Source organism: Labrus mixtus, chromosome 10, assembly GCF_963584025.1.
Source record: "Labrus mixtus chromosome 10, fLabMix1.1, whole genome shotgun sequence".
Classification (NCBI taxonomy): domain Eukaryota; kingdom Metazoa; phylum Chordata; class Actinopteri; order Labriformes; family Labridae; genus Labrus; species Labrus mixtus.
In genome coordinates this window covers 12,381,143-13,397,724 of record NC_083621.1, presented here as the reverse complement: position 1 = coordinate 13,397,724, position 1,016,582 = coordinate 12,381,143, and the positions used below count along the sequence as shown (strand labels likewise).

At 40.4% G+C, this 1,016,582-nt stretch overlaps 40 protein-coding genes, 6 long non-coding RNA genes and 1 pseudogene across 102 annotated transcripts in view; 24 read left to right on the top strand and 23 right to left on the bottom strand.

Moving 5' to 3' along the window:
• drp2 (dystrophin related protein 2) overlaps positions 1-16,920 on the top strand; it is a 106,914-nt gene extending 89,994 nt beyond the window's left edge. For both annotated transcript variants that reach the window (XM_061048455.1, XM_061048454.1), the window contains exons 18-24: positions 1,202-1,267; positions 6,421-6,486; positions 8,903-9,049; positions 10,575-10,827; positions 13,094-13,211; positions 13,355-13,441; positions 13,874-16,920. In XM_061048455.1, coding sequence (XP_060904438.1) covers positions 1,202-1,267; positions 6,421-6,486; positions 8,903-9,049; positions 10,575-10,827; positions 13,094-13,211; positions 13,355-13,441; positions 13,874-13,893 — 757 coding nt within the window. In that variant the 3' untranslated portion in view covers positions 13,894-16,920. The remainder of the gene's footprint in view (positions 1-1,201; positions 1,268-6,420; positions 6,487-8,902; positions 9,050-10,574; positions 10,828-13,093; positions 13,212-13,354; positions 13,442-13,873) is intronic.
• LOC132982141 (aryl-hydrocarbon-interacting protein-like 1) lies at positions 16,267-30,888 on the bottom strand. The gene is made up of 8 exons (XM_061048456.1): positions 30,529-30,888; positions 29,352-29,531; positions 28,818-29,006; positions 27,097-27,273; positions 26,371-26,512; positions 21,097-21,701; positions 18,845-18,989; positions 16,267-18,265 (listed from the first exon to the last, which is right to left on the bottom strand). Exons 1-8 carry the CDS (start codon positions 30,622-30,624, stop codon positions 17,538-17,540), a joined length of 2,262 nt encoding a protein of 753 aa, XP_060904439.1. The 5' UTR covers positions 30,625-30,888; the 3' UTR covers positions 16,267-17,537.
• A 1,222-nt stretch (positions 30,889-32,110) lies between these two features.
• taf7 (TAF7 RNA polymerase II, TATA box binding protein (TBP)-associated factor) lies at positions 32,111-41,477 on the bottom strand. The gene is made up of 12 exons (XM_061048467.1): positions 41,284-41,477; positions 39,920-39,996; positions 39,742-39,820; positions 39,099-39,232; positions 38,764-38,884; positions 38,555-38,613; positions 38,007-38,079; positions 37,241-37,354; positions 35,805-35,999; positions 33,540-33,652; positions 32,880-32,939; positions 32,111-32,489 (listed from the first exon to the last, which is right to left on the bottom strand). The coding sequence occupies exons 1-12, from the start codon at positions 41,306-41,308 to the stop codon at positions 32,445-32,447; spliced, it is 1,095 nt and encodes a 364-aa protein (XP_060904450.1). The 5' UTR covers positions 41,309-41,477; the 3' UTR covers positions 32,111-32,444.
• A 958-nt stretch (positions 41,478-42,435) lies between these two features.
• Positions 42,436-58,665, top strand: slc9a6a (solute carrier family 9 member A6a). The gene is made up of 16 exons (XM_061048430.1): positions 42,436-42,844; positions 44,673-44,872; positions 46,987-47,064; positions 47,218-47,294; positions 47,472-47,584; positions 48,511-48,616; positions 51,367-51,508; positions 51,703-51,808; positions 52,074-52,162; positions 52,701-52,814; positions 53,049-53,160; positions 53,470-53,623; positions 53,862-53,892; positions 53,991-54,076; positions 54,678-54,783; positions 55,042-58,665. Exons 1-16 carry the CDS (start codon positions 42,553-42,555, stop codon positions 55,312-55,314), a joined length of 2,079 nt encoding a protein of 692 aa, XP_060904413.1. The 5' UTR covers positions 42,436-42,552; the 3' UTR covers positions 55,315-58,665.
• Positions 58,666-61,633: 2,968 nt separating this feature from the next.
• On the top strand, positions 61,634-75,731 carry fhl1a (four and a half LIM domains 1a). Of its 2 annotated transcripts, none has more exons than XM_061048429.1 (6): positions 61,634-61,836; positions 70,905-71,086; positions 72,309-72,486; positions 73,587-73,756; positions 73,878-74,064; positions 74,998-75,731. In XM_061048429.1, the coding sequence occupies exons 2-6, from the start codon at positions 70,931-70,933 to the stop codon at positions 75,150-75,152; spliced, it is 846 nt and encodes a 281-aa protein (XP_060904412.1). In that variant the 5' UTR covers positions 61,634-61,836; positions 70,905-70,930; the 3' UTR covers positions 75,153-75,731. The 2 variants fall into 2 exon arrangements, with proteins under 2 accessions (XP_060904412.1, XP_060904411.1); XM_061048428.1 differs by lacking the exon at positions 61,634-61,836 and adding an exon at positions 68,447-68,603.
• Positions 61,777-67,924, bottom strand: LOC132982127 (uncharacterized). Its single transcript, XR_009674676.1, has 4 exons — positions 67,821-67,924; positions 66,489-66,533; positions 63,443-63,567; positions 61,777-61,904 (listed from the first exon to the last, which is right to left on the bottom strand). It is a non-coding gene; the product is annotated as an uncharacterized LOC132982127 (long non-coding RNA).
• Positions 65,891-65,999, bottom strand: LOC132982604 (5S ribosomal RNA; annotated as a pseudogene).
• A 51-nt stretch (positions 75,732-75,782) lies between the features above and the next one.
• map7d3 (MAP7 domain containing 3) lies at positions 75,783-103,932 on the bottom strand. Of its 15 annotated transcripts, none has more exons than XM_061048412.1 (20): positions 103,784-103,932; positions 95,384-95,485; positions 94,988-95,068; positions 94,447-94,610; positions 94,055-94,166; positions 93,228-93,311; positions 92,390-92,497; positions 91,575-91,676; positions 91,073-91,171; positions 88,088-88,213; positions 85,931-86,070; positions 83,213-83,343; positions 82,895-83,112; positions 81,746-81,866; positions 81,142-81,427; positions 80,384-80,437; positions 80,219-80,297; positions 79,831-79,999; positions 78,834-79,120; positions 75,783-78,741 (listed from the first exon to the last, which is right to left on the bottom strand). In XM_061048412.1, exons 1-20 carry the CDS (start codon positions 103,827-103,829, stop codon positions 78,734-78,736), a joined length of 2,517 nt encoding a protein of 838 aa, XP_060904395.1. In that variant the 5' UTR covers positions 103,830-103,932; the 3' UTR covers positions 75,783-78,733. The 15 variants fall into 15 exon arrangements, with proteins under 15 accessions (XP_060904395.1, XP_060904396.1, XP_060904399.1 ...); XM_061048413.1 differs by having other exon boundaries at positions 85,931-86,046; XM_061048416.1 differs by lacking the exon at positions 88,088-88,213.
• Positions 103,933-107,736: 3,804 nt separating this feature from the next.
• adgrg4a (adhesion G protein-coupled receptor G4a) lies at positions 107,737-489,736 on the top strand. 4 transcript variants are annotated; one of them, XM_061048397.1, is made up of 29 exons: positions 107,737-107,875; positions 107,979-108,100; positions 108,346-108,969; positions 109,223-109,320; positions 109,422-109,480; positions 110,056-110,107; positions 110,275-110,306; positions 110,415-110,563; positions 111,141-111,200; positions 111,351-111,428; positions 112,153-112,238; positions 112,320-112,390; positions 112,499-112,526; positions 112,705-112,727; positions 112,877-113,019; positions 113,113-113,242; positions 114,363-114,469; positions 114,660-114,876; positions 114,989-115,154; positions 115,416-115,568; positions 115,935-116,072; positions 116,171-116,216; positions 116,387-116,490; positions 117,133-117,254; positions 117,760-118,028; positions 118,333-118,438; positions 118,665-118,945; positions 119,262-119,363; positions 119,469-119,835. In XM_061048397.1, the coding sequence occupies exons 2-29, from the start codon at positions 108,025-108,027 to the stop codon at positions 119,615-119,617; spliced, it is 3,669 nt and encodes a 1,222-aa protein (XP_060904380.1). In that variant the 5' UTR covers positions 107,737-107,875; positions 107,979-108,024; the 3' UTR covers positions 119,618-119,835. The 4 variants fall into 4 exon arrangements, with proteins under 4 accessions (XP_060904380.1, XP_060904379.1, XP_060904382.1 ...); XM_061048396.1 differs by having other exon boundaries at positions 110,053-110,107; XM_061048399.1 differs by lacking the exons at positions 119,262-119,363; positions 119,469-119,835 and adding an exon at positions 489,725-489,736 and having other exon boundaries at positions 110,053-110,107; positions 118,665-118,970.
• On the top strand, positions 120,810-124,724 carry vgll1 (vestigial like family member 1). Of its 2 annotated transcripts, none has more exons than XM_061048395.1 (4): positions 120,810-121,050; positions 121,836-122,039; positions 122,148-122,495; positions 124,092-124,724. In XM_061048395.1, the coding sequence occupies exons 2-4, from the start codon at positions 121,850-121,852 to the stop codon at positions 124,127-124,129; spliced, it is 576 nt and encodes a 191-aa protein (XP_060904378.1). In that variant the 5' UTR covers positions 120,810-121,050; positions 121,836-121,849; the 3' UTR covers positions 124,130-124,724. The 2 variants fall into 2 exon arrangements, with proteins under 2 accessions (XP_060904378.1, XP_060904377.1); XM_061048394.1 differs by having other exon boundaries at positions 120,814-121,050; positions 122,145-122,495.
• On the top strand, positions 129,807-137,785 carry tmtops3a (teleost multiple tissue opsin 3a). The gene is made up of 4 exons (XM_061048392.1): positions 129,807-130,448; positions 131,628-131,956; positions 136,304-136,537; positions 137,037-137,785. The coding sequence occupies exons 1-4, from the start codon at positions 130,061-130,063 to the stop codon at positions 137,250-137,252; spliced, it is 1,167 nt and encodes a 388-aa protein (XP_060904375.1). The 5' UTR covers positions 129,807-130,060; the 3' UTR covers positions 137,253-137,785.
• Positions 138,486-140,540, top strand: cd40lg (CD40 ligand). Its single transcript, XM_061048391.1, has 4 exons — positions 138,486-139,014; positions 139,543-139,576; positions 139,682-139,789; positions 139,920-140,540. The coding sequence occupies exons 1-4, from the start codon at positions 138,814-138,816 to the stop codon at positions 140,291-140,293; spliced, it is 717 nt and encodes a 238-aa protein (XP_060904374.1). The 5' UTR covers positions 138,486-138,813; the 3' UTR covers positions 140,294-140,540.
• On the bottom strand, positions 141,926-168,997 carry arhgef6 (Rac/Cdc42 guanine nucleotide exchange factor (GEF) 6). Of its 3 annotated transcripts, none has more exons than XM_061048389.1 (22): positions 168,707-168,997; positions 167,528-167,611; positions 165,258-165,342; positions 162,701-162,822; positions 162,157-162,361; positions 161,566-161,618; positions 160,909-161,003; positions 160,631-160,726; positions 160,051-160,173; positions 156,013-156,151; positions 155,756-155,815; positions 154,563-154,709; positions 153,056-153,142; positions 152,832-152,913; positions 152,244-152,359; positions 151,872-152,051; positions 149,546-149,566; positions 146,191-146,287; positions 145,849-145,935; positions 145,648-145,747; positions 145,282-145,336; positions 141,926-144,435 (listed from the first exon to the last, which is right to left on the bottom strand). In XM_061048389.1, the coding sequence occupies exons 1-22, from the start codon at positions 168,869-168,871 to the stop codon at positions 144,316-144,318; spliced, it is 2,319 nt and encodes a 772-aa protein (XP_060904372.1). In that variant the 5' UTR covers positions 168,872-168,997; the 3' UTR covers positions 141,926-144,315. The 3 variants fall into 3 exon arrangements, with proteins under 3 accessions (XP_060904372.1, XP_060904371.1, XP_060904373.1); XM_061048388.1 differs by having other exon boundaries at positions 141,926-144,410; positions 168,707-168,995; XM_061048390.1 differs by lacking the exon at positions 149,546-149,566 and having other exon boundaries at positions 141,926-144,410; positions 168,707-168,996.
• On the bottom strand, positions 169,653-174,562 carry rbmx (RNA binding motif protein X-linked). 4 transcript variants are annotated; one of them, XM_061048383.1, is made up of 9 exons: positions 174,409-174,562; positions 173,678-173,784; positions 173,423-173,588; positions 173,150-173,290; positions 172,829-172,946; positions 172,594-172,722; positions 172,426-172,511; positions 169,994-171,643; positions 169,653-169,795 (listed from the first exon to the last, which is right to left on the bottom strand). In XM_061048383.1, exons 1-8 carry the CDS (start codon positions 174,515-174,517, stop codon positions 171,327-171,329), a joined length of 1,173 nt encoding a protein of 390 aa, XP_060904366.1. In that variant the 5' UTR covers positions 174,518-174,562; the 3' UTR covers positions 169,653-169,795; positions 169,994-171,326. The 4 variants fall into 4 exon arrangements, with proteins under 4 accessions (XP_060904366.1, XP_060904370.1, XP_060904368.1 ...); XM_061048387.1 differs by having other exon boundaries at positions 169,994-170,086; XM_061048385.1 differs by having other exon boundaries at positions 173,150-173,263.
• Positions 182,083-190,682, top strand: tm9sf5 (transmembrane 9 superfamily protein member 5). Of its 2 annotated transcripts, XM_061048381.1 has the most exons (18): positions 182,083-182,341; positions 182,810-182,877; positions 183,014-183,107; positions 183,219-183,346; positions 183,455-183,584; positions 184,178-184,305; positions 184,472-184,586; positions 184,718-184,797; positions 184,901-185,006; positions 185,494-185,544; positions 185,930-186,062; positions 186,514-186,633; positions 186,742-186,799; positions 186,974-187,133; positions 187,260-187,411; positions 187,526-187,637; positions 187,814-187,985; positions 189,687-190,682. In XM_061048381.1, exons 1-18 carry the CDS (start codon positions 182,204-182,206, stop codon positions 189,752-189,754), a joined length of 2,013 nt encoding a protein of 670 aa, XP_060904364.1. In that variant the 5' UTR covers positions 182,083-182,203; the 3' UTR covers positions 189,755-190,682. The 2 variants fall into 2 exon arrangements, with proteins under 2 accessions (XP_060904364.1, XP_060904365.1); XM_061048382.1 differs by lacking the exon at positions 185,494-185,544.
• Positions 195,225-199,589, bottom strand: gpr101 (G protein-coupled receptor 101). The gene has a single exon (XM_061048380.1). It carries the CDS (start codon positions 198,692-198,694, stop codon positions 197,351-197,353), a length of 1,344 nt encoding a protein of 447 aa, XP_060904363.1. The 5' UTR covers positions 198,695-199,589; the 3' UTR covers positions 195,225-197,350.
• On the top strand, positions 210,551-308,510 carry LOC132982108 (uncharacterized). Of its 5 annotated transcripts, XR_009674670.1 has the most exons (6): positions 224,365-224,769; positions 236,688-236,781; positions 285,440-285,549; positions 287,363-287,502; positions 304,586-304,791; positions 306,481-308,510. It is a non-coding gene; the product is annotated as an uncharacterized LOC132982108 (long non-coding RNA). The 5 variants fall into 5 exon arrangements; XR_009674672.1 differs by lacking the exon at positions 224,365-224,769 and adding an exon at positions 210,551-210,794 and having other exon boundaries at positions 304,586-308,510; XR_009674673.1 differs by having other exon boundaries at positions 236,698-236,781; positions 304,586-308,510.
• Positions 267,520-270,567, bottom strand: zic3 (zic family member 3 heterotaxy 1 (odd-paired homolog, Drosophila)). The gene is made up of 3 exons (XM_061048379.1): positions 269,301-270,567; positions 268,355-268,518; positions 267,520-267,810 (listed from the first exon to the last, which is right to left on the bottom strand). Exons 1-3 carry the CDS (start codon positions 270,289-270,291, stop codon positions 267,628-267,630), a joined length of 1,338 nt encoding a protein of 445 aa, XP_060904362.1. The 5' UTR covers positions 270,292-270,567; the 3' UTR covers positions 267,520-267,627.
• zic6 (zic family member 6) lies at positions 277,582-282,126 on the top strand. Its single transcript, XM_061048378.1, has 2 exons — positions 277,582-278,776; positions 280,640-282,126. Exons 1-2 carry the CDS (start codon positions 277,813-277,815, stop codon positions 281,263-281,265), a joined length of 1,590 nt encoding a protein of 529 aa, XP_060904361.1. The 5' UTR covers positions 277,582-277,812; the 3' UTR covers positions 281,266-282,126.
• LOC132982109 (uncharacterized) lies at positions 304,686-333,798 on the bottom strand. Its single transcript, XR_009674674.1, has 4 exons — positions 331,756-333,798; positions 320,823-320,892; positions 311,364-311,445; positions 304,686-304,799 (listed from the first exon to the last, which is right to left on the bottom strand). It is a non-coding gene; the product is annotated as an uncharacterized LOC132982109 (long non-coding RNA).
• fgf13a (fibroblast growth factor 13a) lies at positions 389,084-487,622 on the bottom strand. Of its 5 annotated transcripts, none has more exons than XM_061048402.1 (7): positions 487,412-487,622; positions 484,949-485,111; positions 436,864-437,031; positions 411,053-411,163; positions 405,172-405,275; positions 395,367-395,565; positions 389,084-391,057 (listed from the first exon to the last, which is right to left on the bottom strand). In XM_061048402.1, exons 2-7 carry the CDS (start codon positions 484,995-484,997, stop codon positions 390,921-390,923), a joined length of 768 nt encoding a protein of 255 aa, XP_060904385.1. In that variant the 5' UTR covers positions 484,998-485,111; positions 487,412-487,622; the 3' UTR covers positions 389,084-390,920. The 5 variants fall into 5 exon arrangements, with proteins under 5 accessions (XP_060904385.1, XP_060904384.1, XP_060904387.1 ...); XM_061048401.1 differs by lacking the exon at positions 487,412-487,622 and adding an exon at positions 485,365-485,937; XM_061048404.1 differs by lacking the exons at positions 436,864-437,031; positions 487,412-487,622 and adding an exon at positions 485,365-485,937.
• rab41 (RAB41, member RAS oncogene family) lies at positions 483,328-693,174 on the top strand. Of its 5 annotated transcripts, XM_061048411.1 has the most exons (9): positions 483,328-483,332; positions 684,706-684,807; positions 686,669-686,727; positions 686,819-686,872; positions 687,269-687,374; positions 688,281-688,392; positions 689,686-689,779; positions 690,986-691,052; positions 691,280-693,174. In XM_061048411.1, the coding sequence occupies exons 2-9, from the start codon at positions 684,729-684,731 to the stop codon at positions 691,342-691,344; spliced, it is 636 nt and encodes a 211-aa protein (XP_060904394.1). In that variant the 5' UTR covers positions 483,328-483,332; positions 684,706-684,728; the 3' UTR covers positions 691,345-693,174. The 5 variants fall into 5 exon arrangements, with proteins under 5 accessions (XP_060904394.1, XP_060904393.1, XP_060904392.1 ...); XM_061048410.1 differs by lacking the exons at positions 483,328-483,332; positions 687,269-687,374; positions 689,686-689,779 and adding exons at positions 687,852-687,957; positions 690,240-690,333 and having other exon boundaries at positions 684,620-684,807; XM_061048409.1 differs by lacking the exons at positions 483,328-483,332; positions 689,686-689,779 and adding an exon at positions 690,240-690,333 and having other exon boundaries at positions 684,621-684,807.
• On the top strand, positions 498,669-501,949 carry f9a (coagulation factor IXa). 2 transcript variants are annotated; one of them, XM_061048377.1, is made up of 8 exons: positions 498,669-498,856; positions 499,037-499,218; positions 499,308-499,332; positions 499,559-499,663; positions 500,087-500,221; positions 500,313-500,614; positions 500,729-500,852; positions 501,281-501,949. In XM_061048377.1, exons 1-8 carry the CDS (start codon positions 498,784-498,786, stop codon positions 501,868-501,870), a joined length of 1,536 nt encoding a protein of 511 aa, XP_060904360.1. In that variant the 5' UTR covers positions 498,669-498,783; the 3' UTR covers positions 501,871-501,949. The 2 variants fall into 2 exon arrangements, with proteins under 2 accessions (XP_060904360.1, XP_060904359.1); XM_061048376.1 differs by having other exon boundaries at positions 498,670-498,856; positions 499,559-499,672.
• Positions 502,988-525,737, bottom strand: mcf2a (MCF.2 cell line derived transforming sequence a). 5 transcript variants are annotated; one of them, XM_061048371.1, is made up of 30 exons: positions 525,220-525,732; positions 520,272-520,340; positions 519,980-520,094; positions 519,508-519,598; positions 517,688-517,807; positions 516,886-517,002; positions 516,521-516,670; positions 516,268-516,383; positions 515,973-516,087; positions 515,624-515,743; positions 515,295-515,486; positions 515,006-515,197; positions 514,581-514,752; positions 513,144-513,220; positions 512,737-512,822; positions 512,455-512,521; positions 512,147-512,262; positions 511,619-511,688; positions 511,418-511,510; positions 511,101-511,193; positions 510,660-510,785; positions 510,282-510,503; positions 509,140-509,232; positions 508,470-508,548; positions 508,059-508,122; positions 506,717-506,817; positions 506,054-506,166; positions 505,423-505,535; positions 505,163-505,266; positions 502,988-505,062 (listed from the first exon to the last, which is right to left on the bottom strand). In XM_061048371.1, exons 1-30 carry the CDS (start codon positions 525,332-525,334, stop codon positions 505,022-505,024), a joined length of 3,342 nt encoding a protein of 1,113 aa, XP_060904354.1. In that variant the 5' UTR covers positions 525,335-525,732; the 3' UTR covers positions 502,988-505,021. The 5 variants fall into 5 exon arrangements, 4 of the variants coding, with proteins under 4 accessions (XP_060904354.1, XP_060904356.1, XP_060904357.1 ...); XM_061048372.1 differs by lacking the exons at positions 502,988-505,062; positions 505,163-505,266 and adding an exon at positions 506,427-506,535 and having other exon boundaries at positions 505,417-505,535; positions 525,220-525,736; XR_009674668.1 differs by lacking the exons at positions 502,988-505,062; positions 505,163-505,266; positions 505,423-505,535 and adding an exon at positions 507,565-507,749 and having other exon boundaries at positions 506,129-506,166; positions 525,220-525,737.
• atp11c (ATPase phospholipid transporting 11C) lies at positions 526,517-571,227 on the bottom strand. Of its 9 annotated transcripts, none has more exons than XM_061048365.1 (31): positions 570,708-571,227; positions 555,749-555,868; positions 553,853-553,942; positions 548,102-548,182; positions 546,421-546,528; positions 545,526-545,654; positions 545,042-545,130; positions 544,036-544,086; positions 543,557-543,621; positions 543,387-543,468; positions 542,643-542,793; positions 541,942-542,139; positions 541,016-541,186; positions 540,418-540,629; positions 539,919-539,990; positions 539,747-539,820; positions 539,527-539,630; positions 539,176-539,357; positions 538,354-538,620; positions 538,046-538,223; positions 537,463-537,565; positions 537,224-537,369; positions 536,864-536,923; positions 536,190-536,317; positions 535,007-535,142; positions 534,841-534,906; positions 534,598-534,701; positions 534,314-534,470; positions 531,555-531,663; positions 529,622-529,653; positions 526,517-529,316 (listed from the first exon to the last, which is right to left on the bottom strand). In XM_061048365.1, exons 1-29 carry the CDS (start codon positions 570,732-570,734, stop codon positions 531,559-531,561), a joined length of 3,456 nt encoding a protein of 1,151 aa, XP_060904348.1. In that variant the 5' UTR covers positions 570,735-571,227; the 3' UTR covers positions 526,517-529,316; positions 529,622-529,653; positions 531,555-531,558. The 9 variants fall into 9 exon arrangements, 7 of the variants coding, with proteins under 7 accessions (XP_060904348.1, XP_060904350.1, XP_060904349.1 ...); XM_061048367.1 differs by having other exon boundaries at positions 531,555-531,660; XM_061048366.1 differs by lacking the exon at positions 529,622-529,653 and having other exon boundaries at positions 531,555-531,660.
• Positions 600,948-634,559, bottom strand: LOC132982101 (uncharacterized). Its single transcript, XR_009674665.1, has 4 exons — positions 633,873-634,559; positions 630,417-630,507; positions 603,872-603,928; positions 600,948-602,705 (listed from the first exon to the last, which is right to left on the bottom strand). It is a non-coding gene; the product is annotated as an uncharacterized LOC132982101 (long non-coding RNA).
• Positions 624,306-626,255, bottom strand: sox3 (SRY-box transcription factor 3). Its single transcript, XM_061048362.1, has one exon. It carries the CDS (start codon positions 625,947-625,949, stop codon positions 625,047-625,049), a length of 903 nt encoding a protein of 300 aa, XP_060904345.1. The 5' UTR covers positions 625,950-626,255; the 3' UTR covers positions 624,306-625,046.
• On the bottom strand, positions 646,567-649,430 carry p2ry4 (pyrimidinergic receptor P2Y4). The gene has a single exon (XM_061048400.1). The coding sequence runs from the start codon at positions 649,108-649,110 to the stop codon at positions 648,016-648,018; it is 1,095 nt and encodes a 364-aa protein (XP_060904383.1). The 5' UTR covers positions 649,111-649,430; the 3' UTR covers positions 646,567-648,015.
• inppl1b (inositol polyphosphate phosphatase-like 1b) lies at positions 653,256-671,697 on the bottom strand. 2 transcript variants are annotated; one of them, XM_061048360.1, is made up of 27 exons: positions 670,458-671,697; positions 669,070-669,133; positions 666,479-666,617; positions 666,241-666,355; positions 665,494-665,634; positions 665,276-665,363; positions 665,052-665,129; positions 664,794-664,931; positions 664,539-664,656; positions 664,344-664,444; positions 664,154-664,256; positions 663,847-664,043; positions 663,168-663,285; positions 662,934-663,030; positions 662,698-662,836; positions 662,450-662,549; positions 661,678-661,766; positions 658,932-659,013; positions 658,057-658,146; positions 657,845-657,958; positions 657,672-657,760; positions 657,492-657,579; positions 656,869-657,021; positions 656,377-656,449; positions 655,350-656,145; positions 655,143-655,261; positions 653,256-654,071 (listed from the first exon to the last, which is right to left on the bottom strand). In XM_061048360.1, exons 1-27 carry the CDS (start codon positions 670,592-670,594, stop codon positions 653,978-653,980), a joined length of 3,660 nt encoding a protein of 1,219 aa, XP_060904343.1. In that variant the 5' UTR covers positions 670,595-671,697; the 3' UTR covers positions 653,256-653,977. The 2 variants fall into 2 exon arrangements, with proteins under 2 accessions (XP_060904343.1, XP_060904344.1); XM_061048361.1 differs by having other exon boundaries at positions 655,143-655,258.
• arr3b (arrestin 3b, retinal (X-arrestin)) lies at positions 677,646-683,446 on the top strand. Of its 2 annotated transcripts, XM_061048359.1 has the most exons (17): positions 677,646-677,741; positions 678,208-678,240; positions 679,225-679,255; positions 679,420-679,480; positions 679,598-679,642; positions 679,735-679,928; positions 680,084-680,143; positions 680,233-680,309; positions 680,413-680,548; positions 680,647-680,731; positions 680,859-680,931; positions 681,184-681,321; positions 681,498-681,575; positions 681,675-681,698; positions 681,797-681,850; positions 682,110-682,138; positions 682,986-683,446. In XM_061048359.1, exons 2-16 carry the CDS (start codon positions 678,233-678,235, stop codon positions 682,120-682,122), a joined length of 1,077 nt encoding a protein of 358 aa, XP_060904342.1. In that variant the 5' UTR covers positions 677,646-677,741; positions 678,208-678,232; the 3' UTR covers positions 682,123-682,138; positions 682,986-683,446. The 2 variants fall into 2 exon arrangements, with proteins under 2 accessions (XP_060904342.1, XP_060904341.1); XM_061048358.1 differs by lacking the exon at positions 682,110-682,138.
• A 1,318-nt stretch (positions 693,175-694,492) lies between the features above and the next one.
• Positions 694,493-699,764, top strand: stard14 (START domain containing 14). Its single transcript, XM_061048356.1, has 6 exons — positions 694,493-694,803; positions 694,934-695,081; positions 695,821-695,924; positions 696,080-696,197; positions 696,298-696,350; positions 698,434-699,764. The coding sequence occupies exons 1-6, from the start codon at positions 694,630-694,632 to the stop codon at positions 698,638-698,640; spliced, it is 804 nt and encodes a 267-aa protein (XP_060904339.1). The 5' UTR covers positions 694,493-694,629; the 3' UTR covers positions 698,641-699,764.
• Positions 699,765-700,091: 327 nt separating this feature from the next.
• pdzd11 (PDZ domain containing 11) lies at positions 700,092-706,446 on the bottom strand. Its single transcript, XM_061048357.1, has 6 exons — positions 706,332-706,446; positions 705,841-705,938; positions 704,228-704,368; positions 703,983-704,081; positions 703,028-703,088; positions 700,092-702,064 (listed from the first exon to the last, which is right to left on the bottom strand). The coding sequence occupies exons 2-6, from the start codon at positions 705,931-705,933 to the stop codon at positions 702,030-702,032; spliced, it is 429 nt and encodes a 142-aa protein (XP_060904340.1). The 5' UTR covers positions 705,934-705,938; positions 706,332-706,446; the 3' UTR covers positions 700,092-702,029.
• A 4,702-nt stretch (positions 706,447-711,148) lies between these two features.
• Positions 711,149-722,452, top strand: gdpd2 (glycerophosphodiester phosphodiesterase domain containing 2). 2 transcript variants are annotated; one of them, XM_061048353.1, is made up of 16 exons: positions 711,149-711,292; positions 713,109-713,331; positions 714,088-714,191; positions 714,328-714,421; positions 714,679-714,738; positions 714,823-714,921; positions 715,012-715,105; positions 715,950-716,095; positions 717,690-717,772; positions 718,132-718,291; positions 718,391-718,597; positions 718,688-718,836; positions 719,987-720,134; positions 720,303-720,385; positions 720,468-720,496; positions 721,788-722,452. In XM_061048353.1, exons 2-16 carry the CDS (start codon positions 713,245-713,247, stop codon positions 721,853-721,855), a joined length of 1,611 nt encoding a protein of 536 aa, XP_060904336.1. In that variant the 5' UTR covers positions 711,149-711,292; positions 713,109-713,244; the 3' UTR covers positions 721,856-722,452. The 2 variants fall into 2 exon arrangements, with proteins under 2 accessions (XP_060904336.1, XP_060904338.1); XM_061048355.1 differs by lacking the exon at positions 720,468-720,496.
• A 20,373-nt stretch (positions 722,453-742,825) lies between these two features.
• dlg3 (discs, large homolog 3 (Drosophila)) lies at positions 742,826-804,942 on the top strand. 2 transcript variants are annotated; one of them, XM_061048350.1, is made up of 21 exons: positions 742,826-744,014; positions 770,496-770,549; positions 771,045-771,095; positions 772,312-772,436; positions 772,838-773,007; positions 773,258-773,394; positions 774,791-774,935; positions 777,596-777,740; positions 783,959-784,115; positions 784,689-784,791; positions 793,128-793,242; positions 797,684-797,860; positions 797,972-798,047; positions 799,352-799,397; positions 800,160-800,201; positions 800,416-800,466; positions 800,576-800,677; positions 800,759-800,931; positions 801,073-801,182; positions 801,273-801,364; positions 801,734-804,942. In XM_061048350.1, the coding sequence occupies exons 1-21, from the start codon at positions 743,607-743,609 to the stop codon at positions 801,838-801,840; spliced, it is 2,586 nt and encodes an 861-aa protein (XP_060904333.1). In that variant the 5' UTR covers positions 742,826-743,606; the 3' UTR covers positions 801,841-804,942. The 2 variants fall into 2 exon arrangements, with proteins under 2 accessions (XP_060904333.1, XP_060904334.1); XM_061048351.1 differs by lacking the exon at positions 799,352-799,397 and adding an exon at positions 798,625-798,724 and having other exon boundaries at positions 742,830-744,014.
• Positions 804,943-805,083: 141 nt separating this feature from the next.
• On the bottom strand, positions 805,084-815,694 carry tex11 (testis expressed 11). Its single transcript, XM_061048352.1, has 29 exons — positions 815,667-815,694; positions 814,529-814,641; positions 812,897-812,981; positions 812,674-812,753; positions 812,507-812,587; positions 812,309-812,428; positions 811,996-812,076; positions 811,783-811,868; positions 811,528-811,585; positions 811,352-811,447; positions 811,175-811,256; positions 810,695-810,773; positions 810,403-810,554; positions 810,191-810,276; positions 809,751-809,888; positions 809,527-809,629; positions 809,274-809,398; positions 808,517-808,602; positions 808,156-808,209; positions 808,027-808,067; positions 807,865-807,942; positions 807,689-807,759; positions 807,186-807,299; positions 806,911-806,983; positions 806,683-806,832; positions 806,463-806,571; positions 806,216-806,336; positions 805,460-805,627; positions 805,084-805,279 (listed from the first exon to the last, which is right to left on the bottom strand). Exons 1-29 carry the CDS (start codon positions 815,692-815,694, stop codon positions 805,208-805,210), a joined length of 2,730 nt encoding a protein of 909 aa, XP_060904335.1. The 3' UTR covers positions 805,084-805,207.
• Positions 815,695-817,783: 2,089 nt separating this feature from the next.
• kdrl (kinase insert domain receptor like) lies at positions 817,784-860,264 on the top strand. The gene is made up of 30 exons (XM_061048348.1): positions 817,784-818,330; positions 824,750-824,840; positions 826,019-826,236; positions 827,540-827,661; positions 828,944-829,106; positions 829,423-829,559; positions 829,638-829,809; positions 830,284-830,410; positions 830,511-830,680; positions 831,949-832,105; positions 833,723-833,834; positions 836,469-836,577; positions 837,686-837,970; positions 838,227-838,373; positions 839,099-839,227; positions 840,152-840,258; positions 840,759-840,888; positions 841,638-841,742; positions 843,250-843,363; positions 843,577-843,665; positions 843,801-843,954; positions 844,688-844,785; positions 845,419-845,541; positions 845,895-846,006; positions 847,912-848,011; positions 850,334-850,439; positions 852,159-852,283; positions 855,262-855,340; positions 855,613-855,716; positions 858,108-860,264. The coding sequence occupies exons 1-30, from the start codon at positions 818,267-818,269 to the stop codon at positions 858,292-858,294; spliced, it is 3,936 nt and encodes a 1,311-aa protein (XP_060904331.1). The 5' UTR covers positions 817,784-818,266; the 3' UTR covers positions 858,295-860,264.
• Positions 851,060-872,288, bottom strand: LOC132982091 (uncharacterized). Its single transcript, XR_009674664.1, has 2 exons — positions 872,043-872,288; positions 851,060-851,298 (listed from the first exon to the last, which is right to left on the bottom strand). It is a non-coding gene; the product is annotated as an uncharacterized LOC132982091 (long non-coding RNA).
• LOC132981522 (uncharacterized) lies at positions 864,270-864,654 on the top strand. The gene is made up of 2 exons (XR_009674586.1): positions 864,270-864,468; positions 864,553-864,654. It is a non-coding gene; the product is annotated as an uncharacterized LOC132981522 (long non-coding RNA).
• Positions 872,289-875,832: 3,544 nt separating the features above from the next.
• Positions 875,833-879,348, top strand: cdx4 (caudal type homeobox 4). Its single transcript, XM_061047466.1, has 3 exons — positions 875,833-876,510; positions 877,804-877,949; positions 878,625-879,348. The coding sequence occupies exons 1-3, from the start codon at positions 876,075-876,077 to the stop codon at positions 878,856-878,858; spliced, it is 816 nt and encodes a 271-aa protein (XP_060903449.1). The 5' UTR covers positions 875,833-876,074; the 3' UTR covers positions 878,859-879,348.
• A 942-nt stretch (positions 879,349-880,290) lies between these two features.
• Positions 880,291-886,924, top strand: chic1 (cysteine-rich hydrophobic domain 1). The gene is made up of 6 exons (XM_061048349.1): positions 880,291-880,446; positions 882,306-882,360; positions 883,355-883,510; positions 883,903-883,959; positions 884,460-884,519; positions 885,518-886,924. The coding sequence occupies exons 1-6, from the start codon at positions 880,322-880,324 to the stop codon at positions 885,566-885,568; spliced, it is 504 nt and encodes a 167-aa protein (XP_060904332.1). The 5' UTR covers positions 880,291-880,321; the 3' UTR covers positions 885,569-886,924.
• A 1,640-nt stretch (positions 886,925-888,564) lies between these two features.
• Positions 888,565-901,829, bottom strand: lnx2b (ligand of numb-protein X 2b). The gene is made up of 9 exons (XM_061048347.1): positions 901,242-901,829; positions 899,404-899,597; positions 897,238-897,437; positions 894,010-894,432; positions 893,625-893,765; positions 891,673-891,847; positions 890,749-890,992; positions 890,181-890,339; positions 888,565-890,080 (listed from the first exon to the last, which is right to left on the bottom strand). Exons 1-9 carry the CDS (start codon positions 901,646-901,648, stop codon positions 889,945-889,947), a joined length of 2,079 nt encoding a protein of 692 aa, XP_060904330.1. The 5' UTR covers positions 901,649-901,829; the 3' UTR covers positions 888,565-889,944.
• Positions 901,830-918,538: 16,709 nt separating this feature from the next.
• On the top strand, positions 918,539-925,103 carry slc25a43 (solute carrier family 25 member 43). Its single transcript, XM_061048345.1, has 5 exons — positions 918,539-918,976; positions 920,867-921,108; positions 921,404-921,576; positions 923,348-923,482; positions 923,953-925,103. The coding sequence occupies exons 1-5, from the start codon at positions 918,705-918,707 to the stop codon at positions 924,163-924,165; spliced, it is 1,035 nt and encodes a 344-aa protein (XP_060904328.1). The 5' UTR covers positions 918,539-918,704; the 3' UTR covers positions 924,166-925,103.
• A 551-nt stretch (positions 925,104-925,654) lies between these two features.
• Positions 925,655-927,881, top strand: slc25a5 (solute carrier family 25 member 5). The gene is made up of 4 exons (XM_061048346.1): positions 925,655-925,854; positions 926,630-927,116; positions 927,224-927,364; positions 927,468-927,881. The coding sequence occupies exons 1-4, from the start codon at positions 925,744-925,746 to the stop codon at positions 927,623-927,625; spliced, it is 897 nt and encodes a 298-aa protein (XP_060904329.1). The 5' UTR covers positions 925,655-925,743; the 3' UTR covers positions 927,626-927,881.
• A 5,497-nt stretch (positions 927,882-933,378) lies between these two features.
• Positions 933,379-945,584, top strand: si:rp71-46j2.7 (uncharacterized). 2 transcript variants are annotated; one of them, XM_061048344.1, is made up of 16 exons: positions 933,379-933,759; positions 934,075-934,168; positions 935,323-935,536; positions 935,915-936,057; positions 937,454-937,622; positions 937,760-937,815; positions 938,381-938,571; positions 938,649-938,759; positions 938,897-939,022; positions 941,190-941,288; positions 941,375-941,533; positions 942,407-943,019; positions 944,321-944,384; positions 944,476-944,654; positions 944,735-944,823; positions 944,932-945,584. In XM_061048344.1, the coding sequence occupies exons 1-16, from the start codon at positions 933,553-933,555 to the stop codon at positions 945,028-945,030; spliced, it is 2,613 nt and encodes an 870-aa protein (XP_060904327.1). In that variant the 5' UTR covers positions 933,379-933,552; the 3' UTR covers positions 945,031-945,584. The 2 variants fall into 2 exon arrangements, with proteins under 2 accessions (XP_060904327.1, XP_060904324.1); XM_061048341.1 differs by having other exon boundaries at positions 933,380-933,741; positions 934,054-934,168.
• A 1,153-nt stretch (positions 945,585-946,737) lies between these two features.
• Positions 946,738-990,190, top strand: mrpl11 (mitochondrial ribosomal protein L11). The gene is made up of 6 exons (XM_061048340.1): positions 946,738-946,863; positions 960,158-960,336; positions 981,862-981,957; positions 987,332-987,425; positions 987,831-987,990; positions 989,944-990,190. The coding sequence occupies exons 1-6, from the start codon at positions 946,791-946,793 to the stop codon at positions 990,056-990,058; spliced, it is 717 nt and encodes a 238-aa protein (XP_060904323.1). The 5' UTR covers positions 946,738-946,790; the 3' UTR covers positions 990,059-990,190.
• Positions 965,663-974,465, bottom strand: tmem265 (transmembrane protein 265). Its single transcript, XM_061048339.1, has 2 exons — positions 973,440-974,465; positions 965,663-970,644 (listed from the first exon to the last, which is right to left on the bottom strand). The coding sequence occupies exon 2, from the start codon at positions 970,640-970,642 to the stop codon at positions 969,578-969,580; it is 1,065 nt and encodes a 354-aa protein (XP_060904322.1). The 5' UTR covers positions 970,643-970,644; positions 973,440-974,465; the 3' UTR covers positions 965,663-969,577.
• A 4,980-nt stretch (positions 990,191-995,170) lies between the features above and the next one.
• npas4a (neuronal PAS domain protein 4a) lies at positions 995,171-1,001,104 on the bottom strand. Its single transcript, XM_061048338.1, has 8 exons — positions 1,000,505-1,001,104; positions 999,951-1,000,114; positions 999,751-999,853; positions 999,359-999,662; positions 999,139-999,248; positions 998,875-999,010; positions 996,975-998,752; positions 995,171-996,856 (listed from the first exon to the last, which is right to left on the bottom strand). Exons 1-8 carry the CDS (start codon positions 1,000,677-1,000,679, stop codon positions 996,828-996,830), a joined length of 2,799 nt encoding a protein of 932 aa, XP_060904321.1. The 5' UTR covers positions 1,000,680-1,001,104; the 3' UTR covers positions 995,171-996,827.
• Between the last annotated feature and the right edge of the window lie 15,478 nt (positions 1,001,105-1,016,582).

Genomic DNA, 1,016,582 nt, shown 5'->3' with positions numbered 1-1,016,582 from the left:
AGAACTGATGCTGGCTTTGGGGGGAGGAGTTTTTTCAGCTCACAGTTATAATAAGATTTTTTTTTTTGTGACGTTAGGTGTTTCTTCATCAGAGTAAGGCGAGGTAGTGGCAAAGTAGTGCTTCCAAATAGCTCTCTCTGTCTCTTATTGGATGGAAATGGTTTGGTCATTCCCATATTACCACAGTTTATTTGAATCTTATCCTAAAACACATATTTAAGCCCATGAGAACAGGGTCAGATTGTTTACATTTTTAATTAGTCCATTTTCCTGCAAATTTAAAGAGGACATATTATACCCCTTTTCCACCTTTTAAAACAGTCCCCAGGGTAGGGGAGGGTATTTTTTTTTACCATAATCCCACTGTGACATCATAAGGAGAGCAAATTTGAAACGGAGCACTCGTCTCTGTGTTTTACGACTTATGCAGACCACAAACAAAGGATTGAATTGGTTTATTTCACATTTTGTGGGTCGGTAGACACTCAGGTTACCCAAATATATTTTCAAAAACTCTGTAAAAGTGGATTTTTCATAATATGTCCACATTAATTTCTAAATTCAGCTGCTTCAGAGCATCAGGTGTGTATTTCTCCTCCACCAAGGCAGCAGGGAAATCTTAATAATTCCCCAGTATGTCAGGGTGGAAGCTATTCTATGACTTGTATTAACATATTGATGTTCCACTGCATATTTAAAGTCCTTGGTGTGAATTGCTGACTCCTAAGAAGTGTTCTGTCCCAAGAAAAAAATGATTTTTCAAAGATGCATACATCAGACCCTCATAGATATATGAAACATGTACTGAATGGTCATGAGTAACATTTTAACCCTGTAGTTCAATCAATATCAGGGCTTCATATTTAAAACCATCATCTGATCTGATTAAAAACACATTAACATGCAATGCCTTAAATAAATAGAGTAAATGTATAACATAACATAAATACCTAAGCCAAGTACAAGTACTCAATCCTGGGCTATGATACTTCCTGCATCATCAAAACATTTTTATATTTCACATTCCATCAAGAAAAAGGTTTTCAGGTTCATGAATAAAATGTTCAGCTGCTGGGTTATTGCAATATATGTGAATTAAAGTGAGTTTGACCTTTCTTCAGCCATACAGTCACATTTGCAGAATGTTAAAACACAGAAGTCATTGTAAGCTATTGACATTGGCTGTTGTTGTTGTTCCCAGACCGTGCTCGTCACCCAAGCTGCCCCATGCAGACACGCACAGCAGGATCGAACATTATGCCAGCAGGTATGTGACCCACTGTGGCTGCGCTATACATCGAATCATTACAGCAAAGAGTCCCCTTCTCTCACATTCCTTTCTTCTAATCAACCTCCCCCTCCTCCTTCTTTATATTCACTCCCCCTGCCTCCTCTGCTCGCTCACCTTTTAGTATTCTCCACACACTGATTGAAGTATTGATTTGAGCGTGCTGTGCACTCTGCTCCAGCCAGCGTAGAGACCCAACTGCCCAGCAGTGTCCTGCCCGCCTGCTCTGCACACAAACACATGCCGGTGTACAAAAGCAGAGCAGTTGGTGTTTGTTGTTTGTGTGTGCACGTGTGTGTGTGTGTGTGTGTGTGTGTGTGTGTGTGTGTGTGTGTGTGTGTGTGTGTGTGTGTGTGTGGAGGTCAGCGGGGCTTAACGTGCCTTGCAGCTTGTCACTTGCAAGGGCAGTGGGCCCATTGGTCACCTGGGAGCTGTTGGTGTGGATTAGTGTCTGTGTGACAGGTTATAAACAGGGCACAGCGCTGGACTCCCACACTCCTGGCAGCTCTGCCCACAGTGAGCTGGACACACACACACCTTTCCTCTGAGCCTTGCAGAGTGTGTAGGGTACTGTGTCTGTCTCTGTGTGTGTGCCATTTGTATTGGTCCCCACAGGCTCTTACACACGTAAACACACACACTGCCTTAGACCCTGCCAAAGTGGAGGGAACACACACCAACAAGAGAGCAGGCACAGTTGTCCTCTTTACCCCTCTTATCTCTCCCTCTCTCCCTTTTGTTTGTTTTCTTTGTTTTTTTTTCTTATCTTTGATCCCTCTCTTCCATTGTCTACCACCCACACATTTATTCTTCCTTTTTTAATCTCCCCTCTCTCTCTCTCTTCTAGACCTTTCTTTTTCTTCATTCTGCCACATCTTGTCTGTTAGATTTTCCTACATTTACCAATGTGTTTCTACATGTAGTACAATTTGCTTTAAACTGATGTGAAATAAAAGTTGTTGGTGGTATTGAGAATAATACTAGCATAACTACCATAATAATGAAGCTGCTGACCGACTAAACTAAAATAAAGTAAAAGAACAGAAATGGAAAAATGGTCATATCGTGAAACAGTCTCAGAATGAGACACATTCACACTGAAAGTTTGTCTGCCTTAGACAACCGAGGAAAAGCCGGAAAAACTGAAATGTTTTAATGAAGATTTGTGTTCAGAGTCCATTGTATTGACAGCGTATCTAAACTTTAAAGCTTAAACTTTTCACATATTATAGGCAATCTTTTTTTGTGCATAGGAAACCATCACTCATTTTGTTTTGTAAAGACAATAACCTTTGACTCATTCATGGTGTAGAAACAGTCCATGGGTATACTAAAGCCATTTTTAAAGTAAGTAAAGAGATGAATCTTTAAGAAACAGGCCATGAATATAGAGTACACTTTTATTGCTGCCCTTAAATGAATGGGCTTGGTTTTGACAAATAGTTCTTTTCTTGTGAGTTAGCAGGTAAACTGTTATTTTGTATTAAAAACAAGTCGTGCTGTGCAAGGGTTTGGATCATGGCTGCAGTTTAAGAAACTTTGGACATCAATGGAGCTCTATGGAACAAAGGCACTAATAAGCTATATAAAGTCTGGTTTTTAGTCTTTACATGATATTTATCGACTTAAAAAAATATATAGAATAGCATTTTTACCATGTCTTATTCACTGCTTATTGTTCTAGTTATATTTCTCACACATGATTGAAGCTCGATGTAGTAAGGATTCTTTATCTCTGTTCAATAAGCAGTTTGTTTTTGTTACATATACATAAGCAAAAAAAAAAAAAAGAAGACAGGTGTTACTTTGATCCTGCATATTGCCAAACGTGCTGCAAGACTACAGCAACACAAAAACCTGAGCAATTCAGTATACTGTAATATGCTCTTAATATCCCCTCATAATAACCACATGTAGGTATTTTTATTCACTTCAATGGTACATTAAGCTCTTAGCTAACTGAAAATAAATGTTTTTTAGGATAGCTACTTATCACAGGGTCAGTGATCCAGGGTTCCTCATGTTAACATGACAGTACTGCTCCTATTGGTGAGGTCTGTGCCTGGCTTGATGGTATGTCCAAAGTGAGGCAGAAAGATGAGAGGCACTTTTAAAAACTTTCCCACTGCTTTTATCCCACTTGCATTAAAATGAATGAGAATGGGCATTTGCGGACTCAGACACTAAAGAGAAGTGTGAGGACACTGATCTGAGAACAGTCATAATAAGAAGAGACAGTCCTTATTAAAGGAATGGGCGAGTGTTTTATCCTCTATCTGGCAGCGTGGTGAATTGACTTCAGTCGTCTTTTTTTCCCCTTTCTTTCTATCTCTTTCTACCACCTGTCAGCTGATGAAGAATATAAAGGGAAAAATTCCTTTTTTATTTAAATTAATTCCCTGCATTAATCGTACCTCACCATTCACTTTGAACACTAATGGAAAGTCAAGCGGATATCAAAATACTAGATGTCATCACAGGCAGGTCAGTGTCTGAAAATCTCCCCCTTGGGAAGACACACAGACAGGTGTGTGCCGGAGTCTCTGCGTGTGTGTGTGTGTGTGTGTGTGTGTGTGTGTGTGTGTGTGTGTGTGTGTGTTTTTGTCAAAGTGCCCTTCAGTTTGTGAGGGGTGTACTTGTTAAACCATGGCAGTAATGTAGCTCCAGTCATCTCAAGGGAGATAAAGTTTTTGATGTTTGGGGTGAGTAAAGACAGATCTGTAGGCTTGTCAAACATAGAGACGGCTTCTCGCTCCCTCTATTTATCTCGCTCCCTCTCTATCTCTCTCTCACACACACCCCTCCCAAGTCTTACAAGAAGTTTTCATGTCTTCACCATTTTACAGTGGGTAGATGAGAAGACTCCTACATCTGTGTTGGCATATCTCCCCTTTTCCGCTCACACTCTCTTTCTAATGTCTCATTTCCTTTCACATCTATTGACACGCCATCAAGCAGCTCACCACACATGTTTGCACAAGACACCCACACACTGCCACACATAGAGAACTACTATTTATTTCTACTCACTACCCCTTCTCTTCTCATTTGCTGAAAGAGACTCATGTTTTTTAGAGGCTTTCTGACGAATAGAGTCACAGATTGAATTACAAGGGGTCTGGTTCACAGGCCGGGGCCCTACAGTAAGAGGACATGAATGAATCCTAAAATTTCTCAGTGTTGCGGTCCCATTGGACACTGCAGAGAAAGAGGATGCAATGTGGATGTCTCTGACAGCCTCTACATCACCCCCTCCCTGACTCTCCTCCTCCTCACATCCCTCACTCCTCCAGCTGACGACACTCTGTGAAAGATGACAGCATGGGGTGTGTGGTGTATTGCAGCTTATATTTAAGACTAAGACTTTCATGTGGCGAGTGTTATATATAGGTGGCTAGCACGAGGCTCTTTGCACACATCAGGTGGCTTCTTCGTGTTGTCTAATTGCCTCACATGAATGAGAAAATCTCCCTTTTGATCATCTAACACACATATCAGGAGCATGTGATATTAAGTGGACTGAAGCAGCATGTGGTCAACCCAATGATAGTCAACTTGTCTCGAACTGAACTTACATTAGGTTGTCTCCTAACACTTCTTTTGAATAGGTGTCAGAGTGGGTGGTCTTGTGCATTCAAAGTGAAAGCCACATCTGTATAATGAGGAGGCCGAGGTGATAGTAAAGGAGACCAAAGGGTGCTAAACACTGCTCCTGAAACAGATGTATTATACTTCAATAAATTAGGTAGCGTATATTATGGTTTTGTTTGTTATAAACACACAAAGAAATCATGACTATTATTGGTGTAAAGAGTGTTTTACTGGGTATTATTATACTAAATGATTATTGGTTTAGATGCTATGAAACAACAAACATTGCGTCTGCTCATTCAAGTGACTCAATCGTAGTGCAAACTCTAATGAAAGAAAGTAGTTCCACGGTTTAAGAGTGTGAATAGGCTCGCTGAATAATTGAATAACATTGGAGTACTTAAAGTGTCTGACTGTTTCTCTTTATTAGAGCTGGTATATAAGCCATAACATTCACTTTAATATGAATTAGGCAAAATATGCTCTTTAATATGCAGCCTTTCATTATGTTTTATTAAGTAAACAGACTTTGTTTATACAGCCTTCGATGCAAAACACTTTACAACTTGCCTATCATACACACACACACACACACACACACACACACATACACACACACACACACACACATACACGCACACACACACACACACACACATACACGCACACACACACACACACACACACACACACATTTACCTAGAGCTCACCTCTGTGCTAACCATTGGGAGCAATTTGGGTTGAGTGTCTTGCACAAGGACGATGACCCCATTTACCTTTAAAAAAACAAACAAACTTAAAACACACACAATCTTGTCTTTTTACACACTGATGTGAATTTTTTAGGCTCTGATTTTCATTATTCATGCCATTAGATCTAAACCAGCGTAAGCGCCATGTATTTTTAACAAGCTTTTAACAATTTTGCCCCTCTGCAGCGTTTTGTATTTGTTATAGTGGTGAAACAGTTTACGGAGCAGCATGAGAGCAGCTGTCCACTGACAGTCAGCAGGGTGTGAAGCAGGAGTCGAGGAGCTGTCCTTGGTCCTGAAATCTACACAGGAGCTCACTTGCTGCCTCCTCGCACACATACAGCCGCTGTCCATGGTGCTGGACAGCAGCACATTTCTGAAGGGCTTTTTTTATTGGTTGCATGCTGGCAGACAGTATTTTATCAAAATGTTATCCTCTCTCCTCTTGGACACTTTTATAGCTTGTACGAGTAGAATTTCTGCCACCCTGCAGTCTTGTCAGTTGTATGTTTGTGGACAGCTTGCTGTTTAGTTTCAGTCCATAAAAACTAAAAGGCCACACACATTTTTATTCACAATACTTAAAAGCTAAACTCTACTGTTTGTTAGTTTATCTTGCGTTTAAAGAAGCATATTCTCACTGTGTATTTTCCTATTTGCTCTGATTCTCATACACTGTCGTGTCTGTATGCATACATGCATTTATTTGTGTCATATGCTGTCCTTGCTGTGTGTGTGTGTGTGTGTGTGTGTGTGTGTGTGTGTGTGTGTGTGTGTGTGTATTTATAGGTTGGCAGAAATGGAGAGCCAGAATTGTTCATTCTTCACGGACAGCCTGTCTCCTGATGAAAGTCTGTAAGTATGCTGCCACCTCATTACAAGCACAGCCTTTCTCTGGGATTGTGTGTGTGTGTGTGTGTGTTTTATGTGTGAGTATGTACACTCCAACCCCCTCGATACATTGATTGTTTCTGTGTATAAGTGTGTTTTCTCTGGCATGTGCATGCATGTTCAACTGTTCGGCAAACAGTGGGTAATCACATAAGTAATCAGGCACATAATGAAAATGACCCACGGCGAGCAGTGTGCAGATTTAAGTCTTTTACTGTGGTCTCTAGTAGATACAAGAAAAGCCCCACTGTGTGTTTGTTTATTGAAGCTGGCTGAGTGCTGGTGGTTACATCAGTGAGAGGAATAGGGATGTTTGATGAGAATGAGGCAGCCAATAAGGTGAGGCTTCAGTGTTGACAATCGAGGACGTGCCAGGTTGGACAGTGGAGACTATGTGTTTGTTCTTGTCTGTGTCTTTTTTTGTTGACATCTACGCGAGCTTGTAGCTGTTTCCCTCTTCTCTGAGAAGTTTTTGTCTTCTTTTTTTTAAATCGAGCTTTAAAGCCAAGATTGCATGCCCAGCAGCTCTGTACACAGTGTCTGCTCTTTTAGGGCTCCAGGTGTGTGTCTGTATCTGTGTGTGTCCTCATTATTTCTTGTCAGATGTGTTTTTTTGTCGGCGTGTGTGTTTGTGTTTTGAGAGAAGGCTGTGATTGACACCACAAGAAAAGATTTGACAAAAAATTCCACAAAACCACACTACTCGTCTGCAGTGCCACACTTTTTCCTGCCGACACTTTAGTGTTGCATGTATCCCGAGTGTTCCTTTGGATGGAGCTTAGCCACAAAAATGTTTGTATATCAGTGCTTGTACATATAGTTTTGCATCTGTGTTTGTCTATACCGCTATGCCTGGGAGGGTGTTTGTATGCATGACACACCGCTTCTGCCCCTTGTGTGTAGCCGTGTTGTTTTTTTTTTTTTTTTGCTCTTGTGCCCTCGTTTCCTGTTGTACCTATTCGTCAAATGCGTCCTTTTGTCTGTCAGCTCCTCTCTGTGTTTCCTGCTGCATGGCCCTGTACATGTCGCTGTGCTATCTGTGCCTCCAGCTGGTGTTTGGCTGGCGTCGTACTGTTCCCTGTCCTGAACCATGGCGCCTGTGTGTGCAGCTTTTCACCTTCCTACTCTATGTGCTGTTCTGATATCACTGTTACTCCTTCCTGCATGTCATTTGACATGAAAGTTCTTTAACCATGACGCATAGACCAAAGTAACCTGAGCTTCTCCTCCATACATTAGTTTAATACAAATCCCAATTAAAATAGTGTTTTTTTCTGAATAATATATACAGTATATGCCTTGTTCAAAATGAGAATTTAAGCCTTTTAATGTTTATTTGAATAATCTATAGACAAAATTTGCTAAAATGTATAATTATCCCGATTAGATACATTTCTCTTTCTATTAACCACTAAGTCACAGAACAATTTCCTCCTCACCAATAATACCGTTGGCAGCTGGCTTTGAAAAAAGTTAATTACATAATAAAAGTCGAGGCTCTTTCATATATCTCTAATTAAAATGTAATTGCTTTCATATTCTCTGTTTAATTAAGTGATATTTATATTTCTCAGGTGTAAATATAAAGGTAACTCTCCATATGGAAGTAATGGAATGTAAAAGTTTTTTTTTTAAATGACGAGGATGGGAGGAGATGTGTTTAACAGTTGCAAGCAGAAGAAAAATATTCCTCTATTTACATATTAAATTAATTTTGTTTAACTTTAACAAGTATGGACATTTGTTTAACTGACACTAAATTTCTTAAAGTAAATGCCTAAGTAAGACCGAAAGTAGGACCTCCTAAATAACAGATCTCAGTGCTCAATCTTAAATAAATCTGGCTATCTCCAGTCTGTTCAAACTAGATCTATAAATTCTACATTTAATGTATAGTTAAGGATTACACCTCAAGGTCTATAACTCGACTCTGAAAAATAGATTGTGTTGTGTCCTGAAGCAGTAAAGCAAGACTGCATTGGCAAAAAGATTTCTTTCCATTACAATAATTGCCAAACATTTAACAAATGCAGTTATTGGTTTACATAGGTCTGACTGATGTTCTACACATTATGTTTTCTGTCAATAAAGTTGTTATTATTAGGGCAATGTATAGCTAACGATCCACCTCCCATTTTCAATAAATGCGTTTATTACAGAAAAATGAATATTTGTGAACCCGGGGCAGTTCTTTTGTCATAGCGTCCCATCACATTGTGTCCAGTCTTTTTCGTTGTGTCCTACCTTGAGAGACCTTCCATCACCCTGCTTGCCTTGCCATGGCCTATGTTCTGTCCCAAGCTGTCCCTGGCTCTGCTTTGTGCTGCTGTTGGCTGTGTGCTGGTGGCTCAGTGTGCTGTCTCCTGTGTGGGGGACTCAGGGATGAAGATCAGTACCTCCTGCGTCACTCCAGCCCAGCCCTGGACAATGACTCACCCTGCGGACAGCACATGCTGTTGGCCCACCTGGAACACCAGGACAAGGAGCAGCTCCAATGCACCCTCGCCCGCCTGGAGAACGAGAACAGGTCCTTAAAAAACACATCATAGAACATGGTACATTTGTTGTGTGGTGCATTCACAAAAACATCTTTCTGAACCAGGTTACAAACTGTAACACATAAGCAGAGTAAGCTTCTATCACAAGCATCAGACTTTTTGTTAGCATTGAGAACTGGGTTGAATTTGATCTTGCTATTAGGTTTGTTTTGGGATAAGGGGGAGGATTTCTTTCAGTAAAGCTTCCCAGAAAGCACGCTATCTCAAATGTATGTCTTTATTTGGAAGACTTACTCTCTATTTAGTGCATGTGCTGAATTTTCACACCGTCTGTAAAGATTAGAACCTTCCAAACCATATTGAAACACACAGCATGCCGAAATATTTTCTCTACACCACACACTATATTGCCCTTTGTTGGTGTCCCTCAGAAGTCTAAATGACATTCTTTTCCGACCCACTTCAGTTCAGATGTTCATTTTTACAATGTTTTGTATCCTGGTAGCTGAGAGGTTCTGGCATTCAATAAAGGAAGCAAATTCATTTCTCCTGTCCACTTAATTGGTAACTAGAGGCAACCTTTATGTGAATGATTCATATGAATAATTTTCCCTTTTTTTTTTTTCCCAATTGTGTTGCAACCTTTTTTGCGCACACAGTGACACACAGTTGCGCACACACACACACACACACACACACACACACACACACACACACACACGTATGCCAGTGCCCTGTGGGTGGTTAAAACCTTGACCCAGTTCTGTTTTTTTCTACGAAATATTCTCCCTGTTATGGCAATGCAGTGGGCTCCATTGTCCCAATTTATGAATACACATTAGTTTATATCCACTTATGTGCCTCATAGTTGAACAATGTAGGCTAAACTAACACACACTTTTGTTTATTTAAATGACTTTCGAGCAATAAAGGATAAATTCGCTCATTTGTAGCCCAAGTGAATTTATAGGACCTTATTTGTGTATTAAATTGCTCATTTAGATGTATTAATAGTTTGGCCTTCATCAAAAGTTTATTCTGCTCCAAAGGGGATGGATACCATTTTAATACTTCACACTATGTATTGGATTTTAACATAAGAAAAAAATCTCTCTAAAGAAGAATATTGTATTACTCCATTAGCTCTTTTTTGCGGTTTTTGTTTGTCCTAAATAGAAGGCTCACTTATTCACCACTTAAGTAGAGCAACATGATTTTTTCAGCAGCCAAATGAATTAAAACACGTTTAGTGATGCTTCACAGCACAGTGCACAGTCAGTTAATGGCTTTAACGTCACACACATGTCAGCGATAGATGATGGTTTTAATGCAGCTTATATTCAACATGAGGGTGACTCAGCTCCAGGCTCCAACACGCTGCTTTGTTTTTATGTGTTGCAGTAATTCCACCACAGTATGCCAAGATTATTTTGTGGAGGCACATATCTGTCTGTAAAAACAGAATGAAAGGATTTGGTTGTATATGTGTGCTTTGCATGCTGCAGCATCAATTGACTGTTTTCCCTCCATGTGTCCTCATCTGTGGGTCCTCAGGGTGCTACAGGGCGAGTACAGGAGGCTGAAGTGGAAGCACGAAGAGGCAGCATCGGTTCCCATGCTGACTGAGGCTGGAGAGGGAGGTCCAGGTTCACCCACAGCAGAGGGGCAGCAGGATGAGGAGCTGCTGGCTGAGGCACGGGTCCTCCGGCAACACAAAACGCGTCTGGAGACACGAATGCAGATCCTGGAGGACCACAACAAACAGCTGGAGTCCCAGCTGCGCAGGCTCAGGGAGCTACTGCTACAGGTAGATGTCTGTAAGAGGCAGACGTGGGGTGTCATAAAGGACAGAATGTGTTTTTTTTAGAGAAACGTACTTCAGCACAGATTGGGATTTGCTTTTCGATCCACTACATGTGGAGAGCAGTAAAGTACTTTTGCTCCCTGCCATTTATTTTTAGATGTGTTAACATACAGTTTATGAACATACATACTTTCATGAATGAAATATTGTGCAATGTTGTAATTGTTTCCAAGTTTTCATTGTTTTTACTTTCTTCTTTTAAATGTCAATTTATTATTATTTTTGTTTTAAATGATGGCTTGTTAGTTTATTGAAGTTTTTCACTTAATTTCAAGTTGATTTTAACTAGCTTTGGTGTTAGTTTTAGTTTGTATAAAATATGATACCTGTCAGGGGAGAGAACTCAAAGGCCAAGACAAAGGTATGCATTACAAACCCAAGTCATTACATCATCTAAATCCTAAGATAGACAACCACAACTCTGCACTGGAGACAAACCATGTTTCATTGGGCCATAAGCATAGGGACCCAGATAGAAGAGGGTCGGGCCGCCCCAGGGCGACACTCATTAGTCCCCTCACCGTGGGGCTAATACTAGACGTGCAGAATTTCATAACTACTAGAACTGCCGTCAGCACGTCACTGATGTCAGAGAGTTCTCAACCATCAGAGTCCCCGTGGCTCATCTCCTGGATCTTTGCCAAAGCCTCATCTTGTCTCCTCTTTTCATTGTTTTGTTTGGCAACACGTCTTTCTGTGTGTGTGTGTGTGTGTGTGTGTGTGTGTGTGTGTGCGTGTGTGTGTGTGTGTGTGTGTGTGTGTGTGTGTGTGTGTGTGTGTGTGTGTGCTTATGTCAGTGTGTGCACATGTGTGCATGTCTCTCTCTCTGTCTGTCTGTCATTGTTCAGACAGTACCCGCGCATAAATATAGAATACATCCATAGACACACAGACTCATTAAGAACTATTTATGCTCGTGCATGGATGAGGCCAGACTGTTAAACCTCACATTGCTATGTGTTTAGGGAGACATAAACATTGACAAGCACAAGATGGTTGGAAGATTTGCCAGCATGAAGAAGAGGAGGACGCAATTTTTAAAAGGGGATGGAATATTTATAGTTTTCAGAAGTTTCTGAAATACACTAACCAAACTACACTACAGCTGACAGAGCAGGAACATTTGGGACAGGAGCGGAGCAATAAATAAATCCTAGGCTTTCTGCCTAAAGGGCAGAGACAAATTCAAGTCCAATGGTTTGCAACCACAGTGCCTCACATACATTCTTTAAGTACAACAAGACATAGATGATCCATGTAAAAAAATGTAAAAATGACAACTAGTGTGAAAATGTGAAATTTGAACTTTGAATATATGACATTGCAAGATGGAACGACCAGTAGTGGGAGCACAAAAAAGTGCAGTATAGAAAGAGTTAAGGTAGAGGATAAGCTTTAAGACACCCTGAAGTGTAATAGAAGGGATTTACTGCAGTCTGAAGGAAAGTTGTGAAAAAAAGATGGGCAGGAGAGTAGGAGCTGCTGGGTTACTATAATATAAAAGTGTAAATTGTTTGCAACGGGAATACGGTTGCAAATTATGCATGCAGGTCGCAGACTAAAGAGAAAGCAAAGGGGGTGAGCTGCAACAGGAGAAAAGACACATCGAAAGAGAGTAGGGATGCTTGCTCTTCAGGTCAAAGAGTTGGAAATTCAGAGTGAATAGAAAAGATTGTGTGGCAGGAGAAAAAATGCTGTTCAATTCCTTTTCTCCCGGGACCAATATCACAGTTTCATTTCCTCAAAACATAAAATCTGCAAAATCTGCCTTTGTTGTCAGTGGAAGTGTATGTATGAGTTCCTTCCAGTCCCTGCAGACACCTCAGTTTTGACTACTGCACTTACTCACCTCATGAGTATTGCTACGCTGCTGCTATAAACAATACAAAAGATGCTGGGTTGCATGTATGTGGTATTTGGGAATACCCTAAAGGCTTACATTATGCATCTTTGATTGTGATTTAAGGCCTCCCCCCACCTTCTTGAATGAATACCTTTCTTTTAATCTGTCTATCACAGCACAAATCACAGTAACCTGATGGTTTTGTGTAACAGCTGTCGGGATAAATTGGCTTTTTTTTAAATGATTCTGCTCTGCGATGACTGCTGGCTGACTGCCATCAACTATCACATTCTCATTACTATGTGAGAGGCTAAACAGCTCTGTAGGCTGAAACATTGAGCAATTATCTGTCTTTCCAAAAAACAGCCCAAAGATGATTCAGAGGCCAATGGATCAGAACCGTCAACTTTGTCATCTCCTGTGTCCGGAGGGGGACACCACGGGGAGCCGGCCAGCAGGGAGACCACTGATACTGAAGCAGCAGGTCAGCAACGTGCAGCCAGGCTCAGATGTGGGCTTCACACATGCATGCTCATTGAATGTGAAATCAAGCAGCCGCTCCAATCCCACTCCTAACCACTCATAAAGGGGTAACAATCAGTGTTTTTTTTTGTGCTTGTGTGTTAGGAGATTATATGGAGCACGAACAGGACACGGTGCTGCAGCTCCAGGAGGTAATCGAGCAGCTGAGAAATGTCTTCCCCTCTGAACCGGGTGAGTTCATCCCAGCTGCAAGGATCATAGCAGCCATAGCATCCCAGAGCTTCGGAGTCTGGCTTCTTAAACTCCTCCATCACCCGCGGGAGAATGAGAGATGGAGAGGAGAGCAAATATGTACTGCTATGGGTCGATAGTAGGGGGGAGGGACGGGGAGATTAAGTGGCAAGAGAGGAGGAGTAAGATAAAGAGGAGACAGTAGCACAGAGAGAAAAAGAGAGCGTTAGCGTCACACTGTGAAAACTGTCCCGTTGCATTTAAAATGCAATTTGCCGGGCAGTTTAAAGCCTGTAACTTGAACAAAGAAAGGGATTATCATAATTACAGCCGTCTTAGTTATAACCAAGAACATTCTGTCAGTCTTGTGAGTGTTTAATGGAAATTGTAAAAGCTTTTCCTTTTTGCTCTTCCTCTCTTTTCTAATTTCAGGCACCACCTCACACATCTAACCCTGAGTGGGCCTAAAGGGGCAGGGAGAAAGCCCGTAAGGACACTTGACGGCCGAGGGAGGAGCTCCATATGGCTCAGGTCGGCCACAATCCACCGGGCGCTGTGACCACTGCAGCAGCTATGATACCCAGAGCTTAACCCTCCACTGGAACTCTGTGCACTAAAAGCCTTTTCCATGCAAACTGCTAAAGGCTCACGCTGATGTCCGTTTGGCCAGGTCGTGCTTTAAAACTTGCAGTGGCGCAGCCTGACACCATGTTAACCAGCCAAAGGAAACTAAAGTAAGCAGCAGGTCAGGGAGTAAAAGGAAGTAAAAGGAAAATGCTCAGCCAAGACACTGTGTTCTACCAGTATCTGTGTAGTCATTCGAGGGTGTGAAGCTTTATATCAGTCCACAGCACAAATTGGACCAATGATTTAAAGGACTCTTAAAAAAAAATGCAAAAAGGAATGAGAAGAAAATACCCTTGTTTGGTCAGAATGCCTCTATCTTCAGTGTTTGTGTGCGTTTCTTTTCCATGAATGTCTTATCATGGTTTGTATTTTTGTTTTTGAAGGGAGGTGGTGCGTTAAAGCTGGCTAGCGTAAACTAGATCAGGGTTGGGTGAGTCCATTTCATGTGGCTGCGTGGTGCGGATTGTCAGGGAGTTGACAGCAACCACAACAAGCTTAATTACTTTGTGAGAATGACACATGATGAGTTAAATCCATGTTTATTTAAGACAGCCAAAGTGCCCGCTAGCACAGCGCCTCTGTATGCACACACTGTGTTTCTCTTATCCTCCCTAAATGCTTGTTGCTGTCACTGCTTGCCTCTCCTAAGGGAGCCCCTTACGCACATACAAAACCACTTGCACTCGCTGTATGTGCACACACACATGTATGCTGCTACATCCATACTAATGCACCTGTCCCTCATTGTGCACAGCTACACAAACTGCTCCCTGCTCGATCGCTTACACGTGCTGAACTGCATCCCAGAAATACCGACCTCCGTGAAAATTGAGCGTCATTCATCCCGTTGTCTCGCAGGATTCAGACAAGCTTTCAGTTTGTATTGTGACTGAAATTGGGGGTTTTTGTTGAGGAAATGTCTTCTGATAAATGTCAGACCTCCTCTCTGTAATCTTTGTCTTCTCCTGCTGTGTGCAAAGAAAGAAGAGGAGGGAGCTCTAGGCAGAATAGCGTCAGGCTGAAGCTCTCTCTCTCTCTCTGTCTGCAAGGCCAATTCCAGACACTACAGGGAGTGATGCAAGGCCGCCATGACATGATATTCCACTGACTTCTTCCTTAATGATCCCCTCTCTTCATGTAGATTCGCAAAGAACAGTCACTATTGACCCACACGCCCAATTTTCAGTGCTAATGCAGACTTAATTGCTTTTAGATTTACAAGAAGACAAGTAGCTGAAATGGCTTTGCCCTCACGGTATCAGGGTCATTGGGTGCATTCTGTTTAGACACAGCACAGTCAATTAATGCCTTAAAACCAAACTAAATCCATATAAAGTAAGGGTTTATGGCCTTTTTCCGACCCCCTTGTGTGCTATATTTTCAAGGAAGGAGGTTGCATCAGCTGCCTATTTGTGAGTCTGCTTCTGTCACTCCCTAGACAGGCTGTAGTTCATTTGAAGAAACAGGAAAATTAGACAAGTGTGCGTGAGCATCCATTCATTGAAAACCAACTAAATAGTGCTTTTATAGGTTAACCTATGTTGCCGGGCTGATGCTTGGAGGGACAAAAGATCTGAGAGATAAGAGGAAAGGTGGTAGAGAGGGGGGAAAAAAATACAATCCATTTATTGCTCGAGGGCTGGTGGGAGAGATCCACTTTGATGTGCCTGCCACAGCGAGAAATCTCCAGAAGCAAGACAAGAGATTGCCTGAAACCAGTAAGCTGTGGCTCCGTGTGTTTCTCCGCAATCACACCACTTGATTCTCACAGAAAAGACGGAGATTTACACAGAAAGGAACTCATCTTTATTCTTAAAAAAAAAAAAAAAACACGCTATGACCTCACATACATGAGTTTGAAACCCATGTTCCTGCACTCATTACCCCCTCCAGGCACACAGCGTTCACATTTTGACATCATCCTCCCTTCTCAGCACTCAGCCTGCCTGCACGTTTATGATTCTGTTGCTTGGGAACTGTCCCCCAAGCACGCAGAAACACAGGTTTGTGAGTCGGTAGTGTGATAAGCTGTTCTTAATACAAATGCTTGTAGCCTTAAGGGAAGCGAAAGTCAGCGCTGCTCCCCTCTTCTCCACTTCCACTGTTAAGACGAGTCATTATCATCTGTTGAATCCATCTCCACTTTAAGTTCATCTCTCACAAGTCAGAACAAAGGGCAGCAGAATAAACTCGACAAGTAATGTTTACTCGTTTTATTTATTGGTAGTCACACATCTCATTTCTCATTGATGATCACCCGGCAGCCTCACACTCCATTCTGCGGTATGTGGGCGCACATAATGATGTAACAGTGACGCGTGAATGAACAGCAGAGGAGGGATTCCCCATGGGGCCGCGTGTCAACATTTGTCGTGTTTCTTTTCAGACAATAATGAGGAGGCAGTCTGAAATGAATATATTTTGTGGTCCTATGACAGATTATTATACATCAGTTTTTCCACATGCTAAACAGACTTTTGTGGTCCTCCAGTTGCACGAGAGTCACACATCTCATCTCTTCGACTTATCTGATCCATGCGCAAGTTCCTTTACCAGTAGCAGCTCCCTATATTCCTAACACATACTAAAACTCGCCCTGCTCTCTCTTTATCTCTCTCTGCGGTGCAACTGAAGTTGTTTGATTGAAGAAGAAGGCTCTCCACGGAGCCAAGAGTCACCCAGAGGACACAGCCATTTCGCTCCAGTCTTCATGTAGCCGGCCGACCCGGTAATGGCTCTAATCATTACCCTCCATGTCTACTGTCATGTATCCAAAGCTTAGAATAAGGACACATGCGCTTCTCATGACAGGGCAATGAATCACCTAACCTCAAACACCATGGTGTTTAAAACACTAACACATATATACACACACTCATAACTCACTGGTGGACTGAGGTTTCTCGTTTGTTTTTTTTGTTGTTTTTTTTAAATCACCATTAATATACCTCATTAATTATTCAACTGTTTATTTTTTAACGGGTTTTGATTTGATGTTTTTGTCCAGCACTCAAACACTTCTTGCTGTCTTTTCTCTGGAGTTTTTAATCTGTAAAAAAAGAAAAAAAGGTTTTCTGAAGAAAGGCTTTTTACTGTAATAACAAGTGGGTTACTGGCTGCTTTCTACTCTTTGTGTACAGAAATAAAAAAACTTTGTATTTGCCAAACTTCTGAACTTTTTTTTTTCATGTCCCTGCAGTTATCCCTCCGAGAACTGAATAATGAAACCCAATGCGGGTTTATGTTTACATTAATTTTTCTTCTTGTGTTTATATTCGGCTCTGTGTGTGGCAGAATCAATATTTCCAGTTGAGACTTGGGGCTTTGGCTGTTTATCACTTGTCTTTCTCTCACTTTTAGTAATTATATTGCTGTCCCCCTCCCTCCCCCTGATTTAGGTCAAATCCTTTCTGCACACAGCTTCCACAAGTTCCTTTGGCCCTGCACAAGACATTTCCAGCCTGTTGGTCTACTCTGATTGAGTGTCACCACTTCCTGCCTCATCACTGCTGCCTTTGTTCCCCTGGCTTGTTCTGCTCGGGCCTATTGCAGCACTTGATTGGCATTTGACCTTCTTCCTGCCCTTATCGAGTGCTGATCTCTTGCTCACTACATTATCTCCGCCTGTGCCGCTGGCCTCGGGATCACTATCTTCCTCTGTTGCTCGGTGATCCGGTGCACCTTGCCTGTCCTCGTGTACCATGACCCTCTCTATATTTTTATTATCTAACCCCTCTCCACTCGCTCTCCCGCTCTCCGGGCCCGGCTCTTTATTACTCTGCTCTGCTTTTGCATCTGGATTTTTCTCTGCCTCTGTGTCATCTGCTGCCTTCGTCTCAGCAGGGGCAGGTTTCTCTGTGCTTTCCTTGTCTTCTAGTTCTCTGTTTTCTGTCTTCTTGTCAGCTTCAGTTTTTTCTTCAGGGGCTTTCTGTGAAGTTGTATCTTTCTTCTTTCTTGCAGCACTCTTTGTCTTGCTGCCACCAGGCCCCCACTTCTCCTGCGTCGTATCCCAGTAAGTCTTATTCTGGCGGGCATGCATGGTGCGTAGGCTCTCGCCCATCTTTTTCAGTTCCTGCCGCACGAAAGATTTAAACTGGGGGTCTAATTTCTCCACCATTTCAAAGTCCCGCCTCGCTTCACGCTCGTTGCACAAAGCGGCATGTGCTCGTGCTCTCTGGTACACCGCCTTAAAGTTACCTATGGAATATGAGAAAAGTCAGTGAAAACAGACTGGGATAGCAAGATTAAAAGGTCAGAAAGAATAAAACTAGTAAGCAGTAAAGTAAACTTGTGAGAACAACGGCGCTGAACGCCAGCGGTGAGAAATGAAAAAGACAAAGTTTTGGGCAAAGTTGGAGAGAAATAAATGAAGGAAAAAGGAACGCGTACGAACAACCATTTCACATCAGCCTACACTATAAATAATTCAGACATAGTCAAAACAAAAGAAAACACTGAATTTCTTTTTTTTTGACTCTGATGTCCATGGGTGGGTGCCAAGGGGAGAGAAAGAGAGACTCTGCAATGCAGTTGTGAATGTTTGGTTCCTTCTTTCTGCTAAACTCAGAGATCAAGGATTGTTGCTCTGCTGATGCAGGCATTTGCTGAGGGCCAGGCCTTTGTACCAACAACACCTTGATACTTTTAAGTTCAAATATGACAACGTGTTAGGAAAACTAAGCATGTTAAATACTCATGTGCCTAGTCTTGTATAAAAAAACAACAACGTTTTTTCTCACTTCTCACTTCTTTCTCACTTCTTTTTTCTCAAATTACCTTTATGCTTCTTCAGCAGCTTGGTGTTGAGCTCCACCACCTGCTGGTAAAGTTTGAGCTCCAGCATGCACTGGCTGAGGTTGAGAGTCAGCGGAAGGCGCACGTTCTCCAATAACTCCCAGTCTTCACTCTGTCGATCCACCTGCTGAGTAAACACAGAGAGCACAAGATGAGTGTGTGTGTGTGTGTGTGTTGGGGGGGGGGGGGTCATGGTGATGGATGACTCATAAAATGTTCAAAAGATGAAACAAGAATAAAAGTCGGACGACAAAAATAGAGATGAAAAACGGGCGAAGGTTGGAGGAATGATGGAGAAGACAGATGCTGAAAATGATGGGTTAAAGAGTGGACAGTTGTAAGAATAGAAGGAAGAGAAATGAAGACGGAGGAGGGCAGGTTGACGGGAAGGAGGCGTGAGGGAGCTAGACAGCGCCGTGTGCCATGGGTGAGGCTGTTTTAAAAAAAAAAAAAAAAAGAGGAGAGACAAAGCACAGGTGAGTGCTGTCACAGTGATATCTCTGTGGATAGCTGTTATTTTTAGCCTTCTTTTCTCTACTCTTCACTTCGCTAGCATACCTACAATGCCACAGCTGCTCGTCAGTAGAAGAAAAACAATGACAGCTGATTACATTTTACGAGGCACAATGCTTTTCATGAGACAACAGTTTGGCACAAACAATCCCTTCATCCCACTGAACGGCTCGGACTGGAGGCTGTTAATAATGTCAATCCGGTGTCCATCTGTGCATTCATTGTCCTCACAAAAGGTTTTATTTGACACTGGATTTTTCAGCCCAATACATATTCTTACATTTGTGCATGCTTTTCCTAACCTGGCATGGACAGACCAATTTGCAAATGCCAATAAGTCTGGTACTGCTGAGTTGAAATGTGATTTGTTATGACAACCAATCAGAGAACAAGGTTATGTACCAAAGGGTGCTAGGCTAGGAAGCTAGTTATTGTGCCTTTTTTTCAACATTATTGACAGACAGCACCAGTTTGTTCAGTGCTGAGGCCATAGTAGATTCAAAACATCCATGACAGCAGCCGTCTTGGTTTTTACAAAAAAAAAGAGCAAGCTACAGCTAGTATTAATAATAACAAAATAATAATTTAGTTTTAGTCTGTCATTTTCAGGAAATTGTTGTTGATGTCACATTTTAGTCTTTGTTTTCTGTTTTCGTCAAGATTGATTCATTTTTCATTTCAGTCTGATTTTTATTTTAGTTGTATTGTAGTCAATGTTTTAGTTACAACTGTCAGACAGTTTCATCAAACTTAAATGGGTTTTGCTGGAAGATATTTCTCCTGGCTGTAGATGTTCTTAAGAAGTAAGAACACCATACTTTATTTAGTCATCTCGAATAACTCAAACTGACACACAGGATCTGATTCATAAAAGGATTGTGTGGCACATCATCTATTTGAGGACAGAACTGAGCTCTGTCAGGATCAGGGGTGGCCCAACTGGGGCGCTGACTAATGCAGGGTAAGCTTGTGAGCATGAGTGAAAGAAAAGCATTTTTGACCCTCTCTGTTTCCACTTCTCATTTCTACTTGATCTATCAATCTATATATAAATCTAAAAAATGCTATATTCATGTGTATTTAAAAAAAAACAAAAAAAAAACATTACAATCGTCTTAGTTTAATTCTTCATGGAACCATAAAGGAGATGAAAAAAAGTTGAAGAACGAACTAAAGGAAAAATGTCACACCAGAATTCAAAGGAGGCCACTAGCAGCCGCCAACACAGCCCGGATACTTGCTTTTAACACAAGTCCTGCCTCTGTCGAGGAAAAATCTTTGTTAAGGATTTTGGGGTGGCAACTAAACAGACTTCATGGCCGGCCTGGCAACCCCTGGCTACCCCCTGGATCTGCCCCTGGTCATGATGGAAACGCAGCTGAGAGAAGTGATGACTGCAACAACAACTAAAAAGTACCTCCAAAAAGTGGGAGCTATTTTTGTCGTTCACAGAGCTACCACCCCAAAAAAAAAAAGAAGCAGCCATCTTGGTTGTTTATGGAGAAGAAACCTCAAAGTGGCAGCCATCTGATTGATTACAACACAGCTCAAACCCACTCCATGCATATATTGACTATATGAAGGCCTGACCGGAATCAGGTCAGATGGAAATGTGTGTATACATGAGGAGGACCAGACACATCTACCTGAATAAATAAACTGAGTTTGAAGATTAATCTATCCTCTAGGCTGTGCTTAAACCCTCTGTCTGTTACACTTACCTTATTCTGAAGGAAGTCCACATATTCTAATGCCTCCTTTAGTTTTACAGACGCCTCTTCAAATGTTTTTTCCTTAATGAGGAAGTTTCCTTCTTTTTGCAGCAACATGACCAATCTTAACATCTGCTGCCAGTCCTTCCCGTCTGTTACATTGGAGGTAGCCTCAGAGGTGTTTGCTTCCTCTTTGTCTCCTGTGTCCTCAGTTAGTGTGCCCTTATTTCCCCTGAGCTCCTTGTTATGGACCTCTGTACATTCTGATGGAGATCCTTCTTTTTCTTCCTCCACTTTGTCTTCACCCTCGATGTTGACGCTTTCACTGTCTTTTTGTTTTCCTTCACCCTCCACCTCTTCGTCCTCCTCATCATGCTCGCTCTCTTCCTCGTCTTCCTTTTTGTTCTCCGTTTTCTCCAGCATGTTCCAGTATGTCTCCTTCTCCTCCCAATACTTCTCCTTCATGCGTTCTGACAGGGCCTTCAGCTCTCGGTGGACAAGAGAGGCTAGAGTGACGTCCAGGTTGGACACCATGTGGAAGTCTCTCCGGGCTTCCTTTTCATTCCACACGGCAGCGTGAGCCTTTGCTCTCTTGTAGTAGCCCTTCACACAGTCTGAGACACAGAAAACATACACAAATACAAAAGGAGAGAGTTATTAATGTCTAACAGATAAATATTCAAACTATAACCTGCTCTGTGAAGTTGAATCTGATGTGGAGATTTGTCTGCAATAAGGGGGGAATGTGTCCATGCAACCTGTGTGTGTATTTATTTCTTACCAGCGCTGAGTTTGCAAAAAAACAGTTCACCAAAAACACATAGCCTACATGCTACAGCTCCTTTCCTCACTCAAACATTACCCAGAGAATAACAAATTATTGCTAATAAATTATTTCCTTTGTCTCCTCAGACATATCTTTCTATTATTAATTGAACTCTGATGTGTTTCTCTTAATATTTACAGTCTATAGTTTCTCCCAGACTTAAACTAGCAGAAGAAGACAAATGAACCATATGGAGAAATAAATAGAAAAATGAGAGAAACAATGTTTGCATGATTCAGTTCTTAATACTGACTAAACATTAATTATACATTTTGATGTCTAAAAAATGTTTCATGGCTATAATTTAAGAAACACTTGAGTTAATGATGGGAGTAATTTATGCAGATTGAAGAAAAAGATACCATTGTGCACGATTGTTTGTTGGACAGAAAAAAATTATGTGTTAAGAATCCCTCCAAACCAGATGTGTACTGTGAAGGGACCTCACTGTAGTGCCCCTATTCTCAAAGGCTATTAGCAAGAAACTGGAGAAATGCCAAAATAGAAATAGTTTGGTATCAGTGGTAGGAACTGGTTCTAAAAATCTGGCAGTCACGATCAAAATGTTTGTGTTTATCACTGGACAATGTGAAGGGTGAATTGATGACACAGAGGGTTTGAGCTTGTGTTTTTTAAGGACCTTGTATTCAACAATGTGTCCATCAGCAGCAAGAGCCCAAGCAGAATATTCTTTAAAATATATTTATTTGGCATAACAAGCTTAAAGAAGATTTTAAATGTTGAATGTTTTTGTGATGAATAGTGAGAAACTAACATTGGTGTCAACCGTTCTATTTTTAATCTTTATTTCTAACTCTATCAGTCACCAATTTGAAAAACTGTGAAAAAAGAACTTATACCGGGGATTCTCATTTAAAAGCAAATCAAGGCTTCGCATGTTATTTGAAAAGTTTAGAATGTAGCCTAAGACAAATAAAGTTTGGTGCTGTGAGAGAGAAAAAAAAGATCCCACATCAGGACTTGACTGAAACAAGGGGAGCTTTGTTTAGTAGAGTCAGAATCTCATATCGAGGGTAAATTGAGCTCAGTTTGTGACATTGACTTAATAAAGGTGGGATTTTATAACAAATTGTCCTCGTATTATTACAAAAACTTATTTTTTGCTTTGGATGAAGATTTTCTATTTGTTAAACGCTAGCAGCCTGTTAGTTTAACAGCTACCCCACTCTCCCAAATATTATAAATATCACATTAATCAACATATTTGATTTGGTTTCTATTTAAAAAGGTCCAAAAAACAACATCTTGCTAGCTTTACTGAGTCTGGCTAAAATGAATAGTCCAGGATGAGTCCCTGTAAAGCTGTTCATTGTTCTCTACGGATACAGATTGAACTGGTGTCATTAAAGGTGGCATGTGGACTTAGTTCATTTAGACAGAATAAGACTTACTGTTCCCTCATAGTGTAAATGACAGATATGAAAATGTCATCAATGTTCTCATCTTACTCTCCGTCAAAAGTGATTAAGTGTATTTCCCAGAATGCACACATAAATCCACACAGTACTGCCTCTGTTTCAGCAGAACAGGCTCATGGGCTTTGTTAGGTACTCACTGATGGCTCTGATTTTCTATTCCTGCAAATTCAATTTCCCTCTACGATAAATCTCCATTCAGCCAACACTTAAACACATTTCTCTGTCGCCTCTGGCAGAACAGACACTGCAATGGGAGCTTTTCTGAAGAGTAACTGGGTTAAAATAAAAGGAAGAAACAAGTGGAGTGACTTCAACAGAAATAGACAACATGACATTGAAATGCACATAAAGTGGATAAGGAAAACATGTGAAAAGGGTCCAAATAAAACTTAATGTACAGCTAAAAGGGATTGGAAAAAAGGAGCTATAGAAAAGAAGAGAAAGAGGTAAAGATAGACTGATGAGGGTGTTGGGTGGATCTTTTGTCATGAGCCTTTTCTAGAGGACTGCACCTGGAGCTGGGCTAGTGGAGCTCACAAACTGCTGCTCATCATTTCAACGCTGCCCTTCTCTCACAGGCGGGTTTATATCCTTCATCCTCCCGCTCAGAAACCACACACATCATATAAAGGCACATTCTCGCAGCTGTATACATCCACAGAGAGGGACATGATTCATAAGGCTCTGAAGTGGATATTGTGCCAGCATGTGAGCTCCTCCAGGATTATATGAGTAGCCATGGGTATGACAGAACAATTCCCAGGATGGCTTCAGCCATAAAGCCCTCCCACACACTTAAAGAATACACAACATGCGAGAACCACTGCAATAAAGCCAGCCGACCCTGACCTGTGAAGTTTATTTACAACATTTGAAATAGTTGTTTGTTAATGTGTTCAGGCCAGGCGGTTGAAGAAACTCAGTAGCTACAGGTCACTCTTTTCACTCATGACAGAGCAGCTTTTCCTGTACTTTATTACAAAAAATGGTTTGACATATTCAGAAATACTCTTCTTTGCTTCCTTGCTGATCTGCCTGTTAAGTTTCATGCTAAAGCAACGCCACAGTGTGCTTTGTTTAGCATGATGACGGACAGTTTTAGGATTTAGCTAGCTGCTGAGGCAAGTAAAATTTCACCTACAATATTTTTTACATTGCTTTTATTTTTAAACCCTTACAAAAATGCTGGCCCATTTCATATGAAACAGAGTCAGGATCTACAGCCATGAGACAGTGTTCTTAGATTAGCATAAACGTAAAGCTAACAGGGGTTAACAGCTAGCAAGGAAGATTTATGTTACCTTTGATCAAAGCTTACCATCATCTTTAAAGATAACATAATTCAAGACTAAGACTATCTGTCAAGAGTATCTAAGATCAAAAAGTTAATTCATCTTAAGACAACAACATGTTCATGGTTTATTTATCGTGTAATATAGAAACCATGTCAATGTATTGATATAATGAATATACCTATTTCCTCCAGATCATGGGATGATCATAAAACATTAGAGTAATGGGTATCTGGTTGATTTGATAGAAGATGTCAGCCTTTAAGCTCATTAAAACACAATGGTGTCTCTGTGTTAGACTTTGATTGAAGTAGAGGCTGATGCTTTGATCAATAATGGGTTCACTCGTTGATCTGACCTTTTCAACTTCAGTGAGCTTCTACAGAACAGTCGTCAGAAGCCATTTATATCTGCAGGTCTATTACGACTACCGGTCTCAGAAAAGCAACATGAGTAATAAGAATAGATGTTTTTAACAGGTTTATCTTCTCATTATCTTGAAAGACTAAAATAAGTAGTGACTGTGATCTCAAGACAGTAGCATTAAAAAAAGACTTGTCTGTCCTTAGCTTCGGTAAAAGCTGACTTAAACATGTTCCATTTGATCAACTCCAAAGAGTAAAAACACGTTATTAGGTCAGACAGGCATGCCTACTATACTGACCAGGCCAGTTTGTGCCTGATATATGCCTGATTAAGTGAACAATCCTGGCTCCTTCCCAGGTTTTTCTTTAAGTATATACACATAGCCTACTTTGGAAAATTACAAATTCCAAGTCACAGTTCAACATTTTAATTCCTATCTTGCAAAGCAGTGTTGCACAATCCATTTTCAGATTCTAGCTCCTTGTAATGGCCGAATCCTCTTTAGCGTAAAGACTGGAAACACAAACATCTAACCTAGCTCTGTCTTACTATCCCTGTACCTTACCAATTTCTCATTCAGGGAGGGCCAAGTAGCTGCTTCAGGTCTGTAAGGGCCAGACCGATAAAATATTCTTGGGACCGATGCCGATATTGATATAAGGGATAAAAAAAAATCAGATTCCGATATATATTGGCCAATACTTTGTTAGATCTATGTTCGATCCGTAGAGATAAATAGATATAGATATACACATTTTTTGCGGTCATCCCTAAAACGCAGTTATGAAACACTTGTGGAAAAGATATACAATGAAGACAAGATGGTCACTCAACTGGAAAGTAATTGATGCTGCATCACCGCTTGACAGACTGGAGGGGGAAAATGCTTGTTGTAATCCATATAGCACACTCTGCTGGTGATAGCCAAAAATGTAAATGCTATTGTAATTCAATGATACTCAAATGAATGCTATTTGACTGAATGAATCTAGGAATATCAGTGCATATCTGGGATACATTTAGCCATTACGATAGTAACTTGATATCGGCCGATATTATCGGCTGGCAGGTTAATCGGTCGGGCTTTAGTGTCTGTGTGCTAAGATAAGCTTTACATCACCTGGCTTTGCTTCATATTAAAACTAGAGGCATGGTGTGGGTGTGAATGCTCTTCTTTTTCTCTGCACTTTTTTGTATAAACAGATTTTTCTAAATTATGAAACTGTGTGAATGGGAAGTACTTGACACTAAAAAAAATAGTGTCAACTCTCCCTGGAAAAGGTACATTAGTAATGTGTTTTAGCATAAAAAATGAAAACTTAATCATCTATCTAAAGATTTTTATACAACAACACTTTACCTTTGTGTTTCTCCAACAGTTCAGTGGTGTGCTCAATAACTTCATAATACTCCTCCAGCTCCAACATACACTGGCAGTAGTTCAACTCCAGGGGGATGATCATTCGACCTATATTAATGTAGTCCACATCACCTGGCATCTCCTTCACACACAGACACACAGACACACGCACAGATGGGATAACAAGAACATGATCAGTGCTGCTGTTATGTTCCTTGGCATCCCCTACACATATTTGAATAAATTATGTGAATTCTGTAGGTTTAAATATTGTCAGACAGATTCAAACATAGTGTGGCACTGGGACACCAATCTCTGCCTGACAGAGCTTTACAAGCTGTTTGCACACAGGCCAAGTATCTGAAGGCCTCTAACATCAAACTTGTTAACATGTCTAAAGCTGCCAACAATCCATTTCCAACACACAGAAAGAATGCTTAACTCTCTCATATCAGTACATCTTATAAACAACATGTTCTCCCCCCCTAGTATACTTCTGGCGGTCTATTCCCCTCTCATCCTAGACAGACTTCCACAGCTCCCCTTCCTCTGTTCTTTCTAGCCCTCCCACCCTGCTGCCTGTAATCAGGGACACAGTGAAGCAGAGCAAAACAACAGACAAGGAATTTCCCAAAGGAAAGAGAGGAAGTTGCATGTCCCAAAAACCTTAAAAATCCTGAGACAACCTCACAATTCACAATCCGGTTGCCTCCCTCATTTACTCACTCTCGACTGGATTGTTTTGAGCAGCAGGACGGCCTCTTTGTACTTGCTGGCAGCCTCTCTGAATTGTCTCTGAGTGACCAGTGCATTGCCCTGCATGTGGAGACTTGGCACAGCCTGCAGCTTCTCATCCTTGTCCATCATCCACGACTCTCTGTAGTAGGACATGCTGTCTCCCACCTGGGCGCAGCAGGGGAATGAGGAGAGTGCAAAGGATCAGAATTGTTGTGAAGCAACAGGTTTAGGTGGCTTACAGAAGGGTAAAGAAACCATGAACCTTTATAAATGGAATTGTACTACAGTTTTGTAATATGTTGTTTTTAAATGATACTACTTTGTAATTTATGGTTATGATTAGTTCTCGGGAAAGGGTTAGGGTCAGTGTTTGGATAAAGTTTAGATTGTTAAGGTTAGGGTGATTTATGCAGGGTCCACTGGGGGAAATGTTAGGGGTTAAACTTGTGAAAGGGTTATTGTATTTGACTATTTATGCAGAATACCTATTAGTTATTACCACAGTAACCTAATACTCTTCCCTGATAAAACAACAGACAACATCAGAAAAAAGTAAAACAAAATAAAAATTAAAGAAGTCTAAGTCAAGTTTAACATCAGCTAATTTAGCCCTTCAAATATACCAGGGATTAGAGTTAAGGTGTTCAGGTTAGTATGATTTGTGTGACATATTTAGTTATCAGTTCCTCAGATTTTACAACAAAGTTTAATGAAACAGTAAATCATGAGGCCTAATTACATAGAGAAGGGCCTGCATTACCACACAGTTATTTTCTGTCTATTGCTCATTAAACCTGCTCAGGTTAGAGTGATGCAAGGCTATGATGGCATTTATTAAAAAATCATCAATAAGAATGATTTACTTTTAATTTCTACTGAAACAAACAAAACAAACAAGAAAGTCCCCCCAGTCTTGAAAAATGATTGTAATTATATTTTTGAAAAGAACAATAACTTGTTAACAAAATCATTTATCAAAGGCAAGCAAGCTCCAAAATGTCACACTCGGAAAGGGTTCATTAAGCATCTAGGGTCTATTCACTTTGGCTACTTGAAGCACTTCAACACTTCTTGAAGTATAACTTCAAATATACTCAGATTGCAACCACATGCAGTATATTATTACAATTGGCCAGTGCTGCTTTCACTCTAAAAAGATCTGAATGCTTCTTCCACCGTTGAAGATTTGTCAACTTGTGCGAGGGAAAGCATGTGAAGCTGTCAGAAACAAGAGGAACTGTAAATCACTGCTACAGCTTCTGGACCCCTGGTGAGTGTTAAGCTAGTTCTGGATAATATATTATTTCAAAGTGTTATGTTCCCGGCTTAGTGGGAATTTCCTTTTGTCATTTCTGTCAGTGGATCAAAAACCATGTGGTGTGTAGGAGTGACATTAAAGGCAATGCCTTTTTTTTTTTAACTGTCAGCCATTGTTTACACACGCTACATTTTGAGAGCGCTGAATGTTTGGAAAAAAGGAAGACAGCACAGTGTTTGTATTTTTGGGCTATTTATACCTTAACTGTAGAAATAAAACAGTGGATAGTGTTGAGAGAGAATGCAGAATGACACGAGGGAAAGGAGCCACAGGTCGTATATTTGAACCCGGGCCCCCCTCTTTGATGGCTACAGCCTCTGTACATGGGGTGCAAAGTAATCGCTAGGCAACTGGCACCCCAGACAAGTAGTTTCTTGCCACTAATGCTTACCTGTAACAGCTCCATGATAAATATAAGCGGTTGAGGAGTTCTCATTAGCTCATCCAGCTCTGGGAAACCAGTGGTGTGATAGTTAAACATGTTTCCCATGCCGCACATGTGTCTCTGGCCCTCGAGAGGGTCTTTCCCTTGAGCGATCAGCCTCATTCCCTTGGAAACGATGGGGTATAGACCTGTGTGCTGCAAAAAGAACAACAAGTCACCAACTATGAATAGAAACACTTAATCAAAATATAAAAACCCTGGTGCCGCCAGCTTGTGCCAGTTAGCTCTACAGAGGAAACACAAGAAATGGCCACAGTACTACTTACAAATGACAACTTCTCATGAAGAAAAAATACCATTTCCCCTAGAGGACTTTTCCGTTTCAGTATGTGTCACACTGGACATGAAGAAAGCTTCAACAGGTGCATTAGTATGCATCATAATGAGGAACAGTTTCCCCTCTTAGTACTAATCAACTATTGAGACTCACTTTTAGTGGCCTTATATCAACGTAAATGTGAAGTTTGTGGTTCAACTCACAACGGCATCACACCAGAACTCAGACACCTCTCCGATCCTCATGGACATCAGCAAGGTCTCCCAGACTTCCATCTTGAACATCTTTCCCACAAAGATCTCTGCTGGCCTGCATGCCAATCGACTGTCATCAATTACAGTTCGTTCAAAGTCGTCCAGCAGTGTCTGGAAATGGAAAACCAGCTGGAATGGAAGGAGGAGTCCGGGGGCAGGGAGGGTTAAGAGGGATGTGAATGATGACTGAAACTACTCATACAAACTATTCATAAAACAATAAAAAATTGTATCATGGTGCACAGTTTCTCAATCATTTACGCAGGAATTTGTTCTTTCTTTATACCGATTTCAGTTCTTGTTTTTATGAATATCTCTTGATATATTTCTTCACTACACTTGATGTTACACATATTTTTACCATAAATTTAAATATTATTTCAGGCATGCATTTTCCCGGACCTCTTTTCCAGTGTCTAACGGATGGTGTGTTTTTTGGCCACAAAGAAATTATAGAAAAGTTTACAAGTCCTATTTTTTCAAAAGTTGAATTGGAAGGAATACTTTCATTCTTTTCTTGTGTGAATAAAACATTCTGGTTTTCATTAGTTGATCCATCTGTTTGTGTGCATGTGATAGACCTACAAAGCCTTAACCATCACGCTTTAAAATTACATCGCCCCCTTGTAACCCTTCTAATTATAGCTTAACAGATTGTGTATTATGGACTGATTATGTGTAAGCAAGTGGGAATCATTCACCCAAGGGGACACACACAGAGGTAAATGGAAATTCAAGCTGACATGGTCATGGAAAATGTTTGTCACAGTGTCCAGGACCGGTGCCATATGGCTGGATTTGACTAGGACAGAGAAAAAAAAAGTCTGTGACCAGCGGATCAGTGGCCGAACAGAAACAAAGATACAATGCCAAAAAACATGTTGCAATTTGGTTGAGCAAATGTTTTCTCTGTGTGGAAGTGCCAGACACAGAATAAATTCCCTGACTTCATGAATAATTCAACAGAACCTAATGGAAGTGGGCAGAGCAACACACGGCTAAAAATACACAGTTTTAGTGGAACATTGATTACAGTAAAATAGCAATTATGCAAAGATCCATTTTCTATCACACTCAGTTTAAATCTCGTTTAATTTGGGTTATGGGGTGAAGTGTGACTTGCTACCTTTGCCCCAGGTGGAAAGTGTGGCAGCGGTCCCTTTCCTCCTGCCAGAATCTTCTTCTTGACTCCTGGATGGTTGAGCAGGTACGTCTCCTCCATCGTCCCTCTGCCTTCAGCCGTTTCAGACAGTAAAGTGTGTGTACTTTGGAGATGTCTTTTTTCCTCTTCAGGTTTTCTGGCTTTCTAATCAGTCTAGTAGAAGGAGTCTTGGCTGGGTTAGCTGCTCTCTGACAGATGGCAGGATTAGGCAGGGTTTGGAGGTGAACACCATAATCTCAGGAGCTAATCTCTCGCCTTCCCCTGTGATTGGTGGGACAATCCCTGCAGGAAGGAGCAGGAGACGTGGAAATGACCATTGTCCCTAGAGACAGGTTGACTAGAAAGTTCTAGATCACTCTCACCTGGGCTCAGATCATTCCGGAAGAGGGAAATCTGATGACGTAGATGATGATTTAGTGACGCCGCTGTGCAGCTATAAAGGGAGTTGTTATTTTCGCACAGGAGAGGAGACGTCCATGCCCTTTAACCTTTAAAGTACAGGTGCATCTTTTTTATTACTTCGATCCTTTATTTATTTCTTTAGATGTTTGCTACCAATTATCAGAAAATGACATCAGACCTGAAACTCCATGTTGCCAAATGGTTTAAGTCAAACCAACAGTATAACAAGGGTTAGGGTTAATAATGCTTACAAAAGACAAAGTAACAAATCTTCACATTGCTTGGGAAACAATTAAATCGCAGGCAATGAACTTGCATAAATTAGAATTGTTGATTCTACAAACTCACCAACAAGTGAAAGCGTCACTATCACAATGATGTTAACCTTGTTTTAAGAGGGGAAAAACAAGTTTATATTTTGCGTCAGTTGATTTTGACATAAGAATTTTATGCCTAAAAAACTGAGCACTTAAAAAAAAAAAAAAAAGAATGCATCCACATTCTCTTTATTTTAATGACTTCTTAAACTAAGGGGAAGTTACATCAATGCAAGAAATCAAATATGATTTGGGTAAACTAGATAACCAGGGAATCACTCCAAAACACCCTTTTTTAAGAAGCTAGCAGAACTATTAAGAAGATGTTACTTTACAGTTTAGCTGATAGAGGGTAAAATGTGGTTGGGTGGGAATTTGTCCTTTTTAACCCTCCAGGATGCAGTTGAGTAAGGGAATATAGAGATGAAGTCTCTCCCCTTCAAGGAGACCCCTGGGGAACTAAAATATGTGGTAAATTATGGCTAGAGTTAAATATGTTTTATCCTGTTAAAAAATCAACACATGAAAAAAACAGTTGTACAATATTAAGCATAAAAAAGTAATATAATTTAGTTTTGTGTCAAAGAGCCCAGATAACAACAGCTCACATAATTTGACCATTTCATTTTTAAACATTGAAATTGAATCTATCTTGTTGCATAAACTCACAATCTCACACTTACTGCTTTGTGACAAACTAAGACTTGCAAAATTATCAATTAGTTCTAACTTGAACGTCATCCACCGAAGAGAGAAATGAATGACAATAATTCAACTGCCAACATGTATAAAACTGCAAAGGTTCAATAACACTTCTTGAGTTTCCATTTCTTGAACATTTGTGTTTCGTGATTTATTCTTCTTGAAGGTGATGAAATTTAACTTCACACATTATTAATGAAAACAACACAGTGTTTGCAGTTGAAGCCAACATAAGGCTTTAATCATAACAACAAACAAAATGTGTTCCACTTCATAAAAGATTGATGTTTGATACAGAAATGAGTATGCTGTAAAATAATGCATAGAAATGACCAACTAAAAGGAATGACACAGCAAGTCAGCTCATAAAAACTTGAAACTGGATGATGGCTCTTCTTCTTCTCCTCCTCACGTTTGCTAACCAGTGGCTGAGGATGACATGATGCTGCCCCCTGGTGGTCACTTCTCTATCAGAGAGTCCAGCTGCTCCTGCAGAGAGGCCAGCTGTTGGAGCAGAAAATAGAAGGCTTGATTGATATTCCCAAAGTCCCAGGGTGTAATTGGGGAGTAAGTGGATGATGATTAACATGTCTTTCCAAATTAATTCACTGCCTTCATTTGTCAATACAAACAACGACCCCAGACATTGGGTGGTCACTGTGTTATATCTGCAAAAAAGCACTCCGCTGCTAGCTGCTGACATGTTAAATATCACATTATCTAGTGTGATCTTTGCTGGTTAGTCAGACAACTGTACACAAAGGTCAGGGAGAACAGAATCGTTTACATGCACAGTATTTTACACTCATACAAGATAAAAGGCAAAGTGCTGAACGCTGTAGAAAGCTCACAGCAACCACTGATCCCCTGCTTTCAAGAAAAAAAGATTCTTACCTGCTCCATCTCTCTCTCCTCCTGCTGAATAATCTCGTCCAACAAAGCTTGGAAGCGGTTCTGTGCGAGGAGAGAGACAAACACGATTTGTTCTGAGTCGACATGCTGAGCCTCATTAAATTGTGAAGGCTTTAAATGGGTGTCTGCTTTGGCCGCTCGTGTCCCTATCTCCTCTCTGACAGAAAGGCCACTTGGAATGCCAGTCAGAGACAGCTGACCTTTTCCCTGCGACTGTGATAATAACGACGGGAGAAGGGGCTTTGACGCTCCCAAAACGCCGGCAAATGAAAGCTCTAAATAACAACGTAAAAGAGCCGTGTCTGCTTATGTTTTCGCTTATTGTAGTCCCAGCTAAAGAGCGCTTGGCGGAGCAATGCATTTCCATGCGATTTTTCTGCATAATCATGCTTATACAGCGAAAGAGCTGACAGGGGGAATATTCAAAGATTTAAATTTACCAAAAAAAAAACCCTGCATAATGGCCTCCAACACTGTAATCAGTTGTTTTTTATGCTTTCACATCACCGTTGAGAGCACTTACGCTGCATGAAGACTTCTGCCCCCAAGCTCATCTGCATGTTCTTGTTTATGTTTCTGTACATGCAGACCTACTTTCTGAACAACTGTGAAAAAGCATTTGTGTGTTTGTTTACTGCTTACTTTGAGGGCCTGGTTTTCCACTTTCATGATGAGCTCCTCCTGCTGTTTCTTGCGGGCACGGGTTTCCTGAAGCTTGCCCTTGACGCTGTTGATTTGCACCTGATACTCCATAACTGCAGGGAACAGCAAGAGGTGCATATGTTATGATAAAAAAATAAATAAAAAAAAACATAATTTACGTTTGTGCTTTCTTGTGCATGCGGAGTACACAGCCAAAGAGAGAGGGACAGAAAGAGAGATTACGATGTGACATAATGGTGAGCCAAACACTATACTAACAAAGCCATGAGGACAAGATATACATCTTTACTTGCTGAACCACAAGGATGCTTCCATTTCAATTTGACAAATTGCAGTTAATGGGAACAACAAATCCATTTGAAAAGGACGTGAGCCAGCAGGCCAAAGCACTAAAAGACAACTAAATCAGTCTGCTCTGCGTTCCACCTAGGGTTCTCATTGAATGCAGCTAAAGTGAGATAAGCAACAACCTGTGGCTTCATTGCCATTAACTATCCAATTGTTTCCATCCTCTATTCAGCCAACTGACTCTCAATCCTCTGATACAGACCATCTAACAAGCAATCTATCAAGTGAGGAAGATCCCCGCAGGTTAATTTCATACAGCTTCACAGCTATTCCAACCACACGCACAGCCTGAACTCAACACATCTGGAAAGGCTTTGGCGGGCAGCTCCGTTGGAGATGACCACTACTGTTGCTGACTGACAGCTCTGTGTATGTAGATAAGGAGGCATTGAGCTGTCAGACTGGACAGCTGTCTGAGCTGAACGCTGAGCCACAACACCTGTCGGGCGGGTTAGGAGAGGAGGAGCGCTGTCAGTTTTTGCATCTCAGCAGGCCAGAGTAACATGTGCATTAAAGGGCTACTCATTTGATTTTGTGTGTGTGTGTGTATGTGTGTGATGTCTGACCCAGAAAACTCAGCTCTGATTACAAGTTCAGACACCTGGCTGAGGCTATTTGCATGAAAGTAAATTACCTGCAGAGGTTTGATTTAATTATTTGTTGAACTGTGTCCCTCTAGAAACCAACATGCCAAGTTCCTCAGGTCTGTTTGCACTGCCACTGTAAACACAGGTTAGTCGGCCAGAAAAAGAAATAGAAATAAAAAAAGAGTCTGCATTCACAGTGAAGTATTGTGCTAATTGCAAGCCTAACAGGAGAGGTTGCATAACTCTCATGCTGTTCTTACTTCATCCTCATAGGTATACTCCAGAGATGCCACTGTCAGGAAATTTCCCACTTAATACATTTTGACAACAGTGTTGTTACTGATTTCAGTGAAGAATCTCACAAGAAATACATTTGCAGATTCCACTCACTCAACTCCCCTGCAGAGCGCCAACTTACTTTTACCTTATATTATCCAGAATTAGGGCAGCTGTGGATCAGTGGTAGACCTGGTCGTCTCTCAACTGGGAGGTCGGGGATCGATCCCGAGCTACTGCACATGTCGATGTGTCCTTGGGCCAGACACTTAACGCCAAGTAGCTCCTGCTGCTATGTCTATGGCGTTTGAATGTGTATGAATTGATGAATTAATACTGACGGACACTTTCCATAGCAGCCTCTGCCATCAGTGTTTGAATGGGTAAGAGTAAAAAGCACTTTGAGTAGTCAGAAGCTTAGGAAAGTGCTCTACAAGCTCAAGTCCATATACCATCGTCTCTTCTTCCTCTCCTCATAGGATAAGTAAAATCTGACTCCTACTCTGTAATGTGGCTTGTGAATGTGTATAGATGGAATAAAGTAATACTAATGAGCACCTTACATAGCAACCTCTGCTATCACTGTGTGAATTGGTGAATATGACCTGAAGTGTAAAAGCAGCTTTTTGTAGTCTTGTAGACTAGAGAGCACTATACAAGTCCAAGTCCATTTGCCAAAAAAAGCAAAGAGCAAAACAACTGTGGGGTGTCAGCCAAGTCATGTTATGTTATATGTGCAATCCCAGACTCCTGGTTAAACTGACCACTGCTGCAAGCTCAATATTCACATTGAGACACATTTTCCAGGAGACATTATGTATGTACACTCTGAGTTTTAGTGCAGATGACACAAACATGTGTCTTTTACCATTTGCATTATGCACAGATATCATGCATGTCATTATAATTGTTCACCACCTTTGAGAGCAACCATCCCCATTTCCAGAACCTAAAACACTTTCCAGAACAACTGTTCCAAACTTTTATACGCTCACCGAAGTCTCTTGTTCCTAAACTTCTTCTCTCCACTCACCTATCTGGTTGTTTCTGTCGCTTTCATTCTGTGCAGGATCAGACTCGTTGAGTTTTTCTTGAAGCTGTCGGACCAGATCATCCTCTGTGTCCATGATGTTCAGGTCCTCGTCCTCGTGCCGGTCCCCTTCGTCTTCCTCGTCCTCGCTGGAGCTGCTGATGTCGTTGAAGATCTCCCTCAGTTCGTCGCGCTGGGCTGGTCATGCGGAAAACACATTAATGTTATTAAGAAGATGCACAGAGATGGAACCAGCGAGGCTGTCGGACACTTTCTTGAGTTTGACAAAGGTTACATAAACAAGAGTGTAGAGGAAAAAAAAAAAGATGATGGTTGAATAAGAAACCTGTCAGGAAACATGAATGTGGACAACATTGCTACTCATGATGCCTATCTTACACTACACATTTTCCTCTTTTTTTTTTTTTTTTTTTTTTTACAACTGTGCCAACACGTATTTTTAGAAATATTACTCATGCTACTCATGCACACCAGTCTCTGAGTGCACCAGCAGTCCAGCACAATTGCACTGTGCACCAGGAGCTACAAAGGTCCTCTGGTGAATTTAAAGGCAAAAATAATTAAGTCCAAAGAGTAACTAATGCTTGAGTGAACTCTATTTCTATTTCAATCCACTGGGGCAGAGGCCAGCAAGAGTGACAAAGGGGGAGGGGGGGGGGGGGGGGGTGAAGAAAGAAACCTTCACTGGTGAGGGGAGGAGGGTATAAAAGAAATCATTGTGCATTTTAAAGAAGCCGCAGACGAATAGCTTCACCAATAAATCAACTGTTTTAGGCATATTGAAGGTTTATCAATATTCATATTTATGTCAGCCAATAAGGGACAAGAAATTCCACAACACAAATGCAATCCATACTTTTAAAGAGTGTTCAAAGTAATGTGAAGAGGTTTTTATTTTATATTAAAATGTACCACATTTGACAGATTTCCGCTGTCTATTGTTATTCTCGTTGTGACAAAAGATGTAGTTTAAAGACGTGGTGCAGTAGTGAGGGATCATGGGAGTTGTGAATGACTTTATGTATAAAGTCTAATGCAGGTAAGATTACGTTTTTTGATTGACGTTTTTGTTTAGTCACTCTGATGACTAGGCTACAAAAACAACTACCGTTAAGTTTCCCGACTTCCATTCCTCACTCTCCAAAGAAAGAAGGTGTTTCTTGTTCAGCAGACAGGTGACCAAATGAAACACAAAGTATCCTGCTTCAAATGCATAGTTCTCTGTGTTTAAACTTTGTTGGAAACATTAGGGATTATATAACTACAGGCATGGTAGTTGTTAGATATTTGTAAATGTAATTGTAACATCTATCTCTTTGGAATCCGTCTAAAAAATTCTTCTTTCCTGGTTATGAGACAAGTAAAATAAAATAAATCGCTGAGGGCTTCAGGAATACAAAATGTATGTTTTTACTTACCAGAAGAACCGTGACCCATCTTATGTCCTGAGGTGCCCGGTGACGAGTCCAGGTTGGCCAGAGAGCCGTGCTGATCAGCTTCCTTGGACTCATCTTCTGCTATGATCTCCCACCCTGAACATACTTAATTAAGGTCAACATCCCCTCTGTGGATTCTTCTCCACTCTCAGAAGTCCCACTCTGAAAAAGACTTGTGATCTACCAAAACTCTCACTCCCCCCAAATTCCTCTTTGAAGTCTACTTGAAAGGTAAAATCCACATGATGCTCCACAGGAACTTCCTTCATTACAGTGTCATGCCCATGTGTGCTGCTGTATGCAATGCTCAAACTATAATTAGAATCTCACTTCACTGTGACCAACTAAGCAATGATAATGAACAGTCTATCTAAATTAACACACAGCAAGCAGCCACTCAACGTGGCCCTGCTGTGCTCTTATTCTGTCAGGCGAGTTTAGACTTTCATTAGACCGCTAATAGCTTCTTCGCAAAGTGCATCTCTCTCACAAAGGCATCGGACAGAGTCAAGTCAGGTGAGCCAGAGAGGAGTCAGGACTCCTGCTAAGGCCCTAAATCTATCTATTTGGGTTGTTGGATGGGAGTGAGGTTTTTTTTTTTTTATCAAAGAGGACAGAAGAGTAATAAAGCTAATAACACAGCAAAGGGGTTTTAGTGTTGTTTTGTTTGGTACAAAGCCGGTTGGTTAGCTTTTAAGGCTTTGTAAAATAGACATGCAGAGAAATCATAGGTGTCTTAGAAGGATACGGACACTGACAGCCTCCGCATCTGTGCTCAACAATCTCTTCACTTCCTTTTCCACGTCTGGAGATTCAATGTACTGTGAGAGAGAGAGAGAGAGAGAGAGAGAGAGAGAGATTGTGTTACACGTAGCGTTAGCAGCATCTCTCTACACACAAGCACGAAGGTAGCAGCTGGCCACATGCCAGGAAGCACATTAGCGATTAAAAACAGAAGGAGGCCAAATCAATATGGCCCGGCTCTGCATCCTCACAAAGATTTATTCTGAAGACAAAGAAGACATGAAGTGCTCAAGCACATTCGCTTTCACTTTGATCCAAGCAACAGTGAAATTGCTATTCTTTTGCATTCCTTTGGGGGCAAACTAAGATGGAAAGGCTTTATTTATATTTAAATCTTAGACTTCACTTTCACCACAGTTCCTTATTTATGAAATGTAAATGTCTTGTTGGAAGTGAGCTTTGGAATGAGATGGATGGCGAGACACGATACTAAAGAGAGAGATGGGAAAGGGGAGGGGAGTGCACGCTAAGGAGGGCGAGAAATGTCAAAACCTTTTTTTTCGCAGTCTTCCGAAATCTTCTCTTGCGCGTGTTCTTCAGAGGGCAGGTAACTGGAGAGCAGAACAACAGGATTAGTGGAGTGAAAATGCCTCAATAAGCTATGGTGGGCAGAACATGCACCCCGAATTGCTGATGTGCCAAGTTTTTATCACTAACAGCTCAGAGGGCTGTTGTGTGTAGATTTATTTTTTTCTACTTACTGCCGTGGTTCCAAATGAATTTCTTGTCCTTGTCTTTGTCTTTCTTCTTGCTCTTTGGGTCGGTGCCAGTTGGCTCCTCTAAAGGAGGGTAAAGGTCTCCATCTAGTGTACACACCAGCATCTAACCCAGGGATTGAAGCACAAATCATAAATTACTTTGCATTCTGCTGATTAATGTGGATGTGCTTGTGTTATAAAGGACAAGAAAAAAGCTGCAACAAAATAAAAGAATGTGCCGCGTACTTTTCAGTCCCATTTGTCATCCTTAACTTGAACAAGACATTTTATCCAATGAAGTTGACAAACCTTAATGCAGAGTCAACGCAGTGGTTTACCTGGCAAACATCAGCAGTCTTGTAAAATGTCTTCTTGTCCACCGTTTTCAGAGACTCAATCATACAGGGCAGATCGACCAACTTGCAGGCCAAAGGGACACGGTCTACTCTCACTATGCCATGTCGACCATCAGCTACAAATAAGAGAAACAACTTGATTGATTACAATGAGATGTGGTGCGTAAGATTAAAGTAGCCATTAGCTCTAAGACACTGCAGTCACTTTTAATCTTAACCACGGGGAGTTCAAATGTAGGCACAGAACACATTTTTTAGATGTGCAGCACATTGTTTATTTGGCAGTGGAGGCATAACATTTGACTTTTGTTGTCAAATTCCAGTAGACGTTTTCCAACAAAACTCAAGTCACAGTTCTAAAAATTGGCCATATAATTGCAGTCAAAATGATGCTAAAACTTAAAATGTTTGTGAATTCAAATAGTCCAGAAGAGCTAGTATCAACATACATCAGTCAACCGGGATTACAAATTAAAGGGCAGAAATATTGAAGCTCCGGTTTCAAATGTATAATCAGACAGCTTCTTTATGAAAAGTATTGGCATATAAACTAAATTGGACTAATTGAAAGCGATGGCACACAGGTAAGATATAAATAATAAGACTAGTAGATAAACCAGCTTACGGTGCAATTCAATGGTGAGTCTGTCTTTCATGTTCATACTGCTAGACTGGGCAATCCGTCTTACCGTTGAGGCATACTCCTGTCAAAAAAGAAAGAAAGAGGAATCCACGTTTGTTTCAGCAGCAATCACATAAAAGTCGTATAGAATAATAAATTCCATCCTGTTCACCAGTCTTACCGAAGGAAGCCTCAGGACAAACTGGCTCTCCAGCTCATAAGGAGCGTCCTCCTTACTCTTGGAGCCGACCTTCCCAGCTACAATCAAAAACAACATAGCAGTGAACAAAGTGATCAAATAACTTCTGTTTGCTTGGCAGAGTTAAATGAAACACACCATGAGCTATTTAGTTCAATCTATCTGGTTTAACATCTATCTTAGATATATATATAGATCTTAGATCTTATCTCTAGATGTTCTGCTGTAAGTTAAGACATTGCCTTTTTGTCTGTTTTACTTTTGAGTACTTTCACTCAGATATGCCTCAAATGGATCTCTACACAGAGCTAACCATCTAATGAAGAGTGTTTTTTTAAATTAACCTCACATACAATTTACATTTAGATTTTTAATTCTTTAGATATTTTAAGTGTTTTTAGAGATTTCACATGAAAGCTTATGTTTTGCTGATTAGTTGATAGGAAGTAAATCAAATCTGTACACAAGGACTAGCTGAGTAAGTAACCTGCAAAGCAATAAATACTTAACACTGGTTAATACATATTTCTACTGAATGTTAATCCTAGCATAATGTATATTTAAATCAAACAGGTTTAATCTTTCTTACCGAAGGCCATAACTCTGTACAACAGCTCACCTCATGCGAGCAGAGAACTGTCATCATGATAATATCTGTCTCTCCATACTGTCATCTGTTCTGCACATGTTAAATTTACAAATTATCCCTGCACTCATGTTCACTTCATTTGGCTGTCTACTCGCCGTTACATTGTATAGTTTCTGCTTATTATATGTCTACACTCATGCACTTTAACTTATGTCAATACTGTCCATTTACAACTCTGTTTTGCACATTTACATTCAATCTTCCATATTTAATCTTCCTATTTAAGACTAGTAATGCTTAGTTAAATCCTGGTTGTATATATTCACATTCTTAGTTTTGATATATTTTAGTGCTTATTTACTTTGTATTTACTATTATATTGTGCTTAGATTTGCTAACATTGTGTTTTTTACTCATATTGTGTGTTGGATAACCTGCTGATGTAACGCCACAATTTCCCAGTTTGGGATCAATAAAGTAATTCTATTCTATTCTATTTATAAACTCTAAATAGATTGTAACAGTTCAGTTTATGTAACATTAAGCAGAGTCACGGAAACAAGCTTGAAAGGACTCTAATGTATATATAGTAGAACGACCGATATATTATAAGTCTGATCTGTTATTAATTGTATATATACTCACTTAAACAAACATTGCATTATCACAATAGATATGTTGACAAAAGAGAGGGCTAGCCATCGTTAGCTTAGCAGGTAACGCTAGACTAAATTATTGGCATAGGATTTGAACGTACCTTTCTGTTTAGATGTCATCTTCATCTATGTTTCAGGACAGCAACTGCTGCATAAATGTGCAGGAATGATACAGTAAAAGACAAATAGGCTGTAGTTGATTAACAATTTAGTTTAAAGCCGAACAGCTAAAAACGCGAAGCAGACATGGCTGAGCTGATGCGCCTGAACTCGTGCTGCATTCAAGTCCTCCTCGGATTTTTTTTGCACTTTTTGGTATTTTTCTAAAAGCACCCATGTCGAAGGTACAGGGTGACGCACTTACAGACCAAAAACAATTCCAACATTACTCAATTGAACAAAAACTTCTGATATAATGGTTAATTTTTCTGTACCTAATTTTTGATTGTGATTTTGTTTATCATGCTATCGGATGCTGCGCAATACAGCAAACAGTCAAATGTCTCTTGTTTTAGTCTGACAGTCGTCAAAAACACAAGGAAAAGACTGTAAATAGTGGAGAAATAGGCAGAAGATTACAAAAAGTATGACAAATAAACCAAACGAGATTTGATAACAGAGACGCTATCATATAGTTCTTTCACGCTGATTACATCTCTTTAATTTCCGATAAACCTGAACGACACATTACTTTTATGTTTTTATAGCGCGAGACTTTAGACTAGCGAGTTTCGGATTTTATTATTAAATAAATATTTACTATTAAATCTAAAAAAAAAAATAGACGATGCTCGAATATCACATTTTAAGCAACATTTTAAACTGACGTAAGATATTATTAAAATATATACATGAGTTTTGCTTAATGGTTGTACGATTGCAATTGTTTGTGTGGCAACCCCTTTTGAATCTTTATATACTTTTATATACCGTTTATTAAACTGGTATGTCGCATGAGAACCAAGCTGGTCAAAATAACAGAATGAGCCAGCTTTTATCTCACTTCCTGTTCGGAATGCTGAAAGTTGGAGATTTCACAATAAGAGTCTTCATTTATATAATCAGAGACAAAAACAACCAATTCTTTATCTCTTTTTAGTGACAAATGATATGAATTACATCCAATATGATGGGATCATATCTGTCGATTAGGATTTGATTAAACAAACAATATCCCACCACCGTGCATTTATGTCGAAGGAAACATTGCACACTTTCTGGAGAAAAAAAATAGTTTTCACTTCCGGGCCAGAATCGACTCCTCTGTTGCTGTCGTCTTTCTGCTCCTTACTCCCGTCAGAATAATATTTCTCCAGAAGTTTGCTTTCTTCTACGACGACATTACAGCATTAGAGTGCTGAACAGGCAACATGGTGTTTAAAGTGACTGTCAACAGTGCCTGGAGGGCAACAAGGACGCTGTGGCTGCCCGTGCTGGTGAGCCTCTCTGTGTGCGTCTGTGTTTGCAGAGCATCATCACCTCAGGAGGACAGTGCCATGGAGAACATCGTTACCGAGAAAAAGGCTGAGGAGAGCCACAGGCAGGACAGCGCAGATCTGCTCATCTTCATCATGCTCCTCACTCTCACCATCCTGACCATCTGGTTGTTCAAACACCGGCGCTTCAGGTTTCTGCACGAAACTGGACTAGCGATGATATATGGTGAGATGCTCAAGCGTGACTGAGAGACGTCATCAGTGTAATGACAGTCAATTTGTATTTACGATTATCTTTTGATTTTGCACTGTAGAAGTGTAGTGTAGGCTTTAATCTGCCAATAAACAAACAAAATATAATTTTAGTACACGCATGCACCAGCCATGTTTCCAGATAGATGAGCTTAGTTACAACAGTATAACCCCCTGTGTCCTGCATACCCTGCTCGGTTTTGACATATTAACAGTTAAATATTTTTTCTGAGAACAACAGTTGCACTAATAACCCACCTCTAAATTTCACTTCCCTACACTTTTCGCCACATTAAGAATGAAAGCATGCAGTGCTGCAAATAGAGGTGGTTTCGATCAGGCTGGGAAACAGGTGCTTGACTGTTTCCCCCTTCCCTCAGACATCGACATTCAACCATCTACACCTCTTACTGGGCTCTCCTTTGTCTTTGATGGAAAGTAGAGATACAAAATGAGCTGAAACAAACAAGTACTTAGAAACACAACATGAAATAGGTGGTTCCGTCTGTTCAGCTTTATGATTGTTGTTGTTGCTTTTTAACCCATTTACAACTTTTAGGTATTTACAAAACATGTTTTCCCTCTAAACATGGTAGATGATGTAATTTGTACAACTGTTTGAGGCAAAGAAAAGCAAGATAATTTATGAATACGAGTAAAAAATAATCTCAGGATCCCTCAGATTTATTTTCTGACCCAGCTCATAGTTTCAGAGGCACACGACTTAACTACATGTTGCTGCAAATAGATAAACACTTTAGATACCTTTCAGATAATACTCTAGTGAGGGAAGCTATGGAGGCAAAATAGTATTAGCTTTATTAACAATCCTATAATTTTATTTAGAACAATATATTTTATACAACAAAGTATTTGAAAATTTTAATGGTATAGGATTGGTATCAGTAATTGCTCCAACCTCCAGGAGAACCACTTGCACCACTTACAGATGTGTTTTCACTCAATACCTACCATACCATATGTTGGACATGTCTTAATATGAATGACCAAACTGTTGACAATAATAATACATCACATTTAAAATAGTTGCATCCAGCCTTCAGGTGTACTGTGTGTCCCGGACAGCCGACCTAGCTTGTCTTTTTGGAGTACTTAAAAAGAACAGAGCTAATATTAACAGTGTCAGAGCCTCCTGCTCGATGAGTCAAGATGTCTGATGTGAAAAAGTTACAGAACTTCTTACAAGGAGTGCTCAAGTGCTGTGATTCATTGACTCCTACACTCTCCTGCACTGTTTTCGTGACATGTAATTCCCAGATTATCACAAACCATCTTTCTTCTGACTAACTGTCCAGTTTGCTTCCCCCTCAGAGTAACGTCAGACACACATGCCGGGCCTTTAATAAACTTGGGGGTGTCATTTTCTAAACAAACATATCTGGCAGGGCAGATTGAGTTCAAACGTATGATTTTCAGACTTTGTTTTTAGAGCTCCACTTATGTCCTTTCCCCTTGCTTTGTGAGGCCAATTTGACTCACTCTCCATCCATTCATTTGTCTCCAGCAAAAACAATCAGCCTTAAATATTTGATGACGCTCTACAACTTTTGGCAGCCCAAGAATCCTCAACAGTTTCACCAACTCACATCTGGTCCTCCTTTGACAGTTTTCAATGTACTGTCTTAATTGGCTTTAAGTGTGAGGAACAGTATTTTCAAAGCATTAAGTACAAGATGATCAATTCATCATCTCTTCATTCATATCGACCTCCTTCGATAGATATTTCATAATATAATTCCACTCCGCCGTCTGTATCCTGTGTGTCTCATCTTGTCTTCCAGGCTTACTTGTTGGAGTGGTCTTGCGTTATGGCATCCATGTTCCTCGGGACATGGGAAACGTCACGCTGAGCTGCCACGTTAATGCCAGCCCCGCCACTCTGCTGGTCAACATCAGTGGTAAATACTACGAATACACGCTTAAAGGAGAGATCGGTGCCAATGAGGTGAACGATGTGCAGGATAATGAGATGCTGCGAAAGGTACAGGCCTTCATGCTACTATTATATAATTTATTAGTATTATGTAACATTATTATTATTCTACATGAAATGTATACCACTTCAGACCTCTTTACTGTTCATGTTGCAAGATTGTAATCAATCAGTGCATGAATAACAGACAGATTTATCCCCCGGAAAATAAATGTAAAGCTTTTTTGCAACATAACAGTTTATTGAAAACAAGCAAGCAGTTTGAAAGCATTACCTCGGGTTCAGGGAAAAATGAACTACATTTTTGACTTCTGACATCATTTAGGTAACCTTAAGTTGCATCATTATTCAATAATAATATTTGATATTTTCAACATAACATATCTGTTCAATTAATTGTAGTACACAATTAAGACAAGCAGTTAAAACTAATTAAAATAAGATAGGAAAATACTTGATTGATCCCAGAGGGGAGATTAAAGTCTTGCAGCAGCAAAGACAAGAAATTAGTGTGCAATTGAGTACACACAAGAAAAAGAATAAATAAAAGGTAATAATCAAGTGTATTTACAACTTTGTACTACTAAGTATAAAATAAACTATATACACATGAATGGCCAAACCCAAAAAACTCTACAGGACATTAAGACATGCTGTCCAGTAAAAGGCAAGTTAAAGAGACATGGTATGAGATAATGGTACAGGTTGTGAGATAATGGGACATGGTATGAGATAATGGTACATGGTATGAGATAATGGTACAGGTTGTGAGATAATGGGACATGATATGAGATAATGGTACAGGTTGTGAGATAATGGTACAGGTTGTGAGATAATGGGACATGGTATGAGATAATGGTACAGGTTGTGAGATAATGGGACATGATATGAGATAATGGTACAGGTTGTGAGATAATGGTACAGGTTGTGAGATAATGGGACATGGTATGAGATAATGGTACAGGTTGTGAGATAATGGTACAGGTTGTGAGATAATGGTACAGTTTGTGAGATAATGGGACATGGTATGAGATAATGGTACATGGTATGAGATAATGGGACATGGTATGAGATAATGGTACATGGTATGAGATAATGGTACATGGTATGAGATAATGGTACAGGTTGTGAGATAATGGTACAGGTTGTGAGATAATGGTACATGGTATGAGATAATGGTACAGGTTGTGAGATAATGGTACAGTTTGTGAGATAATGGGACATGGTATGAGATAATGGGACATGGTATGAGATAATGGTACATGGTATGAGATAATGGTACAGGTTGTGAGATAATGGTACAGTTTGTGAGATAATGGTACATGGTATGATATAATGGTACAGGTTGTGAGATAATGGGACATGGTATGAGATAATGGGACATGGTATGAGATAATGGTACAGGTTGTGAGATAATGGGACATGGTATGAGATAATGGTACATGGTATGAGATAATGGTACATGGTATGAGATAATGGTACATGGTATGAGATAATGGTACATGTTGTGAGATAATAAGAAACCTTCAAAAGGCTGAATAGTTAAGGCAGAATAAGGTCAGGCAGCTGTTCTCTGAGAGACTTCCTCATAAAGATGTTGCAGATACATTTCAGTGAAATACAATGGAGGGTCAGTTGGAAATGTTGGAGTATGTATGTTTTTTCTCAGCTTATGTGCTGGTTTTTATTTCTGACATCTGGGACTAATAGGCTCTAAAATGAAATGCTGCCTTCATCAGAACATACACAATATATATCAAGATACTGCAGGTTGTAATTCTTTAATTTGTCACTGGTTCAGTATTGTTTACCATCAGATGTACTCTCTTATGAATTAACTTATAAGTAACATAATAAATAACAAAATCACATACAGTACTCTATTTTGTTGTTGTTGTTGTTGTTGTTCTGCCTGTGTACTGATGCTGCCCCATTTTGTAATTTCCTGTTATTACATGTTTTTCTGTTGTTGATTATCCTGGAGGCAACTTAACGCTGTCCCAGATGTGTCACTTGCGATTCATGTATTAATTCAATAGTGCTACAGCCTGGAATTGGGGGGGGGGGGGGATCCACCAAAAATACATAATTCTAAGTGGTAATATTCCCTTTTCTAGCGATTCAGAACTTTAATATGATAATCTTTGTTGTGTGTGACTCAGGTGACTTTTGATCCTGAGGTTTTCTTCAACATTCTCCTGCCGCCCATCATCTTCCATGCTGGCTACAGCTTAAAAAGGGTAAAACACACATAATTAACAATAATAACACACTTTATTTTCCATATAAAATGTTTAAATCCACATATTCCCTCTTCCCTTTGGAGACGAGTGAGGCTGATGATTATATTTACTTTGCTGATTGTTGACATCTGTTATTATTTTGCCTTTCAGAGACACTTTTTTCGTAACATGGGATCCATCCTGGCTTATGCCTTTCTGGGAACAGTTATTTCCTGTTTTGTTATTGGGTAAGATGTTCATTTGCTAGAAAAGCATCCAAAATGTGCTTCGGTGGCGGTGTATGAATGGATTAGTGTTGTACTTACTCTCTGATGTACGTCGCTTTGGATAAAAGCGTCTCCTAAGTGAATTGTAACATTGTAACAAATGTGTTAATGCCAGCTGTTGATGTTTTTTTTTGTCAGGTTGCTGATGTATGGATGTGTGATGCTAATGAAGCAGCTGAAACAGCTGGATGGAGACTTCTTCTTCACCGATTGCCTCTTCTTTGGAGCAATTGTTTCTGCGACAGATCCCGGTACTTGCCGTGTCCATGTTCTTACTATTCAAACTTTATCCTGCTTCTAGCTTACACTAATTCTAAACTGCATTCACTTTTATATATTGAAGTGCTCCAAGCTTGTACTGCATGTTTTCACACACAGAACACAGGCACAAACTATTTATTTAGGATTTGACGGGTGGCATACAATATAATAAGAAATGCTGAGCTTGTTTGTCATTCACAGTGATAAAATAACAAAGAAGAATCTTTGAAAAGTCCATTCTGTTTACAACAATTTCAAATTTTGTTGGATGAACACTATTTTTCCAAACACTGAGATGGAAATGGGTTTGCAGCCTGTATAAGGTAGAAAGATTGTGCTGAAGCATTTTAGAGAAAAGCTCAGAAAACCCAAACATTATTTCATAAATGCCTAAAAGTTGTGCTTATAATTTCCTTTCACTTCAGAATTGCAGATTGTTTATCATGTGTAACCAGATACTTTCTTGGTTTCATTCAAATGATTTTAAGGTGCTGAGATAGAGGTTAGGGGGTCACTAATATATAAGATAACATCGTCTGCTTACAGAGAAATGTAATATGTTCCACCTCTGTCTGACATTCAAAGTATTTTGGGTTCTCCCTCATCATAGTGTTATACTAATTAGAAAAAATATTAAATAAGCATCCCCTGACCTTTTCCCATTTATTTGTATTCTGTACATGAGTCCATAAAACAACAGTTATATCCAATTAATACAATCCAAATAAATACAAAATTTTTCGAGTGTATGTTTTAAATATCACCATTCAGGAAAATATGTTAATCAATGGCTTTTCATTTATAGTATAACATGTAGAATCAAAATATAGCTCTTTAAAGCCTCGTTCTGTAAGTGTGTCAGTATTAACATGCAGGATCATTAAAGGGTCTTCATTGTTATTCTCTTTGTTCACAGTGACGGTACTGGCGATCTTCAACGAGCTGCAGGTAGACGTAGATCTGTATGCTCTGCTGTTTGGAGAGAGCGTGCTCAATGATGCTGTGGCCGTCATTCTGTCCTCGTAAGTTGCTCAAATCACGACTCTACGTCTGTTTCTAAACATGTTGTTTAACACAGCGGCTTGTTAAATTAAATTGCAAGTCATGTGCTCTGTATTGATCAGCTGCTGACCTTTAAGTAACCAAATATCAGCCTCTCATTAACGCTGTGCCAAACAAGAAGTGGTCTATAAGCTAACACTCAGCTTTTCTCCTCTTCCACATGGGACTGTTATTATTTTCACAGAATTGTAAATTATAATAGCAGGCACAGAGGAGAGACCGGGGCCTGTGGAGAGACTCTGACCAGCCCACTGAGCGGGTGTACTAAGTAGAGCGTGGCATTGTGTGCCTTTGCAGTGCCTCTGGACAGACATGACAAATCACCGGCTATTTATTTTTGAACCAGAGAAACATCTCATTATTTATTCATCCATTTTTGCTTTTTTTGGAAAACAGTGTTGTTGTGAGTCAGCAAAGAGCCCTCCTCTGTTATCTTTAAAGAAATTGTATTTTAAAAAGCAGAAGAGAGGGCAGAGAGCCAGGGGTTCTTATAGACAAATTGCCTGGTGATTTGTTTTGGGTGTGAACATAAAGGGTGAATCTATCACTTTCTGTGGGTTTTATCGCTAAAGACCCTCAGAAAACATCCAAACAAGTTTTCTAGAATTGCTTTCTATATCTGGCACCTACCCTGCTTTATTCAAAATATTGCTGCTGTGATGACATCCCTCCAGGGGCGTGTCCAGATGGGTGCCAAAATCCTTTACAACGATTGGCTATTTGCCTTGCCAGAGTTGGAATTTATGTTGAAATTTAGTCTGTGTTGCAACAGGCGGCTCATAGTTTTGAGTATGCAAATGTTTATTTTAAATTGTGACATTGGAGATACATATTTGTTTGAGTTGATATGTCGCTATCATCTTTTACTTAAAAGTCGATGTGATTAGTGCAGACAGAAGGGGTAAATAAATCCTCTTCATTCATGTGTGTGAAAAAGTCTGGACACACCCCTGCATCCCCTCTCGGACTCCAGTTTTTCTCCAAGAGAAAATACCTAAATATCTTTTAAAGCTATTTGACCCAATGTTCTCTTCTTTCAGAGAAAGACTTTAGGATGAGACAGTTCAGTGTTGAAACTCAGCTTCCTGGCAGCACAAAGTTATTGTATGAAGTGACAATTTTTCAAATGTTTGTTACAGTAGATGGTAGCTGCAGCACAGATGTATTTATGAGATTGTTCTGTTACTACCTGGAATATTTCCATCACAATTCAAATTGTTAGCCTACAACACTTTCAAAAACAAAGTAATAATCTAGAAGATTTCCAGTTAAACACATGTCTATTTAGTCACTATCTAAAGCCAAATGGGTCAACACAATGATAATTCAGCCTTTGGCCCAGTGATGAAGTCCCGCATTTACTATACTACCAATTAACTAACTGAGGGTCCAAGTGATTCCCAATTCACAAAATACTCAAGCGGTGCACAGGGAGTGGTGTGTTTTTCATCCCCCAGCAGGGTTTAGTCTGCTAGACTGGGAAAGTTTTGATAAGAAAACAAACTAGCTTTTCAACTCACTTGTAAGTCAAGCCAAGTATGTCTTGATTTGGTAGTCTGCCAACGTTTTGAGTCAACCAACATGACCTGAGAGTAAACTGGGTTTTTATCATCGATGCGTCTGGCAGTTGACATCACACAGGGGACACTGTTGTGATCACTGGGAATAAAAGTCTCGTGAGGTCATAGACATACCTGCAATCACTGCCTTTTGCAGAGTGGTCTTAAAAGAGAAGGAGCTGCAAATCTTTGCACTCGTAACAAAAGTACGGCCCCTTTGTTTGGGCTAGTTTCTCTTGTCGTGTCTGTTTCCTGTTCCATTTGGTTTTCCTGCATGCACTCTGCTAAAACATGGTGATTATGTTCGATGTTTGGGGAACACAGTAAAGTGTCTTCATTTTTACAACAACAGCTTTAGAGTTATATTATTGATTTATCTTATCAACTAGTTTATAGGAACATGTGCCCTGCACAAGAAATGTTGACTGAACTGTTACCACCCCATTTAAATTAGACTTTAAAGCAAAACTGGGTTGGAAATTTAGTAGCAACACTGAACTGAGTCAGATATTCTTTCATTCCACCTCTGCTCTAAACATGACTCCGCATTTCTCTTTCTCTCAAGTGCCCCAGATTAGATGAGTGAACGCTTACTCTGCAGCTCTTAAAACAAATATTTTACTTAAAAGTGCCCTCTGCAAGGAGACCTGTCATAGTGGTGAAATGTGCAGTTATTGATAATAAAGATGACTGTTGACAGAACAAGTAAAACAGATATATTACATTATAAAAAATGCATTCTTTAGATAATCAGAATCAGAATCGGGTTTTATTGCCAAGTACATTTACACATACAAGGAATTTGACTTGGTGTATTGGTGCTAAACAATTAACAAGGAAATAAAGCAGAACTAGCAACAACTTAAATACAGTATAAGAAGCTGTTACAATATATAAAATATAATTTAAAAATGTAAAATGTAAAAAATAAAAAACACAATGTACAAAAGGTGCAATGTAGGAGCTGTGCAGTGGACTATAAGAAGAAGAAAAAAAGGGGGCTTTAGCTTAATTAGTCCTGATGTATAAATATAAGTTGACAAACTTTCAGTGTGCAGTTATTTATCTTCATCTTTCTCATGATTGAACTCTCTGTGTACAAATTACACATGTAACTGGCATTAAATGATTCTTTTTTTCTGTGACTTTAGGTCAATAGTAGCATACCAGCCACAAGGAGACAACAGTCACACCTTTGAGGTCATGGCGATGCTGAAGTCTTTCGGTGTTTTCCTCGGAGTCTTCAGCGGCTCCTTTGCTCTGGGAGTGGCCACAGGAGTTTTCACTGCTCTCATATCCTTTCTGCTTCTGTTCCTAAAGAAAAAGGCTGACTAAGATATTTAAAAACACAAGCACAGTAAAATGTAGGATTAAATGGAAAAGTCAAAATAGATAGAAATGTGAAGATCATTTAACCTGTTCAGTATGTATGATTTTGTCCCAGGTTTCTCGTGGTTTTGTTCAAACTCCTTGACTTTAATCCGTACGTGACTAAGTTCACTAAGCTGAGAGATTTCCAGCTGTTGGAGACGGCCCTGTTCTTCCTCATGTCATGGAGCACATTCCTGCTGGCCGAGGCCTGTGGCTTCACAGGTAACACACACACACACATATTAAGTTATACAAGGTTAATTACGAGGTATACTGTAGTGTAATTTGTTTTCATTATATAAAGAAAGTGATCATTCTGTTACAGAGGCCTAGACAAGCACACTATGAAAATGCCCTTGAGTAGACAGAAAACCTCTTTGAGCAAACAAGTCACAGTTTTCCCTTTTTTGCTTTTCCAAACAGTCCATGTTTGCTGATCTTGTAACTCCTCTGTTCCTGTATCTCTGTCCCTCCTGGTGTGTTTCAGGTGTGGTCGCTGTGCTGTTCTGTGGAATCACTCAGGCTCACTACACCTTCAACAACCTGTCCCCTGAGTCCCAAGACAGGACCAAACAGGTCAGACCTGGACTATAAACACACAGCTGATCATTGCGTACTTTTACAAGTGTCAAAAATTGAGGTGGAGTTCCTACATTTATTTTGATTAAAGAATGAAGTTCAACTTTATCAGGGATTCTGTCAAACCGCTAAAGCTACAGATGTTTTAAATGTGACCATTTCACACAACTAAAGTGCAAATTTATTGTTTATTGTTACAGAAATCAGTAATGTGTTTGTTGGAAAAGCACAGATCTGAAGATATTACAGCTCAGTAATGCATTCAGCCACCATTACTAGTAAAAAAAAGATGCAATATTTTAACTGTTTTATTGAAGTCCCTGCTGGACAAAAAGTGATGCGTAAAGAGAGAGGAGCATTATAAAACCAAAAGAGAATGATGACACATAACTGCACTTACTAGTGCACTGAGAAAGTTAAATATCTCATGTGTAACAGCTGTGTTTCTTAATGAATGTACTGTTCTGTCTTTCTTATGTGTACGTACACTGATGTTGCAGTCATCTAAGGCGGTCATTGTTTTCTTGTGTTGTAGCTATTCGAGCTGCTCAATTTCCTGGCAGAAAACTTCATTTTCTCCTACATGGGTCTGACCCTGTTCACCTTCCAGAACCACATCTTTAACCCCATGTTCATCGTTGGAGCTTTTGTATCTTTTGTTTAAAAAAAACGAACTGTTACACTTTAGATTCTCAGCTTGATTTATCATTTCAATTTTTAGCTTCATTGTAGGAATATGGAGCTGCCAGAACAAAGTTCACAAACTATTACAACCAACCAGTAAGAAGCAAGCAGTGATGTATTAAAGGGGGGCAGTAAATAACCTCTGCACAGAGGGAAGAAGCTGTTTTGTCGTTCTCTCCTTAACCTCCTTCCCGCTCAGCTGGCAGTGTTTGTGGGGAGAGCTGCAAACATCTACCCCCTTTCATTCCTTCTCAATCTGGGCCGACGCAACAAGATCAGATCTAACTTCCAGCACATGATGATGTTTGCAGGTGAGTGGTATAAAGATGGAGTTAGAATTACACTTCACAGGATATGTAGGCTTTAAAACCTCTTCCCTCTTTGGATGTACTGCAACATTCAACACACTGCATCATCTTAAGGAATGACGTTTTTCCATTGAAAAACACAATAAATAAATAAATATGTAATTTGATGAATAGAGATGAGGGTTTGGGTTTAGGGTGGGGTCAATACCAAAGATAACTATCACAGGCCTGTAAACACGATCACCTGATTGGTCTTACATAGGAACCTGCATACTTGTTTTTAAAAAACATTCCTCTTACTACGCTCCTCAGGACTGCGAGGAGCGATGACCTTTGCCCTGTCAATCAGGGACACAGCGACATACGCCCGTCAGATGATGTTCACCACCACTCTGCTCGTGGTCTTCTTCACTGTTTGGATCTGTGGAGGTGGCACCACTCAGATGCTGTCCTGCCAGCGCATAAGGTACACCCCCCCCCCCTTCACCTTTTAGATCCAGGTCAGACTGAAGTTAGCAGACTTTTTTGAGGGGTTTGACAGTGCAGGGTATTTAGAGTATTGACTCATTATGTCTCACAGTACTCACAGTGCTCATATTTGTTGAACATAGCTCTTCAGGAACTTGCCTAACAGGGGAAACATGCTTCACGACACTGTTCTGCTCTGACAGTTGATTTACATGTGTATATTTTCTCTTTAACAGAGTGGGAGTGGACTCTGATCAAGACAACTCTGTAAGTGAGACGTGTAAAAAAACGTATTGCTATGACGTGACAGCTTTTCAATGATTGTTTGTGACTAAACCCAAACCACATTTTCTGTGTTTGTACAGATTAGTATCACTGACGGCTCAGAGAGGAGAAGCACAAAACATGAAAGTGCCTGGCTTTTCAGGATTTGGTACAACTTTGACCACAAGTATCCTTTTGTGAAAAATGTACACCTTACATTTTTAAAACGTTTTGAATGCTTTAAAACGTTTGTGTACATTTTGGTTCAACTATTATCAGAACTAGACTAATGCATGGCCTCTAATATCTCTGGTTTAGAAACTTAAACAAATACCAAAAGATATACAAAAGACACCATAAGTTATACCACAGTACATAGACTGTAAAGCACTACATAAGAAGCTTTCAAAGTGTTCAAACATTGCAATACAAACAAAGTTAAAGATGAGGAAAAACAGCGACCACCTGACAAGTACTCGTGACTTTGAACATGTTCCAGTTGAGTCTTCATGACTGTGTTTCTTCTTGTCAGACAGCAGAGGGAGCACCATGTGCAGACTAAGAGACGTATCATCTCTTTTATCGACTGTGTAGTATGAAGGTCGTCACTTTGACTGCATGTCTTTGTACATTATCTCTTTAAATTACTTTGAATTGGTCCATTTTGACCTTTGACTTAAACAAGATTCCCAACCTTATTTATCCACTGAGACAGGATTCTTTCATCACATTTAACAGTTCAGCTTGTTTTCTGTATTATATGTCCTTTACTCAAACCTTTCCTCCAGCTACCTGAAGCCCATCCTGACTCACAGCGGCCCCCCTCTCACGGCCACGCTGCCTCCCTGCTGTGGCCCCCTCGCCCGCTTCCTCACCAGCCCTCAGGCCTATGAGGTCAGACGCTGATTCTTACAGGAGCTATTTTTAGCTGTTTTATCCTTTTTTTTTTTTTTTTTTTTAATAAACCAATGAAAGAAAGTTACTTCAGTGATTCACAAAGAAGAGAGGGTCAGTTTGAAACTAAAGATTTTGTTTTGCATGGCAGATGAGGAAACAGAATAAACAGTTACCAAAGTTAGAACATAATGAGGTTAAAACTTTGTCCTCGTTTGTCTCAGTACCTGACACCACTCCTGCTCCCTCTCTCCTCAGAACGAGTGCCAGCTGAAGGATGACGACTCTGACCTCATCCTGACAGACGGTGACATCAACTTGACCTATGGCGACATCACCGTCAGCACGGACGCCACAGGAGCCCACATGAGCGGCGGCGCGGCCTTTGCCGGGGCCGCCACCTGCGACGACTTGGACAGAGAGTTAACATACGGAGATCACGAGCTGGTGATGAGGGGCACGCGACTGGTGCTGCCCATGGATGACTCAGAGCCACCCTTTACGGACCCCTACCAACGCTTACGGATGTGAAGACAGACCTCCGGAGCATAAAACCCAGACGTCCGACTCAAACTCACCCGAGCCATCAAGCAAGAGACGAGTACCTGACACTCCTCTCACTTTTTTTTTGGTCTGGCACCTTGCCTCGTTCTTTTTGCTTTTTTTTTTTTTCCCCCGCTCATAGCTACACTCACTTCCTCTAGTGGCAAATCACTGTCTCTACCTCATTCTCTTTCTGCTTGTTCCCACACCTTTTTTGGCGTCGGCCATAATTGTAAAATGATCTAGTTTATTTGCAGGATTTTTCAGTATTCAATTTTCTCAGTTTCTCTTAGTTTGGCTTTAAGTCTTGTGTCAGTCACCTTACTACTGTAGCATTGCACAGAGGTCCAGCAGCATGTGTTAGTGTGTAAATGCAAATACCAACTGATAGCTCATTTGTCCATGTACAGTATATAACAAGAGTACTATAACTTTGATATGCATGCTGAGGATGCTTGTCGTTTTCTTTGTACAGGAGGGTGCGGGCTTTTGTGTTTGGGGTCTGACGTTGAATGTTGCTGCCTTCTCTCTGTGCACCAGAGGCATGCTGACCCAGTGGATAACTGAACTGTACATTTTGTTAAAATCAAGTGCCTGGGAATTGTAGTTTTTAAGCCTGGTAGCCCACACTGGACTAGCTCCGGGATGGGCAGTCATGCAGTGAAATTTTTTCTTTGTAAAAAGAGAAAGTATACACAAAGGTAAAGCGACACCTCTCCGTCCAGAAGGTAGCAATATACTCAGTGTGTGTTTGGCCTGTGAGTTTGTGCTACTGGCCTGTAAATAGTGTTTCATGTGATGCCATTGATTCAGTGTAACCTTGGCAGTGAAAGTTGTGGATCTCTCCCGATGACCTCTGACTGTGACATAGAGAGGGACTTATCTTAGAAGCTGACGTCGCTCACAGTAGAACGAAGGGCTCCTGTTGGGGTCAACCGGAGGAAGCTTTGTGCCATGTCTGTCCTGCATTTCAACATTTTGTGAGAGCTGAATGCAGATGACCTTTAAGTGTTTTGTATACGTTTTTGCGAGAGGGCTTAAGCACTTTAAGCTGAATCACATAATTCATACACATTTTGCCGTGTGTGCGTTTTTTACATTACAATTATGGATTAACGTCATGACTTTTGATTGAATTTCTCGTTAAACCTCCCGATAAACATGTTTCAAAAGGTGAATTTGACACTGAAGGAACTTTGTACTGTACCATGTTATTAGTTAGCACACAAGCTCATGAGTAAGTGCATCATTTTGGCAAATCAAAGAACCGATTGTGTTTCTTTGTTATTGTGTTAGGGCTGCGACCGATGATTTATCAAATGAAGGATTAATCTGCCAAATGTTTTCACTACGCCCGGTCTCAGAGTTACATTTACATTTTCAACTATCTGCATCAGTCTGATCAACAGTGAGAACCCAAAGATATTCACTTTATTATCCCAAAAACAACAAAGATTTTATTTTCCATTTCAGAAGCTGGAAGTGAATTTGAGGAAAATGTTTTTCTAAAATAATCTAGAATGATAAATCAGACTATCAGAGTATTTGCAGCTAAAAATATTGTGTGTTGACTCTAAATGTAATTGTCTCCTTGTTGCTGTCTTAGATTTATAACAGTGCTCTTGATACAGTTGAGACAGTATATTTGTATTCCCTGATATGAGCATATGTTTGGGTTCTGTAGCAGTTCATCTTCAGGAGGATTGCTGGAATAGAACAATTATTGTTACAGTATATGATGAGCGTTCCCCTCTGCTGTACATTAAAGGGTTCTGGAGGATTGATGGTGTGATGGTTTAACATGACTTTATTAAATGAAAGTCATAAAAACACGCAGCATCAAAGGTTACTCATGGACGTCTGTTACATGAACGAGACCAACGGGAGGTTCAGTGATCTCCTTTGTGTTGCTTGGTCGAGTACAGCAGCTGTTAATGCGGGTTTAACAGGAAGTGTTGATAGGGCGTAACCGTGGAAACGCATGTTGACATGGACAGAAGCCAGAACAACATTGGTGAGCAGTGCAACAGTTTAGTGGTCGAGCAGAAGAAGAAAATGAACTTGGATGTAAATAATGGATGCCAGGGGATGATGGAAGAGTGAAAGAAAATCAAAAGAGAGACAAGAAGGGGTTAATTTGTTGTTTTTGTTTGTTTGTTTGTTTGTTGGGGATGATACAGAGTTTGAAGGAAGGGCACGCTTTTAGATACCACCTCTTCCTTCAGCGGTTATCTTCTGCTGTGCAGGAACTTCTCTTTTTTTTTTTTTTTAATCAGACACCATCCAGGAAATGATTCTCTGACTACCATTTTATACTTTTCATTTGAGTTGGTAGAGAATTCTGTTTTGTAGAAGGGAAACAAAGGCGTGAAAGAAAGTTAAAAAGGTTTGCACTCCACCATTGAGAATGTATTATTCTTTAGCTTTGAGGTTTGTTTTATCTAACTGCTGCTTTTATTATTATTATTATTATTGTTATTATTATTATTATTTACCTTTATGTTTTTGGAAGCTTGTGAAAAAAAAAGCAAAGTCCCGTCAGATGATTGAATCTTGATCGAATGTTCAGTGGAAGTGAAGTTGTGTCACTGATGTTACTGTGAACAAATGTCACACTGTAGGCACAGATAAGAAGGTTCACGATGATTTCATGCTGTTGCTCCATCTGATCACTTTGCCGTTCAGGTAAATTGTGTGTATGTTTGCTGCAAACTGCTGTTTGAATGCTGTAACCATGACTGCTACAGAGCAGGAATTATTTATATCTTCTGCTGCTGGTGGGAAGAAAAACAATATATATATATATATATATGAAGAAGCTCAGATGTGTGCAGCTTTTCTTGAAATGACACTTTAACTAATGTGAACTCTGCAAAAGCTGATGTAGGTTTTGATGTTTGCCTACTGCTCTGTCAGTATGTGCTCTCTCTCTCTTTGTTCTCTGAATGCTGACTTGTGATTGGCTTTGATCATTGGAAGTCTCGTCTGAAGTAGCTGACCAAAGAGGCCTGCTGTGCTTTGTGTTTCCAGACAGTCCACTCTATCTTTATACCTGCAAATTCTCTGCGTGTAAGCGAAAGTGTGTGTGTGTGTGTGTGTGTGTGTAAGTAAATGCCTGGTAGCCTATATGGACGTGTTCGCTTGTATGTTTGTGTGTGTGTGTGTGTGTGTACGAGAGAGAGGGGGGGGGGAGCCATCGTGTCCTGTCTCGCCTCCTCTGTGTTGCAGGTACTGATTGTTTACATCTGTGTAAATATACTCTCACCTGTTCATGTGCGTGCAACGGTCAATAAACAGAAGCCTGTGCTTTTGGTTAAAGCCCTCGCTGTGATGGCCTCATTTATCTCCTTTCCTGTTTATTGGATGTCTGTGTGTTTTGTGAGACTGTAGCTGCACAGCCCCTGAGATCATCCCATCCACAAGAAGTATGAAAGAAGATTAGTGCCAGAAGTGATTCGATTTGAGTTGAACAAATCTGAGCAGGGATTTTCACATTATGCTAAGAAATGAAATATGGCAAGCGCCCCAGGCCTACAAAGTATCAAAGAGTGTCAAATGTTCCGGAGGGATCAAGTCAACGTTAGGCTTGTCAAGCAGGGTTAACCTTAAGAAATGTGGGGTGCTGTGTTTCCCATCATAAACAACAAGCCTCACCAAATGGTCAGACGATAATGTGAAAATAATTAGACATTAAAATGACTTTATAAGTTTTGATACGGTTACAAATGCTGGGGCTTTGTGTTTCAGCTGAACACCTACTCCTGAGATGTGTTGGAGACTTGGATCATTCTTTCACAATTTAAAAAAAAAAAATCAAGATTTGCTTTTAGAACTTTGTAGAAGAAATGCTACAATAACAACAATACAATAAGGATTTAGTTCAGCTTCCTTTCAGCGAACATGGACGTCGCCCCGTTTGCGGATGCATCACACAGTTTGGAACGAGTACAGGTGCAAACATAACATTCAATTGAGTCGATTGGCTCAGTAACTTCTCCAATGTCGCAGACACACAACTCAGCTATTTGTTTTTTAAAAAATGGTTCCGTAATGTAGCTGTAAGGAAAGTACAGTCAGGAAGCCTATGTTCTGCATGCTGGTTTTATTGTTTATACTGTGTCACGACACTCCTCTGAGCATGCTCACTCATTTTGTTGTAATGATGAGACGACATCATCCGCTTACGCCTCCACCACCAGTGTCTGGACTCCATGGGGGGGGGGGGGGGGATAGATCTTGCTGCCACTCAGGACAGACATCTTGGATCTCCCTATCTCCCTGTAGAGTTCAGGCGCCAAAGATTCTGTGCCAATCATTCAATATCACGTGTAAAATAAATATTCATCTTTGATTCATTAACTCGTCTCTCCTGATTGAACTGCTACTGATAGAACCCCGTGTAAGAGCTCGACAGGGGAGGAGCAGGAAATAAAACAAATAAATTCAGTGTCTGAACTCTTCATTTTTCAGACTCATTGTTGCTTTTTGTTAAAAAAATACGGGATTTTCTCATCTTTTCAGGCTCCTAATTATTAAAATAATAACTGTCCGAGAAGGAAAAATAAACAGATTGTGGTTGAATCTTTCATAACAAAAAAAAGCTGAAGATGTTTTTCATCACCCATAAGTCTTAACAAGTCTTAAATAAAAGTCTAAACCTGTTGTTATACATGGATTAGGCCTTTTTGGTTCAGCATTACATATTGTTTTGACCCTGAAGTATTACGAGTGTGATTTGTGGTCTAAATAACTCTTTCTTGGTCTGTGTAATTACTGAACAAAACCTGTTTATCAATAGTTCATTTAAAGACACCTTGTTAAATATACACATGGCTCCTCTTCTCATCTTATATTTAAACCTTCTTACTGATTAGAAAACACCCGAAAAATTAAAATTCACACATTTTCTCCAACTTTCTTTTTAATAACAACTGAACCAGAAAACCAGAAGATATTCTCTAACGCTCACCCCCTAAAAATGATAATATGACATATGTGTGATCATTTCTCCAAGATAAAGGGGGCTGGAATGGTATTATATGAGAGCCGCACCCTGCACAGCAAAGACTGATGGCATTTTATTCTCCCAGGAACGATTTGTGCCAGATATCAGGTAACATGTTCCTAATATGGGCACATCTCCCTCCAGTCTGCTCAAGAATGTCTGTACAGTGAAGTTGCAGTCCGGGCAGGAAATAGTAGTTTTAAAGGGCCACTTAACTCCGGCTGAGTTCCTGAATTCCTTTCTCTCCGCACAATAATGTTGATGTGTTTGATAATGACAAATTCCTCAAATATTGTTCCATCTGGTTCTGAGATCTTTTCCACTTGTGTAACGGTATTAAATGACCCAAAAGGTCTCTGACTCCAAGAAGAAAACATGTTATTAGAAAATCAGATTTCTCTACTCTATGATGTGGTTTACAATTTGCTTGTGCATTTGAATCCATCTAGAGAAAAACTGCCTTCTTGGGGAGTTTAAAAATCTAAAACCTCTCCTTGTGCATCGTACCATAGTAAAACATCTCGTCCATATGTGGCTCTTATGAACATTCATATTTTGTTGCAACAGTCTGGATGATATTTGTTGTTTTTTAGTCTTGCAGAGTCATTCGAGGACTCTTACACAAAAAAACAATGAGCCCAGCATGTTCAGCATTGGATATAGGATAGCCAACATGGTAATTTTTGATGCATGAAAATGTAGATGTTTTCAGAGGCTATCCTTTTGTCTTATGTTTCAATTACAAACTCAGCAGACATCCTCCCTTCATGTCTTTACCCTGACTGTGCACACATTAGGACATCCTCATTCTCAGCTCTTTCCTGAAGTAAGACATGTATTTGCTGATCAGTGTGGTTCAAGGTGCAGATAATTGTTTAGCCAAAATGACAGTGTTGGCATCTAAATAAAGGAACATATTTTTGGCATCATGCATTATGATTTTAATGGATTGATATTGCTAGTTGAGTTTACAGGTTGCGTGTATTTACTGCGGGTTAAGAATGAGTCATCTTGATGTTGCCTGATTCTTCTATTCATTACCAAAAAAGGAGACACGAGAGGCTGAAGAAGGAGAAAAATGTGTCAACTTAACAAGTCTGACCATCTTTTGTAAACATGTCTGACGTTTATTATTGTGAGGATAATTATTTTCACAAGTGGGGATCCCGCCATGGCAGACCATGGCTGTACACACAAAAAGGTGATTGTTTCGTTCTGCGCTCATTACGCAGGAAAGCTATGACTCCTATTCTTCACGATGTCGTTTTTGTAGGGGTGCAGGGGAAATTAGAAGTTTGCTAAGAGAGCTTATAAATTCCTGGTTGAGGTCATTGTTTATAAGCGCGTACAGAGGTTTGGCTCGTGTCCTGAAGTTTTTTGTTTTTTTCTCTGGTCCTTCTGTCTTTTAAAGCTGCGTTGCCTCCGCAGATTTCACCTCTCGGCCAAACCCTCCGGACGCACCGCTGCTGTGGAGTGAAACACACTCATCTGTTCGCTTTGGAGAGGTGAGTCCAAACCCACAGCTGTGTTCAGCTCAGATCGTCAGCCAGCAGCTCAGTCCACTTCAGGTGATCTTAAACAGGCAGAGTGACAGAAAAAAGTAAATCAGACGACTGTTATTTGGCCCGTTTAAGCGCAGTTGTGCCAAATGCGTAACTGCAAAGATTTATATGCAGATGGCGGTCTAAGTTACTATTCAAGTCAGTGACTTTCTCTGTGGGAACTTTCTAAAAATCACTGATATGTTCGAAGGATTTCTTTTAAACTTTTTTACCACTTGACCATTTTGCGCGCATCGCAACAGGTGACGTGGTTTAACTGTAATTGCACGTATTGTGCAGCGTCTATCTGCCTGCATCTCTGTTAATCCTCTGATTGTAATATTTGGAGCAGGTCGACTGTTCTTTTAATTTCAATGTCAATCCGTTTTTCTGTCTTATATTTTGAAAGTCCTGTCACAAGGAGTTGAAGGTGTCAGTATTGATTATTTATAGTCAACCTCTGTTCAAGTACACCTCAGAATATATCATTTTATGACTGCTTTATAAGTTTGACACTTTATCAAGCAGTAACAATGTGCTTATGTCTTAATGTACTTATCATTGTGATACAATCATACGTGTAAGTTTATACAAAAAATACACGTTTTAGATGTAGGAATTTAACCTGCAATGAAGCGTCAACGGTGCAGCATTTCTACTATATCTCAACACTAATTACTGATTACATATAACAAACAGATTATAATCTCAAAGAAAAAAGAAAAAGGGATAAAAAATGTGAAAAGAACCACTGAGAAGATTTTCTGTGCATGCAGAAGTTAAAGACACAGTATGTAATAACTCAATGCAGCTCTGCAATAGAAGATCTGCTATGCGGCTTCGCCTAAAGCCCAGTTTATAAAGTGTCAGAATAATGTTGGACTGTCATTATTGAGCACATTGTTAAAGAAATTGCATTAAAATGAATGTTAATGTTGAGAGTCTGTCTGTTGTATCAGATCTATAGCTAATTAAATCAAACGTTATGAATTCATATTAGTGTTACACTGACGTCTGAATAATGAACATTAGAGCCTAAAGGTACTGGTAGTAGCTTGAAACTGTTAAAACATCCATCAGCTTTCCTTCTCCTCCCTTCTGGTCTGGACAGCAGCCAAACCACATGCATGATGTCATCACAGAGACCTGCAGATTTCAGTCCTCTCTCTGGCACACTGGACCTCCCTGTGGCTCCAGTATGACTTCATCATCATTCCCAACTCATAAAAACATCGCACTTCAACGAGCCATGAGTTAAACCACTCTCAACATCAAACGAAAGCGGTCTCTGGAGTTTTTTTTTTTTTAATATAATTTATTTATAGGCGGCAATTTATAAATCACTTTTTAGTCTGAGATCTCAGAAGTCTCTCTATTTTAAAAATGTCATGTAATACCAGCACAAAAGCAGTGGCCAAATCCAACAAGGCAGTTGCAGCTTATTAATTTATAAATCCTGCTATGTAATGTGTTATTTATATCAATATTCAAACACTCTGTTGTGTGTCAGTGCCTGGAGCTTTGCAGTTTGTACAGACAGAGACTTTTGAAGAGAAGACAGTTTCATCACCTCTAGATCTGGGAGACAGGGGGTGGGGCTGCGGGGGCAGTGAAACCATCACCAGGGCTGAGTTAGATGAGCCAGCGGAGGTTCTCTCTCATGGATGAAAAGTGGGCTGAGATTGCACATGATTACTGCGTAGAAAAAAAGAGGATGGAAGTGATAATGAATGAGGACAGATCTTAGTTTCTTGGTTTCTAGTTGTTGTGTTTTTTTTTTTTAAGATTTAGTTTTGGGCCTTTAATGGAGCGATAGGAAAGTGGATGGAGATGAAAATCAGGGAGCGATAGAGAGAGTAGGGAATGACATGCAGGAAAGGAGCCACAGGTGGGATTTGAACCTGGGCCGCCCGCTTGGAGGAACAAAGCATGACGTGCTTGCACTAACCACTGCACTGGTTTCTAGTTTTAAATGGGGTTGGGATAACTTTGATCCAAAAAAAAGAATTGCCAGGAATATCCTGATCCCAGCAGAGGGCTGGATTCAGATTGGGCAAAAAAGTGGATTTAAATTCTGGATAATTATTTTTGAACAACTGGACCTAGAAAATCTGTAACTCATCCCAACTACGTGTGCTCAAAGAAGTCTACCACTGTGTCATGGCATAACTGTCGAATATTGTCTTTAAGCCAACGATAGGAGGGTTGAGGAGGTGATATTCATGAAACTGTTAAACCTTTTCTGAGATCTTTAGTCCCTAACGTGTCAAAAATTGACATTCACTGTCCACATGAAACTGAGCTAAATGTGTATTGTCCCGGGAAAACATTTTAGCCATTCTTATGTTACGATTAAGTTTCTTCTTCTTTAAAAGTTAGACGCCCTGACTTTATTCTGCACTTAGAGGCCCGAGTCATGTGAGGGCCGAAGTGCTTGGTGTCCTACAGTGAAGGCTTTATCTCAAAGTGTGTAAGTGTGTGTGCGGGTGTGTGTGTGTGTGTGTGTGTGTGTGTGTTTGTGCAACACTGAGTCATATCCCTTTGAGGGAAGTGTTAGTGTGTTGATAGAGCTCCCCTTTTGCCCTTTTGTTCGCACGTATTTGACCTCCAAGTGTCCGGGTCCACAGCCACGCCCTGATTTCTGAAGCAACTCGCTGACCTTTTGCTCTGTTGTGATCCAGCTCCATGTGTTTACAAATGAGAGTGTTTGTGTGTGGCTTGTTGTCTTGACACTGTGTTTTTTTTTGTATGTACATGGTGAGTCACCGAGTCCCCTGACAGAGATAGTGTGGCTGCATCTGTTTGCCCGCTAACCAGATCTGGAGGGTTACTGAGACACATGGACGTGCAGGGCGAGGGGTCATGCTGAGAAATGAGCTCTCACACACAAACACATAAGGCCTTTGTTGCCATCGGTAACAGTGAGGAGAGAGTGCTTGCTTGTTTCAGTCACACGGAATGACTTCCTTTAATTTACGCTACAGGCCAGATTTCCTGTTTCTGCTTTCAAAACGCAGACGCATAATAATTTGTAATTTGTACCCAGGTTTCCATTATTTGAAAACAAAAAAAACAATTTACAGCCCAGTTAGTTGTTCCAGTTGATCAGTAGTCGTTTCTTCTCTTTAAGTGGTGAAGTTTTAGAGACGACTGGTGGAAGAGGGGGTACTGCGTTTCAGCTTTAATAGTCTTTTTGGATGGCAGTCACCGGGGAGAATTAACACCATCTTCGGATGAGACCATGCAGCAGAGAGAGTGAAACCAAATGTACTTCATATTTGTGCTGTCAAAATTTTGAAAAGAATAGGAAGAAAGAGCCATGACGCCCTGTAGCTCTCAAAAACTATTGAAGAACTTTTTTTCAAGAAATGTTTGTTACAAAAGGAAGTTTGTGTGAAAAAAGTTTGTATTTTCCAACCTTACTTTTCTTAACTTTATTATTCCGTCATTGGACTTTATGTGGTGTAGTGTGGTGTTAACTATAATAAGAAACACAAATGACTCATTAAAAAATAATAATAAGAGTAACCTTACATTTAGTCTGAAAACACTGTGTGCAGGGAAAGTGAAGTCAAAATGTATTTCCATTCAAAATAAAACTACATTCTAATAAACTGGTTATAGTATAATACAGAATATATAAATCTGTGTACAACAATGTGTAATGTTCAAGTTTGCATTTTTTCTTTTCAAAGTACAGTGTTGTTAAACATTTTTCAGTAAATCTGTGGTTTAATCACAATTTATTCATTCAAAAAGTTTCCACCTTTATTTGATCAAATGGTCCTCAGCGGCCACTGTTGGGGCCTTAGCAAAATTCACAGGGGGCCCCTCCAACCACACATCTGTCACCATTATGTTACAAATAATCTGACACCATCGAAACAAAAAAAAGCAAAATGTTAAAAAAAATTAAAAAAAAAAAGTAATGGCTTGCCCTTGATTCTGGCTGAATTTTTGGACATGTCAATATGTCTCTATATGATAAAAAAAAAACATATGATCAAAAAAATGAAAAAGCTTACAGCACCTGGTATTCCCAGGCGGTCTCCCATCCAAGTACTAATCAGGCCCGACCCTGCTTAGCTTCCGAGATCGGACGAGTTCAGGGTGGTATGGCTGTAAGCCATTATTGAAAAAAGTTCAAATTAGTATTATTTTCAAAACATAAATATAAACAACAGTTTCAAACCATGTCATTTCCAAATATAAATATGAAATATAATATTATACCCCCTTAGGGAGGTTTCCAACTGTCATTTCAAACTTTGGCACTGTTGTGGTTTAAACATTTGTCAGCCCTTGGGGCCCCCCTACTGGCCCGGGGCCCCAAGCAGTTGCCTGTTAACAAGCAGCGCCGCTGGTCCTATAGCTGTACTTTACCTGAGCAGCTTTTTGCATAATGGAAAAACAGATTGGATAACCACGGAGCTGGGGTAGTTTCTGATTATCTTCAAGTTTATGAAGAAATGCGGAATACTTCTGTCCAATAACATTTGACCTATGATGTGTTCAAGACTTACTCGCCATTATCCTAATGATCATTTTTCTGTTCAACACCATCTATCATCATTATTCCATTTGTCCCCAGTCAGATTAAATCTAACTTTCATCACCTGCTCTGTCCTGTCATTGGGCAGCAAATCCACATTACATCAATACTGCAAATAATAGAAGAAGAAGAGAGATAAAACATCTGAAAGGAGAACAGTCTTAATGTCGATGTAAGTGAAGAAACAGAGTAGGATGGATGGATAGAAGGAGGGGAGGAACAGAGCAGGAGGCGGTTTTATTGGAGCGGGAATCATGGCGCCTTCCTGCTCATTAATTAGTCTTTGTGGGTTTGGAGTAATTGGATGACAGATTATAAAAGGACAAAGTAATGCTCTGCTCTACGGTAACGGACCAAATCAAATCTGTAATTACAACCAGCTGCCCTTTAAAAAACCAGGCACACACACACACACACACACACACAGACACACACACACACACACACACACACAGACACACACAGACACACACACACACACACACAGACACACACACACACACACACACACAGACACATACAGACACACACACAAACAACCTCACCAACTGCGTTGTTATGTTTTGTCTCTGATTGATGGACACATTATTCAACATAGTAAAAAAAAAAGACGAGTGGTTCCCAGTTTAATGAATCGAGCTCTAACTAACTAATTAACTCATTTATTTTCTCTTAGTCAGTCTCTCGAGGCTTTAACTATCTTCTCGTTTCCGTTTGGTACTTAAGACCAAAATCAAATAAATAAAGGTTCCAATATCATTTGCTCTACTGCAGAACAGACTGATGGTGGTCCAGGAAGATCTTTGTTATAATTATGAAGATCAGTTATAAAAATAATACATTTTAATCCACTTAAAAAGCAGCTCTAGTCCGTGATTTAAGAATAACAAATTGGTCAAATGAAGACATTGACCGTAAAATTGCTGAAAGACGAATCCACAGTGAGTTGTTGTCAAACTCAACAAAATGTTTTAGCATCTTTGAGCTCATTATGTTGGTTATTCCATCCCACAGCTCTACTATCCACTCTACTCAAACTCAAACGTATCACTTGAGCACGGGGAGAGTGGATTGCATGTAAGATAAAATATATCAGTGTCCAGGCAAAAATACAGTTTCTCTGGGTTGATTTACCAACATTATAATATAATCAAAGACCAGTCCTCAGGCTCCGTGTCTGTTCCCTCCTGTCAAAAAATGAATAAAAAAATACCAAGTTCTATCAAAGTATAAACAAAATAAAAACTCAAACATAATAAGTATTAATAGAAATGCCATCAAACGTAACTAAACTCAATAACAGATGGTACCCTTTAAATTCATTTCATAAGCTGTAGCAGTGTGAGCAATTGAAGTTTGGATGGATGCGGACATTTTTCCACTGTTAGAGAGTTACCTTTGAGTTGAGAGGATTCATGTTGTCGTTTGGCTGTTTTATCAGGGAGCACTGGATGTTTCCTGGAGCTTTACAGGAGATCAACTGTCTGCGCAGAAGTATCTCTGAGATAACTGAACAAAAAAGTCAGCTGTGTGTTTTCATCCCATTCTAAAATATTCGACTCTGGCATACCAAAATATCTCATGGAAAATACGATATCAATATACAATATACACTTAGTATAAACATACACAGACATGCAGATAATAGAAGAGATACTTACTTAACACACTGTGTCTCTCCTCAGCTCCGTCAGTTACTCCTCCTGTGGGTCATCCCTTTGACTTATGATGGGATCCAACATGTCATCGGTTCAATTTTTGGACACATTTGAACAAAATGTTCTACGTCGTGGCAGTGGGAGTATCTGTTATCTCTCATGGTGATCATTCAAAACCTCCAGACTTTTTTTTTTTTTTTTTTTTTTACCTTCTGATGTTACAGCCATGGAATCCAGCCTCCATCAGCCCTAATCTATCCCCTCTGCATCGTATCATCCGCTCTATCCTCTAATGCATACCCTAAAAAGGAGTGCAGGGCCACAGGTTGGATTAGGATGTTGGGTCGGGGGTGTGTGCGGGTCACAGAGGGGTATATACAGACCCCCATAACTTGATGAGGTGTGTGGGTTCGGGTTTGACCCTCTGTGGATGCTTACCGTCTCCTCCATTGTCTTTCTTGTTTTCTCCGTCGTCTTTTCGTCCTGATTGGAAGCAAACATGACTTTCTACAAACACTCAGGTAATACAAACTAAGACAGAAATGTGTGCTAATTCTGGATGCTAAATAGGTTATTAAATGTTTTGGATTTTTAACCAGTAATCAGGTACAAAAGTGTGCTGTATATTTAAAGTTCAGAAATACATTTTCCCCAATGACGACTTTTTATGAGAATAGAAAACGAACACTCAGCTTGCAACAACAATTTAAAAAAAAATATTTTGTAAGATTGTAATCACTGTTCAACGTTTCGTATGAAAATCACAAACGATGTGAAGATTCTTTTTTTTCTCAGTAACAATATGTTCTTAACTCAAAAGTTCACTTTTGGGTGCTTTTGTTGATTTTGTTGCTGTTGTGTTACATTTGAAGACAGTCTTCCCTAACAAAACAATAAATGGCTATAATCCTTAAAACGTTGATAAATAAAAGATAAAATCTTCCCCTTCTCTTAAAGAGGTTTTCATTTCTTCCACTCAAATCTTCTGTGTAGTTTGACCTGTACAGATTCAGACACTACATTTGGATTAAAAAAAAAATCATGATTATGCTTTTTTTTAGATTAAGCTCATTTGAATTTAAACACAACTTTAAGCACACATTCTCAAATGCCTTTTTATGTATTGTAAGAATTAATGACTTTAATTATGATGGCTTTTGATTCTTTACTCCGAAGCCCCATGAGATTGATTTATTATGCCAAAATCCAATTGTTTGATTTAGTTGGAGCTGTATACCATCATTATCCACGGGAGTCTGGACCATGATGCTGTGTTTTTGGCTGACAAACTCTCGATCACTCTGTCTTTGATCCTTCTCTCTCTCTCTCTCTCTCTCTCTATCTCTCTCTCTCACTCTAAACGGTCTTCTGTTGACCTTTCCAGCTCCCCAAAGGGACCACAGTGGTTTAGTCTTCTCCCTCCACAGCTGAGTGTCGGCACATACCACGCCTGTTTGACAGGGGGCAGCTGTCATGATGTTACTTTCAAAAGATTAAAGTACTGGAACCACAATAGCTGCTTGGTCCCGGTAGTCATCACTCTTTATCCTTCTCCCATTTGTCCCCCTGTGGAAGGTCAAAGTACTTTAAATAGAAAGTACATGTCTGAAATAGACTTCAGGCTCAGTAATGAGACCCCAGCATTGTGTGTTTGTGATATGATCAGATGTTGGACTTGATGTGTTTGTCCTGTTTTAGCACCGTGAAATCTACAAGTACAGGCTGAGTGGACATCTGAGGGCTCAGTCCTGATTCCAGTCTTTATGCCAGAAGCACAGCTGCAGATACTGTAGCTCTCATCCATCCACACACACACACATGTTATGAGGTGCATACCACGCTCCGAGAGGCTCGTCTGTTTTTTACAGCTGATTACCGAACCCCTCTTAAATAGCTGCATTCCCCTTTTGTAAATATTTCCCTTGCTCTAAGGTAACTCGGACAAAATGCCATTCCAGCCATTGTGTCCTCCATCGCCTCCCCTGTTGTGCCCACCAGATTAAAATGATATCTGACGCCCTGGATATTCCACTTAGGCTGACACACTGGTCAGCTGCTCTCCCTGACGTCCTGTGTGTGTGTGTGTGTGTGTGAGATAGAGGCTTTAAAGTGATGTAGATAAAAACATAATATGTCCTCAAACTCCACCCAAAGCCCAGCTGTTCCAGGAAACTCCTCAGTCTGCTCCCAGTGGACGCCGCCTGTGATGGGAGTGCAGGAATGTTGCTGAATGAAGAATGGAAGCAACCCAGTTTACAGCATGGGGAGGGGGGGGGGGGGGCAGTGCACTAAAAATATGACCTAAACTCTCCTGGGGGAGCTTGGTAAAAAAGTCTGCTGGACAAGAAACATGCAGACAACAAGCAGACATGTGTGTGCTGCTCTTGTACCTCACTCTTCTCTCAGCAGTTTGGTATGCTGCTGTCTGAGCTTTGTCTCACATTTTATTTCTAATATTACATTTTAAGATTTTAGGTTTGCAGTAGTTGTCTTGGAAATCATTGTGTTGATCACAAGCTTGGGTTACTTTATAATATTTTTGCCTATATCAAACTTCTTATTTTCTTCTTTTTGTTCCTACATTTTTATTTCCCTTTTCCCCTTACTGGAAATACATTTTTTAAAGTTATTTTTAAAGTTATGAAGTTATTTTGAAATAAATGCTTCCTGGTTACTTCTATCTTTTACTTGTATGTTTTAGAGAACCATGCAGATGTTAGAAAAAGGGAAACACTGCCCCCCTCTGGTGTCCAAAGGTAACATTCATTCATGTGGCGTGGATAGAAGTTGTCTGACAGTTTGTTTGCTGTGTGTCTCCTCAGGTCCCAGGAGCTATCTCACCTCCACCATGACTGATCGCTTCGACTGCTACTACTGCCGCGACAACCTGCACGGGAAGAAGTATGTGAAGAAGGACGACAAACACGTGTGCACCAAGTGCTTCGATAAACTCTGTGCCAACACCTGCGCAGAGTGCAGACGCCCCATTGGTGCTGACGCCAAGGTGACCAAACTGTGATCACTCCCCTGCTCTTTACAGATAAATTACATTTTGTTTATCCAATTAAAAATGTCAAGCATTTTTTAAAAATATACAGCATATTTAATATGAGGGTGTGACGCTTTATCATACTTTGTTTTTGACTTAGATATTAATCTGACATTGTTGAATCATTCACTAGGTACCCAAACTGTATTTGTAGAATATAGCATATTCATACACACTTAATCCAAAATATTAAGAGAAATTATATAAACAATTTGATATTTAAAATGTATGAGCAGTCTTTTAAGTTGTTACCCAAAGTACATTTTGTGATCTTTTGTATACACCCACACCTGCATGATAGTAGGTACAGCTGATTTGGTGCTTGAAGGTTTTTTTTTTCCCTCTGACAACTCTTAACTAAATCACACCAGAAAAAAAAAGGCAAGTTTAACGCTTTTAGTCCAGTCAATCAAGAAACAGGAGACTTTTCTTGACCCATGAAGGAGCACTATATTGTTTTTTTTTTAAATTGTGCTTAAAAAAGCCATTATGAAGATATTAACCTTTCGGCTAGAAATTACGATTAAATATGTTTCAAATAACTTACACTAAGAGAAAGATAAATTATAACTTTTATTTTGAATTAAAATGCACATGGATTTATTTGTGTAACTTTGGCTTGCATTGAAACCAAGCCAATAAGAGAGCAGGAAATCATTTATACAGTTAATTATGCTGTGACTTAGAGAGAAACAAATCCAATCAATCATATATTTATTCCAGGCTTGATAAGGGCTCCTGCCTGCACTGGGGTCCAGATAGTCAGTCCCACTTTTCCCCACACTATGTCGCCCATGACTGAAGCATTTCTTAGATCTGTGCTTCAGTTGAACTTCCTGTGTTCTTTGTTTCTCTTCAAAGCCAGAGGCCTATGTCATCCAGTAGTGACCTCTGCTCCCCATATTTGTCTCAGTCACAGATGGTTAAAGCCTGAAAAAGATGTGTCATTACTACTGGTGGAGCTTAAATACTTCATATCACATTTGCACCATCTAAATCCTCTAACTCCTTCAGGCCTCGCCACACCCCACTTCACCTCATCTCCACTGTAATGCCTGACACATGGGCTGCTTCTGTCCTCTGGCTGTGGTCCACATGATGAGTAAACAAAGTCTACTTTAATAAGTTCTGCATGAGGACTAAGTGCTCATAATGCTCCTCCTCTCTCTGTGTTCAGGAGCTGCACCACAAGAACCGTTACTGGCATGAGGACTGTTTCCGCTGTGCCAAGTGCTACAAGCCGCTGGCCAGTGAGCAGTTCAGCGCCCGCGATGACGGCAAGATAATGTGCGGCAAGTGCAGCTCCATCACCGATGGCAACCGCTGCCAGGGCTGCTACAAGGTCGTCTTGCCAGGTGGGTATTATACTTTAACCTATGAGAGGCCCTGAAGACACATTTTCTTTATAGGTTCTTACCATAAAACTAATCTCTGTGCCAAAGTTAGATCAAAAAGTAAAATAGGTAAGAAGAGCACAAAGAAACCCCTAAACCTTATACTTAAAAGATAAAAGTAAAACATTTAACAATCAAGTGTACCATTTTGTGTTGTATCTTTTTGTTGTTGTTTTGCCATACACATTATATAGTATGTCTTTTTCTTTCGGGGTCTACCAAACGGTTTCTAGTGATAGGGCCTCGGTTGGAAAATATCATGTAAAATATTTAACAACATTTCAATCCAAATCCAGGGATAATTGTGGTCTTTTTGGCTTATGTTCCCAAACACAGAAGTTAAATCTTATCAAAACATACCCCACATAGTCCTGGTGTAAGAGATCACCAGTTTGAAAGCTGGATTTTTTTTTTTTATATATATAAACATTTTAAGTTGGTGTTTCTCAAAAATGTAAATCAGATTTTTACTTATTTTATCGTAAATATTTTATGTAGCAGAAGAATACCATTTAAAACTATATGTAGGAGGTTTAAAGACATTAACATTCAACTCTCAGTTCTGAGGAGTAACGTTTTTTGTCTCATCTGCGTCTTTGTTTCTGCGATGTTTCCTACATAAGCCTCTATTTTAACCTTTGTTTGTTTTCGCTTTGTATGAAGTATTGAGTGATTAAATCAATCAAGTGCTGTAAGAAGTTATCAGCTGCTACCTTTAAGGTCCGACAATAAACAGCCAATCATTTTGCCTCCAAGTATCCTATAGATCATAAACAAGCCTGACTGTTGTCAAACATTACATTCGGATTTTAGAGTGCAGAACTTTCAGTCAGTGACATTTGAAATATTTGTGAAAACATTTATGCAAATAAATGTCGATTATTTGGAGGAACTTCTAGAAACATGGAGTTTTTGGTTTTCAAATGTTGGTCAAGTAGACATCATAATGCTTTTTTTTTGGTCAAATATACTGATGTGAAAACTAAACTGGATGATGAGGAGCTAAAATCCATCAATTTTCAGCCCAAATAATTGGAAGTACTTCATGTTTTTTTTTGTAGGATCCAAGAACGTGGAGTACAAGAACAAGGTGTGGCACGAGGAATGTTTCACCTGCTTTGAGTGCAAGCAGCCAATCCACACGCAGAGCTTCTTGACCAAAGGTGATGACATCTACTGCGCTCCCTGCCATGACAAGAAGTTTGCCAAGAAGTGTTTCCACTGCAAACAGGTACAAACAATACTTTAATGATGTATGTTCTGTATGAGAAACAGTCAAATGTTAACTTCCTTCACTCACTGATGTGGTCGTGTTCGAGGCTCTGATAAGACGGTTTCTGTGTCCCTCTCAGCCCATCACCTCTGGAGGGATCAGCTACCAGGACCAGCCCTGGCACTCTGAGTGCTTCGTGTGCCACACCTGCCGTAAAGCTCTGGCCGGAGCTCGCTTCACCTCCCACGAGAACAATGTTTACTGCGTGGACTGCTTCAAGACTGACGTGGCCAAGAAGTGCCACGGCTGCAAGAACCCCATCACAGGTCAGGGCAGAATACACAGACGCTCTTTTTAAAGTAGGTTGCAAACACATACACGGATTGCAATGCTAGCATCCATGGAAGATACTGTTCAATGACTTTTGTAGTTCTTAGTCATGTCTTCTAATTAATGTTTCCTGCATAATTATAATGAAACCAACCTCTTATATATATTGTAATCCACTGACACAGCACTCAGCAAAAGATCAGTTTCAACTACCGCAGTTAAAAAAATCTGTTATGAGGTAGTTTGTACAGGGAAATAAGAGACTGTATTAAGTTGGTGTATTTCAAACTTCATGGATATATGTTTGACTATAGTTTTGATAGCAGGGTACTAAAGGTTAGCTGTCCATGCACACATTTGAAATGTTTTCAGGTTAGCATTCAGTTCAATAATTAAGAGTTTTAAGTTTCTAGAAGTAAATGAAAAATATGTATTTGTTTGGCTTTAAGTGTGAGCTTTTCTAAGAGTAAATGTTCCCTGTTTTAGAACCAACTTTCCAGTTGTTATGAAGAAAGCACCTCAGTCATTCAAAGGATGTTACAGGCAGCTTTATAGATGGATTTTTCACACTCCTTTTTCCTGCTTGTTTTGAATTTATTTTGCACTCCGATGTGCAAAAAGTGAACTGATTGAAGGTAAAAGTATCTATGAAACCTGAGTACTGTATCATACATAGCCATTTCTTCTAGACTTACAGAATTGTCTCATTACAGCAAAATGCAGAAGGGGTTTACAGACACACACTGATAGAAACACTTCTTAGTTTAAATATGAAACCAACAAAGGTTGCTTTAATATCAGGTTTTGAAAGATTTTTACTCAGCGTCAGGACAAACAACAGAAAACGATATTCTGAGTGTTGGTTCTGTTACCTGGACGTGTCATTACCCGTCTTGTGTTGACTGATGGATGTCCGTGTGCCTCTGCAGGGTTCGGCCATGGCACCAATGTGGTGAACTACGAGGGATACTCCTGGCATGAGTACTGCTTCAACTGCAAGAGGTGCAGCCTCTCATTGGCCAACAAGCGCTTTGTCATCAATGGAGATCACATCCACTGCCCCGACTGTGCCAAGAAGCTGTGAGCTGCTGCACCGACAGCTCAGCAGAGGATCACTGTTTAAAGGAGATTAAACCCACAACTACATGTAGACAGTTTGTAAAAGAATCTTTTTTTTTTCTCATAGATATTGAGAGTTTTTGATTTGGCCTAAAAATGAAAACAGTTGGCGTAACTTCTTTGTGAGGATAAGAGTGAAGGGTTTTACAATTAAATGTGCACTAGCTTGGCTCATTTATCTACATATACATTAATGCAACTTGTTTAGCTGCTACAGTAGGATACTAACTCGGCAGAAGAATTACTTTTGATGGTTTGTGAAGAGTCGAACGAGGATTCTGTGCAGCATTATGACACAGAAGCATCGTCAGTGCCTTACTGGAATCTAGTAGAGAATCGAATGCTTTTTACATGCTGCTGCTGCTCAGTCATACCAGCTTTGATTATTGATCTATGATGTCTCTGAATGATTGAGGGGATTAATGAGAATGTTTGGAGTGGATATCAATTTAGAGCTTTGAGATTGAAGTTTAAATGTAAACCGCTCGTTTAACCAAGACGTGTGAGTGTGAATATTAAACAAGAATAAAGGAGGAAGAAGTGATTTGAAGTGTCTCAGTTCTCTACAGCAAGAAATCAAAAACATGCAAAGGAGTATTTTAGCAAGACTTTATTTTTTTTGACGGGTTGTCTCATCTCAGTACACTTTAGATATATGTACAGTACACATCGAATTAGCAGACAGGGGGTTATAAGGTTTAGTAAATCTTCCAGAGAAAATATTTGTATTCACAAAGCCCCCCAGGTCGGGTGGGCTGATTGTCGAGGCTGAGGTAAGGACAAGCTTTCTCAGTTAACTGTGATACATTAAAAATACTAAATCTCAATCTAAGGCACCGGTCTATCCTATTGTTAAAGACAACATTGAGGACAGTGAGCTCTGTCTTGTAGCCCTCTAAGATGCAGCAGGACCTGGAATAGATACAGTATCGGTTTAAGCAGCAGCTACAACAGTCCCCTTCAACAGGTGGAGGAGAGGAGGGAAGGTTGGGGGGGGGGGGTTTCTGCGTATAATTGCAACTTTCTTTTTTCCATTGAGAACATCACACCACTCTTCTTTGAGTCTGTACAGTAAAGCTACACTTGGTAACCAGTCTTTAAATATAGTGAGTAATATGGGACAGTGCAATGAGTCTCCTCGATTCTAGATGAATAATGTGAGAAAGCTTAAAGCGGGGGTGGGGGGGGGGGGGGGGGGGAGCTTCTAGACACAGGGTAAGTGATAAGGGACGGACTCTGTAGTCTGGCGTTACATTCATTGAGCTTATTAATCACAGCTAACACCTAAAGCCCCTAGTTTTTATTTACAAGAGGATTTTTGTTAGAATGAGGGTCTGAAAGCCAGCGGAGAACAAGGCAAAATTCAAGGTCCCCAAACCTCATGCTTTTACTGTTAGAGCAAAAGCAAAATTAGACAAACTAACAAAATCCACGACATACCCTGAACTGAAATGGAAAACAAGTCTGACCCATGTCTTTTTTGTATACAATGGGCCCTGGCTCATCTTTCAAAGTATAAAAGTTGCGACCTGAGCTGATTTGCCTACCATTACTATCCAACATCTAGATATCCTCAGACATAATGTAAAACATTTGTTGATGACATTAAAAGCATCATGAAGAGGCACAGCCATGACTTACAGTGTATCCTGTCAGATGTGTTGCTAAGGGCTGCAACAACTCTACCAAAACCTGTGAAGTCCCTGTGAGGCGATGATCAGAACTACGGTTTGTACATGTGAAGCTAAAAGACCTTAAACTTGAAAACAAAGAAACACAAAAGGGAGGGGGGGGGGAGGATGTGAACTCTGGGTTTCCAGGCTGCCACAGGGTTTGAGTCAAACAGAAACCTGACTTATAGCATAGTCACACACACATAGAGACTTCAATAATCCACATCCTGAAGCCACTCCCTCCTAAACATGGCTTTGTTTGCCTAATACTGATTCTATACACAATAACACTTAAATATATGTAGACATGTATTTCCTTATATAAACAAACAGCCAAATTTTATCTTATAAAAATATTTGAAATGCAATTTGTCAGATGTAGCAGCTATTCTGTTGGAAAGATGAGAGGGAAATCATTTGAATTACTGAAGTAGTCTTGCAGACCAAACTGTGAAAGGAAAGGTGTGTGTGTGTGTGTGTGTGTGTGTGTGTGTGTGTGTGTGTGTGTGTGTGTGTGTGTGTGTGTGTGTGTGTGTGTGTGTGTGTGTGTGTGTGTGTGTGTGTGTGTGTGTGTGTGTGTGTGTGTGTGTGGATGTGTTGATGAAGCTCAATTAAGACCAGATAAATGTAAACCTTACTTTCAGTTCAGGAAAGGTGAACTTGAGACAGAACAGCCGAACATTCAAGTTAAGTTTGGTTATAAATGCATACAGGAAACTATTGGGCTTCATCTGTATATTAAGTGAGTTTGTTACAGTTACAGATGTTCAAACAGCTGTTCGGTCCAACTGTCGTCACTTGGGTTGAGACTTAAACTAATGAAACTCTGAATCTGATTTAAATTGCAAAAATGTTAGTAAACATGAATTCTATGTACATATATAAAAAAGAAAAGTAAACTAAATGGACCATGAGCAAATATCAAACTTTTTAACTCTATTGGAACATGTAAATTAAACTACTGTGTATTCATGAATCTCAACATTTGTCAACTCTAAATGTAACAGCTGGAGCTGTGCTTCCGGAGCCCTCTATTAGCCAAAAAGGGAACACATGGTGAGGAAAGCTGGGAGACAAGACGTGTGCTTTCATCAAAATATCCGGATGAAGGACACAACCCTGGGAATTGAAGTGAATAAATACAGAATTCACCCCCAAGTGCATGTGCATGACATATCATTGATTAACTGTCAATGTGTCGACCTCAGCACAAGCAAATTCACATTAGAAATTAGAAGTTGGGAAATAGTAGTAAGGCCATATTGCTGGATGCTGCAAAAAGCAGCCAGTCAAGTAAATTTAGATATCAAACAGAATGCATTAACTCTCCTTCCTTCAACTCACAATATTAACATATATTCAATTCACACAGCCTAATGTACAAGAGTCATAGAATATTTTCATACAAGGGAAAAAAAAAAAGACTAAACATAGAACAATAATTACGGTAAAGAAGCCAAAAATTAATAAATTACAACAATGCACCCCTCACGAGACAAAACTCTTATAAAACATTGTCAAAATTGGACACAACATAGAAGAAAAAAAAAAAACATCTGGAAAGAACAAACAACATGGAGGGGAAGGAAACTTTAAGCAAGAACACTGAAGGAATATATGGAATTTCCCTGAAGCATAACCTTTATATACCGGTACGTATAATATTTATATATCTGTTTGCTCATCATTCAGGGTGCAAATGTAGCACTTGGGGTGGTAGTTCTGCTTCACCTTGTACTCCTCCCTCTGGCAGAAGAGAAGAGAGAGGAAGAAGCTGTCTGGAACTTGTGGAGGATTTTTTTGTAAAGGAGCTCAGCTGGACAGGAACTTCACGAGTGCAACAGAAAGAGGCTTCTCAGAGACGTCTGTAGCATCAAATCTCTTCAGAGAAAAGAGGAGAAATAGTTAGTTTTTCTTTAAGAAAAGTACATAAAAAGAGGGAAATTCCCATTAGATGAAGAGGTGTAACTCACCTGACATGGTTTCTAAGGGTTGACTAGAGGAATGCAGGTTGTTGACCGGGGTTCCCTTGTCCTCTAAGGCTACCCTTGGCCCTTCTGAGCTCCCATCACAGTTGATCAAGACCTGGTTACTGTCCTCAGCCTCCATTATGGGCCGGGTCTTGGAGTGGACGTTCAGATCATTGAGCTCCTCAAAGCTCCACTGGGTAGATTTACCATTAACACCTGATACCACCTTGGCAGAGTCCTGCTCATTCAAGAACTCCGAGCCTTCAACGAGGCGACCCTTAGGCATCGGACTGCAGAGGAGAGGTGAGAGAACGATTTGATCAAAACAAAACACAGGTTTAGTTTATTGCTGAGCGAGAGGTTGAGAAGTGAGTGCAATACTGAGAGAAATCTACTCATTTTCAATGGATTCCTACTGAGAGAAACATTCCCTGGTAAACAAATACATAGTTCAATTTTTTTAAAAGACACTTGTCTCAAACAGCTGGGCGTGAAATTATTTGACAAACGGTTTTTCCTGTTATTTAGTCTGACTCAGGATTTGCCACCAAATTCAGTTGGAATTGTCCTCTACATCTAATATTAAGCATGCAATTTTTTCTTCTCTGTGTACAACAACAACAACCTCTGAGCTACAAGAAATAGATTGTGAAATAACGGAGGCCTCATTCCTCTCCTGACACAATTCAAGACAATTGTTATACTGCAGAGTCACTTCCCCTTATCAGAGTTCTGATGGGTTCAGGTATTGGCCTTGAGGTACTGGCACAGTATGAGTACTGGTTGAGAGACAACATGCAGCAGTTGATGTTAGAGATGTTTACATAGAAGCAGAGAGCTGTGGGTGCTCTAATCTACTAGAAGGGCCCATATTTTTCATTCTAAGTGGTAAATTTCCCTTCTTCTGTTAATCAGAAATCAGCCGTCAACAATCAAAGCATTGTGAGCACAACTCTGAGCCGTGTGTATGTGGGTTTCATTATCTTTTTGCAAGTCATACCTTACAGCCTGAGTCTCATCTGTGCTCATGCCGTTGTTATTCTCCTTGTCGTCTGTCTCTGGTTTTCCATTCACACTGCCCAGGGGCTCCTCTCGTTGATTCCCCAGGTCTCCACAGGACAGACCACACTCTTCTGTATCTTCCTCCAGTGGGATGTCATCTGACTGGCCTACAGTAACACAGGGGAAATAAGTCGATGAGTCACTATGAGTAATGTAAATTCACACAAACAAACTTAATGTAAAGCCTATGAAAACTAACACAAAGAGAGGAAACACACCTTCAGTGGAAAATACTAAATTAATTTAAAAAATGCACGTATAAATCTTTATGTTGTCTGACATCCTGAACATCATCAGTGTGAAAACAAGAGGAGGAAAACACTTACTCATGGTGTCAGAGTTGATCTGGTCCATTCCCTCATCTCCATCCTCCTGTGAACATTTATCGTCATCATCATCTTCTCTCTATCCAGGAGACACAAACAACATGTGATCACACACACAGTGTAGATGATCTTTGACACATGTGAGATGAATGAATGTGAGCTCACCCTCAAGTCATTTTGTTCCCCCTTTCTTGTTCTCTTCATTATCTCTTCAATTCTCTGAAATGGGAAAAAAAAACATTTTGTGTTATTTGGATCTACATGAGGCACATTAAGAATTTACTCTGTTAAAATGTTGTCTTAAATGTTTTTAATCTAAGTCGTTAAGGCAGGAAATGACATTCAATTTGTCTGTTACCTCTTTTGATGCAGCATAAGCCTTGAGTGCTTTACGACACTATTTGATCTTACTACTTAAAGGCTTAATATGCGATTTTTCACACTTCAATGTAAAAGAAATCAAGTATATCCTCTGAAAATAACTCTGAGTCATGACTGTCTACAATGGGTGTAATGAGTCCCACTGTCTGTGATGCTTTCAGAGTTTTCCGAGTCCTATCTTCAGTTTGTTTACATCGCCAGGACGCCCGGCCAACTCTTCCCCTCACGTATAAAAGTTGTGTAATTGAGGGACTAGAGAAAAGAAGAACAACATACTGTACTCACTGCTTATTTGGATGTCACGTAAGCGTTTCTAGATCACGGCCATTTCGGGTAAATTTACATGCAGTATGAAGATACGAGCATAATAAAGATCGCTAGCACTAGCATGCTAACACAACAATGCAGCACAAGTTTTTTTGGTTTCATGCTGGTGCTCAAGGACGACATCTGCTGGATCAAAAAATCGCATATAAAGCCTTTAAGAGAAAGCAAGGCCCAAATAACTGATCAAAATCTCCCCTTCATTAAGCTCTTCATACCTTCTTCCTCTCCATTCGTTCTTGCTGGTTCTGCTGCATGATGCGGTCTCTCTCCTGACGGACTCTCTCGGCCTCCTCCAGGGCTTTGGCCTCGGCCTCCTCACGTTCCTTCTGGAGCTCAGCCTGTTTCACGGCCTCCTCCTCTGCCAGTCTCAACCGGTCCTCCTCTGCCAGGCGAGCGTCTTCCTCTTCTTGAATTTTTCTCTCCTCTGCGAGCTTCTCCTCCTCCTCCAGGCGTTTCAGTCGAGCCTCCTCCGCCAAACGTGCCTCCTCTTCCTTTCTTAACCTGGAGTAGTAGAAAAAAAAAAACAGAAGCAAATGGTTTGAAAGCTTATAGTGTGTGTGAGTTTTTAGTTTCTGGTAAGTTTTTAAAAAAAGACATGTAAGGGGTTGTTTATGACAGTTTCAGTAGACAGAAAAAGAGAGCATAATATTCCTTTAAACCATGTGTTTAACCATGAGTATCTTATTTGACATTATTTAATATTAATTCACAAACAAACCACACATTTGATTTGACTTAATAACAATTACACTTTTCTTAAGAAATCTTTTAGCAACTAGAAGTGTTGTGGGGGAAAACGGTGCTGTCCAATAGCCTTACTTTTCCTCTTCTTCCCTCTGTAGCCTGAGCTGCTCCTCTTTCTCCTTCTGCTCTCTCATCAGTCTGCGGTTCTCAGCCAGAATCTTGGCCGCCTCAGCAGCTGAGTTGGTGCCTGTAGAGGCTTCAGATTCAGGTGGAAATACAAACACAGAACATACATTTAGCTTTTAAAAAGGCGAGAGGATTAGAGGATTATTGTATTGACAGTAAAAGAAGAAAGCTAGATTTGTGTTGGAGGTTATACAAACAAAGAATAAGGCTTCATACTCAGTTGTGTAACCATCACATGATCTTCTCCTTTCTCTATGTGAGACCTCAATTTATCTCTGTAGGAATAGAGCATGTGTGCTTAAGCAACATGATAATAAAGAATATGAAATAAATGTTTCTACCGTCATTGTATTAAGCTATAGAAGGCCGTGAGAAGGACTGCTAGATGAAACTAATGTGCAGAATCTTTTCGGTTTGTTCAGTTAATATGTAAATAATTATGCTATGGCAATATATTGAGACTGACATTCATGCCAATAAGAATACTAAACTGAGTAGAAAATTTGTTTTTCTCTGCTTGCATGAGGTGTTATATCATTTTAAAGCTATATCAGTGTGCAGAACATGCTTCTCTCCAATAGGTGGCAGCAACAACAACCCAGATTCTGTGACAGGATGTGACTCCAGCTGGAACGATATTAGTCTCCGGCTCCACTGAGATTTACAGCCAACTGAGCTGCTGCCACGTCAGTTTGCAGCACAAAATAACACACACATGTAGTATTGTAGATTGACTTTTGAAGCAGATGGTCATATTCTACAGCTTTTAAACCAAAATGACTCTCCTTGAAGCGGTATTACACCATGATCACAGAGGTTTTCTGCTTCGAGTAAAGTGGCTGCTGCAAGCACAGCTGACAACAGAGAGATAAGAGAGCGGGGGGGTCAGAAGTTGCCTCCATGCATCAGTGCAAACATCCTGGTTTCCAGTAGAACTATCAGTCTTGGCAAATATTAGTACTGACTAATTAAAATCTTTCAGCTGCCTGTTGTATTAAAGCCTGCCTGAAAGACCTTCTAAAACATGATTACATGTGCTTCCATGATGCACAATCAAACATTCAAAGTGAATTGCTTTCATAAGACTAAACTGCTCACCATCTTTCTCTTTGGTTTTGCTAGAGTCAGGGGACTGCAGAGCTACACCGGGGACAGGACACAGATCCTTGGACTTAGAGTCCCTCTTTCGCAGGGTTGGGGGTCCTGTTGGAGTGAGAGCTGGTTTCTGTATAGGTGGTGGTTTAGATGTAGGCTGGGGGGATGGCGGGCGTTGTTTCATTGCACCTGGTGAGGGTGGACGTGTTTTGGAATTTTGCCTGGAAATAGAAAGTTCAATCTAAATTAAATGTATTCAAACTCTCAAAAACGTTCGTGGTATCATCCCCAAATCTGTTTTTAGAAAGGCTGTAGTTTTACTTGGCAGCTGATGGAGAAGGTGTCCTCTTTGGGGCTGGAATGGGAGCTGGAGATGGTGAACGGTTGCGTACCAGAGTAGAAGATGGGGAGGGGGGGCGTTGCCTGCCAGGCGATGGTAACTGCTTGTCCTTCTGTGGTTCAGCAGAGATGGGAAAAGAAGTGACACAGTTTTTCATAACCATCAATAAACTACGACCACGAAAATTACTCACAAGTGAAATAATGCACAAGAACACTTATTTTTAAACGTTAATGTTTATCTTATTCTGTGTGGCTGAAAATCATTTAGCAAAGTATAACTGAAATCAAACAAGTTCAATTCACACAGCCATAATAACTTCTCACTGGAACATTTATAAATACATCTCTCTTTTCATTCTTTGTCTATTAAAACATTATTAGGTGGCCCTCAGACAGCCTGTCATTAAAAACAGACACGATTCTGTAGTGGACATCACTGCATGGGCTCAGGAACACTTTAAAAAAACACAGTCTGTGAAAACAATTTATCACTGTTTTCACAACTGCTAGCTGAAACTCATCCGTAATGGTAGTGCACATGGCCTAGGTAACCTGCACATTTGTGAAGGAACCATAAATGCTGAACAATATATACAGGTTTTGGAGCCACATATATCTCTTCTCTTTCAGATATGGCCTCGCTTGTTGCAAAGCACAATCACATATTACAACAGAATGGCTCCACAGGGTCCAGGTGCTAAACTGGTCTGCCTACAGTACCAACGTGTCACCCATTGAACTGAATTATGAAGCATAGAATGACACAAAAAGAGACACTGTCTGAACATTTTTGAAACGTGTTGCAGGCAACAAACTCAAATTGGGCATACAATTTCACAAAAACAATTTCTCATTTTCAACATATCCGTGCTTAGTCATAGTCACTGTCTCTTTTAAGCTGTACAATCAAATAACTTTATGGCTTTAATGATCTAAGAGTCCTTAAAGAGCACATAGTATCTAGCATAATTCCTAATTTTACTAAATCTGCATCCATTAGTTCCACTGGGGATTCAGCAGTGACACAATGCTTGTGTGGGAGAGGCCGTGGGTCAGGTTTGAATTCATCTATTTTTAATGCTCATGTGCTCTGTTTGTCACCTGTAAACCTGATGACAGAGGGGCATGAGCAAGGCTGGTCATGTGACCCACGGCCGAACCCAGATAAAAAGCTCTTGACCACCCCAAACCTTTAGCACTGATTGCTAAGTGAAGAAAAACGATTTATTTGTATTTTATGCATCTTTGTTAGAAGTTTTCATCCTTACTCATAATATCCTTTCATAAGCAAAGAATAGATGCATGGAATTTGCAGAAAACCTATGTAGATAAATCTTGTATTATAAACGGTATCTTATTTACCTTTTGGTAATTTGTTTATATTAATATCCCCACTTAAGAAAGATAACCTTGATAATCTGTTTTAACTGCCCAACTTGACCCAAGGGTCACACAATTTAAATTATCTTTACACAAATCTGTGCATGTGGGGAAGAGAGACAACAATGAAATGGTAGGGACAGTCAAAAGCTTTGACATCTGGCCCCAGGCTCAGGGTGTGGTCTGCTTTGCATGGGCTGATATGTCCCTAATAAGGCTACTGTGGATCCCTTTGTCTCAAGCTATGACAATGATGTCCTTCACAGCCATGGAGGGGGAGGAGGAGGGGAGGAAGAGAATGGAAGGAAGGTTGAGAGAGAACAAGACACTTCAGTGCATCAATTGACACTGTCCGAGACATCTCTTATACCATGCATGACATGTTGTATGTAAAGCAGCAAGCCGAAGAACATTAAGGGAATGTGTAAAGCAGCAAAGGTCAATGAACAGCTGGAGGAACATTTCCCTATGGTTAGCATCCTGCAGAAGTACTTTGTAAGGCAAATTCAGCAGGATATGAGCATATACATAAGTCTCTAGCGGCATGCATGTATCGTATATGCTCATTCTGGTTGGCAGGCTATGGGAGAGGTATCCATCTCATTCTGTAATTGTCAATTACTAAATGTTGTAGTCTTTTCCTTTTTCCCCCAAATCAATGAAATGGCCTTCCCATGAGAACTAACAGAGAATATTTCTGGTATAATAAAAAAGTAATATTCTATTTCCAACAGAGTGAATAAAAAGACTTCTCACAGTAATACACATGCACCAATTTGAGAGTATCTATTATCAATCTGTAATTTGAATACGGGTTAGATCAGAGAAACCATTATAACTGCACCACACTTACTACATCAGTAAATCGAAATAGACAAAATATTATCTCTCCGATCATATCTTTGTATCAAAAACAAACAAGTTAAATTCACAATTTGATATATAATTGTTGACAGTTTAAGTCTAACAGGTGTCATTATTTGGTAGATAATTCATACCCCAATTTTTCAAAAGTATGAGAAACTCGACAAACTACATAAAACAACCAGACAAACCTCCTCTGGTAATAATACCATGTCTGTCAGCTACATTGTGCATTTTAGTTCTTATGTATGTGATGTATCAAGAGAATCAGAATTAAACTAGATAATGCTCATTCAATATGGAGGCGAAACTGCAGGAGGAAAAAGAGGGAGGACAATAAGGAAATCAGTTAATTCTCAACATTACACTTTCCTTTATGTAACTGTTCAATAGAAACAGTTCTCTTTGCTGAACAGAGGTGTTCGTACCACAAACATAAAGAGAAGCTCTCACCAGTGAGGGGTCTAGGGCTCCATCTGCAGAAACAGAGGTGGTCATGCCGCTCTTCTGCCGGTCAATGCTGCGGCTTCGAACGGGTCCACGAGATGGGTTCAGGGAACTGGCAGAGGCTGAGCGAGGACACAGGTGACACTCTGGTAAAGGACACAGTCATCGCATGGCCAGAGGAGCACAACCAATGCGAGGCGCGACAAGCAGGGAAGTTGGGCAGAAAGCAGTAAAGAGCAAAAACAGGGAAGAATAAAGTGAGTGGAGGGAGAGTGGAGAAAGGGAAAGAAGGAGGGGAAGAAAGAGTGATGGAAGGCAGATGGTGGTTGAATGGAGAGCAGGAGAGTGATTTTATAAGGGGACAAGAGCACAAAAAAAGCAATTTGTTAGATTAAGCCCTTTAGGCAGGGAACAGCTTGATTTTTGAAGCTTTGATTGGGCTGCAGATTACAGGAGACTTAAGAAGCAGAGAGCAATAATCCCCAAAACAAGCAGAATACTCAACAGGTACCAGTCTTTGAACCCAACATAAACAAACCTGAACACAAAGCATCACAGCACTGCACAGCGTAGAATAGACTACAAAAAACCTACCACCAACAAGGCACAACACACACCGACACAGAACACACGAAGCACACAGAATTATTAGTACAATAAACACACAATGAGTGTTGTGTTGTTGTGTTTTGTTACAACAGTAACACAAAATGTGGGGATAATATTTAGTTTTTCTATTCTTCTTGCCATCATGCCATAACTCATCAGACTCTACATCAGACACTAAATGCAACATTTGTAGTGCAGGTCTAGAATTGTAAGGCAATGCTTTGTGGGACACAGGTATTAATCTAATTTGTGTGTAATCCGAACCAACCGATTTAAAATGTTCACAACTTTAAAACTTGTAGTGGCAAAGGGTAAAAAGCACTGTCCTTGGCACTGAGTGTAGCTTGTAGTTGGTAAGGAGAGTGAATACTGTTGTCCACTGGCTATGAGCTTGCTGTGTCAGATTGAGGGATTAGCCATGATAATCCTGAGGCCTGGAGAACTCTCCCTGCTACAGCATGCTAACAACAAATGTTTTTTGATATTCTTTCTGATTGCAGATTGAGCAGCAATGGTGACTATGAAATCTACCCAGCCATGAGCTATCACTGCTGCTGCTGCCGCTAATGCAGTTGTGTCATGTTTCTACTGGGACTATACTTAGCAGGAGATCGATGGCCGCTAATGGCTTTGTAATGGCTGGTCAATAAACACCAAAACCTAATACCAACATGGGGAATGCAGTTGCAGCTTTGTGAGTCAGTACTTTACAGTATGGTTCTTTCAAACTTACAAAAAAAGTCAACAAGAAATCATTATGATTGTCTATGCTATATATGATCAAATGCTGTACTGTAAACCACTTACAGTAAAACAGTCAAAGAAACAACAAACCCATAAACCCCCCCATTCAAGACTTCAGGGCATTTTAACAACATGTCAGCCCAAATCAAATACCAGAATAATAGCATACTGTTTTTTTATTAGTGTGATTCCAATTCAATATATTCTTTAGATATGCTTGATATAATTATTTCAGCACTGTGTACAGGAGTCCTGTGCACTCTGATCACACTACCTGCATACATGCAACAGCAGAACAGTCTGATTCTGATGTAACAAGAACCAACAGGTAAGCAGCTTAGAGTAAATCTCCCAGCATGGACTCCAAGGCTCCTCAAATGCAGGGAAGTGCTCCCAGCCAAGTCAGTCCTGCTCAGCTGGGCTCAACACACAACAGTCAATTGTTTCTGTCCTTAGTATACATGTGAGCTAGACCCGTGTGTGTGTCAATATTAACCCAGTAACTCTGCTCGCTCACATGAGCATACTTTGCCAAAAATGATTACTATATAAACATAACATAAATAACTGATTCTTACAATCCAAGCTATTATTTTGGAGCTGTGCAGTAACTTCTAAATTTCCATCACCAAAAGGTCACCATTCACTGTGAAGGATTGATCAAAAAGCATGAGTCTGCAGCAGGGGTGGGTTCAGTTCTAGTTAAGTTATACCGCACAGACGTTCTACTGATAAATAAAGGTAAGTAGAGAGGACCAGCATCTGTCTAGCTATCCCTCCTCTCCTGCAGGGTCTCCTAACGGAGGTTACCTGGAGTTTCTTTTCCTTCAGCTGACAGGGCGGCGGCGCTCTTGCTCCTAGCTAGTGAGGCCTGGGTGGGGGTGAGCAGGCGACTAAGGACCCCTCCGTCCACAGTGCTGGCCGTTGGCCTGTGAGCTACACGGCCGAAAAACCCCACCCGAAGACAGAGAAGAACAAAAAGGCCAAGAAGGAAGGAGTGGGTGAGAATGAGGGATCAATAAAGTATAGAAAGGTCACCATGTGATTAGACCAACAGGATAGAATCAACATCAACAACCAAAGGTTACGTCCCAATAATCTTACATGGCCTCATTGTCAACTGTCTTTATCTTGTTAAGTTTTAGAGATAATTAATCACATGAGGATAGACAGTATAAGACAGTAAGGAAAGGATGCCATGGAAGCCTGCTGGGACAGACCAAAGACTGATTGACAGGTAACTGGAGCAGTTTAAAAAGTAATCAAGGTAAACAATTAGGTCAAATCAATGGTTCCTTGCGGCAGAGGGAGGTGTGCTGATGGGTAAAAACAAAGTATTAGTAAACTTCATAGAAAACAGAGGAATGCTATTGGGTAGGAAGATGAGAAGTGAAAGAAGCCAGAAGACTTATGCACGAAATGGCTATGAAAAGGCTCAGCTCGACTTATTTGGAACTTTTTGTTGGATTTAGTAAATTAACCTGAACTTGTAATGTGCTTTTCTTCTTCTGACCAATCAAAACACTTTATACATTATATGACACATTCACCCATTCACACCACTTTCACACACTTATGGGAGAGGCTGCTATGTAAAGTGCCCATCCGAACTATTCCATTCACAAGCATTCACACGCATCAAGCAGAGCAGCGGGAGCAATTTGGGGTATAGTGTCTTACCTAAGGATATTTTGACATGTGACTGCCAGAGCTGAAGATTGAAGTAACAACCTTTCGGTTTAAGAATCGACCGATTCTACCACTGAGCCACAGCTTCAAATGGAAAAAGTTTTGGATAAAACCTAGTGCTTTTTTTATCATCTCAGCTGAGGTTACGAATGAGATGTTCAAGTCCATGACAGATGGCTAAGTGTTACACAGCAGAAGCTACTTTGCAAAGAGTGAAGTTCTAAAAACACATTCAAAGCATAGAAATGTAAATATATGAGATAACACAGGAAGCCTCATTTCTTTATTATATTATTAGTACATTACAGAATGCACAGGTCCTGCCTTTTTGTTATGGTAGAACAGACAATACATGGTATTGCTGATGCCCAGCTAAGATCCCCCAAAATAGTAAACAGGTACTATCTTCTGTGGAAAACTCATTGTTGACAGTTCTAGTACCAGTTCCAAGCAAGTAGAGTTGAACAGAGCAAATACCGTGCATTGGGCAGTGGTTAAAGACTTAAAGTGATAGATAAAGTGACCGTGATGAATAAAAAAAAATAATAATAAAATTTAAAAAAATAAATGATAACAGAGGAAGAATTCAAAAGTGGACAGGTTGGTCTCTGTACCTTAATCCTGGCTTCATAAGGAGAGTGCAGAGTCACTTCCTTTTGAAACCCCTTACTGAGAAGACATCTGTTTTGGACAGACTTGTTTTTTGTAAGCAGTTGAGTGACAGCCCTTGCAACACGGCAGCATGGCTCACTACTTGGCACACATTTATTAAAGAGAGATTTTTTTTTAGTAGGGATGTATGAGATACTCGTCAATTGCAAGTGTTTTGCCAACAGGAGATGCTGTTCAGCCCGGCCCTTTTTATTTAGAAGCCGAAGTGCTTGATAATATCAAACTCTACAGTCATTACTGTGCCGTGCTAGATTCATTTCAAACATTTGTTGATTAAATTTAAAATCAAATTGGGATGCAGTTATATCGAAATTCACAATATAAATATCAGTGTAGGCAAAATTCAATGCCACTATAGACCCTGTGTGCTGCAGGCAGAGGAAGACGTGGTGCGCAGAAGTAGTGCAGAAACAAAGTGACTCGCTGATGGCTAGTAAAGCGCTGAACATTTTCTCAACCAAGGGGCAGACCTGCATCTCCTGTGGGTTATACACTAACTGATACTACTGACAACTACCACATACAAACCCATGCCAAAAACTCGAACTATCCCTTTAAGAATCTAGGTTATTAGAGCTAAGGTTATATTTAGTAAAAGAATAGAGTATGTGGAAGCTTTCGTGTTAAATAATATGCTATGTTATTTTGGATTTGTTTTAAGAATCTTGTGTTTATGAATGATGTTGTATTATTTCCTAAGCTAATCACATACATTAACAAACATGTACACAGAACAAGAGGATGATTAGAACTCGTGATATGCATGAAGAGACTGACAACAACTATTGGACAGACAAAAGAATTGGTGGTTAATGGGATGGCACTGGCATACACCACACTGAAGCACAAGCCCAGTGACTTAAATCCTTCTTGGGGGGAGAAAACAATCAACACTTTGTGACAACAAAAAAACAATACACTGTGTTAGAGCAAACATTGTACACCACAAACCATTCCTAGATTGGAAAACAAAAGGTTAAGGCAGTCAAGCTGCCAGTGAGAAACATGGCACAGTACAGGCTCTGGTGGTTAAAGACAGCAGGTTAAGCAATACAGGACGAACAGTGTTCCTGTTAAATCACAGATAAAAGACAGTGTGGAGGTGCTTAGCAGCAGCCTTGGGTAGTAGTAGTAGTAGTTTGTGAGTAAGACTTCATTGAAGGATAGCATGGATTGAAAGAAGGCATACATAGCAACAAGAGCTGGCCAGTTAAAAAGACCCATTTAGCGGATGACAAAGACTTAAGCCAAATGAGAGTGTTATCACCAAAACCTCGTCGTAACAGACAGTTGTGGTTTAAAAACCCCGCACAAATTCAGAATGTTCAAGCTGTTAACATCACAGCAACATGCTTGTTATTCATAAAGGAAGGCCTGAGATGCAGATAGACGGCATGACAAAAAAAGAGATTCCTGACTGTTCATGCTAGCCACCTTGATCATCCGATGTCCCTTTATCAGGCCTGGCAGGGGTTTGTGCTCTGCCCACACTTACTCGTGTAAGGGAGGAACTTCTCTTCTTCAAGGAATGGCCTATGGACATGAAAGTGGAGTTATAGCCAAGTAGGCACTGGGAGTGAACAAGGAATCCCAGGACATAGTTTACAAGTCATGTGCACTTCATTTGGCTTTCATGTGAATCACCAGGCTACAGCAGACAGCAGCTGATGTCCAAGTTTAACAGTCCTTAAGCTAACAGAGGATGAACTGCTCCCTCTGATCATAACAAGAGGGGTCCTGCTGAAATATAAATAGCTAATTATGCTTTAGCCATTTTATTAAGCTTGCCATACTATAGTCATAGCTGCAACTGGACTTGATTTATGCTGAAACTTACTGTATCTTTTCCCTATAAACTGTGGAAGTGTAGCAAATGGACTCTACATGATCTTTGTTATGAGAGCATAGTGTGGGATGGAGAGGGGGTCTTTTGCACCTGTCTGTTCCACCTGAAGCTTTTTGCCGTCTTCCTTACTGGCCTGAGCAGCATTGCCATTGCTAGACAACCGGTTACATGACGAACTCCTCTGCTTAACACCTGAGAGACAATGATGAAACACCAAGTGGTGAATTTACACTGCTCTCCTGTGAATGGAACAATGGCCCTTTAGGAACATAATTATAAAACCTGAGAAGGAAATAGCATTAATATGAAACCCAAATAATCAGCAATTTCACAAAGTAGAAATGGCACTGGCAACCCATAGAAGCTGTGGAGAGATATAAAACTACAGATTGTAATGATTATTTTTTTTGTTTAAATCAAATATACTTGATGTCAATCAATTGTTTGTAATATTGTAACAAACTTCCATACTACTATGAGGAATTATATTACAGAATCATACTTTGCTGCCAGGAATCCCTTCTGATTCTGAAAATTTGATTGATTACATCATAGGGGTGAATTGTGATTATATGCCGCCGATTTGGAAGCCCATGCTAATTTATCATTAGTAGGAACCAGAGACAGAGAGCTAAAGCATCCTTTACCAGTCTGTCTGTGCTTCAGTAAGCCTGTGTGTAAAACCCTGGATCACAAGAGAGCAAAATGTTTAGAGTTCACTCCAGGCTAACGGCTTGGAGTAAAGTTGGGTCTGTTCAAGATTAGTACATTAATGATCAGTGAAAAATAATTACCTCACTGATAATAGACTATTTGGCAAATAATACAATGGTTAAAACATAGTACAGGAATTCACAGAGGGGAGGGAGCAAAGAGAAGGGGGGAAGGAGGAGGGAGGGACTTACTTTTGTCGGGAGATTTGATGAGGGTAGCAGAGGAGGAGGATAGGCGTCTGCTGATTGCAGCCTCAGACGGCTGTTTCAGGTTCATGGTGGATGTGGAGCGTTTGTCCACTAAAAAGGGAGGAGGAAAGACAGACGAGGGAGGCGGGGTTTAAACTAGAGGTTTGCCAAAGGGGAAGGGCAACTGGGTTAACACAAGGGAGTACAGGGTTCTGCAAGATCCTGATATCCCTTATATTTGACAGTTGATATGTTGCTTTATCAAAATACCTCAAATATATCCACTGTATCCCCACTGACCTGTTGATATAATAGGCTACTAATGCTATCGATGTTAAACAAAACACATAAAACTAGACTCTGCTGGTACATAGTATGTTTAACATTACAATGTAAGTTTTTACGCAACCATAACAAATGTGTTGTGCTTTTAAAGGCAGGCATGGTGGTTAGTTTGCAACATATGTTAACTTTTGACCTCTCCAAACAAGCATCGAGCATCAATACAATGTCCATACCAAAGAACCCACAGCTGTTATCCTGTTATCCTTTTTGTACTGGGCTTCCATGCAAAGTCACCCACATGATCTCGAAGTGCTAGGCAGTGTGAGTGAGTGAATGTTTGAGTGTCACCATCCTCTGTTTACTCAGTATAAGACACATTTGGAATACAGGCCCCATACAAGAAAGTGTTAGTGAAAAACTGCCAGTTAGTGGTTGGTGGGGTGAGGGGTGGTGCTGGGAGAGAGGTATAGAAGATGGGCAAAGAAGCTATCATGAGTGCCAGTGCCAATCCATGCTGTGTTGCTACATTAGGGAGCAAATTATCAACACACAAAACCTTGTCGACTCCTTGGCGGCTTTTCTGGTGAGGCAGGGGAAATAACTACTGTTACGGGAGATGAGGCGCTGGCATCAGAGTCTCCTGTGGGAAAAGACAGCTCTCAGAGAGGAGCAGTAAAATAAGAGATGCTGAGGCACACCCTACACAAGAGGGAAGAGTGAAGGTAAAATCTGGCTGGTTGACTGCTTTGAAGACCCGGGTATTGGAAGATACCAAGTTTTAAAGATGTTTACAGAATAATGTTCATTGAGAGTCAAACTGTTGGAGTGGTTGTGCACAGGTACATGTATTGTTGAGAGCGTGATAGACTACAGTTGCAATTGTCATTTACATGCACTTCTTTACTTAGTAAATAAGAAGGATTGTATACGTTTTTTTAGCACAACAACACTGGAATTAAGAGTTCCTGACAGCTAATAGAATAGGAAAGTACTATTACCAAGTCTGTATTACCGTTTTGTATTATCAATCATTACCAAGTCAATATAGAATGAGAGGTAGCTCTGATGCAGGGTTCACAAAGTGGTTAAATCTTCTGTTGAAACATAGAACAAAGCCCTGTCCATCCATAGAACAAGGATTTTGGAGAAAATGATACACTGTCGTTTGTTTCAATATGCCTTTTAATATTGGTATAAGAATATGACTTCAAATGTTAACTTAAGTATGACATGATCACATCGAACATTTCACATCTTGTTAGGAAGGAAGGCTCAGGGTATCCTAGTTGTTTCTTGGATTTCTTGGTGGATTATGAACTTTAGTTGAATTTAGGGGCAAAAAAAGAAAGGATTACATTTTTGTGGAGGAAAAAGGTTTTCTACCTGTTCGTCCATCTGAGTCTGTGGAAAGTCCTCCCCAGGACCATCTTTTCTGCCTCTGCTCCACCCGTTGACTACGCTCCAATGTCCGCCGCATCACCGCCTCATAGTGCTCCTGCAGCATAACAGGAGAAGAGAATCAAATATAAGTAAGTTAAAGCAAGAAACAATCATATCTTAAGTAGAAGTTGAGAGGACAAGACTAACTAATCTGCTGTAATACCTTAAACACTGTGCTTAATTTAAAATAAATAATCTAAATTTTCATTAAAAAGTAGTCAATATGAAAATCACAACAAAAAAAACAGTTTCTACATTAATTTAAATGTTTTAGTCAAATCAGCTGAGCAAGCACTACTCTGAGGATCCCACAAATCTTCCACCAGTGCAGATACCTTTTCCTCTTCCTGTTTCTGCTTCCTCTTCTCCTCCACAGCCAGTCGTTTCTGCTCCTCCTTTTTTCGCTGTTCGTCAACTTTTTTCTGACGCTCCTCCATCTGACGCTCTACTTGTAGCTTGGCCTTACGCTCCCTTTCCATGATCTGAGACTCTCGCAAAGCTAACCACACATACAGTGTGTCCATGATGGAACGTTAGTGAATACAGGAAGAAAAGGAGATTGTTAGTATGCCGTCTTCTTCTTCTGTATCTTTATAAGGACTGAGTTGCTTATGACAGCAGAAACAGGAGCACACTCAAACAGTTACAAATCCTCAGTTGTACAACATCAGAAAGTATTACAAGAAAACAGAAAAATCATCAAAGTCTAATAATCTGGGGAGAGCAGCAGCAAACACACCACTGATTATGACTATTACTGAGTTGATCAAGACAAATTATTTATGTAACAATGCTGCTAATCAGGGAATCTTTGACCGAACTTCAATAGCATCACACATAGTCAGAGGCTAAAATTTTGTTAGATTGTCCTCGTACCGTGTTGTCTGTCTGCTTCCTCTCGTCTCTCTTTCGCCACTCGCAGTCGGTCGTCTATTCTCAGTGCAGCACCGTCAATGACTGCAAACATATTCATGTGTTTATATACAGTTAAAAAGCAAATATGCGCAGCAATATGCACATTCAGAGAACAAAAGGGGTGATTACAATGTGTCTTAGTGTTACAAAGACTTTGCATCAGTCAGGCAGATGAATGCATGTGGCTGTCACTGGTGAGCTTTGTCAACTGTTACAGTAAAGGAGGATGACTAAGGTTTACCTGCAGTCGGTAATGAGGGTGGTGGAAGTGGATAGTGTTGCATCTAATGGTTCAGATTATAGGGGACAATGCGGCAGTACCTGTGAGAAACAATGTCAAGGTGTGGTTTCATTTACCTGGCCTACACCCCTGAGGTTTAGCTGGTACGTTGGTGGTAGGTCCTGGACTGTTCCCTGCCAGGCTGCGCCGCTCCTCGGCTTGTGCCTGTGCAGCTGCAGCTGTATATCGGAAAACATGCATTACACACAGAAAACAAGAGTTGAATCATGTCATATCGGTCATACCGAGTTTTTACCTGAAATTGGCCATTTTCTCTGTGCTTTGTTTGCTCTCCAGAGGAATTTTAGTTCTAGAGAGATCCAACAGATTTCAAGGCGCAGAACAATCCAGCTATTCAGCCGATTAACATGGCCCCTCGCTCATGGTCAATCGTGCAGCCTGCCCTAAACTTCTGTGACAAGCCTAGACCTTGGAGTCATAGCTACTGTAAGAAACATGCCTGGAATACAGCACTTGCAGCAAAAAAAGAAAAAATGTCATCTCCATAAAAAACATTTTGTTTGAAGACCCATAGATTCCTCTCAAGATTTTTTAGATGCAGGCTGATATACTTAAAGGTAAGTACATCAACACTCCCACCAAGACCACCAACTGCTCAGTATCACTTTCTTCAGCTAAAACTATAACAGGAAAATCACATTTGGAGATACTGAAGCAGGAAGAAAGGAAACAGAGAGGACATGATTAAGCTTTATGAGCCCTGGTATCAGACATTCAGCTCTCCTCTTTCCTCTTGTTCGTCTGTATTCAGCATTTAAGAACTGCTGACAAAGCGGGAAATGATAGTCATGTTCTACTTACATTATTGATGAGTTCTTCGATCAACTTCTTAAAAGTCTTTCATTGTCTATGATGAAATAAAACTCTACAGTTTCTGTAGCCTTCAAAACTTACTGATATGTGTCCATAAAGTTATAGACAGAACTATCTTCTAACCAACTGCTACCATCCTTACATCTATACTTACATACGCCTTAGTCTCAGTAATCAGTCTGCCTGAAGTTCAAATATCTTTATGGTTACAATAGATTCAAAGTACATATTAACTACCTACGTAAGTTTTTGTATTATTAAAGTTAAAATCCATCTTATTTTTGAGAGTAAGCAAATCAATGCAGCCTAAGGGCTTCCATGTCATGCATTTACACTCAGCATGCAAACATTGACCAATCAAATGCATTTCAGGATGCATGGCCTATGCTTTCACACCATTTGGCCATGAGACAAAGCACCAGCCAGTCATGAGCTACACTAAAATTAATCACTAGCAACTGCCAGGTTAGTTTCTAAGACATGAGGAAATATTCTGATATTTGCAATCATTTGGATTCAGAACAGAAAATATATCCAAACTTTAAAGTAAGCTCATATCTCAACAGTGAGCTAGATTTTGGACACTGCACGTCTTTTTGTCATCAAAATACTGAACATTTGACACACATTTCAAATTTTTCTTCCTTTTTCACTCGCTAAGAAGGACATTCAGATGTTACATTAATACAGTATATAACCTACATCAATGAACTCAATCAATGTCTTGAAGGAAGCCTAACAAGAATGAACAGATGAATTACTATTGAACAGCTTGTCCCTCACCTTTCAGAGGGTAGACAAGATAAAAAAAAAATAATAATAATTGTTTACCTTGGTTATTATATGCTTGTGACAACATGACCAAGGCTAGGATAGGAAATCAAAGCAGGCGATACCTGCTGAAAATATTCTGGTCCTGCTTGAGAGCAAGACAAAACTGTGAGAATCTTCTTTCTAATAAGAGCTGTGTTTTTGAACTTAACTACACTGTAATTGGCTCACTGCAGCTAAAGCTAACTGTTGAGGGAGTTACTATGTTCAGTCTTTAGCATTGCAGAAGCTCCAGTGTTACAAAGTCTCATAAAGATGCTGAACATTATCGAGATGTATAGGTCTTTTTAATGCTAATGAAAAACAAAACGTTTTTTGCTACTTCACATCAAACTCTCACTCAAAATTCAGCCAGAGAAAGTGTTGTGTTGGTTTTGCTCTGAGTAAGATAAGGACATTTGTCTTTAAAAAGACCCGCAAAAGTGAACTGGAATGGTCATATGATAGTGGTTATAGGACATTATCCAAGTTAGCAACACCTTTTACTTTTGTTGTCTTTACGTATGGAAAAAAATCCTGCTGTGCACAGCACAGGCACTGATTATGGTTTCACATAGAACAGCATAGCGTCTACGTCCTATCAACATGTAAATGACTCCACTACCTCTCCATTCTGAAATCGACCAAAATGAAGATTAATAACAACATTTAAACTATAACACAATAGACATGTAAAGGCGAGTTACAATACTTGAAACATGCATCAGTAGTACTAGGAGCTGGCCAGAGGACAGAGAGCTGACAGGATAAGTGGCAGTCAATCATCCTCTGATTATCTGTATTCTGCAGAAGCATCATTGCTCTCTAGTCAAAGCAGCTTATAAGGGTCAAAGTCTGCAGTTAATGCCCAGGGGAAATTAACAGGTCATCTCAGTTTCCCCTCAAGACTTCCAACTTCAACCACTCTGGCTGAACCAGGGAGGTAAATGAAGCACACATGACTGTGATTTTACAGCAATTTGATCCACAAGAGAAACTTTTCACTAACAAGGAAAGTTGCATAAGCTCAAAGCAATACACTGCTTACATTTATTTAACTGGCTATAATACATGCAAATAGGGCTAAATTGTATGTTTGACAGGCAGTATGGATTTGCATGTAATTAGGGTCACAGAGGATATGGCGAGAAACCTTATAGCATCACAAATGGGCTTAATGAAATGATCAACACTCAGAAAAAGAAAACTAATACAAAGGCATGAATAAATCACACACAAATTTAAAACATATTAACCCTCCATTTATCAAGATAAAAAAAAATTATAGACTAAGTATTCAACTATGGTGACACATTTTGCAGGTTATTTAATAGAAATGCTGTGCCTTTTATACACTCAGTTACCTTTTTGTTACATCATATCTCACAAGTCACAGCCTCCCTGTTTTTCTCCAATTTTTAATGAAGGCAACTATAACACACCAGGCACTCTGTGTCACTTGGTTACTGTTGCTAAGTGACGGTCACAGCAGCTTGGGATGGATGAAGTGCTTCTCAATCATGCCTCTAAACCAGGCTCGGATCTGTAAGTTAACGTTAACTCTGAAATGAGACGATTCATTGCTTAATAAAGGGAAATGAATGGTAAAAACTTTGAAGGTCTAGACATTTCTGTCAACACTGACTTCATATATGAGCTGTGCAGCATTGAATAAAATAATGCTGATGATGCAACCCATTATTATCGATGTAAGATAAAACTGAATCATCTCACCCAAGTATAAGGTTTTGGTATCATAACCTCAAGTAACGACATGACAGGTTTTAGACTTCAAGCGAAGTGACAGTTGAAAACTTTAGAGGGAAGTGAAAACAGACTTGAAAGCACACAGACATACAAGGTAACAGCTCTTGGGCTAAAACTGTGCAGACTTTTGTTGTGCAGCGGTTGTTCCTGCAACTCCCCTAATATAATGGGAAACACTGACTGGTGTAAATCTTCTTATTAGAGATGCACCTTTTTTATCTGGTGTGACCTGCCAATACTGATTTTCTTTCTTTAAAGCACTATGATTTACAGCTAAAACAAATGATTTTTGGAACTTTTATTTAATTGAAATAAATTGTATGTTCATAATAACACAGTGACTGTTAAGTAACTGTTTATTACAAAATATCTTAAAAACTGCCTCAGGTTACATGATCATCTCTCATTCTCACTTAACCTAATTACTGGAAGATTTTGAGTGTATTTTAACCTGTATTCTTCTTTATTTACATGCTGTATTTTATGTTAGAAGTGTCTTTATAAAGTAAAACCAAAAAATGTATTTAATTATCTTTTAAAATAATACATGAATTGATCACCCATTGATCTATTGTTTCACACTTAAATGCAGAAAATTACTTAGTTTACTGGTAGTTTTTTATTTTATTTGACAGGGGCCATGCCCATTACATTTGTTGAGCCAGACTTAGCTAACAAGCTAATAATGTGGCCCTTTATCCAGTTTCCACTTTAATAAGACTTATGGAAGATGGGAGGAAGGTACTGTTTTCTCAACAGACCTCAAGAGGACCAGGTTTACTCATAGAAAGGCAAAAGAGCCAACCAGAACAAGTGCTGCTCATCACTCCATCTCTATGGAGATTTGCACATTGTAACATGCATCATTGTTGCTGGCGGCATCAACTGACTCAGCTAAATACTTCAAAAGATTAAAGGAACAAAAAGTCATTAACTGAAAATACACTTCACTGTTGAGCTATATAATCAAATGTGCATTTTAGTCAAGCGGCAACCTCCAGTGTTGAAAAATGAAGCCAACAGGGAAGTGCAAAATCCCACAGTTCACGGAGTAACTGCTTGAGGCTGGCTGCAAGAACCAGAAGTGACATACACACCTATGCAAAAAAGCATTCGCTCATGTCTCTATTGGCACACACTGTACAAGTAATGAATATATTGATAACTCATCAGTTTAGATTTCATGACGATTAAGTGTTATTCACAATAAGGTGCGCAGTTGACCTGACGGACGATGGGCGTGGTGTAGCTGTTTGTCATGAGCCTTAAGACCCCCCTCAGCTCCAGCTCTTAGTCTGTCTTTAGGTTGACTGAAAGTTAGGGTGAGACAACATTTCCAGCATGGCGACCATCAACGGGCTTGCAAAGCCCCCTGCAGTAACAGACGGGTGATGTCACTCAGGCTTTGTCATTTTATATTTACAGTCTATGGTATTAGTTTTGGACTGAATGTTATTGTTTAAGAGCAGTCTGCAAGGGTGTGCCATTTTAAATAATAATCCAAACATAATATATCATGTAGGTTAATGTGATGGATTTATGCCTGTGATTATTCATGTAAGCCATACACGATATATAAAATCTGCAACTGTGACATTTATTTCAGGATCATCCAACAGGTTTAGGCAGTAGGAGATGCTTATAAAAAAAAAAACAGGAACAAGATTCTGTGTAAGGCACATATATATATTGATTGCATGTGGTCTGACTTTCCGGCTACTGAGTTAATATGGAGGTGGTAAAGACCACCAGGGGGGCTGCTGATGACCCCACTCCACAGCCCAGACAAAAACACCAAACAGGAAACTGGCCAGCCTGTATTACATCATAACACTTCTGGTTGAATGCTAACACGGATCAAAAGCCAGTTATAAAACAAGCAAGATCTTTAGACAATGTTTGGTGTCTCTGTCACAAAACAATGTAGTTATAGTGCAAGAGCAGGTTAGGTATCTTCTCTGTGCCTACTTCCAACTGAAGAATTTACAGAGCACTGCTGCATGGTATAATTAAGCAGCTTGTTGCACCGGAAGTGTCTGCAGGACTTAATGACAGGGTAGCTGTGAGTGCTAGTATGCAGGGATTTCTTCCTCAAATCAAACACAGGTTAACAGGCTGATTCATTGTAACAAATATTGGTCAAAATATTCTCAAAAGAGGCCTTTGTTGTATGTGTCTAATCACTGGCTCAAGATTTCAGGTCCTCAGATAACACTGCTGATGCATGCTCGTGCACACACATGCACACACTGACACACCAGACCTTCCATGGGATTACACGACCTGTTCATGCAAAGGTAAGCCTAGGCTATTTGCAGTACTTGCAGGATCATGATGACACAAGAGTCTCTTCTTACAGGTGGACCACAGTATCTTTGAAGGTGGACATTTTAAAGATGTGATCATATCCAGATCCATTATTAAATCTAATCATTAATGCATAGCTGCAATAATATTTTGATTAACCGATTGAAGGCAAATATTACAAATATTATCTGTAATATACATGTACAGATAAATTGAATTCCATTTTCAGAAGTATCTTTGAAGATTTAAAAATTAATTGATAAATTCAATTGAGATAGAATGTAGATTAATGTGTAATTAAATAACTCTTGAGGCTGTCTTGACTCTTTCCTATTTGTATATGATAAAGCATTGGGTTATGGTGATTAAACAGATTATACAATAAAGGTTTTAGTGTAAATCGACTAATCTGTTAGTCACTTCTCTTTACCAGAACAGCAGAAACTATGGGTACCTCTTGTAAAAAAAATATACTTAAAAGTACTCTGGAATTAGAGTTACATGCCAAAAGGCAGATTGTTAGTAGACCTCACAATCAAATCTCCTATTATTTGGTTTGTAGGCCTTACTAAACCAAAACAAGTTAGGACAAGAGTGCTGAACCAAAAATAAAATACATATCTCACATACACAAATCTTATCTCTAATACAGTATGTAGCCAAACATCCACTATCATGACATATTGCCTCTCGTAAACAACACAGATCCCAGTGTTATGAAGTTGTTCACAATGTACAGGCTTCTATGGCAGAGATGAAAGAACGGGACTATTTGGACCTACTCCTAAACTTCCCTCAAAAACATCCTAATTTTAAAAGATGGCAGAGAAAATATATCAAATGCAAGTATTTTGTAAGTAGGAAATAAAGATGAACCCCCAAAAAACAAGATCTTATTTTGATAACATTCTGACTGATTCCTTATCTCATGGACATAACTCCTCTGAAGATAGAAAGGCAGACCTTAGTTGTAGTCTACACAAATTCACATGTTTTGCTATTCAAAACTCTGGTGCGTGTGTGTATGTGTATGCACGCACAGACTGCAAAACATCCAATCAGTCGATTTTAAAGACAACAGTTGAGTGAAGCACACAGAACCATATCTGGGATCTGAGTAAAATTAAGGCTGGCCCATTTCCTCCTTTGGTTAAATCCAACCAGCTCAGAAATACTTCTCATGCTTTTAATTCTGCAGCAGCAGTTGCTGAGCCAGGATCAGGATAACCTTGTAGTGTGACTTGCAATGGTGTGATCTCCCTTTATAATAATGGGGTACACTTTCTGCTTGCTCACATTCTTGTGTAAATAACTGCACAGGAGCTAGATTCCTAACATTATTCTATTATTATCAGCCTTCATGCTCTGCCTGGAGGCCAAGCACACATTGACATCCAGAATTCCAACATTTCACATCACTGTAAAGTTTTTGGATATTTTCATAAAACCACAGAATTGGGTGGATGTTAAATTCCAGATTGAAAATAGTGAATGGAAAAGTCAAGGGAAACAGGAAGAAGATGAGGACTAAATATGGTCCAGTTATTGCCAGGAGTAAAACATGCCTACACCCACATTGGGTATGCAGAAAACTCCCTTTACCCTAAAAAAAAAAAAAAAGTCAGCCAGGCTGCAGCTCAAGTCATAACAAACTGTGCATTCATGCCCACAGAAGCAGACACAGTAAACAGCCATTTCTGAGAGACCCATTGATTGAGATTTTGCTGCAGCAGTTGGCTTACATGTAGCTATTTACAAAAATGAAATGTGCTTTTTACTTGACAGGACTGTTTGTGACACCAGGCCTTGTCAAACCCCAAACTCCTCTATCGCTTCATCTACTAGAACACGCTGCTTTATTCTCTTTACAGAGCTCGACTTGTGATACTGTCTGACACCCCCAGCATTATGTGAAATTCAGGTCAGACATTGTTATAGTCACCCTCCCTGTTGAGTGGTGGGGGTTATGCCATATGTCAACAAATGCGAAAAACTGTCAGCAAATTGGTATAAGAGAGAAAGTAGAATTTTTGGATTACAACATGATATTTTTACATCATGAAGAAAAGACAAAACTGCCGAGGAAATGGTTTGGAAAATAATGTGTCTTGTTGGGCAACGACTCAGCCCGCTGTCAATTTCAATACAACAGACAAGAAGAGAGAAAACACTTCCTGCACTCTTCCTGATAGAGATAGCAGATGATCACTTCAGACGATAATCCCCAAATGATGTAGCCCCCTTTAACGAAGAGAATACCACTTACAAAACAACTAGTTAGCTTCGTTTACCAACCAATTGCTGTTTGTTTATCGACCCAAATATATTCACAAAGCATTTTTTAGGTATTGTGATTAAAAATGCATTAAAGCAAAAACTGCTAAGCAGAATGCTAAGTAAGCTAGGCGCCAGACAAGTAAAGTCGTCATGTGTCAACCGGCTCTAACAAAATATAACTTTAGTCACTTGGTCGCTAAGCACATGTACTTAACTTTAAGTAAGTTAACCCCGTCCCTTTCGCTATTACACATTCAGAAGTGTGTTAAATTCTGCAAGTACAGTTTCAAAGCGTCAATGCGGGAAGAAGTTGCAGATTTTCCGCATCCATTGTGAGCAGATAACCGGACACAGAGCTAACGTTACTAGCCAGAGAAGCTGGCCGCCGTTCAAACAGCCCGGTTAGCGGCGGCAGTTTGCAACGTTACAAAGTGAAACAACATTATAAGACAATAAACCAAAAGTAGGATTAAATATCTCACCTATTTGGGCTCGCAAGCCTTTGAGAGTCGTAGTACCCTCCGCCATTTCTCTGAAGTTTTCCTTCTCTGTTTTTTTTTTTTTTTTTTTCTAAAGCAGGGGCGCGTAACACATCGCAGCCGGTAGGACTCGGACACCGCGGGGACGTGGACATCAAAGATATGGTGAAAGAGAAGAGGTCTAACTCTGACAGTTTCTCGGACCAACGACAGAGTCGAATAAAGCGGATGAACAGCATGCAATATGCTTCACTTTGAATGTAAGCTTTTCTTTTATTTTAGGTTATGGCCAGTTGTTGTAATCTTTATTACAAAAGAAAAATCATCTTTAAAAGTAATTCCATGCATTATACCACAGCCAAAACATAATTCTTATTTGAGAACTGTATTGTACCTGCTGTTTAAAATAATGACAAGAAAAATCTTATACTGTTTAGTTAAATTTATTTTTAGATATGTACAAAAAAATATATCCTTAATAAAACACTTAAATTAAGAAAATACATTTATTAGACAACAATGCTGCAGGATGATGTCGCTGTACTAACTGCAAAACCTTGCAACTGCTCTTCGTTCGCTTTCAAGAAAGCGGCATGCCTCCAGGAGGTTGCAGGATTTTGGAGATTACTTCTGTCTGCGTAAGGCTTTTAGAATCAGAGCGCTTGTATAAAGCTGTGCAAAACGCATGGCGTGCCATTATGAAGCCATAATGTTAGAATAGTAGTGGTCCATTAAATTCAATTGACGATCTATGCGGGTAAAGAAAACCCATGTTCATCTCCCCCTGAAGTTCAATTGCTCCCTCTGGCGTTTATATGGATGTTTTGTATGTCGGTACACTGACAGTCTATCCACCAGAGGAAGCCTACTGACAAGACCAGCAATTATGACTCAGAACCAGTTATTAAAACCAGCATTATGGACTCTAATGAAGCAAGGCGGTTAAGCTGGACAAAAAGAATAATAACATATAATAAATAAATAAATAAATAAAAATAAATAATATAACATATCTTTGATTAGGCCTTTAACATTCAAAGGTTTTCAGAATGAAGAGAACTAGACAGAGAATATAATTATCCATACTGAGATTGTTTAAAACAAGTAATTGTAAAAGAAGAAAAATCAAATCTTACCAGTGTGAGTCTGCTGAAGGCTCCTTACCGTTAAAGATCAAGTTAAATGGTCTGTAAGCAAGCTTCTCCCAATGAGAGACTATCACACTTTCTCATGGTTCTCTGTTCTTTCTCTTGACCTGAACACTGTATCCTCTGTCTCAGTCAGTCTCACATGCCTTAGCCAGAGGGCCTCTCATCTATTTTACATGGTAAACAGGAAGTAACACAGCATGCAGGGTTAAGTTGCAATGGCCTGGATTGGATCTTGGGTTATTTAACACTCAAAGCACAGCCACTCCTTCACCCTATCAATATCATTGTGTCATCAAGTAATATAATTCAGGTTTAATATTCATTTGTTTAAAATGAAATTGATTTCTGACAGGAGAACCTTCTGTAAGAACAAAAATGTTGGGTGATCCATCCACTGTGTTGAAGCTGGCGCCATGGTAACACATCCTTGGGTCTAAGTGGCCCACTTGTTCACCACAGCTCTGTGTATCCGAGCAACAACCTGAGGATTAGGCAGGAGTGCTGCAGCCTGGGCTGTGTGTAGGTGGAGGTGCGCAGGTACTGAAGAAAAAGGTCCTCAAAGTCACAGAGATGAACAATGACCTAAGGTGGGACGCCCAAAGACTGACCAAGTGTCCTCAACATGTCCTTGTTATTGGCAGGGTCAAGCTGCAGGGACAAGTGCTGTACTGAGTCATCGTCGTAATTCTTTGATCTGGACAGAGTTAGAAAATAATCACCATAATAATCTTCAGAAAGGAATTGTAACTGATGTATTAACATGGTAGGTGGCCACGCACTTAAGCCAAAGGAAAACATATCCTGGTCCCCGAGCCCGTTCCCAGACTGTCTGAAGTTGTCACTCCATCTGAGATTGACATAGAAAACTAGAAAAGGTAGTGCAAGTCTCATCTTCATTCTTCAAGGAAAACGATTGTTTTCATATATAATTGGTATTTTTTTTAAACTGTTAACTGTGGGCAGTTGTTGGTAGTGATGAGAATTTTTTTTCTTCTTCTGTAGATTAATAGAAAAAAGAAACCAACACTCAGTGAAGAACTACAGTAAATTAATGTGCACTTGCTGGCAAAATGTATCAAATCTTTTAACATCATGTGGAATTACATGTAAAGTACAAGTACTCAATTCTGTACTTAGTGCCATCCCTATAATAATAATAACAATGATGATTATTTGGAACTAGATTAGACAGTCAACCCTTAAGAATTATGTAAGAAAGAAAACAGCTTAAGTAAGACCTACCATGAGCACAGCAGCATAATGATGACCTCATTTGGGGAGAGTCTATGGAGTGTGTCATCCTTCTTTTGTTCAACTTATTCCCTAAAAAAAACGTGTTCTCTCACAAACTCAAAGAACTTCCTTTGTCAAGGAACATATACTGGACTGTAAGAAATATGACACATACCAGAGGCACACCAAAGAAAGGAAAAATACACTTACTTGGCAAGTTTAAAATGCATATAGCTCAATAAGTGCATAATCACGAATAAGTCTGGTTTGCTTCCATACAGACTGGTCCTCATTTAGCAGAGGTAAAGTATTGGGAATTATTTTTTGACAAATTCCCTAATGCTACATCATTTGTGACGCAAGAAAGGTTCCCAACAAAACCATCAACCAGTGGACCAATAAATATTAGACGTTTAGGTCCCCCCACCAGGGCTCCTCATGTCACAAGCGGTCATATCATATTCTCCCTTGGTAACTCCCTTGTTCTCGCTCCAGCATCTTAGACTGGGCAGCAGAGGAGTAGGGAAATGAATAAAAATGTATGAATGAGATCTTTCTTAGAGAATGTGTTTCAAACAAATGTCTGTGCATGTGAGAGTGTATTTGCTAGCTGGAAACATATCTTAAACTCTACACCCAGATTCTAGTAATCTTTTAAGGTTTCAACTGGCTGCAGACTGGTGTTGTATAAGCCATAGTCTGAAATCATACAGTTGCAATAAACTGTTTGTCCACACTGTGGTAGTATGGAGCCATCAAACTGCCAACCAAATCCCCATTCTGATGCCATATAATGGGCATAAAAAGAAGAGTCACTGACTATACTGGTAGTTTAATGTTTCTCTGGCTTAACAGAAGGACGTATACTGTCTTTCCAATAACTCTTTAGAGCACAACTGTAAAGAAGACACACAAGGCCAGCAGATGTCACACAGTAAAGCCAATTACATTTGTTTGAGCAGTTATCACTGGAGGTTCATTGTGAAGCTTTTGAGTGTTTGAAGAAAATTTACAGTGACCCAAAGAGCAGACACACACACACACACACACACACACACACACACACACACACACACACACACACACACACACACACACACACACACACACACACACGCACGTACACAAATGCAAACCTGCTCTCTAAGTCAACATAATCATGACTAGTGAAGCTTTTTGATATCATTGTTTAGGAAATTTTAAAAATAAGTGTATGTAACAACCCTAAATATAAAAATACAAACAGACAAACTGGGAAAACTGTGATAAATCTGTCATTAACAACAATACACAGAAGGTTGAGCACTGTAGTCTTCAACATCCTGGAGTCTTAAGTTAAACTTTAAGCCTTGTTAAGATAATTATTACAAACTCAAACTGTCACTAAGCCACTGGAACTCTCACAACTCAGCCATGTGCTTAGTAATACTGGACACAAATGCATAATCAATATGTTAATGTGAGTATTTCTTTGGCAAAGGTTTCATGAAGGTTTAAATGGCATTTTGTTGTCTTGTTAGTTATATTTATGGCCACTGATTAATGAGTAACTTTGGGAACTAAACGGAAAGGGCGTGGAGGTCTACTTATAGACAATTAAAGTGACGCTTAGGAGCAGACTCGTGGTTCAGCCAGCTTCTTATGAGCTGATTTGATCTCTTAATTTCTCACAAAATTACAATACAAATCTGTCCATTCATAGGACATTATGGTAAGTCACATTTTTTTTTAGTATCAATACATTATTATTTATTGTATTTTTCTCACCTGTGTGAATGCAAATGACAAAGTCTTATTGTGTAAACTTTCGGCAGATGATCACTTGACTGACACTGAAACTCCTGCGTTGTTGATGTGGCCATGAAGTCCGTCAGAAACCTGTCTTCTCTCGCCTTCTGTCTGAGTATACTGCTGGCAGTGTGTCTACTGGGCTCAGGTACGATTTCTTAATCATTTGAAAGCCTTCGCAATATTTTAGTAGTCAGGAAATATCACACAAATATCCTCAGGTACCTTACTGTGTTTGGTACCAGCTCTTTTATCTCTGGGATTACTCTATTGTGTCTTTATTGTGTTTGCATTCTTTTATCGTGGCTTGATAAGATCTGAACTGAGCTGAGAACTAATGATTGTTTTGTCTAATCTACTTGCCTCTTTTCCTTTTATGTGTTTTATCTTCAGCTGCCTCTGACAGTAACAGTCTGTGGGGTAAGAAACTGAAGTTCATAGGTCGTCCTTGTTTGTGGCAGCTACACCCAAACACTGCCGTACCAGCCCTTAATGAGCTGACTGTATGCATACTTTTACGCCTCAAGCTTTTAACAGAATGGACAGGTTTTGACTACAAAGCACCAGGGCGACGAAGCATCGAGCTGGGACTTCAGGGCAAAGGTCGAAAGGGGTCAGTGTGGCTGTTTGGAAGAAAAGTACCCTTGACAAAGGAACTAAAATCAGACAAATGGTACTCTGTTTGTGTCACCTGGTCCGGACGAGCTCAGAGGCTACGAGTCTACATCGATGGAGACAAGGAGCTTGAGGCTTCTGTGGCTCCCCTCTCGCCCCAACATCTGGCCCCAAATGGCACTCTCACTCTGGGGGTGTCTCATTATGTATTAAACAGTGAGGTGCAGGAGGAGGATGGGAAGGGTCTGCTCGGCGACATTGGTCTGTTCAGGATGTGGGCGAGAGAATGGAGCGCCGAGGAAATGAGAGAAAAGAGTTGTTCTGATGGAGATGTGGTGAGCTGGGACTTGCGACAGTGGAAATACAACTGCCCTCCAGAGCCAGACAGCCATCTACACTGTGGTAAATACAGTTTGACCTTTTTCAATTGCATTTCATGGTCAATCAGGTTAGAAAAATAAATCACTAACAGTTTTCCCCGCCTGTTCACAAAACTAGGCAATCAGGGTGAACGTTGAATGAGTGGGCAGATAATACACTTTGCTGTTCAGTAGCTAAAGTGCAAGGTCAAAGAAAGGGCGAACAACACATTCCTAAGTTCATAAAACACCTTGGTGTTAGGTCTAACATTTTTCTTTCTTATTGTTTTTTTTAGCATGGTCACTGTACAAAATCAAAATGTGGACATTCTTGGATACGTCTCTGAGGGCTGGAAAATGTCCTATGTCGCTGGAGGAAGTCACAAGAAACTGGGTATGAAAAATACGAGACGATATGGATTGGATTTTCCAACCAATGACATTGAACAAACAGCCAGAATGAAATGATTTGCCTTTGTTGTCGTCTCTTATCAGCTGGAGAGCATTTTCCCTCCAAGGATTTCTGTCCGTGACGTCTTTGTGTCATCTCCAAGGTAACACAACTTCAGTTTGAAAAACACTCCTGTACGTTTATCAATTCTGCCATACAAATAAATAAACAACAGTTAATAAAAGATTGCACCCCAATCACACCTATGAGCCAATTACAACAATACCAAAAGTGTTAGTGAGATGTAACAGTTGTTATTGGTCAAGTAGAACACATTTAAAACATATACGCAGTTTAGATTTGTTTGGGATAAGTGAATTGTGTTTTATGAATGTATGCAATTAGATGTATTTTTTTTTTTTTTAAATTGGAAAGCTGGCAGAACCTAAAGCAAAGTGACAAGTTCAATATTTCTCTGGAATCGTATTGGTGTAAATTTAAACACAGCACTATGTATTCATAATAAATAGTGTGAATTTGTAGTGCAATGCTTGAGGAATGAACTGAGTTACTTTTCACTTCTGTTGGCTGGTGTTTCATCAAGATCCAGAAGCTCTGGGCTTGTATTGGCAGTGAATTACAGGGATGACTGGTGCATTATTAGACTCTGATCAAAGTGTTGCTCCCTGACTATGACTCCTGTCTGTAATTTCTCTTATCTGTGTTCCCATACAGCAGAAGCTGCCATGGGGTTAATAATTTTGCAGCTCTGCATGTGCAACGACCTCAGGTACACCACTATAAGTGCTCAGTTTGATTTTCCATGGAAAGAAGAAGCAATATCCTCAAAGAGCGATTAGAGAACAGATGAAGTGCTTGAGACAGTTTTCTTTTCTGAGGAAATGAATACCGGTAATACAGCTTTAGTAAATATATAACACAGCTTTGTGTTTCCAGGCATCATTGGCATCCTCCGCCTGTGATAACTGGTAAGTCCCACAGTTTAAAAGAAGGCCGCATGACACAAGATGGACACAAGATAATTTCCAAACTTAGGTAAAGATAACATGAGGAGTGTCATTGCGATTCATCTCAAGTTTCAGCTGTGAAGTCTATGTGAACGTGGATCCTGCTGTTAAAGTGGACGTGGTTCAGGCAAACATCACTGCTCTGCTGAGTGGGAGCTACTCTTCTGACTTCCTCAGCCTGACAGTTGACCCATATAGCATCAGCGTCCTACCTGTAGGTACGTTTAGTCTCTAGAGTACACGTCTCTTCCTCTCATGAAAGCCAGCAAAATGTAGTCATAGTTGTGTGTGAGTGGACTTCTGCCAAAGATTAACCAGACGTAGATTTTTATGACCATTGAAATTGTCCTGAAAAAGGATGTTGGTGTCACGTGTATGTACATACATAATTATGCAATATTTGTTTAGTTCTGTGTTTTATAGACACAAAGAAGTCTCTGGCTCTAATTGGAAATGTTTACCTGAAGCAAGAATATTAAAAATATCAATTTGAGTAATTCAATTAACCTAACACTTTCTCTGATATTGTTTAGTTACCAAATTAAAAGGATGGTGCATTCTGCAGATACATGCATAACAAGGATAAATGATATCAGCACCTGCAGAAATACATATAATTAATACATATCAGATACAGGACATTTTTGTGTTACTTAAAATACTTATCAGATGTTTTAATCAGTCTAAGAAAAAAACCCTAATTAATATTCCCACAGTCAGCTATTTTCAACTTTTTTTTTTTTAAATGTTCCTTTTTTTAATGTTAGTGAGTCATATAATTGAATTCAATTTCAGAGTCTTTCCCTGAAGTGACAAAACCAACTCCGACTGTCATCACTGAATTAACTACATCAGGTGAGCTCGCAAGAAAGGATTAAGCATCAGTTTCTTAGAGCATGTTTGCAGATTTTAATATTAAATTCAAAAAGTCTGTAAAAGGCACTTTTGTTTTCTTATGTTTGAAGGGTATTCTTGTAAATGTTGTCCTTTGATTAACAAAAACAGGTCCAACTGAAAGCCTGCCAGCTCGACCTGTCAACACGTCAACGACTGGAGAGCCTTTAGATCTCAATGAAACCATCGGTCAGTTTTTAGAAAAAAAACGAAATACATCATTTTCCATCCTCCTCTGTAATTTCTTCTTCACAGTGTTGAAGAACTTTGTCCAACGAGAGAACGCTTTTTTTTAAGGCAAAGTTTTGGGCTTTTGTGGCCTTATTTAGATAATAGTATAGTGAATAGAGTAGGAAACTGGGGTGGAGTGACATGGGGGGAAAAGAGCTGAGGGCCTGATTGAACTCGAGCTGTCTGCTTCAAGGACTACAGCTTTTGCACAGATGGCGCAAACTTAGTCTACTGCTATGCCAACGGACATCCCAGAAAACGTTTTTAATTGGAGACAGCATTGAAACAGTCACAATACACGTTTAGATCACAAAAAGGTCAATTATAATATACATATAAGTGCAACAGAAAAGTGGATAGTAGACCTACCGACAAACACAGCAAAGTAAATATTAATGTCATTAAGGCCATGTGCTGATTCAAGAGGGAATTGCTTTATATTTCAAAGTGAAGGTTTTAATTGTGTTTTAAAACCTGAAACTCTATCAAAAGGAATCCTGATCAGTGTGGCTAAACTTTTGGGGATTTTGGAATTATTCTACTTGCTTATTTGATTGTTCCCTGTCTTAAGCACCACATTTAAATGTTGTTTCAACAAATCTGCAAATGTATGCCTGATTGGAAATATCTCAGTCAATATGCCTCCCTGAATGATGCATCGTCTGCCTTCTTGTTTTTGCAGTTGGGCCAGATTTGTTCTTCAGAGTTGATCTGAACTTGAGTATTACAGGCAGTCCTACAAATCCAAAGGGTGACATAACGACATGGGTAAGAGACCCACACAAAAACACTTAGTCATTTTCTCCAACGAAAACAACCTTACACTGAGTTATTCTCTTGGGTCTAAAGGTGAAAAATCAGCTGGAGGTGAATAACAGCATGATTGTACTGAACCTCATCATAGAAGAGGTTAATGGCAGGTGGGCACTGGATTTATTAGTTATGGCATACCTAGCATTCAGGTTATATCAATATATGTCACATGAAGCTCTTTGAAAAAGATGAAATCTCTTTTTTGTACTGCATAGGTACATGGAGCAGTACAATGGACACGTGGTGAGTATATATATGTCATTGTTATCGTATCCAACTTAAATAAAAGAAGACAAACAAAACTAATAAGTGCAATTTATTTTATATTTCAAACTATTTTCCACAGAAGTTGAATCAAATCGTCAAATAAGAATTCATATTGAAGTCATTACAGTACATCACTCTGATTCCTTTCTTTTAGATTTTGGACGGCCAACAAACACAGTAGGTGACTGAACAAAGAAAACCATAATGATGCTGAAAGCTGAAGCCTCTCTGTTTTCTTCTGTAACACAGCTGGATTTGTACTGAACTCTGGATTGACTGTATCAAAGCCTTGAAGTTAAAACTCATGTTGTGTTTTTCATCTACAGATATAACTGTACCTTCCATGTTCAGGAATTCAACATGAACAGTGTGGAAAGTAATAAAGCTCTAATCCATGCCGCACTGACGTCAAAGTATGAAAATGGATCCTTTACTATACAAACTATGAACTTAGTGATCAAGCATATAGGTGAGACCATTTTCTCAACACCATTTGGAAAGAGAACTTACCAGTAGTCTAGTTATGAAATTAAACTTGACTGCGCATATTTTCTTTTTTTAGTGCCAGAAAACTGCTTAGAGGAAACCACTTTCACAATCTTTGGAGAATATATTTGGCCTGAAGCATTTCCAGAAGTTAAACAGGAAATGGGATGCAAGAAGCCAAAATCAGAAAGAGCCTCCAGGCTTTGGTAAGAAATTAACTTAAACCATACCCAATGTGTTTCCACAGTATAGTCAGATTGCTGGTTTATGACAAGGTTCAAACCTATTTGATCTTTGAGTCTGTTTCCATGGAGACAGCTGAGCGGTACAAGAGAATTCCCTCAATAACAATGTCCTGTTTCAATCAATCATCCCATTTACTGCACATATAAGCTGATAGATCCCTGCCAGTGTTTAACACATGCAAAAATCAATTTCCTATAAGTGAACTATTATTAGTGCAATAAAGGGCTTCCATCTCCCTTGTGTTATTTTTGCTTAATTAAATATCACTGAAGGGACAGGGACAGGGACTCAGGTTTATGGTCTGTTAGTGTTAATGGCACTCTGCTTTGATAGTTATGAAGTCCAAACACAGTCATCAAGAGAGGACAGGTGGTTTTATAGACTTACCACCACCCTTTTTGGAAACTGGCAATAAATGCATTAGCCAAAGACTGAGCTTGACTTTGCATTCATAAGCTCCTAAGTAGGAAAAATGTGTGTTGTATTGCATTGCTCATAACCGACCACCAACCTAAGAAAAAAAAGATCTGCTGAGTATCTGGTAACATGATGTTATGACTGTACAAGTCACTGCAGTTTTCAAATTGCAATATTTTCTTTTCCCAAACTTGTCCAAGGTGTACAACTAGCCTGTTTTTACTGTAAACTTAAATGATGAAGAAACACGAGGAATACAAAGGAGAAATCCTTGCTGCATCTTATCCCATCTCCCCCTATCCCATTTTTCTTTTGTAACATAACGATGAGTAAGGTCTTTAAATTTAAATTCTGTCTTTACACTTTGTTAATGAGTCATGCAACACACACATAGGCTGAAATATACACACGCACAAACAGGATCCTATGGACATGCAGTAATGGAGAGATGTCAGAGTGAGGGAGTTTACAAACCAGTTAAGTTACCAGTTAGTTCACCACCTTAAGGTGGATTCAGGGCAGACTTGGGCTGACCTGCTACCATTTGTTTGTAGCCTAAAGTCACTGAAAAGAATACAATTATTTGTGGATTATCAGATGAAAAGAAGGCGTTTGTTTACTTTTCCTTTTGTCATATTCACTCTGATTTTCTACTCCCTACAGCAAGTTAGACATTGAAACTGACCGGACCAGCTGGTCTGTTCCTGATATGACAAATTGTAAACCATTTGTAACCATATCAGACTTGGAAAATATCAATGTTACTACTGGTAAGAGGATCAGCCGTACGAAAATCATTTTATATTTCATTGCTTTTCATTTTATAGAAAAAGAAAAGATTGCCGCTTTAGAAAGCCCAATAAATAAAGAAATACCCTTTCTTGATCATTCTTTTTTCCTTATCAAACTAAAAACTTGCAAAACATGTTTAAAAACAATGATGAACTCATTGGTTTTCAGGTAACGCGGAGCAGGTGGTGGACATGATTCAGGACCTTGTAAGTAATCAGTTAGAAAACGATGCAGAGCTCTTTTCCGCTGATCTGGATACAGTTGTGGACAAGCTCGGTGAAGTGGTTGATGCCAGTGTCGTCATACCTGCTGTTGGTGCAGATATTGTCAATATTGTTGCTGATATCCTGCTTTCCAAAACTGACATCACTCCTGTGGCTAGCATGTAAGTGGAGAGAGAAGTGGGTCATCTCAGAAAGTGATATCCCATCTAAAATCTTGTTTGTATTAATCTTAACTTTCTGTTGATATGTATGACTTCCTCTCTTTGGAAATAGTGTCCTTAATCTAACAGAGAGAATGGGTAACAAAATGGATTTCCCAGATGAATCTATCAATGTAACAGCACCTTCACTGGCCCTGTCCATGGTCAATGTAGACCCAGGTGACTTCAGAGGCCTCACCTTTGGTGTGTCCTGCACTTCTCCAATCCTAAACCCAAAGGTGGGTTGCTATAATGCAATAATATGCTCCAAAATGTTTTACAGGCAAGGCAGATTTCTGTGGCATCCTTGAGCAAATGTGAAATGTAAAAAATGTGTTGAAGCAAACTTTGACATCTTAGGCAGTCATGCCACATTTACTTTTAGCAAGGTAGAGCAAATAAAAAAAACTGGTTGTCAGGAGGAGTTTGATTTAGATTAGCAAGTGATGAGAAATACTGCTGTACCAACCCTGCAATTTAATGTAATTGTTTCTATTCAGATTTTTGTCAAACAGAGCTTTGTGAGTGAACCGCTCCCTGACACAGATGCGACTATCTCTTTGCCCCCTGCCCTCCACGACCTTTTCCTTCCTGGAGAGGATAATAAAACCCGTATCCAGTTTCAATTCTATGGCACAGAAGAACTTTTTCAGGTACTTCTATTTAAAAAAAAAAAAAAAAAAAAGATTGGTAGCATGTTTTGCTGTTGTTTCTGTTGTTTTATCATCTACGTTAAGACAGAGAATTTCACGTTTACTGGAAAACGCACATAATATAATCTTGAATCCACTCAGAAATAATATTTACCACTGGAGTATAAGAATGTGTTTTTCCAAAATGTCAAACTTTTACATAAGGAAAAACAAAGACAGTAAAATATGAATATTTTGCCAATATTAATGAATACTTCTATTCATTACTCCTTTTGTTACCATGAGTTTCTAATTGACCATTTAATTAAAACTGTCATACTTCATACATTCAATTATAGTCCTGCAAACCTTTTCTATTTTCAATAGGATCCAGACCTCAACAATGGAGCACAGAGCAGCTTGGCATTGAATTCATACATAGTGTCTGCCAGCGTCAATGGCAGCCATGTACACAACTTAAAGGATAAGGTGGTTGTGACCTTGAACCATCAAAAACCCAAACAGGTGAGGAATTTTACCTTCATTGATCAATTAGATGAGTATTTGACTCTACAACTAAATCACTTCCCTGTTTTGTTTTGTTTTGTTTTGTTTTGTCACAGCAAGAGTTTGAGGTACGCTGTGTGTTTTGGGATTTCCAGAAAAATGGTAAATTTGTCATTATTATTATTTTTTATGTTTACAGATGAGATGATTTATAGAAATTGGACTTCATAGTGCTAACAAAGGTCTCTTAACATGCACATCTGTGTGATTATTGATAAGTGATGTGTGTGTGTGTGTGTGTGTGTGTGTGTGTGTGTGTGTGTGTGAGTCAGCCGGGCAGGGGGGTTGGAACAGCGGAGGTTGTGAGACTCAGAGTATCTCTTCTAATCGGACCAGCTGCCTGTGTGATCACCTCACTCATTTTGCTGTGCTGCTGGTGAGTCATTGGTTTGCATTTATATAAATAAAACCGGGGAACAGAAAACTCCCACAAACCCCAGCCTGCTGTGTGCAATCTGGCCAGAAGCTAACTGCCTACATCTATTTCTGCCAATGACACAAGATGCTGACGTAAAGGCCACAATGTGGATTTTCTTTTTTCTTGAATTCAGTTTGGATTATGATGTGTTTTAACAGCTGGCACTGACCCTTGCCAGAATGTCCTTTCATGTGCCACCACTAGAGGGCAATTCCCTCAGTGACATCTTCCATTGGTTTCTGAAGCGTAGTTTTGAAGCTCAATGATTGTAGCCATGCCTCAAGCAAACTTTTGGTCAACCTTCTCCTGGGCCTTTAGCCTCATGGCAAACAACTAGAGTGATCGGATCAGCCATGCCCCTATAATTAACTCTGTACAGCGTATGCCAATAGCTATTTAGACCAAATTTCTCACTGAACAACATGTTTATTTGTGCTGTAAAAATAAGCATTTTAATATGGGTGTGTTTGGGACTTACATGGCTTTTGCAGCCAGCCTCAAGTGGACACTCGAGGAACTGAAGTGTTTGGCTTAATTTCTCAACAGCCACTTGATCTTTTTCTCATAATGTATAAAATGTTTGTTCTGCTTTTTATCCAGGATGTATCCAGGAGGGATCTCAGCGATACTGACAGTCAGATCCTGACAGTGATTTCATATCTTGGTTGTGGTATATCATCCATCTTTTTGGGCATCACTCTTCTCACCTACCTTGCTTTTGAGTGAGTCCCTTTGAGCAACACTAACTGAGCTATCGCAGTCTGGCAGACAGCGACTGCATCAAGTCAGAACATTAACTTAAATAAGTTATTGGAATGATAATAGAATCACTCCGCCTCTCTTTCTTCCCCGCATTTCCTGTCTATCTTCTTCGGGTGTCCTATCAAATACATGTCAAAAGGCCCCAAGAAAATCCTCCAAAATATGAATGAAATAAAAAACACACACATTTTTGGAACATCTTATTAAGTATTAAACCTAATCCATAAAGGCGAAGTCTTATAAGGAGCAACTTTGTCACCCAAGAATTTTATATCTTAATAATATTCAAGGATTATTTTATTATCAAATAAAGTACATTTATTATGTAGTAGTAAATCGTGGCAAAGAAAACCAGTTTTGTCTATTTGCACAGGCTTAACACCTGCATGACACCAAAAGGCTTCCAACAAGCATTCAGAATTGAATTTATGTTTCTTCTCTCTGCTCGTGTTTATCTCATTTCAGAAAGCTGCGTCGAGACAACCCATCTAAGATACTTATCAACCTGTCAGCTGCCCTGCTGGGGTTGGGCATGCTCTTCCTTCTCAACTCCTGGCTGTCATCTTTCTCCAACTACGGCCTGTGCATTGCCACTGGTGCGTCGCTGCACTACTTCCTGCTGGCTTCTTTCACCTGGATGGGCCTGGAGGCTGTGCACATGTACCTCGCACTTGTCAAGGTCTTCAACATCTACATTCCTTCCTACATCCTCAAGTTCTGCGCCGCAGGATGGGGTAAGACAAGACCCCTCGAAGCTCCTCACTGCAAGTAGAACACGTCCAGGATCAGTCGGAATGAATGATACGATGAATCAGTGATAGATTTGATTGGTTGAGGGTTGAGCTGCGAGGGGGAACAGGGATTTTTTTCACACTTTCTTTTATGACTTTCTTTTCAATAATTGCCAAAAAATGTATCATAAATAACTGTGAAATCTTGTACATAGGTAGGAAACAATCGGAATATTATTTTTCTTACCATATGAGTAATGAATCAGCTATGATTGAGCCACATAAACCAGATTCTTTTTTCTCTAAGGTATTCCTCTGGTAATAGTCAGCATAGTGTTGGCCATGGATAAAGATGCGTATGGAAATGCTACACCTGAAGAGGCTAAAGTGGGGCTTCAGTCCATTGAGCAATTGTAAGTAAAAGAACTGTGTGAGTCATCTCCTTCTCAGGCGCATGTTGTCTAAAGACATAGTGAGATCAGTCATATAAGTGCATGATAACATACATTAATTTATGTATTAATTAATTTAGAGGTCAACACTAAGCAGCATATCAGACTATAAATAAAGGCGGTCAATGACATGAGTGATAAATCCCAGTGTAAATGTCATAATGAGGAACTTTCTCCCTCCCTCCAGCTGCTGGCTGCAGAATGACGTCTTCTTCTACGTGACGGTGGTGGCTTTTTTTCTTCTGATCCTGTTGTGCAACATCTTCGTGTTCATCAAGGTTCTGGTTCAGATCAGACAGATGAGGTTCAATAAGTCATCAGCAAACAGCCGCACGTCTCTGCAGGACCTGAGGGCAGTGGCCAGTCTCACTGTCCTGTTGGGCCTGACCTGGTCAATGGGCTTCTTTTCATTTGGCCCAGGAAGAGTGGCCATGCTGTACCTGTTCTGCATCTTCAACACTTCACAGGGTAACAAAAGGGGCTGTAGCTGAGGGTGAATAGCTAAAAAATAAAATAAGAGTGGGCCATTTTCAACCAATCTGAATTGTGTTAGTGTTAAGCAACATTGAGGTATTTTGCATATTTCAAACAAGGGATTGTTTGGACATTTACCATCATTCATTTCCCAGTTTATCTTGTGGTTTGGCTGTTTTCTTTTGGAAGTTATAATCAGACTTAATGGCACAGAAAGAATGAATATGATGCAGAAACAAAGACACACCTATGTCTTTACCATGTTATAATAAAAGAGGAGGGAGTTTATTGTCTCTTCTCTTTGTTCCAGGTTTCTTCATTTTTTTGTTTCACTGTCTGATGAAGGAGAATGTGAGGAAGCAGTGGAGAATTCACTTGTGTTGTGGACGTTTCAGACCCAATAATGACTCAGGTACCATTGAAAAGCCCAACAATGCTTAAATGTGAAGGGAATGTCAAAGTATAATAGCAAGAATTTGAGCAATTTCTCTTTCTCTTTCTTGTCTCCTGTGTTCAGACTGGAGCCGCTCTGCCACAGCCGGTGGTGGTCGCCCCAAAAAGAGCATTCTGGTTAACACTGTCTCAGTGGCTTCTGATAACACCACCACCAGGAAGGTGTCAGATTCCTCGACAGGATCAGCACCAAACCACCACCAGAGGGCGTGAGTGGGCCTCCGTGTATGTCTTGTTTTAAAACGCTCCCTGGCAAAGTGCATTGTTCAAAGAAGAAAAGAAAATCACTTGTTTATGTTTTTTTTTTCTAATACAGTTCATGCGAGGTTTGCTACCAACTGTCTCTGCAGCAGCTCTTATATGCTGTAGCACTGTGCTTTTAATTTAAGTGTATCTGCAATTTCAATGATAATAAAAACATTATTGTTGAACCTTTTTGTGTGTTTTAATTTTCCACATCGCTACACAATCCACACAATGTCGGAAAACTGATTTTTCTTTTTTTTTGTGAGTAAAGATTGAAATGCATTCAGACAACATATATCGCTTGTCTGTAAAATTAAGAGTTTTAACACAATAATATTTTTCTTGACTATTGTTGCAACTGAAATAGCAACAATAACTAACAATAGTTATCTTCAATTAAAGGCTAACAATAAATCTTCACAAATAGCAAAAACTGCAGCTCTTGTGACATTACTAATTAATTCCTTACTAAATAAGAGTATGTGATTTTTGTTGATAAAATTTTTCCTAGGACATTTTTTGCATAGAATTAGGTTTATCAGTAAAAACAAAACATCAGAAATATCACCACTCCTCTGAGCAGCACTTTTTGTTCTGTTCACACTGAGTGTTAAAAAATAAATAGAAGAACCTCAAATCAACCATTGAATACATGAAGGCCCTTCTTTTTATTTAAAGGTTTATTTTTGGGCTTTATTTATAGATAGGACAGTGGATAGAGTCATGGAGAGAGTGGGGGAATGACATGCAGGAAAAGAGTCACAGGTTGGATTTGAGCCTGGGACGTCCGCTTAGAGGACAACAGCCTCCTTACATAGGGCGTGCACTAACCACTAGGCTACCGGTACCCCATGAATCCCTCCTTAAGATATGGTGATCCATTCAAAATGAATAAAGAATCTCTTTTATTTGCACTATTTACCCTGTTAAAGAGGTTTAACTTCATGTTATCTCCATTATGTTAAAACTTTAAGAATAACACAGAATCATCTCAGCCAGTAAATGACATCAGAAGTGCAATCAACTTGTGTTGAAGTTTAAGACAGCGGTGGTAGGAATGTTTGTCAGATGTCTTTCAGGTTTTCGTGAAACTGGATGGATGACATTCTAGTCATAGCTGTCTGCATTCACACACCCTCCCAGTCTAACGCACCAAGAACCTTATGAGGCTCAGTATGCAAAACGTTGTTTTTTCTGTAGAGGAAGGGAAGAAACAAGGACACCTCCTGTAGCTTCCTTAAATCAGGTTATTGAGTCTGATCTTTAAACTCGAGCTAAGGGGTACTTTTTTTTTTACGACAACACTGGCTGCGGCCCATGTGGATGAACACTTCAGCTTTATTCGAGCAGTCAATGAAAGGACACACTCACTGTTCATCTTTGGTCAATCATCAGGTCAGGTAAGAGAAGAAAGTTATTTACAATATCCAACAAAGTGGTTTAAATGATCAATTCAGCTAAGTATGTATGTTTATTTTGGTTCGCACTATGGGATGGATGTGATCTAATTATTTGCACTTCAGTCAGAATGGTTTTCCCAAAATAGGACACATTCAGTATGCCTTTCAGCCCTTTTTTTTAATCCTTTTTTTTATGTATGCCGTGCAAAATAGCACAAAAAGCTATTCTTATTTTGTCCTTTTGGAACATCCAACCACAAAAGAGTTCCAGTTATGAAGATTTCCCAGTATTGATCTTGGTTGCTGGATTTATTATTTTTTCCATCATGTTTTCGGAGTTTATATGATTAAAGACACAATTTCTGAGTCATAAAAATGTATTGTATTTACGTTTACTTTATCCACTTGCTGTTTGCGTTCCTGTTTGTGTGCTATCATCAGTTTCAAAGAGATGCCACTGATTCATGACATGAGTCCTCCAGGGCAAGTCCAGATTAAACTGCTTCAGATGTGCAGATAAAGAGAGACGTTACACCTCTGGAGAAGAGTTTGATTATATATTGCCAAAAACTTTTTTGGCAATTTTGGCAAAACTGAAAAGGAAAAACTTTAATTTAACAGACAGACTTCCCGAGCAGAACTATATTCACTGGTTAACATTGATCTTTATATTGGACATTTTATAACTGTTGCATTAAACCTGTGGAATAATGCATGGTCAATTACAGAAATACTGGTATGGTTTGGGCAGCTTCTTATGATCCTGTATTTGTCTCTGTTTTCAGTGACAGCTGGCCCAATGGAGGACAGAACAGACACTCCAATGGCTGTGAAGGTGGAGAAGCATTCTCAGTATGTCATCCTGACTTACTTCCAGGGGGACATCAACAGCATGGTAGATGCTCACTTCACTCGTGCACTCAACAAAGTCTACAAGGCCAAGGCACCGGCAGCAAAAACAAAGAAAATACGTAAAACTATTAAAATGGGTAAGCAAAAAAAAAAGTCATCACTGTATTGGCCTAACTGATTATAAACAGCACAATCAATCCAAATCATCCTGAAAACATGTCCTTTTTTCTTATACCTGGCAGAAGATAGCATCCCCTGTCAGGGGAGTGCTGTTGACCCTTACTCAGAGTCACAGGTCCCTCCTGTAGCAGGACGTCTCCTGACCTTCAGTCCTGCAGACAACGTTCCTGACTCATGGCACTCGTTCACTGGCAGGGCAGGAGAGGGTCCAGGGTTGCCATACTCCATGTCACAAGATGGTTTGAGTGTAACCGGACAGCAATACGCCACATCCCTGCTCAACCTACTGCATAATGACCGGGGTGATATGGGACCCAGCACGGCCTCCAACTCGAAGCCAGAGGGGCTCCCAAGCTGGACGGTGCCACAAGGATTCAGAGAGTCTGTAGACCCTGCTTTGGGCTATGAAACTGGTAAGCCTTTAAAATAACATATTTGAAAAAAGGAATTGCAACCATTTAAAAAATAAATAAATTGCTTTGATAGAAAACAGACATTTATCCATTCCTCTATCTTAATATGGTACATCAGACATATAAGTAACCTCATAGATAATTATCAATATATCAATACAACAAAAAGGGGACATTTAGGTGTTTGTAAAGCTGCAATCTGACTTAATTCTCTGTTATTTAATGTCTGAGCAATTAATTTTTTTGTTTCAATTCTTGAAGAAGCTGAAACTGACGATTAAGAGCAAAAACTCATTGTCATCTGGTTTAATATACTGTCATTGGATTTTGAAACCAGTGGAGTCTCCCCCTACTGGCTATTAGAGAAAAAAGCAGGCACGCAGTAGGCACACAAAATGCACGCACGAGGCACTTGGCTTGACTATTGGCTTCACTTATGAAACCAGAGCAAAATTACTTCCTTGGTCTTTTGTGGCCCTGAAGGAGTTTTTCCAAAGTTGACAAAACTGCTTTTTGTGATTGTATGATTTTATCACTGCACTTTAGTGTTGGAATCTTTAAAGGTGCAGTATGGAGTATTGGTAGTGAAATTTGAAAGTTGGAGAAGTGAAACAATTCTATGCTATATTTTGTGAACTGAAAACACACACTTTACTCAAAGAAAAAAACGGGTCCCTGAACACTGTTTAAAGCATAAAAGCTACCAGGAGAGGTAAGTTTTAACTGTTGCACGCCCACCACCATAACTTCTTGGGTAGCATTTTATCTACAAACTGTGTTACAGGGACCACACAGTTTGTTTCTCCAACTTCGAAATTTCTCTACCAAAACTCCATGGTGCACCTTTAAGTTGACAAGAAAAAGCCGGCATAACACAGTGGAGATTTGTCGTTCATAACTAGACATGAAAAGTCTTTCAAAAAGAAAGAACTGAGTTGCATTGTGGGTGGGGAAAATAAAATGGAAAATCCTGCGTATGTGTTGTCGTTTTTTATCATCTATATCTTGCAACTGCCCCAGCTGAAAGAAACTTAATACACTTTTTAACCACGAATGGAAAAAGCTTTTAAACTTTAATGAACATAACTCCTCTATTACTAGAATTTAGGTGTTTCCCTTTTGGAAAAGAAGACACATCAGGTGCTTTTCACTTTGTTTTCAGAGAAAATCATTAGTAGTTGGAATAGCTATCTTTTAGTTGAAAATGATGCATTCCTACAGCAGAAACAATGATGCACCATAAAGCATGTAGGGCTCCTAAAAAGTGTTCATTTCTGAATAAATTCACACTTTGTTCAGAGTTAATGAGGAATGATTAATTAAGAATGAGGTCAGTATGCTGGTTCACAGAAATGAAGAAGGTAGTCATCAGAAAACTGGCAACCTATAATTATGTTATTCTATTAATAGCACTTGTTAGGTATGTGGTAGTTTCCGTACTTCCTTACAGGTGTTATCTCAGGAGTCTGTTTCTTACTCTGAGAAATGCTAATGTGTTAAAAAATAATTCACTCAGTCGGCTTGTTTACAAAGCTGACCCTGTGCATCCATGAGAGCTGCTTATCATTATTGCTGTCTTTGTCTCCTCTCTGTAAGGACGCCATCTGGAAAAGAAAGACCTGTACTGGTATTGAAGCATGAGCGGCTGGCGCAGAAGAAACAGAGAACAATCTCAACTTTCTGTTCACCTAGTAGCAGTCAAATATATCCTCGTCAAACAAGACTCTTGAGCGTTATCAGAGTACACTGTGACGAAACAGCCGTGCTTCCATTCTATCGCCCGCTCTTTCGATTTCTCAGTCAGATGACCTCAGTACCTCAGTATGTAATAACTGGAACAACCTTTTTCTGAAAGTGAACAGTCTCTGACAAACCTGTTCTTCAACTCTGTCAGTACTCCTGTAGAGCTAAGGGCTCAGTATATGTCGTTGCTTCCTTTGCAGGTTATTTGAATGAAGGGCATTTTCTTGTGCTTTTAATCAGGCAATTCTCTTAGTGGGCCTACACAAGTAAATAGACCAGTATTAAGTTAAAGTGTTTGAATATTGATGTTAATAACTGCGTACAGCTCATAAAGATGTGTTTTAGTAGTGGTAGAATATTTCATATACCAAAACAAACAAACAAAAAAATGAAGGATAGTGATGTTATTTTATGACTTTCTTTAAATGTAAGGGAATCTTCAAATATTGTTGTGTGTTGTCCTCAATTAAACGATGTAGAAATAAACATATATGGCAGAAAAAAAGAAAAGAAAAAAAACATGAACATTTATCCACACTCCACAGAGACGCTGGAAATGAACCAAGTTGGAAAATGAATTCACTGAGAAAGTGCTCACCTAACTGTAATGTAGATGGAATGGAAAATGTCTGTCACAAAATGGCACAAGTTTGTAATCAAATCAACATTTTAATTTCACTTCTTAAATATGGGGTTAGTTCTGTATCTTTTGAGCAAACTGGACACCGGCCTCAAGGAGATCTTTTTGAGGGACTACTATATTTTTTTAAATTATAGTGTATATGCAATTGTTAATGACATTTTCAACGGATTTTCTGGGACAGACTGGAACCCAACCAAGCTGTAACATTCAACCTTTTTACACGAGGTGAGTTCTAAATCCATTGGGCTAACTTGATGGCCTTGAGTGGTTGCTAAAAGTTTAGAAATTATTCTAGTTTTTTAATTTTTGAAATGTAAATGGTCAACTCAATGTAGATTGAGTTCCAACCCAGCCGTCAGTAATAATTACCACATCACCAAACCGTGTTATGGTATATATATTTTTTATTACATTCAAAAGTGTGGTGCAGACTCCAGTGTGAAGGAGCCAGATCATGCAAACTCCACTAACCAAGCACCACTGTACCAGCAAGCCCCCATCAGAGCTGGAGTAAAAAAACACAACAGGGTTTCGTTATATATAAGCCAATTAATGAGCTTGGCTACTTGTGCCTGCAATCTGAATGCTGCCTTACATCCATTTGTATGTAAAATAAGATGATTCATTTACAACACATGTTGAATCAACAGTCTGGCATGTTTAGCGTTCGCTCACCAACTGGTCCTGTCGTTGTCAGAGATACATGATGACAGTATTCACATTTCACTGCCGACAACATTCATGGAAACAGATGGAGGAGTTGCCATCTCCACATGAAGAGGGAGGATTATTGATGTTAATTTGCTAATATTAGTTTCTTACCATCTGGAACCGCATGAACAGTGGTTACCGAACTGGGCACTGGTCCAGTGGATTAATGGACTCCCAAGTCATGTTCAGGCTTATGTGAAATAAGATGCCTTTTAAGTAACGGTCCAAGGCATTTAAAAAAAAACTGAGTTTCAAAAAGGGATCATGCAGGAGCAGAGAGTACCTCTGTACTGTAATTAGACATGAAAACACAAAAGACATCTTTGTTTTCAAGGCATGAGTCTGCAAAGGAAACTCTGGGACCCATGAAAAGCCCAATGTGGGCTCCACCACTACAGCCCAAGTCAACCTCGCACAATATAACCACACCTCCATTATACTTATTTAAGCAGCTTAGAAAAACAATAATTCTGTGTTACACCCTGAACATTTGTAATCAATAACCAGAAGGGAGGAAGCCTGATATTTTCTCAGTAGGCTACATCAGCCTTGACTTAACTTGTTAGTAAAGGTTTACATGCTAAGATGCTAATTAAGATGCTAAACACAGTGAATGTTATACATGTCAGTAATTTAGCATTTTCATAGCAGTAGATAGTGCAAATGGTCACTGTCTTGAACATCTTAACACAGTGGCTAGTATGAGTGGAGATTTGTTGTACTTGTTTTTAAAAAAATCAAAGACTTAACGTCTACCTCTTAGTCACCATTAATTAACAAACAAAACAACATAACAGACAAAGAAGGACCCGTATCTAGATTTTCGATGTTTGGTTCAACATTTTACTTTCGCTATTTCCCTGCCCTCTTTTAGTTATGATATTACCTTGTTTCGCTTTTTCCTGCTTTGCGATCAAATGCTGTTTTTCAATTCTAAAATGATACAATGTGCGGTTGCTTGAAAAAAAAAAAAAAAGTCTCAAAAAATGATTCACTTGATATTTTATCGCCTTTTAATACCTCTTCCATTCAAACCATATTATATAATATGACGGTGGAACAATAGGTGACAAGAACATGGTAATGCAAGCTAACCCTGAGTTTCAATTATGTCAGTATTCATATGGTAATTTATCATTTGACAGCACTGGAAGCTTACTGAGAGACTATAATTAACTGTCCTTCAAAGAGGGCTTGTTGCTTCTCTGAATCCATCACACCATTATCATTCTGGGGCATTTCAGAGCCGGTTCATGCTATATATGCCAGAAGAAGTAATCCAGCGTCCAATTTGTATTTGTATGAATTTTCTTAATTCCAACAGTTCGTAAAATATGATTGTATTCCTCCACACAAGATTTTACCATTGGTTTACTAACTGTGAACACCTTGTTGAAAATATTTCATGTGGATAGTACAACCATTGTAAAGGAGCTTAAAATAACAATTAACTTTTTGGATATATGCATGAGATGTCAGAGGATTTCTACTTCAAAATAATGTTAAACAAAACCCAGAATAGAGATGCATAAACATATCTTCATAATTCTGAATATTCTTGTTATCCTTTGTTGTTTCAAGAACACAGCACATGTTATTGCAACATTGACTTATAAAACATAAAGTTTTAGATAAAAGGAGCCAATAGTAAATGCGCAGAAACAGTAAAAATGACTGTGCATGGGGTACATCAGAGAAAGCTCCATTAAGACTTCTTACTCAGGAATAAAATATTAAAGCATGCTACCTCTTTCAGCACACGTTTTATTACATTTTTTCATATAAGTCTCTCAAGGAGTAAGTGATGTAAAATAAATGATAGACACAGAAGCAGCAGACACTGCAGCAGCTATGGATTGGAAAGTCTTACTGGTATTTTTTTCTCTGAAAAAGTAGGAAAAACAATAACAGTGTGGTAAAGAAAAGAATAAACTGTAGTCCTGCCAGGAGGCAGGCATGAATTCAACATCCATGCAGACTTGATACCATAATCCCCCTTTTCCCCTTGTGTCTGGCATAATCAGACTGATCTGAGGCCAATAATGGAAAGGGAGGGGGTTGGTTCTGTAGTGATGATTACCTATTGAGCTTCCAACAAGCCAATGATACTGATTGGAGAGCATGAAGAGGGGGCATTAGAAGTCCATGGATGCTGTCTGTGGGTTTGAGCTGACACCATTGACCAGAGCAATGGAGATTTACAGAGCTCTCCCCTGGGGTTGCGGCATCAAATAGCAATTTTATGCCAGTCCTCAAGTCATATATCCACTGTAATGATCAGATTTTACATCAGTACATCTTTTTGATCACAACAGTCATTGTCAGGTAAGAAAAGTAAAGATTCCTATAACCTGTTATCAGTGGTTGTGTCTCTTGCATTTGGCCTACTTTGTTCCGTGAAAACAAAAAGTATTTTTCTTGGTATTTGTAGGTATCCACTGAATGAAGCCGTAGCTTGACGCTCCCAGAACTCCTCTCTTAAGTCATTTTCATCCAAAAAATCCACGGGACCAAATGATCAAAGTTTAAATGTTTACTTCAACAAAAATAAACAAAAAACAGATACAGGTTAGTCCAAAACTATACAAAAAGAGAGATGAGGAGAGAGAGAGGTCAAAAGACTGTGTGGCTCCACTCTCTACTAGTCTGAACTGAGCCCAATTAAATCCACAAGCCCCTCCCCCTCCCAGATCCAATGAACAAAAAGTATTACATGCATCCATAAATTTAACATGATGAGCAATAAGGCTCCTACAGTATTAAAGAACCAAACAGAGTTGACCAGTGTATTACCCCATCAGAGTTTGCTCATCCGGTCTTCCCTTCATGTGGACTTGAAAAAGGCCAACAACTGTGTCCACAGAATCAATCAATCAGTCAATCCATCTTTATTTGTATAGCACAAATGCACAACAAATGTAATCTAAATACACTTAACAAACGAGCAGTTAAAATACCTACTCCATCATGACCACAGCACTAAGCAACATTTAGCAAAGTTACAGTGACAGGGGAAAACTGCCTTTGAGAGGCAGATACCTTGAGCAAAACCAGACTTATGTTGAACAGCCATCTGCAAAAACCGTGTTTTAACTGGGCTTGGAAAACAGGATCGAGGGAGATGCGGAAAGAAAGAGAAGGACAGAGACAAACAGCATCGATGCATAGGATGAGGAGGCCTGCATTCTGGGAGTGTAATGTTCTAGATGGGTAATACCTAGATATATAGGTATATATTATATTCAGGTCTAATTACAGATTTTTTCCTCAATTGTTTATAGGTTCTTGTTAAAATTGCACATATATTTTCACAGTAGTTCTAGTTAGAACACGAGCTGCTGCATTTTAAGCTCCAGGAGGGTCCTTGGTGGGGTAACCCTTCATTTTGAATTACTGGGGCTGTTGTTATGATCCATGTGCTCCTCATATAAGAGACACATCTTTTATCGGTTATGGCCTTGATCAGCGTTGTATACCTTGGCACCAAATCTGTGTTGTTGTTTTTTTTAATGGATCTCAAAGTGCAGCCTTGGAGAGGAAAGAGTTTAGTTTGGGGAAGTAAAATTGTATGCAGATGATGAGTTTCTGTTGGCTTCATTAAACTGTGACCTCCAGTAGGCACAGGGGTGGTTTTCAGTTGAGTGTGACAGATGGGATGAGAGTAAGCACCCCCTTGCCTTAGAGCATGGCTCTCTGCTGGTAAATGGTGGATGGAAGTGAGTTCTGCCTCAAGAGAAGAAGTTCATGTGTGGTGGTGAAATGGCTGAGGGGATAGACGGATTGGTTGATGCCGTGTCAGGAGCTATGCAGTTGTTGTACCAAGGCATTGTGGAGAGGAGTGAGCAGATCTGCCTTTAGATTTACTAGTTGATCCATGTTCCAACATTCACCTATGAACATGCGCTTTGCTGACGGAGATGAGATCACAGATACAAATGGGAGAAACTTTAAAGGAGCCTGGTGGTTAAGGCATCTGATTGGAATCTCTTTATCATGCCTGCTTGGTTGGTGGTTTTCTTTCCCATCTGACATATTAAGTTAAGTACTCCATTGCTTTGTTTGCTTTCCCCATTTGCAATAATAAAAAAAAAAAAACTAAAATCCAAAGGAGGTAAATATTACTTTTCCAAAAGACCTCAATTAAACGCATTGAAAAGCCAAGTCAAGTCAACCAGCAAGCAAACAATCGATTTGGAAGAATTGTTGTATTTACCAACACAATTGTGATCAACTGACTTATAATAAAAGGGAAGCTTCTAAGAAATAGAATATATGTAAGAGCCGCAGAAAAAAAAAAAGGGGTGGAGATAATACCTTACATTATGGGGTACAAGTAGTGCACTGGGAACACTGACTGCTCTCCCCACACTCTAATAATTGTGTTATATTGGCCCTCACAGCAGTGTGTGTCCAGCTCCTCTTGCGCCCTCTGCTCTCCCCTCTCTCTCTCTCTCTCTCTCTCTCTGCTATGGTCCTCCACACGCGCGGATACAACATCAGCACCACAGACAGCTCTCTCTCCGGCTCCAGCATCACCATCGACTCCACCCTGCGGGACAACGCCGCACCCCAAGCCTTCCCCGGCGGGCTGAGCCGGAGCGGTCACACGGTGGTGGCAGTATGTCTCGGCTTCATTTTAGTGGCGGGAACTCTCGGCAACTTCCTCGCTCTTCTTGTCTTCGCGAAGTTTCGTTCCCTCTGGACGCCCATCAATCTCATCCTGTTGAACATCAGTTTGAGCGACGTCCTTGTGTGCGTTTTCGGGACACCGTTTAGTTTCGCCGCGAGTCTGCAGGGTAGATGGCTCATTGGAGAGTACGGCTGCAAGTGGTATGGCTTTGCAAATTCGCTCTTTGGTGAGTTATGTTGCCTATGTAGGCTTTTTTTTTTTTTTTTCAAAAACATTTGTGCCAAGAGTAGGAATTTGTTTGATAAATTCAAAAGGATACTAGGCTACTTAACACTGAGAAGGTTTTTGTTTTGCAGGCTTTGGACCGATACATAACTGTTGGCGGGAAGTCACTCTTTTCTGATTCTTGTGAAAGTGTGAAAGTGTGAAAGTGAAAAATCAGGGATTCATCCCTGTTTATAACTCATCCTGATGGGGTTCATAAATGTCTGTCCTAAATTTCATGGCGGTCCTCCTCCAACATATTGAGACATTTCATCTGGAAACCACAAAATGTCTATCCTTATAGACCATACTGGTGCTAAAAGGGCAGTGTCATTTAGGTCCACTGTGTGAACTGTTGGCTAATCACTTTGCAAAATGTCATGACAATCCATCTAGCTGGGATCAATAGCTTTAGAAAGCCATCCCTTGTATGACTTAATGAAGACAAATGTTCAACTTGATTTCTTCATTTCTTTGGAGGTATCTGGGCTTGAAGTTTAAATTCTTTATAGAAAAGAAGAAAGCCCTACACGGGGATTAGAGTGAATGGCAAGTCATTTCTATAGCTACTATTCAGTGAGGTTCAATCACGATTTAGTGCCATATTGGATTTGAAGAAAGGAGGAACATACTCTTACTCAAACATGCTCATATACAGGATCATGCTGTTTTTTCTGACACATATAAAGGAATACTTTTTTGAATTAAAGTAAGAAAGTAAAAACAATAATCAGATTGGGTTGCTGTCATTATAAATAGTTTTACAAATATTACATAATATTTCATACAAAAGGTTAAAAAAAACATACATTAAAAAAATATAAATATATATATTTTATTTCACTCAATCGGTTTAAATTGTATTTAAATATAAGAATTGTTTGAGAAACTCAAAGCCGCTTTCATTCCAGCTATCATTTCACTGAATAGTTTCCATACTTTGAACAGATTGATTTTGCAGTGAGTAAAGTCTTAGTAGAGCAGGTGGGCTGACAAACTCAACATGGACTCTTTGCAAGCAGTGAGCCAAAAGTTCCTGTAGGAGAAATGAAAGTGCCCGTGTTGAAAGAATCACTGTTTTATTTGCGTTCTGAACTTGTGATGATATACTTTTCTGTCTTCTTCTCTCTTGCTCTCCAAGGCATTGTGTCCCTGGTGTCCCTGTCTGTCCTCTCCTATGAACGTTACACCACCGTGCTGCGTTCCTCAAAGGTGGACATCTCAGACTTCAGGAAAGCCTGGCTCTGTATCGGGGGCTCCTGGCTCTACTCTCTCCTCTGGACCGTGCCACCCCTACTGGGCTGGAGCACCTACGGGCCTGAGGGACCTGGGACCACATGCTCCGTCCAGTGGCACCTCCGCTCCCCCACCAGCATCTCTTACGTGCTGTGTCTCTTCATCTTCTGTCTGCTGCTGCCCCTCCTGCTCATGATCTACTCTTATGGACGAATCCTGGTGGCAATCAGGAGGGTGAGTTTTTGCTAATCTGCTGCAATACCAGATACTTTTTTTGTCATAAAAAAAAAAAATGCAACTATTTTATATATATGAATACGGAAAAAAACACATAAAATAAAAATGTTATGATTAAAGTTAACTTCCTAATTTGCTGCTTATACTGAATATATATGTGTTTATTGAAGAGTATTCTAAACAAGTTTTTTTCCAGGGTGATTCCTTGGGTACACAAATTAAGTTGACACAACTAACACAAGAAAAAAACACATATTACACAAACTAAAACACACCATGCTAGATTAAGGTCGAGGCCTATTGCTACTGGGAGTTTTTGTATTTGTGTCTGAGATCAGAATTCATATTTCAGAACGTTTAGTCACTTTTAATTGAAAATGTAGCCTCAAGTGCTGAAAAATAAAGCCGATGCAGAAGTGTAAAAACCTGCAGGTCCTCAAGTGTCTACTAGAATCCATGTTAGAGGCCATATTAAAATGCACATCTTCACAGCAGAAATACTCATGCTTACAGCCTGGTCCTTTTTAGTCTCTGTAGCTCATTTCCTTATTTGCAAAAGCATGTATGATGGGGAAGTTTTTATACAAATCATCCCTTTTAACTACATTAGGAGAAGAAGATATTATTAATCCCATGAGGAGAAATTACTTTTACAGTCTGTTATTGAGAAATGCGACACACACATAGGCTGAAACACACACACATGCACAATCAGGATCCTATGGACATGCAACAATGGAGAGAGAGTGAGGGGCTGCACATGAAAGAGCACCTGAGCAGTTGGGGGGTTTTGTGCCTTGGCAGTACTGGATTTTTTAATCTCTAGTTACCAGACCAATGTCCAAACTGTGTCGGCACTGGGACTTGAACCCAGAACACCCTCTGTTTCTTCACCCAAGTCCCTACAGACTGAGCTACTGCTGTCATTAAGACTATGAGTCAATCATAATTAGGCAATAAGAAGAAGAAGAGGAAGGGACTGATTTGACTGACAGCCACGTACCCATTTGCCAACTGACAGGCAAGACAAATCTGATGGATGTGTTTCAGCAATTAAGATATTCATTTGGTCTGCCTCAACTCCATCTCCTTGACTGCAGACTTAAAGTAACATAAACCTAAATCTAAATACCTGTGTTATTTCAAAGTGACTTTCCTTTGTGGACAGTTAAGAAACATGTTTTCAATCATGTGTTCATCTTACGACAACAACCTGAAAGACGCAGAGATGCTTCATATTCTGTGTACCATTAGAGTCCATGTTTCCCCCTTTTTAAGTAACCAGTTATCTGTGTTTGGCTGTATCATAATTATCAGAATGTAATAATTGAATATAAGATGTCTCAGAGGTTAAGTGATGGCTGTCAGACTCCAACTATCTCTTGGTCATGTGTCTACAAGGTCATTTCAAGTAGCATCAAGAAAAAAAAAATCCTTCAAGCTGCAGCTCTGTGTTTAAAATCTTAACAACAATTTCTCCGGAAGTGGGTAGGAATAGAGCTCAACACTGACGGCCCACTTTTTCAACAGCTCTGATTCTGGAAGTAAATTTCCCCGATAAAATATTACAATTCAATTTCAGAAAATCTTTAAACCAAGATATTGAAGCCGGAAACCAAGCCAACCAAGCTCCCAGAATACTCGTGACTATAAAACATTTGATTCAGGGCAAGACAATGATTGGAAAAGGCAGATGTACAAGACTGTGTACATTCATTTTTCTGGAGTCAAGTAAATGGACATGAGCTTGCGGTCAGAAGACTAGAAAAGCGCTTACACACTGATGGCAGAGGTTTCTATGTAAAGTCTCCATCAGATGTAGCTAATCCCATTCGTACACATTCATACGCCACTGACGAAGCAGCGGGAAAAACTTGGTGTTAAGTGTCTTGCCCAAGGACACATCGTACATGTAGTTACAGGAACTGGGGATCGAACCCCCGATCTTTCCAACTGGAAGACGACCAACTGAGCCACAGCCACCCCATAACAAAGATAGTAGTACAAATTGTGTTAGCTATCTAGGCTGATGGCGGAACTATCCGTTCGCATCCGGCGCTGGGGGGCAGGAAACATTTCCATGGTAACAGTGGTATCCACCAATTACAAACACAGCTGTTACACTCGTATTTTTCTTAAAACAAGGTTGAAATCATATGAACTTGTGTCTGCTAGTGGAGCATATACCTTTGCTTGACACTCTTGTGGTAAGTCTACCTTGGATGGCTTTGACGTTATCTCTAATAATCAAATCCACTATGGAGAAAATGAATGGGATTTTCACTTTCGGAACCACACTGTTAAGCCCTATTTAGCTGACGTCTTCAGGGGAGTGTGTGAGGCTCTTGCTGCCCCCTTTAGGGCAACAACTCCTTCCTAGTTTCCAGTGACTCATCCTTGCCTTGGTGGCGGTTACATAAACCTGCCGGTCACTCAAATAATTGACAATTAAGGATTTCGGATTGGTGTGGGGTCCCTTTAATGCACTCTTTACTACTCTGATCCATGAATCAACTAGAAGATATTATTAGACATGGAAGCAACCTGTTACTATTGGATACCTGATATTATAGAAGTACCTCTATTTTTTTTTTACACCATCCACCCCAGGGAGTCAAAGATAAGAAGGGCTTTGCAGATTTGATTACCATACCGGTAAGTAAGGGCTCAGCAGTGTTCACCCGTCGCCTTCCAGCCAAGAGCCCCGCCTTATGCTTTTCTTAGAAACCCAGCAATCAGTGTGTGAGCCTTCTGCCAGCCTCCCATAGGTGGCTTAAACCAACACGTCAGAAGGACAGATGACATTTATAACAACAGCATCAGTTTGGCTCAAGCTTGGATTTGTTTTCTACCAACTTTCCCTTCACACCGTCACTCTATTGATTGTCGAAACACTCAATTTTTGTCATAGCATTATAGTCCAATTAGTAAAGAAAGGATGGTTCAATAGTGAAGAAAATAAGTCCTACGTTTGGTTTTGCTCCTGAAGCTGTGTTTCCTGTCTGTAACATTCAAACTAAAAGTCTGCCACGCAGAAATCCCAGCTGGTGTAAAGGTGTCAGGATAGTTTTTACATTTAAGGCGATCGAGGAGAAAGGCTACGGAGGTCATGACTTGAAACAAGGTGAAGTGTAATCGAGTGTCTAAGCAAACCACAGGGGTATTTCATCAACGCGGAAGAGTTGACAATGATTTTGATGAGATGCTTCTGTATCCACTTGGCTTATGACAAAATGTCTATGAGCTGATTTTAGTCCAGCAGAGCTTTATATCCGAGCCTTTTGTTGCAACCTTGATAGAAACCAAATAATACTTTGTAAGATTAACAGTTTTGATTAGTAAATGTGTGCTGGCAGGCATGTCTTGTTAAAAGCCAACAGTCTAAACTATATAACAATGATGCTGTTGTTAAGGCCAGTGTTACTCAGTGGTTTAGACAAACTAGGGTTATTAGTACATTGTGGGGGAGTGGAATCCTTGCCGCAGCAGCCAGGGTTTGATTCTAATCTAGACCCACTGAGATGTGCCATGTATACAATTGTGTTGAATGTGTGCCTATAAATGTGCCTATTTAATATGTTGACATATGTGGGTTCAACTTTTGTTCAGAAGAATTCAAAAGATTCTTATTAAAGATCAGTCCACCTGTTGTATTAAGCACATTCATTCCTCTCAGAGTCCCCCGGCCAGGTTTGACTAATGAGGGTAGAGGGAGGAGTGTATCAGCATGCGTTGCCGTGTGTCAAAGTGTCTAGTTTGTCTTTGACCACTGGATGGCACCATTAAGAGAAATGTTTCACCTCTCTTACACGTAAGAGGTGTAAGTTATCAGTCAAGCCACGGCTGCAACAAACCCAGACACAAGAAAACACAGAAATGCCTGTTCACAAGTACAGTCATTGAAAACTTTGTCAAGTCAAGTCAAATTCATTATTAGACCACTTTTAAAACACTTAAATATTTCCAAATATGAAAAAATTAATCTATAAAAAGATAAAACTACGTAAATATATCAGACAAATATTGAGATATAATCAGTTAATATGCAAACAATAAGTTTAGATTTGGAAAGCTAAAGATAAGAGGTGGGCTTAAGTTGTACTTTGAATGACTGAGTTGAGGGCACAGCTCTGATCTTGAGGGGGGGCTGTTTGTTCCACACATGTAGGCCCACAACCGAAAACCACAGCCAAGGCCAAATCCTTTAGGTCTAACTAGCTCAGACCCTCAGGGAGTCTGCGCCTCGGCTTCGATGACAGTAGTTCAGTCAGGGTATAGGTCAAAATAAATTTCATGACAGATTTATAACCTCTGTAACTTTTCTCTCCTCCTTTATGCCGTCAGGTGGGTAAGATCAATCTTCTGTCGGCTCAGCGCAGAGAGCAGCACATTTTGGTGATGGTGTTGTCCATGGTGTCCTGCTTCATACTGTGCTGGATGCCCTACGGTGTCATGGCACTGATGGCCACTTTCGGTAGATCTGGACTGGTGACTCCCGTGGCGAGCATGGTGCCCTCTGTGCTGGCAAAGTTCAGCACTGTGGTCAACCCCGTCATCTACGTGTTCTTCAACAACCAGGTGATCTACTACATCTGTCTCCAGCTCATGTATTCATAGATTGAAGCATGCTGTGTATGTCCTGTTGGCTAAAGTCCATATAACAGCTGGATAGTAAAAATAAAGAATTGGAAGAGAATAGCGGGCCAGTTTTCCCTCTACAGAGGAGACCCCGATGGCTCTCTGTGACATTGAGGGTGCAGCTCGGTCTAATTTAATTTTTTGTCTATCCCAGTGTCATTTAAGTACCACATACTTGTTTTATATGCAGCACACTTGGTGGTTGATTGCTACTGTTTGTAGCCATGAAAGCTCTCCTTCCTGCACAGCTGTATTTATACAAGCTTCTGTTTGGTCTTCTGCGTTTCTTTGTGTAGTAATAGGACCTATTTGATTGTTTTCAGATGCTGCTGAAGTTGTTCTCGAGCACATTAATCTCAGCTTTGATGCTTTGCCGTTTTATTCCCTGAAATGCTTGCAAACTAAAAAAAATCAACAGTCTTGTTCTGCTTCTACACAGTTCCACCGATGCTTTGTGGCCTTAGTGAAGTGCAGCAGGGAACCAGAGTCCGTTCAAACAGAGGAGCTCCAAACTGCAAGGACAATGTTCACAAGTTTCCTCCCCGTTCACAGACAAACTTCCCTCAGCTCCTCACAACCTCAGATCCCCAGAAACACCTCCCTCTGCAGCCGGCACAATGGCCGCCAGACGCTGGTTGTCCACTACACTCCATAACAGTTCTTCATCTTTTACAGCTGACCAAACATGGAATTTACAACAAGTGTTTAATCAGAACTCTCCTCATTCAGTGTTCATTTCTCTTAACTCACAACACTCATTATTGATTGATGATAAAGTGAAAGTATATGTCCATTTGTGTACTCTGTACCATTTGAATGTAACTTAGAGACATATAGTCCTGCCTGTTAATTCATTTGGCCATGTGCCAACCTTCAATGTGTATATGTGTCGATGTAAAAAAAGCTCTCGGCTCTCTGAGAATCTACATCCAGATGCACATCACAACTTTCAAATCAATGAATGTCTGTCGTGGTTTACATAAAAATGAAATACAATTGCACGTATCAGTTGGAATTAAAAACCAAATCATAAATGTGTTTACATATATTTCATGACCCTCAAATCATAAATGTCATATCGTGCTATATGATACTTATGGTGGAGAAAAAGTCGTAATTTATCATAAAAGATAGTGATGCAACAACAACAATACTATCTTTATATTATATATCATACAATGATCACACATAGTGGAAAATATAAAAAAAATAAAATACAGAACTAATTTATCGGGATTCTGGGATTATTTTATTTGAAATGGAAAATATATATTCCTGGTATTAATATACTGTATTTATAAACTGTTATTTTTCTGTCTGTGTAAATAAAAATAAACTATTGAGAATATGTTTAGGGAAGCTTGAAGTCATTGATCTCTCTCTCTCTCTCTACATTATTTGACAATAACATAGTTGGCCAGTTCCTGCAGCCCTATGTGACCTTTTGTGAAAATATTGTTCATACTTTTTCGCCCTTCAAATTTGACTAAGTGGATAGGATGGAAAAAATTAGATCTCATTTCAGGAGAATGTGGCACTATGGTAGACTGAATACCTCTGCATGTATCAATATAGAAACTTAGCATACCAGCATGTATTAAACTGAATGTTATACTAGTCTGCAAATGAGTCATAATTGTCGGCCAGTGTTTTTGAGGCTGTCTTGGATGGCAGATTGCAATCATATAAAGTAACCATTTAATATCCTTTCATTTCGGGAAAGTTGTGGTCTATATGTGTTAATTCCTGCTTCTGTTATGACTCCTTAAATTACTTCTATTTGAAGAGTTGCTACAGCTGCTGTGGTCATTTGTGCTAACCAGCTCCCACTGTATGAAAATGTGTCTAAATAATAATAATGTCTCTAATATTGACTACTTCAGCCTACTAAAAACACTATAGTGCATCATGTCATACTACATTACCACCAAAACTCACGTGATGTGTTTTTTTTTTGTCCATAAATAGAACCACATTGACATATAAATACAGATTTCAAGCTGCATGACAGAAGAAAAAAAATGCAAAGAGGACTTGTAGAAAACACACAGACACGTGCCCCCAAAGGTCACATCTCTCACAGATTATCATGTCGAAAAGCTTCCAGGAAGTAGAGTAAAGAAAAACACAGCTGCTTGAGAGAGCGGTAGTCAGAAGGTGCCTGGGATGTCACAGATCTTGGACCTCTCAAGGTTTCACCACTTCCCTTCACCACCATGATCAACACCTACCAGACCAGCCTGGCTCCACCGCCCATACCTCCACGCCACAATGGGTCCCACTCGGTCTTCATCCCAGCGCCAGCTCCGTCCAAGGGCCACAGCAAGGTTCTCCTCCAGTTTGTGCTCGGTGTGGTGCTGCTGCAGTTATTTCTGTCCATCGTAGGATTCATCTTCTTGTCCTCCAATGGCAAAAAGGTAAATAAAAAAAAAGAGTTCATTTTACAAGAGATTTCTAATATTGCAGTGAAGATGACAAAATAATAAGCTGCATATATAAGCTCTACAGTTACATTGTACATTTTGAAATCCTAGGTTTAATTTAATTAATTTATGAATGTGATGCCTTTAAGAAAGAAAAAAATGGCTTTAACCATTTTTTCCTGTTTCACTGCCATATTAACTTATTTCAAAACATGAAGCAAATGCATAATCTCTTGCACTTACGCAAAATAGATTAGTTCAATCTGATAGTTTACCTTTTTTTTTTTTTTTTTTTTTTAATCTCCGTGCATGCCGAGACATGAGTTAGGCCAATGTAGCACAGGAAATGCTCTTTATACACACAGGTGAGATGTGATGTTTTGCAGCATAGGGTGTTGTTGTGAGATGATCATGATGTGAACACAGTTAGGATGATATTTCATTATAGACATTATTAATTCGAACAAAGGAGAATTACCGTACTCATTCCTGATGATTTGCTTTTTTTTTTTTCCCTCACAGGAAAATTTTCCCTCAGCTGAAGTAAATCCAGAAAGTAAATATTTTTCATTTTATTTCTCAAAGTATTTTACATGAGAACTTTTATACAAACATTGAATCACAACACTGTCTCTGACCACATATTCCTTCTCGTCTCTAGTGTCCTTGCTTTTATCAGAACAGAAGAAAGGTCCTTCATCAGAAAGGCCCGACAAAGCTTTGGCAAGCATGGTAGTTAGTCAGAAAGCACGCACACAGACATCTACAGGTAAGAAACAATTAACTTCTTTTCATTTTTTTTTTTTTAAATGTGATGATGAGTACACAACCATCTATGTAACTATCTCTAGTATTTCTATTAATTTAGACTTATAATAATCTTAATATTGTCTCTCCAGCAGGTTATCTCCAGTGGGACGAAAAACACTCAGATTTGAGGAACATCAGCCTTTTCTCCCCAACCCACGTGGCAATCCAGAAGTCTGGGAAGTACTTTGTCTACTCCAAGGTGACCTTCTCCAAGGGTGACCCAGGGCACCCGCTGACCAGCTGGGTCATGCTGAGGAAGAGCATGACGGACAAAGATGAGGTTGCTATGAAGGCGTACTGCAATCTGGACAGCCACAGGGGGTCGGTCCCCAACATGTGCACGGCCACGCAGGGGGGGGTGGTTACACTGGAGAGTGGTAACCAACTCAGTGTCTGGGTACAAGACTGTTCACTGGTGGACTACGAAGAGGGAGCCACAACCTTTGGGATGTATGAGCTGTAAGACTCCTTTACATCACATGGACCTCAAACGGATGGAAGCTATATTCTTTAATATGCTGGATGGATAATCAAACTAAAAATGTCCTCGCTTTTTCGTGGGATGCAGAGCCAAAGACCACATTACTTAACAATAATTTATTCAATCTGATATCACTGTGTAATATGTTTTTTTTTTTATTTCAATCATATTTGTTGTATCTTTTGTATTTATTTGTTTTAAATGAAACTGGTATTTAACCTAAAACATCTGTTCCCCCCTCTTGTCTGGTTTCTTCTTCACATCAGGAGGTAATTGGAAGTTAAGGACATCGGCACATTAGTTTTAAACACAGCTATATTGGTTTTAAGTTTCCAGAGAACGAACATATAAACACAACATTTTGTCAAGTGAAGTAAAAGGATGACGCTTTTCTCTAGCTGTTCACCAAAATAGTTGGCGTTGAAAGTTGCTGAAATTCTTCATGAGGGAACATTTTTAAGGTGAATTAGGAAAAACTTTTAAAAAGTCAAACAATTCAGATTGATCACATTGATTAATAGATACATTCATACTATGATATACATGAAATCATAAATTATTCTGCATCGTTTGAAGAGGTTTCAAAACATCTTATCGGCTGTATAACTACGTCTTTTGCATTCAGGCTCAGCCCTCTGGTGTTTAATTTCTAGCACACAGGAAACCACACAAGAATTGCGCCCTCTCATGATGCTGAGTAAAAAAGGAACAGGACCACAAAAGATGTTTGTAGTTTACCACTCCAAAAATGCATCTCCACTCAGAGAAGTTGATGCTGTTTCCAGTGAAACAAGACAGAATGTTTCTTGGTCATCATTAAATGACCAACTTCAAGCATGTCTTGAAATGTTTACATTTCTGAAAGGAAGCTGCAGAATTACAACTTTGATGTTGCATTTTCCTCCTTTCAGCAGCCTTTAGTTCCCATTAATTTACATATCGTTTGTGATCAATCTGTTGAAGGTTATCCCAACTGTGTGATCCATGTCCTTTATTGTCTAGTAGGGGATCATCTAAAATGCTGAAGGATTTTATATTTGCTCTAAAACACGCACTTTAAAAAAACAACAACGGCTTCTTACAGGCAGACTAAAAATGTAAACACCTCAAACTTAGTAACATGTTATGTCAAGTTTTAAGGTTTTGTAGTAAAAGGGTTAAAAGACGAGATGCTGTTCTCCTGTTTAAATAGAACTTCATTAGCTACTTTTTGTTTGAGTTACTGTAACCTGTTTGTCACTGTAACCTATATGAGAAACTGTCTGGTGAGTAATACGAGGTGTAAAAAGTCTTCTCAAGAATGCAAAATGCAACCCAGAGCAGGCTTGAAGTTAACACCCCATACAGCATGGAAAGTGTGAATCTGAATGGAGGTGTACTTAGATGAAGAGGCAGAACACGCTCACAGGATGTTAACAAGTCAATCCTTCCATCCTATGAAGGCTGACATGCCACCAAAACGTAGCTCACAGATTCCTGAACGGCACATGTGCTGAAGGCGGCATGGAAAAGCAGTCCTTTGTGATTTTCCAGTTAGAATGAAGGTAAATGGCGTGTTTTTTTTTACTGTATGGTTTTCCATTTCTCACTAAAATGAATGTCCAAGGCGAAAACTCCAATTCTTATATTAAATCTTTAATAAAAGAATGACCATACCAAACACAAAGTACAGAGTTTCTAGAAAAAAAGCATTTCAATACTTGCATAGAACAACCTTTCAATAGGACACACGCACACGCACACGCACACGCACACGCACACACACACACACACAGTGGGTCTGGAGACGTCATTTCAGATCAACAAACCGGTGCTCAACCCACTCCCACCAGAAAGTGCTCACTGAGGCTGCTGGGAATTGAAAAACTACAGTTTGTGGTACTCGATGAAAACAATTGAGAATACCAATACATCGATAACGTTAATCTCCATGGATAACTTATAATGAGACAGTCTCACATCTGTACAGGAAGCACACATCTGTACAGATTGAACAGAAATAGTGATTAAAAATCAGCTCTAGCAGCTTAATGAGACATTTTTTTTCTTTGCTGAAGTGCCTTTAAGCAACAAACAAAAAAGGGAAGAAAAGATTGTTGCAGATGTACCTGTGCTGCCTCGTACCCTGCACTATACAGATGTGCACTTCCTAATATGGATTGTCCATAATGATGTTACATATCAAACATTTCTAATGGAAGCTTGGCCCTGAACAGAGACACTTAAAACTATCATCAATACCAGACGACACAGAACAATAAAGGCAAATGGACAGAAAAAAAAAATACAAGGCCAAACTGGCCACGTGGCCCGGCCCTATTTGGTTAATAAATCGGGTTAATTCATTATTAAGATTATTATTACAATATCTCCAAAGCTGGCTTTCCATGCTGGGTCAAACCCAGACTTGAGCCAGTAAAGCAGTCACTTATTGCATTTCAATAACATCCACTGCTGCTTTACAGCACAGAAAGAGTACACAACAGTGTCGACAGTGCACACACAATTAACCTCATGAGGAAATGTACCGGTGCGGGTTCTTTTTGCAACTAGGTTAGCAACAAAGCCCTCATAAAGACTGAGCCGTTCCTATTGAAATACTACAACAAACCAACCGCGACACTTTCAAAATTAATCCTCCATGTTCAGTCCCTGTATGGTCTCAAACTCTCTTGACAATTTACTTACCCTTTTCGGTGAGGCACTTAAAACAGCCGAACTCCACTTTACATCCACAAATAAATCCCTCTGCCTGACTCCATATACTCTGCATGAAGCTGCTGGGAGGCTGCTAACAACAAAAAAAATCTATATTAAAGTCATTTTTTTCCTATTCCGCGATGACAAAATACATTTCTTCCCTTGGCCAAAACCTTGATGTTTTTCCTACACACCAGTATAGCTTAGTAATAAAACAGACACCTCAATAAATGCTTGGGTGTGCAATAAATAAAGAATATCTTTATGAATTTTATGTTAAACTATTACATGAGTACATTTTAGTAAGAAAAGAAGGGGTCACATCTTGCGCCCTCTTGTATCATAAGTGATAAATCGTTGAGCCTTTTCTATTCTATGTTGAGGAGTCATCCCTGAAAGCTTTGGACTAGTTATACCTGTTCATCTTGATGATCATATTTCTGATGCAGAATTCATCCTGTAGGAACGCTGTACATTCATGCAGTTTTTAAATAAACCGTAAAGGTGTTTTTTTTTTTTTTTTTAATGAAACGATTGAATGGTACATGATGGTCTAATCTGATTTGACGTGCCTACAAAAAAGCCTCCTGGAAAGTTGAAATATGAATGTCTTGAGTGTTGCAGAAAGCTCATCATCACACATGCTCATGAAAGCTCAAAGAATTATCTTCTCACTGGGAGGTTTTGTGACAAGTACAAAATGAAAATGATTCAAGGTGTTAAGGGAAGTCAAATCCACTCTCCTCTGGTAACAGAAGTGCATGCAGGAGAACATGTGTTGGACTCGATGGCTTTGTACTCCTTTTCTTTTTTTCCAACTGAAGCAAAAAGAAGGAGCAGAGAACGCCGTCTGTCCTCGTTCTGAATAGCTCCATTAGCTGGGGAGTTTTTCACAGTGCCAGCAAGCCAGGAGGCAGTATGTTTGAAAACATCCCACTTGATCAGTCTGGGTTCTGCTAGGCTGGTAATTGAAGAGGCATGTTTGCAGTCTCAAAGTGAGAAGCTGGATCAGGAAGACGGATTAGATGTCATCAAAGTGTCACAGCTCGCTCCAGCATTCGCAGCGAGAAAAAACCTGGAGCATATTCGCTAAGGAAGCGAGTCCAACATAGCGTACGTTGATGTTAAAATTTAGAGACACATGAAATCGACAGACACACACTCACTCATGCACACACAAACCGAAATCTGTTTCTCCCCAAGCATGCTTGCATAATTTGACCGATACACTCTCGCACACTGACACACCAGGATGAGTATGATTGAACAGATGTGTTCAGTGGCCGCCGTCTTCCCAAGAACAGTCATTCTTCTGCTTGGCCAGTTTTCGAACAACTCTCTCCAGGTCTTTGCGAGACTTCTGCTCCTCCTCCAGGAACTGTTTCATCCACTTGTTCTCCTGTGAAACATACAGACAAAGACAGCTTTGAAAGTGTGGGTGAGACTGATCAGCATCCAATATTACTTCGCTTTATTCAATCTGTAACAGCAGCCACGATGGCATGGCAAAATAGTAAAGGTTTTATACAGGGCTAAAATTATGTTTTTTTTTTATTATTATCATTTTTATTCATTAAGTTGTAGTTTGTTATTTTCAAAATCAACAGTTATTGTTTGACTATGACTGTAGGTTTCTGGTTAAGTTGGAAATAAGTCAGGCAGGCTTCCATCCATCGATCCGTTATCTATAGAGCTTATCCTGTTCGAGCCGATCCCAGCTGCCATTGGGGCGAGAGGTGCGGTACACCCTGGACTGGTCTGCCAGTCAATCACAGGACCGACATATAGAGACAGACTACCAAAAACACTACGGGCTATTTTAGAGTCACCATTTAACCATTACTTTAGACCGTGGGAGGAAGCCGGAGTACCCATGCATGCACGGGGGAGAACATGCAGACTCCACACAGAAAGACACCTGTCCGACGGGAATTAGAAACCAGGAACCTTCTCGCTGTGAGGTAACAGCCCTTACCACCTCAGGCAGGCTTATTTTATCAAAAAATAAATCAAGAGTAAATGGGGAGTTTTAGCCATATCATTTCAATATGCTGTTGAAAATAAGTTATGGAGTAAGGCAAATGCTTGTTAGAGTAAAAAAAAAAGATATGGACCTATGGGTCTGAAATAAAGCATAAAGTAAAGTATATAATCAGTTAAGCTGTCGTCGTATTTCAGAATTAAAAAGGACACATAAACATGTTTCTGAGAGAGGTACACCATAGTCAACATAAAAACTGTGACTGAAACGCTCCCCAACTCACACTTACCTTTTTCAGCTCGTGAACCTCATCCTTTAAAGCATAAACAGCATCAACCAGGCTCCTGAAAGAAACCAAAAGAAAGCACAGTCAACTCTCCTGGACACCTATATCGACCGTGTTCTTTTGAAACACCTCATCAAATCAGAAGGTAAAAGCAATATTTGCCAACTCAGTCGTAAATCCAGGTTATTCTGGCTTCTAGTTCAAGGTCATATTGTGTGAAGATTACAGCCAAGACAGGATCAATAACACATTTCTGAACCTCATCACAGAGTAGCTGGATCCAAATAGAAAGAAGAACAAAGCCAGCTGTATCACAGTTAGAACAATAAGACGATGAAAGCTTATCTACCAAAGGAATGATCCACATACTTTTCCTCAATAACAGTCTGCCCGTTGCTCTTCATCTCCTCCACGATGATCTTCTCCTCCTCTGGCAGGAGCACCTGAGGGACACACTCTTTCCTCACCGCTGCAAACACACACACACACACACAAGAAGACACATTAATTGGACGACTTGAATCATCAGCTCTATCAGCTGCTCAACATGTAGCGTACTCAAACACAGACCTGTGGTGGTCTGGTGCAGGCTTGCTCCTGTGCAGTACGCCTCGATCACCCTCAGTATCTGAGCGTCCTCTTCCAGGGCGACCGTGCCTGATAAAAGCAGAGATTCAGAGAACATCAGAGGGACTCTTGCGATTCATCCACTCTTCATTACTAACCTGTGAAACGACATCTTTCTAAATGTCTCAGTTTTATTTTCAATATCGAAGCAACTGAAGCAATACAAGCATTCTATGAAGACCAACATCAGCTGTAAAACCCCAGTGAATTCAACCAACCCTGTATTCCTCTCTTATTCCTCCCCTACACATTTGACAGATGAGATTGATGAAATAGAGTTCCTACTTTTCCTCGTCTGTACATCGTCATCAGACGGCTTCCGCTCCTTCTTCCTGTTGCCTGGCAGGAACTTCTTTATGGGCCGTGGGCTCTTACTGGAGTCCTGCAGGAGTGCAACATTCAAAATTGAGATGATCCCTCTCTCTACAACACACACACACACACACACACACACACACACACACACACACACACACACACACACACACACACACACACACACACACACACACACACACACACACACACACACACACACACACACACACACACACACACACACACACACACACACACACACACACACACACACACACACACACACACACACACACACACACACACACACACACACACACACACACACACACACACACACACACACACACACACACACACACACACACACACACACACACACACACACACACACACACACACACACACACACACACACACACACACACACACACACACACACACACACACACACACACACACACACACACACACCTTTAAAGCAGAGGCTCCAAACCAAACAGTGCAAGCTTATGAGAAGGCACATCGATGAACAAAACTGCGTCAACAAACAAGGCAGCAGGCATGTGTGATCCAGACTGTGAACGCTACATAAAACAGCCTAAAGACATCCAAAAAACTGTTTCGTTTTTCCAAAAGGCTAATTTCACATAAAAATACGGCCACTGACTACTGGAAGGGAAGGAGACAATCTGCTTTATATTCAAGCTTTACCTGTGACATACAATTCAGTGGATATCATTCAAATTTTTTTTTTTTTTTTTTTTTTTTTACAAGTCTATCAAACCACAATGATGTGGTTTTAGGAGTGAGCGATTTTCTCTGTTTGCTGATGAGTTGAGTTTTGCATTTGAAAGACGGGAGCAGACTGTTTCCTCTCATTGGCACATGAAATACTGAGGTGTGATGAATAATTAACGTACTAAAAATAACAGTTTACGGCTGCTCATGTGCTCGTACCGAAGCAGATGGGAAGCGAAACCTGTGACCTATGAACATCATGTTCTTATAATATTTATATGATGTTAACCAGCCCTAACGTGGGGATAGAAAGGAAAAACTTGGTCAAATAAGCAAAAGGAACATTGGCATTCATGGGCATGGGGTATCCTTCAACTCCACCGCAGACTGCCTAAAGCTCCTGCATCGCTGCATTTTCTTTTCCTCTCTAGAAAAGCACATCTGAAGAGTTTATTCTAAGAAGCATGAAAATGCAACTATTCTTCATGTCTGGCTATTAAAGTAAAATGAAACTTATATTCCATAACTGTCATTAACTCTGCGAGTTAAGGCCTGTACACACAAAGCTGCCAACACATCCAGCAGTCACAGAGGAGAGATTTAGAATCTATTCAGAGTTTGACTTAAAACATGGCTCAAGAGTTACTGCCACTCACAGCCATTTTGAGAATTTTCACAAACCATTTATGGCTCATGTTTCAATTATCAATTATCTGCTCCCCTTTCAATCTTATGGTGTTCTCTAGTCCCCGACTACAGAGTCTTATGTTCCCAATGGACACAGATTCACCTTCAGGTATTGCCTAACAGAAACAGGTTCTGTGTAACAATCCACCCTAGATCATCTTCTCAAGTATTTAGGCTCACACTTAATATCTGTCTATGTTCTGCTTGTCGTATATAATATTAGTCAAATATTCAGAGAGGCCAAAACCATTATTGGGTTGCCGTGGTATTTGGGCCCTCAGAGAGCCCATCATTTTAAAACAGACGATTCTGCAGTGGACATCACTGCGTGGTCTCAGGTACACTTCCATAAGCCATTATCTGTAGATATAGTTCACCACTGCACTCACAAAAGCTAGCAGAAACTCTATAGATCAAAGTGGAAACTGTGTATAAACTAGATCCAGAATGACCACTGCCTTCTCAGGGTCCAGGCTCATTGGAAATCTAAATGGACTGAGGAGGAGTTGAAAAATGTCCTGAGGTGTCATGAGTCAAAAATTGACTTTCTGTTTGGAAATCCTGTTCTCTGAGCTAAAGATTAGAGGGAAACATCTGGCTTGGTATAAGTGCTCAGTTTAAAAGCCAGCAGCAGTGATGGTATGGTGGGTGCATTAGTGAACCTAGTGACCTGAAGACAACATCAATGCTGAACCATAGAAACAGGTTTTGGAGCAACATGTGCAGCCAAATAGAAAACTTCTTTATCATGTAGGGTCTTGCTTATTTTAGCAAGACAACATCCAAACACTTTGGACGTATTACAACAGCATGGCTCCGCAGTAAAAGAGTCTAGGTGATAAACGTACCTGCCTGCCATCCCGACTTGTCACACATTGAAAATAAATGTAGACAAAGGTGAACCGAACGGTTGAACAGCTGACATTCTACATTTAGCAAGAAGGGTAAAACATTCCACTTTCTAAATTACAAAAATTAGCCTCCTCAGTAAACTTAAAAAAAAAAGACTCAAAAAGTGTTGTTAAAAGAAAAAGTGATGATACCACCGAGCGGTAAATGACTGTATAAACTTTTTGAAATGTGTTCCTGGCATTAAATTCAGAATGGGCCGTTACATTTCCCAAAACGACGACATTTCTCAGTGTTGATTGTTGTCTTCTTTCAATGAAATATGAGTTTTGAATGTTTTGAGAATCATCACATGATTCAGTTATAATTTAGAATTAGACAAAACGTCCCAACTTTTTTAAGAATTGGGGCTTTAGAATTGAGTTGATTGCAGATAAAATTAATCTTTCAGTTTTGGCAAACAAAGCTGATACCGAGTCATCAGCCTGGACGCAACTTAAAATACAATGAGGGTTGAGTCCTGAAGCCTTTGTACAAACTAAAAATGGATCATTGTCACATCTGATGAATTTGCATGGACTACTTTGTACTCAAAACTGTTATGGTTTTTTCCAACCAGGATTTCCACTATCATGGAACCCCTTGAAAGAGAGACACCATCTAACCCATGACAGCGTCATACACTGGCAAAACCTTTCAGAGCGGAGTGACAGAAACCCTGACTGCACTTTGAACTGTATGCAGATTTACCAAAAAAACATCACCTCTAGTAGAAACTATGGTTACATCAGACGGTTGTTTCCTCAGATAACTGAGAACATACTATAAACCATAGTAAGAAAAAAAAAAAAAAGAGCGAGACACGCAGAGCCACTGAGAACAGGAAACCCAGCATAAGACGATGAGGGAGGAGTAAAGCAAACAGAGCACAGCATGCGAGCTCAACACTGGGGTAAACACACACACACACACACACACACAGGCAACCCCCCCCCCCCCCAACCTACCAACCCCCTTTCCCTCCCCACACACACAGAAACCTTACCTTCATGATATAAGACATCCTCTACAGAAAGCAGGACAGGAAAGAAAGAAAAAGGGGAAATGTGCATGAAAATTATGGTGAGAAGAATTTGATAGAGTCAACGGTGAACATTTTAACACCCCAGATGGAATTCACCTGCTCTTTGTCCGTGTGGAATCGGAGGGTTACTTCATGTAAAAAAAATATATATATATATATATGGGCAAATTGTGAAAGAGAAAGATATTCATTCAAAGGACTGATTGTTGAAAACCTCACAGCGTACAGGAGTGTGTTTGTTTAGAAGTATGCGTGATTCAAAAACAGGTTATAGTCACAGCATCCTTACTGAAAAGTTTGATGACTGTGTGAAAGTGTCTACCTGACACTTTGACCACGGAGTGAGCGTCATCATCACAACCCGTGAAAGAGAAGCAGCTCATGCCCTGCACACTCAAGTGTTCTCTAATGCCAGTCAGACACAGTGACCATGATGCTGTTACTGTGAACTGAAAAACCCTTGCTCTTCATTTTCTCAGACAGGCTACACTTACAGTATATTTTAATACGTCAGTCTATACACCAATCCGTAAAGTGTAATTTATAATCCTTTAAAGATTCTTTATGTTCTGACAGGAATGTTTTCTTTACTAGGCAGTGGTCAACACAGCTACACTGTTGGACTGATTTTCTCACTGTGGATATGTTATGGCAGCCTTAAAGAGGACATATACCCCTTTTCAAACAGTCCACTGTGGTCTAAGTGAAACGTCTGTGCTGTGCTTTGGTCAAAATATAACATGAATCAAGCACCAGAGGAGGTTTGTGACCCTGTATAAACCAGCTCTCTCAGAACGCTCCGTTTCGGTGTGTGTGTCTCTTTAAATGCAATGAGCCCCCTGCTGAGTTTTACCGATAGATATCACTCCTCTGTAGTGAAAATGAAAATGGCAGACATGTGCAAAAGTTTCGTTCTAGGCTTGGGGTGGAGTCCATGGGTGGAGATATCAGGGGAGGGGACGGTATATATATATTTTTAAACCAGAATCCCACTGTGATGTCACAATTGAGCAAATTTGAAACAGAGCATTTTTCTTGGTGTTGTAAGACTCATGCAGACCACAAACAAAGGACTGGATGGGTTTATTTCACATTTTGTGGGTCAGTAGATACTCAGGTTACCAAAATATATGTTCAAAAACTCTGTTAAAGTGGATTTTTCATAATACGTTCCCTTTAAAGGTAACTTAAGTGTTCTAGAGAAACGATGGATGGAGAACGGATTTCAGGCAATTGATCACTGGATATGTGATATCCATTTTGCAATATTACAAAAGGATTTGGAGGTGTTTGCACCTCCAGCTATCTCATAACGTAGGTGCGTAGGGAGGGCGACAAACTATTACTTGAAAAGAAAAAAAAATCCCTCATACTACTATTGCTAAATATCACCAATTAATTAGAAAAGAGTAGGCTGTGGGATTTTTTTCTTTTCAAATATTACAAAGAGGAAAATCCCAGCAGTAAGAAGACGATGTGTACACCCTGCAGATTTGAATCATGATGGGTAGCACTCCTGCTGACATACAGAGTTCATAGTAAAGGCTTTCAGATGTCAAATAATTTGGTAATTTGTTGACCGCAATTTAATCTGATCTTTATTTGTATTGGCTGATATAAAAAGTTCAGGTATCAGGAAGGATCAAATGTATCGACATGCGCGGTACTACAAGTAAGAAGAACTATACATGCAAACACTTGTTCTGTCACTCTTCACCACAGAGCAGTACGAGTCTGTGTCTACCTGTGATAAAAAAAAAAATATGATAAACATGTCAAACATCATCAGTAGCGTAGGCTACAAAAGGTTCTGATGTCTTGATAAAACAAACAGCAAACATCCGTCTTGAAATCAGAGTAATAGTGAATTTTGTGAAGTCAAACAGGAGTGATCAGCGATGAAAGAAAAGCTACTAATCCGTTACAGATTTAAAAAGGCTTGCTTGATACTACGGCCTATTTAACAACAGGATACAATAATGGAGGTAATCGTTTGGTTTCGGATCACAGAATAATTAGATCAGAAAGGACCACAACATCTATGCTCACTAACTCTTACTTTCACTGCTGAATGTGTGTCAACACTAGCAGATTAAAAGTGTGTTTTCTCACATCACCGGTATATATATTTGTGGGTTCAGTGGAAATAATGGTGTCAAACAGGACTGTGTGGGTCAGAGTTAAATAGAGACGGAAAAAGTGGAACAGAGGGGGCTAGAAGGTGAGTTTCTGACTAAAAGTAACACAGTTGTGTAGGTTTGTTGGTGCAACTCCACCGGCCTCTTACCTCTTTGTAACCCAGGGCAGCAGAAGGTTTGAGGGGGGGCGCTGGGCGTAGGCAGCTGAGCGACCACGGCTTGCTGATCTTTGGCGGTTCAAGGGGGCCGCGACTGACAGAGCTGAAGCTGCCCAGGTGGCACAGGTGAGAGGGGGTGCCGACCATACTCAGTGGCTTTCCTTCTACAGTCTTCATGGGCGAGTCAAAGGAACGATGACAAGCAGAGGTGTAAGAACCAAAGAACGATGACTATGCACATCACCACAAGGTGTGAATTTGGAGCACAGTGCAGGCTGCAATTTTGGTCTTGGTTTGACTGTATACAGTAAGTGTGTGTGTGTGTGTGTGTTTGTGCTGATGTGTGTGTGTGTGTGTCCTAACCTTTGAGATGGTGCCTGAAGGGCTGCCTCCTTTGGTAAACGGCTGAAGGTGCTCTAGCCACTCCTGTAGCTCCTGGGCACTACTGCAGAACACTGTGATACGATCGATCAAGCTTCCTGCAGCACCAAAAAAAACACACATCATAATTCCCGAAGTGACAGTTACATTACCTTAAAATGTAGCTATTCATGTACTTACTGCAATAAAACAAACCTTATATGATACAAAGTAAATACTGTTGTCTTGGCTCACACAGACTCTCCAAACATTAAGATATGGTTTGTCAAAAAAAGCTTCTTCTAAATTTGTGTATGAAGTGAATTGTTTTCTTTGTAGGGCACATTAGATACCCTTTGTCCGACCGCCTACAGAAGATCCTACAGAAGTGTTCAGCTGAAGATGACATTTCAAGAGAACCTTTTATGTGTTTTAGTTGCTTCGGATAGGAGTGTAAAACTGTAAGAACTGAAGGACGAAGCGGTCCTACAGCTGTGCTTTGCTAATGCCTGATCCATGATTCTTTATTTGGGTTACAACTCATTATAAAATAATACTGTCATTATTCTCTCCAGAGCTTAAGATGCAAACCTGCGATGTCAAAGGCATAGTGTGCATTTTCTGCATCCTCAGCATGTCTTGTTACCATGGTACCGGTCAGCGCCAGTCTTCCCTGGATGAGTCAATCACAGGGAGAGGGAATAAGACACAAGTCCACAGGTAGGGGATCGTATTTGAAACCAAAGACATGACTCACATAAAGCACAGTTCAAACCCTATTAAGCTCATTCTATAGCATACAGAATAAACATTACCTGATATATAAAGCCGCTCATTCTGGGACTGGCGGAAAGCATGACCAACACATTAGGAAAAAGCATTAGATAGCGCTCCTCTTTTTCCTGCAAAGGAGACAAAAAGATTTGGTTGCAGTGTTAAAAAAAAAGTCAATGATTGCATGCAATACGACAGGGTGAAAGGGTTTCCTTCAACTGCCTTCCTTTTCCTTCATATTTTTCAATGCACAGAATGTTACTAAGGCTGAAGCTGTTCATTATGCTGTTTGCCAAAAACAAAAAATGCATGCCAGTTTATGTCACACCTTCTGATGTGGAATCATCATTATAACCGACAACAGGCGTATTGAAGATCAAGTTACAAACGAGATACTGGGATTGGAAAAGCTGTTGCTCGTTATCTGAATGGAACATAAGATGAGCAATTATAAGATGTGAACAAATGCTGAGACCAGAATAGTGGTTGGAAAGTGGTTGGCAAAGATATAAAGTGGGAGAATCTACATGTCTAGTTTGGGCTACTTCCAACCACCAACTCAAAGTCGACCCCCACAGAGAAACCACAGAAGAGAGAGATGGTGGCATTTCAGTCTGCGTGTGCCCCAGATAGGTTTCTGTTTTCTCGCTGCAGAGAGGATATTATGTTAGCAGAAAAGGAGGCAGGAAATTATCATGCAACTCTGTATTCATTTTACATATTGACGTACTTCATGGTTGTGGAATCTGAGTTACTCTCAGTGCCCATAAAAGTGAGACTTTACAAATACATTTTGAGCACCTAACCTAATTCTCACTCTTCCTCCTTTTTGTTTATCTGTAGCCCAAACCATGTTTCCTCAATCTTATATATCATATAGAATGTATATCATCAATAAAATAAAAGACATATTTATTCAAATTTAGACTATGAAGGGAATGAACAAAATCTTTTTGAATACTGAACTGGTCACTGCAGCTGTCTTGAATTCAGGTTAAAACTGGATTAAAACGGGCGCCAGATAGCCTAGCGGTTGTTTTGCACGCCCATGTACAGAGGCTATGGTCAAAATAGTGTCTGAACGTATATGTCTAGTAGTCCTCAACCCAGGGGCCCTCTGCTGCATGTCATCCCCCACTCTCTCCCTCCAACAGTTCCTGTCTCTCTTCAGCTGTCCCATCTAGTAAAGCACCCCCCCCTTACTTATATGAGAAATACATGTCTTACTGTTTGCATGTGTAAAGAGAAAGCAGTAAAGGTAAACAACAGGGTTCCAGGAGAAATGGAAAAGATTATTTAAATGACTCCAGTAAATCTTTTCAGTCGTTAAGATATGGAAAAAGAAGCACATTGATGTTCTCCCGGACAACTAAGCAATAAATCAGTGAACATTTTACTTTATTTGATGAACTTGAATCAATCCTCTTTGACAGAACGGGAGCCAGAGGAGTCTAATCTGAAGCTTTCACTATCCCGGATAAATCCTTAAACAATTAGATGGAACAAAATTGACAATTGATTTGAGCTCTGGTTCTCCTGGTCTCTCACCTCACTGGACCCATTTTTCACATGGACCTGGGACATGTAGGCCACGTGACCCAGGCTCTTCATGCTGTCTCCCTCCCAGGCCCTCACCGGCTCTGACAAGATCTGGAGCTCCAGATTCTTGCGCTTCCGCAGGTCTTGACACTGTGTCTGATTTAAATAAAACACACACAATATACACCAGACAATGAAGAGTACATTCAAACAGTGATATACTCATGGGTTCTTAAACACCAGGTTCTTAAAAGAGGCTTAAACAAGTATGATTGTGAACAGACAAGAATTTCCCTCACTTATGATAGGATTAAGAAAATGTAATTTTTTGCTTATTTTGTATATAAGTTGTGGATGTGATATTTTTTAACTTCCTATTCAGAAGTATACAGAGTTACCTGTAACATAAAGTAGCACATTTTCAGATGCATAGCAGGGGTTCTCCCTCTTCATACAGAAAAAAAAATGACAGTGCAACATCAGTCATTTTCCACTGCACATTATATCAAAAAACAAGATTCTGTAGATGTAGACCTGCAGAGGTGTAACTAGGATTTCTAAAGCACCCACCCACCCACCCACATGTTAAAAAAAAAAAGAGTGCACATTACAAAAGTCAGAGTTTTGAGATGCTTTCCTGTGAAGCTCTCTGTAGACACGTGTGAGTAACCTCAGCTATATTTACGAAGAACTCAGAGCTCTACCAAGGAAACTGTGTCTAAGGGCGATGTTCGGTGGTGCGGTTGCTTGTTCCTAAATCAACTTTTTGTGATTGCATTTGGGTTTACACCCACTAAAGGAACGACATAATCACTTGAAAGTCGGCAGGGAAAAAGCTCAGGCACTTTTATTACATTTGCCTAATTTCATTTGAATGTTTTAGACCGTTAAGTTACGCAAGAGAAAAGAATAAGCACAAACATCCTGGAGGATAGCATACATTTAAAAAGTCTTTCACACAAAATAGTGTCCAGTCTTATCTTGGGTAATTACATTGATTAATGGAAGGAAGGGGGGAAAAAAGGAAATTGAGGAAATTTACAATCCAATAATGAAGAATTGACATGCGGGGCTTGCTGGTTGCTTTACTCACCTTTCACCTGAAAAGATAAAGAAGCCAAAGCTCTGCAGGAGATTAACAAGGAGGATAACTTTGAAAGATAGTTCTAGCAAGCAGAGCTCTGCGGGCATCCCACACTTACCACTAGGTTCCTAAATGCTGCAGTGGCCTTTACAATGTCTGCATAGTCCGGGTGGGCTTCCTGTCGTAGAAATGAGACAGCAAATCAGATCAGAAATAGAAGCTTATATCACGCCTAAGTCCTCTTAATACTAAAGCAAGACAAGAGTACATGCTAGCTGCATTGTGATTATGAATACATGTCATTTAATGATGTAAAACATAAATGTTTTTATATCAACATAGACTTTGACACTACATGCGTCTTTTCTCCTGTACCTCCACATGTCTCTCCAGCTCCTGCAGCAGGGTGGGGTACTTGTCGAGCCTCATGAAGGGCTTACTGAGACTGGTGGTGAGGGTCAGGATCCCTGGAGCACTGGCTCCCTGGCTCTCCATGAACTTGTCCAGTTCCTCACTGTTAAAGGAACAGAATCAAAAACACACTTTTATATACACAACTACTGAGACGTCTGTCTAGATCGGGAAGTCTGCATGAGAGCATTCATGCTAACACATTAAACTATTCCATAATGATGGCGTCACGGTAACACTTTAAGGTAATTGGTGATTTATGTCTACTAAATTTGCAATGAGTTCAGGTGGGGATTGAACAGGGGTGTCCAAAGTGTGGCCCGCGGGCCATTTGTGGCCCTTGAGGGGATTTTTTGCTGCCCTGATTCTTCAATAGCCCGAGGCCTCATTTAGATTGGCATATTTTTCTTTCTCATGTTAGCAAGGGCTGGAAAATATTCCCAAAATAAAAAATGCTCAGTACAATGTATGTTTTTTCATTTTTTTTCTACAGCTTTTACTATTTTCCACTTTTTTTATTAACTATGAAAATAGACCTATGCACAATTTTTGCAAACAAGCGAATTGTTGTTTAACCATTTAATAACCTGAGCTAAATACATTAAAAGCTTGTCCAACAAAAATGAACCACATTACAGGCTTGATTCTGAGAAAAAAACAAATAAAGTAGAAAGAAGAAGTTGTGAAGTATTTGATTTCCTTTTATTAAAAGGGTTTCTTTTGCGAGCCTTTTGATTCTGATCTACAAATCCTTACTATTTAAAAAAAACAAAAAAAAGAGAATACAATAGTTTCTCACTGTAATTTGTTATTGTGTATTTACGGTATTTTTGAAGAGGTCAAAATACAAAAAGTTCACCACAAAATTATTTAAAATATTTTAAAAAACAAAACCTGTTACCCGCGAGCGATTCTAACACGACAATTTTGGCACGCAGGAAAAAAAGTAAGGACACCACTGGGATAGAATAATGGTTTTACCAAACAGTCAACTGTGTTAATATTCCACGAGAGAGACATTTATTAAACATTTGAGGAGCTAGAATATAATATGTATATTAACTACTCCTCCCGCCTGTCACACAGAGAGGTAAGTAAAGTAAATCAAAGATAAAGATTAGATTATACATTTTAGTTTTTAACAACAGACGAGGCTGTTTTAACAAAGCTACCGCCTCCCATCTTTAAGAAAGTATTCAACCAGAGAAATCTCAGAGTCACTTCCTCCAGAGAACGTTCTCTGCCTCACTTCTGGTGCAGCAGGAAGTGTCCACAGGACGAGGGGGAGAGAAGCTCAGCACATTACTCTCACCGCTCGTACTCTACCAAACTATCTTTCTGTCTGCCGTTCTTGTGAAACTTGGCTCTGATTTTAGTTTGGGGAAGAGTAACAGAATGTGCAGAATGAAGATTAACAGCCAGGATGTACAGAGAATATTAAATTCTACAAAAACAAAAAGCTTTTAAAATCAGTTGATTACCCTGGCTTCAGATAAAATAGGATTCACTAAAGCTAAACTATTGAACTGCTCGCAAGGTTAGAAGCATGTTGCTACAAAGAAGAGCGTTTCCATGATAATAAAATAAATGTTTTAGAAAATAAATGATTGATTGATGATTAAATTCAGATTTTGTGACAACAAACCGTGGAATTCAAAACACACTTTCTAATGAGGCCTTGAAAGTGGGCTAGCCACTTCTTAAAGTTTCCATTTGTTTTCCAACACTGTTAAAACCACCAACAATTAGAAAACACCAAACATATCACACCGGATCTGCATGCAGGGTTGACACAAAGCAATGCAATGGTGTTACAGTTTAAAAGGAACAACAGATTCACTTCACCGCAATCCTGAAAAAGTGCTTTGAAAGTCATGCAATTCTCGATTATAACGACAGGCTGTGATCGTAAAACGTCCAGTAACAACATTGGGTAAACATTGGCTAAATGTCATTGTTATAATAAGGCTCCTGCAACTGAAATGCAAATGTGCTTACTGTGAAAAATAATGCCTTGCTTGCCTGTCAACATGACCACAACCTAAAATATCCTGTCAACAGTCAGCTTCCTGTGTGAAATATGACTTATCTGCAGCTCACATTGCAGAAGCTGTAAAAGCACTTCTACTTCAAACAAGATTCTACCATTTAAACTGTGGCCATGGCCACGCTGATACATCACTGTGACTGGGATCTCTTACATACAGATTCAACACACCAGATCCCACTCAATGAGCATGATGCATATTTACAGCCTCTGTGCTGAGGGAAACTTTCAGAACAAATATTTGTTAGAAACACACAAATCCAGGTAGCGAGGGTGGGGGTTCATTTACACAGGGAAAGCCTGACACCTTGTGGTTCATCAGCGAAACACAACATGCAGCAGATACAGACATTACACAGCAGTGACCCGGGTCCACTTTTTCACACACACAAGGCTACTTACAGTAAAAAGATAAAATAAATAAATAAAAAAAGGACTTAAGCAGTGTGCCGTTCCTTTGACCTCTGTGATCCAGAAACTCATTTGGTAATGTTAACTTGTAATAAGGCACTAGATTTGTTTTCTTTGAAAATGAGTCTTTAGGTTTTCAACCCCAATTCATACATTGAATACAGTAGCCAGGAACGTTTTTCATTTAAAATATTAATCTAATTATCATTGCAGTACATCAGTGTGCTATATAATGATGAATATAGGCTGTTTTATTTGTTAATGATTAGGCACCTGACTCCTCTTTATTGTTCTAAGATAAGATAAGATACTCCTTTATTCATCCCACAAAGGCGACATTGACATTGTCGCAGCAGCAAAGAGCAAGGATTGCCAACAAAAGAAGCACACATTGCACAATTAAATAGGTCAATAATAATATAATAATAAGTCAAATGTCAAAAATATAGATACAAAAAAATCAGCTGAGAGCTGCAGTTGTAACAAAATGCAATCAGTATGTTCAGTAGTACACTATCATGCACACACATATAGTGGAACATGTTATTGCACAGGTATTTTGATAACATGATATAATAGTGTTATTGCGCAAGGTTGGAGTGAATTGTCCGGTTTGTGTGTTTTCTGATCTACTGGGTACATCCCTAAAACACTGCTTTCTTTCATTGTTGACGTAGAATTCATAAAAGCATAGATGTGTTTTCTCACAGACGAACTAAAGGTCGGAAATAATTCATGACACAGCCTTGAAGAAGTTCTCAGGGAGGATAAGAGGGACTCCTCATTCCGTCCAGGACGTCCGAGGCAGTGAAGCATGGACTCTCTATACCATCAAATGTTAAGAAACTGCACCACCTGTCAAGATAATGAGCTCAATGATTCTGAATATACTTCTTGCTATCCTGTGTTACTTAGTCATACACCGCCAGACTTCACAGTCACTGTGACTCTGCACTGTCCGTCCTACAGCTGAACACTCTGACATTAATCTACTAAGACAGACTTCTTAGGTATACTTCTTTAACTGAATTTTGTCTCCACTTTCATTTCCGGTTTAAAACAATAAATGTCTTTGTTTGCCTGAGAACATTCGCTGTGTGTTATCCGGGTCCCTAACCGGTTTGTTATGGCAGCTCAATTGGCTATAAAGATAGTACCAACTCTTTTTTTCCCCTGAATCTTTAAACCTGTCAAATGATCAAACAGAGCATGTTCAAGTTGTTAGCAATTCAATCAAATTATTTTTCCTTCTCAGCCTTCTTTGAATACTCAGTTCAAAACTCTCCAGCTTTTATAAGAAAAATACAAACAAACATCATCAGTGGACTCACAAGGATTGGAAAAACTGTTGATGTTATAGCTTGGAAAACCTTGAGTACTTATAAAGTTGTATTGTCCATCATCTTAGTGAGACTTTGTGTTATTATTACATTTGTGGTTTTCATTCCAATTCCCACATTACCTTTATGATTAAAAGTCAGACTTGAATTCGTATTTGCAGTGAATGTCTGTGTGATTGTGTTTCATGTGTGCAGGTGGCTGACCTGTGATCAGTGAGGATGCAGACTGCGGAGGGGTGGCTGGAACAGTAAGCCAGGTACAGAGTCTTGATCTGACACATCATGTTTAAGTAGCAGCCCGCCACTCGCTGCTGGCCCTCTGGGACTCTGCAGAGTCACACAAACATGGATAAGGTCAGAGAGGGGAAGAGGGGAAGAGATGAAGAGAGGAGAAATTGGTTGGAGTATAAAGAGAGACATGGAAAGAAAGAAACATTTTCCTCAGTATTTACTGATGTCAGAGTTTCCATACCAGACAGCAATGCACCACAACACATGCAGAATTTTTAAAACCAATGTGCGCAAAGATCACGACAGATTGAGCTGCATGATCCCTGTGATTATCTGCATCATGCAATACTTTCATTAGTTCTGCAGAACACTTGGACACAGTAACTTATATTATCTGTGCAGTGTTGTACATGAGCTGCAATAAAACATCCATAAAAACCACCATTGCATAGGAAGGGGTCCAAACATTGTACTCCACTGAGACAGTCAGCAGAGAAGCTGACTGTAGGTGACAACCAGGATTTCACGGCGGTCCCTGTAAAGCATGACTTACTTGGTGCATTCTTCCAAAGCTACACATAGCCCCTGCTGGAAGGTGAGGATCTCCTCCAGGTTTCCACACAGGGTGGTCCCGTCTGCACTGCTCAGCCTGAATATAAACAAGTTTAACGTGAGCAGAGAAAAAAAAAAGGTCTGTGCTGCAGCATGCGTGATGAAAAAAAAGTGAACATTGACGTAGTATTGCATTCTTTTAACTTCAGTAAATCCAAGAGTAATGACTGATGAAGTCTTATCCCCAGTTATTGATCAAAATGTTTTTATTTCTCTTACTTGTCGCTGGCTTGTAGGGGTCGTAGATAACTACTGAGTACTGTCTGTAATTCTTTGACAAACTCCCGCTCGTGATCCAAGATGTCCTGCACAACCTGCAACAACCACAAGATCCATTCATGTTGATAAACAGCAACGCACAGGGATTCCAATGAGTCCAATGAGTACATTTTCATGTAAAACTGGTTCATTATCTAGAAGTTCACAAGACCCCATCAGTACTTTAACTAGTTCACTAAGGGTGAGAAAAGAGAGTAATCCTGATTTAATAACAAGAAAACTTCTGAAAAGGTAACGCTTATTTAAAAAGCGGACACACACTGATTACATACTTTGTATTTTTTGGTCATTTGTCAGTTACAAAAGAAGCTCTTAAGATCACTATTGAATTAAGTAAGTGGTGAAATTCACTACTTTTCACATCTTAGCTTATTTACTCTGATACATTTTTTTTTTTTTTTTCATTTTTTAACAGGACAGGCGATGCAAAAACAAAACATTCTCACTAGCAAGAACACATGGCTCTAAATAAAATCCAATAAACAGTAACATCATACAAAAGACTTCAGTATTTTTCCTTTAATATATTCTGACATGGGTAATATTATGATTAGCATAAAGCAAAATAAAAATCTGTCATTGATCATTTGGACTCACCACACTGTAGTAGTTCTTGGTCAGCTGTGTTCCTTTAGGAGACGCTGGTTTGTCTGTGGAGGAGAGTAAAAAGGATTAGAGAGCTACTCAGAATGATTCATGAAAAATAAAAAGAATAATAAATATCAAGTCAACAGCCACCATCTTATAATTCCTTTGAAGATTTTTAACATCACATTTAAGTCAATTTAGTATTGAAATGACACTATCTTTAGGGCGCACTCACACTAGGCAAACCGTATCATGTTACAACATGTTTGACAAGCGTGCTTAGGCAAATTACAAAGCAACTTTGCCTAGTGGAAGTGCGTCATAATGGCCTACACAAACTAAAGTGAACAACTGAAAACTTTTTTTTTCAGACAAATGACACCTCGGCATGCTTATCTGTTTTTTAACACAGCTTCTTTCTTTCTTTTTTTAACGGAACAAGGCCACAGCACCATTTGACTTCATCATTACACTTTCACAATAATGTGTTAAATGCAAGTTTAAAAAAGAATAAACAAACAATATGTCCGTACTAAGCTCCTTTTTAAACTGATAACACCTTTCATAACTTCGTGATCATTCATGCGCGGCTTAACTCACCGCAAGGTTTGATTTCCCTGACATAGTTACTGGGGAACCAGCCCGCCTTGCCGTTGAGTGAGCCCTCCCACCATCCTCCCTCCTCCTGCCGTGACACAAGGATAAGGTCCCCTTTATTGAACGACAGCTCGTCCTCGTTGTTCTGCTTGAAGTTGAAGCGGGCCTTCACCAACGACTGCCCACCTCCTCCGTTCTCAGACATCTCCTGGTTGTGAGGGAAAGTGGTCAGAGAGGGTCAGCAACAGAAGCACAACACTCATGAGGTGGTTCAGCAAAGAAGACCTGTGTGTGTGTGTGTGTACTATGTGGGGGTCATTTAACTAAGCAACAGGTTTTAATTAAATGCTAGTGCTCCTTTTGATTTCATTCTAATTTAACTGCAGAGGGAGATGAAATGTCATCTGAGGTAAACAGCTACTAATAAGTGATCGGACAGGTTTAAAGTTTGAATGTGAAAAATAAAACAGAGTTTTCATGAATGTGAAAAGGTGGACCGGAAAGAAAAACAACACAGGAAATATAGTTGCATGTAGAAAACACATACCACTGATTTGGATTGTCTGCGCAGAGAGCCTTTGGATTTGGCCGAGGAAAGTGGATGTGAGGATGTCGACTGACTAGGAGAGGGGGCACCGGACTGCTGACATGACCTCTCAGCAGCACAGTCTACACACACACACACACACACACACACACACAGGAAACATGGACTCTGTTAATACAATAACATCAATGTTTGAACTTATGGCATCCATCCTGGTGTTGTTCCTGTCAGGGTAAGAACATTACTTCAGCTGTAAATGACTCGCACGCACGCACCTGACTCAAACCAACCGACTTCATAGACCAGCCACACACCCACACGCACACGCACACCCACACGTACACGCACACGCACACGTCATGGTCATCAAAGATGATGTAGGTGCACAAATTAGGGGGCTGACAACTTGGTAATTCATTTGAGTATGCTCCACTACTATTCTTAGCCCCAGGACTGTAAACACATTAATTTATCATGGCCAAAAGGATACAACTGATTTCAGCTAAAATGGCACACTGCTCCAAAATAAGATCAGCGGATACAAAAAAAGGAAGGTAACGTGCAGTCTCATGATCGTCATGTCTATGCGATCACTCGTGCACTCTATGCGATGGTTCAATCGGACTAATTGACACATATATAACCCCCCCCCCCCGCCCCCCCCCCAGCTCTGTCGCTTACTTAAATTACAGTTTGAGTTGTTGCTTGTGAAGCACATAAAAATCTACTTGATGTCTCACACACACACACACACACACACACACACACACACACACACACACACACACACACACACACACACACACACACACACACACTTCTCTGATGTCATCACTCAGCCACCGCAGCACAAGAGCAGTGATTTAGGGTCGGTAGCTGCCAGCTGTCTCACAGTTTGAGTGCAGGCCTCGAGGATGCACTGACAGAGGTATCAATTTGGTTGCCAGTTATCACTTGAACTGTGACACATGGCAGCCCTGCAACCTCTTCCAGGCTGACAAGCTGAAACACACTCACTGAAGACTCACTAACAGATGCCAAACTGGATGAAAGTCAAGGTTTAGTACGTGTGCATAAAAGACTAAGAAAATATAGCCGTATAAGAATAAATAAGGATTGAAAATGCTGTGATTTATGTTCACTTACAGTCAGAAACATTTTGGTCGGCAATCTTGTTTGATCAGACGTGAACTGGGAGCTTTATGTCAATATGGGAAAAGGCTGCAGATTCCCAACTGCCTTCCATATGCTGAGACGTCAGGGAGGCCTTACTTATGTGCTGAAAAAGGTCCCTGAAGGCAGCGGGACAGTGAAAACACAGTGCAGGAGCGTCCCATGGATCCCACATGCCTTCCGTCTCCAAACACACAGACAGAGCAGCCTTACAAGCCCTTCTGTCAGCATAGCAGGCCTTTGCTTACTTACAAATGCTGTCTGTATATACAGTGAAATGTGCCTAAGAATTTACGCTGAACTAAGATAAATAAGGCTGAGCAAAGAAGCACATATGGTAAATGCAAAGTTGAGCTCGCAAGAGGATCATGAGTTACACAAAACTCAGAGGTCTCGTATGTTTGATCGTGCATAGGTAGCATAGTCCACCACAAATAAGATTATCATCAGCTGCAGTATCTATATTGTTACATCTCTACTGTCATATAGAGAAAATGGGAAGCACATGTGTTTCCAAATAGCTGAAGCCTCAAACATGTATAGCAAAGCATGGCAAGGTCTTATATACACGTCCAAAAAGGCTGACTACATATCTGTAAGGCTGCCTCCAAACATCGACTCAGAAGTGAAGTCACAATCTGTAATGTGAACACCTCCTTTCTTATCGTTTTAGTAAGAAATGTACTGGAAAGGAAGAGGATGTACGTGTGTCGAAAAGCGACAGCATCATTTCAATTCTATATAGGCTTCATCTAAATGTGAAAAAACAAGTACTGGTAAATGAACAAAAGAGAATATGAGTCTATGTGTGGATGCACATGAGTGAATAAGCTGCCCAGCATGACACAAACACACACTGCCATGCAAGCTGCCCATGAGTATCACACCCAATAATGATCTTAGAATGGCAGCATGGAGAAAGTCTGTGAAAAATGACCATTAACATAGAACATACACCTGGCCACTGCTAATGTTTACTTATTTAAGTGTGTGTAGCTAAGAGTAGAGGGGAGTGTAAGAGGGGAGGTATGATACATTTTCTATTGTCCTCTTGCACTTAACACTGTTTTTATTTTGAACTGTATTTTCTTGCGTTGCCTTTTAAACACAGATTTTGATTGTATTAACACTGTACATGTGTTGGCTTGTGTTTGTGTTTTATTTGATTTCATAATGTGTTATTGCCTTGCGGTGTATCTTTCCTTTCACACATGCATTGAGGCCATTGACTCTATGCGTTGTGCATCCACTGTAAAGCCGTTTGCGTGGACTCCTCTCTGATTCTTTACCTTCGCAGAGGCCAGACTTTTATAAAGCCGTCACTGATGAATAACGAGTGGGGGGGGGGGGGGGGGGGGGTCCAGAAAGAGTGTAGAACTCTTACCTTGTGTGGCGAAGTTAACTGCCAGCAGAGTTGTCAGCACCTTGCCAAAGTTCTCGCCAGAGTACAGCCACTCCGGTTCAAATCCCTGGATAGATAAAGGCATAGAGAAGATGCTATTAGAAGACAAACCCCATCACTTCAAAATCACTAGAATCAATCAAATGAGGAAAGGGGAGAAAATACATGTAAATATATAGACAGAGAGAGAGAGAGAGAGAGAGAGAGAGAGAGAGAGAGAGAACAGGACACTAACTCCTGGCTGAAACAATAGCACCCCCCCCCCCCACACACACACACACACACACACACACACACACGCACACGCACACGCACACGCACACGCACACGCACACGCACACGCACATGCACATAATGGTAACACACAGAGGGATTTGAATAAGCCTGTAACAAGCAAGAGATAAAAAAACTGATATGTTGAGTGTGACCCATATTCTGTGACTTAGTGGTTTGTAATAAAAAAAAGACCTAACAGTGCCAGACTCAATTGTGATTGGCCGTGCACTCACACTCAGACAGTCACACTGCTTGCTCTGGTTCATACAGCTATCATCTTTCCTCCGGCGGATTAGGTGTCACATTTTAAATAAAACATCTTAAATATAGAGTTTTAGTAGTACTGCCTCGGTCCTGGATTGTATACAACCTCATTCAGACTTTAAGCAAGTGTGACCTTTGCACCTGTGGGCGAGGGCTCATCCAAAAGGGTCTTCATGGTTTGAAACATTTACTCGGGTTGCTTTCTTCACACACTGTTCTCGCCAGTCCAAACATGATCAGAAGCTATTATTTTAAGTGTATTTGTTCTTTCCAGCCCTAAACGGAAGCCTGCACAAAATAACATAGGGTGGCAATATAAACTACAGTTCAGGTCAACTAAGCAGAACTGTTTAGGTAAATTATCGCTTGACTATATTTAACAACAACAGTTCCCTACTAACAAAGAGTGTAATGTTTGTCTTGCAAAATCTCAGTAATCAGTGTTTTCATACTTCTGTTTTGCACAACCATCAGAGAGGTGCTCCTTACTGGTAAAAAGTCAAGTCAAGGTATCGGTGTTGATATGTGGAAGGAAAATTTGTTATTGGAAAAAAATCTCGACTGAAAACCCAGTTTGCATTTAGAGAATGATGAGAAGCCAAGTCTTACATCACAGTGTTGATATTGATCATTGGTAGGTGTTGTCAGTATTGATGTCTTGGCCATGGTTAGGACCAGTATAGTTGCAGTGAGTCGTCGTATGAATTCACGATACTCTGAATAACTGTGCTAAAGTACAAGATTAATCCCATGCATTTTAAGAACACGTCTAAAAAAAATATATAAAAAAAAGACGAGGCCTGGGCAGTGAACAGCGCTTCCTCTTTCAGCATCCGAGTGCAGAAGTGAAAGCAGAATGACTGTTCTCTCTGTGCAGTAACAGAAAAACAAGCACTATATTCTAAGGCAAAAAGAGAGAGAGAAAAAAACAACTCCTTTTAACCATGATCACATCACTGGCTAAAGGATGGGTAGGGCCAGCTGTGGCACCAAAGACATCCATTGGCTGATGCATTACAAAACTTCTGCCCATGAGCGGCTGGCTGGCCACAAAAGGTCTAATTATGGGCTAAGGCAAGGTTGGTGGATGAAAGCAAACGGGACCTCCCAGACATAACAAGCCAGCTGGGCAGAACTACTGAGCCATTTGACTTTGCAGTAAGCCAGGCTTGCTGACTCAATTAGCCATTTAAAGAAACCGACTGATGTGATTCAAGACCAGAGGGGAGTATTTATAAAGCCGGAGGAGAAATGACTGTCCAGCGTGGGAGTCACCAAACAGGGCTGGGTACAAAGACACAGAGAACTCCCAACATCTGGAAATGATTTCTGTTCCAATATTAGGACATCTTTTTTTGTGGTACGGCGTATGCCACGGGGGAACCTGAAGCAACAGACACATGACAGTGCTGCAGGCTATAGAGGACATTTAATAAGAAGCAAACACTGTTTTAAACTGTGGCAAATTAACTGAGGCGATTCTCATTAAGGTCAACAAATAGGCAACCTTCCTGTCTAGTGAGAGAGAGAGAGAGAGAGAGAGAGAGAGTGACAGCGAGATAAGCAGATGACAACACAAGCAAGACTGTGTGTTCAGTCTTATTTTTTGCTGCAGTGGGCTAAGAGTGCTAATAAGGAGATCATGAAAGAGAAAAGGTCAGGATAAGACAAAACGTCGCAAGTTTGATGATGAAACTTATCGGTTTACTTACCTCCACTTTCAAGGACGAGCATCCTCTTAGAAACTCCCTGATGTTTGAAATGCATTCAGCTTCAGTTCTCGGGTCCTGGCAATACTAGGCACGCACACACGAGATAAATAAATTAACACACACATACCTCTTTGAATGACAGATAAAGACACGAGTGTTCACAAGACCGACGCTAGAGACACATTGTTCGCGTTTTTTTTTTTAAAAAAAAAGAGCATTAAGTGACATTGTTAAAAGCAGAGTTAGGTAACGTACAGGTGGAAGAATTAACTGTGGACTCTTCCTGTGTCTCCTTCATGCACGCATAAACCATTAACAGCACACACACACGTCAAAGTAGACGAAGTAAAGCAAAACATCCGCTCACTTTGCGAACTTTCAAAATAAAAGTCCCATAATTGTCACGGTGCAACGCGCTGCATATAAATGTGAAGGATAGTACAGTTTACATTGTATCCTCAGGTGAGTAAGAGTATAATCTGTTCTTTGCAGAGTAGCACATGATAACATGGCAGACAGAGCATCAAGATAGGTCGGGAAATCACAAAAAAGAGAAGTCGCTACTACCGGTTTTATTCACGATTTGACTCCGCTTTTCTTTTTTTTCTTTTTTTTTCAAAGGGGAGGTCTGCACCGGGAAGAGCCTTTCAAGAGGAAGTGACGAAAAGTCTTTGCAACTGTTGTTTATCTTTTATCAACTTTGTCATCTCGACAATTAAATCAAGCATGTTTAATAACGATTTGTCAAGTTGGAAAAAAGTTGTTGTTGCTCAATCACTCTTACTTCATGTGTGTGTAACGCAAACATGCAGATGAGTCCTGTTTTTTTCTTCTTTTTTTTGGGGGGGGGGGGGGGTGTTCACATAGTCGTGTCAAGAATGCGGAACATTTTCTTCGCCTCACAGGAAACCACATCTTGAAATTTGGCGTGGAAAAAACTCACATAACGGATCAGTGTTCAATTCACTAGGCATCAAAACGGGACGAAAGTCTGACTACACTTCTCGGTTTTTGAACCAGTGAGCTACAAAAACAAAAAAAAAAAATGAAGGCCTGCAGCTGCTGGGAGAAGTTCCTGTCGGTATCTTTTTTAATCAAAACCCCCTCCCTTCATTTAATCAAGAGCAGTCGATCATTTAGTGTTTTGTTTACTTGACTTAACTTAAACTAATAACTCACCTTGGGATTGCAAGCAGGTATGAGCCTCTCCGTGAGCTTGCACAAGACCACCCCATCCTTCAACGATGTTTTCAAAAACTCCTCCGGGTCCGCTATGTTCTTTTTAGGTGAGCTGAGCACTCCTAGTGATATTAACCACGTTACAGTCTGCTCCTCTGGATTCATAGCTCCACAAAATGAGCATTGCCTAAGCACGCATTGCTAAAACAAAAAAAAAAGTGGCGACGGCTTGTTCCGTATCAATATACAACTCACATCCGCACTTGAGCTAGAAGTTAAAAAAGAGGCGGTGGGGGGAAGGACGACGCTGTCTCTATCCGCAGAACTGATGATCCCCCCTACTGGCAAATAACACACTCAACAACAGACAGGAGTGTTTTTCATCCGCAAAGTTGCACATGCTGGCAGAGGACATTTTTCACTTATTATATACGTTAAATTAAACTTGGTGTCAGGAAACGCTACTAAGGAACTGACATGCATCATCTCACTTAGCTACTGTAAGAATAATCCTTAATGTGAAACATTCTTATGCAGGGTTATTTGATAATCAGGCAATGGCATTTACAGTGTAGTTAAATAATGTCATTAGGTCAAGATAGGCCTTGTTTTCTTACAGCATTGAAAATTGTTTTACCACTATATATATATATATATATATATATATATAAACCCTTACTAGACAAAATTGAGATACTTTTAGGAAGAAACCATTGGATTTTTTCAATTATGTAATCTCTAATTGCATTAAGTTAAACATGCTAATTAACCACCTTTCAGATAGCTAAAAAAATGATTGAAATAAAAATTCCTGAAACAGTGAGATACCACAAACTCCTAACTCACTATAAAAGTGTTACAGGTACCTATTTCAAGAGTATAAGTGTCCTTCTAAAATCATTATTTCATGATTTAAAAAGAAAAAACTAAAACACACAAAAAAAAGCTCTTTTAAAAAATCTTTATTGAAGAGCACCAGAAACACTAAACTTGAGCAAGTCCCCACTTGTGTTCTCCCAACTCCTGCCACGCATTTCCGCTTGGAGCAAAGATTCTACGAGCACTCTCAACAGACTCCTGTGCCAGAACCTGGAAGTAAAAATGAAAATGATTGATAGCATACTGGTCAACAGTTCAATTTTACAATAAAATACATCAAAACCACAGCTATCTGATAAACACTGTTGTATACAATAAAGAACAAATTGTGCTTATAACAATGTATCATATTATTACCATCATTTTCTAAATTAGCATGAAGTTACAGGAAAGATCCACTGAACACACCTGCACTTTTGTGTTGCAGTTTAATTGGTCCAACAACTCGAGGACACAATTCAGGTAAGTTCCAAGGTCAGTTGCCTTGGAGGGTTGGTTATCCTGCAATGAGAACATAATATTAACTTTTTGCCCTTCACTAAATTTTGTATTCATTATACATTAATAATGTTTATATATTGTGTGGTCCTTGGTCCGACTTAATTCGCAACAGTGATCGTTTCCAGTTCGGTCGTACGGATGGCGTTCTTCCAGAGGTCTCCATTGTTTGAAATGGCATGCTTGAAGGATGTATTTTGGTACTCAAAAGATGGCTCTCAATTAAACAGATGTCTTTCAATTTACCAATAAAAAAGGCTTACAAAAATCTAGTAATATTAAGTTGTGATGTAAAAAAAAGTCACAGTTTCCTTCATCCCTTTACTGAGTTTGGACGACTGGTAAGGCAAAGGGTCAATGCTGCAAGGGCTCATGTTTGCAAAATGGCTGTTAAGACCCTCTCTTGAAAATGGACGAAACTTCTTGGGAGGTTGGCGCCGTTTTAAAATGATTAGCTCATTAAACGCTCTACAGTGAAAGTCACATTCAGTTGACATCCTTTTTTTGTCCTTCTGAGGCAATAGTTGTCTTGAATGTCACCCTTTGAAGGGAGACTGCAATACAGGTCAATGAGAAACTCATTTACAGATGAGAAACAAAGAGGTTTGCTTTGCTTACCAGCTGCTGACTACCAGTCGAGTTGCATTTGGTTGTTGTTGCCTTTGGTTTTGACGTTGCATGCCATCAAATGGCTCTAGGATGATGGATCCATTTCCAAGGAACTACATCGGAACATTTTGACAGTAACATTTGCCTGACCCTTGAAGCGTCCAAGCGATGGCACATTTGTGTTAAGCATGAACAGAGGTCACTCGTCTATTTTTAATAGCACGAGCAGAGTCACCTAAGCTTTACAGGAAACTTGGAAACATCAAGTCGTTACTCAACATTCATATTGCGGCCCCTCTTAGTGTTTGATAATTGATGAGCAGTGGTTAAAGTTCAACTAAAAGCTTTATTTGAGTAGGAAATCCAGACTTGTAGTTCATTGCAGATTCCAACAGCACTGAACGTAAAAACTAACACTCACTTGGTAACTGTACTGTTACATGAGTAATAGAAATACTAAAAAAAATAAACAAACTTTACACAAAAACTTGGGAAGTCAAGACACATATTCAAAGCTAAGCTTTATACTCCACAGATTTAGACAAAGCTAGTTTGTGTTGTTAGATTTCTTCTAAAACACTTGTTAAATGTGCACGGAGAGAACGTCTGCTTTCATGTGGTTTTCAAGTCCAGTTCAGTATCTGCTGCGAGACATTCCTCTATCGGGTCGATTGCCACCGCGGCCACCGCGTGGCCCTCCACGACTTGAGCTGCTGTATGAATCACGAGGAGGGTAGCCTCTCTCAACAGGGGGAGCTGGGCCCCTTTCCTGCCTGCCCATTCGCTCACCACGACTAGGTGGATATGGGTCACTCCGACTGCTGGGGTAACTGTCACGACTGCCATAGCCTTCCCGGGAACTGCTGCCATAGTCATCGTAACGACTGCTTCCACTGCTCCCACCATAGGATGGTGGGGGGGCCCTTGAAGGTGGGGCGCTGCGAGAGTTACCTGCAGGGTCAATGGGTCAGGTAATTGGCAAAGTTCCATTTATACATTTTTGCACTGTCAAGTGCTAATTCTTTTTTTTTGCCAACAGAATTGATTCTGTGACAGATAAAGATTTAACTGAGGTAATGTTGAAATGTCCAATTGGGTAAATTATCTTTAAGTTTCAGTTCATACGAGCAGTAACATATCCCAGCGCAGGGAATATATGGGCACTGATAACCACTTCTGCATGCCATTGATTTGAGAAGCCATTTTTCCTTTTGAGCTCCACGTGTTAGAACTGAAGGTTAGGACGAGGTTTTCATTGTTGTCTTCAGGTTTTTCTGAATTTTACTCCTTGAGGGAGTGCTTTGATAGGTAACTCATACAGAGTCAACAGATATTTCCACAGACTTAGGAGTTCCTTACGGTTGCAAACTCTCCGGGCCAAATATTCTGCATGACATTGTGACAGTTTTTCTTTATCCCCTGATTGCAGGGACACTAAAGGCTGATAGTTGCTGAGCTTTTGATAGCATTTGTTCGTTTTTTCAAATTTGCCAATCGTTATATTTTCAAACACAAGAAAGTATGGAACTTGTATTGCTGTGTAGAGGGATGCCGCCAAGGGAAAGAAAACCTTTTAGATAGAGTGCCTGAGTTGCTGTTCTTCTGGAGAGTGAGCGTCGTATAAACGGAGATTGTTGTAGTCAATGCTGGGATTTTGTGGATTCTTTTGTGCAGCTCTTCTTTGCGCCACAGTGGACATAGGCTGTCATTACAGTTATGGAGTCATATCTTACCGTAACCATCATATGAATCTCTGTAGCCACTGCTGGGACGGTCCATATATCTGGGTTCTCGGCTTCCCCCATAACTGTCACGTTCGCTGCATTGTACAAATACGTTAGTTTTAGATTAAATAAAGTCTAAACGCGCATCTTCATTCTCTTAGTTACCAATACTTATACCTGTATCCTCTAGACATTGACCCATAGTCATCCCGGGAGCTGGAATTGGAGTAATCTCTGTATGAATAATCTCTGGGTGGAGGTCCATAGTCCCTGGAATCTCTAGAATTATAATCCCGACTGGAGTAGCTGTAGAAGAGAACAACATTTTACTACTGCACTGAAAATAGTGTTACATGGTAATTGAAAATCATAATACATCGACCTAGACGTAACTACATTTGGAATGTCCTACCTATCTTTTGAGTTGTAATGGTCATCTCTTGGTGATGGATAGTCATCCCTCCTGGACATCATGGAGTCTCTGCGAGGTGGGGGTGGACCATAGGGATCCCTGTCTCTTGACATGGTGGCTGGAACACACAAAAGATTTGTAAACTGGCTATTCAATCATAAAATAACACTGAGCAGGCAACTTGAAGAGCTAGATAAGTGAAAAGTGAATGCTATAAATTTGCTGACGTGTCATTTAGGCGAGTACTTTGTTAATATAACTTGCACGTGCCTATTATTAGTTTTAGGTAAGACAAGACCCAACACATTTCCCGGTACTTACGTCTGTTCATGGGGCCAGATGGGGCAGACCTCTTTGGTGGGGGACCTCCATTACGAACAGGGGGTCCTCTCTTCATTGGGGGTCCTCTGGATGACATTCCTTTAAAGAAGGGTTCTACATTCCCTGAATTATCATAGTAATCTCCACAGACAAGAAATGCAAATATTAATATTATAAATTAAGTTCAAAAGGGAGAATTTGTGAGAAAATTAAATGCCAAAATGATGCCATTACATCTTTTTTTACAATCTCGATGATAAATTTTATAATCACCTCTTGGTGGAGGGCTTCTCATACCGCTATGACCTCCCCGAGAACCACGGGGGCCTCTGGGTGGACCACGGCTACGGGAGTGCATGGGTGGGGGTCCTCGCCTGCCAGAACTCTCAAACTGGGGTTTTGTAGCCTGCTCCACTTTGATTGGCTTGCCATCAAGAGACTGTGGTGAAAGAGTTAGAATTACAACGATGACAGCAGTTTGATGATGATGATGATGATGAAAGGTGGTGGCTTCACAAGAAAGAGTACCTTTCCATTCATCTCACGAGCTGCATCCTTTGCATCAGCTGGAGTGTCAAAAGTAACAAAAGCAAAGCCTCTTGATTTGTTTGTTTCACGGTCCTTCATCAGAAGAACTTAAAAGAAGGAAATAGAATGAGAGAGTAAAATGATTAATAATTCAATTCAAAGTTCATTGTTTCTAAACCTTTAACAAATGTATCAAATCAGGATTGTCGATTCCTGATCACAAATACCCAATGCTGCTATTGTATGTAAATGTGAGCCTAGACCAGGGGTGGGCAACTGGCGGCCCCCATCAACCCTCAACGTGGCCCTCGGGTCAATTTTTACATATCAATTAAATGGAGACATGAAGAAAAACATCTGCCATGAAATCATGAAAACCAGAAATATGTCCATAATCATATTTAATCACTGGTATATGTTGAAGTTAAATTTGAGACATTATTGACTGTAATCGTTTTTACATCCTACAATTTGGCCCCCTGGCAGTGAGAATTAAATGAATGTGGCCCTTGCTGTGACCACAGTTGCCCATCCCCTGAACTAAACCAAATGTGAAACAACAAAAAATGTGATGCCTTTACAGTCACACACGTACACATCTGGTACTCATTACAAGCGCGAAACAGCAAATATTCGGCCTTTTAAGTATAGCTGCATTTTCATTTCTTCAAGGTTTAAGCTATGGTACGAAGTGGGGGGGGGGGGGGAGCAAAGAGTGGTTGTAAGCGCACCTTCCACAATCCTGCCATACTTGCTGAAGTACTGCTCCAGGGCCTTCTCGGTGGTCTCGGTGTTCAGTCCACCGATGAAGAGCTTTCCTGGACGGTCTGCCTCTGCCATGCTGCCAAGTCACAAACCTGCAACAAAACGAGGCGTGTCGTCTCAGTACATAAAGCAACTGCCTATTGGCGCGCAAGTTCAATCTTGTTTGGTGTGTAGTCATTCATGTTGCGTTTACCTTCAGCTGGCGAAAGTCTTGAGCTGTTGAACGCGCAAAATGGCGATGAACGTGCCAGCAGCTGCAGCTCGTTACTTTGCTGACGGTCGCTAGAAAAGAGGTCAAGCTACTCGCGGTGATAAAAAATATACAAGAGCCCACAAGCTACTATTAAAATGTAAAAGGACGACTAACATGCAATTAGTTTTATGGACGCTTACAACACTATGTAGCGGCTTTGTGTATGCTCTGGCGTACAACGGGTTATTCTTGTTATTCCCCTCCCTTCCTTTATTTCGCCTGCTTCCGGTGTAGGCGGGTCGTCGTCGTTACGTCTTCTTCGTCGTTTTTATTAGGGCAGCTTTTATCTTTTGTGTAGCATTATCACCATCTTCTGGACTGAGTGAATAAAGACTTTATTGATCCCCCCCCACGGGGAAAAATTTTGTGTTACAACAGCTCTAGAAAACAGGAAGCAGGAATATAATTATTAAAAATAACAAGAAGTTAAAAATCAAACATATTTACATCCGTTAAATAAAGGGTGAAAAAAATACAATAATAGATTTATTTTGCACTTTTTTGAACTTATTTTCCTTTGCATTTGTCTTTGCATTTGTTGTAGTAGTTTGCATTTCCTTTTGAATGTGCAGCATTTCTATATATGCTGCGCGTTTTTCTAAATGTATGTCGTTTCATCAGTTGCTGAGCGTGTGACCCCCTACCGGCCACCGTAGAATGATCCTCAGGAGGAAATGTATCGCTACTCAAGTGTATTAAAGTTATTAAAATAAGCCCCCACCTTTTCAGCTGCAACATTCAAATGATTTACACTACACACGAATGCTCAAGTAGATTAATCAAACAAAAAATTAACAATTCTGCAACGTGAGTAGGCTACTCCTTTTACTGGTCATTCAAGTAGGCTACATGATGATAATACTTTTGTAATGTTACATGAGTCCATTTTAAAATGCAGACTGTTTACTAATACAGACTATTTACACAAGATAGTTACTGCCCAAGTGGCCTACTCTTTCATTGTGGCATGGAAACAAATAGACAACACATTTTTTAAATCCTGAAGAAAAGCTTAATATGTCACATGAGTGCCCTTCACACTAGCTCTGATGTCATCAAACCATACCATTACCTTTCATCAAAGCTGCTTCTATTTGAGTTCAGATTTAAAGAGAACCTTTCATAACAGATGTTTGTAAGAAGGACCTTGTGTTGGCAGTCTCTGGACAGGGCCAATGTTATTCTGCACAGTGGAGGACAAACGAGACAATTAACTATGAGATTAACATTCATCTGATTAATGATGATTAGGGCAGTACATGTTTCTGTTTCTCATGTCAGGTTATTTTTGATAGAGGAAAATACCCAGTTCTGTGAGGTTTTTTTAAAATCACTAAGCACACATTCACTCTTTGCGGAGTTTAAATAGTCATTATAGAATACTATGCTGGAAATGATTCCTTAAAGATCTGTTTATAAATGCTGCATCACCGACTTGCAGTGCCCTCTTTCAGCCTTTCAGCATGGTTTAGACCAGTGGTTCTCAGCTGGTCGAGCCTCAGGACCCACCACCAACTCATTCATGAAAAATCGCGACCTTCAGATATTTTTCAACCAATCAGATTTGTTCAACGAAAAATTGTGCATTTTGGACCTCAGACAGTAGAAAATGTGACAGAACAAAACAAACATGTTGGAAAAAGTGCTTCATAGACTTTTTAAAACAATATTTTTTTCCAGGCACACATTATCGACCCATGAAAATGGCTTCGCGACCCACTTTTGGGTCCCGACCCACCAGTTGAGAAACACTAGTTTAGACTATATACATTCCTTCACAGATTCTTAAATCCTATTTTAGCCGAGCGGCCTAATCCAAAGGAGTTATTTGTGGTATGCCACCTTACAAATGGGATGTTTCCATCTTGAATTGAAACCTTTGGAATGGTTGTCATTTCTGCAACTTCCTGCTTGCACAGTATGAAAGCAACAACATTTATTTATTTTCACACATCTTTCCATTCAGTTGTCAGCTGGATTGTATTAGTATCAGCTAATGAATGTACAAAATCACTTGAAATCACTTGATTTATTCAACAGAAGCCAACAATCTCAATTACTACCTCTACCATATATATATATATATATATATATATATATATACATATATATATTAAACGACACCTGCAACTTACCTTACTACAGCTAGATGAAGATCTGCATTCAAAGTTTTACTTGAAGCAAATGTAGGCACCAGCACCTTTGTATCATAGATATTGAAATTTACAAACAACATTTTAGTCATGTACGAGCTTTAAATATAGGTCAGTTAGCCTAACCTTTAATGTTTTTATTGTATTAAATTATTTGATTAAATTATTTGATTTTTTTATATAATTCGAAGGTTATTTACTATATGATCCTCTTAATTGTAGGCCTGATTATTGGCTAATGAAACACTAAATGAAGTACAGTATCCTTACTGTCCTAAATTTTGCACACATGTAGCTCAAAGTTCTTGATGCAATTACTTTAAGCATAAACTGGACAAATAACTGGTCAGGCCAGCAGGGTATCACAGATACAGTGGCGATACAGTACTGTATGGTGGTGCTATATGCAGTTGTAGAGTGTCTCCTGTGCCAGAAGCATGTTGTAGCTGGAACACTGAATAAAAGGAGCCATCGTTCACAACCTTTTGCTCTACGTCGTTTTTCACCTGAGAGATATTACATCCCACTATGTTCTGTTAGACACAACAAACATGATTGGTGTTGAATCCAAGCAGGGGTATCAAGTTATTGAAATCACATGACTTAGCTGATGTGATGTCATAAATCATGGAGAATCACCAAACACAAAGTTCCCCCCCATGAAGTCCACTTTAGTGACATAGGATTTCAACAAAATCAATGTTAAGGATATAAAACTGTGATACATAAAACAACTTTTCCTATTGTTTTCTATATGTTAGTTATGTATTTGTGCATCAACTGATGCAAAAAGATTGTGAAAAGGTGTTGAAATAAGCAATCGTTGGTCATCCCACTTTAAGAAAGGTTGTTAAAGTGGGACAGCATGAATGATGTGGGACAGTTAAATACTGTGTTATTTAATTGAGAGACTATGCCTTTTTGGAAATACCCCACATTTTTTTGAAGTTTGGGCTTCATTTATTTATTTTGGTTTAGGATTCAAAACATTATCCTGAGTTTCCAATAGGCTAGCTTACTGTTTAGCAAACTAGCTACAAGAATAACTAAGTCAAATGAATAGATTTTAGTCACATTGATAAAAAATGTTTTATTTACAAACCATTTAATTTTGTGTGTAGAAAGAAATAATTGTGCATATAATACAATCTTCTTTTGGTTTGCAGCTTAAAGTTAAGGAGGGTATTTGAGTGCACATTTCATTTGTATACATTTGGTTTTCAGCTTATCTAAAACTCGTCTTTTGAATATTTGCACTAAAAGTCTTTATTCTCATTTCTGCTTTGTTCTGCAACTCTTGCACAGCATTTACCCTAAGGAGCCTAAGTGTTTGTTTGCTTGTTTGTTTGCATTTTACAGTATGGTTAGGGTGTTTATGGGATGCTACTAGTTATTGTCTGCCTGTCTGATAAACACAGCAAAGACATTGTAGGCCCTCTAAATTATTGAAATATGATTGTTTTTGGTAAGTTTGCTTTGTATAAATTAGAATATTTTTTAGCCTAAAAACTAGTGTCCCAGATTTAAGATGGTGCTCACCTCAATCAGACAATCCACACACTCTGATAAACAACATTCCTGTCCCCAACAACTGGAAAGACATGGATCTAGCAGTTAGGGTCTCTGCAGAAATGACATCGTGCATTAAGACAGGAAAGGCTGACTTATGCGGTTTGACAGTACAGTATCTAAACAGAATGAATTCAATTCCTTAAGGTCGAGATTGGTTAAAGAACTTTATGGCATGCCACCCTCTCTCCTGCCGTATGCCTGAAGCAACATCTTTGGGTAGAGCTATAGCCTTCAACAAAACCAGTCGGGGAGTTCTTTGACAGTCGGACCAATGTGATGAACAGGTGACAGAATGAATATATTTCATAACATTAATAAATGTAATGGCAACTATAGATTGTCGAAGAGTTAAGTAAATGTCCTGTACAAGAGACTGGCCCATTTGTTTAGTTATCAGCCCAAATTACCAAATTATTTACAGTTCTTTAGTTATGTAGTTAGTTACAGTTACTCAAGGCTGATTTAGCATTGCTTGTAAAGCTTAACGATTCTGATTTTCATCATGGCTCTTGACTTTGTTTTATAGGTTCAAATTCCTTACGAACATGATTTATAATGTTGACGAAACAGGTGTCACAACAGTGCAGACACCAAAGCAAGTTGTGGCGGAAAAGGGAAAGAAATAAGTGAGGGCCATCACATCTGCAGAAAGAGGAGAGCTTGTGACTGTGGGCTGTGCAGTCAATGCTACTGGCAATGCAGTGCCTCCCATGTTCATCTTCCCAAGGGTTAGATACAAAGACCATTTCATCACAGGAGCACCTCCAGGATCAATTGGTACCTCCACCAGATCTGGCTGGATAAATGATTTTTTTTGTAAAATTCCTTATACATCTGGTTCAGCATACCAAGTGCTGTTCTGACCACCCCATGCCTTGATAACCTTGAGGCCAATAATAGACTGAGTTCACTGGATTTAGCAAAGAGCAAGGGGATTATTATGCTCACAATTCCATCTCATCTCCTGCAGCCTCTGGACAAGAGTGACTATGGTCCATTCAAGGGATATTACAACAGAGCTCTTGATGGTTGGATGAGATCTAACCTATAGGCAAAACAGCCAACATATACCAAATCACTGGATGTGTGAATGAGGCTTTCATGTCTTTAATGACACCAAGGAATATCTCTTCTGGATTCAAGTCCACATGGATTTTCCCCTTACCACAGAGATATTTTCTCTGGTGCAGAGTTTGAACCATCCATGGTGTCACACAGGCAAAACCCTGAGATGCTATCTGCTTCTGAAGATGATCCACCCATGGCGTTGTTCTTCAACATGTGGGACAGATTCACTCTTCCAACCCCCTGGATATGTCTCCCACTGAAATTCTATTCTTACCCAAAAGTCAGCAGCCAATGGGGCGCTGTTGGTGCAGTGGGTAGTGTGCGCGTCCCATGTATGGAGGCTAGTCTTCCAAGTGGGCGGCCCAGGTTCAAATACAACCTGTGGCTCCTTTCCCGCATGTCATTCCCCACTCTCCCTCTCTCCCTGATTTCCATCTCCATCCACTGTCCTGTCTCTCAATGAAAGCACAAAAGCCCAAAAATACATCTTTAATTAAAAAAAAAAAGTCAGCAGCCAAGAGCACAGACAAAGAGAAAGCGGATGAAGACAAGGATCCTGACTGATACACCTGAAAAGAAGGCAATCGAAATGGAACATGAAAAGAGAAAAAATAAATAGAAGGGGAAAGAAGTAACCAATGTCAAAGAACAAGGAAAGCCCAAGAAGAAGAAAAAACAAGAAGAAAACCCCAGTGTATACAGCAGCTCTGAGGAGAGTGATTTTCCCATCTCACTTGATGACACTTCTGAGTATGAGAGCTGCCAGGATGAGAGTAGTGAACCAGACATCTCAGATTTGTCAGCTGATGACTTTTGTCATCATGAAGTTTGCGAACAAATCCAAAAGCTACCATTATATTGGCTTGGTTGAGAGCCTCAAGGACAATGATGTGTTTGCAAGACTCCTCAGAAGGGTCCGAGGGAGCACTGACAAAGAGAAACCCAGCTTTGCATTCAAGGAGAATGATGTGGGATCTGTCCCACTGAATGAAGTCCTGAAGAAGCTTCCTAAACCTCAAAAGGTTGGAGGAAATGCAAGGAGGGAGCAACAACTCCCTGCAACCTTGATACATAGAATGTTGAATAGTCATTTTCTTCTCAGAAGTTCAAAACTGTGAACTGTTTAACAAAATTAGAACTGAAACTACTGTAGGGATTTTTTTCTTCTTCTGCCAAACACGTGTTTGTTTGTTTTTGTTTTTTGATATGTGACTGGATTTTCACTGGATTGACACCATTTTGTGAAGATATCTTTTGATCCTCAAAACTATGTTGGTGGTCCTTCTGCTTGGAAAAGTACATTCCAGAATTTATTAAAACTATTGTTCATAATAGAAAAAAAATTAACGATTAAATATAATATAATATTAAAGTTTCATTGGTCGTTTTTGTGTTGTTTGAGGTAGCTTTAAAAAAGTATTAACATTGTTTGGAAAGGTAAATGTATGATTAAATTATCTTTAAAAAGAGGTAAGTTCTTTTTTTATTCATACCTGCATTAAAACTTGAAAAACAGGATGGTCAATTTACCCCTATAGATGGCTCAATTTACCCACTGACTCGGATCAACTTACCCCTAGCCTGGGGTAAGTTGAGTCCCAGGAACACTTCTTTTCTGAGGTCATATTTTCATGGCTCTTTGTCATAGATGCATTCTTATATTTTCAATTGATAAGCAACATCCCAAATTAAAATTAGATGAAAATAATTGTCTTTGCCTTGAGAACCACGTCTAAAAACTGGCTCAACTTACCCCACTCTCCCTAAAAATAATGGACTATTTTCCCTGTGACACAGTATCAGAAAACTTTCTTCTGATTTGACAACTTGGAGATTTCACAATAGCAGTGTTCATATTGTGTATTGTGTTCATATTGTGTTCATATGGATCTTACAGAAGTTGAAATTTCACAAATTTTCCCACATAAGCCGTATCCCCTGTATGAGCACCTCAACAAAATGTACTTGTAAAGTATGTACTAGTTCCGGTTAAACTAGTCAGGGGTCTTTTACATGGACTTAAAATAAAACAGTAGTCTATCTGGTTATAGTATCTGGTTGTAGTTTGTCCGGTTTACTCGTTTTTTCTCCTCCTGCTTCCACCGATCACTTATATTTTGATGTAGGGTCAAAAGTCTATCATAACCCGCTCTTTGTTTGACCGGTTTTCACGTTTCACACGTGGATCTTAGAGACAGAAACCAACGATGTTAATGGAGGAAACGATAAGCAACGTCAGTGTAACTTCCACGGTGTCAAAAACGTCAAGACGGCCAGAAGAAAATATGACGTCCGATTTTTTATTTTCAACATAAAAGCATAGTGGTTTATGTGGATATGACATGTAGATATGTAGTGCTAGTGATCGTCCTCTTAACACGTTTTCATAAATATAGCTCTACTAAAATGCAAAGTGCGAATTTTATACCAGCTATAAATGTTTGACTCGTTAATAATTAAAAGTTGATGAAGAATTGGTTTTTATTTCGAAACTAAAATAATTTCATTTCCGGTTACTGCTTTGTGACTTCCGCATAGCTTGACAAGGCTGGACGTCACGGATGCTGGTTTGCCAGACAGGTTAGCTCAGCTGCTGCAGTCCCCTGTAGAAAGACTTAGCCAACAGCTAGCAAACAATCATTTCCACCAGGAGAACAACTCTCCTTTCGAAACAAGATTATCAAATCTTAGGGAAAAACCCGTGCCTGGGATAAAATGAAGAAGCGGATACACTTTGGTTTTCTCCTGGTTTATTCTCTAGTCTCGTATTTTTCGTTGGGCTCGGCGTTTTATCTTCCGGGTTTAGCCCCAGTGAGTTTTTGCGAAGACGGCAAAGGTGGTGAAGATTGCCAGGTATGAGGATTCTTAAAGACTCACAATTCTTGTTATAGGGTGGCTAATGTGATAAAGTAGGCATTTTGCATACCCAATTCAATGTGTTTACTTCCTCTATATTGCTATGCAGGCACTGTTTCTTTGGGCCCCGGCTATGACTTGGAGCCGAAGCTCTGCTCCCAATGATTAGGCTTTGCCAATCTTTGTTGACATTCACTGATATACTGATGTGTTGGTTTCGATTAACTTATAATTAAATTGCTTGTATGTTTACTCTGTTTCAAATAATGATAATATTTACCATTAATAGTGTTATAAACTAATAAGTAGCCACAGCAAATTAAAATCTTGTGTTATTAGTGTTTGCTTGCAATTGACTCTTTGTTTAATAACATTGTTTGTATGAATGGTGCAGAACCTGGTAAATGCTCAATACAACACAGATTCTGTCACTAAATGTTTTCTTTCATCCTCTTTTCTTTTCAGACAGCGATTGAGCTGTTTGTCAACCGGTTAGACTCTGTGGAGTCAGTCCTGCCTTACGAGTATGATGTGTAAGTAACATTTAGTCTGTTTTTTGAATTCATTTAATGTCATGTTTGGATTATTCAGGCTTTTTTTTTTTTTTTTTTTTAAGATTGAAGTTCAATAGTATCTTCTCATTGTGTGTGATCCTCTGTACATTTTAAGGTTTGACTTTTGCAAAGATGTCAAAGAGAAGAGGCCGTCTGAGAACCTTGGACAGGTGCTGTTTGGTGAACGAATTGAGTCTTCACCATACAAGGTGGGTGTTCAATAGAAATCTGCATAGCCTTTATTAAACTGCTTATTTTTTACACTCCATACAAGTTTTAAATGTATTTTGCTGATCAAATCTGACTCGTCTACCCCTCAGTTTAACTTCAAACAAGATGTGAAATGCAAGGCAGTGTGCACAAAGGCCTACAAGAAAGGCAACCAGGAGGATGCGACCAAACTGGATTTTCTCAAGATGGGAATGCAGTTGAACTACCAGCATCACTGGTTAGTGAAACACAGATAAGTAATGACTGCCAGGGGGTATCACACCCTGGCACACCCTTTATTCAGCATGACATTTGTGGCATTAAAAAACAACATTTTTTTTCTTAGGATCATTGACAACATGCCAGTGACATGGTGCTATGATGTGGAAGACGGACAGAAATACTGCAACCCAGGTTTTCCAATTGGCTGCCTTGTTACCACAGACGGCAGAGCTAAAGATGCTTGTGTAATCAATGTGAGTTGTTTATTCTGTGTGTGAATGCGTACTTTACCTGAAATTAGGCCTACTTAATTGGTCACGTGCTTGTTGAAGTGATTCCAATTCTGTTTTCCAGGATCCACATTACCAGTGTTTCAGAATGATATAACCTTTTGTTTTGTTTTAATCCTCCTAATAATAACTTGTGTTTTTTAATTTTTTTTTAATTTTTTTTTTTTTACATCATGTTTGATTTAGTAAAAAACTATTACTTTGAGTTTTTATAGAGCGCTAAGCATTATTGAATAGAAAATTAGCCTCTGATTTACAATTAATGGCCAGTCAAAGTCTCAAATAGTATTCATTATTATTTATCGTTTCACCATGAAACAATATTTCATGTAAATAATGAATGTTTACTTACAGCAAAGTCATAAACCTAACCAGAAACATGATTTCTTTATTTTTTTAATCAATTGGTCCAGGCTACACAAGTACAGAATTGTACAACTGACATGTAGTGATAAAGAACATCATAGAAAATAATAACTCCTTGAACCTAGAGATGTTTGTTTACATATTGTCCCCTGGAAAGTTCAAGTAAATAACATGCAGATTTGTGTTTTCAGTCCGAGTTCAACAAGAAGAACACATTTTATGTGTTCAACCACGTGGACATCAGGATCACTTACCACAGTGGAGCGTCAGAAGGATGGAGAGGGGCTCGGCTAGTTGCTGCAACTCTTGAGCCCAAGAGGTAATTGTGTTTGGTAGTAGGATGATATGATGCTATCGTATATAGATTTAGGTTTTTATTAAACTCAGAATGTTGCAGTTGAATAATTGACCATCCAAAACTAACACTAACTGTATTTACTTTCTGAATTGATTCTGATTGATTGTGTGTTTTCTATGATCAACAGTATTAAACATGCAGATGAAAAGAACCCGACCTGTGAAGGAGGTAACCCAATGGAGGTCCCTGGGGAGTTTGACAGTGATGTGTCTGTAGTCTATACATACTCTGTCACATTTGAGGTAGGCCTCCTAACTCTGTGACCAAATATATAAAACAACTTATTCTATGTAATTAATATATAACAATAACTATGTTCTAATAACATGAAGTGTGAAATCTGTTTTTTTTTCTACTTTTACTTCTGTAACAGGAAAACAATGATATCAAGTGGGCCTCTAGGTGGGACTACATCCTGGTCTCAATGCCTCACACCAACATCCAGTGGTTTAGGTAGGGTGATCATCTTCACTTTGTGCACCACATTAACACTCTCTACCTTTCATTCCCTGGGTCTTAACATTTTTTGAATCGATATTTTGTCTTTGTTGTTCAGCATCATGAACTCCTTGGTCATTGTCCTCTTCCTGTCTGGCATGGTTGCCATGATCATGCTGAGAACTCTGCACAAGGACATTGCCAGATACAACCAGGTGGACCAGGTAAAGGCATTGTTGAGCTCTCTGACAGTTTGAGCTGATGTGTGCATATGAAGCCCTGATGTATGGCTTTAAGATGCCGTTGTTGTACATAAACCAAAAAGGATAGAACTCTTAATGGTACAATATGTCGGTCAATAGTTGATGTGTTACTTGTGTACTGCAGGGCACCATGTGGCCACCTTGCAAATAAGCTATTCAAAGTAGCTAGCACCCTTTCTATAAAAACCACATCACACGGGGAGCCGCCTTATTTATTGTTGGAATAAAGACCTTTTTCTTAACTTTATGTAGTCAGTAAACCTTATAGTTTATTAAAACATGTGATTGTTACTAAAAAAAGATTAGAAGTTGAGGGTTTCACCTGGCTGTATAACAGATCTACTTGTCATGTTATCAAGGTTAAATGGCTAGTGCTTGTCTGTGAAATATCCCCAGCACACTGCGTGCAGAGTACCCAGAGTTATCAATATTTTGTTACACTTCACAGGCAGACTTGATAAAGCTTCCCTCGTCCAAGGAAAAATCCTCAGTTCTCTATGTAAGCTTGTCCAAAGCTGTTTTGAACAAAATATGCTGCGGTTTTAAAATCAGGTGTTTGGGTGTGTGATTGCCGCAAGCAGGCACATTGGAGCAGTATGTAAAATGTGGTGTGGTCCTTGTATTATTTTTCTGTTTGTGGTTTTAATGTGCAAGTTTAAAGAATTGTCTCATACTTTATGCTGAGGAGTTTTTCTAACCATTTCTGAAACTTTTTGGTTCACTTGGCTCATTCTTCATTTTGTTTAGCTTTGCTCTTGCACATGTCTAATAGGGAGATAATATTCACGACTTGGTGGTTGGTTAACCTTTCGCTTTTATAGCTTGCATATGAAGTGTTTGCTTGATTGTGGCTGTTGACACATGGCTGTCTGCCTCCACACCAGGAGGATGCACAGGAGGAGTCGGGGTGGAAGCAGGTGCACGGGGATGTTTTCCGTCCCCCAAGGAAAGGCATGTTGCTGTCTGTATTCCTCGGACAGGGCACACAGATCTTCATCATGACCTTCATCACTCTCTGTGAGTACGACTTCACATTAGAGTGTGATTCTCATTAACACCTATTATTAACCCTCTTTTCCATTGAACTCAATCACATCTCATTTTCTTTGCACACAAAATTGTTAGAGCAATTTATATAATGTTATAATTGCACTTAATGGCTCCCTCCTGGTTGGTAACTGAAAACCAATTATTAATTTCACATTATTAAGTCAAGTTCATGAAACAATAAAACAGAAAGCGTGTGAACATTTATAATAAATGATGTGCACCTGAAAAACACGAGTAGAACATTATAAACAAAATGAAAGGCATAACATTTGTCAAAACAATATTTGGTTTTACTGGCTGGCGCTATAGTACAGAGGCTTAGGGGTAGGATTAAAAGTGAATTGAGAATTCATTATGGGCTATGCAGAAGTTGTAGTAGGTGTGAGTGAGTGTACTGATGCCTGTTTGTCCACTGCAGTCCTGGCCTGTCTTGGTTTCCTGTCTCCTGCCAACAGAGGGGCTCTCATGACATGCTCTGTGGTCCTCTGGGTGCTGCTGGGAACACCTGCTGGTTATGTGTCTGCTCGTCTTTACAAAAGTAAGAACCCGGTGAAAATGGAGCTGCAAAGTCAAAACAGAGTCTGTCACCATCTGTGTGATCTTTCTTATCACGATAGCCTCATCAATCTCTGTTTTATGTTCTCAGCTTTTGGAGGTGAAAAGTGGAAGACGAATGTGTTGCTGACAGCGCTCTTGTGCCCAGGGTAACTTCACTCTCTGAATTTGCTTTGTTTTTTGTTTTTTTCATTTAGTGCAATCGTTATTATACATTTCTGCTCTGCTGTTGCTAGCTACTTTGCCTTTGGCACCTTTTTTGTTCACGGAGAACAAAATATCTTCCCCTGCCTCATAACCCTTTGTCCACCTCCTTTCCATAGAATTGTGTTTGCAGACTTCTTCCTGATGAACCTGATCCTTTGGGTGGAAGGGTCCTCAGCAGCAATCCCCTTTGGCACTCTGGTGGCCATTTTGGCTCTGTGGTTTGGAATCTCAGTGCCCCTCACCTTCGTCGGTGCCTACTTTGGATTCAAGAAGGCTGTGAGCTAGACCTCCTTTTTTTATTTTATTTACATGTTTTCTAGCTTGAAACATTTGATTGTTGACTTGATGTGTGTCTGTTCACGAGTTTAAAATCACTTCTTCTCCTTTTCTGATCCTGTGCAGGCTATTGAGCAACCTGTGCGAACAAACCAAATCCCTCGTCAAATTCCCGAGCAGTCATTTTTTACAAAGCCCATTCCTGGTATTGTAATGGGTGGTATCCTGCCATTTGGTTGCATCTTCATTCAGCTTTTCTTCATCCTCAATAGCATTTGGTAAGAAGCCAGGAATGCGGGCCGTCCAGTTTGTGTCTGCCATTGTCTTTTGTTAAGACTTGAGGCCTCGAGGATAAGGTCAACTCTTCATCCTGTTTGCCTTTTCTGTTTTAGGTCTCATCAAATGTACTACATGTTTGGATTCCTGTTCCTGGTTTTCATCATTCTACTCATCACCTGCTCTGAGGCCACAATTCTACTCTGCTACTTCCATCTCTGTGCTGAGGTAACCACCCCAAAAACCTGTTTTCACAGCACATACTATTATTATCATGTAATAGTCCTTCTTTAAATAATCTTTATTAAAACTACAAATCATCTTAAGTACCAGCCTCAAAAATCTTGCTTCCAAATATATATTGAACATGTCATACTGATGTCTGTCATACTGTGTGTGTCCAGGACTACCATTGGTGGTGGCGCTCCTTCCTGACCAGTGGCTTCACAGCAGTCTATCTGTTTATCTATGCTGTGCATTACTTCTTCTCCAAGCTACAAATCATTGGAGCTGCCAGCACCATCCTCTACTTTGGATACACTTCGATTATGGTCCTTATCTTCTTCCTCTTCACAGGTGAGCCTTTGCGTTAAACTTCAACTTCCTGCTTGTTTTGTTACAAAGCAATAACACCTGTTATCAGTGGCTTTTATTGTTAGGCTGAGTTTTGTAAAAACAAGTCTTGATATAGTCGGTTACTGTTAACTGTATGTAAGTTGAAAAGGGTGTGCAGTGTGTGTTAAAACAGATGACATTAGCTGTGTTTACTTTGCGCAGTATTTGTTAGGGACCGCTCCCTCCATCAGCTCCGCTCTCCTGCTAAGATTCAGGACCTTTATCCTGGTCTGGCTATATAAAAACCAGGAAGTTGTCCAAACTGTTTTGCAGGGTGTTTTATTTGTCAAAGATAAGACGTGTCCTTTTTATTTGGTAACTCGTAGTACAGACGCACTGTGCAGTATTGTGTAAAAGAGCGTTGATATGGCAAGGGTTGAACCGCCAAGTTGTTTAATGTTAAACAGAGACACTGAGGAAAATGAACCTCATATGTTCAAAGTCCCCCCTGGTCAGATTCACTTTTGCAGACGGATCTTGGTCAATGTTGTTGTTTGAGGTTTACTGTTTGACAAACCAGAATCTAGTATTATCAGGTATTTCTTTTTTATACTGTAGATACAGGCAACACAATCACGTAGTGTCACGGATGAGACCTACATTCATCCAGCTATAATTGCACTGCAGGCATATTAAAATAAATGCGCTTGTGCTGATGTTTGCACACATCTACACACACACACACATGAACAGAACATCACGGCTGCTTTTTTTCTCCATGTACAAAGAGACAGCGATTGACACATGTTGACATGGTAACGGCACTCTCCAGCCCTGTCCAGCTCTCTTGCCCACACCCACTCATATAATACTTAGGGCTGTGTGTTAGTTCAGAAAAAGGACCTCGTGCACGGCCTGATTATCAGCCTAGGCTTTAATGTCGCCCAGAATTATAGCGCTCTCCATGATACTGGATGATCATGGCACTTTTTTTTCTGCTGTTGTACCGTCATAAATCCAGATAACAGTTAGCCTGTAGCCCTACTTGACACTATCTTCAGACAGAGCTGCAAGTAGCAAGGGGAAGAGATGTCAAAAGATTATCACTTAGAAATAATCCACGCATTCAAGGAAAAGACGATCACTTTCCCTCCTTGCTTCTAGTTTGGATCTATATAATCCTAAGCTCTCTCATTCCACATTTTAAATTGCGTATTTCCTTGTCTGTTTTTTTTTTCACCTCTTCCAAACTTTGACGACAACTTATTTCTGGATTGGTCCCCCACTGAGCAGTCAGATAGGACTTTTTATACTTGCATGAAATTTATGCTGGATTTTGACCAATCTCGCTTCTAGATATGAGGGGAAATGTTCTCTCTCTCTGACAAACTGAAGTGCTGGTGATGAAGTGTCTGCTTTTTTGTGAAGATTTCTTTTACCATTTTCTTTTTAAGTTATAAGTTGAGTTAAAGTTTACAGGTTTTACAGTTTCACACTTAGTTTTTTTTTTTGTGTCTGTGCTCTCTGAGAAAGTGTTTGCACCTTGTGGTTTTTCTTTTTATTTGTGCTTTACTCAGATGTGCCTAAAACAGATTTCCAAAGGCCGTTATTCCCACATCGATTTTTTTAAGTTGTCCAATGTGATCGCAGGAGTTGATGTTATAATTAATTATAACAACATTATTTTTCAAACCAGTCCTCTCACCTGTCTTTTCTTCTCAGGTACAATCGGCTTCTTCGCCTGCTTCTGGTTTGTAAATAAGATCTACAGTGTGGTCAAGGTGGACTAGAGGACCAAGGGAGAGACTGACGCCTTGCTGACGCAGTACCGGTCGCCCTCAGAGCTGGCTGTGTGATTAAGTGGTCCAAGTGGACCTGAACTGAAACCATCACTTATCATAGAAAAGACCTGAAGAGCAGAGCCCGTCCTCTTTTGTGCTTTAAACTTATGTTGCCGTTTTCTTTTAAAAAGTATATATAATTTTGTGTTCACTGTCGAGCAGTAATATTTTGAGTGGCTCCTTGAAAATCAGTGTGGGTTCCAATGGTCTAGCTGTTCTAGTTTGTTTGGGTGGGTTTAACAAGAAGAGGTGAAATGTTTTTATTTAAATTTTCTAAAGGCAGTAAAATGTTCTGTATTTTGCTTTTCTATTCCCTTATGGCTTAATGTTTTGTTTTTCATTACATGTACTGATGATGAAAAAAAAATGTGTGTACATAATACTGTATAGAGAGTGAGCGAGAGAATGCTACTTAAAGATTGTCACCATAATGAATCCTTCTGTAGTTTTCTTTCTTTTTTTAAGGCAAACATGAGGCAATGAATCCTTCATTAACAGCCTGTTTGTAGGTCAGACATTCTATAAAACACTGACTTTGATATGATAACATGTCCATCGTTTTGTATTTGACGGCTTGCTACATTTAAGCTTGTATAGAAATAAGCACTGCTGTATCATACAATATTATGTTACAGTGTGTTGTATATGAAGGATCATTTTTCAGTGACTTGATGATTTTGTTTTTACAACAGTAGGGATCATAGTAAACTTCTTTCATCAATAAACTGGTCAGGTACATGTGTACTGTTGAGATTCGCAGATTGAGACGTCAGCCCTGTCACTGTTCTGATTGGTTTCCCTCAATTAATATGATGCAAGTCAACCTGCTCATCAGGTCTTTGTCCCAACTGCCAATAAAAAAAAATTCCAAGTTAAACTTTATTCAAACTTGATGTGACATTACAACATAAAAAGACATTACACTGAAAATAAGACTGGTAACATTTACAAAGCAACATTTTTTTTTAATTGCAATTTTGTGTACACTGTCTTTCATAAACACTCCGAGTTTCTTTTGAGAATTTGGTCAAATCAGACAATGATCAGAGCAGAAGATGATCAGAAGTGAAAGTCCAAAAACACAATCAAAAATAAACACGATACATGATACTGGATCATTTCAGATAAGTATCAACATGTCCGTTAATCAAAGTAAAGGAAGATCTGAAATAACATTGACTTGATTGTGACAGATGATTTTAAGTCCATCTCATGAAATGCAGAGCAATTTAACATTTAAAATATAAGGATTCAACATAGTGTCGATGAATAAGGTACGTCAATGAAGGCATATACAAAATGAGCCTTAAAAAACACTGGAATTTAGGAGGAATATTTAGATATGTTAATGTGTTTAATATGTTGAAACTTAGTCTTTGTTTGGTTTATTTAGAATGTTAAATGTAATCAATAAGATGAACGTAGTCCTACACATATCATTATGTTTAGTATAGTTCAGACTAATATTTGTTGTTCTCGCATTTGCCCAGCAAATGGTGCTGTCTGTTTCACGATATCCACACTTCCTATGATTGTGCCAGGGTTTATTGAAGCAGAGAACAGAGAAGGTACGGCAAAAAAATGTTGTTGTGTGAAAGACCATTGCTACATGCGACATTTACTGGACGACTACTTTGAAGGTTGCATATTATACCTTTCGACAAGAACTGTCAATTACAGAGTACAGAGCGGCAATAACAACCAATGCAAAGTCATTTGCAATTAATATGTGAAAATCACTTTATCAAAGGAGAAAAAAATAACGTCTTAAAATATAAGGTATACATAAGATATTATTTACTGTTATTTTCTTTATATTATTTTAAAACAAACCAAGCTCATTCCTCTCCTTTTGAAGTTAAATTTGTTTTTTATCTGTGCCCCTTTGGTTGTTTGATATACTTCTGTTCATTTACATAATGTCAGAATACTTGTTTGTACATTAGGTTTGTACCTATAAGTGTCTTGAAAAAATAATTATAACCAACAATTTATTTTGAAATTTCATGTCATGTAAAACAATTTTTTAAATGGTTCTAATGAGTCGTCCCTGACTTGCGTAGCCTATGAACTAAAATTCAATAAATCAATATCACAAGAGAAAGATTGACGTTCTTAATATCAGCACTATAGTGTGATTCAGTCAAAGATAACCACAGCAGGAATTTTACAACTGAGTTTTTAAAAATACATTTCAAACTTTCCCTTTTACTTTTTTTAGTGTGTCAGTGTTTAAAATATAACAAATAATACATATATACTTATATATTAGCCCGTTCTTTTAAGCCTGCTCCAGGATGTAGGCCTATGTTTGCCAATTTTATCACAGTAAGTAAAAAAAAAAACACAAAGAGAAGGACCCAAGTGCAGCAAAGAAAAATATTTAAATAAACAACAAGGGAGAAAAATAGAAAGCTTACTCTTACAGTATGACCAAAAATCAAACTCACAAAACAATGTCAAACAAAAAATCCAAACACAATTGAAAAAGCCCAAAAGAGCAGGAGCTCGGCCCCAGTACAGAAACAATGGAAGGGCTGTAAGCTATTCTCATCCAGCTGCTAAACGTATCTCTTCAGGTGTCTGGCCCCACATGTCTAAGCTGCATTAACGGAGGTTTGAAACTTCAGGATGTCTTTCACACACTTTGCCGTTGGAACTTGCTGTTGTACAGTCTCTGCTATGGTGTCTGAGCCTCAGTGATACCCTTTGAAATAGGTCTTTAACAGGTATAATGTATAGATTTGTTTGATGGCTTTGTGACGTATCTGTGTCAAAAATGTTGAGATATTTTATTAAGTTCGCAACTGATGGCATTCATGTGAAGAACATCAATGAGTGTGTCCTGATCAACAGATCCAATGTTTTGTAGATCCCTGCTCAAGGATTTGTCTGCTTTTACACCGCAGGTCACACCGACCCATTCACATCCGTTCACACACAGATGGCAGAGGATGCTATTTATCATCAGTGTTAACTAATCCATTCATACACATTTACACGCTGCTATTCTATTTAATGTCACCCTGATGGAGGTTTTTCTTTTTTTCTTAATTTGTTCGGGTGAAAAAGTTACTTTTAATAATTACTATTATTCATGCCAACTTCTTTTGACAGTTCATGTTAGTTTTAAAGGAAGCAAAATGCTTGCACCTATAGATCATTTTGCATGAAATACATTTCAGATTTAGATTCACTTACATTATCCTCAGTTATTTCCACAATGATGGACTCCTCAATCTTCCTGTTATGAAGAAAAATCCAAAAGAGTAGGAGACTCCAACAGTGACAGAGTCAACAGATTGATTAGGTTGAACCAATTCCGATCACTTACTGGTGCTACCCTGGCAGGCCACATGACCAACACATGTCACATAACATTCACATAAATACTTCACGGCTATATTAACCCAACACACACATATGACATCACACCATGATTCAGTACTACAGTGGACAGTAAGATAGGAGTCTGCAACACTGGTGACAAAAGTCACACTACTACATACGTTATCTTCAAGAATAAAAAGCTTCCACTGTTTGCACCCAATATATAAAAAATCATTGAACACAACTATTCCACAGTTTGTTAATCGTAAATTAAGTCAAATTTAAGATGAAGTAAATCCCTTCTGACAGAGACAATCTTTCAGCACCAAGTACAGCGCATATTTACCTTCTCTGTTTAATGGTTCAGGACTGAATTTCTCTATTATGACAGAGCAGACAAGAACCTCCTACCACACAGACTCTAACTAAAGTACATTCATCAACAGAATTTGAAATTCCAGGAAATGGGCGCAACAGAGAGATGTGCCCGCAGGACTGTCCCTTTCTGGTGCCGGTAGCCCAGTGGTAATATCCGGTACCCGACGTACAGAGGCTATAGTCTCCAAGCGGGTGGCCCGGGTTTGAATCCGACCTGTGGCTCCTTTCCTGTATGTCATCCTCCACTCTCTTTCTCCTCAATTACGGACTATATCCTCTGTCCTATCTCTAAATAAAGGCAAAAACGCCCAAAAATGAACCTTTAAAAAAGGAATGTCCCTTTCAAGTCTTGCTCTCATCTCACCAGCAAACCAGGATGAATGACTAAAGCAAATAAAGTCAAGAAGTGTGAAGTGTTTTTTTTTTCCAATACAAGATATTTCAGATTTCAAAAATGCATTATAACAGATATAATTAACTGAGTATACTCTATGACTTCTTATATGATGTCAAAAACTGCATGTCACAATTTTTTCTCTGTGGTGGTCTCTGCCTTATTCCCCTATGCAGGCTTAGTTAACCTGTCTGTGTTTCTTCTCTGTAAGTTGAACATGATTTCTGCTGCCAGTCGCTGAGCATCTGGGCCTTGAGCTCTTAGGACATGAGCTCAACCCCATTTATATTAACCTGATGGTTGCTCTCTTTTATTCCTCCTGGACTCATCCCAGCCATCACTTATTTGTCTTTGTTCTGATTTTCTTCACAACACCCCACACCTCATTACATCAATATTCCATATGTACATCACTGACTTGACTGACTGACTGACTGACATACACCATATTTGCATTTAAATCTTCAGTTGTTCACTCTTTAAAATATACGTACAATTTGCAGTAAACCATTGTGTCCTTCCTGAATTTGTCATGGCCCTTCAGCCAGGTCATGATTACTGCTGCTTACCTAAAAAAAATAAATTGTCATGTCCCTTTACATAGGAAAACAAATCCTGCCACCTGCTGGCCGCTGTTGGAACATCATAAACAAGTTGGCAAATGCAGAGTAAGAGGCTATAATGACAAACATCTGAACGTCAATTGCAATTAATATGACATTCACAGAGTGATTATGAAAGGAGAAAAAATATGATTCAGTTTCACTGTTGTTTTCATTACTACTATCAACACAATGGCATGCTCATTATTCTCTTATAAGTGCAGCCACATTCAAATCCTGCTCTGAATTTTGACTTGCCATAAACCAGACCACAAAGCAAAAAAGAGCATACTAAGAGGAGACAGTAATTGTAAGAATGAAACAGTAGTCCTTCCTCCCTGTTTTTCCTTCTTTTCTTCCTCTTGCAACCACACACATTGTTTTAAATACTTTTTACATAAGCAATTTTTCATTATATCAGCTGATTACTCAAATACTTTATACTTGACTTGAATACAAATCTCTTAGGAATCTTTGGCTCAACATCATCAAAGTTTGTTCTCATTCAATTAATTAATTCAATATTGTTGTGATTTCTGGAATTTCCTTCCTTCATTTCTTACTAATCTCCCCTGCATGCTTACACAGAGTGTCGCTCTGCTTGGTGTAAAATGCAAAAAACTGAATACTTGCTGCAAGTTAATTTGATTATCGAACCTGATTGTTATTTTTAAAGACACTGATTTGTAGACAAGGGCAAGCAAAAACACACATATTGCAATTTATTCACTTTTATTAAACAACAGACAACTTTAATGTAAGATAATGAAATCAGAAATAATACAAAATCACAATAGGAATGCCAAAAATATGTCGTTTAAAAGCACTTTAAAACATTACTTTCTCTTATAACATGATACACTTCTTTACAAACTGTACTTTGACCCTTTTCCCTTTACAGCGCAAAACTCATTGTTCAAGTTTGATTGTCATTGATGATACTGTAGCATCATGGATATCTCTAGGGGGCTTTTTTAAAATAAACCAAGGCTCAAGAAGAGTCTAGTCTGTCAGGTTTTGTTAAATGTTTCCCAGAAAAATATCACAGTCAGATAATTAAAAAAAACAAAAAACAGTTACACACTGGGAGCAACCCTCGTATTTTACGCTTCTTTTTCCTAAAACGCTACAAAAACATGACAAAAGGTGTAGAAACACTTCAGGGAATAATGCACATAATGTTGTGCTGCACTTGACATCTTTTTGCAACACATCTACCAAATAAACCTAATGCCTCTCTGTGAGATGAGTCACTGCAAGCATAAAAAAAATTACATAAGAACCCACTCTCGATGTGGCTCTAAACAGACAGGTACTGTATTAGGAGGTATCTTTACAAATCTACATGTATTCAGATGTCTGTTACATAAGATTGTGTGGCATGCAGCCTACTATAAATAGCATGACTCGCCACAGTTCAGTTTTTGTCATACCTTGCTCTCCATGTTCTGTATATTTTCAATAAAAACACTGTGATTGCTCCGTGATAGGCTGACATCACAAATGCAGTAAAAACTACGTCCAAATACAGAGTGGCACATTTTAAAATGCACCTTGTTTAAGAGTGAAAGGAAACATAGAGGCTAGGGTATCCCGTCAGGAAGAGGGAGTCACCAACTAACTCGTGTGTGTTCTGTCACTTACAATCACAATATGTCACTTGTCTAGTCATATACTCAAAAGGCGCTTTAAGACAGATACTTTGACAGGAACAACACAAAAATATACATGTCCACTCACTCAACAAGCAGAGCAATGATGGGCTCTACAAATGAAGCCAAAAGCATAACCTGAGTTCATTAGTTGCAGACAAACTAACTCAAGGACAGTCTATCCTGTGCCCCTCATGCAGGATCACAGATACAACACATTACAAAAAACGTTAAAGGATTAAGAGTAGTTGTGCAGATACTGCAATTAAGTGCTTCATCGGGACGCCTATGGCCTGTAATTAAAGCAAAGTAGTAAGAACACCAACCACTTTTTAGACCAGATTGGTGTAAAGGTGCTTTCTGAATTTACTTTCTTAAGTATAGGTTGATTTAAATGCCCATTTTCTGTAATAACTGTTAAAACAATACTGGCATCCATTTATGTGAGGAACCTTTGGTTTGTGTGGATTTTAAAGCCCCCTGTGACCCAAGTGGTACATCTTTGTTGATTTTGTCCTCTACATGAGTAAGTTGTGTGTGTTTTTTATCCTGCCCTCTTTTCACAGTAAAATGTATCACTCATTGTGAATATCTGCTGAAAAAAGACATGCTCCTTCAACTTGCTCTCAATTGACTTGAGCGACCACTACCCCATGCCATTCGCTTTTTGGGCATTCAAAAAAGAACATATAAATAATTAATCCTCATAGCTGATGGTCTTGTTCGCATTTGTAAATCATAAAGAGATGTCAGTATTTATTCCCGCCTCTTTCATAATCAGTTTAAAACCCTTCACAGGAGCTTTAAAGTAGTAATGCTGGTTTGAAGAGACAAGCAGCGTCACCCATTCTGCATTTCTGACATGTGATAGTAACACGTGTATGTATGTATAACAGTATTTACAAGTCTCATGTTAAGTCTCACCAAGTAAAAATACTGCCAGTGAATTATACATTCAAAACTGATCAATCAATGGTCCATTTTTTTTTAAAGAGATCATAGGAGTTGATCTTTTTCATTCACTCAAATGTACTTTGAAATGTTAATAATACCACTACTCCCAATGACAGGATCCTTTGAACGAAAAAACCCTGGCATCAGGAAGGCTATTCGCTTATTTCTAGCCACTGTATGAAAAGATCTTCAAGTAAGAGTAAATGAGAACTATCTGATGAATACTCAAGGCAGTCTAAGTGCTTTGTTTGCTGTGGACTGTGAGCTCCCTCTCAGAACTGATGCTGGTAGAGATCGTCTCTTTGCGGCTGTCCCTTGATTTCCTCTCGCAGGTTGGAGAGGATGACGTTGTGCACTCTTCCCAAGTCCGTAAAGGTAAGACTCGAGCGGTCAGGCTGGGCAGGTGAGAGCTGACCCGTAAGCGTCCCTCTGTCGTGGTGAAGCAGCTTTCCCCAGCAGAGCTCTGTCTGGGACGACCCTGTTTGCAGAACATCCCGCAGAGCAAAGCCAGGAATTCTTTCCTGACACTGCGGTGCATGTAACCGTAAATGTACGGGTGGAGGCAGCACTGCAAGAAGAAGAGAACAAGGGCAAGGGAGGAAAGCCAGGGGGGTACAGCTGCCCTGGCACTCATAGATATTGTATTCAGTATGCTGTAAGGCCCCATGCTGAGGATATATGATGCCATGATCACGAAAACCACCCGAGCTGCCTTGCAGTGGTAGTGGAAGCGTCTCTGTCTAACTCGAACAGGGTACCCCCTTGCTGAATAAGGGCCATCAGGTGAACTGGCCTGCTGTGGCTGGCGCCGTGCCTGTGGACTGCTAGTTGCTTGGAAGTCCTGCGGGCAGGGCTGGGAGTAGGACTGCGTCTGTACGGGGTGCACAAGTGCGTTTTGCCTCCGAGCTGCCCTGAACACCATCCAGTAACATCCAAGCATGATGAGCACAGGCAGCCAGAAGGAGAAGGTGGACACCACTGCAGAGTACGACAGACTGGAGGACCACACCACGGAGCACACGTTGTGGCGACGGTCAAAGTCGATGGCCCCCCAGCCGAAGAGGGGCGGTGTGCTTTGCAGGAAGCTAAGCGCCCAGGTGCAGATGATCAGGTTGGTGCCCAGGTGAGGGGTCATTCGGGTGGGATAGGACAGCGGGTGGATGATGGCCAGGTAGCGATCCACAGAGACAACTATGATGGTGTTGACGCCAGCAAACGCGAAAAGGTGCATGAGCACCACCAGAGCTTGGCACAGTCTGGCATCCAGGGGCCACACGCCCGGCACAGTGGCCGCTATGGCAAAGGGCATGACTAACACTGTCTGGAGAAGGTCAGCCAGGAGAAGGTTGAGGACGAAGCGGTTGGCCACGTGGAGGAGCTGAGGCTTCCTCTGGAACACCAGTAAGACCACCACGTTGCCAAACAGGGACACACACACTATGAGCGATATGAGCAACATCTTGACCACACTGTTGGCAGTGGAGGACCAGACTGGGTCTTGACTGGAGCTGGTGAAGCCAGACTGCCAGTGTACATCAGTGATATTAGTACCCGCAGCGAACACCTGAGAACCTGGCATTGTTTCTCCAGTGATTGTGCATGTGTGGTCTCAAATCAAGTGTTTACCATAAACCAGGTTGGTCCCATCTTCATAATAAAGGAAGGCAAAAAACAGCTCAGGTTTGTGTTTGCTTGTTTGCTGATGTAAATTGTCTTTCAATGTATCTTAGGTGCAAATATGAGCATGATCTCAAATTGCTCTCAATGCAGCCTCACCTAACACAGAGCACCACCGGGGATACATTTCTGTGGATTCATCCGTGGGTAACCTGGAAAAATGTTGGTGACCATGACGGATTTTCCATTCATCGATGTCAGTTATCACCCCCACCGATCCAGGCCTTATTCTTCTCTCAGCACCACATCTGCAGAGCGAAAAAAAAAAAAAAATGGAATTTGTCTGGCGACAACAAATGCCACCGTTCAAGCCTTCATCATCATCATCATCATCATCATCGACTGACAATGTCCAGACCGTGGCAAACACCGCGGTTTGCTAATCTGTAAATGATTCATAATACCTTGAAATGATCAGAGAAGCGATGTTTGATTCTCGGAGATGATGCTCACTCCGCTCCTGTGCTCGCTTCCCATCGTTTTCTCTCCCGTATCAGCCTCAGTCTCCATTCAATGGCAGCAGCGAGCTTTCACGGCTCAGCTAACATACGCTGCGTGTCTTCACCCAGCGGGGGTCTCTCATCCAGACGAGCATATCTCTCCCTCTCTGCTCTTTACGGATTTCATGGCATAGCCTACTAGACATTTATTCGCAGTCTCTTTTCTTTTTTTTTTATCAGCTTTGGTTTCCTCGTCAACAGTTTTAGGCTTACGGTCGGCTCTTGTCTCCCGAGGTGTCAGAAAAAATGAAAAACCAAGGACACCTGCACTGAGATCTCCCCCTCGCTGTAGCTTTTCACCGACCCCCTCCCATCCGTTTTTTACCCTTTCTGTTTTGAGTGCGCAAGTGCCCCACATGATTCTGTCTGACACGTTCAACAGCCTATATGATGGTATGGAAAGCTACAACCAGTAATTTATTACCCCCCTCCCATAGGCTCTTCGAGGCTATAGCCTAAGTAGAAAAAAACGCCACAGAACATCATGTTAAACACATTGGAACATATGGTTTTAAATAGGCTATTTGTTAACAGCAAAAACGTAACAAGAGTCCAATTATAATATATCAACATTGAAACATTCTACAATAAATGTCCTCCTTTTATTTCCTTCACACCTGATTGTCCATGTAACCATTACAACCCATAGCATCAGAGCCAGTCCCACACATCTCCTTAGTAACAACAAGTGATTTAATCAGATGCCTCTTTATGGGATCCTCACATAATGGGATGGCTCTTAGGGCAAAGAACAAAAAGGACTTATGTCAGCTTACATTTGAAGTGTTTTTGCAGAAGACCAAGCCCTGGGTTAGGAATTATGGTGTTAAAAGTAATCTATAGTGTGCCTACATCGCTAGAAAAAGGTCAAATAAAAGAACCTCATATCATTTTTCAGAATGATTTCTGAAGAGCCCTTCCTTTTTCCTAGTTCACAATGTTCTTTTGCTTTTTCACAACACTAAGATATATAGGTGGCAAAACAATAACTCCCCAAGGTGCTACCTGTTTCACACTATAATCAGAAGTAGGAGTTGGCCTGCAGAGGTGGATCATTTCTGTCTCCCAAGGGACAATGAATATTGTTTATTAATAAACCTCAAGTGGAAGTGAGACTGATTTAACTCTTAGATTTTACGGCTAATTTCCTTATCAATTGAAATCTTATTTTTGTAAGGCATGGTTTGTGTTTAAGTACACTTGAGAAAAATGTAAATACATCATCAAGTCAATATCAAGTTTTGAATGATTCCTACTCAAATCAATAAACTTGTGTTTCATAAGCAACATGAAAAGGATGTGAATATGTCAACACCCTTTAGTGGATTTTGCATCATGCGCTCTGTCTTGCTTTAGAGGCTTACTTTTGATACTTTAGAGGCTTACTTTTGATACTTTAGAGGCTTACTTTTTAATACTTTTAAAGCTTACTTTTGATTGATTTGATTTAAAGGTCCTTTGGCTCCTCCAATGTTTCCAGTGACATTGTTTTATCTTCATCAGTTGATACATTTCTTTCTTTCTTTCTTTCTTTCTTTCTCTCCGTGCCCCATCAGGGGAGCTCCCTGAGCTATACTCTCCCAAGAATTTAGAAGTCAAATGTCAGAGTTTCAATCATTTTTTTCAGTTTTGCATGTTGTGTGACTTCTTGTGATACTCAAACAATCATAGTACTGCAGGCTAATTCAATATTTATTTTAAACTTAAAAGCAGCTGTTAGACTTGGTTGCAGTTATGCGTGATCTGTGCCAGACTTGCAATATCATTACACACCTTTTAAGAAGCACTATGCATGAAACTTCTAATATATTTGTATAAAAAAGGAATTTGTTCTTTCTTTACAGATACAAAATGTAGGTGTTATTATTAGTTACAGATCATCCTTCAACCCCTGATGGGGTGGAGATGAAAACTATGCAGAGGCTGATTAGTTAAATAAACCCCTGTTGAACTGAGCTGTAATGTAAACCATTACTTAGAACTTCAGACGGTTCTATGAACACAGATATGCATTAACATGTAGTTTTTTTGTTAAATGTGTCTATTGACATGTTTTCATCCAATGATCTCTTTATTTTCTGTGCTACACATAAGCACAAAAAACAAAAACAAAAGAAACTTCAACATTTCAGCCTTTCTACAACAAAAAGCATTCATTAAGATGCACAGAAAACAAAAGCAGTACTACATTGTTCAATCCAATTAGTCTGTAGCTTACATGGCCAACTAATCAACACTCATAATTAGTCGTTTTATTTCAAGTCTTTGCACTGTCTGTGCTTTCCAAAAGCCTTTTGATGTGACTCTCGAGCACCCTGCGCTTTAGATTTAGATTGCAAATGAAATGCTGGGGACTGCAAAGGGGTGGGAGATGTTTCCCTGTTCTCGTGTTGAATGGACTGTGGTTCAAAGGCAGACCCAGGCCTGCTGCCTCATGGGATTGTTAGACTGTTAATACAGTTAGAACCTGTGCAGTGACTATAGGTACCCAGCGCTCTGTCTGCAGCTGTGTCATGCAGATTCTCTCTGATTCAGTGTCACTCACTGACACACACGGGCCGACAAAATCAAACACACTCTCACAGCTCTCCCAGCTCACAAGAGCATAACCCTATCTCAGTTTCTATCTCCCATGTCTATCCTTGTGTTCATTTTGTGAAAATATTGTATGTAGTTTAATATAGTTTTAAACATTTAAGACAAATATTACTGTTTTTAGATAAAATTATGACCATTATTTATCATCACCATTACCTAACAAAAACTTTCAGCAAATAAAACATACGTCAAACTCCATAAACTCCATATTTGTTAAAGTCTACTTTAATTAACATTTAAACTTATGATACCAGTGTTTCCCCTATATGCATCTAGCACCGGAGGGGCACCGCTGCTTAAATATGTCCTCCGCTGCTGATTCTTCTTTTTTTTTGAGCGGAGAAAGGAAAGGAAAGTTAATAAAAGGAGAGGAGAGTGTTGAGGAAATTAGTAAGAACTTGACACTTGAGAAGTGAGCTAACAGAACATTCGATGGATGAGAAAAAAATATTTTCTAACCACAGAGTCGCAAAAAATCCAGTGCCAGAATAGCAGCCATGCCATGGAACTGCTAACAGAAGACCACCAAGGATCCTCCAGCCACATCATCATTCTCACTGGCACAAACAACCTGAGAACACAGAGAGAAGAGGTGGCCAAATCTATTAAGAAAGTAATAGATAAAGCCTCCGCAACATTCCATTCTGTGAGGGTAGTTATCTCGACCCTGCTAGGCCCACCTCCCTCCTGCCAACCCCACACCACACATATGCACAAGCTCTGAGCAGAACAAATCCCATCCCCACACTGGACTGAGCTCAACCCTGTGACCTGAGCATACACCAGATGCTTAGCGAGCTCTAGACAATCATGGTCCAGGCCTAAAACCACTGGATTAACACCACCGTAAAATATGGAATACAAATCTTTCATAATTTCATCCTGGAATATACAAGGTCTGAGGTCGTCTGCCTTTGGTACTAAGAGCAGACACCCTACAACTACAGAGAGCCGGTAGTAGTAGTAAGCTAACAGGAATCAAACAAGGAAGAGATTGAGGCGGCATGTTGATATTGTACAAAACAGAACTTTCCCTTTCCATTAAGATAATCAAAAAATGAGCTTTTTACATCTACTTATAAATAAATAAAACACTAACCTCAACTTAAAAAGCATCATCATGTGTGTTGCCTACATCCCTCCAGTCGAATCTCCATACTATAAAGAGGGCATGTTCTGCATCCTAGAAGAGGAGATTAACCTTTTTCAGGTGGTGACTTAAATGCCAGGACAGGACGAGAAGCTGACACCCTCAGCACACAGGGAGACAAACATCTACCAGGAGGTGGAAACATCACTTCTCCAGTATGCCCCCCCCCCCAGACACAACTATGACAAAGCAACAAGCAAACATGGGTCACAACTCCTGCAGCTATGCCATTCACTGGGCCTGTACATGGTCAACGGTAGGCTCCGAGGGGACTCCTACAGTAAGTACACTTACAGCTCATCTATAGGCAACAGTACAGTAGATTACTTAATCACTGACCTCAGCCTGGAGTCTTTCAGAGCGTTCACAGTCAGCCCTCTAACTCCCCTGTCAGACCACAGCAAAACCACAATTTACCTTAACAGAGCAACAACCAATCAGGAAGCACAGACACCAATCAAACTACATAGTATCAAAAACCGCTATAAATGGAAGGAAGGCAGTGCAGAAACATACCAAAACGCTAATAGACATCAACAAGTCCAATTACCGTTAGTTAATACCGTAAGGTGTAAACAGGGCAGTAGAACACCTAAATAACATATTCGACTTTACAGCTTCATTATCTAACCTCAAGGCCTCAAATAGAAAATCCCCAAAAATCAAAATTAAGACAAATGGTTTGACAGTGAATGTCAAAACATCCAGAATCAATTAAGGAACCTATCAAACCAAAAACATAGAGAGCCAGACAACCAGAGCATACGCCTTCACTACAGTGAAACATTAGAAACCAACTCAATTCTATTGCAGTGTTTCCCCTATATGCATCTAGCATCTAGGACAGTGGTACTCAGCCTTGTTAGACTTAAGAGCCACATTGACCCAAAAAATATTTCTGCAAGAGCAGCAATAGAAAAAACTCTTTCTTTCTTAAAATATGTGTGGGAAACAAAGTGACAAGACTTGCAAATAATAATTTCTGCTGACAATATTTCTGCTGACCTTTTTTAAATAATTACTTTGGATTTTTTTCTCCAAGTAGGACCTAAAAGAGCCACAGGTGGCTCGAGAGCCTCGGGTTGAGTATCACTGATCTAGGAGGTGCACCACTGCTGAAATAGCAGTCTAGTTGTGGTTCAATTCAAAAGACTCAAGGATTGACATAATTTTGCATCAGCTTGCTATTATTAATGTGACCTCACCAAAAGTCACATTAACCATGTCTGCTATGGGGAGGTGAAATAATACCCACCATGCTTAAGATGTACAAGCCTGACATTTTCTTTAATGAAAGACATTATTGCTGATGTGGAAAAAAATTGCAGCCCACTACCAAAAATTGTCTATTATATGCCTTTTGTCAATGTCCAGTGGTACATTTTCTTTTTAAAGATTTAAAGCCAAGGGCTTTTTGCCTTTATTTGAGAGGACAGGGAATATAGGAAACCAGAGGGAGAGAGTCGGGAATGACATGCGGGAAAGAAGCCATATTGTTAGTCTTGAACCCAGACCCCCTGCCTGACAATAGCCTCTGTACACGGGGTGCAACCTAACCACTAAGACATCTACGCCCCAGTGGTTAATTCTTTTGGAAAGCACCATTCTCAAAATATATTAAGTTATTGGTGCATGGAAATACAACATTTATAACCATGCATGACAGGGATATATAGACAGATGCATATTTATTTTGGAAGTGATGAAGTGCAAAAGAGACTTAAAATGTAAGTAAATAGTTTGTTTGTAAAATGTTATGTTTTTGGCCACTAAGGGGCAGTAGAGCTAAGACGACAGGTACACAATTCTTGATGCTCTTTCCACTGGCATCTATTTACTCAGCATAAAACAGCAGATAAGTAACAGCATCACCTATTTAAATACGCAATGAAATTTTTTGGATTTTAGTGTACTTGTGACTATGAAAGTTTCAAAACAATTCTGAAAGTTTCCAATAAAAATGTGAAAAAGATTTGAATAAACAGGTTGAATTTTTATATGAAACACCAACATTTCCAATGAAAGTTGCCAATGAAAACTTATATATTTTTTTTCATGACAGTGCAGGAATATTCCTGAAAATTCCTAGTGAAAGTGTTTGAAAATATAAATAATATTAATCTAAGACACAATGTTTTCTTGAAAACTATAAAGAAAATGTTCCAAATAATCTTAGTAGATGGATGGACTGATAGATGGATAGATAATTGATTTATTCCCAAGTGTGTCCCATAGCCAAATATCCTGACCAACATGAGTTTCTGTGAAAGTGACAGAATATTTCCTGCCATTTTTTCCCCCAATTTCCAGGAAATATCTAATGAAGTTTTCAGACAATACTCTTGACAATAGTTTCAGAGATTCAGATTAAATAATCAGAATATTCCTAAAACTTCCAACTATAGAATAAAATAAAAACACATCCCTAAAAATGCGTAAACAATTTCCCTTGCAAGATTCATTCAAATTCCAATCTAAATTTCTATCAAATTTCCAAAGTTTCTGCTTTCTACATTCTATTGTAAATCCCCAAATTAAGTTGAACATATCAAAAAAGGTTTTTGATAATTCCATGACAATTTCTGTTAACACTAAGAACATTTCAAATGAAAGTGTTTGAAATTACAACAAACGTTTTCTAAAATGAGTTGTTGAAGGAAGTGCTTTGTGACAATCTTTTGTGTCTAAGACTGTTGCTTCGTCTGCTACGTTTTACCTTGGGAGACCCCCCGCCCTCCAGTTGGTTGTTTCCAATGCAGCAAAATCTGGTGTCTTCCCGCTGTGTTGGAGTTTCCCCCAGCGAACTAGAGGGTCACCCTCCCTGCGACTTCAGGGTGCAGAGAGGACTGCTCTGACTGTTGTGTGTGCATATGCACCTAACAGCAGTTCAGAGTACACAGGCTTATTGGAGTCTCTGAGTGGGGTCCTGGAAGGGGTTCCGCCTGCGGACTCTATAGTTCTACTGGGGGACTTCAACACTCATGTGGGCAACGATGGAGACACCTGGAGGGGGGTGATTGGGAGGAACGGCCTGCCCGATTTGAACCCGAGTGGTGCTTTGTTGTTGGACCTCTATGTTAGTCATAGATTGGCCATAACAAAACCCATGTTCAAGCATAGGGCTTTTTTCACAAGTGTACTTGGTACGAGAACATCGTAGGCCAAAGATCCATGATCAACTTTGTTGTTGTTTCATCAGATCTGCAGCCGTATGTTTTGGAGAGCAGCAGAGCTGTTGGATCAGATGGCGGGGAAGGCTGCCTGACAGACCTGGTGAACCCAAATGTGTCGTGCAGGTGAACTGCGATCAGCTGGTGGAGGCTCCTGTCCGTGGGGTCTTCAACTCCCACATCCAGAGGAATTTGTCTTTCATGGCTGGGGAGGTTGGGGACATTGAGTGGTCCATGTTCAAAGCCTCCATTGTGGAAAAGGCTGCTAAGAGTTGCGTCCAGAAGGCCATCCATGCCTGTCATGGTGGCAATCTAAGAACCTGCAGGTGGACACTAGCAGTGAAGGAAGCCATCAGGCTGAAGGAGGAGGCCTTTTGGGATTGGTTAGCCCAGGGGTCTGTGGAATCAGCTGATAGGTGTTTGGGTTGTTGGGCTGTCTTGACTTAAATTGCTGGGAGATCTGGCACATTGAGCTCCCATCTCTCCCTCTTTCTATCTCTGTTCATTCACATCATATTACTGCATGTCTGTAGTTCTTCATGATACATAGCTCAGTCTGTAGGGACTTGGGTTGAGTACCAAAAGGTTGTTGGTTCAAGTCCCGGATTGGATTGAAAAGTCTGGAAATTGGTCTGGAAGCTGGAGAGGTGCCAGTTCACTACCTGAGCACTGCCGCTGTGCTCTTGAGCAAGGCTTCTTCTTAGCTTTTACTACTACTCCTACACATACTTTGACCATTATTACTGACATTAGCTATAAATCAAATTTTTGTTATTGTTGTTATTGTTGTTGATGCTCCAAATGTCTGTATCCCTCTCCTTCTTTCTGCATCTCCCTCTATGCCGTCTCTCATTCTCTGCCATAAGAGCTTATTTTCCTTTCCCCCCCTCTTCTTTAATTTGACTCTTTCTTGTTTTGCTTTCTTTTACACCTTATTGAGTATGTTTTCTTGTTAGCTTTATTGTTTTTGCTTGGACTATAATTTGTGTCTGTGTTACATGTTTCTCTTTAGGAGGGCCACTCGACAAGCCCCTCTGGGTTTTTTTTGCTCCTCCAGCACCTTTCTTTCAAAATGGATATTTTGTTAATTAACTAATCATTATGTATTGTCTGCTTTTCATTGATCTATTATGTTAGTTTTTGTGTTTTGTTTTGTGCAATAAAATAAAAAATAAAAAATAAAAAAATGGTTCCAAAACGACCTTTCAAACATTAGATTCTAATGTGGAAAGGTTCCTTAAATAAAATTGCGATGCTAATTCTGTTAGTCAGTTAATCGCATTTTCCAATTGGTTATATGTTAGCATCAAGCTAACGAACTAAGATATACATGCACCAGCCGGCACTGCCAAACATTGGGCTTAACCAAACTGCAGCGCCCCGCGTAAGCCCTTTCAAAGCTTCTTGCAAAGCTTCTCTATCAAGAGAAATCTCTTTCACCTTTTGTGCTTAATGCAAGTTAAGAATTAAAATAGAAGTTTGTGTTAGAAATTCTGTCTTTGAAACAGTGTATATTTTAAACAGGAGAAGAAGAACACATTGCTTATCCATTATGTTCTACCTCTCATGTCAACACGTTTTTTGACTCTTTCAGAATTTACTCTTCAAAGTAGGCTTCTATGTTTTCTGCCTTCAAAGATGAACTATGTAAATAGGCCTGCTAAATCTTTTCAGGAATCTTAAAGTTTGTTTAATGTAAAAACATTTTATTTCTGATGGCTTGAAAATTCTGCTTGTTTTTCCAGTTATTTTCCATGTAAGACAGACTACATGAGTTTTTATCGGAGATATGGTCAGTGATAACAGTGAAATTAAAGTTCAAAAGGCTACCATCTCGTGTTTGTCTATCTTTATAAACCTTTTATTAATAAGCTTTTTATGCCACATATGATGTGTGAGTTTAATGTTTGGAGAGTTTCTTATTTGTATGGATGTAAGGAAAGTTAAGGCCTCCTGACAGAAAATAATTTATTTTTGTGAATCAGATAATTCGTATCTGGAGCATTCTTTAATGAGGAACACATTAAGGTCAACAGGCGATTTTAAAATCTCAAGCTACTTTGGACTTAAAATTTCCCAAAGATGAGCGTTCCCATTCAAAAAGTAAATCCTGGCATCAGTGTAAAATCTCTAAATTATTAGTGCACTTACATATAATAATTGGTATTCTAAGGTATGACAGTTTTAATTAAGCATAGAAGTCTTCAGAGCATTCAATTGCAGAGTTTTTAAAAAAAATTACAATAATAATCATACTAGAAATTGAATGAGAAGCATCCTGTTCTAAAAATTCAATGTTTTGACAAATTGGCTCAGGGAAATGCATTTAATATATTCCTATTACATGTTCTACATTATAATTTTCCTTTTTAAAGGCTGTTTCAGTTGACTTTTCCTTTTGTCTCATGTCTAAACACATTTAAAGTTAAAAGGACCTTCTCTCGTCTTGCGGTAAGAGATATTAGACATCATGCAGGAAAATAGGCTGCTCTCATTCGGAGCCAGATAGAGGACGAATACATGCAGGTTTGTTTGAATGCAGGAATGTGCTTCATTAATAAATTATTTCGGAATGAACGAATCATTACTTTTGTTTTATGAAAATTGAGAGAATCTTCCTGATATGCATAGCTTACACAAGGCAAAGTGTGTTTTTGTATCCATGATAAATAGAAAACAGGCATTAATCAGCATGAGGGATGGAGATGCACATAACATAAAAAACATGAACACACACATACACACTCACACACACACACACACACACACACACACACACACACACACACACACACACACACACACACACACACACACACACACACACACACACACACACACACACACACACACACACACACACACACACACACACACACACACAAATGTTAAAGCATGATTCCACTGGGCAACTGCAAAGAGAAAACTCAGTAAACAAACCTATGACAAAGAGATTGAGAGCATCCATCACAGCACCGCTCTCAAAAGGGAGCTTCCATTTTATTGCACAATGGCAGTTGTCTCTGAAACCTAAACAGTTTAGAAGTAATTACTAGTGTTTTCCCCAGAAGGTGATTACTTTGCCACACTTGGCAGCCATTGTCACCGGCCAGGCAGCACACTCATCAGCTCTCCCAAAGGGGAGAAGTACTCGATTGATGATGAGCCCTCTGTGGCTGGGCGAGAATTTAAAAGTACTTGTATGAGGCTCTTTCAGGAGATTAACTTGCAATAAGGGCTACCTGCCATGGACACATTGCCTGTATTCATGGTGCGGGCACAAAGACTTTTTAAAGAGGGGCACAGCTGCATGAAAGCAAATGGTGAAAAGGGATAGTAGTCACAAAAGACAACAAACCTCAAGTGTAAAGAAATAAAGTGTTTTTTTAAGTTGGGAGGCTTCCATTCAAAGGCAGACCATTCCTTCTTTTGACCATTGAGGATCCGGCCACTCCACCATCCAAGGCCTCAATCTAATTATTTTAGGACAAGACATGTTATGGTGCAAAGTGGCAAAGAGAGAGCACTCAGGACCAAAGTGCACTTTAATTCAATCATTCTATTGCACAGATTTCCCCCCTCAAATGGACGTCACACACCAGTAGACTGGCACAATCGGGAGGTTCCCGGTGGGGCCTCAGGCCCCTTTCGGTAGGTAAACACAGCACCGAAATCACATGCACTTATACATATGAGTGTTTAAGAGTAGACAGGAGTAGATGTCTTATTTCTGATGTAATATGCAAAAGAATATAAATACATACGAAGGTTCTGGTTTATTTTTTAATCTGGAAATTTTTGAAATCTTCAAAGGCAGATTAGAGTACAACCACAGGGGCCCCGATCTGATTCTATTCATTAAGCCAAGAGAGAGAGAGAGAGAGCGAGAGGGTGCATGTGTCCCTGCTTGCCTAAATGTGAAAATTGCTCATGCCATTATTTCGGATTTGAAAGTGGGAACTGAATGGATTTGCTTTAATATAACAGACATGGGATACCACATACAGAGAGGCAGAGGGGGGGCTAGACTTCTTTGCTTTTGCTCACACAGTGGAAAGGCCCTGACAGGTGTGCTTTTGTATTTGAATGTCTATGTGAGGGTGAAGCAGATTGTGCGTGCGTGTGTGTGTGTTGTGTGTGTGTGTGTGTGTGTGTGTGTGTGTGTGTGTGTGTGTGTGTGTGTGTTTGTGTGTGTGTGCGATTGCGGATGAGGGCAAAGACAGACATGAGGTGTGTATGTGTGTGGTTTCTTTTACGTGTTAAGCCTCTCCACGTTGGGCTTCCCCCTAAAGTGAAGGGCCTTCTCACTTCTTCTTGGTCTGGTCTTATAGCGGGCCAGGATTCTGTGCTGGCCTTCATGAGACTCAGACTAACTGATCCTAAGATTGAGAGCGAGAGAGACAGAAATAAAGTGTGAGCAAGTATTCAGTGAAAAGTCAGCGATAGCTGATGAAGAAAATAGAATTCAAATAGCGATTTTATTAAGTAACTTAATTCTTATTTCCATTAGTGGTCTCTCTTATCTGGATTAGTTCCAAACTGTTCGAGAAAGTCGTCATTCCCAGGCTGCATCTCATATCTTTGGTAAGAAAATTCTTGCTGCTTTTTAGTGTAAAACTATTCCGCTTTCATACTATTTTTAGAAATATAATATTGTGTAAGCTATATTTTACACTGTCTATTTACACTGTGTGATGCTAAGAAGTGGAATTAAAAATATTTCTGCATGCTTGTATGTCAGCTCACTTCTCCAAAGAAACTTGTGTGTGAGGATGTTTCACCTCTTAAATTTTGATGTCAGTGTCACGGTCAATGGCTTGAATGACATTTAAAGGTCAATGAGGTCACCTCACTCAATTAAGTGGCCAGGAAAAAAGAAAGAGAAACAACCGAAGTAGAAGTCTGGATTACCTCTTTGTCGAAGGCATATTAGGAATTTTGCAAATTAGTTTTATGCGTAAGAATATTAGTTTTGTTATTGAGGGGGAAAAAAGCAAAAGAAAAAGGTTTTCTCTAAAAGCTTTGGAAGCTGGAGGCTGATGCAGTTGTCAATTTGCCCACTAGATGTCAGAATTTGCCTAGTAACAGAGTGCCACCCCCCACCCTTCACCAACACCTGAGGGGGAAACTTGTGAGTAGCCTACACATGGTGTGACAGCTTCCCCAGGAAGCTCGGGTGACATTTGCCTCACTTAATGACACAAGCTAATTAATCATTAGCTGTCCCAGAGGTATTGCTGTTTGAGAGGCTTTGTCGTGCCTCTCCCCAGTAGGGGGTCCCAGCCTCAACATGTTATGTATGCATAACTGCCTCATCCTGCACTGCAACATCTTAATTCTCACCCGTTTAGCTAGTTTGACTGAACTGCACTCGCTCTTTCTCAACCCTTCATCTCGGATAAAGTATAATCTGCTGGAAGATAGGACACCTTAATTTTTTTCCAGCCTCTTGACTGTCAGCTAGTTGGGCCTTGGAGTCTCTTTGACTTAAAGCTTGACGAGACTTGTAATAGCAGTAGAAGTGAAGAGGAGACTTTATTGATGGTTGATTAGACAGAGAAGGGGAAGGGGGTTTAGATTTGTTACGTTAAAGTAGGGTTAGCACGAGTAGCGTTTCTGCCATTTCTTCGTCATATCCATTATTCTCTAAAATGGCCATGTTCAAATATGGCTTATTATGCGTCACTGTCTGTGGTCCAAATGAGTAGACATAAGGGAAGATCAGTATTTTACTGGAAGCAAACTGAGATGTTTTGTTGTGGCACTGCAGCTATTGAAATTTGAGTGAATGTGTGTCTGAACCCAAGCTAACAGGACTGTGTGGGTTATGAGTAATTATCTCTCATGGGGCGAAACCTTCTCTAGCTTTTCTTTCAGTCTAAAAAGCATGTGCGAAAAGCCTCCGTGAAATACAGAGAAAATGAAATCTGGCCCCTGTATATGTTTCTGCCCCTTTAGCATCATTACTGCCCCCCCACCAGGTCTTGGGCCTGTTTTGGACAGACCGGGGCCTGTTCGTCACGTACTGAGGGTTTCAGGTGATGCACCAGAGACGAGAGTGAGGTAGTGCATATTTGCGAGGGGCCATTGGGGGCACTTTGCTGATGAGGGCCTTGTCTGCAGGAGGGCTTTGAAAAGTGTTAGAGGTGTTGGGATGATACTCAAGTTACCCTTGGGATACCGTGACCTCTGACACCTGCTCCCTAGCCCTTGTGCTTTGTTCTGTGACCTGCGTACACGTGGAGGAGAGAGGTTAGCGAACGCCTCATCCAAAAGTTTCATGTGGGAGCAGGTTGAAGGGGTGACTCACCAAATGATTGCTGCACCGACAAATGGTCACATTTTGGTGGCATTATGGCTTTGACCATTTTGCTTGCAGTTACAATATGTAACACTTTTTCACTGTCTGTGTTTTTTGCAGCCATTAGAAAAATATTATTTTCATACATTTTCCAGTTCCTTCCTTATTTTTCTATTAAATTGTTATTTAAAACATTTCCTCTGTGCTGCATGCAAGTTGAGGCTTCTTAAAGGAAAAAGCATTTTTGTGATCTGATACATGGTTCATTATTCCATGTCAGAGAGTCTACCTTTTGATATGCAAAGGAGTAGCTGGTGAGGCTTTAGAGCCTCTACTCCGCCAGGTGTCTTTGGATATCATTTGGATATACACAGGATCCTTAACTTTCAATCCAATCAAGGGTACGATTTTAGTCTGCAATGAACAGACATAGTTATTATCTGGTACAGAACAAACAAAGCTTATCCTACTACACTGAAGATGTAAAGCAACTTAAGTTTTGATCCATATAGTGCCAAAAACGAAGTCTCTAGAACAAACACAGGACTTTGAGTAAAGCCGTCCTGCAAGGATGGCAGCAACTGAGGTGCATTTATATGCTTGTATTGTCTTCAGACTGTGTCACCTTGATGAAGCTCTACATGACTTAGTTTCTCTGTTACATTAGAAGATAAAGCATACTAAAGAAAATCTTTGTGCAACACATCTAAGCCTTGACCTTGTGGATACATATGCCATAGTTTCCACAGGCTGCGCGGGAGGCCTTTGGACACGACACATGAAGAGGCTACAGAACTTACTATTCTCCGGTTTATGCTGAACCTTCAAGATGCAAAGACAGATCTGTCGGCGTCTTTTCCTTTGCTCTGTCTCGATAAACACCGGGGCGTGTCCCTCCTGTGGGAACTCCATCTGTGGGCCTAAAGTGATGGCACCACCCTTTCCTCCATACCCATCACCATTCACTGTCAGTAAGACAAACACACACAGATACAAACAGGGAGCATGCAGGCTGTGCAAATGTACCTGACAGTAGCAGCATTCGTGCCCTGGAACATATTTAACTATTCACGCTCGACACCCGCACCATCTCAGCAGGAGGCCACAGGAAACAGATGAGGACTAGTCAGGTTGATCAGGAAAACTACAGCCTACCTGTACTTTCCACGCACTGTGCTCCCTCTGCCAACCTCTTGGCTTATTAACAATAAATCAGCATAATTTTCTTTAGAAGGCAGAGTTCAGGCTTGAAAGAGCTTTTACCATGAAGCTGATGGTGGAGCAAAAAAGAGGAGGGGAATCACTTGTCGCTCTGTGGGCTCTGTGAGGTTTCTACCCTTCCTGATTTCAGTCCTTGTGCATCCATCAAGCTCCCAGCATGAACTGTATTTACATTTCTAAAAAAAAACCCCCACAAAAAACAAGGAGTGGATTTCTATCAGGACCTTCAAGATAACTTATGTACTCACTTGTTTACTGTGCATCAAAGTGAAGCAAACTTCTTCGCTTACCCCCCCCCCCCCCATTCATAGCTGAAGCTCCACAGCCCTTTCATCATGGCAGGGGCGGGGCTGACCATTGCGTGTGATTCTCTATCTTAAGGAACCCCGCGATTACATCGGGCACAACTCTACATGAAGTAATGCTTTATAATGCCTTTTGTGCACAGCAGCTTTGAAGAGCCGTGTCCTTCCATAAGTTTGCTTTTGTGTGGCCCCCCCCCCTTTCCGCCTGTGTTGTAGCCACCCCACCTCACCCAACCCCCCACCCCCATCCCCCTAGCTCGGGACAGAAGACAGAATTTGATGTGTCGTCTCCCTATGCACACAAAGCCCCAGTGCATTGGACACACCTTGGACAGCACAAAGGATGAAAAGCACGACGAGGCTTGGACACGCAGGACCACGCTGCCAAGCCCGATAAAGACGCTTCAAAAGTCGAGTAGCAAACAGTGGCCTTCTTCTCTTCTGTGCTTGTCTTTTTTCTTCCCAGGGCCTTGCACTACAAGAGACAGAAAGAAGAAAAAAAATTAGACACAAAAAAGAGAGGCTGACTTAGTAAAAATATATTTTCGGAGGCTGTGTTTCTATCCACATGAGACCTATGAAAGTGAATTTTCCTTAATGTTCTGTCTACAGCGAAACAGACAGTGTAAGTTTGAGTGTAAACACCTAGATTAACATTTGTATGTCTGCCTGGTTTGAGTAAAGGATTAACCAAAAACATCCCGGCTTTGAAGCAGGCGGCCCATAAATACACTCAGCCGCTCCATCTCCAATCCCCTTGTCTCCTAAACCGTCTGGTCACAGTGGCAGGCAAAAAGCTGGACTGAAGCCCTCCATTTAAACTGGAAATGGACGCCCTCATTTTAAAATAAGTCACATTTGAAATTATTTGCATTTTTAACTAGGCTATATACAATATTGGAGGCGGTTGTTAGGATTTTTTAAATTAATATCTTTGATTTCACATATGCAGTTAAGTTGCATTAATACAGTTGTGTAAAGTACTTCTTCACAGCCTGCTGATATATTTATCTCTTTTTCTTTTTCCTTTTAAACAATAACAACAACAACAACAACAACAACAACAACAACAAAGTCCACATTCCAGCAATAACAATCCACTCTAGCCAGACAGAGACTGAACAAAAGCAACAACAATAAACCACCAGGAAATCCAAACAAACAACCTACATCGTGTACCTGATCTAAATACAAAATGAACAGACAGACAGACAGTGATTTATATCCAAATGATGAGTTAGGAAAGAGCCCCACACTTCATTAAATAGATCCTCCCTCCGAGCCGCTCTTTAAGTAACCCGATCATAGCTCGCAATTGTACTCAGTACCTCGACCCATTCTTTCAAAGTGGACGTAGTGGATGATTTTCAGTAGCATAAAGTTATCCTACAATCTGTTACAGTATGAAAGCTAAATGGCACCATAATTTGTTACCGTTTTGACATCTCAACATTGTCCAGCCGTATACATAATAGACAAACAGTAGGATTTTTAGTCAGATGTATTATTCAAGAAAGAATTGATTATCCCACATGTCTGTTGTTTTACATTTATACATCATATGTACCAGGGTCCCAACCCTTCTCTCACAACTGCTTCTAACTTTCATTTGTAAGGATTTTTTAAGCAAATGTCCCCCCCTCTTGTTAGTACACAATATTGCCCAGACATCATAAAACATGACTGTGCACCGGTAGCTCCCCCACCCTTGCCCCCCCTTCTCATTCCCTCGTTGAAACAGATGGCGTTTTATGCTGGGCACAATCAGGACTATTCAGCGTCAGGCAGGGCAGGCCCTCCCCACCTGCGCTCAGCCCCAATCACAACCCTAATGAACACATTGGGAGCAGTCTGTTCCAAATTACTCCCAGTAGGAGCCAGGGCCACAGGTAACCCCCCCAACCCTCACCCCCCTTTGCCACCATACTCTGCCCTTTCCTCTCCCCATCCACCCGCCCCAGTGGATATTGGCTCCAGTGCTTAGACCCTAAACTATGACTCCTAATCAAATCAAGATTTGTATCTCTGCGCTGTCAGCATTCCAACACATCTCAGAGAGGCTGCATACGCCGCAACAAGCATATAAGTTACATGTGGGGAGATATAGATTGACAGCAGAGGTGTTTATGTGTTGGAGCCGAATTGGTTCTATTTGATGTGTCCCTGAGAGCCGTCTTTCTCTTTGTGTATAGATCTATGCGTAATCGTCTTCCTCACCTGAGCACGCATTCACACACACAAACACACACACACACACACACACATGTGCACACGCGCACACACACACCCACACACACACATCCACATATTCATGGTCGTTGTAAACGCTGGTGTTAACCACAGCAGGCCTATATCTGTGTGTCTTATCAGCATGTTTCCACTGCTTCAAACGGCATCATTTATGCATTTGTGTTCAGTGTTTGCTCTCAGCCTCATGAAATCTGTGTTCGCAGCATATAGGTTCTTTACATTCATGTTTAATGCATGAATCAAGGCTGCAAAAAAAGCCGAAAAGTACTGGTTTCATTTCCTACCCAGCCACAGCCACTTGAATTTCCTTTTTTTCTCATTGGTGTATGTGTGGGCAGGAAAAGGCCAGTTGTATATTGTAGGCAGTTGACACCATAAGTGTGCTGGAGCCAAGAGCTTCTGACATTCTGATACACCCTCCAACATCCCTGGGGACAATAGAATGAAACCAGGACGCCTGCCTAGTCATGTCCCATCAATCGCCGTAGGACCTCAAAAACCACAGGCCAACCAACCAGCCCCCCACGTGGGTGTCCATCACTGGATTTGACAGGAGTTCTGCCCTTCTGGCTGCCCTCCTTCACTGTCCCTCTGGTCAATCTGCACCTCAATTGGCCCTACACTGGTGGGTGATGCCTGCTCCTTCTGCTGCATGTCAAAAAGAGCCAGGAGCCATAGAGGAAGTGCAAATATCCTCTAATGGCCTTGATCCAGATGGATGCGCCCATGACAATAGGCCCCCGTGCCTGTGGTTTTGGTTTTTTTGTCAGTGAGAAACGCAGAGGCCGCCACAATAACACAGCAAAATTATGCATGCAGGCCAAACACTATAGACATGTTAAAGAGCAGTGCCAGTTGCTATGATAATTAAGTTAGCTCATTCCAAAGCAGAGAGCTCTTTTCTCTTAACATGTCTTTAAAGGCACTTTGGGAACATGAGGCAGGCTTTAAGACAATGGAAATAGGAGAAGAAATAATGGATTCCGTGGCTAACCATTTCTCTGCCCATTTGCTTAACATAGGGCCATACATCTCTTAGTCAATGCTGCGTCATGGGATTGCCGTTGGGTGTTATGTGGGTTTTACCTTCTATCACTCAAGAGATTGACACATTCTATGAAGTCCATATGGACAACCTAAGGTGAAGGTAGATTAAAGGACAGATGATGAAATATTCAGATTACTGCTTTGCTTCATGGCAGTGACAAAGTTTCAATTCTCTTTGTAGAGGCCTCTTTTGCTCACAAGTATGTATTACTTACTGTAATATCACACTTGGCATAAGTGAACGCTGACCTGTTTCAGCGAGCGAATAACATCCACAGCATCCCTTTTGTTGCTTTTTCTTTTAACTGGGATGCTTGGTTACGTCAGGGGGTGTCTGATCTCCCTTGGCCTCCATAGGGTCTCATTTAGACTGACCACTTTATGTACAGCTGGGGAATGTTTGGCCAGTAACGTAAAACCAGGAAGCCTTTGAAACCTAACCAAAGCCTCTACAGGAAGAGGTTGGAAGTTCACTCATACTTGGAGACTCCAAAGCTTTCTTCGTGGACACGCTGGGGAAGGTCAGGGACAACTGAAGACACCTTTCTTCCTGCGTGCATGCAGCTGTGGGATGAAATGAGAGAGTCTATGTTTGGATGGTGTTTAGCTTACTTGTATTTTTGATCATGTTAAAGCCAGGACATCAAGAATAGATCATCCAAATAAAGTATGGTGGCCACTATCTTAATCATTCAAACCAGATCCACTACTTGCATGTGGTGTGTACACACTGCCACGTTCATTTTTTATATTTCCTCTACATGGTGCCAATCTGCCACAACAAGACAGGCGCTGAGTGAAAAGATTTTAAAATGCGACTCCAGCACTTTCATGGCAGGTCCTCTGTGTTAACAAGATGGTAGTTAATGGTTCTGCTTTTACGGCAGTGGTCGCATGTATAATTAAGCTGCTGTTGTATTTGTCATAAAAATCTCCAGGGGTGCAGGAAATGTTGCAGGAGCCGTTTTTCACTTTGAGCAGTGGAAAATTAAAACTGTCAAACCTCACAATGTTGTTTTGACATCATTCCAATGTTTATGGATTTTTCCTGTGTGTGGTTGAGGTTTTGGTATTAAAAAAACACTTAAGGGCCTCACCTTGTGTTTGTTGGTGGAACAAAGGTTGCAATGTTTGCACAATGCACATTGTCACTTCTGGGAGGTCTTGCCTCTGGTGCTGCTTGTTGGGAAACATGTTGCATGTGTGCAATTAATAGATGGCTGACTGTTACCTGCATTATTCCTGAGTCAGACAGTTCATGTAACAATATTTAATCCATTTGAAGTACAATCAGTCCATTATACTGCAGGGGATTTACATCATTAGCCTTTCATGAGTATAATGCAAAGCCAACTCTTTAAAATGAGAGGGCAATCCTATTGAAATAGATTTTACACTGATAACCTCTTACCCCAGATATCGCCCCATCTCCAGCAGATGTGTATTCATGCACCCACTGGCGGAGTCAGATGTTGACGGGTATGGCTGAATTGGGCTACAGACTACTGCAGTGGTTGCATGAAGTGTAAAGTGCACACACTCACACACACAGAAACGACAAGTGGAGATAGAATGGGTAAAGAAAATGCTATTCATATCTTATTTCTGACGCTTACATTAAAGTATTAAATAAATGTTGTACAAACATGTTGAATTTTTTAGTAGCATTATTAAAACCGTGTTCCCTTAATTCTTTAAGGAATAAAAAATATGTATGTTCAAAGACAAATTTTCAAGTTCTACCAAAATGTAATAGAGGGTACACACTGACGTCACTTATCCTCCTGACCACGCCATCTCAGTCTGACGGAGGGTCAGAACATTCTGAGACACCGCTGCCTTAAGTAAAGGACACGACAAAAACAGGAGTAAAACTGATGAATATGTGCTTAAATTAAGGACATCTGGACTTGACAGAGATCCAAACTATTTAAAAAAGACATAGTAGGCCGTGGACATTTACATTTGGGCAGACTTCGGGTTTTCTGACTTTTATATAAACCACAGCAGGAGCCTTCACAAAGCAGAGCATGAAGATACATATAAGCCTGGTTCTATCAGTGATGGGTGTGTAACTGAATTAACTGAATTAAGTCAGAGTGATGATCCAGATGTTTTTCTGTCTTTCAGAGATCAATTTGCAAGATTTTACTTTAGCTTTCGGAAGTCTGTAAAAATATCGATCTTGGTAACAATCGCACAACAGAGGGGTGCAGTCAGAATGTACCACTGCTTTCTTTGAGTTTAAGGTAGCTCAACTCTAACACCTGTTCTGCCAACCGCTAATTCATAATTTGATTGAATTAATTTCTAATTTGACAACCACACACATAGCAGGTCTAAAATGTAACACTATTTCAGTAGTATAGACAGGAACTGTTATTAGATTGGATATTTTCACTTTATTAAAAAATATTTGGAAATAACTTCAGTATTTGGACAAATAGAAGTTTATTTAGGTTAATGATGTCATTCAATATGTGATAGATGTCTATAAACCAAACTTTTGTTTATGATGTAAAATCAGCTGTGTTAATCAGACTTGATTCCTGTCCTAGCATAAAAATATTATCCCTTATCTTAGATGCTGAGTCATCATTGTTTGTTTGCTGTTTGACTGATATGCTGATAATTAAGGTCTTATTTTCCCCTGAAACACAGGTAAAAACGAGATGGAAAATGAAGGAGGTTCCATTTATATTGATCACTAACTGAATCTATGTAGGCTCCATAATGCGCTGTATAGACTGTTTACAGTATGTGTTACTTTAACTGCATGGTTTCCTCCTGTGGATTTATTTACATAACGTTATGAATTCCAAAGTTTTCTATAAACACTTTCTATAGGATCTATACTGCCCAAAGAGACCAGACCAGATGTTCACTGCTTACTTCTTATTCAGTCCGGACCAGTACGTGCTTTTTGCCACTCGCTGGTTCTAATTGCAGTGACTCCGTCCATCATGACATCATGTGCATCTCCTCTATAGGCTGCATTAAAATGAAAAGGAAGCTTTAAGCAGCCTGTTGTAACACAGTCCAAAACGTTGATTTAAACACCAATCCTGCCTCTGACACGGCAAATAGCTAATCATAGTTCAGGAATTTGGGGTGGCCAATCAGATTTCTAGGGTGGCCCTGGCCACCCCTTGGCTCTGCCCCTGCTGCACACAAGACATAAGAACACAAACAGTAAACTCTAAGTAGCCTCTCTGGGATTATCTATAAATCATGCAACTTGTAAAATCAGCCATCAAGCAGACGCTGTAACCGTTTCCAAACAATCACTCTGACAGTACAGACTACATAAGTATGTTTTCATTTCTGCAGTTAGGGGACAACCAAAGCAGTATTAGGAATGGAACGCTTACAAGGATTACTGGAACTTAAGGTGGCAGCTTGCTGGCAGAATGTCACGCACTACAGACGAATCTCAGATAAGCCTGATGTATGATTTACCTGCGTGGCCCCACTGATATCTATGGAGATGAGCCAGGGTGTCGTATTGGCCCCGGTGTCACCTCCACAACACCAGTTCCCTGCCATGCTGATGTCTGTATCTATGCTAATATGGGGATCAGTAGGGGTAGAAAGCTCATCTGGCTTTATCTTATCACTCTTCTACTTCACCACATCACATGCTGTGCACATTAAAAGACTGCAACCCCCTTCATCTTTCATCTTCTTACTTTTCCTGTATTTCACATTTCTACAATTCAACTTCTGCATCAACTTCTGTGATGCTTTTATTAAATTATCCCCTACTGCTATCTAATGTCAAATGCTAGACCTGGTATTGAATTACAAGAAGAGCTCAATCACAGTTTATTCCAGCTCCTCACATCCTGGAAAAGTAGAAAGCTTTGGATATTTCCTCTGTGATAACTTAGAAACCAAGAAGTCGGATCAAAGGAGATCCCAAAAATTGGCCATGTCTTCCATGTCCGTTTGGTTGAGAACAGCTCTGTCCAGACAGTAAATCCTGTCTGACTTAACTAACCTCCCGCCTTGTCCCTCTTAGCCTCTTTGTCTCCATCGCGCCCCCCTCCCTCCCGGCTGGGATGATTATTTCTTATCATGTATTTATTTGTTTAATCCACCCCTCCCCCCACAACACTTGGCGGCCCCTCTGCCTATGCACGAGCTGCCTGTCTGGCAGCGTGGACCCCCTCATCCTTCTACCTCCTCCTCCTCCTCCTCTTCCCACTTGTCCATATCCATTCCCCATCCCATCCCCACCCTGCTCCAGCTCCAGCCACAATGGGCGGATGTTGCTTTCAGAGACTCGCAGCTTCATTCGGGGGGAAAAAGACACCCCCACCTCTGCACTCCATCCTTACATCCCTCCCACTTGCATGTGGCCACCACTAGCCAGCCTCTATGCACACTATAAATAATGGATGCATTAGCATGCATGAATATCTTTTTTTGAAGGGGGGTGGGAGTGCCTTAATTCATTATTAATCCCCTTGAAGGGAAAAAAATGGGCCGTGGCTTTGGTGGAGCAAGGTCCCTGCTAAACTCTGCTTTTGGGACTTTGCTTATCAACACTGTACTCCTTTTTTTCTCCCCAAATTGGTGACCCGCTCCACCCCCTGGACCATACCCAGCCCCCTCCTTATCATAGCTCCTCCTTTCTGAAACCTCAAACTCACATCTCTTAAAAACACATCTGGAAGGGTGGCGTAATCTGTCTCTTTTATTTTTTTGGGGGTGGGGGGTGGGGGGGTGGGGGGGTTTGTGATCCTAGTCTGAATGGCCAGGCTGATGGTTGATTTGGGTGATGTGAAAAAGAAGATGGACTCTGCTGCTCCATCAGCCGGCCCTGGCTGTACTTCCCTAATGTAAATTGGTTGGAGAGCTGGGCTCGGCTGTGGGAGGACAGAAGTAGGGTTTAAGGTGGGTGCGAGGGGGGGCTGTGTACAAACCTAGTTGGAGAGCTTTAAGTCGTGTATGCGTGTATGTGGGTGGGTTGAAGGGAATTATCCGTTATTTTTAACCCGGGAACACTATGTCATATATTGAGGACATTAGATCAAATACATGGGTTAGAGGTTAAGCGCATGTGTTTCACAGAGATAAATTACAATTCAGCGTATTAACAAAGTATGTGGGTTTGTGTGTCTGTATGAGTAAGAAAGAAAGTGTGTTATGAGTGTGTTGATGAGTGTGTCCCTTTGTACCACACACGGCCCTCTTCCACCACTAGGTTGCACTGCCTGCCTCGCATGCCTCTCCTCCTGCTTGCCATAGCTCTTTGACGAATCCAGCCAATCACAGACCTTTACAGCAGAGCCACATGCCAGTTTCTTCCTATCAGAAATTATCTCACACACACACACACACACACACACACACACACACACACACACACACACACACACACGCGCACACACACGCACAAGAAGGTATACTTATGCACAGACCTACAAACTGAATATCTGCCTGTTTACTCACACTCATACAACGTACATAATCCTGTTTGTTAGAATCACCATGGCATATAAATATATCTAATCCACATGACAAAGAAAGATACAGCTTCATTATGCCTGTGTGTATTCTGTTCTTTCAGAATATTTATACATTTTGTGAAATAAAGAATGAAAAAAAAACAACGTTTCTTACCAAGAAATAACGTTAAATAATGAATTTTAAGTCAGGATTTTTAGACTCAGTATATGACCCGGAGATGTGGTCAAAAACGTAGTTATCTGGGCCTTTTGTTTCTGTCACACTTTTATTTTAAAGGTCAACAATTCATTTCTACAATCAACCAATACTATATCTGGTCTGGTATTTCTTTGAGTCAATTGATGGACAAAATATCAAAATCAATTAAATGCTGCATCTTTGTTTCGAGCTTGGGTTTACTTACAGAAAATTTGAGGCCCAGACAGACGTTTTATTATGATTGATGGTGAGAAAGAGACGACATGTTTTGTTAAAATATCATAACTTGGAATTCACTAATGTGCAAAAACATGCCCGCTAGTTATAGCACAACAGACCACATACAAACCAGGCTGGCATTGGCCGGGCCTGCAGGAAAACTTTCTAATTATTATTGAATTAAAAAAAAAAAGCTCTGATCTTTGTAACGTTGCACTCACAGTGGCCGTTGGGTCACTCCACTGCTGTTCGTCAGGCTGGATGATGGCAGCAGGGGTTGTTATTTTGACACAGAGAGGACCTGGTCTCTGGAATGTTCTCAGCTGAATGTTTGGATCTCAGGGTCTTCAGCATGAGGCTGGGAGCTGCTTGTGAGCTGGAGGCACCACACTGTGCCTCTGAACTTCACTCAATCCTCTTAAATTCCTTCTACTGGGCAGGAAATTGAAATATTGTGCAGTATTGGCATGCTGATGGTCATCTATCACAGGGGCCTGCAAGCGGGGCAGGTTAGGGTAAGAGGATATCGTCTGTAGATCAGAGATGGACTGCTGGGCCTGGGTTCAAAGGTAAAGACGAACGTCCTGGGTGAGGAAACAGGATAGCACTCTTTGCAGGAGTCCACTCTCAAACTGGCTTGCTTCATGCACATAACCTTAGTGTGCTTTCACCACATCATTAAAGAGCATTTAGTCTCCCCAAGGCACCTGGCTCAGAAATATTGGTCCTCATTGAGCCTAAGTTGACTTAAATGTGTGTCAAAGGACATGCACACATCATAAAGCAATAAATGGCTTAAAACTTAAGAACATGTATTAGTTAAGAAGTAAAAAGCATAGTCTGTGAGCTCATTTTAAACAGATTAAGAAAAAAATAAACCTGATTGTAGAATTTCAGCTACAGGAGTTTTTCTTTACATGAGCTTAATTTGGCATCAACAGGTGTCCTAGGACTCTGTGATAAACTATAGTGTCTTTTGTGCATGTTCATGTTCGAACATATTGTGATGCATATAGTCAAACAGTCATTTTGACTGATGATGCCGCCTTCATCGTTGCATAATCGTGACCGTAAATGCGCACAGCGTAGCAGGAAATGAAACTCGCCGGCGCATCACAGGGGGGTAGGATGATGTGGATGTGACTGGTTATATAAAAGTATAGGGCACAGTTGGAGTGAACCAGATGGGATGATGGCTGTCATTTTAAAGACGAACGCGCTTTTCTTGTCTGCCTGTGGAAATTTCGCCTCTGCATGACCTTGTGAACTTGCCTTCCGTGTGACCCTCGACAATCCCCCCCTCCGACGGCTCCCAGAACACCCCTCCACATCCTTGTGCTCATTTGAGCAGGCTATTACCCAGGCAGGAAGTGACATCAACGGGTCCAAACTAAAAATATGTCGCAGGACGGGCTGTCTAGGATGTCCAGGACCGGTGTTTGTAAAGAAGGATGCCATGCACCGGCTCTACAGAGTGATGCTCATTGAAGGATGCAGGAGAGAGCGCCACACAGGCGAGCCAGACAGACGCACTGGAGGCTGAGTGAGTCGCCTGCTGACTGAGTGCTTAAATTCCGTCACTTTCATTCATGCAAGTTCAGACATGGTGCCACACTTTGCCCTGTCTGAAGTCTGTGACGCAGCGCAGAGTAGAGGCGATAAGACTTATTTAGTGCATTAAGGAATAGTGTCCGTGTCGCTGTTATGAGACGGGAGTGAGGTGTGTGCAGCGATGGAGCAGACAACACTGTTTTGACTGGAATAGCAGGAGGGAGGAGTGAAATCCGCGCGGGGTTTATATGTGCGCTTTTACGCTTCTTGGTCCAATAAACTGGACAGATTATACAAAGTCAGATTTGTAATGACAACACTCATAAAATGAAGCGACTACGCTGAAGTTTGCCAAGTTGAATGTGCGTTCTGTTGCTTTGTAATCGTCCTCTCAGCACATGAATGACGTCTATTTTTATCCGTCCAGTGCGTGTTTGTGTCGTCCTCACCAGGGAAGCTCTGACAGACCCTGCCGTGCGTCCAGACTGAAAGTGCTGCAGTCACGTGGTGTCTGCTATTATCCACCCGCACGTCAGGTACAGCCTACTGCTGTGTGCAGGCAGTGAGGGAGAGTTTAGGTCCATAAGATATGTTAAGTAAAGATTTAAGGAAGGAAAATTATTTTTTAAACATATTCAAAAATATCAACCCATTTTTTTTTTTTTTTAAAGATTTCATTCTATTTAAACACATATAAATAAAAACATAAAAACAACACTGCACAATCAAGAGTGTGTTACATCACCGTTATGCACAAAAAAATGACAGTACATGTTCTCACTAAAGTGCGTATCATAGAGAGAGTGGACAGATGGACATTATTTCCGCAGATGATGAACAGGCCGCTTTCATCAGCTCACCACCTGCTGTCCTGACTTTCAGCACTTAGTCTGAAATGATGTGGAGCGGTCATAGTTTACCTTACAGGTAATAATTATTTATAATGTAATACAGACACATCATCAATTATACCTAGAAAACACTGCTGCCTGCTGATAACATAACAGCAAATGTCACCTTTATCCTAATAGTACTTTTTACATCCTGAGATAAGGAATGGACATTTAGATTTGATGCATTAATTAGGTTATTGACACATGTCTTGGAAGCAGCATTGTGTTGATGTCTTACAATACAACAGTGTTACATTACCTTGAGTGCTTATACCTCCCATCTGTAAATAAATGGCATTGTTTCAGCCTGTAAATTTATAGCACACACTTACTTGCAAGAGTTTCCAAGGGCACTTGAGCATAATAAGCGTGTAGGGGCCTTGTTACACTTCATTGCACATGGACCCCACTGCTTTTTACTTCAGTGAATTGTCCTATTGTAAGCTAAAATTAAAGACTTACAGTAAGCCTGCAGGTCATTGAAAACGTTTAATTGGCTCTAAGTGAGTCTTCTGCAATGTGAAATAATGCATGAGCTATACAGTTGTGCTGCTACTGTATGCGTTCTGCACGTGTGTGCAGCTGCCTATGGGATTACTGGTGTATATAACTCACACTGCTGTTGCCTGCCTGTCTAGGGTGATAGCTTCATTATTCATGGTTGCGTGTAGACAGCAGTGCTTAATCTCTGGGTTGAGTGGGGCAGCCTGTGACTCCTGTAGTAAACGCTCCTGCTTGGTCAGCCTATCTGGTCTGTGTGGAGGAATGAAGGGGCACCAGAGAGAGAGAGAGGGGAGGCCGAAAGGTGGTTACGGCAGCTTCATTCCCTGTTCTGCTGTGATGTTTGGAGCCAGTTTGTGGCCAGGGGCAATTAGCTTGGCTGGACCAAGGAGCAAGGCCATATATTCTCTGCGGTGAAAGGGTCTGGGCAGGGGGTCTATTGGTGCTGGACAGGTGCAGTGGGAGGAAGGCGTCAGGACTTGAGGGAATCGAAACCAGAGATGAGGACAAACGACAGCGTCTGTGGCTCCGGGGTCAGATGTTCTCTTTCACCCATGGAGGCTCCAGTCCACATTGAGAGCCTCTTCCTGTTCTGACACTGTATCTTTGTGAATCTACAAGCATCTGTGCATGAGTGCACGGTTATCTATGTGCGTGGAGAAGGCATGTGTGCTTAAATGTGTTTGTGACCCAGGGGCAACAAGAACTGAGGGCGTGTTTTGAGTTGTAGTAATCATCTGTCTTACTTTATCTGGCTCACACTTGCACAAAGAACACTGGGAACATTTCTTTTTTGTTTAAACACCCATGTGTCCACTATTATTATACAACACCAACCATGAAAAGCTTTGATCACTCAAGTGTAACAGTGGTGGTAAGAGAAAATCTTGCCATGATGTGTTTTGACAAGTTTTTGATGCCAAAAGTTTCAGCATTGATTCTTGTGTGCAATTACATGGAGGAACAGTCTGGGCTTTTCTGTCTCTTCTGTAAAGGGGACAAATGTGAGTCGCTGCACCGGTCGTTAAAAGGAAGAAAAAGCGGTGTTGTCCGACCATGTCATGAATTTTTTTTACTTGCTTCCTGGTTTTTCTGCTTGAACTCAATAATCCAGGATACAGCCATTACAAATCCTGCTGTCTTGACTGGAGACCCCAGACAGGAGACAGGCTCTGAAACTTGGTTTCATTTAGCATTCCTCTGGGCTTTACGGGCAGGTGTTTAGCATTACTGGCAGGATATTTATTGCCAACTTTAAAGGCAACTTTTTGCTTACCTCACAATTAGGCACACACACAAACAATGTGTGTACTGTAGATGCAAGCACACATGTACATGCACACATAAAAACACAGAGATACTCTTTGCATGCAACAAACTAAGATTGACAGCACAATGGAGCATAGTCTTACTACTTTTTCTAACACTGTCACTCTTTATGCCTTTTGAAGCACAGATACACATCCTAAGAGACCACCTTTGACCCGTGACCATCTCTCTCTCTCTCTCCATGCATCCCCTCCCCTCATTCCCCTCCACCCATTATGCCAGGTCAGTGTATGATGTGGAGTAGAAATAGGTTTCGGAGGCACGATGGGGATGTGTGGCCTGTAATTACCGAAGCTTAACGGGGCCAGTGGCTGTGATGTGCAATTCTCAAATCAAGGTGCAGCCTGAAGACTCAGCCAGGTCTGACCGCTGCCCTCTGCTACTTGATTGCTGGCAGCTGGGTGAGCCATGTCAAGTGGCAGGCTGGGAAATGTGAAATCCCAGATAAAGCACAGAGCCCTAAAAAGCCATGAAGCTCTAGTAATGAGGAAAGTGATGGGGTTTGGGGGCTTGGACATGCTTAGCAGGCAGGCAGTAGCCAGCGGTAACTCTTTCTACCTTTCCCTCTTTTTTCGTGTGTCTGTATGTGAGAAAGAGAGCAGAGGTTAAGGTGTTTGTATATTTGACTTTTCTAATCCTGGATTAAGAAGGATCCACCTCACTCCAACAATGCAGACCTGGTGGGTTAGGTCAGCACAGCTCTAGATACACCCACCCTAATTCCTCCTGGGTCAAACTCAGACATAAATCATAAACCTGCTGCACATGCTTGTGCTTCTCATGTTTTTCAAGTTCCTTTGAAAGTCCTGGTAAAACCTCTACAGTTCCTGCTCAAACACTGCAATTCCTGATATTAATGGTGGCCGTCTGAATCAGAAAGATTCTAAAGAATCTGGAGCTGTTGTAGTAGTTAAACACATTCCTAGTTTTGTGGAGGCCATTATTCCTGCTTCTTAATCACCCCCTTGGCTTTTATAACCTCCCCAAGCCTTATTTTGTGTGGCTGGGGGGGGGGGGGGGGGGGGGGGGGGGGCACATGTGGGCAGAGACCAGGAAATAACCACACTGCCAAGTCATCCATCTAAACTAACCACCACTAACAACACGCAGGACATCTGTAAATATATCATCTCTTTGAATTCTACAAATTAATACACTTTTGCCTCTTTTCAAGCACGTTCTTTGAATAATTGTATCATATGTAAATGTATTTTTTTTTTATTAAACCTCGTAACCTTCACATGTTGTCAATGTAGTCAGCTTTTTTTAAAGAGTACAAACACCACAAAGAGAGCTCATATATGAACAACATTTTAGCTGCCTAACTCTTAGCCTCATGCCATTTCGTTCCTGTCAAATAAAATAAAAATCCATAAAAAACATATTACTACTTGGCTGAGCTATATATCCTAAAACCACTGGGGACTATTTTCATTTTCAGATTTATACAGATTTGGTGCAACAGGATGGGAAGAAATGATCTAAACCAAAGTGCCCATATCTAGTATAACAATGAGACATGTAACCCTGTGCAACCACTTTACCACCGTTTGTTTTTTGCAATAATGGGATAAGATATTTCAGCCTTTTGTTAAACGAACAATACTTATTAGTAGGAGAAATTTCTTGTTTGTTTTGAACCTTTCATTCTTTTTTTTTTTATCGTGCAATAAAAACATGAAATGTTACCTGCCTTTTCCTTGAATGTTTTTGTGCCAACGCGATTAATTTAAAATGATTACATACGTAACCAAATAATTCCTATAGATAAAATATTGTCTCTGAATCTCATGATGAGTTCAAGGCCAAATTAATTATAGAGAATGATTAAGAAACAATCCCAGAGTTGAAAATGTAGTCAAATATTCGGCAATCTCTCTTTTCCTCTTCCCAGGAAATAAGAAAGACAAGTGTGATTAGGCTGTTAAAGGAAGATCTTTTGTTTACTTATTCCAAGCGGCTTGCCTTCAGCATCCAGCTTGTATTTGACGGTATATGTGAAGCGGCTTGTCTGGCTGGTGGTGTAGTAACAGTTAACTGAAACACCTGGGTGCTCAGTCACCAAACAGCGCCAGTTTGCTGTGACGGGTGACACACTGTCACACCAGGTTTGATGCTGTAATTTACTCAGGTCACAGCCGTGCATACTGTTAAGCGGGGTGCGAAGGGGAGGGCCATAGGGAGTCACTGCTTGTTTACCCTGCGCCTGGTGACCCCCTGCCAGCAGCTACATCAATTATCACCTTCGAGGAATGTGGAACCCTTGTGTTAAATTCCCTTTGACCCCCCTGTTGGAGGGGGTCAGGAGGTAGGCACTCTCCCCAGGGGGGGGGGGGGGCATGCAGCCGGTGGGTGCAGGATGAGCACCGTGTGTGTTGATGTGTGCGTGTGTCTGTGTGTGTGGTGGTCCAGGGAGATTCCCTAAGTCTGCATCCTCAGTCCTGCATGGTGCTTGCAGACCCCCAAACACAGTAAACAAGATTTACATGGTGTGTTTACAATGTAAATTGGTTTCTAAAGGTCTTCATTTTACTTAGAGAAGCTCCAAAGGGGGTCTTAAAGCACATATGAGACCAACGTTTCACATGTGTGGGAGGATTCATTGAAAGCTCTTTGAAACTCAAACAGTTTTTACGTTTTCCCCTGTAAAATGATTAGTGTGCAACAGTTTTTTTGCCCCCTCTATTACAGTAAACACGCCTCAATAAATGAACCCCAACTGCTGACACACTTTGAAGACCTCAGCATTTGGGATTTTAATGTGTTTGTTTCTCTCAAGCTGTTTTTAGTACACAAGTGTAAATCCCAACTTTACAAGTGAGTGCAGGGTGGCTGTTAATATGCATGCGTGTGAGCTAGAGCTAGAACGTCAGTGAAAAAAAAAGAGGGGTTTATCTATATGAGGTGTATGTGTACGTCCGATGCTCTTCACTTTAGAAGAGAATTATAGATTGACCACATGACATGTTTAGGTACCTGAACACATACGGTTTTCCGCCACCGTTTTCCTGTGCTCCATATCAAATGCCTTCTTCAGTGTGAAGAGAGTTGTCGGGAAAATATCATATGTGCTGTCGGGAGTGAAGACACCGTGGAAATCGATTGTGTATGGAATCACCATATTGTGACCATGATTGATGTTCGGAGCGTATACATTTTTATCCTCTCTTGTACCGTCTCTCGATCATGCTGGTCTCAGCAGATTGTGCTGCTGCTGCTGCCTGCTTTCCAGCTCTGTCTGAGGTAAATAACCACACTCAGGAGCTCGTCAGCTGCTGTGTCTGCTTTTGATGACAGTGTTGACATAAACTATAAGTACAGTTTCTCGGATGATGTATTGCTGGAGGTATAGTTGTAACAGCTTCAAAGTCAGTCGGAGGATGTAAGCGTCTTCCTGGAATGTCTCTTGGCTTCAACCTCAGTTACCCCTGGACCAGCCACTGTGCTCTGTCCTGAGTCGTCTGCGTTAAGCTGTGCATTGATTAACTCCTCCTTGTGGGCAGCCACCCTTGAAATTTAAGGGCCTTTACACGTTGTGACAAACCAAAGTATCCCCGCAGTGTCATCAGATCACCTCGCCACTTTCAATTAGTGGTCAGCTCAGACCCTTTTTTTTTCTTTGCCTTGCTGACAGGAAGGAAAAGCTCCACTTGGCCTTAACCCTGTCCCAAAGATGCAGCACTCTCATCATTTATTTATGCGCTCACTGGCAGACAAAACAACACACACACACACCCATCCTGTACCAGGACCAACAGCTGTCGGCTAGAGAGATGGTATAGCCATCTTGGGGAGGGGGTAAGGTCAAAAAGGGAGCGACCAATGCACACTTTCTTGCACAAGGCACAATGGCCCAATCTCAGTCTCTACCCTCACTTAAAGGCGTGTGAGTGTGTGAAGGCTGTGATGCGGACTTTACAATGCCAAATTACTCACTTTTCACGATTCTGCATGCTTTTACTGTGGGACTTACACTGAGTTCATTGTGAACCTGGTGATTTGAAGGACTTGATGTAAACACATTTTGAAGTATATTCAATATATTTTGGGGTAAAAAAGCTAAATGTAAACCAGACGAGATGAAACAGTGATAATGACTTTTGATAGTTTTCTACCAGAGAAATCTGTAATGGAAGACATTTTTAAAAACATCAGAGATGGGCTTTCATTTTGATGTTTAATGCCACAGCTTGTTTCCAGAAAGCGTCTTGAATGTGTGTCATATTCCTCATATTTCTACTATTTCAAGCCCTCCCGCACTGTGAGCTCCTCGGTTCTTTGTTTAGGCTTTGGGGTGATATTGAGATTAGGTCAATCCGCACATCTCTTGCATCTTCTTCAGTTTATTTTTGATGAATGTGGTCTGTCTTTTAATTGATTTTGTAATGACTTAATGTCAGTGTACATGAGGGTTGCTCCTCAATTATCTCTCAAGTATAAATAAAGGTTGAGTGATTGAATGAGCAGTTAAACTTCATCAGACTTTCTTTCTTCATCATCATTTCTCCTTGAGAGTTGCTGTTGTTCTCTGTTACAAATTGCAGTGTAATGTTGTTGATAAAGGGATGGAGCAGGGAGGAGGGGGCAGGGTGTTGTTGTCTGAAGTCTGATGAAGAATTCTTTAAGGAGAAGGCTGCATACTGAACTTGAAAAAGCCTTTTGATCTAATGTTTTATGCAAATGAATATGTTCTTATGTATGCATTGTAAAGCAACTCTTTGTCTTTGTTTATTTGGATTGGTTTCATGTAGCGCCTTTATCCTTAAGACATTGTTGTGTCATTTGCTTCACCCTCATTTCGGAGATAATCACAGTGGTTGCAGGGTTTCCTTTAATTCACCAGTGTTGTGTGTGCATTGGGAGACAAAACCAAACTCCCTAACTGTATATTTTGTCTGTTTGATGGCCTGAATGTAAAAAAGCCTCCTCTCACTTTGCAAGACTTCTGTCTGCCTCTGCACACACGAGCAAAGCGCTCATTCACACGCGCCCTTGCATGACTACACAAATGCACAAACAGGGCTTCAGCCTTGGCTGGCTCACGCACACATAACACACTCGCTTACTCACTCACTCAGGAATTATCGTGGTAGTAAAACTAGAGGGGAAGAGCGAGGGAGACAACGAGAGAGGAAGAGAGACAGGGGCAGGAGGGGGGGGGGGGGGGGGGGGGGGGGGGCAGAGGGAGAGGGGGAAAGGAGAGCAATTGTCCCAGCAGAAGTATTTTATCCCCAAGCGGTTTTTAAATGCTGCCTTGTCCGTGACCCAGTCATGAGGACAACCCATTGTTCTCTAGCTATTGTGAGACTGACGTAAGAGGTTGAAGTTGCCGTAGATACATTATATGTTGTGTATTTATTGTGTGTTAACACATCATTTTCCTTTTTTCAGAATAAATTCAAGTTTTGTTCACAAGTGTGCAGCAGCTTACTCATGTTGTGCTTTGAAGGATGTGACAGACGTCTTTTCTTGCTGCTCTCACTTTTCTCTCTCTGTCTGTACTCTCTCTACTCTGGCTTTGTGTATATATGTGTGTGAGTGTGTGTGTGTGTGAGTGTGTGTGTGTGTGTGTGTGTGTGTGTGTGTGTGTGTGTGTGTGTGTGTGTGTGTGTGTGTGGGTGTGTGTTCTCTCTGGTCCGCTGCTTTGGCACAAAAAGGAAGACCAAGCCGCCCCGTTCTTTGTTTTGCTTCTTGTAGGAAACTCGCTGCAAATTGTGGCTCAATGAGGCGTTGCTGTTTTTGTGAGCTCTGATAAAGTGCAAACGAAACCGTCTGGACCGCACTGGCCTGCTGCACTTTTTTGTGTTGAAGCTGTGAATGTAGGTCTATGTGATGCTTGGTTGGTGTTGAACATTAGGTGATGGAAGGGGAGGCATGGGGGGAAAGGAACCATTCACAGAGTTTTTAGATGTCACCCCGTGTTTGGAGCTGCTGTCTGCCGTGTTTAATTGTGATGAGGGATGATTAGAGCGCTGCTTAGGACTGGAGGAGAGTTTTCTGCCTTGCTTGCCATCAAAAAGCCCAATATTGTCAAGTCCTCGGATAGCGCCAACATGACACACTTGTCAAAGTGATCAGAGCAGGGCATATGTGCGTGGGTGTATTGATGTGCATACGGGAACTAGCCCAGTTTTTTACTTCAATGCATTCATCCAACACCTGCAGTAACCACTTACGTTGGGTATGAAAGGAATGACTCACTAAATATGCAAGAATTTCACAAGGATTTTGTACTCCTAGAGTTTAAGCACAGCATGCTGGAAGCAAACAACTACTTGAACATGGTTTTAAGAGTTTTTTGGGTGTAGGAGTGAAACATACCCAAAGCAGTGAAGTATGGAAATATTATTAAATAATGTGTGCTTTTTAAAGAAAATGTTGTTCTTTGGATGATGCATACTTCTACTTAACTTACAACATTAAGATATTTTATTGCACCTACTCTAGCTAAGTGTGAATTCATGCTCTCTGAAGGTATACATTTTCTCAGAGCCGTAAAACAAGATAGTTTCACCTGAGAGAAATACAGACAAAATGCGTACATAGATAAATGCATAAATCTAAGAAGGGCATGCTTCGAATATCTCATTTCCATAGGCTGATTTTTCCACATCGGAGAGTTAAGCGTGGAACAAAATGCTGTGAAGATTCTCAGATCAAGTTCATTGAGTCAAGCAAAACAAACACATGGTCTGGGAGATAGACAAAGAAGGAGGGTCTTGGGTGTGCCATGGCCCTTGTCTAAAGCGGTTATGGGGCCCACATGGGCGTTCTGCTCTCCAGAGGCTGTTGGGGTAATTATCTGCCGGGATGCGCGTGTGGAAGTGTGTGTGCCACTGAGAGTGGGTTTCCGCACTCATGTCTGTGAGGTGCACATGGGTTGCGCCGGTCGTTTCTTTGCATCTTAGCCAGCATCCTGGTGCTTTGGGGCTAAACAGGATGAAATGTATACCCTCAACCCTATGTATCCTTTTTTTCACGCTTGTGTCAACTATATGTGACCACTGAACAAATATAGCCTACCACTAATGTACATCTTTTCTTGCATCCTGGGGACAAGAAAGGCAATCTTGGGGAGTCTCAGAGGAGGAGCCAAGAGGCTGAGGAGCCATTTTTTGACATGGGGCATGGGGCCCGATGACACAAAGCCCCTTTCCCCTGCTCCTCCATGTGGAAAATGGCATGGAGAGAGAGAAGGAGGAGGGGAAGGAGGCAACAAAAAAATGGAGGAAAGAGGAGGAGGGAGACAGCGTCAATTAGTGGGATCTGCTAATCATCAGAGCAACCCTCATTTAATTGACATGTGAAGTTTGAATTCATCTAACAAGTCGATATAGGCAGAGCGGCCATGAATCGGTTGTCTTGGGTCTGCTGCTGGAAGCCAAGAGGGAAGGCGACAGCTGAGGGCGCAGGCTGGGGTCTTTGTTAGATGTCGCTGTGTTGTTAGGTGAGAAGGTTGTCCACAAGGAGATTACAACTTGTTATGTCTTTGACCCTTCTGGATAAGCAACTCCATGGCTGCCCTTACACACTCACACACAAGAGATACACACTAAACCAAAACGTCTGCCTGTACTTGTTTTTATTTTCAGCAGAAGGCAGAGTAAACAACTCTTTTTTTTTACACCACAATAAATCTGACCTTGATCATTCCAATGGTAAAAAAAAAAAAAAAAAAAATCACAAAATGAGCCGTGGAGGGAGAAAAAACTGCTGTCTGTCCATTCCTTCTTTCACAGAAATCAATAAGTGATTTAAGATCCCTAGAGAGCAGCATCTCCAACATCCAGCTGCTTCAGGAAGTGAAAGCCTGTGACGCTCACTGCTACCTCAAGATCTGAAAAGATGGACACCTTTCCTCTCCTTATCAGGGCATTATATATTATTCCCTTTGAAATTCTGATTTGCCAACAGATACATTTTCTCACATATCCTCATTTTACAGAAGAATTTAGACACAGTGGGTCACAAAGTATAGAAGTTTGGTAAATATATGAATGTTGAGTGCATCTTTGACTTTTTATTTAGAGTCATTATCTGGTCCAAGATCTTAATTTGTCTTTTGTTTTCTTATTGCAAAACATCCAAATGTAGACCCAACCCTACTTTTGGGGACATGATGCTTGGCAAATGTTAGCATGCTAGTTTGCTAAACTCAGGTAATGACTGTATCGATAGACATAGGCATGTTTACGTTGTAAAATCTCATGCTGTCTTCTAGAGCAAACCATAATCAAGAATCCAGTCATTCTCTGAATTTAATCATCTCTGAAGAGATAATCGTTGAATCACTTGTCCTTTTTTTTTTTTTTTTTTAAAGAAAATGCCCTTTAAATTATGACCATCATTCTTCTTTCATGTAAAAAAAAAATTAGCAATGATTTTTCTGTTTGTCATTTATGATATGTATAATAAACTGCATATTTTAAAAAGTAAAATCAGACCAACAACTACTCAAAAAACAAGTACTTTAACACAACCCCCCCCCTTCTATACATTTGGTACATTCCCCAAAAAGCACTTCCTTAAAAGGAGTTCAAACATGGTGGCACGGGTTTGTTACTTCCTGGTTGTAGAACAGCATGGTCAGGTGCAGTAGAGGAGAGGTAAGTAAATCAAATATGATAATAAAGTTTAAAAAAAACCAAATAGATTTTATGTTATGTTTCCTGTTCAGCAAACAAATGTGTGTTACTGATCAAATATATCCACAACAAAAAAGACAATCACCACAATGTCAGAAGGCCTCAAACTTTCCTAATCAGGATTCATTTCCAGACACTCACAGTATCCGTACAGACACGTTTGACTTAGGGGAATGAAAGTTTATTAAAACCTGACCAATTTCTCTGTTGTTGTTGGTGCCAAATACAGGACACAAAAGTTTAAACTGTCCATAATCTCTTTAAAGACAGGCCTACCAGTGCATTTGAATTTACTGAACCAGCTCATACATTTCCCGTTGCTTTGAGGGTTAATTGCAACATTTGTGTGCAGCATTTAGTCGGTGCCCATTTTAGGATTTCCCTCCATTTTTTTCTTTTTGTTAGCATCTTTCTTATCACTCTGCCCTGTGAAACTTGTTATATTCAAGTTCTTCTATCCAGCAATGCAACAACACCCACACAACTGTTGAAATCTTTTATTGAGATGTGTTTTTTTGTGTGTGTGTCTTTAACCACGACAGATACTGATAGTCTTCCTGTGGCCTCCCTGGTCTGGTTGGCGCTTGATGACATGAACAGTTCTGGACAGATGTGAACCAGCCTTCTTTACCAGTGGTAAGTCCTGTTCAGACTTCATATCATGCGTTTTCAGCCCCACAGGCTCTGCTCTTCTGCTTCTTTATCTTTGAATGGCCTGACCTTCCCCGAAATGCACTTGTGTGTTTTTGATGTATCACTGTGCAAACAGATTGTTCCATTGTCAGAGGTGACTTTGTAGAAGTGGCAGAGAGTCAGAGGATATTCAGAATACTTCCAAGTCTTTCAGCCAGAGTGTAATCCTCTTCCTTTATCTCTCTGGCTGATCTGGGCCAAATCTCTGTGTGTGAGAATAATTCAATGAGTGCCTGCCATTCTGTAGCTCTCTGTCACGTTTCCCTCCCTCGCTTTCTGTCTGCAGCTCTCTCTATCTTAATTTCTCACTTGAATTGTTCTTTCATCATGCAGATTGACCTGAGATCTTTTTACAGTGTTTAACACGCCTCTGTTTTGTGTGTGGGCAGCCGTGATCCTGATTAGATACTGCCCCCCTTTTAATATAAGGGATCATCTCCACACACCAGACAGGCAACATGGATTATGACCAAAAAATCACAGCTGGATTAATGTATGGGTATTTTTGGATACTTTTACTCTCCTTATCTGTATGGTGTTGGTGCGTAGGGTGGCTGAATCTCGGGCATCTGGTTGGCCCACTGGTACAGGAGCCAGGCAAGATACTGATTGAATTGGTGCATGTAAAGTAGCGTGCAGGTTTGTCTGTGCAATATAGCTTTGCCTCATACAGAGCAAGCCAATAACTCATACACATATTGGATGCGTTACAGATTAGAGCCAATGCCGCTGTGTGCATGTAAATGTGCCTGTGTGTCAGTTTGAAGGGTTTGTGTGTCTATAATGCTCATCTGTGCAAGAGCACTTTTATCCTCCATGAACAAATCTGCACTGTCTCTGTTCAGCGGAGTGATCACAAAATGCATGTGCCTCTCCCAGACGAACCATTAATTATTAACGGCAGATTTGACTTGGCATCGCAGATCGATGCAGTGGCTAGCCATGGTTAGATGATAAGACAGGTCTTTAATACGTTTTCAAGCTCTCTAAAGGTGATAATTTATTGAAAATCCCTCAGAATTCTCAACTACGTGGCACTGTAGAGTGTGTGAGCTCCTCTAGCTCGAAACCTGTACAGGGATAGAACCTGGTCTTACAGTACCTTCAGCTTGGACGTCCAAAACTTAGAAATCGGTGATAAAAGCTAACTTTTAGATTACCGATGTTGATGTTTTGTTGATGTTTTTCTTCGTAAAGCCTGCCATGAAGCATTCCTTTGATTGAATTATATATCAAAGTGTAGAGCATTCCATATTTTTTTTTTTTTTTAGTAAAAGAAATTCCATTTTAACCTTCGCAACCATCAAAGAGAAACCACGTCACTATGGAAGATTGCCTTCAGCCTTGAGGGTAGAACAAAAAAAAAAAAACCTCTCATGGGTTGGGAAAAATAAGATTTAGAAAAAGTTTGAAGAAGCCTTCCAAGCATTAAATTTAGACCTGTTCCCATTAGACATGAGTTTTAAAAAGAGAAAAATATGGAATTGTTTCTTAGAGACACACACAAGATGGAAAGTCAGATGCCACAACCAAACCTTTCTGGGGTAGATCTGAGTTTGTAATTATTAAACTTGTACTTACTATCACCATCATGATAGAACTGTTCTGTTAAGCACACCAGAACTCTATCTTTCTTGCATTTACTCTTCTTGGCCTTTTTAACAGAAGAGAGGTAACCAGAGAGGAAAAACCAGAGGCAGAGAGCAGAGGAGACATGAAGGAAGAGTAAGAATAGCACACAGAGAGGAGACGTGAAGAGTGCTGAAAACAGCAGCTTATGCTCCTCTTCTTGGCAGCATCCGGCCTATTAGAGGCCCTAACTCTGTCATTACACTTGTCAACAACATCCACTGTAATTGATGAGGGTGCAAGGCTAAAACCACAAAGAAACACACACACACACACACACACACACACACACACACACACATTGAAAAAAATAAACAAAATGTGACCGTACTGTACATACAGACATACAGCGCATATGGACACGCAGGATCAGGATAACAGACACACATACATATTCACACACAAAAGCAGTCGCACCATCAGCTGCACATGCCATGCGGTACAACGCACACACACAAACACACACACTTAAACAGCACCGCTTATTGAAAACATGGCATCACTGTCAACCCCAGACGGCTCTTCTCCGTCCAGCTGTCAAAGAAATGGAAAGGAAGATTCACCTGGCTGGTATCTCAATCTTTCTTAGCGCTTAGCTTAGCTTAGCCCAACCATCTGGCTCAGCAGCTCTGCCTCCCTCCCTCACTCACCCTTCACCAACTCTCACTCTCTCTCTTTTAGTCTTTTTAAAGCATGTCAGCAGTTACCCGGCACAGCGGTCTCAGTGAAGGCTGCTAACGTGGCTAAGTGTCCCTGGGCCTCTTAGTTAGTGGGTGCCGTCTTTCTTTATATCTGTGTGAGTGTGTGTGTGTATGTGCGTGTGTGTGCTTCACAGATGGCAACGGGAGGGGAGGGGGAGTTGGAGGGGGTGATGGAGAGAGCTGTCTGAGGCTCCGGCAGCTCTCGTGTCTCTCAGGCAAGGCGGTCTGTCTGTGGGCATCTGCACTGGCAGCACACACACACACACACACACACAAGCCTCCCTCCTTCCTTTTTACCCATCCGCCACGGCCACCTCGCCATCCAGCATCCAGCACCGCAGCTTGGCAACCTCTGACAGTGCAGAGCAGGCACTGAAAGATGATCCCCCTTGACCTCAGATGTGTCACTTTACTGCCAACTTCTGCTTTTTTTCCCCGTCGGATGATTATTTTGAAACATGATAGTGGTGAATTATAACTTATGGTTACAACTGGAGAGATGGAAGCTGTGACAGAGAGTAGAGAGAGAGAGAGCTGCTCAAGAAATGACTTCCGTGCATGCGAGTGCACGTTTGTACGCACATTCATGTGTGTACATATGTGCTGGAGAGTGACGGTCTTTGATTCAGAGCTGGTCTAAGGGTTTGTGCATGCCCCTGAAACTTTGAAGATGATTAGATGAGTCGTGTTTGTAGTGTGCACCCTGTGTAAGATTGCATCTTACTCTGTGCTGCTGGCTTATTGATCACAGCGTAGGGAATCTCAACATTTTATTTAATGACATGCCTCCCTGCTATAGGCAGAGAGGTCAAGATTTTTCTTGTTTCAATTTTCTTTGAACCTCTTTAAGGTTTAAGTCTTTTTCCCTTTTTGTTTGCTGGTCCTCTGAAAAAAAAAAAGCAAGATTTTTTTACAAGATTGGATGAAATATTTACTGTTATTTAAAAAAAAAAATAGAAATTCAACTTTTAATAATTTTGACTCCTGGTTGCACTTACACATGGACAACAAAATTATTTTAATTACTTGTAAGGATACCTGATTCACTCTGCAAAATGACAAGAGTTGTCCCTTTTTGCAACTGAAGCAGGGTGTCTTGTGATGCAGGCATATCCTTAAACTACAAAACATACTGTACATCACTAAGCCCCCATGCATCCACTCACACAATAAATTCTGCAAGCATCTCCCTTAATAAAAAAACACTTCTGATTGGCTTAGACTCGGCAGCACAACAGAGTAGGGCTGTTGACACATCTGTTTCTGAGAAATTCATGGAGGTTTGGGCGCTGGAGGTGTTGGTATGCACTGATTAGCGCAAGGCTGTCTTTACCCAACCGCCGGCTTTCCTACTGGGCTTCCATAAACTGTTTACTAAGGAGTCTGTTGCCATGGTTTTCAGCCATGTTCCAATCAGTCTCCTTTTTTTGACCACTCAGCTTTATTTATTCCTCAAAAAAGCCCATGCCTTCTGCATCAACCAACTGTTGTTCTGCTCAGACCAATTGTTCTAAAATGTGTATATACTGAATATCATTTATTTGTTAGATAGCAGGCTTGGATGATGATTTCAGCCTGATTGAACGAGCTTTGGAGAGAGTCTTTACAAGCTGACACCTTTGGCTCATGGCTGTTTTTTCAAAGAGAAAGATCATTGTTTTAATCACCTAATAACTCTGTGTGTGTCTGTGTGTGTGTGTGTGTCTGTGTGTCTGTGTTCTGGGGTTCTAGTGAGAAACACATGCCGCCAAACTTTTTGATCTCCCTTCAAAACAACATTAGAAGCAAGTTAAGACAACCAAAAATGTCTTTACTATATTCTTCCATGTACTTTCTGATCAATACTTTCTGGGTCTCTTTTCATTTTCTCTGCTTAAATAACGAGGAAAACCCCTTCCATACATCTAACAAGGCTAAAGCAGCCGAGATGTGAGGCAGCTTCCAGAGGTCAGGTCACACCTGAGGAGAGGACTAATGCTTAATGTGCCTATAAGGTCAGAGGTGTGGCCTCCTATAGGCTGTAGACTGCATCTTTAGTGTTTAATAGTCTCGTAAGCTGTTTATTTCAACCCTTTGCACCTCTCCTAACAGGAAGCTGTAGCCCTCAATTGGATTACAGCTAATTAAATACTACACACGTGTAGTGTCAACAGACAGGGGTGCTATGCACCCCCATCCTGAACCCTTTGTATCCCCACTCATCTGCAGACACAAATATTCAACTCTCTGTAAGTGGTGTCCTTTCAATGCAAACAGTCTGCTCTGAAATGTATTGACTCCACTTTTACTTGATATCTCTCAGTCAAGATAGTTAGATATTTATTTTGGTTTTTTTTTAATAAAAAGATGTCTGAAAATGTGTAAAAACATATTTCAAGCGGAGTATAAATATACCAAACAGAGTGTTGTTTCCAAATCAGCAGCAGATTCATAAAATGTTGTCAAAAGAATAGTTCATTTTCATAAAATGTTTTCATTTGCTTTCTTACATAGAGAGAGCTGGATGACAAAATACTGGCTACCTCAGGCTAAATACAAGACACCAGGGAGTCACAAACATTGTTTTCAACAGTGAGCTTTAATGCAACAAAATGTAACTTTTTAACCTAAAAATAGAAGTTTCAAATTTGATCTATAGTAGACTACAATAACTTTCAAAAGTGTGAATGGTGTCTTTCCCTTGTCCACAATTCACCCCGCTCGCCTGCTTTTAGCTTGTAAGAGAGAAGTGCTTATGACTTTAGGGCACTACTTCATAAAGATCACCAAACCGATTCCCTCCATAATGTTGCTTTTAAGTCACTGCATATTTTTTAAACCTGACTTTTAAAGCGTGTTCTTTCCTCCTGCTTACACTCTTCATGCCAACCTTCGCATTTTTACCCTCAATTTAGCTCAATAGCTAACAGACATAACAATCATATTCATCTTCCAACACTTGACATTATTAAAGGGAAACAATGCATTTCCAAAAAGCTACACTACTCCTTTAATTCTAGCTTATATTGAAGAAACTTTGTCTCTGGTTGACTGTTTATTGATTGTTACTGTGTTTTTACACCACAGCCATTTCACTTTTCACCTCCTCCTAACCTATAAACCATCGCCAATCCTTTAGTTTATCACACTATTTCAGACACCAACTGAATCTGGATTTTTTTATCAACCTTCCCCTGCTGTTCAAAGTCCTACCTTCCAAACCAGCCTTTCATTGGCCAGTTTGTCAGCTCCCTGGCAACACAAGGTGACGTGTGACTGTTTGTGGAGTGTAAAGATAATCATTGGGCAATTAATGAGCACCAAAAGGGAACTATTAGTGAAGTGTAAACTTGTGATACCTGTTTGGTGTGTGATGAGAGTTTGAAGGAGGAGGACTGCAAAGACAAACAAACTTGGAATTTAAATTGCACCATGCAAATGCAATGAATTGAGACATAAAGTTCATTGGTCTCTGGTGTGTGTTGATTCAACTGATGGGTGTATTTATCTGCTGACTGAGTGCCGCTGTGAGAGTCTGTGTAAACTGTTGGGCCAGTTGTTGCATCACTTTAAAAAAAAAAACACATTTGTCCCCTTAAAATTTACAAAGTCCAAGGATTTTACTTAAAAATGCAATTCAGAATTCATCTTGAAAGTCATGTTTATTTCAAACTGTGTTCTTCCATTAACAGACTTCATCATATTCTGTCAACCAGTCTATACTGATGGCTATTTTTGAACTGAGAGCAAAAGGGCTGAAAAATATGTATTTTTAAAAAGTGTGAATAGCAAATGGAATCTAATTTAAATTCAGATGGGCAAACTTCATATGCGATATTTTGCGATCCAGGTCTGCTATTTTGCAGTCTTTTGGGAAGTCATACAATTTAACATCAACATTCATCACATTTCTGCACTGGTGGGAAACACTCGGTAAATAAAAAAACATGGAAACTGCTGTGATGGAGTCGGGCGTGAAACTCCTGGTTCGCACGCACGCACACACACACACACACACACTCACACACACTCACACACAAACAAGTAACCGATGCATAATTAAAAATGTGGCTGGCCTAATCATCTATGCTTTCACTTGCTCTGAGTGTACATCATCTTGTAAACAAAGCTGTTAACACTGACTACGGTGGCCTTCATGTTCATCCCCAAAAGACAGATTTCTTCCTGTCATTTCTCCTTGATCTTTCCAGGTCGGTTCATGCATAACCAGTTATCACTGAAATTCAACATGCCCTAAAAATGATCTCAACTGCCAAAAAAATACAAATGGATCTGGGCAAAACAAATCCAAATTTAGAACTAAGGCTTGTAGTGTGAATGTAGCCTTTTTGAAATGCATTCTTCTCCCCTCTTACAAAAGGAGGGAAAAAATGATGTGAAAAAAGTTGAAATGTTGGACTTCTGTTTTCCCCCTGCAACAGGCAGCTGTCACTCTGTAATCTTTGCCCTCCTGTGAGACACCATAGCTCTGGTTGTTGTTGTGGTTTCTGTTTTGAATGTTCCAAGAAAAATATAGTTTTTGCCTGAATGGTTGGAAGTGAGTGACAGTGGGATCCAGTGATCGCTGAGGGAAAGCACTCAATACAAGCACTTCAAGGATGCTGGAAGCTTAAAGAGTCTTATCATCCCAAACCCCTCCATGGATTCAGGACTTGCTTAGAACCATATACACACACACACACACAAAAGTAGTCATGTGATTTCCAAACCTCCTCACACACTTGCATACACACAGCCTCTCACAGATAAAGCCTTTGAAAGGCTCAAGAGAGATGTTTTCTTTTTAAGTCCAAATCTCTGTTTCACTATTGTACTCTTGTACTACACATACGTGTAGCACGTTTATGCACATGCTCTTCTGTGTGTGTTTGTATTCTTTTATAATCAAAGGCATCTATCTTATGTTACTACTGGCCTACATATGGAAGCTGAGGTGGAGACCCATCAAGGGGAATGTCCTAATTAACAATGCTGATATCCTTGCTGACACCTCTATCTCCAGCAATATTTCTTCAACTTCCAGCTTCCTTAACTTTAAAAGCATCTGTTCAACAGGGAACGCACAAAACACACAGGGTTATGTGTATTCTTTGCGGCGAGGAATATCCTGAGTGTTAATCTAGACAGGAGTCATTTTGCTGCAAATAGGACAGTAAGGAGGGAGAGACATGCAGGCAGGCAAGTTGCCACGAAGGGGAAATACACACAGATGGCCTGACAGACTGACAGACAGAGGATGAGAAAAAAGTAGACAAATGAAGAGAGACACAAAGACACATGCGCACAGGATGTATATGCATGCAGATACCTGCACAAGTGTCAGCACATCTGTGTGTTCTGGTGAAATCTGCATATGATTTTGCATTTACATGTATACACTTGAGGATAAGACCTGAGCGTCGGATGACTGTTTGCTTTGCATAAAATCAGTCAATCATCAGTTGTGAAATGACGCCCTGGTCATGATCTGTGTTGGCAGCGATGATATGTTCTCTTGTTTCCTATGGTTTTATGAATTAGCTTATCTGAAATAATTAGATTTTTGATTTTTCCACTGGACAGTTAGTGGCATACATTTCCATTTGGCGACTGTTGGTAACATAATGAGCCTTTTCTTTTCTACACGAGTTATATTTTTAATGATACAATTGGTTAATCAGATAATTGGTAGAATATTTGACACTCAAAAAACTTTGGATATACCCACAGTTCCTCATTGAAGAAAAAGATTAAAAATCCAAATTCTGCCTGAACATTTTTCAATTTAAAATGATGAGGTCATGTTATGCAAACTTGAAAAAAAGTGCAAATGTAATGAATTTTAAAAACAATATCAAAATGTCTATTTATTCCATTACCTTTATGTGTCTACTTGTTGCGCATAAATTATGATTAACATGACCTTAATACTATGTCAAGGCCCTCAAAGTATGTTTTTAAAGCTCAGTGAAAGTTTGTGGTCCTGGTTAAATATATATTTTTTAAGGAAACAGTGACTTGGAGGATGCAACTGGTCTGGTTTGCATTATTGTAACATATTTTCCAGAAATCTTAACTAGTGGCTATTTGGCAGTCATGTTGAACATAGGAATAATGGCACGGAACATCATCATATAGTGGTTAAAATAGAGAAGCAATGATATTCATTTGATTTATAATAACTAATAACACATAGACACAGGTTGGTGGTGGCTGGCAGGCCCTGTTGTGGTGGTTGATTTTTTTGTCAGGGTTGGGGGATGCTGGGTGGACCCTGCTGGGTCCTTTGTCACTTCGGCTAATTGAGTGATCCTGGTGACCCTGCCGTCGTTGCCTGCTAACACGTCAGCAGGAGCCGGTGTCGCTGCACTTCGTTTTAAGTCATAGCTACATGTCGGGCTCCTTCGGAAGCATTGATGGATGAAATGATGGAAGGATAAATGAAGGATGTAGTAGGAAGGTGTAGCTACGCCGTAATTTAGTAGCAAGGTTAACTGCAGTTCAGTGGTGTGGGTTGGATACTGTTAACATCCGTGTTTTGCATCCCAGCAGAGTTGACCAAGCTAGAATTGGTTGAAATAACAGTATATAAGCCGTAAGTTTGAATAAAACACCCAACAACGGTGCTGAGCCTTAATGAAAGTGGGTGGATGCATACAAGAAGTGAGAAATAAAATGTTTATGTTCCATTAGGAGGTAAATGCTGCATGCAGGCACAATGAAAAACAAGTAAAGATGGATGGACCATTTTCAAATTAGCATTCTACAAACATATGAGAACAACACTTGACAGATGCTCGCAGGGTGAAATTATGCCCCATCTTAATATTTTTCATTTAGTAAGGTATAACAGCTGCACTTGTATGTCTCACTCAGCAAAGACAGCCATTGCGTGCCAAGTCTAAAAAAAAAAAGAGAGAGAAAATCACTCATATTTCAATAGATGCCTATGGAATGTCTTTCAATGAACATGTGACACTTTTCAGATAAGTGTTTTTGTGTTAACAAAATGGAAATCTTAATTTTGCTAAGCTAATTATAGCTTGCGGCCGTTGCTAGGCAACCTAATGACAGGAGACAGCAGGGAGTCAAGAATCTAACCTTTGGCTGGATGGAGCCAAGAGGTGACATTTGGATTTCCTTCATATCAGCCTCTATTGATGCACTGCGTTCTGATGGTGGCTGTATTGCACTTTACAGTTCAAATGGTTTAATGCTTTAAAGTAACTGTTTTTTTTCCCTCTGTAATGAGGCAGAAAACCTGTTTAGACTCCAGAGAAAAAATCTGAAAGCATTCAATCAATGTCAGGCAGCCTTAACATGGTGCATTTAGGAAAATTATGGTTTTATATAAATGGACGTGCATGAGTCACTCTGAAAATGTGCGCTGAGCTATGCCATCAGAGGCTTTTTATTTCTACTCATTGAGTGTAAAACACTTTGTTAGTCAGAAAATATATACATCATAATTCTTCCCATAATGCAAACGGGAAGAGGGCTATTTGGCTGAGTAATGAGGCTGAGAGTTTCAGCTGCTTTATGTCATGGTTACGTTATTGGATTACATTTTTGTAGCATTTGCTTACGCAACAGAAGTCAGTGCACAAGGTTCTTTCCCCTGACTTAGGTGCAATATTAACAAATACTTTATTTTGAAGGGCTGGAGCAACACTGCACATTAAATATAAATATGAACCTCCGTTTTGGTGTCATATGAGGTCATAAATGAATTGTTGTGTTTCTGACTACAGCATTTTTTATCTTACATATAATGCAGCACGTGCATCATCAATCCATAGAGGTCTGAGGAGACAATGTCAGTATGCAGTGAAAATTTCTTTGTTGGTGTCTGATTTTTCTTCCTATGGAGGGGGGGACTATTGTAAGAACTGGGGGTTCATGGCTCAGTGCCAAAATAGTTTTGAAGTATCTGTGAAAAGACTCCTCCTAATCCGTTTTATTTGCTCTGCTACCTCCGAACCATTTGTCCACACAGAGCTCCAAAACCCTCCGCTCCACCCAGCCATCTCAGGGATTTAGTGTGGTAGAGCAGAGGTGCAAGAGCCCACAGACAGTTAAAAAAAAAAGCCATCTGGCCAGGGAGGGGGGGGGGGGGGCAGTGAGATGGGGGTGTTGGGAGGTTTAGGGCAGAGGAGTCGTGCTGGGCAATCAAAATGACGGACAGCAGTGAGAAGTGTTTTGCGGGCTCCCATGTACATGCAAAGTAGACCGACTTGTGAGCTTTCACAGCTCCCCCTGGTCTTCAGGTAAACACTGACCAGCCGTGGTATGCATGCTCGTCCCCCACCTCGGTGTGTGTGTGTTAGTTGTGTTTGTGTATGGTAATAATGTGTTTGTTGGCTTGCTCGTGGGAGGATAGAGTTGACTTTCTTGTGTTTACATCCATGTCAGTGGCTTGTGTATATATGTGTTCTACAAGAAAGGCTGCCAAGTTTATTTCTGTAGTTTTTTTGCTTTTTTGCTAGCGATAGTGTTTGAGGTGTTCGACCAGAGAAGATGGGGTTAGCAGGTGAAATAAACAGCATCCATATTTCATGAACCTTCAAAAAAAAAAAACTCTTCTTGCATTCGACACAGACTCAGTTCTAAGGACACTGTGAAATGGGCGCACAATTGTTCCTCTGCGCTCTGAGCAAATATTATAATCCTATTCTCTTATGCTTTCCATCTTGCCCTCTCTGCCTAATGTTCACCCCAAGAGCGGCCCCTTTCCCTGAGTGAAAACCCCTCTGAAATGTGTGGAGGCTTCATTTTTCACTCTCCCTTTGGGGCTCTGTTGTCAGAGAGCAGCCCTTAGGAAGTCTTTATTTCTTCCAGGCAGGGCCTCTTGCGTTCCTCCACCCTCTCCCTCCGTTCTCATGGCTGTCCCCCCCACCTGCTGGGATCCTGATCCCAGCCGGGGCAGGGCTTCAGCGGGGGACAATTACTGCTGCTCCCCAGCTTTGATCATCTGACCACATGGAAGCATAACAGCTGACCACATGTTTCAACAGACAAGGAGAAGAAGAAGTAAGAGAGAGAAAAGAGTACGAGTAAGAATAGGACGAGAAGAAGAAAATAAATCCCCTTTTCATTTCAGCCGAAAGTTTCATTTCACTGGGGAAGCTTGAGCCAGAATGGTCAAATCTGTGTTTCAGACGGCTCCTTTGATGGTGATTATTTATTTGGATCAGGGCAACCATACTTATTACGGACTATGTCTGGCTCCAATAAAGTTTAGTTTCAATTTGCCACTCTCCTTTTTGCGAGTGCTGCAGAGAGAGAGAGAGAGAGAGAGAGAAGCAATTTGAGGCAGCCCTTGTAAAAAGTGAGTGCTAAGTCTGCTAGTATTGTCGGCCAAATTGTCACTAGGCCAACTGGGCTCTGCTGTCGTGTTTTGAGCGCTGTCTGGCTTTTTTGCAACCTAGGCCACATATAGACCCCAAATGAATAATACAAACTTCAGAAAAGAGGTGCCAAAAATACCGACAGCAAGGGTAGATATACAAGTGAGAACGTCGTGTCATCTGCAAAAAAAGGATCAAATTGATTCTAAATACCAGTTTTTTTTAGAATACTACAAAAATGCTTTTTGTTCTGGAAGAATACAAGTGCTGTATGCAAATGGATATAGAAGTTTAAAAAAATGCTTGTGTAAAATGTTATGTTAATATTGCATCCAATATTATTTTGCTCCACTGGGATAAATTACTGTGGAGATAGCTTTTGCAGAATCCAGGCCATGACGGTTAGATAGAAACTGACAAGGCTGAGGCAGAGGGGAAGGAGTCTGTTTTGCTCTGCTTGTCAGAGATGGCCTCTTGGAGTGTCCCAATTGTAAAGGATATCACTTTACCACATTAAGGGTGCGTCAAAAGAACCTCTTCAGCAGCTCTTTGGCCCAGTCTGGAAGAACTGGGCTTGTTGTGACTGCTCTGCCACCTTTTATTGTCCGGGCTGTGCCGACCAAACAGCTTTCTCCTGCCTCAGCTATACTGTCACTGAGATGCTCACGCAACATATGTGCACAATCTTGGGCACAAACACACAAGCATGCACTGCGAGCAGGAATGCAAATATGCAAATACACACATGCACATGCGCATACACACTTTTGCGCATAGACACAAAAACCCCAAGGCTATTGGTAGAGATTGAATAGATTGGAATAGGCTTTGATGATAGCGCCGGTCAAATAAAGCGAGCATTAGACATTAACCAGAAAGTCTGTGAGAGAGGGAGACCCACTTGTTACCATATCTATTCAACATGCAATTTATTCCCAAGTTTATAAATCATTTTAAGTAGAAATGTGCTGCAAATTTTGAGTGTCCTCAAATTTTCTTTGTTGTGTCTAAAAAAAACTATATTCTTGAAATGGTAACAAATTTAGAATAGACAGATTCTTTCCCCTGGACACTAAATCCCCCTTTATTTTATTTTATGCTAGTCAGCTTGAATTGCCACGTCATGTATTTCTATTGGAATCAATTGAGCGGTTTATGGAGGCAGAAAGTCAGTTGGGAACAGAAACATGTGATTCAAACAAACTCACAACTTTCTATCACAAGACTGGAATTTGAGTCCTCTGGGAGACAAAATGTTAAAGTTTAACTTTCTGTCATAACTGACATTACATTCAAAATGGGTCTGAAGCTCCTTCTTTCATACTTTTCTTGATGAACCTTTTGTAACTGAAACCTAACCAGGTATCTTTGCTGGCAAAACACAACCAAAAAACGTCACCGTTTGGCATTTTAGGCACTAAAACAAAGTCAAGAAAAGGAAAATCTCCTGGGTGAAATAGGAAAAGATGATGTCTGCAGATACATGTGATTTTTTTGCAGTATTACTGTCATCCTGACTGATACAGAAATCAGTGTACATGTTATATTTTCATGACTAAACAGCTCTGAAACTGGATAGATGTCTAATATCTTCTAACAGGCTAATTACTTTGACTCTTTTTACTTTTCCTTCGCTCTGAGAGATTTCCTTGCAAATATAAAATATGTGACACAAGTACACAACTTCTGAGCATTTAGCAGTTTGTACGTGACCAGCAGCTATGAGTGAGCTGTAGATTTTAAATGAAAATCTGCATTTTTAATGAGTTAAAAATTATCAGAGTCAATGTTTTTGACTTGTGTTGACATCTGTTTGTAGAAGTTTTATTAAATGTCTTTTGATCGGCACATTTATGGGAGAAAATTATCATTAGCATGAAAACACACACACACACACGCACACACACTCACTCACTCCCACTGATATTACTCAGAAGAACTCTCTTATGTCTGAATGAGAGATTCAATTAATTAAATTGGTGTCTATTAAATTGAAAAGACAATTGGGATGAATCATTTCACTTATGACTGTAATTAATATAGCATGTCAGATTATAATTGAAAAAAATGGGAAGAAGTCAATGTAATTCCCCTTCCCCCCTGCAATAATTAATGCATTAATTATCCTGTAAAATGGACATAAAGATTCATATTTAAATGTATTTTATTAACAGGAGCATGACTAAAAAATCCAAACTAAATAGTTTTCTTTGCAAACATGATAAGCTCACTTTACTGAAACTGAAGTTTGCTTTCCTCTAAAGACAGGGGGTCACTTTATGATGTGGCCTTGGACTTTTGTGTATCCTGCGTAACTTCATAATCATTTTTATCCGGCAGTTAAAAATAATTAACAAGACATGGTCTTTTGTCGTCTACCATTTTAGGTCCTCGCTCCTACAATGAAAGGCTTTTCCATCAACATGGTCCCGTAATAGTGTCAGGATGCGTTTTAAAGTGCAGTAATTCAGTGGTTTACATGGCCTCATAAAATACCAACATGCCCTGATAATGAGAAGCATGAATGGAAACTTGGAGTTCCCCGTTGGCCCCTGTGTGTGTGTGTGTGTGTGTGTGTGTGTAGGTGTGTGTGTGTGTGTGTGTGTGTGTGTGTGTGTGTGTGTGTGTGTGTGTGTGTGTGTGTGTGTGGGTGGGTGTGTGTGTGTGTGTGTGTGTGTGTGTGTGTGATGAAGTAGGACGACATGGATTGAAAAAAGAAAGCATTACAAGAAGAGAGAAAGGACATTTGCAAGCTACACAGCTGCTCTTCAGTGTCCAGCTTTATAGTAAAATATAAAACAATGACGGGGCTACATTATCCCTAAAAGGCAGCGAGTCTGTTATTGGTATGCAGGTTTAGAGTGGCAGGACAGAGACTGAGGCGTCCCACGGTTCCTTCCTCTCTGAACGATATCATATGGACAAACAGCAAAGGTCACAGACAGCTCAAGCACATAATTCTTCATTTTTCAGCTCTGACACTCTTTACGAGGCCTTGACCTGCTGACGGGTAGCCTGTGTGTGTGTGTGTGTGTGTGAGTGTGTGAGAGGACTGGTGTGTGCATGTATGTACTGGACATGGATTCATGTAACTTTATCTTAACGTGGACAAGTAGTGGATGTAGAAGACGTATGTATGTGTGCCATAATCAGGTAATCATGCTAGCAGATAGCGTTTCAATCTAGCAGTCCTGCCGTCTTGCTCTCATGGAATAAATCATGATGGAGCGTGAAGGTGGTGGCAGGCAGCGTGAGTCAGAGAAGCAGTCTGCTTCACTTCACACTCGCTGGGGATCTGGTAACTCAGCAGGTAGTCTGAGTACAGATTGAAACTAACTCTGCCTTTCTGCGCTCAACACACCCGGAGAGCTATTCAAGAGCACGACTGTTCCTTTATTGTAGAATAAATTGCAAGAGTTGGTTTTTTTATTGTGTACAGATGGGATAGGTGGAGGGTTACTCTGCTCCCAAGCATTTTCTCACAAGGTGTGTGTGACAAATACACAATATAAGATGTTAAAAGCGATCTTCAAAACATTTAAAAGGGGGGTTGAATGAGGCACCTGCCAGTACTGAGTATTAAGCACATGAGATGACTGTCAACATGGCCTCTGGTAAAGCCAGCAGGGACGTCTCCAGGGAGAGGCCTGGGGTGGCATGGGCCCTGCAAGAGATCTGATTGGCAACTCCAGTAAGGTGCATTGCGCAAAACGATGGGACATGACCCCCGGCAACATTGATGGATTTTCTTTTTCGCTTTTTTTTGTGGGCCCTTCTCACATTAGAGCCCTCTGTATTCACTCCCTTTCCCCCTCAGTCTGATGCCCCCTGACCCCAGTTGTCAGCCCATAACCTATGGCTATCTCCGCAGTCATAGGAAGGCTTTTCAAACCAACTGTTTGGGCTTTCAGCAACAGGCTGCCTGTGGCTTTTTTTTTTTTGGGGGCATTTGAACATTTTCTTTATTTTTTGTCAAGATTGCCCTTTTCTCGGGTGCTTTGGTTTTCTTAATCCTAAAACTTTTGTGTTCCTGCACATGCTGCACTCTGCGCTGTTTGGGTCTGAAATTGCTGTGGCCAGCTTAACCAAACTTTTCAGCGTTTCAAAAACATTTCATATTTTGTGCATGCTTGTGTTTTTGCCAGACTTTACGTGTTGTCCCTTCTGTAAACTATTCTCCCTGATACATGTGCTGCATGGGTTGGAATAGTGTCAAATAAAAGGGGCTTTGGCATTGCAATGTGAAGGTGTAAAAATAGTTTACACTTAAACTTGTATGAATCTTTACAGGGGGAAGTTATATGAAGTGGCTTTAGTCATTTTTTCATCCAAACCCAGTTCACAACGAAGTAGTGTCAGTACTCCGACCCTGTCTGGTTTCTCCATACAGGGGCCAGATGCTACAGTGGGTTGTACACTTTGCATTTACAGGGACCTCATACAATATTTAATAAAAGGACAAACCCTCTCTTTAATGAAACTGAGCCTGATAGTTGGAGTCAGGGCAGCGCCTCTGATTTGTTAGCCTCAGACGGTCACAGGGCATTAGTGAGTTCAATCCTGCAGCCAGCGACCTCTTCGTAAGGTTACCGCCACAAGCGCTGCTCTCCATCTCCCTTGTGTTTTTGTTAGAACTAACAAGATTGACTTATAGCAGATTTGCACTACTGTGCAAGTTGCAACCGCCGACTAACTAGCACTTATTCATACAGGCAGTACGGCACTGGATGAAATTATGTCTGATTTATATTAACACTTCAGCAGCCACATCTGTGTTTATAAGGCATGACTTAGCCAATCAAAACTATCTGTTTTCGAATATCCTCTATCCCTGAGGTAGTGTGTAAATCAGGATTTCTGTATCGCAGGCAGTTGCTGGGGCCTCTGCCAATGAGTGTGTGAATTACACCCATGCATAAAGCTGTCCTTGTGTCCTGCTGGCCAAGAGCTACAGGGAAGCTGGAAATGATCGTAAATTAAGCAGCACTTGGCTGAGGAAATTATACCAAATCTGGGATTTACATTTGGAATGATTACCAGAGACCATAAGAGGAGATGCCATAAAGTGAGAAAGGCCGGCAGAGGTGGGGCATGGGTACAGTATCAGAACGCTACTACATAACAGCCCGGTGGAGGAGACGTAGTAGAGGTCAGATTTTGGCTACGTCTCTCACAGTGACAGTAGTAGTCTTAAACGGTGGTCCCAGCTGATGAATGCCACTAGAGATGAATTATTCACTCACTTGTCAAATCAATAACGGCCCGGTCTTTAGTGGCCTACTCTCCCTGTGCCCTACTTATTGGTTTTTGGGGGAGAGAGGACACATTATTTTGATATTTTAGCAGTCTGCATTCACTCTAGTGGACATCCGGCCCCTCACTGAGATAATTTGGCCATCATTTGTTGTCATTTTACAGATTGTTTCTGGAAAATTTGAACTTTTTATTGAGCGTTACAAAGAGACACACTAAAGCTGGATTGAAGTGAGCACACATGATTAATATGGCAGTTTCTGTTGAAATGGAATGTGGCAAATAGAGGTGGGGGTGGTGGTATTGGGTGGGGGCAGGATTGGGGGGGGGGGGGGGGGGGCAGTGGCTTTTAAGGGCATGCGCATGTTTAGCTGGCATGGCCCTGCCCCTCAGCCTCTGTTCATGTGTCACTCACTGTCTTCCAGCCTGTAATTTTCCATCTACTGTAACAGTCTGGGCACATCGCCACCCAGGGAACTTTTAAAATAAATAAAGAATTCATTAAATAATTAGTATCTCCACAACAATCTCTTTTGTTCTGTCAATCTCCAAGTGCTCAAAAGTCACCATGAGCGATGGGGCGAAATAGAGGGAGAAAGAGAGAGAAATTAGTGGAAAAATCAATTTTTAAAAATTAAAAAAACATTGAATTTTTTCAAATGCTTCTTACTTATCCGCCATTGATTTCATCTAATTGGACCTCATTTCCTGAAAAGAAGTGTGTGTGTTTACGTGCATGCAAGAGTGTGTCTGAGCTCGTGTGTTTGTGACATTTCCTAATGGTTGGGTGCATAGATGATAACCACTTGGCTTGGAGACAGACAGATATGAAAGGCTGTCACTCTGAGCACAGACAGCTATAATGGCCCCATGAATGTCTTTGTGTGTCCTGTTATGTGTGTGTGTGTGTGGGTGGGTGGGTGGGTGTGTGTGTGTGTGTGTCTGTGTGTGTGTAGGTGTAGGTGTGTGTATTCAGCATAGAGTGATGATAGGGGCCCTCACTTTAGGGCCCAGCCATGCTTCTAAATTAAAACCCATCCACTAGCTGGGTGCTCGTGCATCCCTGCCCTGAGCTCCCTGTACAATATTTACATCGGGAGAGTTGGAGCAGAACCACCTCTTTGTCCCCTCAGAGATCTGACATGGCCCCTCCACCCCCCTTAAATTACCCCCCCCCCCCATTCTCCCTGCCTGCCACCCTGCTGGAACATCATGTATTTATGAACAGCTTGCACATGCAGGGACGACAAAGATTAATGTAAACCCATCATTCTTAAACTCTTAAAATAACTTAATCACAAAGACGTCTTCAAGGTGGGGCACAAGAGGTGGGTTTTCACATTTAATGATCACATTAGCATCATGTCTGATGTTGTAAAAAGTAACGTCATTATCACTTCAATATTTGATCCTTAAAGTATAGAGTGATAACTTAAAATAATTTGAACCAATTTATACCCGCAGGTAAACTGGTTACAAAAGACAAAGTTATCAAAGCAGTTAAAGGAAACAAATTAATGACATTAAAAGACAGAAACAGACAAAACAGAACTCCAAGCTTGACAGGAGTTTAATTTTCTGCAACTTTCATACAATAATTCATAGATTTTGTTTTTCTTTCTACATACTTTCAAAGACCTCTGAAAAATTGGATTTGTCTGTGGTTAGAAGTCTTCATAAATTGTGTGCCATAGCAAGTGTAATAGTATGATCGGTTCTGCATCTCTCATCTGAGGCGTCAGACTTTTTTAAACTTAAAAAGTGCTTTCAGTTTGACTATGAATGGTAACCTCTGATGTATGTTTTGGCTCCAGACTCTACACCTAAGGTCCTTTTAAGTCCAGAGATTTTTTTTCTAAATTAAAATCTGCTGGAAAAGCTTTGTTACCAAGCTGGAAATCTAACTGGAAACCTCAAAAAGATAAAGTGAATTACAAGGACTGTAAGTTATATTATATATAGATTCGACTTTTACAGACTGTACTTACTGTATTCTAGTTCAATTCAAAGTTCAACATCACAGTTTTGGAATGCCGCCCTTGAACACATTTCAGTCAAGCAAAAGCACTTGTCGCTCCTGTCTGTCACTCCTGTCTTTTTACTCCGTCAAAGACACTACACAGAGTCCGACATTTAGTTTTTTTCTGAAATTAATGGGGAATTAATGATTCCGTTATTCCCCCGCTGTGCGAAGAAGGGGAGGGGGGGTCTTTTTTTTTTTTAATCGCCCATCCTCTAGAAACTGATTGGAGCAGAATAAATACGCCCAGTCCCCTTCTGCCAGGCCTCACAATGGAGGCGCTGATTTTTTTGATAGGGTTCTATGCTGCCAGGGGGCCAGCTGGAATTAGAAGTGGATTAATAATTTTAAACAAGGCTAAACCGCTTGGACTGTCTGTCTGTCTGCTCTTTCCAATGCTTAGCCAATGGTCCGTCTGCTCCCTGACCACATCAAAACAATCTAAAAACACTATATCTTCCTAATGACGGGCGCTGGCTTTAGTTTATGGGCTTGAGTGTACATGAAAACATGCTTATTTAGACAGATTTCTGGAGGTTCGGGGTCTAAGAGCAAACAGGGATTATCACAGACATTTTTACATCACAAGAACAACATCCTTAGGGGAGGCAGGGAAGCCTTACTTTGACTTCACTGCTTGAGATGTACTTTATGCCAAGTAGTTGAACAACTTTTCATTAATTTTCCTCTTTTAGTTCTTTTCATATAGCCAATCCGGTGTCAGATTTTGGCATTTATTTGTTTTACTTGCTTGTGTGTCAAAATATGAGTAAAAGTCCAAACTCTAATCCACCTGATGACTGCATTTCCAGCACGTCTTTATGGTCCTCCACCTTGTGTTCGAACATGTCTGATAAAAAAGACGTTTCCTTGTTTCAAACGTCTCTTTTGATGTGAGACAGACTGTGGCCTTAGTGGGTAGGACTTGGTCCAGTAGCAGTAGAGCTATTAGACCACCAGAATGGTGACCCCAGTCAGAGGAAAGATTAGGTTTAGCAGCAGTGGGAGTGTTAAATGGTGAGTCGCAGGGATTTGGGGGGCTATTTGGAATGATCTAAAAGCAGACGTATTACCAGCAGAATTTGGGTATAGTAGTAAAGCCAGACAAATCAGGCCCTGCTGGTGACATCCCTCACAGAACAGAACCATGTCTCAGTAATCCCCATGTAATTTATTATTTGTGTGTTGGTGTGTCTTGTGTGTATGTGTTACAAGGAGAAGGAAGAGGTTTGGGAGTGTTTCCAAGTGCTTGTGTGCCCCTCTCTGTGGTCATGTTTTTTGGGGACTGAGGGAACCGAAACGGGCCCCGAAATTTAGATTTTTTTCCAACTGGTCCCTTTTGACAAATCCTGATGAGAGAGAAGAGTCTGAAGGAGCCAAATATGAGCCAGGAGAGACCAGAACACATCAAACAAAGATAATTTTGGATCTGAATCTGTTACATTGCTAAATCTAAACAGGACAAAAGCACCTACAAAAAAGCCAAAGCCAGATACAAAGTGAGGAAAATACAGACCATAGCATAAATCTATACTTTTTGTCTTTTAATTCAGTCATTATAAAAATGTTCTGTGAATGCAGCAGGGACATTAGCCCCCTTCTGAGCTATTATCCTGGCTGTCTGGTGTTGCAATTTCACACTCCACTGACTCCGACAGGCAGTAGAGAGTCTGCATGCCCCACATTTCACCTTATTTAGGTAATAGAGAAAAATCATCCCCAATAAATTAAACTGGGTACTGGACTGGCACACTGTTTCAAATTTCAACAAAAGATGAAAAAGCAGAATGCAAACTTGAGTTTCAAGACGCTTGGAAAGAAATAAAGCTTCACTCCACTTTATAAAGCTGCAGGTTTCCTGTTATGTCCCAACAGAGAGGATATTTTTCTTAAGTCTCAAAAACTGCCGAGTAAGTTTCTTCACTTATTTATGCATATTCTACATTTTTAAAAAGGTGGGGATGAGTTCTTTATTTCTTCTCCAGGTGTGAAGGTTGAGCCAATGTCACGTCTTATAATATCTCTTTTTACAACACTTTCCACCACCATTCATTTCTAATGCATGAACGGCGGCATATTTAATGTCACTGACAGACAGGAGAGTAACTATATTATTTATGCGCCGCAAGAATGAAAACAAAGTGGCCGCATGAAAACGTTTCTCACTGTTAAACTGTGTCCTGACTTTCACGTGCGCAGCTCGACTTATAGTGTTGTGTTTAACAAAAGGACAAAATCCAGTTAAATTAGGGTTTCTATATTTCTTTTATCAGCAGATAATAAATAATTAATCAAAACAACAAAGCATATTTAACTCTACATAAAACACTTGTTTGTTTTTCTTTTTTTTTTCTCAAAATAAAATTCGTTTCCGTCGATCACCACGTTAATTAATGAACCGTATTTAACAGTGACTGCTAAAGGAAGGCTTCCCTCCCTGTTGCACCGGTAAACAGCTCCCCTCCGTAGAGGCTGTCCCTGTTTTCATTGAACTCGGTTTCCTTGACTTCATTGCGCCTAAACCTTCAAGGACAAAACAAGTGGGTCGTGAATAATTAGAAGTGCGCACATTTGTCTTTTTCTGGTATTTTGAGTCGTGCAAGGCGGACAGAGGAAGGCTATTAAAGCTGGAAAAACGGAGGCCTTGAAGGGATCTCTTAACTTTAAATGCGCCATATCAAACCTTCAAATGAAGCACAAAAAATGAAGATAAAGTCAGCAAGATTTTTCAAGTCATCCAATTTTATTATAGCAAATAAAAAAAATGAATAATTCAAATAATGAATTTACTAAACTTTAAAAATAAGAATTATAAAAGCCACGTTTACTAATTCTATCTAAAGAGAAAAGTCTGTTGGAGCAAGAATAAACCATTAAACTGTCATTCTTAAATACAAAAAGGCAGATGGACCTTTTGATAAATACTTAAAGTAAAAGAGGGGGATAACTTGTTTGAAGGGAAAAAGGACATTTTTTTTCCCAAGAATTATTTTAGAGTAACAAGTCAAACTTTGAGCAGAACTGCAGGGAGAGGGAGGCTTTAGGTTTCAGCGGGCCTGCTGAGCCTCACTCCCTCCATCAGGAGAAAAGTATGTCATCGGTCATCATAGCAGAGGATGGATAGAGTGTCTCAGGGATGCATATGAAAATATTTGGCACTCTGATGTTTAACAAACAGGAGATAAGTTACAACCTCTGAATGTCTCCTGGAGGAAAATGTGCAATATATTAAGAAGGGATCTGTCAATCACACAAACTCTGCAAGCACACTGGATGTGTCTTTGTGGTTTTATCTGAAATTCAATTCATCTGCTCATGGTGTTTTGCATACTAAGAAAAATTATCCTTTTACGAAGTATATGGAGACTAGGAATGGCTGCAAACACAATACTCTTTGCACTTTAGCATTGGTTGTGAAAAACAAAGTCCTTTCTCTTTTGTTAGCGGCCCTCAGACCGGAATTGAAACAGGAAAAAGCAATTATTGGAGAGATTGTCCCACAGGCATTGAAAAGCTATCAGCATGAGGGTTGGGATTGGCTTGGGGGACACCTATGGCCCCATGCATTATCCTGGCATGAGGTCGCTTTGGCAATCGCCTGCCAATTTCCACCAGCACCTGGCTTTCCCAACCCCCCTCCACCCATCCCTCCCTTCACCAGGCCCTCCTACCTGGTCCCCTTTTCTCCTCCACCCTCTGCTCGCCTGTTATTGTCCCAGGATAGTGACCATGAATAGAAAAAAAAACTGCACTGCCCAGTGGCACAAAGTTGAAGGTGTGCAATCACATTGTATTGTTTCCAATCATGGGGGAGAAAATATCTTTGACTCTGCGGTGTTCAAGGCAGAACAGTGAGAATACTCAAAGACCCCAAAACCGCAGACTAATAGTGCGTCTGATGCTGTGAAAATATGAGCCGGCTGTGTTCTGTTTGGGCCAAAAGGCACAGTGGGAGAGTCGAGCCTCGATTAGTGGAAAAGTGGGAAAGAAATAACTGGTGCTATGTCTAACACATTTTATTATGGCTGTTGAAAACCTGTATGACACAGCTGTTGAATATCACTCTTCTTTAGCAGCAGAAACCTCCTTCACCTATCCACAAACCTGCTCCTCTCCTGTCAGGCCTAAACACATCTTGTCATAATAGTGAAGGGGCATCACATGTGAAAAATCCAGGATGTTTACTTGTTGTTGCGATGGACTCAGACTCCTGCTTGTTATTGTGTGACACAACAACTTAAAATACTTTAAGTTAAAGTACACACTTTAAAGACATTTCTTAAGCTGTCCCTAAAGTCTTATCCCCCCCCCCCCCCCCCCCTCCCCACAAAAAATGCTGAGAATGCACAAAAAACATCTCTCTTTTTAAGTATTCTATAAACTATATTGAGCACTTGAGGAAGGTTTGTAAACCATTATAAATGGCCCAGGAAAACTAGAGATAATTATTTAAAATAAACTGTGTTACTCTTGACATATTTTTTTTTTATGTGTGTCTTAAAAGGCAAAGTAAAAGCTTCAACAAATCAGCACTGATTCCCCTCCTCTGTAAAGGGAATTTTATATATTTCCTATTAACATTTATTATGAATCTAGAGTTTGTCAGCATATGCCATTGAAATAAATATTTTTACTTCTAATATCCTTGATATTTATTTTACGTTCTGCTGACCAACTGCTGCAACATTTTGGTTAAGCAAAAGTTAACCATGCATTCATGTAGAAGAGAGTATTTAGTTTCACAGAAGGTGTCAATGTAGCACCATGTTTGTCTGAATCATAACAGGTCTGTTCATCTCTCAGAACTGTTAATTTTCTGGAAATAATGAGTCCAGTGTTGTCAGAAGAAGGTGGCGATCAACTGCCACTAATGTTGCATTTCTGTGTTGATTTGTCATGCAGCGAGTGTTATTAATAGAGAGTGAAGATGGGGATGAGAGGTAAATGAAAGACAAATGACAACTGATTATCTAAGTCAACATGGCTAACAATATTATTTCTGAAAGATATAGCATCTCTTATCATCCATGTTCTTTAAATACTGGTTTAGATAAATGTTCCCCATGTCAGTCTACAACAGTAAGTGAATGCTCCTTCATTTAAAGGTATATGTAGATCAAGCCCCTAACCCCTGCCTGGAATAAAAAAAAAATACATCATATAGTATATATTGAAATGCATATTTAGTTATGCGTTATCTGTCATTGTTTGTTTTTGTGAGTTGCCAGGAATCACACACACTCACGTGCTAATGCTGTGGCAGGATCAGGCAGATTGTTATTCATGGTGCTCTCCCTGCCTCATGCATTTATCCATAACGGATTAAAGATTGTGCAAACATTATGCAACCAAAGCTTCCCTTTTTCGAGTTGATTGGCATTTCTGGGACACAAATCGGAATTGTGTAAGAGATATAGGCTACTTGTGTTCTTCGATGTGTAGCAGCAATGACATGTTTTTTTTTTTTTTTTTTTTTGCTTTTTTTTTTTCAGTAACCAATGCGCTTTATTTATTTACTGCTGGTTCATTCATGCTCTTGATCTGTCATTCTATATATAGACCTAAATTCATTTATTCATTCATTTATGTCTCGGGAAATCGTCACTGTGCAACATGTGGATGCTGATATTTCCTTCCAGTCTTTGAAGTTGGAGCTTAGCAGAAACCGACTCAGAGAATTGCGCAAGCGCGGAAAAATCACCACGGCGAGAGGCAATGAATGAACTCTTTAAATAATGGAAGACACCAATTCTAATTCATTGTCTCAAGAAAACAAGGACATTAACGAGCATTGTCCTCGTTATTTTGAAAGGCTAATGAATATGTGAGCGCTTCTGTCCGTCCCCTCAGGGAGAGAAGCCGTCCTGTGAGGGAGGGAGGGAGGGAGGGAGAGAGAGAGAGAGAGAGAGGCAGGGAGGCTGTCCCGGGACTAGGGGGCCTCTCAGGTGAAAGTTTGTTGGAAGTGCTGAATCACACCATTCATGCAATCTGAAACACATGCAACGTTTTGTTGACTGTGCAGGTAAACGCCAAACACATACGTGTGCTGTGGTTTTAATTAAAGATTTAACTGCGGATATTGAAAGTTAAGAGTGTACATTTTTTTTAAACAATCCAAACCTCAACATCATAACCCTCATATAACCTGCAGTTCAATGATTCATAAAACCAGTGTGCGCTCCTCAGGGACACTTCTTGTTATTGCGCCGGTTTGGAGGGAAACGGCTCTTCTACCGCAGCGCTCAGGGCACAGCAACGGGCCATTAGAAGGGACGCCAATTGCTCATTTACCCATTTACCACCTCTCAGAAGTGTTGAAAATATATCTGTCAAAAGACAAACGCCGAGCACAATTGGCGAACATCTGCTTTGCTGAGTGAGCGCTTGCCTGAGCTCTCACTCGGGACCTATTAGAGTTGATTCGCGCGCGTGCTCTGATAAGGAATTCATCAAGTTTCTGACACCCTGCCAGATGTTGGGGAATTGGCGCTGTCTCCTGTTGGACATCGGACTAATAGTTTGTGTTGCAGCCCACAGCATAATAGAAATATCATTTTCGAAGTGCGAGTTTTGTGCGTGCCATTAAATCTGACAATGGGGCCCTTGGCATTACTTTTTATTAATGTGCATATAGCCACTAACAGAGTACAAATGATGAGTTTGACTGATCATTTACGCCGTTATGCTGCCATTAGTGCGAGAGCTCATTGACCAACTTCATATCACTTTGTTCCACGATTGACAAACCGACCACTTTCACCCGTTTCCTCGTCAGCAAGGACGCCTGCAGGCTACACTATACAGTATGATGTGGTATGTAAATGCCCCATAGAGCTCAATTGAAGAATAATTGAACTCAAAGACAAAGCCATTGTGTTAATCAGCTTGCATCACAAAGGCCATGCAGCACGTTAAGATATGAAGGCACACCATGGATTAACTTTAATGCATATTCAACACCCTAGCTGCTGGAGGTGAAATAAGCATTGATAATTGCAGAGCAACTTCCGCGCAAATTGAGGCGCTCGGTTAAGTTATCAGGTGCTTGTTAGCTCATATAGGCCTATGTTTATCAAGCCATACATTTTTCTTTATGATGTTACATATCCATCTCACTTAACTCCAATTGTCACGCGTTCTTAATAGTGGCAAATGTATGTTCAAGCAGGCTGAATGCATTGATTAAAGCAACGACTGCCATAGGGATAGTAAATATGTGAACTCGTTCTGCAAGAAGATTATTCCTGCTTGAACACATGCTTATTTAAATTTAAACTCAAGCTTCTCGTGCTGAACAATAAAAGAAAAAAAGATAAAAGTGACGATGTGACGAATCCTCATGCGTTGTTGCAGACGGCACAGTTTGGTCACGTTTTCACTCAGGGGCCGTCTCTACTTCCAAAATGTCTTGGATTCGGACCAAAGGCCAATGTCTTCTGCTAGAGCGCCCTTGAGCCAGACCTTGCACCCTAAATAGCCATTCCACTCAGTTATAGAAGAGCCAAAAATTGTGAAACAGCAGGATTGCTCATGCACAGGAATGTTTTCGCGTTCATTAAGAAGCCTGCTGAAGAATCCGTTAACTATTAGATTATTAATTAGTGGCAAATTAGCCTCTTGTTTTTTCTTTAAATATCACAGCCGTTGCGTGACAAAAGTCGTCTGGGACCTGATTGTGTCACCTTATCCTCTTAGAGCGCGCGCTGCCCGAGCCAGCAAGCACTTTGCCATGGAGAAGACTTAGGAACATAATAGAAGGGTTTGACCAGTCAACCTCATATCAAACTTGGGCGACAAACGCGAGCCAGGAGCACAACTCAGTTCTAGTTTTTCTGCAGAACAACCCCCCACACCCCCTTCCTTTGGGGTAGCCTACTACGCTCAGACCCTATAGGCACAGAGAGATTAGAGGCTGCTGCGCGCTGCCAACAGTCAGCTGCACACACCGCAGCCAAGCATAGCAATCCATAAGATAATTTGCTATGAATGAGCGTTCACGTATTGCAGAGCCAGTCTAAGTGTGCTTCCGCAGCAGAGAGAGAGAGAGAGAGGCATTGTTGTGATCCAGCCGCTAGCCTTTACACAACTGCATCCACGTGACCGTCACTGCTTTCTAATCCATTGAGAATCCAGCAGAAATGAGCCTTTCATGTTTTTCTTCTCTCCCCATTCTCTGGATTGAGGCAGCCGCTCTGGCTTCTCACATATCTGGAAACGATGACTTGTATTGGGCGTCAGCATAAAGTGCTTCTTGCTTGGGAAGTAACGCGGGATGATCCCGACGGAGGGTAAACAAACCGAGAGTCAGAAAACCTGCTGTTTTATGAGCAGTTTTTCATTTGACCCACCCGGTTGAAAACGACTCTAACAACTGATGTAATGCGACGTAATCTGGTGTAATGGAAAAAGAATAGCGAATGTGAATCACCTTAAAATGTAAACATATACATGTTTTTATTAATTTCATTATCATGTTTTGCTTCTTCCCTTATGACGATCGCCTGATGCAGCTGCCCCACTGTTCAGCGACATCCCAAATGCCTCCATGTGCGCCCTCAGTCCACCGTGCTCTGGAGAGAAAGCCGGGTCTCGTTTTTTTGACGTCACGGTGTCTGAGAGAGAGAGAGGGGGAACTTGAAATGTGCGACTAGACGAGCTTGGTAGAGAGGGAGGGAGAGGAGGGTGTGATGGGGAATAGAGGAGAGAGATGAGGGGGAGAAAAGAAATGAAATCAAACGGAATGCAGGAGGTGCGCTTGCGCAAAAAGTCAAAAGCAGAATTTGAATCAATATTCCTAAATCTGTTTATAGTTGAGGGGAGGGAGGGGGGGGGGGTGTTGGTGTGGGGGTTTTGAGGCTGAATGTGGGGGGTTGGTGTAAAATGCTTCTCTGCTTTAGACTGCAAAGGGGAGGAAAGAACACAGCAAAGTCTTTACTGTTCAGCAGCCTGTCAAATTAAACACATTCGTATTTTACTGAATTTAAGCAGGAGGGGTTTTCTAAAACACTATCATATCACAGATTTCATAACCGTGCATGAGCTCTGCTTGTCATTCAAACTGTTATTTTTGCCGTATAAATGCTTATCATGGCGTGTATCGATGTGAGGAAGCCCATTCGGTTTTTTTTTTTGGTTTTTTTTATGAAGCTCCTTGTTAATGCGGCAGTGGCAGAGGCGCAGGCAGCGCCACTTTTGGGAATGAATCCCACTACACTTTCACGGTCACACTGTGTCCTCAGTTGCCCGTCCTCCAGTGAGCACCGTTATATATTTATTGAAGCCTCATTGAGAAAAGAAATCCACATCTAAATCCCCTTTCTGCCACAAAGTGTTCCCAAACTTGTCCCCCCTAATATTCCCATGTACACAACAACACAAATACACACACACGCACGTGCGCGCACACACACACACACACACGCGCACACACAGTCAAGATACTAAGATGGCGCCTTAATCAGTGTCAAGTTCAAGTGACTCCTACTAGTCTGATAAAAACAGCATGATATACAGAGTCGCCTTTATGTGTAAAGATGCAGAGAGAAGAATAACATGGGGATACAAATCAACGTCGCAGTCTGAAGGTCGCTTTTCATAATGGTTTTTTAATTTCAGTCAAAATTTCCGTTCACATTTCGTCATAAATAGTTGGTAAAACAAATCAACCAACATACAGTAGCCTAAAAAGTACAAGGAACCTTTGCCTCTGGCAGCTAAATAGGCTAACGCATAGGCCTGCTGTTATAACAGGGTTTGCCTCAATGTGGCACAGTGACACAGTTCATCAGTAAAACAGTTTTGCTCTTCAGGAATAACTCGGAGTGTGACCCATTTCTCCCAGAAAGTGTTACAACATCACATTCTAGCTGTGTTTATACATCAGATATTTTTTTCTCTGACCTCTGGACATGGGGCAGAAAAGTGGTGGCAATAAGAAAAAGTACTTCATTTAAATTAAGGTATAGAAAATAGCATATAAAACATATATTCCTTAAATTATTTAAATAAACTTATTTCATATATCACTGTCACGAGGTACCTTTTTTACATTTTATTTTAAAAGTAGTGCTGGTGGTCTGAAATTGTTCTCGTATTCGAGTACAATATACTTTGTGTATGCATAATATTTAATTCTTGAGAATAGGTTACAATGCAATGCTGTAACTCTTTTCGCCACTGAACAGATTCTCCCCCCTCCCCTCCCCTGCCCCCCCCCCCCCACCCCACATAGACCTAGGATTCCTTCCACTAAATTTTTGTTAAACACAAAAAATGTCATCTTGACAAGTTATTCACACAAAACAAGCAAATGTGTAATCAAACTGCTCTATATGCAACACCACAACAAATAACACGCTTAGTTTCACAGAAGAATTACATTTAAAACAATGCAAGCTGACAGACAAAAAAACTTTTTTTATTTTTGAAGATACTGTGTTGAGACAGTTCCATTGTTGCCGATGCACACATTTAAACATACTTGCACAAAGACATTGCTGGAACTATAAAGAGGGCCATACTGGCGCATATATTTGGGTGCTGGACCCGAATTGGAAATAATCAAAATGCTGTCACCTTGTTTTTGAAATCATGAACTTCGCACACTCCTCTATTAGATCTGTATAAGAGTGCAATAGGCTGATGGGTTTAATTTTCTTTTTTCCCCCCCCAATACTGAGTTTATGCTACGAATTGACATCTATTTCTGATTCTATTAAAGTAAAATACACACAAAAAAGTTTAAATGTAACCAAAAATAAAGATATCAACAGAACTGTTTTAGCTTCTCAGCTCAACTGAACTCAGTTCTACAAAGTCAATGATTTACATGTCAATGGTCTCATAAACAAAATAAAAGTGACGGAAATATCTGCATCATATATAGACAAATCCATAATATTCATATAGATGATTTCTTCGATCCAAATAAGACACATGTAGGCCTATTGGTTAAAAGGAGAGAAAATAAAACAGAAGGATACAATCGCAATGTTGGAGCTTTAGAGTTTATCATTTGTTCATTGTTAAGCTGGTTATGACCAAAACTGTACAGTTTCTTGTTAGAAAACATTTCCATAAATATCATTTAAGTTTCAGAACTTATAACCATAATTAAATTACAAATCGATAAATATGGCATCATGGATATGTATTTACAACGGTATTAACAAAAGGCAACGTTATATTCAACGGTAACAATCGTAACCTAATACCACATTTCTCCACCTGAAAACGGACGATGACAATAGATTCGACCCCATCAAACAAGGAAATACATTCACGAGTATAATATTTATTTAGGATTTTTTTCTGTGTTCAAGTTCATGACAAAGACTTTGGCACGTTTCTTAAGACTGTTTGAAGTTCCAACAATCAATTGAATTGGCGACAATAGCGTGTCACCATTATATAAAACAGCGTGAAATAATCTTCCTTTTTTATTCTTTTTTTTAAATAAAAATTTGAGAAAATACATAAAATGAAAAATAAAACATTTTTTTCTGTAAACTAAAAGATAAAAAACATTTATTTATACTGAGAAAGTATTACGTTTATTCATTCGTGATTTATTGGATTTTTTTTTTCTTCAAAACTGCGCAATAAAAGTCCAATTTCGTGATCCTGAGAACGGTCGTGGCCTGCGTGGTGCTGGCTTTTGCTCTCATCTCCTGTTGTTGTCCCAATCCCGTGTGTGTGTGTGTGTGTGTGTGTGTGTGTGTGAGACACATTTTTTTGTGTGTGTGTGTGTGTGTGTGTGTGTGGTTGAATGTCTGTGTGTTTGTGAACAGGGATAGTTTTTAAGGTTTTTATCCTCAACCTCTTGGTCCACATTAAGAGAGGGTTTGTTCTTCTGCTGACTTCAGACGTACCATTCATTAAAGTTGGGTGCCAGTCCTTCACTGTGGCCAGACGTGTTTTGAACGGCTAACGGCGGTGTTTTTGTCGGGTCTTCGGTGCTGGCTGACACCAGTACAGGCGGGGTGGACGACTCGTATCCAGAGCTTGCTGCTGGGGACGATTCAGATCCTTGAGACTCATGTACCTGGAAAGAAAAAGGCGACATGAGCGACGAGTCACTTCATTTACATCGTAACGGTATTTAAAGTGGTGGAAGCTTAAATGCGGTTTAACCCTGGATTATGAAGAGCAACTAAAACAGTAAACAAACAAAGTTCAAACAGACAAGCCAACTTGTACACACTGCAAGTTATTAAGAGTTGCATGCTTATTATTTGGATCTTAAAATGAATATATATTTTTAAATGAAATGCTAAAACGATAAACTTCCATTTAATACAAATCATATCTAGGCTATCTTAATCTCTATCTTAATTTTAATGTCAGAAAGCAGAAATTTACAAGTCATTCACTACTGCTACTTAAGCTTATAATTTGACTGCAAAAAACAGACTTATAAATCAAATTGTTTTTTTTTTGCAGTGTTGCAGTAGTCTACTATAACATCTTGAGTAAAGCTTGAAGTTGTGTGAAAGTCTCTGTAGTAGAGGAGGAGGAGATGGGAGTGGGATGAGTGAGTGTGTGTGTGTGTGTTAATGTGTTTAAGGAGTAATGAAGACATTAATTACCTTCATGTGTTTCCTGAGAGAGCTGGGGTGTGTGTAGGACTTGTCGCACACTTTGCAGATGTATGGCTTGTCTGATGTGTGCACGTGCATGTGCTTTTTCCTGTCGCTGCTGTTGGCGAAGCGTCTGTCACAGCCATCAAATTCACACTTAAACGGCTTCTCACCTGCAGGATTAAATACACACCGTGAATTAACCCCCGACAATAGAGCATATAACACAAACAAACTCTCACAGTACTAGCAGCACCTGTTTTAAAAAAACAAAACAACCGCAGCCCGGAGATGTAAATTGTCTGCAGCCTATTATATAACAGAGTAGCCTAACCTACATTTTCGGGGGGCGACATGGATCCAGCTCCACTACTACTACACACTGCTCTGTCAGGCTTTATTTATTCAAGAGGCCTGCTCCTTCATGCTACTACTGGCCTGCTCTGTGCGTCTGCTCCTCTATAGTAAACACTGAATCAACAGGGCATTTCTGCACTGCAAGGACGAGAATTATAAACACAGCCAGAAAGTGATTAAGTGTAATTGTATATGACGTTCACAGGAGTCCTTAGTCTACCTAAATAGCCTAATGCAGCTAATGCACTTAAAGTTTGACAAGTGAGTCAGTAAATGTTTATATATCACTCACAACGTCTTGAGTATAAAACGCGATACGAATGAATTGGGGTTTTTCTTACAGAGCTGCACGTGTTTCTGTGCGTTTGCAAATTAAAAAATAAAGAAAGATACTCTAACAATAGTTTTGGGAATTGTCCAAAAGCATACATGTTGGGTCAAGTTCTCAAACGGTTCTTGTAAACAACCAAAACACGTCCCCTTTTTTTTATATAGCATCCTAAAACAATATCTAGGGCGCACACTGTCTACTCAGGGTAGTCCCACTTTTTTAAATGTGATTGTACGCATGTCGGGCAGTGATATTCTTGGTGCCTACCTGTATGTGTTCTTTTGTGGATTTTCAAATTTTCCGATCTGGCGAATATTTTCCCACATCCGGGGAACGGGCATGGAAACGGTTTCTCGCCCGTGTGCACTCGAATGTGGTTGACGAGTTTGTACTTGGCCTTAAAAGATTTCCCTTCTCTCGGGCAGTCCTCCCAGAAGCAGATGTGGTTGCTCTGCTCGGGGCCGCCGACGTGCTCCATGGACACATGAGTGACCATCTCGTGCATGGTGCTGAACGTCCTGTCGCAAGTCTTTTTGGGTCTGCTCATCTGGTTCTCATCTATCCATTTGCAGGATAATTCTTGTTTAATCGGTTGCCTCATGTATCTAAAGAAGGCCCCCGGACCGTGGTGTGTCGGCACATTCATCCCCATGTTCATGTTGATAGGGTGGCTGTAGTTGTGCAGCTGAGCTCCGTAGGGGTCCGTCCGAGGGCTCGCGACCGGACGGTACGGATCAGGTCTTCCGAAAATGTCCCCGCGTAAGCCAAGATGCATTTGGCTGTTAACCACATGTCCGCTCGGTGAAGCGTGGCTCACCCCTTGGTCGTGAAGTCCGGGAAACAACAGATGTCCGGGGTTATCGGTGATCCCGGGTGGCCCGTGGAGGCTCCCGGCCGAAGTTGCAAAGATCCCATGTTGGGCGCTGGGTGCTGTGGACTCTCCCATTCCCCGGTTCCGAAAGAGAAAGTCCCGTGTTGAATTGAACGCTCCCCCGCCGTACGAGCCCACCTGCCCGCTGTGAGAGTGTCCCAGGGCAGCTGCATATCCAGTGGCTTGCGGGGTGAAAGCTGACGTCTGGCTGGAGGCGATATCGTGAGCCACGGGGCTGATTTTGAAAGCTGCGGAGTGGGAAGAATCGGTGAAGGGATTCAGTCCCAGACTCGGGTCTCTGTTCCCTATGTCGTGATGCCGCGGTGCCCCGAATCCCCCCACTCCTAACGATGCAAACTGCGGACCGCTATCAAGCAGCATAGTCATGAGCTTGTAGTAAACTTAGGAGACGGGGTGAAAACAGAAAAGAAAATTAAAATCCAGTTTAGCGGAGCGCGCAAGCTGCAGTCACCGCGCCGAGATTTACCACGTTGTGCGCAAGAAAATCCTAAAATAAAAAGATACCAAGCCAAAGCGGGGAAAAATCCTATGCGTAAAGAGTTGGGAGAAAAAAAAAAACTCCCGTTGACTGCGATCCGTGAGAAAGAGGATCAAACTTCCCCCCCTTTCCAGGCGGATGATGTCCTTGGACTGATAAAGTCAATCACTCACTCCCAGAACATAAATGAACTCGGGAGGCAGTGCTACGACAGCCAATCGGCGCGCGGCTACCCCTTTGCCACGTGACTCTGAGGGAGGGTGTTAATTGGCTAGATTTCTGGTGATTGGCACAGTTTGGTATTGAAGATGGCAGGTCGTCTGAATTGGTTTCATTTGATTGGCTCTTACAGGCATTATTTTGCAGGTATAACAGAGCAGCCTAGTGCAGATCGTGTGTGTGTTGTGAGTTGCGCACGTCTTATGCAGCCTTCTACTTTGCAGGAAACTCCCATAAATAAAAACTAATACAACTGGCGCAGATCATAGTACAGGTTTTACCGACAAGATCCCGTTGAAACTTTTCGTGAAAGAGAAACACTATTAACACATTTATATTATGCAGCATATAATGTTTAGTGTGTTTTATTAAGAATGTTTAACTTTTCAATACACTTTGAAGGGATGTTTTACTTCAGTTAGACTTTTTATGAAATATCTATCTATCTATCTATCTATCTATCTGTCTATCTATCTATCTATCTGTCTATCTATCTATCATGTGGGCAGTTTTGCTCTTATTAACAGAAAACTTGAATGTACTTGGCACAGTTCCAAACTGTGGCTTTCTTGAAGCCGCTTGAAAGGGGAGGGGGGTATTTTTTTTCTTGCAAAAGCTCTATAGGGTGTAAGACGGAGGAATAAAAGACAGAAAGAAAGATGGCAGTAATTGTAATATCCTGAGAATTTTTTCGCTCAGCCAAAAAATTTCGTGCCATTGAGCAAGTTTCACAGGGCTGCCGCTGACTCGCTGCAGGACACATAAAATCTGATCAAGTTCAGAGACGCGCTGAGTGCTTCAAGCGGCGCTTTTTAACTCCAAGCCTTTCACATCCTTTCCCCCTCAATCTGTCCCGGGAAAGGAGCTCACATTCTTTATTTTAGGGGGATCTGGACCAAAAAAAAAAAAAATCTTCAAATCAGTCCTTCATTCTGTTTTCGCCCTCATCCTACCGCATTCACTCCAGAACATTCATCGAGAAAGAGTTATAGAATGAAAAGGTGAGTTTTCAACTTCTCTGTCGTATGTGTTAGTTAGTGAGAGGCCTGTGCGAACGGCATGCTCTGGAAGTGCATAAATATCCACTTTTTATATTTTGCCCGTGGAGGCTGAATGGCGTTTAGTTTTCTGTTAGTGAACATAGTCGGCTCGGTGTCAGGCCTGTTACTCACATGGCAATTTAATTGTAGGAGAGCCCTGTTTTATAGCCGTACACACATTAGTACAACATTTGCGCTTTTTGTGAGAAAAAAAAACAACCCTCAACAACTTATCTCGAAGCAAAACGATGAATGAGATTCACTTCTTCTCTTTTTTCCTCCGTAAGCTGCTCACTTTCTCTACCCCTCTCCCTCTCTCTCTTTCTCCCCTCCCTCTCGTCTCTCTCTCACAGTTTACTCCCCCTCTGCACTCACACACTCCGCTTCTCACACAGCATGCGCGTGCACAAACACAGGGATCCACGAAGACACACACGTAAAAAAAAACAACACACACACCCTAACGCGCACACACACACAGCGAGCAGAGTTTGCCTTTGCAGTTTTGCAGTATGAGATTTATGGCGACCTTTTTGAACTTTCACAAGTAACAAGCCGCCTGTTAAGCTCTCCCTCTCTGTTCCCTCCATATTTTATTGCCTTGTTGAAATGTGCAGCCTTCATACGCCACTTGAAGTAATGTACCGCGTGTTTGCAGCCGTATTATCACTAAGAAATAATTAAGTAACATGGTTTAGATGAGTCACAAATGTTAGTGAGTGACGGAGCAGCAGCAGCGTAGGCTCCAAGCTCGTGCTGAGAAAAAGGGGAAGCTGTCGTCAGCGAGGCCTAATGTAAAGCAACTGTTGCTGGAGAGTTTAATTTAAAACTACTGCAGAGCTGGTAGTCTGGTGTACTGCTGCTTATTCAATATTTAAATATTTAATGAATCTTTTAAATGTGGAATTTGATGATTGGTGGCTTCAATCACGCATTTTCTAATTCTAATCTTTTCACACATTAATCAAAACAAAAGTAGAGAGGCAGGATTGCATAATATTAGCAGATTGTTTTTCATTCATTTTATTTTTTTCGTCTCTTGTCTGGCAGGCGGACGTGTCATAGAGTATTATTAAAAGAGGAAATATATAAAAATAGAAATAAATAAATTGCTAAATACAGGTTCGGCTATAAAGAGCTCTCTTAGAAGTGGACGTTTTTTAAACCATTCATATCACTGTCACCAGCCACCCCCCCACTCCCCAAAGAAATATTTTACCCCGCTCGTGCATGTCGCCTTCCGCTCAGTTACATTTCCAATTCTATTTTTACATCAATCTAATTTCATTCTGATAAATGTTGGGCTTTCCTTATTTATGAAAAAAAACACGATTTCGCACTAGCTTTATTCTTTGTAGACTTTTACTTAATTGCATAAAATGCTAAGATGCAATCAAAGGCCAGTGTATTACTTTGTATTTAAAGCCTGGCACAATCTTTAATAATTAGTCGAACGCGTGTTGCTACGTGCTAAATTGTTGCAGGATATTCTGCAGGACTCCTATGTTTAATGTGATGATTTAGTTATCTCTGCCGGGATTACCTCATTGGGCGTTGGGATAGCCCATTGGTTATAACATAATCTTCTTCAAACTGAGCATGCGCGTTACCTTAAAATAACACAAAATTGTAGTGTGCACACCTCTGTGACAGTATGCTGTTGGAAAGAGCAGAACATAAGCATCAGCCTACATGGTAATCAACTCACGTTTATACATTTATTCTGAGTAGACGTGTCAGCAGCTCTGAACGTTATTTCATTGCTTAATATGAGAAATGAGCTAGATGCATGAAAAGTGTTTCCTTATATGAACAGATCAGCCTTTGGCAGCTGAATCTTTTGGATTTCTAACAGCATAGTCGACTAAATATTTTTTTAGTCCTCGTTGTCTGGCCTGTAGCCTACACTGTGCTTGGCTGGCTCAGGCCGCCTGTGCTGACAAGTTTGTGAGCTTGAAGTTAACTCAATAGTGACCAGACAAAAGTGAAATCTCCATATCCTTGAAACAATACCAAAACCATTCTCAAATATCCCATATTTTTACCAAACACTGCTGTATATAAATGTGTCATTCAGAATTAAATTGCAAAAAGGCAGGAAATGGTCATTTTTCCAAAGAGCACAATTAAATAACCATATAGTATTCACTGTTTGGCTTAAATAGACCTCCTTCAGAATTAATTTTCAGGTTATTTTGTTGAGGTTGAATATAGCATGTCCTAGCTCTTAGAGTATATATATGAATTGAGTAAATAAGATAAATTAATTTTATTTTTCTGTGTTCTGCATTGGGTTCATTCTCTTCGACTCTTTTCTTGCATTCTGCAGAGCACAGCAGGAAAAAGGCTCAGGTTCTGCTCTACATTCATACCATTATTCACTAAATTTCATACAGTCTCAGAATCAAATGTGTTACCATTTTAGCTCCTATATTTTTATGGGAGAATACCGTTTATGCATGCAGCATTTGCATCCACTTATATAAGAATACCTAGTGTTTTCTTAAAACAATATTTACATGATGCGGCGTATTACAAGTAGCTTACATAGCTTTTATGAAAGTGTATTGTATATGTCTATGCAAAGCAGCTGATGATGTCAAGGCTTTTGTCACATTCGATACTACAGTGTTCCAAAATTTAGGATAATTTAACAGTCTTATAATTTGGTATTGTACCATATAAAGCTTGTCTGCATTGCATCATTATTCGGGATGTTTTTGTGCTGATTTTGTGTTTGTTTTTGTTTGTAATTGGAGAAAAACAGACATGTCGTATTTGCTGTGTGTGATTCAGCACGGGTGTACACTTTCAAATGTTACAATACCTTCACAGATCTTCATCTGTATTAGATGATATGGCCAGTTGCTGGTTGAGTGACTGCTGTAGTACCTGGTGTTTGCCTTCATATGGCTGATGGAGAGGGCTAATTGACTTCTTGCTGTGATTTACTGGAGCATCTGTCTTCAAATGGACTCATCCCAAACCTGTTAATTCACCTAAATTCCATAAAGTCATGGCAAGAGTGTGCACTGCCATCCCTCATCAGACACTAATGCATACAGTTGTTTAGACGTACACACACATGCATAAACACACACACACACACACACACACACACACACACACACACACACACACCGAGGCAATGCTCCTGCTACATGAACACACAAACAAAGCAGATTTTGATAATTCAAAAATATTATTTAGTTCCCTATCGTTTATTTATTTATTTTTGTTGCAATGTTTGCTATCACTGTGGTATAATACCCAAGTGTATTTCCTGGTTATTCTAATACAGGACGGGAATAGTATAGGTTTATGTGTGTATTAGGGTACATTTATGCATTTTGTGCAAAGATGGAAAAATCTGATGTGCAATATTGAAAAGACTCTAATCAGAAGTCCGGGGTTAAAGTTTGAAAATGTTGCGGAATTTGAAGTGAAATCTATAACGCTGTATTTTTTCTGTTTGATTACATCTCTAAATATCGCATTTGTTGCTCATTTAGTGCATGCTTACTGTACTGGGAGTAGCATGGACCCTATGGCAGTAAAGGGTATTCCCTGACATGAATGTTTTGATTGTTGGGAGTGATATTTTGTGTGCAGCAGTCACTAGGATTTTGTCTGGCCTGTCAAGCATCTACAGAAATGGTCGGCCTCATGAAGCTGAAGGGTTAGAGGGGATTGCACATGTCAAAATGCTAAAAATGTAATACAATGTAGGAACGTAAACTGAAATTGTGCGTTTAAACGTGCAACTTTTAAATATAATGCTAAATCGCCGCCATTTTGGCATATTTAATGAATTTTTACAAATAACATCGAAAAAATGTTACTGAATCGCTGCAAAATACACCACTATTCAATAGAGTACAGGGTTTGTATGTTTCGGCTATTGCATTTTTAGCTTTTTATTGTTTTTCGAAAGAAATATTAATCTGTGCTTTTGTTTTTTAATGCCAAATTTTAAATTTACAAATTCATTTTTGAAGTCAAGTTGAATATGTTATTAGTAGCATATATGTTAATGCGAAAAAATACAAGGCTAAACTCTAAGTTGGTTATTCAAGATCATTTCAGCAAATTAGTATTTCATTAATTTCAGTCATCTATATAAAATACATGAGTATACTCTGCAGTGATTACATGGGTCTGCAAGTCACTATTAAATTGCTAATTAAAATGTGAAGCTACAGAAAATTATTAAATCATTTAAGAAATATAGCTTTCTACACCTTGTTTTGCCTTGTTGCAGTAAAAAGGGACCTGGGAACATTTAGGGCGCAGCTCTGTCAGTGTTTTCTGCTTTCACAATGACAGATTGGAAACTTTCAGTTTATGTGCTCTCAGCCCTCAATCATTTTCGGAAACACATCGGGTTAAAGGTTGACAAACATGAGCGTCCACTACAATCATGACGGAATTAGGGCACTTCTGGGCCTGTCTGCTATTTTGTGCCATTTAATGGCAAGTGGGCCCCTTGCTTTGTTTCTGCAGGTGACGTCAGCATAACAATGTGGAAAAGGAATTTTTTTCCTTTTTTTTTTATTTTACAGAAAAGATGAAAATGCAAACAGATGGAAATAAGGTGGGGGATACACTTTAATACATGAGCTGCGATTCGAAATTAAGGCAAAACAAGTCATGTAGATTTAAATAAAAGCAACAGATGAAAGAATTGATCTGGTCCAGAACGAACATTTTGTAAAATCAGAGCCACGTCAAAGAGTGATTTCGTGCTGAAATATGTGCAGTTACAGAGGAGAGAGCTTGGAGCGTCTGTCCTCACAGCACCCCAAAGTAAGAAAGTTTATCTGAGTGTGACAGAGGAGCCTCCCCACCACCACTGCTGCTGTTTGTCACGTTTCATAACCTACATTTTACGTAACCAATTCACACATCAATACTAGCCTGTGAGATTATGGCGCACTATTGATGATTATTTAATTATTTTAGCTTGGTGAGAGGGTGAGAGGGGGGGGGGGGGGGGGGGTCTATGTAGAGGAGCTGCTCACATTGGACTCAAAGCTTAAACAGAACATCATGTCCTAACTCTGCTGGAAAACGTCTTAATTAGCTTTTTCTCATTAAGATCATATTTTTGGGCTAGTTCCGGTGCGTAATACTGAACTACATGTTGTTTTATGAAAGTTTGATTTTTCTTTGAGATCAACAAGTAAATGTGTGTCCTAGGGATACTTATAAGTGGGACGCAAAGATGCTTGCACCTTCAGAAGAGTTTTGAAGATGCATTATTAAATAAAAAAAAATCACCATCCTTCACTTGGGCCTATAGGCTAAATAAACATACTGCCTACAACTTTGTGTTACTGACCCACAATTGAAGAATAAGTATTTTCAACTATTTCAAACATTAAACAGATTTTTTTACGAGTGTTTTTCTGTAACTTTCACAGCTTTAGTTTACGACAATCAAAAAGCAAGTTTTGACAATAATTGGCCTGGACACGCAAAGGCCACTCTCTGTGTTATTGTTGCAGGGCAGGAGGAGGGACATTTGCTTTTGGTTAAGAAATCCAGTGAAATAAAACAGTGTGATTGTCTTGTGTTTTCCTCATGTGTGCATTGAATCACTTGATTTATCCCACAGATTAGTATTTCACATTAACCTTTTCATTTCTCATATATGCAGATTTAGAGAGGGGGGTCTTGTGAGAAGGCGCACGGAGTTAAAGAGGCAGAAATATTTGCGAGTATCGCGGCACATTTCAAAGCATTTTCTGTGCGATATTTGAAAACGGAGTCGTGCGGTGAACGCCTGCGTGTCCCTTTTAAAACAAACCCAGCGCCTGTCAATCACAGCGCATTCCAACCAATCCCAACGCTCCCTTTTTAAAAGCAGGTTTGCCTGCTGTGCTTTTATATTGCACCATGGCCTGTTTCGAAGCATTTTTACTACCACGGTTATTGCCACAAATCAAGAGGGCAAAGTGAACGGCATGGGACTCACACCAACTTTAACGAAATTGAGTTTGGTTCCTACTTCTGCGAAGTTCACGGCCAAGAATTTCACATGCAGATGATATACAAACAAGGGAGAATGGAGACAGAATTTCTAGGTGCATCCTGAGTGCTGAATTGGTTGATTTTGAAAAACTCATAGCCTCAAACTCACAACAAAACATGACAAGCCTTTCGAGGTTTAGTGGCTGCCCTCTCTCTTGCGTCAACCCCGGGGAGAGCAATACTGAACCCAGCGTGGTGCTGCCACCTTTGGCAGGAGAGCACATGGGACACCCCACTGGCAGTTCCTTAAAACTCTGCCCCTCGCACAATTTGCGAGACTACCCCGAGACGAGGTCCAGTGCATATGTTGACCATTCGGTTCCCACTTTTGCAGACTCTGGATACCCCAGCCACCGCTTAGAGCACAGCCCTAGGGGCATTATCATTGGAGCCAATCTCTCTGGAGCCGGCATGCCACCCGTCACTGATCAACTGGCATCAAGAGTGAGCCAACATGGCGGGATTGGAAGGTATCATCGTGACTTTGCTGGCTGCAGAGACAACAGAAGCCATGCTTTTTTCACGAGTTACCAGGAGCAGGCCCACGCCTCCACGGACGCGTCTCGAGACCTCGGCAGCCAGATGATGCTGGGTCTACCTGGCGACCTCCTCACCCGGACTCACCACTATGGCCAAGCTCTTAACCCCAAGGGAAACGGCCAGCAACTTGTCACACAATTCCTGGGTCTCTACAAACCCCTCAACATGGCAATCCAGCGAGGAGGAGGAGGTGATGCTTTCCTCAGGTGCTCCAAACAAACAGTGAAGCACGAGCTGGTGTGCAAGTGGAGTGACGGCCAAGAGGGGGCCGGGAAGCTGCCTTGCTCCAGAGCCTTCGGGTCCATGTATGAACTTGTCACCCATGTGACAGTGGAGCATGTCGGAGGACCCGAGCACTCCGAGTATGTCTGTCACTGGGAGAACTGCGCGAGGGACAGGAAGCCTTTCAAAGCCAAATACAAGCTGGTGAACCACGTTAGAGTGCACACAGGGGAGAAGCCCTTTCCCTGCCCCTTCCACGGCTGTGAGAAAGTGTTTGCACGATCAGAGAACCTCAAGATCCACAAGAGGACCCACACAGGTCAGTTAATAATCACCCACACTGTGATGATAATTAAAACAAAAATAAAAACATATTGCTAAAGCTGAAATTGTAATAAAAGTGTTTCATTTGTGAAAAATCTTGCATTAAAATGTATTATTTAATCAACATTTTTATATATATATTTATATATTACAGTTTTAAAATTTAAATCCATGTGAGCATATTTTTATTTTCAATATTTGAATGATCGTGAAGTTTGCATATTCTGTCACTTTATGTTCCTCTATCGATTTATATTTTTAAAAGGTTATTTAAGTTGCGGGTAGTTTTAAGGCTCAATTGTTTTCAAAATGTGATTTTGTAAATATTTAGTTTCTTGCCGCCTTTGTTTCTGCCTGCTTTTTGAGGAGAAAAAACTGCCCAGACTCCATGCAGAGAACACAGATGTAGTCGTATTATAGTAAGGCAGTTCCAAGCGAGTGTGCAGGCCTGCTGGTTTGGGTGCCTCTCCCACTTCATTCAGGGAAATAAATAAATAAATGCCGGGACACCGGAGAGCTGTGACGTAGCCGTTACGCGGTGTCTGCCTCCCAGGGATTCATCTCCTGTGCTCAGAATCCCTGTAGCAGAGAGAGCTCAGCACACAGGGGGGTAGTGAGAAATTAAAAAAAAAAGGTGAGCACACCGATTACCTCGGCAAATAAATAATTATCAGTGTAAACAAAAGTAAAAATAAAATATATTTTGTAGGCCTATTCTGGTTTAATTTAAATCACTCTGTGAGGCCTGTTGCTGGTCAGGATGCACTCTACAACTACGTCATGAAATGCATTACGATTTTTAAAGGGTCACTTAGTGGGGCTCTCCCCGCTAGGCCAATTTTAGCACAGAATAATATATTCTTTATAAAGGATTTGCTTTTTGTATTGCATTTCCACACTAGGGAATGAAAACGTGATCTCAACAAGGGTATTTATCCTGCAATTTGGGCATTTTAATTGAACGTGTTATAAAAGAAGAACGTGAATGGCTCTCAGAAAAAAAAATAAAGTATACATTTATCTGTTTACCACCTTTTAATTGCAGGTTAAACATTTTTGACTAATGAAAGCTTAGAGAATAGAGGCAGAAACGGGCCGCCTATATTGACATTTTTGATCACACAACTGCACATGCGTAGTCATGTGCTGAGATATAATTTACTTCAGAAAACACATATTAATAATTTAATTTCGTATCACAAAAGACATTACTCCAATAAGGTGCATGCTTTAATACGATAACGTAACATAAGCTATTAAAGTTGTATTTATGAGTGCAGCTCTTCCTCATTGCCCGCTACATCACTGTGTGCTTTTGTGCGCAGCTGTGGTGCAAGATCAATTAGCATTGTGATAGCTGCAATTCATTCTTTGCACTCCATTTGAACAAATCTTTGCTTTTGCCGTGACAGGTCCATCATTGTTTATACTACATGTTTAACCACTTGTTCTGTTGATTATGTCCGTAGCATCACTTGTTGCGATCAGAACTGCTCAGAAGTTTTGGCAACATTGAACTCTGGAGTTTATAGTGACTCACCGAGAGTTTTTTTGCAAAAAATATTTTGACAATTGGGCTTTTTAAAACCAATCACCACGGATAAAGGGCCTGAATCTGCTCTGTTTTCCAGAGTCAATGGCTTAAAACTCAAGTTCAGATTTTCAGTTGAGTGATGTGTGCTTGTGATTTTTTTTTTTTTGTATGTTGGGCAACATTTCTTACAACCTGGTTAAATCACTTCGCCCACTTGACTTAGCTGTATTAGCCTACTATTATCATGTTTGATCAGACAGAGCACGCACAGGGCCCTTAAAGCATCCTCATAACTCGCTGCTATTTCTCTCTCTGCACGTTTAGGTGAAAAACCTTTTAAATGTGAGTTTGAGGGCTGCAACCGGAGGTTTGCGAACAGCAGCGACAGAAAGAAACACTCTCACGTGCACTCCAGCGACAAACCCTACATGTGCAAGGTCAGGGGCTGCGACAAGTGTTACACCCACCCGAGCTCCCTGCGGAAGCACATGAAGCTCCACTGCAACAAGGACCACGTCTCCAAAAGCGGAGACGCGCGTCCTGGAGACATGGGTCACTCTGCGGAGGCCAGGTCAACACGAGTCCCGGATGGAACTCAGGTCAGCCCCCCTCTTCCCCCTACCTCTACTCAAGATGTCCCCCTGTCCCCAGAGAGTCGAGACGAGTCGACCCCGAGGTCACGTTTCCATCACACGTTTGACAGCAGTTTGGACTACTCCGCACACAGGTCACAGCCCCTCTTAGACCCTTTGTTGCTGCAGAGAGGCAGCTACAGGTCCCAGTCCTCCCAGTACCCCTGCGGCCAGACAGGTCACACATTTGCCCAGAGTTCCAGGACTTTCCCCTCCTCTTCTCCCTTTCAGAAAAGTCTTGTGAACGGATGGTACACATGCCACAGTGGCGTGGACAACTTCCAACCAAAGCAGTATAACAACATCCCCTCGCTCTGAGGTCCTGCTCTGACTCAGGCGGACGCATTTTTGGGCCTATTTTTTTCATGTTATACCATATAAACACGCAGCTGTATCTCTATTACTCTGTGTCTTTGTGAATGTTGTATCAGTTATTATGTGACACGTCTCGAGTCATCTTATATTGAAATTGTTGCATTGTGAAATGTAGTGAGCTTAATTTGTTGTTGTGAGGCCTGTCCGGTTGGCTCTGGCTTTAAGCCTGAAGCGCCATCTCTCACATGAGCTATAAGAAACTTAAATGTTTATGCATAATTGTTCGCTGTGTTACATTATTATGAAAGATATCTATCATAATTGAGACAAAAAAAAAGATGACAAATCTAATGTAGCTTAAATCTGCGCATTTTGGGTCCTCTGAACTTATTAGCTTACTGGAAAATGAAAGGAAATGCTGAATGTATAGCCCTGATTTTAGGGCTTTTTGTGAATGTAAACCAGATGTAATGTACGTCGGGAAGATAGAGGCATTATTCATGTATGTATGTATGTCCTAAGATTAAATAAATATCTGAAAGATCTTAAATTGAAGACCTAACCTGTCTGCGCAGTGGGCCTGCAGCATGATTTGTCTGTAATATGACTGCGCATGGCTCACAGGGTTACATTTTTCTCCCTTTGATTAAGTTCCACTTTTCGAGCCCTTTTTTACTTCACATTCTTGTTTGTATTATCTGTATTTTTCCCATTTCTGTGCAAAGTAAGCCCAGTGTGAGCACAAGCTAGTGTTCGTGATACTATTAAACGCGTTTAATTAGCATACAGTTCTACTGTACATAAGCACATTGTATAATTAATTATGTATTCTATATTTTATTAAAGTGTCTATATTCTCTTTGATCAGGCGTGTGTGGTTAAAATCGTTCAATGCATTTTCATTATGAACTCAAACTTTTCTCTTTTTGTAAATTAATGTATTTCTTTGCAAGCTAATGTCGGTACGACTCTAATCTGGAAGGTAATCTCACTCCGAGGAGGAACACCATGTGATGTGATTAAGAATGTCAGTGACCGGCCAGGCCTTTAACACTTTTATTATTTCACTACTTTCATTGAGGTTTATCTTCTGCAAGTGAACGCAAACATGAGGGGGGAAATCCTACATCTGGCTACATTTTCATGCTTATTCTCTAAGTTAACATTCCTCTTTAAGAGCGTCGGCTTCTTCAATCAGATGTTAGTTTTTTCGAACTGCGTCATGAGCGCGTGCGTTTCAGGGATACAGGTGTATTAGCCAAAGGGTCACGCGCACTCTGTCTTTCAATTAGTATGTGCCTTTGCTTCCAATCAAAGTCAAGTTTCGCTTATTTTTTTATATCCAATTAATCTTTTTTTGTATTTCATTTGATTTCTGTCCCTCTGTCAAACATGCATGCATGCCTAAAACGTCTCACCTTGAAAGTAAGCTAGCTCCACACAGAAATAGTACCCAGTAGCCCTGAACAATATTGTATTGTCCGAATTTGAATAACTGAACACTCTATTAATGCGACCCTGATTCTATTCACGCCACAAACAGAACTCTTTTATTTTCTTCATAAAGGTGTCTACATGGAAAGACTGTTGAGCTCCTCTCTTTGATTCTGAGTAAATAGATTTGCAGGATTTCACAGTTTAAAAAATCACAGCTCCTCTCTCAGGGAACAGATATGTGCCATTCTGTTTCATTTGGTAATTGAAAAAAAAGTTGAAAAAGTTGTAAAGAGAAAAAAAAAAAGCTCAAAGAGAGATGTTAGTTTTTCTTTTTTGGATGCACACACTGGTGCAAATAGTTAAATGTTTTCTACGCTTCATCTACTTTCTCTCTGACATATTTGTTCACTGCTTGTTTTTCATACCTTCAGGAATGCAAAATTGAACAAACGCCTCATTATTTGGGGTGGGGGTGGGGGGTAAGCTGTGTTTGAAGCCTATTTTCCCGGCAGAACTTGAAGTTTCAACACTCATCCTTGTTCAGAGTTAAAACTAATATAGAGAGTTATTATTTCCAAACAGCTCATTCTCAGCTCTCTCAAAAAATATACACCTCTCTAACAAAATAATTACAGTGATTGAAAACCAGGCTGAAGTATAGTGAATGGGACATATAATGGTGAAGAAGATGACAGTGAAGTCTGCCATCGTCCTGCAGTAGACTGATTACTGTGGAGGTCAGATGGGTCACAATTATGATGAATAAGGTAATAGGGGGAAGAAAAGCCTCTGCTCCACTGCCAGAAGCACAAGCTCCCTGCTTTGTACCTGTATGTCAGCATTTTATATCATTAAACATGCCGATGATGACTGCCATTATATATATTCCAATTTGCTCCATACATTTCAAAAGGAAATCAGGTCAAAAGTGCATTAATTTTACATTTCTTTGAAACACATTCGTATAGTGATCTGACAGCTAACTAGCTCTAACAGTGATCTCCTATATTCCAGTGAGAGGATTTGATGGAGGGGAAGTTGTCTAGATGGCTACAAAAACATGGGGTGAAGACTCTATTAGAAGACATTGTCATTTCCTGTGGAAATTGTCTTTATCCACACTAGTTTCTATTTAAGTGGAGAGAACTTTGGTCATCATTCCTTTTATTCTAAAGCTATTTGAATGAATAAATAAAAGCAAGAGATGCCTTTAATGACATGTAGACTTTCAAAAATGATTAAAAAAAAACAACATTTCTCCAAACAGTTTTTATCCTCCATCATATTTTCAGAGTGAAACATGCAAAGTAAGTGCCTATTTGTAATTGTTCTTGAAACGGTGCAGAGCTATGATGAACTTGTTTCCGACTTTTTTTCTGCATGCTGGTTTAAAGTGCAGTACTGACTGTTGCACATAGCACTCATGGGTATGCATCTTAGGGGAGAGTGAGATATTTTTTGATGGTGCATTTTGCAAATCCCTCCTGAGTTTGACCGCAGTTAATTTCAGATTCAAATTTTTACAAGACATCAACCACTTTGAAAAATGTGAATCATCTTTCTGTTTATTCATTTTCTGCACTTGCTTGTCCTTAAGGGTTGCAAGAAGACATTTAACATGTGGCCGGTACATCCTTGACTGTTACTGGTACTGTTTGATAATTGATTTATAAGTAGTGTGAAACAACCTTAGATTCATCGGTTGATGTTTTAAAAGTAGTGAAGTGTCATTTTCTTCACCAAACGTGAGGTGAACTGGTTTGGCTTTGATCGGTCACTGTAGTGATGCAATGACTGATCAAATGTCTTTCTCTTGTATTGCCACCATTTCAATACACCACAAACAACGACACTGTTCAAACATTAAACATTTTTGATGTTGTAACAGTGTCATTGTTTTTAATATCATCATTGCTATGGGTTTTCTTCCTCTAGTCTTAATTTCTAAACCCTACTATGCACCACCACTTTGTCCTCATTTGTCCTTTTATTTATCAAAATAATATATGTTTCCTATTAGAAAACATGGAGGTCATTAAATATTATTCCTGCTTAGGCAGCCCCTGTATCTGAATATGGAATAACTGCTTTTCCATAGGGTAACGTCAAAATCATCCCTTTCTGATTACAGTACGAGGTCTTTTTTTGTGTGTTTTCGACCAAGCCCTAGTGATATTCCATAATCATTGAACCCCGCCACACCCTCCCCTCCTCCCCGCTGTTGGTAATCACAAATGATTAGACCTCTACTTCCCAGTTTGCCACTTGTGTACCGCCATCTTTACTCTTGTTCTCTCTGCCTGGCAACAAGCGCAGGCGCCATTTTGAAAGTCTTCTACATCAATTTAATGTAAATAAATCCATTTCACCTCGGGATCTGTTGGATCGCTATTTTCGCCAGCTCCAGTAGATGGTTGTTATGCCATGCTTGGGTGGCACCCCAGCTGTGTACCAGTGGGGTGGGCTGCTTTGTCACACCAGCTCTTTGGTTTTATGCATCATCATAACCATTCGTGACATCTTGCGTAACTCGGCGGCTTCTGTACTTTCCCGAGTATAGGCGTTACCGCTCGGGTTGTGTCAGCGTTGACTCTGACCGACTGAGTGTGGTTTTAATTGGATCTCTGGCTTTAGCCCCCCCATCCTCCCCAGGTCAGGCCAATGGTTCTGTGGCTCCCCAACCTGCTTTCTTTTCATCCAACCCCTCTGTGCCCCCTCCTCCCCCTTATTTTTCCGCCAGGTCCTCTTGTTCCTGCGTCTCATCTATCTCTTCCCCTGCAGCTCCTGGCTATCTTCACCCTCTGTGGCTCCTTCTGATGGCCCCCTAATCTCCGCCAGTGTGCAGCCATGGTCAGTAGGTGTCCTCCGCCAGAATCTCCCCTCCAAACATGCATTCAACTTGACTCATATCGGCTTTCCCTTTACTCGGCTGCTTTCTCCATGGAGGACTGCCACCACACATGCTAAACTGGATGCAGCTGCACTGCTGCTTTAATTCTTTACTTTCCAGTTGCAGAACAGAAGCTACTGAAGGGTTTGGCATCAAGGCACCAATGATGCTAGAACTGCATAATGAGGGCAACTGTAACAATGAAGAAAGGTTGATTCTAATGTAGAAGATTGAACACTATATAATCCAATTGTCAATAAGATGAAACAAAAGAGTGAAATGAATACATCAGTAAGGTAATCTGTTTCTTGTCTGAGTCTGTGTTAATTTGACAGCTTGACAATTAATAGGCTTCAATACACGCCATCAGAAGCAGGGCTCTTATGTAAGACAATGCAATCTTCATAATTATATGCACGTGTTTGGTGTGTTTACAAATCCAGTGATGTACTTTTTATGATCTTACCAGATTCATCCTTTATATTTCTTCCCAGTCTTAATCTCCGCTGGAGTATTTCAGCGGTGCCAGCCCCCTGTGTAGTCCAGCCTGTACCCAGGCTTATTAAACCGGGCTCCTATTCACTCTCCCCAACGGTCGCTCCTCTGTCAACTTAAGCCCAAGCCCCTCCAACACTCAGCTCTCCAACTATTGTTGTCAAATTCGCCAAAAAACTGAGTATCGCTCGACAGCCAATACGCAGCAAGATGGCGAGAAAGGCCCCGCCCATCCTCATATCTAATGCATATTTGTCTTTTGATGCATTGCAATCTACCCCTGCGGATGGTTCTCAAAAGGCGTCTTTTTTTCATGTATTATCCATGCCTTACATAACAGATATTTTGACAGTTTTGGATGAGCCAGTCTCTGAGATATCATGGGGTCTTTAAAGGTCTCCTATGAGCTGGTGACACTGTTAATTTTATTGGGGGGGAAGAGAAAACAACAAATTGAAAGCTCTTAGACATGACCTGCAGAATTTGTTATGGCCTGCTGCAATTGAAAGGAAATTAAATGATATTTTAAAAGTACACATTGCCTAAAATATATGCTTTCAAGGGTTTTAAGGGAGTTATAGTAGGTTGTGCGGGGTGAGAATATACCTTTAAAGATCTTTCAACTCCTGCAAGCTTCAGGCCTATGACACGCAATGCCTTCCTTTTAAGGGAATGACCATAACTCTGGTCCCTGTTTTTCTAATCCCTCCTCCAGACCCTTGTCATCAGAGATCAACCAGGCTGAGCCTTAATGTCCTCCGCTTGATGGCAAGGGCAGCTGCTAGCTTTCATGTATGTGAAGAGCCACATGAATATGTTTAAATGTGCACATTTGAGCAGGAATTCATGCCTGCCTTTATCTTCATCTGTGCTCCTTCACAGAATGTGATCTCTGAGAAATGATCAGTTACGTCTTTGAGCCTCTGCGTAATGATTCGCATTTTACAGGATGCATTTGAAGCGTTTGTTAGGAAATGTTAAAAAGGCTTTGATCATGACGCCTAAAGAGCACAATGCCTTAGATTTTACAAAAAAAAACACTATAAAGAGACTCTAAGTGCCTAAATTTGTCTTTTCTGTCTCTCAAAACTATCACATTTCATTAGAAACAATTTGTTTTCTGTTGTGAGATACAGCATTAAAATAACACTTTCTTTGTATGATTTCAAAAATCTCTGTCGTTTGAGGTTGAACTTAAAAAAGGGGATCACATTGATCATGGTCCAGGGTGTTTCAAAGCAGTGAGTAATCGCGAGTGTTTAATTTTATCTGTTGCAGTATGCATTGCAAGGCGGCTGTGTAATCAAGCCTGTGAACTCCACATCTGAAGGAAGGATTCTGTTTCTGATCACATGCCTTTTGAAGTCCATCCATTCGCTGAACACGGATGTGTTGACGGGATCAAGCTTGTCTCCTTGGTATGTGGCCGTCAATTTAATATGTGCTTGACATGATGCTGTATGTAGTTTTTTTTTTAGCTGATTTCTACTGTTTGCAGCAGCTCTAGAGTCCTATATTAAAGGCTGTGAGTGAGGACGACGGCGATCTCACTGTTAACCTTCAGCGTTACAAGAACACCCCAGGGCCTAACTCCACAATGATGGATGTAGGGTAGCGGGGGTTAAAGGGGCCCCCCACACAACCTAGGAATTCCCCTTGGGCCTTTTCAATTACAGTTAAACCAAGCTCCACACTGTGATGATATGTTGCTTTAAAGCTGTGACATTAATGGAGGCGACAAATGTAATTTGGTGTTGTGTGTGTGTGTGACCCTAAAGTGCATGACACATGGCAACAGGAAGAAGTGATGGGCAACCTATTGTTGCTTTATTAATTTACAGTCATCAATAAAGAATCTAAATTGGCCAAAGTGTCATTAAGGTCCCTTTGAGGTTAAAGACCTGCTGAAGGAAGTATTTGATCATTAGCTACAAGCTAACAAAAGCACAAGGTGCATGAGAGAGAATAATTTGCCCCTAACTTGTCTTTGAGGAGCACAGGTGCAGGATTTAAAAGAGGCAAAGGAAAATAATAGATTGTCTTTTTTACATTTTTCATAATCAATAAGACATTATTTAATGGACTTTAATGAACCTATACTATGATATGCTAATAGAATGTACAATGTGTGTGTCTGTGTAGCTGTGTATGCAGGTGCTTGTGCACATTTACCATCAAAACCAGCTGCAGTCATTTTGTCCTCGGATCAGTGCTTTGCCAGTCTCACTGCTGACTTATAATCCTGTGAAGTTTGCACCTTCCACAGATGACTTTCAAAAAGAACAAGGCAGCACTGACTGCATCTATTTTAGTCCGCAGGGAATAATGCAGTGTTCTGAGTGTCAGGAAAGAGCCAGGGGATCGAAGATCCATCCTTTACGCACCAACAGGGTGTTATAGTGTTATGTATACTGTATTTCCTTCAGGTCCATTATAAAAGTAGGATCTGCATTGCTGAGGTAATTAGCATGTGTCCTCTGTGCCGGTGTCTGATAGATTATGTGGACTGCTGCTGTTGTGAGTGACATTGAATTTCTTTGGTTATGTAATTGACATATTTATGCAATCCATCTGTGTAACTGGGGTGTGCTCAGAAATATGAATCTGAAACAAAACAGAACATTCCCTTGGAAATGCAATGTCTTCAATAAAACAAAAACACAACCCCCACCCTACTTTGAAAGATAAATCAACTAGCCAAAGAAGTTGGATTTCTGAACATAAGTTAAGAGGAAGGAAGAGTTAACAGCAGAATAGTACGTTTTCTTTGCAACTGGACAATATACAAAACTTTTAAGAGCACCAGCAGCACTAAGCTATAAATGAATCACTTAAAACCATGCATGTACTGTATTTGACTTGTATTATTCCCACTTGATCAAACATATAATTAACTATGCTCTGTACATTAACTTAATTCAGAATGTATCACGTCTGAGGGGCCATGAATAATGCCAAGGAGACAGACAGGGAGGACAGAAGCCACTCCCTTTCTGCAGCTTAGTACCAAACTGTGCTTTGTCTCTGCATGGGTTTTGAAATGTTGTACATATACTTCCTTTAATCAACACACTAAGTAAAGATAACAGCCAGTAACATAAAAATGGATCAGGAGCCAACGTGGGCTGTTGGTTATACACCCTCATGTGAACACGATGCCAGAGGCGACGCGAAGGCACTGACATAATTATCTAAACATGTTTTATTATTCATCTCCTTAATAAATAGGGTTTGCTGCTTCTTAAGTATACTGTAAAATCCACCAACCAGGAAGCATGTACATTGCATTAGAGCAAATCCATTTACTACAAATCTGATCTAAGGTATTTATTGATTCTGTTTTTATAAGTTCAGTTCAATTAGTGGGCAGCAAAGATGGAGGCTAATAAATGTCTTTATTGTCCTCTGAGAAAGCCAGATGTTGGGGGTTGGAGTAGGAATGTGTGTGTGTGTGTGTTTGTCTCCTCCAAAGTTAAAATGAAACCTAGGCCACAGCAGCATGGATGACTGAAGTCCCCGTGTATTCTAGCTCACGGATCACACGAGTTTTGAAAGACTGCTCTTTGATCATTTCCATTTCTAAAATCAGACCCTTTGAACATTTTCAAGTCACTTGTGCTTTTATTTATAAAGCCTATTTAGACAATCAAGGGGTTGAAAATAATTAGGCTTGCATGCACATGAGTGTGGACATGTATTCCCTTTCAATCAGTTAAAAACCAGCTCTGTTAATTAAACTTCTGAGCTGTTGCTCTGCCCAAATAATTTTCTTATTAGCTTCTGCATTCCTCAGATCTGTTGTCAGCGGAGCATATTTTCTTTCTGTAGCTGCTTTCTGTTCTTTTTTTTTTCTCTCCCAGAAATCCCACTGACCCATATAGTTGATCTCATTTTTGAAGCGTATAATATAGATTCCGAGTTAAGAGAACGCACGCTCTATTATTAGTCCCATTTGAGCTGCACAGCCTTCTTCTAGGTGCTGCTGAATTCCCTGAGTGAAGGCATTACCATCTCATTTGGGTAAGGGTGAGATTACCTCATGCAACTGAGCTGTTTCATCACAGGAAAAAAAAAAAGTGCTGCGGAGCCGAGCCGTCGCTGCTGACTGTTTATACAGGCTGCTGCAGGGAGAGACGTTCCAGATGCATTTCACAAACATCACACATGACAACTTGTGATTGCACCTTTACTGATGTTTCCCCTGAAAGGTCTCTCGCTAACAACAACATCCTATTGATCCTCAGCACCATTTTAACAACTTCCTCACACCCTGTCTCACACATACACACCTGAGTGGGTATGGATTGAAAACGTTAGCAGTTAGCGGCTAGCTTTGCCAACACAACATGTCAATTAGGCTCCATCATGGTGGGATCGGGTTAAAATCAGTTGTGTAAATGACATCTCTGTCAATGCCGAATTAATATGCAATACTGACATTTTTATGCCGATTAAAAGGCTGTGACGAGCTATCACAACAAGAAATAGACTACTTGGATTAAAATAATGCTTTTAATTGGATAGATGAAAGGAGCAATTAGTTGCAGTTGGTTAAGTTCTTTTTTTTTCCAAATCAGCCTGTCCTCATTTATTTGAAAAGGAGTAAAATAATTGCACATTTTAACATTTCTTGTGTGTCTTACTTCAGAAGTACCATTTTCGTCTTTGAGTTCTTAATTTACACTCAGTGGCCACTTTGATTTTTGCCACTTCTGAACATTGTATCACAATCCAGTAAAAACCGATCTGCCACAAGTTCTACCTTCAAAAGGTTGGATTTGTTTTGTTTTTTGTTGGTTATTTGAACATTTGGTTGCACGTTCATTACTAAGGTCTTAGTGAATGGCGGTTATGGTCTAAAGGTGTGTCCTCTTATAAAGCACCATCACTGGTAACACCTGTAATGTGGAAAAATGTAGCCCAAATCTAAAAATCCCAAACATAACAGACGACGTAAAAGTCGAAGTTATGGTGGTTCAGCTGTACTGGATTTCAATAGATTGAGCAGGTGTATATTTACTCTGATTGATATGAAAGACCTCCCTGTGTGCAGGAAAAGTGAGAGGGTGAACCAACATTAGCCCATCACAAAGTTTTACCTGCAAGGCCCACTTTGTTTGATTTTCTATTAAATTGACTAAAACTAATGCAGTCAAGTACCAAAACAGTAAAGGCACCGCTGTACGTCTATTAACCTTTTTGAAATGACAGAGAATTTAATCTAAAGAAAACAAGTCATTTACCTAAGTTGTTGTGACAGAGGAAGAAAGCTGTATGTGTGTTTGGGAACTTTAATGCCAATTCCTTACAATTTGACACAATTTTTAGCATTTAGAGCAGCATATACACGAGTACTTTAAAAGTACTTTGAAATACATCTCAGTGCTGCTGCAGATGTGATATTTTGAAGTGTTACATTTTGATGTGATTAGTAGAGTTTTTGCCAACAACCACAGCTCTCTTGTCGCCTGTTTGACTAGAACTGTGTTTTACTATGTTTTTGTTTTCTGTTTATTTGAGTATTTTATACTACAAGACTATAGGATTAGTTTGGTTACGAATCGGAAAAAAACTCACGGTAGTACAACAACTCTAAAGTGTGTTGTTATGCCTTTTATTGTAGAGACAGGACAGTGGATAGCGCCAGAAATTGGTGAGGCAGAGTGGGTAATGAAATGCTGAAAAAGGAGCCACAGGTCGAATTAAAACCCAGGCTGTACGCTTGGAGGGCTTCAGCCTCTGTACACGGGGCGCACAAACTAACCGCTAGACCACCAGCGCCCCATAAACCTGTTTTTAAAAGATTGCTTATGTCAAATGGATGCTAAGTAAGGGGGCTTAAAGTATAATTAGTGTAACTTTATAATCAGATGGGGGGTTTGTGGTGCTGCTTGATTGTGTTGTAATGTTTTTTTTCTGTGTCCCTAATGATAGATACTGTATGAATTTGACTTGACTGAATTGCATTCTTTTACAAACACCTAGGTATACAACACAACTCAACAGCACTACAAAGCAATGCCACAAAAATGACCCTAACGATGCATCAGCGTCTCTTTAAAGAGTTTCATCAGAAAAGGATTTTGTGGAAAGCACTCAGCCTGACAGAAAAAGAGCCGAACTTGTACAAAGTACTGTAGATAAACAACCGCTCCTCAGTTTCTCTCTTTTATCCTGGTTTGTGGACAGAAAAAGAAACTTTCTTCCCGCCTGTTTGCCACCCCCCTGCTCAGTCAATACATGTTACATCTGTAAGGTTTATTCTGTACATTTGTAGCCTTGAGGCTCTTATTTTACCTGGTGTCAAATGGATGATGTGGTAGCTGCTGGAGTCTGAGAAGCAGGGCTGCTGTGCACTGTTAAAGGATAAGTTTCCTGTTTTTTGGAAAGGGGCTGAGATGACCAGTAGTGTCGATCTGTTATTGCACCAACCTTACTCATCAGTCAGAAATCAAAGCTTTGACAGCTGCTAACATTAAAGGGCTGCTGCTGGCGTGTCCTGTGCCAAGAGGCGTCTTTCTGCTGAGCATATTAATATACTGTAGGTCACAAGGAGGCTCATCACTGATAATGAAGGGAAGGATAGATACTCGTGAGCCACACCAGGCACGCTTCCAGTCAATATTCATACTGGAACATACAGCCATCAAAGACAGAGCAGGCAGGAGTGGACCACTGGTATGACTGAAGTGGTGTGAGGCATTTCTTTTTAATCAAGCAAAAGTTTTCAGCTGAAGAATTTTATAAAAACAAGCCACATGCAGTAAAAAAGAGACAACATGAGAAATGTTATAGGAGCTTACATAGTTAGGTTTCTTCCTATACAAGCAGATTATTTGTTAAAAAACTAAACTGTTCTTATTGTTGCTCGACTGTTTGCGCGTTGCCTAAAGGCCTGCAAACATATTTCCGTTACTGGCTCATTTGGAGCTTCAGCTTCAAAATAGAAGAAGAAGAAAATCCAATAAAAGTAACCCGGATGTCACAGCTGCCAATTGCGTGCTGCTTTTCATCCTGATTCCACTCATCTGTGTTTAGGTGTGTTCACCATGCTTCTCTCCACCCTCTTTGGGATTTTGATTCAGGCAAGATGTCTGCTTATCTTCAGCTGAGCCTCTTTAGCATTCAAGTCGTGTCATTAAAATCTCAAGGAAGTCGGGTTAACGTTCAAGCTAACTGCTGTAACTCTCTTTGATCTCGCTGCTCTAATCGCACATTAATAGTCACATTAATTTGAATGTAATTTACACCATCTTGGTAAGATTAATCACATTTAATCAACTTTTGAGGGTGTTTTTGGTATTTTGATTTAAATCCATTTCAGAAGTAAAATTCCTAAATTGCATGTTTATTCGCATTGCATGTGTCATTTTGATTTGATTTTATTTAAAGAGTGCTATTTTCAGCTGTTACAAAGATCCTCTCTATCAGTGGTACTGGACATGTTGCTTATCAGACGGGATCAAGCAAAGACCGTTCATCCCTTTGAATTAAACAGCTACTGCTTCTTCAGAGCATCACCACCCGACTACTGCTGCTGCTTTTCAACATGCATCTCCTCTCAAATTTTAAATGAAGCCACACAACAAATCCCCAGTCAGAGAACAAATGTGCAACCTAACATGCATGTTTCATGATGTCAGTAACAAGACATTCTGAGTTGGCAGCATGTCTCCACTAATGTAGTTTAAGCCTAGCCCTGCATTTAGAGTATCTTAATTCTTATGCACAGACTGTGATTTAGCCTTTTTGTGTGTACTGAGACATGTTTATGAGCTAATAGGCCTTTGTTAGCAGTTCTCTATTTATTTAATACAATTGTAGTGTGAACAGAAGGAATAATAAACAGGCTGACTAAACATACGATTCTTCTTTGGGGCTGAGAAAACCCTGTGTAAGGACACAAAAGGGGGACGTTTCCACCGCGGAAAGTAAATTCTTTTGAAGTGGAACTAATCATCTGAGGGATGGTTCTCGTTGTCCTAACAACGCAGCTGAATTGGAATGAGCCTCCTTTTTTGTGGAAGATATGTTTTCTTTTTTTCATTCAGAACTGATGATGATAGTAGTTTCACGCCCTGTCCACCCACATTGTCCGTCCGAACCTCTTTGCAGATAAGTCTTTACTCGGAGACGCCGAACACACGGCGGGTGACTCTTGGTCTGTGACGTCAGCCTCTCTCCTCTGTCTTCCAGTCTTTACGCTTTTTAATGCCGTTAGAATGAAAAGGGAATCTCAGAGCAAATCCTCTCCAATAACAGTGCTTTCTGAGACTGTGAAAAGATCAAGACTTTTAAAGTACTCCTATATCATAATGTACCAGTCACACTTTACATAATGCTTGTCATACATGTATGGTATGGGTTGCTTTTTAACAAAAATAAAAGTTAAATGTGTACATGATGTTAAATTTAATCTTTGGGACTTTGTTTTTCTTACAACAGTTTAGAAATGTGTCAGGATAAATTCTGATAGAGTGTCTTTAAGTCTCACGTTTGTTTCTTAAAAAAAAAAAAAAAACTAAACAAAGCTACTGTCTCTACTGTTAAAGGGATGCTGCCATTTGTACACAGTTCCTTGTGGAAAAAAAACACTAAGCCTATCTCTCTCTAAAATGAATGACTCAACTCTTACTTTTGAAGATCTACAAAATTGTGTTTATTATCAAAAAGATCAAAACATTTAGCACGGTTACTGTGTAAGGAATTTTTTTTTTTTTTCTCTTTTCTTCAAATGAACTTCAAATAAGTACCACCAAAAACTGTAAAGACCTGTTGATGTTTTTGTATATTGAATGTGAAAACAACGTCTTGTTCAGTTAGATAACTTAGACAGGTTTAATTCCCTACATCCTTATGTCTAGCTCTAAAAGGTTGCAGCAAAGTGAATGCAGGAGCCTGCCTTCAATGTTCTCCTCACTAAAGATAGTAAATCCCATTTACAATCTTAGTAAGCAATTATGGGCTGGAATGATGAGTCCTCTGATTGACTGTGTCGCCTCCTTTGTCTCAAGCTGTTAGGTCCAGCTCCTGCCCGATGTGTCTCCTCTGTGTACGCCCTCGGGGGAATGTAGAAAGGTAACGTTGGCCGTCTGACCTCAGGCCGAGAGAATTCCAATCTCTCAGCGTTACTAAATCTTTATCTTCACACGGGCTGTATAGCTTCGCCTCTCTGGAGTTATAAACTGTCGGCCTTTCTGCTAGTCCCATAGTCATCCAACCGTTTTATTGTCTCAGTGGGGGTACAGAGTTCAGGCAGCAGTCATCCCCAAAACAGAGGTGAACTGTTTAGGGAAGCGTCTACAGGGCTACTGTGCTAACTTATCATTCAGACCTGTCAAGGCTTTGAAGAAGAACACACACACACACAACAAACTCATAGTTTTAAGTGGTGCACAGATATCTTTCAGAAAAATAAACTAAAGCTTTATGTGTATTTTACTGTTGTCATGTTATGTCAATTTGTTGGAATTTATAAAACAACCCTGCAAACTGTCCATTGAAATCAAAACATTAGCGGATGAAATATCAAAAAAGTCTAAATTTCCTTAGTTAGCATTAATGATCATCAGATGAGGCATCAACTTTAAACCGATCCTTTCAAGGCTTTTCTATTTCCATTTCCATGCTTGTTATGTATGCAACTTCTGATGGCTACAAAAGTCTTTATTATTCATCAATTCTTTCAGAGATGATTTATTAATTGCGTTATAGCTCTTTGCAGAAAAAGGAAACAACGAACAATAGTTTTCAGATAAATATTGTATCGTAAAATAGTAAAAAAAAATCAAAATAGTTTAATCAAACAAGTTTCTGAGCCCTACTGAGTAGCAGCCTGCCGGCAGTTAAGTCACGAGTGCAGACGGAGATTTGGCAAACAAAGTGGACCAGATATGAGTCTGTGTTGATAGTGAATTACACCACTGAGGGGAAGGTGGCCACCAAATGAAACAAAGTCATTCTCAATCAAAAACTAATTCAAGTTATTTTCAGTGATAAATCAGCTTCAGTTAAAGCAACTGCTTTTCATGCACACCAGTCAAAGTTTGGATCAAGTTGTGCATGGCCGATGTCCAAAGATATATCTGTATCGGCTTCTGTGCTTTCTTAAACACACAAATACGATAACTTTTTGTAGGATCGAGAATGCGATTAAGAATATCAAACTATCCAGCAGAGCCCTCTTGGACTCCATCGTTTACAATACTTTACGCACTGTCTGTGAGATGTAACGTAGCATCACATCTTGTTAAACGGACAGAGGTTTCACCAGACATTATTGACTTGTAAAACATTGTTTATTATTGTTTAATCCAGTATTTGTTCAAGAAAGCAGCCTCCTCAGTACCTTTGCATTATCATATTGGTGCAAAATCAGTTCTTAAACCAAAGACTTATTCTCACCTTATCTATAAAGTTCACTGTATCAATCACCATATTGGTAATTATTCCTCTAAAATCCATATCCAAATCTGTCTTAAAAAAAAAAAAAAAAACATGTTGGTATAGCTAGAATAAACACTTTTCATGCAGGATTTGGGAGCAAGGAGTATGATGGATATCTGGTTGCTGTGAAGGGAGAGGACAAACCCTCCTCCTCAGCTGTGGACAAAGATATTTAGATGTTGAATCTGTTTTGTCATGTCACTGTCTGCCTTCTGAACACTGCCTGCTCTCTGCTCTAGCACACATATTGAATTAAGCAGGTTATGGCAGGACACAGCAACTAAGCTGGCACACTTGAATGTAGGCCATTTTTTACTTCTTTCTGAAGAAATACAACCCATCGGAGGATACAAGCTCAAAGAACCTAATTTCCTCTTTACATCTAGAAATTGCCTCTTTAAGAGCTCATTGGAAAGAAACCGTAGCCTACGCCCAACTTGGATGAAGAGGCTGATGTCCTAGAAATGCAAAGTGGCTAGCAATAGCAATGTCCAGGAATCCGTTTCCTTAACAGAGCGATTGATCATGTTGTGTTGTATTATCCTTGCATCTTCCAAGTATCCCTTGGCTTGCTTTGTCATTTTTACATGCCATGCGGTAGCTGGTTGCCATTGTCATCATGGCAGACTGGGAGCCCGGGAGAGGACGCCAGTGCTGTGCCAGTTGGCTCAAGTAGTGAAAACACAAGGCAGACACAGCACGATTCTAATCTTCATCGTTCCAGACACGAAGGTCACTTCTGTGGCGATTGCAGTTTTTACGTGTCCCATTAGTCACAAGACAGAATCAATATAACTAACAAACATATCTTTAAATCAATTGGCATCCGACCACAACTCTACCTGCTTTTTAATTTGTTTATTTAGACGAGTAAAATTCAAGATTTAGCCCTATAGACTATTAAAATCTGGATTTTCCTCTCAAATTAAGTGGGAAAGATTGAGGTCAAGTTATCCATGCATGTTGTGTTCAGTGTTATGTAACACTTGGACAGCAAGAGCCACTCCATTGACCAAGTAACCAGGAATTTAACAAGTCCATTATATGTATACATACGGTGAGGAATGAGTTCATTTAGTTGCATATGAAACTTGTATTTGTCTTGCATTTCCCTTGTATTTATTTATACTTGTATTATAATACAATAACAGTTTGTAGAGATAGTTGGAATGTGGGTTAATGAGAGTCTTGCCATGATTTTTCAATTAATGAGTAAAAACTATTCCCCTTTCAGTTAAAAACCAAACATATGCTGAGTTCTTTTTTACTGCGCCACATTTACTGTAGCGTACAACAAATAAAACAGTGTGCATCCTCCCTTATTGTATAGCTTTATCAGTTTTCCTGCTGCTCTCCAGCCTGTGCACCTATCCTCCTGGTGGTGCTTTGCACGGTAGACAATAGTCCTGCAAATATCAGGGGCCAAGTCATTATCTGCTGCTCAGCAGGTGTAGACATTATTGGAGTGTTGAACTAATGATATGTAATGAGCTCTCTGTGACACATGTCTAGCCACCCTTACTATCATGGGGCCCATTAATACATAGCAGCATTGTAATTAGCTTCGTTGGTGAAGCCAAAGCTGGGCATATAAATATATCAAACTATATTTAAGTTGTTTACATGCTGTGTGTTAGTGCACTGGGCCAAAACTGTATTAATCCTGCTTTTACAGCTATTTGGTGGTTGTGGTTTGTGCATCAACATGGCAATGCTTAAGCACTGATATTATACACAGTGTTCAATCTACTGACAAGTGCCTTTTTGAAAAGTGTGCATGTGTAATTTCCTGTACCAACTTTTCTTTTTTAAACAAACACCAATGAAATGATGCCATGACTAACAGAGGGATGAGTCAGTTTTTGTACTCTGTAAATGGAAAGCCCGGGACACAAATACATGGCTGTCTTAAAAATTTATATTGGAAATGGTTTTGATGTTGTACCCCACTGCAAACACTTTCAGCCTTCTGCAGGTCTCCTAGCAACTGCAAACAAAGGCAGGACCCATCTCAAGTTTCCCGTGGAGCGGCCAGTCCGGCGTGCCTTTGATCTTGACTGGGAAAATAGCTGAGTGGGCACTACTCGCATTTGTCTTTCATTTACTCCAGCCCCCTCCCTCCCAAAATGTTCCCCGAAACAGCCAAATCTTCATCTGTCCCCAGCAACCAACACCCCTCCTGGATAATCAACCATAGCAAGGGAAGTCATTGAAGCACTACAAAGTTTGGTTGAAATTGGGCGTTTATTCTTTTCTTTTTTTTTCCATTTACAGCAGAGTTGCTACCTTTGGTAGGCTGTCATTTGTGGGGGTTTTTTATCTGCTGGAAAGAGATTCTGTGAACTAAAATGGTGTTTTTATCCTTTGTTTCCTTTGTGTCATGTCGTCTTAGTGCAGCATTTATCAACCTCTGTCCTAGGACTTTGAAATAAAAGCCTTAATAAAACACAAATTGCCTTTATCCCTGTCGTGTTGGATGTTTTCAACTTTATAAACTCCAACTAAACAGAAAAAAAAACATTTTAATTGATAAAAGTCCTAGTGCCCATAGAAAAGTGGGCACACAGTTGTGATTATACAGTTTCTAAAAGTCATGTTTGCCACAGAGTGCTCTTATTTTGAAATGTGCATTTAAAAACTAGGCTGCACAGGAAAAGGGATAATTTGATCTGGTCCCCCGTGTTTAGAGAAGCTTTCGAAGTAAGTCCCAGGGATGAAAATGTAAATAACTCCCTCACTCTATTCACCACCCAGGATTGATGGGGCAATGTATCTCAGGGCTATTGAATGTTATCTTACTCCAGTGCTCTGCTCTGCTTCCATCCAAAACAGCTCAGAGAGCTCAGGAGCTTTAACAAATTGAAGTGTTACACTCTGTTTTGGTGTAATTTACTGTAATTGATGTTTCTATCCAGTGACGAGGCCTTCTAAAGCAATTGCTTGTGTTTGTAGGTAGACATGCAGCCCAGTGGGGTGTATTGACTCAGTCTGTTGACTAATACTCCTCTATTGGCATGTTTTAATGCTCTCCCATTGTTTGACTAACAGACCCCTCTGAAAGTTAAAAGCACACCTGGCACACTGCGTAAGATGGGGATCAGAGCGGGGCTTGATACAGTTTCCTCATTGTCGCAATGAAGTCGAAATAAACAAGTTTTCTTTCCGTGTATACGGGTCAGCATGCATTGCTCTACAATGATCTGTATTTAAAGAGCATCTTACTTTGAAAATCCTTTACCTTTAATCCAAGCATGGATTACAGTTCTTACAAGAAGAATATAATGTTAAAAGTTGCATCCTCTGTAAAACTGAACATGATGACTTTGACATACAATAACAAATAGTGCAAAACAGCAATGTGTGTCACCATTCCTTTATTAATGAGCCAATATTTATAAAGGATGAAACACTCTAGTCTCAGAAGTTGATTCAATATTCACAGTGGAAGAAGATTTCACAGGCTTTATTGAAGGTAAAAGATGAAATACACCAAAGTCAAAATATTCTACTTTATAAGTCCAGAAGTATTTTCAGCAAATTATGCTCAAAGTATTGAAAATAAAAGTACTCGTTATGCAGAAAAAATGACGTGTGTTATGATCGTTCCATATATGCAACATGTTAGAGTCATTTTAATTTAAATTTAAATTTTTACTTTGCCATCTTATTTGTAGTTTTTTTTCACAAGACAATAAATAACATCTAATTAATATCTAACTATAGCTTCAAAAACAATGTTCTGACACAAAGTGTTTGATTTCCCATTGAAATATGGAAGTTAAAGTATAAAGTAGTTTTAAATAAAACTTCAATATTATAGATAAATAAAGGTACCTGTAAATGATATATATTTTTTACCTTGCCCAATTCTTCATTCATTATCATATGTTTGATTTCTATGATATAATATATTGTAAACAATTGGGCAGCTGCCATCAGAAAGAGAAAACAAGGTGTCTCAAGTTTCATACATTAAATTCAGTAGCAAAAAGGGTCCAGTTGAAAGAAATTTTCTTCAAAATACAAGAAATCTTAAGAAATAAGCACACAACCTTCTATGTGGTGAAATATAAAAGCTGAGAGGGCATCAAGCTCATGGAAAAGACAAAATAAAAAGCACTTTAGAGAGAGATTATTTTTGTATAACCATTGTTTTAGAGGATTTGGAGGAAACTTTCACACTCAGTGTAATTTAATATATATTTTTAAAATTGCATACACTATATATATATATAAAGTATCGTCTGAGTTATTTTGGCTTTGTTGCTCATATCTGTACACTAGCTAAAGACACTTTTCACAACATGTCAGCAGCAATTTAGCAACTACACCTTATTTCTGTACAAGCACACATAAAGACACAGACGGCAATTAATCAAAACACTGCAAAACATTTTCAGTGACAGTGTTTTGCCAACTCTAGTTTGCAGGAGTGCTATTTGTGTACATTTCAGCACCCTTTAAAGAGAAGAAAACCCATGTTTCATCTGTTATACTGATGCTTGTTTGTGACGAACACTCGTCCTACTAGCTGGAGCCTATTTTGGTTTTGTCAAAGCAAAGCTGCAGAAGAGCAGGGTTTTCTTTTCTTTTTTTTTCTCTATATTTCTCCATGATCCGTTTAAGGAAGTGACTACGCTTTGGGTTGTTACATGTGAAAGACCTGTGAAGAAACGGTCCCACCTCTGCCTTCATCTGTCTGGATCCTCCTCTGCCTGGATCCTCCTCTGCATACACTTTACACACTGGCAAGTGTTACATTCATTACCTCACAGTATTCAAGGCTATATAGTGGCATTGCTCAGCACAAGACCTGAAGCAGAAAAGGCACATAGTTATGAGCATGACACAAGATGATAAACAAAATGTTGTGATCTACGACAAAGACAGAGAGAAATGCTCAAGCAGACTTATGACCTTGAAGGGCAGAAAAAGGTTCCCTGTACCTCTCACCATCTTTTAAACTAAAAGGGTGAGAAAAAAGAAACATTTGAAGCTAATACTTTCCACCCCAGTAACCCATTTATTTATAGGCCTAGCACGTTTCTGATTCAGAATCCTGTGCAAAAAAAAAAGACAGTTATAGCATCAACTATCATCACATTACCCCAGTCACAAAAAATAAAGCATGCTTATCAAACCCCACACAGTGCTATACCCCTCTCATAGCTGCATGTGCCATCTGAGTCTGACAACAATGTTTAGGTGGAGTGAGTATTAATATTCTCCTGAGCCCTTAGCGTGCACATTGACTGTCACCTCAAATCATCCGTTTATATACACACCAAATATAGGCGCCCTAAAAGGTACTTTATACTGGAACCTTTTCAATAATTACTGTCATAGCCATGTTTTAGTTATTCTATCATAAAGTATCATTTTAAAAATTGCCAATAACGTCAAAACACCAATCTGACCATTTTTGATTTTTTTTTTTAAGGCAGAATTAACTTACAGTTGGCTCCCATTCAAGTCCAATTTTTTGTACTGAGTATTTTTTGTATTGAGTATGATGTTTATGTTGCCTAAGCTTAGAATGGCTATATTTGATGTATTGTAATCTAGTAAAAACATGACTTTAATACATGGTAATTCTTACAGTCTTATGTATTACATGGTAAATAATGACTCTTTGAAAGTGCATTTTTGTAACATTTTGCACAGTTGAACTGCGGCATAATATGATCTGTACAATAATTTAGGTCAACACATTAGAGTGCACATGTTGCATTACGTAGCCCACTGTACATGGTAGAGTCATTTGCACATTTATTTCATCATGTAATTCTGAGTATAAGCTTTTACGTTCTCTCATTAGATCTTTATAGTTAATTTTTCAGCCATCATCAGCAGCACTGAGGGAAATGCTGCACAGCGCCATTCCCAGCAGTGTGTACACAGAATGTTTTAACACAGACAAGGTTCATCTCATAATACCACTTTACACATCTGTACTTTGTCATTGTGAATCATACCATCTCCAGATCTCGCTTCTGCTACTCTTAAAGAATGACATATACTTTCATGTTCAATTATAAGGCAATTCCAGTAGCGTAGCCAAAACAGCAGTCTCTGCATGAGAACACAGTATTAATTATTTCATAACCATATTTTTTATTTGCCTCCAGTGCTGTGTAGCAATGCAATGACATGTGGTTTCATACAACCAGATTTTGAGATATTCATATCCAAAACATCTGCCTCCACAAACAATAGAATTGAATGAAATTTGATTTACATTTTAATAAATCAAAAGCTCAGTCTTTTTTTCTAAAACAATGTCCTCCATTGTAATCCAAAGACCGCACCATGAAAGGCTTTATGATGACCTGCTTTACATGAAGGACATTTTCTGTTTAGGGGTGAGGCTCTATTGCTAGCTGTTTCTAAAGACAAGGGACAGAGTCTGGCTTTATTGCATTTTTGTTGAACTTACCCTTTAACTCAAAAGTCACTTGCTGCTAAAGGAGAATCTCTATTTATATATACATGTATGATTACCTTCTCACAGGTAGATAAAATCATTAGGCATGGTAGTCCTGCCTAAGGGACTATTGTTGTAGTGCTGAGAGCTTTCTTAATGTGTCTGCTTACAGATTATTTGCTCTCTATCACAAAACTGCCTGGCTGAAAAAGTGCAGTTTAGTTTTCTTCCAGGAAAAGAGGATATGTCTGTGTGGAGGTGTATAAAAAAGTTTACTCATTTAACTGATGCAAACCCACCTACACATTTATAATACATCACAAAATGAAAGTACTCCACTGTAGTGGCACTTATAGTTGTGTTGTGCATCAAGTTTTGAACCTTAAAATTGGTGAATTATTCTACTTATCCTTTTAAGCACACACACAAGTATGCTTCATTCCAGTTGGATATTTGAATGTAAAAATCTAGAGAATGAGGCTCATAATATAGTAATAGTATATATTTACTGAAACTGGTGTCAATCAGCATTTTTTAAATATGTATTTAACATATGATCTGTTGGCTGTTGCTCTTTCCAAACTGAATATGTTAACACCAGCTCTCAGGGGGTTTGGTGTGCTGTTTATTGATGCAGTTTCCCGCATGTAGGCTTTTACACCTACACAGAAACAGGAGATTTTCTATATATTTCACACATCACTTACACTGCAGTAAATGTAACATCTAAATATATATATATATATGTTTATATTCATTCATTTTTACTTCTAGAGCATTGTCTTTGAGTTCCTCATCCATTTCGAAACAAAGTTTTCCATCGACTCTCTGAGTACATAAAGTATGAGTGAAGCCCTCATGGCTATTTAGAGTGATGCAAAGACATGTTGCACCATCTCAATCTGTGTCAGCCTATATGCTATGTACACTTGGAAGAAGCCAGTGTCTGTTTGTGCCATATAGAATTATCACCTCTTAAGTATATGACATTTCTAGAGAGAAAAAAACAATCATGGCACAGACGGAGAGGGGGTGGGGTGGCATTTGTCAGTGCTCTCATTGGGGTTCAAAAGTAGAATGTAAAAATGTCTGTCTTTGTCTACTCCAACACATTTTATTTTTGTAACTGAGAAATCTGTTCAGGGACCCCAACATTTTACCAACTGTCAGGGTGTCATTTGTCGAGGGGGAAAAAAACAGGATTCCCACCCCCAGTCCGTCTGTATGTTGTGAGGTTATAAGTGTTTCAAACTTGCAAGGTGGGGGTGTGTAAGGGACACACACGAGGACATGGCGACCTGTTACCTCAAACACACACACACACACACACACACACACACACACACACACTTCATGGTCATTTTGCCCTGAGGAGATCATTTATGTTGATCTTCTTACTTCCTCTTTGACACCATGGTGCTCTGGAGCCTCATCCTCCTCTGAATGATGACTTTTACAGAGCCAAAGCTGTTGGACACACGATTATTGTCCCTCATGATTGAGATGTTAACCTTCAGGGCAGACTCTTTAGCGTCTCATTTTTCTCCCCTTTTCCCTCTCTTCTTCTTCTCCTCCTCCTCCTCCTCCTCCATCTTCTTCTTTTCCTTTCCCCCTGTTTTCTCTGCCAGCAGCCTGCACAGCCGAGGCCGTGGAGCCATTAGTGAGTCCCTCCTCTGATAATGAAGCCACAGAGGTGGTCTGAGCCAGTGTGGCACAGGAGCTCCAGCACAGGAGGAAGGTAGATTAGTATAATTACCTGGCCACAGGGGAATGATGAGGAAGATGTCTCACTTCCCGCAGGCCTTCACCGAAGAAGGACGGAGTGCTGAATAATCAGGTGCCACACTGGAAAGAAAAGAAGTGAAAATTAGTTCCAATCATTGCTAATGATCAAAATGTGAAACGATGCATTTTTAATTGTGTGTGACAGTGATTGCTCATTTCATGTTTTCCCAGATGACATCCATGTCCCGCACATGTATGCATTTGCTGTTTGTAGCTGTAGTTTAAGTCTCGCACACATACAGTACATAAATCGCAGATATTCACACTCAGTGAGACTTTGAAGAGTCTATGAGGTCAGGTTTTAAATTATGGTCTGCTCCCACACCAGGCTTTCTCTCCCCACTCCTGTAAATCCATTTTCCACACAATGCATTTCAAATCAAGGCAGCGTCACCATAACATGCCTTAGGAAACATTAAGCCATAGTGCATCACTTTCATGTATGATAGCATAGCCCCTGTATGCTTTGATGTGCTCACTTTTTTTTAATGCTTTATTAATAATAACACACAGGCTCCCTCTCACACCAAACATCAGCTTCTGGTGCTCCTCTTTCTCTCCTCCTGAACTACATCCCTCACTCCTTGCCTTTGCCTCAGCTCCTTCATCCCTCCCCCGGCCCCTGAGCCATGTCTCAGGATTGGCCTGTTTGTGTTTGGGATGGGGAGGGGGAGGATTAGAGGGAATGACATGGGGGCCTCTGAGATGAAGAGAGCGACAAAGACCTATCAGAGGGCAGAGAGCGAGGGGCGCTGCGTCATCATTGGCTGACGTGGAAATCAGACACGTCTTCATTTCTTCCAGCCATACATTCTGAGTGCCCAGCTTTCATTTCCATGCCCGAGGAGGGAAGCAGAGTGAGGAAGAAGAGAGGGAGGGGGTCAGGATTACAGTTTCTGTTTGTGCATTTAAGTGAATTTGCATGTGTGTGTTTGCTTGCATGATGTGTACAGCAAACATCCTACAAATACAGAGGGAAGAGCGCAAAGACACTGATAGCACTCACCTCCTCCAAATCTGGACAAAATACAAAATCCTGGAGCACCCTGAAAACTCATTGTGCCATTCCAGCTAAACACAGTCCCTGTGCCTGATTCACAGACACACAGGACCTACTTATGATACGGATTTCTCACTGATTTCTGTCATTATTTCAGCTTCATCCCTGAATACCTTGTTACAGGCACCCCAAAGCTCACAATGGCTGTTCAGTATTTTCTGCTTTTTTTTTTTCCTTTTCAATAATTTCAAAGCAATGTTGGCGATTTAGCATTTCGCAGCTCCCCACGATCACATCTGCTGATTTAATTTTCTGCTTTTGTGTGCCGTTTGTGTTCCTTTTTGATGTTTCTTTCCTCTAACTGTTAAATAACATCACTGAATCTTGTTTTGTGTTTTTGCATTATATTTCTCAGCCCACAACTTCTGCAGAAGTCTCTCAAGTCGTTTAACGCAATCTGTGGCTGTATTGTGTAAAAGCTGCATGTAATTAGTAACACATGCCATAATTGCTTGTATATGTTCTCATACACATTATGCAATGTTGTCTACACAGATTTGGCGGAATTCTGCAAAGTTCTCATGTGATGAATGTGCCCGTCCATCTTGCCGTTGCAACAGACTGTTGTCAGTGTGCGCCTGCTTGTTAGGATGCAGCCAGTTGACTCTGGCTGTTTGAGCCATGATGGAGCAGTGGTGCCGGGCCCCAGTTGACTTTTCTCTCCTCCTCTGCCCATTATAGATCTGCGTGGTCTGCAGGTCCTCTGGGGGCACCTGGCTCCCCTCCCTGCAACCTAAGACCGGATCGATCGCAGAGGCCGTCAGGCGTCAGCTTCAAAGACCTCCTGCCCACTTCCTGCCACCTGGTGCTTTTTTTTTTTTTTTTCGGACAGAGGGTACATTTCCGTTCCACTCCCTCCGCTCTCAGATGCCCTTCTGGGAACAGGTTAAGGACATGGAGCCGGTACAGCTCCTCCCTGTGATCTACCTTCTGCCTTCTCCCTAGTCGTCCACACAGGGAGAAAGGGTGAGAGATCAGATCCGTCCAAACAACACACAACCTCACATTTGATGTAAGATCCTGCTTTTGATTCAGTCATTGCCTAAAGGTGCATATTACTCAACATGGAGACGTTTGGGTTATTTCATTTTTTTTTTGGCGAGGTTACTGACAGGTATCAGGTGGATTGGTTGATTCATAAAAAAAAATGTGCAAATAACCCCAACATATAGCATCACTTTTCTAAATGTAACAAGCTATTACTTGTATGGACTTTTGTATCATAGTTCTTAAAAATGTATAAAGTTAAGTGACCTTTTTGGCTTTTTATTAAAAACTGATCAACAAAACTGCTATGGTATGAAAATCTTTCTCTCTCTTTCTTTCCCGTTGGTCAAGTAACAAATGGCAGGGCTATCGAACACACATTTTATCTCCATGAGGGCTGTCGGACAATCAGCTCCAAGAATACATGTTAATCAATCGAGGATTTTTTGAATCCGTCTATTAAGCCCAGCCATTTTTCCCCCCTCCAATACATTAGCAGATCTCAGTATGTCCGCTCCTCTTGTGAACAGGGATGAGAAGGAGCTGGAGGGAGAGGAAATAAAGGTCTGACGGGTTTGGCAAAGAGAGGATGGAGGCTGAGACAGATGGCATGAAGTCTGCAGCACTCTGGCGTGGCTCGCCTGGTGCTAAAATCCTCCTCTCTCACATTCCAACAAATCCTACCAGGAGGCTGGGGAGTCTGTCACACCACTCCAAGGTTCCACACGGCTCACTTCAACCACCCCCCCCCACCCCCCCAACCCCCCACATCTCCTCCTCATCCTCTGTCGCCCCGGCCCAGACAGAGCCCCTGACCACTCTGCGCCCAACCCTGCTATATTTCATCCTCACATATGTGTACATCCACATTAGCATGTATGGAGGTGGGTTATTTGGACCTTTACATGCCTGGAGAGATAAGAAGCAACAGGGGGAGGATGTGAAGAAACGCCTGCTCTCATAGGAAAAGCAGCCAGGGGGGCTTAATTGAGAGAGGTGGCCTTTACTGTGACTCCAGTGTAGAAAATCTTATTCAGTAAACACTGCACCAAATCATCAGGGAAAGACTGTACAATCCATTTATATCAGAGGAAGAGGACATAAGAGGCTTTTTGATTAGTTTCACCACAGCCCGCATCAGTGCGCAGAAACACTGAAGCCCAATCTCAATCCACACACATGCACACACACACACACACATTTCTCAGACTCATTTTTCACGGCTCCCTGCAGGCCTCACAATCCAAAGTGGACAGTAAGTGTAACTGTGATTACACACATAGCACAAGACCCAACAACTGGATCATGGGCCTCCCATGACATCTCCATCTCCAAATGCCGTACTTTCAGATATCCTTTGAATTTCTGATGCGTCTTTTTTTTTTTTTATCATCTGAAAACTGGTTTGTGTAATAAGAACAATCTAATTTATTTTACACTCTGCTCTCTCCCCACGTCTCTTTTCGCGCTGTCTCTCTGCCTGCCTTCTGTTTGTTCTAATGAATGACTGCTGAGATGAGGTGCTGCTGTGCGGGGGTCACAAGGGGCTTCAGAATCACATTACTGTTAATGATAATAAAAAGAACAATCTGTGCTAAGCCTCTCGGATGTCTTCCTCTCTTCTCTCTCCATATGGAATGACTGTTTTATCCGCCATTGTTTTTTGTGTTTGAATCGCATGCAATGCAATTGAAATGCACAATAAATACTGTTTTGTGTCATTATGCAAGTATTGTCTTCTGACTAAAGGCTGCTCTGATAAAAGGTATACAGTGGTGCACCATCTGGGTTACAAGCAGCAAGCACAACATCAGGCACATCTTAGGAACATGGTGCTGCCAGAGGAAATATATTCCCCAAGGTAAGGTTTTTAAGTGAACAACAAATGCCAAGAACAAAAAACTGCAAACACAAGTTCTTACGTCTGATGTGGGTTGAGTGGGAGTCGGGCTATATTGACCAACTTAGGTTACAGGAGTTTCCAACTTTTGGTCAAACTAACTAAAGCAATTAAGTACAATATATATTTAAAAATAAAGCATGAGTTTGATGAAAGGCTGTTTTCATCAAGCTTGTGACAACTCTGAACAAGGTTTCAATAGCTGGATCCGGTTGTTTACTTGCATCTGTCATTCATTCTTTTATTCAGCCTCTCTTTAATCTCACAAATCATAGAAGGCATGTCCTCACTTTCAATGACATTGAGAGTCAGAACCAAAAACAAAAACAAACAAACCAGCAGAGTATGTAATTATGTTTCTAAATTGACCCATGGCAATAGTAGTATTGAGTTTTTAGAGTTAGTTGTAACCTGTTCCAGGGATCCGCAGCACAATAGATAAAGGATGTTTTCCCAATTTGAATGTTTACTCAACGATTTGCCAGTCGCTTGAGTGAGTTTGTTAACAAGTATTAGTCCAGTTTGGTAAAGAAGTGATGCATGGTGGTAGATCTCTGGTGAGAGCTTAATGAATAAATAGTTGCCAGTGTCTGTCATGTCTCACTGTTAATGTCTCCAACCAACTTTATGATACAGGATGCAATGATGAGTAGACAAGCGGTCACTAGGGATAAATCTGAGGGCAGACTGATAAACTGAGTCAAATGATTTCAGGATGGAGGTGGGGGTATGGAGGAAGATGGCTTCAATAATGTGCTAACTACAGAGCATAGGGAAATTTAGTTTGTGTACAATTTTTTTTGCTTAATTTTATGGTTTGAGGATTAATGTGAAATTTAAATGTAAATTGTTGATCCAGCCAGACACCAAGATATTGGTGCTGAACGACCCTTCCTATATTACGACCCTCTAGAGTTATAATATGTGAACTATTGTTTGTGTTGTCTCTGGCTCTAGAGAAGAGCATACAGTATATTTAGTCACAGATCATCATTGACTTTCCCTCCCGCCTCTACAGAGATGGAGTTGCTGGCTGTCCTTCCTACATGGCAGGGCAGCGTGGCGTCCCCAGGCTCGTTGGCACTGCAGCTGTCACCCGTAGAATAGGAGAGCGGCGGGGTCGATGGATCCGCGACGTGGCTTCTGGCAGCATCCCTCCCTTCTTCCTGGCTGCGGTGAAAGGGCAGAGATGGGGAGCCAGGTCTCTCGGTGCATTGATCCAGGGCCAGCCCTCCATTAGCCACTGTCAGAGCTAAAGGTCAGCTAAGGCCAACCGATGGGTCCTGCGTGCTCATCCTATGGAGTGAGTCTGCCTCACACCCAGGGAGTGAGTCCTTGTCACTTTGGTCTGTGCTGCCCTCTGCTCATGACCATAACCATTCCTCTCAGAATAGAAGGCCCCTCCCTGCTAGGTTGATGAGCACTCAAATATCCCTGTTTTTTTGTTTGTTTGATGTTAGCTACATTATGTTGCTTTAAGAGATATTACTAGAACCATCCTTTTGATTTCCCCCAGACGAAATTGCTTAATAAATAGGCAGGCCGCGATTTGCACTGGTGATCACAAAGAAACACAATTGCATCAATTTGTGCGCCCAGAGAAGGTGCACCACATTGTGCTCATCACTGAGTGGCAACCACAGCCTGGTGTGGTTTACATTAATGCAGCCTGGCTGTGAAAAGGGGATAATTGTGGTGCTAAATGCTGTAGAGGCTGACAGGATCCATTTCTTGACTTGTCAAGGGCAGCAATGATGGAGAGGGTTGTACCCAGGTCTGCACACACAGGGGCAGATGAGCTTATTTGCACCAACACTTGTGCACACACAAGCACACACACATAAAAATCAGTCACACTCTACGCAGGGATGATTGTCTCCTGCCTCTGTCAGGTTGTGCTTTTTTTCTCCAGCCATGGAGACCTCATCCTGGGAAATTGAGCAATTTCTGATTGAAAACAGTGCTGGTAATTAGAGCACTCACTATTTGTAACCACTTGGCATTACATTAGTATGCAAAGCTGGCAGCCAGCTTATCTTGGGGAAAACGTTTGTTTCCTTAATTGCCCTCTTAGGACAAAAGTGAAGGGGGTGGGTGGGGAGGGAGGAGAGTAAAATGTTAACGTGCTGCTGTTGCAAGAATGGAGACTGGTGTGTTGAGGGGATGTGACTCCCTGAACACAGGGGTTAAACTCCACTAATAGGCTGCATACAACACACATGGGCACACACACACACACACACACACACACACAGGCACATAGTAACAGTGGAGCACTCACACACCCACATATGGGCACACACAAGCGTTGGCACACATGGAGGCACAGACAAAAAGACAACTATGACGAGCGCACACATTCCTGGACACACACACACAATTAGGCACAATTAACTCCACAGACAGTGAATACTGTAAAATTAGACATGTAAAAATATCTATCAGCAGACTAATTAATTAAAAGAACCTGTCTGTAAATCTAAAAAGTCAAGATACTGAAACAGTCCATGAGCTTTCTTCAGTGTGTGTCCTGGAATCCTCTGGTTCAAAAGTTACGCATCATCCCCTGTCGTCACTTGAATCCAAAGTTTCTCTTGAGTTTCATGTATAAAAATTGGTAACTCTGGAAGTTGCTCCTTCTTTGTAGCCTGTGGAACTATTGATGGATATGTCTTACCGTCACTTTTGGATGATTGGTCTATCCTGATTCTGCCTCATGTTGCTGCTGGTCATATTCTTCTGGACGTCTTTAAAGGACCCTGATGGGAATACAAATATTTCCACTTTAAAATGTTACTTATTCTGCAGAAACAGGCTTCCAACATTAATTATTAAGGTTTTCTTTTTCTTTTTGCATCAGTGACTCATGAGGTGTTTGAAGTAGTTTCTGATATTCTATGATTTCCCCAGATTGTTGGACAGGAGTGTATATATCTCAGAGGACCAGACAATCAGACATCGTGCCTCTCACTAAACAAAGAGGAAGTGTTGTATAATTAAAACCGTGTACCACATGTAAAGACAGGGGGGAGAATTACTGTTTATAACCATCTGTGCACATTTTAAGTAGGCTAAGTAAAGTGCTTGATAACAACAATAGAGAGTTTCCTGGATACAGATATTTTGTTATTTTTTCTTAATTAAGTAAACACAGTTTTTTTTGTTCAGTTGCTCCACTCTGAAGAAAACTTTGCATGAGGAGTTTTTTCAGACAGAATAAATACTCAGACCAGCCATAAGGAATGTGGCTTGTATGTGTCTGCTGAAGCTGATTAGACCTTCACTTTGTTCAAACCTTAATGCTGTGACAATGCTCCTGATATGCGTTTCATTTCTTTTTTGATAAAAGAAAAAATGAGTTTAATAAAATTAAAGAAACAGTGACAAAATGTTCTCCCCTTTGAAAAGATATCGTCTTCTGAACTCCTTTTTAAAAGTCTGATCAAAGTCAGTCAGCGCGCGCTTCTCGTCGATGAGACCTAGGCTATTTATATAACGACGATATGAGTGAGACGAAGTCAACTGTATTAAATAATGATGTCTTTAATATATGGTCAAGAACGAATAGTGGACAATTATTTAGCATGAGAAAGTTTTTTCTTTTTCTAAATCGACTTATGACATTTGAAATTTGGTTGAAGCTTTGATGCTTTGAGCTTCATCCGTTTGTTTTGGCTGTGTCAGTTTTAATGAGCTAAAACAAAAAGCATAAATAGGCTAAACAAGAACAAAATCTAGCGGATTTCTTTTTTAAATTAAAATTAAGCGTCTGGCTGCATGTTAATAGCCTTTGTGTATTCTATATAGCATACGCATAACGTCAGTCGGGATAATAGAAACCGATCGGTTTGAATAAAATTCAACAGATTTTGATCTATTTTTATTAATCAACAAACAAACAGCTTCAAGGAGTCAAACGACTTCCAACAAATGGAAACGTTTTCTATTTGTTCTTTTCAGCGGAAGTAAAGGCTAAATGCATCAGCAGCGTGGGAGCTACAGGTGGATGAATAATGGAAAAAAACACACACACATCACTCCCACAGTGAGGGCCTGCAGGCCTCCTGCTTCACTTTGGTCACTCCGTTTCTAAAAGATAATCCGCATTGAAGTTGTTTTTTCCAATCAACAGTTTGAGTCATTTTCCTGATCAAAGGTTCCTGATGTTTGATCAGTTCGATATCAGGTCTAATTGGTGTCCGACTTAATAAAGTTTCCTCTTTCTTCTCAAAAATCTGCGTTTCATTGAAAGCAACGGTCTCAGAGGGAATGTTTTCTATTTTATTTTAGAAAAAACATGTGAATAAAAGATAGAACCCCATTCCGCAAAGTTTTCACAAAATGAAAGCATAGGCTACATTGTAAGAAAACAAAAGAAAACCCCTTTGAGGCGCACCTGACGTGGTGAGGGACAGGAGTCCATCCTGCTCTGATCCGGACTCATCGTGTCAGGATGATTGATAAAAAAAAAAAAAGATCAAATGTGTTCTGAGGACCTTCTTGTTATCCGCAGCTAATCGAGCAGCCATTAAAATGATTTGGCTTAATTGGTTCAAATACTGGAATTAATAATATAAAAGTTCAATTGATTATATTTACACCTCGAAATGCAGCGAGCGTGCACTGACACTTGGGCAATAGTTTCTGTACAGATGTCCTGATTAATTTTGGCGTCTTTAATTGCCGATTGTGTAACATTTTTCATTCCATAATGCCTTTATCACTGGGTAGGTCATTATACAAACACGAGAGTATAAGTACAGAACTAAGTAGGCCTACATGTACTCAGGTTGATTTTAATCTTTTTTTTTAGTAAACTACAATGGAGTCTAAGACTGGAGTCAATGGTTTTTTTTTCATTTGGCCCATCGGAAGCTGATCTAACACGCGGATGAATCACGGCTTTACGTTAAAGGAGTCCCTCCTTTAGTTTATCTGCGGCTGCAGGTTTGTGAGTCAGACTTCCTTAACGATTTGAGGGCCAAACTGGCTTTAGGAGAGCTGAATCAGTGTCCGTGTGTACACACCATATGCAACAAAAGCAGGGGCTAATCCCCCTCCTTTACACAATGCACAGGGCCCTGTTTACACGGGATATACCCACACAGGGCCTCTGTCTCGTCTTCCTTGCATCTTAGACTGAACAGAGGTGATTTAAGAAGAGCAAAGTGAATGAGCATTGATATAACATGGAACAAAAGAGATGATTTGGCCCTTATCATAAAGGTTGTTGTAGATAAAAAAAAAAAGAGCATCATCTTCACTTCTTTTTTATTTCTGCCTGTTAACGCTCGGAACACGAAGCTTCCACTTCTGAACACTGCATTTTCATTTGAGATTTTGATCTAGGAGAAAAAGATTGGAAAACAGCAACACAATGAACGAACTCAGACAGAGTAACGGGCTGGACAGCAACGAATAAATCAGCATGGCCACAGTATTGTTCTCCGGCGATTTTACTGAAACAGGTTAATTGGACAGACATAAAAGAACTCTCGATACAGCCCCTGAACGCACCACACATATGCAGCCGGGCAGAACAGAGGAGGACTATTATCTCTAAACCAGCAGGTATACAAACTGTTTTATCATGCAGACTCAATCTTCAATTAATTAGTTCTACTTTTAATAAAAATGCAACTCTTACTTTTACAACCCTGATATGATAGCTGGATGGCAGCCTACAATAACTTCAATTTTTCCGAGAATATTGTCGGCAGGCTATTTTTATTTTTCTTCTATCCCACAACAATCACCATACTGCCTCTTTGATAGTCTAGGTCCGCCTCCAGTCTTCCTCCTGTTTCCACAACGCCAGAAAGAGTTTTATTTACTATCGCAAATATTGATTATGGATGTTTAATAGCCTCATAAAATGTATCCTCTCTGTATTTGGTGTTAATCGTGCGTTGGCGTATTTTGTCAGATTCTGGACTGTAGTGATATCTGACCTCAGCAAAAAGAATACCATTCAACAGTTGCCGATATATTGAGGAGAGACGTTTCAGATTTGTTCTCTCTGACATTGAACGCACCCAAAAAAAAATCAAATACTCCATAAAACCCGGAACAAAGATTGCAATTATCAATATACAAATGTAAATGTTCTCCTTTGAATTCATGATTTCATTTTCAGAAAAGCCTAGACGAAAAGTGGCGTCTGTTTATTTGAATGAAATCACCTTTTTGACTAGCCTATGTGGGTAATAAATCATCACCTCTTTCTGGGTGCTGCGACGTTTTTTTTAATTGCTTTCATTAAAATTCTGGATTGTGTTTATTCGTCTTAAACCATATTATAACCTCTCTTTTCTACATGTGTGTTTTACAGTTTGAATAATTGCATTTTTTTTTTTTTTTAGAAGGGGCCAGGTAATTACTTTGGCACATGCAGGCAGGTACATTCCGGCGCTAAATTGAAATATTCTGCTCTAATCCTCGCTAAATCCCAATTGTCAGGACACGCAGACGGAGGAGGATCCTGCGGAGCTCCGGTGGCTGCTCCAGGTGAGCGTCGACCGCGTGGCAGGGGGGCGGAGGATCTCCTCGCGCCGTTATAAGCATAACACGAGATTAGTAGATCTCTATCACGGAGCGTTTTCCCCTCTCACAGGACAGCAACTCCAACGTCTCGCAACCACCATGTTGCATAATGAGCAGGAAATAAATTGTAAGTTGTACAGGGGGGAGGATTCTGAACGCAAATGAGTGAAAAATAAACTTTCCAGGGGTTTCTTGAAGAGCAGGTGAGCTTGTTCATGCAAATGAGCTGGCAGATGCATCAGAATAACAGTGATTTCTTTGTTTTGCTGCTATTTGAAAAATAAATAGGCTCCTTACATTTAGCCATACAGGTCCCAAAGTGCACTATATTTTTCTTCTTTTAAACAAAGATTAAGACAGATCACAGTTAAATTCTACATTTAAGTGCTTGCAGAAGTTGTTTTTTTTCACATTCTGCTTGTCATGGTGCTGCCTGGCTTTACCTTCCTTCGTACCTTTAATTTGCAGTCACCAGGAATAAAAAGAGGCTGAGTCTCTGCTCTGGCAGCTCCCATGTCAGTCTTTGCAGGAGTGGGTGACAGAGAACAGCAGAGGCAGATAGCATGCTAAAATCGCATCACTAGAGACCCCCACATCAAAGCAGACCCAACCTCATATCAGTGAACCTTTTTTTTTTTAAGCCAGAAAGACTGTGTGACATCAGAGCACCTAAAATGTGACTGTCGTGTTTTTCAAACTTTGCAGGCTCAAAGAAGAAGAAGAGAAGTAGTCAATGGCAAGTGCTGTTCAAACACACACACACACACACACACACACACACACCCTAAGATTAGCAGGCTTTGTCTTACAGGGACTTCAAAGACCAATTAGACTGAGAGATTTCTGTGACGAATTTGACAAAAATAAGATGATAGATATGACTCTGGCAGTGAGCTGGGGATTTCACTCAAGCTCAATCATTGACAAGGCACTGTCAGTTAAATGTGTCATCTCCAGCAGACCTGCCAGCTGACAAGGATGCAGCTTGGGATCGAGACTGATCAATTCCCAAACTGCCAAAAAGACATGGCTCTGATAGCGGCACTTTATTTCATGAGGTAAAAAAAGAAGTATATTTCACTAGGATATATTGTCAACTTCATATTTGCATCACACGCCTGAAACCTCCCAAGACACAGAAGTAGGAGAAAGTCTGCAGCAAATTCCAGATCAGAAAAAAAAACTCAAACATTTTTGTATTTACGTCTGGTTTGAAGGGAGTTCTGACCTTCCCACGTTCCTGTTGTGGACCTCCTCACAGAAGAGATGTTTATCGTGCACATGTCTGTTTTTTGTTGTTGTCTAATGTTCACCAATTCAACATGTCTAATACTCCGGCTCGTCTTCGGCCACTGTTTGGAGAGTGAAATCCGATACTCAAAGCGCTTTCCTCTTCAAAGTAGTTTCCTGTTGTGCTTTGTGACCACAATAGTGTCAATCTTGTTCTCTCAAAGCCTCATCTCGGTGTCAGCTTTGAGTGGCTGTCTATACATGTCTGCGAATGGAGCTCAGGCTTTCATGCCTGCTCTGAAAACAGTTGGGAGCATTATGACAAAAATCTAAAGAGGGGGGAAAGTATTTGTATTGATTTGGCCGCACAGGACTTTGACCTGCAATTTGATGGAATTGCTTCATAAGCAAAAATCGTATGTTGAGTTTAAAGTTTATACACTGAGAAGCGTTGTGCGAGCTCTAGGAGGGATATATTACAACCTCCAGAACATCTGTGGCATCATACAGAAAGGTTTTCGGGGATATCTGCATGTTTATCTACTTAGAATGAGCTGAATTTGCTGTCGTGCTTCTGATAGACACAATGATTTGACCACATTTAGTGCTCAAAAGACTTCCTGATTGATCAAGTTGATGGACAATTAATTGACAAAATTCTGATGATCAAATGAGTATTGAAGTCTGCAAAAAATAGGGTGCTGCAAGGTGCTCAAAAGTGACGCTTTATTTGTGTGATTTGGAATCAAGGGTTTTAGGGCGGCTGTGAAAGAAAACAGATGTTTAATTGAAAGTTTACTGAGCATAAATGAATAAATGTTGAAAGGCTTTAACAATGGATTTATGGACTGAAATCACTGGATATAAAGTAAAATAATCAATGGCTGCAAAGCTGCCCTCTATAGTATAGCATTATACTGTATTTCAGTTTGACATGAATGCCTTTGTGTTCAATTTCTGCCACCAGGAATCATGCTTTCTTGTTTCCACTGATACAATGGTCAAAGATATGAGGTTTGTGGACATGGTAAGAAAAAAGCTCTCAGTGTTGTCCCAAACAAAAGCTGTTTGAAAGGCTGCATTTGAAGCCATGCCAAGTGATTGGGAATAATCAAATGACAATAATCAGATGAAAGGAGAGGCAATCTCAATAAACTTTGTCATTCAACTATTCAAGGTTCAATCATATCAGAGGTGTTTAGCATAACTATGAGACCCTGGTTCTAATCCTCAAAGGGGGTTTGGGGGCTACTTGGCTTTGCACTGTAGTCATTCAAGGTCTCAACCCGGTAGGAAATATGGGCTGCCATAGCAACACAAAGATGGCCTCTAAGGGCTTAGCATAATTCTTGCCTAATAGAAAAATAACAGCGGCAAATCCCGTCCTTAGTGAACTGGCTTATTTGACAGAGGCAGACTCCCACCTGTGAAGCACATAGTCACCACACCAACGCGCTAAGACCGCGATAAGATGAAAAAGGAGCCCATCTCTGGATTGGGGATGGGCGGCCTATAAGCTCAAGCCAAATTCTTTCTCTTCTCTGAAGCTGAAACAACCCACAGTGTGTCTCTGGCTAGCTTTAGTTTTTTTTTTTTAAAAGCTGGACAATATGAGCTGCCAAATGAATCATACTCTCTATATACTCCTTAACTTTGAAGAGCTTAAGCTGGACTCAGAGAAAACTTTTGGCAGGGGAAAAAAAGATGGCTTATGTTGGATTCTATCTCAAAATGTTTTTTTTACCTTCTCGCTCTTATTTAACGTCACAGGATGTTCCTAGCGGTAGATGTTCTAAACCTGCCTGGTAACCGTCCTCTCTCTTCTGTGATCACAAAATGTGATCCTCCCTTCCTCCCCCTTCACCCCTCCTCCCACTTTGTTGCCAGGTAGCACAGAGATGGATTCCTGTCACTGTGTGAGTTGCATCAGGATGATGATGATGATCATGGGGAAGGAGAATAAATTACCGGCACGCTTTCGAGTGGGAGGCATGTAAGTATGTGCTGCTAACAGCAGCGCATTGCTCTCTGCGTATGGAATCGCTAATGAGGAGCGGTATCCAGCTATGTTGCAGCCATGGTGATCGAGCTTAAAATCAAAGGCTTTATGAAATCATTACTGTCAAAAGCTAGCCATAAAAAAAATCGAATGATTGCCCGACATGAGTTTCTCTAAGAGGCATATTGTGCTGATTTGTCGCACGCAAAGGCTACGGTGGAGAGAGAGAGGGAGAGAGAGTCGTAGTGGAGAGATGTGATGCCTCCTCCGCTGTGCACCTGAGTCAGCCATTTTTAGCTCGCCTGGATTTCTGTTTATTCACTTTATTCAACAGCTAGAGCCTCGTCTTCTGGCATCTTCCTGACAGTACGGTCCTGTAGATGCCAGCCGCTTGTCATATTTCTACTGCGTTTAAAGGATGAGCCCTGCTACCTCACTCCTGACTGTGTATAATCTCATCATGTCAGCCATTTTTTTTTTTTTTTCTGTGGCGTTCAAGAGCATGTAGTCAAGATGACAGAGCAGAACTGAAAGGAAGATTATAATTTCATCATAATGTCCTTTCAGCTGAACTATCAAACTCTTACATCAATAAAAAAAATCACTGAAGCTAAAAAAAGAAAAAAAAAAAAGATTCACTTAATTTTTCTTAATTTCATTGAGGATGACTTCTCGCTATCTTAACATCCGGTACTTGTGGTTCTGATAACCATAAGGAGGATGTATTAGTTCTCTAAAGGGGCCTTTTTTTTTGTCATGCAAATTCGCCCGCTTTCTTTTCTTATCACTTCATCTTTTTGCTGTCGGGCAAATATGCAAAATTGTTATATTAATATTCTATTTCTCCCATTATATTGAGAGTTATTCAATATATTGCCATTAAAAACATTTTCTTTTCTTTACCCTTCAAAACCTTGAAGTTCTGCTGTTGCTACCTTTGGCTATGAAAATGTCTCCACTGGATGCTCCTGTAAAAGGCTCGCCTTCATAATGGGGAGATTTGTCTTCACATAAAATGACTTTCATAATGGCCACATGTGGAACTGAATCTTTTTTTTTTTTTTTTTTTTTTAGTGCAGCCTCAGTGTCTAGGTAAAAGCAGAATGTAGTCATTAAATCAACAACTCAATGGACGACTGTCCAACGTGAGGGCAGACTCTCCTCCCTGAAGGGAATCCCACTAATGTTGGTTTGTAAGCCTTCTGTTTCAGTCCTACGCCAAGCACCTTTCCACATCAAAGCCCGCTCAGCACCGCGTCTCCAGGAAAGAATGGCCTCTGCAACGTTATGGACACCTCTGGCCTCATTTAACGCGCACCATCCCCTCCCCCCCTCTCCAGGCCTGAATCGGAGGATAGAGTGGCTATATGGCAAGATCACACGGAGAGGTGCGGGAACTTAAAGGCAAAGAGTTAGTTTGCATCCTACCAGGAGTCTCAAAAGGCTTCTATTAAAACACGTTCAATATGCCGGTCAGGGCTTTCAAAGTGCTGCACAGCCTCTAGCCCCGGCAAACTCAAAGGGCATCAGTGCACATTCAGTAAGGGGAATCTGGCCCCCATTAATTTAATGAGTTCAGGGTATTAGTATGCCATAGCCAGCTGTGAAGTCTCCCTTTTTTCATCTCAGGCGCAGTTTTAAGGAAAGATCCACCAACTTGGGAGTGACAAAGGGGAGCCAGGAACGAGGTGCGCTCATCTAATCTGAGATCAATTTCTAGCTGTCAGCCCTCAGAGGGCAATTTCCAGTGGTTAAGATGTCTTTGTGCACACTGTAACACCAGATAAAGAATGCAGAGTGGCACTTTTACTGTCACCAAGAGAACTTTGCTGTCTCTTTATCATGATTGCATCCTCAGGAAACAGACAGGCAACTTGTAAGAAACAATGGGCACGGGATCGGCGCTTTGAGACACATTTGCATAACATATTTGGAAACATGCTGTGGTCATTATAGCACCTACAGCCTTTTCTCTTTCTTCATTCAAATCCTGTCTACAGTCACTTTACAGTTAATTAGCTTTGTTTGCTGCGGAGTAGATCTCTGAAGCGCTAAAGCCTGACTTAAATATGTTGACATGCAACTGACAGTCACCTGTAAGAGATTACAGAGACAGTGGAGTTTGCCAACCAGGAAGTAGCAGCTGCTGAAGCTAATTAAAGCCATAGTAACATGGTAACAGAGCCCAGCTCAGGGCCACATCAAACACTCCTCCTCATGCCAGTCTCCAGTCTCATCTCGGGGATGTTGAGGCCCTCTGTGACCTGTGCTGGGAGCCTGCTGGGCCCTGAGCCTGACCTGAGAGCTGTGAGGTGATTCTGGATAGGTCAGCATCACTGCAGGGTGCACCTGGACCAGACTTACCTGCGTCTGTGTATCTGCATACCAAAACGTGGCCATGCGGCTTCGTGGGCGCGGGTGCATGGACTCTGACCTGCACAACAAAGCAAAAAAGAGAGAGTGAGGGTTACAGGTCAGGAGAAGAGAGGAGGCTTGGGGAAAACACACGCAGGATGCATTGGCTAAACACGATCAGAGGGATGCATATGGACAGGCCGAGGTAGAACCAGATGCCCTCAGATGCCTGATGAAACATAAGCTCAGTGCAAACACGTGCCTCAGTGCGGATTGTGCCGAAGTTAGCCGTTATTTGGAGTTAAGCTAAATTTAAGAGACAATAACACTATTTTTATCTGGTTATCTCCAGATAAAAACAGCTTACATGTGCCCAGTACTAAATTTAAAAAGCAGTTTGAGATTGCCATCTCTCAAAATAACACTGGCTTCTATCGTAATGAGCCCTCTCCCCGAACAAAAGTACCTGAAGCCCACTGAGGAAAGGTTGTTCCAGCCAAAATTTAGAGACATGTGATGAAAGAAAAAAGATTAAAGAACAGATAGTTGACTCTCTCCAGTCCGTCTGTTTCTTCTCTGGATCTGTATGTCGGTATTGGAGCCTGTGTTTAACTTACCAGACAAACATTTCTAAAATTAAGTCTTTTGAAACCGTTGCAAAAAAAAAACGGTTGAGGCCGTAACTACTGGATTAATCTACAAAAGATGTTTGATAATTATCTTCACTTGACACTCAGATAACCTTAAATGCATCTGTGTAAATAAGCTTCAATGGTTTGCTTGAAAATTACAACACTTCCATCACCATGAATGTTTAAGCTTTTTGTTGCTTCCAATTGACTTCGAAGTCAACTTTGAAGATGCAAAACTGCACGTCTGATTAGCAAACTAGCATCACATAGGTAGCAGCTGCAGCACTGATTCAAAATAGAATCTAAAAGGAGAGTAGCAGAAGGCTGTGGGGGCGTTGTCAAAGTCCAAAGATCTGGCCCTGGTAGGCAGAAGGCTCAGGGTGCTGTGTTGTGACTCTGCCTCCCTTGGGGGGGGTGAGTCCACACTGCAGCACATGGGCCACCTGAAGCAGGTCTTTGTCACACGGATGCACATACACAGCATCATGCAGGCAGACCTGTGTGCAGGCCTGTCGCTGTCAGCTGAGACAGACACCAATTGGCTACAGTCTCTGGAAGGTGAAGGCAGCACGTGTAACCTATGCACAGAGCATGTTCCAAACTGCATGTATTTTCTTCCCTGCTAACACTTCAGTAAAAAAAAAAAAGATTCTTTCCAGTCTATGTTGGACATTTGGTGTGCACGCCTGACAAAAATCCGAAAGCCCTTGACTGGATTTTGGGGGCCTGATATTATTCTGCCACCCTAGGCAGCCCAGGTTCTCTTGTTGTGTAAAACTTTCCGCTTCATGTCTTTATGGCTTCATGCTCACAGTGACTGCCTGTGAGGCTCTGAGTGCTGTGTTCTTTCAGCAGTCTTCGTGTGGTCCCAATCTCTTTACACGTTTCCCTGCCAGGCTCCTCTAAACCAGGCCTCCCTAAACTGAGTAATCAGCAGATGTCTTTATAGAGGAGCCCGGTGCCACATGCACGCCCCGCATTCTGTGCCAGTTTCATTTTGCCAATATATAATTTTTTTCTTTTAGATTATTATTATTCTTTCAAGCCCAGCGGCCATGTTGATTTGGTTCTTAGTGTGGCCTGAGGTTGCAAATAGCGCTTCCTCAGCAGTTTGGATTCATACGCCTGAATGATATATCCTTAGCGTTCTTAGGTTAGTCCACTCTATTATACCCCAGACCTGCTGATTTAAAAAAAAAAAAAAAAAACTGACGGGGAATAATTCAGCAGAATCTTTTGACCTTCACAAGGACAAAGTCAAACCAACCAGAGCAGTTTTTAGGGCGTACTTTCCCAGAAGAGTTTCAGTTATATAATATTAAAGGCCAGCCTGGATTGCTTCATGCAAAGACACACACAAACTGTTCTGTGCCTATTCCCTAGGCAGCAACCATGCATTATTAAGTCAAGACCATGACATTTCTGCTGGAGAACGAGGATCTTTGGTTAGGGTGAATATGTTAACGGCCCTATTGCACCGGCCGTCCTTCCAAACATGTATGCTCCATATTATTGTTATTGCACTGAACTGAACCCCCCACCCCCCCCCCCCCCACCCACCCACACACACACACACACACACACACACACACACACACACACACACACACACACACACACACACACACACACACATCACTTTAGCTGTACTTTATTTACACTCTGATAAAAAGGACTTCATAGTGCAACGTATAATGAGATATAAGCCTCTATATAAGTGCAGTGACTGTCACACTTTAAGGTACGTCACTTAAGAATCATTATTTTATGCCACTTTACATTTCCTGCTCTTCTTCTAAGGAGGACATATTCCATTTTGTACCTGCGCTAGTATTCTAATAACTGATTTTTTCTTTTTTTTGTTTACATTAGTGGTTAAAGAAATGTTTATTATTAAGGTTAAACTAGAACCAAATAAAAGCATTTCATCATAGATACATCTGCAGATTATTGTCTCAATTACGCAATTGAGAAATGAATCAATAAAACATCAAGAATGTGCTTAAAAAATGCCCATCATCACAATTTCCAAGCACGCAAGTTGTTTGAAATTGCTTATTTTCTCTGACCAAAAGTTTTAAATACACACATTCATGACACGATCTGTCACATTTAATAAAAACAAGATACTCTAAAAAGCAAATGTTGAGCAATTGCTGGAGAAATTCATTTTATTTCACTTAAATTGATCAATTAATCATTGCATTTCTAAATGAAGCTATTTATCAGAATCACTTTTTGGTAAACAAAGGTCCAATTAGCACAACAACAACAACGGGGACATCAGAGTTCAAGTCATAGGTCCAATTCAATCCATTATATTATTTGTGATACAATTAAACATACAGTTAGGACATCGAGCTATATGCTGCATAGTGTGCACTTTAACCTTTGGTTCTGGTTCTCTGCTGCCACTTTATGCTTCTTTTTATAAACAGAGTAATTCATTTAGTTTTTTACTGTTACGTTTTAAAATGAAGGATCTTCATTTTTCTCCTCTAACTTGTCTATATTATTGTGTTTGCAAGTAAGAAAAAGTCATCCAAACTAGTTTCAGTTGCCTAAACATGGCTCAGCGAGGCAACATCCATCCATCCATCCTTTTCTGGGAATGTGACAGCATGCATTTTCAGCACCATCAGCACCACCTGGGCACCAACATGCCACCATTGAACAAAGCTGCAGAAGGTGGCAGACTTGTTAAGGGCTGGGTACTAAGCTGTCAAAATTAGCAGTGTTTCTGGTGTGTTTAAGAGGCAAAATGGGTCACGCATCGAGGCAACAACTCAGACCCAAGAGATGTGCCGTGATGTTCGTCTCAGAAATGATTCATTACTTCATGTTCGCACGTCAAGAAAATATTTCCAGATTTTTTTTTTTTTTTTTTGCCACATTACAATTTGAAATGACCTGGGAACTAATTATGTCAAATGATTGTGTCATATTTAGTCATGCGATAGTGTTGATACTTGTGTCACTTACTCCTGAATGTCAATCGTGACCTCTGATAGCGACAACTCAAGAAAAATCACTTTTTGTTAATTGCCGATTTGGCTAGTGTAACGACGTGAGGATAAGAGGGTGTGTGTGTGTGTGTGTGTGTGTGTGTGTGTGTCTGTGCGTGTGTGCGTGTGTGCGTGTGTGTGTAAGTCTGCGCCTCAGAAGTGGTGATGTTAGACTTGTACACTTGGCAAGCTTTTTTTTTCACTCCATTTGGTGACAGATTGGGTTGAAATAACATTATATCTTCACAGTTGTGACTCACAAGCCTGAGCGTTACAAAGTCAGGGTGAGGTTTAGCACTTCACATGAGGACGAAGGAGGACCAGGTCGCCTCGCTTCGTCTTTTAGTTTAGCACTCTGCGCAAGGACTAATCTGGGACTCGCTGAAACAAACCGTCAGTTCTGTTTAACTGCTGTCAATCTTCCCATCAATCACTGCAGATACTGAGATCGTTTGGAACTGTGAACAATCTTGCTTAAACTAGCTATAAGGAACATACATATTGACAAAGCCGTTTTGCTGCACCTGTCCTGTGCATGCATAGTATTCTCAAAAAATACACTCTAAACAGAGTTTTAACAAGATATATGTATGTAAACACTATGAATCACTGTGTTGAATTCGGAGACCATACCCGGGGAAGACCATTCCATTATGATGATTATTTACACTATGAGTGAGGGACATCATAGCCACACACATACATGTTTCGTTGGCCAAAACAGGACCACTGTAGAGGTACTTCTACTTCACTTGAGCTCTTCCATTGTACATTTCTTGATACTTTAACAATCCAATGGCTGCTAGTTCATTTGAAAATATCGTATAAAGTGTTAATCAAATTTCTTAAAGGAGTGATTCCCAACCGGTCTAGCATCAGGACACCCACCACCAACTCCTTAAAGTGAAATCGCAATCCATATTTTGAAAAATGTTCAACCAATACGATTCAGGTAATGAAAAATGGTGCACTATGGATTTCAAATGGTACGGAAAATATGACAGAGCAAACATTTTTAAACAGCACTTCATAGACATTTTGACACTTTTTTCCCAGAAGGCACATATTCGCGTCCCACTAAAGAAACAGCTATGGGACCTACTTTTGGGTCCTGACCCACCAGTTGAAAGCCACTACCTTAAGGGATTTAACTGGACATTTAACTATTGTTCAGTTGCATTATTAATTCAACTAAGGATTATTTTTGGAATCATTTTAACTTTTCACAAGTCTATCACACAATTTAAAGAAGGGAGAGGTGCCCGTTACAACTTCCAGGGGCACAAAATGACCTCTTCAAATTATTTGTTTTTCTAACAAACAACCAAAAAAACAACGACAACAGCAACATATAACTGGGAACCTGCTGAAAAATATTGACTGAAAAACATCTGAAACTATAAGCTCACAATAGCTTCCAATTGATTTTCTTTTCGGTTGCATTATTGATTCGTTAAATAATGATATAGTGATAAAGTCAATCTTCTCCCTTTACGAATCTTTGTTGCTTTTGAAGGTCAAGTTTAGACATACGTATGAAACCGTTTCACAACCCGTTAAAAACCCCTCACATCCACACTTTGGTAAAAAGTCCAAAATACATTGAAAACACAAACTCAGATTTCAGGGTGAGATTTAAACAAAAAAAAATAAGTTTGCCAAAGTTGTGTCATTCTGTAAATGTAATAACTGGTTTGCATTGTTGGCTGGAAAGAGCTGCTAAACGAGTATTAGCTCCCAAGCTAACAAGAGCAGTTGTCAACATGAGTGTTCATTTTTCAGCTGAGGTCATAGCAGGGTGCTGCTCCTCTCTCAGCCCCCAGGTAGCAGAGCATGCTGGGAGATTTTTTTTTTTTTTTTTTAATAAAGATGCTCTGGGCTCCAAAAGCTCCTACAAAGCTAATGTTTTATTAACTATCTGGAGCAGTATATCCTAAAGTCGGCCCTGCCCCTCTCATCAGCCATGTTTGTTTTTGCTGGTGTTGTGCTATCAAAGGCTAACTGCTTTACAGCACCTCCTGGTGCTCCCCGCAAGGAAACTCTTCCTTTTTAAAATCAAGAATTCAGCCAACAGATTTAGAGGCAATAACAGTCTCTGTTTGTTATGTGTGAATAGTTGATCATTTCTGTGGTGAAACAGAATGTTGTACACTCACAAACATTTTTTCCCCTAGTCCAAAGATTGACTTTACTGCTCACTGCACCTGCCCCTTAACTTCTTCTTGGGTAAACCCATCAATATGGCACATGAAGCATAAACTGTGACATGCCTTTTTTAAGTAGAAAGTGTTGTGCTCTTGTTGACCAGGAAATAAAGATAAACTGGAATGTGGCCTTGTACTCTTAAGCTTTGCTTACGCTTTGCTTTGGCCGCACTTGTTCTGTCCAGAGTTGCCTGTCCTTCAAATCCAGGGCTTAGTCTGAGGTGGGGCACCGAGTGGGGATCAGGGCTGTTACTGCTTTCGCTGCCGGGCTGCCTGTGCCATGCCAGTACTGCGTACACACTAATAAGGACGCACAGTGGTAGGACCCTGTTGACCGAGCAGAGAGATGTCACTATGAACAAGCTGCAGGACTCTGGCAGTTAACTTCCTGGTTATATAATGATGACCCATTTTTTCTGAAAGAAAAAAAAAAAAATAGTTCTTCTAACTGAAGTGTACCACACTAATCTAAACTCTGGAAGTTCACCATTTCAAAAAATAGGAAAAATAGAAACATACCACAAAAGCACTTTATGTTGTATTTTCTGAAGCTTTTCTTAGATTCTACCAATCCGTTTGCATCCTTAAAGTTTAGCTCGCTCGAATGCTAGCTGCAATAATGTGTTTTTAAAAAGTAAATCCGCAGCTGAGAAGGTTACTAAATTTTCCACACTTTGTCAGATGCACTCACTCTTCCAAACTTACATGTCTCAAAAAAGTGTCAGCTCCAGCAGAAACATGTGCACAGGTCACATATCATGTATGACATCTTTGTAACTGTTGAGTGACATGCAGCAGATATTTGCAGAACAATAAAGTGCAGCATGAGAGCACTCAGACAAGTGTCGGGATGTGACGCGATGGGAAGGACAGGTAACACCATTTATCAAAAAAATTTAATCCAAAATATACATCAGCACTCAAAAATAGAGTATTGATAGATATCAAACATGACTCAAGTGCAGCCTAGATATGACTGCATGTCTTCAGATTTGAATGGGACTGTTGAAAAGTGCAGAAAAGCTCAAATCGAACACATGTCAATCAATATTCCAGTGGAAAAGTAGGTTACACTTTTTAACATTTTTTTTTACATTTCTAGCATGTACTTTTTTTTGTTTGTTTACAAAATATATTTATTTTTTATCATTTGTCTCCAAAATATCACAACTCAGATATTATTGTTAAGTTAAAGAAAAAAGGCTGAAGACCAAACGGCAAGAATAACACTCATCAAACTGAAATATGAGGGTGCTTTAATTTGACGGTGTGAAATTAGAGTGCCTTTGAAGAACAGCCACAAAAAGCTACCAGCTATTTATTTCTCATCATTTGCTTGACTCCGACACGTTCCTTTTATACACTAGAATTATGGCCGAGCTCATTTAAGGTACGTTTAAAGAAAAATTGTGACCAGAACCTTCAGGTGATCATTTAAACTGCACTAAATGAAACGTAGGGGCCTGTGTTTTAGAAACAGGTCTCCTGCCACTCTCAACAATATCATCTTCATCATCATCATCATCATCATAGCTGTTTCTTATTTTACACGTATTCTGATAGATACTGAAACATTCCGTTTGTTTATTGAAAGACATTTATATACATAAATCCATTTTATCACACAAACACGTATATATACTGAACATAAACACACATTTTTACTTTTTTACTAGAACATTTTCAAAATAAGATCTTTTTTTTTCGTGAATAACATAAGCGTTTTAAAAATGACACTGTTATAATAAATAGCTAAATGTGGTTCAATGCTGAACTCCTATTTATTACAAATATGTGCAGCTCCTTAACCGTTGATTTTAAAATTCATTGGAAATTTAAATCGAACACGTTATTATTATATTTCTATTTTAATTCTGATTTCAATAGATTTTGGGGATTTGCCTTTATTTTATTTTATTTTAATTTAAAAAAACAAAAACAATCTGACTTTTACGCAGAATTTAAGTAATACTTTTATTGGTCATAGATTAAAATGAGAATATTTAATCATAAAAGTGATAATTAAAGTTCTCTCTGTTTTTATCATGATTTAGAAAATACATTAAAACGTAAAATATGCATTTCAATGAGATGATGTACAGTCCAATTTTTTTTTTAAATATCGCTAATGAAAAGGATAGGGAATAAAAAAAAGGAAAATCTTACCATAAATTAGCTCAAGTGTCTTTAAATAAAAAAATCATCTTTTAAATATTTTTACCAACTGTGTGTTCACCAACTGTGACCTCTTTTACACCAAAATACGTTACTGAGAAAAAGAAATGTATAAACGCACATTTAAAGTTTGTTTTCAAATTCAGCAGATGGAGAAAAAAGAAGTTATGGGAACACTGCTGAAGTTTTCCATCTTATGTCAGACAAACGCTGAAATGTGAAAGAACAATGGACATGTGATTATGCACACTTTGTGTTCATTTAGCTGTTTGTGGAAGAAGCCATCTGTTTGTAAGTTTCTTTGTAATTCTTTCAGTTGTTTTTTTTGCAATTTGCAAAACTTCATGCGCAGCATCAAAAGACAATGAAATTCATTAGCTCTCCGTTTCAAGGTGGCATCTAAGTGGCAGAAGATTCTTTTATTTCAAGTCTTTTTATTTCTTCAAGGGACATCGTCGGGAGCGAGAGGCTCTCATCACACTCGAATAATATGCAATGATAAATAAGAAGCAGAGGTTTTTGATCAAAAAGTGAGTAAAATCAGATGTTTGCAAAAGATTGAATTGTGAAACTTATTCTCTCAGTTTGCAGAATGAACAGAGACCATCTGTTTGTGCTGTGTTCATGGAGAGAGGATATTGAACTGTCAGCAGAGTCCCTCCTACTTATCAGGACACTCACACGTCCACACAACACACATCTACAACTCTTCACCAAGCTTCTGTGTTGTATTTACATCAGTTAGTCAACTGTACTGAAAGTGAGAACAATACACACGTTCTTATGAATGAGAATAGAGTGTATCGTTTAATTAAACAGTCCTTTAATTTAAGATAACTGCTGTAATGTCAAAGTGAATTTAAATCATGTCTTGGTAAAATAGTGGTTTGTCAAAAGATTAATTACATTTTAATTTTTCTTTACATATATAGGCTTTTTATTTTCTCTGCCTCTTTTTTCATCTCTCTCAGAAGAAACTTTTATGATTACAGATATACTGTTCAACTAAAAAAAAAAAAAAAACACATCCACCTCTATAATCTACGCTTTAAAATCTGACATCAGTGGGGAAAAAAAGTATACTGAAAGAGAAAGTTATCAGACATATCTTTCTCTCACATGATTTCCCAAAGTTACTGCATAGGGAGAGAAAAAGGGATAGAAAATGTGAAGGCTCTCCTTGTGTCATACTATGAGGCCTTTCAACTGTAAAGACTCAAACAGACTTTCATATGAAGCTGTCACATTTGACTCATCGCATAACTCGCATATCTGGCTGAAAATATTTACGCAGTCATCACACATTCTTACACCAAAGTCTGTTGAAGTTTTTTCCGCTGTAATTTTAATACACCAGTTTCCACCAAATTGTTAGAAGTCTTACGCTAAGAACAATTAAAATTCACCATTTCTTAAGTCAATTTGCGGCTGGGATGAGAAGTGAATCGCTTGTAAAAATACAGCAAACTGTATGACTAAAATGAAATGAACTACAGCGAGCAAACTGAAGATTCTTCTGTTTATATTGATCTGGAAAAATGAAAAATTCCCCATATTTGTGCGGCTTGCACTTAAAAACAAATGCGCTGCCTTTGAAACAGCGTTCAAAGAGTATCAACTCCATCTTCTTCCTTCCCTGTTAGCTTAGCAACAGCAGCCATTTTGTCTGCATTTGCATGGGTCCAAAAGTCTTCTTTTTTTTTTTTTCAGGACGTGCCGCATTTCTGGGAAATTCTGGTCGTGAAATTGCGACGCCAATTTCGCGACATTTTTTGCAGAAACAAGATCTTTGTAATTTACGCTTTTTAATGTAAGTGCAAGGTGGAAAATGCGATTTCTGCCAGGCGCCCGCTCTGCGTGTTCTTGGTAGCTTTGCTTTCATTTCCTGCTCGGATATACAAGACAGTGTTTAGTGTTAACCACGTGGCTGTCACACTAATGTACATGCATGCAAGACACATCCACGTGCATGCACGTAGCATGGGGGCACATCCCGCACACATATACACACAGCACACACACACACACACACACACACACACACACACACACACACACACACACACACACACACACACACACACACACATAAGATAGGATGAGCTGATCCCTTCCTTAGAGTCTGCGTCAACCACCCGCTGTTCCCACCGCCACACTACGTAGACAACGAGCCCCAGGATGTATAAACCCAGCTGTCCAGAGGTCACCTTGGCTTGTTTACTTGACAGGAGTGGATGCAGAGTGGCAAAAGGGGACCACCGACTATCCATCCACGACAGCTCACCTACCCACATGTGTGTTCAGCTTGCAACTCTTACTGCATCTTTAGTCACGCTGTACTGGTAAGTAGCACAATCTGTACTTTTTGCACCACAGAGGGAAAACTGTGATGGACGCAGTAGCAGCAGCAGCAGCAGCAGCAGCAGACACAGCCCCTCTCTAACGTCTTTCAACTCTTTGAAAATCTGCAATTCACACATACGTCATCAATTAGTTATCGTTCTACCAATTAGGGTCTCCCTTTTTAACTTTGCCAGAATAATTCACTCGAAATCAATGCATTTTTAATCGAGTGTTTCACAGTTGCAATTGGCTTGGGCTACCAACACTGCTTTTTGAACTTGAAGAAGAAATGATGAAGATTGGACAATTTCATGCTTAAGATCTTCCAAAAATCATCTCCTTTTTCGATACAGCAGCAGAAAATGACCATGCAGACGCACAATGATCAAGGAAATAAGAGTTCTAACAACTAAAACACACCGCAGTATTAACTGTCTCTGTATATCAGAGGGTTATGGGGCCCCTTGTCAATTTGCAGGCCGTGCCACCAATGTTGCACTCTATGACACGCCTATATCTTCCAGGTATGAACTCAGCAACTGTACCCACACAAAAACACACCCACACGCCCACACAGACTCACCTCTGCTCTGAAGAAACACACGACTATGGAAACACTGGAGCCTCGTCTCATTCTGGTAGGTCCAACACGTCCATCTTATTGGCACAGAGGGGTGAGAGGACTGTCTGGGGAAAAGGCCCCGGACACTGGGCTCTCTGTGTTTCCAGAGAGCTGCCCTGACCACCCTGGTAAATATAGGAGAGCAAATCCTTTTCAGGTTGAGAGTATGACACGGGACTGCCACATAAATCAGAGCAGGCCCAGCCCGGCACAGGCTGGGAACGCCATGGGAGTGGTAGGCGGCTCTACGGTGAGGTTTTTGGGAAAGGATTATGGATTGAGACGTACAGCTGGGAGGCTAAAGTTACACTTTTCATTACCACTTCGAGGGGGTCTTGGCTGCCTGGAAGCCAGTCAGATTTGTGAAGACCTCTTTCTCCCCCTGGAATGGTTGTAATTCTGCAGGCTCATTCTTCACCTGAGGACAATTGTTTTTGATATGGCAAAAACAATTTGCCGAAACGCGATGGGAAATACTCTTTTTTTTTTTCTTTCTTTTTTTCTGCCAATGGAAGAATGAAAAAAATAAAGAAAAAGGAGAGGGCATTGTGAAAAAAGTCCTCATTCACCAAAAGACCAGAGTAAAGAGAGAGCAGTATGCCCCCTTCTGGCTCTTTTCTTCTCTCCCTCTTTTCTTCTCCTTTTTTCCCTGGCGTCTGGAGATGTGAAGAAATGTCTTTTGATCAGCTCTGACAGAGCCTGGGCCATGTGAAGAGGGTGGCTAGCGGGACTCTGCCAATCCATGCAAGGCAAAAATGTTCCTAATAAGAGAGTAATAAGCTAACGAGTGCTGGGTGTCTGTCTGATCCACATTCTGGGTACTGTTTGTGCCAGCACACCCAGTGACTTGTGACGTGTACCCGGCTCTCATCAGTCTTTGGACTGTTTGCCAGGTCACTGCGTTTCACCTGGCCTGTCCCATATGCTCTCAGCAATGGTGCAATCGTCTGAAATTTGAAAACCTTTTGGGTGCAACCAAATTGTAAATGGGAGTATTCCCATTTCTGATTTTACACATGTTGCAAAGATTGTCAACGTTCTGAATCTACAACATTTTTTGTATTTGCTCTGCTGAAAATATGTATGCAGAAAAAGTTCAAGGTCGGTTTTGAGCAAAGCAAATTTGTCCCACCTTGCCCAGACAACATCAACTTTGGCTATTTCCACCACTGACTGCTTCCATTGTATGTGTGGGTTTGAAGTGGTCACATATCAAAGGGCTGTGTCTCTGCAGGGTGGATTCCCTGGTACTCTGTACAGCACAACAAGGAGATAGTTACCTCTCACAGCTTCTTGCTGCAGCATCCCAGCCCAAATAAACACATCACCTCCACTGCAGGGGGAGGAGGACAACAGCACAGCTGCCAACCCCCTCTCATTTTCCTACCCAGCAGCCTCAGCAGCCTCAGCAGCCAAGTCCACAGTGCTGCGGGGCATCGCCAGGCATGAACAGGTGCTGTGGTGGATCTGGGCCTGGTCTTAGGCCTGGTTCTGGGCCTGTGTAAATGCTGGATGTGTGAGGGCTGCTGAGGACTGGCTGGCCAGACTTTAATGGGTTGTTGGTGAGTCCTGGGCTCAGCGCTGGTAATTATGGTGGGGAGAAGGCGATTAGGCAGTGCTGAGCAGCCCAGCAAGGGGGACGGGCCCACGCCCAGCAGGGAGGGGAGTCCTGCCACGGGAGGGACCAATCAAGTGTAAAGCTGAGCGCAAACCCTGGGACGTGGTTCAGTGGGAAAAGGCTTGGCCACTGGTTCAGAGCGCCGCAACTTTCACGGATTAGTAGAGACACTATTCTGAAGACTGAAAGGGGGAACACAGCACGGAGGCAGCATCAATGGATGCGTGCACACACACAAACACACACTCACATACACACTCTCTCTCTCTCTTTTTCTTTCTCTCTCACTCTCACAAAAACCACCAACAGCTGGGAGGAGGGCTACAGCCATTGCCATATTACCATAGCAACGGCATATCTCGCATTTGAGCCCAAATGAAGACACTTTGGGCTGCAACCAGGATATTTATTCTCCCAGTTAATGGAAGTATTTTAATAGTTTCGCTGCGTGCATGTAGAATGCTTCCCCCTGACTGAGTTAATGAGCTGCAATTGAAGGTGCTCGGTGCATCAGACAAGCATCTTGTCATTTCGCAAATTACAGGATATCTACACTGCCAGTTTAACTTGTATATTTATTTAGCAGAGGGAGCTTCCATATCTGCTGTGAAGACTCAAATTTTTGGTTAATCGTCATTCCACTGTCCACTGTTGAGTTGAAGCTTATAAATGGATCACATAAGAGAAGCAGCACTGTCAAGTGAAGTGATAGCAGTTTGCTTAATTTAAACCATTTCACTGTTAAGTGCCTTCAGCAGGTCTGAAAACGGATGGAGAATAAGAGCTCCACATACATCAAATGCTATCTTTCATTTGGTTTTGAATGTCATCCTTGAAAGCTGATAAGAACCTGGAGGGCTGTCAAGTCATGTGTGCTCTTTGGAAAATTGCACTCAGTCATGATAAAGCACGCTTAAAATGACTTGTTGATGAGTTTTAAGAAACCCCTTGGTAAAAGTTTAAAAGGGGAACAAGCTGATTTAGATTCAGCTCTTTCGAAAAAACGCCACTTCTTGAAGAATACCTTTTAAACGGCACAGATATTAATAGGATGGTTTTAAATCACAGTGTTGGTACACTGTATGCTGAACCAGTCAAACAAGCATTCTCGCTCTGAAAACACAAAGTGTAACAATCACAGTCAACATCTGGCCTCGACTGCTGTTGCTGTAGGATGCATTAGGCGGTTTCATCAAGCATGACTACGACTTTGTTTTTTTCTTAGCGTGCTTATTTTCAGTGACTGTTTTGGTTCTGTTTTGTCCTCATTTTGCAGAGAGAGTAAACACACAAATAGTGACGTTGATTTGTTTCTAGATGGATTTGGGGTACGAGAGCTCCAGTCCTATTCTATTCTGTTTAATGGCTTCCCTTCCCCAGACAGCATGAGTAAGTGTGTGTGTGTCTGTGTGTGTGTGTGTGTGTGTGTGTGTGTGTGTGTGTGTGTGTGTGTGTGTGTGTGTGTGTGTGTGTGTGTGTGTGTGTGTGTGTGTGTTTTTTTTACTTGATTTAGCATTCTTTGAGATGAGCAGAGTACGTTTGTATCCAGCACCCCCCAAATCTCAACCCTCCTATCCCCATCATCCTGTGCTCGCTTTGGGTGCTATCAGCCTGCAAAGCTCTCTCTCTCTCTCTCTCTCTCTCCTCTCTCTCTCTCTCTCTGTGCATTGCTCATCATGCTTCCACTTTGAAGTCACAGCTTTCTCTTTCCCTTTTTTTTGTCTCTGTATGGCTTTGATGCGCTAACATTCTGTGAATAGTTCCTCTAATGCCTGGATCCTTGTGCCTTATTCTCCTTCCTCTGTCAGTGCAGGAACGGTGAGTCTCTCCTTTGAAACAACGTCCATAAATTACAACTTGTCAAGTGTCATTTTCCTTGTTTACAGCCATTTTGGGCCCCCACTCCCTCCCCATGTACCTCTCTTGTGTTTCACATTTAAATGCGCCAATAACGTCTGTGCTGCTCACCAGCTCTGCACATGCAGCTTGTTGCCACTAAGGGGGTGCGGAAACTATTAAAATATTTTCCAGGCTTTACGAGTTTTATGTGTGTAATTTGTGTGGATATATCCCACTGTGTTACCACCAACTAGGAGAACAGAATGAGCTTGTGCTGTGGCCTGTGTTACAATAGCGAGAGGGGGAGTCAGGAGGAGACGCAGGGAAACGGGGCTGGAGGGCAAGAAGAGGAGGAGTTAGAGAGGAAGAGGGAGCAAGAGAGGGAGAGTTAAGTGTGTACAGGAAATCTGCACTAAGTGTTCCTAAAGAGCCCATGTTTTTCCTCCCCTGCACAAACAGCTTAATTTATTGCATGTCTGCTGGAGTCAACAGCCCTTTATAACCCCACAATAATTTCCCATATGTTCTATATATCACCACAGAGAGGGCGGAGGAGAGAGGGAAAAAAACTGAGGTAGCAAATATGTTCAAGACCCTAAACACACACCTTATACACACACACACACACACACACACGCACACACACACAACCACAACCACTGAGAATCTGGCCGGAATTGCAGCAGGGGACAGTAGCCTTGTCTTAATCAGACCCCCATCTGTATGTGCGGATGTACGGTATGTGTTATTCCCGGCACACTGCTGCACCTGTGGGTGGGCCATGAAATATTAAACACTCTTGTTCATGTTGTTTACTTTCATCATTAAGGGAGAGGCCTCTATAATAGAAAACGTCTTCTTCTGCTCTGGATCTGCAGCAGGGAGTATACCATTAAAGGGGTCTGGCACAAGCTCCAGTCTTCCAGCAGGACCAGTTTGTTCTCGTCAAAACTCGTTTGCCACGACGAACTCATGCGCCATGACGTGGCTGCCGGAGTGTAGGAGTTCTGCAATAAGAGGGATTTAAGGAAGCAGCCTTCCAAATCTTCGTCTTATAGTTTCAGGGCTTGGAAACATCAAGGAGAGGCAGAGTTTCAATCATGCTCTGTTACTTTGACTATAGTAAGTGTGTATATCACTTAATGTACATTATTGTCAACATATGTTAGTTGTTTTCAGTACCCTGATTTTATTTGAGAATTCACATTATGTTCATTGCCTAACCCACCACTGTTTGGTTGTATGTTCGGTGTTATTATAAGCTTACAAAGTCACATTTTTGTGAGTTTTAATGGCATTGCAAAAGTTGCAAACAAATACATTAACAAACACAAACCTGCAACCATGTAAGTGTTATATTAATGAATGATTATTAACTACATACTAATGCTACATGAAGGACGTTGGGTTAAAGGTGTGTTAGTCCAGTAAAGTGGTATCCTTCTGTTTTCTTATGATTCACAGGAAACCAAATAATAGTCTAAAAAATGGATGTGCCTGAAAAGTCTACATGATGTTGGCCAATTCATAAATTGCTCTGCATCTACCTGAAAGCTTTGAAAAGACATTGGCTGATGTGTTTTTTTGGGGGGGAGTTTGATGTCAACTTGTTTGTCCTCTCCACAGCCATGTCAATGCATGAATGTGAACTTCACTTTCAGCAGGCAAATGAAGAAACAGGCAGCCCCCTGTTGGCCTGGTTGATACAGCCATGGGATTGGACGGGATTCTGGAGGTATAGGGGCTGGTTGATTGGGGAAGTGGGAAGGGGAGGGGGGGTTAGGTTAAGGTGCCAGAGAGCTGATCGATCCCCAGCTGCAGGTGGCCGAGCTGGAGAACAGCACAGAGCGCTCTGAAACCCGTCCTGACTACTTAGTAAACTGCACACCCAGGCACAGTTACACAAACCAAACAGCACACATGGAGGAGCAAAAAGCACTAGTAATCATCAGATTAGACAGAAAATAGATGAAAGTATGAGAGTCAATACAGAATGTTTTTTTATTTGATTACAACATTCAAGACGAGCAACAGCTGTAGAAGAAGAGTGCAGGAAATAGTCACAGTTTCCTGTTGAAACACTGGGGCTTCAAGTTGGTCCGATGTTATGCAAAAAACGCTAAAAGTTAGAAATATATCATCAAAAAGGCCTATATAGACCTATTATATAAATAATTATGTTTTGATGTGTCATTGAAAGCTCAAATAATGCTGCTCTTCCCATAATGGGTGGACTTTTTGTTTTGGGATTAAACGTCTTCTTTCACAGGTGAAACTGCTGCTCTGTCATATTGTAAGAAACACTATGGTTGATCTGACAAATAAGATACATGCAGGTTGTAAAATGGTTAAAGCTATTTCCCTTGACATTATCCTCAAATGAGTGAATCATCAAGTTATACGCTGAGCGCAAGACCCATCCCCTGCAACTCCTTCTTCATAAAGAAATAGGTTAAGCCTTGATGTTTAAATCACAGGCAGAGTGTAAATCTCCTAAAATCCTTTCATGCTTGTTAAGACAAACGGTGCTTGTTTGGGAACACGTCTTTAAGATCATAGTTTATAGTGGCTGACGCTGCGTTCGAATCAATATTAGGTTCAGTAAGAGACGGATGCAAAGTTGAAGACAGAACACAGGCGGAAGGGAGAGTCAGACAGGAAGAATGAGTCTTTTACTTTAAAGTTTGTCTATACCCTGAGAGCACAGGCAGCTCTGCAGGCATACACGTTAGCTGAAAATGAGAGAATGATTTAGTGTTTGGGTCCCTGGGGATGGAAACTGTCTGGACACAGTGTGCACTCAATAGCAGATCAATATCACTACAGTATCAACCAGACCCAAACTGGCTCCCCCCCTCCCACTACCCCAAAAACAGACAACATGAAGTGAAATTTTATTTGATGTTGCTCCGTGGGCAAGTGATTGAAGGTTGCCTCAGGCTACAGAATATTTCGTAGGAAAAGAAAACTTAAGGTACGTCTCAGGTGCTTAATCACTTAGTGTACTTACAAGTTCAGCAGCAATAAGTGCCGATGAGTTTATCACCAGGATTTCTTATCTGAATTCAGGTCTGTCATAAATAACATTTAACATTGTTATTTTAGGCCTGTGTGCTCAGGGCAAGGAGGCAAAAAGCTGTTTTACTGCTTCTCTGAAATCAAACAAACGAGCGTTATTTGCCCTTTCCGACAGGAGCACAGGGAAATTATTATCCCCGACTTGCAGCAGAACAGGTATTTAAGCTATGATGAATCCAGCATGTTGCAGCTGAGGCTACTGACAGGCTCATGGCTGATTGTAAAAGTTGTTAGAATAGAAGGAAGAGAAAATTGGATCCCGCTTGAAACCCCGACCCCTCACTGGAAACTTGATGAAAGCCAAATCTTCAGAAATGTGTATTAACGCCCCCCTTAAGACCGTATGAAGATCAGGGGGCGATATGTAGCAGTGGCTCGAAATGATTCACAACCTGCAACTGCCACTTGCCTGATAAGAGCTTCTTCTGTCTCCTTAGGGTAGATTCCTGTAACATAGCGCAAACAACGACACAAAAAAAGAGTGAAATCATGTCGTTGATTAGAGGAAATGAGTGAAATGTCAAGGACTCCTCTTCATTACAAGAAAGGCCTTCTCCAAACTCTCCCTGGTGAATGAGCCCGTGTGAAAAGGCTGCAGCATTCACCCAATATCCTATGCAAACAAGTCGTCCAAGATCCACATTGTTTCAAAAGACCCTGTGACACACACAAAAAAAGCAGGCGATGACTTGGACACACATGCTAGCCCAGACTCTTTCACGCCCTGGCTAAACGTTTAGCCACCCTGGCTAATTAACTGCTGTGAAAGAACGTGCATCAAAGGGAGGCGGAATTTGGAGTCTTTCTGACCAACCCTCAGGTCCAGAGGTCAGGCGCTCTCCAAGACAGAAGTTAGGACGTCCTGGCCCTGGACCTCTGGACGCTAACCCTTAACCCCTGCTGGAGCATATCAAAGCTTCAGCAGCAGAGGGTTGCGCAGACGTCCCCCAACAATAACAGGGCGACATCAAAGAGCTGCTTGGAAAAAGACGAGAGGACAGGAAAAAATAAAAGCGGGCCAATATCAAATTCCCTCTTATTCTGCAGATATTCCAAAAGATGAATATAATTAATCACTCCAAGTTGTCATGGGTCTAAAGGGCCCTTGCTGTGCTGCAGCCTCCTTGGGGCACTTGAGGAGAATTATGTGATTAAACAGACCTGTGAATTCTGGACACAGGCGGAGAGAAGAAAGCTTCAGTCCTCTTCATAATGCCCCTAATGAAGTGGCTGGTGGCTCCGTCATCCCTGGCTGGGCCTTGTGCAGCCTGTTCACAATCTGTCTAATGACAGAGCGGGGGCTGCCGAGCGCACCAGTGCTTCCCAATGAGCCACAAAGGGAGATCACAGGCTCCATTGTGGGTAGGCACAGGAGCTTAGCACTCATCAGGCCCAATAAACCTGTCTCTAGTCAGGGTAGGACACACCCCTCCGCCGCCGGCCAAGAGCCCCACACAGCACACTCCTTCAGCCGTCGCTCTGTCATTATGACATCAGGGTGACACGGCCTTATCACCCTCTGAGGTACAACTTACACTCTTGATCTCTTCTGTTTGTATTTACATGTTGACACTGGACTAACAAGCCTTTTTTCTCTCTTGGACACTGCCGTTGTGTGTACTGTAGGGTACATAATGTATGGGTATGTATCTGCATACACTGGGTGTCTACTTGCCCGCCCTTTCGCCTCCATTTTAAACAGGGCTGCTCCTCTTGGCCTGCGCTGCCTCCTGGAGCTCCTGCCAAACGTATGCAAATGAGCTTGTCTACAATGGTGCCCACAGCTGCAAGCAGTCGGCCAAAGACAGAGGACAAGGCGGCCATCCCTTTCATCCGTAACCCCTGATCCCCTCTCAGTGACACGTCACGTTCACCCCGACGCCGGACCCCGCCAAAGAACCATGTCGCCTCCCAGCCCAGAAACCCGCTCCCTACAGCTTCTCTCTATACACACAGATGAGCTTTTACCCTGGCTCTGAGCAGCATTGGACAGAGTGTCCGGCATCTGCTCAGACATTCTGCGATCTAAACTCACATACCTCCACCCTGTTGTTGATGGCCCTTGAACCTTTGTTAGACTAAAGTGAAAAAGGAAATGTTGGGGGAAAGTAAACAACTTGTGCCTCTTTTCTTCCTCTTTGGTCATTATTTGAGCTAAAATGACGGTGCCGAGAGGACAAGGACAGAGGGAGGGAGGAGGGAGGCGGGGGGGGGGGGGGGGGTTATCCAAAAAGAGTGGGGGTAAAGAACCTGATTGCTTTAATCTCAGTGCTTGCGGCGCACCCCTTTTCATAAAGCTCTTTGGCTGTGTGATTCAGACCCAGGCCCCAGTGTTCTGCGCCCCACTATTGTTCTCACATGAAAATCAATTCCCTTGAAGACCCTCCTTAATCCCGTTTTTGGCGTCAACAATGGCCACTTGTGCACGGCCTGATAGACTAAGAGCCGGGATGATGCGGCTGTCTGCTCTGATTCCAGCCCATTCAGGTAACGGCGGCCCGCGTCACTTTGTAGTGCCAAGTGCAGGACTCGACAGGAAGACGTTTGCGATCATAATTTCCTGCAGAGCAGAGGCCCAGGCACCCTACACACCCACAACACTTTTAATTAGGACAGACAACCACAGAGATTAGAGATCAGCCTGTAACAATGACTGTCCCTTTGAACAGGCCTCAGCCTCTGTCCCCACTGAGCCCATATGGAGAGCATAGCGCCATGATCACGCTAATAACCATCACCTCAGCAATAGCACACAGCAGTAGTCTGCACACTGGACAGCATGTTCTGTCGATCTCTATGGTTGCAAATACTATAGTGAAAATCAATCTTATACAACTAAACTTTCATTCAGGGGAGAATTAAAGAAAACAATTTGATCAAATTCTTTATCTAATGTTCTTGCCTGTTCAGGTGTCTTAAGGACAACCCAGAATGTTGCTCTGCCTTCTGTTTGTCTCTTTAAGACAAACTCAGTCACGTCTTAGCCTGTCAGGTCCTTGTTTTTCAACACGTTCTGATGTCCGCTGATGTTTTTTACTGGATTTATACATCAAAACAGAGCAGTTTCCATGATTGCTGGACTCTAGCTTCAAGCTTTGATGCAGCCTTCCCTCTACCTCTCCAAAGAGCAACAGGGAAGTCAGCAGAGAGCAGCATCGCAGCAACAATCCACTTTAATTACAGTCAGAGCTATATCTAAAAATCCTGATGAGGGACACAAAGGCCAAAGTCTACAGAAGAGATTTCATTACTCGTTCCTCTCCTTACCTTTTTCTCTGTTTGGCAAAGAAAAGGAACAAAGGAGGAACCCTACTGATTGAAAACTAGCAGAACAGTGAAACAACAGGACACAACTGATCGCTCATGCATGGCTGGGATTAGGATAAAAGTAGAAAGAGCGTGGAGAAGAAAGCACACAACAAAAGGAACAGGGGACTGACAAACTTTTTTCTTTTTTCTTTTTGTGGTGAAAAGGATGGAATGAAAGGTCTGGTCATATGAAAAGATAGAGAGAGAACCATTACCAAACAGAGGCGGTTTCTTTTTAGCCTCTGTACGCCTCCACTCTGGTTCCCTTTTAACCAGCTACATGAAAGATGCAGCTCAGGTCTCTGGTGACCAATATGAGACAAACACAGCAGATAAAAATGAATTGTTTATCATGATATTAGTATTAATCCATTCATTATTTGTTTAAAGGCGAGTCGGTAACGTGCCAGCCATCTTCAATGTGAATTTCTAAGAGTACAAGAATGGAACACTGTGATTCCCATTGACCAACTGGCTTGTGAAAGTTGTTCATTACACACTAACTAACAAGACAGCGCTCTTTTCAGCCCCTGCCTCCACTTAGTGGAGATCATCCAACAATACTTTGAGAGCCTCCCCTGCCTTTGGCCTCGGTTCAAATCGTATTCTATTCTCTATTTATCTCCCTCGACAAAACAGGAGGGGAAGGCAAGTGATTAGAATTTCTGTCTTTGACTTCTTCTCATTTAAGGGGGTATTTGTGAATGTGGGGAGGTGATGGCTACGCCTCTATTTCGGCCAGCTTGTTTTAAGTGGTGCACCAATCATCCCCCCTCGGTTTGGTCCAAGGGTAAGTATGTGTGTGTGTGTGTATGTATAGGAGGGGGCATAGTTAACTTGTCTGGAGGTCACGGTGTGAGTGTGAAGAGGAGCGTAGGCTTCCTTGATAGAGGATGAAGGATCTATAGCTATTGTGTGGACAAAAGCGGAGACTGAACTCACAACTGAGCGCCTCAGAGTGTTTGTGTTTCTTTCTGTGAAATGTTTGTGTCCTCAATAATTGGGTTAAAACATGTCAGTCCGTACACAAACTGCTTCACACACCTCTTCGTTTGTGTAGGAGGTAGAGTTGTAGTACCAAATAACTAATGAATGAGTGTTTTTATTCATAGCTTTGGATACCAGTACACTGTGTTCGAGTCTCATGTTGTTACACTATGGACAAAAATAACAACGTACTTCCTCATGTTGGAAGAATTTTCCCAGGTGATATTGCATATTTGAATCAATCTTAAATTATGTAACAGCATCATCTATGTCTTTTTTTTTTTCAGAAAGGTTTCAAGACCGATGCAGAGCTGGTTAAACACCGATGCTTCAGTGTCCGCGACATGGTGACCCTCTTGCAGTACCTATTTTAAACGCTAGGTGTCAAAGTTACATATTGCTCCTTTAACTTAAAAATTCTAAAAGCTTATCAAAAGTCTCTTGAGACTCGGCATATAGGCAAGTTAAAACAGCTATGTTATTCTTTTTACATAGAGAAAAATGGAGTTCAGCCTCAACAAGTGAAGTCTACGGAAGCCTTGAGAGGACATGCACTAGCATGTTTTATTTGCTCTGTATTCCCGTAAAAATGAGTAATAACAGTTGTTTTCACAAAATCTCAATGTATCAATCTCGTATTCCCAGAGTTGCAAAAGCACAAAACAAACAGAAAACTTACTTTATTAATTTGGGACATGGCAGCATTGCATTGCCGTGGTCTGGCCTAACACAATTACTATCCTGTTGTTCTCTTTTCTAAACTGCCAAAAATGTATCTTATCAAAAAAAGCAAGGTTTGTTTGTTTATAAGATAATAAGATCAATGTATCCATTGTGAAAGGAAAATCAGTTTTGTTGTATTGATATAATGAGATAAATTACTTGTCATCAGGGAGAAAAATGAAATGTTTGTTTGCATGTCAGCTTTGGACCTCTGTAGAAGTCAGATGAGGTGACTACAGAAACAATCCCTCTCAGGCTTACATATTGGGACCACTTTTCAGATCTCAACCCAAAATGAAAACAATAGAGCGAATCAAAACAATGTAAAATAAATCCCTATTTACTATCTCAAAGCCTGATATTGTTTTCAACATTTTTGTTCAGACTGTGAGTGTATTATATTTTAACTTGTCACACTAACAAGGCTGCTAACCCCTGTGCTTTGTTTACACTGGCTTTACCTCCTCTTTGTTTGTGGTGCAACATACTAGACAGTTGGGTGTGTAAAAATAATAAGAACAGCAACTGTTTCTCCATTATTCTCCTCCAGATTTTCTCCTGACCTCATTAAAACCCAGTATGGGAAGAGTATTGAGGCGGTAACCCTTCCCTTCATCGCAAGCTGGACTACACATTTGGTGAAGGTGATAAAATACAGGAATGACCACAAAGCAGTTATTACAACAAATGTGGAAATATTATGTGTTTTGTGTCATATGGACGGTGGATGCAGAAACATTTTTTGTTTTTTATTTGACCTAAAGTCATTCCCATAAAGGGGGAAAATACAGAAGGTTAGCCTACAAACATAAAAACAAACTGCTCTCAAATTCTAATGACAAAAGTCCAATCTCATGTGGTTTTATCCCTGGCTCCTTTCGTCTGCCTGCTGTAGTGTCTTTGAGCAAAAAACTGACTGAACGTCTGACTTGCTCTCAATTGCCAGGCCAGTGTCTTGCATGTAAACCCTCCTGCATTTAGCGTGAGCATAAATAGCTGAATGTAGCTGAATGAGAGGCATTTTGTAAATCCATTTCCTGAAAAAGTGCTTTATAGTAGCAATTCACTTACATTTTACCATTTTATTTGGTAAATTGTCAACAGATGGCTGTTCAACATGTTTGTCCTTCTGTCTGAGGTTTTCTGCCTCCAGCAGAACCATAACCGAGTGTCTGTACATGGTGAACTTGTGTTCAGCCTCTAGACAAAAATAAAAACATAAAAAGTAAGGTATGAACCTGCTCTTTTTCTTAAGGGTCCTGAGACAACTTTTTATTTTATTTAGCGGAATATAATTTGGAGAGAAATGCAGAACCCAAACTGTTCCTCTTTTCTACATATATCAGAAAAATCTTCATAGCATTGATCGGAATTACCACAAAAAACTAGGAAACTTTGGCAGAAAATGACCAGAAATGTCCTTTTAAGTATCCCTTGTGAGCATTGATGGATGTGGAATCAGCCAGCTAAAGCAGAGAACTAAAACTCTGTTTGAGACATATTGTGTGCAGCACCGCACCGGTGAGCCTCTTGGGTGCACAGAAATCCCAGAAATACAGTTCAGCATAAATGAGAGATGAGTCTGTAAGTGGTTGCTGAGAGACAATAGTCGATTTCACTGACTGGCTGTGAAAGCACCAGCCAAAAATACACACAGCAGTATGAAATCAGTGTAACTGCAGGATCGAAGACATTTATGAACATGAAAAACTTCCCGATCGAAAAGTTTTCATTTTGAGTGGAAGTCAATCTTAATTTGTTTTAAGTACACATTTTGTTAAGGTGGAACTGCTGTAGCTGTAAACTGAATTTCTGTATCACACAAAAACATCTGCCCACAGAGCATCTTTCTCCTTTACAGTCTTCTGATTTCTGCTACTCGAAATATAAAAATGTCCACAAAAGAAACATTATTACTTATAAGTGGCGGTCCAAACAAAACAATCTGTGCTGAACAGAACTACAGCAAATAAACCTAATCCTGTAAAACATATTCATCTGTCCAGCAAAATGACTCCTGCAAACACACTGAGTATACACAAGCAGACACACATAAACAAGACTTTCAGTCAACAGTCCAAACATTGTCACATGTTATTCATATGTTTGCTTAAGTGCTCCATTCTCTTTGAGGAAGTTCTCGCTATTCTCCTTGGAAAATAAACCACGCACGTCGCCAAAATGGCTCTTTGGAAAACAATAGTGTCTGTCCTCCAACGCAGGGGTCCATTGCTGATTTTTCTGTGCCACCCCCGATTCTCTCGCATCTTGTAGCAGGCTCCTCTAATCGCCATGACTGGGTGACCTCTAGGCCAGTCCCCTTCTGGGATTTACAGCTTTCACTGGCTTGACCTTTGGTCCCCAACACTCCTACAGACACTCCCTTCACGTGAAGCCAGCCCCAGAGATGGACGACAGCCTCGGCTGGCCGACGTTTAGGCTACTACTGCTACCTCAGCATGTCAAAACCTCTCTAGGTGGTAGGATTCAGTTGGTGCTTCATTAACCTCCCCCCCCCCCCCCCCCCCGCCACCCCCAGCTCTATAAAGAAAGTCCACAGTAGGCCTGGAGCAAGGTAGACCTGCTTAAAGCTAGTCCTAATGACATGTGCCATGGTAGAGGAGGCTAAATGCCACCACCACATGTGGGGATGATTACAGGAAGTAGTGCAGAGTTGCAGGGGACTTCTGGGAGGGGATAGGAGTGGGTGTGGGGGCATGTAGGCAGTGAAGTCCCAGAGGCTATTGTATGGGGCAACTCAGCAAAAAGCCCCTTCCTGGCCAGGTCACGCAAATTTAGGAGCCAATGAAATTTGGGCCCAGTAGGGGGTCATGCTCTCTTAATCTTTAATTAAACCCCACTCACACTTTGCCTCAGCACATTTAGAACAAAACAAGAAAAATATGTCTTCTTCTTTGGTATAAGGATGGATAGGTTGGACGATGCAGCAATTCTGGGTCCCAGTCTCAGGTTGAACTTCTTATCCTAGAACTCCACTCAGCATAACACTCCATTCTCGGAAACACAGTAGCTAAAGTAAAGCAGCGTTTCCTCTAAGGGGGGCAGTTAATCAGCCCTGAGCAAACATGTGTACTGGAGCGTGAAGGCACCATTTCTCGCACACTTCACAATGAAACTTGTTTTACTCAGCCGGCAAAAACAGCCACACCAGAGACGTTGCTTTTCTGTGATTTCCAGCAAGCATTGTAGTAAAAAAAAAGAGAAAAAAGTCCAGGGTGAGAAAATGCTAAAACAGTGAGGATAACAGTTCGGCTCTTTGCCCAGAGAAAACTTTCAACAGGCTTGAGGAGCGTCTTTGTGAGCTTTCATGAGGCTCACTTTTCCTGCTTCTCGGTCTGGAAGACTTCAAAGGTCACAAGTTATTATTTATTGCCTTGTTTGACTGTGGCTAATGAAATCCCCAACGCCTTAATGGAGCAAGTTGGTAACCTCCTACCCAATGAAGTGCTCTTTTCTCCCTTTTCTCACAGACAAACAAAAACAAAACAACAAAGAGAGGCGGTACATAAAAGAGCTCTGGTCAGATGGGTCACATGCTGTCCATTGAGTCCCGGGTCCATCAAGACCATTCAGCGGACTCTATAAAACCGGCAGGCTGCTTAAATACCTGACAGTAAGAAAAGGAACAAAAACAAAGAGAAGGAGGGGGAACAACAGATAAAATAAATAAGACAGCCCCTGTGACTGATGTGTTTAGATGGTGCCGGAGAGTCACTGACAATTAAGAAATGTGGCTGTGGTTACAAAAGGCGGCTGGAAAATAGTGGAGGAGCTTGCTGGGCACATTTTTTAGGCCTTTCCCACTTGGACCCCCTTTTGAGTCTTTGTCTACGCTCTGGGTCCATGAGAAAAGTCAATCACAGACACTTGGCTGTAGATTTTTTTCTTTCCTTCTAGCAGTTAGTTCCCCAGAATTAAACCAAAACGAAGGCACTATATGTTTAGGTAACTAATTAAAGATGGGGATCTTTACTCAAGCGAAACAACAATTAAAGGGAGTAGTAGAGATACAGTGTTTTTCCTGTCATACACTGATTAAGATGTTCCTCATATTTTAGGCAGAAAATGTGGCAACATCAAAAGATGAGCGGAGAAGAAAGATAAATACTGGGCAGTGATTAAAATCCATATTTATGCAGCCCAATTTTCCTTGCGAGGGATTTCAATGTGTTGGTTAGCTGGCTCCATTTGATCTGCACTGAGAAAAGAGATGTCTCAACCTCGGGGGCCTGTGATCCCAGGCTAATGCATGGGCAAAAAGAGTCAATTATATTGTAAATTATGGGGAGAAGGGCGTCAAAATGTTTGAACGGCGCCCTTTTTTTCTCTTTATGGATGTAGATAAAGTCTGTGCGATACACAAAAAAAAAAAATACACAGGTTGGATCAGTGAGCATTTCAGAGAATCCGCAGATAATTTTTATCAACACTGACATTTAATTATAGCAGGATAATCACATAGTCTGTGCTACAGTGCGACTTTTCTCATGCAGACAAACAAGAAAATGTAAATGACATGACCTCAAAATACCTCTGAAACCTCACACAGCACAGAAGGATGGCACAGGGATTCTTTCAGAGACATTAAAGGAGAAAATGTATCTCAATGCCTCTACAGCCCCATGTCTCTGTCTCCTTCTCTGTCACAAAGAATAGGCTAAACAGTAAGATGCTGTTTAGATCTTTTTTTTCTTTCCAATTCCATTCAAGTAATCCGCCATAACCACCATAAAACCTACCCCCCTCTTCTGTAACACAGCCCCAGAAGAATTCAAGCTCCTCCACAACTCTGTGCAAATATTTCACAGCCTGCTAAATAACAGCAAAGTTTACTCTCTGTATTTGAATGGGAAGTGTTTTCATGTTCAACGTAAGGTGTAAGTGAGTAATTTCCCCATTGCCCTATTTTCTGTCAGTGTTTGCTGTAAATCAGAGTGTGTGTGCCCTTGGGCTGTGTAGAGAGCGTTTGCACTCTGTGTCAGGCTGAAAATCTGTAACCTTGTGTTCGTACTGAGCCTGAAGATCTGCTGTAAATCACAAATATTAGCTTAATGTTGCAGCCAAGTCTCCTGCAAACAAGTCTGCAGGCTTTAAGACGGTTTAAATCTGCATAGTTTGACCCTCCTTTAGAGACTGGGGCATTTCTTACACTGCATAATCCTTCTATGGTAACCACAAGACTTTCTAGTACGGTAATGTGCATGTTGGCTGAGATATTTCATCTCCCTTATATTCATAGACCCATGTTTAGTTAAACATTGATATTCTCAATCAATTCCAGCAGTTATTGATTGGTAATATCTATCTAACAGTTTAATGCGACAGCTTTAAATAGAGCCCGACCGATTAATTGGCCAGTCGATAAAGTGGGCCGATATTAGCATATCCAGTGACTATCGGTTTTGGCTAATTTTATCTCTGATATGCGCCAATATTACTTAATTCATCAATCAAATAGCATTTCATTTGAGTTTTATTTTACCAACACAGTTTCTTATTTGGATTACAACAAGCATTGTCACCCTCCAGAGTGTCAAGCGGTGAGGCATGTACATGCTCAGTTACATTCCAGTTGAGTGACCATCTTGTCTTCATTATATCTTTTCCACAAGTGTTTGATAACTGCATCTGAGGGATCACCACAATAATTGTTTATATCTATATCAATCTACCTCTAAGATCAAAGATAGATCTAAGAAAGATATCGGCCAACATATCGGTATCAGATTTTTTCTCACCCTTATATCGATATTGGTCCCAAAAATCCCTTATCGGTCGGGCCCTAGTTTTAAATCTCTGTTAAGGACAACATACTTGTTAAGGATTATAATCGTCCAAATGTAATACGAAATGATGCAAGCAAACCGATTACATTGCATACACACAAATCATAAAACAGCTCATTAAAAGGACTTGAAACTTAATGATCGGGTCTCATTGGATGCTTTTAGGTTATTTTTGAGGCTGGTACATCTGGCTGTAGATGAACTGAGGTTGATTATTACAAATGTTTGCTGCTTTACTTGTCATTTCATGTCTTATGCTGTATCTTATATCATGTTTGTATGTATGGCTGATCGTAGTTTGTCATAAACTTTAGCTATGCTGCTGTCCTCCTGGTTTAAAACAATGGTTAAATAAAAAAAACATATTGCAAATAATCAGTCTACACACATCAATGTGCTCATATCTTCATTAAGCTATTCTGATTCCCTCATCCCGATCTGCTTCATGTGCGTTTTCGAAAAAAAATGTAAAATCCATTTTGTCACTGTGACCAGTGGGCAAAAACGAAACACCAGTTAATTCTCTGCTTGAAAAAGCATATACATGAGTAATCATGTGTCTTAATCCTGGCAATGTTTTCCAGTAATGGAAGAGATATTATGTGATTTCTTGCATGATGAGATGTGGTCGGCTCCCTCTTTGATGTCGTGCACTCACCAGGAAGACGTAGATTAAAAGGTTCACCAAATCAAAATAAATATTGAATCGTTTTTTTTAGCAGGGCGCTTAAATAAAATAGCTTTATGCAAAACACAAGGGGCATGTGCACATGTTGGTGATACCAACATGTGCACATGTTGGTGATACCAACAGCTGCATGACAGTGGTATAAGCTGATATATTTCTGAAGTCCTCATGAGAAATGCAGTGCCAGAGAGCTGGGTGCAGTTTTTATTAAGGGATCACGTGTAACCTGAAAAAAATCCACACTTTTAGGTTATGCTTTTACATGTGCTCGGAGATCACAGTCTATAAAATAATAAGCATGTCTTTGGTCATATTGCTGTGTGGTCAGAGGAAAGATGAGGGCTCCTTTTAGTACACGGCTGAAGTCGGGGGGGTGGCTATTTGAAGTGAGCACAGAGAGCTTGGTTTGATTGGATAAATCTAGGGCTTCACAGAGGAGCTGCCCCTGGTACAGGAGGGGGAGTCGAGGTTTTTTTTTTTCTTTCCTGTGGCATTTTTCCCCATACCAAAAAAAAAAAGAAAAGATGGGCACTGGAGCTAGGCTGGAACGTGATCATAGGCCAGCACCAGACCAGAGAGCTCCCCATTAAGGTTTTGGGTTATAAACAGCATCTGTTTCAAATAGGGCTAAGACTAGAGGAGCACTCATTCCCTCTCTCCCTGCCTGTTCCACAGATCTGGCACAGACCATCATTTCTCTCTTCTCATCCCCTCGCTTCTCCCATCTCCACTCATTGCGTCTCTTTTCTCCCTCCTCTTTACAGTTTTATATGCCTCCCGCTCATTATGGCCCTGAAAGAAAAGGATTTATTTAGTGCAAAAAAAAAAAAAAAAACTCAGCAGAGCACAGGCGTGTCATACCAGTTTGTGTCTTGTGCCATAACTTTCACGTGTATTCCTGCCTGAAGCTTACAGAGCCATACAGGTGACAACATAAACCACAAAATCACTAGTTTTCTTTGGTACTGGTTTACCTTGTTATCCCTGTAAGTACAAAATAAGAGGGATGAGGGTATGTCATTGGAAACAAATGTGCCAACAGAAGAAAAAGTAATTCCAGGTACTTTTAGATCATAGGTAAATAGTCTGATATTACAGTCTAAGCAGCTTTTCAATTGTCATAATCTAAAAAAAAAAACAACAATCTGCCAGCTGAGGCCATTTAGCTTAGAAAGACTCTTGAAGAGGCTATGTGCCGCCCTCCAGTGGACAAGATATGAAATGATGGTTATCTTTGCTATACCATATTGCTTCATGCACAGTCCACTGAGTCTAATGCAGACATCACAGTTCTCTTTCTTCCATGATTTATAGCTCAATCATTGTTTAATATTTCATTCAAATGTAGGCAATTAGGGGATCATTTGTAAATGGGTCAATCGCTTTTAAATAAAACATCATTATGTTGCATCCACCCACAGCGTAGTAAACAAGAAGTGTGTTATATTTACACCAAAAGCCCACTAATCCTTTCTCTGTGGACCGGTATTATAAGGGACAGGCATGAGAGCGTTCCTGTCCAGTATCCACTTCCATTAACAGTAATTAGTGAGCTGCCTTTAGTTTTTTTTTTTTTTTTAAACAAACACCAATGGATATGTCTACAGAGAATGTCTGAATGTCTGAGACAATTTCATTTTTGTTGGACATTTGTATTCACTTTTAAAAGAGAAATAATTGACACATTATTTAAATTGAGAGTTCTTTTGTAGGTAAGTGATAAGGCTGCTGATTTCAAGTTGAAAGGCAGCAGAGAGGGTGGAGGTAACTCTTTGTTCCCAGCTTGCTGAGTGTGTGTGCTGAGCTCTAAGCTGCACCTATTTGAACGCCACGTATTAAAGTTTAGAGCAGCTCAAGGCCCCCAGAGTGAGAGAGAAGAGAGAGACAAAATAAAGAGTTTCAGGGGAAAAAAAGTCACTGCTTTGTCTATTCAGAAATGACATGACACAAAGCTGCTGCTTTGTTCCCCGCCTTTTACCGTGTGACAGCTGAGCTGAGAAAAGAAATTCATACGGGGGAGTACGTATGTACACTCAGCTACTCTTTTTCCTGACACTTATGTCAAAATAAGTCCCTGCAAAACACATTTTTACCACTTCAGTTTCCTTCAAATCAGTGGAGAGTAAAATGAAAGAATGTCACGTGGCTCTACCCCAATATATTAAAGGAGTGTGCGATGAGACAGGTCTGCTACCGAGGGAGAGATTGTTCATGATGCTGGGAATTAAAGGTTGGTCTGGGACTGGCTTACAGTATCACTAGTCGGTCACTGTCTGGACTGAGACTGGCCAACAGATGGTCACCTGGATTAATGGAGCAAATTAATTCATCCCATTATGTAATTAAGGATGGAGTCTGATGTGCAAGAGAGGGCCAGGCTTGTCTTTTTAAGATGTTAAGCATTCCATTTATCCTCTCTATAAAGCAAACTGGTTGCAGTTATCTATCAAACAGCAACACAGTGGGGCAAACAGACGAGAGAAAAACAAGCTAAAGTAATGGATAGGTTGGGAGGCCATATTTGCCTTTTTCAAACGATCAATCCAAATTTTATTATTTATTTATCTGTCATCTGAATGAATGTTGGATGACTGATGACGATGTCATATTAAGTCAAAAATTGATAAAAGGCCCGTGATTGTAAGCTCTGCTTCATTTCATTCACTACTGAACCAAGGTGTTGTTGCAGCTAATTAAAAGTCACCTTTAACTGTTCCAAAACATTATTATTATTATTATTTTTTTTTTAAATCTCTGTTTAAAGTGATCATTTGTATTTTTATTGCAGAACAGTGTAACATTTTAAAATAATTTGCTTTATTCATTAAAAGTTATATTTAGTTGTTTGTGTAAATAGAAACACAATGGCAGTCTTTTTTTCAGTGCACATTTTCTTGTGATATTTTACCTAATTTAATGCGATACTTAATATCCAATTCAGTAAATATTGAGCCCAAGATTAATCACAACCAACTCTTCCTCTTTGCAGTGTCCCATAATGACCACTAGAGGGAGCTCCCATTCAAACCTCTGACCTCCCCCCTCCCCTGCACACACTGACATGTTGCTGTGTGCAGAGTGGATCTGAGGTGGAAACGGTGTTTTGAGGGCACAGCTGATGAAATGTGCGATCACAGTGAGAAAGGGACGACATGAAAGTGTGGACCTCTTACTGTTCACGTCCTGCCCTCTTCCCGTCGAGCACATGCGAGCACATCCATTACATCTGGATTCACACAGAATGAACTAATCTTCATTACAGGGCCTTCCTGTTTTGTGGCAATTGCTTTTTCAAGTGTGTGCAAGTCTGTCGGCGCATAATAAATGTTGTATCTGCTCATCTGGAAAGGATTTATGATGAGTTTCATCGCCAAAGTTGTAAGTGCGAATGATTTCCTGTCAGGATCATTACATTTGATCTTAAGCTGTCGCCACCTACCTCATGTTTCAATTATAAACCTTACTTTAGTCTGATGAAAGCTCTCTAACAACATGTGTTCAGAAATGAAGGATGAAAGCAGAAACGAAAGACAACATTCATGAGGAGAATAAAAGCGCATCTGTAGCTTTATGTTTCTCAGAACAGATGATTTCAAACGGAACAAAATGTTTCATAAGGAAAAACACGCACTGTAACAAGAAGTCATGTCTTTGTTTAAGAACTGAATCCTACAATCTACATCTACAAAAGTAATATTCTGTTAATTTGACTATAGAAGAAGAGACACAGAGTAGCGGGAAACCGCTCAGATGGGGACTTTGGCGAGACATTTCCCAGTAGGGAGTGCAGTGGGGGGAGAAGGCCTCCTGTGTGCTTTGAGGGTCACACACACACACTCACATACACAAAGACACAAGTTTTTTGTAATCTCAGCTCTATTAATTACCACTGTGTAATCGCCCTGGGGTTTCACACATATCAGGAGCTGGCCCCTGTGCTCCTTTAGAGAGGATAAGAGGCCGGACAGTTAAGCTCATCTCTCGCGTCCCCCCCCCCCCCTCCTCCTCTTCCTCAGCATCCAGAAAAGATGCTGCTGTCTACTAAGACATAACTATCTTGCTGCAAACTCTCAGTCTAGTCTGTTTAGAGAATGTCAGTGTGTTTTTGCCCTAAGAGATGGTCATTTGGGACCTGGGGTATGAGACTGTTTACGATCTGTGGAGCCTAAAGGTCTGAGTGATGGGAGGAAATAGTCTGAACCCTCAGTGTGGCCAGTAGGCCGGGTCTCACTGCCCTTTGCTGGATTGTATTTGCTACTTCAAAGAGACGTACTTTCTTTGTGCTCATCCCAGAGCAAAGGTAGCCAGTGTGGAGTTTAGTTCTCCCTAGGGAGCACGGGGATGATGAGGTAAGAGCAGAGGTAGAGGTAGAGGTTGAGGAGTGGAGAGAGAGAGCGAGAGGGAGAGGAGAGGCCAAGTAGTGAAACAGATTTAAGACTCTATATTTTTAGCTTACACTGATCAAAGCTCATCTGTGTGCCGCTGTAATTAAACATTTCACACCTCACTTTGCTCTTAATATTCTACAAATAGAATCTGAACTCTCGCATGAAAGCTTTTACTAAACCTGCGCGTTACAGTTAAAAGACAAATCTGCCTTCTTGCTTGTTTTGATGCTGATGGAATGTGACAGCTGTGCAAGGTGAGTCAAAACTTCCAGTAGCCAACTCTATGTTGATGCCATGTCTTACTCTACGAAAATACACTCTGCACCAGGCAAGATAACACACAGCATCTAATAGTTTGTCTTGAACTTAATATGATATATTTTAGTTTTATAGTTTAGATTGAATGTATGTGAGGCTATTGATTATTTATTACTACTCTTAATCCTGTACAGCTTTGACACCCTGTGGCTCTAACACCACAAATGAAAGTACACGCATCTATACATCAACACATCTCTCGAGAGCATACTGCACACTACGGGGAGCATCAACATAAATCAGTTCCTCATTTTCTCCAGCAGGTGGCAGCATTGCCTATAGAATTCAACTCACAGAAAGAAGCCTGAAAATCAAGAAGATGACACAGGGGCCATAATTAATTCCTGATATCTCCTTGATGTATTTTTATCCAAAGCATTTTTGTTGTCATCCAGCGTCAGGCGGCTCAGGTGCTTTTGTGGCAGCAGGATTTTTAATGTTTCAGCAACAATGAAAGAATTCAATTGAACATGTTTTGACAAAGAGTCTCATGGGAGTCACCTCTGTACCCTTATCGCCTCACTGCACTTCTATCTTACTGAGCCATGGCTTCAACTAGACAAGCTGGAACACAGACTTAAAATACATAAATATAAAATATATTTTTTAAGGAGGAAGTGCAGATCTGTTTGAGGTTTTCTGCTGCACAGAAAACAAATGCAAAAATGGATGTTGGGCATATCAGTCACTTGTCCTGTCTCTTTTTACCTCCCCACTTCTTGAGCTGGACAGAGTTGTAGTTTAAGTATTCAGTATGGAGTAATAAGGTACTAAAGAGCCTTCACTTGCTCTTGTGTCTGATCACACAGCTTGGTTATTGACTCCTCAGAGTGAAATGGATCCGCCTGATAGGCCGGAGCTCTTTAGGGAACACTTCCACTCACGAGGGCAAAAGCCTCTGGAGCCACTTTGTAAAAAGCACTCATACGGGCTGTGGCCGGCTGTCTGTGGACGCCTAATGCACCAAAAAGGAAATAGGTGTCAACAAAACCAGGAAGTTTGTGCAAAAAAAATGAGATGATGTGATGTGGCGGAGAAGGAGGAGCACTTAGCAAAAGGAGGAGGGCATGGAGCAGTTAGGAGAAACATAACCCCAGGGCATTTTCTAACTGCAAAGACGTGTGTAGAGTGAGATTAGCTGGACCACAGGGGGGGGGTTAACATGGGAGGCTCTGGCATCAGGAGTTGATTGAGCGGGGTTAAGCTCTGACAAGGTGAGTGTGAACAGACACTAATGGAACGTCTAAACAGATATGAATCAGCCAAAATAATGACTCCCCCTTTTATCATATTTTTTTTCCGCTTCTCTGCAAACTTCGCTCATTTCTAACAAATCTATCAGCAACGTCTCCAAATACTCTCAAGAAACAAACAGGTAACTAGTTTCTCTGAGGGCGTTTACTTCTGTGGTTCCACACTAATGCACTAACGCACACACATCATCATGCAAGCCCAAACACCTGTACAACACACACGGCTTGTTTCTGGCCAGAAGAACATCATAGCTTCAGTCTATGTGCCATGTGAGGTTAACTACAAATGACAAGCGCTTCAGCATGTTCTGCAAGTACACTATCTTCATTTCTCCTGTGCCACTATCAATTTTGCCCTTGGCGAAGATGGAAAGTACTCATCGAACAAGTCCCCCTTCTCCAGCCAGCCACCCACAGGATTGTACAATTCCTCTTTAAAAAAAGAGATGTGCACATTCCTTACAAGACCCAGAGTGCATGCTTCACTCCTGCTTTTTCTTTCACTGTCATTACTAGAGGAAGTTTTTTTGACCCTTCTCCTTGGCCTTGACCTACTCCATTTCTCCTCGTTCTGTTAGACATCCATGCTTTTAAACAGAAACCAGCATATATTGAGGTCATGCCCCCTCCTCAGTAACCCTTCATTAATCCGAATGACCAGCCTCATTCATCAGGTGTACACTTCGCTCCATAGCTCAGAGAGGCATTTTTTGGGTTTATAAAAGCAATCTATATCTGCAGCCTGACATCCAACGCTATCAGCCTCCACAGACCGGGCATGCTGCGATTACATAACCAGAATCTGAATATGGGAGAGAAGACAGGAAGGAACAGACATACTGTACTGTTGGTAATTATCTAGCACTCTATCCCAGCACTGTTACAGCCTCTGATAATAATCAACTGAACAAAAGATCAGAGACACAAAATAAAAATCTGGATTTCTTTTGGATTCTTTGAAGGGTGGATAGATCCGATTCTTAATGAGGTTTAATACTGAAAGAGTAACAGAGATGATTAGGTAGCACCTCTGCAGCATTTGTAATGAATTTTTTAATAATGGCTAATCTTAGTACGACCCCCCCGTAATCTGACTGCGCTATCATCTAATAACAATAATAATTGGGTAGTTAATGAAACAACGGAGATGCAATTATTCAAATTACAACACAGATAAAAGTCTTCAATTGTGCAAAACCGAAAAAAGTGTCAATTACATTTCACTTGGTAACTACTTTAACAAAGCCAAAAAAGGTTGAGATGTGACCTCAAGATTTAAGAAGAATAGTTCATCTGTTATCAAGCCTAGCTATTATCCTACAAAGTAAAACGGGGCCTCTATTGATTTCCTGGCCCGAGTTTTCTCATTTCTTTGAGGAGCAGTCGTGCATTTTTGTTTACTCTCCATTGATTGATGACAACAACTTTCCCATCTCGCTCAGCCACCTGCCATCTGGCTGAAGTAAAAATGAGCTTGTGGTGCTGTTGACAGGAGAGAATGCCAAATGTTTACACTGTGTGAACAAATGAAGAATGCACACATACTTAAGGGGAGTTTTCTCCACGCTCCAGAGCTTAAAGAAGATCAACTTTATGCCTTTTTACAAACGTCAGAGTTAATGACACATTAGCTGCTACAGGAGTCGTGTTTATGGGACTGACTGGCCGATAATGATGGTGGCTCCTCCTGGGAGCTGTGAGGTTGGGGTTAAGTGCAGTCAGAGGTTAGGTTAGGGGTTAGGGCCAATGGGTGACATGACTGGGCTTGTAAATCACACGAAGGAAGCAGTGAGACAGAAGGGAAGTGAATACCAACCCATGTGGAAGGAAGCCTTGCATTTTATGCCCCCCTTGCTTGCTGTAAAACTGTGCGACCAAAGGCTAGCCGCGGTACAACACCTCAAATAGGCCAGATGGACGAAGACAAGAGAACGACTGCACTCTGATGTGTGACTGAGGCGTTGACAACACTGACATGGGACCTTGGACAAGTCCTCTGCGCAACATAAAAATGCCTCTAAATCAGCTACAGCTCCATTAGTGTCCATTCATAAAGCTGCAACTTCAGTAGCCTACTTTCAATGTAGGGCTCATTAAAGTCATCACATTTCCAGTTTAATCAAAGCCATCACTCTTGAACATGTAAAAACTAGACAGATGTAATTTGCTATTAATTACACTCAATGATCTTGGTAGTCTGGGTTTGAAACTCAAGGCTACACATAATACAGGTTTTGGGGGCAATACAACCCTATTGATGTCCGCACTAACATACCTCTTTTCAGAGGCTTCAAAGGGTCCCCTAGCATTTCTAACTGTTTAATATTGTATAATGTGGCCAAGCATGCACTTACTCGTTTGTGGTTACACAGAATATTTCTGTGGTTGCCTGTTAAGAACAAAGCTGTAACCTTTAACTTGCTTCTTCAAGCCGTGTTGAAATAAGAACAAATGGATAAACAATACTGCAGTGTAACACTGTAGCTAGTTTGTAATATCTGCCAGCTCTTAGAAAAAAACTGGCACCTGTTTGCAAAAGCAAAGCCTGCAAAAAATATTTAATAACACTGACAAACTTCATACTGTTGAAACACATTATGAAGCACATTCCCTTGTGACAACAACAACAACAACAACAACAACAACAACCCCAGTTAGAGTGAAAGTGCTCCCACAGTTTTCAGAGAACATTAGACCTGTTATTAAAGACTTAGCACACCGCAGAAGAGAAGCATAAAAGGCTTTAGGTCAACACAATGATGTCATATTATTCTGTCGCATGGGCTCATTTTAACTGTCTGACTAATCCGTTGAGGTTAGAGGTAAAGTCTCACTTTGTCTTTAGCAAGAACACAACTGATCAACGAAAACATCGTGGTCACACCTTTTTGCAAGCAGTGTCTTTGTGTCTGTTTTCTTAATTTTAACTCTAACCACACTCAAGCCTCTATTAGGTGTGGTTAGATTAAAGGAGATCCCCCTCTCCGTTTCATCCCTCCATTCTCTGCTTCACCTGATCCTCCCAAAGGAAAGTCCTCCTTCCCGGTGTCTCCCACGTTGGCTCCTCAGCTCCTGTGCATGTTGTCCTGGGAGACATGAATTAATGATAACAGCAGAGGCTTCACACCGGGCTCATCCATTACATAAGCCAGGCAGATCTGCAAGCAGATCCGCACACTTTTTTTGACACCTAATGCACAATACTGTACCGCACCTTCTACAGCTGACCCTTTTTACCTCGGCCCAAATACACACACACAGACACACAAACACACACTTTCTCACCCCCCTCTGTGTTTGCTGCTGCACACAACATATGCTGCAGTAGGTTTGCAGCCATATGGCATCTGTCAAAAGTATTTATCCCTAACCTGTGCAGTGGAAGCTACATTTTTTAACGCAAAACTTGGCTACCATGAGCACTGCGGTATACAGGTAGATAACCTGGATGTGTAGAGTTTCCCTCATCAACTTACCTGGAAGTCAACTGCAAAACTTGCACAATCAGCCCTAAAAAAGAAACTGGGATATGTCCGTCTGTAGTTTCAGAGAGGGACGTTAAACCTTCAACCAATTAAAGGGGCGGTAATCTGTAGCTCATCTCTCCTGTGTCACTAGGCAGCAGAAAGCTGTGACCATTAATAGAAATTCATCTGTCGTAACACCCAAGGGAGGCCTGAATGCCATGGGTCCCCTCTGCATCTGGATGAACCTGATTATAAATTATCTGCAAAGCCGCAAAGGGGAGGCTAACAAGACAGCCAGCTCTTTTCTTAAATGCCTTTTAATGACCAAGTGATCTGGCATCTTCTTGTTAATATCAAGCCTCAGATGGGTTTTCGGAGGAGATTTTCGACATGAAATTTGAAAAGACATTCAGAAGATGAATATCTATTGGTTTGATGCATCATATTGTACTTCACAAGATATTCAAAAATACATGCAGAGAGGAGAGGATTAAGAGAGGTGTTGAATCTGAAAGTAAAAAAAAAACCTGCTTTGTTTCCACGTTGTTAGCAAGGCACATTCACAGCTTTCCCCATAAAGTCTGCCCCACTTAGATATTCTGCACAACAATCTCATGAAATATTAAGAAACTCCTTCCAGAATAACAAACCTATAAAGTGCTTGTTTTGTTACACTCTTCCCTTGTTCCTCACATGCTGGACAAAGTAAGTGCACTGAAATGAAACAAAGTAGACTCCCATGATGGGGAATAAGACTGGATGTTTTACTTTTCTATGCAGAATGCTATGCTACGCTATGCTGTGCTATAGTATTGGTCTCTCACTGATATTTACTAAGGACAGCAATGTCTAACAAATACAACACGTATCAACAGGCTCTCTAGAAAAACACTTTTTCTTCAGTGCTTAGTCTGTAGTTATGATGAATTTGTATTTCAAATGACAACGCATATTTTGATGACAAAACTCAAATTGTAAACAGCAGAATATGATCAATGTATGCCTCTCTTACTTCATCCTTTTTATTTCTATAACTCTCTGCAGCACCCCCTTATCCAGCCTTTTCCATTAAAGCAACAGACACTTGTGATAAGCTACTAACAATGGATTAGCTGCAACAATTCCATTTCCCCTCTCATTATTTGTGGTTATCACACAATCAAATGCCACATACAGCTTATTATCAGCTTCTTTCCTGACAAATGCCTGGGCTGAATCGACTGTCTTCATTTTTCACAAAGAAAAAGGTGCATGCCATTTACAAACGTATATGCTTTTGACTGCACAAGGTATACTGTTTATTTTTACACACTTGCAGCACCTGAATTGGGTGAACTCCCAAGAGGAATGCAAGTGGTATGAAAAACGTTGTAAGTACTCTCGGATCGAGAGTGTACAGTTCTGCACTAGAAGTAAAATAATGCAAATCCAGAAGGCATTGAGTCATACGTTCTCACAAACAAACATATGTGCATTAATGCCATACAATGATCTTAATCACTCCTGACCTCTCTTGTGATGGAGAGTTTACCCAGCTGTTTTAAAAAAGTAAGAAGAGTATGCAGGAACACTGTGGCTGTAATGGAAGTGTCATAAATAGTTGATAGCAGTTTTCCTGCAGGCAGCGGCACACCTTGCAGCCTCTGAATTGCTGCTTGGCTTTACAGTGGGAACTCCTCCAGATTACATAATGCAGCAGAAGTGTATTTTGTTTTGCCAATGTGCTGGCACACATAGATAGCACTGCTTGCATTACATGAAATTGTTACTCTCTCCCTGTTATATCTTACACACACAAACAGTTTACAGACTATTTATATGAACATATAAAGACAGGTAATTTGGCATATTTAAGCTGTGAAAGATGTTTGTTTGCAGAAATACAAGCTGCCCTCTGCTGGACAGTCATTCATGTGTTTGGCCCTGAAAACAAAATCAAATATGTGTTGTGGCAGACAGTAAAAGAGAGTTATCAAGATTTATCTTTCCAATGAATTTATGAAATAAATGTATATTTGATCCCTGCAGAAGTGCCCGCTTCACTGTAAATTTCCTTTCCCTGTAAGCCGGGAAAGATATACAATCTAAGCGGATTATGCCTTTGACAACAAACCTCGACTGTAGCAGGGAGCTCAAATGGAGGCTGAGCAGGAGCACAAATGCTAAGCATGTCCCCTGTCCAAATATTTCCATTTAACAAGCGCCTGTTTGGGGAGGGGCTTTTGAATGTTTGCCTGAATGCTTATTGTGGAGTTGAATCACAGCTGAGCATGAAAGAAGTTAATTGAAAAGGAGAGGGTCGTAGGGAAGCAGAGTACATTGCATCTGTCACAACTCACTGCTTCCCCCTTTTGTTGCTTCTGCCAACACTGAATGGCCACAAACAGCCATTGAGATGCAGCTTGGCATGCTAGTGAAACAAGAAGTAATATGAAACCAGTCCAGTCAGGGCAAATTTTGAATAAAGTGACTAATCATGAAGATTAACTTTAGCAATCTTCTTTGAACTGTGACCTTTCCAAGCACACTGTCCACCTTGCATGTGGGGGCAGATTGATAAATAAATGTATTCATTAGCCAGTTGATCTAAATCTAACCCTGACCTGTTATAAGACGTGCACAAATGGCTAAAGAAAGCAAGTCAGTGAAATAAGTATTTTATGCGAGGTGGGTTGGCTCACCCTAAAGGTTCTCAGACATTCATAAGAAGCTTCAAGTAGATGGATTCTCCTTGACACTGAATTTTAAGGAGGTAAGGGCATCTCATTGGGATGCCATCTGGATATCACCCTTAAAAGGAGTTGTTGGCATGTTCAATGGGAAAGAGACCCTGGGGGGAAAAAAAAACCCAGAACATGCTGGACGGAATATATATCACATAAGCATTATTAACCTGATTTCTACAGCTTTATCCAAAGACCTTGACTCTCAATCAAAGAGGTTTCTCTGAATGGCGAACCCAGCTAATTCTGCGATCAATGGAACCATGGTTAAGAACAAGGTTGAAGAAAACAATGTACACTGTGAGGATTTATATGAAACCAAGAAGCATTAAGTGCTTTTGTTGTTGTGTTTCTCAGGCTAGAAAGGCATTGCCTGATAAATGAAAGAAAAAAAGAAATGGCTGTTTCCATGTCAGCATTTTTCCCAGAAACTCTTCAATTATTGATTTCCACATTACACTAACCTTTACACTAACATTGTTCCCAGATGCTGCTCAAAAAGCTTATTGATTGTGGTGGACAGCCGGACACCACAGATACATCCTCGATCACCAAGAGCTAAATTAAACATGTCCTTCCTATAGCTCGGAATCGTTTGAGTTTGGAGGCGGTATGAACATTAGACAGAGAGAGAGAGAGAGAGAGAGAGAGCGAGAGAGAGAGAGAGAGAGATAACAGAGGCAGATAACACCCTCTGGCACTGCATTGATAATGAGGAGAATAGTTGTATGCAGAATCTGTGTAAAAAAAATCAACGGTTTAGAATGGTTAGAACCATGCTATGTTTAAATGGCAACAAAACCTTTTGTTTTCTACAGGAAAAACAAGTCATACCCTTTTATTTCCAATCAAATGTAATCTTCTCCGGGTTAAAGGCTAGGTACGGGTTGAGTTGATTTTTGTATAACTATTTAATGATTAATCTTATGCTCCATCGGAAGAGTAGAGTCTGATATGCAGTGAGTCATTTGTGATGAGAGTGTAAAGTAAAAAACTGTTAAGTAAAAATAATAGTGACAAAGGTTAGATGCTTGATAGTGTAAAATGCTTCTTCATTGTATTATCGTCATAGCTACTCATAAGACATTCACTTATTCTCAAGATACAGCACTTCAAGATTTAAAGAAGAAATGTGAAGAGTCAACCACAGTCTCCATGACAGCGAGAACTGAAGGTGGGTGTTGAACCAATCGCCAGGGACCGGCCCCCGCAGTGCGACCCTGATCAGTGGAAAAAGACGAGCAAAGCTACTCGCCTCCGATGCCTTGGACCTGGAGCCAGGCTCTGGGATGCTTGCACCTCTGCTACAGGCTACAGCCTTTCTCAAAGGCACATTAAGGCTTGGGTTGCTTTGTTAAGGAGCACAGTACTCTCACAACTATAGCCTCATGCAGGGTGTTTGGTGTGGAATTCAGAAGCCGGTGGGCAGATTGTGTGGGACTGGATCTGCATACTGTACTTGGCTTTCTGTGTGCGCATGATATGGTTGAATTGCTTGGCATATTAAATATGCATTTGTTCATAAGTAGGTCAAGATTGGAAAGAAGCCTTCAAAGGGTTGCAGATGTATTTACTGTATGTACATTATACCAGTGTGTTTATACGTCTCTGTGAATATAGACTACTGCAATCATTGTTAAACATGACTGTGGATGCATTTATGGAAGTTGTAATGTATCAGAAAGTAGTCTTCTACACTGACATGTCCAAATATATTTATTTTGGTATTTGTATGATACTGTAGGGATCACTGCGGTTATGAAGCACAGTCATGTATGTACCCTTGACTGGGAAACGTGACTAAGTGTGCTTGATGGATTGCTTGGTAGGCGGGTTGTTCCACCAAAGTGGGATGATCGACAGGGGTGCATTTCGGCCCCCTGTCGAGGCGCAGCAGGGGGGTATGTAAAGGTGAAGTTCTGGGTCTCAGGGCCCACAATATGGACCCCCCGGGGAGGGTAATCACCATGAGGCCAGCAACAGTCAGCACAGCAGTGGCCCCTCGTCACAAAGACACTCCTCTCCAGAGACATGGCTGCGCCTTTGTGCTCCCCCACACTCTGAGTGTGTCCCTCTCCAGGGGGCTTGAGAGGCACCGCAGGGTGCCCATTAAACCATTAGGAGTGGAGGACAGCCCTGACAGCCTGATACACAAACATGCACACACACTCACATATAAGTACACACACACACACGCGTTCAACAGCTACACGTGTACTGTAAGTACACAGATGCCCGGGAAACGACAAAAGCGGAGCATTGTTCACTTAACATCACTGTCAGCCATTTAGAGCTTGAATGGCAGAACAAGCTGTCATTTTTGTTTGCTTTCTTACTTGCTGGGTAATCTCTCATTGACTCACTTATTCATTCACCGACTGACCAACAAAGTGACTCATTCAAGCAGAGTTCAAGTTCAATAGTTTGTTGCCAACTTGATTGAGATCAGGAGATCTGAGATTGAGATCTATGATGCAGCACTATAACACAACATCATACTGGCACTGGATTCCAATAGTAAGGCTATTTAAGAATACTGTTAATACTTTCAGTTCCTGATGTCTTTAAGGTTTTTAGGTGCTGTCGCTACTGTTAGAAGTTCAGCATTTCATGTCCATTTATCCCTTGCCTGATGAGAACAATTTTAAATGCTTCTAGTTGAGCTACCAAATAGGTTTTGTCATTGGAATGCAAATTAATAGATAACAAATAGTGAACAAAATGTTTGTTTTACATATCAAGCAGTCAGTCTAGACGTCAATAAAGAGATGTTTAACACTTGGAAATAATTTTTAGAGAGATTAATTCAATTTATCAGCCACAGGGCTGTTTGATCTACTGCAGGCTGGAAAATTACAGCTAAGGAGGAATCTTTACTGTGCTAACCAACACATCTGTTGTTATGTTTCCTCAGGCACTCAAATAAGAACCTATTTTTAGAGCATGCTGGAACTTTAGAGTGACGAAGGAGCCAATTATAAATGGTATAGCGGGTAGGTAAGTTTAAGAGCTCGAAGGTGACTGTAAGACAATGGCTCTGTAGCCATGGTGTCATGTGGCAGAGAAGGTGTTTGTGGTTGCAATGTTTTGAGAGAGTGTAAGGGTAGGTTACCAATAACAGAGAAAGGTTGAACAGTGATTTACATCATATCCGGATCTGAAACAGAATCCATTACAACTGTTGAGGAAAGATGCACAGAGTATAAACTAGGCTACAGTGCTTGATAGCGTACTCTTTGATGTCTGCAAGCTTTTGCTCACTTGACATCTTTGCCCTGTAGCTCCAATTTGTATTTGTAGCAAGCTTAACGTTTATCCCACAGTGTTTTGACATCTGTTAAGGGTTTGTGTAGTACAGTGACATTATTCTCCTTTCACATTTCATTCTACAAAGCAACCTGACTTCATCCCTGAACCAGAGCTTGTTGTTGCTAAATCAGTGTTATTAAGATGGCATACTCTTCAAGAGAAATGTCCTCTTCATTAGTCTTAAAACCTTCCAATCTGTGCTGTCGTCCAGCATGTTAGCGGAGCCGTCTCTGAGTCTGCAAACACTTGGCAGTGAGCTTCCTCACTTATCAACATTGAACCTCTTTTACTCGGCCCTCTAGATTTTGTGTGTGTGGTAAATGGTAAATGGACTTGAGCTTATATAGCGCTTTTCTAGTCTTCAAACTACTCAAAGCGCTTTTACACCGCATGTCACACCTACACATTCATTCCCATTCACACACTGATGGCAGTGGTTGCTATGCAGTGAGACCACCAGAAGTAACTAATCCCATTCATACGCATTCATATGCCGCCGACGAAGCAGCAGGAACACTTCAGGGTTAAGTGTCTTGTCCAAGAACATGTTGCTGCAGGAGCTGGGGATCCAACCCTAGACCTTCCCGTTGAGAGACGACGAATCTACCAACTGAGCCACACCTCTTCCTTTCTTTTTCCACTAAAAGACCAAGGGCTGACAACTCCAGTGCCATTTTCAACTTTTTATCACACATTATTCTCGATTACTAGGCCACCTATAATACGAGTGGTGCGCGACAGCAGAGTGAAAATGGTCTTCTCGTACTGTAACAACGGACTACTGCCGCATGCTGGCATGGAGAGTTATTTCCTCTCACGCCTGCGCAGAACTTATGTATATAGTATATGCCGTTCGGTCAGGCGGTCCCCTTCATGTTTCTTGTTATTCTCTATCTGCAGCATCCCAAGTCCTCCATCATGTTAGCATTCCCATAGCAGTCCATGATCGCTGACAAAAATTCATCCAGTTGCCCACTTTCTTTGATAACAAAGTCAAATGGGACATATATCAGCTTATTGGGGTAACATGCAGAAATGTATTGTATTTTCTTAAATCATCACTCTTATTGTAACTCCTTGCCTTCTGCTTGAAGGATATGTTCATGTAGTCCCATTCCCATAAGGATGGCTTGAACCATCCTGCGTAATCCTACAAGCAACAGGACAAAATGTCAGCACTCGCATAACTTGAATGTTATCAAGTAAATTAAAAAAATATGGTTTTAGTTAGATTTATATGCCCGTGTGTGTCTTTTACATTGTTGATTTATTCATTTTTAACAAAGTTTGATGTCTTTATGTTATAACTACTTTTTTCCTAAATATTTTTCATCAAAAAATTACTGAAAAATATTTTAAAAATATTCCTTTCTATTGCTGATAAATCCACCACATGAGATCAGGGATATTTTACAAAGAGGAAATAAAAACGGAGCTCACTAGTGTAGGTGGCTTACTCATTTCTACACCAATATTATGCTGACAACCAAATATGTCAGCATGAGGAGTAGGAGCATGACAGGAAAACACCTGCTAAGATGAGTACATTCAGGACTGTAAGGCTCATAGACTGTGGTAAGGCTACAGCATGCTTAAGGTAGGCAAACACGTGAAAAATAACAGAAGTATGTCAACATGCACTTTCGACTCCGCGAAACATTAGAGAATAATTTCCCCAATCCTTAATTATCTATGTGTGGGCTACCTTCGTTTTTGTTCCGTTTAAGTATTATTTTAAAATAGCAATTTAGATAACCTCAAAGGATTGGAACTAACCGGGAGTAAATTAAATTACAAAAATGCGTCTTTTTTTCCCACATTATTGTTTGCTGCATTAGCCTACTTCTTGGTCAAACGGCGAAACTTCCAGGTGAAAAGTTTCATCGAAATAGATGGATAAGAGACATCTTCGTGGGTCATATCACCCATTCAAACAAGCATAGGGATATTTGTTTAAAGTTGAATTACCTTTTTTTGGATAGGTATCTTATTGCTGTGAATGAAACACGGAAAACAAGCCTGCAAACGGCTAAGTTGGCTCAGTGGACAACACAAACTAAGTAAAGCTTGTAAAGGGAATTGACGCTCAAGTTTTGGAAACAAGTGGACTTACCAAGTGAGACTGAGAAGAGGCTTCTGTGACAAACACCTGCACCCACATGTCACCAGCATGGCACCTGGACGTTATCCTCTTGTAAAAGTCAAAACAGTCAGTGCACTATTTTGATAAGTGGGTTTTGCGTTGTGTTTTTGTCGGCCTGCGTGCCCATCATTCATTGTGCCGTGATCTCTTACTCTAAACCTGTTACTGTTCAACTATGTGTCTACTTCTCGAGCGTGTGTAATCATACATTATAAGGCTTCTATCACACGGTTGGATTACATTTCTCAATAACAGAGTTGTTTTAGACATTTGAAACACTGTTGGTCTTCTCAGTAAGACTGTGGTTTTAATTGGCATTACAAGTTCTTTTACTTTCAGCATACAGTCTCAATATGCTTGTCTTGAAGGTTATGTTTGCCTGAGATTGGTTAGGCTGTGAAGGAAGAGGCTGGACTTGTGGCATAAAAAGTAAGCACGGTTTGCATTTTAGCATGAGATGTTTACTTCACTGCCGAGGGCTGTGGCATAGTCTTGTTATTTAGCCAGTAGGGTGCAGTGTTTGTGACATGTTTTGGCATTGAGGATGACTGTGAGGGATGCTTGTTTTTCCATTGATATAACTCTCCTCACCATAAAGTGATTTTATGATTCTTTTATTGCCTCTGAAATTATAAAATTATGTGCTGGTCATCATCACATTTAGGTCAATTATGTGATCTGAATGAGTTGAGGCCCTTTGAGAATTAAAAGGCACAAAATGTAGGCATGAAAAGCTGGCCTGTCGTTAAAGTTTCATAGCTTTTCGTTTCAGAATCCTTCCATTGCATTTTTAAAAATCACTTACTCAGTTTTTAGAGAGCTATGAGCTTTGTGTTATTATTTTCGGTAGGCGTACTTATCAGTAAAGATTGTATTCTAATCTTTACCTCCGATTTGCGTTGACCAACACAAAGATCAAAGAAAGAAGAGAGCTGTTTCTAAAAGTGTGAGTTGTTGAATAAACAGCAAAAAGTGGCAAAGTGGTTCTGCTGGAGTCATGAATTATAAAAAGTGCTGCCAAGTTCAAACGCTGAGGTAAAGTGGAAAGGCTTTACTTGCATCAGCAATTTTACTCCCACAACGTTAAAATATAGCACTACTCACCACTCATGTTGGCTTTTCTGTGTTCGTATCTAATCTTAAACATACATGACCATATCCATGTACATGCACACTCAGTAAACACCCTTTAACATAATACTTCTCTGTACTCTTTGGTTACTTAACTACATCATTACTGTAACTATACCATAGGACTAAGGCCATCTGTATTATGAGGACAGTACAATAAATTCATTTAACATGTACCTGCACTAGGGAATCTGTGAGTTTTTACAGGAATATTTTTTATCATGTCAGTTTTAGAATTAAAAGATAAGATTTACCAGAACTTGAGAAATTGCACTTACTATGACTGATGGCAGTTTTAGGGATGAAATGACTAGTACTGTGAAATATATATTTATTTCATAAACAGAGTTGTTTTCATACTGTTAGCTTTCACCTAAGTGCATATGAAACACGTGTGTAGTTGGTCTGACGGTTGTGATGTGTGCCAAATAAACACAACAATATCCAATACACTCATTTAAAAACACAATTTTATCACTGCAACTTGCTCTGCTATGATAACTCCAAAGCACCACACTTCATTTGCATATTTGAATTATGTTAGAAATGATCAAAATGATGCTGTATTGAGAAATACTGTATAGTTTTTTTTTTAAAAGGTTTGAGATGTTGATATGATGTCAAAGCACCTTAAAGCGCAAGCTATTCAGGATGGATTAACTATCTTAAATACATTACAAATCTACACTTGATTCAGTTACAGTCAGTGTTTTAAGGGTTCTTTATTGTTTGTTTTTGGTGCATTGTTTTCATATCAGTAAATGGATTTATGCTTTGTTATTTCAGTCTTATGACACCCACTGAAAATGAATCCCACAAAACATGCTGCCGTACATATATTATAGAATCCATGTCCTCTTTTGGCCTTTAAATGGCAGCTACAGCAGAATAATTGAAGAATTCCAGCACTAAAAACAAACATAATTTGTTCCATTTACAATAATCAGCCAGAGTTGTAGTGGCTGTGACCTTTTCTAAATGGCAGATTATTTTGTTTTGTAACAAATCTGCACAGCTGCTTAAAAGCATGAATGATGACATCATACGTTGGCCTGTGTTGTGTTGTTGTGTTTTTACTGCAGGCAGAAACATCTGTTGGCTGATTAGTGTTTGTGTGTGACAGTGTGTGTGTTCAGAGATGTGACTCGTGTGGTGAATTACAGTACTGCAAAGGATGCATTGCCTCATTTGAGTCTTTCCTTACTTAATAATTTCATAATCTGCTATTGACCAGTCAATACAAAGAATGACTGTTTGGATTAATCAAGTGGAAGCACAATCCTAAAGGGGAGTTATTCAAACAGACAAGTCATTTGACACAGCTAAAAAAAAAAAAAAAAAGGTTTGTTGAAGCGCTGAGTAGTGATTACAAACCTGTGGTAAAATATCGAGGGAATTTCTACCCTGCACGCTAACAGAAAAACACAAGTATAAATCCATACTTGGAAACATATTCTGTCAGCTGGCATTGTACCTGATGAAAGAAAAAGTATCATGCTGTAGGCAATTACACACCATGATTTATGGCCCTGTGCAACATGTATAGCGCCCTATAGAAATGATGAATTGCCTTCTGTATCTTCGGGAGTGAATCAATACATTGAGTTCATACATTGCTGGGAAAGTGTACTACACATATTGAACACAAGTGAAAACATTTTCTCTACTGATTCCTCTACAGTATCTGCTCATTAAAAGCAGCAGTGTGAGGCCTATGGTGAGTTTTTCAGCTTAATTTGACCGGCCTTCTCCATCTCTGTCATCTCAGGGCTGTTTTTGGACCCGGCTACCACATTATTAATAAATCTCATTTGGCCCAGCCAGGGGAAATGAATTATTCTAATGGGCTTAATTCCGCTGGCGCTCCCAGCCCCTCTGCTTAGCATGTGGGGTGAGATGGATGAGATGTGTGATTGAGTGGAACAGTGACATGTACGCAGTGATTAAATTGTTCTCTTCAGCTTAGCCATGAACGTGACTCAGGGGGTCTGTATATGTGCTGAGCACGGAAATATTTTTCATCGGAGATTAATTCAAGCAAGTGCAACATGAGAGCTAGTGCGAGGGACGACGTTACGGACCTGTTCCCTGAGTAATCATGTCATAATGTGATGAATATTAATTAGCTGATATTAACATGGTCGCCTCTGGCTAAACAATTATTCAAATGTTCGCTCATCTGTGGGAGGTCAACTAGGGTGGTTTAAAAATGTCATTTTGTTTATCATGGTAAGAGGCGAGCTGAAATGATTAGCCCACTAGTATAGAACCAAATTAATGGAAATTATCAACCAATTGTTTCTATAGCAGATTGTAACATGTCCTGGACATGCAAAAAGGGATGAATAACTTTACTATAGCTAACGGAAGCTCACCACCCATTAGTTAACTAGACTACTCTTTCCTAGAACTAAGTGAGAGCTCACTCCCTACCAGCCGCTAGTCTACTATTTCCTAGTACCTGGAGCTATGTAAAATTACTCCGCTAACACCTTTTGGAGAAGAGAGGACTTGTTAGAATCACATAGCCCTAGGATTATCTGCCTACCTTTCTAGAATAATTAGATTCAAGAATAACCCCTGGTACAGGACTCTAGATTACCCCCCGGAGGCTCGCACCCCCAGAGAGGGAATAACTGTAATCTCTCCCCATTAGGATGCTAGGTGCGTATGAGGTGTGTAGTAAAAGTCAGTAGAAGTGTGCCGTGGTGTGACTGCTCAAGCTTACCTTCCGAGGTTCACGGGGTCCTTAAGGGAGACTCCAGTCTTTGTGGTGTGAATGATTTCAGTCAGAAAATGATTTCAAAAAGTTTCCGAAAATTTATTAAAAAACTTCAAATGATATTCCAAATGCAAATACAAAACAGTAAAAGTAAAAATATAAAAATGTAAAAAGTAAAATCAAAACACAAAGACCAAAGTCTAAACCTGGGAGTGTAGACACTTGAGGTTTTAAAAGATCTTGGTCTCAGAGACTAAGTCCCAAAATGGGGATTCAAAAGTCAGAGTGACGTGGAGTCCTTTAGAAAAGCAAAAAAGAACCCCGATCAGCTTTTCCACAGCCTTTTTATAGCCAGATGGTCTCTTTTTTCCAAGATTCTGTAAAACCTCAACAATTCATATTCGCAGAAACGTGATACATCTACAGTTGATACCAAGTTCATATGTGGTTTTCGCTTGAAGACCGTGAACCAGGCAGATTCGCAGAAACGCTATACACCTACTAGCTCATATGTGGTTTTGCTCAATGTATGGCATAGGCACCGCTGGTGTGTGTAGGATTGACAGGAAATATAAAAGCCAAAAAAACAAGAGTCGTAGCGACTACATGACATATGAATGAAATGTTAAAAAGATTAAGTGATCATAAAAGAAAAAGTAAATATATGAAGTAAATGATAAATGGATTAAATGATAATAAAAGAAAAAGAACATATATGGTAAAAACAAATTCAACAATTGCATAACTCTTTCTGATCTTTCAACACAGATAAATAATTTTGGGTATTTTTCAATGGAAAATGTCAAATATTTGCATTTAGTTATTTGTTATTATTATTATTATTGTTATTTTCTTTTTCTTTTTTTTACCTTAGTTTATTTACATGATCAATGGATGAATATTGAATTCAATTGATTATAAATCCCAAATAAAAATAAATCTCAGTCACAACCTTAATCAATGATGAACTCTCCATTTCTTTACCACTCGTTCTATATTTCATTTCTTTTTCAGACCTTTCCACTGTATGTAGAGCACTTTCTCAAGAACGCCCTGGTCTAAGACGGCTCTGCTTTTCTGCAGCCAACTTTGACAAATGTGCTGTCCTTGTAGATTAAAATCCAGCAAACAGTTGGCTAGCTCAATTTTGTACAGAGCCTAATTAAAGGCAGTGTCACAATTCTGGACTCTAATTATGGTTTCTATAGCAACTGCACACAAAAAATCTAGAGTCATGGTATATTGTGGAAAACATATCAAGAGTATGGCATGGTATGCTTTAATCCCCCCCTCCTGCTCTCACAACTAATACCATATACAAATGAAATAATTGATGCCACCCTGCAGTAGATATAGGATAATGCAGCTTTACTGTGTATTTCATGTCTCATGCTGCATAACTATTATTAGGCTTATCTTAACCAGGTTGAGAGCACAGGTCTATGAAGTTATTAAAGTTCATAGTCGTGGGTTCACTGATCCTCTGGTTATTGTTTCCAGCTGCCTCCTCCTCTGCTTATCTCTCTTTTCAACTTTAAAATAACATGCACGAAGACACCCTTTGACGTACACAAACTCACACACATCACCTAATCATGCAGCTATGATTGATATATTTTGGGGTCTACAGCAGATAAACCGACTACTTGTTCCTTGAAGTACAGTAGAAGCATAACTTGTTACTGTGTGGGTATCTACATGCTATTTTTCTTGTGCTTGGTTATATATAGTTTAGGTTCAGGAATATTAAGTTGTTTTATTGGAGAGAAGCTCAGGTGTTACAACTGATGATTTATGATCCTGTAAAACTGATCAAGTAGAAGCAGAACCAATTTGAAGCATCAAACAAAATACCCCAAAAAGATGATTTCATAAATTCACAATTAGTTGTTTTCAAAGTTCCTATTGTTTAATATCAAACACTTATTTAACATTATGTAATCAATTGTAGAAATGTGTTTTTACAGTAATGCTAGTGGTAAAGACGCTGCCAAATAGAAGGTTAAAGGGCTGCTGGAGCCCAGTCATGACTCCCCACAGAGAAGTGTGTGTCTGTGTGTGTGTATGTGTGTGTGTTTGTGTGTGCGTGTGGACAGGAAAATGATGACTGGGATGATATTACACATGTAGGCGAGGGACAGTGCGTGTGTTCTTGGAAACCTGCATTGCTCCATCTGCTGCTGTTAGGCAACCAGCTGCCTGCCTCCCTTAGTCCCAGCAACACCAGCCACAACTAATCTAAAACCATGGCAACCAGCTCCCCTCTTTTGGATGCCAAGAACGAGTGAACCCCTTCCCCTCTGCTTTTTTTCCCCTTTCTTTGGCTTCTTTTTCTTTTTTAAGCAAATCATGTCAATGGTCTTTTGTTTCTGAGATTAGTGTTGAAGTCCTCTTTCCCCCTTGTAAACGATCTTTTTGAACGTTTTAAAGATAAATGTAAACCAGTACTGTTGTGTTCAGTGTACTATAGTCACATGACACATATGTACAGTATATCCCTTTTGTTTATACAGTGTGGCACTGGGAATGGACAGGCACTAACCATGCACACCCACATTGCACATCTACACATCACAGTGACCTGCTTGCTCAGAGGCTCACTCATTTACAGACTCAAACTTTCAAGCCATGAACACACAAAGTCACAAACAGAAACCCACACACACGTTAACTTTGGCCCAAAACTGTCGTCTTCTCTCCCTCAGCCTGAAGTAAGCACATCCACAGAGGACTCCTTCCATTCACAGAGGGCCTCTCTCTTCTGCACATCTCCTGTGGAGTGATTGATTATATTCACTCAGAGCTTCAGGGAACCCCTTCCACCACCACCATCACCTCAGTCCTCACCAACACAGCTTTCACATTTCCCAGTTTAGTCTATGGGCATTCATTCCAAACAAATCATTCAAAGTTAGAGAAACCATAACATTAATAATAACGTATTCAGAAAATGGTGATACCTTTACCTGCTCCCTAAAATACCTCAGGCAAAAGGACGTTTGGATAACTGTATCAAGCGCCGAACTAACCCAGAACTTCCACCAGATACGACTGCATTGCATGTCCGCTCGGGTCCATTACGGCTCCGTACACCCTCGTCCGTCAACATCCAAAGGCTGCGGTCTCTGTGCACTGGACATTTCCAGTGCTGAGAAAAAAGAACCGGCGATAATTTTACAGATTCACTTGCAACAGATACTTCAGGCTAATGTGTTCTTTTTGGGGTGTCCATCTTCAGCTGGTTGCACATGTGTGTGCTATATTGTTTACAGTAACCAAAACTATAGAAAGTACTGTAGATTCAATTTATGGTTTAAATGTTTTAGAGTGCAAAGTGGAGATGAGGTGGATATATGCAACAACTGATTAGGGGATGGTCCCTGGTCAACTATCTGACCGGGGACCGGGAACTATCTGGCTTAAAAATAAGCCGAATCTGCTGTCAGGGAACATGGATAAAGTAACAAGTACTACATGTTTTAACTGCATGACTGTGTGTGTTTGTATGCAGTGCACTTTCTATTTTAAACACTGTAGTCTTAAAAATCTTTTGCTAACTGTCATATCACTGGCAATGCTGGGCAGTGTTGTGTTTCTGTGTGGGCCTGTATTTGCTAAGCCTTGTGCACAAACGTACATATGTGTTGCTGATTAACAGTGGGCGGCAGAGATGCTTTCTTCATGCCAGCTCACAGTGAGACTGGCAGACAGTTCTGCCTCTTGGTGAATCGAGCTAAACTCTCTGCTTCCCAATGTAAACACTCAGTGGCATTATGCTAATAGAAGATCAGATCATTCAGAAAACACATCTCCTCTCTCTCCATACTGTTCCTCCATACAAACTGTAATGACTTGTGCTGTCTCCTTCTCTGCCATTAGGTACTTGTGTATGTATTATTAGTTGCTAGCTTTATTTCTGAGGCAAAAGGTGAAGCACAATATGTTTTGGTGTGTTTTCAGTGAGAAGATAGCGAGGGCTTTAAAAAAGTAAGTAATAAATAATAAAATGTTCTCAGCTATATGAATAATGTTTCATAAAACTTTTAATCAAGAAACGTTGGTGCTAGAAACTTCAGTTTACATTTTGAGTTAAATACAGTGCAAGGTTTACAGTGAACAACATATAAAAAGATATAAATCAGAACTGATTGTTCCCCTGACATGCAATGATATGTCATTGTAATAATGTAATGAACAATATTACAGTCTACTTCATGGTGATAGCAGCACAACAGAGTTGAGTTGATTCTGTTTGGTTGAGTTCTGAAACCTTGTGCACAGCCGGTTTATAGCTGTTCCCGGGCTTCTCTCCAGCTCCACTTAGACAGCTCATAGACAGTTGGCCAAGATATCGACATCCTGGTTCATCTGAGCTCAGAGGCCGAGCTGTAAATGGATATCTAAGCCACAGATCCCCAAGCATGTGCATTATTCCCCCTAACCACAAGTCCCACTATTGACAAGTGGAATCAACACCAAATTATCAGAAAGGAGAAGATGTAGCCTACTAGACGAAAGCAATTTCCACAACAGTAGTCTTCTTGTGTGAAGGAAAGCGGCAACAATCACACAGAGATAGAGACTAAAGACATTGCACATCCGCTTAAAGAAAAATAAAGCTCAAGGTGGAAAGAGAGAGTGAGAGATAGAGTGTGATTGTGATTGTGGAAAGGAGTGGTAATGGTGTGGGAGAAGAAAGGAGACAGTGTGGAGTTGTTAAAGGGAGAGGGAGAGAGGGTGAGAAATCTGAAAGGAAGCTTGTAGCTCTGTGTGTAAAGATGGTTACAAATTAGATCTGTCTGGCTGAGCACACTGATAGTTCAGGTAATGAGAACGGTCAAAGCAAGTTTAACTAGGTCCTCTTTGTTCTGTGCTAGTTGCTATTGACAGTTTAGCTACAGAGTCATGTGCCCCTTAAGGTGTCAGTCTTTGTACACTCTTGATCCAGTCGATTTCCACAGTCAGCTTCAGTAATGGTTTGTTTTTCAAAGCTTTTGAAACCTACAGCATCAGTATTTTAGGCCAAATAACTCTCGGAAATGGTGGAAGTGTGAAAATGTGTCTTTTATCTAATTATTTACAATAGTTTAAATGCAGAACCAAAAAAAAAACACAGTGGATTAAATAATTCCTAAAATAACACATTATCATGTCAACCACAGTTGATACAGCAGTATAGCTTGAAGCTGTTTGTTTGCACTTACTGACCTTGTTTCCTCTTTTCTAGATCCTTGCTTGTGTCGTACTCACTCTCTGATGTACGTCGCTTTGGATCAAAAGCATCTGCTAAGTGAATTGTAGAATTGATTGTAATAATGTAAACACAGAGTAAAAAGTAAAACTAAGATGATATTTACTTATGCTTAACTTGCGTATAATTGCATATGAAAAGGTTTGTGGGCTTAAGATAGTCAATTAAGTATATTTATCATTAACTTGCCTGAATGGCTTGGTCATAAATCTAAAGCCTACATGGTTGATGACACTGTTGGAGCTCTAGCTCTTTTAAACAGATGATGAGATCTTATTTTTATTGTTCGTTCACAAATTGGCTGCAGATCTGTAAAGTGTGCATCGGTCAGCAGTTGTTCAACTTATTTTAACTCTGGATGGTGTCATATGATGTGAGTTCAGGCATTTCAATCTTTCCCGAGGCACTTCACTTTCACTTTTCCGACCTTGCATGTTGAATGTACTTCGGAGGAGGCTTCCTATTACCCAGGGGATTATAAAATCCACAGAGCACTCTTACGGTTGCCTTCAATAATAACAGGACCAGCTGAATGTCTTGTTGCTCTGTAAACAGTACAGGCAGTACGTTAGTATGCCATACATTACTGACACTGAAAACTAAACACTGTTATAGCAGCGCAGGGACATACACGCACTCTGCTGCATCAGTGTAACAAGGAAGGTGGAGAGGGTGTACAGAAGAAAATGCCAGCCGCTGTTTTGCCATGCCCAAACTGGCTGCTTGGGAACATTTACTTAGGATGTAAGAAAGAATGTCTAAAAAAAATATTTGGGATGTTTTGAATTAATCTTAGAAATTAATAATTGTGATTCACAACGTGTGGACAGCCCCCCACCACCCACACAAATAAACCTTGGAGAAACACTGCTTCCCTGTAATATCATAAAATGGACCAAGATATTTGATGCATTTAGTTCATGACATTCGTGTGAAAGTATTCAAAGTCACAATTGGACAGAAATATACAGTCCACTTCTAGTGACAAAGATGGCAAAGATACAGTAGAATTTTTCAGCTTTGGCAGACTACATAGAAAACTCTGCATCCATGCTCTGGTTACAAAACGTTCAATTACTGCAAGCAGCCTACGATCAAATAGAGGGCTTCTCTGCAGGGAGCTTGATTTTTTGCCCTATTTTTTCTGTTCTCTTCATTTCCTAATCTGAGTCTTCTCCCATCACCCTTTGTAACTTCCTCTCGCTCACACGTCTTAAGCCTTTTTCTTTATCTTCTATGCACTCGCTCCATTCTCTGTCACATGTTTAATGTCAAGGCCTTTTATTTCTGTGGGGGTGTTACTTGTATGCATAATAGGAGAGGAAATGGCCTTCGGAAACTTAATGTTTTCTCAGTCTGGCAAAAATCTATCCTTATTATCAGATCAGTAAATCCTGCTTTCCTACCAAAAACAATAAAGGCGGAAATATTGATTAATGCCCAGACTTCTGCTTGTGGCAGTCACTCCAGCAGGATGTTAAAGCTGCTCTGGTTGTTTTGACAGGAACAGACAGACAAAGCAAATCTTTTTTAGCTGGCTAAACGCTATTTTCATACGTTATGTTTTGAAGCGAAAAACAGAAAAGGAGAAAACCAACACAGACCACCAACACAACACTGGTGAAATCCTGGGTAAGAAACACTCAAGCTTGAAATCGTCTTTGTGTAGCTGTCTTAGTCTTGCTGTTAACCAGTGACATCTATTTAATGTTGGGCTAACCCATATGGACCAAAACTAAGATCTCGATAGTGTTTTGCTGAATGGCAATACTCATAAATAATGACTACCTGTTGTCAAATTAAAAAGTAATATAATATAAAATACAAATGTTAGTTGAATACAATAAAATACACACAGCTGTGTTTTTTGGGTGAAGAGGAACAGACAGTGAGATGAGAAATATTTGAACTGGCAGCTCAACAGAAGATGCGTATCACATAATTTGCATTTTAAAATAAATACATATCATACATCTTAAAAACTCAATTAATCAACCAACCCTAATTCAATGTAATATCAAAATAAAATGAAACACATTTCATCAAGTGATGCCAGTCGCTTATTCGGTCTGTCTTAAAATGTTAATTCTCATTATTGTTCCTCAAGGCTCTTTTGTTTCTTGGATCAGTGCTAGTATACTGTATGTATAATTCAAGAGCTTAATAGGGAGAGGGGTGATGCAGGAATGAATGATGCACTATTCAAGAACTGGAGGCAAAAACATTTTTTTTCCACACATCCTTTCACCAAGTCATGTCTACTGTATTTTACTGTGGCAGAGCCAGGGAAGAATTTATGCTGCAGAGGCTTCATAAATATTGCATGCGTCCCCTCACTGCCTGCCTGATTGCATGCTAACAGAGGTGAGTGCTGGCTGTCTGGCTCGTTTCTCTCCCTGTTACGTAACGCCTGACCTCATCCACTGCAGTGAGGCAAGAGTTGGGATTCCCTCCTGCACATGGAAACAAGCACTGTGGGGAAGAAGGGAGGTGGAGGATACAGAGACAGAAAGGGAGAGCACCATGCAGCACAAAGAGAAAAATAGGTGGCTATAAACGATGAGAGTGGAGACAGGCAGAATGGAAGGAGAGTGCTAGTGCCATTTCTGCTGATAAGGATAGGATGCTAACAAAAACAACAATGACAAGATTGGGGTGTTTATTGTTTGCTGTTTGAGTTGCTGATTATGTTAAAAAGGAACGGGTGACTCATATCCAGTGAGCATGTTAGTCAGGCATGGGGGGGGGGGGGGAGTATTCCATCTAGTATTTCCTAGTCAGGAGGGAATAATGTGCCTTTCAGGGCTGAGCTTTGAACACGTTAAGGTTAAAAGCACTGAAATGAATCCAGTTGGAAAAGGTAAAAAGTGGTGAAAAAAATATGGAAGCAGAATTCAAATAAAGCAGTTGCATAACACACCATGCTGGTTTATTTATCTCTTCTTGAATGAATGTCATTTCAAATATTTATTCTGGCAGCAAAATTAATTGGTTATACATGTGTGTAAGAACTGATGACATTTATTTATATAGCGATGTGGTTGAAAGTTGTTAAAGGCTGCAGAGATACAACATGTTAACTGAGTACAGAGCATAGAAATATGGCTGTAGGGTCTGACACAAGATCAGTGTAGTACCAGGACCAAAGAATCACACATCAGGTTTATGTGAACTTCTCATAAACATGACTAAAAAGATGTCCCCATAAATACTGTAAACTGGTCTCACAATTTTAAAAAAGACATTTATGTAACATCTTTCTTTTGACGGTGTGGAGGAGAGTGACTGAAAAGGCAGGACAGAGTGGGGGTATGACCTCGGACAGTGGTTGCTATTTGAACCAACAATTTTAAGACAGACGAAATGCTTCTGCTCCAATTCCCTTACGTAAGACTCACAGCGATATAGTCCCAAAATTACAAATAGATGTTGTTCCAAGTATGACTAATGTTAACCTGTCTGTACCAAGTAAAACATTTAATTTTTACAGAACATTTTCACCCTTAAACAATAAAAGTACACCTACACATTTTGATTTACTAAGGGCTTTTCATGCCTTTATTGGAGAGATAGATTGAGCGTGCAAACTTATCACTAGGCCACCAGTGCCACATAGCGTCACACTATTAGATCGATTTCCCTTCATTTGGGTATATATAGGGCCCAATCGATATGAGATTTCTGGGGCCTGATACCGATATTAGATGGAGAAAAACAATCTGATACCAATATATTGGTGAATTGGTTGATATTTGGAGATAGATGGCGTTGATCCCTACAATGCAGTTACACTTGTGGAAAATATATAAATTCATTATATGTATACGTATATTATTACATTCTAACATTTCCCACTTCCATTTAAAGATCCTTCAGGGAGAAATGCATCACTGATAAACCAGAGATACAAACTGTCTCAGACTTTAACCTTGATGAACCAGGACACAAAACGCCTTCAGGCAAAGATTGTAATTTATTGTTATTTTGTTTGGTTTATGCAAAATAACTCCTGGCATATACAGGTATACTGATCATGTAAGATAATAAGGTAAAGGTCATGTATGTGGCGCCACTATACTTCTCACAGTGGCATACTCCATCGCTATATAATATGCTCCTCTAAAAAATGCCATAGTTGCTACTTGATCAGTACTGGTGCAGATTCAGAAGCATGGGAATACCATCATAGACCCAATGTTTTAAGACCATAGTACTGATAAATATAGAGGGACTTACCTAGTGATGATACATGTAGGCTAAATCAGCAATGTTTGGCAAGGGTTTGAATGTAAATGGCATAAATTTTATATGTTTAAGTCCTGCACTTCAGCTCTAAATGTAAAACAGACCACATCAGCAGTTGAATAAAACATGTAAAGCTAAATATTAAAGTTACGGCACAACCCTTTGGGATTCACACACGCACACACACACACACACACACACACACACACACACTTAACTTTCAAGAGACACAAGAGCTTATTCAGAATTTCGATAAAGTATAAAAAATACAGCTGGTGACTTCTTTCCTGCAAGGATCGTTTTTTTTTTGGGGGGGGGCGGGGGGTGTTGGGGGAGGAGAGGAATACATAACAAAAACAGCTGCCTTACACAACTGGGGAAAAAGACATTTCCTCCTTACCCATAATTCCCAACCTAAGCTGCTTTCCCATGTTATTTACTTGGGATTATTCATTAAATTAATGGGTTATTCTCTTTGTCTGGATTATATTAATGTTAATCTGTCTTTCCTGGCTGACACGGGGATATGTGATCACTCATTTGTTGCTTAAACCCTTTCCGGCTTTTGCAGTGCACATCAACCAATTATTTTCTCGATTCAGTGAGTAATTACTCTCTGTGTATTTGTATAATCTTTAACACAATGGGTTTATGCAAAACTGTCACTGCATCCATGATGACATCCAGGGGGTCCAGATGAACAGCAGACCTGTCACATGACAGGTTTGTAAATTAATGTCATTAGAGGATTTTGCAAACAACTACTCAATCCAGATAAAGGGAGCTATAAAATAATGGATTTTCCATCCAATTTTGTTTATTTTGTTATACCGTGTGGACTAAATCTGTTATCTAATACACAGAAGTGTTGAACAGAAACTCAAAGCTTCCATGATGATGCAATTTCTCCGTCTAGCAGAGTTCCTCGGATGTGAAAATGGTTTCAAGCAACAGATCAGCAAATTGATTTCATGCTGAGAGTGACAACAGACTGAAAATGCAGCTCTGCCATGAATGTTTAAGAAGTAAATTCCCCCATAGCAAAGTAAGGTGAATATGAAAGCATTTGTTTGCATCACTGTTCCTGCTGTACATTGATTTATCTACAACTATACTGTCAGTATAAGACAGACCGGTCTGTCGTCCCCTTTATGACTCTGATCATTCCTTGAACCTTTCTCCAGGGCCACCATGTTCTCAAACTTTTCTCAATATGACCCCATTGAAAACTTTTTGAAACCAATTTCCTCTGACCAGCTCAAAATACTTTTGGCAGGAATATAAGTTCTATAAAAAGAGTTACAACAGGGCAGCAGTCACCCAGCAAAAAAAATACAAAGTCATGAGTTGTAGGTCTTCAAACTTTATAGAACCTTTCCTATTCTGATTGTATTTTTTAAGGCTCTGTTTTTGCATTACATTTTTCTCCTCTTGATGAGATTAGCTGTATTGTTGCTACAATTAAAACAGGAATCAATTACATTAGTTTTTCATCAGCAGTCATTCAACAGAGTTTTGCATATTTGTTATTGAACTTATTTTAGTATTATTATTTCATGGTTACCCATGCTTTGTCCCCAAAATGTATTTTAACTCGTGAAATGTTCTCAGAGATCCAGTTGTTGAATGACACAACCAATCATAATGATCCCACATTTGTAGAATAGAATGCAGAGCATGTCAAGTATGTTGAGTATGTAGTAAGACACATGAGGAGTACTAAGAAAAGGAAGATCTTCTACTAGTTTATCAATCAAGGAAAGCGATCTTATGGCAGTAAAATTGAAAAAAGGAAGGATTAAATGGTCATAAAATATACTTCTGGTGCCATAAATATCCCTAGTTGTGACGTCCATGTAGCCTATGTGTGGGAAAGAGGTCGTTGTCAGACAGTCGACTTCAATATTCACTGCACACCTGCCCAAATGCATGTGTGCACAGCAGGGGTCATTGTAGACATCATGTCTGCAGGATTTTCTCGCATTATGAGATCCAGACCAGATCCAGTGTAGGTATAAGCAGTAAACGTAGAAGCTAACCCTGCAGTAGTCGTGCACTTCTGGCGGTGATGATCCAAGGAGGAAGGGCCCTATTTGAATGTTGTGTTTACAAGCTGCAACAAACATTGCTACTGATTCAACCTTTAAAGGTGAACTTTATTATTGTGTTGTTGATCTGACCAGTCATCTTTTGCCATCTTCAAATGAACATTTTGCTTGCGGATTTTAGCTCAAATATCTCCAAAATGTACTGAAACATTCCCATTAATCACAGCTGTACTTTGTGTTTTAGTATTTCGTAAATATTAGCATGATATTTTAATATGGTAAAAATAATTGCTAAATAGAAGCCTGTTATCATAAGGCCAGTCTCACTCAGCCCCTTGCAATTAAGGTGAGTTTTTAGTTATACCAGCTATAAATTAGTGCTTATAGCTGGTGGACCCCAGATTAGATTTTTGTTTTTTCATAGAAATTGTTTGCCTTTATTTCAATTTATGCAAGAATAATGTTCTCAACTAACATTCATACTTCCTGTATGACTTTTTTTTCCTGACATTTGTCTGAAAAATGCTAGAATTTAGCTTTCAAATATTTTTAAGCCACCATTTGACAAAGAAAATAAATTGCCACCTGAGGAATGTTTTGACGTATCATATAGTGCATCACTTAAACTCAGACTTCTAAACTCAATAAGTGGTGGTGGTCAAAATGTTTACAGGTATTTCAATCATTCACAGATTACTGTAAATTATTAATTCAGTTGGATATGAAGGATCTCATAACTAAAAGAGTAAAATTCAAAAGTCTATCATTTGAAATGCTATTAATCTGGTGTTTTTGTGTTGTTTGCTGGACCACTCGGCCAAAAAATCCAACCATAACTGGGTTGAGCATGTTTGACAAACAAGCAAAATAAATCCAACAATAGCCTGAAGAACATGCAGGAGCTGACGCCCCAGCTGGGCACCGCTAATGGGGGGAAGCAGTGATGCCTTTTGCTATTTGTGGTGGATGTTATCAATGTGCATTCTCTGAACACTGAGTCTTACCCATCTCTCCTGCCTATCCCTGGTGCTCTGATGTGCTGGTGGGGCTGATAAGCAGAGGTGTGAGACGCTCTCTGCTCAGGGTAATCTGTGGAGAATGGAGCTGCCGCCTTGTTTGTGCCAGACCAGGGGTGCATGGGGAGAAAGATGGACGAGAGGTTGTTAGAGGGACAAATGGGAGTAGACTCTATTTGGATTTCCAGGCTCTCAAATGGCACAGGGGTGGTGAGGGACTCAGAGGCCTGACACTTTCAAGGTTAGCAGTGATGCGTTTAATTCAATATCCTGGACCTGACACTTTTTTAGAGACGCATAAAGGATTCAGAATGTTAGTCAGCTTGTGTGCCACCTTATAAACTTTGTTTTTTTTTTTGTTTGTTTTGTTTTCCATGCAAAGCCCAAACATTTATGCCAGCTTTGTGCACCAGTTTTACACAAGAACTGATTCAAAGTGTCAGTCTGTAGTGTTGTTTTCTCCCCAGGAGGGAGATGCACAAGTTTGTTTTTCAAGCTGGCTGATTTCACTTATCTTCATGTTCAGCCTTTCTGTTATGGCTCCAGTATCATTTGCTACTGTATTTGTCCACAATTCTGTATGTCTCCAGAGTGTAGCAGCATCAAGTTCATTTGTTTATTTGCTGTCAGCTTCGGTTTCTCCTCTTTCCTTTTTTTTGGCACTGTCCATTCACAGGAAATTAACCAGTAAATAAAAATAAAGGTTATTTTTCCAATATAGCAGTTCATGTCACCATATAATTTTAATTTTCTACTTTGATTTGTAAAATATTTTATTAATATATGGAGGAAATTGCTTTTGAATGTCCAGGACAAACGGAAAAAGAAAGCGATTGAGAAAGGAGCAGAGGATGAGAAGTAAATGAGAGCTGCAGCTGCCCCTCGTGGGAGGTTTCAGCGAGTCAATTAAATTCAGTTGTCTTTGCCTTCTTCCGAGTGTTGTAAAAGCATCAATATTTCTTAACTTGGTTTACTGTACATCAAATTGTGGGCAAAGAGGCAAGGAGCAAATAATAGCTTCATAATTAGAGTCATTTCATGCACTGACTTCTTGACTGGCAGGTGGAAAATTGTTTTCTGTTTAACACATTTCTTTTGACAAGACTGTAGAAACTGAAAAAAAAAAATGCATGATGACACGTCAGAAACATCAACATTAAAGGTGAGAGGAAAAATGTAATGATAAATTTGACGTTCTTAAATCAGTCAGTTTACAGCTTTGAAACTGGTCATTCTTATCATTAATACATCCACATATGTCATACAATAAAGCAAAGGAGGGTTGTAAATCGTTACTTGTGATGTTAATAAAAAATGTATTTATGCTTTGCTTACTGTAACTTAATATTTTATTGCTTCTCTGTAATGCTTTGATGCATCATTTACTAACCCTTCATGCAATCATAAATAATAGTTGTAAAGTGGTTGTGAGCCTTGCCGTTTTATAGAAACATTGATGTAATGTATGTGCATGTACAGAATGTTGCAGTGAAAATGATTTACATCAGAGCTAATGTGAAAAAGATGACAAAGACAGAGAGACGGAGAGGGAGACATGGTGAGAGAGAGAAGTGAAGCCAGTCAGCCTGTGCTGGCAGTGATAAAGGGTAATGAGTTGCAGCATTCACAGGTACACAGTGCTCGCATATATCACAGCTCCATCAGCTTAGTCTGATTCGTGACACATTATTGCAGACTGATCTCACTCAGGATCTGAAACTCCTGCACCCCGGAGTGCCTGTCGCTTTCTTGAAGTGTGTGAGTGTGTGAGTGTGTGAGTGTGTGTGTGTGTGCTCACACCTGCCCTTTTTCATTAGTCTGGACAAGTGAATGGCAGAATAACTGATTGACCAGTGAGTGAAAGAAAGTGGAGAAACAGGAAAAGCAGTGCGACAGAGTGAAAGGGGGCCACTCCTCTCATCAACATGTCTGAACAAGGCAGGCCTGTGTTAATGAATTGGACTGGCCCATGCTAATGAACGGAGTCTACAGATATAGGCAAAAGGAAATGAGGGGAGTACGGGGATGTCAAACTACATGAACGATGAAGAAGCTCATATCGGGGCCCATATTACAGAGACCTATTAGTCCTCATGTCTCTGCCGGCAATGGGCGTAATGAGGCAGTCTCCAAACACCAAATTGATGCCCACTCTATTTCACAGACGAGGGATAGAGGACGGGTTTATTGTAGAGTTTTACAATAGGCTGCACTTACCAGCAAAGTCTCTATTGCTCTTATACTATTGTGCAACACAACTCAGAATTCTGTAAACCAGTGTATCAATCTTTAAGTTTAACAAACTGGGATTTTTTTTTCTTTCTCTTTAGTTTTCCCATCTCTTCAGTCTTCAGTCTTCAGTCAACTAATACAAGCGTCACTCTAGTCAGGAGATTAATTGCAAATGCAATCCTTTGATTTTGATGACATTAGACTACAGCTGCTCGGTGCTCTAACCCTTGTTTGGGTAAATAAACATGACACACAATGAATATATTTTCCTCATGTTTGTAATATACAGCAAAAAATAAATTCATGTAAGTGCTTAGCAATTACCTACTACAATGGTGAAGTTGATCCTTTTGGTTGAATTGTTGCTGCTCAACATTGTAGTAGTATGCATTATAGATTTTAACACATAATCCCTATAGAATTGTCAGGGGTCATTTCAAATTCTGTCTTAAATCTGTACTTAAAGTAAAAAATAAAGAATTCACTTTCTTACATCGGCCAGTCCCTCCACGATTTTGAGGGCTTTTTTATGATTGTTGAAGCCTAAAAGGTCTGACTTTGCATCAGCTTTTTTTTTTTTTTTATTGCAATGAAAGTTTTTATTATTATTTATTTAATAACATTGCAGGGGCAAAATTAATTTGCAAAAAATAGTTGCCAATGTCATTCAGGGTTTTTTTTGTAGCCATACAACATAATGCTCGGAATTAAAACAGTTTTAACAATATATGGATACAGTTATGAAGGCTCAAAGTGCGCAGAACACACATTTTTGCCAGTAACAATAAAAAACAGTTCTTTAAGTTCTCTAAAATAAATGGATTTAAATTTGAAAATGGCCTGGCTATGAATATCGCCCCACAGTTTTTGCTTTTTACAGTAACGGTAGGCTATTATATCCCGGTATTACAGTTTTAAAAAGGATTGAGCATGTGAACACATATTCACAACCTAAGACCCCCCTTTTCGCCCTTTTAATGTGAAAGATTGGGTGAAAATAGAACGTGTTAATAATTGAAGCTTCAACAGGCTTCAGTTACTGGCAGTACAACTACACTGTAGGGTTGTGGCAGTTTGCAGCGCTCCTCTCACCACGAGTCACAGCCCGCTTCTTTTAATCATCACAGACTTAATGCAAGCAAGACATCTGTTTAAACACACCTTAGAGCAGGTAAACCTGTTGTAATGGAGATGCAAATCCATTCCAGCAAAAAGCCTGTGGTAAAGCCCCAGACAGACAGAGACGCGTTGCAGTAAAGCACACCTTGTCACTTAATGTTGCTGTTATCTGCTGAAACTTGGAGTGGATAGAATATACATTTAACTGATTGGGCCACAATAAGAGGGACTGATCAGCCTTTTTTGTCAACCAGGGTGCTGTCCATTGTCTGCAGCACTGCTTGCACACTGATTGTCATGCCGTCATTGTTAAGAAAATAAATAATAAATAAAAATCTAAATAGTCTTGCGGGACAGATATGCTAGATCAGACCTCAAATCGATGTGTTTCATTGGTATCTTTTTTGACACACATTTTACAAATTGCCTCATCTTAAATTAGCTGGTTCAACTTTTTCATTTGGCTGAAAGCCGAAATGTTGCCAAAGGGGCGAAGTTACACTCGATTTAAGTACCGGGACAGTTACCATCTGTTTCCATCTAAACATGAGGTGGGATGGGTTGACTTCACTTGTGGTTGTGACGGTTGCCTATATGCTCTGTGGTTGCCTTGTCAATACTGTATTACGGTAATTCCTTTTTGCAGTTCCCACGACAGCCCTACTGTGCAGACATTAATTTTTGTGTGTACCCAATGGGTTATATCCGCTAAGATTGTCTTGATTTGTAAAATCATCAAATCTTGAAAATTTAAGCTGATTCCCTGATTGACATGTCTTATGTACCATTTCTATTGATTTTACTACTTCAGAAAATCTTCAAAATTCAAACTAAGTTTCCATAAGTACTACTACCTGCACTACCATATTGATTTGAATCGCTCCTGCCATTGCTATACCTTTCATCACATTTCCTTTACACCCTTCACCTTTGTCATTAGTGACATGAACTGTGAGTGTCAATCAGAGCAGAGTGATCATGGACAAAAGCCCTCATTAGAGGAAGTGCTCCTTCCTGCGCTGACAGAGACAGTGAGGGAGAGGGCTGACCTTATTAACAGAGCCTGGTAGGTTAACACGGTGTCACACCATCATTCAGATCCCAGACGCACCTGACAGAAGGTAATTATTACCTTCTGTCATGTCCTCTGTGCACAGATGAAGACAATATAGCACTGAAGTGTTCTGACTTGACCAATTAGGTGGATATTTTTGTCTTTTTTATGCAGCATAGTAATTTGAGACTTATTTGATCATGGACAGCCTGTTATCCTCTTTCATTATGGAAATCTGAGGCAAATGGGGGCAAGTTGTGCATTTGCCTGAATTATTATTTTTTTTAATGTTTTTAGAAAGAAAAATATATTTTTTTCCAAAAAAACCTCCAGATCAACTTTGGTGAGGAAAGTAAAGTTGATCTTTCTCACTGAGTTCACTACCGGGAAAAGGCAACACTCATACTGACAGAGAGAAAATTGCAGTGGAGCAATTTCCAGGCTTCGGCCTTTCCTATAAAAATAGAGATATTGATTGATAGAATGAGCTCTATAAGATTGTCCGCCTTAAACCTGAGGCAATTAAATCCATACCCTACCTCTGTACGGTATGTTGGTGGTCGCAGATTGGAGAGATGCCAGGAGGGAGTGTGTGTTCAGGAGTTCCTCTGGGGAGGAGGCTTTTCTAACAGCAATACAGCATTGATGGCTCCCATTTTCTGCACCACCAATTATTACCGTTCCTGCCAACTCAAGTCTTATCCCACAACTGGAAATGTGGTATGATTACATTGGCCGGATAGTGGAATACATGTATTAATGTAAGTACATTAATAAATCAACCAATAGGACAAAGAAGGAAGTCAGACACATTTTAAAAGTAAATCTTAATATAAACATTTTATTCAGTGCATTTTTGTGTATACAACAAATAATAAACAACTGGAAGTTATCAGACAGCCCCAATGTGTGCCTGTAAATGTTTGTCTATCAGATTAAGCCTGGTAGTTTGGATCACATGATCCAACATGGGGTTTATACACATAGCCTACATCATGCAGCTCTAGACCGGAATTTCCCTGCTCTCTCCCATGCAACAGATAGGTTCACCTAATACAACCTCCAGAGGAAACCAAGAAAAAGAAAGCCTCCCAGAAGCATGTACCAGAAAGAAGTTATGTAGCTGAAGGGAAGAGTATCTAGCCCACAAAAAGGGGTCCTTTTTGTACATAATTGTGTTTGTACATGCCCTGTGAAAGAAAGGGAAGATGTTCATTTTTGTATGTTTTTTTTTCTTCACGTTTACAAATATGACGTGTCCTATAAAATGTTAAGCCACCTAAAAGTCCACAGTATTTTTTTTTTATATAGAAAATATTGTCACCACAATAAGTTACTCAAACACATAACAAGCATCCTGGGATGGGGCTTGCACCATATTCCTATGGTGAAATGTATCAGTCAATTAAGGTTGACGAAAAAGGAAGGCGTGGGGGAGGGGTTGAAGTATGACACAAGCACGGAGGGAGGAAACAGATCACGAGGACAAAAGACATGTGACACATTGGTTACAGAAGGGAATGGGGACATATTAGTTAGTTTCATACCTTGGCCATTGAGCATATCAGCATAAAGCACAACGTCAATCACTTTGCCAACTTGCCAACAAGTGTGTAAAATCACTTCCTAGACCATTGTTCCTTTTTTCTTCCAAAAATCGTTGCTTTCTTTTACCACAAATGTACAGTGAAAAAAAAAATTCCAGCTTTGCCTTTACACTGGCTTGGTTTTCAGCGGCTTAAAGGGACACTCTTTCGTTCTGTCTTTGGTTTGCTGGAACCCCTTTCAATGATGAAAGCAACATAATACAAATACTGAACCATGGTTAAGGGAGGACAACAAGAGGGGACAAATATAAACTAAACCATTTGTCAAATAAACAGCTCTCGGCTAATTCAGAAAATTAGCAAAAAAAAAAAAAAAAACAAGGTGCAGCTGTGGCATTTCTGAAAAGAAAGAAAAAACTGCGAGAGCCACACTGCCCCTTCTTATATTTCAGGTCAGCTGAACATAGGCTTCATTTTCCCATGCTAGAGAGCTCAGTCTCTGAGCGTGTGCACTAGGACGCAGTAGAGCTACCGTCTGGCTGGCCGCAGTCCCAGCAGCACTGGGCGTTGCCACACCAGGGAGTTTATAGGCTTTGTATTCACAGAAGCACGGATGAGACAGAGATCAGGGCTTACGCTGTACCACTGTAGCCTCGTAGACCAGCACCATTACTGGCTGCCCTGAATGCTTACGTCTAACTTTCTGTCCCTGTCTGACAAATGGACGAATGCTTGGTGTCTACATGACCTAAGAAATGATAGTATCCACAAGAAATTAAGAAAAGAAGATAAAGATGTGCTAACTGGTATGTAATCATCAATTTAAGAGAGTGATTAAGATAATATATAAATCTCAAGCCCAAAAGAAAGATTTTAACAACTTTTTAGTCCAGAATGGTTTATGTTCCATTAAGTATCTAACTATAGATGATGAAGAATAATGTATAGATGGTTCCTAGATGTTGGTTATTAATGGTGTCAGGGTGTATGCAAATGCTTTGTTGTAGCTAGTCCTGAACCGCTGATCGGTGAAAGAAGTCTTCTTGGATTCACGCTCTGCTGGAGGTAAGGTTTTCGTGGTTCGGCCCCAGGCCTGGTTTGGGCTACCGGGCTACGTCGACTCATTCTGGCTCACAGCTTTGCCTCCGTTAAGCACAGCTGAGGCGCTCCGACTCTTGGTTGGCGTGCCGCTGCCGGAGCGGGAGAACTCTGTCAAGTCATGGAGGGATGGCTCTCTGTACATTGCAACTGCGGAAACAGAAAATGACAGAGAATAAGACAAAAGATCTAGTATACAAAGACAAATAGAATAAAAACACAACACAACTCAATTGTGTAAGAATACCCTATGATGATATAATATGAGATCTTAAAGTTCCCTGCAAACTGCTGAGATCACAGCAAGACCAGGTTGGTGCTGAAGAGAAAAAAAAATACTGTATTTACAGCATGGCATTATAAATTCAGTAGTTGCTAGTGCTTTAGCTTTGCTGTGTTTGCAGCTTCAGCCCAATCTGCATCTCAGCAACCTTTTAGAAGAAATATCAGTAATCTGAGGTTCCCAGTCTTTGGTTTCAGGATGTTGTCAACATTCTTCTGCCTAGGATGCTATTTGATGTTCATTCCTAAGGGATTCTGTCGCTGAAACAGCAAACACAGTGCTTCAGACACTTCACTTAGCCCAGCATTTTCCGTTACAGCAGCAATCCGCAGGCCATCCTTATACACATTAATCAATGGTTGGATTTCACTCAGAAACTGCTGATGATTGGTTCCAGTCTTGTCAGTGACAGCCTTGTATGATTATAATGACGGACGACTGACCTCGGGATTATGGCATCACCTCAAAACTACTGCTACTACTCTAACATTAATCCCCAACAACAACCATCCATCTTGTCATCTTCTGGTGCTTCAGTGACAAACGCCACTTAACTAACTATACACTTACAGATACAGGCGTCTCTTTGTGCTCGCAGCAAGACTTTCAGGAAGGATTATAAGAGGATTTTCCTGTGTCTGTTTGAATGACGTGAGCTGAACTCGCTTCTTCCAGAGAAGGACAGAATGAGAGGCTGTAGGCTGGGACTCACTGACTGAAACCAGAAGAGCAGTCCTGAGTAATGGCTGGAAGAGATGCCATTGCCAAGGCGGAGACAGCTTCTTAATTGGTGCCCTGTAACACCACTGCCTCTGAATCTTTATGAGCTGCTGGAACACATTCTCCTTTATTTTTCTCTCACTCTCTCTCTGCCTTGCAAAACTCCAATGCAGCCTGCTACATTGGGAATTTCTAATTATGTGAAATGTATAGTATAGTATTGTGCTTTACTGATTGATTAAATATGTTTTTCTCATTTTAGATTTGCTGTTGGACCTCAAAGATAACAGAAAAGTCAGTGCACATAAATGGTGTTTGGATTCTATGGGAACATTATTTCATCCAGCCTATATCTATCAAGTTGTTAATCTCGCTTTCTCTTTTTCAGTATGTTGTCCAGCATGAATCCAATCATTCTCTGGTTATCCCGTTAAAGTGTGTTTGAGACCCTCTGGATGGCCCGTTAAATGAAAGAGAGAAGCTATTAAAGTGATCTCAGAGGGCAGACTGAGATTCTTAATGAGATGCTGGCTGGAGCAGTTCAAACAAAGATGCAAGAGAAGGCTGCATCACATTGAGAAAGAGGAAAAAATAATTTAACTCCAATCTGGAATAGTTTAGCCCATCAAGCCCTGCTGGATACTGTAATAAAACCCAAATTACCAAGATAGAACAAACCCGAATCCTCTTCAGTATCTACTGGAGGTGGTTTGGAGAGGCTGTATCGGACTCGTAATATTTCATCATCCCATTAATAATTTAATATCTCATCTTTTAATTTCATACATTTTTAATGAATTCTTATTAAGTTCTTGGGCTTGATTTCCACTAGAAATAAAGTTTGCAGTGACCTTAACTGACCAATTCTGCAAAGAAGCATGTGTGCCTGAACTCAATTGATTATAAGTATTCTCAATCAGCAGCATAATCACATCTTTTGACTCACTAGAAATTTTAAAGACGTTTAAGATTTCCTCCATTTTTAATAAATGATAACAAAAAGTGTTTTTAATAACATGTCCATTAGGGGTGCATAGTATAAGAAACATTTAACAGCTCAACAATATACCATAAATTAGAATGATTGTCTGTTGGGGCATTATCAACCAAATATGGTACCAATACCAAAGGCTTTGTTAATGTAGAATTCTTAGCAGAACTGTTTTATTTGAGTGCATCAGATTGTATCTTATGGAATAGTAAGCGGGCAAATCACACTTTATTAATCTCTTCTAGAGACTCAGAAAAATGTACAGTATGTTAAAGTTAAGATGATGAAACTCTCTTGATGTACCAAGTATAAGTACCACTATCAAAGTAACTCTACTTTCAATTGAATCATCCCAAATCACCCAATACATCACTTGTGTGATACAGGACGGATTCTACTACATCATGAAAAAAATGAATGGACTGAAATCATTGCACTTATTTCATGACTTGTTCTACATTTCAGTGAGTTACTACAGATACCACTTATAACATGATAGTGCTAGGAGGTATTTTATTGTCCATGCACAGAAAACCCCCCAGCTTGTAAACAAATGATTGACAACTGATAAATCAAAGAACAACATCTGGCATATCAAACATCTGAAATCACGCAACTATCAACAATCTAAAGGTGTTTTCTATGTCATTTTGTTTTTTGCACTGCAAGCCTTTTATTTCATACTGAAAGAAAAAAGTGCTCTTCTTTGATCCCTCTGAAGTGAAAACAGACTGAGTCTGTCTCCCCTGTGTTGACAGGTAAGTCTGTGTCTTGTAAAAGATAAAAGGACTGTGGCCTTTTCAACATAAAAAACAGACCCATTTCTTCCTCTCTCCTCCCTATTTCCTGTGTTCTTCACAACCACACACACACAGCCTTCATGGGTGGGGCTCTCTGGGACTTTACTGTACTGGAAATAAAGTCTCATGGGATATTATTCAGAGCATTAAAACACATTGTTCCTGCTGCTGCACAGAGACAATGGCTCAGCCTCCTTCTGAAAAGTCTTCAGCAGAGTGTGACCTGCTAGGGGAAGCTACAGAATATGTATGTGCCAGCATCTCTAAGAAATATGCTAAACACTGAACAGTAGAGGGTTATGTCGAAAGCAGCTCATTTGGAACCGAAAAATATATTAAAATGGGAACCCATATTAACAAGTCCATCGAGTGATTGTCTTAGAAACACGCTTACATTACCATCTAGGGCTGAGTCAAAAAAATCGATTCATCAATGCATTCCAATATATTTTTTCCCAATTCTAATTGATTCAGAAATTCCTGAAGTCAATTATTTCCATTGTAATGAAGCCCACCTCCTGTGGGGGCACTGTGACGCTATACTGTGATTTGTGTTGGACAGAGGCCCCACTTGATGTCTGTAAAATACATTTTTCAATACAAAATATGCAAACATTATTATTTAACACATTTCAGAATGTACTGTTATTCATTATCTGGGTATTGTTGTCACTTATGCATATTATTGAATCGATATCAAAGCGTATTGTTCAATATGGAATCAAATTAAATCGTGACCTAAAGAATCAATATCAAATTGAATTATAAGGTTATTACCCAGCCCTATATATTACCATCATTCATATGGCAACCATTTTCCTCTGATATCACACTTAGGATAGGAAGTTAAAATGCTGTAATCATTGTATACAGCATTTGTTCTAGTAGGCAATTCTGAGCTGTAGAGCTGTAGAATTCAATTATGACCAAGACACAATTACTTTCCCTTTTGAGTTAGCAGTTTAGAGCTTCACTGTCATTACGTCTTACGTCAGTACTTTTATATTGATTGCCCGCGTAACGTTGGTGTCGCAGTGTGCCTCGCAATGTCTTACGTTTTTACAATAATCCCATCTCACCCCTGTAACGCCTGTTACCAACACAAATGCCAGCACAGTGGTAGTTCCTGGGTTATCTTTTTTTTCCCTTTCAAGCTGTTAAACAATCACAAAGTAGTTAAAAGATAGTTTGTCAGATTCACTTTGTTAGTATCACTTACTATAAAAGATAACTTGTCAGACTCAGTTTGTTAGTATCACTTTTGAAGTGCCAAACAGCAGTTTGACAGACCAGCATTTAACCCCCCAATCTGAGCCTGATATCATAGGGAATTATCATTTGTGAGTGTTGTGCACACTTTGCATGGAGTATTTCTAGTGGACCATAACGCAACTCTTTTTTTCTCTAAATTTAATTTTTAATTTAATTTAAATTTAAGCTTTTTCTGCCTATCTGTGAGAGGACTGTGGATAGAGAAGGAAAACAGGAAAGAGGGTGGGGAAAGGACGTGGAAAAAGGAGCCACAAATTTGAAACCGGGCTGCCCACTTGGAGGACTATGACCTCTATTGATGGGGCGCAACCTAACCACTATGCCATTGACACCTTATAACCCGACTCTTAGTATTGAACAGTCAAATGTAAATCAGGATCTTGGCAGGCTTACCTTTAAGAGGTTTGGGAAGGAAGTGGGCTGCTGGTTTGTTCTTCTTCACATGGTTACCCTTCATGATTTCTCCTTCTTTGTTCAGACCAAGGTACCAGCCCCTGCCCGACTGCTGCTGTCGGTATATCATGGAGGAGTATGTCACATAATAGTTCTCGAACACTGACTCCTTGAATTTGCACTCCGGTGTAAAGTGTTCCTGCGGGGGGAAAGGAGAAGCAGACACAATGTACAGTAGTTGTTGGACAGTAATTCACAAGGTCTCTGGAGTCTCTGACATCGTGATATGAGGAGAAGCAGCTGAAATGCAATAGTTCATTACTTGGAAGTGCAACTTAATAATGGTACATTGCGCCACATGTCCAACACACTTGAGCACAGAAAGAGGGAAGGAACTATCTCAAGGCTTAAGGCCGTGCTTTAAATGTATGTCTCTTGAGAATCATCTAAATCTATTCATTCCATTTACTGTAGTGAATAATGTAGAACTTTATAGCATACATAACCGTGATATGACAGATACAGAGGGGCATTAATAAAATATTCAAGATGAAGAGTATATTCTCATTTTGCTTCAAGCTGTTAATTATGCATGGGCAGTTCATTATCTCAAAGAGTATTGTCCACCATATTCAAGAGTTTGTTGGACATGATAATTTATGTCTGCCATTTCCCTTACTATTAAAATACTTATCTACTTTACCACAACACAGACATGGTTGAAACTCTTTCATAAGACAGCTTTAATGACTTTATACACAATATTTGCTCACTTCCTCAGCTCATGTGTGTTTTCTCCACCCAGCTTTTTTAGATTTGCGGGTACTTTTTTATCTCCTTCACTAAAGATTCTGGCATGAGGAAACTCCTAAGAGGCATGCAGTTTTGTGGTTAACTTTCCGGACTCCGTACTGTGGAAGATTTCCCTCCCCCTTTTTGTGTGGTTAAGGGCCCAGTGCCTATATAGGATTTTGCCATTAGTGCTACAACACAGTGGCTGAGGTTTGTGTCCTCTGAGGCCAGATTTTCTGTGTGTGTGCTTCAGTATATACGTGTGTGCGTCGGTCCAATTTAGAGAGCTGCTTGTGCAGCGAGTCCGCAGAACAGAGCCTAATCAGTTAGAAGACCATTTCCCCCGAGAGACATCAGGGACATTGTGTGAGGGAGAGGCAACTTAAAGCAAGTGAAGCTAGTCAGCAGTGAATTTTTCAAGCTAAGCTTTTATATTCTCTCCTAAGGACAACTTGTCTGAACATGAACAAATGTGTACAGTATAAACACCACCATAACATCAAGTTACAACAGTTGGACTAGCAATCGGGTTAAACTAACAATGGATACAAAGTTAGATTTCTCAGAAAAAGACGAGATTAGATGGCTCTTTCAGACCAAGCAACTGTCAACTAGGATCCCTCCAATCCTGAAAAAAAAAATCACATTTGTCGCTGTCAGTGATGATGGCTCACCTGGGCCAGAGACCCTCTGTGAGATCATGACTTACAACATTTCACAACCAGACATGGAGTCATATAACAGCCTCTCTGGTTTTTATAACAGTCCCATAACGTCACTTTCCATGTGCAGCGCTAAGCGGACTTCAAAAGACTGAATGAGGAACAGGTCTGGTGAGGTGCTTGGCTCTGTTTTTCACTTAGCTTCAGTAGATAATGCAGCATAAACATACAAAAGGTACGTGACATGAAAGCAGTTAACTGTAATGGGTTGTAAAAATGTTCCCTTATTGGACTCGTTGAAAGAGCAACCTGGTGTATGATCAATAGTGTGTATTAAGAATTTTTCACTCCCAAATCCAGAGACAGTTTTTGACACAAAAGCCAGACCAAACTTTAGTAACCAACAACAAACTCATTCATCATCTCCTGCATCTGATCTGCCCAAACCACACTAAACAAACAGACAGACAGAGATTAAGTCACAGGAAGCTTGTGACATATCACCTCATTGGGATACATCCTGTTGGCTCAGCGGGTTCTCAGTTAAGCTGCAAAGACACAGGGGTACAAAACACTCCATTTGGATAAATGCTAAGCATGCCGGGGGGGCTCCAGAACCAGCTGGGAGCTCAATGTCACCGTTAAGTTAGATTTGATCCTTAATTTTTCAGGCTAAAGACTGTCAATGCTGTTAAGAAAGAAAGAAAGAATATGATTCAAGCTATCTTTTTTTGACAAGTGCTAAAAGTTATCTGCATTTCATATTGAGCAGGGCTATATCCTACTTTTCATATGATTATTTCCCTTATAATTACGCAATTTACTGATCTACAATATATTAACACAAACTAACATACTCTTACATGCTTCAACAAAAAATGCCTCCCCCATGTAAGACCAACATAGGTCCCTTCCAAATGATAGTAACCACTATTGCAGTAGAAATAACATGAGCTCTACTGACTCCCAAATGACAAAGTCAAGATAAATCCTAACATTAAACACTAAAAGAAATGAATCTAATGAGTTGAGTAATATAATGTCTTAATTTATCAATCATTGGTGAACTAATTCTCTTACGATGTGGATTGATTTCATCTCCTCAAAACCTTAAAATACTAAACATCAAATGGATTTTTGGGGTTTGGAAAATACATTGAATAATTTACAAACCGTAAAGTTAGTTGAAGCAGTTTTCTAACAAAATCTATCTTGTTAACTTCTCTTAAAACATGAAACACACTAGAACTCTGTATTCCTTAAAGGTAAAAGCACTCAAAGTACAGTATATTTTGTGTTATGTCATACTTCTTATCCTAACAGACTTTTGTCATGTTAGGATTTGTTCTGTGTGAACAACTGTTGTCAGAGTCCAAACTGAGATTAGGGAACAAACCAATCCACCAAATGCTAGTTCAAAGTTCTAGAGACACTGACAGCTGAAGATGGAGTATCCAACTCTTACCATCTTTAGACCACACAGTTTACCCTGATGTACAGCACCTGAGCTGGTGTCATAAAAATCAATATTACATAGACCATGTCTGCACTTATTTTTGCCTTTGAGTTTAGCCTCAGTCCTAGATGAGATAAAGATGTACAGTGGACTGCTTTTGTCTCTTGGTTGCATGTTCTCATTCAGACCTTAGAGCAAAGGTTGACATATTTTTCTTCAATCAATTCTACATTAAAACAAACTGCATGTGCATGTGTACTTTGGACAAATTGTTTCTTCTGTCAGTATAGGCTGCAAAGAAATCCAGTCCTTAACAGCTTCAAGCGTAAATGAAATAATCCAAATCTATTCAGAAAGCATTATCCAATAGGCTTACTGCCATTACATTTTGTATCTGACTGCATAAAGTATGGTTTCAGAATCAGTATAAGATTAAGATTGTTTTTGTACTTTTACTTCATTCTAATCTGAACGATCAGATGTACACAAAGAAAGAACAAACAAAGAATGTGAACAATATGTTCATGTTGCTAATCTGCTGTGCTTTATTTTTTTTGCATAGATTGAACTTGGTGATGGGTCAAGGCTTGTCTAATTGTTAAAGCTACCTTTTATCCCCCCTCATCCTGTTTCAGATATATTTTCTTTTGCTGCTTTCTTAATCCTTCGTTCTCTTAATGAACATTATCTTAATGTCTTCTTTTTTCTTCTTGTATAACTGATTAACTGCAGCAGTCTTAGAAAACCTTGGCAGCATCCATCTCAGTTATCCATGAGCAGCAATTGAGCTAAACAATGGGCTGCTCAGCTCTCGAGCCAGGAGTTCTGTTCTACCTCTAATAATGAGCTTATGTGGATTTGGCTGGTTACACTCGCCCTGGAGAAGAATAAGAGTCTATTGATAAACAGACGCATACAGAAAGATACAGGCACACTTAGAGCCAAAATGGAGGAGAGGCTGCTGGCTGGTGCTGCTGTATATTGGACGGGGTCTGTGGATAACAGGCTCGCTCAGACTGACACAAGGAGGGGCCAAAATGGCAGGGGATCCCCATCTCCATCTTAACAGGACTGTGACAGACAGATATTCAGATTCTTTTGAATGGGCTCCAGTAGCTTTGTCTTCTGGAATCGATAGCATATCTATTGTTCACTGAAACCAATCTCAAATCACTTTAATCATGGCTCCAGTGGCAGCTGGAGAAAAGGGAAATCACTTTAGAAATAAAAAAGCAGTACATAATCTGCATAGAAATAATATTGCTCGTGTGATCTCCCGCCCCCCTTCTCTATAGTTCTTTAGACTTCTGATGTTTCCATTACACCACAGCTGCATTTTACTTAAATATCCAACTTCAAGTCCTTGTCAAAATGATGCACAACTGGCAAACTCCCATGATGTCCGGGGAAGAACGTATTGCTGTTAGATGAGCCCCATGCTGTACACATTTTTTTAAAAAGTTGTATAAGTTTTATAACACAATTAATAATAACAATACAAGAAGTTAGATAAATTTTCTAAAATTTATTTAGAAAGTGCTTTTGTAAACCTGAGTACAACTGATTGTTACATGAAAAGCTGCATCATTACAATAACATTATTTGTTACTCCCCATCAGGGACTTCAACTTTACAAAAAACCCTGTACATAACAAGTTTGCAACAATTTACAGAAAAACTTTCTTTATATCATAGATGTGCTGTGCAGTCAGACCAAACACAAAAGGAAACGTGCATTTAGGGGCTAAATATACAGTTCTGGCAGAGCCTTGGAGGGTTAACCAATGGCAAAGCCTGTTAGAACACATTCCTTATAGAACTGGAGTTACAAACTACAGCAGGCTGTTGCGTTACTGATGAGAAATGTGAATCTTATTGTTGTCAATCATCACAGGGACTGCCCATCTTGGAAACCCTTTTGTTATCTATCATCGCATTAGCTGTTATCTATCATCCATGTACATAGTTCAGCTGTGTTAAGGCTAACTGTAAAATTAACATTGCATTAGCATGCCAAGAAATCCCCGATCAATTATGATGCACTCTCAAACAGCATTCTGCTATGTTCAGGGTGTAATTACTGGCCAGTGGTGATTTCCTATTCCAATCAACTGTCGCAGACATGCTAACATAATCTGATCTTCTCTGTAAAGATATTGGCCAGATTTCTCACAAGACAAGCCAAATCAATGCTGCAAGCTGCCCCATGTGTACTCAGCAGCCATATTGAAACTAAGATGACACCAATTATGCCAGTGGAATCAGAGTTGAATCCTGTTCATGTTTCTTCGCAGCCCTGACATCAATTCTGGTGGGAGTCACTAAAGCCAATGCTACGGCTGGGCAGTGAAGCCAAATCTTCCAAAATCCGGCTTTTCAATGTTCTAGTCATTTAACAAGAGTCGAAGTGGATTAAGCAGCACCTTTTGCTTTAGCTAAAGATAAGGCACACTCATTTGTTTGGGAATAAATTGGAGAGCTTAAGCTAGTGGAAAAGACCCTTTACAAACACCAAACACCCACACAGGGTACACATTGGAGCCGATGGCGCACGCACATACACACACACCACAAAGTAGTTAATGACACAGCTCAATGGAGTGAAACCTTAGAGCAGTGGTTATTTACCGAAGGCATTGTGTGCCTGCTTAATGGATGAAAAGGCATGGGTGTGTGCAAAGTACCTAACAGCAGTGTACTAAAATACATACTCATGTACAAATACAATATACACACTGTCTAACTGTTTTCTGTCTTCAATAGCATCATGAATGGTTTTATTGTTATTATATGCTCCATTACCTCTACTGAGGCATTCTCTTTCTGTTGGAATTAAACCTTAAATCAGGACTAAGAATGAGAATAAAAAACTTAATGTGACTTGTTTAGAAAAAAACCTGTTATGCCTCTGTTTCATATATCTCGCGACCGTTCGTTTAAAGTCATCATCACCTCTATCCTTTTTGTCTGTCTGTTCCTTTGTATGATCCAGGTTAAGTCTCTTTTCATTACGAACAAATATCTGGTGCTTAATGAATATCCTGGCTGGGTGCCTCGAGTGAAAATGTGATGGGTGTTGTGTCTTCAGCATGAAACGTTTCACAGGATGCGTTCCCATCACAGGAGTGTAAAGAGCCCGTAAACTTCAGTGCTAACCCGATAAATATTTCTCCACCCCAAGAGCCCTGAACTCTCCATTCTACACTCTCCCACAGCGCTGTCTAGACAAGACTCAACTGGAGCCTCTGTGACTCGCACAAATTCAAATATGACCCACCAGGAAATTAATGACACCACTTTAAAGGCACCTCATGAAAGCTAAAATATAAAAGTATAAAGACACCTCTGGAAACATGTCAAGAAAGCTCAAATGCTTTTTTTTTTCTCAGATTTGGAATTAACATTCACTGCATATCAACAAGAATAAGACAATATTGTTTGTGTAGAGGGTCACAAAAAGTAAGATAGGATAGTACATTTAAATACATATTAATTGACTCCCACACATTGACGCCAATCGAGGAATATATTTTCACTGGTGCATTCTGCCTCTCCCACACGTGCACTCTTTTCTCACTACACAATTCTCACTCTCTCCATCCCTTTTTCTTGATATACTCATATAACACCAAGTGATGTACGGAGGGATGCACATACACCAGATAGCAACTCAAATGACTGCTTTCACAAGAAATAAAACATCAGCTTAAATCTAAAGAAACACATTTATAATTTAGTATGCATTAGAATTTATGTCAGATTTAAATTGACTATATATGTAAATCAGATGAATCCTGTTTATGAGACAAACATTGGCTAACCATTCACTCATATTTCCATTCATGCACGCATATTATGCACATACATTTACAATAACGGGAGGCTTTATTATCCCAGCAGCAGCACTTCAACCCTCCACCCAGACTACGTCATCTGTTGTCTCTCTGCTGTTCATTGGGAATCTCCCTCCAAAGGTGGCCTGCTATTGGCTGGTTTAATGTGTAGCTTCGAGGCAGTGCTTTACCAACATAGCAGCAATCCCAGCTAGACAGGCACTATTAGGCAGCCAGCTACACAGTCAATTCAATCCCCCGTCTAATTTAGCTGAAAGAGAAAGCTCTACAACCCATCCCCCCACTGCATTCTTCCAACACTACTTTACCCGATACATACTGGGTTTTACAATAGGGCTGGTATTTACATCGCCAAAGATTATATACTGTATAAAGCCTTTTATTCGCCTCACCATTCATCAAAAAATATGCATTTATATTACAAAAACAAAGAGTATAAATGCAAATTCAAAACATACAGTTACATTGTATTGGTTGACGTTCCTTTTTTTTTTTTTTTACTAAATCCAACTTGCATTTTTTGAAGCAGAATAAAAATCAAATTTTTGCCTACTTTCAGCAAGATGCAAATTTATTTAAAGGTCACATATTATGCAAAAAACACTAACATGGTTTTATAACACTCATATGTAGAGGTGGGGAAAAATCGATTTATGTAAAAATCCAGATTCTTGTCTTCTGAGATTTTAAATAGATTCATAAGTTCCAAAAATCGATTGTTATTTTTTTTGGCTAATCAGTCACTCCCTGCAAAGTGCTAAGGCTAGCTCTTTAAATCAGTACAATGCCAAATGGTGTAGCAAGAAATTCAGCCAGTCTCACAGATGGCTGGGGTAGATCCTGAAGTATAGACTTTGAATCAGAAATCCAGAATCGTTTTTGAATCGAAAATAGATTCTCAATAGAAATGTGACCCCAAGAATCGAAATCAAATCGTGAGACACCCAAAGATTTCCACCCCTACTCATATGTGTCCCTAGCCTGTCAAAACCCCAAACCCTTAGCAATGAATGACATTTCAGAAGTAAGGACCTTTTACTGCTGCTTCTATATGCTAGTAAAGCCTTTCCTAGCAGGAGCCATCTTTAAAAAATGAATCATACAGCCATCTGCAAATACTTAATTAGTGACAGCAAAGCGTATATAATTAAAATCACTCACTGGGAGCAGCAGACTGTTGGGGTACCATGTCAGATACAGCACATTAATGTTTGTGGGGGGGGAAAGGTTTGAAGGAGTGTTTTTTATTTCAATTATTTCTGTATATTCCCCCCAGGCATGCTAAGCTAGGACAACCCCCAATGGATATGTTGTCAAACAATTGCTAACATGCATTTATATGTTATTATAGGCCGTCCACACAATCACTCACAACTCTTGCTACAATGATTATGCTGTCATTCTTTTACTTTTACAGATATTACACTGAATAAGACCTCTGCTTCTACACATAGAACACATTAAGAACAACCATCATTTTCACAGTGGATAGCACCTCCATTGGTTGAACTCGGCATAAAAGGCTGAATGATAAAACCCCACAATTAGCTTTAACTCCAACTCTGTTTGAACTGCCAAACCAAACCTGTTTTATGGTCATACCTGCAAAACTGTTGATCTGAAATGTGAAAAACTTATAAAAAGCATATTTGTAATTGAAATTTTAAACATTATAGAATAGCAATAAAACGCAATGTGATGCTGAAAAGAAATGGAAATCCAGCTTTCATGTTCAAACAATATCCTGGTCTTTATTTTAACAGTTAAAATAATATTGTTTTTGTGATTTGATAAGGGGATTTTGTTTGTCACAAAAGCAAAGGGTGATTGAATTGTTAAGGTATTTTTTTTTTTTTACCCTTGAATTAAAGGACTGCCTATCAGTTCATACAATTTACATTTTCTTACATACCGCTACTTCTTCACAAACAGCTTTAAGTATGACCATTGTATAGCTATACAGATAAACATCATAATTTTACACCCTCATATCTTTAAACTGCTACGGCACCTTAATGTTAAACATATCTTTGTCTTTGCTTTAATCTTATATTGATATATGAAGTATGGATTGTTCCATTTATTTGTATGGTTTTGTTTTTTTGAGATCTCCCTAAAAGAGCAGAGCCTTCTTCACCCGATGTAACTGAATAACCATTTGCAATTTCTTGACATAAGTGTCTCTGACTGAACTAATGCTTGCTGAGAGCTTGCACATTAACCCTGCTTATTAATGCATTTGTGTTTGCTTATGGAGAGAGTATGATCTGCAGAAAAGAGAGGGAGAGAAAGAAGCGAGATTTCTTTCTTCCTTCATCACATTATGCCTAAGTGCATAATGGGTCATTTGTCAGTGGCAGCTGCAGAATAAAAAGCTACAAGATCATTCGGTTCCTTTTTGCTGTTTTCAAGCTTGTTTCCATCAGTCACCATTCTGTCTTCCAACCGAGACCTTTACCATACAGAACAATCTTTACTAATTTGACTCTGAGGGTTGTCTGTTAACATTGAACGACTGTGTCTGCACGCCCTCTGGGTGCACATCCGACCCGCCTGTCAATCTTCTCAGTGACGCCCTCAACACAATACAATGGTGGCATTTGGGAGGACGACTCACAGGGACATTGTTGGACCTGAAACTGAATTATTCATAACCTCGCAAGTTTAATCAAAGATGAAGAGCCAGCTGCCACAAGCCGATATGTCATTGCCCCGCCTGCTTACACAATCCTTGAACTTTGAATGGATACTGAACAGTATCAGAAGATGATGCTGCTTTCTCATCAGACTCAGGATTATGTATCTTGGTTTGCATGGTGAGAGTGAGTTACACATTCCTGCAAAAAATGCAAATTAAGTTCAATAACACCTGCTAAAATATAAATATGTTCCCTATATTCCTTGGAGGAATGAATCCCCTCTCTATTGTTGATGTCAGATGTTAGAGACCTCACATTTCTCTCTGCATACAGCCTAACGAGATGGTCAGCCACAAGGATGGAAACACACATGCACACAAACATTTTAGGTAAGACACTTACTGATGTATACAGGAAGCCCTCACTGTTCATAGCCAGATATAGTTTGGTCTGCACCCCCTGGATGGCCACCACTCGCAGCCCCACTGGAATAAGGTTGAACACGGCTGGAAAGAGACAGACAGCAGACACAAAGTGTTAACTAAAAGAGACTTTCAATTCCCTGTTAAACACACATTCATTTCATCAGTTAAACAATGAAAAGTAAATCAAAAAACAACCAGAAATGATTTTAGTTGCACTTTAGATTCAGATTCAATATTGTCTTACAAGGGGACATTTTGAATCACTGTATATTATGAATGTATATGACTTTGGGAAATTATTTGTGTGTAGGGCAAATAAGCTTTTGCCCTACTAATTTAGTAATAAAAATAAATTACTAAATGAAATAAATGTAATTTAGTAGGAAAATATATATAGCATTTATAGACACATAAGGAGCCAAAAAACAACATTAACTTAACAGAGACAAAACAACCCCTCAGACTAACTGTTTTTTTTACTGTCACTGCACCAACCAGAATGTAATATTCCACATTAAGGTGTTAAAATAGTCATTTATCTTTCTGGAAGAGTGAGTTGACAACAACAAACCACAAATAGAGAGGTACGACATAAGCTCAGGGACTCAGCCGCTCTCTCCCAGGAGTGTTTCATAAAGCAAATGATCAAAATCAGAAACAAGAGACAGAAGCAGAGAAATAGCTAAAGCAGCCCACAATGTTGTGTTTTCACACTGATATCCTAGGCTTTGTCAAGTACCGCAAAGACAGTATTTAAGATCTTTAAGGTGAAAAGAAACAAAATATGTAAACAGATTTTAAAGCCAAATGATAGGATGATAAAAGAAAATTGCTGTTTTTTTGCCAGCAGGCACTGTGAGCCAGTTACAATGCAGCACTGCAGAAAACTCTTGCACACCTCTGTATATAGACGTCCTACTCATGCTCCAACACACACACACACACACACATAAACCTGTGTGTGACTGAGTATGAGTCGTGAGTGTGAGAGAGCCAGCGGCAGCCCAGCTGGTCAATGAGGTACACCTCTACCTAATTACTGTCTGCCTGTGCGGTGTATGAGTACGTCTGTGTGTTTCATAAGATGCTGGCAGGAAACGCTGAATAGAGGAAAGCACATGAACATCCACCTGAAAGTCTGTAGTCGTGCTTCTGTCCCAAAAAAAGGAATGTGCTCGCCTTTTATTCGGACTATTGTTGGACATCCTCCCAAACAGTGATGCCATCACCACTGCTGAGGATTTTCGTTTGATCTTTTTTGCTATCACAAAATGCAGAACTGTCCACAGAAAATTCACAAAAGTCTAGTCTGATAATGCTGTTCTCTGACACATAAGTACGGGGTCTTCCACATTTATACCCATAGGGGCGGGGTAATTAAACTTCATTCTCACATCAGTTAAGCTGTGAGTCAGAGGATGACCATACTTTAGCTCCTCTTGTCGACCACTAAGTACATCTCTATCTGCAGACTCCTTTGAAAGAGGTACACTATAGAGGCTTTTTTTCCCAGGCTTCTTGTTCTGCCTGTATCACTTTATCACCACAGACCTCCGTTTCTTTGAGCTTTTACTGTAAACAACAGCTACAGGAATGCATAATGTATTTACTTAGAATAAACATCATCATTATATACTTTTGATTATTTTAAAGCCACATAAAAGGTTGTTTTTACCTTGACAGCCCTTTTAGAATGATACTGTATAAACAGTTGAGGGTGACTTGATTGATCAGAAGCCAAAACAGATCTCAGAAACATATAAGGCTTTAGTCTGATCTGTAATATATTCCTCTATAGAATGATTTCTGTGTGTTTTTACTTTTTGCAGTTATGTAATCACAGCCTCTCTCATGAAACTGACATCTCATGGCAGACACTGGAGCTGTGTTTTGCCTGATGAACTTGCCGTTTACAATCTCAGGTTCAGCAGTGTCGAGATTATTTGTTGACTAACAACAGCTCACACTGAGACAGCCCCCCTTTTCAAACGTATGGGTAACCACAATCCAATTATAGTACAGCTATCAGAGAAGGCTCCCTGTGAAAAGAAACTCTGATCTCTGTCTTGAAGGTATAAGTATACCTACAGGAAATTGGAACTACGATGTATAACCTCACTACATGCTGTATTTTACTGTGTGCCGAGCAGTAATCTTCTTCAAGTATTCAGCTGACCTGGTCATTTTTGCACAACCTCCTGCAGAAGGAAGGGACTAAAGATCATGTCGGACTTTTCTCTAGTTCTTTTTTGTTTTGGATTATTTAATACATTTTTCTGCAAGTTTTGTTGCTTTTCAGAGCATTCTTCAACATTGCAGTGCGGGGGCTTAGCAATATCTTGCCAGAAATCCACAGGTTACAGATGGCACTATCTGCAAACTTTCTCAACAAGTCCACGACCGTTGTTCTCATCGATCCATCTTGGCTAAGCTGTGTGCAGAGCTTGAGGGGATGCAAGTGAGTGATTTGAGAATAATCACTTCCATGTACTAGAGTTTGTCAAACCGACAATATGTTCAGACTTTTTCTGATATAACGTTTGGATCCTTGTAGAGACATTTTGTATCCTAATTCTCTTCCACTGCATAGTTTGAGATATGATGATTTCATCTCCTTCTCTCCTGGAACACCTTGCTATGTGAGCAGTTCTTGTCTTTTATAATTGCACCCTTCGCTCATGGAGTTTTCTCCCTTCATACTCCCACCACGACGCGCACATACGCATCTGCAGTCCTCTTCATTTCAGGAGGATTACCAGCCGGTGTACCAATGGAGATTTTCAAGAGGGGAAACTCAATTACTTCCTGCCTCCTAGAAACACCTGAGCACACTGAAGAGGATGACAGGGCTGCCACCCACTCTCAGACCTTTCAGGGTACAGGGAGAACACAGAATAAGAAGGGTGACAGGGCCTGAAGGACAGCTTTCACCATTACCTGCAGGCTGTTTATGTGTCTGTAAGCTCCACCTGCTAACATCTGAGAAGTTATGACCAGTCCAGAGTGACAATCAACCTGAAGAGCCCCAGAAATCACTTTTCTTACAATTAAACAATCTTACTCACTGCTTTTTTTTTTGTTCAAGCAGCAGCAGGCTTCGATGTGTGCAGCCTAAATATGACAGCATGACAAAGTAATGGAGCTAAAGAAAAATAAGCTGTTGTGACAGAATTACACAGCACATCCGATTACTGCTCAGCTGCTGTAGCAAACTGAGTTCCTTTAAGACACATGATATGCAGACTAAATAATTTAAGACTTGTGTAGAAAGCACCAAAACCATTTCATTTCATTTGACTGCATTTGTCAAGTAGCACACAGAGACATTTACTGTTAATTAATGAAAGCATGAAACCTTGTGTACAGTGCTAAGGTATGTTTTAAAGGTATAGGTACATTTAATAGAAGGAGACAGTGGTAATTCAGTTTGTGATTGATATTAATTACCCGTCACAAGACATGCTAGTTAATTCTTCCCTAATCCTTGCATCCATACTCGTCATTTCCTTATTATTTTTTTTTTCACTAGAGAGGCTGTTATAATGTAAGAGTAAATCTTAACCTAAAAAAACTCTGAGCTTGGACAGCGTTGAAATAAAAGTGCATAATCTGTGGGGTGGATTTGTGAAACAGCTTGAAAATCAAACTCAAGCATTTATTAAGTTTGAGAAGTTGTAAAGAAACCTTTTGAATAGAAAAAGAAAAAAGGAGAAACTGGGAAGCTTGCTATATTTACCACAATTTAATTATTACTTTATTTTCTCTTTCTCTACTATTGACTCTTTGTGGATATGTTTTGTTTGATAGTTGTTGAAAAGCAGATAAGGGTTAGGTTGAGTAAGAGTAACGTTAATTCAACTCCAGTTTGAACATGGCAGTCGAAAAATGGCAGTCAACATTTTTCAAGGTCAAGGTTTACTTTTCATTCTTTCTATTGATTTCCTGTTTATTTATTTTGTTTTATTAACTTTTTTTAAATAAAGATATTAATAAATCAATCTCAAATGTTGTTGATGGTTTTTTGTAAATGGACTTAACATTTGGAGTTACACATTTTGTCTTTAATGTCGAGCTCTCTACAAAGGCAGAAAAGCCTGAGACTGTATGTACTGCATTTAAACATATATACTGTACCCTGTGTCTTTCAAAGAAAACAGTTCTACTGTAGTCTTACAGTTCTTTTTCTCCCTCCACATACCCGGGGGGGTTTGCTCGGTTGTGATGCAACACAAGAAAATAGTGTATAAAGTGGGAGAGAAAGCAGTGGGAATGATGAGACTGAGGGGGTTTGTTTTTTTTCTGACATTGTTTGCCTTCTCAATGAAAATGTCACAGAAATATCAAAGTTCTTTTCTTATCACAGCCAAACAGTCTTCCCAGCAAAGATCGCTTCATTGTTTTTCTGTGAGTGTGATCGTGCTTGTGTGTGTGTGTGCATCTGAGTAGGTCCTCTCCCACCATCACAAGACACCAGTAGCTCCAAGAGGACTGTGCTCTCCGTCACCATGGAGACAAGCGCACCCAGCGCCTAACAACGCTATTTTTGGAGCAGTGCAAAGAGCTTCACTCTTTCTCCTTCTATTTTTTTTCCTTTTCAGCAGCACTCTTTAATTTTCTCTTCAAAAACTATTTTAGTGCCAATGCGGGCCAGTTGTTATGCAAGTCAACAGTAAAGTGATAGCATGCAGACGTACTGTATTGATGGGGTGGACGACGGTGTGTTAAATGAAGTGTAATATTGATGTTGTCATTTAATTATGTGTATTTCCTCTCCTGCACTTAGCCTGCTCTGTGTCGTATTTAACTCTGCTTTGATTTAATTTACGAGAACAAATTCCACGCAGATTACAAAGTGCTGTTCTTCTTCGACAACATCCCACATGCACAGAGCTGCTATTTATATGTAAGATACACACGCCATCTCCACCAAGGGAGTAATTGAATACGGTGGTACTAATTCAGAGGCTCCACGTGTTTACATCCGCTTAGTGTCGGGATTACACGCTAAGTATCACATCAAAGCTGTTTCAGCGTGCCGTGCAGATCTTTTTTCTTTAAAAAAAAAAATATTAAAAAATTGTATGGGGACAAATCAGAGATCATTAACATCTGTACTGTTCTAACCTTTAAAAGCATTGACTGAAATGTCTTAACTACTACAGTGTAAGGCTCTATTTCTGCTGCATTGTTACCAGACACGTGTAGTCAAGTATTTCATTGATCTCTTCTTTAATCTGTATATTTAAAAAAACATAAGAGCCTGTAGGTGTAATGGCAGTGATAGGACTGCGCCAATAAATAGCATTAGACAAACTGGGGCTCACCACAGAGACCGTGTGTAGGAGAGAAAACAGCCAATCATCATCTGTGTGTAGAAGGATGATAGGATGATTTTGACTGGACAAAAATACACAGCTTATCAGTTCTGCAGCGCTTACATATGTGCAGGCAAAGACATGCTTTTGTTTTTACTGTGCTGCTGAAATGTTTATCCATGCTGGTGATATAAAACCAAGCTGGGTTTTGAACAGTTTGAATGCTGTGAAAAACGACATGTCTGCAGTTAAGAAGAACAACTCAGGCTTTTTAATTAAGCATGAAGAAACAAAGTTACACAGTCTTTGTTGAACTGATACTGAACTTAATTGAAGTGAATCAAACCATATGTTTGCAGACTTTGTGATGTCATCATTTTTTGCATTGTTCCAATAATACTTGATGAATATCTATCGTGATATAACTTGTGGTTTTCACCACTAGTTTACTCGACATCGCTTCATGCAGCCCTGATAATAGTGCCTGGAATTGAAAGATCTTTGTAGGAGACGTGTGGCAGTGTGCGTATTAGATAAACTTACTGTAACCATTGTCCTCCTCCTTCGTTCCGTCAATGGTTCCATCTGCCTGCAGCTGCAGGTGGAAACCTTGTCGACTGTACAGCTTCGTCACTATCCCCTTCAACTGGGGCTCTGTGGGAGCAGAGGGGACACAGACAGGAAGACAAGAGGATGAAACCACACACTGTAGTAACAAATACAAATGTAGCAGCGTGATGTCACTCGTAGCCTCGAAAAGGGGACATAGAGAAGCTTCAGTGTTGGTTCTTGTAGCGACTTTAAGAGTTGCAGGGGACAAAATGCAATTAAGTGAAAGGATAATAAAGCTGAGTGGAGCCAAGGTTGGAAGTAAATGAGCATTTAGGAAGGCTGACTGTGATATACAAAGACACCTGTCACTCAAGCAGACAAGATCAGATCTAGCTTCTAGAAGCACCCCCAAGACAATATCAGAAGAAGCTAACTGAGGCGTGGCATTGTTGATGGACTGTTGGTTGTGCTTTAGGCTGAAGCCGACAGCTGTTTTAAAGTCTTTTACAATGTTTTGACCGCTCAGTCATGGTGGTGACCACTTCATTGGCCTTTTAATTCATATCAACAAATAATGCAACATGCCAGATGAGCTTTCCGAAAAACAGTTTGACCCGTATCTAACAGTTTGTCCTCTCTCTACGCTGGAACAGGGGGAAAGAGTAGATGGTGCAGCCCCTGTGGCTGAAGAACAGAAACTGACACCAGCAAATAGTACCTAATTTAAAAATGGCTTTGGGGATGTGTGGTGGCTCAGTGGTCTTAAATGGCTGAGGACATTTGTTCCACGACACCCTTTCTCTTTCTGAAGCAAGCACTCTCTACTCGATCAAAAGTATTTGTAATATATACTCTTCTTTTACATTTATAAAAGCTACTTCTGGATAAATGCAGTTACACACAAATAAAAACAATAATTCAAACTTCACTAAAACCTTTTTTATACAATAAAAGATTCAAGTCAGTTCATTAAACTCAATGTTTTGTATAAAATGTATGCAATTATCACAACTGTTCTGTAGTGCTTACAGTTTTTCATATATTTGTTGAATAGTGAAGTTAGTTCCAAACTGTATAAGACCATTTAAAACACAGAAAAAGAAAGATGGAGGAGTGGAAACAGTAAGGCTTCAAAAGGGCAAAAAGCTTCCCTACACCGTGTAGCAGCTTATAAAACAAACCGCCATATCTCTGAAAGACAATAGTTTGAAGTGGCTGAGCGTTTACTTTTGAAGTGTCGGGGCTGCCCGTCTGTCTGTGTTCCATCAGTGTAATGTCTGATAAGACCTAAGTGCTCTCCACTCCCTGGTTACTGTCCCTAGTGGAGGGTCCTCTACTGTGGTTTACCACACCTTTCATCTATCCTTTCATCTGTCAGACCTGCCATTTCTAGATGACCCAAGGTTACTTTTACTGCAGAGAAGGTTCAATCCGTCTATACTCCTGGAATATTGTAACAATGTTGTAGTAAAAGTTCATACAGTTTATTATTGAATGTAGCCTGAAGATATTCATCAGATCTGTAGCTAGAACAGTTTGAAACACTCGGATACACTGAGAAATGTACTGTGAATAAAGAAATACATAAACACATAAAGCCCATGTGCACACTACATCAGCTGCTCTTCACAATGCCATGTACAAAAGATGCCAGCTCTCTTGTGTGCTTTCTTTCAGGCACCATGTGTAAGCCATACGCACAACGCCTTCTCCTTGCCTCTTATTGCTTCCTCCACAGGATACAAATGGAGATTATACGTGAGAGGGGTTTAAAACTGCAGGATAGCAATGCTTTGTTACATAAACAATCACTGTATAATCTGCAGGGGCAACAAAGAGATATAAAATCTGATGGAGCCTACAGAAATCTAAGGGATTGAAACCGTCCTGGGATGGATCACTTACTGTAGCTGAATGTTGAATGGAGTTGAAACATACAAGCTTCTTTTCTACTCACATACTGTAAAAAAGAAAATGACACAGCTCTTATAAGGGGAAATTTTGAGTCTGCAGTAAAGTCTGATTAGATCACATTTGCAGCCATGGTCCCTTCTGTGATTTCTAAGAGAAGTGGGTTCTCTTGGCTACAGGGACACACTTCTGTCACTGCAAGAATAAGAATGCTTTAGAAACCACCCTGAACCTTGACTCACTTATCCTGTTTCCTATTTTTAACACCACGGTCTAACTTATTTCCTTGTTGCTGCCTGGTATTTTCTCAGGTGTATACAATATTATAGCAAGCATGTTGCAGAAGAACTGATTATGTTATCAGTTAATTCTGAATAAGATAGAACCTGTTTAATTAGATTTGTGTGCAAGACTGTGTCTACATGTGATTCTACGTATATTAAAGTTGTATCCTGCCCAGTAACTCTTTGTATTGATCTCATTCATCAATTTGACAGTCTCATAATACAGACATTTAAAGTGACCTGAGGTGAACTGATTATGCAGTTTAATTTGAACACTGAGCTCTTACTTCTCAGTGACAGTGCAGCCTTCAGTGATTTCCAAAATGGACTTAATAAGCCCTCCTGTCCCGTGTGCACTGAATAGGTAGACAGTTAATGATGAAGCATGAGTTTAATAAGGCTTTTATGGTTTCTCAGACCAGTCTGAGAAGCCAAAGGTGAGCTCTCTGTGGACAAACATCCACAGAGTGAGCCCCCTCGTTCTCCCACTGACTTTGCCACATGTCGTTAATGACTCTTGCACAAAAAAGGTAGTTCTTGATCGTTTCTGTGTTTTGTGATGTTTGAAATTCAATAGCACTCTAAAGTAGATGTAGAGTAAGTGATGATGAGGATAAATGCCGAATGAAAGTGCACAACAGACCTGGTCGTCTCCTTCTCCTCTTCTTGGAGCCAAAGAGTTTGACCCGGGAGAAAACGTTAAGTCGGCTTGGTTTTTCACAGGTTCCTTTGGTTTTACTGGGGCTGCTGACGCAGCGGCAGGCATTAGTCTTCTCCCGCTCCCTCGCCTGCCTTTTCTGCCGTATGAGGGAGCTGGCTATCGCTGCAGCCATGGCCAGTTTGACAGCGCTCTGGAAATAACTTCCAGAGTTAACGATGAAACAATACCACCCTTTGAATCCAGAGAAGTGGATTCAGAAGGACAATGTCCGAGCGCGGAGGTAACGAAAAGGCAACTACAACGAGTCGTGATATCACAACAATTTGTTCAGGTGGACAATGAGGAGTAGACAATAAAATAGTCCCAACAGTTTGGAAAAATAAGTTGGATAATGTCCACATGAATCATATTTTTCAGGAATTTGGGCGTTATTCGGGAATGGTCCGTTGTAGCTCCGAGACAAAAGTGAAACTTAACCAAAAATTAAAAAACCACACGTTCCACCGTGAAGCTGCAGAAAGACTTCCACCAAGGCACGCTGCATGTTCCTCCACATGTATCATTTTGTCGGCATCACAACCAATACGCACAAAGCCAGTCTCTGGAAGCGCTTCTGCATCATCCCACCACACTACATGGCCGCGCACATGGTGCTCAGGCAGGCGCACAGTCGTGAATGAAGCTCAGCGCGCAGCTACAGTAAAGGATGGAAACACCTGTTTGCAGACGGCAGCACAGTGTTTGCAAAGCTCCCTGTTTGGTTTCCCTGAACCTTATCTGAAGCTGAAGTTGTGTGTGAGAGAGAGAGAGAGAGAGAAACTTACAACGCAACACAGAGGATGTGAACGAATAACTAGGGAGATTCTGTTTGTTTTTCTCTCTTTTGTTGGAGCGAGGCAGCGCAGAGTAATAGCAGGAGGCGCCTCATTGTTAGATGCAGTATGTGAGCCCGGCGCAGAGCACACACTCAGCTGAGCTGTGAGATGGAGCAGGGAGGAGGAGGGGGAGGACAGGGAGTCTAACTAGTGAGACACAGACCCAGGCAGTGTGCACAGACAATGAAAATCACCATACAGGCCGGATAGAGGATAGTTTATATTACATGTAAAGAGAGAGAGGGGTGCAGATGGGGCTGATGGAGAGGTGGCATACAAAAAAAAACCAAAGATGTTATACCACAGATTTAAAATGACGATAATAAAGACACGGAGACAAGACCTAATAATTCTGCGGCTATGATACATTTGAAAAATTGATCTCATGTTTCACAAGGTTGCAAAGCTCTCCAGTTGACCGTATAAAATGAAGATGCCAAAATGTAAAACAGAAAATTACGCTTATTAAATAATGAAATCTATACATTGATGTCATTGCAGGCTTTAGTGCGCAGGTGAGTGAGTAGAGTAAAACAGCATGCAGCGATCTTCAGACGTCAGCAGTGATCTTATAGAAGAGGCACAGCAGTGGTTCTAGCAGGTCTTTTTTTGGACTATCTATAAACTATATGCATTTAAAGACATTCACACTTCTTTATTTATTTATTATTTGAAATTAACACTCAAAAGCAATCATTATTTGATTCTACCTCAAACACATCTATTATCTTATTTTTTAAATTGTCTATTTCTGATCAATAATGAATTTACATCATAACCATGTCACCTGCAGAAAAGCATGCTCCTCACTATTTTTGTTTTCTTAAAGCACAGAGCAAATGTTCTGTTCTGTCATTTCCACTCCTGACTTCCCACCTCTGTCAGCCTGAGTCCCGGGCTGAGCACATCTAACAGCTTAACCAATGGTGCCATCTACAGTCCTCAGCACCAAACTGTCCTAGACATTATGTTTATGTCCTCTAAATAGTAACTGACGGCAGTTACACACACCGGGGTTGTGTTGATTGTAAAGCAAGCTACACATAGTTTTGTCTTAAATCTCGCGGAGTAGGACGGTCAATAGAGAAAGTTTAGAAACGTAAACAACTACAAACATAATCCTCTCAATACACTCTCTAGTAAAGTTTCAAACAAACAAGAAAACATCTGCAAAGATCCAGGCCAATGATGAAGTGTTTAAACCTGGTTTAAACGCAGCTCTCCTTCAGCACCACGGACAGCTCCAGAGTGATTTACCAGCGAGCACCGAGAAAAAACACCATATCAGTTAATAACGTTACTTTAAGCCTTCAACCATTTACTCAAGATAAGTATTCATCATGAAAACACACGCAATTCAAGTTTTTAAAAAAGGCACAACATAAATTGAAAACAGTTCAGCCTACCTGACACAGCTTTTCTCAGGGGAAAAGTCATTTTAGTTTACGGAGAAGCCAAAGCGCAGACTTGGGTTCTTGCAGCCCTTAAGTAGTGAAGTGGAGCAGTCTAGTAAAGTTCAAACCATTGCCAGACAAACTGTTCGAGACGCTGGGGAAGAGAAAGCAGGCATCTAGGCGTGGCCATCAACAGGAAGATCATTACAGGACATTAGCGACATGCCATTATGACTCCTAAAATGCTCATTAAACATTCATTTAGAGGTCCGCATGATCCGACAAACACGGGCGTGTTTGCTGTGCTGTTGCTGCTGAGCATTGGAGGGGCCGGATTGGAGAAAAGTGATCGAAAATGCAGACTGAGATTAGACTTCCTTCTTGGGGCAGAGAAGACTTTGCTCTCATGTTACAAAAAAATGATGTAAAATGATCCGATAATGCGTTGACTAAACCGGTTATGCAGGCCTGTCCACTTTCAGCAGAAAAATATCGATGTACAATGAACCGAGACAACATGCATTAAGCAAAGTGTTTTTACAAGGACAATTCTCTGTTCTGTGAAACTGCACAGTTTAGAGCTTTTAACACTTTTAATACTGACACGACCTGATTTGATATGGGATTATTTCTGAACATTTCTACATGTTGGCTATAACTGTCAACACAATGCATGAAATGCTGTCTCGTTGTTTATTATGACGTCAGAGTCCTTACGTACGTTATTATATAAATAAAAGCGGATTAATGTATGCTCGGTTGGTAATGATTGACCGAACAATGAGCTCCCAAAGTGGGCCATACAACAGTACAGTACTGTACAGTACAGTAATGTTCTCTACTGCCAATAGGCATTACTGCTCTCTGACCACTAGATGGAGCTAGTGTACAAGCTGTAAAAGCAGCTTAGACAAGCTAAAGGGAAAATGTAAAGGAGAAAAAAAACAATATACAGACATCTCATAGACAGAGCACCAGAACCTGAATTAAATATACTTTATATATTTTTTTTTAACATTTAATCAGCAGCCGACGGTTATTTGTCTTAGATACATGCTGTACTATTCAACATTAATTTTTTAAGAAAAGGTAAATACAACAGAAACAACATACAAAACTAACTGCAGCACATGAATAGACTGCCACCTTAAAATAATTCTTAATAACCTGAAAGTCATGATATGAGTGTCCATTATTGGATTTAAAGGTAAAGCAGTCACAGTAACATATACTGTAGGCATTAAATGTACATGTGTACAGTTCGAATGAAATATAACATTGTTAAAAGGGTTCTGATCAGGCCAACTTTCCACTTTGGTATGGTTTAAGTTGATCTATTTAGCTACCTTAGGGCTTTGATGGACAGATGTTTGAGTTTCAATTCAATGATTTAACATGCAAATACATTTTATTTAATATAAAGCTTGTACTTGTGAATCAGACATGTTCTCATCTGTTAAAAACTCACATTAATCCATATCCAAAGGATAACACTAAGATTAAATTACTACAAACAGTATTTTCCTGCCAGTTAGATTATAGACTGGCATTCATTTTACCATCTTAACCTGAGATGAACACGCTGTTATAAAAAAGAACATTCTGAATATATTCAAAGCAACATGAAACCATAAGTGCAGTTTACTATTGACTAACTAATAGCTTTCTGCATCAGAGTAGAAAAAAACTCAAATCAATTAAATTGTGGTATTGCGAAGAAAAATCATATTTCATTCAGGATATGAGTTATATCCCATGATGCTTTGCAGTCAGCCTACAGAAGCTGGCTACCAATATATTGATTAACAAGGGATGTGGTTGAAATGACATGAGGCTCTATAGAGATAAAAGCACTTGATCTCCTTTTACTCGCATTGATGTTCATCATAAACAGCTCCCTGTAATAGCAGGGACTCTGACCTTTGACCCCACACGCACTAAGAAAGGATAGTGGCCAAAGTTGTTCCAAGGTTAAAGTAGGCTTTATGGAATCACTTATATCTGGAGAACAGCTGGCACCTTAATAAATAACAGCATTTATATCCACAGGGGCGATTCTTGCTGTTGTGTAAAAACAAAAACCAGGGGAAACCAAGATCTCATGAGCAACACAGAATAAAGAGAAATTATCAAGATGAAAAACGATCTCTTGTCAAATATTTTATTCTTAGCTTTTCTTGCCATATCACAACCAGAAATAGTGGACTATAACTTAAAATGTTTTGGTCAATAATTCAGTGTTAAAAAACCTATAAATGTATATGACAAATAAATCAAAACTCTGTGGCATACTGGAAATAACTTTACTGTATTTCATTTTGAGCGAACAACGTGTTTCGCCTGTAGCTTCCTCTAGGTTCGCCCAGCAGGAACCCCGGTGCCACTGAGTTTTGATTTATTTTTCATGGTTTGTATCTGCAACTGTGCAAAACCGAGAACATATAGGCTGTGCACAGGGTACCCTGTTGGCCCTTTATATAACTATATATATACATCTTTGGATGAGCTGTAGATCTTTCAAAATCATTGATAAGCAAGGAAATGAAAGTCACTTTACTGTAGTTAACAATAGCACGAGAACAAGTTGTAGCACTGCTCTATTACTTGGTAATGTCTTAAGCTGGTAAGATATCACACTGAAATGTATAATGATGACTCTGTATGCTCGACACATCCAGACCATCAGTGAGAAGATTGATTATTTCTTTATAGTTATTTATAATGCCTGAAAACACTGCTGGGGTGGTGCCTTGGGGTAGGATAAGGAATTAAACAGCAGTAGGCAAAATCGACTCAATAAGAGAGTACCTCACAGGGAGTTTAAAGTCATAACTTTTAGTTAGATATCTTAAAAAGTTTTGGAGCAAGCATTGATAACTTGCAAAATATGAGAGGAAAATACTAACTATATTAAATAGAGATAATTTCCACATTTGCTGTATGTAACTGTATCATAGTATGTCCCATTTAGCCTGCCAACACGGTCACACTTATTACTTGAAGCAGTGACTTGTAAAATGTGACCTGATAACAGCATGGACAGTTTAACATGATTCATTATCATAAGGATACTGTGCTTTTACTTTCAGCTACAGTATTTAACTACTGCACTCTTGAAAAGGGGCTTAATGAACCTTTTTACAACCTGATTTCCACCATCAACCTGCCTACCTGGTACCACCCGATACCTCCTGATCCTGCCCTTAACAAAAACAGACAGATCTCCTCACTACCAGAAACAGATCCCTGGTTGTTGCTTCAGTCTTCCTCCTGCTGATAAACCTGGGCCATCACTCAAACAGACATTGCAGCCCTTTAAGAGGATGGCTGGGTTTATCACTGACAGTTAGGAGGACACAGAGAGAAGGTGAGAGTCCCATGCTGCATTGTACAACAGCGACACTAATCAAACACCTCAGACAATGTTAAAGAAGTGCGAATGTGTACAGGCCTGATAATGTCCGCCCTGCTGTTTCCCTTTGAAGCAGCAAAGATAGGATGAAGAGGGAAAGTGCAAAAAATAGAATCGAATGACAAAAGTGGTAAAATAAGAACAGAGTCATGTTTTAAATAGACAAGAAGGGATCAAAATATTAATTGCAAACGTTTGTTTGAATCTATTTTCTGAATATCGTTAGTTTTCAGCTGTCTCTGAAGAAAATATAGCTCTCTTTCTCTGTTGTATTTTTGTCATTTTGAAAGACCAAAGTGTGCCATAGCTATATTTGACTTATTTGAAGACGACACAAGATTTAAAACAAGGCAAATATAGCTAGACTCCATTTTTGTCATTAAAACCCAAAGACAGACCAAAAAAAGACTGGAGAATGCATTTCATCTTATTTCTGCAGTATCATTATGCAGGTGGCTCTGAAGAAAATATAGCTGGTCCTTTTTTGGCTTTTTAAAGACAAAAGTGGTATACAGCTATATTTGAAGTCCATAATAAGACAGAGCAATGTGTTCATTTTCTATGCTGTCAGAAAGTCGATCGAAGATAAGAGACGATGCACAAGAATTTGTTTTTCACTAAATGCAAAAAAAAAAAAAGTTTCAGTCACAGTTGACCTCTGTATCTTAAAAGTATCAACACTGTAAATAAGACCAATGAGAAGTACACAAGGACACTCTCACTCACAAAAACTGTCCCCGTGTCTCTCTGCTGTGCTCTGGTTGCTTGTGAAGCAATGTGCCATGGGTACATTAATTACTGTAGTGCCCCAGAATGCCAGTCTACTGTGGCCTCCCAGGGGCACCTTCACTGTGAACTTTCTCTCTCTCTCACACACACACACGCACACACACGCATGCACACACACACACACACACACACACACACACACACACACACACACACACACACACACACACACACACACACACACACACACACAGTGAGTGTGAAAATAGTCGAGAAGCTAAAAAATGACAGTTCTGTGAGAAAGTATTGCAGAAAATGCTGCTTTATGCTTATTTTATTAGTCTGCTAACACATACAACAAAAGTCCAAGTACCTTGCTGCTAGCTCTTACCACCTCCGGCCACTAGAGAGCAGAAGTCCAGAGTTAAAATAAAGTACGAGATGGAGCTGTGTGATGCCAAGGTCGAGCACTGTGTTGACCTTTGTATTATTAAATATAACCAAACAATTAATGCTATCTCTTCTTATTAATAACCCGGGGCTGTTACGATTACACCCAGGCTTTAATGCATTTTAAAAATTCATAGAGAAAAGTGGCCTCCAAGGGCAAACACTGAATAAATGAGGAGGGTAACCTTGCTCCTGGTGTGAAATAGAGGGCAAAGTTGCATGCGATGATTGTGCCCATCGAGATATTTGACACCCAGCTAAATGAGTGTCTTCATATGGCATTTGAAAGTGCAGTAGAAGGCTTTTTTTTTTCGGTAAACCTCTTGATGGAGAGCAAGGGGATGAAATGGAACATTATCATGTAGAGAAAAAAAAAAGTATAATCTCAGATAAGCTCAAAGGGACCAATAGTTCTCAGACCTTTCAGCCCTCTGACTGCATCATTCTGCAGGCTGCTTGTTTTTCTGCACATGTGCTGGTACAGTAAATCCACTACAACAGCCGCCTGCAGCATGCTAGACCATAGTGATTCCACGCGTTACCATGGAGACTGCACATACGTAAGAGAGGGTGTGTGAAAGATGAGAGTGTGGGGCTGAGAATGGGGGGTTTAGATATTACAGAAGAAGAAGCCATCACTCAAGGTTCCCAACGAGGGGGAAAAGGGGTGGGCTATAGGATATAGTCATGGTTGGTTGATTGGGGGACTCTTGGCAATGATTGTATGATGTATCCCTTCCTTGTTGGCATTGGAGGGGGTTGCGTTCAGGACATAAAAGCAAGGAGGCAGCAGACTGAAACTGCCAGCAGGTAAACTCTATCTCCACCTTTGGGACAAAAAGCTTGCAGGCTGAGTGAAGAGAAAGTGTCCAAAACTCTTCCCAGGGAGCAAGCTGTGTAAACAAGTTTGAACTGTGCTGGACCTCTTTAGGTACATTTATTATGGCTCATCAGCTGTGCTTTATAATTTGTAGAAGGTGCCAGAAAGATGAGGAAATTATTCATATAGTACGTTCTCCTGTTTTCAGCTGCTTTGAAGAAAAAAAAACATAAAACGTTTTTTTCAGCTTGAATACCCAACTCAACGGCAACATTGAGCTGTGTGCCAGTCTGTTCCTCATTAAACCACCACCCGTTCCTTCTCCATCTCACTTTAAAACTCTGGAACTAATTAGGAGCCGACAGAATGCCTGGCATTTGTCATCTCACCTCTCACCTTTTGTATAACAACTGGCTTCAAAGTCTTTGTCTTACTCATCAGCGCTGCCATATTTTTTCTCTCTCACACACTCTCACATAGAGAATAACTGCAGATATTTTTAATACCCACGTGAAAGGAACACGGTTCTATTTTGTACATCAATGAAAGCTAAATATAGCACTGAAACACAGAGCTGAAACAATTGCAGGAGTTGAGCATCTGCCAGACTCTCTGTCACAAAGTGACGATAAGGTGCACAGCTGGATGCTTTTTTCCAACCTCTGAGAGGTTTATTTGAAATCTGGACTCACATGGCTGAATGCAAGAATTATGAAGAGTAAGAAAGGGTTGTGTTCATCCAAGAAAATGACATTTTTATTAATTCTGCCTTCGTATGCCTCATCCAAAAGCACAATAGATGATGTCAATGTTTCTGCAGCTATTTTATTATGTAAATACGACATTTAAACAAAAGGCTACAATATTATGATTTAAAAGATCACTGATTATGAGGACATTAGGACACATGAGAGTATTTTTTTCTACATTTTTCAAATACTTACTAAGTCCTTTACTCAGTTGATGGTTTTATTTATGGTGAAAAAATTGACCCCTATTTTCTTAAAGTTACTGATGTGGCAAACAATCTGTAGACTTTATACTGAAAGTTCACATTTAATGATACACTTTAGGCTTACCCTTACATCCTGTTTTAATTCAATTAAATCACAGCTCAAGAAAATGGATTTACATAGTTCTTCAACGGATGTGCTGTCTGTAAAAAGCTAACAACTGGCATAAAGGAGATTGGTAGAGGAACATATAAGCTGCTCCTTACGGGCACTTGGCACAAAAACCAGTGAATAACACACAGCTAATACTCAAGTAATCATTGTTACATAAGCTTGACTCCACATGCTGTCCCGTCTTTATTGAACTGCATGTTGAAGTACATGTTTAAGCATACTGTTGGCTTTCACATGCATGACCCTCTGAGCTCTTTGTGCCTGTGTTTGTGTTTGTGTTTGTGTTTGTGTTTGTGTTTGTGTTTGTGTGAAAGGCTGTAATGGCGTGGAGAACTCTCAAACAGAGGCAGCAAACCGGTGTGTGAAATGGCCAGTGAGTTCAGACAGCAGCCTTCTCCGAATGACTAATGCTGCACCACCAATGTGCTATCATTACCCGCGACACATACCAGAGTGTAAAACTACAGGCCGCAGAGGCTCCCTGTTTCTTCTGTCCTCTAACCAGCTGACCCTTATATGTTCCTCACACTTTAAACTGAGATAGTGATAGTTTAACAAAAAGCTGCAGGGCACAGATTGTGGCAGGACCTCTTTGTCTCTCTGTTAAACTGAGCAGGAATATATATAAAAAAGAGGCCAGTCTATTGAACACTCCGGATCGCTTATAAAGCATCAGTGAGATGAAGTCAGCAGGCTTTGCTTTTATTCAGGCTGCTAATGGAAATTGCAATGTAATATCTGTGTATGTGTGTCTACCGATTGCATGACCCTTGCATGACACCTTGTTGGTGAATCATAACCAACATTGTTGTAAGCCAGGGGATGGTGGCTAAAAGCCCCTGTGACTGATTGCTTTGTAGAAAGCTGTTGACAGAGTGAATACAGCAGCAGGTCTTACAAAGCTAAAGCCACATTTTAAGGCTGATTCCATAATCAGGTTTCAGTTTAGGGTATATAGTGGAGGACACCCTTTGAAGCATCTCCCAGGCCTACAGCGATGTCAGTTAGTTAGTACATAATGTTCTGCAGACAATAAGCTTGGTGCATATAACGTGGTTTCTAGGTTAGTTACAGCACACAGTCTCTAATGACACATTACTTTTCCATCAGCCGGCTGGAGCAGAGCAAGTGGGAGATAAGATCAGCATGATGTATACACACATACACTGTGTACATAGATAAGATAACAAGCACACATACATACATGCATAATAGACACACACAGACTGCAAAATCTACTAGCAGCCTCTAAATGCCTGTTATCAGTACAACATCCAGTATCTATCAATGCCAGCATCATAACAGGAGGTCGCCGGAGGAGAAATCTAATGCAGGAGATGATCCCTCTGCCAAAATGGATGAGTGAACAGTCACATGTGTAAATCATAGAGTGAGTCAATGGAGACCCCCCCTTTGGCAGTTTCCATCAGGGTGGGTAAGCTAAAGAGAAGGGAGAATTTAAACAGCTGAAAGAAGATAAAAAAAACAAATTGACTTTTGTTCTCTTTCATGTCATCCCTCCTCCATTATAACTGCCACCCACCCACCCACCCACCCAGGAAACGGGCTCTCGTCACAGCGAAGAGGGACAGCTGGTATCAAAGAGAAATCACAGAAGTATGCTGCAGCCAAAAAAACGAAGAAGCTCCTTTTTTCTGAAAAGTTCTTATTAATAACTCCACACTAATTATACCCGCGTCTAGCAAGAGCTGTCTAAGTCCCAGAATACAGTAAGTGAAGTGATGTTGTCCTACATATTCCCTCCAGGATGACACATCAAGGAAGTGGGAATGGAGTGAGATTAAAGGCATCATCTCAGACACCAGCTGGCTTAAACTGTCTACTTACTGATGCAGACACAAAGGGAAACTCTGAGACTGGCACTGGAGCACGAGGCCACACTTCCTGCTTCTTTAAGAGTTGCTAACTTGGGACTTATTGTTGTCTTAGAGGTGATGGACACTTCCTAACAAGGCAGACGAAAGCTGCAAATCTGCTATTCTTGAAGCTAACGCGGTGTCTGTCTTGATTTAGAAATGCAAAGTAAACTAATTTGTGCTCACTTGGAGAGAAGAAACATAAACTTCTGTCTGTCTGGGCGATGGAAATGCTTTTCATCCAAGTGTTTGTAAAATACTCTCATCTTGTCCATTACGCAGATCCTGTCCTCAGAATAACCCCATCACATCCCTCGTCTGGCCCTCAAGAATAACTGTGAATATTATGCAACGAGTTCAAGTGTGCAGCGCAGGGAGCAGGGTGTGATCATTAATGAAGCTCATTTTAGTCCAACCACACGCTCTGGATCTCCCTTGCCGCTCATGATTGTCCTCCAGGAAGGTATTTGGGGTTTCATTTCCCTTGTGGGGTTTGGCACAGAGAGTCAAGATGCCTGAGAGCAGATATGAGCAAAAAAGAAGCTGCACAAAGAGAATAGTTCTAAGTACTGAATAGTTGTATAATCTCTGGAAATACATTTGTGGTAAAAAAAAAAAATAATAATCATGTGTATAAACATGCCAGTGTGATTGCATGGCTGGATTGGCATGGATTATTTCAGTGTACTTAAAAGCCCGACGTGTTGGCTGGAACAGATCAACTAAGCTGCAAATGACACGACAGGAGACATGACTCAACTTATGGGAGTGGGTGGGTAAATAGGTCATGTTCCCTACCCAACACAGCATTATCCCACTTTTCACTTTCAGTCCCAAGGCTTGTTAGTGGAGTCAGCACGCTGAGAAATCAATGCGCACATAATGACAATGGATAGTTGTGGACCAGAGTTTGGGACAGACCAGGTGGAAGGAGCTGTGCAGAGCTGATAGGGAATCCTACAGAGGTATGAAAAAGTAGGGCACAGCAAAGCAGAAGAGTGGTAATAGCTCTCTGTAGTAGGCATTTCATATAAAATGCAGAATAGCTTGGACATGCAAAATCATAATGAATTTCTAGTGGTAGGCTGCAAGGCCAGGTATCAACATCCAATTAAACTAGCTTTATGTAGAACTAGTATCGCCAATCTATTACACAGTCCAAAAAAATCTGCACTCCATTTCCTGCATGTCCATCAATCAATGTTGTATAATGTGTACAGAGACCCAACATTTATTCACCATGAGCAAAGAACTTGGCAACCATGAGCAATAAAAAAAAATGTCCTTTTAACAGGCAGAAACATTGAGCAGAACCAGATTCATGTTGAACAGCCATCTGCTGAGATTACAGTACAGTTGTAGAGTCCACAACTAGATTTTGTTATACATAATTCCATGTGTCTGATAACTGGTCAATTCAAAGAAGATTACAATTATGTTTCAAGTATTTTAAAATTACAATTTACAGATTCTTAATCTTATGGACCAAGACTAGCTGGACTCTTAGGGTTTTGACTCTAAAATAAGAAGAAGTTGATAAACCATCAAATATCCAGGGGATGCATCCTTTCTATTCAGGCTCCACCTTCTGGCAGGCCCAAGTTTATCCTATCCCTCTGGCGTGCTGTATAGCTCAAAGGTCATGCATTGACATGATTGAGTGATCACACTGAGGCCTCCGTACCAATTGACGGATCAGTGCAAATGACTGGAGCTCATCATATCATATTACTAAGGCTAACACCACAGCAGCTGTGTGCTGCTGTGGTGTTAGCCTTAGTAATATGTGTGTCTGCAGCTCAGTCAGTTTGCACAAGTGGCTCCCTGCCACAAATGTGCACTCATATTCAACATGTTACAACATGTTTGTTTCAGTACTGCTGGATAAAGATTTGTACCACAGACTGCAGGAAATAAATCCTAAATGTCTCGGCATCACCTTTGATACGCACCAACATCCAGGGTCAATTTGCGTGTTTGCAATTAAGGAGATAACACGAGGAGATTAGGACATATTAACTGATGCTTTGGCAGCCAGAGTGCACAGATTAGAGAGGGGAGGCTGCGTGACACCGCACTGTTGTGATGATGGTTTAACGTGTGAACTTCAGCACTGCTGAAGGTCTGGCTCAATGTTTTACTCAATGATTGCTACCCATTACATCACACTGAACATTGATCTGAGGCCTGTGACATCCTGCTCACCTACACACACACACACACATCCAGAACAGAGCCAACAATGACTATTAGTTTTTTCACTCCCACACTGAAAATGTAATATTAACAGATTGATAAAGTAGATCAACCAATTCACATTAAAGGTTATGTGTGTGAGGGGGTGGAGGGTAGAGAGAGAGAGAGAGAGATGCACAGCTGTCAATGTATGCTGGCAGGGCCTGATGAGATGTGCAATGTCTAATGATCTCTCCAGTCAGTGGATTAACGAGCGAACACTAATAGCTGCCATAAGGCCATAGGTCCAAGAGGGTACACACACACACACACACACACATACTCTCACTCAAATGCAGATGAGACATATGCAACCAGGTAATTCTCACAGAACATAAGCATTGGTGTGTTTTTTAGGAGAGCACCCACGTAAATATAAGGGGCTGGTTCCTTCTTTGATGATCTAACCAGAGAGACATAGGGGAATAGACAATGGGAGGCTTTTTGAGACTACCTTCTGTGGACTATGCATGGTTAGCTGAGTATAGCATATAGTGGCAGATTTTAACCACAGTGCGCAGTCTGCTTCCATTGCCGCAGTTATGTGCCTGTGTGTGCATGTGTGTTTGTAAATCAGCCTGCATGCTGCCGTGTCTCACCGGAACCTGACAGCTGGGGTTCAGCACCACCACACGCATGCACCACCTCTAATGTTATTTATTCAGTCCAATGCCGCGGCCTATCCCGCTTGGTCGCATGTATGCATGCTGTAAAATTAGATTTAGGTGTAGGATAATGACTCCTGGGCCTCCTGTTCACAGCATACTGAAGACAGCCCAACTGAGGGTGTCTGTGTGTATTGACAAGTACACTCTGCAGGAGATTGTTGAATGGCAAATGCTCATCATCATACAGGCCAATTTGGTTTCCCTCATCAGGGCTCATTTGACAAACACCTGCAGAGGGTAATGGGGAAGTGCTGTACTCTGTAGTGACGCTAACACATTCAGGAGGGAGCTGATAAGGCAGAGAGCAACACTGACTGAGGAAGCAAGTGAGAGCACTGTATGACAGTGGAAGAATTACCATTTCATTAACAGCGTGCATTATGTATGTATCACCACTCAAATGCCCTGGCACATACAGTATATCTACTATGACCTTGAGCGATCACACTGGGTGACTTATGATGGAGAGAATGTGAAAAAGCACCACATTTAAGTGTTTTAATATTAGCTTGTCCTCGTTGACATCTATCTCTTTTGACATAGTTTCACTTAATGAAAAAAAAACAGAACTTTGGTATGGATCCATGCATGCGATTCCTACATTTGAGTCAACGTAAGAGGTCTGACTTTTTTGACCTACCACACTGACATGCACACGCCTAGCATATTACAATGTGATACACTTATCACTGAAGTGCAAAGCTGTGTAAGTGCAAGGTTAAGTAAATATTTGCAAATAGATCGGGGGTGAAACATAAGCACACCAATGTAAACAGCCAGTATAATACATTATTATAATGATTTAATATAGGACTTGGATGCCTTTCCTATTTATTTATTTTTTTCAATTGGCTGCCACTCCAAAGTTGCACTTCACAGATCACTGAGTCGCCATTCAATTGGCAAAGGCCACAGTGGATACCCTGGACACTTTCCAGACATTCAACCACCACTGAAAGGCAAGTAAACAAACAGTCCTTCTGCAAAAATACAATGAAGAAAAGGGAAACACAAACTCTTGCTAGCTGGCAGCGTTTAACCCAACATGTGTTTAAACCTGATCCCATGCTAGGCCAAAAGGTTTTGAATGTAAGCAAATACATTTTTCTCCAACATCTTTCATCACTTAACAAATCATCCTTTGTATGAGAAGAACAAAGCCATTTTTCTGATCCTTACTCTGAGCCTAGACATGCACCCTCGAGGAGGCAAGCATCCTCCATGACTGGCAGGAAACATGATGGGAGAAAATAGGCATACGCCAAATTGTCAATACAAGATAGATCTCTGTTTCTCTGTAATTTAAGCTCCAATGCTTCAGCTTTGGTTTCACTATACCATTTTTTGTCCACACAGAGAATCAGTGGCTGGAAGCCCAGGATTATTAGAGCTCAGTCTAGTGGAGCAACTGTAATGGAGAGTATAAAAGGTAAACATGTTGTGCTACCAAAACGGGAGTCTGTATTTAATCTACTGAACATCTTCTTCTTCACATTAGTGACACCTAATTGTGTGTATCTGTAATCTCTATCCTGGCAGCTGTCAGGAGCCACTTTGCTCGCCTCCCATTAATGTGTTGCAGACTCAGCAGTTTGCCTCATTGCCCCTATTAAATAGCCTAATGCTTGTTTACTCGGGGGAAAACCTCCACACTGCTTGTGTCATAGTTACTATAGCTTGACTACTCTACTGATGGCTCCCGTTTAGCTCAGATTTAGAGCTGGATGGTAGCTTTGCAGGATGTCCACTGAATTAAACCCTAATACAGCATATTGATTCATGAAAAAGAGGGGAGTGTAGTGAAAGGCTGTGTGAGGGTTTGACATATCTGAGTCAGGAAGTGCAGGTGAGTGTTACTATCTGAGTCCAGAGAAAATCTGGTCATTTAAATAATTTCAGAGCCGCAATACAAAAATGTGTTATGAATGGAAAAAAAAAAGCCAAAAATCATCATACGGTTAAACATCAAACTAGGATTTCTACAAGGTGCCATAGGTGCAGACCGCTAGGTGCCGTATCCATCACCTATTCAAGATGTCAACTAAAGAGCAGCAAAGAATGTAAGGGCAAACCAGGGGAGAGTCACAGTGAAAAACTCGACTGTTTGCAGCTCACCTCGAACAATTTCAGGAAGTTTTCAGGAGTTTTGTGCATGTGTGACAGCTCTGAGTTGTGCATTATTTTGATGCTAATATGATATTTTCCTTTATATCCAAATATGTAAGTGCTATGTGAAGTTTGTCCTAATCATGGTATCAACAAAAGAGTGGAGAAGAACATACTAGCATACAGAAAACATAATGAAGAAGTTTCATGATGTGTGTCTCCTCATGTTCTGCTGGTGCTGTTTTGGCTTTTGGGTTTCAAAAGTGACGAAAAATTCAATATTTTCTTTACCATTGACATTCTATGACTTTCCCTCAAACTCTTAAACAGTCTGACAGAAATTGTAGTGTAACTGTTCAATAAAAGTGGGAACATTGACTTTTCTAACTTGTTTTTGTTTTAGGTAAATGAAGTCCTTCATGTATTACTGACAGATTTTGTCTCACTCCAGCTTAAATTATATGTATTATTAGCTGTTTCAAATAAATCTTATTGTTCTTCTGCGGTGTCAGCCTGGTTCGGAGTCCAGGCACATGGTAAACTTTGAAAAGACACTAAACGTACACTTCTGCTCCTGCAGGCAAACAAAGAGGTCAGGTTAGCACAACAGAACTGACATTGACACTCTTCTGCCAGCCTTCTCTCTCCAGGCACCAAATCGCATAATCATACACATTATTTATTCATGCACTATCTATTTATGTATTTACTCAGACAAACAGAGTTGTTGCTTTCATGCAGAGAGAATTAAATTCAAACACACTGTTATTGTAGCATGAGAGCATCCTGAGGCTGCATGTTTGTCTATTGTCACCACTACACTATAGTGCTGGACTCAGTGAGACATTGCGAGTGAGATACGTTGTTGTAAGGAGCCACGCTGGCCCCCCTGAAATGTAATTGCGATGAGCAGACGTTGTAGTGAATCACCACCATACATTTAACATTGGATGCGGGAAATGGATGGGACTACTAGTCATTACTCTTGCACTTGTGCTTACATTTTCTTGTCTGAGTGGGCAGTAGATGAGTTATTTTGTCAGTAAGGCTGAGAGAAGGACCAGATAGGGATCTGAATGTTAAGCAACTCGGCCGTTGGTTCTTCATTTTACATCCCAGAGCTTGCAGTTGGTGTTCTAGGTTAATTTGTCGGAGTTGTTACCTCAAATCATGTATGTTTTTATTGGCCTGGTTAGAATTAGATTCTAATTAAACCATGACTCATTATCCTGTCTCTTTAAAAAATAACTGGTTAAACTTAATCTCAAACCAATTTTGATTGTGAATTGTGAAGATTTACATCAATGGGGGACCACTGTCTATTATTGTGTTAGTTGCTTACCAATTATAAAGAGGAAAATAAATATGATTTGTCAGATTCCCTACATTTATATGGCTTTAAGTCCTCAAAAAAAGTTGGGAAACTTACTAATTGGTGTTGTATTATATATCGTTGGAAAGCCTAATTAGTCACCTTTACAACGAGGTATAACTTTTAAGGATCGTGCATTCTTGGAATGAGCAACAAAGCTAAACGTGTGGGTAGCGCCCAAAATAAATGTGCCAAAATCCCCTGCAGGCTTTCCAAGGATATATAATACAACACCAATACGTATTATTAAAGGGGCAAAATAATTGACCAAAATAACGTTTCCAAACTTTTTTTGAGGAGTTTGAATCAAATTTGGAGCTAAAAATGCACAACACTGCCTGAAAAAACACTCATTCCATGTGTTTATCCAACATAAATGAAAATAAATGAAGATAAATGAACACTGCAATCAGGTGTGTGTGGCAATGATTGGCTTTGATTAAGCCCACGTGTGGGGAGCTTTCATATAGCCTGAGACTCCAGTGCTCTGTGCCGACTCATTATTTCACCTTCAGAGTTAGCGAGAGGTTCTCCCTGTGGCTTCTCAAGTTGTTGGTGTATCTATAAACACCAACTCAGAACTTTGTATTTGATGTCAATTGCCTGTTTCCCAGTGTATTACTTGGGGTGATGGAGAGTTAGTTGTGACTCCAGCCTTTTGAGTTATCAAAGGTCTCCCAGGGAGCCTTTGCCTTTCGTTTCATGTTTTCTGGGTCTCCTGGACAATTTTGGTTTTGAGTCAGCTGCTTGGCAGCAGTGGTATAGTTAGTTAGTTTCATTAAGGAAGCCTGTTGTGGCTGTATACAGATTCGTTGTTTTTTCTCCCCTTTCCAATCTATCGCTATTGCGATTTTGTGGTTATCCCTCTATGATAACTTTGAGACACCCCTGGGTCCACACCTATGTCCCCCCCCTTTCCTGACATCTTACTTATGCTTCATACTTGGATATCTCCATCTCTGTCTGTGTATATGCCGCCTAGCCTGGAACTCTAAACACTAAGTCTTGCAGTCGTCTGAATTATGGATGGGATATTTACACAGATCGGTCTCCTCAGGCACTGTCTTTTATTTTTGCTGAGGAGAAACAGAACACAGAGCCAACACAGACACAGAGACAGCCAGGGACACGGGAGAGAATGACTCGGGAATGAAGAGGAATCGAGAGGCGGTGGCACAGATTGAGCCAGACAGAGTTTAAGATAGATAGAAAAGTGTCTGTTTGACAAAAGGCAGCAAAACACAGGCCTGAGGATGAAGGAAGCAAGTCTAGTTCACTCTGTTTATGTTGTTATGCCCTTTGCAGCTCTACACAAATAAACTCAGAACTTCAAGTGTGTGATTTAACAATAAAGTCTACTTCATGGATAAAGCTCTTAATGGCCAAGCATCATCTTATCCTTAAGAGCTAATAGTGACACATTACCCCTTTAAAACATTATTTTCCCAGAATGCAGGCCTGCTTGTGGTGCTTACAGTCTTTAAATTTACTATGGGAGGTAGAGCCTTCAGTTATCTGGCCCCTCGCCTTTGGAATCATCTATCAGTCAGCGTCCAGGAGGCATGACGCCTTCTCTACTTTTAAGAGTAAGCTTAAAACTTTCTTTCTGATGAAGCTTTTAGTTAGAGCTGGCTGCTCTGACCAGCTCATTTGCTGCTATAGGCTTAGACTGCCGGGAGACCTGGCACATTGTTCTCATCTCTCTCTCTCTCTCTCTCTCTCTCTCTCTCTCTCTCTCTCTCTCTCTCTCTCTGTGCATGCACATCATATTACTGCATGTCACTATATCTTCATGTACCATTTAAGTTAGAAACCATATAGAGACATCAATAGTGTGGACGGCCTGCTACTGTGCACCTTCCTCCCTCTCCAGCTGCTACAATCATTATTATAAATATTAAAGTCAATCTAAGAACCTCTCTAATTAACATAGTCAATTATCCCCATTTCGTCATCTTTACAGTTGCTAATGTTAATATTACACTAATCTGTCTATTGTTACTGATATTGGATCTATAAATCTTTTGTATTCATTGTTGTTGTTGCTCTGTTTGTCTCTGTACTTCTCCTTTTACTGGATCTCACTTTATCCCACTTCCCAAGCCCTATCACAGTTTTGGCAGAGTCTGGTTTTACTCAAGCTTTAAGCCTGTTAAAAGGCCGTTTTTACCTGCCACTGTACCTTTGCTTAATGTTGCTGAGTGCTCATGATGGATGAATGCTGGGTCTCTGTCATATTATATTACAAAGGGTACTGATAACATTTGGTATTGAATTGAATTAAATAAAGATGGGATATCTGTCTGTTTGTGTATATACAGCCTAGCCTGGACCTATACACACAAAGATTGATTGATTTATCTGTCAGTTGTTTTTTCTATATAAGCTCATGTGGATATTTTCATGTTAGTAGCCGCCTCTTCTGAGGATTTGTTCTCGCCCGCATGGATGAACTGATATGATTTGAACTCATCCTCTGGGGTGCTACAGTCCAAGCCCATGTGATCCGGCTGATGTGCTGTTCCGTCAAGCGTGTCTCCTGTGACTTTTATAACCAATATCTTTGTCTCTGTATAACTCGCCTTAGTGTAGTGCTGGGTGCGAGGACGGTAAGACTCAGAAGAAATGGTACTGGAGATAACTGAGAATGCTACATGTATGTTACAGGTTAACTTAATGGTTGTACCTTTCTGAGCACTTGAGAGTATGCACGTTTTTTTTTTCCAGCAGAAACATAAATCTGAACTATAGACTGTTTAAAAAGATGGACCATATCTGTCATTTTGTACACAAAACTCCTGAAAACTTCTTGAATTTTTTCAGAGTGGGCTGTAAACAACCAAATCTTGCATCTGACTTTTTTAACCAAGAATATTTCATGCCAGCCCCCTGCTAAAACGTCCAAGTGAAGTCGGTCAGCTGCAGTGAGTACGCAGCAGGAAATATTCAGGAAATTCAAGGGGAGCAAGCAGGAGAGGTGATGATGTTTTATTCTCACCCTAGACTGTATGTGTGAGATCTCTGGTCACGGAAAGAAACTCCTTCATTATAGCCGTTTTTATGCACTCCGAATAATATCTAGATAATTACAGAATGACCGCTCCGGAGATTCTCCCGACCTAGCCGTTCACATATGCTCCTCACAAGATCGAAGATCGTAGTGGTCGCTTGCAGACACTTTATGCACCGTGTGGCAGTCACTGTATATAAACGTCATTCTCTTTCTATTGGCTCGAGGTGAATTCTCCGGAGTATATGCTGCCGCGTTCTCACATCAGCTCACTCAGACTTTCTGCAGAAAAAATACTAAGTGTCTGGCAGGAGAAACTCCGGGTGAGGTCCCCGCGAAAAATTTGGCTGTTTGAGTTCACATATATCCTAAAGCCCCTCTGAGTTTTTCAGAAGATTTCCGTATGTGTGAAAAGGGTTTAAGTTTTCTGTCATAAACAATGAAAGTAAAGTTTTTCTAAAACATGGTTTCTGACATTAAAGGTAGGTCTTATAATGCTGATTTATTGAACTTTAACAAGTGTTGACTTTTCTGAGAAGTTTAGTTTTATTTATTTATTTGATACTATAAAAAAGGGGTATAACACCATGATTGACAGCTCTGTTGATAAATGTACCTCCAACAGCACTGTGTAGTGGGTTTGCAGGATAGAGGAGAAACAGTGAGAGGAAACATCACAATGACAGACACAACACAAGCTTCATTGAACTCTCCATAACTCTAAGTGTTCAAACTGTCTCAAGAATATGCTCTGCAGACCTTTGGGGATCATTGCTTAGTTAATTATGGTTATTGTCCAGGGTGGGATGCAGCACACTATCTCTCTACTATCTCATACTCTCACAGACTCTTATTCAAAATAACGCCCTCTGCACAAGATCTCAGCACTCATCTGGGAGTTGACTTCACTTTTGTACAACAGGAGGAGGTGGACTCTCTGTCCATCTTTATATAAAGGCAATGATTTCAACTTTAAAAAATCAACAAAGTCCTTATCTCTTAATGTAACAGCAGCAACTAACTTAAATTGAATCTAACCATGAAGGGAAATAGAGAACAAACCAAGAGTACATGCCTAGTCAACCACGACTTCTTACATATTCTTTTTTTACATGTCTTCTTCAAGTTTTCTTCAATCTAGCATCCATAAAAACAATTTATAAGTTCAACATTAAGAGGGTTGTTGCCACGGCAACTGTGACTTTCCTCCTCAGATCTCCTTAAACATCAAACTTACTTGTTTTATCTGCAAATTAAAATACAATTTTTACAGCATAGGGGAAGCAAATACAACACATTTTAGTATAGTTTACTACTAAGTAATAAGGTTTTATCTAGCAAGAATATTAGCAGACACAGCTTTACAGCAGGAAGAATTTCCATCCACATCATATATCAACATTAATGACGTCCTCCTTGTGAACAGCTTACGTAACAGCTCAAAGTCTCCCCTCCTTCCTTTGTAAATTCAGTCACGTCCAACTGGAGCTGCAGCCAAACTGAATAATACATCTTTACATCTCGAGCCAGACCGCCGCTAGTATTCCACATCTTTATCTCTCTCTCCCCCCCCCCACAAGAATAAGTGTGGCTACACAGACACCCTGCAACAGGTTAACTGATATCGAAGTGTTGAAACAAGAGACCAAATGTGGCTCTGTTTTAGATTCAACAGGAGACAAAGCAACACATTGCGGAAAACATGTCAATAGTGATATAATTCATATCTTACCTATCAGGAAGTCTGCAAAGAAGAGCAATGTCTACAATCTTATCACTCTATTGAGGGAGAGATGATAAATGGGGCTGTCAGAAAAGCCTGAGTGCAGGGTATGGTAGCATGCTTGAAGGGATTTTATTATTTCTCCTTTTTATTTTTACTTAACTGCATGTCCTGACTCTACAAAGGCTGATAACATGTACAGTACGCAGGCGTGCTGCAGCGAGCACTAAAGGAGGAAAAGGAAATAAAAGAAGGGAAAAGGATCAAACAAGGTTGCAGAGGAGGGGAAGTATTATGGCGGTGTGGAAGTAAGGAAGGAAGAAAGGGGGTAGGCTGCAGCCAGAGAGACCATGGAGCCACAGGCATCAGCAGTGGAAGCACAGGGAACAAGAAGGGGGAGGGGTTTGGGGAGGGAAGAGGGGGTTTGCTGACTTGCAGTCTGCAGCTGAGTAGATTGCTGTTTAGTCATACATTTGAAACACTCAATCTCACACAGGCTTGAGGACAGCAAAGATATAAGAGTTTCACTTCTTTTTTACTCTTCGAGGCCAATTGAGGTGGAAGCAAACACACTGAAAATGCAGAGTCACTGAACTTGTTAGGGCGGCAGCTGTCTCCATCTATAACCCCTTTTCTTTTTGCAGTTTGTTTTGGTCTGTGCGTGAGCCTCAGGGTGGCAATGACCGAGTTAATGGTTTGGTGAAGGGAGGGGGTGGGGTGGGCAGGAGCTACAGATGCTATGGTCCTCAGTCCAACATAGGGCGTTTGCAGACAGACACACGCTCGTCCAAACACACACACCACACCGGAGGGGAGCAGAGGGGTTCCAGGGAGAGATGCCCTCCTACGGGTTCTCTGCAAGCAAACATGCCCTGAGCATTCAGTCTTACACTGTGCTCAGACACGCACTCCAACTTGCACAAACACAAACACACACACACACACTTTCATGCACAAACACACCAGATGCTCTCTTAAAAAATGGGACAGGAATGAAAGAGAAGTTAGTTTGAAGGGGGCGGAGAACTATCAGTTCACACAGAATATGAGAGAGGGGGGGGGGGGGATCAAGAGAGGAGTGGGCAGAGAGGGAGGAATACGGAAGAGCATCAGCAAATTAAAAACATGGAGGGGGTGCGAAAACAAACCTTCGGGCTCTGTGCTCTCTTTGTGGACGGCTTGCTTCAGTGGGCAGCAGAAGATTTCGTGACACTTAGCACGAAAGGGGGACCCTTTACTCCTTATATCCGCAGAGTGGATGGAGTCCTGCCGTAACATAATGTACTCCTGGGTACCTGGGGCAGCGTCATCCTGGACTGCGGTGGTGCCATAACAGAATGAACTGGGGTTAGAAAACATCACCACACATGGAAATAAAAAAAAAGAAAACAACAACAGCAGCAAAATCACAAGGCAGAAACACAGGCAAATAAAAAATACATGACACATTAGCAACACCAATAGCTTTAAATAACTTTCACTTTAGCACAAAGTTTGAGAGAAAGAATGAGGAGAGAGGGACAGAGGAGGAGAGAAAGAGAGAGGCTTATATCAAGAACATCAAGTCCACAAAGGGACTCAAATTAAAGACATCCAAAAACAGTGGGGAAACAGTCAAATATGTACTTGGTCACTGAAAAGGAAAAAGGATAAATAACACAAAGAAAGGCAAACAGTTCAATGTTCATTATCAGTGTTATGGCAGGCTTTTCGCAGAGAGGAGTAAGAGGCTGCAAGGCAAGCATGCAGTCTGCTACCGTATGTTCCCAGTCAGCATCACTGAGACTGAGGTCACCTGGTGGGCGATAATGCCCCCCCGCCCCTGGATCACGGCATATCCTCCCCATTTACTTTATTTTAAAGCAAGCAGATGCAACGGCATGCACAGGCCTACACGTCACACTGGAGAATCCCAGTTTACTTTCATGCTTTACTGTAAGTGACATGAACCCTATAACATCATCTGCATATAGGAATTCTCTACTGGGATCCTGTGAAAAGCCCTGTGTTTCTATCTGTGTGTTTTGGCTCCAGTGCATCTGTCCTCTTCTGGGCACAGTCCCTGCTTGGCTTCGATCATTGACCTAATTTCTTTGTGTTGATGGATTAGCTACAAGCGAATCAGCCCCAAATAAATTGCATCTTTTTTGCCTAATGGATTTCACCACCATGCCTCTCTGTGACACATTTGCCACTTAATGAAAATGGCTTTAAAGAAAGCTATTGATAAGTATCCGATGTCGAGCCACCACGCTGCTTAATTTGCCCTTGTTTAATGACATGTGTGACAAACATAATTATTTTTAGTTTAACTCGACCCACAAGAGGAAATTGATAGTGTTGGAAATTCACAAATGTAACTAAATGTAACTGAATAATTTTCATGTAGAGATGGGCTTGATGGCCTGATATGGATTACTCTTGTTATGTCATAATACCAAATGTTTTTATTCAGAATGCTACGTGAATGGATTTCACTATCGACTTAGTTTTGACTCCCAGTAACCCTTAACTACAAAATACAGAACAAACACATTATGTAGACAGAGCGACTCCTACACACTGACTCCCATACTGAATGATCACACACAGTGCACAGAGTGAGTTCTTCAAAATCAAGACCCACACATTAACGTTTCTCTCCACTTGTGTCTCAAGCACAGGCAAAAATACACAGTAAATGAATATGGCTGCATGTATTAGAGTAATACCGGTCCATTAATATTGTTTACTTAGTTTGATAAAGAACAGAGGGACTCAAAAGATACTGAACACTGTGCACCAGGGAATTAAAGTGACTTTCTGCTTCATATTCATACACCCTAACAACTACTATTTGGAATCAAGAGCCACAACTATTTACTGCTAATAATTGTCTGTAGTTTACTTTCAATCTAAAAAAAAAAAACCTTTAACACATAAATAATTATTAACACATAATTTGTTTCAGTGAACCATTCTCTGGTTTAATAACCAGTTGTCAGATTGGTCTTAACACTGGCCTTTTTTCATAGTCCATTACAATTCCCTGTTATTTACTGATGGAGTGAAGGCAACTGGAGGAGAGTTGGCAGTGACCAACAACACAGCAGTGATGCCTATGTTTACAGCTTTTCCAACTGATAAACTTTATCATTGGCAGCAGGCCAGTTCTGCTAACATAAGCTTGTGCTGTTTCTCTGATAATGACGACTTCAGAGCCTTGTTTTTAAATGGGATTTTTTTTTTAAAATGACCAGGTTATTAATAAGATTAGTTAGAAAAGGGTCGCCTGGAAGGTTATGATTCACTGCAGTCCTGCTGACTGCTCTGTATCTGAGACCTGACTGAAGCGATTGGTGGCAGGAAAAGGGCAAAATTATGAGAAAAACAAGTGCCATCCAAACATCATATCAGAAAGACATTTGTCAAGGAGAGGGAATGGCCACAGAAATAAAAACTAGGGTGAAGAATTTTTTTCAAAGCACATTTTTACAAAAATGACTTTGAGTGACTTGCATTGAGATACAAATAAAGGTTTGGGGAGAAATCAGCTTTAAAGCCGCCCAAGAGCTCTTTCATTTTCTGTTTTGCAGAGCCGTGTATCAATCAAATGGAGAGAGGTGGTGATTGATGAAGATGTTGAGTAGGCCATACAAAAGATGATTGACAGTCATCTCCCACACAGAAGCAAAACAAACTCCCCACAACACAATGGACAAATTGGACTCCCCGAAACTGTTATCAGTGTCTGCATGTGATTTTAAAACTGAGATTGACTGGCACAAACAGGATGGCTATACAGTTGTAGAAAAGACATAAAGAAGACTTCCAGAAATGAACCGTCCACATTTTTAAATATGTTGTTTTCCTTTATAATTGTTAATATAGGAGTTTGGAGTTTAAAGAGCTGTTCACTCACTGTCATCAGCTACGTACGTTTTGAGCAAAGTAGTAAATGTATCCTGACTTATATCTTAATTTCACTATTAAGTACTACAGATGATGTAGATTGAAAGGACACCATATTCATGTCAAACTTTTCTTAAATAGGAGATGTAGCTGTCTTAGCTGTCTGTTAAAAAAAAAAAAAACAGCCTCTTTAGTAGGGCCTTCAAACTGGGCCACAAGTTCGGACAGATCCAAAATAAATTCTCACGTGCCAACAAGAGCAAGTAGACTATCCAGTAGGCCAGCCATTTACTGACACAAGCCTCCCATGTGTATTTACCCCATAAAACACACACACGGACACACTCACACTCACAGGCAGCAAATAATCAGAGCCCCACACTCAGTGCAATTAATCACCACATGCCGTTTCTCCTGCGGGACTTATCAGTATCTCTGTGCCTCCTTCTTGCTCCAGGATAACCTGTTACACTAACACCTCTGCTGCAGCAGAAGGTCCTGAGAAGCCCACAGACAGACAGTATCCATCTCAGGCCCGAGTCAAGCAAAACCACATCACTGCTGAATCTTTAATGCTCCTTTGGAATGACAGAGCAGAGGTCTAGGTTTCCTTCCAGGAATGTGATCCCGTTCTTTGCTCCTGAGGCGCAGAGAAGCTGCAACTGTAGTTGGTGCAGTAGAAATTGAGCTTTTTAACGCTTCTATAAGAAATATAAACTGCATATGGGGAACTAAAAGTAATTAAAACAGCCATCTGAAAGTAGTCCCTCCCTGATTTTTCCCAGTTGTTCAGTCAGTTTCATTTTCCTTAAAGAAACTTAATAATGACTGTTTTATCTGCACAAGGCAGTTTAGATACACTTCCACTGGTTCATTGGCAAACAGTCAAACTTCAAACTGCCTCCTGGCACAAACATTTAAACAGTTTTCTCTCCAGCATCCCCTATCCTGTCCTCATGTGTTTAAAATATATGTTACTTATCTCATAGTAGAGGTAGAGATTGTTCATGTGAAGGGCAGGGAGAGCAGACTCCTGAGAACTTCTGCAAACATCTAATTCCAGTCCACTGTATATTAACGAGCACGCTAACTGCCCGCTCATCCAAGGCAATAAAAATGAGCGACGACGGGGCTAAGAGGATGAACAGAGGAGGGGGTGGGCACCATCTTTTACAGCCTGTCTCCTCCATCCTTGCCCCAGGCTTGATGAAGAGCCCATATTGGGATTGAGAGGATGCGTGATGGATGACACAGCAGGGCCTGGGACCTCACTCTCTATCAGAGCAGCCACTTGGAGTGAGCTGTCACTCAGGTTCATGATAGTAGGTGACCTACAGACAGCAGAGTTGCCACACCGGACCTTCGGCAGGCTGCAATGGATGTCCTTGCTCCTCTGATGGGAATCAATCTCATAGTAAAGAGGACGGTTACAAATAGTAGGAGGAGGGGAGGGACATTTCTTGCTTCAGTTAGTTGCTCATCTATTTAAGGCCCGTTATGAATGACATGCTCAGTTTTTACAGCTACAGTATGGTGGGTGTGCAATCTGTGTGGGCAGTTTTTTTTTCACCAAATGTTCAAGTGTTGGACACATCTAAAGGTCTGAACTGCAATGCAGCAAAGGATCTTAAGTGACACCCTGGCTCACAAATGCCACCTGCCTTACGTTCAAATGGGGTTCAAGGTCGTGTGTAATCAGCCAGAGCACTGCCAGGTTCAGAGAAATGAACCATACTCCCCTATATGAGGTGCAATCTGCACAATCTACTCAAGTCATGGCTCGTATCCATCGGGGAAGGTGGAACACATTCATCATGACTTGACGAATAGCACACTCACCAAATTAGACTCAGAATTAAGCACAGAAACGGGTCTGAAGCCTGAGGTTTGCATTTCAAAAATAGCCGTGACCTCAATGTGGGTTTTACAAGGAGCAAGAATCTAGCACATTGTCTTCTGGGATGCCTGCCTTTGCTTTTGTGTGGCTCCATCTCAAGAAGGAACATTTTGCTTGTAAGTCACCTTGCAGGCAGCAGAGGAGAAAGTGAGTTGAGTTGAACTTGAGGTTCTTCTTTGAAACGGGAATGAGCTTGCATTTTTATGCATGTTCTTTCATCCCTCTGAACGTATTGTTTGTCCTTTCTCTCTCTTCCAAGTGTCTTTCTCCCTCTTGTCCTTTGTTCCTCTTCCCTTATGTTTATAAACTGAGGCTCTGTAAAGCCAAGTAAGTAAGAAATCAAGATATATTGACTGATACAAATCTGCAGTTTCAGAGTTTTGAACATGCTTTGTAACCTGTATCCTGTGTAATTTAAAATAACATCTCTGTTTTAAAATATATTTCGATGTAATTTGTAGGTTATTAATCTAAACTTTGCTCAGGCTCTAATTCCATTAGTAGAAAGACAGTATGATACATAACGGAGCATAGGGAACAATTTTCCACTAATGCCAGTAATTACTCACAGGACTACAACATGGTCACAGCTCGAGTCATGCCCTCTGTGCAAAAGATGTTAATTATGCCAGTAGCCAGTGTGTAAGGGCGCTATGAATCTTCCTCAGAGGATCTGCAGTCTCATTCTATTTATTCATCTACCTCTACCTCTCGTCTCCGACCCAGTGAGCATCACGACCCTGTAAACTAATCAGACAAAAGGGGCTGTCCACTTAAAAACAACAAAATAGGAAAGGCTTGTAACTAACTTAAACCAGGACTTAATGTTTTGTTTTTTGTGTAACCTGGAATATTGTGAGAGTTCTTGTAAACAGCCCAAAATGCAGAGTCAGGTAGAAGCTTGTACACCAAGCAATGCACTGAGCTCTGACATAAAAAAATGAACTAGGTTCACCTGCTTATCTTGGAATAAAAAGAAACAACACTGAAGTGCTGTTAGAGACTGTCAGCAGTCAGTGTTATTTCCCCATGTAATAAGATGTATTTTAAATGGTTTTAAAGGAATGTTTGCTTTATGCCAACACTGAAGTCTAGGTATTGATTATCTCTATTTACAGATTCTGTTGGAGCTGGATTTTGTATAAGAATAGTTCTGGGTTTGATTTGTAGTATTAGTATCCTCAAGCAGCATTTCAGTGCATTTTGGTAAACATTCTGTGTGGAGAGCAAAAGAGGCAGAAGGCAATCGGCCGCACAGAAACCCTGGAAACCTTTCACGATTATTTAACTTTTAATCAAACGCTAAAATGACAAACTTCTACATGTAAGTGCAAATAACAATCCACTTTTAATTCCAGGTGAATTCCCAAGTTTCTAGTCTGGCTGTGAAAAATGGCAGCTCACAGAAACTGAACTAGCTGCCAGCTACACCAGAAGGCTATAAACTCTTTAAAGATATCTGATGTGTTCTGAGACTGCGATATCAGAATCAATATCGGTTATTAAAAAATGGTGTAGAAACATGTATTGAGTTTGGAGCTGATCTCTGAAGCACCTGCTGGTTGTACTATAAGCAGGGAATTATGGGAAAGAAGCACAGTGCCATATTGAGTAGTCACCCGACTCTGACAGACTGACGCTTACAGTACAGTATGAGCCCTATCAGGAGATGTTTGGTAGCTCAGCGTGTCTGTGTGGCGTGTTGAAGAGGCTGATGAGCAGGTGGGGGAGGGGAAATGTAATCCAGTGTGTCTGCAGAGATGAACGTGATGAAACTGGCAGTGAAGGCTCCGAGACACACTTACAGCTCTCATATGAAAAAGTATTGATCCAGCATCAACAAGTGGCCTTGCAAAGAGCCCATTTCCCCTTATTATGACAGCTTCCATAGCCTCAGGGTTAGCAGTCCATGCACGCACTCCCACTTGATGAGTCGTGTCATCTGTTTATGAGCATGTTGTGTAGGGTTGTTCATGTGTTGTCTTTGCGGGGGTCAGGTAGAAATGTGGAATGTCATTCTGTTCCCAAAAAAGGTGCACATACAAAAAAACCTTTGAATCTGAAAGGAAATCTTCGCTTTTGAAAAATGTCAATATTTTTCAGAAAAAGTTCCCAAATTGGCTTCAGGTTTGATTTATGTTTTCAGAAAGACTAGAGGGCCACTCTGTTAGTGACAGGGGGTCAACAACTCTACAGGGGAACGCGTAGAGCTTAAATCATGGAAAGCGGTGCTATAATGTTTAGTACCATCTAAAAACAATGGTCAGTTAACATATTCAAAAGGATCTTTCCTCCCTCACTTTACAAGAACAGAACAAAGTGAAGTGATTTTAATGGTTTCTTTTAACGATTCAAGAAAGATCAGGAAATAAAACTAAATGTAAATTGTCCACCTCTTCATTGGTCTTTCATAAACATCAGAGAGCCGTATCAAAATCTGCCAGCTTCAGAAACTTTCATTTATATCAGTGTGACACAACGAGCAGGGATCAACAGAAGACACACTTTTAACTCTTTTAAAGAGTGGAGCCACTTCTCTTCGTGCACACTTTGAAGTATCATCTTTCACAAAGCTTACAAAAAGAAAATATGTTTTTTACACCAGCATTAGGTTTGAATACAAAAGATTGAATGGGCTAACTAGCATATTTTGCACACACAGTATTTAAGTTGTAATTAAGTAAACATTTATCTCAAATGACTGATCAGCTGATATTTGCATTTTGCCTTATTAGAGTCATTTCATTCACTTGCTTTAATCATAACATGGCAGACAAGAAGCTCAAGATTTGCTTAAAAAATTAATACTGACTAAAATGCTATCTTAAAAACTGTTGTTTAAAATCTATTTATAAGGAATTCATTTTTTGTCCAGCTCCATATGAAGAGATTTTGGATCTTATAGTTTTCCTACTTTGTTTTCTCAAAGATTCCGTTTTACTCATATGATACAAATAGCTACACTTGAAACTCCAGCCGCCCTTTTCTGTTGAAGTCAAATTCAGCATCCAACTCTGAACTAACACTTTTAAAAAGTATCCTTGTTTCACCTTTTTTTACCCTCTGAAGTGTTTTTCACACCTGATTGTATTTTCATGGAGGCTTGAGTTCCTGGAATGCATCAGTTGTCTTGAAAATATGCCAAGCAGAGAAAAATCAATAAGAGGAGACTATTTGGGTGCAGACAAGCTGACTCTCTCTGGCTCACACACACACACACACACACACACACACACACACACACACACACACACACATTTCCAGTGTCTCAAACTTTTTTAGTATCACTTCAATGTGGAATGGTTGAATGACAGTGGATAGAGAACAACAAACACAAATATGCAGACAATATGCAGAAAATCTTTAAAAAAAAAAAAAAAGAACAACTAGTTTCTGGCATATTATTGTGTCAAACTCAGAGTAGCTGCTTTCTTCACAAGTGTTTGTCCATTAAAAGCTTCTGTAGCTAAATGACATATTGTTTTGCTCTTTAAGTGTTTAGAAATTGTGTGAGAACATAAAATGTACTGCTTTTTCGACGCTTGCCAGAAAGCAAATGAGCACACACACTGAAAGACAAATCATTTGATAAAATACTCTCACACACACCCCCCTTCATCCCCGTCATAGATTCAAATGATTTGTGGATACCGTGTCAACAGACAGGGATCATGCACTCACTCCTGCTAAGGCGGATTAATGCTAAGGACCCCTTTCATGCCAATTAACAGCTGACAAGAGCAAATAGGATTGTAAAATATACACTCCTGACAGTTATCATTAGGCGTTTGAGATCTGTGAAGACTGAAGCATTGTGGGAGGAGGTTCAAGTGTAATAGGATCAACACAGCATGTGCAGTAAGTGACACCAAGTAGCTTATAGTATATCATGTGTCAAATCCTCCACTGTGACATATGTTTCATATGTGCTCTATTCATGCTAGATCTGTTCTCGCTGTCATACATACAGGGGGGCATGTCTCTGGTCTGCAGGCAGCTGACTGTGCGTTTTATGAGCTGCAGTTCATCTTGTGTGAAAGATTGTAATAGGAAACATCCGTCTTCTTTTATGTATAAGATGATTAACACAGTCTGCTACCTCCTCCACAAAATGATCATGAACTGGTGAACCAATCGCACCAAGTCACTAGTGTGTCTCTCAGTGTGTGTTCAGTTAACAGTGCAACCCTCCCACATGTGTGTTAACTCTACTCTGTGTACCAATACACAGTCAGCGGCGCAGTATGCCGACTCATAACCATTTAATGTAACAGTGTTACCCGCGGTAAGTAATATTTCACATTTGTTGAAATATTGATTATTTTTATTCTTTTTAACTGCAAATATAGCGTAGCTATATAGTTGCTAAAAGCCTACAAGGAAGCAAAATTGTCTTCTAAATTTCATGATTAATTTTAATTCAGGTTTAATAACAGTGGATAACAGATGTGTACTTTGCTTCATGCAGCACATTTGTTGCCTCGTACTGACTAAAAGACGTGTGGCATGTACACAGCTATATTGATGTTTAAGTCTCAGAGTCTGAGAGTCACTTTGACATACAGTATTAGACTTTAAAGATGTTGATCTATGTACTGAATCAAGCCAGCTCCAACCGTAATGTAAGCACACTTATATGCATAGAAATATGCTCACAGTATGTAACCTGACTCCACGAGGAGAGAGCGGACCAATTTACATATATAGCTCCATAAAAGCTGCACTCCAAGTTATGTACAAAAAAAACTTCTTCAAACAAGTCACAAATGTGTCCTTCATTGGACACGTGGTTCTATAAATGCAACCCCCCCCCCCTCTCCACAAAAAAAAAAGGAAAATAAAAGCCAACTGAATGCTGTCGTATTGGGTTGCATAAGAGGAGGCAATCTCAGTGTGAGCTCAGAGCGAGAGAGAGACGGGAAGTCCGAGCTGCTGGATCCTAAAGTTCATCATCACTGTCTGCAACACATCAGATATTCATCTTCAAACAAAACACGGAGATTCAATCAGAAACCAATCTGCTGATTTTTTACAAGCCATGAACTATATCAGAGTTTAACACTCAAATTAATTTTTAACATGGAAATGTTACGTTACATGTGTCCTTTTTCACACAATAATAAAAAGCATGATATAATTGAAATGTAACTTTTTACTGCTTGCTATTAAGCAGGGCAGCAATGACTGACCCGTCGTCAATGCTTAACAGCATCATAACTCTACCACACACTCAAAACTAAATTTATCTTTGTTTACTGTAAAATCGTTAACAGCATCACTCAACATCAGTTTTGTGCAGTTATGTAATGTTTGTGAGCATGGTATGATCTTATCACTGCTTAACTAAGCCTTCACAAGTTGTGAGAAGCCTCTTTATTAATTACTTTACTAAAAAAAAAAACTCCTGATCCAAGCCTTCCCACCAAGAACACAGTCCTTGGCAGAGCAGATATGAGGGCAGCTTCTTCCTCCTGCCCTCTGCCAACCAGATCAGATCCCAGATGGGCATACAAACCACACACACACGCGCGCACACACACACACACACACACACACACACACACACACTGAGTTGCAGTTTAGTCAATGCACATTTACAGTCTTTCCTGTTTGTCAGAGTTGGGTAGGTAGCAGCGGGAGAGGGGGAGGAGGCATGTGAACACTTGAGGTGGAGCGGGGAGAAGGAGGGTGACCTTAAAATGAAGTTAGAAAATTTACTGAAAGTTTGAAACCAACAGGAACGCAACTCATTCTTAAAATCAGTTTTTAATGATAGATCAGTGTTTTGGAGAGAAACAGCATGGAGGAGGGAAATGAGAGACAGTTTGATTGGAAGTCCAAGGCAATAAAAAGGGACGTGTTGCCACTTTTATCTAATTAGTTCTGTAACAGTTTTACACAGTTTAGATGAATTTCCATTAATTGACTGTTGGCAAGACTTTAAATTCAGTAATTCACTTGTATGGCATTTTATGATTATTTAACTGACATGTTTTACCGACAAATGAATGTATTTTGTTATTTTTTGCTACTGCATCAGAGCTCTGTGAAGTCCAAGACAAATTTCCCACTGGGACAATAAAGTTAATCTTAATCTTAATCTTAATCTTAAAATGAAGGATTTTTTAACATGTTAATTAGGTTAACACAGCGTGCATTATGTAAATGATTTACATTCATCATATTTTAATTCATATAAACAATGCTGTTTATTTTGTGCTTCCTTTTCTTTTTGAAATAGAAAATGTAGCTTTTAACACGCACAATTATTAATTTTTTTGTCTCCTCCAAGTTACATATTATACCTGTTAAAGCTTAAAACTTGCTTTGTGAGAAAGTCATTCTGTTTGTGTTTGTGAAAAAAACGTTCTCTGAAATTAATCATTTCATGGATTATTGACCGGAAAATTGCAACTCATCCTGAAGATACACATGAAGATATATGTTGATGAAGAATCAAACGCCTGATGAATCACAAATAACTGCAATAAACCTCTTGATAGACTTTATAGGGTTTAATAAATCCTGACTTTATGAAGCATGGAATGTGTTGGAACACAATGAACAAAAATAAGAATAAAATAATAGTGAACATGATTCTTTGTGTTCACCCAGCCCTTTAATATGAATATGGAGTTCAAAGGAAATGTTTGTTTTGATAGAAGTTCTTTCTCCTCATGTTTTGATTGATTCAAATGCAGATGTGAATGTGATTTATTGAGAGGAATGTATTCAGGGAGCATCTCACAGCAAACAGAGAGTACTAAAGGTTTTATATGTAGTGTAGAATAACATGCAGTCCCTGATTTAGATGTGTGGTTTACATTAAGCCTTGTGAGTGTTAAAACGTTTTTATCTTAATCACTTATAATTAAGAAGTATACATATATATATATATCTGTTGTATCACTTATAAAGATAAAAGAGCATTGGCAAATGTAAAAATGATGATAAGAGCAAAACAATCCAATAAGAGCGCCTTACAATACTATAAGAGTGGGAAAAAAGACCCCATGAAGAAAAGGATTATGTTGGTATTATAGCTAACCCTTCTGCTATATTAACAAGTGATGAACACAACATAGATTCCAATTGACCCAAGAGTCCCCACCAGCTTGGCCTTGATGTAGGATTACGTAAAGGATTCAAAGGCAGGCATTCAGATAGAGGAGATTTAGGAACAGCTAACACCGACGCTATCTGAATCATCAAAAATATGGGATTAGTGTTTGATGGCTCAGTTTCCTGATGATGCATTTTAAGAGGGACCAAATCCACACACACACATTTACAACACACACACATCCCTTAGTCGTTAAGCTTGTTTTCTTGTTGGGATAATATCCAGACATTTGTTCTGCTCTGTGAGGGAAGCCACAGGAAGAGGAGGAGGAGGTGGTGGTAAGAAGGGGAGGGCCAGGTTCTCCTTCCTGTCTCAGATTTTAAAGAGGTGAATTGAAATAGCCATATAAGGTTATGCCAGAACTAAAGTCATTATCCGAGACGATGTTTCAATCATTCTTGAGTGGCAGAAGAGCTAACCAATCAGACAAATAATATCTGTTGCCATCCGTATGTGTTCCTTGCATATGCAGATCCTTCGTCTTCTGAAGGTTTTTTTCACTAATTCTATTTACATTCCAGTATACACCATCCCAGTCTTTTACAAAACTCCTCCATGAGTGAATTTTCTAATCAAGTCAAGTCAAGTCAACTTTATTTATATAGCACATTTATAACAGCCGAGGTAGACCAAAGTGCTGTACAGTAAATCAGGCAAAATACATTACATCCAAAACATCATAAAGACACGTAAAAGCAAAAATTAAAAGTGAATTCAAAACACAAAACAATAGTAAAAGTTGTAATAGACACTGCTGCTGGGATAAAACACTCAACTAGAGGTAAAAGCCAAGGAAAAGAAATGGGTTTTTAAAAGTGACTTAAACTGCTCAGTTGTGGCAGCAGATCTTATTTTAAATGGTAATCTGTTCCAAAGTGTCGGAGCTGCAACAGAAAAGGCTCGATCGCCCCTAGTTTTGAGCCTTGTTTTGGGCACGTCCAGGAGCAGCTGGTTGGAGGACCTTAGTGCTCTGGATGGAGCATGAACATGTAGTAGTTCACTTAGGTAGTGAGGTGTTGAGCCATTTAATGATTTAAAAGCCAGAAGTAACATTTTAAAATCAATCCAGTAGCGAACAGGAAGCCAGTGGAGCAAACGGAGCACAGGGGTTATGTGGTCCCTCTTTTTTGTGCCCGTTAGGAGGCGAGCAGCCGCATTTTGGACAAGCTGCTAATAACTTTGATATTCTAAAAGACCGGGTTTACTGTAACACCGGAAATTGGCAGATTTCATTCAGAGACCGGAAAAACAACCAGGACAAGCTGTTAATCTCCTCCAGAAAGCTGTGTTAGCGGAAACATGTTGTACTTAGGGAAGTCTGGCTAAACAAAAAATACAGATTATGTCATGATTTTATGTTTTTTTTTGCAGATTTACAGTGTGTCCCTTTCTGCAGCAGCTGCCAAGTTCGACAAGTATCCTGGTACAATGTTATTCAGAATTGAAATGCCTCAGAGCTATGCACAGCTGACCAGAATACAGTTGGTGCACTATTGTCATTATCTGCCAATGTTTGGAATATGAAATGAAAAACATTTTCCATGTCTTGTGGTTGGACACCAAGCAGTTCCTGTTCACTCGCAGCTGTTCTCCCAGCCTGAACATTTTCTACTACATCAGCCAAGTCATTCCAGCTATTACCTATCATGTGCCTATGACAACACACACACACACACACACACACACACACACACACACTCATACTCGAATGGAGAGGTAAGCCAAATCCACAGGGACAAAGAAGATTGGTGCTTGTGGTCAGCAGTGGGAGTAATGCTACAGTCTCAGTTTCTCTTACTGTACAGTAACACCGGATCTCAATGGGATTTTTCTTCCCTCAGCAACATCCTTTGTGAGGATGCATTAAGAAACAACCACACACTGGGTGCAGGTCATGTGACGTGTTCAAGTTGATCTGCTACACTATATTCTATAATGATTTCCATAGAAGTCCTTTTGTGGTTATTTTTTTCAGTTTTCATCTCAGAGGAGGTTATTGTTGTTTTTATTTGGTATGAATGAATGATTGAGTGTTCAAAAGAAGATATCCATGGAAGTGTGAGTGTCTAATTGTGTCATCCTGTCCAAATACTACACAACCTCTGAAGTTGTGTGAAAATCACCAAGTTTCCCATCATCTGCCACTATGAAGAAATCAAACTGATGTGACTCCCACGTCACAGCAGGACAACAATGACCACAATGTCCTCCCCGCTGTTTATGGTGAGGTCATGGACTCTTGTCATCTTGCTTCTTCATGGTTCTCAGAACAGACTTTCACAAATGTGTGCGGGTGTGTGCACGCAGTGTGTCAAGCTAATATCACTGTGCACACTGCAATGTGTGTAGGCGGGCTTGTCAAGGGAGTCCATCTGCCCGAGCGGCCTCAGGACATCAGGAGAATGTGCATGCACGTGAGTGTATGTGTGAATGTAAATTGGCATAGACAGTTTGTACAAAGCCATTGTCCAGGATTTACAATGACCTGTACTTTGACTTTGCAACAACTTAACTGTGACATTTTAATGAATTACAGGAATTGGAAATGTACTTTGTGATGTGCCAGTAAGACGATTCACTAAAGACTTGAATGTCACAATAACCCCCTAATGGACTGCTGTTTGACATTTCTCTATTGCAGACAATAACCATGCAGGGCTACAGTCTTTCATTATTGGTTTTTTCTATCTAAATACTTTTTGTTGATTTTTAACCTGTTCTTTGTTTTAAGCTGTTTCTTAGTGGTATGTTATCTTACTTCTACCACTGAGAGAAAAAAATAAATGTAGTTTTGTGCAATGACAATCAAGTATTCTGTATTCTATTAGGTCCACTGAACTTGGCATGTCACTCACCAACACAAAAGATGTGCATACTTTCATTCTCCGATTTAGCCTGAGCGCATCTGGTTACAAACAAGTTTGAGTTGTCTTATCACTCATCAAAACACTCAAGTGTTCTGTTAGCATCATGGTTGAGTTACAAGTCATCAGAAAAAAGCGAACACTAAATTCAATTCAAAATATAATCTAATTTAATCGAGCACTTCATGTCAAAAGACTATGTTTCTTGTGGGGTTATTGAATTATTTTGGTGCCTAATTTTTGTGGAGTAGGTTTACATGGAGTTTGACTATCAGTGGGTGTGTCTCTTTGCCTTTTTAACCTGCAATTCCCATCAGCTCCCAATGAGACATGTTGTCAGAACTGGCCTCATCTCAAGTGGCATTGTCCCTGACTAAACACTGATTCACTTCAGCAGACCCTGTCCAAACACACAGACGCTAACCTAAACACCTGCAACTGCAGGGCATATATCTAGATCCTTTTTTTTCCCTTTAGATTTGATTTATTTGGGGGCATTTTGCCTTTATTGGATTGGACAGTGGATAGAGTAGAAAACCAGAAAGGGGAATAGCATGTGGCAAAGGAGGCACAGGCTAGGCTCAAACCCAGGCTGCCCGCTTGGATGACTATAGCCTCCTTACATGAGGCCAGACCTAACTGGCCGTCTGCACCCCATCGATAAAGATTCTGTAATTGTTTGTGGCTCCTGTTAATAGCTCTTAATGTAAATTGATTACATGTCCCAGTAGAATTAACGAAGAAGGACCCTCCTTAAGACATAAAATAGTTGTCTTGTTTCACAGATAAGATAACACACCAGCTGATTCCACACAGACAGATATACAGTAGTGTGTTACAACAAGAATATTTCACTTCAAATGTTAAAATCTAACATATGTTTGTACTGAAGGACAGTGTGATAAATACAATGGCTTCAAAGAACTACAATTCTCTGTGGCTCTGTACCAGGTTGCTTGTTGTGTGTGTGTGTGTGTGTGTGAGTGTGTGTGTGTGTGTGTGTGTGTGTGTGTGTGTGTGTGTGTGTGTGTGTGTGTGTGTGTGTGTGTGTGTGTGTGTGTGTGTGTGTGTGTGTGTGTGTGTGGGCATTAGCTGATGTACCAGCATTTTATGACTACACAGAACCCATTACACAGTTGAGTACAGCAGAGAGGATGGAGGGGGGTGAGAGAGGAGGGGAATGAAGGATTTAGTTCTACACCAAAACATGAATAATGCAGCCGGGGCCATCCAGAAATGTAGCTGTGTATCTTTTATAAATGCCTTACACAGTCAAAGCAAGTTTAGCCAATATTTCCACACGCCACTCGCTGGTGCACATGGAGAGCAAGCGAATGAGCGAGGGAGAGAAGAAGAAACGGGGAGGGGGGAGTATCTCAGCAGAAGTTTCTGGAACCACAGGTGATACAGAGCTGACATCTGAGAGCGATGCAACAGAAAGAGTTCACTTCATTCATCTTACTCGAGCACTTCACTTGAAGGATTTAAAATGATACATGGAGTAGAGTTGGCCCTTAGCGAGAGGTTTTTACAAGGCTCGTACTCCGTCATAAGCATCAATATGGCAAGGGGCACCATCTGTGCAGATTTGGGATGGCTGAGAGGGTCATCATGTTAAGCCCTGCAGATGGTAACCAATCAAAAACAAGTGCTGTAAGTGGCCTCTCATTTTTTCACAAGTTCTCGTGAAAGAGCTCCACAAAAGCCTAGGATGCTTCTGTGTGAGTGTGAACAGATTTATTACTCCAGGTTTCTTTGTACTGGCATGCAAGTGAGTGTATGTGAGATACAGAGGAATAGAGGACAAAAAAAAGAAAAGAAACAACGCGCATGTGTGTGCGTCCAACACTGAGTCAAGCTCCAGGCTAGGTTTACTATCTGGTGTTTACAGAGAGTCTGATCAGAGGGATTACAATTACACAGGAACTGCTTAAGACAGCTGCTTTACTCAGCGATATCAAACCACCCACGCTCGCCATACGCTGACACCCGACAGCACACACAGCAGCAGTAAAGGGGAATCTGCACCCTTCCTGGTATTTACAAGCACTTGCACAGGCAACAGTTGACTATGCAGGGAGCTGGTGACGGTATTTTTCCAGGAATTACCGGCATCCAGACATTTCTTACATCAGACAAGTCACCAGTGTCTAAAAGTAGCTGTATTTTTCAGTCTGGATGATGTAAATGAACAGTTCAGATAGTGACATATTTCACTTAACAATAACATTTCACACTAATCAAGGTCCATTTGGTAAAACCCATCTATAAGAAATATAAAGCTTGATTTATAATGGCACTTCCACCGCCACTGGTTCCTATAGAAGTTCTGAAATACATCAGCATCTTATTTCCTCCAGTGATGCACCAACTGCAACACTAGACATATGTAGCGTACATAATCAGGCAGTGTTTACATTCCTTTGGTTTACTCTAGGGTATAAAGCTACAGTGGTCGACCCAGATAATCGTAGAACCTGAGCTACATCCAGGTAACTCTGTCACTTCCTATATTTATTGTGCAATCATTGTGTGTTCAACATTGAACTCAATGTGATAGGGGCTATGATTAGACGAGCAGACGTTTTTTTTTAGGGGTTTGTTCCTGACAAGCTCCAGAACTAGCGTAATAGTGGCCTCACTTCCATGATATAGCATTAGTAAGGAGGGCAAAAAAAATCATACCCATGTTACAGTTTCTATAGTCTCGAGAAAGAATGGCTGCAAATGCTGTAGCCCCAAAGTGTACTAAGGTTTTTGAGACTTCGGGCTGATTAAAATTCTGCAATAGAATCCTAGTCCAGCCCCCCTGTGCTGTGATTGGCCTGGAAAGCCTGTAAGTCAAATATTGGATATTCACCCATTAGATTTCTGTCAATCTCTAATGCTAAACCAAATGACTACATGACTTAATATGTCAAGCCAAACCTGAATGTGTCTTAACCTAACCAAGCTGTGTTTGTGCAAAAACCTAACTATGTGGTAAGTTGAGAAACAGTTGAAGTTTTGGTTAGCTTTAGGCAGTAATCATGGTTTGGGCTACAAGTTATGCACTTACATAAAGGGTCACACATAGCAGACTCCAACCCACTCCCTCCTTGTTTAGAGCCAACCCAGAGGGACAACAGTTCAGAGAATAGCAGTACTACATGGTGTGAAAGGTACTACTTCCTGGTAAAGAGTCCAGAAGGCAAACTTGAGAAAAGTGTAGCCAAACAAATCACAGGAGTGCAGGATTATGATAAGCTATATTGGGAAAAATAAATATAACTTCAGTCAGGACCAGCTGCTACTTAACCCCTTGACTAAAATCTGTAACACCAGCAGGCCTAAAGGAACCATGACAAAATACATTTCAAGGAAACAGTTATCGGCACTTAGCTATCCAGTAAATGTGTAGTCATTTTTTGGCAGCTCTGTCTTGACTCTCTGCCTCATTTATTGGCTGAAGTCTAGGTACTTAAAGAACCCTATCCCAAAATTGAGTTACCCTTATTGCCAAAATACAGCTATTCAGACTCAAAAAACAGAGGAGCATGTATTTGCTCTATGTAGAATAAATCAATTTCCAATTTCAACAGGCTTGGCCACAACCATAAATTAAATCTTGACACTTTTAGTACCAACTGGGGAAAAAAACAAAGAAGAAAACTACATTATTGAGGCTGGTACCTTTAACACAATCACAATTCATCGTTAATACCATGATGAGCTGCCAAAATATCTCTTGATGTCACATGAGAATGAATGACAGCCTCAGAGAGGGACACAGCAAGGTGTAGGAAAGGGCCAGTTGTTGATGATCTCCGTGTGAAAATGTTTCTGAAACTCAAGATAGCTTGTAACCCTGCCACACTTTTCCAGAACAGTCTACACTGCGATGCCAAGGGAGCAGCTGGTGAACCAGACCGGCGTGCTCTGTCTCATGGTTGGCTCAAGTTTCTCTACTGCATTGATTATATTCATATTCAGTCATTCATTCATTGCCCATGGATGAATGAAAGGCTGAACAGAATCAAATACTTGCATATTCTTCCAGCTGCACAGAGATATTATTGTGCTCTCCTTTTATTAATGGTCCCACAGCTGCTTGGCTGCTTGTGTTTGTGTATATTTAACAGCTAACACTGATGAGCTGGAGCCAAGGCCACAAAGCACTAAACTGCTTCACAATGTTGCAGATAATTACCATGACAACATCCACGGCTTGAGAGAAGACAGAATAACTAGGGTGGAAATGCAATGAGAATGAGAGAAATCCATCAAATGAGGCAGTTTTTCCCATGAGACATGAGCTATTAGCGTGGTCAATAACTCTTTAATGTGAAACAATTGTTGCAATTAAGAATTAATTGCAACATCGTAGTTATCTGCCCTCGTGCTGGCATCTGTGAGGAAATTGTGAGTGGGCTTCACCTGCTGATTCGTGTCAGGGTTGATTCTCTTCACAAACGCAGCAACCCTTCATTCGAAACAAGCAGCAATAAAGTAGAACGCATGCCGAGATTCAAATGCTGCCAATGTGAGGAAATGTGTTCTTGTTTTTCTATGGGAAACAAATTGTAGATATCACTTCAGTAAACTTTCCTGATACAGGACGTATAAAGGAAATAATGGTCTTCTTCACCTTAGTTGGAGCAAACCATGTCAACTACGCTCTGATATGTTAAATATTTGATAACCATATATCTGCGGCTGAGGAATATTTGCAAATCAATTTCTGTCTACCTATATTAGAATGTGATATAAAGTATCTTGAGGCTAAAGGGGCTGTGCTTTAGCTCTTTCCTCTTTTACTTGTTGTTATGAATGATATGGAACATGTGCAATATGGCCAATGTTCAGTATTTGTAAACTGAGGTTGGCATTGGAATGTATTCCTATATTAGCTTGTTGATTGTTGTTGATTTATTTACTAATGATTCTGTGCGATGCTGCTACATGTATTCAGTCAAGACAAATTTCCCAGTATGGACAATATAATGTGTCATTATCGTATCATATTGTATCGTATTGCATTGGAATGTACAAACAAATGTCTCTTTCAATACAAGTATTTCATATGACATCTTATTGTATCATATCATAGTGTATCCTTCGGTGTGGTAGCCTATTTTAAGGCTAGCCAGGACAAATTTCCCTTCAGGAACATTATAGTGTATGGTATTGTATTGCAGTGTATTGTATCATATCATATTGTACTGTATAATAAACAAGCTAGTCCAACGTTTAATAAATTGCTGCATATTACATATGCGCTGATTGTTTTAGGCAAAAGCTTTGTAGCAATGGTGGCAGTAATAACATTGCTAATTTAAGGATGTGAATAAACGTTCATAGGCTTACAGTTTATGCTAAAGCTAAACGTTTTGAAAAAGTCCTTCTGCTTCCTTTGTTTCACATACTCTGAGAAAGAGCAGTGCACTTGTCTACATCATGGATCTTGTGCAGACATTTGATGGAGATAATGAGTCAGCTCCCTGGGTTCAGGAGTCCATTTGTACTAACAGACCTGCCCTTTTGTAAAATCTTGTAACAAATGCCACACTGGTGAACTCGAGCACTGAAAATGGCACTGAGAGAGAGATGTTTGATACAACATCAATTTCCTCACATGATTATGCGTCTGTTGCTGCAGGGCCAGATGTCCTATTCAAACAGAGACGAAGAGATACTAAGAATAAACCCAATATCCTCGCTGCTTCATAATATTACAGGAGGCAAACCAATGCAAATCATGCAGCATGGCTCACATCACATGTGAAGAGTAATAGCAGCAGTTCCGGTTTCACAGTCAGAATTCAACCCGTCACCATTAATGTTAGGCAGATCAGTGGAAGTCAACATTGCCTCCAGGCTCAACAGGATCCGGTGACACATGTATCTCTGCAGGTTGTTAAGGCTTCAACATAAACAACAACAACCTTGATGACCTAATAAAATCAAGTATTTAGATTTGTATATGTACAAAGTCAATGACATATAACCACAAGCTTTTCGATATTTTGTGGAAATTAAAGTATCCACACAGTGTTTAAAATTTATTTTGAAAGCTGCAACCTGTCAAAGGTCAACTTTATTTCAATTACCATTTTAATTTATACTCCAATGATTTAGTTATTTCCATTTATTATTCCCGAAAGCTGAAATTATAAGTTGATTAGCTGGTTGTACTGAATTATGTAGTTTGAAAAGGTGAGAGAAAGGACAGGTAACCCACTTTCATATTGCACTTGTCTGCCAGCAATCTTGGGTCATGGAACCATGAAATAGTTTGGGATTGAGGTTGTTGTTTTTCTGCTGTTTCCTATGTCGCAGCTTTACATCACAGTCATTATTAATGTCAGAGCAGTGGACCTTAGCCAGAAGACATGAGCACGCTCCCACAGGAGACATACTGTATATGGAGGAGCTTACAAGTCTACACATCATGCTCACAGACTTCTATCTGGTGCTTTCTGCACAGTCTATCAGATTTAAATCTAATGCAGACTGGATTAGACTTTGTCCTTCATATGACCTAACCACAAACACTCCATTATGGCTTGAGGCCATAAAACCCAGAGGGACCATAGTTCACTGCATAAAGCACCTCTGGTCCAATGCAATTCCCCTCACTGAACTTTTCCAGTATAACTCAGATAACCTGGGTGCGTCAAAAAGCCATTAAGGTCAAGTAGCCTTTCTATGCAGTGAGCCTCCCATTCTATCTGATTTGCAAACGTCAATCAAAATGCCTAAGCTAGAAAAACCTGAAAGTGAAGACAGGTAAGATGGGGGTTAAGTGGATTTTTCTCAGTCATATAACATGTAGCAGACAGCAGGCTAATCTGAATGGTAAGGTTCAATAATGTAGACTGGGAAAGGTAATCAACAAAGGGCGCAGCAGTGGTTTTCCATGACCTTTGCTGCTGTTGGCCTGCAGTTTCACAAGCCACAGGGGATTGTGAGTAAAGCAACAAGAGGTAATGGGGGCGGGGGTTTCAGGATCGTTCTGAGAGGGAAGAGACATATATGGACAAAAAAAGGCGAGGAGACTTGAAGGAATTTATCACACTAACCGGGAAAGCTGGCACCAAAGACAAATTTAGATTTTAAGAACATGATACTCAAAAAATGTAAGATCATATTCCTTGGAAAAAAAATGACCTTTGACAATAAAGAGATATAATTACACACAATCCATCTACCTAACCCTAATGACTTAATTCCTTTTCCAACAAATAAAAAAACTCATCTTAACCTGTCACACTGGCACCTCAAGGGTTAACCTAAAAAAAAACCCACCATAACCACAAGATAAAGTACATATCTCAGGAGCAATCAACACCACATCACTCCATCCATCATCATTCTCTTCATCCTCACCATGCCTTGCAGCCTGCTTAGTGCCCTGCCCCCTGACCTGTGCCATAAACAGGTGTAATGACACACTGAAGGAGGCAAACTGTGAACATGGCACTCCAAGGCTGAGAGCACGATGACGCCTTCTCAACCAATCCGCGCCTTAAATAAATCTAGTTCTGTGGTGCAACAACCGACCGCAACCTTGGGTGTGACACCTTAAATGGGTGAACATGACTAGTGGCTCGCATGAAGCTGAGTCCAAAGGGACTGTGTGGACAGATGAGGTGGCTGCAATTAGGCTTCTGACCTTGGGAAAATGTTAATGTGTACTTAAGCTACATCCCACAAGAGGGATTGATGTGTTAAATATCTGCATGGCTGTGATTTGGTCATGGGCATAAGGCCACTGGCCGAGTGCCAAAGGTCAACACAGTCATACTGATATTCAGTAAAACAGCACAACCTCCAATGTGATGTTGCTTTAACAAAACAAGATGTGCATTTAACTATCAAAACGATACCATACACTTTATTGGCCCCTTGGGGAAATTTGTGTTGGACTCCAAGTGCTGCACACATTTAGCTGCCAGTTGAATTGAAAAATAAAAACAATAGAAACAAACAACAATCCCCATGTAAATAGAGAGGAATATGCCAAAGCAAACCAAAAACAACATATAATGAAAATGACCCATATTGCACCAGATCCAGATAAAAAAAAACACAACATAAATAAGACAAAATGATAAAAGGTTATTGACTGGGACTGGGCTGTTGCTAAACAACAAATAAACAAATTCCCTTAGTCTTGTCTCTTTGTGTTAATCTCTACACATTACTGTAGACAAGCATAACTGGTTGTTCTGGCAGGCCGTCAACCAACGATCTCGAGGAGCCTAAGAGAGCTCAAGAGCTCCCAGGAGGCCCGCATTCTGGGACCGTAATGTTTTCGAAGGGTAGTACGGCACTAGTAGCTCCTTAAGATGCCTGGCCATTTAGAGCTTTGTAAGTGAGAAGGAGGATCTCTATAGGGAACCAGTGCAGAGAAGCCAACACAGGAGTAATGTGGTCCCTTTTCCAAGTTTTAGTCAGTACACGAGCTGCAGCATTCTGGACTAGTTGAAGAGTCTTTAGAGACTTACCAGAGCAACCTGACAAAAGAGAATACAATAATCCAACCTGGAGGTAACAAATGCTTGAACTAGTTTTTCTGCATCATTTTGCAACAGGATATGCCTGATCTTAGATATATTACGAAGGTGAAAATAGGCTGTTCCTGAATTAAAGAACATATCTTGATCAAATAGAACTCCTAGATTCCTAACAGTGGTGCTAGATGCCAGGCTGATGTCACTAAGGACAGTCATATCATTAGAAAAAGTCTCTCTGAGATTTTTAGGGCCTAACACAATAACTTCAGTCTTGTCTGAGTTAAGTATCAAAAAATTTCTGGTCATACAGGTCCTAACATCCTTAAGGCACGTTTCTAGCTTACATAACTGACTGGTGCCATCGGGCTTCATTGATACATAAAGCTGAGTATCATCTGCATAACAATGAAACAGTATGGAGTGTTTTCTCATAATATTTCCCAGAGGAAGCATATATAATGTAAAGAGAATCGGTCCAAGCACTGAACCTTGTGGCACTCCACGGCTAACTTTGGTGTGCATAGAGGACTTATCATGTATCATGTACAAACTGAGATCAATCTGATAAGTAGGATTCAAACCAACTTAAAGCAGTTCCTGTAATTCCAAGTAATTGTTCTAGTCTGTGTAATAGGATTTGATGAGCACAGAGAGAAGTCCCCTGTCTAAAGCTAGAAGTAGATCGTTTGCATCTTTAACTAGTGCAGTCTTAGTGCCATGGTGGACTGTAAGTCTTGACTGAAACCCCCCAAATAAACTGTTGTCATGGAGAAAGTCACACAGCTGATTAGCTACCACTTTCTCCAGGGTCTTTGAGATAAAAGGAAGGTTAGATATAGGCCTATCGTTAGCTAGAGTTCCTGAATCTAGAGTAGGCTTTTTAAGTAGAGGTTTGATTACTGCTGCTTTAAATGACTGTGGTACATAGCTTGCCAGTAAAGACATATTGATTATATCTAATATAGAGTTGCTATCTAAGGGAAAGACTTCCTTAAACAGCTTGGTTGGGATTGGGTATAAAAGACAGGCTGACGGTTTCGACGCAGAAATAATTGAATTTAGTTCTGAAAGGTCGATTGGAGAAAAACAGTCGAAGTTAATATCAGGTCCTGGAACTGTTTCTGCCATATCAGAGGTATCTGCACCCGGTAAGGGCAGGAGGTTACCAATTTTGTCTCTGATGTCTAGAATTTTGTTGTTAAAAAAGCTCATGAAATCATTACTGCTGAGGGCTAAAGGAATACAAGGCTCAATGGAGCTATGACTCTCTGTCAGCCTGGCTACAGTGCTGAAAAGATATCTAGGATTGCTTTTGTTTTCCTCAATTAGAGAGGAATAGTAGGCAGCTCGAGCGTGACGTAGAGCCTTCATATATTTATTATGACTATCCTGCCAGAATAAAAAAGATTTTACCGTTTTGGTAGAGCGCCATATTCTTTCAAAATTTTGCAACGTTTGTTTTAGAGTATGGATTTCTGAGTTGAACCATGGAGTCTTTGCCGTTTGATAACCTTCTGTTTTAGGGGAGCAATCGAATCAAGAGTAACTCTCAGCGAATCAACTGCACTATCAACAAACTGATCTAGCTAAGAGGGACTAAAGCTATTATAAGACTTTCCAACTGGGTTAAAACACGGTACTGAATCAAAAGCAACTGAAATAGCTTCAGTCAAAAGTAATAAGGAAATGGTCTGATAAAAGAGGATTTTCTAGGAAAACTGTAAGGTTTTGGATTTCAATGCCATAATCTAAAACAAGATCCAGGGTGTGGTTAAAATGATGAGTAGGTTTGTTTACACCCTGGGTGAAACCAATAGAGTCTAATAATGATATGAAAGCTGTTCTAAGGCTATCATTATCAACATCCACATGGATATTGAAGTCACCTACAACAATTATTCTATCGCTGCTAAGGACTACATTTGATAAAAAAATTCTGCAAATTCAGATAGAAATTCAGAATATGGGCCAGGAGGGCGGTAAACTACAACAACTAGAAGTGAAGAACAAGGCTTTCAAAAGAAGAAAAATTCAGCTTTGGTCGAGGGTTAACTAGAAGACTAGAATTAAAAATAGCTGCTACTCCACCACCTCGTCCAGTGTCTCGAGGTATATGAGTATTAAAATGACTGGGAGGAGTGGATTCATTTAAACTAACATATTCATCTCGACACAGTCAGGTTTCAGTTAAACAAAGTAAATATGCTGATCTGATATCAGATCATTCACTAAAAGAGATTTGGATGCTAAGGACCTAATGTTTAAAAGTCCGCAGTGAATTTTCTGATTTTTTTTTACCAAAATCGTATTCGTAGTTTTAATTCTAATGAGATTTTGACGATTTATGCCTTTTTTTTTCTACGTTTGGATGACTTGTAAAAATGGGTCTGGGCCAGGGGACAGACACAGTACCTATAGTATAAGTATAATTACAGTTAGATTCAGAATTACAGCTATAGTGACTGGGAGACAGATCTAAGGGAGGCGGAGAGAAGGGTGTAAGACTGCAGCTCTGCCTCCTTGTCTGAACTCTGTGTTGTTGTCAAGGTTTTGGACTAATAACCTCTGCTATGTTTCTAGATAATAGAGCTGCACCGTCCAAAGTGGGATGGTAGCCGTCTCTAGCTAGCAGACCAGGTTTTCCCCAAAAAGACTGCCAGTTATCTATGAAGCCCACATCGTTTGCTGGACACCACCTCAACAGCCAGCGGTTGTACATGTCATCACTGGTCTGATTTGGGAGGGGTCCAGAGAACACTACGGAGTCCGACATCGTCTTAGCAAAAGTACACACCGACTCCACATTAACCTTAGTGACTTCCGACTGGCGTAGTCGGGAGTCATTAGTGCCGACATGAATTACGGTTGTATCAAATCTACCTTTAGTCTTTGTCAGCAACTTTAAATGAGATGCGATGTCGCCCGCTCCGGCCCCGGGTATACACCTAACTATGCCCGCTAGCTTCACGTTTCTGACTATGGCGTCTCCAATAATCAGAGTTTTATTCTCAGCGGGTGTGTCGCTGAGTGGGGAAAATTAGTTTGAAACGTGAAGTGGTTGGTGGGGAACCGTGTGAAAGGTCAGCTCTGAAAACAAACACCTTGATTTCTTCTCGCTCTGCTTACATGTTGGGAATTTTACAAACAAAGAACAAAGAAAAAACAAAAAATGTGCATGGCAACAAATGAAAGGGATTGTTCTATTCACTGTGATATTCAAATGTGACTTCCCAGAAATAGCTTATTATCAGCTACATCCAGTTGAGCTCTCACTCATGAATAATTCAGAGACAAATGTACAGGTGAGAGTGAGCTCATTCACATACACACTTACACAGTGCTGCATCAGAGGCGACAGAGGGATACTTAAAAAATAACACACCATACATAGTCATATACATCAGCAACCATACACGACATCAAACACAAGCACTCACATATCCTAGTGACACAGAGAGCGTGGGCCACTCCATGCAGATTCCTCCCTTTTACAGACATGCATGCTGAGTGTAACCATACTTGGAATATACATAAGCTATTCTATAGCCTACATTATGACCTAGATGGGAGAAAGAGGGGCAGTGAGGAGACTTAAACACTTTTCTCTGTCTGCTGTCTCAGTGGAAGTGTAAAGCCCTCCTTCTCCGACACACTTAGCCACTTAATGGGGCCTTGTTTTGTGTGTAAGAGAGACACGTTAATCCTCCCTCCCCTGCCACTGTTACCACGACCACCTCACCAGCCACACACTACACTCACTCAGGTAGCATGCTCATTGACGTGCCCAACATGTGAGCATGTGGTTTGGCAAAAGGCAAGGCTTGGAACTTGTCTGCTGATTTTAGGCCCTCAGAAATTAAAACAAAGTGGTGCAGGCTTCTCAATAGAAAGAATAGTTGTCAAACCTTGTTAATTTCTCTGGGAATAACTTCCCCTTTCCAATGTTAAATTGACCAGTTAAGGTTTTTTTTTTAAGTGGACTGATAACTGGGCTAGTCTGATCTGGTCTAATCTGGGCCGGGTTGTTCTGGGTCTTTCTGTTGACTGTCCCCTGCTCAGCGCTGCCAGTCTGTGCCCAGAGGGCCTGTTATTTTGGGAGATCAGCTGAGAAGAGATGACAACATCATGCACTGCTTAAGCTGCTTACATTTCCTCAAGCACTCCCAGTGCACCCTGGGATCTACACCCTTGTGTTGTCGCTGCTGTCACTGCTGCTCCGCATGCACTCATGCATTTCAAGTAAACTGGCATTGTGTTGGATGTGCAAAGCATTCAGAGCTACACACACACAAGTGGAAAATCATTTTTATTTTGGGGCAAGAGTCACATGGAGTGATGTCAAAGGGAGGGAACATGTGACTACCTGATGATTGTGTGCGGACAACACATTCTTACTGCCATCGTCAAATACAGGAGCTTGGTAAGTTGCCCTAGGATTCAAAATATGATGACCACATACAGCAACATGTGCAGGGCTCTGCAGTGAGGTTAGCAACAGTAGAGGTCAACAATAGGTCTGAAACATGTATTATCAACATACATGTGCACTAGTTACATAAATACCATATTTTAGCCGGATAGCTTAGGGGTTTTGTTGCACGCCCAGGTCTGAATCAGACCTTGGCCCTTTGCTGCATGTCATCCCCCCACTCTCTCCTCCCTGTCTCTCTTCAGCTGTCCTATCTGATAAATGCAAAAAAATGGCCCAAAATATCTTTAAAAATTAACTCAACTCGGGGCGCTGGTGGTGCAGTGGTGCAGTGGTTAGTGCGCACGCCCAAAGTGTGGAGGCTGTAGTCTTCCAAGCGGGCGGCAGCAGGTTCAAATCCAGCCTGTGGCTCCTTTCCTGCATGTCATTCCCCCCACTCTCTCTCCCTGATTTACGACTCTATACACTGTCCTATCTCACTAATAAAGGCACAAAAAGCCAAAAAATAATAATAAATAAAAATAACTCAACTGAATAATCTAATATGACTTAAGTTGAATCAATATATATGTAACTTCATTCACAAATGTTACACACCTTAAAATGAAATCCACTCATACAAAGCGATCAACTACTTTCCTCTGATTCAAGTCCTATGTTTGTTTGACTCATCCGCTCCATAGTGGACTCCCTCTACATTTTTATACGTCACCTGTCTTCAACACCACATCAGAGGAACAAGCTAGAGGACAGTGTCCAGAGATGATGCTATAGTGGTATGTACAGAGTCATATTTTGACACATTGGGACACTGAGACCTTGGGCAGATCACAGGTTGATTATGAAATCCCAGAGTGATGCCTGTGATGGGGGGTGGGCACATAGGTGGCATGAGTGTGTAGGTAAGGTTTCAACTAATGAACACAGTTCTCTGATGAATGAGATGAGGTTTGTTTTTCATAAAACCTCTTGTCAAGATCTTTGAGATGGTAATGAAACAAACTTAGTGATGCCTTTTATAAAGCCTACAGCAAACAAGACCTCCAGGGAAAGATTGATTAATTCTATTTAGCTAATTATTATTCCTGTCATCTGTGCCATGGAGTAGGTGTCTTAGTCCAGGCACTTACCAATGTGCTGAAGAAACCGCTTTTTTGAAAAGTTGTCCCTGCCAAGACTACCAACTGATTTGCATATTAGAAATTTAGATAAATCAGGATTAGATTTTTTGTCACCAAACTGTAAGTTTGTACATGCACAGGACAGAAGCAAACGAAGACATCACTTGTCCTGTTTTGGCCACAGTCAACACAACCAACATTTCCTGAAGCTTACAGGAGCTTTAAAAAATACACAAACTGTCACTTCACATAGTCGTTTGTGTTTCTCTCCATTCATTATTTTGATCTTTTTAAATTTGAACTTCACTTGAATTATACTGCAGCCTTCCTCACTCACCTTGCCCTTACACACCCAGCCCTGTTTCAAACTTCATAGGCAGCCCGCTGTAAAACTCCTAGCCTGGGATATTGCAGGCTCGTTGGCCAACAGAGTGACATAAAATTTGACAACATGAAAACTAAGTGTCGCTGAGGGAGGAAGAGGAGGAGCTGAGCGTCAAGTTATGCTGAGTGAAATGGTAGGAGAGTATGGTGAAGTGGAAGTGATAGAAGGGGAAGTCGACAGGCCAAAAGATTTAAACCCTCTCTAAAAGGGGAGTCTTAATGTGCTAGAAGTAGTTAGGAGTGATAAAAAGGGGAGGTGGTGTAAGGAGAAAAGAGGGGTGATGACAGCGAGTCTGGGAGACTTTTTTCTGAGGGTAACAGGAGTGGGCTTGTTACTGAGGCATTTATAGAAACATATTTGGACACTGAAACACAAGTGATGACTCCTTCTCATGGGAAGTCTTGCTGTAAATTTGCACAGCTCCCAAGAGTTTTTAAAAAACCTCAATAATCCTGCAAATGGTGTGCATTAACCCACCCACCCACCCCCCCTTTTTTTTACATACATGGCTACACTTTTACAAGTTAAATTTGACAAGAGAATCTCAGTTAGATCAGGTTATCTGTGCAGACATTCATCAGCGTTCAGATTGCTGCTGGCTCAGACAGCATTCTACAGCACAGCACGCTTCAAAGAGGGTATAGGAGAGGAGAGAGAGACCGACCGACAGACAGACAGACAGACAGACAGAGAGGGAGGCAGTGAGACACCCTCAAGCCAGAAGAGTCACATGAAGTAACCTTGCAAGACAGCATGCACGGTCCACACATGCACACAAAGGCAGTCACACAGCTCACAATGGACAATAATAATACAGCTGCATTGTGTGCAGTAAGGGACTTCTGCTCAAATATAAGAATGTCTTCAATTTATAAAGGAAAAATCTTGAAAGGGCAGGTGAAAAAAATAACTTGCCAAAATATTAAAATATCCCAGAAACACTGATTTTTTTAAATCCAATTTCCTTGTTTCTGGAGTCTTTTATTCAAAGTAGTTGTAAAAAAAAAGAAAAACATGCTGCTGTGCCTTGAATGAGAATGAGCGTGTGTAGGTTATTCTGCGTGTTACCCCACACTGCGACTTCATTCAAGCTATAACCCATAAATGCATTTGCATGCAAATTTCATTTAAATATTCACAACCACGTGTACCAACAGTGCACTCACACACGCACAGGGATTTACATACTACGACCACGGGCTCAGTCAGCCTTGAACACACTTTGTGTCCGGTAGCGTCTTGAGAAGAGGATGAGATTACCTTCCTGCTCTCCCTCTCCCTCCATGTTGTGTATTAGTTGACATGTAAGGGCACAGGGCCCCTCTGCAGCCCAACACTACCCAGACACAGCAGATGGGAAAGCCATCAGGTTTACACTCGCTCACACAACCTGTGCCTCTGAGGGTTTGCTTTTACATAGCCTTAGGTAAAAGGTCAAATGCTGATCCTTCACAAGAAAAGCTATAGGGTTTCTCTGTCCACTGTTGGAATGGGCAGACTCAACACTCACACCTATACAGTGAGAATACTTCCTACAACTCACTTCAACAGTCCTTGACATTTTGTTTAAATCATAATCCATGGGAAACAGCCAGAAGCTTCTCCAGTTAACATTTAATGGGAATTATCACCACATGTAATGTTTCAGGCCCTCGCCCTTCATCAGACATGATCCTTCAGAAGTGGTAAGGCAAGTGAAATATTAAAATAGCTAAATACCTGAAATCACAGAAAGCAGGTCTTCCTTATTTCATGATTCAAATCTCACCAAGTCTGCCCATTAGACTGTGGGTTGCTTTTTAGGGGGTTGTTGTTGTTGTTTTGCCTAACCAGTGGATTTTGATAAAGGTACCACACAGCTAGCAGAAAGGTTCGAGGATTTCATCTGGTAGTAGCAAGTTGATAAAAAAAACTATACATCCTGTGTCAGGACCTGATTTAAAGTATCTGATAGAATACATAATAGACCATTTATGATTGCTCTATGTCGTGTGGTAAAAAAACAACATCTGTGTTTTCAACTTGAAATGTTGGAACAGAAAAACTTCTAAAATTACTTCTGCCGCATAATCTTCTTCTCCCAGCTCCATCTGTGTTCTCAGTATGCTAGAGCCATTGTATTGCCAAAATAGGAGTAAATGCACCGCTGAAATGGCCTCCTCAAAGTCAGTATTTATTTTTTTGTCTTTTGCAACATGCTGATAATACAGATGGCCATTGCAAGGAGCTGATAATGCTGCAGGATGTCATGAGAGGTTTTTATCAACATTTTATAATGCTTTGGTCGAATTCCCTAAAAAAAAATTGCTGCCATGGAAATGCATTCCAACAGACATGCATGGTGAAAAATGAAATCTAAAAACCTTTTTAAAGCACTTTTCAAGCTTTTAGGGATGATTGTCAAAAATAGAAAGTAAGATCTTGATTTGAAAGTCACAATGTACTTTTTTTCTACTTATAATTGAATAACTTTAAAATACGCCACCAGTGTGCACCAACAGAGCACACTTTCTCTACCCAAAAGAACTGCCTCTTAACGAGCCCAAACTTGCCCGATTCAGGGACTTGTACGACATCCGCTGCACTGCCTGTTAGGATAATGTGCCACTGTGGGGTCATTTTTGTCCCATTTTTTCTGCTTTCATCTCCCCTTCAATCAGCAGGCAGGGTGCCGTGACATAACCACTCATTAGTAAGCAGCAGTGGGCAGGCCGAGATCGCTTTGCAAAGACAAACAATTTAATTAGTGGCAGCCCAGCTTTAATAAGTTCAGCTGGAAATAGTTTGGAGAACGGGGTGAGAAACACGACATCAGCAGCACTGTAATTATGACTGGGCCCGATTTGGATTCCATTTAATTTAAAGGGGAGGGTGCGATTATTGAGGCTACTAAAGTTTTTAATGTTGGCATCCTCCGTGATGTTGTGTCAACAAGCCAACAGGTGATGCAGTTGATCATATTTAATAACATGATGTTTGTGACCTTTTAATAATTGGTTATACACCCAGACGACACCTGTTTTTGAGTTTGCATTTGCTTTTACATTGAATCTGAGAGACTTTAAAGATCTATGCACCTGCAACTCCAATTCTCTGCTGTGTGTGAGTGTGTGTGTTTGTATGTGTGTGTGTGTGTGTGTGTGTGTGTGTGTTTGTATGTGTGTGTGTGTTTGTTACAGCCTTTGTGTGTACTTTTTGCTCACACTGTTATGCACCCAGACACAACAGTGTTTTGCATCCTGCACACTTCTGGATTTTTTTCTGTCTCAAAATCTGTGACTAAAGCAAGAGATGATTGAATAAAAACACTTTTGCAGCCCTCCACACCTGCAGACATATACCCGGTGTGCAAATATTCTCAGTTTTATTCAGTGCGGAAGCAGCATACTTCAAACCCCTTCACGAACTAGGGATCAATTAACATTTGCTCATCAATCCTCTGTCTCTACACAGTAAATTGTAGATCACTGGGGCCACATTTACGCAGACTGCGCCTTTCATTCAATTTGCGCTCGCAATCTGCTGCTAATTAGAGCCTAATTATTAAGGTAGCAGCTAATTATGCAATCAAGAAGTGGGACTATAGAACACGCAGTTCATCGAGGTGAGTTTATCTTAGAACGCTCAGGAGAAATAATGAGATGCAGCATTAAAATATAAATTTCCTACACTTATGTTGAAGTAAATTGAAACTGAGTGAAGATCTGAAGGTTTTCAAACTGTAAGGCGCACAAGAGTTGATATGGCGAGGCAAGGGATAAAACACAAGACCAAAATACTGTGTGGGGTGAAATGGGACATGGTGTTCTAAAACAGCAGGAAGTCAGTTATTGTAGTTTATCCCACTGATTTGGTTCAATGCTCAACAAGGTCAGCAGTTATGGGCAGCATTAATGGCTGAGACAACCATCTCATGGAGGCAATTACCGAACTCTTAGGCCTCAGCGTTGAATTTCCGCAATTAAGTATTTCTACTGGAGTCATAAGTCACTTAAATTAGAACAAAGCAGGTGTGAGTCACATAGTTGGCTGACAAATGCTCTGATTTTCATATTTATGATATAAACAATTTAGTATATGAAATGTGATGCTCCTTGTAACTCCAGAAACTGCCTTTTAGAATCCCCATATTTTGAACGTTTTTTCTTTTGCCTCGGTGTTATCGAGTTACTATTATAGTTTGTAGGTTTTTTACTGAAAATTAGAACAACTAAAAAAAACGTATTAGTGCTTATATATTGTTTATGCTAAACAATATATGACATATCATTGACAGGCGTGATCCATTTACTGTACTTTTGCAACTATAGTAATAAACAGCAACTCATGATGTGGATGTTTTTTCTAAGAAAATGTCATCAACAGGCCTGTAAACCAAAGTGCTGCCATTAAGTTAAAAGAAAAAAAGCTGCTGAGCCAGTGGGCTGTCGCAGCGATTAGCGTGTTGGTTTGGATCCCAGCATGGGTCAGGTCACTCCCAGAAGCAGGGTTAGTGGTTATCGCAGAGTAGGCAGCTTGGTTAGCCTGCAGGGTAAAAAAAGAACTCATATACTTCCCAGTGTGTGTGTGCTTGTGTGTGTCATTGTACGTATGTGTGTGTGTGTGTACTATATTTGTTTTCTGGGCAATACTGTGATTCCACAGCCAAGACAGGATGGAGACCCTGTGCCAAAGACAAGAGACCGGTAGAGAAACTCACAACAACACTGAGCAGCCATCTGTCCCTCAGAGCTTTGTAGTGTGAAGTCCTGAGCACCCACCCACTCACATTTACTAACATACACATACACTACACACACACACACATTCTACACACAATCCCCCAATGCATTTATCTGATGGAGTAAGCATCATGCTTCATCACTCTCTGAATCTCCTGAATCTGCTGCTGCAACATTTCCTTCTCTAGTGAATGAAGAATGAATGGAAAATTTCAATCAACACATTTGTTTTTTGAAACCCCGTAGTAAACGAAAGAATCTGCTATGTTGATGCCTTACAGCCACTAAAACTGCGCCAAATTGTCGAGGATGGAAATATGCACCACCAGCTATTTATGGTCCCAAGCAGCCAATGGTTCAAAAAAATAAACAATGCAATAAGTTCAACCAACCAGCAGTTAAAAATATGATTTTCAATTATTTTTCTGCTGCCCTGGGTCTCACAGCTAAGTAGCATTGCAAGTGCTGTTTTTAATTGGGTGTGATGACTGATTTTAGAGCGAGTGTGAGGACTGCCTCCAGTGTTAACAACACATTCTGTTCATCCTAGCAAAAATGCCCAGAGGGTTCAAAATGCTGTTTCTAAGCAGACATACTAACTTTGACATTATGTCAAATATTCCTGTAAATCTGTTTTAGCAATAAATATATGTAGAAGCTGCAATAAACATAAGGTTGACATTAGTGTAGGGCTGCTCTACTCAGAAACTGTATTACAAATCAATATTAATATGGAATGTCTTACCTTGTATGAGGAGATGCATGTTTTATAACTGGTGACATAAGTATGACATGTATCATAATAATGTGGAAATGTGAGAGTCCAGAGATATTCACACCTCCTGAATAATTCATGCTCCAGAGGGAATGTGTTAGATTATACGCGCATGAAACCAGAAAAGTCTTGGATAACACTGTATTACTTTGTAGATTCTTACATACACAAAGACTTCTCTGAAGCGCAGCAGACATCACCGAGCCCCATCTCGTCTTTTTCATCAGGTCAGTGCAAGTTCAACCCCGAGACTAACTCTCCTATATGTGGGCACGTGCAGGCCCTGTGAGGACGAGCTGTTTCGAGGATGGCTCAGTCTTTGAAAGGATGCTAACGATTGAGATTTCATTGATAATAATTTTGTTATTTTTTTCTAATTAACTAATTAATCTTCCCCCAAAAAGTGAAAAAACTAAATAAAACCATTGGAACTCAGTGTGCTGTCTGCATTTAGTCTCTAACCTAGGATATTCAACGATAGAAAATGAGGATCGCGGTGCCAGTTAAGCTCAATGGTTAGAGCAGCCGCCCCATATATAGAGGTGAAGGTCCTCGTCGCAGCTGCCATGGGTTCCAATCCGACCTTGGCCCTTTCCTGTATGTCATCCCCCAATCCTCCCCCACAGCATTTCCTGTCTCTCTTTAGCTGTCCAATCCAATAAAGGCAAAAATTACCCAAAAATATCTAGGAATAGGAAGATAGGGTACGCAGATGTTCTCTCATTTGAGAAGTTGCAACCAGGAAACGTTGGCATTTTCGCCTGTTTTTTTTTAATTCTGGTCAATGTTTTTCTCAGTCAGCTAATTGACAATGGAACTAATGTTCATTTGTACAAGAGCTTGACCAATATGGGATATGGCTTTTGACCAATACTGATTTTCAAGCCAAAAAATTCTCCGATTCTAATACAGCAGCAGAACGATAATTTTTCAGCTGAAATGAACACGTGCATTTTCTGCATATTTGAACCTGTATGACTACGCAGATGAACTCCAAAGGTTTCTTTCTTTAACAATAAACTCAACACTATGTGGTCAACCTAATCTGGTTCTAATCTGTACTACATGCTGCAGACTGTGCTGAAAGTATTCCAAAGTATGGATAGTGAGTGCTTTCTGCTTGACAAGCTATGTTGACAACATTCCTTAATCGTCAAGTATTGTGTTATTGTTTTTTATTTACAGCAAAAAATGTATCCATTTCAAGTCGACCCATGGCTGAAATCTTAGATGCTGATACTGATACAGTATACAGTATCATGATTGGCCCAAAATTGCCTAAATACTGGCTGACCAATAGGTCTGCAGGCTGTATTTGTACCCCACACATACAGTCATAATGAAACTCATACATAAATATATATATATATATATATATATATAGATATATAGATAGATAGATATATATATATATATATATATATATATATATATCCATATGCACAATGGAGCACCAGGAGAACTATCACAACAACAAACAATTCTGGGCTATATACAAACACCAGATGCTCTCCATTCCGATCTGAAACAAAATCTCAATCACACACCAGCTGAGCACACAGGAACCACACGAACACACTCCAATATATTTATAGACATTTATATATATACTGTATATCTACCCTCATGTGAAAATAAGACCAAACAAGAGCCAATGAATGGCACAACAAAAAAGATTGCATCTATTGTGTAAGGCCAGGGAGATAAACATGATTTAACTGCACACCAAACATGGCAGCATGTTGTAAAGAGCTGGGTAGAAAGGTTAGCTTCATTAACACCCGGTGTACTGAAGCTGGACATGCTGCTCGTTGAAGAGAGGCACCGCATAGAATAAAACTGGAAACAGACAGAGAACTGCTGGGATTGCTATAGAAGGTTTTTGTCGAGGTAATGAAGCAATTTAACATTGTCTAAATTTTCCAGTGTAACCTTTAAGCAAAGCTGAAGCGCTTTGTCGTTATTATGCGTAACCTTTTCATTTCGCCCTCAGCACTGTTCATCTTCTTTATGGGAGCTAGTTCTGCGGTTATGGATTACTGTTAGATCACTGACTGCCATCTCTCTCCCTCTGTTTTCATCGCTTACTCTCTCTCTCTCTCTCTCTCTCTCTCTCTCTCTCTCTCTCTCTTTCCTCTCGTTCTCTCTCTCCCTCTGTGTGCTGCAGTGTAGGCAGAGACTTGTCTCGTCTAATTACATTGAAAATGATGTGATCATTCACCTCAGAGAATCTCTGATGACATGTGACAAAACACAAAGAAAAGTTTGTCAGGTAAGAAAAAGGTTCACACTGAAGTCTAAAGCCTACTGATGACAGGGTAAGATCAGGGTTTGTGGATCTACAAAGCCTGCTACGTTTTTCAGACATTTTCAGCCGTTCTAACAAAATCAAGTATTTATTAAAAACATCTATTAAATTGGGGCTTAAATTAAAAACATCTATTAAATTGGGGCTTAAATTAAAAACATCTATTAAATTGGGGCTTAAATTAAAAACATCTATTAAATTGGGGCTTGACCTACTAAGGAAAATCTGTAGGCTGTAGGTTGTAGGCTGTAGGAAAAGCTGTAGGTCAACAAGAGCTCTTCTGTCCACTGGAACACTTTACTTTATTTGGTATGTGTAAGTATTAGAGTGGAAAGATGTTCAAAGACATCTTTTCTGTTTCAAAGTGATAGATCATAGATTAAGTTTGGTCTTACTTTCATCTTTTTGTCTCCATCACTCACCCTATCCACTCAAATGACTTCAATACTGGAGAGAGTTTTTACACTGTGATGGTGTTTTTGAACCACATACACAACTGACTAAGCAAGACATGGTTTAAAATGAAAAAGCTGCATCTACATCGTGTATCAATGTCGATGCTTAGTTTCGTTGTAGATGTTAAATTTGGCCATGTAACTGCTTTGGATGAAAGAAGAATTATTTGGAAATAGGGCGGAAATGTCCATCCCAATGTAAAGCATGCATGGGAGTATATAGCGACCATTATATCGTTTAAAACGTGCATATATATTTTCAGACGTATAGGGAGCATTATTTAGCCTTAAGAAAGAAATTGCAGCTCTTAAATACATATGAAGTCAAACATTATTGACAAATATTGTCTTAAATAAAAATCATATCAACATGTTCATTCATAACAAACACACAATCACACAATGACGCCATTTAATGTGCAAACCACATGTTTACAATGCTCACCCTCCTCCACACACACCTCCAGCCCTTCCACCAGCACCACTCTAGAGAACCTCCCATTTACTGATGCTTTCCCACCATTTATTTTCTGATCAAGGGTTTGTCTCCATACTGTCTCTCTCTTTCTCTCTCTCTCTCTCTTTCTCTCTCTCTCTCGGGCTCACAGCGTATGTTTGTGTGTGTGTGTGTGTGTCATGCATGATGTCATTCTCAACACTGCAGCCCACACCTTATGCATGTTATGAAGGCACCTCAGTATCTACCCCCCATGACTGACGACTGATGCTTAGTGGGACTTTGTTGCCGTGGCAGCGTCTCATTATGTAAATGATGTGTCCCTGATGAGGAGGAGGCAGGCGCAGCCATGATGTTCACTGCTCCAGACTGTGTAAAATTGGCTTCAGGGACCAGTGAGGAATCGTTGCTATATTTAGCAGTCGTCTCAACAATGCCTTTCTTCCCCATTCTTTCCCACATCCTCGAAACACAGGGCCCACTCACATTAACACTTGCTTCGTCACTTTCACACACTCAAATATTACTGAAATTAACACACACACACACACACACGTTCATGAAAAGGTTCCCTACCTCGTTTCATTTTTATTTAGCTCTTCAGGAATTCACATACCGTGATTTTCACCCTGTGCCATTTTATCTGAATTTCTGTTATCTTCTCCTTCCTGTTGATTATTTCACTCTGTATGTATTACCCTTACATCCGTGTCCTCATCAATGCTGAATGAATTAGCTTTTTCTGTGGCTGGCACTAATGGCTTTCGGCTATATATCATCTTTTATACGCCAGCTCAACATAAGCCAGGACTAAGTGCTGCGGTCATTCCAGACATTATACCCTGGCCCAAGACTTGAATCTAGACAGTACATATATGTGATTTCAAATGAGTTGCATTTATTTGTATAGGCTCTGGCTCAGGACAATTTGTTCTCATTTGAAGGATGTCTAACAACAAAACTCTTGCATGTCATACAAGCTGTGTTTCTGCTGCACTTTTCAATATAGACTATGGAGGGAAGTCAGAGGGTATTAACAATGGGAACCACAATTAAAGTTAAGTCCAACTTTAACCCTGAAAGGATCCCTGCTCAATGGGTAGTACAGCGACATTGAAGCATTGACATTTCTGATTAGTGCAGTATGAAAATGGCTTTTTTTTTAACACATCAGCAGACTAATACACCTTGCGTTCATGTCTTTAGACCCTTGGTGCAAACATGGAAAACAACACGCAGAAGGACATTTCTATAACCCATTGAAAAGGAGCTCCTGCGCTTAAAGTCCATGACCTTTTGGTGGAACACAGCTATCTTTAAATGTGTGACATGAGCACTGAGCTTTGAGCTAACTCCAAAATAATTCCATGCAAAATGTAGGCCATTTAGCCTCATATATAAGCAATAAAAAAACCCAGTGGGAGGAAGTCAGAGTGGATGGATGGATCAAACATAACAGACATTTTCCAGAGAATCCTGTTGGACTCCTGTTTGAAACATAAAGTCCAAACTGAGCTATGAATTTAAGGCACACCAAATTGTTTTCCTAAATCAAATCAAGTTGATTGGTTCAATCTAAACCTCAGCAAATTGTGAGTGTTTAGATTGAACAGGGCGGCAAAGGGCTCTTAAGGTTAGCTTAAAACAGTTACATGTTTCCTGTGCTTCTATGAGATGCTTATCATCTGACTTGATACAGGAATGTGTCTGTGTCCATCTTCATTTGAATTCTAAATCACACACAACACATCACAAAAACATGCTGCTGTTTTTCAGCAGCATGTTCCTTAAAAGTTTGCACATTGCAGCTTCAGTATGGTTGAATTAGGCAGAGCGTTGGTCAGTGAAACACTTGGTGTAAAGGTTTGAAAAGATTTGTGGCCCTGCTAATACCCCAGAGATATGAAATACATATTATTTCCTGTATTTATAATAAAGAATTTGAAAACAATTCATCTATTATTAACACGTTGTGTACGTTTTCTGACCAACATTTCTGTTCCAACAAAATGCAAAACCTAATTTTTAAGACAAAATAGTTGCACATGAATTTACTTTATTGGTGCTGACTGCTGAAGTGAAAGGTTTATATAAAGATGTCTAACAACGAAATAGCTCTGATTCAAGAAGCTTTCCCTTTACGCCTTTCTTGTAATGTTCTATACACAGTCTCATTTTGTTTTGTATAATATCCATGGAGAAGGGATTTGGATTTCTCTTCTTATCTGCAGCACAAACAAAATATAGAAATTCAAATGCATTTCTCAGCCAACATCAGCACAATGCCTTTGAAATAAATGCAAAACAACAATATCTTTAAACCCAGAACCTATCTGTTCACTCTCTGTCTCTCTGTCAGTGTGGATATCATTAACTAATGCTTCAGCCACACATTTCGATTGCACACAATGCTGCACGTTAACGAGCAATTTCCTGTGTCTTTGAGAAGTGCAGATTGTTGCCTTAAACATTTGGTTTACTCAGAGTATCAGAGATTACAACAAACAGTAAAGCTTCATAAAGGCATATACAGCCTGTAAAAAAAATATATTTTCCTAATCTACCCACCCATCAGGTCAGCTCAGGTCTTCCCCTCTGATTCCCACACTGATGTGTCTCCCTATGGGCAGTAAGACCTGCTGGCTGCTGAGGTGGAACGCTGACGCGGGCCGATGAGAGGCTCCTGTTTGTGACTCGCCTGTGAAATGAGCTGCAGGATTGGGGAAGAGCAAGAAGCGGATAATCCTGTTAACTATTCTCTGCATGTGTGCAGAGGAGACGCTGCTTTGCTGTGCTGGTGTCTTCCTGGTGAATCATCGCTACAGAGAACTGTAGCCCTGCAAGACATTGCCAAACGCTAATCTGCATTCTGCACAAACCAGAGACAATCATTTGGCCTCACCAGCAGCACCCCAGAGACCTGCTGGACAGCTAGACGCTGTCTCCAAGGCCTTCTCTGTTCAAGCCTGTAGCTCCTGTTTATTACCACCGGTCCTGCCTTATCGCATCCCTTTCTTTTGTCTCGCACTAATCCCCTTTATAATTTTCACCAACTTTAATTAGTTCATGTCCAGAGCAACTAATAATCCTGAGTCTGATTTAAACTACAGAATATAGCTCAAGAATTAAATTGGTGACGCTTTCAACAAGCAAACACCCATATGGTCTTTAAATCGCAATAATGCTACAACTAAGTGCTTTCGTGCCACTGGGATCTGTGAAATGGTTGTGTTGGTTGACGATGACGGCTTATGGCTTCTACAGTGACCTATGAGGACTGTCATTTCTTATGTGACCTTTTTGTGACCTTAAAATCTCCGGGAGCTCTCTGCAGTGCCATACGTGCTCTGTTGTAGTGGTTTCTGCACTCGTAAAACTCTATGTTTTTGCGAAACAGCCTTACTCTAGTCTGATGGAAACCTGATGCATTTTTCTTTAAGGCCTATGCCCATGCCTTTGCAAAAAATAACCACTTGAAGTTTTCCAGACCTTCAGGGATGCCTCACACTGGCTTTGAGATAACGAAAGACGACATCTGTGGTATTCAGCTCCTGCAGGACTTCATGTAGCATGTACTATACACAATCTGAATGCTAGCTCAGGGTAGTGTGAATGCTTACAGACACATGAGTCAGTGCCGCTACATGCGCAGTCAAACAGATGAGCCTTTTCCTTCATATCAGATGAGCTAACAACGTCTGATCCGCGGTGAGCCCATTAGCACTTGGATTGTCAAACCCCTTGCAGAGGTATTATATGGGGACGGATAGATTCAGTTTGCCATTTGTCATCTTCTCTATAAGAGGAGTTTTAAAAAAAAAAAGAAGCCACACAATGTCACATAAGTGTGCTCCCTCTCAAGAGCAGCAGTGGGAAGGAGGCCAAAGAAATACACTCAAGGATCATTTTGTACTGATGTCATCTTTTTCCAATTCTAGCAGATAATAATAAGCCCTGAGTAAAACTGCCTTGTCCTCCACTTCCTTGGCCCTGCACCAGATGAAGACTGCTAAACTCCAATCTGCTTCTACTATCGGAAGGGCTGTGCATAACAAAGCATACAATAAAATACCCTAAATTACAACTTTGGACACTTTTACTTGATATGGATGGATCCAACAGCTTATCACACAGTAGACGTAGCACAAACAGCCAGTCAGTCGGAAGTATTTTGCTTGAATGTGAGTATAACACTCTTGACAGCACGCTCTCTTTCCCCTGCAAAGAACAAGCTACCAGTGAGTAAAAGTGGAAATCTTCTATAAAAGAAAAATAGTGAAAAGAGATGGTGGAGATTAGCTCGAGCTATCTTTCAAACATGGTGGAAATGGTAATGGTAAATAGACTTGAGCTTGTATAGCACTTTTCAAGTCTTCTGACTACTCAAAGCACTTTTAAACTGCAGGTCACACCTGTCAATTCACACACTGATGGCAGAGACTGCTATATAAATTGACCTTCAGACCTTAATTTTGCGATTTGTTTGTTTTTTATTCATCAAGCCGGATAGTTGTGGAAATGGGGTTTGATAATTCAGCTGCTGTTTAAAACATTACACATAATAAACACTGAAGGACTCCTAACCGAAAGCAAGCCGATGTCTTAGCTAAGCTAATTATAGTGGCAGCAGCCTTTCAGAGACGCCGGTATTTGAGATGAAGCCACTGTTTTATTCAGCATATGAAGCTTTGCCTGTTTATATTATCTTTTCCGATACGAATGTAAATAAACTATATTCTGAAGTTGAAGGGAACCAATACAGTCCTTGTTGTCTGTTGGTTTTCTTCAGGAAGTTACTCCTCAAACTGCTAGCCATATCTAATATCTTTAATGATAAACATTGGTATTGATCAATGTAGAAAAAAAAGATCATGATCATATCACCAAGCCCTAACTCTATGTGTAAACCATCATGTGACATAGTTTTGGATCTGATGATATAAGAGCACAGTCATCTCACTCTGAGATATTTCACTATCCTGGCCCTGTGGAGAGACATCACTCTTTGTTATCAAAGCAGTGTAACCACAATTATGGGGGATTATCTTTAGATGGGATTAACTACTTTAGCATGGAGGGCATTTCTGAAAGTAAAAACGCAGTAATCCAAAATCCACAGGTAGTACATAATGCCGCACCTTGGAAGTCAGAGTTTGGATCCGAGCCATTATTTTCATGAAAGAATCCATGTGTAGAAATGTGATTAATATCAGGAGCAATGTTCTACAACAGTTGAGCAGTGGGCGACCGATAGAAAAGGATTGGATTTCTATAAATGTCAAAACAAAATATGCGTACTCCTTTCCAAAAGGCTGATCTCTGAGATTAAAATATGAAACCATGACTGCTGTTGTGTTTGCAAAAGAGCAGTGCGATCCAGCAGAGAGCCAGGTGTTTTAGCAAGCATGCCCATTTTATCATCTTAAGATTCAATCACTTCAGTCCTTCTGAGTGACAATATTTAGAGAGGAATGAAATGACATGACCAATTTAGAAAAGAGCAACAAGATCAGAATATGTCAAGGGTAAAAAAAAAGCACAGAACAAAACTGAGGGAGATAAAAAAAAAAATATGCAGGAAACCAGTGCCACCACTGACATGGTTTTCACTGGTTCTGTGGACTGAAAAATTACATCCAGAGGCGGCCATGTTCCGTTAGGCACCATGGGGACAGCGCACAAAGCCCTTCACCTCAGAAGACATGCAGCTCTGTGGATTACCCGCAGCAAGCTGACTAATGCACCAGAACTGTCAGGTATTTAGAGATTTTCGGGCCAGAACACTCTTGGCAGTGATGACGCAACACAGTGCGTGATTCGCTGTCAAAGTCAAGAGAAATTAAGAGGATGAAAAATGTCCTCACTCAGACAGGTTGGCAGATAGCTCCACCAGTAATTGATCAATAAATGACTAGTGAAATCTATGAACAGCAATGTGGCCTCCAGCAACTACGCAATGTAGTTGGCGTACCTTAAAGATCACAGCTTCCCTTTCAAAGAAACAAACTATACAAACCGCCTGACAACACAACAAACTGGGACTGAGAAGCCAACGCACCAGTCACAGGGCACCCAGCGTCACTCAGAAACCTAATCTGACAGAGGAATTGAAGAGAGGAGCGCTCAATGTTCCCATACAGCGATCAGCGTGCAAGTCAGCGATGGAGAGTGGCAGATCTCTGATGCGAGGCGAAACCAGTTTCCTCCAGGCGGTTGGGCCGGATCTGCGTCAGTGCCAGAAAAGCATCTGACAGGAAACAACTCCTCCACCCTGACACCACAAATGCTTCCAGAGGAGCGTGTCCTCACGAAGCCCAAAATGTTGTTTGGTTATGTCATTTATGGATTGGAACCAAAAAAATGTACTTAAAAATTAACTAAGAATGGTAACTTTTTTATTTACATTTAGAATTGTGTTTTTTGATTATGTGTTGTTCCTTTGTAAAGATTTGTAAATACAACTTAATGCTAAGGAGTCAAATTAACATTCAGAGGAAGAAAAATGAATTCCTATAACATGACACACTGTGTTGAAGTTGTGACCAAAGTTCACAGTCAAGTTTGTGCAGTCACTAAGAAGATCCAAATGAATGGGGAAAAAAGCCTCAACTGATTTTTGCAGTAGAGCTCGGGAGGAAAAAAGTTTTTTTTAAGCTGACCCCATCAAACAGCAGAAAATCCTCTGAGCTTGCTGAGTTCAAGATTTATTTGGAATCATTTCCCAAACCCTAGGATTAGAATTTGAGGAACCCTACATGGAAATCTCCTGCACTACCAGTTGAGCTCATACACCAATGTGACTGCGAAAGAAAGTGTCTAACCTGTCAATGTTTGCACTGCGGGACACAGACAGTTACTGCTGGCCACAGCTCAAAACGTAGGAAGTTCAACTCTGCAAAAGGTCTCGATAATATACAGATATTGTGCCTTACTAAGGCATGTACTTTTCATGCATAATGCACAGTAAGAGAGGACCAATAAGCTGAGTGTACACAGCTTCTCAGAGATGGAGGCATGAGATTGAGAGACTCTGGTGACACTCTGTAGACAGCGTGTGGTGGTTTAGCCGATGAGATTAGAGCAGTTGTCAGTGATGTGGGGGACAGAGACGCCTGCATTGTGATTAATGAAGCTGCTCCAAACTCATTTCTGAGAATCTATTGATCCGGTTCTGTGGCTGGCCTTGTGCTGAATTAATCTGCCTGCAAGTATGCAAGACTTATGTCTTCTTTTTCTTCTTCTCTGCAATCAGAGGAAGACATGAATCCCTTTGCTGACACTCACACCTCAGAGAGGACTCTATCAATGCACTGCGCTGAGATAAGTATTAGGAGCGACAAGTGCAGACAAAGACATTCGCTCAAATGTGTGCTGTTTATGATGCAGGAAATACATGTAGAAAAAGTGATCAAACACCATCCACCATGGCAAAGTTCAAAATATGAAAGTAATAATAAGGTCATATTATGTCTCCATAATTGGTGCACAGTGCATCATGGGTTGAATCAAAAGTTCATGTAGCCAAATTTTCAGGCTCAGGAAAGTTTTGTGTTTACATCATGGTTTGACACATCCTTTTGTCTGCACAACTTAGCTTCACAAGGACAGGGGGAAACTCACACAACGTGATTCAGTGTTCGTATTACAGCTCTTACACACCACCTCATCTTCCCTACCATCTCTCTCTCTCTCTCTGCATGTTTTCTGTTTTCACATGTCCTCCTACAGACTGAACTGTGGCCTTTCTTACTGAGCCACAGAGGAGACGGATTACTGTCACAAAGCTCACACATTTCCGCAAGCTTTTTTCCCCAACAATCAATAGATTCTGATAATAAAGATCTTTGTTGTCTTCTTTCAGTGCCAAACAGAAGCTGTTGTTACAGGTTATGCTGATCAGCCGGTTTTTTTTCTTGATGTTGAGCCAACTTAATGAGAAAACTGAAACGTTAAGCCAACACTGATATTCAAATAATTAAATAAAACTCAATGGTATTTCAGCAGCCTGGTAAATAAGCCATTCTTTATATCAATACTGAACATAAGTCTTTCTTTTAAATGATAAGGTCGGATGAGCAAATGCTGGCAGCACTCTTGTTCTGAACAACAGTGTAGTCAGAAGTGTCTGGCCTCCAGCTTGCAGGAAAAAAATGTGTGGAGATGGCTGGTGGTTCTGGATTTCAATGGACTATTTCCCTGAAAATTGCCAGTGTTGGCAGGGTCACTGCTGATTTTTCCCATGTGCAAATCCCCGCTCATGTGCCACTCATGTCTCTGATGGAGGACAGCTGGCACCGAGTGACCCTCTTAGCCGTGCAGATTGTCAACTAGAATTTTTTTTCTCCTACATTTTGGAAGGCTGTAGTGTCACAGCAGCATTTGGCTCTCAGCTCTGCATGTTTCAAACTAGAGCACTCTTTGTTGAAGCTTCTTGGTGAGGGTGAAGGTGTTTCTGAGAGTTTTGGAGATGGAGCTGCGGCCCCAGGGCATCCATGAGTCAGCCATTCACACATGTTATTGATTTCCAGCCAGGGATGAGAGAAAAAGTTGGTGTTGAGGTTAATCTTGAAATCAATTCTTTTGAGCATCTTTTGCTCACTGTACCGTCAGCACTACACCAGGCTATAGCTACTTAATACTGTTCTGTTCTGTTTTTCAGCATTGTAAGTAACTTATTTGTCAGTCAGCTAGTACAGTACAAGCAGGGATGTCCTATACAAGATTCAAACTAGCTCTACAGTCCCAGTACAGTTCAATGAAGACAACATTGTTCTAAATCAGAATACATTCAACCATTACTACAATACAAAGCTAAAACAATTTGTTTTCAATATATAGCCTAGGTGTTTTTTTCTGAATAAAAATGCTTCATCTCTTTAATAACAAAGTAATAACATGAACAGTGCTGTAACATGCATATGGTTAAAATTATGTAATTTTTCATTGTATAATTTACATTCCCACTGGGTGTGAGTTGGTGCTGTTTTCTCAGTGTGGCCTGACATAAGACTAAATATTCTTAACAATCATCCCTCATTGTAAACAATATCTTTTTTTTTTAAGTTTCTGCACACAGGCTTGTTGTATGCTCCCTTTACAGTCACATCAGCAGGCACGTCATCGCTTGTGTCACTGCTGCCAAAATAAGCCAATTAGGTTTATTGATTAGTTGTGAGCACGTTAGACGGAGCCGGAACCTGAGTACAAGGAGATCCAATTGAATCGCCACACTGTAAATAAACAGGAGTGATGCGGTGGGCAGCCTGCCACATTGTAAAAGCAGCTGTTATTATATTACACTCGGGAGGGAAACCTGTTCATTCACCGACATGAAAAAGCAACAAGAAGTCATGCATACTGAGTTTAATGAAGGCTGAACAGACAATGGACTGCGGTCTGATTTTTTTCGGGGTGAAAATCCTTCCATATACATCTGGAAACAAGTGAACTGACGCAATAGCTGCGTCATTCTCGACCAAAAATTATGCATTTTATTTATTTTCCGAATCCTTTGATTGATACAGACAAACGTGTAGTATGTCTGTGTGTCTGTGCGTAAAGTGTCGTGCACATCCCCGGCGTATATGGAGCGCTTACAATGGTTACTCCCGCCAGGTTTCTCTGGCAACCCCGTCTGTGCTTTGTGTCCATGGCAATGGATAGGCTGCGCTCTAAATTCCCTTTTTACACCGGGTACCAAAGGACCAGATATTTGACGCCATGGGTCATGAGCTCATTTGGGTTTCGATTCCCAAACAATGCTCCGCGCGTCATGAGTGTGGCTGATGTGAATGTGCGGCTCAGTATGCGGAGGGCGAGAAACACAAAGGGACATTTCAACAGGATGCCAGCGACACAAAAGGGGAATCACTGCCATCATTTCAACCCTCAGGTGTTTTCTTTTATTGTAAAAATGCAATCGCAAGCCATATGTGTCATGCAACATATTGTTCTCCTCTTTGCTTAATTGTGTGTCTGTGTTTGACGATCACCAATCAATGCAAGTAAAGCATGTGATCTCAAACCAGCACATCGTGCAGCTACAGGCCTACAGTAGCCTAGATCTCGAACGGCAGTATCCACATGCACCATGCTGGGGGGATGGATCACCATCCACTGATTGCTATTGTCTCCAGTCTTACCTCAGATGCTGGTTGAATGGTGGCGCTGGTTAAAACCTGTGATTTAAGGGTTAAAGCAGTGTGTGTGTGTGTCTGTGTGTGTGTGTGTGTGTGTGTGTGTGTGTGTGTGTGTGTGTGTGTGTGTGTGTGTGTGTGTGTGTACACACAAGGCAAGGCTTTCTTCTTACCCTTGGAAGCATCCTTGTCTTCTTTAGGCTTTGCCACTTTTCCGCTCATAGATCCCAGTTTGGATGTATAAATCCCGATTTAGACAAGGATCGAAATCCCTTTAATTTCGGACTGTCCTCAATGAAATCCTTAGCAAAGGTTCCAGGTGCTGAGATAAGGGTTCTGTGAAGAGAGAAAGATTCATCATCACACAAACAGCAGCGTTTGGAGTCAAAGCAGGGCCACGGAACGAGACAATGGACCGTGGGAGCTATACTTGGGAAGGTGGTTATCAATAGGATATCAATGGAAACATCCAACTATTGTTGCCCATTGAGCCCACTCACACGGAGCACGACAAAGAGACCCATATGGTTTAAGTAAACACCAGGAAGAAGCCAGTGTGCCTTCCCAGTGTTTTTACGCGTTAACCTACCTTATCTCCTCCACGTTTTCTGCTACATCAATGCACATTGATGAAAGGAAACGCTCCCACCACGAATCCCGTTATGTTGCATTCAAAAAAAATCACGACCTGCTTCTTCTTCTTCTGTGACAAAGAAGAGTAGCAAAAGGCTGAAAAATGGAGAGCAGGTTTCTTCTAGAGTGGTCTTTAATCAGCGTGGAAAAGAAACAAAGAATAGAGGTCAAAACACTGATCAGTCCTATGTTCACACAAACCCCGGGAGATATGCCATCCAGTGGAGCTCGTGCGAGCAGCTTTTCTTCCTCCTCACGAGCTGTGGTCCTCTTAAACGCGTGGCGGGCAGGATCAACAGGATATAGCCTACAACGTGAGAGCGCTCCCCCCCGTTCCAGCGCACATTCACACCATGCACATTTGTTTTTCTGCCGTCTGTGTCACCGCCGAGATGAAAACGAGCTCCATCCGTCAGCGTGTGTGTATGTGTGTTCAGCGGCAGCCCGTCGAAGTGCTGGAGATTTAAAGCAGGAGGTGGTGCTGCATGGTGCTCTCCATCTTGCTGTTGCTCTCATTCAGTTTGCCTTTGCAGAGCTATGCGTCATCCCATTCACATGCAGCCTGCGCAATTTCTTCTTCTATGATCTAAGGAGTTTGTTAGACTTCTTAAAATGCATGAGGTGACATTTGCAAAAAACGGCTGGATGAAAAATTATAACATAAATCAAAGTGGATTGATTTTATCGATCATAATAGAGTTTTATTGGACAAAACTCACATAAATTGCATTAAAAGCAATATATTTCATCAGGATAGGCTCTAACCTCCAATATTCTGCCTGAAACAGTCCTGTGTACAAGGTATCTGTTGCACATGATATAGATGGTACTGTTGAGTGACGTCAATACAGCTCAACTTAGTTGGAAAGAAAATGCACAAGTTAACATTTCCCCCAAAGTCTCCCCCCCCCCCCCCCCCCCCCCCCCCCCCCCCCCCCCCCCCAAGCTTACAACACTTGACATGTTTTGCCCGACAAAGTTGGACAGTCTTGCATTGCCCACATTAAAAGACACTTCAGCTTGTCAAAACATTTTGGAGCCCCTTCTTTAAAAGTCTAAAATAAAAAGACATAAACCATCTTTTTCATTATCAGCTTATCCAACTTAAATCATCTCATTTATGATACCACGAGCCTGTTTGTAAAAGTCGACACTTGTTTAACACTACAAAATGCAATGAATATATTCTTCCATTGTTGTTCTCATTTTGTTCAAGAATAACTTTTTATTACCCACTATGAGAAGGTTCCAGTCAGTGTGCATTACAAAAGAAGCATGAAATCTCTTTAGAGAGATTTAATCTCTTTAGCCAACTAGATTTGTAAAAAAAAAAAAAAAGAGAGAGTTTGTGATTATAATCCCCAAAATATCTCTCGTCTTCATGACGATCTTTGTGATGTCACCCTAAACTGACTAACATTTGTTAGTTTTGAAATTCCTCAACTCAACTAAAGCGGCTTTCATACAAGCATGCAGCCCAAAGAGTTTCACAAAGAACAAACAGACAGGAAATAAGAAAAGAAATCGACAACAACAGAAGAAATGATGAAAGACTAAACAAGAACCAACATAATCAAAGGTTGATTTAGAATGAACAATCTAAAACATTGATAGAATAAAACACAGAAATAAATCAAATCAAATCTGCAAGAAGTAAATAAGACAATAAATTTCAGAGATACAACTATGATCAGATTTATTAGCACTTTTCATTTGAAAGTCATGCCACCAAAGAAAGTCTTTAAAGACTACTTCTGACAGTATATCAGCATATGATCTATAAGATGAGAGACACTTTACTCTATAAAGTCATTCAAATTCTTATAATAACAAAACAAACAGAATCTGAGCCTTATTGTGGCCCGCTGCAGGGAAATGGTATTAATCATATTTTAAGAGTTGTAATCAACACCCACTATTAAGTAATGGACGCTCCATACACAGCATGTTGTCTAGAAAGAAAGATAACTGACTTTAAAGCTTAAAGAGTGTGCGGTCCTTACCTTTGAAGCCTGAAAAGATCAAGTCTAAAAGGTAAACCTCATTCTTTGAAAACCGTCCAGGTTAAGAGGGAAAAATCCAAATACTTTCCCACCTCTTAATCCACTTCTGAGGTCAATATAACATTTCAAAATCTGAGTTTTACTTTTATCAGCGGTCTAATCACAGTCCTTTTACATCTCTCAGCCGTGCAGGTCTGTTTGCACTCAGTGGCAGCAGAGGAAAAAAGACCTGCAGGTTGACTGTTACAAGATCTATATAGTTGCTATTTTTAGAGGAAACAAGACTCCTTTCAAACTTTCTTCACATGCTCCAATCTTTCGGAGGCGTCCAAAGCTCACTGTAGCCTATTTGATCTGTTTCAGGTCATGGCTCTCACTGAAACGCTCCAATCGTTATTGGTTTAACAACATATTTTACTCTGAGTTGAGTCAATTTGTTCTCTTCTGTGATTAAAGACGTTGAAGTAAAGTTATGCTGATAATAAATCCAACAGTCTTTCAGATGTCTGGCATGTGAAATTCAAGAGGACACATTTTAAAATACGGTTGCAGTCATCAGAATTTTTCATCTTTTTCAATCATTTGCCAAAAATATAACAATTCTAATGCTGGAAACTGAACATAATAAACCTTCACCAACAAATCAGTGCCATCTTTGGAATAATGATGTTACAACAGCTTCCATAATGGATAAAGTAAAAGTTCAAATTCTGACAACAGAAAAGTAACTGACTGAAATCACGCTGTGATATCAACCTCTCTTATTTCATACATGTCAATATGTAGAATGTGAGCTTCATTGGAAACACAATATTTCCTGTGTTTGATACAACATATAATGATGTCTTGGGTTGCCATGAAAACAACACCGGAGGGATGACAAGTAAGCTGCCTCCTTTTTCCTAAAGAGACCATCTATATTGATATTTTTGATTGACAGTGAAATAGACCAGTCGCTCTGTGTGTATCAGTAGATAGGCATTCGTTTATTAATCTCCATTTAAGTAACTGTGCTCCATCTTTGTTTAATTTTAACTTGACTATTTTTATCCATGCCACTCACTGTTACCTCTCAGAACCTTTCCTGTTATGTTTCCTACTTGTCCCAGTAGATACCACCATACTCTGATCATAGAGACAGCTGACTGCTTGTCCATGTGCCTAGTTGTTCGTACTGAATCCGGATTTATAGCTAGAAAAAGCTCATCTACTACTTTCAGTTAGTTAGATAGCTTGTTTCCTTTTCTATCTTTTCTTTCTTTTTATTGAGAAAATGTTTTGATTTATTGTTATTTTTAAAATGACAGTATCTGCGTTCTTCTTGGTTTTCACTGACAGTGAGAAGAGGCACGTTTATTATTCTTATAGCAGCAATCCTAACAGCATACCTGAATCCAGAAGACTGTGAATCGATTGGAGCTGACCCCCCAGTAGCTGTAGGGGTCACAGAGGTCACATTGAGGGGGGGGGGGGGGGGGGGGGGGGGGAGCGTGTGTCTTCAGAACAGAGCCGAACAAAATCAGCATTATCACACAAACAAACACAGCACTTATGAAGTGTAGTGAATATATATAAAGGAGCACCACTCTGACTCAATAAAGTGTAGCTTTAAGTTGTGCTCTGATATGCAGCAGTCATAGAAAAACAGAGTGCCTTGGAGTTTTTCTTGTTTTTTTTATGACATTTAGAAATAATTCAGCAATAAACCTTGCCTGAAAAGTTGTTTCCTTACATGAAAACTGAAGTTTGTTTACCATTTAATGTCACCATAACCTATTAATGGTCTCAACTAGAACATTTTCATATCATGATAAATTAAACCATTGACAAAAGCAACCTCACCTCCACTCTCACCATACAACATTTGTCTCATTTTGAATAATTTATTGGAATAACCTTAAACCTTCTCAAACAAACTTAAAAAAACAACATTATTATTGTGTTTAATCACAGGTACAAAAAAAGCCTTGGTGTTAGTGTCAGAGCTTTTGATGGGATACAATCCCTTATTGTGAGTTTGCTGGGTATGTATAATAGTTAACATGAAACTATGCACAACACGTCTTAAGCTGTTTATATAATTTTAAACGGGCTTATTAACCGAGTTTGTGAAGCTTCCAGAGTCAATAAATTCATATATATCTGCTGAATGATTTTTAAGTCAAAAGAAAAAGAGCAGAATAAAGAAAAGAGCACAGCAGAGTAAAAGAAACACTCCAAAGGTTCCTGATGACCTCTGACCTGACCAAAAGAATAATGACTTTAAACTGTGACTCTGCAGCAGGACTTGTGCATGTGTGTGTTTGGAATGAGTTTGAATAGCGAGGGTTAGTGCAGAGTGTTAATGTCAGTGGGTTGTTTACCCACTGTGTCCATGGCCTGTGGCCCTCGTTAACCTTTCCAGGACGTCACAGTACAGCGCTACATTCAGCTCCAGCCGGTTTAAAGCAAAGCCCTGCGGCCCGGCTGGTTCAGCTCAAACAAACTCCTGACTCACACTCTGTCACCTCTGATGTCACATCACACACTGCAGCCACAGAACCACCCTGAATGTCTTCTGTTTGGCTGCTGATTGAACGACTGCTGTGTGAAAACGCACCATCTCCTTTATCTCACACTGCCCCGCACCCATGCTCACACACTCAGCACACTCTTCAGTTTTAATTTTTTTTTATTTTTGTTGGTAATTTAAAACCAGTTAAATGTCTATAACATAACCCTTTAAAGTACAGCTGTTGTAGCTCCATAATATCAGGACTGGAATCGATAAGTAATTCACCTCTCAGTTAGAACTAATCATCATATTGTGCTATTTATCAATATACAACATAACAGTATTTATATTTATATTTCACTTTAATGACACATTTGATGAAGAGCTCGTATCAGAGGCCAGCATGTTTTATGGACTCCTCCTCATAGTTACATAATCATGTAGAGTCCATCAAATTCAAACTCCTTCTACATTACAGATTAGTTTTAATGTGAACATTTATCCTGGTATACCTGGAAGTGTATTCAAGTACACTAAAGTTACATGTGCAAACTGATATCTGCCTCCAAATAGGGTCAAATTATTCTAAAAATCAATTTCAACTTCTTAATTCATTATGTGTGAGACTTAATAAACATTAATGTAAGTACACCTGTCATCTACTACTGGGATACAGGCTGGAAGTGTATTTTAGCATTCTTATGTAGATTTAGCTGTAGTTAAAGTTGTAGTGGAATAAAGCATCACATGCTCTCAGGCCGTTGGTAAAAAAAAAATGTTTTGTTTGTTTTTTGCACAGGTTTACTTCCAGCACTGGCGTCTCCCAATATTTAAAAAACATGTTGTTTAAACAGATTCAAGGGTTTAAACTGAAATTCTGCTATACCAACGGGGATCATCCGTGGGCAAAGAGGATAAATGGGATGATGGAGGATTGATTGAACGGTCGAATGAACATATGATCATCATACAAAAATCTCTCTTATCCATGCATTGAGATGTTTGTTTCAATCTTTTTGGAGCTACATGGTAATTCTTCTTGCTAAACGTGCATATTGATCTTGCAAGTCAGCTGAAAATCAATTTCCAATCACATGGGTAACAGCCACTGACCACATTTGCACCCTAAGCTGACTTATGAATCAGTTGCATAGGATGAAAAAAATTACACTGACCCCGTAGCGGTTTGATTTGTACCTCGGTCGTACTGAGAATCACCCAGGGTGATATAGGAGCCAGTATGGGTACTAGGAAGGATCAGTCCTAAAAGTCCTTCTTTCTGACAGGCAGAGAGGTGTTGGAGGGTGATTAATGCTCTGTTGTTGTGAAGAGGGGTCATTTGTCTGCCTCCCACTGTAGGAGCGAGGCTGATTCAGGCTCTGAGTGAGGCTGATAAGGTAATCAGGCTGGTTCTGTTACATTGAGGTTCTGATGACAGTAGATACAAGCTGCAGGTCGAGCACTGTTGGATTTGTGTCTGTGTTTTGTGTAATCTGGGTGGAAATGATCAAAACTATCTTCTGTGTCACACTGACAAACATGTCAAATGTTAATCACTACATCTGCTGACGCTCACGCTTATCAGGGACTTGCAGGTTTGCTCATTTTAGGCTTTAAAATTGAAGATTCATGCAGCTAATATAAAACATGGACGCTATAAAAAAACACTTACCATTCTTCTTTATTAGTTTCTACTTTAGGGAGAAGATTAAGCAGCATCATGCAGGAGCGGTCCATGTCATATGTGTTAGACTTTAAATATTCACATGTTGCCATCATAACTGAATATAATGAATAATAATATAGCCGAGAAGCTACTGCAGGATAAAAAGAGCCAGGGACTGCAGATTAAAATAAAGGACATACATAAGTTCTGCATGTGTGTCTGCATGTTTGCATGTGTCCATAGGCTCACACATCAAAGTGATGCATTCAGTGAAACATAAATATAGGAGAGTCCCCCCCCCTGCTCATTAATCTCTGAGCGCTGACCTAAGCTAAAGGTCATAACGGGGTCAGCAAGTTATTTCAAAACTAAAGAGGTCAGGGTCGAAAGGTGCAACACCATGTCATATTTCTGTCACGTCGCTCCTATAATGCAGCACATAATTGACCCTGCCGCTCTGCAGATTGCTTTTTTTATATCGCTGATGTCACTGAGTCTGGATGTATCTCAGCTGTGGGACAGATGATCTACATGGATTTGGTGCAGCTGACACTCTGCCTTTTCCCTCTGGTGATGAAGTCCTCATCAGTGCACCGGCATCAGAGTTATTAGCACCTGAAGCGGGTTTTTACCTGGTTACGAGTGAAAAATGTGGAGTTCAATTATTATGATGAGAAACGTATTCCACACCTGATTGAGTTAGTGCTGTTTAGCTTTTTTTCAAAGTCATTTCTTCACATTCAGCAGGAAAACAGTGAGCCTCATAGCCACTTTCTGACCAGGAGGGATGAGAGCTCCACTTTTCATTAACGGTGGATGAACATCCTGCAGCCGGCAGCTTTTGTCAGCTCAGCTGCATCACCTTCAAAAGACCAGGAGAAGATTCAGGCTATGTTTCCTTTTTTTTAATTCTTTCGTTTCTGGGTCACTGTTGTCAGGAATAAGCATGGTTAACTTCATTTATACTCATAAAATGTCACATTGCACTTGATTATTCTCTTAATTTATCCTTATTAGTTCCACACCTGCACATAGATGTTTAAAATCACGCTATTCCTGAATATGCACCCTGCAATGATGCACGTATTTAGATAAACTCATGATCTAATTAGACCAAGCGTTACTGGGTCACTGACCCACTTTAATATGGAATCAATGCAATGAAACAGAAAAGCAATCTTAGTATAATATATTTATTATTATATGTAAGGTTAGCATCTGCTGCTATTTCAAGCACAACTACAAATGGCAGCTGGGGTTTAAATGTGTCTTCTTTCTAATGTTTTACTGGCAGGATTTCATCTGAATTGCCTCCAACAGTCTATTTAAGACTATTGGACTGTGACTGGTGTTGTGAGTCTGTAAATACAAACATCTCCTCTCCTTCTCTGGCAAGCCAATTGTTTAAACGTGTTTGGCATGGTGGGGTTGCAGGCGGGCAAGCTGAGGGAATGGATGGGAAACATCAGGCTTTAAAATGATTCGAAATGACTTTACTAATTAATGGAGCGAGGCTCTCTCAAATATCACATTAATGTCAATGACTTTATCCAGAGGAGGGGGTGGTGGGGGTATTAGTGCTTTGAGGCCTGCAGTGCTTCGTCTTTACAGCTCACATCATAGGCAGCTCCCTGTGGATATTACTGTACAAGCTCCCAACACTGAAGAGAAGTGAGAAACGCCCAGAAACACCCGAGTATCAAACAGAAATCAGGGCTCTTTATTTACCAGCTCAGTAGGCCTATAGCTTTCTGCCTGAGGTTTCTGTACTATTGAATGCCATGGTAATGATAATGTCAGCTATAGTTTCAGAAATGAACTTAAGTATCAAAAATGTGACTAAAAATGTCTGGGACTTTGAGCGTTTTTCAAACAGAGGTGACAGCTTTGGATTCTTAGTTTCTTAAGTCGCAGAAAGCTAAAGTGTCAGCGTTGCTGTAAAGGAATAGTTTGAATGTTGAAGAAAAAAACTTGTACTTACTGCTTTACCAAATGTTTATTGAGAAGATTGTTACCACTTACTCCTGCCTGTTGAGTATAAATCAGCAGCTATGAGACGGTTAGCTTAGTTTAGCATTAAGGTATAGAGTTAGCCTAGCTAACCTTGTCATCTCGAGGCCCACACCGTTGTGTACCGTGTTTTTTCCTCTTTGGCTTTTGTATTTGTTAAACATTTTAGATGCTATTCTCTACTCTTAGTCTCAGAGATACTGGTAGAATCTTTTTTAACACCTTTCGGAAAGAGACAAGCAGGCTGTTTCCTCGTGTTTTCTGTGTTTATGCTAGGTTTAGTTGACTATCGGTAGCTGTAGCTTGATATTAAACAGACATTTGAGTGGTATATCAATCATCTCATATTACTTTGGCTAGAAACTGAGCATGCATATTCTTCACATACTTTTTTCTGTGTGAGCTTCTATTATACACTTTTTAAATAATTATTCTTTCCACAGTCCTATAGCCTACTGAGTGAGTACATTCACATCATCTCCCTGAAATCTCTGCTGTTTTTGAGCAGGTGACTTTGCAGAGTTTCTTTCTGTCTCAGGAGGATTTCACAGAGAAAACATTTGCCTGCACCTGATGGTATGCTCATTTTAGAAGTACACACAAACTCTCTTCATTCAGTCGTGTCTTTCTGTAAAGTCTTCTACATCAGATCCTCTTCCTCTGACTGCGGCTGGGCTGATGATCCAAAACTGACTCAGAGGGGGAAACAATAGTGATCAAAAGCTAACCCAGATAGTGATTGACTGTCACCAAGCAAATACATAAATAGCTTAGCGTGCTATTTTTGCTTACGTCAACATATAATAGAATAAAAGCATCTACATGTCACAGCCTGAATAAAATGTTTTCAAAACCATAAAAGCTGGAACGTATGAGCTCACTGCCCTGTGGCCCTATAGGATCTTTTTATATTACTAACAATAAATCATTCAAATGTCACTGTGTATGAACCCCCCAACACTGTAGTTTTGTAGATGTAATGTTTCCCACACTGAAGACCAAAACATCCAGGAACGATCCAGACTGCAGACAAGTAGTGTGATTATAAATCAAAGTGTCTGTCATAGTAAAGTAGTGTTTGTATATGAGCTGCAGCCAAATCTCACAGAGTCAAATGATTACAGAAACAAGGTCAGAGAGTTTCTGCCAAATCTAAAGACCACTCAGGCACACAGAGTTAGCCCTGCCTGACATAGTCAGTATCTACATGTAAGAACCAACCTTTTTGTGAGTTTTTTTTATCCAACATAATTTCAAAATATAGACATTACTGAGTCCTTATGCAGCGTTCAAAACCTCAAGAATTCCTTACGTTTGAAATTGAGTTTATTTTAATTTTAATTTTTACAATCCTGGTATTCAATTTTAAAGTTTAAATAGGAGCAATTTTCATCCAAGACAGTTTGTTTTCACTGTTTTGTTGTGAAAGATGAATGAGAAATTATCAGCCTGATTTTTATGAAACTTGGAAGAAGCCAGTAGCATGAGCAAAGCATTACATCTCATCTTCACAAACAAGCAACAGTATTAACTGGACTGTTACACAAGCATCTATATGGCAAAGTAAATGATGTGTTGCAATAAAACATTCAAAAAACAAATTTCAATAAACTCAATCATCACATAGAACAGTGGTTCTCAACTGGTGGGTCGGGGCCCAAAAGTGGGTCCCGGATCCATTTTCAGTATGGCACGAGTGTGTGACTGGAAAAATAATGTGTGAAAAACAATCTCATAATATTAAAAAATATCCAAAATTTGGGTCGCTATTTGTCATTAAGGAGTTGGTGGTGGGTCCTGAGGCTAGACCAGCTGAGAACCACTGACATAGAATAAATGCACAGCTGAGATAGTATCTTGGGGTCTGCAGTCTTGTCTTGTAAGTCTTGTAGTTGTGGAGATATATACAGAGGTAAGTGCGGTATATTTGTATAATGTGAAAGATTGGACTATTCTCGGCGGTCTGTGCTCTCTAGGTGCTTTTCTAGTTTAAATTCACATCATCAAATTTGATTTAAGATTTCACAAGACTAACTACAAAGAATTCAGTGATTGCTTTGTATTTGTCATCACACGTTTCCACAAATTCTGCTGCTCTTGTTTGAGCTCTACAAACTTCCCTTTTACCAAAGCAGAACATAAGCCCTCTGCAAATGACACCGTGTCCCTGGTGAAAGACTGAGCTCTGGGTTGTACAGTAACAATCAATAGCAATGAGCAAGCATCAGAGTTTGTATTATGTGCGAGGCCCTGACTCCATCCCCTGCCGCACTGACTAATCTAATTGGAGTCGACGCAGACTCCCCAGCTGAGCGCTGCTGCCAAAGAAAGAGAGGAGACGGAGATGACAGAGAGAGCTTCACAAATCGTCCGTCAGTCACAGACAATATGACTTCCTGCTATCCATCGACGCATACCACTCTGTGCTCGGCTAACAAATCCTCACCTCTGTGCTGATAGCAAAGACTGTTGTTACTATTTTCTCTTGTACATACTTTAGTAAGCTCTATCACAGGTGTGTATCCACTCTGCTGTTAAAAAAGTACCCAAGGCTGAGTGGAAAGTATGTTATTGTGTTTGTAAAGCCCACAGACTTTAAACAAAGATCAGCAATAGACTTATATCTTAAAATATGACTCTACTTCAACTTTTTTTTTTTTTTTTTTTAAGATTTATTTTTGGGCTTTTTGTGCCTTTCATGGAGAGATAGGACAGTCGATAGAGTCGGAAATCAGGCAGACAGAGGGTGGGGAATGACATGCGGAAAAGGAGCCACAGGCTGGATTTGAGCCTGGGCTGCCCGCTTGGAGGATTTTGGCCTCCATACATGGGGCGCTCACACTAACCACTGCGCCACCAGCGCCCAAACTTTCAACTTTCAACTTTATTGTCCCCGAGGGGAAATTTGTTTCGCAGCCATGTGAAAACAATGTGAAAAAAAACCATATAGAAACACAGGCACATAGAAACAACGAACTCTGTGAACAACATTAAATACTAAAAAAACAAGAGCTCATCAGGTAACAACTGGAAACTGAGATTGATAAAAACGTCCTTAAAACTATCATCAAAACCAGAATAAAAAAACTCATTATCAGTCATCGGGGTCATCATTGGAGTTCAGACACTTGATGTCCTGAGTTATTAAACGTTTTTTTAACCTGTTGGATTTGGCTTTTGGCAATGTGTATCTCCTGCCTGAGGGCTGAAGCTGCACTAGTGTAGTGTTTATATGGTGTCTTATCGTACAAAAAAAAGCGGTAAAGAGTTCAAGAAAACAGTTGTAAAATTCAGCTACTTCTCATTTAATGTCTATTTTTTCTCATGGAATTGATTCCTGATAGTGTCAGTGAAGGCACCAAACCTACTTTACTCTGCTATCCATCTTGGCTGGGAGTGATGGAGAAGCTCCTGTATTGAGCAGACAGTGTTAATTATTTAAGTATGAATAATTCAGCCTCTGAACGATTGAATGAAATATAAATGCCCCCGGTCAATAGTTGCCAACACTTGAGAAGACTTTGGACTCCCTGTGGGGGGATTTGAGAGCCAGTGATGGGCTGCTTCTTCTACGCCAGACCACAAAGTGACACCTGAGTTAAATCATCAGCTGGCACGCTGAATCAGCACCAGCGCTTCATATCATTCCCATCAACACTGCATCAATGCTGCATCAATGTCTTGAGTATTGAGTAAACATGACATCCCTTTCCTCCTTCAAAGAAAAAAATACTATTCTGAATGAAAACATCGTAGAGTGTCTACAGTTTTTTTTAAAAGTCATCTAATCTTTATGTGTAACTTCATGTGTAACTATCTTGTTCTGCTTGTTTACACTTTTTAAAGTTCTATAATATCCAAATACAACATCATGTGTAAAACTTTTGTAACTTGATAAACATTTGTTTTCCTCGCTGTGTCTGATATTTTAAAATCTTTCATAAGTAAGATATTTATTTTAAATTTGATGACTTTTTCTTCAGCTCTATTATTAAAGAATTAGAGAGCAGCTTCCTCTGTGCTCCAATAATAAAGGATAGATACATGATCTCCTTTTCCCTGTTGTTGTGTTATCTCGTCTATGACTAAAAATTCATGAACGCCATCTAGTGGCGAAAATTCCAATGTGCATTTCTACCTTTGACATCTCTTTTAAAGGACTGAACCTTAATATTTACAGTCTATGGACGGAACACAGAAGAAGAATAACATCTGGATTTGTCTTGAATTTTACAAAAGCCATTTCACAAATATGATTAGACTACATGAAGCCCAGTTCCAACTGAACAGATCAAAACTGCTGTAACACGATAGCCACTGAGAATCTCCACCATACTGAATGAAGAATTCATGTAGGTCAATCAAAAGTGAAACAACTGCTTCATCAGAACAAAAAAGCACGTCTTTTAGAGAGTGGGGATTTTAAAGTATTATACATTTGTAAGTACAAAACAATAAGATTATGAATATTAGTTAGAATGATAGTGTTTACAAAGCTTGACATAAAGCAACCCTTGGCTAATAGACAATCCTAATACAACAATCTACAAGTTATTTACATACTGTTTTTATAACTTTGTAGTTTTTGTTTCAAAGGGCCCATGTATGTGTGTGTGTGTGTGTGTGTGTGTGTGTGTGTGTGTGTGTGTGTGTGTGTGTGTGTGTGTGTGTGTGTGTGTGTGTGTGTGTGTGTGTGTCCGCAGAATGTCTCTCAATAAGATAGTGAAAAGTTGAATTTCCCCTCTGGGATTAATAAAGTATATGAGATTAAAAAATATAAATTAAAATGAGTTGTACATTTGGGGGGGGAAAGTGTTTTAGCAGAAAATTGTATCATTGGTAATCCTAGATGAACCCTGACAGTGAAGAGTGGGAGCATTAACACCGAAGGCCTCAGACCTGAGGGAAAACCAGGCCCTGAGTTTTTAACAGTCCCACTAAACCTGATGGTACTGCGGTATGAGCCCCTTTTCATGGAAAATCCACTATTTCATTACTGTTGATTCAGTTACAAAAAAGAAAAAAAAACATTCTTGAGATCTGAATGAGTTCCTGTCGTTACAGGTGGATGTTGACACACTGGCCTTGTTTTCAGACAGCGTTGCTGTGTTTTTCCTTCTGTGGGTGTTCATGTGCAAACAGAGGTCTGTACTTTGGATTGACGGTCAAGTTTGAGTGTGTCGGTATATAGGAATAATTAGAATGGACCTGTTTTCTTTCTCTTTCTTATGTTTGCTGCTTTTGGACTCTCAGCTCGGCTTTGGAGGTATTGAATGTCGCGTCTTTATGCTGCACATAGAACATTGTTTGTACTTTTTACTTTTAGAGCCCTGCACGTAGAATAGATTTTCTATTTACATTTATGTACAGCAAAGTGTCTCTACTTTAGTTGCTGCTTTGACCTCTCGAAACGACAATCTGAACATTTATTTTCTTCCATTGATTATAGCTCCAGCTCCAGCCTCAGGCCCCGTGTTTTTAGCCGGTCCGGCAGCAGACAGCGTTCTGCGGAGACACAAACGCTACAACACTGGTATGTTTGAGGAGATTCTAGAAGGTGACTTGGAGAGAGAGTGTACAGAGGAAGTGTGTGACCTGGAGGAGGCCAGGGAGATCTTTGAGAATGACGACAATACGGTGAGAAAATATGTATTTTATTCTATGAATCTAAAAGTATTTTTTGTTTCTCCAGCCATACTGATTAAAGACTGTACTCGGTATTTTAGATGGAGTTCTGGGTGAGATATACAGGTAAGAATGAAATGTTGCTTTACCTTGTTGGTCTAGTATTGTTGATTATTATCATTTTTCTCAGACATTAGTAATCAATGCCATATATATTCTCTTGACAGGTGCTTATGATTAAACATTTCTTCTTCCTCTTCCCTTTTCCCTGAGTAAACATTGCTTTGTATAACTAACCTGTACAGAATGAGGTCATTATTTGAGCTGAGGTTCTGTGTCTGAATTTTTCCAGATGGCAATCAGTGTAAATCAAACCAGTGTCTGAACCAGGGGACATGTCAAGACCAGCTCGGCTACTACACCTGCTCATGTTTGCCTGACTTCACTGGCAGGAACTGTGAGATTGGTGACTGGCTTTTTTTTTTTTTTTTTAAATGTCATTGGAAGAAATGTGATTTTTATGCTACATGATACAAATTGTCTCCAAAGATGAGATTAAATCTGATCAGATCTCCGTCTCAGAGGATAAACATCCAGATGCCTTTTGTTCCTGCTTTCTAAATCAAATCAGTCGCCTGCAGTCGTTGTGTTGTTTAGGTCCTAAAATTAGATTGTTTGTTCTCTTTGGAGAGTCTAAGAACAGAAGCTTAAGTGCCCTTGCTGTGAGTCCTGTCTGCATCTACCTGAATCATGTTTTATTATTATGCTGTGTTTGATTGTTTAAGTGTTAAGGAGAAGTTCACTATTTTTTAAGTCTGTCTAAAAACAATATTTCATGGTCACATAAACCTTGTGTTTCATTAGTCTTTCTTCTTCTTAGTCATAGCAAAAAGGTGTGATGTGACTAACGGAGGCTGTATGCACTTCTGTGAATCCATGGGAACCTTCGGAGCAAAGTGCTCATGTGCCAGAGGATACAGGCTGATGCAGGACGGCGAGAACTGTGAAGCAGACAGTATGAACCGCTTCCAAATGAATTTTCTGCTAAATATCTTCCTAATGACTCCTAATTCCACCGTGTAACTCGTCTTTTCTCACATCACCAGCTGAATTTCCCTGTGGCAGGACCGTTCTGACAACGTTCAGTGGAGTATCCACGAGGTCTCTGCTCAGCCAGATAAACATCAATTTACCGTCCAACACCACCTCTACTACACCCCCTCCCTCTACTCCAGCCAGCACACAGCTGCCTTCTACAGCAGCCAGTGACTCTGTTACAAGCCGACCCTTGAAGAAATTGCCCTTTTGGGTGTTGAGAGACGCCGAGGCCCCCACTGAGGAGCAGCCAAAGTTTTATAAACGCATTGTGGGAGGCAAGGTGGTGCGTCCAGGAGAGATCCCATGGCAGGTAGTGTATGGAGGTAGACGAGTTTAATGCATGTCAGGTTTGGATACAGAAAAAGCATGAGAGAGAAAAAAACAGCGTTCTTATTTTTGATATTTCTCTCCATCTTTGATTCAGGTGGCCTTAATAGCTCGTCCCAGTGGTCAGTTGTTCTGCGGGGGCTCCATTCTCAGAGAACGCTGGGTAATCACTGCTGCTCACTGCCTCGTGGAGGGTCTAGGCTCCTTCTTCATCAGACTGGGTAATATTCACTGCCACCTGAGAAAATGTGTTATTTTTATTTATCTTGTGTGGTAAAAAGAAATCTTTAGTCTGAGACATTTTTTGATTGTACTTTTTAAACATTGTCTATCTATGAATTCATTAGGAACACAACCTCCAGATACTTTGTTAAAATTTCTATAAGATTTGTTGTAACTTCTTTTTTCTTTTTAGTTGTTGTTGTGTTATTTTTCTCTTTTATGACGTAATGTTGCTGTCCTGGCAAAGTTCAAGAGATGTATGGTTAGAGTTGAATTACTTAAAAATAAAAGCAATGATTATGGAAGCCCCAGAGTTTAGTTGTATGTGTCATTGTGTTTGAAATACTTTTTGATCTTGTATGTGTTTTGGGTGTAGATTAAATCTATTTAGAGAACCAGAACTATCTGAATCAATCTCTCTCCTCAGGGATGCATAACATCTACATCAATGAGGGCACAGAGCAGGATCATGAAGTGTTGGAGCAGCACATGCACCCCCGCTACAATGCCACCGTAAGCTTGTACAACCACGACATCGCCTTGCTGCGCTTGAAAAGCCCCATCACCTTCTCCGCCACAGTGAGACCCATCTGCATCGGGCCTAAGGCTTTCATTGAGGGCCTGGTGAAGGCGTCCTCCCCGGCTACAGTCAGCGGCTGGGGCAGAACACGCTTCCTGGGATTAACAGCTGACACGTTGCAGAAGGTGGAGGTTCCCTTCACAGAGCGGACAGAGTGTAAGCGCAGCAGCAGCTCCAGGATCACCCCTGTCATGTTCTGTGCAGGATACTATGATGAGGAGAAAGATGCGTGTCAGGGGGACAGTGGAGGTCCTCACACAAACAGGATACATGACACCTGGTTCCTGACGGGCATCGTGAGCTGGGGGGAGGAATGTGCAAAGGAAGGGAAATACGGTGTGTACACCCGGGTGTCGCTTTATTACGGCTGGATCAACCATGTGATAGGATTAACTAAGCACAGGCTGACTCTGGATGTGGAAGACCCCGACCTTTAACATGAAAGATGATAGATTAAAAAAATGTAAGTGGCTTACAAATGTGTTAAATGTCGAATAAAACAGCCTTTTATGATAAGCGTTTTTTCTACTTCTCAAGCTTTAAAAAAAAAAAAATAGCATCGAAACTGATGACACTTCACACAAGTAGAAGGTCAGAGGTTTAGACTCTGCAACAAACAATATGTCTGATTTGTACTCTGGACTCTGACCTACCTGTGCCATGCAGGTTATTTTTACTCGAGTGTTTGTTTTTGGTCAAGAAAGCACTTAGCTATGCAGCAGTTGGATAAATATGTAAGTTACATTCAGAGTATAAATTAATTCTCTCTATATAAATAAATAAATACAGGAGCCATATACTGTACATTTTAAAGAATGCACTAGGGACAAATGTATTATTATGATTACTAGTAGTATTTATGGGTATATTTAAAAGGCTTCAACCTTAATAATTTTATAGTTTTAAGCATAATATAAAACAGATGACATCAATGTATGTTTTATTAATGTATTGTAATGCACTGAGAGTGTAGACTAACATAAAAGCACACTACTCCCACCTGGTGGTGAATAAATGTATCACAAGAGATGGAAGCAGAGAAACATTTTTTGTTGTTGCAAATCCAGACATTAGTAGTCGAGGAGGATATAATTCTATGATATATTTCAATAATATTAGCATTTTGTCTTGAGTCAATTGTTAAATTTGGTTGAGATTAAACTCACTTACGGTAGTATCCTGTAGGGCTGCATTTAATGTTAGAATCATAGATTCTGATTATTTTCCTTATCCATCATTTGATTGTTTGATTTGTACAAAAGAGAGCAGTGAGAAATCTCCACTACATGGCACACAGTCAGGTAGGTTGCAACCTTACTATTTACAGTCTATGGTTTTAACACGGCATTTGTAAGAACTTTGCAATGTGGAGGGAAATATCGTACTTTTGATTTCACACAAACTACCCTTTGAATTACTCGACAGATGAAGTGCACTGATTAATAACGTGTGGTAGAAAGAGGTATGAAAAGAGTACTTCAGTACACAATTTGAATAAATCCATTGTTACATTCTAGTAAAATATTTACAACTACACCAAACCAGAAAGTCACATGGAGAAAAGTCTGTGCAATTTTATTACATGTCTGTTTCCATTAAAACAAGACAACAAAAAGAAAGGGTTAAATCAGGTGTATGAAAAGAAGCAGCCTTACTTTTCAGCCAACATGTAACCGTTAAAACATGTCTTGAATGCTTTTAGCTACCTAAATGAATTAGTTATTGCCATAAATCATTTTCTGTGATTATTTTCTGATGTACTAAAGCTGTAGAAAAAAAAGTCTGTTTAGAACAGTGAGTGTCTTTCAATATAAAATCTGCTAGTTGATCAGTTGCCATGCATTTTCATGTTAAAGAAACATTCAGCAACAAGCTTAGGCTACTTTCCTCATCAGGTACATGATATTCAAGCCAGTTTTTTGTTTGTTTTCCAACATGGAAAAGCTGTGCAAAGATATGCAGCATTTTGGATTACAATTACAAAGAAACCATTGGATTTTACAATATAAATTAAAAAGGAATGGAATAGGATTTTGATGTGCAGTGGAGTGTAACTCCAGGAAATAAATGGAGATGTTATGTCTTTGGGGGTCTGCACAGATACCTCACAATATGAAGGAACAACATGACAGCAAAAATAAATAAATTAACAACATAGGAAATGTGTAGTGCACAGCAGCCCCTGCTGCTTTCTAAACTAATTTCCATATCAAACGCAGTGTATCAAAGGCAGCCCTCCGACTGGGGCCCCGATTTGATGTGGTAAATTCATATAAGTCTGCAATCAATATTTAATTAAGCGTTCAACACAGAGGCTATATTTCGTGTTAGCTGTATGATCCCTTTTAATGGCAAGCCGAGATTAGCTGGGCTGTAATGGTGAGGAGGAAACAATCTGCCTCTGTGATGGAGGGCTACTTGCAGCACAATCTATATCCCTCTCTTTCTTTTGCTCTACCTCACTCTTCCATTGTTTTTAGCCATGACTGACATCAGGCTCCCAAACGATCCTGAAGAGGAGAACAGAGTTAGGTGCTCTGTGGCATGAACCTAAAACTCATCTTTGGCAACCACAGAGGAAAAGACTGCGATCAATCTTCATCATTTCTGACGGTGTATTAGCATCAGTGACATGTCAAACACTGCCTGCATGCAGGGGGTATGTCTCCCATGCCTCCCAACACATCATACATTCAATAAACAAAGGAGAACACAGCGTGAATAAGGACAATTACACAGTGACTGAGGTAAAGCTGCAAGCAAAGCACACATTCAGGAGGCAAACAGTGGATTTTTCAGTCTCAATTAAAGTGCCTGTTGGATATTTGTGAGGTCAGGTCGAAGCAATAACACAATATTTGATCTTGCAAGCGAAGATTCCAAAGAGCAGGAATAAAAAAGGCAATATGGCATGGCACATTTTGGCATTTTAACTCCTACATTGTACAGAAGAAAAGGTGCCTTAAGGTATGACATTTAAGAAAAATACAGTAAGAGTAGTTCAATGGAAAATGTCAACTGGCTGCACAAAGATGAAACACTGACATACAGTTGATGTTAAAAATGACACAAACATGTACAAAAGTTCCTGCTTTAAGAAATGTTTCAGGCAAATCCTGGGTTACTGCCCATCGAGAACACACAGAGAATAACAGGAACACACACTGTGGGAAATGTTGATGTAGCTGATAGGTTGAAATTTGTCCACAGAATGGGACAGGACTGCACTTCCTGACATACTTTCGTGTTGCAGACTGAACTCCAGAAGGACAAAAAACACAATTTAGAAAAGAGGAAGACCAATCAGGATCCAGGTATCTGCTGTTGATTGTCCAATAGGGCTAAACAGTTCCTGAGCCTTTTCGCCGCTGTCATAGCATACACTGTCAGAAAACACTGGCCCAGACCATCATCAGTCAAAAAACTGAAGGAATACCAGGTCTGTAGATTCCCACATGATTCCTTCAATGATTGAAATGTGCTGAAGAAAGCAGGCAGCAACGGAGAAAGAAGATTTGGACAGCTATGGCTCAATGTGTTCCTTCTGTGGTCGCCATCCGCAGGTAAATATAAGATTCACATGTGCTTCTATGGAGAGCTGAGCTTTCTTGCCTTTGGGGTACCTGGGTCTGAAAGTAAATACATAGACATTAAAAAAAGGATCAAGGTAAAGAAATAGTAATGCTTAACAACATATTGTCATTTTGGAAGTCTGTTACTTTTTCTTACCCCCTAGTCTGATGTGGTGTCCTCGACTGCTGTCTGCTAAAATCAACTGCAGACTGGCAGCTGCTATGAAGCCCTCCTGTCGCTGACTCATATTTTTTACTAACCTGAAGGATGAGATGTCAGCAGGAGTGAAACAATGAGAGGACATTTTAGATTAAGAAACTTTATAGACAGTATAGTTGCTTTATACAGTATGAGGTTTATTTTGTAGACAGAACACTTCTCCTAACATCATTTAAGTCCAGTGGCTGAAAACTCACCAGCGCCCCCTGTTGTCTTCACACTGCAGCTGGATGACGTCTCCACATTTGACGGTGATGCTTTCTGGTCCGTTTTGAAGACAGTCAGCCGAAGCCCTGTATCTGCCCGGAGACTAATACAGAAGAAAAACTGTCAAGAGCAAAGTAAGTGCAGATTTATTTATATGGAACTTTTCAAAGAAAGTTACGAAATGCTGCCTAAAAAGTACAAAGTATCAAAGACAGGATAGAAAACAGGCCTCTTATTGAAGGCAATATATCAAAACAGACAAGATCGAAATAGGCACAAGAAGTAAAAAAACAAATAAAATCAAACACAATACAAAAAACATTACATGTTTCTAAAGAAAGCAAAGACAGAAAAAGCTCACTGTTTCTTAATTTAAACTCTGACATCATCCAGTAGACAATAATTTGCTGACGTAACAGAAATACACAGTCTTACATCAACTTCTATTTAATTCTGTAAAGAACTTTCTTTAGTGGCCTAAAGCTTACCAGCAGATTCCAACTTATAAGGGATTCTGTTCCATTTGATTTTCAGCTAATTAATTACACAAAGATTAATTTTAAAAAAGTATGTTTTTAATATGACGCAGGGCATTGGTATCAGGTTTATAATGGGTCTCACCAATGTCACCAAAACCTCCTCCTCCATGTCAGATGGGTGGAAGGCGTCCTGACCTCCAGGCCACTCCTCCAGACCCTCGCAGATGTCTACTGAATGAGGAGCTCCGGGCCAACCTGGGGTGACCACACACACACACACACATGCACACGCACACACACACACACACACACACACACACACACACACACACACACACACACACACACACACACACACACACACACACACACACACACACACACACACACACACTACTTAGGCCTCTACGAGTATTTAAGAAAACATTTTGTCCACACTCTACACACTTAAAGGCACCAGGTACTGTAGATACTTAGTAACTGAATGACATTAAAACGAGCCCTTTGTCACTTACTGGGAAATTAACAAGAAGGTAGAATCAAAAGCTAATCTCAGTAGTTGGACCCTTTTCCCCCAAATTCCTCGTTGTGCCTGGTTCTTCAGGTCAAAGTACACCTGAACTGCTGAGGGGTGAAAAAGTTGAATATCTTCATCAGTTAAAGATTATGAAGACAATCAGCAACAGCAGTGAAATAGTGGTGAGCACAGCAAGCATGATTTGTATTGATTTCAACATGTTCTGTTATTTAGTTACTAAGTATCTACTTGATTGTATAAATAAATGTGCGGACTTAATTGACTCACTCCTGCGATTGTGCTGGTGTTTAGGGGAGTAAGGCTGGGGGTCTGGACTGCTCCTCCCTGACTCCGTGTCTCCTGAGCTCACTGACGCCCTCTGCTGCTTGCTGGGGGAGTAAAAACAAACAATGCGTCAATAAATGCTGAACACCGCCAGCAGCAGACACACACACAGGATAGATTTTATCCTCAGCCACACAGCCTAGGGTCAGCTCTATATCTGATTCATGCTTCCACCTGTTTAACTGGCCCCAGATCAGTGGCAAAGAACAACTCTGTCCTGTTGTTTCACACACAATCATGATTATTCAGGCATCAGCCAGACAGCAAGACAGCGCACAGAGCAGCCACTTGCAAGCTCCTCTGTCCAAGTGGAAAGTACTGATGTTCACACAGGGGTTGCTTGTGTCAGGTTTAGATTGATGAAGATCCAAATTCAGACATTTGGTCTTTCTTTGTAAAAATGTTTCTAGAAAGCTTCTTCTGCAGAAGTGTTTAGATCTAAAAAAAAAATAAAAAGAAACTAGCCCCATCTTGAAAAAATCAGCTGTCATGAGGAAATCAAGAAAATACACGGGATGACTTTTTTTTTGGCCCTTTGCATTACATGCAAAATAGCAAATCTGAGATGCAGAAATGAGAACAGTAGTTTAAGATATCATGTTAAAATGTCATGAAGGACACAGGCCTCTCAACACTGCAGGGGGGGGGGTGTGTGTGGGGTCAGTTATGAACCAGAATGGAGGCTTTAAAGCAAGTGTGCAGGTGACAGTCAGTATGAAAACACAGCAGCCCTGAGGTTTTGCTGGGCTGGGTGGGTCATGCCAGGGCAAGGTGAGCCAGGCTGAGTTTACCACTGAGCATTAGGGCAGGTCAGTGGCGCTGGGGACGGTGGCAAGGGCACGGCCGGGGCCTTTGCCGGGGGCTTCTGGGACGGGGGCTCCGGGAACGCAGGCACAGAAAGACATCAGCGGACAGCGAGACAAAGTCCAGCCCCGGCAGACAGCCCCTAGGAACCCCTCTGGATGGCCGCATGCCCCTGCAGGTGGGGGGGGATTGGAGGAGTGGGGATAGGCAACCAGACAGCAGTGGAGAAAATGGGGCCTGCAACCGTTCTGACACACTGCTACACACAAAGCTGCTACTACGGCAACGTGAGATGATATCATCACATTCACTCAAGCTGCAATTAGATGTGAAAACTCAGCGAATGCAGATAGTAGTGCTGTGGCTGCATGTGTGAGTGTTCTGCATATGTGTTTTTTATATGTGTGCAACTATAATCTAGTCATGCGCTTAACACTACTTCTAATTAATACTGAATCTGTAAACAAGCACAGGCACTGACCTCTCTGAGTAGGGGGGAGAAAGCTGCATGTGTCCAACCATTTGTCCATGTTGATATGCTTCATCTGTCAGAAGACAAGTGGGTACAAAGAAGGATTTCCTGTTTTATATGCAAATTCATGTGCCTATATCATATCTGTTCAACATATTTGTTTTGTCTATTTGTATGTTGTCCTTACATACACAATTGACATCCTTTGACAATTAACACTTACTTTCAAGTTACTTTTAGAAACAGTGTACAGAATGGAGAGGAGAATCAAAGCACAAATCTCCACATTTAAGTTTCAGAGCTTTGAAGCGCAATCACCAGCACTCTGGGGCTGTGAGAAACAGTTCAAAGCTATGAATCTAGTACGTGGACTTGGCACTTCGATCGTCCATCCAATATTTACAGTAGTTGTTCACAGACCTCTGAGCAGCTTCTGCTGGTTGGTCAGGATTCTGCGAAGCTCATTGAGCCAGGCCATCTTCACCTCCACTGCGGGAGCCTGAAAGACCACAGACAGTCTTATTTATGTATTTACAGCAAGCATTTGTTTTTCAATTGTATCTGTTAGGACCCTTTTTTTTTTTTATTTGGACATTGATTTTTTTCATATATTAAATGTCAGCAAGATATTGAGAATGTTTATTACAATTCCCAAAGCTACTGTTAACATTATAAAATGTCTTGTTTAACCCCAGAGCCAAAGATAGCCAAACAGTTATTTTTGAATAAGACTAATAACACCAGTTAATGTGCAAAAAACTGACATTTTCATCTTTATGTTTGTTTTGAAAAAGAAGACGGTAAAGATTGATACCAAAATGATTGCCAACAGATTTATTGTGAGCTTAATTCAGAATAGGCAGAATTATCTATTATTATAAACTCATTGATTTTTTCTACTCTTGTGTTTATATTGCAATTCAATTTTTTTAATATACTATTAACTTGTTTGCAGAGCTAACTGGGAGAAATGCACAAACAATGTAATGTACCTACACTGTCCTGTACCTGTGCAAATGTCAAAAAACATCTAATCCAAAGTTGTTTTAAAACTGCAGAAAATGTTCAATAGCTCGTTCTGACCCCTTACCTGAACCACGTACACCTCCTCCCTGCCACTGTACCAGATCTCAAACTTCTTCACATCTCCTTTGACATTCTCTGTGATCCCCACAGCAGTCATCTGACAAGAGACATAGACCGCTCATAACAGCAAACACACCACAGGAAGACAAGCAGCACGTCATACATCACACTTACATCATGTAACACATCTGTCCCGTCGGAACGCTAACATTCACACACACACACACACACACACACACACACACACACACACACACACACACACACACACACACACACACACACACACACACACACACACACACACACACACACATTCCTCCTCTGTGCGACTGCTTCCTCCCAACACCCTCAATAATAAATCAAGAGCAACAGCAGCAGCTGCTGGTGATGGTGACACACCAGCTGCGACACAAGTCACAACGCATACAACCAAAAGAAGTGTTACAAGAACAGAGCAGGTCGTGTGGCCAGCAGGGGAAACACACACGTGTGAAAAGGTAACAAGACTGACACCAATGTCAACTATGCTACTCTAATAGATCAGTCACATGGCGCTACAAGGATCATGTGTGATGAATTTCAACACATTTCATTAACAGTTTGTGTATGACATTTATCTACTGCATTGTAGTTTCTGAACTCTCCATAGACTTTGTTCTAAAAATAGCTTGTTGTGTATTTTTTTCACTTGTGTCAACATAGTTTATGTCTAAAACTTTACTCTGTGCTGAGTGCAATGCAGTACTCGAGCACACAGCAGAATGATTTGGATATGTGATTACAGTAAACCACTCATCTGTCAAAGTCAAAAAGAAAGAATATTTAAGGAAGTAAGGTCATACAGAGGCACAGTGACCGTGTCCCCATTACAAAACATGTACGTATCAAATCAAAACAAGTGTGCATATATTAAAGAAGAGAGAGAGTGTGATTATAAAAGTCGTCCGTAGATAATTCTCTGATGTTTTATTATTATACTAATAATTTGTAACCTCTTGTAAAAAAAATTAATAAACAGAGGAAAATATGTCATTTCATTTATTTAGATGTAGCCACTTAAGTCATTTTCTCATAATCAATACTTAACTTTCGAATAAGTAGGCTACATGTATAAGATGAACACAAGCAGAGGCAGAAACCAACCTTCAAACAGTTCTTGAAGCTGTACGAGGGCGTCTTGTCGCAGCCCTCTCCGTGCTCCTCCCTCCTCTTGCAGAAGAGCAGCGCTCTCTCGTACAGGAAGAGGTGTCTCTGCATCGGCTTGAAGCGAGTCAGCTCCTTCATGCGTGTGGGACCTTTCTTATGGCTGATCCACACGCTGAAGGAACCCTGCATCAACACGCGGCCCAGATCACAAATGTCACCCTGCATCGAAAAAAAGGGAATTTATGAGTTAGTCTTTATGATAAATCTATACTCAGTGAAATTTTCCTCAGATATAATCTACCTTGACCTAATTAGTTTGGTTATTTAGGATGTTCAATGTTCTCATGAATCCAGCACAGATCAGATTTTAGTCACCTCATATCCTGTGATGGCTATCTGATGCATGGAGTCATTCACTGATTTGAGCAGGTCCAGCATTGCTGTCAGCGCCCCCTGCAGGTCAGAAGTCCCCTCACAGTCTGAACTGTATTTCAGTAGTTCCTGAACACACAAATCAAATGAAACGGACTGAGTTGACTGAAAAAAACACACATGCAGTGGCTTAAATAATGCCCTCTAGTGGTCAACACATGTAATAAGCAACTTGATGTAAAGGTGGTGATAGAATATGAAAACACTTTCTCATTTAAATGTTTTTTTTTTCCCACTGGGCCCATTTGCTGCAGTTGATTTCCCTCCTACAATTTTTTGATGATCTCTTTGTGCATCCAAGACCAGTGTAATTGAAAATATGATTAAATAGCCTGTCACACATAGGTAATCGGGATTGACTTTGTCGGTTTGTTTATGTCTTACCTTAAGCAGCAGCTGGTATTTAGTGAGGCGCTGGACTGGTTTCAACAGGTAGGAGTCCAGACCCAGTTTGTGCTCCAGCTTTTTTTGACACTCCTGCATAAGGAAGACAAATCAAAACTATGTTAATGTTAACTTTGTAAACGTTTGGTCACTGCTTTTTAACTGTTACTGTAAACTAAGACAATAAGTGTACAGTACAGAACTAAAATGAACTACTACTATACTTTTTAAAATATGTAATGTGTAAATGTTTCTGTCATGACACTGAAACAGTAAATCGAATTTAAAAAGTGTGAGTGAAAGATGGCACAGCTGACCTGAAAGAAGGCACAGTCTGAAAACTGTCTCCACAGCGCCTCAGAGCGAGGCTTATTCTGACAGTAGCACTCATACATCTGGAAACTCTCTTTCTGAGGGGACAGCAGAGAGAAATCTGTTTAAGTAATAATGCATCACAGTATTTACAAATGGTCCAAATACAAAGCAGCTGCACAACATAAACATTTGTATCATCTCACCCGCTGCAGAAAGCAAGCTCCCACGCTTTCAGGATTCTCCAGGCATCCTTCCAGGTCCTGAAGAAAAACCCTGGGTTTCCAAAAAGTTCAAAGACCAGGTATGAGAAATTAAAAAAAAGAAGTACTGGAGAAAACAACATTTCAAAACACATCACCGATTGGTCGGATAGTCGAGGTTTGATTTGATTTAAAGACAAGTCGGCCTTGTTAACACTCGTGTGTTTCTATTTATTTACTTGTATATATATTTTAAGCAGCAACATTATAAATGTATGGTTCCCTTCCTTTTAGATTTGTTAAATCAAATGACTGCTATCCATGCCATTAATAAACTATTTTTAACCAAATCCATCTCACTTTTATACAGAATGAGGCTTCAAAAAACATTCATTCAAATGTTCATTGTTGAAATGATTAGAGCACCCACACATTCAGCATACATTAAGACTGTTTGTCTCTTGATGACATATGATACATGTTTATCTTTGCTTTAAAAAAAAAGGTCAACAGTATGTGTGATGGACTTACCTGCTGTGAAAGTTGTAGATCTCTGGCATGTTTCCAAACAGGATGTCTCTCTTGCTGCGCAGGATCGGGGGCAGAAGCCCTGACAGAGCTGCGTTGTCCATCTCAGCCCTGTAACCCTGAAAGGTTTCATTATGGCAACAAAATTAAGGGAAAAAAAAATATATATATATATGGGTTATGCACATACAATATAACTAGAATCCATTTAACCATGTGCAAAATATGATGCAGAAACAGAGGAACTGAACAAAATATTTGTTTATTTATGTGTGCTAATAAAAATGGGGGAGAAACATGTGTTTTCTCACCAGTAGAACTGACAGCAGCTCCTCCACATAGATCCTCTCCGTCTCTATGAGTTCCCTCATCACATGACTGTGACACAAACGCAGACATGCACAAGGAGAAGGAGACAGAGCAAGAGCCAGAGGGCATCATTAGCACTGAACAAAGAGAATCACAAAGTAAACAGCTTCAGGAGCAGCACTGAGGACAGACAGATGCCCCCTCCTCCTCCTCCACCTCCTCCTCCTCCTCCTTCTCCACCTCCTCCTCCTCCTCCTCCTCCACCTCCTCCTCCTCCTCCTCACCGCTTCAAGAGATCCGGGCTGTCCTCACCCTCCAGACCGTATGACACGCAGCTCCGGTTCTCCTGAAAGTCGTGAATCACCTCTATCTGAACACACCACAGATGGACATCTCTGAATATTCCACTCGATTTTCTGATGTTAAAGAGCTTTGTAACAACTTTTTAATAATTATTTTGTATCGCTATTGACCCAAAAAACAAGAAATGTTAATGATTGAAATTCTGAGCAGGTCTATGCAGTGCTCTTTGTAACATTACAAGCATAAATAGCTGAACGGATCAACGAGCAAGCGTAAGATGGGAACATTATTCATGATGATTTAAAAAATATACATTTTTCAATACAGCTTTGATGGTGGAGGGAACATCAATAAATAAACAGCATGAAAATGACGTCTTTTTCCTCACTTTTCTGGGGTTAGGGCTCTTTCGAGATGCTCTCTTTCCAGGCAAAGAAATGTCGAACGTGAACTTCAAACCATCACCTGTGAAAGCGAGATCATCGTCATCATCAGCAGATCATCAAAGTGAGAGAGTGTTATTCACATACGGTATATTGCCATGTGCTCTGATCAGGAATACTGTGGAGATGGCTCATTTGAGCACCCACATTAAATAAAGAATGTTTATTTTAATGAATGTATGCACAGTGTGAACACATTGGCCTCAAAGGGATTTCTCTTGCCCTGCCTATGACCTTTTTTATTTCTGAGATAACATCAATCAGCTATAATCGACATCACAGGTAATCAATGATAACAGGTTGCCTACTGTAGGGTGCAGCCTGGGAACAAGTGTGTTCAGATCTGAAGGATAGTTTGGCTATGACTATCAGTCTCCTTTTGATCCCAGCAGCGGAAGCCTTCACATGATAGTCCAACCTACACTGAGTCTCGTGGCCTTGCATGTGCCATGTTGGAATCATCAGTGGTACGCAAGCATGTGTGTGCATGCACATACGTGTGTGTATGCATGTACAGGATCAAATTAATCAAAGCTAACCACTTTCCCCTTCATCTCTTCTTTTAAATGTCTGGTATCAGGGGGGCCTCAGAGGGGTTCATAATTACGTGCATTCTCTTTCTTGTTGTTACATTCATTAACATGGCTTCATATCATAAAGGACATACCTTAAGTCTTGAATTTAGTGGGGGGAAATGTGTGTCCTTTAAGTGTCACATGCATAATGATTTTAGACACATTAAGTTGCACAAAAGACACATTCAAATAAAAAGAATAGCAGATAACACATACAGTATTAATTGAGTTTCACTGTACGTGGTTAGCTTTGTGCAACATTCCCTTGAGACGAAGAGGGAGATGAAAGGTTCTTTAATGTTCACTATGTGAACCACATATGGTTCTATAGCAGCTACCTTGACTAATAGAGCAGTCAGGATGATCCCTGTAGACTGATTATACCTTCTACCCTAGTTACAGCTTGCTTGTAAAGGTGGCCTTTTAACCCCGCAGCCCATTCAGGAACACCTTAGGCCTTCTCAGCGGGACCCTGTGATGTGTCAATGTAAGCACCATGTCTAAAGCAAAGATGCAAGGGGGCGAGGGGGACGAGGGATCGGTGCCAGGCCATAAGGGCTGGGATGAGACCCCATACTGGGCATGAGAAACAAAGGGAGGGTGGGTAGGGTTGGTTTGTAGAAATACTGCTTTACATGCACCAAACTAGGGCAACTGACCATTAAAAAGACGTGTAAAACAAAAAAAATCATGTCTTTTGATTGGGACAACATGTTTTGTGTGTGTGTGTGTGTGTGTGTGTGTGTGTGTGTGTGTGTGTGTGTGTGTGTGTGTGTGTGAGTGTGTGTGTGTGTGTGTGTGCTGCACCATGTTTGGGGGAGAAGAGTGGGGACTTGGCCCGTGGTGGGTTTTCTGGCCTGGGAGCCACCAGCTGGACCGGTCGCACATGTTTATCAGCCAGCTTCCGCAGAGAAGCCTGCCGGTTCTGGATCATCTGCTGCACTGCTGCATGCTTCTCAAATGTTTCCCCAATCTGAGCCTAAAACAGAGAGAGAGGAAGAGTTATCAACTTTGTTTTCCAATCCAGTAAATTACGCTGATCCTGACAAATGAAGGCAAAAAGCCCAACATGGCTATCAACAGGCTAATCTCCTCAAGGGCATTTCATATGCTGGCTCAAGGTCAAGACAAAATTGGAGATTCGCAAATGATATTGCTTCAGCAAGAGGTCTTAAAAATGCTTTAAATAGGATGTTTTGATTTCTTCAAAAAGGATTGTTGTGGTCACTGACCTGCAGCTGTTGTGTGATGACTGCCTCGTACTCGATGGCCAGGACATCAGGTCCCGAGCTCAGCATAGATGGTGCCCCCTCCAGAAACCTCTCAATATCCTTCAAAGCAGCCTGAGCTCCCTCCTTGGACTGGAACTTATCTACCAGCTGATTGGCCAGCATATACGCTCCGTCATCACACCAAGTTTGGGCCTGAAGATGGCGAACACTCATGTGTATCAGCATGAAGACGGTCTAACGTACATGCGTTAGTGTGTGTGTGTGTAAGTAAATGAAGATGTCTGAATACCTGTCCGAGGCAAAGCAGCAGCTGGTGTGTTTGCAGAAGACTTGTGTGTTTGGTCTTCAGAGCAGCATTTAGTGTGTCACAGTAGTGGCGCAGCTCGTTGCAGCGTTGCATAATAAGAGCCATGGCGTAGTGATGACCGGCGGATAGCTGGTGTCCGTGAAGAATGATGATCTGAGCGCGAGCCATCACCTCCTGACAAGGACACACAAGAAGGAAGGACACTGTTTTCATGATCACTGAGCTCACAGTTTGTATTTTTGGCAAATCCATCCGGTACACAAAGCTGGTAAATAAATATTGTATTGGCAGTCTGAATGAGAAACACTGACCTGTGCATTTAATTCCACACTCTCCAACCTTTTCAGAGCCTGTTCTGTCAGGACCAGAGTGTCTACAGATATGGACAGCTCCCTCTCCTGAGCCATTAGGTGCTCCAGACACAACTCCATCTCAAAAGAAAACACACACAATCACACATATACAGACCAAACACAATAAAAGGACAAGCCTAAAGACAACATGGTTTCTCCCAGAGGCATTACATCCCAGAAATGAAAACTGAGCCCAAAGTTAGCTAAAATAAAAGGTGTTATCCTCTGGAAAGTATAAAACTTTGGTTTATGCACATAAACCAAAAAAAACATGTATGGATGCAAAGCAAATATACGGAATCCTTACCTCCTGAAAGCTTTGCTCATATCTGAGCAACTGCAGGTACTGATGGAGTTTCAGATGATGCTTCTCAAAGAAGCCATCGAAGGCTGACTCCATGTCTCTAAGCTGTGCCAGAAGCCTGAAAAAACGAAAGGAATGCCGTAGATCTCATTCACTTACTCAAAAAAAACTAAAGATACATTTTAGATTTGTTTTTAAACAAGGAGGGTGGGCTCTTTTTTTGGTGGATTGCAAATTCTACCAATAAGCTTGTTAGCCACTCCTATTAGATGAAAATAACGAACGTAAGCTGTCTCACCTCTGTACCGTCTCCCAGTCCAACTTCACATCCCACTGGGAGTCATCCTCTTTCCCAGATGTCTCCAGGCTTAAGAGAAGATGACGACCCTCCTTCGACACCGATCTGATTGCATCCTGTCAAACAGAGGACAGTTTACATCGTAACGTGTGGCACACCAAAAATACTCGATTTTTAGCATGAGAACACAAGACAAATATTTTAGTTACAAAATGAATAAAAGCCTCTCATAGGAACACAATAGAAGTCTTACTTTGAGTTTCCTGTACTTTTCAGTGTGAGACTCGAGGAGATACTCGATGGCTTTTCCCTCATCAGGCAGCTCCGTCTCTGCCAGCTCACAGCCAAAGCCCTGAAGCATCTGTGCAATGTCTTTGACCGTCACAGCAAAACTTTCGATGGCCTGTAGTGGGAGCAAAAAGACACAAGGAATACAGAAATAAGTGTTGCTTGGCTAAACGAAGGTCTTAAGAGCAGCTCTATCAAACTGGCAGAACGATTTGGCTAAATCACATGGATGAACCTCAGAAATGAGAGAAAATGCAGGAACATGTTGAGGAAAGATGATATTGTTCGTTGCTTGCTCCCTTTGTGTTTGTGAAGTGATTTGTGGCTTACCGTTCTTAAAACAATCCAGTCACTATGACAGTAGTCCAAAGTGCCTCCAAACTCTGAAGTCAGCTGGTTCTCATCGATGTAGTGCAGCAGGTCTGTGACAGAGCTCAGCATCACCACCTAAAGGTACGGACAAAACCTGAGACCTCACAAAGAAAACTTTTCACTTGAAGCACATTAATGATGGACGTCAGTTTAATTTTTCCTCATTTTTTAATGCACATCAGTACCTAGTGCTTTTAAACTACATGATTTTCAATTCTATACTCGTGTAAGTCCCTTTGCTATACTAGTGGAGGTATATCAAAGGTCATTAGAACAATTGATCATAGTCACAGTGGCTGCAAATGGCATGACAGCTATCAGGCTTGTACCACTCATACTTCACAAATTAAAATCCCCTAGAAAAGGGGCGCAGTTGGCTTAGCTGTTAGTGCGCGTGCCCCATGTATAGAGGCTGTTGTCCAGAAGGGGGCGCAGGTTCAAGTCTGAACTGTGGCTCCTTTCCCGCATGTCATTCCCCTCTCTCGCTCTCTCTCCCTGGTTTCCGACTATATCCAATGTCCTATCTGAATAAAGGCATAAAAGCCCAAAAATAAACATTTTAAAAAGGAAATAGAAAGAAACCAAAATACTTGGAAAACCCACTATTTCAATACTTTTGTCTCAAAAGTGAAACTGACATCAACATGTGTTCTTGGCTGTGTCCACCACACAACATTTGGAGATCAGGAATGCAACAAGAATGAAGTGTACCTTGTTGTGATGTGGGGCATGTTTGGTAACTGAGGAGGAGCTGCCTTACTGGCATCTTGAGCATGAAGTCCTCTTGGCTGAAGCGAAAGCCAATGTCCGTGACAGTGCGGTGGAAGAAGCTGGTGGGTCGGAGCACCAAGACCAGGTGGAGGTTCCCGGGAAAGGAAGCCTTGAAGGGAAGGAAGATGTTTATTGTGATGGTGGTGCTGCAGTAGGGATTCATATGAGAACTTTGTAGCTTTAGCATTTAGGAATATAAAGACTTTTAGTATTTTAATTATCTGTTAATATCCATGTAGTTTTGAATTAATATTGATGTTTTGTTTTCTCTGTTTGTTCTATTTTTTTCTAACTTGTGAGCTATGACACTCCTGAATTTCCCCCAGGGGATGAATAAAGTTTTTATCTATCTATCTATCTATCTATCTATCTGTCTATCTATTTATTTATTTAAGTTCCCTGTAGTGCACTCTGACCTACAAGCATGGTGGCTTTTTTCAACATGTGGATTTTCACACATAAACATAACTCCTGTCTGCAGACTAGCACAGGTGCTGAGGGGGAAAAAAGCATTATATAAGCTCTCATCCTGTTCAGGTCTCCACCATTCTGTCACTCAAGCTATTAACGTCAGCCTAATGGATTCTAGATTCAGTCACATTAACTTTCACATGCATGTCATGTGATGCATTTCATGTTGCGGTCGTTTGAGGCCATGGTGTAGTCATGCCTAATGTGCTGTATGATGAGAACCGTGAGCTCTATTTTGATCATGAAAGTGAATTTACAATAGACCTATTGCTATTTTATCGCTTGTTTTTTTAATGACTTGCACTTTTGCAACACATAGGATATCCAGCTCTGCAAAAAAAAACAAAAAAAATCTCCTATGTCGTCAATGCTCTCACTGGCTCATGCATTTGCAATTGACGCAACTTCTGAAATTCGTTTGCCCTGTCTCAAGCTTCTGATTCCAGCATAAACATCCGTCTGATAAGGTTTCAAACACAGCCAATTGCATGATGAAGCTGAAGCGCGCGCTGGACCGCAGTGCTGCACCCCCTCCCCCCCCCCCCCCCCCCCTAGCCAATGCCACTGCCGCATTCACCCTGCCCGCCCAAAACTTCACCCTGAACTCTTCACACGGTACAAGAAGAACTGGTCAGCAGTTCGTTACCGGACTCCGGCGGATCTTCGGGATTCCCCGCCGGTAAAAGCAGTCCGCCATGGTGTTAGAAGCCATCTCGGTGAAATATTAGTTCCCGCCCGTTCGACAGAAATTGATGCCAGGCTGTGAGATATGCAGCAGCAGCTCCCTCCAGCCGCCTGTCCACAGCCGCAGCGCTGCTGCTGCCTCTCAGACGGAGGGTGGCAGCGCCAACTGCAATGTTTCCCTCCCGCCCGCCTTCCTCCTCATCCTGTCCTCCCCTCACCACCCCGCGTCATCACACACTTTTTGCTTACTCATGCTTTGGCAGCAGTAGTTTATATGCAATGGGACACTCAGTACAGACAGGATGTTTATGATTCAAACTGATCTCCACATGCAACTATACATGAAGCAGGAAACCCCTTGATTAATGCAAAAATTTACAGTTTGATCACATTGGTCCTGCCAAGGTTGTTGTTTTAGATTTTCAGCACCATGGACAGCAACTCATAAATAAAAGATGAGCATAGGCACAGTCTGCAGCTCAATGCAAAGATAAAGATTTGTCGTATACATCTAAACGTCTAAGCTGTGGGGGAAAGGCTGTATGTGTAAGGCTTTATGTGTAAATGTACTTGGCAATAAAAAAATTATTCTGATTCTGAAATATTGATCAGAAATAATATGTTCATGTTGCAAATAAAAAACAATAAACTCACAGCTATCCTGGCAAGAGCAGTTTTGATAGAGGCCCATGTATCCAGTCGTCGGTCTAAAATGATGATAAATTTTACTCCAGGCTGCCTAGTTCTGCAGGGAAAATAAGGCCATTAAATACAGTTGTAGCATCATTTTGTGTAATAATGTAGTTTAAAGATACCAGGATTGAACATGGGAAGGGTCAAACATAGCCTCGCTTCACATTCATGTCATCTATGTGCTTTACCAAAGCATTTATACTCTCTTTGTTGTTCAAAACTCACTGAAATGAGTAAATAATGTCCTAAATTAACCTTCCAAATCCCTAAGGAGTATGAGGTTTGAACATAGAGGGCATCAATAGGACATGTAACAGTAAGCTGAGGAGCAGTGAAGGCCAGCTGTGCTCAGAATGCAAGCACTGGGCTTTTGGTGCACTGCAGAAAGGGAGAGGGAGAGAGTCAGGCAGGAATAGACGAAATGAGGACGCACCGAGGGATGAGAGTGAGGTATGTGAAGACTTTGGCTAAAGCTTCCTCTGGAATGTCAATGAAAGCAGAGCATTCTGGGAGGGTGACGATCACACTTGAGTCTTCCCCACGGCCCCCTGGGGGGAAAAAAGGTAAACGATTAAACAAAAGTTGAAGACATGAAATTATAAAGAAATAAGTAAGAGTTTTCTGGGTATTAAGCCATTTAAAAACAGTTGAGGATGGAACAGAGATTCAAATCAAGTTAAAAGGAGCTCATGCAGCATCATACCACAGTACAAAAAGTGCCTTACCTGACAAGTATGCCACCTGTTTCTGTATGTATCCCCCCACCTCCTTCATGCTTACCGGCACAGTCACCTCTGAAAAAAACAAAAAGAAATTATGAGCAATTGAGTAAGTGGTGTGTTCTGTAAAGCTAAATTGAATTCATGAGTTATTGCACAGAACAGTTCTCTGCAGTTTGTCTACTTCTTACATTATGGAAAGATGTAAAAACCTTACTGTGCTAGAGAAGATTATAACAGCTCAAAACATTGTCAGACTGTTGCATATAAAAAAAAGAAAAACTAAGGATTTGATTGTGACATACAGTTTTCCATCTTCCAGGACTCTTTAAACAGTCAAAGAGTTATTTTTTGCATAGCTTTTAACAAAGCCAATTCATAACTTTGGTAAACACGTAAATGCTTTCCACTGGGACAACCACATTGAAGCCTTTTTCACCCAAGTTTTGACATAAAAAGCAGCTACTTGACCCATTTTATCCAAACAGGGAGATGTCATGTGTCTATGTTATTCCCAACGGGTGCTCCATGATAATACACAGTAGTTACTGCAGCTATGAATGCTGCTTCACAGAAGTAAATCCGGCATCTGGTGCAAATCAAACAATGACATCATGAGAACACATAAGCTCATTCACAGCACTCTGAATTAAAGTTAGCTAAGTGTTAAGTTAACTGGCAGATGGCCCAGTGTCTCATGCTCAGTTCCATTAGTGTTCAAAGTAAGCTAAGTGTCTGATAAATGCACAGAGTCTTTTAAAGAGCAGTTAGTGCAGCTCGTTGGTGCACTGAGAATCATTCAACAAGATGTGTAGAGGGAACACACACGTTGCAATGCATATGTGGATGATATTATGCAGTGAGAGAGGTACTTTTAACAATGATTGGTACATGTTTTGAAGTGAAAACTGAAGCTTTGAGCTTTAAAGGGTTTTGTACCTTAAACATAGGTTACATTATTTGATATGGTTTGGATAAAGAGTTTCACTGTCCAGATTACTCTCCAAATATGAGCAGTTCATGCTACATATGAACACGGTAGTACATTTCCTTACAAATCACTATTTCCTCATCCCTATCACATAAAAACATGATAATGAATTGGGTTTCAGAAATAGCAAAACAGAACAGAGAAAAAAAGATGGCATAAGACACACAGAGGTTTTGGATACAGAGGTGTTATTTTCCATGTGTCCACTGCAGTAATGGTGTCCGTCGTGCTGTCTGGGAACCAGTAATGAGCTCTGCTGGTACCTGCTGAATATTTGATGTGTGTCTGTAACAGAGAGCAGCTGAGCCAAGCCAGGGACAGAGCAGGACCAATGGTTATACTGACTCCACACAGATGCAGGGTAGAGTTACAGCTGCACTGGAAAAGTTATATAATCCTTTCTACCCTGTGCCACGAGACCTTCAGGAAGGTGGGACGGTTCTTAGATGAATAGATTTGAAGTCATGCCAATTAAGTATTGTTATTATGCTTGACATAGCTTAAGGTACAGGTATTCTTACATTCTTAAATAATTAAGATGTCACTGACACAATCTGCATTTAATTCAAACTGTTCTGAGTAGAAAAAAAATAGAGAAGGATACACAAGCTAACGCACTGCAGACCTCTACTGCAATAAATCAAAGCAAGGGCAGCCTGTACTGCAAGCTGCAGTGTTGTTAATAAACTTGCCAACACTGTGGTGTTTATGTGCTCTCCCAAAACCCTGACTGACTACCAGCCTGTCACATGATCTTCATCAAACCCATTTAAGGACACTGCTGGATGAAATGCTTTGAAGTCTGTCAGTTATGCCTGAATGCATTATATAACTAGCTCACTTATACATGTGGATTTTGATGAGTTAATTGAACAAACTTCAAGTTATACTCAAGTTATATATAATATTTAGAGAAAAAGTAATCCCGGTGTGCTTTTTAGATGTTATTTCTTCATGAAATAATGTGGTTCCCTTGTAGCTTGCATCATGACCTCTGCAGTAACATGCAGCACAGCGTGTGCAGCAGGCAGATAACAAGTCCCAGGTACTCAAAGGTGTGGAGGCACATGGGCCTCCCAGGCCAAAAAGTGAGTCTTTTAACTCAGGTCTGTTATCCGTTCTGATCTAAAAACTAACCTTCTATTCAAATATCAGAGTGGTAAGAATTCTCTATTTTCTTTTTTTTTTAGCCTTTTCAATCCAAAATCAGCCGCCCACCACTCTAATCCCCTTAGCATGGAACGCTTTGTTTTGCCAAATATCCCATGACCTGAAAGCAGCGTGAGGCTCGGCCTCTGTGTACTATGAAAACATTTGAATGTGTAAGAGCGGATTTCTTACCATGCAAGAGATTACTTGTGACCGCTTTTTGGTCTCTGAATTCAAAATTAAATTCAACATCCGCTCTCTGTATTTGCACTCTCCACTTAGACCAGCCTCATTTTACTGCCAGTCTTCTACATTTAGCGAAGTATAGAAAAAATATATTAACTTCCTGAGTCATAGCCTTTAAATTACCGGTCAATGTGTAAGGAACACTAAAGTCAGTATTCAGGAAGAGGCCATGTCCATACAACCCAACAGCCTCAACATGGCTTTAATATTCTGCCAACATATTAAGGATGACTTCTTACTTTTCATCTAAAATGAATACCCAGTCTGAGACTGAAGCCTACACATCTCCTGTGCTTCAGTGTTGTTAAAGCATAGACCATGAGAAATAAAGGTGAGCGGATGCTTTTAAAGGAGCTCCATGTCATTAAATCAGTGCAGATGGTTATCTCTGTTTGGACAACAGAGAAAAGCTTCTTGCCTCCAGCTTTGTATGTAGACTCAACTAAGATCTGCTTGACTGAGAGCAAATCTCTGTGTCCATCCACATTGGCAAACATTTCTCTTTATCAGTGTGCAGGAACAGGAGAATCAGAGGTTACTCTGTGGACTGACAGTACTGAGGGGTCGTGGTAAAAAGCAACATGGTTTAAAAATCAGGAGTTAAGGGCGTTTCTGTCATAAAGTATTACCAGAGCTTTGGTTTCTATTGTGCTACTGGAGAGAAAACCAGAGCAAGCTTAAGTCTACAAAGAAAATTGACTTTGCTTGTTTAAGCTGAAATATAGGTGCTGTAATCACAGTTTGCATATAAGAGAGTTGGTTAAAATGAAAAATTAAACTAAAATGAAACACTATTTAAGGCTTCATTTCAAAATCTATTTAAATAATAAGATGTTAAATTATCAGATTAAGTAATGGAAGTATTTGATCCAATTGTTGAGGAGATGTTGTGTTTTGAAAACTGATAAGTAAGAGAGGAGAGCAGCTGAAGTGTCCGTTGAACCACGGTGATTTACAAACGTTGAAGTCTCAGTTAAGTTTTGAGTTTAAAACTGAAGAGCTGGAGATACATGACATGTGAGCACTGTAGTTAAAGTGTCACTCTGTGTGTAGACATTGAAAGCAGTCAGTTAAAGGTGCCAGTGAGACAAAATCAGATGAAGTGTCGGCTGATATGCCAGGTGTCGTGATTGTGACTGTGTGAAGTCATATTTGTTTGTGGCTTACTGTGTCAAAATGTGTTTTCACAAACTTTAACTGGTGAGCAGGAGGATAACACATTAAAGAATTCTAAGACTGTGCTCATCATCATTTGGCATGTCTATCAACTCTGTCATTTGGCCCTTCATTATGAGTATTGTGAACATTGTAATATCTGGAATGCTCACATTTTGGAGAAAAAAAAGCCACTGTGTGTTCATAAACTTATGGTAAGTGTGTTGGATCTGATTCAGGGGTGATTTGCAAAACAAATTGAGGATTCTGTAGTTTTTAAAGGAAGAGGTCAGTTGGGAAGCTTTATAAAGGATAATGTATCAACATCCATGAAGGAAATTAATCATCTGTGGTTATAATTCCGTCTAAATGACAGTAGTGTGTCGTTTAGGATCAAAACTGCATCACTCGTAAGCAGATTAACAAACACACACAAACCCTGACTGCAGGGCTCACATTTCACACAGAGAGTGTGAGAGAGAGAGAGAGAGAGAGAGAAAATGTCACCTGGTAAAAAATAGAAACTCATCACAGACTTCTTTCCTCCTCTCACTTCAGTGTTATCAACAAACCCCAGGCCAGGTACAATGAACCCAAAGGGAACAGAGAGAAGCAAAGGCCCATCAATTAAACAATAACTCAAGGCTGCCAAGATCCCAAAGTAATCACATTAGCCTCTGGAGAAGGCTCCTCCATGGAGCTGTCATTCAAGTCAGGCACTATTTCTGGCCTTTATCCTACCTTCATTCACCAGTTTGTTTTGAGGGTCATTTATGAGTAATTCATTCTTATGCTGATTACATTTTTTGTTAACAAACAGTCAAACTTCTTTCAATTCTATTGCTGCTTAAAGTAAACAAGTGCTACACAATATCCAGTTTATAAACTTCACATTCCAAGGTAACACCTTGAATAAAAAAAAAAATATATGTTTTACTTTCTGAACAACCTTCTTTTTTCCTTTCGGATAGGTCACACACTAACACACCAATAGAATTGCAGGCCTATATTTCTACCATATCTCTGCCACACAGTTTTACAGATATTCAGTCTACAAATCATTCCTATAGATAAATATCTATCCATCTGGGACGGCTTAAAATAGCTGCCATAATCCCTGCAGTGGCCTAACATTGTACCAAAGCTGCAGGAAAAAGCACATCAATAATACTGGCAAGATAGACGGTGCGGTTCTCCCGTTACCTCCTGTAATGGCTCTCAGAAGTTACAAATGAGGACAAGTAAATCAAACTTAATGGCTCGTGCTGCAGTACATTTCATTTTTCAGACTGCTGAACCATGCATGATGTGAATGATGGGAAATAGTTTCAGAGCAGATAAAGGATTATGTCCAAACGCCCGCTAGTGGCTAGCAGAAGTTAAATGAGGACAGTCAGCATCATGTGTACTCACGCTGCAGAGTGCTCTCCAGCTGAGAGCCGGCCTGCAGAAGGTAGTGGTAGCTCTCCATCTCCTCCCTGGAGTCTTTCTCCGGCTCTCTCTCCTCCTGCAGTGAGGCTGGGCCCATTCCCTTCCTGTTCTCCGACACAAGTTCAGGCTGGGAGAGAAGTGACGCTGCTGCGGGATGTATTGAAAGTAGTCCAGGCCTCACGTCCTCTTCACAGTCCTATAGCCCGGCATAGTGTCGCTCTATAGCGAGACTGTGAGCTACAACAGGGAAACTTATGCCCACCTGCCTCTGCGGGTCCTGAGATCCAGATGGGACAGTTCCCTGAGGCTGCTGCTGGAGCTTCCTGACCTTGAACTGCATAGAGTGAAGAGCAGTTACAGCCAGAACACAGTGATGTTGTGCTCTCATGAAGTCTCAGACACACACTTATACCGGCAGTCCCTGCGCTCAGCAGCAGTCACCTACTTCAAAACAAACAAGGCTCCATCTGGCCACTGCTGTCCGTCTCTCTCGCTCCTCCCCTATCTCTCTCTCTCTCTCTCTCTGAGCTTTAGTGCGTCAGCTCTGCGCTGTGCAGAGCCCGAGTCGTCTCCTGACACACTGCCAACTCCCTCCTAACTTTTCCTCTCACTTCACACTCCGTGCTCCCTTTCGCTGTTTTCTATGCGGACTGTACTACAGTGTGGCTGGATTGTCTGGCTGCCATGATCGTGTCCCCACTTTCTCCTGCTTTACTATCATCTAAATGCACACCCAGTGGAGAAAAGCTCTATTGAAGAATATGAAAATCTACCGCACCCTCAGCCAACAAGTTTGGCCCATGCAAAAGCACAGCCTTTAACACACAACAATCACATTCAAACAGCAGAACAAATATGAAAGGGTGTCATTGTGTACATACTGATACACAAAGCCTTTCTCAACTCAACTCCCTGCCCACAACTCCTCTGAATGGATCAGTGCTCAGGCACTAGAGTGCAAAAAAAAAAAAAGAAGCTTGTGAATGCATGTATGTGAACCTCCTGACTCACAGTGCTGGATGATTTCTTGATGCGAGGCCACACAAGGAACAGAGAGAGGGCAGACATACTCTGTCCTGATACGCAGCCACTCAGCTGATCCAGCTTAGCCTTTCAGCCATCTCATTACTGCACAGCATCTGCTTAGTGGGGTCAAATGCACACAAACACATCCACACGCTCCCAGCCGCCCACACATCCACACATCCACACACGCCCTCACATCAGACAGATTCTGCTGACATGCCTGTTGGTGGCACAAAGCACTGAAACACACTGATTTATGTTTAAAACATTATGCTTTATTACAGAAAATCGTCAGATTTTGAATATAGTTTCAAAGAGGTACATTCAGCTTAGAGGTTTGGAGTGTTGAGGCTGGACACCCAAGGGGCTGGAGGTGGCGAGGTGTCCCTGCTGCATGACACAGGGCTGCTGAGGTGCCTGAAGACATCCACCTCCACCCCCTCACAGACTGACAGGGACCGTGTCCACAACCACAGAGCCTCTCCTGCTTTTTTTTTTTTTTTTGTTGACATTTTGTTTTTCGTAGAAAAAGTGGCTGGAAAAAAGGTTGCATTAAAAATACAATTTTTCATTCTTTTATAGTTTTCATTTAAACAGGCAAAAACATTAGATTCCAAGATATCATTTTTAGCTCTGAAAATAGCGTCTCTGATGTTACTTAAAGGTTGTTTTTACATTTGTTAACAAAGCAGGCAGCCCCTCTTAGTGTGTCCTCTCTCTCATCTGATGTGTGGCTCAGTGCAGTCTGGAGGCGACATGTCACAGGGTGTAAGAGCAGTCTCCTCCCCTTTTCATCAAAAACTACAACTAGCTGTTCTAGTAGCGAATGGTACTGAAAGGCAGGTCTTTTTTTTTCCATTTGTTAAGATCAAATCAGCATGTACATAATTTGTATCTCAACATGGGATTATGACTGCATGAGCCCGCTCTACAGATGCACTGTTAAAGATATGTGAGGCAACAATCAGAGAGATTAAATAAAAGACCCCTATTTAAAAGTAATGTACGGAAGTTACGGTTTGAGCGGGAATCAGTAATGTAGAAACTATAACAACTTTAACACAGAAATAATTTGCAATAGGTTTAAACCAAGAGTAAATACAGTATATCAATGCAAAAGGAGTGTTGTTGGTACAGAGGTGGATTGTGGGACATTGGGAGAGCATTAGGGGGGCTGCCTGTCTTTGCATGTATAACAAAGACTTAAAATGAAATTGGCACAGGCTCACATCAGTTCTGGAGCGAAAAACAGATTAACTCAACTGGCACAAAGCTGACCACTCTCCACAACAGTAACAAAAAAAGATTTATACAATAAAAGAACAACATTTGTGAGCAAAATTACACTTAATAATAAATATGCCAAAAGGACAATACAAGTTCGTGGGGAGGGAGGAGGGAGGCAAATGTAGACAGTATCTAAAAAGGTTTGAAAACAATTCATGTTAAAATGGAATGTATGAAGCACTACACACAAGAAGTTAAAGGAGGGGGAAAAAAAAAAGGCTCAACCGTCCACTCTGTCATTTCATTGGTCAGAAGATTTGAGCACTAACAGAAGGAGGGATATGGAGCAAAAAGCCTCACAGTGAAATGAAACATGATCTAGGTGTGGAGTTGATTTTCTTTACGCTCCAACTCAGCCTGTACGAGACTGCCGATACAAACTAGATAATGGGTAATGAACATAAATACCTCATTTAGGCTTTAGTGCATGTGCGCATATATGTGTGTCCTTACTGTGTGTGTGTTGTTCTTATAAAGCTGATATGTGCATGAGTGTGTGTGCTCAGGCATATACTCATGTGCCTTAGTGACCATAGACGCAATGAAGAAACCAGTTTCCTTAATAGTGCAGGAAATGTCTAAACATAACATTCACAAACAAGGTTCAAGTAATCCTGGTTTTCATGACGCACAGACCTTTCTGGATTTCATCATCCAGCACAGTCACACGCACATACACACAAACACACACTTGACCTGTCACTCTCAGTTCACACTGCTGTAGACAGAATCTGATCGTATTACGTCTATCTTTTTTGGCTTTGAGCAGATGCTTTCATACATCACTATGCTAAATACAGTACAGCACATATATTAATTTACTCCTCTTAAATGGACTCTTAAATTATCTCTGAGGTCGGGAGATTTAGGTCACGCTCCGAGCAATGCTTCACTGCTGGATCGTGCTCAACATCTCTAATCTATCTCTCAATCTTACATACATACACACGAACACACACTTTATTGAGTGGTAAATATGGCCTCTCTTAACCGTCAACTTTAGCATTTGATCAACAATGCAGATTCAGAATTTAAAAAAGAAAACAAAAGACATTTTGAAAAAGAAAACCATTCTAATAATGGTTTTGCCGCTCTGAGCAGAACTAAAATCACCTTCAGTAACTTTTCATACACTGTGGATGAGTAATTTCTTAAACATCAAACAATTTAAAGAATAGCGGTTGAAAAGTGCAATAACTGTAACGTAATATAAACTTTCAAAGTGAAATGAAATCGATGCAGACAACAGTGACTGAACCTCAGTGGAGTGAAGCTTTTCTTCTTCATTCATGCAGGTGAATCATTCTTGGAGTGAAAATTACAACCGCTTGTTAAAACACAGCAGTTTTAACAGAGCTACCAAAAAGGCAGCCGTGTATGCATTCATTTTTAGCTAGTATAAAAAAAAAAAGAAAAAGTCAAATAAAGAAAACCCATGCCTGTCTTCTGAGTAGATATCTTGAAAAAAATGATGCAGGGCACAGCTCTGCAGGCATGCGCAAAGGGGGGCTGGGGAGGAGTTTGGATTGGGCAGAGGACGGAGTGGGGAAAGGCAAGTCGAAGACTGCTAAACCCATTTAGATCCCTTCCCCCAAGTCAGCAAATCTCTCTTCTTCTTCTCATTTTTCCTCCTCTTTTACGATCAGGCATGATGGCAGACATCTCTGACCCTGACAGCGTCTGATGCCACTGTTGTTGTGAGTCCTTGATGCCTTTCAGTTGTCTTCCTTTAGGTGCTTGTAGGAAAGTGGTGTGACGGGCGCAATCTGCAAGAGCACAAGCAGACAGAATTTACTTTCATATTTCATACAGTTTTTTTTTTTGATTGTTTGCAAACAAGAGTAACACATATAGACACCATGCAATCACCAAAATCGTTAGAGAATCAGCTTTGATTGGCCTCGTACCCAGACACATGAAGGAACACCAAAAAATGACACTTTCCCCACCACCAGACTCAAGCAGAAATTAGTAAAAGAAAGGCTCCAAATTTCACCCCCGGTTAACTGTTAGCCCTCAGCAGGTACATAGAACAGATGCACACTGTTAGGTTTGTCCGGCTGCGGTTTACCTGGACGTGGTGAGGAGGCCATTCTCTGACAGCTATTGGAATAGAATAGAAATGAGGGTTAAACAGTTCTGTCGTCAAAAGCCTTGTGCTTCTGTTAAGCAGCAGATATTGATGACCCTGATGAACAGTGATGGGAAGGTGAAACATTCAGGAGGGTAGACAAAAAAATGAAGACATCTAGATATTTAAAGGTATAATATGCAACATTTTCAACATTCATTTACTGGGGGGGGGGGGGGGGGGGGGCAATGAGCTGATGTAGCTTGAGCTGCCCTGAGAGACTGGTGCTGAAGTGGGACATCTACTGGAGTGATAAGTTGCATATTATACTTTTAAGACAACATCAAGGTCCTGACAAGGAGCAAAGATGCTCTCATCTTCTGTACCCTCAATACTCTTGCTGACAAACCATTTATTTATTTTTTATCGTCTCAAGATTATATTTGGGTGTTTTGGATCTTTATTTAATAGTAAAGATATAGAGAGACAGGAAATGTGGGAGAGAGAGGGAGATGGCACGCAGCGTCCAGATCAGGAGTCGATCATACGACCAGTGGGGCGATGACTTTAGCCTCTGTATACGCCTGCCTGCTCTACCAATTGAGCTTTACTGGCATCCTATTTGGATAATTCTTTACAATGAAATTTAGTAGCTTCATCGAAGAAAAATGCTCAAAAAAGGATTTGAGAAGCTCAATTAGAAACTCAACTCAATCTACCCAAAACTTCAGTATAACTCCTGTTACTATTACCTAACAATGGACACTAAAACCTTCATTATTAAATCACAAAATACATCATTCTAAAGATAAGAACCAGATTAACAAAGAAAAATTATTATGAAGTCAAATTGTTCTTTGTCTTCTTTTGCCCTTGTCCTGACGTCTTTTTTTAACTTCACAATGCAACTTTGCAGAACTAGGCTTACACTACAGATGTGACTAGCTGTTGGCTAACTGAACAAATTAGACAAATGCCACTTAATTATTATTATTATTTTTTTAAACATTTACAAACTACTTTACCACAAAAACAGGCCGGGTTCGATCTGATCTGTGGCTACTATCCCGCATGTTTTTCCCCGCTCTCTCTCTCCTTGATTTCCGACTCTATCCACTGTCCTACCTCTCCAATATTTATTCCATAATGTGTTATTTATTCCTTTAAGATATTTTTGAACCATAATTAGTTTTTCAACAATAGCAAACATTTCTGAAAGATCTCATAATGTGATGATTTCATTCATTTTGTTGTCACCCCCTGTTTGTAATGCAGCAACATTCAGTCTGAGGTTAGGGCAACGTAACACCATGCAGTGAGCTCAACTCAGCAACTTAGAATGCATCCATTATTTGCCAAGAAGTTATGCAGACAGCGACCAGCGACACAGGTTTGGAACATGCACACAGTATGAAACGACAGTGGTATGAACCATCACGTCACCAGCAGCGCATGAATGTCAAGACGGGGGAGTCTTACATCACAGAACACCTCTGGTGTACACAAAAAGCATCAACACTTTAAACTGAGGCAATCCAGCTCCAAAATGTAGATGAACTGACATTTAAAAGACAAAAAAAAAAGTTTTTATTGAAGCACATGCGCGCGCGGGGGGGGGGGGGGGGGGGGGGGTGTTATATAAGCTGGGCTGAAAGGAGCACATATGATTTGAACACAATAGGGATGCAATCATGCAAAACTTGACCATTTTAACTTAAAGTCTTGAAAATAAAAAAGTGCATCTCTTCAGCCAGCCAATATCAGCTTATACAACACAAACACACTGGGTCTTGTTGATTGCAGCTTGTGTGCCTGAACACCTTTGTGCCTTTTTTGAAATCTCAGAGTTAGAGACACTGAGTTTTACTGCTGGAGGGGTGACTGGGGGAGTGAGTCTTTGATTGGCTTAATTGGCCTGAAGTTGGGCTGGTACCTGTTTAAATGACAGTATTGGACTCATCTGAAAAGGTTCTCATGAGCAGGGGCCTGGCTGAAGACCGGGGAGACTGGGGGCCCCCGGCGCTCGACTGACCCAGCTTCTTCTAGAAAGGTGAGGCAAGAGACACCAATGACATCACTAGGCTGACAAACAGACACTTTGCCTCTCTCTCTCTCTCTTGTTCTCATCACTGCACAGACACACACACACACACACACACACACACACACACACACACACACACACACACACACACACACACACACACACACACACACACACACACACACACACACACACACACACACACACACACACACACACACACACACACACACACACACACACACACACACACACACACACACACACACACACACACACACACACACACACACACACACACACACACACACACACACACACACACACACACACACACACACACACACACACACACACACACACACACACACACACACACACACACACACACACACACACACACACACACACACACACACACACAGGGGACAGACAAATAGACACACAAAGACTTGAAAACTGGACAGGTGGACATTTAAAATCAGTCCAGCTGACCTTTGAGACACCTTTTCCTTGAAAAATGTTCTCCTGATTTTTAAAAGACTGCTATTCTTGCACATTTCTTTATAGCATGTGTGATATGACCCGCACACGCCAAGACAAAAATGCAGATGCCCGCAGGGTTTGTGGTGAGGATCCAGGCTGAGGTTGTTGACTTGAGCCCCATGCAGGTAAGTTTAGGTGCTTTGTCGTGCTGCATTCACCTGACTTGACATGCGGAGGCAGCAGGCATTGGAGCAGCACAGGCGGCCAGAAGGAGACACCAACTGATACAACTCGACAGACAAGAATGAAGGACTGCACGTTTTTAGCATGGACACCCGGTCCTACTCCACACTGCTAGTTAACTTGGGAACAAGTTGCCTCACTGACAATGATTCCTCTTAATTTAAGCAACACGTATTGAAACAAAGAACACATGTCTAGGCTCATAGAAATGAATCTGTATTTCTGACCTAGGCTATTCAACCAAGTGGTGACTTTAAAATGCCAGAGTGGCGCCCTGAGTTACTACAGAGGGTAAGACAGAGGTCTAACAGTGGGAGAGGAAGGACACAAATGGTGGAAAACAAGCAAGACTTGAAGACACAGAGACTCTGCAGGACGAGGCTTAAGAATATGGGCTGACAGAAGGAAAAAGAGACCTCAGTCGCTCCACGAGAAGCTGTGAGAACTAGCTGTCTGCGACAACATGAAGATAGTAGATGTCCCCGAGGAAGGAAGGCGATGTTGCATCTTTAGAGGAGCAGGTCCAGTGAGGAAGAGAAAAGAAACAAGAGGGTGAGACAGAGCAAGGAGAAATAAATTAAGGGGAAAGCAGCGGCACCAGTTAGATAAACAAAGTTGTAGAGGAGAAAATTAAGTTTGAAAAAATTAAAAAGATCAAAGGGCTGTTTATTAAATTAAATATATAATGTTTTTTTATAACAACTGTCATTCTAATCTGTAGACTTTAATTCTACAGTATACCTGGTCCAGCGTTTATTAATCAAATATTTATTTGTTAATTTTCAGTGATGGATCAAAACTCCCCCCAAAAAATTATCAAAAACAAACAATGCATAAAAACATAAATGTTGTACAAATCTGTAGTATTACTCCGCTTAAATGTGCAAAACATTTGGTTGAGTTTATTTTCTTTTCCTAAATAAAACGTGTCTAGACATGATTTAACAACAACATTTGGGAACACACCCAACAGCACAGCGCCACCCACCAAACATTTCCAGCTGCTTGGTAAACACATTAGCCACATGGAGAGCTAATGACAAAGTATGTCGGGGGAAAGTCGTCTTTTGGAGGAAACTGATGGGAAAATCTGACTGTCCCTCAACAGTCACACCAACAACTAGCAAATAATCTGCTATTCTGTTTTAAACCTAAAAGCCTAGCCAGGGACAGGGGCTGCAAATTAGCCACGGCTAGAAACCGGTTTGCATGGCATCTACTTTGTATTTAATATATGAAGCAATGTTCACGGCATGTGTCCCTGTTAAAGAAACGAATCAAATCATATAAACGGTCATTAAGATGCAATCAAGGAAAAAAGCCTGGTTAATTGTTCTGTTATATTATTCTTTTATCTTGGAATGTGGAAACTACATTATATCCTAAAGAAAAAAATGTGGAATTATTTTTAGAGACATCTTAAACTTCTAAATACAAAAGGGGATAAAGAGCCAATTTATCAGAAAAACATACCTTACCCTTTGGATTATGTGTCATCAAAGCTAGTGCAGTGATGTCATGGATTAGAGGGGTGTGTGTGTGTGTGTTTTTGGAGACCAGCTGGTATAAACTTTGTACATTGATGAACAGAGGAAGGCAGTGTTATTGAAGGCAAAGAGTCCCATAAAGGAGAAATCCGTTTGTATTTGACGGACTTGACTTCAATCCATCTTGTGACTAAACCATGTCGACCTATTTCACCTCACAGTAAAATAAATCAAATATGGGCTCCATTATCCACAACAGAATCCTTGAGAAAATAAGTGGTTAAATTGTGACATATTTATAGAAGGTTTGGTTGCTGTAAATCTGGGACAGAGAGAGAGAGAGAGAGAGAGAGAGAGAGAGAGCGAGAGAGAGAGAAGTAGAGTGCGAATATGTGTGTCAGGTCAAGTGTGTGTATGTGTTTCAGCTCTTACCTGTCGAGCGTTGGGCCCTCGGGGCTTGCGGAACACCACAAGCAGGATCTCTGGCAGTAGGCTGACGAGGATGAGCAAGATGATGACCAGCCATGCTGACACTGAGCTCAGCATGTTGGCAAACACAAAGTACAAACGCTGCTGCTTCAGGAAAGGCCTGCAGGAGAGGGAAGACTTTGGTTTACAAGGACTGCAGGAACAACATGGGTTGAATGGGAATACAATATAATAGTTAAGCTTATATAACTACATAGGTTGATTTATTTCGAGTTGTTTTTCCTTACCATATTATTCCTCCCCAGAAAAAGCTGAAAAACACGTAGAAAGCCAGGGAGCCCCAAATTACAAAGTGGTTGATCCATGTCCAGTGCCGTGTGTCCAGAGCAAGCTACAATTAAAAATAAAACAGATGTCAAATATCCAACACTCGTCTACAAACTCTATGTTCTCAATGAGCACTTAGATGCATTCATATGAAACCTCTGAATCTACAAGAAATAAGACAAATACAAATCAGAATAATTTACCTTAAGTGTGACAGTGAAGACAAGGACAGTGAAGACAATCGTTCCATACGACCAGTTGCCAAATACCTGGATTCAAATAAGATAAAAGAGCAATTTTACTTAAGAGACATTACTTAAGAAGTGATTTCAATATTATTTTCATGAAGAAAAAGGAGTTAAATCACACCTGGCCGTTATCCTGCAGTGCAGGGTTACTGAACAAAAACCGGACACCAAAGAAGAAGAGCAAGCCATGGAAGACTCCAAGTAAAGTCCAGTAGAGGAACAGTCCCCACCGCAACATGGCGTTCTTGGCAATGTCTCTGAACATAGTTATGAAAGAGAGAAAAGTACAACATCAGTGTTCAAAGTCTCAAATATTTGAGTGAGGAATGAGAACAAGTCTCCCTACTGACAAAATAATTCAACTAACAGCAGTGAGAACAATACAGTTCAATGGAGCAAAAGCATGAGCTTATTCTAAAAAGAAGTAACATATGTTTTTTTTTTTTGTTTTTTTAGCTTCTACAAAACTATTTAATATGTTCATGTGAAATTGAACAAGTGTGAAGAGAGGGTAGAGTTGGAGAGGAATTTAAATCAAATGCTTGAGATTTGGCTCGGAAACGGCATAAAACAGGAGATGACTTAACATCTGACACAGAATACTAAGGAAATTATTTTAGGTCTAGGTCAATGATATAGGTTGTAAAAACAGATAGTGTAAACCAGTTATGGTCATTATAATGTACCCATTATTACTCTGTGTTTGTATAAGTGTCTAAAGTGTTTGTTTTTTTTGACAGGGGAGACACGACGATACAATGCACAGCATAGACAAAGACAAAACAGGCAAGCAGGGAGTAATAATAATGTTTTACAATTTTGTATGTTGAGGGTGTTGAAGGGCCCTGCTTGTGTATGTGTGTGTGTGTGTGTGTGTGTGTGTGTGTGTGTGTGTGTGTGTGTGTGTGTGTGTGTGTGTAATTCGAGTGTATGCTTGTATTTATTTTTTTCTCCTTTTCCCTTCCTCTATACCCCATTCCTATTTTTGTCCTTCTTCTTTCCTTCATTCCATTTTTCCATTTAACATATAGTTTTGTAGTAACTGCTGTGATGTCTCTTTGATTTTGTGACTTTACTATTCGTCTTCTGTTTTACAATTTTTTATAATTTCTTTAAAAAAAAAGGATGACCATACAATCAAATAGTCAAGTTCTTATCGTTCTAACTAGTGCTCCTGTGTCTTATAGAGGGGGAAATCTGAACTGATGTGAATATTGCTCATCTTTACATGAAGTAAGTAACTTAGCAGGCATGTGTGTATAGCTTCAAACATACTGCATGTACAGGTAGGTTCCTTTGTTTACCTGTAGAGGGTAGCATTGTCCAGCAGAACCTCAATACAAATGTGCTGCTCGAGGAGACTGTAAGCCAGGATGGGCATAGAGGTGAAGCAGATGTTGTACATCGTCAGATAGGCCGCGTCATACAGGGGCTGGGGAGGATGGGAGCAGGAGGAAGGGGAAAGGAGGAGGAGGAGGAGGGACGGGTCAACCAGGGGTTAATATCACGGAGAGGACAAAACTCACACACACCATCATACTTACACAAACAAAGATATATAAGCAAGCTTATATAGATCTTTTATCAACTTATGATTGATCTATGTCAGGGATGAGGACATTCATATTTTAACAAAAGGAATAACAAAATACAAAACTGCAACCAAATTGGTATGAGATCAACTACTCCATACTACAATACATATAATGCATCATTAAGTCATGATTATATAATATCCACAAGGTACCATGGTGGAAGAAAATTACTCACATAATGACACACAGAAGTGCAATGCAATTAAAGTCAGTATAAAACAAATCAATCAGAGGTCAGACATCCCAGGGGCAGTGAGGTAGGGGCAAATCGGAGGGAAAGAGTCGAACATTCAGGAGGACTAGGACTCCTGGATTCAAGGGACACCGCCTCCTTTCATCTTCACAACATCTTTGAACTTTAAAGGGTCTCCGCTCATACTCACTTGCTGGGAATAGCCACAGAAGAACTGGTACAAAAACTGAGGTAAGATGAAGCAAAGGTTCTGCAGGCAAACAGAGAGAAAGAGAACAAGGCTCACGATGGTGGATGGAAACATCAAAGAACATGAAATGAATTCAAACAGTGAAGTGCTGAATAATGCAATATATAGATCTGAATTCACCCTCAGGGATAAATAAAGTATAAAATTACAAATTAATTAAGCCAAAAAGCATTCTCAATTCATGAGGAAGATTTATTCCATCACATGAAGTCAAGTGTGTGGATTTGTTTAGGAAACAGACTTTGCTGAAACTTACAACAAGTTCTTAGTCTGAAGATGTAAAGTCAGTACTCCTCTTACCTTGTAAAAGAAATATTGCACCAGGTGTGCAATTCGAACATAGTAGAGGTGTCCATGAGCCAACAAAAGTTTCTTGAGGTGCTTGAGTTTGGGGATGGCGTAATCGCTGTTCCTCACTGCCTGTCGTCCCTCTTTACCCTTAATACCTGAAACACCAAGAACACAAATCAAGTCACAAAATCTACACTTCCCCAGAAAAACAGAAACAGATCTGTGAGCTTCAACACAAGACTTCTTACCAATACCAACATGAGCTTCCAAAATCATGCTGACATCATTGGCACCATCTCCAATGGAAAGGGTGATGGGGCATCCTTTGGAGTTCTTCACCATCTTAACAATCTAAAGGAAGCGATGCAGAGAGGAACAGTAAATAATAATGAATGTATTTGATGAGTTTGTATCCCAAAGCTATCACCAATCTGAACACTGCAATAAAGAACACTGCACTGCAGGCTGAATAGACACTTTGGACAATACTGCAAATGTTTCTGTGCAATTACAAATGCAATATTCTTATTTAATTAAAACTGGTGCAGTATTTTTATTTCATATTATTTATTATACAGCAACTTCTACCTTATGTCTTTATACATTGGAACTTTGTTTGCATTTTTTTATATACTTGTTTAAGTATGGGTTTTTTTACTGTTACGTTTATTTTCTCGGATTCTATTTAAGCTCTGCAACAGAATTGTGCAACAGATTTTAATTCATCTGTAAAATGACAACAAACATCTATTTATTCTATTTGCAAAAAACATTATTATTTAAACTCCTAAATAAGTTAACATTTTCCACGTTGTAACTGACTGATCTGACCTGGGCCTTCTGTAGAGGAGCCATGCGGCAGCAGAGCACAGCTGTACAGTTCTGACAGATCTGCAGGAACAGGTTCTTGTAGCGACTCGCGTTGGATTCAGAGGAGGAGTTTAGCACCATCGAAAGAGTGGCTCCATCTATGATAAAACCGTAATCCTGGTTTGCCGAAGACCAGCTCCTAAAAAAACAAAACAGGGCAATCCGTTTAATCATCAATAAGATTTGTATGATTACATGATTATCCTGATTCAAGAGCAAAATATCAAACTCAGTCCAAATACTGAGACCCTGTGAGTCATGGTACTAACCTGGTGACACCTGCTTTAACTGGTGGTGCATCCTGCACGGCTTTCTTATGGTATTCAAGCAAGAGCTCGTGCAGTCGTTCCTCACGCCTTCTCCCTCCATCCTCCAGAGTACGCACTGTCAGCTCCAGCAGCTCTGTACTTCTCTGGAACAATCTACAAGCATAACAGGTGGACTTTGCCGTCTCCATCTTATCCCCTGTAAGGACCCAAACATTCATGCCCGCCCCCTGCAGAGCCTCCATGGTCTCTGCTGCCTCCTCTTGAAGCCTGGGGAAAGAAAGCAAAAGAAATGGAACAAGTCAAAGTACAGCCTTTAATGACGTTTTTAAATCTTGGAATGTGGAAGAGTACCTAATGTCAACCACAAGATGGCAGCCTAAACTCACAAAATAAAAATTCAGATAAGCTGGGACTTTTAGCTGTCACTGTAAATAATTGTGATAGAATAGACAGTGTCATACTGAGAAGAACACTATCAGGATGGGTGATGTGTTAAAAAGGCATGAAGCAGGAAAAAGGTGCCAAAAGGCCTAAGGTCTAATATAAAAAAGCTGCAGGAGGTGTTGTGGTTGCATAAGCAGAAGAAGAAATCTTCTGAGGATAGTAAATTATTTAGAATAGGATGTTTCTGGTAGGTTTTCTATTGCTGGCTCCATGAAACTTTTGGCCTCTCCTGTCTATTTCAAATGTATTTTGAGATTTCTCTAAATGGAGGGATGGGGAAGATGCGAGGAAGGAAAAAAAAAATCCAAGTCTTTGGAGAACATTAAAACATCAGCTATTCAAGTGAGAGCTGTGTGGTTGAGTTGTGTAAGCACCCACCGATCTTCTACAGCAGTTGCTCCTATCAGACTCATGCCGGTCTCCACCTGATTGTAAACAGACATGAGCTTCTGCTCTCTGTCCTGCAGAGCCAGCCGAGCTTCCCTCAGTCCTGCATCTGCCTGGGCGTACTCCTCTTCACTTAGATATTTGTAGGCCACACAGAGCGTCCTGTAGCCCTCCTGAACAGCGACACACAAAGCAACCAATGTCATGAAAGAAGGCACAAAAAGTCTGCCATCATTGTTATTATAAATGTAACCCTGTATGACCCCAGAGTCACACATTATATAAATCTGAACATTTTAAAAACGACATGATTTGGAAAGGCAGTTTGGTTATGGCACCTACTGTTGCATTACGCTCCACATGCATGCGTATCCTTTCGACCTCCTCTTGTTTGACACGGGGAAAGATGGAAGAGTCAGCTCCCTTACAGAAGAGCAGTGTCTCACCTGAACACACAAACACAGAAACAAACAAACTTTAAAGTGCAACGCTTGTTAAGTGTTTTATAACCAACATTAAATCAAAGTCAATGCAATAAACCCGACAGTGAACCCATGCTCACCTGATTTGGATCTGACTATTACACTCATTCGCCTTCTTACAGGATCAAAGTTCAACACATGAAGGAGTTCATACCTTTGGGAAGTGAAACAAATACAAAGAAGTCAAAAATAAATCAAAGCAGGAAAATATGTTAATCAAAAACTTTGATGTAATTACCGGTACTAACTTACATTTCAATGTCCTTGTTCCTGTTGAGAATTTTCATAGATTTGCTCTCCAGGCCCAGAAATGTGAAGCCGTACCTGCAGATGGAGACAAATCCTCACAAATGAGCAATTCATGTACTCATTAATTCAATTCAGACAACTTTATCAATCTCTCTAGAGGCAATTTGTTTGGAGCAGCTTGTACATAAAAGACAAATAAAATCACAGCAAATAGTGATGGAAACAAATACACAAGGGCAAATTATGAAATAAAATATAAAAATAAATACAGATTTTAAGCAGACTGAAAAATAAACAGACTGTATCAAAATAATTAAAGGATCCGTCTCAATAAAAGGATAAAAGGACCAGTCTTACAAAGAAACCGTGAGCTATAACAATTGTTGAATAAATACAATTTAAACACTCTATAATATATTCATATTCAAATAACATGCTTGATCTTTCTACAACTGTCTTAATGGCAGTTCATTTCCCTGTGTGACTACAGCCTCTCTCTTACCTCATTGCACCCTTGACCAGAGCAACCTCATCAGGTGAGGAGGCTATAAAGCCTCTCTGCTCATGAGCTGGATGGAGCACCTCTCCATCCACCCCTAAGCCATCCACCTGGTTTGTCAGTCCGTCCCCTTGGCCTTGACCCTGCTCTGAAGACTCCTTCACCTGGACTGTGTGGCACAGGCACAGGGCACGAAGAAACAAGTCCTCCCTCTCCTAGTAACACAAAGTGAACATGATTAAGATCAGTAAGATGAGATAAAGGACTGAATTAATTCATTTACAGCCTCATAAAAAAGACACATACAGAAGCTGGAGTTCAGATAAAGCTCAGAATTTACAGCTATTTGTCTACACTGACTTCTTATCACCATGTGTGTTAAAGTGCAACAGTCTGTCGAGTGTGATCAGGTGCTCAAGCTAAAAGAGCACAAAGTCAATTTGCTCCCCTCTATGTTGACATGTCAAGGAGGATGTATGTAGGTGACCTATGAAGGGTTTTTCTGAGCAGCGAGCTATGTAATGTCCATATGGTGCCGCTTGTGTGTGAGTGAGTGTTTTTTTTTTTTTTACAACAGATGGAGGGATGCTGCAACACCCACCCTGCCGGCTTTCTGCTGTAGTTTGCTCACAGGTCCATCTGGGACACAGAATCCGTCCAGCTCAGAGCTTGTATCCTGGTACTTGTACTGGAAGCCGTCGATGCAGCACTCGATGAACTCCATGTTGTTCTGAGTAAGGGTGCCAGTCTTGTCTGTGAAGACGTACTCCACCTTCAAGCAATGTCATAAATGGACATGACGGACAATTTCAAACCCATAAAAATTCAGCCTGCAGATTTAACAAGTCTAACAATAAGATGAGGCAGTAACCCACAGGAAGAATTACAATTCATCCCGTTTAACGAAGCATCACCTTTAATTGAGGTAATCATCCGACAAACCAAGTGTGACTGATCTACGGCAGCAGTGTTTGAGTTTAAAGTGAGATAAAACAGGTGAAGTCAGGACAGTGCAGGGAATCTGGTGTTTTTATAGGCAGGACTAATTTCAAGAATTACTGAAAAGTCAATTCTAATTATAGCAACACCTACATCAGTAGATTTTTTCCTATTAGTTTAGTATATGGTTGGCACTAACTGTGAATCAATCCATGTTAGGAGCTTCTTTATCCAGAGCCTGAATCATATAAGACAAGTTGGTGTTCTTAACTTTCATGTGGACATCATTAATGGACACGGCATATTTGTTGTTTGAAAAAAGGTCCACATTTCTAAAAAGGGTTGATAATATAATAAGGGTTATTCTTCCAGGAAGCAAAGGCTTCAAATGCTACAATCTAGTGCCACCACTTGTACATTTTTCTGATTTAATCAACATTCAAGGACACCTTGTTCCATTTTATAATAATACAGGACTTTGAAATGCCTTGAAAGAAGAATAAAACATTATGCATTATTAATAAGTGGGAATGCTGACTTTCAGAAATCAACTCCACGAAGACATAAACTGCTGTCCTTCTTCCTGACCTGTCCCAGCTCCTCGTTGAGGTCTGACGTGTTGACCAGCGCTCCCTCCTTGATTTCGGGGTCGAAGAAGTCCTTGTCCCAGGTGATGAAAAAGGATCCTAAAAACTTTTGCATCTCAACCGTCACATACATGGACACGGGGATGATGAAGTTGAAGAGCACCATGAATGACAGGAAGTCCGTGAACATCTTTAGGTACTGTTGGAAAAATGAAAACAGACACCATTTTTAATGTATATCTTGAGTTGAGATGAATAGGCCTACATTACCCAAACTACACATAAGCAGGCAGCGACAGCACAGTTGTAACACAGTGTTAACAGTTCATGAGGGGCTACAGCAGAAGGTTAACAACCAATGAAATGGATCATATCACAATATAGGTCTGCAGTGGCCTTCTCCCCAAGAAGAGTTTTATGAGTCTGAATCAGGAGAGGCTAGGGCTAGTAAAATGCAGTTTTACAATGAAACTTTGAGCTCTACAGGGTGAGTATTTTCTGTATTAACTGCAGCCTCCAAGGTTCAGGAAACAACTGTGATACACATTATAAAGAGTACTGATGTAATGTTATCAAGGACTTTAAGATGCTACTTTGCTCATGTTTATTCATACCATTTTTTAGAAAGTTTTGTCATGGACTCTTCTGATAGTTGATTGCTTTGACTACAAAGACAGGCAGGTTCCTTTACTGTGTACTCACCAGATTGGTGTCCTTCTCTCTCTGGGTTTTCTCATTATACCAAGGCTCATCTTGTCCGGGCTTGCCCTGCCACACATACTTTAATGTTGTGCACACTAGAGCCTTGCTAACCAATATGCAAAGGTAAACCAGAAGGAAGGCATTGATGGACCTGGAAAATAGGAAATTATATAAGGGAGTGCCACTAGTATTTCATGTATTTCAAACATTAGGGATGGGGTTCATAGGGTAATTCATAACACCATGATACAATATGCAATACATAGCCCATGATAAGGATAATATCCCGATACACTGATTACACCATACTGATCTGATCAAATCTTTGAGAAATTTCAATCTGTTTTCAAAGCTTGTCATAAGACAGAAAAAGCCCCCCTCAAGGTAACTAATTACCTAGCGATAATTAGAATAGAATAGAATAGCTGTATTTGTCATTGTACAAGTACAACAAAATTTGGTCAGTGCAAAGAACCCTTTATAAAGTGCTAGAAATAAAATACAATCTAAAAACACATCACACTTTAACGCACATTCATCCACATTCATCCACATTCCATTGGGGTACAGATACAGATTGCACAATCATTGTTTTGCAGTGTTAAGTGCAGTTACCGCCCTCGGGTAGAAACTGTAGCGAAAAACAAAACACCGAAAAGATAAACACTGATGCATGCACATGCATGCCGCCATAATTTGCCCCACCCCTGCCAAACATCTCTACAACAATTCTTCTAAACCTACTTCTCCACAGCCGAGCGTTTCTGAGACTTGCCCTGGTAGTTAAGGGCCATCTTTGTCTCCATGCCTGTGTAAACTGCAACACCTGCAGAAAGAAAAAAGAGAAGAATGTCTTAAGATACTGAGCCTCACTAATATATTGTTGTAATAAAGTCAAAAACCATTTGACTCACCACAGATTTTCTGAGTGTTCTTTAAAGTTGCCCCTTTCAGCAGAAGGTTTTCTGGGCCCAAAGACCTGCACAATCACATCAGCAGATCAAACAGTTCAGGCACACAGAAGCTGTGTAATCAACACACTCCCCCCCATTCTCTAAATGGAAACCTGGCAGGCAAGCTGGCATCTACTCTAAAATTCACAGTGACAATACACAGTACTACTGCGGTCTGGGCTTTCACCAGTCTCAGTGTTCTTGAGAAGGACACTGGCATTTGTTTATACGGCCATTACAAAATAGTCAGTGATAGATGCCTGTGGGAGAGCTTTGGAAGCAGGGGCAGCAGCCAAGCCAGCCTGTTTTACAGCTTTTCTACAATGGAGGGTCAATGGAATAATGCATTTTTGGTGATTCAAAGGGAAGAAAGTGAGTGCTCAAATAAACTGTGGTTGGATTTAGTGTTCACTGAGTCAGTTGTGCATGAGTGCTCTCACCTTACTGCAGGCTCTTGATTGGTTTTGTAGATGTGCATGCGTCCAACAAACCTAGAACAGAAATGACATAAACACTCAGACGCTATAGACCTTTGTGAAAACAGCACATCTGATCATTTCTTTCATGTATAATTCAATCTGTTCATAAAACACTGGATTTAAAATTGAGGTATCCGAAAACTGCAAAGGTATCTTAAGATGGAAAACTGTAGATACTCAGTGACCTAAAATCAGTTGCAGAAATTTGGGAGCCAGCTGATCACTGGTGGTTAGCCAGCAGCATGCTGTCAGTTTTGTTGACTGAATAGCAGGCATTTGGAGCCACGGCTTACTTTGCCCGTCTCAAACACCTTTCTGATGCCAATGACAATATTCCTACAACTTGCATAAAGGGGGGAGCCACAGGATGTCTGTGGACAGATCTGAGATTCCTAAAACTAATAAATATCGGCTTTAGGATGAGCTCACCAAAGAAAACTCTAATTATCAGGCCTACTTTCACCATTCCTAATATAAAACTAAAGTAAGCAGTGTTTCCCCTAGGTTTACAGTTTTGGGGGGGTGGGGGGGTGCGGGCAGACGGACGCCGACACAAACACTTGAAGGAATCTTGGTGTTCATGTGTTACTTTTAATGACAGCTGTCCTGTTCTATCGGAAAGATATCCTTAAATGACTTCTTTCCCTGATTTCCAACTCTATCCACTATCCTATCTCTACAATAAATGAACAAAAAGCCCAAAATTAAATCTAAAAAAAATATATATATATATTAACTTGACCTTCAAGGGTGGGCAGGGGAGGCCATTGGGGGGACGGGCCGCCCCCCTAATATAATGGTAGGGGAAACACTGGTAAGTGTATTAAGGCTTTGAAGAACCTCTCCATTTAACAACGCACATGTTTACATTAGTGTCCTTGAACACACTTTCAACCAGCATTAAGTTAACGCAAGGCAAAACATGCTTGTGGTGTAAACTTGTTGAGGCCACATGATGAGTTCCTACTTGTAAAGGTCAGGCTGCGGCTGTTCACACTCAATGGTGGCGTTGAGGGATTCCAGATCCTTCTCAGTGTCTGGCACTGTGTAGTGTGTCTGTAGAGGAGGTGGAGAGAGAGGGAGAGTGTGAGCGTCCCTCGGCTCAGGTCAAGAGATCATTTTAGCTTTCCCCTACCTCACACTCACAGACACTACATGAAAATAAGGAGACCTCAAATACCTAAACACTGTGACTGAAACTTGAGCACAGAAAAAAGACAGAAATATGTACTTTTGAAGAACTAGACAATTGTGATGTTAAATAACTTGAACATATTTACTGAAGAACACAATTCTAGATCATACCTTCTCTAATCTTTAAAAGCATCACGTTTATAAACTATAACCAATGAAAGCCACATTTTGGACAATAATCCTTACAAAGTAACCACCTACAACTTAATCATACACATAATTGAATAAGGTGGGGACAGCAGAGTGCTCCCTCTTACTTTATGGTTTGACTCTCCATCCAGACTTGCTGTGGTAACAAAACATGTGTCGTCGTCTCGGCTAGACTGCAGCAGTATTAAATCACAGGGAAAGGTCTTATCTTCCTCCACCTCCACAACATCTCCGACCTGATAAAACAAACACATCCAAACACAGCCTTTTAGGAATGATGATGGTTTACTTTCTCCAAGTTATGAGTCACCAGATCATCGAGCTCTGTCATGGCATTAGTGGCGAAGGTTTAAACAATCACAGCTTTGAGCAGTATTACCACCAGGGAGCAGAAGGACTCCAAATTAAATGCATCAGTTCTGATTTCAAATTAGCAAACAACTGCCAACCAAGTTATTTTGACTTTCTAAATGTTTACTTGAGCTCTTGTCCTTTCAGCAGTAGGAGACACCCTCCTGTTGTGTGAGCTCCTGTACTGGATACAGCTGTCCAAAGACTCACACAGAGTGACAATGTTTTGGTTTTGACAGCTGGATCTTGATTCTCAGTGGTGTCAGCCGCACTAGCAGCCCTTTAGTATGACAACAAGTAATTTGTTTAACTCTAAATATTAAAATATACGTAAGTTTGCATTTTCTGATGTAATTATTATTAATGAATACCATCATGGTTTAACTTTAATATTTTAATGCCTGTTTAACCCGACTGACACCCATACATCCTTAAAACAAATACTGTAGCATACAACAATCAGGTGATTCTGTATTGGAGAAATAGCGTGCACAACATACCCTGGATTCATAATTACCATCACTGCCGTGTTTGAACATGTAATCAGTTTAGCAGTGCATGTTCTCCCCTGTGCATTTATTCCAAACACTGTCGTGTCAAGCTGCCAGCAGCTTCTCTTTGGACATGTCTCCAAGGAAATATAAAATGTACCTTGATCTTCTCACTCTCCTTCCGTATCCTCCGGCCGTCCTCCAGCACTGTTACTGGGTACTTGTTCACCTCATTGTCAGCTTTGTGCCGTAGCCAGTCCTCATAGCCCTATGGCAGCATATGAGAATCAGGTTAACATCATTTGCTTAGTCCTAGAAAACTCCAAAATATGGTCTTCGTAGTATTATTACCTACAGGACAGTGGAACTTAAACTGTTAGATAGAAACATCGTGTCTGCTAACAAAATAAAGTCAATCTTCACAATTATTATTTTATTACTATTTAAAAAAAGTGCCTGCAGCAGCAGGATGGAAAAGCAATTGTCCAGTATTAAATTGAAACAGTATATCATGAAATAATACTGAGCTAGGTAAAAACATAATTCCAGGGGCTGCTGGAGCAGCAGCATAAGCCACAGAGCCTGGTGTAGCCTTCACAAGTACTTTAAGATAGCGATAGAGATTGAGGAGATGCTGAAGAGATGCAAAGGGTACGAAGGAAGGAAACCACAGTGTGTGCCAAGATGGATTTCAAGCCAAAAGTTGGATTACCAAGGAAGATGATAAGAGGAGAGAGAAAATGTGGTTGAGTGATGCAAAGCAGTGATGGCAGGTGGATGAAAGGGGGAGAGAGGCAAGGGAGGCAAGGGAGGCAGGGGAGGTGTTCCACGGATGGTCAGTCGAACCATACAGTTCACCTTAGCCTGACTAATGGAGTCGGGCAGATCGCCTTGGTGTCCTACTTCAAAGCCTGTCTGAAGGCGGTCCGGCACTATCAGTGCACCCCACATATTTTCAGAAGGAAGTCCGCCCACTATTGTGCATTTCAAAGCCCCAGCAGTCGACTTACTAAAAAGACAATCCTAAAACAATATTTCTAAAGCTGAGACTCAGCAACAACAGAGTGAGAGAAAACGACACTCTGCTTGATCATTTGTATCTCTGTAATAGACTCTCTCTCTCTCCTACCCATTTTTCTCCAATTTCCACAGAGCCTATTCTGTCGTTTATGCTGTCAGAATTCACCAATGAAGAATGTTAATACAAAACTCAAGAGCGCTGTAGTCACGTACTTTATACAAAAGCACAGCACGGGATTGAAGAAGGCAGGGGAACTAATTGTGTTTAGAGGAGATTGAGGAAGGATATAATACCGGGGGGACAATATGAGGAAATACAAGTGAAGAGAAAGCAGAATAGAAAAACTAGAGGTCGACCCATTATTGGCCTGGCCGATTATCAAATTATTTTATTTAAGTGCTCTATCTTGGCTCCGCTGCAGGTGGGTTTTTCCCTCTGGATCTGTTTCACTCACCACCCTGTCTCACCTAGGGTCCTGCCCTGAATGCCTGAATGACTGACATCACACAAGTAATATCCAATCAACGCTAAAGCCTGAAAGCCACTGACATGCACAGAGACGAGAGCAGCGTTGAGCAGAGTTTCTGGTTAAGCATTTACACAAAGTCTTGTGTTGGACTTTGGAATATTCCCAATTCTAAACTGCAGAAATGTTTTAATTTTTCTGTAAAAACATATTGGTTTTAAACATCAGTTATTGGTCTCATGAACTACTTATAATCTGTATCGATATCGGCCCTGAAAAAAACAATATTGGTCGACCACTAATAAAAACATTCCTTTGATGAACACTCATTAGCAACATTAAGCTGCCTCTTACCTGCTTAATAGCCGTTACTGTGATCACAAAAAACAAGGGTAGGCCACTGGTGACTGGGCTGGTGGGTGTGTCCACTATCACCTGTAGGGGAGCAAAAGAAACAATTTCACTCAAGAGAAGTATGACATTAACACTCTTTAATCAACACACATTTACTGTCCTCAAAGGCTTACTGCAGCCCATGTCTTTGTGGCCACAGAGGGAGGAGTTTGCGGTGATGGTTTCTGAGATGTGTTTTGCCCTCTAAATGCCGGGTGTAGTCTCTTTCTGTAAGGCAGTTCTATTATCCCCCTTTCATCATCAGGAGGAAACACAGGGGAGACATTTACATTTTGCAAAGGGAGCCAGTAAGGTTCTGGACCACAGAACTTTTAATCAAGTGGGCAAGGGACAGAGTGCTTTATCTGCAGGCATGCCAGCACTTCTGTGTCGCTGCCAAGGCAGAGGGAGAGAGCCAACACAATCTTTGCTGGACTCACCTTACCTGACTGAGCTGTGTGAGATTCAAACTATATTGTATGTGTTGTATTTTTATGTACAGTATACTGCTGCTCATGGAAAGTCAAGGCCCAAAATCAACAGCAAAGAAAACACAGAGGTGACCGGCTCTTTGTCAGTCCAGTATTTGTACTTTTGTTAGAAGTGTTGCAGTGTAATTCAGCACAGAATAATAAAGGAATAACACGAAAATTTCAAAGTGACCTTTTGGTGCGAGCTGAGCTGCACCTAGCTATTTCAGCTATAGATCCCTTCGGTGTTCCTCACTCACATGATTTTACTGGGAGCTGAAGCAGCAGAGGTCTCAAACAAACTGTTAATTACAACTGGGAAATCATATCTTTAAAAAGACATTAACAGTGTTTAAAACATTAAAAGAGTTGTCGACTAATGTTTCAATGTCCAGCCAGGAGCTGGCCCTTATTGATATCTCCGATAACTGTGAGTCTAACAGGTAAAACATAAGAACTATGCAGGATGATACGGTTTGGAGCTGGACTCAAACAAGTTGAAGAATGGTCAAAGCTTCATTATGAACAAAAACATAAATATTAACTGATAAAAATTAAGAGGACTGCCCAAGTGCAGAATATCCTTAATGAGAATTTAGAGTGGGGTCAGTGATCAGGTAATCCCCGACAGCCTTGGCCAGGGCAGCACATGACCAAGGCTCACAGCTAAAATCCCGAGACAAAAAAGCTCTTGAGTGTTTGTGTGTTCCTTAAAACCATCATAAGATGGATTTACTGTGGCATTTCTGATCCTGCAGAAGGCATGCTGTTCTCCCCCTGAGCCGGAGAGCGTGTTCAAGCTCGCACAGGCACGACATATCCAGTTCGTTGGTATTCTGACCAGGAGCATTACACGCTGTCAGACAGACATCAACTCAAGAAAGAGCAGGAGATGCGGTTTGAAGCAGTCTCCAGTGTTCTTACTCACTTGTGCTTGAATTGAGAATAAAAACAAACCTGCTGCACCGCTGAATCTTGAATAGACCTGAACATGCAGTCACATTCTGTACCCATACAGACGCCTACTCACACAAACACACATGTAAACAAACACGCATATAAAGTACAGCAAGCTGTGTTCTACTAGCCTACCCAAGCTTTCTCTGTCATTTCAATTAACTGGAGGATAAAACAATTACAAGGTGGCAGTGATGGAGTTGTGCACATTGACTTTTTCGAGGAGTGCCGATTTAGAGGACAGGCTGCATTATATTTGTAGTGGTTAGCAATTGTGGAAGACAGAAGCAAAGAGTAATAATTCTGCTGCAGTAGCCTCAGGTGTTGCACGCCAGAGGTGAGATTACTCAATGCTCAAAAAGAGCAGAGTGTGCACATGTGGATAGCAAATGGGGTTCTGTGTTAAAGACCCCATTACCCATGACACATTTCTGTAGGCGTTGCTAGAGGATTATAGAGTTCCTCTGCAGGAAATATCCATGTACCCTGACTATGTTAAACCTCCACTGTTTGCATTATCCAATCCCCAATGTCACCCACCAATGGATGGTCATTGTGATGGCGTTCTTCATTTAGGCTTTGAAGTCAATGTATATATCCCTCCACATGTCTAGATTGAAGATTGGCTGATCCCAGAGAAAAAAAGAAACAACTACAGGACAGAGTAATTGAGGACATCATGTCCCTCTGATGCAGCAGCCAGATGGCCAGACTTGAAAAAAAGTGTGACCACAGCACACAGAGTACGCTTCACAAAGCAGACTTTCAGCCAAAATGTTGTTTGATTGTGATTTCTTTGGTTCCCTCGATTTTGATGGCATTTGTTCAATAGAGGACTATAAAAAGAGACGGATCAATTGGTGTGTTTTTTTTAGTATTCATCAACAATGATTCTATAAAAATGCTTTCTTTCATCTTGCACTACAAAAGTGTGTGAAATCAGACTCGGCAAGCTTCACAGGCATTACTGCATCAAGGACAGGCCTCGTTTCTGGAACAAGTTGAGGGTTAAAACTATACCCGATTGAAAATACTGCAGCAGCAAACTCCAAGGAACACTAAAAACCTTCAGAAAACCTTTAGCTACTGTACAGCAGCCAAATAATAACACATACTTTTCCCAGAGCTCGCCTTGCATAGTTTATCTGCACTGATTCAAAAGAATCCCAGTTAAACTTCCAGATGGCCCAATACCTTTCCTGCTCTGCACCAAATGCAAAGCCAAAAAACCCTCAGTGATAGGAGTGAACAGTGTGCTGATGCTGATGTGTGGCTGTGATATCAGAGCTGAAGAGCAAAGCAGCATAAAGCCCTTCATCTGTGCCGGGGAAGTGTGTCAGAGTGAGCGACAGACAGCAGGTTCCAGGGGTCCCAGGGTGTGGGCCCCTGGTGTCCTCCACCCTCCCACTCTCTCCTTTTTTCCCATTGCTCTCTCATCAACGTTTCTCTCACTCTCGTCCCCCGTTCTATTCCTGTTCGATCAAATTCGAGCAAAGACATGCAGAGCTATTTTTAGCCGAGTGGTGCTTTTTTATCAGCCTGTGTCTATTTGTGGCTCTCAGAAGTACAGAGGGCTTCCTGGCTGCTGACGTCAGCAGTGCAGCGCTGCAGAGAGATGGGTGGAATGTGGGAGAGAAAGGAGGGGGGGGAAGAAAAATGGGGAAAAAAGAGAGCAAATGACAAAAGGGAGATACAAAAGGAGGAGAGGACAGAGTTGCAGGATGCATGACATTTGGTCGTTGGTTGAGCATTTGCATAGAGCCTCTCGGGGGAAAGTGAGAAGGTTTATTTCTGTCGGTGAGATGCAAGATGTGTAAAGAAATGAGCGCGCACAGAGCCTGTGTACCTGTTTCTCTCTCAACTCTTCTCTGTGATATAATAGCAGGCTGCATGGGAAAACTGAGTGGTTAGGATAAGGAGCCCCTCAAGAGAGGCTGGATTAGTGGAGAAACGCCAACCACGCTGCAGCGAGGGTAAACACCGTCAGCAAACCCAGGACACCCACTGAGTCATACATCACACACAAGCACATACACACATGCAATGTGTTCACACACAAACAAACACTCTATACTGCACAAATCACACACGCTGACGATTATTGTGTGTTAGCATGTTTGGTGCAAACATGCATGCTAGTTTGCTCCAGCATTAACTCATGACAATTTCACACATTAGATCCCAACTGTCCATAATCCAGAACCTTTATTCATTAGCCGAGGATGATATGGAGTTGAACCTGGCAGACTGGAGAATAGAGGCTAAAGTGAACTGTAAATACAGGTAGAAACAAGGGCAAGGGGGAAATATAAACACAGCAATTGATCTGCCATTGGCTCAAGAATTATGGAATTACTCTGTGACAGCAGCACAGTGATATTTCTCTCTTTAGTAAAGCGCTGAGCTTCTCGGAGTAGTCATTCTGTAAGCTCATTGAATCTGCATGTTCCTACAGAGGCCCATCTCAAGCACCTGTTTACTCTAGAGGGCTGTCTGCCACCAAAGTTTAGGTTAAGCTAAAATTACGGCTATTAGTAGTTTCCATCTTAGTGGATCAGAAAAAAGGGACGAGGAAAGACGAGAGGAGAGGAGAGGAGAGGAGAGTTCACTTCAGAGCGCAGAACAGGGGAATAAGGATGCCAGTCAATGCATCACTGTCAGCGCTCTTGGCCAGCTGACAGCTTCTACTTCTAAGGAAAGGGAAACAGAATATAAGCTAACAATGAAAGACAAACTGGTGATCAGGGATCACCGTATCATAATACCCACAAACATCAGGTAAAATTGCCTTTTCTTTAATGATAACTGAAGAAATTACACTAAAAAAGACATGAAGTCCAAACACACTGATTCATCCTTTAAACCATGTGATCTTATTTTAGACTAATGCCATATTGATGTGCTAGATAAAAGATATCTTCATGCTCCTAAGTAGTTTTAGCAGCCTGTGATAAAATCCTTTAATTAGGTAACATGTGATCTGACAGCTCTGGAATAATGGACTTAATGGCTGGAAGACAAGAACTGCTGGATCACAATCTAAGTACTTATTCAGAGAAATTCTCCTAACACAAACTGGGTACGGTGGGTACGTTTCCATTTACACACATCCCTGGTGTTTGGTGTAAAGTCTCAGTGAAATGAAGGCAGTGTTAGAATAATGCCAGGTAAATGTACAAATAGGACGGCATTTCAGTATTTTAAATATATATTTTTGTTTAATTTCCACTGACTTTCACACAGAAACGGGTCAAAAAGTGTTGATATTTCATTGTGTATGGTAGCTTTGTTTCAAACGCTGCTTCTCCATTCACTTTCACCATGTCGGGATCATGCAGGGATCAGCTGGTGGCTGAGTGACAGCCTGCTCACGTTACAGCCTGCTGTAGTGTGTTGCTTTAAACTTTCAGCCTAACTCTGTACGTGTTTCCTTTTGAGTAGTCGACACGTGGGAAACGATTTTTGCCTTTTATTTTATTTTTTTTTACCGTTTTCACTTCCTTGTCAATTTAGTCGACACGGAAACTGAAACGTCCCCACACCACTGATTTGAAAGACGGCAGTGTTTCCTCATACTGCAGCCTCTCCTCACTGCACGCCATGTAAAGGTAATGTGTGCAGTGTTGTCAGCTTCCCCAACTTTAGCGCATGGTGATTGGATAGTAACTCGATGGGCAGGGGTTTCCTTATACCAGCGCGTGGACTCACAGGCACACACAAACAGAGCCAATTAAGAGAGAAATATTTTGCATGTAGGCTCGTAAGCAAAACTGTAAAACCGCAATTTACAAGCACGTATTGAACTGTGGATGTCGTACCTGATGGTTCAATATTATATTGAGAATTGTTGCATTCCTAATTCACATTATGTGAGAAGTCAGAGAGGAGAATGGAAAATGTTGAATTATGTTTTGCGGTGTGAGAACAGAGCTTACTCCATTTTCTGAAGAAAACTGAATTTACACACATAGGCACACACACAAACTATGCAAGAGAAAGATGTTGACACATGCTATATTACAAACATGTGGCAGAGTTCACACCGCCAGTAACGGTTTCACACACGCCTTCACAACATGCAAATAGATATATTTTCACACACTCAAGTGACACATTAACCCATTCAGAATGACCATCCACAGGGCTTAACCTGCTCCATTATGCCGTCTGAAAATGTATCAGACATGTACACACAGACCCAGTCACAACAGGCATTCCATACAGTCATTATTTGTCAAAAGAAAAACTTGGTTTGGATTGAAGCACTGAGAAAGCTTGTCCTCACCTGCACCAGGAAGATGATAAGGAAGTAGAAATTGGCAATTCTTCTAAACTGTTCAAACAGGTTCTTTGGTAGAAAATTCCAAACTGTGTACTGTGGAGGGAAGGAGAGAAAATTGCATGTGAGTCACAGAGAAACCAAATAGTTATAACAGTGTCTGCTTTTTCCTGATCTTTTCTGTGTCATTTTCTCATTCAGGCATCATGTTTTCTGCTGAACTCTGGGAGGTTCAAGAAGGACTTGGCAAAGAAGGAGACAGATTAGAGGCATTCAATATTCACAGACTCTTGCATGTGTGCATTCTGTCTGAACTGAGGGAGGGGGGGACTTCAAAAGCTAAAAGTCTCTGTTCTTCGTATTGCCTTGGGAGACGGCCCTTGGGGGAGCACAGGTATTTCATTGATTTGGATTAATGATTTATCTGCTTAATTTGGCTCCCCTTGAACACTGAGCCAATGAACTTATCAGGCTGGGGACTGTTTCTGTCTTTATTTTCTATTTTTTTAAGTGGCCATGACTGCTGCTGATAGCATCGCAGACACTTTTATCTGCTTAAATCCCTGAGAGGCAGCTCAACAATGCCCTGTTAGTAACTTTGTGTCACACTACAGTGTATCAGGGTGAGAAACACACACGCAGGGAATCACAAAGAAATGGCAATAAGGCAGTGTTTATGAAGGGGGAATGTCTGAATGGGGATAGTGTTGAAATGCAGAGGCAGCAGAATGGACCATCTCATTTTGCCAGAGGAAAAGAGAGTGAAAGTAATGAGAAAAGGGTTGGGGGGGGGAGTAGCAAGGGTGGCTGAGTGCGGCGGTGCAGTAACAGCAGCAGCAGCAATGAGAGCGAAAGGGAGGAGAAGCGGAGATTGGTCGTTGCAGAGTGCAAAAGCAACAGGATGATGGAGAGCAGAGGCATGGAGGAGCATAAACACTACAGCCGGGGTAATTAAAGGCTGTTTACCCTGACATGCTGGCAGGAGCCAATTGATTGGCCCATCCTCAGTGGGACCCTCTGCACCACTATAAATCCTAGTCCCTGTCTAACTCTCATACCGTGCTTCCTTCTCATCATTACCCTTCATATCCATAACCTGCATCTTACTGCTGACACAGGACTGACGGGTGAGATTTAGATGATGGGGGTGGGGGGTAGATCAAAGTGGCATGCTCCGGCATTGAGTAGAAGCCAATGCAGAAATGCAAAAAAACTGTAGGTCCTCAAGTGTCCACTTGAGACTGGATCCAAAAGCCCCGAAAGACACTTAACCTCATATTAAGATGCCCGTTTTGACAGTAGATATAACATGTTTATAGTTATCAGGGGTGTTGTAGCTGTTCGCTAGGAGGCTTAAGGCCCATCTCAGCTCCACCTCTTGCTTTTTCTAGGTTGAGCAAAAGTGAGGTTGAGACAGCCTTTTTCAATAAGGCAACTGCCGCCAGTGGGCTTCAAAATGACCCATCAGTAACGAATAGGTGATGTCACTGAGACTACGGCCATGTTTTATACACTCTATGGGTCTATCAGAGCCTCGATAGGGGGGAACAGCTGAAATGCCCACCCTGCAAGTACATTAATAGCAGTCATGTATTTCACTGCCACAGCCACTGCTCTCCTGACAGACAAATAATCTCCTTCCGTAGGGAGCGAGGATGAGCATGTGGAGCGGCAGTGGGAGGAGGAATAAAGAGAGGAAGACACAGGAATGCTCAGGACTGTTCAAGAGTTCATTTTGCATTCCAAGTGTTAGATAAGAGAAGGAAAAAAAAGCCTGGAGGCAGTTGGAACGAAATATGCAGAGGAGCTGAGAAACAAACTGAGAGGTATATGAATTTAATCTCAGTGTAAGGCCAGACTGCTGCGCTGGGAGATGTGAGTGTGTGCGAGTGCCATTCTCACCTTGGAGGACACGATCCTGTTATCACAGAACTTGGGTGGGATGAAAGCCTCATTGGTTGAAGATGAGCAATGGCCAACGTAGATAGTTCGACTGTCCACTCTTCTCTCATCGCCGCCAAGCTGGAGGAGGCGGGAAGCAGAGGTGGGAGGGGATGAAGATGAAAAGAGAGGAAGAAGGAGGCATGTTTGAGTCATTTAAGGTACTTCTCTTCAATAAACAGAAAACAGACTTTGAACCTGCATGGGAAAATCTCAGGAGATAAATTACAGTAACTTGAGAGTAAAGGCTTAAATTGTCTACGATAACTATGAGGGATGTAGAATAAATCAATAAAAACATGAATTAATTGTTATATGGTTCTTTGTTATTTCAGCTGCAGAAAATCCACAATAATCACCAGGGCTTTGTAGAGGCCATACAACACAACAGTGTGATGAAGCCTAAAGTGCACCCACAGGTCAAGAATTAAGAGATTAGAATTTCTACTGGGGTGCAGAAAATTAAAAAAAGACTTTGGAAGCACTCTACTAGAAAACAACTGAGCACCAGCCAATGCCTCTGAGAGGGGACAAAGAGAAGTATGACAAGGGTCAGCGGGCCAAAATGAGGATCGCGCGAGGTCTATAACTTAATTTCTTTTCTCCTAGGTGGTCACTCATCGATGATAAACGAGTAATAAATGCAGGCAGCCAAGAGAAAAATGCTGTGCTCAGATTTATGGGTTGAGCTGTCTTGTTGTGATGCAGATGGCAGGGTGATAGGAACTGTACACACACACTTACTCGTGCACACACACACACAGACACACACACAGCGAAAAACACACACAGACACACAGACACACACTCACACACACACAGACATATGTGCACACACACGCATCAACATTAGGTGGCCTGGACGTTCCTCTTCCATATAAGGCAGATGTATCACAAAGCAAGGCTGAAAGTCGGGTCGTTCTTCCACTTTATTTTACGGTACCCTTGTGTTAAATGTTATAAACAGTACATTAAAAATGATGAACTAAAAAAAATAGTTTAAGAATTTCAAATTTAAAAGTTTTTCCTCCACTGTGTGTAACTGCAAGGTTTATTCTTCAACATGAGGCTGTTCTTACACATCACTTATTAACTCCAAGTGGAAAAATGTATTCATTAACATTCTTTGAAGGCTTGGGAGAGATTTAATTATTACGTTCTACTGAAGATTATAAAGCAGCATTGTTACAGTTTTACAATAACACTGGTTAAGTAAGAGGATTTCACGTGGACCGGTCAGGTTTGAACAATGCCGAGTCTGTTTACTAAGGCCAGAAGGATCAGCCAAACACAGACACAATTTAGCAGACACAATATAGCATAATGCATTATTATAAAAAAAAAGATTCACTTTAATGTACTTGGAAATTAAATGAATCAGGACCGTACACAAGCATACTTTTTTTCCTGAAGAGTGCAGCCTAAAAATCTTTGCCTTGCTGTTCTTTCAATGGCCTCAATTTCTGTCCTGACTTTGGGGGGAACAACCACAAGCAAAGGCTGGATGATCATGATAGCACCAGAGCCAGCACACTGGATCAGCTAGAGCTACTAACTGCACCCTTATTTGTTTCCACCTGCTCTTCTTTCTTATCTTCAAGGATGTTCCTTATCTCTCCCACTTTCAAGGGCAAAATACCACAAAACATACTTAAGATCTTACTGTGATAAGCTGTTGACCATTTTAAGTGCCAAACCAGGTACGCATCATTTAAGCAATTTCCCGGGGGTAAAACAATCTTAAAAAGGTCCCATTTAAGAAATCTTGAGATGCTAAATGGAGATAAATTGTTGATAAAAACATTTGGATTTGTTCATCAAGTGCTCTGTTTTATTTGTGTATGATGCATGATGGATTTTGATAATTATTTGCTTGTAATGTAGATTTGTTGTCCTCTTGACCAAAAATGTTGACATGACAGATGTTTAACCATCATGGACTTGGTAAATGGACTTGAGCTTATATAGCGCTTTTCTAGTCTTCCGACTACTCAAAGCACTTTCACACCGCAGGTCACACCCACCCATTCACACCCTTTCACACACTGATGGTAGTGATCGCTATGTGGTATCATCCATCAGAAGTAACTAATCCCATTCATACACCACCACTAAGCAATGGGAGCAACTTGGGGTTAAGTGTTTTGCCCAAGGACACATCGGACATGTTGCCCAGCTGGGGATTGAACCCTCGACCTTCCGGTTGAGAGGCGACGACTCTACCAACTGAGCCATTTGGTCGCTGCTGATCCCGAGCTCTGCAGCTGCATCATGTGCTCTTCATACTGAAAATACCTGTAATTTGGCACATTTTACTCACTTTGTTTTTCTAGTCCATATTTTATTCAACAATGTACTGGAACTGATGAGATTCCCATCTGGTGTTGTTAATAATTTAACAAGTAACTCGTTGTAAAAAAAAGACCACATGAAGTCTGCATCTTCTTTTGTTTTCAGCTCACCTATTCTCGTGATTTTCGCTGTGGCTGGGAGCTAACGGTATATATATGCACACGTCGAGCAAATACACACAATCAATTAACATGGGTCACCACTATCAATTTTGAAAACAAGTTAAGTTCAAGCTCTATTCAAACATACTTATACTTGGAAATGACAAGTATCACCACACATGTGGGCCTGCATCATAAAAAATTCCCCTTATCTCAGTAATACAGTTTATTACCCCCCTTTCATGAATATGTTGCAAACAATCCATTCGTTTCTCCTCCAACAGTAAAAAAATATTACCAAAACAGGACCCATCATACCAGTTCTTACAGGAGCTGTGCTTTCAGCTCAAATACAAGTTGTGCAGCCAATACTGCGTCTGTTCATTATTATAGGTTTTGCAGGCAGGGGTCTGTTTTCTCTAACACAAAGGCCAGCAACATGGGGGTTGAGGAGACAAATTACCATGAACATCTGATACTGGACAGGCGCCGGGGATGGTGTGAATTATGGCCACCTGGAGAGGGAGCTGCAAAAACTCTGTTGCTGATGAGAGGTTAGATCAAAGAATAACCTCAAACACTTAACAATCTTATTTATGCATGTATGGATATAACAGCTAACATAATTCCAGTTTGCACAATAATTTGCTTCTCATTAATTGTGCAAAAATAAAGGCCAAATTCTTATCTTAATTTTGAAATAATAATGGCTCAGTCTTGAGTACCAAGCCAACAGGGCTTACACAGTGCTCCCTTGTACATGAGCAGCATTGCTCACACCTCAGTATGTCTGTCAAATCTACCATCCCCTAACCACTCGGTACACACCGACACTCCTGCAGCAGGACCGGACAGACCTGGCTGCCAAAGGATGAAAGCAGAGAGAGTGGGAGGAAGAAAAAGTGTGGGAGAGCAAGGAAGTATAACAGGATGCAAAGACACAAGGAGGATATCCAGGTTTTCAATATCAAACAACAAGCACTCAAGAGGAGCAGTAAGCCAAGAACAACCCCATGGACTACCTTGTTCATTTATTTGAATCAGATGCTGTGTAGCTGGAAGTTACACTTCATCTGTGCAATCTATGAACTGAATATAAGCATTCCTAATGCCAACACCTAATATAACATTTAAAAAAGCAGTGCAAGAGCAGAAGCAATCACGTAGCCTAATACAGGCTGTACAGACAAAACATGAACTGCAAGCACAGAAGAATTTACAAAGCAAATTAGCCTTGAGTCAGAGGACGTGCAAAGGGCTCTAGCTTCAGGATTACAGGTCAGACAGTCAACAGGAATAGTTGGCTGGCTTCCCCTGAAGTGCCAGTCTTTTAACTGTACCCATCAAGATTGATTATGCACATGAGCCACGCTGAAGCATACAGTTTCAAGGTCAAAGGCCTAATAACAAAGTAAACACCTGGTTTTATGTACGTAGATTTAGTTAACATTTGCTGCAATCTACAAAAGCGAGCTCTAGCCTTCAGAGAGGATTCTCAAAAAGAAATGTTGGCACATACACACTCATAATTCAGGCTGACAATTTCATTCTATATAAAATGAGAACTTCTCCATGCCCTGGAGCGCCAAAGATAACAAAGAAACTATTGAATGGTCATTGATTTAGAGGTGGATTCCCTGTAGAAATATATTGAGGGTCAGACGATCAGGCCCCACTTCATTTTGGAGCATTTACGTGATTGCAATGCTCATCCACAAAATAGTGATCTAAAGGCCACACAAGAAATGCTAATGTAAGGAAAAAATGGAACGGATTACATTATCTTTGCCCCTTTGTCAAAGGTCAAACAAAACCATTCGATGCCAATGATGTTAGCAAGTAAAGCAAAAGTGGCTGAGAGTCAAGTGCCGGTATTTCAATACCACACAGTGGGTTTGTCCCTGATGAAAAAGCATCAGCTCCATAATGTGAATGAGGATCAATAAAGCAAACATCCAATGCTCAATTGAGCTGAAATGTAAAGCTCTGTCAGAAACAAACGGTGCATTAGAGCATTGGTTCCCAACATGGGGTCAGGGCCCCTGGGGGTGGAAGGGGGGGGCCCAGTCTTTCTAGATAATCCAAGGAACATTGGGGACATTCATAAATATAACATGCATTCAAGGACTAAAACTTTGTATCAAATTATGCTTTAAATTGAGTTATGCACACATTGAGCAAATGGCTCGGGGCAGGACGGGGGGGGGGAAGGTTCTTCACTGGGAGCAGAAGCATTCAGCTTCTGCCAAACTCCAAATGATGACTCAGGTCTTATGACACAGCGTCCTGTCACACCATCTCACTACTCGGTGACTATCCTGCTTTGTCACAGGCTGCATGCTGTTAGCAGAACACAAACATGTACACTGTGGTACTAAACCATCACAATAGGAACTTTCTGACAGGAACTCTGCGCAAAAACGAAATTACATTTTTATATCATCTTGAAACAAGACAGTATGTGACTTCTAGGAATCTCCTAACCACAATTAAATCAAAATGTATATTGTATGTAATTTAATGTAATAATGTAAAGTTGCTATGAAAGTTCATTGTTAAAAAAAAGGCAGAATTGCTGAGGAAGCACTGACATGACAAAATCCTGTTCACACTCACAGACAAGGAAAGTTGCACGTGTAATAAGCTTCATAAGGTATGAAGGTAACTTAAAGAATGTCCTGACTAATTTCCTAGCTCTCTGATGAATGATTATAAAACACTTTTCCATCATGATAATGTGTCCAAACTGATTGTTTTATTTCATGGAAACTGGAGAAAAAAACATTATATGTTATATATATTTTCTAAGTTTTCTTTGCAAAGGGTCTCTCGATGAAATGTAATTGAAACCAGCCAACAAAATCAAGGATTTATCCAAAAACATGTATAACCTTAGGTTTGGACATGAAAATTTTATGTTGAATATAACCACTTGTCCAATTGGCACCTCAGTTTTCCAGATTTATAAACCCTGTCATGAGTTTAACATTTCTTTTGGTTTGGTAGGATATGCATCACATAAGAACTATAGAGCACGCCCAGGACACCCAGTTTTCTTCGACAGAGCCCTCTTTAAAGACATAGACATGTTGCCTTTTAAGGTCTACAAGTCTGACAGAGAGCATACAATAAATGGTTCTTGATCTGAGGTCTGCTCTGGACAGCAAAGTGTGTTTTAATGCTTACATCTTTAGTTGTTTAGCTTTGTGTCAAGCTTTGAACTGAATCTTGGCTGTGGCTGCTTACATGTGTTTCTTCAGACGAGGAGTGTTTGGTGTCAAGCAAGTTAATCTGACAAGTTTTTCTAAGCAAACAGGAAGTGGAGATGAAGCTGTGATGTGGAAAATAAGGCAGCTGACAGAATGTTAGGCGAGGACTGAGCAAGGATTTTTTGCTCTGCTACAGCTTGTGTTCACTCAAAGTTGATGGCTTTACTTTTTCATAGAAATACACTCTAGTAAATTGGAGAAAAAAAAAAGAGTAAGCCCCAAAAAGGATACAGTGGTTTGGCTTTGTTCTGATAAGTCTGCTCTTGTGGTTTTTGTAACTTGGATTGAGGGAACAAAAAAAAAAAACAAGCTAATTCAGTAAGGAATGCAGGAGCTGTGCCATTAAGCTTAAAAAAAATCCTCTAAGAAAATCTACTTAAACACATTTAATGAGGTGTGAGGGAGCTGTGTGAAGAAGAGAGAGCGCCAGGGACCTGCGCTTGTACCTCTTTATGTCCTGCACGTGTACTAATAACACTCTGCAGCACAGTGAGAACGACAGAACCGTTGTTAAGTTGATGTTCGCGTTTGACCTCGGTATCCATTTCATGTAAGTCTCTTTGCAAAAATGATCCAAGCTGCACACTGTCTAATTACTCATTCAGTTTTAGCAGAACACGAGGAGAGTGGGCTGCATGTGAGAGTGCCTCAGTCCCTTATCATTTTCTACGACTTAACATCATCGGCTCCAAGTGCATCTTATCTCTCCTATCAGCTTTTATGATGTCGCTCTCAGCGCAAGTTGATTCACTACAGGTCGACCTTATCTGCAGCTTAATGCAGTACCTGTTAGCAGTTTTCCCTGGGAACAGGAGAGAAACCATAACAGGAGAAGCTTTAAGAAAGGATAAATTACATTACAGTAGGCCTGAACAATAAAAAAATGCTGTCTTAGAGAACAGGAAAAGAGGGAATACAAAAGCAAAAATGCTTAACTGCCAGTAAACCACTTTGAGAAATGTTGATGACATCAGTAAAAAAGGACTAACTGCAACATAAAGTTGGTACAATGACAGGCTGAATAGCGCTGAGTGATGAACGTTTGAATAAAAGGGGAAAGATGCACACGGTGAGTCAATGCTGTTAGTCACTGCAGTACTCTATCTGGCACTCGCTGCTTTGTCATTCTCTTCAGCGTTTCTTGTCAGCCCACTTGCCTGTCTTCTTCCAGCATGATCACTCTGTCTCACTAATTGTAACTCTCTTAGATTTGATTACACATCCAAGAGCTCATTGCCCAGGCAGCAGAAAATGTACAAAAGCTTGGTTATCTTTTTGAAGAAAATATAGCACTGAGACAAATGAACATCAAACCCAAAATTAAAAGTTTGTCACTTGAGTGGCTTTAGAAGTATTTACCTTTTTGATTCATTCCCCCTGAAACAAAGGAGTTCTTTATAAAGTTATTTCACACCCCTGATTTGTCTAATTTCTGCACAAAGACGGATGTATTTCACCGCAAGAGTTTCTCAATTAATCTTTCCACACATTATTCTTAACATAAAAAAACAAATATTCTAGCTTACCCTTTAGAAAAATTACATTAAGCAACTTATACCATTAATCACACTGAATCTTTGAGTTACAAATTGACTGTTTTATACATTTTTCCAGCCTTAGTCCGTCCTCTACATATTTAAAGCCCTAGGGAGTAAGAAAAATAATACAAGGTCATTGTACATTGCCATTAGAACATTGTTACATAGTTAAAGCTATACGTTAAGGCTATCAAATATGGGTGGGATTTGCAGAGTTACTCGCGATACGATTCGACATGATACATGGCCTACAATTACGATAAGATCACGATACAGCAATCCTGCAGTCATTTATATATCAGATAATCATAACGATGCATCACCATATCTGATTAACCCAAAAATATAAAATGCCCCTAACAAAAGGTAAAGCACAGGTGGCTGCCAGAGGCGGAGTTAGTTCACGCACCCCATTGTCCCTTAGAGGACAACAGCTTTGAAGCTGTTGACCTATAAGCTGGGGGCCCAGGTTCAAATCTGGCCTGTGTCTCCTTTCCCGCTCCATTCCCCATCCTCTCTCTCTCTACCTGATTTCTGACTGTCCTGGCTCTAGAATAAAAAAGGTATAAAAAGCCCCAAAATACATTAAAAAACCTAAAAGGTAAAGCTCAGGATTAATGTATGTATTCACTGCAATTTGGAGTCATGAAGTAAGTGACTGCCACTGGGTTAAATTGCCAGGGAAACCTATTTAGGGCGCCATATTCTTTTATAAATTAAATACTGAAATATCGGTGCCAGTGATTCAATCAATGTATCACCATGGTCAGGAAGACAATATATTGCAGCATCATTATTTTTGCCTCACCCCTAATATCAAACCAAGTAAAAACAGAAGTTACCTCCATCATGGGCTCACCAGGATTTGGCCTACACCACAGACTACGGACCCCATATCCACTGTTTCCCCCTTTCTCCCTGTTCGCTCACAGTGATGAATGGACCCACAGCGTAATAATAGTTCAACTTGAACTGAGGGCTGATCCTAAGGAGCTGTTGTGGATAGGCAAAGGCCCATTGTTCAGCCAGCATCCCTGCAGCTGTAGGAGACACAGAGAGTACTGTACCATGGGCTGGTACTGGCCTACATTATGCTGTGTCCCTCGACAATGGGAATGAGGGGAAACTCATCTAGATCTTGCACTGGGAGCTGCTTCTTCAATCATTTGGTCGCCTCAAAAACCACAGACAGCTCATTCTCATACCAGTTTTGCAACGCCCATAGCCTACTGACAGCTTTCACAATGTTCCACATCTATAACAGTTGACATTTTGTGACTAGGTAACAAGTGGCAGTGAAAAGAAAGGCCTTTGTTTTTAAATTAGGACTGAACTGCTCTTGGTTTCTGTCCGTGCACGATGTGAATAGAAACTATGCAAATCATGGTTGGGCAACCTGTGGCCCCTGGCTATTGTTTAACAGAGGAGAAGATGAAAAAAAAAACATGTTGAAGCAAAACAAATGGCTGGAGAAGTTCCAACAGGAAATGTGTAAGCAACTCAAGTCACACAATGCTGACAGATGTCTGTGGTTCTTTGTGGCATGCTGCTCCTAAAAAAATAACCTTACAGACTAAATAGAAGACAAGCATGAAGTCATTCTTCTCTCAAAACAAACCTGGACACAAGCTTAACATTCACTCAGGCAAGTTATAGTTTAACTGGTTTATAGATTTAAAGCACTTGTTCACAGAGATTCTGGTTTGGGTTTTGATCACGTTATTCCTTCTTCTCTGGATTGAACTTTGTCCCCTGAGCTTCCATCCTCTAGCTTAGTGACTGAGTCCTCCAGGCAGCAAATGGCAAAAGCGGAAAGGTTTCCTCTAACCGAGACACTTTGTGTTTTAAGACGAGGAAAAGTGAAGACATTTCGAGCAGCAGCCTGGTCCCACTTTAATCTATAATTAAAGAGAATTTAAAGTAGTGTAGCCATAAATGGAGTATGTTTTTTCCAGCCAAGTGCACATACTCTCTGTACTCGGTTTTAGTGTGTGTGTGTGTGTGTGTGTGTGTGTGTGTGTGTGTGTGTGTGTACCAGATTCAGCTACTCAGATGAAGTTTCTTGATCCAGATGCTTTTTTTCTATGTATTGTATGGGTCGTAACTTAACTAAACTGCACACACTTCAATGGCTTTAAACCCCTGGCAGAGAGCCATGCAATAACAACAGAAAGGCATTAACAGTACATCTTAATGCTGACAAGCTTTAAAAAAAAAAAAAAAAAAATCTGCATCTCAGCGTCAGCCCTACTGATGACATTATCTTTAATAATGTACCAAGCTACACTGGCTGTAATTGCTTTTCAATTAATTATCCAAAGACACTGCATAGGAGGCTAACGAGACTAATGACGAAAATCAATGTGGCTCTTTCCATCTTTTGCTCACAGAGGCTTGGTTGATTTGGGTTTCCTCACCAAGCGTTTCCTCCCACTGAACTGTGACCACTTTTAAGAGACTAATTTTTCTCCCTGTGACTGAGCAATGCCGCCTGCCTGGCTGAGATTTCACCGTGGAGATAATAATTGTAGGCTGATGCTGAACTTCATACGAGCATGTGTGGGAGAGGGCATGTTCGCTTGCCTTCAAGCACTCGTTAAATCCTCTCGGGGACTCTGCGGTTCCCCTCTCGATGTCAGCGAGTGCACTACCATCACTTCAGGTGACTATGGAAAAATGGGATGATGAAACGTCACAGATGCTACCATTCCTCTTTCTCCCTGCGTGCTCAGACACAGAGAGTGAGACATAGACACAGACCAAAATAAAAAAGAGAAAACACACACACACACACACACACACACACACACACACACACACACACACACACACACACACACACACACACACACACACACACACACACACACACACACACACACACACACACACACACACACACACACACACACACACACACACACACACACACACACACACACACACACACACACACACACACACACACACACACACACACACACACACACACACACACACACACACACACACACACACACACACACACACACACACACACACACACACACACACACACACACACACACACACACACACACACACACACACACACACACACACACACACACACACACACACACACACACACACACACACCTCAGCATTCCCTCCACATCTCACTGCGATGCTCTCTGAGCAATGCTAGAGCTGTAGCATAGCACAGAAAATCTCTGGATGAGCCTTTATACATATATGGATGATGAGGATGCATTTTGAGTGCCGCTACACTGGCAAGGATACGTTGGGTCAGGAAAAGGGAGGAGCGATGTGAGGAGAATTCAAAATAAATGAAGCAACCTGAATTATTTAGAGATACAAACTGAGAATTCAACCTAGCTTTTAAAGGGAAGTGGAAAATTGCCACAAAAAGCCATCCGTGGTCCCCTTGTATCCAAGCAAACCTGCCCACTTCAATGTTAACCACTGCAGGAAACCCAAAAGAGTCTCATCCATTAGGTGGAGGAGGAGATGGCGAGGTGCAAAGAGGCTACAGGTCCACCTTCCCCCTCAGCTTCACTCCAGTTTCTCAGGTTTGAGTCACGCAGGGCTTTCCGTACTCCCCCACTATATTTCATCAGCCTGCTAACCCCACAGCCAGCCGCTTATTCCTTCACACCACCTCCTTCCCTCCTCACACTAAATATATTTATTATCCTGCTGTGTGTTGCAGATGAGCTCCTTTGGCTGGGTTTCCATTACTGGGGAAAATGCATGAGACCAGACGGACAGAGAGGAAGGAAGAGAAAGAAAATCAGAGTAAGCAATTCTGTTGGCCAGCCCGTTCGCGATACAAGACTAATGGCGGCAAAACTGAGTACAGCCCTAATCAATACGCATCTCTCCTAATCAAAAAGGCCTGATAAATCACTGCCCTGCATGCTTATTGTGTGGTCTGTGGCCTTCAGATGTACTCTTACCCTAATTACTCACCCAAAAAGTGACAACTCTGTTCAAAGACTCTTGTATCTCATCAGTTAATAAAAGCCCCTAATATTTCCCAACAGGTGCTACTTGCTGCTCACAGACATGATGAGTACATAGAAGAAAGACTGACCTACATGCAAAACAGAAAACATATTCACAGTTCATTCAGTACATACAGTAATGAAATAAGAATAATGTACATTTGAGTGTTTCAAATGTGGGAAATTTGACTAATTAACCAGATAGTTGCATTAAGAAGTATTTATTTTTATTACCGAACAAAACATTGGCTTCCCCTAGGGAAAATTATACCGGTTGGTTTCTCAAAAAGAAAACCATTATCTTGCGTGTGTAACAAAAAGATGTTTGGACAAAATCACCTTAAAGTGCAGCTGTGTGTGAATGTCAACATCTTTGAGTGTGCTCCAGAGCTGAGGGTGCTGCAGGCTGAGTGGAGAAATTACGGTTGTTTACAGAACCCTGGTGCTGACATGCAATCCTTCACACATAACTACGTCTCCTGCCAGGGGAGGGTTTGCTTAGGTGCCCGGGTCACAGTCAAGTAGGGACACATCTGACAGTGGCAGACCTCGGTGCATCATTCACCCTGCAGTAGGGTAGAGAGTCCGAAGAGAGATGGAGAGGAGGGCAGAAAGGTGAGGGGGAAGCCCCGACTGAGATAGAGGAGCACCAGAGAAGTGCTGCACCCTGAGCAGAGTCAGAACATATTTCATAATGCAGGCCTTAGAACATAACAGGATTAGCATTATAGAAAGGAACATGGAGAACCCCCTTAGACTTAGAATAAAATCCTCCTCCTCAAAAGATGCACTTCAAAGCTGTATCAAGCCACAAGAAAAAGCACATAGCATCAAAGGTGGATGTTCTATGTTATGGAAATGACTTGTGCAATGCCATGACATCTCTGTAGTGCCTATGAATTGAAATCTAAACCAAAGGAAAAACCTGTTTACTGGAATGTCTTTAGTGTTTGAAAATGCTTCTGAGACAGAACACATTGCAGCCTCTAAGCGGTCCAAAGTAACCCCAAGAGAGGCGGATATTAAAATGCAACCAAAGTCTTGGCACATGATGCTAAATTAAACCAACCTTGACAACTTCTACTCTACACAGGAAAGATAAATTACAACCATGAAACGGTTCATCTAGCATTATGTTTTACAATTAAATGTTTAAGTAGATTTAAGGGAGCTACCACCAACTGACATTATTTTAATGAGCAATTAATCTGCCAATTATTTACTTGATTAATCGTTCTGGAAATAAGATGTGTTAAAAAATAAATAAAACCAAAGATATTGAGTTGAACATGAAATTCATCACAAGAACATCCACACAGTTGGGGAGCTAATTGGGACCAGAGAATGTTTGGCATTTCTTTGCCTAACAGAGAACTTTAAAGATTAGCTGATTATCAAAGAACTGAACAATTGTTCCATCACTGAGTTATTACAGAACCCAAACACAAAGCCCTTCCGTTGGTGTCAGTGTGGCTATATCCTGCCATTGTGCGCGGGATAAGAGCACCTGTGGAGTTTCTAAGTGTGTGCAAGGCTGCTCAACTTTACTGCAGAGTAGGAAGAATAATACTACAACAGTCACATAACGCAGAAGCTTCACACGTGTGATTTCACCGAGCTGCAGAGTAGGAGGAGGCCTAAAAAAAGACACTGCGAGGTGCTGCTTGGCTGATGGTGTTTTCATGGGTCGGTGCTGTTCGCCATTCAGTCAAGGCAGGGGCTCCCACCATGAATACTATCACATTTCTGCCAGGCTCCACCTCTCACAGATCACACTGGTGCCTTCAAGGGCTTGAACGAACATCAAAGGGAAGTGTGTGATTTTGCATTCCTGTCAGAGTATTACAACCTCTGGAGCATCCCCCCCCCCACCCCCACCCCTAATGAAAAACCTGGTCTTGATCGTTCCCATAGCCATCTTTAATGGTTTCCAAAAGACACACTCAGGGTTTAGTGGCACAGTGCACCATAGAGTGAGAGAGTCAAGTGAGACATGTGGAGCTTCCTCTGTGCCTTCTGGCATGAGCAGGCAATCCCACATTTTCTCTTTGTCGCTCTCCCTCTTCACGATGCGCATGTACCTCCCATGGGCAAGGGGAGGTTGGTGTGAATCAGGAGGCAGGGAGGCAGGGAGCCAGAGCCCGAGATAACGGCACTGTGTGTGCATCATGACAGTGTGGCTGGCTGCGCCGCACAAAATATTATTTACAGCTCACACTGAAGAGAAATTACAGCAGCAATCCTCTCCAGAAGCAGGAAAACCAGCTGACCTGGCAACACTTAGAGGGAGGCCAGGAGGAGGGTCAGGCACTATAATTATTATATTGCTTCCCTTTATTCACTGTCAGTATCTATACTGCTCACAGAGCCTTTGGGGGATTCAACCGAGCGGTGACAACAGGTTAGTGGTGCATAAGGCTGATAAAGCAGCAGTAACGGTGGTTTAGCATTTATAAACCTTCCATCGCAGAGACTTACTCCACTCTTAACTAGCCAGCCCGTGATTGATTAACATGTGAGGAAGGCAATGAAACCAGTGGAGGAACTTTAAAAGGGTAAGCATTAAATTGACCCATCGTGAAATAGGAGGTCAAAGCAGTTCAACCTGGCAGAATACTCACGTCTTATTTATATTTAGCTAATGCACAGAAGTAACACAAGAGCGCGTGAAGATTGTTAGTGACAACTCTCAATGATTAATATTGATTATTATTCTCTATAAAGTGATCAATGGTTAAGTCCATGAGTCTAAGTAAAACAAAAACGAAACATTGTAATGACCTTCAATGCTTTTGTGTCAACTGTTTGAAATAAATATTTATATATAGACTGTAAATTTAAAAGTAGGCCATATGAATGAAATGAAAACCAACAAATATTCAGCTTTAACAAGGTGGACAAACAAGAACAAGTGATCGCCTGTAGACTTTCAGATGGTTAAAAGGCTACAACAAATCTATTGACGAATTTGTCGCTGACTGATTTCCTGCCTGCCTCTATTAATCGACACATGTAAACCATTAAAGTTGCACAGGGAAGGACATGTGGTTGGATGCATGTCATTGTGCATTTAAAACAAGTGTATATTTTTAGCCTTTTGGGACCTTAGAGAAAAAGCAGCCCAGGTCCCTGGAGACAGGTTGATGCGCTCTTAATTTAGCTTCAGCTTCAAGGCTGTTTTACATAATATACAAGAGTGAGAGAGGCTTTTTATCACTTTACATTTGATGACAGGAGTTGTTAAGAAGGTGAGTTTCCATGGTGAACAGCTAGCTCTCATGTGTGTCCTGGAGGAGTGTTTGTAAGGGCTCTTCAGCTTTTACATCTGTCGTGACTTCCTGGCTGTTTCGGGAACTTAACCAGCAGTTATCTAACAGGCTGACTAACGAAGTGAGACACCAGCTGCTTCGTGTTATCAGAGGCAGTGTGAAGTAACAGTTTGTTTTATGCCCTGTAGTTTCTCATGAATTTTACAGGAAAGACAAGGGGAGGGGGAATGAATGAAATCACCAGCTCACATTCTTCCAGGGAAAAACCCCAGCAGTTAATACAAAACGCTAGCAGTGAGCAGCAGCAGGATGTAATAAGCTAACAATGTTTATATATGGGTGTGTGTGTGTGTGTGTTGTAGTGTTAAGCCGAGGCACACATACCAAACGGGTGAGTCCTCTCCGTAGCATCTTCTTGTTTTATCTTCTTTGATTTGGAGATACTGAGGAACTCTTGTGACTCAACAGACGCCTCCGGGCTCTGTTTCTCCGGGGAATAACTTTACATGTATGTTAGTTAACCTGCTAGCTCCTTAGCTATCTATTCTCTACTCTAACGTTAGTTCTATCTATATGAAATGCCGCAGCGACGCTACATCGTTTCCATTTTGTTTGATTTCGGTATCTTCGCACCATTCGCATTCTCACCCCCCTGAATATTTTTTTCCGCGTTGCGGTGTACTAGTCGCGCTTCCCTTTGCTCAAGGCTGAAACGGTCCCTGACATTTCGCTCTGTGCCCTGTTGCTTACACTCGTACAAATCATTTGTCGCGCTCAAGTCTGCCTCCGAGTTGACTGGGAAACTGTCACACACGCGCTAAAACTTCCCTGCTCTTGTGTAATCCCTTCTCACACAGGTCGCCTCACCTCCCTGTCAAACAATTTTTTTTTTTTTTTTTTTACTCCAGCAGCAGCAGCAGCAGCAGCAGCAACCCGCAGCAACCCACAAAAACGTTCCCACGTTCACAAGCTCCACCCGGCGAAGGTGCGGCGACTTTCGCTCCCACGCGGCATTCTGGGTAATGTGGTCTGACTGCAAACTACAATCTTTCCTACTTTTCTTGCATGTTCTGAAAAGGAGATTAGCGTGAGTAGAAACCTCACGTGAATAAAGACGACGGTGCAGAGGGGACTTTCTGCAGTGACAGCTCATCTCGTATAACAGAATGACTGATAAGAAGCTTTATGTGGATATTATACAAATATCTGAGCACAACTCGAAGGTGTAGCCGTGTTTGGAAAACCATAGACAGCAGGTTACATCATTTTTTTCCTGTAAATTACAAACAATGAAGTTATAAACCTACTGTACCTGATAAAAACACTTATTTATGTATTCCCCCTTACATTGATTTCCCATAGAAATAAGAAAAAAAAAACAGACAGCTTTGAGGTCTTCAAGGGGGTGCTGTTAAAATATAGGTAAGATACAGACCAACAGGTAAACATTTAGAAAAACAAATACTGAAAATATAAATGGTTTCCAGTGGAAGTATTTTGGATTCAGTATTTTAAAGCTTGACCGCTGCAACGGTGTCATCTAAGTCTAACAGAAAATGGAAAAAAAAGAAAAAGAAAGAAGAGTAGATCCATAAACCTGAGGCAGAAAGCAAAAAGGAAGTAAAACATTAGAGAGGCGATCTATAAATTACCATAACATTAATGTATTTTTTAATTTCATTTCATTTTAAGACTTTAATGTAATCTTTATGAGCTTTAACAGTGATTGTTTCCACCTCTTGTATTGTTTAGCCAGGAGACCCGCTACTGGCTAAGAAATCTAAGGTCAAACAGCTCAGTGCAAAAAGTGACAAAAGTCTAAAACAATGCAGTATAATCCTTTTGTTTGTGATAAAGTCTGAGCCTCTTCTTAACCAGTGGGAGAAAGGCTGTTTAACAGGTGAAATTCTTATTGTTACCTCACTGAAGATTAAAACCACTTTTTTTCCACATTTTAGATATTTTAGTCTGAATAGTTTGCATTTTTAATCTAACTGGGTTTGTAGAAAAACACTTCTCTATTAGCGTCTTGACTAATAGTGCCATATAGCTTTATTGTGCATGTGTAATGGAAATGTGTGCAAATGTGGCACAAGCTGAAGCAAAGACATGTAAGCTAAAAAACCTTAAGAACAAGGAACAGAAAATACCTATGTCCCCTTTAACCTATGAATGAACAGAGAACAATGTCTTCATTCTTGGTAAGCGTGTTTGAAGAGCATAATGAGATTACATTCACTCTCACAAGATTTTGTTGTAAATGAGACAAACAGGTCTAATAGAGATGTTTGGTCTCTTTAATGATGTGGTTGTGTTCTGTGACACCTTGAAAAACAATAGTGTAATTTTAGTTATTCAAAACCACAATGACTAAATGTTTGCACGTTTTAGCTTTTAAACCTTGAATTCAAAGGTTTACATGTAAAACTCCATGCACTGCAATTTAGATGACATTTACAACATGTAGGCTACAAATAGAAATCTGACTCTCTTTTATTTGTACTGTTGTGTGTCATAGCACGACTGACCTTCGTTGCTATTTGCATGTGGCCCGAGGTTTGCATTTTTGCTTCAGTGACTTCCTGGTTGGATGTGAAATGTGGTTAATTTGAAAAAGAGTCAGAGAGGAACTGTAGTCAAGGTGCATACGATATAAAAACACAGATATGTGTACATAACTTTTAGATAGCATCCATGCTGTCAAGGATCCCAGCTGACTTTTGTAGGTCTTTCTGTAAGAATGTGTATCGGCACTCTGAACCACAAAACCCTGGACGATTAGGTAGACATGTTGTTTCTTTGTTTTATGACCAGTGGAAACTATGACGAGTCAACCTTGACGGAAAACAAGCACACATTTTTTTGATTAGCAACTGAAATAGATATACCTTAAACTGTATGAGAAGGAAAAGCAGCAGACCCCCCTACTCCAACCAAGCTGCCATGACATCAACTCCATTGTCGTCATTTAATAAGATTTTTTTGTTTTTATACAAACATACAACAATTGAAATACACAAATCCTGGGAGTGATTCATGATTAACTTTTCTCAAGGCAAATAATTGAACCTTTTTATGCCTTTATTTCAGAGATAGGACAGTGGATAGAGATATCCGAGCGGGTATGTCGGGCGCCCCATGTGCAGAGGCTATAGTCTTCGAATCTGATCTTGGCCCTTTGCTGCATGTCATCCCCCACTCTCTCTCCTCAGCACATCTCCTATGTCTCTTCAGCTGTCCTATCTAATGAAGGCAAAAAGGGCCCCAAAAATATATTTAAAAAAGATAGACAGTGGACATGTTGGAATGGAGCCACAGGTCGGTTTTGAACCCAGGCCGCCTTTTTTTAGGACTATAGCGTCTATACTATACAGGCACTAACCACTAGGAAACTGGCACCGCCTTAATTCAACTTTTTTACCTTAAAGCTACAACATCTTATTTTAAAACTGTAACCTCCACCATAATTCATTATTTATTAAAACTGCAATATAATAATAATGAATAATCTGTCCATGAACACAAAGTACAATATTGAAACAAACAGTGCAATAATCTTGAAAATATGTGTATATATTCCATATGGACCTCACTCTGCACTTTTGTACAGCACAAACTAATATTAAGATGCGCTTGGTACTTAGCTGTAGTCTTGCCTTCGTGTAAATATTTCTTGTACATATTTCTTGATATCTTACTTACATTCCTATTCTATTTGATTAATATTTTATTGTATATAACTATATTTCTACTGCCATATTGTGGTTTTAGAGCAACTGTAACAAACGAATTTCCCTCACGGATTAATAAAGTATTTCTGATTCTGTTTCTGATTCTGATTCTGAAGACCAATTAAGAGATATCAGCGTCAAAACATTTCAAGGAACATCATGTTCTCAAAATGTGTTTGCAAACTAGGTTTCTTAAAAATGAGGAAGTAACAAGCTTGAAGACCACAGTTTTTACCAGCAGATAAAGCACACAATATATTAACATGATCAAATTATTCAAATTATGATTCTACCATGACAGTATTTCTCTAGTTTGACAACACACTGGCCAAAAACCTGTGTAAAAGCTTACATTTTGACTGCCATCTTAAATAACCAAGATAATTAGGCCTATATGCAAAATAAGTCACAGCACTACTCAAACACTACTCTGAACATAATGTCACCTTGTACTGTACTGTGCTGCTGAAGTCTTTATGGAAATGAATGACTATAACGTGTGTGCTAACTGCTCAGAATCTGTTCTTACCACCTGCTGATTAATCAGGCTTGTTCTAAATCGTGCAGCAGTTTTGCAGTCAAAATGCAAAACTGTTTCCTGACTGTTTTAGAGAATTTTGAGGTTGCGTAATAAGGAAGTAGAAGTCACACCAAGCCATTGCCAATGAAACTACATTTCTGTAAGTTGGACTCTAACTCCACCATGTGGCCAGATGGAGAATTTCATTTTATTTGTACTTTTTGTTGATTATTGAGGATAACACTTGTCTCCGATGCTTTACAGCAAGGTCAAAGCACTTGTTCAGAGCTAAGACGACAAGCTTCACACAAGATAGGAGAATTTTTAATGTTCTTGAGCATAAATACATATACACTGTGGGCTCATTAATACGTTACAGGTTTTAAAAAACACTACACGCTACATTTCTGTTGCTGCTCTGGACACATGATCTTCCGTTGAATCCTCATCTACTATCTGATACAAGTGAAAACTCCAGAGCAGCCACTGTATAGAGATTGTGATTATTTTAAGACTTCTAAAGAAAACTGAAGAAAATGTGAGAGTGTCATGGATCCTGAGATAAAAGATAAAATAATCATAATCCTGGATTTAATTCCTTGGAAATTATAATTGGATGAATATGAGGCTGCTCAAATGTCATAAATTAAAGGCGAGGGAATGTAAAGGTAACTTTATTTGTACCTGTAGGTAGATTTGGATTACAATGAGTAAGTCAGCCTCCTTTACCATAAAATCAACAGAAGAGGACAAAACATGATCAAGTGACAACAGTACTCGACACTAAAGTGAATAGCCCTTAGTAAAACAAGATAAAGTAACCCATCAGTAGGAATAAGACAAGTGAAAACAAAATAAACAACATACTTTACCATCAATCAAGTAAAATTAAAGGAAAGATATCTGAGCCATCAGTAAAAACAAGATAAAGGAAATTAAGATAAAATATACAGATATGCAGAGAAAGTATAGACAGAAGTTCTTGATAAATAAATGGGCATATTTCAACAGAAATCACTTACTGTCATTCAGTCCTATATGCGTATTTCGGGTGTAAACACGTTCTCATCAACTGGTTGCTGTAATTTAACTTGTGTCCACATGGTGGCAGCACAGTGACATTGATAAGAAGTAACTAACTTGTTGCACTGAGGAAAGAAGTTCAGAAAAGCTGCAGATCTGAGAACAGTTTGTTACCAAGAGAATTGTATTAGATAACTTTCAGTCAAGGATCTTGGATTATTTTTGTTAATAATTTGTTATGTATGTAAGTGTTGCTGAAGACTGACATTGAGGTCACACATCTGCACGATGTCAGAGCATCTCTGAAAGCTGGTTTTTCCAAATGTTGTGTTTGAATTTTAAATTTTTAAAAGTATTCAAATTTTACCTTCGAATACTAAAATTAATGCAGAATAAATGTAGAGATGTGAGACAAGATAGCACATATACAGCAAAATTCAAATTTAACTGAATATGTATATGCAATAAATGTATTGAAATGTTTCACTATTGTGAGCTGTGTGCAAATAATAATAACAATTCAAATAAAAAAATTATATATGTGTGAAAATTCAGAAGCTATTTCAAATTGAAGGTAAAGCTTGAAGGAGAAGGAAATCAATAATTATCTGTTTATGGATATTTTTGCACTGACATTTTTAAAACAGCAAATTAGTATTTTAAACATATCAAATGTATTTAATGATGTCATATAAGGTAGCTGTTTTAACATTTTAAAAGGCTGAAACATAATTTCAGAGAAAAATAAATTCTGAGTGTTCAAAATCATATGAGACAGCTGTTTCAAAGATGCAGAGGAGGCTGCTGGTTCTGTGTTCTGGGCCTTATTTAAATGTACAGTAGCTGCAGAATTCAGTGGGCATTCCTTCACTGGTTCTTCCTCCGTGTGTCTCATTCGTAGTCCTGAATCTAAACTGACAGCCCCTGTGGAGGAGTTGGTAGACTTCCCCAGCCATCTGTCTTAGAGCAGCCTCCCCCCACGACACCCCCTTCCCTCCCTCCACGCATCCCTCATTCCCACACTGGGCCTTTGTCAGCAGTTCCTGTCCCTGGACTAGGCGTGGCGTGCGCAGAGGCTGGGGCAACCGTGGGTGCTTTCAGAGGCACCTGCAGATGGGACAAAGGGCCAAGGGTGCTGGGGCTGAAGACAGATTGATGCTTTGTGCACTGGGGCTGGAGAGAGTGAGAGAGTGAGAGAGCAAGAGAGAGAGAGAGGGGGTGGTGGGGGATAGTTAGCTGGGAAGTTTTCAGGGAGAGGATTTTTTGGGGGAACACGGGTGGGTTGTTTGGAGGGGGGGGGGGGGGTTCTGTCACTCCAGTCTGTGTGAGTCCAAGCTTTGGAGGACCCAGAGAGATTGACAGCTTTTGTGGACTGCATCTCTGCACAATGGTCGTGCTTTAATGGGCGGTGAAGCTAGAGGAGAGCTTTGGGGAAGGTTTTTTTTTTTGGAGGGGAGGTGATGCTTGGTGGTGGTTGCGATGGTGGCGGTGGGATGGGAGGGGGGCCAAAGGCTTTACTGCTTTGCTTGGTGGGGACCAATTCATGGGTATTCAGTCCAAGGCTCGTTATTCACTGAATGCATCCAGTGGAGGAATGCAGCAGCATCAATTAGAATGCGTTAGCAGATAGCAACGCAGGGAAGAAAAACCTTTCTCTCCCTTTTGCTCGCGGGACAACACAGTCCCACTATAGGAGGTGTCAGAGCCACAAAGCCTTTTTTGTGGTTCTCTCTCCATTACATTACCAGTGCAATATGTAAGGTGGGGACTCTTTTGATTTAAATTAAGTGGAAAAAACACTAAATCCTATTTTTATTCAGCAGGGATAATGGTGTTATACTCTATAAAGGTCTTTAACTACTTATGTGTGGCTTAAAATCTTCCCGGCTCCCTTTTCACTCCACCTCAGTGTCTTTACTCTCATTGGGGGCATTATATTTATTCAATGGTGGAGGGTCAAAGACAGACGGTTAAACAGAGTTGCTTGTAGCCTTAACTGCCGCATCACTTCTAATTGTGTATCAGTGGGTCAGTAGTGTGTTGTGTTGTCCCCCAGGAAGAAAGGACGAGCGGATATGAATTTAAACAGTATCTTGTAAGGCATTGTTTGGAGTGTGGCTCAGGCCACCACTTCACGCTCAGAGGGCCTTTTAGAAACTGAGCTTTTTTCTATAACTTTCCAGACAGTGATATAAAAGAAGAGGAAGGAGTGAAAAACACTTTGATGGTGATCACAAGACAGGGTTGACACACCATTCAGTTTTTTTGAAAGTAGAGAGACCAGCCGTGCATGCCCTTCGAACTAATTAGGATGCACTTAATTGAAAGCTTTTTCAGCAAACAAATTCTGTATTTGACAACAATGAAACCAGCTTTAAATTCAATCGGACATGTCTCTTATCTTCTCTCTCAACTATTCCCACTGAATTTCCAACTCATGAGAAATTTAGAAAACAGAATTCCGGAGTTTGAAAAAAAGGTTATTCTGCAATGACTTACGTGAACAAACTGACTGGAGGTTTCCATGCACTCAGCATCCATTTTGAGTCCAATTTCCTTGCTTTTAACACAAGATGATACAGATGGCATATGTGCTGAAATGGAATTGGGAATTTTTGTTCTCCGTAGGTTTAATGAGAACTAACTGGCAGGAACCTCTTGTAGAAAGGTGTAGATTTCAATATGAGCAATTATGCTTCATTTGAAGCCAAATGAGCCAAATTTGCATCCCCTGAAAAGGCAACCAGAGTTAAACTGTATGAAAAGTGCAGCAAATTGGGGCAAACATCGCAACGTGCAGAAATGCATCTCCGCTGTAATTGTGTAATTGTAGAAGAGCTCTAAATGCACGGCCCAATTAAACTTGCTTCTTCTGCAAGGGCAAAGAATTGGCAGGTTATTATGCAGGAAAGTATCGGCACATTGAAACAGTTGCCTCCCTCAGGGTGGGGATGGAGGGTGGGATCATTTGCAGCAAAATGGAATATCTGATCAAATATGGACAGATGTCTTCATACATGTGGAGCGGCTGTGAATTGGATGGGAAGAGGCAAGATGGATGGATGGCCTCCTTTAAGAGATGGAGCTTCCTGCCCTGAGTACCGAGGGGGCACAAGAGGAAGAGGGTGAGAGAGGGGGGAAGGTTAGGCTCTCAGTAGGGGGAAACATTTCCCTGAAACACCAGTTGATGGGTTTCTCCCACAAAGGGTGGAGTGACGCAGTCTGCACTGCTGCAGAACAGCCTGGTCTCTGTCTGGATTAGGCCCTGCAGCACACAAAGGGGAGCTCAAGTAAACGGTTCATGAATGTTGATTAATTGATGCCATTTTTTGCAGTGTGCCATGGAGATGTAGAGGGTAGGGGAAGCAGGGAGAACAGCGATCTGAGGCTGGTAATGTGTTTTTGTGATGCATTTTTAAGATATGCAAGTCTTAAATAGCTTCTATGGATGACAAAATAAGACAACTTTGATTCATAGCTCCTGCAGAGATCCCTTTATCTCTCTGACTTCAATAAGAGCGACAGTTTGCCAGTATAAAAGTTCTAAGAGATCATCAATCTGGCACTCTGTGACTATCTTAGTTAGACTCCCTGTGGGTAATGTCAGATGTGCCCAGCTGGCACAGTGATCCACTCAGGTGGCAGAGGCAGCGAGTAGGTTCCCACGATGGGGTTTAAGGGGTACAGGTGTGCCGGGAGAATGAGGGTGGCCCAGGGTGAGGAGGGGCGAAGCACTGGCCCATAGCCCACCTCAATGGAGGGATCCCAGGGGCCAACTCAATAGCCCGGGTTCCACTTGATGGCGAGAGAAAGGAGCGTTTCAGCCGCTGCCCAGCAGGAAAGATCTGGTTGGGGGAGACCTCTTTCAGGACTCACTGTTTGTCTGAAGGCTGTCACAGCAGATGAGTACTCAGCAAACAGCGTGAACAAGGATTTGAACCAGAAAACCAACAGAGCCTTGACAATATTGTGATTGGGCCTTGTCTCTTTAGAGGGGGCTGAAAGCCGAATTGAGAGCAGTAACAAGTGCACATTCAGAGCGGGACAGGGATGCCTTTGGGTAGTGTTTTATGGTTTTGAGGCTTGCATGTGCTGGATAAAGCAAAATCATGGTAATCTCCCTTTTCTCTAGACTAAAAGCAGATTGTGAGTGAACCTGAGGCACTTTAATGCTATAACCAAAGTCTTACAAAGTCATTGTTCAGTCTTGTTAAGTCAAATGTGAATGAGACCTCAGCAGTGTCTGGGTCCAAAAACAGGAGAAGACTTTAAAGTGTCCTTTGAAAGCGTAAATATAGCCGCTGCAAAAGACAGTTAAATTAAGTGATTTTCTTCTCCTCTTGGGTGCATTGCCTGAAACCAAAGGACCCTATCAATGAGCCTGTATTTGTCTAATATATTTGTCTACTTGCAGCTTTCAGGCCTCCCACATGTAATGATAGATCCTTAGTGCCTGAAGTGTCTTCAAACTTTGAAGTTCCAATAATAACTTTGCATTTGCTTTATCACAAACATACACATGCAGGCATGCATGTAATAACACAAGCCATGCACACAGACAAGCATGCTTACTTACTCACTTAATGTGACTCATATACACTTTGCTTTGCCACCTGGTTTCTGCAGAAAAAAAGGATCAGAAAGAAAGCCTTAGCTAATTCCAGTGAAGGGAGTTAGGAACCTTTTGCTATCACACCTGCTGCTGACAACAGATTCTTTTGCAAAACAGATCTTTATATTCACGAGGAAAAATACGTCTTTAAATTATACGCAAAACAAATAAGGCTTGTTACTTTCTTATTTATGACATTGTCCCAAAATCCACTTTAATTTAGCTAACTTAACTTAATTTAGTTAAGTCTGATAATAACTTTCTATCAGCTTCCGACAAAAGACCGAATGATGAGTGGGAATCAGTGAAATCAGATCACACATAAAACAATCTGATTTTATGCTTCAGTTTAGTTTCCACTCTAACTCTGTATACATTTATGGAGCTATTTATCCATTTGATGGTGAGTGAGAGGGCACACAAAGAGCGATGTTGTCTTTTGGAGGAGTTGGGCTAACTTCGAAGGCTTCTGAAGAGAGAGGCTTGTGATGGAATGGGCCGGGAAGGACTGTGACTTCTCCATTGAGAGCGGAGGGGCACGCTGGATTAGCTTGATTTGCCTGTGAATGGGCGCATTCCATTATTCTTGTTAGGGAGCTGTCACATCAAATTGAGAAAGTGAAAACCTCCTTTTATCAACCTTTTCCAAGTGAAACTGAACGGGCAATCAATAACTGAATTCAGGCCCAGGGGAAAGTCAAGCAGAATGATATGGGGCTGTTATAAAGGGGGAGGGGGGTGTCAAATTTGCTAATGGGAAAAGGAGGATAACTGATGTAATTGTGGCTCCAAATGCTGGTAAGTAAAACAAAAGACAGAAAATAAAGAAATAAAGTCGTAGCGACACAAATCAGATTTCTTTCCCAGTACTACATTTAATTTTGATAAAAACAGTTTAAAGGTAATTATACGGTTATTACATTTCCTGGGTTCAATAAAGTATCTATCTATCTATATATCTATCTATCTATCTATGAAGGTAAGGCAAACTACTAAGCAACTATTAATGCTGCTAACTCTTATTTTACAATGGTTTTTATATTAAGTGGCAAAATTGTAGGAAATTAAAAAAAATGTATGTCAGCAAAAAAGTTCAATAAAATATATAGCCATGTTTATTATACAAACTTAAAAAGTGTTTCAATGTTTTTTTTAAATAAATTACGGCAACAAAAATGTAATTAAAAATTCATTTTTAGAGTTTCAGAGTTTAATTTTTTGAAGTATTAAGACAATAAACCATCATGTTTGCACGACTATTACTATTGTTAAGAAAACAACATCCCACCATTTATGTCTCACATTAAGGTTGTGATGATTTTCTAATGACCTGAATAAAACACGGCCACTATAACAGCAACAAACAGACCGGGAGTGGCTCACTTTTTATTATACGAATGTCACCATATTGTTTTGGAGTTTCATTATATTGACCTTATTGTGCCATTGTGCCTGTTCTGACACCATGATAATGCCTGAATACAGAGGGAATTATGCTCTGTATAAATAGATCCCATAGTCAAGGATCGCTTCAATTATCCCTCTACACATTGACAACAAGCAAAGAATAAAAAGTAAAGCCTGAGTCCAAGCTGGTCTCAAGGCGCTCTTCAAACATTGTTCTCGCTATTGTTTGAGGGGCTGAGGAACATCATCAGCATCAATGGCAGGGGAGAAAAGAAATACAATCATCTGATACATTAACCTTTTTTATACAAATCAGAGAATTATGAGAGAAAAGGCTGAAGAAAAGTAAATAAAGCCGTATCTTTTGAAACTCTGAAACAAGCTATTTTAGTTGCTTTATAACCACAAATATAGAGTGTATTTTTACATGGCTCTGTAATACATCATCTTAATGTTTCAATCTCAGTGTTTTCTGTTCAAAAGATCTTTTTTTAAAGTGTTTATAGCGGTTTCTGGTATACTAAATGGCATATAATATTATGGCTAAGGGCTTCCTGCACTTTCAAAATCATTAATCAACAAATTCTCTCTTATTGCTGCTCCCAGTTTTTTACGCCCAATGGAGAAAATGAATCGGATCATTTGGCCTCATCAATCAATTTGGTAATTGATGTCTTCATCATTATACAGTTAATTGAGCACCTTGATTGTTGCCTGTCATTGTTTAAAGTACTCAGATACATTACCCAGGACCATAATGTGCTGCAGTTTGGGAACATTAAAACAAAAGATATGAAGGTAGTTTCTTTAAAGTTTTTTTTTTTTTAATGACCACTTTTATAAATATTTGGAGAACACCTTGAAGGAAACAATGGTTGTGGGGGAAAAAAATATACACACAGCTATTTAGCTAAACTTACAGAATGCTATAATTATTTTTAGTTGAGCGCTATATTACAGTATGTGAGGATTGTATCTGTGTAATTGTCATCCATCCATCTTCAGTGCACAGTGAGTTGATAACAGTGGATGAAAAATGACTGCTGGCTGTAATGAGTGTCTCACCTCTTGAGCACTAACCACGTAAGCAGCCCCTCTGTGGAACAGCAATTCCCCATTTATTCCACTTCACTGTCTTTTCTCCACCTCATGTTCACTTTTACCTTCAAATGTTCATGTAACAAATCCCCCTTTTCTCAATGCAACCTGTCCTGACATAAGTTAAACAGTGAAGGCCTCAGGCCAGGCAGAGGCCACAGACTGGGATCTCCTCTTGCAGGGTAAAGGTGTAGGATAGCACTTTGTACTCGGGGGTGGGGGGGGGGAGGAGGCTCCTTAATTGAGTTACGGAATACTTTAATTACGACTGTTTCCCACATTCCTGCTCTTAATGCTCCACACACACATACACACACAATATGAGCCTGCACTAAAGGGGGAAAAAACCAGTATAAGCCTGGGAGTGCAGCTGCAAGGCAATTATCATCAAGCTGCTCTGCATCTGTGTACAAACAATCCCACAGCTGCTGGCATTGATACTGTATGTGCAGAGAGGAGCAGAGAAAGCTCTGGTTGACCTCAGGGCTCCAGTATCGCCTCCAAGACTGTGACCTATTCATCCAGGAGGTGTTTGTGACACCTATGAACACTCGACCTGTTTACAATTACAAATGAGGTGTCACACACTGTTTACCACAGCGCGCACTCTTTGTTGACATAAAAGGTTTTAGTAATGTTAAAACAGAAATCATTAGGTGCCCACTGTAGAGCATGGCTCAAGTGTACATTCACACTCGGCCAAAATATTCCGTTCACACAGGTGTAGTTAGGAACATTTTAACGAAATGTGGTACAAGAGAAGGACATAAAGCCATCGTACAGACACAAAAGTTTCTAATTTCCATGTTTCTGCTTCTTTAATTTAACCACTTAATGAACGGTTTCCTCTTCTAAGTAGATTCAAGGTTGCAAATGTAATCTTGTTTTACATCGTTTTCCAGTATTGCATGTGTTTTATTTCTACTTTTTCTTTTTGAAGTTATGGTATTTCATTCACATATTGAAATAAGGTACATGAGAAAGATATATAGCCTACAGCTTAAGCATGAAACCCTCCCACCCCCACCCCCTTCTTCTTTAACCCCTTATTTTCTGGTTTTCCTCTCATAGTTTAAAGATTGATTGATAGATTCATAAAGAAATGTAATCTTATTTTAAATAATTTGACAGTCTCAGGTGTGTTCTGTTGCTGCTTCCTCTTTTGAAAGTCTGTTTTTTGTTTTACACATTTTGTTATTTGTTACAAGAGGAGGTTATATAGATATAGCTGGAAAAGCCCTCTTCCTCGTACCTCTCCTTTGGCTTTAAGGTTGGAACCATTTTTTCTTTTACATTTTCTTCCACATCTTTTTATATACTTGCTCTTTATTGAAACTCTGAGTTGTTTAATCATGGTGAAAATTCAAATGTGCTTTTTGTGGCTGTATCTTCGTAATTTGTTTGTTTTGTGCATCATTTTTTTAACACATTTACAAGAATCTCTGCTTGACATTTTGTGAAAGTATAAAACTCTAAGAATTTGCCTTTGAATGAAAATAAATGTTATTTTCTAAACATTTGCATTAAATAATGAAGTTTGCAGAGGCTGAACCACCTGCATTAAAAAAAAAAAGCATAATAAGTGTATAAACGCACCCACACATGCAGAGACATGCTACAGTATCATTTAGTTTTTAACTACAATAAATTATTGCTTAAGGAATACATCTGTGTTTTGCAATCAGTGTTGGCACATATGTGTGGAAGAGAGCTTAATTGGGTGTGACAAAAAATGTGAGTGGGCTAGTGAGAGTGAGTGGGCCCAGTTTGAGAGAGTGGCATGACGGAGAGGGTCACTGTGGGATGGAGGGGGAGACAGAGGATGACTTTATGACACTGAAGGGACAGGATCAGGGGCACAAACAGAGAGGGGGCCCAGCGGAGATGGTGCTGGTGTAAGGGAGAGGGGGCAGCCTGAGCTGTCAGCTCTGAGGGGCTGCTGGAAGACTCAGCAGGAGCCCGGCTTGGCCCCCGGGTTGCCTTGTCACCACGGCGAGGCCCTGGAATGCAACGGCACACAAAGAGCTCCCGGGGCTCAGAGGGCACTCCGATTTGATAACCACATTAAAGTCCTAGCAACATCTGTTGGGGTGCGAGAGAAAGGGCCTACTGGCAGGCTTTAACCCCCCGAAACTGGGATCATTAACCCTCAGCCCTGTGAGAGAAGGGGGACAACAGCCCTCTATTTGTCAGCCGCCCGGCACAGGGCTGCGGGGGCTAATATTTTACCAAAAACAGCGTGAGAAGAGAAGCGGCCCTGGGCGCCATGGAGAGGGCTCCTTCACACTTAACTCACAGATTAACTGGGCAGTAAAGTCTGTTTTACTTTGAGGAACTTTAAAAATAACATTTGCATAGTCCTCAAAGTAGGTGTCATTGCTGTTTTACACAATATTTGAAAGGGAAAAAAAGTGCTTTTATCACTGGCTTTGGTTTATATTTGTGCACAATCAGTAATTAAAGCTTATTCTTTTTGTTTCAATTGACAAACATCTTCGCAAAATGTATTCAAAAGACAGATGGACATCATCTGAGTGTCATATGTAATCCATTAATGTACACAAATAAATGGTGGTATTATTTTCACCTCAGATTTGTTAATGTGTAGTTAGAGGATGGAGAAATAACAGGTGTCCTGTCACAAAGACACGTCTCAGGCTCCAGGATGCTCGGCTGCTTCGTGGGTCAGCGCCAAGCCTCATCCACCTCCACAGGTTTCAAAGCGAAGGCCACCTCTCTGTAATGAATAATTAAGGAAACAAAAGAGCCCGAGGGGGTGAGAGGAGGGTGGGGCGGGGCTGTGGATGGAGGGCCTAATGCAACGAGGCCAGATGCAGCGAGGAGAGCTGAGGTTTTTGCCCCTGCGCTTCATAGAAAACATCATCCTAAATGTATTCCCTAAAGAGATGAGGGCCTGCAGGAGGTGCCCCCCAATGCACAAGGTCCTCAAGTGCCTCCACACAAGTAATCCCATTCACTGCAGCTCATTACATGGGCAATTAAGTGCTGGGGTGGAGGAGCGGGGAAGAAGTGTGTATGTGCGTATGGGTGCATGTGTGTATGGAGAGGAAACCGAGGCCCATCATTGAGTTTTTAAGGATCGAAAACCCCCACCAATCCAATTCCCCCTAACCCTCTGCAAGCCCACCCCCCCCTCCAGCTCCTTCACCTGGGCTGGGTCTCTGTGGACACCTGCCTCTCCCTAATGAAGATCCATGGCTTCATTTCCATTTCTGGAGTCATATCAGAGACTGCCAAGCACAAAACAGGCCTGTTTCCTCCGCGGCCCTGGAGAGCCGGATAGAATGACACGGCTAAGTGCTCTGGCAGAGCCCGGCAGCTGCGGAGCCTGAAAATGGGATTTGGTCGGGGGGCTTCTGAAGTGGAGGGGCTCGGGGATGGAGAGGTCCTGATGTTTGGATTGGCCACAATGGCAGCCGTGTGCTACCTCAGCAGCTCCTCAGCACTAATGAGGCTTTCTGCAGAGATGGAGGAGGAGAGGAGAGGGCATGAGGAGGTGGAGAAGAGAACAGAGGAGGAGTGAAGCACAACGCAACTACCTCACACACCACTCTCACCTCCTTGGCTGATAGCAGCGATGCTAACTCTTGAAGGTGCACACCAAAGATCTTGTACTGCAAGCTGAGTACTTATTCGTGTCTCCTTTGAATGCACAAGCACAGGTGTCCAGATCTTTATGTTTTCATGACAATTAAAAGAAAACATGTTTTAAAGCACAATGCTTCTGCTGTGCATTAAAGCTGGTTAAGCTGTTTTATTGGGTAGCTGCCAGGCTCTAAATGAAAGTGATAAAGATGTAAATGCTTCCGGCCTCTATATTATTAAACCCTACAATGAAAAGCTAAGGTAGACATCTGTAGGGATTTAAAATTTGACCATCAGCCAACAAAAAAGCATCGTCTTTTGAAAACAGACAGGTGTGAATTAAACTCTTTCAAGCTCAGCAAATCCCATGACATCACCAGAATTACCAAAAAATTCATCTTGATCTCCATTAGCAACAAGCTATGGCCTTATATAGCCCCAGTTTCCCCCCCTACAACTATGCTGTCAGACGAAACCTACAAACAACAACAGCGGAAGATACATTAAGAGTCGATATGCTAGTTACCGTGTGGCTTACTTGTGCTAAAGTCAGTAAGCTAAAATGCTGCAGATAGTCAGCTACTATAGCCTACACTGACCATTGGTGTTTCACACATGCACAAAACAGGGGGAGCCGCGTTTGTGAATGCAAACCGACGAATTCCCCCCACAGGCTTTACCTGGAATTGTTCCTGCCAGCCCCCTTGTAAAGTTTCCTCAAGAAGTTGGGATGAGCTGACCTGTAAACATGGTGGTTAATGTTCAGGATGATTCACAGCAGGAGAGCAGGAGGGGGTGAAAATTGAGCGACTGATTGTCTAAATGAAGCAGCTCCATACTCTTTGATACTAATCAAATAATATGTAGCATTGATATTTGATGAAAAACTGTGATTACAGTGTGGGACTCTGACACTTTGTGTGCTATCTTAGATTTCCGCGGTATCTTTTTTTGTCATGTCCTGCTTCCGCCACATGTTTTTTTAAAAAGGAGTAGAATGAAGTTTACAGTTATTTTCTCTATGATCTATTTTATTTTCAGTATTGAGAAAAATACATTTTGTTTCCCCATATTTGTGTTCATATTTACAGCATACTACAAGAAATTAAAATGCCAAACACATACAGTAATAGTGTATACTCTGCTTATATCATTAGAAATGTTAATAATCTGTTATATCTATTTATTTCTAGTTTGGAAGAAAAAGTTAAATTTTAGAAGAGTGTATATAGTTTTTAATGTAGTGCTTGGTTTTGAAAGAGACATTATATGTTTCTTATTTGTGTATGTGTGTGTGTGTGTGTGGGGGGGGGGGGGGGTCTGACAAACAGGGCCCTATACTCAGGAACCATGTTTATGCAATGGTGAAAAACTGTCCAGTCGGGTAGATTTTTTGATTTTTATTAAAGTCTTAAACCACTGTAAAACTTTGCATAACCCATAATTTACTTAAATCAGGCTTAATAAAATAAAATTCAGCAATACCAGCCCTTAGCTCTCCCCGACCTGCCCTGTTACACTCCTGTGCAGCAAGCGTGTGTGTCTTTCAATACAGTGGTCGAGGCTGTGCTTGTTAACATGTTCTAGCTCACTGACTCCTCTCAGGGCCCAGGGGCCGGGAGGGCAGGGCATCGGAGCCGAGGCCAGGTGAGGAAGAGGAAGAGAGAAGAGAGAAGGTAAACAAACAAGGTGACACCACAGCCGTATCACAGCTGCCTGACACAGAGACACACCTGAAAGAAAGACGTCCCGCCCACTTACTGCGGCTCACTTTACTCAGTCAACAAACAAACTTGGAAGAAAAAAGAAAGTCTATGTTAATTCATACTTTGACAAAAGCTGCAATGAATGTTATGTGTTTAGTATCAACAATAAATCCACTAGAGGCAGGTGAATGCACAAAATACATCTTTAAAAGCCCTTCAAATTAGAGCATGTTAGTTGTCGCATGTTAAGAAAATAGGTCAAAGTGTGATACTTAAAGTAGGCCTGTTTGGGGAGGAGCCTGAAGGGGAAGGATGAGGGGGAGTTAAAGTTAAGATTGTGTATGGTGTCATTTTGCGGGCCCCTCTGCACTCACCTGGAACAGAGCACTTCCCCTCCCTGAGTCTTATCAGTTCCCAGAGGAAATACCTGCTGCAGGTAAACACGACCCCCGACCCCTCGGCCATCCACATTCAGCAGACCCCGTCCCGGTCCCTGCAGCTTGTCTCGGTCTAAATCCACAGATTAGCTCCATCGCGAGCCTTAACACCTATAGCTCCAAGTCTCACCTTTGTGCACACCTCACAGTCTGCATCAGACAAGGTCTTCAGACAACCTCATGGCTCCTGCCCCGACCACCTTAGATGTTGTTCTTCATGCACCAGTGAGGAAACCTTTATCCCCTCCTCCACCCTCCTCCTACCTCACCTCATCCCTCTGTCTCCAATTTAATCTTATCAATAATCGCCAGGTGTAACCAAATCTCTCTCTTATCAACCAAAGTGTCTTCGGTGCTGTTTTGCATTGTCACAGGGGTGATTTATCCTGGGGGTTGGGGGGTTGAATATAAATAATGTCACATGTCAAACAGATTGCCTAATATTACCAATTGGAAATTGACTTAATTTGAGTTTGAGAAAAATGATGAATTTTCAAAATGATCATATTAAAGAATGATTGTAATTAAAACCAGAGTCTACTTTTAATGACTTTGCAGTGTCATTAATTCCTCCTCAGTATCTATAACAGAGTTTCTAATAAATGTGGGGGTGGTGATTTATTTTTAATTACTTCCGTAACAATTTTGAAATAAGAGTTTTTCTATGAAATATGACACAGTCAGTGATCATAGAGTGAGAGCCACACCCTGCTCGTTTTACAGATGACATATGTGCATGCCCAATTGCCCATGGTGTTAAGCACCTATGTAAATATGGATGACACAGTCACTGTCATGGAAATGTTATACAGCTTCTGGTTTATGAAGAATATAAAAAAAGAAAGAATTCCTGAAAATGTTTCTCTTCATTTTACCCTTAAAAATAGAAATGCAGCTAATACAATGTGTTATATTTACTCCGCAAGAGAGAGGAAGTCTTACTTACTGTGTGTGTGTGTGTGTGTGTGTGTGTGTGTGTGGGTGTGTGTGAACTTGTTCTCCCAGTCCTGGTTGGTGGGTGGGGAGAGGCACCACTGATACATGCGGAAAGGGGACTGTCTACCAAGGGACAGGTGGCCTGGTTAGAGAGAGGCAAAGTTCCCACAATCGCCTGTCTGGCTCCAGGACAGAGGGCGCTGCCGGCCTGACCCATCCGAGCAGCCCCTCCCTCCCTGACAACCCCTCCCACCTTCTCACCCCTACCTCCACGGGGTCAGGGTTACTCTCTCACCCCTGGCCCACCGACATCCACCCCCCCCCCCCCCCCCCCCCCCCACCCCTCCTCCACTGTCACCTGAGCCACACAGGTAAATGCTTGACTTTATTTGATGGATGCGGTTTCCCACGGCGACAGTGATGTACGCAGGGCCAGAACCTTCCCCCACCCCCTCTTATACTGGTTGAGCCTGGACCTGGAGTGGTGGTGATTTTTTGCTGATAACCTCCTTCTTGGCCAGGGCGAGGGAAACTGGAGAGGACAAGACATCCTGTGTGACGCTCCTGAGTGTATGCCTCATCAGGCTAAAACAAAGAGGGATCCATTCAGAAAGCTCCAATTAAGGCACATCAAAAATAACAGACTTAGTGCTCTAATATCATAAGACTGCATAATGACTAGGTTTTTATTTGAAGGCATGTGTATAAGTTTCTGTGCAAAATCAGTTAAAACTTTAGCATAAATAAACTAAATTAAATGAACTGTTAACTAACAACCCTATTATACATTATAGGTAGGCTCTCCAAATCACACGTTAATAAACAACATAAAGGATGTTCTGTTCTTTATCAATGACAACCCCTCCCTCCATCTCCTCCTCTCTCCTCCCAGTATTAGCAGATAGTGATACATTACAGATAAGCAGAACAATGGCCGGGATGAAGGCCTGGATCACAGTTGTTTCTTATCTCTCACCTCATCTGCAGCCTGTGGATTCTCTGTCAGAGGATGTTGTTAAACCAAGTCAAACACTCAAACATCCTGTGGCATCACCCTGCCTATAGCCCACAGCCTGTCACCCCTGCCACACACACACACACACAAACTCACACACACACACACACACACACACACACACACACACACACACACACAAACTCACACACACAACCACACATATACACACACACACACACACCTCCTTTATGGCAGTTCACACTTGGATGGGGCCTAGTAACTGTGGATAATTCACTGGCCTGAGGACCCTGGATTAAAAATATTCTTTTCAATAGGCCACTATAGCATATTAGACAAATGTTTTGTGAACCATATCTCAGTAAGCAGTTAGCTTACACATGTAAGTTAGCTGAGATGCTCCTGATTTGTTTCCAAGCTATTGCAGTAATGTAAAGATACATGTAGCATTCATGAAGCTAAACTTCCCCTCTCCATGCCAAACAACCCCACTGTTTAAAATGAGACTACAAGTTCATTTAAGAAAACTTTAGTTTTCAGCAACAACCTTTTGGTTTATGCCATTGAATAGTAACATTTTTGCCATTAAACATTTGGGACCATCAAAGAAAGAAGTCTTCCTCAGAAAAATATAAGCACCAAACATTTATCTCCCTGCATTCTGAAAAAAAACACCAAATTTATTTATATATTATTATGATCTTGTCTTGTTTTCTATTTTGTGTCTTTTCTTAGTTTTAATCTCTTGTGCTGTTATATAGGCACATTTTCACATGAATTAAAAATACATACATTTCTTTACATTTAATGTTGACTTCAATAGTTCTAGTTTTGCACAGGAGCTGTACTAAGCTGTATGAATGCATTCTATGTATTCTATACGTTTTTTGGAACAAACTCTTGGATTTACTTCAGTTATGCATTTGTCTTTGGGTCAAGCTTTGAATTTACCGTGACCTGGGTGACTGAGAACCTACAGATTTGATTTTTTTGTATATACAAATTTCAATATATTCCACAGTGTGATTTATGTGACACATGGTCAGCTTTCGCTGTTTCTCTACACAGTGTGCATTCGCGGAGCCGTACATATGTGAATTGTCAGACAGAGACACCAATATTATGTCGTTGCGGAATCAGTATGAAAAGGGCTATACGAACTTACTCAGACCTGCGTGAGCACTGATTCAGAGGAGAGACGGAAAGCCGTTGACGGTGATCACTCTGAGCAGCAGGCATGGTAATCAATGACACCATCCTGGTTATACTGTAAAGAAACAACAACATTTTTTAAAATCAAAACAAGGGGGGGCCAACACCTCATTGACATCATTGCCTCCCTCTGTTTCCCTTTGCCTTTGAATATCTTTATCTGCAGTATGTTTTAGAAAGTTGCCCAAACAACACAACTCCTGTTTAAAAAAATGTCACTCTCCATTGCATTATAATTACAGGTGACGTAGCAAGACTAAGATAATGCAGAATAACATCGGCTAAACCAGCTGCACAAAGCGTTTAGCGAACAGCATAAGAAGGCAGACATTTCTCGGATCATTTTCAGAGCCCTCAGACCCGACTTGTGTATATGAGACTATAAGAGGAGTACAGAGCGAGGGGAGGTTGTCCACTAGTTTGTCGAAACTAGGTTAACAGGTTTAAAAAACAAACAACAAAAAAAGAAAAAAAAAGAAAAATGGGGTGCAAATTCTTAGGTGGCTGTAAATATACGTGGGCAGCCAGCCCAGGTGGCTCTTCATATTTACCTACGGCCACCTGTACCTGGCTAGCTGACGGATGATGCTAGCTAAATAGTTGTAGTGTGATATTTTCTCGTATTGGATCACAGAATTTATTAATATATAAATATCATGGTATAACTGCCCAATTCAACTCAAATTCAAGACAATTTCAGAAACTTACATTACAATACTTCCATTTTCGGTTTTATGTGCTTCCTATTACTAACAAAACAACCAAAGTACAAAGTTAGAAGGCTTTTGTGGATTTTGGTTTCCATTGGCTTATTAAAGTTATCTAACCTCAGAGTAAACTTCTGAGGGTGTTTCTTTTGCCAAACTTTAATCAGCTGTAGCCCTCAAAATGCTTACACGATAGCGACCCACACACACACACACACACACATATCTCCTCTGTAAAGAGAGGTGGCCCCGGTGCAGGCAGGTTAATATTAGGAGCACTTGACAACAATGGTGTGTTATGAGGTGCTGCAGCGGTAATAAGGTCTTTGTTGGGACTTTAGAGCACAACCACATCACATCATTACTCATCCTGGGAGACCAGTTGCCAGTCGGCATGGCAACCGGGACTTGGCTGAAGCCAGATGCAAGACCAGAATCTCAATGTGCCGAGGGTGAAATAACACACAAAGACTGCTCCAGAGGAAGGAAAAAGTTTACAAGTGGCCGGGTCAACCCCCGACCACTGCCTCCAAGACAGGGTAGAGCTTATAAAATACCCCAAAAAATTCAAAATGTTATTTGAAGAGGAAAATCAAACTTAATATGAGAAGATAGAAATAAATTGCAAATGAAGTGCACACCACAATAGCATTATTTCATTTAAATCTGCTTCCATCAATATTCAAAAATACTATTTTCCAACATTTTATCATGCACAAAAAACTTCCTATCTGATAATGTAAAAGTCTCAATGGATTATCCAATCAAACAGGAAATGGATTCCTCTTTCATATCCCTCTTCACAAACTGTGTGAATGGATAGATTAGGGCTGGACAGAGCAGTCAGTGGAGGTATGCAGCAGGGTGACAGTCTCATCCTGCAGGTTGTTGGGTGTGTTGGGTCAGTGTGGAGCGGTCAGCAGCTGCTGCCTGGCCTAGGTCCCACAGTTCCCAGGCTGGGGGGATTGACAGGCCAGTAATAAAATCAGGTGCCCTGGTTGGGCTGTGTGCAGCCCATTGTTCCCCCAGCAAGGCCCGCGGCTGCTGTTTACTTTCTCCCATATGCATTATTCAACGGCACAGGAGCTCCCGGAGAAAGGGGCCCCATTCAGGGATCCTCTTGCCCTTGTTTTGTTTTGCTAATTTTCAATTAAAATAAACCATCTCTTGCCAGTGCCATGGCTGAGTGGGGAAAGAGAGAGGGACACTGTCCCTGCCATTCGGGCCGTCTGAGGAGATTAGACCACATGTATAAATGAGAATAAAGTGGGATGTATCATTTTTACAGTCAGTGATATGTTTTTCTATAGTGGGATTTAAATTCAGACAATGAATGGGGTTGGTGTTTCAGTAAAGAGCATACGCTGGCCTCTTATTTATGTCATTGTTGTTGAACATGTCCCCCAGCATGACCTCATTTCTTTTTTAAATAAGAGGATTAGAAATGTAAACAAAATCAAATATCTTCAGATTTATTCTCAACAAGTGCGTTTCTGTTCTGCCAATGCACATTACGATTCTCACCCTTGAGGTTGCAACTGGAGGATTCCCATATGGCAAGGGAAAGTGTAAAACTAATCACAAAGACAATGACTCTTCAATAATGACTCCCAGAGGTCATTAAACGAAGTCAGACAGGACAGCCTGGACTAATCAATAAGTGCAGTGATAGCTCTCTTTTTAAGTCGCCTCTTTCACACAGGAGGGGGCCGAGCCAACCTTGTGGAGCGCAGGGACAGATGCGGCGACAGTGGGGAACTAGCAGAGCAAAAGATTCACCACACATCTGTCACTCCAGCAGGGGCGGCAGCTCTTAGGCTGCCCCCACTGACAGCCTGCCTGCCTGCCTGATGCCATGCCTACCTGTGGCTGTGGTTGGGGTCTTTGGTAGGCTTTACCATCTGCTTCTTCTTTGGGGTCTGTTTGACTGATGTCCGAAATGTTTCTCTATTTCCTTCTCTTAAGCTTTCCCAAAAATGTCCTTTTATGTAAACCCAACTCTCAGCCTGACAACATAATACAGATTTCCTAAACAATATATTTTCCTCTGGAATACCATATACACTATCTCATCTTGGCTGATATCAGGTACAAATCTGATCCAAGGATGATTAAAAAATGAGCATCTAACCCTGTATGGCAACACATCTTGAAACTGATCCCTTGAACACTTTGTTCAGATGGCTGTTGGAATTTATCCAAGTTAAAATACTGAAAATATGCTTCATTTTGGCCAACACTGAGTTGTGCGCTGCTGCTGCCCTCTTGGCCAGGCCACTCTTGTGAAAGAGATCTTGATCTCAATGGGTTGATTACATGGTTAGATGAATACAAATAAAAAAAAGTATTACATCCCCTGCTAGCACCAAGCTGTTGTTGTTTGCTGTCATGTGATAAATGACCTGAAATCAGTTTTTCTTTGACCCTCAAAATGGTTATTGCTGTATGCAGCCAGAAGAAAATACATGGTGGCAGAAAAGTACTGGAAGAAAAAAAAAAAGAAAAGATTTTTGGTGATGTAAGTTTTTTTCCCATGGGTAATGAATTAGATTATTGGCTTGGGGTTTGACTTGTGTACTCACAGGTGCTGAATTTAATGCTGATTCAGAGGCATGTCCGTTGCTGGTTTTGGAACAACTTTAAACGCACACACAAACATCTGATATCTTACATCCTCCTCTAAAATGACCTTTGTCAAAAATACTGGCAGGCAGTCTTATTTGGCTCACGTCCAAACTCTCTCTACCTGTCAAACTCTGATAATTACAGAGTTTAGTGGCAGCCTGTCGAAGCCTGTTATGGGTCTCACAACAGCCAACATTCATTCAACAAAATCATTTATTATACAACATATATGTCATCATTTACACTATGAAATTCAGATCTGATTCTGTCTTTGAAGAGAAATTGTTTCTCTCGGTGGCAGCGCACCCACGCTTGCCTGTTAGAGGGTGGTGAGTGCGGCTGTGAATGTGGAGGGCCTCTTGGCTCGGCTGGACACAGTCTGTTCCCCTGCTGGGTGCAGGTGAGCTCTCATTGAGCCCCCAGCACCTGCCCTCTTTGTTCCCTTGTTGATGGCTTTATGGCGTGAAGGGGATCCGTCTGTCTGGCTCTCGTAAAGCCAGCGGCGCGAGGCCTAGTAAAAAGCCACACTGCTGCCAGGGCATTGTGTGGGGGCCCCGTGGCTCCCAGAGTGACCCCACCAGCCAGCGAGAGGGACCAATGTTTAGCACCCAACATAACTGATGCATATAATTACAGTGCACATGCACACGGGGATTTACATCAGCGTGAAAAAATAACCCCAAAAACATGTATGCACATAATGTCATACATAAAGTTATACAGTCCCCAGAACTTTATAGTGAGCACTGTAAGTGCTACTTAAAAAAAAACTCTTTACTGATGTTGGCCATTTTTTTATTCTATTTATTTTTTAATTCCCCCAAAATAAAACTTAAGTTTGAACTGATGTGGATAAAATAGATACTTTCTAGACCAGAGATAAAAAAAAAAGTGATAGAGGGTGTAAAGAGACAAAGTACAATTACAAAAGCACTCAACTTGAGTACAAATTAGACATCCTAGTTTATTTTATGCCACATTTATATTCCATAAATTGGATTGAACCTATTAATACTTACTACATTGCTTTACGAACATACAGTATTATATTTACAAGTTACTCCACAGATTAAAACATTACATATAAAATCTAAGGTCTACAAACCTCCTATAAAATACAGCATGACACAATGTAACATACGAAACTACGAAAAAGCATTTAAAGTGAATGGAATTTGCTTCACCTTGGTCGGCCGCAGCATTCAAATCCTAACAAAAGCATTCAAGATTTTGACCACAATAAAGTGAACTTTCAACAGCAGAACAGCAGAAGAGGAGCAGCTTTACAATTGTGACTACTTTAACCTTTGATACCTACATATATTTAGATGAAAAGAAAACATTTCTTTAATTTTACCTGACTTAAAAAGTTTCATATTCTGGACTTTATGCAGTATTTTTTCTACATTGTGAAATTGAGAGTCTAAAGGACAAGTACTTCTGCCCCCTCTTACAATTAAAGAACATTTGAACAACTTCCACTTCTCTTTTTTTTATTTTTTCATCAACTACTTGAGTGCAAGAAGACCCATTTAAGAGCAGACAGAGTCTTAGAGTCGCGTTGGCCCTGACTCAGGAACTTCTCAGCTCATCCTTTCTTCTTCAGAATAAAAAATGTTTCTTTAAATTGATAACTCTCTATACAAAAAAAAAACCACACAAGGAATACTTGCTTTACAAGTCTTTTAAAACAAAATATATCCAAAGACACATCAGAACTTCTAACGTGTAAGGCTACAGTCTGTGTCTAAGAGGGTTTGTTGAAACCGTCACATCAGTTTGAGAGATGAACACAGGGTCTCAAGCCTGATAGAACAGCTCAATGGCTGTGGGAGGTCAATGATGGCAGAGAAATAAGCGCTACATTAATGTTTAATTTATATGATTTTCCTGGATATGAAATCTTACAGATAAGCTCAAGCAAATTAAGTGTTTGAAAAGAGGGCCATAAGCTGTTCGGTATTTGAGATCAGGGTCTTTGAGTAGGAGCATCTTAGAAACCAATTACCAGACAAGAAATAGATCATTATTTTTTCTTAGAGGATTGGGTTGCGGGGATGTGGGGTTGGGGGGGGGGGGGGGGGCAAAGGTGGTTGCTAAAAGGAAGGGAGGGTTTTTGAGATTGAGGAGGGAGGGCACAATAAAGACATAATCATCTACCCTCAACTTTTCCTATCCAACTTTTAGATTTTAATTTGCCGTCTGTGAAGTGGTACCTAATTTACTTTCGCCTCATCCCTTCAATGCACCATTGTTGCCTCGGCTGCGATTCAGAGCTTCCTCTCTTAGCTCACCTCGGCGTGAAATTGGTTTAATGAAGCTGAAAGGTATGGGGCTCTCACAACACTGTGGATTCCAGTGACACTGCTTGATCCTCCTCTCCTCTCCTCCCCCCTCCAAATCAACCCAAACTCCCTGCGCACTCGCATTACGGTGACAATTTATAACACACCCCACAAAAGATCCCTATCTCACACATTACATCAGTGCATATTACTGTCCCTTTGACAGCGCCAACCCTCAGCCTGCAGGGGGAGAATAGTGACGGGCCTATCAGAATCAGGCACTTCAAATTATCAGCCAATAACTATTATAACGGATCAGCTTTGAAACCAGAAAGAAATACAGACAGTTTTAAAGTAAGAGGTAAATAGGGAAATAAGAAGAAAAAAAAAAAGATTAAAGAGGTGAAAGTAATTAGAGAGATCAACCTCTCCTCTTTTTCCCACCTCGTCCAATCTGACCCTGTGAAAGGTGTTCTCCTGTTACCTGTCCTCTTGGGTGTGGTTTCTAATGGGAATGGGAAGGAAGTCCTGTGGGATTATTGTGTATGTGAGCGTGTGTGTGTGTGTTGTGTGTGTCACACTAATATGATCCCCTTAAGTCATATCGTTTACATCTTCTCGTCCCCTTTTAGGACAATCGAATGGAAATGCATCCGTAACCAAATATTCCAGCCTATCTTTTCACTCGTTTGAGGCCCAGTTTGGAGCTGAGACGGAGGAAAAGAAAGTAGGGTATATGTGAGTGTATGGAGACGGCCGGATAGGGAAGGTTTCCCATGCAAGCAGGGAGTATGATGAGCAGCTGTTTGGATAAAGGGTATAGGCTCACAATGTTTCAAGTATGTCTTTAAACAAACCTAAAGGGCCTGCAGAAGTGTTGAAACAGGTTTGCGTGCTGTAATCTTTCAAAATTTCCACTCAAAATGCTCCGGTATAATTTAAGTGCTAAAGGACAAAAAATGCCAAATAAGTTTATCTGAAGCAGATATAGAAGTAACACAGATCTCCCAAAGTTACAGGCTTTTTAGTACAAAGTTCCCTGTCTGTGTAAACATACAACTGGAAAAAAAAACTGAAAAAAAGAAAAAAACAGTCCCTTGAGAAAGAAAGTAGTTCCTTAAAAAAACAACTCTTGCTTGAGAAGATATTCACTAGATTTGAGGAGAGGAAACTCAAAGCATCATATATTTCCTTTCTTTTAGGTCTATAGGCTCGGTAATAATGGGCTTAATTATCAAAACAATTCAATGTGACTAAACAACTAACTCAAAAAAATATTTTGGCCAGGTGACAAAAAAAGATTGAAATCCCACTCAGACTTTTACCTTGATGAATAAAAGAGCGAAATCTAGGCCTTTAGATTTGGCATACCAAAAAGTAACATGTCTGATCTCTGATTACGTGCGGTGTCCAAATCTGTTTCAAATTTTTTATTTTTTTTTGCTTTGCTATCTGTCCTTTAATGCCGAGAGGAAGACACAATATTTGTCAAGAGAAAAAAGAGGAAAACAATAGAGAGAAGAAGGTTCAAAAATCTTTCAGAGAAAAGAGAATAGAACAAGAAAGCGACAGGGCTGACTCACAAAGCTTTCTTTACACTGTAATGACACGGACATTATGCTGAACTTTGCCTGCCGTAACTCTAAAAGAACGACCACTTTCACTGCTGTGGCGCTCCGGCCAGCCTGCACCACGCACTGCTGTTTGTCTTTCAAATGCCATTGTGGGTGAGGCCACTAGTGTACGCACAAAGTGCCTGTTACAACTTTCTATTCACTGTGGGATTGTGAAACTCACAAAGGAATGTCAAATTACCCGCGTATGATTTTGTGCAATTTGGAATAACCGACCATCATCATTTTATTGAAGGTGGTAAATGAGTTTTAAACACTTTCTTGTTCCCTGGAATTTCAGTCCCTGAACCCAGTTCAGTGGCAGCCTTAGAGTAAGTTATGTATATACAGTATTTGGCTCACATGCACATTCACAGAGAAAGTAGAGCTAAACTGTTGTATTTAGCTTCTTCCCAAGGTAAAACCTGATCCGCATTGAACCCAGACTGGGAAGATTACTGCTGAACAGAACCACAGGAGTGCTATCTTTTACAGGTAATTACTCAATTATCAGTAAACACTGTCGCTGGAGACACAATGGCAGCGAGGGGATCACACAGGCCGCTGAATGATTCACTTCAACACCACAACAGCATGCATTCACAAGGAGGACAGCCATGTGAAGAGGAGAAAAATTCACCACACCTGCTTGGTGTTGCATCCTTGTTCCATGATACAAGATAAGAAGAGAGGCTGACACTAAAATAAAACTGGGAAATGTTTTTTTTTACCTCAACATGTGAATTCATGTTTTAGCAATAAAAGTGTTTTTTATTTCGGGTTTATGTAAATGCCTACTTACTCTGCTTGTTTTGTAGTTAAATTAAGAGCCATAAACATCTCATTAATCATTCGTCAAATGCACCACGCAGAGATGTGAATCACACCACAGGTTGCCTTCATTTAGCATTACTGCTTTTCACCACTAGTGGGTGCTAGTTAACAGATGACATGAGGCTCCTAGGATCCCCTGCAGGCTCCAACTTAGGAAAAAAAGTTCTTGTTTGAACAGTGTTAGGAACCAACATTGATTTCAGAGGTTTGTTTAAAGACACAGGTTAAGACAGAGACAGCCAGGTAGTTAAACAGATAGAGGAGGGTTTTTTTAAAGGCTTGGTGTTAGGTTACACTGAAGATGAATAAACCCAGAGTCTTTTCATTAGGCTGTAAACGTTTAGGAAGAATTAACAGGATCAATAAGATGTGACACTTGTCCTGACATACTGAGTGATGAATGAAGAGTAGAGCACATGTAGAGTTTCTACATCTCTTCAGTTTTATTTCAGGCTGTGGTTTGTTGTAAAGATTAGTCAGAGTGCTGCATTTTCTCACCTGAAGCGTGAAACCAAACACACACTTACACACGGCCAAGGATGGAAACTCCATAAGGCTGTTCCTGCCTGTGGTCAATGGTCACACACCTGTCCTAAAGCCACGACCCACAGTCCTTCACTGCGGTCCCACACACACTCACCACATGGGTCAACACACACACACACACACACTCCTCTGCACTGAAGCAGCCCTGCAGGCTTTCTAAATCTCTCCTGAGACAACCTGCCGTGAGGTAATGAGGAATTAGAGGGGAAGAAGGAGGTCTACTGAAGATTTACAGGTTTTAACTCCTGTTACTGTCACCCAGGAAGAGCTACTGGCCTGTGGCTCTCAATAACAACAACAACAAGCAGCTCCTTACAACACAAATCCACCACACAGCTACTGCTGGGAGATTTCTGAAAGGGGGGGGTGGGTAGTGGTTTTGAGTGTATCTTCATTTGCAAGTCTGTCATAAACTCCATAAATAGCCCATAGGTGCTTTTTTAAAACTCTTAAACCTAATCCTGTGGCGTTGAACATTTTAAATAAACAGAATATTTGTATATTTTGAACAATTCCATACAGACAAAACTCAAGATGTGTTATTAAATGATACAATCAATTTACATAGAATTTCAACAAAGGCACTGATTTAACTTTTCTAGTATGAGAGAGCAAACAGGGACAGGATTATTCTGTTAATTTAAAATGTTCTTATTATGTTTGTGTGTTTCACTGAATAGTTTTAAAAGTGGTTAGATTTGAGGATCATACATACATGTCTGTCATATATCTTAAGGCATGTATGCACTGGGTCTACATGTTTTGTAAATAAATAAATAAATAAATGAATGTATATATATATATATGCAAATGTAACTGTCAAATTTTAAAAAGCAATTAACAACACAGATAAATATATGTTGTTGACCTGCATTTCTAGCATGATGGGATAGGCATGTTGTCCTGGTTTGACTTTAAATGTACCGTATGAATGTTCACATGGTTGAATTTGTCCGCAATGTACTCTGTGTGTTCTCAGACGGAGCTTGTGTGACAAACTTCTGTGGACACTCCTCATTCCAGTTTGCTACTACCAGGAGTGAGCCAGTAAATAATGCAAAATAAGAGAGCTAGATCTCTGTTGAATAATCTTCTTTTCCTACTTCTTCCGGTTAAAACACAGTCTGAGTTTGTCTTTGTGAATTTGCTCATAATGGTTACATAAAAGTCAAATACTTAATTCGGTGATAAGCTGACGACGACGCGTGGGAGTTTTAAAAATGATTTGCAGCTATTTGACGATCAAAGGAGACATAAATGCTTCCTGATTCAATCTTAAAGTGATAAGAGGTGTCTCTGATTTCAAGTTAAGATCAAGCCTATCATTGCCAAAACAACCTGATTGTAAGAACTACAAAATGATCCTCTGATGCGATATTGGCTGTGTTTTTGTGGTTACACACTACAAACTGTACTACAACAAACGTCACCCTGAACCAAACATGCACACCGAGTGTGACTCATTCAGATGCTATGAAAATAACCACAGGATTAAACACTAAGCACTGATTCATATGCCAGATGACTGTCGAAAAAACCATCATGACTTAACTTTTGAAGGGGTGATTCTCTTCTGTGTGTTTCATTTTGTACGTCTGGCGTTAATTTTTAATTGAACCTTTTCATAATGAAACAGTTCAAATGTGAACTGGTACACCTTTCTACAAATTGACCTTCATGACTGTGGGAAATATGCATCACAGAGTGTGGATTCATGCTGAAAATGATTGATACTGAATGACAGACAGGAGGCTCCCTCTCTCTCAGTTACGACAATACCGTGAGCAGATCTAGCAGAGGGGCCCCGTGTTCAGCGGATGGGCTTACACCCTGGACAGGTATGTACTGTGCAATTACCCGACTAGTTCAGAACATGCAATAATCAGTAGGTGCCGTACCATTTAGTATGGAGGCGGTGGTGCAAACAAGTTTAAAGAGAGCCCACTAGTGTCAGATGTCGAGATTTACTCCACCTGACTAATTTCCCCCTTCTTACCACTGCAGAGAAGGTTGTTCTGTGAGACAAGGACAGCAAGACACGGGCCACAGTGGGTGTGCCCAAGCATGGGAGAATGTGTGTAGGTGTGTGCACAGTTTTAAAAATAGGGCATGCTTGACAGACAACTGACAAACCATACGCATGTGTGTGTTTATGTTTTTGTCGAGGTAGAGCGTGTGAACACGGCTCGATTGTGTCTAGGTCTGACACGAGGAATGAAGAGTGTGTGACACAGGTGGAGATAGTGTGGAGATGGCAAGAATGTGTGTGAACAGGAGAGGGTCTCGGGCACAAGTGCATGGTGGATATTTGGAAATGTAAGCAAATAAAAAGTATGCTCAAATGCTTGATAACATGTATGGAGGATGCACTTTGTTAGTGCGTCAGTGTGTGTGTGTGTGTGTATATGCATGCGTGTGTGCGTGTGTGTGTGTTTTCAGCCATGTCTGCAGGGTGAGGTGGAGGCTGATGCTTTGGCAGCAGGTCTGGCACGTCTTTCAGGCCCAAACCTGCAGAGGGGAGAGTGAGAGAGAAGGGAGGAAGAAAGCAGAGGTGAGAGTCTGCCTGTATTCATGGGATATGCTACACTTCTACCTCACCATCACTCAAAACACTTTAAAAGTAGTATAAGTCATAATGAAGTAGGCAGCTAAAAAGTACATCACTGAATTCATGCTAAAAGGGATTTCCTGTATCTCTCTACCCACATCTACTTGTTTTCTTTTCATCTTGCTGGGTGGTAACAGTTCTCTCTTGATAAGGTCTTGTTCAGATTCATATTTGCACATTTATCTTCTCTCTTATCCATGGGGCAAAAAGCGAGCAATGTGGGGTAACTTTGTTTTGCTCCGACATCTCAGCCAGGCGCATCGCTGTTGATTAACACATTGTGTTTCAGCGGTCAAGCATTTCAGGAATGTGCACAAAATGTATTTGTGCCACTGTTTTCTGAAGAGAAAACGGAGTTAGCGTACCCTCTAATAGTGCAAACACTTCCTCTTTGGTTTCATGTAAGCTGCTGGAGGTGTTTCGTGTCAGTATATCAGACATGTTGTGATCCACATCAACAGCTGGGCTCCTCACTCACCAAGTCGGTTTAGCGCAGTTTGATCAAGATTATGTGTTACATTTCCAAATTAAGTCAAACCTCTGCTGCGGATATTGCGAGATAAAAGGATTTCCTGAATAATATCCAGGTAATACCTACACCTACACAGGAACACTTCTAAAGAGCGTATGTGTTCCCCAAGGCAGTAAATCACTCCACATTGTGACCACGGCAACAAAAGTGATGTTGGAGAGTGTATCAACTCCATAACCTCAAAGGAAATCTCTATTCAGGGACCATAAAAGAAAGCCTTGGCCTGCTATCGCTGTGGGGCCGCTTACAGAAAGAGAGAATGGATTAAGAGAGAAAACAGAGAGAAGAGTGTACAGGTGAAGTCCTATGGCTATGGAGGTTTGCTCAGCTGTGCGGTATTCTTTTCTGTGCCCCACCCAGTAACCAAAGGCAGGGATATCTTTCCATTTCACTCTTTTTTTTTTCCACCCTCCCTCTCTCTCTGCATCTCTCTCTCTCTATCATATTTGCACAGGTGAGAGGACAACAGTCCAATAGATGTGGGTGGGAGACTTGAAAGTCAGGTTTGCCTGGCTGCTGGGAGAAGGAGCTCACCTGTGGACTGTGGATGGATGGAGAACCGATGGCAGGGGGGCCCAGCCAGCCTTTTGTCTGGAGAGACAGACAGCAAACACACAAACAGAGAAAAATGGAAGAATTTAGTCGATGAGCTCTTCACTCAGAAGATCATTAGTCATAATGACGTGTAACACAGTGAGAAAGAGGAGCAGAGGGCAAAACTGAAAAGAGGAGTTGCAGCAGGTGAGACGCAAACCTGTCTGACATAAACGATTCAAGAACACTCGAGGTAAAGGGAGTTTCCGAATGAAGGCTGGACAGAGAGCAGGGAGGCAGGTGGAGCGGTGCAGGAGTCATAAGGGTGGGGAGGCTTTGCTCCAAGGGCCAAAAGTTCAGAGCGAGGAGGCAGAGCAAGCAGGTAACCCTAGCCACCATGTGCCAGAGTCTCACGTGTTCCCCCTCATTGTCTTAGCAGGCTGAAGCTCGGGTTTCTGGAGCACACAGAGCTTCCTGGGAGATGAGGTCCAAGTACCACCACCCACCTCCTCGCCCTAGGACCCCCTTGCCCCACCTTCCAAAGGTAAACACACTCACACACTAAGCAAACACATGCATAATATGTCAACACACTTGAGTACTCGATGGGAGTTGGAGAAACTCGCCTTTATCGTGCAAACTCACACACAAGCAGCACACAAAAATCTTTGTGAAGAATGACTTATTAATGAACTATAAAGAGCTACTCGGAGCCTTTACTTACATACAGCCCATGTCATTTAATATTGGCAACTGGGGGAATGAGTCATAAAGCACCATAATTAGCATTACGCCCATATCAAGGAAGAGACATGGGGTGGGGTTATCAGACGTGAGGACATGTACACCAGAGGCTATTTCCTTTGCCCTCTCGCTCTCTCTCTCTCTCTCTCACACACTCTCACTCTCTCACACACACAGACACACACACACACACACACACTCACACACACACAGTGAGTGTTAAATGTTAGTCTCAGACATCCTCTGTTGATGTTCGCTTGGGGACCAAATTTGCAAAAACAAAAAAAATGAAATTGTGTCTAGAATCCTGCCACCTATGTACAGCAAATTGCAATTTTGTAGCATAGATTATTAAGGTTTAATTTATCAGTAAACCTTTTAAATTGAAAATGAAATCTGTCTAGTAAGTTCATTTTATCTCTGACTGAGCTCTTGTTTTTTTTTCTTCTAATGTCCAATGGCAAAACTGGCCACACATTCAGTTTCTGTAAATTCCAATAGAAATCAACCTCATTCCAAGAAAAATCGTGTTTTATTCTGATCCCAAAATTGTAGCAAAATAATCTTAGTTTTGGAAAACTTTTTGTGAAAATCAAGATTTCTACAGGAATTAATCTGATTGCACTGATTTATATTTTTTACTTTTCTAGGAAATACATGCTCAGAAAATAGGACTACGGGAACATTAGGATTTCAGTGAGGTTGCCTTTTAATTAGCTCTGAGTAGTAACAGTCACAAGACCTTCATAAGGATTTTGTTCTGACTTTGCTTTTGCTGAACCAGAAGATCAGTCTCAGTCTGTCCAATAGTTTGGTGCACCAAAGCTAATGAGCTTTCATCAGCAACAGCTGTAGATATTAATCTAATTTTATTTTTTTATTGAACATACTTTATTAATCCTCAAGGGGAAATTCTGGTTTTACACTCTGTTATTGAGAGACATGCTTCTCACACACATAGACCCGAATCACACACATGCACACAAGACCCGTGGACATGTATTAGTGGAGAGATTTAAGAGCTGCATCGGGACTTAAACTGGCGACCCTCCGGTTCCCATCCCAAGTCCCTACAGACTGAGCTACTGCCGCCCCGCAAGTGTAAGAGCTTAGCTAATTAGCAAATGTTTGCATGCTAACACACTAAACAAAGATGAGGGGGAATGGTAGACTCCTTTTTTCTCTTGTTCATAGTATGTTTTGAGAAAGTAAGTAACAGAGAACATGCTCACTTGTGATTTGTAAGAACTCACCGATATCAGTTCACTGATATGTAATTGTTTAGATCAGATGTTATAATCGGTTACTGTCCATTAGAGGAACTTAAGTAGCCCCCCTTGTACCTGGTATTAACGTCTAAACATCAACCACATCCTGCAAAAGGCAGATCTGGTTTTCCAAAATGAGTGGATCAAGCTTTGAGTTTGTCATTTGCCTCCTGTATTAAAATGTGTTCACACATCATCATACAGCACAGCATCACATTTTCTTTCACTCTTATACCAGTCCTTAATATATTTCATGAGGCAGATCTGCTTGTGAAAATGGTTAAATGACTGCCCCACAAACCTCTGTTAAGAACTGATGACTTTTTTTCTGTCTCGGCCTCTTTAGTCACTAAAGTCTCTCATGCACCGCCTGAGGCCTGTGATCCCCATGATCACTGTACACACACAGCCTGGAATACCTGTGATGTCATCAGGATTCCATGAGGCCCACACAATGACTCTCTCCACGACAACCAACTGTGTACCAGAAGTGGAAAAAAAAAAAACATTCATCTTGTCCACTGACATTTAAATGTTGTGCGTTGAAAATCAGAACGCTTGAAACATTTCTGGTTGACAATTAATCCAACATATATCAACTATTTTAGAAAATATCTGGTGCATGATTAGCAAAAATAATCGATCACAGCACTTCATAGAATATCATTTACACCACGTAAACACTTAAAATGAAACTGAAAACCGGTTTTAGACTCTGAATTCAAAATGTCAGGTTATCCATTTGTTGGGGTTAACCCTGGTTAGATTTAGCCAATGTGTGATTATTTTTCATGGATTCCTTTCCATAAAAAAAAAGTAAGCTTACGGTTGATCCATCCATCTGATGATTTTAAAAAAGTTGAGGACATTGAAATCGGGGGTCTGAATGTCCAAATTGCTGAAACTACTACCGTATTTAAAATAAAACATGCAGAATGAGAAAACTCGTTTTTTAATCTGAAACTCTTTAAGTTTGAGTGCATATGTGATGAAGAGACCCTCACACCCTGACATAAAATCCCATTGCAGAATAGAGTTCTTAAATATAACTTTGAGATCTTTACCATAATTACGAGCTACACCTCTGACTTCCAAACTGCTCCCGGTATCACAGATTGCTGTCATTCCCATAATGATTGCATAGATAGAGATAGATAAGATAGTCTCTCTCTGTGGGAGATGATGGGCCTTGCCACTCCGACCATTGGTCACTCCCTGATTACTGTCGACTAGGTGCTCAGACCAATCGTCCCCCACAGGGAGAACAAATGACCCCAGAAGTTAGAACCAGTATCAGTATCCGATCACTTGTATCATAGTATCAATGAAGGAAAAACTATCATGAAGAGAATATGATGTATCTTTTATTTACACATTGTCACCAGTTAAAGCCTCACTGCATTGGTTTCCAGTTTATTTTAGAATCTATAAAAGTAACTCCTTGATGTGTAGAAAAAGCCACTTAGATGTGGTGGTTGAGGCATGCTAGCTGTTCTAGGGTTCAGGTTTAAGACACAGGTGATGGAGCGTTTGCTGTACTGGCAGGGAAGCTTTGGAACAGACTCCAAGTTAGTATTCAATCTGTTGACACAGTTCCTGCTTTGAAATCTTGTCACAAGACACATTTTACTGATGTGTCTTCCTATTCTGACTACTACTGTGACTTGACGCTGTACTCCAGCTCTGTAATGCAACCACCTGATTTTAGGTTGGTTTTAATTTTATGCTGTTTTTCAAAAATCATGTCTATGGAAAGCATTTTGTTCTCCTCGCTTGAAAGTGGCAAAAAAATTAGTTATTATTATTCATATCAATATACCTTAAATGTGCTTTTTTTTTTTTTCTCCATGTATGGACATATGTCTCCTTTAAAAGCAGTGATGATACTAGTGTGCAATCAGAAGTTCAATGATATGAAGCACAATTATAAGTGACTTCCAAATATATGTTGGATATAATATTAAATACATTTTAATATATTTACAAAGACAGCAGAGTTTGAAATACCCTGGTGTTATTGATATAGCAAAGAAAATACAAATAAAACAGTACTGAGGAATATACTGCTTCATAAAGTTCTCTAGGATTTGTCATAGAAAGGTTTAGAGACAGCTGTCGGTATAACTTCAGTTCTTCTAAAAGTTCTCAAAAGTCTGAGTGAAGTCTGCTTGTTCTCTGCCTCTCTCTGCTGTGGAGCTGTGTGGAGGTGTGAATGCTAACATGGCCCAATCTGTATGCCACAGAGAAAAAACAATCCATGCTAATCTGCCTCCGCAGACAGGAGTCCAGTTAGGCCAATCAGGAGGGGAATCATCTGGAGTGGAGAAGCCCAGATCAGGCCCTGATTGCAGCAGGGTGATTTACAGCCTGAGAACAATGATGGCTGCTGGGGTCAGCACTGATGGAGAGGCTCTGACTGCACCAGCACAACTCACCTGACATTCATACGCTGATGTGCATACATGCATGAGCACACATGCACACACACACACACACACACACACACACACACACACACACACACACAGGCACACGCGCACAGTTACCTAAACACTCCCACGTTGACTTAGACACAAAGTCGAAGGAATCGACCTTGCCGGGTTTACTCTGTGACCTAAACTCGCCCCTGAGGCTTGCATTTGACCCTTCCTGTTTCACTAACAACACACAAACCAAAACAACTCAGCAAGCTACTTCCTATGAAGTCAGCACAGATAAAACGGGAAACCAGCTTCGCCCTGGAGCAGCATATGTAAATACGACGGGAAAAGCTGAGGTTTGCATGAATGAGAGAAGAAGGGAGTTCAGATGTTAAGTGTGCTTATGAGGGGAGTGAGAGAAAGAAGCAGAGAGTAGGAGGAGAGGGGGGGGGGAGGGAGAGAGGGAGGGAGAAGTGGGGGTCACCATAAAGAGTTTCTTTAGAGCATCTCCTTTGATCTGACCGGTCATCATTTTGGGAAAGAGGAAGGCCCAGAAGAAGGGACGAAAAGGTCTCTTCAAAGTGACCCTGTGGCCTCATGGGTAGCATCCGCACCTGGGTGGTGCATCAAGTCAATTAAATTCACAAAAATGTAATCCTCATGAGAGAAATCCATCTAAGATTATTGGGGAACGTTTTGAATGTAAGTACTTTATAAAAAAAAATGCTCTTATTAACACAATATAACAGAAACCAAAAGCAAAACAAAGTTGATAGACTTTCAAATAAACCGTTTTATCTTATTCCTGCCAGACTCTGCCATCATTAGCTATTGACTATTGAATAAGATAATTAAGTCTGTTTAAACACATTCATTAAGGAAATGGAGGAAAGGGAAATATGATTCAATAATAAGGTAGAGAATTTGGAATAGACAAATAAAAATTCCATCACAAGCAATTTTTAGCCCCTCAAAGTTCTGGATCCAGAATCCAGGTGGAATACATTCTTTGCATAGAATGTATGACTTATTTCATAGACGTCTTAAAAAAGAACATACTATCATCAGACCTCTGCCCATGGCTTTAAATAAAGATTTAAGGCAGATTTCGAGCCGAATCAACCGATCTCATTGCTATTAAAACCTAGGTCCCACAGCTGAAGTGGATCTGCTTGTACTTGCATCTGCAGGAGAAATATCGGTATTAAGACAGAGTTAATTCAGGGTTTGTCTCGTACATTTCAAAGTGGCCGCACTGTTGCCCCAGGTCCTGTGTGGGAGTTGGGAGGATGGCTTTGTGCGTCAATACTACACAAGCGAGGTTGCTCTCTGCTTCTAGAATAGGCAGGTGAGTACATGCAACATGTGGCCCCTAATTCACACACAAACAGTTACAAAGTCACATCTGGTTAAATCATAAAGGTTGCTTTAATAGAAGGAGTAAGGTTATCAGCAGGGAGAATATTCTGTATTTGATAATTTATCTAAAGAAACTAAAACTAAAAATGTAAAAAAAAAAAAAAAAAGAAGAGTTTTTGAGTTGCTAACATGAGGCAAAGAATTCACAGTGTGTTTTGTAAACAGCTGACAGTGATCCATGGGGCTTTTAGGACATCCCTGACCGATGACAGAGATTGGAAACCATGGTGACTGCTGGCAGATACGTCCAGTTTCTGACCTCAGGGCCATTAGTCATCACACCAAAAGCAATAGTTAATAGTTTGTGGGAGAAGACGTTGTGGCTTCTTTTCTTTCTAACTTCTGGGAATTGAGCGCACTGTACACCCTAAAGCCGAGGGGCGGGGGGCTGGGTGAGGGTGAGAGAAGATTTTTAGGGTGCCTATAGTTTTTGGGGGGTGATTTCATCTATTTAGCCCCCAGCAGATTGCTACCCCCCCCCCCCCCCCCCCCCCCCCCCTCCTCCTCTTCTCCTCTCCTTCCCTCCACCTCCGCCTCCGCCAAACCTCTCCTCCCCTTGGCTTTGTGTGCCCCAGAGCCCACTCCTCCCCCTTTTGTCACCCGGGCATTCCGCTTTGGTTAGCACACACAATGGGCGCTCAGTGCTCACCCTCCTGACACTGCATTCTGCCTGTGCACCAGGGAGTGGGCACGGGGAGGGGGAGGGAAATTGGGGTCCGGGGGGGAGGGTTAAAAGATGACAGCAACTCGCCCCATGTGACCAAAATGCCATCAAGTATCGCTGCCCCCCCCCCCCCCCCCCCCCCCCCCTGCCACCCCCCCCCCCACCATAGACGATGGTCTAACTTCTCCCTTCCATACAGATGAGCAGTTAAGCGAGTGCCAGCGGGCCGGTTTGGCACGGTGCAAAACAAAAATGTCGAGTTTGCTCGCCAAACAAATGAACAGGTGTCTCTTATGGCTGACTGGTGATGTGGAGTCTGTGAGCTCCAGCTACATGTGTGTTCCCTTCATCTTTATTTTCTGCTGGGCACACATCCTACACGGAATTTTAAGACCTGACCAAAGAACATTTTTGTCTGAAAATTAATCCCCTACAACGACAACGCTAAGAGTGGAATTGGCATGATTACAAGTCCGGGCATTACTGCTTTGACATGTTTATCAAATATTTGGAACTCTTCCTGGCTTCAAGCAGTTCTGCCCCTGCTGATATAAGGGACAAAGTTTGACGTGTCATGGCTTTTTTTTATGTTTTAAACACATGCACAGCTGACAAACAGATGATTTCATGTCTTTTAAAATTAGACTTTAAGAAATAAATTCTAATAGACACAGACATAAAAACATAGAGATACACTCACTGTGACAGGACTGTTGCTTTCTAATCTACTGTATACAGATATGACTCTTAATGGGACCTCAACCAGACAGTACAGCACACCATGATCAGGTGTCACAGTAGCAAAAAGTTGAGTCTAAAGTTGCAGAACAAATAACAACAGACTGAAATTGAATTCCTATTTAAGGGAAGCAACCAGTCGAAGGCAACAGACAACTGGGTGTGTATGTGTGTGTGTGGCAGCAGCGCAGAGGCTAGTGGGGGGGTTAGTTTGAGTTTCAAAGACCCTGCTTGTTCGCCCATATTTCACACCACGGTGACATCTTAAAGCCTAGACAGGCCTGGTTGCTTCGCCCTCTCTTTCACTTTCTGAGAAAAAAAAAAGGGAATTGGGATGTGAGGGAGGGGGCACCGAAATATATGCAAATGGTCCCCCAGAGGGGATACGAATTTTATGGGTTTAGAATTTAGTTCAGCCAACCTGAATAATCAAATGTGGGAACAAAAAAAAAAAAAAAAAAAGCCCCCCCACAACAACTCCACAACTATGGTACCTCCAGCTTCAACCCCTCCCCCCCCCCCACCTCAGGCCTCATCTCTGCTCCCTCCTGCCAGGTCCACACATAAGAGGAGCTCAGTACGTCCAAACTCTTATTAGGATCTCCTTACGGAGCAAGGGGGAGAGGAAGATAAATGAGGCGGGGGAGGGGGGAGAAGAGGAGGAGGGGTCTGAGGGAGTGGAGGAGAGGGGCTAGTGTACCTGATCAGGCAGAACTGCCGGCTCCTGATTACGACACCATTTTCTCAGCAGGCCTCCCAGCCTCATCCTGCTTCTGTGAATATGGAGCCCAGGGCCAGCCAATCCCCCCAGCGCTGCTCCTCATCTAATGGCAGAATTAAGACCGTTTAGAGTGATTTCCTCTGCCTTCATGCTCGCACTCTGAAAAGACCTGAATCTTTTTCCCTTTGCACCGATTTACAATGTGGGGGGTCTGGCATGCAGCGGGTGAGAGAAAAGTTCTACATGACTGAACATAACATTACAACAGGTGGGGAATTGAGCGGGGAGTCTGCAGGACATTGATGGGAACTATTTTACATCACCTATACATCCAAGTTACATTAAAGCGCTATTTCAGGTCAAAAGCTTAAATGTTGTACCTTCATGCAGGTTTAGGAGTAGATTTGCTGTGAAACAACAACCTCCTCTCTGCCTTATTACTACACATCTCCATCTCTGTGCTTCATTTGGACACCTACATTAGGAAGAGAAACATAGAAAGTCATGATTTGTAATGTCATTTTGAGTCACTATAGATGCTCTATATACCATATGTGTGGTCATAAGAAAAATCAGGTTAAGTTTCACTTTATTTTGGCTTAACCCAACCTACATGTAAATTTGCACATCATCATTCTGCTGCTTTTTTCTTGAGAATTATATTTTGTTAGTCCGGCAAGAAATCTTCAGTCGACACTATTTTGTGGTTTGTGGTTGAATGACTCTGAGGCGTCTGCTCAGTTCTGACTTAGACTGAAAACGAGTCTCCTGTAAAGATGACAGAGAACATTCTGCAATACTTGAAACGGAAGGTCGAGCATGAACCTTTTGAAAGGTTTGCACTAAAGTATTCACTATGACATGAAGTGGCTGCTGTTATTCCGAGGTGGAGGAACTCATAACCCTTACTTCAGTATGAGTTGCAAAAGCTTTGTGTCGAGTTATTCATTCAAAGATCATATAAGTAGAACTACAATGAATTTAAAAGCAAAACTTTTTTAACATGTTAATAAAGTGGAACTAGAGGAAAAGTACTCTTACAGTATGAGGATTATAAAAAACGCGGCTTTCTTTCATTTATTTGGATAAAAACGATCAATACATTTCATTTTGCTACATAAGCCTCTGTGACTTTTCCTAAACTCGAAATTAAATAAACTGAAATTAAATGATTAAGTTTTTATCTGTTTTTTGTGTTTATTGGATTCTTATGACGGTTTCGTCTTCAATGCATCCTATTAAAGTAGTTTTGTATCCCACGTATCACTTCTTAGACATAAGAAATCACTTGATTATTCAATAGGTTGTTTTTCTCACCTCACAAAACCTTCGACCTCCTCTAGATGTGGGTTTCTCTCATTTTACATACATGTAATCCCTATGTGGAAGTAAAGCATGCCGAAGGTTGAAAGCTGATCATGTGTCAGATCAAACTGATTCACAATGACACTAACCCATGCAGGGTGTAATTCTGGAGGCAAATCTGCTTAAACTCACTCCTTCTATGTCAAACTGCATTACATCAAGGCCATCACTCTGCAATATGGCATAGCACCATATCAAACAGCCACAGTTTGAACCTGTTGCTTTGTGTTTCCCATGCTTAATGACTCCCCCACTTTGCCTCCAACCTCCAGCAGACAAATCCTTCAGCTTTATTGCTCAGACTCAAGGGCTGCAGGTGCACAGGCCACAAAAGGGAGAGGAGGTGGGGGGTTAGAGGAGGGGATGGTGGAAGAGAATGGTCAGTCGGGAGATAAGAGAGGAAGGAAAAGAGCCCCCTCCTCAACCCTGGTTTAACCTCTACACCCACCCATTCTACCCCCTCACCCCTGCCATGCCTCCACCCTGGCCGTGTCCCTACCCCGCTACACCTCTCTGTTTTGCTCGGCTGCCCCTGCCACACGTGACGGGTGTGCAAACTGTGAGTGGTGCCGCCTGGCGCTACCAGGGCCATCCTGTGTGTGTGTGTGTGTGTGTGTGGCAGGGGGACAGGGGGCAGGCGTGGCAGAGCGGCCATGTGGCGGGAGCAGCCCTTTTCTTCTGAACCAGTAGAGGAGCAGTAATAACTGCGAGCTACAGCTGTGCCCACTCAGGCTTGCCTTACCTTGCCCTGCAGTGGCCCCTCAACCCTCATCACTCTATAACGCCCTCCGATTCTCAACTCTGCTGCTGTCAATCTAAAGATGTTTCTCTTCTTAAACCCTACAGGGACATATAAGAACGATGATCCTCTTCTAATCAAGATGATAGTTCTCACAATAAAGGAATCAAATGCTGACAGAATATAGCAAGAATCAACAGAATATTATTATTCTAAGCCAAAGTTTTGTGAACTTCACCCTCTGACACAGAACTTCTCAAATGTTAAATATATTAACTCCTCATTTCAAAAACACAGTTGTGTTCTTATGAGCAGAATCAATGATGCTATTTGATTTGAAATATGCCTTAAAACTTATAACTTCTATTATCCATGAATCCATTTATAACTATCTCAATTAACCTATTCTTCGTTTGTTCTTGACTGTGAAATCACAGTTTTGTTTGCCTGTGTATCTTTAAATGATGTTTTTCTAGAGAGCACTTTTTTAACCATTTGTTGGACTTGGGGAATCTCCTGTTTGTATTATGTACTCTTACTCCTTTTCTTTTCCTTTTTCACCCTTTTTTTTTTTACTGTTTCTGAACTTTGAGTTTTTTTATTGAATTCATCTAATTTTCAAAAGTGATTTTATTCTTGATGTTTGGTGTTAGCTGAAGAGAGAGAGAGAGGACATGCTGGGAGGAGAGAGTGGGGGGATAACATGCAGCATAGAGCAGAGTTTGGATCCGAACCTGTGGCCGCTGCGATGAGCACAATCACCTCTGTACATCGGCATCGCAAAATAACCACTGGGCTTTCTGATGTTGTTGCATTTCCATTGCTTTTTTAAAAATAATTGGGCTGTTTGTCTTTAAATGTTCAGTCCTTTTCCTAGTGTTTTCTTTAACTTTGTTTAGCAAAAGTAATCCACTCTGTGTTTGGTGTTTGCATTATACATAAAGCTACTGTTCAGTCCCTAGAAAATGACCCTGTTAAAGGAGACATCTTCAATAAATCAGAGAGAAAGAAGTAGATGGAAAAAGTCATTGTGCTTACAATTATTATTTTCTGTAACCAGAGATGAAACTATTGACAAACCATTTCAGCTCCACTTTAAAGGGTTTGGGGGGGGGGAGGTTAAAATAGGTTGAAGGCTAGCAAAGGTACTGTGATCCTGGTGAAAATTATTTTACTGCTACACTGTTTCTTTAACCACAGTAAGTGTGGGAAATTGAACAAATTGGTGATGGATATAAAGAAATAGTAAGATGAAATTAGGCTCACAGAAAGAAAACGAAATTTGGCATTGTGGCTTTTAAAGCCTTTATCTACTGAGAAGGCCTAAAATGTAGGAGTGTTGACACTTTGAGTGATACAAAGCTCTAATCAGTACACCGAGCTGCCATGATGTACATCTTTTGGTTGATGTGTGAATGAACTGACATGTATAGTATGTGTGCATTTAAAGTGAATCTCTTGTACCTGTTGTTCAGAGGGTGTCCGAGTCCTCTTGGGGTGTGTCATCCTTTTGACGAGACGCAAAAACAGATGTCATTCATTCAGTCGATCGCTACTTGTGCTCTCTTTAATTATTGCTGCCACTTTGTGTCAAAATATTTTTGTTGGCTTTTTTTATTACATCCTATGTTACTCTATGATGAAATGATTTAACATTAACTTCTATTTCTTAGTAAAACATTCAGTATGTTGCCTTTAACTAGTTAAAAAATAGTTAGAAAATGGGAACTTTAGGAGGGCTGGATTCTGATAATGTAAACAATAAGGGGGGGAAACAACATCGTCATTAGAGTGGCTGTTAGATAGAAGGGCTTGTTTGTGGTTTCAATGACTCAGATTGAGGGAAGGCCTTAACCGGACAGACCACGTGAGTCATAGTTTGCGAAAAGAAATACAGTGAATCTGGCCCAAATTTTCCCTGTGAGTCTCCATCTTTCCACCTGTAGACAAAAGCCGTATGAGCTACATTTTAAACACACACACACACACACACACACACACACACATACAATATGTTAGCATAACACTCCAGTCTGCTCTCTGTCACACATACACTTATAAACACACAAACCCTCCCTATGTTACTGGAGCTGCCGTGCTGGGAACACACCCTCGGGGACAGGAATAACAGGCCACTCCAGCGCATGAGGACATCTTAGACACAGTGGCACCACACAAGCATGATGACTCTTTAACGTGTCCTTATCTCCATCCCTAATCCTCGGCCGCTTCTCCGTCAGCTACTGTTTACACCAAGCACAAGTCAAGAGCTAAAGCAGAAACTGGACTTTTCTTAATTCTGAGTGACTGAAGTCCACTAGAAATCCTTTGAGGAAGGACTCTAGTGTGGAGGGAGCCTCATATTGAATACGGATTGAAATTTACATGACAACTTAGGAAAAATGCTTTTTTATTACTCATTCATCCCCTAAATCACTTGGCTCCCCCGCTCCTTTCCTCTGCCGGAGCTATTAAATCACCATCTTGACCCTGCGACCTGGGGCCGCAGCCATAAAGAGCCCCCTGTGGGTCAGAGGCCTGATTGTAACATTTGAATATGAAATGGACTTGGTCGGGCCTGGAAACAGCCCCATGCGCTTAGACACAGGCTGACCCCCAGGAGTGAGGCCTGCTTCAACGGCCCCCAGGGCCCCAAAGCTCCAACTTCTTCTCTCAGCGAGGATTTACTTGGACTTGAGAAGTCGGGAGAGGCAGAGAGAGAGAGAGAGGGCTGAAGTCGGGGGTGGAGGGGTGAGGGAAGCGGGGTGTAGGGGTTGAGAGAGAGTGAGGGAGAAGAGAAAGAGAGAGGGCAGACATTTGAATAAGACAAGAAGCGATTGGTGTTTGCATGACAAAGGAGCCCGCCATCTCCCCTGATTGGTGTCACAGCGCAGCACTAAAGCCATGCAGCCCCCCGGGGTGGGGTGATGTGAGGAGCACAGGCATGTTTATGCATCCAAGGTGTGATATTAGGGAGGGAGAGCGTGGGCCCATCATCAAGTTTTGGGTTAAGAAGTTTGTGCGCATATTCTTAAAGAAGAAGTTTGCATTATTCGGGGAAAAAACTGGCATGCAACTTTTTCTTTTTGAAGACTGCGTTTTTAACTTGAGCAACTTTTTCAACAACAAACCAGTTCATTTATATGTAGGTCTGACTTCACAGGATACGGCAGATATGATCAAAACCACTGGGGTTTTGAGATTATAAAACAGAAGTATTGTTACCATTTCCAGCAGGGAAAGGTAGATAAGAATTCAGTGATTTAGACAGGCTGTAAACAAGCTGTCAGTTTAGCTTAATTATGAGAAACACTGAGAGGGAACACAAAAGTGAAAGAGCAAAGTGCACACAAAGTTGAATGAAGAGTTTCGTTATAACTTTTTTGGACAATTTAAGTTTTAATTTAAATGTTCCAACTAATTGTTTGTTCAAAATTAGTTTAGAATTGGAATATAATACATTTGTTTTATCTGGCTTTATGTCTCACACCTGCATTGACATTAATTTACTGCTCTGTGCACCTTTGAATTGCCCTGGGGACAAATAAAGTTTTTTTAAATTGAACTGAATATCTTTGAATTTAATGACTGACAACAGACATGGCCAAAGCTTTGGAAATAAGATGGAAAGATAATGGCATGACCTGATGCTTTAGTTAAAAATCAACTTCAAAATTAAACTCCAGTTTAGTAAAGTAGACAGCTTTGCCAGATTGCTGCATTATGTTTGTGCATCAGACTCCACCTCGTCTCTGAAAGCAAATACTGCTATGCGTCCTCCTTCCCTACCTGATCTCCTGTCCTTCTTATTATTCAGATCAGGTGTTAAGACCATCACCGTCAACGGCACCCTGCTGGGCTGTCAGTCGGGTCGTCAGCTACTGCAGGTGAACCTCTGGCACCAACAAGTCCGGACCATCCGCCTCCCCTCCTGCACCCACTCCCTCCTTAAGTTTTGATGGAAACATTGACAAGAGCAGAGAGGAGAGAGGATCATATGAGGCGGCAAATCCAGGGAGCTTTTGAAGGGGATTTCACAGCTCAATAACTTTGGACAATTTGTTTACAATCCCCATTATTACAAGCCCCATGGGAGGAGGTGTATGCATAAACATTGATGCAGTTTAGATATTGCAGATTAGCTCAAACAAAGTTTGTGGTGCAGGCGTGTGAAGTGCAAGAAAAAGTATCACAGGGGGTCATAGCGAGGAGGGATGACGATGAAGGAAGAGCAAGTGAGAGTTAGCGAGGTCACTCAAAATCTCTCTCTCTCTCTCACACACACACACACACACACACACACAACCCCCGCAGACAAAGCCTCCACAGGCTCATCTTGGCAGAGCTGCGGGCCCTCGGGGACACACCTCCAAGAGAGATGGCCTGACTAACTCTCCATGGCAACTAATCAATAAGTGACAGAGTCAGTCAGGACTGACCCGGAGCTGAGGGTGTCCGACCCCCCCCCCCCCCCCCCGGTTCCCAGGGTTACACTCCCGTAAACCACACGCACACAGACGGGGCTACAATAAAATTCAAAGTATACCTAAATTGACCAGTCCCCATAGGACAGTAAATCTTTGCTCTTAATTAGTCTGCATTTTGCAAAAGTCTTTCCAGTGGCTCCATATTTTGTTTTGTGTATAGCATACGTGTGGTCATGTAGCGGGGAGGGGGGGGGCACATGTTGGCACAGGTTACTGAATGAACAAAGCTCCTGACAATAGCAATATGATCAGAGGGTCTCCAGCATTGTTTGTCTGTCAATCCGTGTTCCTTCTCACTGTCCTCGACAAACACTAATCAATATCTGTGCCCTACATGAGAAGCCTAATCTTCACCCTTAAGTCCTCACACCCCTCCTCCCTTAACTCTGCATTGTCTTGCAGCAGTGCCATACGTACTCTGCTGTCCCAAGGCATAGTATATACATCAGCACTCGCACACTTGCCCCCATTTTTTTTTTTTTTTTCAAGGCTTCCAGGATGGGTCAAGAAGTGGGGTCAGAACCCGAATTTGGCAAAATTAGAAGCAATGCTACATGCTCCAGTGTTCTTAGACAAAGTGATGAGTGCTAAAGAAAGGGACCATCTGCAGCACACACTCTTTTACACACTGGAGTGTTGCTCAGCGCCTGAGCTTTCCTTAACACACATTAGAGGCAACCGTTTGTATGTAATTGCCCTTACAGGTTATTCAGGAAGAGGCCTCTTGATCCAGTTTCATTCTTACTTGTGTGTCTGTGTGTGTGTGTGTGTGTGTGTGTGTGTGTGTGTGTGTGTGTGTGTGTGTGTGTGTGTGTGTGTGTGTGTGTGTGTGTGTGTGTTTTACTCATCTTCCTCCAACCACAATTACAGGCGAAAACAAGTCCAAGTAAACCTCAGTAGCGCTTAGTTGAACAAAAACACCAAAAGGATCCTCCATTAGAAAAAAACTCTCTAAACAAACAGACCCAGAACAGAATCCTCCCATTTCAGCTGTTCGTGTGATTTGTATTTGTTTTGTTTGGGACAAAAGAGGCGGTAATCCTGTCTCATATTTGACACGTCTCATATTCACACACACCTGCTGGGGCAGAGTAAATACAGCGTCAGCGGCGGACACCTTAATGGATGACCCTCGCATTAAAACCATAAGTCAGGGTAATGCCTAAAGCAGGCATGTTGACACGAGATGTGAAAGAGACGAGCCCATTCCGGATATGAGTGATGAGAAGTCGCCACATCACAGGTAACTCGCATGTGTACAGAATTTATAGTCTGTACATAGGTCGAACAACATCAAGGACTCAGTTCTCAGCAAAATCTCAAATGTTGAATAATTTCAGTTTTAAGGACTCATTTTCACCAGGCTTTTTTCTTTTTACACTTGTGCCATATTATTATTATTACTTGTGACAAATGTTTCTTTAACATGTATCTGCAGAAATCGTTTGTATCAAATCAGAGCACATGTTGTTTGTTATCTGTTCTTACTTGTTATCATTCCTTTAAACATCGTTTTACCTTTAGCTCTTTTACTCGAACACAAATATCAGAACTTACGACACCTTTTTATTTAGAAACAGATTGTTTACTTTAGTTTTAATGCACATGAGAAGTATCATCTTTGGACATTTATGCAATGAGAGAGATGAATCCAGTGCATGTCAATCACAGTCGTAACATAAAGAAAACAATGCATAAGACGCATCCGGACAAACAATAGGAATATTCAAGACTGGAGAAGTTTCCCTTGTTGTTGTTTATGTTTTATATTTGGGTTTTTAATGTCTTTACTAGAGAGGACAGTAGATATAGTATTAAAACAGGGAGAGAGATTGGGGAATGACATGCAGGAAAGGAGCCACAGGTCAGACTTGAACCCGTGTTTACCGCTTGGAGGATTACAGCCTTCATGCATGGGGTGCAACCTAACCACTAGGCCACCGGCACTCCTCAACAGCAGAGGAGTGGTGAAGTTAATTTAGTTAATCTCAGATTTTTTTTAAACTCATCCAAAGTTATAATTATCATATGTTTATTATATGAACCTATGCTCAGTTAGCTTTGCACAACAGATGCCCTTCAGATGGCTTTGACATTACGAGTACATTGAGTACTTTATTTCACCCTTTACTTCAGTACAGAAGTATAAAATATTTCTATCTTTACATGGGTATTTTCTAACACAAGTATCTGGACTTCAGCTTGGGTAAAGTGTATTTTTGCGGACTCTGCCAATCAGACATACTTTTTTTTCCTTCACTTCTCATGCACTTTTGCACCCTCAATTACCCTATAGCAGCTTGGCGCCTGAAAGTCTATAAGGCCTTAATTCAACTAATTTACCTTCCATCTACATGAGCACAAGTAACTTGCTACTGGGCGGATGCAGTTTGTTGAGTGGCGGTATGCTCGTCTTTGAAGCATTTCCCACTCAGCATTCTTTGTGGTTGTGTAAGGCATGACTATCCAACCACAGCTATCATTAATGAGACATTTGCATCACGCAACAAGTCCGCCGGCGCTCACATGTGTTCAAGAGAGGAGAGGGAAAATTGGGGATGTACTCAGAAGAAGAAAAAATGGTCAAATGTGATTTTTCTAGTGTCTCCTTTGAGTGGAGGGGTGGGTGAGTGGAGAAGGGATTGAGAGGACGGTGCAGTGGAGAGGGATGGCTCTCATTGGGTCAGCCCAGAAGCCCTGACCCCAGGAGGATTTGATGCAACTTTCCCACGCAGGGAGTCGACCTGAGAGGAGCTCGTTAACAACATCTGCCCCAGTTCAGGGAGATTAACCCCCACCCCAACCCCCGCACCTCCACACACACACACACACACACACACACACACACACACACACATGACCACGCACTGACTCTGCTGTCAATCTCACTACCTCACACGAGTCCCTCTGCTCTCTGGACAGGGCCTGACCAAGCCGGAAGGGCCACTCCAGGTCCCCTAAGGGCTGGCCTCAGAGGGCCTCCTGGAGATCCCAGCCACAGCAGATCAATACAGTCTGCCTCTGTCATAGGTGCAGTCCCTATGCACTCATTCATCCGCTTACACTCAAACTATGCTGCTGGGTGACGTCTGCTCTGCACAGGCTACAGATAATATGAAGTGTTGAGAATAGAATCAGGTGTGTCCTCCTGCAGGAGGCCACCCAGCCAGTCGAGCAGGTGACTTAGTGATGTCACCAACGTCATGTTTGTGTAATGAGTTTTCCACTCATCATGCTGACGTAAAAAAGGAGACACTCCAAAATAAGAAACACCTCTTTTTTTTCTTTTCTTTTTTTACCACCTCATTCTCATGTACTTAAGATAACATGCAACTGACAGGGCATGTTGTGACATAGTATAGGGGAGAGTAAAATGTGAAAAACAGGATGGGCTGAAACACGGTGCCGTGCTTATGCTGCACGTATGTGTAGGTGTGCACACGGTGGCAGAACCCAGTCGGAATCCGCTGAATCCATGTTCTACAGGGCTATAATTAGGTTAGTTTTTGGAGAGGGGGTTAAACAAACAGGGGCTGTGAGGTCATAGGCAGATGGAAGTGGGATATGCCTGCACTTGCTGAGTGGGCACAGAGCTGCACATGACAGCAGAGAGAGCGAGAGAGAGAGAGGCCCTCGGGTGCTCAGCAGGGGGAGAGTAAGGGGGGGGGGGGGGGGGGGGATGGGAGCAGAGGGGGGGGCAGTGGTGGTTAGGGGGAGCCTGAGTCGGATGGCCTCACTGCCAGAACATTCAAACACAATCAATAGCCGTGCATGGCTCGGACATACACCTTTCCACAAATGAGGGGGTGACATTGCTGTGCCAAATCACAGAAACAGGAAGTAAAAGATGCATCACAATAAACTAACTTTTTCTAATGTCATACAAGTTTCACATAGCTTGTTTAGCAAAAACTCAGCTGTTATCAAATCTATTTTTTTACAACATTTTATCCTTTTATCAAGACTGATTCTTTATTGTGGTATTTAGTCTGTTCATATTACAGTCTACTTAATTATCAGTATTCATTTCATTCATTATCCATATGTGGCTGTTTTTTTTTTTTTTTTTTTTAATGTATATGAAGCGTCCCTTCCAACTGCTCAAACAGAGTGCTTTATCAAGTTGTTTTGGACTGATTGATGGGTGGAAAGTTAACCTACAGGTAGGTGTATTTGAGCAGGTGAGGTTACATCTTTCTTTTTTTTTTTTTAGAGTTTGATGCTTTACTCCATCCAGTCCACAGCAAACCCTCTGACAAAGAGAAGCAGGAAAAAGAAAAGCTGCTTAATTACAAAAAAATGAGTTGGAGAGTGTGATTAGGTGACGGGTGGCTGCTGGCACGCTAGAATGACTTAAGACCCTGTCAGTGAATGCAGGGAGGTCTGGATAATCTTTCCCTCCACAAAGGTGCGTGGGGCTAATCCAGGCCGCTGTGCTGAGCCGTGGATCAGGTCCTGCAGGGAGTGTGGGAAGGCCAGCGGGACCGCCACTGCCTCGGCCCCTCTTGGTGGCCACAGCTTATTTATGCTGAGGTGCATTGCTGCTCCATTTACACACACCTACACACAAAACACATCCACCTTTGCAATTTCAGCCACTTTGTGAGCGATGAGGAAGTTTATGAAAGTGGTGCAATTTTTGTATTAATTCAAAAAAAGATGCACTATGTTGGTCTCAGTTTATCTAGTCATTAATGCATTTAAACAGAAACAACTTAGTGAAGAGAAGTCGCTGTGGCGCTCATCCATTTAAATACCCTCATGGTTACTGTGTAAGGGTTTGTCTGTGCATGGAAGTAAATTAAATATCTGGATGTTGAAATTCCATTCAAAATGCCAAATATGGAATAGGGAAAACTTAATTCCATTCTTAGTATTAATTCATTAGAGTGTTTTCCAAATATAGAGTCTCACATATGAAATCCTACAGCACTGAAAAGTACAGAAAAAATGCCAAAAGATAAGTTTGGGGTACAATGAAGAAGTCTTTTTTTAATATTATTTTAACATGTACATTTTTATAAAGCAGAGATGTTTCTCTCGTCTTTGTTCGATTTATTATTTGTATTCTTGAATGTGTTTTTTTTTCAGATATTTATCACATAAATCTTGTGATCAATCAATCAGTATTAATTGGTTTACCACCAACTCAGAACAAATGTTTTCTAAAGTCACTTTACAAAAATGAGGTCCAGACCGCACTCTTGGTGATAAACATGAACACACTTTTGAGGCTGACTGGTGGCACACAGTGATGAAAACTTGTGATTAAAACGTGTAAGTCTGTCTTCAGCTGGTTAATAATGAAATGAAGGAGAGAACTGGACTTTTTTTTTTTAGAGAAAAAGGTATAACAACTTAACACAATTAACCAAAGTTTTCTTTTTCTCACAAGCAATTAAAAACGAATTCTAAGAGCAAAAAGGAAATCTTTATTCTTGCTATTCCCAAACTAAATCGCCTGTAAATACATTTATTTGAGAACTTTTTCATAATATTCTTGATTTTAAGATGTTGATGATGATGAAATATTCATAGATATTTTTTTTAAACACAGGAACAGTAAATTATAGTAGTCTCTTATTTATTTCAGACATGTGAAACTAAAAAAAAAAAGACTTTTTAAAATCATTTTAGTGCCCTCTCCATGAAGATAAATCTGATGTTTTGAAGATGTTAGTATCAAATTAAGAGTCCTAAAATAACAGAGAGTGATTCAGTGTTTTGGAGATCTATACAGATTAAACAACAAAAGCATCACTTTTCAGCTCTTGTGCTCCCTTGGGATTAAAACTGCACTCCAGAGATTTTTAAACAACCTGATTTCAAAGCAGCTAATTATGTAACAATCAAAGCACAGAGTCAACAATCATGTTTTGTACAAATTTATTCAGCATTTAAGAATAGAGGATGGTCTTAAAATATGTAGAAACGTCAGTTTAAATAAACCTTTTTTTTTCGTTCAGGAGAATGAGTAAACATGACACTGTCAGAACCATCACAGAAAATAACATTTTACAAAACAAAAATTGAACATTTTCACGTGACAAAACATCGGGCTCACAAGCTAAAAAGAAAACAATCTTACTATAAATAAAACTTGCGTTTGCGACCCGCACAGTCTTAACGTTCCATTGTAACCTAAATTTCATGAGGAAGAGGAGGAGGAGGAGGAGGAGGAGAAAAAAAAAACGAGAAGACTACAGAAATTTGGACAAAGTCAAGACAACTGACATTCTAAAAATTAAGTGTAAACATTTATGAAGCAACTTTTTTTCCATCCAGCTTTTCTGAAATACGCCAGCCTCTCTGAACGAGGCCACATGCCTTTTCATGGAGAGAAAATATGGCATTCATTAAAATATAGAAGTCAAATTCTTCTACATACGTCTGATTGCTTTATACTTATGATAAAAAGCCTCTTTACTCTGACGGGCTCAACGCTCACTCTCTGGTCCATTTCTACGTCATTTTTTTCAAAATGGACAACAAAGATTAAACTGTTTCTGAACAAAACAAACTGTTGAACGTTGTATCTACAGCAACCAAAAAAGTTCAAGTATCCGAAGTACTTTTTTTTTTAAAGTTTTTAAGAGTCTGTTTTTGTCTCTCAGATGTGTGTAAGGGGTAGCGTGCCGTTGACGCCCGTCCCTGCGCTCTGGTAGTGCGGGTGGACGCTGTGTAACCGGCTGCTCTGCAGGGAGGAGTGCTCCGCGCTGTCCCCGCCGGGAGGCAGGTACATGCTTATCATATCCCTCAGGTCCCCCAAACACGCCCGCTGAGAGTGGGACGTGATGGCCGGCGGGGGGGAACTGGGCTCGGTCTTGCAAACAGACGCCATGGAGCTGAGTCCCATGGCACTGGAGGTCTGCTGTGTGTACGCCGGGGACATGCTGTACGTGGAGGCTGCGTTCATGTAGGTCTGTGCTGAGGACATCATGGGGTACTGGAGCCCAGCCATCTCGTACCGGTGCATCTGCTGGATCTGCGGGCTGTTCATGCTGTGATGCTGCGGGTAAGCCAACTGGTCCTGCATGAGGGAATACGCGCTGTTCGTCCAGCCGTTCATGTGCGCGTAACCGTCCATCCTCTGCCCCACAGACACTGAGTTGTTGACGACGTTGGATCCAGGCGCAAGCAGACCCCCCGGCAAAGAGTACTTGTCTTTCTTGAGCAAGGTCTTGGTCTTCCTGCGGGGACGGTACTTATAATCCGGGTGCTCCTTCATGTGCATGGCACGCAGACGCTTGGCCTCGTCGATAAACGGTCTCTTCTCAGCGTCGGTCAGAAGTTTCCAGTCCGCACCGAGCCGCTTGCTGATCTCAGAGTTGTGCATTTTGGGGTTTTCTTGCGCCATCTTCCTCCGCTGTCCCCTGGACCACACCATGAAGGCATTCATCGGACGCTTTACGCGCTCTGCGTCGTTGGCACTGTTGTTCTTTGCGCCCGGCGCCGAGCCCGAATTGGACTGCGGGAGCGGGGTCTTGATCTCGGTTTCCATCATGTTATACATTCTCTCAAAAGTGTTCACTCACAGGCACAGAAAAAAAAAAGTTAAAGTTCACTAAGCAGCGCCAGAAGTCAAAGAGGTAGAGATACTGACCAGTCTCATACGATTGGAAAAAAAAAAAGTTGTTCCCAAAGAGGCAACAGAGTGCAGGTGCTTCAGGTTTCTCTAGGCTCAGTACAGCTCTGTCCCGCACGGCTCCCAACAGAAGTCTAAACTTGTTCGCCAAGCTCATCTGTTAATAGGCCTGGTGGCCGGACCATGTGATGTGGATTGACAGCATGACAATGAGGAGGGTACGACCAATCAGAGCGCAGCTCCACAGATCCACCAGAGCGCACAGGGCTGTGTTTTGGTGGAAGGAGGAGGGAGAGCTCAAGTTTTTAAAACAGATACCTGAGCGCAAAATGTGAGAGATTTCCTTTAGCTATGATGTGAGAAAATGAAAAGGCAGTTGATTACATTGATAATGAACACACGTTCCCTGATTGCATAAAAAAAAAATATTTTAGGAATGAACTGTAACCAAAAATATGTTGTTTAAAATGTTTCTGTCCATTTACAATCTGGGTGAACTATTATGAGCCAACCATGCAAACAAAGTTGTGAAGTCCGTGTTAAACCATGATCTACATTTAATGCTGCAGAGAAACAAAAGTCTTAGGGATGGATGTCAATAAATAATTTACAGAGGGAAAACAGACATGAAAAAAAACAGACTTGAAAACGAGCGTAAATGGTTCAGGTTATAAGAGGAATAGTGGAGTAAACGGTGCCTTTTGCTGAGGGAAAATTTATGTCATTCGTAAATGCTGTAAAACTGATGTTTAGTAGCCTACTCACACTTTGATCAAATACATTTTCCATGATGTAAAAAATTACCAATCCTATGGTGAACAGCCGTTAGGATACATATTTCATAAAATTAGATTTTTTTTTATACCTGCTCGGAAGTTTGGATTGCAAATGTTCTGATCAGAGTTTATTTTATCGGTACACTTGTGGCGAAATCAAATCAGTCCAACAATTTAAATGAGCTCGACTGAAGGAATATTCTCACAAAGTAAACGTGAGAAAATAGCTGAAATCAAAGCCGAAGACTCCACTTAAATGTGTTAAATGACATTCAGATTTCTGATAAATATATTGATGATAAATTGTCTGATCTCATTATCTATAAAGTTACCTAAATGTGACTCAAATTAAAATAAGACAGTGATGGTCAGGTTGAGATTGAACTACTTTTAGGTTTCCTGAGTGTTTCTGTCGTGTGGTTGAGGTTCCCACAAAGCAAAACTCTAATGCATCAACGACCTCTTGTGGAGGGGACAGAACATCTCTTTAATCCCGGAGGAGCAGGAGAGTCTCGACTCCAGCAGCTCCCTGTGGGTCAAACACTTCACTATCAAACCTCGAGCTCCTGTTTGCGGACTTGTTTTCTCTCGGTGCTGTTAATGGTTATTAAAATGATCACCGTGGAGTGGTCTGTATTTTGCATGTGTCTCTTTACAAACGACCTGAAACTCGGTAAGAGCCCAACAGGGTAAAAAAACTCACACCTGCTAATGACCACGAGCGGATCGCCCACCGAAAGCCACCATTAACACCTCAGCATATACATGAGCTCTGCGGGGAACACTTCGATTTATGTGCATTTTAAAGTGTCTCAGCTCCCACAGCGCCAAGACCTGACATGCAGCTATACTGCGTCCACCTGAGGGACGTTCACATTCTTATTTAGCGATTTAACCTTTAAAACAACTGAGAAAGAAAAGCTTCAAATGCAAAAGCCTATTTTAAAAAGGAAAAAAAAAAACAACTTAAAAACACAGAGTCAGGACAGGCTAATTTTAGTGCTTGATGAGTGTCTTGCGTTATTTTTTAATGAGTCATAAAATCAGTCATTGTTGCTCTTCTTTGCAGCTAAGCATTAATAAAAGTTTCCATTTTAATTTTAGAATATAAACGTCCAACACTAAAAATAAAGAAGCGTATTGTATTTTGGGATTAAAGTGTATTTTTGTAGACATTATTTATGGCTGAATGTCGACCTGAGAGACCTAAAAATCAGACATAAAGAGAGATTCTATGTATTACTTGTAAAGCTGCCTTTATCTTAAACTGATAGAGCCAATCGGCCATATAGTTGCAGTAGATCATATGAAAAGAGACATCACTTCATGAATTTAATTTTCACGTTCAATGGGGCGTCGCACATCGAGCAGGAGCAATAAAACTAACGTCCAATTAGCAGCCATCCATTCTCAGGGAGCAGTTATTTGTTTATCTGGCCACATCTCAATACTGATCCGCTTGTAATCTTCTTATGGAAATGGCCCGGTAGCAGGGAGAGAGAAAGAGAGAAAAAAAAACGTCACCAGGAGTAACCCGGAGTTGGGTAATGAGGGCCTCTGTGCAGCTAATTTCCTAATTAAGGAGCGAGGGACCACCAGCGCAGTCTGCTCGGATTCAGCTTCAACAAGCCCCACAGACCTTATAGGAGGCTCCCTGTGCGCGCGGAGGGAGGACAACACTGATGAATGTTGGGACATATGTGGACGTCCTGATGGGAGGATAGAACCTGCGCGCAATCAGCTCAATCGGGGATAATTCAATGGTTTAAAATAGATTAATTGCGCATGTGCATGAAGCCTGAAAGCAGACATTTCACCCCAAACGTCTTGAGGAAAAAATACATATTGGGACATTTCGTTAGGATAAAGATTTCATTGATAATAAACTGTATTTTTAGTTTAAATTAAACGTTGTGGTCGACAGAGCACTATAGGCTACTTGCTGACTAGGTGAGTTAAGAATCAAAGACTATGTGTTTTGATTTAATAAAAGGCCTCTGGGCCTTGAATAAAACATACAGAAATGTACGTTTTGCAGAAACTGTATGGGAATTGTAGTCTAATTTAATTGACACGACAAAGAGACATTTGTAGTCAGTTCCGTTCTCTACATGTCCAAATACAGCTTCAGCTTTGTGAAGCACAACTTTGATATTACACGTCCAGACTCAGCGACTCTGCAGTAAATAAAGAACCAATAATTGTTTGTGATTTATTGCTTCTTCGTGTTCGTTTTTATGGTAACTGCCTGCCTGTACAAGTGTTTTTTTTCTTTTCTTGTAGGCTATATTATTTCATTTTCACGGCACCAAACAGGACAGAGACATTTCCGACAATCGAAAGTGGCATCTCAAAGCCACAATAAACAACATTATTCCTCCGTGTCCGTTTTTAAACCCCGCGACCTCCAGAATCAATAACTTTTTTTGTTTCAGCTCAGTGACTGCGGACAAGGCCTTTGAGAAACAGTAATTAACAAAGAATGGCTTTTCAATTACAGCCACAATGGAGAGCGTCTCATTAAGATTTGCATGATTTTTGGACGAGGAATGCAAATGAAGATGCAATTTACGCACGGTCTGCTGTTCCCATTGTGCCGGCGTGAATGGTCGCGTCCTCCCAGTTCAACACAGGTAAAATAATATTCACGGGTCATTTAGAGGAATAAAAGTGCTGCTATTATCACCTCTTTATTCCACAAAGCATAGAGAGGATTCCTCATGGTAATGAGACTTATTTGACCCAGAGGAGTTGTTAGAAATATTTCACAAAAAATAGCTTAATGTGTGAAATCTCTGAGTGTAATGCAGTCATGGCTGAGGACACATCCAGACTTTTTTGTTGTATAATTTATAAAATTATTACATGTTTTATATTATCTCTCATGAACATGTGATTTATTATAATTAATTATTGCTTAACTTATGTCAGAGAATGATCACAAAAGCTTCTAAAAATATAAATACATTATTCTGCAAAATGCACATTATACACAGATGAATAAATAGATTTATAACATTATGAGGTATAGCAACAGGTATCATTTCATGATAGTCTCTTGGAGTGTCTGCTTTGAGGATCTGTGCAGGGAGCTTCTTTTTTCACATTTAGATCAGTTTGAAACAAAATAAAATAAACTGTTTTATTTGTATATTTTTTCATTCTGCTGCTGCTGCAAAAAAGTTTTAAGTCACCAAAATCTTCTTGAGACCCTCCAAAACATTTTGAAAAGCCAACAAAAAGTTTACAAAAACAATTTCCCCCTCATATAAAGTCTCATTATTCATTTTGAAAGCCTTTAATTATTTACAGTTACAGTACAATTTTTGAAAAGTGAAAAGATGTCCAAAACCATGAGCCAATGAAATAATAATTGAAGATATTCATGTGAGCTGCTTTCTTATCTCCTGACAGAGACGAGTGATTATAAACTGTACTATATATATGTGCATCATGATGAGGGAATAAAGGCCAGGTAGGGATATTGAAGGGAAATGATTTTTTTTTAAGTGCTTCTTTCACTTTCCTTGATAATCCCCTCTCAGGATGGCTACACATGTTGTTTTTTATGTCGCCATGAGAGACAGAGAGGAGGAAGCAGACACATTAGTAAACTCACCACATGATGATCAAGTCTTGCTGTGGCTCCTTCGGAGGCAGTAGAGATGTCCGTGTTGTGTTCTTATAGGTGAAGGGACCGTCACTCAAACCTTCAAAAGAAGCAGAAACACACAGAGTCAGAGAGGAAAGACCTCAGGAGAGATTTAGTGGAGTGTTTCCAGTCTGACGGGAGGACTCATGGCTAATGGAAAGTGCTGCATTCTTGTCTCCCCTGTAGTCATGTGGCGATGTCTTCCACCCTCCTCATACTAACTTTTTTGACCTCAACTTGTAAAACAACATACTCAAAATCTGTTTTTCCTTACCCTGTGCTTCAAACTTCAGCTGCTTTTTTTTTCTCCTCAGCAGGCCAAGCATGTCCCTCCTCATTATTTCCTTGTGTGTGGAAGGCGAAGGCTGCTGAAAACAGACCGGTGTAATCTCTTTAACCCGCCACTGTCATAAGCAGACAAGGCGTGACCACCCAACGCTCTGCTCCATCTCACTCAGCCAGGGGAGCATTTTCTCACTCCATCAGGTCTCTTTGGGATGGAGCTGCTTATCATTTAGGGACGCAATGTTTCATCAAGTATGCTCAACACATAAGTGCATGCTAAATTGTTACACACAGATGCCTGGGGTTAATCACAGTTACAACCTCTCCATATAATCATGTGCGTCGTGTGCAGTTAAAAAATCATAAACTCACTGACCCTTGGAGTTCTCGTAATTGACACTGGCAATTTTTTTTTCTTCTAGCGGTGGTTATTGGCTAATGAAGCTAAAAGCAAATTAAATTCTATCACAGGAGAGGACATCACTGGGAGCATTTATGAAATGAATACACAATGATTATTGGCTCCTTCAGGTCATTTCTTAGACAAAGACTCGTAACATTTACTTAGCAGATTAGAAGAAACGTTCATATTAAAACATTTGGTATATGACGCGTTAAATGAAAAATAAAATACTTAATTACAGTGATTTATAACACTGCTATCCACTGAAAGCTAATTTCAATTCATCTGAAATTAGGCAGAAAATTCCCATAAATATGGCTTTGCTTCTGAGCCGCTGCGTGTTTGAGGCTGGATTAAGCGACATATTACTTGTGCGTTTGTGCAGAGACAAAGTCTGCAGCCTAAACTTCCTCACACTTGAACCTCTAATCTGTGCAATCTCCATTCCTCCCACAGAGACATCATGTCACGTCTCATTAGCTGGATTCAAGGATTTGTTAGGCACACAAACGGCGTACACATGCAACAAAAGAGAACACACTGGAAACGAGATGCTTTTTTTCCCCCCCCACCAGTGTTAAAGTTATGATAGTAACTGCTGGTTGTGAATGGCATTATCAGGAACCTCTATATGATGATCATTTTAAATAGTGTTATTGGCTGCCTGTCTAATTACAGCCCTCATTATTTCCCATGTATCTTTTGAATCATTGCCATGTTCAGTTTTTGGCAAAACAAAGGAAACTTTCTGCGCTTTTTGTTTGCAGGAAAGTGCTGAATGGTCACTTTTTGCTTTGCGCCGTGCCCGAGCAAGCAGCCCTCTTTTGTTTTAGCCATAATTGAGATCCCACTAATCTAACCGCCTTTAAAAAATGAAACAGTCTCTTTGTCGAGCCTTCATTAGCTTAAGATAATATTGTGAGGATGCACAATTAATTTGCAGTGTAACTTTAATTAATTAAATACACCCAATTTTGTAATATGATTAATGTGGCCAAGTTTGTTATCTGTATTCTGCACCGAAATGGAAATGTAACTGTGATACAGCGCTGAGCATTAATTGGGGGCTTTTAAGAACCCAAAAGTAGGTGAGGGTAATTAAAATGGGTAATTTATTAAGCCTTAAATAAAGAAACAAACAAGCAGAAATTGTCATATAAATCATGAGTGCCATTCAGTGGAATCTATCGGTGATTTGGGAGAAAATGACAAATCTTTGTTGCGTGCAGAGCACTTGATAAAACAGATAGTGCTCATAAATTTAGTCCCAGTCAAGGTCTCATTAAAAAAGGGCATAATTTAATTAAGAGTTAGCCATCGCCCTCTAAATATATTAATTACCTCGTGCATGACGAGATGAGCGCGGCGATTGTAGCGTATTTCATTAGAGGAAGTCTTGTGGGAGAAGAGCAAACTAAGGTGGTGGAGCTGACTGTTGACAAGGTAATGGATGAGCCGGTCTGAGATGAGTTTGGTCACCTTGCCTTAGTACGGGCTCAGAGAGGTGAGACAGAGGACAACACGGGTCTGCACGCTGTTTACAGGGACTGTAACAATTACAGTGCTCAGGTAGGTGTTTGAGGGACTGACCAAACCTTTTTTTCAGATACTGAAATCATTTTTTTTTCTTTATCAACCAAATATTCAAAGACAAAAATGAGACTACTGAGAGCACATTGAACATTTTAGAGCAACTACAGGTTAAAGAATCAAACTAAAAAAACACATCTTTATTATTTAAAAAAATCTAATTCAAAATCGAAATTAAATAACACATTTATTTTAAGCAATGAAACATGAAAAATACTTTTTTAGGTGTTTTTATTTTTATTTTTAATTAACTTAAAAACTTTAGTGACAAAATGGAGGTTGGTGTTTGTAAGATATTTTATATTGCCTCTCTTGTTGTTGTTTTTTTTTTCAGATTGGGTTTAAAATAAATCAGAAAAAAACTCCCAAAAAGTGTAAAAGCATAAATGTTAACAGTGAAATTAATTTCTGTGCCCACTTAATAGTACAGCACACTTTACTTTTCTAATTGGCTTGAATCAACTTTGGCTTTTCACTAACACAGCTAAAAAAAGAACTATACCTAAGTGTGCCTCCGATTTGTCTCCCCCCAACCATATACACCCCCCCCCCCCCCCCTTTCCCCAGCGAAAGAGGAGTGCAGAGGTGACGGCTCATTGCTCCTCAGACTGATATGTCAATGAAACATACAAGATTGCCACTGAATCACAGTGACTTCCACTCGCTACTCTCCTGGCTGACAGCCCTTACAAAGACTTTGAGTTACAATGATCTGGAAGCACACACTCATCTTTCTCTGCGCTTACACATACAGTACATAGATGTACGTGTTTGTGCAAACACACGAAGCTGCAAATAAAATGCTCCCAGCGTACATATCAGATGGGATAAACTTCAGTGTGCAAGGGGTTGCACACTGTAAAAGTGTCAGAAGTGGGTTTTAGACTGCACAGTTTTTACGTTAGTGTCTGATCTGAATGACTTTGGGCCCAACAGGTGACACGATGTGTCTTTGGAAACAAATAACTTTCCAAGGTGTAAAAATGTTAATGAAATCTTACACATTTGCACGGTCTGCGTCTGGAAATGCAACACATGAGGACACAAAGCTCCCTACATCATCTTCCTAAACGCCCCCTCCCTCTCCTCTCCTCTCCTTCCTTCTAACCTCCTCCCACTCTGGCCACTGAATTGAGGACACTCACCATCTGACTGGTCCTGCGGCTGCTTCCAGATCCCCCTCTGTGAGACACACCCTCAACAGCTGGCTTACAGCAGGCCCAGGAGCAGCACCATGCGCTGGAAGATAGCAGAGACATCCACAGCCCAGAGCCTGGGCCCGAACACGGCCATTCAGACAGGAGAAGCAGCAGCTCCCAGTGCTGCAGAGAAATATATAATAGAGCCAAAAGAGCCAGGCAGTCAGTGGTGTGGCGGTGCACACTGCAGCTGAGCTCTCCCTGCTCTGGGACCCATCTCATTCAGCCAAGATTGCTTCATACAAAAGTTGACAATGCACCAGTGAAAGCCATTGTTGATATTCAACATTTTTTAAATAGCTGAGCAGAATAGACAACATGGCAGCCTGCAAAACTTGGCAAGGGAAACTGACCTGGAGCTTCCCCGTTTGAAAGCGTTGCCACGCTGGGTGAGAGGAGAGAGGGCCATTGTGTTAAAATAAAAAAATAAAAAGGAAAGAGAAAAGAGGGAGAGTTTGTGTGAAAGAGCTCCAAAAACAAAAACATCTCCCATCCCAGGAGAGAGGGGCACAATGGTTTGTATGCAGCAGGAAGAGGACAATCACCTTGCACGGTCTCAAGCATATAAGCATTACCAAGAAGGAACAGGACAATGAAATCAATGCAATCGGATACATGTTTAAAACAGGATATTATATTTCTGGCTCAAACCCTGCGTAACACTCTGGAGGAGTTGGAAAAAAAAATAAACCAAAGATTGCATGAACCAAGCATTCAGATGAAACAGTGAAACACCTGAAAAACAAACCAAACTAATATTCCCTCTCAGTGCGTTGGTTTGGCTAAAGTCCAGAGGAATGTCTCGCACACAGCCATTCATTTCTCTAATGTTGCAACGATGAGGATCACACCGCCCAACGCTGCTAATGGTGTTCTGTTTCCGTCATTGTCAGGCTGACAAGTGTGCAGATTGATATGGACATTTAAGAAGCCTTTAAGCTTCCATATGTCAGAGCATCGCTGTGTTGCTCGCGCCTCAGAAGATATCAAAACACCCCTGTGTGTGTGTGTGTGTGTGTGTGTGTGTGTGTGTGTGTGTGTGTGTGTGTGTGTGTGTGTGTGTGTGTGTGTGTGTGTGTGTGTGTGTGTGTGTGTGTCTGTGTGTAGGCCCTGAGGCAGGTCCCAGTGTTGTGTTTCATCCTCGTGTCTCTTCAGTAGATAGCGGGGTGTGGGGTGTGCTGGGGTGATTAATTCCCCCTGAAGGAAACAGCTGCAGTACCTGAGACCCTTCCCACACAACACAACACAAATCCCTCCACTCGTTAAGGCATCTAACAAAACACTGTAGCCCCAAATAAGTGCACTTAGCTTATATCGTGAGGCTTTTTCTCTGTAAGTTTATTGTCGCTATGGGCTTTAAGAAAACTGCTAAATTACTCACTTAAATATTGGATCATATCTATTGTCGGTTTATCCTCCTCTTATTTATTGTTTCATTTCTTTAAGTCAATTTTCCCACATAACTCGATATCATATATGTTAGTTAAACTTAAAATGGCAAAACCAACATTTCCCCTATAATATATATAGGTATTTTCAATTTAGTACAAACATCTAAAAACCCGTTTAGCATCAAAACATTTCAGTTGTGGCTCAAACTGCTCCCACAACCTGAACTTGCGTGTTTGATGATTAAGATGACGACATATGTGCGCATTAAGCCAGTTTGCTAAATTTGTTTCATGCATTCACCGACAAGTATTTGATGAGTGGTAAGGGGTTAATAAGATGCCAGACGTTGTTACAGATGGGGTTCCTGCCCCCCAACAAACAGAAGTTATGTTCACATTTTCTGTACCATGACACGAGCTGAAAATCGAGCGTAGCTACGGATATATTTTTATACTTGACCTGGTTTTATAATGCTGCTGTACAGGATTGTTGCCAAAAACAGTTAGCCATGCTCTTTTAGGAAATGACAATAAAGTGCGTATTCTTTATAAGTAACTTCATAAAATAAGTCAGGCATTAAACTAAATGTTATTGAACTCTGAAAGAAGTTTTCAAACAGAACACGAGGGTCAAATGTTCAATCATTTCAGCACTACAGTGTAAAATCTTTGTGTCACATCCTGCAGTGTCTTTGGATGGGCAAAGGTTGATATGTTTATGTGTGTTGCATCTGAGTGTGAGAGACTAAGAGAAACAGGAGAGGTCTGGTCTTTTAACTTGGACAGGTTTGGAGTAGCAGCTGTATAATTACACCGATCAGGTAGAAATAACAGCTCTGAGAGAAGGCCCGGCCCGTATAATCTTATAGGTGTGTCACTGCTTGGCTTAGAGGCCCAGAGAGAGAGAGAGAGAGAGAGAGAGAGAGAGAGAGAGAGAGGGGGGGAGAGAGAGAGAGAGAGAGAGAGGGGGAGAGCGAGAGAGAGGAAACCTGTGGCGTCTTTACTGGAAATCCGCGTCAGCATCACCCATCACACACTATTAGCAGCCATCAAAGCTCTAATTTTACTCTAGCATTACCACCGCTCCCTGCTCCCCCCCCCCCCCCCCCCCTCACTCCCCTGCTGGTCTGGATGGTACAGCCTGGTGGGAAAACGACATTCAATCCGCCATCCGCCCCATTCAGGCCAAATTGGCAAATGACAGCTCTCTGCCTCTCAGATTTCAGGAAGAGAAAGGTACCACTGGCACCATACATCCGCCTGAGCTGTTGGCTGGGGCAGGAGGAGAGTACAGGGTGCGGTGGTGGGGGGGGGGGGGGGGGGGGGGGCAGAGAGGCCGAGGAGTGGGCCGAGGTGGGTTAACAGCCTCCCTTGTCCTGCTCTGTGATGACGGTCCTGGACAGAGAACACAGAGAAAAGAGAGAAGAATGCGTACTCAGCAGATCAAAGAGACTTCCCTGAGTCCAACAGGGGAGAGTTGACCTCATCGCCCACCAAATCTCCCACTTTAACATCCTGGGCTGAGGCGTGCGGGCAGATGAGGATACAGTTTGCCCTCATGGAGCCCAACGGTAGAAAGAGGGCAAAGCACAGTGTTAAATTTCACAAGGATAGAGGCACTCTGACTCAGATACAGGTTTTAATATGCTATTGCAAACTTTTCCGTTTTTTTTTTGGTTTTTTTTAATAACTTTTGCATTAAAAAAAAGATCTCCCAGAGGTTTACAATTTTGCATTAAAGGAATATTTCCAAGAGGTGTACATTGATGTTTTTTTATAGCCCTTTTCTATGCAAACAGACAAAAATCTGCAAAGAAAAAACAGATAGATTGCGAGCTCTTATCTGGAAAGGGACGGTGAAAAAATAAATATCAGTTTATCAAAAATATACTGTATGTGGTATGTAATTGAAAGCAGCACTCTGTAAAACAAGTCTGTCCTCAGCATGTTAGTATGACACGCAGGGAAAAGACACAGAACATATTGTGTCAGACACTAACTGGCTGCCTCCCTGAATGGTACTCTTACTGCTAATTAAGTGCTAATGGCAGTTCCCCCTGCAGAGAATACTAATTAATGCTCCATTCTTCTGCGAGCTGAGCGCGTACTCCAGCGTGTCCTTAATGAGGGGAGGCAGGTACGTCTTCTCCCAGGCTGGGTTAATAAGAGAAACACAGTGGGGTCTGAGTAGAGAGGGTCTTACAGGGGGGCTGCTTCCTGTTCCCGAATCTTCACAGACCCCCTCAGGACGCTCACAATGAGCCGCTGAGGTAATGAAAGGATTTGTCCCATAAACTGGGAAAATAGGCCAGTTTGTGTGTCTGTGTGGATAGCACCTGGAAAAAAAAGTTTGGAGCTGTCCGTATGAAACTATAAAAGTGAAGGAAATTCTTTAATTGAAAAAAGAAAATGACAAGGTAACCTGTTAAAAAAATTATATTTTGATACTTGAGAGGAATCAGGGGGAAGGTGTCCATATTTCATAGATTCACTGTTCTTAACCCTGTCAACGTTGTGTGTCTGTACTAATTAAATGTTAACATGGAGGATAATCTTTGCATGAACAAATTCTAGAAGTGATATAACAAAAGTTGATATTTTTCAAAGATTCATCTGAGGAATCAGGGAGAAGATGTCCATATTTTACTCATGCAGCGTATATCACATTGGCTTCTGTACATATTAAACCTATCATGGAGTAAATTCTTTACATTTGAGAAAATCAAAGAGCTTTACACTTACATAAAGAGGTCTATCTCCCATTCTCAAATAAAGACATTTGTGAGAAATTCAGTGAAAGCTGTCTTTATTTAAGAGGAAAAGTGGATAACTCTGTATGTTAATAGTGTATGGATCAATTATTTGTACCCTGTAATGCATGGTATGAAAAGTACTTGGAAAAACTGCTCTTTAAAGATTCTTGACACTGCATTTGGGTGTTTTCTTGTGTGTCTTCTCACAGAATTACAATCTAGAAACTGCTGATGTCTCTTAGAAAACAAGTTGTATTTTATATAGTTTCCAGCTCGGCTGAGAAATAAAATAAACACATTACCTGTTTGGACGCAGAGAGCCTGGGAATCAGATTCAAAGTGGCCATGAGTGAATGGCTGTGCAAGTATGCAGCTGCGTACGGGAGCGTAAACATAGATTGAGGATGGTATTAGAATTACCTGAGTGAGATAATGGTGTTGCATTAGATTAACTTTCAGTCCTTAAATGCAACACATTTAGGCAATCTTGTCCCCCAAAAACATGTCAATGTCTGAAAGGGCCTCCCTCTCGCTATCAGGAGCCTCTGGTCCCCCACACTGATGCAGCTGGCAAGGCGCTACTGTCGACTGTCAAAACGCAGCGCCAGATCTAGTTATAAAATAATTGAATTTTCATATCAGAGGGGACCAGAGTCCCAGCAGACAAAAGGAGTGCTGAGTCCTCTCTGATATTGGCTCAGGCCCTTTGCCATGCGCATGAAATCAGTATGTTAATGTTCCAGGGTTTTCTTTTTTTAAGGGCACTTGTGCTCTCGCAATGTACTACCGATGCGGTTTCAAAAAAAAATATTGCAACTATTGATAAGTAGGCAGCCAGCAACCCCCTCGACCCCTCCTCCCACCCAGCATGTCCCCCCCCCCCCACACCCCTCCCCTCCCCACCCCCAAACTAACCGAGGCTCGAGACGTTCTCGCACCCCCATCCTCCCCCATTATTAAAATTGTAATTTATTTTTCTAAATCAGAATGACAGCTTGCTTTCTTTTCTCTGCAGCAGGCAGTGAATCACCGAGCTTTAATTACTTTCGTAACTTCGCTGACCCTGTGAGCGTGCTGCTCCGCCAGAGAAAATGGGACCTCCAACAAAGGCCCCTCCACCACAGCCACAGCCGCCTTCGGTTCATTCAGGATGCGAAAATTTATCAAACTACGGATTTTATAAGATTTTGTTAACATTTCACCTCCTATCTTGTTCACACTACCTCCCACCCTCTCCCCAAAACACCCCCCCCCCCCTCCTCTGCCTGCAACAGCTCTGCACTCCACATCTCCTGCTCCACCTCCTGAAGAAACTCTGGATAACTTAACAACCTTTCTCCAACTCTTCCTCTCTCGCTCTCTCCCTCTCTCTACCTCTACTTCCGCGCTCTCTTTCTGTGCGTGCTTCTGTTGACTCAACAAGGTCTCCTCAGGTCAATACAGCCAGAGGTCGAACTATTATCAGTAACCCCCTCACATCCAGGCCGTGGCCCCTGCAGCGGGGGGGACAGACAGCGCAGGGGTCCTGGGGCCACAGAGCACAGATCAACAGGGATGGAGGCTACATTTGATCACTTCACAGATCTCTGGCCCGGCAGACATCAGGGTCAAGCTTCATTCTGCACAGATGTCAGAGTCTATCACTCGCCTATCAAAGAGAAAGGTCATCCCCGCAAAGGCCAGCGTTTAAAAGCATCCCTGAAAGTGTCACGTGGATTGTGGCCGTGACACTGACGCGTGAATTTTCAGAAGACCCTGTTCGGCTTTATAGCTCCAAAGTTCAGGCATGTTCCGCGTTTGCCAACAGATCCCTTATTTGCTTCACATTATTCCCACTTCGTGATTTATTAATGTAGCTAATATGTTGTAATCCCTGCTATCGCTCTCACCTCCTCGCTGGCACACCTCTGTTTTTGGGCCGTGCCACTGTGTGAACCAGGGGGTTTGCAGGCGCCGTTGGTCTTTTGCTGACTGCCTGATAATTGAATGAGCGATTATCCCTCCCATTAATAGACAATGATACAGAAAGCACTGCCATATGTACCGAATATTAATGAGTGGCTGCAGCCGCCCAGATAAGACGAGCGGCATGCAGTTGCTGTAATAGGGGTTAAAACAATTTGCCCCCCCACCATCGTATCCCCCCCCCCCAACACACACACACACACACAGCAGCTCCAATGCTTTCCACAATGCTAATCCTCCGTCCTCTCACCAACCAAGCAGGCCGCCACCACAACTACCAAACACCCCCCACAGCCTGGACTTGTGCTTGGCGCTGACCTCGCTGCTGCCATTGTGCGAGAGTTCGAGCAGGGTCACTTGACAACTGAATGGCATGCTAATGACAGGAAGCAGTTGGTGTTTAGTATTTATGTTATGAGACTTTCTACAACAAAAGGCGCCGGAAAAATGTGCACATTCATTCAAAAATGGTTCCAGTCAAACAAATAATAATTAATTACTAATAATAGTTATTCTTCAAACTTGATCTCCCCCTTTTCACAGGTGGGTTTATCTTTATCTTCTTGCTGACACAAATAAAGTGTTTGTGTTTCTTTAAGTAAAGGTGCAAGAAAAGCTAAAGCCCCCAGTGCCATTCAGGCCTACATCCAGATTCAGCTCCATCAGATATCAATAAAAGGTTGCACAGTTACAGAGAGGCAGGCAGGGGAAACCGCCAGGGAACACTATATGAATCGTCCACGTCAATCAATATATAACATCTATTAGCATTGGAAAGCAATATTTCCCCTTTTTACCTTGCGATAATTGTGCTTAATGCTGTGAAGTACCTTATCATAGGTCTGACGGCAAAAGAAGGGCCGGTTGCCATGGTGACAGTGAAAGCCATTGGTTTCCTTTTCAGCGGAATAATGAACTTCTCTCCTCCGTGTGTCACTCTTCCACTCCACTCTCAGCCTCTCCGATTAAATTGAAGTCCACGCTGTCCTTGAGATCCCCTGTCTCTGCCTTATAATTTGCCAAACAAGAGAAAAACAGAAGAAGAAAAAAAATGTTCAAGGCTCGACAAATGCATCACTTTAGGCCGAGGCGTGGGCGTATCTCACAATCAATACACACACACACACACACACACACACACACACACACACACACACACACACACACACACACACACAGGATTATTAGCTTTTAATTAAAAGCAAATCTTCTATATTTCTATACTGTACACTTTATTTTCAGATGATGAAATGGTTTAAAATAATATTGTCCTTGACTCTGATAAGGTTGTTGCCATGGTTGTGAGATGATAATCATTGCGATTTCTCTTTAAAACCCCTACATTTATTCTTTTGGATTAAACAACTTTTAAAAAAAGTTTGAAAACACTTTTAAATGGTTTAACAGTCCATAGTAACCGGTAAGTAGCTTACTTTTGTTGGATATTTTACATTTCAAAAAGCTCCTCAGTCCTGGACTGCACATTTAAAAAAAAAAAAAGGAAAAAAAAGATGAATGATGGATGTCTGGAGCTGAATAGACTTCTGCAGTCTGAAACGTGCCCCTGAGGTTATGTTTTCTATATTTCTTTAAGAATAAAAGAAGATTAAAGAAAACACTTCTCTCCTCTAGATGTCTTGAATCTGATCATTGATTGAGCTCGCCCTCCATAGTGTGTCCTTGAACACAGACTCACATCCTCACTGCATGATATCAAGGTTTGGGTTTTTTCAGCTGTTGTCTGTCTGTATGATGGTCGATTATAACCGGGAAGAAATCGTACTGACGCAAATAAACCCAGAGAAACAGGGCAGACGGATCCAAATAAAACAATCAAGTAACTAGAAGGTCACTGACACGGCAGATTTGTCCAATAGAGTCATTTCACTCGGTTGATTAAAATGAATTCAGAAGAAAGTTTGCCTTTTACTTACCGAAATGAGAGCAACTGAAAATGTTTTTAGAGACTTAATATAGGCTATACTTTACATTCCTTAAATATCTTTAAAAATGTGCTTTTCGAGGCCTAATTACTTGAATTAGTTTCCAGCCAAACACACGCCTAAAGGCTATTCATACGTTCTTTTGTTTAATATTTTTCGATTATTTGTGGCCTTACTCTTTTTAATCTGTCACATTTAAAGTCACAGCACTAAATTAATTTATAATTTACACATCAAATCGCACAAAATGAATCAGAAGTCTATCTAAATTTCTACGTCACTCTACGTGATGACGAACTCGATGTCTTTGCTCAGTGTCGACATATTGGCCTTAAGTAGCCTAATCAATCATATCAATAAAGTAGAGGGATTAAAACAATACCCGTGGTGCTGTCTTACAGGCAGGGGTTGGGACTGTGAAAATATCGAAAATGACATTTCTCCTGACACTACTACAGACAATACATGTTAATTATCCCGTTATCATAAACTGTCAATAGAAAAGCACACTGCGGATCTGCGCTTCATGTAAAATTAACTTACTGTGAATTGTTTCATAAATATCTGATTACAAAAGAGATAAACCAACAAGACAATGGGCTGTTTATCCGATAATCGCATTTAGGCTCACAGTTGCAAGGGGGGAAAAAAAACGTTTTTGAATGAATGAATGACAAAACACCAATATCCTGTCAGCCTGCAGAGACTTTGTTTACAAAAATAATCAATATATTCAGCTGTTATAATACCTACCTATTAAAGAAGAGCAACCATCAAGAGAGCTCTTTTTCAAGGGAGAACATTGGCCAAACAAAAAAAGAGATCTAAATATCCAATTCATCACTAGATTGAAATAAACGTGCTTTTCTTCTTTTATTCTCACATACTAACTAAAAAAATAACTCATTAAAGGAAACAGCCTCTATTAAGCATAATGATTAGTTTCTGCTTTATCTTAAACCGTGTGATGCAGCCAACACGGGGAACATGTGGTTTATTGTTGTGCAACACAAAACAATACACAGCCTATCACCAGGCAAATTAAACGAAGCTTCTTTCTGTTCTGCTTAAAACCAAATGGGTTAAGTTTTCAGACAAGCCAACTCCTCTGTGCTCAACACATGCAAGGCAGGGAGGGGAGGGGTCATCTGAATAACCCAGGGGATGGGCAACTTTGGTCACAGCAAGGGCCACATTCATTTAATTCTCACTGCCAGGGGGGCCAAATTGTAGAATACAAAAACGATTACAGTCAATTATGTCTCAAATTTATCTCAACATATACCAGTGATCAAATATTATTATGGACATATTTCTGGTTTTCATGATTTCATGGCAGATTTTGTCATCTTTTCTTCATGTTTCCAATTAATTGATATGTCAAAATTGACCTGAGGGCCACGTTGAGAGTTGATGGGGGCCGCCAGTTGCCCAACCCTGGAATAACCCCTCATCTACTTACTATAGGTAAGCTTTAAATGAACGGAGCAAATAACTGTGACAATAATGACAATTTACAAACACAAGTCCTACTATTTTTTTCATTGCATTATATAGTTGCTCTGCTTTCCCATCATTTATAAAGGTTAATGGTAGGCTAACACTTCACAGAGGTGTGCAACTTCCAAACACCAAACATAGGCCTACTCGTTATTGACGTCAGCCTGTGCATAGCCTACAGTATCCTGGGACACTCCTATGACTAAAAGCTCTCTGGTGAAATAGAAATAGAGACATTTTTATAACGCAGAGTGTTTTTACAACACAGGGGTTTACCGTGTTCCTGGAGCTTATGGTTCTCTTTCTCTGGTCTCCTAAGTTGTCTGTAAGACAGCAAGGGGGACACAAGCCAACAACTTGCTCTGAGGGCACCGTTTAAAAAATATATATATAATTAATTTTGTTATGTGCAAGCGTCAAGGTAGTCTGTTTATCTTGAGGCACCTAGCTGAGAAGCGGTTGCCTCCAAAACTGCTGCTATACAACTTCCTGTCAAAATCCGGCCACAGGGGGGCGCTCGGAAGCTGGACTGACGGAGCTTTACAGTCTGAGCTGCATTCATACAATGTAAATATTAAGCATTCATTATCAGTTCTTCTTCTGATAGAATTCAGACAGGCTGTTCACTGAGAAGTGTAATGCTGCCCTCCGCAGGTAAAGTTTGTAGTCTATCTTGTATTTTTAGGTACAGGTCAGTTGAATGAAGAAATGTATTGACCGCTCTGCCAATAAGTTGGATCTACGGTTCAGAGGAAAAGATAGATTTTTGAGAGAAAGAAGAAAAAAAACCCAGATCTGAGTCATATCTGTATCTGTAGTCTGTATCTTTCACACAAAAATAAAACACGATCAACAGTTTCCAAACTCCCACATTGACATAGACCATCTGGAAGCCAGACCATCCAGATACCCTTAACATTAAGATACCCTGCCAAATGGCCCAGTCTTTAGCCTGGTGATAACAACATCATCCCTTCTCCCAGAGTTTCAAATCAACCTCTGCAGGGGGGGGGACAATCTCTGCCTCTCTGTTCTTCCTTCCACACCTCTTGCCATTCTTGCTTCATTTCTTTGCAGACCCTGAAACATTCACATTTACCCAGCAAAACATTCAAATCAACATTTATCATTTATCAAAGATTTTTTTGGCCAGCTTGTCAGAAATGTAATTTCCCTCTATGCCTGAGTGACAGGTATCCACAGAAATTCAACACAACATCCCATTTTCTCAATCCATAACAAGCAACATGAGCAGTTCAGGACAAGTCCTTGATGTCCCATTTTTCAAAACCAACAAGGTAGCTGCTGAATCTTATTCTTCTAGGGGGTTTGACCAGCTCTAGCACCACATGGCCCCGGGATTGACAGCAGTTCTGCTAAAAATACAGTTAATCATCAGATATGCGGTTGGCTTTCATGATTAGCCACATACACATACCTTACACATACAAAGCAAGACTTCCCAAAAACTGGATCTCAAGACCCACCAGTAGAAATCTGCACAAATTCTTTCTGAACTTACTGACAAAATTGTTATTTTTTACCACTTGGAACATTACTATTCTTCAGAAACCAAAAAGGAACAGGAGACCTGAAAACCAAATGATGCTGTCTTACTCAAGCCCAATGTTAACAGAAAGCTGTTTAATGGGATAAAGAAAATTTGACTTCTTTTCCTTCTATCTTGACTCTTTCTAAAGAACAAATCGTAGGCTACATGGGAAGATTAAGAGCAGGGATTTTCCTCTTAAAACCAAAGATCATGCATACTCTTTAAGAAAGACATTTCAAATCACCACTCATCTGCCCCACTGTACAACTTGATCCAAGGCCTTCTGAGTTTGCAAGAACAAATGCTGATTTATTTCCCCTTTCCTCCAGATGGCGCCATTGTCTGCAAAAGGGGCAAACGAAAAGGTATGAGGAACTTTTTTAAAGATGTCATTTATCATGACATTGAAAAAGACTGGACCTCTTACTGAGCCTTGGGGTGTTCCATTTTCAATGTCAACAGTTTCTGAACAAGTTTCATGCACCACGACAGACTGTGAGAACCAAAAGGTGAATACAACAAAGAAAGAAAAAAGAGAAAGATGAAGGATTGTGATTGGGGACTCGCACAGCAACTGACAAACAGTTCCCAGTGAGTCAAGAAGGAGCAGCAAGTACCGTCTTACCGTCTTACCAGACCTATACAGGGCTTCAGTGGATACCCTTGCCCTCCACCCCTCTCTCAACCCAGAAGTCACCAAGTCCACCATCTGCAGTCCAATACCAAAAGTCAATATAGTTGTTCAATCAAACTCCATTAACCAGCAACCAAACAACTCTCAGCCCAGTGCCAATTTCACTTCAAGCCATCAACTCCTCCCTGAACATCAGTTGACCTGTAGCCCACTCTTCATACACAGTCTATGAGCCCACTCTTTCAAACATTTTGAAACCTTTTTGACATCAATCAAAGTGATTAAATACTGTATGTGCTGAATCTATAGCAGATTTTTGTTTCACTTGTTTTACGCTTTAGAAGTTGGCCAAAATGTGAAGGACAAGATGAAGATGCTGGTGTAAGAATGTTTCTGTAGGCCGGGTTATACAACTTAATATCGAGTTTTATGATTATAAAACCTAATATGGAGTTTAATCCCCAAGACCAACAGCACTGATAATAATAATCATATTTCCATCAATATATTCATAGACAGTGTTTTTAACCTACTATTCAATAATGTGGGGGGAAATACAGATTTTCTCGTCTTTGGTAATATATGGAATGAGATGAATTATGTTCAAATGTGTGAGTTATTTTAATTTTAAGTAAGCATATTCTTCATCACTTTTTCATATTTATATTCCTAATGATATAAAGCTTTTTTATAAAGCGTTATAAATTGTGTAACGTGGACAAACTTTGTTCCAAGTTAAACAAAGTTTGAATATTTTCATAAAATAATGCGTTGACAGCAAACATATTGTGAGGAAAAATAAAAATTCTGCCATAAACATATGTGGTTTTACCTTTGAATATTTCATCATGCATACACCATATAGCTACGATGAAGCACCGACACAAAGAAATAACAGAAGGTGGTATTACTGCAGAAAGTACTGCAGGTTTTATAACCTTAAAGGGACTTCAGAAACATTACGATTGAAGGCCCTTATCTTGTATGCTAGTGTAAATATATCTATCTTTTTATCTTTGTCACATAATATAAACTTTATCATAGATATAGTGGAAATGAAGCAAACAATCTTATTAAAGAAAAGCCCTCTTTGTTTGTATGAAATCAAATATCAAAACTGTTTTTGTCATCACTTTGGTGTTTTTGTTTCTCCCTTATTTCCTGAAACCTGAGATACTCTGCTTTCTATTCCCAAACATCAGCTCTACTGCATCTACTGTATTTAGGTCAAATTAAGTGACGTTAGTTACAGGTTTGCTTCACAGATGGTTCACATAAATACCCTAAATAAAACATGTATAGAAGGAGTTTGGTTAATATTGTACTTTCAGTGATTTCTTACTCATTGCCTACATGATACGTGACACACAGTAATCCACAATAACTCCCACATTCACACTGCATGATACATATCTGTTATTTAAACAACATCTTTACAGATAGTACTTTGATGTAGTATCATGAGAAAACATATGACACAGAGCTGTATAAAACATCTGCTGCATACATCAACATTATAAACAAGGCTAGAGTGGCGGATGCTCTGTAGAAAAAGTAAAAGTTTCCTACTCTGTAGAATTACAGTAAGTAAAAGTTTCCTACTCTGACTAAAACTAAGAGTTTAGCCTAGAGTACTGATAGCAAATAAGCTTTTAGATTCCATGTATCAATCCCAAAGGTAAAGAAGTGAAAAGGAAAATCCATTATTCTTCTAATGATGCATGGGCGGTTTGTAAACGATATCTCTCGTCCAGATCAGCGTCTCTGTTGTTGCTCCATGGTGGAGCAAGAGACAGACAGCTGTGAAAAGTGAAGGACAAAAACAGCTGGAGTCAAGAGCTGCAGTTTCTTGGTAACACATAAAATGTTGATAAAACAGGAAGGATTGCCTAATTTTGGAGACAGAAACAGCCAGTAAATCAGACATACTTGTTATTATATGTAAGATCAGTACTTGTACTATCTTACACACACACACTGAATCTTTCAAAATGGACTTTAGAGCAGCTGTGACCACCTTTGTCACTGCTTATTTAAAAAATCAAGCAGGAAATTTTTCTACTAGAAAGGAATCATTTTCTCAACAAAGAGGAACACTTGACAGTAAAAACTCTGCTTCAATTTCATCTGTCAAACACAGCGACCTCAAGAAAGTGAGTGTAATCAAAACATGGGTTATTACAGAGGTTTAATGGAGTACTATGAAAAATGTGGTAATCAGATTCTCTTCCAAATCTCTCAGTGCAAAAAAAAAAAAAAGGAAGATCACAGCAGCTGGTTCTCCTCCTACATCGTAAAAGTTAGCTTAGCCTGGAGTAGGAATTGTCAATACATGATTCACACTTTTCCCACTATCTCTGGATTTCTCCACTGTCTTTAAGAGCTGAGTTTTTATACACCAGAGCGATGTTGTGGTTATTGATTGGCTGTGTTTGTGCCTGTTCGGGGCTTTGGCTGCTTGTCGTTTGTCTTTTTCCAGTTAGAGCAGACATCAGTTTTGACCTGTAGTGATCCCCTGCCAAGAAATACAGAATGGGATCAATGCAGCTGTTGATGCTCGCCAGTGGCCTGGTGATCTTGTATGTAAAGTTGACAATGTTGAGGAATTCACAGTTCAGATCTAATACACGGGACGTGTAGTAGATGGTCCGTGTGATGTGAAACGGGACAAAGCTCACGGCAAACACCACCAATACAACAACGATGAGCTTGATGGATTTCTGACGCGAGGCAGCACCCCGTTGGCCTGCGGAAACTCCTTGTCTGGGCCGACACAGGGCTCGAGCCATTAAGCAGTAACACAACACGATGACCAGGAAAGGGACGCCAAACAGGAGCACCATGACAACTGAACTGTAGTCCACGTACTCCTCAAATGCCTCCTGGCTGGTCGTGTCGTGGCAGAGAGTGTCATTGTCTCTCCTGGATGTGGTGACAAAAATGAGGTTGGGCACCAAGCAGATGGTCACCACTGCCCATACCATGCCGCTCACCAGATGGGCGTGGCGGGACTTGACTAGGGTCAGCGCCTTGATGGGGTGGCAGATTCCTAGGTAACGGTGCACGCTGATGCAGGTGAGGAAGAGGATGCTGCAGTAAAGGTTGGCATAGAAGAGGAAGCGCACAGCTTTGCAGGCAGCCACCCCAAAGGGCCAGTGACTGCGGTTGGCGTAGTAGTAGATGAGAGTGGGCAGCGAGAGGACGTACAGGAAGTCGGTGAGGGCGAGGTGGAACATGAACACTGTGGTCGGGTTCCACGGACGCATCTTCAGGAAGAGCCACAGAGCTGCAGCGTTGAGCACGAAGCCGACCACAAACACCAGACTGTAGGACACTGGGAGCAGGATGTATTTGAACTCCTCATCGAAGCGACAGCTGGAGTTGAAGATGGAGGTGAACACCATTGACTGGTTGGGTGTGCTAGGGCTGCTGAATAACCTTTCCATTGTGATGACTTTTTCGGTGTAGCGCTTTCAAGCAGGATGATGATTGAACCTACAAAACAACAAGAATTAAACTTTACTTTCAAAATAAAATACACATGTAATTTAATTGAAAACATTTGAAAAAAAGCAGAGGTTGTAGCTTTGAGGATATTAATCTAGGTCTAAAAAATACTGGTGTTTTTTTTTTTAACTATTATTACACTATTTTTCTGGTAATTTATAATAAATAGTAAGAAACCAGTAAAACAACAGCAACACACCACCAGTAACTAAACACTAAGATGCTGGTTTTACATTAAACATTTGGGGAGTCAAAGTTGACAACCTTGTTAAAAAGGTCAAAATACTCTATAGGCACTTTTTCTGTAGTACATATATATGTTTACAGTATATTTACTTTACTGTAAATATATAAATATATACAGTAACGTTTCATAAAGTAAGTAGATTCATTAAGAATGCCCCCTTTCATGTGACTATGATGTAGGTTAATGAGGTTGTAATGTGAGTTGCATTTTAAGCATCTTTAATGTTGTATGAGGTTAAACTGGAGCTATTTTACTGCTTTCTTACAACGGGGTAATGTGTAACGACATAGCCCTTACAGAAATGTATTGTAAAACTTTAGATAACTTTGTCAGACATGTGAAATGGTGAGATAGCCTGCAACAAGGTGTCACAAGTTGAGCCCACTACAGCACTGGTTCCCAAAGTGGGGGTGATTTGAATGTCTAATGTTTGTTCACTTAGTTTAATTATTTTTAAAAAGCTCTGCTGTATTCTTTAGTGTTGTTCTTATGTCTGTGTTCAGTATTTCAATATTTTGAGGGTCGCTTGAGGAACAGTTTGGGGACCCCTGCACTACAGCACAAGCACCTCAAAATGTAATTCAGCGTAGCAGCCTACTTGAGTAAATGTAAGCTGTAACTTTGCACAAACGAAGGTTTAATAGTTGAAATTGTAAATTAATTCTCAAACCACATTTCTCCACTGTTTCTCAACATTAGGTTTTGCACTTTGAATTGCCTTGTTGTTGAAATGTGCTATATAAATAAACGTGCCTTGACCCGCTCGTCTAACAGAAGAGCCCAGGTTTCGCTACTCACCCCAACAAGTACAAGAGTTGGTATCGCGCTGGTCCTGCTCCCCTCGTGCTTCAGAAAGTTCGTCTTAATTTCACCAACAAACTTTTAACTTTTCGAGCTAAGGACCAGTCGCTGTTGCTCCTCTCTCTCTTCTTCTTCTTCTTCTTGTTCGTCCGTCTTCTTGTTCCAGCCGGCTCACATTAGATACGCACTAAAAGCTTCTGCGTTTTGAGAGTCGTGCTGCTGGAGTCCATGTCGGCTCCGCTTCAGACTGTTTCAAGAACACCGAGTGCCAGGGTACATGGACAGCAGCCCATAAGCTTCAAAACTATAGTGCTGAAATGGGAAGTGAGGGTGCTGAGTGGGCGAAACTGCTGTCTAAAAAAGTCTTCACTGGTAGTCACTTTCAATGAGGGGCGTGTGAAGTTTCTTCAGCTACTTGTTTTACATAGAGAAATACAAACGTGAGCAGCCAAAACACTCAGCTATGCTATACAGGCTACTTCTAAAAGATTGCTGATTAACACAATTATTATTTATTTAATGGAACCAAGTCTGGATATAAATAGGTCCGGCATATCAAAGATTCTCATTTGAGTCAACATGTGTTCTAATAATTTCCTCTACATTAAATGTATCCCTCTAAATGTTATATGTTATTTTCTCACGACTTTATTGCAATAGCCTACCGGTACATTTTCCCACAAAATAAAGACTAGCAAGGCTCAGCAATATCTGGATCACAACATAAAAATACTGCTTACACTTTAACACCCCACATACAGAAGCAGCAGTATAACACTGCTCAACTAGAATTGTTACTTTTGATAGGCTACAGGGCATTTTGCTGTTAATACTTCACCCTGGAGTGATGTTTTGAAATACTCTATTGTGATATTTATGTACTTTATGTATTTAGTAAAAATGTGAATACATCCCTCCATCAGTGGTTCCATGTGTCTCAGTCCCATGACAAGACTTAAGTGCAGTCAATACATAATTGTCATATACTGTAAGTTGGTGTTTGCACAGCTGTAGCTACAGTAGTGTGTATTTACTGTTATAAAACACAACACTTGCTCTCCTCAGCTGTGAATGTCTCATCCCATTCTCAGAGATATTTGCCATCTCCGGCTTTTCTGTAAGGCTCACATGATAAGGTGTGAAGCATGATCATAAAGGAATAAAATGTAGTACGACCAATGCAGTTGCCAGAGACAGATTATAAAATGAGGTGGGATGAGGCTGTCACTTAATGAGTTACCGAAAACCGAACAAACTCACACCCAAAGTTCATGATCGTTTGAAGGGCTTTTTTTTTATGATCTACAATTGGAGTGTTGAAAATGTGACGTAAATCTGTGTACACAAAGTTGAAATCCTGTAAAGTTCAGTTTTCTGGTAACAAGTGGATCTGCAAAGCTGATATAACTCCTCTTCTTGATAAAAAAAAAAATACAAAGTCAAGCAAAGATTATCCACAGGTGGAATGGTGTTTCTTATTTTCAAGGCTTAACCGCAGATTTGAGATGTTTTTTTTTTTTTTACAAATTAAAGCTTGCTATTACATCTCACTTAAAGAGAAAGACCAGACCCCTTCAACCCATTCCCAACATGTGTATTCTTGTGTGTTAGTGTCTGTTTGTGTTTGTTTCACTAGCTCAGTCCTGGAATGTGAGTGGATGACTGACAAACATATTCTTCGTTAGACGCCCACTCAAAGAGCAGCTTCAGTTTATACAACACCTTCAAACAAACCAAAAACCATGAATTCATTTGTCAACTGTAGTTAAACTGTTTTCTTTTACTTTGTCTTTAAGTCACTCTCCTCTCAAATAAATGTTTTAATACTTCACTGTGCTGAATGATGCATGTGTGACCGTGACACCTTAGCAAACACTTACTGTCTTTTTTCAAAAGCCAACTATGGTCCAGTATGTAACTTTGCAATGCGGAGACATATTAAACTTTGAAATGACACAATTGTGTGTCTACATCAATTTTTTTGCATTTTGTGACAGCCATAGCACACACTAATAATTATTTGAAGGGGGCTATTTGATCTTGAAATATGCCTGAGTGGGACATTTTATCTTTAATATATTAAATAGTTGCACAATTCAAAAAAAAAAAAAACATTACTCACTAATCAATTATTAAAACATGTAGGTGCAGAAAACCATATTGTTTCAAGCTCACATTCAATTCAACACAAGAGTATTAAAAGGAAAACATTAAATTCTTTCCACCCTTTTCCTTCCTTCCTGAAGCTCGCATTGCCCAAATTCTCAGCAGTTGATGATATCACTTCAGTGGATAAAGCAGTGACTCAGTGGTCACTGACCTGCTGTCCCTGCTGCCAGACACCGAGAGGGATGTGTTTGGTCATGCCTTAATAAGTAACAACCCCAAATGAATGCTACAAGCAGCAGCACAGATGTTAACAGAGGAGGTTTTGCAGTGCAGAGTTGTCAAATCCCTTTCTGCTGTGGTCTATAATTTAACTGAGCCGATAAATACAACTCTCACATGTTTGTTTACGGACCTGGTCTTCATTTTAGACAACCTCTAAACACACATATAAAAGGTTCAATCTTACTAGAATATGTTGTTATAGGTTGTAAAGGAATATTTCTCAGATGTAAGGGGAATATTGGTTATGCACTTTTAAAGAAGAACCTCTGTAAACTATTGTTATTATAATGAATCGACCCAATGTAAAAGAAATGGTGACTCAAGAAATATACTTGCTGTAACATTCAGAAAAAATACATACCAGATGATTGGACGAGCTGTCTCTTTTCCAATCAATATATAAAACAATCTGTGTGTAGCTATGTATGGTGTTATCTCACTTACTGTTTGCAGTGACTGCTGCTTTTTCACTAGAGTGACCTCCATGGATCAAAAAGGCTACACTTGTGTTTATAGGTGACATTTAACAAACTGACACGCCGCATACTGTGACGTTGTAATTTGAGCACTCAAACGGAACAGATATGAAGAAGCGATTTCTCTGATTCCATGCTTGACGGCATAAAATAACACCAGTGATTGGTTACGGTCAAGAGTCGCTTTATGCACTTTACTTTACAAAGGTCGCATAAAACATGCACAGTTGACATAAGTGCTGATTAAGTGGCATGATAACAAAAGTACGAGACAGTTGACACAATTAGATACGAAAGGTCCCTCTGTACCACATTTACAGACAATGCTCCAGTAGATATGTACAGTTATATGGATTTTATGCTCCAGAGGTTTAACAGAGGGCTTTTACAAGCTCAGCTCACAGGCTCAATGATAGCAGAATAATGGAGTAGCAGGGATGAAGGTGAATTGTAAACACAGGCATTGTAAGAACACTGAAAGTTGAAGGACTATATTTTTAGAGTCATTTTCAAATTAATTAAAAAAAATAATAAAATAAAAAAAATCAATGAGACCTTGATGTAATGATCAATATTTATGTCAGTAAGTGGAGGTTCATATCAAGCTTTCCATTCAACTCGCTTCTTTCATTATCTGTCAAGGTGGATAGAGGAATGAAGCAGACTGACTGTGCTTCACGTGCTGTGTTCCCTTTGCTTTGTAGACTCAAACTACTTTTACAGTAATTGATTGAGTACATGAAAAGAAGGCAGGGTTGTTGTTTGGTCCATCTGATGTGACTGATATCCGACGAGTCTTTCCTTCCTTCCGATCTGGGCTTAAATTATTATTCCAGTTGGATTTATAGGACAATGAGGCATCGTACCATTAATGTTTTTCATCTGGGTGTATCAGTTCCAGTTCCTGGGCAGGCTTTCGAGGATCCTGCGTCTGTGAGAGGGGTTTGTCACTCCTGCAGCGCGTAGATCCTCTTCAGTGACACCACTGTAAACACAGCCTCATTTAACTACAAGTGTAGTGCTAATCCATACTAAGTTTAACAGAATTTGTCAAATTAACAACATTACAGTCATTTTAGTCTCTAGAAACCCATGCAGTGCCAAAGTATTAACACAACCTTTAGTGGAATTATTTAAGCATGCGTGTGTAACCCAGGGAGGTTTTAACTGCTGACATGACGCGACATGCTCAGTCACTTACATAGATCATGAGCACTAGTCACATGTGCACTAGTAATTTGATTAGGCCCTCAAACTGAGACACAAGGAATTGCTTCTGCCTTGTGAACACTGCGTTGATCTCTAAACATAAATATCTCTCTCACTAAAAGAATTAAATGGGGCTTAATTCATAGTTGCTGTGTGTTTTTAAAATTGGATGCATGCATGCAAAAGAGAAGCAGAACCCAAGCTATATGCACCAAAAATTTTACAGGTCAGTGTTGGACAGATACTGATGGGTTTTTGACTTTTTGGGCTTCATGTTACAACTAGCAATGTCTTAACGGGTTGCATTAATTGGATCTATAGATTTTTCTAGTAGCAACCAACATGCCTCAGCAGTGTTTCCCCTACCATTATATTAGGGGTTTTTTTTGTAGATTTATTTTTGGGCTTTTTGTTCTTTTATTGTTATAGGAGATAGGATAGTGGATAGAGTCGGAAATAAGGGAAAGAAGTCATTTAAGGATACCTTTCCGATAGAAAAGGACAGACGTCATTAAAAGTAACACCTGAACACCAAGATTCCTTCAAGTGTTTGTGTCGCCGTGTCCCCCCCCCCGAAACACTGAAAAGGCCTGGACAGTGTAGTTGTAGTTGCTACCAGATGTTGGCTTCAAGAAAACTTACATTCAAGTGTCTGAAACCTGTGACATTTAATTTGTAATTCAGTCAGTTCACAGAGTAGATTTTTACAAAAATAGGTTGTGATTTTTAAAACATGTATTTAGATAATAAAAAGGTTGTTTTTATAGAAATGTCTAGAAGAGTGTTGGTATGTAACATGTATCTTTATATTGCATTTGAACATCCCCCCCCTCAATAATCATTTTACCTGAAGTAATCCAGATCATCCCAGCCATTGAGACTGAGTCCCAGGGTGTATCTTTGAAGACCCAGAGCACTGAGAAGCTCCCGCACAGTCTCCGGTGCACCTTGGAGGACTGAAACCTGCTTTGAAATGAAACAGAGGGAGTTTACTCTTCCACAGAGAACTAGGACTGAAGTCTTCAATAGACTGTCTTTGAGAACAGTGTCCTACCTCTGCCTCCCACATGGAGGCTTTGTCTCCTTGCATAGAAGGGCCGTTTCTAAAACTCGATCTCTGGTTGGGTATGGATGGGCCTCTCTGCTCAGAGGGGAAAAAGTCGACTTCGCTGAGGGACTTGGCGATTTGCAAAGCGGTGAGGGAGTTGTCTCCTGTAGGTGCAGGTGGCTGCTGATCCACTATCCAGGGTACGGTGGCCTGACAGTGTGCTAAGCGAGTAGGGATGTAGGGGAAGGCTGATGGCTTCTTAGCTGCTTGGATAGGATTGGTCCTCTCTGGAAGAAGCTGATGTGGATCCCTTCTGGCCTCTTCCCTGATGATTTGTGAGTGATTCATATACAAGTTTCTCAGGTTCTTCTCTGGAAGTATTGATTCCTGAATTATAGGTTTACCTTGGTATTTGTCTCTGGGTTGTGAAGTCTTCTCCTGATACTGTGAGCTGGTGTTACTTGAAGGTTGAGGTATGGGAGACGGGTTTTTAGCTGGGAAAAGCTGATAGGAAGAGTTTGTTTGGGGTGTGTGAAGGGCATTTTTTGGGCTGTACTGAGGCAGGACTGCTGGAATTTCAATCTCTGTAAAGTCTGATCTGCGACAGGGTCTCCTTTCAAACCCCTGATGTCCTGGGATTTTTGGGAGCTGCAAGGCCTCATTTCCAGACCAGATCACCTGAGGGTCCCGACGCGGAGGGACAGCCTCCTCCACCCTGCGCGTCACAGACACACCCTCAAAGATGAAGTATGCTGGATTGGTGTAGCTGCTTGGAGTGAGTTTGGAGGGAGCTGCCAACGGCCTGAAATAAACAAGCATGTCTTGATTTTTTTTTAACTGAGAAGGCATCAATACCTTTGTATAACACTTTCTCCTATTCAGCAGAAGAAAGGTCAGAGCTCCCTGACCGCTCCCCCAGTGCTCTGCGCCCTAACCCGCAGCTAGCACAGCAAACACTGCATCCTATCTGAAGGGCCCTTTAGACTTTAAAAAGTTTGGATTGTTGTTCACCCAAAAAAAAAAAGTTTCTCACCTGTTAACTTGGACACGAGGAGGTGCAGGAGACATGTGTCCTCTTGCCAGATCTTTCTCAAAATAGAACATATCTGGGAAAAGTCAAATCACAGGAAGTGAACATTAGGTTTCATAATGAGCAAGACTTCTTCAAAGTATTCAGTGGTGTGTTGGCTAAAGGCTATGCCAGGTTGCATCACAAGGCAGAATGAGTGTTTGTGTTTGTTGTTGAAGTGTCTGACCTGGTGACATTACACTCATCTGTCCTGCTTTCAGTGTCTCAGGATGCATCTGGTCAGGGTCAGTCAGTCAGGAGCCAAAAAAGGAAGTGGTCGATAGATACCAGCAAGTGTAAAGACAAGGCAGGGATCGTTGAGGAACCAAATAGAGGAAGCAATGTGAAACTCACAGGAGAGTCAGAGAAGGCAGTGACAGAGTGGATGAAAGTTTAGTGGGAAGTGATAGTGCAAGCAAGGCAGAGTAAGAGAAGAGCAGCTCCGGCTATACCCACCATAGGACTTCTGCCGTGTTCCCCTTCTGTCTTTGGGCACATGGATCCTCACCCGACCCCTTATAGAGCCCATTTCTTCACCGCGGTGACTCAAAAAAGTTTCAAACTGCTCGGATGCACCAGTGAGGGACCGCAAAGCCACACAGCATTCACCTGTAAAAAGAATATTTATTAGATCAAAAATATATCTCATAACTGAGAAAATATCTTGAGCATCATCTTCTTTGACTTTCTCTTAGTTTTTGACAACCTGTTTGTTGTTGAATACAATGGATGTCAATGTCTTTTTTATTTTGAGTGCATGCAAGACTAAAACAGTTAAAAAAAAAAAACATGTCGTGAGTGCTTCAAAATTCATCAATCCAATAAGAGCGAGGGCGCCCATCAGTGGCTAGATAGACGCCTTAAGCTTCAGCTGAAATCTAAGAACAGTATCAAAGCATAAGAAAATGTCTTGGTTGGTAAAGAGCACTTGTGTTAGGTGCTTAAAAAAAAAAGAATGGAAATCATTTTGATAATTTAAAATGTTCACTTTAAGGGCAATTATTAGCATGACTACCAACCAACAGGGATGTTTGTATTGAGTAGTTCATTGGATACTATTAATTTGTCAGGCGACCAACCGTATGACTCAAATCCATCACACGATTTGACAGACAACAGCAGGTGCTGCTCCTGGAGGTACTCCATGTCGGACATGATGGGAAGAAGCTGCGACAGACAAACGCAAACCACAAGTTAATAATTTCGCTTGAGAAACAAACTAAACTTTTAGCTGCGTTGGAATGGACAGAGCCTCTAACCTTCGGCAGTTGTTTGAAGGACCAGCCCAGTTTGAGAAACCCAGGAACATCACAGCCCTGCGAGTCATTCTCACTTGAGCGTCGTGTGTCTGCAGAGAAGGATTTGAATGACTTATTGTCACTGTGCTTCATGGTGCTTTATATAAAACGTCTTTTTTGATGTGACTCCGTACCTTCAAGGCAGGTCGAGATACACTCAATGAAGAACTTGGCTTTGCTTGCTGTCTTCACAATGGCCTCGATGCCTTCAAGCTCTATCCAAGCCTTTTCTATGCTTGAGTTTTTATCTGTGCAAGACAAAGAAAAAGCAATACTGTTCAGATAATAAAAAGATTAAATTTTATGTTACTTATTTGATTCCAAAGTGCCACAATAACAACCGCACCTGTTTTTGATCTAAACTGTGATGTCACTCCCACTTGGAAAGTGGCAAAAACAGGAGAGTGATCACTGGTGAAGATGTCATCTGTGCAACCTGGTGAGAGCCCACAAATCCATTTATGGTTAGACATTCAATAACAACTTGGAGTAGCTCATCAGTACTGTAGCTACAGTCAGTGTAAAAGACTGTTAAGCCTTATAAGGAGAGTCTGAATCTGAAACTGCCAGCAGATAATATCCAGCTCTTCTTGCCATTCCTCGCCAGATGACGGTACAGACTCAGTAAGAATTTTGTCATGCCTTGCCGATATCTCTAAATGGATGAATGAAAACCACATTCAACTGAACCTCTCCACTGAGCTCCTTGTCATCCCAGCCAGTCCCTCTACGCAACCACAGATCAATATCCATTCTGATCGGACTTAAAGCTGTTCATTTCCACTTCCTGACTTTGTTTCCTCCTCTCTGAATCCTTGCTTGTGTTCTTACTATCTGATGCAAGACAAAAACTAATTTCAGATAAGAGATCTGCAATATTTCAAAAGATGTGTCATAAGGGCACAGAAGGAAGTTTCCCACCCAGTGTCTGTTATGACTTGATAGTTTGCTGGGTTCATTATGAAGTTCAGCCTGTATTGAGAGGAAATGACTCTGTTTCTGTCTAAACCACAAACCAGGATCTAGGATTCACTGTATTCATTTTAAGGGTTACTCACATTTTACGGTGGTAAAAAAAAAAAACCCAACAACAAAAAAACTGCACATATATAATTTAGGTTTACGACGTCAAAACGTATGTTTATGTCTATACTTTTGCACTGCCCTCCCTTTGCTACTCCCATACATTTTGTTCCTGCCTGATTGTTATAGAGATCTTACCGTATGCAGTGCAGAGGATGTGTGTGTCCGGGTAGGACTTCCATAGGATCCTGTCACACCATGATGGAACATTGACTCTCACCTGCAGAAACAGATTTAGGTATAAGCAAACAATAACCTCTATTTTTGTCTGTGTGAAAATGAAATTGCCAGACAGAGAAAATATAGGCCGTCATGAATGTTGCCTTCATTCCAGTTATGCCAGACAATCCTTTTTTTAAAGTCTGTGGGTTATGCTACACGACCTATTTTTAGTGCCCATGGCAGCTGCTGTCAAAGTCAACTTGCCCTACAGACCCCTAAGAGCCCATATTATGCCTTTTTTGGGGTTCGTATATTTAATCTATGTACCTACTGAAGTATGTTCACAATAGCTAAAGTTAAAAAAAAGAGTATGTTTTCATGAAGTGCCCACGTTCAGAGTCCCCACGTGTGCCAAGTCTGATCTGATTGGTCGGCCTGACGGCTCTGCCGTAATTGGTCAGTTGCTCAGCACGGTTCTCGGAAATGTCCCGCCTCTTTTACCATATTGGGAATGCAGCCACTTTGGCTCCGTCCGAGGGTAGCATAAACATTAGCACCTTAGCACTACTGTGCTACCGCAGGCTACGGCATATTGTGGGCGTGCTACAGAGGTTAATGGGCCTGCAACATGAGCTGCTGGGCTTGCCACAACGAGCCAATGGGCTTAGATCAGTGATATCACACTGACAAGACGTCACACTGGCAAATTTTTTTCGAGGGGGGCTAGAACCGAGCGTTACATGCCGCTAATGCTGCAGCTAACAGGAGGACGTAGGAGAAGCCGCGTTTACACGGACTTGGAATTTTTGCAAATAGATGTGACTAAACATGCACAGGACACATGGAAAACACACTAAAGAGCATATAAAACCAGAAAAAGCACAATATGGGCCCTTTAAATAGGATTAGGTTACTGTTACGCTGCTACACAAACCCACAGGTAAATGCTATCCTTGCGCCTGACGCTAAGGCCAGTGAGCCCGTAACTTAATGCCTCTCCTTATGTGTTGTGTAAAGGTGAAGGTATATCCTGCCTTACCTGAATGTGTGTACAACTGTCCTGTAAGTTTGAGGGGTGCGTGTAGGTGACTCACCGCCAAGATCCTCGTACGTGCCGCGATCAGCTCGTACCTGCTTCTCCTCCTACCAACCACACCTACTACGTCAAGGTCAAGTCTCGAAGTCAAGTTTTATTTTTTCATGCTCTCTTTCTCTCTCGTTCTTTTCGCTCACACTCCCTGGCTTTCTCTTCAATTTACCAATATACTCTGCATGAGTTCAGGCTTTTTAGCCTCCGCTGGGGCATCTAACTCCAAATATTCCATCAGTTTCCATAGTTTAGTTTTTATCCAGTTTAGCCAGCCGCGCACGTGTCACATCAGTTTCAAAGAAGTCCTCTGTTTTGAAACTCGGCCATGTTTCAAATTTACCCAAAAATTAGAACAGTAAGGGCATAATAGAAGGAGGAACAAATCACGACAAAAATGTAGTCTATTGACCTGCACAAAATACCTGCATCCGAACTCGGATAAGCAACAACAGCCCTAACACCTTCAAGCTACTTACATGCCCATACAATGCATACAGTCTATGATACAAACCTATAACCAGCTGGACGCCGGCAAACAAGTCACCACAGAGAGTCGATAACCGTACTAGCCTACGCACCACGGCCAAAACACACGCACCACACAGGAACGCCTCACTACTGCAAAACTCAGACACAAACCAACACATTGGTACTATTGTTTCCCACCTGAGCGAAAAACATAACCAAAACGTCAGCTTACTCGTTACTATGGCTACCATAACAGCCACCGGTACGCTCAGTTTAGCTGAACTGACCGCCGACTTAACGTACACTTCCACGACTACCCAAAGGGACACACGCATCGCATGAAAAACACCTTGCAAACAACACAGGCTACGCTTCTGATCACCGCACGCCCCTCAGGTGTGACATCAGTACTGACCCTGCTTCTCCTCCTACCAACCACGCCTACCGCTAAAGACACTGAAGTGATCCTCCTAAAGCATTATCATAACATCTACACATAAGATTATCTTCAGACATGAATCAATTTTATACTTAGAATGCTTCTTAGGTCTTTTCTTTATTGTCGTACCACACTGGTTCAGTATATATTATATACATAGCATGAGAGCCCATTATACAGGAAACATATAGGCTTAAAGGCTTCATCTGAAATATATCTTAAGCAGAGCAGATTCTATAATGCAGAATTAAGCAGAAGAGTTGCATTTTATATAAATAATATAACAACAGCAATCTAAGCAACACTGAGATATTCCAAAAAGAAACATTTAACTACAGAAACACTTGTGAGGAACATTTGGATCTTAAATGTAACACTCTCTGTGGGCCTCTGGGAGGCTGTTCCTCATTCTTTGTTATCAGGTCTTTAGGATGCATTATACCCTTTCATTAAGCACCAAAATGTTCAGCCTGGACCACAGTGATGGACCAAGAAGCAGGCCAACGCTGCCTTCAGCAGACCCACACTACTGGCATGGTGTGAAATCTTGATGAGGCTTTACAAAACATTACTTAATTTGGTGTCTTAGCTTCGTCTTGCTTTTGCTCAAAGATTCCGAAATGGTTTTAATTGTATAAATGCACTCTCGTCTTATTGCTTTTTTAACATGTACTCATCATCCTGTGTTTCTCTGAGGTGTTTTGGTATTAGAGCACATTACTCACTCCTGAAGTCTTGTACTTTTGCCAAAGGTAACAGTCCCTGGAGCCCCGTTCATACCGATAGGTGGGTGGAAATGCAATCTTCTCTTCCTCTTAAGCGCGATAAACAGAGAGGAGTACAGAGTGAGGTGAGCAGAGATGGAGCTGAATCAGGATTAACACAGTATTTATTTATCTTGTTTTTACATATAAACAGAATTTATGTATGGGGACAGAAGCTGCAAACGTTTTATATAAAAATATGACAAGGTAAATCAATTAATATGCCATTCAATAAAGCAAAAAATAATCTTTATATAAAATTAAGTGATAAAATGTGACATAAAATGATATATTTTTAAATCACTTCTGCTTGAATTTATTTAGATTTTTCTGTTTGATTTGAATGAATAATGGAGAAAATAAATATACATTTAAGAAATTAAGAATTTATTTTTCACAATCAATGCATCATTAAATAATAAGATATACAGAAATATGCTAAATCATTTGGAACAGTAAAAAAACAAGTTAATTAATAATGAAGGTTAATAAAAAAAGATTCATTAAAACAGAAATATCAATTTATGTCACTTTAAATCAATTCATTAAAGTCTACATGTTTTTTTATTCATGTGTTTGGCATACTTTATGTTGTATTTCTTTATCAAGTCATTTTTTTAAATTGAAGCTTCTGTTCTCCATGTTGACGTGTGTTTACAGTAAAATAACTGCCCGATCAGCTATTTTTTAGCTCTCCATATAGATCAGAGATCAGTAGCAAAATGAAACTCACTGAAGTTGAGAAAGGCCTTCCTCTTGTGTCTTTCTCTGGTCAGCTGATCTGCACACATGAGCTCCTCAAACTCTCTCTTAGAGACATGTTTCAGGATGTCCTGAAATCAGAGAGGCACAAGAACATCAGTGTCCATTGTTAAGCCACGACAGGTCTTTAAGGAAGCTAAATCAGAATACTAAGGACATGAGGAATTAATAATGTAATCATAATAATCGTAATGTAGAAATAATAACTTTAGGTCTGACCTGTACATCCAAGTCCAGTCTGTAGTTGAGGTCTCCACACCAGAAGAGATGTGTGAAGCGCAGGCTGATGTCGAAGGCGCCGAGCTGTTTGTCTCCCAAAGAGAGCAACCTGAGGATGTCCACAAAGTTCTGGTTCCTCCTGAACATGGCATACATTGTAATTATAAATCATTTTAATACTACAAATTAATTACAAAACGAGAGCACGTATAATTGGTCTTATCGACATAATGTACCTCAGCACTTTCTCACTTCCAGAGGTCAGGTGGCAATTAACAAAACCAAAAGATGTTCCTCCAAAGAGGAAGGAAATCCCAACAGCCCCCTTGTTTCCTGAAACAACACACATTCTCAACCTTAAACCAGCAGTTATTATTATTAATCATGCACTGGTGTATTGTTACAGGTACTCTTCTTTTCTATTTTTCGCTTTGTGTACTTGTGATGAGAGATTGTGCAGGCCAGCCTACCCAAAGTGTTTCCCAAGCCGGTCTTCACACTGGCTGTGTTCACATGGCTTATTCGACTCTCATGCTCTGGCTTCACAAACACAGCCAGCCTCATATTCCAGAGGGACTGTACTGCCACCTACAGGACAAAGAACCACATTACAGTAGAAGAAGACAAGGACAGCCTATAAGTCAGAGAACACATGATTTCTGCTTTTTCAATGGATTAGACCCTTTCCTGTAAAGTCAGGCTCCAATTCAGTTTACACAAGCACTGAAACAAACAAATCCAGAAAGATGAGGAGATTCTTTCATTTCAGGGCACATTACTGCAAAATAATAAACACATGGAATAATCTAACAATATAATCTCCCATGTATTCTGAGTTGTTTAGACAGAAGGGCAATTTTTTTAGAGCATGAGAAATGATTTTGGATGTTTATGAATGACATTAGTGAAAGTCAGATGCGCATTTCAAACATTGACGATATAACTGAACACAAGCTGCATATCTATCATTTTTGTAAAAAGGCTCTGATGTGTTAAATCAAAAGTTATTTGCTGTATTTTACCCTTTTATGTATGCAGGGTATTCGATTTTGTGAATCCTTGTGTGAAAAAGGAGCAGCGTTTCCATAGCCACACACATTCAGAATCAACAGCTGAAGCGGAAAGAAAGTGGGGAAAAGAACAAATTACTTGTTTAAAGTTGATGTGAGTATAGCTGCGAAGGGTTGCTTTGACATGTTCTGTCCATTCTCTCTCCCCCTGAGGGTTTTCCTGAGTCCCCAAGGCGTAGATGTCATCTGGGAGCAAGGCAGTCGACTCATCGGGGGTGTGCCCTAAACCGCAGCAGGTCACCCACGACTGCAGGCTGCGTGGTGGAGGGGAACTCCCTGTGTACACAAGACAACGTGGTAAATAATCTAAATCCTTCTAATTTAGCACACTAGTGACTTTTCTGTTACATGAGAGTGAAATCGACTGCTGTCATATTCATGGTTACCCATATTCCAGGTGCCAACAAACACAGAGACCATGTCAGGTTCACTCAGCTGAGAGTGTCTGCTTTTCATCAGCTGAAGGAGTTGGCAGAAGGCATCTCGTTTCTAAGAGAGATGAAAGTCAAACAGTGAATTATGGGAAAGAAAGCAGAGGACTAGAGTCAACAAAACAAGTTATTATTTTTGCCTTACCCGAGTGCTCTCAAACGTCATCTCCCGCGGTGTGTTGTGGTGGCTGTCTACCACTATGCGCACCTTTGCAGGACTGCTCTGGAACTTGACAATCTGAATGACTGATATAAATGCAAAACCCCTCTGCACAATTAAACCAGGATATTTTCGAGAAAGAGTATTATGACAGGCACTGAAAATGAAATACTGTCTTACTTCTGTCATGTGAGACCCTTTCTGTGTCAAATGATCCAGCTTTTCTGTCAAAGCACTCCAGCACTCCTGTGTCCACGTCCACAGAAACAGTCTGTCTGCCATACCTGGCCATCTTCACCTAGACACAAAGAACAAATAAATGTAATACTTTAACACTGTCAGCGATCAGATATCTTATTTTGTAGTAAACTTTCTAACTTAATACAGGCCAATTGCATGCGTATGGTTGATTTTGCCCTTTTCAAACCACTTTACCTGAAAGGAGTGGACTGGCAGCTGCCTGGCTTGGTTCTTGACAGGTGCAACATTGGTGGATGTTGTTTCAGGAGGTGGTGGGTTAGGCTGCACAGCTAGGTTATGATGCGTCACTGCATCTTGTAATGCTTTCAATACCTTTATAAATAGAAAATTTGAACTTCAATAACTTAACCAGGTTTGTTAATACATCTACTTCCCTCCCAAAAAAAACACTTTCTGAACCCTAGAAACAGTTTAAAAAAACATAAAACATACTTTTTTCTCCAGTGAAGAAAGAAGGCCGACCAAAGCTGAGATTTTACACACGAGCATGTCTATCTCCATCTCTGGTCCCTTGTTTTAAAACACAAGACGAAAGGCATAATAAGTTAATGTTTATGTTTAATGGATCATATGCATAATCTCCAGCATGCAGTACAAATTCAGAGATAATGGCTAGTTACTGTGCTGGAAAGCAAAATGCATGCTTTGTATTCTACCTGTGCCTTGGTGTGTGTCAAAGAGCAGCTGGGATGGTCAAAGACCTTGACCAGGGTCTCCAAACTTGAGAGAGTCAGATCAATCTCACTGTAGATCAGATCAAAAAAACAACTTCTTTCTAATGTGTGTACATCTATTTACATCCATACAGAACCCGTTGTGCATAAAGTTTCACTTCCAGTTAATCATTTAGAATAAAAAAGAAATGCATGCTAACCTGTTGAGGCCTTGGCAGGCAGTACCCAGAGTACGCTTGAGGTGGCGTAGGGTTGTTGCTCCTTTCTGCACATTCTCAATGTCGAGAGGCAGCTCGCTGAAGAGGTAGTCATTGAGTAAACCAATCACTTCACCCGCAGTACTGAAGGTGGGATGAAAATAAATCAGACTGTAATATATGTTATATTGTTCAAGCAGTTTGTGCTCCGTGGAGATTAAAGTTGCTTGTGTTCTATATAATGGGAAATAAAAGAAACAGGGTAAGCCAAGAGGAGTAGTTCAGCATTCAGATTGAAAAAAAAAATGTTTTCAACTTTTTTCTTAGAATTCTAATTGTAATCTCAGAATTCTGAGAAAAAAATCAGAACAAATAAAAAAAAATGTTCAGTGGCCCTAATCCTTTTCTGTATTCGGCAAGATACATCGACACTGTTTATTTATAGGTTAAAAAAATGCACAGAGTTTCACATGTTGCTCTTTGTATGCTTGATTGACAACAGGTGCATATTGACATGAGAAAATGTTGACTAGCTTTGAACTGAAGCTTATTTTTACACAAGTCTGCTCTTTCCAGAAGCAGTCACTGACGTATGACAAGTCAGTTTGACAGAAACTTTGTCACACACTTAAATAATGTAAGCGCAGCTGTACATGCAGCTGTACATGCAGCATACATGAGCACAGAGAAAGAAAACATCTTTTAACAACTTATGACTGTTTATCATTTCAGTTAAGTGTTACTTTGTACCTGGACATGTTCAGCTCCTGTAACTTATCCAGGAATGGTACATGGTGGGCTGGTTTTGCTGGTGGTCCTGTGAAAGGCACAGTGCTGACAGAGACTGGAGGTGGCTTCTCATCGTCTGAACATGAAAGATAAAATTACACTCAGAGTATTAGCGTTATTATTGCTGTATTATACATGTTTCATCAAATGCATGGTACATGTAATCAAATGTTCAAATTATTTGTTGCGATAAGCCCACCTGAGCTCTCGTCCCCTGTGTCAGTATCCCGAGGAACAGCGAAGAGCAGAGGAGTGACCAAACCCTTGTGGGGATGCTGGTACCCCAACACCAGGTCCTCCAGAGTCCGGAAACAGTTCACCTGCACCCCCTGTGTTGTCTGTTAGAGACACACACAAGACAAAAGTAAATGAGTGTATTTGCCATATCATTCAGATTAAGATGTAAGTTAGCAGTCTATCATTGCTTTAAACAAAGCCTATAACTGAGAGAAGACATTTCATCAATATAGAAATAGCAGATAAAACCACTTAACCTGCATCTTTTCTTTCGATAAATCTAATTTGTATAATACAACAAAACATTAATACAACATTGGCCTATTTTGAATACCCCTACGATTTCCCCTATAATATAAAAAGTACATTTATACAAATATTTAAGACCAATCTGAATGATTGTGACACTTTTTCCATCATTGTTGTACAGCCTGACTGGAAACACTGAAGGGAGCTCTAACTTAAAACAAGCTGAGAACCCACAAACAAGCCCAGCTAACATCAGCTTGGCTCGAGACCTCTCCTGATGCGGGACCATCCATGTTTTGTTTTTTTTGGTCATCTTAACTTTACATGAAATATAACTTAAAATGTGTAGGGAAACACTGATTGCTAGCTGTGACTAACCTTACACATTCAGCAAGAAGCAACTGATGTTCTTCTTTTCCACTCTCAAAAAGAAGCTCGTGGTCACATCTATAATAGATATTATAAAGTCTGTTGTTTTGGAGAAGGGGAAAAAAGTTGTTCTGGGGGGGTAATTATGGTATCTCACTGGTGCATCGACCTGCTTCAAACGCGAATACCCAATAACACATTTGAGGCTGTATGGGAGGCGTAAACAAGTTGATGTGTTCCTCATAGCTTTAACATGATACACTTTAAACGTGTGAATGCCTTTACTTTGTATTAAAGCCATTAGACGGAACGCAAAGCGAGAAATAAAAACATGTGGTTGTTACCTGCAGCCTGCTTGTTCTGAAATGTTTCTTGGTATTAAAAAAGAAACCGGAGCATGCATTTGCATGACAGAAAAAGACACATACAGATGATCAGCTGCATAAAAAAGGGTCTCGGGTGGGATTCAGAAAGCTCAGCAAACCAAGCAGCAGAGACAACATCATTGACAGATACGTCGTGGCTGCAGCAGCACTTTGGCTGTCATGTTTCAACTGTGATTCAACATTCTCACTCAGTCAAAAAAGCACAAGCACCCCCCCCCCCCCCCCCCCCCCCCACAAGCCCCTAAAACAACACATGGTGGAGACATTTTTACATGCATACATTCACACATTTAGGCCACAAGAACAAGCGTGCCTTTCCTCCAACCTTCCAGAAAGTACTTGCACAGCTTAATTTCAGTGGCATCTAAAGCATCATAAGCAAAAATTAAGATCAAATAAATACAGATGCAGTGTGCAGGTGCTAAGCATACCAAAAACCAATATACCGGTAGTACACATTAGACCACAATACCAACCTAGCTCCTTTCCTCTTCAGAATTGTTATTTTCATTTTGTGGTTAAATAAACCGTTTTTTCTTTTTGGCCCGACCTGACTCTTGCCAGAAACTTTTCATACAATATATTCTGCACCACAAGGATCTCTTGAAAAGCAATTAAAAAGAAATGACAAGGAGTAAGAGACAGTGAGGGACAAAACAGTCCCAAAAATATCTTCATGGCCAAGTTGGAAAAGCAAAAAAGGGAAGCATGCAACTTGTGAGTTAGTGGAGCAAATCCAGTGAGGGGAAAATACATACTGGAGGTTCAAACTGATGGCTGTGGAAAAACAACTGAAATAGCAACAGAGTTTTCATGTGAGAGCAAAGGATTTGTCCAAGTGAAAGGCTTGAAAACCACTTCATCAAAATCATTATTAAGCATGTTTTTGGAATTTAATATACAGTCATACTTTTAAAAAAAAGAGCCAGTTGTGGTTAAGGCCCTGAAAATGTTTCTCACACACTCTTGTTTTCTCTCAACCACTGAATGTGTTTGTTCTGTGGTTGCAAACACTGTGCCTGTGTGTGCTTTTATTTCCTATTAATTGGGGTCATTTGAAGATAATTTCCCCCCTGCTCAGGGTATCAAACAGAGACACATATCATCACAGGCTTCAACTCGTCCACATCCAACAGACTCATTAAGTCTAATACAAACACCCCCATACATACAGTGTGACAAATAAACACACCCATTGGTCAATGACCTAGTGTGTGGGTTGAGAAGGAATCTTTCAGACGTAAAAACAATTTCTCCTCTGTACTGTTGAGCTTATGCTGAAAGTATGCAGCCACATGGCAGAGATGCCATTGAAACAACAAGGCTGCTGCAGTGGTACCAGAGCCTGTGCAGAGAGGAAACACAAACATGTTCCTGTTCTCCTTACAACTGGCAAATAATAAACCATTGTTTCATCCCTCTGACTCCGTCTTTACATTCTGTGTTTCTGCGTGTGTGCACAGTTTGTACAAAGATTTTTGACATCTATTGCCATGTCTTTCCTACTGTCTCTTTCGTCAGGCAGTGTCCTGTGTCGATGGGAACTCACCTGGACTGCTAGAAGACCATCAGCGTCAGGAAGAATACGATAGGTGTGAACATGACGTTGGAACCTTCAGAAACCAAAAATAAATCATTAATGGCATTACAAAGTACTACAACGGTATTTTGTGCAAATACTCAAAATGAAAATGTATTTAAATATATTGTTAATATAAGAACCAGATGATGGCCTGTAGTCAAAGACACTGTAACTTTTTTAACAAGGCGCCAGTCCTTTAATAGATACGTGGCTTGTTTTAGTCACACAATAATAATGTGAATGTATGACACTCAGATGATCATCTCCATCAGTCAACTCAGAGGATGTGATTCAGGCAGCATGTGAAGATGAAATGCAGTCAGCAACTGTCTCTTACATGAACAAAGGGGGGAAAATAAGAGTAGAATTTCAACCAAATATGTGAAGAAAAGTAAGGAACTAAATGTGGGGATGACATATTGAGAAAAGAACGAAGAGAAAGAGGCAGCACTGCAAGTGGCCGGGCTCAGCTTTCAGGAATGTCTCTGGCTCAGGCTGATGAGCAGTCAACGTAGTGCGGTCGCTGTAGCTCCCGCCCTCTTTAAGGGGCCCCAGGGAAGAAATAGGGGTAAGGAGGGAAACAGGGAGTCCTGAGCCAGGCTTTCACTAGCTGAGATGGACCGTGTTCTGGACGGGACCGTCCCACTGGTCGGCAGAGTGTGTATGTGTGAGGTTGGCCCGGCCCGTGACGCTTGCGGCACTTCAAGCAGTTCTTAAGCCTGCTGGCTACTGATGGTGAAACAGATGGATATGACAGGGGGAGTGAAGCTGCTGAATCAATTTACAGATGCTGATATTCTGCAGAAATCTTATGAATAGTTTCCAGCCCAAGATGCCAAAACTGAAACCAGTCACAGGATTAGCTAATCATTTATGGTTTTACATGAAGTCAAACAGATTTTTGTTTTCTTCTTACAGAGGGGCAGCATTCACTACTTCAAGACATCCTGAGTGAGTCATTCATTAAATATTTTTCAAGAAGGTGGAACTCACAAAATGGGACAAATAACAGTTGATTCAGTAACTGCTATTAAAAAGGATTCCTGGTAACTACAAGGTCAAATTCCCACGCAACAAATTTATTTAAAACAGGGGAAAAAACAACCCATGTACTGTATTCTGGATTACAGAACTATAAAGACATTCAATCTCCAAGTCTTTAACTTGGGGGGGGGGGGGGACACATATACTAAATTGCTTTAAGTACAAAAAAGGCAATATACATGATTGTGATGGTTAACATAAACTAGCTGTCCTCTAAGTACATTATGTAATGTGTAGGTGTGTGTGTATGTGTGTGTGTGTGTGTGTGTGTGTGTGTGTGTGTGTGTGTGTGTGTGTGTGTGTGTACTCACAGCAGGCACAATGCATAGGCTCCTGGCACAGACTCACTATCTCTCACTAGGTAGCTGCCATCCCTCCCTGCCCGCGCCAGCAAGTCCTCTGCGTGCACACGGCTGATGTCACGATGATACCATGCAGCCGTAGCCATGGCAACCAACGTTAGGCGATAGGTTCGTAAAGATAATCCACATGAGGTGATGAACTTTACATGACACTAATTGAATGCACATTCACTGTGTCAGGCTTGCCTAGCGATCCGTCATTCAGTGAGTCAGTGCCATTGAGTGAACTCTCCCATGATCACTTTCTTCACAATCAAAGTGTCAGGCTGACCACCCAAACAATGTTAGCTTCCTTGGTCCCTGTCGGTTCCTTCAGCGTAACACATCTTGTTGTGTTAGAAGAAAAAAGAAGAAACATCCCGCTGAATGTCAGCTTAGTCCGAAGAAGCTCCAGTCCAGTTCTGATTACTTCCTTGTGTAGAGGGTCTTGGTTTCAGCTTTTGTCCGCTGGTTGCTGCACCCAGGTGGGTGTGTTGCTCTTACGAACACAGACCATCACAGCAGGGCACGGGAGGTAGAGGGAAAATAGTGAGAGGGTGCTGTAAGTCTGAATGAAGCAGCCACCCCTGAGGCAATGACGCTGCCTCTAGCTTAACCACAAACACAAGCCCTCCTCCTGCCCCAAAACAAAAAGCCCACATGCAAACAACAGGAAAAGAAGAACCAAGAATGGCAAAATAAACAAATCAAACTGCACAGAGGGAGCCCACACACTCACGCACGCATTCAGCAGAGACAGAAACACACCAGATGGAACTCAGTCAGCACTAAAACCAGACAGGCATGCAACAGAAACCAGACTAATTCAAATGATTTCTCAGCTCTGTCTCCATATAAGGGAATAGGAACACCCTCCAAAAAGTTCAGCTGATGACTCCAGTTGTCTTTGCTCCTTCCAGGCCCAGATTCCATTAGGCGTGCGTCTGGCTGGATGTGGGCTACTTCGGGGGTCTCACTTTCATTCTGGATGTTTGTGCGCTGGCGTGTGTCTTGTCAAAAGACTCCTGTCCTCACGGGTTTGGTCTCCAGCGGTTCTTCAGAGTGCTGTCAGAGCAGAGGGAGGGAGCACAGAGTCAGAGGACAACCCCGTTAGAGCACAAAGCAGACAGAGGAAGTGACTCTGCATTCCAGATGGCGGACATAGCCAGGAGAATTCTTGCGAGGGGCTCAACTTCCACACCAGTGTGTGAAACACCAGACTTCTTCCTTTTTTCTCTCCCTCCCTCTCTTTTCTACTTCCTCCTAAGCCACTGCCCCGTCTCTCCCTTCAAATTCCCACATGAAACAGCTTTCCACACACCGGTGACCTGGCTTATCCTCTGTTTTTTTTATTTGTGTTTTAGCATCTTTATCTTGAGACGTTTAATCCTCTGGAAGGCATATTTGTTTCTGTTCACCCTTTCTTTCGCTGATCCCAACCTTTTTTCTTTTGTCACCCTGCCTGAGCTTTCCTTCCTCTCTTGCTCACTCCTTCCCTCTCAACAAAAAGCAGCCTCCATATGGTTATGATCATACTTCACTTTCTTATTTTTGCCCTCCTACAACATCGCCCGTTATTCCCCCCCCATACTTCCCTCCTTCTCCATTAGCTGCAGCATATAACTCTGTGGGAAGCTATTCAGTCCCATATTTGCTGTTCAACTTCTCACTACTCAGCAGAAATGTGCCGACCACCAACCGCATCCCCCATAAAACAAATAAACACAGTCCATCCCAATCTGATGACACATAAACTTAAACCTCAGTCTTTACAAGTTCTATGAGCTCTCTAATACACATTATTGAAAGATATGGCACTGCACTGATTTGAGCTAAGTGCTAAACTTGACAGGCTCCCAATTGCAGTGAAAACAAGTTAACTATTAAATAGCAGAGGCCTGTAAATATGAACCATGCATTCCTTTAGCATTGACAGACTGACTCAGTTGATTCTTAAACATGGCAAACAAAGTGTCACGCTCACACGCAGTGCTGTTTCACTTTGTCTATCGTGACAGGGATCGTGTGTGGTTTTGTTGGTCCAGTGAAGCGTGATGTATCAGAATGACAGTAGGTGCCAATAATATACTGTAGAAGCAGTGGTTACATTTTGTGATTAATAATTCAAGTTGTAGCTTTTGTATCTTCAGGGAATAATGTTGAAAATTACATTCTAAGATATCAAATACCACGAAAAGGCAAGACTTTGAATCTCAGGAACAATAGAGAGTAATACACAAATATTGTATCACCCTAGGAGCCATGCCACTAGCATTGCTAAGAAAATATCTGATTATTATTTTTAAACGATGGAGGATATTTCTGGCAGTGGGCTCCCCAGAATGTAGGAATACTTCAATATGTTGTGTGATTATTAGTATATTTCAATAACATTATAATAGTTTGAAAAAAAAGTGGATGTATGAGACTTAACATTTCATTTAAGACGCATGGGACAGTAATCTAGATTTCAAATAGAATTAACACTGTTTCATTAATCAGAGTGAGATACCTGATTGTATGACTGAGATGCTAAAGGAGCTGTAGTCTTGCTGATAATGAAAAGTAATGTAAGATGGAGATGAGATGGATTTTTATTTAAAAGTTTTATTTTGGAGATCTTTTTTTCCTCAGGTTGAGACGATGAACATTATTTGATTTAAGGCTAACTTCATTCATATTTATATTTTGTACTTAACATACAATAGCACGTTACTGTTTAATGTGATGAACTTTACCTTTAAGGTAACTCATGTTTAGTGCTATTGCTTCAAAGAAAAGTGAAGTGATGTATCACAGTTATCGTTGTTCAGTCTGTGTATGTTATGTTATGCTTGGGGACGGACATTAAGAAGTGTACCAGACACACAGCAGAAGGTGTCCCCGTGCTCTTGCTTACCCACACCCAAAGGTATCTTTAGTTAGGCCTAGTTTAGTTTAAGCCAGCGTTTAGTTAACAGCAAGACAACCAAGAATTAAACTTACAATTAACATCTATTAACTCAAGAAATACCGTTACAGTATAATAAAGGAAATGCGTAACAATCTCAGTATATCATAATAATTCAAGCTAGCCCATTTCTACATAACATGCAGGATGAAATACTCTGGGGAGTAACATGAAAATAATTAGTAAAGCATGCAATGGATTTTATTTAAAGCATCTGTGAGGAATTTTTGGATTGTGCTGATTTCGGTGCCCCCTGTGGACAAAGTATCATCTCTTTGCTGATCTTGTCCTGAACATGTTATAAAAAGTGTTTTCTGATGAAAAAAGTGATCCTGCCGTCTTTTTTAACAGTCGAATGTTACACTCAGTGTAAATTCTTTGCTGTAGGAAATGTTAACAAAGGCCTTTTTTTGGCGAAAGTTATAACCCACTTCGCATGACACCGACCCTAAATGCAAATGATTAATGTAGTTACTTATGAACTGTAATGCTTTTGTAGTTCATAAAGAGGCATCAGTATTATTTTCAGTGTTTTATAACCTGAAAAAAGCTCCTCACAGGAGCTGTAATACCATAAACCTGCTTTACTAAAATAGAGGACCCTCACTAAAACTTTCTAACTAATATATTTTTTTTAAATGCTCTGCAGCTAATTATTTTCAGATTTTTTTTTAACAGAGAACACTCTGTACACCATCATGAGTGACACACTGGAGCTCTTGCTGTGGATAGTGATGTGTTCATTACAGCTATATTTCCACCTGATGGCATCAACAGAACCTTGAGAGCCACAGCATCAGTTGTGTTGAGCTGGTGAGTAAAACTGCTAAAAATACAGCAAGCTAAACTTCTCACAACATAATTGGCAGAAAGCCGACAGGTAAGCTCCTTGTACAAGGCCCAACATGTAGCTGGAGTTCATACTCAGAATGTATTTGTCTTCATAGTTCTTAAATCATTCCAATCAGTGACGTTGACTATAGTCGTTAGCGTTGTCTTTGTTAAGGAATACACTCACATCATTTCACCATCATTTAGGAAGCTTTGATCAGCATCTTACAGAGTCTGTTACCGTTAGCAACAACCACTGCATAACCGTCTTCAATTAGCAGCACACTGAAGACTGCGTTGTTAAGAAGACATAATACCATGGTGCTGTAACACAGTGGGACCAGTTAGTCTCTTTGAGGGACAATGTTGACTGTCTATATAAAGCACTTGCCAAAAACAGCTCCGGATTAACTGTAAGGGGCTTATGTGACCGTATGCAGCCTCCCACAGACAAAACAAGAATAATCAAGAGAGACGGTTCAGCATTAAGAGTACACAAAATACGATTATGCAAGTTTTTTTTCCAGAGTCTTTGGATGGTATTATGTAGTATACAAAAATATAACGTGCAAGTACATGATGTAAGCGGAACATTGAAAAGATGTTTCTGAAATGTTGCTGATCAGAGTGAATAAATGATCAGTATAAAGTCATACAAGAATTAAGACTAAGCCATGCATTCACATCCCATCAGATTCCTTCTTTTCATTCATGACCTGGTTGGTGAACTTGGTAAGGTCACTAGAGAACAGATTATGGAGGAAGTTATGTCACCTTTTCATTTTTTCATTTATTTACTCCACACAGCTCATCTAACAGTTAACCTTAAAGCTGTCTTTACCCGAAGAAGGCCTGTAAATATGAACCATACATTCCTTTAGCATTGACAGACTGACTCAGTTGATTCTTAAACATGGCAAACAGAGTGTCACGCTCACACGCAGTGCTGTTTCACTTTGTCTATTGTGACCCCCTGTGTGGTTTTGTTGGTCCAGTGAAGCGCACAGAGCATGTATCAGAATGACAGTAGGTGCCAATAACAAGAATTATAACAAGTGCCAAGAATTTGAGATAATTTATCACACGTCAATAGCAAATACTCAAATAACCACAGTGACTGCGAGTGGAGAATGAAAAGTTAGTCACAAACCACAAAATGTCAGCAACCAGTGTAGTCACACATCACATTTTAAGAGCATTGTTTTAACATGATTGAAAGACATTTAAAACAGTTTTATCTTATATAGGTTTCTCTGACAGTCTTCAGAAGAGACAGGACATCAGAAGGAACCGACTCACTTTCTTTTAAGGTTAGGACTTCTTCAGGATAGTGAGCTAGATCATTAATAATAGCAAGAATTGTTTTAATGGAGAACTCTTGCAGTAAATATTTAAGTCCAGGTATTGGAATCTGAAATGGGCAGAAAATTATGATACTGTTACTACTTGATACTTTTTTCCTGGGCAGCAGTTTGTATGACCGTCTTTTGACCCACATTTTGTCAGTGATTTTGAAGCGTCATAACAGCCTCCTCTTTAAAAAAACTACCATTTTCCAAGTGTTCCTGTTTGCTTAAAATGTCTTACAAGAACATTTTGTGAACTGCAGCAGTCTGAAGCATGCTTTCCAAAGTTCCTTGGCTGTTCTGGATTTTATGGCCTCTGAGATAAATGTACAATCGTAAATGTTACAGAGAAGCTACGAGTAACATGTAGCAGCTTTAATGTAATAAACAGTTTAACTTTGAGTTTGTGCACTCTTGGCTCGTTGCCCACTGTGTGTGGTAGTGTTGTTAGCTTTAAAGAGACCTTACACTTTGTCCCTGTATGACAGTTCAATAGAGCCCAACAAATCTAATTAATTATCCTTGACTCCTCAGTTGTAACAATCCTTCTTATGAACACCATCACCTAGCGCCCTCATCAATTAATCAATTACAACTGGCTGAGGTTGTAATTGATGTGACAAGATCCTCCAGCAATCCAACTGCCAGATTAACTGTCTGCGGGGTGCCACATGGCAGACAGGGCCTTCTCAAAGGTCACGTCCAAGACCTTTGACTCTGATTGAAATGAAGCAGTCCAACTTTACAGTGACCTCAAATACTCAAATATCCAGCTCATGAAGTCAGATATGCTGAGGTTATGATCAGGAACAAAAAAAATCTGTGTAAGCTGAACCCTATCAACAAACTGTGTTGGTTACCTCACATGGACACATATATATATATACCAGAAACGTTCTGTGCTTAGCCCCAACATTTCAATCAATTGTCATGATTATTTTGTAATCTTAGTTTTTTTTTTTTTAAAGTTGTAAATCCTTGTTGCTTGTTCAGTAAGTCAGCAGCTCACTTAGATTCCTGTTAACCTGCCATGAGCACAGATTGCTTGTTGGAGGAGCCATCTGCTTTCCAGGCAACCATAACAACCACAATCCAACTAATACCACTCTGCTCCAGTCTAAGCTATAAGAAAGGAAGTCCTTGAGCATTTGCACACCATCCATTCATATAATCTTTAACTGCAGTTAGGATCTAGAAGCATTTCAGAGATGTCAGCTTGAAGCAAAGGCATAAATGAAATACTTCATATTTAATCATGTAACCAATTGTAATCAAGTTTTTAAACAGTCAATTAAGAATCAAGTTTTATTAAGGAAAGGCAGAGAGAATTCTGTAAAAAAAATATATATATATATGAATTATGTTTTATTACAAAAATAATTTTCAGTGAACATTCAGGAATGTAGTTATAGCAATGCATGTTGATCAGTCCAAACACATGTTAAATGAAACATGACATGCAGTTGCGGGCTGATTTGATTCTTGATCAAATATTTGTGACGGTATTACACTTTCTGTGTCCGGTTGTCACTTGATGTATCCCTGCAGTATTCATCTATTTCAATGTTTGTTGTACCTGAGTCTTTGGGCCCGTGTTGTCTTTATGTTTTAACTTTTTACCTGGCTGCAAAACAACTTTTCCGACAAGGACAAAAATGTTGAAGTTGTTGATAAATGATTAATGATAAATATTAAGGACCCTTTTTTTTTTTGTTTTACATTTTGAGCAACATCCAATTTTGTTCATGTCCTTTATCTATTATATAATAATAATATATGGTATACAATATGCATTAATCTAACCACCATTGCTTAACTCCAGGACATGGACTGTGTATTACTGTCCATGTCTATCCCCCCCACCCCCAACGGCAAACCTTAACAAACACAACATTATTTTTACACACGCTGAGGACCAAAACGGTAGCGTTCTAATGCATTAATCTGATTTTCTTGAAAACAACCTTCTTTGGAGGCTTGGTAAGCTGAAGGTAGGGCTCCAAGGTTGGGAGGTCACGGTATAAAAGCAAACGGTGATTGCCACTCTCACACTCTACACGTTGTCAACACACCGTGCCGGATTACAGACGACAGCGGAGAAGACTCGTTGACAGACCCGAGGACACGGGGTAAGTGAGCTGCTTCTCCTGTGATAACTAACACACATTAGTATATGTATTGACTTATAAGTGTACTAATTAGAGATGTTTTTAACTGATAATTATGATCTTAAATGTGTTGCACAGATGAGTATCAGCATTTACAGAAGCAGGAGATAATGTGCTTAACGACTCAAACGATGTAACAGAATCAATATGTTTCACAATATACCAAATTTGAAGATTATTTTCTGGATTATTTTACCTTTATTGATTTTAATAACAAAGTTACATTTCCCACGAGGAAGGCTTGAGTCATTTAAGAACCTCCTCTATGTCCTCATGTTGGACACACTCTCAAATAATTGAACCATGGCGATAAAACATGCTTTTATAACATTTAAATAAGAAATAGGCTCTCTAATAATGCTCTACCTGTTTGTCTTGTCTATAGATTAATATCAAGTAACAGACTCCTTGTTGTTTATTTGCAGACCTGATCTTTAACCTTGCATCAACATGTCAAAGTGAGTATAATTTTTTTTTTAATTCTTTAACATCATTAATTCTGCAGGTAGTCCTTCATCTTATCTGGTTGTCATTAGTATTATTATTTTGATTCATTTAGTCATAGTCAATATTTGGCAAGGACAAGAAATGAAGAGGCCAATCCGTAATAATCCCTGAATTATGTTTTATCTGTTCATTTAAGAGACTCCTTTTGATATTAGATGTTAATGAGAAAGGGTCAGGACCCATGTGGGGATCAAGGTGATAATATCTTCACAGGAAAGAAGCCCAGTGGCTTAAATGTAAGAATTTAACATCTTGGCTGGCGGAGGCATGCGGAGTCTCCGAGACTCCCGCTTGTGCAAGGATTAATCCTGATTAAGGTGGATTGTGTGGATTTGATCTTAGAGGAGAGGCAAGACAAAGGAAAAGTTTTAACCGGATTACTCGGCACACAACCAAAAGGGGCAGCGATCATCAAGGATTACTCATTTGCTTAAGGTTACATGCACAGAACAGAGGATTGCACTCACAAGGTTATGTGACACTATGGTGATGCACTTCATATTTTGGGGTATTGAATCAGAATTTCACACAATTTACAATTTATATTCGATATCAAAATGAAGTCTATTTGACTCCTCACAGCAGTATTGTAATAGTTGTAGAATCAGAACTATGAAACACAATTTGTTTACATTTCCTACAAAGTATAATGTACTGACTTTAAAATCTTGCTGTCTAAGATTAGAGACTTGTGCCAGCAGGTGCTTTTCCACCCTGAGGCACTAATCCATACTCATAGGTGTGGGGGGAGGGTGGAGGGGGTGGTCCTCTAATTGGAAATGACAACTATGGGAGGGGGTAAACACTATGATCTACAGCCATAACAGAAGTGGTGAAACAAATGATTCTTTTATTTTCTTAAATAACGTTAGTGTGCTCTAAAGTGTGAAATAGAAGTTCAATTCACTGTTTTTTTCCTTCTTCTCCCTTTTCAGAGTATTTAAGAAGACCAGCGGCAATGGGCATGTAAGTGGCCTCTATAATGTTGTCATTACAGGGTGACTCTTTGGTTAAAGGGAGGAGTGCCTTTTCTATGTAGCTCTTCCAACTCCCAGAAATAACTTCTAAACTTTTGTAACCTTGGGAGAGGAGTGACTGCTTTCCTCTCTGCTTTTCTCCATTTCCCTCAGATTACCCTGTACTTGGGGAAGAGAGACTTTGTGGACCATGTGGATTCAGTGGAAGTAATCGGTGTGTGGAACAAAGACTGTTTCTACATCCTCACATTTGCTCACCTCACATACAATGAAAGTTTCTCTTGTTTTTTCCTCATGTTTTTTTTTTTTTGGGTTTTTCACTCATTTGCAGATGGTGTTATTAAAGTGGACCCCGCTGGTCTTGAAGGCAGAAAAGGTATTTCTATCTAAATCCCTGCCCATGCTAAACGTTTAAGGACATCAATTCAGGACGGAAATCATGAAATAAATCGTTTTCCTTTCCTGCAGTATTTGTCTACCTTGCCTGTGCCTTCCGCTATGGAAGCGATGACTTGGATGTCATCGGGCTGTCCTTCAGGAGAGACATCTGGATCAAGCGGGTTCAGGTGTATCCACCTACAGGTGAAAACACAGCCAAAACCCCAATGCAGGAGTCACTGCTAAAGAAAGTTGGAGAGCAGGGATGTCCCTTTTCTTTCCAGGTGAGAAGGGAATAACTCAGTTTTAAAAGACATTATTTAATACTTGTGTTAGTGAAGTTTTATATTAATATTCCCTTAGATCAGGACTTTACCTTACTGCCAGTCACTACCTAAAACCTCATTTATTAAGTGTGCCTTGTTTCTACTTGTTTCAGTTGCCAACAGATCTGCCATGTTCAGTCTCCTTACAGCCTGGGCCAAATGATGCTGGCAAGGTAATACTACTCTCTTTTCTTCTTTCTCGTGCACAACTTAACGAATATTTGACAAGCTAATCATTGATGTGGGTTTTGTTTTATTGTAGGCCTGTGGTGTGGACTTTGAGGTAAAAGGATACATTGCCAAGGAGGCCAACAATGCAGATGAAGTCGTTGAAAAGAAGTATGTATGCCAACAGCTAAAGTCTAATGAGTTGCAATCCTCAAGCTAAGCAGAAAGAGGGACTAACCCTAACTCTTCCTGTGTGTTGTTTTTCTTGTCTTAGGGACACATGTCGCCTGATGGTCCGCAAAATACAGTTTGCACCAGCCAGCAACAAGGCCGGACCCAAAGCTGATATCGCCAAGCAGTTCATGATGACTGACAAGCCTATTCACCTGGAGGCCTCCCTTGAAAAAGAGGTTCATTGACGTCTACATGCTTTATTTTCAGCTTTACATGTTGCATTAATAAAATAATAATTAATACATTAATCACAGCAAACTCATTTTGATTTTAGATTTATTACCACGGAGATCCAATCGTTGTCAACGTGAAAGTCAACAATGAAACCACCAAGATTGTGAAGAAAATCAAAGTGTCAGGTGAGTACTGTTTAGTACGGTTTCTGATTAAAGATTGACTGAGGCTAAATTCATGATCATTTTCTGTTTTGTAGCTCAAATGAAAGAAAGAGACAGGATGACTAACAATGTTTTCTTTTACTTTTAGTTGAGCAGCTAACAAATGTGGTGCTGTACTCATCTGACACTTACGCCAAGGCAGTCTGCACTGAAGAGTTTGGGTAAGGCTTTCACTGAATCAAATGAGGCTTTACAGGAAAACTGGGCTTATGCGGATTCAATTTAATTAATTTATGAAGCCATTTTCAGCACCATTAAATATCTAAAACTCCTGTTCCAAGCTTTAGCTACACGGCTATTTCAGCTAAACTGTGTAAATGTTAGAATTTAGTTTCAAACTTAAGTGAAATCGCTGTGAAGTCACACATATCTGATTATTTATTTATTCATTTGTGTTTAATTGCTTTACACAGGGAGACAATAAACGCAAACTCTACATTTGAGAAGGCCTTCCAAATAACCCCTATGCTGGCCAACAGCAAAGAGAAGCGTGGCCTTGCAGTGGATGGGAGACTAAAAGACGAGGACACCAACCTAGCATCTACCACCCTGTAAGTGACTCGTGGTCTAACATCAGAGGGCTTACAGTGAGCTCTGGGAAGGTTTTCATCCTCTTATTGTGGAGTGTGAAGAGCGGTGATACAACCCTACACAGTGTCATCCACTTATCGTGACTTAGGCCAAATCCCCCAGCTCTGAACCGTAAACTATTCCTGTCCCCTCACAGGAGCCAAGGAGAAAAGGAGATGCAGGGAATCATTATCTCCTATAAAGTCAAGATCAATCTGATGGCGTCCAGCGGAGGGTAAGGCTTAACTAAACAGAAAATGTTCATGCATGATATCAAATCTGTTTTTGTCAAATTGTGCAGACTAAAAGTTATTCTCTCTTTGTTGTCAAAAAGCCTTCTGGGTGGCCTGACAGGAGGGTAAATATTTCTTACATTTGTGATGCATGTTAGTAGCATGAATATTATAAAAAAATATTTTTTTTCTATACAATTTTAAGAATTATTCTCTTTTTTAGTGATGTCACTTTGGAGCTTCCTCTGACTCTGATGTCCCCAAAGCCCGCAGGTGAGTACAGTGATTCTGGTATGCAGTTGCCATAGAAATGCTTCCTGAATGAGACATTTCACTGGATCAAAATAAACAGTACTAATTGATTCAAATTAAATTTTTGTGTTACCCTTTATCCTTCCATTGCATGCCATTGCTTCATCCTGAGCAGAAGTGTGAGTATAAAAGAGTCTCTGTAGAAAATATTTTCCCGTAGCTTTGATGTTTGTGACAGGCTGCTGATATTTTTCTCCTGTATGTTTGTGTTTTATGACCTACAGCAAATTGGATTAAAGACCTCTTTAGTCAGGTGAGGTCACCTCCCATTCAATAGTTTCACACTGTTTCTTTATTGGCTACAACTCAAGTGCTCTCCATGAAATAAATAGGCCTAGATCTAGTTTACGACACAATCAAAGGATTGTAGGTCAAGGATTAAAATAGTAATAAATGTTATGTAGACTTTTGAAGGAAACACAAACCCTACAACCTCATTAAAATCTTCTAGTAGCTACTAATTTACCATATGCACTTGGCGGGCATTTTCCTGTGGCGTCAAGTTCAGGCTGGAAAGTTTCTATGTTGTTCTAAAGTTGTACTGCTGAATTACAGGATGGCATTTCAAAAAACACAGAATTAATCAGGAAAAATATATAAGCATTTCTCCACTCCTTGATTTATCAGCAACTAAAAAGACATAAATAGGTCCAAATCTGACCACATTTCAAGGTAAAACAACCTATCTATAGCTAGCTAAGTGTTTACACTGGTTTGTGTCATTTTTCTTCTCTGTTGATGATCAAACATTGGATTTTTATCATTTGGTCTCTTCATGTTCATATCTCACTTTCAAACCATGAACAACATCAAAACAGAGTTTTTCATTCTCACACTGGTATGTGGCATCAGAGGAAAATACAAGTATGGTGAATAGCAGCATGTATGTTAGTTTGAAAACAGCGACTTTATTATTTTGTATAATAGGTATTACTGTATGCATTTGATAGACCATATTAGACATGCAACATGACTAGTGCGCATCATGTTAGACTAACATGTTTTGCCCATGGTTGTATGTAAAATCAGATTAAAAGGATTCCATGATTTACCTTGGGGTAATGTTGTAATCAGTTGTTTTGTCGTTTACATGCTTACAGGACAGACATTTCAATCGGGTCCATGGACAGCTGAGACAACAAGCAAAGGAAAATCACACCTCTGAAAGACAATAGAGAACAAAAAGGAACTCAACATTACTAAGGAACAGCACTGGTTGTCAACGAGTCACTTCAATGTTCTTATTTCTCCTGTACATCTTCATTTTATTGGGCATTCCCATGAGAGCTCTTTCACTGAAAATGAATCAAACTCAGATTTAAACATGTATTGTCAAATTTTCTTCATTTAAGAAAGGCCCTTAGTATAGAGTGTAGACTTTTTTCTTTTTAAGTGTTGTAATTAAAATGGAAAGCTTCATTTATCAATAATCTATATTGCTGTCTTTAGAGCCATGATGTGTTATGACGGACTGTACAGCTGTGGGAGGAATATCCCTAAAAATCGTACTTGTGTTGCTGTTGAATGACAGAAAACTGAATAAACACATTGTTTCCCCAAATTTTCATACATGCTTTTTTTTGTTTCGGTCTCTTGTATGTTCACAACATTGTTTTGTTTTTTTGACTGAAAACCGTGTATAAATAAGCAAATTGATTTAAAGAGCGAAAGTGGAAGGATATTTAAAAAGTGGATTTATTATACAAGTTCTAAGGATGAATATAGAATAGAATAGAATAAAATATAATTACTTTATTGATCCCAAACTGGGAAATTGTGGCGTTACAGCAGCAGGTTATCCAACACACAATATGAGTAAAAAACACAATGTTAGCAATCTAAACACAATATAATATTAACTACAAAGTAAATAAGTACTAAAAGATATCAAAAATAAGAATGTGAATATATACAACCAGGATTTAACTAAGCATTACTAGTCTTAAATAGGAAGATTAAATATGAAAGATTAAATGTAAAATTAAGTCGTAAATGGTTGTAAATTAAAAATATATTTATTTTCTACACAGACTAATACGCCTTTAATGGTGTTTATTTGAATTTGAATTTATTTAGTAAAGAATTGCCCCTTTGAGATTTACCATCTCATTTTCAAGGGGGTCCGAACAAAAAAACAAAGTAATACACACACTTTCCAATAATAATAATAATAGTAATAATAGTATAGCAAATTGTATATATAGAGAGCTTATAAGGAACACAGGAATTTAATTTAATAAATATTAATTATTGAGCTGTGGAAAAGGGGTAGGATTAAATAAGTTTTATACTTCTTCCTACTCCTTTTCAGGCATATCAATTGAATATGTGTAATTTTCTTTTTCTTTTTCTTTTTTTGTGAAATAATTTGAACATTGTTTTTTGTTTATTGTATTTTCATGCTTTTCATTTTGTTTTGTATTTTTGATATGTTTGATTTTATTTGATATGTCTGAAATAAATGTAATCAATTCAATACATACACTTTCCAATTTCAGTACCAAATCTACACATAGTGCACCTTTAAAACACAGCTTTACTAAAGACCCACAACATGTTTTCCCCTTCCTCTTCTTTTGCAAACATTCAAGAAGAATGACTTTGTACAACACAAACAAGACATTTAATGGAAAAGTGGGCATGTTAAAAATGCTTTTCGTCACCTCCACCTCTGCTGCTGTCTCTCCGTCTTTGCCTCTTGGTTGCGCTATTTCACTTTAGTAGGTGTAAGAAAACAATAGCGCTGACTAGTGCAGGATAAAGATACAGTACTTGCTCCTCTTCGGTCTAGACATCACATCATTAGCCAAGTCGGCTAGTAAGCTGTTTGTTTTTCTGTCAAAATGTCAACCACGACCGGCGGCGGAGAGTTTGGCAACCCTCTCCGAAAGTTCAAGCTCGTCTTTCTGGGTGAACAGAGTGGTGAGTAGAAAGCAGTTTTACTTGACCTAAGGGTTAAATGTGATCGGATCGGAGGGAAGATGTTTAACGTAGCTGACTAGCTCATCCAGCTAGTTTCCTACTGGGCATATCGGGATAGTTATCCGCAGAACAACAACAGGCAATGGTGATGCAGCAACATCAAAGTGCCAACGAAGTATTAAACACAGAATGGGGTGTCAAATAAAGATAATAACCAGCCCATTCGTTATGATGTCATGGCATAGCATGCTATGGTAAATCGCTAAGCTAGTATAACTATAGCTCATTTCGGTGTATATACCTATACACTGCATGAATAAAAGTGGTTGCCAAGTGTAATGAACGCCTTCTTCTGAACGAAATAGCTTGAATGTGTAGTTTATCACATTTCGTCATTGCAAGTTATCGCTTTTCAACTCAGTAGCTATCTAGCTTTTAGCTTGCTGTGGTAGCTGCTTGCAGAGCCACGTCGGCTAGTGTGCAGAGTTTTCACCAGGCGGCCTTTACCCCGACCATTTAATGTGTGCTCGATGGGATTTATAAACATTACTGTGTAAACTAAAGTGAATATGTGTGTGTGTTTCTGTTTTCTCTAATCACGAAATAAATAAGTTGGTTTTTTTTTGTTTTTTTTTCGAAAATGAGTGGCTCCACCCATACTGCCAGCTCACCGTGTGGGTTCAGCAGTCCACATCACATCGATGATGTAGGCCAGGGGTGGGCAACTGGCGGCCCGGGGGTCCACATGCGGCCTCCCATTTATAGGATGGGATAGGATAATACTTTATTGATCCCCAGAGGGGAAATTCGGGCGTTACAGCAGCACAGACAAGAAAGCTCAAAAAGACACATTAAACAGAATAGATAAGATAAATAAAATAAAAACAGGGGGCATATATAAGTACAAAATGAATGATGAAGTTAACTGGGGGGAATTGAGGCAGTATTTGCAGAGAATGACAAGATAAAGTGATTAAAGTGACTTGGTATGATAAATAGCAGCAAGTAATGTAAACAGCAGAAAAGAGAGGCAGTGTTGTACCACAGTAATGCAGAATGCAGTTATATAATATAATGTAGTATAATATAATATAGTGCAATGTGAACAATATAGTGTAATATAATTAAATTTACCCTCAACGTGGCCCTCAGGTCAATTTTTACACATCAATTAATTGAAAACATGACAAAATCTGCCATGAAATCATGACAACCAGAAATATGTGCATAATAATATTTGATCACTGGTATACGAGTTAAATTTGAGACATAATTGACTGTAGTCAGAGCTGGGGAAAAAGGGCTTTCGTCTACTCTGCTCCTTCTACATGGAACATGCTGCAAAAAGACTGGAAAATAACTGAACTGATTTCTTTGAATGCTTTTAAATCCAGGCTGAGAGCACTTGAGACGACCTCCTTTACTTGTAACTGTTTTTTATCATTTTAATTGCTAATTGTTTTTTTTTTATCATTTTAATTGCTGTCTGTATGTTGTGAGTGTAACTTTTGCTGCCTCTTGGCCAGGACTCCCTTGAAAAAGAGGTTTTTAATCTCAATGGGACTTTCCTGGATAAATAAAGGTTAAATAAAAAATAAAAAAATAGTTTTTATATCCTACAATTTGGCCCTTTGGCGGTGAGAATTAAATGAATGTGACCCTTGCTGTGACACAAAGTTGGCCATCCCTGATGTAGGCCTACTGTCTCTGAGCCATGTTGATTATTTTCTTCCTACGATATATGAAATTATACTGAATATAAATGCGTATTTAGTTCATTTCAGAGTTGCCCAATAGAAATAGATGTTCAATAAACACGATCTGATCTGTAGCCTGTGTATCTGTTGTTGTGTTTTCACAGTTGGCAAGACCTCACTCATCACCAGGTTTATGTATGACAGTTTTGACAACACTTATCAGGTAATGTTTAGTAATCGTTGTGATCAAGTTAATTTATGTAATGATTATTGTCTAAATAAATAACAATTTAATAATGCAATGTTTTTTACAGGCAACAATTGGAATTGACTTTTTATCAAAAACCATGTACTTAGAAGATCGCACGGTAAGTCCTGGATATTTTGTTGTACCTCTTATCATTCCCTTAGGGGTAGATATAGATAGATATTTTCTGCATGTTGTGTCATTGTAAAGCACTTTGTGAATTATGTATGTGAAAAGTGCTTTATAAATAAACTTTACTTACTTTAGAGTTAAACATTTGGAAAAACTAATAGCTGGAATTTGCTTAGCATAGGCTGTAGTAGCCACCATTTATTTCCCATCCACCATTTTTCATGGTCTTTACATTTTCCTTGATTTTTCCGCTCATTTTGTTAGACATGTGATCATGTTATTAGTTCCCATCTTTATTTCAAGTTTTTTTTCCTTCCATTCCCTGACTGGGTCATGAAATGCCCCATTCCCCACCTTCACTCATTCATTTCATGGCTGGCCACAGATTCGGCTGCAGCTCTGGGATACTGCCGGACAGGAGCGTTTCCGCAGCCTCATCCCCAGTTACATCCGCGACTCAGCTGCTGCTGTGGTGGTTTATGACATAGCCAGTAGGTATCATGGCCTTGCCTCACCTCCTTGTCCTTCACTTAGTTTGTGAAAGGACAATCAAAAAAGAACATTTACTAGCATGCCAAACCCCACTGGACAGCATGATAATCCAGACTGCTTGCTTCAACCGAAGTGTTACTAAAGAATTTCTCCAACTATGTCCAGGGGGGTCTGTGCTTCCTAAATGCTTTAACATATGAGGCTGATATAAGAAATAACGGAAAATGTCTTTGAATAGGATCTCATGGGTACAGATTTTTCTGAAGCAGCAGTAGATAATGATTCAGCAAGGCCTCCTATTTTCATTTCTTTTGTGTGCATGCTGGTCATTCCTCCATCAAAGACCATATTCATCTCTGCTGCTTGGCTTGCAGTTCCTTTATGTCTGTCCTTTTCTCCACTTTCTTGTTCCAAATTTCCCCTCTTTTATCTCCACCTCCTTGTCCTTTTTTCTTTTCTTCCGCTCCAATCCTCAGGTCCGACTCCAGCTTTGGGACACTGCTGGACAGGAGCGTTTTCGTAGCCTAATTCCCAGCTACATCCGTGACTCTACCATTGCCGTGGTTGTTTATGACATCACCAGTGAGTCAGGGCTGTAATCTTAAGCTTTCTGTAGGGGTCTAAAGCAATTTGAAGACAAATCTATTGGCATAGTTGTTACTTTATATAATTCTGCTTATAACCTTCAGTATATTTTTCTTCTTCAGGCTTCTTTTCTTAATACTTTTGCTTATTAACACCACAACATATCTAATTAATGTTAACTTAAAGTCCTCTTCCTTTTTAATGAAGAGTTCTCTTTGCTTGTGCACACTTCAAAAAAATCTTACATAACAAATGTGTTGTGGAGCTGCGTGTTGTTTAAAGTAATTTTGTGTGTGTGCATTTTTTTTTTTTATCCACAGATCTTAATTCATTCCAACAAACATCTAAATGGATTGATGATGTTAGAACAGAGAGGGGAAGTGATGTCATTATCATGCTTGTTGGGAACAAAACAGACTTGGCAGATAAAAGGTACACGGTTGTGTGAGATGTGTGAAAGAGAAGTATGATTATTTGTAATGTTCCATTTAAATTGATTGGGAAAAACCGATTCATGTTGGTTTGGGACAGGCTGTGTGTTGGCTCCGTCTTCATTCTGGTGTGGATGTTAAGAAGTGATAGCTTTCTGTCTGACAGCATGCGCAATGAAAAATCTAAAGAGTGAAAGTCTCGCTATTTTCCAGTGGGCTGCGCGTTGTTCTCGGTCAAAATAGACAGTAAAATGATATAACGAGAACGTTATTGACAGAGTATGAGGAATATTTGTATCAGTGAAACATGGGACAGGCATGAAAATGAAAGTATGGTTACACTTCCGGCATGATTTCCAAATTAAAAGCGTAGGTTGGTATTTCTGTGTAGAAACTCCCCTGGTTATTACGTTTTTCTGAAGTTTCTCCAGAACAGTTGTTTGTTCATCAAGTTCATCTCAAGGCAACTTGCTGGGTTCCTTGCAAAACGATACTTACACATAAAATGAAGTCTTAAAACAGCTGGGCCTCTCGCTTCTGTAACGCCTCTGTCGCTACCTCTGAAGGCAGCACAGAGGTGGGATCCCATGTCTGCCCGTTACACCTCCGCGACACACAGATTGAATGGTGAAACATCACAGGGGTCGTTAATGTCACGGCTTGGAACAGCAGTTTTAATAGCGCTCATATAAGTTTGTTTCTGATAAACAAGCTCAGCCCCCAAAACTTGGATATGTTTACTTTAATTACGTTTATTAGGATTATGATTTGCAGTTACAGTAAATCTTAAAACTAATATGAAGCCAAGAAATATCAACAACAAAACAACTAGTACGTGGTCTTTATAGAGGTGAAATATGGGACATGCAGCCAACACACAGCCTGTCTGAATACCATGAGCCAGAGTTGCACACGCAGTAGCTATCCCGCAGCCAACACACAGCCAGTGTGAAGCTGGACTTAAATTATAACTTTTTTTAATAATTTAATAAACTCTGCCAAAGCCTGGAATCCCGCTCGTCTTCCCTGCAGTGCATCTCATCCAGTTTTGACTTATCATCCCTTGGTATTATTCATACTCCTGCTTTTTTTAAAATAAACTACTCAAGTACTTCTATTTAGATATTTCCATTTCTTATGATTTGATCACATTTCTGTTCTGTGTTTTTACTTTTTTGTTCACCTTTCCTGCTCTGTTTTCTCCATGTCATTTTTTAAATTTTTTTTTTTTGTGTGTGTTTCCCCTCAACATCTTACTCCACTCCCTCCCCCTCCCTCCCCGGGACCATGGCAGGCAAGTTTCTGTTGAGGCGGCAGAGAGGAAAGCTCGAGAGCTCAATGTGATGTACATAGAGACCAGTGCCAAGGCTGGCTATAACGTCAAACAGGTTGGTGTCCAGCAGCAACAGCAGGCGTAACACTGACAAATAGTCGTGACAGGCATGAGGTCCGTTAGGTCAGGGAGGGTCAACCTGTTCCATCTGCGATGTGCAGCTCTTCCATGAATTCATTATATGGATCAGTGTGGCTGTTGATTGAATGAGTGAATTTTTTTTCCTGCTGCCTCATCTTTACTCAGCAGCTTCTCTCCCTCTGTCTCTCTCTCTCTCTCTCTCTCTCTCTGTCTCTCTCTCTCTCTGTCTGTCTGTCTGTCTGTCTGTCTGTATAACTAAACTAGCGTCTCTCTCTTTTCCACTCAAATATGATTCTGAGTTGAGATCTCTTTGTTTCTCTCTCTCTCTCTCTCTCTCCATCTCTTTCTCCTCTCCTTTTGGCCTTGCGATTTTTCTTCCATATCTGTCCATTCGTCCAACACCCCCCCTGCCCCCTCTGCTTCCACCTGAGCAGACAGATCACCACGGAGGAGGGCGAGCAGAGAGCTAAGGAACTGAATGTCATGTTCATTGAAACCAGCGCAAAGACTGGCTACAATGTCAAACAGGTAGAGACTCTGATCTCTATAGGTGGTTGAGCCAATTCTGCCCTCACTTTCACACCGCTCCTTTCCCACTTTTTTTCCTCTCACTTGTCTGAACACAAACATATCTTAGCCTTCTCAGTACATTCTGTTAACAGTTTGCCATTGGATGCATCAGTATCAGATATCTTGGTCTGCACAGGGTTACTTATACTTTCCTTATTTTTTCTTGAGCTCTTTTCGTCTGACTTGAAAATGTTTCTGGTAAAATAAAATGGATTTACTGAGTGGAGGAGTTAGCACTTCAGCCTTCACTTTCATGCTGTTATCTATACTAGCAGTTACAATGTTCCTTTTTTTATCACTGCTTTAACTTCTTTTTGTGTTTGCCTGTTAAAGAATAGACTAAATAGACATTTCTTGATGGTTACTTATGTATAAACTGTTTCTCTAATGAGATAAAACAGTGTTAAACCAGGGTCACATTCCTACTCTGTGCATGCATACTTGCCCAATAAAGCAGATTCTGAATCTCGGTCATTATGGCAAAAAAAAAATTAGCAATGATTTAATTAAAATCGCCCACCCCTGTCTTGAGTGCTTTTTACATTATCCATTCTAGGAGGACCTTTTCGACTATGTTTGACGTTTCCATTTCTCTGACTCTGTTTTGCAGCTGTTCCGTCGTGTTGCTGCCGCATTGCCCGGGATGGACAGCACACCAGAGAAAAGCAAAGAAGACAGTATCCTTTTTAAAAGCTGCTTCAAACAAAAATGGCTGTCTTACTCAACTTTATTTCCTTGGATTTAATACCATAGTAGCAGACAAGCTGGTACCAAGTGCCTTTTACTTTACTCAGCAGTAGTGAGAGAATTTCCGAGGAGAGATGTGTGTCAGTTAGCACCGCAGAAAATGCAGAAGTGAAATTTGCAAAGTCATCCATGTTGTTTCTTAACCAGGTCCTCTCAGTGATAGACATCAAACTCGAGAAACAGCCAGAGATGACTGTTACTGAGAGCAGCTGCTCATGCTAGTACACCTCACCCTCACCCAGCCTGTCTCCTCCACACCAACAGCTTGTCTCTCAGTGGCCACTCTCTCCACCCATGGCACACCGCCAGTGGGATGGAGGGCTTGTCTTTTTTTGTTTTCCTTCTCAACTCAGTGACTTCTCAGAGTAACCGTGTGGATGTGCGTTACTGTGTTGAAACAGATTATCTGGAGAAAAAAAAAATGGTTTCAAAAGTAAAAATTCAAAGCGAGGAATAATTCAAATGATATGTTCAGATTTTCATCCAGTTGCATGGCATTATATAGGATTGCAGACTGACATAGCTAACCGCTCATGAGTTATTGCACAGTTTGGATTCTTAGTGCTGTCCTTGTTGTAAAGTAATACTGCTTGGGATTATTTAAATGACTCTGCAAGGCTGAGTTCTCAGCCCTTTGTATTTAACATTTTTATTTTGGATGGCAAGTTTGCCTCAAACTATTCTATCTCTCAGACTTTTTCTTGACTTTTTTTTATATCGAAGATGTAAAGACAGTAAATTAACATAATTGCTAACCATCGTTAGGCCTAATTGGCCAATGGTCCTTGAAATGGGTATTATTAAAACCTTAACTGCTGTAGGCTTCAACCGCCAAATACATCCGTGTGTTGGTAGTAAGACCAAATTGAAATTCTCTGAAACCGCATTCAAATCTGCAAAAAGGATATGCAACCAGGTAAAGAGAAAATACACCGGTCTTCATCATCAAAGGGAAACCATCCCAAACTTTATTAGAAAGCTACTAACCAGAAGCTAACTGTTTTAAAACTATAGCAATTGTCCTTCCTATATTGTAAAGTTAGCTGCACACATACTGAGATGCGGGAGGAGGAGTTTTCAGTTATTAGACACCCCCGATGTAGGACATTCAAACAGTGTTTAGTTTTTCCACGCTGTTGGAAAGTTGTCACTTTCGGTCGCTATGACCCGTGCCCACCATCTCATCGATAATTTGTGTTGTGTTGATGACACTATTGCAAAAACATGCAGCATGCTCACCATGCAGGATTTATATGGATAAGAACACAGATGCCTTGCTTGTTTATTCACCAACGTTGTGCACTGAATCAAGCCACAATATTGTAAAATAATGAAAGAAGCCTGGTGACCGGTTCATGGCTTCACTAGATGTTTTGTAGAGCTGGTAGATAAAGTTTGTCCTCAAGTACAGCTTAATGCTTACTAACACCCGTGCTGTAAAAAAAAAATGCAGAGAAGTTAGCTGCAGTATCCTTTGCTGTATTGCTCTTGCCTGTGTAGGACTATCGGTTTTATGTGTTTATTTATTTTATACAGGACATACAGATAACATTGAATGCTTGACCAAAAGTAAGGAAGCTGACACGCAAGTGGAAAGTTTATTTTATTTATTGTTTGCGTGTCTGCTGGGGCTCAACCGAAAAGTGACATTCAGGCCTGTCTTAAGACTCTAACACACACAAAAACACACTCACACTCTCAGTGTAACACAGACCTACTAGCTAGCCATAGCACAACAAAAGACACTGGTCATTTGCTGAAGCTTGTTTTGAAAAGTCCATGTTTTAAAAATGGATTTAAAAATATAAGTATTTAATTATGCCGAACAACCATTTTAACATGAGCAGCTCTTCTATAACTCGTCACTGACTAATTACTCAGCTTTGTGCTCTTCTGAATTGTGTCTGTCCATTTGAAATATGCTGTCTACTCGTGTTTAGCAACGTTTGTGTGAATAATGTACTATTATCTGACGTATTAAAAGGAGAGTTAAAGAAACACAAGTGTAGACCTATCACATGGAATAAAATAAAGATATTTCACCACAATTAATATTTGTATTCACTTACTTTGTCAAGTACTTATGTGATCAAAGCTCCCAGTGCAGGTCATTGTTCATCAGTTTTTATGTCAAAATCAATTTGTACTGTAAAGAACCTGAATGAAATGATCTGGTCTATTTTACTAAGTTGGGACAATGTACATAAATTGATACTAGCTGTGTGGCCCATCATGTAAAACTGACAGATTTAGCCATACAGGTAAACGTGTCATCTGCGGTCCCTGGCAGGTTATAAAAACATGAAAAGAAAGGATTAAAAAAAAAAGAAGCAAAGAAACATTGAAGGTGTGATTCTGTGTCAAAGGTCGCTTATGTAGACTGAAACTCATTGGGCAATGCATCAATGGCAATGACGTATGGCAAGAGGAGGGCGTGGCTAAGTATGAACGTGAGTTTGCTCTTCACACTTTCATGTGTAGCTGCTACTTTTATGAGCATCTTGTCGAAAGCATTTGATTTAATATGATTCATTTAATGGAGTCCATAATTCTAATTGCCTACTAAATGATCCTACTTGGTTATTTACACCAGTAGACCTGAGCTCTGTAATAAATCTTTATTTATGTAGATCCAATTCACAAGTGTTATATAAAGAAACTTAACAAAAAAATAGGTCAAGAGTGTACTTTAACTACAGTGATTATATTCAAAATATAGATCTAAGTGTTTCCCACAAAATGCCCATTATGTACTTTATTTTTAACAAAGGGGAAGAAAGATTCCTACACATTACGCGATTAAAAAAACAACAACTACATATTAACACCCTGAATTAAATAATGACACAAGATTGAGGCCAGCCTACTTTAAAAGGTTGTGGTTAAACTTATCTGTAGGTCCAGTCAAGATGACTCATTCAGTCTAAGATACATGATTACAAATGGTTTGATGAAATTTATAGTCGTGATGATACTGGATTCATCGACACAACAATGCGCACCCACACACTCCCCCGAGCGGCCGGTCCACAGTGTTCAGCCCACTTACTATTAACTTTCACACATTAAAAGACACACAGCTGTGCTCTTACATTTTCTTAACTTTTTCTTTGGGTATTCATTCGACCTATAAAAGTTGTATAAGCCATGAATAAAAAAAATAAAAAAAGAAATGTGTGTCATTGTTTGGAAATTGGAAGTAGCCTTTCTGGTCGTGTCTGTAGACGGGACACATTTTGTTCATGATGCACCTGCGTAGCACACCTGAACACAGGAAGTGCTGTAACGTCAGGCGTAGAGGCGTTTGAAGGAATGACAAAAATCCTGCTCGACCTGATTGGTGAACGACGTGTATATATTCGTTGCAACACACTACACAGAGGCATTAAACCTCTTCAGCTCACCGGGCCAAGCACTTTCACACTGCGCAGGTCGCTCCGCCTGCCGCCTTCTGAGGGGGAAAAAAAAGTTAATATTCTTTTAAGGACTATATTTTAAACAAAGAAGATGACTCTTCAGCCGAGTATTTTACCCGACGAAGAGGCCTTTGCAGATTTCAGAAAGCAGTGCTTGTCAGGAGGCAACTGGTCGAGCAAATATGATAAAAATGGGATACAGGTGTGGATCGAAGTTCCAGCAAGTAGTAAAGAAAATCATCCACAGAAAGTCCACAAGATCAAGGTGAGTGAAATGATCATCATTTCTTGTTGACTATCATACTTCTCTTGAGGTAGTGTGCTTGGAACTTGACATTTGACCGCTTGTGTGTGTGTGTGTGTGTGTGTTGTGTGTGTGTGTTTTTTTTTTCCAGTGTAAAATGACAATCAAAGATGTGTCAGCTGCAACCATGTATGATGTCCTTCATGACGGCACGTACCGTAAGAAATGGGACCTCGCCATGCTGGAGAGTTTTGACATTGCCCGGCTCTCTGCTAACGCTGATGTGGGCTACTACTCATGTACGTACTATATATTTATTATCTAGTGAATCTCATCAGATTTCTCCTGTGTGTTTGTCCCATGGATCAGAAACCTGTTTGGTGTGGGGCCTGACCCAGTTTCACAAGGAAATACAACCCTGAAAAGGGACAGTCAGTATTAGTGTTTATTATTTGGGATATTCGCTTACACTTGCCTCTATTGGAAAGTTGTTATTTTGTAGACCGCAATTCATTTAATTCAATGCTCTTTTCATTTTTTTTAAGAAGTAAACATCTGATAAGGACCTAAACAAAGTTATTGCTGCAGTAACTAAAACATGTGCATGAGACACTACAATACTTTTCAGTGCTGTGGTGTCTCAAATTCTATTCAAATAGTAGATCAACGTGGACTATTATTTTTGAAGTAATAGTTAAATGTAAACAACGCGTCCATGATTTTCCTATCAGCAAGCCCCTCTTTCCATATTTGCACGCTCAAATCAGATTAATTTATTTTCAAACATCCATAAACAACCATCGTGTTTTCCCTTTAACCAACATTTGTATTATTTCTTGGGTTGACACTTATTTTAAGCTGCCATGGCCCCCAGGGGAGGAAAGACCAACGACCTGTTGTCCCACCAGTGTATTTGCTGTCATAACAAGGGTTCATTTATTTAGTGGATTGTTGAGAACAGTGTAGAAAGTAATACATTAAGTTCATTTATACAATATAACCATATATTTGTTTTATCTTTTTTTTTTCTTTCTACAGGGCGTTGTCCACCACCCATTACAAACAGAGATGTTGTGAGTCTACGTTCATGGCGGATGATGGATGATGAGTACATTATCGTTAACTTCTCTGTCAAACACCCGGTACGCCACCTCCTCCACACACCCCACCCCCCCAGGCACATTTCCAACACCGCCTTTAAAATGTGCAATTTCTACACCTCTCTGACACCTTGTTGTGTTGTGTTTTTTTTTAATAATACTCATTATACTGAAAACTGTTTTTGGTCTTATTACAGAATTATCCTCCTCGCCGCGATACAGTGAGGGCCATTTCGATGCTCACTGGTTACCTGATCAAGCCCATAGGACCAAACAGCTGTACTTTCATTTACCTGTCACAAGCTGACCCCAAAGGTAAGTCCAAAACCAGTCATGACATGAGCAATGTTTTTAAACTGGGGATTCTTGCCTGAGCTGTTTTTACTTGAAGTTTACCCGTATGTCTTTGCTGCAGGTTCTCTTCCAAAGTGGATGGTAAACAAAGCATCTCAAACCCTCGCTCCAAAGGTTGGTAATTTAACACAAGTGTTTCGTTTACATCCAGATTACAGCACCGTTAATAAAGATACAGTTGGAAATGCACAAACTGTGAACTGCTGTGGGTGTGTCCATGAGGTGTTTAAGAAGCGTGTAATAGGTGTGTGCGCATAAGGGAGGCAACGTTTCATGTGTCTAAAAGCACAATGGTAACCATAGAAACTACATTTAAGGGCCTATCCTGGTAAGATTGCTGACAAAGAAGTATCTCTGCTCGAGGTTTTGCTCTCACTCCAGGCAGAACTCGTTCTCCAGGTTTCAGATCGTCTGCAGATTGAAACTATTTAGACCAAAGTGTAACTGAGAGAACGTGTCATTGTGACCTTTGCCTTTACTTAAACCTTATGGGTAGTTTCTATAAACTTAACTCTAAAAATGCTCAAAGATATAACTTCAGTATTACAAATTAGAGTGATAATACTGTAAATATTTGTTGTAGGTCACTTTTAGTTACTTCAGAAGATTAAGTAAAATAATTCTCAACAGTAAAATTAACAAATTAGAATATCAACAAGTTAAATTAAAAAACATGATCTTCATGTGAATACAAGTCAGTAATTATTTAACAATATATAATTTCAGTCAAGCTGTGGACAGCTCATAAGTGTGAAAAATGTATACAAACATTGAACTAAGTGCACTTTAGCAGATTAGCAGGTTTAAGAACGGTCGATCTCGAGGCTTGTGGGGCCTCTCTAGGTTCCTGAGATTATAAATGAGAGATTTACTGTAAGGAGGTTAAATATGAGAAACCCACTGATTCCATTGGGCGTATTATTTTCTCAATCGATTAATTGTTTTGTCTAAGGAGTGTCCAAAAATAGTGATTAAATGTCTTCTACATTTTCCAGTTTGATATATTTTGGCTGTTCAGTTCTCTAATACAGAAGGCAGAGAAAGACAATTGCATATAAGAGGCCAAAACATGATAATTTTGTTCACTATGTCTTAAATTTTCAAGAACAGATTAGAAACATATTTACTTTTGTATACATATTGCAAAGTCTCAAAGTCCACTCCTCTTGATAACCACTGTAGGTGTATGGATGTGTCAAGAATTTCGTCAAAATATGTAGGCAAACATGTCTAGCTGAACAGTCTCTCTCATGAGGATTGTTCATGAGTCGGCTGTATCCACTGTATCATACAGTCTCAGGGACTTCAGGCATTGCTTTCTGAAGTGGACTCTTAAAGCCAATCGATGACGGTCGCCATATTTGAGATGCTATCTCAAACTAACTTACAGTAAACCTGACAACAGGCTCTGTCAGTAACATCAGCCACGCCTCTTATTATGAATAACTCTTAGCCTTAATATCATAAATGGGTGAGTTGTAAAAAACATTCACCCTGGGTATAGTGTTTGTGTTGATAAAGAAACAAGCTATTCAGACCAAATTCATTTGTGAACCAGGCTGTAAACATGTTTGGTTCGTCTGTGTAAAAGGACAATTCAGAATGTGTGTGCATGCGACTTTTTGCTAAAGTGGACATAGAGGGAACTGCAGGTTTTTGCACTTCTGCATCTGCTTCAACTTTTTCAACAGCGGGAAGTTGCCGCTTAGTTTGCTGTTATTTAAGATGCCAGTGGTACAATTTGGTCTGTCATGCTAATGCTTGCTGTAAAGTCCATTCTGCTTCCGGTCGACATTTGAATGGCGACTCTCTTGAGCTATGTAACACCTTTCCAGGCTTGTTTCTGAAATCCACTGACAAGCAGACCGCATGGGAAAACTAACTTCATTAGTGGTTAAAAAATGGCTTACAATGTTAACAAAAAGTATAAAAAGATGAACGCTCATTCTGTGGACAGTTAATATATGTTTAAACAATAACGGTTTAATCAAGACCATTGCTCTTACTCTTTATACTAATAAATATCTAAACGTATACTATAGTGTTACATGTAACATTAATGTAGATAGTGCCAGAGCTGCAAATAGTTAGACTCATGGTCCTGTAAATCTGTGGCAGTGAATAGTTACCAGCGTTATCTCTGTCTCTGTTGCCCTCTTATAATTATGTCCTCTCTCTCTCTGCCCACGCCTTCCAGGTGATGAAAAGTGTACACAAGGCGGGACAGGAATACCCAGAGTGGAAACGACAGAACCATCCAGACCAAAAGCCCTGGCTGTACGTGGAGCAGAACACCATACCCATGATGGACCCATGCCTTCTGTCCATACAGAGGGCGGAATCGCTAGAAAACGTGGACGAGAGCTCAAAAGTGGACACTGTGAACTGCGAGGACAGCAGCTAAATCACATCACGGTGACAGGAGGAAGGGCGAGATTGTTGGGATTGACTCTTAAACTAATAAGACTTGAGACCGCTGACTCTTTGTGGTGTCACCGTAATGCTTGTGAATGTCTGTCACATTTTCCTAACCAGTGTGCCTTTTTTATGGATGAGCAACAGCATGAAGTGTTTACAGCCGTCGCACAAGACGGAAACGAGCGCAGATCAAATTGCCATTCACCTCAGTCCACGTCGAATTAAGCTAAACATGTCTCCAGTGTTTGCTGCCATGCTCTTTTTTTTTTACGGTTGTTTTTTTTTTTTTTTTTTTTTGTTACGTTGTGCAGGCTAAGAGGTGACGGTGTTTGAATGTGTCATAGTTACAGCACTAAATTTACGACGGGTCTTCTGTTAGGCCCTTTTTTAGTTGCAGCTATTTTAAAATGTAAATGCACAAAAAAGTTTCAGATTAATTTAAGCATAGATCGTCAACCTGTGACTGTGAATGGGAATATGTTAGCTCTGTCAGTAGTTCACTTTACATTTTTAACATTAATAACTTAAGAACGTGATGGAAACTGTTTTTAAGGCCATCCCTTTTTTTTAATTTTTTTTTTTATAGGTTGAATGTCCAATCAAAACGATGGGAGCATGATTTTGAAACATTTAAAATAGTCACATTTTACTTTCTTAAACAACACTTATTTGGCTAGTTGCACTGTTGAAAACATGTTTTCAAGGGCAAATGTTCTGTTAAAGGTTGGAGGTTTGTTAAGCAGCTTTGGGCATCAAGTTTGAACGTTTTTTTTTTTTTTTGTAGCTAAGTGTAGATCAAAATGTACTACAGACATCAAATCCCTTCACTATTACTACTGATTTTGTTAATATGTTCTTGATTTTAACTAGATATGACCAATAACTGTGCTTTCTTTTTCTCTCTCAATGTTTTATACATGACAGTTTGAAGGTTGAGTATATTTATTTAGATGTACTTAATGTGACCTCATCCTTATTTCAAGCTCAGACTTACATTGGAACTCAGGGAGGGGCTCTGTGTGTATCTAACTATGTTGTTTTAACATGTAAAGGTTACATGAAGTTTCTCTGTTATGCTTTGAATACAACTACCTGAAGGATTGGAAGGACCGTCAAGGAAATCTCATATTTATTATTTTAGTTACAAGTGACTGTAAGCCTAGATGAAGTCATGACGGAGAAAAGACAAGTGGAATGAAGCTCTGCATCTTTTTGAAAGGTTTTTCATCTTAAGATGTTTGACGTAAAGAAAGAAAATAAACCCCAAAGGTTCACATTGTTTTAACGTTCTTCAATGTCATCTTACGAGGAATGCAGTCAACCGGCCTCAAGAGAAACCCAGCTACAAAGAAGAACAAGTTTGGCTACTTGAACCAGAGCAAACCGGTCAGTTTCCAGCTCCGTGTCATGCTCACCAAGTAAAAAGACAAAGGTCACTAAGGTTCAGATCATTTTATTTGTTATGTAAATGTCAAAATCATGTTCTTTTATTTAAAAGGTTCATCAGATGGCAATCCAAAATAGTTTATTTTATGGAAAGACAACAAAATAATAAGATTTGTGACAGCATAAAAACATCCAGTGTTCAGTAATCTGCAGTGACATCAACAAGAATATACTGAAAATGTTCAAATGTATGCAGGAATGCTGAATGCATAAATTAAAAACTTTTAAAAACACCAGCCAGTCTTGAGTTTAAATCAAATCCAGCTAACATCAGGGTCTGCAGTGAACAAAGATAAACAATCCATTAACGCCCTGCCACTGAAATAACCTGCAGGACACAACGTGCTGTTATCATGCACTTTAATAGAATGTTAGCGTTTATACTTTTGCACATCAAATATAGAGTTCACACTTTCTATAACTCAAATATCATTCAGCCAAAGTGAAGTTTATGTATGCGTGAAACTTGAGCCTAATTACTACTTGACATTATAAAACGGTTGCTTCACTCTGCAAGCCGAAACTAAAATATACAATTACACAAAGTCAAATGTCCTACACATTTGATGTTGAGTATGTAAAAACTGGATATGTAGTATATTCACAGTGATACTTAAAATCTGCCAGAAGTCCTGCAGTCTTATTTTCTCTTACAACATATTTTTGTACCATGCAGTGTCAGTCTGTAGTGTTATGTTCTATTTTTATATTTACCCACTGAATCACCAGATATGAAGTATTCAGTGACAAAACTATTGCAGTGTCACACAATGAATGTCCTTTTCTAAAGGTTTAAATGCTCTGCCTTGGTCGTGGTGACAGAGCGTCATTTAAGAGGCTGTTTGAAGTTCTTATGAGATGCAATGCATTTAAAATATAGGAAGATAACAGTTAGATTTACAATAGTTTTTTGGCCTGGTTTATCATTAACTAGCAACTGAAGGCCTGATTTACTAAAAATGGATTGCGGCCGCTAATAGCTCCAAAAATTGCACGTCATTTGCTCCCACTATCTGCTCAGTCACAATGTCTAATTCACAAAGCATATAGCACTTAAGATATTCCGGCACCATAAGTTGTCCTGCTCCGTGCAGCTTGCACTGGTTTTTGGTCTGAATAGAAACTATCTGCACCGCTTCCTACGCTCTGAAGCTGCACTCTCATGCTGACGGTGCTCTATTCAGCACATATAAAAATGATTAACTTGCCGTGGAGGCTGAAAATTTGAGGCCAGACTTGGGAAAATGTAATACGAGTTTCCCCATTTAAAACAAAGTTTTGCCCTGAATGCTGAATGTGAATTAGACGTTGTCTTTATGACTCGTTCGCACAGTTTAGCAGATGGAGAAGCCGCACAGTTCCGACAGCGAATCAGACCCTGTGCGTGTAAAGTAGGTCTCTACTTTGTATCAGTGTCATCAGGGCAAATGTGTAGAGATGAACCAAAAACTACTCTGTGTTTGATTCAAATAGAAGTGTAAGACCATTGCAGGATTTAACGAGGCTTAGTGAAAACATCAATAAAGCAATGATTAATTCAGTTATTCAGGGATTGAATGTGGTACTTAACTGGAAATGATGTACAGTAATATACCCTAATAATAATAATTACAATATAATTAATAGTGTAAAATGTCTTCCACCCTCTGCTTTCCAATTCCTGAATTTTAAGAAACTATAAAAGGACCTCCTGTCAATAGAAGTTTATCTTGTCACAGAATAGAAGAGAGTGATTAGATCCCTTGGCGAGAAAGGAGACAGGTATAAAACAGAGTGGATGTCTTTACATGAAGGACTCTGAATGATTCTGTTAGTCATACATCAATTATTAGAAGCTGAAGCAGAATGGAGGCCAGAGTTTGTGGGAGGAGGGTGATGACGAAGCAGCGAGGAGTCTGTCCACATCTCTCTCTCTCTCTTTACTGCCACCTAGTGTACAGTCCTCTCCTTCTGTCGTTGGTAGTCTGAGAAAAAAAAATAACATAACAATACTCAAACTATGGCAGGGATGTCATTATATAATCTCCTACACGTGTTACATTACTCAGTGACTCAAAAGGCAGTGGTTTTGTTTTTTTTGGTGGTTGTAGACACTCAGTAGATAGTTCTCTTGGCTACAGTAGGCTGCTACTGGAACATGCATCAAATTCTAAAAGGTTTGGTTTCTCATGAAGAAAAATGGTCTTCATGTAAGCGTTCTTCACATAACATTTCATGAACAATGTTCACACTACAGAACGACAACAAACATTACAAATTCAAAACAGATTGGACTGCCATCACACTCAAACTGAGGACAAAAATGTCGGGAGGATAAATGTCTACCTTACCTTTATTCATCTGAATATAAACACAAGTACACGGCTTTAATTTTAACTTGTTATGTTTGTTTGTATCAATGTTTGTAAACAAAGCAGGCTTATATCTTAAATGATGACAAAGGAATACAAAAGCATCTCATTTAACATATTTAAGTAACGCTTGATATACCTGATTCATCTTTTATTTATGGTCTCAACATTGATTTATCTTTAGGGACAAACAAGTACAAGTTGTACTGACAGACACTGGACAACACAAAGCTCATTCATGACCTTTTGTGTGTTCCTTTTTGAAAACCATTTTTGAAAGTATGACATGATTATGTCATTTGGACTCCTCTCCTCTTTGGTGTAATATGTTTCATGTTTGGAGTTACTTTCTTAAAGAATTGCTCAACCAATCAATTCCCTTTATGTGTTCTCAGCTATAGAGGATTCCTAAAACAGTTTTTGGAGCCAGTTTCCCGCCTTGAGCACCAGTGTATTTGCTTTCCTGACACATCCTGGAACATTTTCACCATGGGCAAACCCAACTCATATGTCTTTACGAATGCTCTTCTGTAGGTACATAGCAAAGCTTTGATGCAGCAGATGAAGAAGACTTACTGTAAGGAAAGAAGCGAACCCTCATCAGTATTTCTCGTGCAGTTTTCAGAATCTCTACAGCCTGTAGAGGAAGAAGAAATGTACTTAAAGGCCACTACAACAAAAAACATGTGGCATTTGCCAACTGCTTGAAGATGCATGCCCTGAGCGGGCTCTAGAAATCAATATGGCTATTTTGAAGAAGATGCACTTTGTGGGGGGGGGGGGAGGGAGAAACAAGTGTCATGTGAAGGGTTTTGAGCAGTGGTGCAACAGATCACAGTTGATGAGTTGTGATTTGTTTGGATCAGATGTGATCCTGGGATTGATAGACATTGTATCATCATGTTGTAAAATAAATGTACTGCCACTAAATCCCTGAGGAGAGTCTCAGTGAAAAGACGGCAGCGTTTAAGTCGTGCGTGTAGGAACCATGAAGGCCTGCTGTACAAACAGGACGACAATTCAGTCTTTCAAAATATATTTTCATGCAACCTTTTTCATGGACTTTCATTCAAAAACGGGTTGTGAAGCGTTGATGAATCATTGCGTGTGGTTATCATGTAACAAACGGCGCTTTGACCTTCGTGTCCTCACCCTCGCCGTGTCTGTTTTTATCATGTCATCTGCTGGTAGTTGTGTGTGACAACAATCAGGAGGAGCGGTAGTACGCTCTATTACCAATGTTCCACATTTCAATATAATGGAGAGACTTAAGGAACTTTGGTTGTAAGAGGTGTAGGGGACTTTTGGGCCATCGTCATTAATGGAACTATGCTCTTTCACATGTAAACAGCAATCGAATGGAAGATTCTAGAAGCAATGCATATAAATCACCTTGATCACAAAATTGCATGATTTACAATAATAGTCAGAATATTCCCGTCCATGTTAGCGTGACTACTGTTCTCGCTTGTTTGCAGTAAACATTAGCTTTGTATTGATCTCAGCTTGACAGTCATGGTGCTAGACTTACTCTTGAGTGCTCTATGTCTTGGAAATCCACTTCATTTACAGAAAGAACCTGGTCTCCTTCTTGCAGTCCTGCCCTGTGTGCGTCTGAGTCTGGGACCACCTGTAGACACATTGCAAGCATCACACACACAGAAAATAGAAATGATTATGGGGCATTTTTTTGGAAAAGCAAACAAGCATGAAATTAAGGACAGACGAAATATGCCTGACACAAACACACACACACACACACACTCACACACTCACCTTGGATATAAAGATCCCCAACTGTGAAGCCTTGCCCCCACGGATGTTGAAGCCCAGCTGTGCTCCTGGAGGTTTCTTCAACACAATTGTACGCGGCAGAAACTGGGTGAGCTCATTGTTGTAGTCAGGCTGATGCACCCTCTGAAATGAACATAAAACAAAAAAAGCTGACAAACCAGAATTCTGAAATGACATTCATTATGACTCTGTGTAAAAACAAAAATCAAGTTCACACTCAAGACTCAGTAGGCATCATCTAATACTTTCAGAAACACTAAGAGATCTTTGGAGCTAGTTGAATCAGCAGAAAATGTTTGATTTACTTAGGGCAGGAAATATCATTCCATTATATCTGAAATCTTGGACACTGTAAAAAAGATAAGATAAGATATACTTTATTCATCCCAGCAGGGAAATGTAGGTGTTCCAGCAGCCAGCATACATACAAACACACAACACAACACATATATACATACATATCCCACCCATACAAAAAAAACATGAGCCCACAATACAGTTTGATATATGATATATGCAACTCAGGCTAAAGTTTAAAAGTTTAAATGTCTTCTGTCCTTACTTAAAGGGGAGTCGTTATAAAGTGCAATTGCAGTAGGTAAAAAATTATTTTTAAATCTGTCCTTTTTGCAGCTTAGCGGCCGTAGCCTCCCACTAAAAACACTCTTTTGTTAAACACACGAGATTGTGTAAGGGATGCATGTTATTGTCCATAATGTTCAACAGTTTCTGTATCATCCTGTAGATTGACCAAGAAACTTCACCCAGGCTCGCTCACTTTCTTTTCTCAGAGCGTTCAACTGCATCATAGACCTGCCATTATAGGTTTATGACATTACTGTTTTCAGTCTGAAAGCAAATGTTGTGTGTTGATAAAAAAAAAAAAAATCTGTTGACCAGGAACAGGGACACAGGGAAAAGGCTTTAGACCAGGGGTCTCCAACAGGTAGCTACTGGCAGGTTTTCAGTAGCTCGCCTATAGGTTGACCGACTGTGTTAAAAATAAAAATAAAAATCTGACGACGGTAAATGCACCTCTTCCCACTATTCATATATTTGGCCCATAAAAACAAGTATGAAGTACTAATGTTTTCTTGGACATTGATGTGAATTTAAGATTATTGATAAGCATTGGCTTATTGCAATTTCACACGTCTACAAACAGTGGCTTAATTCAGCTGAGCTATGTAAATAAATGCAAGCGATTTGATGCAAGTAGCCCTTGGCCACTTTCATTTTTTGAAAGTAGCTCTCAGAAGAAAAAAAGGTTGGAGACCCCTGCTTTAGAAAACCAAAGTTAAACCAAAGAGTGACCTGTAAACGGTGACTAGGGTTACAATTTAAAACCCCAGATATGACCACCTGTCGTCTCTCAATGATTTTATAAACTACTTTTTGTCAACAACTTTTCTGCACTCTTATCTGCAATAAGTTTGACAAGGATTTGATTAAACTTAACACATGTGCTCAGTGTTAATAAATCTGCTATCTCCATGTGAAAAGAAAAACTACCAACTTGTGATGATAGAACAAAACTCCAAAAGATGTGCACATATAATACATGTTTTTGTTTACTAATATGTTGCAGACAGTACCTCCTGAGGGGGGATCCAAGCTGGGGGGTTCTCGTAGGAGGGCAGGAATACCACTGGGAGCTGGTAGTCATCATAAGGAATTTTCTGATCCATTGTTTCTGCAGACATCGAATTAAGTATAATGATAATGTTGTTCTATAATGTGTGGCCAGGAGACCAGAACACAACACCATTTTCAGCTAAATTCAAATAAAATATTATCGTATCGTGGCTTAGTTCAACTTAAAAGGCTAACTCGAACCTGAACCCTTGAAAAAAATGTGAACATTACAGATGTATCTCTCCCTCAGATTATAGTTTTACCGACTAAGTGTCAAACAGCTGAAATGCTAATGCTAACTGGCCAACTTAAAAATGGCATTGTTGTCGTCATTAAAGATATCTTTCACCCAGTTTTCGCTCCTAATATCATCAGAACTACGGTGGGGTGTTGATTAAAACCTGTGGGGTCAAATACAGAGTTAAAGTCATAAAAAAACTAATATTCTCACCTGCCAGTTTGAGGCTGGCTAGAAACAAACACTTCTTCTTTCATTAAACAGAGACTGACACACAGAGCATTACCGCCGCCTACTGACACGGAGGAGTAATGGCGCAGTCGTGTATTGGTATTAGATCAGCCTTTCCCTAAACTGCAGTGGGGAGCACAGTGCTGCTTATCAGGGGTGTGAAGTGCAGAGAATGGCAAAGGAAATTCAGAGTTATAAAGTGCAAAAAAGAAAAGTGTCATACGCTGAAGCAACAGAGCAAATCTCACAAGGAAGACAATAAAATCACATTCATTTTCTGCTTCTACAAGAATTTCCAGTATTCCAGGTGCGTGAATTGAGTTTATACAATCTGGAAAGGAGGAAGGAATTTATATATAAAGAAAGCCTATAAAGAAAGTCAAGGAAGCTGTCAGTGATGTTGTAAAACGGGTCTCTGAGGTGGGGATTGAAATTATCAGTAGAAAAATGTCAAACTACATTCTTTACAAAGACGAGTTAATGATGAGGAGCTTGAAGATTGTAATTAAAGGTAAGGAAAAGTGAAAACATTCAAACTTTTAGGATTATTGTTTGATGAAATGCTCAAATTGGAAAAATCACACTGGAAAGAGGAGGATAAATGCAAGAAAGGTTTGAATATGAGATGACTGATAGGCTTTAAAGACTATTTATGTTGAATTGATATGATAAGTTTTGGATTATGGTTGTGTTGTTTGGATCAGCTTTATATACGTGGCTGAAAAAAATAGACAGAATTCAAGCCCAAGCACTGAGGTTATGTTGTGGGGCAGTTTAATCTACGCCCCTGTCAGCTCTTCAGGTGGAAGTGCTTGAAATTCCTCTAATTATTGAGCAAATCTGCAGAGCCAGCCACAATGAACTCCACCCAACAAAAAAAGGAAATAGATATGCTGCAGCAGCAAAATGAAGATCATTATTATACTGTCCCAACACTCACCAATAATTCTTGGCCCCATGAAAAGATATCACTGTGAGACCAACCTCCATTGCCCAAGCGAACCCAACACAATCACTGAAACCACACCTCCATTATGCTCATGACCAAGGACGAGTGGTTTAAATGGGCAAGCAGGGAAGCCCTTTGTTTTGTACACATAAAGATGAGAAAGATATTGATAATGAGTCGTTGTCAGGCTTTGTTTTGGCTGAGCACTTAAGTTTCATTCTCTGAGCATCAACAGGAGAGGCAGTTGACGCGTGTCACACCCTCTGTTGTTTGCAAGCTGAAATTCTGAATTTTTACGAAATCCAAGTTTAAAACAGTCTGAATCTGAAACTGCCAGCAGAACAAGCTCTGATCTGAAAACTAGGAAGCGTCTGACGCGTCAGCGTGGCCACAGAGCCCGGGCATCCACAACTACTGCTTTGCCTATTTCCTCTGGTCATCTGCTAAACGCAACATGTGCTACAAAGAAATCTCTGTCATTCATGGAACAGGAACAGGAAAAGACACATCTGTCATAGACAACAAAATCTTAACAACTTGTCTCCGCTTAAAAAAGCCTCTTCTCCCCACCCTTCATTTACTTTTGGCCTCTGGAACTGTCAATCTGCTGTGAATGAAACTGAATTCATCCAATCACTTGCAAAAATGTCAGACATTCAGGCACTTGCCCTGACTGAAACCTGGATCCGCCCAGAAAATACAGTCACACCAGCTGCTCTTTCTGTTGGCACAGTGTTCTCACACACACACCCCGCTCTGTTGGACGCGGAGGTGGTACAGGTATCCTCATTTCTAATACCTGGAAATTCAATAAACTCTTCCCACTGAGCAACAACTCCTCATTTGAATATCACACAATCTTGGTTACCGCTCCTATTCAAATGTACATTGAATCATTTACCGCCCACCAGGGTGTAATCTGAATGATTTTGTTGTGGAACTGGACAGGCTACTCTCAGAAATCCCTGATGATGGAACACCACTGATTGTAATGGGAGACATGAATATACACACTGATAAAGCCCAGGCAACAGACTTCCTTGCTCTCCTATCCTCATTTGACCTCACGCAAGTCCCAACTCCTCCTACCCACAAAGCTGGCAACACTCTTGATTTAATTCTGACTCAGAACTGCTCGACAGCAAACCTGACTGCTGTCCCTCTGCATCTATCAGACCACTTCTTTATTCAATTCACAATCTCCTTGACGGAACTCCCTCAGGCACAGCCACAAATGGTGTCATACCACCAAAACTCAAAATCCAAACAGTCCGCTGACCTCAGTGACTATAAGCAAAGACTTGTCTCATTCTTCTCCAGCCTGAATACGGCCAAGACAACATATTATCAGAACAAGATATGCAATGCCACAGATACAAGAAAAATGTTTTCTGCTTTTAACTCACTGCTTCAACCACTTCCTCCTCCACCCTCCGATCTGTTCACACCAGACATGTTTGCCTCGTATTTTACTGAAAAGGTTCCAACCATCAGTAACCAGTTTTCTGAGCCTGACCAACTCAGCCCAAAGGCACCAATCAAAAGTGCCTCACTCGACTCATTCTCCTCTCTGACTGAGGATGAAGTCTCTAAGCTTGTGCTAGACTCTCGGTCCACCACCTGTCCTCTGGACCCAATACCATTTCCTCTCCGCTTAATGCTGCACTTAAGCATATCATCAACTCCTCTCTGTCAACAGGTGTGTTCCCCACTGCATTCAAGCAAGCTCAGGTCACCCCTCTGCTCAAAAAACCCACACTAAACCCAGTCCAGGTTGAAAACTACAGACCGGTTTCTCTTCTGCCCTTTCTGTCAAAAATACTTGAGCGCACAGTCTTTAAGCAAGTCTCTGAGTTCCTGAAACGTCCAGAAACGATCTGTTTGACCCAAATCAGTCAGGCTTTACCCTAACCCTAACCCATTCTACTGAAACTGCACTACTGTCAGTAACAGAATCGCTACGAGCTGCCAGAGCTGCGGGTCAGTCCTCAGTTCTATTACTGCTAGACCTGTCTGCTGCCTTTGACACAGTCAACCATCAAATCCTCCTATCCACGCTCTCTGAACTTGGCATCTCAGGGTCTGCCCTCTGCTGGTTCGTGACCTACCTCTCTGGGCGATCCTTTAGAGCAGGGGTTCCCAAACTTTTCAGGTCGTGACCCCCAAAATAAGGGTGACCGAAACTGGGGACCCCCCACTGTTCTTTAAGGTGGTTAGTTAGGTATATAACGTAGCGACAGCCACGCACACACTAATAAACCTATCCAAAAACTAGTAACACAAAATAACAGCCTAAAAGAATTAAAAATGTCATTTCACTTAATGATACTGTCTTTTATGACATTGGACTACTTTTTGTATATTTACAAAAATGGTAAAAAGATATATTTATGCACTTTTAATTTTTTATGGAAGGCATCTCGCGTTAGAATACCTACTAACTTAATGATGATGGTCTCCATATTATTGATGATGATGATGGTAATGACGATGGTTTTTGTTTGATAACGATGACTTATAAGATGGTTTCTATACTGATTAGAGCTCTCAAGAACTGCCCTCAATGTTGTGCTTTGCCTCTGTGCAATGCCTGTCAGCACCTGTGTGTCCAATCGGACTCAAAGCTGATCGTTTGCTCTTACTGAGGTTGTTCCCTTTTTTCTAGATCCTTGCTTGTGTTGTACTTACTCTCTGATGTACGTCGCTTTGGATAAAAGTGTCTGCTAAGTGAATTGTAGAATTGTAGAAAATGATTCTTCAAATAACTTTGAACTTTGGTGTAACCCAGAGTTGCAACTGAACCCAATAGTTATTAAAAACATACGGTATCTCTAATTGAACTTCTTTTTTTTTATTGTACAGCCCTGTAGCATCCTCTTCCATTCACTTCTGTAGTGAAGCCTAAGTGAGTGACAGGTGTCATAGCATTCACCCTTGATTTGCTGATCATTTCAAGCAGACTACTTCTCGATCATTTGGGCTATATTCATTCACCCCAGGCCACTGAATTTTGGCCAATGACACATCTTAGCAATACAGTGTAGATGTTAAAACAAAACCAAAATGAAGAAAGTATGTCGTTACAGAAGGAACAATCTACTTTCATTATTAAGTCAAATAGAATGTTTTTCCAGTTAAAATGACCAGGTTTCAAATTCAAATGAAAGGCCATGTCCTTTAAATTAAGAGGCAATAAGAAGATGAAACCACGTAAAAGCAATTCTGTGGTGTAGCAGACCCCGGCCCATGCCTTAAAAAGTGATTAGTAAAATCCCAAAATCAGTTCTTGAAGAGTAAAATTTCACTCCCAGTTTGCTTTTTTAAACCATCTTTAAAAAAAACAAAACTATAGTGGATAGTGGATTAGTTTATCCGAAATTAAAAACATTTTGTTTTTATAACCTACATTATAATTTTTTTGACCTAGCCCTTTCTCCATTAGGGCCCGGGGTATAGCCTTACAGTTCTCCCCACTTCACTCGAGAATATCTCGCAAAATTTAGCAATTTAAAAGAAATGTAATCTAGTTCCTATAGGCTATTTAAATTGAGAAGAAGGTTGATCAATGGGGGATTTTTGCCTAAACCTAAGTATTTATTGTGTGATTTATACATCATGAGTTGCCACATTTTGGTATCATTAAAAATAAATATTTTTATTTTCACCAACAGTGAGCTAGATGTGACATCCTGCTGTAGATGATCTCTGGGCTATTGTTGCATATTTGCTACCTCTGAACTTTGTTTCCTAACCTGACCTGAAGTCTATGGATCCTCCCTCTCTGTTTGGGCTACACCCCTTCATTCAGCAGCACCCATCCATGTGGGACTATTCGCATTCAGTTCACGGATTAACAGAGGGTGAAGAGGGTGTGAGAGAAGGAGAGAAGAGAAGAGGAGAGGAGAGGCAAACTGAGCGCTTTTTCCCATGAAGTTTGTTTTGATGTGATGGTGAAGAAGCTGACGGAGAATCTCACGGAACAGTTTGATTAATGGTGAGTCCTTTGATCTGTGTTTGATTCAGCAGATAGATAGATTAAAAACCCACCGGAATAAAGTTTAAAAAAATGTTCTTGCTTTGCCAAAATTCTTGATAAAATCACATGACAGTTATAGAAAATCTCTTTCTCTCAGTGCAATTTTAAAACCTATACAAGATAAGTAAAGGCATGTGTATTTTGAGTTGTACAGTATAAAATGTATACTGAGTTTATACACCTCTCTAGTTTTGGTCAAGGGTAAAACAAACCAGATCACATCATGATCTGTCTTTGAGACTATCTTTGATCAGGTGGCTCTCTGTTAAGATATTATGGGCTGTATGAAATGTTCTAGTTTTGCTAATTTATTGATGCAAACAACAGAGTGAAGGTGTTCTCTTATGGTGAAACATGTCCTGTCATGAAGGGAAGTCAAAGCATTTTTATCATGTCACTGTATAAACATTAGTCATTATATGATAATTAATCTCTCATCAGTTTTACCATTCAAGTATCAACAACATCACCATGCTTAAATACAGCTTTTATTTCCAAACAGCGGAAAATGCTGAAACCTATTTGGCACACAAAATATAGTACCTGTGTCTTTAAATATACACCACCATGCAAGTCTAATGTATCCATCCTACAAAACATTATCCTTGAAGCAGCATGTCTGGCATTGGCATTAACCAATGATGTCTTCAAGCTACGTTTTATACAAAGGGACGCTGTTATAATGCACCCAGCCGCACAAAAGTGTTTAATTGTTCTCTGATTGTAATGGGAACACGTTTCTATTTCTTTTCTTTAGTCCTCTTGTCACGGGTTGATTGTGCGGTTTTTCCCACGCAGTAATTACTCAACATTCCTCTCAGGTTTAAAACTTCCTTGTAAATGTGCAGGTTTTGCAGTGAAACAAAGCCTCTTCTTTTCCCTCAGTGACATTGAAACCTGTCAACCTGTACAAACATGCTTTTATTGGACGACATATGCCTGATAATGAAGAACAGTTCCCTAATGGCAGAAATACCTAATCTGATGGTAGGATTTAGTGATACAATTCTTTTGGGTTATGCACGATAAATATTTTAACTTCATCTTAAATGAAGGCTTCACCTATTCAAAACTTTTACCCTAACCTTGAACTTCCCTTTATCATTAATGTTTTGACTTGGGAAGGAAAAGAACAAATATAGGGAAAATGACTGCTGGAATCCCCCCCCCCTTCCCCCGGGCAAATCAAGTCCAACAAGAAACCTTCAGACAACAAACTTTTATTGCCTAACATGTCACATCAGTTGGTAATTTCCCATGACATTTCTGCTGGTAGAGGTACCATAACCTGGCACAACGGTTAAATTATGTGCCTTGACATGTTTAGATATTGTTGTGGCACATATCTGATACATATCAACATGCCACATTTTCGCAAAATCTAAACCCCTATAATCTCCAGGAATCATCGACGTCCCAAACGTGTCTTTCAGCTCTGTTTTTATTTCATCACACTCAGAGTTGATTTACTCCCCCCCCCCCCCCCCCCCCCCCCCCCCCCCCCCGTGTGTGGACGTGCCTGTCACTGTGGCTGTTTGTGCTGCAGAGGCTCAATAGTGTGACTTCACTCTCAGGCTGGTCCGAGCATACATTCAATACCCCATGGTGTTGGCTATTGTAAGTGCTGCCATCAATTGAACCCCCCTTTGCACACTGCCGCTATTCAGGGGGTTACTGAGCGGGGATTGCCTTAATAAGCAAAGAAACCCCTTGTTTCCCGGTCCCTCATTTGCTTTCTGTCACAGTCACCCTTTTCCCTTCCTTCCCTCCACAGCTGTAGAGAGGTGAAGGAGGTCAGGCTTCTTCCTAGTACCCGGAGAAAACATTATTGAGGCCGTCTCCATCCTGCTTCAGGCTTTGTGTATCAGGTGTCTGAACAGGACTGACACGGTGAGAGAGCAGGGGAAACGATGTCTCAAGATGAAAGCTGGTGGAGGGTTTGCAGCAGGGGCTTGTATAGCTGCCACTGGAAGCAATCAAGTGAAAACAAGAGAAAAGTAAGTGTTGTTGGCTCTATTTGTGTGCTATAAAAAAAGACTTGTACATGACCATTAAGATGTTCAGATATGCTCTGGTTTATTAGGTTTTTTTAGGTCACTTGTGCTTCCAATTTTTTAATCTAATCCCATAATAAGGGATTAACATTCCAGCAGACTGAAATCAGAAATTTATATTTTTGCAAACCTGTTGGCCATCTTGTTCTTTAATTAAATGCATTGTTGATTATTGTTGATTATATTATATTCCATTATTTAAAGAAAGTTCTTCATACACTTGTAGACAGGAAACATTTTCTAACAAAGTGATGATTATAAACACTAATGTGCAGAAGTGTGCCAATCACAATCAGTAAACTCACGGGCCCCATCAGGCTTGTAATAGGTTTATCTGGATTAGAGAGGGGGAGGGATTTGCAGCAGTGCATATATATATATATATGTTTATATTTTATTTTTAGAAAAATGAGCGGGCTGAGGTGTGTGTGGATGGTGTAACAGAATGAAGGGCTAAGTTGTCACGGCTCAGTACATTGCTCAAACCCAACAACGAAAAAATGTTGGAGTCATGCCATTTAATTCTCTTGTAGCACACACACACACACACACACACACACACACACACACACATACTTTCACTTCTACACACACACACAGCACATAAACGATTTTGATTACTAGCTGAACCCTGATGACTTTAAAAGCTTTGAAGTGTCAAAAGCTAAAACATTTATATTCCTGTTCTTTTCACATCAGCGTGCGTGCTGCTGGTTTTCAGTTCTCACTCTGGTCTTCCTCCTCTCCCTGTGCTGGATGTATGTTTGTCTGGTTACTTTTAATGACCAAGACGATGTGAACTGGTGAGCGAACACACACAAACATCCACATGGCCCACATTGAATGTTGAACAAAAGCCCAGAATCCTGTCTTTTCTTTTCTTTATTGGTGACCGTTGTTCTGCTAACCCTTTGCTGCCTTCTATTGTTCTATTATAAGGCAGGGCTTTGCAAAAATGAAACGGTGGGTGAACTGGTTCATGGTGCTGATCATCATCTCTGCGGCTATAACCAGCTACTGTGTTCTGCTGCTGGTGAGAATAACGTATTGATGCTGTAATAACAGAGGAACTCTCATGAGACTGGTTAATCACGGCATTTAGATTTCAACCAAAAAAAAAAAAAACAACATAAAATAGCCATTGTTTCGCCTTGAAACAATAAACCTATATAATACAAAAAGAGAGATTAGCATCAAATCCGATGAAAAAAGATTAGTTTCATATTAAGCCAGAGATTAAGACGCCATATTTGCATGTCATGTTATAAAATGAACCTCCTTTCATTACAGATCTTTGCATTGTTCCAAGTTCTCTTAGGAGAACCACTCGACTTACATTGGCTGCATAAGGTATATTAAATATACTTGTATGATACCACACAAAAAAACTCTCTTTTATCATTGAAGTTCATGTTTTCCTTTTTCTCTGCCAAGGTCTTATTGTTTTTGGGAGTTATATTCATCACTTTTGGGGTCGCAGGAATCAGTCTCGAGTGGCGACAAGAGTGGCCAACTGTTCCTCTGTCCCTCCAGGTACAGTAATATTTTAGGACTCCTATTTTTTCTACAACGTTTCTGTCAGTGAATTTCATGTGTTTCTGTTGTGTGTTGGTCTCTTGGCAGGCCACAGCTCCTTTCTTGCAGTTCGGTGCTGTTGGGGCGTTGACCCTGCTGAGTCCGTTCGTCTTCAGGGGCTTCCATGCAGCTAAGGAAAACTGTAAGTGTTAAACGCCAGTTAAAGGTACACATTGGCATCACAATGTGACCCCAGAGTTGATTTGATACCGACACAGCTCCCAGTTTCTGTATCGTCCTCTGAAATGATTTAAAATGTGGTATTGGGTGAAGACTTGTTACTAAGCCAGTCGATGCAGCATTATGAGTCCAGGCCCTCCCCCACAAAATCAAACCTTTTCAGGTAAAATATCATGGGGAAATAACAAACAACAGGTTTGAGCTATCAGAGAGTGTAATTCAAAGCTTGTAACCTTCAGTAATCGTTGTTTTTTTAACCAATATTAGTGGTGGTTTTCTTCAAACTAGCTTCTGAGGGGTTGGTATTGGAAAATACTCAAGGTTAGGTATTGGAATAGAAAGAAAAAATGTACTGGAACATCTATAAGAAATGCCACTATTTATACAAACACAACATTTTCCCCACAACAAACCGGATAGCACATGCACAGCCAACCTCTGTCCTCAGGTGTCTGACATGCAGTCGAAGGAGTTTAATTAGAGCACACACTCTTAACCATTTTTTTATTTTTATTATATGAAACCCAGAAAGTACAGTTGTGTCCATGTGTATTTCACCAAATGCTTTCGCTTATGTGTTGCGTGATTTCATTCTGTGTAACCTCATGTGCCAAAGTATTCAAAGAGGAATATAAAAGAATGCACGGATTTGAAAGGCACTGATATTTTTGATACTCCCACAGAACAAATAGTGCTTTATTTGATCAAACTTCTAAAGGGACTTTTGAAGAGGTCCTTTGTTTACTCACATCAGAGTGGAAAAAAAAAAAAAAAAAGATTATATCGTTGACTATTGTTCTCACCAGGGTCTAAGTTCCTCATCGCAGTGGTGTTTGTGACGGTGTCTGCAGCCATCTTCCTGTGTCCCCTGCACATCCAGTCTCCCTGTCTGATAGAGATGCACGAGTTACCTGAGAAACCGAAGCTCATTGGCCACAGAGGAGCCCCGATGGTAAGCATCCTGCTTTACTCGACAAAGGCTTAACGATGCACATTAAACAGTCTCCCATAGTGTACCCCTTAGACGGCTATGGAAAGAGCTGCTGCAGTTGAGGCTCTGCAGAAAGGGGCGATTTTAGCATCCGACCTGTAGGGGTGCTGTGACATGTAGAGTTTCCCAGTCCTCCCACTGAACAACTCATTTTACTTCACAACAAGAAATAGTCTCTACATATGAGGAGGTTATTAAAAACAAATAATTGTAAGTAACGTGAGTTTTTATCCTCAAAATACTTTTTTAAAGAAAACAAAAGATCGAATATTCTGTTTTTGCACAACTATTCAATCCGTGCTTTTTTATTTTTATTAATATTACAGGTCATTCTTATTTGAACAGGTAAGAGGAGGTTGGGGATAATATAACATTTGATAACAGTACATCAATACAGCAGTGCAAGCCAAAACTGTGTGGTCAGATTTTAAGTGGGGAAAATGTTTTGCATGTTGAAATATTCAAAGACATTTAGGATATTATTTCTTTATTAGTCTGACATTAGGAGAAAGCCCCTGGATAAATAATGTGACTCACATTATCCTTTTTTTTTTTTTTAATTGTAGTTTTTATTTTTCAAATTACTTTATTAGCTATCCTCCCCTGTCAGTCACAAGTCCCACAAAGAGCCTACCAGAGGTGTTTCCATATAGCATAGGATAACAACTGAAACTGTGACAGAGTTCCTGCACTGGGATTAATACAGTTTTCTAATCTAATCTAATCTAATAGGTTTGAAATGGTCATTTAAAAGAGGAACAAAGCTTTAAAAAAAATCGACCAATGATTTAGGTTGATAAATTCACTTCCATTATTGTTTCTCAGCTACACTAATCTGATAACATTATAGTTTATTTTCAGATAAACAGTACAAACAGTACCAATCCATCAAGAGAAATATTTTCCACTGAGACAAGAGTGTTAAGGGCTTAGTGGTGAAACAAGACCACTCCGTTACATAGGTTTTTTTTATTAAGATGTTTGACGAATGGCAATAAAAAGAAAATAATAATAAAAAAGAGAAAAAAAGGAAACTAACATTTATTTGTTGTTTTTACTTTCTATCCAAGTGTCAGAAAAAAATCAATATTCCATGCCAGCCATGCAATAATCAACAGCTTTAGATTAAAAAAAGTGTTTACTATCTGTTTTTGGATGGATTGAACAACCAGGTATAAATTGTGGTATGTTAGCTTCAGAGTTTTATACCTTTAGCCTGAAACTCGTTGTTTCTGTTTACTGTCTTTACGTACAGGCAAACAGTCAGCTGACAAAATATTCCACAACAGTCAATATCCTCTTTTACATGTTGTACTCATCTGAAATAATGTGCTCCTGTTTTTAGCAAAAAAATCCCAAACACTTTTCCAACTTCTCAATAGGTAAAATTTGCAGATTTTTCCATTTTATATTCCAGTAAGAGGTCAAGTTACACAGATTTACGCCTCTGTTACTACCTCTGTGTGGGGGGCTGTTTGTGTGTCTTAAGGGTACAATACCTAGTGTGCTTTAAGCACACGAGTGTGTCTCACCCATCTGCTCTCGCTGTGTTCAGCTGGCCCCAGAGAACACCATGATGTCGTTCAACAGCAGCGTCACATGCGGCGTCACAGCCTTCGAGACAGATGTTCAGCTCAGGTACAGTGAAGATGGCATCAAATGAAAAAGGATTTTTTAATGTTTGATATAATAGTAAAGTGAATTTTAAGGGGTACTGTGTATTTATCCCTGCTGCACTTTTTGCTATGCTCAGCCTCCCGTCTTGAAGTTGTTTTACTTCTTTTGATTGGATAATTGAGGATTTGGTTTATTCATTTGTCAGTTTCTTCTATCTGGTTGTTGACCAGATGATCAGGTCCAAAGTCTTATCTTATTTACTTTTTTAATATCTTAGCTCACATATTTTGTTCTTGTTGCTCTTGCAGGTCAATACATGAATGAATGCACCTTGAAACAAGTTTTTTGTACCTCACTTTTAACCTTTTTTTCTGATATAGTGAAGACAGAGTTCCCTTCTTGATGCATGACCATAAGGCGGAGTTCCTGAGCAGAACAACAAATGTCAAAGACAAGTTTCCAGACAAATACTTCAGCCACAGCAGCAACTTGACCTGGGAGGAATTAACGAGTCTGAATGCCGGGGAATGGTTCATAAAGGTGAGGGCTGTGCGTTGTTACAAACACTCATTGAGGTTTTTTTTTTTGTGTATTCATGCACCATGCTGCAGTCACAGGAAGTATGATCTAATTTTGCAGACAGATCCTTTCGGTTCAGTTTCCATGCTCTCGGCAGAGGAGAAGAGAAAAGCCCGGAGACAGACTATACCTTCCTTACTTCAGCTCTTAAACCTTGCAAAGCAGCACAACGTCTCAGTGATGTTCGATTTATATAGTCCTGACGTGGAAAATGACACAGAAGACACAGTCAGCACCATCTTGAGTTCTGGCATTGACCAAAGTCTGGTAAAGTCTATTTTAATCTCAACTATGATGGAATTTGATTGAAATAATTCACAACTTTATTGTCAAGCTGTTGTATTTGACCTCTTGTAGATTCTCTGGCTTCCCCGAGAAAAAAGAGAATATGTAGATAAGATCGCCCCAGGCTTCATCCAGGTCTATAACAACATGAAAGACATGCTTAACAAAACAGGAAATCACCTGAATGTGAAATACAGCACGTTGAGTATGAAGCAGATCAGGTAAGAAACAATCCCAAACACTATGCACTAATATTACCTATGCAGTAGTGCCAGGAGGCGTGCACAGTAGTGTGTTAATTAAAAGTGTGTGTGTTGCATGCTGAGACACAGTGTTGGCACTGAATATAGAGCACAAGATCTACCTCCAGGGAATGAGTTTCAAATTATATCTCCACCCAGGAGTGTTGTTCACAATAGAGCATACCCACCTTTATAAAAAAAAATGTTTAAAAAATGCAGTTTCAACATGTTTGAGTTGTGCAATGATCTCATTGTGCATGAGGGCTTTATGATAATGCTTTAAGATATGCATTTCAAGTGTGCACTATTTACACATACACCTTTCATCCCATGCATTGGTTCACAAATGGTATGTAGTATAAATGCATGTCTGATCAGGACTGATGTTGCCTGAGATAACACCCTGACAGTCGATTTATAAATGCAGCAAAAAAAAAAAACATGTATTATAAATGTTTGTATGCAAACATGCTAACATACATTAAAAAAACAGACACATTACTTCACACACAAAAAAAATTATGCTTTCCATTCACACAGCTCACATTTTCCCCTACTGTCACCTTGGGGTGGGAAGTCCTGTCTTATCAACAGGATAATGATGTATCACTGTGTTCCAGTTACAAGTTGTTTAAATCTGTGAAATCTGACAAAGTGTTACCATTTAAATCTCTGCACAATGATTGATCCACAATTTAAAAGACAGTGGATAGAGAAAGATCTAATGGGACATGAGCCATATTTCCATAAAACTCCATATTTGACAAAGCCTTAGCTACCTATAAGAAAATGTTTCCCAGAAACACTTCCTGGCTAAAACAAATAAATGAAGAGAGCATTACACAATACCAATTCCAAATGTTAGCCTTTGTCTAAGGGTATCTGATGGGTTATTACATTTGTCAGATTTTCACTGTTTTCTTTTTTTTCTGATTAAAAAAGGGACAGGGAGATGATAACAGCTGTTAGGTATCTTGACTTTTCCTGCGACTTTAAAAAGGCAGTAAACAAATAAAAATATGAATAGATATTCGTCTATAATATACTACTTCTAACAACATGATAATTATGTATGTCAGATTCAGTGTTTGCTATGATCCATTTTAAACGCTGCGTTTGCATCCTACAGTGATCTACGCAGTATGAACATTACCGTGAACCTGTGGGTGGTGAATGAACGTTGGCTCTTCTCTCTGCTGTGGTGCGCGGGGGCCAGCTCTGTTACCACCAACTCCTGTCATCTTCTAAAAAAGATGAATGAGCCTGACTGGTTCATGGTGAGCACTACACACACCTGCACAAAGATCATGTTTTAAGGACAAATTAAGTGTGCAGAGTTCATAGCATCAGTTGAAGAAGTTGTTTAGGAGCTGAAAAGTTTCTACAGTTTCAAAAAAACAAACATTATTATTATGTGACGTGACACACCTTGACCATTGTTCCAGGCTCCTGGCACATACAAAGTCATATGGATCACTGTGGACGTTGTATCTTTTGTGATAATGATTGGCCTCTACATCTTTCAGAGGTAAGTTGAGCCAGTTTGCTAACTTGTGTCTGTTGCATGAAAATGTCAATGACTGACGCGTTCACCTTGATGTTTCTGCCAGGAAAGCACACTGTTTCTGTCAGAGAGAAGGTACAGTATGTGTAGATCTTTACAAATCATCATCATGCTGATTCATGATTCATCTACAATTTATTAACACAACTAACAAATTAATCTTTAACTTTACTACATTTTTATCAACATATTTCTAATCCACTTTTTTTTCAATTCCATATGACATCAAAACCAAATCAAACAAATAAATGACAATCAGAAACAAAATATTTTGCTATTTGCTTAATACAATCTTAATTGATCTATGACAATAGTTACCTAACCTCCTGTTGATCGACTTACAAAACCTTCCAAAGTTAAAAGAATAGTAAACAACCATTCAAAGGAACTTGTGCAATGAAATAGGAGGATGCTTAGCTACATGGCTTGCTGTAACATCTTATTGAAATGGCTTGATATTCAACATCACAAAAAGACGTTTGGCATTCATGAAAAAGACTGGTGGTTCTCAACTGGTGGGTCGGGGTCCAAAAGTGAGTCGCGGAGCCAGTTTTCAGTGGTGTGCAGAAGCCTGCCTGTGGGAAAAAAAAGTGTTAAAAGTCTATGACGCACTTTTCAAACACATTAGTTTTGTTCTGTCACAAGCTCTGTACCGTCTGAGGTCAAAACTGTATACTTTTTCATTGAACAATTCTGATTGGTTGAAAAAGATCAAGAAATTTGGATCGCAATGTTTCATGATGAATCAGAATCCGATTATTTGGCCAGGTATGCTTACACACACACACAAGGAATTTAACTTTGGTGAACTGTGCTGGTGTGTCCTGGAGCTAGACCAGTTGAGAACCACTGACATAGATGATAGCACCATGACATGACACTAATGTTTGTTAAAAACTGACATGATAGCAGATTCAGAATATCCCCCGTTAGTGGCAGCCATCTTGATTTTTTTTTTTTAAACAGAAATGCTTCAACAGCACTTTCAAAGGCTAAATTAAAGATGCCACATGTGTGATTCATTTGGTGGAGAGAAAGAAAGTAAGAGGTTCCCCACATCCGCTCTTTGGTACTCTGGCCCTAATAAGATCTAAAGCTGTGATTAGTAAAAGAAAAGATGAGCCTGCAGACTGATGAAGCTACCAGAATAAATGTCACTCTTTACAAGGGAGTGGTCAGTTGATTCAAATATAAGTTTTTAAATAGTTTAATACAGAGGCCTATTGAATTGCTCGTTGGTTGAAAAAACAACAACCCAACCATTTGTGAGCACTGAAAACTGCAAACTACGAATCAAAAAAAGATGTATGAATGATTTATAACAAGATTTTGTATAATTTGTCTGTTTTCTTCTGACTTCTTACAGAGAACCAGAGGAAGAGTACATTAGCGTGGAATGAGAAAGAGCTGTCTCCTTTCTTGCCGACTGTGTAGTTCCTTCGACCCCACAAGGAGATTTTATTATTTATCCTTCAATGCACTGTTTGAATTCTTTGGACCCAGATAAGGACTACAGAAAGTTAATGTGAATATTCATACACTGTTATCTGTGACCGTGAAAATAATATTTTTATTTTTTAAATTTGTTTATTGGATGTGAATCAAATATCAGCACTGTGCCACCACTGGATGGCAGTCTTGTTTCATTTTTTTTTCTATAAGTTTACCCAAAGTTTTGATCATTATTCTGTTGCTACTGATATTAAGACATTCTCTCAGTGTATCACTGTATTGTATACTGAAGATATGCACTGCATCTCCTCTTTGCACTCTAAGTCATTTTATATTTCTTTGAGGTTTTTTTGTACCAACTTTTCAGTGCCCAAGTGCAGCAAAGCTGTGGATTAACTGTGATCTGAGCCAAAAACAAAATCTTTTTTTCCCAAACTGCCCTATGTCTGTTTGTTCACGATTGTATTTCTCTTAATGAGTGATTTTGATTCAAATGTATGACGGGACTGGAAAGACTTAATTTACTCATGTACTGTACTGAAGTAAAAATATCAAAGTTTTTGGACTAAATAATTTAAATGTTGTAACTCTTCTTTCACTCCACCGCATTTTAAAAGGGAATACTTTTTACTTTTCTCCTCCAAAGTATTTCCAGCTAACTACCAGTAACATGTATAGTATAATATGTATACCATGCTGCATGCATTGCTGTAAATTAACTTAAGAAAGCAAATGGAATTGATTCCAACCAGCTCAACAGCAACAAGAATTTGAAATAAACACAAGATATTTGTGCCCTAATGAAAGGATAAGCACTCAGTGAAATAGCCCCTCATCCCAATTAAGCCCCTATGCCCCTCTGATAAATTATATATAGGCCTACTTATGGCCCTTTTGCCACCACAACCAAAACAGCGTTGCCACGTGGTTGCCACCAACAGACCCATGGTTCGGTTTACCTTACCACATGGCCTCTAATGGCCCCCAAAACTTAACTGTGTATATGGACAGCCAGAGCCAGGACATCACTGGGACAAAAGACAAATACAGGCCTAGTGTTTTATATGCTGTACGTTAATGCCTTAGTATACTCCTATTAATTACATAGTATAATACGACTGTACAATGTGCAACACATAAACCACTTTGTCCACATAAAGTTGCTATTTCATTATTCACTTATTTAATTTGAGTAGGCCTATGTGTTTAAAATCAAGTAGGCTAGTCTTCATTTTGTTTACAATGATAATGTGTTGGGTATGAATACTTAACACTGAGATGTCAAATAGTAAAATATATCCATGTTAAATATTGTTCCTGACCTAAATGCAACCTTATAGGCTAGCCTTCCTACTTCAGTTCCTAATCTTATTAGAAACATAGATTTTAAGTAGCCTATGTAACAATTACAGTTGTGGTGGGGTATCGAGAGTGGTGGCACTTGTTTAAAGTGTTCTTTAGTGCTTAAGCTTTGTGTTGCCTTATATTTACAGGATGAACCAAAACCAGTGTTGCAGAACCAGATATTTTGTTTTATTACACATTCTTCGCACTAAACCTCTGCGCCTACATTACCAACAATGCAGTTCGAGGGCACACACCTTGGCTGCGGATGCCGCTATCTTGAAGCAGAGATGAGGAGCGGGCTACGAAGGTTTGGTAAACTGACTTTTACACGTTACGATATTCTCATTTATAAACTTGCAATCACTGGATGCACATTATCAGACACAACACAGCTCATTCTGGAGCCACAAAGCCGCCGGGCTTATTAAAACAACATTTCCCCGCACATTTCGTCGTTCTGTGCAGGAACCTGGAAACATGTCCCGGTGTCTATGTGATTTCCCAGACGGCACCACCTTAACAGGCCACTAGATGGCACTCGGTGCAAAACCTTGAAACACGGGCCACTTCAAGAGGAAAAAATGGTCATGATGCCTCGCTCGCCGATTGATCACTATTGATGGTGTCATGTTATAAATATCCTAAATTAGCAGCAGGTGGCACAGTCTCGCTGTGTCAATGTTGTTATCGCAGTGTCCCAGTGAGGCTGAGCCAGAGGGCCGCTTTCCAAGAAGGCAAGGCATGTGTGTGTGAGAGAGGGAGGGAGGGAGGGGGGAACATGTCACGTTCAGGGCCGTTTAGCCAAAAACTTCTGGAAAGTTGTCATGAGCCAACAGTTCCTCCTCTAGTCTCATCTTAACTCCAGTGGGTGGGTGTGGACCACCGCTGACCGCTGCAGAAACAGACAGGGAGTGTCCAGCGACAGGATTTTACACTCAATATCTCACTTTGTTTGTGAAGTAGGAGCGGCAGTTCTGGTGGTAGAATTATCCTAGGCTATTGCTGTAATTATTTCACTTCTGAAAACACACCCAGCTGTAATTTTACATGACGTTTCGCGACGGCCACACCATGGTGCATAAATATGGTAAGTCTGTCTCACGTGACAAAGGTTTTTGTAAACCTCGGTTGAAGTTAAAAGTTTTTAGGAAACGAAAAGCTCTGCAGGCTACTTCTTGTAATTTAGCTCCAGGGTTTAACACTGGTAAACTTAAGGCTACATCAGTTATTATCCCTTGAGATATTTTGTGTGCTTAAGGATTTGAAAAGGTAAATAAATGTATCTCGATATTGTGCAGTCTCATATAGATTACTGTTTTGAGGTTTTTTTTCGTCGATAAAAATGTTCAGGATCAGGTAGGAAACTGTGAAGTAGTAGATTTAACTCCATCTCTCTCTGCTTGTGATCCTCGCCACCCACAGGGTTCAAAAACCAGCTGTACAGTCGTGTTGGAAGAGAAAAACATCTTTAATTTGCTCTGCATAGGGGTGTAACAAAGAGCAGTGCTGCAGTTACTCACATAAGAAAAATGATTTTTGCAAAGTAAACTTGTGCAAACAATGGCAATAGTTTATTGGTTCCAGCTATGTAATTGTAATTGTCTTAAATCTAATTCGTCTTTAATTCTACTCTGAACTAAATATATTTGTTCCTTTGACTGTAGGTGGGAAAACAAATATATTGTTAAGAAAACCAGCAAGGACTCCATGCTTTATTAAAAAAAATATATTTGGACATGCATAGTGGAAATGATTAATAAAGATGTTTCAAATGTCTGTTTAGAATTGATAATATAAAGTTTCAGCCTGTACATATTGGATGATTTTTTTTTCAATTTTTTAATTCAAATTCAAATTTAATTTCCTTGATTGCTTGCCTTTTAAAAGCAGGACAGCGCATTTTTATTTTTCATCAAAACTCTTTAAAAAAAAAAAAAAGTATTTTTGACCCTGTCAGTGTTGACTGCCGACATGTTCTCTGCTTCCGTTGTCCTGAAGAAATGTTTTTATTTTGTGAGACAGACACAGAGCGGGCAGTTGGGCTGCTCAGACGATACCAGGCCAACCTGACCAGTCCAGAGGAGGACGCGCTGAAGACCAGCGTTGGCAAAGTGTCCGCCATCTTGGGCAGCCAGCTGTTCCATGCCCTTCTTGGTAAGAAAAACACTGTAAAGCTGCTTATTTGGAAGAAAGGAGTCTTTTCGAAACTCTACCCTCCTGCTTAAATTACATCACAGTTTTCTTAGGGTGGACTTACCGAAGAACTTTTCCTGGTCACATCCCTTGTTTTTGCAAAAGGAATGCATTTTTAAATCCTGTTTGCTACACTGTTGTCGCTCTATGTTAGAATTTTTTTGTGGTGCAACTTCTATACCCTGTTTTGTGTTGTCATGAAACAGCTGCAGGCAGGCACCGGATGTGGACCAAGTCAGGTTGTTTTCATTTTCATTGCAAGTTAACTCATTCTAAAAGTTTTCCAATTAAATTTTATGAAAGGGGCCTTTCAGTTTGGCTCACAAAGGTTTCCTGTACACCCCCCTCAGTAACATACTAAGATTGTAATGAAATCCCAATAAAGCCACTCTGCACAGTCTAGCTATAGACTGAGTTGTAGTTCATGCACTCGTAATATGAAAGCACAATCACCCCCTTGACAAATTGCCGTGTGTACCTTATACTTCATAGACTTATGTTGTTTAGTTGATTCACTTTTACTAAATAATCATATTAGAGTAATCTACTGAAGCTGCTGCTGACTACACTAATGTACTTACCGGAAAGTGTCCTGAAAAGTGCCTTTGTACTGAAGAGGTGCTATTAGTTACCAGCTTCACCTTCAAAACAAGTTTGGTCAGAAAAGAGCTCAGTTGAGGCCAATAGGAATCTTAACCTCAGTTCTTCTTTTTTTTAAAGCACATTACTTCAGTTTAACTGATGGTTGAGTGGTCCTTCTAATTACCAGAGCCATGTTATAATGATGCCTGCCCCTGGGTGTACTGTTACTGCTACTGCTGACCCACTGCTGCTTCACTGTGGGGGAGCTGAGGGGTAGGGGCTGATCAGGGAGCAGTTAAATAAATACAGTACGACGGGTTCTATCTGTATCTGATTAGATCCGTAACCCACTTTATCATATTCCTTTCTGTTTTACAGCAAGGCTAGGCACCATCGGGTTTTTCAAAACCACATATACCTTAAAGGGGCCAAAGAGCCTTTTATCAGAGCTTAAGGGCCTCATTTTGGTCTAATATCTGCGCCATACAAAACCGTCTTAGCTGTAGCATACTTTGTGCTCTGTAGCAATAATAGGTAAATGTTAGCGTGTTAAGATGCTACACACAGATAGTGAACATGATAACCATTATGCGTGGACTTGCTTAACGACACTCTTTTTGGCACTGTCATCGTGAGCAGGTTAGCACCACGCTAATGGTAGCATGTAGCTGAAACCATCATTCTGCCTGTAGAAAAGTTTTCGAGAGCAGCTAGCTGCTGAGTCTGTCTTTTTTTTTTTTTTATAGTTCAGTTACTGTACACACAGTATGAACTGACCTGTCCACTCATAAAACAATAGTTTAATGAAGAAGAGTGCGCTTTTCATTAACACAGGATGTTTACACTGATTCTTTTCCAGTTCAATCAGTATTTTAATAATAATGATAATAATTTAAGCTTCCTCGATATTGTCAATTTAGGTACAATATCGGTGCGCCAGGTTGTTACATACAGGGAATCTGAAGTTAAGGTTTTTAACTTTGACTAGGGACTAACATTGCCCTTTAATAGTTGTACAGGTCATGATAGTAAAGTCATACATTCTTGGCTAGCTGTAATGTTAAGTTGGAGTGTGTTGAATGCTAACATAGCATGTGTCTATAGCTGTAGCTGAAGAGTTATCTTGAAATATATTTTCTTGTCTTGCCTTGATTTTCTAAATCCATTTTTAAGATATTTGTCAGAATCAGCGGGACACAATGTTAAGTTTGAGCTTCCGTTCATTAGAATAACTTGTGAGGTAAATGATACCCAGCCATGTAAATATTGAGAATGCCAAAGTGTCCCTCAGCAAGGTGCTGGTAACCTTTTTGCTTTCGAGACACTTCAACGTGTGTCTTTTTCAAAGGACCCAAAGCCAAAAAAAAAAACTCAATGTCAGTCAGTTTTTTCCTGTATTGACATTGTTTTGCACAAATGAGAAAGTATTAAGTAAAGGACACCTGGGCAGAGTACACAAACTAGACTACTCAAAACAGTTAAATTGATTAACTATCAACATGAGATGAAATCCACGTTGACTCTCGAGGATTAGCTCCCAAATCGAGATTCCAAACATTCCTTACAAAGAATGTTCAATCAGGGCTGAGCCTGAGGCAGACGGGGAAATAAAATACCCCTGGCTGCCATTTCAAGTGTCTCCCAACCCCTCCTGGCTCTTCGTGAAAGAGAGAGAGTGAAAGAGTACAGGAGTATAAAAAAGGCCCGTGGTTGGTGACGCTCAGGTGGTGGCTTGATGAAGCCTCGCCCTTCATTCAACATGTGGTTTTTATCAGGAAGAGCAGATTGGAGGAGCAGCCGGTTCACAGCACTAATAGGAATACAGTGCAATATAAACATTACTCATCCTCTTATCCTCTTATCCTCTCCTGTTGTGTTTGGCCTGGCATTCACTCAGGGCCATGTGAAGTGGTTCTGTCGTGTTGCTTTGTCAGGTGATGGTGTGCTAAAAGTTTTGAGCTTTCTGATGATGTTGTAAACTTTATGTCTAATGATTAAAACTTAAAAAAAAAAAAAAAAAAGACAAAAGTTTGTGATTGAAAACGCTGCTGTTTTCATGATCTGAAGACAGAAATCTACCAACAGAACGTGTTTGTCTTGAAGAGGTGTCTGTAACTTTGATCCGCTGTGGGAAGTAAAGAGGTGTTTGATGCAGTGTGGGAAGCTTCAGTACTGGTCGCCTGATTGGACGTTTGCATGGTTGCACAGTCACGAACAAAGGTTGCCTGAACAGTGCATCCATCCTTTTGTTCCAACATACAAACATGCAGTCAGAGGCATGGGGAGGGGTGCTGTACGGAGGGAGTTTGGGCACACATGCAGACAGACACACGTTAAATCACAGAGGACTCTTAATGCCCGGGGAATACTTTACTGAGGCAGAAACAAGGGGGTGAATTGTTTACCCTGCCTTGAATTTGTGACCTAGTTTTCTTTGAATGTGTTATTCTAGTGAGTTGTGGGTTTGCTCATCTTCATATGAAGAACCAGGGGCACATTGCTTTTCTTTTTTTTTTTTTGTTGCATGATTCACCGCAGGCAGGCAATAAAGAGATGACTTCAGTCCATTTAAAAAGGTTCATGACAAATAGAAGAGGCCTACTACAACACACCCAAACATGCTGACGCTGCATGTAGCATCTTTTGTAGGACAAAGAGAAGGTGGAGGAAACCCCCTCTGACTGTGGCAAAAAGCCTCAGAGCTCCAACGGGGCTGTCCCAAAAATAGTCCCAACATCAAAAAGAGATATGGGAATAAGTCCTGTGAAAGAGACTTCTGGCTTGGATTATGCATTATGTGCCCAGGAATTTATGTGGTCTCTGTGGGTTGGACCGGTTCGAATACATATTTGGGGAAAGTTGCAGATCCTTTGTGCTACTGTGAATCCTGATTGCATTGCACTTTCAGAACTGATTAGGCATCTTTTCTGTATTTTGTTGCCTTTGCCAGGAATAGACGAGCGATGTGATTAGAAGTGTTAGTTGTGTGAAAGCAAGCCAGGTGTCCATGATGCAGCTGAAGAGCAAATCCTCCGAGACTGAACAGATGAAATGTTTATGAGACTTCTTAACATCTGAAATCTCCTGTATTTTTTACATGAGCAATTGGTCAAATGACTAATTGAATATGTGCAAAATGTCACTCAAATTGATTTAGCGACTGAGAGTCATCTGCTAACTCTACAGCAAAAGCTTTGTAGCACCTTGCAGCTCATAGATTTTGGGTTTTAACGCCTGCAATGTTTAGTTTCTCTCTTAAAACCCTTTATCATCCTTGTTTCAGGCTACAGTAGCTGGCTAGCTGTGAGAAACACAGTATACACTGCCTTCCCAGCACCAAACTACAAATAGACAATGTAAGTGCTGAGCTTTGAGTTGGCATTTATAGTCAAACCCCCCCCCCCCCCCCCCCCCCCCCCCCAAAAAAAAAAAATAGAGAAGTGAATAACAGGCAAACATTTCACATGTGGGCAGAAACACATCTCCAATCAAATGCTAAGGTTGCTACTTGTCTGACTGATGTGTAACAGTTTGTCAACACACTTGCCATGTCACCTTCATGTGATATTTGTTGACATCTGCCCCCTCCTGGCGATAAGCATTTACTACAGGCTTATTGAAAAAACGGCAGCAAGAAAGCCCTGTTTGCAACATTTCAGTCTTGTAAAAAGGCGGCAGTGTTGTTTATAATTGTTTTCTGTTAGGTGTATCAGTTTTTAAATGTAATACTGGACCTAAACCAGATTCTACTTCCATGCATTTCGTATTCATTAGGCCATTACTTTGTGTCGGTCATGAACTAATAGAGAAGACTTTGTGAGAGATAATGTTCATAAATCGTGATGTTTTTAGTAGACGATCAGTTTGTTGTGAATCTCAATTAGGTGGTTAATTAGCAATAATGAGTTGTACTAGTGTCATTTAAGGTATTTATATGCCGTACATAAGTGTGTGCACAGTTAGGCCTGTGTGTACCTGCATCTTTATAAAAGTTTGTGTAAGTGAGATTGCTCTTTAGTCAGCTGTGCAACAAACTCCTCTGCCCACACATGGCTCCACTCCTCCACATTCAGACACAGTGATGAGTCACATGCTCCATTCTTACACTTTTGTTCTCGCTGTGTCTTGTTTGGACATAGTGACTCTTATCTCACTGTCTCACACACGTACACTTTGGATGTAGAAGTGTCTGTTTCCACCAAAAAGATACACATCGCAAAATATTCACTTTCTTCTCGGCGTCCTTTTCTCAGAATGTGTCTCGGTTGGACATCTTGTCCTGACATTGAACTTTGGGAAGTTGATGAACTCTCCAACAACATCTTTGTGTCAACAGTGCAGTAAGCAGGCCTGTGTTTGACATCAGCAAAATTGTCCCAGTGCATTCTCATCAAATGGCTGCCACTCAATAGGTGACCACAGGACATGGGTGAGAAATGAGCCAAGATGTGATGAGTGGAGCGGAGAGAAACAAGTAGAGCAGTTCAGGATAAAAAGAAACTGAACTCCATTACATTTGTTTACCCCATTGACTAAAGGAAGGGGCACCCAATGTGATCTCTGCCACCTTCCTCCTTTGAAGAGCCAAGTTTTCTGACTTTTCACAATGAGATATTGTTATTACATCATTGCCTCATGGCTGCACGGCTTTAGTGAGAGCAGTGTCACTTACGTTTGTGAGCTGAGCTGAGGCTGTTGAAATGAAATTATTACAAACATTGATGTTCTACTAAATGTGTTGATCTCTTCATTTCCATCAAGCCTGTTCAATAGTTCAGATGTAATGATTCCAGTGATCATAAATCTGTATAACAATAGCTGTTTTTTTTTTGCTTTGAGAGCTTATCAATTAATCTTAGCATGATTACGTGTTTAATAAAATAGTTTCAATGGTAAATGTTTTACATGCTAAATACCACAAACCTTTTATTTCAATTTCAAACTATTTCTAAATGTTAATTTTAGTTGTCAAACAGGGCCGTCAAACAATCACCATTTTTAATAGTGATTAATTGCGAAATGTCGACAGTTAATTGCGATGATTTATATTTTTAATCGCACGTTTGAAATTAAATTATTTTGGATTTAAAAATAAAGGAGGAAAAAAATCCACAGGTCGGATTTGAACCCGGGTGGGGTCACCTCACCTTGCCTGGAGGACTATAGCCTCCATTCATGAGATGCAGGAAGTTATTCCAAGCAAATGCAGTGAGTTTATATAATCTTAATGAACTTTTTTTATCTATTCTATTTTATCTTAGGCCTGCACGATGAGGAAAAATATATGATGCCTAATACTATTTTTTTTTCGATTTTGTGTTAATGATGTGAAGTGTGGTGAATGAAGTAACACTAAAGAATCCGCATTAGCTTCAGCTTAAGCTGTTTGCAACATTTTTCTTGGGAATCCAAAATAAGTCAAGCCTCTTTTTTTTACCACAACATTTGTAACAGATACTCTGAGGGTAGCTGATGGCTAGCTCCAGATTCAACTGACTGCATTAAAATGAATGATACAATTGTGATTTCTTGTACAGCCCTGGTTATAGTTAATGTGCACTCTTTCATTGTTTGTTTATCCCACCTCAAATTGTTGACACAGTTTTTTTGGACTTAACTTGATAGGAGTGAGTTATCGCACATCACATACCATTCAGGCCTAAGAGGAACTCATTGAACCTCACCCTAAATGGGGTTTAAACACTACAAGACAAATGACACACAATGTCTATGATGTGTAAAACAAAATAAATCGAATAGGTAGAAACACTTTTGTTTTTGTGATGCAGGTAGTATGATCATCTATGATATAGGGCCTCTAAGACAGTGACGTGATGAGTAATTCAGTCATGACTAATATAGTTCAGCGTCAAGATAGACGAGCGCTTTCAAATATGGAGACATAACTTCCATGAAAACAGACGACACCCACCCCCAGGTTTTCACCCAGTGCATCACTGAGGAAAAAAAGACGTCTCTATATGTTCCCATGATTGATCGGTGGATTCTTTTACACAACCAAAGCAACAGACTTTTAGACCCTGAGACATTATATATAGAAATAAAGATTATAGTGTTAAAAAAAGCACTTACATCATTTGTTTATAATTATCCAAGTGAAGGGTAAAAAAAAAAAAAAAAAAGCTCATTATTGTTTTCTTTCTCACAGATATTCAAGAGTGTTACGAGGTGACCTTGCAACTAAACAAGGAACAAACTGTTGTGAAAGAAGACAGCAGGCAGAATGCGTGGGAGGTAATTTTCCTTCTTCACATTATAGATTGTTGAAACTATGCTTATGTTTACATTGCGTCTGGTGTTACACGTGCTGCTGTGCTGTATAAAAAAAGGCTACTTGGCAGCAAACAGGAGGTGTCACTACCTTTGTCCCTCGCACTCCTACATGGATTAAATGCTATCATGAGTCATGGCGGGCAGCCGTGACTTCCACCTGGTGAGTGGATGTCTGATGAGAGACAAAAAAGGTTGACACATTGGTGTAAGGAGAAGAGTGAATTAGACAGACTCAAAGGAGTGCTGATTACTGTTCACCCTCATAAAATCAGCCAGACATTTTTATTCACTATTTAGAATATTTTAAGAGAAAGGGAAAATAACACAAATGAATTCACGGGAGAAGAGCATTCTGTGTCAGAACTAGGGCTTCGCGGTTAATCAGATTTTTAGAGTTATCACAATGACAGATTTGCACATGGCAAAGTTATGAATTTCTCCCATTAAATAAGAAAAAAAAAAGATTTATGTTGACAAGCAATGCTTTCTCACTCAGCATTATTTAACTTATTATCCATTTAGTAGACGGCTATGCTTTCACACCTTCTTGATCCAGACAGATGAAGCTAAGATAGCCAGCAGCTAGCTACCTTCAGATCGATCGATGCTAAATCAGAGGTGAAACAAAATTATTTTTGCATTTGTAAACATGGGTATTTTGAAAAACATGAAAAAAGCAGATATATATAAAAAATGTGTTTTTAGCTAATGTACACACTCATTTTTTTATTGCACTTTATATTGTGATCGCAATATTTAACAATGTAATCACATATGACACAGTTATGTCATATCTTGCAAGCCTGATGTAAACCTCCTTCACATACGTATGTATATTTAGAAAAACAGAGCTCTGCTCCAGACCACGATACTTATAGTTTTAAGGAAGAGGTAAAAAAAAGTTTTTTTTAGATTTTACTTTCCTGATTTAACATTACCTCACTGCTGTCCTTCAGCTATGACCAAATGTAAATGAAATTGATCTTTGTCTGATTCTTCAAACCAATTAACTGAATGATGATGATGGCTTTGTGAGCACAGATGAGAACGACACTTTAGCTCCTGATGAATGTGCCTGTGTTTGTACACAGTACATAGTGGAATAGAGTCAAGGTTGTGCAAAAAAAAAAAAAAAACAGCCACGAAAAAGGATTTTAATGTTTAATAATCAAATTTTCACAATTCAATTTAGGCACAATGGCCGGCTTTGATCTGTCAACCAACTGGAACCTTCTGCTGAAAAATAAGAACTTACTTTATTCAATTATTTGTGCATCAAAACATCTGAAAGAGGTTTTTTTCATTACTAGAGAAAGACAAAAAATACACTTGTCATGTGACTAGTTGATGTATTCATTTTATTTGGTAGTGTAGGAAACATTGCTGGGAAACATGGGGAGGAGGGAAGACATATGACCTGCTCTGTAGGTCCCTGACCCTGTCTCGGATTTTATGGTATGACCCATTGGTTTCTGAAGCAGACTTCTGAAGCACAACAATTGCGGTCTCCTGTCACAATATGGGAAAAGCTGTCTTTTATTAACTTTCCAGCAGAGGCTGGCCAGTCTCCTTTCAAACAGCTATGACACACACGGCTGTCAGTCAGATCAGACACACCCCTATTAATGAATAACTCCTAGCCTTACTATGAGTAACATTGTTAAACACTCTGAGTTTGATAAAAAAAGGAGGGTATGGTCAATCCCTGTTCATTATGGAATTTGAACTTAAATAACTGTGAGCTGCACAATAATGCTTCATGTAATACAGTGATCCCCCGTGTGACCACTGACCACCGGGGGGCAGCTGGCTCTGTCTGCCTTTTCAATCCTCACATGAGATAAAAAACTTTAATCTAACATTATTCCTTCATGCTTCACAGCCCTGCCCTCCACTCAATCACTTAATGGCAATATGTTTTTGAAAGTCGTGTGCTCTGTCTGAACCGGATTATCTGCGCTCACTACAATAAACTTGACATGTACTAGACTGTATTAAGTAGAAGCTTTAGTGCAAAAAGACTTTGTTGACCAGTTCATGTCAGCTCCTAGACTCGCTTTAGTGAGCAGAGTGACATCATTTTCAACATGAAGGATTCTTCTGCATTATGACACTGTGTTCAGGACATGATGACATATTAGCAGTATAACATCTGATTTAGCAATATTTAAAAAAAAAAGGATGTAAAAATATGTTTTCAATGATTTTGACCTCTAACGTGTTTGATAAGTCCTATGGTGGAACAATTACAGCCCTATTACTAGTATTAGACGAGCTCAAGTATCCTTTTATTGGCAACAAAATCTGTGTCTCTTTTCATAATATTCGGTTGTATGTCCATTATCTTACATGCCCACAGCAGAGGACTTGAACCACAAACTGTGGCTACAGCTAGAACTTTACACTGTTATTTTAAATTCCCCGCTCCTTCCCTGATCCACCATGTGTAGCCTCTAATTCAGAGCAACGTTTCTCCTGATCTTTCCTTCCATCCCCTCATCTGGATTCCAGCTGCTTGTCGGGCACTGGCACAGTCCTGAAGAGAAAGAGAGAGAGAGCGAGAGAGAGAGAGCGAGAGAGAGAGAGAGAGAGCAATAGATAGATGGAGGGAGAGAGAGAGCTCCTTAATGGACTCTCTCATCAGTATTCTAGCCATGCTGTCACCTGCGGTGGAGGATGGGAGAAAAAATAAATGAGTCTGCAAATTCCCTGATTTGGAGCAATGTAGCAGGTGAGAGTTGAGAATAGCTCCTTTGGAAAAGAAATGTAAGAGGTCAGAGGAGAAGAGGCTTTGTTTTAGCAGGCAGGTAGATTTCATTAATAGAATGTAATCAGCATTTGGATCGGAAAAAACCTTTTCATGTACATGTGTCTGATTTGAATGTGTTAAACCATTACTGATTCTCAATATTTCTGGAGTTGCATCACTTTGCTGATGAAAAGTGAGAAGATAAGCCTTGTAAATCATGATGCCCTTGGTGTATGATTGTAAATATACTCCCAGTAATAGTCTTGTAGAAGGTATTTCATTTATACAATCATAAAAACAACTGATAACTTAATAACTCAGGCAGAATGATAGCGCAGGACTGGACTTATTGGTGGATAGCCGTCTGCTGACACCAGCGTGTTTGACAGAAAATGGGAGAGAGAGAGAGAGAGAGAGAGAGAGAGAGAGAGAGAGAGAGAATTCAAGTCATTTAGCATTTGTACTCAGAAAGGAAGTTATGTCTAATAGCTACTGTTTTGACTAGCAATGTCACTTTTGTTCGTTGAATTTTTCGGTACTTTGACATTTTCCATTCAGTTTGATTTTAAAAGACTTCCAGTAAACTGTGATGTCACAACAGGCAGGTAACACTGGTAGTATTTACTAAACAGAGACATGCTGCTGTGATCTTTAAAGCTGCACATTTTCATGTTGTCCACTTTCTTTCAGTCAGGCAGTCAAATCTGTACAGATGGATGTTGCCAGTTGCCATTTCTGTCAAGAAAATAAATGACATCATGAAGTCGTTTAGTGTCTTCATCTTTATTTTTAGATACAATAGCCTTTCACACAGGTTTCAGGAAAGCTAGCTTTAAAAGACGGGAGCTTACATGACTTTTTTTAGACATCATGAACTCAGGTGCTGCATGAAGGGAAAGTATAAAATAAATACATTTTTTTAAAAACTGAATCATACAAAACTGCTCTCACTAACTCCCAGGATAAAAAATACAGAGCTGTAAACAAGAGCACGATATGTCCCCTTTAATCTGTTTATAAAGCTATGACTGTTGAACAGATGTGAGATTGTTTTTCATTCGATGATGACATTTATCCTTAGTATCACGAGTATGTCCTGAATGTCGCTTTTGGACTTTTCAAAAATCTGATTCCACTCAGTCTTATCTGAAAAAAAGTATCTGTTTGTGTCCCACAGGACCAGGATGAGGAAGAGGAGGACACAGAGGAGGAGGGTGTGTCTCTGGTGCGAGTGACCAGTAGGAGGAGCCCTCACAAAGTGGAGCGAGTTTCTGGCTTTGTGATTCGTTCCCATGTGGAAGTCCCAAATGTAAGTAAAACATTTGATCATCCTTACACAACTTTACATTGACTGAGGCATTAAGAGGCATTAAGAGGATGGAGCCAGTGATGCTGATGATGACCCGACATATTCCTAATGACAGTTCAGTGTGGTATTATAGATGCGCACTAGCGTCATCAAACATTTGTTTTTGAAGGTTGATGACCTTTGGGTCATTTTGTTTCATGTTGAGAGGTGCCTGCTTAATCAAAAAGGGTCGGGGGAATCCAGGTATTGATTTAAAAATATTTGAGTTTGATCAATTTTTAAAAATGGAATCACCGCAATTCAGACGGCTCATAATAATAATCTGAAGCTCAAACATGTTTCATACATATTTTTGCAATGTCCAAAGATGATTACCGAATCATCTTTGGATATCAGAGATGCAGTCAGTCCTAAAACGGCTAGATATCTTAGCTTGATAAAAACTGGCAGCAACATTGAAATTGCTAGCTAACATAGCTAACAGAATCCATACAACTAGTACCTCTTAACCTAAGAAATACACATTTATAGTTCTTTCTATTAGCTGATCATAGTAAGAACTTTCACTTTTAAATATGAACACATTTAATCAGGCACATCTTGAGGAAATGTCTTCAGACCAGATACCAGATACATGCATTACCCTTCAAAGTCTTTAATACAGATTTCTTAAGTAAAGACTTGTGGTTGTCATATGCAACTTCACCAGTTGGCAAAGGCTTTGTCCATTTTATGTTTCTTAATTTATCAAAGTGGGTTTAATATGTTATTAGGTCAGCTTTAGAGTTGCTGCATGTCTGATTGTTTTTCAATATGTGTCTTCCTGTTCCCAGGCTTTGTGCTTAGCAGAGCTATCCACCAGCTACCTCTAGCTTTATATACTGTAAAGCACAAAGACATTAAACTGGTATCAATCGGCTCTTTAAAATCCTAACAGAGGAGTGAGGATGCACGTCTCCTAAAATGTTGAGTATTGTCTTTAACAATGACAGTCGACCTGCTACTTACACGAGCATCGAGCACAGTCTGCATGTTTCATGACAGAAACACGGGTAAAAGCCCTTGTGTTCACATGCCTTTCCCACTACAACACGGCCAGTGGCACATGGAAAGCACAGTGTCCGCAGGCGTTAGCTTTTCAGCTCAGCCCAGAACTAGTGCATTGGTTAGGGGGTTGGAGGCGTGAGGATCAGTGGGCTTTGAGGGGTAAAAGAGAGGAAGATGCTGGCTGTCAGCACGTAGATTAAACGTGATCATGTCTGCGTAAGAATACAGTGACAGTACAGGTTGACTCTAGGGTGGGAAACACGGAGCTGGCTGTGTGTGTGTGTGTGTGTGTGTGTGTGTGTGTGTGTGTGTGTGTGTGTGTGTGTGTGTGACTCCCTCTATCACATGAAGGAGGCGAGGAAGCTGAGGAGGCGCATGTAACAGGGTGGAGGGAGAGAGAGGGAGTGAAGAGGGGGCTGTTAGGAGGAAGATATAGTGGGGGAGGCTGAAAAGAGAGAGAGAGAGAGAGAGAGAGAGAAGAGAAGAGAAGAGATAGAGAGAGCAAGGCGGCTGAGAGGTGAGGGCCGGTGCAGTGCAGAGCTGGAACGGACACCTAGAGCTCAGCCTTCCTCAGGTTGCCATGGAAACCACATTCCTCCCCCGCCTGCATCCCTACAGACTGCTCTGACTCTGTTTTACTCTCTATCTCTCTCTCTCTCTCTCTCTCTCTCTCCTCGCTTCTCTGTTTGTCATCCTGTCTTTTTTTTTCTTTCCTCTTTTAATTTGTGTCTTTGTTGTTGTGTCTTTTTTCTTTTCTCTCTCTCTCTCTCTCTCTCTCTCTCTCTGTCTCTTTTTCTGCCCTGCTTTCACACCAAACACGCATCAAGCACGTCGTGATGATGCACACTCAACAAGCACACACACACACACACACACACACACACTAATTCCAGATGCATTGCTCTCTGTGGCAAGGTGAATGGGTAATCACACTGAGTTCATTTTGCATTCCAATGCACTCGTGGACTCATAAGCTTTTTTTTTTCTCAGCATCTCACTGTTTTCTTCTCTCTATTTTTACTCCCCCTTCTGTTCAGCACCATGCTTCAGTAATGCCCCCTCTAGTCATCACATTTCTGCCCACACACAGGGTACCTAAGCTTTATTTCTGCTTGGTTATGGTGTCTGTCATAGACCTGTGCAACACCGTTTACCAACTGCTTTCCCCTTCCTGTCTCGCTGCAGCTCGTCTCTTAACCACTGACTTTCAACACATTGACTCTGTTTATTTTCTTCTGTCTTTTTGCTGCATGTGAACAAATCTTTACACTTCACCTTGTGTCCATATTCTTACCCCATTCCTCTCTTTCCCTGTCCTCCATTTTCTTTCAGTTTTGCTCCACGCATAGACTCCTCTCCCTCATTATTCCGTCAGTTAATGTTGTGTTTGGTGTGTGTGGTGGAGCAGCTGTTCTCTGCCACTGAGGCCTATTAATAGGAGTCTTACCCGTGTAGCTTTTGTTTTCTGCATCTGCATCGCTAAGAGAGCTTCGTGGAGGCTTCTCTGCATGTTACATTCGCCTATGAGTATCTCTCGTTCTCTCTTTCTCTTCCTATCTTGTGTTCTGTCATCATTTGCTGTGCACATCCCACCCTCCTTTTGTGCATTCTCACACATCACAAAAGCTATGATTCATTGAGCTGCAGAAGCATAACTGTAAAGATTCCCCTGCATTATACTCTGGGATTTATTCCTTTCAATATTAGCTGTTTGTTGAAGAACAAGTTGATTCTGCTCAGATGTAACGATGCCTGAGAGAGACTTGTAAGACTTGCTTCCTCACCCCCTCTTGCAGTTAGTTAAGGCTACAGTGTGTGTTGATGTGGAACTGCCTCTTTAAGACTGCCTCACTACCGACTGTCCTTTTATGGCGCTGCATCCGGTCAGGTGACAAAGAAGCAGTCACACAGCTTCTCGGAGAAATGCCTAGAAATGACTGAAAAGCTCAATACATGGTCTGTGCAGTGGTTGGGGGTTGTAGAGCTCATTACGATTGTGTGTGTCTGTGTGTCTGTGTGTCTGTGTGTGTGTGTGTGTGTGTGTGTGTGTGTGTGTGTGTGTGTGTGTGTGTGTGTGTGTGTGTGTGTGTGTGTGTGTGTGTGTGTGTGTGTGTGTGTGTGTGTGTGTGTTTGTTACACTTTGTCCAGGTGGGTTTATGTAATCAGGGCTGTGCAGGCTGATGCATAGTGTTGGGGGGAGAGCTGCAAGGTGGGATGCAGAGAAGCGTCTCTTTTCAAAAGCACAGGACGATTTCAGCGTTTATGCCATAAATCACAGGTCCTCCTTTTTCATTTGTTGTCAGAAGGTCAGAGGCCAATGCTTTCATTTCACAAGATAAATCACCTAATGCTGTTGATCCACATCTTTCCTGTGCAGGCCGTTTAATTGGGTGCAGCGTTTATCAAGCACTGCACTCACACACATACACAGACACAACTCAGTCATGCATATTCACACAGATGTGTGCATAGCTGTGTAGAAGATGTAATATTTTTTTTATTGACAGAAGCCCTACAGGACTATTATTCCTCTGGGTCTGCTATAACAAGGTTGTTCTTATTGTATTCAGCACTAGTTATTCAATTTGGTAGGAGTCACAGTGTAATTACAAGCGAACAGTTCAATCATTCCAGCTGTGCAGTGTAGTGTTGTTTCAGTGTTTGTGGCAATAAGTAGTTACAGTAATTATGACAAAAAGGTTTTTTCATCTTCAGTTTCAGTTTCACCTTCTTGAAAGTGAAACATCCCTGTCCACGTGTTAAGGTTCAATTTACGAAAGCATTGTACGATTTCTTATTCACATTTTTTCCACCATTGGTATTTATGTCCAGCCACTAAAGAAATAACTGAAAATAGCTTTTTATGCTACACTGTGTGTCACAAATGGTGACAATAATCCAATACAGGTGACAGTTTTATAACATAATAAACTGCAGATTAAATTTGACAATATTATGTAATCTAATACAAGAACGCTGTAAACGAAAACCTTTGAAAATATTGTGCCATGGAGTCCAACCAAAGCACAGGCTACAAATGCTCAACATGAATTTAACATAATCTACATTAAGGTTGAATTTATTACCCGGCTGAGTATTTGAATACAGCACAAGGCACCAATTTGGGTTTCATTTTGCCGGTAAGCATGCAACAGATTCGATTTTTTTCATGTTTTAAGCAAAATATCCTGTAATAATCGAGCAGAAGTAGTGATTGAAATATAAAACTAAGATTAATATAGAACATTTGCATGTCTCACAAGACATGTACCCCAACACTGCTTTAACCTTCTCGACCTTTTCTGTCCTCTGTAATCGCTCTAATTTGATTAAAGCACATTCACTTCCTGGATTCCTCTTTAGGCTGTCCTCTTGAAACAGAAAAAACAGCAATTGATTGGCTCTTAAAAGACCTAACAATTTTAGTTATTTATTTATTTGTATTATGTAATATTTAAAGGGAGAGGTTTCTCCCTCCCTTAGAGCTACAAAATATTTCTCTATATACATTTCATATTACAGATGTGTTTTTTTCCCCTCGCTCATATGTATGATATGTTAATGCAGAGCAAAGGATCTCTCACCTGTTTTTACAAGATGAATCATGCCTGCTCTTCTTTTTCTGCACCGTATAATTTATGTTTTTTTGTTTTTTTTCTAAGTGCAAATCCTTTTACTGCACACAGTGGTAAAAGCAATGTGGACAGTTTATAAGGGAAACAGGGAAATGCTGGGGAAGGATGGTTGCAACATGTGCTCGGTCATGTGTGCTGTGATCGATACGCTTACATCGTCCTTTCAAGCCGCTGCCTGGAAGCTCCTCCTCGCCGCTCTGATTGGCTTGAGCAGGGTTTGTGGCTGCATCTGACAATGTAACTTGAGGCATTCAGAGGTTTGTAGTCTCTGTTTTTTTGTTTTTTTAAAAAGCCCAAGTTCCTCCTGGTTTTGCTCTGTATGTTTCAACGTAAAAACACCATTGTACTATTGTCAGCTACTATTGCATAAATCTAGGAGGCTGAGTCTGCTGTGTGTGCCTCCTGGCAGAGCTGCAACATATTGCAGTGTACTCTCACCCTCGTGTCCTATATTTATCAGGATGGTTGAACAGATGCCCATGAACTTATGTGCAATTTTAAGCCACTTTGTCTTATATGTACAAACACTGAGACGACACTAACAGTCATGTACGAGCACTGTAATATGCAGACTGTACAAATACACTCTCTCCCCCTGCAGACACACCCAGCTCTGTTCCCCGTCACATTTCATTAATAATGCATATATGCAGGGCTTTAATGGCGACATTCTAACATTCCCTCTTTGTTGTCTTAAAAAATAAACCCTCACCCTTAGTGTCAGGATGTTTTGTATCCAGCTGTTATCAACCCACATATTCATGAAATGTTTCATAGGCAGTCCTATCGCATTACTGAAACTGTAACTGCCACGGTTACATGAAAGCAATATAGTCTCTGCCTATCTCTCTTCTTCTTTTTTACTCTTACACATTCTCACTCTATATCTCTTCCTCCACCCACTCGAAAGCCCAAGCGTGTAATCTTGTTGGTTTCGTACACATGTGTTGATGTCATCATTGTGAACAACAAGGCTTCAGGAGTGCAGATTTCTCTCGCTGTGCTTATTTTGACCATTCTATCATACTCGCAGAACTGAACAATGAAATCATCAATCATTAGTGCTGATTATCTAAAAAACTAACAATAGATAAATAAATAACAAAGAATAATAGGTAGAGGTGATGGGAATGATGTAAAGAAAATGCAGGGTGATCCAGACATTTATTGGTCAGGCAGGTCGAGTGGCACCCAGGAGAAAGTATTTTCATCTGAAACCCTCGCTTCCATTGGGAGATTACGTACGCACCTGTGCTGTGACACACAGCCTGAGGCTGCCAATCATTAGCACACAAGAAAGCTGTAAAGTCTGCAGCTGAACTAGAAATGACCATGAAGGTGGCTTGTGACCTGGGATTGCTCTCTGTATGTTGGACTTGGTTGCTGCATCGGTCTGATGAAAAACATGGATTAGACTCAATGATAAGTTTATTGTGAATGTTTTGACAGGTTACAGACATTGACTTCCCAACCTTTTGGTTGAGGAAATATACACACAGTGCTTTTATCATGCCTTCAATTGTGAAGCAGTACCATTTCCCCCCTCTTCAGGCAGCAGAGGGGTTTATAGGTGCTGCTGGCCCTTTAAGAGCAGCTAGTGAAGCGCTCAGTTCGGTTGGTGCTGCTGCTGCTGATGGCAGCGCTGCCAGTTGATTGGCTGTGGCTGTCAGAGCTGAGGTGCTAGAGGGATGCTGCTACGTATCTCCCCCCACCCTTCCTGCCTCTCTCTCTACCTCTCTCTCTCTCTCTCTCTCTCATGCTCTCCATCTCCCTCTTGCTCGCTCGCATCCCTCTGAATAATCCACATCTAGGGCAAGCTGGCTGAGAGGCGATCCAGTGCTCAGCTCCTCTCTGCAGGCTGAGAAAAAGAGACAGAGAGAGACGAAGACATTTTTCAACGCAGGAGGAAAAACGAGAGATTTTCAGAAAACCAGAAGATACCAAGAATTAACAGAGGAAGATTTTCATCTGCGGATATCATTTATTTATACATATTGTTTATATATCTATATATATATTTGTACACACGCATATAGATATTTATATATATATACATTTACTCCTGTACATATCTGTATTTGTGCTTGTCTGTTTATATTAATATTTTTATATGTATTGTGTGTGTAAATATATATGATATATAAACAAAAGAATATATATATATATATCTATGAATTTATATGCGTATCACTGTGAACCTAGAGAAGCAAGAGGAAATTTCTATCATCGGGGCTGGTCTCTGATTCTGTGGTAGTATACAATATTTTCAATATTTCCTTTGATCTTCTACGTCAAGAGGACAAAGACTACGTGCCCATTTTGTATTTTTGTTTTCCTGTTGCTGCTTACCATCTCCTCTCGATCGTTTTTTTTCTACAACTGAGAGGAATTAAAACGGAAACTGACGGGATTGGACGAAAAAGGGAAAAATCTGTAGAAACTCCTGTGATATTGTTATATCCATCGGCGTTAGCACCCTGTGAGCTGATCACAGCGTGCTGAGTGAGATCTGAGGAGGCAGCAGAGACAGAGTGCCACGCCACTCAGCTCAGCGTCAGCCCAGCCAGCACAGCCAGCATGCACAAACACCACCACTGCTGCAAGTGCCCAGAATGTTACGAGGTGACCCGTATGGCTGCCCTGCGTAGGATGGACGCCCCGTCATACGGAGGAGACTGGCAGGCCGAACCCTATGGATACCCGCCTGGGTATGGAGGAGGCCAAACCTTACCCCCTCCAGCCTCAGGGGGAGGTGGAAGTATGGGAGGAGGAGGAGGAGGTGGAGGAGGTGGAGGAGGAGGAGGAGGAGGAGGAGGGGGCACTTTGGGGAGAAGTAAGGGCAAGAGTATGTCTGGTGGGGGCCCTGGAGGCCCAAATCCAAAGGGCCAATCCAAATGTGGCCCCAAAGTAAACGGCAACAACTCTGGCGGACAAGGAGGATGGTGGCCCGAGTGCACCTGTACCAACCGGGAGTGGTATGACCAGGTAACTCATTTTCCTCACTCTTTTAGATAGCTTGGGCCCGTAGGACCTGGCATGGGAGAGACTAGGATCAGATTATCTGTAGTAAAACAGACATGATCATGTTTCAAGTGAAGCTTTCAGTTTAGGGGAAATAATTCATATTTAGTATTCATCTCAAGCCCTCCTGTTCACCATTTCTTGACTGTGGTTCCTCTATTGGACACAGAGCAAGGAGAACAGAACAGGACTGATGCAGTTAATCTGCACACACACATGGACATGATCTTCATATTTGGGTTTGATGCAGATGACTAATGCATGTATTTAACACACCTAGTGTATGTCGTCAAAGGCTTACGCTGATGCAGCGGCCATAGGCCAAAAAAAGGTGCATTTTCATTCATTGCAGCAGCACTGAGATGAAGTTTGCTATAATTGAAAGTTATCTTTCAAGCCTCCATTTAAAAAAAAAAAAATGACTTTGTGAGAGATTAGATAAAAGAAATAGAAAATGAAAGATCAACATATTGAGTCATTAGCTCACAGATGATGAACTCCATCCCTCATGCCAGTTCCATTCTTCTTTCGGCCATTCATATCAGGTCATTTTGCCTGAAAGAATCACAATTTAATGAGTGTGATGTCATACAAATTGAGAATCAGCAGTTGTCTGTGTCCAAATGCTGCATGTCACATGCATGCTGAGCAATTCAAATGAAACCTCCTCTTTACACTGTTCAGTCCATTTTCTTTCCATTATCTCTCTGTATTTACACATATTTCTAAATTACAGTTTGATAAAAGGTCAGAACGGCTTCAGAAGCGCAGTCTTTAATTAAGCAAGGTGCACGTATGTGAGCACGAGAGTGAGCTCGGGTGGGGGAAGGGTAGCTTGGCGAGCATGAGAATCAAGGAATGGTTTCTCACTGTGCATGAGTATGTGTCTATGCAGTCTCGTTTTTTTTGCGGTGAGTGAAGCCTCTGCGATTTTTGTAGAGCCTCAGTTTGCATCTGAGGGTGTTTCTGAGCGAGATATACGAAGCAACATGAAAAAAGAAGGTAAGGGAAGAAGCACAGGGGTAAAATGGAGGCTGAAATTTCAGAGGCAGAGGGGAAAAATCCCCCAGAGCTGAGCCCACATATGAGACGCAACCTGGTTGATATTAACAGATTACTACAGCCAGGAGGAGGTTTTAGCTTTGAGGAGGCAAACAGGGATTGACACTTTCCTCTTGGATGCATCTATTTGCAGCCTTTTTTTTTCTTATCAGCTGCATGCAGACCAATCAGGCTTATTTCATGTTTCACACATTTGGAAGCTCACAGCAGATGTGATTATGTAAGCATTTATTGCTTACATGCAGATTTGACTCTCCACCAGTACAGCCCACTGATTTTCTACTGCTCTTTCCCAGCATTCGTTTAAAAAAAATCCTCTTGCAAGCTACACAAAATGTAGTTGATGAGGTATGTTTTTGGGCTGCAGTGTGATTTCTGTAGGGAGTGTATGTTTCTGTAAATGAGTTAACCATTCTGTAGCAGCCCATCTTTTCGAAGGATCCTTGCTTTCTCTGTGCATCATGCAAACTCTGTAGATAAAATATCCAACCTGGCACTCATTGCTGTAGTCCAGGAGTAACTATACTACGGTTCAAAGAGATGGAATCACAGAGAATGAATCAGCGATGGTTGATTTGGAGGGGGTGGGGGCAGCAGTCAGTGGGGTGAAAATGCTAAGGTTGAAAAAGACAGAAATAAGCTAATAAAGGCAGTCAGTGGGCCTGGAGAGGGGGAGGGGGTTATGTAAGAGGAGGCAGTTGGTGGTGCTGTCAGAGAGAGAAAGCGAGCAAGGCCCTGACACCGTGGACAAGCATCTGTCCCTCCATCCTCTGAAAACAGGCATGTGAACGGCCAGTGTGTGCTCCCGTGCTTCTCTTTCTATGACCAGACTGTAGCATAGTAGCATGGAATAAGATGCTCTCCTCAGTCACCGTTGCTCATCCTAGGGTGGGAAATGTGAATGCTACCCCTCCCCCTTACCTACACACAGCCAGAGAGCAGGGCAGTTATCACACACGCCCAAACACACACACACACACACACACACACGCTCTCACTCGCAAACATGCATTATCTTATAGCTTTCATGTTTTCGGATGCAAACACAACGAAAAGAAATAATCTTGCAGAGTCATTCAGAATAATCAGAGGCAGCTTTTTATAGCTGCATCATTGACCTTTTTAAATGGCCTCTGTGTGTGTGTCATGAACGTTTCACGTATGTGTGATGGAATCGTTACACACGCTGATGCCATATTTTTTCTCTCCTCTCTCATCTATTTACCAAACCACTGTGTCACTTTTGTCAGGAGCTTGCTTGGATAATTGTGGATGACTGCAGTCGAGATTATAAGAACGTTCTTTAAAACAAGAGCTTTTGAATTTAAATCTGAGAAAAGTAGAGACCTCGGCCTGCTGGGAGCTGCAGTCAGAAAGCTCCCTCTTCTCCCTGCAGGCTCCAATCTGTCTTTGTGTGTTCTCCAGCTCTGTGGCTATGATTAGCTTTAAATATTAATTGGATTTTACTTTATTTATTAGCATCAAAATTTGGCCCTGAAATGCTCTGCCAGACCCATTGTTTATAAAGGGCCTCTGTAGTTAAAAAAAAAAAGAAAAAAGAATGCACATGGGGGGCGTTCCATATCGAGCTCTCTCAAAGGTGATTATGACTTGAAAAGCCTTCAGGCCTCGATCAGAAGTGTTTCTGTGTGTATATACAATATGTGTGTGTCTTTGAGAGTCACATTGATTTCGGTGTCATTGGGTCGTACATCTGTCTGATGAGATTTTGTTTGTCGGATTTGATTTGCCATTCCTGTAACAGCAACACCCAGAGAGTATATTATGGGATGGAATTTACATGTGCTCCATGTCCACATGTCTTGAGCTGGACCCCCCTGATGTGATCTAGAAAGGCCCCCGTCGAAAAAACCTGGAGTATTCTGATCAGATCAAGAGAGGTTTACTTATGAGCTCGTTGTAGAATATAAAAACAGGCAAGACATGTGTGTGTCGTGAATGAAACTGCTGTCAGCATACCCGTACCTTTTTACATATTACTGTACGTGTGTTAGAAAATGCCAACATGGAAGATATTTTTATTCATCACACCTGCAGGTGCAGTAGCTGTCATTACATTCAGTACAGTGCGATACATAATTGTGGAACAATTGGTTTTGGTGTCTAGTGTTCGATCCATAACTTTGGCTTGGTAATGTTGTAATAGAGCTGAGAAAGAGTTTAATTCAACAGGATAAATACCTACAAACTCAACATGTTCTAACACTCACACATGTCCTGATACCGGAAGAAGTGTTGGTCTCAGATGCTGCCTAAGATCCGGTATTCATTTTCAGCTACTGATGCACCAATCTGATTCCATAATAAATTTTAATCACACTAGTATGAGAGGGCCACTCAATATTGGCTGTTACTCCAGTTTAGGTATCTGAACCTGTCTCAGGAAGACAAAAATGGTATTTAAACACCTTTAATATAAACCCAAACTCTGCTGTTAAGAGGTGCCTTCAAAGAAAAATAAAGATCTAGGAAAAGCTTTAAGGCACACAGTATAGTAGTGATGATCCCGTAAGATTTTTCTTTGAGCATTCCTTCATCCTCCCTGAATCAAATCACTCTCCCCCCCTCACAAGACCAGGCAACCTTGACCTCGAGCAGAAAGGCCATCATTAAAGAACTGCTGTATTGTGATTTGTTTCTTCTTGTTCATAGATACAAAAAAAAATCTTTTTGTTTATCTTCACAATTTTGCCTGTAGTAGCTTTCATTCCTGGTCTGCCATTTGGGCACATTTCTATCAGGCCAGAAGTGTCATGATGATGACTTGTGATGTGGCCTGGCACATCAGGCTAATATTCCAGGTATTTGATAGCTGCTGGGCCTCTTCACCCCGGATTTCTGTGCACTTTGTACATTTTTGTGACTCTTTTTTTGGAGCAGTGGTACTAAAAGCTGTTAGCTGTGACAGGTCTGGCCCTTTGTCAGTGACGTGGTTCTCTTTCTGGCAGAAATCCAATGTATAAGAAGACGTCTGCAAACAATATAGCGATAGCAATGTAGCATAATGAAAATGTCACATTCACATCATTTAAGACATACAGGAGGACGGTAATACTAACAAATTTGAAGATCAAAAATCATGTGCATCATTTCTTATCTCTCCATTAAATATAAAAGATGCAAAAAAAGAGAATATCAAACAGTCACAAAAGTAACACGTAAAAAATCTGTTAAATCATGTGGTCGCCCACCGACCAGTGATGTCATAAGAATAGTGATGTCTCTGACTTCGCTTTTAAGCTGCAGCATCAGATTACATTTAATCTTAAAACCATGCTCCCCCATGCTGCCTCCCCCTTGACTTCCACACTTAACCCAACAATCATTTTAAAAATTCAGGAGTCAAGAATGTTCTCTAAATGTTCCTAGAATTTGGTTTTGCCTTACTGCATCTGCCTCCCTTATTTGGAGACACCAACTTATATAATGTCTGCTTTACCCAGAAGTCAGTTGTAAGTCACCAAAAACCATGTGGTCATATGTCTAATAAACAATAATAATATAATGATATACTCTTCAGAAGAAAGAATACTAAACAAGTACAAGTACTAAGTACATTTTAGACATACCTCTGTGCTTAATCCTGCTTCAAGACATTAGAATAGATTTTTGTTCTATCAAACTGTGCACGGTAATATACATGTTTAACCACAGTAAGCACTGATAGTAATAACGTGAGTGGCTCCACAGGAGTTTTATGAACTCAAGACATTCCAGTGAGAGTGTAGAATAGCTGCAGTCATCAGAGTAAGTGGATTTTGGTGAAAAATGAGTTCCAAACCTTTAGTCTTGTGTAACCTGCATTTCCTGGAAAGATCAGGCAGTAAGATCCAGTTCAGTGTAGTTTCTCCATAATTTGGGATTTACGAGCATGATAAAGGCTTTGTACAAGGAGCTCATAATATCAGCCAATACAGTTTAACTGGAAATATTGTCTTAATGACTGTTACATTTGTTGCACGTTTGTTGTTATTCTTTAATTTGTTTTCATAAATAAATAATCGGACAGGAAACACGTTGCAACATACATTTTGTCATACAGCTAGGAAAATATTTTTCCTCATTTGCATTTAATTTTAGAATTTAAAATGTGTAGTATTTGACAGCAAAGTTGAATCATGTTTAATTCCCAACGGACACATTTTTTGAAAACTGTACTTCAGCTTTTGAATCACCTAAATTAACCCCTTAAGAGGCCAACAATTCGTGCAAAATCAGAAAACATAATTTGATTCTACTTGCAAACTCCTACATAATATCTTCCTTTCTGTGCTTGCCTTTGTCTCTCCTACACATGCACGTTGTACACCTTATACACACACACACACACACACACACACACACGCCCACACACTGTAAAAGTATTCGCACACACACTTGTGCCTGACACAGACCTACTCCAAAAACAAAGTGTTCCTTACCCATAGAAATTTGTGGGGAAAGAGGGGATGGTGATTCATGGGAAATGCACTATGAAACACACGGGACAAGGTGCACTGCAATATTTATGTCCACTTTGACAAAAGTTTGCTTTTTATTCGGTGTAACAAGGGGTAGGGACGGAGTGCCTGAGTAAAAGCCGGTCAGACATTGACTTTATTGTGGAGCTTTAACAATGAGCCACCATTATGCCAAGCTGTAGAGCTGATGTGCAGGGAAAGCTGCTGTAACTGTGACCCCGGACCTGAGCGGTGTTGAAGCCCACCTCCTCCTACACAGCCTCCACTCAGCAGCTCTGATGTTCTTTACCTTTATGCAATGTGCTCACAAACGGAATCTGCTTTTTTATTTTTTCAACATTCCTACTTGAAAAACAGGATTTAAAGGAATGTTTTGTAAATGGAATTCTAATTAGCAGTTTCCTCATTTCTGCACTTCTGCTATTGCCATGTGTCATATAGGTGAGATACAGTTTACAGGTGAAGCGGCGTGAAGCTCCAGATCTATGTGTAGCTGCGATTGTCCCGCTGGAAGCCGAGGCCGCCATGCCTGTGTGATACATATGGTCTTTGTCAGAGGGCCTGCCAGAGCTCAGCCCCATATCGGCTCTCCTGCTCCCCTCTATGACTCTCTGTGCCTGCCAGGGGAGGAGAGGAGAAAAGAGAAGGGAGGGGGAATACTGTTTGTTTGTTTGCCTGCTTTGTTTTATTTAGAGGTTTTGCTGATCACAGAGGCGACTGGCCTAGAAATGCGACTGTGCTGTTCAGGGTAGAGTGGACTCCTGATTCAGCTATGGAAGCGTCAGATTTTTCTGTTGGAGAGTGAGGAGCGAGGGACGCAGGGCCTTTTGATGGAACGAGGCGGCAGTGTTTAATGCTAACCACTGTTGCTGTCAATTTAAAGAATCAGACTTCAGTGCTTGATAGGCTTCATGTGCACGTGCACAAACTTTTGTATGGCTTCTTCTTACAAGAATGTGCTAGCGTTTTCAGCAAGGTACACCAGCTCCATCACCCACATCCTGCCGTGGAATATGTGTATATCCAATCAATATCTGAGAAGAGCTAGTCCCTAAGCCTTCTGACTCCTCTTCATTTTTGTGGGGGTGTGTGGGTGCTTTCAACAGCGCTTGTGAGTTTATTGCTTTTATTCACCCATCATATCAGCTGTTATTTTGGTAACACTTTTCATGAAGGTAGTAGTTACAGTAGCAAAAAAAAAAACAGGGAAAGCTGCTGAACATTGAATACAAACCACTAACTATATAACTGAATAATTCTAAATCGGTTTTAATAGACCAGCACAAGTTTCCTGAGAAAATATATAACAATGACTAGCTTTTAAACATTAGTGAATCTGCACGCTCGCCACATTCTTCATTTTTTTCAGCATTATTGACCATTTCCATCAGTAGAGCACAATATATCACCAGTCACATCTGTCTCTCTTCTCTGACAGCAATACTGTTTTCCTTTACTAATTATTAAATGTTGCTTCCATTTTGTAGTACAAAATGCCTTTTAAAATACTGCCAATAAAACCCAAGACTTCCTGCTCAGATGTTTCACAGTTAGAGACTTCATGTAGATCAAAGAGATTAATCCATCCCATTCAAGGCGGGCTTTTAATTTGAAACATCTGCAGGAAGTGTTGATTTACCCAATGGTGACTGAACCATGTTTCATAGAGTGTGATTATGTGTAGAAATGGTTGGTTTTGAATATATTTGCACAGAGAACAGAAAGTCAAAGCAGATGAGCAGTTATGGTTTGATGTGCAGGTAAAGAATAGACTGTATAAAACATGGATGTAGACTCAGTGACATCACCCATTGGTTTTCTGAAGCGCACTTTTGAAGCCCAGAAAAAGAAGGCGGTCGTCATGTTGGAAATACTGTCACAAAATAACTCACTCAACCTAGTAACATAGAGTCAAGCCTTAAGGCTCCTGGCAAACAGCTACAATGTGTCCGCTCATCAGTCATACCAGATACAACCCTTATTATTCATAAAATCAAAATGGACGAGTTATAAAAAAAAAAATCCACCTCTTGTACGGCGTGTGCTGGTAAATGCATGAGCTATTCAGAAGAAATGTGTTTTGTCAACCAGGCTGTAAACATGTTTATTTCTGCTGTCATTATCTGTATGTTAGAACGGGTGTGTAAGTGACTTCAATGGCTTATGCAGTCAGTCTCAAGTTGACACTGGAGGACCTGCAGTATTTCTGCACTTTCCCTTTGGCTTCATTTTCCAACACAGGTAGTTGTCGCTTGAGTTAGCAGTGCTGTGGAAGCTAACATGTTAAACTGAATTTAGCATGTGAGATATCAGTGTATTTCTTCCTATTGCTCTTTTTTTTTTTTTTTTTTTCAAACAGAAAATATTTGCTTCCCACTTTTACATAAAAAGAACGTCACATTTTTCATAGCACAGCAGCACTGTATTATAGCTAGCTAGCTCGCTGTCCAACTGGTGAAGTGATGTTCACCTTTTTCACATGGCAGCCATTTCACACCAACAATAATGGCAATGTTAGCTTGCAGGTGCTTGAGGAATTAGCAGTTTTACTACCTGCTAGGTAACATTAGTGTGGGACAGTTCTACGGGACACAATACAAACGCATGAAAGTATTTTAAGCTAGCTAAAAGTTACGTTAGTGAGTAACTGGTTTAAAATCTGTTGACGAAGACCAGACATGACCTAAGGCATATTGGTCTTTAGTAATGCACACAGCAATTTTTTAGTCTTTGATGAAGAGGACTTGCGTCAGTGAATCATTTGTTTGTTATATGCAGCTACATTCATTGTATGAATAGAAATAAATAGAAACTTCCTCTCCGCACATAGGCAGGTGTATTTATGAATGCATGAATGCAGAGGACCCTCACATCCCCTCCACCAGACAGCTACAGTTTAGTTCTTCTATATTGCAAAACACTCTGCACAAGCTATTTCTCACATTGTGACATGTATTAAAACAAGCTTGAACAGTAAAATGAATGGAGACTGCGTTCCATTTAGCTGTTTCTGTTTAAGGTGTTATCTCTGGTATTATTAATGCTTTCTTATTGTCACGCTGTCATGGTGGCTATGACACTAGAACAGGGCTTTTTTTTACGTTTCATTTGAAACCTTTATTTTTTTACTGTGACTGATAGAAAAAAATCTGTCGACATATTTAACGTCTCTACTGTTAAATATGAGATAAAACAAGTAGCTACAAGAACCTTAAATAAAATAAAGTGTAATACTGCAGAATTAGTATTTAATTTAGTAAAAAAATATATTTTAAAGGTTATTTCTTGGGCTTTTTATGCCTTTATTCAGAGATAGGACATTGCACAGTGTCACCAATCAGGGATAGAGAGAAGGTGGGGAATGACGTGCGGGAAAGGAGCCACAGGTCAGCCTCGAACCCAAGGCCGCCCGCCTTGAGGACCACATCCTCTACACATGGGGGGCACACACTAACCACTAGGCTACCCACGCCCCAGGAACAATATTTTAATTGACTTAATATAACTACCATTCTGATCAGGGTTTTAAAAATGTGACTACCAAAACCTCAGATACAGATTGAGTTCTGTTTAATCGTCATTTTAAAAAAACTGAATATTTGATGCTGTTTTCCCATTTTCTGGGAACCTGTGAATGTATGTTTATGTGTGTGTATGTGGAGGACATTTGGCGCAGGAGTGCATTTCTTACCATGTGTAGCTGCTCCGAGTGCCATCTCTGTCTAATGCATTATCCAAGCAGCCCTTCAGCCATTTGGTCTGGCCTCTCAGTTCTGTGTCTGTGTGTGTGCGCTGTGTGCGCGTGTGTGTGTGTGTGCTGTTTTTTCAGTGTTCTTCATTCCTATCATCCCCCTCCTGTCTTCCACTGCCCTTCTCCTCCTCCGCTCTTTCCTTTTTCATGCATCGTACAAATCAAAGGCTTCATTTTCGGATGTAGAGCAGAACACAGAGAGGATGCTGCAGCAGCAAACACATTCAGTGCTGAGCTCCAGACGATCAGTGGAATTTTATATGTAATGCACATGCTGCACTTTACAGAGACAACATATCATATAATCCAACTGAGTTGAATGATAAGTCAATGTCTTAATACTTCAGGAGCATCTCTGAGTAATCTTACATTTGTTTGAGATATTATTTTACCTTGTTTATAATAGTCATAAATTTAGACGTAAGAGGTACCTCGATTATCTTGATTAGTTTGGACTAAATCTTTCTTTGGCTGCACCGCTGTGAGGTGTGTGTGTGTGTGTGTGTGTGTGTGTGTGTGTGTGTGTGTGTGTGTGTGTGTGTGTGTGTGTGTGTGTGTGTGTGTGTGTGTGTGTGTGTGTGTGTGTGTGTGTGTGTGTGTGTGTGTGTGTGTGTGTGTGTGTGTGTGTGTGTGTGTGTGTGTGTGTGTGTGTGTGTGTGTGTGGCCGTACTTGCAGTCGTTCATCACTGTTCTTAATTATTACATATTTATTTTTGTAGTAATTTACTATGTACTGAATTGTATGATGATGTATGAGAGATTCAAGGTGGGCTTTTAATTTGAAACATTTGAAACATCCGCAGGAAGTGTTGATTTACTCAATGGTGACTGAACCACGTTTTCATAGAGTGTGATTATATGTAGAAATGGTTGGTTTTAAGTACATTTAAATAGAGAACAGAAAGTCAAAGCAGATGAGCAGTTATGGGTTGATCCATGTACTTAAATATTTTTTCGCTGCATCAGAGCACTGTGAAGTCCAAAGCAAATTTCCTGCTGGTATAATACATTTCATTTCATCTTATCTTATTTTGTTATAATTCAATTTTGGACATTTAAAGGATATTGACTCTCTAAGCTATGCTTACTTACAGTGTGATTTGGTTACGCCATCAAGTAATTCACATAACATTTTTGTTGTTGTTGTTTTGTTTTTTTTAAATACATTTAAATTTTTCTCAATGACCCCTCAAGGTCATTTTATGTATACACCTTCTTGGTATGTGAACAGTATAGACGTGCAGCATATATTGTGACAGCATATGTTTGGCTCCCATTGACTTCCTGTTTTTCCTCCTGCTGAGCACACAAGACGATAAAGGACAGCGAACACTTTGCAGACATATGCCTGTTGTATGTGCACATACAGACCTGCAGATGATCCCTAGAACATGTCCCTCTGCTTATTATCAGTCATTATTTCTATTAGTGACAATCCACTCCATCTACCAACCGAAAATGGAAAAGCAGAAGCACATATCTCAATCAACGAGAGGGAGATAAACAGAGAGCCTGCCCCCACCTTGGTTCTGATACTCACAATACAAGCAATCCCAGCTTAATATCATATTCGTATCTTCTTACTCTATCAAAGATATCACTGCCTTCATATTGCTTTCATGTATTTATTACTTCCTGTTTTCATATGCGTGGCTGTGCTTTTTTCTCCACAATGAAACACAACCTTTCTCAACACAAGCCAAATCTAAACTCTTAGTCATTCCTTTGCCTCCACTTGATTGATTATCATTTGACATAATCATGCATACATTAAACCCTGATGTGCATGATTTTACCTATGGCTTTCTGAAGAAATGGTTTTGTGGGGGATTGTGTTTACAGTGTACTGCCATCTTGCTGGTAGTTAAAAAATAATCAACCATCAAGTCCCTCCCCTCTTACAGCGACCCATGAGATCTTAATTCATAAGAAAAAGTATGTACACTAGTCAGTGGCATGAGACAAATAATTGTTTTTATACGGTTTGAATAGTGAACATATGATGTCCCATTGTGGTACATAAGGGGGAGGGACTTGGCAGCTTTATGGCTCAGTGACCCTAACATCATGATACGCCAATGGGGCTGAGGCTGACATGCTATTAGCTTCATAGATGCTCATATCTTACAGTAGAAAATATTTAGTGTAAAACAACAGAACATTTTCCAATAAGTTCAGGCAGCTACACTGATATTTCGATACAGTAATAACTTCATTCACGGCTGCTGTTATTATCTTTATGTGTTGGCTTTGGTAATTTGGTAAAGTTTTGCAGAATTGAGTTTTAAATGCAGTGTGAAGAAGGAGTGCTCATTTGAAGATTCAGTGATTCATTACTTAAGACTTTTACTTTGAAATCATTTGTAATTATTATTATTATTGTATCTATACAATACCTGGGGAGTTGAACAACGTGCAAGCACAAGTTTTGTCGATGGGTAGATGTCAATGCAAAGGCAATTCCGGTTTGGTTTCATTTGAATGTTTCTGCAACGTGTTCATATCTTCATAAATGACTTTCTATCATATCAGTCTTTCTTAAGAAGACTGTGTCATTCAATGTCTGTTTGACCCGTCCAACTTTGCACAATCAATAATTATTTCTTATAAGTTTCTAATAAGGTTTAAGATGAAGGCCCTTGTTTGCTCACAGTGATTCTTCAGTAAAAACCATAGACTGTAAATAATAGTGCACAAAGTCTTAGTGACTCCACCATTTGGTTACTGCAGGGGGCTTTGGAAACCCGACGATGGCGGTTGCCATACTGGAAATGCTGTCTCAACCGAACTTTCAGTCAAACTAACACCAGGCTAAGAGCCGGAGCTGAGGCGGGTTTTAATCCTCCTGACAAACAGCTACATCACACTCATGATCAGTCATGTCAGCTACGCACTTATTATGAGTAACTCTAATCCTTCATTACATCTAAACTCACAAGTTACTAAAACATTTCAAGATTCACCTCCTGTACAATGTGTGCCGATAGAGACATGAGCTAATCAGACCAATTTCGGTTTTTGAATGAGACTTGGAACATGTTTATTTACAGGCTTTTTTTTGAATAGGTTTTTGCACTTCTACCTTGGTTTTATTTTTCAACACTGTTACAAGTTGCTGCTCGGTATAAACTCCAGATTACACTCCACAAAACTCCATAGCTTTATACTCAAACCGCTCCCATTTCCCTCCAACTTCAGTGAAACAAACCGTATGTTCTTTAATCCAAACTATAATCCTGCTATGCATCCTGTATACTATGATTCGTCTTGTAGACTTAAAAAGGATCACGTTCTGTTTTCATAATCAGCCGTTCCAAAGGTCTCCTGCTACCTTTCAGTAATGACACGAATAGTTGCCTTGAAGCTGACGTCCCGCAATCTGAGAGACATGTGAGGAAAGAACAAAGAAGACATGTTGTGTTTTAATGTGCGTTACATATAGCAGCCAGAAATAAATCAGGACACATATTTGAAATGCCACTGTCAATGCTGCTTCATAAGAAGGCAGGGCTTGCTCTCATGAATCATTAAAATGCTGCAAGATGTCTTTTTATCCAGACTGCTCTATCAGGTGAAGGAGGACTGAATGGCCTGGACTAGATTGGTTATTTTAAACTATAGTGGGAAAAGAAAAGAAAACAGACCCTTTGATCCCGTGGATGGGAGGTTAATGCTGGTCAGCCCCATTGTTTGTTTGGATTTTTAATTTTTATAATTAAGAGAGACGATTTACATGAATCTATAGTGAGATGATTTCCTTTTTATTTTGTCTTCGGCTGCAATATATTCCTAACACATGTTGTACAAACACATGGAAGTTTGCCATTGGATAATTTTATGTGTTAAAAAGCAAGGGCCTTTTTTACTCTACAGATCAGAATTTGCAGCCTTACCTGCAACTATAATATAAAATTGAGGCAACTAAAGCATGAAGAAAAGACAACATCCTTTTGTATTTTAGTAAATCTTTTACTATCATCAATTAAGTTCTTAAGCTTCATCAACACAACACTGTACACAACACTGTACATGTAAATGTTAAAGGGATAGTCTGACATTTTGATCTACATGTGTACTTTATTTGCACAAGTTGATGAGGGATTTCCACTCATACGTTTATATACTGCCAGCAGACAGTTACTTTAGCTTACCTGAGCTCAGTATAAAGACTAGACACAAGATATCCTGGCTTTTTTGAGAGGTGAAAAATGTTCCTACTAATATTTTCAATGCTTAAACTTACTTGCTTGTGTAATCTGTTAACCATGTTAGCAGTCTTTAGGATAGTTAATTGTCTTCATCTGGTTTAAGATTAAGTGTACAGACATTAAGTGGTATTAATCTTAAAAGCCATTAAATGTATCCAAAAAAAAAGGACTAAATCATATACAGCATTTTTAAACATTATTATGAAGGGCTTTTAAGTATGACTACATTCAATTCTCTAAAGTCCTGTATTCATGTCATATCAACTGCCATATGTCATAAAATTGCTTGATCCTGTGTTCAGAATGTCGATGAAAAGAAGCAACGCCAAGCCCTCCCTGAACGTAAACCAGCGAGTGTCTTTTCAGTTGTCAGTTTGAGCTGTGATGATGCAAGAGAGGAGGGGGAGGGTTGGGGGGGTTGGGGGGGGGGGGGGGATTAGGAGAGGAGACGGCAGAGAGGGAGCGATGGGAAGGAGGGAGAGAGGTGCATCAAGAAATGAGAGGTGTAGATGCCAGCAAGAAGGAGGAAAAGGAATAAAAGGAAAAAAGGAGGAGGAGGAGGGGAAGGGCAGATAGGAGCATGTGCTCAGACACAGCCCTGTGTGTTGCCATGGTGCAGGCTCAGGCAGAGCTGCACAGTAGCTTTGCTGCTCAGCTAGCTAATTACCCACAGACTGCAATGTTGATACTAAGGCGGCCAAAGCCTTCTGGATTTCCCCGAGCCTTTTTTTTTTTAATGCCGCACTGACACTCGAGCAAAAGTCACAGGATAATGCATCTGTTTATAAGAGGAAGACCTATCCAAACCGATAAAAAAAAAAGCAATGCATAAATGTGTCGTATGCGTTGCACACGGCTGTTGAACACTGTAGTGGTGCTCTGCTGTGTCAGCCATGCCACTTGTGTAATATAAAGGGAGCTACATTGTCTGCAGACTGCCGCTGCTCTCTGAGAGGCTGCAGATCCTGATCACTCTGCTTATAAAACCCAATATGGGCCATTGTGGATTAATATTCACCATTAAAATTTCCAATTATGTAATCAGCCAAATCCAAGCTCTGCATATGCTCACTAGAATTTCTCAGCAGGCAGGGATGCACAAGGGGAGGGGAGCGAGAGAGAGGGGAAGGAGGAGGGGAGGGGGTCTGAAAAGGAGGAATGATGCAACATCAGTTCGTGCTACGAGAAATCGTGATTTTGGGGGGGGGGGGGGGGGTGAAAAGTATTGAATTCCCTTCAGCATTAGCAATGATTTGCAATAAAGTAGATTTGCTGATAATCTTGTGATTAATTGGCATCAATCTTGATAAATAAAATGAATGAATTTTAAGCAAAACCAAAAAGTATTGCCTGGTTACAACTTCTCAAATGTTAGTCAGGTTCTTTTTGTAGTCCTCCATGATATTAAAGACAATGTGATAACATCTTGGTCTGCTAGTTGCACAAATACATGAGGACTAAGTGAATTAAGATGTACATCTCAATAAACCAACAAGTAATCTATTGATCAGCAAAATAACTTATAAAACTAATGCCCAGCTGTAGCCCCAAATACTGTTATTGATACATCAGAGAAAAGCAAAAAGTCACATCTGAAAAGTTTGGACTAATAGACTTGTGTTAGTGTGTTCATATTTTGTGAGAGTGGCTGGAGTCTGTATAGTCCGTCCAACATAACAAGTTTACTGTGTTTAACAGCCAGCTGGTTACTGTGCTTCATAACAGGCACCTCTGTTGAATACTCCCCAGGCTTCAAGCTTTGACTGTTTTCTGATCGGTGTTTGTGTCATCCAATAAGGTGGCTGCTCTTATCTCTGCTGAGACATGTTCTTTCTGGGACGGTGTGTCGTGCCTGAACAGTTCCCGAGGTGGGCAGAGAAGAAGGGCAAATCTGGACCCACGACGGGAGGCAGATTGATTTGGCAATCACCAAAGTGCTACAAACGTTTCAAACAATGCCCTGTTTTTTTCCCCTCTGCTGTTTGGCGCTAAATCCATCAGCATATGGATAAATGTGCTCATGTATTCGTAACTATCACAGGGAAAATAGAGCTTGTTTCTGTTGCCTCGCCCGTTGTCCTACTTACTGTAATTCTTTATCACTTTCAACACCTACACTTATTGTGAGCCAAAACTCAGCACGGGTTGTGAATGGAGATATGTGAACATGTGGGTGTTCCCAAGTGGAGCTTATAGAACAGCATGAAACCTCAGCCATGACAGGAGAATCTCTGCTGCTGTTAGTACAGACCGGCTAAACCCCTTGGGAGGTCTGGACCAATGGTTTCATTGGGCTTTGGGTCAAAGTTAGCCTTGTTATTTTCACTGGACTATTTTTACAGTGGAGCTGTATTATTTCTGTCAGTGGTTTTTATCGCTGTCTCATGATTTTGATTTGTGAACCAGCACAAGCTGAAGAGATGATGCTTCCATTTGTTCTTGTCTGAAATATCACATTTGAAAGAAAACAGAAAAACTATTTGAAAAAGATAATCACTTGTGAAAGAAGGCCTTGTTCAATTTGTGTTTTCCATGAAAGGAAATGAGGGAAAAATTGCCTCCTTTTTTTTCTTTTTGCTAGAAAATGCATCAGATGGTTTTCAGGTTGCTCTTGGCCCAAGGGTATAAAGTGTTTGTTATATCACAAGGTTCATGAAGCAGAATCACAGTCCAATGTTCCCAATTAAATGAAAGGTCTAAAACAGGATTCTAATTTAAGCTCTGAAGATTGTGTTCTAGGGTGCTCAGGAAAAGAATGAGGAAAAAGAAGGTGGCAGAGTTGAATCAGAGCAGAGAGCTCACACAGCTATGTGCGCCATCAGGTGTGTTTTTTAGTAGTTTCAGATTGTTAATTTTTATGTTGCTCCCTTTAGCTCCGGTGAAATACTTTTCTAAATTCCTGTAGTCAATAAGATTGGATGTTAGAAGAGAGTTAAGACAAATGGAGGCACATTAACATCGGTTTAAAGGAATAGTTTCACATTTAGGGGGGAATCCATTCACTCGCTTTCTAACAGAGAGTTAGAAGAAAAGATCATTACCACTCTCAAGTCTGTCCAGTAAATTTGGAGCTTGTTTTGAACACAGGCAACCTAAAAAATACTTTATGTTGAAACAACTAGCAGGTGGTAGTTTTACATATTTATGTTTCCTTTAAGGCCAAAAGCTCAGGGAGGGACTTGTTGCACATATCAATTGGCCTTACAGCAGCTAAAAGGGCTGAATGTGAGAATATTCAAACTGACACAAAGCGACAACCCGTAACTGCTAGCCAGCTCTTAAGTAAGTAAGTGCATAAGGGGGAATGGGCATTAAAATTTGATAAAGCGTTTGATTGGACCTGAAGTTAGTTTTGCTCCCAGGTGCAGGATGACTCATATTCTCTTTTAGTGTGTTCAGGAAAGGAGGAACTTTAAATAATTATAAAGAAGAACCATGAAAGAGTTGGGGCAGATACATGTCAAGTTGCTGACAATCAGTGTAAAACTTTTGTGTTTGAAAAATCTGCCTTTTTCTAAGTGACTGTGTAGTCCTTTATATACCTTCTTGTGGTTGATCCTTTCATCTCCAAAACTGAAGTCTCAATAAAAATGTAGATAATCTGGAAACATGCAGATGAATTGTTTGGTTCTTTTACCTGCCAGTATAGTGTCTCCCACTGTTATGACAAAATGAGACGGTTAAAGACAAGAAAATAAATCTCCTTTTTCTCCACGATGACACCACTGCATAAATACTACACCCTTGTTAACCAAGGAGGCAACGTGATACCGGTGAGAGCATCAAAATGGCAGCGCTGGGTTGTTTGAGGTTGTTGTTGTGCACTGTCACCGATACTGAGTGTGAGATCCAAAAACACCAGAGAGGAATGAGCTTAGCAGCTCTCTAAGCTTAGCAACAAGGGGGTAGCAACTAGTCAAGAGCTGTGAGGTAACACGCTGCAGTGACCTCTGATGTAGAGGAAGCAGTGGGGGCGGGATTATGTGAGGCATACTGATGACACTCACTCATGACAGGCTTCCTTTATGCTAACTTTCACCATAGCTGTTAGTTAAGCCTCCTGGTGTTGGCTGTGCGGTTGTGATATTAGTGACTGTTGCAAATTAGCAGCACAGTAATGGACATAGCTGCTCATAGCGATGAACAGTGCAACCCATTATTTTTGGAAGCCTACTAATAGATAAACCTGCTGCCTTTTTCACCAAATACAAATGCACACACAAGTTACATTTCGGTCTAAGCCTTACATGCACACACACACACTGTCATGTTTACACCTGATAAATTGTCAGCAGACTTGTAGAAAGCCTCCTCGAGCGACATTGTCATGAATATTCATTACACTAAGTACTTTCCCCTCTGTGGCTGCCTCTCGTGAAGGTCAAACTAGCCAGCTCTGTGTGGAGCTGCCCAGCATGGCATAGAGGTAAGCCAGAGCATGCTTTTGTTATATTACATAAAAATGAGGAGGGAGCGCTGATGACAGCTGTGACTGGCTATTAATTATGGTTTCATGAACGTGCGTCTGTGGTGTGTATGTGTGTGTAGTGGGGGGGGGGCATAGTTACAAAGCTAAATCATAGCAATCAAATCAGAAAACTTTGAGCTTTAATGGAGCAGTTTATGGGGGGCTTATTAATTTCCGCGTTGCAACCATATTGGAATGAAAAGCCTGGCGTTGTAGCACGAGAGAAGGAGCTGTTGACCTTTTCTGCGGTTGGATTTTCTTTATTACATCGTGTTATTCTCCCTTTTGTTCCAGACAAACAATGCCTCATCAAGGTTCAGCAGGCTGCGTGTAAAACATCTTTGGCTGTCATGTGTTCATCCCTCTCAGCTCCATCCTTCCGTCACTTCTTCTCCTCTCACCTTGCCTCTCTCCTTTCCTCTTCCCTCCTGCACAGGGGCCACAGCATGAATGAGATGTTGGGTGCATGGTAATTGAGTCAGTATTGATTGGACTGCAGCGTGGCCTACGAGAGGCCAATGAGAGCCGGGGGGGGGGGGGGGGGGGATCAGAGGAGGACTAGCACTGAAAGTGTCTCACGTCCCACATGCTGCAGGAAAACATAAATGCACAACCACCAACATTAGCTTTTTTCCTTGTTCTCCTGGGTGCTATATTAACTCTGACTTTGGGCCTCCTTCAGTATTGCCTGTATCATTGGACTGTCTGGGTGCATCATCTGAGCGAGGCTGACTGTCATATTTCACTGCCATGTCACCACTGGAGACGGAGCTGCCATGTCGGTGAGCTTAGCAAGGAAGGAAGTGATGTGGAAGTGTTTGCTAAGGAGGGAGGGGTTATTGCCCTGTCAGCATGCCGTCACTCTGAACATGCTGAACTCACTCCTTCCTTCTCTATAATCTACCTGCAATGAAGAAGGAGGTTTAAAAACACAACAAGTAATGACAGGTGCATCTGCTTCTGCACAAATCATGCAGGCTTAGATGTTCATTTTTCAAATTGTCATATTTTATGGTGAGGATTGGTTTGGTCAGGTTGGCCTGGTATGGTTGTTTGTGTACTGCGTTTTTGGAATGAATCACACCACTGGTAAACTAATTAAAGGAAGGTTACTGTATGTGTTATATTATTATTTAGACCAGAATCATGTGTTAGATTGAACAAGGCTAATCAATTGTTTTTTAGAAAGGAGGTCAAATTCTGGGGTATTATTATAACTCGCATGTTTGTATGGTAAATATATGGCTGAGCTAAGCTAACTTGGCATAGCAGAAGGATTGTGATCAGGTAGAAACTACTAACCTTGCTCTTTGTAAAATTAACAAAATAAAATGAAATGAATTTTTTTAAGCAAACCAGAATTCAAGTATTAAATTATGTGTGTATGAGTTGCTAATTGGTGTATAATTTTGTTACCGAGTTACGCTTGCTGTTTCCTCTACAGCTTTCATGTCTTGTGCTATGCTAAGTTAGCCATTAGGAGATGGTAGCTTCATTTTTTGTAAAGATATAAAATAGATATCCATTTTGTCACCTAAAAGCAAATAAAAAGGATATTTTCCTAAGATGTTGACATTTTCCTTTATTCTGGATCAAATATGTGATATTTGACACAGTGAGATCAAAGTGCTTTCAGCTGGTTCATGTGCGTCAAGTCCTCAAGGTGCTCATCTTTAATACACATACACACAGACATGTAGGATATTTATGTAAATCTATCTTGCTGACACAAATGCAGCCTTAACCTCATTTCTGAACACAACCTTTCTTTAATTAAGATGTAATGTATGGATTTTGGAGGGAACATTTGTGAGTCTGTTTGTGAGTGAGTGTGTGTGTGTGTGTGTGTGTGTGTGTGTGTGTGTGTGTGTGTGTGTGCGCGTGTGTAACAGGCAGCACTGAAGGCAGTCAGGCACATCAAGCCCATGGCCATGCATGTGAAAGCACAGAGCCGCATAAACTGCAGTGAGAGCCCTGAGAGGTGAAGCAGGGGGGAGGCGGCAAAGCGAGCTCGTCGGCCAATACTGTGTGAGTGCCAGTTACCATGGGAACACATTGATTATTTAACAATTGGGATGAGGCCTGTGCCCTGCACTTGCAGAGGTTCAGTGGGAATCTTTGTGGCTTTTACTGTCCTTAGGGTCTGCAGCCGATTGAGTTGTGTGTGTGTGTGTGTGTGTGTGTGTGTGTGTGTGTGTGTGTGTGTGTGTGTGTGTGTGTGTGTGTGTGTGTGTGTGTGTGTGTGTGTGTGTGTGTGTGTGTGTGTGTGTGTGTGTGTGTGTGTGTGTGTGTGTGTGTGTGTGTGTGTTGCAACGCTACGAGGACATGATAAACATCCAATGTAATGCTGAGAGACAAGAGACAGACACACAACTGACAGAAGAGCAAGATGATAGATTGATGAATAGGAAGCTATTGTGAACAGATGGGTGGATGAGACGAGGGAGTAAGAGAAAGAAATCTCTGTGGCGGCTGAATTTCCATCACTTCTTGTGGTCAGCGGGGACTTGTTGTAATGATCTCATGCTGGGGAGGCAGTCTGGACTCTTTGTCATTCTGCGGACATGAGGTGTTTGTGTCCAGCTTGCTCACTTACTTCCATATCCTGGCCTGCATGTACGGAGTCCATATAGTGCCTATACTGTAAACCTGAAAGTGGCACTGAAACAGCCGTTCAGTGATTTTGTTTTCTAGGGGTTAAGGTTATTTTATTGCATCAGTTTTGATTAGTCATGTACAAGTGTCAGTACCAAACATACAATCAAGATACTCTGCATTTGGAATCTGGTACCATCACTTGATAAGAAAAAAGTACATATGTGCAGGTGCAAATTACAATAAAATCCCTTGTGATTAGAGATCAGATACACTGAAACTGTGATCACATCTTAGTCAGGTACACGTACTTTCCTTATATGGTGACAACATTATTACTGAAAAACACCCTGCAAGATACAATTTTATATACAATCTTTTTTATTGTACAACATTACAATAATTACTCTTATCAAACAATCTGCCGCAAGACGATTTTTATTTGCTTAATTTTAGGGGCCGGGGCTTATTATATAAATATTATTGGTTAGTCTAATAGAAGTTACATTTATAACAAAAACCCAACCAACTTTAATCTGGTTTGGACATTTTCTGAAACCCTTCAAGACATCTTTTTTTATTAATACAAAAAATAAATGTAAGATGTATTCTGTTTGCAGATAAACCAGCTGGCGTATCTTCAAGTCAACAATATGTATTCCTTTTACACTTTATTGGGGATATTTAATGTTTGATTAATACATTTAAAGATCAATCCATATCAAAGAATCAGTTACATAATCTACAAGTTTGACGGTTTTACTCCTTATTTTACGTTTAGGTTAAAAGTAGGATTAAGTACTCGCGAGTCTTTCCCCAAAAAAAGTGATACACCAGCTCATCTTTTGTACTCTGTAAGTTATGATCCTCTCATGATCTGGAAGATATATTCAAGATAATAAGAATACTGATGATAATGTGTAAAAGGAGTATCCGGGTATAGTCAATAATGACAAAGATCACACGTTAATATAAGGTGTGAATGAGGTTGTCCTGTCAAATTCTCAAGAGCTATGAGGTGTTGAAGTGAGGAAACATGTAACATATGCATGAAGATCATTATCCAGATGTCTTTATGCTAACTTTGACGACAGTTGAATATTAAAGCTGATTGATGTGGTTTTACTTGTTCTTTCAGTACAGCGCCATAACAATACAAATGTCAGACTTTCTAGCCACAGTCTGTTCCTACCTTAGATTGTTCTACGACCTCCAAAGACCTGTCTCAAGTTTATTTTTTGACATTTAAACCCAAGTCTTAAATCTACACTGTACCATGTATACAGCCATTTACTGCATTGCTTTCTGAATCTCTTTTGAGTGATCAGACCAAGCTGCAACCTCAGGGGTACAAAAATTATGCTAAATGGGGATGTGCAAAAAAACTGCAAACTAAAAAAACACCCAAAGTAAAAATGTTTACGGCCTTGTACAAAAAACAATTTTGGTCTGAATAGTCTTTCTCTGCACAGATTGGACGGGGATTGAATGTTTGTATTGCTCGTCCATTTTGATTTCATAAAGGATAAGAGTTATGCATAATTAGGAGCGTGACTGATGTGACTGCAAGTGGGCGTGTTGTAGCGGTTTGCAGTACCAGGAAGCTTAAGGCTCCTCTTTGCCTATTACCATGTTGACCAAAAGTTGGGTTGAGACAAAAGTTTTAATATGGCTAGGGCTAACATTGGGCTTGAAACCTTCAGTAACCAATGGGTGACATCACTGACACTACATCTATGTTTTCTACTACTAATCTGACCCACATTCACCTGCAACACGCTGACAGACATTCACCTCCTTCCTGTGTTACATCACTCTGTTAGAGACTACTTCTGTCTTCATCTCTGTGATCTTGAACCTGCCAGATGTGTCCTCTGAGGGCACCATTATACCACCAACAGACCCTATTCTCTACATCCATTCAGCAGCCATTTTTTTAAATACTGGTGTAGAACTCATGATAGGGATGCTTCTTATTATTATTATTTCAAATTGATGTGTTGAAATTAAAAGTTAGACAGTAGAATTAAAGAAATTAAAGGGATGTCAGGCCACAACTTAAAGGAAAACAACATTTGCTACAGTTAGACAATTAAAACACGGGCTACAAAAAACATCAGCTTGGACTTTAAGCTTTTCCTTTTGTACCACGTAACCCAACCACACGCTTACATTCTCTTCAAGCTACATCCTAGCTGATGTTAGCAAGGTGTTGTCTGAATGTTGATGTTGGCTGATGAATGGTAGCATTATAAGGAACTATCAAGTCATTTTACTTCAACCTTGAACTGGTTGGTTTCCCTGCAGGTTTTAACAGTTAATCGTCCTTTTGGTTGCTGTTCAAAGAAGGAAGCTGAGAAATGCTTACGATTTGTCAGATTAGCAACATGTATCCTATCACAAACTTGAACACAGCCGTATTTATTGTAACAGCATTAATGCCTCCTGGCTTGAGTGTTACATCAGAGGAGAATTTCATATTTTTTGCGAGGAGAATTGCCACTGTGTTGAATTTGTCAGTACCTTAAGTACCGGTATTTGTCAGAAACGGCAGCCTAGGTCAAATGTAATGATCTTTTATCAGGTGTACTCTCCTCTGGACAGCAGGTGAGCGTAGATTAAAAGAAGGGAGGGCAAGGAAGGAGCGTAAATCCAACGTAATCCAAGTTACTCGTGTATAATTTCCAAACGTAAAACAGGCACATGTTGAGCCTACATCTGTTGAGATTATCTCCTGTTATTCTTTTTGTTTGCTTGTTATGTGATATTCAGATAGATGGATTACGCAGCCATGCAGGATAAGTCTGCTGTTTTCTCCGACATGATGGGTTTATGGGTCTTTCAGCTGGGCTCGTAGGTTCACTGATCCCGTTGGACAGCATTTTTCTGCTATGATACTCATGATAAGCACTGCAGGCGTCCATCTGTAGCAGGTGTATTTTGTCACATGTGGGCTCAGTCGAGGATTCAGAAGCTTTAGTCTGTCAGTCACCAGGGGACAGTAGTAGCCAATGTATTCCCCTGTGTCGCCCTCGAGCTGTGTTTCATCATTTCTCGCCGTATGTGCTTTGCTTTCAAGGGGTTTTCATTCACAATAGACTGACACTAACATGGCTGCTATGCAAACAAATTACAGATGCTTTTTTTCTTTCTTTTTTTTTTTTACTATTAATCCCTCTGCTGCAGTTGGGGCATGTGTTAGGAGTTGGCTTCTTAGATAAAAGAGGGGCACGACATGCAAAGCCTTCCTGAGAAATGTGCAAACACAAGCAGAGACGTGAGCATCTGTTGGTCCATATGCAGATTACAACCAAGGCCTGATTGTGCTGACTGGGAGGGAGGGGTTGAGGAGGGGAGGGTTCAGCCACAGCTGTCCAGAGTCATAGTGCATCACCACCCGGCGGAGTGGGTCAAATCTGTAGCTCCTGTTTATCTGGTGAGCATCATTAGAGGAGAATTCTCTCTACTAGAAGTACTGGAGGATTGTGAAGATATCTGAGCAGCTTGTTAGGAGGTGAATGTTTTCTTAAAAAAGGACTGTCTTTCTACAGAGCGTTTTAGCTGTCGTCTTTGGGATACAGAAGTGTTGCAGCCTTGTGCAACTCGATTGACTGTGTGCGAGTGGGCTTTTAAATACTGCTCAAGTTGTGTCAATTAGCTGTTTTAAAAGTGTAAATATTCTAATAGTTCAAAGTCAACAGAATGGATCTCTTTAATAACATGTCATTTTATATCATGAGAGCTGGGTTTTTTCATAACAATGTTCACGTTAACAATCAGCTGATATCACTTTATAACTGAAAGTGGTTATATATTGTTTGTGCAATGGAGCCTATAACTATATTTCTGCATTTATTATATTAGTCTGTGATTTTCTGGAAGGATTTTGATTCATGAAATAGCTTGACCTCTTCTGAATTTAATTTGCTGTTTTGCCCTAGACAATGTTTTATGTTAATATTCCAAGAGATATTACATTTAAAAAAAAATATATATATATATATGAAATTTAGAACTACAAGAACAATGGCATATGATTCTGTCATTGTTTCACTATACAGTTTATATGTGACTCTTTATATGAAAATTTAAGAACTTACTTCCAGATATAAAATTACCAAATGAAACTGAACACAGGGTGATCATTTTACATTAGATTTTTTTGGAATCTCTGTTGAAACGTATATTATGACATAATGTTACATTGATTTTCATCTCGGCTGGGTCAATCAATCTTTATGTGTATAGCGCCAATTCATTGCAAATGTTATGAGCCGATCTCGACCGTACTACTTGTTTTAGTACTTAGAGACCCAGCATAAGTCCACCATGAGTAGATCACTTGGCAAGATTTAACAAGTAATGTTGAATCATTTACAGATATCACATCGAATGGCACAATAACGTAGCTTACATTAAAATAGAATTTTAGGAATTTCAGGTGGATTTGGTGAGGTAGGGATGGCGGGTGTTAGGATAGGGAGTTAGTGATTTTCTCCTCAGTGTTGGACCTCAGGAAGAGTAAGGTCCCCGAGCAGCGCTGTCAGCATTCCTTCACCCACACAGCTCAATCACATCAATAAAGAGTAGACGGCCACTGTGCTGAACTAAAGGACAGCCATGATGCTGCTCTTAAACCATCCTCCTCCTTTTCTGTCTCTTTTTATTTCCTCTCTGCCAGCTTTCCTCTCAGGTCTTAGCTCAGAAGCTCTTCAGCTGCTCTGCAGGCCGGAGGTGGGAAAATGAAACACCAGGTGGCACAAAAGAGCTGAGCTGGAATCTAAATTTAGCTGAGAAACCCCATTTTTAGCTCTCGTAAATAAGATTGAACTGCGTTTTAAAGGATGATTTAAAATGAATTTTCGAAATAGATTTTTCACTTTACAAATGGACGTTTAATGGCAGGAGAAAGGGCATATACATGTAGCAATTCTTCACAAAGCCAATGTCATTTGATATTTTTTTTATTATAAGAAATTTTCAGCAAAAAAAAGCCAGAAAAAAGTTTTAAAAATACTCAACTCTCCCAACAGCTCAATGTTATAACCACTGATTTCTTGTATTGCGCCAGCAGTTTGAGATCCAAAGGGTTACATTTGTTTTGTTAGGATATAAAACTGAGAATGGCAGCAGATGCTCATCATGATTTGTATTGAACATTTTCTGTCATTATAAGCTTACAGGTTAATCAGCAGATTGTTTATAGCCCATTTGATACATATCCATGTAATAAGATATTAAACACATATCTGAGACTGCAACTAATAATCATATTATGATGGGGTAATTTACTGCTTCAATATCTTGTCTTGACAGAAACCAAACAAAATGTCTGGGATACCAAAGTGACATGTTTTGATTTTGTTCTACCAATGGCACAAATTAAATGAACTGTAATATTAATATGAGAAACATAGAATATTTATGTTTATGTTAACTATGATATTTTTGTATAGTGATCGATAAATCAATAAAGCCATTACCAATATTTTTGTAGGGTAATTCTCTGTGATTCAACCAATAGGGTTAAGGATGGGTTTATATGGGATAAACGTCTGTCCTAGTAGCAAGCTGGTTTGTTTTATGAGCTGACTGCAGGACGTCTGGCTGTGTGGGTTAATAAGTAGCTGTATTTTCTGCCCCAGTCCTCATTCTCAGTCCTCACACCTTTTCAATGTTCCACCCCTTACACACACACACACACACACACACACACACACACAAACAACAAACATACGCCCCCAGCCCCAGCCCCGAGGAGATTCACCCACTGTTCCCATGGCATTCGTTCTCTCGCAAGTGAGAGTGTGTGTACCACATTACGTCTGTGTGCTGCCAGCTTCACACACCGAGATAACATGTATCTCTTCATATTCACAGGCCAACCCTCCCCCTATCATCGTCAACGCAGACTCACTAGATGCAGGCCCTTATGTAAGTATCTGTTCTCTCTCCCTCTGTACAGTATGCATCTCTCTCATTCACATTGCCTCTGTCAGTGCATGAGCATGCTTTGTGTGTGTGTGTGCGTGTGTGTGTGTGTGTGTGCGCGTGGATGAGGATGAGGATGCCGCCTCCTGCCAGCAACATGCTGTTTGCCATTTGGACAAACACCCATTATCTTCTTGACCCGCCTGTTTGTGTAGAATGCTCATTCTGCAGTCGCACATGCAGCAGCACATTTTGAAAAAGAAATGTACAATTTAAGATGCATTGAGTTTAAAATATATGATGGTATTTATAGGAGGTAAAATCATCTTGTGAATGTGTCCTCTGTGTAATTTGTCAATAATCCCATTCTCCACGCCTCTCTGTGTCTTATAGTGAAGGATTTAGCTGAAACATTTGCATGCTTCCTACTATGTTTTGAGAAAATGACAGAATCCAAGCTCAGTGTTGTCACTAACCATTATGCTTTTATTTTGACAGGTAAATGGCAGTGATGGGATGTATAAATATGAAGAGATCATTTTGGAGAGGGTGAGTTTTACCCCTTACTTGTTTCCTTTTACACACACTACACAGGCATGTGTTATCTGCATGATGGATGAATTTCTCCCCACTAGGGGGTGGTAAGCAGCTCAGTCTTTGCTCAGTCAGCTTAAGGAACATGACCCCCCCCCCCAAAAAAAAATCTAAATCTCTGTTGTAAGAATCTATATGATAAGCTGTGTGCTGGTGAAGTTACATCACTGCAGGGAGAATATCTTGTGTGTGAGTATGAGCGCAGAATAACGCCACTGAGGCATAGCTTTTTACATAATCCTGATGCACATGTCATCAGCAGACGGCAGAAATGTAAAGTGCTCTCCTGTTCAATTGTTCAGCAGGCACTGCTGCACTTGTCAGCACTGGATATGTTTCTGCTCTTATTCCACCCACATATAGATGCACCTCTAAACCCCCGATAGATGCACAGCCCCTCTCTGCCCCTTCCACTTGAAAAGGCAGACAGAAAGTGTAAATAAGCTTCGCTAAGTCACACTTTTAAAAGTCTGTAGGTGTGTACGATTTGGCGGCGAGGCCCAGTACACTCCTCTCAGCTCCAGAGCAGCACACTGGGAGGCCTCAGACTCCCTCTGTCCTAATTTGTTGCGACTGCTGCTCATTAATTATAGAAAATAATAAAGTGAGGTCTTTTCTCAGCTGTCTTGTTTACTGCCTGTCTCTGTGGCCACGGCTGTCAGACGCAGCAGTGAACCCAGGCCCGCTGGATCCAAATGGGTCCTCTTGTCATTGCAGGGGCAGGAGAGACAGGACTGTTGTCGTGTCTGTCTCCTGCAGAGAGCGAGAAGCTCTGTATCATGCAATAGAAATGACACTTCTCCTCTCATCTTCCTTTTTGCATCATAAATCCACTCTTCTGTTGACTGGGGCATTTTAACACAGCGCTGATCTGTGTGTTGAGAGAACAAGTATGACATGTTGAATAAGGTGCCCTCTTCTAATGGAACACATGCCATTATCATTTGTCACATGCAAGGACACATATGCACACACACAAAAATGGAGACTGCTTGGAGGAATCCCAGGAGCAGTTTGCATTGATCACGTGTCCCTCTGAGATACCAATACACTTAAGAGCCCCCTGATGCTGACCTTGAGCCAACATCAGCTCCATCACTTATGTCTAAGTCTGTGAGTGTGTGTGTTTTATTGTGTCATACTGAAAGTGCCAATCATAACCTGTGTGCAGGGGAACTCTGGCCTGGGTTTTAGCATCGCTGGAGGAATAGACAATCCCCACATTCCTGATGATCCGGGGATATTCATCACTAAGATCATCCCTGGAGGAGCAGCTGCTATGGATGGAAGACTGGGGTATGTCTCTCTGCATCGCTATGTTTCCCTTCTCCCTCCTCTTCAGCTCCCTCTATCCTTCTACTCCCGTCTAGTTGTTTCTCTCTGCGATCTCACCTCCTTACTTCGCACTTTACTGCGGCCATATGTCCTACCTAGCAGAGCTGTGTGGAAGGCAGAGTTTCTTCAGAGGCCACGGGCTCTCTTCTTCCTCAAAGTTATGATTCACTGGAAAATCAAAGCCTTAAACATGCAAAAATGATGTAATACAGTGCTTTTCTATGTGCTCTGGAGATTTTTGATTACTTTGGCCATGCAAAGGTCTTCCCCTGCCTTTGTAGAGTGAATTAACTCCATCGCTGGTATCTGTTGACTGACAAGACGGTGTGTGTGATTTTTAAATTAAATATTCCCTTCCGCAGGGTGAATGACTGTGTGCTTCGTGTGAATGATGTGGACGTGTCCGAGGTGGTGCACAGCCGGGCAGTGGAAGCCCTGAAGGAGGCGGGGCCAGTGGTGCGGCTGCTGGTGCGACGGAGGCAAGCCCCGCCTGAGACGATCCTAGAGGTTAACCTGCTGAAAGGGCCAAAAGGTCAGCGACACATCCCCCTCACAAATAATATATGTATACGTTTTGATGTCACACAAGTCTTTGTCATTTATATAGACACATTATATATGTTTCAGGATTAAAGTGCTATTTATTTAGTAAATACAGATAAAGACTACATTTGGTATTTTCAAAGAAATTAAGTATAGCAGCTCCAGACATAAATATATATCTACAAATGTGTAAATATGTGCACATATTGACTGTCTGACTGTTTGTATTATTCAACCAGGGCTTGGGTTCAGCATCGCCGGAGGGATTGGAAACCAACACATCCCAGGAGACAACAGCATCTATATAACCAAGATCATAGAAGGAGGAGCCGCCCAAAAAGATGGACGACTGCAGACAGGAGACCGCCTGCTAGCTGTATGAACCTAACCTCTGACGCAGTTAAACACCTAGGGTTCAAACACAAATGAATTCATTTCAGGTGTACCTGTAGTCAGCTGAAATCAGTTCTTGTAGTTAGTAGTGATGACGAGCTCTTTTTGCTTCAGCCAGGGAGGCATGTTTGGAGATGACGAGTTGTTTATGAGACATCATATAAGTAGATCATGTTATCTGGTTGGTTGCCTCATCCTGCCATTCTACACCAAGCGAGATGGACAACACACCTTAGCATTTATGATCATGTGGATGATTGTTCATGCAACATTAGAGAGTGAGACATAGGACAACAAAATAGCTTACATCACTGCAGACGAAAACTGAAAATGAATGCTTCATCACTTGGCTGTAACGAATATAGCGTTCATTTACAGGCATGGTGCCTTCGGATCCCACTGTTCAAATCAAATACAGTACCTGTCAAAAATAAGAAGGGTCATTTGATTAAAGCTTGTGATTGTGGTAAGGGTATGGATGGGGAAATCCTCAATCTCCATTAAGGCATCCAGCATAGTACAAAATGATCACAAGCTATACTTTCCAGTGCACCTGCTTTTAATGGAGCAAAAAGCTGAAACCTGAAAAATGAATTCATTTGTGATCCATGAAACACATTACATTATGTGCAATTATCAAATTCTGTTATTTTAAAGCATCTACACTTTTCTTGACTCACATTTTAATCTGTTTTTCTAAAACCATTTTTGGTTTCTGCTGCTTCAAGATATTTTTCAAACTGCTATGAGTAAATTAAATAGACGTTGTCTTTTGTTTTTAAACCGATGACAGTTGATTGAACATGTTCATCAATGTTACAGACATGATTGTTGTGTCTTATAAAATCAAAAAGCATTTAGATACTGTAAAGACCTCTGAGGGAGATTTGTCAGTGCTACTGTACGTTGAAAACATGCAAGGTGTGTTATTTTTTACGTAAATTAACAGAAAAGGATCAACAATACTGTAACTAAGGAGTCACTTTAGAGTGATAGAAGTCTAAGCAGTAATATAACACAACAGATCTTAAATACTGTACTGTACTACATTTTAGATTTTATGAAAACTGCTGCAATGGTGTTGAATAACTTAAGATTGACAGCATGTGCCCAGGGATTCGGATCTTAAAAGAGAAACTGAAGAAATTCAGAGCATCTTCAGAACCTTCTACCTACTGCTTCTGACCCCTGTTAATGCTGCACAGCGCACCAACCCTTCACTGTGCTATGAAGTCTCATAATACCTTCAAGATATGATTCATTGTTGTGTTGGCTGGTGTGATGCCTGATGTTGTCACAGTGCAGCAAAGACACGAGGTGTTCAGGTGTTGATAGATAGATTCATCCTCCTCTCTTTTCTTGACAATCATCACATTCAGGTGAACAACATCGTGCTTCAGGACGTGCGTCACGAGGAGGCAGTGGCTGCGCTGAAGAATACCTCGGACATGGTTTACTTAAAGGTGGCCAAACCTGGCCCTGTACACCTCAACGACATGTACGCTCCTCCAGACTACTCCAGCAGTACGTATCTACTTCTTCTTCTTGTTGCTCCAGTCGTCGTAGTGCAAACATAAAGGGTGAAATAATGTTTGTATAAGACATTTATTATGCATAGAGTTAAAAGGAAAAAATTATGGAGAAGGAAGTTTATACAGGACTTGAACCTTGTAGCTAAATGCAGTTCATTATAATAACATGCTAGTGCATTGCTTAAACAAACTTTTGAAAACCCACCTGTTCAAGTCGGCTTATGGACTTGATTAATTGTGTTGTATTGTTCATGTGTTGTGATATAACGCATCCATGGGTCCCTTGAAAGGTGCTTTATAAATTCAAGCTGTTACTATTATTGTAAACAGAAAAAGTTCTTGTGTCTATTTTTTGTGGCATTAAAATTATAATTTTAATGATGAACTGTACTGTAAGCACATAATTGACCTAACTGTAGTCCCCGTCTCTTTTTAACATCTATTTATGCACATTTGCATTTCTGTATTGACATATTTTACTTGGATTTTAACTTTAAACCATCCATAGAAACAGAATTTCTTCCATACAGAAACCCTGTTCTTACCCTTTTTCCAAGTTGGAAAATGCATTTTCCAGTGTCTGATCAATAAGCAGCCAGCCTTAAAACTACAGCCTGTTTATTTATATGCTATGTTTGACGTAAGGAAACCGAGATTTATAAGTGAAGGTCCATGTTTGAGTGTTTTGAGCTGCAGAACAGCTTTTTATTTCTAACAGAGATGTTACAGTCGGCCTGCATGAATTTTAAAGTTGGATCACTGTTCTCTTCCCAAAACTGTTATGCCCACACACCCACATAGTGAATGTAGTGAATGCTTACACACACACACACACACACACACACACACACACACACACACACACACACACACACACACACGCACACACACAAATCCTACCCAATGAAACAACAAGCGCAGTTCTCTGCCTCCCACTAAGTGTGGTTGGTTTCTCACATCCCACCTGCTCATGAGAGCCCACGATCTTGAGCTGCAGCTTCTCAGATTCCACACAACAATGATTTAGTATTAGAAAGGGGGTGGGGGGGGGGCTGTTGAGGGCTTTTTGTATATTCTTGATGTTTGCAGTAGTCGGGGTCAAAGCAAGCCTGTGAAGCAGACTTACCGGTAACCCCCCTCTGATGGTCAGATGATCTGAACATTTGAAATGCTTGTTTTATCACGCTCAGCTGCCTCCAACAGGAATGTTAGTTCAGAGAAGAAGATAAAAGGTTGTTTTTTTTAGGCTTGTGATATGGCTTTTTGCATAAAAGAACAAGGACTACATTATTTTTCTTTTCTTTTCATTGTATTGACAGACAACATGTGAGTGTAAGACTGAAATATGTCAGCTCATATATAATACAGTGCTAGTAACCCACTGTGTACATATGAACACACACACAAAGAGTGGGAAATGCTGTTTTCATACAACCTTAGTAATAACTTAATACTTTGGATCAACTCTTACTTATAACATTTCTATCACCAAGTTAAAGGCAGGTTTGGTCATTTGGTAATATACTTTTTAAGATTTTGGTTGAAATTGAAATGTGCTCCGAAAAAGGAACGAAGAAAATCCATCATCTGTAGCTGTTATATAAGCCTCTAAAAACTTCGACCAATGTCTGCCACGAGGTGCCAATTTGATGACCCAATCATGCCTCCCTCTCTCCCTGCTCGTTCTCTACCCCCTTGTGTGCTCTAGCCCACACTCAAAGACTGTCACTGATGACGGAGTTTATACTGCGAGTGTGTCGTTGGCCATTGTGAGACGACGTAGTTTCTGCAAAATTCAAGCGGTGAGCTGAGGTCCGCTCCCTGAGCAACGGCGCTTGTGCATTTAAGTGAGGAAGTGAGGGGGCGTGGCTTTTGAGGGAGCACAGAGGGGGAGGGGGTGGGTGTAGACGGAGCAGTGAGGGAGTGCTACTTTCAAAATCACGGTAGTTTTTGTAAATTGCCAACCCTGCCTTAAAGTGATTGGATCTGTAAAGGCTGGCACTTTTTTTTATCAAAAAGAGCGATGGGACAGAATTTTAATTATATTCTGAAGGCAAAATTGTTTTATGCGTCATAACTAGTAGCACAGCTGACCGGTCTTAGCATCTGCAGCTTTCACACTGACCTTTGTTGTGCTTACATTTGTCCTTTGCATTAAAGGACTGTTACTGACAATTTAAGGGATGTTATTATTATTGGCTGCTCTGTACATACAATTGAAATGATTTGGATTATTTGGCTTAACTGTTTCTTTCTTTTTATTTATACAAGGTAAACAAAGCCTTGCTAGCTGCATTGTGTGCATTGCTTTAATTTAAATGCTAATGTTGGCATGCTAACATGCTCCCAGGGAAATTGCTTAATTTCAGAATATTTGTTTTATTTTGCCTTTACGGTGGGATAAGAGGACAACCAAAGACCAGAGAAAGACAAATTTTATGGCAACCTATGCAATAGTGATTGGATTTTTTTTAGTCCAGAACAAAGTGGATCTGGGGGCGTTGTCATTCCTAGAGCCATGCAGCTAGGGTGGAACAAGGCCTGTAAATCAGATGATTTGCTAAAGTAGGTGCCATTGTTAAACAGTGTTCCTGCTGTGCCTGTGTTGTAATCATTCTTTCTTTCCCCCTACTGGCCTGGCCCTCCCTCCAGCCTTCCCCGCCATGGTAGACAACCACGTCAGCCACAACTACATGGGGGCAATGGAGCCTAAACCTGTTTACCCTCCACCCCAGGTCACCCCGTCCAGGTACTCGCCAGTCCCCCGCCACATGCTCGGGGAGGAAGACTTCACAAGGTAGGTTACAGACCGTCTCCCCCAGGAATGACTCTCCTCCAATACATTACACACATGCTCTATGAGCGTACGTTGACATTATAAAAACACATAAGGTAGATTGCTCATAAAAATCTTTTGATGGACTTCTTGTGTGTTGTACTTTAAGGTTAGTGATACAATTGCTGCATTTTTTCTTTTTTCTTTTTTTCTTTTTAGGTATTTCACAAGTTCCTCTTTGTTTCTAGTAGCATCAATTGTGTTGCTGTCATTCATTTGTTACATTCTTGTGGTTAACTTACTGATTTGAATTACTGTAAGAAGTAATTCACCTTTTTCTGCTGATTGTGGCCCTGGTGGTGCATACTATACTTAAGCTAGACAGTATGTGATGGCTGTGTGCTGACCAAATACTTTGCAGAGAGGCCGCTTGTCACTTCTCGTACTTGTTATGACTGTGTTTTAACCTTTGACATCCTATCCAAGTACTGGATCAGAAGTAGCGTTCATGGAGGCTTGATTAGAGTGTCCCACGAGGCCTTGAGTCATCTTTACCCACATCTCTAGGGAGTAGGCTGTATTCCCCCTGTGTGCGCAAGTGTGTGTGCTGGTGAGCGGTCTGCATGCAGGGATTTAAGCATGTCTGTGTGCTTTGCTGTGGAGTACATGTGTTACCGGATGAGTGTGTTATGTGGCCCTGTTACGTCCTTGTACAAGCTGTCTACATGACTTGTATGTGCTTTTGTCCCATCTCTGTTGGTTTGTGTGCTTAATTTGTGTCCTGCACTTGTCCCGTTCACTGTGATTCCTGTACCCCCACAGCAGGGCAGAACCTATTTACAGTGTCATCCACAAACCTGGGGACAGCAAGGGGCCCCAGGCCCTCTACAGAGGCTTCTGTACTTCCCCTGCTCCTTTGTGCCAAGGTCCACTCCCCTTCTCTGGCAGGTACTAACCTAGTCCATCACGCCTTGCTTAGCTAACCCTCCTCTGTGTAGCAGGATTAAGGCCAAAAAGGGACCTGCCTTTCCTGTAGTGTGTTACGCCGCATTTATGCTCAATTTGCACAAGTAGAAGAAGTAGAGTCAGTGGAGAAAAAATGGGAACGGAAGAAAATGAGAGGATCGGGAAAGTTATTTTTTCAAATTCTTTAGCCTCAGCTTTTTGTCTGTGCTGTGCATGTAAATGTTCGTCCCCTCTTGTCTTATTAACTGCTTTGTATGTTGCTTTAAATTACCCTGCTTTTGATCCTTTTGTATTAAACCATCAGTTATTAATTCAATGCAGATACTATTTATCCTCTCAAAATTTGCAGACTAGTGCAGAAAACTAAACTCTATTAAAACAAAATTACTGTCTAACTGAAATGTTTCAGAAGACATTGACTTATTATATTTTCACACTTTGAGCAGTGGTTTTGGTTCTACTTTTCATATTTCAAAAGGTCTACCCTGTAGTCATCATTGGTCTTTCTATTTTCTAACTAATCTAATCGCATCGGTGAATCAAAATCAATAGGTCCCTGTTTAGAGCAGTTTAAAATGGAGTCGTACCTACTCTTCACAAACACATCTCCACAGGAGTGCAGCCGAAAGGGCTTCACGCTCCCACAAGCTGCCCTATTCCATCTGTCAGGAGGCTTCAATAAATCTGAGCGTGTAGATCAGACCAAACTACTTTCACTGGGGGACTCCAGTGAAGATAATATACATAATATTAAGGCAATGTTTTTTCCCTTTTAGACTGATTCCAAATTATGAAAACCCCTCCTGTTTTGGGAATTTGTTGAACTGAGTTAAAACACTATATGAGCTCTTTCCCTTATTGCTCACCTCATGGATGAATGTTTTTATGTGTTTTGGGTCTAAACCCACTGCTTTTATGTTCCGTGTTTTGTGTTAAGCGTGTTATATTGTCATACCTTGTTAAATTGTGTTGTATTGTGTGATACCCATACATATACCTTGCACATAAACCAATATCTGTTGCCGTGTTTGTGCGTGTGCGTGTGCGTGTGTGTGTGTGTGAGAAGGAGAGTAAGAAGGATTCCGCTCTTACCTTTTGCTCAAACTAAAGGGAAGAAAGAAAATACAGCACGGGAGGATAAGAGAGCATCACTGCAGCCACTCAACACAAACAGTATGCTCGGCAGCATTGGAATGTTTCGCCCGCTGCGACATGTATGTAAATATAAACACCAGACCTTGTTGTTTCCATAAATGTAGTGGACAATAAGCGCTTGATCCGGTACAGGCCAGCAGACCGGTAGCAGCAGACAGTCCTGCAGCTGTCATGATTCATCTGCACACTGGGAAAACCAGGCCATGCACCCGGGTCTTACCCCTCTTGTCACCCATGCTGCCAGCACCAATCACACACACATACTGTACTCTAGGACATTTGCTCATGATGTGCTGACACATACAAGCACACCGAAACATACACATGTGTGATGCAGACACAGACCTGTGGGTATACATCCTGCAAACCAAACAAATTGACAATCAACGCTGCAAATGAGACTTGCATAAATCCAATGATCATAACTGCACACGTTGGCCTCTAGTGGGTGTATGTGGCATTGTCTTGCACAATCCTAATGGCTGACTGTATTCTCAATCCAAACATAAGCATCCAGCTCCATCAGACTGACAGGCAGATATAGCAGACACCTCCGTCTAGCCCTAGCAGATCACCCATTGGCTCTGAGCGGGAGGGGTTATTTTAGATGCTGTAGTAAGTGCAGGCCTCCGCAGAAGTGGAGCAGGCTGGTTGTGAGGAGTGAGTCAGAGCTTGTGTGTCAGCCCTCTGCCCATCTGCACCTCCCCCTCAGTGGTGTCATCACAGTCACATCCCTCGACAACCCCTCCCCTCTTCTACATCTGATATGACCCCCTTCTTCTGCAGATATGTCGGTACTGTACACAGCTCCCTCGTCTCCATCCACGTCGACCCAGATAAGAGATAAAAAAAAAAAACCTTGTGCATGTTTGGCGTAAACATACATTGTGTGCAGTGGTGACAGTGTGCGGAATCACTAAACAAGCCTGCTGCTCCTATCAGGGCTGCAGTTGTTAGATATGCACAACAATGCTTCTAGTTAGGCTGCTTTGTTCTGGTGAGGCTCGTGTATACAGAAGCCTGTGGACTGCAGCAGCAGGTGAGCTAATCAGTAACTACATGTGTCTCAGAGACACACGGGCACAAGCATAAAAGCCTTTGACTCATTAATAACAATGAACACTTTGACCTTTGGATCTGTGTCTTTAAATGCTGCAAAAGCAAATGGAAGTTTAACATACGAGTAATCAGAGCGGATTCGGCTGAGTTCTCGTCTTGAGTATAATTCATTCATTCATTTTTCTTAGTCACAGTGAGATGCATGACACATATTAAACTGTCCATTTCCTTAGCAGTAAACATTTTTTCTCTATGTCAAAAAATAACAGGCCATGAAGAAGAGGCAGGTGTAAAGAATGCATAGTTCAAATATAGGAAGTGAAACACCATAAAGCAGCACTTTAATTTGATCAGCATATGCCTCTGTGTATAAGCTGTGGGGAGGGAGAAAGAGAGACAAAATGCAGCGAGAGGTACTGTCTGTCTGTGGAAAATGGCGTCCATCTGCAGTGTCCACCATTAATCAGCCAAGCAGAGCCAATTACTGGGCTGAGTCCAGGGCAGCATGACCTGCTGAACCCAACAGCCCAGATATCCATTCACAGCTTTAGGATTGAAGCTGCGACAGCCCTAGCCAAAAGCAGACGGGGGAAAATATAGCTGTGGGTTTTTGGAGGGGGGGGGGGGGGGGGTCTGAGTTAGAGAAAAGAAGAAATGGCTGGCACAGAGAAAGGGTTTTACCGCTTTATAACTGTTTACATTCCTGGCACGGATGAAAAGGCAAAGGAGGGGAAGGGAGGGAGGGAGGGGAGGCAGGTCTTGTGATACGGAGGGAGTACTAGATCCCTGCGTTGCGTTTAATACTGCAGGAATTCACTCCCGCTTTCTTTAAAAATGTCCAGCCTATCCAAATCCTGACGAAAAAACAGTCAGATAAAGGAAAGGTGAAAGTCTTACTTTATGTGTCCACATATTACACTGTAGTCTGCACATTATTTTCCCGTGAGGATATCTTGCTTTCAGCATTCACAGAGTATGGGGGTGTCAAATCAAGGACCTTAAAGTCGTTAAAGTTACTTTCAAGAGCTTCTCAGTTTGTGTACACGCTGACAAATTAGCAAGAAGCTTCTGGGAAACTGTCTGCGTAGTCTCCAGAGTACTGGGCCCGACAGACAGGAATGCTGGTGTACTGTATTTAAAGAGGGGGGGGGGGGGCTGGACCCGGACCCGGACCCCAGGCAGCATCAGAGCAGCAATGAGGGGACAGCAGGGTGTGATAAACCTCCAGTTTAACACATCCAGCTTGATTTGATGTCCTGGTTATTCCAGATGTGAGTCTCTACGTGTACAGAATATGATTTGAGTGGGAGCGTCAGGGTTAAGCGTTAAGTCTTGCCTTGCTGGTGATGATGGGGAGAGAGCTGTTTGTGACAGCCCAAAGAGGAGCTGCTTCCCATCACAGCACACAGGGATGAGATAGGACACACCAGGCCCCAAACACAGGAGCTTCTAAAAAAAACGAGCTCCTCTTTCAGTTGAAGGGCCAGATAGAAAGTGGGGGGGTCGAGGAGTAACGCTGAGCTGAGCAATGGGCCATAGCCACCATGTTCACAGTCAACATCTCATCTTCCATGTCGCTGCCTGAACGCACTGTTAGGAAATGCTCTTTCAGAAGCAAGCGCCAGTTCTGGATTGCAAGGTAACCATGGAGATGTGTGTGCGTGTGTGTGTCGAGCAGGGATGAAAAGCTCAAGATGTAGAGTGAGGTTATTTTAAGCTTGACTTGTTTGAAGGCAAGTCAGTTGTTTGAGCATGTTTGAAGCCATTTAATAGTTGGTTGTTTTTTTTTATCTCTGGTGCTAAAACGATCTGAAAGAATATGGACCAATACCAAAGATCATGATGTTAGACTTTATTTTGTTTCTGTTTCTTAGTCTGCCTTCACTTATTCTAAAGATTCCTGCAAACCCTGAGTCAATATGATGTTGTTTAGTGGTCCAGTTTAGTGGCCTTCCAAAATAAAACTGCACAGAACTTAAGTTTACTTCAACTAAATATAGTCTAACAGTCTAGTTAAACGTTCTCTGGGCACAGTTTTGCTTTTTAGGTTTTTCAATTGCTTATTTTCTTTTAGTGGAATAATCGGGGCTTTTTCCAGTCCGTCATGGGTTTGATTGTGAGAGTCTGGAATGCAGATTCTGCTGCTGTCGATGGGAAAATGGTCTAAAAGGCAAGTTAGAGCGCAGCCATTAGGGATTGAGTGGGAATTGTTCCTGTCGACCGCAGCCTGAGGAGACCACTAATGGGAACCATCGGGTGTTTCTGTCAAGAGAGGAAACCGTTTGTGCTTATGCCTCCTGTCTGTCTGTGCATGCATGTATGTTTATGTGAGCATTTGTTTGTGAAGGATGTGTGCATGAGTTTGTGTATGTTGAGCTTCCTAGAGAGTGTGTGTTGCAGCTGTGTGAAGTGTGACCTCAGAGGTTGTTTTTTTTTTTTTTGCTGGACAACAGCAGCAGTTTTGGCTTCTTTAGCGTCTTTAAACTGAGGCATTCTGAATAGCCTGCCGGAGGATGAGTCATAGTGGCTAAAGCTAAAGCACAGCATCAGTCGGTCTGTCGAGCAGGAGGTGGCTCATTGTGTCTGTGCACATTAAAATAAGTGGGTGTTTTAAGTGTGTACAGGACGTGTATATGTCTGTGAGATTGCCATGCAAAGCAGAAAGTTGCATAGAAGTTCGAGCCAGGTATTTTGAGCCAGTTGTGCTGCTTCTTGTTATTTGCATTCATTAGATCTAGTGCTGAAGTATTATCAGATTAAGAGAGTTATCTTTGTTAGCGAAATGATTAGTGCATGAATATAATCGTCTGTTAATTATTGTCTTGTGGTGGTGATTAGTCCTGTAGATTAATCATTAACTATTCTATTTATAGCACTCCCTTTCAAATAAATACAGAGCTGCAGAGGAAAATGAAAGGTGGCTGTTGAATGAAACAGTCTCTGTCTTTGCACCCCTGTTCAAGCCTCTTTCTGTTACAGTTTTGGTCACATCTCTCTCTGCCCATCCTCTCCCCTCTCTGTTCTGCCCTTCACCCTGACACGGTCCCTCTGTTTGGCAGGGAGCCGAGGAAGGTGTTGCTGCACAAAGGCTCCACAGGCCTGGGCTTCAACATCGTCGGCGGGGAAGATGGAGAAGGAATCTTCGTATCCTTCATCCTGGCGGGAGGGCCGGCTGACCTAAGCGGCGAGCTGAGGAGGGGCGACAGGATTCTATCGGTCAGTATCCCTCAACTTAAAGTTTGTCCTCGTCAACAACTGGGAGAGGTTTGAGGAAGTGTTTTTTTTAATTTTTTTAATAGAAACCCCCTGTTGTCAGAATAATTAGGAGTGAATTCATTGGGTTGAGAAAGCCAGCAAACATCTGCCCTCCTGAAATATCCTTAAGCATGAAATTAAATCCATAACAACTCAGAGGGAGATTAGCAGTGCTCTGCCAGACAAGAGAATATTATGAATAAATAAAGTATCCAATATCCCTTTACTAGTATTTTAAATCTTTTACACTTTTAAAAACCTAGTGTTTGTGACTAGTTTTGCCTTTTTTTTTTTATTTCAGAGTTACTTATATTGAGATACATATTCACACAATATATGAAAACACTGGTTTGTTCATTTAAAGGGCCAATAAATGTCTTTACTGCCAGAAGAAATAAAATAGCTTTAAAAACATGTGCTGTCGGATGTTTCATTTAAAATATTACATTCCTTTCAATGTACATTTAAACGAATCATTCAGGATTCAGGATATAATCTGGATTTTCTTACTAAAAGTTTTTTTTTGGTTTGCAGGTGAATGGAGTGAACCTAAGGAATGCCACACATGAGCAGGCGGCTGCAGCCCTGAAGAGAGCCGGACAGACCGTCACCATCATCGCTCAGTACAGGCCTGAAGGTAAGGGCCATTCTGTCTCCTATCACACATGGATACTTCATGAAACAGTGCCAAAATGAGTTTTAAACTCACAGTTTTGATAGGCTGTATTAGAAAGAATTCTAATTATAAACCCTAGATTTTTACAAGGATTCTTGAGCGTCTAATGTCCAGTTATTTTGCTATTTGAATGCTGCAGAACCCCACCTAGAGTGTGTATTGTTGTCTCTAAGTACACATATAGTCTGGTTTTCCCATTTAGAATGTTAACAGTAGCAATATACATCTATAAGACATGGCAACAACATTAGGTAGTAGGACTCAAATGAGATGACATCGCACTTAGTAGCTAATCCATTATAAAATGTATGATATATCATCAAATCTAAATGACCAAAGAATAAAAAAAAATGTCATTGTTTAGAACCCAGGATTTTCTGGAGGCTGTATATAACACAGATTATAGACAAAACAAAACCAGTTTCAAATAATTTTACATTCAGTATTTTGAGAAAAATGTTGCATTGTGGGCTTGAGTATTAGTAAAAAAGTTCATGACGTTAATGCTTACAGCCTGATAGATGTAAACTGTTGTGACGGTTTCATAATCTGTTGGCACTGATAATAAACCATGCCCACAGTTTACAATCCAAATCGAGACTGTACCTAGAGATTGCACATCTGTGCTCACAGATATGTGAACTATTGGAATGGATTAACAAACCGCTTTCATTTTCTTACCTGAGCCTTTGGGGCATTCTTTTTTTGCTCTTTATTTTTAATGTATAAAAAAATGTTTTAAAAATAAAATAAGGTGCACTGTGTCACTTTAGAGTCTCTGCTTGACAAAAACACTCCAGGAAGATTGTATGGCTCCTACATATTAGTAAAATGACAACGGGTTGGTTTTTGCAGTCATTGGTTTTGAATTGATGTAACAGCTGCCTTCATTTCTCCAATGCAGCACTTTCCATTTTCTTATACACAAAGAATAGAAACACACTTCCAACACTTTTGTGTTGTCAGCTCTTACCAGGCTGGAAAAAGCACTGTCAAGTTGCATTGTGGGATATGTAGGATCCCGTGCAGTGTAGCCAGGTCCGCTTATGATAAGCGACTTTGGGCTTGTTTTTCTGCAAAATGGCTTACAAATATTGTTTGTTTGTTTGTTTTATTTGGATCCCCATTAGCCTCAGCATAGCGAGAAGCTATTCTTCCTGGGGGCCGCAGTTTATATTGTGACAATACATTTTACAAATTCACATTATATATTATTCTTTTCACACTACACAAACATTCCACAACATTCTTCAATAACTAAAAATAATAGACAATTGACACAAATGAACAAAAAACCCAAAAGAAACAGACAAACACAAAGGCTCCGTCTGATTTACAGCATCTAATAAGACATAACATGGTTACACAAAAAAAAGGCCCAGTAGTCCTATCAGTACTGACCGTAGATAGTGTTCTTTAAGACTTCTTTTAAAACTGTATACAGTGCTTTGGTGTTTTAACTTGGGATTGAATTGCATTGTTCTGTATGTTACTGAACGTTGAGATGCTGATGTTCTTAATTTAGGAAGAGTAAAACAACCCCCCACAGCATGCCTTGTTGGATAATGGCGTGTCAGTTGCGTGTTGCGGTTTTTGGGCTTGTTTCAAAAGTGCAGCTGCTTATTTGGTTGTGTCTTGCTCCCTGTATGAACCCCTCCTGTTTCTCTCCCAGCTGAAATTGTGTTTGTTGTTGTTTTTTAGAAGTTTCAAAAGTCTGAATTTGCCTAGATTTGGCCCCCATGTCAATTTTTACAAGAAAACATGACAAAATCTGCCATCAAATCATGAAAACCAGAAATATGTCCATAATAATATTTGATCACTGGTATATGTTGAATTCAATTTGTGACATAATTGACTATAATCGTTTTTGTGTACTACAAATTGATCCCCTGGCAGTGAAAATTAAATGAATGTGACCAAAGTTGCCCATCCCTGGCCTATATGAATTAAAGTACTGAGAGAGAGAGAGAGAGAGAGAGAGAGAGAGAGAGAGAGAGAGAGAGAGAGAGAGAGAGAGAGAGAGAGAGAGAGAGAGAGAGAGAGAGAGAGAGAGAGAGAGAGAGAGAGAGAGAGAGAGAGAGAGAGAGAGAGAGAGAGAGAGAGAGAGAGAGAGAGAAAAACCCTGATTGCTTGTTTATCTCGCGAGATCTGGCACCACTGATCCCGTACTGTTGAAGTTCATTGGTTCATTGAAGGTGATGAAAGTCAGGATAACTTCGTTCCTTCCTTCTGCTTCGAGTCACACAATTTTCTACCCGGTTTCCGTTGCACGATTAGGAGAAATGCGACATTAAAATCACCGTGCTTTTTATAACATTGCGGTGAAATATCATGTCTACCTGCGAATAAACTGGCTGCAAATGAGGGCAGGCAGTGTGTATTCATGTTCAGGGGCGGCACTTCTGTGAGCAGCCTGAAGTGTTGAGACAACTGCAAGGCGGGCAAACGAACCGCTGTTGTCCTTCTCCGTTCAAACTCCGGCGAGCAGCCGCTGGTCGTGGATACAAAACCCGCACATGAATGGAAAGGCGATACTAAACGGAGTACTGCTTCGGTTCCGACAATAGAGTGAAAAGTTGAAACGGAAGGTGGAGGACGACCCAAAAAAAACTTCCAACTTGTATCTGTCTACCAGCCTGTGCGGATGGGGGATGGGCTCGAATAATACAACAGCAGCCGAGCAGAAGAAGCCACACGAACTCCCCTAATGGATGGGTGAAGAAACTACCGGAATTTAAAAAAAAAAAACCCACTGTTTCAATTAATTGAGGTGAGACGAGGAAGCGAGATTGCTGGGACTCATTGAAACAGGAACACAACTGAGCGACCTGTCGTTGTTGAACAGGTTTATCTGGGCTGCTACTGTACAGGAGAGTGTGTGTGGCTCTTCCTTGACGTAACCTGTAAGGTAGTTTCACTCACAGTGTAACTTAGGTTTCTCTTATGTTTGGACCACTTTAAAGCAAGTATTATTTAGTCAAAGTGGAGGTAAGCTCTTTTTTTTTTTTGAAAACAGCATCGAAATTAATAAGTAATAGTGGCAGACACGTGAAAGCCTCACCCTTACTGTGTTGTTAATACAGCTATTTAAGCGGTAAACCCTGTCATTATCTGGATTATTCTCTTCTGAGCCTTTTTATATCAATTAATTTCATACTCGAATCCATTTGAAGTTGTGATTTGTATGCTACAGGTTTGATTGAGTCACTTTAACCACCCTGCTTTACTGTCCTTATGTAACTTAAACCTTAAGGTGGGAACACAGAGGTGTGGTCAAACAGATGTGTGTCAGCTTGGTTGTGGTGTCTTGAACAGTGACCTAACCTGCGAACTCACCTCCCCCCCCCCCCCCCCCCCCCCCCCCATTTGAATTACACTTTATGTCACTGACACTGCAGACTTTGGAACCTAAAGTCCAGGCAGACTAATCCTTCGTCATATCTTTTTAAATGAGGTTATTTTACAACATTACACCACTTGCTCTCTGTTGCCGTGAAATAAATTAGGACTTTGTACAGAGCTACAGCTATTTTGGCACTTGCTCTTCTCTTTGTGTTTTTTCATTGCTTGCCTACCTGAGCATGCTTCAGTAATGCTACGACAACAATAGAAAGGATATTGTGAGCTTTAGATTTAGGCTGACTTCTCGGGTTGGACTATGACCGGAATGTGAAGGGGCATAAGTTGAAGCATGCTCTTACCCTTTATTCCCTTTTTTCTTCCAATAACACACAATCCCTTAATGTCCAATAAGTCTCCAAGGTCATTGAAGCTGAGGTTGGATAGGATCAGTGATTTGGCAGGGACCTGAGCAGAGAAAAAAGGAACGCCTGTTGGGATCAAAACTGACAATATTGGGGCATAGGTGCTACAAAATACTCCTAATAATGCTTCATTCTTGTCTATTTGAGTTGATGTCTCGCATGCCAAACCAGTCAAGCAGCATCTTGAATAACGATGTGGTTAGTTGAAGGGAACCTTTGTTTTCCATACCAAATTATGCTTTCAGCTCTGCGCCCCCTTTGTAACCCCGTGAAGGACAGTTATCTGTTTGTGCACAATGCGTAACTACTCCAAACACACAAGTCGAGTGCTGGCAAATGATTGACTTCCTGCTTCCCCTCTGTTGAACTGAGATCTGTTTGCAGTCATTTTTTCTGGTATCCTAAAGCAGAGTGTGGCATGTTGTTTGTATTGAGTTTGGAATAGGAGGAATTCCTGATGAGCTGGAAAAGTAAAGTCGGACAGGGGGAGAAGGGGAAGAGATGAATAGTGGTTGTGCAGAGCACACTGCTGAGGCAAAGGCTATCCTCAGTAGTCAAAGGGTCCTAGGACCTCTGATAGAGGGCCAGCACAAGAGACTACAAGAAGCCAAAACATTGTGCACAGGCTGCAACAGGAGGCCCCCTGATTCTCTTTGGCTTACTGGTGAATCACTAAGTCTCACCTAGATATTTAAAGAATTTACATGAAGGGTTTATTTCCAGACACCACCTAGCACCACTATCAGGACTGTAATTACACTGAAATCTTTGCATGTTGGAAATGGGAGGGGTGCCATAGAGGAAATGTTCAACTCTGAGCGCCCTCACAAAACCAACACCACTGGCATTACTGAAGATTTTGGAGAAACAGTTAAAGCAGGGTCTGCATGCTCCTGCAGCAGTATATTACATTGGGGACGGGATTTGTGTCTTCACTGGCTCGACTCTCCTGCAGAACATAACACACTCTCACATTACATGTACATGCCTGCTGTGTTGCATAACTGGATCAAAAGAGAAGCGACCGTCCCCCAAAATAAAAAAGCTGCACGACTAATGAGGACACGCAGTGGGAGTGAGAGATACAGAGTAGTCCCAGTTTCTATTAGCTGCCTTTTCATCCTGTGGGTCACTCCTAAAAATATAGACTTGCTCTCATCGTATTAAGTTGTTTAAGGGATAGATATTTAGCATTATAGACTGCCATTTCCCCGTATTTAAAAGGTGTCTTTTCAAGTAGGGATTTTTGAGTAATTGATGTTCGATTAAGAGCTGGACTAATCAAGAATGTAGTAATAAACTTGGCACACATGACTCATTCTTAACTAGGTAGATTCAGACTCATTGATTTGTGATTAGGTTAAAATGTCTCTTCCGTTGGGTATCCCTGTGTGTTCATTAAATACATGTACTCTACAATACAAATAGCATTTTGTGCATAATTATATGTTATCTTTTTAATTTTGTTTGGGTGTTTGTTAAATAATTGCTGGGAGAGAGGGCAGATGAGCAGCAATGCTGAGTCATTGTATTAATCTTTTTGCTCTTTTTTTTTATTATTTCTGGTCCTATTTATTTGATGACTCAAATACTTTGCAGGCATTTATATAATGTTTGATTCAAAGTTAATTTGGATTCTACCTCATGAAGAGGTTTATGAACTTTTCATTAATAAAACATGCACTTGTGATTTTTAAATCTTTGGTTTTGAATTGATCTTTGAAAGGCCAGGTGAGGATGGCAACAAAATAGAAACACATCAAGTAGAAGTTAAAGAGAAGTACATGAGGTGGAGTCATGTAAGTTCTTTGTCAGAAACAGACCGCCGTTTGAGTACCAACTGAAATCTCTGAATTTGGTATCAAACGATAGCGAGTATAGATCAGATAGAAGCGTTAACTTCATAAATTGTGTGCTTCAAAGTGCGGAAGAGACAGCTTTTCATTCCAGCAAAAAAGAGGTGCTAATGCATGGCATGAAAGAAAATAGATAAAGTTAAATAGAACAACAAAGTATCTGCTCCATTGTCATCAATACACAATCCAGCTATGAGGGTTGTGGTGTGTTCCATTTACCTCGGCTGTCGAAGCTGGTAATGACGTCACACCTGAGTTGACCGCGTTCCAGTAATGAGTTGGCATCAAGTCGGACGAGCAACATGGACTACCTTTGTTTTGTCAATCAGGCGATGACACACTACATGATGGATTGTGCGCGAAATTGACATGACGTCATTTCACAGATAGAAGGTGCACAGTGATACTATAGGAGTGTTTGATTTAGACACACAAAAACAAGACTTAGGGCGCACTCACACTAGACAAAGTTGTCCTGTAGCGTGCTGAGCATTATTAGCGCGGGCAACTGAGTTTCCGAGTCGTAGTTCAAACTTCAGGGGGCGTTCCTAATGACGTATCCGATGGCAACACGGAATTCCCGAATTCCAAGATCAAATGAAACACACCATAAACACCAGACTGATTAATCCTATCAGGATTGGTTTAGTGCATCCTTAGTCAGAACCATATGGTGAGGCAACATGTGCACCACTTGTATGGGCCTCAATTGATTAATAACTGATCATGAGTTTTGACAGTTATCTACTTGTGAGGACTGAATAATTCATTTCAGTGTAATGGCTTGCTCTTTAATGAAACTCTTGTGATACATGATTGACCAGTATCATGGTGCTTTCAAAGAACTGGATCCTTTAATGCCGATCCTTCCTTTGTTTGTGTAACCAGTGGATACTTTGGAATATCTGTAAACTGAAAGCAAGTCCTTGGAAAAGTGCTGTAGATTGATCAGTGTTTTAAGAGATGATTATGTTGTTTTTTTCCCCCCCAAGTATTACGAAGTTGTTGTTGTGTACTATACGCTAGGTTATTATGTATTTTGGTGTCGTTGTATTTGACATGTTAGTAACACAGGTAATGCAGCTGAATGCTTTGCTTGTTCACATTCCTAACAGCCCTATCTCAGCGCCCTTCAGGTTGGCCGTATTGTGACATAGGTCATTAAGACTGCTCTGTATATTTAGCTATTCTTTGTCTTGTCCCTCAACCCCTCCTCTCTCCGAGGCTGGCTTTCTCCTGTACCTCCAATGTTTGAGAGCCAAGTGGACTCGTCTGAATAGCTGCTTCCGCATGTGCTGTCCCAGGAGTGCTAGAAGTTGCTCTTGGTTACAGGCAGTCAGGCGGTGTCTGGTTACCTCACCTTGCAGAGTCACCCTGTTGTATTGTTAACCCTTTGAGCAGAGACCAGGGTCAGGAGCTGGCAGGAGGCCTGGGGCAGGTCCTGTGTTTGTTCTGAATCCCCTTAGCTTTCGGCAAGGGGGGTTAGAGTTCAGCAATCTGAGTTTGTTTTTGCACCTGCCTAGAATGTTTCCGCGAGCTGGGACTGACTTCAGCTAAATTTTCTTTGTAGTCATGGCTGTTTGCTTTTCAAGGCTACTTGTAGGCTTGTTTGACAGAATCCGGACTTTGATCTCTTGTTATTCACGTTACAGGAAGTGTTGTCGGCTATGGATGATTGAGCTGTAAGGTAGGAGTCCACACATTAAAGGCATGACATTAAAAGAGAGATGTCGAATATTTTTATAAAATACTCTCCAGCAGTTGTTCTTAGAGGCTAATTATGATTAAGACCGATATGTTGTGTCATTGGAGTAATAGTTCACATGATCATATGCCTTTTATGATGTGATAATAGTTTTTTTTTTGTGTACAGCTTAATTCCTGCATTCAACATTAAAAATGACTTCACATATTCATTAAAACATTAATTGCTTTTCATTCATCAGCAGTGTAAATTATAAAACCGTCTAACATCTTGGTATAGAGCAAATATGTGCACCTTTGTTGTGCTCTTAACATCGCTTTTGTGTGATCACGAGCCACCTAGCTGACTTGTTTTTCTAGCTGCATCTGCTGCTCTGTTTATCTTGCCGTGTGCCGTGGTGGCCTAGCTTGTTCCAGCAGCCTGAGCACGGAGGATGCGGCGCACAGCAGGCTAATGAGAGCATTGTTAATGAGCAGGTCCATGTGGATTCATATATCATCCCCGTGCTCCTGAGCAGCAACTGGATTCACCCACCTATGACAAATGGTCAAGCATTGGAAGTTGTTGGAGGTCTTCCCTTTTTTTTAACTCCCCTAAAAAGCCCATGTTGAACTTAATTAATCTGTGTAATTAATTACCTGACATGAGACATTACTGGATGTGTAAGGCAGATCTGTGATAAACCATCTGTTCCTGGGGTCATTAATCAGCCGAAGGATTCGCTTAACCTTCTCTCTGTTCACTCCAGCTCACTGCAGCGTTAACTGAAACTGAAATGTTCTAGGGAAACTAGAGGGCACAGTCCAATGCTTTTTTTTTTGCCATCTTTATTCAACATTGTCAATAAAAGTTTGACCTTTGATTTAACAACCTAAAAGCCTAACTGTGAAAATATGCTCGAGGACCTATTTTTAGGAATGTTTTTTTTTTTTTTTACAGAGTTATTTTTGTTTGTTTCTTCCGATACAGAGTATAGTCGCTTTGAGTCCAAGATCCACGACTTGAGGGAGCAGATGATGAACAGCAGCATGAGCTCAGGATCAGGCTCCCTGCGTACCAGTGAGAAACGCTCCCTCTATGTCAGGTAAACACCCATACACACACACACACACACACACACACACACACACACACACAAACAGTCATGCATGCACTCATAACATCATATTCTAAGATCTGTAGGCAAAATAGGCACTCTTGCATAATACACCTTTGTATGCCTGTGGGGGAGGCTACAGCCTGAATGCACATGTTGTCAGTTACAGCAGCAGGACATTTGTTGCATAGATCATCTCATGAAGCACGAAACCTAACATTTATCTTCTCGTAGGGAAACATTTGATTGAGGGCATTGTGTTGGTACTTTTAATCAACGTCAAAGGGCTGATGGACAGGTAACCCCTGTTGTTGTTTTGATGCCTTGTTTGACATTGACTCTACTTTGTGTAATGTAGATTGACTGCGGGGCTTGTTGATGTGACCTGTGTTATGCCACTTTGGGCCAGTTGCCAATCTGGACAGAGGCTCATTTAGGAATTAAAACAGGTGGCGTCCTTCTGTTCACATAGGACTCACAGGGGTCAAGGTGAAAGATGTGTGATGTAGTTCCCCATGTCTGCTGACGCACTAATGTACATCACAACAGCATTGACCATATTCACACAGCAGCCAATTCACTCACCAGCAGGGTGAGAAGTGGAAATTCATCATGTTACGTCCCAGGTTATATTCCCAACACACTCAGCATCACAGATAGACACAAGCTTACTAGCAGCTAATTTATAATCAATATACCCTGTTGTTTGCAGGCACAATCAGTGCTTTGCTCCCACTGTGCGAGTGTGTGAAGTCGTATGACCAAAATTTCAAACATGGCAGAAAATAATCTGACCGGTTAGGATCATCTGATCAGGCCTTGATCGGCTGCCGTGCCTCAGTTTACACTGCACATTTGGCACCTCAAAGTCAATCGTGTGACTCAAAAATCAGGTCTAAATCGGCCTAAAATTGTACAGTGTGCACCCTGCCTACCTAGAAAATCAATGCTTCAAATCCTACCCAGAAATAAAAAAGACAATAGATATTGAGAATCCTGCGGAACATCAGTCTTCATCAAACTTCAGAAAACAGCTTGTAGAAGCATTCAGCAAATTACAAGCTCAACTTCCTGACAATCCAAGACTTTCAACAATCGTACTGTGATATAACTACATCATGATAATGCTAGCAAGGAAATAGTTAACAAGTTAAATAATACCATAGATAAAGCTAGCTTATATAATTGTTGTCCTTCCATCCATTAAATGTTGTCTAATACCAACTAATGTTTGTTATCAACTTTATATACTCTTGTTTTTGACTATCTATTATCTTTTTGCTTGTTCATTGATTCATGATTTGATAATGATTTTTCAGATTCATTTCATTTTTACAACTTTCAACCAGGAACAAATTTGCACAACATCAAAACAGCAGTTAAACATACAGTATGTCAATTCTGCCGCAAGGGGGCTTCAAAGCAATCAAAGCGATAACAAAAGATGACGTAAGGGCTGGTGGGGAGTGATTCTCTCTGATACTCCATCCCCACCCCCAACTTTCCATGATGTTTTTATCACAGCAGCAGCTTTCAGTAGCTGTTCTCGCTTGCTTATGCCGAAGTCTTTGACGTAACATCCGGTGTGTCCATGTCAACGATAAACACGTGTTGTCTGTCACAGTGCCGCCACAAAAGAAAAGGGCCGTCAAAACCATAAAATTAAGGATTTGTCTGGCTTTGATATCTGTTGGAAATATTAGAGGTAATGTAAGTACTCTGTGTGTAGTGTAAAAAAAAAAAAGAGTGTCATGTCACAGGAAAATGGCTGCTGATTGAAGACAGGATACATCAAACGTGTATCTAGTGTTCTCTTATTGGGCGACTGCTTTAAAGAGAGAAGCATTAACTTGTGTGAATCATGCCTCTCTTATAGACTGGCTCCCACGAGGCATGTAGAGCCTAGCCTGCTCCTGAGCGGGTGACTAAGCTCACAGTTATGTTGGGAAAGCTGTCTAGTTAGCTGGCTGATGTAGGAGCCGCCATGTCCTCTCAGTCTCTGGAATGTGGAGGCGTTAAGCCTCTGAGGTGTTCTCGAAAAAAAAGAGTCACATGTGCTTTCAGTCTTTTTGAAACACTATGAATATATCAAGGTGACAAAACGTGGGTAAGCTTTGAATTTGACTGTAACTTGTACACTTAAAATGTATTACCTGTTAGGAAGATGAGCAGTAAGACCTCTGACCAGTTGAATTATTCAGCAGTACTGTACTTTTATTGCTAGCCAAAGTTAATATTTAGCGGGAATACTATGGCGGAACCCTTTTCCCTTAGGGAGAAAAGATAATTTAGCCACTTCATGTCTGTCCACTGCAGCATGATAAATGGCCTATAGCTATAGGCTTGTTGGTCAAGTTAAGTTTCAACCTGTAAAGCAGGCATGAATACCTTGAGGAAGTTATTGTTGGCTGACCTGTCTGACAAGATGGTGATGCCCTCAGATGTAAAATAAACACTTTGTGTTTGTGGTGGAAAGTATGTGGCAACAGCAGTTACAAATGTGGAAACTTACAGATTGCATGCTTTACATTATTACTTCATGTTTTTCTAGGGCTGTCAATGTTAACACGTTAACCCCTGTGATTAATCTAGAAACCTTAACATGTTTATTCATTTAGAATGGATATTAATCATATGACAATAAATAACGTTTTAAAAATAAAGAATAAATAGGAGCGTAATAAAATGTAATGCTCGACTTGTATTAAAAGCCAACGCAAAGATGTGTCTTAAGCAGTGAACATTTTCAATGGATTGAGCATTTCTGATTTTCACAGGTAGACTGTTGAGCAGCTACTGCAAAGGCTTGGTCATCTAGGGTTTGAATCCTGTATCTAGGAACATCCGAGAGCGTCTGGTGTGGCGGTCTGACTGAAGCATGTTGGTGCAACAGCTCAGACCAATAAGAAGTTGCCAACTCATTTCAAGTTTTTAAAAACAAGTATCGGTAATAACATCTTAAACTGTATTCTGAAGCTTACACGGAGCCTGTGAAGAGAAGTCAGTACATGAGTGATAATGTGGTTGCGTTGTCTTTCTCCCCGGTCAGAAGTCGGGAAGCTGCGTTCTGAACCGGCTGCAAGCGCTGAAGAGAAAACTGATCCGCACCAACATACAAAGAGTTACAATAATCTAAATCTAAAAGAGACGTAATAAACATGTGAACAACTCTCTCAAACTCACCTGTAGGGAGATAAGGCGTTACATTTCCCATCAGTCTCAGCTGAACAATGGCTGGTCTTTACCACCGAGTCACATTGGTCAAACATCAAATGAAATTGAAAAGTGATGCCGACTCAACGGAGAAAGGGAGACATGCACTCATACTGAGTAGTAGAAAAAAAGTGTGTGGTCATGGAAAGAAGTTATATATAAACATGTATATATAAAGTTCTGTTGACTCTCAGTGAAATATAAGAACAGCAGTGCAGACTGGAGTTTGTCTTCACTGGAAAAAAAAACCAGACAAAATATCAGCGTCATTAACACATAGATGCCCATTATGAAAACGGTTTCCTCACCGCGCTGCATTATCATGAACACCTGTAATAGAGGCGCCTTGCACTAGGTAAGCCCTTAATTGAAACATGCTTATGTGCTCAAGTTGGGGTGTGTGGCAATATCTGGCTGAAATTGTGCAAAGTGCTAACATATTTGTTTGAGTGGCCCTGTGTTTGCCCCCATATGTGTAGTGGTGTATGAAATAAGCTGGGTGCTCAGGTCATTTTGAATAGGTGTCATGTGTGGATCCAGGGGGTGCCACACTTCAAATCCTACATCAACTGTTTGGTCCCTGGTGCAACAGACTACTAGTGGCTTTCTTTTCATTTCAATGTGGCTCATTTTCAGCTAATTGGGGAAAGTAAATTACAAGTATTTTAAAATGTCTTAACATAAACTACGAGTATTTAAAAAAATTTGATTTATCCATAATTTTTCACAGCATCTACAGAGATGAATACAAATACAGTTTTTTAATCAATGTACAGCACAAGTATTTTCTGTGCTGCCTTGCATGCTCTCAGACCTCTGACCTTTAATTTTGAGTATACACATTAGAGGTAGCCATCAAGCTATTGTACCGGTTCTATAATATAAGGTTTATTATGTTATCCCTGAACATGCTAATGTTTTAGTCACATGCTAGCTAAATGAGAGAGGCCTACTCCTTGTCAACATCCACATTTTGGATTTAAATACCTTGAAAGAGCTCGAATTTCACTCTTTAAAAGCTGAATCAACCTACCATACCATGAAAAAGTTCTAGAAAAACTTAAGAGCTATCATGTAAATTGGGGATCATGGCAGCCATTCTGTGCCAAGTTTAGACACAGACAGTTATTTGATCTTGACACATGGAGGAATGTTTACACTAACTCAAAGATGAAACGAAGAAAGTGGTTCAACCCAGTCCTTTGTTTTTCTGCAGAGCTTTGTTTGACTATGATCGAACGAGGGACAGCTGTCTGCCCAGCCAAGGCTTGAGCTTCTCTTACGGTGATATCCTCCATGTCATAAACGCTTCTGACGACGAGTGGTGGCAGGCGAGGCTGGTCACGCCACATGGAGAGAGCGAGCAGATTGGGGTCATTCCAAGCAAGAAAAGGTACGCTTACTCTTCATTTGATAGTGCGCTAATGCTAGACAAAAGCAAGTGTGATTACTACCATTCATGCACAGCTGAATGTTTTTCCCTCAATTTCTCTTTTATTCTTAGAGTGGAGAAGAAGGAGCGGGCTAGGTTAAAAACAGTCAAGTTCCACGCCAGGACAGGAATGATTGAGTCGAACAGGGTAAGTGTAGAGGGACCAGCTGCTCCGTGCCCCGGTGCCAGAGAGGCTGCCTTCAGAGCTGCTGCTGGGCTCCCAGGGAGATGGCCTACTTCCCCCTGAGTGTGGGAACGAGACCAGCACCTGCTCACTGAAGCAAGCACAAAAAGTGCTCTTATTACTGTATAGATTACACAGAAGCTGAGATGAGCGCTCTCTGTAACCTCCAAAGCTTATGCACTCATTGATATAAAGAAATGAGCACTTTTCAAATGTTAGTACATTTAATCACAGTGTGCTCTGTCAAATGTGCAAAAGAGGTGTAAATCGGATGTAATGTCTTTGTATAATCTATAATACAAGCTGACTTAATTTATGGAAATGCAACATGTTTTGCCATTCATTTCCACCCATTACCTGCTTCTCATTTTCATTATTCGACGTGTATCCTTTGTTAACATTTCATTTGTTTTTGTTTTGTTGTTGTTGTTTTTTTTTTGCATGGGTGTCGAGTACCCTCATTGAAACCCATTCTGTTTTGTTTTCACCCTCTCATTCTTCCCCTCCTCCCCCCCCTTCTCACCCACACATCGACAAGCAGCCAGTCAAAGTAAAGCGCAAAAAAAGCTTCAACCTTTCACGCAAGTTCCCGTTTTACAAGAGCAAGGAGAATATTGTGCAGGAGTTGGTGGAGTCTGAACGTGAGTACCAGCTGTGTGACGGAGGGGGGGTAGTTGTTGTTTTCCTCCTTTCCCCCTTCATGCTTCTGTTCTGTCTCTCAGCTTCCATCTATCAGCTCACCTCGAGGGATGGTTTGCGTGATGGCACTGCTTTCCATCCCTCTCTCACCGTCCCAGAGGGAAGCTCCACATGCAGAGCCAGCATCCGGCTGGAGTTGTGGGCTTCTCTCTGGTGTGTCTGTGCATCTACGGGCTCCAGAGGAGTGTCTAGCTGCGTGTGCTTGTGGCTGCATTAACACAGAGGCCTCTTTACACTTTGATGCTACTCTTCGTATAAGTCCTGATCAATTCTCCAGTCAGTCACTGACCCAAACAGGAGGACTCTCATTGACTGGACTGAAGCTTTAACACTTAACAGGTCAAAATCCGGCATTAATGGGATTTGGTTTGTGTAATTGAAAGGCCGAGGCTTACTATGAACAAAGTGGGGCTCAGGCTCAATTAGTAGAGCACAGCGCCATGTGTCAGTGGGCCAAGCGAGCACGACGCGGCACTCCTCTCCCTCTGTGCCCCGACTCTCACTAACCTCTTCTTCTTCCTGTCTGCTCTCTTCTCTTGGTTTCTGCTCTCACCTGTCGGGACACCTAGGACTTCCCAGGGTTAAGCGATGACTTTTATGGATCAAAGAGTTTGAGTAAGTGTGTGGTTGTACCGTGTCAAGCAGCTGCCCCTTGAGCTTAGAGGAAAAAATGCTTTGTCACTGCAAACTTAGCTGGGAATGCTGAACCACACACATTTAATAGAGGGACACACAATATATATATTTGTTTTTCTTTTCTTCTGAGAGCCTTTGCATAGTGATTTTCCACATAAAATAGGTTTATTTTCTGTCATGCATAAATTCTCTATTTCAGCTGCTTAATTGCTGATCTGTGAATTTTTATTTAATATGTATATTAAGATAATAATTCATTGCAAAAGAAATAAGTTTTATCAGATAAGGTTGCACAGAATGCTGAGCTGTATTTATGACACCAGAGTCAGCCAGCTCCTGCCTCCCCTCTGTGGAAGGCATAACTCTTTATGTTTTCTTAGTCATTCATATGAGGTCCGCCACCGGCACAGATCTAGCAATAGGAAACACTGGTCGGGGAATAGCAGGTCATTTGGGAGTTTGTCACAGGAAACACTTAATTTCCTATCGCTTGTACCTAAAACCACTTCCCTAATATTACACAAGCATGGCTGCTGCACCAAGCAAGACTTCTGCTTTCTTTATCCCTGTTTTTAATAGCCTAGATGCTGAGAAAAAGAGTGCTTCCCCCGCCACCCCTACGCTGTTGAGGAAGGGGAATTATTTTTTTGAACCCATAAGAAGAGTACGGATATATATTCAACTTTGGCTCTACTGTATTTGAAATAACCTGCAACTGGCTTTTTTTTTTTACTCTTCCAGAATGCCTGACATCCAACACAAGCGACAGTGAAAGCAGTTCGAGTGAGTCACTCTCATCTCTTTCTCTGTTTCTGGTTTGTTTTACACTGCCCACATAGATGATTAACATGGTACATGTTTTAAAATCCACTTGTGATATGACACCTGTAAATTAATATTCCTTTTTTGGTGTTTAATTGCCCATCATAAATTGAATCTATTTCTTGAAAGTGAGATGGCAAATATCTGATCAGGATGATGTTTTGTGTAATTACAGAGGGACAAGAGGACACAATTCTTTCCTATGAGCCAGTCATACGACAGGAAAGTGAGTGGCTCACTTGTCATACATAAAATGCTGCACAAGTTGAAAAATGGATGTGTATATATGTATTTTACTACACTGTCCTCACCTGCTTTCTCTGCCTCCAACATAGTTCACTACACAAGGCCTGTGATCATATTGGGTCCAATGAAGGACAGAGTAAATGATGACCTCATCTCTGAGTTTCCCCACAAGTTTGGCTCCTGCGTACCCCGTGAGTTTACAGAAACACAACAGATCCAAACGGCAATGTGAACATAAAGCAATGAAAAAATAAATCGATTCCCCTCTTCAGATACGACTCGTCCGAGGCGAGAAAACGAGATGGACGGCCAGGACTACCACTTTGTGGGCTCGCGGGAGAAAATGGAGAAAGACATTCAGGATAATGAATTCATTGAGGCTGGCCAGTTCAACGAGAACCTGTATGGGACGAGCATCTTGTCCGTCAGAACTGTGGCCGAGAGGGTAGGTACCAAGTCTGGTTTCTCTGCAGGGTTACTGTTAATGGAGGCCTGTTAGCTTGCATGATTGATCAAAAAGCTCTTTTTTTTTTGTGAAGTCTAAATTGTATAGTCTTTTATAAAACGTCCCTGTACATGCTTCCAGGGGAAACACTGCATACTGGATGTGTCTGGGAATGCCATAAAAAGACTGCAGCAAGCACAACTTTATCCGATTGCCATCTTTATTAAACCAAAATCTATTGAAGCCCTCATGTAAGTTTGAGCTTTGATAACACACTCTGGTAAAGATTTCACTGAAAATAAGTGTCTGTGACTCTTAACTAATCTACTTTTACTTTCCAGGGAAATGAATAAGAGGCAGACGTACGAGCAAGCCAATAAAGTCTTTGACAAGGCAGTGAAGCTGGAGCAAGACTTTGGAGAGTTTTTCACAGGTTGGTGTCAGCTTTTTTCTATTTTCTACAATTTTTGTTTAATTCATCAGTCAGTTTCTAAATGTATTGATCCTCTCAAGTATAAGGGTTTGATGCTTTTCTTTTTCATTTATGATAGAAAATGACAAGTCTTTTGGCTTTTGAACATTAGGTAAAAAAGATTTAAACTCTTAGTTTGTATTGGGGGACATAATGAACATGATGAGACTATTTGCTTTGAATGTATTTATTAGGGTTGTAAGTCAAAGCCCTACTTTTAAAATGTGTAGTGATTAATTTGACTAATCTTTTCCGTCTCCAGTTTTCATGCAACCAACAGATAGATATAGATATATATATTTTAATGTTCCTATGTGTTTGTGTCTCCAGCTATCGTACAGGGTGACTCACTAGAGGAGATCTACAACAAAATCAAGCTAATCATCGAGGAGCAGTCTGGTCCCTACATCTGGATCCCCTCCTCAGAGAAGCTCTGAGCTCCCTGCTGTCTCCTCTGCATCAGTGCAGAGCTCCCCTCCTGCCTCCCAGAGACCCCACCCAAGCCCAAAATAGCCCCCCACCCCTCCTCACCTCCTTTTTGCAGATATGTTTCATATCAAGTTTTAGTGTCATCATTATGTTACTCTAAATGAAAAAGAAGTCTTATCACCATTACTGTGACTGTGCACATCCCTGCATGAGTTTCTCAACAAATCCATTCAAGACTGGAAATGCCATTCCAAAGGAATTTGTCAAATGAAAACAAAAGGGAAGAGGAATATATCCTTTTGTGAACTGGAACTGACTGAAGATCAGAATGTTTTACAGAAATCTGGGGAGAGGAGATGGGATTCAAAACGAAGTTGCAGGGAAACAAGAGACAAATCATACCAAGTTGGAACACTTTGTAAATGTTCATCAAATCACATTTAAAAAGACACGCAAGATGAGAAGTGAAGACCAATTAAGGTTTGTTTGTTTTTTTTCTAAAAAGACTGGTTAAAATCAAGCCCTGCTGATGGTACTGTTCATGGAGTTCTCTCTCTTGTCTATAATGACTGAGGAAATTAGTGGAGCCTACAAACTGGTGATCTATTTATCACAAACCAGCTTGCCGTTTGGTCGTCTGCCAGTTGTCTGTGCTGCAGCTGATATAGACATCTCGGGAGGCGGATATAGAGGACGAAAGTGTTGTGAATCTCTACATTTATATTATGAAATCACAAGATAAATGATAAAATCCCACTGAGGTTTTCCTACATATTAAAAACTACACATTTTACACTTCACTAGAATTGTCAATTTGGAGGGCTGTTAGATTTCATTTTTTTTTTTTTTTTTGTGGGATTTTTTGCTTGTGGTTTTTAGCTGCTCTGTGTAAAGGATGGGGGTAGAGAAGTGTAACTGGGCTCTCTGCAAAACACCAAACTGCCTTACATCAAATACAAATTCTGTTTTGTGACTACCTGTTGTCTGTGAGGGAGGCTGCACACAATTGACCAGGAAAAGAGAGAAAACATTCTAATCTTTTCGTACTTTTTTGTGTCCTCCAACTGCCAGTGGGCCTGACTTGAGTGCAATAGATAAAACAGTCTCAACTCTACGGGCGCTTTTTATTCCCCTGTATTTCCACCTTCCTTCCTGAATTAGGCCATTGGATCACAATTTGGACAGCCAGAGCCTCCTAACTATTGTTGAGCAGCAGACCACCCTATTACACTCTCTGCCTTCCAAGAGGATTCTCTTCTGATTGAATAGTCACATGGTACTGTCCTATCTGCCGCCATGACGGTGGCCTTAAAACGGGTAGAACAAGACAATAATTGTATTGGATGTCCTAACAATTAAAGAGTCAATATAACCTGTTTTTGGATTGTCCCAATGTCCCCTTACCAAAAATAACACTAAAGTTGGGTTTGATTAAACCTATATGCTTTGTGTATCTGTAAACACATGAATTCTTAATTAATCTCTTGTTGGCAGGTGCAGAACCACTGTGTTGAACTCATTAGTGAGTCTGGGGTGAGCTAGACCAGCTCAGGAATCGTATCTTACAGAAACCATTACTCCTACGACTGACAGGCCATGTTTGGACGATGACACGGAGAGTTCATAGCTGTCAAATGTGAACAAACAAGAACTTAAAGTATTGTCGCTCAGTGTTCTCAACTAAACGGTGTAATCAGGCTGTATTATGTCTCTTCTCTTTATTCGTGAGGCGGGAGCTTGTTCAAGGCCAACTGTGTGGTAACTTTGAGTTGGCTGCATGGCATCACCGGGATTGACCTGCTCCGACCTCCCATGCAGATCTTGGCACCATATGTTCACAAGTCCATGTGAGAGAGCAGAAGAAGTAGGAGTCACAAAGGAGTACTTTGGCCTCTGATCGTGAACATTCTTGCTTTCCACCTCAGCTTTTTGAAAAAGTACGAAGGGAGTTTTTTTTTGTTTTGTTTTGTTTTTTTAACTTCTCAAGAGAGCCAGGCCCAAAAGGAAAATTGTAACCTAGACCTCTGGGTCCCCCTGCTCTCTCCCACCCACAGAGCACCTGTACCTGCAGGCATTTTCTGAACAGGTGTGCCCACCTGCCAGGCACCACTGCTTAACCAGCTGTCATTACCTGTGTCAAAACCAGAGTTCAGGGAATAACCGAAGGGAACAGAGCCATTTATAAACTGCTTGCAGACTGTTTCAAAGGGTGTGGTAGCTGTACAATGTAAATAAGCCCCCAGCAGATCCCCCTCACCTGTGCTTAATGCATGTGTGAATCAAACTGGGACAAACATGTTTTATAGACCACAAATGTCAGGTAAGTAAAGTTTGAGCTACTCTTGAGATATAATTTCCATACAGGTGTGCTGTATTGTTGGTATTTCTCTTCAAATGCCTATTGGAAAACTTAACTAGTCAGTTGGGAATTCAATTCCTTTGAGTAGGGCCTGTCTACATGTGATTTCTTGTGGAACGTGTCTGGGTGTATAGATTTAAAAATATATATATATATTGTAAAATAATTAAAAAGAGATGCAGGCAGAAACCTACACAATATCACAGAAACCAGGAGCATTGATCAATACACCATTAGAAATTTAGAATCGGTCCTCTCCGGTGTTAAGTTGAAATACAGCTGACTGTTAACAATGTGTGTGGTATTCATACCTCAGTCAGCCATGTCAAAGCCCAAAGAACTTGATTTCATATTACTCTTTCCTTTGAGGTTGTGCTATATAACGAGATGGAACCTGAATGCCTCTGCGTGTGTATAATTGATGAGGGTCTTTGTTCTGATGAGAGAAATGACATATATGCTTTTATTATTCGGGTGGGGGGGTCAGGGTTCTTGTTTGTACTTTTGGGTGATGATGTTTCTGTTATAGCACATCTGTGCAGTAAGTGCTTGCAAACATGAACCCTTTGATTGTACAGTAGTTTCCTTCCTGTTACTGCAGGTGGTACAGCCTATCAGGACACTTGGCCTCATGGTCTTCCCTGTCTCATAGTCATGAGGGAACACAGTCCTGCAACTTTTGTTTGGGTTTTATTTTGGGACTTGACAAAAGTTTATTTGTTTGAAAATAAAATATGTGACTCAGTTATGATTTTGATGTGCTTGTTATTCTGATTTTAAATAATGTAGTGGCTTTATTGAGAGAAGACCATAGAGGCTGACATGAAACAGGAACAAATGGGTTATTTTCCAACAACTTGTCTATCAGATTCCCTTGAATGGCAACAATGGGACATTAATGAACATTTTACCACAACAGTAACAACAGTTACCTGTGGAAAAACGGATGGGCCTGAGTATTTTCAGTCCACTCTCAGAATAGGAAGTTAACACCAGGCTGCCAAGAGCTTATTCTGTTATTCCTCCATGATGATCTTTTTCTTAGCTTTGTCCAACCTGTCCAGGATTTCACTGTAGAGACCAGACATCTGTGGGAACACGAGACACTGTATGACTTGAAAAGAGTTCTAATCATGATGGTTATAATTCAATATAATGCCTGTGTTACTTCAGCTCAAGCCTGTCTCCATTTTTTCTCATAAGCTCTATCATGATCCAAGAACTAGAGTTTGCTTTACCCACTCCCTTCTTCTACTCCAGTTTTTTACCTGTTTTTCGTAGCTCTCCTGCAGAGATCCAAGGTATTGGACAAAGCTCATGGCGAGGCCACACCACTTCTCAGCCTCGGGGTACTGAGCCAGGCTGTATAGCAGTATCCCTGTATTCCACGCCCGCGTCAACAACCACAGGGTCTCCATCTCTGGGAAGTCTTCCGGCTGCAGATAGGAGCAGGAAGACGTTCAAAGGACCTTTTAACGGAAGCCAAGCTTAAGAAAGGAAATCTATTCTTGAGGTGAAAGCCTGTGAGTAACTTTGACACAGTCCTGTTCTATTAACATTGACTAGTAGAATGTTAACATTTACTAGGAGTCTTAGACTTTAAACAAACCGGAATGGCCGGAATCATTTCTGAAGTTTCCTCCGTTTTCCTCAGCTTTCACTTTGATCCAAAGAATTCCACAGCTATCAAGTAATAACTGAATATGAAAGAGGAAATATGCTCTGCCTCTATAGCAGTGTAATGTCTCAATAATTTGCTGCCTCTTTCAGAGCTGCAGCTCACCGGCAGTGTGATGACTTGCACAGCACATTAACATTCAAATTGGCAGGAAGGGGGTGGTGAATGGAAGCATCTGCTAATTGAAGTGCGGCTGAAAGCCCATTGATAAAAAGAGGCTTCCAGAACAGCAGGCAAACATGGAGTGGAAGAGAGGGGGTTAATTATATAGCAGGGAGCAGTTCTGTTGGAGGGAACAGGAGGTGGGAGCTAAGGGATAGGCAATGTGTGATTGGTGCTGACTCACTGCGGCTGCAATGATGGACAGGGCCTCCTCGTAGTATTCCCACACCTCCTCTAGCACATGGGCCTCCACCTCAGACACACCGCTTGGGAGGGATAGCTTGATCAGGCTGTGAACACACTTACTAAGACAGGGACACAAAAAAAACGCATACAATCAGAAAGCCCTTTCATCCTAATGAGCACTTTGTAGGAAAGGATCAGTAATGAAATGTCATGGGTATTTTCATGCAGAGTAGTGAAGGGTATGCCTGCAGCGAGCCAGGTCAGCCAGTGGTTGTTTCTTGTGCAGAGAGAGAGTAACCCTCAAGGCCTTCTTACACAGCAGAGGGAAGTGGGCTGGAGGCTCCATAGCCAAAGCTACATGTAGAAGAAAAAGAAGATGTGATCTTTATGAAAGTACTACAAAGTGTCTGTTTCTTTAGGCACGTTTGCAGAGTTAGAATAATAATGTTTGTATTTCTTCTCTACCTGCAATGGTTTCAAGCACCTTGGTTTCAACATTTTCAAGCTCCAAGACAGACTCCAGAACTGTCTCCACTTTGGGGTCATTTAGCTTAGCACGAGCTTCAAATTCATACAGCAGCAGCAGTGTGTCTGTTGGGTCCATGGGGAAGTTTCCTATGAGTACATACATATTAAGAATACATATCAGCACTGCATACTTGTATTAATTGGATATCGTAGTTCTTATGGTACCTGATGCTTTAAGGGTTTTCCAAATCTCCCAGCAAATCTGAATGTGCTCCAGAGCCTGAGTGAGCTCCTCCGTCTGTGAAACCAAGCAGAATTGGTAACAAGCATTCTGGATTCATTAGCTCCATCTAGTGTTCAGTTCATTCTTCATAAGCAGACAGATTGAAAGTAAAACACCTACGCCGTCACCAATAATGTGGTTAGTCACCTCTCTTCTCCAATGTGGATGGAGTGCGTGCTAAATGTAGGAGATGGGTTAGAGGGAGTGGGTGGCACACCTGGGCAGAGTAAGGAGACTTCCTGCAGAGCTCCAAAGATGCAGCAGCAGCCATGAGCAGACACGTCTTCTGGCCCATGAGCAGTGTTCGATCAGCAGGGCACAGCTGTGAGAGCTACAGGATTATACATGCGCACACGTGGATGTAAAGTGTTATCATCAAATACAGTACTTTGTGAAGGTGTTTTTGAGCATGGGAAAATTAATCAACATTCACTGCAGAACCTTCTATTTGTATAGGTGTGCTGTAAGACATGGATGCATGTACTTCAATCAATTTGCAATTACAGGTTTTCAGATAAAGGTAAGGTCCAAAAGTCAGAGGGCATAGGAAACTGTCACGATGGAATCATCCTGGGTCACTGAGATCCTTTATCTTAAAAGATGAGCTGTGATTTTTTTTAAAGAAAATGTAAATCCTTGTTCAGGTGATATTGATCTACACCCACCAACTGTGCCATAGATATTGATAATTAACCTGAAAAAGCTAATAAGGACACTTGCCTGGTAGGAGAGAACAAAGAAATCCCTCATTCTGTCAGGGCTGCTCTCACACTGCAAAGCTGAGTTCCAAGCTGTGACAAAGACACACAATTACACTGAAGGGGCTGCAAGATTTTAAGAGACTGCTAGCATACCATGTTTTATCGAAGAGAAAAGGAGAGGAACCGTATCCATACCAATCTTTCTGAACCAGTTAGCTTCTTCTGCACGTTGCCCAACAGTCATGCAAGACTGGCATGAAACTTTCTGCAAAGCTGCAGCGATACAAAACAAAACATGTATCTGGTCATCTCACACTGCAGACACTGTAGAGAAGATATTCACTGTTGCATACATACCCATTTTTAAGTATGGCAGAAGAACATCCAGATTAACAGTCCTATGTAAATCAATCAGGTTTTGTTTTTATTATAGGAACATCAATCGTACTTCATAACAATTAATTGGGCATTTCCACTTTTCCTCACCTTGTCGTATCATTCGATTTTTCTATTGTTGAGAGCACAAGTCGCACCAAACACCTATGAAAGATGAATGGAAAAACTGCTGTTGACCTCCTTTTTTTCACCTACTAACTGTATTATACAGAGACACACTTTCAGGGGAGAAGCAGGGGAATATAGGTCAGTGGATCATAGAGGAGTTTGGAAAAGCTAACTGACGAGCTAAAATCTCTCATATATCCATAGCAGCTATTTTAATATTTCTTCTTTAAGCAATGGGGCTTAAAAGTTAGGGTTTTTTTTGTAAGTTTATTATAATTGTCTACAAGCAAGAGATTTAGTTTAGTTTTAATTGTTTCATTTGATTATTCGAGTGCTCACATACCTGAGAGCAGTCAGAACCTGAGCCTCATCTTTGGAGTTGTCACACAAGCTCTCCAGTGCCTTCATGGCAGTTTCCTGTTGTTCGTTCTGTCCCAAGGAACAAACCTCCTTATAATTAATACCACAGCACACCGGTCATATTCATCATAATGATGGGGTAAAATAAGGATTCCAACCCATTTTCTATTAATTAAAAAAAAAATATATATATATATCTTTTTCAAACCTAATCTTAAAATTGCTAAAAGCTTGCTCCCCATTTTGCTGATATTTACACAAGAATTCCCACTAATATAAGATGTTAGAGTGTTTTATAAAATCCTAATTAAGTCAAATTTCACCTATTTGCACAAAACAATTCACTATCATGTCAAAGCTGAAAATCAATATTCATCTACACTTGAATGATTATGCGTAGTAATCCTTGGGAGATTGTGTACAGTAATGCTAGATCTCAAATATCAGCCATTGCTGACCTAGCAGGGTCTATCTTTTCCTGGAAAAATGTCACATTCATCCTCTCCATTCATCATGACTAGCACAAAGTTCCACAGTAGCTGCACCCCCAAAACACATTTACAGCTGAGTTAAATTGGGTGTCTTTAGAAACTGTACATGAAAGTACTACTGAGTGATTAAACCCAAGTTTTTTCAAATTATAAAACTATGAAATCTGATACATCCGACAGACCAATTCATTTTCAAACATATCTGACATATTTATACACATTATGTAAGTGCGGAGTAGCGAGTCCTACCTCTAAAGCAATCTGAGCAGCCAGGCTGAGGAGATTGAAAGCAGCGCTCTCAGATACCAGCAATCTGTCCTCAGTGGAAACAGGACACCTGGATAAAAGTCCTATTGCATTCACTGCCTCTGCAGCTGGTACAAATAAACAGCCTCATCACCACAGAGAAAATTCTGACAGGTAGCTGTTATTAAATTGCCACACTACTAGCGATTAATGAATTTTCTGTGAAAGTATTCAGAGCTAATGTTTTTATATATACCTTTCTCCACATTGTTCTCCTGCACTGCAATCTTGTACACACTGAACTGAGTGAAAATGTTGTCCGGATCACATCTCTCTGCTTCTTTTATTGCTTCTCTGGCCTGAAAACAAATGTTTTTAAATACATGCCAACAAACATCACATGTAAAAAAAAAAATACAAACCACCTGGTTTTATGACATTAACTGTCCTAACTTGCTGTTGTGGCTCAAGTCATCTTACCTTCTCCAGCTGCTTTAGTTGGAGGAAACAGGAAGCTCTGTTCCTCTGCAGTTTGGCTGAGTTTGGCTCCATTTGACCAGCTTTAAAGAAACCCAGGGAGTAGTTGTACCACTGAAGAGCCTCTGAGTAGTTTTTGGCCTTTGAAGAAAGACAGAATCCTAAGTTAAACTTTATTTATCACTGTTCAACAATGCATTATTAGCAACATACATAGGTGAAGTGGTTAGCCACAGTGCAGAGACCAGGGACTATCAAAAGGTCTGGGGCCAATGCTTTGGATATGGATGAATAAGGGTTTTAAGGAAACCACAAGATCCAAATCAAACCAATACAAAAACAAAGAAAACATGCACAGCGCTATGCACATGCTGAGAACCATACATGTTATTATAATCTGTAAAATATCTTCTGCATGAATGAATTTGGCCTTATTGGCATACCTCAAAGTGTTTAGATGCTTTATCCCACAGCATGACATGCAGACTTGTGAGGGCCTGTGGAGTCAGCTGTTTTCCTGTGTAGTGGCCTGTTTGGAAGTTCAAAAAAATTGTAATACTTATCCATATTCCCCTTCACAGTATAATTCAAGCATTTCTATGAAATGCATCAAACATCTCACTTATTATAGAACTGTTATACAAAAGTAAATTACCAGTGATAATGTCCTCGATCTTCTGTTTGCCCAACAGTTCCTTTCCTTTCTGCAGCAGTAGCTCAATGTGCAAGACAAGAGCAGTTCCCAGGTCAGGGGCCGACTCAAAGTGCTGACACACACGTTTCAAATACTCAAATGACAGCACTTCTCTAGAAAATCCAAATAGATATTATTCAGCGTTGAACAATGTACATCTTGGCGTTTCTTTATAGAAAATGTGAATGTGTGCACATGTTGGTGTTCTGCAGTGTGTCACGAAGTCTACAAAGAGAAATACTGTATGTTTTACCTGTCTTCAGACATGAGTAGTTTCACTGTGCTCAGACACACGTCAAGAGGAACCTTAGATTCCAGCATCTCTTGTAATCCTAAAAAAACATATTTTTATAATCTGCATTAAAAATGTATTTTTAACTTTGCTTTCCCCTAACCTTTATACACACAGTAACACATAGAGGGGTCTCTTCAATCAGAGGCTGAATGGCTCTACTTGAATACCTGACTTCACTTATACTTCACTTATTAGAGTATTATAAGTGAGAATATTTACTGGAGAAAGATGTTTACTGTAGACACTTAAAATACATATTAGTACACAGGATTTTTTCTATTTTCTATCATTTCCATTAGCTTTAGATACTCTAAATGGATTAATTTTATTTTATTTTATTAAAATAATTCTTTAACCTCTTGACATCCAGCAACCGTCTGTTGCCTATGATGATGAAGTGAGGGAAACATAAATTAATAAAATCAAGAAATGACCTACCCACTCTGATATGATCATCTGAGACCCCACATCTCAGGAGTATTTTGATCTTTAAGTACAGCCCAGATGCACTCACAGATTCCTGTCAAATTTCAATTAGTACAGAGCATCTTAGATTTAGTTTAAAGTATGCTTTAAAATATAAATGAATAATACAACATGGAAATCATATCCCACCTTATTGGCTAAACTGACAGCATTAAGAGCCTTCTCCTGAAACCTCTGACAGTCCCACTCTAAATAAACAGTGCCTAGGAGCCTCAGAACCTTGGCCTATGTAACAGAAAGTGAAGAGAGTTAAAAAATAATTTCTACCCATTCCTTGTACTACACTTTGTATTGCACTGTCTTACCTGGACTTCAGATCCAGGGGCATATTTCACATTCATTTTCCCAATATCATAGCTTTGGCTGAAAAAAAGAAGAACAAATCCCTTTGTGAAACATCTTTAATCACTTCAACCAAGTCCAGCTGTATTTTGGATTATACTTCACTTTAGTATGACCTGTATGACTGAGAAACTGTCAACCCTCACGGACAAGTCCCACTTTTATGTTTCTCAGTTGATTTAAATAGCACAGTTGGATCAATTTAAATATACATTTACCTCAACCAAAATGCACTGTCCTCAAACTTTTTCAGATTGTAAGTGTCAACACCAAAGTTGTAGCACATAAGGGAGAGATACGCAGTCTGCATTGGGGAAAAAAAAAACATATTACATCCCACACACTTTGAATAGTGGATAATATATGTACTATAAATGTGAAACAACAATATATAGAATTGTAAAAGTGACAACAAAGTGGTTTGTTTTTACATCTTTTGGTAGCCGCTGCAGCATGTCTTTACAGCGCTCCATGTATACCACAGCGTCATGGTTGTTCCCTTGAATTATGGCCTGTGAAGTAGAGACTTGAGCTTTCAGTTAAATGTCAGCACACAATATAATATTCCCTATTCGAGAAAAAAAAAGAAGAGATTTCCCCCTCTCATTGTTTCTCGGTTCACATTTTAGCTGTCTCACACTTCACACTGCAAGTCTGTCAGAATAGCACTTCATCAGCTGCCAAATATCACAAGAACAAATATTCACATTGTAGGTGTTGAACATCACATGAGCCACATCTCACCGACTCTGCCTGGTATGAAAGAACTCGAAGCAGATCCTTCTCTACATCCCCCTTTGATGATCCCATATCAGTTGCTCCGTCACCTCTGGAAGTAAGATGGCCATAGAGGATTTCCAGGCCCTAGGGAAATTGAATGCTGAATAGTATGTAAAGATACCAGATTTCTGTTAACGGTAGGTCTTTAAAAAAATACTTTACTTTGACAGCAAGCTGTAAGAAGTTATCTGCCATCTGGGGATTTTTGCAGTCCAGCCAGGTTCTCCCTGTTTTGCTGGCCATCTGTAAAGATTAGACACTTGCACATAGAACTTGTCCTGCTGAAATGTTGAGCACTCACAGAGGGATTACCCTTCAGTATTGCTTACCAGGATCTGCTTGCGGATGACGCCCTCTGTTGGATTCTCAGGGTCACAGCAGTATAGCAGACTGCATGCAACATGACGCACTGTGAGGATAGTAACATTTAATGACAAGATTACCCCTGCTTCAAATCCCTGCATTGGGTCAACATTTAAGATTTTATTTCTGAGAACTTCATGATAACCAGTTAAGTTGCAGTGTAAATTAGTAATGAGACTAGAAGTGTACCTTTGGCTTTCTGATTTTTACTTATTGTGGTTCCAACATTTTTAGTAACAGCCCAGTTCCACAGCTGGATAGCACACTCCTCAAGCTGTAAAATGAGAAATTAAGTGAAACACATGCAACTGAATGGACAGATATAAGTAATATTAGAAAATTATCTATTTTTGTTTAAAGCGCTTGTCAGGATTTTTTAATTGGTTATAAAACAGACTGAAATAAATATAGCCGGTACTTCTAAATGAACCTCAAAAGTAGTGGTGAAACAGATCACAACTGATCAATGACGTGTTCGGATCACCCCCCACAGTTCGGGCCAAACGTGATCTGCAGATCCATACTCTGTACAAAGGAGATAAATTCAGTCTTTTTAAAATATACGCAAGTTTTTTTTTTTACAGACATTAAGAAACATGTTGTAAAATGTTGAAATTTTATAGTGTATAATTAATTTGTTTAAAAACTGCGACTTTTCATCTCACCATGTCTGCATTTATCATGACGGTATCAGCTGGTGGCTGTGTGACATAGAAACTTGAAACTTATTATTGATGTATAAGCCTGCTGTAGTCTGAAAACTTAGCCAAACAGACAACTCCTTTAAGAAGCACTATGTTTGGTCCAAAAAAAGAAGATACAATCCCTAAACACACCAGAGGTGAAACACATGCGCCCCTCCTTGGTGTTTCGTCTGACTAACAGAGCATGCGCTGTATATGAAGCCAGTGCGCAAACACACATATCCGCTAAATGAACAGCGCATGTAAGTTACATCGTCAAATCTCATTTTAGTAATAGATAGATTTCTATGTTTTTGTTTGTAAAGTTGCTATCCCTGATGAGTGGTAAGAAATACTGTCACTGACATTATGAAGCTTTGTTTACACACTGTTTTTACTCAGATTTTTTACTTTACCTCTTTCGAAATAAAAAAATTGTTCAGGTTATTCTGTTTGCTTTTTTTATTATATTATTGTAGCAATGTGTATGTAGTGAAGAATTTAAGGATGTGATATTAAGATTCATGGAATGCATTGTGACTTGTAATTGCTGTCAAAATGGACAGCTTGAGTCATGGCTACCTGAGGTGTAGAAAAGTTTTAAAAACTTTATTTTTTTCCAACCCGAAAAACAATCCAATCCATGGCAAAAATCTGTGATCCAATCTGAACCGAACCTTGAGATGTGTGATCTGTTGCACCACTACACAAGAGCAAAGCAGACCTTCAGCATGATGATTTTAATGCCTGCAAGTGCTGCTGTGAGGAAGGTGTGAGACAAGGACATAAACAGCAAACTGTTGAAGACAGACTTTTTTTAAATTTACAAGGCAAAGAGTGGAGATGATTTATATTTTGGATTATAAAAAGAAAGAAGGAAGAGATTTTTTGTCAGAAAACACCACTTACATATGTATGGATTATGTTCAGCAAAGACACAAGATATATTGCTTTGTCTAGGGGGGGCGCCAAAACGATGTAAACTTAAGAGTACCCACAGTAGCCATCAGTGAAATTTTAGATTCATGACTGTTGCTTATTTCTTAAAGTTAGTTGTATATTTCTTTGTTGAAACTTACATTTATCCCTGCACAGGACCGTTTTCTATTGTATAACAGTCTCTCACAACTTTACCTACTTGTTGATCTGGTATTTTGGGGAAACCGTCCAGACCATAGACTTCAGAGTAGAGTTTCTCTATCACCTCTTGATAATCTGAAGACTGTGTTTGCAGTAGGTTATCTGTAAGACCTGTGAATGACCAAAAGCACATCAAGACAAGGTAGTGTCAAGAATTTGACAGAACAGAGGCAACAGCAGATGTCATCTACTCAAGAGGGCTCTGATGTCTGACACAGGAAAGCACATGTCACAATCACAATGTATTTCCCACAACAGCAATCTTCATTTAAGCATCATTTAACTCATCACTACCCTCCTGTAGTTGACATTAATCCTAATAATTCAGCAAATCAGCAATATGAAGCAGTTTTCCACAAGGTAATGAATTACCTTGTAAACATACTACACTACACAAAGAAGGAAACACTCAACTTCTCAGAAATAAGTCCAATGTTTCCCCTAAAGATGTCCTTGTTGGCAATTTAATTTCTTATGTGACTGGTGGTTTAGTTTTATACATAATTTAGAAATCAGATGTAGCGAACATGCATTGTAAAATAATAATAATTCATCAATTATTGCTGGCCATCTATCTAATGCTTCAGAATCCTTAATTATGAATGATATATGATAATTTAAATATCCGTTCAACATTTTTGAAAATGTCACCAGTAAAAGTGTTTTTTCTGGGTAAACACATCAGAAATGTGCTCATTATAATTCCTGTTGACTGACTTAAGCTAAATGTTGATTAATAAACAATGTTTTCCTGTATTATTAATTTGGTTTGACCCAAATTCGGTGAAGTAGAGGTATTATAAATGCTACATAGTGCCTTAAAATGTATACTTCTGTATTATTGTATTAAGAATCCACTTTTATTAATGCTGGTCATGAGTTAGGTAGTGATTATTTTAAAGGAACCAAAAAAAGGTAAATGTAAATTAACATTTTGAAAAAGATAACCTCGTCCACTAGACTAAACTGGCGATAGTATAACCTCTGTTGGTAACCTAGCAACTGTTATACACCTAGCTAGGTTGGAACTTTGTAAAAAAGCTAACTTTAAAAACATTTAAATGCTTTTTGTAGCCAAAATGTTGCTTTGTATGACACATACAGTTAGACACGTCAACGGTACATCATTTACTTACATTTTACAGCTGAAACAAACCGCTCCATATTTAACTTTTAACACTGGTTCTAGCTTCACACCACAGCGCCGCAGCTTGACCGCCGCGTTTGATTGACAGCTCTGCAAAAATGCCCGCGAAATGTCCAGGAAGGTAACAAACAAAGTTAACACTAAAAGTATTATTTTACTCAGATATTGCTTAATAGTCGCTAGATTGTAGCTCTGTGTGATACTTTTTTTTTGTTATAAAGCTTTTATTTCATATCAAACATAGCCTAATTTACTCAGATACTTTATTGTTATATAGTAGTAGACTGGATTAAGTGTCCCTTACTATGGGTACATTTAATATCAGTAAGATTACTTGCTGCCATACTGGCACTCCCATACACTGTAAATTGAACACAGCTACCATTAACTCAAATATTTTATGGCAGCCGACTTTGACAAATTTATGGAGTTCCAGAAATGTATGTCTAATAAGGGGAGCTAATCTCACTTTTAACATATGCAAAGCAAAGTAAGCCTATAAAAGACCCAGGTATGTCACTTAGCCTAACTGTAGGTCTACATTAACAACACAACATGTCAACTATTTAATAGCCAATGCCCTTTTTTTAAGCTATAAAAGGCGCATTTCACAAAAGTAACAACATGAAAATCAGCACTTTTAAATATTACTTACAATATATTGTTTTGTTAATTATGTAGATTAAAAATCTTGTTTTTCCCTTGTTTTCTTGACTTCATTAAGTTTTTACTTCCAATGCTGTAGTGTGAGTGGACATATCAACTTAAGGCTTGAGCAGCCAGTCATACCCGCTCCACTCCACTGCTGAAGGAAGAGATTATTTCTACTGGTTAATTTACCAAGACTTTGTTGTTGGAGGCAAAAGGAAGAGTGCATGCTGTGTGTCTAGAACCCGTTAGTCCCCCATAGTGTGATTTGAAAACCTGATTCAAAAATAAAACTTCAAGTCCTCTGCTCTCAGCTAGCAACTTCCAGCAATTGTTCATCTGGAGACTTACATGCTGTCCTATTGGCCAAATGGAAATGTCTTCTTTGCAGAGGTGAACACACAAGAAGAATGTTCTGTTTCTTCCAGATCTCAACTCTTTCTTATGTATTTGTGAACTAAATTCACTCTCTTTAAATGTTTTTTATGCTCTTTGTGCAAGGCAAATTCCCCTAGGGGCAATAAAGGTTTCATTCATTCATATTGTAGTCAACTTAAAAATAGTTCTATCGTTGAAAACTCTGAAGTCCTCAGCCATGACTATTTGGTCTCAAAAATTCAACAGCCTAAACACACTCCAATGCTTGGGATCGTTCAAATCTTTTCCATGTATATCATGTGCCATCTCTTCATTATCCAGCTGTGGCGTGGGAGTGGGACTCATTGCATTTGAGCGAGAAAAAACTCCACCACTTAAGATGTCATTCCCAGGATGGTGGCTGTCCAGTCCTGACGTGGGCGGAAAGGTGAGGGCAGGATGTTCTTATTTACAGCACTGCTACTGTGACCTACAGGAGCAGTGTAATTGTTGTGGTGATAAAAGAAAACAGTCTGCAGCACATCCACACACTGCAGGGTACTGCTGAAGATTATTTACATTGATATAAAAAGCACAGTATCCTGTTTCTGTAGTTAAAATTAAATCCAGCAAATATTTATCCTAGACACATGGGCAGAGAGATTGGATCAGATATCACAATGATTGTTTACGTTTTATTCTCTTTTTTCCCTCTAAAATCAATATCAGATTTGTGACCTTTAACCTCAGATAAACAGTAGGCTGATTTTATCAAAAGCTACACAAAGGTAATTAAAATTATCAGCAACAAATACTCCGACCACAGATGAGTAAAGTGATAAAGCGACATTAATTATTCAGACTAACAGGTAAATAAACTTTAGCAAATAACGTTGAGCTCTACAAAACCCCTGTACCATGTCTACCCATCATGCTCGCATTAAGCGTGTCGCACGAAAGACATTTGCATTATCATTATTTCACATGAAATGATCCCCTTTCAGCAGCCCAAAGATTGAAGAATGTCCCCCCTAAAAAAAAAAGAAAAGTGACGTCGCGTCCTTCCCCCTTGTCTCCATAAAAACGTGCCTCACGCATGGAGGAGGCGAGAGGGAGGAGAGGTTGTCCAAGGCGCGCATTTAAGACAGGAGCTGATTGATCTTGCTTTTGTGGGCTTTACACAGACACCAGTTAGTTACTCAATGTAAACCCGTCTGCCTTCTCCATTTATCTTTCCGTTGAATTTTGTTTCATCACACTTTTGTTGTTTTTGGAGGGCACCTGCCCCGAGGATACAGCGGTACATCCGTCTCCTCACTGCGGATCGGGAGTTGGACTGCGCAGGAGAGCTCCCCTGCGAAACGCGTCATGGGAAACGGGAGAAGCTCTGCCGCTTTTTGCATGCACACCTGAGGGGTTTATGGATTATCACCACGTTTTAGCTTAGAAAAAATAACACTTTTTCATCTATTGTCTTTAAGAAAAAAAACGTTTTCTGTCAGACATCCGGATTTATAAGCCTCCTTAAAGGACTCGGTTACTTTGTTTCTTACGCGCTTTGGATTTCGGTGAAGAGTTGGCACGATGGTCACATCCGACTGCTTCAAATCGATCGTTGTCATCTTGTGCTGTTCCTCACTCATAAACGGTAAGAAATCATTCAAGCTTACATAGATCTTACACAGAGTTGTATGCATGAAAAGTGAAAGACTGTTGTCATCGCAATGTGTATTTGATTCGTCTGAGTGATTGACTTAATGCATATTAATTTAACAGGCTCCGTTTAAAAGTAGTATGTAGTATTTTTATTATATTTTTAATAACATTATTTATTTGAGCTATAACTATCAAGTTTAATTGTATTGTTAATGTAAACTGTAAACTTAACTTTGATCTTAAAGTCTCAATTGTGCTTTTATATCACTTATTTATTTAGGATGTTTTTTCAAAAAAATATGTGTCAACAGTTTAACTTGTCAATGGGCCTGCAATGTTCAAATCCACCGCTAGAGGTAGTCTTGGTTCGTTGCAATTTGCTTAGTATTAAGAAGTTAATAAAATGTGTTTACTCCAACAGGTAATTAAAACAGATGGAAAGATTTAAGTTTTAATTTGTGGCAGCTTTTCTTGGTGACATTTTAAATTAGTTGGTTTGGATTTGTTTTTAAAGATATTTGGATGATATTGCAAATCAGTCTTTTCTGTGACTTGTAAAAACTGTTTATTCCATCAATTGTTAAGAGTATGCTAACAGGATCCAACATTTGTGAAGTCAATGCTTGTTTCTAAAGACAGTACAATCAGCTCCATTGTCTCACTGTCTCTGTACAAAAGCAAGAAAAACTATAAAATGTGGATGTTCCTCCACCTTGTGCCACAGTGATGCTTCCTCACAAAATCCAAATAAACAGCCCATTCAAACAATAGAAATACTGATCAACCCCTCCTCCATTACACACACACACACACACACACACACACACACACACACACACACACACACACACACATGCATGCGTGCACACACACACACTCATATACAGCCTATGAGACTTTGTTGACAATGTTTTAAGTAGATTTCCTTCACTGTCCACACACAAAGCGTGGGAAAGACACAGGGAGGAAGCGGACGTAGGGGCAAGAGGCAGCCTGGAATTGTTCTGGCCAGTAAAGGTCGCGGAAATGTGACACACTACCTGTGCAAAGATTTCTTTTGGAGCTCCTTGTGCTCGTTCTTAGCTATGTCAAACTCCATTCATAAGACAATGGCAGGGAGGAAAGGAGGGTATTGTTTCTGCATTGCTGCTGACTGGTAGAGCTATCAAACTGTACTTCTGCTGCATCAGGTTCTTTCTACTAAGACAGAGGTGTGTGAAAGAGAGCAGAGCTGAACGGAAACAGCAAATTCATGCTTAGCCAATAAAATTAAGATTCACTTTGCATCCTGTGGCTGATGGTGCAACATCTTAAAGGCTTTGATCTTTCTACGGGGAGACGTTTTAAGTGTTCTGTTTTCACACTTTCACCTTAGTCTTTAATCTGTTATTATATTAGTGATTGAAAGAAAAGGGGGTCAACGGGGTGGCTTAAATATAGTCTGACCTATTTGGTGATTTGGTAATATTTCACTTTAATCTTCTTCTTTTGACAGATGACCTATTGACACTGTTATAAATGACGCATAATAGCTCTGACTGACACTCAATAGATCTGTTTCAGCGTTAAAGACTTTAAGGCTTCTGTATTTATTTGGTGCGTCTCATGCTTGCAATACCAGATTCAAAGAAATTTGTCTGCACATCTAAAAGATGTGCTTTATCCAGGTTAACTTAAATGTTTTCTTGTGTTTCCCAGGTAAATTTGTCCAAGAATCGAATGTTTTATGTGTGTAGGTTTACATTGTTTAAGTCCTTCTAGTTTGAAGGAACAGGCCAATTCCTGGAAAAACAAGTGAAGCAAAGTGATTACAGGAAGATGTAATGAATGACAGAAGAAATTATCGTGAACCATGAAGAGACGGCTGTAATTTGTCTTCAAATTCCTTTATTTCTGAACAAAAAATTTCTTCTCTACACTCTGCAATTATTGTCAAAAACGAATTTCTTCTACTGTAAAGACACTTTTTTAAGGTTATCATTTTGGCAGAGTGATTTAATGTTTTGTTTAATTTGTTTTGGAGTAATTTAGTCCTTCCTGCTGGGACACTGGAGATGGAGTGGAAAAAAGGAGTGATGAGAGGTCAACCAAGTGCTTTGGGGGCTCATTGCTCACCCACAATACGTCTGGGTCCATACAGGCAGCAAAGGGAAAACATATGTCCACACACATGTACACACACATACTCTCACCTGGATTGCAGTGTAGCAGGAAAAAATCATCCACTTACACATGGATATTTAACTTAACAAATTGCTCTGTGTAGCTCTTCTTATAGGATGATTGCAGCATCTGGGCCATACTAGGAATATCCATCATGATCCAGCAATATATTTTCTTTGAGTCCTGCATGGGATTTCAATTTCAAGGCGCTTCTGTTTGCCTACTAGTCTTAATCATACATTATGGAACAGGAATCCTCTGGGTTTGCAATTTTGGACTCTCAAGCTGGAGATTCCTGTTTGTTGGCTCTACGCAGCTTTATATAACCTACATTGGCCACCCATCATGGCCAGATGTTCCTTTATTTTGCCTTTTTAAGAGAAGTCTGGGGCATATTGCTTCCAAATCTCTAATGGCTAATATACGGCTAATAAAAAAAGGCACTCTCCTTAACTGTTGTCTTAACCTTGCTGTTGGCAAAGTAGAGACGTTTCAAGAGGGCTCTGTGTATGAGAAATACTCCAGGATTCACTGGCCACATGAGAAATTGTAGATACCTCTTATTGTGGAAGGTGGTCCTGTCCTAAGTCATGTCCAGGTTTCAGAGTGTTGAGTCTTTGGGGAATTTGTCTATTTGTTTGTGTTAAAAAAGCATCTTACAAATAAATATAAACTGTACTTCTGCTGGAATGATGCAAAAAGATAAATTCCTTATGTTTGCTACACTTTGCTTTTCAGTCAAGTTATATATTGTTCGGAGTGGTGGCAAATATGCAAGTAAATAATAACTTTGAATGAACCTTAAAATTCACAAACTAGTTCAAGTGTAGTGTGTTGCAGTGTTTTTGAGCTAGATTATTAGACTATCAACAGTCTACTGTAGACAGATTGCGTGACACCCTCCTCAGTGGACAGGCAGAAACGTGACTATTAACTTGGATGCCCCTGTTACCATGGCTTTCATAAAAGCAAAGTGTGTCCCTGTAATCTTTTGGCAGACAGTTGTTCAAGCTCAACAAGGGATAGTCATGCTGCATTGTTACTTTGCCTTGAAGGCACCAAAAAAGATCTTCTGTCCTTGAAATTCATGAAAGTCTTGTGGTTTTATGACAGCACAGGGAGCTCAGGGGGGTTGGGTTTTCTCTACACAAAAGAGAAGTGAATTTCCGTACATTATTTCTCTGCACTTAAGGGTTGTGTCCAGTAGTTACCAGTTTAAATTAGGGACAGTACAGTCATCGCATACAGTACAATGGTTTCATTACACAACATCAAACTTGAGCCACTAACATGCTGTGAGGTTGGTGACATTTTGCTAACAACAAGGACAGTCAACCATCGGCTTTTTGAAGTAATTAGATAAAAGAATCAAAACAGATGGCTGTAGTCCAGAACTATTAAATATTATTGCCAATAAAAAGTATTATAAAGATGTAAGTAAAGTTAATTTGTTAAAGTAACTAACAGAATAAGGTCACAAAGTGCTTCACCAAAGTAAAATTCTCATAAAAATCATTAACAGAAAAATCTAAAACAAATAAAAGTAGCCCTTTAAAAATAAATCTTGAGGGAACAAACATCTTTATTTATCTCAAACTATAGTAGCTTTGCACAAAATATCTTGTCACCATGTTACTTTGTTACACGCAATTTCTTTCTTTTTTTGTTATTAGAAATAGAAAAAAAAGAACCTTTTCTTCTGACAAGTTTGTTGACACGTTATCTTTCCACTCAACAAATTCAGTTGCATTGATGCAGGCTCGTCTTAGGTTATTGACAGGAGTCTTTTGATTAATGTTCCTGTTTGTCGTTTCTCTCAGCCAAAATATTTAAATCGATTTATTTTTCTCCACAAACATTCCAGAATGGCGTAGATTCCTGGAATCTAATTGATTTGTTCCTGACTGGCGTAGATTCCTGGAATCTAATTGATTTGTTCCTGACTAGTAAAAAACCTGCCACAAATGTTTCCTTTCAACACTCTCACTCTGTTACTTATCTCTATTAGTGACAGTTGTGAAAAAGAACATTAAAAAGTGATCAAACCTGGCCCTATATCCATTCTGATTGTGGGGCTATGGGACTGGCATCATCAGTTGACTAAGTAACTCAACAAGAAGTCACTCAGCCTCTTCCTCTCTCTCTCCAGGACTCTTTTTCATGCCTGTCCTCTTCCTAATGGATCTTAATGAGAACCCGCTTCAGGGCTCTTTGAACCAACACAATAAGCACAATTTCTGGCATTTTTCAGGCACTCTGCTGCAGGAATGCAGCACACAGCTGTCGTTGGGGGTTAGGGGTGTCTTGGCACTTGCTGAGGTCAGTGTTGGGCAGGCATTTGGGCATGTGGGAGTTTTGAAGGTGCTGGTGTAAATAGACAACAGTGGGATTTACTTTTTCTCTTTTGGTGGGCTGCTGGGGGGGGCCCCCGCTGATTTGTCCATCTGAAATGTGTTACTTAGGAGAACAGTGGGAAAATGCCCGGTTTTAATAGACGAATTGCCCGCTAGTGCAATTCAAGGTCAGGGTGATGTTGTTAGTTACTGTTATTGATGTTTTGTGCACAAACAGATGTCAGCATTCATACATATGTGGACTTTTAATCAGAACATCACAGCATAAAGATTATGATGAAAATGATAGTTTAAACATTTTATTGTCGGATAAAGTCGTATTTTTTTCTTCTTGGACCAAAAGCGGATTCATTTGCAACTACACAACAAAGAAAAACATTTCGACAAGAATCAAAGTCAGATAAATTAAGATTATATTTAAAATACAGACATACATTTCAAAGGCCCATTATCTGCAATTAAAATGTTTTTTTTTTTCATGCACCTTTTGTGCATTACGTCTAATTGGTTTAGGCAGATATAGTCAATTGAAACTTAAAATAGTTTTCCTTTTCACCTAGCTCATCCAGTATACAATTAACAATGCATTGTGTAATAGTATCCAATGCCCTGGTAGGTTTTATAGCTAGTTTTCACTACAAGCATGACTAACTATCAATGCTGGAATTGACTGTGGTTCTTTGCAACCAAATACATCAATGATGCTGCTGGTGCCAGAAGAACAGAGTTTGTGCCTTATTTTGTCATTGATCTGACAAACATGGTATCACAGCCTGAAAGACCGCAAGCACCCACCCCACCCATGTGTTAAATAAACTTGGACAATAAAACAATCATGTTCTAATGTTTTGTGAGAAAGTGGCTATTAAGTGCTACTACCACCACTGGCACTAGATCCTGCTGAGTTAAACAGCTGTTATGAATAATAATAAAAAAACAAAGTAAGTGTGTATGTGGGAGGGTGATTTTTTTTCCTGTGCATGTGTTTGCATTTGTAAGTGCAAGTGCACTTGTGTGTGTATGGGGTTTTCATGTGCATGCACATTTACCCACCACGTGTTATCATGTCAGCCTGGTTGGAGACTGTTGTATAACTCTATTGTCCATCTCGATTCTGCTACAAATAAATGCTTCCCTGAAGACTGTCACATGTTGAGAGTTGACTTAATTAAGTTGTTGTCTGACCACAATGACAAGCTGTTCAGGGAGCGCAGAGAAAAGAAGGAAATCACATATGGGGCTGTGACATCTCTTGGATAACAGAGAGAACCCAGTGTTTCCTATGTTGATCACTGCAAGAGGGACCTCTCAACAGATATAGCTGGCTGTACACCAAATGAAAGCCACCTTTGAGACAAACATCTGAACCTCTTAGTTTCTCTTGTGATAATGCTATAACAGCACTCTTAGTGCAAGGTCAATAGTGGATGAAAAAACATCTTGTTCCTAAATGAGAGGAAGGGAGCACCCACTGAAGCAGGTAGATTTAGAGGAAGTGCATGCAGAGAAACTCATCTGGCTTCGTTCTGTGTGATTCTGGCCTTGACCTCTCTGGCAAAGTGGTGCGGCTGCTCCCCATGTTGTCCCTTTCACAAACTGTTCAACTTACTTTCTTTCTTTTTGCTCATCCCAGACCACTATTATTTAACACCCAGCCCTCCTTGAATCGGAAACACCCCTAGTGCTCTCACAGCAGACAAACACTTGCATAAAGGACAGGAGCATATCAGCACAAAATGAACCCACATGCACCGAAGTGATTCTAAATCATTGACTTGTCCTGAAATGTTTTTCTTGCTAATTTTTAGTATTATTTATGGCTACAAATACTACTAAATAGTTGCTTTAAATGTGAAGTTCTCTAAATCTGCATATGTGTTTTTTTGTTCAACAGGGCATTTGGAGAGAGATCAGTCGCCCAAGATTCTGCCCTCTGACAAGCCCCTCATTCTTCAGAAGGATGAATCATTAAACCTCATATGCAGGTAATGGAGTTAATCCAAACGTTTGCCTAGTGAACAAAAGTAACATTTAAATGAGTCCATTGTACTTTGTATGCCTTTATTACAAAGACAGGACACTGGATAAAGTAGGAAAACAAATAGAGTGGGGAATGATGTGCGGCAAAGGAGCCACAAGTTGGGCTGCCCGCTTTGAGAGTCTGTAGCCTCTGTACATGGGGCTCGAAAACTAACCACTAGGACAGTGACGCCCCATCTTCTTAAGTTTTGACAATTAAAAATGTAATGGGCCAAGTTTCTTTCCCTTTATTGGTCAGGAGGAGTCCAAACTCACTGCCACTAATAAATTACTCTGGTCTCATTAGATGACAGAAGACCCAGGGGGGAAATAAGTGGGACATGCATAGGCTTTAGGACCCTTGCTAGCTATAAAGAAGCTTGGACAATCTATGACAAGAACCAGTGGTGGTGGTCACGTCTCTCAGCCTGCTGCAAATCACTTCAGGGATGGTTGGACCCAAGTGTGCTGCAATCACATTGGTTAAGAATTTAGGGTCTTGCATCATTTTGTAGGACTTCAAGGAATGTTGAAGGACTCACGTCTATCCAATGTAATGCTTCCCTACAAGGCCATATGCTAAGACTCCCATACAGAATTGTCTTCTTTCTGTCACTGGATCAGAGCTGGCGGTTACTTGACCCAAAATTCTGCAGGCAATGTCAGTGGTATGCGAGACATGTTTGATGTTCCTCTGGGATCTCTTTAATGAGAGTTTTTAAATGGAAGCAGTGTGGAAAGAATGCGTTAGCTGAGCACATCATTCAAGAAAAACATGTTTCCATGTGAAAGTTCAAGTCGTTGGATAAGTTGAGATTAACTCAAAATAAACTCAAAATGAACATCAAGTCAGAGACTTCCCCAGGGGAGATGCAGCGGCTGCCATCCTGAAATAAAAGCTTGTGAGGTCATTGCCAGCTGTGACACTTTCCCTAAAAATAGATCCAAGTTTTGGACCCAGTGCTCTGTTCACAACAGCTCAACAGCAATGTGTGATTTCCCCTAATACAAATAATGTGAAAAAAATATTTTTAAAGCATACTTTTTTTTTCTTTTATATAAATGTATCCTCAGTCATTAAAAGTCAACCGAGTGTCATTATCCAGGGCTTTGTCCACTAATGTCCCTTTCTGTCTCCTGTCAGAGGTCATGGCCTGGTGCACTGGACTCTTGCAGATCCCGGTCGATCGATCTCTTCAGAGGGTGTTAAGGTGGAGCAGTGTGATTCCAGAAGTCACCTTAACTCCCACTGCAGCAAACTGACAGTCACTAAATTGAAAGCTGTGGACACAGGAAGGTACAGCTGTCTATACTCCAAAGATGGTTTGGACCACATCAACTCAACCTATGTCTATGTCCACGGTGAGACTGGCAAAGCACTTCGACCACTCCCAAATTAAAGTATTTTCCATCCTGAGAAAAAACTGAGTTTGATGTGAATAACAGATCATTTTCTATTAACTAACACAATGATGAAGGTTATTTCTTTTTCTAATTGAGTTTTTTGTCTTCATTCCATGATTTAACTTTGTTTGTTTTTGTCACGAAAGACTACTGACAAGTGAGGTTTTCCCAGGGTGATTGTCATCTGCTGATGCCAGTGGAGGCGTATGGTGTTAAATTGAGTCCATAAACAGTGGCACATAATAGACCTAACGTGATGCTTAAAGGGCAATCTGATATTTCGGGAAAGATACAAGAGCTGGAAAATATTCATGTAAGAAAAAAATAATTGGTCTGCAAAAGAAAAAGCAGAAGCATCCTCAGTGTTAAAAAGGAGAAGGGAAGAAAAAAAGAAATGACTTCAATATGCATTCAGACTTCAGTCTTTTTCTCAGAGGAGAGAGTTGGAGGGAGGAAGTGGTTACTTTCCTAGTATGGTTTCTCCTGGAGGTGAAAGAGTGAGCATGATTGCACAGGAAGCCCTGGTCACCGACTGTGATTTCCTGCTCCGGCTACTGTTTTCCTAAGTCTCCCTGTAAGCGAGCTTGGCACCAGTTACTGTGACAGTCCCATTCAAATAAAGAATATGCCTGGCAGAATAAGAAGAGCACATTATGAGTATGAATTCAAAATCCGGTTAATTTTTAAAGTGGTTTCTAAATCAGATAGAGATCGAACCATAAATTGATGTAAGCTAAACTTAATGTTGGGTCCGACATTGTTCCTTCTCCTGTTCGCCTGTGTTTGGACCAATGTTTTCTTTACAAAAACCTTTAGCTGTTATTTAAATCATTTTACATGATTACTTTAAAAAACAGTTGTTTTATTACACCAATACTGCTTGACTTTACAGAAATCGCAGACTGTATGTGTCATCATGAAGTTTCCACAGCGGCTGTGTGATGCCTGGGTGCCCAGTAAAAACGCACAACTTCTCTTATTGCTCTGTGTTTGCTCTACTGCCTTATCAGGTTAGAATGAACTGATGAACTGATCTGAGATTTGATCTCTGTGTGCTGGATGACCTGACATTTCCCTGATCTAATTGCACTGCTAAATTCAGTACTAGTAGAACAGCTTTTTTTTTTCACAGAACAGCAGCTGTAAATTTGCAACAAAACATTGTTCACCCAACGGAATAAAAATAAGGGGCCACATCTGCTCTCTAAAAAACAAAAGTACTGACCTGTGTTACCGACCTTGTGTTTTTTCTGTCCTACAGATGAAGAGAAACCATTTGTGGAGACCAACCATCACCACGTCCTGTTCATTTACAGACATGAGACTAGCCTTGTGGTCCCCTGCAGGACTTCTTCCCCTCATACTGTGGTAGAACTGACAGGGGTAAGGTCTCACAAAATCAGTCTTTCAGAACTGCTTATTTTATGACTAGTACTTAAAGTTAAAGCATTCTTAATGTAATCTTGATGAACATAATAAACTACGGGTACCTTAAGAGTAAACCCGACCATCTGTTAGTATTTTGATTATATACTATGTTAAGTGTCCCAAGCAAAAGAGGAGGATTTCTATTAATACCACAAATTTGTTGTCTTTGAAATAAAATGTGTTTCCACTCTGTGTTTAAGGGGTCTCAGTTGTTCTCACACCCTCTGTGTGTTAAATCACTTTAGCACACTGAAACAGACCAGGGACACTAGCATTTCCAAGGGAAGCTCAGGGACAGCGGAGGGAGTCATCCAGTCTGCTTCCTGTAAGAGCAGGAAGGTGTTCCAAGAGTGTTTTTCTCAGAATAGACCCTCAGACTAAATTTAGTCCTCCTCACTCTTACAAACATCAGGAAATGCAATGAAAAAACAGCACACCTTGCTTCAGACAAGGGAACAACAGGTAATTCATTCAATTTCCGCCCCATTCAAATTCAAGAGTTGATACCATAAATTTTTTTTTTTTTTTTTTTTCATTTTTTACCAAGGAAATATGCAATAAACATTGCTTCATATGTAAATTACAAAGTAAATGTCATGCTTACAGGTTTCTTGCCGTGGCTAATTTGCAACCCCTGCCCCTGGCTAGAAGTTTAGGATTAAAATAGAAGCATTAAACTTCAAGAAATACAGACATAGTGATACTATACATATTTATTATAGATAAGTCAGTGGTAAAAAGCTTGCCCAGCAATGGTGCGTTGCACATATCGGTTGCATACTTACATGCAACACTGTCTTTGAGGACAACCAAATATGACTCAGATAGCACTGATAGTGGTTGTGGGACCTTCCTGATATTAGCTATTCAGTGGTACTTCTCCTTCCTGCTGCCTTTCCTTCCTTCCCTTCCCTTGCCTCCTTTCCCAGCCCAAACTTCTGGCAAGAGAACAAACAGCAGCCGACACGTACATCCTCTTCAAAGTCTGAAATGTTATGTGCTCCATTGCGTGAAAGTTTTCATATGTTACAGGACAAAAAAACAACACAAAAAAACAGCAAGACTTTCACTCAAAATATGTCTGTCCCCAGCTGAGCCCAGCAGAGCATGACTTACATGTTAAATGAAGTAGAGCATGTTTGGTCTGTCTGGTTCAGTGAGCTTCAGTCAACTTCTAAAGTGTCACCAACTATCCATGGGCACTGACAAACCTCTCTGTTCTTCTCTCTTTGTACAGGTCCCACCTTTACAAGAGAGGATTGTTAAGGAAATGGTTTGGGATCCAGAGGTGGGATTCAAGATCCCCTACGGCCCCTTTGATATGATTGCTAATATACTCACCTGTAAGACCATGGTCAAGGGTCATGAGCACACGTCCATGTACATCCCAAAGAGACTAAGTGAGTCAGCTGACTGCCTATCTGTCTCTGTCTGCTGTCTGTCTGTCTGTCTGTCTGTCTGACTCTCTGTCTGTCTGTCTGTCAGTCTGTCTGGCTGGCTGACTGTCTGTCTGTCTGTCTGTCTCTCTGTCTGTCTCTCTGTCTGTCTGTGTTAACTCATCTTTTTTTTTAGTATTTCAGTTAGAATACACATGAAGCCTGATTGCTCTGTCTCTAATCTTCAATCATAACAAGTTAGAACAAACTTATGATTTTTTTTTTTGCCCTGCTTTTGCCCTTACTCAACAGTTTCCTTATTTTTGTCTCCTTTTTGCAGCAATTGTTCTCAATAATGTGAAGGTCACTCCAGAGCGTGTTAGAGTTTTGGTTGGGGACACCCTCCTCCTAAACTGTACTGGTGAGACCACCTATAATGGAAGAATAAACTTCACATGGGAGTTCCCAAAGAGTAAAGTAAGTGAAGGATTTGCTGTAGATACTGTACTTCTTGTTAAAGAGACCACATGTGTTTATTGTACCTGCTTTTTTCAGGACAACAGACATTACACTAAAAAGCCCAGAGTCTCTCCAGCCGGGGTTCTTGTGATGAGCAAGGCTTTATTCCTGCCAAACATAACAATGGAGGATAAAGGGGTGTACCGCTGCAGGGCTGAGCTTGAACCCACAATATATAAGAATGCTTCAGCTAAAGTCATTGTCTATGGTGAGTATGCCTCGGATGGGTTGACAAGTTTAAAACTGTATTGTTTTTACTCATGCACAAAACTTGTTTTCGGAGTGATCTACATGTGAGAACCCAAACAATTTATCACTGACTGTCAGACTTTTTCCTGACAGCCCCTATCAAAATTTCTGTGTAAAGGGGCGAGTCAATGTGTGAACACAGCAGGAAATATTCAGAAAAATATACCACGTGCAACACCACTAGTGCAGGGTTGATGACAGGTGACATAAACGTCATCTGCCTCTTACTTCTTCTTTTTAAATTCTAAGTTGGACTGACATCACCTCTAAACTTAAAGAGAGAGGGTAAAAAAAAATCACAATATTAACCCTCAAAATTGCAGTACAATGTCTGGATTATCATGTCATTTTGGTGAAACTATTATGTGATGATTTTCACATCCTTTTTCCTGCTGAAGGAATTCCAATGTATGTCATTACTCTTTTGTTCCAGAGCATCCATTCCTCAATATCTCCTACAGACATGAGAGGCCGAGTACAGTGGTTGCCAAAGAAGGTAGAAAAAGGCTTGTGTTTGAGCCCAAGGTCAATGCTCTACCAACACCAGACATGTTAGCATGGTAAGCAACTGTTAACAATTGTAATTAAAAGAAAAACATTTAAGCTTGTTAGTTAAACTTCTGTTGATTGATATTGTTAATCTGTGTCACAAATCTTCAGGTACAAGGATGGGGTTCCTATCAGGAAGAATTCCACCTGTTACAAGATGTCTGGTTTTAACTTGATCATCACAGATGTGCAGCAAAAGCATGCTGGGATCTTCACCATAAGCCTGGGCAACCAAGCGAAGGGCTTGCACAGGAATCTGACCTACACTCTGGTAGTCAACAGTAAGCTCTTGCCATAAACTAGATAATGATTTGCTGATCCTGAGGAAATGAATCAGTGCCTTGGCTGCCTCAGCGCTGTAGCTGCTCTTAGTACAGCTTGCTGGACGGCAGGTAGCAGCTCTAGTATGAGAGGAATTTGAGGGCTTGTTGATTCCAGGGCTGGATTGACGTAGCTGGGGCAGCTGTTGTTGATTATTGGGGATCTTTTGAAGGGGCTTGGCGCAGTGTGTAAATGGCCTGGGCTGTATTCTGCACGCAGACCCCAGCCGCTCCAACATCCCTAGACCCCAGCATTTATTTGCATCCTCACCATGTGTTTATACAGTGCTGCTCGTATAAACAAAGTGTTCCTTACAATATGTATACAGCTTTAGGAAAAACAATGACTGGGCATGCATGTCATTGGAATTACCTTTTTGATGACTGATAGCCGTTTAATCTAGAGATTGTGTTTTATATGTTTACTGAGATGAAGTCTCGCGTGCTATAGAAAACAGTGAAGTATAGGGCAATTACTGTAAGATACCATGGAGCGAAGAGCTATTTTAATTGTATTCTTCACTCATACACTTGGAATCCAACTAGAGTGCCAAAAAGTGGAGAGAATGAGACCCCCTCTTTCTTGTATAAGCTTTATTCCTGGTACTTGACTGACCCGATTCAAAAGACTTTAATCTTATTGGAATGACAAAAACACGGACACAAATAAACAAATTGAGAGGAGGTTCCTGGTTTCAATTAGGGAACTATTTTAAACCTCTTTCATCAGTTGTTTAGAGCTGTCACAGTGTCCCAGATTAGAAATGTGTTCTATTTGGTGACGTGTATGTGTGTGTGTGTAGTGGGATGAATGGTTTTAAGGTTTGCCTCCATGATCTATGTCATGGAGAGAATGGCTGAATGATGTGGACTGCCTCCTGAGGTGGCACAAGGATCTGTGTCTGTTGTTGATTGCAGCACACATGGTTGATTCACTAACCTGAGTGTGGGCCACAGTGGGGTCGTTTTTTGACCTTCAGCCCCAGGCTAGCCAATCATCCTGCCATTCTTTTCCTAAACAGTGTCCAAAGGACAACGGGTGTCAATAGCACCTTTTTTCATGGCTATCCATCATGACTGTCGCCCCTCATTATAAAGACATTATGAGATTCCAAAGTGGGCTACGCTGGTTTGTGGATGGTTCATCTAACCTGTTGTCTATCCTTTTCTCTCTCCCTCTATGTGTGGTTGTGTGTCTGTGTACTTGCATGTGCACTTTTCTCTTACAGTGAAGCCAAGTATTTCAGAGGCGGAGCTCGCCACCGTGGACGTGCCGCCCTACATGTTTGGCAGACAGCATCAGCTAACCTGCACTGCTTTCGGGTTTCCCTTGCCAAACATAACTTGGTTCTGGCAACCTTGTCACTCAGGACCTACTCTTAAAGAGTGAGTCACTATTGCATCTTAATCTAAGCACTGTATCACTTAAACCTGATTTTCTGCTTTCATGGTCTGTGACATTAACCCTAATCTTGAACAATTAAACCATAGCAAAGGGATTTCTTTCCTGATTTGAAGCACACATTTGATCAGTCATGAGGAATACTAAACATTATCTAATACTGAATGAATTTGTGCCAACTATGCTACAATGCAGTGGTCATGTTGTGTACTGTGAAAAATAAAACAGCTGTGTTTCATGACACAAACTTAGGTATCACCTCAGAATTATTCATCATTTCATCGTGTAGGGTCCAGAGCCACCATTTTAGCCACAGGCTCTCAATATCAAACAAATGTGCACTGCCTGAATTGAGTCTGGCCTAGAATATGACACAGTAATCAAAGACATGCAGCCCTTGAGAAATTAACCACTCTGTAATCAGTGTCTGTGTAGACTGAAGGGGGGAATGTTTTCCTCTCAGATTCCCAGCCCTGTTAAAAAGCCAAAGAGAACCAAGTGTCTGAGTGACTGTTCATGAATATTGGACTGGTAGTGAACCCACAAACAACATGAACATTCCCTGAGATCCCGCCTCCTCATTGACAGCAGGAGACCCGGGAGTCGCAGGATCAGGAAAACAATGGGCCATTACTCTCGGGTTATCAGGCCTCACCACCATTAGCAAAAACAACATTGTGGACCGTGGCCTAAGAAAGAAACTGAATTATCTTAAATGTGTAATGGTGTTTATCCAGCAGTGCTTTCACTGTTTTCTTATTCAATTATTATCACAGAAACGCCGTGCCAGATTTATGATTTATAATAGCAGAATGTTAGTTGGGTAAAAGCAGCTCTTTCTGCAGGCCTAAAGATAATCAGGGCTGGCACTAGGAACAGTTGCTCGGCTGGGGCAGGCAGCTAATGAGACAGCAGAGCAGTTATAGCCTGGTTGGAAGCCAATTGTGCAAAATGTTTGTTTTATACAGCCCTGACCCTGTAAAGTACCTGTCACTGTAAATCCAACTTGTCGCCCTTCAAGATCATATCTCATCTAAATCTCTGGGAGTTCGGAGAGGATGGGAAATGTGAAGGGGGGGTAGCTTGCTATTTTGGATGTGCATTCAGGCAGATAGTGCAGGGCACAGAATTTCAGGGGTGTCTTTATCACCAGGTTGAGAAGCTATCAGCTGTCCCTTATTGACCGCCAAGGTCTCAGAAACAACCTTATCTCCTCTGACCAGAACCTGGAGGGGGGTTTCCTGCACAAGGGGACGCACAGCACAGCCCTTCCTGTTGCTGTTTCTGTTTCCTCCTCTGCATCTCCTCTCATCAAGCTGATTGTTCCCCTCCACAGGCGCTGAAGGGTTTGAGGGGTGGGGGTTAAATCAAGGCTTTCTGTAGGTTTATAACCTAGACAGGCGTGTCTACACCTGGATTTTACAATTTCATACTTTATAACCATGGGATCTGAGCAAGATGGGATTTAGTATTATATTAAGTTTTAAATTAAATTACAACAAAAATGAAGTATTTTTGTCCCTTTTGTGTTGTATACTATTGTTTAGTTCTGACAACTGTACATTTCTTACATCTATTTTTGCACTTTCTCTGTCCTACAGTTGCATTGAAACCATGCCAATCCTGGTCAAAGTAGAGGACAGGGAAAACTACCCACACAATATGATTAAGGGCATAAGCATCAATCCTGAACTGGTTAAAGGCAAGAACAAGGTATGTGGTTTAACTTTGTGTTTGCTGTTTCACATGTTTTTTTTTTCAAATAACAGAGGCACTTGAATCCTTCTTTGCTCACCATGAAATGAGGAAGACAAATAGCATTGACCAACTCATCAGTAGGATTTGTATGAGACTTGGATCTTTAAGATCTCCAGAGATCTGCAGAACACTCAATAGCTAGGACAGAGACTTGAAAATGCCATTCAACATCTGAAATCAATAAATCCTCACATTTTCCTTCATATTAGATGCAGTACTTACCCGTACTGAGAATGATTCATTTTGTTTGTATTAGTTTTGACTTGTGTAACCGTGACCAAAACCCATGAAAATGCCCTCATCAGTCCCTTTTGAAGAAATCAATTTTGTTTTTTTCATTGCTGTAGTTAAAAGGGCTTGATTTATTCTTGAATTAAGCAACCAGGAAACTATGGGAAAATCTCTGGGTTTCACTCATATGATGTGCTACATCTGAAAATGAAAATGCAATGTTAAGAAATACTGTACATTTGCAACATAGATTTAATTGCTAACACACTAGCATAATTGCATTGGATTTCCTTTGGTATAATCTTCCTATAAGGAGAAAGATCCTCACCAGAGCATTCCTACCATTCCTGAAATGTTGCACCCATAACTGACAGTCACAGTTCATCAGTACTTGTAAATTAAACAGTTTTAGCTTCATCCAGCCAATGACTCTTCTTTGATTCTGTCATCAGTTAATCTTTTTGGATGTTGAAACATTTAGAGCTAGGCTGTATAAACACTGCAAAGCTACAGCCATGCATGTGCAAAGGGCAGACCACAGACTTTTACAGAAGACTCTCCACACCATTACTTTTGTAGATGAGCCACTACAATGTGCACACTGGAAACAGCTGGAATTGTGCTTTTTTATGTAAGCATATATAATTATACTTGTACAAAATATCTTGATTGTAGCATGAAAACAGTGTTTCCGCAGATAGAAGGGGTCTTTGTATTTTAGCAGACTTTGTTGTCTCACTCCTCTCAGTGATGTTGTCTGCAAAATCAACACTTAAGCATCATTGTGGGGGCCTACCAGTCCCCCAGCTTTTCCTCATCAAACAAATATTGTCATGCAAACCCAAAACACGCCACAGTTTTAAGGAAACTGGAGACATTGCTGCAAATGTCCTGTGGGAATGTGTTACTAAAACTGTTCACCCGGATCATAATTAAGACCAGGCCTTGCATGACTCGCAAGAGCCTGTCTATAGGATTATGTTAAAGAAACCCATTACAGCAGGCTAGGTCAAATTAGGGAACATATTCGTTGGTTTAAAGGTTTTCCGCAGAGGAAAGATCAGCGATTCTTCTCAATCCAAACAGTTTTGTTCGCCTGCGTTTCTCATGCATAACTAAAAATGTATTGACTCCTGCATTCTGATTAAGCACGATTAGACACTCAGGATTATATATTTTCTTTGCTCATCAAATAACTGTAAATTCAGCTTTCTGCACAGGACATGATTTCTAATATATCTTTGAAATAAATTTGGGCGCACCTCTAATTTACAAGTACCAGCCAAACGCTGGTGCTTTATGGGGGTTAGGACTAAGGGTCAATGATAACAAGCATCAGTTTAAAAAAGAGGGATTTGTTAGAAGTGAATTCCTCTCTGTCACCCCACATAAATCGTGTTGGCCTGTGATTCCGAACGTAGTCAGGGCCAGGCCTCTGAGTTGCTCCCCACAAAACCCAGTTGAGATGGATATAATATAATAATATAAGGAAAACATAGAGGGCGACATGGGCACAAAGGTCACAGTGCGTCTGGCTGGGTCACCTCTTTGGGACTTTGTGTAACCATTTAAATGACTGTTTTTTGAGCTCAGGTTACATCATGGTGAGTAATAGCCGTAATTTAATACCTCAACACCACTTAATCAGTGTTTTGACAAATGCCAGAGCAAAATGAATCAGACGATATGATCTTACTATTAACACTTCCTGAATGTTTGTGTGTTGAACATTGTGAATACGGGAAGGTTAAAATTGTTTCATGGCTGCAGCTGTGTGTCTGAGAGTCAACACAATAGCTCCGACAAGCCCAGGAAGTTAAGGCCAATATACAGCCAGACAATACACCCACATCATTCACTCTCTTTGATGTAGCTGACTGCCCCCCAAAAACACAGATGTCTCTACGGACACTAAACAGAACCCCACACAGTATGGCCCCCAGCCAAGTCCCACATATTATTTTGTCTATTTAAGCCATTAAAAAGTTGTCCTGGTGTGATGACAAAATGAAGTTTGGCATTAGAAGTGCTTTCCAGGAAATGAACATGGAGTCCAGGCACTAGATCTATAGCGCAGGTCTAAAAGAGACTCAGTTGGTTTTAAACTCCAGATGTATCCTTTCATTAATGTGATGTACTTGAGAGCATAAAACAGACCAGACTTGGTCCAGACCCGCTCTCCCTCTTGTTAACAGTGACTGCTTAGATGTTGATAGAATCTCAACAGATAAACCACACTGAACGTCTGAGGCAAAGTTGTAGTTTGTATTGTGATATTAAGCACTTGCTTCATCTATTACAAAATGTTTTATTCTTCTTTGAATAACCAGTTATAACTCCCTTATTGATCCAAAATAGACTGTGAGCACCCTGGTGATAGGAGAGGCTAGCACATCAGGAAAATACACCTGTTTGGCTCAGAATGAAGACGGCATCAGCACGTGGGTGATCCCTTTCTACATTGATGGTAAGTAGGTCCCAAAAACATGAAAGCTAAAATGTTAACGTTTAAACAGCTTAACAACTGAAAGTAAATGCAGATATACTCTGCTGAGTTTACTTACAATAACTGCAAAAGCACACTATACCATGTACTGGATTCTTTTAAATGATCTACTCATACAGTACACGCTGTAATGAATTGCAAGAGCAGGGAAGGAATGTGCAGATTGTATTGTGCAATAAAGAAACCAGAGGGGGGCATTAATTGAAACCATCTTCCTCTGTAGCTGAACGGCTTCAGGGTGGAAGAGAGGCAAACATGTCCATTGCCATATGGATTGCTATAATGGCATGCGTTTAAAAACAGCTATGAATAACTGCATTCCTGCTCCGGTGCTTGCAGGTCATTCCTCTTTCTCTGTGAGCCTGCTGCTATGAAAATGTACTTTTTTATGTGCATCTGAGCATTTCCAAATGTTCTTCAAAAAGGAATATCCTTTGAGACAGTTATGTAACAATAGTGAGGATGAGGTGTCGGTGCACACAAGCAAAATTTACTTTGGGACTAAGTGAAGCCCATTTCCCTAATAGTTCAGTGAATCGTATCTGCCAAAGAGTGGAGGATTGCTTTTTGTTGGCTGAGCGATGGACGAAGGTAAACCTATAATTGAAGCGATGCCAAGTACCAAAGAATTAGCCTCTCAGCATAGGGGGGTTCCCAAGAGGATTCTTGTGCTCTCTTCCAGAGGTGAGGAAGCTGAAGAACGAAGGAATGCTGTTTGAAAAGAGGACAGAATTGTAATAACAGCTGTCCTCTCTTACGGAACACAGAATGCTTTCCAGCAATCTGAACAAACAAGCACAGTCTGGTTCCCCCTGGGGCCCAGACTGTGCTCCTCTCGTATTGGATGAGTGCATGAGCACTATCAGTGATGCTGTCCACCAACAACATGCTTCCAATTAACACTGATGTAACAGGAAATAACTGCAAATTTGACATTCCTGGCCTTGCAACAAGAAGTTTTGTCTTGTTTTTTGAACGTTTGTTCACAAAAGGAGGTCGGGCCAGCAGCGTACGTGTCTCCATTTGTGCATGAACAACAGATGACCAGGTCTCTTCTTTATCACACTAGATCAATCCGAGGAAATCACTATTGAACCTGGGGCGGCCATTGAGGGAGACGATGTAAATCTGACCTGTCGGGCAGCTCGCTACCTCTACACAGATCTGCAGTGGTTGGATTCCAAGAATCAAACGATCACTTCCAATGTGTCCAGCCTGCAGCTTAGCAACTACTCCATTTCTATTTCGCTCCATCTGCATAATGTGTCCCAAAACAGCACCAAAGGTTACAGGTGCCGAAGTGTCAAGCTGCAGAAGACAGTTGAACTTAAACCAGCTGCACTCAATGTGGATGGTAAGTAAAAGGAGGTTATAAAAAGCTAATTGCATTTTGTATTTCATGAAATTGTTATTGATTCCAACACTCTTTCCAAAGGTTGAAGCTATCATCAAACAATCAGCTGATGTGCCTACTTGAATTAGTCATTGTGTGTATGTGTAGACATGTGATGCTAGTACTATAAATATTGAAAACAAACTTGCAACACTTGACTAAACTGACTGAAGGAAAGCACCTCTTATTGAGACTTCTTGTTTTTTATTTGCTGCAGCACGAAAGCGCCCCTGGCTGAGTCAAAATCTAACTAATCAAGACGTGAACAGTAGCAGCACCCTGATACTGGCTTGCTTTGCTCTTGGAGTGCCTCGTCCCTACGTCTTGTGGTACAAAAATGGCGTTCCAGTGGAAGAAGGACCAGGTAACCAGAGAGAAGTGTTGAATGTGCCATTTTGAATCACAAGGGCATCCAGGGGCAGTGCTACACAAAGCAGATGAAAGGCTAAAAGATATCATATATTTATTAAGATTGTGACAATATAATCAGCAGGTAAAGCTGTCATTATGCTTATCCAGTTTTTTCAAAGCAAAACCAGACAAAGTTTGTTATTCACAGTTCAGATTATGTCCGCTCTAAATGTACATTCCCAAGACATGAAATGTCCTTTTTATACAGTACAGAGGGATTTGCATGTCGTTTTAGAAGATTATGCTCCTAGGTTCAACTTGATATTACTTGTGGTAGAAAATAATGTTTATATTGTTAGGTTGTGTGTACATATTAAAGATTGCATTCAGGTTTTAATATTTTTATTTACATGCAAGCAATAATGCATTTACTCCTAAAAGACTCGAAATGAGAGAAAGCGGAAAATCCTTCTTAAATATTATTGCTGTCTTAAGGTGAAACCAAGAATGATATTGGTTTCAACTAATATTGAGGTTTTTTTTGAGCTCATAATGAAAAGCAGCTGAAATATGAAATGTCCACCGTGTCATTTCTTCTGCGTAATCACATCTTTTGAACAAGCTCAACTGCCTGATTTTGTCATTGTACCTGCAGCTGCAGATAAATGTCCAAATTAATTAAATACACTATCTTCAAACTTTGAGCAATCACTTTGACTGAGAGGTTGTGTGCTGCAGGTATCACGCTCGGAGAGGACGGGGTTCTGACCATCGAGAGGGTGAAGAAAGATGATGAGGGTTTCTACGAGTGTGTTGCCAGTAATGTGGAGGGCATGGCGAAAACAAGTGCTGTAGTTACGGTGCTAGGTAAGTCATTCAGACAGACAGGTTAATGCATTCACTACCTAACTTTCAAAAACACTGACACTCCAAGAAGCTACATTCACAATAGTAGACACCTGAGTGTGAATTGGTGAGTCCTACAGATCCGTCCCAGCAGCAGAGTCACTCATTTTATTTCCATTCAGAAGATATCAGAGGTCCTGTTAGCCATATGTTTTCTTAACCCCACGACAAATAGCTCTGGCATGACTTCAGTATGAAAAGTCTCCCCTGACAGAAAATCTGTGGCTGCCAGGAATGCTGATTGAGGTCCTTCTTAGGTTTTATGATTAGGCTCTGGCAGAGGGTCCTTGCCTTGAGGACATGACCTCTGTGAAGTGTTAAGAGGTCCACTAATAAATCCTAGGAGATTGACAACTACAAAAGCTAGGGACTGGAAACAAACAGTTGATAATTGGAGAAGAAGGTGCTCTCTTAACTTACATTGTTCTGTACATTTACATTTAAAATTAAGGTGGATTGCTCTGTGTTGTGATTGGATGCAGCTAATAGTCACTACTTCGAGGCACCTTAATAGATTATTATTATGATAGACCTAAATGTTGCTTTGTTGTTTAATTACAAGTTACTGTTATCCATTCTATTGAAGCATGGATCGTCGGAAAACAATGTTTGGATAAAAACACAAAAGGGAAAAGTTTAGTAATCATGTCCCGAACAAACAAGGAATAAATATCTGAGTTTATTTCCGCTTCTTTCTGAAGTTCAACCTCAGAGAACATTTAAGGAGAAACAGAAAAAAAGTTTTCAAATTTGTTAGATTGTTTTCTTTTGCTCACAATTCTTCACAAATCCTTGTCAAATTAGTATGACAATTTATGATATCATGAAACGTACACCGTGATTTTTCTGTGGTCTGGGAGTTTACAACAGTTCTTCTCATTCCAGGCGACGAGGGGAAGCCAAACGTTGAGGTAATCATTCTGGTGTGCACGGGGGCTGCAGCAACGTTCCTTTGGCTCATGCTCATCATTTTCATCCGCAAGCTGAGGAAGGTATGGTGCTGTTTTATTTCTTTTTCACAGAAACCAGATTAGCATTTGCCAAAATGTGGAAAGTTCAAACAGTCAAACAAGTGACATTGCTTTTGTGAAATGTTTGCAGGTCCTGTTTTGTTTATAGAACAGACTTCATAGAATCATTTCCCTGGCGACTGACTCGGGCCTCTTGTGAAATATGGTTTCATGGGAGGATAAATTTAGCTAATGTTTATAATTTCCACATTTCCTGAGAATTGGGAAGTGCTAATCATGTTTGCATGTTCGCTATGGGCTCAAAGGAGAACCATGTGTTCATGTAACACAGAAAAAAACTGTGAAGAGACATTGTTTACCTGATAACGAATTCAATTTAAATGATCAAGTCAACATTTAAATTTGTAGCTATCACCTTAAATGTTCTTGAAAAGCCTGAATTGTGCTATGGTTTTCATTTTCATTTCAAATAATTCTTTATGATATTCATGACTTCCCAATTTGTATTGTAACACTTGCAGCAACCAGCACACTATAAGATGGGTCCATCTATCATCATTGACCCTGACGAGTGCCCCCTCGACGAGCAGAATGATTTTCTTCAATATGACAGCAGCAAATGGGAGTTTCCCCGAGATCGCCTGCGACTAGGTGAGAACTTTGCCACCCAACCAGTGTTTCATATCAAGGAGTTTCATAACAGGCATTAAAGAGATGCAAATGTTTAACACTGTGATATGCTTGACTTCTTACAAAGACAATTAATTTAATATACTGTATATCTACATGTATAATGTTTTAATGCATGTAGTTGTTGAAAATGATGTTTGATATTGACACCATACCTGGCATAAGATCAAAAAATATTAGCGAGCTAGCCCACTGAATGGACATGCACACAATCCACCATGTACTGTCTTTGTTTGTGGCGATATTTGGGATGTTTTCATCCTGTTTTCCAATCAAAAGTTGCAGCTCAAACTTGAATTTCCATTTCTGGTTTGAGCAAATTGTATTTATTCATATTTGACCTGCTGAAAAATATCAATATACCCAAAACAAGTCCACACGACACAAGATGGTATTTAATAAGGTTATAACTTTATTTTTTTTGGTTTGGGGTTAGGGTATGCTAAGTTACATTTCAGTGGAATAGGTGTCACCCCTCTCTGCAGCTGATGTGTTGGGTCATTACGTATCAGTGACCTGTGCTGTCATTTAGATTTAAGTGAAACATAAATTCTTTAGAAAAACTGCCTGGTGATGAGAGCTCCAGCATGTTGTTTTAATTACAGAGCCATTGCCAATGACTGACATTGAATTCAGTCTGAATGTTCTGCCTGCGTGGGCAGGAAGCTCTTATGTTGTCCAACTTATCAGATACCTTCCTCCTATGCCAGGCAAAACTCTCGGACACGGCGCTTTTGGGAAAGTGGTGGAGGCCTCTGCCTTTGGGATTGACAAGCTCTCAACCTGCAAGACTGTAGCTGTCAAAATGCTGAAAGGTAGGGTGCCATTTTTATACAGTGACTCAACTCTTTATCACATATCCCATCTTTGGCCCCATTTTTCTAATCTTAGACGCACCACGACTCATGTTAAACAAGCCAGCCTAACCATTACAGAGTAAACTATTGTATGGGTATAGCGGATGAATCACAGTTATCTGTCATACCTGCAGAGGATTTATTTCTTGTGCATTTTACAGACTCATGATCCACAGCACCACATATGCCTGCAATTAATGTTTGTATGGCGTATCAGTTCAAAGAAAAGCATGTGGTGTCTGTTCCTTGCAAAGTGCAGTTAGAGGTAAAGGCTAAGCCCTCCCACCCTGTCCTTGATGAAAAAATTGAGTGTATGCGGATCTGACAGCTCAGATCAGAATGTCCAGAATCTGCAGGTTAAGATGAGTTCAAAGCACAGCTAAAAGGAGTTCAAAAGAAAAACAGCAAAAACAAGCGAATAACAATTGCATTTATTTTTACCACATTGTAGAGACTTTAACATTTGGAAACTATCTCCTCTCCAGTCTTGTTTTTCTGATGAATGAGGAGGGATAATTTACAATCCCATTTCAACCAAATACCCAAGAAAACATGAATGTTGGATCAAAATGAAAACAGGAAAACCAACACGCTCAAAAGAGTTTAAATGACTGACACTTTGCTATTTTATGACCCCAAGACATCTAATTTAAAACATATCTCATATTTTGTAGTGTTCGAGAACTGCAGACCCAACACTGATGGGTTATATGGAGATGATGTATCAGTGAGGATGAGAAACAGGGCAGTCATCCCATTAATCATGTCTCAGCGTAACTCATGAGCTCTCTTAGAGGAACAGACTCTCCTGCTGTCGTAGGTCAAACTTAATGGAAAGCAGCAGGTCTCCTCAAATTGACCGTGGTTTATCTTGGGACTCACTGACTGCTTTAGCTTCTAGCTCATAAATGTCGGGTTGGCTGAAGCAACATTAAACAACTTCTGAATCTTGATTTTCATAACTCAAGGTGAAGACTTTACATAATGTATGAACATATCAAAATTGGTAATGTGAGCAACTCTCTCTCTTTTATGTTTGGGTTTTATGTTGGTATTTAATTTTGTGGATGTGCTAAATCAATATCGGTTTCATATCCTGGGCCAAAAACAATGTTTTTATACTTCCATCAGATTAAATGAACTCTCAAAATTAAATTCCCCAGTAATCCTGCTACCAGAGTTTTCCCGCCTTTGCACTGTAATACAAAGAATTTATCCCTGAAATGCAAAAGTTGTTGTAAAAAATCATCTTGTAGCTTTTCTTATATAAAATTTTGTTATTGTTGAGTATGATCTGAACTTATTTTCACAAGATGTCATTAATCAATCAAAGCCTACATAAACATAACACTGCTGGAGGGATCTTAAAAAACAAAACTTAAGGTCTGAGAATTAAATTCAAACAATGTTTATTGGTGCATCATTCTAGCTCAATATTTTTTTATTTATGTCTACATTGTTGCAGGGGGAGCTACATCAAATGAGCGGAAAGCTCTGATGTCAGAGTTAAAGATCCTGATTCACATTGGCCATCACCTGAACGTGGTCAACCTACTGGGAGCCTGCACAAAGCCTGGCGGTGAGGTTCATTAGTGAGAAAGAAACAGTTTTATTTGTGATGCTACTGTTTTGATATTTTGGGAGAAAAAAAAAAGTGATTGACTGCAAAATTGTCAGTACAACGTTACATTTTAAGTAAAAATGGGAATCTCTCTCTTTTTTGCCTTTCTTTATTCGGAACTATCATATCTAAGCTAAGGCAATAATTGTTGTAAAAATCCATAATCAACAGGCCCCTTGATGATGATAGTGGAGTTCTGCAAGTATGGGAACTTGTCAAACTATTTAAGAAGCAAAAGAGAAGACTTTATCGTCTACAAGGTGAGTCACACGCTGCATGATAAGACTCCTCCTTACTTATAATTCTGGCTATGAGCTTGAGGAGGTCATGTTTATTTCATCAATAATGCAGCATTTAACCTCATCTTATAAACTTGACCTATGTTTGCTGGTCAGAGCCAGGACGGTAAGGTGGTGTCATCAGGATCGGGCTGCGAGCTGAGCGAGTTGATGAAGCGCCGCCTGGAGAGCGTGGCCAGCACCGGAAGCTCTGCCAGTTCTGGCTTCATAGAAGATAAGAGTTACTGCGACTCAGAGGAAGAGGAAGAAGGTAAAGGCCAAGCACGTCTTGCTTCCATTCAACCCCCACCCTTTGTTTGTCCCTCCTGACGTCTCCCTCCCCCCTACTCTCAGCTCTGCTCCACCCCTCCTGCAGAGGAACCAAAAGCTCCCTTCAGATTGTTTTTCAGTCGAGGTTGATGGGACGTTTCCTTCTCCTGTTTAGCAGTACAATCACTGCAGCAGGAGCCACTGTCACCCCACTGAGACTGGGGCAGGCGTCTGTTTGTTTCCTGTCCTGACCTGAGTGCAGCCCCTCTCTTAGGCTCTAGCTTCAGCACGGCATGTTGGCCATGTTGTTCCTGACGTGTTATTTCTGGTTTGATTAGCTGTTTACTCAGGTGGGCCGGTAGAAGGACTCCCTGATGAGTTCCTCTCTCAGACCCCCGACCATCACACTAGGCCTTTACACACACGTTTCACCTGACATCTGAAAAAGGGGAAACAGCAATTTGTTTTATTTCTCATCGATAAAGGAAGTTTGAAAGACAGTGTGTATAGGAGGAAACTACGTGACAGGATGGATGTTAACATGGTGTGTTGTAACCAATTTAGCAGTTTCCCCATAACAATCATCACAGCTTTGTCCTTTTTGATAGTTCTTTAAGCTGTAGAGAGCTGTTTTGAACTTGCCTGCTTTGATTAGAGAGGATATTTTTTGCTAAATTTAGAGGTAATGTAAAGCACATACAATGTAAACTAATCCGTGTTCTTTTGTTTTACAGAATCTGAGGATTTATATAAGAGAATCCTGACATTGGAAGATTTAATTTGCTACAGTTTCCAAGTTGCAAAAGGCATGGAGTTCTTGGCTTCACGCAAGGTATTTTCTTCTTCAGCCAAACCAACAGAGATATAAAACTACTTGCAGTGTATATTCAGTAAACATTGTTCTGAGTAAAGTTACATATTTAACTGGTAAAAGTACTCGTGCTTGTTTAATGCGTTTAAACAAGGACAGTCAAGAATCTTGAAGTAAAAGCAAACTGATATAATCTGAAATCTAAAAGAGTTAACAAATCAAAATGTTGATGCATGCAGTTAATACAGAGAGTTAAACATTAGACTTCACTTAAATGTAATGGTGTAACTATGCTACTTTTAAAACAATACACCTCATTCATCCTTTTCTGTAAACATCTCCCTGTTACTCGTCTTATTTAAAACAAAGTCTAGAATCCATTCATTAGTCATTCATAGTTTTGAGGGTCAGACCGGACAGGAATGATTAGAGAATGAAGCCGTTGTTATAAATAACCTGTTACAGACCATTTCATAGCCTGGACATGGACCACATCACCTCCTATTGTAATATCACTGATGACTTGAACATGTGTTGCACCACAGCCTGCCAGTCTTTGTAGCACGCAGAGTACCGTTGTGAAGATAATTAAATGCCAAAAAAACTTGAACTCATTTACGTCAGTTAAATTAATTTTCTTCGTCTTTGTTATAGTGCATTCATCGTGATTTGGCTGCCCGGAACATCCTGCTTTCTGAAAATAACGTTGTGAAGATTTGTGATTTTGGACTTGCCAGAGACATCTACAAAGACCCAGATTATGTGCGCAAAGGAGATGTAAGTTAATGGGTTACTTATCACAGCTCTTATTCAGGCTTTCTGGTTTTGAATGTCTTACAGAAAAAATGCTCTAAAGTATTTTCATTAATTGATAACACACAAAAAAGCTACCACTTACTTGGCAGAAAAAAAAACAAGTACTGAATGAAATCAGCACTCTCTGGAAATGTCACAAAAAAATAATTGAGAGCAGCGTTTTTGCTTGAATAATAGATAAGGGAAACCTGCCTACAAGGCTAAGTTAGGAACTTAGTCTAAATGGACAGACTCTCTGTAGATGTGACGGAGTAATTAGTCCCCACAGTTGAGATGGGAGAGTAAATGAGTTTTTTATCTCCATACCTGCACAGGCGAGACTGCCGCTTAAGTGGATGGCACCTGAGGCGATTTTTGACAAAGTCTACACAACTCAGAGCGATGTTTGGTCCTTCGGTGTTCTCATGTGGGAGATCTTCTCTCTTGGTAAGTGTCATGTCCCAGCATTACCGGTACTACTTTTTGGGTTCAATACAGGAGGAAATAATTATCTTATGAATAAAGGGTAAGATCAAATGCCCAACAGCTACAGACAGAACAGGGTTGGTTGAGGTTGATTTCAAAGCAACAGGAGGTAACTTTAAGAGCTACAAAGGGCCTAAATTGTTTGCGTCCAACCCAATGGTAGGTCAGTCAAAAGTAAAGAATTATTTTTAGTAAACTGCTTAAAACTTTTTTAGCAGATCCTACTTTGTAACGAGAAGTTGAGTACTTTCCAATGAAAGGGTATCCTGTTATAAGTTTGAATCAGTGACTGGATAGATTGGACAGATAGCAGCTGAATACAACCAAGTTTTGTATCTTTACACAGAAATACATTTAAATGTCCCTGTCAATACTGTTATTTGCGATTTACTATTATTTACTGTGAGAATCATTCATTGTATCCCAATTTTGCCTCAAGTCTGATGTCTCAGAAGAACACAAAGTTCTGTTATCTGAGATGTTTAGTTAGAGGAGAGCTCGCGCCTGGTAGACCTGCTACCTCGGTGCCCCCCCCCCCCCAACCCCCCCGGGGAGTAGAGCTTCTCCAGATGCACGGAGTAATAACTGTCTTCTTCCACTGTGTAATTGTACCTTTGGGACAAAAGGCCTGGGCTTGCATTGTCAGTCTGAAAAAAAAAACTATTTTCATGTCACTCGTGCAAAAAGCATTAGTAAGGTTGGACTGTGGTTTTTAGCACAGGCATGGGACATAAAAGCGAGAGAACACCTCCTATTTAAGTTATCCGATTCTTCCCAGCTGCAACACAAACTCACTGTAACCAAGCAGCGTCAGTGTAAAAGTGTTTCCCTGCTGTGAAACCACTGCAGCCTTTTTAGACAGCATTGTATGTTGGTCCATGATGGCCATGGCGCTGCGGCACAGAGCTCGACACACGTTTCTATAGAAAGACTCAACATGAAATATTGTATGTTTAAATGTCACCATGGGAAGCAGGAGAAACATAAGAGAACGTGTAAAACCAACAACAGGGAAACAGAGTGGGATGTATTGCTATTGTATACTTTTTGACTGTGCTGCCTTTGAAACACTGCCACACTGTGTCGTCAGCCACTGCAGTTCAAAGAAAGTGTGTCAAATTGTATATTCTTTCAATTTAAAGAACTGTGACGTCATTATGACACCTTTCTCTTTTATTCTCTTGCTGTAGTTCTCCCTTTTTTCTCTTCTTGACATGTTCTCACCACATTTTCCCTTAAAGAAACACTTACACATCTGGGTAGTGTTACCATGGCCTCGGAAAAAAATAAATCAGGAAACAGAGATACAAAATGACCAAGAATAATGGCAAAAGAAGTGAGCTTTGCAACCCGATCATGTTTGAAGGTCAGAAGTCTCAGGGTAACTCCAGTGTGTTTTTCAGATCACTCTGTGACCCGAAAGTGAGACAGTTCCGTTCTGTGGGTTTGAATATCTAAATGCTTGTTTTTATATGTAGATGCCCAACAGGGAACCAGGCCTGCAAAGTGTTTGTCATTAGATGAGAGCACCATTCTGAAGAAAATGATGTCACATAATATTTCTCAAGTGTGAAGGTTTCTGTATAAGTCAGCATGATTTGGTAATTGCATTGGATTAAGTTGTGCAGTTTTGATGTGCAATAATATTAACAATATTATCAAATGTAAGGTAAAATACATTTACAGTAACATTTTCTAAAGACTAAGAATATTTGTTTAAAGTATGTCTTTGTCCTTTTCTAAGCATTCTGAGATGGAATTGGGACTTTAATAGTACTTAACCAAATAGTAGTCCCAGTAAGAATAATTAATCACAGACTTTGTCATTGTTGATTTATATCAAGTACCTTTTTTTTCCACTCCCAGGTGCCTCACCGTACCCTGGGGTCCAAATTGACGAAGAATTTTGCTGCAGGCTGAAAGAAGGGACCAGGATGAGAGCACCAGAATACTCTTCCTCTGAAATGTGAGAACTACCATTAAATATACCTCATCAAAAAACGAATCAAAGTGACTGTGTCCTACATGCCGTCCCCCTCAAAGGAACAAAGTGAAGTAGAACTTTGTTTTGGAGCATTTACTTAACTATTAGCTGACTGTCTGTGTCTTCCTGTATATCTTTTCATAAAATGGAAAATGCAACACTGAATTCATGTTATTGTATTTGAGAAAACAAACATTTGTTAAGGAAGGCCGAGAACATAAAGGCAGTCAGTCAGGGGCTCCCATTCCAATACACAGCTAAGGGGAGAAATTGTATCTTTCTCCGGCTTTGTGGTTTCACCAGCAGATCAGGGGTGCCTGATAAGAATCATGGGTAATCCTACTCTGAATGTTGCTGGAAGAAACATTAGCTACTGATAAGTTCTGCCGCGGCGAGCTTGGGGCTTTAAAGAATTTTCTGACTGACAGGAGCGCAGATGTAACTGGATGTCTGGAGCCCACGTTCCCCCAGTGAGGAGAGCCAGAGACTGCAGGTTTTTTTGAACAGTGGTTGGTAGATGGTGCTGGACATAAATATCTGTGGGAGACCAGAGGGTCCTCCTCTTTGGTATCAGTGCTGTCAATCAGTGATGCAGCTAGACAAACTTTTTTTTTTAATAAGAATACTTCTGTCAAATGTGCAGCCAACCCAGAACCAGCCCTCACAGTCTGAGCCCTGAGTCTTTCTCCAACATATGTGCTCACGTTGTGTCTGGTTTTAATTTAAAGGGACTCATATAGTCCACAAATGTAATGTGTTTTGAAAATGTAATGCTGCACTCCTGCTTAATAATGATGTGGTATCTAAAGGTCCTGTGTTTTAAAGCAGCTTGTGCCAAGTAAAACTAACTGAATGAATTTATCATCTTTGCAAAGGAGACAGTGATTGGAAATGATTCAGAAAATCCAAACCAGACTGTAGTATTCAGTCAGAGCAGTAGATCTGTAGATGCAGACCTGCTGGTGCCAAGAATCTCTCCTACTTCACATCTCGTACAGCTAGTACACTGACAAAAGTAGAAGTGCAGATTATATATTTTGCATGCTAATGGCTGTGAGGCCTGCCGCAGGTGAAACCTACTGATACCAGTTAAAAAAAGGGATGCATAGAAATCCAGTCAGTGGGGTGAATTCCACTGATCCCCTGCAGAGGTCTGTATTCGATCAAGTGTCTGTAAACCCAAGTTCTGACACCTTGACCCCTCATCCCACTCGTAATCTATGATCTAAAAGAAGCACAGGAGGTTGCAGGCAGTGTCAAGCAAATAATTTGTGCCACTGCAACAGTGATTCATCAGGAATGTTCTCTTCAGCCTGTTAATAAGATCCCCCGGCCTCTTGCATTGCAGAGGAATTTCGTGGATGCTGCCCAGGGAGTGGGAGGGCAATAAAAAGGATGCTCATTTCCCATCCTACCATCCATGCCCAACCAGACAAAGTAGCTCAGATCTACAATATTCTCCTCACTCAAAAACACCACACTCCCCCAAGACATGGAACATGCGGGGAAGGCTGTTTATTGCAGGCAGGAAATGTGGTTTAAATTGTACAGTCATACAATGTGTTATAACCCCCCACCCCCACCTCATCAATGCCATGAATAAAGGAAGTGATCTTGATCTCCACATCCTGTCTCCACATTAGGAATGCTACCACCTGGACAAGTATCACAGCAGAGAAGAGAGATGGAGAGGGGGTTAAATGCAGCAGCAACACACCATTGTTTTTTTAACTCAAACTTCAGATTGACTGAATATGATGCCAAAAGTGGATTCATAATGGTTCTACTTACATAAAACCTAAGTTTCTATTTTGTGAAAGTGGTTTCTGAAACAAAAACAAGACAGGGATCCATCACCAACCGGTCCCAATCAACGACATGCTGTATTTGTAATTTAAACAACAGCAGTGGTGCTCTGTTTCTAAATTCCCCCTCAAAATGAGACAGATTGCGTTATGGAAACTCACATAGAGGCTCTGAGTTTTCCCACATGGGCAAAAACCCTGACAGCTTGTCAGAGACCTCAGCTAGGATGTGAGCTCTCCCTGGTCTTCCCACCAAGGACCAGGACCAGAAGAGAACCAGATACAGCCCCAGAGGTTCAGTCAGGATCACCTGAAAATAGAGAACAGGGTGTGCGTGGATGTTTTAGGTGACAGTCGATTTAAGAGGTGAAGCAGATGTGGTGGCTCAATTACAGAACAGATAAATACAGTAAGCTGTTCTTGGTGTTTAGTATTATAATTGTCCATGCAGTCCATGTGTCTGTCTTGCATTTGGTCATGGGTGTGTGTTTTCTTTTAGATATCAGACCATGTTGGACTGCTGGCAGGGGGAGCCACAGGAGCGACCAACCTTCACTGAGCTGGTAGAAATGCTGGGAGACTTGCTTCAGGCCAGTGTGCAACAGGTATGATGACAAGAGAGGGTGTATTGTTTGAGCACAGCAAAAAAAATCAAAGTTGAATTTCAAAGTTTGTAACTGTTTTGTTTTAACGGTTAATAAATAAACGTTTTTATTATGAACAGTATTTCAGCTCTACTGTACCTCAAACTAAAAATGATGCACTCTTTTCTTTCGATCTGACCAAGTCTTAATTCCTGTTCCGAGTTGAATAACCCACATATTTCCTTAAATATTTACTATATGTGACTTAGCTGAATATTAGTCATTTAATCTACAGAAAGAATCAAAAATACTGCATATATTCTGGAAGAAGCGTTGCTCGTCTGAGTCCTGCAGCCTATAGAAGATCCAGAGTGGCGTCTGACCCAAGGGTGTGCTTAGAGTAACTGTGAGAGGAAATAACATTCAACACAAACACTTGGGTCTCTTTGAAAAGGCACCATCAGTCTTGTAAGAGGAACCACACTTCAAAGCCCATGGAAAAACAGTGTATTTGTTAGTGTGATGTGGCATAACAATGTCTGGTATGAACACTGTGAAATGTCTCAAACTGTTGTGAGTCTGTAGATTGTTAGGCTGCTCTTTGGTCAAACCAGGACAACAAACATGCACAAGATGAGAAATCTGTTTTTGATTACCATCCAAATGTATTCATTCACCTGACATAGAGTCCAACTGGCCCTTTTCACTGCAGCATTTTTCTCACAGCACAAGTCACAGTATAATGTTACTTTTTACATTATAACACATAACAGTGCAACAGCCAGCCATTAACCATTTAACTGAAGCAGCAGCGTGCTCTAATCACATCCTTTGCCGTAATTACCACGGAAGGAGAACATGTCGAGTGGAAACAGAGAATCTGAAATGTAGGAAAAGAAAGATTTAGTTTTGTTTTTCATTTGTCTGTTCCTGATTAGGTGGACTCTTAAAGACCTCTATTCCTAATCAACATACAATATACTTTAGCTGTCACCACAGAATATTTATAGTATCATATCCAGTTTGACTTAATATGCTACTTCAGCTTAGAACATCACTTCAGCTTAGTGAAAGGATAACAAAATTATTTTGAAAAAGCTGTGAATTTAAGAAAGTTAAGCACTTAGTCTCAACAATCACTGATGACAGGAAACTGGCTGGAGCAACGAGAGATCATTTTCAATCATCAAGATCTACAAGAAGCCCATAGTCATGTTTCCACTTCAAGTAACTGATGAGGATAGGCTTCTTGACCATGTTTTCCTTTACAACAGACAGATAAGCTCACAGACAAAATGATTCATGTTTCCTTTGCTAATAGCATATTGGACTGTACACTGTCTACATCCAGTGACGTACTCAGAGCTATAGATAAGGGTGCACATCACATCAAATGAAAAACTACGGTATGTTCCTATGCAAATGAGTCTGTGAAATCTATCTTCATGAGAAACAGTTCAGTCTGGACAGAAAGGAGGGGTTGGTTCTTATAAATAACGCTATTGTTACAATGCAGGAAGGCTGGTCATGGTCTCTGCCTCCTCCATCAACTTCATGAACATTGTGTTGGATTTATTAGGCATGACCTTAGTTTCTTTGGCTGCTCGCCACAACCTGTATAACTCTACGTTTGTGTAGCGTACCATGCACACAGCGGTGACCTACTTAAGTTTTTCTGTGTATTGAGCATCATGGAAGTATATACATCTGTACTCTTACATCTTCTGTTTGTTTTTTTAGGAGGGGAAGCACTACATTCCCATAAACACAGCTCTACTGTCTAAGGTGGGAGATCCATCCAGCACAGGGCAATCAGAGGAGACGTCAACACGACCCGCTTCACACCGCGACTCTGGGAACAACTGGTGAGAATTATGCTTATTGTTTATTGGATTGATACAAAAACTTACCTGACATTAATTTCTAACATGCTCATTTCTTATTTTGCCACCCAACGAATGTTTCTCTTAAATACAATAAGAACACAGCTTTAGTGTTGTTCTTTCTTTTCATTCTACCAGGGCCTGTAATACATTTTCCACCTTCTTTACTGAAAAAATCCAGAAAATTAGACAAACTGTCAGTAACTCATCATCAGGATCAGGATATGTGCTGTGTCCATTTAAAACCAACTTAAGCGCAATGACACATTTTAATCAAATCAACCTTAAAAACCTGGAGGACATTATACAACAATTAAATTCCTCCTCCTGCTGTCTTGATATTCTGCAAACAGGTTTTTTCAAAAAAGTTTCCCAAGTCATGGCTCCAGATCCGTTACAAATTGTAAACCTGTCTCTTCTCTCAGGTGTCTTCCCACAGGCCCTGAAAACAGCAGTCCTCAAGCCACTATTAAAAAAGAACAATCAAGACAAGTCAGTAATGAACAATTACAGGCCTATATCAAATCTTCCTTTTTAAAGTAAAAGAATCGAAAAAGCTGTTTTTCAACAGTTAAATAACTTCTTGACATTGAGCGACTGTTTCAATGTCTTCCAGTCAGGTTTTAGACAAAATCACAGCACTGAGACAGCCCTGGTTAAAGAGTTTAATGACATCCGTTTAAACACAGACAGTGGCAGAACCTCAGTCTTAGTTTTACTTGATCTCAGTGCTGCGTTCGACACAGTTGACCACAATATATTACTCGACCGACTGGGAAACTTGGTGGGAGTTTCTGGCACAGTACTAAACTGGTTTAAATCCTACTTAAAGGACAGGGACTTCTTTGTGTCTATAGGTAACTTCAAATCTGAGCAAACAAAAATGACTTGTGGAGTTCCCCAAGGTTCCATCCTGGGGCCCCTTCTGTTTAACCTCTACATGCTCCCACTAGCTCAGATTATGAAAAAACAATCAAATAAGTTATCATAACTACGCAGACGACACACAAATATATATTACAATGTCGCCAGGCAACCATGGTCCCATAAAAGCACTGGGTAAATGCATGGAGCAAATCAATGAGTTGATGTGCAAAAATTTTCTCCAGCTAAACAAAGACAAAACTGAGGTTGTTGTTTTTGGAGCAAAGGAGGAGCGACTAAGAGTGAGCAATCAGCTTCAGTCAGTAAGACTTAAAACCACAGACCAGGCAAGAAATCTGGGCACAGTGAGGGACTCAGACCTCAATTTTAAAAGCCACATTAAGACAATTACAAAATGAGCCTACTATTACCTGAAGAACATATCAAGAATTAGAGGACTTATATCCCAGCAGGACCTGGAAAAACTTGTCCATGCTTTTATCTTCAGTCGTTTTGATTACTGTAACAGTGTCTTTCCAGGTCTGCCTAAAAAATCAGTCAGACAACTGCAGCTGATCCAGAATGCTGCTGCTAGAGTCCTCAGCCAAAACCAAGAAAATGGATCACATCAGTCCAGTTCTGAGGTCTTTACACTGGCTCCCAGTCTGTCAGAGAATATACTTTAAAATCCTGCTGCTGGTTTATAAAGCACTTAATGGTTTAGGGCCAAAATACATTAGTGACCTCCTGATTAATTACGAACCATCCAGACTGCTCAGGTCGTCCGGGACAGGTCTGCTCTCTGTCCCCAGAGTCAAAATCAAACACCGGAGAAGCAGCGTTCAGTTTCTATGCTCCTTATATCTGGAACAAACTCCCAGAAAACTGCAGGTCTGCTGAAACTCTCAGCTCTTTTAAATCGAGGTTGAAGACACACCTGTTTACAGCTGCCTTTCATTAAACAAGTTTAATAAGATTTTAAATTTTAACTCTGCACTGTAACTTTTACCTCTTTTTATATTTTTACTTGATTTATTTCAATTAATTTCATTTGAATTATTTTTATTTGAACATATTTCCAGATTTAATAATTTCAGTGATTTTAAAATTTTCTATTTTAATTTTTCTTTTCTTTCCTCTGTCATGATGCTTTTGATGTCTTGTGTGAAGCACTTTGAATTACCTTGTTATTGAAATGTGCTATATAAATAAACTTGCCTTGCCTTGCCTTTCTGATCTGCTTGGTAGGTTAAAATGAACCACATGCAGTTTACTGCATTACTGATATTACTGATATTGCCACAGTTGCTGGACTGATTTTTTCTTTTGCTATTTGAACTGTGAAATAAGTGCCTACCAGTCTGTTATGATATTAATGAACAGAGGATTGTTGTAACAAAAGAACGACACCCAGCTCTAGTGTCTTGAATCCTTTTCGGCTCATACCTGTGAAACTCCTCTAAGAAATAAATCACCTTATCTTAAAAACATGCAAACCTGTCCTCAGACTATTGATGGTCTGTTTTGAAAAGGAAATTCCTAAAAACATTTGCTCTGAATAATATCCAAAACAATTGGTGTTCCTGTAGCACTCAGACTAAACTCAACCAGGAGAACATTTATGTCTGACCTGAGGACAATGAGAGTTCTGATTTCCAAATGATAAGAAATATACACACATCAACTTGATGTCCACAGAGCTTTCAGTATTGTGGCTCCTATGAGGAATTCCACCCAAAACCAAAGAGCCAGCTTCGAGGTTTATGTCCACTTAACACAATATTTAAAGAGCTCTTGGGTTTTCACAGGTCCACCAGAGTGTTTATTGAGAAGGTGTCGAAAGAAGTAATGACAGTTACTCCTTAGGCTAAATGAAGCGCTCGTTTCAGACTGTGAAATGGAAAGTAAACAAGGTGTGGTTTCAAAGGAAAATGTCAGAGATGCCGCACATTGTTGATTTGGGTGATTATGTTCCTGCTTTCTTTTGTGCTGAACTTTGCTCTGGGCTTTAGTGTTATCAAATGGATTCTGTGAGCAGAAAAAAAAAACATTTTAGGGTTTTCATGAGACTTACACAAGAAATATTTTCTCACCAGGAACATTAAGATCCGTCCTGCTAGTGTGAAAACCTTTGATGAGGTAACCATGGAGCATGGGACAAATGAGAGCCACGAGGTGAGTTATTCAGTTTTAAAGACATTTTGAACTAATGATTTTATGATGTTTGTCATGTTTCACTTATTTTCATCATGCAGACTATTCCATGACATTCTTTTTTATGTACAGTATATATTTCATGCTGTTAACATGTTAAGCACCTTGTAAGGCTGGTTTCAAACATAGAATTCCACACTTTAAAAAAAAAAAAAATCAACTCAAATAGCAAAGAGGCAAAGATGGCATTCAGGGTTTTAATGATTCACTTGCTGTCTCGACATCATCATCAGGGCGGTCACTCAGACAGTGGGATGGGCCTCTCCTCTGACAACATGAAGACTCTAAAGCGTCTGGAGTCTCTGGCAAGCCGACCTCTTAGCATTATGGCTTTGGCGTAAGTACACTACACCTTAAAACAACTATCAACACGACCTGCACGGGACAAGCAAGCACACACAATCACACTGGAAGAGCCAAAAAAATCAGCTTGGAAACCTCCCCTCTGTGCTGGAATGTAGACACAATAACTGTCATACATACACACACACACACACACACACACACACACACACACACACACACACACACACACACACACACACACACACACACACAAAGTTTCTTTTGCCTTAAAAAGACGTCAGTGGCTCGTTTTCCCTTTTTCTGGTGAAGCCATGCATGAGGGACAAAGGCGAAGTGGGCAGGGAAAAGCTTGAAGGTGACAAAGTAAAGGACTGAGCACAAAAGCAGAGTGGACGCTTCACTTGAGGTTTTTCAGTTTTAAGAGCAAACACTAAAACCTCTTTGTTTTCACGACGAGAGTCCTGAATGAGGTACCTCCCAGATGGATTTAACATATGAGTCATGGCTGTCTGGTATAAAGCAATGCTACCTAAGAAACACACATAATCTCAAAGGAGTGACCTCGGCCTGAAGTCTTTACTCCAAAAATCCTGTGGATCATTAGATGACTTTAATATCCTGCATCCTGCCAGGACGTTAAAATCTCAAAAAAGACACAAAAACACCAAGACAGTATGTACTCTCTCACTTCAGAGGTTATTTGAGGATCAAGTGGAATTTCAGTAAATCTTTTTTCTTATGAGCGTCTCTGTAGGTGTCCTAAAGCTTGCTGCAGCTCAGTGGAGTAATTTACAGGTTTAAACCTCTGACCTGAGTAATTACACTCTTAACCTTGTGGTTTTTATACTGTTACCTGCACAACATAGCAGCTATTAATATACCCTGAAAATAAATTGTTTTTTTTCCGAAAGCTTATCTTCAAATTTCCCAAATCTCTGTTCCTTTGAGGAGGGAAGAGTGTAAAGTACATACAAGTTGAGGTAACGTGTCAACAATTCGCACACTTGGAAGGTTTGTGAAGCACAAAAGGTAAATCAAGCCTCAGTTTAATAGACACTTGCTTACAGTTGTCATTCAGAGCTGAAAACTTGAAATGGAGGATACGATACTGGCCAAAAGCACTGCTTGTGTCATCAGAGCCTCAGCGTGAATCAGTCCTGGCATGTTGAGAGTGATCTACATTTTGATGGCACGAATCACTTGCTGGGCAGCAGCTCAATCACCACCACCACCTCTGAACTTAGGAGGGTTGAAAAGGTCCCTCCCCATGCAGCTATAGTACTGTGCTCCTTTTGTTTAACTGAGGTCCACCTGTTGCTCCCTCAGCATTGAGCACATCGTTAGCCTGATGACTTTTCATATGTAGCATATAAAACTAATACAACCTTGTTTTTTATTTTTTTTAAATACAACTTGAAAACAATGATGACGTTCATCGTTTCATCTCAGAATTAAAGGGATATTACCCTGACTCCTCCATGTTTCCTGTGGCCCAACCTTGTGCCTGGCATTGGCATGGCAACACTGTACTATTGTTGACTATTTTGATGCCGAGTTTACCAGGTGGTTATTCACCAGGACAACATTCCAGTACAGCGGCGTCACTTCCCCCGCTGGGCGTTGACCCCTTGGCCTCAAGAGAGGAGCTTGGGAAACCCTTAGCAACCTCCAAAGACAATAAGAGGCAATTACTCATATTCTGAGGGCCAAATGAAGCAGAAAAGCCCGGCATGATTGATTGCATCATATTTGAATAAGGAAAGGTTTGACTGATTGCACAGCTTCACGAGAGGCATTTCTTACTTCAAATAATATCAGAACAGCTCCCTATTGAGGGTTCAGTTGTGAGGAAAGAAAATGTCATGATATGATGCATAATAAGTTGAAGTACTCAGCTGGTTGTTCCCTTAATAACTGCAACTATTCTATACAAACTGTTCACACAAACATTTTTCCAATCATAATGATTTAAGAGAAGTTTGAATATTTTGTGAATGCATACTGAGGATAGGATTTAATTTTGAGATAAGTTCCTGTGGGAAGATTTGGGTCCTTTTCTTTTTATGGTTTGTGATCATCTCGTCTTGAAAATGTATCTCCTGGTTTTCTGTTTTTAAATTTTAAAAATCATATTTATAGTTAAAGCTCAAACTCAGATATACGGTCTCATAATCTGGTGATAATTTTCATTTTCTTTCAGAACTTTCAATTTAAAATGGTTACGTATTAGCCCTTTAGTGATTTGAGTAAAGGTAGAAAAGCATTAGTCTTAATTAAATAGTAATTATGAATCTGATTGTTTCATAATTTGAGGACAGTTTTTAAAGAATGTTAGTGAATTATTTGTTTTGTTGTCATGACTGGAGTTGTGTGGTAGGAGATATGTCTCTGTTATATTTAAGCTCTTTCTCTTTGTGTTTAGGATGAAGGCAGTGAGTAAGAGTAAAGAGTCTGTGCTGAGCGACACAGATAAGGAGAAGTACTCATCGACCATCCCCAATCTGGACTTCAGTCTGGATGACTCAGTGCTGGACGACTCGGCCCTGGAGTGTCACAGCCCACCGCCTGACTACAACTATGTGGTGCGCTACTCCACCCCGCCTGTGTAACCGCAAGCTCCGCCCCCTAAAGCACCTGACTGGTGTCCTCCAGGCCTTCACTTTGTTTCCATCCTGTTCTGACTCTTGTCTCTAGACTATTCTGTAGAGAAGTTTGAGAGGACACACAAGATGTCTCTCAAAGAAGCCCATCAACTGTTACTTCTGGATTTTCTAGCTTCCAGGGCGTTTGGTGTCCTTTTAAAGGAAACCTGCAGTCTGTTGATTCCCCTCCAGTTTTCAGGTATAGGCTGATCTTAATGCTGCTGGTCCCTCCAACATTCACTGTGATGTATCAAACAGGTGAAAACTGGCTCAGGTATTTCTTTTAACTACTGTGAAAAAAAGACTACAATGATTCCCACTGAACAACAGACCTGAATAAACTCCAACCTTTGGTGATGAAGAATCACATCCAGAAAAAAAAAGGAGGATTGCTCTGGCCTAATGTGTTTCAAATGTATTTTAAAAGTGAAAATTTGATAATTAGTGGGGGGGTGCAGTTAGAGAAGCTATTCTTGTAATGTGGCTTGTTTGACCGTTACAGTAAGGCTAAAGATCAACTCAAACGAGAATTAGGATGTTTTAAACATTGTTTATTGATTATGAAAGAATCCCATGTTCTTGGTGCTCCTGTAATACATTTATAAGGTTGATTCTCTCAGGTTGACCCTGGAGTGCTCCGTCACATAGCAGTGGATGTGTTTTAAAGCTCTCCAGGTGATTGAAAGTCATAGTTTGATGGAGGTTAACTGGGACAGAGGGTGGAGCTGAGTGTAAGACCAGACAGGGTCAGAGTGAACATAACAGCTCGATCACTCTAAATGAGTCCTCCTCCTGATGAAGAAGCTCAAAGACTGTTTAGTTTAGTTTGAAGTAAGAAGAAGTCCGATTTGTTTATTTGTATGTGTAAAAAATAGAAAGTTAGAAACATGAGGTTAGACATTCATAGGACCTGTTTATTCAAAAAGCACTAGTTAAAGAAATTGTGTATTTATTTAGCCTGTAAACACTGCTACTAATTCATTGTTTTTTTTGTTATTATGTTGTTTTGGCTCATATTTTTTAAGTTCACAGATAGGTCTACTAGCTTAGTCTTCCTGATATCAACATGCAATGTCCTCAATATTTCACTCCAGAGGTGTGTGCTGTTGGTGCTGCTGTATTCCCTTCTAGTTTAGCAGAGGGATTGTGTTCCTGCAGAAACACCTAATGTTGATCATCCGCCCTTGCAATGGGTTGGTAAAGCTTGCAGGGCAGGCTAAGAAAAAAACTCTCCATGTGTAAGATGGCGTCACTGTGCTCTGGTTCAAATGAAACGTCTCCTCTTTCTAACAGCATTTTCAGCATTGTATTTGTTTTCTAGATGTATTGAAAGTAGTGTGGACCAACCCTTTATCTGAAGAAGAAAAGGAAACAGTATTTGTTAGTGAGTAAACTACAGTCTAAAGTGGACAGAATGAACCCCAGTGTGTTTCCAAATGTTTTGTCTTGTAAATGGTGAGAGGAAGTGATGCACTGATGCTTTATATCAAGTATAGTTTTTGTACTCTAAAGTTATATTATTGTAAACAGTGTTGAGGGTGACATGTGACAAATATGTTTTGATGTATTTTAAAATTTTTATTTAACTTTAACCTAAAGTACACAATAGTAAAATTAACATTTGCAGTATTAGTTGTATTATTTCTTACCAGCCTAACATCATCAGTCATGTTTTTATAAAATAGGTATATGTTCTTAAATGTCATGGTTACTGATATCACAATATTCCTTAGATAAATGTATTTAAAGTGTATTGCATTTCTTCATACATAACCACAAAGTAAAACCACCTGCAGCAGCTCAAACCATCCTATGATCTTTTTCTGTTTTGTTTATGTAGTGTGATAAATTAGATTGAATGAAGTAATGTTCCCCAACACTGTAAACTGAGCATATGAAGTTCATAAATGAATAAAGATCTATATATTTATACATTACTCTCAGTTTTGACTCTTTTTTTTCTTAAATAAGAGGAATGCACTTTAATTTATTTGTGTCTTAAATTAAACTGCAAAGCGGCGTTTATGATGCTTGAATAGACATCTATTCAACATTCCTTCCAGGAGGTGTAACCTTAAGCCTGATGATCCAACTGACTTTTCCTCTAACGCCATGATAACGTCCGCATTTGGGATTTAGGGTAATGTTTCCCAAAATGATTCCATGGATTACTCTACAGTTTTTGAACTTTGTTGATTCCCTGAGTATCGGGGTGGCAGTAGCTCACTCTGTAGGGACTTTGGTCTGGTAGCTGGAGAGGTGCCAGATCACTTCCTGGGTACTGCTGAGGTGGTGTAGCATCTCACTATAATAGTGTATAAACTGAATTTCCCCTTGCAGGATCGATGAAGTATATCTTCTTCTTCTTCGTTCTTTTAAGTGACATGATCAGGTTAAACTTGTATTTATTGTGTAAAGTTTGTCTTTCTTTACAACTGTACAGCTTCATAAAGTTAGGCCAGCTGGAGACTCTTGTAGGGATATAAACATTTCAAAGCAAGTTTTTATTTGTTGTGATTTGTTTAAGCAATAAAAAAGTTCTGTTGTATTTAATGTCAGGACGTCTGTGATTCAGTCATCGGCTGTAAGCCAAATGCTGAAGATATTCATATTGTGCCGATATTCAAATATAGGCCTACAGAACAACCTTGAGTGTGATACTGCTTTTATATATCAGCATTAGTCAGTCATGATTCAGTGTGTGATTCAGAAGTCATAGCTTAATCAATCCAAACAAACAATCTGTTGTTATGTGTAACTGTATTCAGAACACCTGGCTGAGCTGGAGTGAAACAAAGTGACAAGTCCCAGTGCTGTTGTACTCAACATCAGCACCCGTTGAAGGCATCTAGTCCAATCAGAATACTTGGTCAGAACTAACTGTTGTAAAAGCAAAAACTATGTAATTAAAGTGTCCTTAATTCAAATAAAAGCCACACTGGAGAAACTTTTTTTTAATGGCTTCACCCATTTAGAATAAAACCGATCTTTCTACTACTCTACCCCAAACAAAAGAAAGCTCAACTATAAAACCCCCTCAGCTGACTTCTTTGAAAGAATGTGTTGCCTGTTAAGTAAATCTCATAGTTCAGCCGATTAGGGAACTAATGCTTGTCCCAGTCATTTTTGCTGGTGAGCCTTGAAATCAGTCTTAAAGGAGAGTTACATTGAAATATTGTGTTAGCATAACTACCAAAGATTGATGTTTTTATTGCATGGTTGTAGAATTTTTTATGTTTGGGTGGCATGAAGTCTTTAAAATGTTACAGTAATTCACAATGAGGAGCAAATTGATCCCATTCAGTCTACAATTCTACAATTCACTTAGCAGACGCTTTTATCCAAAGCGACATACATAGGAGAGTAAGTACAACACTAATCCATTCATACACCGCCACAAAGCAGAGGGAGCAATGCAGGGTTAAGTGTCTTGCCCAAGGACACATCGGACATGTTGCTCAGCTGGGGGTCAAACCCTTGACCTTCCGGTTGAGAGGCGACTACTCTACCAACTGAGCCACAGCCGCCCGCCAGTCATCTCAAGACCCCCTACATTTATCTTAGAGGACTCCCATGTTTGGAACAACTGGCACAAGAAAGTTATGCCAAAGGCCTCGGACCCAACTAAATGTCCTGTTTCCTTTTTCCATAATCCTGTTTGCATTATTAAACCTCAGTTGGAAGGGGTGTTTGGTTCAGACTGAGTGGTCAGTGCTCTGCCCCTCTACGGCTCCTCAGACTTTGAGAGACTCATGTCCTGTCCAGGACGAAGTGTCGGCAGCCTGTCTGTTTCTGTAGAGGAAGGAACTCTTAATCATCCTAGTCACGACAGGAGGACGCAACACAGGGCTTCCTCTGAGGGCGCCGTGCCCCCCACCTCCACCCCTGCTTACCGGCACACTGGGTGTGTCAGAGGGGACCAGAGGGCAGGTTGGACTGTCTCCACTTGTCCTCAGAGGATTTAGTGTTAGTGTTTACTCTAAGGTGAGCGGCCAACATTACAACCAAAAACACATCAACAACCACTGACTATTTCCAGAATATGAGATACAAACAAACAAGGGAAGGATGTTGGAGAGGGGAGGGGGTGATGTGACTGTCTTTTCTCCCGGTAACAAAAAGATATGTATTTCTAAAACTACACACAGTGTTTTTCCACACAGGTATGAGGACTGTCTGTCTTCTGTCCTTGGAACACTTTGCCTGAGCGCAGCATGGGACAGAGTTTATTAAATCTCTCCTTTATTCAAGCCAAAGAAGTAGAAGTAGCATACAGTGACTATAGTTGTCAAATGTGGTGGAGAAAAGAGTGCCACATTTCCTTTTGAACTGTAAAGAAGGATAGGCTACTGTACTGGAGGTGACGTTTGTGGTTACTTTCCACAAATTAAATCCTGTTTCCTTGACCTCAGAGGTGGCACTGCAGCCCAAGAGTTACTGTTTCTATCAGTGAGATGGAGAGGAAACTTATGATGAAAGAGAAATCAGAATCATGAAATAAAAATTAAAAAAGACAGACTTTTGATCCTCTTTGCTTGACTTTATCTGCATTTTTTTTTTTTTTTAAACTTCAAATTAATGCATTGCACCCTGCTTTTTCTCTGTGTAACACAAGGCATAAACCTTCAGTACTTATCTTGTGTAAAGGCTTTCAATGAAGTTAAGCTAGTTCAAAAGAGGTTTCATAGACTAAGTAAACCAAATCAGGTTAATTTGTTGTAAAAGGAAAAAAACGTCCTATGCTTTGATAGGAAAAGTGTGTCGTCACAGTGGGAGGAACCAGCGGAGCTTTATCTCCTGGGAATACGCAACGCTGATCTTAAACTGGCTTCACATTGACAATCAGTTTCAAAAGGTTTTTACATGTACGTAGAAAAAGAAAAACATACAAATATTCTATGATAATATAATTATCCTGAAAGTTCTTGTACCTATGATATTTTTCAGATCACATTTAAGAAAATATTTTGAGAACTTTTCCACCACATGACCTTGAGATTATTTAAATGGAGACAAAAAGCCAGTAGTCACAATGTGGGAAATCAATCCATGAATAAAAAAGCATTTGAATGAATGATGTCATTTCTGGAAAACTGCTTGGTATTGTTCTGTGATCAGAAGAGGATCACAGGTTTAACGTGTGAAACATAAATCTGTTAACAGAAGAACAGAAAGGCGGATATGAGTCACAGAATGAGTAAATATTGTAAAGTGTTGCCATCTATCCTTAAAAAAAAAAAAAATTAAATTTCTCAGAAAAAAAAGAGGAAGGACCTTTGATTCTTCTGATCAGAAATGCTATATGATTCAAGCACCACACCCACTGTACAGTCTGTTTTTACCCTTGATTACACAACGGCATTTGTTTAAAAAAAAAAATCCCATCTCCCTCGTTGCACACTTCCACAGTCTGAGCTGCAGAAAAAATTATCATTATTAAATGGCTGTTGATTAAGTCAGGGATCCTCGGAAATTACTTTTGAAAAAACATCCGGGAACCAACTGAATCTGTGCAGCTTGAAATGCAATCATACACTGATTTGGTACAAAGGTCCCCCCCCCCCTCCCCTCCCCCCCATATAAACCAGTTCACAATGTTTTTCCCAGACCCCTGCCCAACAAGGTGAATGGAGGGCCGGTCACATCCACGCCTCTCACCTAAATGTACAACAATGAGTCCGGATATACTGTCCCCTTTGAATACCAGACTTCAATTTTAACAAGCAGAGTAAAACACTGAGAAACAACACACGACTAAATAAAGACACTTCTACAATGACCTTCAGCACAGCTGTGGGTCAAAGGACGAATAGGAGAAACTAAATCAGATCAGCAGCATGGTTAGTTATTCGTGTGGTAGCTGTGCGACGGTCCAACATCAAGGTCAAAAACACAAGTAGCCTACAGCATAACCATTCTCATGATAGATTTTCAGGTATTTGTGTGGTGATTGGACAGTTCTGTGTATTTTTCCTTGTTTGGCGCTTGTGTTTTTTTTTCTTTCAGAGGCTGGGTGTGGCTTATCGGCTGCTGGAGCTCTCTGCAATCACTCACCTGATCGTCATCTGTAATCACCGGCTGCAGCATTTATACCCTAGTTCAACTCTCCCAAACTGCCAGATTATTTCCGCCTACACCGTGGTAGAGCGGCTTTTCAGTATCAGTAAACTTTTTGTGCTTTGGATACCTGTCACTAATTATTCCCTTGTCTTCTTTTTTCCCCAGTGCCTCCAACCAATGAGCTCCAGCGCCTCACCACCCAGCCTCTCATTCAAGCCTCACCAGCCTTCACCAGCCTCACTTCAATAAATATCCATTTACCCACCACCCTGTTTTCCGGTCTTGCTTTTGGGTCCACTGAAAACCTTTAAGATCATAACAATTTGTTTCCAAGCAAATGTTCTCATTGAGGGAGCAGGTGTGTGTGTGTGTGTGTGTGTGTGTGTGTGTGTGTGTGTGTGTGTCTGTTTATCTAAAAAATGTATTTTTGGTATTATTATTTATGAATATTACTATTACTTAAACCACTATTTTTGCTGTTTTGCAAAAAGAAAAAACTTGAATGTTGAGACAGAGAACCAAAGTGATTTATTATACATTTTATGTGAGATGGATCCTTAATTCATGAGGAAAGAGAAGAGAGGAACTAATGAGCGAAGGTGTGTTGCGTCCAGGTGTCTTACTGCGAGGGTTTCCGCCCGGTCCCCAGAGGAACTTTGGGAAGACAAATTAATGGTAACTGTATGTAATGTGTTGAGGTTTGGTGACGGACTTCAGTGTTTTCTTACGAGTTTAAGATCTACATGAGGTGTTTACATTTATATGGGCTTTGAACACACTGTTAAAATGATTGTATACATTGTAAAGCACTTCATTTAAAGCTGTGGTCCTGAACGCTTGACATAAGCTACATTTTGGTTTTTGCGCGTAGTGTTCATATGAGATGGAGTTACAGTTACCGAATTTAATTGAATAAAGTAGCCTAGTTCTGATTCGGATTTGTATTGATGTACTTAGCCTAGTTAAAATGAAAGTAATGAATGAAAATAACTTTTGAGTTTTGTGGAATCAAACCAAACGGTTATTTTGTTTTTTTTATTATTGAATAAATTATTATTAATTATTAATTATTGATTATTATTGAAATAGTGGTTTAAGGACTAGTACTTAGTGTTTAGTGTAACTCTTGGTTGATTTAATTGCACTATGTAATAGTATCCATTAACACAATATTGATGCTGAAAAGATGCACTTTGACACAAAATAATGGTCATTTAAGAGTGAGTTGTAACCATAGACCTGGTGTAAGAGGAGAAACCATACGGATGGACTTTATTGAAACAACAGGGACAGTGAGTTAAACAATGGACATGTAAAAAGAGACATTCATGCCCAATGGAAAGTTTTGCATATTTGTGTTTTTGCGATTGTGTAACAAATGACATGACATTTGGGGAGTGAAATGCATGGTTCAGGTCTCCATTCCTCTGAACCGTTCACCTGTGTTTTCCAGGAATTCAACAGCATTGAACCAAAATCCTTCGTTACTGAGGTACCTACTTTTGAAACCTGTAACATGTGCATACCAAATGGCATGGCAATCCATCCTATAGTCAAGGGGTTTTTTTTGTCTAAATGAACAAAACCTGTGGACCAGGCTGTTATAGCCATTGTCACTTGCAGGGCAAAAAACCTCTGATGAACAGCTTAAAGGTCCTGGTGCACATTTTTTAGTGGAACAGACGTTTGAATGTCTGTGGCTACACTTGAAAGGATTTCAAACTGGTTCACAGTTTATTTACAGTTTACAGTTTTTTACCGACTATTTGAAGACATTAATCAATTGTCTATTAGACCAAATTTAACTGGGAATCCTACTTGTGACACGAACAGTCATCCCACATTCACACACATCTGCGATTGTCAAGTCTGCGGCCTTGTTTTCTCTTCTGTGGGGAATGATTGAAACAGCCAATAAAGCGTTACATTTAAGATTCTGTTTGAAGAATGTTTGCCAAGATGAAATGTCCCCAACCACGACAATTATTTGGGACAAATGCTGCTACAATCATCATTTCCGTCATCCTTGTAACCTGCTAGGCCAACCGTATAATAAACATGTTGTCAAAATTAAACAAAATGATATTTTGTTATACATTGATGTTATAACTGTATTTTAGCCAGCTGATATCGGTGGAGATGGGGTCTTGGATGGATTGACACGATTTTTCCCTGTTTTCACACTAAATTTCAAAATTAAATTCTTGTCTTCCAACCTTAAGTCTGTAATTTAGTTTTCTGCTTTTATTTTGAAAGGATGTACAAAAAACGTCCATCCATTTTAGCACCCCCGAAGAGGCATAAGGTAGGTTTTTGCAGGAATATGTTTCAATATGGTTTTAAGTGTTGAATTGAACAACTAGCTATTTGATACATGTACGCTAGTTTTGCTCCATTTAAAATATTTTTAGTCCTTTGTGTTTTTTTTATTTTGTAATTGTCAATACATCTTCAAATCATCAGTGTATCAAAACTACATCAAAAAGTTCAAACCCAGTGAGTTACAATGTTTAATATTTACTTCGACGATATTCACCAGACTGAAGAGGATTCCACAGAACTGCTGATGTTGGCTTACGGTACGCCTATTGTGTAACTAGCTCAGATTTAGATGCCAACATAAAAAGAAAATGTGACTAAACTTGACACAGAAATTTTGAAACTTTAACTCACTTCCTAATCTGTGACCATAATTTCAGGTTTTACTGCTTTTCTGAGCTTTGTTAAGCTCAACAGACTAAGAGGAGTATATGAAACACTTAAACGTGTCATTTCCTGTTGTTAATAGGGGATGCTTTTATTATGCCAAGTTCTTTGAATCTCTCCGTTTGCAGCACCAGGGTGTGCACTGTGCAGGGGCTCATACACCAGGAGTGCTGTCCTTTGTGGCATAATTATTGTGAACATGGTGGGGTTTTTCTGCAGCTCAGATGCAATTACATTTTGTTAACCTCTTTTTTTCCAAGTCAGGTTTCATGTCAACCACTCTGCTGCTCTGTGGCTTCTTTTGGGGAACGGAAAAATCTCTTCGATGTGTCCCAATGTGGGACATCAGGACTTCCTGTTTGTTGCCACAAGCTGTATTCAAATGTGTGGTGGCTGGCTCGCTGGCCTCCTCTCATCTTCGCTGCTTAGCAAACTTTAGCAGTGCCTTATTGAGGCCTCAGCTATCACACATCATACACCAAAAAATAAGAAGTCCCAGATTTTCTACCACTTTTCGGGATTCAATAGATTGTTGTGTAGCAGTTGCTCGAGCCGCAAAATCTTTGCACCCACAATAACTTTAATCAATGCTAGCTGCATGCTGGTAGGTCCTGACTGAAATGTATCAACAAATATCGGCGGTATTCTGGTGAAATGTGGTGCAGATCTCTCTTACGCTTAAAGGACAAGTCTGTCTGACTTTCGTGATGCTATGGATGTTTCCGCAGCGACGCCATGATGTTACCATTTGAAGCTTATTTTTCTCAAATTTTAATGGAGATAACTTTTCCATTACATTTGGTACACATAAACTTTTTCCAACAGGAAGGATTGTAATTGTAATGTTATTTATTGCACTATGTAAATAAAAACAGATTGATTGATATACACTTGGTTATGCCCAGATTTTTTTTTAAGTAGGACAAGTTTGATCGATTGTTATCTTTATGAAATAGCTGAAAAACTAAGGACATTCCCATCATCCTTTGCTGTAGTCCAGTGGTTCCCAAACTTTTTTTCCTTGGAGCCCCCCTACTTGTATCTAAGAAAAGCTGACCTCCCTGTGAACCCACAAGACTGAAATCACAAATTTCTGTCAGCATCAATAAGATCAAGTTGAACATGAACTGCTTTCATTAGAATTTATTCCGCTGGTGAATGTCTCTATTCTAGTGAAAGCTTAGCATTTTTTATTTTAACATCTCAACAGAATTGTTCTAGTCCTTACCAAAAGACATAAACTATCCAGTAAGTGTGTTATCATGATTTAATTTAATATGTGCCAGTCTAATTATGACAACCTCGAAGCAGACAGACACCGGGCCCCCCTGAGATCTTTGGTGTCCCTTTTAGGGGGACCCAGGCCCCAGGTTGGGAACAAATGCTCGTCCTTGTCTATTGCTGAATATGTTCTTACGCTTACATGCTAAAACTAAGATGGTGGACATGATTGTAACGTGCGTGTTAGCATTGTCATTTTGAAAATGTTAGCATGCTGATGTTAGCGTTTAGTTCAAAGTAAAGTAACCGCTATCTGCAGCCTCAAAGAGCCGCTGGGGAGCAGGGGGTCAATGTTCACTAATATATCTAAGAATTTTTTTATGATAGTTTTACAGTTCAAACTGTAAAAACATAAACGTTGGCAATGCTTTTTGAATGGTCACAAAATGTTTAGCCTTTGTGTAAAGTCAAAGGAAGGGCGCAGGTTTTGAAGAGTAAAACATCAGTAAGCTGAAGGTGGATTATTAAAAACATATTTACCAAGCCAAAATTATACTGAACATTTTACACACTAAAAAATATAATGACTGTGAACTGACACTATTAGACAGGTTGAGGTCTCAGGAATGTGTCATAGAAGAAGGTTATGCCATAGGGAACATGGACCTTGCCGCTGACATTGTTTTTGGTAAGACTTGAATCTTGGTTCTGCACAGGTTCAGTGTTGTATCTTTTTCTTTGTCTCTGCTTCACATTGAGTATGCAAACTTCCAACAACAATCACAAAAAGATCATAGCATGCTTGTGCCGATAAAAACTTTGAAGTGATTATAAAATGTAACCTTCCTTATAAATGTTTGAGCTCAATGAGTCCAATGCCTTCATTTCCACTGGATAATCTTAAAAGTAGAATTTTTAGAAAGATGTTAACTTTTTCCATATATACTTAGGACATATACTTGCGACATCCCAGGACAATTCTTCACAAGTCCATTACACAGTTAATTAATAAACATGCTGGAACATGACTTTCTGAATATCCTGCTTCCATGTGTTTTATGTTACAGAGAACAAACTTTGGATGGGTGCATGTGTGTGGGCCATGCAGGCAGTTTCTCTAAAAATATGGTCTTGTTTTACCTCTCTTCCTGCAGAGCAACACTGTGGCCACTTCAATAACATCAATGAAGTTATGCAACAAACTGAATTCTTGGGCTGCTTCGCCACTGCCTGTCACTGATCTGCTACAAATACAGCATGCAAAGCTCGGGAGAAGACGAGGGACTTTTGCTACTCTTTTGTCTTCTGTGTACACTCAAAGAAAGAGTGAACATTCCTTTATCATCAAATTTTATAGTATAAAAGTGAGCAATCATAACCACTCTGAAATATCACTCATGACACTCATTGCCTTCCTGGACCAGTTGGGTCTTTTAGCAGTCAATACAAAATAGAAGAGAAACAGAGATTTGAACAACAACATCGCTGTTTTGTGATATCCGTGTGATGCACAGCTGTATCTCAACTCCGAGGAAATGTTTGGATTGTGATTCTTCTCAGTTTCACCATCATATTTTGCAGCACAGTACAATCAGGTCTGAGCCAGAAAACCCAGCACGACCCCACAAAACATCCTGCAAACAATCACAGTCACCCTGTCAGTGTTTTGCAGTGCACTCGATGAGTTTAAGTCTGCTGAGCTGTCCATCTTTCTTTAGTCTGAGAAGTGAGACACTCACACTACTGACCTCACCCAATTACTAAGTGAGTCATTCTCTGGATCCAAAAATGTTCACTTCAGAGTGTTAAATATTAAAGCCCACTATTAAGTTGATTTTTATCGACGTGATACAGTCTTAGACCGAACAACTGGTGAATTTATCCCTTCACATTCATGAGAGAAACAGACAAGTCATAACAAGCTCAATGGCCCCATCTAGTGAAAATATATTGTCAGTATTGTCACATTTCTATGGGGTGCACAATCTTACTGCTGAGAAACAGCAGCGCCCTTGTATTTTTTTTGCTACGTTTATTTTTGGGCTTTTTGTGCCTTCATTTAGTAATAGGACAGATGATAGAGTCAGAAATCCAGAAGAGAGAGGTGAATGAAATGCGATAAGGAGGCAAAAGTCAGATTCTAACCCAGGCCGCCTGCTTGGAGGACTATAGCCTCTGTACATGCGGCACAAGCACTGACCACTAGACTACTGGTGCCCCAGCCCATATGTGTTTTTATAAGGCATAGTTGTATTTAGTGTAAGGCCAGAGACACTCAGACACAAGCCCTACAGTACCATCATCTTAACTTCTCACAATCTTTGCTGTTGACCAGGTGCGCCCCTAATAAAAGCACGCTTTTGTCCTTTATTTTATGAGTAGCATTTGACTGGGATTACAGCAAAAGTACCAAACACCTCAAATTAAGAAGGACTGAGATTTTGTCCAGAAATATTGGTCAAGATTTACTCAGTTTACTGGATTGAATGGACTTACACATTAAATATCTGAAGTCAAAACTAGAGACACATATCAACTCAACGGATAGAGCCACTATAACCATACTGTTAAACCTCTGGCCAGATTTAAGTGGAACATGTAGTTAACAATGAATTTAAAAGACTATTTTCAGCTGTATTTAATCAATTAGTTAATTTGAAAAAGTCTATTGTTTTTTCTTATGTTCAAATGTATTAATTGTAATTTATTGTTTTTTACAAACAACAATAACAAACGGCTCAGCAAATCATTGGTTTGCACAACCATCATGAATTAAACATACATATATGGGTACAACACAATCCATAGTTTCTCGTTTTTTGTTTTTCCAAAAGAGAGCAGTGTCCGTAGTTCGTCAAGCAAAATGCCTGCAAGTGTGGAAGCCACAGTAGAGTTTGAGAAGCGGAGGTGTGGGGTCCATATTAGCATGAATCGTCCTCTTGTAGTGTGAAGCAAACAGGTCAAAACACTCCATGATAATCTTATGCCAGTTTGCCTTTGAGGGCGGTTTGTCGCTTATCCATGAACCAAAGACATTCTTCCTAACAGCATATGTGAGGATATCAAACAGTCTGCTGGAGCGAGTACAGACAATAGTATCCTGACACTGATGACCCAGGAGTAGAGACGCAGGATTCATACACAAAGTCACACCCAGAATGTTTTCCATTTCTAAAATATCTACCCAGTACACTTGAATTGTTGGACAGGACCAGACACATGAGTATAAGTCCCTACCGAAATGTTACATTTTAGACACAGAGGTGACATCTGGGGGTTACTTTTATGTCTTTTACTGGGAGAGATCTGCAAGCAGTGCAAGATTTTAAATTGTAACAATCTACAAGCTAGCATGATTACAAACTGATATCTTCCTTTTATGATTCCACATCGCATCCCATTTATCTTCATCAATACTTATAGCTGAAGCAGCTGAAACATTAAACCCATCAGACATCATAAAAACGAGTCATGGACTTTTTAGCTGGACACCGAAGCAGTAATTACTCTGTTGGTGATTTTATGGCATTGGCATGGAAAGTGTTGTTTCTGTTGATGAAGTCCCTGATTTGGAGGTATCTAAAGAAATGGCATCTCTGGAGATTATAAGACTTGTTCAAATGATAATAAGGATGTTCCCTCGAATAAATCACACATTTTCTTTATCCCCTGGGATGTCCAAGTGTTATACCCCGTGTCAATCGTGCCTTGTTTAAAGTCCGGATTACCTTGATTTGGGATCTGTAGGGGGGTTAAGTTGCACCTTGGATGTCACACACTGAATCTCAAGCTGAATCATTCCCTTTATGACAGCAACCCTGTTGAGACACGATGAATTGTACTTTTCTGAATCACAGATGCGTTCACAACATCATGTGGATGTGATTCCTCAAACTTAAGAGTCATTTGATGAGAAGTTATTACAGAGATGTCTCAGGCTTCCTCTTATGATGTTCCTCTTCATGGTTTTACAAAAGAAATGTCTGAAATAGAGAAGAGAAAGTGACAGGAGAAGATAACATGAGGCTGAGAGAAAAGATGAGTTTAACACTTGTGAAACCAAAAATATCCCTCAGTTTTGAGTAACAACTGTGACAAGCAGTCAGGTGTTCAAAAATCTGTAATTCTTACGACACATTTTCACAATGACAAAGAAACAACTCCTAATGACGACAGATCTGTCACTGATGGTGACTTGGTTTCTCTTTAGTTTTAGGCTCCATTTGAATATTAAGTTCAATGAAAGGTTTCTTGAAATGCACTCAGGGATCAAATATTATTTATATGATCTTTTTTTTTTCTATAGGCTGATATGCAAAAGTAACCACTGTTTTCTCATATTTAAAAATATCTTGGACAGATTGACAGATGTTGTCTGTTTCCAATGTATCACATTAAACAGTGGAGAAAGGGATTGTAAACTTTTAGAGGTGATTTCCTCCTGTATCTCCTGATAGATGGTGGGATTACTTCTTGATTATTATTACTACTTACTGTTGTTTAGATTTTCTATTTGCAGTATATTTAAAATGCAACCAGTATGGACATGTGATACAAAACGGTACACAGCATTGAATGTTTCTCTTGAGTGAATGCTGCCCTCTTGTGGACAGTTTGGTGAGTTGTAATAACTTCTTAGTAGAAATACTTTATTAGTAATGTTAATAAGTAATTAATTGTTAGCCCACAGTGTTGTAAAATTGGCCTTGTGACTAACCTATCTGTGGCCACATGTTTTGGTTTAATCAATCCTTCCAGTTTCTGTTAACTAGTTTCTGAATCCTTTCCATAAATGTACATGTTCAAACTGATACCCACGCCAGTCTTCATCATTTTGTTCTTTTTGTTCTTATGCTGCTCCAGTGGAAAGCTTTCTGGTAAACACTGAATTAAAGACATGCTGTCTGTGCTCCTGTTAAAAAATATATAAAAATGCTAATTGTTAAAGAAAACTTTTGTGGAACTTTATCCCCATGTATAGAAGTCGTTGGCCTCAGGAAAACACCCCAATGTTTCACAGTCATGCTACAATCAGGTTTAAGCAAGTTATCATTTACTACAGTGGAACATGTTCCCCTTTAGTTTACATTATTTCTTCATTGTTATTATTCTATTTTAATATTTCCTCTTTATTTTTATTACTATAGTTAAGTATAAACATCAAAACAAAATTTACACTTTATTTATTTCAAAATTTTCCCTCTTTATTTATTCCGTATTGTCTCTGTGTCATTATTTAAATGTAATTATTTGATGAGGTCCCATTGTGAGCCCTCCTCTGGTTTCTGACCTCACCAGCACAAGTCCTACTTTCGTCTCTCTTTCCTTGTGAAGGTTGTATTTTATATGTTGGACCAATGCATGTCTTTTGTGCAAACGATGAGTAAAAATAAATAAATAAAAGTAAAGTATCGACAGTAAACGTACACATAATACACACATGCCCATTCCAGAGTCATGTATATATGGGATAAAAGGACTGATACATTGTTGTGCATGCTTCACAGGATTCAGTTATAGCACAGGTCGAAGTCATCTTCACGCTGTTAGTTTGTAATATGACAGTCTTTTGTAATCCATCACATTTTATGATTTTTATTTATTCATATTTGAATCATTAACATGAAACTGAAAAGTAAGCAGCACTAAAATGATTAGATAAAAAGAGGAAAAAGAAAAGGTCATTTTGAAATGTAGCTGGGCAGAATAGTAAAGTGGAGAAAACTAAAATACTCGAATAAAGTAGGCCTTAAGTGTTCTTAAGTTAAGTAAATATACTGAGTTTCTTTTTCACGTCTGGTGGACATAGAGATATAAATAAGGAAACCGGTTTAATTGAAGCTACTGTAGTTCTGCCAAATCCCACGAGAGGGCAGCAGTGAGTAAAGAAAAGAACAAGAAAAAAAACTCCATTCGCACACCGTGAAAACTACAGGACAGAACAGGGTGCAAAAACAGAAGGCCCACAATGCAACCTCGTCCACAAAGGATGACAACTGACTGGTAAAAAGAGTTTTACAGGAAACTTTAAGATCAATTACAGCACGCACAGTTTAAAGCCATATTATTCTCAGTGATATGATGCAAAAAAATATGTTGTTTTATCGAAAGGCCTGACCTGACCTCTCTCTATGGCCAGGGTAAAAAAAAAAAAACATCACACCGAGAAGAAACATGCTCCTACGTTGCTTCCATTAAGAAGGCATGTATTCCAGCTTTTCTGATAGAGACGTCTATGTGCCATCTCAACACTCCAAAAATATTTGATACATCATAGCTTTTCTTCTTCAAACAGCAGCTGACTGACAGCCAGGGTCTGAATTGATGTTTAAATCAGAGAAGTAAGTGTCCCTGGACTGTCAGAGGCCAACTCCATAAACAAATGCTTCAGACATCCATCAATATTTACGAGTTTGTGCTGGACTTTTTTGGACAACCCAATTAGTCAGCTGTGCTAAATAGCACCTCAGACACATGCTTAATTGATCGAGTAATAACTAGAAATTACGTAGAATCAGAAGTTATCTGTTATCAGAATGAAGCTAATAGACGTGATGATGTTTGCATTGGCACAAAGGCCTAAAGGTCAGACTACCTTGTTCAGAGTTTTTGAGAAAAGGTGCATTGCTGTATTATTTATAAACTTGTCTGAAACTTGAAGATTTAAGTTGTATTGTTTTCGTTCTTCCTTTTTTAATCAAATGTTTTTAAGTTTCCAGTTCATTTTCGCAGCGAGTAATTTACACCATTCAGATGTCAACATGGCTGAGTGAATGTGTCAATGTGGCCCTTTTTGATTTATTTTTTTCGATTTCTGTTAGTAAGTAATAATTTCCCTGAGGCTCATGACACGTATTGGACGGGATCAGAGAAAAACAAACCCGCTGTATTTCAGTTTCAGAGGGACGCTGTTTGTCAGGGGGGGTTGTTGGAGTTTCCTTGTAACCGGAATTAGCTGTGAAGTGCGACCTTGAGGTGTGAACACGGAATACGAAAGGTTCGGCTTGTTTCAAGAGAGAGAAAAAGTCTCTCATACTTCGCACCTCGTTTGCAAGTGAATATCTTAACAAATAAAAAGGAACCAGGCGTGAAGCGTGGATGGAAACTGAGGAATTCCCACAGTCACAGGTTTTAAAACAAAAGATTAATAAACGTGTGCTAATCTTTGGGAGTTGTTCCAATTTTATTAGCTAGCATTAGTACTCTGTAATAATGCAGAATGTTCAAACTAAATGAATGGTCAGTAGAAATTAAATGCGTCTTGACAAGTCCTTTAAAATAAAATATATCTGCGCGTAATTACGCACAGGCCTTTTTGGCCCGCTACGTTTAAGGCCTCGGTTTATTGCCGGGTCGCGACGGTGATAGGCTGTGCTGTTAATGTATTCATTCAGAGGAGATGTCCTGTCGCGGATAGGTCCACTGTCAGCTGATGACGCGCTACAGGATGGGCGCAAGGAGAACAGCTGTGCCGGCAGCACCGCTCACTCTCATTTGAATGCAAATTTACCGGAGTTGAGAAGTTAACTGACGTCAAGCAGGCCTTAGTATACCTTTAGCGTCTTGTCAACAGAGACACATCATGTGAGAGAGGAGACAGACTGGAACTACGTCGCATTTCACACTGGGAACCCATTTGGACTACAGGAACAGCAGAAGGATTGTTTTTAGCGGCTTCAGGGCTACGATGTCGCCTTGAAATAGGCCACACCATCCCTTCGTTTTAAACATATTAAATTGTTTTTGCTTTTGTACAAATCATGTATGTGGGATACCTTCTGGATAAAGAAAGCGGCATGTATCACCAGGGGCCAGTCAGAAGATCGAGCATCAATCTACCTCCACAGAACTTTGTTTCCACACCACAGTACCCCGACTTTACCGGATACCATCATGTGCCAAACATGGACACGCACGCACAGTCTACGGGAAGCTGGGGACCTACGTATGGAGCTCCACGAGAGGACTGGGGTGCATACAGTCTGGGACCCCCTAATACTATTCCTACAACCATGAACAACTCCTCTCCTGCACAGGTTCCCTACTGCTCCTCAGAGTACTCGCATATGCATCCTCCAGGCTCTGCGGTATTACAGCCGCCGCCCGAGAATGTTACTGTTGCACAACTTTCTCCTGATAGAGAAAGGCGCAATTCATTCCAGTGGATGAGCAAAACTGCACAATCATCTTCCACGGGTGAGTTCATTATCACCATAAACACTGCGCAAAAATTGTCACTTTGGATTCTCTGTTTTTAGACATTTCATCAACGAAAAACCAACAGAGTTTTTGCGCACAGAAGATTTTGTGTTTCTGATAAAGTGGACAATGCAGGCTTTTTATATTGTCTGACACTTTCGTTTCAATTAATATATATTATTCAATATGGCCTCATTGGTTGTTTTAAAAAAGAATTCCAAAAGTGTGGAGGAAAAGTGTTGTTTTGTTCTTAAATTTGGCTAAAGCATTTAATCGTCAACGGAGTTTGAGTAATCATTGGACATATTCTAGTATAATATAAATGCACGGCAGCCTCTTGGTACAAAGAATAAATCCATATATAATTCCAATCACTCATATTTTCGATTGGGAAACCAGTTCAGTCTGTTGTCTCTTCTGTGGTGGAAAAAAAAAAGGTGTGAGGCCTCGGCGCCAGGCCCAGTTGTGATGTTAATGTCATGATTCCTGGAGATGTGAGGAAGACTTCCCTGTCACATTGTTTGCTGTTTTCAGTGTTATCCGTCATATCCAGGCGGTGGCCTTTGCTTTCAACACCTCTTCACTTTGATATGCACCAACCTCTCTTCCTCTCCCAGAGTTATATTACCGGAAAGAGTGATGGTTTTCACAGCCTCAAACGTACAGAAGTACATACTGTAAACCCTTACAAGCCCGTTGCTTTTTATTATGGAGCCCGAGAATACAGAAATCGTACCAAAAAAATCTAAATCGTTTTATTTGCAAAAACAAAACTATGACAGTTCATAGCATGATAATGCATGCCAATAACATATATTTATTTTTAGATGTGAATTTGTCATCGTCAATTTTGCACAAACTGTGAACGCGTCAAACGTTAACCCTCCTGTTTGTCATGACTGTAAAATGTAAAAGCAAAGGTGCAACATTTTCTGAAGAATCCTCATGCTGTCTGAAGGACTTTTATTCCTGTTAAGAACTGTTTTTCTACTAAGGGTTTTCTTATCTACCTTTTTTACTTGTCAGTTTTGAATCTAATCTCTGGCTGCTTGAAAATCTTCACTAAACTGCAGTCTTCATCAAAGCAAGAAAAAAAACCTCAATTTGCGTATCAGCACACGATGAAAAGATATGTCAGTTTAACATGCAGCCAATAAAGATGCTGAGTGCAGATATGAGCTGGTTCTGGCATGCAGCCTCCCGTGCACAAATCTTCACTTTGAAAGACTGAATGTAAAAACAACAACTCTCTCTTTATGCTTTGTGTTCTGCTTCTCGTCACCTTTACAGGTAAAACCAGGACGAAGGAGAAGTACAGGGTAGTCTATACAGATCATCAGAGGCTGGAGCTGGAGAAGGAGTTTCATTTCAACAGATACATCACAATCAGGAGGAAATCTGAACTGGCTGTTAACCTCGGCCTTTCTGAAAGACAGGTTCGTCCAATCAGAATGGTTTAATTTCATGCTATAAATCATTTCAACACAAGGGTATAACATCTACTGTGCTTGAGCATTGAAACTAAACAGATCAATTACAGGCCTGGTTTTCACCTGCAGAACTAAAGTAGTCCATTTTAAATATTAAATGCTTTTTCTAAAAGTGTTTTTAATGGTGTAAATCATATATGATTTTAATATACATTTAAATTACAGAAACAATAAATATGAATGGGTATTAATTCATTCTATGATTCCTATTATTATTACTATTTATTATTTTATAAGGTCTTATCATTGTACAAATGGCCATTTCATTTAATTCATTTTAGAAAAAGTGGTACACAGATTAGACTCCAAACTTAATTCCAAAAACAAGTATGAAATCTATGAATATATACACATTTTTGAGTCATTGTTATTATCTAGCCATTTAGTTTTACTGCCTTTTCTTTATATATTTTCATATACTAGGCTACATTCAGGCCTATTGGTAGGCTATTTTAAAATGATTAGAATATAAACATTCATGAATATTAAAGTATGCAGTTAAGTTCTCTTTTGGGGTTTGGGAATTTATAAATCTTACTATTTGCATGAGTTTACTTTTAAAATGATAATTAATTCAAAAATCTAAATTTCCTCACAATTTGCTTATTTGTACTTTTCCAGGTGAAGATCTGGTTCCAGAACCGCAGGGCTAAAGAGCGGAAGATGATCAAGAAGAAGCTGGGTCAGTCCGACGGCAGCGGGGGCTCGGTGCATAGTGACCCCGGCTCAGTGAGCCCTCTGCCGGTGCAGGGCTCTCTTTCTCCCTCAGACATCCATGGCTCTCTGTACCCTCCTCAGGGCATGAACACGTTGCCATCTATCAGGAATATACAGCAGGTGACAGTGACTCAGTGAAACATGCACCCTGTGGACCACCTCACAAAAATGAGCACTCCGACACGCGGACAGGACACCTGAACTGACGTCATGACGCACACAGCTGTGGATGAACTTATGATTTATAGCAACAAAATGCTGGAGGCTCTTCAAATATTGCTTTTTTTTATAGAATAGTTCTAATAACGTGGGATTTAAAATGAAAATATCGACGTGTTTCAAACTTAAAGCTTTAAATTGTTTGTGAGTTAATAAGATATAAATATCATTTTTGTATGAGATGAAGTGTATGTGAATAAAATGAGAACTCAGGGACATTATTATGAAGTTCTTAAGTAGATGTATGTCTATCCTGCCACTCAGGACAAACTGCTTTTACTTGACAAATCATTCACTCATTTGTCTGCACAATTTTACCTCTTTGGCCGCCTAAGAACAGTGAACAGCTGTTAATGATACGGGTACAAATGTCGTTTGATGGCAACTCTAAATGTAAATAAAAAGTTTGTTTTTTGCAGAAAAACTGTTGTTTATTTATTTCAAATATTTTAATGTTGAGGCGCTTGCACCCCATTTGATCAGGTAAAGGCCTATTCGAAATGTGTTTCACATTATAGGCCAATACTGGCATTCAATAGTTGCCAACCCAGATCTGACTACCTTAAACCTTTTACACCTGCATCCCCAAAACGTATTGCAAAACGTTTGATCTGTATCGATTCGTTGGAACTTTCCAAAGTGGATATAGGATTCATCAATGCATGGACTACGTCGATTCAGTACACTTTTACAAGGTTGCAGAAACTGGCAGGTCTCATTTACACAGCCTGAGAATGACTACATTGAGTTATCTTGTAGCTTAAAACAAACTTGTTGCAAAATAGTCAGGTATCCCTGAATTTGCCTCATAACTGTCTAAAATAACTCTGAAATCGCGAAGGTTCATTTTTCATGCTCGATTTAGACCACCTGATGCTAATTGGAACAACTTTGTGGACATTCACTATTTTCATCAGTTGCACACTCTTATTGCATTAAATGTCAGAGAGAATCTAATAGGCCTATTCCTTATTGCTCTATACATTTTACACTTGGATCACAAAAGTCAGTTTCAGCAAAGAAGTGATGCATGTTCAAAGGCTCATGTATAAATAGGCCTAAAGGAAGTGACATGTTAATTGTCTTGAGGCTTGACTTATTTTTTGGGAGGATGCCTTTCCTGACTTTGACCCATGTCTGGTCAAAATAAGTGAATTCTCCCTGAAGCGAACTGCAACTAACAATATCAGACATTATTAAAATACTGTCTATTTTCACATAGCTTTCGTCATATCTGGCTTATGAAGGTTTAATAATAACACGTTGAAGCTCTGCAGGGTTCATCTGCACACAGCGGCGATTATCGCTCCAAACTCGCGCGCCCGCTCCCACGTCCACGCGCAGCCCCGTAGGAAACGTCATCAGCGTCTCACTTACCCAACATGGCGGACTTTGATACCATTTATGAGTTGGAAGACGAAGAGGATGAGCACGTAGTGAGCGATGAGCACTTGCCCAGATACTGTCCGGAGCCCGTGGTCATGCGAGGGGCAGGCCACATCACAGTGTAAGCTGAGCCGCGTCTGTCGCTCCGTCTGTCTGTGTGGTTTTGTTTCCTGCAGCTTGTTTAGCTGCTGCTAACCTGCTAGCAGTTAGTCCAGTGACAATCACAATTTATATATCAAAGAACGAGAACTGCTTGTTCCCATGTTAATGATAAGTATGATAGATTTGCAACCAATATTCATCGGTAGTTAAGTACTGTTAGTTAGAAATCTGTAGCTTTATGTCATCACCGAGCATATTAATACATCAACATCAGTCTAGTCTTGTTTACACAATGTTACAATTCACTTAGCAGACGCTTTTATCCAAAGTGACGTACAACTCTAATCCATTCATACACCGCCACTGAAGCAGCGGGAGCAATGCAGGGGTTAAGTGTCTTGCCCGAGGACACAGACATGTTACTCATCTGGGGATCGAACCCTCGACCTTGCGGTTGAGAGGGGACGACTCTACCAATTGAGCCACTGCCACCTTGTTTTTGCACATTTACATTCAATCTTCCATATTTAATCTTCCTATTTAAGACTAGTAATGCTTAGTTAAATCCTGGTTGTATATATTCACATTTTTATTTTTGATATCTTTTAGTGCTTATTTACTTTGTAGTTAATATTATATTGTGTTTTAGATTTGCTAACATTGTGTTTTTTACTCATATTGTGTGTTGGATAACCTGCTGCTGTAACACCACAATTTCCCAGTTTGGGATCAATGAAGTAATTCTATTCTATTCTATTGTTTACACAGAGGTGATGAAGTCATCATTGCATAAATTTACGCAGTGTCACCATCGCAATCACTGTCGTAGACTTATTTTATCACAAGTTCTTTCCTTGTTTACATGTGAGTGTCAGAATATAATATCGGTATAAGGCTATCAAATAAAACACAATATCTTCTGATACTGTTTAAGCTATCTGGTGAAGCTAAATGATGAAGGAAACTATGTTGTCTAAAGATCATTTTCTCGGCTGCTGCACCATCAGCTCACAGCAGTCCAACATCAATAATTTGCAGAATGAGAACTAAACAAAAAACCTTCACATAAAGGAGTGCATCTAACATCAAAATATAACCACACAAAGAGAACAAATCTGTTACAAATCAGCATTACGTTAAGGGATCAAAGTGTCACAGTGATGCTCTGTTCTGCATACTGTACACGTATCAAACATCACACATGTGTTTAGTAAAACTTAATGTTTTGTTGTTGTTTGTGATAAACATGACGCAGTCATTATTGTTCCCCCTGATTGGGAATCATGGAAATCGTTATATCTCTAGTCAAACAGCCTAGCTACATTTTGTGTCTTATACTTATTTATTATGCTGCAAAACGTTTCATCCTCAATGGTAAAGATGAGTCAGTTATGTATAATGTATAACTATGTATAAGGCTTAAGCTCTAACAACAAACCACGTTTCATTTGTGAAGTTGGATAAAAGGTCATATAAATGCGAGGGAAATATGCTCAAGTGTTTTGTTATTGTAAGTGATGATGCTGCATGCATGTATGAATCACAGAGAGAGAAAAAAAGTCCAGATTTTGAAAAGCTGATTAGTGTGTTTTTAATCTTACTACTTTCAATGTGTTTGTCATTTTATTTAATTATTTTCTGGTTGCTTTACTCGTATGTTATTTGAATTGCCTTTCTCATTATTTTAATTCAGCAAAAATATGTGAAGTGAAAGAAGCATGTTTCAATGTGAAATGTAAGATTTCTGCCAAGGTGTGGACTTTCGTCTGGTCCTCATCATGCTCCTGGTAATATCTGATCTTGCAAAAAGTTTGAGGTATTTTTTGATAATCATGTCAAAGATCACTTTCTCCTTTTTGTTGTTGTTGCTTTTTTCAGGTTTGGACTGAGCAACAGATTTGACACAGAATTCCCCTCTGTTCTCACGGGAAAGGTACAGTTGCTTTTCAGTTTCTTGCACTTCAGTTTAGCTTTCTGTTCAATTCCAAGTGGGGAGAATTAAGCAATTAAAGCCACAGTGATTCTATTGTTTCTTTTTGGGGCCTTTAACAGCCCTGACTTCCCCACACCAGCCCATTCAGAAAAACCTCTCCATAGGTTTTGATCTGACTGGGATGCATTTCAACTAATGTAGCACAGTGCAGAGAAAAGAGCCTGAATGTGCTGCTGTCCAGCTCTGTAAATGAGTAAGCCGTCTATGGGGCTCAGTTGGCAGGGACCCCAGTGCTTTGGAGGGTCCAGCTCTAGGTGATAAAATAATGAAATGAAGACTGTGCCATAGACAAGAAAGGAAAGCTTCCTGGGTCGGACGCAGAAACACAAAAAGCCTGTAGGGGTAAGAGCAGGCCGAGGGAAGTGTGGGGCAATAAAATGTACCTTCAGTATTGTGACCCAGGGTGACACGTGATGGATGAGGTCACAATTATGATGATTGAAGGGTGCAGATCAGGCCCTGCTGGGCTTTATTCTAAGGTCTTTTGCTGTTTGCAAAGAGACCTTTGCATCCTGTCATAAAAGATTACGACCCCTGTTTTATGGCGTACAGACTCAGAGAGGAATGAGCATCTATTCAAGTTGTTTGGCCGGCGCTGCCACAGGCACTGAGCTTATCTCTCCTTTGAGTCCCTCCTTGCCTTGAACAGTCTAGAGCTCGGTTAGCGAGTCAGAGGCAGAGTATTAAGAGATCTCATCTCATCTCTGGACAACATCTTCAAATATCTACTTGTTGGTTTTCTAAAGCTCTTTGATCTGTGTACTCAGGTTTTCTGTGGAGCAATTAGGAATCTTTCATGTCAGTACCACCTAGAAACAATGTATTCCCCCCCCCCCCCCTCGCTCCTAACAGTTTGGTCAATGCTCAGTATTCTGATCCTCCCTCTGATGTTGTTTATTTTGTTAATCCAACCATAATATCTTTTTTTTTCTAGGTTGCGCCCGAGGAATTCAAAACCAGCATCAGCAGGGTGAATGCCTGTCTGAAGAAGAACTTGCCGGTGAATGTGAAGTGGCTTCTCTGCGGCTGCCTGTGTTGTTGCTGTACAGTAGGCTGCAGTCTGTGGCCAGTTATCTGCCTAAACAAGAGAGTAAGTCCCAGACCTCCTGTGACACTGGTCGGACAGTTTAACTCTCCCTTACATCAGCCGCTGATTACTCAGGGGCTGTTATAGCAATTCAGCTGCATTGCTCACAGAGCAGAGGGTAATAACTCGTGTTCAATTAGTGGCTCTGTGTGGAAGTGATGCATTGCGCTGCTCAGCTCCTCTCCTGCTCAGCTCAAGGGTGCGTCATTTAAAGGTGGGGTTACCACTCAGAATTAATGGCAACAAAGTGGAAATTACAAGCTGGTAAATTGGTAGTCCAGTCCATAAATCCTAACACGGGGGCTGTTTACTGATACCTGTTAAAGTGTTAAACTGAGCAATAAGTATTATGCTGCTTGCTTTAATGATAATGTGTTTGTTTTCTATTTCAACAGACGAGACGTTCCATTCACAAGCTGTTAGAGTGGGAAAATAACCGATTATACCACAAGGTAGGAAATTAGCACCTGTATGGAAGTGCTTATTTGTCTGTGTCAGTGTGCAGCAAGCTCAGGATGACCGTGATGCATTATGACCATTTATCCGTTTTCTAAACTCTTAAACCCTTCACACGAGTCCCTCAGAGCTGAGTCAGATCTGATGCACGGGGTCTGACTTAGATCTTCTACAGATTGTCTTAGAAGACCGTGAGGTCAGCAGTAAAATGCCGTGTTAATTTTGTTTTGTCTCACGGCAACAAATAGCTGCTAGTAGCTGTGCAAAGGCATAAAAGAAGCTCTTCAGGGTGTCTGGCCACGGTTTGACCCCAGCGAGACCAGACAGCCCTGCTCCCAAATTCCCCCGACACTAAAGGGGAGATTTCAGACAGATTTTCCTTTGTGTGTGTATGTTTGTGTGTGTGTGTGTGTGTGTGTGTGTGTGTGTGTCTTTGTGTCTGTTTGAGAGTGAGAGAGATAGAATTCATTGTGTCTGTGTCTTTTCTTCTCATCAGCTGGGCCTGCACTGGAAACTAAGTAAAAGAAAATGTGAAAGCAGTAATATGATGGAATATGTAAGTATGCTGTCACGTTCATACGCAGTGATTATTTCCATCAGCTGTTAATCAGCAAACCATGTTCCTGATGAGTCAATAAATTATTAATGAAGTAAAGATATGAAAAAGGCAATAAATGCTTACATCCGAGAAGCTGGAGTCAGCAGATATATGGCTGGTAAACAAAGTTAGAGTTGATAGATTCAACCTAACACTAGTGTCAAATGTTTTACTTTAGATTTCCCTTCTTGGACTTAAATTGTGCCTCGGTTCCAGAAGGAGAATCACTGGATCAACAAACTAACAGAAAACATATATTACTATATAACATGACCTCATCAAACTCTGTCATCTTCAAACTAAATCTAAATATTACTTCTTCCATTTCCCAACAATCTTTTCCTCACTATAACCCAAAGTGTCAAATCACAACCATCAGAACGTTCAGTAACACTTAAATCACTACGAGCAGATATTATAGTGCAAGATTGAACAGTTTGGATACAGCAAATAAGATACGCTTCAAATAAAAAATGGACTGATATATTCAGAGTCAACGATTGTGCAACTTGCCAGACACATTTAACTCATTGATCCATCAATCAAACTTTATTTGTATAGCATTCATGACAATTCATGACAAATGTTATCTCAAGATACTTTACAAAAAGAGCAGCTCTGGACCGTTATCTTCATTGTTTTATTTACAGAGACTCCACATTAATCCACTTTGAACACAGCACTTTGCAATTCAGATTATGCAAAACATTTGATTCTTTCTGAACAGTAATTGATAACATAATTAGTTTGGCTAACTGTTGCAAATGTATTTTATATTCACAAGAGACAAACTACTGGAAAAGCAACACTGTATCAATGTATAGAAAATAACATATTTCACTAACATTTGCAACAGTGTTACAACAAATGTTTGTTTCCCATCAACATCACGAGGAAATGTTGTGAATTAATGCTAAGTTGTTCTAAAAATAATTGTCTTGTTTTTCTCTCTGCAGGTGATTCTTATAGAATTCTTACCCAAATATCCTATATTCAGACCGGACTGAGGAGGCTGTTAGAGAATGGATGTGTGGCCCTTGAATCTTCTCCTTAGTGCCTTGTATATAAAGTATGTCGGAATAAGGGTCTGCACTGGTGTCTGTAGTGATGACCCCCCCTTACATCTCCCAATTTCTTGTACATTAGAATTTGCGACAGTGTCACTTTGCTTTAGAGCAGATTTTGCACATTTTCCCGACAGAACTCAACATGTCCCCTTCGTTGCACTTGGATGTGTTTTTTTTTGTTACATGTGGCAAACAAGTGAAACTCTCGAAAAAGTGCATTTACCCCAAAGAACCATCGACCTGTATCCCATCTGTTAGTTCAGTTATCCCTTGCAAAGAATGTGATGCCTCCACCTTCCTTAACTAATCCTTGCCTTATGTATGATTTTGAACTCTGCGTGTGAAAGGAGGACGTAGGCATTGAGAAATTCAACAAGTCTGTACGCTTTCAATGCTGTTTGTTGGGTTTGAATCCAGTTCTTTGCGAGTAGATGGGATGGTTGAGATTGCCTAGCGTACAGTGTACGTGTTCACCCTGTGTGTTTTCTTGACATGTGACCCTCTCTGTACATGGGAACTAGCTAGTAAAAGAACTTGACGTGTAAATACCATGTTAGGATAAGCTGTACAGTGGTATACCATTGTTTACATGAAGTTACTTAGCTCTTTAGTTTTTTTGCCAATATATATTGCTGTACCATAGTTTTGATTAATGAAAGATGTCTATGTACCTTTCTAGTTAATATGGACCTGTTTACCTTGTAAGCCATATAGTTACAATGTACATGATGCCAGAGTCAGGACTGATGATTGCACTTGCAGTGAAAGTCAGAATCTCCGATGATCCTGAAGGTTCATCCAGTGACAACAGAAGTGCATGTTTCCATGTGATGTTTGCCAATAAAGATGACATGAAATCACTGTCATCTGTTCAAACTGGAGATGTATAAATCTCTGGTCTGCAGTTGGAAGATTAAAAAGAACTGTCGTTATCTATCTTATCATTTTATCCAAACCTTGCTTTTTTTTTTTTTTTTTTTATAGTTTTGTACTCTCCCTGTGCTGTGTTTGGTCCTCCTGATGTGTCAAGAAGCACATGAATCAACAGTACATAGGGTATTATGAGCAGATTGTCTGTTAGTATTATTTCCCTGAATCTTTGTCAACAGATTGCTGCATTGCGTTGTGTTAGAGTGCCTCTGGAGTAATCGGTGAATCACAGAGAAGTACAGGATGAAATCCCTTCTCTTGTACAAAGGAGTTTAAATCCTCCTCCCAGTATTGTCCCTGTTACAATTCTTGTAAATGTTTGTCCTCATCCCTATTGGGAGAAAATAAATTGATCATTTAATTTTTTTTCTGCTGCACACTTTGTTCCTTTTCATTATTTAGTGACACACCTAGTCTAACCTAACCTTACTTGAATCATTACAGCTTTGTCCACAGCCTGCTGCAGAAATGTGACTATTTGTCGTGTTTATCAAGGTGTCGAATCGTTAACTTTAACAAGACTGTGCAATTAGTTGACACATTTATAAAACTCAGGAATGCCGTTCAGATAATTTGCTGCTACTTTCTAAAGTCATGGACGAGCAGTCAAGAGAAAACTGGACCAAGGTTCTACTGTAACTCTCCAGCACAACCCCCGATCACTGAGGCGGTAGGCTTCACCGCCCTGTGGATGGTTTTATGGTTCTTTGTTTTTTTTGTTTTCACATTCACAGTCTGTCCCTGTTGAGACAGAAGGCTTCAGTTTAGTGCAGCAGAGATCCAATAGTTTAAACTGAAGTTGCTGACACTCCTTGTTTTATTCAAACTGAAACAATGATGGAAGTGGGTACTCGTAATACTTTGCTGTATTCACAAGGAATAGCCAGACAGGTTTAATTTTAATTACTAATATATCTCATTAATTTATTTATGGTTAAATCGATAGGGACAGAAACAGTACACATGGACTAATTGAAAATAGCAAAAATAAATTATACTACTGAACTACTTTTTGATACATTTGTGAACACAGGGTCTCTTGGCGTGATGTTTGAAGAGTTTTCTTGCAAAATTTGACAAAGCAAGTAACATGAAAAAAATGGCCTGTGTTAAATTGACCTTGTACCTGCAGCATTTAAAGTCTAGTTTCATTAAAAATGGCAAAATACGTTCTTCCTTCTTGTAACAGGTACTTCAGGTACATTGTGGTGGTGAGACTTTGGTTCTTTTACTCAAGTTGAATACAGGACATTCTTTTGTAGCATGGCATTGATACACTGTTGTACTGCCTTCAAGCTCTAATGACTTCAGAACTTCTTTGTCATTGACATTACATTATTCACATGACATTGAGTGGGACCTGCATAAGATTTTTTTTTGTAGAAAGTTTTACTGGACAAACATAATGTGTGCATATAAGATATTAAAGAAGGAAAACTTTTAATGAGTATAAAGCCGCCATTCAGAAACTTAAGCGTACACTAATCCTGAGCAGATCCCTTGTGTACCTTGATGGTACAAAGCCTTTGTAAAAACACATTGTTCTCTTTGATTTGTCTGTAATAAGGACTGCTAAAGGCAAATATCTCATTTTGTTAAGAATGTTTTTAGTGTTTCAAAAGGGTCAATTTGTGCGAAAGATAAGCAAACATCCTGGGTCACAGCTCTGTTTTACACATCTTCTGTCCACTAGGGGTCAGACTGAGCCATGAACACACTGCACAGTTTATTGGACACTTAACACGGTTAATGACTTCAGTCTTTTTACACTCATGCTCAATGACAAAAGTGATTATCAGAGACTGTCAAGCTCAAAGATGTCCTGATGTCATTACAAGATCAGAACAAACAGCAGCGTGAGAAGCTCTCTAACATTCACATGATTTAAATGTCAGCTGCAGTGAACAACTTCCTTTCTCAACCAACATACCTCTCTAAGTGATGTCTCCATCATTTGGTTAGAAACTTCTGTATAATAATAACAACAACAATCAAAGACTACCATGATCTGTTATATGATTTTATTGTACATAATGAATCAGTGGACAGCTTATACATGTACTATTTACTTTCTGTATATATTCCAATAAATCTTGTATCTATTATGATATAAGAAAGGCCACTGGGAATGTGTTAACAGAAGAGAATGAGTTAACACAAATGAATCAGATAAAGGCTGTTCTCCTTTGAACTATTAACAGCATGTCATGAGGGGAAACAAAAAGGGGAAACATGTTGGTACAGTGGTAATATAAGACAAGTGTACGTTCTGGTTTGTCCTTCAATATCTACAGGGCTCCTGCCTAAAGTAGTCTTTATTTATGACTCACTATGTCATTAGAAATAAATACAGATCACTGGTTCAAAGGTTGTGGTGATTAAAAAAAATCTAAAGCTGCTCGAAAGATTTAAAATTTGAATGCATTGCAATTATTGACTTCTTTATTCCAGCTCAGTTTGAAACATTTCGATGTCCAAGCTTGCTTTCCTGCAGCAGTGTTTGCCTTTAATAAAAGCTAACAGGAAAGAAAACTAACACTGAAGCTGTGTCCTACCAAAGCAAATATGTTAAAATGTCTTTGAAGTGAATGAGTATGTAGAATTTAACTGATTACTTTCATGGCTTGGATACAACTGAACCTCACACACCTCGATTAAAGTTTACGGTAGGTCTTCACTTTGGCTTTTTTGATAACCTTCGTGTCATAACAAAATTCCTCCTTTTACAACACGGCTGTAGCTGAAAAACAAAAACACCTTCACTAAAGATTTCTGTATTTCCATCAAAGCTGTATCGTTCTGTTGAAAGTTCTAAAGGTGTAATGTCAATAAATTTGATGAAATCGGTCGAGAGGGGACAAAAGTTGCAGGACAGGATGATTTTTTTCTGTTGTTGGAATCAGTCTACACAGCCGTACTTTGAAATGCACCCATCTATGTTTCTTCATCACAGCTACTGTAAGCGCTACAGTTCATCTATGGAAGCCGTTTACAGTGAGAGAGTGAATCACTTGAATCAAGCCACAATACCAAATGATAACAGGACTATTTGACATGAAGGCAAAACACTGGTATAAACAAAAGGATCATAAAGGTGTTCCATAAAAAATATATCCTTCCAGTTCCTCCTAAGGATATCTTTTATTGATTGTCATTTTTGCCCCTGATTGAATTGTTCATCAAGTTGTGCAGTCACCTGCTGTTCAGTGTGTGAGACGACGCTGAAACAAACAGGTACCTGCTACGATTATCCACAGAAGATCCAATCCATCGTGGCTCTTAACTACAAACATATGCCGTGTAGGGGACAGTGAGTCAGAAAAGGTTGTTTGTGTGTGTTTATGTGATAGAAAAAGGGGAGAGTGAGTAGACTCCTTTGTGTTTCGCTACACCAGACTGCCAGGCCAGGACACCACAGTGAGTGTGACTTTATTCTTCTGCAGCTTGAGCATCGGGATGAGAGACGAGTTGTTCATTCCTACTGTTGTAGCTCCGTTCACGGCTACTATCTCATCACCACACCTGCAGAGAACCACAGAGTGTTAATGAAGAGTCTGCAGAGTGAGGGAGATGACAGGATGCAGCAGCTGATTGCTTCATATGGGGGTAAAATTGTACTTACTTCAGGCGTCCATCAAAGTTAGCAGGTGTACCAGGCACAATGGTTTTGATGAAGAAAGGCTGCTGGCTGTGGCTCTCCTCATAGCCGCCAACGATGCTGAAGCCCCAGCTCTCGTTGTTTGTCTTCTGCAGGACTATGTCCCGGCACCAGTGCATGTGACTAAAATGACAAGTACAAAGTCAGAGGTTATCCTTTTACATCACATCTAACAGGAAACATTATGTCAGGAAACATTTGCCTTCAAAATCTTGAAGAAGCTCCAGTCCACTCCTGTGATTGCCTTAAATACATTTGATCCTGTTAAATGCACCAAGGTCCACCTTTAATGTCAGATCTACTATAACAGAGTATTGTTGAAGCCATTTTAACTGATTAAGTTTACAATTATTAGAAAATTATTTTAGCTTTGGTGCTATAACCTACGGTCTGCTGTTCTGATCTTTTATATATTCTTAATAGGCTTTAAAAACAATTAGCATATTTACAACAAATAAATAAATAAACATGAAACACTTGAATTTGAGCAATAAAATTCAGGTGATTTCTGGAATCAAACCAGGCTCTCTACCTTGGTAATCCCAGCCAGCGAGTCCACAGCGGCGTCCAGTTGAGGGCGTCGTCCCGTGGGTCTTCCAGAGGGTCTAGTTCGTCCTTGTTGGCAAACTCGATGTCCTCCTCTGATTCCTCAGAGAGTGTCTGAATGACACGGAGCACCACCTGGGACTGAGCTGTCTGAGCCTTCAGCACTGACACGGCCTCGTTGTAGGTCAGCTGGGTCAGATCCACACCATTTATGCTCAGCAGAATGTCACCTGAGGACCCACAGGAGGAGTTTCAAACTAAGACATTTTACTGATGAGGACCTTCTTATCCAATAAGTAGTAGATTTTCATCAACATTCTTTAATAACAGCTAAACTACATTTTCTGTTAAGCTATGTAGATGGATAAGCTGTCGGAGGAAGTAACAGAGGAACACCATAATGCAATGTGAATTACACCAATATTACGCTGTTACTGATGCAATGTGTAAGTACAAAGGCGTGACAACAGCAGAACTTTGTGAAGGAGCTGTTGCTGAACCGCATTCTGTAAAGAGTGATGCTCTCTATTTAACAAGCCAAAAGAGAATTGCCCTTTTCTTATTAAGTTGGTGGTCACATTGTCATTGATTTGCTGACTCAATAACAGGGCTGTTTGTGGGCAACAAATTCCAGTTCAAAAGATTTTCACAGTTTGAATTTTAACACCTGACCCATATCTTAAAACAATCATGCTACCTGTAGCTGTGTTTTTTCATTGAGCAATGACTAAAGCAACCACAAAAAATCACCTCAGAAAATGTTGATAGCTGAATACTTTTTTATGTTATCAACTTATACTGAAAATAATCATTAGTTGCTGATGGAGCAACACATTGCAAAGCCTAATGCTTTGAGTAAAAATGCCTTATTCAAAGTCAAAATCAGACGTCACCAGATTCTGTTTCATACCTTTTTTGATAGTGCCGTCCCGGTGCAGACAGCCGACTGGTTGCACGCTTGTGATGTAAACGGGCAAGCGGCTGCGACAGTCCCTCCCCCCAGCTATGGTGATGCCCAGTGAAAGCCGAGGCTCTTTCTTCAGGCTCACAGTTTTCTCTTGGCTTGAAAACCCACCTGGAGGATCCTGCATGAACAATGACACAAATAAGTACAATGCATTGATTGCAATGTAAAGAAGTTAAAATAAAGCTTTAATCATAATGTTGAGTTTTATTAGAATTATTTTTTTGCTTTCGTTTGACAAAGCATACATGAAGTTTGTCCAGCCAATTAATGTCAGTCTCTCCAGGGTCCTTTGATTTAATGGATTCCTCTCACATATCTATTGTAGAAACAAATGTGAAACATTTGAGAAGGACATGAGAGGTAAGAGTAGAGGGAACGTGTGAGGATCCACACTCAGCTCTCGTAGTGCATAAGATGTGTGGGAAATGACAGCTTCATTCAGCCCCCTTGATTCTCTCCAGTCTGTAAAACTAGCAGAAGGGAAGCTCGGGGGAGGTGGGGTCTCTTCCTCCTCTCCAGCAGTGAGCCCATCCCCCTAACCAAGACGGAAAGGCTGGACTCTGCAGGCGAAAGCTAACTGTTACCAGCTTTGATCCTCTGCCACGCAAAGAAACAGCCAAAAAAACAACAAGACAGTGGCCCCGTAGCAGCAGAGTGAGCAGCACCCGGGGGCTTTTGATCAGGACAGAGGAGGCTTTCATCTCCGCTCACCGATGCAGGTGTCTGCTCTCAAAGCTTCTCACCCCTGACTGTGGGGGTGCTATTCTTTCTAATGACAGTGTATGGTACAGCTGAGTGTGACTGACGGAGGAGCGATAAGAACAATTACACTGTGTAAACAGAAACGTTTCAGGTTTGAAAGATAGTGTGACCCACACTGTAGTTAGTGGTGTAAAAGAGGAAGTTCCAGCAGCCAACAGCTGGAGAGGGCCAAAATACATGTGGATACACCATTTTCACTTTAAGCTTTGGAATGTTTAGTGAGTGTCGTGTCTTTTGCTGTGGCAAGATTTATTAAAATACAGCTGTATAAAAGACAGTGCTGTTAAGCAAATAAAAAAATAAATCTTTTGATGAATTAATCCCATATATCAATAATGTGAGAAGCATTTTTTACAGGTAGGCTTACTGCATTACCCTTTATCCAGTTAGTTATCTGTAACTTCTACACTGAAATTGTACTCCATTCTCTTCCTTATTAAGTGTTAGATCACAAGCTACTTTAATCTGATCATAATGATTATCTTTAGTACTCCTGCCTTATCCCCCAGCCCCCCACCAATAAACACACTGTTACGTACAATTGCAAAAGTAAAGATTTTTCCCCAGTTGCGATTCCGTTTTGACAGAACACGAGTCGCGTTAGAAGGGTATAGAAACGATCCAAATGTGGTTCTGAATGACATCAGAACTTTGAACAAGCTTTTAAAACAGCGCCAGGGTGGATTTAAAACAGCCTAATCGTTGCATTAAGAGTTTGGGCGAGCCTGAGCACATCTCTGTGTGTAAGATTGTGTGTAAGGTTTGAGATTCTCTTCAGATCGTGTGTGTGCAGACCCTCCTCATATCATGTGTGGGGGAGGAGAGATCTGCCACATGCGGGAAAGGAGCCGCAGGTCGGATAAGAATCCAGGCCGCCTGCTATCAGAACTTTGGCCTCCGTACATGGGGTGCGCTCACTAACCACTAGGCTACCGGTGCCCCATAGTGACAAGTTTTAAGAGGGGAGAGGGAGCTGTGTTATAGATCAATAACAAATACATAAAAAACTAAATGTTCAAATTAAATAGAAACATTTAAATGAAGAAGTTTGCACCTTTTTCTACAGAGGCTATAAAAGGGTAGCATTGTGAAGTGCAGGTTTAATTGTGAATGCTACCTGACCCGAGTATTACCTTCATGTAGGTGGACTGGCGCTTGAAGTACTGTGGCTCAGGCCTCCTGGCTGTTCTGCCATTTCCCTCCCTGCTGCTTCCTCCTTCCTCCTGAGACTCCGCAGGTCTCATTACCACAAAGTTTACACGCACCTCACTCGCCTAATATGCACACAAAGGAAAAGGAATGAATTCCACAAATAAAACACATGAAACGCTCTAGTGCTAAATATATGACTAGTGATCAATTCTTTGGGGTTCAGTATTGTAATCATATGTTTATGGGTTATTTTTGTGTTGCTGCTAAACACTTTATCGTACTATTTGCTATTATTATTCACTTGTAAGACTTGTGGAAACTTGCTTTATGAATGTTCACCATTAAATAGCTATTTAAATTATATACCTGTATGATCTGGGCAGCACTTTCGGGTGTACCATGCCTCAGGTCGTGTCCATTGATGGCTAACACTTTGTCGTTGTTCCTCAGTTTTCCATCTTTGGCTGCTAGACCACCAGACAGCAGATCCAGGATGAAAACCCCACTCTCATCTGATTTGCGAATGAGTTTGATGCCGAGCGGCTCAGTGCGCTGACTCTTCATTAGCGTCACCTGCAGGACTGTGCCAGGGTTGTGATTAGAGGTTGTGTTGCCATGGGGACTGTGAGTGGGCAGGGAGGCAGTGGAAGAGGAAGGGTGATGATCAGGCCGCGGATCTCTTGATTTGAAACCTTTCTCCTGCATGACAGTGAGCCGGAGGAGGGAAGGCTGCCGCAGTACCGCCATGGCCCGGGCGTGAGGGACTGAAGCCAGACTGACATCATTCACCTGGAGACACAACAACGAAAAGACATGACACAGTCAAAAGAGAAAAAACAACATAATGAAAAAGAAGCAAAGCCCATATTAAAATTGAACAGATATATTTGTTGTCAGCTTGGTGTAAAATAAAACACATTTTGTCTATAAAGCTCATTTCCCCCTTCGTGACAGCTGTACAAGGAGAGAACCAGAACAGACAGAGTATTTTTAGACCTCATTAAACTCATCAAATTAACACTAAATGTTTACATAACTAAGAACATTGCTACTTTACGTGACAGGTGAGGTGTTGCAAGCTGTCTGCTAGGCGTCACCTCAGCTAATTCTGATCACTGAACATAATCCCGTGCTGTATTTGTCAGGTTTTTATGAGATTCTTTTAATGTCACTGCCAAAAAATTTTCTTCTGTGGTGGAGCATTCTTGTATTGTTCTACATCTGCTGTTTATAATAATTAGAAATATTTAGCAAAGTTCTCTTAGCTCAATAACAAGCTAATTTGCCAGTTTTTGTGAATAAGCATTATATGAAGACTGTTTAACTCTTCAGCTTTGATATCTTGGACTTTGCCTAACAACAAGATGGCAAAAGCCCAAATTCTAAACTCAAGGCTTTTAAAGCAGTAGTCCACAAACCATTAGCTGTAGTCAAATTGATATCTCTTTTGTACAGTTTATGGATTTTACACACTCAAATTGTATGATGCTTGTTTATAAAGCCTTTTGGAGGCAAAACAAGAAGATTCAATTATTGTATTATTTTCTTGCAACATAATTGCGCTAAGGTCACCCAAAAGGTCGAAAGCCATTTGTGACATATGATAAATCTGACCAGGGCTGCCCCTGGCCCAAGTGGGGCTCTAAGCAGAATTTTTTTTTTTCTGTGAGATTTTCAGAGGACAAGAATGAATTTCCCTACTTATCATAGGATTGGGATGGGACAGGAAAACAAGTCGACGGGAGCGAACAGGAACAGGAATCATAATAACTATAGACCAGTTGTATATGCACACACACAGCAATGAATGAAGGATTTTATTTCTACTTGCTTTGGTGCCTGTTTGCTGGTTGTTTTGAGCAATGGTGCACAGTCATGTGCTCGCTGCAGCCGTCGTATAAATCAAACTACAATGTATTCAGAGAAAGCAGGTACAGTATAACTGAAGTGGGAAAGGCAGCATTGCAGTGCAAAGTTAAAAACAAAGATATGTCGGTTCAACTGACAGAGCTCGGGGGACAGTCGGACATACTAAAGACGTTTATGAGAGTTGTGAGTGACAGTAGTGTGCCACTTTATGGTGTTTATAAAATATGTAATGTACACCAGTGACTCAGAACGAGTGGCCCCAGGAAACGAGTTACAATAACAACGACAAAAAAAGGAGCGGGATGGGACTGGACAGGACTCATTCTACTGAGTGTGGGATGGGATTATTTTTGTGGGAGTGGGATGGGACAGTTGAGAAAAACACCTTCATACATTTGAATGATCAGAACAAATACTATTTGCAACTGGCATAATAATAATATTAAGAACTATATTTATATAGCACTTATCAAAAACAAGTTACAAATTAAAAACAAAGAAAACCTGTTTTCTTCAGCTTCGTCTTGTGGTTAAAAAATGAAACTTTCACAATGATGATTGCCTTACCACTCTGATTTGAAAGTCTAAAATCAATGTATTGATTGTATGTTGAAAGAAGGATTTTGTTCCAAGATCTTAGTGATCCAAATCTTGACAGTCTCTTTTTTGTTGAGGTCCATGTTTCACATCCAGGAGGCATTATATCTGCTGCCAAGTTTTTATATTTATCATCGTGTTTGAGAGTGTCTGGCTTTAGAAAGAGAAGCTGCATTCTGAAGGACACAGTGGAGCAGAGAGGTTCCACACATGAGGCAGAGAAACTCTCTGAGTACAGCAGTAACACAACCCTGAAGGACAAGAACGCCCAAATCCAGGGAGAAAGAGAGAATCATAACTAAGTGAGAACATCTATTATTCATATTTCACCAATAAGCACCCTTCTCCTCTGTACAAACGTAAAGGGTGAGTGCAAAATAAACACTGGATTGTACTCAAATAAGTTCATAAACACCTTTAACTTTTATAAAGGATTTCATATGAATGAATCATGCTGATCAAAAGATAATTAATTACCCATTTCATGAATAACTTTTATTTTCAAACATTTGACGAGATCCGATTTCTTGTTGTTGATTTTATCATTTCACTTGAAAAAATGATTATATAGATTTGACATTCTTTGATCATTTATTTTATAACAAACAATGCATCCATTGACAGTGAAAATTACTGGTGAATTAATTCATGATAAAATAAATTATTAGAAGCAGCAATAAATGCCACAAAAACGTATTATGACGAGCAGAAATCTGCACTTTGTATAAAAATATCTGGTTACATAACTCTGTTAGAGGAAAGATTACAGTATACTGCAGCTCTTGTTTGAACATTAACCTTCTCAAACAGAAAGGCGGTTTAGTCTGTCAATCAGCGACAGCAGCCAGGTAAAGTTGTTTTCACATGACGTGTTTGTGTCCTGTGAATATTAACCACGCCTTGTTACCATGGAGCCAAAACCTGTTTATCCTGAATTATTTTCCCAGTCACTGGTGCTCAGGGCCGTGTTTACAACTCTGTGAGAACACCACAACAACGTTTTTTTTTGTTGCTAATATGCGTGTCATGATATGCCACCATGGCACTTTGAACATTCCATGAGCAAGAAAATACATTATGGGCTACATTTTCCAGTGCTTTCATCCTAAGTTTATGAGTCCCTCTCACCTCTAAGATATGATCCCCTGGGGCCAGTCTGCCATCACGAGCTGCTAGCGAGTCCCTGACAATCTCCTGGATGACGATGTTACCCAGCGGTGTGTCTTTCCCCCCCACGATGCGGAGGCCCAGCTCCTCCTCCGGCTCCTCTCTGAACAGCTCCACCACATTGGCCTCGGCTACCAGACTGGACCGCAGGGGGGTGTTGTCTGGAGGGAAGAGAAACAGAGAAACAAGCAAATATGTAAAGTAAATATGGTTGTTTATCCTGTTTATGAGGCAAATACTCAATCCTTGTTTGCTTGTTTAGCTAATGCAGAGTTGCACGTATAAAATATCCTGTAAACATACAGTAAAAAGTTTGAACAACAGTGTGCTTTGAGATTTTGTTACATTGTACTCTCCAAGTTGTGGACAGTCAAACTTGAAAATGATGATTTAAATTTTCAGCGTCTATCAAAGACGCTCCTGTGCTAGTCAGAATTTGTCTTAAAAGCAAATTTTCTTTGTGTATTATTGTAACACATAACATCAGCTTCAAACCTGAAAATTAAAAAAAGTGCACGCAGTACATTAAAGAGCTTCTACTTTTAGTCTAATTATGTTTCTAAATATATAAATAGATATTAATTATTTCAGTCAAACCCTCAGGTTAAACAGCAAGAAACTTTCCTTTTATGATTCATATTATACAACAGTGTTTCAAACAATAACCTGTTCTTGAACTTAAGGTGACATTTGTTTAAACAGCACACAGAGGAAAGAAGCACAGATAAGAATCAGAAGCAGAGTGGATCTCAACCTTTCTTACGATAAAATAGTAAATGTTCTTTTATCACACTAAACTACACAGAGACGAAGGACTGATCTGTGAGTACACACAGAAGAGACCATAGAGTGTTATACACAATACAGCTAACTCATGTAGCAGTACTACTTCACAGAAGAAGGGAGTTAAACACACGTAATAATGACGACAATGTTAACTTATCTGGGAGCACTGATAATCAGTTGCCTGGCAGTAATGTGTCAATGTTGCCGTGAGGGTTTTTCCCAGTGATGAGACTGTCTGGTTAAACATCTGGCAGACGGTACATGTTTCTACAACGTGTGTGATGATTCAGCTGTGAAGGACTGAGAATTAAGAAGCTTTAGGCTAAAAGCAATCGCACTTTCCATCTGTGCGTTTTCACAACCGACTGACTGATCGGGTTGAGCAAAAGGATTACTTAACGCCACCAAGGAAAATGTCCATTTACATTCAAAGCTATAGAAGCTTCTAAAAAACACTCTTCATTGTTGGAGCCAGTATGACCAACTTCCTATGGCAAATGTTTTACTTATTCTAACTAGCATTTTTAGTCTGGTGAGTTTGAATCTCGAACAAAGTTAGGGTTGCCCTGAGTAGACCCTGACTGAAATGTCTTTACCCAGAATCTGTGACAATCAGCCTGTCGCTGTAATTCAAGTCAACATGTCTACCTTTCAGTGTGCTACAATGTCACGCTTCCACAGAGAACAAACATGCTGCACTTTGTCTTGAGCATTACAGAGACACGAGTGAAAACAACATAACTAAGGGGTAAGGTTCTTGAATTCCTTCTTCTGGATGAGCAGCACCTGATTGCCTTAAAAGAAGGGCGTCTGCCACCTTATCAGCATGTAGAATAAAACAAGATAATGTGATGCACAAAATTGTTAAATATTGAAATAATGTAATGACATGCAATAAATAAACTTGTATGTATATGTACTGCTGTTAATGTCTTATGCAATACCTGTGTTTACAACATGTCCCTCCTGAATCAAGAATAAATCCATAATCATTTTTTCACCAATAACTGAACAGAGGGTAGCTGATAGCTAGATCAGATTACTAGATTACTGAATGTATCAAAATGGTGTGAAAGCAAGTCCATTATACTCAGGCCCCTGTTCAATAAGTAAAACAAATGTGTGTGTGTGTTTGTACTAAATATAAAAGGATCTGTATGTTACATTTTGCTATACAAAGCTTGGATATATCAATTATTAAGTCAAGACTGATGATTACACATAAAAGAATGATCTTGATTTATTTCACACAGTGAGGGTAACATGTTATTAATCAAACACCGGTATTAGATCAGTTCTAAGTATTATGGTGATAGTTGGTGTGATAAAGTAAGTTCATACCTTCTTCACTTTCTTCATAAGCAGGATTAATCAGACCAGGCTCAGGCTGATCTCTGGTGGGATTTCTGGACTGTGTTACTGAATGTTTGGCTTCTCCAGACGACTCCCCCTCACCCTTACGCCCCTTTAACTCATTCCACGAGGGCCTCTTCCTCTTTTCTGCCTCCTCCCTCAGTCTTCTAAAAACAGGACATCTGAGGAAAGACAGGAACACAGAGGCACAGATGAAGGTTTTTATAATGAAATGAAAATAGCCTTACTGGGATGTACTAAGAATGCCAGGGATGGATGAACACAGAAATTGTGAGTGAGACGACGGATGTTATGAGGTACAAAAAAACAAGTCTTTTTATTCACAGGATTTTGACAAGAATCCCTATGTTCCCAATCTCAATGTCATACATTTTACGCTAACTAATCCCCGATATGACCCAAGCGCAAAATAGAAACAGTCTCACCCATTGCCTGTGGTCTTGCAAGCACAAAAATGGCAGTTCTGCATGTTTGGAAGTCAGGAAATTAATAAGAATCCGTCTATTGGCACAGATGGTGACCCCTCTTATATGTTAAACCCTTTGAAATGTTTATTTTCTGTGTAAGAAAATGTATTCTTTTGAACTGGATTACAGACCAAGCTCAATCTAAAACACATAGACAAAGGGTCTTTGTATACTATGTCTTATTTGAATACTTGAAATGTAATTGTGGTGCAAAGACGATGCTTTTTTTTTTGCAGAACATGGGAACCCTTTATTTCGTAAAATGGTTTGAATATTTCTTCTACTCCTGTTATCCTATAATATACATGTGTTGGAAAAAAAAATCTTATTTATGTATTTTTTTGTGCATTCTGTGAACCCAGAGCCTCCTACCTGCATGACTTTGAATGCGTATATGAACCAAAATGTTTAGTTAATATGTTCCTTTTTATGCCTTTTAGAAAATGTAATAAATATAAACTTTTTAAAAAATCAATTAAGAAGTTTTGTCGACAACGCGTCTCCATTGCAGGGTGTCTGGTTGACAGCTGTTCAGGCTGATTAAGTCTGTAACAGTGCTGGAGCTGCTGCTTGTTCCTCATGCCTGAACTTTGTCTCCTCATTGTTTGCACAGAGAGGCTGCAGCAGGACAATCTGCCTCCCACAACTGACTGCGTAATGGCTAGCCAGTGGGATGATAAGCACCTCACTGTCCATGTGAAAAAACAAGAGCCTAAATAATTACAAGTTTGTGTGTTCATACAGCCGACAGTAATAAACTTTACAGCTTCAACAAGGATAAACACATTTTCAGAGGGACCCACAATTCTGATAACACGCTATTTTACATCCCTGAGAAAAGGTCCAAATAGCTTTGTCCTGACTTAACTTACACACATGTAGTATAATCAATATATGTGGAGGAACAGATTTAGTGCATTTTAAAATGTAATACTTGAAATAGTTTAACTCTTTTAATTATTTAGGCGTTTTGACAAGAGTTGAATGAGGAATATGATACCACAAGCCACCTTCAAGTTTTCTCCCAATGCCTTTATAACTACACCTAAACTGATAAAATGTGTTCCTCTCTTACATCATCCATGCACTCACTTTATATTGTTTGTCAGTCTGTTAAAGATGAAGACCTGTGCATTGTACTCTGTATGGATGCAAAAAGTTCTCCACTATACAGGATTATATTATACCATGTGGCTGCTTAATGTTAGTGTGAAACCTTCTTAAATGTGATACATAAAAGGAACTATTTCTTCACATTTACACCACGGTGACAAATTATTTAAACCAATGAAGAGGCCTTGCATCATCTTAAGCTGCCATTGTGACCTGTCCACTTACCTGTTGTGCAGGTGAGGCTGCAGCTCACAGCGCTGCATCTGTTGTTGACATTCTGCAGAGTGGGGGCACATCACAGTCAGCTTGTCCAGCAGGTTCCTGACCAGCAGGCTGGAGGGACGGCACTGATGTAACTGCAGCCGCTGGCGGTCCACAGGGCAGAAGTCCTGCTCTTTTAAGAAGTTACTCAGACAGTGAAAGCAGTATGTGTGGCCACAAGGGGTGTCCATAGGTCTGAGGAGGGGCTGCAGACAAATGTGGCAAACTAGTTCATCATCCACATCGTCCTGGTACTCGTACAGGTGGCTCTCCAGGCCGTCATGCTGCTGGCCACACTCTTTACATACCCGAGCCCACGACAGACCCGCAACACTGCTGCTGCAGGCAACTTTGGTTTCTGTTGTAGCCATTGGCTGAGGAAGCTCAGTCCAAACTTCTATGTCCCTGTAACGATACGTGTGCTCTTATATCCTTAAAAACTGCGTCTCAGTCTGAAATCCATTAAAAATGTGAAAGTGTAACAATGATCCAGATCAAAAAATGTTATCTCCATGTCTTCATTTTGATTTCCTGTAGAAGAAGAAGAAACAAAGTTAGTGTTCCTGCACAAGAAGTACTATCTTTTACTCATACCAGCCAGCTCCACAGGAAATGACAAATCCACACAGCAGCAGCAATATGGCAGCAAGCCGCAGCTGCTTCCTCTCAGCTAGTTTCCTGAGGGACAAAAGGAATTCTCATTCTCAGCTAAAAGTCAGAGAACTGCACACTTACGGGGGTTAACTCTGTGAAATGAGGCACGAGAAGAAGTTACCGAAGTCAAAACCCTGCTAATGGGTAGGAACAAAGACATGGCAGAGCATGTGAATAACAATTTTGAATGAACTGGGAAGAAATACAACCCCCATCACTAATGACCCCGTGCACCCAATCGGCAGTGCCTTCCATCCCTTTGGGCAGCTCCTAATCTCTTTTAATTCCTTCTCATAAAAGGAGAGTGCTGATTAGGAACACATTCTTTGGAGAAACTTTTCTCCACGTTCTCCATAAATATGAATAATTGAAATAAACTGACAAATATTACAACACTTTGAGTTAGATCTTATTAAATAAAGCTTGTAAAATGTGCAAACATCTATCAATGAACTGTTGCTAGGAGGGAAAGAGTAATAGGTTGGAAAAAAATGGCTTAGAAAGAGTTCTGAGGTAAACACTGACATTATGTCAAGCTTATGTTGTCTGAGGCATGTAGCAGGACAGGAACGCAAAACACAACTCAAAATTCCAGCTTGAAATGTAAGGAAACTGCTTTCTTGCCTATTACCACATGGAAAAATGACACACAAAAAATCAGCCAAGACAATAAACTAACTACCTTCAGCTCCTTTTATCTTCATGACCTTAGCCCAGATTTCAGACACAAACATTATGTTTTGTCTTCTGTGTTTCTGCCTTGAAGCGACTCACCTGAGATGAAATCTTTGTTGTCAAGAGCCCGGTAGCCGCTGCTCACAAATACGAGACGCTAACCTCTCAACTGCCTGAAGCCTGAATGAAACCAGAGCCCTGCCTCTCCAGCAGCACACCGTCAGAATAGTGCGAGTGTGTGTGAGTGTGTGTGGAGTGGACACATATTTGTGTGTGAGCGTAGATGTGTATGAGCCAGCGTGAGGAATGCAGGGGGGAATTGGTGTAACTAGGCAGAGTGAGAGGAAAGTGTTCCTCCTGGCTTTTGACAACACCATTGTGTGTGTGTGTGTGTGTGTGTCAGACTGCTGATGCTGCATAACCCCAGGTAAAGTACTCTCAGTAGCTGAATGACTGATAGCAAACACACAGGACCGACAACAAATACGTGTACATCTTCCAACATACATGAACAGAGCCTGAGGTCACACAAGGCCCTTCTTTCTCTCTTTGTCTTCACTTTGTACAAGTGATACCTCGTCCTGTAATGGATAGGGGTCATGGATCCCATAGCACAGGAGAGGGACTCACAGTAGAAACCAGGCTGTGCTCCAGTTATTTGGAAATTACATGACCTAGTTCCACAATATGAAACTAGAGATAAACGTGCAAATACATTGTCATTAAACACACTCCCCTGACACATTGGAATGTGTAGAGCTCGATGTCGTTTACTGAAAAACCCAAGATTCATTTCCATTACAATTTCTTTTCTATTGCTATGCCGTGTATTTTTTTTGCTTTGTGATAAAGTGACCAGGAGAATCTTTGGTCGATTCCAACACTGGCCTACTGATGAAGCAGCATGTGCTCATTATACCAGAGGTCAACATCACAGGAAGACATGCAGTGACCCTGTGACCCCCTCCTGATTAATGTGTCTGAAGGTGACTGCTGGCACTGTAACTACATTTTATCGTCTACTACAGCACCACTGACACAGCCGTATATCTCCATGTTTCTCAAGGATACGGCACAACATCAATTAAGGTGCTCGTCTTTCTCCCAATCCTCCATGTGAAATAGAGACTTAACAAAAAGCAGCAGCATAATGTAAAAAATATGGTGTAGAGAGGATTAGCCTATTGATTGATTGGCAGATCGACTGATTGGGTGGTCAATGAATAAATCACGATTGGCTTTTCTTTTTTTACTTGAGCTGTGGAGCTTGTCTGTATCTTTCTCGAGCATTCATATCAGTGTACATCTATCACTTTGTTCAGAATAGTCAATAATTAAACTGTCAGTAACAACTGCGAGTTGTCCACTGTTTAAATATAAGTTCTTCAGTGGTGAGTTTCTCTGTATCAACATGACAAAACAAGTAGAGTTTCTTACAGATGCTTACCTAATCCTGCAACGACGTAGGATTATGATTTTCTTGGAATCCAACATTTAAAGAAACATTTAATCTCGGTCCATGTTTAAGAAATAAAAACAAAATATATTGTTTTTGCAAATTATGGAGAGAGATATACATATTTTGTTACAGTTTAAAGAGCATAACAAATAAAATCTGTTCAACACAACCAGGCTTATTAAGGACTGCTTGATCCAAATCAAATGCTCCGTAATCATGTGACAGTCTGAGCTTTAGAGGGAAATGTCTGTGGTCCTTCAGTGTTCTCCAGTCTCCCACAGGATTACCCACAAAGTTGGCGACGTTCCTTCAAAGCTGAGCCACATCACTTGCTTTGATGGTCGATATGAGTGAGTCACATGTATTGCCACACCTTCAGTGAGCACAGGTGAGACCTATAATACAGGCGCAATATCTCCAGTCCATGAGACAGGAGGTGTGTCATGTCTACCTCACACCTATGTCTGGTTTTACCAAAGAATTTATATGGCAATGTTCTTCATTAAAATAGATAAATCAATCATATCTCTACCCAGACATGGGTGAGTTTTAGTCATCAGTCTGAGTATGACATAATCAAGTGAAAAGCTCTAACATGTCCAAGATTGCACTTTTATGGCTGCATAACATACACATGATAAGATTTCCTATGATCAGTTCGAGTCCCTTATCATTGAAATACAGTCTATTCTAAGCCCTGTCTGAACATTATGTTACTGCTATAGCAACAACATGCAAAGTCCCTCTGCTTTTAATATAATGGACAATATTTGCATTGCATAACAATATCCAGGAAATGATAAACAACACAAAGCTTCTGAAAGATTGTTCCCCAAAGTGTTCTCTACCACGTCTTCTTAGTTTGTCCTAATATTTTAAAAAAACAGTAAACTATGATTCTCAGACTCACTGAAAAGTCGAACACGTGGTGTTGTACCAGTGTCATGCTTTCACATCACACATGGAGGCTTAGCTTCTCTTCACATGGCCTCCCACTGAACAACACAGTGCCTTCCCTACACATACCAAACAAACACCGCCCATGCTATTACCTGATTATCACCCTTTGTGTTCACTATGAAGTGAAGAATAGTTACGTTAAGAAGTTAATAAACAAAAGCCTTCAGCATATTTTCCGACACTGTAAGTCATTTACTGGATTAACAGGCATTATACAGCTGATGATTCATTTTGCTTAAAATAGATATTGACCGGAAATGGCCTCCTTGGATCTCAATTTTCTTTTAAACTTCACATTTCACTTTGACAACTATATTTTTATACTGCCATTCCCTATTTCAGCTTAAAGGCTTTAACTTCTGTCTGCTTACTTTCTTGCAACAACAACTGCAGACGTGGCCTAAATACAAAAATATTTTCATTACACAGAGGTATAAAAGTAACTCTTTTGAAGTGACTGTGTAGCTCTAAATAATCACACTACATGAGGCTAAATTTAGCATCCGTGCCACTTTTTAGTCTTGACTGGTGGGGAAAGATGTACTTCAATCCTTTACTGGAAATAGCTTAATTTGAAGAATGGCTCTCTTTGGAGTATAATACATTTGTTTTAAAGTTGTGGATGAAAAACTAATATGATAGACCTATTGCAATGTTGAAGTTAGTTGAGGTGGAGCAAATTAAACTTCTTCATACTTTGAGGCCTAACAATCCATTGGTCCCCCCCCTCAGCCAAGACAGACTCATCTCTGTACCCCTCCATTAATTTACCATCTAAAGTAAATGTTTCAGGTAAAAATTAAAGTTCCAAACTTTTATCCATTACTTAAGCTAACTACTTCAACTGAAAAGGTCTAGTCTTTTGTCTCTTGTAAAACAAACACAAGGACATGTAATTTAGAAATGACATATTTGTTTCATCCTTCTTTCTCAGTTCCATGAAGTAAAACTACTTGGGAGTCCATAATCAATTTGCATCAGATCAAATTGAACTGTGCAGAATCAAATTTTACTGGATCAAATGGTTCTATGTTAAAAATGAATTGTCCCTGAATCTGATAATAGTTTGAATTGAGATTCAAAATTAGATCTTTTTGTAAAGGAGAGACTCACACCCTGAAAATGAATGTGTTCTGGTTTAACACCTAACTCGATATAGGCCTATGTATAAATTAAAGTGGCACTATCCCACTACACAAGTACACCCCTGGGGAACAAAAAAAAAACATGTTGGGAATAACTGATGTTGTATAAAATTTAAAGTTTTTATTCACTGATCATGTAGCGAAGGTTAAATCTTGTAGGCCTATCAGTGAACCAGACACTGAAGCAATGGAGAACAAAAAAAATAATGGTTTGTGTAACCTTCTGAAATGATGTGGAGTAGCCTAAAAGAAAAAAAGTAACCTTAAGTTTCTGTTCATGTATTAGAAAATGGAAATACAAAGGTTCAAATTAATCAGTTTTTTTTAACCTCGTGGTTTTCTCCACTGTCACGAATTGAACAGCAAAACAGTAACAAGGGCATTTTGTGATCACATCTCAGCCATGCCTGGATGTGTGTTGTCACTGGGACCATAAATAACTCACTGCCCCCCCTTCTTGTCAGTGCATGGCTGTTGGTTTGCTCCTAATGTGACAGATCCAAATGACAGAAGAGGTAATAAAAGTTACACTTCCTATACCCGTCACATGGACTCAAACGCTATCATGGTTCATACTGACATCTTGGCTTCACCTTCAGCGAGAAGGAAAAAAAAAAAAGCTGCACACCTTAAACACGAAAACTCACTTTTTTCTGTCAACGACTGACTATGTGCCCTAACACACGTTCATTCACACCATTACACACAGGCTCGGTGTTAAACTCTCAAACAGACCAGCGTTGTTTGTTGTCTGTTTACGTAAACGAGCAGAATTTTCCCGAAGAAGAGACCGAAACTCGTCTTACCTGTGTTGAGGTTGTTTTTCCGGAAGCAGCTAACGTGTCGCTACTAGCTAAAACAAAGAGACCCCTGTGAAGTCAGCGAAAGGCGAATTTATAAGAGCCCGAACACTTGGACACACCGTCCGCACCGCCGTGCTTTCCTCGCGTTTCTTTGATACCGCATTGCTGTCGTTGAATGATCGCCGCCCGCTGTCCCAGGTGTAGTTCAACCTACAGTGCGGAGGCTGGGCGACTTTCCCAGTTTCGAGCAAGTACGCCAAGAGCCGTCCAGCAGCACAGGAAGGAGTGCATGCAGGTGTACACCGTATGCTACACACACACACACACACACATACACACACATACACACACAGCACTGCCCTGTTACAGTATCCATACATAGGCTATGGGGGGGGGGGGTGACACTTTGCAAGACCAGTAATATATTCAGTGGGCTAAGTCTTTAGTGTGTTTCAGCTTCAATTACATGTTTTTATTCTTCAAGGCAAATGGAACATGTGTGCATCCATCAACCATAGTTACAGAGATTCATGTTAATATGGAAGCACATAGCTGCTTTAAGAGAGACAGACTAAATACATGTGTCTTATATCATATACATTGTGATATACAGTGAAGTGATCCATAATCCAGCTTTCAATTTACGTGAACTAGTTAATCAACTTCTCATAAAGTCCTAATATCTTGATTGGTAAATATTGAACAGGAACTCATAATAGGCCAACGTGCATATTAAGTCACCAGAAGTCGTGCATTACTCAGAGATTAGATAGGCCAGTTATTTGTAACTATATATAGGGTAACCTATAAAGGCAGTAGTGTAGTTTTTCCACTTTTAACACTATTGCATGCAGCTCAGCTTTAAAGTAGTCTAGTTATTATCTTGCAGACAAGTCCTATAGAAGAATAACTTTTTTCCTTTTTTTTCCTACTAAGTCCATTGTGCAATTTCTTCAGTAGTGGAAGAAGTATTCAGATGTACAAAAAACTCACAAGTTAAAGCCATGCATTAATATGTTGATAAGTATCATGAACATGGTGGCCGCTTTAAGTATGAAACATAAAACTGAATCAACAAATAGGCTATATCAAGCCAGGTATAAAGACCAAATCATAAGACATATGGACATATTATACAATACACAATAGTAGCCTAGAATGGAAACAAAACTAAAGTTACAAAAATACAGCTACAAAAAATAGGTAAAGAAAGCAATCTGTGACTAGACCTCTCACTCACACATTTACAATATCAACAGTATCTGTGTTGTTTCTCCTCTCATGTTGACGTTACTGACGGAGAGTAATGAATTTTGTCTTGTTTTCTATAAGATCTATTCAATTCAGATAGTTTCAAGTTGATTTCTATTGCACCATATTGCAGATCAGCAGCTCATAGGGCGTTAAATAAGAGCAAAATAAAAATAGACATAAAAAGAGTCCAAATAAACAGACATCGATGCATGCGTCACATTGAGCAAATACCAAGCCTACATCACACACACAGACAAACATACTGCACAAAATAACATACACGATGTCATTTAGAATAAACACTTTACTGTAAGTATACTGCAGCATAGACTTTTATTCAATCTGTATTTAAGTGAAATCACTGACATAAGGTATAATTGTTCAGTTCTAACATTTATCATTATACAGTTTTTAAACATTCACGTGGTAAAAACCACTTGATTGAATCTTTTTATTAACTATCTTCAACTGTCCTCTTTGACCTGGAAAGTGGATATATTATATTTGGGCTTAAGTACAAGTTTTTAAAGACTGTATGTTTTGTTAATTACACTCCCCATAGGATGACAAAAAAGTACAACTGTATCGTAAGCATAAAAATGAAACTTTTCATCAGTCTAAGTTCTTAATTGTTGATATAAATTATGAATAACATTTCTTCATTTGAAACGCTAGATAATAAGCCAAAGACTTGCACACAGTGCATACAATCACTTCAGTAATGTTCACACTTATAGAAATGAACAGTGTTGAAGACCCTAAATGGGTGAAAGAAGGTGAAACCATATTATCAGCTCTGTAGTAATTTTATATGAACGTTTGTGTAAGCATAATTTACTTCATACTATTGCCCACATTCCAAACTTCACTTCCTGTCTTATCAAAACCTCCATCAGTGAGCACCTGGATGAAGCTGAATAGAGAAATAGCAGTAGCTGTGGGTCTGTGCCAGTTGAAAGGACTGGGACACATGAACACACGGCGTAAAGCAGCATGACCCCCCGCAGAAAGGAAGGGAAGTCTCTGTGCAATAAAACTTCTCTGTGAAAGCCTGTTTCCCCCACGATTTATAGCTGTGGTAGGAAACCCCAAGACAAAGTGACATTTGCTGATACAAGCTCAAAGAACGAGACACTCCAGCGTGGCAGTGCGGATGTCAATTGGTCTATAATTCATAAGACGGACAGGAAGAGTTTTTAGTATAAATTGAATAACAGGATTAATAAAAGTGCAATAGTTTCAGTTTTAAAGTAATTTTCACACATCTTAACCAACCTATAGGCTACCAAATAACGACCTAAACATGATCTAAAAGTGTCATTTTACATTATGATGAGCTTGGATGTTTTTTTATGATAAGCTAGAAGAGTCAATATTTTTATTTGTCATATGCTCATACAGATGTGCAGTGATAGAAAACACAGAGCTGTTGCATAAAGAGATGTAAAGCTTATTGAGATAGATTTGCCTTAAAGGGCATATCTATCTGTACTCGTATATGGAAAAACTCAAGTGTAATACAACATCCCTTTTCAAACCATTTTAATCTAGATCCTATTAAAACAATCTATTAACCTACATTCTTCTGTACAACTGAGAATTAAAGTTCTTGAAATAATCACATGAAACATATAGTGTATGTTATGAGGCGACTTTGAGCTGTCAGTGTTAGATTTAGTTCATGAACAACATGGTTTACAACATATATTGACAGCATAATGGTGTGTGTGTGATAAATAGTGTGAGATGTGTGAGGGCTTCCTCCAGTGGCTCTCAGCATAGAAAGAGTGACACCTTGTGTCTAGATGAGGTATTATAAGAGATTTGCTAGACAGTCATCAGAAACTTTGTGGAATCGATGTTTCATTGACATTGAAACACACGGAGCAGAGTAATGAATTAGTTGATTATTAGACCCTTAATCAATATTTCTTAACTCAGTTAGTCTGGCTGTGTTCAACTTAATCTTTTGTTAAATGGTATTTTCCAGCATTGAATTTGGTTGCTTCTGGCGGGAAACGTGGAAGTGGGGTGAAAACACAGAGACAAAATAAACACCTCACAATACAGCACATCCTCTCTCGCGCACACACACACACACACACACACACACACACACACACACACACACACACACACACACACACACACACACACACACACACACACACACACACACACACACACACACACACACACACACACACACACACACACACACACACACACACACACACACACACACACACACACACACACAGAATTGGCTGTGTTTGAGCCGGTTACCTACAAACAAGAAAGAGGCTGTTTGTCTTTCCTGGGATCAGTAAACATCCTCAACACAAACAAGTTCCTCTGGAGTGAAAGAGGAGAAACTCACACCATCAGGGCAGCTGCACTCTCACTCCAGCTCGGCCTTTGATCTCCTTCTGACAGAGCTGATAATGAAGGCCTCTTACATCTTAATTCTTTTAATTGGAGCCTGGATGTAACAGGTTGCTGACAGCTAATTGTCATTGTGTTGGCTTTATGTCACAAAGGAAAAAGTCAAAGGAAATCAAAATCCTTGTTTTCTAGTTGTGAGTATGACTTGGTCTTTTTTTTTTGTTTGAACATTTAGGTTTAAAAAAAAAAACACAGCTCAGAGGGTTTTCTGTTGGATCTGATATCTTGAAATAACTGTGTTAAAGACCAAATCCCAAAGAATGCTTCTCCATTTCTCAAATCTTTCTGATGTAGTTTTTATCCCTTTCCTTTTTTTCCTTTTTTCTCTGATGATAAAAGCCAGCCACTGACGTTTCTGGTAAATAGTGATTGGGACTATTTTCAGCTGTAAGTGTTTACTGTAGCAGGAAGGTGTTCTTTGATTACATTCATAAGAACTACAGTGTCCACATTGAATGCTACATCAGAGAGTATGACAACGCAGCTCATTTATATATATATATATGTATTTATTTTTAATAGCTTTAGGACCACATTGGCTCAAAGTAATAAGCCATACCACACCTTTTGTCACACAACACAATTCTTTTTCATTTTTTTCATTTGATGGAATTGAACAAAAAAAGAATACATAGAAAATCACCAAACTCCTTTACATTATAGTAAGCCACATCACTGAGTCTTGTTTTGTAAAAAAAAAAAAGAAAAAAAAAAAAGAAGCCTGGATAGAGCTGCGTCTGCTCTTTTGTTTTTTTTACTGTTGCTAAGGATACTTTAACTCTGCAGCAGCCTGCTAACCCCTCCTCTGGTCACTCCAGGCACAAAAAAAACTCAACAATCTTGCTCTGGGCAATACAGCTAGGCATTTGGTTCGGGCCACAGCTTGTACTGCAGCCTCGGGTCCTGTCTGGCCTCCACATGGCGTCTTTTTATCTGTGACTTTTGAGGTCAAAACCTACGAAACTGATTCAAGATTTTAGAGCTTTATTTGTCACATTTTCATACAGTTGCAATGACTATTCTGCAAAGCTGTGCAAGGACGCTTAAGTATTACTTTAAAAGATGCATAAATACAGTATAATGTTATCAATAATGTAGGGAATGTATTTTCTTTGCTCAAAATTAAGAATTATTTGAGCTTTTTGCTGTCTAAACTTTTACAATTCTTCTATAGTTTGCAACCGTGAGGACAACATGCTCGTATGTTTGCAATGTGTGCATCATGAATCTCTTTCCAGCCTCCCCTGTGTAAATATGCTTAGCCCCTTCAAGGGCTCGCTTGTTTGTACCTGCAGTGTCGTTCCACTCGTCCTCCCAGCATGAGACCCTGTAGCCCAGGATCAGCCTCTCTCAGATCAAAAGACCCTGGTGATTCTTATCAGATAATATTCTTGTCCGCCCCCCTCCTCCTCCTCCTCCTCCTCCTCTTTTGAGTCCAGCCTCCTCACACTGGTGACCTGAGCAGTGCACACTGTTCCTTATGGCCCTTTGGCCTTTCCTCTTCTTATCACTGTGATGGTCAGGCTGTGATAAGGCAGGTCCAGCTTCAGGAAAGAAAGAGTTTGCTCTTCTGAAACCTCTACAGATGCATAACTTGGACACTTCAAGGCAGATAAGAGGTTATCTAATGCGTGTGGTGGTGTGTTTACACATTTGCAAAAGGAACAAGTGTGATTTCTCTTACAATGAGAATTATGAAGATCATAAATTTGTTCCAACTTGTTATTTGTAGACAAATTAAGCTCTATACATAAAGATGAACTATGTTATTCTTATTTCATTCTTTTATTTTAAATGCTATAGGCATCATTTTGTGAATTTGATAAAATTTGAGGTTTTTTCTGTTATTTTCTTATTCTTAAAAGGCTAAAAACCTGCTCTACCAAAGCAGCATTTATTACCCTGACATGCGACATAACAGCACCTGCCTCACTGTTGTATGCATTTATGAGTATGCTGGCCAAGAGCAGACAGACATGGGAAGACTGGTGTCCAAAGTCATGACCCTGCCCTGACCTGGATGAAGGAAATGGTCACGCTGCTCGAGACAAAGCAGGGCAAAGGAGAGTCTGAGGGGCTGGCTGGTTAGCCTCTAACAATGGCTCCGTGCTCTAAGACCGCAGCCACACAAAGGCCAGAGAAACCCCCTCCTCCCTGCTGCCACATTGCAATAGAGCTGGCATTTCACACTGGCCTGTGAACAGCCATTCAATCAAACTACTGTTTAACCTGACCCCTGGCTCGCACAGAAATCAGGATGAGTCTGGCGGGATATGTTTAGGTAACTGACCTCTCCAGCCGCCATCAGTCTCTGCCCATCTCTGTCCTGCTGCTATTCTGTCAAACATGTATGAAAGGAAATCCTTAATTCCAAAACGTGTCTTATTTTGAATTTTTAATACCTGCTTCAAATGTATGTGACTATTATTTAAAAGCATATAATCAATAGGCCACCCTATAAATAATGTGTCTACTGATGGGTGTAAGAGGCAATAGCACCCTGGGGAAAAAGAGACACCATCAGACCCTTCGTCTGGGTCAACTCCCCTCGAGCCGGAGCAGAGAGGAGCGACCACATGACCCTCTCTCGTCTCAATGGGCTGCTCCTCCCTTCTACCTGTACGTGGCTCAGATCAAGGTGTGGGGGCCGCATATCAAACAGACCGAGGCCTTTGATGTGGATGGAAACACAAACAGTGATTTGAGCAGAGTCGTAACAGCTTATTTGTTCCCTTTAGTCATTCATTGAGCTGCTTGTTGAATGTGTATGTCTTCAAAGGGCTGCTGCCTGTGCTGCATGCTCCGGCGGTACAGTAGCTGAGGAGTCCCTGAGAGCGACCCAGCCTGGTGGGTTGTAGAAAGGCCATCTGGCTTCCTGTTCCTTAGATTTGATATTGATTTATTGGCTGTACACGGGAAGATAAGGGGGCACCAGCTGCCAGAAGTTCTCCTCTGCATCCTCACAGACAATGGGCCTCCTGGTCATCTACATCTTGGTAAAATAGGTGATGCATCGTGGCTTGTTAAGATTTACAAGGAGAACAGAAGTAGCACAACAAAATGACATTTATGGAAAATATCGTTTAAAAATCCCCATGTTTTATTTTACACAGAACTTTTCCGTTATTATATTCCTACCACAGTTTTCAACCCTCCTGAAAATGTCAGTGCCAATGAGTTAAAATTCATCCCATGTTAGTGTTATAAATCATGGTTCAGCACTTGAATGCATCTTCGCACAAATGACCTCCTTAAGGCTACACGTTTACAGCCGATATTTCAACTTTAATTGACTCTATACCGAGGCACATTTAGCGGTCTGCAGGCTGGGATAACAGTAGTTTCAGTGTTAGTCGTAATAAATACTGATTCCTGTAATGAGGTGCAACATTGCATTCACTATTCCTAACAAACCCTGACAACCTTTCACCATTTAACCCATCACAGAAACCATTAATTCAGAATGAGGCTCTTTATGCATAACAAGTCCCCTGGTCCTGTGAAGTGAGCCGGGGAGCACGGCAGTTTGGCCTTGTTGAGCCTTGTTGATAGAGCTGTGAACATGGTGCCACAGTGATTGTATTTATGCCTGATTTTTCTCACCAACTCATCCCCCACACTTAAAGGGTGTCACCTCCCCCCCCATCTCCACCTCCACTCATTCTTCCCCTTCCCCTCCCCGTCCAACACAAGCCTGTGATGTGACTGTCTCAGATAATGAGGTGAGATTTTTATTGCTCCAGTCTGTGAGGATGACAGGCGGCCTCCCTGGTATCCTGCGCCCTCTGCTGACCACAATGAGCTCGCGTTGGATGCACAGTCGTCCCTCTCAGGTCCTCCAGCAATGCACTTCAAAGTGGGAGATCAAGGGTTGACTTGCGCATGACACCCAGGGAATGACAATGCCTCAGCCAGCCTACACCTACTGCTACGTGCCAGTCCTGGAGACACAAAGGCACACTGGCTGCTCCCGTGCTGCTCTGCTGCATGAAGGAAGCACTTATTCAGGAGAGGAGGGGGTGTTACATACATACAGGAAGAGGGCAGGGCTCTATGTGTATTCTATACGCATACAGGCGGGTAAAGGAGGCAACGTGGGGACACAGGAAGGACAGCAGAGGAGACAGAGTGGCAGCAGTTTTTTCTGGAGGTGTCCTGTTTGATTGCTGAAGCATTAATTGATAAGATACTGCATCACAGCACTTATCTTTAAAGAGAGACGTCCCATTATCTTTTACTATTACAAACACATATGACAGAAAGATCAAAGGGTCCTCAAAGTGGGCTTCTTTATTGCTCGAAGGAACAAAAATGTTGTAATCCTGTAACATTTTTCCATCAGAGCATATATATATAAGTCAATATCTCTGACTGTGTTTTTGATTACATGGACCATAACCTGGTTTCTTACCACTTGTTACTTAAACATCACCGCATTTAAACTGGTTCTTGAGTTTTAAGTGAAAGCCAAATCTCACACACACACACACACACACACACACACACATACACAGAGCCAGACCCTGACCCTGATCCTCCCCCAGTAGGCAGTCAGAGGAGGTATTGAAGGGAATCAGGCTGTCATTTCCTCTTCTAGTCTCTGTTATTCCACACAGCCTTTGTGAAGGAGCCAAGTGGTCCAGCCACAGACAGAACTTAGGCTCCTCGCATGCATCTAAAGGTTGTCATCCCGGCAGGGGAGGGAGGCTCTCCTGACATGCAGACAAGGGGAAAACAAACATGGTGCTGAAAGAGACAGCAACAATAAAGTCCTGCTGATAAATACAGTTAAACAGTAAGTCAGACATGGTTTATCTTTTAGGTAAATTAAGAAATTACAAGTAGAATAACATGATATCAAAGTCACTGCAAATTTCGAAACACAATAAACAATAGCAATTCTGAATATTATATTAAAGCTGGCGTTAAATAATAAACCATCAACTTCCCATTTTTAGTCAGACCATCGATAAAGAGGAGGCTGATTGAGGTCCGCCTATTACTGAGTTAATGTCATACAATTTTATACAGTGCTCTGTTCTTTTTTTCTCAATAGCTCATTCTGGAAATAGCCAAAATAAATATATCAAAATGTTAATTAAAAAAATCTTCAAATGTTTTCCTAAAGTAGCCCTCAAAATAAAATGTGTGTATTGTATTTAGCGGAGCATTTTATACACAACATGTTGTCTCTGCTTGAGTTGAATATTCCAATAGTTATTTCAGCCCCAGTTGCCTATAGGCAAATCAAATAGTTGGAGTCTGGCGCCACCTATAGAGACAAAGTCATCCCACAGGGCTTCTAAAGAGGTCAGCGGAGCATGTGAGGAATGGTTTAATGACATGTTTCAAAATCTCCACTGTTTCTAATAAACAGTGGAATAATTAAGACAAAAGGTTCAATAGGTACTAAGTTGACCAAAAATTCCACTGATAATATTTCATCTGAAAATACAGATTTGTCTGTGCAATCTGCAATTTTAAGAACTGATTTGTATTTGTGTTTTTTTTCTGTTTCTGGGGTACCAACTTCAAAAAGGGCTTCCTTATTCCTCAGCATTCTGAGTATATGAGGATTTAATACAGAATTTCTTGAAAGGAATGATTTTAGTTGATTGTTGACTAATGTCTCCAGGATTTTAGAGAGGCTGGACAGTTTGGAGATCGGCCGGTAGTTGTTGAGTTTGTTTTTGTCGCCGCCCTTATGCAGAGGGACGATGTGTGCTGACTTCCAAACCTGAGGGACAACTCCAGTGGTGATTGAAAGATTAAAAATATAGGAAATTTGTTCCTTGATTAGAGGGGCACAGAGTTTTAAAAAGTACGGCTCTAGATTATCTTCTCCCCTTGCTTTCCTAATATCTATAGAGTGCAGAGCCTCCATTACAGCAGAGGAAGTGAAGGCCTGTATAGTAAATTTAGGGGAATGGTTGTGGGAAGTAGGAATATGAGCCAGCGGCCGGATATTAACAGTGTTTCCAGAGTACAATGTTTCAAACTGACTCCCAGAAGCAGCAAAATGGAGGTTAAAGGCACGGCAAATATCTGAAGTTTTATTTGTTTGGCCTTCATTTAAAGTAACATAAGAAGGGAGAGTTGGGGAGGATTTATTTTTTGTTTATATTCATTGCTTTCCAGAATTTTGATGGGTTTGAAGAGCAACTAGAAATAAACTCCTGGTGATAAGAGGTTTTAGCTTTTCTCAGTGAATATGTGCATTTATTTCTGAGTTGTCTGAATAAAAGCCAATGGGCTGCTGTGCCTGTCTTTCTTGCTAATGCCCAGGCTTTGTCCCTTTCCTTTAAGAGTAATGATAATTCAGTGGAGAACCATGGGCTTGATCTATCTTTAACCCTTAACTTTTTAAAAGGTGCATGCTTGTCAATAATTTCAAGAAATGTATTTGTAAAATATTCAAGTGTATGATCCACATCAGGTATTTCAGATGTTTGACATATATTACTGTTCACAATGTCATTAAAAAAACCTGTTCATTAAAATTTCTAATATTTCTCTTGAGTACAATCCTGTGCTTAGATTTTGCTAGTCTAACACTCCTTATACATGCCAGAGGACAATGGTCACTGATGTCTAGGGAGAAGACCCTAGAGGCTGTAATTTTGTCCCTTCTATTGGTAAAAATTAGATCAATCAATGTTGATTTTGAGGGATCTTTCAAATTAGGTCTAGTCTAGACTTCCAATCTGCACATTGCACTTTGACACCCTGGACACTTTACCCTGTTTACATATTCTATATTTAATATTTTGTACATTCAAATAATTATTTTTTAATTTTTACATTATATTCTATTTTACTGGACCCTGGATACTTTACACACTGACACTTTACACTGTTTACATTACTCTATATTTTATATTTTGTATTCTTTTTTTATTTTTATTTTTTACATTATATTCTATTTTACTGTATATATGTGTATTAGTAATTTGAGTGTTTATTGCATGGCCTTGCGGAACAGTCCTTACATTTCACTGCACATCTGTATGAGTGTGACAAATACAAATCTTGAATCTTGAATCTTGGTTCAGTTATGATCTGTGATAGATTTAGATCGGCACACATCTCCTTTAAGCTCAATGAATCATTTGACAACCAATTTAAATTAAAATCACCCAAAAACAGGATTTCTGAAGTACTGAACTGAGAAAACATTTCTGTTAATTGATTAATAGCACTGGGATTAGCTGATGGTGGTCTATATACACCTAGCACAGTCAATGATCTGTTACAAGAGATTTGAATTTGTAGAGCAATACATTCAAACGAGTGAGGTTGTTTGTTTTCTGGGACCTGCTGTAATAAGGATGTATACCGAGTAGACTCACAAGTAAAAAAGAATGAGGAAAAAAAAGGCCCTTCTTGTAGACAGCATTGGTGTTCTAGGCCCAGTCCTGTTTGTGGTCTAATTACACAACCAAGTACTTAAAGTCCTCCACAATGTCAACACTGACCACCTGGAAACAGGGGTCCCTCCTCAGATCCAGAATTGGTTCCTTGGTCTTTGCCAAGTTGAGACGGTGATGGTTCTCATTCTCATCACAACATGTGACTGACAGGTGACCCCCACAGCCCTGTACTCTGCCCCCTCACCCTTGCTGATACATACACCTACAGCAGAGTCAGCTGGTTAGATAGTCAACAGTCAACACTGTTTACTTTTACTTAAAAAAAAAAGAGTATACATACTTCCTTCCTTATTTTGTAAAAGTATGAATAAATGTCACATCTGGATCACGAAAAGTTCAGCCCTGTATGTAATAATGGACTTGAAGGATCTTAAAGGATTTAAACCATGTGCACTTTGCGCCCTCTAGTTTCACTGAGACGTCACTCCAGGTCCCTCTTCGAGATTTGTCACATAACACCACTGGACGGGACAGGAGACGGATACCTCCTCGTCCTCTAAATTTAGATGTCTAACCTGTACAAAAAAAATCCTTCCCTGTCCCTCGGAACAAACTAACATCATCGCAGGAAGCGGACAGGTTCAGCGGAGGGCCGAGCAGTGATGGCCTCAGTCAAAAAAGACAACAGGCTGACGAGGACTCAAAGCTTTATGTGCGCCGCTTTCGCAGGTGTTTTCAGTAAAACCGTGACGTCGCCTTTGGAGGTGGTTAAAGTCAAGAGTCAGATTGGCACTTTTCACTGTAAGAGAGGATTCTGGCAAAGTTTTCTTCTCATCTACCAGAATGAGGGGCTTCGAGGATTTTGGAAAGGAAATCTGACTTCTTGTCTCCGGTTGTTTCCTTACACCGCAGTCCATCTCGCAACATACAAAAAGTAAGTAAATCTTAACCTAACCTAACCATTTAAATGGATTTAAAATGATCTGTTCTTATTGTGTTTATCAGAGTATCTATGATAAATGATCTGTTTGCCCAATTCGTCAGCTGACGTCGACTTAGCAAGTTTGTGTGGTGAGCAGTGTTATAAAAACAGTTAATAAATCTAGTTCAAGGGGAACACGTTAGTAATATGATTGGCATTTATTTTATTTCATTTTCTATAACAATAAAAATGGGTTTATTTAAAAAGTCTATTTACTTCCACCTCATCTAAACATGCACTTCCTGTTTTGTTTTTCCTCTTCTATTTTCGGCCAATCACAAGACTGTATTTGCTCATTCGATTTTTAAAGTGACAGGAATTTCTTTGCCCTGTGTTTTGTCTCACAGGCAGTTTGTTTCTAGAGTGTACAGCTTGATCAGTAAACGAGGGGTTTAAGGATATGTAATCAGCTATCAACTCCACCGACCCTCCTACTTTCAAATCACTTATCAAAACTCACTTCTTTAAACAAGCTTTTAATGTATGATTATGATGTGTTTTCTGTTGTTTTACCTTTATTGTTGTTATCTTTATGATTTGTGTGTAATGTTGCAATGTCTGTTAGTCTGTCATTACTGTGCTGTTCTTTTCTGTTTGTTAACAATTTGTACAGTGTCTTTGAGTTTTTGAAAAGCGCTTCTAAATAAAATGTATTATTATTATTATTATAATTGTTGATTAAACTGCCAGTTATTTTCCTGATTTAATCTTTATTTTTAAATCAGCAAAAAGTCCAATTGAGCCAAAGCTCATATATTCAGATGTTTATTGTTTACTTTTTATTCACAAGATATTCACATATTTAGTTTTAGAATAAAAATAAGCAGCAAGTCATTACAGTACAGATGTAGCTTGTAGAATTAATTAGGGAACATTTATCAATAGTTGCTGTTTTTTTTATTCCATTAATTGTTAATCTATTTAATCCTCTAAAATTCCCAATCTAGCTTCTCAATGTTTATGTTTACTGATTTCAATGTGATCTATTGTAAGTAGCCTAGCTGAACTACTGTGGATTCAGCACTGTTGGTTGATTATCAACTTGTGGAGATTATGAAATATTAACAAACAGTGAATCGATTATGGAAATTAGTAGTAGTTGCAGGCTGCATGAACGGAAGCGTAGCCTGTAAGGCTGAGCTCAGGGAATCTCAATACTCCGTCTCCGTCTGGGGTCACTACCGGCCAAAACGTGCCGCAATGACGTCTGGATTGCTGATACATAAACATCTGTTGGGAGAACAACCACAGCTTTGACAACAGTAATAGAGGGTGCAGTCATAAATACTGCAACCTATATACATTCTTCTATCAGTGGTGTTCTCTCCGAGGACACGTGTGTACTGTCAGTACCTAGTCAGTACACAGTGTTCCAGGAAAGGAAACGCCCCCCCCCCCCCCCCCCCCCCCCCCTCCACACACACACACACACACACACACACACACACACACACACACACACACACTTTCACGCATGGTTAGTGAAAAAACAACAATAAGCATAAAATAAAATGTTTACATTTATAATGCAATGCTTGAAATATGGATGCTCTTATACGTTTCCTTTTGCGTCACAGATTAAGATCTTAAAAATGTTTTGCTAACGGATTGTGTTGACTAGTTAATCTGTAAACTAATCGTGTCTACACTTTTATTGAGCTAAAATGTATTCATTTTCAGACAGGGACATTTCAGGGCAATCAGATGCACAGTTGTTTTTTTTAGCAAGGAATGAAAAAAATGCCAACACATGAAACATAGTTAAAATGTGTCTTTCAGACCATTAGGTCGTTACAATCTGTCCATTAAAAGTTTTTTTCGTTTCCCCTCCTCTGTCTCTAGGATAGTCCACCTGCACATGGATGAACTGGGCTTCATCTCTCAGTGGAGAGCCATTCTTGCTGGTGGATTGGCTGGCGTTGCTGCTGCTCTGGCCACGTACCCTCTAGAGGTGGCAGAAACCAGACTGGTGGTTCAGAACTGCAGACAGCCTACATACATCGGCGTATTTCACACATTGTCAAAGATCCACAGGAGTGAAGGACTGCTGGCTCTCTACAGGGGCTTCTCTCTCACTTTATTGGGTGTGTTACAAATGAGTTCATTTCCTATGTGTGCTTAGTCACATGACATCGGACATAAATTATTTTACAATAGCTCTGCTTTTCTGCACCATGAACGTCATTATTCTTTGTATGAGTTGATTGATTTAAAGAGATAATAAATACTAAATGATATGTCCTATTTTTTTTTTTTCATTTTTAAACAACTTTAGAAAAAGAAAACAGTCATTTAGTTGTCGCCTCTCACAGAGTGCATGTTTTGCTGCTCACAGTTAATCAGAAATATATTTAACTGTATCTTGTTATTTGTCTTCAGGTGCTTTTCCCTTTTCTCTGGGCTGCTATGCAGTCTACGTACACTTGGACAAGTTCTGGCAGGAGCCTCCTTTTCGTTTCACTCCTCTCCAGAACTTCATTAATGGTTGTCTTGCGGCAGGAGTGGCACAAACCCTCTCCTACCCTTTTGAAACTGTAAAAAGAAAAATGCAGGTAACCACAACACTGCTCTCTACATACAGTATGTGCTATAGTTTATTCTCATGGGAAAAGGAACAAAGACATTTTCAAAAAAGAAAAGTGACAGGCAAACTAATACAGAAAAGATCAGTAATTCACTTAGTTGCCTGCTCTTAATCACTTTTTTTCTTCAGGTTTATTTCTGTAGGGACAAGTCTGTAGCATGTAAACTGATACTGCACATCACAGCATTGAAAGCCTACGCTAATTTGCAATGTCTGTGACTGGAAGAGATAGTATGAAAAAACAAGCAACACTACAAAAGTACAAGGTAACAAATATTGATAATTTTACATCTTTGTGACCTTTTAAGGAAATTGCTAAATATCCATTTTGTAATAATTCTCCACTAACTGATTTTATTTATGCTTTTATACGATTCTCTGTTTCTTTTTATTTTTTATTCATAATTTTACCTTAATTATTTGAGGAAATTACATTTAACAAATTAGTCAGTATAGTTTATGTAGTACCACCCTTTGTCCATAAGATGGCAGTATGAGTGTATTGAAATTAAATGAAGTCTAACTTAATGCTCAAGGTTTTTGGACTACTACGTGTTTTTTTAGATTAAACACTCACAAGTAATGATGTCTCATAATAATAATAAATGATAAATGCATCACATTTCCCCTTTGTTTAACCGAAACATCCTTCAGTGTCAAACATGGTCTGCACCACATTCACCTTAGTTAACCTGCTGTTTGAGATTCCCACCACATGTGAGAAGGACACACGGGGAACAATGATGCTGCAAAGGACATAATTCTCCATCCGCTTTTATCAGACTATTATTAGCCTCCACGCGTATTAACACGGCCTGACAGCAGCTGAGAATGTGAATGTCTCCCAGGTCTGCACAAGCTATAGATAAGTTCTCCAAAGATAGACAGTAACTATCAGACAGCAGAGAAGGTGAGAGTTGTTTGTGCAGATCATCAAACCAATCACAAACTTGTTACCTTATGATTATGTTACATAATTATCTTTTCAGGGATTCTCCTCTTGTCTTTCTTAGTGTCAGAATAAAACATTAAAAGTCAGACAGAGGAGAGATGATAGGAAGTTTACAGAAGCTTAGGCTGACGATTTCAGCTAAGTTTTGTTTAACTTGATGTTTCCTCTGCAAACAAAGCTGTTTGAATAGTTTTACACACGTACGGCAGTGTGTTCCCTCTGGAAACCTTGTAGCTTCTTAAGATACATGTTCTGTGTCTCATGACTGTCAGCTTGTAGAGCAGTGGTTAACAAACCACCACAGAACAAAGTCACTGTCTCAGTCGAGAGGAGTCTAACATGATTATATATCTGCTTCTAAAGCTTCCACTTTACTGTATGTTTACCAGGTTCACTTTTCAAGGTTTTATAGGTAGCCCTTAATGTTTAACTTTAGCCCTCAAAGCAACAAAATAGTGTTTAATGCATGCTTGTTTTTATTACCCTGTATTCTGTCTTAAGAACAGTGTTGCTTATTCTGCTAAGTGAATGTTAAAATGTTGCTGGTAATTGCTATAAAAGTTCAAATGAGTAGGCAAGTTAAACATGCACCCATTGATCTCCAAATAATTTCTCATACAGCCGGGGTATCACATGTCCTAAACTGATACTTATGTGCAAAAAATCTGTTAATTTACTTCCGAATAACATGACATAAAAAATATCAATGATTTTTTTACATTCCTTGTAATGCTTGGTATGATCTTTCTTTATGACTGCTGTTTTTCCATATTTGCTCTTTTCTCAGGCTCAGAGTCCCCGTCTGCCTCATTTCGGAGGAGTCGACGTCCACTTCAGTGGAACGATTGACTGTTTCATACAAGTGGTAAAAAATAAGGGCGTCCTCTCTCTGTGGAACGGTCTTACTGCCAACACAATAAAGGTACAAGCTCACACTTCAGTTGTACTCTCTGTCAGCTGTGCGGACAGTGTTCTGGTCTGAGAGGGAGTGCACGTGGTTAGGGACATGAGTGGCTTTATAGTAACGTATCACATACGCAACAAGGGGAGTGATGGGGCGGCAATGTTCAGAGTGTAATTCATAGCAGGGCTATCACGAGCAAGGTGACCAAAGTCCGTCTCTGGAACAGCATGCTCACATCTCATATTTCAGTTGCAAATGTCATGATAGCTGCTTTATACATCTGAAGTCTGTCAATGAGCAACTGAATGAAAACAAAGCCTCACAAGATGTTGTTGAAGCATAACGCACCCACTTTAAAAAAGCAACACATAGACAACGTAATCTTGTCTTTCTGGATCTATGGTCAATATTTTAACCATATATGAGCTGACTTAATTAAAGTAGACACGCTCATCTGTACCTCCCAACCTTTTGTCATTCCTGTGCAGATTGTTCCCTACTTCGGCCTTCTCTTCACCTGCTTCGAGATGTGCAAGCAGGTCTGCCTTTACCGTAACGGGTACATCCTGTCACCTCTGAGCTACAAGCTTGCGCCGGGGGTCGACCAGAGCCTCGGGCCTTACGAGCTTGAAGAGGTGAAGCGCTACTTGAAAAACAGGAACTTTGGGTCAGCAGAGTCGTCTTTAGGAAGCCGCTGGTGAAACTTGCTTTAGTTGAAGAGGAGTACCTGTTGACCTCATGTTACGTGTAGGAAAAAGGATTTGCTGGACTGAAATACTTCAGATGCTGTACTGTAAAAGTTATTAACATGTGTCCTGTCAACGGTCTACCTCTTTAAAAACCTGTATTTCATCTGACAGTATTCTTTGTAAAGGAATTGTTCTCTTACCCACAATGCCTCTTTTTAACCAGATATTCTGTGCCTTTAGGACTGACTATTTATTTATAAGCTTATTTCCGTTATTGAGTTTATTCATATAGATTCCATGTGCTTATGTGACAGATCATTGTTCTTATTATGTACAGTGAATGTACCATTTTAATGCATTATTAGTTTGACTTGGATATGATCAATCATTAACAAATGATTGCATGAATTGTGATGGAAGATATGTGCATTGTCATTCAATTTTAACCAATACATGGTTTCATTCCTCAGGTGTGTTTTTGTGCATTCTAAAGCATACCTTTAATTGAATTCTTTGTACCTTTTAATTCAGTTAATTTCAGAGGCAGATAAAGATCAAATACAACATGGCAAAGCAAAAAAATAAAGCATTAATATAGATAGATGGAGAGATAGAGAACCTACTTTATTAAGCTCCAATTTTTTTTGAATACTTGAAACCTCTTTATGAACTAACGGAGGAGATTCAAGGTTACAGAACAGAAATAGGCAATTTTGCAGAATGGGAACTTCACATCAATTCGATGCTAACATCTTTGTAATTTGAAAGAAAAATCTGTGATCTTTGGCACACTAAAAATGACTTTCAGTGTGCCACAGGTTATTGATTTATTTTTCTCTTGATGTTTGCGGTGCATGGTGTAGTACCCCATTTGCCACCTCTGTAATTTGGTTAATATCAATTTTGGAATTCATGACTTCTACTTTTAATAAAGTATTTTTCACTTGGTATTTGCTGCTTCCTCTTTGGTAAATGATGTGAATTCTTCATATTCAGACTGACAACGACATCATGTAATTTCTGCTGTTAGTCGTTTCCAATTAATATTCAGAGATACTTCTGATAAGATTGTGAGTTTGATTAGCCGATTCAATCATGCCCTCCTTTTCCATAAAGTGAGAAACTGAGTGACAGTCAAAGGACATTAACAGTTGAGATGACCTTAAGTCACCTTAGCTTTTAGGCCTCAGTGGCTTCAAACGTGACGTTTCACACAACCTTGAGCCAACTTTGATCTCAAACTTAATAGAATAACACAAAAATATCTGTGTGTTAAGATGTTACTCAATTCATCAGTTTCTACAAAACTTCTACAAAGTAGCCAAACTTTACTTCTTCAGACTGTTGAGACGCAGCAAATGATGGGCTAGAGTGACAAGGGGGTGCACCAAATCAGAATCAACGGACATCCGTAAGTCACGCCCACCACAACACCAGTCGCCCAATGAGACACGAGTGTCGAAGTTCACGGGTTTTCTCGCGTTCAGCCTTCTTAAATCCCCTCTCCTCCAGGTTTGAATCGGCCATTTCATCTCCACGGGCAAACCCCACCGACAGAGGCAGCGGGACGGAGACTGACAACATCTGAAGATGAGTGAACAAGCTATTTCCTTCGCTAAGGACTTCTTGGCTGGTGGTATTGCTGCTGCCATCTCCAAAACAGCTGTAGCTCCTATTGAGAGGGTCAAGCTTCTCCTACAGGTGAGTTTGAACCTTATTTCTAAAGACACCTTGTGAAGTTAAAAGTTAGGCTGTTTAATGTCAATGAAATGCAGCCTGCTCCAGTAACTGGTGTTATGAATATACATGCTTTTTGAGCTCATTTTTCTAGTGATGTAATAGTGATGACAAGATGTATCGAATTGTCGATGAGAATCAAGTGATGTAAAGATGCTGCATTGTTTAGAGTAGAAACTGGAGTATATGGTTAGAATCAGAGTAGCTTTGTCTCAGATTGGTGCAGGCACAGATGGAAATGAGCACAGTCGAGCTGCATCAGATCTATTACGTAATACTTCAGCCAGCAGGCTGCAGTGTAGTCCAGCTTAAATGCAGTGTCATTAAAGGCAGACATGACCGTCCACTGTGACTGTGATGTTCAGGGGTGTTCATCCGCCATGACAGGTCTTTCGTTGTCCTGGACAACTTATAGCCAAGGTCACTGTAAGGGTTTGCACCATGGCAGTCCTCTGGTGCGTTGGGCCTGAGCTCAGCAGCAGCAGCAGCAGCAGGAGCAGGAGCAGGAGGTGGGGCTGTGAAGTTTTGAATGGATGCCATGAGTGTTGTGCTCTGGCTCTGTTTCAAATGTTTGTCAGGCAGACACTGGGGATTCATGGGAGTCTGAGTCCTCATCATTTATAGTTGTTAGACGAGTAACAGGTGTTCACTCGCACTGCATGAATAGGCTGCAATGTATAATGTGATCTAGTGACGCGACTTGATCTAATGCACTGCCTCATCTCTGCGTTAATCCCAGGTACAGCATGCCAGCAAACAGATCGCAGCGGACCAGCAGTACAAGGGCATTATCGACTGTGTCGTCCGCATCCCCAAAGAGCAAGGCTTCCTCTCATTCTGGAGAGGGAATCTGGCCAACGTCATTCGATACTTCCCCACTCAGGCCCTCAACTTTGCTTTCAAGGACAAGTACAAGAAGGTTTTCCTCGACGGCGTGGACAAGCACACTCAGTTCTGGAGGTATTTCGCAGGCAACCTGGCCTCGGGCGGCGCTGCAGGTGCCACCTCGCTCTGTTTCGTGTATCCCCTCGACTTCGCCAGGACACGTCTGGCCGCTGACGTCGGCAAGGCTGGAGCGGGGCGTGAGTTCAAAGGCCTGGGAGACTGCTTGGTGAAAATCAGCAAGTCTGATGGCATCAAGGGTCTGTATCAGGGCTTCAGCGTCTCAGTGCAGGGCATCATCATCTACAGAGCGGCATACTTTGGCGTCTATGACACAGCAAAGGGTACGTTTTATGATCAGGCATTGTGATGCTTCATTTGTCTTTTTCCAATGGACTACTTGCTTTTAAAACTTTAGTAAACTTTCTCCATTGACATTGTTTTCTTGCAGGCATGCTCCCAGACCCCAAGAACACACACATTTTTGTGAGCTGGATGATTGCTCAGTCCGTGACTGCAGTTGCCGGTCTCGTGTCATACCCCTTCGACACTGTCCGTCGTCGTATGATGATGCAGTCTGGACGCAAAGGAGGTAAAAGCTACAATATATCAAAACACCAGTTTCAGTTTTTGCAGCTTTCTCTGTCGAATCCATGACACATGACATACCTTGTGTTTCTTTGTCTTCCCCTCAGCTGACATCATGTACTCTGGCACCATCGACTGCTGGAGGAAGATCGCCCGTGACGAGGGCTCCAAGGCCTTCTTTAAGGGGGCGTTGTCTAATGTGCTCAGAGGCATGGGTGGCGCGTTTGTCCTTGTCTTGTATGACGAGCTTAAGAAAGTCATCTAAGTTGTTTTTGTATGTCCACTGTTCATGTTGTGAAGTCTGTCTGTAACATATCTTGTACATTTGAAAGGACTTTAAATGCTGCGCTATATTTATAGGGACCAACTAGTATTTTCTACTAGTTGTACGGGGGGGAACTGTTATGCACTCTTCTCTTGGCCCATGCTTTTACTTTTTGTTGTTTTGCCCCTCATCAGAATGTAATTCCCTCTTGCACAGGAACCTAACAGGGAAGAATAAACACAACTTACTGAGTAAATGTCCTGTCTGTCTTTGAAATCTAATGACATATTTAAAGGGTATCATGCAGCCATTGTAGGACAGAGTGTGTATTGGCAGGTTGTGTCCTCACTCGTGTGTTTGGCCGCCTCCTGTGTAAAGTGAAAGCTTAGAGCTGCAGAGGGTCTCCCGGGTCGTAGTTGGGGTCGAGCCAAAATCAGCTGAGAAAGTTGGCCTGACGGTAAGTCAGTCTCGCTTGTAGAAAAAGTGATACGCATGAAGCTTCTGGGGCTTAAACAATAAATATTGATAGTTCTGTTGAACATTTGTACGAGTGACTCTCTTACCACAGGAATCTGTCTCGAGGTGGATTAATCCAACCTTCTAAATATACTTTATCTCCTGCCAAGCCTCTTGTGACTTCTACTGCTGTGACTGAAGACTTTAACCTTGAGCTTGTTGGACGGTCACACACGTTCTAATCATTCACTATCAAGTTATCTTTGAATTATTGTCAAATAAAATGTGTAAAAAGACATATTTCAGTTCACAGAGAAGCTAAAGGTGCATAGAGAAGTTCGTAGTTCTATTTCAAGCCGATGGATGCTTTAAGATATTTTTTTGGGGGGGGGGGCTTTTTTGCCTGCATTGTAGAGAAAGTGGATAGAAGGAAAAAGGGATAAGGGAGTAGGGAATGACATGCAACAAAGTGAGCGTTAAACCCTGGCCATCCGCTTCAAAGACCCTGTACATCCCTGCCAGGCTATCCCACGCTTCAATAGATGTGTAATTTAAGGAGCTTCATAGATTGAATTCCTCCAGAAACACTATCCTATAAAGAAGCACGTGATTGTAGCCCACACAGTACGGGACATGGTGTACTTGTTAGCTTCTCTAAACAGCGAGTGTCATATCTGTAATATTAGATTGTAATCTTTGTCCTGGTATCTTGGTGTCCTGAAAAAAAGTACACAGTTAGAATAAGCCATATTAAGTTTTTACAGTGGTGATCACTTAAAACGATTTGGAGACTGACATGTTGGTATCCCAACAATAAACCATCACTTTGTAATATCAACTATTTTCTTACTGTGGGCTCACGTTGACCTTTGTCAGCTTTGATCACTCTTCAGACTTTTTCTTTGACCAATTAAAGAGCCATAGGAACATTATTCAAGATAAAAAAAATGTTTATACTGTTTTAGTTAAGAGGCTATTTGACATAAGTGGTTTGAAATTCTTTTTTCTCAATGACTTGGAAAAATGGCAGCACAAAAGAAGCTTTGACTATCACCGAGCTCCTCCATGAGTATTCAGTCACTGCAGCTGTAATTGCTTTTATTGAAAGTGGGAACACATAATTGGAGTCTATGAGAACCAGTCATCTTAGGATCCAAAATTTGAGCCAATCTTTGAACCATTATTCAGCCTCACAGTTCATCAAAAGTTTAATTCTGTCTCTGGAGATATCTTCTGGGTATTTTTCTCAATTAAGCCTTTTGGCTCATTTAGATAAGCAAAAGAAGCACCAAGGGGCTCAAATATAAGCCCAAATCAAAGAACTTTACCAGAAAAATGCACCTGCTATATATAAAGATATAATATTGATATGGCCATACTGTGAACTTGACCACTGGTTACTTACTGAGTCTTGTACACTGGGCCCAGACTGATCTTGAAAGGCGGTCATCACCTCATTTTAGCAACACTATCAGATTACGTGATTTACTCAATTGGGCAGAGTTTAATCTTCTTTCAGTGATTCAAAGAGTCTTGGACATACAGCGACTCCTGGAAATCACATTTTAATTCTGTGTTGACCAAACCATCTCCAAAAAGCCCCTCTCAGCAGGTAGCAATCCCTCCTTCAGCTGCTCTAATGCAACTTTTAACAGGGATTAGTGAATCAGAGACAGCGGGGATCATAGCCATTTACACACTGTCTGTCTCCCTGTGTGGCTCTAGAAACGTCTAATCTCTCAGGTCATGTCTGGGTAACAGGTCAGACAAGTGTAGTAGTCAATGAGTTTCACTGTGATACAGCTAATTTATGTTGCTAGTTAGCTGCAATGATCCTTGTTCAAAACTTTATGAAAATGTGGAGACGATGACTCCTTAAAACATTTTGAGGTCAGAGAGAGTATCATTTTCAAATCAATATAATACATTCAAAATATTTTAAGTTAAAGAGGACATATTATACCCCTTTTCCACCTTTTCAAACACTCTCCTGTGGTCTGAATGAATCATCTGTGCTGTTCTTCGGTCAAAATATAACATGAATCAAGCACTAGAGGAGGTTTGTGACCCTGTATAAACCAGCTCTCTCAGAACGATCCGTTTTGGTGTGTGTGTCTCTTTAAATGCAATGAACCCCCCCTGAGTTTTATAGATATCACTCCTCTGTAGCGAGAATAAAGATGGGAGACCTGTGCAAAAGTTTTGCCCTAGGCTGGGGGTGGAGTCCATACGTGGAGATACCAGGGCAGGGGAGAGTATTATTTTTTTTACAAGAATCCCTTTTCTCTGTGTTGTAAGACTTATGCCGGCAACAAACAAAGGACAGGGTGGGTTTATTTCACATTTTGTGGGTCGGTAGACTGGGTAAATAAATGTTCAAAATAATAGAAATAGTGTTACATATGTGTAATACTATTTCAGTAATGTTTAAGTTCATGCAGATTTAGTGATAATTTAGCTTTAATATTCTATTAAATTAAAATATAGTCACTGTTAGGGAAGTCCCAAGTGGACATGCATTCATACATCATCAGCAGATTTTTCCATGATAACGAGTTATTTGAAGTTGTTTCCTGTTTGCTTGGAACGTTTGTGGAAAGGTATTTTTCAAGAACAAGATAAATACCCTGAGTCGAGATGACATGCGTGTCCGTTTCAGGCTTCCATAGCCTACAAAGTATGGACTGTATTTAGTTACTTTTCCACAACCTTTCATTCATCTCATAGATTGTCGTTTCTCAAATGGTTCGGCACAAATAGTTTCATCTATAACATTAATGTTGGTTTCAAAAACAGTTTAATTTTAATAAACATATTAATGTTGTTCAATATGATGTCTTCATCTCAGGAAGAAAAATGGAGTTGAACCAATAATAATTTACTACCAGCTTCCTGTCAGGAGCCTGTTACGTCATCTCAGCTGTTAGATTGTGTTACATCACAGCTCCGCAGGGTCATGACCTCAGTGATTTCCACTCATGAGGGAAAAAAACACGCACAGTTATGAATAAATGATGCAGTATAAAGACAGGCGAGAACACCGAGCCATCTAGTAAATGTTATTAGAGGTTACACAGAGTGTGTGCTGAACCTTTAATAGGCATACGACTACACTGGCTTCCAGATAAACATTTTATTTATGACGTTTAGATCATAAAACTGCACATTTCATACAGAATAAAGATTTGTTTTCACAAGCAGTCCATCTTTATATTCACCTAAGGCATTAATGTGATATTATTCATTTAATTTATATCCTAAATCTCTTGATATGCATATTTTCCTCTTTCCAGATGTACGTTTTTATAAAAGGCTTCACTGAAAAGTATCAATGGGACTAATCATCATACATTTCTATGTATTAATTAATATCTCAAGATCGGTAGGCTAATATAAATCAGTCTTTATTAGTCTGTATTATCTGTAGAGAAGTATTGGCGCCACCTTGTGGTGTTTTTTGGCTACTGCGCCCTTAAATGAATTGAAATCATGTGACAATGCCCATGAGGTCTTGTTTGTAGGCAAATACACACATTTATTTTTAGTTTTAATTAATTTGTTTGTTGACAAATTATATCTGTCCAGGATCAGTATGATGATGGCTCTGACTGAATTATTAAATCTTCATATAAAACATAAATCAAGAGTAGACAGGTCCTAATGAAGTGTAATAACTACAGGCTTTATCATGTTTTTATAACATTATCTTTGTTGTTTTCTCATTTCATCGTATCATTGTAAATGCTGTCCATATCAGTGTCTGAGCTCAGTAGCTTTGGCTGTATTCTCAAAGTACTTTCTTAACAGCATCTTTTTACTTCGGCACATGAAAAAAGAACATTTCTCTCTCTCCACCATTTGCAAATAATTGAGTACATTTAGGCAAATAATTTGGCACAATTATCTGCAATTACTCAACAATTATTGGCTGTGTATGTCTTAGTGATTAAAAATAGATGATGTTTCCTCTCAGTTTAAAAGTTTTACACAAATATGTCGAAACTCTCATGCTGTGAAAGTATTCCAAAAGAAGAATAGTATATGTGTAATCGCCACATACTACAGGCCTCCTATTTTATAAACTGCATTGAAACAGAGTCACCATAAAGTGATGGACTCATTGTCAGATGTGACCAAACTGACAGGAAGTGACATGGTGATCAGTGACTACCAGCCCTGTAACCTTATTTTACTGTATTCTCCTGCATGCAGCAGGCCTATTTGATGTTCCCTTAGTAAATTCGTTTGAATGCACTATCCATTGTTTTGTTTGGATTAGGTGCTGTAACATTTTTTAGTTTGGGTTTTGGTTATCATTTATAGCATTGTGTTTCATGGCAGTTACAGGAAAATATGTCTTTTCCACTTGTTGAATGCAAATCGAAGTGCTTATTTGCTAAAGAAAACAGAATGTGAACAGTTGACTCCTGTAATCTAAAGATGTTTCACTTCTGTATCCTGTAAAGAAAAATAACTAATTCATTTAGAGTCAGTGGAAAACATTTGAATGTTAGGAGATAAGGAACGCTTACACTTCACTTTCATTCTCACAAAACATTAAAACACATTAGTTTTACACACTCTTAAAGGAACATGTCGTTTTGGTTGAAATAACTTATTATTTGAGGAACCAAACTTTAGTTTGACACTGGAGGTAAAGGGTATGGTTGAGTAACAGACTTCTGCAGGATTTGCTGTATGAGCTGTGATGAAAAATAAATCTACAGCCAGGAGAATTCTCAATATGTTCATAAAGCCTGACAGAAATGCAATCGTGCCTGTTCTCGTTAAAAATAGATTTCAGTAGGCCGACGACTTCATGCCATTCATAACTTAACAGTGTTTTGTGATTTACATTGGAAGAAAGACAAGAACACTTCTGTACACAGTAAAGCCCATAAATCCATAGAGCCTGGAGTGGAAAGTAATTCACTACTTTTTACTCAAACACTCAATTTAATATTAGGAAGCCTATTGTGCGTTACTTTACCTTTTATTGTCTTCATAGGTTTACCCCACTACATTTCAAGTCCAATATCATACTCAATGCCACTAAATTACATTACATTACCTACGTTACATTTTTTTAGACTGTCTTTACTTTGAGATTCAAAAATGAAAATAGTCATTATTTATTATTATTTATACTATAGAGACTAAACCAGTGTTTCCAGATAGATAGATAGATAGATAGATGCTGTCAGGTACAGCGCTCACCTGTAGATGGCCTTGTGCCACAATCAGTAGCAGGCTCGCGCGGGCTGCCTGCAGCCAATCACAGCTCCTTTTCAACTGGCTCAATGAAGTTTTGTTTTTTTTCCGCCGGTTCACTTCGTTTTTCGAGGAAACGGCATTTTCATCTCGGTGCTGAAGATGCGGAGGAACCAGTGCGGACCGAGCATGAGCAACACGTATCGTCTCAAAGTGAGAGATAAGAGCAAAAAGAGCGCGTCGTTGTAAGAGAAAAGAAGATGTATTTATGGCGCCTCTCAGTCGCCGTAACACTCGGCTTGGTGTGGTATTTCTCAGACTGTGGCCGCGCGGTAACGCAGTACTGTCTGTGCGTCGTCTTTTGTTTGACTACACCGGTGTTGTTCGGGAACAGTGGGCGAGAGAGCAGCACTCAAACTGATGAAGAGACAAACGAAAACACACCGCAGGTAGGCCCATTAGAAGGGGTTACATTTACCTGTTGCATCGCAGGTTTGTCTTTTGTGTGCAGGAAAGAGTATGCTACGGTTTCTTTACCAGCACTGAGTCATGTTTAATTGAGTTAGATATTAATAGTGTGAGCGTGGGATCCATCTGAGATAATATTTTAAAACTTGAAACAGTCCTCATTCCGCCCTGAATTGAAGTATTATAACTTGTAGCCTGAGGGCTTTGACAAACTTGTTTTCCCTCATCACATACCTCACAGGGACCTAAAGTTCACCACCATCAAACCCCGGTTGTTGTCACTTGTTTTCCAGGAAACAGTCAAAGAAGAAGAGTTGTTTTCCGATTTGATTGATGGAGAAAGCAGCGAGCAGCAGGGTGAACAAACAGAGTCCAAGTATCCAAATGTTAAGAGGTCTCTTCAGCAAGGTGAGGCTTTTTTTTTTTTTTTTTTTTTTTTACACATAAACAAGAGTTTTAAAGGGGTGTAAACATGTTTGTCTCTGCAGGTTGGACCCACTGTAAGCAGATGTGTTTAAAATAAAGGTTCTGCTCTTGACTGCAGGGTGTTTTCTTTTCTTTTCATGGCTGTGTTTTGTCTCCACACACTTGGAAAGAACAGTTTTCAGTAGACACAGCTGCAGCTGGAGATCAAGTTACATGAAGTGAGGAGGAGTGTGAGGGGAAAATGAGAAAAAAAAAGAAAAACACGCCCTCTCAAAAAGATAGATGCCTGTCATGTGTTCAACAGGAAGTAAGGTCTGGTTTCAATTCCTCTATGTCAGATAATAAGAGCGTGAAAATCGCTTATCAGCCAGCGTGTATTACAGGCTAACATTCACATATCTACAGTTCAAAGACAGGTCTCAACAAAACAAAAAACATTCTAACTTCAGTAAAGCGCAAATAAACGTGTTGACCTTGTTATTGCTTCCTTTGTCAATCTTTAATATAGCTGTTGTATTCAAACGCATCAGCTGCAAACCATATGTACTCCAGCATGACTTTCCACACACATTCATTTTTTGCCCTCATTTCACACCTTTTTAAATAGTTTTTTTATGCATGGTATCATTATTATTTAGTACAAACTCAGTTATAAGTCTGGCTTTCCATGTAGTCAATTTAATAAAATTTAAAGCTGCAGGAAACCCAAAATACTGTACATGGTAAAAAAGTGTCAGACTCCTATGCAACAAGTACAAATACTAAGTTAGAATCACTCAGAAAATTGTAGTGGAACTATTTGTTAAGCTATTAATACAGAAATGCAGCATAAAAAATGTGATACATACCTATACATATAGTACTTATTTCCCGTTTACCTGATGAATAAATGAAAGTTTGTTGCTGTAAATAAAACCTATTCAGTGTTACCAGTGAATACACCCTCATGTTCAGAGGGAAATCCTGTAACAGACGTTTGGGCTGAGTTTTACAGTTAAAAAAAAGGTTGAACAGGAATTCATCAAAACAAGCTTTTTTAAAAATCCTCTGCTCTCCTCCAGTTTGATGTTCAGGAGGTTCTGTGAGCGTGGGAGATTGGTGTTAAGTGAAATTTCCTTTGTGACTTGTCTCCTCAGTGTTTGAGTGTGCCTACGCTCAGCTGGTCCTGCCTTGGTACAGCGTTCCTGAGCCGCTGGAGCGCCAGCCTCTGCACCAGGTGCTCAGCAGGGAAGTCGACTTTGTAATCGACCGGATCATTGAGAGAGCCAAAGACTTTGATGTTTGCCAGGCTGTGGTGGGCTCCATTCGGATTCTGACCCAGCACTTGCATAATGCCAAGCAGTCTGATAGGTGAGACTTTACACCTCCTTTCTCTTTATAAAGAGAATTCATGCTACTTTGGTCACACCGAGATGGGTCTAAACTCTGTAAAAATGCTCCATATTTTTTATCACCTATCAATAATTCACCTCATGTTAACAAGTAAGAGCCTCAAATCACATGCTGATGGTTGTTTTCTTGTTAAAGCGGTGTCCCAAGAGTTGTACAGCCCATCAGGTTGAAGGTTTTGATTATAGGACTATAAGATTTATGCAGTTATAATAATATTAATAATAAAACATTGGACTTGTATAGTGCTTTTCTTAATACTCAAAGAATAACTTAACAAAGCAACAAAACAAAACAGTGAAAACAATACAAATGATACATTATTTGTTTCTGTTTCAGACAGCTCTTGTTCATGTCCAGCTCAGACGAGATCGCAGTCCTCAGAGAGTTTTCTGACGCTCTGGTACGTAACCTTTTCCCCAAATCTCTCTGGAGCCAAGAAGTCAGCCGCTGTGCCTTAAATGAGATCGTTGCAATAAAGGGTAAGAGGGCGTTAAATTATTTCTCTCTGCAGGAATACAGTCTTACATAAGTGTGAAGCTTCCAAGGACTCCTTCTTTACAAGTGTGTATTGTATGTAATCCTTTATTGTCACTGGCATTATGGAGCTTAAGACATGAATTTGGGCTGCAAAACCAAGAGGAGCTTTCCACACTGATTTCCCAATTCCCTTCAGGGTTTCGGCTTTTTTTAGTAACAGATAAAATGTCTCATCACGTGGGAGTCCTGCTGAGCAGTAGATTTTTACTATTATGCTTGAGACCTGTTAAAATCACTTACTTTAACAGCTGTAGTGAAAACGTGATATGCATGTCCACATTTTCTCCTAATCTTGAATTACACAGGGCTTTGCAAGTAAAATGATGATTATCCTTGTTTTGCCCAATATTGTGATTATTTGTATGCATAGCTTTCCATATTGATGAACACAGTTACTTTGATTTTTCATTAAACATTTTTACCACTTTTTCTCAAAAGTCAAAATAAAGGGGCTGACATGCAAAATGAATATGATAGTATACAAAGGAAGTTGCAATACGGTACCAGTCAACGTCTTAACAATATTAATAACTGTTACTATACTGCAGCAACCAAAATACAAGTCCTAGACACTCAATGTTTAGTATTTCTTGTTTCTAATGACAGAAAATATTCAATCAAGCTCCTGCACACTGTCTAAATTGCACAAATGTAGTTGTGAAATTTAGAAAATTCTGCTGTCTGTTTATTTGTAAGAGACATGAATGTATCTTAATGAGACACCAAAAGGACTTTAGGAAATGTCCATATTTGAGTAATGCTGACCCGTTAATTTGAATGGACCACCACTGCTTTCTCTCATGTTGGGCTTAAAAATCTGAAGTTCTGAAGGTTTTTTAAGCTGTTGTACTTTTCAACACTCTCTCTCATTGAAATATCAATATTGTATCAAAGAGTACATTTTGACAACCTTGTTCTAAATTTTGAGGGAGATACTGTATGTCTCCTCAAAATCTTTTTTGAGTGATTCAAAATGTTTTAGGAAACATTTGGGTTCTTGTACAGATAAAACAAACATGCTACGTAGTGTTAATTAGAGACTTTGGAGGGGCTGGCAGAAGAATATTGCTTCTTTTGTTCAGAGACAAGTAAAGTGTTTCCAGTCTTAATTATGAGCCAGACTGAACAGCAGCTGTTGCTAAATCATGTTGAGAGAGCAAATTAGCATAAAGCAGCAAATGTTAAAACTCTTCCTTTTTAAAATATATTTGAAGCTATTATAACTTTCAGCTGGTGTATTAGGAGCAGTCATCGTGTAAAATATGCATTTTGTGCCTCCTTTTGGTGTGTGTTTACGTCTTTTGTAGGTGAAGTGTATTTGCTGTTTTTTTTCCACAGGGTTGGGTCTGTTGGTGACATGGCTGTCTGATCCCGACAACCTGAACCAGCTGGTGGTGAGCCAGCTTGACAGCGTGACTCCCAAAGGCTATGATGAGGAGCTGTGTGGATCAGACCCTGATCTGACCTCTTTGGCTTCACAGGAGGGTGAAGCAGAGGGCAGTGAAGTGTGAGTGGGTGTCAACGGTGGCACCCGGCTGACTTGGCCGAGCTGTACTAAGCCTAAAAAAACAACTATATAAAAGCCACCCTTTGTGTTTTATATGAGAACTGACCTTGTGGTTTTGGTGTTTATTTTATTTCTAGGAGCTTGGAGGGAGCTGGGTTATCAACCAGCATCGTATTCAAGGCAGATAAAAAAGGTGTGTTTTGTGTTAGATGAAATCTAAGTCTTATTTAATCCAAAGCTCTGCGGCCCTTTTACCTTTGAATGAACACATCATACACAGAGTGTTTGTTTGTCAGCTTTGAGTGAGAAAATATTTCAGATGAGGCTGATAGATCCTTGAGAGACAGATGGTGCAGTTTGTGGGCGTAAAGAGAATGAAAGCGTTTGCTATTTTTCAAACTGTTGAACAAGATGTTATGTAAGAAATGAGTTTACAGCTATCTGACATCAGTATGCCTTTCAGAGGAGAATCAATCCCTACTTTCTTTCATTTGTTCATTCAGACAGCTACTTAAACTAAGGCAAGATGAATGCCAAATAGATGCCTAATATGTGGATTATACCTAGGGATTTTTTTCTCACTGAATTCTGAAACACTATGTGGCTCAAACACCTACAAAATCAAGAGTGCATTGCTTTTTACTACGTATAGAGTCCAGTATATCAGAAACGAAAAGTGTTTTTTTTTAGTGCCACTGTGTTAAGAAGAATCAGTACAAGAAAAGAATATGATTTTAATCTCTGGATGTCATATTCAGGGAACAAGCTGAAAGAAGGATGGTCAAAGTTTGTGGACAAGGTGAAGTCCAAGAAAGCAAAGAAGAAGAAGATGAAGATGATGGAGCAACAGCTGGTGATGAGGCTCATGGCGAACCAATGTGAGATGTCCAACGAGGATGATGTCAGCAGCAGGGAGGGCTCCGTCAACAGCCAGCAGGACTCTGACAGGGTGAGTCTGCGCCTGATGACACAATAAACCCAAGAGGAAAACTTGTGAAACATGACAGATTCATAGTTGCTTTTTAGGAGGACAGCGATCTGGAGACCTACCTGACGAGCGTCCAGGAGGACATGATGGAATTCAAGCTGTCGTACGAGATGTGGCGCGTGGGCCGCTGGGCTGTCAGCATCGCTCATGTGAGTCATAAATAACATGATGGTGTGGAATGTCCTGCCTGCTTGTTATCAGTCTGAAAGGCTCTGTAAAAGCTTGTCCTTGGATGGTATGTTAATGTTTGAGCTGGACGGTTGAGGAGGGTTGAACTGTGTTGCAGGCGGACTGGGAGGCTGAGGAGCTGAACTTCAAGGTTCATCTGGAGGAAAAAGACAGCCCTGAGAACCTGCAGTGGGACATTAAGAAGACCTACATGGATGTGATCTACTTCCGCAACAGATGGCAGGTAAAAGGCAGATGGAAAGACATGTTTTCAGAGTTTATATAACTATTGAAGATGTAAAAACAACATGAAACTTTGGGAGGCTTTCTACCAATCAGACTATCAATAAAAAAATATTTTAAATAATGCATGAAAGTCAAAATGCATCCACAGAAACACCTTTTGTTGACATAAAATTGAACATATGAACCTTTTATGAAGGTCGGATTAACAGCACGATTCTCATATTAGAATGCGTTAATTTGAAGCTTGACGTAATTAATGATAAACTACAAACTGAGGGTGGAATTCATTTTGGCAATTCATGGAGCTATTAGCAGTCACAATCATTTCTATCAATTGTGCCTACCATCTGCTCCACTTCAAGGTTCAATTCACAAAGCATATTGGGCTAATGATATTCAAGCTCAAAATCTGCCCATACGATTGTGGTACTCTTTTCAGTTTGTTCCTATTGTGGAGTTGAGCTGTCAGGATCTCTTCCCTCTGCTGCACAGAGCTGTGCTGTGCTCATACTGATGCAGGTCAATTCTGTCCACATAAAGATGAGCTGGATGGGGAAAGGACACTTTATCTAGTTTACTGAGGCCTCACAGCTTTGATTCATCTCTCACTATTTATAACAGAGATTCCTCCCTGCACCGAGACAGCAAGAGCAGCTTATCCAGATATAAAAAAAAAAAAAACACACACACCCATACTGCGTAATGACCAAGACCTTTCTACACATGTGGACAAAGTGTGTGTGTGTGTGTGTGTGTGTGCAGGGGTCTAAGTTCCTCGCCTGATTCTAATAATAATAGTGATGTCAAAATGATCTTAACAGACTAAGTGCTGACATTTTGTTTATAGGTCATACAGAAGTTAAATTGTTGTCTTGTTCACTGTAAGGTTTGCGTGTGACATCTCTTATAAATACTGGGGGATATATCCCAACTGTTTGTGGCTATTAGCGCTGTGGTCTGTGAATTGGACATCTTTTGCAACAAGGTTCATTTCCAATGGAAGAGGCCAATTTTACCATAAATATGTCTCGTATTAATATGTACAAACATCACCTGTGCACCGAGATGCTCTTTGCTCTGTAGCCCTTTAGAGGTGCATTTAAACCTTTGCGTGTGCTTTGAATTGGAAGTTGTCCTTTAGTCTCATTTACACAGGTTTAGTATGCAAAAGCTGCACAATCCTTTTTGTTTAAACGACCGTGAATGAGATGTTTGCATACTGCAAGTAAAATCTAATTAATTTTAATTTTCTTCTATATACTATTGTAATATAGAAGTAATCAAAACAGGCTCTGTGCATACTAACATATCTCTGCTGCCGACCAGTTTTGAAATGCCGGCTATTAATTCAAACATTTTATGATCTGAGAGGAACAGCATGAAGCTTGCGTCAGCTTATTTGAAACAGGTGGGATACTGATTCTTAATGAATTTAAAGCATTTGAATCATTGACTGCATTTATGTTGCATTCTCTGTTTCTGTTTACTTTGCACACCGTGTGGAAACTTGTACTGAAGTTATTTGCATTGTAAACTATGCTCATACATGCACAGCTCCTCCATGGCATCTTTTGTAACTTTCTGTGTTTCTATATTCTGGTGTACATCTTTTTATATTGCTTTTTGTATTTTATATCTTATTCTACTTATGTTTATTTGCTAATTGTTTTGCACCAAAAAACCAAGTCAAATTCCTTCTATGTGTAAATGTACTTGGCATTTTCAAGATGAAAGAGAGATCATGTCATAATACTGGAATCCTTCTAGTTATTGTCATAAAACACTTAAGTGTTACACCCTTTGGTTCAGTCTGCCTCTACCCTTTAGGAAGCATAGGGGGTTTTTCCGCTCAGAGATTTCAAGGTTAATATATCCCTCAGTTGAACAAACTGTTTTTTAAGGAAAGAATATCTCCTGTTTGTCTGGATTTTTCATTTTGTGCTGAGTGAACCGTTGTTTACTGTCTGTTCTGCTTGAGTTCGATGGATAAGGGAAGCGTTGTTTTGAGAAAACAAACCACAACCTCTGTCTCACAGGTCTGGAATTCAACTTATGTGAACCACACAATGTAATTGTAACAGACAGCAGAGACAGTGGGTTGGTCCAAGTAGTGTTAATCTTAAAGCTCTCTTGTCATAAAGCACAAACTTCTCTTTCGTTTTCAGGACTCAACCAGCCTGCCCTCCATCCTCGTGCTGGAGAAGTTGGTTGTAAACGATGAGATCAAAGAAGAAGCCCGAGCGTCAGTGGAGCACTTCCTGCAGGTGAAAGACATTAACAAAACCCAGTCAGAAACTTCAAAGATATTTTCAAATCCTAATGACTCAATGATTTGTATTTTCTTTTTCAGGAATTAGTATCTGATAATGTGATCGGCCACACTCAGCCAGTTTTTCAGTTCCTGTGCCCTCTTGAAAAACTGATGAATGAGGAGGAACATTATGGAGGCGTGTGGGGCCTGCTCAGTGGCTTGGCTTACTTCCTTACTCCTGGTCAGGAGGAAGAAGAGGTAAAGTTTCTCCAAATCTACATCTTAAACAAAAATTCAAGTAAAAAAATCCAGGCTCTAACTTTCGTACATTTGGCTTTCATTCAGAACAGTCAAAGAAATATTGTACATACATCAAGTAAACAACTCATGCAGAGTTTTACTAAATTACTTGTAAGAAAGAACTGTAATTTTGGGTTTACCCCAAAATAATGTGGTTTATTAATATTTGAATAATGTATGTAGTCAACTTGTCCCTGGAAAACTCATTTTCCATCTCCCTTTTCCTTTCATTCAATTTAGCAAAACTCAAGTTGACGTCATTAAATTATGTTTATACGATTAAAAGAAATTGTGAATGTGGCATAAGACGGACAGAAATAGGAAGAAGAAGGAAAAAAATGAACAAATCCAATTTCCATACTTGCAGGTTGCTCCCTGTTGGAGTTTGTAAGTGTATGATTTTTCATTTTCCCAGATCTCAGCAGTCCCTTCTGTTTGATGGATTATTCTGAACACAAAGACAGAAGCCATGGATATAACTGCCAAGTTTTAAGCTCTTGAGTCGAGCCCCAAAAAACAGGGATCTTACATTTCCCCACAATGCAACTTTAATATGATCATCATTGATTAGATCTAATGGCTGGATGAAGGTTTACATCTTTTACACTATGCATGACTGTTTTTGACAAAGGCTCTCTGTTTGAAATGTGAACGTTTCAAGCTGATGTCACTAATTGGTCATCAGGGTTTCTGTCTCGGACCAAAATGATGGGAGACTAAAGGAACAGAATAAAGGTTTTGTGTAGTTGCTGGTGTCTGTCACTGTGTACCACTAAGGCACCAGGAACTCAGGATCTGTCACAACCTTTTTTTTTTTTTTTCCCTTTGCAGAGCTCGAGCCCTCAGACAGAAGCTCCAAAAGGAATCACATCTCATTCAGCATCCACAGCTCTGCCTTCAGAAAACCTCTCTGGTGTTTCTGCTGGAAAAAGCCCCGATCCTCCTGCTGCCACAATCCCAACTATTGTTATCTCCCAGTTTGATCCTTTTCCAGAGTCGCCCCAGGAAGCAGAAACAGAAACGGAGCCACAGTCCACAAATGAAAACTCTCCCCGAGACAAATCTGAGGACTCCAACCCTTTAACCTCTCACTTTAAAATGATTTTCAAAGGACTGGCCCGTTCCAGGTCACAGGAGTCTTTGGTCTCAACAAAAAGCACAGAAGACGATGACCCTCGTGATTCAGACTCTACTCCGCGCTGCAGCCAGAACGGAGTCCTGCAGGGGGAGAGCTCAGAGGCCTCATCGCGACATCATTTCAGTGCAAAGTCAAACAAAAAGGAGAAAATTTGTTTCAAGATTTCTGGTGGAGTTAACAAGGCTAAAGGGAAAGATCAGGGCACTTTACCGAGAGAGGAAGACCCGCAGTGTCAGAAGAGCCAAACAAACTGGGAGCAGCTGGAGGCGACCAAAGCCATATTCGATCTGATGAAAGAAATCTCTGGTTTGTTGCGCATTCACACTCAAGCAGGGATTATTTACAGCATTCAGAACCTCAGTATCATACCAGTGGTTTTGGATATCTGATGTACATTACTGCCAACATTTCTAAAGCACACTGCAGCTCTTAAGATTGATTCATGATGCATACAACAAATTCAGCCTGAAGAGGATTGAAACTTTCCTCACAAAGCTTAACCTTTACAGTGAAAACTTGTGACTGCTTTATTAATCATATCGCAGCGGTATGTCAAATCTTTTTCGATTATGGACTCTTTTTAACAAGTCATACAAACTGCAGGCTGATCAGTCAACATGAAACCTGAAGATTCACAATAATGTGGAGGAAAACACAGTTGTAAAGTACATTTGTGCACATTAGATTCAAGATTTTTATTTGTCACATGCTCATACAGATGTGCAGTGAAATGTAAACATTAAGGTTTGTTTATATGGCCTTTACATGTACATAGGAAATACCAAGACAAAGGTAATTGAACATGTTTGGCTTAGTAAACACATTCAAGAAGCTTCATCAGGGAAAAGTATTACTAAGTTATTGGGTTTAACCCAGGGGCTCAATGAAATTTATAAAAAGAGGAATTAAAAATCCAAACGGCTGGTAAGAATTTTAATGGAGGTCATTTTAAAGCTCCATTTACCAATGGTTTTTTAACACTTGATTTAAATGTCTCTAATGATGCCAAATAGCCGAGTCATGTCAGATTTAAGTCAATTTATTCATCCGGAAAACAAATTTGCCTCGGAGGAGAGAAGAAAGATTGTTTACAATTGATGCAATAGAAAACACCCATTCCCATTAGAGGGTGTGCAGTGACCCTGCCCTCTTCCTTTGCTTTTGAATTCTGTTGTGTTTTTGAGATTTTCGCTTGTTAACCTTTGGGCTGAGGGTGTGTTTCCTCCAGCAGATAACAGCGTGCCGGGTGTGAGGAGGGGAATTTATAAAAGCGTGGGGTCAATGTGCCACCTTTATAAGCATGCATCTAAGATGAGACAACTCCACATGTTGTGATTACAAACTTCAACAGACAAATCCTATTTGTTCTGAATTTCAAACAGATCTAACACGTTGCTGTTTAACATTTAGCATGAACCTACCAATGTTCTCAGAAGTTGGTGTTTTTTTTTTCTGTTTTTCTTTCAGTCTATTTTTGGTTGTATTCAATATTTTCTTGTGTTTTTGTGCATCTTAGTGCCACCTGTTTGTAAGCATGCAGAACAGTTAATTTGCTCCTCAACCAGAGTGCTGGAAGACAAATCTAATCATCTCGTCTGTCTTAACAGGCAACTCCATCCTCATAAACATATTTGACGCCATTTTGAAACCCGTTATGCCCATCTTGAAAAAGTAAGGTAGTTTCCGACTTCAGACCTTTACTGATTTTCTGGACTATGCCTCCTCTGAGGATAATTTGTGGTTGTTTGGTATTCTTCTCCAGGAAAGTGAACTCTTTCCTGAACAAGATGAACCCAACAGAGCAGCAGATGGCTTCCTACATTGACACTCTGCGTGACAAACAGTGGCCAGACTGTCAGCCAACAACGCCCTCTCCTCCCCGCACCGAGGACGAGAAGAACGAGACCAGAGAAAGAGCCCATAACCTCTTCAACGCCAGATGTGGGTGACACCTTTTCTATATTTTTTTTTAATCTGACATGTAAAACATATCTCAATTGTTGTTTTTTTCCTGTCTGTAGATTCAAACTATCTCGTCCTGAAGAAGACGGACATGGAGTCAGTTTTTAATCTCTTCCAGGAGCGTGAAGAAAACAAAACACTTGTTTTTGTGAGTACCTCAGCTATAACTTAGTGTTCTTGTATCTAATTTTTGACATGTGACATGATGTAAAATTCAAATCTGACCTTGATTTTGCTTCCTTATGTGATGTTACAGATGCTCTTGTCGTTCCTTTTGAGGGAATTTTTCCCAAACGAGCATTCCCTAAATGTGAGCGCTGTGGCCCTACAGAAAGTAACCAACCCAACCAGCTGACCTGTGAATCCCTGATCGTGTTTTTAATGGTACTTTTTACTGACATTTTAGAATATTCAATTATTTATGAAAAATCTTAAATCGCCTTAAAATATTTGTGACAATTATTGTATCAATGTCACACATACATTTCTGGGATTTTTACCTTCAGCATACTGTGAACATTCTTTTTTTGTTATTGTATTTTAGAGTTCAACTGAATCTGTAAGTGATGAACACTGAATCATCTGTGTGAAATGAGAAAAATGAGAAATGAGTGCCAGTTTTTGTCTGTTATTATTAAACCCAAATTTGAATGTCACCCTTCACATTTTAGTGTAAATAAATGTAAATTCTCTTAAACATTTGGTGTCACTTTGAGCACTTCTGTATTGTGAGTGGTTTGTAAATTGTTTAATAATGCCTGAAGTTTTGTATCGTTGAATATCTCACAATGACTTATCTTTTTAAACTGATGGTACAACGTTCAAAAGAAAACTTGAAATGGTGTTCATGTAACTAACGTGTTTATATTTATCGGTAAGAAATATTTTAATAAACTTTTCTGTAAATAATTCTTGCTTCAAGTTCTTGAGGGAATTGAGATCGTCAAAACTAATTACATTGATTAAGGCAGTAAATATATTTAGGTTGCTGATACCAGCAGCTTTTTCCTTTTTTTTTGTTGCTGTAAAGCAATATTTAAGGAAAACTAAACAAGTTTCCCCTCCAAGGGAAATCCTGTAGGAATACATTTGAGATGCTTTAAATAAATAAATACTTTAGTAAAATACTTAAGGTTTTAGTAATACGCAAGCACTTCAAATTTTGTTAATGCAATATGCTTCAAACAAATATGTTTGCAAATGAATAAATAAGCATTTCTCAGATTTGAACCACGGGTTTTTTGCTCCACATAAAAAATATATCCTTCAACTTTGGCCAAGTTCCCATAACCCTGTGAAGTGCTGGAAGTGCTGTTTCTGATGCTCACAACTTTCATAAGGGAAGTGCAACACAATTATTTGCATTAGTATTTTGGTCCAGGTCACAGGCGGAGATTATCTGTCAGTACACTAACATGATTGTATTTTTTTGTTCCCTAGAGCTAACATCGCACTAAAGCCAACACTTTAATTTCTTGAACTTATTTGATCCTATAAGCAGAGAGGAGCAAGAGGTGATACTTGTTGACAATGAGTACAAGATGACATACTCACGATGGATTTTAACAATATTACAAACAAATGACTGGTATTGAATAACCTCAGAAACAGAGCTGAAGCTGGTTCACTTAACTCACATTTATGACGGGCATATATGTCAGACTAACCCTTTAAATTTCAGTGTCAAAATAGATTCTTAAACTGGGAATTAACAGTTAAAAACATCACAAGGTTCATGAGCTTCCCTTTCATAACTTCATTAGAACATGGAGATCCTAGACTGTATTGGCTGATAAATTGCTCTATTGGCCACAAATGACTCTTAAAAGACACAACAAAGGTTAAGAACTGTCATTTGATGTGTGTTTTCTAAGGTTTTTAAACCCACTGAAAATTGTAGCTAATCTTTAAAATCATAAAATACGAAGCAACAATTAAAGTAATAAATAAACTAATAAAGGGCTGCATGTTAGTGCATCTAATTACTCTGAGTGATTAAATGTGTGACTGTCACGCGTCCTTGAGCCAGACCTCAGCTCACATCCGGGTCCCGCAGCTGCTCCTCCACACCAGCAGGTGGCAGCACTGCGAAAAGCGGCGACAGAACGACGCGCTATGTTCAGTAATCCAAGATGTCTGCGCCCTGAAGGATGCTGCGAACGGCGTGAAGGTATCGGACAGCGTATAGGTATGTTAACACCGCTGTTTGTGTTGTATCTTTAGCGTTAAACACTGTCCTCCTTTGGTCTGTTAGAAAGGTTGTGAATTGTTTGTTGTGATATTGCAGGGGTCGTGTGTGAGTGAGTGTGTGTGTGTGTGTAGCTTCTTACTGTCCAGTGTAACAGTGGACAGAAAGAGCTGCTGCTTTGTGTCCAATCATTTATGAACTGTGAGTCTTTTACAGTATGCCCTTGTTTAAAAGTATTGGTAATACACTGTAATTGTGCATTTTTAGATTGTAACACTACCAGATAAAGTTGTAACTAAGTAACACTTTAAATATCATGATCAATTATCTGAAATGAAATGCCATTGTTCACATGTTGTGAGTACGGTATATATGCTGTGTTATATTATGCACCACTAAAGTTTTCTTTATGTGACGGCTGACTGTAGACTTTATGATGAAATGTTCTGAATATTTTACCCAGTAGTTCAGCTGAATATTTCCCCAACCTCATGTGTAAAAAAATAAGATAAGAATTTGTTGGCAGAAATTGGATACCTAGTCTTTAGTTTGTTGCAATCTGAACATTTAGTGGTAGAACCAATCTGTTCAAATCTTGCACATGGCTCCTCACAGTTCAGCTGAGTGCTCAGTTTATGTTTTGTCTGTGTTAATGAAAAAAAAAAAAAAAAAAACATGCTGACACTTGAACTTTTACCCTCCAGTTTAATGAATGTTTTCTCAAAAATTAAATCTCTGTCCCAATACCGGATATGAATTTAAAGAGCCTTTCTGCCTTCATCCTAATATCATTTTCTTGCATTGGTTCTGTAAATTATTGAAATAAAAACGCCTTAAAATCCCAGCAAAGCCTTTCTTTATATTATAAAACGGTACACTGTAATTGTACCTGCATGGTTAGAATCAGATTTGTTGTTACCTTTTTATTATCTAGTACTTAAGGATCATTAACTTTCTGTGTTGCTTTATGGGTCACCATATGTTCAGAGGTACTTAGGATTTTATTTTAGTAACTTGATTTCATGGCTTTTTTTTTTTGCCAAAAGAAAACAGCCTATTTGCTACCATTACAGTAAACCTGAGGTAATTTGCTGCTTTGTGTTTGAGGTGTGATTAAAGTGTTTGCTGTCTCATATTCAACCATTTGACTTCACTGAGCTGATCTGTGTAGCCTCACTTATATCGACGTGTCCTTGTCCCATTCAGAGTCGTTTTTTCCACACCAGACGTGTCGTAGCAGGAAAAGCAAAAGTGGAACTAAAGGCATCGCTGTTGGCTTCGATTCAGCAATTATTATATTTAGGGCTGCATAATAAATCACAATTTTATCACTGGTGCAGTACGGCGCTTTTGCGAAAAACGCGTGGCAAAAGTCAGATTTTTATCGCAGTAAAGAAGGAAATCTATCTCTGCATTCTCACTCGTGTGTAAATTACACGCTCCCGAAAACCATTATCATGAAGTCAGATTCAACTCATGCTAACTATCAGATACCCTCAGAGGGATTGTTGCAAATTTAGTGGTTAAAAAAAAGATTGATTATTTTTTGATTCACAAGTAACGTTACAAACTGCTCCAGCTAAAGCTAATACAGATTCTTTGATATTAGTCATACCATAAACAGCTGTTACATATGTTTATGTCTCATTCCCTCAACAGGCCAGATCGGGGGCATCATGTTTCCAGGTTATGTGTCAGTTCATTTGTCAGTACATCCATCCTTCTGTCAGTCTGTCAGGAAGTTCCATTCATGTGAGCTCTATATCTCAGGAACAACCAGAGACAATGCACTCAGAACAATCACCTAAAAGTTCATTTGGACTCGAGAATGAACTGATGAGATTTGTGTGGTGGAGAATCAAAGGTTAATGTGCTAATAAAATAAACCAAACACATTTAGTTCAAAGTCTGTTTGATATTTGAGAAGGGAAGACTCATAAATGACATTGAGTTGTTAAAATCCCAAAACCTTATTTCAAGCTGCTACTACAACTTTTGTTTAGTTTTGCTTTTGGCGGTCGATGTGGACTTTGTCAGTAAGTAGTGTTTTCTAATGAAAAATCCTGTCCCACCATCTTAGTAAAGCGTATCACCCACTGTGATTCTTTGTAAACAACAGACCTTGTGACAGCAATAACCCACGTAAAAAAAACTTTAGAGAACTTATCAGTCTTGTAGCTGATGGTCTCCTTAGCTTTGTTTGGTCATTAAGATGCATTTATATTCATTTCAGTCTTTTTCATAACCAGCTAAAAACTTCTTACAGGAGCTTTAATGTATCAAAGGTTCATAGAGACTAGGGCTGGGAATCTTTGGGTTTCTCAAGATTCCATTAGATTTTGATTCTTGGTGTCACGATTTGATTGAGAATCTGTTTTCGATTCAAAACGTTTCTGGATTCATGATTCAAAGTCTATTTATGAATTAGTACATACTTCAGGATCTACTCCAGTCATCTGTGAGACTGCCTGGATTTCTTGCTGCTCCATTTGGCATTGTACTGAGTTCAAGACTAGCACTTAGCAGGGAGTGACTGATTAGCCCCCCCCAAAAAAATTGATTTTTGGAAGTTATTAATCTTTTAAGTCTTAGAAGATAAGAGTCTCGATTTTTACATAAATCGATTTTTATTCCCACCTCTAATAAAGACATTAAAATGTATTTCACTGAACAAGACCACAAACCTGATCTGCTACATAAGATGATCTTCATCACTGGTTCCTTTTATTTTATTTCTTGGGACCCTCATCACAGACCAGTGTTTCCCCTACCATTATATTAGCCCCCCCCCCCCCCCCCCCTTGAAGGTCAAGTAAAAAAACAAAAACAATTTAGATTTATTTTTGGGCTTTTTGTGCCTTTATTGTAGGGAGAGGATAGTGAATAGAGTTGGAAATCAAGTCATTTAAGGATACCTTTCCGATAGAAAAGGACAGCTGTCATTAAAAGTAACACCTGAACACCAAGATTCCTTCAAGTGTTTGTGTCGGCGTCCATCTGCCCGCACCTCCCCACCCCCCCAAAGCTGTAAACCTAGGGGAAACACTGCAGACTATATGTCTAGTATTTTGGTAATTTGGAGTATTTGGTTAAAAAAAGTGATTTTCAGTTGCATTTTTATTTTGCAGATAAAGTAAAGATTTGAGAACAGTCAGAAAAATTAATATATTCCTTCTATCGCCGTGATTTCTTCCCATTTGGTTATTCATCTTGGAGTCTCTTAGATACTTTAGAGAACATCAAAGACAAACGCTGTCTAGCCCATAATGTTTAAAAAAGCTGATTCATCACATCTCCTGCAAATTGAAAAACTAGCTTTATCCTGATTTGTTGTTGCTGCACTGATTCAGGTGTGACCTTTGCTAACTCGGGTACATGTCTCCAACCTAGCTGAACTGTTTTATATTAATCATACCTCCCTAATCCTCTGCATGTGAGGTCCAGCAGCTCAGACCCAGAGAGAGGAGGGGAGGGGTATTGGAGGAGTCTTCAGAGTTCAGAGCGTTTACTGTCACATTCTGGCTGCAGTCACACTTGGCTTGCAGTTTCTGAGCTGTACTTCTGAAGGCTGGCTTTTATAATGTCAGCCTTGTGCATTCACATGTTGCCGAGAGATGACTGCAACGCTTCTGCTCTGTGTTTAATCTAAATCTGTGACTGCTTTGCCGTTTTTCTTTTTCTCCCTCTCCTCGCTCGGCTTGTTTACGTGTTACTGGTGAATATCAACAACACAAAATGATGATGAAGTCTGATGATCTTCTGAGCCATAAAAATGTTGTTTGTCTCCGTTGTATACATCCCAGGCTTTATAAATCATGGATGCAGACTTGAAACTGAACATACGGTTGTGAATAAGAAGACAAAAAGTGCAACAGAGCCAGTAATTTAGCTCAAGCCTGTTCCTTGACAAGTCAGTGTTTGTGCTCAGATACTAGAGACAACAGTTTTATAGCCACAACAACATAATAAATGCCGCCTGTCTCCAAATAAACCAGAAGATGATGTGGAATGAGTGCTGTTTTCCCTGTTTTATATTGTGTATTTCTAGGCTATCAATCTCTGCTGCTGATTCTTTTTGTTGTTGCCTTTGTAGATTTATTCCGAGCACAGGCGGTTTCTTACACATTCTGTGTTTCCATCAAGCATGATGGGGATGAGGGGAATGTGATTCAGAGAAAGCAGTAAAGAAAACGGCCTCCCTGGGACTTTCATACAGACAAGCAGAGATTATATATGCAGGGAGATTTCAGAAGAAGTCATCACTATTCAAGGAAAAGTTCCTGGTTTGAACCCAGGCTGCTGTGATGGGCATGTATGTGCTGCTTCAGTAGTCAACTTTTTCACCCAACAGCATTAAAGCGGACAGCCGCTGTCCTCATTAACGGTCTTATTCTTACACGGTGACAGCTGAAAAATAGGATGACAAGTGAACTGATGTAATACACTGCGTGGCAGGAAGTGTATGGACATAGCAACCATTGCACCCCTACAGTATTTGATCACTGTTGAAAAATTCCTTTTAAAAACCATGGGGATTATTATTTTTGCTAGAATCAGACCCAACTCTTCTTTGGAAGCTTCCCATGTGGTTTTTGAACGCTGGTTCAGGGATTTGTTCCAAATATGCCACAGAAGCAATAAGACTGGGGTCATCGATGTTTGGTGATAATGCCTGGGGCTCAGCTGATGATTCCATACGTGAGATTTTAAATGGGTAGAGAGTTCAGGGCTTCATGCAGCAAAACTGCATCAATTTAAGTTTTTTTTTTACACAGCAGCATTTCTAATAGATGTTCCCCAAATAGTTCAAAGCACACAGATGCCAAAAAATACCACTATGAACTGTAGCATTTATTTTTCCTTTAACTTGGTACAGGAAGCTCTAACCACTGCGCCACAAGCGCCCCATGTATGGAGGCTGTAGTCCTCCAAGCGGGCGGCCCAGGTTCGAATCCGACCTGTGGCTCCTTTTCCCGCATGTCATTCCCTACTCTCTTTCTCCCTGATTTCTGACTCTATCCACTGTCCTATCTCTCCAATAAAGGCACAAAATGCCCAAAAATACATGTTTTAAAAAAGAATTGGTAAAGGAAGCCAAAGAAAATATTAAAGAAAAAAAAAAAGGCACCGAAAGTAGACGAGTATGCGCCAGTGTGGGAAATGAGCAGTAGCCCACATTGGCCACATATTAAAGTGTCTGTTGGACACACAAAAAAAAAACAATGATTCACTGTTGAGTGGCTGGGAAATGGCTGATGATTACTTCTTTATTACAGTAATATAATATACCCACTGTTATGTGGACAGAAGTGAGTACGGTATATATGCTGTGTTATATTACGCACCACTAAAGTTTTCTTTATGTGACGGCTGACTGTAGACTTTATGATGAAATGTTCTGAATATTTTACCCAGTAGTTCAGCTGAATATTTCCCCAACCTCATGTGTAAAATAATAAGATCAGAATATTTTGGCACAATTGTTGGCAGAAATTGGATACCTAGTCTTTAGTTTGTTGCAATCTGAACATTTAGTGGTAGAACCAATCTGTTCAAATCTTGCACATTGCTCCTCACAGTTCAGCTGAGTGCTCAGTTTATGTTTTGTCTATGTTAATGAAAAAAAACAAACATGCTGACACTTGAACTTTTACCCTCCAGTTTAATGAATGTTTTCTCAAAAATTAAATCTCTGTCCCAATACCGGATATGAATTTAAAGAGCCTTTCTGCCTTCATCATAATATCATTTTCTGGGGTAATTGCGAGCCGAAATTTGATATGAAGCCATTCTTGCTGGTTGTTGCTTATTTTACAGTTTAAAGCTAATAAGAACTGCCGTTACGTTAGACTATTTAATGAAAATTAAATTTATTGCTCAAAGTGCGGAAATGATGAGTTGTTTATTTCTGCAACGCACAGATTAGCTGAGGCTGGCAGAGAAGAGACCTGCGGGTTCACTTGTCGGTTAAATCAGGTCATGCCAGTTCCTCTTTTTCTCTGTCCTGTGGGATCATTCAGACTCTTCCCCACTTCTTTTTATTTGACTGGCCTTTAGGACTTGGCATTCAGCAATCAATAGCTCCAGGGCCGGAGTTTGATGGGATGAATACTAATGTAGTGGAACAGCATCGGTATATGACTGGCCTGCTATAAGTTTATATCTGACATTATCTCTGAGTCTTATCCAGAGCATCCCGTTGGGCTCACCTAATGATCTCAGCGCAGTACATTTGTTCGTTTTGGTCTTTGCATTAGGCTCATCGATTACAGTTAATCTGCAGCTCCTGATTCATCATGTGCTGCCATCTAAACAAATACTGCTTACCAGAAGTCCCAGCTGAGTATGATGCTCCCTGTTGGCTGTTTATTCTGCTGTTAACACAAATTTGGTCATCTTATGTATTCAAGGACATCAATCATTTATTGGGCTTTTAATGGTATTCAAACTTTCTGCAAAGACAGGCAGAAAAAAAATGAAATAGCTATTATAATTTTAATATGCTTGTGCTGTTTTTCTATTAGCATCCAGGGTCTTAGCTTGTCTCGAGGGCCTTTCTCTCTGTTTATCTTAAATTTGTTCATTTTCAGAGTGGTGTGGTGGTGCCAAAGGCCATCGCACACGTGTCTGAAGTGTACTTCTACCTCATTGTGAGGTTATGTCTCAGCTTTATACGTTACATCAAATGTAAAGGTGAGTGCCACCACTAGATGGACCGCCACACTAAGGGTTGGATTAAACCAATTGTCAGGGCTGGCTTTAGTATCGCTGGGAGATAAGGATGATTTGAGCCCCTTCCTTGTTAATTTCAAAGAATACTAATCGTGGTTAGTGTTTTGTGCAGGGCTTTGACAGGTTTTATCTGTTAAAGGAGACGGAAACAGAACAAGGTTTTACTGTTGAGGCTGGCTGATGAGGCTGGAATAAGAAAACTTCAGTTCTTATCTGAAAATCAGAAAATTAGACTCTTGGAAAAGAAATGTGTATCAGGTAATGGATCACACTTTTTCAGTACAACCTGGGATAGGAACCTGCTTTTGTAAGTTTATTGTATCGACTAAATTCAACCTTATTAGGCCCGGGACAGTTTTAAATATGATGTTATCGTAACACAGACGAGACAGCAGGAAATTAAATTGATGGGGAATGAGAAAGAAGTGCTGCACTGGGTCTAAATAGAGGTGGGAGAAAAGTGAGACAATCTCAGTCTTGGTTAGTCTGCTAACCATATGTGTCTGTAGAACAATGTGCCAACCCATCAAGAAGATGTTGAGCTGTTTGCCTGAAAGTTTTGACCTTGCTGTCCTGCTGCATTAAATCAAGAGATTACCAAAGTCATCAGGATTCATCCTCTTGGCAACATATCCCTCCAAAATGTGATCGCCCCCATTCAACAGGATTCATTGAAAACATCATGCTCTTTAGTGAAGGGGTGTAAATCACAAGTTTAATCACAGTTCGATATTGATTCTTTGGACACAAATACAATATTTTCTAATAATACAAAGTCTGCCACCAAACGACTTGGAGATGATTTAAATCAGGGCGCTTCAAATCGAAATAAGATCAAATTAGATGCCAATTTAACTCAATTAGAACAGAACAGGAATGTGACTAGGTTTAACCTGTGATATAATGCTCACCGGAGCAATACATTGACCAAGACTGATGTATTGTGACACCCCTAAATAATTGTGCTTCAGCAGTTCTCCTGGGGTGGCCTCTTGGTGGGCCCTAAATGTACTGCAGGTGGACCACGAGAGGTCATTTAAAAAAAAAAAACAACAACAACATATCTCTATGACCGATTCTACAGAAATAGCGTTCTGGTTTCCTTTTTGTAGTCCAAGTTGTATTAACCAATTACGTGTCAGCGGGCTTTGGTGTATGCAGGGGAAACAGTTCTTGTGGCAAAAGCAGGAGGATCGCACATTCGCTCTAGATATCAGCCCCCATCGACGGTATTCTGAAGATGATTTATTTATCTCTTTGAACAGATATCTGCATGTAAGTGCAGCTAACAGTAAGATAAGACTATTGAGCGACATACTTGCTTGACACATTCCGGGGAAACCTGAAATGCAGGTATGACCGATCATTCAACACACACACACTTAGTTGATTTCTTCTCCTCTTGACAACAGTCCTGATAAAACATGCATTTTTACATTTACAAATGTGTCTCATGGCATGATGCTGCTATTCCAGCAAAGTTAAGACCTGTTAATATCAAGTACATCACAAGAAAATGTGTTTGTTTTTAGGGCTCATACAGCTGCAGTGAGCCAGGGTGAAGCTGCTGTGAAACCTATTATAGTTTCTACTGTTATACTGAGACACCAGAGAAACAGATGTATGAGCGCTACTCCGGGGTATGTTGTGGACCAAGAAATGACAGCCTACGTGACTCGCAGAAATGAGAGTCTCGGCTGGAAGTTGTTTAACACCAACTGGCTACACAGGAATTACAGAGAAATTGGCATCTATTCCTGGAGGCACATATTGTTGTCAGGCAGTGATAGACAATGATTGCGGATGGTTTCAGAGATAGGAAAAAAACGAAACATTCAATTTCTGGATGTAGATGTATTATTCCTTATGCTGTTTTTTTTGTCCCACTTTTAGATATACTTGATTAAATAAATCATTCATTCAATATAAATATTTTGGGAAATAATTGATGGTAGACTCAGGTGTTAATCACAGATATGTGATTTAAGCTTTGTGTGGGGTACAGAATACTTTTTAGATTTCAAACTGGACTGTGGCATTCCTTAAATTCTTGATTGGCAGAGGAAAGTCAGAGGATCACTATGGTAATACAGAGCCATGCCCAGGGCCCCATAACTGTCTGTAGAAAATATTACAGCAATTCATCCAAGAGTAGCTCATATATTTAAGACTGGAGCAGAGCAACAGACCAACCATCTGACAATGTCATGATTCCATTGAGCCTTGCTGCTTATTTTTAATTCTGACACCACATGACCTGAAGTAAAAGGCACCCAGGTTGGTATTAAACCTGACAAGCACCAGTCTGTAATACTAAAGCTCCTCTCTCGTGGGCTAAGTTAGGAGTTCCCTCCACTCCTACAAAGATCGTTTAAGATGGACGTAGGGAATAACTGTAGACAAACATAAAGCAAGCACATAAAGGTGCTCTGATAGAAATAAAATGTGAGGCAGAGTTTCCAGGTTAGCTCTCCACTCAAATGACTCTTTTTCAGAGTGTTTCTCTGATAAGATAATAATCTCTGAGTCTGTATTTCATGCAACACCGGATCTGTGTTATTAGAAAATATTTGATTTCATTTTGTGCACTCATTCACTTGTAATTTATTGAGCAGAGATATGAAGATGAGGAGGCCGATAAAGTGTAACAGTGGTGATTGAACCAGTCTTGGTTCTGTGTTGTTGCAGGTACAAAGCGTGATCCCGCTGAGAAATCTATTAGTATTCAGCTTTTACTTCATCAGACTGCATTAAAAAGTGATAAAAAGAGGAAGAAGATCAAGGTTTACCTCAGGCTGATACACTATCAGTAACATTTACATAGCAGTAGGTCTGGAACTTTGAATACAAACTATGTTTTAAAGACCATTTCTACTATTTTTATAGAAAGTAATTCCATAGATAATCCATATTTGTGTACGTGTTACCTTCACATGTATATAAAAACACATTTCGAGGATGCACTGATTCCAGATTGGCTCGCCCGCTGAATGAAGACTGAAAGACTTAAGAGAGCCTTATAGCCTACACAACAATCAGCAACGGTGCAATTAAACAAACATTTTTAATAGCAAACTGATTAATTTCTTTAATCAAAGTCAGCTGTATCCTTGAAATTCAGTCACTTTTAATTAGCTAGTAAACAACACTGAAGCTGCTGTTTCTGTGCTGTGAATATTTCCGTCACTTTTTAATGAAAGGGTGGTATAAAAAAAACGTAATGAGTTTCTCACATGTGGAGTGTGATTTCAGATTATCTTGTAGACCTGCACCCTTATAATGACAGGTGGGATTTTTCTCCTGCTTCTCTCCTGTGTGCTCACTTTTATTGACATGTTTACTTCTGTCAAAGATACCGTGTTTCCATCCCAAGTAGTTTCTCTGACAGGCAACATAAGGAAGGCTTAAAAAATACCCCGATTTATTTGACAGACAGGCCAAGAAAAGGTTAGATTTTTAGAGTTGGGATTTTAGTTGAGATGAAGACTCTGGCACTTGATGCCAAATATACTGGGTCTAGTACGGGCCTGTCACCGATATATAGGTACATGTTTATGTTTTTGCTTGTTCTGATATAAAAAAAACTATTTTAAAGAACTTATGATGCTTGGGAGGACTTTCAAAAGCTTTCACCTTTTTTATTTTTTTACTGAGCTTGTACCATTTCCAAAGTTCTTAAAACTCAACACTGTCTGCAGCTCATTAATAGAAGAGCGCCACAGCTGAGCAGGCGGATGTACGCAATAGAACTCTTTGAAAAATGCATAATTGTGTAAATTATTATTAGGTCCTGACTGATAAGGGATTACTGGAACAGATATTGGGGAGAGAAAGAAATCTGATCCAATATATCAGCTGATATCTTTCTTATATCTACGCTTGATCTGTAGAGATAGATTTACACATGTATTGATCCCTTTCATGCAGTTGTCAAACACTTGTGGCAAAGATATACGGTATCTACAGTCAGTGACAAAATACTGAACTCATGTAGACAAGATGGTTCTTCAGCTGGAAAGTATCTACGCATGTACGTGCATCACCGCTTGACACTTTGGAGAGTCATAATGCTTGTTGTAATCCAGAAAGCACACTCTGCTGGTGGAAGAGAACAGCTTGTTTAATGAAATGAAACTCAAATGTAACGATTTGACTGGTGAATAAATCTAGTAATATCGGCATATGAACTGCCACAAAACTAGCCGATACCGATATTCACTGGATATGCTAATATCGGTCCAATTAATCAGTCAGGCTTTGATTCTTAATTAAAAAAAATCTTCTTTGTTAAAGTCTTTACGGCCATACTGGTGCAAACTGAATACATACAAAGAAAGGTCTGTTTTCATATATCTACCTGTATAACTCGAACACCCTGACCCAAGCCAAACTCTGATCTTAATTTTATCCTATATAACCAACATTTCTCAGATATAGCTGTCAGGCTAATGAAGAGAATAACTTTAAGGGGAAGGAAAACTTCAGAGCTCGAGAAAAGTACATTTGAGTTATATTCTCTGCTCACCTTACCATCCTTTAAGTGCCTGCTTTTTTTGGCATTCCGTTTATCAGACACGTTTAAGGAAAGTGCTTTTACGCTGAAACTCCAAACTGCCTGAACAAATTGCTCTTTCTGTGTACTCGTCTTTATCAGGAACGCCGTTGTCAGTAAATTTCCATATGAATGTAATATTCAGACTAGAGAGAAACTCAGAATTGTGTCTGTTACTCTCAAATTACCGTGCCTTTGATTCGATTATGCACAGCGAAACATTAAGCCAGCTCTGGTTGAGGCTTATTGTGCCGCTTTGAACCGTGTTTCCTGCTGCTGCACAGTCCGGCCAGCTTCATTTCTTGAATCTAATGTAAACTCAGTTGTGTGGAACGTACTGTCAGAGCTGTACTGATTCCTTATGTAGGTCAATTCTTCTTCAGCGTTAACTGCTTGCCCTTGTGATGACTGATTTCATTTTGCGAGGGAACTGCGGTTTTATTATTCATACTCCAGCAGAGATTGAAGTTGCGGTGCATTAAAGCATGAAGTTGTCATTTCCCACTCTCCGAACTGTTATTCCCTATGCCCCAAATTGGAATTAAACTCCACATTTGATGCAGGCTCTAATTGTTTTTTTTCTCTCGCAGTCATAAAAAAAAACTAGATTAGCCTGGTCTCTCTGGGCGTACAGTATGTCATTTTGCTAGTTTACTTTTTTTTGTAGCACTTCTCCCAACCTGAAACTGCTGTTTTAGTTCTTTTCCTGCAGCTTGCCAGTAAAGGATTCATGCGTCTCTCTGTTGCTGTTTGATAACAGAAGTGAGCTTTTCTCACTTCACATTAATACGTACCGGGTTTCTGCATTTTCTACCTGGCTCCAAAATTGATCTGAAGTGCTACACAATTCTTCTACAATGAAGTAGCTGAACACATTAAGTGGGTAGCGTAAAATTGACCTCTGAAAAAAGTAGCTGTGTGTGTGTGAGTTACATTGCAGAGAAGCTTATTGAGGGAATTCAAACCAAATGGATTTTGTTTGGGACTCTCTGTGCAGCATGCGTATCACCTTAATGCTCTTACAAATATTGCCTCACGGTGGTTGCACTTTAACGGCTGCTGGATAATCAGCCGCCCAGATAGAATCACAACTTTTCCTGGAAGCAGCTTCTCCTGGTTTGTTGCTCTGAAGCAGCAGGAGGTCCCATATATCTCTTTGGTATTGTGTCTTTTGTTGATCTAATTGGATACCCTCTGTTGCCTACAATGAATCATTGCTGGACCGCCTCTCTCCCCCACAGTGCTGATTTTTATCGAATGCAGGGTTTCCCTGGATCAAGACTCAACCTTAAAACTTGTATTTGTCCCTTGGCTCCAGTCATTGATCTTTTTGTGCTCCTTTTTTTGCCTCACAGCTGTGTCATTATCACTTTTATTCCAGCCGAGGATTATAGGCCGGCTTTTATGTGTTTCTCCTCCCCGGAGAAAGGCCACAAGTTCAGGCCATTCTCCACACTCCACTTATTGACTCCTTAATTTTGCAAAAGCTTTCTAAGGTGTAGTGTAATGTCCATCCCGCTTTGCGTACAGATATGTAGGCGACACTTCTACCCCTCCTCCACACTTTGTTTTTATCCCTCCTTCGACCTTGACACTTGACCTCTACTGATGCAGAGGAAGCTTTGCTGCAGCTCGGGGGAGTTCAGCTGTGACACATCTAGAACAGAGGTGAGACGGCGGAGGTGTTTTGGCATGCACTTCATGATTCTTTTCAGAGAGAACTTTTAAAAGCTGCCAGTTCCCAGGATCCTCGACATGACGAGTATCTCACTCGGCTGCTGCTGATCCACACTGCAAACACCTCCAGGATAAGTGGCCCTTCGCTGAGCCGATCGAAGGCAAAGATTTTTTTAATTACTCGCCGTTGTAGAATGGAACTGCGAGAGTTTTCACCTGAGGGTATCGGTATTGATTTGAGTGTATGATGTTTTAATGAGCCCGGCATGTAAGTGATTTGTTGCAGTTGTGTTTTTCTTGAAACACTAATTTGTTTTTCTCCTGTGTTTTCAGTGGATGGATTCTCAGTTGACTCGGAGGCAGATTTGAGGATTTCCACACAGAGCAGGATGTCAAAGATCTCTAAGGCAGCCAAGGCTGTGAAGAAATTGGATGCTGGCAATGTAATCCGAGCTATAGTGAGGTCAGGACAAGCAGCCCCTGGCCCCCCTCTAGGCCCCATCTTGGGACAGGTAAAAGGACTTCTGATTCCTCTTCTTGTTCCATCTGTTCGCTTGCAGTAATCAGATGTATTAACTTAATTGCTGGGGCAGGGCTTCAGCTGACCTTCTGCACACAGCTCTCATTAACCACCAGACAACCTGATACTTTCCCATTTTCTCTTTGCCAATCACATCATTGACTCTCTCTCCTCATTCACCTCTGTGTGCACCCCCACCTCCACCTCCGCCTCCCCTCATAGCTCTATTCATATGCATTCTTATTCTCCTCGCGCACAGCTCCATTGTGCAGGTGGATGCCAAACTCTGCCTCCGTCTGCAACTATTTTCTCACACTTTCTGCGCCACAAACACAGACACCTCCATCTCCTGCAGCTGTCCACATACATTAACCTCACTCTTTACAAACCACTTGATGAAATGGGATTGAACCTGTGAAGCTTTTGTCTTAAATTCTTGTTTACTTCTCTTCTGCTTCAATCGCTCCAGAGAGACAGCTGTGGTTGTTTTTCTGTGTTTATGGCTCGGGGATACACCCCTACTACTTTTTCACCTCGGACGCCAATACCAAGTAGAAAAGAGTTCGTATTGGCTGCTATAATAATGAAATAAGTCGGCAGTCCTTGAGCATTAAGCGACAAACAAAAAGGTGGTTTAGAGAAAAACACTGACTGAGGTTGAATTATTCTATGCTGTAAATAAAATCATCCCTCTGTAACCAAACAGCTCAAAGCTAATGCTCTGCTCATTTACCTCGACCTTGTTTCTCATCACACAGGTGTATTGTTTAAAATCTTTCTTGTTAAATTTACATTTCATTTGACACCATAAAGGCACAATCTGTCCATGCTTTAATGATCATTCTGCTATTTAAGTTTGATTGTCCTTTGTGAGGCTAAATGAAAGCAGCCATACAACTCGTTCTGTACATACAAATGAGATCTAGTTAGTCTCTTTAATGGACAGTGCTCATCAACCTTGAATGTTGTTGCACGCCTGGAAACAAGATCAATTCTCCCAGTTAATCCATCTCCGTGGCTTAATGACGACACTCGCGGAGGGGAATGGAAAAAAAAAAAGGGGGAAAAGAGCAACACATGATTAATGCTTTCAAGGAAAAGTAAATGTTGGGACTACAGAGAGGAGGTAAATGATGTGAAAATAACATTTCTCTTATCTGACATGGAGAGTAACAGAGTCATACTTTATTGTTCTGTTCAACATGATGTACTCTGCTGTCACCAGCTGCACAACATAAACTATAACACAAAATCAGTTCATCACTGGAAACCTGCTCTCCCTGCCAGCAATGGACTTAGATTTAGTGCTTCAAAATACTCAGCATGAAGTCTTTTTTAAACACGTTTCTCCTCTGTCTGTTTTTGTGTTGCTTAGAAGTATTTTCCTATCATTTTAAACTCAAATACAGGGCCTGTAAATAATTTTTTTTTTCTCTGATTCATTTATCAATTGTTTTCTGAATTATTCCAATTCATCTTTCGGTCTAGAAAAGATCAGAGTGATTCTGTTGATCACATTTTCCAACCATGTAGCATAGCTTCTTCAAACTGCTTTGATTTTCCTGAACGTCAGCTGTTGTGGATTTTTCTGTTGGTAATGAAAGATCTCAAGTCAAAGTCTTTTGTCTTTGTGGATTTTATTGCATATAATAAAACGTTATTTTGCAAAAGGGATAATCAGCTACAAAAGTAACATCAGTCACAAGTGCATCAAAGATTCCCAGGGCAGTCCCGGTTGCAGAGCATATTTATTCACAGGGTGTAGGTATTTTGCATATACATGAGTGATACATCGTCATTGGTTTCAGCTTTCCCTAGTGACTACGCCTTCTGCTAGTTTGCCCGGTGATTTATCTATGCAAGCTTCTTTCTATAAGGTACCTGGTATGGAGGAACACCAACAGAAACTCCTTTGTCAGGAGGGCACTGATTTAGGGTCATGCTGTACCCAGATCCTGAGGAGTGTTCCTGTTGGAGATACAGACCAAAGCCATACAGAGAAACAGTTTCTAATTGCTAAATGTCGCACGAACATCCTAATCTTTTAAGGTCAAACGAAGGCAACAGACAGATAGTATTTTTCCACTACACAGCCATGAATCAAAATCTACTGAAACAAAATAAATACACCAAAGAAAAAGAAATAACAGAGACGCGGCAGCTGCTTGACATACAAAAACTATCTCTCGTCAGAACATTTTATTTTTGTTTTTCTGGGATGATTTAATCATCATTTCAGCTCCCAAACAGCTCGGCTCAGTAGTTTAAAACCATCTCAGTTAATCATTAGGAGCCAACCTTTCTGCCCTCAGCTTTGTTCTCCTCCCACTCTGAGCGCTGCTTCATTTAAAGATGGATCTCAGATGTAATGTCTGTGTCATGGCTATGCAGATGACCCTCTCATTTCTCTTCCCAAATCCAAATGATCTTATTTACTTAAGCTGTCACTTTCTTTTATTACAGTGATAGAATTCTCAGCAGGGTTTTTTTTAGTCGTTACACTGAACATGTCACATTTAAAAAAAAAAACCTGCTATGCAATTTAATTTTGTAGTTAAGGTGAAACTCAGAGAGACAAACTCAAAGCTCTGCGGCTCTCCACAGATATATGGAGCGATAGTGAGTCTTCAACCTGTTGTTTTACTTGCCTGCAACTGTGCTGTTACTCATTTCACTCTTAGCACTCTTTGGGCATTATTTTTGAAGGCAGCAGGCAGCCGATTTCAAGAAACAAGCTATAAAAACCCACTGTACACAATCTGCTCAGCTGCAGATAGATAAAGTTAGCCAGCAGCTGGTGAAGGAGCATCAAGCCGTTTAAGAAGCAGATATTGTTCCAAATGATTGGTGGGGGTTAATACTGGACTTAACTTTTACAAGTGGACCACATACACAGTTTTAAATGTAGACGAGGTTCATGAGCACAGTAACAGCAGGAAGTGCAAAATATATTGACAAGTTGTACAACTTTGAAGATGATTTTGTCTTCATAAGTTGTTCTTGCTGATCCTGCATGAAAAAGACAACCCAAAAACCTTTTTTATTTTATTACTGCATAAAGGCAGGTTTAGGACATCTTGTTCTTGAGGACACATGGACAGAGTCCAAAACCATTGGACTTCTATTTGACAGCGACTTAGTTTAAGACGGAATAATTTGGTACTGATTCCGCAGTTGGGAAACGTCCAGACACTTTTATCCAGTAACAAAGAGGAGGATCTATGCTTTAATCTCATCCCATTTCACCATCTTTTATTCCTGCTCAAGAATACAGCAGCCAGGATTTTAACTGCTGCCAAGTGAAGGGACCGTAATAACCCAATTTTACCGTCTCTGAAGTGTTTACCAGTTAGATGTATAATTGATTTTAAGATTTTTACTGATCACATTTAAGGCTCGGCTAAATCTTCCTTCCCCATAGCTTCACTGGAGACTTCTCTCTGCAGAGAGTTAGCTGACTGACTCTGTCACTCAAATCTTAAAGGTCATTGAGTTTTCTGTTTGGCACTTTTGAAGCAAATCCTGCCTTGAAACTTAAAAAAATATTCTGAAAACTTAAATTTCTTACCTTCAAAGCAAGAACATGTTTTTTTTATAGCCGACTCTTATCATGTGACTGACAGAGTACATATTCCTAATGGCAGGTGTAATAGGCATACATAAATCTCAGAACAACAACAATCATGTATTTTTGAACAACGCTCTGTCTCTCTCGTATCACATAAAACCCGTCACTGTGACACTAGTGCTGATATGGCACATCAGTGGGTGTGTGTGATATTTTTAGGTGTTCTTCCCCCCCAAAAAACATTGTTCCCCTTCACAAAGATGCTATTGTGTATTATTTTGAAGAGTCTGAAATGTGTGGCAGCTCAAGATATAACACAAAATAATAATAATAATGGTTTCCTTACAGACGTACCCCAGAATGCAGTGTGCTCTATACTGCATGTCTTTTTTTATATTCATACATTTCACCTTTTGGAAAATGTATTCTTGTCTGTGTCCTTTCCAAATACTCTGTTTCAGCCGGAAGCAAGTTAAATTATGGATGCATGACCCCATTGAATTTATTTTACATTGGATTAGATGTTCGGAGTCTTACGCTTGTTTTGTACATTTCCCTTTGTAAACCTCCATCTTAGGCTTTTGACGTCTTTTTAAGTTTCATGAACTCAACTTTGGCGTAATATATCATCATCATTAACTATAAAACTGTAGGGCGTTAATCAAAAGTAGCTGCTTACAAGTTTTACTCAAGTGCAGTATAAACTAAACCAAAAAGTAAATGAATAATTGCAAACTCACCCCAGTGATTGTGATTACCCTTCCTCATCCCTGTACCTCATAAAACTATTTCTTTACATTTCTTTTTGAATTGTTTGACGTTACTACATTGCTTCAGCTCTTAACTCAGATTATTCCATTGTTTCTGTGTCGTGCGTATACTACGTGTCTTACTTGTTTCCTTAGTTCTACTTTATTTATCTACAGGACTACATTTCACAGTATTTCCACCATTCCACTTATTTAGAGTCTTTCTTCAGTGGGGTATTGTTACTGTTAGATAGTTAAAGGATCTGATTACTACACCTTCACATGTGTAATCCACATACGAGTTGACAAATACTTTAAAGATGAGACAAATTAAGATATACTCAACTTTATTGATTCCTCTTTGGGGACATTTAGTTGTTCAGTCATTGAAAATTAAACAGAAAGAAAGATGTTTTAAATTTGTATATTTCTATAGCTAAGCTGTTGCATCCAAATATGAGCGTGCCACAGTACATATGACGGAGCACAACACTGTTTATAAGTCTGTCATTCACAGATGATGCAGTCTTTCAGTTTAGACGTACGCTCAAACTCAGGCTAGTTTGATTCCGGGATTGTCACTGTGGTTGATATTCTGAGTAGGAGTATACATCTAAAGGAACAGGAACAGATTTTGGTGTCGGAGGTGTCCTAGTTTCTAGAGTTGTAATAATGTCTTTCAACACCAGCTCCCTTCTCTTTTCTATATAGGTTGTCAGACTGTAGGAATTCTTTATTGCTAACCGCTGCTAACGCCCCCTAGCTGCCGAAGGCTATACCCTCGTCAGATGACGGTCGATGGATTCAGAGATTGGAAGAAAACTATCCTACAAAAGCACTATACATAAGATTAAAATCTCAACAGATGGTCAACACAGTTATCAGATCGTGATTGATTCAGTGGTGTTATTTTTCCTTGCCTGCGTATGTGAAGAGAAAGTGTTCAACTTGATTCGAGCTAAAAAAAAGACAGCTGTGCTCTAAATGATCATAGCAAAGCAGTCAGTGGCCATGTTTATTAGCTCTGTTTGAAGATCTGATAACATTGGTCTGAAGATTAACTGAACATATATCAATGATTATGCAATGGAGTATAAAAGCAAATGTTTAAGTTTGAGCTGCTGGAAACACAAACTGTTAACAGCTGTAATCAAATCAGTTTTCTCAAATCTCTTGAATAAACAGACACAAATCAGCTAAATGAGCTCTATGTTCACCCTGCTTCACTTGCTTTCATTGGAGTATCAGGTAAACAGAGAAGTTCTTATCCCCTGTTTTGGCCTAATGTCACCTCCACATCTGAGAACAGTATTAGTATGCGTTTGAGACGCTTACAATATGAAATGAAATACTGGAGACAGTCTTTTGCATCATTTCTTTCTCATAGATTATACTTTGAAGTTCTCTCCAGAAGCGGTGGTCTATGATGAATGATTTAGACATCTGTCGGTTAAATGTGGCTCTTTCTGCTAGACGAGGTGGGTGTAAGCTGCGAGGAGTCCTTGCTGCAGCCGCGTCAGGGGTAATGAGGTGAGATGGGCTGCAACCAAATGCTCAACCGAGCAAAACAAAGCCATATGTTTGTCTAAAGGTGCCTCTGTTGGATCGTGCAGGTTGTCATTGTTGTCGGGCAGTGTGTTGTACAGTATGCGTTAGTCTCCCTGGGCTCCCGAGCTCCATCAGGCTCACACCGTGTGGAGCAAACGGTAAATAAATGGCAGTCGGCAGCCTCCGCTTTAGGCACTGGTCCCGGCCCTTTTAATCTGAGCCAGCCTCTCCTCCTCGTTTTTTTCCCCCTCGTCTCTGACTAACCACCCTTGACAGGGGAAGTGCAGAGAGGTAGGCCGCCTGTCTGCTGCGGGGCAAATTTAAACAAACGAGAGAAATAAAAGAAGGAATGGAAGACAAAAAAAGGAATGTGGCAGCTTTGGTTCAGGAGAATAATTACAGGCTGGAGTGAAATTAGCACAGGCCAATGTAGTAGAAGAATAGAGAGCATAAGAAGAAGGGAAACAGGAGAGGGGCTCATGCTCTGTTCCTTGGGAAGCCGGTTGTGAGAGTCAGTGGAGCTGAGGGAAAATGCTGAGCATTGTTTCTAGAGCTTAACAGGTGTAACAAATTCTTTGAGGCAGTCATTTGCTGGGGCTGCTGCCTATGCAGTCACTGCTTTTAGTATAATAGAAATATGAGAAGTTATTCAACAGAGAGTGCATCCAGACTGCGTGTGTTTGAAATGGAGAGCGAGCAGGGAGATAGAGATGAAAGAAAGAGGGGAGAGAGTTGGATGCTGTCTACTACTCTGGTTATCCCTCTGTGGGTTTTCCTTAAAAGGCTCTCTGAACCACAGAGAAATTCCCCACAGAAACTTTAACTGGATTTCTTTTTTTTTTGTCTGGCAGCGTGTGTTCATGGCTCTTAATACATCCTGTAAATATAGGCTGTAAATCAAGCATAAAGCACTGAGAATAAGCGCTCGCATTTTGACAAATAGCTTCAATTTCAATTAATAGGACCATTAAAGCTTTGATAAGGCCAGCGGGTTCATTCACAGCCACTGTGAGCAAAGAGCCATTTCGGTCTAGAACATCACATACACACTTTTACTACAAACTCATGACACGCACAGCCCATCACATCAGGACTTGTCTCTCTTTCAGCATTAAAGGCAGACAACACGACAGCACACTCAAGGATTACAGCGAGAGGATTCAAGCTGATGGGGCCGCAGGCATAATAGTGATAAATGACGGCCTTTTGTTGGGGTGCTGCGATGTGAAGCAAAGAGCACGCTTTTCTAGCGGGGATGCGTTTGAGGGCTTTCTTTCACTTCACCAGTTCCAGGAAGAGAAAAACATAAAAACATGCAATTTTCTGCAGAATGAGAACTGATTAACTTTAATACATTGAAAATGTGAGGCTGTTAAATGTCCCAAAGGCCTTTTGGCTCTGAATAATTTGGACTCCCCAATGTTTCCCTCTTATATACGTGTGACAGGCTGCCAATAACACTCCTACATTATAGCCAATGAAGTGTCAACACAAGGCGAGTATGAAACACTTTATTAGTCTGCTCTCTGTCCTGGAGGTTTAGCTGACAACAGCTGGAGAAAACTTCACAGTATACACATGGCGTATGTCCAAGTTCCACATGGTCACATTATGCTTTGAGGCTCGTCGCTCCATGAGGGGACACAAGGCACTTGTAGTGTACTGTACGTCCTCCAGACCTGCCGCTCACACCCAAAACCCCATGATGCCAAAACACTACAACACCCACATTTGAACACATCAGTGAATGAAAAGACTGCATCCATAATTCAAAAAGAACGTTAAAAGTTTAACACTTTCATCTAAAATGAAAAAAGGGATTTGAGGATTGGACAGACAGCTCGACATTTTTTTCATCCTCCTTTTTGAAAAAAGGACAGTTTGAGACAAGACGACAGAAAAAACATGAATTTTGAATGTGCTCTGAAACTGTAAAGGGATTACTTACATTGGTAGTCTGCCTTTGTAAACAACGTACTGCAATAAACCTGTACTGTACTTTATGTAGACTAGGATTAAGATGATGCACAATGCCTGTTACCCATTTCAAAGCCCGACCACTGAAAGATATTATTGGTGAAACCAGCATCTTTCATATTTATTATTATTTATTTCTCTTTGGGCTATTCATAGTTTGTCATCCTAAAACTGATTCTGTAGGTCTTTGTGTTTGAATTTGACAGCCAACATGAAATATGTGAAAGAACAATATTTACTTCTGAAATGTTCTCTAACTAAATGAAGATTAAATAAAAATGTCACAATACCAAAACACAGGATGGTGGACAAGGGAACTCATAAATCTGCAGGTTTCACAGTTTTAAGTGATTCCTCTGATAAATATTTCCTGCCAGACGACTGAGAAGAAATACCAGCCAGCAAAAATCTGGCATCGCCCGTGGTATAGGGATCCTCCATCATAAATGAGATTTGGCAAAAAAAACAAGAACACATGTGAGGAGAAACATATTCTAAATATATACAACACATGAAATGTTTTTTTTTTCGCTCTCTTTTTAAGCTTTATTCTTTTTACTGTGTAAAGTGGATATGTTTACTTCTGCAGGCCCCTCAAACCTTGATTCTCAGCCTCTTTTCAAATAAAAAAAGATCTAAGAAGTGAACGTCACTTGGGGTCGTGAGGAGACTTTGATTCAAAGGGCCACAAGCCAAAAAGCTTTGGATCCACTGGGTAAGACTCCGCATTTAAACACTGGAGCAATGTGTAGAGTGAGCGTTTTACTGATACTGTAGATGGCTTTAGAGTCACGACTCTATGGTTCCAAAAAGAAAAATAAATCACTGCATTAAACTGTCCTCTGTATTTTCTCTGAGAGGAAAATTGTACTGAGAAACTGGACACCAAAGGTCAGAGTCTGTATTTTGGCATCTGATGGTAATGCAGTGTCAGACTGATTACTCCTGCAAACCAAATGAACTGAACCCAAATTGAAGAAATAAGTAAACCTAACATATTCTCCACATGGCAACAATGTAAAGAAATCATCAACCTTGAGGCAATGGAATGCAACAAAGTAAACCACTGCACTGATTAAAAAGAGAATTAATGCAAATGGAATTCAAAATACATTTCTGTCATTTTCTTTACAGTCTGAAAGATGTGACACTGTTCAATTTCAAAATTCACTCCCAAATTCAAAGCAATGTATTTTGAGTTATTCTTAGCACAACAAAATGTGCACAAAGCTTGCCAAATGCATTTCCACAGCTCTGCATTAAACCATCACTGCTGTACTGAAATTCAACACAGTTCTGATCTGTTTGGATGTGATACCCGCTCGCCTGGTCTCAGTTTTTAGGGTGCGGGCGCCTGTCTTTGTGCATGCATGCTTGTTCAGAGTGACTCTCTAGAGTTCATGGGAGATGAAAGAGGGTCCTAAGGGTGTCTCTGTGGGCTCCAGGCTGACGTGGGAGAGAGTGTGGCTTTGTGTGCGAGACAGTGTGTGATAGTGAGCGGGGGGAGCTTTCCCCTGAGCCGGGCCCTCTCCCTGCCCTGAGCTCTCACTTTGCAGAGTTGGGTCTCCTGGTTCTGATCCAGTCACAGTCCCAGCTCCTGCAGCATCGCGCTCCTGCCTGTGTTTCTCCCAGGCTGCGCTCAGCTTCACAGCCAGAGCCAGCAGGTTCTTCCCCAGGAAGACTGTGGACACCCGAGGGTCTCTGTACCACAGCATGCCTGTGCCCCTCAGGGCCAGTGTAAAGATGTTGATGGTGACCAGGCTGAGCCAAGGGTACAAAGCCTCTTTACGAGGCCCCCTCTGTCCTGGCAGCCCCGTGCCCCCCAGCTCTGTAAGGGCCACACACGGCAGCAGCAGCAGGAGGGCATAGCAGTAAAAGAAGACCAGGCCCTCCGCCCAGATGGGCAGCCTCTGCTCAACAACCCCTCCAGCCCCCACTGTAACACCACCTTGTGCCTCCCACAGCCCCGCCTGCAGGTCCAACACATCCAGCAGGTCCACCACCACCCACAGGAGACGGCTCCGCACCTCCTGCTTCCTGCGCTGTGGCGTCATGTGATCGGCACCCGTCAAGATGAGGAACAGGGAGGGCAGGCAGATGGACAGCAGCAGCGTCAGTGTCTTTCTGGCCAGCGGGTCAGGGGGGCGGCGCTCCTGCCGGTAGTTGTGACAGACGAAGAAGAGTTTGAGCTGCAGCAGTGACAGGAACAGGAACCAAAGGGCGTTGGCAAATCCACGGCGTGGGGATCGTGCCTCAGACACCACACCAGCCGACACGAAGCGCAGCGCGAGCAGGAAGCCAGCATCTCCTAGCAACACTGTTGCACACTGCCACACACCGGGCCCTGGAAGCCCACGAGCTCCCAACATGCTCTGCTCCAGCAGGTAGAGGTCCACCACTGCCATCGTGCTCACCGTGACCAGGGTTGATACGCACACCTGGGGCGTAGGCACCATGCCTGAAAGAGACGCACACACACACACACACACACACACACACACACACACACACACACACACACACACACACACACACAGTAGGAATTATAAATCTCTTCCATCAACAGAATTCAGATCACATTTCTTGCTGCCATCTGTCAGCAGGGAAATTGGCAAATCGGCAGAAGAACGTTTTGTTTTTTTCCCAGCTTTAATACAAACTAAATGTAAAATAGTTTGCAGCTTGTTGCTATGGTTAAAGACACTTGCTGCCCAGTAAGCATTGAGCGCCCTTCATCTTTGGACAGAGCAACATCTGCACTGGCTGCTCAAGCAGAGAAGCCTGTTAAATTGTTCTCTTCTTCTTCTTCTTTTTCTTCTCACCGCTCTTAGAATAAATAGTCTTCATTTTCCATTAAAATCCCAAAATTGCTTCTTTTGATTTTCCCCAAGTTCTCCAATGTTACTTTTCTCACTTTGTTGTTGTTTATGTTCTTTTTTTTGTATTCATCTTATTCATTATTAATTACTTGCATTGAGGCGCAGCTAGGTGCCCTGTCAAAGCCCTTTCTTTGCCTCCATAGTCTGCCATGTTTATCTTCACACTGTGCTGCCGTCTTTAATCATCGCTCATTCCCCCTCTCATTTCAGATGAATATTGATAGCGTGCTATTTGTTTAGAGATGTGTTTGACTCGTGTCTTTGTGTACACACTGTGTACGTCTGTGTGAGTTCTTGCGGGCAATGCTAATATGCCTGAATATGTGGGTGTATTTTTTCTCTCTCTCACTGCTCATATCTCAGGAGTGGACAGTATAAAGCCCAGTATTGACACAGTGTGAGAAATGATCATTGGCTGTACAGTGTAATCGTAACTGACGTCCTTTTATTATATTTAGCTAAGAAGTGCAGAACAGACCAATGAACTGTCTGTTTTCTGCTCAGCACCACTCGGGGCTTGGCGGCCCCTCTGCCCGATCAATGGCATTATAATATGAAATCATTACCGCCTCAGATGTGTCGTAATGGCAACAGTTGAGTGTGATCGAGCGGGAGATTGTCAGCATGATTGCGGCCTCTGAGGAAAGTCGGCCAGTGGAAAGTGTGTATTGATATCCTGCCGATGGAAGACGCATCACTTTCCTCACTGTAAGACTAACAGGAGCTCTGCCATTGCTGTGTGAATCATTGACGATGCTGAGAAACTCCAGGGGGTAAAAAAGGCGATTCAGACTAGCCAGTGTGTGTGTGTGTGTGGAGAAGCAGAATGAGCATAAGACTGCAAGTAAAAGATTAATAGGCCTCTTGGCTGTCTACATGCCTAATAAAGTGTTACTGCATGATGGTAATAGTTCATAAATAAGCTCAGGGGGAGAAGAGGTGAAAGTGATGAAGAGGAAAAGACTCAAATACAGATACCAAGTGAATTTCACCCACTTATATGAAGACGAGCATCTCATGAGCAAGCTCAGCCTGGATGAATTTGAATATATTCATCAGCGGGGGTATTGAAATATCTCAGACATTGGAGCTTGTTCTGAAAGCCATGAATCAAAGAGATGAGGAAGGAACGCTCCTGACTGATTAATCCGCTAGGAGGCATGGTGGGAGGACAGGCCTGGATCATGTCAGCACTTGCAATATTTGATTGTCTCTGTAGCCTTTTGTGTCACCACACACTGCAATTTGATTGTCATCCCCCGAGAATTAAATGAATTTCACCAGGCTGCAGATTGAGAGGATATTGGAATTTAAATTTGTTTTCTCTGTCTTTGGAAACAAACCCAATCTGCTGAGATGGAGGGTGGGAGATGGAGAAGTTTGCAGCCACTGTAGCAGCTTGCTCTCCTCTGAGGTCGTGCCTCTTTAGTTATTCCACCAGCGCCTTAAATTCTCACCCTGAAAATCTCCCTGTCAGCCTGTGTTTGTGTTCTGACTCCCTGTCAACGCTGTGTAATGTATTCTGTCCTGAGAGAGGGACCAGGTTGACAGCCTGTGTGTCCACTCTGCTCATCAATAATGACCAAATTCATCACACCCTTGTGTGGGGAGTGACACTGCTGTTGACAAGGTGAGGCAACCCATTTCGCTGTAGGCACGAGTAATGGCATGTAATAGTGTGCAGGTGAAAGATTTGCTTGTTTTCCTATTGCACTGAAACCCCTTTTTCTTACTTTTTATCTTGAGGCTCATCATGTGTGACATGAGTGCACATGCATCTTCCTCCATCTGAACTATAGTGTTTAAGTCTTCCTACAAAAAACGCCTTTAAAACAATTGGGGTGAGGTTTGCCACTTGCCCTTTTGGATTATTTTTTTAATACAACTGATTTCCAGATGAAGCAAAATCCATGCAAAGCAGGATTAATTTAATCTGCATCCACACTTTATCTCAATAAACACCCCTCATGGAGCTCCACAGAAATCCTTCACTAGTTATTACAGGTGCCACAGGAGCTCCAAGGGCATCAGGACAACATCTCTGCCATTATGTACACACTCATTAATTAATAGAGAAGCAGACACTGTGCGATCTCTGATAATGCCCTGCTAAATAAATCCCCCTCTCCAGATTTAACGTCACATGACCGAAACATCTGTTGATTTTCCAGGTAAGCTTCCCCTATGCTGCCAGAGATGTGCTTTTGCATGTTTTTATACCTAGTTATTTGTTGAAATATGCTTATCATTAGCTGAACAGACATACTCTGGTAATTTAACAATCTCTATCAAGCCGCTCTCTCTGCAACACCTGTTTCATAACTGCCCTATTAACAGCAGGTATAGGCTACTGATAAAGTGAAGATTTAGTTACCCAAACCATTCGTCTTGCACTCGGGCTCGATCCCCCTGTCTTGATTTACTGCAACTAATGTGCTTTTTCCCCTCCCTCCTCCTCCTCCTCCAAGTCAGAAGCGCCGTCGGAGGCCAATAAAGTCTCTTTTATTGTCGCTGATGAGCCAGGCTCGGTGATAAAGTCTTCCTCTTACGGTCTGGGTGTTTATACACAAGCACGCTCCAGCAGAAGGCGGAAAGTGATCGGCACTGCCACACCAATCAAACCCGAGTTTGTAAGAACATAAAAACACAGCTCGCACTTGTTAAGATATCCCTCCTCCGTGCCGTTCTGACGTGGCCGGTGTTTCGCTCCGTGCTTGTTGCAGAGGCTGGATCTGAATCTGGATCTGTCACCTCCTGCAGTGTCGGTTTGTCTTTTCTCAGCGCGACGGGAGCAGAGCTCCGTGCAGAGGAGGTGGGGAGGAGGAGGAGGAGGAGGGGGGCTGCTGCTGCTGCTCGCTGCCCGTTCCGATGCTCTGTCTCTCGGGCTCCGGCTGTGCGGAGCAGCCGGGGGAAGTCGCTCAGAAGTGGAGCAGCAGCAGCATCATCAGCGACGACAACCGCAGCCACATCCAACCGAGAGGAAGGCTCATCACCAAGAGCGAGCGAGAGAGAGAGAGAGAGAGTGAGAGAGAGAGAGTGGAAGAGGAGAAACTCACTCACGCCGTCCGAGTTGGGTCGTGGCTCTGTTCATTTGTAAGCATGCTACGTGCTCCTCACCAGACCTCCCACCCGCCTCACTTTCTCCTCCTCTCCTCCTCAATCAGCTTGTGGAAGTTTTTTCGCTGGGAGATGCTATGAATACTTGAAAGCACCCAGTTACAGTGTACTCATTGGTTACCATGATGATGCCACTTGCAGAGGATTATTTGCATTGTTTGTCGAACAGGCACCTTGTTTATCCTGGTTGGGTTGAAATTAAAAGAGGGAACAGGGGAAGTGGAGCGAGAGATGTTTGTGTAGCCCGTAGACACACTTGGAACTCTGGAGGCAGATGTTACAAGTTTAATTAGTCCTCCTTCTGTCTTCTTACTGTCTTAGTCACACAAGGAAATCATCCCTCTGTTGTAGATTAACTCATTACAGCTGGCTTACTGCACGTTAACAGAGGGATTGGGAATTTCCGAGCATATCTCAGAGAAGAGGAAACTGTAAATTAAAGAAAGCCGGCTCCTTTGAGAATTTCATTAACTTTTATTTTGTGAGCTGCAGAAGTACATCTCATACAGTGTCACCTTGTCCCCGAGGTCCTGCTCCTTCAAGTGTATCTGAAAAACATTCCAGCTGCACCTCTATCAAAGACTCAAGTCCTCCACTCCCTGGTTTCTGTTGCTCTCAGAGTGCCGGCTTCGGTTTAGAGCGAGAGCTTTAATCAGAGTGGTGAGAAAAGGGGATGGAGAGTCATCTTTCTTGTCAGATCCAGCTCTGCGCTCTGCTGGCTTCCAAGAGAAGAGGTTTTTCCTCAATTCAGCATGAGTTTTTTTCTTTTCTTTTGTTCTTCCTATCCTCCTCCTCTTCTTTCCACTGCCTCTCTGACACCCCTCTCCTCTTGTTTACCCCCACCCTCCCCTCCATCCTGCTACTATTCTCCTGTTTTCTGTTTCTGTTTTTTTTCTTCCCTGTGGGTGTGGTTGAAGGTCATTCTGCACACTGGCTCGGTTTCAAAGAGGAGAGAGAGAGAGGGGGGGGGGAGAGGCGAGTGAGAGAGGCTGAAGAAATGGACAGGGCAAACGGTGAGGATGGCAGAGGAGGGCGAGGGGCAGCCAGGCAGGCAGGCTGTTCACACTACTGTGCAGTCATCACTTTTTGCTTCAGACATGATTGGTGGAAGTTTGGAAGGACACAAGGGATTTGAGAGACTGTCTAAGAATGCTAAACACTTCAAAAGTGAGCAATTCTCCTGAGCAGACCAAAGTTTGATCTCCACAAATGTGTAGGATCCCCTCATCTCATTCTTTACATCAGAGTGAGAAGCATACTTTTTTTTTTTTTATGTTCTGAATTTAGCATTGACCTCCTACAACGTCGTCAGCATCATGATGGATGGTTTTAAGAGACAGATCAATATTAGCACAACAACAGATAACATGTATTTTTATTTCAAACATTCATCTTCCTTGTTGTAACTTGATGCCCACATTACCCATGATGCAGCTGGACCAACCAACAGTTTGGTCTGAGATTCACATGTACAATGCTCATAGCAGCTGTTATAGCCTTTCAGATGCAAATAATGCTGAGTCTTTTTTTTTAAAATCAATCATCGTTATATATAAATTAATTGTATAGTGTAAATAAAGTTAAAAAAAATAATAATGCTAATCACAAAAACATCTTCAGGAGTCCTTATTTATTACTATGAACGGCACAGAAAACGAGCAACAATTACATTTTAAGAAGATTAAAGTCCCAAAGGTTTGAACCATATGCTTGAAAAAACAACCAAAACACATAATCAGTAATTTTCTTTTTAATGATGAAGTAGCATTGAACCCGAAACAGTCATAGAGAGGCTACAGAGATCTGGTGGGCTGAGTCATTTCTGACTCCACAAACAAGATGTTTTATAACTTGAGTACGTCACACCAGCAGAATGTTGTGAAAATTAAAAATGGTCTGCTTGAAAATGAGAGTTTCTCACCGTTTTGTGTTACTCTTTCAAAATGAATCTATTAGGGAGGCGCTGGCTTTAGCTCAGTCGGGGTAGCAGGCGCAGACAAGCTACAGTCCTCATCCCACTGGTTTCTGTTTCAATGCCAGATTAACAACATTTTTTGTTCACGTCTTCCCCTGATTTTTCTCCCCATCTCTCTGGTCTCTCTTCAGCCGTTTTATATATATATATATATATAATAAAAAACAGGCCAAAATAATCTATAAAAGGAAGACTACATAAATCCTCAACTCATCCTCTTTAGAGACTTTGACAGAAAAGACTCTTAATATCCAAGAACTCTTTATATAGTCACTACTGATGGATGTATGTGTAACAGCTGGAGCCCACACAGTCCTGTCAAATGATTATTTCTTCGTGGTCTTGAATGCAGTATTCCTCCACAGCACCTGTAAACAGACTTAGATGTGTAAAATCGTTTGGAGTTCCCCCTTAAAATAGCACCTTTAGTGTGCCAAACTCCCTGTTATCTCTGTGACTGCTCCACAAACACAACACAAGCAATGTTCAAACACCGCAGTTGGTTGGTGTTTCAGTCTGACTATATTCCAGGTCAACCCTCTCCTCTGTCTGTGTGTGTGTGTGTGTGTGTGTGTGTGTGTCTCGTCACCGTGTGAGCTTGTCTTGTGATTGTTTGGTCTTCTCCAGCGTGGAGCCTCAGCTGCCTGCAGTTCACGCTCCTGCGTTTCTGCTGCAAGCCTCCACACGTGATTAATCATGTGAAGTGGCATAAAGCACAACACTGTCGGGACTGTGAGGGAGACCTAATGGAGTTGAAAATGGGATGTTTTGTCGTGATGCAATCCATTTTGTTCCACCTTCTCTGGCCTGCTTGCATGCCTGCATTCCTTTTCAACATGCCCTCAAACCGCACATTCTTCTTCTAGTGCCACATACAACAAGTGAAGGCTGCTTTTAAAAAATCCAAACTGAGAAAAAGCCCAGCTGAGAAGTTTGGGCTTTTGTTTGTTATAAAGACGAGTGTCTGGGTTCGGTTCGCTCTGTCAGTTCTGCACTCATGCCCGTTTGAGCACACTCCTCTGCTCTTTAATGCGGTCTGTGTGGCGGCCTCAGCACAGTTCACTGGAGACCGGGGGTGAAAATCGTTTTCATTTTCCACTTTTAGGACTAATCCACTGATTTCAGGGTGGAAAATCAAGTAAAATGCATGTCCAGTGTGAACTCAATTTATTTGAAGCTGTTTGCTGTGTGTGGCTGACCTGCTGTTCAGCCTCTCAGTTTCTCCCTCTGCAGCCAAGGGTTCGACATGAAACCTAATCAGCTGTATGACGTGACAAAGGGACTGAATGTGATAAAATGCCAGCAGCGGAGCAGATTAAATGAACAAGGTAATGAAGGTAATGAATGAGAGTGTTTCACACTGAAGAGTTTAATTAACCTCGTCTCTCAGAAGCCTCTCTGCACTGTAACACCTTCGTCTCCGTGTGGCTGCCCTCCGCCTTGTGTGCAGACCGCCTGGGGCAATTTATCGAGTGGCCTTGAGTGCCAGGGGCAATTAATCCCACCTCCTGCCCCAAAGCCTTGTCCTGTGTCTCTGTCCTTTATCTCCATGTTGCCACGCTTCCTTGAGCACACTTCTTCTCCTGACCTACTCATCTCCCTCCTCCTCTCCCGTTCTCTTCCTCTCTTCCTCATTTCTTTTTTCCCTCTCAGACACCTGCGACCACACACAGAGAGCACATCCTCACCGTCAGCAGTCCCTGGCAGCTAAATATGCACACACATATCCACGCCTGAACAGATACTCTTGTCAGATTGAAATGAAGCCCAAGTGTTCATACATAAACATACACACACACTCAGCCATATTCATCAGGACCTCCCGCTGCTTTTTCTTTTACCTCCTTCCTTTCCCGTCGTTCATCTCGCTCAAACGAACCCCCTCTCATTGTTCAAATATTGACCGCCACATCCTGACAACCTTAATACACCTCGGCTGTCTCTCTCTTTCCCGTTCTCGTCTCTCCTCCGCTTCCCTCAATCTGAGCTCACACACCATTCTGCCACAGCACTGCTACATCTTGTTAAAAAGAGTTAGTGAAGCTGAAAGGCCAATCACATCAACACGGAGGGAGTGTCAAAGAAGACCACAGAGAATATGGTAAAAGGGTCAAATCAAATGGGCACTTCTCGGTTTTTAATTGCAAATGCCTAATTGCTCCTATAATTATGAGTAATAAGACTCAGCCAGGCTGATCTTGAATGGATTGTGCAGCAATTACTCACCACTGTTGCCACTGGAGAAATATCTCCGTAGATTAGCGTTTAATCCCGGTGCCCAGGATCTCAGAAGTCTTTGAAGATGTGCGGCTGAATGTCCTCGTCCACAGCCGCCGTGGAAGGCCCCGCCTCGGGTGACAGGCTGCAGCCATTTTGTACTGGAGAGCTCTAATCAGTCATGGTGGAAGAGAGAGGATTTATCCGGCAGCTCGGACTCGAGGATGATTAGATGCTCAGATGCAGTGAAGGGGGTTAGAGAATTTGGCCAGGACATGAATGTTACTGTTCCAGTTCCCTCTCTCTCTCTCTCTCTCTCTCTCTGATAAATGTCGTGTGAAGTCGGAGGAGCCAACCTTGAAACCTGCTTTCACGGCATGCCAGCCCTCTTGCACATCAAAAGTCTGTGATTGCAATTACCGACATGTTCCAATCGCCGTAATCACCGCAGTTAAACTATTAAATAGCCCGAGGCCAAAAACAGACTTCCACACACTGTCGTCTTCAGAAGCTGAGCCGCCTGGACTCTTGTTAAACAGCTCAATTAAATGATGATCACATGTCTCTGGCGCATACTTAATTGTATGAGGAGCTAATGGCAAACTGTCTGCTATCCCCAAGTGGGTCATCTCTACCATCCTCAGGCCAGTCTTTCTCTCATTTCAAACTCTTCACCTTCTTTTATGTTTGTACCAGCCTGCAGCCTCCAGAGCTGAGAAATTTAAAAAAAACTGCAGTTCTTGAAGTAGCCAAGTGTGGCTCTGAAACAAGTCAACCCCCATTTGGCTCCATATGGAAAAAGCCAAACTTGAAAGCATAAATTAAAATGTTTACAGTTCGGTACAAGAACTGTTTTGGTTCTATAGCTTTGTTCTCCATCAATGACAGATGCACTGGCTAGGCTGAGCATACACTGCAAATTCAGGCAGTTTCTGACCCGACTTTGAGTTGCAAGACAAATTTCGAAGTTGGGACAAATTTTAGCTTGATTGTGCGTTGTTTGTGCAGCGAACAGGGGAGCACGAAGGTCGATGAAGGCCCGATCACTGCAGTTACACTATGATTCACTACTACAGTGCGAGTTGACATTTCACCTCAACATTTTTACAATCATACAGTGTATAGCCAGAATTTGTGTTTTTTTTTTTTTTTGTTTTTTTTTTTTTCAATCTTTACTTTCACAGGTGTGTTTGTTTATGATTTCTGGGGATTTTTTCATTCAAATATCTTTTAGTGAAAACTAGTGTTCACATGTTTTAAGACTCATTAGCAGGTATAGGTGTCTGCTCACCATACCTGGCTTGTTAGCTTTTTCAGTGTTTGTCACTAATTGATCAATTTTTGGTGGGATTGTTGGTAAACAGTAATATTTGCAGATATAACTGTGGGAGCCACAATGATGGAAAGACCTGTTATTTATGAGTTACACGATACACCTGTTGCTCTCAAAGGAAATTCAGGTGGTGAGCAGTGAGTTTGCTTACATAAACTACTATAGCTTCTTACACAGGTTTCTAGTTGGTCCTTTGTCTTTATAGATTTGAAAGATGAAGAGAAACAGGAAATGTGGGTGATGGGAGAGTTAGGGATGCAGCAGGAGGCCACTTCTATTCTGGTCCCATTCACCTGCTAATGAACGAGACATGGCGTGTAATAGTTTAGTCTTGATAAGTTTGCTTTTGATAACCTTTCCATCCTCTTCTCCGCCCCCCTCTAGTCCAAACATGGTCGCTTCTGGCTTCATAAAACCGACATGGCAGTGGCCTGATGTTGAACTCAAATCTTGTAAAAAAAAAAAAAAGGTTACTGACAAACCAAAGGCTGACATCACAGTGGCCGCTTCAATAATTTATACAGTTCTCCGTTTGTACATGCCGTTTAAGGCAGTGACTGGACGGGGACACCGTGTGAAGTCGATTCCTCTATCTTTAGAAACAGTCGCTGCTCTGTCTGAATAATGTCTCTCTGTCCGTGCTTAAGCACATTTTATAAGCATCGGGCATTATCTCACGCTGGTCAGGGAGCTCCTTTCATGGCTTTTTGTGGCATAAAGAGGGCCGTCTGAGTCGGTGGGAGCGATCATTACTCGACATGGGCCTAACAGAAAGAAAGAAACTGGAGCTGAATGTGTGAGGCAGAGCCCGAGGGTTTGCTTTGACTCATAACCACCATCACAGCCTTTTATACTAATCCATATTTAATTAGACTTTCCTTCAGTTCTCCCTCCTCTCTTATTTACCCTTCCTATGTTGTTTTAGGGTAGGCGAGAGGGAAGGGAGGGCGCTGGGAGAAGGAAGCAAGGTTGACATGGGATTACTATTAATAAGCACTGGAGAGGAGGGAAGGTAGAGCTTGGCGAGGCCTCCAGGGATGTTGCTGCCTTTCATTTCATTAATAGGATATTGTAATTCAAATAGCACTCATCAGCTCTACAACAATAACCTGCCTTGAGTCCTGTGAAGTGTTGAAATTTCAATCAGTTTTGTTGCTGTTGTGTTAGCAGGGTTATGCATAGTCTAACCAGTGAGTGATGGTTTGCGTTATAAACACTAATTAAGTGATGGAGTTGTGCAGATCCTGCAGCTGATTGGTATTCATCAGGTGCTTTTGAAGCCTTTAGTGGAGATGATGTTCACAGAACTTTCCGCACCGTTAAGTTCAAATAAATGTCTTCTGTGTGCCGTCATCACAGGACGTCTCAGGATGACTGACTCTTCATCAGATCCATTATCAGAATCTGAAAGCTGCTCCACTCATGAGCAATAGAATCTCGTGAGTCCATTAAAGTGTATACCCCACCCCCCACCCCCCACCCCTTCCCTTTTTTTTTTTTTCTTCCCCTCATTTCTGAAAATGAACATTTCAATCAGTGTGTTGCCTTTGGGAAGGATGGTGGGTGAAGGTCAATATAAATTTCAGGAGTAATAATTAGATTCTTTATTAGTCTTTGCCACAGCTCTAGAGAGGAATGGTGCAAAAGGAGCAGCGTTGGCCGGGTGTTGACTTAATGTCACCCATCCATTTTGATTTCGCTCGGGTTGGCCTTGCAGGAGCTGGAAAATGGGAGGCTCATTCATCACTGGCTTTGTCTGGCTCTGGGCACAGACATGCATTCAGTCATAGCTGGAATGACAGACACACACACACACTCAGTGTGGAGCAACAAAGGGCCACACACACACACACACACACACACAGATGCAAAAATAAACAGTATGAAGTTTTAAAATGTTATTGCACATAAACTCTCACACTCGTCACATACATAAAGCATACAGACATATGCCCACTCCCTGATCTGTCCATGTGTGTCAATCTAGTCGACCTGTCTGAGGTTTTTGATTGATAGGCTGAAAGGAGCCGTGGCATCTGTATTCTGGCAACACATTTTGACATGAGTGAGGCTCAGCTGAATGTTTGAGACGTCTCATACATTTTAAAACGATCCTCCATCATTTTTTCATGTTTATTTATTTTTCCCATCCAGAGAGGAATCCCCATCGGACAGTTCTGCAAGGACTTCAACGAGAAAACCAAGGAACTGAAGGAGGGCATCCCTCTCCCCATCAAGATCCACGTGAAGGTGCGTCGTTGTGGGTGTCTTTATCCAATCCCTGACCCTTTACACACGTAGATCTGCCCTCCTTCCTTCAGTTGTGGTTAATTCCTCCAGCTGCATAACATAACCAGGGCACTTCCATTATTTATACTCTCCCACTGAAGTAAGCTTTTCCATTTGCATGCATTAATGAAGCAATACCCAGAGGAACCAGAAGTCAAGAAGCATTAAGTGTAAGCAAGAAATGTGAATTACTTAAGAAAGAGGTGTTCTAAGCATGTAGCATTTATTGATACAACCACTTATTATTTGACTCCCCCCCTCCATCCTCTTTGTGCTGTTCCGAATTAGAAGTTGAGTCCTTTCTGCTGAACAACAGTGTAATGAGGTTTGTGATGCAAGGCGGGGGAAGCCCAATCCTTTTAAAGGCGTGAATTAATTTTGACATGCAGGAACACCATCAGCAGCTTTGCCAGCACATCTGGTGGCCTCAGCGCTGCCCATCATTGCCATCTGCTGGTTGTTTTTCAATGCCATTTCTGTTCACTCTGTACTGAATATGCTGCCTATGCAACATGTTTCTGTGTATAAAAGGAAGGTTTCTCTGCTCAGCTCTCACCCCTAACCTCAAGCTTGTCAAGAACTTTGCAAACATCGCACAGAATCTTTCATCTCACTCTTCCAAGGAGGCTTTGACTCTTTGGGAAAACCACTTGCTCACCTTCTTGCAGAGTTAGATGAGAAAATCAATCTCGTGCCCGTGTATAAAGGAAGCAGCAGGAGCTGCGAGGCAATTACCCGAACATGAACGCTTGAAACAGGAAACAGCTTGTCCGATTGTGTGCAGATTAAAAATAACAGCCTATCAGCACCTTACTGATTAACATTATGTAGCCCCTTTATTTAATCCATACACAGAGGGGCAAGATTGAATAGTCTACAGCCGTGCAGCCTAGCAGCTGTGTGATGTCACAATGGCTTTTTCAGTGAAGAGCTAACGTAAACATGCTGATCTGTTTACAGCGACAAAAGTACCCATGCTGTTGTTTATTAATCACTAAACATAAAGTACAGCTGAGGCCAAAACGGTTGTAATCAATTTTCCGGTTATCCTAACATGAAAATAATTTAAATCTGTAAGGAATGAAAAGCTCAATACATTGTATTTCATTCTTTTGATCGTGTCCAGAGCTCTTGATGACAAGTAAAGGTTTAAAAATAGATAGTAGGGCTAATCAAAGCTTTGCATTCTGGGTCAATGACCTCTTAGTGTCCACTTGAGCAAGCCTCGAGTGGACACGAAGAACTGCAGGTTTTTTTTTTGGTTTTTTTCATTTCGGCGTTGACTTCATATTTCAACTCGAGCTTGCAGCTTAGCAGACATGCATGAAAGAGTCACATGATCACCAAAGTTCAACCTTAGGAAGATAAATGTCTTCACCAAAGTAATGTCAAATAACAAACAGGTGTTGACATATTTCACTCTGGGCTAAAGTGGTGAAGCTAAAAGCTAGCTGACAGATTCATCAGCCACGCACTGTTAAAACGACTTACTTTACAAACAGGTTACGAGTCAACCGTGTATGTGCAGTTAAAGATAATAAGACACAGTCAGTTCATTGATAAGGTTTGAACAAGCATATTTTGTTTAACTCTGAATGGAGCACACTGGCTGTTTCCGTCTTTTCATCAAGCTAAGCAAAGGGCTTATCGACTAACTCTCAGAACCACGTAGGACATGATTATTTTTACTGCTTCATTCATACCAGCTCCTTCCACTTTCACCCCCTTCTTGTCTTTAAAAACCTGTTGCCGTAAATGTTTCTCGTTCTTATTAAATGGCGGAGGAAACAACGGGGACCTATTGGACCTTTTCAAAGGACAGCTTTTCCATAAATGGAGAACAAAATCTGTTTCCTCTGTAGAAAGGTCACTTCTGTTAGATGACATGACTCTGATGACAAATCACCTGCTCTGTGGTATCTCCTCAGCCCAGCCTTCAGTCTATTGCCCTGTTTGTTTTTATTTGTTTTATGTGACAGGTAACAGATGATCAAAAGTTCCCTTCCTCTGATGATTTATTGATTGAATCTTTTGGTCAGATTTCATATATGAAGGTTTTGGACCGGTGAATAAATGTGAGTAAAAGAAAGGGGTCAGCTTGGTGAGGCTGAGGAGATATTTTTACTCTGGTCCTGAGGGGAGGATGAAAAGGGCGAGCCAATGAGGCTGAAGAGCAGATGGTGCAGCAGCAGCAGCAGCAGCAGCAGCACACGTTTAACGTATAGGAGGGAGACAAAATAATGTAAAGGGTTGGTGTTAAATCCTTGTCAGTCTTTTGATGAATGTTTACATTATGCTTTTCTTAAGTCTTTTATAACCTCTTACAGCCTTTATTTTTACTGAACTTTTTTTTTACTATTTTGGTTCCCTTTCAGTACTCTCATCATCAGCATTGTTTTCACTGTTTGGTTGTCCGACGCTGTACAGTTGACAGACAGAAGAGTGACAAACTGTGCAGATAAATGAGCACATGAGAGGAGGGAAGGAGCATTTGGCAGCTAGAACCCAGATATTCCCCTCAGGAGAAGTTGCAGACCAAAACAGCTAAAAGAGCGGACTTACATTTGAGAATTTAACTATTTTTTACTTGGTGTGGAAAAAAAAACAAAAAAACTATTTGTTGACATCTTCACCTCATCAGCTGATTTCTTAAAATTGCAGGTTAAAAGCAACATTATGCAAAAAATTTGCAATTTTGTACCGCTACAATATGGGAGAAAAATCTACAGGGTCTCCAGACAGCCTGTTTAGGATTTGGTTTTGGTTTTTCACAAGTCTCATCCCTATCCATAAACTCGTTGGTCTGTTGGCCATTGCCGTACAGAAGTAAATAAAATAAAAAATAATAATTAGACAAGTTTGTATTCAAATCTTTCAGCCTATATGTGATACACAGTAGGGCTGCTTGACTGTAGCAAAAATCATAAGCACTATATTTTTGGATTGATCACGATTGTTCATTAAACATCACTCATTGATTTGACAACATCTGCATCACATGCCTTTATCAAACGTAAACACTGAACACTTTAACATTCTGAACGCTTTCAAAAACAGGCAATAAAGTAATCGAAAAAATCAAAATAAATATTAGGATATAAAAATAATAATACAAATAGATTTACGTTTTTTAGGTAGTAGTGATGTACTCTTGTGGCCAAAATATTACAACAAAAACTTGAACAAACTATGTAGAAGATTTAAAAAAAAAAAAAAAAGTTTTTTACTCTGAAGTCTAACATTTTTGACGCTTTAATGGGAATCAAAAGGTTTTCACCTCCCTACTGCAGGCAGTGCTCTTGTATACTGAACATCCATAGTGGGAACCACTCAACCCAGGTTACATAGTGCAAGGACACTCAGGGGGAGAGACAACTGAGAATGATTGAGACACCCTAAAAGTCAGTGAAGCATGAAACCATATTAAAGTTCCTACTGTAGGATGAAATACTAAAATATGTGCTTTAAATTTCAGTGTAACATTTATTGGCTATAATTAAAGTCTAAACAAGTTATTTTTTTCTTGGTTAGAGGTAGGACAGTAATGGACATGTTCAAAATTCTTGAATAACAAATAGAGGAATTCAGACCCCATGAACAAGCTATTAGCCTCAAGATATAAAATAAATGAAGAAAGCGCTCGATGAATCTTCAGGATGAAAGGAAAGAAAGGGCTCCTGATTAATTGGGAACATAAATACTTTAGAAGAGGGGGAATGATTTCCCCCCCCAAAACCTGCTCGCTGCTTCCCTGTTTCATTGAAGACACTGCATGTGAGCGGTCGATACTCATTTTCTTTAGCTTTAATCACGTAGCCCCAATTAAAAAGGCTTTTAACTTTTTGCTGTTATAAAGCAGTGTGGGTCATTATTTTAGAGGAGGAAACATTCTCCATCTCCATATTGAGGGAGTCGAAGCTCCATTATAAAATACATTCTGCAGCAGTGTTTAACAGTTTCGCCACACAGGAGCAACACTTCATAACTCCTGTCTGTAGAGCTACATAAAACATGGAAGATTTAAACATTGTTCAACATGTTGTAACTATTTCAGTTTTTACAAAGAGCCACAGCAACCATTGACATTATTGATGCATTGACCTGACTTTTTCAGCCCATATACTAATACTAGTGTTTATTGTATCATCAAAGTATCTCACTTATAGTTAGTGACTGCCAATCCAATCCAAGTGTTTGGTTGATAAGCTGTTAGCCGCACTAGTGGAAGAGACTGATCATTCTTAAGTTACCTCTCCGGTGGAGATTTTGAATGGATATGAAACATGTTGAATTAATACTGATGCCTTTTATATAACCTACATATAGAAACGAGCAAACCATTAGCGAGTAGATGGTTCTCTTATTGACATATTGAACATTTTTTCAGACATCATAAGTAGCTGTATAACTTGTCAGCTTGTCACATGTTAAATACCTTCATACAGCGTATACATTGATCGCACTTACTTCAATATAACTGCTCAAGCACTACTGAAACATGATGTATCACATCAGAATAATAAATATTAAAATCCCCATTGGGAGCAATTCAAGATCCAATAATTTGACTCCGTAAGTGTCGGAAAGTTGCATCTAATAACATGAATTTGAAGGTGTATTTGCTGTATTTATATTTAGCTTTGGAGGTTTGTGGATGAATTTGATTTAATCATTCATTCAGTAAACATCTAAAATATGAATCTTTATTTTCTGTAAGACTTATATTCCTCACATTGCAATTTTATTATTTGCCTCATGCTGGACTTAGCTTTTATATTTTAAAAATTTTGGGAAGCGAATGTGAGTCTATCTAAATCAGCAGAAGTGTTAACAGTTCTCTGATGCCTTAAACTCAATTCAAGAAACTCAACAACCACAGTTAACGTTACCCACGATGTCTTTCCAACACATTGTCTCGTTTTCATTGCCTTTTCACAAGTATGCAAGCTAGAGAGCCAATCAGAGTCATACTAGATGGAAATAAAAGATTGATCATTTGCCTTTAATACTTGTACAATAGAACTAAATAAACTGCAATATAAGAACAATGCTGTTGATGTCTTCAATCTTTATTATAATTTGTCATCTGGAACCTGCAGCTCTATCTTTAGTCCTCAGGTATCATATCTCAGACAGAAATATTTACTCTCTGATAGAGGCACTTTCAAACTCAAATAGCTGGTCACATTTAGATCAATTAACTCAATGCAAAGGCAGAAAACATCACTATTAATAATCTAGGCTACAGCCCATTTTATTATTCCATGAAAATCTCATGTTCTTCTGCCCACCTTTGATCACAGCTTCTAATTCTGTTATTCCTCTGTGTCCTCAGCCGGACAGAACCTATGACCTGAAGATCGGACAGCCCACAGTGTCGTACTTCCTCAAACAGGCGGCGGGCATCGCAAAAGGAGCCAGCAAGACGGGTGAGTTGTGCTGCTGCTCTGATGTTTCTGCTCAAATTTTCCCCCGCTGAGCCCATCCTGTAACGGACACACGTCTCTCCCTGGGCTCGGTTTTGAGCCGGGCTCTGATTGATGTTATATTCATGACATGTGGGGAACTGCAGCAGCGGAGAGAAGTGGCAAAGGTGGTGTGTTTTTAAAAAAAAAAAAAGAGAATTATGGATTTCCCCCCTTTTATACGGTTCGCCCCTGAGCCATCTCATGCCTCGTTTCAGCTGCTGACTCCTGAAAACCAGCCCAACAACGTCTTCAACACACACCCACAGTCACACACACAAAGACAATAAAGAAATCTCTTTAATGTGCGTTTGTGTGTGTGTGTGTGTGTGTGTGTGTGTGTGTGTGTGTGTGTGTGTGTGTGTGTAGGCCATGAGACAGCTGGAAAAGTGTCTGTGAAGGCAGTGTATGAGATCGCTCAGGTCAAAGCTCAGGACGAGTGCTTCAAACTGAGAAACTACTCTCTCGAGAATGTCGTCAAAAGCATCATCGGCTCGGCGCGCTCGCTGGGCATCGAGATTGTCAACAAGTAAGTCCACATCCTGTGCTCCTGTGCTTATTCCATTTCTTACCTGAGATACATCTGAACAATGTTCCTGTATGCCCTCCATTCGTGTTGATTGATTGATTGGTCGAATCAAGTGGATTTCCAAAGATTATTATTATGTCAAGTTTTTGGGACACAAGGACACAGGTTGTCACAGACACAACGCCTCACAGACGTCCCTGCAGAGTTTCAAAGAAGCAAATCATCTTCCTTGTCGTCTTTAAATGCAGTAATTCCTCCTAATGGCCACAAGTGGTCAGATTAGATAACAATGAAATGTAAAAAAAATAAGAGCTTCTATAGAAGCGTTGCTGGAAAATCAAAAACATCTTAATAAACCAGTGTTGTAAAAAAAAAATTGTTATAGACTCAATTATTATTATATAGCACAATTTCCATTCTTAGACCCCTTCAAATACAAGGAAACCAATACAACCAGTATCTTATCAGACAGAGAGACGGTTCTTCTATTGATCTTTGAGGTTACAATCCAGCGCCTTACAGTAATAAAATGCTGCAGCTAATTTGCTACTTTGCATAATGGATTTTTTTCTGCTTTTCGGTCTAAGCTTCATGCTTTGGTCTGATGTGCTCTTTCAATACTGTACGTTGTCGAGAGCATCAATTCTTCTCAACATGAATACTAACAAGAACACCGTTCACAAGAACAGTACTAAGCAGTCCAACACAGCAACACCAGGAAATCTCTATGCATCCCTCTGGACTTATAAAGGCAAACTATGTAAACATGTCATCTTCAAAAAAATAATTAAAAGATTGAACAGAGCTTTGACAGACTACATCCTCTGAATCTGAGTAGGTTCTAAAAAAATTTAATTGAGTGAGGCCAGTTCATTTGAAGGTATTTAACTATTCTAATGTTGCTTGTAATCTATTCCTGTAAAACTGTATTCTTAAAAATCAATCAAATTTTTACAATTTATTAAACATCCAGCAACATGTTGCACACTAACTGTAAATCTGTAATGTATTCTGCCTTCTTATATAGCGTAGCATAGGTTTTGTCTATAGTATCTGCTGTTAACAGATACAGTCTGAAGTCTGGCACACAAGAACAACACACATTTAATTTTAATATCAAATAAAGTAGTTTTTCCAACAGACTACCTGCTGTGCATCTTCAGATCAACATGTTGTTAAGCTCGCACTCTCAGATATTTGTCATTTATAACGAGCACAGTATTTATCACCATGTAGTATTTAAGTTTAGTATACTTGCATAATCACACTACCAGTGGTGTGTCCCCATGGATGTCTGGGGTGTCAAGTGCCCCTTCCTGAAATCTGATTGGCCACGTCAGGTCCAACCCCAAAATGCTACTCCAGGTTAGGTCATTTTCACTATCAGTGACGGGAATTATCATAAACTCACTTTGTGTCGCCCCTGCATATGTCGGTGTGGGCCACCCAAGTTAAAAAAAAAAATAATAATCTGCACGCAACTTCTACCTGCAGAATCTTTTTCTTCTCAATTTAGAATCTCTTTCGCTCCCTATCTTAGAAGTTAACGTGTCTTGCGGCTTTAGAGCGTTATGATTAATTAAGAGCAGTGTCGGTGGAGAAATTGATATCTGTGCCTCATCTAAAATGAATTTCTCCCTGGATGATTGTTGAACACTGCTGCAGTGAGTCCAGAGAGAGGACATTGCTCTTTGAGACGGGGGACTGACGCCAAAAAGCTACTGTATGTTCAAAGTTTCTGTTTCAGAAAGCTGAAGGGTTTTCTTCTTACAGGTAGACCTTCATGCTGTACAATATCACTTTTACCACTGAAAATATGACGATGTGGTGTTTATCATCCAAAATTTAGTTCACTTCACAGCAGGTTTTGTGTTTTATGTAACATAATTCAAAGTTTTGGTTGACTAAATGTACTTTTCCTCCTCTTTCTCTCTGCCCCCTCCTCCTCCTCAGTCTCCCTGCTGATGAGTACAAAGTCTTCTTGGAGCAGAGGGAGGAGAAATTGAAAGCTGATGCAGCAGCAGCCGCAGCAGCTGCAGCCGAAGCTTTGACAGGAAAAAAGAAATGAAGACTTGCAGCATCTCTTATTTATCCTCCCATTCCTTGTCATTTTTATAGACTCTGTACATGAAACACATTCATCCAAACCCTGTTAATTCTGTGTGTCTCTGATCTGAATAAACAGACAGTTATAATATGATTTTTTTTGCTCTGTGTCCTTGATTGATTTAAGATTGAAGACATTTAAACTTTCTTTATCTAAGGTAATTTATTTCCTCACAGCAACAAAAACATGATCAGAAAATATTTACAGCCCGCAGCGTTTTATTTCCTCTGAGCCAATCTAATCAAACTGTAATTGTCTTGGAAGGATTTGTGCTGCAGTTCTTTGATGTTTTTATCTATTATTAACACTTCTGGAAGCCTTTTGGCTCTTTGTCAGCATGTGCAGATGGCTTTCATGCACATTTGACACACATCTTCTAAGTCTGTGATCTGAAGGGTTCATCACATGAATTATAAACAAAATCACATTGACTTGGGCAGGGTGATTACTCAGTAATATTTATTCACATAAACTGGAACTTAAAAAAGTAAACATATTATTAAAGAATATAAATGACCATTTCATGTTATCCATTAAAAAATGTCTACTCTACAGAACCTAAGACTTTGATTAGTTTATTGGTGTTAAAACATGTTAACTTAAGTAACAGGATTTTTTTAACACATACTGAACAAAAAAATTAACACAAAAAAATATACTGACGACTACTATATACTTTCTTATGTATCAATAAGCTGCATTTGTGAGGTGTCTCATATCAAGAGCAGCCCAATACACACCTGCCGTACACGTTTGTTAAAATGATGCTGTTTAATTATTGTCTTGATTTTCTGCTAATGTCTTGTTAACTAATATCTTGGCAAAGAAAAGATGCTGAAACACAGATTAAAACAAGCTTGAGTGCAACATGTTGCTTTGTGTGCAAAAAACCCCATTTACTTTCAAGTTGTTAACAGGAACAAAAACAAAAGTGTAATGTTCATATTTTTGTTCAGTATGTATAAAAGGTTCAGCCTTATGGATTAATTTAAAACTAGAACAGAAACAGTTAATACAGTAAGTGAATTTACAGAAAAGGTGTTTTTCAACTTCTCAAATGTGAGGACTTTAAGTTTTCCAGATTTACAGTGTGAGTTTGGTTTTTGATATCAGTCGGACAAAACAAAATATTTGAAAATGTCTACTGTGACAAGGCAAGGCTAATTTTTTGATATATTACATTTCAGCAACAAGGCAGTTCAAAGTGCCTTCAGACAAAAAACAGAGGGAAGATAAAATGGAAACTGAGACAGTAGTTAAAGACAAGCGTCAAAGCAGGCGCTAAAACGTAATAAGGCAGCTTTAAATAAAAGAATCAAAGTTACAGTGCCGGGTTATATAGTTAAAATAGGTTCGAGGATTACTCTTCAACTTTGTTTTAAAAGAACAGAATTTCAGCAGACTGGCAGTTTTCTGAGTTTGTTCCTGATATAGGGAGCATAAAACCTAAACACTGGTACAGAAAGCAGACCTGTTCCAGACGGACAGCAATAGACCAACAAAAGTATTTTAAAATCTATTCTCTGAGAGCAAGGAACCAGTGTCAGGACCTCAGAACTGGATTGATGTGATCCACTTTCTTGGTTTTAGTAAGGACTCTACCCGCAGCATTGAGAATATAATAACTTTTTTTAAATCTAAGCCAGTGGAAGCATAGATGCTAAACAGAAGAGGCCCCAGGATGGAGCCTTGGGGAACTCCACACTGTCAAGAAGACTGAAGTTGTGCCGCTGTCTGTTCAGGCAGATGTTGTTAAACACCTTAACAAGAGTGATATCAGTGCTGTTATGCGGTCAAACCTGACTGGAGCAGTTGTTTAGTGTCAAGAAGTTATTTAACTTTTGTAAATCTGCTTTTTCAATGATTTTACTTTAAAAAAATATATAAATTTGATTTAGGCCTGTAATTATTCATTCTTGACTTATCTAGATTGTTCTTTTGTTAACAGTGGCTTGATGACTGCTCTTTTCAGGGCCTGCATGAAGCCATCTGAGTGAAGAGACAAGTTTACAATCTGTAAGAGATCTGACACTATGTTTTGCTTTGCTTTTTTATGACACAGAGACTTTAGTTTGAATTTTCAACAGTTTTCCCACTTTTCTTTTTGTATTGACTAATAAATGATGACAGTCATTAGTTGCTGCCTTATACTGGAACAAAGTTAAACACGTAGAAATCATTGTGACTGTTCTGCATTTGTCTTATAAAGATGTACATCAATGTCCGAAAACATTATTTTTTAACTTTTTAACGTCATTCCAACTTGTGCTTTCAACATGTTATTATTCACTGTTAATGTTCTCTTTCTTCACACAGCTTGTGAAGAATTCTACTCTTAACATGATATCCAAGATCAGGAATATCCTGTCGCAAAGTGATGCAGAAAAACTAGTTCATGCATTTGTTACCTCCAGACTGGATTATTGTAACTCTCTTTTGTCAGGGTGCTCTGGCAAATCTCTAAAGACTCTTCAACGGGTCCAGAATGCTGCAGCTCGTGTACTGACCAGAACCAGGAAATGGGACCACATTACTCCTGTCCTGGCTTCTCTGCACTGGCTCCCTATACAGTCTAGAATAGAATTCAAGATCCTTCTTCTCACCTACAAAGCTCTAAATGGCCAGGCACCATCTTATCTTAAGGAGCTACTAGTGCCGTACTGTCCCTTGAGAGCGTTGCGGTCCCGGAGTGCAGGCCTGCTGGTGGTACCTACAGTCTCCAAGTGTACTATGGGGGGTAAAGCCTTCAGTTATCGGGCTCCTCTCCTCTGGAACCGCCTTCCAGCCGGGGTCCGGGAGGCAGACACAGTCTGTATTTTTAAGATTAGACTTAAAACTTTCCTTTTTGATAAATCTTATAGTTAGGGCTGGTGCTGGTGTAGACCAGCTCTTAGTTATGCTGCTATAGGCTTAGACTACCGGGGGAACTGGCACCCTGAGCTCCTCTCTCTCTCTCTCTCTCTCTCTCTGCATATACAGTACATCATATTACTGCATGTATCTATCTATAAATCTCAGTCACTAACCACCTACTTTCCTGGGAGCTCTTGAGCTCCCCTAGGCTCCTCAAGATCATCGGTTGACGGCTTGCCAGAACAACCCCCACCCCACCACTACCCCCTCCCCACCGGATCGTGGGTTGGCGGCCTGCCAGAACAACCCCCCACACCCCCTCCCCTCCCCACCGGATTGCTGATGGACGGTCTACCTCCCCCCACCCCCTTGCTCTCTATCCCTCTTCCTGCATCTTATCCCATCTCTCCCCCTATCCCTTTCCAAGCCCGGCGCAGTCTAGGCCTGTGAAGACTGTTTCGTCATGAGCCGGGGATCCGGCCGAAGATTTCTGCCTTTTAATAAGGCAGTTTTTTCTTACCACTGTAACTTTTGCTGCTTTGCTAAAGTGCTCATGATGGATAGGCCGGATCTTTGTAACATAGCAATAAGTAAGGTCCTTTACCTGCTTTTTGTAACATAACAATGAGTAAGGTCTTTTTACCTGCTCTTTTGTAATGTTAACAGACAATGAGTAAGGTATTTTACCTGCTTCTTGTAAAGTGTCTCGAGATAACACTTGTTATGAGTTGACGCTATACAAATAAAAGTTGATTGATTGATTGAAGTTGATATAAAAGCCCTTTTCTGTTCAGAAACCTCCAACTCTACAGTCCAGGGGAAGACGATGGTAGAGTTGAAACTGCAATCACAAGTGTTTATTGAGTCATCACCAGCTCCTTTTGTCCCTGTGGCAGGTACAGAAACCCAAATTCATTGTAAATGGACAAATTAACTTGTGCAACTTGAATGAGTTGCAAAAAGTTCTTTGGATTAAAATGTGATTAACATACAGCCACACAAATATCAATCTTTATGCTACCATTTCTCCACCACAGCTGATCCATGTATCACTGCCTGGCGTACACAAAGACATAGCAGGTGTCTTCAAGGCCAATTAAAACAGAACCACGTGAGTATTTTATAAATCAGACATTTTAAACTGTGAACCTATCTATTATTTGTTCCTATTTAAATCTCAACCATATCTCCCTACATGGCCTCTGTGTAAGCTCTGAACAGTGAGTTTGTATTCCTCACACTAGCCTTTTTCTAACCCTTTTCCTAACATGGCTTCTTACACACCATGCACACATGCAATCTGCTGTGTTGCAGTGCTGCTCTTTTCCACAAGATAGCAGCAGTCAGCTGTGCAGCTCTTCCTCCTCCACTCCTCTTTAGTCCATCACAGACACTGCATCAGTTAGTGATAGAACGAAATATTCACCTGCACACAACCAGAATAATGTGTCTCTTTTGTTTTACTTCATTACACAAATAGGAATCTGTATTATCTTTTATGTGGCACAGGTGATGAGATCAAGCAGAAGGTACATTCTATTAGACCTCAATCTGTAAAACTAATCTTCTATCTTTTATAATTCACAAAAATGATTTCCTGTATATTTTATACTTTCCTTGCTGTGGCGTCAGAGAATCACTTTGTCCCACATCCCTCTTTACTGTACCTCTAATTTTAGCCTCCCCTCATTCTTTCTTTGTTCCCCTCCTCTCTCTAGCCCTCCCTTCTTCACTCCTTCTGAATGGAGGCTGAGAATAGACAGAGGCTGCCTCAGTCACAGCTCTAGAGCAGGAATGCCTATATATGGAGTCTTACACCACGCTGTTCGCTGACACACTCACAGGTACACCCAGTGAATGTGGGCTACTGTGATTGTAAAGAGGGTTGGAAAAGGGAGGGGGGGGGGGGGCGTATGCCTACTATTATGAGTGTACGTACATCATCAAAAGTGGGCGTGTACACGCTTGTATGCAAAAAAAAAAAAACCTTGATGCCAAGTGTGTGCGTCAGTCTGAGTCAGATAGTGTCTCATTCTGTCTCGTCATGTGTGTGCGTCAGTGCTGTTGCTGAGCGAATCTCGCTCCAGGGGAAGAAATGGAGGAGAGAGCGGGGAGGGAGACAGAGAGGAGGCAGGGATGGTGGAATGATGATGCTTGTGATGATGAGGAGGCTGACGAGGAGGAACGAGAGGCTTGACTGTGACGACACAGACACATCAGTCGCATTAAGTGCACTTTAATATAAATGCATTTGTATGACAATCAAATACACTTATAAGCAACACAAAAGAACACTGGTCCACAATGTCCATTCTGCAGTAAGTAAGATGTTCAGAATATATTCCATTTTAGGCAATAAAAATCTCTTTCTCATATATACAGGCCAATAACAATTTCATACAAATGTACAAATGTGTACAACCTTTCTGAAAAGATCATATGCCTATATCCACAGACATAATGCATATGTAATAACATATTTTTTTTCAATGTCACACATACAATATAGTAATTTTACACATGTATATTAACTTAGCCTTGAATAGCTAGAACGTAGGAATCAATCCTTTACTTGACCGTAGACAACTCTACGTGAGCATGTCGACACCATGGGAATAGTACCATTCTCAACCCGTGTCGCTTGGTAACTGAATAGAAATAGCACCCCATCCCTATTTTCATTTTTTAAAACAAAACTTTGTGTATTCTAACCCCTCTCAAAAAAGAAGAATCACTCATTCACATAGTCAATTGTGCCTCGTTTCACCGCGCTCCAGTGGAGCATCGATGTAAAAGTCCACATGTCATGGACAGTAGAAAGAGTTCAGCAGGTCAGGGCCATCTCAGGCACACAGGAGCCGCTATATGCTGCCAGCATTGCAAATATTGATGCTGCAACAATATCCAGCTGACTGTCCCCAAGACCAGTAGGGACCTGAAGAGCTCACATTCAGAGTCTAATGTACAGTACGACAAAAGCAGTGTGTTTGTGGCATGATCGGAGCTCTGGTAAACTTCCAGACATTCTCTTGTTTGGTTTAACATCTCGTAAAAGTAACAAACACTTTTAACATTTTGGAGATCTTCACATGCCGGCATCTCTTCAGATGTTCTCTTTTTTGTTTGCACATCACATTGATACACAAAATTTTAGATGGAGAGATAAATATGAAAAGTTAAAGGTTTGAAGCAGCAAACTCAAAGCTCAAAGTATTTCAGGTTTAAAGTCGATTTCTGTTTGAAGTCGCCTTGAAGGCTTGGAGGAAAATAAGGTGCTTTTAAAGCAGAGCTGTTCTAGCTCTGATGCAGGTTATCTCTCTTAATTTGAAGTACAGATAGTGCTCATCCTAAGGATGCATAAAAATTGTAAACATTTGACTATTTGTCCAATACATTTGAGGTTTGGGTTTGCATTGCTGCATAACAGGCAAAAATGCTATAATTCCCTATTTCCCTATTGAAATAGCAATAATGTTTTTGTTCACAACAGATTTTCACTACGAGTGAATACAAATGCGCGTCTGGAAGTAAAACAGCGCAAAACAAGTTCAGAGAGTTTTCTCTGATCATATCTGAAGCTCATGTTACAGAGAAGCTGAAAGACACCACATGGACTCAAAACCCAGTCAGTTATGGGTCCATGTGGTTGCACCATCATGTTTATGTTGCACCAGGTTTGTAGATTTTTACAGATTAATGACTGAACAAAAATATAAAGCCAATCTTTGTTCTCAGGAGACATGTAGGCATTAAAGTCCTTAATTCGTATATACATTATGTATATTTATACACTTAATTATTTTTTACTTTTCAGTAAAAGGGGCTCCACAAAATATGACAATATGCCATACTTAATGAAGTAAGTCACAGACTTATTTTAGAACGGAGGAACACTTCCACTCCCATCTGAAAGACACAAAGAAAAGAGAGAAAGATTAAGTCAGTGGTGTGTTTTCAGAGATGTTTTCATCTGATTTTGGAAGACTTAGGTAAAAACAGAGAGACAAAAGAGAAGGATTCTCACCTTTGTGGAAGCACTGTGGCGATGGATGACATTGGAGTTGATACAACTCAGGTTGTTGCCCTAAGCCAGGGGCGATCGAGGCACCTGCCCCAAACATGGGTTCCAGGACGGCCAGTTCCTCCAGGAGGGACTGAGTGCAAGACACAGCGGGTGAGGGCGAGACAATGGGCGAGGAGGTGGCGGGGCCAGGGGAGGCAGTGAGGATGAGAGGAGGGGAAGCCGGGATGGAGGAGCAGGAGGACACAGGAGATGACACCACCTCAATCTCCATGGCTTCCTCCGCTAGCCCCTCCCCTTCCGCTTTGGCCCCGGCCTCAGCCGCCACAGTCGCCCCACACCCGGCCATGGAGTTACAACGCGCCGATTGGACGCTACAGAAGTGGCCCACTCCCTCAAACTGGGAGGGTTGGTGCCAGCACACAGGGGTCTGCGGAGAGGTCGGGCTTGAGGAATTTGGTATAGGGGAGGGGGAGGGGGAGGGAAAGCTGGTGGGCTGAGGAGGAGTGAAGTCATCTTGGAGGAGGGTTTCTAGGACGCTCTCTTCAAACAGAGATTCATCGTCATCAAGGAAGATGGGAATGTCCAGACCTCGCCATGCTTTAATGGGATAAAACTCCCTAAGCACGTGAACTGAATCGACATCTGTGGTGTCTGTGGGAAGAGACAGGAAGGGGGAGGGAGGGGAGGAGGAGGGGGACATTGAGGGAGGAGAAAGTTTGGACAGGAGGGGATCCAGGTAGAACCCCTCTGCCAGAGAGCTGATGTGCTGAGCTAAGAGGGAGATCTCCGCCCGTTCCTTCTCCCGCTCTCTCTCCAGTGAGAAGAAAGAGAGGCAGGGCTGTTTACCAGGAGAGGCCTCGGGGGTGAGGAGGCCCTCAGGGGGACACTGGAGGGGCCCCAGTGGTACGTCCACATAGAGCGGACCCCGTACTTCAGGTAGGGTCATCAATGTGCAGTCTCCATCTCCTGGGCTGTCGGGGGTAGGGGGCAGTTTCTCATAGAGAGAGCCACTGCAAGGCTCGATAGAAAATAGGAAGTCACTGGATGAAATGGGAAGAGCGAGGGGGAGTTTAGCAGACAGCGTGGTGGGGGGTGCAGGGCTGGAGGCAGTGGTTGGTGGGGCTGAGGGTGACACTGAAGGGGCAATGGAGGTGGTGGCACAGGCTGTTGTAGCAGAGGGTGGAGGGGTGGTAGTGCCAGTGGGGTCGAAGCTGAAGAGGGGTTCACCGAACGGGAAGGCTGCCCCTGCAATGTGGGGGGTGTAGGGGGGTGTGCACACAAACTCTTTGGTCTGCTGAGCCTGTGTGGTGGGCACTGGGGGGAGGGGCAGGGGGAGAGAAGGGAGGGGAGGGTCGAGCTGGAAGGATGGCGGTAAGAGGATGTTCTGAGTTAAAAAGTCTAAGTCTGCTACTGTCTCAACAGTGACCGGGGTGGGGGAGGAGGCAGTGGAGGGGTTCTCTGGCAGGTGCTGCTGAAAGAAGCTTTCCTCCTCCATAGAGGAGATGCTGGAGCGGGGGTCTCCCTCCACCTGCATGGCCTCAGCAGCAGAGCTCCCAGGTTCATCAGAGGAGCCTACGCTGCAGCCCGCGGTGCTGAAGTCGAAGGACTGGCCAGAAAGGCCACTGCTGCCCGGGGTGAAGACCTGGTCTGGACTGGACAGGGTCTCTGGAGACTGGAGGCTCAGACCCTCCTGCTGAGAGGTTCCAGCACTCAGGACCAGTGTCAGCTGGGTCTGTTCTGAGCTTAGCTGATGGCGCACCGACCAGGCCTCTGACTCGCTGAGAGGGAGAAGAAGACCCAAGAGAAAAGGGAGTTAGGATGTTATTTTTTAAAATTTTAATCATTCTTACATTTTGAAACTGATGATTTATGTGTACAAAAAAAAAAAAACACTATGTACCTGATGACATAATTGTTGCTGCTGATGGGGATTTCTCCAGGCTGCAGCTGTAGCACCATGTAGATCCAAACCCAAGTCTGGTCCTGAGCCTGCAAGCGCACTACCATCTCAGCCCTGCCTTCTCCTCCCTCTCTCACTGTGAAGCAACAGTCAAAATCAGCTCATCATCCTGTTAATCATCGTGCTGTTTTATCACTGTGTGGATGTGTGTGCAACTGTGTGGGCATGGATGGTAGTAACTGTATGTGTGAAGAGTACACTTACATAGGCTGCGGTGCTGAGCGGAGGCATGTGACAGATCCTGTGGGTGGAGGAGGCTGTACCAGGAGCGCGAGCGTAAAGCTGTCACATCAAAGCCAAGATATGTGCTCACACTGCAGGGGAGAGTGGGTGGAGATGTGTTAGAGGGATAATGCTTCACCCATTTAGTTATATCATACACAGATTTAAACGCTCCAACAGGTGGAGTTGATCTTTGACTCACCTGTTCTGTGCGGCCTGCAGTCGCATGTCCCGGCTGTGCTGGGAGTAGAAGCAGGCCAGGAAGAGGTTAGTCTCAGCTAGAGGAGGTGTAGAGGATGAATCCCTCTCTGCCCCGGAGCGGGTCGGATGAGGCTCCAGAGGGGAGCAGAAACACACCCAGACCGGGTTGGAGGTCCAGTAGGAGCTTGCGGCAGGAGAAGAAGAGGGGGGAGAGAGGCGGCGTGCTCGGATCAGGACCAGCTTGTTCCCAGCACTCTGCCTCCGCACAGACTTGGAAGTGTTGAAACGGCAGCGGAAGAGATGATCTGTTGAGGAGAGGAGGGTTATTAAAAATCATGGAGGGGGAAAAAAAAAATCTATTTTCAAAAATTCAATTTGAACATTTTTTCTTACCAATCTCAAGTGACGTGGATGCTGTCAGGTTGCTCCTCATGATAAAGTGGTCTGAAGCGTCAATGATATCATACACGCTGTCCCCCTGTGCCACAAGGTCCACCTGGAAAATAACAGAAACGTTAATTAAAAAGCCCAAAACACAGCTTAAATATCCCTCTACTTAACCACAAATCAATGTAATCTGAGTGGGGACTCACCATGGAGTGTCCGAGATGCTCAGAGACGCTGTCTGACAGGTACAGGAGCTTTCCTTCCCCCGTCAGCAGCATCAAAAAGCCCGGCAGCGCCTGCATCAACTCCGACAACTCGTGGAAAGACAGAAACCTGGCGCTCTCCTCTACACCACCAGCAGCTCCCGCTTCTAAAGGGAAAAAAGATAAGAAATGGACAAAAAGCCATATTGGTTATTTCATCTAATCTTATTGGAATAGGGATAAATGATCTGTTACCGAAGAGAAACGTATCCGCAGTGTGTTTCAGCACCATGGACAGCGCTAGTGCTGAAATAATGCAGCTAAAGCATTTCAGAACCACGGACAGCGACACATTGAGACTAAAACGTTTTTATCAGCTTCTACATCGACCATTTAAGAGTATTAATGACCCATATCCATCCTATTTTGCCGAAAATGAATTTAATTTAAGGACAATTGCCAGTATTGCCTCTAAGACACTTGTTGATTGCACTACTGTGAGCAGCCTGTCTCTGCAGCAGTTCATATCAACAGGTTTGTTTTCAGCCATTTCTTACCTTGATTGAAAAAGACGGATTTCCTGGTGTACATGCAGGCAAGCGACATGATGTGCAGGTATGACAGCCGCGCTTTATCTGCATCGGAGATTGGCAACAAGTCCTTCAGGTTCCGGATCTCGGCGTTGATCTGGTCCCGTCGAGCCTTGGATGCTCCTTTGGTCGAGCGGTACATTGTGGCCGGTTGTTGCGGATGTGAAGTATCGAAATTCCTTCAGGTTTGAGTTGGGCAGATGTTGTATTGGTTAAAGCCTCGCGCCTCTGCTGGAGTCGACGTACCCTGTCTCCGAGGTGGGTTTACAGACAGGTTGTAAGATTGGAAAAAGAAGCTCTGAGATGTGTCATTGGACTTTCATCACAACTCTTTGTGTATTTTCCAGAGCAAGGTTAAATAACCTCCTCCTGTCCTGTGCGCTTTAGCTCTGCCGCCACAGCGTCCAGCTCAGGTGCTGGCCGGCTGCTGGATGTCTGTCCCCCGCTCGGAGTGCAGGTGAATCGGCGGCTGTGTTCGCCGTCTCTCACAGAAGTCCGGAACCCGTAAATCTGGTTGAGGGACTCTGCTCGCAGGTCACTTATATAGTCTGGGACTCCGCCGGAGAAGGGGGGCTCCCAACGCACCAACACCGACGTAAAAGGGAGGGAGGGGGGTGAAGAAGAAGGGGGGGCGATGTTTCTCATATCAGTGTTTGCAATGGTGAAACTCTCCCCCCTCCTTCCCGCGTGCCCTCTCCTTTCAGTGACTCTTCCTCGACGTCAGTTCTTCCCTCTAGTCGGTGATGACGTAGGGCAAAAATCGGGAGCTCCGGCGACGCAAAAAGCCCGATTTGGACAAAACCGAGTAAGGGGCGGAGCAAGAGTAAAACGTAAACGGAGTCACCGGACTCCGGTGTATTGGAGGAGGAGGGGGTGCAGGAGGAGGATGAGGGGGAAGGAATTGAGAGACTGTGCTGCATACGAAATAGGTCTCTGTGTTTATATGTCTGGCAGCAGATTTAGGCTACCCGTCAGTGCCTGTTTGTCCGCAGCTGTCAGTGAACACAGCTGGTGCTTCTTATGAGCGACTGCATTTTTACTGTCAACATTTAAAACATGTTAGACTGATGGAGCTCGACTAAAGACAACATGATACAGGACGCGAATATGGACATTGAGAATGTTTCTCATCGTGTCCGGCGTCCTTTATGAATGGACACCTAACCGAGCTGCTGAAATATTATTGCAAAAACCTGCACATAAACTGCAAATGGCTTCAATTTTGTATTTAGCCACACATTAATCCCGCACAAGTCCCGTTGCCACAATTCACGTCCTCTTATTCTGTTAAGACTAAATAATTGGCGTGACGTCTTATGGTTTAGGAAATACATACAGACATATTAGTATGTTTCATGCAAAATGAATAAATATGTAAACCAGGTCTTTACTTATTACTTCCTATTATTTTCGATGTAAAAAACATTATTTCTGAGACCGATTTAAACAGATGAGATTAGAAAAAAATCCTTATTGATACGTTTTATTAGTATAGCGTTGTTGAACAAAACCATTACCTAACGATCATTGGTCTCAATCTGGGCATTGCCAGCCTCACATACTGACAGACACTGCGCAAACAGCTGGCCAGTTGGACCAGTAAGACACCAGTGTGTGACCATGAACGCCCAGCAACCATCACTTCCCAGATACAATCTCTTATAACAGCTGAATAAATGACATTGTGTCTCTGTTTCGTCACTGTCCTCTCTCTGTTTAAAACGTACAAAGACGATGTCCTAAAAGCTTAATGAAAACTGAACCCATTTTAATGAATGACATTCATGAATGATTCCACGCGCGCGCGCTCACAGCATCCAGTGTTGCGCAACCTGTCGCCAGTCGCACGTGAAGTAAACCTAGCAGTATCTAAAAATAGATCTCACAGGTGACCCGCACAATCGCGCGCCCCCGCAGCCAGATCCAGTTCATCCTATTTATAGAGAGGAGATGCACTTTTAGTGCCCAGAAATAGATGTGTAGTGTGTACATCATATGTGGAGCACTCATAGGCACACAAACACCTGTTTCTGTGCCACACACACACACACACACACGTTACATCGGGACAGATAATATGTACGTGCGTATTAGACCTGACTCAAATTTTGTTGAAACAGTGTTGACCCCGGACTTGACAGGTTTGATTTTACAATTCGTTCAATAGGAGTATAGTAGGCTACCTATGTGTCTACATCAGCTGGATGAATGCAAAACAATGTACAGCCAACGTTACAAGCCCATTACTTTGCTTCACAATCTATTATTTCTAATTGATGAATATGCAGAAAATATCATGTGATGCATCATCCTGCTTTTTTTGGGGACCTTCTCTCTCTCTCTCTCTCTCTCTCTCTCTCTCTCACTCTCTCTCTCTCTCTCTCTCTCTCTCTCTCTCTCTCTCTCTCCCCCCCCCCCCCCTCTCTCTCTCTCTCTGTGTGTGTGTGTGGTGTGTGTCTGCTTTTGGTTCTGTATTTTCTCACCCGGGTGCTTGTGGGTCTCCTCCTTTGAGGTCTGTTTTTGTCTCATATTTCTTTGGCTTTCTTAGCGGATGAGTCAGCCTTCTCTGCTTCCTTTTTTTGTAGTTTTATTTCCATCACTGGTTCCTGTTTGCTAATGACCTAAAGGTAACAGATGTTACCAGATAATCAGAGAAGAATGACAGACGTGCACCTTTAGAGAAACTGAATCCTTTATATATTTCCCACTCAGAATTCTGTAAGACATGTGTTTCTCTTGTGCAGTGCACATAGGTGAGCAGAGAGAAATAAACCACCACTGAAATCACACAACAGCCTGCTGCTGAGGGGACCGTCATGTGCCAGGACAGTGACATCAGTTTCCTTTGGGCTGTGATGTTTCGTTATGCTCATTCATTAATGAAAGTTCACTCTGAGAGAAAATAATTGATCAGAGCAATTCTTTTTTTTTTTTTTTTGATCCAATTTAATCGAACCATGAAAAACACAACCATGCTTTTTGTTTTTAGGTGCTTCCACTATCTCTTCACTTGGTTTGATGGGGCTTTGTTCCCTGAGCTGAGGCAAAGATCATCCAAATATTATTCCTCCTGCTGAAAATGCTGAATATGATTGAATTTCAGCATTGAGGTGAGCGCCCTGCAGGTGAGAATGTCTAAATGTCAAAACTAAAAATTAAACATTAGAGTGTAATTCTGAAATACACTATGGCATAAGGGCTCACAATACTGATAAGCCCCTTTTTTATTAAACAGGAAATACATCAAAATTCAGATACCAGATTCCACTGAATTATTTTCTTTGTTAAAAATGCCAACCGCTTTTTACTGTATTCTTATTACTGTATGAAAATGTAGTTGTAAGGCTGTTCATTAGAGAAAATAAACATTTTGAGGAAAGGTGATGCACATGTTTATCTTTCTTTCTTACATTTGTAGAACAAAAACTAAAATAGTTCATAGAGGAAATGCAGATTACATCATAGTTTAAAAGACAAACTAGTCACAGCCCATATCTCCATGCTGTCCAGCTTTGACAGTCTATTCATAGTAAGAATCACCAGGTGGACAAAACTTTTTCTAACTTATTGACAGTTACAAAGTGTTGTTCTCTTGTCTTTTGTAGCTGAAAAACTTTAGTCTGTGTGATAAGCAGTATATAGAGGAATTTATCCTTTTTCCCAGTAATAATTCTCTGAGAATGTGACTCTACTTCTCACTTGATTGAATTCCTTGGTAAAGAAAGAAAATTGTACAAAGACCTTCGACAGTATGTTTGCAAATTGATCGAAGGATGTAATGCAATATATGTTTGCAGTCGCAATATAACAAATTGTTCTCTACAACATGTAAACCTCCCAAAATGTTCCTCTACTCTGCCTCTCAGAGCCATTAGTGATCTTCAAATGTTCAGATTCATCAACATAACTACTCCAGCCTTCATGGTACATATCATTAAAAATAAGAAACAATACATTAAGACAGACAAAAAACATATTTAAGTACACTGCATCATTAACTAGCTGAAAAGCAAGTCGGAGGCCTTTCCTCATACTCGTCATCATTACACTTAATAATGACAGTCAACAGTCTTTTACAACTAAAAAGTTTTTTTCCCAAAGATGACTGACCGCAAAATGACTTACAGCTGGTGTTTGGCCTTGTTGGCAGTCACCTTCCACTACAGGTCAAATGAAGTAGTCAACTATATAAGAGCCAACAATCTATGTTTATTATAATACATTATGTATGTTAAAATGTACATATAAGCATGCTAACATGCTTTATAATTAATATATATTTTACGGCAAATAAAAATCACTTCGCTCAGTCTAGTTACTCAGTCTTTTCACGATGTGAGGCCCAAGTTAATATCATGATACAGAGATTCTGCAATCATTGATATATTGCTAGACAATCACATAATGACACATCAAGATATCTGACTAATTGAAGAATATAAAATGCCCCTAAATGATAATATGCTTTGTGATTAATGTATTTTTTTTTACCTCTTATCATGCTTCATCCTTTAGCTTCTCATCATCACTGTCTGACATTATCCTGTTCAATTCTTCTTTGTCCAATGGACATCCATTCACGTTAACCTCATTCATGTCATAAGCGCCTCTATGTGGAGTCATGAAGTGGGGATCAATAGTTTACTCGATGATGATGCACTCACTGATTCCTCCTTGAGTCTGGAGTTCAACATGTGAATCTGATTTTTCTCTGATTTGTGACTAAGCACCCATCCATTATTTGGTAACGTTGAGTTTTCATAGATTAACTTAAATGAAAAAAAAACACACTGGCAGATTTTCTGTGGTCAAAAATAGCAAACTCATTTACGCAGGAGCTCCCAGAACAAAAACACTCAAAGTTGTTTGTGTGTTTTGCACCCAGCAGTCTTGTGGGTACTTAAGCTGTCCCGGGGTCCCACACACTCTCTCGTCCAGAGCGCTGCCATTGTTGAGGTGGTCATGATAATCCCTGCTATTATGAGACAGGTTTGTGTTGGTAGCAGAGGTGGGTGGGAGGAACAACGTGGCTGTGGAGAGGCGGATGGGTGAAGAGCGAGGGGTCGCAGGGACGAGAGCCTCGTCTCCCTGACAGCAAATGGACTCAAATGAATCCAATTATCTGTTCGTCTTTGTGCCAGAACCGACTGTTTGTCTCAATATTCATGTGGAGGCTCATTTAGTCTTATAACCCTCTTTACTCCTTACTCAACCAGGCTCATTAAATCCATGATGAGATGTTTTTAACTGGTCCAAAAAACAAAAATCTAATTAATACTGATGCTTTCATAAGACCTAAATAAGAAAACAAGACCATCAGCAAGGAAAAACAGAAAAATAGTTATCCATAGTTATGTTTAGTATCTATAGCAGTTTTTGACTTTTCTTTAAAGAACACTTTACCACAGGAGGGGAAATTATTATTCTATTTCTGATATTTTACCAGCATTACGTTATTGCTTATTTCCAGCCATGTAATACACAAGCATGAACTAAACAACAAAGAAAGCTGCAAGAGAAAGTACAGGACAAAAACGATATTAGATTTTGGTCAATCATTCAGCCAACATAGAGAAGTGGGTTTCAAAACTGATCCTGATGTGATGTTTCCTCCGGGAAAAGTGTTTAATACTTTAACATGACTTCAGTGTTACCTATCTATATGTCTCTGTCGGCAGTTTATCATGAACAGAAAACATTACTAGAGCATTCAACTTTAACTTCATCAACAAAATAATATATATATAAAAATAATTCACAATCATATTAAAGTTATTCATCTTACATACAGTATATACTGAAGGCACAAAAAACACATAACCTCATGCTATGCTACTGACAAACAGATATTCTTAAAGTAGAAAAACATTTTGAAAAGAAGTTGCAGCCTGACTTTGTCTTACATCAAAAACAAGTGCACACGCCTGACACTCAGCCAATAAGGTGGCCTGGTTGAGCAGTAGGCAGGGTCAACTTTGCAAAGAGAGAGAGGTCTAAAGTTCACAATCCTAGCTACACATCTCTACCCACACTGTTCTAACTAAACATACAGTAAGTATTACATTTAAAAATAACAAAAAAAAAACATGTATTCATGTAGCACTTTCATATTTCAAACAATAGTTTACAAATTGCGTTGATGAATAAGAAAAACTCAAAACTCAGTATGCATTAAACAACATGCCTGACACAGCACGACAATAAAAAGGTAAATGTGCTTGAGCTTGTATACACTGTATGTCACCCTTTACTCATCCACACTAATTCACCCTGAGCAGGTACAACATGCTTTCAAGTGATTATTCTATTAGAGCTAACACATGGCTGTGTGATTAGATTTTATACTCACTTAGTCTGATATCCAAGCTGTTTTCTTTTTCACTCCTTATCTCACACCTTCACTTGCTCACATTTTTATTTCTCTCTAAGACAGACTCGATTCTTTTTACGAACACAGATTTATCTCACATTCACACACTTTCGATTATTCTCCAGTTCACTCATTTACTCACATGTCAGTACTTTTGTTTCTTTTTCACTACTTTAGTACCTTCTGTCACTCTAATAGTCAGTCATATCATTATTTACTTAAGTGCATTTACCCACTCACATACAGTAGCTGCTCGTTCATTCATGCTCTCATTCACTGACACACTCCTCCTGTGTTTGTTGTCCATTTATTCACTCCTTCTCACATTGACCAGATTCACTCTCCCACATATTACCATATTTAACCTGTCAAATTCACTCATTTGAAGACATTTCAGACTCACACTCTATCTAAATAGTTATTCACACAATGAAACTCTCATTCACAGACACGTACACTCTGTCACTGTATTACACACACTAACACAGAAATACACACACTATGAGGATGTACAAAACGCAGGACTATTCTGGTTCTTTCTGTGCTCAAACACACACAGTCATTTTTCAGTACAGTCTACAACAGGTGTGACTTTCACAGCTCTGCTCAGTGCGGTTACGGGAACGAGCGGCATGTTCCTCCACAACCTGAGTCACCTCATCACAGAGAACAGAGTGTGTGTTAAACCTCCTTCACTGTGTGAGTTATTCAGGATTATCACAGACAAAATGTCAACACTTCTACCCATGATGAGCCATAGGTTGTGTGTTTACGGCGCTATAAATAACTTCATTATTTTAGGGGCACTACAGGGTGTGCAGTACATAAGGAGAGGGATTCAACGGAAAATGTGTTTATCATGACAGAGGTGAAACATACTCGTCCTTTTTCCCTCTAAGACTGTCTTTTCTTTTTTTCTGTTTATTTTTACACCCAAGTCAAGGTCTGCTTCTTGAAAGGAAGGAGCTAATCTGTCGCCTAGCAACACCTCCAACTCCTGCAAGAGAGGGAGTGAGAGAGAGAGAGACAGAGAGAAGTAAAGAGGAGAGGATGAGGAGTAAAATAAGGTGGAGAATTTGTCCCCTTGTAAGAATGGGGAGATTGTAAACCACAGATATTAGATACACATTTGAAACCTTTTTTTTTGTTGCAAACACAATCATGTAAAACTAATTCACATGAAGACATCAAAGTCTGATCTGTCATAAATCTTAAATCTGTTATCTATGAATTCACAAGGCATACAAAAGAAACTTGGGCTAGTCAACCTCCTTGCCTCTCCCAGAAAGAGATAAACAAATACAAATAAACATATAAAGATCATTAAATATCAAGATTCCCCCATGATAACAAAAGAAGACAACAAAACTGATGAATTAATACAGAATCATACATACAGGCCGATTATGAAAGGAAACAAAGTACAAAAATAAACACAAGAAAACAAAGAGAAAAAAATACATATCGTGTGAGTGTGTTTAACAGTAAGCTATAGCAGTATAATCTCATAGCTGCGTGAGTAGACATGAAATTAAAGGTTGCCATACATTGGTGAAGTTCATCTTAGATCCTGGTAGAGAAAGTCTGATCCTACCTACCTTCAGAAACCGTAGCGTTTTTCTGACCCAGTGTTTAAAGGAGGGCGAGGCAGGTTGTGTCCAAAGTGACAAATACAGGAGATCTTAATTTACAATTTAAGAATCTATAGTTAATCAAACTTAGGACAAGTTTCTGTAAAAGTGGAAATTACCCAACAAATCCAGGAGAGGGGACAAATTCATATCACCCTACACTGCTGCATTGATAGTAAATGCCAAAAGATGTACTTTTTATAGAAAGATGCCCTCCATAAACCTGATTGATAAACTGTTTGTTTTTTTGTCCTTTTCTCTTTAGCTGAAAAGCAGATAGAGACAGTAAACACAGGGAGGAAAGGGATGGGATGAGTGACACATCATGAAGACGTAGAGTGGATTCATTTAGTGAACATTATAACCAATATCTCACCAGGACACCCAGGTAGACTGATTATTATTCATAAGATACCTGTTTCTAAATGAAATTTTACATTATAAATCAGTCCATGAAGAGACATCAGTAAGATTTCCAGGAAAGATAAAATCAAAGAACAATTGACTGCAACATACTCATAAGTAACAAAGAGGTACAGATGAATGAAGAGATCTACATCACTATGTCATTTCTGATGACAGTGTCATTTTGAGGCAAGAAAATACTTAAAAATGTTGGTTTGGCTTCACTGTCTCATTTGTTCTTATTTTTGGGGAGTGATGGGAGGGTTTTTGTCAGAAAGCACGATAAAGAAAAGGACAGGACATTTCATGCAAAGACAAAGAAAGGGAAAATATAAAGAACTACAAAGAATGTGGTCAGGAAGTATATGCTATTCACTTATTAAGATTCATTATTTCAGGCCTTGAATTGACACTCTAAATATAATAGCACCACAAGCAATCAGAAAACAACATTTTAATTGGAGGAACTTTAAAATGAGGCTTTCAAAGGAAACCAAATTGGAGCCATATGTTAATAAAACACATAAAGAACAGGAGAAAATGTACGATCATAGCATATTTAATATTTCACTGTACTTAAAAATGTCTCTACCTTCTCCTCCCTCCAACCACACTGCAGTCTGTCTGATTTCACACCCGATAGACCCGTGGACAGACGGACCCAACCTGTGAATATGAACCACACCACAACCCACATATACACACACAGCTCCACCCACACTCCTCCTGCTCCTCTACTCCCTCCTTCATCCATCACTCCCCACCTCCTTCTCTCTGCTTGGCTTTGTTAGTCCATAGCCTTGTACCTTTTCTCTTCTTCTTTTTTTTCAATATCCTGTTTATTTTTAGCAGCCAGGGCAAAGAACAAGGGGGCAAAAGTTTGTTTCACCACAGCTCTTTTGTTTAGTCTCAAGGTCCCTGGATTATACTTAAACTGTGCGGAGAAAACAGGACATGAATCAGTAATAGCTGAGATATTCCATTTAAGGATGTGGTCAAGTCTTTGTTTTACCAAGAGAACTTGATTGACTCGGTCTGTTACAGAAATATTAGACTTTAATAGGCATTTTTCTTCATTTTAGTAGCAGTAAAAAACTGTTTAATGTTGTGAACTATGTGTTTGATTTTTCATTTTTATTATAAAAACCCTTTCATATGAAATGATTATCATGAATGAATGAAAATCATGTAGATTTTTCCCCAATCTTATTTATTTTCCTTTTTTGGACACCCTGTTTCTCCCAGAGTACTGTACTGTTACATACCAGCACACACACTCTCTTTCTCAGCAGTTAAGTTGGTGCTGATGCAGGGTTGCCATGGTAACATGATGTAGATGTGTTACATCACTGGAGACCTCCTAGCAGCAGATCTTTCATTGAGGCCCCCTCCTCTGCCTCTTCTCCCTCTCTTGATTCACTCCTCTGCGTGTGTGTGTGTGTGTGTGTGTGTGTGTGTGTGTGTGTGTGTGTGTGTGTGTTTGTGTCTGAGTGTGTGTCTGAGTGTGTGTGTGTGTGTGTGTGTGTGTGTGTGTGTGTGTGTGTTTGTGTCTGAGTGTGTGTCTGAGTGTGTGTGTGTGTGTGTGTGTGTGTGTGTGTGTGTGTGTGTCTGAGTGTGTGTGTGTGTGTGTGTGTGTGTGTGTGTGTGTGTGTCTGTGTGTCTGTGTGTGTCTGTGTGTGTGTGTGTGTGTGTGTGTGTGTGTGTGTGTGTGTGTGTGTGTGTGTGTGTGTGTGTGTGTGTCTGAGTGTGTGTGTGTGTCTGTGTGTCTGTGTGTGTCTGAGTGTGTGTGTGTGTCTGTGTGTCTGTGTGTGTGTGTGTGTGTGTGTGTGTGTGTGTGTGTGTGTGTGTGTGTGTGTGTGTGTGTGTGTCTGAGTGTGTGTGTGTGTCTGTGTGTCTGTGTGTGTCTGAGTGTGTGTGTGTGTCTGTGTGTCTGTGTGTGTGTGTGTGTGTGTGTGTGTGTGTGTGTGTGTGTGTGTGTGTGTGTGTGTCTGTGTGTGTGTGTGTGTGTGTGTGTGTGTGTGTGTGTGTGTGTGTGTGTGTCTGTGTGTCTGTGTGTCTGTGTGTGTGTCTGTGTGTCTGTGTGTGTGTGTGTGTGTGTGTCTATGTGTGTGTGTGTGTGTGTGTGTCTGTGTCTGTGTGTGTGTGTGTGTGTGTGTGTGTGTTGATTAACTCTGGTTCTTGTTGTCAAGAGTAAAAGGTCAGTAATTAATTAAAACATTAATGTGTTGGACCTGATTTGTTGAACCATTTTTCAGTTTGTGATGGCTAAAGAGTTCATTATGATGTTAATAATCCAGGTGTATGTTATTAGATAAGCAGGTAAAGTGAGGTTTTGCATAACAGAAGCAGAGAGTGGGCTGATGAGAGTGAGGTAGGAACAGATGTGCTGAATGGGCTTCATATCAGCCAATAAACCACATTTGTACCTCGTTTCTTTTCTTAGACTCGCTCCAATTGTCCTCTTTTCTGTCCCTGTCCTTGCTCAAAATAAACCTCTATTATTGACTGGACATTTTGACACAGATCATGTGTCCCCCACCTCACATAACGACTATTACTGTTCACATCATTTTGTTCTCCACCTTTGTGTAGTCTGCTGTCCCGAGCAATTCACTGATTCATTCACTCTGGCCTGATTCATAAATTGGACTGGGTCAATTACTTGTCAGTCGTGGCTTGTTCCTTTTTTCCATGTCAGACTTGTTGACTATCTTTAGTGCTCCAAAAATACAACAAACAGGACATGTGTTATGTCAACAAGCTGGAGAACGGATAACAGGTTAGAAAAGACCTTTTTAAGGGAAGCAGACCTTAATTAGATGCTATTTTTGTATCATTATTGACAAATTGGTTTGTTTCAAATAAGTAATATACCAACAATAAGCCTGTTTAGAGATATTGCTACTATTTTATCAGCTCTTTTCAAATGTATTGGAGTACCCTGGAAGTGGATATACACAAAACTACAAAACCCTAGGTTCAGCTCTGACAGGAGAACTAATAAGGAACATTATTCATTTTAGATCTATTAACTCACTAAGCCCTAAGGATTATAAATTAATGCAAAACAGGTGATGAAGTCATTTTTTTACCATTTAAGATCATGTAGCTGCAAAAACTAAAGTTATCTGTAAATAAGTGAATCCTTCTCTGATATTAAATGTTTCAATGTAAGTTTTAAACTAAAGCAAAAATAAAGATGGATTAGAAAAAGGTAAATTAATGAGTTAAACTCTCCTGCACTTATTGAGAGGCATTGTGTTAAATAGAAACAAACACACAAATAAGGGATTTTATCATTAAAGCACAGGCACAGAAAATTCTGATTTCTACTGTTTATTACTTCTTGTCATAGTAGCAAAACAGGACTTAAATATAGAAAAAACACACGATTATATGCACAGTTACAGCATCTCTCAACACAGAGGTAAATTAATCATAGTCAAAGATATTCTCTAAATTGACAGGAACCAAAACAATCAGGGTTCAATATGTAACATTTAGTTCCAGGCTGTTATATTGTGTTCTGTGTTTTACAAAATTGCTCTCCAGCTTCTGCACTCTGCCACTCACATAGCTTTCAGTTTTTCATCTCTGATATTTTTCTCACAGCTGAATGTCTTTTCAGCATTGGTCCCTTTTGCCGCCACACACCCACACAGCCATAGCAACACGTTGTCGTTTCTTGGTAACCACATATACGCAATGAGCAAAGAAAGTGAAGGTATAGCAGGCATGGTGAGGTCTTGTTCATAGACTTATATAAATCTGTCCAAGGCTCTCATGTTATCCTGTATGCCAAGATATGTTTTCTTCACAGACAAAAGAAGATAAAGTTGTTGTTCAAGGTTCTTTTTTTTTTCAGCAGAATTCATGATGTATTTGCAGTTATCCTCGAGAACACCTGCAGTCAGATTTCTTATTACACTGTTGTTAATTTCTGTCATGTGACCTAAAATCCTGCTCACAGCTGAACCTGTACTGAATCCCCAAGGTGTTTATGAGAGATTACACTGACCTGAGGTAATAAACACGCCCGGCAATTGAACCTGTAATTGGACCAGACTGATAAGCTAATTATTTCCAGAGCTAACAAGATATGACTCCTGCTGTATCATAAAGGGGCAATTCAGAAAGTGTATCAAACGTAAGCTCCTTCCTGTGTGTATGTGGAGGTCACTAGTGGTCCAACAAAGGTTCATATTTAAAATTGGAAGAAATAAATCCAGCAGGATTTATTCCTAAATGTTAGAAAATTAAATCATGACTTGTTTATTTGAAAAAAAATGGACTTCTAGAAACTCAACACTGAAACAAATGTACATTTAAATGACAATGTGACCTGTTTTGTGCGTGCTTTTGTACGAAGGTACTGAATGTATCTTGGCCTTAATATAAGATAAGTTCTTGGAAACAAGCAGCGTCGGAGGCCTATCAGACACTGCCCTCACATGTTTTACTCCTCTTGTACTTTCTTTCTTGCAAAGACTTCCCATTAGTTTCAGCATTAATTTGTGAAGCACATGTCAACATCATTATGTTAGCACTGTCACAGTCAATCCCCATTTCTCCAGGTTATTATAATCACCTACAGTCAGCCACTGTGGAGGTATCTATGGAGGTTTTCAAGGAGTTTAATATCAGTGAGATGTAAATGGGTCCTTTATACAAATTGACCATGGTAATCATTGGAAATTTAAAACAGGAATAGAACATTAGCAACGACATAAAAAAACATTTGAAAGACATGTATGCTCCCACTGCCATTGTGAACAAGTGAGTATGATGTTATTAAGTTACTCAGGTTGTGCCTGAGTGTAGCCTCATCAAATAACTATGAGTAAATAAATGTAAGCTTCACTGCTGTGGCTTTCTAGAATAAATAATGTAGTACAATAACAAACATGATTCCCCTGTTGGTTTCTATGATCAACGGTGCCTTACCTTCTTTATTCCCTTTTTCTGATCTAGCCCTGTCAGGTGACCTTTGACACCAAATAGGCTAGTTAGCTGTTATCCTTTCAGTCATCCACTGGAAACTGCAGCTATAACCTTTGTGGTAAAAGTGTGTCTTCTTGGGAATCACTGTCCAAGATGATTCCAGTCGCAAACTCTACTTGTTCTTTATAGGTGTTTTTTTTATTTTCTTAATGTTTCTAAATAAATAATAAAGAGAATATTATGTCATAACATGTCTGATTGATGCCGTATCTTTTAATACACAATCAGATGATCAGTCATTGATGGGATTGTTTATGTAGTGTGGTATGATTGTCCCCCACCTCTCCGTAAACATATCTAAGATTATTCACAAATTGAGCCGTTTCCTGCCTGATGCCCTCACTAATTTACACTCACTAATCACGCAGCCTGTTATGTATTGCATGGCCTGTTTTGAATGTCCTACAGATTCCACTGCCCGCTCTTTCATTAATGAACTAATCTCAGAGCTGGGAGGTTGTGGGTGGATGGAAATGACACTCAAGCTTGGTCCTTCATTCATAAGCATAATACCGGCATTGTGGTGTATTGGAGGGGGAAGGCATGGAGAGCTTATTGTGATGCAGTAGGAGCAGATCAAAGAGCTACACCTTAAGAACAGATTGCTCCTCATTTCTGGCAGTATGTCTGAAGCTAAGGGATAGAAACAACATGAAAGAAGGTCTTCTCTGTCCTCCATGTGTGCTCCATTGCACAGAAGAGGTGCTTGGAGCAGCCTGCCCTGCACTGAATCTTCATTCCTTCGCTTCCGGTGCCACGCTGTCCCCCTCCGCGGCCTTCAGGGCACGGCCTGCCCAGAAATGAGATCATACCCAAGTGAAGATGCCAAATTAAAAAAAAGAGGCCCAGGCGCTTTAATGCTCCCCTCTGCCACCCCAAACACTCCTCCTACTCGTCTGCGTGGGCAATGCCACTTTCAAACACATGCTCTCTTGTGTAAACACCCACACCCTACAAACACACTCACAGATACACAATACTGAAAGCAAACACAGATTTACAGCAGCACACACTTAAAATGTGTTATATCAATACCCTAAGTACATTGCTACACACACACACACTGCCCTCTGCTTGTGTACCCTATTGAAGTGTGCCCGGACAGATCATGTGACAATGAACAACTTGGCACATTAATGATACTAAAACTCACCTAAAACTTTAATTCATCAGCAGGACAATCACACACACACTCTGAATACACAGGTTTAGTGACTCTTTCTGATTCCTCTCCTGTCTATTATTATTGGTTTTGCTTTTTTGATGACATTTTGCTTCTATATTTGGCTATTTATTACTTTACTTCAGTTGTTTTTCTATCTATTTTAGTTGTTTTCCCCCTATTCTTAGTCATTGTGCACCTCTTTGTGGTCATTTGTGACTTAATTTTCAACACTTTGCATCTTCATGTTGTTCCTTTGCTGCGCTTTTTGTATCCTATTGTTAATACATTTTTGTCAGTTTGTGTATTATTGTGTTTGTTTGATATTTGTTTTGAGTCATTTTGCTGCTATGTTGTGTTGATTTGTGGCTTTTTAGCAGTTGCATTCTTTGAGGTAATGTTGTGTCTTCTTGTTCGTAGTCATATTGTGTTTTCCATAGTCATTATACATCTATTTGTAATCATGTTGTGTCTCTTCTGCATTTTTTGCATCTTTATTATTTATAGAGAAAAGTTTGCATTCTTTTTTAAGTTGGTTGTTCTTATGTTCCCTTTGGATTTTCTTTTAAGTGGCAGGTAAAGCCCAGCCGGCTCTCTTCCTATTCCAGTTTGCCAGCAAATATTCTGTTGTTCTTTTTCTGTCGTGTCAGTCTTTCTATCTGTATGCCAACAGGAAATTCCAGGGGACCACCACTCTCCTCTGATGTGGGGAAACACACACACACACACACATACACACACATACACACACATACACCTACTACCCTACTGCACTCTTTAACACCATCTGCAGGCTCCGTCAGCTTTGTTCTCCATCATTACAAGATGCCAAGTTATGCAAGACAAAGTCTGTGCCACAACCCATTTCAGAGCCTGGAAAGTATCTCTGTGCCTCAGATGTTCTATTGTTCATTATTTGTAAAAAAGTAGACACAATTCCCCTCACTTTTCCCTCCCACAGGTGTATGAGTTCATGGAAAACAGGAGAAAATGTAGGCTCACTAGGCAATTAGGTTATAAAACCAACACTCTCTCCTCAGGTTGTTTCTATTCCTGGCCTGCTTCTGTGTGGGTAGATCTGTGTGATGTGCTGCCCCCTGCTGGCTGCGCACAGTCTGCTCCGATTACATAAAAACAGGCCAGTGTGTGAGTCATCACCCCCTAGTGAGGACAGATGGGAGGCGTGTGTGTGCTGTGTTTGTGTATTTGCTAGAACTGGGAGGAGCTAACAGCAGTGGACTGTGAAATAAGGGCTTTCCCCTCTCTCTTTTTCTCCCTCTCTCTCTTTTCTCCTTTGCTTTTTTTTGTGGGTCAGGAGAATCAGTGAACACAAAAAGTTAAGTGCTGTGACAGTAAAAAAAATAGAACAGATGGCGGCAGAGCTGCAGTGTTGCTGCCTTTCCTCTCTTATTTCTGGATGCCAGGGAGTTTCAATTCTCCTCCTTTTGATGAAATGAAATATCTTTTGATTATTAG

Excerpts from the sequence above, each read along its gene's own strand:
- LOC132982141 (XM_061048456.1), bottom strand. The coding sequence starts at position 30,624 with ATGGAGGAGACGTACCTGCTCAACCATCCAGGAGTCAAGAAGAAGATT. Across the intron at positions 26,513-27,096 it reads TCAAAACAATCCAGTCGAGA|GAGATGCCAGGTGATGTGGA; the intron begins GTGAGTAAATGA and ends CTGTGTGTGAAG. Across the intron at positions 18,266-18,844 it reads GCTGCTGAAGAAGCATAAAG|GTAACTTTAAGGCGGTGTAC; the intron begins GTAATTTGAGAA and ends CATATTCCATAG.
- taf7 (XM_061048467.1), bottom strand. The coding sequence starts at position 41,308 with ATGAAGATGACATCTAAACAGAAAG. Across the intron at positions 38,080-38,554 it reads GGAAGACTGCGAAAAAAAAG|TACATTGAATCTCCAGACGT; the intron begins GTTTTGACATTT and ends TCTCTCTCACAG. Across the intron at positions 32,490-32,879 it reads AGGAGAGAGAGATGGAGCAG|CTGGCCTCTCTGCAGGAGCA; the intron begins GTAAGAATCTTT and ends CTGCTCCAACAG.
- slc9a6a (XM_061048430.1), top strand. The coding sequence starts at position 42,553 with ATGGTGTTTAAAGTGACTGTCAACAGTGCCTGGAGGGCAACAAGGACG. Across the intron at positions 47,585-48,510 it reads TGTTTCTGCGACAGATCCCG|TGACGGTACTGGCGATCTTC; the intron begins GTACTTGCCGTG and ends CTTTGTTCACAG. Across the intron at positions 52,815-53,048 it reads TGTTCATCGTTGGAGCTTTT|CTGGCAGTGTTTGTGGGGAG; the intron begins GTATCTTTTGTT and ends CTTCCCGCTCAG.
- fhl1a (XM_061048428.1), top strand. The coding sequence starts at position 68,582 with ATGACTTTCTACAAACACTCAG. Across the intron at positions 71,087-72,308 it reads CCATTGGTGCTGACGCCAAG|GAGCTGCACCACAAGAACCG; the intron begins GTGACCAAACTG and ends CTCTGTGTTCAG. Across the intron at positions 73,757-73,877 it reads AGTGTTTCCACTGCAAACAG|CCCATCACCTCTGGAGGGAT; the intron begins GTACAAACAATA and ends TGTCCCTCTCAG.
- map7d3 (XM_061048412.1), bottom strand. The coding sequence starts at position 103,829 with ATGGCGGAGGGTACTACGACTCTCAAAGGCTTGCGAGCCCAAATAG. Across the intron at positions 81,867-82,894 it reads CAAAACCAAAGAGAAAGATG|CCTCTACAGGCACCAACTCA; the intron begins GTGAGCAGTTTA and ends CTGAATCTGAAG. Across the intron at positions 80,000-80,218 it reads GATCAACTCTGACACCATGA|GCCAGTCAGATGACATCCCA; the intron begins GTAAGTGTTTTC and ends GTGTTACTGTAG.
- adgrg4a (XM_061048396.1), top strand. The coding sequence starts at position 108,025 with ATGAAGTCCGTCAGAAACCTGTCTTCTCTCGCCTTCTGTCTGAGTATA. Across the intron at positions 111,201-111,350 it reads CACTGAATTAACTACATCAG|GTCCAACTGAAAGCCTGCCA; the intron begins GTGAGCTCGCAA and ends TAACAAAAACAG. Across the intron at positions 112,527-112,704 it reads AGCAGTACAATGGACACGTG|ATTTTGGACGGCCAACAAAC; the intron begins GTGAGTATATAT and ends CCTTTCTTTTAG.
- vgll1 (XM_061048394.1), top strand. The coding sequence starts at position 121,850 with ATGGAGGACAGAACAGACACTCCAATGGCTGTGAAGGTGGAGAAGCAT. Across the intron at positions 122,040-122,144 it reads ACGTAAAACTATTAAAATGG|AAGATAGCATCCCCTGTCAG; the intron begins GTAAGCAAAAAA and ends TATACCTGGCAG. Across the intron at positions 122,496-124,091 it reads TGCTTTGGGCTATGAAACTG|GACGCCATCTGGAAAAGAAA; the intron begins GTAAGCCTTTAA and ends CCTCTCTGTAAG.
- tmtops3a (XM_061048392.1), top strand. The coding sequence starts at position 130,061 with ATGGTCCTCCACACGCGCGGATACAACATCAGCACCACAGACAGCTCT. Across the intron at positions 131,957-136,303 it reads TCCTGGTGGCAATCAGGAGG|GTGGGTAAGATCAATCTTCT; the intron begins GTGAGTTTTTGC and ends TTATGCCGTCAG. Across the intron at positions 136,538-137,036 it reads ACGTGTTCTTCAACAACCAG|TTCCACCGATGCTTTGTGGC; the intron begins GTGATCTACTAC and ends GCTTCTACACAG.
- cd40lg (XM_061048391.1), top strand. The coding sequence starts at position 138,814 with ATGATCAACACCTACCAGACCAGCCTGGCTCCACCGCCCATACCTCCA. Across the intron at positions 139,015-139,542 it reads TGTCCTCCAATGGCAAAAAG|GAAAATTTTCCCTCAGCTGA; the intron begins GTAAATAAAAAA and ends TTTCCCTCACAG. Across the intron at positions 139,790-139,919 it reads ACGCACACAGACATCTACAG|CAGGTTATCTCCAGTGGGAC; the intron begins GTAAGAAACAAT and ends TTGTCTCTCCAG.
- arhgef6 (XM_061048388.1), bottom strand. The coding sequence starts at position 168,871 with ATGAATCCAGAGGAGCAGACTGTAACGTGGTTAATATCACTAGGAGTG. Across the intron at positions 153,143-154,562 it reads TGAAAAATGGGTCCAGTGAG|GAAAAAGAGGAGCGCTATCT; the intron begins GTGAGAGACCAG and ends TCTCCTTTGCAG. Across the intron at positions 144,411-145,281 it reads AGGTTCACGAGCTGAAAAAG|GAGAACAAGTGGATGAAACA; the intron begins GTAAGTGTGAGT and ends TATGTTTCACAG.
- rbmx (XM_061048383.1), bottom strand. The coding sequence starts at position 174,517 with ATGGCAGAGGCAGACCGTCCAGGAAAGCTCTTCATCGGTGGACTGAAC. Across the intron at positions 173,589-173,677 it reads CTCGTGAGATGAATGGAAAG|TCTCTTGATGGCAAGCCAAT; the intron begins GTACTCTTTCTT and ends CTTTCACCACAG. Across the intron at positions 173,291-173,422 it reads GAGAAGCCCTCCACCAAGAG|ATTACTATGATAATTCAGGG; the intron begins GTGATTATAAAA and ends TTGTCTGTGGAG.
- tm9sf5 (XM_061048381.1), top strand. The coding sequence starts at position 182,204 with ATGAAGAAGCGGATACACTTTGGTTTTCTCCTGGTTTATTCTCTAGTC. Across the intron at positions 182,878-183,013 it reads CTGCCTTACGAGTATGATGT|GTTTGACTTTTGCAAAGATG; the intron begins GTAAGTAACATT and ends GTACATTTTAAG. Across the intron at positions 183,108-183,218 it reads TTGAGTCTTCACCATACAAG|TTTAACTTCAAACAAGATGT; the intron begins GTGGGTGTTCAA and ends TCTACCCCTCAG.
- gpr101 (XM_061048380.1), bottom strand. The coding sequence starts at position 198,694 with ATGCCAGGTTCTCAGGTGTTCGCTGCGGGTACTAATATCACTGATGTA.
- zic3 (XM_061048379.1), bottom strand. The coding sequence starts at position 270,291 with ATGACTATGCTGCTTGATAGCGGTCCGCAGTTTGCATCGTTAGGAGTG. Across the intron at positions 268,519-269,300 it reads CCACAAAAGAACACATACAG|GTGAGAAGCCGTTTAAGTGT; the intron begins GTAGGCACCAAG and ends TTAATCCTGCAG. Across the intron at positions 267,811-268,354 it reads CTCTCAGGAAACACATGAAG|GTACATGAGTCTCAAGGATC; the intron begins GTAATTAATGTC and ends TTTTCTTTCCAG.
- zic6 (XM_061048378.1), top strand. The coding sequence starts at position 277,813 with ATGACAAGCCTTTCGAGGTTTAGTGGCTGCCCTCTCTCTTGCGTCAAC. Across the intron at positions 278,777-280,639 it reads CCACAAGAGGACCCACACAG|GTGAAAAACCTTTTAAATGT; the intron begins GTCAGTTAATAA and ends CTGCACGTTTAG.
- fgf13a (XM_061048402.1), bottom strand. The coding sequence starts at position 484,997 with ATGAGCGGAAAAGTGGCAAAGCCTAAAGAAGACAAGGATGCTTCCAAG. Across the intron at positions 411,164-436,863 it reads AGAGAGCACAGAGCCCGAAG|AGCCCCAGTTGAAGGGGATA; the intron begins GTTTGTTTTCGC and ends CTGCTCCCACAG. Across the intron at positions 395,566-405,171 it reads AGGGCTTCCTGTATACATCA|GAACACTTTACACCGGAGTG; the intron begins GTAAGTGTCTTA and ends TTCCCCCCGCAG.
- f9a (XM_061048376.1), top strand. The coding sequence starts at position 498,784 with ATGGACCTGTTTTCTTTCTCTTTCTTATGTTTGCTGCTTTTGGACTCT. Across the intron at positions 499,333-499,558 it reads GTTCTGGGTGAGATATACAG|ATGGCAATCAGTGTAAATCA; the intron begins GTAAGAATGAAA and ends GAATTTTTCCAG. Across the intron at positions 499,673-500,086 it reads TGGCAGGAACTGTGAGATTG|TCATAGCAAAAAGGTGTGAT; the intron begins GTGACTGGCTTT and ends TCTTCTTCTTAG.
- mcf2a (XM_061048371.1), bottom strand. The coding sequence starts at position 525,334 with ATGGGCCCAGCCTCACTGCAGGAGGAGAGAGAGCCGGAGAAAGACTCC. Across the intron at positions 512,823-513,143 it reads AGAGCCCTAACCCCAGAAAA|ATAGAGGTGATTCACGACTT; the intron begins GTGAGGAAAAAG and ends TGGTGTGTTCAG. Across the intron at positions 505,536-506,053 it reads AGGAGGTTTTGGTGACATTG|TCTCCGGGCAGATACAGGGC; the intron begins GTGAGACCCATT and ends CTTCTGTATTAG.
- atp11c (XM_061048365.1), bottom strand. The coding sequence starts at position 570,734 with ATGCTACGGAGAGGACTCACCCGTTTG. Across the intron at positions 539,991-540,417 it reads CTGGTCAAGGGTGCAATGAG|GTACGGCTTCACATTTCTGG; the intron begins GTAAGAGAGAGG and ends CTCCATCTGCAG. Across the intron at positions 531,664-534,313 it reads GAGGGCCCAACGCTCGACAG|AAGAAGCTGGGTCAGTCGAG; the intron begins GTAAGAGCTGAA and ends TCACCTTTCTAG.
- sox3 (XM_061048362.1), bottom strand. The coding sequence starts at position 625,949 with ATGTATAACATGATGGAAACCGAGATCAAGACCCCGCTCCCGCAGTCC.
- p2ry4 (XM_061048400.1), bottom strand. The coding sequence starts at position 649,110 with ATGGAAAGGTTATTCAGCAGCCCTAGCACACCCAACCAGTCAATGGTG.
- inppl1b (XM_061048360.1), bottom strand. The coding sequence starts at position 670,594 with ATGGCTACGGCTGCATGGTATCATCGTGACATCAGCCGTGTGCACGCA. Across the intron at positions 665,364-665,493 it reads GCCTGCCAAGGCCTCAACAG|TGAGATTGATCTGACTCTCT; the intron begins GTTAGCATGCAT and ends TCTGATCTACAG. Across the intron at positions 655,262-655,349 it reads CCTCCATGTGGGAGGCAGAG|CAGGTTTCAGTCCTCCAAGG; the intron begins GTAGGACACTGT and ends TTCATTTCAAAG.
- arr3b (XM_061048358.1), top strand. Across the intron at positions 679,481-679,597 it reads GGATTCAGTGGAAGTAATCG|ATGGTGTTATTAAAGTGGAC; the intron begins GTGTGTGGAACA and ends ACTCATTTGCAG. Across the intron at positions 680,549-680,646 it reads AGGCCTCCCTTGAAAAAGAG|ATTTATTACCACGGAGATCC; the intron begins GTTCATTGACGT and ends TTTTGATTTTAG.
- rab41 (XM_061048411.1), top strand. The coding sequence starts at position 684,729 with ATGTCAACCACGACCGGCGGCGGAGAGTTTGGCAACCCTCTCCGAAAG. Across the intron at positions 686,728-686,818 it reads GTTTTGACAACACTTATCAG|GCAACAATTGGAATTGACTT; the intron begins GTAATGTTTAGT and ends TGTTTTTTACAG. Across the intron at positions 686,873-687,268 it reads TGTACTTAGAAGATCGCACG|ATTCGGCTGCAGCTCTGGGA; the intron begins GTAAGTCCTGGA and ends GGCTGGCCACAG.
- stard14 (XM_061048356.1), top strand. The coding sequence starts at position 694,630 with ATGACTCTTCAGCCGAGTATTTTACCCGACGAAGAGGCCTTTGCAGAT. Across the intron at positions 694,804-694,933 it reads AGAAAGTCCACAAGATCAAG|TGTAAAATGACAATCAAAGA; the intron begins GTGAGTGAAATG and ends TTTTTTTTCCAG. Across the intron at positions 695,925-696,079 it reads ACTTCTCTGTCAAACACCCG|AATTATCCTCCTCGCCGCGA; the intron begins GTACGCCACCTC and ends GTCTTATTACAG.
- pdzd11 (XM_061048357.1), bottom strand. The coding sequence starts at position 705,933 with ATGGATCAGAAAATTCCTTATGATGACTACCAGCTCCCAGTGGTATTC. Across the intron at positions 704,369-705,840 it reads CTTGGATCCCCCCTCAGGAG|AGGGTGCATCAGCCTGACTA; the intron begins GTACTGTCTGCA and ends TGTTCATTTCAG. Across the intron at positions 704,082-704,227 it reads TGGGGATCTTTATATCCAAG|GTGGTCCCAGACTCAGACGC; the intron begins GTGAGTGTGTGA and ends ATGTGTCTACAG.
- gdpd2 (XM_061048353.1), top strand. The coding sequence starts at position 713,245 with ATGTCTCAAGATGAAAGCTGGTGGAGGGTTTGCAGCAGGGGCTTGTAT. Across the intron at positions 713,332-714,087 it reads CAAGTGAAAACAAGAGAAAA|CGTGCGTGCTGCTGGTTTTC; the intron begins GTAAGTGTTGTT and ends TTTTCACATCAG. Across the intron at positions 714,192-714,327 it reads GACCAAGACGATGTGAACTG|GCAGGGCTTTGCAAAAATGA; the intron begins GTGAGCGAACAC and ends TTCTATTATAAG.
- dlg3 (XM_061048351.1), top strand. The coding sequence starts at position 743,607 with ATGCACAAACACCACCACTGCTGCAAGTGCCCAGAATGTTACGAGGTG. Across the intron at positions 798,048-798,624 it reads GAATGATTGAGTCGAACAGG|CCAGTCAAAGTAAAGCGCAA; the intron begins GTAAGTGTAGAG and ends ATCGACAAGCAG. Across the intron at positions 800,932-801,072 it reads TCAGAACTGTGGCCGAGAGG|GGGAAACACTGCATACTGGA; the intron begins GTAGGTACCAAG and ends ACATGCTTCCAG.
- tex11 (XM_061048352.1), bottom strand. The coding sequence starts at position 815,694 with ATGGAGCGGTTTGTTTCAGCTGTAAAAT. Across the intron at positions 809,889-810,190 it reads AAGCATCTAAACACTTTGAG|GCCAAAAACTACTCAGAGGC; the intron begins GTATGCCAATAA and ends CTTTCTTCAAAG. Across the intron at positions 805,280-805,459 it reads AGGAGAGCTACGAAAAACAG|ATGTCTGGTCTCTACAGTGA; the intron begins GTAAAAAACTGG and ends GTGTTCCCACAG.
- kdrl (XM_061048348.1), top strand. The coding sequence starts at position 818,267 with ATGGTCACATCCGACTGCTTCAAATCGATCGTTGTCATCTTGTGCTGT. Across the intron at positions 837,971-838,226 it reads AGCTGCACTCAATGTGGATG|CACGAAAGCGCCCCTGGCTG; the intron begins GTAAGTAAAAGG and ends TATTTGCTGCAG. Across the intron at positions 850,440-852,158 it reads TTCAGGCCAGTGTGCAACAG|GAGGGGAAGCACTACATTCC; the intron begins GTATGATGACAA and ends TTGTTTTTTTAG.
- cdx4 (XM_061047466.1), top strand. The coding sequence starts at position 876,075 with ATGTATGTGGGATACCTTCTGGATAAAGAAAGCGGCATGTATCACCAG. Across the intron at positions 876,511-877,803 it reads TGCACAATCATCTTCCACGG|GTAAAACCAGGACGAAGGAG; the intron begins GTGAGTTCATTA and ends TCACCTTTACAG. Across the intron at positions 877,950-878,624 it reads TCGGCCTTTCTGAAAGACAG|GTGAAGATCTGGTTCCAGAA; the intron begins GTTCGTCCAATC and ends GTACTTTTCCAG.
- chic1 (XM_061048349.1), top strand. The coding sequence starts at position 880,322 with ATGGCGGACTTTGATACCATTTATGAGTTGGAAGACGAAGAGGATGAG. Across the intron at positions 883,960-884,459 it reads ATAACCGATTATACCACAAG|CTGGGCCTGCACTGGAAACT; the intron begins GTAGGAAATTAG and ends TCTTCTCATCAG. Across the intron at positions 884,520-885,517 it reads GCAGTAATATGATGGAATAT|GTGATTCTTATAGAATTCTT; the intron begins GTAAGTATGCTG and ends TTCTCTCTGCAG.
- lnx2b (XM_061048347.1), bottom strand. The coding sequence starts at position 901,648 with ATGGCTACAACAGAAACCAAAGTTGCCTGCAGCAGCAGTGTTGCGGGT. Across the intron at positions 894,433-897,237 it reads CAGGGGATCATATCTTAGAG|GTGAATGATGTCAGTCTGGC; the intron begins GTGAGAGGGACT and ends TTGTGTCTCCAG. Across the intron at positions 890,081-890,180 it reads AACTTTGATGGACGCCTGAA|GTGTGGTGATGAGATAGTAG; the intron begins GTAAGTACAATT and ends GGTTCTCTGCAG.
- slc25a43 (XM_061048345.1), top strand. The coding sequence starts at position 918,705 with ATGGCCTCAGTCAAAAAAGACAACAGGCTGACGAGGACTCAAAGCTTT. Across the intron at positions 921,577-923,347 it reads CTGTAAAAAGAAAAATGCAG|GCTCAGAGTCCCCGTCTGCC; the intron begins GTAACCACAACA and ends CTCTTTTCTCAG. Across the intron at positions 923,483-923,952 it reads TTACTGCCAACACAATAAAG|ATTGTTCCCTACTTCGGCCT; the intron begins GTACAAGCTCAC and ends ATTCCTGTGCAG.
- slc25a5 (XM_061048346.1), top strand. The coding sequence starts at position 925,744 with ATGAGTGAACAAGCTATTTCCTTCGCTAAGGACTTCTTGGCTGGTGGT. Across the intron at positions 927,117-927,223 it reads CGTCTATGACACAGCAAAGG|GCATGCTCCCAGACCCCAAG; the intron begins GTACGTTTTATG and ends GTTTTCTTGCAG. Across the intron at positions 927,365-927,467 it reads GCAGTCTGGACGCAAAGGAG|CTGACATCATGTACTCTGGC; the intron begins GTAAAAGCTACA and ends TCTTCCCCTCAG.
- si:rp71-46j2.7 (XM_061048341.1), top strand. The coding sequence starts at position 933,553 with ATGTATTTATGGCGCCTCTCAGTCGCCGTAACACTCGGCTTGGTGTGG. Across the intron at positions 934,169-935,322 it reads TAAGAGGTCTCTTCAGCAAG|TGTTTGAGTGTGCCTACGCT; the intron begins GTGAGGCTTTTT and ends TTGTCTCCTCAG. Across the intron at positions 936,058-937,453 it reads TGAGATCGTTGCAATAAAGG|GGTTGGGTCTGTTGGTGACA; the intron begins GTAAGAGGGCGT and ends TTTTTTCCACAG.
- mrpl11 (XM_061048340.1), top strand. The coding sequence starts at position 946,791 with ATGTTCAGTAATCCAAGATGTCTGCGCCCTGAAGGATGCTGCGAACGG. Across the intron at positions 960,337-981,861 it reads TAGGCCCCATCTTGGGACAG|AGAGGAATCCCCATCGGACA; the intron begins GTAAAAGGACTT and ends TTTCCCATCCAG. Across the intron at positions 987,426-987,830 it reads AAAAGGAGCCAGCAAGACGG|GCCATGAGACAGCTGGAAAA; the intron begins GTGAGTTGTGCT and ends GTGTGTGTGTAG.
- tmem265 (XM_061048339.1), bottom strand. The coding sequence starts at position 970,642 with ATGGTGCCTACGCCCCAGGTGTGCGTATCAACCCTGGTCACGGTGAGC.
- npas4a (XM_061048338.1), bottom strand. The coding sequence starts at position 1,000,679 with ATGTACCGCTCGACCAAAGGAGCATCCAAGGCTCGACGGGACCAGATC. Across the intron at positions 999,854-999,950 it reads AGCATCTCGGACACTCCATG|GTGGACCTTGTGGCACAGGG; the intron begins GTGAGTCCCCAC and ends GTTATTTTCCAG. Across the intron at positions 999,249-999,358 it reads CTGCAGGCCGCACAGAACAG|TGTGAGCACATATCTTGGCT; the intron begins GTGAGTCAAAGA and ends TCTCCCCTGCAG.